General features: G+C 46.4%; 5 protein-coding genes and 2 long non-coding RNA genes across 11 annotated transcripts in view; 2 read left to right on the forward strand and 5 right to left on the reverse strand.

The window, feature by feature from the left end:
* Positions 1–354,676: 354,676 nt before the first annotated feature.
* On the reverse strand, positions 354,677–620,087 carry LOC143807325 (uncharacterized). Its single transcript, XR_013221698.1, has 5 exons — positions 619,425–620,087; positions 607,778–607,860; positions 502,003–502,073; positions 365,563–365,642; positions 354,677–355,547 (listed from the first exon to the last, which is right to left on the reverse strand). It is a non-coding gene; the product is annotated as an uncharacterized LOC143807325 (long non-coding RNA).
* Positions 617,869–651,727, forward strand: ZNF507 (zinc finger protein 507). Its single transcript, XM_077288739.1, has 6 exons — positions 617,869–619,427; positions 629,586–631,522; positions 631,904–632,030; positions 643,888–644,002; positions 645,061–645,195; positions 645,525–651,727. Exons 1-6 carry the CDS (start codon positions 619,115–619,117, stop codon positions 645,850–645,852), a joined length of 2,955 nt encoding a protein of 984 aa, XP_077144854.1. The 5' UTR covers positions 617,869–619,114; the 3' UTR covers positions 645,853–651,727.
* A 2,143-nt stretch (positions 651,728–653,870) lies between these two features.
* Positions 653,871–785,167, forward strand: DPY19L3 (dpy-19 like C-mannosyltransferase 3). 5 transcript variants are annotated; one of them, XR_013221696.1, is made up of 21 exons: positions 653,871–654,055; positions 656,560–656,690; positions 688,498–688,637; positions 714,239–714,363; positions 724,138–724,228; positions 724,508–724,629; positions 725,451–725,596; positions 744,130–744,253; positions 744,715–744,849; positions 753,845–753,976; positions 754,159–754,260; positions 754,972–755,042; positions 755,294–755,452; positions 755,697–755,819; positions 755,898–756,009; positions 762,306–762,362; positions 762,721–762,803; positions 763,750–763,882; positions 769,024–769,182; positions 783,111–783,927; positions 784,729–785,167. XR_013221696.1 is itself a non-coding variant. In XM_077288742.1 (21 exons), exons 2-20 carry the CDS (start codon positions 656,683–656,685, stop codon positions 783,279–783,281), a joined length of 2,193 nt encoding a protein of 730 aa, XP_077144857.1. In that variant the 5' UTR covers positions 653,879–654,055; positions 656,560–656,682; the 3' UTR covers positions 783,282–783,319; positions 783,763–785,167. The 5 variants fall into 5 exon arrangements, 4 of the variants coding, with proteins under 4 accessions (XP_077144855.1, XP_077144857.1, XP_077144858.1 ...); XM_077288742.1 differs by having other exon boundaries at positions 653,879–654,055; positions 783,111–783,319; positions 783,763–785,167; XM_077288740.1 differs by having other exon boundaries at positions 783,111–785,167.
* Positions 659,545–755,632, reverse strand: LOC143807324 (uncharacterized). Its single transcript, XR_013221697.1, has 3 exons — positions 755,587–755,632; positions 662,160–662,310; positions 659,545–659,803 (listed from the first exon to the last, which is right to left on the reverse strand). It is a non-coding gene; the product is annotated as an uncharacterized LOC143807324 (long non-coding RNA).
* Positions 785,168–785,612: 445 nt separating the features above from the next.
* On the reverse strand, positions 785,613–954,786 carry LOC143807321 (neural-cadherin-like). The gene is made up of 33 exons (XM_077288738.1): positions 952,556–954,786; positions 896,210–896,407; positions 895,726–895,951; positions 890,403–890,607; positions 887,791–887,902; positions 882,115–882,364; positions 876,938–877,080; positions 876,489–876,661; positions 875,888–876,056; positions 875,113–875,283; positions 874,725–874,897; positions 873,271–873,438; positions 872,193–872,442; positions 871,978–872,105; positions 871,547–871,733; positions 870,258–870,401; positions 869,588–869,871; positions 867,839–869,450; positions 860,748–860,841; positions 859,168–859,352; positions 858,192–858,421; positions 856,986–857,263; positions 855,085–855,299; positions 854,466–854,593; positions 852,561–852,688; positions 852,326–852,431; positions 851,748–851,898; positions 851,477–851,643; positions 851,135–851,393; positions 850,049–850,229; positions 849,724–849,962; positions 789,276–789,430; positions 785,613–787,469 (listed from the first exon to the last, which is right to left on the reverse strand). The coding sequence occupies exons 1-33, from the start codon at positions 953,637–953,639 to the stop codon at positions 787,050–787,052; spliced, it is 8,613 nt and encodes a 2,870-aa protein (XP_077144853.1). The 5' UTR covers positions 953,640–954,786; the 3' UTR covers positions 785,613–787,049.
* Positions 954,787–1,058,648: 103,862 nt separating this feature from the next.
* NETO2 (neuropilin and tolloid like 2) lies at positions 1,058,649–1,081,931 on the reverse strand. The gene is made up of 9 exons (XM_077288736.1): positions 1,081,317–1,081,931; positions 1,067,730–1,067,786; positions 1,064,544–1,064,684; positions 1,063,807–1,064,055; positions 1,061,899–1,061,943; positions 1,061,685–1,061,812; positions 1,060,877–1,061,105; positions 1,060,295–1,060,408; positions 1,058,649–1,059,693 (listed from the first exon to the last, which is right to left on the reverse strand). Exons 1-9 carry the CDS (start codon positions 1,081,348–1,081,350, stop codon positions 1,059,113–1,059,115), a joined length of 1,578 nt encoding a protein of 525 aa, XP_077144851.1. The 5' UTR covers positions 1,081,351–1,081,931; the 3' UTR covers positions 1,058,649–1,059,112.
* Positions 1,081,932–1,106,712: 24,781 nt separating this feature from the next.
* The window catches only part of ITFG1 (integrin alpha FG-GAP repeat containing 1), a 157,404-nt gene continuing 110,683 nt past the window's right edge, over positions 1,106,713–1,153,433 (reverse strand). Inside the window, exons 15-18 of the mRNA XM_077288753.1 lie at positions 1,139,148–1,139,272; positions 1,123,147–1,123,229; positions 1,117,648–1,117,765; positions 1,106,713–1,108,016 (exon numbers count right to left, since the gene is read on the reverse strand). Of these exons, the coding sequence (XP_077144868.1) occupies positions 1,107,957–1,108,016; positions 1,117,648–1,117,765; positions 1,123,147–1,123,229; positions 1,139,148–1,139,272 (386 nt within the window). The 3' untranslated portion in view covers positions 1,106,713–1,107,956. The remainder of the gene's footprint in view (positions 1,108,017–1,117,647; positions 1,117,766–1,123,146; positions 1,123,230–1,139,147; positions 1,139,273–1,153,433) is intronic.

Raw genomic sequence — 1,153,433 nt, forward strand, 5'->3', positions numbered from 1 at the left:
AGCTGAAAACCCTATCAAAACACCATCCTGAAATTACTTTAAGACTCTAGTATTAACTCATAACATCAGAGTGGCAATTTCAGATCACAAGAGCTTTCCAGACACAGAAACGAAACTACAGCTGTGAACTGGAACAAAATGCAAAAACAAACAAGGACTAAAGTCCAACTTAGCTGGGAGTTGTCTAGCAGCAGGAACATGCACAGAAAGGCTTCTGATTACAATGATGACCGGCATGGAAGTGACAGAGGAGCAAGGCTAAATAGCGACTCCCACATCCTGATGGAAACAGGTGAACAGAGAGGATGATGCACACCAGTTCAATTCCACCAGTGGCCACCGGGGGAGCCCAAAATCCAATTTCACAACATGGGGCCAACCTTCATTGGGAAGGTTTTTTGTTATCATTGGGACTTTTGTTAAAGATGAATCCTTTGTTCTTGTTTTTCTTATCTTCCCATTTCCCCTGGCCTCTCCCCGGCTTTTTACGGAAAAACCTCTTGCTCCGAAAGGGCTTCCTATAAAAGGGGAAACCCAGGGAGGGAAAAGACTTCTTTTTATCTCCCGCCTTTTCCAGGATGTCATCTAGGGTGGACCCGAACAAAAATTCTCCTTCACAGGGGATGGTGCACAATTTTATTTTTGTCTTTTTCCCCGACGCCATGCTGGACTCCTTGCTATGCTGGGACCTTTGGCGTTCTTTACCGGTAGTATCCTGGTGTCCTTTCTGTTGTCGCCGTTTTTGCTGCTGCTGCTGCTGCAGCGGCGATACTGGTGGTGGTGGTGATTCTGGCAAGGGTGATGCCGGGTCACTCATACTGCAGCTGGTGCTGCGGCGCTGGTGCTGCGGCTGCTGGTGTTGCTGCGGCTGGTGTTGCTGCGGCTGGTGCTGCGGCGGCTGGTGCTGCGGTTTGAGGCTCGTGCTGCGGCTTGAGGCTCGTGCTGCGGCTTGAGGCTCGCGCTGCGGCTTGAGGCTCGTGCTGCGATTAACACTGCGGTGCCCCTGGGTAGCTGGAGCAGCTCCCCTTTTATGCTGTGGAGACTCCCGCCGCTTTGTTTGAATTTTCGCCTGTGCAGAAGCCCCCGATTGTCCTGCGCCTGCGCAGAAGCGCCTCACACCGGCGCCTGTGCAGGCGCAAAGCGCCGTTCGCTAGCACCTGCGCAGATGTGCCCACCGCCGGCGCCTGAGCAGATGCGCCCACCGCCGGCGCCCACCGCCGGCGCCTGCGCAGAGGGACTCTATCGCGAGACTCTCCAAGTCCCGTGCATGCGCCGTTGGGTCAAGATGGTGCCCGGATAGCGCGCATATGGAGCTGCCCACCGGTGCTCCCGGTCCTTTGCAGCCTGCAACCCCCTTAACGTGCGGTCCCTGCACGCCGGGTGGCAATGCAGTGAGCAGGCTGACGCTTTCTCTGGGAGGGCCGCGCCGCTCCTCCCGCAACCACAGAGGGACCCCCCTGGATGTTGCCGCTGCTGCATCTTACCTGTGGAGGTGACCGCGAACTCCATGTCACCTCCCCCGCACACCCTAGAGGCCCACTAGCCCCAGCGGTGGCGCTTCGGGTGACCACACCAGCCGAGGCAGAGGGACCCCAGCTGCCTGAGTCGGACTGATTGGCCCCGGAATCCCACGACGATCTTCTTCTGGTAAGTCCGTAGGTCTCCCATCAAGGACAGGAAACCAACTGATGTGGGAGAGTGGTACCGCCTTTTTTATCTGTAGGTTTCCTGTCCTTGGTGGGCGGATCCCCTCTCTCTGTGGTGCCATCATGGGCGACAGAGAAATGTAATATGCAAGTTTCAGAAGATTTGGCCGATTCATGTGTGCCCATCAACCATGGCAAGGTGATCTCCTTCTGATGGGTCCTACTCTACCATACATGTCACTTTTGGGCCACCAGCCTACAACTATGGACAAAACATGTCACTCTGGGCTAAACCTACAATTTATGGGCAGGTAGAGTTGATTACCGCCACCTGCAAGGTCAATGGGAGGAGTGCAAGATCAGTTTGGATGCAATCAACATCCAATAACTAAATAGAGAAAAAAAAACAACCAGCACTCCTAATGTGAACACGTGCAAGCTGCAAACTGCATCATATAGATAAAAAAGAACAGCAGCACATGTACATGAATCTAGGCCATGTGAAAACACAGACAAATATTCTGTCTCTACCTGCCCATAATTTGTAGGTTTAGCCCAGAGTGACATGTTTTGTCCATAGTTGTAGGCTGGTGGCCCAAAAGTGGCATGTATGGTAGAATAGGACCCATCAGAAGGAGATCACCTTGCCGTGGTTGATGGGCACACATGAATTGGCCAATTTATGCGCTAAGAATCTTCATTTCATCTATTACTGTAAGTTTTATGAAAAAAAAAATTTTGAAAACATTTGTGAAAAAAATATTTTTGAGAAGTACGTATAATTCATATTGAATATTTGTCTGTGTTTTCACATGGCCTAGATTCATGTACATGTGCTGCTGTTCTTTTTTATCTATATGATGCAGTTTGCAGCTTGCACGTGTTCACATTAGGAGTGCTGGTTGGTTTTTTTCTCCATTTAGTTATTGGATGTTGACTGCATCCAGACTGATCTTTTTTGCGCTAAGCACTTTTTATTCTGCTGTGAGGATATATTTTATATTATTAATTTGGTTCCTTGGATCATTTATGACGTATTTGAATATGCATTTTATTTTAATCTATGCACACAATACTTTCTTTTGATATATTCCTAATTCCATGGGCTTATATATATTATATAATATATTAACATATTGATTCCATTTGGTAAATCCTCTTCCCCTCATTTTTAAATTTTGTATTTTAATTGTCTGTTTTGCATTCATGTTTTTTAATTAGCATCATGTACATTTGTTGGTATTTCTTTTCTATATAGGTTTTTATATGTTTGTGAAGCTGGGCTTACTTTTTCCTTCTTCTAATGCATCCCCTGTATTAGGAAATTAGATCCCTGGTGTGAGGACCTTAACTTTGTGTCCCTCCGGACCTCTTGACGTGAACATTCATCCTGTGGTCTAGTGGACCTTGCCGTTGGATCTTGTTTTGGTATTTTGATATTTTGTTCTGTTTGATCCCCATTCATGTGATATAGAGATACATTAAAATAGGACACTGGGATCCCATGTTCTGAGGTTACTCTTGCAATGTGTATATAAAATGAAGCATAGGCTGAAAACATGTTCTAAGTGGAGTTATCCTTGGTTTTACATATATTGTTACAGTTCAGTGTCTTGACAAATATTTGCCTCCATTAATAGTAATAAAAGAGGTTTTCAATTAGTTTTATTTTTCTAATAAAAACTGGACAGGTTATATTAAACTTAAATAGTGGCGATTGTCTTTATCCGGAGTAGTGTTTAGGAATACTTCTGCTCTGGAGATGATCAGAACTGATCACAAAGGGCGACAGTCTCAAAGGTCAATCCTAAGTCCACAATTATGTGCTTGGAGTTGGTTTCTTCCACCTCATTCTGCAGTCAGCCACTCTGAACACCAGGTGCCCTTTTGCTATGTACACTCTTCCTCCAGTATGCGATCGTTACTGGCTCAACTGTTTGCGGTTAATTCTTTAAAATGCTGTCACAAGTTTGTCATGTCCTCCTGGAAGATCTGGGGTTAGAAAATCACTACATACTATGAATTACATAGCTTCCATTTAGCATGTGTGCTTGTTTCCCATATTAAATGGATTGGTTTCTTTTGGTGCTGAAGAAATTATCAGTCGACCCTTTCTATGCTGGTCAGAAACTTGCATCGTGATTTATAGCTGCTTCTGATCTGGTCATTACCTCTCCCTATAAAACCTGGCCAGACCCGCTCTGCCTTGCCAGTGAAAGCTTTGCTTCCTAGCTGCTTGGAGATGCTGTGCTGTATAGGAGACCATTGTTGCTACTGGAGATTGTAGCGTGCTGTATTTGGGTGTATGCTTTCCTGATTGTCCTATTCCCATTTGGTTGGTACATTCTTATCCTTCCCTATATACCTCTTTATCTTTGGTGTTTGTATGTTTGCTGCTTTCTGTTATCCTTTTTTTGTCTTTGTGTCTTGTCTACCTTACATTTCTGTCCCAGCCTCATGGGGTCTTTGAGGGGACAGATCAGGGTTTACCAAGAGCATACTAAGGTTGGAAACTCGGGCCTCTCTATCTTCAAGAGTACCCCTGGGACAGGGTTAGTTAGGGTCCCAGTTCCAGGGACAGCCCCTCTTCCTTTCCAAAGAAAGTCACAACGTGACAAATGTTCTTCGCTAGACCATGAGGGTGCACTTTGCTGCACTGTGCCGATTCTGTAAATAGGTTTCGCCTACGTTTTTCAGGAGCATGCTTCTTAACACTGAGTTCTACACATGTCTGTGGAGAAATAAATCTATGCACCCACTTCCTGTCTGGACCGAATATCTTTGTCTTAAGCAGTATCTGGTGCCCTCTGCTGTATGACACAATCATACAAAAGGCAGCAGAGAACGTAGATCTCTGTAAGTGACCGACTGTCTCAAGAATCTCTCTAAATTGCAATATGGATGCACAGAATTCCCAAGGCAAGTGAAAATGAAACAGAGTATAGTATCACAATAAATGCTCTTTTTTTCCCCTATTAAAATTACAATATTTTCACTTTTTTTTTTTATTGTACTTCAAAGCAGAAACCCATGAGGTAACTACAGATGGAGAACCGTAGGTTGTCAAAGAGAGTGTGGGCTGTTTATTTAACATGAGGGGATGAACTATTCTATTTCCTACCCCGAGAGTTTATTTTACTGTATAATTATGTTACAGCCTCGCACCAGTTCCTACTCCGCATCCCACTCTTGCTTTTAGTAGCTGAACAGCTGGGGAGTAATCATATATACGTTAAATGTATGTACTTCTCATGATTATATATTTACTTATGGAAACAAAAAAAACCTTAGTTTCTTTTACTACTAAAAAGGAACAAAGTGCTGTTATTTTGGATAAAAAAAAAACACTATCACGAGCTCTAAGACATAAGTGTAAATGAACACGCTGAATAAAAAGACAGACGCCAGAAAAAATCTATGATGTTTATTGTTAGGGTAGTTATTAGTTACACATGTATTGTTTTTTGCACAAAGCCACAGAAAAGACCACATGACACATAATACTGTACCTTACGTAGAAGAAAGTAACAAGGATCGGCGGTGATTAGAAAAGAATAAGTAGCGCAAGTTTATAGTATAAGTGGCAATACTTTTATTTGAGAAAACAAATCAGCATCTTTAATCTACAAAGTATTTCAGGTTTCATTTAATGATTTTTCAAACAATAAGGGATTTATTTTTTTTATTAAGTCTTGTAAATATTTCAGATTGTTGTTTTAGTTTTCGTTTTTTAACGTTATTAATAGTAAATCCCATTTTTTTCGCTCTCATATGCATCTAACATAAAAAGAGAAGGAAGCACTCTGATAATTCATGTGCAAAAAAAAGACATGTTTTGGAGCTGAAATGTTGGTGTTTGGCTGACTTTCCTTGTTTGGCTGGAAATTGTGGAGTTATTTGGAAATCCTTTGAAGGTGTGCAACCAGTGATGTTACTACCAGTGCGGCTCCATTCTTTCTGTATCTAATATCAATCTATAGATCTAGGAATCCAAACATTACAGTCAGCACTCAAAAAGAAGGAAGAAATAGAGGAAGAAAGCATTAAGAGACTCAAAGATGTGAATTATTGGCCCAACATTTTTTGGCTTTGTCAAGGCTTAAGAAAAGCTCAGCTGTTTATGAGCCTAAATGATTCCACGTTGTTCATGGGCCAATAAATGACACCTTTTTGGCATCTGAATTGTTTAAAGTGCCGTCTGCAATTTTTGGATTCCTTACTGCATAAGTTTTGGGGCTACAACTTGTGAACTTGCATCAATTACTAATTCAGACTTGTGCCGCTTTTCTCTTTTTCAATCGTTCATATCTATATTTCCCTCCTAATTATACCTCTGTATCAATCTACCTAATCTCTCTTTCTAATATCTATCCACCTCTCTCCAATATTTCCTATGCATTTATCACTTTTATTCTTCATATCTAACCAGTCTCTGTCTCCCTCACTTCCATTATCTAGATATCATTTATCCATCTCATATCTATTTAATATCCATCTCACATCATGTGATGGACACATAAGAGAGATCTAGAATTGAAACAGACCTGAGATAAATAGATAATTGTGTTTGTCACCCATCCACCCGTACCTTACATTACCAGATACTGTATTACTACATACACAAGAAATGTGGACACCGGAAATACAAAAATAATATATATTGGTCTAATAAATCCATTTGATCTTTGAAGTTATCGGTATACTTTTATATAAAAGTAAGAAAATAAAATCAATAGATGAACGTTGAATCCTTGTTCTTTGCTATTTTTCTTCTTGCTGAGTCCTGGCTGTGTAATCGGTAATGGCAGAATGGTTTTTATGTGATTTTGTTTTGTTTTGTTCCTTCATTTTTGCTCGCTTGACAACTTGTCACTGGCCCCATCACTGCCACAGTGACTGTCCTTGGAACCCGACCTCTGTGGCTTTCTGTGCCAAGTGCTCATGCTGTCTTCGTTTCACTTCAACCATTTGTGACAGGGAGCAAGCGGATCCTAACAGCCAGTCTTGGCACCTGTGACACTCTGGGATTACACAGGTAAATCAGCGTATTGCGTGTTGTCTCCGGGCTAACAACTGCAAGAAGATACATGACATCTCCAAAAGCAGATCTTACATTCGCATATTCAGGAGCCTCATCATGATTGTACAAGCAGATGGCCAAGATTGCGTTCCCTCTGCATCGCCGCGGAAAATGATCCAACACCACACGCCTGATAAAATACAGTGTTCTTTTTAGTGCCTTAATTGCAGACATTGCTTAAAAAATTAAAGATGTACGTCCAAAAACAACTGTTTTACTGCAACCATGTTGTACGCCTTGATTGTATTGCAGCAAGATAATCGGGGCAATGGCGACATACAAAAACGGCCTTTGCGTTTAATCACTTGAGGCCTTCCAGATTTCACTTTATACACAAGAAGCACGAAGATAGAGAAGTGTACAACAATTTTTCTTTCTTGCCTCATTTTCCAATATGGAGATTGACAATGTTTGGAATTGCTATTCACTAATAGAAAGTGATGAACTCGTCACCAGTGTGAAACGGTCATGCACGATCCTCGGTAAGCGTGCACCAACATAAGAGTTTGCATAGATTCTCAACAGTGTATGTAAACGTAAAAAGTCGTAAAGAGCGCCACCCTTTATTAAAGGGAACCTGTCACCACGTTTTTGGAAGATGGGATAAAAATAGCGTTAAATAGGGGCAGAGGTGGGCGTAACATTAGTGTGTTTGTTATGCGTTTATTACCCACCTAAGTTGCCGAAATACCTTTGCAAAGTCTCCGTTTTCGCCTGTCAATCAGGCTGGTCTGGTCAAAAGGGCGTGTTGTCTTCCCCCAGATTTTGCGTAGTTTTCCGTTGGTGGCGTAGTGGTGTGCGCATGCCCAAGGTCCCGAATCCTCTGCCAGGGGATTTAAAAGAGCGCACTGTTCGTTATTTCATTGGTGATCGGTGGGCGCGGCCATCTTCCTTTGGCCGCGCGTGCGCAGAAGCGGCGCTCTGCTGGCCGCGGCTTCAGGAAAATGGCCGCGGGATGCCGCGCGTGCGCAGATGCCCTTTTGACCAGACCAGCCTGATTGACAGGCGAAAACGGAGACTTTGCAAAGGTATTTCGGCAACTTAGGTGGGTAATAAACGCATAACAAACACACTAATGTAACGCCCACCTCTGCCCCTATTTAACGCTATTTTTATCCCATCTTCCAAAAACGTGGTGACAGGTTCCCTTTAAGCTTCAGGCTCAGAAATATTATCTTCAATACTAAAATAAAAAATGGCGGAAAGAGAAATGGACTGTATGTAGAAGATGCCAGGGCCTTCATCATCTCCATTGCCTGATCTCTTCTGCTGTGATGGTATATTTTTGTTTCAGATTAAATGTTACTATAAATAAGGAGACGCTGAGTCACTGAGTTTCCTTAGATTGCTGGATCATTACTTCTGGACTGATGGGGTGAAATGATGAGCGAATGAACTAGGAACTTTTAATAGCTCTGATGGCATTTGTAGCTGAATCTTTACTTATGGCCTTTTGTAAAAACAAAGTAATTGTCACACCAGGGTAAAAGACGAGAGGAAAGGTCCGAGACAATGTGGTATTGTGTTACATTTAGTAAATACAAGAAGGGATGGCTTCCAATTAGCAGAAAAAAATGAAGAATGTAGAAAATATGTATACTGTATATAGAGGTGTTATCAGTCATTGAACAAGAGGAGGAGGTGAGCTGTGATATCACCTATTGTGAATGGTGGATCCTATGTTATCTACTGTATATAGAGGTGTTATCAGTCATTGTACAGGAGGAGGAGGTGAGCTGTGACATCACCTATTGTGAATGGTGGATCCTGTGTTATCTACTGTATATAGAGGTGTTACCAGTCATTGTATAGGAGGAGGAGGAGGTGAGCTGTGGCATCACCGATTGTGAATGGTGGATCCTGTGTTATCTATTGTATATAGAGGTGTTATCATTCATTGTACAGGAGGAGGAGGTGAGCTGTGACATCACCTATTGTGAATGGTGGATCCTGTGTTATCTACTGTATATAGAGGTGTTATCAGTCATTGTACAGGAGGAGAAGGAGGTGAATTATTATTAGGGTTGAGCGAAACGGGTCGATCATTTTCAAAAGTCGCCGACTTTTGGCTAAGTCGGCGTCTCATGAAACCCGATCCGACCCCTGTGCTTGTCGGCCATGCGGTACGCGACTTTCGCGCCAAAGTCGCGTTTCAATGACGCGAAAAGCGCCATTTCTCAGCCAATGAAGGTGAACGCAGAGTGTGGGCAGCGTGATGACATAGGTCCTGGTCCCCACCATCTTAGAGAAGGGCATTGCAGTGATTGGCTTGCTGTCTGCGGCGTCACAGGGGCTATAAAGGGGCGTTCCCGCCGACCGCCATCTCACTGCTGCTGATCTGAGCTTAGGGAGAGGTTGCTGCCGCTTCGTCAGAAGCAGGGAGAGCGTTAGGCAGGGTCCACTAACCACCAAGCCGCTTGTGCTGTAGCGATTTCCACTGTCCAACACCACCTTCGGTGTGCAGGAACAGTGGAAGCTATTTTTTTTTTTTTTCCTCAGCGCTGTAGCTCATTGGGCTGCCCTAGAAGGCTCCGTGATAGCTGTATTGCTGTGTGTACGCCACTGTGGAAACCAACTGCTTTTTTCAAAGCACATATCCTCTTGTTCCTTTCTGCACAGCTATCTTTTTTGTTTGTCCACACTTTTTATTTAATTTGTGCATCAGTCCACTCCTATTGCTGCCTGCCATACCTGGCTTAGATTACTGCAGGGAGATAGTAATTGTAGGACAGTCCCTGTTTTTTTTTTTTTTTTTTTTGTGGGAGATTAAGATTGGCATTTCTGCTACAGTGCCATCCCTGTGTGTGCCATCTCTCACTGAGTGGGCCATAGAAAGCCTATTTATTTTTTCCGTGATTTGTGTTCTAAATTCTACCTCAACACAAAAACACTACATCAATCAGTGGTAGAAAAATATTGGCCTCAGTCAGGGCTTGTGTGCCACTGCTGTGTGTGCTATCTCTCATTCAGTGGGCTATAGAAAGCCTATTTATTTATTTATTTATTTTTCTTATTATTTGGTTTCTAAAGTCTCCCTGAAAAAAAATAAAAATAAAAAAACAGTGGGAGAGTAATATTGCCCTTTCAGCTTGTGTGCCAGTCTTGACTCCTGGGTGTGCCACCTCTCTCTCATTCAGTGGGCCATAGAAAGGCTATTTATTTTTTTGGTTTTTTTAATATTATTTGGTTTCTAAAGTCTCCCTGAAAATAAAAGAAAAAAAACTTAAGAAAACAGTGGGAGAGTAATATTGCCCTTTCAGCTTGTGCGCCAGTCTTGACTCCTGGGTGTGCCACCTCTCTCTCTCTAATTGTGGGCCATAGAAAGCCTTTTTTTTTTTGTTTTTTTTTTAATATTATTTGGTTTCTAAAGTCTCCCTTAAAAAACAAAAAATACATAAAAAAACAGTGGGAGAGTAATATTGCCCTTTCAGCTTGTGTGCCAGTCTTGACTCCTGGGTGTGCCACCTCTCTCTCTCATTCAGTGGGCCATAGAAAGGCTATTTATTTTTTTGTTTTTTTTAATATTATTTGGTTTCTAAAGTCTCCCTGAAAAAAAAAAAAAACATAAAAAAACAGTGGGAGAGTAATATTGCCCTTTCAGCTTGTGTGCCAGTCTTGACTCCTGGGTGTGCCACCTCTCTCTCTCATTCAGTGGGCCATAGAAAGGCTATTTATTTTTTTGGTTTTTTTAATATTATTTGGTTTCTAAAGTCTCCCTTAAAAAACAAAAAATACATAAAAAAACAGTGGGAGAGTAATATTGCCCTTTCAGCTTGTGTGCCAGTCTTGACTCCTGGGTGTGCCACCTCTCTCTCTCATTCAGTGGGCCATAGAAAGGCTATTTATTTTTTTGGTTTTTTTAATATTATTTGGTTTCTAAAGTCTCCCTGAAAAAAAAAAAAACATAAAAAAACAGTGGGAGAGTAATATTGCCCTTTCAGCTTGTGTGCCAGTCTTGACTCCTGGGTGTGCCACCTCTCTCTCTCATTCAGTGGGCCATAGAAAGCCTATTTATTTTTTTGGTTTTTTTAATATTATTTGGTTTCTAAAGTCTCCCTTAAAAAACAAAAAAAACATAAAAAAACAGTGGGAGAGTAATATTGCCCTTTCAGCTTGTGTGCCAGTCTTGACTCCTGGGTGTGCCACCTCTCTCATTCAGTGGGCCATAGAAAGCCTATTTATTTTTTTTTTTTAAATATTATTGGGTTTCTAAAGTCTCCCTTAAAAAACAAAAAATACATAAAAAAACAGTGGGAGAGTAATATTGCCCTTTCAGCTTGTGTGCCAGTCTTGACTCCTGGGTGTGCCACCTCTCTCTCTCATTCAGTGGGCCATAGAAAGGCTATTTATTTTTTTGTTTTTTTTAATATTATTTGGTTTCTAAAGTCTCCCTGAAAAAAAAAAAAACATAAAAAAACAGTGGGAGAGTAATATTGCCCTTTCAGCTTGTGTGCCAGTCTTGACTCCTGGGTGTGCCACCTCTCTCTCTCATTCAGTGGGCCATAGAAAGGCTATTTATTTTTTTGGTTTTTTTAATATTATTTGGTTTCTAAAGTCTCCCTTAAAAAACAAAAAATACATAAAAAAACAGTGGGAGAGTAATATTGCCCTTTCAGCTTGTGTGCCAGTCTTGACTCCTGGGTGTGCCACCTCTCTCTCTCTCATTCAGTGGGCCATAGAAAGCCTATTTATTTATTTTTTTAAATATTATTGGGTTTCTAAAGTCTCCCTTAAAAAACAAAAAATACATAAAAAAACAGTGGGAGAATAATATTGCCCTTTCAGCTTGTGTGCCAGTCTTGACTCCTGGGTGTGCCACCTCTCTCTCTCATTCAGTGGGCCATAGAAAGGCTATTTATTTTTTTGTTTTTTTTAATATTATTTGGTTTCTAAAGTCTCCCTGAAAAAAAAAAAACATAAAAAAACAGTGGGAGAGTAATATTGCCCTTACAGCTTGTGTGCCAGTCTTGACTCCTGGGTGTGCCACCTCTCTCTCTCATTCAGTGGGCCATAGAAAGGCTATTTATTTTTTTGGTTTTTTTAATATTATTTGGTTTCTAAAGTCTCCCTTAAAAAACAAAAAATACATAAAAAAACAGTGGGAGAGTAATATTGCCCTTTCAGCTTGTGTGCCAGTCTTGACTCCTGGGTGTGCCACCTCTCTCATTCAGTGGGCCATAGAAAGCATTTTTTTTTTCCTTGATTTGTGTTCTAAAATCTACCTCAACACAAAAACACTACATCAATCAGTGGGAGAAAAATATTGGCCTCAGTCAGGGCTTGTGTGCCACTGCTGTGTGTGCTATCTCTCATTCAGTGGGCTATAGAAAGCCTATTTATTTATTTATTTTTTTTCTTATTATTTGGTTTCTAAAGTCTCCCTGAAAAAAAAAAATAAAATAAAAAAACAGTGGGAGAGTAATATTGCCCTTTCAGCTTGTGTGCCAGTCTTGACTCCTGGGTGTGCCACCTCTCTCTCTCATTCAGTGGGCCATAGAAAGCCTATTTATTTTTTTGGTTTTTTTAATATTATTTGGTTTCTAAAGTCTCCCTGAAAAAAAAAAAACATAAAAAAACAGTGGGAGAGTAATATTGCCCTTTCAGCTTGTGTGCCAGTCTTGACTCCTGGGTGTGCCACCTCTCTCATTCAGTGGGCCATAGAAAGCCTATTTATTTTTTTTTAAAAACATTATTGGGTTTCTAAAGTCTCCCTTAAAAAACAAAAAATACATAAAAAAACAGTGGGAGAGTAATATTGCCCTTTCAGCTTGTGTGCCAGTCTTGACTCCTGGGTGTGCCACCTCTCTCATTCAGTGGGCCATAGAAAGCCTATTTATTTTTTTTAAAAAATATTATTGGGTTTCTAAAGTCTCCCTTAAAAAACAAAAAATACATAAAAAAAACAGTGGGAGAGTAATATTGCCCTTTCAGCTTGTGTGCCAGTCTTGACTCCTGGGTGTGCCACCTCTCTCTCTCATTCAGTGGGCCATAGAAAGGCTATTTATTTTTTTGGTTTTTTTAATATTATTTGGTTTCTAAAGTCTCCCTGAAAAAAAAAAAACATAAAAAAACAGTGGGAGAGTAATATTGCCCTTTCAGCTTGTGTGCCAGTCTTGACTCCTGGGTGTGCCACCTCTCTCTCTCATTCAGTGGGCCATAGAAAGGCTATTTATTTTTTTGGTTTTTTAATATTATTTGGTTTCTAAAGTCTCCCTTAAAAAACAAAAAATACATAAAAAAACAGTGGGAGAGTAATATTGCCCTTTCAGCTTGTGTGCCAGTCTTGACTCCTGGGTGTGCCACCTCTCTCTCTCTCATTCAGTGGGCCATAGAAAGCCTATTTATTTATTTTTTTAAATATTATTGGGTTTCTAAAGTCTCCCTTAAAAAACAAAAAATACATAAAAAAACAGTGGGAGAGTAATATTGCCCTTTCAGCTTGTGTGCCAGTCTTGACTCCTGGGTGTGCCACCTCTCTCATTCAGTGGGTCATAGAAAGCATTTTTTTTTTTTTCCTTGATTTGTGTTCTAAAATCTACCTCAACACAAAAACACTACATCAATCAGTGGGAGAAAAATATTGGCCTCAGTCAGGGCTTGTGTGCCACTGCTGTGTGTGCTATCTCTCATTCAGTGGGCTATAGAAAGCCTATTTATTTATTTATTTTTTTTCTTATTATTTGGTTTCTAAAGTCTCCCTGAAAAAAAAAAATAAATAAAAAAACAGTGGGAGAGTAATATTGCCCTTTCAGCTTGTGTGCCAGTCTTGACTCCTGGGTGTGCCACCTCTCTCTCTCATTCAGTGGGCCATAGAAAGCCTATTTATTTTTTTGGTTTTTTTAATATTATTTGGTTTCTAAAGTCTCCCTGAAAAAAAAAAAAACATAAAAAAACAGTGGGAGAGTAATATTGCCCTTTCAGCTTGTGTGCCAGTCTTGACTCCTGGGTGTGCCACCTCTCTCATTCAGTGGGCCATAGAAAGCCTATTTATTTTTTTTTAAAATATTATTGGGTTTCTAAAGTCTCCCTTAAAAAACAAAAAATACATAAAAAAACAGTGGGAGAGTAATATTGCCCTTTCAGCTTGTGTGCCAGTCTTGACTCCTGGGTGTGCCACCTCTCTCATTCAGTGGGCCATAGAAAGCCTATTTATTTTTTTTTTTAAATATTATTGGGTTTCTAAAGTCTCCCTTAAAAAACAAAAAATACATAAAAAAACAGTGGGAGAGTAATATTGCCCTTTCAGCTTGTGTGCCAGTCTTGACTCCTGGGTGTGCCACCTCTCTCATTCAGTGGGCCATAGAAAGCCTATTTATTTTTATTTTTAAATATTATTGGGTTTCTAAAGTCTCCCTTAAAAAACAAAAAATACATAAAAAAACAGTGGGAGAGTAATATTGCCCTTTCAGCTTGTGTGCCAGTCTTGACTCCTGGGTGTGCCACCTCTCTCTCTCATTCAGTGGGCCATAGAAAGCCTATTTATTTTTTTGTTTTTTTTAATATTATTTGGTTTCTAAAGTCTCCCTTAAAAAACAAAAAAAACATAAAAAAACAGTGGGAGAGTAATATTGCCCTTTCAGCTTGTGTGCCAGTCTTGACTCCTGGGTGTGCCACCTCTCTCATTCAGTGGGCCATAGAAAGCCTATTTATTTATTTTTTAAAATATTATTGGGTTTCTAAAGTCTCCCTTAAAAAACAAAAAATACATAAAAAAACAGTGGGAGAGTAATATTGCCCTTTCAGCTTGTGTGCCAGTCTTGACTCCAGGGTGTGCCACCTCTCTCTCTCATTCAGTGGGCCATAGAAAGCCTATTTATTTTTTTGTTTTTTTTAATATTATTTGGTTTCTAAAGTCTCCCTTAAAAAACAAAAAAAACATAAAAAAACAGTGGGAGAGTAATATTGCCCTTTCAGCTTGTGTGCCAGTCTTGACTCCTGGGTGTGCCACCTCTCTCATTCAGTGGGCCATAGAAAGCCTATTTATTTTTTTTAAAAATATTATTGGGTTTCTAAAGTCTCCCTTAAAAAACAAAAAATACATAAAAAAACAGTGGGAGAGTAATATTGCCCTTTCAGCTTGTGTGCCAGTCTTGACTCCTGGGTGTGCCACCTCTCTCTCTCATTCAGTGGGCCATAGAAAGGCTATTTATTTTTTTGGTTTTTTTAATATTATTTGGTTTCTAAAGTCTCCCTGAAAAAAAAAAAACATAAAAAAACAGTGGGAGAGTAATATTGCCCTTTCAGCTTGTGTGCCAGTCTTGACTCCTGGGTGTGCCACCTCTCTCTCTCATTCAGTGGGCCATAGAAAGGCTATTTATTTTTTTGGTTTTTTTAATATTATTTGGTTTCTAAAGTCTCCCTTAAAAAACAAAAAATACATAAAAAAACAGTGGGAGAGTAATATTGCCCTTTCAGCTTGTGTGCCAGTCTTGACTCCTGGGTGTGCCACCTCTCTCATTCAGTGGGCCATAGAAAGCATTTTTTTTTTTCCTTGATTTGTGTTCTAAAATCTACCTCAACACAAAAACACTACATCAATCAGTGGGAGAAAAATATTGGCCTCAGTCAGGGCTTGTGTGCCACTGCTGTGTGTGCTATCTCTCATTCAGTGGGCTATAGAAAGCCTATTTATTTATTTATTTTTTTTCTTATTATTTGGTTTCTAAAGTCTCCCTGAAAAAAAAAAATAAAATAAAAAAACAGTGGGAGAGTAATATTGCCCTTTCAGCTTGTGTGCCAGTCTTGACTCCTGGGTGTGCCACCTCTCTCTCTCATTCAGTGGGCCATAGAAAGCCTATTTATTTTTTTGGTTTTTTTAATATTATTTGGTTTCTAAAGTCTCCCTGAAAAAAAAAAACATAAAAAAACAGTGGGAGAGTAATATTGCCCTTTCAGCTTGTGTGCCAGTCTTGACTCCTGGGTGTGCCACCTCTCTCATTCAGTGGGCCATAGAAAGCCTATTTATTTTTTTTTTAAAACATTATTGGGTTTCTAAAGTCTCCCTTAAAAAACAAAAAATACATAAAAAAACAGTGGGAGAGTAATATTGCCCTTTCAGCTTGTGTGCCAGTCTTGACTCCTGGGTGTGCCACCTCTCTCATTCAGTGGGCCATAGAAAGCCTATTTATTTTTTTAAAAAAATATTATTGGGTTTCTAAAGTCTCCCTTAAAAAACAAAAAATACATAAAAAAAACAGTGGGAGAGTAATATTGCCCTTTCAGCTTGTGTGCCAGTCTTGACTCCTGGGTGTGCCACCTCTCTCTCTCATTCAGTGGGCCATAGAAAGGCTATTTATTTTTTTGGTTTTTTTAATATTATTTGGTTTCTAAAGTCTCCCTGAAAAAAAAAAAAACATAAAAAAACAGTGGGAGAGTAATATTGCCCTTTCAGCTTGTGTGCCAGTCTTGACTCCTGGGTGTGCCACCTCTCTCTCTCATTCAGTGGGCCATAGAAAGGCTATTTATTTTTTTGGTTTTTTTAATATTATTTGGTTTCTAAAGTCTCCCTTAAAAAACAAAAAATACATAAAAAAACAGTGGGAGAGTAATATTGCCCTTTCAGCTTGTATGCCAGTCTTGACTCCTGGGTGTGCCACCTCTCTCTCTCTCATTCAGTGGGCCATAGAAAGCCTATTTATTTATTTTTTAAAATATTATTGGGTTTCTAAAGTCTCCCTTAAAAAACAAAAAATACATAAAAAAACAGTGGGAGAGTAATATTGCCCTTTCAGCTTGTGTGCCAGTCTTGACTCCTGGGTGTGCCACCTCTCTCATTCAGTGAGCCATAGAAAGCATTTTTTTTTTTTCCTTGATTTGTGTTCTAAAATCTACCTCAACACAAAAACACTACATCAATCAGTGGGAGAAAAATATTGGCCTCAGTCAGGGCTTGTGTGCCACTGCTGTGTGTGCTATCTCTCATTCAGTGGGCTATAGAAAGCCTATTTATTTTTTTTATTTTTTTCTTATTATTTGGTTTCTAAAGTCTCCCTGAAAAAAAAAAATAAATAAAAAAACAGTGGGAGAGTAATATTGCCCTTTCAGCTTGTGTGCCAGTCTTGACTCCTGGGTGTGCCACCTCTCTCTCTCATTCAGTGGGCCATAGAAAGCCTATTTATTTTTTTTGTTTTTTTAATATTATTTGGTTTCTAAAGTCTCCCTGAAAAAAAAAAAAAACATAAAAAAACAGTGGGAGAGTAATATTGCCCTTTCAGCTTGTGTGCCAGTCTTGACTCCTGGGTGTGCCACCTCTCTCATTCAGTGGGCCATAGAAAGCCTATTTATTTTTTTTTTAAATATTATTGGGTTTCTAAAGTCTCCCTTAAAAAACAAAAAATACATAAAAAAACAGTGGGAGAGTAATATTGCCCTTTCAGCTTGTGTGCCAGTCTTGACTCCTGGGTGTGCCACCTCTCTCATTCAGTGGGCCATAGAAAGCCTATTTATTTTTTTTTTTAAATATTATTGGGTTTCTAAAGTCTCCCTTAAAAAACAAAAAATACATAAAAAAACAGTGGGAGAGTAATATTGCCCTTTCAGCTTGTGTGCCAGTCTTGACTCCTGGGTGTGCCACCTCTCTCATTCAGTGGGCCATAGAAAGCCTATTTATTTTTATTTTTAAATATTATTGGGTTTCTAAAGTCTCCCTTAAAAAACAAAAAATACATAAAAAAACAGTGGGAGAGTAATATTGCCCTTTCAGCTTGTGTGCCAGTCTTGACTCCTGGGTGTGCCACCTCTCTCTCTCATTCAGTGGGCCATAGAAAGCCTATTTATTTTTTTGGTTTTTTTAATATTATTTGGTTTCTAAAGTCTCCCTTAAAAAACAAAAAAAACATAAAAAAACAGTGGGAGAGTAATATTGCCCTTTCAGCTTGTGTGCCAGTCTTGACTCCTGGGTGTGCCACCTCTCTCATTCAGTGGGCCATAGAAAGCCTATTTATTTTTTTTTTAAAATATTATTGGGTTTCTAAAGTCTCCCTTAAAAAACAAAAAATACATAAAAAAACAGTGGGAGAGTAATATTGCCCTTTCAGCTTGTGTGCCAGTCTTGACTCCTGGGTGTGCCACCTCTCTCTCTCATTCAGTGGGCCATAGAAAGCCTATTTATTTTTTTGTTTTTTTTAATATTATTTGGTTTCTAAAGTCTCCCTTAAAAAACAAAAAAAACATAAAAAAACAGTGGGAGAGTAATATTGCCCTTTCAGCTTGTGTGCCAGTCTTGACTCCTGGGTGTGCCACCTCTCTCATTCAGTGGGCCATAGAAAGCCTATTTATTTTTTTTTAAAATATTATTGGGTTTCTAAAGTCTCCCTTAAAAAACAAAAAATACATAAAAAAACAGTGGGAGAGTAATATTGCCCTTTCAGCTTGTGTGCCAGTCTTGACTCCTGGGTGTGCCACCTCTCTCTCTCATTCAGTGGGCCATAGAAAGGCTATTTATTTTTTTGGTTTTTTTAATATTATTTGGTTTCTAAAGTCTCCCTGAAAAAAAAAAAACATAAAAAAACAGTGGGAGAGTAATATTGCCCTTTCAGCTTGTGTGCCAGTCTTGACTCCTGGGTGTGCCACCTCTCTCTCTCATTCAGTGGGCCATAGAAAGGCTATTTATTTTTTTGGTTTTTTTAATATTATTTGGTTTCTAAAGTCTCCCTTAAAAAACAAAAAATACATAAAAAAACAGTGGGAGAGTAATATTGCCCTTTCAGCTTGTGTGCCAGTCTTGACTCCTGGGTGTGCCACCTCTCTCTCTCATTCAGTGGGCCATAGAAAGCCTATTTATTTTTTTGGTTTTTTTAATATTATTTGGTTTCTAAAGTCTCCCTGAGAAAAAAAAATAAATAAATTAGGTGGGAGATTAATATTGACATTAGTGCTTGAGTGACAGTCCTGCGTGTGTGTCATCTCTGTGATTTTGTGCCACAGAAAACAGAGTGTGTAACATTGTGCCTGATTTTCCTTGTGGTCTCACCAACCTGTTAAGGGATATTGAAATCATACTGAAGTTATAGCTCACCGTGTAAGTTGTTTGACAGCAACAAATAAAGTTACTTTGGTTAAGATTTTAAAACAATGAGGAAGTCTGGTGCAAGAGGTCGTCGTGGGCGTTCATTGTCAGCTGGTAATGATGGTAGTGGTAGTGGAGCATCAGGTGGTCGTGGGGATAAAAATATTCCACCTAAGTCTGGAGCTGTGGAGCCAGTTTCGTCGTCAGGCTACACAAGGCCTCGAACGCTCTCTTTTCTGGGAGTAGGAAAACCGCTTTTAAAGGCGGAGCAGCAACAGCAAGTTTTGGCTTACATTGCAGACTCAGCCTCTAGCTCTTTTGCCTCCTCTTCCGAAACTGGTAAATGTAAAAGCAGCGCGTCGCTTGTGGATGTTCACGGTCAGGGACAAGTCGCTTCCTTGTCCTCCTCAGCAAAAACTACAACAAGAGAGAAGGATGCAGCAGGCGACACAACGGGTCACTCCATGGAGCTCTTTACACATACCGTCCCTGGCTTAGAAAGTGAAACATTTAACAGGCCATGCCCATTACAAGTATATTCTGACATGGAGTGCACTGATGCACAGCCACAGCCAGAGTACTATGCTGCTCCTTTGACTCAGACCACCACATTGCCCTCTCAGGGTACAGATCCACAATCAGACCCTGATGAGACTATGTTGCCCCGCCACGAACGCTATACCACCGACCGACACAGTGACACAGACGAAGTTGCACACGAGCTCGAAGAGGAGGTAATAGATGACCCAGTTATTGACCCCGATTGGCAGCCATTGGGGGAACAGGGTGCAGGCGGCAGTAGTTCAGAAGCGGAGGTGGAGGAGGGGCCGCAGCAGGCATCAACATCGCAACAGGTTCCATCTGCCGGGCCCGTATCTGGCCCAAAACGCGTGTCAAAGCCAAAACCTGTTGGAGCACAGCATTGCCATCCGGTTAAAGCTCAGTCTGCAATCCCTGAAAAGGGATCCGAGTCTAGGAAGAGTGCAGTCTGGCATTTTTTTAAACAACATCCAACTGATCAGCGCAAAGTCATCTGTCAAAAATGTTCAACTAGCTTAAGCAGAGGTCAGAATCTGAAAAGTCTAAATACTAGTTGCATGCATAGACACTTAACCACCATGCATTTTCAAGCCTGGACTAACTACCAAACGTCCCTCAAGGTTGTAGCACCCTCGGCCAATGAAGCTAGTCAGCAACGCAACATCCCTTCCGTCACTGTAAGGCCACCATTTTCCGCACCACCGGCAGTATCTGTGCAGGTTTCTTTGCCAGCCAAAAGCAGTCAGGGTCAGGGAATCACCAGTTTTGTAGGAGGAAATATTGCATCTAGGGCACCGGCGGAAACAATACCGTCTCCAACCGTCTCTCAGTCTGCCATGTACACCGGCACACCCGAAAGTTCCACGATCTCCAGCTCTCCAGTCCAGCTCACCCTACATGAGACTCTGGTTAGAAAAAGGAAGTACTTATCCTCGCATCCGCGTACACAGGGTTTTAACGCCCACATAGCTAGACTAATCTCGTTAGAGATGATGCCCTACCGGTTAGTTGAAAGCGAAGCTTTCAAAGCCCTGATGGAGTACGCTGAACCACGATACGAGCTACCCAGTCGACACTTTTTTTCCAGAAAAGCCATCCCAGCCCTGCACCAGCATGTTAAACAGCGCATCGTCCATGCACTCAGGCAATCTGTGAGTACAAAGGTGCACCTGACTACAGATGCATGGACCAGTAGGCATGGCCAGGGACATTATGTGTCCATCACGGCACACTGGGTGAATGTGGTGGATGCAGGGTCCACAGGCGACATCAATTTAGGGACAGTTGTGCCTAGCCCACGGTCTAGGAAACAGTTGGCTGTAGGCGTTCGCACCCCCTCCTCCTCCTCCTCCTCGTCCTCCTGCAGAAGCTACAGCTCTTCCACAGAACGCAGTCTGCCAACCACTCCATCGGCAGATGACACTGTTGCACACCAGTTGTCCCATTATGGGCCAGCTACTGCCAAGCGTCAGCAGGCTGTATTGGCTATGAAGTGTTTGGGCGACAACAGACACACCGCGGAAGTTCTATCCGAGTTCTTGCAACAAGAAACGCAGTCGTGGCTGGGCACAGTAGATCTTGAGGCAGGCAAGGTAGTGAGTGATAACGGAAGGAATTTCATGGCTGCCATCTCCCTTTCCCAACTGAAACACATTCCTTGCCTGGCTCACACCTTAAACCTGGTTGTGCAGTGCTTATTGAAAACTTATCCTGGGTTCTCCGACCTGCTCCTCAAAGTGCGTGCACTTTGCTCACATATCCGACGTTCGCCTGTACACGCCAGCCGTATGCAGACCTATCAGCGGTCTTTGAACCTTCCCCAGCATCGCTTAATCATAGACGTTGCAACAAGGTGGAACTCAACACTGCACATGCTTCAGAGACTGTGCGAACAGAGGCGTGCTGTTATTTATTTGTGGGAGGATACACGGGCAGGCAGTAGGATGGCAGACATGGAGTTGTCAGGTGTGCAGTGGTCTAAGATACAAGACATGTGTCAAGTCCTTCAGTGTTTTGAGGAATGCACACGGCTGGTTAGTGCAGACAACGCCGTAATAAGCATGAGCATCCCCCTAATGCGTCTGCTGATGCAAAGTTTGACGCACATAAAGGAGCAGGCGTCTGCACCAGAGGAAGAGGAAAGCCTTGATGACAGTCAGCCATTGTCTGGTCAGGGCAGTGTACAGGACGAGGTAGCGGGCGAAGAGGAGGTGGAGGACGAGGAGGATGATGGGGATGAGTATATTTTTAATGCCGAACCTTTCCCGGGGGCACAGGAAATTGGTTGCGTGTCACGGCCGGGTTCTGGTTTTTTGAGGGACACAAGTGACGTAGATTTGCCTGCAACTGCCCCTCAACCAATCACAACCGGAGATTTGACAACTGGAACTTTGGCCCACATGGCGGATTATGCCTTACGTATCCTAAAAAGGGACACACGCATTACGAAAATGATGAACGATGACGATTACTGGTTGGCCTGCCTCCTTGATCCACGCTATAAAGGCAAATTGCAAAATATTATGCCACATGAGAACTTGGAACTAATATTAGCAACCAAACAATCAACTCTTGTTGACCGTTTGCTTCAGGCATTCCCAGCACACAGCGCACGTGATCGTTCTCACACGAGCTCCAGGGGGCAGCAGACTAGGAGTGTTAGGGGTGCACACATCAGAAGTGGCGTTGGACAGAGGGGTTTTCTGACCAGGTTGTGGAGTGATTTTGCTATGACCGCAGACAGGACAGGTACTGCTGCATCAATTGAAAGTGACAGGAGACAACATTTGTCCAGTATGGTTACTAACTATTTTTCATCCCTTATCGATGTTCTCCCTCAACCGTCATTCCCATTTGATTACTGGGCCTCCAAATTAGACACCTGGCCAGAATTGGCAGAATATGCATTGCAGGAGCTTGCTTGCCCGGCAGCAAGTGTCCTATCAGAAAGAGTATTCAGTGCTGCAGGTTCAATATTAACCGAAAAAAGGACTCGTCTGGCTACCCAAAATGTTGACGATCTAACATTCATTAAAATGAACCACAACTGGATTTCGAAATCTTTTGCCCCACCTTGCCCGGCCGACACCTAGCTTTCCTATGAAAAGCTCTTGCCTGTGAATTACTTTTCTAATGTCTAATTTGCTGCAGCTGATTGTACAGCATACGACATGTTTACACCTCCCTAAATGGCAAAACTCCCCACACGGGGCCGTGGTATCGCGACTTGGCGCAAGCACCCGTGAGACTGCTGTTTGTCTGAAGAGGTGGGTGTGCTCGCTTTTGGTTGACGGCATTGCTACTGGGTCCCTCATAGTACAATGTAGTGTCTCTGGCGGTGGTGGTGCGCACCCAACGTCAGACACACCGTTGTAACATGAGGGGCCCTGGGGCGGTCCCGCCGGCCTCAAGAGAGTTCCCCCCTACCCCAGCTCAAAATGTGCTCTACCACGTGCAAAATTATGTCGCACAGCTCCACCAATCTTTAGTCTATTCGCTGACATCATTCAATGTCTGGCACTGACAATACAAATTTGTAGACATCTATGATGCAACTTAAAGTAGTCTGTGTCTGTGTCCTATATTGGCACCATTAAATAGTTACTGCCAAATTACTATGTCAGAAACTCAGTAGATGAGCCCACCCCTGTACCTAAGTATGCCACCTTTTTTTTTGTTTTGGTTGTTTTGCGAGACATTAACATCTATTTATATTTTGGGAGTACTGGGACAGACACTCCTTGCACTACTCCTCCACTCACCACCAAGCTGCCTGTGTATCCATGTAACCGCTGTAAAGCTGCCATGAGCCTATTGTTTGTTATTTTAGGCCTTTGATAGCCTGTCTGCGGTCCCTACTTTAAATACTCCTCCACTGACCACCAAGCTGCCTGTGTATCCATGTAACCGATGTAAAACTGCCATGAGCCTATTGTTTGTTATTTTAGGCCTTTGATAGCCTGTCTGCGGTCCCTACTTTAAATACTCCTCCACTGACCACCAAGCTGCCTGTGTATCCATGTAACCGATGTAAAACAGCCATGAGCCTATTGTTTGTTATTTTAGGCCTTTGATAGCCTGTCTGCGGTCCCTACTTTAAATACTCCTCCACTCATCACCAGCTGCCTGCCCGTGTATCCATGTAACCGCTGTAAAACTGCCATGAGCCTATTGTTTGTTATTTTAGGCCTTTGATAGCCTGTCTGCGGTCCCTACTTTAAATACTCCTCCACTCACCACCAAGCTGCCTGCCCGTGTATCCATGTAACCGCTGTAAAGCTGCCATGAGCCTATTGTTTGTTATTTTAGGCCTTTGATAGCCTGTCTGCGGTCCCTACTTTAAATACTCCTCCACTCACCACCAAGCTGCCTGTGTATCCATGTAACCGATGTAAAACTGCAGTATTTTGCTTATAAAAAAGAAAATACTGGAGAGATATCAAATGCAGACATTTTAACATTAAAAACAAAAACACATACAACAAAAAACTGGTACAGTACAAAAATTGGCCACCAGCTACAAAAACTTGCTCCTGCAAGTAGTTAACTGAAAGGTTTTTTTCCATTGAAAACACAGATATGGCATCCACCGAGTGTTGTCCTGTCGCGTCTTCTTTATATTATTGCCAAGAAGCTGCAACTGAATAAAGCTGAGCTTCTACCTTCTGCCTCTTATTAACTGCTTTTTTTAAAAAAAATTGTCCACCAGCTACAAAAACTTGCTCCTGCAAGTAGTTAACTGAAAGGTTTTTTTCCATTGAAAACACAGATATGGCATCCACCGAGTGTTGTCCTGTCGCGTCTTCTTTATATTATTGCCAAGAAGCTGCAACTGAATAAAGCTGAGCTTCTACCTTCTGCCTCTTATTAACTGCTTTTTTTAAAAAAAATTGTCCACCAGCTACAAAAACTTGCTCCTGCAAGTAGTTAACTGAAAGGTTTTTTTCCATTGAAAACACAGATATGGCATCCACCGAGTGTTGTCCTGTCGCGTCTTCTTTATATTATTGCCAAGAAGCTGCAACTGAATAAAGCTGAGCTTCTACCTTCTGCCTCTTATTAACTGCTTTTTTTTAAAAAAATTGTCCACCAGCTACAAAAACTTGCTCCTGCAAGTAGTTAACTGAAAGGTTTTTTTCCATTGAAAACACAGATATGGCATCCACCGAGTGTTGTCCTGTCGCGTCTTCTTTATATTATTGCCAAGAAGCTGCAACTGAATAAAGCTGAGCTTCTACCTTCTGCCTCTTATTAACTGCTTTTTTTTAAAAAAATTGTCCACCAGCTACAAAAACTTGCTCCTGCAAGTAGTTAACTGAAAGGTTTTTTTCCATTGAAAACACAGATATGGCATCCACCGAGTGTTGTCCTGTCGCGTCTTCTTTATATTATTGCCAAGAAGCTGCAACTGAATAAAGCTGAGCTTCTACCTTCTGCCTCTTACTAACTGCTGTTTTTTTTAAAAATTGGCTGTTCCGGCCTACTAAAGGTGTCTGTCTGCCCCTGCCTGGTGTTGTCCTCAACTGAATAAAGCTGAGCTTCAACCTTCAGTTCCAAATTACCATTTTTAAAAATGCAATTGGCTGTTCCGGCCTACTAAAGGTGTCTGTCTGCCCCTGCCTGGTGTTGTCCTCAACTGAATAAAGCTGAGCTTCAACCTTCAGTTCCAAATTACCATTTTTAAAAATGCAATTGGCTGTTCCGGCCTACTAAAGGTGAATGTCTGCCCCTGCCTGGTGTTGTCCTCAACTGAATAAAGCTGAGCTTCTACCTTCTGTTCCAAATTACCATTTTTAAAAATGCAATTGGCTGTTCCGGCCTACTAAAGGTGAATGTCTGCCCCTGCCTGGTGTTGTCCTCAACTGAATAAAGCTGAGCTTCTACCTTCTGTTCCAAATTACCATTTTTAAAAATGCCATTGGCTGTTCCGGCCTACTAAAGGTGTCTGTCTGCCCCTGCCTGGTGTTGTCCTCAACTGAATAAAGCTGAGCTTCAACCTTCAGTTCCAAATTACCATTTTTAAAAATGCAATTGGCTGTTCCGGCCTACTAAAGGTGTCTGTCTGCCCCTGCCTGGTGTTGTCCTCAACTGAATAAAGCTGAGCTTCTACCTTCTGCCTCTTACTAACTGCTGTTTTTTTAAAAAATTGGCTGTTCCGGCCTACTAAAGGTGAATGTCTGCCCCTGCCTGGTGTTGTCCTCAACTGAATAAAGCTGAGCTTCAACCTTCAGTTCCAAATTACCATTTTTAAAAATGCAATTGGCTGTTCCGGCCTACTAAAGGTGTCTGTCTGCCCCTGCCTGGTGTTGTCCTCAACTGAATAAAGCTGAGCTTCTACCTTCTGCCTCTTACTAACTGCTGTTTTTTTAAAAAATTGGCTGTTCCGGCCTACTAAAGGTGAATGTCTGCCCCTGCCTGGTGTTGTCCTCAACTGAATAAAGCTGAGCTTCTACCTTCTGCCTCTTACTAACTGCTGTTTTTTTAAAAAATTGGCTGTTCCGGCCTACTAAAGGTGTCTGTCTGCCCCTGCCTGGTGTTGTCCTCAACTGAATAAAGCTGAGCTTCAACCTTTAGTTCCAAATTACCATTTTTAAAAATGCAATTGGCTGTTCCGGCCTACTAAAGGTGTCTGTCTGCCCCTGCCTGGTGTTGTCCTCAACTGAATAAAGCTGAGCTTCTACCTTCTGCCTCTTACTAACTGCTGTTTTTTTAAAAAATTGGCTGTTCCGGCCTACTAAAGGTGAATGTCTGCCCCTGCCTGGTGTTGTCCTCAACTGAATAAAGCTGAGCTTCAACCTTCAGTTCCAAATTACCATTTTTAAAAATGCAATTGGCTGTTCCGGCCTACTAAAGGTGTCTGTCTGCCCCTGCCTGGTGTTGTCCTCAACTGAATAAAGCTGAGCTTCAACCTTCAGTTCCAAATTACCATTTTTAAAAATGCAATTGGCTGTTCCGGCCTACTAAAGGTGTCTGTCTGCCCCTGCCTGGTGTTGTCCTCAACTGAATAAAGCTGAGCTTCTACCTTCTGCCTCTTACTAACTGCTGTTTTTTTTTAAAAATTGGCTGTTCCGGCCTACTAAAGGTGAATGTCTGCCCCTGCCTGGTGTTGTCCTCAACTGAATAAAGCTGAGCTTCTACCTTCTGCCTCTTACTAACTGCTGTTTTTTTTAAAAATTGGCTGTTCCGGCCTACTAAAGGTGTCTGTCTGCCCCTGCCTGGTGTTGTCCTCAACTGAATAAAGCTGAGCTTCAACCTTCAGTTCCAAATTACCATTTTTAAAAATGCAATTGGCTGTTCCGGCCTACTAAAGGTGTCTGTCTGCCCCTGCCTTGTGTTGTCCTCAACTGAATAAAGCTGAGCTTCTACCTTCTGCCTCTTACTAACTGCTGTTTTTTTAAAAAATTGGCTGTTCCGGCCTACTAAAGGTGAATGTCTGCCCCTGCCTGGTGTTGTCCTCAACTGAATAAAGCTGAGCTTCAACCTTCAGTTCCAAATTACCATTTTTAAAAATGCAATTGGCTGTTCCGGCCTACTAAAGGTGTCTGTCTGCCCCTGCCTGGTGTTGTCCTCAACTGAATAAAGCTGAGCTTCTACCTTCTGCCTCTTACTAACTGCTGTTTTTTTTAAAAATTGGCTGTTCCGGCCTACTAAAGGTGAATGTCTGCCCCTGCCTGGTGTTGTCCTCAACTGAATAAAGCTGAGCTTCTACCTTCTGCCTCTTACTAACTGCTGTTTTTTTAAAAAATTGGCTGTTCCGGCCTACTAAAGGTGTCTGTCTGCCCCTGCCTGGTGTTGTCCTCAACTGAATAAAGCTGAGCTTCAACCTTCAGTTCCAAATTACCATTTTTAAAAATGCAATTGGCTGTTCCGGCCTACTAAAGGTGTCTGTCTGCCCCTGCCTGGTGTTGTCCTCAACTGAATAAAGCTGAGCTTCTACCTTCTGCCTCTTACTAACTGCTGTTTTTTTTAAAAATTGGCTGTTCCGGCCTACTAAAGGTGAATGTCTGCCCCTGCCTGGTGTTGTCCTCAACTGAATAAAGCTGAGCTTCTACCTTCTGCCTCTTACTAACTGCTGTTTTTTTAAAAAATTGGCTGTTCCGGCCTACTAAAGGTGTCTGTCTGCCCCTGCCTGGTGTTGTCCTCAACTGAATAAAGCTGAGCTTCTACCTTCTGCCTCTTACTAACTGCTGTTTTTTAAAAAAATTGGCTGTTCCGGCCTACTAAAGGTGAATGTCTGCCCCTGCCTGGTGTTGTCCTCAACTGAATAAAGCTGAGCTTCAACCTTCAGTTCCAAATTACCATTTTTAAAAATGCAATTGGCTGTTCCGGCCTACTAAAGGTGTCTGTCTGCCCCTGCCTGGTGTTGTCCTCAACTGAATAAAGCTGAGCTTCTACCTTCTGCCTCTTACTAACTGCTGTTTTTTTTAAAAAATTGGCTGTTCCGGCCTACTAAAGGTGAATGTCTGCCCCTGCCTGGTGTTGTCCTCAACTGAATAAAGCTGAGCTTCTACCTTCTGCCTCTTACTAACTGCTGTTTTTTTAAAAAATTGGCTGTTCCGGCCTACTAAAGGTGTCTGTCTGCCCCTGCCTGGTGTTGTCCTCAACTGAATAAAGCTGAGCTTCAACCTTCAGTTCCAAATTACCATTTTTAAAAATGCAATTGGCTGTTCCGGCCTACTAAAGGTGTCTGTCTGCCCCTGCCTGGTTTTGTTCTCAACTGAATAAAGCTGAGCTTCTACCTTCTGCCTCTTACTAACTGCTGTTTTTTTAAAAAATTGGCTATTCCGGCCTACTAAAGGTGAATGTCTGCCCCTGCCTGGTGTTGTCCTCAACTGAATAAAGCTGAGCTTCAACCTTCAGTTCCAAATTACCATTTTTAAAAATGCAATTGGCTGTTCCGGCCTACTAAAGGTGAATGTCTGCCCCTGCCTGGTGTTGTCCTCAACTGAATAAAGCTGAGCTTCTACCTTCTGTTCCAAATTACCATTTTTAAAAATGCAATTGGCTGTTCCGGCCTACTAAAGGTGAATGTCTGCCCCTGCCTGGTGTTGTCCTCAACTGAATAAAGCTGAGCTTCTACCTTCTGTTCCAAATTACCATTTTTAAAAATGCCATTGGCTGTTCCGGCCTACTAAAGGTGTCTGTCTGCCCCTGCCTGGTGTTGTCCTCAACTGAATAAAGCTGAGCTTCAACCTTCAGTTCCAAATTACCATTTTTAAAAATGCAATTGGCTGTTCCGGCCTACTAAAGGTGTCTGTCTGCCCCTGCCTGGTGTTGTCCTCAACTGAATAAAGCTGAGCTTCTACCTTCTGCCTCTTACTAACTGCTGTTTTTTTTAAAAATTGGCTGTTCCGGCCTACTAAAGGTGAATGTCTGCCCCTGCCTGGTGTTGTCCTCAACTGAATAAAGCTGAGCTTCTACCTTCTGCCTCTTACTAACTGCTGTTTTTTTAAAAAATTGGCTGTTCCGGCCTACTAAAGGTGTCTGTCTGCCCCTGCCTGGTGTTGTCCTCAACTGAATAAAGCTGAGCTTCTACCTTCTGCCTCTTACTAACTGCTGTTTTTTTAAAAAATTGGCTGTTCCGGCCTACTAAAGGTGAATGTCTGCCCCTGCCTGGTGTTGTCCTCAACTGAATAAAGCTGAGCTTCAACCTTCAGTTCCAAATTACCATTTTTAAAAATGCAATTGGCTGTTCCGGCCTACTAAAGGTGTCTGTCTGCCCCTGCCTGGTGTTGTCCTCAACTGAATAAAGCTGAGCTTCTACCTTCTGCCTCTTACTAACTGCTGTTTTTTTTAAAAAATTGGCTGTTCCGGCCTACTAAAGGTGAATGTCTGCCCCTGCCTGGTGTTGTCCTCAACTGAATAAAGCTGAGCTTCTACCTTCTGCCTCTTACTAACTGCTGTTTTTTTAAAAAATTGGCTGTTCCGGCCTACTAAAGGTGTCTGTCTGCCCCTGCCTGGTGTTGTCCTCAACTGAATAAAGCTGAGCTTCAACCTTCAGTTCCAAATTACCATTTTTAAAAATGCAATTGGCTGTTCCGGCCTACTAAAGGTGTCTGTCTGCCCCTGCCTGGTTTTGTTCTCAACTGAATAAAGCTGAGCTTCTACCTTCTGCCTCTTACTAACTGCTGTTTTTTTTAAAAATTGGCTGTTCCGGCCTACTAAAGGTGAATGTCTGCCCCTGCCTGGTGTTGTCCTCAACTGAATAAAGCTGAGCTTCAACCTTCAGTTCCAAATTACCATTTTTAAAAATGCAATTGGCTGTTCCGGCCTACTAAAGGTGAATGTCTGCCCCTGCCTGGTGTTGTCCTCAACTGAATAAAGCTGAGCTTCTACCTTCTGTTCCAAATTACCATTTTTAAAAATGCAATTGGCTGTTCCGGCCTACTAAAGGTGAATGTCTGCCCCTGCCTGGTGTTGTCCTCAACTGAATAAAGCTGAGCTTCTACCTTCTGTTCCAAATTACCATTTTTAAAAATGCCATTGGCTGTTCCGGCCTACTAAAGGTGTCTGTCTGCCCCTGCCTGGTGTTGTCCTCAACTGAATAAAGCTGAGCTTCAACCTTCAGTTCCAAATTACCATTTTTAAAAATGCAATTGGCTGTTCCGGCCTACTAAAGGTGTCTGTCTGCCCCTGCCTGGTGTTGTCCTCAACTGAATAAAGCTGAGCTTCTACCTTCTGCCTCTTACTAACTGCTGTTTTTTTAAAAAATTGGCTGTTCCGGCCTACTAAAGGTGTCTGTCTGCCCCTGCCTGGTGTTGTCCTCAACTGAACAAAGCTGAGCTTCCACATTCTGGCTTTCGCCCTATACTATCAGATATTAAACTGCATTTGGCCTACTAGTGTGGTTAGGCCCTTGAAACAGTGTCTGCTGCTCTTGGGTTTGCTACTCCACTGAACAAAGCAATGCCGCCTGTTTAGTCCTGTTACCAATTTTGAACTGCATTTAGCCTACTTTATTCTTTGGCCCTATATCTGTTTCCTCCTCATCCTGCCCATTGCCCAGCCACTGCTAGATGAGTCTGCTGGTACATTGACCTAGACCACTACATTCCCCTTATACTCTACACAGCCAGAATCTGACCCTGCTGAAAGTAAGGTTCCCCTTCCCGCATGTTATACCACCTTACACAGGGACAGAGAGGAAGGTGCAGATGAAAGTGCAGGTTCCTTCATCAGGTGGGGGGGCATACTCGTTGGCGACGTCACTGGCACAGGGCCCCTCAGAGTACGCAAAAGTGTCGCTGCTGGTGGGAGGCGCCCCCGCCATGCAAACACACATCGCTGTACTTTGAGGGGCCCTGTGCCAGTGCCAATGCGAACGAGTGGGCCCCCCTGCTTGCTCAGGATCACAGCACTTGCAACGTTGAAATACTTACCTTTCCCTGCAACACCGCCGTGACGTAGTCCGCATTTCCTGGGCCCACGAAAAACTTGAGCCGGCCCTACTCCCCCCACAACTTTTGCCAAATGACCCCCAATTCCCTATGCCCAACTATTATTATAAAGTTAATTAAGATTGACAAGCTTCAGAAACAAGAATGGATGTTTTTGGCATTAAAATGGGCACTGTCGGTGTTTTCCTGGCCTCCACTCACTGCCGACTATGCTTCCCCATTGACTTGCATTGGGTTTCGTGTTTCGGTCGATCCCCGACTTTTAGCGATAATCGGCCGACTGCACTCGACTCGACTCTGGACAAAATCGGGTTTCACAAAACCCGACTCGATCTTAAAAAAATGAAAGTCGCTCAACTCTAATTATTATTATTATTAACTGTGACATCACCTATTGTGAATGGTGGGTCCTGTGTTATCTACTGTATATAGAGGTGCACAACACCAATAATATATCCTTCAGTGGTAAACCACACATCAAATGTATACCTATAGAAAAAGGCACCACGCACAAAATGATATAAAATCACTTTATTAGTATCAAAAAGTACAGACCAAAATTGGTCCTAAAAAGCCAAACATGGGCAGCAGGTAAGAGACAACAACAAACACAGAAAGAAAAAGGTAGACACCTGGTACACAATCGTAACAATGTATACATACATATATTAGTACATCTATTATGCTCACATCGCTTGCTATTTAGCATTTAAGCATTTCAATCCAAAATTGGATATAGAATAACAATATTTTACCAAAAAATGTCTAAATAAAAATGTGACAAACAGATTTCATATATGGTCCCAATAAAGGCTAATATGCCGCATGGAGCCACATATAACAAGTGTCCCACAAAGGCATAACAAGTTATACAGATACTTATCTGGCGTGTCAAGTGACACACCAGCACATATTTACCAGACAATGGAGCAAAAACCAGGAGTCCACCACACCCGACGCGCGTTTCGCATAAAGTTGCTTCGTCCAGGGGTGGTGAGACGCTGGTGAGGTACCTTTTTATAAGACATATGGCCACACATAACAGAAAACAGCTATGAAGAAAGAAACGCCGACGCCGAAAGCCGGAAGTGACATGAAAAAGTTACCATGGTGATCGTACACACCATGGTTATACAAAAACTTATAAAACCCAATATATTATAAGCGCAAAGTCAAATAATAAAGTGCTATATGTCCAAAAAGTTACGGACTCCAATGTTCGCAATATTATAGCGCTACCATATGCAAGCACTTCCGGGTGACCGGCCGCAGAGGGCAGAGTGACGTGAGAGGAATGTGCCGAGAATTAGATGCTAGTGTGCAGGCGCTGTTTACACTTGGTAACCCAGCAACAGGCACAGCAGACTGGGAGCCGAGGGGTGGTGCAAAAGAAAAAGAAGAAAAAAACCTGTGGAAAAAGACAATAATTACCGAGCACAAACAAGTAAGCAATATATTAACAATTATCATAAAAGCGCCGATGGCTAAGTTGTACAAAAGAATAAACATTAAAAAACGCACATAGATAATGCACGTAAACCATATAATACGTGCATTATCTATGTGTGTTTTTTAATGTTTATTCTTTTGTACAACTTAGCCATCGGCGCTTTTATGATAATTGTTAATATATTGCTTACTTGTTTGTGCTCGGTAATTATTGTCTTTTTCCACAGGTTTTTTTCTTCTTTTTCTTTTGCACCGCCCCTCGGCTCCCAGTCTGCTGTGCCTGTTGCTGGGTTACCAAGTATAAACAGCGCCTGCGCACTAGCATCTAATTCTCGGCACGTTCCTCTCACGTCACTCTGCCCTCTGCGGCCGGTCACCCGGAAGTGCTTGCATAAAGTGCTTGCATATGGTAGCGCTATAATATTGCGAACATTGGAGTCCGTAACTTTTTGGACATATAGCACTTTATTATTTGACTTTGCGCTTATAATATATTGGGTTTTATAAGTTTTTGTATAACCATGGTGTGTACGATCACCATGGTAACTTTTTCACGTCACTTCCGGCTTTCGGCGTCGGCGTTTCTTTCTTCACAGCTGTTTTCTGTTATGTGTGGCCATATGTCTTATAAAAAGGTACCTCACCAGCGTCTCACCACCCCTGGACGAAGCAACTTTATGCGAAACGCGCGTCGGGTGTGGTGGACTCCTGGTTTTTGCTCCATTGTCTGGTAAATATGTGCTGGTGTGTCACTTGACACGCCAGATAAGTATCTGTATAACTTGTTATGCCTTTGTGGGACACTTGTTATATGTGGCTCCATGCGGCATATTAGCCTTTATTGGGACCATATATGAAATCTGTTTGTCACATTTTTATTTAGACATTTTTCGGTAAAATATTGTTATTCTATATCCAATTTTGGATTGAAATGCTTAAATGCTAAATAGCAAGCGATGTGAGCATAATAGATGTACTAACATATGTATGTATACATTGTTACGATTGTGTACCAGGTGTCTACCTTTTTCTTTCTGTGTTTGTTGCTGTCTCTTACCTGCTGCCCATGTTTGGCTTTTTAGGACCAATTTTGGTCTGTACTTTTTGATACTAATAAAGTGATTTGATATCATTTTGTGCGTGGTGTATATAGAGGTGTTATCAGTCATTGTACAGGAGAAGGAGGTGAACTGTGACATCTTTTGTGAATGGTGAATCCTATGTTGTCTAATGTATAAAGAGGTATTATCAGTCATTGTACAGGAGGAGGTGAGCTGTGATATCACCAATTGTGAATGGTGGATTTTGTGTTCTCTGCTATACATAGATGTAATTTGCCATATTAATATGATTATAATGAGACTGCTGAAAGGTCATCTCTACATAACAGGAAGTGTAAGTCTATTAGACTAAGTGTCTAGTGTTAAATTTGCCAAATTTCAGATTTTTTTTCTAATACTGATGTGGAAAATTAACCCCTTCATGACCTTGGGATTTTTCATTTTTCCGTGTTCGTTTTTCACTCCCCTCCTTCCCAGAGCCATAACTTTTTTATTTTTCCGTCAGTTTGGCCATGTGAGGGCTTATTTTTTGCGGGACGAGTTGTACTTTTGAACAACATCATTGGTTTTAGCATGTCGTGTACTAGAAAACGAGAAAAAAATTCCAAGTGCAGTGAAATTGCAAAAAAAGTGCAGTCCCACACTTGTTTTTTGTTTGGCTTTTTTTGCTAGGTTCACTAAATGCTAAAACTGACCTGCCATTATGATTCTCCAGGTCACTACGAGTTCATAGACACCTAACATGACTAGGTTATTTTTTACCTAAGTGGTGAAAAAAAATTCCAAACTTTGCTAAAAAAAAATAATTGCGCCATTTTCCGATACTCGTAGCGTCTCCATTTTTCATGATCTGGGGTCGGTTGAAGGCTTATTTTTGTGTGCAGAGCTGGCATTTTTAATGATAGCATTTTGGTGCAGATACGTTTTTTTGATCGCCCGTTATTGCATTTTAATGCAATGTCGCGGCAACCAAAAAAACGTAATTAGGGCGTTTCAAATTTGTTTCTCGCTACGCTGTTTAGCGATCAGGTTAATGTTTTTTTTTATTGATAGAACTGTTCAAAACAGCTGACATGTTCCGGCTTTGATGCGGGCTCACCGCCGGAGCCCGCATCAAAGAGGGGCTTCTGACCTCGGACGTACTATCCCGTCCGAGGTCAAAAAGGGGTTAACATTATTTTTTTAAAATATATTTCACATAAAAACCTGATTAAATCATTAGGTAATTTTTTTATTACACATTTCCTTTATACAACTTCAAACGCCAATAGGAAACTAAACACTCCTGCAGGATTGGATGCTAGTTGCTCTGTAGCCTTTGCAGGAGGTTTAGGCATGCTGAACCTTTTAGTTCATAAAACACATGTGAGATGTAGGTTCTTCTGTCATTTTCTAATATTGCTAAGATATGAAATGCAAAAATAAAAAAATGTACAGAAAAAAAAGGACCTGCTTGAACTCCATAAATTGCTGTGCGTTCACAGATATTATTCAGAAAATATTTTTCAGAATCTGCAGACTTCACATATCAGACTGAGGCGTCATGTCCCTCTTTGTCAGTGTGTCACGTCACACAAAGTAATGTGGCATGTCAGTGTAACGGGCTGGGACACGTCAACCTCGTCAGGCTTGCGAGTTTCAAAAAGACACAGTTCACTGGAAAACACAGGTTTCTAAGTGCCCTGGGGGCTTAAAACCATCCATTTAATACATGTGACAGTGTCTCAAGCATTTTCTTATTGTAAAAGGTGAAACTTAGGGATACAGTGGTCACCGGCTAATACATACTATGTTACTATAAAGGAACAAAAGATACATACCAACACATGTATTATTCACGGAAAACTGTCAATACATACGTGAAATATTTGCAGACTTAATTTCTTAAACTTCATAATTATATGCTATGTATAAGTATAATTTATCAATTTATTCGGAATTATTATTTTTCTTTGCAGGAAATCTATCCTACATCTCGTTACATGGATAAAAGCAGCTTCTTTGTATAAATGACATTGTACTTCTAGTCATAGATCAAAGGCTTATTGAACGCCGTGTGACTACATAATATGGATGTCCATCTAAAAACCATCAAAACTAGATGAAAAACAGATGTGAAGACAAGAGAGACAAACAAAAATATCCCCCTCTAGAAAGGCCAGGAAGACTCCATACCCGTATTGCCAAAGCTTTGGCTTCCTCAGGGGTTATGTGATTTACAGCCAAACTCAGCACAAGCTTGGAGAATCAGATCTCTGGTACTAACTTTTACCATAATGTAATTTATGACTAACAGCTTTTATTCTTTTCATCAAAGGACAACGATAACTATTAAAACAAAATAGACACGAGTAACCCAAAAGAGGAGAAAATGTAATAGATTACAGAGTGCTGAGCTAGAAAAAGAAGCAAGAAACTAGGTAACAGCAAATCCAGCTTGCTGTAAGACAAGAAACAGCTTACTGAGAAGTGTTGAATAATCACCCCTCACTCTGGGCAACCCAAAAGAAATAGAGAGAAAAGGGAGAAAAAATAAATAAAATTAATAAAAAGAAAGGGGGGAGGAGGGAGAGAAGAAGCAATGTCTACAAAGGTGAGGAGGAAGCATTACAGAACTCTTGATAAGAAGGTCTTGAAATTCTAAAAAATCCTGGAACATTAGCCATGACTGCAAAGTATCCCGGAGAAGGTCATGGTTCAAGTTGTCGTTTGCTGCCACTTCTTCCACCATCATTAAAGCACTAAGCTCCCAAATCCATGCAGATGTTGTATGTACTACAGCAGAGTTCTAGTGTCAGGGAATAACATGTGATATTGAAGTAAGTGGAGAATATATAATGTACCAGAAGGGTTTCAGTGTCGGACCGTCCCACCGTATGTGTAATATGGTACCCACTCTCATCCTGATTCTCCAAAATTCCTCCGAAATAGAAGGAAACATAATGTGCAGATGTGCTGGGCACCTTATGAGAAGTTTATAGCTCTTTTACTTAGACCCGCAGGTCAAAGGTAATTTACATGATTGGGAAACCACTTTATGTCAGTCATCCTGGGGTGAGGATACACCTACTTCTCTTTCCCATGATCTCGTAAATTTTAGGTAGTCAGGAATCTCTTATGCCAACAAAAGATTGTCAAGTGCTGGCAAGTTACGGATAGGTGTTTTCTCTAGAGGATTTACTGGAGCAGTAAACTGAGAGTCCATGCTTATCGAGTTGACAAAGGAAGAAAGTTGTAAGTAAAATATCAAGGACAAGGGAAGCTCCAGGTGATTCAGTTAATAATGTAAAAGTATAATCTCACATCATCCCAGGTAACAGATCATTGTTTGTTGAGACAGTAGAAGCCACTGGCAGAATGAAAGATCTGAGTTATTGGGTAAATAAGGGTCATCATGATGCTTTCACATCCACCTAAGTCAATTTGTACTTGCACTACAGAAAAAAAACCATCAAACGTTTTAGAACAGGGATCCGCAACCTGTTGCTCAGGAGCCACATGTGGCTTGTGGGACCATGACGTTTGGCTCGCGGCTATCTGTCAGCTTGGTGCCTTAGAGGTCCAGAAAAAAGCTATGAAGGGCAGGTCTTCAGATGGTGTCTCATGAGTAGCGTCACACAGAAGAGCAGATCTGAATGTGCATTTACTGGCCTTACGATTGAAGAGATTAATTAAGTCTAAACTGGACATAGGTTGATACCACTAGATAGAGAGTGCTTGAATCTGGATGTGTTAGCATAGAAGAAGTGATTGATGTAGGAGTATTGAATAAGAAAAAGGTGTGAATCACTGCATGTAAGTATTCTGCCTTGGTGTGATTTCTGTGGTGAAGATTTGGCTGTTATACTGATAATGTGGGCTCTGGGTATCACTACCGTGGGAGGAAGGGGTTCTCTGGATGTGGCTTACGGCGCTCTTTCAGTGCTGAATGTGGCTCTCAAGGTAAGAAAGATTGGAGAACACTACTTAAGAACAAAGAATCACCTATAACTTCTCAAGAGAAAATGCTGCAGAAATGGGCTACAGAGCAACATTGGTCATGTAACATCACGTCTCACAGTCACGCGACCCAAAAAAAGTGTGACTTTGCATGTGACTTTCTTTATGGGACAATTTTACTTGTATAATTTGGCTATAAAAATGCTAAAGCTCAGACATTTTGCAAGGAATATGCAGTCACACAAGACTTACATTGAAATCTATGCTGACAAAGTTGCATGCGACTAATGACAAAGAATTATAAAATACCAAAACAAAAATAGTACTAAGCAACATTATATCATTAACACGTTCAGCGTTTTTTTCTAATCATATGTGCTAGTTGTAATGGACTCTAAAAGGATCAGTCGCTATTTATATGGACCAAAACAGGGGGAAGGGTGTGGAAAACCACAATATACGACCAAAAAGATCCAAAATTTGTTTCATCAAGGAAAAAACTTTATTAGGACATTGGGATTACATGGGGAACATGTGCAACCACAAGCAAAAAGTGCAAAAGAACGCCATGACCTGGACTGGTCACATTAACAATGTACATATATATATAGCAGTATGTTCTGCTTCAAAAATGGTGTTACAATCCAGAGGGCTGTGATAAGAAAATAATACAATAATATTGCGATATACTAGAAGACCATTGCCATGGCATTGTAATAAATGATGCAGCAAAACTTGAATAGCACATATCTAGGGCCTAAGTCTGGGCACAAACTGCATCATAATAGATGTAACCATGATACCACAATATAATTCTAGCTTTAAATAAAGCAAATTAACGATAAAGAGTCCATATTAGGCATATTTCAATTCAAAAGCCCCCTGGTGTAGCCAGTGATGCCGCACACATCATATCCAAATTGGCAGAGTGCAATATATTAGGGATTACCTCAAATGTGGCGACAACACATGTGCTCGTCCAGGTCAGCACGTTGCCCGACGCGCGTTTCGGAGGGTTACTCCTTCGTCAGGGGATATGTGAGTGAACACAAACGCTGAATTAAAAAGACCGCCAGACCGGAAGTGGAGATGACGCGCACCGGAAGTGACGAGTGCGTAGTCAAGACAACCCGGGACGCCAAGAGGTAGCGGCATCAAGCAGTGGGAGGTGGCCTGGCCAGTCACCGTCCCGACATAGATGCCAGAAACCATCAGGCTCATCGGGGCAAGACTCGCAAGCATACATAACCGCGCCGTCACCTACTGCTCACAGATGTAAGCTGATGGAAATTATAATTCAAACCGTGCAAGTCACTTAACTAGTAATAATGAATTGTGTACCGCACAATATAATGCCCAGCATATTATAGACCAGCAAATCATTAAAACATTACTACAAACCCCACTCCACATATAGCCACCATATAGGACATCATTGCGTATAGGAGAAAACCTATATATACCATGACTTAACACATGATTAGTAATGTGTGATATCATCAAAACTACACATACATCCCATATATATAAAGTCCAAGTGGAACTCATGGCATACAGGTATACAGGACGCATAGACAGTCAAAGTCCACAATATAGGCTCTATAAATGTCGTGGGGTATATCTTCAAATATAAATTCTTCCATGTTCTTATTAATGCATGCGGGTAAGAAGAAATCCAGAAAGACGGCCATAATCCAAAATGTGAATAAGAAAGGACCTAAAATGTATAAAAACCAAATTAAAAACATAGTACCATCACACAGTTGCACGTAAATGCATCACCTCCATAGCAGGCCGTGGATCACAGGAATGGCGCATAACTTCACTATCACAATTGTGGTATGTCTTGAAGTGTCTGGGTAGTGTTTTAAGGACAGATATGTCATCCTCCTTAGCAGCTGCCTGTATGCCTAAGACATGCTCCCTGACTCTAACCTTCAATTGTCTAGTGGTTAGGCCCACATATATTAGTGGACAGGGACAAGAAGCATAATAAATAACATTCTTCGATGAGCATGTGATCGTTTTCGTTATTTTAAACTGTTTGGTCCCGGATGAGTCCACAAATGAATCATCCCTAATGATGTTAACACACGCCACGCAGTGACCACATGCAGTACATCCTCCTCTGTGCCTAGATCTCATTTCATCCAAGAATGTACGGGGAGGGTTTTCTACGTAATGACTGCGAACTAAATGATCGCGTAGATTCTTTGCCCTCCGGTATGTGATCGCTGGTCTATCCGATATCAATTTAGCAATTATGGGATCTGTTTTTAGAATTGGCCAGGATTTCTCTAAAGCACATCGCACCTGTTCGGACCGAGAGTTGAAATTCGTAATGAATCTTACTTCGTTTACTCTCTGATCCTCATGCCCTGTCCCATATAGCAAAGAATTTCTATTGCTATGTTTGGCACGGAGATACGCTCGTTTGATCATACGATTACTGTATCCCCGTGCCTTAAAGCGGTTTTTTAGATCTCTTGCTTGAATTTCAAACTCTCCATCCGATGAGCATATGCATCAAAGGCGCAAAAACTGGCCAATAGGCACTGATCGTACCATATGCCTTGGGTGGGAGGAGGCTGCATGAAGCAACATGTTTGTGGATGTAGGTTTTCTAAAGATGGTGGTCTGCAGATTGCCCTTCTCATCCCTAGTTAATGTCATGTCCAAGAACTCAACCCTATTTCCGTCTATGGTGGCAGTCAAAAATATGTTGCGTTCGTTGTTGTTCAAATTCACCACAAACTCTTCCAGTGACCGCTAAAGAATTGTGTTCGGCTCTGACTGTGACCGAACGGACCATTTCTACGCTTTACCTCCTCCCTAAGATACATAAAAACGCTCAGACTCCGCCGGGTCGCCCCATAATTTCGGGGCGGGAGAACTATTTGAAATACATAAACAAATGGATTGACTCCCTCCTGCAATCTCTTGTTGAGGAATTACCCTCATTCCTCAAGGATACCAATCAGTTGCTCTGTAAGATGGATGGTCTTTTTCTTGATTCGGATACTGTGATGGGCACAATGGATGTCAAATCGTTGTATACGAATATCAAGCATTGCCATTGAATTTTTTCTATCAACGTCAACACTCCCTTCAGGTCTAAGGGCACTCCTTCTAGAGTTGTTGGAATTCGCATTGACACATAACTTCTTCACGTTTAGGGGGTCCTTCTACCTGCAGCTCTAGGGGACAGCCATGGGAGCGGCCTTTGCGCCCTCTTATGCCAACCTGTTCTTGGGGCTGTGGGAGAGGGATTGACATGTTAAATGTAGGAATTCGTGGGGGTAAAATTTCGCAAAGGTTGGCATAGTTAGAAACACGCTGGATATGGACCTTAAACATGGTCCACCCTCACGGATTAAATGAGAGTATCAGTTATGCGCCATTCCTGTGATCCACGGCCTGCTATGGAGGTGATGCATTTACGTGCAACTGTGTGATGGTACTATGTTTTTAATTTGTTTTTTATACATTTTAGATCCTTTCTTATTCACATTTTGGAATATGGCCGTCTTTCTGGATTTCTTCTTACCCGCATGCATTAATAAGAACATGGAGAGAAGAGCCAGCGTTTGGAAGAATTTATATTTGAAGATATACCCCACGACATTTATAGAGCCTATATTGTGGACTTTGACTGTCTATGCATCCTGTATACCTGAATGCCATGAGTTCCACTTGGACTTTATATATATGGGATGTATGTATAGTTTTGATGATATCACACATTACTAATCATGTGTTATGTCATGGTATATATAGGTTTTCTCCTATACGCAATGATGTCCTATATGGTGGCTATATGTGGAGTGGGGTTTGTAGTAATGTTTTAATGATTTGCTGGTCTATAATATGCTGGGCATTATATTGTGCGGTACACAATTCATTATTACTAGTTAAGTGACTTGCACGGTTGAATTATAATTTCCATCAGCTTACATCTGTGAGCAGTAGGTGACGGCGCGGTTATGTACGCTTGTGAGCCTTGCCCCGATGAGCCTGATGGTTTCTGGCGTCTATGTGGGGGAGGTGACTGGCCAGGCCACCTCCCACTACTTGATGCCACTACCTCTTGGCGTCCCGGGTTGTCTTGACTACGCACGCGTCACTTCCGGTGCGCGTCATCTCCACTTCCGGTCTGGCGGTCTTTTTAATTCAGCATTTGTGTTCACTCACATATCCCCTGACGAAGGAGTAACCCTCCAAAACGCGCGTCGGGCAACGCGCTGACCTGGACAAGCACATGTGTTGTCGCCACATTTGAGGTAATCCCTAATATATTGCACTCTGCCAATTTGGATATGATGTGTGCAGCATCACTGGCTACACCAGGGGGCTTTTGAATTGAAATATGCCTAATATGGACTCTTTATCGTTAATTTGCTTTATTTAAAGCTAGAATTATATTGTGGTATCATGGTTACATCTATTATGATGCAGTTTGTGCCCAGAATTAGGCCCTAGATATGTGCTATTCAAGTTTTGCTGCATCATTTATTACAATGCCATGGCAATGGTCTTCTAGTATATCGCAATATTATTGTATTATTTTCTTATCACAGCCCTCTGGATTGTAACACCATTTTTGAAGCAGAACATGCTGCTATATATATATGTACATTGTTAATGTGACCAGTCCAGGTCATGGCATTCTTTTGCACTTTTTGCTTGTGGTTGCACACGTTCCCCATGTAATCCCAATGTCCTAATAAAGTTTTTTCCTTGATGAAACAAATTTTGGATCTTTTTGGTCATATATTGTGGTTTTCCACACCCTTCCCCCTGTTTTGACAAATAATTAGCAGATTTGTTGCACTGCAAACATGTAATAAAATATTTACTGTGGTGGTGGATTGTGATTTTCATGGAGCTAGACCAAAGACATTGTGTAGCCCCAGCCTTAATGCATTACATGGGCACCTTGACTAAGGTGGCTTAAAAGGGGCCAATGTCACATTCTGACTGCAGATCAGCCCAGTGAAAGTTGGCACCATTACCGGTAAATGCAATGGAAGGATTCTGAACCAAATGAAACCACACAAGGGGTTTACCACCATTTGGCCCACCACTATGCTTATGGAAGGTACCAGTGATATTCCCAAGGGAGCCTTTAGTATTTATGGTATGGGGTTTTTCCATGTATGGCTCTAATTCTAAATACCAACTTGGAGTAGAAACTTCCTGTCTGTTTAGGTCTCATGGGGCAGATTTCAATGGTTTTCCATCTATGAAAGGATTAATTACTGTAACTGTTTCCTTCGTAGACTTCTATTTTTCACAGGATTACAGCAAAGAGGTGGTTATAAGAGCCCATTAAAATTAAAGGGATCATTGTGCCTGAAGAAAAATGCTTTCTGTCCAAATCTCAGTCATTCATTTAGTTACCGTAATTTTACCTGAAATTTGCTGCCACACATCAGGAACCATTTAATACTGAGAATAGGACATTATGCGTCAACCTCATCTTCAACTTACTAAACACAGTGATACATTGTAATGGTTTAATTCACTCCCCATATTCATACCAGGATAAAACTAAATTACACCTCTTGTCATCATTAACAAAAATTCATCTCACTCCTTCATTTGAAAAGCACTAGAGTTAATGAATGATTATTGAGCCATGGCATTGGGATGAGTGAATAGTGGATTATTCTTAGGTCACATAAAGCCTGATGTTAGGTGCCCGGATCGGTGGATGACCAGAAGATATAGCAGTATGTAGGGTTAACTGCAGTTCTATGTAAAACAGTAATGCCTAGAAACATAAAGGCAGCACGGCTACATCTACACTAGATCCATATAAAATGCTTCATTCAGATCCTTACAAATTTTTTTTTAACAATTTCATCTTTAGAAATCACTGGACATATTCATTTTAAATAACTGTATGACTATAGGGGGTCCAGGTTTGGGGAGACCACTCTAAGATCTCAGCAAAGCAGAGAGTTAGTACTTATTTATCAGGGATAACAATATTAAAAATCATGTATATGACTAGCCCAATGGCCCAGCTGTCACTTTTGTGCCTTCGTAAACTGCTGATTTTTCATTTTTTTTACCTTTTCTCCACCCTTCTGAGTGCCAGAACTTTCTGATGTTTACGCAGGCTAAGTGATGTGAGTGCTGTAGTTATTATTGGAACCATCTTGGGGTCTAAACTTTCTGGACACTTTTTGTTCATTTTTATCAGTTGGTAATGTGAACATAAATGTCATGGGACCCAAATAATGTGAAAATGTTATAAGATGGCTCACTGTAAAAACAGAGATAGCAATTATTAGAGGGTTTTTTTCATGGTTTATATATTCTTTTAAATAAGGACTTGATAAGGGTAAAGGCACGTTTTTTCTATAACTTCCGATCGCTTAAATATTACACTGGAAATCTTCTGAGACCTTGCCCCTCTATAATACACAGCGGACATTCATTGCGAATTGTATGAAAAAATTAAAAGGCATGTACATTATTTTCTGCATGGCTCGACTGCATAGAAAGAAAAAATAAATCTTACAACTGATTCCAATACAAAAATATCCAATAATTTTTGGGCCTCCAGATCCTATGCAGACTTATACATCTCCACGGAAATAAATAAATACCATTCCTTTGGAGTCTAATTCTGCATTCATTTTAGAGCACGTAGGCAGGGAGACACCTAGGACTTGCAGACACAGTGACAGGAGATAAAGTCTTGCTTACAAATAATAATAATAATTAAGCAGTTGGCATTGAGCGTCTAATATTACAGTGAAAAGCCAACTTTTATGAAGCCCCTGATCGAAGCTGCGAGCTGACCACCACAAGACATATAAGATTTAGACTTGATTTTAATCTGTTTAAATGATCTTATTAACTGGGTAAAATGCAAAAGTACAGTACTTGTAAAAACAAGAAACTTTAGAATTTACCTTTTATTTAAATCTTTTCTTTTTTTACAAGAACGGAAGGACTTTTTATTCTATTGTGTATTGTTCGTTGCCTAAGTTACTGTCCACCTCTGCAGTCTCAGAGGTGCTCTATGTCCTAAGTAGGAGTGCACAGTTGCATGTTACATGTTTTAGAGCCTGTAAGCGCTGTTCTGAAGTGGTCCCTGCACTTCCCCCATGCAGCCGATGTAAAGTTGCCTCTGCTTGCATCATGGGAGAGCAGTCGGGTCAGACCAGAGGAGTGATCATGCTGCTGGTTTAAACTGTCAATGTTCAGGAGTGCACCGCCACCGGCAAGAAGGAAATTAGAAAGCAGAGAACTGGTGGTGCGCTACAGACAAAAGAAAATTATACAACCCGCTAAAATAGCCAGGGACAAGTATTTCTGGTTTACGTCGTTTCTGGGTCCTAAATCCCTTTTGAGTAAACTGTTAAGCGTAACGTAGGTAGAGCAGAGTTCGAGTAATTTTCCTTTAATCAAACTCATTAATTACATATATCGCAGGTCTCTATTTCATAGGTCAAACCAAGATGTTTAAGAGTGCAATCAAGTAAGAATGAAGCATTCGTGCCTCACTTCTAGACATCATCTGATGTAAGGTCCACCTCTGCTACGTGCAGAAAAGGGGCCCCTTTAAAGCAGCCATGACACTACATTCCAGAATCTCCTTTAAACTGCACAGTACGAGTCGATCTCTTCTCTTAAAATGGCTAAATATTTTGTCATTCAGTCAGCGCATTGTACGTGTCCCTGCACCTGAGAATATTGAACCTAAAACACATTAACTCGAATTCACTAACTCAGATTTTATATCCCAGAACCTTTATTGCTTCTCTGCACTTTCAAAAACTATGGCTATTCTCCGACAATTAATTAAGGATTTTAAAGTCAGCTTATTCATAGTAGGGCAATTAAAACTGACAGGGCCAAGTGTGTCTCACTCCCCACAAAGCACTTTGAAAATTTGCCTCACTTACTTAAAAGTCTAACAAGTCAAATGCACAATTGAAAAATTAGCCGACATAAGGACGGAGCGGGTGATCTTGGGAATGCAGCGAGCAGGTGGATGGATGTGATGGGGAGCAGAGAGGGGAAGAGGACAGGATTCTCTCTAAACAGCATTTATGGATGCATTAAAATAATGGGCTTACCCATCATCCAATTATATAGTGATACCCTATGCGGTGATGAGTATTACATTGAAGACATTCACAGCTATCTACAATGCAATCTGTTACACAATAGGAATTTTTCAATAGTCAATTTAAAAAAATCAACTACAAGGAGAGCAAATATGGAATGGACAACTATGGTATAACATAGAGCTAATCCTACTCTTATGTGTCCATTTTTATTTCTACAGATCTCATAGTGCTGAATTTTGCAGAGTTAACACTGACTTTGTGACTTGTTTGGTAAACTATCTATAAACAGTGTGTCCCCCATGTGGATCATTTTAGATGAATAGTGGATTAATTTCTTCCCGTCTAATAATCATCTGCTTGTATCATAGTGATACATTTTGAAAGACAGACCCACATAATAGGTCAGAAAGTCTAACTGGTGGGGGGACCCCAGAGATCCAAAAAAATGTGAATGTGCAGTCATTATTAATGTAAGCTGTTTTCCATACCGCCTATTGATTGGCGAGCAAACCAGGTACATAGAAGTTCTTGTTCACTGAGTGAGTGTGTGTTTAGCTGGAGCACATTTTACTCTCAATTTGCAAGCTGACAGACAAGATGCTAATATCCTAAGCTATAAGAAATACCAGTCGTAAACTGTGTTATCTTTGTTCCTGAATAAATATATACCGTATTTTTCGGACTATAGGACGCACCGGACTATAAGGCGCACCCAGGTTTTAGAGGTGGAAAATAGGGAAAAAAATATTTGAAGCAAAAAAAATGTGGTAAAATATTTAATAACATAAATAACATACTATTATATGTGGTGTTATTATATATAATAGTATGTTATTATGTTGGAAGCTGCGGGACCAGTGTGGTGTCTGTGAAGTACTATATGAAGACACTGGAGGGTGAGTATAAGAATGGGGGCACAGGGCTTATAGTGAAAGCACCACTCCAGCACTGCAAAATAACACTGGAGTGCTGCTTTAAAATCCCATGGGAGAACTATAACTCCCAGCATGTCCTGCAGATCCTATGACATGCTGGGAGTTATAGTTCACCAAAGGAGTGGCAGAGTGCTTTATTGTGTTTTGTAAAGACTAACCTCTTAATTGTGGGAGCCAGCCTGTGGTGAGGTAAAAGCTGGAGCATCCCATGGCTGCACACACAGAGCCCTCTCTCTTGTTGCCTTTCCACAGCGCACGCGCAGGACATAAGAGGAAGCTGCAGATTCTAGGTGGGAGTCTGAAGGACCTATGATGATGTCAGAAGAGGGAGGGCTCTGAGCTGCCATGTGATGCTCCAGCCCGCCCACTTCTGACATCACACAGGTCCTCCTTGTGCACCACAGACAGCTCAGCGTCCAGCACAGGCAGGTATGCAGCGATCTCCTGGCCCCTGCTGCTGCTGCCTCCTCCCCCGGACACACAGATTCTCCCCAGAATCAGTGCTGGGGAAACTGTGTGTCGCTGCTTAAGTGCAGTATTCATTTGCTGCTCCCTGCTCACCGCTCAGCTGATCGGTGGGCGGGGAGCCGCTAATGAATATTCACTGCACTTAATCAGAAGGGCCATGTGGTTTCCCCAGCAGCTGATTCCGGCAGGGACATCCTGAAGTGGGATATCATTGCGATCCCACTCGCTGCTGCCCCCCTCCCCACATGCTATATCCGTACTATAAGACGCACCCACACTTTCCTCCCAAATTTGGAGGAAAAAAAGTGCGTCTTATAGTCGGAAAAATACGGTATTCACTGTTGAATGGCTGGACAGTACAGAGATCAATCTGATGCCAACAGGTTATGCGCTAAGAGACCCAGAAACCTAAAGACCCAGAGAACAGCCCAGAAGAGACACAACAACAGCATACTAAGAAGAGGTAGAAGCAAAAGATGGCCGCCAACAGCAACACTGTGAAGTTCTGACTAATCAGAACTTCCAATCTTACAAATTCAAGGTAAAGATGCTGCTGATAAGAGAAGGTACCTGGAAATACACACATGAGGTTAGACCTGACCCAGTATCAGAAGGCTGGGCAGAAAAGGATCAAAAATCACAAAGCACTGTCTCCCTCAGTATAGATGATGATCAGATGTGCATTTATGTAATTGTAAAACTGCAAAAAAAATGTGAGAACAACTGCAGAAAGTACACTAAAGGATAAATATCAGCAATAAATTCTATCTAATGAGAAAGCTGTATCAGTATAAGCTAAATAAGGGCCAAGATATGCAGGATTACATAAGAAATACTCTAGAAATGGTGGAGCGCCTGCATGGCATTGGGGAAGATCTCCTAAGCAGCCTACTAGAAAGCTATGACACACTTGTAACTGCACTAGATGCATGCCCAGATTATGAGCTTACATTGGAGTATAACAGAGGAAAGCTTGTAGATGAGTATAAACAAAAGACAGAAAATGTATGCAGCAGTGGGGTATCCAAAGCAGAACCCACTTTAAAACCCAAGATCTACACAAAAATAATGTATTAAACATCAAGAGGAAGTCCCAGAGTCTGAGCTCCGCCATTTTGTGGAGACGATTAATGTCAACAATATTGGGCTTCATTTCACTCATGAGTGTCATGATAGGGCATTAATTTCCTTGATTTGACCATCTCTAAGGAGCTTGATGGAAGCATTAGCACCTGTACGTATCGAAAACCGACATCCACAAACAGCCTGTTGAGATGGACAAGTCACGATCCGGTCCCTCTGAAGAGGGGAATACCGAAGGGGCAATTTATGCGAATTAGAAGAAATTGCATGGATGAGGGCACATATAAGAGACAGGCAAGGGATTTATACCAACGTTTTAGGGCAAGAGATTATCCCTGTGAAATATTGGATGGCCCATTTAAGGAGATCCTTAATACAGAGAGGCAGTCCCTGTTGAGACCTAAAGATACCTCTAATCAGCGGGAGAAGGATGTAGTTAGGCTGAGTGGTACCTTTGACGGACAATCAGAGAGGGTCTACCAGGTGCTTAAAAAACACTGGGGGATCCTTCTGGCAGAACCTAATTTGAAAAAGCATATACCCCCTAGTGTCATGATTCCCCAATGGCATGGGAACATCAGAAACACAAAATAACAGACTAGCCCTCGGGTGATGGAAACTCAAGCTGACCGTGACCTAAATCTACCACACAACTAACAGTAGCCAGGAAGCATTCCTACGGCTGCCTAGATGCCATGCGCCAGCCGGAGAACTAACTACGCCTGGAAGAGGAAGGAACAGACCTGGCTTACCTCTAGTGAAATTCCCCAAAGATGATAGTAGCCCCCACATATATTAACGGTGAGTTCAGAGGAAAAGACATACACAGTATGAAGGTAGATTTAGCAAAGCGAGGTCCACTTACTAGATAGAGGAAGGATACAAAAGAGGACTTCACGGTCAGCTGAAAAACCCTTTCAAAAACCCATCCTGAAATTACTTTAAGACTCCTGTGTCAACTCATGACACAGGAGTGGCAATTTCAGTCCACAAGAGCTTCCAGTAACAGGAAATGACAAACTGTAAACTGGACAAAAAATACAAAACAAAAAGGACAAGAGTCCACTTAGCTGATCAGCAGACTGGTAGCAGGAACATGCAACTGAAAGACTCAGGTTACAATGATGACCGGCAAGGAAGTGACTGGAGAGCAAGGCTAAATAGGGAACTCCCAAAACTGATGGAAGCAGGTGAGCTGAGGCAGAAAAGAACACACAAGTCTCCAGTACCACCACTCACCACTAGGGGAGCCCAAAAAGCGGATCACAACAGTACCCCCCCTTAAGGAGGGGGCACCGAACCCTCTACACACAGAGAATTCTCCCGCAAGACCTGAAAAACCCTCCTGACCTGCTGAACATGAGACTCCCAGTCCTCAGAAAAAATCTAAATATCGTCCAAATACACAATCATAAATTTATCCAGATATTCACGGAAAATATCATGCATAAAGGACTGAAAAACTGAAGGTGCATTAGAAAGGCCGAAAGGCATTACTAAATACTCAAAGTGGCCCTCAGGCGTATTAAATGCGGTTTTCCACTCATCCCCTTGCTTAATTCGCACCAAATTATACACCCCACGGAGATCAATCTTGGAGAACCACTTAGCCCCCCTTATGCGAGCAAACAAATCAGTAAGCAGCGGCAACGGATACTGATATTTGACAGTAATTTTATTCAGGAGTCGATAATCAATACAAGGCCTCAGCGAGCCATCCTTTTTAGAGACAAAGAAAAACCCAGCTCCTAAAGGTGATGAAGAAGGACGAATATGTCCCTTTTCCAGGGACGCCTTAACATACTCTCGCATGGCAGCATGCTCAGGTACAGATAGGTTAAACAAACGACCCTTTGGAAATTTACTGCCTGGAATCAGATCTATGGCGCAATCACACTCTCTGTGGGGAGGGAGAGAACCAATTTTAGGCTCTTCAAAAATATCCCCAAAATCCGACAAAAATGCCGGAACCTCAGAGGGAATAGATGACGAGATAGAAACCAAAGGTATGTCCCCATGAGCCCCCCGACATCCCCAGCTTAACACAGACATAGTTTTCCAGTCCAGTACTGGGTTATGAGATTGCAACCATGGTAATCCAAGCACTAACACATCATGTAAATTATGCAACACGAGGAAGCGAATCATCTCCTGATGGTCTGGAGTCATACGCATAGTCACTTGCGTCCAGAACTGTGGTCTATTACAAGCCAGAGGTGTAGAATCAATACCCTTCAGAGGTATAGGAACTTCCAGAGGCTCCAAATCAAACCCACAGCGCCTGGCGAAGGACCAATCCATGAGACTCAGAGCGGCGCCAGAGTCCACATAGGCATCCACGGTAATAACTGATAATGAACAAATCAGAGTTACAGACAGAAGAAATTTAGACTGTAAAGTGCCAATAGAAACAGACTTGTCAACCTTCCTAGTACGTTTAGAGCATGCTGATATAACATGCGCGGAATCACCACAGTAGAAGCACAAGCCATTTTTGCGCCTATAATTCTGCCGCTCGCTTCTTGACAGAATTCTGTCACATTGCATTTTCTCTGGCGTCCCTTCAGAAGATACCGCCAAATGGTGCACGGGTTTGCGCTCCCGCAAACGCCGATCAATCTGAATCGCCATTGTGATGGACTCATTCAGACCTGTGGGCGTAGGAAACCCCACCATGACATCCTTAACGGCATCAGAAAGGCCTTCTCTGAAAATTGCCGCTAGGGCACACTCATTCCACTGAGTAAGCACAGACCATTTACGAAATTTTTGGCAGTATATCTCAGCTTCATCTTGCCCTTGAGACAGGGCTATTAAAGCTTTTTCAGCTTGAATCTCCAAATTAGGTTCCTCATACAGCAACCCTAAAGCCAGAAAAAACGCATCCACATTGAGCAACGCAGGATCCCCTGGTGTCAATGAAAATGCCCAATTTTGAGGGTCACCTCGCAGCAAAGAAATCACAATCTTAACCTGCTGAACAGGATCTCCAGAGGAGTGAGGTCTGAGAGAAAGGAATAATTTACAATTACATTTGAAATTCAGAAACCGAGATCTATCTCCGGAAAATACCTCTGGTGTAGGAATCTTAGGTTCAGAAATAGGAGTACGTATAACATAATCTTGTAAATTCTGAACCTTCGTAGCAAGATTATTTAAACCTGCAGCCAAACTCTGAGAGTCCATCCTTAAACCGGAGAGATCAGAGCCATTCAAGGATTAGAAGGAGAGAAAGGCAAGGCTGTAAATAGAGCAGAAATACAACTGAGCCAACTAAGTAGCAAACATGTGAGGAAAAAAAAATCTACAGACTTCTTTTACTCTCCTTTCTTCTGCCAATTACTTTAACAGTGGCCGGTCGTACTGTCATGATTCCCCAATGGCATGGGAACATCAGAAACACAAAATAACAGACTAGCCCTCGGGTGATGGAAACTCAAGCTGACCGTGACCTAAATCTACCACACAACTAACAGTAGCCAGGAAGCATTCCTACGGCTGCCTAGATGCCATGCGCCAGCCGGAGAACTAACTATGCCTGGAAGAGGAAGGAACAGACCTGGCTTACCTCTAGTGAAATTCCCCAAAGATGATAGTAGCCCCCACATATATTAACGGTGAGTTCAGAGGAAAAGACATACACAGTATGAAGGTAGATTTAGCAAAGCGAGGTCCACTTACTAGATAGAGGAAGGATACAAAAGAGGACTTCACGGTCAGCTGAAAAACCCTTTCAAAAACCCATCCTGAAATTACTTTAAGACTCCTGTGTCAACTCATGACACAGGAGTGGCAATTTCAGTCCACAAGAGCTTCCAGTAACAGGAAATGACAAACTGTAAACTGGACAAAAAATACAAAACAAAAAGGACAAGAGTCCACTTAGCTGATCAGCAGACTGGTAGCAGGAACATGCAACTGAAAGACTCAGGTTACAATGATGACCGGCAAGGAAGTGACTGGAGAGCAAGGCTAAATAGGGAACTCCCAAAACTGATGGAAGCAGGTGAGCTGAGGCAGAAAAGAACACACAAGTCTCCAGTACCACCACTCACCACTAGGGGAGCCCAAAAAGCGGATCACAACACCCTAGACCGAGTGTAACATATAGGAGGGGAAGATCAATAGGGGATCGACTGGTGTACAGTCTGTATCAGAGACCACTGAAACCAGGGACTTGGATAGACAGAAGACCTTTGGGCTTCTTTAGATGCGGTAACTGTACAAGATGTGATGCTATGGCTCAAGGGAAGACCTTCAAAAGTGCAGCAAATGGAAGGGTTTTCTCATTGAGAGACTTTGGAAACTGTAAATCCACTGGTGTGGTATACAAAGCCACCTGTACCTGTGTTTGGACTATATAGGCAAGACCTTGAGGGAACTCAGGGTAAGGGTAGGCGAGCATCTAGGCGATATAAGGCACAAACGAGACACTCCGGTTGCTCGCCACATGAATAAGTGCCATGGTAGAAACCTAAAAGAGATTACATTCAGTATGATTGAATTGGTTAGACCAAAAATTAGAAGGGGTGACCTGGATAGGATCATACAGAGAAGAGAGACTGAGTGGATTTACAGAATCCAATCATTGTCTCCAAGGGGTCTCAACGAGTGCCTTTCCTATACATGCTTTATTTAAATACCATGATGGTAGAATACCTGGGATGTCTGTTTTTGGCCGTATTTAAAACTATAAGGAAAGATTGTGAGAATCTGCCGGAATAATTCCATATTCTTACATGTTTGAACATGTTCCCTATTTTAGGGTTATTAATCTGATATTTTTCTTAAATTAAGTTTGTTTGTATCTTTTGTTACAGAATTTATTGGAAGGTGTTTTTTTTACCCCAATCATGGATCAACAAATTGAATGTAGTAAAGCCATCAACGTTATTTGATCTCTGGTGGCATGCAACACGATTATTATATATCTCCTCTGTCTATAGAAGGAATTTTACTCCTCAGAATCTGAATCTATGAATTTCAGATCTACCATATTGTTTCATTATGATTATCCTCTATTTGGTTCTCAGAATATGGAATCAGTTCATTACGTGGTCCCTAAGTGGAACGCCATCTTTTTGAAAGGTAGCGGTATGTTCCACTGAGTATACTTACCACATCTGATTATCGGCACTAGACCACGCCTCCCCATGAATACTGCGCAGTCTCCATGTGGTACGCAAGCCGTCTGAGGGAAAGATGGGGGTGCGTTTCACTTGGGTCCAGAGAAGAAGCTCTGCGCATGAGCAATATCCAGGAGGGCGTGCACAGTGAATAATACATGTATCCGGAAGGGAAAAGATTACGAATGTAAGCAGTAACACAGTAAGATAAGTAATCATATGATGAGTGTATTGGAGTATTGCTCTCCTTTGCGAAGGACTAGAGGATCAGCGGTATTTTGATTATATTAAATTTGGGGTACACAATGCCATTCTGACCCGGTTGGGATCACGCTGTATCCGTGAGGGGGCGGAGCCTATTCAGGCATGCGTATTCAATGTGGGTTATTTAAGTCTCCACATTTTCACCTCCGGTTTATGCTATTCATCTATATAGCATCCGGCATCATTAACATCCACATGACTTCCTCCTGATGAACCGTGAGAACGGGGAAACGCGTCAGGGCGACACCAACACACATTAAGTTATTATTATTGCTATTATCTACCAAGAAAGTCTATTTATTGATGTGTGGCCCTGAATGGACTTTGTTTTGTTATGGAATTATTTGTCCAGGATGGGTCTGGAACTATGACAGTCATTCGTGGACTGAATACTGGTTGATATTTTGAGTTATTATATGTGAAACTTATACAGTGTGTTGGGATTATTATCATGTTATTTGGGGGTGCCTGTTAAGGCCAAGAAGGTGATTTATTTATTTATTTAGATTTTTTCTTTTTTCACCACTGCTCTATACTATATTGTTTTCCCACCTATATTGAGAGGGATATAGTAGGGAAGAGAGGGATAGCCTGCATTGAGTGGGAGCGCCAAAAAATCGTTTCTTAGGGTGCCAACCTCCACAGTAAGGCAGGTATGAGCAGTAGGCTTTATCTAGGACCTTAATAGGTGATTTAATGGTGATATTTTTCTATTTCATATATGGTATCTAGCCAAGTTTTTTACTGGGTCTGGGTTTTATATTGAAATAATTAAAAGTGAAGTTTTAAAGGGATTACATTTACACACATTGGGGAAGATCTCCTAAGCAGCCTACTAGAAAGCTATGACACACTTGTAACTGCACTAGATGCATGCCCAGATTATGAGCTTACATTGGAGTATAACAAAGGAAAGCTTGTAGATGAGTATAAACAAAAGACAGAAAGTGTATGCAGCAGTGGGGTATCCAAAGCAGAACCCACTTTAAAACCCAAGATATACACAAAAATAATGTATTGAACATCAAGAGGAAGTCAAGGCTGTAGCTGCACTCTCACCTTTAAAAGTGAAAACGTCAAGAAAATCCTTTCCTAAGGATAGTACTACAAGATCAGAACAGCTTCTGGACTTAATACACACAGATGTTTGTGGTCCAATAAGTACTCAGACTCCTGGAAAGAAGAGATATCTTTTCACATTTATTGATGATTATTCAAGATATACATTTGTCTACCTGCTTCACAGCAAAGATGAAGTATGCTATTTGACCCAGATTTGACAACATATCAAGGTGAAATAATCATTACAGCTTGTGACTTTCAAAACAGACTACCAGGAAAGCTACTGAGAAAACTCCATTTGAGCAATAGAACAGCAAAAAGCCTGAACTACTACACATAAGAAAATTCGGAAGTAAATTATTTGTACATATTGGCAAAGAAAAATGTACCAAGTGGGAATCTCATGTAAAAGAGGATATCCTGGTGGGTTACAATGACACTCAGAAGGGATATAGAATCCTGCACCCAGAAACGAACAAGGTCACAGTAAGCAGAGATGTAATGATTGATGAGAACTTAATTTTGCATAAGTTTCATGGCATCATACCAGCAGTCTAGCAGAAGCAACAACAATCTCAGTCACAATTTCAAAATAACAAGAAAAAGTATGTAGAAGTTTGGTTAGGTTCTTCAGCCATTGAAGAAGCATCAGGTGAGCCTAAAGTCAGGAGATAATCAAGATCAAACAATGGTATACCAGCTAAGTGTCTATCCTATTTTGTCAAAACACTACCTAAGTCAGATCCACAGTCATGGGATGAGATGCAACAACTACGTGTCTATGAAAAAACAAACTGGATTAATGCTGCTAATGAGGAAATTAAGTCTCTTCATCAACTTCAAACTTGGAAATGCACCAAACTATCACAAACAATCAAATGTAAATGGGTTTTTAAGACTAAGCATGATTCTGAAGGCAAGGTTCACAGATTTAAAGCAAAAGTATATTCTCAGTAATATGTTGAAGATTATGATTTCACATTTTCTTTAGTTTCTAAGCTGACCACATTCAGGACTCTAATGACTATAGCTGCTGTACAAAAGATGTTTGTTAGACATTAGGACATCAAAACTGCCTTTTTAAATGGCGACATTGAAGATGACTTTTACATGACTCAACCTGGGGTGTCTATCAAAGAGAATCTGGTTTGCAAACTACAAAAATCTCTCTATATTCTTAAGTAATCGGCAAGAGTGTGGAACATCAAAATGAACAAAGTATTATTGGAAGAAAGATTTGAAAAAGGTCAAGCAGATTCGTGTTTATACACAAAACATACAGACGGAAAGTGGATGTACGATGTGATTATGGTTCATCAAGAGGAAACGGAAATTGCAAAGATTGCTAAAATTCTGTATCAGCATTTTGAAACTAAAGAGCTTAGATATGCAACATTATCTAGGAATCCAAATACAAAGAGAAGAAGATGGAAGCTCTCTTCTAAACCAAAGTGCAAAAATCAACTAAATTCTGAATCAGTTTGGAATGCCAGAAGCCAAAGGTATATTAACCCCAATGGAACCATCCTACTTTAAAGTTAGGAGGAGAAGATGATCTGTTACCTAACAATGAGAAATTCAGACAAGCAGTGGGTGCACTGCTATGCATAGCAACTATGACTCGACTGGATATCACTGCAACAATTATATCTCAAACAGGAGATCTAAAACTCACAGGCTATGTGGATGCAGACTGGGCCGGTGAACAAAATGATCGTAAATCGACAAGCACCTATTTATTCAAGCTTTGAGAAAGTTACATTTCTTGGTCTAGCAGAAAACAGGTGTCTATAGACTTGTCATGTACAGAAACAGAGTATGCGTCTGCAGCACACGCAAGTCAAGAAGTTATTTGGTTAAACCAATTGTTCTAACAAAGAGGTGATCATGGTAAGCCATCAACTCAACCGACAGTGATTTATGTAGACAACCAAGGATGCATTAAACTTACATGCAGTGAGAAGATCAATGCGAGAATCAAACACGTTAAACATCACTACCTGCGTGATTTGATAGAATGTGGCATAATTGAGTATGTATATTGTGAGACTGACCAGGAGATAGCTGATGTTATGACAAAGCCACTTCCAAGAGCCAAAATTGAAGAACCACTATGGGACTAACAGGATAAGTAGTTGTAGAGTTGGGGTGTTGGAATAATGCTTATTATTGTATATATTGCAACAACTACTATTTACTCACTGTTTAATATTGCACAAGTTTCTATCTCCAGCAGTAGTGTTATATTGCCAGTAAAGCACGGTAAAAAAAAAAGAAAGAACCAGGACGTTCTTGTTCGCTAAGTGTGTGTTTAGCTAGAGCACATTTTACTTTCACTTTGCAAGCTGACAGACAAGATGCTAATGGAGCGCCCCCAGATGCAGGGCCGCGGGGTACTAGGTACCGGGCCTCTCTGCCTCTGTCTCGGGGTCGTCACGGTGGCTAGACCCGGTCCGTGACCCTGCTAAGGGGCGTCCAATGAAAGGGGTGATGATGGTGCGTGGTGCAAGGTGCGATGAATAACGAGGACACAGGGTTGCAGTCTGATATGGCTAGGATGCACCCGCATGACGGGGTAGGCCTGGAGTTATTCTGGGACCCTAGAGACGCCCCTCTCCCACAATTGCCTCCTTTGTCTTCGTTAGGTGATTCAGGTGAGACAGCCTACCTATAGTTAACTGTCCTGCCGCTGTTTGAAGTAATACGTAGAGTCTCTTACTTCCTCGGTGCTCCGGCCACCGGCTACGCGCCTCAGAAGGATGTTGCCACGGTCTTAAGGGCACGACTCCTTCTGGTTCTATCTCCTCTGCGTTGTGATCTCGCTTCTCACTTCTCCGCAATATACTCCGCTTTCGTGTCCTTTCTTAGGAGTCTGCCGCTGTAACACTCAAGCACGGCTCCGTAACGTTCTGTCTGTCCTAGGCCGCTGTCAGGATCCCACCCCTGACAGGTCCTCTCTCTTGCTCTCCCTAGCTACTTTCTCTCTAACTTCCTGTCCAACCCCCAGTTTTACCAAAGTGTGAGGAGTGGCCTAATAGATAGAACCACCCCTCGTGGTGGCCGGAGTGTGGAGTGTAGTGTGTGTCTGTGATACCTGGTCAGGTGAACTCCTTTAGTGCAATCAGACGTAACATCACTCCCCTTAGTGGCAGAGCGACATTACTGCAACGACCAGGACTCTGGGGCGCTGCACTCCCCCCCCGGTTAAATCCAGTACTCCTGGACTGGGAAAAGAAAAACAACATTACATATTAGAAAACACACAAAATTTTGAAACACTATAAACAAGTAAATGCTATGAACAAGTGAATATATAACAGTGCTTCCCTTTATGGGAGGTGAGGACACTTGAACGTTGCAAAAGTTTGGTCATGCACAGTTCATGACTCCCAGTTCAGTAGGTGCAACCTTGAACAGCAGGGACCCCGGGTAAACAAAGGGGTCCCCGTGAAAGTTTTGGAGCAATTCACTGTCCATCACTCCATTGTCCATTTTTAAACCTATAACAAGAAACTTACATAAACATTTTCAACCAAATAGTAGCTATTGTTAGTATCTCCAAGTTTTGTACGAAGTGGAGTTTGATTCTTGGTGCTATGTGTAGACCTCCGCAGTGCAGGAGTGGCTATTGACCTAACAGGGCCCGCTAGGCTGGCTACCGCTGGTTTAGTGCACTGTCTCCTAGCTACACTTCTAGTGAGTCTGGGTAGCACTGGCAGGCTGGGGCTCTCAGGACTGCTGCTACGACCGATGGGCATGGCAGATTCACTGACAGCAGAGGGAGGACTGACCGGTTCAGCGGTTGGCCTAGCATCCTCCAGTGGGGTCCGCAGCGGTTGCGGGTCCGGATGACCTGGTTCCACATTTAGTTCTGGCGGTGTCAGTTGACGAAACGTTAGGACAGGTACCACAATGGCCTGGTTTATTTGAGTCCAAGACTGGGGAAAATCGCCAAGAACAGCGTGTATCATCTCCTCTTCCATGGGCGGAGACGTCCCGGGGTCTGTTTCCTCATCTCTCAGCTTATCAGGGCATATCTTAAGGTGGTCTCTGGATATTGCCGTTGATGTTTCCCCTCCATCCTTGCTGATGAGACAGACCTTGGTATTGTCGAAATCAGATGGCAGGATGGTATATGGTTCTGCTTCCCATTGATCATCAAGCTTGTGTAGTCTCCGCTTTCGCTTGAGTACCTGCTCCCCGGGTGGCAAGGGAGTCGCAGGAGCATGCTGGTTGTAATCCCTCTCTTGTTTTTGCTGGGCTTGGGCGAGGCTTCTTTCCACACATTCTTGTACTTTGCGGTACCTTTGCTGCCTCTCGGTATCCCAGTCCGCATCTGGCGAGATATCCTCTGGGGTCAGGACTCCCATGTCCAGATCGATAGGTAACTTGCTAGACCTCCCTCGCATCAGGTACGCTGGGGTGCAGTTGGTGGAATTCACGGGGATGTGGTTGTACATATCCACCAAGTCGGGTAACTTTGTGGGCCACAAGTTCCGTTCCTCCACAGGTAAGGTCTTTAGTAAGTCGATCACCACCTGGTTCATCTTCTCACACATCCCGTTGGTTTGTGGATGGTATGGCGTGGTTCTGATCTTCTTACATCTATACAGATTGCAGAACTCCTGGAACACTTCCGCTTCAAATGCTGGCCCCTGATCGGTCAGTACCTTCTCCGGGTACCCATGAGGCTGACAGAAGTACTGCTGGAAGGTTTTAGCGGCTGTTCTAGCCGTTAGTTCTTTGACCGGCACGACTACCAGGAATCTGGAGTAGTGGTCCACGATGGTGAGAGCTTCACGTGATCCAGCGCGACCAGCTCGAGCAGCCATTTGGTGACGATGGGCTGCAAGGGAGCCCGCTGGCTGTCACGATCCTTCCGGCGTAGGTTACATGGGCCACACTCTCGGCACCACTTCTCGATGGCTTTCTTCATACCAACCCAGTAGAACCTCCCTCGGAGCAGCCTCTCCAGCTTCCTCCATCCGAAGTGTCCTGCCCCATCGTGGTATGCTCCCAGGACCATTGGCACATCTTGTCTTGGGACCACAATCTGCCATACCAATTCGTGGGTGCGTGGGTCAACGCTCCTCCGGCACAGCTTGCCATCGTGAATAAACAGTCTGCCCCTCTCCTTCCACAACTGTAACGCCTCCGGTGGATCTTCCGGGCTGGGATGCGAACCTGCCTGCGTCAGGAGCTCTTTCACCCGACGGACCGCAGGGTCGCCATCCTGGTCTCTGCCCACCCGTGGTGGGGCAGGGGATTCAACAGGGCGCCTTGTTTACTCCTGCGCCTGGCCTCCACCTGATGGGAACACTGGGTGGCCTTGGGGCAATGGAAAGCGGGCAGCTCTACCTCTTCAAATGCTTCTGCATCTTCCTCCGTCTCGGGCAAATGAGGCATTCGGGACAATGTGTCGGCATTCGCATTCTTGTGCCCCGCCCGGTACTTGATGGTGAAGTCATAATTGGATAATCGAGCCATCCACCGCTGCTCCAAGGCGCCGAGTTTTGCTGTGTCCAAGTGTGTTAGTGGATTATTATCCGTGAAGATGGTGAACTTTGCTGAGGCCAGGTAATGCTTGAACCTCTCCGTCACGGCCCAAACGATGGCAACAAACTCCAGCTTAAAGGAACTATAGTTGTCAGGGTTCCTTTCAGTGGGGTGAAGTTTCCTGCTGGCGTAAGCGATTACCATTTCCTTGCCCTTCTGGACCTGGGACAGCACAGCTCCCAGCCCCACGTTTCTGGCATCCGTATACAATACGAACTGTTGGTCATATTCGGGGTAAGCCAGTACCTCTTCTCCCGTCAGCGCCGATTTTAAGCAGGTGAACGATCCTTCCAGTCCGTCGTTCCAATCAAATGGGGTATTCTTACCCTTGGATTTCTTGGATTGGCCCACCAACAGGTCTTGCAACGGCGCGGCCTTCCTGGTGAAGTCCTTGATGAACCTCCGGTAGTAGCCCACCAACCCGAGGAATTGCCGGACTTCGTGGAGGTTACCGGGCTTCGGCCAGTCCTTGATCACCGTGATCTTGTCGGGGTCTGGGGCCACTCCTTCGGCACTCACCACATGGCCCAGGTACTGCACTTTGGGTTTTAGTAGGTGGCATTTGGACGGTTTCACCTTTAAGCCAAAGTTGGACAGAGCTTCAAACACCTCGGCCAGGTGCTTCAAATGGTCTTCATAGGTCTTAGAGAAGACAATAACATCATCCAGATAGAGCAGCACGGTTTCAAAGTTCTTGTGTCCCAGACAGCACACTGATAATGAGCTGGGGGTACAGGACGGTATCTCTCTTTGATGGGTGGGTGATCTACCGTGGGGATATGATGCTGAATCCCTTTTATCTGCCCGAAATCTAGGGGGTGTTTGCTGAATACCCGCTCATATTCATGAACCACCCTGTAAGCCCCCTGTGTTTGGTGAGATGGGGTAGAATCAGTGCCCATATGTAATTACCGACACCAATCTTTCATTTGCCCTGCAGAGCCATTGTCCTCCGCCGGGCTGGACGGAACCAAGGGCCCAGGTGCCTGTATCACGCTATTATTAACAGTGAACAGTTTGGCAAGCGTGACATATTTGGTCAGGTGGACTTCTTCCTCCCCACAGTTAAGAACACGTACTGGCACCCTCCCCTTACGGACATCAACCACCCCTCTGGCTGTCAGGAGGGTAGGCCTATTATCTGAATACACAGGTTCTACCAGGGCCTGATAGTCTTTACCCCTAAGGCCTATGGCTGCCCGACACCATATCAACATTTCGCTCCTGGGGGGTATCGCAATGGGGTTTGAATCACTCACTGTGACCCGGCCAATCTCACTACCAGTCAACTCCACTTGCTGTCTCTGCATTAGAGCTCTGATTTCTTTCTGCAAGGCACGTTGTTCACTGTAACCCGCTGTTTCGGCGACCTGCTGCAACAAGACAATAACTTCTGCAAGACAATTTTCTATGAGATTAGTACCGATGGTCATCATGGGGTTACATTCACGTCGGTCAATATCAACAATAACAATTCCCTGGGCCTTCAATTCTACCCGCCCCACCTTAATGGTGACCTCTTTATACCCCACTTGTGGCAGTGGCTGACTATTACTAGCTATTATGGAGAAATCATCATCAGGGACACGGGTAATGTCGGTGTCCTCCCAATAATGTCTATAAAGGATGTAAGGCATAGTCGTCACCTGGGAACCCGTGTCCAGCAAAGCGTTCATGGGGATACCGTCGATCACGATGGGGAGAACTGGTCGCCCTCTGATGTACTTGGCTCTCCAATTCTGCGGGCCTGATCGTCCTACTCCTGGGGGTTGGCCCTTTGCCCCAGGGGTTGCTCGTTTAAAGGACAGTACCTTGCAAGATGGCCCACCTGGTGGCAGTGGCGGCAGATAGGTCGTCCATCCCGATGAAAGCGATCGTCGTCTCTGCCTCTGGTCGACGGAATCCTCCGCTGTCGCGGCCAGGGGACATCTTCCGGTCCGGAGGCCAGCTGGATCTTCTCCTTGGGGGCCTCCTGGAGGGACTGGACGGTCCGGGCTAGGGCAGCAATGCTCTTAGTCAGCTCTTGCATCTGGAGGCGTAGTCCTGCAGGGGAGTCATCTTCCAGGATCTGGGCATCGGCCTCGGCGGAGACGGGTGCTTCCGGCACCACCTCCTGGTGGTACGTGAGGGCTTGACGCCTGGGAAGTACAGCACGGCTGGGCTGTCACTCTGGTAGTGCTTGGATGGCTTTATCCTTAAATTGCGCAAAAGTCAAGTCGGGATTCTGCATGGCTAGGAAGTGTAGATGGGCCCTTTGGTGACTGCACAGGAGCCCCTCGATGAACCGCTCCTTTAGGAGTTTATCTTCATCTTGCATACCGCTTGGATCACTCTGCTTAATGGCCCTCAGTGCCTCCTGCAGATTAAGGGCATAGTCCCGTAAGCTATCCTGCGGCCTTTGCTTGCATCCATAAAATGTCAATTTAATTTCTGTAGCAGTGCGGGTGTCAAAGGTGGTTTTAAGCTTTGCAAAGACCTGTTGCGCAGTCTTCTTATCTGCGGCGGGCCAGGACTTCACTTCTCTCAAGGCCGCTCCAAAGAGTTGGTTCGTTATCATATGAACTTTCTGAGGCTCTGTCAAGGGATAAAACTCGAGCAGGCTGCAAATCCCCTCTTTAAAGTCAGTTAACGTATGGGACTCTACAGAGTATCGCGGGAGCCAAGCGGCTCTGGGTAGGTACGGCATGGAAAAGGGCATTATGGCTGTCGTAGCTGTGGCAGTGTCCGGCTGGCCGGTGGGCGCAGCAAGCCCCGCGGCATCTGGCGGTGGTGCAAGGCCCACGGCTGCGTCTACTACGGGGCCTGGAGGTGCCCCCGCGTCTGTGGCTGCGTCCGCTGCCTCCGCCCCTCCGGATTCCGACATGGCCGTTCCTTCCCCCTGCCAACCTGCCGGGGCCGGGGTTCCTCTTCCGGAGTCAGCACCCTCCCGCGGTCTCTCATTCCACGCTCTTTTCGGCCGTCTCCGCCCACGAAACTATGGCTCCTCCCTCCGTGCTCCGCTCAGCGCAGCAATGGCGGATTTTGGTGGCAAACAGCAATACACAGTCTTTGCAATAAGTCACTGTTCAAGCACAATCCAACACAGTTCCAAGGCACACATGACCTGATTCTTCAGGCTTAAGTAGATCCTGTTCGTGACGCCAAGTTGGAGCGCCCCCAGATGCAGGGCCGCGGGGTACTCGGTACCGGGCCTCTCTGCCTCTGTCTCGGGGTCGTCACGGTGGCTAGACCCGGTCCGTGACACTGCTAAGGGAAATCCAATGAAAGGGGTGATGATGGTGCGTGGTGCAAGGTGCGATGAATAACGAGGACACAGGGTTGCAGTCTCTTTACCTCTTTACTGAAGGCTTCAGGATCCACAATCCAGAGCACTGCTAACAGGGCTGGCTGAGACCGGCCGGTCCGAAGGCACATCCAGAGTTCCCTTTGCAGGTGGAAATCAGTGCCTACCCTCTAGCGCCTGTGTGTTGTAGTACCTCCCTGCTGAGCACCACGGGATAGTCCTCACAACTGTTGTGTATGTTTCTGTTCTTTCTCTCCGTCCCCCAGATGATATGGCTAGGACGCAGCCCTGGAGTTATTCTGGGACCCTAGAGACGCCCCTCTCCCACAATTGCCTCCTTTATCTTCGTTAGGTAATTCACGTGAGACAGCCTACCTATAGTTAACTGTCCTGCCGCTGTTTGAAGTAATACGTAGAGTCTCTTACTTCCTCGGTGCTCCTGCCACCGGCTACGCGCCTCAGAAGGATGTTGCCATGGTCTTATGGGCACGACTCCTTCTGGTTCTATCTCCTCTGCGTTGTGATCTCGCTTCTCACTTTTCCGCAATATACTCCGCTTTCGTGTCCTTTCTTAGGAGTCTGCCGATGTAACACTCAAGCACGGCTCCGTAACGTTCTGTCTGTCCTAGGCCGCTGTCAGGATCCCACCCCTGACAGGTCCTCTCTCTAGCTCTCCCTAGCTACTTTCTCTCTAACTTCCTGTCCAACCCCCAGTTTTACCAAAGTGTGAGGAGTGGCCTAATAGATAGAACCACCCCCCCTGGTGGCCGGAGTGTGGAGTGTAGTGTGTGTCTGTGATACCTGGTCAGGTGAACTCCTTTAGTGCAATCAGACGTAACATCACTCCCCTTAGTGGCAGAGCGACATTACTGCAATGACCAGGACTCTGGGGCGCTGCACTAAGATCCTAAATTATTAGAAATACCAGTTGTAAGCTGCGTTATCTTTGTTTCTGAATAAACATATATTCAATGTGGAATGGCTGGACAGTACAGAGGTTAATCGGTTGCCAGCAGGACCCCACATGTCATCAGAGCAACTTTCTACATAGTCTTCCTTGGCTGCAAGACTGCGGGCAGGAGAAATAGGATGTGGTGGCAAAGTCATGCATATACTTGGCTAACTTTCCTAGGCTTGAATGGAGCAGTAGAGCGCATGCCCTGCCATTCTGTTTAACCCCTCCTGGCTGCAATCTCATGGCCAGAAGAGAACAAAAGTCCATCAATTTGCTGATCACTTGGGGAACCACACCGATCTAGCAGTGATCACCTACCCAACAGTTGGGTGACAACTTGTTTACAAAGGAATGCCCCTTTAAGGGTCCTCATTTCACAAAGCGTTGTTTTATGAATAGTCATAAAAATTGAATCTGTTAATAAAGACTCGATTCAGAAAACTTTATGAAAAATCGCAGCATACAAACTTGTGGACTTGATTGGCACTGCGTGCTTGAACATATCGTGGACCGATGCAAGAGCTGCTTTCTATTGCATGCGCCATTCTGGTCCATAAAACAGACCAAGGTAGGGCATATTGTGACTTTTCCATTCAGTCCATTGGTCCATGTGGAAAATTGACCATGTGTGCAAACACAGTGGCTACAAATGGTCCATATTTGGTCCATCGTGTACACAAATAGCACTTTAATTTGAATGAAGCCTTACTTACTAGTAGAAAATCTGGCCTAGGAATGGACGCTACAAAACAAATACAATGGATATATTAGACAACTGCATAGAAATCATAACTGGTTCTTCACATCCCATGGGTTTATTGGAACTCAGCTTCAACCTCTACAAGTCAGCACATCCTAAGAGACGCGAGGCTGCTGTGATTAACACCAGAACCCTGGGAGAAATGAGATACGGGGTTTTCGTTACAAGTGGAATTTCAGTTTGTAGGATTTTATGATGGAATTGTAGCTATTTCCTGTTTGGTCCAATATTTACAAGTCACAGATGTCAAATCATGTGGCCTTCGCTATTCATCAAATAATCTAGTCTTTGAATAGATAGGCACTATCAGCAATCTGGTATTGATCTCCCCTGGCTGCAGCCATTGTTCATCTGAGTACCAAGAATGGCAGCTAGAATTAATGAATGAAGTGGGATGGTGCATAACAATCACCTTAGAAACAAATTTCCTGAAGTTCTCTTCAGTCTATAAAACCCCAAAGTTTATTATCAGGGACAGAAATCTGTTGTGGAACTTAAAGGCCCCGTCTCACATAGCGAGATCGCTAGCGAGATCGCTGCTGAGTCACAAGTTTTGTGACGCAACAGCGACCTCAGTAGCGATCTCGCTATGTGTGACACGTACCAGCGATGTCTTCACTGGTAACCAGGGTAAACATCGGGTTACTAAGCGCAGGGCCGCGCTTAGTAACCCGATGTTTACCCTGGTTACCAGCGTAAATGTAAAAAAAAAAAAACACTACATACTCACCATCTGTTGCCCGTCAGGTCCCTTGGCGTCTGCTTCCTGCTCTGACTGCCGCCGTAAAGTGAGATCACAGCAGTGACGTCACCGCTGCGCTCTGCTCTCACTGTACGGCGGCTCAGTCAGAGCAGGAAGCAGATGCCAAGGGACCTGACGGGCAACAGATGGTGAGTATGTAGTGTTTGTTTTTTTTGGTAACCAGGGTAAACATCGGGTTACTAAGCGCGGCCCTGCGCTTAGTAACCCGATGTTTACCCTGGTTACCCGGGTGCTGCAGGGGGACTTCGGCATCGTTGAAGACAGTTTCAACGATGCCGAAGTCGTTCCCCTGATCGTTGGTCGCTGGAGAGAGCTGTCTGTGTGACAGCTCCCCAGCGACCACACAGCGACACAACAGCGACGCTGCAGCGATCAGCATCGTTGTCTGTATCGCTGCAGCGTCGCTGTGTGTGACGGGGCCTTAAGGCTGAGTCACACATAACGATATCATTAACGATATCATTGCAATGTCACGCTTTTGGTGACGTAGCAACGATCCCGCTAACGATCTCGTTATGTGTGACAGCGACCAACGATCAGGCCCCTGCTGGGAGATCGTTGGTCGATGGGAATGATCAGGAACATTTTTTGGTCGCTGATCACCCGCTGTCATCGCTGGATCGGCGTGTGTGACGCCGATCCAGCGATGTGTTCACTTGTAACCAGGGTAAATATCGGGTTACTAAGCGCAGGGCCGCGCTTAGTAACCCAATATTTACCCTGGTTACCATTGTAAAAGTTAAAAAAAAACCAGTACATACTCACATTCTGATGTCTGTCACGTCCCCCGGTGTCCACAGGGTTAAAACTGCTTTCGGCAAGAGCGCTGCTAATGCACGCGCTGCTGCCGAGAGCTTCCCTGCACTGACTGTGTCAGCGCCGGCCGTAAAGCAGAGCACAGCGGTGACGTCACCGCTGTTACTGCCGGCGCTGACACATTCAGTGCAGGGAAGCTCTCGGCAGCAGCGCGTGTGCAGCGCCCCAGAGTCCTGGTCGTTGCAGTACTGATGCCCCGCCGCTAAGGGGGGCTATGGTACGTCTGATGGCACTGAAGGAGTGCACCTGACCAGGTATCACAGACACCGATACACTTCACAGTCTGGCCTCCAGGGGGAGCTAAGGGTGCTATGTATTAGGCCACTCCTCACAATCTGGTAAAACTGGGGGTTAGATAGGAAGTTAGACAGAAGCTGACTGGGTTGGAACCAGGCAACATCCTGTGGCAGAGGGTGTTGCAGGGGAAGATTCAGGGGGGTCCCTGTCAGCGGTGGGATCCTGACAGAGGCCTAGTGAACAGAAAGAACGTTACGGAACCGCGCCTGCACTTCATTGCGGCGGTACCCCAAGAAAGGACAAGAAGCGAGGTTTATTGTGCTGAGTGAGAAACGAGATCAACGCAACAAGGAGAAACACCAGTAGGAGTCGTGCTGTAAGACGAGGCAACATCCTACTGAGGCGCGCAGCCGGTGGCCGGAAACGCCGAGGAAGTATTGAGCTCCAGGCCTTACTTCAAACCTACAGCAGGACAGTCAGTTCTAGTCGGGCTGTCTCACCCAAAATCACCTAAGCAGACACAGGGGGCAACATTTGGAGAGGGGCGACTCTAGGGTCCCGGAAGACCTCGGAGCCTACCCGTCATACGGGTGCGTCCTAGCCATATCATCTGGGGGGACAAAGAGGAACATCATAATCGAGTTGTGAGGGAACTTCAGAAACAGACACAACAGTTGTGAGGACTATCCCGTAAGCACAGCAGGGAAGGACTACAACACACAAGCGCTAGAAGGTAGGCACAGATTTCCACCTGCAAAGGGAACTCTGGAGGTGCCATCGGACCGGCCGGACTCCGGTAGCCTGGTTAACCGTATTCCGGACTGAGGATCCTGAAGCCTTCAGTAAAGAGGTAAAGAGACTGCAACCTGGTGTCCTCGTTATTTACCGTGACCTACACCACACCACAACATCATCTCATTCTCAACTTTCACTGGACGCCCCTCAGCAGGGTCACGGACCGGGCCTAGCCACCGTGACAACCCCAGGACTGAGACGCAGAGGCCCGGTACCGGGTACCCCTCGGCCCTGCGGCAGTGGGGGCGCTGCACGCGCATATTAGCAGCGCTCCTGCCGAAAGCAGTTTTGACCCTGTGGACGCCGGCGGGGGACGTGACAGACATCAGAATGTGAGTATGTAGTGTTTTTTTTTTTTACTTTTACAATGGTAACCAGGGTAAATATCAGGTTACTAAGCGCGGCCCTGCACTTAGTAACCCAATGTTTACCCTGGTTACCCGGGTGCTGCAGGGGACTTCGGCATCGTTGAAGACAGTTTCAACGATGTCGAAGTTGTTCCCCTGATCGTTGGTCGCTGGAGAGAGCTGTCTGTGTGACAGCTCCCCAGCGACCACACAACGACTTACCAACGATCACGGCCAGGTCGTATCGCTGGTCGTGATCGTTGGTAAGTCGTTTAGTGTAACTCCAGCTTTAGTGAAGTTTCCTTAATATTATGCTGTTGTCTTTTAATTTCTCATCCTGCTGATACCTTGGACTATAGGATATGATTAGTGCAGTAAATGACACTCAGAGATCTTGTAAATGGTGAAGCATAAAATATTATATAATAGATAACCCTTTGAACCTCACACTTCAAGCCACAGTCGACAGAAACTGGATGAGGCGAGGATGAGGGAGACAATGCCGAAGAGAAAAAACTCCTTTAATATGGATCTTTGGAACACGTTAGGGATGGAGGAAGCTTTAATCTGAATGCCACAAAATTGACCACCTCTAGGATCTCATATGGTCCAATAAACTTTGGACCCAACTTCGCTTAAGTTTAATGTTCCTAGATGACAACCAAACGTTATCTCCAATCTTTACATTTTAAACACAGGACCACTGAATGTCTATCGGCCTTCCTTTTTGGGCGAATCTGAGCAGTTCCGATATTCTTTTGAACCTCCCTCCAAACGTCACCAAGGCTCTGTATGGCGACTTCCACTTGAGGACATTGAGAACTAATCCTAGAAAATTCACCAAAATGCGTATGAAAATCATAATTACAGAAAAGCGGTGAGGTTCCACTAAACTGATTTACCTGACTATTAAAAGCAAACTCAGCTAGAGGTAAAAACAAAGACCAGTCTTCCTGCCGAGCTACGACAAAGCACCTTAAGGGTAAGTTCACACAGGACTTTTTTGCTGCGTATTTTTGCTGTGTTTTTTTATGCTAATTTTCAGCTGCTTATAGATGCATTTTTGGTGCGTATTTTGGTGCATTTTGGTGCGTTTTTTTCATGCGGTTTTTTGTCTCTTTGTGCATGATAATAAAGTTGAGTGACCCAAGAGGAAAAAAAAAATAACTGCTTCCTGTAGAACCACCCATATTTCACTGTGAGTAGAAAATGGAGACTGAACAGCCATTGCGATTGAGAAGGACGCGTCTATTGCGACTACGAAGGCCATATAGGAAGCTACTACTGCTGAAAATTATCCATGATCAATTGCAACAGGTAAAGTATACATGTGACATATACATGGCATTGGTATGTGATTAGTGTGACTCGTACCAACGCCTGTGAAAAATAGTTACATTCTGCCCTGTTCCCAGGCACTGTGATCATGTTTTTCTCAAAACATTAATGCTCATCCTCCTATACCAAGACATGGCTAACACCTCACTACCAGAAACTCCCTCACAATACATCACTATCAGGACACCTCTCAATAGCTCACTATCACTATGGACACCTCACTAACCACACCCCTAAGCTCTTGGCTGTGAGATCAGTTCCTGCTGGCCATGATTTTTCTGCACAAAAAATGCAGCAAATAATGTTACGTGCGCTTTTGCTGCGTTTTTACAGCATTTTTTCCATCACCCAATCAAGTCAATGGGTGAAAAAACGCTGCAAAAACGCAGCAAAAACGCTGAAAGAAGTGACATGCCCTATGTCCAAAAAACGCAGCAAAGCAGAAAATAGTGATCAAACAAAAACCCAATGTGTGTGCATGAGATTTCTGAAATCTCATAGGCTTTGCTGGTGCAGCGCCCCAGAGTCCTGGTCGTTGCAGTACTGTGGCTCCGCCACTATGGGGAGCTATGGTGCGTCTGATGGCACTGAAGGAGTTCATCTGATCAGGTATCACAGACACCAATACATTTCACAGCCGGGCCTCCGGGGGGAGCTAAGGGTTCTATTCACTAGGCCACTCCCCACCATAGTGGGTAAACTGGGGGTCAGGCAGGAAGTTAGATCAGAAAGCTGACTGGGTTGGAACCAGGCAACACCTTGTGGCAGAGGGTGTTGTGGGGGAAGATACAGTAGGGTCTCTGTCAGGGGTGGGATCCTGACAGAGGCTGGGCAACTTGAACGAACGTAACGGGACCGTGCCTGCTCAGGATAGCGGCGGTGCCCAAGGAAGGACGAGAAGCGAGATAGATTGTGCTGAGTGAGAAACGAGATCAAGCAATAGGAGAATACCAGTAGGGGTCGTGCTGTAAGACCGAAGCAACACCCTACTGAGGCGCACTACCGGTGGCCGGAACGCCGAGAGAGTATTTCAACATCCAGCTTCAAGCAATACTCTAAACAGCGGCAGGGCAGTCAGTCTAAGGCGGGCTGTCTAACTTAAATCACCTATGCAGTCTTGGGGGGCAACTTGTGGAGAGGGGCGACTCTAGGGTCCCGGAAGAGCTCCGAGCCTACCCGTCAAACGGGTGCCGTCCCAACCAGAACACCAGGGAGGGACGGAGGATTAGCAGAACATCATCTAATCGAGTTGTGAGGGAACTTAAGAAACAGACACAACAGTTGTGGGGACTTTCTGTAAGCACAGCAGGGAAGGACCGCAACACATAGCGCTAGAAGGAAGGCACAGATTTCCACCTGCTAAGAGAACTCTGGAGGTGCCATTGGACCGGCCGGACTTGCGTAGCCTGGTTATCCGGATTCCGGACTGAGAACCCAGAGATCTTCAGTAAAGAGGTAAAGAGACTGCAACCTGGTGTCCTCGTTATTTACTGCATCGCACCACAGCCTCACCACCACCATCATTCACCACTCTTTCACCGGACGTCCCCCTGACAGGCAGGGCCACGGACCGGGCCTAGCCACCGTGACAACCCCAGAGCAGAGACTCAGAAGCCCGGTACCGGGTACCCCTCGGCCCTGCGGTAGTGGGGGCGCTCCAATTTTGGCGTCACGAACAGGATCTACTTAAGCCTGAAGAATCAGGTCATGTGTGCCTTGGAACTGTGATTTGTTGTGCTTGGACTGTACTTTATTGCAAAGACTGTGCTGCGCCATTTACCGCCAAAATCCACCGCCATTATAGCGCTGAGGAGAGCGCAGGAGAAGAAGAGGGGCGTGGAGTGGGCGTAGGCAAGCTGGAGAGCGCGAACAACAATGGCCGCCCAGTCTAAATATTTCTGCACTGTGAGGACGTGTCCGTCAGCAGCGGAGATCCGCCTCCTGATCCTCAATGGGGGGCGGAGATTGAGAAAACGACACCGCCCACGAAGGAGAGAGCGGGAAAAAGACCAGGAAGCGACCCACGTGGAGGACGCCATGGCCAGCAGCTCCGGACCCGACAGTGGGGTTGAAGTGGAAGTTTCCCCCAACTACCCGGATGAGCACAGCAGCCCGTTCTCCGTGGACAGCACCGAACTCCTGCGAGTCGAGATGGAGAGCTTGCTCGACCAGCTCCTTCAGCTGAACATGAAGGCCCAGGCTCCGCACCAGGCAGCGCCGGAAGAAGGTCCTCAGGCGCCGGATCCTGCACCGTTACTGGAGCAGCCGCTGAGATCCTCGCCGACACCGCCGGAGGAACCCGCCGCGGAGGAGGAACCTGCATCGGCTGGTGAGTCCGCTGACCCTGTCCCGCTGGCTGAGGGTTTGCTGGTGGGTCCCGTAGCAGCACCACCTCTCCCGGGAACCCATAGACTCCAACGCCTGCTACCATGGGAGGAAGCCACGGGCATGGAACACCGTATGCGAGCCCCAATCGCCCCCACTCCCCTGCTGTGTGAGGTCCACGCGGAGCGCACAGTGTGTCGCTGGGTGAACCCCGGATCCAATCTTATGGGGTTCCCCGGGGTGGAGACCCAGGAGGGAGAGATGGTGCAGGCCCTAAGCTGGGGAGAATATCAGGTCCAGCTAGAGCAGCAATGGAAGGAAAAAAGAAAAAAATACCAGGCCGGGCTGGAGGCCTACCATCGGAAAGACTTGGCGGTCAAGGACCGGGCCCGCAAGGACCCCACTGCTCACCAGGCCCTGCGCAGGCAGGGCATCATCACCACCTTCAAGCTCCGTGGGGGCTGGGGCTTTATCAAAGAACCGGGTCTGTATGCGGAGGTGTTTGTGAACCGGAGGGATGTTGAGTCGCACCTCAGGGAGGGCCACCCAGGCCGGGATCTCTATCCGGGGGATGAAGTCTCATACACCAGGCACTTTGGGGAAAAAGGGTGGTTTGCCCTGAATGTCCACAAGGAGCCAACCCCTGCGATGCCTCCGATTAGGGTGCCAGTAAAGCTGACCCCTGTAGCAAAGGTGTCCCCCTGCGGTCAGCCCGTGGTCGTGGCCAGGACCACCGAAGACACCCCCACGTGCACTATGGTCAAGACCACGACATGCAGCATTGTCACCTCCACCACCCTCGTGGCCAAGGAGGCACCTCCCTCGGAGGGTGGTGCCCGTGCTGCTGCGGAGCTGAAGACTGTGGGTACACAGACCCCCAGATGGGACGACAGACCCCCTTATGCAGTACCAGGCGGCTCGCAATACCCAAAGGGGTTACCTCCGCCGGTGCTGCCTCCTGGGTGGTTTGAGTAAATGTCTCAGTATTCTGCACATGTAAATAGTTCCTTAACTGTTTGTTTGATTCCTGATTTTGCTAGACCCGTCCAGGGTTAACTCTTAAGGGGATCCCTTTGTTGACCCGGGATCCCTATTGTTTCTGATTCTTTTTGGTTTGTTTTCTAAGTTTTGCACAAGTTTCCAGAACTGCCGCAATCATGAACAGTGCATGATACAAACTTTTTGTAAATAGTTTGCACCTTATTAAAGGTGCTCCCTACTGGTTTTACTCCAAAAAGGACTCTTTGTGAAGATACCACACTGGAACCTTTGCCGAGTATGGACTGGTAGCTTGAGAAGATATGCTACCTCATAAAAACTTGGTCCCCTCTTAAAGGGGATGTTCATTTGTTGCACTTAAATGGTGATATTGCTATAAGATAGGTAGCAATAATGTTTTGACGAAAGAAATGCTGATAATGTTCCCTGAAAGAAAGTAAGAGCTAGATGAGGGATGCAGTAGGCCCATAGGGGTAGACGTAGTGTCCAGCATACATGTCAGTAAGCAGATAATGAGAAGGTTTAATGTTATATAGAAAATGTTTGATAATGTTGATAGACAACGAGGATAGAAGGTGAACCCTGAGTCCTCCTAGGAGCCATATAGAAATGGCTCAGTACTCTTAAACTGAAAGTAATGTTATGTTCTATACTGTGTATAGTAGTTGAAAAGGCAGTAGGCCCGGGCTGAACGGGGCGGTCCTGTAACAGAAAGGAGAGGCAGAAGGTCTGGTGCCGTTAGGACAGGTGGTCCTGCAGGTTTAAAGAAGGAGAATGTAAAAGTTAAATTGCCTTATAATGTGATTATAAGAAGGTCTTTAGCAGATTCAGAGTGTACGTCCTTAAAGGCAATGTTAAATTATTGTTCAACAATTTTGCACTTAGTAGAATACCCGGTTGGGTAAAAGCAAGTTATTTGTAGCATGTTGCTATGACATTTAACTATGTTTGTAACGTTCAAGTGTCCTCACCTCCCATAAAGGGAAGCTCTGTTTAAGTATACTTATTGTTATTGCACTCAACAAAACTGTATGTCTTTTTGCTGACTTGTATTGTTGTTTTCTTCTCAGTCCCGGAGTACTGTGTTTAACCAGGGGGGAGTGCAGCGCCCCAGAGTCCTGGTCGTTGCAGTACTGTGGCTCCACCACTATGGGGAGCTATGGTGCGTCTGATGGCACTGAAGGAGTTCATCTGATCAGGTATCACAGACACCAATACATTTCACAGCCGGGCCTCCGGGGGGAGCTAAGGGTTCTATTCACTAGGCCACTCCCCACCATAGTGGGTAAACTGGGGGTCAGGCAGGAAGTTAGATCAGAAAGCTGACTGGGTTGGAACCAGGCAACACCTTGTGGCAGAGGGTGTTGTGGGGGAAGATACAGTAGGGTCTCTGTCAGGGGTGGGATCCTGACAGAGGCTGGGCAACTTGAACGAACGTAACAGGACCGTGCCTGCTCAGGATAGCGGCGGTGCCCAAGGAAGGACGAGAAGCGAGATAGATTGTGCTGAGTGAGAAACGAGATCAAGCAATAGGAGAATACCAGTAGGGGTCGTGCTGTAAGACCGAAGCAACACCCTACTGAGGCGCACTACCGGTGGCCGGAACGCCGAGAGAGTATTTCAACATCCAGCTTCAAGCAATACTCTAAACAGCGGCAGGGCAGTCAGTCTAAGGCGGGCTGTCTAACTTAAATCACCTATGCAGTCTTGGGGGGCAACTTGTGGAGAGGGGCGACTCTAGGGTCCCGGAAGAGCTCCGAGCCTACCCGTCAAACGGGTGCCGTCCCAACCAGAACACCAGGGAGGGACGGAGGATTAGCAGAACATCATCTAATCGAGTTGTGAGGGAACTTAAGAAACAGACACAACAGTTGTGGGGACTTTCTGTAAGCACAGCAGGGAAGGACCGCAACACATAGCGCTAGAAGGAAGGCACAGATTTCCACCTGCTAAGAGAACTCTGGAGGTGCCATTGGACCGGCCGGACTTGCGTAGCCTGGTTATCCGGATTCCGGACTGAGGACCCAGAGATCTTCAGTAAAGAGGTAAAGAGACTGCAACCTGGTGTCCTCGTTATTTACTGCATCGCACCACAGCCTCACCACCACCATCATTCACCACTCTTTCACCGGACGTCCCCCTGACAGGCAGGGCCACGGACCGGGCCTAGCCACCGTGACAACCCCAGAGCAGAGACTCAGAAGCCCGGTACCGGGTACCCCTCGGCCCTGCGGTAGTGGGGGCGCTCCACTGGTACTGTAAAAAGCAGCTGAAAATTAGCATAAAAAAACGCAGCAAAAATACGCAGCAAAAAAGTCCTGTGTGAACGTACCCTAAAAATTGTTCCAAAATAAACAACCTGGAGAGTGTCTCTGCATTAGGTAATCCTGACAAAGGAACAAAATGAGCTTGTTTGCTGAATCGGTCAACTATCACCCAAATAGCAGTTTTCCCACCAATGGCAAATCTGTGATGAAATCCATGGACAAATGAGTCCATGGTCATTCTCGAACTGGCAATAGAGCCAATTCCCTGGCTGACTGGCATGTGTGCAGACTTCAAAGAGATACAAAATCTTAAATATCACTATGCATGGACGGCCACTAAAAAGTCTAGCAATGGCTTTTCGGGTAGCAGTAACCCCAGGATGACCACTCAAGGCGGAATAATGAAATTCCTGTAACACCCGCAATCTTAGGTACACAGTGTAAAATGGCCGCTGGACAGGTCCTTGAGGGGAGATATGTATCACCAAGGTTGGAAGCTTCAGTGATCTAAGCCTGGGAAAGCAGACTCCAGCACATATAGTGCTGAGAAAGTGAATAAGGCGTATCAGGGCCAGGTTTTACGAGCAGTCAAAGAAGGGTTGGACTGACTGCTCACATATCCTCACCACTGGGGCGTGGTTTGGCAGATAAAATGGAAACCAAGTATCTCAGTGTCTGTGACTGTAGGTGTGGAAGCCTCCATTGTGTTGCTGAAGGGTACTGACCTGAACGGGCGAACCAGCACTACTAAATGTTTACTTTTCTGGGTTTTTTTCACTTTGTTCTGGAAAGGGCTGTCAATTTTTTGCTTATGCTGAGCGGTTTATGAAGTTCTAATAAACGGGCCTGGACATTTTAATTAAACCGTTTCCTATGACTACCCCAACCTCAGCTGAGTGAGTACAAAACCCTACAACAGGAACAAATAATTTGGACCCTGGAGTAGTGGAAGGAGACATCACCTGGACTTTACAGATCTACTTTTCCAATGTTACTATGGAAACCACAATAGCTCGAGGAATATTGGAGGATGGAGGTTCTGGAGGAGAGACTGAATCAAGACTAAGAGATAATGTGTCAGCTTTCACATTCTTAGACCCCAGCCTGAATGTAATCTAAAAATTTGACCTATAGAACAACAAGGACCATTTGGCATGTCTAGGAGTTAACCTTTTAGCTGATTCAATGTAAGCTAGATTCTTGTGATCAGTGACCATAGTAACTGGATGGGCTGCCCCCTCCAAAAACTGCCTCCATTCTTCAAAGGCCAATTTGACAGCAAGTAACTCACGATTTTCAACATCATAATTTCTTTCTGCAGATGAAAACTGTTTTAGAAAAAAAGGACATGGACACAGGTTAGTCAGAGTTTTGGGCCCCCCGAAGCATCCACCTCCACAATGAACAGTTCTTGTAGATCAGGTTTGATTAGTATGGGAGCAGACATGAAACACTCTTAATTTTTTCGAAAGCCCTGATAGCACCCAGTGATCAAACCTTGAGATTTGCCCCCTTACGTGTAAAGGCCCCGTCTCACATAGCGATTTACCAACGATCACGACCAGCGATATGACCTGGCCGTGATCGTTGGTAAGTCGTTGTGTGGTCGCTGGGGAGCTGTCTCCAGCGACCAACGATCAGGGGAACGACTTCGGCATCGTTGAAACTGTCTTCAACGATGCCGAAGTCCCCCTGCAGCACCCGGGTAACCAGGGTAAACATCGGGTTACTAAGCGCAGGGCCGCGCTTAGTAACCCGATGTTTACCCTGGTTACCAGCGTAAATGTAAAAAATAACAAACAGTACATACTCGCCTTCTGATGTCCGTCAGGTCCCTTGCCGTCTGCTTCCTGCTCTGAGTGCCGTACAGTGAGAGCAGAGCGCAGCGGTGACGTCACCGCTGTGCTGTACTTTCACTTTCACTTTGCGGCGCTCAGTCAGAGCAGGAAGCGGACGGCAAGGGACCTGACGGACATCAGAAGACGAGTATGTACTGTTTGTTATTTTTTACATTTACGCTGGTAACCAGGGTAAACATCGGGTTACTAAGCGCGGCCCTGCGCTTAGTAACCCGATGTTTACCCTGGTTACCAGTGAAGACATCGCTGGATCGGTGTCACACACACCGATTCAGCGATGTCAGCGGGACCTCAACGACCAAAAAAAGGTCCAGGCCATTCCGACACGACCAGCGATCTCACAGCAGGGGCCTGATCGCTGGTACGTGTCACACATAGCGAGATCGCTACTGAGGTCGCTGTTGCGTCACAAAACGTGTGACTCAGCAGCGATCTCGCTAGCGATCTCGCTATGTGAGACGGGGCCTTTAGGTCATTAAGAGGTTTAACAATCTGAGAAAAACCCTTGATAAATTTCCTATGATAGTGGGCAAATCCCAGAAAACACTGCAAAGCCTTAAGATCATGAGATTAAACCTAATCAATTATTGCCTGCACCTTACCAGGATCTATCTTGAACCTTCCTGCTGACAAGATAAAACCCAAGAATGTGATTTTATGAATAGAACAAACACATTTCTCGAATTTAGCAAACAAAGAGTTCTCCCTCAATCTTTGTAACACAACACGGACATGTTCTTGGTGAGAGTCCAAATCAGGAGAAAAAATTAGAATATCATCCAGGGAAATCACAACATATCTTCCAATGCAATCAGAGAAAATATCATTTATAAAATTTTGAAATACTGAAATACAGCAGGTGCACTGGATAACTCAAACGGCATGACAAAGCTTTCAAATAGACCCTCAGATGCTAAAAACGCAGTTTTCCACTCATCACCATTCCGGAGGCATATCAAATTGTAAGCCCCTCTAAGATCAAGTTTAGAAAACACCCTGGCCCCCAGAAGTTGATTATATAGGTCGGGGATGAGTGGAAGTGGGAAAGTATTTTTAACCGTGATTTTGTTTAGTTCTCGGAAATCGAGGCAAGGACGGAGATCCCCATCTTTCTTTTCCTTTGGAATACTGAACAGTAAGAAGCCCCAAATAAAGTGGTACTAGACATAGCTGAGTGGTGCCTGTGGCTCCACAGATGCAGGTTGCGCACCCCTGTACAAAAAGGACATAACTTTGCAACAAGTACCTTGGAACTGCTCCTATTTAGTAAATATAGCCCTGGGGTAATATTTAATGATGAAATGATCATGGTGCTCTGCATTTCCCTCACTGCTGGAATAACCCCTCTAAAAGTCTATGCTCGCCCCTCGGTCCACCACTATAGATTGCTGTAGGACAGTGCCACCCACTGGTGAAATTATCGTGAGAACACCAGTAACTTATTTCCAAAAGCCCAACTTATACATAATGAATAGGAAGCAGTAATATTTCTTAGTATGAGCTGCAATATTTCTATAATTTCTATAATCGGTTTCTGGGACGGTTTCCCTTTAAGAGGATGGTGTTCTAGTTATTATTAGTTAGGGATTATGTCTATGCATAGATTATAAATTGAAAAAATGTATAGTGTAATGAATGCCATATATACATACAATATTTCTTCCCGGTGTTCATTTATTGCCAGGGCTGGCAGTTTTTGACTGCTGTACACAGTCCCAGTGGTCCCCAGCATTTCACCTCTGTATAATGCTGAGATGTCTGAAACTCACAATCACGCTGCTTGGTGTTGTTCTTAATCAAGAAGAAAGACGTCGTTAATCTCATTATCACCCTGTCTACACTTTGTGTCATGAAGTTAACAGGCAGCTTACTCCTGCTGAGTCAATCAGGAAAAAACAGAGTACGGTACAAGAATGTACTTCTTCCCTCCTGATCCGATACCCAAATATACCCTGACCCCCCCCCCCCCATACCTAACAAACTTTACACTCGACTATTGAAAGAGTGATAACTATGTTTTCGGATTAGAGTTAAAGGGTTATTCCTAAAATAAATTATCCCCTATCCATAAGCATAACTTGCTGATCACTGGGGGTCCCACTGCTGGGAGTGGGGGTGCACGTATGTGATCTACACTCCCTGAAAGAAGTTATGTTGCTTATCCATGTTATGTAAATAAAAGCTTATAACCTGATGTTAAATTCATCCATTGGTTGTATAAATTATTCTTTTGAAAGCTGAAACCCTCCGAAATGTGGTTTAGGTTAAGAAAATAAATTGGCATCAATGCAGAAATATTGATCAGCTAATGGACACAGAATGGTCAGATTTTGGCAAAGCAAAAGTTTTGTCACCTAGTCATATAATGCACCCAATCCTAGTTTACATCCTCACCTGTGCTCAGTAAATGATCGGTTAATTAGTGTGTATAAAAAGAAACCCAGCACCCCAGACCTTCACTTGAACTGCAACTTGAGCTCTGACAACATGCCAAAAACCCACCCTGCGACCAAAGCCTGGATTATCAAGAGGTTGAAGACCAGATCCACTGCAGAGGTGGCTGGCACCTTTAATGTGTCTCAGCGTCAAGTACAAAGAATTAAAAAAAGATTTGAAGAGACTGGAGATGTGTTTGACAAGCCCAGGTCCGGCAGACCCCACAAGACAACTGCTCAGGAGGAACGTTTGTTGGTTAGAAAATCAAAAGCAAGCCCCTCTTCCACTGCAGCAGAGCTCCAACAGGCCTAGTCACCTCAAGTCCCTGTGTCAACTAGAATAGTTTGTAGGATTCTGTCTCGAAATAGCCTCCATGGTCAAATCAATGCCCAGAAGCCAGCACTAAACAAAAGGCAAATAAAAAACTGTGTGGCATTTGCAAAGTCCCACAGCCTGCTAAACAGATGGACGCTGGAAAAGTGGCAGAAGGTGGATTTCTGTGATGAATCTTCAATAGAATTACACCACAGCCGCCGCAAATACTGCAGGAGACCTACTGGAGCTTGTATGGATCCAAAATACACCCAGAAAACAGTTAAATTTGGTGGTGGAAAGATCATGGTCTGGGGTTACATTCAGTATGGGGGTGTGCGAAACATTTGCAAGGTGGAAGGCAATATCAATAGCCTACAATATCAAGAAGTATTAGCTACCTCTTATATTTCAAATCATAAAAGGGGTCAAATTCTGCAGCAGGTTGGTGCTCCATCTCATACATCCATCTCTACAACAAAGTTACACTAGGCAAAAAAAAAGATCAAGGTGCTCAAGGACTGGCCAGCCCAGTCACCAGACATGAACATCATTGAGCATGTTTGGGGTAGGATGAAAGAAGAAGCTTTGAAGACAAAACCAAAGAATCTAAATGAACTCTGGGAGGCATGTAAGACTGCATTCTTTGCTATTCCTGATGACTTCATTAATAAATTGTATGAATCATTGTAGAACTGCATGGATGCAGTCCTTCAAGCTCATGGAAGTCACACAAAATATTAAATATAACTCTAATAGCACCACAACTTCATTCACCAATGTTATGCAACATATATTTGTATTTTAAGTTAATTATTTGTTTGAATATCACATTACTTTCTGTGGGCGACAAAACTTTTGTCTTGCCAAAATCTGACCATTCTGTGTCCATTAACTGATCAATATTTCTGTATTGATGCCAATTTATTTTCTTAACCTAAACCACATTTCGGAAGGTTTCAGCTTTCAAAAGAATAATTTATACAACCAATGGATGAAATTAACGTCAGGTTATAAGCTTTTATTTACATAACATGGATAAGCGACATAACTTCTGTCAGGGAGTGTATGGTCCATTCAATATCTATGGGATTGCCTGAAAACAGAGTACAGCGCTCGATTATTTCTAGCAGTCCCATAGACAATGAATGGAGTGGAGGTTGAGCATTTGCACCCTCTGCTCCACTCAAGACAGGAGTCAGTGACCCATCACCGGCGATCCTATGAATAGGGCATAACAAGTTAGCTTGCGAATAACCCTTTAACTACACTCTATGTAATCTGAACCAGAACACACTCCCTTTATCTAATAACATATCATGTCTGAATAGATATGGCACCACTAAGTTCTCCTCATCTAACACATCATTTAAAGGGCTCACGCCGCCTCTCAATCACCACCTCATCCCATCAGGAGAGCTGAGAGGGCATAAGGATAAGTCACAGCTCTGTGTGAGAAGTCACAGGATGAGTTTGGTATTGATAGGAAACCATAACACTCTCCCTTGATATTGACAAGCTCAGTTGTTCTCGGGTTTTATTACTGTATATTCATTCGCTCACGTAATCACCACCGATGAATAAAAAAATAGAAGATAAGGTGCACTAAAATGTGCAGTAACCACCACACTAGATAACAGCTGTCGGACCCCTAGTGTGCTAGTTGTTGGACCCCTACTGATCTGATATTTATGACCAATCTGGTGGATTAATTATCAATATATAAGTCCTGGATGGGGTCATGTGGCCTTAAACTACAAGTCTGCAGTAACCCTGTGACTGCAAACTTGTGAATCCTCACATCGCGAGCAGAGTATGTGATTTGCATACATGCGGTCACAGGCAGACTAGACATGCGTGACCTCTCTCCATTCAAGTGTATTGAGCAAGGTTGGGCACGTCTAGTTGGAATGTGGCCAGAAGTATACAAATCTCATACTTGCAATCACATGACAGCCTTCTCTCGGAGAATCCTCACAGTGCGCACAATGTGAGGATTCACAACTCTGCAATCGCATAGTGACTGCAGACTTGTACCCCAAGGCCGGAAGCCCCTTTAAGTCAATTTCTTGAAGCAATGTTGTGAGGGGAGCTGTCGTGGGTCTGGCGACTGAACCCCTGTGATAATCAGTTCAATGAAGTAGAGCTAATTTACATACCTTTTTCCCATTGTTAAACCTCACAACCCAGTTAGTGGTCTTCCCAATGGGAAACATAACCCCCTCTTCCCAAGACAAATGGGCAACCTCATGGTGTGCAATCACACCAAACCCACCATGGAGAAAGTCAGGCTCATTCAAGGCTAACAGAGGGGATATATACCGAAGATGACAGTCTATATAGCCTGGAAAAACTCCATTTTCTTGCTCACATGGAGTAAGAGTGGTAGCACCATGATTTCATCCATGCAGAAGCATGTGGGACATTTTTTGAGCCTGGCCCCGAGATAGGATAAAGCAAAGAACAACTTCATATCGGACTGACTCCAAATGCCATGTGACATGACTATGGTAACCGCCGATTCTCAGAATCCCGCACTACGGGGATGGTGCACGAATCGTCCAGTATCATCTTCACACTATTAATATGACCTCCTCCTGCTGAGCATAAATGAGAGAGCACTTTGTTAGGTATGTGACAGCTCAGGCTGGAGGTATCAGGGAGGTCTATAAATAACCTCTGATCACCTCCATTTTATAAACCTCATTTCCCAGGCAGCTGAAGACCACAAGAATCTCCTGCAAAATTTCCTTTCACGCTCTCTCCGGCGGAGCTGCTAGTGTCAGGCGCGACAGATTTATGTCCCATTCATTCACAGGAACAAAAACGCTGCCATGGCTGGTCATGGTGCAGGCAGTAGCAGTTAGTTCGGATGATAACAGTGGCAATACCTCTCTGATCCTTTCTGTTCTAAGCTATAATTGTAATAAATGCCCATTGCTTGTGTGCGGAGAACAATGGTGCACATTACGCAGTCTTGTAGCACCGATATGTATACAAAATTGCAGCCGGCGTCCGTTCAGCATAACTCAAACTTTGCCTGCTGATAAATCAGGTCTTATTGTTTGACCAGTCTGCCAGCAATAAGTACACAGGCGTCTTTCCTCTGTACGCGGGAGACATATGGCGGGGAAACAGTTGTAATTATGTCCATATCGAGAAAAGAAACATTAGCCACCTGAGTGCTAAAGAGAAGAAGCAATATTTGTTATGGGGGGCAGGAGAAAAAGAGCTGCTGTTTTATGGAGACCAAACTAGTATTAGCCAGCAGCAATTCCTAATCCCTTCCAGCAGAGGGCTCTACTGCAAATGTGCATACAATAAGAAGGCGCTGCTACAATGTAACCTGCTCTGGACAATAGGGCCAGAAAATAACAAAGTACATAACATAAACAGAAGATAATGCCACAAGGGCAGATGTGAAATAACTACTGGTAATAGGAGAGAAATGGCTAACAACACAATATATTGTTATATTATAAGCTCCTACTGTTATGGCTAGCGGAACGCACCGAGTATACGATAGGTAGCTACAAGGTGCGTTCGCAGCCCAGGGTCCACCGTTCAGAGATATCTGCTGCAAAGTAACGGCGGATAACCTCTGAGCTCACACGTGGGTTAAGCTTCACCCCGTGTGAAGTGGAAGCAATCTGTGTTGACTCACAGAGTCGCGCTGTACACAAAACTATTACCCTAGCTAAGGGTTGTGCTTGCTCTGGAACTCTTCTGTGCTAACCACACACATGAAGGAACCAGATGCTAAGCCAAGGCTAATTGCGCCCACTGACGCTAGCTGCCTGCCTGAGTGTACAGTCCCAAAGCTACAGCCTCACAGCATATATGTATAGAGTGGTATAGTATCCACTGGCCTAAGCCATACACATTTGATACTAGCGCATGGCCATGCGAACCTTTTATAGTTGCAGCTCTAAAGGACCTTCCCGGTGGACCAATAGGAGCTGCAACAGGGCCTGAGCGTGTGACCCCTGACCACCAATGAGAGGTCCTCCCGTGGGCATGCTCAGTGTGTGAAAATCAGGACTTAGTCCCAGAAAAGCCTGCTCGCCGCTGACCAGTGTTGGCTACAAGGGCAGAGCCTGGAAAGGCAACAGTAACCATTCGCACAGTATCAGTCTGAGCCAGACACTGGGACCGACGTCTCCGCTGAGCAGGTTCCACTGTGGCTGTAGGAGAATGGGAGACCGCAGCCGACACGGTTCGAGATTCCCCCTGTGCAGCGGCGGGAACTCGACACCTAACATGGGCCCCCTCCTCCTTGAGCCTCACTATGCTCAAAGGCTGCAATGAGCCGCGGAGCCTGAATATGCTCCACAGGTTCCCAGGTTCTGCCCTCTGGGCCGTGACCCTTCCAGTTCACCAGATAGTACTTCTTGCCATGTACCACCTTTCACCCCAAGATAGAGTTCACCTCGTACTCATGGATGAACCCGATGTGCCGGCAGATGACTCAGAAAAGCAGGACATATAGACGGGCTTTAAGAGGGAAACATGAAAGGTGTCGGTGATACCAAGGCGTGGAGGAATAGCCAAACGGTAGACCACAGGGTTAACCTGTTCCAGAACCTTGAAAGGACCAATGTTGCGAGGCGCAAACTTAGTGGACTCAACTCACAGCCTGATGTTACGGGCAGAGAGCCACACTAAGTCACCAGGAGTGAAGGTTGGAGCGGGGCTCCAGTGTGCATCGGCAGAAACCCTCATTCTCTCCTTGGAGGCCCAAATGGCATCCTGTGTGCAGTCCCAAATGTCATGTGCCTCCACTGCCCAGTCTGCCACCCTGGAATCAGTGGATAAAACGGGCACAGGGACACGTGGATGCTGGCCATAATTAAGGAGAAATGGAGTCTGCCCAGTGGAGTCGGCTACGGCACTGTTCAAAGCAAATTCCGCCCAAGGAAGCAAAGATGCCCAGTCATCAGGTCGTCACCAGAGTCTGGTTGGCCCTCTCTACCAACCGATTCATCTCGGGATGGTATGCAGAAGAGCAATTCAGCTCAATGCTGAGTAAACAACAGAGCTCTATCTAAAACCGAGAAGCGCGGTCACTGACAATTTTGTCAGGCATGCCATGTAGATGGAAAATATGTTTTATGAACAACACCGCCAAGGCCCGTGTAGAAGGTAACCGTGGAAGTGGCACCAAGTGCACCATTTTAGAAAAATGATCAGTGACTACCCAGATAACGGTGCAGCTATGAGACTTAGGTAAGCCCACTACGAAGTCCATCACGACCATCTCCAAGGGCCTGTCTGCCATCAGCAGGGGGTAAAGTAGCCCAGCAGGAGATCGATTCTTGGCGCAGGACACAAGCCTGAATATAATCCCCGACATCACGAGCCATATGCGGCCACCAGTATGTCCTCACCAGAAGCTCAAATGTCCTCTTGGTCCCAAAATGTCCACCCACCCTGGATGAATGAGCCCAAGAGAGAACCTCCGGTCGCAAATTTGATGGTACAAAAGTCTTGCCTGGGGGCACAGACTCTAGGGAAACCAGAGCCACAGTTCTCAGCCTTCAGAAGGGACAATAAGCCGAGGCTCCTCCTCCTCTGATGACACTACGGAGCGGGAGAGAGCGTCGGCATGAATGTTCTTCTCCCCAGAGAGAAAATGGAGGGTGAAATGGAACCAGGAGAAGAACAGGGACCATCTGGCCTGGCGAGAATTTAGACACTGGGCTGTCTGTAAGTACACCAAATTTTTGTGGTCTGTAAAAACTTGGAAGGGAAAGCGAGCCCCCTCCAGGAGGTGTCTCCACTCTGAGAAAGCCAACTTCATGGCTATCAACTCCCTGTCCCCGATGGAATAATTCCTCTCCGCTGGTGAGAAGGTCTTGGAGAAAAAGAAGCAAGGATGCTTTCCGATCTTGAGCATCCTTTTGGAAGAGGACTGCTCCAGCACCAACGGATGAGGCATCCACCTCCATTATAAACGGCTTATCTACATCGGGGCGATGAAGGATGGGAGCGCTAGTGAAGTGTGACTTAATAACGAGAAAGGCCTTGGAGACCTCCTCCGACCACAATTTGGGATTTGCTCCCTTCTTGGTGAGGGCAACCAAGGGAGCTACCAAAGTTGAGAAGTGGGGAATGAACTTGCGATAGTAATTAATAAACCCCATAAAGCGCTGCACCGCTTTAAGAGAATGAGGTTCCTGCCAGTCCATCACAGCCTGTAGCTTGGCAGGATCCATAGCCTATCCCTGGGCAGAAATTATATAGCATAGGAAAGGCAAGGACTCCTGCTCAAACACACACTTCTCCAACTTGGTGTAGAGGGAGTTTGCCCGTAAGAGGTCGAAGACTTTGCAAACATCTCTCCGGTGGGAGTCTATATCTGGAGAGTAGATGAGAATATCATCCAGATAGACTACGACCAAGGTGGTGAGCATATCCCGGAAGATGTCGTTCACAAATTCTTGGAAAACGGCTGGGGCATTACAGAGCCCGAAGGGCATCACGAGATATTCATACTGCCCATCCCTGGTGTTAAAAGCCATCTTCCATTCGTCCCCCTCACGGATGCGAATCAGGTTGTAAGCACCCCGCAGATGTAATTTAGTAAATACCATTGCTCCCCGTAGCCTATCAAAGAGCTCAGATATCAGGGGTAGTGGGTACTTATTCTTAACGGTGATGTCGTTAAGACCCCTGTAGTCTATGCATGGACGTAGTTCTCCACTCTTCTTCTGCACGAAGAAGAACCCAGTCCCTGCAGGTGACACTGACTTCCTAATGAATCCTCTTGCAAGATTCTCTCGGATGTACTGGGACATTGCCTCCGTCTCCGGAAGAGGTAACGGATAGACTCGACCCCAGGGAGGCTCTGCACTAGGCAAGAGGTCAATAGGACAGTCATAGGGGCCGGTGAGGTGGAAGGGTCTCCGCAGCCCTTTTGGAGAACACGTCCGCTTAGGGCCAATAGTGCTTGGGGAGAGGGGAAAGATCTGCGGGTACCTCAGTTGTAGCAACCTGAACGCACTCCCTCTGACATCTACCCTCACAGGATTTACTCCATCCCAGAATTCTCCCTGAGGGCCACTCTATATGAGGAGAGTGGTAGCATAGCCATGGTATCCCCAACAGGACCTCATCAATACCCTTGGGAATGACTAGTAGGGAAATAATCTCCTGATGAGATGGAGACATGGAAAGGGTGAAAGGAATGGTTTGGTGTGTAATCTGTGAGGGTAGTGTCAACCCATTTACCACTCGAACGGACACAGGTTTGGCGAGCATCACCAAGGGTATTGCGTGTCGTTGGGCGAAAGCAGATGACATAAAATTGTCCTCCGCCCCGGAGTCCACGCAAAGCTCTACCATAAGAGTGGATGGGCCTATGGTAATTGTCCCCTTGAAGGACAATTTGGAGGAAAACGTTGCCGTGTCTAGTGTACCTCCTCCGACTACCACTAGACATTGACGTTTTCCCGACCACTGAGAACACCTGGAGGCAAGGTGTCCTGACTGCCGGCAAACATGACAGACCTTAAGTGTACGAGCGGTCCGGGACTTAGATCCCGCTCGTGACACCTCCATGGCCTCATGTGACTCGGTCGCCTAGACCGGAGATTCCAGAGGTTCGGCGAAGGAGAGAGCCAGCCGAAACCTCTGCCTACACTGGCCTTGCTCTAACCTTCGCTCGTTAAAATGAAGGTCGATGCGAGTTGATACTGCTATGAGCTCCTCCAGTGTGGCGGGAATCTCCCTAGTGGCCAAAGCGTCCTTCACATGGTCAGCCAGCCCCCTCCAAAATATCGGGATGAGGGCTTTATCTGGCCACTCCAGTTGAGATGCTAAAGTCCGGAAGTGGACGGCAAAATGGCTGACCATGGATGAACCCTGAGTCAATGCCAGCAGTTGGAGCTCCGTATTATGGGTGACTCGAGGTCCTAAAAAGACCTGTTTCAGAGTGCGCAAAAACTAAAAACCGAGGAGCACTCTGCACCACATGATAGTCGCGCTCCCACAACGGCGTAGCCCACTCCAACGCCCTGTCCGACAGAAGAGAAATAATGAATCCCACCTTTGCGTGCTCTGTGGGAAAACGTGCAGCCAGGAGCTCGAGGTGTATGCCGCACTGGCTCATGAAACCCCTACATGATTTACTGTCACCAGAGTATTTCTCTGGCAGCGGAAGGTGGGATAAGGTCGGAACAGGGGTGGCAGTGGATAAAGTTGCTGCAGCCACGCTAGCAATCTGAATAGCTATTGCGGTAACATCCACAGCTGAGGTTGCACACTCAAGAGCTGCCAACCTGCCCTCCAGCTGCTGGATGTACTCCTGCAATCGCTGTTTGTCCGCCATTACTTAGCCAGACCCTGGCGCTAGTCTACTGTTAGGGCTAGCGGAATGCACCGAGTATAGATAGGTAGCTACAAGGTGCGTTCACAGCCAGGGGGCCAACGTGCAGAGATATCTGCTGCAAAGTAACGGCGGATAACCTCTGAGCTCGCACGTGGGTTAAGCTTCACCCCGTGTGAACTGGAAGCGATGTCTGTTGGCTCACAGAGTCGAGCTGTACATAAAACTATTACCCTTAGCTAAGGGTTGTGCTTGCTCTGGAACTCTTCTGTGCTAACTGCACACATGAAGGAACCAGATGCTAAGCCAAGGCTAATTGCCCCCACTGACGCTAGCTGCCTGCCTGAGTGCACAGTCCCAAAGCTACAGCCTCAAACCACATATGTAAAGAGTGATATAGTATCCACTGGCATAAGCCAAACACATTTGATACTAACACCTTCACAGCCCTAACTTCTTACTAGTGATGAGCGAACGTGCTCAGATAAGGTGTTACCCGAGCAACTTCGGCATGCTCGAATAATATGGTCAAGTCCCCGCGGCTATTAGACAGCTGCAACCTGTTGGTTAGTTGCCCGTTTGTTAGATAATCCCTGCATATGTTGTGGCTGTCGAACAGCGCGGGAACTCAACATATTATTCGAGCACGCCGGAGTCACTCGGTTAGCACATGAGCGTGCTCAGATAACACCTTATCCAAGGACGTTTGCTCGTCATCACTAGTGCGTGACTGAATTTTTTGCAAAGATCCCTTTCTAGGGATTCTAATCATGCTTTATCCTATGTCATTCACACTTTCTGCTTCTATCAGTAAGTTAAAAAAAAATGCAATTTCCATTTGCAAATTTGACCGTGGAAACAGCCCTATAACCTCGGCCATTAAGTTGCTAATCGGATCTGATAAACAACCGGAGGCATCAAGGGCTGTCATTTTACTGAATCCAGATCATCAGTCAAGCTGCAGAACGTCCATCATCTTATTTTTCTTCTGCTCCAGGTCTACTAGGCCCTTTAACCGAAACCTTGGAGAGCCAGCTGATAGACATCAGGTTCCTGGGTGTAAATGTTCCATCTGGCTGCCTTTTAGCACAGAGATCAAGTTAGTATATGTAAAACCATTCATCTGCCTTTTAGCAATGAGACGATGATGGTAAAAGAAAAAAAAAAAGTAGTCTGGGAGACTGAGTGCAAATCAGTGGGACCGTGAGGATCAGGGGGGGCTGACAGGTCGGTATTAATTGAATATAAACACAGACACAATGTTAGCTGAATGACAGATCCAGCTTAGCCCATTCATTCACTCATCTTGTCTAAGCATTCAGCAGTCTGCACATAATGGACACTTGCTTTAAACATTCATAGCTAATGAGAAATAATACTTTTCCTGGCAGACGATAACTAGCCAGGGGAGCGCAAGCACTTGAGCAAGGGTTTGTCCTACTCAATACTGGTCTCGCCTGGTGATGGGCGACCATTATACTCGACAGAGCACTATCCCTGACACTCAGCTTCCACCTACTTCCAGGAATGACTAACAGCATTGTAATGTGTATCAATAACCTGAACATCATCTGTATATAATTATATATCGTGTATGGACAAAAGTCTCCTACACAAAACACCGACAAAAGCTTTTCTGACCTCCCATTATACATCCATAGTCATAAAAGCACAAGTCATCATCGCTGGAGTGGTGCTACTAACGTAAGGTCCCTGCACCTAATATTATACTCCCCACCTGCCTTCTTCAGCTCTTCGCGATGCCGCTCTGGTCCCATCTTCTGCAACTTCTGACTGAGCGGAAGTCAGAGCTAACAGTCACAAGCTCTCAATGTAAGTCTAGGAGAGCCTTGTTCGGATTCTCATACACTTACATCGAGAAGTGATCGAAAAGCAGCGATCCGGCAGGTCACAAACGTCTGAAGACTGACAGGAGCGGTGTGGAGGCGGCAGGTAAGTATAAGACCTTACGTTAGTAGCACCACTCCAGTACAGTGATAAAAGAAGACGCTGGAGTGGTGCTTTAATATGGAGTCGGTCCCTCCGCATATATAACGGTTCCAACTCTTCTGGGAAGAATGTCTACAAGATCTTGCAGGTGTCTGGTGGAATTGTTACCACTTCATCCAGAAGAGCATTTGTGAGGTCAAACACTGATATTGGGGAGAGGCTGATAAGGTGTTGGATGGGGTTGATTTCTAGGATCTGTGCGGCCGGTCATGTTCTTCCCGCTCCATGTCTTTATGGGCCTTGTGCTTTGGACATAATTATAGAGCGTGGAAAAGGGTCTTCTCCAAACTGTTCCCTCCAAGGTGGAGCTATAATTGTCCAATATGTCATATGCTGAAGTATGAAGATTTCCATTCACTAGCACTAAGGAGCCGAAGCCTGAAAAACAAGCCTGTACCATTATACTTCTTACACCAAACTGTACAGCTGGCACAATGAAGTCAGGTTGATAGAGAAGTGCAATCCGTCACTGCAAAGAACATGTTTCCTCCAGAATCCAGCGGTGGCAGCTTTACACCACTCCATCCGACACTCGGCATTGTGCTTGGTGATGTAAGGCTGCATGCAGCTGCTCAGCCATGAAGCTCCTGGCGAGGACGCAGTTTTTGTGCTGACGTTAATACCAATGGAGGTATGTTTGTAAAGGCAGACTGCATGACGAGGGGCTGGATGTTATACACCGGGGGCAATGGGACTGAACAATTAACCTGAATTCAATTATTTTGACGTGCTGGCGGTATAAGGCGTACATCTTGTATATATATTAGTGACATTAACCATGCTGGTATAACCTTGCACCTTGTATCTAATTATGCTGTATATAAACACCAGGTATTAAATAGCCATGAAGAGGTTAGATATCCATATAAATCAGGCAGGGAATGCGATATCATATATATTCCCATCTCTACTATATATTTCACATCATCAAAGGACGCTATGAAGCACTTTCAGTGTTAATGATTCCACTCACCTCCACTCATCAATGACCCTTCTCCTTTTAAAATGTTATCAGCGCCGTGTCCTCTGATATCGCGCAAATATGGCAAAGTGAGGATTAACAGAGAGGCAAACTGCCCATAAATTGGACATTTTCATATTATCAAAGAAAGCGAGTACGGATTGCTAATTTATAGCTTAAAAATCAATTACATTACAAGAGCAGGATATATTTCCCAAGCATAATGGATTAGAAATTAGGCTTCAAATAAAAGTATGCGGACCTGTCCTCACCGGCAGAGGAACTTGAAGGGCAAGAAAAAACGAGATTGGCAGGAAGAGACGGAGACGTGGCAACTTTTAAACTTTTCCAGTGCCAGGATTTGTCTGGGTTTTTGTTTTTTTTTGCGAAGAAGCAAAATGACAGTGTTTTGATACAACTGTGAAAGAATGAACTTTAATACATTCAAAATAGCAAAGAGAATTTATAATGGAGATAAAATCCAGAATTATGCTTATCATTCTTCTCTGCAGAAGGGTACACCAGAGACACATGTGACTGCATATCTATCAGAATCTTGTGTACAATTTTTTAAGTTTTCATTAAAACATTATAGCACGGTAGTATCTCAAAGCAACATAAGATTTTATATAGCAAACGGGGCGGCAGACCTTGAATTACCCGATTCCCTACTTATGGGATGTGGACGAGAATTTTTAAAGAGGCTTTTGGTATGCAGAAATTTGCTGAGTGATTTTTTTTTCTCCTTTTGCATTCAGAATGTAACACAAATAGCCCGTACCATCAGTGCAAGGTTCAGCAACCCATTATAATGCTCCATAAACCACTTGTGAATCCATCCCAGTAATAAAATCAGAATACATTCCCATGGTTAATGTCGCAAGTGCCGGTGTTTATGGTAATCGGTCGTATTAGGATATGAGAATTTTTTTGTATATTTTTTTTTTTTGGTTTGCATCTCACTAACCTAGAAAACTTTGAGATGACTGTGGTCGTTTGTAACTTACACCCAAGGAAATGTTATTCCGCCATCCTATTTGTACCCCTAGAAATTCAGCTCTACTTTTGAGATTTAATAAAATTTGATTTACGGCGTTGCTACTGTAATACGGGGCGGGAAAAGTGCTGCATGTATGCCCCGCATGAACATACTCTTTGTTGGCGGCATTTTTTGTGTTACATGTGTCATAGTGAGTCTATACAGTGGGGGAAATAAGTATTTGATCCCTTGCTGATTTTGTAAGTTTGCCCCCTGACAAAGACATGAACAGACCTACAAAGCCATCCATAACCTCTCTCCTCCATATATCTCTGAACTAATCTCCTGATATCTTTCCTCACGTAATTTCCGGTCCTCCCAAGACCTCCTTCTCTCCTCCACACTTATTCGCTCCTCATCCAATCGCCTCCAAGACTTATCACTAATATCCCCCATCCTCTGGAATTCTTTGCCCCAACACATCCGACTATCAACCACATTCGGATCCTCCAGACGGAATCTGAAAACCCATCTCTTCAGGAAACCCTACAGCCTGCACTGACCCCGCTGCCTCCTCATCACTACTGAAGCTACCGCCTCACCAACGCCGGAGCTGCAGCAACCCTCAACCTATTGTCTCCTTCCCCATAATCCTGTAGAATGTAAGCCCTCAAGGGCAGGGTCCTTGCCCCTCTGTATCAGTCTGTCATTGTTAGTTTGTTTACTGTAAGTGATATCTGTAACTTGTATGTAACCCCTTCTCATGTACAGCACCATGAAATCAATGGTGCTATATAAATAAATAATAATAATAATAATTTTAACATTGAGAGATAGAATATCAAAAATAAAATGCAGAAAATCACATTGTATAAATTATATACATTGATTTCCATTTTTCAGTGAGAAATAAGTATTTGATCCCTCACCAACCATTAAGAGTTCTGGCTCTCGTTCTCGTTCCTCCTCGTTACCTGCATTAAAGACAGCTGTCTTACATAATCACATTTATAAAACACCAAGGTTACTTACCAGTAGCCGGTTTTTCCGGATCCCATGACGGCACACCTGAGAGAGGGGATCCGCCCAGTCAGGACAGGAAACCGTACTGAAAATAAAAGGGCGGTACCTCTCTGTCGCTTCAGTTGGTTTTCAGAGCATGAGAGGCCCCCCTGGTTAGTATACATGGCAATCCATCACCACTAACTTATTAACTAAAAAAGCACACAAAGCAATAGTGCACACCGAAAGGGTGATAAAGGGGGGAATATACGGGTGCCGTCATGGGTTCCGGAAAAACCGTCTACCGGTAAGTAACCTTGGTGTTTTCCCTTCCCCCATGACGGCACACCTGAGAGACTTTTGTAGAATGAAACCTTAGAGAGGGACCACCGCTTGTAGTACCCTTCTACCAAAGGTTAGGTCAGCAGAGGAAGAAAGATCTAGCCGGTAGTGCTTGAAAAAAGTTGAGGGTGAGGACCAGGTAGCGGCCTTGCAAATTTGATCAATTGATACCTCAGCCTTTTCTGCCCAGGAGGTAGCCACAGCTCTGGTGGAGTGAGCCTTGATGCCTTCAGGAACCGGAGTGCCACCCGCAGAGTAGGATAAACTAATGGCCTCCCTGATCCATCTAGCAATAGTACTTTTAGCTACCCCACACCCTTTTTTGCTACCCTAAAAGGCTACGAATAGGGTTTGGTCTTTCCTCCACTGACTAGTCATAGATATGTATTGTAACATAGATATTCTTACATCTAGCATGTGGAACTTTTGTTCCCCTGGATTTCTAGGATTACTACAGAATGATGGTAAAGTAATCTCTTGACTCCAATGGAACTTTTGAACCACCTTGAGGAGATACGCCGGGTCTGGTCTTAGAACGATCCTGTCATCAAAAACCTGAGTATAAGGAGGGCATATTGACAGGGCCTGTAAATCACTTACCCTACGTGCTGATGTTAAGGCTACTAGTGGGACTGTTTTAAGGGTAAGTAACCTAGGTGATAACTCCTGTAAGGGCTCAAAAGGGTCTTTAGTTAGGGCTTCTAAGACTAAATTTAGATCCCAAGGAGGGATTTTTGGGATAACGACCGGTCGAGATCTACTACAAGATTTTATGAATCGCGAAACCCATCTATTTGAGGCAAGATTACAGTTATATAGGGCCCCCAAGGCTGAAACCTGAACTTTAAGGGTGCTGGTTGCTAATCCAAGATGTAATCCTGCTTGCAGAAATTCTAGGATAGGACCCACTGGAGCCACCTCCCCCAATGGTTCACCCAGGAAGTTAAGAAATTTTTTCCATGTCCTACCATAGATCCTAGAGGTTATGGGTTTTCTGCTTTTCAATAGGGTGGAGATTAAACCTGGTGAGAATCCTTGGCGACTTAGTAATGCCCTCTCAAATTCCAGGCTGCCAGATGGAAGCCCTTCACCTGAGAGTGGGTCACCGGGCCCTGGGTTAGCAGGTCTGGAACCTCTGGCAGAATCCATGGGTCCGTTACCGACATCTGCCTTAGAAGGGAGAACCATGGTCTCCTTGGCCAGAATGGAGCTATGAGGATAATTTTCGCTTGATCCTCTCTGATCTTCCGGATCACAGCTGGAATCATCACTATCGGGGGAATGCGTAGGCCAGAGAGAACTTCCAGGGTATCAGTAGGGCATCTACTGCAAAAGGATGTTCTCTTGGATTTAAGGAGCAGAGCTTTTTGACTTTTTTGTTGTGTGAGTTGGCAAACAAGTCTATTTCTGGTGTGCCTCAGACTTGGACTATTTGTTGGAATATCTGGGGGTTTAGGGACCATTCCCCCTGTCTTAAGCCTCTGCGACTCAGGAAGTCTGCTTGTGTGTTTTCTATGCCCCTGATGTGTAGTGCTGTCAGGGATGATAGGTGTTGTTCCGCCAACTGAAAGAGTAGATTTGATACTTCCATGAGGCCTTTGGACCTCGTCCCCCTCTGATGATTGATATACGCCACCACTGCTCGATTGTCCGTCAGGATTCGAGTATGGCAGCCCCGGAGCAAAGGGAGAAAGTGTCTTAGGGCTTTTTCTACTGCCCATAGCTCTTTTTCATTTGACCCATAGTTTCTTTCTAGTAAGGACCAGGTTCCTTGTACTGAGTGAGACCTCAGGTGAGCCCCCCAACCTGTACCGCTTGCGTCGGTCGTGATGATGTCTTTGACCGGATTTTGCCACTGGACCCCCATTGTCAGGTGGTCTTCCACAGTCCACCAAACTAGGGAATCCCTTACGCCCAGGGAGAGACATAGATTTCCTTCTAAATGCCCTCTTAACAGTCTTTAAGCTGAGAGAACTTCCCACTGTAGTTGTCTTAGGTGGAATTGTGCCCATCCTACTGCCGGAATACACAATGTTAACGAGCCTAGTAGGGACATCACCATTCTTAGAGTCATTGCTGGTTGAAAAATTGCTGTACTGGCCAAGTTTATTATCTTGTCTACTTTTTCTGGAAGGAGGCAGAGCTGACGCTCGGAGTCCAGCATTAACCCCAGGAAGGACTGTAGTTTTACTGGTAGTAATTTTGACTTGGGGATATTTATTATCCAACCCAGCTCCATTAGAGTTGATGTTACCACTGATACTTGATGAGTGCAGTGGGACTCTGACCTCCCTATTACAAGGAAATCATCCAGATATGGGACAATTACTATATCCCGGGACCAGAGGTATGACATTACTTCCAACATTACTTTGGTAAAAACCCGGGGGGCTGTAGACAGGCCGAATGGAAGGGCTGTATATTGGTAATGCTTTACCTGATTCTAAATATAGAGAGCTACTCTCAAGTATTTCCGATATTCCTGATGTATTGGTATATAGTAGTACGCATCTTTTAAGTCTATTACTGCCATGAAGCAGTGTCGGAAGAGAAGTCTTATGGTCGTGTTGATAGACTCCATCTTGAAGGAGTAGTTCTCTATCGATTGATTGAGCTTCCTTAGATTTATTATAGTTCTCCAAGAGCCATCCGGTTTTTGGATTAAAAAGAGGGGGGGAGTAAAATCCACCTCTTTCTTCCCGAGTCGGGACTTCCTGAAGAACCTTTTTGTGAATGAGTCCCAAGACCTCGGTTTCCAGGGGCTGGGACCTTCTTCGGGGAGTTATTATAAAGTTTTGCCTGGGTGGACTGATGAATTTTATTTTTAGGCCGTCTTTGATAATATTCACGACCCAGGTACTGGGGGAGATATTTATCCAGGCTGGAAAGAAGAGGTAGAGTCCTCCTCCCACTTCTGGTGTAATGTCATTGGGGGGATTTTTTTGCTGATGTAGAGGGCCCTTAAAGCACGTAGCCCGATCCTCTTATCCTTAAAGTCCCAATTTTTCCTCTCCCCTGGGGGGCGACCTCTGTTATATCTTCTCCGAAAAAAAGTTTTTTTGGAATCTTTAGGTATATTGGGAAAAACTTTCTTTTTATCTCCTGCATGTTCCAGGATCTCTTCTAGTTTTTTCCCAAAAAGGAGTTGGCCGTCACATCGAATGGAGCACAGCTTATGTTTAGATGGCAAATCCCCCGGACAACCCATGAGCCAAAGGGCTCTTCTTGCCGCATTGGACAAGCTCTGGCTGTTAGTCTTGCGGAATCGGCAGAAGAGTCTGCCAAGAAAGCTGCTGCTCCTTGCACTAAAGATATATTTGCAAGGATGTCACCTCTGGGTACTTTGTCCCTTAGCTGATCCTCCATCTGCTGTAGCCAGACCATTAGAGCACGGGCCGTACATGTCCCAGCAATTGCTGGCTTCAGGCCCCCTGCTGAGGCTTCCCAGATATGTCTCAGAAAACTATCTGCTTTTTTATCAAGCGGGTCTTTAGGAACACCCGAGTCTTCTAATGGAAGGGACGATCTTTTTAAACATTTGGCTACTGCCCCGTCAATTTTAGGGATCTTCTCCCAGGATTCAGAGTCTTTTTCTTCAAAAGGATATCTCCTTGTGGATGAAGAGGGCAAAGCACCCATTTTTTCAGGTTTTTTCCACTCTTTCTCAATTAATGCCTTAATTTTCGCATTGACCGGAAACGTGCGTTTCCTTTTCTCTTCTAAGCCACCAAACATGACATCTTCTAGTGACCTAGGTGTCTTCTCCTCCTTAAGACCCATTGCAGATCTAACTGCTTTAACTAATTTGTCTACATCCTCAGCTGGAAAACATGGATGACCTCCTGAATCACTGTCCGAGGAGGAATCTGAAGACTCAATAGAGGCCGAGGAGGTAGAGGGAGATCGGGACGATTTACGACTCTCCTGTCTCTGAGAAGCATCTGACTCTGTAGAAACCTTACGGCTTTTCCTTCTCGGTTTATTAAGGGACATTAAGGAGTCCTTTATTTCTGCCTGTATTATGGCTTTAAGGCTAGTGGCGAAATTAGGAGTCTCTTCTTGTATGGTTTTGTTAATGCAGTCAGCACAGAGATCCTTCTGCCACTGAACTGCAAGCGGGTCTTTACAAAGGGCACACTCTCGGTTCTTTGTTTTACCGCTAAACTTCCTGGATCCTGGACCCCTAGTGATCAAACAGAAAAAATGGACCCTGTTACCATAAGGGTGACATTCACATAGATCACTCACCACCGACGACAATCAAGCATACTGGTTTTGGAGGCTGGACAGATGCACGTGAAGCGTCCCTCCTGGACGCCGACGAATCTTGCCGGACAGGACGACTGCTGCTCCTACTACTTGAGTGGCTGCTCCTGGTATGCTGGTGGCTCGGCAAGGCATCTGGCGAGAGTTCCTGCTGCTGCTGTGATGACGGCTGCTGCTGCTCTTGCTGCCCCACTTCCATGATGAAGTTTCTGGGCATGAGTGCGTCTTCTGTGGTTATCACCCCTTTTATGGGGGATCCACTGCACTCCCTGCCTCCTCAGGGGCCCAATAGTGGCCCCTCCCCTGCCGCGCCGCCGGAGTCTTTATCCACCGGCCGGCGTTTTCTTCATGGGTGCCGCCATTTTGGATCCGGCGCCCGCCTCCGACATCACACGGGCATGCCCATTCCCAGCGTGCCTTGCGCGTGACGTCAGGCAGGCGACCCGGAAGCGGCCGCTGCACGGCAGAGAGAGTACGGCGGCGTGGCAGCTACGGAAGGACCTGGCCATCCGACCGTGCTGCACAGATGCTCGCTCGGACGCAGAGCCCCGGAGGACCCGCGGACGGCGCATCCAGACCCCGAGCTCCGACGCACAGGTGCTGCCTGTTCTTCCACGCAGGGACGGGAGCTGGGTAAGTGGAATCACTGCCGTATTCAGCACAAGGGTCCCTGTCAGGACAGGAAACCCAACTGAAATGACAGAGAGGTACCGCCCTTATATTTTCAGTAGGGTTTCCTGTCCTGACTGGGCGGATCCCCTCTCTCAGGTGTGCAGTTATGGGGGAAGGGAAAACATTCCTGTCCACAGACTCAATTAATCAGTCAGACTCTAACCTCTACAACATGAGCAAGACCAAAGAGCTTTATAAGGATGTCTGTTATGGTTCCCAATGGCAGGGGAACATCAGGAGCATAGGGAAAAACGGACAAGCTCTCGGGTGATGGAAACTAGAGCTGACCGCGATGCTAAACCTATTCACACAACTAATAGTAGCCAGGGAACGTGCCTGCGTTTTCTCTAGACGTCTCGCGCCAGCCGGAGATCTAACTACCCCTGGTAGAAGAAACACAGACCTGGCTTGCCTCCAGAGAAATACCCCAAAAGGAGATAGCAGCCCCCCACATATAATGACGGTGAGTTCAGAGGAAAAGACACACATAGTATGAAAGCAGATTTAGCACAGCGAGGCCCACTTAACTAGATAGCAGAAAAATACAAAAGGGGACTTCACGGTCAGCTACAAAACCCTATAAAATACCATCCTGAAATTACTTTAAACTCATGTGCCAATTCATGACACCGGAGTGGTAATTTCAGCCCACAAGAGCTTCCAGCTGCAGAGAGTCACATAACTGCAAGCTGGACAAAACATACAAAACTAGACCAAGGACTGAATAGTCCAACTTAGCTGATCAGCAGACTGGGAGCAGGTACATGCAACAGAAAGACTCTGGTTACATTGATGGCCGGCACTAGAATGACTGAGGAGCAAGGCTAAATAGGATACTCCCATATCCTGATGGAAACAGGTGAACTGAGAAAGCAAAGCACACAAGACACCAGTACCACCAGTGACCACCGGGGGAGCCCACAAACCGAATTCACAACAGTACCCCCCCCTTAAGGAGGGGGCACCGAACCCTCACAAGAACCACCAGGGCGATCTGGATGAGCCCTATGAAAGGCACGGACCAAATCAGAGGCATGAACATCAGAGGCTGTCACCCAAGAATTATCCTCTTGACCGTAGCCCTTCCACTTAACCAGATATTGAAGTTTCCGTCTGGAAACACGGGAGTCCAAGATCTTCTCCACAACGTACTCCAATTCACCCTCAACCAGCACAGGGGCAGGAGGCTCAACGGAAGGCACAACCGGTACCTCATACCTCCGCAATAATGACCGATGGAAGACATTATGGATAGCAAAAGATGCTGGGAGGTCCAAACGAAAGGACACAGGGTTAAGAATCTCCAAAATCTTATAAGGACCGATGAACCGAGGCTTAAACTTAGGAGAAGAGACCTTCATAGGGACAAAACGGGAAGACAACCACACCAAGTCCCCAACACGAAGACGAGGACCAGCACGACGATGGCGATTAGCAAAATGTTGAGTCTTCTCCTGGGACAACTTTAAATTGTCCACCACCTGACCCCAAATCTGATGCAACCTATCCACCATCGTGTCCACTCCAGGACAATCCGAAGATTCCACCTGACCAGATGAAAAATGAGGATGGAACCCCGAATTGCAAAAGAAAGGGGAAACCAAAGTGGCAGAACTGGCCCGATTATTAAGGGCAAATTCTGCCAACGGCAAAAAGGCGACCCAGTCATCCTGATCAGCAGACACAAAACACCTCAAATAAGTCTCCAAGGTTTGATTAGTTCGCTCCGTCTGGCCATTCGTCTGAGGATGGAATGCAGACGAAAAAGACAAATCAATGCCCATCCTGGCACAGAACGCCCGCCAAAATCTGGACACAAACTGGGATCCCCTCTCGGAAACTATGTTCTCCGGGATACCATGCAACCGAACCACATTCTGAAAAAACAGGGGCACCAACTCAGATGAGGAAGGCAATTTGGGCAAGGGCACCAAATGAACCATATTAGAAAAACGGTCACACACCACCCAGATGACAGACATTTTCTGAGAAACAGGGAGATCAGAAATAAAGTCCATAGAGATGTGCGTCCAAGGCCTCTTCGGGATAGGCAAGGACAACAACAATCCACTAGCCCGAGAACAACAAGGCTTAGCCCGAGCACAAACATCACAAGACTGTACAAAAGTACGCACGTCCCGAGACAGGGAAGGCCACCAGAAGGACCTAGCCACCAAATCTCTGGTACCAAAAATTCCAGGATGACCTGCCAACGCAGAAGAATGAACCTCCGAGATGACTCTACTGGTCCAATTATCCGGAACAAACAGTCTCCCAGGCGGACAACGATCAGGCCTATCCGCCTGAAACTCTTGCAAAGCACGTCGCAGGTCTGGGGAGACAGCAGACAATATCACCCCATCCTTAAGGATACCCGTAGGTTCAGAATCACCAGGGGTATCAGGTTCAAAACTCCTAGAAAGGGCATCTGCCTTCACATTTTTAGAACCTGGTAGGTATGAGACCACAAAATTAAACCGGGAGAAAAACAACGACCAGCGCGCCTGTCTAGGATTCAGACGCCTGGCCGACTCAAGATAAATCAAATTCTTGTGATCAGTCAAGACCACCACCTGATGTCTAGCACCCTCAAGCCAATGACGCCACTCCTCAAAAGCCCACTTCATAGCCAAGAGCTCCCGATTACCAACATCATAGTTTCGCTCGGCGGGCGAAAATTTTCGAGAAAAGAACGCACAAGGTCTCATCTCTGAGCAATCTGAACTTTTCTGTGACAAAACCACCCCCGCTCCGATCTCGAAAGCATCAACCTCAACCTGAAAAGGAAGTGAAACATCAGGCTGGCGCAACACAGGGGCAGAAGAAAAGCGGCGCCTAAGCTCCCGAAAGGCCTCCACAGCAGCAGGAGACCAATCGGCAACGTCAGCACCCTTTTTAGTCAAATCAGTCAAAGGCTTGACAACGCTAGAAAAACCAGTTATGAATCGACGATAAAAATTAGCAAAGCCCAAGAATTTCTGAAGGCTCTTAAGAGAAGTCGGTTGCGTCCAGTCACAAATAGCCCGAACCTTAACAGGATCCATCTCAATAGAAGAAGGGGAAAAAATGTACCCCAAAAAAGAAATCTTCTGAACCCCAAAAATACACTTTGAACCCTTTACAAACAGAGAATTGGTCCGCAAAACCTGAAAAACCTTCCTGACCTGTTGAACATGAGACTCCCAGTCATCAGAAAAAATCAAAATATCATCCAAATACACAATCATAAATTTATCCAGATATTCAAGGAAAATATTGTGCATAAAGGACTGAAAGACTGAAGGGGCATTTGAAAGACCGAAAGGCATTACCAAATACTCAAAATGGCCCTCGGGCGTATTAAATGCGGTTTTCCACTCATCCCCCTGCTTAATTCGCACCAGATTATACGCACCACGAAGATCAATCTTAGAGAACCACTTAGCTCCCTTAATGCGAGCAAATAAATCAGTCAGTAATGGCAAAGGATACTGATATTTGACTGTAATCTTATTCAAAAGTCGATAATCAATACAAGGTCTCAGGGAACCATCTTTTTTGGCTACGAAAAAAAACCCTGCTCCTAAAGGAGATGAAGAAGGACGAATATGTCCCTTTTCCAAGGACTCCTTAATATACTCTCGCATAGCAGCATGTTCAGGTACAGACAGATTGAATAAACGACCTTTAGGAAATTTACTGCCAGGAATCAAATTTATGGCGCAATCGCAATCTCTGTGAGGAGGGAGCGAATTAAGTTTAGACTCCTCAAAAACATCACGATAATCAGACAAAAAAGCCGGGATCTCAGAGGGAATAGATGAAGCAATGGAAACCAAAGGTGCGTCCCCATGATTCCCCTGACATCCCCAGCTTAGTACAGACATTGTTTTCCAGTCAAGGACTGGGTTATGAGTTTGCAACCATGGCAATCCAAGCACTAATACATCATGTAGATTATACAACACAAGGAAGTGAATCACCTCCTGATGGTCTGGAGTCATACGCATAGTCACTTGTGTCCAGTATTGTGGTTTATTACTAGCCAATGGTGTAGCATCAATACCCATTAAAGGTATAGGGACTTCCAGAGGCTCTAAACCAAACCCACAGCGCCTGGCAAAGGACCAATCCATAAGACTCAGAGCGGCGCCAGAATCCACATAAGCATCCACGGCAATCGATGATAACGAACAAATCAAAGTCACAGACAAAATAAACTTAGACTGTAAAGTGCCAATAGCAAAGGATTTATCAACCTTCTTTGTGCGTTTAGAGCATGCTGATATAACATGAGCTGAATCCCCACAATAGAAGCACAACCCATTTTTACGCCTATAATTCTGTCGTTCGCTTCTGGACAGAAATCTATCACATTGCATACTCTCTGGTGCCTTCTCAGAAGACACCGCCAAATGGTGCACAGGATTGCGCTCCCGCAAACGCCGATCAATCTGAATAGCCATTGTCATGGACTCATTCAGACCTGTAGGCACAGGGAACCCCACCATGACGTCTTTAACGGCATCAGAGAGACCCTCTCTGAAATTCGCCGCCAGGGCGCACTCATTCCACTGAGTAAGCACAGACCATTTTCGAAATTTTTGGCAATATATTTCAGCTTCATCTTGCCCTTGAGAGAGGGCTATCAAGGCTTTTTCAGCCTGAATCTCTAAATTAGGTTCCTCATAAAGCAACCCCAAAGCCAGAAAAAACGCATCCACATTGAGCAACGCAGGATCCCCTGGTGCCAATGAAAATGCCCAATTTTGAGGGTCACCCCGCAGTAAGGAAATAACAATCTTAACCTGCTGTGCAGGATCTCCAGCGGAGTGAGATCTCAGAGAAAGGAACAATTTACAATTATATTTGAAATTCAGAAAACGAGATCGATCTCCAGAAAAAAACTCTGGTATAGGAATTTTAGGTTCAGACATAGGAGCATGTATAACAAAATCTTGTATATTCTGAACTTTAGCAGCAAGATTATTCAAATTTGCAGCCAGACTCTGGGGATCCATATTTCAACAGGTAAAGTCTAAGCCATTCAGAGATTAAGAGGAGGGAAAAGCAGCAGACTGCAATTATAGCTGGAGTGCAACTTCAGAGTAAAAAAAAAAAAAAGTTCCACACAGTTCCTTTTCTCTCCTGCTTCAGCCCATAGATTTAACACATTGGCCGGCCATACTGTTATGGTTCCCAATGGCAGGGGAACATCAGGAGCATAGGGAAAAACGGACAAGCTCTCGGGTGATGGAAACTAGAGCTGACCGCGATGCTAAACCTATTCACACAACTAATAGTAGCCAGGGAACGTGCCTGCGTTTTCTCTAGACGTCTCGCGCCAGCCGGAGATCTAACTACCCCTGGTAGAAGAAACACAGACCTGGCTTGCCTCCAGAGAAATACCCCAAAAGGAGATAGCAGCCCCCCACATATAATGACGGTGAGTTCAGAGGAAAAGACACACGTAGTATGAAAGCAGATTTAGCACAGCGAGGCCCACTTAACTAGATAGCAGAAAAATACAAAAGGGGACTTCACGGTCAGCTACAAAACCCTATAAAATACCATCCTGAAATTACTTTAAACTCATGTGCCAACTCATGACACCGGAGTGGTAATTTCAGCCCACAAGAGCTTCCAGCTGCAGAGAGTCACATAACTGCAAGCTGGACAAAACATACAAAACTAGACCAAGGACTGAATAGTCCAACTTAGCTGATCAGCAGACTGGGAGCAGGTACATGCAACAGAAAGACTCTGGTTACATTGATGGCCGGCACTAGAATGACTGAGGAGCAAGGCTAAATAGGATACTCCCATATCCTGATGGAAATAGGTGAACTGAGAAAGCAAAGCACACAAGACACCAGTACCACCAGTGACCACCGGGGGAGCCCACAAACCGAATTCACAACAGATGTCAGCGACAAGATCATAGACATGCACAAAGCTGGAATGGGCTACAAAACCATAAGTAAGACGCTGGGTGAGAAGGAGATAAGGAAGAGAAATGCTGCCTATGACCCAAAGAACACCATCCCCACTGTCAAGCATGGAGGTTGAAACATTATGTTTTAACGGTGTTTCTCTGCTAAAGGCACAGGACTACTTCACCTCATCAATAGGAGCCATGTACCGTAAAATCCTGAGTGACCACCTCTTTACCTCGGCCAGTACAATAAAAATGGGTCGTTGCTGGGTCTTCTAGCAAGACAATGACCCAAAACATACTGCCAAGGCAACAAAGGAGTGGCTCAATAAGAAGCACATTAAGGTCATGGAGTGGCCTAGCCAGTCTCCAGGCCATAATCCCATAGAACAATTATGGAGGGAGTTGAAGCTCTGAGATGCCAAGCGACAGCCTCAAAATCTTAATGATTTAGCGATGATCTGCAAAGAGGAGTGGAGCAAAATTCCTCCTGACATGTGCGCAATCCTCATCATCAACTACAAAAAAATGGCTGACTGCTGTGCTTGCCAGCAAGGGTTTTGCCACCAAAGTATTAAGTCTTGTTTGCCAGAGGGATCAAATACTTACTTCTCACTGCAAAATGCAAATAAGTTTATATAATTTATACAATGTGATTTTCTGGATTTTATTTTTGATATTCTATCTCTCAATGTTAAAATTAACCTACCCTTAAAATTATAAATGAAGGTAAATGTCCCAGTTCCTTAAAAAAATTATTTTATTGTAGAAACATTAAATCACAGTGTAATAATTATAGGGGATAACTCAGGAGACTCTTTGCGTGGAACAAGACAACTACAGGACACAGTTTTATAAGTGGTAAAGTCTATATTATAACACGGTGATTCAAACAGGTGCAGAGAGAAACTCAAGTCCACAACACTTGGTGTAAATAATAAACGCAGCTGAACAGTCTATAGTAAACTTCAGAGGAAAATGCAATCACGCAGAAAATCTATGAAGCACAATTATTCTTGAGGACACTTGACACGAATAAGTCCTTGTTTTAGTCCAAACACAGCTAGATATGCTTATAAGGCAGTTCAAGCAATGTCTTTTCTCAAACAGGAAGGCCTGGGTGATAATCTCAGGTTTAAGCAGAGCAGCAACAGCTTACATGTCCAGCAAATGCAGATGGAAGTAAACACGAGCAGCAGATGAAGGAGGATTACTGGAAACTGGTGTATGCAGCAGGAACTCAGAGCAGAGTAGCAGGATAACCACACAGGTTCACAGGAGCAGGTACAAAGCCAGGGAGTCACCAGGGTCAGGAGCAGGGTGCAAGGCAGAATACTCTAGCACAGACTGAAGGCTGGGGTGGAGTTTTATAGCAGAAAGACACAGTGTACATGAGACCAAAGACGCCATCTTGGAAAAGGGCAGTAATGCACAAAAGGTAATAAAAATGTTCAAAGTCCTGACAACAGTATGCGGCATGATCCTCACAAGTGGAGGTGCACATGAGCACCGACAATTCAGCAACACGTTTCGATCTAAAAAGATCTTTTTAACGTGTTGCTGAATTGTCGGTGCTCATGTGCACCTCCACTCTGTGAGGATCAAGCGCTTGAAAGACCTTAGATGACGTCGCGGCTCGTGATTGGTCACGTGGCGGTCACGTGACCGCTCACGCGACCAATCACAGGCCGCGACGTCATCTAAGGTCTTTCAAGCGCTCATTCTTAGGAACGGAAGCTGCTGGTTACATCGGTAAGGTCCAGGCTGCGTCGGAGAGGTGAGTATATCAATATTTTTTATTTTTATTCTTTATTTTACACATTAATATGGATCCCAGGGCCTGAAGGAGAGTTTCCTCTCCTTCAGACCCTGGGAACCATACAGGATACCTTCCGATACTTGGTGTCCCATTGACTTGTATTGGTATCGGGTATCGGTATCGGCGATATCCGATACTTTTCGGGTATCGGCCGATACTATCCGATACCGATACTTTCAAGTATCGGACGGTATCGCTCAACACTAGTCCTGACATGATATTGCAAGAATGGCTGCTACTCGTCTTCTTCAGTAATGTATTTAAAAAAGCAGTCTTGCTTTGTAGTGTGGCACCCCAGTTCGAGTACCACAGTAGTGGTGTCTTCCTCTCGGGGAGGATAGTGCTATGTCCAGAGACAAGTGAGATTCCCTTTTGGTAGGTGTACATACACACAACCCCTTCCAATTCCAGGCCAGGAGGGGGAACTCAAATCCCTGTTTTAGGGCAGCTTCCCTGAATAAAGATCCTGGTTTGGAGGCGGAGTGAGTTCAGTTAGTGCAGAGAGTCTGTGTGCGAGGACAGATAGGAGGGGAGCACAGAGGAAGGTGAGAGCTCCAGGAGGCCACGAGCAGGCCTCTGAAGAGCTATAGCGCAAGGAGCCGGGAACCGGGAGCCAGAGGCTTACGTGGACTCTACGACACGGAGCATAACCGGAGGGCATTGTACTACCAAGACTTTGCTCATAATCACCTGTGGCACAGCAGCACCTAGGAGCTTGGAGTCACCGAGAACGGACCCCAGAACACACGGCTCGAGCTGCCTGCCATACAGGTACCTGTCCCAGGACAACAGAACGAATAAAGACCTTGTTGGGACACTTAGTGGCAGCAGGGACTTAGAGACAGAGAGCGCAGAGTGGTAGGCTCCCACCTGACTTACCCAGGGGAACCTGTTTGTCTCTGGACTGCCCAGACTTCTATGTGGACCTGTTTGCCTGTGCCCTGGACTGTGGCTGCTGAAGTCTTCAGTAAACGAGGTAAAGAGACTGCAAACCTGTGTCCTCGTTCCTTACTGCACCTCTCACCATTCTACCATCTACACACTGGGACGCCCGGGGAACATACTTCACGTGCGGGAAGTTACACCATCTAGCTGCCATAACATCACCCCAGAGGACCCCTTAAAGCAGCGTCGGTTACCCTGACTGAATACCACAGGTGGCGTCACGAACATAAACTTTATTTCCCTTTAAAGACCTTTCTCTTTTACATGGGCGCCCAGGGCCACGGACAGGGTCGCAGCCACCGTGACATTCCCCTGTGAAACACCGCAGGACCTGGTACCACGGCCCTGGCAGGGCGACTCAGTGGCAGTCTTGCTTTGTAGCAATATATATATACAGTATATACACACACACACACCGTATATTATATACACATATAACTTTGGAATATTGATGCATTTTGAAAATACTTTCCTGTTTGGGAAAATACAGACACCTGACATCTACTACACCGTCTCAGACTTTTATTCTTGGGCTTGTATGCCCATCATATTTCATGAACATTTTTGCTGTTCTCAGATCTCGCTCATTATACGAATATTAAACCAAAGGGTTAAAATGAAGCCTTGTGCGGTGTTAGACAACGTATGTGGCAGGATGGATGTTGTTCCCTGGGCTGTCACGGATAATCAGTATGTAACCTTTATGCCTTCATATTTTATCAAGAGAAATTCCCAGGCCTGCTCTCAAGATGCCGGATCCCTGCTGAGCTTGTCTTACGGATATGTGTCTTTGTATGGATCTATTTTACATGGAAAATAACAGAGAACTGCTACTATATTCATAATCTCTAGGGTTGTGACTGTCGGCTCTCCATCTTATCGCTATCTCCTGCAGCTCTGATGGTGAGCTCTGGGGGGCAGTATTTCCAACTAGAGGTAGATTCACGGTATTTATTTTATTTTACATTGCTCTAGTGCTGTACAGAAAATGTATTCATTCACATGTATTAATGTCCCTGTGGAGCTTACAATCTAATTTGTGCACCACAAAGACTAATGCACACTATGGTAAATGGGATAACCATGTTTTTTTGTTTTGGAGGCGGAGTAGGGCAATAAACAATGGGGTTTACAGCTCATGCAAATGAAAATTAGATCCGTCACTCTAAGTAGTAGTAACAAAAGACATCTGGTTTCCTTCCTGGGCATTCAAGAATTCTTAAGTACATACCTATAGAATATTGATACAGGTCATTTACATCAAGTCTTTGCTCCAATCCACAGTAGTTTCCGGTTATACCCGTGAGCAATCATAACCATTTCTGACAACATGCAGTCTAAAGTGGGGTGCAAAATCCAGGGTTTCACAGTTGCCCTCTTCCACTTAAAGGAGGGTTGACTTGGAGTTATTGCATTCCCAGAATAGTCGCTGATGGATAGTCGTTGGTGGAAGAACAGGTTGTGTGATCATTAAATATGGGTTGAACGGTGTAGTCACAGAGTAGTACAACCAAATGTGGACACCAAAAGTTCAGTGAAGATGAGGAGGCTTGATACCACAAGCTCTAAAAGTGGTAACCTAACAGCTAAGCAAGAGCAAGGTCAGGAACAGACCCACATCAGGCAAGAGTTCAGCTATGGATGCAATGTGTGCATAGCGGAGGATTAGGGCAGAAGAGTGTCAAACCTAGATGGAACTCATCTGAGTCCAGAGACCAATCTAATTAACAAGGACAAAGTCTAGAGAGCACCCTAGGTACAAGCTCAAGATAAAGAATCAAAGGGCCACCAGATTAACAATGGATGGACCTTATTTCAGAAGGACAGAACTATTTTATTTGTATACGGGCCTTCCAATTCTGGCATTGGATTATTCTGCTCCTTCTATTGAAAAATCATGCAAATCTGGGCATAGCAGCACCTTTACAACATAGTGCAGCACATTAATGTTAACCAAGGCTAGACTCACACAACCGTTTTTCCACATCTGAGAAAAATGGACCGATGTATAATCAGTGCTTTTTACATACAGTTTCCTGTACATGAATTTAGCTAATAAATAAATGAAAAAAATGTAATGGAGTGCCCCTTATTTTTAACAACCAGCTAAGGGAAAGCAGACAGCTTTAAGTTGGTCTTAATAGTCTGGGAAGGGGTCAATAACCATGCAACTTCCCAGTCTATTAATATCAGCTCACATCTGTCTGCTTAGCCTTTACTTGTTATTAAAAAGGGGATCCTAAAAAAATGATGTGGGGTCCCCCAAAAAGGCTAAGCAAACAGCTACGGGCTGATATTCATAGGCTGGGAAAGTCCATTGATATTATCTCCTCCTTCCCAGCCTAATAAGACCAGCCCTCAGCCGCCCCAGAAATAGCGCATCCATTAGATGGTGCCTAGCCTCGGCTCTTACCGATTGCACTGGTGCATTGGTATTCGGGGTAATTGTTTTGGGGTTGATGTCAGCTGTGTAATGTCCGCTGACATCAAGTTCAAGGGTTAGTAATGGAGAGGCGTCTCTTTAAAATTGTGAAGAGCCAAGGCTAAGCACCAGAATCGACACATCTAAAGGATGCTGAGGGCTGATCTTATTAGGCTGAGAAGGGGCCAATATCTATGGACCTTCCAAGCCGCTTAATATCAGTTCACAGCTGTCTGCTTTCACTTAGGGCTGTCCCACACGTCCAGATAATTCCGGTACCGGAATAAATCGGTACCGGAGTTATCCGTGTCCGTGTGCCTGGGAACTCACGGAGGCCATACCTGCGGCACACGTGTGCCGCCCGTATGGCGAGTGGGTACCACACGGAGCGTGTGGTACCCACTCTGCATGGTGCTGAAGCTGCGATTCATATCATCCCTGCAGCAACGTTTGCTGCAGGGAAAATATGAAGAATAGTGTTTAAAATAAAGATCCATGTGTCCGCCGCCCCCCCACCCCCTGTGCGCCCCCCCCGCTGGTCAGAAAATACTCACCCGGATCCCCCGTCGGCAGTCGCTCCTTCCTGGTCTGGCCGCGGCTTACTGTATGCGGTCACGTGGGGCCGCTCATTTACACTCATGAATAGGCGGCTCCGCCCCTATTGGAGGTGGAGCCACATATTCATGAGTGTAATCGGCCGCATACAGTAGAGAAGCCGCGGCCAGACCAGGAAGGAGCGACTGCCGACGGGGGATCCGGGTGAGTATTTTCTGACCAGCGGGGGGGGGCGCACAGGGGGTGGGAGGGCGGCGGACACCTAAATCTTTATTTTTAACACTATTCTTCATATTTTCTCTATAGCAAACGCTGCTACAGGGAAGATATGAATACCGGCTTCAGCACCATGTGGGGGGGACAGCGCTTACTGTAGCGCTGTCTCCGGCACGCACACGGACCCCAGACGGAGAATGTCCGTGTGAGGTCCGTGTTTTACGCGGACCCATTGACTCTATTGGGTCCGTGTAAAACGTGCGCTCCCACGAACACTGACATGTCTCCGTGTTTGGCACACGGAGACACGGTCCGCACACGGTCCGCAAAAAATCAATGACATCTGAACAGATGCATTGATTTTTATGGGTCTACGTGTGTCAGTGTCTCCGGTACGTGAGGAAACTGTCACCTCACGTACCGGAGCCACTGACATGTGAAACCGGCCTTAGATGGTTATTTAAAGTAAGGTGGACCACACACCATTTTTTTTTTTACATTTATTCCTAAAAACTGAAGGATAAGCTCCATAAAGCTTATTAAATATCTGACGGCTACCTATCTTACCTATCTCTTGCTCTGTCTCTATCAATCTATCTATACCTGTACATAACATTGCGTTATTACTTAGAAAACTAGCTTTAAATTACATAGAGATTGCTGTATATAAAAGAATACCAATGTGTGATCGTTTTGGTTCCGATACCAGATGCATTTAATGATGTGCCAATTGCAGACCCTTTATTCTGCGGACAGTGGGGCTCCAAATCCTGGGGCCATCAATGTGTATTCTTAGAAAACCCATTCATTTTCTCTTTTATGTCTCCTTTTTTCAGTGAATTTTTTTCACCCATTTTTTATTGTCTTTTGTTAACCAGATTTAAAACAAAAATGTAGAACCTGCAAAAATCATACACCTTCAATTAACGTATGGCTTGTTTTTTTTCCCTTTCTTCCCTACAGACTAGCAAAAAGATATTGCAAATGCAGCGGTGTATCCAGTTCCTTTCATATTGGAAGTAAGATTTATATAAATATATATTCTACAAAATTCTTACAAATATAATAGCCCTTAAGCGTGAAGCATAAACCACCTCTGGTGACCTTATAAAACCAAGATCTGATGCAATACCGTGCTTTATGACCAAAATCAACTACAAATTTCTAATGGTGATAATAAAAAAAGAAAAAAAAAACAGTGACAATTATATTGACCCCATATCAGAAAAGCTAAAACAAGTTGTATTACTCCGAATCATGTTGTTATACATTTAATCAGATCTATTCCCAGTGGGGTTTAACAAATAGACCTAGCTGTGGCTATAGATCACAGTAAATAAGTGTGCAGGCCCATGTGAGGGAATAAGGGATATTTTACCCCCCGTGGGAGACGTGGCTGACCAGTAATAGACATGGGGGCCACCGGCGAGTCATTCATAGCTGCACAACATGTAATATTAAATGAAAGAGAGCAGATGGGCTTATTCCAACTGTAATCTTGCAGCAAGTAATGTGTTATATTATCCATTAATCCAAAGCCTATTTTGATGCCGTTCACAGGGTGACATATCTGCTGACATGAAGTGACCCCTATGGTCTTTAAATAAGGAGCAGTAAAAGGATCTTGATAGCGGCTGCCTACGTTGAGAGTAGATAAAGCAGTCTTCTAAAGCCAGTGCCATGTAATTCCACTTAAATGCAGTCAAGTCCTATTGAAGCGGGAGCGGATCTATAAGCCATCCTCAGGCTGATTTCCTCTCCAGTGCTGAGCTGACAGCCGCCTGTGCTTTTTCCTGGGAAATGAGCAGGATTTCGCAAGGCTGCAACGGATATCTGTCAAAGCTGAACCTGATTACTCCCAACGATCTGCACCCCCCGTAAACCCAAGTCTTTAGAGGTCCCCAATGGTGTAACATGTAACACGTCTTATGTTTTTTTTATTTTATATTCAGATTCACAGTGGGGATATTAGTTAACTAATCTGTGAGCGCAAATGTAAAAACCCATGTTTATAATTAATAAAATATGACATAACAAAACCGAGAACATTAATGGGTTATTCTCCCCAAAAAACAACTTGTTTTATCCACGGGACAGAGAATAACTTGATGATCACCGGGGGTCTCACCATTGGGACCCCCAGCAATCCTGAGATCAGGGCTCTGATACTCTAAATGGGGCTTGTAGCAGTCGCAATTCCACCCTTCGGTGTGTCTGGGATGCAGTTACTGATAACTCAGTTCTCCAACCAGGTGCAGGGGAATGCTGAAGGAGTCAGTGTTTTGATTGACAGTTCGGCCATCTAATCTGAGACTGTGAGGTGCTGGGCTGCCTTCAGGTGTTCACCGTCCCAGGTGATTGTCCAGCTACTTAGCTGGGCTGTCAGTCCCAAGATTTCTGCCAGACGTAGATTCATCTCTATGTGGTTTATTTCTCTGTGCCTTGTGCTTGCTTGGATCTTTTGTTGCCTGACCTTGGAACTCGTTCTGACCATCCATTTTGCCTAATCCGTTTGCTCTGATCCATTATCCTCCTGGTATTCTGACCTCGTGACTCAGCATCACAGTAGCTTTGTCCTAAATCTAGTGGATATGAGCAGTGTCTGGCATCTGCTACATTCCTTGCCTATCAGACTGCCTGTAATGGAGCGCTGTACTAGGCAGTCTCATAAACAAAGAATGAAGTGGAGGGCGAGCCTGCACAACTCTGCTGCACTCAAAACTGGGCCGCTGAGCCACATTCTTGGGGTTCCCAAAACCTGATCTTGGGATAGGAAGGGTTCCCTACAGTCAGACCCCTGTGCATCAGCATGGTATAGCCTATCCCATGGATAGGGGATAACTGGATTTTTTTTTAAAAAAACAAGCCTTTAAATAATAGTGGATTTAAATTAAGGAGACACCGTTAAGCTGGCGATGCTTAAGAAACCGTAGTGACATATTGTCGATCTAGCGGGGTTTGAAAGCTTGTTGAAGATAGAAAGATAGAAGTGATATACCACACGCACAGCTTGTTATCGTTGTTAAAAAAAAAATTGTTTTTTTTTTCTTTTTGGAAAAATAAATAAAAATCTATTGAAACCGAAAGCTTGTTGAAGCCATAGCTTTGGTAGCATTGGTTTTTGGAGGGGTGTAGTTAAATTTGCTTCATATTTTGTTTAGGACAGAACCTAAACATACTATAGTGTAAGAAAGTTTACATTTCCCGCAGTTTCCCTGAAGTGAATAGCCATAGGCTTACAATATTGAATTATTTTAGTTACCTATTCTACCCTTGGGAGCAATGTAGAGATCCATAAGCGCTATTTGCAGAATACGAGTACTGTTCATGGCAGTCAGGCACATCTATCCCCTTACAAAATGATGCCTCTTTGAACGGTTAGAGCCTCTGAAGTAAACACCATAAGAGTTAGGACTCTCAAGTTGCCCTTTAACTACTAGGATAACTTTTGTAGACTATCACACACTTTTAGCAAAAAGACAGCCCTGTATTATTCTGTGTAAACTTTTTCTTGCAGGCAATTTATGCTCATGTCATTGTGTATGTATTGTGCCAGCAAATTCTGGAAAATGTGGGCAGTAGGTATCCAGCCTGACTAAGATTATAGGTAAGTACAGCTCCCAAAAAATTCTGCAGTTTTGACTAGTGTTGAGCGATACCTTCCGATACTCAAAGGTATCGGTATCGGATGGTATCGGCCGATATCCAAAAAATATCGGATATCGCCGATACCGATACCCAATACCAATACAAGTCAATGGGACACAAGTATCGGAAGGTATCCTGGATGGTTCCCAGGGTCTGAAGGAGAGGAAACTCTCCTTCAGGCCCTGGGATCCATATTCATGTAAAAAATAAAGAATTAAAATAAAAAATATGGATATACTCACCTCTCCGGTGGCCCCTGGAACTTACCGATGTAACCGGCACCCTCCGTTCCTAAGAATGAGCAGTGAAGGACCTTCGATGACGTCGCGGCTTGTGATTGGTCGCGTGACCGCTCATGTGACCGCTCACACGACCAATCACAAGCCGCGACGTCATCGCAGGTCCTAAACTCACTGCAATCTTAGGAACGGAGGCTGCCGGTTACATCGGTAAGGTCCAGGGGCCGCCGGACGGGTGAGTATATCCATATTTTTTATTTTTATTCTTTATTTTTTACATGAATATGGATCCCAGGGCCTGAAGGAGAGTCTCCTCTCCTCCAGACCCTGGGAACCATACACTGGGAACTTCCGATTCCGATTTCCGATATCACAAAAATATCGGAACTCGGTATCGGAATTCCGATACAGCAAATATCGGCCGATACCCGATACTTGCGGTATCGGAATGCTCAACACTAGTCATTTATTATATATATATATATTTTTTTTTCATTTTTATTATATTTTATAGTCTCCTTAGGGGACTTGAACCTTTGACCATTTGATGATTTATACTTTACATAGCATCTGGCTGAGCTTAACAGGAGGATTAAGATGGCAGTAATGGGTGTCTTCAGCAAGCTCCAGGCTGCCATGGTAGTCCATCAGCTCCCCGCAGTCGTGTTGCAGGGGGCCGATGGAAGCTGGTTTGCAAATCATAGTGGCATCTACATGGTTAACAGTGGCTATCGGAGCTACAGTAGCTCCAGATGCTGCTGCTTAAAGGTAAATGCCGACTATGTAACACAGCTGACATCTGCCGGGTATGAATATAAAGTCACAGGTTGTTTAGGGGTTAGAGGTGACTGGGAGTTGTTGGCTACAGCAGTCTGCTCTCCGCTCAAAAGCCAGTTAGTGGACATACCATGGTCTAAGACAGTGAAGTATCTGTGGCATAAATGAAGTGATATGGCCTGAGAAGTAACGTTTTGTAGCCTATAGCAAGTGTTATTGCTGTAGCTTAAGATACAAAACACAATTCTGCCATAGTTTCTTGGGTTTTGTTTTTACGGCATTCATGGTGTTGTAAAAATGACCTGTTCACATCATTCTTCATGTCATTATGATTACAGAAACACCAAACTTGTAATATTTTTTAATCTAAATAGTGATAAATAAAACAATCTGAAATTTCTAAAATAAATAAACAAAAAATAGGGTTTATTTTCTGATACTTGTAACATTTTAATTTTAACATCAACGGACCTGTGTGAGGGATCATTTTTAGCACAGTGACTTGACTTTTTTTTATCAATATCATGTTAGCACAGATACAAAGCTTTTATTTCATATTTTTTCATGTTTTATGTTTTTTCAAAGTTGCTGCAGCTCAAAACTGCAACTCTTGAGTTACATTTTTTTTCTTTTCCCGGCTTTTAACACACAGGTAGGGTTGAGCGAAACGGATCGGACAAATTCAAAAATCGCCGATCCCGACCCGATCCCAGTGTGGGATTGGCCATGCGGTCGGCGATCTTTGCGACAAAGTCGCGTTTCGTATGACGCGTTCAGCGCCATTTCTCAGCCAATGAAGGAGGACGCAGAGTGTGGGCAGCGTGATGACATAGGTCCCTGTTATGGACTGGTAATTTAGGAGCGACATGCGACTAGCTCTGAGCAGGTGGTAACTATACTGACCGCAGTTCCTGATCTTAACACAACACTAGCAGTAGCCGTGGGATGTTCCTGTCACTCCCTGGACACCTCGTCACAGCCGGAGAACTAGCTACCCCTAAAGGTAGAAACAGGAAAGCTATCTTGCCTCAGAGAAAATCCCCAAAGAATAGGATAGCCCCCCACAAATATTGACTGTGAGAGGAGAAGGAAATGACATACGTAGTATGAAACAAGATTTAGCAAAGGAGGCCACTTCTAGCTATATACATACTAAGGAAAGAACACTGTGCGGTCAGTAATAAAAACTAGAAAAAGTCCACCGCAGAGATATGCAAAAATCCCCACACCTGACTAAAGGTGTGGAGGGCAAAATCTGCAGCCCAGAGCTTCCAGCTTAGCTAAATAGATCCATACTGATAAGCTGGACAAATGAGCAAAACATAGAATGTGCTGAACAATAAAGTCCACAACAAATGGACTGCAAAAGGACAAGCAAGGACTTATCTTTGCTGAACTGGACAGAGTGTCAGGGAAATCCAAAAGAGCAGTGGCTCCAAGCAGGAACAATTGGCAACTGGCATTGATTGAGGGCTAAGGCCAGACTAAAATAGCCGAGCCAGAAAGACGATCAGTGGAAGCAGCTGCCAATGCCAAATCCAAGAAGCAGCTATACCACTCAAAACCACAGGAGGGAGCCCAAGAGCAGAATTCACAAAAGTGCTACTTACAACCACCGGAGGGAGCCCAAGAGCGGAATTCACAACAGGTCCCCACCATCTTAGAGAAGGGCATGACAGTGATTGGCTTGCTTTCTGCGGCGTCACAGGGGGTATAAAGGGGCACCCGTGCACACCGACCGCCATCTTACTTCTGCCGATCTTAGCATAGGGAGAGGTTGCTGCAGCTTCGTCAGAAGAAGGGCTATAGTTAGGGAGGAAAGATTAACCCCCAAACCGCTTGTGCTGTAGCGATTTCCACTGTCCAACACCACCTTTTTTTTGCAGGGACAGTGGAGGCTATATCTTTGTGCATCAGCTCTGTAGCTTATTAGGCTGCCTTATAAGGCTCCCTGATAGCTGCATTGCTGTTTGCTCCGCTGGTGTGCAAACCAACTGCTTTTTTAAAAGCAAAAATCCTGTTGCTCCTTTCTGCAGTTATCTTGTTTATTTGTCCACACTTTTGTGTGCAGCAGTCCTTTTTGTTGCTGCCATACTTGTCCTGAGATCATTGTAGGGAGATTGAAATTGTACTACAGTCCTTGGATTTTTTTCAGATATCTTCCAGCCACTTTCTGCCACTTACATTGTGTTGTGTTACACACTGTGCCTGAGTTGTGGTGCTGTCTCCCCCCCAAAAAAGGGAGATTCAAAGTGTCACAAAGTGGATATACATCAATTCTGTTAGTTTGTCGTATATCAGCCAGCCACGTTCTGCCACTTACATTGTGTTGTAAAATACACTGGGCCCGAGTTTGGGTTCAGTCTCCCCCCCCCCCCCCCAAAAAAAAGTGAGATTGAAAATCTCGCAAAGTGGATAAACCTCAGTCCTCTTAGTTTGTGGTGTATCAGCCAGCCACTTGCTGCCACTTACATTGTGTTGTGTTATACACTGGGCCTGAGTTGTGGTGCAGTGTCCCCCCCCAAAAAGGGAGAATTAAATTCTCAACAAGTTTATATACACCTTCTACCTTGTTTTACAGTAGCATATAACGGTTGTTATTTTGGTTAGATTTTCCCCAAAATGAGGAAGTCTGGTGGAAGAGGCCGTGGGCGGTCGTTGCCTGCTGGTACTGATGGTTGTGGTGGTGGAGCATCTGGTGGTAGTGGGAAAAGCAAAATAGCAGCTAAGGCTGGAGGTGTTGAGCCAGCGTCATCGTCTGCCTACACAAGGCCTCGAAGGCTCCCTTATCTGGGAGTAGGAAAACAAGTTTTAAAGCCGGAGCAGCAGGAAAAAGTTTTGGCTTTCATTGCTGACTCAGCCTCTAGCTCTTTTGCCTCCTCTTCAGAAAGTTCCAAATCTAAAAGCAGCGAGTCGTCAGTGGATGCTCCCGGTCAGGAACAAGTCGCTTCCTTGTGTCCTTCACCCAAACCAAAAGTCAAGGATGCGTCAGGCGACACAACAGGTTACTCCATGGAACTCTTTACACATACCGTGCCTGGGTTAGAAAGGGAAATTGTTAACAGCCCATTACAAGATGAATCGGACATGGAGTGCACTGATGCACAGCCACAGCTAGATTATTATGCTGTTCCATTGACTCAGATCACTACATTGCCCTCGCAGTGTACTGAGCCAGAATCTGACCCTGATGAGACTATGGTGCCCCGTCCCGAACGCTATAGCACCTCACACGGTGACACAGAGAAAGGTGCACATGACATTGAAGAGGAAGTGATAGATGACCCAGTTGTTGACCCAGATTGGCAGCCATTGGGGGAAGAGGTGCCACTGATAGCAGCTCAGAAGTGGAGGAGGATGATCCGCAGCAGCCATCAACATCACAACAGCTTTCATCTGGCAGGCCCGTCTCAGGCCAAAAAAGTTTGTCAACCAAAAAAACAGCGTGGCCATTCGGTGAAAGTAGCACAGCATGCAATGCCTGAAAAGGTATTGCATAGTAGGAAGAGTGGAGTGTGGCAATTTTTTAACCAAGATCCGAATGATCAGTGCAAAGTTACCTGTAAGAAATGCTCAAAGACCTTTAGCAGAGAGAAGAATCTCCAAAATTTAAATACAACGTGCATGCGTAGACATTTAACCAGCATGCACTTGCAAGCCTGGACTAACTACCAAACGTCCCGTAACGTTGGTGCACCCGCTCAGAATGAAGGTAGTGAGCAACGCTACATTGCTTCCCTCACTGTAAGCCCACCAGTTAGGACACCACCAGCAGCAAATGTGGAGGTATCATCACAAGGCCAAAGCAGTCAGGCAATCACAAGGTTTTTGGTAGGAAACACTGTATGTAGGTCAACATCAAGAATAAAGAAACTACACATCCTCTCAGCCGCGTACAGAGGGTTTGAATGCCCACATTGCTAGACTAATCTCGTTAGAGATGATGCCCTACCGGTTGGTTGAAAGCGAAGCTTTCAAAGCCCTGATGGCCTATGCAGTACCACGCTATGACCTACCCAGTCGACACTTCTTTGCGAGAAAAGCCATCCCAGCCCTCCACCAGCATGTCAAAGACCACACTGTCCATGCACTGAGGCAATCAGTCAGTAGAAAGGTGCACCTCACAACAGATTCATGGACCAGTAGGCATGGCCAGGGACGTTACGTGTCCATCTTGGCACAATGGGTGAATGTGGTGGATGCAGGGTCCACAGGGGACAGCCATAGTGGGAAAGTTCTGCCTAGCCCATGGTCTAGGAAACAGTTGGCTGTATGCGTTTGCCCCTCCTCCTCCTCATCCAGAAGCGAGAGCTTGTCCACAGAGCGCAGTTGCACGACCACTCCATCCGCAGCTGCCAGTGTTGCAGACGAGGTGTCCCATTATGGAACAGCTAGTGGTAAGCGTCAGCAGGCCGTGTTGGAAATGAAGTGTTTGGGCGACAACAGACACACCGCGGAAGTTCTGGCCGAGTACTTGCAGCAAGAAACTCAGTCATGGCTGGGCAGTGTACATCTTGAGGCTGGCAGTGATAACGGAAGGAATTTTATGGCTGCCATAGCCCTTTCAGAACTGGAACACATACCTTGCCTGGCTCACACCTTGAACCTGGTGGTGCAGTGCTTCCTGAAAAATTATCCGGGGTTACCAGCCCTGCTCCTGAAGGTGCGAAGACTTTGCTCGCACATCCGCCGGTCACCCGTACCCTCCAGCCGTATGCTGAACCATCAGCGATCGCTGAGGCTTCCCCAGCACCGCCTAATAATCGACGTTTCAACAAGGTGGAACTCCACACTGCACATGCTTCAGAGGCGGTGCGAACAGAGGCGTGCTGTAATGTATTTGTGGAAGGATACACATACACGGGCAGGCAGTTGGATGGCAGACATGGAGTTGTCAGGTGTGCAGTGGTCGAAGCTGCAAGACCTCTGTCAAGTCCTTCAGTGTTTTGAGGAATGCACACGGCTGGTAAGTGCAGATGACGCCATCATAAGCATGAGCATCCCACTAATGCATCTGCTGATGCAAAGTTTGACGCACATTAAGGAGCAGGCGTCTGCAGCCGAGGAGGAGGGAAGCCTTGATGACAGTCAGCCATTGCCTCCTCAGGGAACTCTCCTGGACGAGGTGGTGGATGAAGAGGAGGAGGAGGAGGAGGATGATGGGGATGAATATTTATGGGAGGAGGATGCTTCTCAGGGGGCAATAGAAACTGGTGGCGTTGAAAGGTCAGGCACAGGGTTTTTGCGGGAGACAAGTGATGTTGATTTGCAAGAAAGTGCTCCTCAACCCAGCACAAGCAGTGAATTGACACCTGGAACATTGGCCCACATGGCTGAGTATGCCTTGCGTATCTTAAAAAGAGACCCCCACATTATCAAAATAATGACCAATGACGATTACTGGTTGGCCTGCCTCCTGGATCCACGATATAAAGGAAAATTACAAAATATCATGCCACATGAGAACCTTGAGCAAATATTGGCTACCAAACAAGCAACTCTTGTAGACCGTTTGGTTCAGGCATTCCCAGCACACAGCGGCGGTGATGGTTCTCACACGAGCTGTAGGGGCAACATGGCAGAGGTGTTAGAGGTGCACAAATCAGAAGTGGCGTTGGACAGAGGGGTTTTATGACCAGGTTGTGGAGTGATTTCGCAATGACCGCAGACACGACAGGTACTGCTGCATCGATTCAAAGTGACAGGAGACTGCATTTGTCCAGTATGGTTACGAACTATTTTTCCTCCCTTATCGATGTTCTCCCTCACAGGTCATTCCCCTTTGATTACTGGGCATCTAAAATAGACACCTGGCCTGAATTGGCAGAATATGCATTACAGGAGCTCGCTTGCCCTGCTGCTAGTGTGCTATCAGAAAGAGTCTTCAGTGCTGCTGGTTCAATACTGACCAAAAAAAGGACTCGTCTGGCTACCCAAAATGTTGATGATCTAACCTTCGTTAAAATGAACCAATCATGGATTTCAAATTATTTTGCCCCACCTTCCCCTGCTGACACGTAGCTTGCCTGGAAAATGTCTTGCTTTTGGCCTCCTCTGACTGACGGACCCAATTCCTCCATTTGCAGCTGCTGTATGTCCACCATAGGCCATTTTTTTACCTCCCTAAATGGGCTGACTCCCCCCACAGGGCCGTGGTCACCACCTAGCGCAAGCACCCGTGCGAGTGACATTTGCCTTGACAGGTGGGTGGGCCCACTCTTGGGCGACGGCACTGGCACAGGGTCCCTCATAGTACAATGAAGTGTCTCTGATGGTGGTGGTGCACAACCAACGTCAGACACACCGTCGTAATATGAGGGGCCCTGTGCCAGTACCGCCGCCCATGAGAGAGTGTTCCCCCCCGGTCGAACAGTGCTCTACCACTTGCCAAACTTACCTCTTCCTGCAACACTACTGTGTAGTCTGTGCTGTTAAATCCTTCAATGGCACTGCCAATACAAATTTTTTGAAATGATAGATGATAGCAAAAATATACAGGGGCCCTGGCCTCCATTTTGACCAGTTAATACTTTGCGCCAACTACCACTGTCTGCTACTCAGCCACCTATTTATGAACAATTTTTGGGCAGACATTTACCTCACTTTATTATTTTGGCCTACTAACTGTGTCAGCCACTCCTTACAGTTGTCCTTCACTGAACAAAGCTATGCCGCCTGTGTACTCCTGTAACCAATTTTGAACTGCATGTAGCCTACTTTTTTATTTTAGGCCTACTAAGTCTGTCTGCGCCACTCCTTACAGTTGTCCTCCACTGAATAAAGCTATGCCGCCTGTGTACTCCTGTAACCAATTTTGAACTGCATGTAGCCTACTTTTTTATTTTAGGCCTACTAAGTCTGTCTGCGCCACTCCTTACAGTTGTCCTCCACTGAACAAAGCTATGCCGCCTGTGTACTCCTGTAACCAATTTTGAACTGTATGTAGCCTACTTTTTTATTTTAGGCCAACTAAGTCTGTCTGCGCCACTCCTTACAGTTGTCCTGCACTGAACAAAGCTGAGCCGCCACTTTACTCCTGTTTCGAATATTAAACTGCATTTGGCCAACTTGTTTGGTTGGGCCTACTAACGGTGTCTGCCGCTCCTTGCTTTTCTCCTGCACTGAACAAAGCTGAGCCGCCAGTTTACTCCTGTTTCAAATATTAAACTGCATTTGGCCTACTTGTATGGTTGGGCCTACTAACTGTGTCTGCCCCTCATTACAGCTGTCCTCCACTGCACAAAGCTATGCCGCCAATTTTGAACTGCATTTAGCCTACTTTTTTATTTTAGGCCTACTAAGTCTGTCTGCGCCACTCCTTACAGTTGTCCTCCGCTGAACAAAGCTATGCCGCCAGTTTACTCCTGTTACCTCTTTTGAACTGCATTTGGCCTACTTACTTTATTGGGCCTACTAACTGCCAGCCTCTCATTACAGTTGTCCTCCGCTGAACAAAGCTATGCTGCCAGTTTAGTCCTGTTACCGATTTTGAACTGCATTTAGCCTACTTTATTATTTTAAGCCTACTAATTCTGTCTGCGCCACTCATTACAGCTGTCCTCCATTGAACAAAGCTATGCCACCTGTTTACTCCTGTTACCATTTTTGAACTGCTTGGAGCCTAATTTTTTAATGTGGGCCTACAAACTGTGTCTGCGCCACTCATTACAGCTGTCCTCCATTGAACAAAGCTATGCCGCCTGTTTACTCCTGTTACCAGTTTTGAACTGCATTTAGCCTACTTTATTAGTTTAGGATGTAATAATTAGAGGGGATAACTCAGGAGACTCTTTGCATGGAACAAGACAACTACAGGACACAGTTTTATAAGTGGTAAAGTCTATATTATCACACGGTGATTCAAACAGGTGCAGAGAGAAACTCAAGTCCACAACACTTGGTGTAAATATTAAACGAAGCTTAGCAGTCCATAGGGAACTTCAGAGGAAAATGCAATCACGCAGAAAGTCTATGAAGCACAATTATTCTTGAGGATACTTGACACAAATAAGTCCTTGCTTAGTCCAAAACACAGATAGATATGCTTATAAGGCAGTTCAAATAATATCTTAGCTCAACCAGGAAGGCCTGGATAATAGTCTCAGGTTTTTGCAGAGCAGCAACAGCTTACATGTCCAGCAAATGCAGATGGAAGTAAACACGAGCAGCAGATGAAGGAGGATTACTGGAAACTGGTGTATGCAGCAGGAACTCAGAGCAGAGTAGCAGGATCACCACACAGGTTCACAGGAGCAGGTATATAGCCAGGGAGTAAACATAGTCAGGAGCTGGATGCGAGGCAGAATACTCTAACACAGACTGAAGGCTGGGGTGGTGTTTTATAGCAGGAAGACAGTGCACATGAGACCAAAGACACCATCTTGGAAAAGGGCAGTAATGCATAAAAGATAAAAAAATGTTCAGAGTCCTGACATTACTCCCTCCTTAGAAGCGGCCTCAGGACGATCCTGGACCTGGTTTCTCAGGGAATCTCTGATGAAAACGAGAAATCTTCTGTTGGGCATTGATGTTTTCCACAGGTTCCCAAGAGTCTTCCTCAGGGGGATATCCCTGCCATCTTATCAGATATTGGAGCCGATTCCTGCGAATCCTGGAATCAACAATTTCCTCCACCACAAATTGTTCTTGCCCATCAATCACCACAGGCTGCGGAGGTGGCACAACACGTCCCTGGAAGGTATTAGGAGATAAAGGCTTTAGTAAAGATACATGAAAAACTGGATGTACCTTCATAGTCCTAGGCAGCTTCAGCTGGCAGGCCACAGAGCTCACAATACCGTTGTTCTTGAAAGGGACAATTAATTTCTGTCCAAGTTTTTGTGAAAGAACGTTTAACTTCAGATTCTTAGTTGCTAACCACACGCAATCTCCTACCTTGAACATGGGTGCAGGTTTACGGAATCTATCAGCCGATCTCTTATAACGTTCTTGAGCTGTGGTCAGGGATTCCTTCAGAACCTCCAGATTTTGTCTCATCGTAGTTAGCCATTCCTCCACTGCCGGAACCGGAGAATTAATTGGAGACCTAGGTAAGATACACGGATGATAACCCAGATTGGCAAAGAAAGGTGTAAATTTAGTGGAGGCGCTCTGAGAATTGTTATATGAAAATTCAGCTAACGGCAGCAACTCCAACCAATCATCCTGGAGATGGCTGACATAGCATCTTAGATATTGTTCCACCGTCTGGTTGGTATGCTCAGTCTGACCATTTGTCTGGGGATGGTAAGCGGAAGAGAGACAGACATTAATATTGAGTGCAGAGCAAAACCCCTTCCAGAATCTTGAAGTGAACTGTACTCCACGGTCAGAGATGATCTCATCCGGAACCCCTTGCAACCGAAAGACATTCTGTATAACCAAGTTCACTGTATCTTTAGCTGAGGGGAGGCCGGTGCACGGAACAAAATGAGCAGCTTTAGTCAGGCGATCAACTACCACCATGATTGTATTCATGCCCCCCGATGTAGGCAGCTCCACAATAAAGTCCATTGATATAGACCCCCAAGGGTGGGACGGAACAGGTAATGGTTGTAGAAGACCCGTAGGTGCCACATGAGGAGTCTTGTAACAGGCACATACCTCGCAAGAGAGAACATAGTCCTTGGTATCCTTCAGGCAAGTTGGCCACCAGAATAATCGGCTCAGGAACTCTTGTGTCTTCTGTACCCCCTGTGACCAGCCAACTTGGAGTCATGTACCAACTTGAGGATCTGCAGACGGACGACCTCAGGGACGTAGATACGTCGATCTCTGAATCACATGCCACCCTTAAAGACAAGATTAATATCCACAGGTGGGTTGGCCAGAAATACATCACCGTCATAGGCCTCCCTGCACTCCTTCCACAAGTCCTGATCGTGGATAACTCTGATGAAATTGGCATCAGATAGAATGGTCTTGGATGGGGCTCCAGGTACGGAATCCGCAGCATGGGTTCGGGATAAAGCATCAGCCTTCCCATTACGAGAACCTGGACGGTATGAGATAACAAAGTTAAAGTGATTTAAAAATAAGTTCCAACGAGCCTGACGAGGAGAAAGACATCTAGTGGATCTAAGGAACTCTAAATTGCGATGGTCAGTTAGCACTACGATCTGTTGTGCAGCTCCTTGCAGATGATGCCTCCATTCTTTGAAAGCTGCAATAATAGCCAGCAATTCCTTCTCTCCCGCATCGTAATTCTTCTCTGCTGAGGCTAGTCTATGGGAAAAGAAAGCACAAGTATATAGCAGACCCTTCTCTCCAGTTCTTTGGGAGAGAATAGCCCCTAAAGCATTATCAGAAGCGTCCACCTCCACAATGAAAGAAAGTGTTGTATCTGGGTGTATCAACAGAGGTGCTGATGTGAAACATATCTTAAGCCGATCAAAAGCTTCTTGAGCCTGTAATGACCACTTAAAGGGCTTTTCCTTCTTTGTCAAGGAAGTAATGGGACGGACAATATCAGTAAAAGTTCGAATGAAGCGTCTGTAGAAATTTGCAAAACCAATAAAACGTTGGACCTCCTTAATGTTCTTGGGTACCGGCCCATCAAGGATAGCCTAAATCTTACCAGATTCCATGGTCAGCCCCTGGGGAGAGATGATATAACCTAAGAACTGTATCTCAAAAAGATGGAACTCGCATTTCTCCGGCTTAATATACAGATGGTTCTCTTTCAGACGTCTTAAAACAGTTTTGACATGTTCTTCATGTTCCTGTAGAGAGTCAGAAAAGATTAGTATATCGTCCAAATAGATCACCACAAACTGGTCCAACAAATCTCTGAAAATGTCATTAGCAAGGTGTTGAAACATTGCAGGGGCGTTACAAAGCCCGAAGGGCATCACATGAGATTCAAAGTGTCCATATCGGCATCTGAATGCTGTCTTCCACTCATCCCCTGGACGAATACGCACCAAATTATAAGCCCCACGAAGATCCAGTTTAGAGAACACCTTAGCATGGTGGACTCTTTCCAGTAATTCGGGAATCAGAGGCAAAGGGTAACAGTTTCGTACGGTTACCTTATTGAGTTCCTGATAGTCAACACAGGGTCTCAGGGTCCCATCCTTTCTTTTTTACAAAAAATATAGGTGCCCCTGCTGGTGAGGAAGAAGGACGTATGAAGCCTTTGGTCAGATTTTCATCAATATACTCTTTTAAGGCTTGAAGCTCAGGTGCCGCCAAAGGGTATACGTTACCAAAAGGAATAGCTGCCCCAGGAAGCAGCTCAATGGGACAGTCATAATGCCTGTGTGGAGGAAGCTGATCTGCATTCTTCTTGTCACAGATGTCAGAGAACTCTTTATATGCTGGAGGTAAAGTAAATACCTGTACATGTGGTTCCGTAGCCGTGGACTCAGGGACAGCTTCTGTTAACACTGAGTTGCTCCTTGTTGGAAATATAATCTCCTTGGTCTCCCAGTTGACAATTGGGTTCTGAGAACGCAATCAAGGAATGCCTAAAATCACAGGAAAATGAGGAGAAGAAATTAGCAAGAAAGAAAGTTGCTCCTAATGATTAGGCTCCAACAAAATTTCAAGGGGTACGGTCTCCTGATCCACAGGCCCAGAGATTAAAGGTGACCCATCCACTGTTTCCATGGAAATTGGAGAGGCTCTTTGCTGAATTTCAATACCATGTTCCTTGTCAAATGCAATATCCATGAAATTGCCACCTGCCCCAGAGTCAATCATAGCTGCACTGGAAATCCACTGTCCTGAACACAGGATCTTAATAGGGAGAGAACAGTGAGAGTTCTTTTCCTTAAGCTCCTTGGGGGGTAAAGTCATAGAAAGTGAATGGAATACAGCGTTTAAAGGCAAGCTACATTCAGAGATGTCAGACTCATCATCACAGTTGTCATACTCCCCTACTGCTGCTAGCACCTTGTTAGGCCATCTAGGACACTTAGGACAATTGATCAAGAAGTGGTCAGACTGACTGCAGTAGAAACATAGACTTTCACAAAAGTGATGCTCCCGGCGCTCATTGATCTCGCGCCTCTGAATAGAATCAATTTGCATGGGCACCTCCTTCACCTCCCGAGATGTTTTACCTGCAGGCTCTTTGGAAGGAAGGGAAAAGTTAGAAATACGGTTATATGCAGCAAACTTCTCCTGCCTATGCTCAGTAAGGCAAATGTCAATGCGCACACAATGCTGTATAAATGTCTCTAGCTCTTGTGGTGACTCAGAGCGAGCTAGTTCATCTTTTACAATACTAGAAAGAGCCCTTTTAAAAATAGGCAATTGTGCATAACTGTCCCAATTGGTATCTACCGCTAATCTCCTGAATTCAGTAGCATACTCAATAACCGAACGTAGAAACATAGACTTTCACGAAGGCGATGCTCCTGGCGCTCATTGACCTCGCGCCTCTGAACGGAATCAGTTTCCATGGGCACCTCCTCCACCTCCCGAGATGTTTTACCTGCAGGCTCTTTGGAAGGAAGGGAAAAGTTAGAAATACGATTATATGCAGCAAACTTCTCCTGCCTACGTTCAGTAAGTCGAATGTCAATACGCACAGAATGCTGTATAAATGTCTCTAGCTCTTGTGGTGACTCAGAGTGAGCTAGTTAATCTTTTACAATACTAGACAGACCCCTTTTAAAAATAGGCAATTGTGCATAAGTGTCCCAATTGGTATCTACCGCTAATCTCCTGAATTCAGTAGCATACTCAATAACAGAACGTTTTGCCTGGCGTAAAGACAACAAAGCAGATTCAGCGGTTGCACGGCGATTAGAATCATCAAACATTAATGCCATAGCGGCCAAGAAATCATCCAAGTTATTTAACCGTGGGTCACGAGACTCAATCATCGGATTCGCCCAGGCGAGCGCTCGTGCGGTCAGCAGCATTATTACACACAATACTTTGGATCTATCATTAGTAAAACGGTCAGCATGCACATCAAAATATAGCATACATTGATTCACAAAGCCACAAAATTTGTCGCGATCACCATTAAATCTGAATGGGGGCATCTTAGGTGGGCTAGCTGGTGGCGGTTGCCCAGAGGGTAAAGTCGCTTGTGCAGCTATTTGCGTGCTTATGTCCTGAAAAGCCCATCCATACTGGGACTCTATGCCAGCAAGTTTGTTTTCCTGGGCTGCCATGCGGGTGCTTAAGTACTGCAAAGTCTGTCCAAACACTTGTTGATTGTGTTCAAAGTTTCCAAACTTCTTTTGCAGACCTTCCACATCTTTCTGCAGTGATCTAATTATGGAAAACACCTGCTCTAATCTGCTTTCTGCAGTCATTGTTCCAGCAGTCTCCTCTTTTCTGGCTAGAGTATCCTGTAATAATTATAGGGAATAACTCAGGAGACTCTTTGCATGGAACAAGACAACTGCAGGACACAGTTTTATAAGTGGTAAAGTCTATATTATCACACGGTGATTCAAACAGGTGCAGAGAGAAACTCAAGTCCACAACACTTGGTGCAAATATCAAATGCAGCTCAGCAGTCTATAGGAAACTTCAGAGGGAAATGCAATCACGCAGAAAGTCTATGAAGCACAATTATTCTTGAGGATACTTGACACAAATAAGTCCTTGCTTAGTCCACAACACAGATAGATATGCTTATAAGGCAGTTCAAACAATATCTTAGCTCAACCAGGAAGGTCTGGGTAACAGTCTCAGGTTCTTGCAAAGAAGCAACAGCTTACATGTCTAGCAAATGCAGATGGAAGCAAACATGAGCAGCAGATGAAGGAGGATTACTGGAACTGGTGTATGCAGCAGGAACTCAGAGCAGAGTAGCAGGATAACCTCACAGGTTCACAGGAGCAGGTATATAGCCAGCGAGTCACCAGAGGTCAGGAGCTGGATGCAAGGCAGAATACTCTAGCACAGACTGAAGGCTGGGGTGGAGTTTTATAGCAGGAAGACAGAATGCACGCCATCTTGGAAAAGGGCAGTAATGCACAAAAAGGTAATAAAAAATGTTCAGAGTCCTGACATCCTGTTACCGATTTTGAACTGCATTTAGCCTACATTTTTATTTTAGGCCTACTAAGTCTGTCTGTGCCACTCCTTACAGTTGTCCTCCGCTGAACAAAGCTATGCCGCCAGTTTAGTCCTGTAACCAATTTTGAACTGCATGTAGCCTACTTTTTTATTTTAGGCCTACTAAGACTGTCTGTTCCACTCCTTACAGTTGTCCTCCACTGAACAAAGCTATGCCGCCTGTGTACTCCTGTAACCAATTTTGAACTGCATGTAGCCTACTTTTTTATTTTAGGCCTACTAAGTCTGTCTGCGCCACTCCTTACAGTTGTCCTCCACTGAACAAAGCTGAGCCACCAGTTTACTCCTGTTTCGAATACTAAACTGCATTTGGCCTACTTGTTTGGTTGGACCTACTAACGGTGTCTGCCGCTGCTTGTTGTTCTCCTCCACTGAACAAAGCTGAGCCACCACTTTACTCCTGTTTCGAATATTAAACTGCATTTGGCCAACTTGTTTGGTTGGGCCTACTAACGGTGTCTGCCGCTGCTTGTTGGTCTCCTCCACTGAACAAAGCTGAGCCACCACTTTACTCCTGTTTCGAATATTAAACTGCATTTGGCCAACTTGTTTGGTTGGGCCTACTAACGGTGTCTGCCGCTGCTTGTTGTTCTCCTCCACTGAACAAAGCTGAGCCACCACTTTACTCCTGTTTCGAATATTAAACTGCATTTGGCCAACTTGTTTGGTTGGGCCTACTAACGGTGTCTGCCGCTCCTTGCTTTTCTCCTCCACTGAACAAAGCTGAGCCGCCACTTTACTCCTGTATCAAATATTAAACTGCATTTGGCCAACTTGTTTGGTTGGGCCTACTAACAGTGTCTGCCGCTGCTTGTTGTTCTCCTCCACTGTACAAAGCTGAGCCGCCACTTTACTCCTGTTTCGAATATTAAACTGCATTTGGCCAACTTGTTTGGTTGGGCCTACTAACGGTGTCTGCCGCTCCTTGCTTTTCTCCTCCACTGAACAAAGCTGAGCCGCCAGTTTACTCCTGTTTCAAATATTAAACTGCATTTGGCCTACTTGTATGGTTGGGCCTACTAAGTGTGTCTGCCCCTCATTACAGCTGTCCTCCACTGCACAAAGCTATGCCACCTGTGTACTCCAGTTACCAATTTTGAACTGCATTTAGCCTACTTTTTTATTTTGGGCCTATATCTGTGTTTCCTCCTCACCCTGCCCATTGCCCAGTCACTGCTAGATGACTCTGCTGGTACATTGACCCAGACCACTACATTCCCCTTGCACTACACAGCCAGAATCTGACCCTGCTGAAAGTCAGGTTCCCCTTCCCGCATACTATACCACCTTACATGGGGACAAAGAGGAAGGTGCAGATGAAAGTGCAGGTTCCTTCATCAGGTGGGGGGGGGCATACTCATTGGCAACGTCACTGGCACAGGGCCCCTCATAGTACGCAAAAGGGTCTCTGCCGGTGGGAGGTGCCCCCGCCGTCATACACACCGCCGTACTTTGAGGGGCCCTGTGCCAGTGCCAATGCAAACGAGTGGGCCCCCCTTCTTGCTCAGTATCACAGCACTAGCAAAGTTTAAATGCTTACCTCACCCTGCTCCACCGCCGTGACGTATTCCACGTTTCCTGGGCCAACGAAAAACTTGAGCCAGCCCTACCCCCCCACAAATTTAGCCAAATGACCCCCAGTTTTCAATGCCTAACTATTATTATAAAGTAAATTAAGATTGACAAGCTTCAGTAATAAGAACTGATGTTTTTGGCATTAAAATGGGCACTGTAGGTGTTTTCCTGTCCTCCACTCTCTGCCGACTTTGATTCCCCATTGACTTGCATTGGGTTTCGTGTTTCAGTCGGCCCCCGACTTTTCGCAATAATCGGCCGATTTCACCTGACCCGACTTTTGAGAAAGTCGGGTTTCGCAAAACCCGACTCGATCCTAAAAAAGTAAAAGTCGCTCAACTCTACATACAGGTAAATTTTATACTTTAATCGATCAGACTTTTACAAGATGAGATAAAAAATGTTTTCTTTAAAAAAAAAAAAAAAAATTTGATAAGTTTTGTTTGGAAAAATGGGGGTGAGTCTAATGCTTATTTTTTCAATTTTTTAAAAAATATATATTTTACTATTTTTTAGTCTATTTGGGTACCTTGAAGCCGAAATCATTTGATTGTTTTTTTCTAAATAGCGCCAGTAAAAAAAAAAATCACATTTTTCTATTTAGCCTTTGTTGTTGCAGGCACATAGGACTTCAGCAGTCCCCTAGCTGCCAAGGCAACTCATCAACTCCCAGCAAGCACATCTCATGGGGACTCATGGGAGCATGGACTCCTTGGACTGTGCGCCTTAGATGTTGCTGTCAGAGATTGACAACTGCATTTAAGGGGGTTAACAGCGATGAGCAGAGCCCAACTCCTCTTGCTACTAGTGCTGGGTATGATGTTTGCTGAGCTCCAGAGCCACATCATACATTAAGATCCAACATTGCATGTACCAGTATGGTCAATGTTAGTAGCGTGTTAAAAGAGTTGTCCATCTATGGGGAAAATTGCTTTTCTACTTAACATGTTGTGACAGAGTCACTGGTGAAGATATAGAGGGGAGATACATCTCACTGCGCATGATGGCATCAATGATGTAATACCAGAGTAGTTCCTCCAGCACACTACGTGTTGAGAAGATGAAATGAGAGTTATGTTATGGGCTGGTTTTAGTGGACCTCCATAGAGTGGGTGGGAGGGGGTCCACCGTATCTCCACATGCAGATTCCTGACAGGACCTGTTTGAGGTCAAGATTATGTGATCAGTCACATGATGGAGGAGTCACAAGGTCTGCCACCATTTTGGTTTTGTTTTCCTGTTTTGCCCAGAGGGCTGTATTTTCTTTACTACAACTTGGTTTTTGCTGTCTACAATAAACCAAAGGATGTTCTTAAAGCCGCAGTGTACCTGTGTCTACCTACGTGTGCAGCCGAGTGAGCCAATCTACCACAATGTATTTGGAGATAAATATCATTTTTGGAATTGAGATGAATTTGAATTGAGAAGTAATAAATATTAACCATGTATTTAACATGATCCATACCGTAGGTCACACATGTCAAACTCTGGCCTGCAGAATGATTATATTTGGCCTGCGATGCTGATACCCACCACGCCCCCGGCATCATACTTTCAACTGTATCACCATCTTAGATTCCAATACAGTTGAAAGCAATGATGGAATCAGCTGACGCTCCATGATCCATCCCCATCATTCTTCCTCTGCAAATCACTCTTTCGTGCCTGCTGTGCTGAGCAGTGAAGGGCTGCAAAGCGCTCGCTGCTGAGACTGGAGCAACGGGGAATGAGGAGAGGTGAGTATTTTTAATGTGGAGCCATTATACTGTATGGCGGACTGTGTGGGGTCCATTATTCTATATGGATGACTATGTGGACCTATTATTCTGTATCCGGAATCATACTGTGTTGCGGCCAGCATACTTTGCTGGAGGGGTACAATAGGGTCATCATACCGTGCATGTGAAGGGTACTGTGGGGGTATCATACTGTGTTTAGGACACTTTTGTTGGTAAACTTTATTATCTGTGTTATTTATTAAAGGTTTTGTATCCTTTGTTATTATATATTTAAAATTAGGCCATTGGGCCATATGCTTTTTACTGCTCTTACATAACAACATAACATATTATATTATTCCAGTATGACCCATTTGTGATTATGTGTTTATTTTATTCTAAGATCTATTAATTAAAATGTTCTTTGTTCTTGGGACAACCCCTTTCAGTTTGTTTCCATATAAAAAGTTTAATCGTTATATTTGATCATAACAAAAAACTTCTGCAATTGTAGACATTTTTTTTATTTCAGAAACAAGGCTGGCCCACAACTTAGTCCAACTTTTTAGTGTTAGCCATGTGTATTTGAGTTTGACATCCCTTCCATAGGTCATTTAAAAAAAAAATCGAGAGGTGGGGTCATAGAGGGAAAGACATAAAAATAATTCTAATCCATGATACAAAATAAATCTCCTCCTCCTTCTATTTAATAGCAATGTCGAGCAATAAAAAAAAGTCATTATCGAAGCAGAATTTCAGTTTTTCATGGCTTATAAAAAGCTTCTCACAAAAAATTCACTCCTCAAACTGCTTGTGAATTCCAGACTGACCTTGGGAGAAAAAAAGTCACTTTTCTCCCTAGTGCCTCAGTTTATCCAACTGTAAATTGAGTCATATTAGCAGCTGGTAGATGTCACATCCAGGCAACATATTGTGTAATTTTCTCTGCAGATCATTGCCAGCCAGTCCTCCAGATAAAGGCTTTCTTATTACAGACATATTAGTCTAGGTTACTAGAACTTGAGGGGGACCACAGTACAATTGCAACAGATGTGTCCACATAAAGGGGCCATATTTCCACGTTGTGTCACCGGACATATATAAGTCAATTTACTCTGAATTATGGACTTGGGTTCAATTTGCTTTATGTCCAAAAATTACAGCGAGGAACACCAGGGATAAAAGGAGGAAGGAAAAAAAAAAAAGATTGCAGTCTGCGCAAAGGTTTATTTTAAGAAGCGCGAAGAAAGTTGTCAATCACAGAAAGAAAAAATACAAAAACCCCTACTCATATCCAATGATCCTCAGATTGTTTTAGCTCATTCACAGATTTTCCAAGCTATACAGTATAACGGATCAATTTAATTCAAATCTTAATGGCCAGAATGGCTGGTGAAACCCAAGATATGATTTGCTCCTGTGCCAGTAGTTCTGACAACTACTATTGTGACTCAGAATTGTGCGCAGACCAGTTAACACTTCCTTTACCCTAGTCCTCTTGGCGGCAATTAAAAAGTACATTTCAAGTGATGGGCTAAAGAGCGATTGTGAGATTATAATATATATATATATATATATATATATATATATACAGTGGGGCAAAAAAGTATTTAGTCAGTCAGCAATAGTGCAAGTTCCACCACTTAAAAAGATGAGAGGCGTCTGTAATTTACATCATAGGTAGACCTCAACTATGGGAGACAAACTGAGAAAAAAAAAATCCAGAAAATCACATTGTCTGTTTTTTTAACATTTTATTTGCATACTATGGTGGAAAATAAGTATTTGGTCAGAAACAAAATTTCATCTCAATACTTTGTAATATATCCTTTGTTGGCAATGACAGAGGTCAAACGTTTTCTGTAAGTCTTCACAAGGTTGCCACACACTGTTGTTGGTATGTTGGCCCATTCCTCCATGCAGATCTCCTCTAGAGTAGTGATGTTTTTGGCTTTTCGCCTGGCAGCACGGACTCCCTCCAAAGGTTTTCTATAGGGTTGAGATCTGGAGACTGGCTAGGCCACTCCAGGACCTTGAAATGCTTCTTACGAAGCCACTCCTTCGTTGCCCTGGCGGTGTGCTTTGGATCATTGTCATGTTGAAAGACCCAGCCACGTTTCATCTTCAATGCCCTTGCTGATGGAAGGAGGTTTGCACTCAAAATCTCACGATACATGGCCCCATTCATTCTTTCATGTACCCGGATCAGTCGTCCTGGCCCCTTTGCAGAGAAACAGCCCCAAAGCATGATGTTTCCACCACCATGCTTTACAGTAGGTATGGTGTTTGATGGATGCAACTCAGTATTCTTTTTCCTCCAAACACGACAAGTTGTGTTTCTACCAAACAGTTCCAGTTTGGTTTCATCAGACCATAGGACATTCTCCCAAAACTCCTCTGGATCATCCAAACTGCTCTCTAGCAAACTTCAGACGGGCCCGGACATGTACTGGCTTAAGCAGTGGGACACGTCTGGCACTGCAGGATCTGAGTCCATGGTGGCGTAGTGTGTTACTTATGGTAGGCCTTGTTACATTGGTCCCAGCTCTCTGCAGTTCATTCACTAGGTCCCCCCGCGTGGTTCTGGGATTTTTGCTCACCGTTCTTGTGATCATTCTGACCCCACGGGGTGGGATTTTGCGTGGAGCCCCAGATCGAGGGAGATTATCAGTGGTCTTGAATGTCTTCCATTTTCTAATTATTACTCCCACTGTTGATTTCTTCACTCCAAGCTGGTTGGCTATTGCTGATTCAGTCTTCCCAGCCTGGTGCAGGGCTACAATTTTGTTTCTGGTGTCCTTTGACAGCTCTTTGGTCTTCACCATAGTGGAGTTTGGAGTCAGACTGTTTGAGGGTGTGCACAGGTGTCTTTTTATACTGATAACAAGTTTAAACAGGTGCCATCACTACAGGTAATGAGTGGAGGAAAGAGGAGACTCTTAAAGAAGAAGTTACAGGTCTGTGAGAGCCAGAAATCTTGATTGTTTGTTTCTGACCAAATACTTATTTTCCACCATAATATGCAAATAAAATGTTAAAAAAACAGACAATGTGATTTTCTGGATTTTTTTTTTCTCAGTTTGTCTCCCATAGTTGAGGTTTACCTATGATGTAAATTACAGACGCCTCTCATCTTTTTAAGTGGTGGAACTTGCACTATTGCTGACTGACTAAATACTTTTTTGCCCCACTGTATATATATATATATATATATATATATATATATATATATATATATATATATATATATATATATATATAGCTCTGGCAAAAATTAGGAGACCTCTGAACAGTTTTATAAAAAATCAGCTTCTCTACATGTCCAGACAGCCATTCCATTCCAGTGTCAGTTTAATTCCAAGTACACCTCATTCTACTTAATGTGCTTCTGATTAGGTGATCACCTGAACCAAATCTTATTTATCAAAGGAAAGTATCAAAAACACTGCTGTGGTGTTCACAATCCACTTGCAATAGGACAAGCTGGATGGCAAAACAAGTGCTAGTAATATCCCAAATGTAATAGGAATGAAAATAACTTTGAACCATGCCAAAGGAGTTGAAAAGAAAAGTCTTGAGTGAGGAAAAGAAGGGCTCATATCTGACTTTACTAGCAGAGGGACACGATGAGCATCATGTTGCATCCATCCTTAAAATTTCTAAGACGGCAGTCCATTGCAACAAGGTCAAGCAGCAGGCCTTAGGGACAACAAAGCTACAGACCGACAGAGGGCGAAAACGACTCTCCACTGACTGGAATGACCATCATCTTATTTGAATGTCACTCAGCAACTGCAGGATGACATCAAGTGACCTACAAAAGGAATGGCAAATGGTAACTGGGGTTAAGTGCACGGCAAGAACAGTTCGTAACAGGTACCTAGAGGCAGGAATAAAGTCATGTAAAGCTAGAAAAAAGCCTTTCATCAATGAGAAGCAAAGGAGAGCCAGGCTGTAGTTTGCCAAAGACCATAAGGATTAGACCATAGAGGACTGGGGTAAGGTAATCTTCATTGATGAGTCTAATTTTCAGCATTGCCCAACACCTGGTCATCTAATGGATAAACGGAGACCTGGGGAGGTGTAAAAGTCACAGTGTCTTGCATACACTGTGAAATTTGGTGGATGATCGGTGATGATCTGGGGATGCTTCAGCAAGGCTGGAATTGGGCAGGCTGTTCTTTGTGAAGGACATATGAATCAAGCCGCATACAAGGTTATCCTGGAAAAACAGTTGATTCCTTCTGCTCAGGCAATGTTCTCCAACTCTGAGGACTGTTTTTTTTCAGCAGGACAATGCGCCATGCCACACAGCTATGGTCACAGCTAGGTCAATCAAGGTGTGGATGAAGGACCACCACATCAAATCCCTGTCATGGCCAGCCCAATCTCCAGACCTGAACCCCATTGAAAACCTCTGGAATGTAGTCAAGAGGAAGATGGATAGTCCCAAGCCGTCAAACAACTGTACCAGGAGTGGCATAAGTTCACCCAAAAGCAGTGTGAAAGACTGGTGTAAAGCATGCCAAGACACATGAAAGCTGGGATTAACAATCATGGTTATTCCACAAAATATTGATTTCTGAACTCTTCCTGAGTTAAAACATTAGTATTGTTGTTTCTAAATGATTATGAACTTGCTTTCATAGCATTATTTGAGGTCTGCAGGCACTGCACTTTTTTGTTATTTTGACCATTTCTCATTTTCTGAAAATAAATACAAAATTCAGTGCTTGGAAATCTGAAGACATCTTATCAGTAGTGTTGAGCATTCCAATACCGCAAGTATCGGGTATCGGCCGATATTTGCGGTATCAGAATTCCGATACCGAGATCCGATACTTTTGTGATATCGGGAATCGGTATCGGGATCGATATTAATGTGTAAAATAAAGAATAAAAATAAAAAATATTGATATACTCAACTCTCCGACGCAGCCTGGACCTTACTGATGTAACCGGCAGCTTCCGTTCCTAAGAATGAGCGCTTGAAAAACCTTAGATGACGTCGTGGCTTGTGATTGGTCGCGTGGTGGTCATGTGACCGCTCACGCAACCAATCACAAGCCACGACGTCATCTAAGGTCTTTCAAGTGCTTGAAAGACCTTAGATGACGTCGTGGCTTGTGATTGGTCGCTTGGCGGTCACGTGACCGCTCACGCGACCAATCACAAGCCGCGACGTCATCTAAGGTCTTTCAAGCGCTCATTCTTAGGAACGGAAGCTGCCGGTTACATCGGTAAGGTCCAGGCTGCGTCAGAGAGGTGAGTATATCAATATTTTTTTTTTTTATTCTTTATTTTACACATTATTATGGATCCCAGGGCCTGAAGGAGAGTTTCCTCTCCTTCAGACCCTGGGAACCATACAGGATACCTTCCGATACTTTGTGTCCCATTGACTTGTATTGGTATCGGGTATCGGTATCGGCGATATCCGATACTTTTCGGGTATCGGCCGATACTATCCGATACCGATACTTTCAAGTATCGGACGGTATCGCTCAACACTACTTATCAGTAGTTTATAGAATAAAAGAACAATTTACATTTTACTCAAAAATATACCTATAAAGAGAAAAACTGAAAAAGACAAACTGAAAATTTTGCAGTGGTCTCTTAATTTTTGCCAGAGCTGTATACACATACATACATATTTAAATATATATTTTTATATAAACATACACATATATAAATATATAAATAAATATATATAAATATATATATTACCATAAAACTCTAGAATATTAGATTTTACATTCATTTAATATCAGAAATGAATGGATCAGTTTGCTATTTATCTGGCATTATTGCGACAATGTACATTAAATATTAACTTTCAGACCTTTAAAAAAAGAAAGGAGGACAGATTGCCAAAATTTAACCCAGTCTCCTCAGCCCCTTTGGTGAGCACATATTTAATTGCCTACCAACCTAAGAGAAGACAGCTGAAGATGAAGTGACCACGGCTCTCGGCACAGACCCCATTGAAGGGTTCCATGGTTATTAAAATGTTCATTGTTCATATTAGGAATGGAGCAGGTCACGCATCCATAATTATCACTGACAACATTTAACATCAGGAAAAAAAAACAACCACAAGTGAAGCAATATTACGTCTCTCAATCTCATTTATCTTTATCGCTTATTGCCCCTCTGTGGTCAACATACTGTGAGCTTGGTGGACATTTAATTATGAACACATCAAAAATGCGGCTGACAAGGCAGAAGCTGGGAGCCGGGGCTCCTGGGATGAGGGCTGGAGTATGGAAAATGGTCAGAAACACTTTCCGGATACATCGGTGGAATTTGCTGGGCTCGCTGATCGAGAACGTGGTAAGATTATAATCCCAAAATATGTTATTTTATAACAAGAGATAGCACCAGACTCATGCTGAGAACCAAATGAGCGAGTACTCTCCACTCTAACCAATGACATCCATCCATGCCACTCACATCGATGATGGATAGGAGCAATTCTGTGAAAAAGTAATTCCTCGTTTTTTTGCACAAATTTCTTGGAGTTGGAATCTATCCAATTTTTATGCAGGAGGGAAATATATCAAAAACTTTACTGGAGCATTTTTGCTCATGGGATAACTTTTTTTTTATTTTAGAAAAGAAATGGCGATAGAATATGTGATTTCCCCGCTTTATTACATTGTAAGAAGATATTTAGACCCCAAACACCTGTACCCCCTGAATAGTGGGGTCCTCGCCTTTCTATGGCATATGCTGTACCTATATAAATATCTAAAGGCAGGCTAACCCCCCCAATCATCTGTTAATAAAGAATTCAACACGTTTCTAGTAAAACATGTATATTTATTTTTTTCAAATTCTAGAGCAACTGTGCACAATTTTTTTTATTAAATGGGCCCATGGTTGTATTACAATAATAAAAAAATGATTACAAGTTTGATTCTATTAACATATTAATCACAAATAATTGTTTACTCGATGAATCTACGCCGTCTGTAGGATTATGGATACACCTGGTATATGTCTTGTTCCTTTTATTCTGTTTATTATTGTTTATTGTTTTACATTCCCCTGGTTATTTGTTCATGCTCACGTGTATAACTGTGTTTATACAGAAGATAATGTTCTCTGTGATCTATCGAGCTGTGAGTTTACCTTCATTGTACGTTTAAAATTTATAAAGAATTTAGAAAAAAATAAATAAATAATACAAAAAAATACATTCTGTGCTTTCCAACCAAAAGAGAGACCTCAGACTGTTTCTTCCAGCTCGGAAGAGTCATGAGCGCATTGGACGGTCTTTGGCGGCAACAACAATTCTAATGTTTTAACTGAGGAAGAGTTCAAAAATCAATATTTTGTGGAATAACTATGATTTTTAATCACAGCTTTCATGAGTCCTGGCATGCTTTCTACCAGTCTTTCACACTGCTTCTGGCGCAAAAATGTAAGCAGTTCTTCTTTGTGTTGATGGCTTGTGACTATCCATCATCCTCTTGATTACAGTCCAGAGGTTTTCAATGGGGTTTAGGTCTGGAGATTGGTCAGTAGTGTTGAGCGATACCGTCCGATACTTGAAAGTATCGGTATCGGAAAGTATCGGCCGATACCGGCAAAGTATCGGATCCAATCCGATACCGATACCCGATACCAATACAAGTCAATGGGACTCAAGTATCGGACGGTATTCCTGATGGTTCCCAGGGTCTGAAGGAGAGGAAACTCTCCTTCAGGCCCTGGGAACCATATAAATGTGTAAAAGAAAGAATTAAAATAAAAAATATCGCTATACTCACCTGTCCGACGCAGCCGGGACCTCAGCGAGGGAACCGGCAGCGTTGTTTGTTTAAAATTCGCGCTTTTACTTGGTTACGTGAATTCCCGGCTTGTGATTGGTCAGGGCGGCCATGTTGCCGGGACGCGGACCAATCACAGCAAGCCGTGACGAAATTACGTCACGGCTTGCTGTGATTGGTCCGCGTCCCGGCAACATGGCCGCCATTAACCAATCACAAGCCGTGACGTCACGGGAGGCTGGACTTGCGCACTTTTTAAAAAACGCGCGTGTCCAGCCTCCCGTGACGTCACGGCTTGTGATTGGTTAATGGCGTCCATGTTGCCGGGACGCGGACCAATCACAGCAAGCCGTGACGTAATTTCGTCACGGCTTGCTGTGATTGGTCCGCGTCCCGGCAACATGGCCGCCCTGACCAATCACAAGCCGGGACGTCACTGGAGGCTGGACACGCGCGTTTTTTAAAAAGTGCGCAAGTCCAGCCTCCCGTGACGTCACGGCTTGTGATTGGTTAATGGCGGCCATGTTGCCGGGACGCGGACCAATCACAGCAAGCCGTGACGTAATTTCGTCACGGCTTGCTGTGATTGGTCCGCGTCCCGGCAACATGGCGCCGTGACCAATCATAAGCCGGGACGTCACTGGAGGCTGGACACGCGCGCTTTTTAAAAAAACGCGCAAGTCCAGCCTCCCGTGACGTCACGGCTTGTGATTGGTTAATGGCGGCCATGTTGCCGGGACGCGGACCAATCACAGCAAGCCGTGACGTAATTTCGTCACGGCTTGCTGTGATTGGTCCGCGTCCCGGCAACATGGCCGCCCTGACCAATCACAAGCCGGGAATTCACGTAACCAAGTAAAAGCGCGAATTTTAAACAAACAACGCTGCCGGTTCCTTCGCTGAGGTCCAGGCTGCGTCGGACAGGTGAGTATAGCGATATTTTTTATTTTAATTCTTTCTTTTACACATTTTTACATTAATGTTGTTTCGATACCGATACCCGATATCACAAAAATATCGGATCTCGGTATCGGAAATTCCGATACAGCAAGTATCGGCCGATACCCGATACTTGCAGCATCGGAATGCTCAACACTATTGGTCAGCCATGACAGGGTTTTGATGTGGTGGTCTCTTAATTTGTGCCAGAGCTGTATGTTGCTTAATGTTAAGGCACATCTTTAACCCCATAGTGACAGAGCCAATTTGGTACTTAATGACAGAGCCAATTTTTACAATTCTGACCACTGTCACTTTATGAGGTTATAACTCTGGAACGCTTTAACGGATCCTGCTGATTCTGAGATTGTTTTTTCGTGACATGTTGTACTTCATGCTAGTGGTAAAATTTCTTCGATATTACTTGCGATTATTTATGAAAAAAATGGAAATATGGTGAAAATTTTTAAAATTTTGCAATTTTCAAATTTTGTATTTTTATGCCCTTAAATCAGAGAGATATGTCACACAAAATAGTTAATAAATAACATTTCCCACATGTCTACTTTACATCAGCACAATTTTGGAAACAAAATTTTTTTTGTTAGGGAGTTATAAGGGTTAAAATTTGACCAGCAATTTCTCATTTTTACAACACCATTTTTTTTTAGGGACCACATCACATTTGAAGTCATTTTGAGGGGTCTATATGATAGAAAATAACCAAGTGTGACACCATTCTAAAAACTGCACCCCTCAAGGTACTTAAAACCACATTCAAGAAGTTTATTAACCCTTTACGTGCTTCACAGGAACTCAAACAATGTGGAAGGAAAAAATGAACATTTAACTTTTTTTGCAAACACTTTAATTCAGAACCATATTTTTTTATTTTCACAAGTGTAAAAACAGAAATTTAACCATACATTTTGTTGTGCAATTTCTCCTCAATACGCTGATACCCCATATGTGGGGATAAACCACTGTTTGGGCGCACCGCAGAGCTTGGAAGAGAAGTAGCGCCGTTTGACTTTTTCAATGCAGAATTGGCTGGAATTGAGATCGGATGCCATGTCACGTTCGGAGAGCCCCTGATGTGCCTAAACAGTGGAAACGCTCCACAAGTGACACCATTTTGGAAACTAGACCCCTTAAGGAACTTAACTAGATGTGTGGTGAGCACTTTGAGCCCCCAAGTGCTTCACAGAAGTTTATAACGTAGAGCCGTGAAAATAAAAAATCGCATTTGTTTACACAAAAATGATATTTTCGCCCACAAATTCTTATTTTCACAAGGGTAACAGGAGAAATTAGACCACAAAAGTTATTGTGCAATTTCTCCTGAGTACGTCGATACCCCATATGTGGGGGTAAACCACTGTTTAGGCGCACCGCAGAGCTTGGAAGAGAAGGAGTGCCGTTTTACTTTTTCAATGTAGAATTGGCTGGAATTGAGATCGGATGCCATGTCGCGTTTGGAGAGCCCCTGATGTGCCTAAACAGTGGAAACCCCCCACAAGTGACACCATTTTGGAAACTAGACCCCATAAGGAACTTAACTAGATGTGTGGTGAGCACTTTGATCCCCCAGGTGCTTCACGGAAGTTTATAACGTAGAGCCGTGAAAATAAAAAATCACATTTTTTCTACAAAAATGATCTTTTTGCCCCAAAATTTTTATTTTCCCAAGCGTAACAGGAGAAATTAGACCACAAAAGTTGTTTTGCAACCTCTCCTGAGTACGTCGATACCCCATATGTGGGGGTAAACCACTGTTTGGGCGCACTGCAGAGCTTGGAAGAGAAGGAGCGCCGTTTTACTTTTTCAATGTAGAATTAGCTGGAATTGAGATCGGATGCCATGTCGCGTTTGGAGAGCCCCTGATGTGCCTAAACAGTGGAAACCCCCCACAAATGACACCATTTTGGAAACTAGACTCCTTAAGGAACTTATCTAGATGTGTGGTGAGCACTTTAAACCCCCAGGTGCTTCACGGAAGTTTATAACTTAGAGCCGTGAAAATAAAAAATCCTTTTTTTTTTCACTCAAAAATGATTTTTTAGCCTGCAATTTTTTATTTTATCAAGGGTAACAGGAGACATTGGACCACAAAATCTGTTGACCAGTTTGTCCTGAGTACGCTGATACCCCATATGTGGGGGGAGGGCACTGTTTGGGCACCCATCAGGGCTCGGAAGGGAAGGAGCGCCGCTTGGAATGCAGACTTTGATGGGATGGTCTGCAGGTGTCATGTTGCATTTGCAGAGATCCTAATGTACCTAAACAGTAGAAACCCCCCACAAGTGACTCCATTTTGGAAACTAGACCCCCCAAAGAGCTTATCTAGATGTGTGGTGAGCACTAGGAACCCCCAACTGCTTCACAGAAGTTTATAATGTAGAGCCATGAAAATAAAAAAAATCATATTTTTTCCACAAAAATGATCTTCTCACCCCCAAATTATTACTTTCACAAGGGTAACAGGAGAAATTGGACCCCAAAATGTATTGTGCAATTTATGCTGAGTAGGCTGATACCCCATATGTGGGGGATAAACCACTGTTTGGGCGCATGGCAGAGTTGGAAGGGAAGGAGCGCCGTTTTGGAATGCAGACTTTGATAGAATGGCCTGCAGGCATTATGTTGCGTTTGCAGAGCCCCCGATGTACCTAAACAGTAGAAACCCCCCACAAGTGACCTCATTTTGGAAACTAGACCCCCCAAGGAACTTATCTAGATGTGTTGTGAGAACTTTGAATGCCCAAGTGCTTCACAGAAGTTTATAATGCAGAGTCGTGAAAACAAAAAAAAATATTTTTTTCACAAAAAAGATTTTTTTAGCCCCCCAATTTTTATTTTCACAAGGGTAACAAGAGAAATTGGACCCCAAAAGTTGTTGTCCAATTTGTCCTGAGTACACTGATACCCCATGTGTGGGGGGGACCACTGTTTGGGCGCATGGCTGAGCTCAGAAGGGAAGGAGTGCCGTTTTGGAATGCAGACTTTGATAGAATGGTCTGCAGGCATTATGTTGCGTTTGCAGAGCCCCCGATGTACCTAAACAGTAGAAACCCCCCACAAGTGACCTCATTTTCGAAAATAGACCCCCCCAAGGAACTTATCTAGATGTGTTGTGAGAACTTTGAATGCCCAGGTGCTTCACAGAAGTTTATAATGCAGAGTCGTGAAAACAAAAAAAAATATTTTTTTCACAAAAAAGATTTTTTTTAGCCCCCCAATTTTTATTTTCACAAAGGTAACAAGAGAAATTGGACCCCAAAAGTTGTTGTCCAATTTGTCCTGAGTATACTGATACCCCATGTGTGGGGGGGACCACTGTTTAGGTGCATGGCTGAGCTCGGAAGGGAAGGAGTGCCGTTTTGGAATGCAGACTTTGATAGAATGGTCTGCGGGCGTTATGTTGCATTTGCAGAGCCCCAGATTTACCTAAACAGTAGAGACCCCCCAGAAGTGACCCTATTTTGGAAACTAGACCCCCCAAGGAACTTATCTAGATGTGTGGTGAGAACTTTGAATGCCCAAGTGCTTCACAGAAGTTTATAATGCAGAGTCGCGAAAATAAAAAATATTTTTTTTTTTCCACAAAAAAAGATTTTTTAGCCCCCAAGTTTTTATTTTCACAAGGGTATCAGGAGAAATTGGACCCCAAAAGTTGTTGTCCAATTTATCCCGAGTACGCTGATGCCCCATATGTGGGGGTAAACCACTGTTTGGGCGCACGGCAGAGCTCAGAAGGTAGGGAGCACCATTTTACTTTTTGAGCACAAAATTGGCTGTGGCGTTTAGAGGCCCCCTGATGTACCTAAACAGTGGAAACCCCCCAATTCTAACTCCAACCCTAACCCTAACCCCAACACACCCCTAACCCTAATCCCAACCCGATCCATAATCCTAATCACAACCCTAACCCCCAAAACACCCCTAACCCTAATCCCAAAGCTAACCATAACCCTAATCAAAACCCTAAACCCAACACCCCCCTAATCCTAATCTCAACCCTAACCTTAAAACCTAACCCTAATCCCAATACACCCCTATCCTTAATCCCAACCCTAGCCTTAACCCTAATCCCAAACCTAACCCTAATCCCAAATGTAACCCTAATGCCAACCCTAATCCAAATCCTAATCCCAACTCTAACCCTAACTTTAGCCCCAACCCTAGCCCTAACCCTAACTTTAGCCCAAACCGTAACTTTAGCCCTAAACCTAGCCCCAACCCTAACCCTAACTTTAGCCCCAACCCTAGCCCTAACACTAGCTCTAACCCTAATCCTAGCTCTAACCCTAACCCAAGCCCTAACTGTTGTGAATTTGGATTCTGGGCTCCCCCGGTGGCTACTGGTGGAATTGAACTGGTGTCTTCATCTTCTCTGTTCACCTGTTCCCATCAAGATGTGGGAGTCGCTATATAACCTTGCTGCTTTGTTAGTTGCTTGCCGGTCAACAATGTTATCAGAAGCCTCTCTGTGCTTGTTCCTGCTCCTAGACAACTACTAGATAAGTTGGACTCTTGTCCATGTTTGTTTTTGCATTTTTGTTCCAGTTCACAGCTGTAGTTTCGTTACTGTGTCTGGAAAGCTCTTGTGAACAGGAATTGCCACTCTGGTGTTATGAGTTAATGCCAGAGTTTTAAAGTAATTTCTGGATGGTGTTTTGATAGGGTTTTTAGTTGACCATGAAAGTGTCCTTTCTGTCTTCTGCTATGTAGTAAGTGGACCTCAAATTTGCTAAACCTATTTTCATACTACGTTTGTTATTTCTTCTTAACTCACCGCCAATACATGTGGGGGGCCTCTGTCTCCTTTCGGGGTATTTCTCTAGAGGTGAGCTAGGACTAATATTTTCCTCTGCTAGCTTTATTTAGTCCTCCGGCTGGTGCTGGGCATCTAGAATCAACGTAGGCATGCTACCCGGCCACTGCTAGTTGTGCGTTAGGTTTAGCTCATGGTCAGCTCAGTTCCCATCTTCCAAGAGCTAGTTCCTATATATGCTGATGCTATGTTCTCTTGCCATTGAGATCATGACAGTTTGACCGGCCCACAAAGTGTTAATTGTTTGGGCTGAAGCAGGAGATAGAGAAGTGTTTAAGGGAAATTTTTTTTTTTTTTTTTTCCCTTCAGAGTTTTGCTGCCTAGCCCTTAATTGCTGTCTAGCTGCTTCTTACCTCCTCTTAACCCTTGAATGGCTCTGTGTCCACCTGTTTGTAATGGATCTTCAGAGTGTAACTGCAGGTTTGAATAATCTCGCCACGAAGGTACAAAATTTGCAAGATTTTGTTTGTCATGCACCTGTATCTGAGCCGAGAATTCCTTTGCCGGAATTTTTCTCGGGGAATAGATCTGGGTTTCAGAATTTTCGAAATAATTGCAAATTATTTTTGTCCCTGAAATCTCGCTCTGCCGGAGACCCTGCACAGCAGGTCAGGATTGTGATTTCCTTGCTCCGGGGCGACCCTCAAGACTGGGCTTTTTCATTGACACCAGGGGATCCTGCGTTGCTCAATGTGGATGCGTTTTTTCTGGCCTTGGGGTTGCTTTATGACGAACCTCATTTGGAGCTTCAGGCAGAAAAAACTTTGATGTCCCTATCTCAGGGGCAAGATGAAGCGGAAATTTACTGCCAAAGATTCCGTAAATGGTCTGTGCTTACTCAGTGGAATGAGTGCGCCCTGGCGGCGACTTTCAGAGAGGGTCTCTCTGATGCCATTAAGGATGTTATGGTGGGGTTCCCTGTGCCTGCGGGTCTGAATGAGTCCATGACAATGGCTATTCAGATCGATAGGCGTTTGCGGGAGCGCAAACCAGTGCACCATCTGGCGGTGTCCACTGAGAAGTCGCCAGAGAGTATGCAGTGTGATAGAATTCTGTCCCGAAGCGAGCGGCAGAATTTTAGACGGAAAAATGGGTTGTGTTTCTATTGTGGTGATTCTACTCATGTTATATCAGCATGCTCTAAACGCACTAAAAAGCTTGGTAAATCTGTTTCCATTTGCACCTTACCGTCTAAGTTTATTCTATCTGTGACCCTGATTTGCTCTTTGTCATCTATTACCACGGACGCCTATGTCGACTCTGGCGCCGCTTTGAGTCTTATGGATTGGTCCTTTGCCAAACGCTGTGGGTATGATTTAGAGCCTTTGGAGACTCCTATTCCTCTGAAGGGGATTGACTCCACCCCATTGGCTAATAATAAACCACAATACTGGACATAAGTAACTATGCGTATTAATCCGGATCACCAGGAGATTATTCGCTTTCTGGTGCTGTATAATCTACATGATGATTTGGTGCTAGGATTGCCTTGGCTGCAATCTCACAACCCAGTCCTCGACTGGAGAGCTATGTCTGTGTTGAGCTGGGGATGTAAGGGGGCTCATGGGGATGTACCTGTGGTTTCCATTTCATCATCTATTCCCTCTGAAATTCCTGAGTTCCTGTCTGACTATCGTGACGTCTTTGAAGAATCCAAGCTTGGTTCGTTACCTCCGCACCGAGAGTGCGATTGTGCCATAGATTTAATCCCGGGTAGTAAATACCCAAAGGGTCGTTTATTTAATCTGTCTGTGTCTGAACATGCTGCTATGCGAGAATATATAAAGGAGTCCTTGGAAAAGGGACATATTCGTCCATCGTCATCTCCCTTAGGAGCCGGTTTTTTCTTTGTGTCAAAAAAAGACGGCTCTTTGAGACCATGTATTGATTATCGGCTTTTGAATAAAATCACTGTTAAATATCAATACCCATTGCCGTTGCTGACTGATTTGTTTGCTCGCATAAAGGGGGCCAAGTGGTTCTCTAAGATTGACCTTCGTGGGGCGTATAATTTGGTGCGAATCAGGCAGGGGGATGAGTGGAAAACCGCATTTAATACGCCCGAGGGCCACTTTGAGTATTTAGTGATGCCTTTTGGTCTTTCAAATGCTCCGTCAGTTTTCCAGTCCTTTATGCATGATATTTTTCGCGATTATTTGGATAAATTTATGATTGTGTATCTGGATGATATTCTGATTTTTTCGGATGACTGGGACTCTCATGTCCAGCAAGTCAGGAGGGTTTTTCAGGTTTTGCGGTCTAATTCTTTGTGTGTGAAGGGGTCTAAGTGTGTTTTTGGGGTACAGAGGATTTCCTTTTTGGGATATATTTTTTCCCCCTCTTCCATTGAAATGGATCCTGTCAAGGTTCAAGCTATTTGTGATTGGACGCAGCCCTCTTCTCTTAAGAGTCTTCAGAAATTTTTGGGCTTTGCTAACTTTTATCGTCGATTTATTGCTGGTTTTTCGGATATTGCTAAGCCATTGACCGATTTGACTAAGAAGGGTGCTGATGTTGCTGATTGGTCCCCTGATGCTGTGGAGGCCTTTCGGGAGCTTAAGCGCCGTTTTTCCTCTGCCCCTGTGTTGCGTCAGCCTGATGTTGCTCTACCTTTTCAGGTTGAGGTCGACGCTTCTGAGATCGGAGCTGGGGCAGTGTTGTCGCAGAAAAGTTCTGACTGCTCCGTGATGAGGCCTTGTGCCTTCTTTTCCCGTAAATTTTCGCCCGCTGAGCGGAATTATGATGTTGGGAATCGGGAGCTTTTGGCCATGAAGTGGGCTTTTGAGGAGTGGCGCCATTGGCTTGAGGGGGCCAGACATCAGGTGGTGGTATTGACGGACCACAAAAATTTGATTTATCTTGAGACCGCCAGGCGCCTGAATCCTAGACAGGCGCGCTGGTCATTATTTTTCTCTCGGTTTAATTTTGTGGTGTCATACCTACCGGGTTCTAAGAATGTTAAGGCGGATGCCCTTTCTAGGAGTTTTGAGCCTGACTCGCCTGGTAACTCTGAGCCCACAGGTATCCTTAAGGATGGAGTGGTATTGTCAGCCGTTTCTCCAGACCTGCGGCGGGCCTTGCAGGAGTTTCAGGCGGATAGACCTGATCGTTGCCCACCTGATAAACTGTTTGTTCCTGATGATTGGACCAGTAGAGTAATCTCTGAGGTTCATTCTTCTGCGTTGGCAGGTCATCCTGGCATTTTTGGTACCAGGGATTTGGTGGCAAGGTCCTTCTGGTGGCCTTCCCTGTCACGAGATGTGCGAGGCTTTGTGCAGTCTTGTGACGTTTGTGCTCGGGCCAAGCCTTGTTGTTCTCGGGCTAGTGGATTATTGTTGCCCTTGCCTATTCCTAAGAGGCCTTGGACGCACATCTCGATGGATTTTATTTCAGATCTGCCTGTTTCTCAGAAGATGTCTGTCATCTGGGTGGTGTGTGACCGTTTCTCTAAGATGGTCCATTTGGTTCCTCTGCCCAAGTTGCCTTCTTCTTCCGAGTTGGTTCCTCTGTTTTTTCAAAATGTTGTTCGTTTGCATGGTATTCCTGAGAATATCGTTTCTGACAGAGGGACTCAATTCGTGTCTAGATTTTGGCGGGCATTCTGTGCTAGGATGGGCATAGATTTATCTTTTTCGTCCGCTTTCCATCCTCAGACGAATGGCCAGACCGAGCGGATTAATCAGACCCTGGAGACATATCTGAGGTGTTTTGTGTCTGCTGACCAGGATGATTGGGTTGCTTTTTTGCCATTGGCGGAGTTCGCTCTCAATAATCGGGCCAGCTCTGCCACTTTGGTGTCCCCGTTTTTCTGTAATTCGGGGTTTCATCCTCGATTTTCCTCTGGTCAGGTGGAATCTTCGGATTGTCCTGGAGTGGATGCTGTGGTGGAGAGATTGCATCAGATCTGGGGGCAGGTGGTGGACAATTTGAGGTTGTCCCAGGAGAAGACTCAGCTTTTTGCCAACCGCCACCGTCGTGTTGGTCCTCGGCTTTGTGTTGGGGATTTGGTGTGGTTGTCTTCTCGTTTTGTCCCTATGAGGGTCTCTTCTCCTAAGTTTAAGCCTCGGTTCATCGGCCCGTATAAGATATTGGAGATTCTTAACCCTGTTTCCTTCCGTTTGGACCTCCCTGCATCCTTTTCTATTCATAACGTTTTTCATCGGTCATTATTGCGCAGGTATGAGGTACCGGTTGTGCCTTCCGTTGAGCCTCCTGCTCCGGTGTTGGTTGAGGGTGAGTTGGAGTACGTTGTGGAGAAAATCTTAGACTCTCGTGTTTCCAGACGGAGACTCCAGTATCTGGTCAAGTGGAAGGGATACGGCCAGGAGGATAATTCTTGGGTGAATGCATCTGATGTTCATGCCTCTGATCTGGTTCGTGCCTTTCATAGGGCCCATCCTGATCGCCCTGGTGGTTCTGGTGAGGGTTCGGTGCCCCCTCCTTGAGGGGGGGGTACTGTTGTGAATTTGGATTCTGGGCTCCCCCGGTGGCTACTGGTGGAATTGAACTGGTGTCTTCATCTTCTCTGTTCACCTGTTCCCATCAAGATGTGGGAGTCGCTATATAACCTTGCTGCTTTGTTAGTTGCTTGCCGGTCAACAATGTTATCAGAAGCCTCTCTGTGCTTGTTCCTGCTCCTAGACAACTACTAGATAAGTTGGACTCTTGTCCATGTTTGTTTTTGCATTTTTGTTCCAGTTCACAGCTGTAGTTTCGTTACTGTGTCTGGAAAGCTCTTGTGAACAGGAATTGCCACTCTGGTGTTATGAGTTAATGCCAGAGTTTTAAAGTAATTTCTGGATGGTGTTTTGATAGGGTTTTTAGTTGACCATGAAAGTGTCCTTTCTGTCTTCTGCTATGTAGTAAGTGGACCTCAAATTTGCTAAACCTATTTTCATACTACGTTTGTTATTTCTTCTTAACTCACCGCCAATACATGTGGGGGGCCTCTGTCTCCTTTCGGGGTATTTCTCTAGAGGTGAGCTAGGACTAATATTTTCCTCTGCTAGCTTTATTTAGTCCTCCGGCTGGTGCTGGGCATCTAGAATCAACGTAGGCATGCTACCCGGCCACTGCTAGTTGTGCGTTAGGTTTAGCTCATGGTCAGCTCAGTTCCCATCTTCCAAGAGCTAGTTCCTATATATGCTGATGCTATGTTCTCTTGCCATTGAGATCATGACACCTAACCCTAACCCTAAGGCTATGTGCACATGTTGCGGATTTTGCTGCGGATCCGCAGCGTTTCCGCAGCTGTGGGTCCGCAGCAGTTTCCCATGAGTTTACAGTACAATGTAAACCTATGGGAAACATAAAACGCTGTGCCCATGCTGCGGAAAAAAACACACGGAAACGCAGCGGTTTACATTCCGCAGCATGTCAATTCTTTCTGCTGATTCCGCAGCGGTTTTACACCTGCTCCATAATAGAAAACCGCAGGTGTAAAACCGCAGTGGAATCCGCACAAAAACCGCGGTACATCCGCGATAAATCCGCAGGAAAAACGCAGCGTTTTGGTCCTGCGGATTTATCAAATCCGCTGCGGAAAAATCCGCAGAGAACCATTCTATGTGTGCACATATCCTAACCCTACCCCTACCCCTAACGGGATAGGATCTCACAGTGACCAAAATAAAAAAAGAGGAAGAATTTTCTTCTGCCGGCCGGCAGATCATGGCGGGCGCACTGCGCATGCGCCCGCCATTTTCTTACCGAAGCAAGAAGCCGGCGGCCAGCAGAAGAAGCAGGAGGACCCAGGGACACCGGTAAGTATAACAGGGTCCCCGAATCCCCCTATTTCTCTGTCCTCTGATGTGCGATCACATCAGAGGACAGAGAAATGACCGCTTTTTTTTTTTTTTTTGCGGTCGCCGGTAAACAGTTAATTACCGGCGATCGCAAAACAGGGGTCGGTAAAAACCGACCCTGATCATGTTCTTTGGGGTCTCGGCTACCCCCGGCAGCCGAGACCCCAAAGAACATCCGGGTGCTGGGCGGCGGGCGCACTGCGCATGCGCCCGCCATTATTTCCCCGGAAAAAGATGGCGGCGCCCATCGGGAGCCACGAGGAGCTCCGGGGGAGGTAGGTGAGTATTGGGGGGCTATCTGGGGCTATCGGGGACCACATTTCTCTGTCCTCCGATGTGCGATCACATCGGAGGACAGAGAAATTAAATGACAAATCGCGTTTTTTGGGGTTTTTTTGCGACCGCCGGTAAACGGTTAATTACCGGCGATCGCAACTCGGGGGTCGGTAAAAAACTCCCGAATCATGTTCTCTGGGGTCTCGGCTACCCCCGGCAATCAAGACCCCAGAGAAAATCCGACTCTGGGGGGCGCTATTCACTTTTTCCACAGCGCCGTTAATTAACGGCGCTGTGGTTTAAGTATTCTTAGCGGCCGCCGTTAAAAGGCGTATCGGCGGTCGTTAAGGGGTTAAAATAATAAAAAGTACAATCCTTTTAAGAGGTTTGTTGCTAGAAAATATGAACAGCTCAAACCAGATAATAAAACCCCCAATATTATTAATGTTCTCCATAACACATGAATGGTATAGTGGAGGAAACTGTAGATCATTATTCAGATGTTTTCTTGAATGTGATTCTTTGGACATCACGTATGGATGTAATTAATCAAAATGAGGATTGGATATTGGACCCTTTTTTATTTCAAGTGTTTTTTTCACTGTGGGGTTCATTACTGCATATCCAAACATATGGAGCATGTGTGAACAAGCTCTAACATTAATATACGTATCAGTGGAGTGACAGCTTGTATTATGGCATGTAAACATATGCTGTAAGCAGTAAAAGTAATAAAAACCAAGGGAAGGTTGCCCTTTAGGGATTTATAAAAAAGCAAAAGATAACTAAAAGTCCATGCGCATATACCATTTATACAGTATATATTAGGGACACGTCAACGCTGTCTCCAATAAAAGTATTAGGAATCCGATATATGTAAAGCAATATCTTCATGTAGCTCTAATTTCTACATTATATGTGTTTGTGTTTTCAGAATGGACGTTTTGGCATGTGCAGAATATAGTGGGTTTTTCTTCCTTCTCATATTTGAGTATCAATATTACTACAGTCACAGATAACTCCTCCAACTCTCCTTCTCATATGTACTCCTCTCCCTCGCTAGCCATTCAGCAAATGCTAGCTCTGACAAGGATTAGCAATAGAGCCCAGATTATTAAGGGGAAAGTAGTGGCTAACTGAGCTCAGCTGCGAGCACAGAGATTTCCAAAATGGCCGATTAACCTTTGTTCTGCTAGAAGGAATAAACACCATTAAATTGAAGGAGAAGTGCTTCTTCTCAGCACCGGAGAAGGAGCAATCAGACGCTGTGGTCTTCTGGCTCCACACTGTCGTGGTAACCCCGATGCAGTTGCATACGGTTTGTATTTACTGTGGTAGATCAGCTCACTCAGCTACACATGGAGGTGTTGTGAATTCCGTTCTCGGGTTCCCTCCTGTGGTCATGAGTGGTACTGTGTGAGTTTGTTCTTGGGCTCCCTCTGGTGGCCTTTAGCGATATGGCTGGTCTGTGGCTGGGCTCAGCTGCTTCATTTCCTGCTATGCTGTTCCTATTTAACTCACCTGGACCTTCACTTGTTGCCTGCTGTCGTTGTATTCAGTCCTGATTCTGATCTCTCCTGGATCTCCCTTGTGACCTGTCTCCTACTGAAGAAGCTAAGTCTTGTTGGTTCATTTTGCTCATTATTTCCTTGAAAACGTTTCTTAGTATATATGAGTTCAGTCCAGCTTGCTTTAATGTGATTTTTTTCGCTTGCTGGTTAGTTCTGGGGTGCAGAGTGCGCCCCTCACATCGTGAGTCGGTGTGGGGGTTCTTGTATTCTCTACGTGGTTTGTTTTTGATAGTTTTTGTACTGACCGCACAGATTCCTAGCTATCTTCTGTCTGTCTAGTGTTAGCGGGCCTCATTTGCTAAACCTGTTTCATTTCTACGTTTGTATTTTCCCCTTAACTCACCGTTATTATTTGTGGGGGGCTGTCTAAAACTTTGGGGTTATCTCTCTGAGGCAAGTGAGGTCTTTGCTTTCTCTCTAGGGGTAGCCAGTTCCTCAGGCTGTGAAGAGGCGTCTAGGTTTTTAGGTAACGCTCCACGGCTGCCTTTAGTGTGTGTGGATAGGATCAGGATTGCGGTCAGTATAGCTTCCACATCCCCAGAACTTGTCCTAATATTCTGGTTTACAGGTCAGGTCAGTTTTTGTGATCCTGCCACCGGATCATAACACGGAGGTAGACAAGAAACACAGTCTCTAAGTCTTCCACTGGTTTATTATAAACAAGCAACATAAACCAGTGCAAAGTAAAAATAAACATGGCCCTTGTGGCAAAACAGAAAAATAAAACAAAATGTTATACAGTCCGTTCAACTGCGGTAATCTGCCTGCTCAGGGTTACCAATACCTCCAATGGTTCAGCTTCCCTTATCAGGACATATAGCACTGGAGTTCCACTCTCCAGGCCTACAGAACACCTAATGACTCAAAAGGCTGGCTATTTAAATCCCAGACCAGACCACACCCTGGGGTGGGGATATGGACAGCAACCTCCCACCCGCTCTATGGTTGTTCTAAAAAACCCAGCCCTTTTAAAATGGTTGCTTAATCCCTCTCAACACTTAGTATGCTGGAGCAAAACCTCTGGGTTTCAAATCACTGAAGCTGATAGCCTCAGTGAAATATACTTCCCCTCTAGTACTATATGTCTGTTTATCGGCCGTAGTATACATGCACATTCATTTAACACTATAGGATTGCTGGCCTTTCCAATTTGTTTGTGCATTGTGGCTGCCGCTGTGGCTGTGCACCCTTAACCACCTAACTTTCCCATTTTTTTATGTTTTGTTTTAAAAAAGCTGAATGCTATTTTTCCCCCAGTTTCTGAGGCCTGGTTAGGCACATAGAGGGTGATGTCAATAGAGTTGGGGTCCATCTAAATGAATCCAATGGAATTAACTACCTGACATGTTATCAGAGCCTCAGCTGGATGCTGCACAAAACGTTATCTGGATGCTGTACAAGACTTAAAGAGTATGTCCACAGCTGGACAACTATTTTTTAATCACTACATGGACCATCATAAAATAAAAATACTCACTTCCTAGAGTGGCGCTGTTCTAGAAATGTTAGCTTTGCGATTCGTGGTGGTAACGTGACATTACCTGCACAGCTCATCAGTGGCCGCTGACTGTCAATGTGAGGTGACCTCTGCAGCCAATATCAAGTGACTGCTGGGAATCTCAATGCCAAGATCGCTAGAAGGCAAGTATGAAGCGGTTTATATTTTATGATGGTGAATGGAGCGACAATGAAGGTCGTTGTCCAATATTGAACTATCCCTTTAAGCTGGATGCTTGGCAACACTTTATATGAAGGCCATGTGAAGATTTTACTGGATGCTTTGCATTACAGAGGGATCACTATAAATTGGTCACCCAGGGGCCCAAATAAATCTGAACACAGCCCAGAACTAGACCATACATTGGTTCTGTCTTTAATTAAATAGTCATAATAATAAACTAACCCTATTATTGGATTAAAAAAAAACTTTATTTTTTCGTTTTTCCAACATGGCAACATTAATAAACCAATATCTTGTAAAATTGAATTCCTGGTAGACTAACTCCTGTGTTTCTTATCTCATTTCATAACAAATGCAAATATGGGAGGGGGGAGCATCTCATACAAATACTAGCGAGCTACGGTGCACTAATTAAGGGACAAGAAGCTAATAATCACTTTCTTTCAGCAACAAGTTGCAGGAAAGTAAATGTATTGATCACATACCGCAAGCAGTTCTGGGCATACATTTAACCCCTTCCTCCCTGAGAGAGGCTGCAGATACATGTACTGACAGCAATGACTGTGGTTGATTTAACATGTTGTTTGTTTGAAACTGTCGGTCAACTGCATTTTTATTTAGTAATTTTGGTAATAGTATTGCATTCAGAATGGAGCTAAAATTCCTTTAATCCGGCACCAATAAGAACTGATTGACAGACACTGGGAAAACTGAAGCTTTCACATAATGCTCTTGTGTAATTTCCAAGGACTGACAGTAGCGAAGGCAGAAAAGTACCGGCTGCACTAAGCAATAGCAGCAGATGCCCAGGGCTAGTGCCAGGGGTGGGTCAGGTGGGTACAAGCAGAACGTGAAGTAAGCATACCCATAGGATCCTATTAAGGGTTGCAATAGGGAGTATGCAAAATAAATACATATAATAAGCACTGACAGGTATTGGGAGCCACAGAGAGAACACATGAATGATTGGCTATCAAACATTAATGTCACTGATCTTCATGGGTGGTGAGGTGAATTGTGAAACATATATTGTCATGACTCTGTTGTTGGGTATTCCAGGACTAGGGGCTCCTTCCCTGTCCCTACCAATAGGGGTGCCCTAGTTTTTCCTGTTCTCTGGATTACTTCTGATGGTGAAGACGCCGAGGCCACATAACTTGCCTTAGCTCCTGAAACCGCCCTCAGTCTGTACCTTTCCCCCACCCAGGGAAGAGGGAAGTAGTAGTGTACTGTAATACACCAGACTTACATGTTAATGCAAACAGGGATAACAAAAAATACCAATCATACAAATGTACACACGTAACAGTGCACAGCTGAGAGCCTTAATCCAGGAAAGCTTCCAAGAGCTCTCAGTTGAGAAGATTAGCCCCTGCACTGCTAAAAGAAACCTGTACGGTTTAATATGAAGGTGAAGTTCTTCTAATCAATGCAGGAGTAGGAGAAATCAGACTCTGCTGTCTTCTGGCGCCTCTCTGTGTGGTAAACCCGTCACATATATCTTTGGCACCAAGAAGGATTGCCCTACTACACAGAAACTATCCAATGGACTCCATTATATAGTCCACTTCTTCCAGTTATGTGGTAGGCACCCAAATTCAAGTGCCCAAAAATGATGACTCCTGTTGTGAATTTGGTTTTTGGGCTCCCCCGGTGGTCACTGGTGGTACTGGACTTGTGTGCTTCACTTTCTCTGTTCACCTGTTTCCATCAGGATATGGGAGTATCCTATTTAGCCTTGCTGCTCAGTTATTCTAGTGCCGGCCATCAATGTAACCAGAGCCTTTCTGTTGCATGTTCCTGCTTCTAGACTACTATCAGCTAAGTTGGACTCTTAGTCCTAAGTTTGTTTTGCATTTTTGTTCCAGTTCACAGTTATGTTATTTTTCTGTAGCTGGAAGCTCTTGTGGGCCGAAATTGCCACTCCGGTGTCATGAGTTGACACATGAGTCTTAAAGTAATTTCGGGATGGTATTTTAATAGGGTTTTCAGCTGACCGTGAAGTTCCCTATTGTATCTTCTTGCTATCTAGTAAGCGGACCTCGCTTTGCTGAACCTACCTTCATACTGCGTATGTCTTTTCCTCTGAACTCACCGTCAATATATGTGGGGGGCTTCTGTCTCCTTTTTGGGGGAATTTCCCTAGAGGTAAGCCAGGTCTGTCTTTTCCTCTATTAGGGTTAGTTAGTCCTCCGGCTGGCGCTGGGCGTCTAGGGATAAAACGTAGGTACGTCACCCGGCCACTGTTAGTTGTGTGATAGGTTTAGCTCACGGTCAGCTCGAGATTCCATCACCCAAGAGCTGTTCTGTTATTTATGTTCTCTGACTTTCCCTTGCCATTGGGAACCATGACAGTATGGCCGGCCAAGGGTTAAAACCGTTGGCAGAAGAAAGGAGAGAAAAAGAAGTCTGCAGATTTTTTTTTTTTTTCTTCTGAGCTTGCTTTTTAGTTGACTCAGTTGCATTGCTGCTCTAATTGCAGCCTTTGTCTCTCTCTCTCCTTCTAATCCTTGAATGGCTCTGATCTCACCTGATTAAAATGGATCCTCAGAGTTTGGCTACAGGTTTGAATAATCTTGCTATGAAGGTTCAAAATTTACAGGATTTTGTTATTCATGCTCCTATATCTGAACCTAGAATTCCTATACCAGAATTTTTCTCCGGGGATAGATCTCGTTTCCTGAATTTCAAAAATAATTGTAAATTATTTCTTTCCCTGAGATCTCGCTCCGCTGGAGATCCCGCTCCGCTGGAGATCCCGCACAGCAGGTTAAGATAGTAATTTCCTTGCTGCGGGGTGACCCTCAAAACTGGGCATTTGCATTGGCACCCGGGGATCCTGCGTTGCTCAATGTGGATGCGTTTTTTCTGGCTTTGGGGTTGCTTTATGAGGAACCTAACTTAGAGATTCAGGCTGAAAAAGCCTTGATGGCCCTATCTCAAGGGCAAGATGAAGCTGAAATATACTGCCAAAAATTTCGTAAATGGTCTGTGCTTACTCAGAGAGGGTCTCTCTGATGCCATTAAAGATGTTATGGTGGGGTTCCCTGCACCTACAGGTCTGAATGAGTCCATGACAATGGCTATTCAGATTGATCGGCGTTTGCGGGAGCGCAAACCTGTGCACCATTTGGCGGTGTCTTCAGAGAAGGCTCCAGAAAATATGCAATGTGATAGAATTCTGTCCAGAAGCGAACGGCAGAATTTTAGGCGAAAAAATGGGTTGTGCTTCTATTGTGGTGATTCAACTCATGTTATATCAGCATGCTCTAAACGTACAAAAAAGGTTGATAAGTCTATTTCAATTGGCACTTTACAGTCTAAGTTTATTCTGTCTGTGACCTTGATTTGTTCATTATCGTCAATTACCGCGGATGCCTATGTCGACTCTGGCGCCGCTTTGAGTCTAATGGATTGGTCCTTTGCCAGGCGCTGTGGGTTTGATCTAGAGCCTCTGGAAGTTCCTATACCTCTGAAGGGTATTGACTCTACACCATTGGCTAGTAATAAACCACAATACTGGACACAAGTGACTATGCGTATGAATCCAGACCATCAGGAGATGATTCGCTTCCTTGTGTTGTACAATCTACATGACGTTTTGGTGCTCGGATTACCATGGTTACAATCTCATAACCCAGTCCTTGACTGGAAAGCAATGTCTGTGTTAAGCTGGGGATGTCAGGGGGCTCATGGGGACGTACCTTTGGTTTCCATTTCGTCATCTATTCCCTCTGAGATTCCGGAATTTTTATCTGATTATCGTGATGTTTTTGAGGAGCCTAAGCTGGGTTCACTACCTCCTCACAGAGATTGCGATTGTGCCATAGATCTGATTCCGGGCAGTAAATTTCCAAAGGGTCGTTTATTTAATCTATCTGTACCTGAACATGCTGCTATGCGAGAATATATTAAGGAGTCCCTGGAAAAGGGACATATTCGTCCTTCTTCATCTCCCTTAGGAGCCGGTTTTTTCTTTGTATCTAAAAAAGATGGCTCTTTGAGGCCGTGTATTGATTATCGACTCTTGAATAAAATTACAGTCAAATATCAGTATCCTCTGCCACTGCTTACTGATTTGTTTGCTCGAATAAAAGGGGCTAAGTGGTTCTCTAAGATTGATCTCCGTGGGGCGTATAATTTGGTGCGAATTAAGCAGGGGGATGAGTGGAAAACCGCATTTAATACGCCCGAGGGCCATTTTGAGTATTTAGTAATGCCTTTTGGTCTTTCAAATGCCCCTTCAGTTTTTCAGTCCTTTATGCATGACATTTTCCGTGAATATTTGGATAAATTTATGATCGTGTATCTGGATGATATTTTGATTTTTTCGGATGACTGGGATTCTCATGTCCAACAGGTCAGGAGGGTTTTTCAGGTTTTGCGGGCTAATTCCTTGTGTGTGAAGGGTTCTAAGTGTATTTTTGGGGTTCAAAAGATTTCTTTTTTGGGGTACATTTTTTCCCCCTCTTCCATTGAGATGGATCCTGTCAAGGTTCGGGCTATTTGTGATTGGACGCAACCTTCTTCTCTTAAGAGCCTTCAGAAATTTTTGGGCTTTGCTAATTTTTATCGTCGATTTATAACTGGTTTTTCTGATGTTGCTAAACCTTTGACTGATTTGACCAAAAAGGGTGCTGATGTTGCTGATTGGTCCCCTGCTGCTGTGGAGGCCTTTCGGGAGCTTAAGCGCCGCTTTTCTTCCGCCCCTGTGTTGCGTCAGCCTGATGTTACTCTTCCTTTTCAGGTTGAGGTCGATGCTTCCGAGATCGGAGCTGGGGCGGTCTTGTCGCAGAAAAGTTCCGACTGCTCCGTGATGAGACCTTGTGCGTTCTTTTCTCGAAAATTTTCGCCCGCCGAGCGAAATTATGATATTGGTAATCGGGAGCTTTTGGCTATGAAGTGGGCTTTTGAGGAGTGGCGTCATTGGCTTGAGGGGGCTAGACATCAGGTGGTGGTATTGACCGATCACAAGAATTTGATTTATCTTGAGTCTGCCAGGCGCTTGAATCCTAGACAGGCGCGCTGGTCGTTGTTTTTCTCTCGGTTTAATTTTATGGTCTCATACTTACCAGGTTCTAAAAATGTGAAGGCGGATGCCCTTTCTAGGAGTTTTGAGCCTGATTCCCCTGGTGATTCTGAACCTACAGGTATCCTTAAGGATGGGGTGATATTATCTGCTGTTTCCCCAGACCTGCGACGGGCTTTGCAGGAGTTTCAGGCGGATAGACCTGATCGTTGCCCGCCTGGTAGACTGTTTGTTCCTGATGATTGGACCAGTAGAGTCATCTCGGAGGTTCATTCTTCTGTGTTGGCAGGTCATCCCGGGATCTTTGGTACCAGGGATTTGGTGGCTAGGTCCTTCTGGTGGCCTTCCCTGTCTCGAGATGTACGAGTTTTTGTGCAGTCTTGTGATGTTTGTGCTCGGGCCAAACCTTGTTGTTCTCGGGCTAGCGGATTGTTGTTATCTTTGCCTATTCCGAAGAGGCCTTGGACTCACATCTCTATGGATTTTATTTCTGATCTCCCTGTTTCTCAGAAAATGTCTGTCATCTGGGTGGTGTGTGACCGTTTTTCAAAGATGGTTCATTTGGTGCCCTTGCCTAAGTTGCCTTCCTCATCCGAGTTGGTTCCTCTGTTTTTTCAAAATGTGGTTCGCTTGCATGGTATTCCGGAGAATATCGTTTCTGATAGGGGGACCCAGTTCGTGTCTAGATTTTGGCGGGCGTTCTGTGCTAGGATGGGCATTGATTTGTCTTTTTCGTCTGCATTCCATCCTCAGACTAATGGCCAGACTGAGCGAACTAATCAGACCTTGGAGACTTATTTGAGGTGTTTTGTGTCTGCAGATCAGGATGACTGGGTTGCATTTTTGCCGTTGGCGGAGTTTGCCCTCAATAATCGGGCTAGTTCTGCCACTTTGGTTTCTCCTTTCTTTTGCAATTCGGGGTTTCATCCTCGTTTTTCTTCCGGTCAGGTGGAGTCTTCGGATTGTCCTGGAGTGGATACTGTGGTGGATAGGTTGCATCGGATTTGGGGACAGGTGGTGGACAATTTGGAGTTGTCCCAGGAAAAGACTCGGCATTTTGCTAACCGCCATCGTCGTGTTGGTCCTCGTCTTCGTGTTGGGGACTTGGTGTGGTTGTCTTCTCGTTTTGTCCCTATGAGGGTTTCTTCTCCTAAGTTTAAGCCTCGGTTCATCGGCCCGTATAAGATTTTGGAGATTCTTAACCCCGTGTCCTTTCGATTGGACCTCCCAGCATCTTTTTCTATCCATAATGTCTTCCATCGGTCATTATTGCGCAGGTATGAGGTACCGGTTGTGCCTTCCGTTGAGCCTCCCGCTCCGGTGTTGGTTGAGGGTGAATTGGAGTACGTTGTGGAGAAGATCTTGGACTCCCGTGTTTCCAGACGGAAACTTCAGTATCTGGTCAAGTGGAAGGGCTACGGTCAGGAGGATAATTCTTGGGTGACAGCCTCTGATGTTCATGCCTCTGATTTGGTCCGTGCCTTTCATAGGGCTCATCCTGATCGCCCTGGTGGTTCTTGTGAGGGTTCGGTGCCCCCTCCTTGAGGGGGGGGTACTGTTGTGAATTTGGTTTTTGGGCTCCCCCCGGTGGTCACTGGTGGTACTGGACTTGTGTGCTTCACTTTCTCTGTTCACCTGTTTCCATCAGGATATGGGAGTATCCTATTTAGCCTTGCTGCTCAGTTATTCTAGTGCCGGCCATCAATGTAACCAGAGCCTTTCTGTTGCATGTTCCTGCTTCTAGACTACTATCAGCTAAGTTGGACTCTTAGTCCTAAGTTTGTTTTGCATTTTTGTTCCAGTTCACAGTTATGTTATTTTTCTGTAGCTGGAAGCTCTTGTGGGCCGAAATTGCCACTCCGGTGTCATGAGTTGACACATGAGTCTTAAAGTAATTTCGGGATGGTATTTTAATAGGGTTTTCAGCTGACCGTGAAGTTCCCTATTGTATCTTCTTGCTATCTAGTAAGCGGACCTCGCTTTGCTGAACCTACCTTCATACTACGTATGTCTTTTCCTCTGAACTCACCGTCAATATATGTGGGGGGCTTCTGTCTCCTTTTTGGGGGAATTTCCCTAGAGGTAAGCCAGGTCTGTCTTTTCCTCTATTAGGGTTAGTTAGTCCTCCGGCTGGCGCTGGGCGTCTAGGGATAAAACGTAGGTACGTCACCCGGCCACTGTTAGTTGTGTGATAGGTTTAGCTCACGGTCAGCTCGAGATTCCATCACCCAAGAGCTGTTCTGTTATTTATGTTCTCTGACTTTCCCTTGCCATTGGGAACCATGACAGACTCCTTTCTGAATGCTAGTTATAACATTTTGAGGCTGGGGCTACAAGGTGACACATACTTGGAACATGAAGATCATGATGCTGCATTGTGGCATGGCATTTAACGACCATTCATTGGAATTTAATGTATGCCATGTGTGACTTGAGTTTTGCACGTGACCTGTCTGCAATTTGACATTTATTTTTACAGCCTAATAGCAACCTGACCGCAAGTTACGAACAAAGGACAAGTTGCATAAATATCTTTGGCTAGCCCAAATGATCATTTACACTTAATCTGCCAGTCTAAACAGGCTGCCAATTATCCGATGAACTAGTAAAATACTCGTTTGTTGGGTGAGATTATTTAAATCATCGTTCTCGGCAGCACATCATCTTGTGTAGACAGGACATGTGTCATGTACAGTGTAGGACAGACTAAGTGCAGCACAAAGGGATAAGGGAAGGGGAACTGCAGCGCCACAGAGACCTGGTCGTTGCAGTAACATCGCTCCGCCGCTAAGGGGAGTAATGGTACGTCTGATGGCACTGAAGGAGTTCACCTGACCAGGTATCACAGACACCAATACACTTCATAGTCTGGCCTCCAGGGGGAGCAAAGGGCACTATGTATTAGGCCACTCCTCACAGTCTGGTAAAACTGGGGGTTAGACAGAAAGTGAGACAGAAAGCTGACTGGGTTGGAACCAGGCAACATCCTGTGGCAGAGGGTGTTGCAGGGGAAGATTCAGGGGGGTCCCTGTCAGGGGTGGGATCCTGACAGAGGCCTAGCGAAAAGAAGGAACGTTACGGGACCGTGCCTGCACTTCATCGCGGCGGTACCCCAAGAAAGGACAAGAAGCGAGGTTTATTGTGAAGAGTGAGAAACGAGATCAAAGCAACAAGGAGAAAACACCAGTAGGAGTCGTGCTGTAAGATCGAGGCAACATCCTACTGAGGCGTGTAGCCGGTGGCCAGAAATGCCGAGGAAGTACTGGCTCCAAGCCTTACTTCAAACCAACGGCAGGACAGTCAGTTATAGGCGGGCTGTCTCACCTAAATCACCTAAGCAGACATAGGGGGCAACAGTGGGAGAGGGGCGACTCTAGGGTCCCGGAAGAACTCCAGGCCTACCCGTCATACGGGTGCGTCCTAGCCATATCATCTGGGGGACGGAGAAGAACATCAGAATCAGTTGTGAGGGAACATCAGAAACAGACACAACAGTTGTGAGGACTATCCCGTGGTGCTCAGCAGGGAAGGACTACAACACACAAGCGCTAGAAGGAAGGCCCAGATTTCCACCTGCAAAGGGAGCTCTGGAGGTGCCATCGGACCGGTTGGTCTCAGACAACCCTGTTAACCGTACTCTGGATTGAGGATCCTGAAGCCTTCAGTAAAGAGGTAAAGAGACTGCAACCCTGTGTCCTCGTTATTCATCGCACCCTGCACCACACATCATCACTCTCAACTTTTACTGGACGCCCCTTAGCCGGGTCACGGACCGGGTCTAGCCACCGTGACAATCCCAGAACCGAGACAGAGAGGCCCGGTACCGGGTACTGTTGTGAATTCCGCTCTTGGGCTCCCTCCGGTGGTTATAAGTAGCATTTTTGTGAGTTCTGCTCTTGGGCTCCCTCCTGTGGTTTTGAGTGGTATGGCTGCTTCTTGGATTTAGCATCAGCAGCTGTTTTCACTGATCGTCTTTCTGGCTCTGCTATATTAGTCTGGCCTTTTTCCTAATTCAATGCCAGTTGGCAATTGTTGAGCTTGGAGTCATGGCTCTCTGAGGATTTCCCTGTCACTCTGACCATTTCAGCAAAGCTAAGTCCTTGCTTGTCTTTTTGCAGTTCACTTGTTGTGGACTTGGTGTTGTTTAGCACTTTCTATGTTTTGCTCATTTGTCCAGCTTATTAGTTTGTATCTAGTCAGCTAAGCTGGAAGCTCTGGGCAGCAGAGTTTGCCCTCCACACCTTTAGTCAGGTGTGGAGATTTTTGCATTTCTCTGCGGTGGACTTTTTCTAGTTTTTATTACTGACCGCACGGTGTTCTGTCCTGTACTAATTCTTTCTAGCTAGTAGTGGCCTCCTTTGCTAAATCTTGTTTCATAATGCGTATGTCATTTCCTTCTCCTCTCACAGTCCTTATTTGTGGGGGGCTGTCCTATCCTTTGGGGATTTTCTCTGAGGCAAGATAGCTTTCCTGCTTCTACCTTTAGGGGTAGCTAGATCTCCAGCTGTGACGAGGTGTCCAGGGAGTGACAGGAACATCCCACGGCTACTGCTAGTGTCTGTGTTAGGATCAGGAACTGCGGTCGGTATAGTTACCACCTGCCCAGAGCTAGTCGCATGTCGCTCCTTAATCACCTGACCATAACAGTACAACTGGCCAAGAATGAGCTGAATGCATCTCAAAAGAAGGAAAAGAAAAAGAGTTCTGAGCCATTTTAGTCTGTTTTGTCTTTTTCCTTCCTCTTAATCTCTGAGTGATTCAGGATTTGGATGCGGGCATGGATGTTCAGGGGTTGTTTTCTCATGTGGATCAGCTTGCTGCAAGAGTACAGAGTATTCAAGATTATGTTGTTCAGACTCCGGCCTTAGAGCCTAGAATTCCTACTCCAGATTTGTTTTACGGGGATAGATCTAAGTTTTTGAACTTTAAAAATAACTGCAAATTGTTTTTTGCTCTGAAACCCCGTTCCTCTGGTGACCCCATTCAGCAAGTAAAAATAGTTATTTCTCTGCTGCGTGGTGACCCTCAGGACTGGGCATTCTCCCTTGAGTCAGGGGATCCGGCATTGCTTAATGTAGATGCATTTTTTCAATCGCTTGGATTATTGTATGACGAACCTAACTCTGTAGAGCATGCTGAGAAAACACTGTTGGCCCTGTGTCAGGGTCAGGAAGCGGCAGAATTATACTGCCAGAAATTTACAAAATGGTCTGTGCTCACTAAATGGAATGAGGACGCTTTGGCAGCAATTTTCAGAAAGTGTCTTTCTGAAGCCCTTAAAGATGTTATGGTGGGGTTTCCCACGCCTGTTGGTTTGAGCGAATCTATGTCTCTGGCCATTCAGATTGATCGGCGCCTGCGCGAACGCAAAGTGGTGCACCATATGGCAGCGTCCTCGGAGCAGAGCCCTGAGTCCATGCAATGTGATAGGATTTTGACTAGAGTGGAACAGAGGGGATACAGACGTCAGAATGGGCTGTGTTTTTACTGTGGGGATTCTGCTCATGCTATTTCTAATTGCCCTAAGCCTATTAAGAGGGTCGCTAGATCTGTTACCATTAGTAACGTGCAGCCTAAGTATCTCCTGTCTGTGACCCTGATTTGCTCATTGTCATCTTTTTCTGTCATGGCATTTGTGGATTCGGGCGCTGCTCTGAACTTAATGGACTTAGAATTCGCTAGGCGCTGTGGTTTTTCTTTGCAGCCTTTGCAGAGTCCCATACCCTTAAGGGGTATTGATGCTACACCGTTGGCCAAGAATAAACCTCAGTATTGGACTCAGCTGACTATGTGCATGGCTCCTGCACATCAGGAAGATTGTCGTTTTCTGGTGTTGCATAATTTACATGATGTTGTTGTACTGGGTTTTCCATGGTTACAAGTACACAATCCAATGCTGGATTGGAAATCAATGTCTTTGACTAGTTGGGGTAGTCAAGGGGTACATAGTGACGTTCCTTTAATGTCAATTTCCTCTTCCCCCTCTTCTGATGTTCCTGAATTTTTGTCAGATTTCCAGGATGTATTTGATGAGCCCAAGTCCAGTTCCCTTCCTCCACATAGGGACTGTGATTGTGCTATTGACTTGATTCCTGGCTGTAAGTTCCCTAAGGGCCGACTTTTCAACCTGTCTGTGCCTGAACATACCGCCATGCGGAGCTATGTCAAGGAGTCTTTAGAGAAGGGGCATATTCGGCCATCTTCGTCACCATTGGGAGCGGGATTCTTTTTTGTTGCCAAGAAGGATGACTCCTTGAGACCCTGTATTGATTATCACCTTCTTAATAAGATCACGGTCAAATTCCAATACCCTTTACCTTTGCTCTCTGATTTGTTTGCTCGGATTAAGGGGGCTAGTTGGTTTACCAAGATTGACCTTCGAGGGGCATATAATCTTGTTCGTATTAAACAGGGTGACAAATGCAAAACTGCATTTAATACGCCCGAAGGCCATTTTGAATACCTGGTGATGCCTTTCGGGCTTTCTAATGCTCCTTCTGTATTTCAGTCCTTTATGCATGATATTTTCCGCAATTATCTTGACAAATTCTTGATTGTGTATTTGGATGATATTTTGATTTTTTCCAATGATTGGGAGTCTCATGTGAAGCAGGTCAGGATGGTATTCCAGATCCTTCGTGATAATGCTCTATTTGTGAAGGGGTCTAAGTGCCTATTTGGAGTTCAGAAGGTCTATTTTTGGGGTTTATTTTTTCTCCTTCGTCTATAGAAATATATCCTGTTAAGGTCCAAGCCATTCATGACTGGATTCAACCCACATCTGTGAAGAGCCTACAGAAATTTTTGGGCTTTGCTAATTTTTATCGCCGTTTCATTGCCAACTTCTCTAGTGTGGTTAAAACCGTGCTGTTCTGTTTAGATTTCACATAAAAAAATTGTACCAAATAAAGTAAACAAAAATAAAAAAAATAAAAAAATTCCCACAGAGAGTACCCCCCTAATGACGAAAAGTCAGGGACCCTCAAGTCTCAGAATCACACGCTGAATTTTTATAACATTATAGAATTTCAAAAACGGTCATTTTTGACCAACAGAACAGCAGGGTTTTAAACCCCTGACCGATTTGACGAAGAAAGGCGCTGATGTGACTAATTGGTCCTCTGAGGCTGTTGAGGCCTTTCAGGAGCTTAAACGCCGATTTACTTCTGCCCCTGTCTTGCGTCAGCCGGATGTTTCTCTTCCTTTTCAGGTTGAGGTTGACGCTTCTGAGATTGGGGCAGGGGCCGTTTTGTCACAGAGGAATTCTGATGGTTCCTTGATGAAGCCATGTGCCTTCTTTTCCCGAAAGTTTTCGCCTGCGGAACGCAATTATGATGTCGGCAATCGGGAGTTGTTGGCTATGAAGTGGGCATTTGAGGAGTGGCGACATTGGCTTGAGGGAGCCAAGCACCGCATTGTGGTCTTGACCAATCATAAGAATCTGATTTACCTCGAGTCGGCCAAGCGGCTGAACCCTAGCCAGGCTCGGTGGTCCCTGTTTTTCTCCCGTTTTGATTTTGTGGTCTCCTATCTTCCAGGATCTAAGAATGTTAAAGTGGATGCCCTCTCTAGGAGTTTTTTGCCTGATTCTCCTGGAGTCCTTGAGCCGGTTGGCATTCTTAGGGAAGGGGTGATTCTGTCTGCCATCTCCCCTGATTTGTGGTGGGCGCTTCAGGAATTTCAGGCTGATAAACCTGACCGCTGTCCTGTGGGGAAGCTGTTTGTTCCTGATAGATGGACAAGTAAGGTAATTTCTGAGGACCATTGTTCTGTGTTGGCCGGTCATCCTGGGATTTTTGGTACCAGAGATTTGGTTGCTAGGTCCTTTTGGTGGCCTTCCTTGTCGCGGGATGTGCGCTCTTTTGTGCAGTACTGTGGGACTTGTGCCCGGGCTAAGCCTTGCTGTTCCCGCGCTAGTGGGTTGCTTTTGCCTTTGCCTGTCCCGGAGAGGCCTTGGACGCATATTTCCATGGATTTTATTTCTGATCTACCTGTGTCCCAGAGGATGTCTGTTATCTGGGTGGTTTGTGACCGGTTCTCTAAAATGGTCCATTTGGTACCTTTGCCTAAATTGCCTTCCTCCTCTGATTTGGTTCCATTATTTGGTTCAGCATGTGGCTCGTTTGCATGGCATTCCAGAGAATATTGTGTCTGACAGAGGTTCCCAGTTTGTTTCCAGGTTTTGGCGGGCCTTTTGTGCTAAGATGGGCATTAATTTGTCTTTTTCTTCGGCGTTCCATCCTCAGACAAATGGCCAAACTGAGCGAACTAACCAAACCTTGGAAACCTATTTGAGATGCTTTGTGTCTGCTGATCAGGATGATTGGGTGGCTTTCTTGCCGTTGGCCGAGTTTGCCCTTAATAATCGGGCCAGTTCGGCTACTTTGGTTTCGCCTTTCTTTTGTAATTTTGGTTTCCATCCTCGTTTTTCTTCAGGGCAGGTTGAGCCTTCTGATTGTCCTGGTGTGGATTCTGTGATGGACAGGTTGCAGCAGATTTGGACTCATGTGGTAGACAATTTGACGTTGTCTCAGGAAAAGGCTCAGCGTTTTGCTAACCGCCATCGGTGTGTTGGTCCTTGGCTTCGTGTGGGGGATTTGGTCTGGTAATCCTCTCGTCATGTTCCTATGAAGGTTTCTTCCCCTAAGTTCAAGCCTCGGTTTATTGGTCCTTATATGATTTCTGAGATTATCAATCCAGTGTCTTTTCGTTTGGCCCTTCCAGCCTCTTTTGCCATCCACAATGTTTTCCATAGATCTTTGTTGCGGAGATATGTGGTACCCGTTGTTCCATCTGTTGATCCTCCTGCCCCGGTGTTGGTTGAGGGGGAGTTGGAATATGTGGTTGAGAAAATTTTGGATTCTCGTTTTTCGAGGCGGAGGCTTCAGTATCTTGTCAAGTGGAAGGGTTATGGCCAGGAGGATAATTCTTGGGTGGTTGCCTCCGCTGTCCATGCCGCCGATTTGGTTCGTGCTTTTCATTTGGCTCGTCCTGATCGGCCTGGGGGCTCTGGTGAGGGTTCGGTGACCCCTCCTCAAGGGGGGAGTACTGTTGTGAATTCCGCTCTTGAGCTCCCTCCGGTGGTTATAAGTAGCATTTTTGTGAGTTCTGCTCTTGGGCTCCCTCCTGTGGTTTTGAGTGGTATGGCTGCTTCTTGGATTTAGCATCAGCAGCTGTTTTCACTGATCGTCTTTCTGGCTCTGCTATATTAGTCTGGCCTTTTCCCTAATTCAATGCCAGTTGTCAATTGTTGAGCTTGGAATCATGGCTCTCTGAGGATTTCCCTGTCACTCTGACCATTTCAGCAAAGCTAAGTCCTTGCTTGTCTTTTTGCAGTTCACTTGTTGTGGACTTGGTGTTGTTTAGCACTTTCTATGTTTTGCTCATTTGTCCAGCTTATTAGTATGTATCTAGTCAGCTAAGCTGGAAGCTCTGGGCAGCAGAGTTTGCCCTCCACACCTTTAGTCAGGTGTGGAGATTTTTGCATTTCTCTGCGGTGGACTTTTTCTAGTTTTTATTACTGACCGCACAGTGTTCTGTCCTGTACTAATTCTTTCTAGCTAGTAGTGGCCTCCTTTGCTAAATCTTGTTTCATACTGCGTATGTCATTTCCTTCTCCTCTCACAGTCATTATTTGTGGGGGGCTGTCCTATCCTTTGGGGATTTTCTCTGAGGCAAGATAGCTTTCCTGCTTCTACCTTTAGGGGTAGCTAGATCTCCGGCTGTGACGAGGTGTCCAGGGAGTGACAGGAATATTCCACGGCTACTGCTAGTGTCTGTGTTAAGATCAGGAACTGCAGTCGGTATAGTTACCACCTGCCCAGAGCTAGTCGCATGTCGCTCCTTAATCACCAGACCATAACAGGGTACCCCACGGCCCTGCGACGGTGGGGGCGCTCCAGAACCAAACACTAGGGAAGAGGGGGGAGTGGAGACCCCTAGACAGATCTAAAGTCACCCTGTCTGTCCTACCATCCCTATATACTGTAGGTTTCGCACCTATCGCCGAGGAGGATACCTAATCCCTGCCTGACCCTGGCAATAAGCCCTGCAGCGGGGAGGACAGGATGCTGCTAGCTAATCCTCACTACCGCTAAAGACATATGGGATAGACAAGCGAAACAAGGGAACACTTAGCTTGAGAAGACTTGGGGAGAAACACCAATGTCGTCTAAACTCCAAAAAGCATGATAGCCGACTGCTACAGCTCCAAGCCTCAACAGGGAAATGGAAATAACACCAGCAACTCAGAACAGGAATTTGGGAGTTATAAAAACCCAGATCCAGGAGGCAAAATTAAGGCCGGGGGAGGTGGCCACTAGTCTGCAAGGTCAACCACTGAGACCTTCTGAAGCCAGATGCAGTGCGACTGTCTGCAGCCTCTGACACACCTGTGACAAAATGTTTTGCCGAGAGAAACTATTCTCTATGCGCACAGGATGATTGTATTAACTATCATTCTGTGTGGATGGAAGTGAGGCATGCGGTCTAAACAGGCTAATAAATGACCTCCTATAGCGGATATATAGCCAATCACTGGCATTTAACAGCTGCATGTCAACTGGTCTAAAACTGCCCCATGGGTGCAGCGATACAGCCATATACAGTAAATTGGAGAGAGATTGGACCACAATGCACGGACTAGCTGGAGGCTTTCTCAACCCAAGTGCGGAAGCTTCATATATTTCTATGCAGCCGTCACACTCTGGTCTGGAGAGCCACTGGCCAGTCTGACCACTGTTGTCCCATTTAAATGACCATCTGACTGTATCCTTAATCTGCCTTCATACTTCCATGTGACCATCTGACTAATACCATCAGGAAGAAACACATTTACTTTCTTTTAGGTATCATCCTAGCTGCTTCAAATTTTTTTCTACTTTTTTTTCGCACTGAAGAGTCTTGATTGCTTCCAAGTCAATGAAAGACCCCTAGAAGGTGACGTTTTATCTACCGGTATATTTATCCCTAAGCAACACATCCATGAGATATGGATGCAAAATGGAAGCAAATCAAAAGACTTTCAATTTGCATCCGTGTTGTGGATCACCATAGATGTTAATGGAAGACAGGACCTGCTCCGAGTCACACGGATCTCACTCTCACACCCCTGATATCATCAGATGTGGGAATACATCCATTCCACTCTATGGGCTGGGTGCTGTTGGATAAATAAATCGGGCAGCATTTCGATTTGTCACACAGTTATGTGAATGCAACCTAAAGGTCAGTGCTTTGTAAATTCTTGGATTTTGAACCTTATCTTCTGGTTTTTAACCGATGGTCAAAGTATCAGAACATAGACAACTTAGATAAATAGGGTCAGGGTATACTACCGCAGTTAGTGAGGCCTATATCCAACAGAATCAGTATAAAATATCATAGATTATATGAACTACATATAATTATATTCAGCTTCACAACTATTACATATGCAGTTAAAAAATAATACTATTGCTTCCTTTTCTAGTTTTACAGATTGATAATTTTCTGTATAATTCCACGACACAACACAATCTAGGATTCTTTTGTTGTTCTTTGTGTGAAAAATGGGTTGGGAGGAACGATCATATTCCCATACCGAGAAGAAACAAAAGTGTATGCAAAAAAATGATAAGCAATGTCATGTCTCACAGCAAATGTCCTCGGAGCTGCTGAGACCTGGAATTGTCGAGCTCCCCAGCAGATCAGGAACACGGAGAGACAATGAGTATAATCATGCTCCTCAGTGCAATGAAAACGCTTTGGAGAGAAAGCTGAGGAGTACCCATCACGTTGGCAGATAAATCCTACCCACAATTATTCATTCCTAGCCTCTTGACATGTAGATTAATGAGTTTGATAACCAAGGCTTCCAACACGTAGATTCAACCCTGTTTCACCAGCTTCCCTTGTGTTTCCCTAACTGCGAATTACACCTTGGCCATGTTTTAAAGAAAGAAAAGGAAAATGAATGAATGAGTTTGCAATGGTCATCAACATTTTCGCAACTAAAGATCGGGATCCAAAACATTTGTGAAAAGGTGCAAGGTGGGAGGGAAATTTGTCAGAATAATATTGGGAAGTGTCCAGAAGATAAAGAATACCTAGTGGAGAGGTCATACAGAGTAAAGGAAGTTGCCAGTCACTGATATGTACAGAATTGGAAAGCCATTTCACATAACATATCATACACCTGTCCTATTCATTCAGGCAAGTATCCTGGCAGGTATCTGACAATGAAATGTCACCAGCGCCTACCACCTTCCTATCCAGAAGTGATAGGAGCCAGACAACCTTATTAACCTTATATTCACAGGTCATACCATGAATAGAGGCTAAAAAGGTAATAGTAAGAAAAAACATAAGAGACTCTGTTCGTGCCGCCGAGTTCAGATGAGCATATGTGAATATTTCCATTTTTCATGCACACAAAAACTACCGTACCTATTTTTAATTCATACTGCCATCAGTATGGCCGCGCTTTACATTCGTATGGCATCCAGTCTTTAACTCAAAAACTTAATAGACAGTAAAAAACAATATACAGTATTCTATGTTAATAACTGCACTGGATCCTTAAAAAAAAATAGATGGTGTCGGTCTGGAGCCAGTTTTTTTTTAATGTACCCATTAAGTATAATGGGTGAGTCTCATTAAAAAAAAAAAAAATCAAAATAATATTATACTCGCTTATATAGCATGATCATACTCTTCAGTGACATCATTGCTGTCCCCATTGGGGCTCACAATCTACATTCCCTTTCAGTATGTCTTTGGAGTGTGGGAGGAAACTGGAGAACCCGGAGGAAACCCACGCAAACACGGGGAGAACATACAAAACTCTCTGTCCTTCTTAACTGTGCTAATTACTGAGCCACCGTGTTGCCAATAAAGTAGTGTATGCCATTTTTCACATGCGACCCAGCACTCGGCGTGTAAGAGGAGATAACAATACTCTTGAAAAAACCTGGTTGTCAGGACTCTGAACATTTTTTATTACCTTTTTGTGCATTACTGCCCTTTTCCAAGATGGCGTCTTTGGTCTCATGTGCACGGTGTCTTCCTGCTATAAAACTCCACCCAGCCTTCAGTCTGTGCTAGAGTATTCTGCCTTGCATCCAGCTCCTGACCTCTGGTTACTCCCTGGCTATATACCTGCTCCTGTGAACCTGTGGGGTTATCCTGCTACTCTTCTCTGAGTTCCTGCTGCATACACCAGTTCCAGTAATCCTCCTTCATCTGCTGCAAGAACCTGATACTATTACCCAGACCTCCCTGGTTGAGCTAAGATATTATTTGAACTGCCTTATAAGCATATCTATCTGTGTTTTGGACTAAGCAAGGACTTATTCGTGTCAAGTATCCTCAAGAATAATTGTGCTTCATAGACTTTCTAAGTGATTGCATTTTCCTCTGAAGTTTCCTATAGACTGCTGAGCTGCATTTGATATTTGCACCAAGTGTTGTGGACTTGAGTTTCTCTCTGCACCTGTTTCAATCACCGTGTGATAATATAGACTTTACCACTTATAAAACTGTGTCCTGCAGTTGTCTTGTTCCACGCAAAGAGTCTCCTGAGTAGTGTTGAGCGATACCTTCCGATATCGGAAAGTATCGGTATCGGATTGGATCGGCCGATATTCAAAAAATATCGGATATCGCCGATACTGATACCTGATACCAATGCAAGTCAATGGGACCAAAATATCGGAATTAAAATAATATAGACTTTACCACTTATAAAACTGTGTCCTGTAGTTGTCTTGTTCCACGCAAAGAGTATCCTGAGTTATCCCCTATAAATATTACAGGATACTCTAGCCTAAAAAAAAAAAAAAAAAAAGGAGACTGCTGGAACAATGACTGCAGAAAGCAGACTAGAGCAGGTGTTTTCCATAATTAGATCACTGCAGAAAGATGTGGAAGGTCTGCAAAAGAAGTTTGGAAGCTTTGAACACAATCAACAAGTGTTTGGACAGACTTTGCAGGACTTGAGCACCCGCATGGCAGCCCAGGAAAACAAACTTGCTGGCATAGAGTCCCAGTATAGATGGGCTTTTCAGGACATAAGCACGCAAATAGCTGCACAAGCGACTTTTCCCTCTGGGCAACCGCCACCAGCTAGCCCACCTAAGTTGCCCCCATTCAGATTTAATGGTGATCGCGACAAATTTCGTGGCTTTGTGAATCAATGTATGCTATATTTTGATGTGCATGCTGACTGTTTTCCTAATAATAGATCCAAAGTATTGTGTGTAATAATGCTGCTGACCACACGATCGCTCGCCTGTTTGAATCCGATGATTGAGTCTCGTGACCCACGGTTAAATAACTTGGATCATTTCTTGGCCGCTATGGCATTAATGTTTGATGATTCTAATCACCGTGCAACCGCTGAATCTGCTTTATTGTCTTAACGCCAGGCAAAACGTTCTGTTATTGAGTATGCTACTGAATTCAGGAGATTAGCGGTAGATACCAATTGGGACAGTTATGCACAATTGCCTATTTTTAAAAGGGGTCTGTCTAGTATTGTAAAAGATGAACTAGCTCGCTCTGAGTCACCACAAGAGCTAGAGACATTTATACAGCATTTTGTGCGCATTGACATTTGCCTTACTGAGCGTAGGCAGGAGACGTTTGCTGCCTATAACCGTATTTCTAACTTTTCCCTTCCTTCCAAAGAGCCTGCAGGTAAAACATCTCTCGAGGTGGAGGAGGTGCCCATGCAAATTGATTTTATTCAGAGGCACGAGATCAATGAGCGCCGGGAGCATCGCCTTCGTGAAAGTCTATGTTTCTACTGCAGCCAGTCTGACCACTTCTTGATCAATTGTCTTAAGTGTCCTAGACGGCCTAACGAGGTGCTAACAGCAGTAGGGGAGTATGACAACTGTGATGATGAATCTGACATCTCTGAATGTCGGGCATGTTAGGTTAGGCTATGGGTTGAACTAGATGGACTTACAGTCTTCCTTCAACCTTAATAACTATGTAACTATGTAACTATGAATGTAGCCTGCCTTTAAATGCTTTATTCCATTCACTTTCTGTGACATCACCCCCCCAAGGAGCTTAAGGAAAAGAACTCTCACTGTTCTCTCCCTATTAAGATCCTGTGTTCAGGACAGTGGATTTCCAGTGCAGCTATGATTGACTCTGGGGCAGGTGGCAATTTCATGGATATCGCATTTGCCAAGGAACATGGTATTGAAATTCAGCAAAGAGCTTTTCCAGTTACCATGGAACCAGTGGATGGGTCACCTTTAATCTCTGGGCCTGTGGATTAGGAGACCGTACTCCTTGAAATTTTGTTGGAGCCTAATCATCAGGAGCAACTTTCTTTCTTGCTAATTTCTTCCCCTCATTTTCCTGTGATTTTAGGCATTCCTTGGTTGCGTTCTCAGAACCCAATTATCAACTGGGAGACCAAGGAGATTATCTTTCCAACAAGGAGCAACTCAGCGTTAACAGAAGCTGTCCCTGAGTCCACGGCTACGGAACCACATGTACAGGTATTTTCTTTACCTCCAGCATATAAAGAGTTCTCTGACATCTGTGACAAGAAGAATGCAGATCAGCTTCCTCCACACAGGCATTATGACTGTCCCATTGAGTTACTTCCTGGGGCAGCTTTTCCTTTTGGTAACGTATACCCTTTGGCGGCACCTGAGCTTCAAGCCTTAAAGGAGTATATTGATGAATATCTGGCCAAAGGCTTCATACGTCCTTCTTTCTCACCAGCAGGGGCACCTATCTTTTTTGTAAAGAAGAAGGATGGGACCCTGAGACCCTGTGTTAACTATCAGGAACTCAAAAAGGTAACCGTACGAAAAAGATACCCTTTGCCTCTGATTCCCGAATTACTGGAAAGAGTCCGCCATGCTAAGGTGTTCTCTAAACTGGATCTTTGTGGAACTTATAATTTGGTGCGTATTCGTCCAGGGGATGAGTGGAAGACAACATTCAGATGCCAGTATGGACACTTTGAATCTCTTGTGATGCCCTTCGGGCTTTGTAACGCCCCTGCAACATTTCAACACCTTGCTAATGACATTTTCAGAGATTTGTTGGACCAGTTTGTAGTGATCTATTTGGATGATATACTAATCTTTTCTGACTCTCTTCAGGAACATGAAGAACATGTCAAAACTCCCTGGCTATATACCTGCTCCTGTGAACCTGTGGGGTTATCCTGCTACTCTGCTCTGAGTTCCTGCTGCACACACAAGTTCCAGTAATCCTCCTTCATCTGCTGCTCGTGTTTACTTCCATCTGCATTTGCTGGACATGTAAGCTGTTGCTGCTTTGCAAGAAACTGAGACTAATACCCAGACCTCCCTGGTTGAGCTAAGATATTATTTGAACTGCCTTATAAGCATATCTATCTGTGTTTTGGACTAAGCAAGGACTTATTCGTGTCAAGTATCCTCAAGAATAATTGTGCTTCATAGACTTTCTAAGTGATTGCATTTTCCTCTGAAGTTTCCTATAGACTGCTGAGCTGCATTTGATATTTGCACCAAGTGTTGTGGACTTGAGTTTCTCTCTGCACCTGTTTCAATCACCGTGTGATAATATAGACTTTACCACTTATAAAACTGTGTCCTGCAGTTGTCTTGTTCCACGCAAAGAGTCTCCTGAGTAGTGTTGAGCGATACCTTCCGATATCGGAAAGTATCGGTATCGGATTGGATCGGCCGATATTCAAAAAATATCGGATATCGCCGATACTGATACCTGATACCAATGCAAGTCAATGGGACCAAAATATCGGAATTAAAATAAACCCTTTCTTTCCTTGTAGGTTCATTCTACATGAAGGAAAACAACTAAGAATAATGTAGGATGTATTGGGGAGGTGGCGGAGACATTAAAGGCATAGAGGTTTAGCCCAATCAAATAGAATAGCAGGAATTTAATTTTTTTTTTAAGACGTTCGGACTTACAAAGATATTGACTATGTTAAGATTTTTTTTATTTTGTCAGATATTGATGTTTCACTACTTCCATGCCCTTCACCTTCTTTTTTACTTCTCCGACACTTTCTTCTTCATCATCCTCAGCAGCAGCATCTTTGACAACAACTTCTTCTTCACCTTATTCATCATCTTCTTCATCTTCTACCTATTTTTTTTTGTTACATTCTTCATATTCTTTTTATTAAACTATTATTCTTCTTCATATTCTACTTCTTCATCATATTCTTATTTGTGACAGGCATTCCTGTAGTTGTTATCTATAACAGTTTGAAGATTACACCTTCCGTTCTGCCTGTCACAAAAGAGTTATAACAGGATTTGTCTGCGTTCAGTTAGGCCTGCAGCAGCAGGCTTTTTCCAGGGGCACCACGAGGAAGAACGGACTCACCCCCATACACTGCTTAGTCTTCTTCTGCTTGTAATTTAGATAATATCGTTAGCTCTGATGTTTAGTCTTATGTTTAATGTTCTTCTGCTCTTTGTTCTGCAGCCTCTTGTTCTTCTGCTTCTCGGTCTTCCGTGTCGTCGTCTTTAGGGTCTTGAACTTGGAAATGTAGCAGAAGGTACAAGAAGGCTTAGAAAATGCCGAGAACCAGCTGATGGAACTGGAACTCGGATGGCTACCCGAAGGTCCAAGAGCCAATGGAACTACCGAGGACCAGCTGACGTTACTGGAACCTGGTTACTAAGCAGGAGGTACCTGTTGTGGATTCTGTTTGTGGGCTCCCTCTGGTGGTTACTGCTGGTACTGGGTGACTTTGGTGGGTTGCGGCCTTTGGTTTCCACCTGTCCATCAGTAGCTGGGTGTTTCCTATTTTACCTGGCCTTTCTGTCATTTCCCTTGCCGGCTATCAATGTATTCAGATGTGCTCTGTTTGGTTCCTGCCTACCTGCTCCCAGATCTTTCAGGATAAGCTAAGTGCTGATTTTCAGTTGTTTGGTTTTTTTTGTCCAGCTTGCTTATTATGTCTCTATGCTAGCTGGTAGCTCTAGTGGACTGAGGTTCTCCCCATGTGCCATGAGTTGGCACATGGGTTCTTGTAATCTCAGGATGGTTTTTTTGATTAGGGTTTTTTGCTGACCGCTCAGTCCCCTTTTGTATCGTTCTGCTTTCTAGTTTACAGCGGGCCTCAATTTGCTAAAACTATATATATCATCTCTATGTGTGTGCCTTCCTCTCATTTCACCGTCAATACATGTGGGGGGGCAACTATATCTTTTGGGGTTCATTCCGCTGGAGGCAAGTGAGGTCTTTATTTTCTCTGCAGTGCTAGTTAGCTCTTAGGCTGGTGCGTGGCGTCTAGAACCAACGTAGGCACGCTCCCTGGCTATCTCTAGTTGCGTTTGTCAGGCGTAGGGCAGCGGTCAGCCCAGGTTCCATCACCCTAGAGCTCGTCCGTAATATATTTGTACTTTGCTTGTCCTGTGCTATCCCTAGCCATTGGGATTCATGACAGTATAGCCGGCCCACAAAGTGTTAATTGTTTGGGCTGAAGCAGGAGAAGGAGAAGTGTTTAAGGGAAATTTTTTTTTTTTTTTTTCCCTTCAGAGTTTTGCTGCCTAGCCCTTAATTGCTGTCTAGCTGCTTCTTACCTCCTCTTAACCCTTGAATGGCTCTGATCTTAGCTGTTTAACATGGATGTCCAGAGTTTGGCTTCCAGCCTGAGTAATCTCGCGGCAAAAGTTCAAAACATACAGGATTTTGTTGTTCACACTCCCATGTCTGAACCTAGAATTCCTATTCCAGAGTTCTTTTCTGGAGATAGATCTACCTTCCTGAATTTCAGGAACAATTGTAAATTGTTTCTTTCTTTAAAATCTCGCTCCTCTGGAGACCCTGCTCAACAGGTCAAGATTGTAATATCATTCCTGCGGGGCGACCCTCAGAATTGGGCATTTGCATTGGCACCAGGGGATCCTGCATTGCTCAGTGTGGATGCGTTTTTTCTGGCATTGGGATTGCTCTATGAGGAACCTAACCTGGAGATTCAGGCTGAAAAGGCTTTATTAGCCCTCTCTCAGGGGCATGATGAAGCGGAGATATATTGTCAGAAGTTTCGGAAATGGTCGGTGCTTACTCAGTGGAATGAGTGCGCCCTGGCTGCAAACTTCAGAAATGGTCTTTCTGAGGCCATTAAGGATATTATGGTGGGGTTCCCTACGCCTACAGGTCTGAATGAGTCTATGGTTATGGCCATTCAGATTGATCGGCGTTTACGGGAGCGCAAACCCGTGCACCAGTTGGCGGTGTCTTCTGAACAGGCACCTGAGACTATGCAATGTGATAGAATTCAGTCCAGAAGTGAACGGCAAAATTATAGGCGGAAAAATGGATTGTGTTTCTATTGTGGTGATTCAGCTCATGTTATATCAGCATGCTCTAAACGCACAAAAAGGGTTGATAAATCTTTTGCCATTGGTACTCTGCAGCCTAAGTTCATTTTGTCTGTGACTCTGATTTTTTCACTGTCTTCCATTTCCGTCGATGCCTATGTGGATTCGGGCGCTGCCCTGAGTCTTATGGATTGGTCATTTGCCAAACGCTGCGGTTTTAGTCTGGAACCTCTGGAAGTTCCTATTCCTCTGAAGGGAATTGACTCTACACCATTGGCTATGAATAAACCGCAGTATTGGACACAAGTGACCATGCGCATGACTCCCGTTCATCAGGAGGTGATTCGCTTCCTTGTACTTTATAATTTACATGATGTACTAGTGCTTGGTCTGCCATGGTTACAAACTCATAATCCTGTCCTGGATTGGAAAACAATGTCTGTGTTAAGCTGGGGATGTCAGGGGGTTCATGATGATGCACCTCCGATTTCAATCGCTTCATCTACTCCTTCTGAGATCCCTGCGTTTTTGTCTGACTATAGGGATGTTTTTGAGGAGCCTAAGCTCAATTCGCTCCCTCCGCATAGAGATTGTGACTGTGCTATAGAATTTATGCCTGGCAGTAAGTTCCCTAAGGGTCGTTTATTTAATCTGTCACTGCCAGAGCATACTGCTATGCGGAATTATATTAAGGAGTCCTTGGAAAAGGGACATATTCGTCCATCTTCGTCCCCTCTGGGAGCAGGTTTTTTTTTTGTGGCAAAAAAAGATGGTTCCCTGAGGCCTTGTATAGATTATCGCCTTCTGAATAAGATTACAGTCAAGTATCAGTATCCATTGCCATTATTGACTGATTTGTTTGCTCGCATTAAGGGGGCTAGGTGGTTCACTAAGATAGATCTTCGCGGTGCGTATAATCTGGTGCGGATAAAACAGGGTGATGAGTGGAAAACCGCATTTAATACGCCTGAGGGCCATTTTGAGTATTTGGTAATGCCTTTTGGACTCTCCAATGCTCCGTCAGTCTTTCAGTCCTTTATGCACAATATTTTCCGTGAATATCTGGATAAGTTTATGATTGTGTATTTGGATGATATTTTGGTGTTTTCTGATGACTGGGAGTCTCATGTTCTACAGGTCAGGAAGGTGTTTCAGGTTCTGCGGGCCAATTCTCTGTTTGTGAAGGGCTCAAAGTGTCTCTTCGGAGTCCAGAAGATTTCTTTTTTGGGGTACATTTTTTCTCCTTCTACTATTGAGATGGATCCCGTCAAGGTTCAGGCGATTTGTGACTGGACACAACCTACATCTGTTAAGAGCCTTCAGAAGTTCTTGGGGTTTGCTAATTTTTATCGTCGGTTCATTGCTAATTTTTCCAGTATTGTTAAACCTTTGACTGATTTGACTAAAAAGGGTGCTGATGTTGCTGATTGGTCTCCTGCGGCCGTGGAGGCCTTTCAGGAACTTAAGCGCCGGTTTTCTTCTGCTCCTGTGTTGTGTCAACCAGATGTTTCACTTCCTTTTCAGGTTGAGGTTGATGCTTCCGAGATTGGAGCGGGGGCGGTTTTGTCACAGAGAAGTTCTAATGGCTCGGTGATGAAGCCATGTGCATTCTTCTCTAGAAAATTCTCGCCCGCCGAGCGCAATTATGATGTGGGTAATCGGGAGCTTTTGGCCATGAAGTGGGCATTTGAGGAGTGGCGTCATTGGCTTGAGGGTGCTAAACATCGTGTGGTGGTCTTGACTGATCACAAGAATCTCATTTACCTTGAGTCTGCCAGGCGTTTGAATCCTAGACAGGCTCGTTGGTCGTTGTTTTTTTCTCGTTTCAATTTCGTGGTTTCATACCTGCCAGGTTCAAAGAATGTGAAGGCAGATGCTCTTTCCAGGAGTTTTGTGCCTGACTCTCCTGGAGACTCTGGGCCTACTGGTATCCTTAGGGATGGGGTAATATTGTCCGCCGTATCCCCAGACTTGCGACGTGCATTGCAGGAGTTTCAGGTGGATAAACCGGATCGTTGTCCACCAGAAAGACTGTTTGTTCCGGATGATTGGACCAGTAGAGTCATCTCCGAGGTCCATTCTTCTGTGTTGGCTGGTCATCCTGGAATATTTGGTACTAGAGACTTGGTGGCCAGGTCTTTTTGGTGGCCTTCCTTGTCTAGGGATGTGCGTACCTTTGTGCAGTCTTGTGAAGTGTGTGCTCGAGCTAAGCCTTGCTGTTCTCGGGCCAGTGGGTTGTTGTTATCCTTGCCCATCCCGAAGAGGCCTTGGACGCACATTTCCATGGATTTTATTTCTGATCTCCCGGTTTCACAGAAAATGTCCGTTATCTGGGTTGTGTGTGACCGCTTTTCTAAGATGGTTCATTTGGTGCCCTTGCCTAAGTTGCCTTCCTCCTCTGAGTTGGTCCCTTTATTTTTTCAGAACGTGGTTCGTTTGCATGGGATTCCGGAGAATATCGTTTCTGACAGGGGATCCCAGTTTGTGTCTAGATTTTGGCGGACGTTTTGTGCCAAGATGGGCATTGATTTGTCTTTCTCGTCTGCATTCCATCCTCAGACGAATGGCCAGACGGAGCGAACTAATCAGACCTTGGAAACTTATTTGAGGTGTTTTGTTTCTGCTGATCAAGATGACTGGGTTGCTTTTTTGCCACTGGCCGAATTTGCTCTTAATAATCGGGCTAGTTCGGCCACGTTGGTCTCTCCTTTTTTTTATAATTCGGGGTTTCATCCTCGTTTTTCCTCTGGTCAGGTGGAGCCTTCGGATTGTCCTGGAGTGGACGTGGTGGTGGACAGGCTACATCAGATTTGGAATCAGGTGGTGGACAATTTGAAGTTATCTCAGGAGAAGACTCAGCAGTTTGCTAATCGCCGTCGCCGCGTGGGTCCCCGACTTCTTGTTGGGGATTTGGTGTGGTTGTCTTCTCGTTTTGTCCCTATGAAGGTCTCTTCTCCTAAGTTCAAGCCTCGGTTCATCGGTCCTTATAGGATCTCGGAGATTCTTAACCCTGTATCTTTTCGTTTGGATCTCCCAGCATCGTTTGCTATTCATAATGTGTTCCATCGGTCATTGTTGCGGAGGTATGAGGTGCCCGTTGTTCCTTCGGTTGAGCCTCCTGCTCCGGTGCTGGTGGAGGGAGAATTGGAGTATGTTGTTGAGAAGATCTTGGATTCTCGTGTTTCCAGACGCAAACTCCAGTATTTGGTTAAGTGGAAGGGTTATGGTCAGGAGGATAATTCCTGGGTGGTCGCCTCCGATGTTCATGCGACTGATTTGGTCCGCGCCTTCCATAGAGCTCACCCTGATCGCCCTGGGGGTTCTCGTGAGGGTTCGGTGACCCCTCCTCAAGGGGGGGGTACTGTTGTGGATTCTGTTTGTGGGCTCCCTCTGGTGGTTACTGCTGGTACTGGGTGACTTTGGTGGGTTGCGGCCTTTGGTTTCCACCTGTCCATCAGTAGCTGGGTGTTTCCTATTTTACCTGGCCTTTCTGTCATTTCCCTTGCCGGCTATCAATGTATTCAGATGTGCTCTGTTTGGTTCCTGCCTACCTGCTCCCAGATCTTTCAGGATAAGCTAAGTGCTGATTTTCAGTTGTTTGGTTTTTTTTGTCCAGCTTGCTTATTATGTCTCTATGCTAGCTGGTAGCTCTAGTGGACTGAGGTTCTCCCCATGTGCCATGAGTTGGCACATGGGTTCTTGTAATCTCAGGATGGTTTTTTTGATTAGGGTTTTTTGCTGACCGCTCAGTCCCCTTTTGTATCGTTCTGCTTTCTAGTTTACAGCGGGCCTCAATTTGCTAAAACTATATATATCATCTCTATGTGTGTGCCTTCCTCTCATTTCACCGTCAATACATGTGGGGGGGCAACTATATCTTTTGGGGTTCATTCCGCTGGAGGCAAGTGAGGTCTTTATTTTCTCTGCAGTGCTAGTTAGCTCTTAGGCTGGTGCGTGGCATCTAGAACCAACGTAGGCACGCTCCCTGGCTATCTCTAGTTGCGTTTGTCAGGCGTAGGGCAGCGGTCAGCCCAGGTTCCATCACCCTAGAGCTCGTCCGTAATATATTTGTACTTTGCTTGTCCTGTGCTATCCCTAGCCATTGGGATTCATGACAGGTACCCGTGCCAGAAAGCACTACCAAGGACCACCTGACGTTGGTGGAACTCGGATACCCAGAAGGAGGCACCTAAGCCAAAGGCTCTGCCCGGAACCAGCTGACGGTACTGGAACCCGGATGGGTAGCCGAAGGTACAAGAGCCAATGGAACTACCGAGGACCAGCTGACGTTACTGGAACCCGGTTACTAAGCAGGAGGTACCCGTGCCAGAAAGCACTACCAAGGACCACCTGACGTTGGTGAAACTCGGATACCCAGAAGGAGGAACCTAAGCAAAAGGCTCTGCCCGGAACCAGCTGATGGTACTGGAACCAGGGGGACCTATTCAAGATTGTCTTCCTAGAGCCCCAACTAGCGGTGTTGGAGCCAAGGGTCAGCAGGGGGAGCAGAGTGTAGGCCGAAGCCTGCACTGGAGGCAGCTTAGTGTCTGCTGTGTCTGCGTGGTGTTTGCAGGACACGTTGCCGGCTACACAGCAGGGGAACAGCTGCCGTTACTGAACCCCACTGACACAGTGGCGAGTGTTTTTCTCTGTGCAGCCAGCACTTCCGAGCAGCAACTGGCGGTGTTAGAGCCCAGGGACAGCAGGAGGAGCAGAGTGTAGGCCGAAGCCTGCACTGGAGGCAGTTTAAAATCTGTTGTGTCTGTGTGGCGTTTGCAGGACACGTTGCCGGCTACACAGCAGGGGGACAAGCTGGTGTTGCTGAACCCCACTGTCACAGTGGCGAGGCAAGTGTTTTTCTCTGTGCAGCCAGCACTTCCGAGCAGCAACTAGTGGTGTTGGAGCCCAGGGTCAGCAGGAGGAGCAGAGTGTAGGCCGAAGCCTGCACTGGAGGCAGCTTATTATCTGTTGTGTCTGCGTGGCATTTGCAGGACACGTTGCCGGCTACACAGCGGGGAACAGCTGGCGTTACTGAACCCCACTGACACAGTGGCGAGTGTTTTTCTCTGTGCAGCCAGCACTTCCGGGCACCAACTGGCGGTGTTAGAGCCCAGGGAATCAAGGAGGAGCAGAGGAGCAGAGTGTAGGCCGAAGCCTGCACTGGAGGCAGCTTAGTGTCTGTTGTGCCTGCGTGGCATTTTCAGGATACGTTGCTGGCTACACAGCAGGGGAACAGCTGGCGTTACTGAACCCCACTGACACAGTGGCGAGTGTTTTTCTCTGTGCAGCCAGCACTTCCGGGCATCAACTGGCGGTGTTAGAGCCCAGGGTCAGCAGGGGGAGCAGAGTGTAGGCCGAAGCCTAATTGGAGCAAATTGAAAGGGAACCTTTAAACCCCCCCAGGCGTTAGTAACTAGAAGAGCCACCTTGTGCAGCAGTAATGCTGCACAAGGAAAAGGTGGCTCTTTTAATTATGTTCCTTGCACACGCTGAATGAAATACTTCTAAAATTTTGCCCCTCATACCGTGAAACCCTTTTCGGAGGCGGGACTTTCCTTCTTGAGACGAAGCACAGCTTTCAAAAATACCCCCTTGGTGCTGGGCGCAGCCTCCTGAGCGGTGCTTTTTTGTGTTATGGAGTCTGCGCTGTTGTGTTATCCCTTGGCCATGAGCTGTTACCGCGCATGCCCATGTGCGGCGTCAGCTGATCCCTTATTGCATGCCACGGCCGTGAAGCCGCACAGTCTGAAGAAGGCGGAAGGAGATGAGTGAGAGGCGAAGATATGCACTGCGCATGCCCATGAATCCCAGCCCTGCAGTGAGAATAAATAAGGCACTGCGGGGCGTGATCTCGAGCAGTGCGGTCACACAGGCGCAGCCATCCTGACAACAAATGATGTCAGAAGACAGGCAGAGCTAAACGCGCATGGCCACGGGATAACATAACAGCGCAGGCTCCGGGACAGATTCAAACAACGCTGAGGCGGCGGCGCATGGCGGCAAGGGGGTTGCTGCGTGTCATTACGAAGGAAAGTCACACCTCCGGGATGGTAAATCGGTATCAGGGGACACATTTTATAAGTGTTTAGTTCTGCGTGTGCAATGAGTATAACAAAAAGAGCCACCTTGTCCAAATGCAGCATTAGTGCTGCACAAGGTGTCTCTTTTAGTTACAAATGCCTGGGGGGGACAGATTCCCTTTAATTTTTGTTGTAGTGTCTGCGTGGCGTTCGCAGGACACATTGCCGGCTACACAGCAGGGGAACAGCTGGCATTACTGAACCCCACTGACACAGTGGCGAGTGTTTTTCTCTGTGCAGCCAGCACTTCTGAGCACCAACTGGCGGTGTTAGAGCCCAGGGACAGCAGGAGGAGCAGAGTGTAGGCCGAAGCCTGCACTGGAGGCAGCTTAGTGTCTGTTGTGCCTGCGTGGCGTTTGCAGGACACGTTGCCGGCTACACAGCAGGGGAACAGCTGGCGTTACTGAACCCCACTGACACAGTGGCGAGTGTTTTTCTCTGTGCAGCCAGCACTTCCGAGCACCAACTGGCGGTGTTAGAGCCCAGGGAATCAAGGAGGAACAGAGTGTAGGCCGAAGCCTGATTGGAGGAAGTTGAAAGGGAACCTTTAACACCCCCCCCCCCCAAGGCGTTTGTAGCTGAAAGAGCCATCTTGTGCAGCACTAAGGATGCAAAAGGTGGCTCTTTTAATTATGCTACTTGCAAACGCAGAACTAAATACTTATAAAATGTGTCCCCTGATACCGTCAAACCGTCCCGGAGGTGGGACTGTCCTTCAAAATGGGACGCAGCATGGCCGTCATTCCTACCCCCTTGGTGCCGTGCGCCGCCTCCTCAGCGTTGTTTGAATCTGTCCCCTAGTCTGCGCTGTTATGTTCAACCTTGGCCATGCGCAGTTAGCGCAGCCCGTCTTCTGACATCATTTTGTGTCAAGCTTGCTGCCCCTGTGCGGACACCCTGCCCGAGATCCCGCCTGGCAGTGTCGTCTAATGTAATCACACTGCGGGCCTGGGATCCATGGGCATGCGCAGTGCATATCTTTGCCTCTCACTCCCCTCCTTCCGGCTTCTTCAGACTGTGCGGCGTCACAGCCGAGGCATGCTATTAGGGATCAGCTGACGGCGCACAGTCTGAAGAAGGCGGAGGGAGATGAGTGAGAGCCTGAGGTGAAGATATGCACTGCGCATGCCCATGGATCCCAGGCCCGCAGTGTGATTAAATCAGAAGAGACTGCGAGGCGGGATCTCAGGCTGCGCGGCCGCACAGGCGCAGGCAGCCTGACAACAAATGATGTCAGAAGACGGGCAGCGCTAAATGCGCATGGCCAAGGTTGAACATAACAGTGCAGGCTACGGGACAGAATCAAACAATGATGAGTAGGCGGCGCACGGCACCAAGGGGGTAGGAATGACGGCTGTGCTGCTTCACATTACGAAGGAAAGTCCCACCTCCGGGACGGTTTCACGGTGTGAGGGGACACAACTCATAAGTGTTAGGTTCAGCATATGCAAGGAGCACAACAAAAAGAGGCACCTTTTCCTTGTGCAGCATTACTGCGGCACAAGGTGGCTCTTTCAGTAACAAACGCCTGAGGGGGGACAGGTTACCTTAAATTTCAGTTGTGGTGTCAGCGTGGCGTTCACAGGACACATTGCCGCAACACAGCAGGGGAGCAGCTGGCGTTACTGAACCCCAATAACAGAGGAGCAACTGTTGACTGTGCAGACAGCACTTCCGGACAGCAACTGGCGGTGTTGGAGCCCAGGGAATGCAGGAGGAGCAGGCTAGAGTTAATGCCGCAGCACAGCAGGGGAGCAGCTGGCATTACTGAACCCCAATAACAGAGGAGCAACTGGTGACTGTGCAGACAGCACTTCCGGACAGCAACTGGCGGTGTTGGAGCCCAGGGAATGCAGGAGGAGCAGGCTAGAGTTATTGCCGCAACACAGCAGGGGAGCAGCTAGTGTTACTGAACCCCAATAACAGAGGAGCAACTGTTGACTGTGCAGACAGCACTTCCGGACAGCAACTGGCGGTGTTGGAGCCCAGGGAATGCAGGAGGAGCAGGCTAGAGCTATTGCCGCAACACAGCAGGGGAGCAGCTGGCGTTACTGAACCCCAATAACAGAGGAGCAACTGTTGACTGTGCAGACAGCACTTCCGGACAGCTACTGGCGGTGTTGGAGCCCAGGGAATGCAGGAGGAGCAGAGTGTAGGCTGAGACTTAATTGGAGCAAGTTGAAAGGGAACCTTTAACCCCCCCCAGGCGTTTGTAGCTGAAAGAGGCATCTTGTGCAGCACTAATGCTGCAAAAGGAAAAGGTGGCTCTTTTAATTATGCTCCTTGCAAATGCAGAACTAAACACTTATAAAATGTGTCCCCTGATACCGTGAGACCGTCCCGGAGGTGGGACTTTCCTTCGTAATGGGACGCAGCACAGCCATCATTCCTACCCCCTTGGTGCCGTGCGCCGCCTCCTCAGCGTTGTTTGAATCTGTCCCGTAGCCTGCGCTGTTATGTTATCCCTTGGCCATGCGCACTTAGCGCTGCCCATCTTCTGACATCATTTGTTGTCAGGCTGGCTGCGCCTGTGCGGACGCGCTGCCCGAGATCCCACCTCGCAGTGTCGTCTAATGTAATCACACTGCGGGCCTGGGATCCATGGGCATGTGCAGTGAATATCTTTGCCTCTCACTCCCCTTCTTCCGCCTTCTTCAGACTGCGGCGTCACGGCCGTGGCATGCTATTAGGGATCAGCTGACGGCGCACAGTCTGAAGAAGGCGGAGGGAGATGAGTGAGAGCCTGAGGTGAAGATATGCACTGTGCATGCCCATGGATCCCAGGCCCGCAGTGTGATTAAATCAAAAAAGACTGTGAGGTGGGATCTCGGGCAGCGCGGCCGAACAGGCGCAGGCAGCCTGACAACAAATGATATCAGAAGACGGGCAGCGCTAAGTGCGCATGGCCAAGGGATAACATAACAGCGCAGGCTACGGGACAGATTCAAACAACGCTGAGGAGGTGGCGCACAGCACCAAGGGGGTTGGAATGACGGCTGTGCTGTGTTCCATTACGAAGGAAAGTCCCACCTCTGGGACGGTCTCACGGTATCAGGGGATACCGTGTGCAAGGAGCTAAACTAAAAGAGCTACCTTTTCCATGTGCAGCATTACTGCTGCACAAGGTGGCTCTTACAGTAACAAACGCCTGGGGGGGAGACAGGTTCCCTTAAATTTCAGTAGTTGTGTCAGCGTGGCGGTCGCAGGACACATTGCCGGCTACACAGCTGGGGATCAGCTGACATTACTGAAACCCAATAACACTGGGTCATGTGTTTTGACGGCACTTCTGAGCATCAACTGGCAGTGTTGGAGCCCAGGGATTACAGTTCAGGTGGTAGAAACATGAACGCAACAGGAGACCTGGATACTGTAGCCAACCAATTATTTAATCTGGAAGAGGAGTGGCAAATTCCTGCGAGATCCAGGCCTTGTTTATTTTCAGAAAAGTAAGCCGGTCAACGTTATCGGAGGATAGTCGCATGCGACGGTCTGTTAGTACACCACCTGCGGCACTAAAGATGCGTTCCGATAATACACTAGCAGAAGGGCAAGCCAGCACCTCCAATGCATACTGGCTTAGCTCTGGCCATGTATCAAGCTTAGAGACCCAAAATTTCAAGGGGGAAAAGCCGTCTGGGAGTACAGTAAGAGGGCAAGACATGTAGTCTGTCACCATCTGATGGAAACGTTGCCTCCTGCTGACTGGAGCCGTCTGTGATGGTGTAGACATGTGTGGCGGGCACACAAAACTGTGCCACAGTTGGGCCATACTAGTCTTGCCTTGTGCTGAGGCACTGCTTCTGCTCCCTCTTTATTCAGAGCTTCTTCCACTGCCTCGACGCACTGAGCTGCTTTGTAAAGCACTAGCAGCACTGCTCTCATTTGGATTGGAAATGATGATGGAATTCACCAGTGTGTCTTGGTACTCCTGCATTTTACGCTCCCAGTTCAACGGTGTTATGAGGCTTTGTAAGTTGTCCCGGTAGCGAGGATCTAGGAGGGTGTACACCCAATAATCAGCAGTGTTGAGAATGTGGGCAATGCGGCGGTCGTTTCTCAGGCACTGCAGCATGTAATCAGCCATGTGCTGCAGACTGCCAACTGGCCAAGAAACACTGTCCCCTGCTTGAGGCGTGACCTCTGCCTGCTCTGCATCACCCCACCCTCGCTCTACACACTGACTACTGGAGAATTGTGTAACTCCCTCCTCTGGACCGATGTCTTCCTCCATTGACTCCTCCTCATCCTCCTCACAAAGTGTCCCCTGCCTAGGCCTTTGTGAGGAACCAGGTAGCGCTGACTGTCCAGAAGCTGATGGAATTGGTGACTCCTCATCCTCCACCTCTTCCACAACATCATCCCTTAGCGCTTGCAGTGTTTGTTGAAGCAGGCAGATAAGGGGGACAGTCATGCTGACTAGTGCATCATCTGCACTCGCCATCCGCGTGGAATCATCAAAGGAACGCAAAACCTGGCAGACGTCCTTCATAGTGGCCCACTCTGTGGTTGTGAAGTCTGAACGGCGCGGAGTGCGATTTCTTTGCACTGGATGCAGCTGGTACTCCATTACTGCTGGCTGCTGCTCACACAACCGCTCCAACATATGTAGTGGAATTCCACCTGGTGGGTAGGTCACATATGATGTGATGTTCCGGAAGGCGGAATCGGCGCTGCAGAGCTGCAATGCGCGATCTTGCCATGCTGGAACGCCGTAAGTGAGCACACTCTAGGCGGACCTTGTGCAGCAGTGCATCAAGATCCGGATAGTCCCTTAAAAAACTCTGCACGACCAAGTTGAGCACATGTGCCAGACATGGGATGTGAGTGAGGTTGCCTAGGGCAAGTGCTGCCACCAGATTTCGGACATTGTCACACACTACCATGCCAGGCTGGAGATTCGCTGGCACAAACCACACGTCGCTCTCCTACTTGATGGCATTCCAAAGCTCCTGTGCTGAGTGGCTTCGATTCCCCAAAGAAATTAATTTCAAGACAGCCTGTTGAAGTTTGGCCACAGCTGTGCTCATGTCGGTCATAACAGGTAAACGTTCACGGGTCCATGTGGAGGTGGACTGTGACGGCTCCTGCAGCGATGATTCTGAGGAACTTGTGTATAAGGAGGAGTCAATGCGTACAGACTGGATTCCTGCAATCCTTGGAGTTGGCAGAACACGTCCTGCGCCACTCGCACGATCTGTACCTGGCTCAACAACATTAACTCAATGGGCAGTGAGGGAAAGGTATCACCCCTGTCCATGGTGACTGGTCCACGCATCGGTGGTGAGGTGGACCTTGCTACTGACGGCGTTCAGTAGCGCGTGTTTTATGTGTCCCTCCACATGCTTGTGCAGGGCAGGGACAGCTTGCCTGCTGAACTAAAAGCGGCTGGGCACATTGTATTGTGGGACTGCCAATGCCATCAAGTTACGGAAGCTGTCAGTCTCCACCAGCCTGAATGACAGCATTTCAAGGGACAGTAGTTTTGCAATGCCAGCATTCAGAGCCTGTGCTTGGGGGTGGTTTGCCGAGAAAGGCCGCCTTTTCTCCCATGCCTGTACTACCGATGGCTGTAGACTGGGCTGGGAGTGTGAGGATGACTGGGAACGTGGTGCTGTGGGTGGAATTACAGTGGGTCTCTGGACAACAGTGCCAGAGGTTCTTCCATGGCAATCCTGGGAGGAAGCCGAACCAGCTGTGTGTGAGCTGGAGGAAGAGGCAACAACACGAGCTGAAGAGGTGGTAGGTGCCGCTGTTGGTTGGCCTAGGTCTTCAGTGTGTTTTTGTAACTCCACCGCGTGCTTGGTCCGCACATGTTTCCACATATTTGTGGTATTGAGGTTGCTGACATTTTTCCCTCTTTTGATTTTCTGATGACACACCTTGCATTTGACAAAGCAAATGTCATCTGCAACTGTGTCAAAAAAGGACCAGGCACTGCAAGTCTTGGGAGCGCCCGTTTTGGCTTTTGGAAGAGGCATGCTCCTAACGGGTGCCGAAGTGGAGGCTACAGGAACTGCAGTCTTCCCCCTCCCTCTCCCTCTTTGGCTCGTTCGGGGAATCTCTTCCTCAGAGCTGCTCCCACCACCTTCCTGTACCTCACGCCACGATGGGTCAAGGACCTCATCATCTACACTACCCTCTGCCACCAACTGCTTCTCCTGGGTAGTCTCGGCAGCACAGTACGCACCAGAAAGTGGCACCTGAGTCTCATCATCAGATGCATACTGCGGTGTGGTGACCGGAGGCACTGGCCCACCCATCTCTTCAGAGTCAGAGAGACAAAGCTGTTGGGCATCACTGCCTCTTCTTCCATTTCTCCAATGCTGCTTGGCTGGCCCCCTGTTTCCAAGCCAAGAGATTCAGAGAACAGAAGTAGAGATGGCTCCTGTCCTGGGCTCTCTGACTGCCTGGGCAATTTGGCAGGTGGTGAAGAGACAGAAGGGTGCTCTCCAGTGCTCTGTGCCTGTGAGGATGTGGCACTAATTGAAGTCGATGCGTTAGCTGCCATCCATCCAACAACGGCTTTAATTTGTTCTTCACGCAGCAGCGGTGTACGGCGATCTCCTACAAACCTGCTGAAACTGGGTGATGATGAGTCACCGGTGCCCGCAGCAGGCACAGAATCCCCACATCCTCTCCCTGCTCTGCGCCCACGTGCCTTTCTCCCTGCCTTCTTCATCTTGGTTGACTGATAAAGATAAGCAGAAAAGTACTAAGGGCTTAGTGTGCTTATTCCTGAACAGCACCTAACAGGCAGGGCCGGACTGGGACTAAAATTCAGCCCTGGCATTTGAAGTTATACAGGCCCACTTGTCACATGGTGACTGTATAATATCTTTGTAGACTTGTAGGCAGGGCCGGTTTTAGGCAAAGTGGGGCTCTAGGCAAAGATTAAAATGTGACCCCAAATGCTAACATATTGCACATCACACTGAAGCATTTCGGTTTACAAGAGCTGAGTTCAGGCCGCTAAATGAGTTTGATCAACAATACTGAAGTTGTTCAACGCTTGTCTCCCGGCCTCTTTCCACCAGCTGAGGAATAATGATGAGGATCATGTTATCAGCAGCACATCTACAGTCTACACCGTCGATGTGCTGCTGAGAACAAGGATTTCTGTTCCAGCAAAAACAATCTGAATATGCAGCATTTTACGTGTTTAGTAAAATACACCTCATAGTCCTCCATATATTATAATGTGCACCACAGTCCTCCATATAGTATAATACACCCCTTATAGTACTCCATATATTAAAATAAACTGCTCAGACCTCCATATAGTATAAAACACTCCTCATAGTCCTCCATATAGCATAGTACACTCCTCATAGTGCTCCATATAGTATAATGCACCGCCATAGTCATCCATGTAGTACAATTCACTTCCCATAGTATAATGCACCCTATAGTTCTTCATATAGTATAACGTATTCCCTATAGTCCTCAATACAGTATAATGCAGCCCACATATAGTATAATGCAGCCACCACCCTACAGAATATAATGCAGCCAACCCAGAGTATAATGCAGCCACCCCATAGATTATAATGCAGCCCCCCCATAGAATATAAATATAATACTGCCCCCCATAGATTATAATGTAGCCCCAAATAGAATACAGCCCACCTCCACATAGAATATAATGCAGCCCCATCAAAGAGTATGAGGCAATCATCCCTCATAAAATCTAATACAGTCCCCCATAGAATACAATACAACCCACCTCTCCATAATATATAATGTAGCCCCCCATAGAATATAATGCAGCCCCCCATAGTATATAAGACAGCCTCCCCCATAGAATATAATATACCCCCCATAGTATATAACACAACCTCCCCCATAGAATATAATATACCCCCGCAATAGTATAACACAGCCACATAGTATATAACACGGCCTCCCCCATAGAATATAATATACCCCCCATAGTATATATCAAAGCCCGCATAGTATATAGCACAACTTGCATAGTATATAGCACAGCCTGCATAATATAGCACAGCCCGCGTAGTAGTATACAGCACAGCCCACACAGTAGTATATACAGCACAGCCCCCACAGTGGTATATACAGCACAGCCCACAGAGTGGTATATACAGCACAGCCCTCACAGTGGTATATAGAGCACAGCCCTCACAGTGGTATATAGAGCACAGTCCCCACAGTGGTATATAGAGCACAGCCAACACAGTGGTATATAGAGCAAAGCCCTCACAGTGGTATATAGAGCACAGCCCACACAGTGGTATATAGAGCACAGCCTACACAGTGGTATATACAGCACAGCCCGCACAGTGGTATATACAGCACAGCCCGCACAGTGGTATATAGAGCACAGCCCGCACAGTGGTATATCCAGCACAGCCCGCACAGTGGTATATCCAGCACAGCCCGCACAGTGGTATATACAGCACAGCCCGCACAGTGGTATATACAGCACAGCCCACACAGTGGTATATAGAGCACAGCCAACACAGTGGTATATAGAGCACAGCCAACACAGTGGTATATAGAGCACAGCCAACACAGTGGTATATACAGCACAGCCCGCACAGTGGTATATACAGCACAGCCAACACAGTGGTATATAGAGCACAGCCCGCACAGTGGTACATACAGCACAGCCCGCACAGTGGTATATAGAGCACAGCCCTCACAGTGGTATATACAGCACAGCCCGCACAGTGGTATATACAGCACATCCCGCACAGTGGTATATAGAGCACAGCCAACACAGTGGTATATAGAGCACAGCCCTCACAGTGGTATATCCAGCACAGCCCGCACAGTGGTATATACAGCACAGCCCGCACAGTGGTATATAGAGCACAGCCCGCACAGTGGTATATAGAGCACAGCCCACACAGTGGTATATAGAGCACAGCCCTCACAGTGGTATATAGAGCACAGCCCGCACAGTGGTATATACAGCACAGCCAACACAGTGGTATATAGAGCACAGCCAACACAGTGGTATATAGAGCACAGCCAACACAGTGGTATATACAGCATAGCCCGCACAGTGGTATATACAGCACAGCCCTCACAGTGGTATATACAGCACAGCCCGCACAGTGGTATATAGAGCACAGCCCGCACAGTGGTATATAGAGCACAGCCCGCACAGTGGAATATACAGCACAGCCCGCACAGTGGTATATAGAGCACAGCCCTCACAGTGGTATATACAGTACAGCCCGCACAGTGGTATATAGAGCACAGCCCGCACAGTGGAATATACAGCACAGCCCGCACAGTGGTATATAGAGCACAGCCAACACAGTGGTATATAGAGCACAGCCCACATCTCATCTCTCCCCCCACCCCCCCGATAATGGCCCCACAGCCCAGTAAAAAAAAAACAACTCTCCTCACCTTTCCTTTTGCCCACGCTGCTCCTGGCTCCTGTCTCGGTGGCTGCAGTCTGCCCGGGACACAGCAGGTGCGCGATGCTATGATGTCATCGCGCACCCGCAGTGTCAGAGGCAGAGCGGGGAATGATGGGAGAGGGAGCATCTGTAGACGCTCTCTCCCTCCATCATTGCATTGAACTATACTGGCGTCATGGACGCCGGTATAGTTGAATGCGGCGGCGGCACTTGCGGGGGGAGAGGGGGGGTTTAAGAGTGCAGCGGCCCACTACTGGCACCGGCCCTTCTGGCATTTGCCAGAAGTGCCCGATGGCCAGTCCGGCCCTGTATAAGAAACACTAATTTGCTAAAGTGTGGACTAGACTTTAATGTGAGCTAATGTGGCCTACACAACTGTAAAGTGGTGTGTTTGGTGACCTTTATTATTTTTTTTATTTTTTTGGAGACCTGACTACAGAGTGAGCTGCACTCACACACAGACCGTGCAGACAGCGGTGAACGGCGCTGCAAGGCCAAAACAACTCCTCTATGTAATCCTATATAGTGTTTTTCCACAATCTAGCAGGATACGGAGGGAAAGCCACTAATAGGATAAATTAGAAAAAATGTGCAGCAGGCTGCACTAATTGAGAAACAGACATTGGAACGGTATGAGGCAGTCACGCACCCTGAGCTGACTACAACCGTCTGTGGCTGCAGACAGACTACAGAGCGATGTGCACTCACACAGAGACCATGCAGACAGCCGTAAACGGCGCTGCAAGGCCAAAAAAAGCTGCTCTATGTAATCCTATGTAGTGTTTTTCCACAATTTAGCTGGATACGGATGGAAAGCCACTAATAGGAAATATTTGAAAAAATGTGCAGCAGGCTGCACTAATTGCAAAAAAGGACAATGGATTGAACGGTATGAGGCAGTCTCGCACCCTGAGCTGACTGCAACTGGCTGTGGCTGCCGACAGACTACAGAGCGATGTGCACTCACACAGAGACCATGCAGACAGCTGTAAACGGCGCTGCAAGGCCAAAAAAAGCTGCTCTATGTAATCCTATGTAGTGTTTTTCCACAATTTAGCTGGATACGGATGGAAAGTCACTAATAGGAAATATTTAAAAAAATGTGCAGCAGGCTGCACTAATTGCAAAAAAGGACAATGGATAGAACAGTATGAGGCAGTGACGCACTCTGAGCTGACTACAACCGGCTGTGGCTGCAGACAGACAACAGAGCGATGTGCACTCACACACACAGAGACCTTGCAGACAGCTGTGAACAGCGCTGCCAGGCAAAAGCAAGGATTGCTAAATTAGCCTTGGTAAAGCACAATGAAGCAAATCACTATCTCTAAACTGGCCCTCAGTCAGAACACAGCGTCCTGTCCCTAACTGAATTCACAGCAGAGTGAGCCCTAAATGGCGGCAGCAACTTTTATAGTGCATCATGACATCATTTCAGCAGCCAATCACAGCCATGCCAGTACTTCCATGCCCACCATGCAGAACAGGATGTGCCCACACTTCTAATCATTCCTCATTGGCTGAATTCGGGCACTTTGAATTTTGGGAACTTCCGATTCCGGTATCTGATATACTGAAAATATCGGAACTTGGTATCGGAATTCCGATACCGCAAATATCGGCCGATACCCGATACTTGCGGTATCGGAATGCTCATCACTACTCCTGAGTTATCCCCTATAATTATTACACTGGTGCTGTGTGTTGTTGGTTCAAGATGACTGTCATCTACCATTCAGACGGGACCATGTGGAACTTCCAAGAGGAACAGTTGAAGGGAGGACGAGTTTGAATGTAACAGTCAGATGCCATTGATGATGGAGTTCCTCAGTATGAAAGGTCTGCGCGACAAACCGGATCGAGTTTTGGCCCCAAAGCGAAGAGCGGTACAGACGTGCGCAGTAGAAGAGAGTATGCCAGTGGGCTGCTGTCCGCTTACAAACAGGACCCCAGCAGCACCAGGTCAGAGCCAGAGTTCAGACTACACCAATCAAGACCCGAGGACCCAACCATGCCAATCAAGCCCTAGAGCAGGGGTCCCCAAACTTTCTTACCTTGAGAGCCACATTCCGCTATGAAAGTTGGTCGAGAGCCACAATGCAGATAGTCATAGAAAAACCTAGAGAAGGCACAAATAATAACATGCAGATTTTCTCTTTCACTCTATCCTTATGTATTTTACATTATTGTTATGCAAATTGAACTCTAGTGCCACCTATTGGAAGTAGCAATCTTAAAAGTCAATACCCTTTAACAGTCCCATAAGATGCTTCATATATTATTGGCCCCATATACTGCTCCATATGTAATTGGCCACATATACTGCTCCATATGGAATTGGCCCCATATACTGCTCTATATGGAATTGGCCCCATATACTGCTCCATATGGAATTGGCCCCATATACTGCTCCATATGGAATTGGCCCCATATATTGCTCTATATGGAATTGGCCCCATATACTGCTTTTTTTTACTTTTTTTTTAAACTTTTGCCATGCTTCTATAGCCTCTATAGGAGGCTAGAAGCTGGCACAACACGATCGCCTCTGCTACATAGCAGCGATCTGATGTTCGCTGCTATGTAGCAGAATTGCAGGTGTGCTGTGAGCGCCGACCACAGGGTGGCGCTCACAGCTACCGGCGATCAGTAACCTCTATGGTTACTCAAGGACCTCTATGGTTACTATTCTGAAGCATCGCCGACCTCCAATCATGTGACGGGGGTCGGCGATGCGATCATTTCCGGCCGCCCGGCCGGAAGCGGTAGTTAAATGCCGCTGTCTGCGTTTGACAGTGGCATTTAACTAGTTAATAGGCGCGGGCAGATCGCGATTCTGCCCGCGCCTATTACGGGCACATGTCAGCTGTTCAAAACAGCTGACATGTCCCGGCTTTGATGCGGGCTCACCGCCGGAGCCCTGCATCAAAGCGGGGCTTCAGACCTCGAACGTACTATCCCGTCCGAGGTCAGAAAGGGGTCAAATTGGCCCCATAAGATGCTCCCTATAGAATTGGCCCCATAGGATGCTCCATATTAAATTGGCCCCATAAGATGTTCCATATTAAATTGGCCCCATAAGATGCTCCCTATATTACTGGCCCCATAGGATGCTCCCTATATTACTGGCCCCATAAGATGCTCCCTATATCACTGGCCCCATAAGATGCTCCCTATATCACTGGCCCCATAAGATGCTCCTTATATTACTGGCCCCATTGGATGCTCCCTATATTACTGGCCCCATATAATGCTCCATATTTGGGCCCCGACTGATGGTCCCCATATATTGCTCCAAATATTAAAAAAAATGAAATACTCACCTCTCGTTGCTTGTCGCTGCTCTGGACTCCTCAGCATCTTCCTGCTCTGCGCTGTGACTGTTCAGGCAGAGGGCGCACACTGGTGACGTCATCGCGCCCTCTGACCTGAATGTCACAGTCAGAGGATGGAAGACGCTGCAGCGCTGGAATCTGGAGAAATAAGTATTGCAAGTGCCGGAGCCCGGAGCAGGCGGGGGGTCCACTCACGGGGGCCGGCACCATAGCACGCCAGTGTCCCCAACGACGAGTAGGCCCCCTGCCTGCTCAGGGCCCCGCCACTTGCCCGGGTGCTGACGCCCGCCCTGGGTGGGTATTACAGCAGCGGGGCGGCCCCCTAGGGACTTTTTTTCTGTGATCGTCGGTGAGCCACATGCCAGGGGCAGGCGAGCTACATGTGGCTCGCGAGCTATGGGTTGGGGACCCCTGCCCTAGAGACTATGCCAGTCAAGGCCCGAATCCCAGACCTGCGTTAGTCAAGACCCAGAGCCCAGGAAGCATCAGTTGGTGAATCGAAAAAAAAACCCTAAGGAAGAAAAGCTCTTTATATTGTTAGGCGCATCGAAAAATGGCCAGAATAAGTTAATAGCAAGACTTTTTACCAAGTCAAAGGACATTGAAGTCTCAGATTGTATTAGAAAGTTGAAGGATTGGCAGGCGCATCAGAAAACTTAGGGTATGTTCATATGTCTAGGATTTGGTGAAGATTTACAGACTACGCATCACATACTTGCAGTAATTTTTAGCAAAAAAACAAATAATCAGATAGCTTTTTTCTGCTCTGACTCTAAAACCAATTTAGTACATCATAAGAAATCCCATAGTAAACGAAAGGATCAATTCTGACATGATTTTCCTTTAAGCGTCTTTGCAGCATGTTACATGCAGAACAAGCTATTAAGAGAGTGGCCAGTAGTGTGTTACAAGTGTCAAATCATGTCATGCCATTGAGGGTATGTGTCCACGTTCAGGATTGCATCAGGATTTGGTCAGGATTTTTCATCAGTATTTGTAAGCCAAAACCAGGAGTGGGTGATAAATGCAAAAGTGGTGCATATGTTTCTGTTATACTTTTCCTCTAATTGTTCCAGTCCTGGCTTTGGCTTACAAATACTGATGAAAAATCCTGACCAAATCCTGATGCAATCCTGAACGTGGACACATACCCTAAGTCTGTCACAACTATTGACCTGCAGATATGGGGTTAATCTGCTGGTTAATAGTGTTATTAATCTGCCCGGAACCCATGAACTTTATCCCCCTCAACGTTACGGCTTCAGTCACAGGGCGGTGGCTGACTCGCACCCCTGCCCTTGACTGACACTGCAATGGGGCCGGCTTTGAGTCAGGGACGGGGTGCGGTTGCAGCCACCGCTCTCTATTCTCAGTGCGGTGACTAAACCAGCGCTGGTTCCACCCCTATGACTGAAACCGGAAGGGTCCCGGGGAGAATAAAGTTCATTGTCTCCCTGTAGCGTTTGGCTAAGTGCAGAGCACCGGGCAGGTTAATAACGCTGTTAACCACATATCTGCAGGTTAATAGTGTTTTGTCTGGTGACAGGTTCTCTTTAAACATGCCTTTAAAAGGACAAAAGGACATTTCAAATTAAGTGTATCAGTTCAAAAAGTCACAAACAAAAAACTAAGAAAAAAACCCCCACAACAAACAGATGTCAAGGAAACACTCTTCAGAAGATTCATATATTATACAGTTACAAAAATAATTGTTTTGAAGAGAAAATAAATGAGGAAAGGGCAATAGTTTATTACTGCTCCAGCTAGCCTAGCACAGCAGAAAATGTTTGTTCTTGATTAGTAAGCAGCTTTAGGATCTTACAGGCGGTAGGCACTTTATTGTACACCTGGACAGGAGCCGTCCTGGGCAGCTGTTGTGATGCTCCGCTTTTTATTTCTTGTGTTGCAAAACGATGTGTAGAGTTTGGCAGATTATACATTAGAGAGATGGGATGGATCTTAAAATGAGCTTTTTACATGCAGCACTGAATGTCAGCCATTATTTTGTATTTGCTGATGACACCATATTATGAGTGAGAGCAGAATTATTGATACGATAAAAATCTTAGTTTTGACTGTTTAGCCAAGGGCGTCTAAAAATCGAGAGAGAGATGTCCTGTAACCCGGGAAATGTGACCTTGAATCAAACATCAGCAGGGAGGATATATGTATGGCACTTAGGGTGCGTTCACACAAAATTTTGCCACCTGTTTGTTGGTTCCATCATGGCTTACGTCCGAACCCCACTGCAAAACGGGCCCGATTTGGGCATTTGCGCCGACGGGGCGATAGACTATAATCGTCCAGACGGAGTGAAATGGCTCTGTGTCATGCACCATTTTCGGGTGTACATGCCTACTGGAGGCAGACACCTAGATGCAGTCTACTACGTCTGATTCTTCAGCTCCAGTAGTCATGCATGCCTGAAAATGATGTGCAGCGCCCCAGAGTCTGGTCGTTGCAGTAACGTCGCTCTTCCACCAGGGGGAGTGATGGTACGTCTGATTGTACTAAAAGAGTTCACCTTGCCAGGTATCACAGTCACACATTACACTTCACACTCCGGCCGCCAGGGGGAGTAAAAGGTCCTATTTACTAGGCCACTCCTCACACATGGGTAAAACTGGGGGTTGGATAGGAAGTTAGGCAGAAAGCAGCCCGGGAGAGTTCGGGAGAGGACCTGTCAGGGGTGGGATCCTGACAGCGGCCTAGCACAGACAGATCGTCACGGAGCCGTGCCTGTACCTTATAGCTGCAGTCTCCTAAGAAAGGACACGAAGCGAAGTATATTGTGGAGAAGTGAGAGACGAGATCACAGCACAAAGGCGATAGAACCAGAAGGAGTCATGCCCCAAGATCGGCAACATCCTTCTGAGGCGCGTAGCCGGTGGCCGGAGCACCGAGGAAGTAATAGACTCTACGCATTACTTTGAACTACGGCAGGGCAGTTAACTCTAGGTTGGCTGTCTCACCTTTTACACCTAATGAAGACAACGGAGGCAATTGTGGGAGAGGGGCGTCTCTAGGGTCCCTATAAAATAACTCCAGGCCTACCCCGTCATACGGGTGCGTCCTATCCATATCATCTGGGGGACGGAGAGAAAGAACAGAAACAAACACGACAGTTGTGAGGACTATCCCGTGGTGCTCAGCAGGGAGGTACTACAACAGACAGGAGCTGGTAGGAAGGCTACTGATTTCCACCTGCAAAGGGAACTCTGGATGAGCCTTCGGACTGGCCGGTCTCAGCCAGCCCTGTTAGCAGTGCTCTGGATTGCGGATGCCGAAGCCTTCAGTAAAAAGGTAAAGAGACTGCAACCCTGTGTCCTCGTTATTTACTGCGACCTACAACGTCACCTACATCTTTAATTGGGCGCCCCTTAGCAGGGCCACGGACCGGGTCAGGCCACCGTGACATCCCCAGAACCGAGAGACCCGGTACCGAGTACCCCGCTGCCCTGCGTTTGGGGGCCGTTCCAACTTGGCATCACGAACAGGATCTACTTAAGCCTGAAGAATCAGGTCATGTGTGCCTTGGAACTGTGACTGAATTGTGCTGAATCGTGATTTATTGCAAAGACTGTGTATTGCTGTTTGCCGCCAAAATCCGCCATCGCCGCGCCGTGTGGGGCACGAGGGGAGGAGCCATAGCTTCGTGGGCAGAGCCGGCCGAAAAGAGCGTGGAGCAAGAAGACGCGGTGAGGTACCGATTCCGGAAGAGGAACCCCGACTTCCACCAGGTTAGCAGAGGGGAGGAGCGGCCATGTCTGATCCCGGAGGAGCGGAAGCGGCGGTCGCCGCCGCAGATTCAGAGGCACCTCCGAGCCCAGTAGTAGGCGCAGCCGCAGGCCTTGTACCACCGCCGGGTTCCGCAGAGCTTGCCGCCCCCAGCAGCCAGCCGGATACTGCCGTAGCTACAGCAGCCATAATGCCCTTCTCCGTGCCATACCTACCTGGAGCAGCCTGGCTCCCGCGATATTCTGGAGAATCACATACATTAACTGACTTTAAAGAAGGGATCTGCAGCCTGCTTGAGTTTTATCCCCTGACAGAGCCTCGGAAAGTTCATATGATAACAGGCCAACTCTTTGGAGCGGCTCTGAGAGAAGTGAAGTCCTGGCCCGCCGCGGATAAGAGGACTTCGCAGCAGGTCTTTGCAAAGCTTAAAACCACCTTTGACACCCGCACCGCTACAGAAATTAAATTGACGTTTTATGGGTGCAAGCAGAGGCCACAGGATAGCTTACGGGACTATGCCCTTAATCTCCAGGAGGCACTGTGGGCCATCAAGCAGAATGACCCAAACAGCATGCAAGATGAGGATAAACTCCTGAAGGAGCGGTTCATCGAGGGGCTCCTGTGCAGTCACCAAAGGGCCCAACTGCACTTCCTGGCCATGCAGAATCCAGACTTGACTTTCGCGCAATTCAAAGATAAAGCCATCCAGGCGCTACAGGAGCGACAGCCCAGCCGTGCAGTACTTCCCAGGCGTCAAGCTCTCACGTACCACCAGGAGGTGGCGCCCGATGCTCCAGATCCTGGAAGACGATTCCCCTGCAGGACTACGCCTCCAGATGCAGGAGCTGACCAAGAGCATTGCTGCCCTAGCCCGGACCATACAGTCCCTACAGGAGGCCCCCAAGGAGAAGATCCAGCTGGCTTCCAGACCGGAGGATGTCCCCTGGCAGCGACAGAGGAGGATTCCGCCGACCAGAGGCAGGGACGACGATCGCTTCCATTGAGACGGACGACCTATCTGCCGCCGCTGCCACCAGGTGGGCCACCTTGCAAGGTACTGTCATTTAAACGAGCAACCCCTGGGGCAGAAGGCCAACCCCCAGGAGTAGGACGACCAGGCCCGCAAAATACATTGGAGGACGACCGGTTCTTCCCATCGTGATCGACGGTATCCCCATGAACGCTTTGCTGGACACCGGTTCTCAGGTGACGACTATGCCTTACATCCTTTATAAACGTTATTGGGAGGACACCGACATTACTCGTGGCTCCGATGATGATTTCACCATAATAGCCAGTAATGGTCAGCCATTGCCACAAGTGGGGTATAAAGAGGTCACCATTAAAGTGGGGCGGGTGGAATTGGAGGCCCAAGGGATTGTAATTGTTGATATTGACTGACGTGAATGTAATCCCATGATGACCATTGGTACTAATGTCATAGAAAATTGTCTTGCAGAGGTTATTGTCTTGTTACAGCAGGTAGCAGAAACAGCTGGTTACAGTGAACAACGTGCCCGGCAGAAAGAAATCAGTGTTCTGATACAGAGACAGCAGGTGGAGCTGACTGGTGGTGAAATTGGCCATGTCACAGTGAGTGATTCAAACCCCATTGCGATACCCCCAGGAGTGAAATGTTAATATGGTGTCGGGCAGCCATAGGTCTCAGGGGTAAAGACTATCAAGCCCTGGTAGAACCTGTATATTCAGATAATAGGCCTACCCTCCTGACAGCCAGAGGGGTGGTTGACGTCCGCAAGGGGAGGGTGCCAGTACGTGTTCTTAACTGTGGGGAGGAAGAAGTCCACCTAACCAAATATGCCACACTTGCCAAACTGTTTACTGTTAATAATAGTGTGATACAGGCACCCGGACCCTTGGTCCCGTCCAATCCGGCGGAGAACAACGGTTCTGCAGGGCAACTGAAAGATTGGTGTTGGGAATTGCACGTGGGCACTGACTCTACCCCACCTCACCAGAAACAGGAGACCTACAGGGTGGTTCATGAGTATGAGTGGGTATTCAGCAAACACCCCCTAGATTTCGGGCAGGTAAAAGGGATTCAACATCATATCCCCACAGGAGATCATCCACCCGTAAAAGAGAGATACTGTCCTGTACCCCCAGCTCATTATCAGTGTGCCAAAGACATGTTGCGGGAGATGAAAGTGGCTGGGGTAGTGAGAGACAGTTGTAGCCCCTGGGCCAGCTCCATTAGTCCTCGTCAGGAAGAAAGATGGCACAATGAGGATGTGTGTTGATTATAGGCAGCTAAATCTCATTACACATAAGGATGCATACCCACTGCCCAGGATAGAGGAGTCCTTGGCTGCTTTAAAATCTGCTAACTACTTCTCTACCTTGAATCTCACCAGTGGGTACTGGCAGGTTCCCGTGGCAGAGGCGGACAAGGAAAAGACGGCCTTAACGACGCCAATGGGTCTCTGCGAATTCAACTACATGCCCTTCGGATTGTGCAATGCCCCGGGAACGTTCCAGAGGATGATGGAGTGCTGTCTAGGCCACAAGAACTTTGAAACCGTGTTGCTATACCTGGACGACATCATCGTCTTCTCCAAGACTTATGAGGACCATCTGAAGCACCTGGCCGAGGTGTTCGAAGCCCTGTCCAACTTTGGCCTAAAGGTAAAACCGTCCAAATGCCATCTGCTAAAACCCAAGGTGCAGTACCTGGGCCATGTAGTGAGTGCCGAAAGGGTGGCCCCAGACCCTGACAAGGTCACTGTGATCAAAGACTGGCTGAAGCCCGGCAACCTCCATGAAGTCCGGCAGTTCCTCGGGTTGGTAGGCTACTACAGGAGGTTTATCAAGGACTTCACCAAGAAGGCCGCGCCATTGCAAGACCTGTTGGTGGGCCAATCCAAGAAAACCAAGGGTAAGAATACCCCATTTGATTGGAACGATGGACTGGAAGGATCGTTCACTTGCTTAAAGTAAGCGCTGATGGGAGAAGAGGTACTGGCCTACCCTGAATATGACCAACCGTTTGTGCTGTATACGGATGCCAGCAACGTGGGACTGGGAGCCGTGTTGTCCCAGGTCCAGAAAGTCAAGGAGAGGGTGATCGCTTATGCCAGCAGGAAACTTCGCCCCACTGAAAGGAACCCTGACAACTACAGTTCCTTTAAGCTGGAATTCCTCGCCATCGTTTGGGCAGTGACGGAGAGGTTCAAGCACTAGCTGGCCTCAGCAAAATTCACCGTCTTCACGGATAATAATCCAAAACTCGGTGCCTTGGAACAGCGGTGGATGGCCCGGCTGTCCAATTACGACTTCACCATCAAGTACCGGGCAGGGCACAAGAATGCGAATGCCGATGCATTGTCCCGGATGCCCAACTTGCCAGAAACGGGGGAAGACCCGGAGGCACTTGAAGAGGTAGAACTGCCCGCTTTCCATCACCCCAAGGCCACCCAGTGTTCCCACCATGTGGAGAACAGGCGCAAGAACAAGCAGGACGCCACGCTGAATCCTCTGCCCCACCACGGATGGAACCATATATAACAAACATGACCAAGACACATGATCATAATAAACTGTAGTATATTACCCATAATCATGTGTCTATTAGGACTAGCAGACCCATCATCATATATCACATATAGACACCATAAACAAAGCAATGATGCAACTGGTCACTTTTATATAGAAAAACTCAATATAATCTTTATTAATAATAATTTAAAAACATAACACACATCAAACCAAATTTGGGACAAAGGGTGAGATTGGAGCACCTTATACACACTGTGTGCTACATAGGTGACGGACATCCATACCCGGAATCAGAACCCACCACTAAATACCTGTAACTGTGTATATGGTCCAACAATGTGGACTTTAGCCAGCGTTCCTGCTTCAATGATATTGATATTACTAATCACCAGTTAATATGGGCTCCAACTGCTAGCACTACCATATAACACATACCCACCCAGAGTTACCACCAAAGGAACATATACATGCCGAAAAAATCAGCTGAAATCATTACCTCTGTAGTGGGGGTATCGCGGTGAGACTGCAATCCGGGCAATGGCGTCTGCCCCCCACGGATGGGCAGAGACCCAGGATGGTGACCCCCGCGGTCCGTCGGGTGAAAGAGCTCCTGACGCAGGCAGGTTTGCATCCCGGCCTGGATGATCCACAAGAGACACAACAGCTGTGGAAGGGGAGAAACAAACTGTTTATTCACGATGGTAAGTTGTGCCGGAGAAGCATCGACGCATGCACCCATGAATTGGTATGGCAGATAGTGGTCCCAAGGCAAGATGCGCCAATGGTTCTGGGAGCGTACCACGATGGGGCAGGACACTTCGGATGGAGGAAGTTGGAGAGGCTACTCTGTGGGAGGTTCTACTGGATTGTCATGAAGAAAGCCATCGAGAAGTGGTGTCGAGAGTGTGGCCCATGTAGCCTACGCAGGAAGGACCGTGACAGCCAACGGGCTCCCTTGCAGCCTATCATCACCAAAGGGCCACTTGAACTGGTCGCGCTAGATCATGTGGAGCTAACACCTAGCCGGTCAGGCTATGTCTACGCTCTTACCATCGTGGATCACTACTCTAGATTCCTGGTAGTTGTGCCTGTCAAAGATCTAACGGCCAGGACTGCCGCCAAAACCTTCCAGCAGTACTTCTGTAGACCACATGGGTACCCGGAGAAGGTACTGACCGATCAGGGGCCAGCATTTGAAGCGGAGGTGTTCCAGGAGTTCTGCAATCTGTACGGGTGTAAAAAGATCAGAACCACACCGTACCATCCACAAACCAACGGGATGTTTTGAGAAGATGAACCAAGTGGTAACCGACTTACTGAAGACCTTGCCTGTGGAGGAACGGAACTTGTGGCCAACAAAGTTGCCTGACTTGGTAGACATGTACAACCGCATCCCAGTGAATTCCACCAACAGCACTCCAGCGTACCTGATGCGAGGAAGATCTAGCAAGTTACCTGTTGATCTAGACATGGGGGCCCTAACCCCCGAAGATACCTCGCCAGATGCCGATTGGGATACAGAAAGGCAGCAAAGGTACCGCAAAATACAGGAATGCATGAAAAGAAGTCTAGCCCAAGCCAGACAAAAACAAGAAAGGGACTACAACCAGCATGCTCCTGTGATTCCCTTGTCACCCGGTGAGCAAGTACTCAAACGGAAGAGGAGATTACACAAGCTTGATGACCAATGGGAAGCGGAACCGTTTACCATCCTGCCATCCGATTTTGACAATACGAAGGTCTGTCTCATCAGCAAAGATGGAGGGGAAACCTCAACGGCAATATCCAGAGACCACCTTAAAATATGCCCTGATAAGTTGAGAGAGAGGGAAACAGATCCAAGAACCTCTCCACCCGTAGAAGAGAAGATGATACACACTGTTCTTGGCTATTTTCCCCAGTCCTGGACTCAAATAAACCAGGCCATCGTGGAACCTGTCTTAACGTTTCATCAACTGAAACCGCCAGAACTAAATGTGGTGCCAGATCATCCGGACCCGCAATCACCGCAGACCCCACCAGAGGATGCCATGCCAACCGTTGAACCGGCAAGTCCTCCCTCTGCTATCGGTGAATCGGCCATGCCCACCATTAGTAGCAGCAGCCCTGAGAGCTCCAGCATGCCAGTGCTACCCAGACTCACTAGAAGTGTAGCTAGAAGACAGTGCACTACACCAGCGATAGCAAGCGCAGCGGGCCCTGTTAGGTCAATAGCAACCCCTGCACTGCGGAGGTCTACACGTAGCACCAAGAATCAAACTCCACTCCGCTACAAAACTTGGAAATGTTAACGATAGTTGCTATTTGGTTGAAAATGTTGGTGTAAATATCTTTGTTACAGGTTTAAAAATGGACAATGGGGTAATGGACAGTGAATTGCTCCAAGGCTTTCAAAAGGGATCCCTTTGTTTACCCGTGATCCCTGTTGTTTCAAAGTTGCACCCACTGAACTGGGAGTCATGAACTGTGCATGACCAAGACTTTCACAACGTTCAAGTGTCCTCAACTCCCATAAAGGGAAGCACTGTTGTATTTACTTGTTTATAGCATTTCAAAATGTTGTATGTCTTTTGCTAACATGTATTATTGTTCTTCTTTTCCCAGTCCGGGAGTACTGGATTTAAAGGGGGGGAGTGCAGCACCTCAGAGTCTGGTCTCTTCCACCAGGGGGAGTGATGGTACGTCTGATTGCATTAAAAGAGTTCACCTTGCCAGGTATCACAGTCACACATTACACTTCACACTCCAGCCGCCAGGGGGAGTAAAAGGTCCTATTTACTAAGCCACTCCTCACACATGGGTAAAGCTGGGGGTTGGATAGGAAGTTAGGCAAAAAGCAGCCCGGGAGAGTTCGGGAGAGGACCTGTCAGGGGTGGGATCCTGACAGCGGCCTAGCACAGACAGATCGTCACGGAGCCGTGCCTGTACCTTATAGCGGCAGTCTCCTAAGAAAGGACACGAAGCGAAGTATATTGTGGAGAAGTGAGAGACGAGATCACAGCACAAAGGCGATAGAACCAGAAGGAGTCGTGCCCCAAGATCGGCAACATCCTTCTGAGGCGTGTAGCCGGTGGCCGGAGCACCGAGGAAGTAATAGACTCTACGCATTACTTTGAACTACGGCAGGGCAGTTAACTCTAGGTTGGATGTCTCACCTTTTACACCTAATGAAGACAATGGAGGCAATTGTGGGAGAGGGGCGTCTCTAGGGTCCCTATAAAATAACTCCAGGCCTACCCCGTCATACGGGTGCGTCCGTTACCAGGATGATGGTGTTTAAAGTAATACCTGCACTGAAAAACACAGATTTGTGAAGCTGTTCTAAGGGTTATCCCAAACAAACTTTCTTACATTTCCAAAGCATGGACGATAACATGTGGTGGATGGTGGGAGGCCATGGTGGATGGTGGAAGGCCATCTGCTTGCACCACCACCAATCTTTAAGAGAGGGGTCTAGATTTGCCCCAATGGAGTTGAGCTGTAGTCACTTTATTTATTCTTTATACGGCTGCCGGAAATAGCCAAGTACAGTATTCATCAGCCACATGGAGAATTAACAGTGCAGTGATGGTCAGACGCAGTCATCTCTCCATTGTGAGGCAGGATACCCAGTGGTCGGGTTAAGATTTTTAATCCAAGCAAAAACCTATGAAACTGGCCTGACAAGTGGAGAATATCCAGAAAACAAAATCCTTTTTTAAGGGGGTTTTGCCTGTTTTGGTCATGTGGTGGTCTGGAGACCACATTGTAATGATGTTAAAAAGGACGGCACATTATAGTGACCAAAAAATACCAGTAAAATCAATGGTAGGTACTAACAAAGGGCTAATTAAAAAAAAAATCATTTTTGTACTGGTGTAAATATTTATTATATTTTTACCATTTCAAAACTTTAATGGGATTATTTTTCAACTGCTTATGAAGCCATTTCTTTAAAAAATCAATAAAGGATCAATGTAGATTTTCCAATGGGTCAGGTTACATTCCCATTCTAGTACTTGAAGATTTGGCGCTCAAGCACAGGTCTGTGTAATTTCTTCTAAAAAGGCAACAGAACATCTCCAAACGGAGTCTGAAGCCAAACAGCTAAAATGCGGCAGCCATTTTGAAGTTAGGATTTGTTTAATCTCTTATGGACCACAAAAATCAGGAAGACGAAAACAAAGAAGACAAAAATGATAATAAGGTCTATAGGCGGAGGTGCCCTTCAGGGAAATGTATTGAATAAATGTCTTTTAAACCGCTTGTAAATATACTATTGCCTGACTGCCATTATGACCATGAAACGATAATGAGGCATGAAAGAAATATATTTCCATTTTCCAATGACAACATTAGTCCTTCATAAGCAAAGTGAAATATTTATTAGTCAAATGTGCTTTATCTTTGCTGGAGATAGAAAAAAAATGAACTAAAACTGTTTATAATAAAAACAGATTGAATGCAGAGGTAAAATCTGGTTGGCTGATTTTATTGCTTATTATTAAATCCTGGCAAAACAATTATTTTTTTCTTTTCATTAGGAAGACACCCAAATTAAAACTATGCCCCGAAGCCGTAATGTTTACTGTAGTGATTAAAACCGCGATACTGAGATGCATTGGGAGATTTGACATCGGTATAATCCAATTAATTCACATTGTTCAATCTTTCACTGACAAATATTTTTACAATGATATTTTCGCAACAAAGACTTGTGTGTGAGAGGTATCAGCAAAAATACATCTTAGCCGGGATGAACCCGCCACAATAGGCAGCCTGTTACATTGTTTTTGAAGACATGTGATACAAACATTAAGATACAGTTAATTATAGTAATTATTGCAGGAAATATTCTTAATTGCATTACGCTGAATGAGGTGTGTGTAGTTTACATTTCATTAAAAAGCTTACTGTCTCCAACAAACCTGGCCTTAAAGTATCTCCTTAATTCACATTACACTAAGGATTCATTTAGAAATTAGATTTCCTAAAAGTTGCTTGAAACATGCGGCCATATTTTTGCTAAAGTGCAGCAGTCAATGAAGGGAAATATGGTGAAAGCAGACATTTCCGTGGTAATTCAGGGTCCTTCAGACCAAATAATGACCGTTCTCGGGGGCAGGTTAGCTAGGAAGGGCCTAAACAACCTTGCTCGTTTTGTAAACTCATGGATAGAATGAAGTAACATTTTCAAGCACTGCTCACTTGTGTGTGTTGGTTGTTGCAGTAATTTGCTACAGTGTCTGGATGCATTTGTGCAGTGTGTTTTTATTTTTTGTGTGTTGACTCTTGATCCTTTTTGGTCCTCGTCATTACAGGACTCCGGCTCCTAATGAAGCATAATATGGCCTTTATTGCTGGAAATTGGAGCTTAAAGGAATGTTTAGGGTTTAACAAACCCGTATTTAGATCTAACATTCTATGCTGATTTCTTATAGGACTCGTGGAGACGACCATAAAAATCGGATGAATGCTATCTGTGGTTTTGACGAGTAGCACTCGTCCCAGTGTTATTCTATGGGGCTGTGCACATGTCTAATTTTTTCCTCAGTCTGAGGTTAAAGAAAGTCGCAGCATGCAAGATTTGCCTCCGATAATCGGAATACACTAGGCCATTCAATGCTATGGGTCCATTGAAAGAAAAGATAACATCCGAGTGTGGCCCGATTTTCATGGATAGACTGAATGGAGAAGATGGAGAAACTTTTTTTTTTTTTTACTCTCCCACATCTGAGAAAATCGGATCACACTCGGATCAGAGTCTCATCAGCATTACCGGACCGATTTTATTGGATGAGAGAAAAACAGTCGTATGACCCCACCTGTAGAGTATCCAAACTTTTTATTTTACTTTAAAAGATCCTTAAGACATTGCAAAGTTCTGAATTTTTATAGAATGCTTCATTATTATCTTGTTTTATTCGCTCTTGAATACTAGGTTGCAGTGTTGTTTTAATGCTCCATTAGAAGCCGTTTTCAACTTGCTGTTCGGCTAAGATCTGTACACTATCGTTAAACGTCGTGTATGGGATTTTTACCTGTCTGACCTTCTTTTTCCCAACCCCATTTCTGAAACAGAGTAATTCCTATACTGTGAAGATAGTGTACAGATCTTTGCTAAGCAATTTCTAAAAGAGCATGAACAAAGCAGTAAAACAACACAAAGTTACAGAAGTTTAGAACTGTGGAAAGTCTGGAGAAAAAAATAATAAAAACAAAGTTTGGCTACTCTTTAGGATATAAAGGATTGTGATAGAATAATAGCAGATAGACTTAGATTTACCTTATAAAATCCTGCCTACCATCATCTTCCCTCCTCTGATATATATTTGTTATGTTGGTAAGTGATGGGCAGAGTTTTTTACATTACAGGGATGGATCTTAAGATTCGCTCTTCACATGCAGCACTGAATGTCGGACATTAGTTAATATTTGTTATTATGAGCGAGAACAGAGTTATTGATATGATTAAAATCTTAGTTTTGACTGTTTAGCATTGGGTGTATAAAAAAGAGATGTCCTGTGATCAACACCAAAAGCAAACTTGTCCGTTCACACAAAACCAGTAAGAAAACCAAAATCTTGCTGTCCTTATTACTGGCAGCCAGTTATACACTCCCTGACAGAAGTTATGTCGCTTATCCATGTTATGTAAATATAAGCTTATAACCCGACGTTAAATTCATCCATTGGTTGTATAAATTATTCTTTTGAAAGCTGAAACCCTCCGAAATGTGGTTTAAGTTAAGAAAATAAATTGTCATCAATGCAGAAATATTGATCAGTTAATGGACACAGAATGGTCAGATTTTGGCAAGACAGAAGTTTTGTCGCCCACAGAAAGTAATGTGATATTCAAACAAATAATTAACTTAAAATACAAATATATGTTGCATAACATTGGTGAATGAAGTTGTGGTGCTATTAGAGTCATATTTAATATTTTGTGTGACTTCCATGAGTTTGAAGGACTGCATCCATGCGGTTCAACAATGATTCATACAATTTATTAATGAAGTCATCAGGAATAGTAAAGAATGCAGTCTTACATGCCTCCCAGAGTTCATCTAGATTCTTTGGTTTAGTCTTCCAAGCTTCCTCTTTCTTCCTACCCCAAACATGCTCAATGATGTTCATGTCTAGTGACTGGGCTGGCCAGTCCTTGAGCCCCTTGATCTTTTTTGCCTAGAGGAACTTTGTTGTAGAGATGGATGTATGAGATAAAGCACCATCCTGCTGCAGAATTTGACCCCTTTTATGATTTGGAATATAAGAGGTAGCTAATACGTCTTGATACTGTATTTTAGGCTATTGATATTGCCTTCCACCTTGCAAATGTTTCGCACACCCCATTGTCGTGGTTCCCAATGGCAAGGGAACGTAAAAAACACATAAGTAACGAACGAGCTCTCGGGTGATGGAAACTCGAGTTGACCGTGAGCTAAATCTACCACACAACTAACAGTAGCCAGGGAGCATACCTACGGCTTCCTATATGCCACGCGCCAGCCGGAGGACTAACTACGCCTGGTAGAGGAAGAAACAGACCTGGCTTACCTCTAGGGAAATACCCCAAAAGATGATAGCAGCCCCCCACATGTAATAACGGTGAATTAAGAGGAAAAGACATACACAGTATGAAAGTAGATTTAGCAAAGAGAGGTCCACTTTCTAGATAGCAGAAGGATACAAAAGAGGACTTCACGGTCAACTGAAAACCCTTTCAAAAAACCATCCTGAAATTACTTTAAGACTCCTGTGTCAACTCATGACACAGGAGTGGCAATTTCAGCCCGCAAGAGCTTCCAGCTACAGAGAATCACAAAAACTGCAAACTGGACAAAAGGTACAAAACAAAAGGACAAAGTCCACTTAGCTGATCAGCAGACTAGTAGCAGGAACATGCAACCGAAGGCTCTGGTTACAATGATGACTGGCAAGGAAATGACTGGAGAGCAAGGCTAAATAGGAAACTCCCAAACACTGATGGAAGCAGGTGAACAGAAGAAGCAAAGTGCAAACAAGTCACCAGTACCACCAGCAACCACCAGGGGAGCCCAAAAAGCGGATACACAACAGTACCCTCCCCTTAAGGAGGGGGCACCGAACCCTCACAAGAACCGCCAGGGCGATCTGGATGAGCCCTATGAAAGGCACGAACCAAATCCGAGGCATGAACATCAGAGGCAGTTACCCAAGAATTATCTTCCTGACCATAGCCTTTCCATTTAACCAGATATTGAAGTCTCCGTCTGGAAATACGGGAGTCCAAGATCTTCTCCACGACGTACTCCAATTCACCCTCCACCAGCACAGGAGCAGGAGGTTCAGTAGAAGGAACCACCGGTACCTCATATCTCCGCAACAACGACCGATGGAACACATTATGGATAGCGAAAGATGCCGGGAGGTCCAAACGAAAGGAAACAGGGTTAAGAATCTCCAAAATCCTATAAGGACCGATGAACCGAGGCTTAAATTTGGGAGAAGAAACCCTCATAGGGACAAAACGGGAAGACAACCACACCAAGTCCCCAACGTGAAGGTGGGGACCAACACGACGACGACGGTTAGCAAACTGCTGAGTCCTCTCCTGGGACAATTCCAAATTATCCACCACTTGTCCCCAAATCCGATGCAACCGATCCACCACCGCATCCACTCCAGGACAATCCGAAGATTCAACCTGACCAGATGAAAAACGCGGATGAAACCCTGAATTGCAAAAGAAAGGAGAAACCAAAGTGGCAGAACTAGCCCGATTATTAAGAGCAAACTCCGCCAACGGCAGAAAGGCAACCCAATCATCCTGATCCGCAGACACAAAACACCTCAAATAAGTCTCCAAAGTTTGATTAGTTCGCTCCGTCTGGCCATTGGTCTGAGGATGGAATGCAGACGAAAAGGACAAATCAATGCCCAACCTGGCACAGACTGCCCGCCAAAATCTAGACACGAACTGGGTACCCCTGTCAGAAACGATGTTTTCCGGAATACCATGCAAGCGAACCACATTTTTAAAAAACAGAGGGACCAACTCAGATGAGGAAGGCAACTTAGGCAATGGCACCAAATGAACCATTTTAGAAAAACGGTCACACACCACCCAGATGACAGACATCTTCTGAGAAACAGGGAGATCCGAGATAAAGTCCATAGAGATGTGCGTCCAAGGCCTCTTCGGAATAGGCAAGGGCAACAACAACCCACTAGCCCTAGAACAACAAGGCTTGGCCCGAGCACACACATCGCAAGACTGCACAAAAACACGCACATCTCGAGACAGGGAAGGCCACCAGAAGGATCTAGCCACCAAATCTCTGGTGCCAAAAATTCCCGGATGACCTGCCAGAGTAGAAGAATGAACTTCCGAGATGACTCTAGTGGTCCACTCGTCAGGAACAAACAGTCTAACAGACGGACAACGATCAGGTCTATCCGCCTGAAATTCTTGCAAAGCACGTCGCAAATCTGGAGAGACAGCAGACAAAACCACTCCATCCTTACGGACACCAGCAGGTTCAGAATTCCCAGGAGAGTCAGGCTCAAAACTCCTAGAAAGAGCATCTGCTTTCACATTCCTAGAACCCGGTAAGTACGAGACCACAAAATTAAACCGGGAAAAGAACAACGACCAACGTGCCTGTCTAGGATTCAGGCGCCTGGCAGACTCCAAATAAATTAAATTCTTGTGATCAGTCAAAACTACCACCTGATGTCTGGCACCCTCAAGCCAATGACGCCACTCCTCAAATGCCCACTTCATGGCCAAAAGCTCCCGATTACCAACATCATAGTTTCGCTCGGCGGCCGAAAATTTTCGCGAAAAGAAGGCACAAGGTCTCATCACTGAGCAGTCGGAACTTTTCTGCGACAAAACCGCCCCCGCTCCGATCTCGGAAGCATCGACCTCAACCTGAAAGGGAAGAGAAACATCAGGCTGGCGCAACACAGGGGCAGACAAAAAGCGGCGCTTAAGCTCCCGAAAGGCCTCCACGACAGCAGGGGACCAATTGGCAACATCAGCACCCTTTTTAGTCAAATCCGTCAGAGGTTTAGCAACGCCAGAAAAACCAGCTATAAATCGACGATAAAATTTAGCAAAGCCCAAGAATTTCTGGAGACTCTTCAGAGAAGTAGGCTGCGTCCAGTCGTAAATAGCCCGAACCTTGACAGGGTCCATCTCAATAGAAGAAGGGGAAAAAATATACCCCAAAAATGAAATTTTTTGAACCCCAAAAACACACTTTGAACCCTTTACACACAAAGAATTCTCCCGCAAAACCTGAAAAACCCTCCTGACCTGCTGAACATGAGACTCCCAGTCATCAGAAAAAATCAAAATATCATCCAAGTACACAATCATAAATTTATCCAAATATTCCCGGAAAATATCATGCATTAAGGACTGAAAGACAGAAGGTGCATTAGAAAGGCCGAAAGGCATTACCAAATACTCAAAATGGCCCTCAGGCGTATTAAATGCGGTCTTCCACTCATCCCCCTGCTTAATTCGCACCAAATTATACGCCCCACAAAGATCAATCTTAGAGAACCACTTAGCCCCCCTTATGCGAGCAAACAAATCAGTCAGCAAAGGCAACGGATACTGATATTTGACTGTAATTTTATTCAGGAGACGATAATCAATACAAGGCCTCAGAGAGCCATCCTTTTTAGAGACAAAGAAAAAAACGGCTCCTAAAGGTGATGAAGAAGGACGAATATGTCCCTTTTCCAGGGACTCCTTAATATACTCGCGCATAGCAGCATGTTCAGGTACAGATAGGTTAAACAAACGACCCTTTGGAAATTTACTGCCAGGAATCAGATCTATGGCGCAATCACAATCCCTGTGAGGAGGGAGTGAACCAATCTTAGGCTCTTCAAAAATATCACGATAATCAGACAAAAATGCCGGAATCTCAGATGGAATAGATGACGAAATGGACACCATAGGAGTGTCCCCATGAGCCCCCCGACATCCCCAGCTTAACACAGACATAGCCTTCCAGTCAAGGACTGGGTTATGAGACTGTAACCATGGTAATCCAAGCACCAAAACATCATGTAAATTGTACAACACAAGGAAGCGAATCACCTCCTGATGGTCTGGAGTCATACGCATAGTCACTTGCGTCCAGAACTGTGGTTTATTACAAGCCAAAGGTGTAGAATCAATACCCTTCAGAGGTATAGGGACTTCCAGAGGCTCTAAATCAAACCCACAGCGCCTGGCAAAGGACCAGTCCATAAGACTCAGAGCGGCGCCCGAGTCCACATAGGCATCCACGGTAATAACTGATAATGAACAAATCAAAGTTACAGACAAAATAAATTTGGACTGTAAAGTGCCAATTGAAATGGACTTGTCAACCTTCCTAGTACGCTTAGAGCATGCCGATATAACATGAGCAGAATCACCACAATAGAAGCATAACCCATTTTTACGCCTATAATTCTGCCGCTCGCTTCTGGACATAACTCTGTCACATTGCATTTTCTCTGGCGTCTCTTCAGAAGATACCGCCAAATGGTGCACGGGTTTGCGCTCCCGCAAACGCCGATCAATCTGAATTGCCATTGTCATGGACTCATTCAGACCTGTAGGCGCAGGGAACCCGACCATAACATCTTTAACGGCATCAGAAAGGCCCTCTCTGAAATTTGCCGCTAAGGCGCACTCATTCCACTGAGTAAGCACAGACCACCTACGAAATTTTTGGCAGTATATCTCCGCTTCATCTTGCCCTTGAGATAGGGCTATCAAAGCTTTTTCAGCTTGAATCTCCAAATTAGGTTCCTCATAAAGCAACCCTAAAGCCAGGAAAAACGCATCCACATTGAGCAACGCAGGATCCCCTGGTGCCAATGAAAATGCCCAATTTTGAGGGTCACCTCGCAGCAAAGAGATTACAATCTTAACCTGCTGGACAGGATCTCCTGAGGAGTGAGGTCTGAGAGAAAGGAATAATTTACCATTATATTTGAAATTCAAAAACCGAGATCTATCTCCGGAAAACACCTCTGGTGTAGGGATTTTAGGTTCAGAAATAGGAGCATGTATAACAAAATCTTGTAAATTTTGAACCTTCGTAGCAAGATTATTTAAACCTGCAGCCAAACTCTGGACATCCATGTTAAACAGCTAAGGTCAGAGCCATTCAAGGGTTAAGAGGAGGTAAGAAGCAGCTAGACAGCAATTAAGGGCTAGGCAGCAAAACTCTGAGGGAAAGAAAAAAAAAAAAAATTTCCCTTCAACACTTCTTTTTCTCCTGCTTCAGCCCAAACAATTAACACTTTCCTGGCCGGTCATACTGTCGTGGTTCCCAATGGCAAGGGAACGTAAAAAACACATAAGTAACGAACGAGCTCTCGGGTGATGGAAACTCGAGTTGACCGTGAGCTAAATCTACCACACAACTAACAGTAGCCAGGGAGCATACCTACGGCTTCCTATATGCCACGCGCCAGCCGGAGGACTAACTACGCCTGGTAGAGGAAGAAACAGACCTGGCTTACCTCTAGGGAAATACCCCAAAAGATGATAGCAGCCCCCCACATGTAATAACGGTGAATTAAGAGGAAAAGACATACACAGTATGAAAGTAGATTTAGCAAAGAGAGGTCCACTTTCTAGATAGCAGAAGGATACAAAAGAGGACTTCACGGTCAACTGAAAACCCTTTCAAAAAACCATCCTGAAATTACTTTAAGACTCCTGTGTCAACTCATGACACAGGAGTGGCAATTTCAGCCCGCAAGAGCTTCCAGCTACAGAGAATCACAAAAACTGCAAACTGGACAAAAGGTACAAAACAAAAGGACAAAGTCCACTTAGCTGATCAGCAGACTAGTAGCAGGAACATGCAACCGAAGGCTCTGGTTACAATGATGACCGGCAAGGAAATGACTGGAGAGCAAGGCTAAATAGGAAACTCCCAAACACTGATGGAAGCAGGTGAACAGAAGAAGCAAAGTGCAAACAAGTCACCAGTACCACCAGCAACCACCAGGGGAGCCCAAAAAGCGGATACACAACACCCCATACTGAATGTAACCCCAGACCATGATCTTTCTACCACCAAATTTAACTGATTTCTGGGTGTATTTTGGATCAATAAGGGCTCCAGTAGGTCTCCTGCAGTATTTGCGGTGGCTGTGGTGTAATGCTACTGAAGATTCATCAGAGAAATCCACCTTCTGCCACTTTTCCAGCGTCCATCTGTTTAGCAGGCTGTGGGACTTTGCAAGTGCCACAGTTTTTTATTTGCCTTTTGTTTAGTGCTGGCTTCTGGGCACTGATTCGACCATGGAGGCTATTTCGAGACAGAACCCTACAAACTGTTCTAGTTGACACAGGAACTTGAGGTGACTAGGCCTGTTTGAGCTCTGCTGCAGTGGAAGAGGGGCTTGCTTTTGATTTTCTAACCAAGAGCAGTTGTCTTGCGGGGTCTGCCGGACCTGGGCTTGTCAAACACATCTCCAGTCTCTTCAAATCTTTTTTTAATTCTTTGTACTTGACGCTGAGACACATTAAAGGTGCCAGCCACCTCTGCAGTGGATCTGGTCTTCAGCCGCTTGATAATCCAGGCTTTGGTCGCAGGGTGGATTTTTGGCATGTTGTCAGAGCTCAAGTTGCAGTTCAAGTGATGGTCTGGGGTGCTAGGTTTCTTTTTATATACACACACACACACACTAACCGATCATTTACTGAGCACAGGCGAGGATGTAAACTAGGATTGGGTGCATTATATGACCAGGCGACAAAACTTTTGTCTTGCCAAAATCTGACCATTCTGTGTCTATTAACTGATCAATATTTCTGCATTGATGCCAATTTATTTTCTTAACCTAAACCACATTTCGGAGGGTTTCAGCTTTCAAAAGAATAATTTATACAATCAATGGATGAATTTAATGTCAGGTTATAAGCTTTTATTTACATAACATGGATAAGCGACATAACTTCTGTCAGGGAGTGTAGATACATACCAGTCTGATATGTATGGGAACTGTCCTGGTCTTCATACTCTTTTATTTTACACTTTATAAAGTTACAGAGTAAAATACTGCTAATGACACTCACAAAACTCCCCTAACCTCTCCTGCATTGTAGATAACAAGTAATAAAATATATATAAATAATGGGAAACAACAAAATGACACAGAAAAGACAAACAATTAGGCCGGCGTCACACTGGCGAGTTTTACGGACGTAAGAGCGCAGAAACTACGTCCGTAAAACTCGCATTACATACGGCACAATTATTCTCAATGGGGCTGCTCCTATTAGCCGTATATTACGGTTCAGTATTATACGGCTTTCTACGGCCGTACAAAATCGCAGCATGCTGCGTTTGTCAGCGTATTGCGCAAATAATACGCCAATGAAAGTCTATGGGGGCGAGAAAAATAGGGATTCCACACGGACCTGCAGTGTGACTTGCGAGAAATACGCAGCGGTGTTAGTGAAAAGTCGGTAATTCAATTGCCGGCTTTTTCCTTCTCCTTCACAAACCCGACATGATATGAGACATGGTTTACATACAGTAAACCATCTCATATCCCCATTTTTTTTGCATATTCCACACTACTAATGTTAGTAGTGTGTGTATGCAAAATTTGGGCGCTGTAGCTGCTAAAATAAAGGGTTAAATGGCGGAAAAAATTGGCGTGGGCTCCCGCGCAATTTTCTCCGCCAGAGTGGTAAAGCCAGTGACTGAGGGCAGATATTAATAGCCAGGAGAGGGTCCATGGTTATTGGCCCCCCGTGGCTAAAAACATCTGCCCCCAGCCACCCCAGAAAAGGCACATCTGGAAGATGCGCCTATTCTGGCACTTGGCCACTCTCTTCCCACTCCCGTGTAGCGGTGGGATATGGGGTAATGAAGGGTTAATGCCACCTTGCTATTGTAAGGTGACATTAAGCCAGATTAATAATGGAGAGGCGTCAATTATGTCACCTATCCATTATTAATCCAATTGTAGGAAAGGGTTAAAAAACACACACACACATGATTAAAAAGGATTTTAAAGAAATAAACACAGCGGTTGTTGTAATAATTTATTGTTCTCGCAATCCATTTGCAGGCCCTCACTTAGAAAAATAATAAACGCACAAGATACATACCTTCTGGTGAACCGTCTCGTCCCACGAGGTAATCCATCTGAAGGGGTTAACTAATATTACAGGCAGGAGCCCTGCAAATGCAGCGGTGCTCCGTGCCTGTAATCCCCGGCGAATGAATGAAATGTAGGTCATTGACCTACATTTCCTTCAGTCGCGGTGATGCGCCCCCTGGTGGATGTCCTCATATGACCTGGAGCGTGGGAAAAAGTTCCCAGGCTGCAGTTCATGAGAACATCCAGCAGGGGCGCATCACCGCGACTCAATGTAAGTACAGATCCTGCTTTCCTTTCAGCACCCGGGGATTACAGGCACGAGCGAGTGGTTTATCGCAGCTCTGCCTGTAATATTAGTTAACCCCTTCAGATGGATTACTTCGTGGGACGTGATCTGACATCAGAAGGTATGTATATTGTGCGTTAATTATTTTGCCAAGTGAGGGCCTGCAAATGGATTGCGAGAACAATAAATTATTACAACAACCGCTGTGTTTATTTCATTAAAATCCTTTTTAATCATGTGTGTGTGTGTGTGTTTTTTTAACTCTTTCCTACAATTGGATTAATAATGGATAGGTGACATAATTGACGCCTCTCCATTATTAATCTGGCTTAATGTCACCTTCCAATAGCAAGGTGGCATTAACCCTTCATTACCCCATAGCCCACCGCTACAGGGAGTGGGAAGAGAGTGGCCAAGTGCCAGAATTGGCGCATCTTCCAGATGTGCCTTTTCTGGGGTGGCTGGGGGCAGATGTTTGTAGCCACGGGGGGGCCAATAACCATGGACCCTCTCCTGGCTATTAATATCTGCCCTCAGTCACTGGCTTTACCATTCTGGCGGAGAAAATTGCGCGGGAGCCCACGCCAATTTTTTCCGCCATTTAACCCTTTATTTTAGCAGCTACAGCGCTGAAATTTTGCACATACACACTACTAACATTAGTAGTGTGGAATATGCAAAAAAAAAGGGGATATGAGATGGTTTACTGTATGTAAACCATGTCTCATATCCTGTCGGGTTTGTGAAGGAGAAATGAAAAGCCGGCAATTGAATTACCGGCTGTTCACAGATATCGCGCTGAATGAAATATAAATACAGAATATATATATATATGTGTCTCAATGACATATATATATATACATACTGTATATATGTTTTAATGAACATTTGAGCACATAAATCCATTAGATGTCGGTTTTGCAAGCCTGCGCGAAAATCTCGCAGTACGGATGCCATACGGATTACATACGGAGGATGCCATGCGCAAAATACGCTGACACACCCTGACTACGGATTACTATTTTGGGAACATTTCACCGTATTTCGGCCGTATTACGGCCGTAAAATACGGACCGTATTGTCTTACGCCGAGTGTGACGCCGGCCTTAGATAGAGAAATCCTTTTCTCCATTTATTTTGCTCTGTAGCTTGTCATCCATTTCCTCAGAATCAAATCTTTGTTAAAAAAAAAAATTCATAAAAAAATTCATAAATTAGTGTTCTGATTATTTTGAGACCCATAACTTTTTAATTTTTTCATTGATGAAGCTGTGCGATGGCATGTTTTTTTTTTTGGTTTTTTTTTTGCATAGTCTGCTGTAGTTTTTATTGGTATCATTTTGAGTTATATACAACAGCTTCATTCCATTTTTTGTAAGATATGAGATGACACAAATATACGAAGTTTTCACTACTTTTTTATCACTGTGATTCACTTCTTTTTGTTACTGTATAGGGTAATTCATTTTATATTTTCATTGATCAGACTTTTTAGGATGCAGAGATACCAAATATGTTTTCTTTTTATGATTGGAAAAATGGGTAAGGCTACGTTCACATTTGCGTTGTGCGCCGCAGCGTCGGCGCCGCAGCGCACAACGCAAACAAAAACGCAGCAAAACGCACGCTAAAACGCTGCGTTTTGCGCCGCATGCGTCCTTTTTGGCTGAAAGTTGGCCGCAAAAAAAATGCAACTTGATGCGTTTCTTGCGTCCAACGCTTGCGGCCATGCGGCGCAAAACGCAGCACAACGCATGTCCATGCGTCCCCATGTTAAATATAGGGGCGCATGACGCATGCGGCGACGCTGCGGCGCCCGACGCTGCGGCGCTGACCGCAAATGTGAACGTAGCCTAATTCAAACTATTAATTGCAGGTACAATATACAGTAGTATATAGTAAAATGAACAACCTCCCATGAAGCCAAGCCACATGATAGTCTTCATGGTAGTAAAAATATGTCTGTAGGGTCTTCAATAAGCCCCCAGCTACTATAGTAACCTATTGGCACCCCATGATCACAGTTCTGGGTTCACAAATGCATTGGTAACATTTAAATGCAGAGATTGATAGCAGCAGCTAAATACTTAAACAGTGGCAGTGGAAGCTGGCTCTGTCTGGTGTCGGCTGCATAACACAGCTGGCACCTGACATACTTGGACCAAGCTCAGTCTCTCTTCGCCCTCTAAACAAACACATCCGACATAGGATGTATATGAAAGTCCAATGTTGGGAAGGTATGCAAGTGGTTTTCCAGTATCACATTCATACCATCTATTGGCCAGCACTGTGCAAAAATAAAATGTAATTGCAATCACCTATCCCTGTTCCAGCACAGCCTCTTCCCCATTGCTCCAATCTCTACGTCTGGCTGCAGTGATGACATCATGACGACAGCACACATCTAATCACTAGTATGATCTACATCAACAGATGATGATATCCTCAGTGATTGGCTGCAGCGGTGATGTGCGCTGTAGTTGTGATATCACTGCTGCAGTTAAAGCACTGATGGTGAAGCAGTGGTAGAGAGGTAGTGCTAGAACCCGGGAGGGCGAGCGGGAACTGATTTTATTATTTTTACGCCAGGGCAAGCCTATAGATAGAAGAAAAGTGAACGTGGAAAACCTCTTTAAGGACTGAATTGTGCTCGCCGGTTGCCATTTACTTTAAGAACAGCACTGAAAATGTTTTTTTTTTTTTACATGAATCGTGATCAAAGACAAAAGGCATACAGCACAAAATTTTTATATAAAAAATGAAATCTATAATATTCCGATTAAAAATAGAAAAATATGCGTATCTGTTAGAGAAGACCTGTATTATCTCTGCTAATAAACACAGTAAAAGCGGCTTTTGTTACAGGAGAGCAATGTTTCTTGATGAATAGACTAATGTACTAAGACTGCTGTACGTCGGGTTTGACAGCATTATATGTAAACTAGCTATTGAACCCGTTCTACGCCCGGGTGGCGAGCATTTATATTGGAATATGGTCTCCATCCTGGTATGTGCTGCTCCTATCCTGTCATATGCTGCTCCATCCTGCGCCCCCATCCTGTCATGTGCTGCTCCACCGTGTCATGTGCTGCTCCATCCTGCGCCCCCATCCTGTCATGTGCTGCTCCACCGTGTCATGTGCTGCTCCATCCTGCATCCCCATCCTGTCATGTGCTGCTCCACCGTGTCATGTGCTGCTCCATCCTCATCCCCATCCTGTCATGTGCTCCCATCCTGCGCCCCCATCCTATCACGTGCTGCTCCATCCTGCGCCCCCATCAGTGCGGGCGGCTGTGCTGAGTGCGGGCGGCTGTGCTGAGTGCGGGCGGCTGTATGTGGCTGTGCTGAGTGCGGGCGGCTGTATGTGACGTGGCTGTGCTGGGTGCGGGCGGCTGTGCTGGGTGCGGCAGCTGTGGACGGCTGTGCTGGGTGCGGTGGCTGTGCTGGGTGCAGCGGCTGTGCTGGGTGCAGCGGCTGTGCGTGGCTGTAGGCGGCTGTGCGTGGCTGTGGGAGGCTGTGCTGGGTGCGGCGGCTGTGCGTGGCTGTGGGCGGCTGTGCTGGGTGCGGCGGCTGTGCTGGGTGCGGTGGCTGTGCTGGGTGCGGCGGCTGTCCGTGGCTGTAGGCGGCTGTGCGTGGCTGTGCTGGGTGCGAAGGCTGTGCATGGCTGTGCGTGGCTGTGCTGGGTGCGGCGGCTGTCCGTGGCTGTAGGCGGCTGTGCGTGGCTGTGCTGGGTGCGGAGGCTGTGCATGGCTGTGGCGGCTGTGCGTGGCTGTGCTGGGTGCGGCGGCTGTCCGTGGCTGTAGGCGGCTGTGCGTGGCTGTGCTGGGTGCGGCGGCTGTGCTGGGTGCGGCGGATGTGCTGGGTGCGGCGGCTGTGCTGGGTGCGGCGGCTGTGGGTGGCTGTGCTGGGTGCAGCGGTTGTGCGTGGCTGTGCTGGGTGCGGCGGCTGTGCTGGGTGCGGTGGCTGTGCTGGGTGCGGCGGCTGTCCGTGGCTGTAGGCGGCTGTGCGTGGCTGTGCTGGGTGCGGAGGCTGTGCATGGCTGTGGCGGCTGTGCGTGGCTGTGCTGGGTGCGGCGGCTGTCCGTGGCTGTAGGCGGCTGTGCTGGGTGCGGCGGCTGTGCTGGGTGCGGCGGATGTGCTGGGTGCGGCGGCTGTGCTGGGTGCGGCGGCTGTGGGTGGCTGTGCTGGGTGCAGCGGTTGTGCGTGGCTGTGCTGGGTGCGGCGGCTGTGCTGGGTGCGGCGGCTGTCCGTGGCTGTAGGCGGCTGTGCGTGGCTGTGCTGGGTGCGGAGGCTGTGCATGGCTGTGGCGGCTGTGCGTGGCTGTGCTGGGTGCGGCGGCTGTCCGTGGCTGTAGGCGGCTGTGCGTGGCTGTGCTGGGTGCGGCGGCTGTGCTGGGTGCGGCGGCTGTGCTGGGTGCAGCGGTTGTGCGTGGCTGTGGGCGGCTGTGCTGGGTGCGGCGGCTGTGGGCGGCTGTGCGTGGCTGTGCTGGGTGCGGCGGCTGTGCGTGGCTGTGGGCGGCTGTGCTGGGTGCGGCGGCTGTGCTGGGTGCGGCGGCTGTCCGTGGCTGTGGGCGGCTGTGCGTGGCTGTGGGAGGCTGTGCGTGGCTGTAGGCGGCTGTGCGTGGCTGTGCATGGCTGTGCTGGGTGCGGCGGATGTGCCGGGTGCGGCGGCTGTGCTGGGTGCGGCGGCTGTGGGTGGCTGTGCTGGGTGCGGCGGCTGTGCGTGGCTGTGGGCTGTGCGTGGCTGTGGGCGGCTGTGCTGGGTGCGGCGGCTGTGGTCGGCTGTGCTGGGTGCGGCGGCTGTGTGTGGCTATGGGTGGCTGTACGTGGCTGTGCTGGGTGCGGCGGCTGTGCGTGGCTGTGGTCGGCTGTGCTGGGTGCGGCTGTGGGCGGCTGTGCTGGGTGCGGCGGCTGTGGTCGGCTGTGGGCGGCTGTGCTGGGTGCGGCGGCTGTGCGTGGCTGTGGTCGGCTGTGCTGGGTGCGGCGGCTGTGCGTGGCTATGGGTGGCTGTGCGTGGCTGTGGGCAGCTGTGCTGGGTGCGGCGGCTGTGCGTGGCTGTGGGCGCCTGTGCGTGGCTGTGGGCGGCTGTGCTGGGTGCGGCGGCTGTGCGTTGCTGTGGGCGGCTGTGCGTGGCTGTGCTGGGCGCGGCGGCTGTGCTGGGTGCGGCCATTTTCTTGGTCCTGCTCCCGGAGTCGGCGCCTGCGCAGTCCGCGCTTTCCGGCGCCATTTTCTTGAAGACACTGCAATGTGTCTTCAAGAAAATGGCGCCGGAAAGCGCGGACTGCGCAGGCGCCGATTCCGGGAGCAGGGGGACAGTCACGGCCCGGAAGCGCGTCGGTGGAACGGGTCAGGTAAGTATACTCACCCTCCGCCTCCTGGCTCGTCCCTGCTTGTCCGGTGGAGATCGCGGTGTGCGTTCAGCGCTTACGCATACCGCGATCTCCTGGGAGCGTCGCTCTGTGCGGTCCAGACTGCGCCGGCGCTTGCGCTTGCGCAGTCTATAGAGGCTTCGGACAGAGTGACGCTCCCAGCGTTATATTATAGATATCTGTATAATTAACAAGGTGGTTTCTGGGAGTCTCCACACCCTCCGACGATGTTCTGGGATGCTGATTGTGTTGCTCAGACGTTTGATGAGAACGAGAGTAAAAAAAAAAGAATGGAGAACAGCAGATAGACCTGCGTTGAGTTTGTGACCTTTCTTTCACTTTATCGAAGACAATGCATAAAGGACTCATTTACAATACAAGACCCAGATAGCATTCACTTATCCCAAAAAAAGAAGGGACTTTGAAGTGCATGAAAAATTAGATATTCAGCTGACCACAATCAATTCTGAAACACTGCACAAAATTAATTACAGTTTTGCATCAGAGGCAAGAATGGTGATTCCAGACAGCCAATGTCATTTTTCTTTAGTGCTACAAAACACAAGCCGTTTACAAGGCTCGATCCGTTCCCACCCTCGAGTCTAAGGCCTATCGCACTCTGAACTACAAATGATTAACTCCAAATTATTCAAGAGATTACAGACATTTCAACCTGAATAAAATTTGCAGCCAGTCACGGCGACTACTGAAGGATGGATGGGGGGCTGTTTATCAAAATCTAGTCACAGTGTTAACTGACAGAGCCCAGATAAATGGCTTTGTAATCTTACTGTGCTGTGAAAACCCCAGCCTGCATATTCCACTCCTCTAATTTCTATCTGTTTTTAATTGCTTGCTTTGAATTTGCATTTTTCTACAATTGACATTGAGGATTTATGGCGCTCTCATGACTTGTCCTATAGATAGGGGCCCATTTGACAGAAGGCTATAGCGTTTATGGGGGTTTTAGAGTGAAATGTTTGCATAGATTGGAGTAAAAAGGCTATGAAGTGATCTTTGTTGTTACTGGATGCTGCTGGCAAGAAATGTACTATCTTTTTGGCATTTCTTAGGTCAGAACTTAGAATGAGATCAGTACATTCTGTATACCAGTAATCTGAAATGGCAAGTAGCAATACTTTGCGTCCGACTCATTAAAGGGAGGGTGCCGTGATTTTAGTTTTTGTATTAATAATTATTGATTATACAATCAATTATTTTTAATAAAAAAGTAAATGTACCTCTTTCATACTTTTTTATTTATTCACTTTTACATTCACCACTGGAGGCCGCCATTTTCATTAGTGTGGGTGTAAGTGTCTGGGCACGACACTTGCACTCCTCACTTACGGCAGCCATGTACATAGGAGCCAACGGTCGGGCTCCGACCCCATCTCCTGCCTCTCAGCTGTGACTTGGCCACGCCCACTGAGCTGCCGCGTCACAGCTGTGAGAGGAGATCGCGGCCATTTTGTTTATTTCCCTCTGCCATCGCACACACAGCTCAGTGCGTGCGATGGCAGAAGCTGCTGCTGGGAGAAGCTGCTGCCGAGGGTCCAGGGTAAGTATCTGCAGCGAGGAGCTGTGATTGCAGCCTGTACTTAGTATTACAGTACAGGCTGCAATCACTGCCGACCTGTTCAGAGCAGAGCAGGGAGATCGTCACACTGCTCTGCCCTGAACATGACTCAGCACATCCTGGGAGAGGAAAGAAGGTAAGTACAGCGTTTTTATTTTCTTATGCATCTACCACTGCTACCAGCCCCTATATACCACCTAGCACTGCCTGCCTGCCTCTGTATACCACTGCCTGCCTCTGTATACCACTGCCTGCCTCTGTATACCACTGCCTGCCTCTGTATACCACTGCTACCTGCCTGCCTCTGTATACCACTGCCTGCCTCTGTATACCACTGTCTGCCTGCCTCTGTATACCACTGCCTGCCTCTGTATACCACTGTCTGCCTGCCTCTGTATACCACTGCCTGCCTCTGTATACCACTGCTACCTGCCTGCCTGCCTCTGTATACCACTGCTACCTGCCTGCCTCTGTATACCACTGCCTGCCTCTGTATACCACTGTCTGCCTGCCTCTGTATACCACTGCCTGCCTCTGTATACCACTGCCTGCCTGCCTCTGTATACCACTGCTACCCTGCCTGCCTGCCTCTGTATACCACTGTCTGCCTGCCTCTGTATACCACTGTCTGCCTGCCTCTGTATACCACTGCCTGCCTGCCTCTGTATACCACTGCTACCCTGCCTGCCTACCTCTGTATACCACTGACTGCCTCTGTATACCACTGTCTGCCTGCCTCTGTATACCACTGCCTGCCTCTGTATACCACTGTCTGCCTGCCTCTGTATACCACTGCCTGCCTGCCTCTGTATACCACTGCCTGCCTGCCTCTGTATACCACTGCCTGCCTGCCTCTGTATACCACTATCTGCCTCTATATACCACTGCTACCTGCCTCTATATACACCTACCACTGCTACCTCTGTCCTGGGTAGCTAATCCTGTCCCGTGTACTGTGTCCTCAGCAGTCAGTATCACACAGGACAGGATTAGATACACGGCTCAGCAGTCGGTATCACATAGGACAGGATTAAATACACGGCTCAGCAGTCGGTATCACACATGACAGGATTAGATACACGGCTCAGCAGTCGGTATCACACAGGACAGGATTAGCTACACGGCTCAGCAGTCGGTATCACACAGGACAGGATTAGATACACGGCTCAGCAGTTGGTATCACACAGGACAGGATTAGATACACGGCTTAGCAGTCGGTATCACACAGGACAGGATTAGATACACGGCTCAGCAGTCGGTATCACAGGACAGGATTAGATACACGGCTCAGCTGTCGGTATCACACAGGACAGGATTAGATACACAGCTCAGCAGTCAGTATCACACAGGATAGGATTAGATACACGGCTCAGCTGTCAGTATCACAAGGCCAGGATTAGATACACGGCTCAGCAGTCAGTATCTAATCCTCTCCTATGCACTCCTCTCCCCCCTGCGTGTCTTTCCTCAATGTGGTTTATTATTTTTGTTGTGGGAGATGAGGGAGTCGGGGATTATGCGTTCGGTATGGTTTAAAAAAGATTAATAAAGGACTTTATTCTGGCCGAGTCTTTATTTACAATACAACTATAGGATTAGTAATGGATGGGTGCCTTATAGACGCCTCTCCATTACTAAGCCGTGGGCTTGATGTCACCGGACAATATGGAGGTGACATTAACCCCACAAATATGAACCCCACTTGCTACCGCTACAGGGTAAGTGGAAATTGCCAGGCAAAGCGCCAGAAAAGGCGCATGTAAAAGGCGGCTGAGAGCTGATGTTTTTAGCCTGGAGGGGGGGGGGACAGTATCCATGGCCCCTTCCTAGGCTATTAATGTCAGCCCGCAGCTGTCTGCATAATATTTGATGGTTATTAATTATAAGGGGGCCCCACGTCTTTTTTTGGGGGGTGTCCCCCATTTTAATAGCCAGTAAAGGCTATAAGTATACAGTTGCGAGCGTGTGAGTGAGCACACCCTCCCACCCACAGACCAGTACACTGCTGTCCTGAAATACTGTGCTCCTGTCACCCTGCTCCTTCCACCATACGTCTCTCACCTCCCTAGAGCAGCACAATACCACATGGATCACGTATAATGCCTATATATATATATATACTCCCATAAAGACCACACATTATGCCGGGATATTATAATATATATATAATATCACACATTATGCCGCCAAGTATTGTGTGATCTATGTGACGGTATTATATGTGATCTATATGGCAATATTATGTTTGCTCAGTGTTGTGGAATGATGTAAAAACTATATGACGGTGGTATATGAGAACTATATTGTGGGATTATGTGTGATCTATGTGGAAGTACTAGGTGAGAATTATATGGCGGTATTATGTGTGATCTATATGGTGGTATGTGAGAACTGTATGACAGTATTGTGTGATCTATTTGATAGTATTGTGTGTGATGTATATGGCGGTATTATGTGTGATCTATATGGTGGCATTATGTGAGAACACTATGGCAGTATTATCTTCAGAAAGCGGGCCCATTCTATGGTGGTTCTGGCTGAGCACCTGCACGTGGGTCTGGGGTAATAGAGGGGGCAGCATGACCTTCAGTTAGGTGCAGTCAGGGCTGGTGAGGCAGCTGAAGAGAGGGGTCTAATTTTTATCATTACTCTATGGCTACATTTCATTCCCAGCGTCACCCCGTACTTCGCCTGACGTCTCACTTTCACACATCGCCAGGACAGGATGGAGAAGACAGGATCTGAGGAGGGGAATGGGGTCTGCATGCAAAGTCTGGATCAGAACAGGCCATCAATCCGCAGAACTGTTTCCTGGATTTCTGTGGAGCAGACGGTCCATCCATGTGTATAAAAGACAGCGTTCTATGTACAATCCCTGGCTGCTCTGCGTACTGAACATGGTGCCCCCTCCATAGACCAGCAGACTGCTCTCCTGAAATACTCTGTGCTGCTGTCACCCTGCTCCCTCCACCACATATCTCCCAGAATCCTTGCTGCCTGCCATCCTCGGTGACTGTCTACTTGTCAGTACAAGGCTGCCGTCACACGTTCAGCATTTGGTCAGTATTTTACCTCAGTATTTGTAAGCAAAAACCAGAAGTGGGTGATAAATGCAGAAGTGGTGCATATGTTTCTATTATACTTTTCCTCTATTTGTTCCACTCCTGGTTTTGGCTTACACATACTGAGGTAAAATACTGACCAAATACTGATAGTGTGACGGCAGCCTTACTCTGCAGTCACCAACAAAATGGCTGCTCACTGTGTTCCTGAATATCATCCTCTTATCCCTTAGCAAACGCATGGAAGGGGAGGAGTGACATCACACACGTCAGCAGACTCCGCCCATAATTACTGCAGAGCAGTAATGTGAGCTAGTTGTACACTAGGTTTTTCTGAAATTTCAGCAGCTGCTCCCCCTAGTGTTTAAAAGTGGAAATTCCAAAACTTTTCAAATTATTTTTCATATTTTACTAAATTATAAACAAATGAAAATATTTTTTAAGAAAATTTAAACATTAATTCTTTACATTTTTACAATTGCTGTAAAAAAAATTTTTTTTATGGCACCTTCCCTTTAAGACTGGAGTTTCGCACCCCACTTAATGATTTCAGCACATATTACAACTGGCATGCTAATGCCCCCTAGAAAAGTCGTGTAATATCTTGGTTAAGTTACACCGCTGCACTGGCATAATTTTTTATTAATTTGACAGCCAGGTTTCACCATGCCAGACCTATTCCAGGTCCACCCATTTTGGTGACACTTGCAGTGACTGGAATAGAAAAAGGGCAAAAGGTGCAACATTTTTGAGCACAGAATGTTTTCAACATTTTAAAATGTTTTACTCCAGAATTCAGGTATCTTGGTGAATTGAGCCCTTTATTCCTTCATAGGAACTACTTATTGCATGGAATACAGTGAAATTTCAAAGTGAAATTTCAACGTAAGATCGCAGATTAATATACACAGAAAATAAGGAAATTTAAAATTTTGAAGTGGTCTTTTGGAGATATTTTACTGTAGTTGGGTGTCCTCGAATGTGCTTAGTGATCTATACAGATAATGTTTAATGTAGCTACCTGGCATCTGTTACTTGTGCTGGGTATCCCAGGCTCCGCTCCCTTCCCCTTGGTCCACTGCACTTTGTTGCGGTCCACGTCAGGATTTGCAGTTTGCCCGATGTTGATCTATGACACTTTCCCTAGACTTATTTAAGGCCCATTGACACAAACACCTGTGTCTCGGTGTTGAGTCTCTAGACCTCTTTGCTTAGTGCGCTCCATCTTCTGTGATTTACTTGCTTCCATCCGTGCTAGGTTCCACTTCATCCATCCTACTGCTCCTGACTTTGCCAAGTCCTTGTTGCCCATGTGCCTTCCAGCTTGCTGCATCAACGCCCAAGGTCTGTGTGCCCATCTGGACCTGGGGCTGTGAGGGTCCCCCTCACCCGTTGAGCCTTACAGCGTCATTAACGTCATTCAGTGCTAAGACATGTGCAGGATTGGCAGGTATCAAAAATGTGTTCTAGTCCAATGCACAGGATACGTGCATGATAACTCCTGACCATGCAGGCATCTTGGCGGTTGTGTGGGGTATAACGTCATTGCCACTGCTCACTTCCCATGTGGCTAACCCATTTAAGAATTCTCATTTGGGGTCAATATTTAGGGGATCTTTCCTGAGGTTTGTATTAGAATGAGGAGCACAGATCTGGAAACAGTAATAGTTGAGGAGGGACTATTCTTGGGTCTATATTTATTAAGTGGAACTGGTCTGTGCATCACATTTCTGAATGTCCCTGATGTTGTAACATGGCGTGCAGTGGTAGCTGAAGGCGAGGTACTTGTCTGTTGTGCCTCGGAATGCTTCATAAAAGACACGGTCCAGGCTGGGTGTGTGGACTTGTGCTGTGAGGGCGCTACGCCCATACAGGCCCATGTTGCCATTGGTTAAATCTGTCCAGGACCTGATCACTCATTTCCACAAGGAGACGACCAGTTCACTTTAAATAACAGTACTTTACTGAACAGTTCTACTTTATACACCAGATAGTGGGTACATATCTTTCAGCAAGTTTCAGTTGTACAGAGCATGTTCAACACATCTGCAGTTCCATCTGGATTGTTTCCGTTCTGACTGCTCTTGCGAGCAACTCACTGTCTGTTGCTGGCAGAACTTAGGTTTCTCACAGTACAGTGCAAAATATTTTAAAATACCACATTAACGCATGACATTATACACACTGCGATTTCACCAGACAAAACTAAGTAAGAACGGAGTTCTTGGATCTGTGTATATATGTTGTAATTATTCAGTGTCATTGCACGTGTAAACCCTGTCAATGGCCCTGGCTACCTGTAAGCCAAGATCCATACACCTCAGCTACTGCCAGGAAAGTGGTCTACCAGTAACTAGGGCACACGCAGTTTGTAAGTTAGAGGAAGTAAAAAAAAACATCCGATAGAAGGAAGTTGACTTAGAATTGTTCCTCTTAACCCGTGTTCCTACCGATGGCCAGATCACTATGATTATGAACTAATTTAGATAGCGGGAGGGCAATTTACCATATCTAGGGCATCAAGGTGCCCTGTCCTAGCTCTGAACTCCATCCTTACCCACTGACCGCAAGTACATGCTACTGACAATATTATCCAGTCTTAATTCTTATCGAACCAATGTGTACTGATTTTAAGAGCATTGGCAGACCACAAATGTACCTTTTCCAAAGACTGCTGATTGCAAACTGTCAACATCTGGGACAGGACAGATCTATAGAGAGCTGTCTACTGTAGTGCTCTGCATCTTCCACTCTTTGTGCCATGTCGGCAATTTAAACCCTCTAAACAGTTTCCTCCCAGAAGTGTCAGGATTTCTAGAAAATCAGTGATTACGTCTCTGAGCTTTCATCTGCTTTTAAAGTGTCAGAGGACCTCAGCAGGAGTTAGGATACCCCTGTCTCACCCTTCCAGTATGAGGACACTGTAATTGCATTTTATTCCATCTTAAGATCACTAGTTTATTTGCCAGTAACTCAACTTATGGTTTCCTCCAAAGTAACATTTCTGCATGATTATTGCAGTTACTGTAAAACGGGGAAAAAAAAGTATTAATTTAATTTCCATTTACCATAATGGTAATCTTTATTTTGCGATTGAAATGTAACCCCTTATGTACAGGTTGTAAATGAATGCTTAGAAATTAAGACTGTATAAGACAGATTTGTGAATGTTTGTAAAATAAAATTTGATGTGCCTATAACAGTCTTGAGGTCCGGGAATATTACAGAAAAATCCAGCCGGAAGGCATTCCCTCAAGTTCGTTTACCCCTACCCAAATGAAAAAAAGAGCTCTGGGAAAAGTACCCATGTTCTCCTGTAAATTGGAAGATCTGTCATTGCAAGCATACAGAGGAGATGTATAAAAACTGGTACAAAGCAAATGAGAAGAAGTTGCCACTTTGAATAGTTGCCCAATTCATCTTGTGGCTATTTTCTACCATACAGTCCCCCGAAAAATTCAAGAAAGAATCTGACTAGTTGCCACAAGCAATTAATCAATCAGACCTGGAGATACTGGAAAAAGTGTGCCTTCCATGCCTTGATTAGATTGATGCTAACTAAACTGAGATACAGAGACTAGGGAACTGCATGATGATGGACAAAATAACACAAGAAGTTAAGTCAACAGGTGAAAGACATTGAACAAAAATGTGGTTGGAGAAAAGAGATGATGAAGACAACCAAAGGAAAAAAAACAAGGAATGAGACAATCCAGAAGCTAGTGGTGACGCCAGAACCAGGAGAAAGGTTTAAATAGAGGTCTTTGCGACCTTCCCAGAGAAGGACTTAAGGGGGTGTGCAGCACCTGGATATTGATGGCCTATGCTTTGGGTAGGTCATCAATGTCAGCTTGACATGGATCAAACACTTGGCACTCCCTACCAATCAGCTGATGTCTGGAGCTCTGGCGGCACAGATCCGGAACAGCACAGCTACATGGAGGTTCTCAGATATTGAAGTGAATATGATCTGAGCTGCAGTACCGGAGAGCTGCGACAACACAGTGTAGGGAGTTGTGTTGCTTTGGCTCCAAACACTGTGGACCTCTGGTGCTGTGGAAGCAGATCAGTGAGGGGTTGGGCGTCAGACCCCCATCTAACTGATACTGATGACTGATCCTGATTATAGATCATCAATATCAAGGTACTGGACTACCTTTAAAGAATTGCATTACTACAATAAAAGGCATAATGGGAGTCCATGCGTGCAGGGCAGTATTTGCCACTAGGCACTTGAGGGCACGTGCCTAGGGCGGGACGATGCGGGGGGTGGCACCTGAGCAAGGTTTTTTTTTTTTTTAAGTCCTGGGTCACCTCCCGACCGACCGCCCCCCCCCCCTGGCCGCCCGCCCACCTGCCTCCCTCCCACCCACCCTCCTTGAAGACGATACTCACCCTGCTCCAGCGATGCCTGGTCTCAGTGTCTGCACCGCTGCTCATCCTGAATGAGCGGTCACGTGGTACCGCTCATTAAGGTCTTGAATATGGGCATATTCATGACCTTAATGAGCGGTACCACATGACCGCTCACGCAGGAAGGTGCTGCGTGAATATGAGGGACGGGGGACAGGGGACAGGGGATGGGGGATGAAGGAGGATGGTAAGCCGTGCCATAAAAGATGGGAGCAGGAGCAAGACCGGGGGGTGGAGAGATGAGCCATGCATACAGGGGGGGAATATGAGCCACGCATACGGGAGGGGGGGTGGAATATGAGCCATGCATACAAGAGGTGGGGGGAATTATGAGCCATGCATACAGGGGGGGATTATGAGCCATGCATACAGGGGGAATATGAGCCCTGCATACAGGAGGGGGGGATATGAGCCATGCATACAGGAGGTGGGGGGAATTATGAGCCATGCATACAGGAGGGGGGATTATGAGCCATGCATACAGGAGGGGGGGAATATGAGCCATGCATACAGGAGGGGGGTGGAATATGAGCCATGCATACAGGAGATGGGGGGGAATTATGAGCCATGCATACAGGAGGGGGGGATTATGAGCCATGCATACAGCAGGGGGTGGAATATGAGCCACGCATACAGGAGGTGGGGGGAATTATGAGCCATGCATACAGGAGGGGGGGAATATGAGCCATGCATACATGAGGGGGGGAATATGAGCCATGCATATTGGATGGGAGGGAGATGAGCCATGCATACAGGAGGGAGGATATGAGCCATGCATACAGGATGGGGGGAGATGAGCCATGCATACAAGATGGGAGAGGGGCATTATACAGTATTGAGCATCATGTGGGGTCATTATAAAGTATGGAGCATCATGTGTGGCCATTATACAGTACGGAGCATCATGTGTTGGCATTATACAGTATGGAGCATCATGTGTGGCCATTATACAGTATTGAGCATCATGTGGGGCCATTATACAGTATTGAACATCATGTGGGGTCATTATACAGTATGGAGCATCATGTGTGGCCATTATACAGTATGGAGCATCATGTGTGGCCAATGGCCATTATACAGTATTGAGCATCATGTGTGGCCATTATACAGTATGGAGCATCATGTGTGGCCATTATACAGTATAGAGCATCATGTGTGGCCATTATACAGTATAGAGCATCATATGTGGCCATTATACAGTATGGAGCATCATTTGTGGCCATTATACAGTATGGAGCATCATGTGTGGCCATTATACAGTATGGAGCATCATGTGGGGCCATTGTACAGTATTGAACATCATGTGGGGTCATTATACAGTGTGGAGCATCATGTGTGGCCATTATACAGTATCTCCATACTGTGTGGTGCCATCATGTGTGGCCAATGGCCATTATACAGTATTGAGCATTATGTGTGGCCATTTGTCATGTTCCCAATGGCAGGGAATTAAACACAACATGGGCAAAAACAGGACGAGCTCTAGGGTGATGGAACCTGAGCTGACCGCGATCCTGAACCTCAACACTCAACTAACAGCAGCCGGGGAACGTTCCTGGGGGGACTCTAGACATCTCGCGCCAGCCGGAGATCTAGCTACCCCTATCAGAAGAATCACAGACCTATCTTGCCTCCAGAGAAATATTCCCACAGAAATAGCAGCCCCCCACATATAATGACGGTGAAATGAGAGGAAGGCACAAACGTAGTTATGAAAACAGATTCAGCAAAATGAGGCCCGCTTAAGCTAGATAGCAGAGGATACAAAAGGTGAACTGCGCGGTCAGCTTAAAACCCTTCAAAATACCATCCTGAAATTACTTGAACTCATGTGCCAACTCATGGTACATGAGTGGTAATTTCAGCCCACTAGAGCAACCAGCAGCAGAGAATTACATATCTGCAAGCTGGACTAAAAACATGAAAGCAAACATGAAACAGGGAAATCCAGACTTAGCTTGTCTTGAAGGCCTAGGAGCAGGTAGCAAAGGTAACAGAGGCACACTGATACATTGATAGCCGGCAAGGGAATGACAGGAAAGCCAGGTTAAATAGGAAACACCCAGCCTCTGATGGACAGGTGGAAACCAGAGACCGCAACCCACCAAAGTCACCCAGTACCAGTTGTAACCACCAGAGGGAGCCCAAAAACAGAATCCACAACAGTACCCCCCCCTTGAGGAGGGGTCACCGAACCCTCACGAGAACCCCCAGGGCGATCAGGATGAGCTCTATGGAAGGCGCGGACCAAATCAGTCGCATGAACATCAGAGGCGACCACCCAGGAATTATCCTCCTGACCATAACCCTTCCACTTAACCAAATACTGGAGTTTACGTCTGGAAACATGAGAATCCAAGATCTTCTCAACAACATACTCCAATTCTCCCTCCACCAGCACCGGAGCAGGAGGCTCAACCGAAGGAACAACGGGCACCTCATACCTCCGCAATAACGACCGATGGAACACATTATGAATAGCAAACGATGCTGGGAGATCCAAACGAAAAGATACAGGGTTAAGAATCTCCAAGATCTTATAAGGACCGATGAACCGAGGCTTGAACTTAGGAGAAGAGACCTTCATAGGGACAAAACGAGAAGACAACCACACCAAGTCCCCAACAAGAAGTCGGGGACCCACGCGGCGACGGCGATTAGCAAACTGCTGAGTCTTCTCCTGAGACAACTTCAAATTGTCCACCACCTGATTCCAAATCTGATGTAGCCTGTCCACCACCATGTCCACTCCAGGACAATCCGAAGGCTCCACCTGACCAGAGGAAAAACGAGGATGAAACCCCGAATTACAAAAGAAAGGAGAAACCAAAGTAGCAGAACTAGCCCGATTATTAAGGGCAAATTCGGCCAGTGGCAAAAAGGCAACCCAGTCATCTTGATCAGCAGAAACAAAACACCTTAAATAAGTTTCCAAGGTCTGATTAGTTCGCTCCGTCTGGCCATTCGTCTGAGGATGGAATGCAGACGAGAAAGACAAATCAATGCCCATCTTAGCACAAAACGTCCGCCAAAATCTAGACACAAACTGGGATCCCCTGTCAGAAACGATATTCTCCGGAATCCCATGCAAACGAACCACGTTCTGAAAAAATAAAGGGACCAACTCAGAGGAGGAAGGCAACTTAGGCAAGGGTACCAAATGAACCATCTTAGAAAAGCGGTCACACACAACCCAGATAACGGACATTTTCTGTGAGACAGGGAGATCTGAAATAAAATCCATGGAAATGTGCGTCCAAGGCCTCTTCGGGATAGGCAAGGATAACAACAACTCACTGGCCCGAGAACAGCAAGGCTTAGCCCGAGCACACACTTCACAAGACTGCACAAAGGTGCGCACATCCCTTGACAAGGAAGGCCACCAAAAAGACCTGGCCACCAAGTCTCTAGTACCAAATATTCCAGGATGACCAGCCAACACAGAAGAATGGACCTCGGAGATGACTCTACTGGTCCAATCATCCGGAACAAACAGTCTTTCTGGTGGACAACGATCAGGTTTATCCGCCTGAAACTCCTGCAATGCAGGTCGCAAGTCTGGGGAGACGGCGGACAATATTACCCCATCCCTAAGGATACCAGTAGGCCCAGAGTCTCCAGGAGAGTCAGGCACAAAACTCCTGGAAAGAGCATCTGCCTTCACATTCTTTGAACCTGGCAGGTATGAAACCACAAAATTGAAACGAGAAAAAAACAACGACCAACGAGCCTGTCTAGGATTCACACGCCTGGCAGACTCAAGGTAAATCAGATTTTTGTGATCAGTCAAGACCACCACACGATGTCTAGCACCCTCAAGCCAATGACGCCACTCCTCAAATGCCCACTTCATGGCCAAAAGCTCCCGATTACCCACATCATAATTGCGCTCGGCGGGCGAGAATTTTCTAGAAAAGAACGCACATGGCTTCATCACCGAGCCATCGGAACTTCTCTGTGACAAAACCGCCCCCGCTCCAATCTCGGAAGCATCAACCTCAACCTGAAAAGGAAGTGAAACATCTGGTTGACATAACACAGGAGCAGAAGAAAACCGGCGCTTAAGTTCCTGAAAGGCCTCCACAGCCGTAGGAGACCAATTAGCAACATCAGCACCCTTTTTAGTCAAATCAGTCAAAGGTTTAACAACACTGGAAAAATTAGTAATGAACCGACGATAAAAATTAGCAAAACCCAAGAACTTCTAAAGACTCTTAACAGATGTAGGTTGTGTCCAGTCACAAATCGCCTGAACCTTGACGGGATCCATCTCAATAGTAGAAGGAGAAAAAATGTACCCCAAAAAAGAAATCTTCTGGACTCCGAAGAGACATTTTGAGCCCTTCACAAACAGAGAATTGGCCCGCAGGACTTGAAACACCTTCCTGACCTGTAGAACATGAGACTCCCAGTCATCAGAAAACACCAAAATATCATCCAAATACACAATCATAAACTTATCCAGATATTCACGGAAAATATTGTGCATAAAGGACTGAAAGACTGAAGGAGCATTAGAAAGTCCAAAAGGCATTACCAAATACTCAAAATGGCCCTCAGGCGTATTAAATGCGGTTTTCCACTCATCACCCTGCTTTATCCGCACAAGATTATACGCACCGCGAAGATCTATCTTAGTGAACCACCTAGCCCCCTTAATGCGAGCAAACAAATCAGTCAATAATGGCAATGGATACTGATATTTGACTGTAATCTTATTCAGAAGGCGATAATCTATACAAGGCCTCAGGGAACCATCTTTTTTTGCCACGAAAAAAAAAACCTGCTCCCAGAGGGGACGAAGATGGACGAATATGTCCCTTTTCCAAGGACTCCTTAATATAATTCCGCATAGCAGTATGCTCTGGCACTGACAGATTAAATAAACGACCCTTAGGGAACTTACTGCCAGGAATTAATTCTATAGCACAGTCACCATCCCTATGAGGAGGGAGCGAATTGAGCTTAGGCTCCTCAAAAACATCCCGATAGTCAGACAAAAACGCAGGGACCTCAGAAGGAGTAGATGAAGCGATTGAAATCAGAGGTGCATCATCATGAACCCCCTGACATCCCCAGCTTAACACAGACATTGTTTTCCAATCCAGGACTGGATTATGAGTTTGTAACCATGGCAGACCAAGCACTAGTACATCATGTAAATTATACAGTACAAGGAAGCGAATCACCTCCTGATGAACGGGAGTCATGCGCATGATCACTTGTGTCCAGTACTGCGGTTTATTCATAGCCAATGGTGTAGAGTCAATTCCCTTCAAAGGAATAGGAACTTCCAGAGGCTCCAGACTAAAACCGCAGCGTTTGGCAAATGACCAATCCATAAGACTCAGGGCAGCGCCCGAATCCACATAGGCATCGACGGAAATGGATGACAGTGAACAAATCAGAGTTACAGACAAAATGAACTTAGACTGCAGAGTACTAATGGCAAAAGATTTATCAACCTTTTTTGTGCGTTTAGAGCATGCTGATATAACATGAGCTGAATCACCACAATAAAAACACAATCCATTTTTCCGCCTATAATTTTGCCGTTCACTTCTGGACTGAATTCTATCACATTGCATAGTCTCAGGTGCCTGTTCAGAAGACACCGCCAACTGGTGCACAGGTTTGCGCTCCCGTAAACGCCGATCAATCTGAATGGCCATAGCCATAGACTTATTCAGACCTGTAGGCGCAGGGAACCCCACCATAATATCCTTAATGGCCTCAGAAAGACCATCTCTGAAGTTTGCAGCCAGGGCGCACTCATTCCACTGAGTAAGCACCGACCATTTCCGAAATTTTTGACAATATACTTCCGCTTCATCATGCCCCTGAGAGAGGGCTAATAAAGCCTTTTCAGCCTGAATCTCCAGGTTAGGTTCCTCATAGAGCAATCCCAGTGCCAGAAAAAACGCATCCACACTGAGCAATGCAGGATCCCCTGGTGCCAATGCAAATGCCCAATTCTGAGGGTCGCCCCGCAGGAAAGATATTACAATCTTGACCTGCTGAACAGGGTCTCCAGAGGAGCGAGATTTCAAAGAAAGAAACAATTTGCAATTGTTCCTGAAATTCAGGAAGGTAGATCTATCTCCAGAAAAAAACTCTGGAATAGGAATTCTAGGTTAAGACATAGGAGTGTGAACAACAAAATCCTGTATATTTTGAACTCTTACAGCAAGATTATTCAGGCTGGAAGCCAAACTCTGGACATCCATGTTAAACAGTTAAGGTCAGAGCCATTCAAGGGTTAAGAGGAGGTAAGAAGCAGCTAGACAGCAATTAAGGGCTAGGCAGCAAAACTCTGAGGGAAAAAAAAAAAAAAAATTCCCTTCAACACTTCTTTTTCTCCTGCTTCAGCCCAAACAATTAACACTTTGTGGGCCGGCTATACTGTCATGTTCCCAATGGCAGGGAATTAAAGACATAACACGGGCAAAAACAGGACGAGCTCTAGGGTGATGGAACCTGAGCTGACCGCGATCCTGAACCTCAACACTCAAATAACAGCAGCCGGGGAACGTTCCTGGGGGGACTCTAGACGTCTCGTGCCAGCCGGAGATCTAGCTACCCCTATCAGAAGAATCACAGACCTATCTTGCCTCCAGAGAAATATTCCCACAGAAATAGCAGCCCCCCACATATAATGACGGTGAAATGAGAGGAAAAGGGCACTGTTATGACCCCAATGGCGAGGGTCTCAGAGGAACGTGGAAGTCTGCAGAGTACAAAAATCCAGCTCATAGGGCAGTGGTAACTGGGTTGACCATATATCTACTCCTAACGCCAACACTAGAAGTAGCCGGGGATCATTCCTACGTTGATTCTAGATGACACGCGCCAGCCGGAGAATCTAGCTACCCCTAGTAGAGGAAAACAAAGACCTTTCTTGCCTCCAGAGAAGGGGACCCCAAAGCTGGATAGAAGCCCCCCACAAATAATGACGGTTAGGTAAGAGGAAATGACAAACACAGAAATGAACCAGGTTTAGCACAGAGAGGCCCGCTTACTGATAGCAGAATAAAGAAAGGTAACTTATATGGTCAACAAAAACCCTATCAAAATCCACACTGGAAATTCAAGAACCCCCGAACCGTCTAACGGTCCGGGGGGAGAACACCAGCCCCCCTAGAGCTTCCAGCAAAGGTCAGGATATAGATTTGGAACAAGCTGGACAAAAATACAAAACCAAAAGAAATAGCAAAAAGCAAAAGGCAGACTTAGCTGATATAACTGGAACCAGGATCAGTAGACAAGAGCACAGCAGACTAGCTCTGATAACTACGTTGCCAGGCATTGAACTGAAGGTCCAGGGAGCTTATATAGCAACACCCCTAACTAACGACCCAGGTGCGGATAAAAGGAATGACAGAAAAACCAGAGTCAAAAAACTAGTAACCACTAGAGGGAGCAAAAAGCAAATTCACAACAGTACCCCCCCCTTAGTGAGGGGTCACCGAACCCTCACCACGACCACCAGGGCGATCAGGATGAGCGGCATGAAAGGCACGAACTAAATCGGCCGCATGAACATCAGAGGCGACCACCCAGGAATTATCCTCCTGACCATAGCCCTTCCACTTGACCAGGTACTGAAGCCTCCGCCTGGAGAGGCGAGAATCCAAGATCTTCTCCACCACGTACTCCAACTCGCCCTCAACCAACACCGGAGCAGGAGGCTCAGCAGAAGGAACTACAGGCACAATGTACCGCCGCAACAAGGACCTATGAAATACATTGTGAATAGCAAACGACACAGGAAGATCCAGACGAAAAGATACAGGATTAAGGATTTCCAATATCTTGTAAGGCCCAATAAAACGAGGTTTAAATTTGGGAGAGGAGACCTTCATAGGAACAAAGCGGGAAGAAAGCCATACCAAATCCCCAACGCGTAGTCGGGGACCCACACCGCGGCGGCGGTTGGCAAAGCGCTGAGCCTTCTCCTGTGACAACTTCAAGTTGTCCACCACATGATTCCAGATCTGCTGCAACCTATCCACCACAGAATCCACCCCAGGACAGTCAGAAGGCTCCACATGACCCGAAGAAAAGCGAGGATGGAAACCAGAGTTGCAGAAAAAAGGCGAAACCAAGGTGGCGGAACTAGCCCGATTATTAAGGGCAAACTCAGCCAACGGCAAGAATGTCACCCAATCGTCCTGATCAGCAGAGACAAAACACCTCAAATAAGCCTCCAAAGTCTGATTGGTTCGCTCCGTCTGTCCATTAGTCTGAGGATGGAAAGCAGACGAAAACGACAAATCAATGCCCATCCTACTACAAAAGGATCGCCAGAACCTGGAAACGAACTGGGATCCTCTGTCTGACACAATATTCTCAGGGATGCCGTGCAAACGAACCACGTTCTGGAAAAACACAGGAACCAGATCGGAAGAGGAAGGCAGCTTAGGCAAAGGAACTAAATGGACCATCTTGGAGAAGCGATCACATATCACCCAGATAACGGACATGCCCTGAGATAGCGGAAGATCAGAAATGAAATCCATGGAGATATGTGTCCAAGGTCTCTTCGGGACAGGCAAGGGCAAGAGCAAACCGCTGGCACGAGAACAGCAAGGCTTAGCTCGAGCACAAGTCCCACAGGACTGCACAAATGACCGCACATCCCTTGACAAGGAAGGCCACCAAAAGGACCTGGCCACCAGATCTCTGGTGCCAAAAATTCCCGGGTGACCTGCCAACACCGAGGAATGAACCTCGGAAATGACTCTGCTGGTCCACTTATCCGGGACAAACAGTCTGTCAGGTGGACAAGACTCAGGCCTATCAGCCTGAAATCTCTGCAACACACGTCGCAGATCCGGAGAAATAGCTGACAAGATAACTCCATCTTTAAGAATACCAACAGGATCAGCGACTCCAGGAGCATCAGGCACAAAGCTCCTAGAAAGAGCATCGGCCTTCACATTCTTTGAACCTGGTAAATACGAGACAACAAAATCAAAGCGGGAGAAAAACAATGACCAGCGGGCCTGTCTCGGATTAAGGCGTTTAGCAGACTCGAGATACATCAGATTTTTGTGATCAGTCAAGACCACCACACGATGCTTAGCACCCTCGAGCCAATGACGCCACTCCTCAAATGCCCATTTCATGGCCAACAACTCCCGATTGCCCACATCATAATTTCGCTCGGCAGGCGAAAACTTCCTAGAGAAAAAGGCACAAGGTTTCATAACAGAGCAACCAGGGCCTCTCTGCGACAAAACGGCCCCTGCCCCAATCTCCGAAGCATCCACCTCAACCTGAAAGGGAAGTGAGACGTCAGGCTGGCACAAAACAGGCGCCGAAGTAAACCGGCGTTTCAACTCCTGGAAAGCCTCCACGGCAGCAGGAGCCCAGTTAGCTACATCGGAGCCCTTCTTGGTCATATCCGTCAAAGGTTTCACAATGCTAGAAAAATTAGCGATAAAACGACGGTAGAAGTTAGCGAAGCCCAAGAACTTCTGAAGACTCTTAACTGACGAGGGCTGAGTCCAATCAAGAATAGCTCGGACCTTGACTGGGTCCATCTCCACAGCAGAAGGGGAAAAAATGAACCCCAAAAAGGGAACCTTCTGTACACCAAAGAGACACTTTGAGCCCTTGACAAACAAAGAATTTTCACGCAAAATTTTAAAGACCAACCTGACCTGCTCCACATGCGAATCCCAATTATCATCACCCAGATAAACAATCAAAAATTTATCCAGATACTTCCGGAAAATGTCATGCATAAAGGACTGAAAAACTGAAGGCGCATTGGAGAGCCCAAAAGGCATCACCAAGTACTCAAAATGACCTTCGGGCGTATTGAATGCGGTTTTCCATTCATCACCTTGCTTAATGCGCACAAGGTTGTACGCACCACGAAGGTCTATCTTGGTGAACCACTTGGCACCCTTAATCCGGGCAAACAAGTCAGACAACAGCGGTAAAGGATACTGAAATTTGACAGTGATCTTATTTAAAAGCCGATAATCAATACAAGGTCTCAAAGATCCGTCCTTTTTTGCCACAAAAAAGAATCCCGCACCAAGAGGGGAAGAAGACGGACGAATATGTCCTTTCTCCAGAGACTCCTTGATATATGAACGCATAGCGGTATGTTCAGGTACCGACAGATTAAACAGTCTTCCCTTAGGAAATTTACTGCCTGGGATCAAATCTATAGCACAGTCACAGTCCCTATGAGGAGGCAGTGCACTGGACTCAGACTCACTGAAGACATCCTGATAATCAGACAAATACTCCGGAACTTCCGAAGGCGTAGAAGAAGCAATAGACACAGGCAGGGAATCCCCATGAATACCACGACAGCCCCAACTTGAGACTGACATAGCCTTCCAGTCCAGGACTGGATTATGGGTCTGTAACCATGGCAGCCCTAAAACAACCAAATCATGCATTTTATGTAAAACCAGGAAACGTATCACCTCGCGGTGTTCAGGAGTCATGCACATGGTAACCTGTGTCCAATACTGCGGTTTATTTGCTGCCAATGGTGTAGCATCAATACCCCTAAGAGGAATAGGATTTTCTAATGGTTCAAGAGTAAAACCACAGCGCTTAGCAAATGAGAGATCCATGAGACTCAGGGCAGCACCTGAATCTACAAACGCCATGACAGGATAAGATGACAGTGAGCAAATCAAAGTTACAGACAGAATAAATTTAGGTTGCAAATTACCAACGGTGACAGGACTAACAACCTTAGCTATACGTTTAGAGCATGCTGAGATAACATGTGTAGAATCACCACAGTAGTAGCACAAGCCATTCCGGCGTCTATGAATTTTCCGCTCATTTCTAGTCAGGATTCTATCACATTGCATTAAATCAGGTGTCTGTTCAGACAACACCATGAGGGAATTTGCGGTTTTTCTATCACATTGCACCGAATTAGGTGTCTGTTCAGACAACACCATGAGGGAATTTGCGGTTTTGCGCTCTCGCAACTGCCGGTCAATTTGAATAGCCAGTGCCATAGTATCATTCAGACCTGTGGGAATGGGAAAACCCACCATAACATTCTTAATGGCTTCAGAAAGGCCATTTCTAAAATTAGCGGCCAGTGCACACTCGTTCCAATGTGTCAGCACGGACCATTTCCGAAATTTTTGGCAATACACTTCAGCCTCGTCCTGCCCCTGAGACATAGCCAGCAAGGCCTTTTCTGCCTGAATCTCAAGATTGGGTTCCTCATAAAGTAAACCGAGCGCCAGAAAAAACGCATCAAGATCAGCCAATGCCGGATCTCCTGGCGCCAGCGAAAAAGCCCAATCCTGAGGGTCGCCCCGTAAGAACGAAATAACAATTTTTACTTGCTGAGCAGAATCTCCAGATGAACAGGGTCTCAGGGACAAAAACAATTTACAATTATTCACGAAATTCCTAAACTTAAACCTGTCTCCGGAAAACAGTTCAGGAATCGGTATTTTAGGTTCTGACCTAGGATTTCTGATAACATAGTCTTGTATGCCCTGCACACGAGTAGCCAGCTGGTCCACACTTGTAATCAAGGTCTGGACATTCATGTCTGCAGCAAGCATAGCCACTCTGAGGTAAAGGGGAAGAAGAAAAAAAAAAACTCAGAATCTTCTTTCTTATAATCCCTCTTCTGCAATGCATTAAACATTTAATACTGGCCTGGCAAACTGTTATGACCCCAATGGCGAGGGTCTCAGAGGAACGTGGAAGTCTGCAGAGTACAAAAATCCAGCTCATAGGGCAGTGGTAACTGGGTTGACCATATATCTACTCCTAACGCCAACACTAGAAGTAGCCGGGGATCATTCCTACGTTGATTCTAGATGACACGCGCCAGCCGGAGAATCTAGCTACCCCTAGTAGAGGAAAACAAAGACCTTTCTTGCCTCCAGAGAAGGGGACCCCAAAGCTGGATAGAAGCCCCCCACAAATAATGACGGTTAGGTAAGAGGAAATGACAAACACAGAAATGAACCAGGTTTAGCACAGAGAGGCCCGCTTACTGATAGCAGAATAAAGAAAGGTAACTTATATGGTCAACAAAAACCCTATCAAAATCCACACTGGAAATTCAAGAACCCCCGAACCGTCTAACGGTCCGGGGGGAGAACACCAGCCCCCCTAGAGCTTCCAGCAAAGGTCAGGATATAGATTTGGAACAAGCTGGACAAAAATACAAAACCAAAACAAATAGCAAAAAGCAAAAGGCAGACTTAGGTGATATAACTGGAACCAGGATCAGTAGACAAGAGCACAGCAGACTAGCTCTGATAACTACGTTGCCAGGCATTGAACTGAAGGTCCAGGGAGCTTATATAGCAACACCCCTAACTAACGACCCAGGTGCGGATAAAAGGAATGACAGAAAAACCAGAGTCAAAAAACTAGTAACCACTAGAGGGAGCAAAAAGCAAATTCACAACAGGGCACAAACGTAGTTATGAAAACAGATTCAGCAAAATGAGGCCCGCTTAAGCTAGATAGCAGAGGATACAAAAGGTGAACTGCGCGGTCAGCTTAAAACCCTTCAAAATACCATCCTGAAATTACTTGAACTCATGTGCCAACTCATGGTACATGAGTGGTAATTTCAGCCCACTAGAGCAACCAGCAGCAGAGAATTACATATCTGCAAGCTGGACTAAAAACATGAAAGCAAACATGAAACAGGGAAATCCAGACTTAGCTTGCCTTGAAAGCCTAGGAGCAGGTAGCAAAGGTAACAGAGACACACTGATACATTGATAGCCAGCAAGGGAATGACAGGAAAGCCAGGTTAAATAGGAAACACCCAGCCTCTGATGGACAGGTGGAAACCAGAGACCGCAACCCACCAAAGTCACCCAGTACCAGTTGTAACCACCAGAGGGAGCCCAAAAACAGAATCCACAACAGCCATTATACAGTATGGAGCATCATGTGTGGCCATTATACAGTATAGAGCATAATGTGTGGCCATTATACAGTATAGAGCATCATGTTTGGCCATTATACAGTATTGAGCATCATATGTGGCCATTATTGTTGTGAACTCTATTTTTGGGCTCCCTCTAGTGGTCACAAGCGGTACTGTGTAGTGTTGTCTTTCTGCAGGTTGGCAGCATCAGCTGGTTTGTTATCCTTGGCTGGTTTCCTATTTAGCTCACCTGGATACTCAGTTCCTTGCCTGCTATCAATGTATTCAGTGCTCTTCAGATTCCTTGTGACTACCTTGCTCCCAGTCTCTCCAAGACAAGCTAAGTTTTTGTTTGTTCATTTTTTGATTATCAGCATTCATCATGTTTCTTGTCCAGCTTGCTAAAATGTGATTTCCTCGCTTGCTGGTTGCTCTAGGGGACTGAGTTTCTCCCCCCACACCGTTAGTTGGTGCGGGGGTTCTGGAAATCTCAGTGTGGATATTTTGTAAGGGTTTTTTACTGACCGCACAGACCCCTTTTCTATTTTCTGCTATCTAGTATTAGTGGGCCTCATTTGCTGAATCTGCTTTCACCCCTGTGTATGTGCCTTCCTCTTACCTCACCGTTATTATTTGTTGGGGGCTTCAATATCTTTGGGGATTATTTCTCTGGAGGCAAGTGAGGTCTTTCTCTCTCTCTAGGGGTAGTTAGTTCCTCAGGCTGGCTCGAGACATCTAAGATTTTAGGCACGTTCACCGGCTACTTCTAGTGTGTTTGGATAGGTTCAGATTTGCGGTCAGTCCAGTTTGCCACCTCCCTAGAGCTTGTCCTATGTTTGTTACTTAGCTGGAGTAATTTGTGATCCTCAACCACTAAGGATCATAACAGTATAGCAGGCCAAAAAGTGTTTAATGCATCGCAGAAGTGGGATAAAAAGAAGACCTGAGTACATTTTTTTTCTCCTCCCGCTTTTCCTTTGCTGCAGGCTGTTTAGCTTCTTTCATCCCCTTGAACTCTGGGTGGTATTGAGCTCAGCTGCAGACATGAATGTTCAGACTCTGACTTCTAGTGTGGATCATCTTACTGCACGGGTGCAAAGTATTCAGGATTTTGTTATTCATAGCCCTATGTCAGAACCAAAGATACCCATTCCTGAGTTGTTTTCTGGAGATAGATCTAGGTTTCTAAATTTTAAGAATAATTGTAAGTTATTTCTATCTCTGAGACCTCGTTCCTCTGGTGATTCCGCTCAGCAAGTTAAAATTGTTATCTCCTTGTTGCGTGGCGACCCTCAAGATTGGGCTTTCTCTCTGGCGCCAGGAGATCCTGCATTGCTTAATGTAGATGCATTTTTTCTGGCTCTTGGACTGCTTTATGAGGAGCCTAATCTTGAGAATCAGGCAGAAAAAGCGTTGCTGGCTATCTCTCAAGGTCAGGATGAAGCAGAGGTGTATTGTCAAAAATTTTGGAAATGGTCGGTGCTTACTCAATGGAATGAGTGTGCCCTGGCTGCAAATTTCAGAGAAGGTCTTTCTGAGGCCGTTAAGAATGTTATGGTGGGGTTTCCCACCCCTACAAGTCTGAGTGATTCTATGGCTTTAGCCATTCAGGTTGATCGGCGTTTGCGGGAGCGCAAATCTGCTCATCCTTTGGCGGTATTTTCTGAACAGAGACCTGAGTCTATGCAATGTGACCGAACTCTGACCAGAATTGAGCGACAAAGTCATAGACGTCAAAATGGGTTGTGCTTTTACTGTGGTGATTCTACTCATGTTATCTCAGCATGCTCTAAACGCTTAAAAAAATTCGCTAAACCTGTCACCATTGGTACTATACAGCCTAAATTTATTTTGTCTGTTACTTTGATTTGTTCTTTGTCATCCTACCCGGTTATGGCTTTTGTGGATCGGGTGCTGCCCTGAATCTGATGGATTTGTCGTTTGCCAGGCGCTGTGGTTTTGTCCTGGAGCCTTTAGAATTTCCTATTCCTCTGAGGGGAATTGATGATACGCCATTGGCTGAGAATAAGCCTCAGTATTGGACGCAAATGACCATGTGCATGACTCCCGTACATCAGGAGGTGATTCGCTTTCTTGTTTTGTATAATTTGCATGATGTTGTCGTTTTGGGTCTGCCATGGCTGCAGGCTCATAATCCAGTTTAAGATTGGAAAGCTATGTCTGTGTCAAGTTGGGGTTGTCAGGGAATTCATGGCGATACTCGGTTGGTGTCTATTGCTTCTTCCACTCCTTCTGAGGTCCCTGAGTTTTTGTCTGACTACCAGGATGTATTTGATGAGCCCAGGTCCAGTGCCCTGCCCACTCATAGGGATTGTGACTGTGCTATAAATTTAATTCCTGGTAGTAAATTTCCTAAGGGATGACTTTTTAATTTGTCTAGACCAGAGCATGCCGCGATGCGGAGTTATATAAAGGAGTCTTTGGAGAAGGGACATATTCGCCCATCCTCTTTCCCTCTTGGTGCAGGATTTTTTTTTGTGGCCAAGAAGGACGGTTCTTTGAGACCTTGTATAGATTATCGTCTTCTGAATAAAATCACAGTCAAATTTCAGTATCCTTTGCCATTATTGTCTGATTTGTTTGCTCGGATTAAGGGTGCCAGTTGGTTCACCAAGATAGATCTCCGTGGTGCGTATAACCTTGTGCGCATTAAGCAGGGAGATGAATGGAAAACAGCATTTAATACGCCCGAAGGCCATTTTGAGTACTTGGTGATGCCTTTTGGACTTTCTAATGCTCCTTCTGTGTTTCAGTCCTTCATGCATGACATCTTCCGAGAATATCTGGATAAATTTATGATTGTTTATCTGGATGACATTTTGGTCTTTTCTGATGATTGGGAGTCCCATGTGAAGCAGGTCATGATGGTGTTTCAGGTCTTGCGTGCTAATGCTTTATTTGTGAAGGGCTTAAAATGTCTCTTCGGAGTACAGAAGGTCTCCTTTTTGGGTTTTATTTTTTCTCCTTCTACTGTGGAGATGGACCCAGTCAAGGTCCAGGCTATTCATGACTGGACTCAGCCCACGTCTGTTAAGAGTCTTCAGAAGTTCTTGGGTTTTGCTAATTTTTACCGTCGTTTCATCGCTAATTTTTCTAGCGTGGTTAAACCTTTGACGGATTTGACCAAGAAGGGTTCTGATGTGACTAATTGGTCTCCTGCGGCCGTGGAGGCCTTTCGGGAGCTGAAGCACCGGTTTTCTTCAGCTCCAGTCTTATGTCAGCCAGATGTCTCTCTCCCCTTCCAGGTCGAGGTTGATGCTTCTGAGATTGGAGCAGGGGCTGTTTTGTCGCAGAGAAGCTCTGATGGCAGGCGAAAACTTTCTTGAAAAGAAAGCACATGGCTTCATCACAGAGCGAAGCGGAATTATGATGTTGGTAATCGGGAGTTGTTGGCTATGAAGTGGGCATTTGAGGAGTGGCGACATGGGCTCGAAGGAGCTAAACATCGTGTGGTGGTCTTGACTGATCACAAAAATCTGATTTATCTTGAATCTGCCAAGCGCCTGAATCCTAGACAGGCTCGTTGGTCGTTGTTTTTCTCCCGTTTCAACTTCGTGGTCTCATACCTGCCTGGTTCGAAGAACGTGAAAGCTGATGCACTTTCTAGGAGTTTTGTGCCTGACTCTCCGGGAGTTTCTGAGCCGGCTGGTATTCTCAGAGAGGGAGTGATTTTGTCTGCCATTTCCCCAGATTTGCGACGAGTGCTGCAGAAATTTCAGGCGGATAGACCTGACCGTTGTCCACCAGAGAGACTGTTTGTCCCGGATAGATGGACCAGCAGAGTTATTTCCGAGGTCCATTCTTCGGTGTTGGCGGGTCATCCTGGGATTTTTGGTACCAGAGATTTGGTGGCTAGGTCCTTCTGGTGGCCTTCCTTGTCGCGGGATGTGCGTTCCTTTGTGCAGTCTTGTGGGATTTGTGCTCGGGCTAAGCCTTGCTGTTCTCGAGCCAGCGGTTTGCTTTTGCCTCTGCCTGTTCCAAAGAGGCCTTAAACGCACATTTCCATGGATTTTATTTCAGATCTTCCAGTATCTCAGAAAATGTCTGTTATCTGGGTGGTGTGTGATCGTTTTTCCAAGATGGTCCATTTGGTGCCCTTGCCTAAGTTGCCTTCTTCCTCCGATTTGGTTCCTCTATTTTTTCAGAATGTGGTTCGCTTGCACGGTATTCCTGAAAATATTGTGTCTGATAGAGGATCCCAGTTTGTGTCCAGGTTTTGGCGGACTTTTTGTGCTAAGATGGGCATTGATTTGTCTTTTTCGTCGGCCTTCCATCCTCAGACTAATGGCCAAACCGAGCGAACTAATCAGACGTTGGAAACTTATTTGAGATGTTTTGTTTCTGCTGATCAGGATGATTGGGTGACTTTTTTGCCATTGGCCGAGTTTGCCCTTAATAATCGGGCTAGTTCTGCTACTTTGGTTTCGCCTTTTTTCTGCAATTCTGGTTTCCATCCTCGTTTTTGCTCGGGTCAGGTTGAGCCTTCTGACTGTCCTGGGGTGGATTCTGTGGTGGATAGGTTGCAGCAGATTTGGAACCATGTGGTGGACAATTTGAGGTTGTTACAGGAGAAGGCTCAGCGCTTTGCCAACCGCCGCCGCGGTGTGGGTCCCCGACTTCGTGTTGGGGATTTGGTGTGGCTGTCTTCTCGGTATGTTCCTATGAAGGTCTCCTCTCCTAAATTCAAGCCTCGCTTCATCGGTCCTTATAAGATCTTGGAAATCCTTAACCCGGTGTCTTTTCGTTTGGATCTCCCAGCATCGTTTGCCATTCATAATGTGTTCCATAGGTCTTTGTTGCGGAGGTATGTGGTACCTGTGGTTCCTTCTGTTGAGCCTCCTGCTCCGGTGCTGGTCGAGGGCGAATTGGAGTGGTGGAGAAGATTTTGGATTCTCGTATCTCTAGACGGAGGCTTCAGTATTTGGTTAAGTGGAAGGGCTATGGTCAGGAAGATAATTCCTGGGTTGTCGCCTCTGATGTTCATGCGGACGATTTGGTTCGTGCCTTCCACGCGGCTCATCCTGATCGCCCTGGGGGTCTTGATGAGGGTTCGGTGACCCCTCCTCAAGGGGGGGGGGTACTGTTGTGAACTCTATTTTTGGGCTCCCTCTAGTGGTCACAAGCGGTACTGTGTAGTGTTGTCTTTCTGCAGGTTGGCAGCATCAGCTGGTTCGTTATCCTTGGCTGGTTTCCTATTTAGCTCACCTGGATACTCAGTTCCTTGCCTGCTATCAATGTATTCAGTGCTCTTCAGATTCCTTGTGACTACCTTGCTCCCAGTCTCTCCAAGACAAGCTAAGTTTTTGTTTGTTCATTTTTAGATTATCAGCATTCATTATGTTTCTTGTCCAGCTTGCTAAAATGTGATTTCCTCGCTTGCTGGTTGCTCTAGGGGACTGAGTTTCTCCCCCCACACCGTTAGTTGGTGCGGGGGTTCTGGAAATCTCAGTGTGGATATTTTGTAAGGGTTTTTTACTGACCGCACAGACCCCTTTTCTATTTTCTGCTATCTAGTATTAGTGGGCCTCATTTGCTGAATCTGCTTTCACCCCTGTGTATGTGCCTTCCTCTTACCTCACCGTTATTATTTGTTGGGGGCTTCTATATCTTTGGGGATTATTTCTCTAGAGGCAAGTGAGGTCTTTCTCTCTCTCTAGGGGTAGTTAGTTCCTCAGGCTGGCTCGAGACGTCTAAGATTTTAGGCACGTTCACCGGCTACTTCTAGTGTGTTTGGATAGGTTCAGATTTGCGGTCAGTCCAGTTTTCCACCTCCCTAGAGCTTGTCCTATGTTTGTTACTTAGCTGGAGTAATTTGTGATCTTCAACCACTAAGGATCATAACACATTATACAGTATGGAGCATCATTTGTGGCCATTATACAGTATGGAGCATCATGTGTGGCCATTATACAGTATTGAGCATCATGTGTGGCCATTAGACAGTATGGAGCATCATGTGTGGCCATTATACAGTATGGACCATCATGTGTGGCCATTATACAGTATGGAGCATCATAGACAAAAACACGGAGAAAAAAAGTCCACTTCAACATATTTAGAAAACAATATACAAAAGGTTTATTAAGTAATCAATCATATACGAATACAAATGTATAAAATACAAAACATGGATGTATTGTCAATACCGCCATATAGCAGAAGACACATATAGGAGGAAATGTGGCAATGACCAAGTCAGGGGGGGAGTTCACATATTACACCTTTTGGGTGGCAGCGTCAGGGGGACCGAGTGAGGTGGGGAGAACACACCTGATCCATAATGGGTAAGCAGCAACTATATGTACTTATGATGATATGATCCTATACTGTGGGCTATTTTGCCATGTGAGTTAGACATAGTGATTATATTTGGTCGTACGTTTTCTTTACTTTTTGAGCTGACGCTGCCACCCAAAAGGTGTAATATGTGAACTCCCCCCCTGACTTGGTCATTGCCACATTTCCTCCTATATGTGTCTTCTGCTATATGGCGGTATTGACAATACATCCATGTTTTGTATTTTATATATTTGTATTCGTATATGATTGATTACTTAATAAACCTTTTGTATATTGTTTTCTAAATATGTTGAAGTGGACTTTTTTTCTCCGTGTTTTTGTCTATGTATTGGTTTGGAGTAGTCCCAGAAGGGCACCCGAGGAGTGCCTAGAGAGAGTTGGTATTTACCACTCATCTATACAAAGTATATTGGTGCTTCATGACTGTAATATTAAGTATGGAGCATCATGTATGGCCATTATACAGTATGGAGCGTCATGTATGGTCATTATACAGTATGGAGCATCATGTGTGGCCATTATACAGTATGGAGCATCATGTGTGGCCATTATACAGTATGGAGCACTGTGTAGCCATATTTATTTTTGTTTATAATTATTGTATATGAAACAGTGTGATCAGCAGTGCTAAATGGGTGTGGTTGGGACGTGGATATGGACGTGACTAGTTGTGAAATGGGTGTGGTCAGAGGCATGGCCTAAAATTTGCCACGGCGCACTACGCGCGCCACAAACTTTATACCTCTTTCCCTTCTTCAAAAGTTGGGAGGTAGGGTACCGCATTTGCCAGATCACGGCAAGTGCCACAAATCCCATGGGGAATGAATGAGGTCGAACGCAGTGTTGCCGTAAGTGATCCGTTACACGGCAGATGCAGAAAAACTGCCCGATCTGCTGCAAAAGACTACTTTTACATCAGCGATTCTTGCCAAAGTCACTGCCGATAGTGTCATACTCACCAAAGGGGGAGGCAGCACTAAAAGTGCCTAGGGCAGCAGAAACTCTAAATACGGCCCTGCATACGCGGGTCAGTATCCAACAGAGAAGTCAGAATTAATACAGAATAGATGATAGTTTAAAACTACTATAAATATACAGTATATTGAACTACGGCACTTATCAGTGGATCCCGGAGGGGGTCAGAAAATGTAAAAGTGGTTGCTTATAAACAAGTTGTTTGCAGTTTAGGCTGGTTTCACACTTGCGTTTTGATCTGCAGCGTTTGTAAAAAAAAACACAGGTGGTGAAAAAACGCATGTAAACGCGTGCAAATGCTGTGTTTTTTAGACGCATGCGTTTTTGCATGCAGTAAAAAAACCGCGGCGTTTTGACGCATTTACATGCGTTTTTTCCTGCATTTGCGTTTTTGAAACGCATGCTGAGAAGTGTGTGACAGCTGCCAATCATCAAAATCAACTAGAAAACCCACTATTAATAGAATTAGCTAGGGTTAGGGTTAGGGATAGGGTTAGGGGTAGGGTTAAGGTTAGGGTTAGGGTTTGGATCCCTAGGGTTAAGGTTAGGGTTAGGGGTAGGGTTAGGGTTAGTGGTAGGGTTATGGTTTGGATAAAGGGATCCAAACCCTAACCCTAACCCTAACCCTAGGGATCCAAACCCTAACCCTACCCCTAACCCTAGGGATCCAAACCCTAACCCTACCCCTAACCCTAGGGATCCAAACCCTAACCCTACCCCTAACCCTAACCCTAGGGATCCATAGAGATTGGCTATTATGTTGACCTGGAGACCAGGACATTCTTCTAATAAAAAGCTTTGTTCAATGTGGACACCCCAAGATATACGGTATTGCTATAGAGTACTAAAAATATAAACTCGGAGAGTATTCACTGTCATATTGTTAGGGTTAGGGGTAGGGTTAGGGTTAAGGTTAGGGTTAGGGTTTGGATCCCTAGGGTTAGGGTTAGGGGTAGGGTTAGGGTTAGGATCCCTTTATCACCCTGATGGTGGGGGGTGGCTTATCAGGGTGTATTCTTGTTTTTTTCTATAAAAACGCATGCGTTTAAAACGCAAGCAAACGCTTGTACGCAAAAACGCATGCGTTTCCATAGACATCAATGTATTTTTTGACGCAAATCAAACGCAAATGAACGCATGCGTTTTTTTGCAGCAAAAAAACGCCTCTGAAAATTACTACATGTTGCATTTCTGCAAAAGAACGCATGCAGCAAAAATATATAGTTTAATGTTAAACTTAGGGAAAAACGCATGCGTTTTTTTCGGTAAAAACGCTGCAGATCAAAACGCAAGTGTGAAACCAGCCTTAGATGGGGTGCAGTTTTTCTTAACATTCTGCCCCTATTGTGTCGCCATTAAGTAGTAGTACAGTCTTCAGTAGCTGCAGATACAGGTGGATGCAGCTTTTTGCTGCTTCTATTATTCAGCTAATGTTTCCTGATGTGCAGTCACCCTGGATTTTCCTATTACCTACTGCCAATGAGAGTTTATATTGACAATATGCTTGCCCGAACCTGTGCCAGCTTCCCAACCGTATTCTGCAATGCGCTGTGCCAGGCTTGGACAAGCTGCCAAGAGGTCTGTACTGAGAGTGTAATAAAGGATTGTCATTGCATTCCAGGACCTTCTGTCTGAGATACACAGTAAATAATATACTCTGGGTCTGCATGCAAAATCATTAAGTATGTAAATGGCTGCAATGTAATAAAGTAAAGTATGTTCTGTAAACAGCATTAAGTTAAATGGAGTTCACCAACCGGCCAGGACTCGTCCCCTAAAGTCTCTCAATCTCCTTCAGAACAGATCCATACAGAAATAAGATAGAACTTCTCTTCTATCTTCATTTAGTGCAGTCTGCAAAAGTTTTTAGTGTCATAAAATCTTATGACGTGGAGAAGGAAACAGCATCAATTCTTATAGGATTACTTACACAATTTTTTGACAAAAATAACCCAAGATCTTCTGTGGATGTAGGATTCTGTAAATCCATCTGTCTGTTCATGTAATGCCAGAGGGGCTCAATGATGTCAAGATCACAGACAGATAATTATCCATCACGTAATGCCACCAGGGATGTGTCTGACTGGCTCCAAATTTATTCTTCAGCAGGACAACGGTCCAAACATCCGGAAATGTTATTAAGCACAAGGAGTCCTGGAGGTGATGATTTTATCCCACAGAGCCCTGATCTCACATCATCCAGTCTGTCTGGGATCACATGAAGAGACAGAAGGATCCGCACAAGCTTCATACACAGTAGATCTGGGGTCAGTTCTCCAAGATGTTTGGAACAACCTCCTGTCGAGTTCACTGAAATATTGACAAGTCCTGAGAAAAACTGATGAAGGTGACATGTGGTCACTAAATACTGACATTATTTTAATTTCTTTGCAGCATTTTTTTCCATAACTGTCTAAAATGTCTGCACAGTACTGTATATACTAAAAAGAGTCTTCAAACTATGCCTAAGAGTGGCATACATCACCTACAAACTAATATTGGATCAATTTATTGGAAATGTCAAACTTTTCCATCGCTGTTAATGCAGTGTCAATGTAGCCTCTTAGTGACTGATACCATTGTTCGGATGCATCATGAAAAACTATTGAAAAGCCCATGACCTATCCGACGCCTGTGATGGTGGCTGTAGTGTCAACCTTCACCAATAGACTTTCATATATTTCAATTCATATGTTTTTTTTTTATTGAGCGCTTCAGGATGGAATGGTGTAGTCTATTTCGCTATTTCATGCCATTTTTATTCCAGCATAGTAATGCATAACGACCACACAAAGTCAAAATAACATTATTTTGGCCTAAGTCTGGGCAGAGCAGTGCTATTGATAGGTATGACTTCGATATTAGAAGCTTTTTCAACAAGCACATTGTATTGTATTACATGTATGGTAAAAAGTGTCGTAAAGCCTGTCTTACTTAACTTAATTATAACATTGGAGTCCTCAAAGGAGTTGTCCCAATTTAGTAACTTGTTACTAAGAACAGAAATGGGACCCCCATCAATCAGCAGCAAGTTATCATTAATCCAAACCCCTAATAAAGGGGATCAGGGGGACCAGGAAAATATTTGTAGGGAATCATTATGTTCTACTTGCACTTAAGTTTCTCCACAGCTCTTCAATTTATTTTCTGTGCATTTTCATGTGATTGAAATTATATTGTCTATTGCAAAGTTTCTCAAAATGGAGCCTAAGGAGTATCTGTCATGTCAATTGTCTCAACTTCTTAAAATCGGCAAAATTGCAAAGTGCTTGTAATAAGAAAGTAACTTTGCAATTTACTTCTCATTAAAAATCCTCTTCATTCTCAAGAATAATCTAGACATAGACACCCTCATTTATGGAGACGAGGGTCACCTGAGAATGATCGAGACGCTGAATAATTTCTGCATGCCGAAGACTCGACACACAAAGAATTTAGCAGACAATTTTATCTGTTTGTTATGACAATATTTTCTTGCGTTCCCCACAATGCCTCTCGCCAGAAGGAACCAGGAACTGAATGATTACCCCAAAGTGTGCTAGATGAACTGGAAAAAGCCTATTCAAACAAAGCTCATTAGTCTCGATACCTCCAGGGTGATGAAAAATTAAGCGGCTGGTGAATATACTTTGCACAGAGAAGAGAAAGTGAGTGAAGATTGTAGACGTAATTTCAGTGCATTTACTAGAGTGTGTAAAATTTGCAATTTAAATAAAGGGGATGCCTTAATTAGAGAAATGACGTTCTCCACGAGAAGGTACTACAGCTAATTTCTCGCTATACATATGTCCATAAAAACAATATCTGTGGACCTAGGAGCTGTGCAATCTCTATAAGAGCATGCACGGTATTAAAGAATATTTAACAATGTTTATTTGGGAACACAACAAACAAGTGAAAGTGCAGATGAATCAAAAAATGTATGTGTATATATTGGCACAATGGTCTAGGCCACCACAGACATAAGGAGGGATAACTTTAGACAAGCGATTACTAGAGCAAGCAATCAACATCCACAATTCAAAATGTAATAACTCAATGAGTCTAGCAATACCACAATATGGTATGCACAATACATATGATGAAAAGGGATCCCAGTAAGATATGGCATACTAATAACCCTGGCATAAAATGATAAATCGTGCTAATGTGCTATATACACTCACTGGCCACTTTATTAGGTACACCATGCTAGTAACGGGTTGGACCCCTTTTGCCTTCAGAACTGCCTCAATTCTTCGTGGCATAGATTCAACAAGGTGCTGGAAGCATTCCTCAGAGATTTTGGTCCATATTGACATGATGGCATCACACAGTTGCCGCAGATTTGTCGGCTGCACATCCCTGATGCGAATCTCCCGTTCCACCATATCCCAAAGATTTCATGTTGTTTACGCCAAATTCTGACCCTACCATCCGAATGTCGCAGCAGAAATCGAGACTCATCAGACCAAGCAACGTTTTTCCAATCTTCTACTGTCCAATTTCGATGAGCTTGTGCAAATTGTAGCCTCAGTTTCCTGTTCTTAGCTGAAAGGAGTGGTACCCGGTGTGGTCTTCTGCTGCTGTAGCCCATCTGCCTCAAAGTTCGACGCACTGTGCGTTCAGAGATGCTCTTAGGCCTACCTTGGTTGTAACGGGTGGCGATTTGAGTCACTGTTGCCTTTCTATCAGCTCGAACCAGTCTGCCCATTCTCCTCTGACCTCTGGCATCAACAAGGCATTTCCGCCCACAGAACTGCCGCTCACTGGATTTTTTTTCTTTTTCGGACCATTCTCTGTAAACCCTAGAGATGGTTGTGCGTGAAAATCCCAGTAGATCAGCAGTTTCTGAAATACTCAGACCAGCCCTTCTGGCACCAACAACCATGCCACGTTCAAAGGCACTCAAATCACCTTTCTTCCCCATACTGATGCTCGGTTTGAACTGCAGGAGATTGTCTTGACCATGTCTACATGCCTAAATGCACTGAGTTGCCGCCATGTGATTGGCTGATTAGAAATTAAGTGTTAACAAGAAGTTGGACAGGTGTACCTAATAAAGTGGCCAGTGAGTGTATATATATATATATATATATATATATATATATATATATATATATATATATATATATAGTGAGTGGACCTGAATTGCTAATCAACAATTGCACGATGTCAATCCATAAAAAACATGCCATAAATCACTGCTAGTCACCAAGGAAAAAGACCCCGCATATCTATCAACTCGCCATGATCTCAATGCTTTTCCCATCCTCATTTATGACTCATCAGGTGTTTTTTGGAAAGTTGCTCTTCAAAGAGTAGGTAGACTGCTGTACATTCAATCAGTCATGACACTCATTTTCCAGCATAGGAAGCTAGAAGGGTTAAAAGTTGACCAGCGATTTCTCATTTTTCCAAAAAAGTTTCAAAACCATTTTTTTAGGGACCACATCCCATTTGAAGTGACTTTGAGGGCTTGCCCGTGGAGCGCCCCCAGACGCAGGGCCGCGGGGTATGCAGCGCCCCAGAGTCCTGGTCGTTGCAGTACTGATGCTCTGCCGCTAAGGGGGGCTATGGTACGTCTGATGGCACTGAAGGAGTTCACCGGACCAGGTATCACAGACACCAATACACTTCACAGTCTGGCCTCCAGGGGGAGCTAAGGGTGCTATGTATTAGGCCACTCCTCACAATCTGGTAAAACTGGGGGTTAGATAGGAAGTTAGACAGAAGCTGACTGGGTTGGAACCAGGCAACATCCTGTGGCAGAGGGTGTTGCAGGGGAAGATTCAGGGGGGTCCCTGTCAGGGGTGGGATCCTGACAGAGGCCTAGCGAACAGAAAGAACGTTACGGGACCGCGCCTGCACTTCATCGCGGCGGTACCCCAAGAAAGGACAAGAAGCGAGGTTTATTGTGCTGAGTGAGAAACGAGATCAACGCAACAAGGAGAAACACCAGTAGGAGTCATGCTGTAAGACGAGGCAACATCCTACTGAGGCGCGTAGCCGGTGGCCGGAAACGCCGAGGAAGTATTGAGCCCCAGGCCTTACTTCAAACCTACGGCAGGACAGTCAGTTCTAGGTGGGCTGTCTCACCCAAAATCACCTAAGCAGACACAGGGGGCAACATTTGGAGAGGGGCGACTCTAGGGTCCCGGAAGAGCTCCGAGCCTACCCGTCATACGGGTGCGTCCTAGCCATATCATCTGAGGGGACGAAGAAGAACATCATCATCGAGTTGTGAGGGAACTTCAGAAACAGACACAACAGTTGTGGGGACTATCCCGTAAGCACAGCAGGGAAGGACTGCAACACACAAGCGCTAGAAGGTAGGCACAGATTTCTACCTGCAAAGGGAACTCTGGAGGTGCCATCGGACCGGCCGGACTCCGGTAGCCCGGTTAACCGTATTCCGGACTGAGGATCCTGAAGCCTTCAGTAAAGAGGTAAAGAGGCTGCAACCTGATGTCCTCATTATTTACAGCGACCTGCACTGCACCATAACATCATCACATTCTCAACTTTCACTGGACGCCCCTCAGCAGGGTCACGGACCGGGCCTAGCCACCGTGACAACCCCAGGACTGAGACGCAGAGGCCCGGTACCATGTACCCCTCGGCCCTGCGGCAGTGGGGGTGCTCCAATTTGGCGTCACGAACAGGATCTACTTAAGCCTGGAGAATCAGGCCATGTGTGCCTTGGAACTGTGATTTATTGTGCTTGGACTGTGACTTATTGCAAAGACTGTGCATTGCCACTTGCCGCCAAAAACCGCCGCCATTACAGCGCTGAGGAGAGCGCAGGAGGAGAAGAGGGGCGTGGAGTAGGCGTGGACCAGCTGAAGAGCGCGAAGGACAATGGCCGCCCAGTCTAAACATTTTTGCATCCTGAGGACGTGTCCGTCAGCAGCCGAGGTCCGCCTTCTCATCCTCTTTGGAGGGTGGAGACCATGGAGACGGGGCCGCCCACGAAAGAGACCGCGGGAAGAAGACACTGGAGAGGAAGCAAAGATGGCGACGCCGGGAGCACCGCGTGGGGACGACCCGACCCAGCATGAGGCTGCACCACCCGACACAGCCCCAGATGCGCCATCGTTGCAGGGACTGGCCCTTATGGAGCTACCGGTGGGCAGACCCAACTGGCCGCCGTCTGAGGAGTGTGTGGCCGCAGCCGAGGCCCGGCAGATAGCATGCCGCCGGGAGGCCGACGCTCGTGTGACCGCTCGGCTGGGCCAGCCTACGGAGGTCCGCCTAACTCCGGTGTCCCCTGCTTCCTCCATCCCGGCCACGGCAGAGTGCGAGCTGCAGACACAGGGCCTGAGGATCCTGCCGGAGGCAGAACATCTGAGGCGCCTGATGACGGCGTGGAGGAATAGACCATAACCTGCGGTCCAGATCGACCTGACGGATGCTGAGGAGGTTCCCCCGTCACACTGGGGTGTGGTGGTGTTCTTCAACTCCCGGGAAGGACGGGGAGTTATACAAGAAATTGGAGAGCCACTGCAGGTCCGTGTGGATCGGGAAGAGGTGGAACCCTGCGGGGGAAGGTACGGTCGCGACCTGGAGCCCGGAGACGCAGTGACTTACACCCGGTGGAGGAGGGAGGTTGGCTGGATAGCTCGGGGGTGTCCAGCGGTGCGTCGCACTCCAGGCCACTGCCGGAACGTCGGAGGACGAGCCTCCTGCAGGGAAGGTGCCGGAACCTGCCCCCGCGGAACCCCAGGGAATCCAGGCCCACCGTGTAGCTATGGGTCGTGCTCACCCATGAGTGAGGAGGGTGTCCCGACGAGGGATCCTGTCATTGCTGAGGCCGGGACCGGTCCTTGTTACACCACCACGACCCGTTTGCCAGGTGAGGCCCGGAAGGAGGCCGACTCCTGCCCAGCCAGAAACTAAGTAAGCAAGAATGCTTCATCAAATGTATATAGTTAACTGTCTGTCCTTTTGTGTTTTTCTCTGCTGCTAAAACCTGACTAGGGTTAACTCTTAAAGGGATCCCTTAGTTTACCTGGGATCCATACTTTTGTCTTTTTGCTTTTTTTTCTCGTTCATCATTGTTGAAAAGAACTGCTGGATCATGAACACTGCATGATTACAAACTTATTGTAAATAGTTTGCACCTTCTTAAAGGTGCCCTCTACTGGATTTACAAAGAAAAGGACTCTTTGCGAAGAAACTGTTCTTGGAAACAGCACCGGAGTCCTTGCTGTATACAAACTTGCAGCTTGAGAAGTTGCACTACCTCCGAGAGACTTGGTCCCCTCTTAAAGGGGACATTCACCAATAGCACTTACAGCCGAATAATGCTTACATGTAGAAGTTATATGTAGTTAGCTAGTTAATTGTAAGAAATGTTTAATAATGTGTTAGAGAATGAGGACAGGAAGTGAACCCGTACGGGGTTAGTCGGTGAGTCCTCCTAGGGGCCATACAGAGATGGCTCAGTGATCTTGAACTGAGAGAAGGTTGATAAGTTCTATACTGTGTATAGTAGCAGAAAAGCAGTAGGCCCGGGTGAGAATGGGGCAGTCCTGCAATAGAGCGAGAGGCAGTAGGCCTGGGGCAGATAGACAGGCGGTCCTGCAGATGTAAAGGTGGAAAATGAAGAAAAGTTGATTAGCCTTATAGCGTTTTATAAGAAGGTTTTTAGTGGATTCAGCGTATACTTCCTTAAAGGCAATGTTAAATTATTGTTCAGAAATTGCACTAAGTAGAATACCCGGTTGGGTAAGAGAAGTTATTTATAGTATGTTATTAAAATATTTAACCGTGTTTGTAACGTTCAAGTGTCCTCACCTCCCATAAAGGGAAGCTCTGTTCAAATTTACTTGTTGTTGCATTTCAAAAATTGTATGTCTTTTTGCTGACATGTATTGTTGTTTTCTTCCCAGTCCAGGAGTACTGGATTTAACCGGGGGGGAGTGCAGCGCCCCAGAGTCCTGGTCGTTGCAGTACTGATGCTCCGCCGCTAAGGGGGGCTATGGTACGTCTGATGGCACTGAAGGAGTTTACCGGACCAGGTATCACAGACACCAATACACTTCACAGTCTGGCCTCCAGGGGGAGCTAAGGGTGCTATGTATTAGGCCACTCCTCACAATCTGGTAAAACCGGGGGTTAGATAGGAAGTTAGACAGAAGCTGACTGGGTTGGAACCAGGCAACATCCTGTGGCAGAGGGTGTTGCAGGGGAAGATTCAGGGGAGTCCCTGTCAGGGGTGGGATCCTGACAGAGGCCTAGCGAACAGAAAGAACGTTACAGGACCGCGCCTGCACTTCATCGCGGCGGTACCCCAAGAAAGGACAAGAAGCGAGGTTTATTGTGCTGAGTGAGAAACGAGATCAACGCAACAAGGAGAAACACCAGTAGGAGTCGTGCTGTAAGACGAGGCAACATCCTACTGAGGCGCGTAGCCGGTGGCCGGAAACGCCGAGGAAGTATTGAGCTCCAGGCCTTACTTCAAACCTACGGCAGGACAGTCAGTTCTAGGCGGGCTGTCTCACCCAAAATCACCTAAGCAGACACAGGGGGCAACATTTGGAGAGGGGCGACTCTAGGGTCCCGGAAGAGCTCCGAGCCTACCCGTCATACGTGTGCGTCCTAGCCATATCATCTGGGGGGACGAAGAAGAACATCATCATCGAGTTGTGAGGGAACTTCAGAAACAGACACAACAGTTGTGGGGACTATCCCGTAAGCACAGCAGGGAAGGACCGCAACACACAAGCGCTAGAAGGTAGGCACAGATTTCCACCTGCAAAGGGAACTCTGGAGGTGCCATCGGACTGGCCGGACTCCGGTAGCCCGGTTGACCATATTCCGGACTGAGGATCCTGAAGCCTTCAGTAAAGAGGTAAAGAGACTGCAACCTGGTGTCCTCGTTATTTACCGTGACCTGCACCGCACCATAACATCATCACATTCTCAACTTTCACTGGACGCCCCTCAGCAGGGTCGCGGACCGGGCCTAGCCACCGTGACAACCCCAGGACTGAGACGCAGAGGCCCGGTACCGGTACCGGGTACCCCTCGGCCCTGCGGCAGTGGGGGCGCTCCAGGTACTCGGTACCGGGCCTCTCTGTCTCAGTTCTGGGGTTGTCACAGTGGCTAGACCCGGTCCGTGACCCTGCTAAGGGGCGTCCAATGAAAGGTGTGATGATGGTGCGTGGTGCAGGTCGCGATGAATAACGAGGACACAGGGTTGCAGTCTCTTTACCTCTTTACTGAAGGCTTCAGGATCCTCAATCCAGAGTACTGCTAACAGGGCTGGCTGAGACCGGCCGGTCCAAAGGCACATCCAGAGTTCCCTTTGCAGGTGGAAATCAGTGCCTACCTTCTAGCGCCTGTGTGTTGTAGTTCTTCCCTGCTGAGCACCACGGGATAGTCCTCACAACTGTTATGTCTGTTTCTGATGTTCCCTCTCTCCGTCCCCCAGATGATATGGCTAGGACGCACCCGTATGACGGGGTAGGCCTGGAGTTATTCTGGGACCCTAGAGACGCCCCTCTCCCACAATTGCCTCCTTTGTCTTCATTAGGTGTTTTAGGTGAGACAGCCAACCTATAGTTAACTGTCCTGCCGCTGTTTGAAGTAATACGTAGAGTCCCTTACTTCCTCGGTGCTCCGGCCACCGGCTACACGCCTCAAAAGGATGTTGCCACGGTCTTAAGGGCACGACTCCTTCTGGTTCTATCTCCTCTGCGCTGTGATCTCGCTTCTCACTTCTCCGCAATATACTCAGTTTTGTGTCCTTTCTTAGGAGTCTGCCGCTGTAACACTCAAGCACAGCTCCGTAACGTTCTGTCTGTCCTAGGCCGCTGTCAGGATCCCACCCCTGACAGGTCCTCTCTCGCGCTGTCCCTAGCTACTTTCTTCCTAACTTCCTGTCCAACCCCCAGTTTTACCAGAGTGTGAGGAGTGGCCTAATAGATAGAACCACCCCCCCTGGTGGCTGGAGTGTGGAGTGTAGTGTGTGTCTGTGATACCTGGTCAGGTGAACTCCTTTAGTGCAATCAGATATAACATCATTCCATTTAGTGGCAGAGCAACATTACTGCAACGACCAGGACTCTGGGGCGCTGCACTCCCCCCCCAGTTAAATCCAGTACTCCCGGACTGGGAAAAGAAAAACAACATTACATATTACTAGAAAACACACAAAACTTTGAAACACTATAAACAAGTAAATGCTATGAACAAGTGAATATATAACAGTGCTTCCCTTTATGGGAGGTGAGGACGCTTGAACGTTGTAAAAGTTTGGTCATGCACAGTTCATGTCTCCCAGTTCAGTAGGTGCAACCTGGAACAGCAGGGACCCCGGGTAAACAAAGGGGTCCCCGTGAAAGTTTTGGAGCAATTCACTGTCCATCACTCCATTGTCCATTTTTAAACCTGTAACAAGAAACTTACATAAACATTTTCAACCAAATAGTAGTTATTGTTAGTATCTCCAAGTTTTGTAGTGAAGTGGAGTTTGATTCTTGGTGCTACGTGTAGACCTCCGCAGTGCAGGAGTGGCTATTGACCTAACAGGGCCCGCTAGGCTGGCTACCACTGGTGTAGTGCACTGTCTCCTAGCTACACTTCTAGTGAGTCTGGGTCGCACTGGCAGGCTGGGGCTCTCAGGACTGCTGCTACGACCGATGGGCATGGCAGATTCACCGACAGCAGAGGGAGGACTGACCGGTTCAGCAGTTGGCCTGGCATCCTCCAGTGGGGTCCGCTGCGGTTGCAGGTCCGGATGGCCTGGCTCCACATTTAGTTCTGGCGGTGTCAGTTGACGAAACATTAGGACAGGTACCACAATGGCCTGGTTTATTTGAGTCCAAGACGGGAAAATCGCCAAGAACAGTGTGTATCATCTTCTCCTCTTCCATGGGCGGAGACGTCCCGGGGTCTGTTTCCCCATCTCTCAACTTATCAGGACATATATTAAGGTGGTCTCTGGATATTGCCGTTGAGGTTTCCCCTCCGTCCTTGCTGATGAGACAGACCTTGGTATTGTCGAAATCAGATGGCACGATGGTATATGGTTCCGCTTCCCATTGATCATCAAGCTTGTGTAGTCTCCGCTTTCGCTTGAGTACCTGCTCCCCGGGTGGCAAGGGAGTCGCAGGAGCATGCTGGTTGTAATCCCTCTCTTGTTTTTGTCGGGCTTGGGCGAGGCTTCTTTCCACACATTCTTGTACTTTGCGGTACCTTTGCTGCCTCTCGGTATCCCAGTCCGCATCTGGCGAGATATCCTCTGGGGTCAGGACTAACATGTCCAGATCAATAGGTAACTTGCTAGACCTCCCTCGCATCAGGTACGCTGGGGTGCAGTTGGTGGAATTCACGGGGATGTGGTTGTACATATCCACCAAGTCGGGTAACTTTGTGGGCCACAAGTTCCGTTCCTCCACAGGTAAGGTCTTCAGTAAGTCGATCACCACCTGGTTCATCTTCTCACACATCCCGTTGGTTTGTGGATGGTATGGCGTGGTTCTGATCTTCTTACATCCATACAGATTGCAGAACTCCTGGAACACTTCCGCTTCAAATGCTGGCCCCTGATCGGTCAGTACCTTCTCCGGGTACCCATGAGGCTGACAGAAGTACTGCTGGAAGGTTTTAGCGGCCGTTCTAACCGTAAGATCTTTAACCGGCACGACTACCAGGAATCTGGAGTAGTGGTCCACGATGGTGAGAGCATAGGTATAGCCTGACCGGCTAGGTGTTAGCTTCACGTGATCCAGCGCGACCAGCTCGAGTGGCCGTTTGGTGACGATGGGCTGCAAGGGAGCCCACTGGCTGTCACAATCCTTCCGGCGTAGGCTGCATGGGCCACACTCTCGGCACCACTTCTCGATGGCTTTCTTCATACCAACCCAGTAGAACCTCCCTCGGAGCAGCCTCTCCAGCTTCCTCCATCCGAAGTGTCCTGCCCCATCGTGGTATGCTCCCAGGACCATTGGCACATCTTGTCTTGGGACCACAATCTGCCATACCAATTCGTGGGTGCGTGGGTCAACGCTCCTCCGGCACAGTTTGCCATCATGAATAAACAGTCTGCCCCTCTCCTTCCACAACTGTAACGCCTCCGGTGGATCCTCCGGGCCAGGATGCGAACCTGCCTGCGTCAGGAGCTCTTTCACCCGACGGACCACAGGGTAGCCATCCTGGTTCTCTGCCCACCCGTGGTGGGGCAGGGGATTTAACGGGGCGCCTTGTTTACTCCTGCGCCTGGCCTCCACCTGACGGAACACTGGGTGGCTGTTATGATCCGGTGACTTTGGAGCCGCATGAACTTTCTCTGGAGTAGGTGGAAACTGTACTGACCGCAAAACCTGAACTAACACCGCAACTAGAAGTAGCCGTGGGGTGTGCCTAACAAACCCTAGACACCTCGATACAGCCGGAGGACTAAATACCCCTATAGATGGAAATAGGAATACTACCTTGCCTCAGAACAGAACCCCAAAGGATAGGCAGCCCCCCACGAATATTGACTGTGAGTAGGAGAGGAAAGACACACGCAGGCAGAAAACGGGATTCAGCAAAAGAGGCCACTCTAGCTAAATAGGGAAAGATAGGACAGAATACTAAGCGGTCAGTATTAACCCCTTCATGACCCAGCCTATTTTGGCCTTAATGACCTTGCCGTTTTTTGCAATTCTGACCAGTGTCCCTTTATGAGGTAATAACTCCGGAACGATTCAACGGATCCTAGCGATTCTGAGATTGTTTTTTCGTGACATATTGGGCTTCATGTTAGTGGTAAATTTAGGTCGATAATTTCTGAGTTTATTTGTGAAAAAAACAGAAATTTGGCGAAAATTTTGAAAATTTCGCAATTTTCACATTTTGAATTTTTATTCTGTTAAACCAGAGAGTTATGTGACACAAAATAGTTAATAAATAACATTTCCCACATGTCTACTTTACATCAGCACAATTTTGGAAACAAATTTTTTTTTTGCTAGGAAGTTATAAGGGTTAAAATTTGACCAGTGATTTCTCATTTTTACAACAAAATTTACAAAACCATTTTTTTTAGGGACCACCTCACATTTGAAGTCAGTTTGAGGGTTCTATATGGCTGAAAATACCCAAAAGTGACACCATTCTAAAAACTGCTCCCCTCAAGGTGCTCAAAACCACATTCAAGAAGTTTATTAACCCTTCAGGTGTTTCACAGCAGCAGAAGCAACATGGAAGTAAAAAATGAACATTTAACTTTTTAGTCACAAAAATGATCTTTTAGCAACAATTTTTTTATTTTCCCAAGGGTAAAAGGAGAAACTGGACCATGGACGTTGTTGTCCAATTTGTCCTGAGTATGCTGATACCTCATATGTGGGGGTAAACAACTGTTTGGGCGCACGGCAGGGCTCGGAAGGGAAGGAGCGCCATTTGACTTTTTGAATGAAAAATTGGCTCCAATCTTTAGCGGACACCATGTCGCGTTTGGAGAGCCCCCGTGTGCCTAAACATTGGAGCTCCCCCACAAGTGACCCCATTTTGGAAACTAGACCCCCCAAGGAACTTATCTAGAAGCATAGTGAGCACTTTAAACCCCCAGGTGCTTCACAAATTGTTCCGTAAAAATGAAAAAGTACTTTTTTTTTTTACAAAAAAATTATTTTAGCCTCAATTTTTTCATTTTCACATGGGCAACAGGATAAAATGGATCCTAAAATTTGTTGGACAATTTCTCCTGAGTACACCAATACCTCACATGTGGGGGTAAACCACTGTTTGGGCACATGGTAAGGCTCGGAAGGGAAGGAGCGCCATTTGACTTTTTGAATGAAAAATTATCTCCATCGTTAGCGGACACCATGTCGCGTTTGGAAAGCCCCTGTGTGCCTAAACATTGGAGCTCCTCCACAAGTGACCCCATTTTGGAAACTAGACCCCCCAAGGAACTTATCTAGAGGCATAGTGAGCACTTTAAACTCCCAGGTACTTCACAAATTGATCCGCAAAAATGAAAAAGTACTTTTTTTTCACACAAAATTTCTTTTAGCCTCAATTCTTTCATTTTCACATGGGCAACAGGATAACATGGATCCTAAAATTTGTTGGGCAATTTCTCCTGAGTACGCCGATACCTCATATGTGGGGGTAAACCACTGTTTGGGTGCACGGCAAGGCTCGGAAGGGGAGGCGTGCCATTTGACTTTTTGAATGGAAAATTAGCTCCAATCGTTAGCGGACACCATGTCGCGTTTGGAGAGCCCCTGTGTGCCTAAACATTGGAGCTCCCCTACAAGTGACCCCATTTTGGAAACTAGACCCCCCAAGGAACTTATCTAGATGCATAGTGAGCACTTATAACCCCCAGGTGCTTCACAGAAGTTTATAACGCAGAGCCGTGAAAATAAAAAATAATTTTTCTTTCCTCAAAAATGATTTTTAGCCCAGAATTTTTTATTTTCCCAAGGGTAATAGGAGAAATTGGACCCCAAATGTTGTTATCCAGTTTGTCCTGAGTATGATGATACCCCATATGTGGGGGTAAACCACTGTTTGGGCGCACGGCAGGGCTCGGAAGGGAAGGCACGCCATTTGGCTTTTTGAATGGAAAATTAGCTCCAATCATTAGCGGACACCATGTCGCGTTTGGAGAGCCCCTGTGTGCCTAAACATTGGAGCTCCCGCACAAGTGACCCCATTTTGGAAACTAGACCTCCCAAGGAACTAATCTAGATGTGTGGTGAGCACTTTGAACCCCCAAGTGCTTCACAGAAGTTTATAACGCAGAGCCATGAAAATAAAAAATAATTTTTCTTTTCTCAAAAATGATTTTTTAGCCCACAATTTTTTATTTTCCCAAGGGTAACAGGAGAAATTGGACTCCAAAAGTTGTTGTCCAGCTTCTCCTGAGTATGCTGATACCCCATATGTGGTGGTAAACCACTGTTTTGGCACACGTCGGGGTTCGGAAGGGAAGTAGTGACGTTTTGAAATGCAGACTTTGATGGAATGCTCTGCGGGCGTCAGGCTGCGTTTGCAGAGCCCCTGATGTGCCTAAACAATCCGCTGCGGATCCGCGGCCAATCCGCTGCGGATCCGCGGCCAATCCGCTGCGGATCCGCAGCCAAATCCGCACTGTGTGCACATTCCATAACCCTAACCCTAACCTTAACCCTACCCGTAACCCTAACCCTACCCCTAACCCTACCCCTAGTTCTAACCCTAACCCTAGTGGAAAATGAAAAAAAAAAAAAATATATATTTTCTTTATTTTATTATTGTCCCTACCTATGGGGGTGATAAAGGGGGGGGGTTATTTATTATTTTTTTCATTTTGATCGCTGTGATAGAACCTACCACAGCGATCAAAATGTACTTGTAAGGAATCTGCCGGCTGGCAGATTCGGCGGGCGCACTGAGCATGCGCCCGCCATTTTGGAAGATGGCGGCGCCCAGCGAGGAGACGTACGGACACCGGGAGGATCAGTAAGTATGAAGGGGTGGTGGGGGGGTGGATCGGAGCACAGGGGGGGTAATCGGACCACAGGGGGGTGAATCTAAACAAGGAGGGAGCGGACAGGAGGACGGGGGAGCCGGCAGGCGGACGGAGGGGACCGGACCCCTTAACGGAGGACTGGGGGGGCGATCGGTGGGTGTGGGGGGGTCACTTTAGTATTTCCAGCCATGGCCGATGATATTGCAGCATCGGCCATGGCTGGATTGTAATATTTCACCTGTTTTTTAGGTGAAATATTACAAATCGCTCTGATTGGCAGTTTCACTTTCAACAGCCAATCAGAGCGATCGTAGCCACGGGGGGGTGAAGCCACCCCCCCTGGGCTGAAGCACCACTCCCCCTATCTCTGCAGATCGGGTGAGATTGGAGTTAACCCTTTCACCCGATCTGCAGAGACGCGATCATTCCATGATGCATACGCTGCGTCATAGGTCGGATTGGCACAGACTTTCATGACGCAGCGTATGCGTCAAAGGTCGGGAAGGGGTTAAAACCCTTCCAAAAATATCCACAGCAGATAATACAAAAAGTTCCACAATCTAACTAAAGACACGTAATGTATATCTGCCACTCCAGAGAATCCAACAAGACTGAGAAAATACTGACACAATCTAAGCTGAACAAAAAAAAACACTGAATAGCACAGAATTATTAAGCACACAGCATGTGTGCCACACAAACCAAAACCAGACACTTATCTTTGCTGATTTGGCAGAAGGCAGAAGGAACCAAACCAGGACCAAAACCTCCCAACAACCATGGACAACTGGCAAGGACTAATGAATCCTGCACACCTAAATACCCCATTCAGAACTGCAATCAGCAGATACACCTGACCAGGACTGCAACTCAGGGACAACTGCATTACCACCTACAACCACCGGAGGGAGCCCAAAAGCAGAATTCACAACAGTACCCCCCCTTGAGGAGGGGTCACCGAACCCTCACCAGAGCCCCCAGGCCGATCAGGACGAGCCAGATGAAAAGCATGAACCAAATCAGCAGCATGGACATCAGAGGCAAAAACCCAAGAATTATCCTCCTGGCCATAACCCTTCCATTTGACAAGATACTGAAGCCTCCGCCTCGAAAAACGAGAATCCAAAATCTTCTCAACCACATACTCCAACTCCCCATCAACCAACACAGGGGCCGGAGGATCAACAGAGGGAACAACGGGTACCACATATTTCCGCAATAAAGATCTATGGAAGACATTATGGATAGCAAAAGAGGCCGGAAGCGCCAATCGAAAAGACACCGGATTAATAATCCCAGAAATCCTATAAGGACCAATAAACCGAGGCTTAAACTTAGGAGAAGAAACCTTCATAGGAACATGACGGGAAGACAACCAGACCAGATCCCCAACCTGAAGCCGGGAACCAACACACCGACGACGGTTAGCAAAACGTTGAGCCTCCTCCTGAGACAACACCAAATTGTCCACCACATGAGCCCAAATCTGCTGCAACCTGTCAACCACCGAATCCACACCAGGACAGTCAGAAAGCTCAACCTGCCCAGAAGAAAAACGAGGATGAAAACCAAAATTACAAAAAAAAGGCGAAACCAAAGTAGCCGAACTAGCCCGATTATTAAGGGCAAACTCGGCCAATGGCAAAAAGGCCACCCAATCATCCTGATCAGCAGACACAAAGCATCTCAAATAAGTCTCCAAGGTCTGATTAGTTCGCTCGGTTTGGCCATTTGTCTGAGGATGGAATGCAGAGGAAAAAGATAAATCAATGCCCAGCCTAGCACAAAAGGCCCGCCAAAACCTAGAAACAAACTGGGAACCTCTGTCAGACACAATATTCTCCGGAATACCATGCAAACGAACCACATGCTGAAAAAACAACGAAACTAAATCTGAAGAGGAAGGCAATTTAGGCAAAGGCACCAAATGAACCATCTTAGAAAACCGGTCACAAACAACCCAGATAACCGACATCCTCTGGGAAACCGGAAGATCAGAAATAAAATCCATAGAAATATGCGTCCAGGGCCTCTCAGGGACCGGCAATGGCAAAAGCAACCCACTAGCACGGGAACAACAAGGCTTGGCCCGCGCACAAGTCCCACAGGACTGCACAAAAGAACGCACATCACGTGATAAAGAAGGCCACCAAAAGGACCTACCAACCAAGTCTCTGGTACCAAAAATACCAGGATGACCAGCCAACACAGAACAGTGAACCTCAGAAATCACTCTACTAGTCCATCTGTCAGGAACAAACAGTTTCCCCACTGGAAAACGATCAGGTCTGTCAGCCTGAAATTCCTGAAGAACCCGTCGTAAATCAGGGGAAATAGCAGAAAGAACCACCCCTTCTTTCAAAATGCCGACCGGTTCAAGGACCTCAGGAGAATCAGGCAAAAAACTCCTAGAAAGGGCATCAGCCTTAATATTCTTGGAACCCGGAAGATACGAGACCACAAAATCAAAACGGGAAAAAAACAAGGACCATCGAGCCTGTCTAGGATTCAGCCGCTTGGCAGACGCGAGGTAAATCAAATTCTTATGATCGGTCAAGACCACAATACGGTGCTTAGCTCCCTCAAGCCAATGTCGCCACTCCTCAAATGCCCACTTCATAGCCAACAACTCCCGGTTGCCGACATCATAATTGCGTTCAGCAGGCGAAAATTTATGGGAAAAGAATGCACACGGTTTCGTCAAGGAACCAACATGATCCCTCTGGGACAAAACGGCCCCTGCGCCAATCTCAGAAGCGTCAATCTCAACCTGAAACGGAAGGGAAACATCCGGTTGGCGCAACACCGGAGCAGAAGTAAATCGACGTTTAAGCTCCTGAAAGGCAGAAACAGCCGCAGAGGACCAATTCGCCACATCAGCGCCTTTTTTCGTCAAATCGGTCAAGGGTTTAACCATGCTGGAAAAGTTAGCAATGAAACGGCGATAAAAATTTGCAAAACCCAAAAATTTCTGAAGGCTCTTTACGGACGTGGGTTGAATCCAATCATGAATGGCCTGAACCTTAACCGGTCCATCTCAATAGATGAAGGAGAAAAAATAAAACCCAAAAAAGAAACCTTCTGCACCCCAAAGAGACACTTAGACCCCTTCACAAACAAAGCATTGTCATGTAGGATCTGAAATACCATCCTGACCTGTTCCACATGAGACTCCCAATCATCAGAAAAAATCAAAATATCATCCAAATATACAATCAAGAATTTATCAATATAAGTCCGGAAGATATCATGTATGAAAGATTGAAAAACAGATGGAGCATTAGTGAGCTCGAATGGCATCACAAGGTATTCAAAATGGCCTTTGGGCATATTGAAGGCAGTTTTCCATTCATCACCCTGCTTAATACAAACAAGATTATACGCCCCCCGAAGGTCAATCTTCGTAAACCAACTAGCCCCCTTAATCCTAGCAAACAAATCGGAAAGCAAAGGTAAAGGGTATTGAAACTTGACCGTGATCTTATTCAAGAGGCGATAATCAATACAGGGTCTCAAGGAGCCATCCTTCTTAGCAACAAAAAAAAATCCCGCTCCCATCGGTGAAGAAGATGGCCGAATATGCCCTTTCTCCAAAGACTCCTTAACATAACTCCGCATAGCGGTATGTTCCGGCACAGACAGGTTGAAGAGTCGGCCCTTAGGAAACTTACAGCCTGGAATCAAATCAATAGCACAATCACAGTCCCTGTGTGGTGGAAGAGAACTGGACTTGGGCTCATCGAATACATCCTGAAAATCAGACAAAAACTCTGGAATTTCGGAAGAGGAAGAAGAGGAGATGGACATTAAAGGAACATCATTATGAACCTCCTGACAACCCCAACTAGTCACAGACATAGACTTCCAATCCAACACAGGATTATGTACCTGCAACCACGGAAAACCCAACACGATAGCATCATGTAAATTATGCAATACCAGAAATCGACAATCTTCCTGATGGGCTGGCGCCATGCGCATGGTCACCTGTGTCCAAAACTGGGGCTTATTTTTAGCCAAAGGTGTAGCATCAATGCCCCTTAAAGGAATAAGGTTCTGCAAGGGCTGCAAGGGGAAACCACAACACCTGGCAAACTCAAGTTCCATTAAATTCAAAGCGGCGCCTGAGTCCACAAACGTCAAGACAGAAAATGATGACAATGAGCAGATCAGGGACACCGATAACAGAAATTTAGGTTGTACAGTACTGATGGTAAATGAGCTAGCGATCCTCTTTGTCCGTTTAGGGCAGACTGAAATGACATGAGAAGCGTTGCCACAATAATAACACAACCTATTCTGACGTCTGAGTCCTTGTCGTTCTGTCCTAGACAGAATCCTATCACACTGCATTGGCTCAGGACTCTGCTCTGAGGACAACGCCACAGTGCGCACAGTTCTGCACTCCGCAAGCGCCGATCAATCTGAATGGCCAAAGACATAGAATCACTCAGACCGACGGGCGTGGGAAACCCCACCATAACATCTTTAACGGATTCAGAAAGACCCTTTCTGAAAATTGCAGCCAAAGCATCATCATTCCATTTAGTCAACACAGACCATACAATTCTGCCGCCTCTTGACCCTGAGATAGGGCCAACAAGGTCTTCTCCGCTTGATCCACAGAATTAGGTTCATCATATAATAATCCTAAAGCCTGAAAAAAGGAATCTAAATTAAGCAAAGCCGGATTCCCAGATTCCAGGGAAAATGCCCAATCCTGTGGATCACCACGCAGCAGGGAAATGACGATTTTAACCTGCTGAATAGAATCCCCAGAGGATTGAGGTCTCAAAGCAAAAAACAGTTTACAGTTGTTTTTAAAACTCAAAAATTTGGACCTGTCACCAAAAAAACAAATCAGGAGTAGGAATCTTCGGCTCTAAAACAGGAGTCTGAGCAATATAATAAGAAATTCCCTGTACCCTAGCAGCAAGCTGGTCTACACGAGAAGCTAATTCCTGAACATCCATGCTAACACAAGACTCCTTAGCCACCCAGAGAAAAAGAGGGAAGAAAAGGCAAAGCAAACTACAGAAAAAAAAATGACTCAACACCTTTCTTCCCATCTTCCGAGAGGCATTTAACTCATAGTAGGCCAGTTGTACTGTTATGATCCGGTGACTTTGGAGCCGCATGAACTTTCTCTGGAGTAGGTGGAAACTGTACTGACCGCAAAACCTGAACTAACACCGCAACTAGAAGTAGCCGTGGGGTGTGCCTAACAAACCCTAGACACCTCGACACAGCCGGAGGACTAAATACCCCTATAGATGGAAATAGGAATACTACCTTGCCTCAGAGCAGAACCCCAAAGGATAGGCAGCCCCCCACGAATATTGACTGTGAGTAGGAGAGGAAAGACACACACAGGCAGAAAACGGGATTCAGCAAAAGAGGCCACTCTAGCTAAATAGGGAAAGATAGGACAGAATACTAAGCGGTCAGTATTAAAACCCTTCCAAAAATATCCACAGCAGATAATACAAAAAGTTCCACAATCTAACTAAAGACATGGAATGTATATCTGCCACTCCAGAGAATCCAACAAGACTGAGAAAATACTGACACAATCTAAGCTGGACAAAAAAAAACACTGAATAGCACAGAATTATTAAGCACACAGCATGTGTGCCACAGAAACCAAAACCAGACACTTATCTTTGCTGATTTGGCAGAAGGCAGAAGTAACCAAACCAGGACCAAAACCTCCCAACAACCATGGACAACTGGCAAGGACTAATGAATCCTGCACGCCTAAATACCCCAGTCAGAACTGCAATCAGCAGATACACCTGACCAGGACTGCAACTCAGGGACAACTGCATTACCACCTACAACCACCGGAGGGAGCCCAAAAGCAGAATTCACAACAGGTGGCCTTGGGGCGATGGAAAGCGGGCAGCTCTACCTCTTCAAATGCTTCTGCATCTTCCTCCGTCTCGGGCAAATGAGGCATTCGGGACAATGCGTCGGCATTCGCATTCTTGTGCCCCGCCCGGTACTTGATGGTGAAGTCGTAATTGGAAAACCGGGCCATCCACCACTGCTCCAAGGCGCCGAGTTTTGATGTGTCCAAGTGCGTTAGTGGATTATTATCCATGAAGAAGGTGAACTTTGCTGAGGCCAGGTAATGCTTGAACCTCTCCGTCACGGCCCAAACGACGGCAAGAAACTCCAGCTTAAAGGAACTATAGTTGTCAGGGTTCCTTTCGGTGGGGCGAAGTTTCCTGCTGGCGTAAGCGATTACCCTTTCCTTGCCTTTCTGGACCTGGGACAGCACAGCTCCCAGCCCCACGTTGCTGGCATCCGTATACAATACGAACGGTTGGTCATATTCAGGGTAAGCCAGTACCTCTTCTCCCGTCAGCGCCGATTTTAAGCAGGTGAATGATCCTTCCAGTCCGTCGTTCCAATCAAATGGGGTATTCTTACCCTTGGATTTCTTGGATTGGCCCACCAACAGGTCTTGCAATGGCGCTTCTTGGTGAAGTCCTTGATGAACCTCCGGTAGTAGCCCACCAACCAGAGGAATTGCCGGACTTCATGGAGGTTACCGGGCTTCGGCCAGTCCTCGATCACCGTGACCTTGTCGGGGTCCGGGGCCACTCCTTCGGCACTCACCACATGGCCCAGGTACTGCACTTTGGGTTTTAGTAGGTGGCATTTGGACGGTTTCACCTTTAAGCCAAAGTTGGACAGAGCTTCAAACACCTCGGCCAGGTGCTTCAAATTGTCTTCATAGGTCTTAGAGAAGACAATAACATCATCCAGATAGAGCAGCACGGTTTCAAAGTTCTTGTGTCCCAGACAGCACTCCATCATCCTCTGAAACGTCCCCGGGGCGTTACACAATCCGAAAGGCATGTAGTTGAACTTGCAGAGACCCATCGGCGTCGTGAAGGCCGTCTTCTCCTTGTCCGCCTCTGCCATGGGAACCTGCCAGTACCCACTGGTGAGATCCAAGGTGGAGAAGTAGTTAGCAGACTTTAAAGCAGCCAAGGACTCCTCTATCCTGGGCAGGGGGTATGCATCCTTATCTGTAATGCGATTTAGTTGCCTATAATCCACACACATCCTCATGGTGCCATCTTTCTTCCTAACGAGGACTAATGGAGCTGCCCAGGGGCTACAACTGTCTCTCACTACCCCAGCCTCCTTCATCTCTCGTAACATGTCCTTGGAACAAAATAGAGCAAAGTGTATGCATGAGAAATGGGATCACCACAACAGTTTAAAATTTATACAAAAAACATCTTTATTTTAGGAAACAAACACAACAACATAAAAACATTTAAAAACCCCAAAATATGACCTGGGGTAAAGGGTCCATATAGATACCAGATAAATGCTATAATATTGCACACAACATTAAACAGCCTATGCACATTAATGTACAGATAACCAAACCACTATTCCCAGCATATGGGCGTTATATAATGCAGTATGATATTACACATCAAGTTATACACTCTTAAATAGAGGTTAACACTCCATACCATACCCCATGTATGAGGAACTAACAAGGAAAATGGTGAATGGAATACAAAATATACTAGACACCAAGCAGATCCCTAGACCCTGCTGTGCACTGACCTAAGTCTTACCCTACCTAGCAGGCAGGCTGTACAAGGTTCCCGGGGTGGTGGGTTTAGTGGATTTCAATCAGGCTGTTCTGTTTGCTGAGACCCACGCGTATCGACGCCTGCGGCGTCTTCCTCAAGGTCAATATAACACAAGTGCTATGTTCCCTAACTTATATAGCTAGATAATTTCTTTTAACACCTACCAGGTGTGAGCAGCAGTGTCAGCCATAACGAGCTCTTCTCAGCGTGTCAGAAGTTCTAGTACACAAGTGCGCCAGCGTTCGTCATTATCATGTAACTGCAACAGTAACCAGCGCGTGCGTACTCAATAGTTTCACGCCGCCCGTCTCCATGGAGACTCAGCGATAACAAATGGCGCTGCCCAGTATAAAATGCGCCTGTGCACCTGAGCGCCTAGGTATAACTGGCGATTCTGATCACAAAGTAGAATAAGTGCCAAATGGTGCTAGTAGTCATAGTGGTGGCGCTAGACCCAGAGAGCGCCTAAAACAACATACCAGTTAACCTTACAAGCCCAGCCGAGCACAGGTTCGATCCCATTTACAATAACCATATAGTGCCACACAAAAAAATAATAACTCAAAACCTAGTGAACAGAGGGTAAAGTAACCAAGGGCTCAAATCTCCCTAATATGATCATATATGCAGAACAAGCCTATATGGTCATAGAGTATGTATGCGCATACATTTTATTTTATTTTAAGGTGTGAGACACTCCACCCTAATAGAAGGACTGGAGAATCTCCCATCAGACCATAGGGGAGAGTAAGTATCCAGTACACTTTAGAACTGACGCAGTTATAGTATGTAGTCATTACCAAGAGACACTGTATGGTGATTGTATTAGAACCTGGGATACGGATATTGCAGTATAAAACCATGATGAGTAGCGCACAGAGTATACATATGCAGAGGGTACATAATTAACTAAGTTGGTGGACAGACCAGTAGATGGAGAAAAAAAAAAATAATAATAATAATAATAATTTTTATATATAAATGATATATATATTTTTGCACTACATTGTACAAGATGTAAATAGTTGTCCTATAGGCCTCCAGCCAACAGTGAATGTTCCATCTCCATTTCATTTCTTAGGGAAATCATACTCTCAAATCATCCTTGAAAAGGAGTCTTGTAGATAAATGTGTGCAAAAACCTGTCTTGTAGAACCTGTAATAAAAAGAAAGAAAATAAATATGTCCGCATGTGACCAGCAATAATTTTATACCTATCCCAGTTCATACCCATTGTCATCCACAAGAGGTGTATAGGTCAAAAGCCTATAATCTTTTGTAGAATCCCGTATATAAAAGTTCACCATTCAGGCCCCCTGGAACTAGACTCTTAAGCTCGTAAATCCAACGAGATTCTTTCCTTAATAACTCATCTGTCAATCTGCCCCCCCTAATGTTAGGGGTGACCCCCTCTAATCCCATTACACGAAGGGTCTTATGACTACCACTATGATATTCTAAAAAATGGGTAGCCACAGTGGTCAGCTGTTTGCCCTTGTCACTGTCGCTTTTAGCCGTGGATATACTCGAGATATGTTGTTGCACCCTGCGGCGCAATTCTTGAGTAGTTTGACCAACATATATCTTGTTGCATCCACAGATTAGGGCATAGACTAAATTGCGTGTGCGACAATTGAAGTACGATCTTGATTTAACCCGAAAGGGTAGGGAGGGAACAGAGATACCTGTATCAGCCAACATTAGGGGACATACTGAACAGTCACCACATGGATATGAACCGAGTACAGCACTACCTGAGCGAGTTCTATATGTGGGCCTTCTAAAGTGGCTCCTAGATAAATGGTCTTTAAGATTTCTCGCTCTTCTGGCCACAATGCCCGGTTTGTTAGGGACAACTGCCCTCAACTTCGTATCGCTCAATAAGATCCCCCAGTTCAAATCCATCAAGCGCTGCACATCATCCCACTGATTGTTAAATCGTGTTATAAGACTCACTTGAACCTTATTGGTTCTTTGTTGTGCTTTAAGCACCTCTTCCCTTGGTTTTTGTCTTGAGTGTTCAAAGGCCCTTGAAATAACCCTCCGTGGATATCCGCGTTCGTGGAAGCGATTCGTGAGCTGTCTCGATTCACTGAGGAAATCTGCTGTGGTACTACAATTTCTTCTCACACGGAGGAACTGTCCCTTTGGGATGCTATTGCGGAGGTGTCCCAGGTGGAAGCTGGAGTAATGCAAGACATTATTGGTGGCGGTCTTTTTCCGGAATAAGGTGGTGTTAATCCGGTTATCCTTAACTGTAATTTTCAAGTCCAAGAAGTCCACCGAACTTCTAGAGAAGCAGATCGAATGTTACATTGGTTTGTATTCAGTTCACCAACAAACTCTTCCAATGTTTCCGCCGTACCTGTCCACAAAACAATAATGTCATCGATAAAACGATACCACTTTAAAACGTTTTGTTGAAAGTGCTGATTCTTAGTTACTTGAGTCTCCTCCCACCACCGCATAAAAAGATTCGCATATGGGGGCGCACACCTAGCCCCCATAGCTGTTCCAGCCACTTGTTTGTAAAACACCCTATCAAAGGTAAAGTAGCTCTTCTCGAGGACCACCTTAAGTAGATCCAAAATGAACGAGTCATGCCCCCTACTCCCTGTTGTAAACTTGTCTAGGAAATACCCAATTGCTGAAATACCTAGGTCGTGCTTGATGTTAGTGTACAATGCTTCGACATCCATTGTAGCAAGGATGATGTTTTCTGGTAGGATAAGGGGGTCCAACTGCTGTATCAGGAACGAGGAGTCACGTATGTATGAGTCCAATTTGAGAACGATGGGCTGCAAATAGAAGTCCAGATAGATACAAGCCTTTACAAGTTGGTGATCCCCTTAAATGGTAAATATTTGTAGATGGTGCCTGCTCAGCAGTGTTGTTTAAATCGTAACATGTCCTTGGCACACTGATAATGAGCTGGGGGTACAGGACGGTGTCTCTCTTTGATGGGTGGGTGATCTCCCATGGGGATATGATGCTGAATCCCTTTTACCTGCCCGAAATCTAGGGGGTGTTTGCTGAATACCCGCTCATATTCATGAACCACCCTGTAAGCCCCCTGGGTTTGGTGAGATGGGGTAGAATCAGTGCCCACATGTAATTCCCGACACCAATCTTTCATTTGCCCTGCAGAGCCATTGTCCTCCGCCGGGCTGGACGGAACCAAGGGCCCAGGTGCCTGTATAACGCTATTATTAACAGTAAACAGCTTGGCAAGCGTGGCATATTTGGTTAGGTGGACTTCTTCCTCCCCACAGTTAAGAACACGCACTGGCACCCTCCCCTTACGGACATCAACCACCCCTCTGGCTGTCAGGAGAGTAGGCCTATTATCTGAATACACAGCTTCTACCAGGGTCTGATAGTCTTTACCCCTAAGGCCTATGGCTGCCCGACACCATATCAACATTTCGCTCCTGGGGGGTATCGCAATGGGGTTTGAATCACTCACTGTGACCCGGCCAATCTCACCACCAGTCAACTCCACTTGCTGTCTCTGCATTAGAGCTCTGATTTCTTTCTGCAAGGCACGTTGTTCACTGTAACCCGCTGTTTCGGCGACCTGCTGCAACAAGACAATAACTTCTGCAAGACAATTTTCTATGACATTAGTACCGATGGTCATCATGGGGTTACATTCACGTCGGTCAATATCAACAATAACAATTCCCTGGGCCTTCAATTCTACCCGCCCCACCTTAATGGTGACCTCTTTATACCCCACTTGTGGCAGTGGCTGACCATTACTAGCTATTATGGAGAAATCATCATCAGGGACATGGGTAATGTCGGTAATGTTGGCTCTCCAATTCTGCGGGCCTGATCGTCCTACTCCTGGGGGTTGGCCCTTTGCCCCAGGGGTTGCTCGTTTAAAGGACAGTACCTTGCAAGATGGCCCACCTGGTGGCAGCGGCGGCAGATAGGTCGTCCATCCCGATGAAAGCGATCGTCGTCTCTGCCTCTGGTCGACGGAATCCTCCGCTGTCGCGGCCAGGGGACATCTTCCGGTCCGGAGGCCAGCTGGATCTTCTCCTTGGGGGCCTCCTGGAGGGACTGGATTGTCCGGGCTAGGGCAGCAACGCTCTTGGTCAGCTCTTGCATCTGGAGGCGTAGTCCTGCAGGGGAGTCATCTTCCAGGATCTGGGCATCGGCCTCGGTGGAGACGGGTGCTTCCGGCGCCACCTCCTGGTGGTACGTGAGGGCTTGACGCCTGGGAAGTACAGCACGGCTGGGCTGTCGCTCTGGTAGTGCTTGGATGGCTTTATCTTTAAATTGCGCAAAAGTCAGGTCGGGATTCTGCATGGCTAGGAAGTGTAGCTGGGCCCTTTGGTGACTGCACAGGAGCCCCTCGATGAACCGCTCCTTTAGGAGTTTATCTTCATCTTGCATACCGCTTGGATCACTCTGCTTAATGGCCCTCAGTGCCTCCTGCAAATTAAGGGCATAGTCCCGTAAGCTATCCTGCAGCCTCTGCTTGCACCCATAAAATGTCAATTTAATTTCTGTAGCAGTGCGGGTGTCAAAGGTGGTTTTAAGCTTTGCAAAGATCTGTTGCGCAGTCTTCTTATCTGCGGCGGGCCAGGACTTCACTTCTCTCAAGGCCGCTCCAAAGAGTTGGTTCGTTATCATATGAACTTTCTGAGGCTCTGTCAAGGGATAAAACTTGAGTAGGCTGCAAATCCCCTCTTTGAAGTCAGTTAACGTATGGGACTCTCCAGAGTATCGCGGGAGCCAGGCGGCTCCGGGTAGGTACGGCATGGAAAAGGGCATTATGGTTGTCGTAGCTGCGGCAGTGTCCGGCTGGCCGGTGGGAGCAGCAAGCCCCGCGGCATCTGGCGGTGGTGCAAGGCCTGCAGCTGCGTCTACTACGGGGCCTGGATGTGCCCCCGCATCTGCGACCGCCGCCTCCACCCCTCTGGGGTCTAACATGGCCGTTCCTTCCCCTGCTAACCTGCCGGGGCCGGGGTTCCTCTTCCGGAGTCAGCACCCTCCTGCAGTTTCTCGTTCCGCGCTCTTTTCGGCCGGCTCCGCCCACAAAACGATGGCTCCTCCCTCCGTGCTCCGCTCAGCGCAGCAATGGCGGATTTTGGGCGGCAAACAGCAATACACAGTCTTTGCAATAAGTCACTGTTCAAGCACAATCCAACACAGTTCCAAGGCACACATGACCTGATTCTTCAGGCTTAAGTAGATCCTGTTCGTGACGCCAAATTGGAGCGCCCCCAGATGCAGGGCCGCGGGGTACTTGGTACCGGGCCTCTCTGTCTCAGTTCTGGGGTTGTCACAGTGGCTAGACCCGGTCCGTGACCCTGCTAAGGGGCGTCCAATGAAAGGTGTGATGATGGTGCGTGGTGCAGGTCGCGATGAATAACGAGGACACAGGGTTGCAGTCTCTTTACCTCTTTACTGAAGGCTTCGGGATCCTCAATCTAGAGTACTGCTAACAGGGCTGGCTGAGACCGGCCGGTCCGAAGGCACATCCAGAGTTCCCTGTTGTGAAATTGGATTTTGGGCTCCCCCGGTGGCCACTGGTGGAATTGAACTGGTGTGCATCATCCCCTCTGTTCACCTGTTTCCATCAGGATGTGGGAGTCGCTATTTAACCTTGCTCCTCTGTCACTTCCATGCCGGTCAACATTGTAATCAGAAGCCTTTCTGTGCATGTTCCTGCTGCTAGACAACTCCCAGCTAAGTTGGACTTTAGTCCTCGTTTGTTTTTGCATTTTGTTCCAGTTCACTGCTGTAGTTTCGTTTCTGTGTCTGGAAAGCTCTTGTGATCTGAAATTGCCACTCTGATGTTATGAGTTAATACTAGAGTCTTAAAGTAATTTCAGGATGGTATTTTGATAGGGTTTTCAGCTGACCATGAAAGTGCCCTTTCTGTCTTCCTGCTATCTAGTAAGCGGACCTCAATTTTGCTAAACCTATTTTCATACTACGTTTGTCATTTCATCTAAAATCACCGCCAATATATGTGGGGGTCTCTGTCTGCCTATCGGGGAAACTTCTCTAGAGGTGAGCCAGGACTATATTTTCCTCTGCCAGGATTAGTTAGTCCTCCGGCCGGCGCTGGGCGTCTAGGGATAAAAAACGTAGGCTACGCTACCCGGCTACTGTTAGTTGTGCGGCAGGTTTAGTTCATGGTCAGTAAAGTTTCCATCCTTCCAAGAGCTAGTACTTATGTTTGCTGGGCTATGTTCTCTTGCCATTGAGAACCATAACAGTTTGACCGGCCCAAAAAAGGGTTAAATTAATTGACAGAGAAAGGAGAGAAAAGAGAAGTCTGCTGAAGATTTTTTTTTTTTTTTTCCCCTTCCCTTCAGTTCTGAGTGTGCTTGTAATTGAATCTCTTGCAAGTCTGCCTATATTGCAGCCTTTCTCTCTCTCTCTCTCCTTCTAATCCTGGAATGGCTCTGTGTTCACCTGTTTAAAATGGATATTCAGAGTTTAGCTGCAGGTTTGAATAATCTCACCACGAAAGTTCAAAATTTACAAGATTTTGTTGTTCATGTTCCTATATCTGAACCTAGAATTCCTTTGCCTGAATTTTTCTCGGGGAATAGATCTTGCTTTCAAAATTTCAAAAATAATTGCAAGTTGTTTTTGTCCCTGAAATCTCGCTCTGCTGGAGATCCTGCTCAGCAGGTCAGGATTGTGATTTCCTTTTTGGGATATATTTTTTCCCCCTCTTCCATCGAGATGGATCCTGTCAAGGTTCAGGCTATTTGTGATTGGACGCAACCCTCTTCTCTTAAGAGTCTTCAGAAATTTTTGGGCTTTGCTAACTTTTATCGTCGATTTATTGCTGGTTTTTCTGATGTTGTTAAACCATTGACTGATTTGACTAAGAAGGGTGCTGATGTTGCTGATTGGTCCCCTGCTGCTGTGGAGGCCTTTCGGGAGCTTAAGCGCCGCTTTTCTTCCGCCCCTGTGTTGCGTCAGCCTGATGTTGCTCTTCCTTTTCAGGTTGAGGTCGACGCTTCTGAAATCGGAGCTGGGGCAGTTTTGTCGCAGAGAAGTTCCGATTGTTCCGTGATGAGACCTTGTGCCTTTTTCTCGCGTAAATTTTCGCCCGCCGAGCGGAATTATGATGTTGGGAATCGGGAGCTTTTGGCCATGAAGTGGGCTTTTGAGGAGTGGCGTCATTGGCTTGAGGGGGCTAGACATCAGGTGGTGGTATTGACTGACCACAAAAATCTAATTTATCTTGAGTCCGCCAGACGCCTGAATCCTAGACAGGCGCGCTGGTCGTTGTTTTTCTCTCGGTTTAATTTTGTGGTGTCCTACCTGCCGGGTTCTAAGAATGTTAAGGCGGATGCCCTTTCTAGGAGTTTTGAGCCTGACTCCCCTGGTAACTCTGAACCTACAGGTATCCTTAAGGATGGAGTGATATTGTCTGCCGTTTCTCCAGACCTGCGGCGGGCCTTGCAGGAGTTTCAGGCGGATAGACCTGATCGTTGCCCACCTGGTAGACTGTTTGTTCCTGATGATTGGACCAGTAAAGTCATTTCTGAGGTTCATTCTTCTGCGTTGACAGGTCATCCTGGAATCTTTGGTACCAGGGATTTGGTGGCAAGGTCCTTCTGGTGGCCTTCCCTGTCTCGAGATGTGCGAGGCTTTGTGCAGTCTTGTGACGTTTGTGCTCGGGCCAAGCCTTGTTGTTCTCGGGCTAGTGGATTGTTGTTGCCCTTGCCTATCCCGAAGAGGCCCTGGACGCACATCTCGATGGATTTTATTTCGGATCTTCCTGTTTCTCAGAAAATGTCTGTCATCTGGGTGGTGTGTGACCGTTTCTCTAAGATGGTCCATTTGGTTCCCCTGCCTAAGTTGCCTTCTTCTTCCGAGTTGGTTCCTCTGTTTTTTCAAAATGTGGTCCGTTTGCATGGTATTCCGGAGAATATCGTTTCTGACAGAGGAACCCAATTCGTGTCTAGATTTTGGCGAGCATTCTGTGCTAGGATGGGCATAGATTTGTCTTTCTCGTCTGCTTTCCATCCTCAGACTAATGGCCAGACCGAGCGGACGAATCAGACCTTGGAGACATATTTGAGGTGTTTTGTGTCTGCAGATCAGGATGATTGGGTTGCTTTTTTGCCTTTAGCGGAGTTTGCCCTCAATAATCGGGCCAGCTCTGCCACCTTGGTGTCTCCTTTTTTCTGTAATTCGGGGTTTCATCCTCGATTTTCTTCTGGTCAGGTGGAATCTTCGGATTGTCCTGGAGTGGATGCTGTGGTGGAGAGGTTGCATCAGATTTGGGGGCAGGTAGTGGACAATTTGAAGTTGTCCCAGGAGAAGACTCAGCTTTTTGCCAACCGCCGGCGTCGGGTTGGTCCTCGGCTTTGTGTTGGGGACTTGGTGTGGTTGTCTTCTCGTTTTGTCCCTATGAGGGTTTCTTCTCCTAAGTTTAAGCCTCGGTTCATCGGCCCGTACAAGATATTGGAGATTCTTAACCCTGTGTCCTTCTGTTTGGACCTCCCTGCATCTTTTTCTATTCATAATGTTTTTCATCGGTCATTGTTGCGCAGGTATGAGGTACCGGTTGTGCCTTCCGTTGAGCCTCCTGCTCCGGTGTTGGTTGAGGGCGAGTTGGAGTACGTTGTGGAAAAAATCTTGGACTCCCGTATTTCCAGACGGAAACTCCAGTATCTGGTCAAATGGAAGGGATACGGTCAGGAGGATAATTCTTGGGTGACTGCCTCTGATGTTCATGCCTCCGATCTGGTCCGTGCCTTTCATAGGGCTCATCCTGATCGCCCTGGTGGTTCTGGTGAGGGTTCGGTGCCCCCTCCTTGAGGGGGGGGTACTGTTGTGAAATTGGATTTTGGGCTCCCCCGGTGGCCACTGGTGGAATTGAACTGGTGTGCATCATCCCCTCTGTTCACCTGTTTCCATCAGGATGTGGGAGTCGCTATTTAACCTTGCTCCTCTGTCACTTCCATGCCGGTCAACATTGTAATCAGAAGCCTTTCTGTGCATGTTCCTGCTGCTAGACAACTCCCAGCTAAGTTGGACTTTAGTCCTCGTTTGTTTTTGCATTTTGTTCCAGTTCACTGCTGTAGTTTCGTTTCTGTGTCTGGAAAGCTCTTGTGATCTGAAATTGCCACTCTGATGTTATGAGTTAATACTAGAGTCTTAAAGTAATTTCAGGATGGTATTTTGATAGGGTTTTCAGCTGACCATGAAAGTGCCCTTTCTGTCTTCCTGCTATCTAGTAAGCGGACCTCAATTTTGCTAAACCTATTTTCATACTACGTTTGTCATTTCATCTAAAATCACCGCCAATATATGTGGGGGTCTCTGTCTGCCTATCGGGGAAACTTCTCTAGAGGTGAGCCAGGACTATATTTTCCTCTGCCAGGATTAGTTAGTCCTCCGGCCGGCGCTGGGCATCTAGGGATAAAAAACGTAGGCTACGCTACCCGGCTACTGTTAGTTGTGCGGCAGGTTTAGTTCATGGTCAGTTTAGTTTCCATCCTTCCAAGAGCTAGTACTTATGTTTGCTGGGCTATGTTCTCTTGCCATTGAGAACCATAACAGTTCCCTTTGCAGGTGGAAATCAGTGCCTACCTTCTAGCGCCTGTGTGTTGTAGTTCTTCCCTGCTGAGCACCACGGGATAGTCCTCACAACTGTTATGTCTGTTTCTGATGTTCCCTCTCTCCGTCCCCCAGATGATATGGCTAGGATGCACCCGTATGACGGGGTAGGCCTGGAGTTATTCTGGGACCCTAGAGACGCCCCTCTCCCACAATTGCCTCCTTTGTCTTCATTATCATTAGAGGACACCATGTCATGTTTGGAGAGCCCCAGAGTGCTTAAACAGTGAAAACACACAATTTTGAAAACTAGACCCCTTAAGGAATGTATCTAGATGTGTGGTGAGCAGCTTAAACCCACTGGAGCCGTGAAAGTTTTTAAAAAATCTAATTTTTTCTACAAAAATGTTTTTAGCCCCAGGTTTTTTATTTTCACAAGGGTAATAGCAGAAAATGAAATCCACAATTTGTTGTGCAATTTCCCCTGAGTATGCAGATACCCCATATATGGGGGAAAACTACTGGTTAGGTGCATGGCAGGGCTCAGAAAGCAAGGAGTGACATTTTGGAGTGCAGACTTTGATGGAATGGTTTGCGGGTGTAAAGTTGCATTTGCCCCTAATGTGCCTAAACAGTGAAAAAAAAGCATAAATGACCCCATTTTGGAAACGAGACCCCTCAAAAAATTTATCTAGAAGTGTGGAGAACACCTTGAACCCACAGATTCTTCACAGAATTTTGCAACACGGATCTGTGAAAATGAAAACCAAAATATTTTGCCCACAAAAATGTTTTAGCCCCAAATTGTTTCATTTTCAAAAGGATAGCAAGAGAAAATGGACCATACAATTTGTGAAATTTCTGCTGATTACACTGCTACCATATACATATGTGGTCAAAAACTACTTTTGAGGCAAAGCTCAGAAGGGAAGAAGTGCCATATTGAAGTTCAGATTTTGCTGGAATGGTTTGAGAGTACCATGTCACACTGACCAAGACCCTGAGGTGCCAGAACAGCAGAAACCCCTCATAAGTGACGTCATTTTACAAACTGTATCCCTCAATGAGTTCATCTAGAGGTGCAGTTATCATATTGACATCACATATGCCTAACAGAATTTTATACCTTTGGGCAGTGAAGAATGAATAATTACATTTATACCACTAAAATGTTGTTTTAGCCTCAAGTTTTTAAGTTTTCTAAGTGAAAAAAATTCTCAGAATGGAGCGGAGGTATTTGGATTTGAGAGGGCAGAATTTGCTGAATTTCTTTTAGGGGTGAGTAATGTGGAAGCTCCATATATTTCCATTAACAGATGACGGACTTGAGTGGGGACTTGCTTTTTTTGTGGATTGAGTTGAAGCTTTTATTAGGAACATTTTACATAACGTTTTGCGATCACATTTTTTCTGGCGCACTACGATGACCCCTTACTTTGGGGTTTCCATCTAAATCTCTGAGTGACGTGATTTAGATGAAACCCCTGAGAGATCCATCCACTATAAATAGGCGGCAGATTTACTCTGGACTCCGTCTGGCCTCTGTTCAACGGTGTCCTTTTCAGAGGTGCACAAAACGGTGGCAGACCGCACTTTTATGCACACGTAAAAAGACTGACACTGCCAGATCACAGCGCCTCGATCTGCCTCATTATAGTAAATCTTCCGTTGAGGGTTCTGAATCAAGTATTTCAGAGATTTACAAGGAAACCCCGATGCAAGTGCTCAGCGCAGAGAACAGGATAAATGTAAATTGAGTTTTGCTACGATCTATAGAGGCAGAATGAAAAAAATCAACAGCAGGTGAAGAATTGGTTTAATTTATTTTTTACACCCTTCCTCATGCGGTATAAGTGATTAGATAACTTTATTCTTCGGGTCTGTGAGATTTATAAATTTATTTATGCTTGGCTGCGATCACACACTAAAAAAAAAACGCTCTTTATTGCATTTTTTGCATCTCCATATTTAGATGGCTATAATTTTCCACATTTCTGCCGACAAAGTCATGTGAGGCCTTTTTTGTGGGACGAGTTGACGTTTTTATTGGTATCATTTTCGGCCCCACAACCTTTAGTGATCGCTTTCAATTGAAATTTTTGGGAGGCTGAATGAACAAAAATCAGAAATTCAGGAATTGTTTTTTTTATACTGTTCTGAGGGTAGTAAAAGTGATAAGGCAGCTTTATTCTTTGGGTACAATTACAGTGATACCACATTTACATAGATTTTTATTTTTGGCGTATTTAAACAAAAACTATTTTATAGAAAAAATAATTATTTTTGCATCGCTTTATTCTGAGATCTATAACTTTTTACTTTTCTGCTGATGGAACTGTGTGGTGGATTTTTTTTGTGGGACAAGATGACATTTTCAGAAATACCATTTTTATTTACATCCATCTTTTTTATAGCATTTCATTCCACTTTTTGTTCGGCGGTATGATGAAAAAGCATCGTTTTTTTGGCCCCTTTTTTTATGGTGTTCACTGAAGGGGTCAACTAGTGTGACAGTTTTATGGGGCAGGTCGCTCATGATGCGGCGATATCAAACATGGGCACATCTTTTTCTTTTTTTTTTTTTTTTTTACATAAAAATACAAATTAAATCGGTACAATTATTTTAATTTATTATTTTCGGATTTATTTTTTTTAACCTTTTTACTTAGTCCCACTATGGGCCTTTCACTTTTAGCTCTCTTATCGCAGTTATAAAGCATAGCAATGTTGGAGCATTGCTATGCTTTATAACTGTCAGTGCTGCACTGACACAAGTTAGTTAGATCATTCACAGTGCATGATCTAACTAACTTGCTAGAGACTGGTGACCCAGTTGTCGTCATGACGACATCAGGTCACCATGGTAACGATCAAGTCCCCACGATGACATTGCTGGGGCGCCGATTGGGAGGAAGTGCGGGCTCCCAAAAAATTCACTGAGAGAGTACATTCAAACTCACAATATTTATTTATTTTTTCAGAGGGTACATCCTACCTCTGCCTGCCTTCTAAATGCTGCGATCGATACTGATCGAAGCATTTAGGCAGTTGAATTGTGAGCAAGCATATCAGCTGATCACCCAGTAGCGATGCACGGCCCCAGCTTCTGAGAGCGCAAAATCACCAGGATGTACCTCAGTACGTCCAAAGGTCGGGAAGGGGTTAAAAAGGTAAATAGATACATTATAAAGGTATTCCATCTAACACAATGCTAAATTGGTCAAGAAGAAAGGGTTAGTTCGCTTACCACTATAATATCTCAACCTCCACATAAAAGTCCAGAGATCCAGCAAGCCTGTCGACCAGGGCAAACACACAATGTCCAATTAGAAAGAGGTAAACTGGTGAGACCGATAAAAGGCTTTTTTATTTTACTTCTTTAAGCTTCCTTCCGTTAAAAAGATAGTCATAAGAGGACAGTGTTTGGATGTTGACTCATTTCAACTGCAACAGTCTAGGTCTTAACAATCGTTAGATTGGTGTGGGTCTCACCACTATTGCCAGGTTTTGGTATTCCCCCTGAGGAGATGTATGGAGCATCTTGTTGAACAAGCACCCAGCTCCTCAATTCACAGTCCATAGCCATGATGTGACTATCCTGGCCAGTGCCATAGACTTTCAATGCATAGTCACGGCACATGCTACACAGATGCTCCATTAACTGTTCATGACTGTGGTCTCACGGCTAGAGGTAGGTGACTTGGGTCCCCTGTTCTAGAGAAAGAATTTAACTAAATTTTAACACTCCCTTTAAATAACAGGCTGGGACAGTAAGGCATGGATTGACAGTCCTGAATAAACACTGGAAAGCTTTTTCTATAATACATGTATGTAGGTGGAAGCACTTGGTAGTGATGATCTGACCAAGAAACACTGACTTTTTAATTCCGGTCACCTTCTTTCTTATATTTGTACGAGCTGCTCAAGCATTACAATCTAAGACCAATTTATCAACCCTAATCATATATAATATACGTATAGGTAAAGCCGCAATATTAATTAAAGAATCATTAAACATATATGATATTGTGCGCGTTTTAACTGTTCTTAGCACCGGAAGAATGAAACTAGCAGAACCAATTACTCTTTCTTTTACTGCTATTCAGGCCACAAGCGTGCAAAGATTATTAAACAAATATTAACGTCTTGGATCTGATCTGATAAATACAGACATTTCGGAGGGTGGGTACCTCGTGCATTGTTCACTGGTGGATAAAACTGGGTCACACAGGTAATTATAGTGATAGAAAGTGAGGGTAATTCTGTAGCTGGATGTAAATATAATCTATGTATCTAAGCTTCTTCACCCCACTATGCTTCCCATATGTAACTTTGTTGCTATACTCATATTAAAAGGATGAAAAATTAATGACTTTGAAGCTTGGAAAGAATTAAATATTCTTAGGCTGCTTTCACACTTCAGTTGTTTGGCGTCAGTCAGCTCCGACATCGTGACGGATCGACGGATCCGTCACAATTGTTGAAAAAACGGTTCCAACGGATCCGTTTTTCTGACGGATCAGTTATACTGATCCGTCACAAAAACGGATCCGTTGGAACCGTTGCGACCGTTTTTACATCGGTTGGAATCGTTTTTTGACGGATCCGTTTTTTTAAAAGGGATGATCTCAATGTGATTGGCTACTGGAAACTACTGGAAAACTATATATACTGTGTATTTACACCATATCTTTGAAAGGTTGTAGAGAAAGTGGCAAAGATGGAAGGAGTACATGCGAACATTGTAAAGATCTGTGCGGATTTTACTTTTGAGGCAAATCGGTTGGCAGTCATCGTTCGAGACAAAGAGGAAGAAAGAATGCGCATCCTGCGGCAGCGGCGGAAGAGAAGGCTGTGGATCCATCCCATCACAGCCCAACGCATGACCCGTGGTGTTTATTCAACACTTTACATTGAATTGAGGGAAAACCCTCAGAAATTCTTCAACTATGTGAGAATGAAAGCAGAAAATTTCAAAATTTTATTGGGCCATGTGGAAGACTCTATACGGAGACGAGACACCCAGATGCGCTTCTCCATATCACCAGCGGAGCGTCTCATGGTGACTATTCAGTAAGTTATTTATTTTTTAAAATTATTCTCATCCATCAGACTTATAACTCTAATGTTGTTTTTTTAAGTTTTTATTAATTATTGTCTTTTCCTTTTGTTAACAGATTCCTTGCAACTGGAGAGTCGTTCTCATCCCTACATTTTCAGTTTAGGCTTGGGATATCCACCATCTCCGGGATCATCAGAGATACCTGCCGGGCATTGTGGGAGTGCTTACAAGCAGTATATATTCCAGAGCCATCACAGGAGAGGTGGCTGGAGATTGCACAAAATTTTCAACAAATATGCCAGTTCCCAAATTGTGTCGGAGCAGTTGATGGGAAGCACATAAGGATCGTCAAACCTTCTGGCTCTGGATCAGAATTTTACAACTATAAGAAGTACTTCTCTATTGTATTGATGGCCATAGCCGACGCACACTGCAAGTTTATCGCTGTGGATATCGGTGCGTATGGACGCGCAAATGACTCGCAGATTTTTAAAAATTCACCAATGGGGCGTCGTTTGTATGGAAAGACATTTGACTTTCTGCCGCCTAGACCTCTCCCTGGAACCACCGGTCCACCATTACCATTTGTTTGCGTTGGAGATGATGCCTTCCAGCTTTCCCCACACTTGCTTAAACCCTTTGGAAGTAGTGGACTGACCCAGAGGAAGAAAATTTTTAATTACCGCTTAACCAGAGCACGAAGAGTTGTGGAATGTGCTTTTGGCATCTTAACTGCTAAATGGAGAATACTACTAACTGCAATTAAACTGCAGACTGAAACTGTCGATGATGTGGTGAAGGCTTGCGTGGTACTTCACAGTTTTGTTTTATCAAAAGAACATGTTTCCCTGGAGGATAATGTGTCAGAAAGCACCTTGCAGGATTACCACAACACAACTTTTCGCAGTCCAGTAGCAGTCTCCAGAATGCGGGACAATTTTGCAGACTACTTCATGTCTCCTCCAGGATCAGTTGACTGGCAGTATGAAATGGTGTAAAAAAATTTTTTTTTTCAAACTTGTAAATATACCATGTTTTTGATTGGTTACAAAACCTTTAAACCTCGCAGTATTGTATGTTTTGAACCGGTACCCACAATTTCTACTGTTACTATTACCATAATCTTGGTGGTTTTAATACAGTTCTTAAAAAAAAAAGAGAAAGACAATAAAATTGTTTTTCAACCAAAAAAAGTTTTATTTATTTACAAGTTTTTACAGGTTCTCATAATTTGGGGTGGAGATAGTAGCGGAGGGGCTGACAGGGCGGGCCACGTTGATAGGGGGGGGACACGACATCACGGGGAGGAACAGAAGTGGAATGGGTGGTGAAAACATGAGGTTGGGCAGGGAGTTGAGGTACACATGTGGTCTGTGGGAGGTATGGTGAAGGTGTTGGTGGGATTGGGAATGGTGAAGTTAAAGGGGAAGAATGGAAAGGGGAAGGTAGGTACTGGGAAATACTGAGGGGGGAAGGAAGGAATGGCGAAGGAGTAGAAGGAGGATGGACGGGAGGAGGATGGACGGGAGGAGGATGGACGGGAGGACGATGGATGGGATGATAGACGGCGGCTTGAGAGGGGAAAGGTGTTGAAACATGAAGGGTAGGTTGAGGGGCTTGGGACATTGCCTGCGCTAGAGCAGTGTGGCAGCCTTGCATCACATGCATCTGCAGGTCAGGACTTAGATTTTCCATGTGCCTGAGGACCGACTGAAAAAAACAGTGTCTTGGTGACTGGTTTGCATCTAAATGCATCCTATCCAGACGACTGCTGAGTTCCAGTATGCTTCTGTTAACCATATTGTACCCAGCAGATGTTTGCTCACCCAAAAGCTTGATGGCACTCTGGAAGGCTGCATTTAGATGCAAAAACTCAGGCGCATAGCTCCTTTCCTGACCTCTCTGGCGCTGCCGTCCTGACCCCAAAGGTGGTCTAGATGTTGCGGCAGTGTCAGAGGGGTGGGGTAAAGGGAACTCTAACTCATCACCTGCAGCTTCAAGTGACGAAGTCCGCCCTGCTGCTCCAGCGCTGGAGGATGGAGCCGAGGGAACAAACAAAAGGGAAGGTGCAGATACAGAGGGGTCGACGTGGTCCCCGGTGGCGGACTCCTGGGAGATCGCTCCAGAGGGGTGCAACTCTGATGCAGGCTCCCGAGTGCTGCAAACAGTGCTGTTAAAGAAAAAAAAAAATTAGTATATTGATATTACAATTGCCCTTGCTGCCAAGAAAAATTGAGGGTTACACATTTTAACAGTTTTACTGAAAACATGTGTTGAATATTTACCTTCTGTTCAGCAGCGTCGACCTGAGGAACGACAGGGCTTTGGCATGTTTGTACCTGCTCCTCCGTCCTCTAGATCCACTCGGGGCCTGCATCTCCTTGTTAAACTCCCTCTTGAAGCGATCCCTGAGTGACCGGCACCGCACGATAACCCTGTTACCTGGAAAGATAAAGCAAAAATTGGTTACTATACAACACATTAAATCATGCTAACATAAGGTAATGAAGTGTTAATACTTACGCGCTAGATCCTGGGCCCCAGCATCGCAGCATCGAGTTCCTCCCAGTTATCCAGAACAGCACTGCACACTTCCTCCCATAGCCGTCGGGTGACTAACTGGTCAGCATGGCGGCGGTCCGACATGTTCCATAGCGGCTCCCGACTTTGGACCGCTTGGATGAGGGTGTCCACATCAATGCCCTCCTCTTCCTCATCCTGTTCGGGAGCACGCTGTGAAGCAACAAAAAAATAAGAACAACATGGGAAAGATTATACCACATGAATTTTACAGTTTACTAAACACCAAACCAAAGGAACTTACTCTTCGGTGACCGCCGCAATTTGCATTCCGACGACTATGGGAGGTGCTTTGAGGAACTCTACGTCGAGCCCCGGATTGTGAAGACTAATAAAAAAATAAATAAATAAATAAATAATGTGCTTGTGATGGAGGCATATGTACTGTGTGTGTGCTGTGCTGAATGTTTGTGTTGGGTGTAGTGTGTTTTATGTGAGGATCTGTCTCTGCCAAACTTACACTATGTGCTCCCGCTCCTCTCATTTCTCCACTCTGTCCGTCTCTTTCTGGAAGCCCCTCTGCTTCATCTTCCTGTGAAAACAGAATAAAAACATATAGGGTTCAAAAACATGTTACCAGAGATGTACCCAAAAAAAGTTTTGAAGAAAGAAAAAAATCACCTCAGGTGGCTGACGATGTGAGGGGGGGCTCTCAGAAGATGACATTATGGTCCCTGTTTCTAACTTGGGGGCCTGCCTGTGTCTGTCTTGGGTCCCTCTTGGTCCCTAGAATCTGCAAGTATAAAGAGAGTTCTAAGCCACTATACAAAAGGATAGATGCAGTTTTAATTAGCATGATTATGTATTGGTATGCCAACTTTTTGATTCCCCCCCTACAAAACATTATTACCACACCAAAAAAAAAAGAGTGTTAACTTGATATGCTTGATGCGCAAGCTGCCAAACCCTCCACATCCTGTTTACCCCACAAAAAAAAAATAAAAATTCCTTGAAAGCAACACCAAAACTACTTCAATCTTGATATGCGCCATGCGCATGTTGGTAAACCTACCCCACCCCCTCCTCCAGACACAGTTTCAACCTTAGAAAAAATTTCCCTCATTCAAAGTTAAAATACCAATACCCAAAAATGATAATTATGGTAACCCTACAGTTACTATTTTCTAAAACCAGATAACATCTTCTATACCAAAGGTTTGCATTCCGCATTTGTATATAGAACCTCAAACACCTTTATTTATTTACCATTTTTAAATTTATCTTGAAATCATGCTACGGACAGTTTTGTGTAATTTTTATTACAATTTTTTTTTTTTCTTGGAAAGTAGGAGCTACACTGCTCTTTATTTTAAATACCAGTACAGTATGTTAATGTATGAAAAAATACAAAAATGCAGGACACACATCACATGTCATTCATACACACCACACACATGTCACAGCACAGCCATTCAAAATACCAGCACAGTATGAAAAATAAAAACATGCAAGGCGGGCGGTCGGGCACACACCTCACACGGCATTTATACACACACATGTCACAGCACAGCCATTCAAAATACCAGCACAGTATGAAAAATAAAAACATGCAAGGCGGGCACACACACACACACATGCTGGATGGCAGTACTCACATAGCAGTCTCTGGCAGGATCTCTCTTGCTGGCAGGGTCTGCCTCTCTTGCTGGCAGGGTCTCTCTCTTGCTGGCAGGATTTCTCTTGCTGGCAGGGTCTCTCTCTTGCTGGCAGGATCTCTCTTGCTGGCAGGATCTCTCTTGCTGGCAGGATCTCTCTTGCTGGCAGGGTCTGTCTCTCTTGCTGGCAGGGTCTGTCTCTCTTGATAGCACATTGGGGAATGAGGCCCACCTGTCCTGTTTATATAGTTTTGGGGTTGCCTGGGCAAAGTATCTACTTTTTGGAGCATGCTCAGTTGAAAAAGACGGATTGGGGCGACGGATCCGTCCAATTGACGGTTCGCGATGGATCCGTCGCCCATAGGCGCCCATTCTAGGAAATGGCGGACGCGACGGATCCGTCGCGGACTGCCAATTAGGTGTAGACAAAAAACGTTACAATGTCCGTCAATGTCTAGACAACGTCCGCCAAATTTCGACGGATCCGTCGCATGGCGGATGGAACGGACGACCATCCACCACAATCCGTCGCTAATGCAAGTCTATGGGAAAATAGCGGATCCGCCAAAAAAAATGACGGATCCGCTATTTGTGGAAAATAGCGGTTTTAGATTGACGCCAAAAAACTGAAGTGTGAAAGAGGCCTTAGAGTTACTATTTTTGTGGTGAAAGCATATGATAATGGTTATTTACAAGACACAATTCGGTTTCATAGAATTTTAAAAGGAAATCTTTAATAAAACATTTATTGTTACCCTTGTGTCATTGATTTAGTTTGGTCTCACAAACAGAGATTGTTTTTTTCTTTTAGCAAAAAGGCCGTAAACTGATTTTGGCCATGAGACAAAAGGAGAATATGAAATGGACTACAAAGTGCTAAATAGATGGTCCATGGACAGCAATGTCGTACTGCAACATTTTGTTCAAGACATGGCAGACACCAGGGAGAAACCAGAAAGACACCATTATAGTCAATAAACTAGAAATGTCAGCTCTTCCATATACAAGATCTGAGGCACTGAGACTTGTAGTATTGATAAGTCGAAAAAAGGAGATTCCTGCATCCAGATCTTCAGTTAAAATCACTAATTTATTTAGGCAAGTATTAAAAAAATATTGCAACTCCTATTCCAGACTAGGAAACGCGTTTCAGACTGCCGACCTTAGTCACTGCATATCATGAAGATCTTGACACTGGAATCTGCTTTTTTCTAACAAAAGTAAATGGTGTCCATCTGTTATGGACTGACCTGGGTTGGAGTAGTGGTATTGCAACAACTAGGGGCAGACCGGCAGGTTGGTAGTCAGGAATAGCCAGGGGACAGTACATGGTAGCAGTCTACGGCAACAGCTCTGTTCCAAGAACTTCTACCTGGCATTTCTAGTGAACGTCTTGAGATGGACCGCATCCACAGAGCTTTAAGTAAACGGAAACCTGATGGCCCTCCGAGAGACATAATATTAAATCTGCACTATTACAAAACTAAAGACCAACTTCTACAGGCGGCAAGAAAATCAGCATCATTGGTCTTCCAGGGCCACCCCTACGAACTGTTCCCAGACTTGGCTCCTACTACTATCGCTAAAAGACGGGCAATGAGGCCCTATCTAGAAGTTCTTTGCTCTAAGAATATTAAGTACCGCTGGGGATTCCCCTTTAAGCTTATATTTACCCATTATGAAGTGGTTCACACGGTTCTTTCTCCTGAGGGCGCAAGCCGCTGCCTCACCAAATAGCAGCTCATGAATCCCCCCTCACTCACCTCACCGGCATCATCATCATTGTCACGGTCTGGGGGTAGTAGTCCTGAACCACAAGCCTCATCGGCCCCCCTTGAGACATCACAATTATTCTAGCTCTACCTGGAGCTCGGAACCGTACCTAGGCTATTTTGCCTGTTGTCTTAGGGACCTTTGGTGAAACTGTTATCCTATAACTTTCTATTGTCTTAGGCTATGTGCACACGATGCAGATTTAGTGCAGATTTAGTGCAGAACTGCAGCGTTTTTTTCTGCTGCAGAAATGCTGCAGATCTGCACTGTGATGTACAGTACAATGTAAATCAATGTGAAAAAAAAAAGCTGTGCACATGGTGCAGAAAAATACGCGCAGAAAAGCTGCAGATTTCAAAGAAGTGCATGTCACTTCTTTTGTGCGTTTCTGCAGCGTTTCTGCACCCCTCCATTAATAGAAATCCGCAGTGGTAAAAACTGCAGAAAATCTGTGCAAAAAACGCATCAAAACCGCGCAAAAAAACGCATCAAAAACGCAGCTGCGGATTCTGCCAGGAGATGCAGATTTTGTGCAGAAAATTCTGCAGCCAAATCTGCAACGTGTGCACACAGCCTTACAGTTTGACAGAACATACGTGCCTAAGTTACTGATGCATACTATTGTCTTTACATATTACGATTTATGATTGACATTCCAGTTTATTTCTTAGGACTTTCCAGAGCGCACGACCTCAACTAGACACTAATTCGAAATCAAGACTTGATAGGTTACCCTATTTACCACAAGTATTTGTGAAAGTTTATTTCTCCTACTATGCATCAATGATTTATTCCTAACCTCATGTTATCGCTGCTGAACACACGTTATGCAGTGAATATAGTATTCTTATAATGGTTGAATTATCTCTCCTTATGGCTACCTACATGAGGTTAGCTCAGTTCGCAGCCCTCATGTTGACCCAGTACTATGTTAAGCCATACTAGCGTTCCACATACCCGGCTTTCCCTAACCCACCCCACCCTACCTATATGCCCAAATGTACTAGTTATACTCTCAATCGCGTTGTCCCTGACAAATCCACATGTCCCTACAGTGTCTCTATACACTGCTGCTCAGCACGTTGTGCTTAGCCAATGTTGAAGATACCCTTTTTATCCCTACATTCCTGTTGTACCCGACCCACCCTACATATGATGCCCCAACCATGCAATATTTCTTCTCCATTATCCACTTGAGTGAAAAGCTTCTATCTTACCCATGCCAAAAAGTTTCTTTCATCTCCTGCCCCAAGCCACGACTGATAGCTATCATAAGCGAGCCTAAAGTTTTTTTACCATGCCACTAACCATTTCTCACAATGTGCGTGGCCTTAATTCCCCGCATAAACGTACCAAGGCCTTTTCGCTATTACAGGTCCAAACAGGCCAATGTGGTCTGCCTCCAGGAGGCGCACTTCTCGGCCAGCTCCTATCCAAAATTTATGTCTGCCTCCTACCCGTTATTTTACTTAGCAAACGCCCCGAATAAAACTAAAGGCGTTGCCATTTGTTTTAAAAGTTCTATCCCTTTTATCTTTAAATCGTCTGTTGCTGACAAAGAAGGTCGTTACTTAATGATAACAGGTTCCATTTCAGATGAACTGGTAACCACTGTCTCATACTATGCCCCTAACACCCACCAAACTGCTTTTTTCTCTCGATTATGCGAATTAGTCTCCGAACATGCCCAAGGAACCCTGATACTATGTGGCGATTACAACTGCATACCTAGGCTATGTGCACACGTAGGTCGGGTCCTCTGCGGGTTCTCCCGCAGCGGATTTGATAAATCTGCAGGGCAAAACCGCTGCGGTTATCCCTGCAGATTTATCGCGGTTTGTTTTGCACTTTCCGCTGCGGGTTTACTCCTATACTATTGATGCTGCATATGCAGCAATATGCAGCATCAATAGTAATGTTAAAAATAATTTAAAAAATGGTTTATACTCACCCTCTGACGTCCCGATCTCCTCGGCGCTGCACGCGGCGGTCAGGTTCCAAAGATGCTGTGCGAGAAGGTCATGTGACCGCGACGTCACCGCAGGTCCTGCTCGCACAGCAACCCTGCGACCGGACGGCCGCGTGCAGCGCTGAGAGGTGAGTATATCATTATTTTTTTATTTTATTTCTTTTTTTTACCACAAATATGGTTACCAGGGCCTGGAGGAGAGTCTCCTCTCCTCCACCCCGGGTACCATCTGCACATGGTCCGCTTACTTCCCGCATCGTGGGCACAGCCCCATGCGGGAAGTCAGCGGATCAATGCATTCCTATGTGTGCAGAATCGCAGCGATTCTGCACAAAGAAGTGACATGCTGCGGAATGTAAACCGCTGCGTTTCTGCGCGTTTTTTCCCACAGCATGTGCACAGCGGATTGCGGTTTCCATAGGGTTTACATATAAATGTAAACGCAATGGAAACTGCTGCGGACGCGCAGCTGCAGAAACGCTGCGGATCCGCAGTAAAACCTGCAAAGTGTGAACATGGCCTTAAATCTAGCCTTGATAGGTCTACCAGTACACGATCTCCTACTCTCCCACCATCATATCCCTCGGTGGACTTGACCTCTCTTAACAAACTGCTTTCTCAATATCACTGGGTAGACCTATGGAGGGACTTGCATCCTTCGGATAAAGATTATACGTATTTTTCCCCACGTCATTTAGTCTATACTAGAACAGACCATATCTTTGTCCATCCACCATTTATTCCAAATGTCTCAAATATTTCCATTCTCTCTACCCCATGGTCTGATCATTCCCCAATTCAACTCACATGTTCTACACTACATCCTAAACCTCGTTCATTTAACTGGACTTTGAACGATTCCTGTCATGTTCCCAATGGCAGGGAATTAAACACATAACACGGGCAAAAACAGGACGAGCTCTAGGATGATGGAACCTGAGCTGACCGCGATCCTGAACCTCAACACTCAACTAACAGCAGCCGGGGAACATTCCTGGGGGGACTCTAGACGTCTTGCGCCAGCCGGAGATCTAGCTACCCCTATCAGAAGAATCACAGACCTATCTTGCCTCCAGAGAAATATTCCCACAGAAATAGCAGCCCCCCACATATAATGACGGTGAAATGAGAGGAAGGCACAAACGTAGTTATGAAAACAGATTCAGCAAAATGAGGCCCGCTTAAGCTAGATAGCAGAGGATACAAAAGGTGAACTGCGCGGTCAGCTTAAAACCCTTCAAAATACCATCCTGAAATTACTTGAACTCATGTGCCAACTCATGGTACATGAGTGGTAATTTCAGCCCACTAGAGCAACCAGCAGCAGAGAATTACATATCTGCAAGCTGGACTAAAAACATGAAAGCAAACATGAAACAGGGAAATCCAGACTTAGCTTGTCTTGAAGGCCTAGGAGCAGGTAGCAAAGGTAACAGAGACACACTGATACATTGATAGCCGGCAAGGGAATGACAGGAAAGCCAGGTTAAATAGGAAACACCCAGCCTCTGATGGACAGGTGGAAACCAGAGACCGCAACCCACCAAAGTCACCCAGTACCAGCTGTAACCACCAGACGGAGCCCAAAAACAGAATCCACAACAGTACCCCCCCCTTGAGGAGGGGTCACCGAACCCTCACGAGAACCCCCAGGGCGATCAGGATGAGCTCTATGGAAGGCGCGGACCAAATCAGTCGCATGAACATCAGAGGCGACCACCCAGGAATTATCCTCCTGACCATAACCCTTCCACTTAACCAAATACTGGAGTTTACGTCTGGAAACACGAGAATCCAAGATCTTCTCAACAACATACTCCAATTCTCCCTCCACCAGCACCGGAGCAGGAGGCTCAACCGAAGGAACAACAGGCACCTCATACCTCCGCAATAACGACCGATGGAACACATTATGAATAGCAAACGATGCTGGGAGATCCAAACGAAAAGATACAGGGTTAAGAATCTCCAAGATCTTATAAGGACCGATGAACCGAGGCTTGAACTTAGGAGAAGAGACCTTCATAGGGACAAAACGAGAAGACAACCACACCAAGTCCCCAACAAGAAGTCGGGGACCCACGCGGCGATGGCGATAAGCAAACTGCTGAGTCTTCTCCTGAGACAACTTCAAATTGTCCACCACCTGATTCCAAATCTGATGTAGCCTGTCCACCACCACGTCCACTCCAGGACAATCCGAAGGCTCCACCTGACCAGAGGAAAAACGAGGATGAAACCCCGAATTACAAAAGAAAGGAGAAACCAAAGTAGCAGAACTAACCCGATTATTAAGGGCAAATTCGGCCAGTGGCAAAAAGGCAACCCAGTCATCTTGATCAGCAGAAACAAAACACCTTAAATAAGTTTCCAAGGTCTGATTAGTTCGCTCCGTCTGGCCATTCGTCTGAGGATGGAATGCAGACGAGAAAGACAAATCAATGCCCATCTTAGCACAAAACGTCCGCCAAAATCTAGATACAAACTGGGATCCCCTGTCAGAAACGATATTCTCCGGAATCCCATGCAAACGAACCACGTTCTGAAAAAATAAAGGGACCAACTCAGAGGAGGAAGGCAACTTAGGCAAGGGTACCAAATGAACCATCTTAGAAAAGCGGTCACACACAACCCAGATAACGGACATTTTCTGTGAGACAGGGAGATCTGAAATAAAATCCATGGAAATGTGCATCCAAGGCCTCTTCGGGATAGGCAAGGATAACAACAACCCACTGGCCCGAGAACAGCAAGGCTTAGCCCGAGCACACACTTCACAAGACTGCACAAAGGTGCGCACATCCCTTGACAAGGAAGGCCACCAAAAAGACCTGGCCACCAAGTCTCTAGTACCAAATATTCCAGGATGACCAGCCAACACAGAAGAATGGACCTCGGAGATGACTCTACTGGTCCAATCATCCGGAACAAACAGTCTTTCTGGTGGACAACGATCAGGTTTATCCGCCTGAAACTCCTGCAATGCACGTCGCAAGTCTGGGGAGACGGCGGACAATATTACCCCATCCCTAAGGATACCAGTAGGCCCAGAGTCTCCAGGAGAGTCAGGCACAAAACTCCTGGAAAGAGCATCTGCCTTCACATTCTTTGAACCTGGCAGGTATGAAACCACAAAATTGAAACGAGAAAAAAACAACGACCAACGAGCCTGTCTAGGATTCAGACGCCTGGCAGACTCAAGGTAAATCAGATTTTTGTGATCAGTCAAGACCACCACACGATGTCTAGCACCCTCAAGCCAATGAGGCCACTCCTCAAATGCCCACTTCATGGCCAAAAGCTCCCGATTACCCACATCATAATTGCGCTCGGCGGGCGAGAATTTTCTAGAAAAGAATGCACATGGCTTCATCACCGAGCCATCGGAACTTCTCTGTGACAAAACCGCCCCCGCTCCAATCTCGGAAGCATCAACCTCAACCTGAAAAGGAAGTGAAACATCTGGTTGACATAACACAGGAGCAGAAGAAAACCGGCGCTTAAGTTCCCGAAAGGCCTCCACAGCCGTAGGAGACCAATTAGCAACATCAGCACCCTTTTTAGTCAAATCAGTCAAAGGTTTAACAACACTGGAAAAATTAGTAATGAACCGACGATAAAAATTAGCAAAACCCAAGAACTTCTGAAGACTCTTAACAGATGTAGGTTGTGTCCAGTCACAAATCGCCTGAACCTTGACGGGATCCATCTCAATAGTAGAAGGAGAAAAAATGTACCCCAAAAAAGAAATCTTCTGGACTCCGAAGAGACATTTTGAGCCCTTCACAAACAGAGAATTGGCCCGCAGGACTTGAAACACCTTCCTGACCTGTAGAACATGAGACTCCCAGTCATCAGAAAACACCAAAATATCATCCAAATACACAATCATAAACTTATCCAGATATTCACGGAAAATATTGTGCATAAAGGACTGAAAGACTGAAGGAGCATTAGAAAGTCCAAAAGGCATTACCAAATACTCAAAATGGCCCTCAGGCGTATTAAATGCGGTTTTCCACTCATCACCCTGCTTTATCCGCACAAGATTATACGCACCGCGAAGATCTATCTTAGTGAACCACCTAGCCCCCTTAATGCGAGCAAACAAATCAGTCAATAATGGCAATGGATACTGATATTTGACTGTAATCTTATTCAGAAGGCGATAATCTATACAAGGCCTCAGGGAACCATCTTTTTTTGCCACGAAAAAAAAACCTGCTCCCAGAGGGGACGAAGATGGACGAATATGTCCCTTTTCCAAGGACTCCTTAATATAATTCCGCATAGCAGTATGCTCTGGCACTGACAGATTAAATAAACGACCCTTAGGGAACTTACTGCCAGGAATTAATTCTATAGCACAGTCACAATCCCTATGAGGAGGGAGCGAATTGAGCTTAGGCTCCTCAAAAACATCCCGATAGTCAGACAAAAACGCAGGGACCTCAGAAGGAGTAGATGAAGCGATTGAAATCAGAGGTGCATCATCATGAACCCCCTGACATCCCCAGCTTAACACAGACATTGTTTTCCAATCCAGGACTGGATTATGAGTTTGTAACCATGGCAGACCAAGCACTAGTACATCATGTAAATTATACAGTACAAGGAAGCGAATCACCTCCTGATGAATGGGAGTCATGCGCATGGTCACTTGTGTCCAGTACTGCGGTTTATTCATAGCCAGTGGTGTAGAGTCAATTCCCTTCAAAGGAATAGGAACTTCCAGAGGCTCCAGACTAAAACCGCAGCGTTTGGCAAATGACCAATCCATAAGACTCAGGGCAGCGCCCGAATCCACATAGGCATCGACGGAAATGGATGACAGTGAACAAATCAGAGTTACAGACAAAATGAACTTAGACTGCAGAGTACTAATGGCAAAAGATTTATCAACCTTTTTTGTGCGTTTAGAGCATGCTGATATAACATGAGCTGAATCACCACATTAAAAACACAATCCATTTTTCCGCCTATAATTTTGCCGTTCACTTCTGGACTGAATTCTATCACATTGCATAGTCTCAGGTGCCTGTTCAGAAGACACCGCCAACTGGTGCACAGGTTTGCGCTCCCGTAAACGCCGATCAATCTGAATGGCCATAGCCATAGACTCATTCAGACCTGTAGGCGCAGGGAACCCCACCATAATATCCTTAATGGCCTCAGAAAGACCATCTCTGAAGTTTGCAGCCAGGGCGCACTCATTCCACTGAGTAAGCACCGACCATTTCCGAAATGTTTGACAATATACTTCCGCTTCATCATGCCCCTGAGAGAGGGCTAATAAAGCCTTTTCAGCCTGAATCTCCAGGTTAGGTTCCTCATAGAGCAATCCCAGTGCCAGAAAAAACGCATCCACACTGAGCAATGCAGGATCCCCTGGTGCCAATGCAAATGCCCAATTCTGAGGGTCGCCCCGCAGGAAAGATATTACAATCTTTACCTGCTGAGAAGGGTCTCCAGAGGAGCGAGATTTCAAAGAAAGAAACAATTTGCAATTGTTCCTGAAATTCAGGAAGGTAGATCTATCTCCAGAAAAAAACTCTGGAATAGGAATTCTAGGTTCAGACATAGGAGTGTGAACAACAAAATCCTGTATGTTTTGAACTTTTGCAGCAAGATTATTCAGGCTGGAAGCCAAACTCTGGACATCCATGTTAAACAGCTAAGGTCAGAGCCATTCAAGGGTTAAGAGGAGGTAAGAAGCAGCTAGACAGCAATTAAGGGCTAGGCAGCAAAACTCTGAGGGGAAAAAAAAAAAAATTTCCCTTCAACACTTCTTTTTCTCCTGCTTCAGCCCAAACAATTAACACTTTGTGGGCCGGCTATACTGTCATGTTCCCAATGGCAGGGAATTAAACACATAACACGGGCAAAAACAGGACGAGCTCTAGGGTGATGGAACCTGAGCTGACCGCGATCCTGAACCTCAACACTCAACTAACAGCAGCCGGGGAACGTTCCTGGGGGGACTCTAGACGTCTCGCGCCAGCCGGAGATCTAGCTACCCCTATCAGAAGAATCACAGACCTATCTTGCCTCCAGAGAAATATTCCCACAGAAATAGCAGCCCCCCACATATAATGACGGTGAAATGAGAGGAAGGCACAAACGTAGTTATGAAAACAGATTCAGCAAAATGAGGCCCACTTAAGCTAGATAGCAGAGGATACAAAAGGTGAACTGCGCGGTCAGCTTAAAACCCTTCAAAATACCATCCTGAAATTACTTGAACTCATGTGCCAACTCATGGTACATGAGTGGTAATTTCAGCCCACTAGAGCAACCAGCAGCAGAGAATTACATATCTGCAAGCTGGACTAAAAACATGAAAGCAAACATGAAACAGGGAAATCCAGACTTAGCTTGTCTTGAAGGCCTAGGAGCAGGTAGCAAAGGTAACAGAGACACACTGATACATTGATAGCCGGCAAGGGAATGACAGGAAAGCCAGGTTAAATAGGAAACACCCAGCCTCTGATGGACAGGTGGAAACCAGAGACCGCAACCCACCAAAGTCACCCAGTACCAGCTGTAACCACCAGAGGGAGCCCAAAAACAGAATCCACAACAGATTCCCTGCTCTCCTACCCTGAAACCGCTCAAAAACCACCTCGAAGAATATTTTTCTTTGAACCTCCAATCGGCTTCTTCACCAATTTACTTATGGGAAGCTCATAAGGCAGTGTTGAGATGTTTCTGTATTCAAGAAGCCTCTCGTAAGAAAAAAGACAGAGGTGCGAGGATAGCTGAATTGGAGGACAGGGTGTCAGTGCTGGAGACCCAGTTGAAGAGCTCACACTCACTTACCACATACAAAAACCTCTCTCATGCTCGAACGGAACTCAATCTATGCCTATCCGAAAATGAAGACCGAGCCATACGCTGGTCTCAACAACGGTTCTATGCTCTCAATAATAAAAACAATTCCAATTTAGCACGTCGGTTAAAATGTCTACCCCAACCCCGCCCCCCATTACGCTTACATACAACTTCAGGAATTACAACCAACCCACAAAAGTTTATTCAACTGTTTCAGCAGAAGCTAAAACAATTATATAGCGCCACTACCACTGTAAATTCAGAGGAACTGGACGCCTTCTTAGATTCTATTCCTCTCCCAGCTCTTGGTTCGAATATGATTGAATTATTAAACCAAACTATCTCCCCTAACGACATAGAATTGGCCATCCAGCAATTGAAAGTTAATAAAAAACCTGGTCCAGACGGATTTACGGCCTTATACTATAAAAAATATGCCTCACTCCTAATTCCTCATCTTACCAACTATTTTAATTCCCTGAGAGACGGTAATAAACCAGGAGGAGCCTCTTTGATAGCAGCTGTATCTATGATACCAAAGCCCAATTCCGATCAATTATTATGGTCCAACTATAGACCAATATCCCTAATCAATGTAGACCTTAAAATATTAGCTAAAATTTTATCTCAACTTCTAAATTCGGGCCTGGGAGCCTTGATACATAGAGATCAGGTGGGTTTTGTTCCTAATAGACAAACATCAGATAATATACGAAGGATCTCTCATCTGTTGCGCCACTGCAAACAACGTAACATACCAAGCATGTTATTATCGCTTGATATCAAAAAAGCCTTCGACTCTATTTCTTGGCCTTATCTGTTTGCAGTCCTACAAAGATGGGGATTCCCTGATCACCTCCTCTCATGGATTCATGCTCTCTATAGTTTCCCTTCGGCATATGTACGATACAATGGCTTCTCCTCCACACTCTTCTCCATTCATAGAGGCACACGCAAAGGCTGTCCCTTATCACCTCTATTATTTCTTCTGGCATTTGAGCCCCTAGCGATACATCTTTGACTCAACTCAAACATACAGGGAGTTAACATAGCATCAGTCCCCCATAAACTTTTTTTGTTCGCCGACGACATACTGCTTCTTCTAACGACTCCCCAGTCATCCCCGCCAGCCCTACTTCAAACTCTTAACAACTTTGAACATAACTCTGGCCTTCAAATCAATCTCTCTAAATCTTATGCTATGAATATATCTCTTCCCTCTTTTACTATCGCACAACTAAAACACGATTTTCCATTCCAATGGACCACCAATCATTTGGACTACTTGGGAGTGAAACTAACTCCAGACTATAACTCCTTATAACCTGCTAATTACCCTCATATGCTTCGTAAAATCTGTTTAATACTTCAGTCATGGGGTAAACTGCATCTCTCCTGGCTTGGCTGAGTACGTGCATTAAAGATGACCATCCTCCCTAAACTGCTTTACCTATTTCGAGTTCTGCCAGTCTCGGTCCCTACCCAATATCTTAAAATAGCTCAACAAGCAGTTAATACCTTTGTTTGGAGGGGCGTCCTCCCCAGAGTAAATAGAGACACTTTTTACCGCCACCGCCTAAAGGGAGGTTTGGGGGTGCCAAACCTCTCTAAATATTATCAAGCAGCCCAACTGGGTCAACTGACTCTATACCACGCCTATTCTGATCCCCCTTTGTGGCTTGCTCTAGAGGCCTCTGAGTTCCACTCGAACTCTCTTGATACAATATTGTGGATTCTCCCAACGCAACGCAGAAATATTTCAAATCCTATTCTAGTTCATTCACTTAAAATTTGGGACTCATTGAAATATTCTTCGCAGCTAATATCATCATTTCTGCCCTTGGCCCCCCTCTGGGGTAATACCCAATTTCTCCCGGGCGTAGATTCTCTCAGGAACTTTCGCTTATGGGTTGCAGCGGGAATAACAAGAGTTCACCACCTTTTCAACGTAGATGGGATTGTTCCATTTTCGGTCCTGAGTGAAAAATATCATCTCCCTCCTGGAGAAATATTCCGCTATTTACAACTTAAAAATTTTGTCCAATCTTTATTAAAAAACTCTACCCCTCCTTATTCCTTCACCCCTTTTGAACAAAGATGCCGCCAAAACCCACATGCTCCGGGCATTATAACTCTTCTTTATTCGCACATTAACTCACCCTTCCACAGGCGATGCCTAGGCTATACATCTCGCTGGGAGTCCGATATTGGTTCTACCCTGACAGACTCGGAATGGACCCAAATTTGGTCCTCCTCCACTGGAGGAATGCTAAATACCCTCATGTTGGAAACTAATTACAAAGTGCTGACTACATGGTACTTGACTCCAGCCAGAGTAGCAAAGGCAGTCGCTAACTACTCCCCAAATTGTTTTAAAGGATGTAACTCTACAGGAGATATGCTTCATATCTGGTGGCTATGCCCAACTGTGCGCAGGTTTTGGACCAGGATAAACCACCTGATCCTCTCTATAACAAATGTCAACCTCAAGAAAAACCCTTGGGAAGCCCTATTAAACAAGCGTATCCCCAATATTCCTAAATATTCCCGAGCCCTCATCACATTTATATTCTTAGCAGATAAACAAACTATAGCATCGGCATGGAAAAAAACAAACTTAGAACTATCTGGGGTTAAATCACGTCTCTCTTGGTACATGATAAACGAAAAACTATCGGCCATACTCACAGACAAAGTGGGCAAATTTGAACTTATTTGGCTTCCATGGGCAGAGTATGCAAACCATACCCCTTTCGCCATACTGGTATCTCGGATGATGAACTCTGATTCTCAGAACTCCGATTGAACTATCCAACTGGGAATGGACGTAATACAATTTCTTCTCGGGTCTCCCTCCCCCTTCCCCGTCCCCCACTATGTCTTTTGTCTGTTTGTCAGTATGTTAACTGGGTATATTTCCCTTTTCTTTGTTGTATACTGTAACATGCGAATATACCAGTTTTTTTCCTCTGTACCATATTTGCAAATTTCAATAAAAATGTATTGTTTAAAATAATCTTGCAAGGAAGGAAGCGCAATACCAGGTTTAAGTAGGGTGTTCAATCAGGGTGGAGCCAATCAGGAACTCAGGATGGAGACAATCAGTAACAACACAGGTACTATTATCTGGGTTAGCAAGGAACTGTCCAGCAAGCTGAATAGCTCAGAGGAAACAGCTCCTGCGTTGTGCACAAGAGCTGCTTGGTTCAAGTCATGACACCATCATGTGAACAACCTTCCATAATGTTCATCGTTCTGCTCCTAATCTCATGAAGTACATTAGGAGCGCACTTCTCCTCAGCTTCCCATTTCCTGCTTGCTGGTGTGCTCCTGCTTGCCTGATATTCCAGATTAGCGGCATGTTTGTGCGCTAGACTGAACTGTGCGTTCTCTGAGGCAGCTTTGTATCGGAGAAGCACAATGGCACTAAAGCTGGCTGGATCGGGACAGTATGCTCCAATGACCCTGGACAACTTCAGTGCAGCGCTTACAAGCTTTATAGGAAAAAGCTTGGAAGTATTGCAAATATTCGACCACTGCTGTTAGACTGCAGAGTTAACTGGTAACCTAAGCAAAAAATAATATACAATATATATATACGGTATATATATCACTCAATTCTTTAGAACAGAGGTGATTTTTAATAACAGGTACATTGAAAAGTTGCTTGTTTTTATAGGAACATGGAAATAACTGTTTAACTCCACAAAATAGTTTAGCAGCAACAGTTTGTCAATGAGACATGTAGAAAGGAAATCTTTATTTTCCTGTAAATCCACAACTCCAAAATGCATAAAGGCACAAATCCTGGCCCCTTGGAGCAAGTGCACGGATCAATGGGGTCCTGTAACAGCACGCTGACCCTATAGGATTGAGGAACCACGACCAAATGACTTTTGGAGTCCCAGGAACAATGGCCTACTGAATAATGGTGTTTAGCAGAACACGGACCATGGAGAATAATGGAATACAGTACACAGACCTTTGAGATTTCATACAAAGGCACCCGGACGAGGCACATCCGAAAGGAGTTTGTATGTTCTCTCCTTGTTTGCGTGGGTTTCATCTGGATACTAGTTTCCTAAAACTCTCTAATAAAATTCTAATAGTGGATTTAGAATGCGAGCCCCAATGAAGACAGTGATGATGATTATAAAAAGCACTAGATGGTGGCCCAATTGTAATGCATCAGGTATTCTAGAATATGTATGTAGTTTATTTATGAAGATTTGCAATGATTACAAAGGATTCTCCGGGTAAAATATATACATTATCATTAAATTTTATTGCTCATAGAACTTAATACAACTGAACGAATCAGCGAAGCGTGTTTCAAATCCCACGCCAATTCGCGGCCGGACGGCGCCTGTCGCTGATTGGTTGCGGCCAGCTGGGCGTGACCAATCAGTGAAGCGGTGTTTAAATCTCGTGCCAATATCGCTGATTGGTCGTGGCCGGCCATTACCAATCACCGAAGGGTGGTTCAAATACCGTGCGAATTCGCGGCCGGACTGCACCTGTCGCTGATTGGTCGCGGGCGGTTGGTGCGACCAATCAGCGAAGCGGGATTTCTGTTACAGACAAACAGACAGAATTAGATGATTATATAGTAGATTACAGAATACGTTGGTGCTGTATAGACAAAAATTATAAAAGTAAGGGTACATTCACTCATGCATGAAGTTCTGCACCTAAAGTCAGTTCTATTAATTTGCATGATTTGCTCGTGAAGCAATTGCATTTATTTTTGCTTCCCTATTTAGATTAAGAGTCACAGACATTCTTGCAAAAAACTGCTGCTTGTGAATATGGCCAAATGGATAAGCATTCAAAAAACTAGCACATGGATATTTGCCATACATGTCAGTATAAAAAAATAAAAAGTTATTTTACTGAAAATAAATGAGCCAAGCAATTGTGGAAAATGTGATCTCGATACTTTAAAGGCTGAGGTTAGAATAAAAAGCATTGCAATTTTTTGTAGCTAAAATCAGAAGATTGAGCAGCAGGAGAAGTCTTTCGTTTCTATTCCCCTTTCCTTTTGCATTCATTACTCACTTTGGCTAAATAAAAAAAAAACTGCACCAAAAACTACAAGAATGATTACAGTCATGGATCTGCTCATTCCAACAATTGAATGTAACCAAGTAAAAAAATAAACAGGATTTATATTTCAACTTTACACACATTTAATATTAAATATTATTCATGATATCAGGTTTTTAATCACTGCAACTGAAGAAAAAAAAAGCGAAAAAACAAATGTCGCTTGCCATCCTTCCTCACTGTAACTCTTTGTTTTATTGCACAGATTTTTCATTGTTCTGTTTACTTTCTGATTTATCTTTTCAGCAAATGTCCCACATCAGCATTATTCTAAGGTTTATTATTAAATACCAGAACATCATTTGTTTTTTTCCTGTATAATTATTTAATATGTATTTCTTTTTAATATTAAGATTAATTATGAGCATTGGAATAAAATCTAAAATACCTTGAAGTGTGCATTGTTAATGAAGTTGAAATGGAACCTGCTATTTCAAAGATTAATTAGCCGCTCCTGGTTACTATGCAAATGGACAGTGGTTGCGCCAAATGTGTTATTTGCAAGATGTGTTTACTTCGGGTTTCTTGCCCCTTCACAACACTATACTGATCAAAGGGCAGATTCCGGATGTATGAAGAAGTAACCTGTCAAAACAGTCAGAGCGCTCATGGAAAATACTACAGCGTTCGTCACTATCAAAGGACCTAAGGTTATGGCAAATCCCAGTAGTTACATATATTAGCATTACTGCACTTTTATGTTTGCGTTACATCATGTTTATGTTCTTGTTTGAAAGATCTGTGTACATTTTTTTAAATATTTTTATGACCCTGCCCCCATCCTATACTTTTTTTTGTAAGGTATAATGCCATATAACAGTCAGGGTCTTGGGCGTTTCTGAGCTGAGCCATAAATGGTTTTCAGTTGGTTTGGGAGTGGAGAGTAAGGAAGCCCCACATTCTTCACCCTTAACCCCACAAGGGAGTATGGACTTTCCTTACTGGACTCTTAGGTCGTTGTAACTGGAATAGTCACAGGTTTGTAGTTGTATCGCTAAATAATGAGCAATGTAGTCAGTAACAGAGCTAACGGTCTTTATTAGGAGATGCAACAAACCAAAGGGCTATAAGGAAGCACTGTCAGGAGGCAACTAGGATTCTGAGACAGGAGCAGAACAAGTGGTACCAAGTGGATGATGCAGCAGCTTCATTCAGGCACAAGGCCAAGGTCAAGGGGAGGAGTAAAGAAAGAAACCAAGCAAGATTACAACTCCAATCTGCAGGCTAGGCAGATTCCTGCCACTGGCCATAGTTACAATAGGCATAGCAAGGTCAGAGTGGGACCACTGTAATAACGTGCAGGTACTGAGTATGTCACCACGGAACAGGCAGACCAACAGTCGAGGGGTTTAATAACAGGAATTAGGTTCTCCTCGCAGGGAGGAAGCAATGGAAAATAACTAGCAATAAAACAATGCAAGAATACGGGAGTTAAACAATAAAACAGAATTAAGCAGGAGTTCTTGAGAAAAGAACACTTATCAGTCTCATGAGGACTTGCTTGGAGGGTCGTCTTCTCCAACGTAGGCGCCGAGAATCAGTGGCACTTGTCGTCCCTCTGTGGTCCGTGAGCAGAGTAGTCTCTGAGAGCCTGCTGCCTGGGGTTTCGGGAGTTAATGTGGTATGCACAGGCTCTGAGTCTTTAACTTTTATAGCACAGCCAGAAAATCAGGGCTCCGCACGGTTGTCTCTGTACCAGGAAAACAAGGGGCTCTGCACTGTTAAATCTCTGTACCAGGAAAACAGGGGGCTCTGCACTGTTAAGTCTCTGTACCAGGAGTCAGGGGCCAGGGTGTAGTAGTCTCTCAACGGGTCTCAAAGCGCCCCCCTAAAGTCACAGCAGAGTCCGCTTTAAGTACTCACTGGATGCAGTCTTTCTGGGCAGTCTCTACAAGATGCAGTCTTTCTGGGCAGTCTCTACAAGATGCAGTCTTTCTGGGCAGTCTCTTTCTCTCTCTCTTCTGGAGCGCAGCTGCACCCGGCTCTGCACGCTGCTCTGCAAGCTGCTCTCTCTCCTGCATGCGTCTCTTTCCCGCTCTCTGGCTGCTTCCCTCCTGTCCCAGTCTACAAGTCTCCCCCCTAGGGAACCTGCGGCACAGCTCAAAGGTTCCGGGCACAGAGCCAAGAAGGTAACCGCCCCCAGACTCTTCTGGTGCTTTTAACTCCTTACATTCCCCCCCTCTTTCTGCTCGCCATTCCACGGGCGAGATCTTCAGGAGCTCCTGTTGGCAATCTTCTAGTCCTTGCACAATCTGCTGCCAGATGAACTCATCCTGATTGTAGCGAACAGGGGGTACACCAGCCGTTGAACGTTCAGAGCGTCTAAAACCAGCAGGGGCGGTGGTGTCAGCTGCTGTGGGAGGAGTCGAGGCTTCCTCCGATACGTTGGTAGAATCTGGCACCAGCCCTGTTCCTGGGTTCACTGGAGGAGATTCGAAGTCTTCCTCATCTACATTGATCACTGGCGCAGCCGGTGGGGGTGCTGGAGCCAATTGGACTGATTCAGGATCTCGAGACAAACATGGACGCAACATATTCCTGTGCAGCGTGCGGGTGGGAGTCCCTTCTTCCGTTTCGGGCTGGACCTCATAAACGGGACCCCCGTTGCCGAGCCGCCGCTTCCCTCGGTACGGCCTTTTCTCCCATCGGTACTCCAGTTTGTTGTGTGGGCGCTTTTCCCTCACTAAGACTCGGTCTCCAGGCCACAGGGCTGTCCCCTTTTTAGGAGCTACCTGGGGATGCTCCAATTCTTGTAGCCGGTCCTGCACTAGACGTTGAATTGTCCGCAGCCGACGACGATGTTCTTGAACCCAGGAGTACACCCCCGTCCGTGGGTAGTCCTCCTCGGGTTCCAGCACCAGCTCTGCCAGTCCCTTCCCGGGTCGGCCAAAGAACAGAGAGTAGGGGGTGAATCCGGTAGTGCTGTGTTTACGATTGTTATATGCCCACACCAATTCAGGGACGGACTCAGTCCACTTCGCCTTCTGGTCCTCCTCCAGAGTCCTCAGCATTTGAATCAGAGTGCGGTTAAATCTTTCACAAGCCCCATTCCCCTGTGGATGATAAGGGGTGGTCCGGGACTTATCTATTTTGTACAGCTGGTGCAGCTCCTCCATCACTCTTCCGAGGAAGCAGGCCCCTTGATCAGAATGGATGCGCTTGGGACACCCGTACACCTGAATGAAGTGTTTGCAGATTGCGTGAGCCGCAGACTCGGCAGTTTGGTCCCGCGTGGGCGTCACTACGGCAAATTTAGTAAAGTGGTCTATCATCACTAAACAATGCTCATAACCTTGATGTGCTGGTCCAATTGTCAAGTAATCTATTGCCAGTAGGTCCATGGGGCCAGAAGACCTCACCTGTTATGGTTTCCAATGGCAAGGAAACATCAGAAGCATAGAATAAACGGACAAGCTCTCGGGTGATGGAAACTAGAGCTGACCGTGATGCTAAACCTACACACCACACTAGAAGTAGCCAGGGGGCATTCCTGCATTGTCTCTAGATGCCGCGCGCCAGCCGGAGAACTAACTACCCCTGGTAGAAGAAAACACAGTCCTGGCTTGCCTCCAGAGAATGTCCCCACAGGAGATAGCAGCCCCCCACATATAATAACGGTGAGAGCAGATGAAAAGACACACGTAGTATGAAAGCAGATTTAGCACAGAGAGGCCCGCTAACTAAATAGCAGAAAGATACAACAGAGGACTTCGCGGTCAGCTGCAAAACCCTTCAAAACACCATCCTGAAATTACCTTAACTCATGTGACAACTCATGCCACTGGAGTGGTAATTTCAGCCCAACAAGAGCTTCCAGCTGCAATGATTCACATAAGTGCAAACTGGACAAAACATACAAAAATAGACTTAAGGACTAAAGTGTCCAACTTAGCTGAGCAGAAAACTGGGAGCAGGAACATGCAACAGAATCACTCTGGATACATTGATGGCCAGCATTAGAATGACTGAGGAGCAAGGTTAAATAGGATACTCCCACATCCTGATAGGAACAGGTGAACTGAAGGCAAAGCTTGCAGGACACCAGTACCACAAGAGACCACCGGGGGAGCCCACGAACCGAATCACAACAGTACCCCCCCCTTAAGGAGGGGGCACCGAACCCTCACAAGAACCACCAGGGCGATCTGGATGAGCCCTATGAAAGGCACGGACCAAATCAGAAGCATGAACATCAGAAGCTGTAACCCAAGAATTATCCTCTTGACCGTAGCCCTTCCATTTCACCAGATATTGAAGTCTCCGTCTGGAAACACGGGAGTCCAAGATTTTCTCCACCACGTACTCCAATTCACCCTCAACCAGCACAGGAGCAGGAGGCTCAACAGAAGGCACAAGTGGTACCTCATACCTCCGCAATAATGACCGATGGAAGACATTATGGATAGCAAAGGATGCTGGGAGGTCCAAACGAAAAGACACAGGGTTAAGAATTTCCAAAATCTTATAAGGACCGATGAACCGAGGCTTAAACTTAGGAGAAGAGACCCTCATAGGGACAAAACGGGAGTACAACCACACCAAGTCCCCAACACGAAGACGAGGACCAACACGACGATGGCGATTAGCAAAACGTTGAGTCTTCTCCTGGGACAACTCCAAATTGTCCACCACCTGCCCCCAAATACGATGCAACCTATCCACCATGGTATCCACTCCAGGACAATCCGAAGACTCCACCTGACCAGATGAAAAACGAGGATGGAACCCTGAATTGCAAAAGAAAGGGGAGACCAAAGTGGCAGAACTGGCCCGATTATTAAGGGCAAACTCAGCCAACGGCAAAAAGGAGACCCAGTCATCCTGATCAGCAGACACGAAACACCTCAAATAAGTCTCCAAGGTCTGATTAGTACGTTCCGTCTGGCCATTTGTCTGGGGATGAAATGCAGACGAAAAAGACAAATCAATGCCCATCCTGGCACAAAACGCCCGCCAAAATCTGGACACAAACTGGGATCCCCTGTCGGAAACGATATTCTCCGGAATACCATGCAGCCGAACCACATTCTGAAAAAACAGGGGCACCAACTCAGATGAGGAAGGCAGCTTGGGCAAGGGCACCAAATGAACCATCTTAGAAAAGCGGTCACACACCACCCAAATGACGGACATCTTCTGAGAAACAGGGAGATCAGAAATAAAATCCATAGAGATGTGTGTCCAAGGCCTCTTAGGAACAGGCAAGGGCAACAACAACCCACTAGCCCGAGAACAACAAGGCTTGGCCCGAGCACAAACATCGCAAGACTGCACAAAAGTACGCACGTCCCGAGACAGGGAAGGCCACCAGAAGGACCTAGCCACCAAATCTCTGGTACCAAAAATTCCCGGATGACCTGCCAACGCAGAAGAATGAACCTCCGAGATGACTCTATTGGTCCACTCATCCGGCACAAACAATCTACCAGGCGGACAACGATCAGGCCGATCCGCCTGAAACTCTTGTAAAGCACGTCGCAGGTCTGGGAAGACAGCAGACAATATCACGCCATCCTTAAGTATACCCGTAGGTTTAGAATCACCAGGGGAATCAGGTTCAAAACTCCTAGAAAGGGCATCCGCCTTCACATTCTTAGTACCTGGCATATACGAAACCACAAAATTAAACCGGGAGAAAAACAACGACCAGCGCGCCTGTCTAGGATTCAGACGTCTGGCCGACTCAAGATAAATCAAATTTTTGTGATCAGTCAAGACCACCACCTGATGTTTAGCACCCTCAAGCCAATGACGCCACTCCTCGAATGCTCACTTCATCGCCAAAAGCTCCCGATTACCGACGTCATAATTTCGCTCGGCGGGCGAAAATTTTCGAGAAAAGAACGCACAAGGTCTCATCACTGAACAATCTGAACTTTTCTGCGACAAAACCGCCCCCGCTCCGATCTCGGAAGCATCAACTTCCACCTGAAAAGGAAGAGAAACATCAGGCTGGCACAACACCGGAGCAGAAGAAAAACGGCGCTTAAGCTCCCGAAAGGCCTCCACAGCAGCAGGAGACCAATCTGCAACATCAGCACCCTTTTTAGTCAAATCAGTCAAAGGCCTGACAACGCTAGAAAAACCAGTTATGAATCGACGATAAAAGTTAGCAAAGCCCAAAAATTTCTGAAGGCCCTTAAGAGAAGTCGGTTGCGTCCAGTCACAAATAGCCCGAACCTTCACAGGATCCATCTCAATAGAAGAGGGGGAAAAAATGTACCCCAAAAAAGAAATCTTCTGAACCCCAAAAACACACTTTGAACCTTTAACAAACAGAGAATTGGTCCGCAAAACCTGAAAAACCCTCCTAACTTGTTGAACATGAGATTCCCAGTCATCCGAAAAAATCAAGATATCGTCCAAATACACAATCATAAATTTATCCAGATATTCACGGAAAATATTGTGCATAAAAGACTGAAAGACCGAAGGGGCATTTGACAGACCAAAAGGCATCACCAAATACTCAAAATGGCCCTCGGGCGTATTAAATGCGGTTTTCCACTCATCCCCCTGCTTAATTCGCACCAAATTATACGCACCGCGAAGATCAATCTTAGAGAACCACTTCGCCCCCTCAATGCGAGCAAATAAATCTGTCAGCAATGGCAAAGGATATTGATACTTGACTGTGATCTTATTCAAGAGTCTATAATCAATACAAGGTCTCAAAGAACCATCACTTTTAGCTACGAAAAAGAACCCCGCTCCAAGAGGAGACGAAGAAGGACGAATATGTCCCTTTTCCAAGGACTCCCTAATATACTCTCGCATGGCAGCATGTTCAGGTACAGACAGATTGAATAGACGACCCTTAGGAAATTTACTGCCAGGGATCAAATCTATGGCGCAATCGCAATCTCTGTGAGGAGGAAGAGAATTAAGAGTAGATTCCTCAAAAACCTCACGATAATCAGACAAAAACTCAGGAATTTCAGAGGGAATAGATGAAGCAATGGAGACCAAAGGTGTGTCCCCATGATTTCCCTGACATCCCCAGCTTAGTACAGACATTGTTTTCCAGTCAAGGACTGGGTTATGAGTTTGCAACCATGGCAATCCCAGCACCAACACATCATGTAGATTATACAGTACAAGGAAGCGAATCACCTCTTGATGGTCTGGAGTCATACGCATAGTCACTTGTGTCCAGTATTGTGGTTTATTACTAGCCAATGGTGTAGAATCAATACCCTTTAAAGGTATAGGAACTTCCAGAGGCTCTAGATCAAACCCACAGCGCCTGGCAAAGGACCAATCCATAAGACTCAAAGCGGCGCCAGAATCCACATACGCATCCGCAACAATAGAAGATAACGAACAAATTAGAGTTACAGACAAAATAAACTTGGACTGCAAAGTGCCAATAGCAGAGGATTTATCAACTTTTTTTGTTCGTTTAGAGCATGCTGATATAACATGAGTAGAATTTCCACAATAGAAGCACAATTGATTTTTGCGCCTGTAAATCTGTCGTTCGCTTCTGGACAGAAAGCTATCACATTGCATACTCTGTGGTGCCTCTTCAGAAGACACCGCCAACTGGTGCACAGGTTTGCGTTCCCGTAAACGCCGATCAATCTGAATTGCCATTGTCATGGACTCATTCAGACCAGTAGGCGCAGGAAACCCCACCATGACGTCTTTTACAGCATCAGAGAGACCTTCTCTGAAAATTGCCGCCAGAGCGCACTCATTCCACTGAGTAAGCACAGACCATTTTCGAAATTTTTGGCAATATATTTTGGCTTCATCTTGCCCCTGAGAGAGGGCTATTAGGGCTTTCTCAGCCTGAATCTCCAAATTTGGTTCCTCATAAAGCAACCCCAAAGCCAGAAAAAACGCATCCACATTGAGCAACGCAGGATCCCCTGGTGCCAATGAAAATGCCCAATTTTGGGGGTCACCCCGTAGTAAAGAAATAACAATTTTTACTTGCTGGGCAGGATCTCCAGCAGAATGAGATCTCAGCGAAAAAAACAATTTACAATTGTATTTAAAATTTAGAAAACAAGATCGATCTCCAGAAAAAAACTCCGGTATAGGAATTTTAGGTTCAGACCGAGGAGCATGTAACAAAAAATCTTGTATATTCTGAACTTTAGAGGCAAGATTATTCAAATTGGTAGCCAGACTCTGGGGATCCATATTTCAACAGATAAAGTCTGAGCCATTCAGGGGTTAAGAGGAGAGGAAAACAGGAGACTGCAATTAGAGCTGGAGTGCAACTTCAGAGGAAGGAAAAAAAAAAACAAAAAAGGTTTCACACAGTTCCTTTTCTCTCCTGCTTCAGCCTATAGATTAAACATTTGGGCTGGCCATACTGTTATGGTTTCCAATGGCAAGGAAACATCAGAAGCATAGAATAAACGGACAAGCTCTCGGGTGATGGAAACTAGAGCTGACCGCGATGCTAAACCTACACACCACACTAGAAGTAGCCAGGGGGCATTCCTGCATTGTCTCCAGATGCCGCGCGCCAGCCGGAGAACTAACTACCCCTGGTAGAAGAAAACACAGTCCTGGCTTGCCTCCAGAGAATGTCCCCACAGGAGATAGCAGCCCCCCACATATAATAACGGTGAGAGCAGATGAAAAGACACACGTAGTATGAAAGCAGATTTAGCACAGAGAGGCCCGCTAACTAAATAGCAGAAAGATACAACAGAGGACTTCGCGGTCAGCTGCAAAACCCTTCAAAACACCATCCTGAAATTACCTTAACTCATGTGACAACTCATGCCACTGGAGTGGTAATTTCAGCCCAACAAGAGCTTCCAGCTGCAATGATTCACATAAGTGCAAACTGGACAAAACATACAAAAATAGACTTAAGGACTAAAGTGTCCAACTTAGCTGAGCAGAAAACTGGGAGCAGGAACATGCAACAGAATCACTCTGGATACATTGATGGCCAGCATTAGAATGACTGAGGAGCAAGGTTAAATAGGATACTCCCACATCCTGATAGGAACAGGTGAACTGAAGGCAAAGCTTGCAGGACACCAGTACCACAAGAGACCACCGGGGGAGCCCACGAACCGAATCACAACACTCACCGTCTCTGTGGGAGCTCTTTGTTCTGGTGGTTTGACCAGCTCACAACTTCTGCATTGCCGACATACTTTATCCACAGTGTTCCTTAAGTGGGGGTGATAAAATAGGCGCTGTAACCACTGGAAAGTCTTTTCTGGCCCAAAGTGTGCTCCTTTCTCATGTGCTTCCTTAGCCACCTGGTCTATCATGGACGAGGGAATCACTGTCTGCCATACAAGACTGAGTTCTGTTTGCAGGAATACCTTCCGGTACAGGATACCATCCCGCAACTCGAGCCTCTCCCACTGGCGTAGCATCTTCAGTACTTCAGGTGATATGGACCTCCTCTCACGTCGATTGGGCATTTGTTCAGACACGACCCACCTTCTCAACTGAGCTAGCTCCGGATCCTCCTGTTGTACTCGGACCCACTAATCGCGGGGCTGCTCCAGCAAATTCACACAGGCCTCTTCCTGTTCAATTTCCCGCGCCGCTGCCACCGTCCTGGCAGTCTTTCCAAAACCTGGAACCTCTACATCTTCCAGTTCTTCATCCTGGCTGGTTGCTGGTTTGCGATAGTTTAATCGAGAGAGGGCATCCGCATGTACATTCTCAGCTCCTCTTTTATACGAAATTCTGTATCGGAACTTGGCCATTCGGGCTACCCAACGTTGTTCTAGGGCGCCTAACTTGGCATTCTCGAGATGGGCCAACGGATTGTTATCGGTGCGTACATGAACTTCTGAGCCAGCCAGATATTCCGCGAACTTCTCAGTCATTGCCCACACCAGCGCCAACAACTCCAGCTTGAATGAACTGTAATTTTCTGGATTCCTTTCTGAGTCATGCAGAGACCGACTGGCGTATGCGATGACGCGCTCTTTCCCGTCCTGCATCTGCGACAGTACAGCCCCGAGGCCCTGCAGGCTCCCGTCAGTGTGCAAGATGAATGGTTGTGTGAAGTCAGCGTAGGCCAGCACGGGGGCCTCCGTCAATGCCTTCTTCAAAGCCAAGAATGCCTCCTCCTGATGCTTACCCCACTGTATGTTCCTGTTTTTGGCGCAAGAGGGCACTCCCCTCAACAACTCCTGGAGTGGATTAGCAAGGCGGGTAAAGTCTTTTACAAAGCGTCTGAAGTATCCCGTGAGTCCCAGGAATGCACGCACATCTTTCACCGTTTTTGGAGTTGGCCACTCTTGTACCGCAGCGATCTTCTCCTGGGAAGGCCTCACCCCTTCAGCGGAGACAACATGTCCCAAGTATTCAATCTCGGTACGGAAGAGGTGACATTTCTGGGGTTTCACTTTCAAGCCATACTTCTGTAGCCGACTCAGAACTTGCTCTAATCTCTGCAGATGCTCCTCAAAGGTGGGGGCAAAGACGATGATATCATCCAAGTAGATCAAAGTGGCTTCAAAGTTCAGGTCTCCCAGACATCTCTCCATGAGTCGCTGAAATGTTCCTGGGGCGTTTGCTAGGCCGAAGGGCATCCGGTCAAACTCATACAGTCCCATCGGAAGGATGAAGGCCGTCTTGGCTCGGTCTTGCTCAGACATGGGCACCTGCCAGTAGCCGCTGGCCAAGTCTAACGTGGAGAAATATCTGGCATTCCCTAGTGCCGTCAGGGACTCCTCTATCCTGGGCAGTGGGTACGAGTCCCGCACTGTGCAAGCATTGAGCCGCCGATAGTCCACACAGAACCGCAGGGACCCGTCTTTCTTTCTCACCAAGACGATAGGGGCAGCCCACGGGCTCTGACTCTCACGTATAACTCCCTTCTTCAGCATGTGTGACAGCATTCCCTTCACCTCCTGGTACATCTGTGGAGGTATTTGGCGGTACCGTTCCCGGATTGGCGCCGCATCCCCGGTGGGTATCTCGTGGGTAATGGCCGTGGTACGTCCAAAGTCATCTTCATCTTTGGCGAACGCATCCTGAAATTTCCCCAATACAGCTTCTACCTGAGGTACCTGCTGCGGAGTAAGTTCTGAGAGCTCCGCCCTCATGCGTTCCAGTATCTGGCGCCCTTCTTGCATTAACCTGGGGTCCGGAGCTGCCTCCGCCTTGACGGTCACCAGCCACGGATCTTCTGGCCTTGCTGTCAGCTGTACCGCCTCAGTGGGGACCAATTCGTCTGGAAGGCCCAGGACTTGAGCGACTTTGCTTCTAGGGGGCAAAGTTATATCTGTCTCCCCCAAATTGATGCAGCGCACAAGGACAGTTCCATCTCGCACGGTAGCCAGGGACCGTGCGACCAATATTCCTGACGGCAGCTGGTCGGCTCTGCTGGGCTCAATTTGGACTTCGACTCCCTCCAGCGGGATGCCAGCTCGTACAGGCAGGGGAAGCACTGTCTGCCCAGGGGGCAACACTCGATTGACTGAGGCGGGGACGACGATTTTGCCGAGTTCCTTTCCGTCGCTGTATGCTTCCCGGACCTGGGCGGTCCGTATCAGTTGTTGGAAGACCCTTCTCTGGGGAGTTTGGTCGCTCCATTGTTGTAGGAACTGTTCCGGGGACTCGTTGAAAACGAGGCTTCCGAGGTCTTTTAACACATTCATGCCCAGGGTCACGGTATGGTCTTTAGCTACCTCTCCATCCACCAATACCACTCCTCTCCTCCCGAGGTCTTTCCCGCAGACCTCTATGTTCATCCATACCACCCCTGCGACCGGGATGGGCAAGTGATTGGCCGCCATAAGTTTGATCACAGGACCCCATTCGGGCCGTAGCGCCTCTGTGAAGTGATGGCGGAAATATCTCTCAGGCATGGTGGTCACTTGTGAGCCGGTGTCTATCAAGCATCGCACTGCTCTTCCATTGATTTCTGCCCAGATCAGAGGGCACGTGGAAACAAGGCTGTGGGGACTTTTACTCCTCCTCCTCTGTTCTTCACGCTCTGAGCGGCGCCCCTCAAGCCCAGAGCCACCTAGTTTAAAGGAGGATGCGGGGATGGTCGGCTCCGCCGGGGACACCATCGAGCAATGTGGCCGGACTCTCCACAAGTGTAGCATGTAAGAGGGCTTCTCCTCCTGGTAGTTTCACCCTCCCTTCGGGGGGCAGCTTCTCTGTCTCGCACCAGAGGGCCGGGCCCCTCTGCCAGAGTTCTTCTGGAGGCCGCCATTTCTTCACGGACCTGTCTAATCTCCAATCTCAGGTCCTCCACCCACTGGGGAATATTGCCTGCGGTGGTGGTTACCTCCCCGCTCTGCACCCTTCCTACCAGCCCCATCACTCCATGTTCTTGTTCTCGCACACGCGCCTCACTGCCAACCTCAGAGAAAGTCATGTCTGGCTTTACTCGCATGCGCTCTTGCAGTGCCTGTTTCATCATTGCGTCACGCAGTCCTGTCACTAGCTGATCTCTGAGCACCACATCAACTGACCCTACCCCTACACCGTCCTTTCGTCTGATAGCAGTGTGAAGCTCTTGTAGGGCGTTCATGAATTGGGTCACGGTCTCCCCCTCCCATTGTACCCGGTGAAACAGTCGCATGCGAAGTTCCCCTACGTCAGTGGGGTCCCCATGCGTTTCCTCAAGTATGCGCAGCACTTTGTCCAGGGTATCTCTCTCCCGGGGGGACCTATGCATGACAGAATCCCGCGCCTCCCCCTCCAGAGCCATCAATGCAATTTCTGCCTCCAGGGCTGGTGTCATGGGGTGCATCCGCATCATTCCTCGGATACGCTCTGTCCAACTCCACAACATTACATTGTTCCCAGTGAACCTTGGCAAATTATTCAACATGGCTCCCAGGGAAATGCTAGACCTGGGAACTTCCCCCGCTGCTTGGTCTGCCCTATCCGCACTACCGTGTGACATCCTGCCGACTACGCCAAATGTAATAACGTGCAGGTACTGAGTATGTCACCACGGAACAGGCAGACCAACAGTCGAGGGGTTTAATAACAGGAATTAGGTTCTCCTCGCAGGGAGGAAGCAATGGAAAATAACTAGCAATAAAACAATGCAAGAATACGGGGGTTAAACAATAAAACAGAATTAAGCAGGATTTCTTGAGAAAAGAACACTTATCAGTCTCATGAGGACTTGCTTGGAGGGTCGTCTTCTCCAACGTAGGCGCCGAGAATCAGTGGCACTTGTCGCCCCTCTGTGGTCCGTGAGCAGAGTAGTCTCTGAGAGCCTGCTGCCTGGGGTTTCGGGAGTTAATGTGGTATGCACAGGCTCTGAGTCTTTAACTTTTATAGCACAGCCAGAAAATCAGGGCTCCGCACGGTTGTCTCTGTACCAGGAAAACAAGGGGCTCTGCACTGTTAAGTCTCTGTACCAGGAAAACAGGGGGCTCTGCACTGTTAAGTCTCTGTACCAGGAGTCAGGGGCCAGGGTGTAGTAGTCTCTCAACGGGTCTCAAAGCGCCCCCCTAAAGTCACAGCAGAGTCCGCTTTAAGTACTCACTGGATGCAGTCTTTCTGGGCAGTCTCTACAAGATGCAGTCTTTCTGGGCAGTCTCTACAAGATGCAGTCTTTCTGGGCAGTCTCTTTCTCTCTCTCTTCTGGAGCGCAGCTGCACCCGGCTCTGCACGCTGCTCTGCAAGCTGCTCTCTCTCCTGCATGCGTCTCTTTCCCGCTCTCTGGCTGCTTCCCTCCTGTCCCAGTCTACAAGTCTCCCCCCTAGGGAACCTGCGGCACAGCTCAAAGGTTCCGGGCACAGAGCCAAGAAGGTAACCGCCCCCAGACTCTTCTGGTGCTTTTAACTCCTTACACCACAGACAAAGAAATCTGTAGGCTTAGCAAGCAAATGTGACCACTGGCTAGAGCTACAGACAGTCATCTGGTCTAGATGCTCAAGCAAAGCAATCTTACAGGGTCATTACTAACACCATTTAAGACAACAGTTAGTTTTCTCCCTAGTACCATTTCTTCTAGAAGAAAGCAAAATACCCCATCATCTACATGCTGTTTGCTAACACATCAGTGGTTATAGAAAAAAAAAGCCTTCTGAGGCTTAATGTCACAGCACAATTGCAAGATATCCTGGGGCTAGGGGCTCCTTCCTTATCCCTTAAGCTAGGTGCGCCCTAGCTATCCCTGCTCCCCAAATTACTTCTGATGGTGAAGATGCCAGGGCCACGTGCCTTACTGAGCTCCTGAATCAGCCCTTATCTGTCCCATCCTCCACTCAGGGAAGTGGAGAGTTGTAGTGTATTAGAATACACAAACCAGACTAACCAGGGAGACGTACAGGGATAAATAAAACCAATCATACAAATATGCACTTGCAAACAAAAGAGTGGAACACCGGGAAGTAAAGGAGAGGAAAACCAAATAGGAGAGGATGAGGATATGCACTCAGACAAATCACCTAGCAACAGTGATCTGAACAACACTCCAAAACACCTGCTCAAAACAGCCAACGCCTCCAGCTCCAGAACCAGGCAGTGTCAAGCTAACTCTGTTCGATTGCCAGAGACAAGTGTATATAGCAGAGGGCAGTGGCAAACAGTGAAAAGCTGAGAGCATTAACGCAGGAAAGCTTCCAGGAGCGCTCAACTGAACAGATTAATCCATGCACTGTTAGCAGAAACCTGCACTGTTTAATATGAAGCTGAAGTTCTTCTAATCAGTGCAGGAGTGCAAGAAATCAGACAGCGCGGTCTTCTGGCTCCTCTCTCGCGCGGTAAACCCGAGATTGAAGCTACAGTTAGGTCCATATATATTTGGACAGAGACAACATTCTTCTAATTTTGGTCGTAGACATTACTACAATGAATTTTAAACAAAACAATTCAGATGCAGTTGAAGTTCAGACTTTCAGCTTTCATTTCAGGGTATCCACATTAAAATTGGATGAAGGGTTTAGAAGTTTCAGCTCCTTAACATGTGCCACCCTGTTTTTAAAGGGACCAAAAGTAATTGGACAGATTCAATAATTTTAAATAAAATGTTCATTTTTAGTACTTGGTTGAAAACCCTTTGTTAGCAATGACTGCCTGAAGTCGTGAACTCATGGACATCACCAGACGCTGTGTTTCCTCCTTTTTGATGCTCTGCCAGGCCTTCACTGCGGTGGTTTTCAGTTGCTGTTTGTTTGTGGGCCTTTATGTCTGAAGTTTAGTCTTTAACAAGTGAAATGCATGCTCAAGTGGGTTGAGATCAGGTGACTGACTTGGCCATTCAAGAATATTCCACTTCTTTGCTTTAATAAACTCCTGGGTTACTTTGGCTTTATGTTTTGGGTCATTGTCCATCTGTAGTATGAAACGACGACCAATCAGTTTTGCTGCATTTGGCTGGATCTGAGCACACGGTATGTCTCTGAATACCTCAGAATTCATTCGGCTGCTTCTGCCCTGTGTCACATCATCAATAAACACTAGTGACCCAGTGCCACTGGCAGCCATGCATGCCCAAGCCATCACACTGCCTCCGCCGTGTTTTACAGACGTGGTATGCTTTGGATCATGAGCTGTACCACGCCTTCACCATACTTTTCTCTTTCCATCATTCTGGTAGAGGTTGATCTTGGTTTCATCTGTCCAAAAAATGTTCTTCCAGAACTGTGCTGGCTTTTTTTCGATGTTTTTTAGCAAAGTCCAGTCTAGCCTTTTTATTCTTGATGCTTATGAGTGGCTTGCACCGTGCAGTGAACCCTCTGTATTTACTTTCATGCAGTCTTCTCTTTATGGTAGATTTGGATATTGATACGCCGACCTCCTGGAGAGTGTTGTTCACTTGGTTGGCTGTTGTGAAGGGGTTTCTCTTCACCGTGGAGATTATTCTGCGATCATCCACCACTGTTGTCTTCCGTGGGCGCCCACGTCTTTTTGCATTGATGATTTCACCAGTGCTTTCTTTCTTTCTCAGGATGTACCAAACTGTAGATTTTGCCACTCCTAATATTGTAGCAATTTCTCGGATGGGGTTTTTCTGTTTTCGCAGCTTAAGGATGGCTTGTTTCACCTGCATGGAGAGCTCCTTTGACTGCATGTTTCTCCACAGCAAAACCTTCCAAATGCAAGCACCACACCTCAAATCAACTCCAGACCTTTTATCTGCTTAATTGAGAAAGACATAACGAAGGGATTGCCCACACCTGTCCATGAAATAACCTTGGAGTCAATTGTCCAATTACTTTTGGTCCCGTTAAAAACAGCGTGGCACATGTTAAGGAGCTGAAACTCCTAAACCCTTCATTCAATTTTAATGTGGATACCCTCAAATGAAAGCTGAAAGTCTGAACTTCAACTGCATCTGAATTGTTTTGTTTAAAATTCATTGTGGTAATGTCTATAACCAAAATTAGAAAAATGTTGTCTCTGTCCAAATATATATGGACCTAACTGTATATTTTATTCAAAGGGAAGGAGCACCCCTTGTCTTATGAGGGGATTTTGGTAAAAGAGCTTTGTGTATTGGCCATTTACAGTTGTGCTCAAAAGTTTACATACCCCGGCAGAATTTTTGCTTTCTTGGCCTTTTTTTTTCTTCAGAGAATGTGAATAACACCAAAACTTTTTCTCCACTCATGGTTAGTGGTTGGGTGAAGCCATTTATTGTCAAACTACTGTGTTTTCTCTTTTTAACCCCTTCACCCCCAAGGGTGGTTTGCACGTTAATGACCAGGCCAATTTTCACAATTCTGACCACTGTCCCTTTATGAGGTTATAACTCTGGAACGCTTCAACGGATCTTGGCGATTCTGACACTGTTTTCTCGTGACATATTGTACTTCATGATAGTGGTAAAATTTCTTCGATATAACTTGCGTTTATTTGTTTAAAAAACGGATATTTGGCGAAAATTTTGAAAATTTAGCAATTTTCAAACTTTGAATTTTTATGCCCTTAAATCACAGACATATGTCACGCAAAATACTTAATAAGTAACATTTCCCACATGTCTACTTTACATCAGCACAATTTTGGAACCAAATTTTTTTTTTGTTATTGAGTTATAAGGGTTAAAAATTGACCAGCAATTTCTCATTTTTACAACACCATTTTTTTTCAGGGACCACATCTCATTTGAAGTCATTTTGAGGGGTCTATATGACAGAAAATACCCAAGTGTGACACCATTCTAAAAACTGCACCCCTCAAGGTGCTCAAAACCACATTCAAGAAATTTATTAACCCTTCAGGTGTTTCACAGGAATTTTTGGAATGTTTGAAAAAAAGTTAAATGTTCATTTTTATTTACACAAAATTTTGTGTAATGTTTTATTTTACCAAGGGTAACAGGAGAAAATGGACCCCAAAAGTTGTTGTACAATTTGTCCTGAGTACGCTAATACCCCATATGTGGGGGTAAACCACTGTTTGGGCGCATGGCAGAGCTCGGAAGGAAAGGAGCGCCATTTGACTTTTCAATGCAAAATTGACTGGAATTGACATGGGACGCCATGTTGCGTTTGGAGAGCCCCTGATGTGCCTAAACATTGAAACCCCCCACAACTGACACCATTTTGGAAAGTAGACCCCCTAAGGAACTTATCTAGATGTGTGGTGAGCACTTTGACCCAACAAATGCTTCACAGAAGTTTATAATGCAGAGCCGTAAAAATAAAAAATCATATTTGTTCACAAAAATGATCTTTTCGCCCCCATTTTTTTATTTTCCCAAGTGTAAGAGAAGAAATTAGACCACAAAAGTTGTTGTGCAATTTGTCCTGAGTACAACGATACCCCATATGTGGGTGTAAACCATTGTTTGGGCGCAGGGCAGAGCTCGGAAGGGAAGGAGCGCCATTTGACTTTTCAATGCAAAATTGCCTGGAATTGAGATGGGACGCCATGTTGCGTTTGGAGAGCCCCTGATGTGCCGAAACATTGAAACCCCCCACAAGTGACACCATTTTGGAAAGTAGACCCCTTAAGGAACTTATCTAGATGTGTGTTGAGCACTTTGACCCAACAAATGCTTCACGAAGTTTATAATGCAGAGCCGTAAAAATAAAAAATCATATTTGTTCACAAAAATGATCTTTTCGCCCCCATTTTTTTATTTTCCCAAGGGTAAGAAAAGAAATTAGACCACAAAATTTGTTGTGCAATTTGTCTTGAGTACGACGATACCCCATATGTGGGGGTAAACCACTGTTTGGGCGCATAGCAGAGCTCGGAAGGGAAGGAGCGCTATTCGCTATTTTACTTTTCAATGCAAAATTGACTGGAATTAAGATGGGACGCCATGTTGCGTTTGGAGAGCCCCTGATGTGCCTAAACATTAAAACCCCCCACAAGTGACACCATTTTGGAAAGTAGACCCCCTAAGAAACTTATCTAGATGTGTTTTGAGAGCTTTGAACCCCCAAGTGTTTCACTACAGTTTATAACGCAGAGCCGTGAAAATAAAAATTCCTCTTTTTTTTCACAGAAATGATTTTTTAGCCCCCAGCTTTGTATTTTTACAAGGGTAACATAATAAATTGGACCCCAAAAGTTGTTGTCCAATTTGTCCTGAGTACGCTGATACCCCATATGTGGGGGGGAACCACTGTTTGGGCGCATGACAGGAGAGAGCTCGGAAGGGAAGGAGCGCTGTTATGATCCTGGTGGTAGGATCTCAAACTGACCTAACAAATATACCCTGAGTATATAGGACAAGTTCTGGGGATGTGGAAGCTATACTGACCGCAATCCTGATCCTATCCAAACACACTAAAGGCAGCTGTGGAACGTTACCTGAAAACCTAGACGTCTCGTCACAGCCTGAGAAACTGACTACCCCTAGAGAGAAAGCAAAGACCTCACTTGCCTCAGAGAAATGTACCCCAAAGTTTTAGATAGCCCCCCACAAATAATAACGGTGAGTCAAGGGGAAAACACAAACGTAGAGATGAAACAGATTTAGCAAATGAGGCCCGCTAATACTAGATAGGCAGAAAATAGATAGGTGTCTGGTGCGGTCAGTACAAAAACTATCAAAAGTAAACCACGCAGAGAATACAAGAACCCCCACATCGACTCACGATGTGAGAGGCGCACTCTGCACCCCAGAACTAACCAGCAAGCAAAAAATCACATAAAAGCAAGCTGGGCTGAACTCATTATATAATGAGAAACGTTTTCAAGGAAGTAATGAGAAACTGAACAAGCAAACTTAGCTTCTCATAGCAGGAGACTGGTCACAAGGAATATTCAGGAGAGCACAGGATCAGGACTGAATACACCGACAGCAGGCGACAAATAAAGGTCCAGGTGAGTTAAATAGGCCCAGCCTAGCAGGAGATGAAACAGCTGAGCCCAGCCAAGACCCGCCATATCGCTAAAGGCCACCAGAGGGAGCCCAAGAACAAACTCACACAGTACCACTCATGACCACAGGAGGGAGCCCGAGAACGGAATTCACAACAGTACCCCCCCTTGAGGAGGGGTCACCGAACCCTCAACAGAGCTCCTAGGCCGATCAGGACGAGCCAAATGAAAGGCACAAACCAAATCGGCCGCATGGACATCGGAGGCGACAACCCAGGAATTATCCTCCTGACCATAACCCTTCCATTTCACTAAGTACTGAAGCCTCCGTCTCGAAATACGAGAATCCAAGATCTTCTCCACCACATATTCCAACTCCCCCTCGACCAAGACCGGAGCAGGAGGATCAACAGAAGGGACCACAGGCACCACATATCTCCGCAACAATGACCTATGGAACACATTATGAATGGCAAACGATGTTGGGAGGTCCAAACGAAAAGACACAGGGTTGAGGATTTCCAAAATCTTATAAGGACCGATGAAACGAGGCTTGAACTTAGGAGAGGAAACCTTCATCGGGACATAACGAGAAGACAACCATACCAAATCCCCCACACGAAGTCGGGGACCCACACAGCGACGGCGGTTAGCAAAGCGCTGAGCCTTCTCTTGGGACAAAGTCAAATTATCCACCACATGGTTCCAAATCTGCTGCAACCTATCCACCACAGAATCCACCCCAGGACAGTCAGAAGACTCAACCTGACCCGAGGAGAAACGAAGATGAAAACCAGAATTGCAAAAGAAAGGTGAAACCAAAGTAGCAGAACTAGCCCGATTATTGAGGGCGAACTCAGCCAATGGCAAAAAGGTCACCCAATCATCCTGGTCAGCAGAAACAAAACATCTCAAATAAGTTTCCAAGGTCTGATTAGTTCGTTCGGTTTGACCATTCGTCTGAGGATGGAAGGCTGACGAAAAAGACAATTCAATGCCCATCTTAGCACAAAAGGATCGCCAAAATCTGGACACAAATTGGGATCCTCTGTCGGACACAATGTTCTCCGGAATACCATGTAAACGAACCACATTCTGAAAAAACAATGGCACCAAATCGGAGGAGGAAGGCAACTTAGGCAAGGGTACCAAATGGACCATTTTGGAAAAACGATCACAAACCACCCAGATGACAGACATCTTCTGAGAGACAGGAAGATCCGAAATAAAATCCATGGAAATATGCGTCCAAGGCCTCTTCGGGACAGGCAAAGGCAGAAGCAATCCACTGACACGAGAACACGAAGGCTTGGCCCGAGCACAAATCCCACAGGACTGCACAAAGGAACGCACATCCCGCGACAAGGAAAGCCACCAAAAGGATCTCGCCACCAAATCCCTGGTACCAAAAATCCCAGGATGACCCGCCAACACCGAAGAATGAACCTCGGAAATAACTCTACTGGTCCATCTGTCTGGGATAAACAGTCTCTCCAGTGGACAACGGTCAGGTCTATTGGCCTGAAACTCCTGCAACACCCGTCGCAGATCAGGAGAGATAGCAGACAAAATCACCCCCTCTTTGAGAACACCAGTCGGTTCAGAAACTTCCGGGGAGTCAGGTACAAAACTCCTAGAAAGGGCATCAGCCTTCACGTTTTTCGAACCCGGAAGATATGAAACCACGAAATTGAAACGAGAGAAAAACAGCGACCATCGAGCCTGTCTCGGATTCAACCGTTTGGCAGACTCGAGATAAGTCAAATTCTTGTGATCCGTCAAGACCACCACACGATGCTTGGCTCCCTCAAGCCAATGTCGCCACTACTCAAATGCCCACTTCATTGCCAACAACTCTCGATTACCAACATCATAATTCCGCTCGGCAGGCGAAAAATTTCTTGAAAAGAAAGCACACGGTCTCATCACAGAGCCATCAGAGCTTCTCTGCGACAAAACAGCCCCTGCTCCAATCTCTGAAGCATCAACCTCGACCTGAAAGGGAAGAGAGACATCGGGCTGGCGCAAGACAGGAGCCAAAGAAAACCGACGTTTAAACTCCTGAAAGGACTCCACGGCCGCAGGAGACCAATTCGTCACATCAGAACCCTTCTTGGTCAAATCCGTCAAAGGCTTCACCACACTAGAAAAATTAGTGATGAAGCGACGGTAAAAATTAGCAAAACCCAAGAACTTCTGAAGACTCTTCACAGATGTAGGTTGAGTCCAGTCATGAATAGCCTGAACCTTGACTGGATCCATCTCGATAGTAGAAGGAGAAAAAATAAAGCCCAAAAAGGAAACCTTCTGGACTCCGAAGAGACATTTAGAGCCCTTCACAAACAAGGCATTGGCATGCAGGACCTGAAATACCATCCTGACCTGCTTCACATGAGACTCCCAATCATCAGAAAAGACGAAAATATCATCCAGGTACACAATCATAAATCTATCCAGGTACTCTCGGAAGATATCGTGCATGAAGGACTGAAACACAGAGGGGGCATTAGAAAGCCCAAAAGGCATCATCAAGTACTCAAAATGACCTTCGGGCGTATTAAATGCTGTTTTCCATTCATCGCCCTGCTTTATGCGCACAAGATTATACGCTCCACGAAGACCTATCTTGGTGAACCAACTGGCCCCCCTAATCCGGGCAAACAGATCGGACAACAGTGGCAAGGGATACTGAAATTTGACCGTGATGTTATTTAGAAGGCGATAATCTATACAGGGTCTCAGAGAACCATCCTTCTTGGCCACAAAAAAGAACCCCGCACCCAAAGGGGACGAGGACGGGCGAATATGTCCCTTCTCCAAGGACTCCTTTATATAACTCCGCATAGCGGTATGTTCTGGTACAGACAAATTAAAAAGTCGTCCCTTAGGGAACTTACTACCAGGAATCAGATTTATGGCACAATCACAATCCCTATGAGGAGGTAGGGCACTGGATTTGGGCTCATCAAATACATCCTGGTAGTCCGACAAAAATTCAGGGACTTCAGAAGGAGTAGAAGAAGCAATTGACACCAAAGGAGCATCGCCATGAATCCCCTGGCACCCCCAACTTGACACAGACATTGCTTTCCAATCCAGGACTGGATTATGAGCCTGCAGCCATGGCAGACCCAACACGACAACATCATGCAAATTATGTAGCACCAGAAAGCGAATTACCTCCTGATGTACAGGAGCCATGCACATGGTCAATTGAGTCCAGTACTGAGGTTTATTCTTGGCCAATGGTGTAGCATCAATTCCCTTTAGCGGAATAGGGAATTGTAAAGGCTCCAAGATAAAACCACAGCGCCTGGCAAATGACAAATCCATCAAATTCAGGGCAGCACCTGAATCCACAAAAGCCATAACTGGGTAGGATGACAGAGAGCAAATCAAAGTAACAGACAAAATGAATTTAGGTTGTACAGTACCAATGGTGACAAACTTGGCAACCCTTTTTGTGCGCTTAGAGCATGCTGAGATAACATGAGCAGAATCACCACAGTAAAAGCACAACCCATTCTGACGTCTGTGGTTTTGCCGTTCAACTCTGGTCAGAATCCTGTCACATTGCATAGGCTCAGGTTTCTGCTCAGAAAATACCGCCAGAGGGTGCACAGGTTTGCGCTCCCGTAAACGCCGATCAATCTGAATGGCCAAAGACATTGACTCATTCAGACCCGCCGGCGTGGGGAACCCCACCATAACATCTTTAAGGGCTTCAGAAAGACCCTTTCTGAAAATCGCCGCCAGGGCGCACTCATTCCACTGAGTGAGCACTGACCACTTCCTAAACTTCTGACAATAAACCTCTGCTTCATCCCGACCCTGAGAGAGAGCCAGCAAAACCTTCTCTGCTTGGTCTACCAGATTTGGCTCCTCATAAAGCACTCCCAGCGCCAGAAAAAACGCATCAACATTTAGCAGTGCCGGATCTCCTGGCGCCAAAGAGAATGCCCAATCTTGAGGGACACCCCGCAACAAAGAAATAACAATTTTGACTTGCTGAACAGAGTCGCCAGATGAGCGAGGTCTCAGAGAAAGAAATAACTTACAATTATTCTTAAAGTTCAAAAACCTAGATCTATCTCCGGAAAACAGCTCAGGAATAGGTATTTTAGGCTCTGACATAGGACTGCGGACTACATAATCCTGAATTCCCTGTACCCTTGCAGTGAGATGATCCACACTAGAAGACAGACTCTGAATGTCCATATTAGTAGCTGCATACAGAACCACCCAGAGATTAAGGGGAGGAGAGAGGCAAAACACAGTGCAGAGGGAAAAAAAAAAAAAAAAAATGACCTTAAGATTTCTCTTCTCCCTCTTTAGCTGCATTAACACTTTCGGGCCTGCTGTACTGTTATGATCCTGGTGGTAGGATCTCAAACTGACCTGACAAATATACCCTAAGTATATAGGACAAGTTCTGGGGATGTGGAAGCTATACTGACCGCAATCCTGATCCTATCCAAACACACTAAAGGCAGCTGTGGAACGTTACCTGAAAACCTAGACGTCTCGTCACAGCCTGAGAAACTGACTACCCCTAGAGAGAAAGCAAAGACCTCACTTGCCTCAGAGAAATGTACCCCAAAGTTTTAGATAGCCCCCCCCAAATAATAACGGTGAGTCAAGGGGAAAACACAAACGTAGAGATGAAACAGATTTAGCAAATGAGGCCCGCTAATACTAGATAGGCAGAAAATAGATAGGTGTCTGGTGCGGTCGCCGGTCAGTACAAAAACTATCAAAAGTAAACCACGCAGAGAATACAAGAACCCCCACATCGACTCACGATGTGAGAGGCGCACTCTGCACCCCAGAACTAACCAGCAAGCAAAAAATCACATAAAAGCAAGCTGGGCTGAACTCATTATATAATGAGAAACGTTTTCAAGGAAGTAATGAGAAACTGAACAAGCAAACTTAGCTTCTCATAGCAGGAGACTGGTCACAAGGAATATTCAGGAGAGCACAGGATCAGGACTGAATACACCGACAGCAGGCGACAAATAAAGGTCCAGGTGAGCTAAATAGGCCCAGCCTAGCAGGAGATGAAACAGCTGAGCCCAGCCATATCGCTAAAGGCCACCAGAGGGAGCCCAAGAACAAACTCACACAGTACCACTCATGACCACAGGAGGGAGCCCGAGAACGGAATTCACAACAGAGCGCCATTTGGAATGCAGACTTAAATGGATTGGTCTGCAGGCGTCACGTTGCATTTGCAGAGCCCCTGATGTACCCAAACAGTAGAAACCCCCCACAAGTGACCCCAAATTGGAAACTAGTCCTCCCAAGGAACTTATCTAGATGTGTTGTGAGAACTTTGAACCCCCAAGTGTTTCACTACAGTTTATAACGCAGAGCCGTGAAAATAATTATTTTTTTTTTTTTTTCACAAAAATGATTTTTTAGCCCCCAGTTTTGTATTTTCCCAAGGGTAACAGGAGAAATTGGACCCCAAAAGATGTTGTCCAAATTGTCCTGAGTACGCCGATACCCCATATGTTGGGGTAAACCCCTGTTTGGGTACACGGGAGAGCTCTGAAGGGAAGGAGCACTGTTTTACTTTTTCAACGCAGAATTGTCTGGAATTGAGATCGGATGCCATGTCCCGTTTGGAGAGCCCCTGATGTGCCTAAACAGTGGAAACCCCCCAATTATAACTGAAACCCTAATCCAAACACACCCCTTACCCTAATCCAAACGGTAACCCTAACCACACCCCTAACCCTGACACACCCCTAACCCTAATCCCAACCCTAAATGTAATCCAAACCCTAACCCTAACTTTAGCCCCAACCCTAACTGTAGCCTTAACCCTAGCCCTAACCCTAGCCCTAACCCTAGCCCTAACCCTAGCAATAACCCTAACCCTAGCCCTAACCCTAGCCCTAACCCTAGCAATAACCCTAGCCCTAACCCTAGCCCTAACCCTAGCAATAACCCTAGCAATAACCCTAGCCCTAACCCTAGCCCTAACCCTAACCCTAGCAATAACCCTAGCCCTAACCCTAGCCCTAACCCTAACCCTAGCCCTAACCCTAGCCCTAACCCTAACCCTAGCCCTAACGGGAAAATGGAAATAAATACATTTTTTTTATTTTTTTATTTTTCCCTAACTAAGGGGGTGATGAAGGGGGGTTTGATTTACTTTTATAGCGGGTTATTTAGCGGATTTTTATGATTGGCAGCCGTCACACACTGAAAGATGCTTTTTATTGCAAAAAATATTTTTTGCGTTACCACATTTTGAAAGCTATAATTTTTCCATATTTGAGTCCACAGAGTCATGTGAGGTCTTGTTTTTTGCGGGACGAGTTGACGTTTTTATTGGTAACATTTTTGGGCACATGACATTTTTTGATCGCTTTTTATTCCGATTTTTGTGAGGGAGAATGATCAAAAACCAGCTATTCATGAATTTCTTTTGGGGGAGGCGTTTATACCGTTCCGCGTTTGGTAAAATTGATAAAGCAGTTTTATTCTTCGGGTCAGTACGATTACAGCGATACCTCACTTATATCATTTTTTTATGTTTTGGTGCTTTTATACGATAAAAGCTATTTTATAGAAAAAATAATTATTTTGGTATCGCTTTATTCTCAGGACTATAACTTTTTTATTTTTTTGCTGATGATGCTGTATGGTGGCTCGTTTTTTGCAGGACAAGATGACATTTTCAGCGGTACCATGGTTATTTATATCTGTCTTTTTGATCGCGTGTTATTCCACTTTTTGTTCGGCGGTATGGTAATAAAGCGTTGTTTTTTGCCTTGTTTTTTTTTTTTTTTCTCACGGTGTTTACTGAAGGGGTTAACTAGTGGGACAGTTTTATAGGTTGGGTCGTTACGGACGCGGCGATACTAAATATGTGTACTTTTATTGTTTTGTTTTTTTTATTTAGATAAAGAAATGTATTTATGGGAATAACATATTTTTTTTTCTTTATTTAGGAATTTATTTTTTATTTATTTTTTTACACATGTGGAAAATTTTTTTTTTTACTTTTTTACTTTGTCCCAGGGGGGGACATTACAGATCGGTGATCTGACAGTGTGCACAGCACTCTGTCAGATCGGCGATCTGCTGTGCAGGGCTGCAGGTTTACCAGCGCCTGCTCTGAGCAGGCACTCGGTAAGCCACCTCCCTCCCTGCAGGACCCGGATGCCGCGGCCATCTTGGATCCGGGACCTGCGGCGAGGAGGGAGGTAGGAGACCCTCGGAGCAACGCGATCACATTGCGTTGCTGCGGGGGTCTCAAGGAAGCCCGCAGGGAGCCCCCTCCCTGCGCGATGCTTCCCTATACCGCCGGTACACCGCGATCATGTTTGATCGCGGTGTGCCGGGGGTTAATGTGCCGGGGGCGGTCCGTGACCGCTCCTGGCACATAGTGCCGGATGTCAGCTGCGATATGCAGCTGACACCCGGCCGCGATCGGCCGCGCTCCCCCCGTGAGCGCGGCCGATCGCGTATGACGTACTATCCCGTCGGTGGTCATACGGGCCCACCCCACCTCGACGGGATAGTACGTCAGATGTCAGAAAGGGGTTAAATCATAATGAGCATAATTAGCAAAGGAAACAGAAACAATGTAAATGCTTTTTTAAAACCAGATTTTTACAGAAAAACGTAATACGGGCTGTCTAGGCAGGGAATTTACTGATAAATAAGTGATTGCTGCTGGGTTGAAGGGCATGGGGGACCTGACAGGTTCCCTTTAATTTCTAATCCATTAGGCGTCTACCTGAGAAAGTGTCAAATGACTTTGCAAAGTCCAAAAACACTATATGCACAGCTACCCCTATGTCCAGGCTTCTACAAACCTCTTAAAGAAAACAAAACAGATTGTTTTGATAACCTCGGTCCATAATGTGCTGGTTATCACTTAATGTTGAAGCCTGACTTTTCATTGGTGTAACAACAGCAGAAATATCATTGTGATGTGTAAATTACAACTAAATAATACGATTTGAAAGGCCAGTGATCATTATTTTCCTCCATTGCACACAGCCCTTAGCAGTGGCGTAACTACAAAGTTATGGGCCCCGGTGCGAACTTCCAAATGGGGCCCCCCCCCCTACCTCCGTGACGCCCCCCCACCCCCTTCCCCTAGATACGCCTCGGACTGTTGCAGGAATCTCCTGCACTGCAACATGGTGTTGGGTGCCAGCACAGCCCGCACAGTGGTATATCCAGCACAGCCCGCACAGTGGTATATCCAGCACAGCCCGCACAGTGGTATATCCAGCACAGCCCGCACAGTGGTATATCCAGCACAGCCCGCACAGTGGTATATCCAGCACAGCCTGCACAGTGGTATATCTAGCACAGCCCGCACAGTGGTATATCCAGCACAGCCCGCACAGTGGTATGTACAGCACAGCCCGCACAGTGGTATGTACAGCACAGCCCGCACAGTGGTATATACAGCACAGCCCGCACAGGGGTAAATACAGCACAGCCCGCACAGGGGTATATACAGCACAGCCCGCACAGGGGTATATACAGCACAGCCCGCACAGGGGTATATACAGCACAGCCCGCACAGGGGTATATACAGCACAGCCCGCACAGGGGTATATACAGCACAGCCCGCACAGGGGTATATCCAGCACAGCCCACACAGGGGTATATACAGCACAGCCCGCACAGGGGTATATACAGCACAGCCCGCACAGGGGTATATACAGCAGAGCCCGCACAGTGGTATATACAGCACAGCCCGCACAGTGGTATATCCAGCACAGCCCGCACAGTGGTATGTACAGCACAGCCCGCACAGTGGTATGTACAGCACAGCCCGCACAGTGGTATGTACAGCACAGCCCGCACAGGGGTATATACAGCACAGCCCGCACAGGGGTATATACAGCACAGCCCGCACAGGGGTATATAGAGCACAGCCCGCACAGGGGTATATAGAGCACAGCCCGCACAGGGGTATATAGAGCACAGCCCGCACAGGGGTATATACAGCAGAGCCCGCACAGGGGTATATACAGCACAGCCAGCACAGGGGTATATACAGCACAGCCGGCACAGGGGTATATACAGCACAGCCCGCACAGTGGTATATACAGCAGAGCCAGCACAGGGGTATATAGAGCACAGCCCGCACAGGGGTATATACAGCACAGCCCGCACAGGGGTATATACAGCACAGCCCGCACAGGGGTATATACAGCACAGCCAGCACAGGGGTATATAGAGCACAGCCCGCACAGGGGTATATACAGCACAGCCCGCACAGGGGTATATACAGCACAGCCCGCACAGGGGTATATACAGCAAAGCCCGCACAGGGGTATATACAGCAGAGCCCGCACAGGGGTATATACAGCACAGCCAGCACAGGGGTATATACAGCACAGCCGGCACAGGGGTATATAGAGCACAGCCGGCACAGGGGTATATAGAGCACAGCCCGCACAGGGGTATATAGAGCACAGCCCGCACAGGGGTATATACAGCACAGCCCGCACAGGGATATATACAGCAGAGCCCGCACAGGGGTATATGCAGCACAGCCAGCACAGGGGTATATAGAGCACAGCCCGCACAGGGGTATATAGAGCACAGCCCGCACAGGGGTATATACAGCAGAGCCCGCACAGGGGTATATACAGCAGAGCCCGCACAGGGGTATATAGAGCACAGCCCGCACAGGGGTATATAGAGCACAGCCCGCACAGGGGTATATACAGCACAGCCCGCACAGGGATATATACAGCAGAGCCCGCACAGGGGTATATACAGCAGAGCCCGCACAGGGGTATATACAGCACAGCCCGCACAGGGGTATATACAGCACAGCCCGCACAGGGGTATATACAGCAGAGCCCGCACAGGGGTATATACAGCACAGCCCGCACAGGGGTATATAGAGCACAGCCCGCACAGGGGTATATAGAGCACAGCCCGCACAGGGGTATATACAGCAGAGCCCACACAGGGGTATATACAGCAGAGCCCACACAGGGGTATATACAGCAGAGCCCGCACAGGGGTATATGCAGCACAGCCAGCACAGGGGTATATAGAGCACAGCCAGCACAGGGGTATATAGAGCACAGCCAGCACAGGGGTATATAGAGCACAGCCCGCACAGGGGTATATAGAGCACAGCCCGCACAGGGGTATATACAGCAGAGCCCACACAGGGGTATATACAGCAGAGCCCGCACAGGGGTATATGCAGCACAGCCAGCACAGGGGTATATAGAGCACAGCCAGCACAGGGGTATATAGAGCACAGCCAGCACAGGGGTATATAGAGCACAGCCAGCACAGGGGTATATAGAGCACAGCCCGCATCTCATCTCCCCCCCCCCCCCCCCGATAATGGCCCCACAGTCCGGTGAAAAAGAAAGAAAAAAACTCTCCTCACCTTTCCTTTTGCCCGCGCTGCTCCTGGTGGCTGCAGTCTGCCCAGGACACTGCAGGTGCGCGATGATATGACATCATCGCGCACCCGCAGTGTACTGTCAGAGGCAGAGCGGGGAATGATGGGAGAGGGAGCGTCAGGTGACGCTCTCCTCCATCATTGCATTGAACTATACCGGTGTCATAGGCGCCGGTATAGTTAAATGCGGCGGCGGCGGCGGCGGGGGGGGGGGGGAGGAACAGTGCAGCGGCCCACTACTGGCATCGGCTCTTCTGGCATTTGCCAGAAGTGCCCGATGTCCAGCCCGGCCCTGCCCTGACCTGCCGGCCCGGGGCCCCTGACCTGCGGGGCCCGGTCGCAATGGCGACCGCTGCGACCGCGGTCGTTACGCCCCTGGCCCTTAGTATACATTAATGGCCAATTGAGTTTACATTCGCTTTCATTTTTTACAAACAGATTTTCTAATTTAAAAGTTGCATAAAAATAAAAGTAGGAAAAAATGCATTAATCTATTTTTCTGACACCAAGTTAAATAATGACTTGGGCTTTTCAGATGTTTACTCTTTGCAAATATTCAGTCAACTTTGTGATCCTTACAGAAGATTACTGTGCAGATCATCCAGGCTCTGGGATGGTTTGTGCCTTTTGATACAGCAATCAGAAAACATTTCCCCTTGTGTATATGACATGCATAAAACATAAAAAAAAGGAACAGACGAAAGACAGAAAGAAAGATACAATCTATATCTGTGTTTAAGATTTCACTTAGGAAGAAAAAAATGATTTGGTATTTTAAAATAAATAAAGAGACTTTACTTTTTGGGTTTCTGCTAAAACTTTTAAATATTTTATGAAACCTTTATAATCCAAAGTTGCTACTATCCAATTGTTATGTCCTCAGAGAATCTCCGAGAGATGAACGGTGGAATCTGTGGAGGATCGACTTTGAGTCAAATTTGCTGAAATTCGCATGTCCCCATGAATTCAAACACTCGGCAATTCGATTAATGAGGATCGCCCACCCAAAAAAGCCAAGCGGCCTTTCACCTGAAGACATCAGAGGACAGTCAAGCAGTCATTACCCATAATGCTCTGCAGCTATCATATTACATAAAAACCGAAGGAAATTAGTTGGACTATGGGCTGGTATATGTGCAAAGTGTAAGAACATGTTCCCACTGTGGCCATTTCACAGACAAAATTCAAAGGAAAAACAAATAATATGAGCATATACCCTACAGCAAGTAAATAGGTACATGGTAATAGTACATGTAAATAACGTAGTGTACTTAGTTAAAGCTATTTTGATGAAAAAAAACATGAAAAGCCATCCCACCACGATAAGGTGATAAGGTGTACCTGTCGGGGCAGTCCTAGCCTGTCTCTAGTTTTAAAACCTTACTTTGTGTCAAATGACCTCAATGTGAATAAGGGCATAGCAGAAATGTGGTTATTTCCCGAGCACGAGGTTGGAGTACCTCGAAAACGCATAGATCCACACCATGGAATAAACAAATGTTTTTATTTGATTGATTCTCCTTTATCCTTTGTGGGATAGTAACAGAAGCGCAGGAAAGCTGTCCATCTCCTCCTACTATCCTCATGTTCTATCATCCAAGGTCTGCAGCAGCTGTTCAAGTGTATTCATTGTTGCAACTGCAACAAATCAAGGTGAGCTTACACCCCCTGTTTATGCACCCTTTATATCACGGGTATCACCCGATTTGCGTTATTGCTCCCTAGTTTCTTCACAAAGTCTCAATCCAGTCACCTGACCACTGCAAGCACTGGGACATCACTGCTTCCAGTCCTGGCTGAGGCAGGCCTGCACTGGAACAAGAAGCATTAGAGGAGAGGGAGCATATCTTCTTTAAAAGGGAATCTGTCAGGTTGCCGGCACCCCCAGAACCACCATCAACTGTGTTAAACATAGCTAAATACCCTGCTTAACAATCCCTAGACTAGTCGATGGGGCATTAGTTTCCCTAAACTAGTTGGCCCACTTAGCATGTTATCACGACCCTGTGGGCGTGATAATATGACTTACAAGTGCCGGCGTCATCCCCAGTGGTATACATCCCTCGGATATGCATGCGGCTTCTTTCCCTCTCTGCATTAATCCTCTGAAGCCGCTTGTACACGTCCTGGCTTCAGAGAGGCAAACTGCACATGATTGGAAGTTTTCTTCACCTATAATCTTGTACACCCCCGATCTCTGAAGCCAGGACGTGTACATCCGGTTTCAAAGGATCAATGCAGGAAAAGAAAATGTGCGCATATGCAAGGAATGTATAGTGCTGGCTATGATGCTCTTAAGTCATGTTATCACGCCCACAGGGGTGTGATAACATGCTAAGTGGGCCGACTAATCAAGGGAAGCTAACATTCTATCGACAAGCAAAAGGCCTCATTTACATATCATAAACCGACTTTAGATATACTTTTTCTAAAGATTTGTTTATGTATTTAATGTATAAAGGGTCTGTTAGGTACGGGATTTAGCTATGTAGACACAACTGCTGGTGGTTTTGGGGGCATGGGGGACCTGACAGGTTCCCTTTAATTATTTCATAACATTCCCTGCATTTAAAAAAAATTGTAATAGCAGTTTGTATTCTGTATGTAATGCTGTCAGCAGGATCATCAGGTAATGGCCATGGGATTTAGCAGCCAGACCTGATATGATCAGATGATTGCTGGGCCAGCTTTTGTTAAAAAAGGTGTGTTTTTGTAGGGAAACTAAAAAAAAAAGTATCAGTGAACAAATTTTAAATAGATATTTGTTTAATAAAAATGACTAATAAAAGTACAACATATGTTCATATTCTTATGACATCTGTATATTAGGTCTTCTCCCCCAAAATATCCTACTTTATGTTGCAGGGAACCAGATACAGAAGTCTTGCAGATAAGTGAAGTCACCTCTGCTATCACCAGTCATATATTTCCCTCCGCTCACCCAGATCTTAGTCCTCTACTCAAACTGACATTTACATTCACGGCCACGATTCTTCCTCGTCTTGCCTTCTCCATTATCACTGTCCTCTGCTAAACATTAAAAACTAGTTGTATAATCTTCTTTTTCTTTATATCACACCAGTGCGAATGATTCATGTTTTATGCAAATGACGCTCGTATAAATTGATGATCGTGTTACATCTTTGATAAAAAAATTATAACCACTTGATTACCATGTCATATAAAATACAATGCACTGCAGAATTATGCAAACCCCCCTATCTTTTTTTCCCCCCTGAGTGTTATGCTAATCATATTGTGAAACTTCTAAGGCGGGATGGTCACGGTGCAAAAAAAAGAGAGGGATAGAAGGTTTTAGGCAAAAAACTGTCCTAAACAAAGTAATTTGACCTGAAGACGACAATTTTTTAGATTGTGTAGATAGATTGAGCTTTCTAACGTCTGAGCACTGTAATTCTGATGCAAAACTCCAAATCTCCTTGATTAATGGGTTAAATTCTGTCTGACATCAGCCACCACTAGAGGGAGCCAGACATGGGGCCAAAAACTGCTTTTGGACAGAACATTGGTCTTACAGTGAAGAGCAAGAGAGTCCAATCAGCATCACTATCGTGCTCTGTAGACAGGAATCACCCCAAATGGTGAAAGGACATCAATATTATACCAAAAATTAATAGAAAATTGATTGAAAAATATTTAGAATTGAGAGTCCTCAGTGGTTGATACCTTTTAATGGCTAACTGAAAAGATGGTAACAAATTGCAAGCTTTCGATACTACTCAGGTCTCTTCATCTGGCATAGACTAAAAGAAATTCTGAAGAATCACATTTAACACAGCACAGAAAAATGCATAGATAAGATAGGTGACGTGAAGCAGAACCACCATTATGTGAGTGATAAACAGTTATGTCCATAAATATTGGAGCAATTCATAGATAAGGAGTGTTTTATTGTCCTCTGATTGGGGTCTGGTTCTGTGTTATGATGACCCCACATGGTCTGAGTGGCAAATTCCTTGGTTGATGTAAAAAGGCATAAATCCATGCGACACATTCATTCCTGCACTGAGAGTGTCAAAGGTCATCATCAGCTTATATTTCCAGATCCTTCTGTCTCGCTGAGATTTGAAGTTACCTTTTAATACAAGTAATTTCATGTCCATAATGTTATGTTTGGGGAGACAAAAATGTATTGCCACAGGTAGATCCATTCTTTTTTCTCTTATTGTATGGCGATGAGAGTTCATTCTTGTTCTCAGTTTCTGCCCTGTCTCCCCTACATACAGACCCCCCAGTTGGACATTTAGTGCAAATAATTAAGTACACCACATTAGAAGGGACACAGCTGAAAGTACCTGGTATCTTGTAGTCCTGATGTGAATTGGGGATCTTTATCTTGTCTGTGGTCATTATAAATGGACACGATAAAGATTGAAAGAGGACAGCGCCACATCAGGAAGTGATAGACAGCAATACACTTTATTCTGCCTCCTGTGGCAACGTTTCGGTCCGAAGACCTTTTTCAAGCACAGTACAAGCATGTTTCAACCACCATTATATATCAATAGGACCACCCCCATGGTTAACAAACAGCCAATGAGGGTGTCACAATCAGATAGAAAAAAATAGCGATATTCTAAACACCATAAAAATACATAAAAACAGTACAAAATATCCAACAGACAATACTCAACCCCCTTATATATAGGAAAACACCTCTTGATCGATCCCTTTAACATATCCCACCTCATAAATCCAGTGTACATGTTCCCGGTGTCCCTCATGTAAACATACACCATCATCCTATTGGGGCAATGCATCAGTGGTTACCATGGTTCCGTGGGTGTGTACAGAATGGGCGCGGTCCAATCAGGCCACAGCGCTGGTCCCATGTGACCGCACTGTGTTCGATATACAGCGCCCACCACCCCACAGAGAACACCACCACTGCGCATGCCCCAGCAGAGGATCCGCCCACTGGAGTCCCAACACAGGGCTTCTATTTACCAAGCTGTAGAGAATCTCACACGGCCGATACTATACAGCGCAAGTTAAGAGGACCCCACCACTGCGCATGCCCCAGCAGAAGATCCGCCCACTGGAGTCCCAACACAGGGCTTTTTGCATTATAAATGGACAGGCTTTACATTTTTTCTGGTTGCAAGGAAAGGTTCCTGCAGTTGTTGGAGAAGACAGTGAGCTTCTGACAATAATACTTCTTAGATTTGGGGGCTGCCTAAAATACAGTAGTGGTGGGTCTGGAAAAAAGGATTGTAAGCGGGCATCTTTTTGTAGTAAAGGTTGTAATTTCCATGCAGCTCCCCTTAGCACCTCCAGATTTGGATTGTAGGTGACCACTAGAGGCACCCGGTTGTTTTCTTCTTTAGCTTTGTAATGTAGCAGGTAATTACTTGATATTCTGGTGGCTCTTGTGATCTGGTTCTTGAATGGTAGCACTGATTCAAAAAGGTCTTTCTGAGGCGACCAAGGTGTTCATCTCTATCCATGGGATTGGAACATATACGATTGTATCTGATGGCTTGGCTGTAGACAGTAGAGTTTTTTATGTGTTTTGGATGGAAACTGTCCCATTTAAGGTATGTTGGACAGTCGATTGGCTTCTGATATAGGGATGTTTCTATTTCATAGTTCTGCAGCTTAATGATGGTGTCCAAAAAGTTAATTTCAGTGCAGGAGTAGTTGAGTGTTAAGTTGATAGTAGGATGAAATTGATTAAACTGTTCATGGAACATCTTTAGCTGTGGCTCAGACTCCGTCCAGATGATTAAAATATCATCAATGTAGCGGTAGTAGGCCATGATGGGACATGAGGACAAAAAGTCACTTTTCAAGCTTGGCCATGAAAAGATTTGCATACTGTGGGGCCATTTTACTTCCCATTGCTGTGCCAGTCTTCCGTAGATACATCTTGTTGTCAAATTCAAAGTAATTGCGGGTGAGGATGAATTTGATAAGTTTCAGCACAGAATCAGCATCAGTCCCTGTGTTTTCCAGGAAGAATTTGCAGGCATTTAATCCATCCTGGTGTGGGATATTGGAGTACAAAGATTCCACATCCATGGTGGCCAGGATGGTTCCTTCTGGTAGAGGGCAGAAACTGATAACAAGGATGAACTCTCATCACTATACAATAAGAGATAAAAGAATGGATCTACCTGTGGCAATACATTTGGGTCTCCCCAATCATAACATTATGGACATGAAATTACTTGTATTAAAAGGTAATTTCAAATCTCAGAGAGACAGAAGGATCTGGGAATATAAGCTGATGATGACCTTTGACACGTGTCGCATGGATATATGTCTTTTTATATCAACTAAGGAATTTGCCACTCAGACCATGTGGGGTCATCATAATAGAACCAGACCCCAATCAGAGGACAATAAAACACTCCTTATCTATGAATTGTTCCAATATTTATGGACATAACTGTTTATCACTCACCTAATGGTAAAGGTACCTTCACACGAAGCGACGCTGCAGCGATAGCGACAACGATGTCGATCGCTGCAGCGTCGCTGTTTGGTCGCTGGAGAGCTGTCACACAGACCGCTCTCCAGCGATCAACTATGCCGAGGTCCCCTGGTAACCAGGGTAAACATCGGGTAACTAAGCGCAGGGCCGCGCTTAGTAACCCGATGTTTACCCTGGTTACCAGCGTAAAATCTAAAAAAAACAAACAGCACATACTTACATTCACGTCCCCCTGCGTCCACTTCCTGACTGACTGAGCGCCGTACAGTGAGAGCAGAGCGGTGACGTCACCGCTGTGCTGCTTTCACTTTCACTTTGCGGCGCTGAGTCAGAGGAGGAAGCAGACTGCAGGGGACGCAATGTGAGTATGTGCTGTTTGTTTTTTTTACATTTTACGCTAGTAACCAGGGTAAACATCGGGTAACTAAGCGCGGCCCTGCGCTTAGTAACCCGATGTTTACCCTGGTTACCAGTGTAAAATATCGCTGGTATCGTTGCTTTTGCTTTCAAACACAACGATACACAGCGATCGGACGACCAAATAAAGTTCTGGACTTTATTCAGCGACCAGCGACATCACAGCAGGATCCTGATCGCTGCTGCGTGTCAAACGAAACGATATCGCTAGCGAGGACGCTGCAACGTCACGGATTGCTAGCGATATCGTTATAATGTCGTTTCGTGTGAAGGTACCTTAATTCTGCTTCATGTCACCTGTCTTATCTATGGCGTTTTTCTGTGATGTGTTGTGCATAAATATGTGATTCTTGAGAATTTGTTTTAGTCTATGCTTGATGAAGAGACCTGAGTAGTCTCGAAAGCTTGCAATTTGTTACCATCTTTTCAGTTAGCCATTAAAAGGTATCAACCACTGAGGACTCTCAATTCTAAATATTTTTCTATCCACTGGCTAACACGGTATCAATATATAAATCTTTCCTGTAGAAAATTGATTGCAATTAATATCCTTTCATTTGCATTTTAATATGTGATTTAATATGCATGTTCAGTACTTATTTTGTTTATGCCTGTAGGTGTTCAAAGTAAAGAGGCATCCATCTAGTGATCATTTTTTAGCCAACAGTATAAATCTAGGATTGCTCATTTTTCTTTTATGCAATTGGCTAAACAGTGTCACATTTGTCAAAAGGCCACATACTCAAAAGGCTACCTTGGAAAGACTTGGCACAAGCCACTCCATCTTGTAGATGCCAGAGAAACCACGACCTTCACCTTTAACCCTAGTACACGGATCTGGTCTTACAACGGAGCCCAGTGGATTATTTAAACGGAATGGCTGCTGTCCGGAGGAGTAAATCAGAGACAGAAAGGATTGCCAAGCAGGGTCAAAGCCAAGAGGTTAAACCAGGAACAGTATCGCAAAACAAGAGGATGGTCAAAATTTACATTGAAGTCAGAAAACAGGAGGAATCAGGAAAACACCATAAGAAAGGACAGGAGGACAAGTCAGGTAGCAAAACTAATTGACTGGCAGTGGAAGTCAGAGACTCAGGTGTTTAAATAGCAGGTAGGTCACCTAGGGCTTTCAGAGAGGAGCAATGAAGACCAGACCATGAACCTCAAGTTATAGGAATAAAACAAAATTAATGCTGTCAAGCATTACCTGCAACAAAGATGCGGTGCAACCTAGCAGCTGAAGTGGACACTGGCACAGATGTTACAAACAGCTGCACTTCACAAGATTGTCTGAGCGGTCATGTGCTTTCAACGGGCATAAGTGAAAAATCTGCCGTCAGATGCCTTAAGAATTGGGTGATTTAATATCCCACACATTAGATGGTCGGCCAGTCACCAGGATTCATAAAACTTTAGTCTAATGTGTATGAGTGGTTGGGGTGGTTGGCGGGGATGGGGCAGACGAGATAAAATACAGCCCCATCTCAGGCTTAAAAAGAAAAAAAAGATATGTTCTGTTTAATATTGGACTTGGAACTAAAAACAAAAGAGCAGTAATCTAACAAATGAAGCATGCAAGGAAGCTAAGAAATGGAAATATAAATTAATAGGGTATGCTCACATGTGTGGGTTTTGTATATTACCAATCTGTCATGTAACTACTACAAGATCTAAGACAGGAATTCTTCAAATTTGCAGTCTGGAGTGTAACGGATCTGCATAAAAATCATCTTCATGCCACATGCGGCTAATCTGCGTTCATATTAATCAGCAGCAAGTTATTCAATCTTGCCACAAAAAGCGGGGTCCTATGGTTACTGCAATAACTTTTTTGGGCAATGGAAAAGCCGTTACCTAGAAGTTTCTACTTTTTGAAACCGTGGAAAAACCACCATCACTATTCTGCTTTCAGTCCTGGCACTGTCTCAGTTCGGTTGTTTTTGTGCATTCAGTCAAGATCAGACTTTTATCCATGCTACATTACATAATTTCTTTCAAAATTTAAATTTAAAATTTCCTCAAAGTGCATATCTGAAAACAAAATGAGATGAAATGAATTAATTGGCGACTTAAATCCTGAACACATCACTATTGTTCAACGCACGTGTTTTCAAAATCCCGGCATACACAAGACTTATGAAACAAATAACTCACAACCTTAATGTAATTACTCTCAGCAGAGGATACTTCTTGCTCTTAAAGTGATGGAATGACAGGGAAAAAAAAAAAAAACTGACCTCACGTATCATAAATTTCCGTAACGTTTTATGACTAATAGCATGCACAGGACAATACTGTGTTGTGTTTTTTTTTCTTATAACACATCCTATATTTATTGTAAAATTAAATTAGATCAGCGAGAGGACGATATTTATGGAACTGCAAAGGTGAATCATCGACTCTGCTCTTCACTACAATATTGGAAGAAAACGGCATTTCCTTCGAAGACACTTTTATTTAGCCCATGATAACTATTTGCACCATGACGGTAAATCACAGTCACCGGAAGTATAAACTATAGAACGTCGAGACTGGTCACATGTAACTGCACCAGACAAGTAACTTAAAGCTTCCGAGCCCCATTGTGAAATCTGTAACAGCACCCCCCATCTACCATGTGTCATTTATAATACTGGCATTCTTATTTGGAAGAGAGGTTTTTTGTTCTCCTGCCTGGATGCCACCACTACTTTTCCACCCCCGAGCAGCAAAAGCGAAGCTGAACTGTAAATATTCTGATTCCCCCCCCTACTATGATATCCACATGTCCTATAAGACATTATTCACAGGAGTCAATTTTTAGGAAACAACCCTTTAAAGGGAATCTTTCAGTAGGATTTCACCTCCAAACTATTTACACGTATAGGTAGCTCTTTCAAAGACGAATCCAGCGATACTTTTACATGGCCAATCTGTTCCTCCGTTACTGAGAAATCAGCATTTAAATTTATATACAAATGAGGCTGAAGATCGGAAGCCTCCGTCACTCCAGCTCTATTCCCCACCCAGCACTGCCTCCTCCTACTTGATTGACGGCTCCTTTGCCTGAAGTCATATATTACATATTCTGCTAATTGATTAGCAGCCACATAGACCTGAGGTTAATAAACTGTTAAAAAGGAACTAGTTACTCAATTTATGCTGCCCAAAACACAGGCACCATGAATCAGAGACTAGCTGCAAGATTGGTGTAAAAAGCTACGGCAGCTGGCATGGGTCAACAGAGAGAGACAAGACTAATCCGGCATTGTTACCACCTTGTTTCCTCCTGCACCATTCTGGTTGATCGAGAGGTTTATCCCCATGTTTATGCATAAGGGAACGACCTGTCAATCATGTGGAGCAAGGATGGGTGAAGCCGGACTCGTCTAGTCTCTCGCTATGGTTCCCAGACAGCTCTTCAAACAATGGAGAAAAACATACCTTGCTGCAATCTCGTAGCCAGGTTCTAAAGGGAATTTAAGTGTAAGGCTGGGATCACACATGTATTTCATGGTATGAGTTGGATGGAGTGGCCAAGGGTCTACTCAGAAAGCATATATGAGACTGTCAACCCATGCATCACGGTCCATTTTTATTTTCCTTCAGGCATTGCAAAGATAATAATATTATTGCCTTATTTTGCATCATTCCCTTCCAGACACCATTATGCAGGGTTTTTTTCACATGGTCAGGGCACGCTCCTTTAGAAGCAGCTTTCAATTGCCACTTAATGCCCCTGTTCTCTACGAGCATGGTACTAGATAGTACATACTATATAGAGTCAGAAGGCCCAGGAAGAAGTCTGCAAAGCAAACTGCTGAGACCTTCTGCAGTCAGATGCAGAGCAAGGGTCTGCAGCCTCTGACACACCCGTGACAGGTGAGCCATGACATCTCCTTTTGTGAATGGTGGATCTTGTTTTGTCCACTGTATTTAGATGTTTTACCTTTCGTTATATTTTTGCACGTAATGAGACTGCTGAAAGGTTATCTGATGTGAACATGAAGTATGATTATAGCATTAAGCTTAGCTGTCAGCGTGATTATTTCAAGATTGCTTATTTTTCTTATATATTATATGGAAAAATTGTGATTACTAAAAAACAAAAAAAAATACATTTAACATGAAAACCTAATTTAACAATAGGTAATTTTCCGATTACACATTCCCTGAAAAAAAGGAAAGGTAGCCGTAGATGGAGAGTTCTAGCATAGATCTTACTACACTTATACCTAAATCACATAGCATAGGATGTAAAACAGAGAACAGTATAGATATATATAATCATTAAAACATACATATATAAAATATAGCCAGTGGACAGTGCAGATGCTGTAATGTAAGGGTACAATCAAGGGTTAAGCTGCATCTCTCCCTTCCTCTTCCATAGTACCTGTGCCAGCTGCATGGGGACTGACGTGATTGAACGATGCAGTAATACAGAAAACTGCAAATTCTAACATTTGGATAATTGGCTAAATCCAAACAGAGGAAGTAACAATACAATTGTTTTTTTTTTCAGTTAGGTAATTCTAGCTTAATAGACTTTCTCAGAGGTTATAATCATATATATATATATATATATGACTGAATTTAGCTTGTGTATTAGACGGAAACACAAACACTAGTAAATTTGGTGCTACCTACAAGCTACAGAACAAGACTGCCCTTACCTTAACATTCCTTCCCTGTTCCCCCGACACCCGGAAAGAAAAACACACAAAATTGATTCATAACCTTTATTTGGAGAGTAACCATAAAAACATCTCTCATCTTAAATCTTCAACAACCCAGTTTTGTTGGAGGAGTAAGGCGGCAGCTCTCCCTGTTGACCATCGGAATTTGTGGGGATATGCCACCGGACTCCCAGCACATGTTACCCAACTAACTCTTTCGCCAAGGAGTAGCTATGACCACTCAGAGCTACGACCCCCCACCCAGAGCAAACAATGCCTCCTCAATCCCATCCTGTAGCCTGGACAAAAATATGTCTAAGCCTATGTCTGTCAAATGAACTCCATCCGGACGCAACATCCTGGCGTTGTTCCCTTCAAGTTGTTTGTGTCTTACCACTATACCACCCTTGAAATGTACAAACCTAGAAATACGTTGGTTTACTACCCTTCGTGCTCTCTCAACACCCGCCCATTCACGTGCTCCTCGCCAAACCACCCTGGGTATGATCTCCGACCAAACAAAGACTAATTCCGAGAAAAAACCCTGAAAATTTATCAATGTCCGCCCGCATTAGTGTAAGGAGCTCTGTCAATTGTATCACACCTAGATCGTTTCCTCCTGCATGCAGCACCAAAATAACTCTGTTCGTTGATCTTCTTGAAATTTGAACCACCTCTACCAACACCTGAGACCATGTCAGCCCACGAATGCCTCTCCAATTTACATCCACGCTGTGGAACCCAAGCGATCTTCCTCCTGGACGACACTCAGCTTTTTGCTCAGCCCAAAATACGTAGGAATGGCCCAGGATCCAAACATTTGGCCTAGTATATCCATATGCATCCCATGTTGAATTAGCCACTGATGACCGAATCAGAGGCATTAGGAGGTTCCCGGTACCTCCCATAGGTATTCTAGGCACAGAGTTCCCCGTTGACTGGCCTCTGGAGCGAGATCCCGGAACTTCTGAAAATTAAATCGTGAAAGTGAGTCAGCCATACCATTATCAATACCCCGAACATGCCTGGAACGAAACCAAATATTCAACTGTAAGCATTTTTTTTTTTTAAATTCGTTTATTGATTCCAGAATAAACAAATAATGCATACATTAGCATTTATCATCATTAATTATACCACCGAATATAATAAATACAGAATATCATCATATCCAGAACTTACAGGGGTAATAAACTGTGCATGCTAAATCATTAGCATCTATAAAGTATCTACTATACAACTTTAACCGTAAACAGTAAGTCGCCAAAAGGAAAAACAGATTTGAATCCTACTCCACAAGCGATGTCCCAAAACCACAAGCCCATTCTCCCATGCAAGTATCTAATCAGCGCAGACTACAGAGTATGATGAGAGGAGTTCCACCTACCCCAGATTTTTTCGAATTTACCTGGGCACCCCCTATTTTGGTATAATGTTCTCTCATATGGGATGACCGAGTTTACCAAGTCAATCCAAACTCTGAGAGACGGGGAGGAACCACCCATCCACCTTAACGCCAGCACCTTCCATGCCAAGAAGAGCGTCTCTCGAAGAAAGATCCCAGTATAGTGATTCCAGGCTTCTGCATCCCATACTCCGAACAAGCAGGTCAATGGCTCAAGTGGCACAGGGACTGACAATAAAGATGTTAATAATGTTGTGACCTCTTTCCAATAATGAGAAATTACCGGGCACCTCCAAATCATATGGATAAAATCTGCATCTTGTGCATGGCATCGCAAGCAATCTGACGAATGGAGGCGACCCATTTTAAAGAGTCGCGTTGGGGTCAAATAGGTCTGATATACAATATACAGCTGGGTCATCTTGTTATTAACTGAAGGAGAAACTTTAGTTGGAGACTCTAGAATATCTTCCCATTCCTCTCCCAATGTATCGGGAAGAAGTCCCTCCCACTTCTTTTTAAGGGAGTCAATAATAGACCCATCACCCACGGATAACAAATATGTATATAAAGAGGAAATGAGTCCCTGAGGACCCTGTGATTTGAGAATGCCTATCAGAGGTAGAGACGAGATCGTTCGACCCGCACCTATATTTCGCATATATGATTGAAAAGCTGATCTTAGCTGTAAGTAACGGAAAAATTGAGATCTTGGGATATTGTAGGTGTCTCGTAATTGCTCGAAGGATACAAAAACCCCTTGGTCATATACATTGCCCACCGAAAGAACACCGTATGAGATCCAGAACTCAGTAGATGGGTGATCCAGTAATTCTGGAAGATAACTATTATGCCATAGTGGCATTTCAGCTATTACATCTGCAAATTTAATAATTTTTTTGATTTGTCTCCATATCAATCTCGCCAGTCGAAGTAAAGGCAGCAAACGGGGAGCATTGACTCTGTCTGTTTCCAAAAATCCCAATGGACAATCAATCCGGGCAGAGTGGAGTAAATGACTCTCTGAATTAGGTAAAGAGTTAATAGGCATCCATTTGCTCAATGCCTTAGCCTGTCCGGCAAGATAGTACAGATAAAAGTCTGGCAAGGCCGCCCCACCCCCCCTTTTTGGTCTCTGTAGAGTAGATAGTTTAAGTTTGGGTCTGGTCTTCCCCCATATAAAGGATGTAGTCAGGGAATTTAAATTTGCGAAGAAAGACTTGGGTATTGGCATAGCACTGTGTTGGAGACAATAATTAAGTTTGGGGAGCAATATCATTTTAATTAAATTGATGCGGCCTGCAACAGAGAGGGGAAGCTTGCTCCAGGTTATAAATTTAGATTTGACCAGGTCTAATAGTGGGTGGATGTTAAGTTGTAGGTCTAGCCGACTATATTGAGACATATGAATACCCAAATATTTGAAACTGGAGACTACAGGTAGTGACGAGAGACTTTCGAGACAGGGTATCGGAACATGAGACAGAGGCATCAGGGCAGACTTGTCCCAATTTATATAGAGACCGGAGAATTTACTAAATTTGTCGATGGTCGTTATTACCTGCGGTAGGGTTTCTTCTACTTTATCCATAAATATGATCATGTCATCGGCATAAAGACCGATGGTATCTACACGATCTGCAATATTAATTCCCTTAATATCCGCAGAGGACCTTATGCGTATTGCTAAAGCTTCTATCGCGAGGGCAAAGAGAGCCGGGGATAAAGGACATCCCTGACGGGTTCCCCTGTGCAAGGTAAAAGAATCAGAGATAGAGTTATTCACAATTACCCGTGCCCTAGGATTCCTATATAGTGTATCTATCCCTCTAATAAATTTGTCCCCAAAACCATACTTCCGTAGGCATGCAGAGAGGAAAGGCCACTCAAGAGAGTCGAATGCTTTGGCTGTATCTAGTGACGCCAGTGCCCAATTATTATCCAGTTCTAAAGAGCTATATTGAATCACAGATTGGATCCGTCTAATATTGATGGAGGTACTTTTCCCAGGCATAAAGCCTGTTTGATCTGGGTGTATAAGATCTAGTATGATCGTATTTAGTCTGGTGGCCAAGATTTTAGTGAAGATTTTATAATCTACATTCACCAATGATATGGGGCGATATGACCCAGACTCCAGAGGGTCTTTTCCCTCCTTCTTAAGTACAATAATATTTGCATCGTAAAATGTTTCAGGCATAAACTCTCCCTCCCATATACCCCGGAGTACCTTTAGTAAAAGTGGTGCCAGATGACTCCGATATTTTTTATAGAACTCAGCGGGAAACCCGTCAGGTCCAGGGGCCTTCCCGGTAGCCATGTCCACTATAGCATGTTCCACCTCCTCCAGAGTAAACTCGGCCTCCATAAAAGCCTGCTGGGTTGGATTCAGTGAGGGGAACGTTATGTCCGATAAATAGTCCATACACTCAGGGACACCAAAATTACCACCAGATTCGTACAATGACTTATAATAATTACAAAAACATCGGAGAATCTCTTCAGTAGAGGATACCAACGAACCATCAAGTGCACGAATCTGTAGTACTGTATTTTAGGTATTATGCTGGCGTACTATAAAGGCTAGGAGTGTACTGGCCTGATTCCCCAATTCAAAATAGGATTGACGGGTAAAAAATAATTTGCGCTTCGATTTAGTGTCTATATGTTGGGTGTATAATCTTTGGGAGGTAAGCCATTCCACCCTGTTACCACTGGTCTGACTAGCCACGTAGGCGGCCTCCGAATCCCTCAGTCACCGTTCCATCTCATCATCCTCTCCTGCCGTCACCCTTTTTATGTAGGAAATTGTGGAGGACAAACATCCCCTTAAATATGCTTTTAGAGTATCCCAGAACAGATTAAGATTCGAGGGGTCTGGGTGGGTAGAGACAAAACAGTTCAACTGATCAACCGTTCTATCACTAGAATCAATCAATTTCAACCAGAAGGGATTCAATTTCCAAGGTATATGGTTGTTTGGCTGACCATATTTAAATTTGAGAATGACTGGACTGTGATCTGATATTCCCCTATTACCATGTTCGATACTTTCCACCCATAATGCCAGATCACTAGATCCAAATATGTAATCTATGCGAGATAGAGACTGTCTAGTTGATGAATGACAGGTATATTCTTTTGTCTCAGGGTGGCGTGTCCTCCATAGATCCAACCATCCGCTACTGCCCATAAATAGCGCCAATTGAGAGGGGGATTAAGGAGGAGGTCCCCCAGGTGTCCCTCTGTCTAGTTTCAGTCTGTCTTTAGAATTATCCATGACTAAGTTAAAATCTCCCATACAAATAACGCTAGCATTAGGATAATTTAGGGAGAAACCCAGTGCCATGCGGAGAACCGATATATTAGCCGGGGGTGGATTATAAACACATAGTATCACATATTCTCGCGTATTAATAAAGGCATGTACAAAAACAAAGCGACCTTCGGGATCACGTCGTGCTTCCCTAGCCTCCCACCTAACATTCCTATGTATTAACAGAGAGACCCCTCTGGAATAACTAGTATGGAATGCGTGAAGGGACCATTGCACCCACGGCTTTTGTGTACATTTAACTGTGTCTCTGGTCAAATGTGTCTCCACAAGTGCTACAATATGGGGATGATACCTTTTAATCTGAGAAAATACCTTGATTTTCTTACGGGGGGTCTTAATACCCCGTATATTCCACGTCATATATACAATCTCAGACCCCATATCCACACTGAAAAGAAAAGAATAACATACATCGCAACCTGGGCAGGGATCAGGAACATCACGTAGAGCATAAAATTATCATTGGCGACTAGCAAACATATCAAACAGTCAAAACTAATGTAAAAACCCAAACAAAACAAAATTTGAACAGTGGAGGAGTATAATCTTACACTCCTACAGTCAGATAGAAAAGGGGATACCCTCACTGGAACCAGCGTCCGGTATTGTTGATAAACTCAGCACCAATATGGAAGGCTCCAATTTGTGTTGCCATTGGGTGAGGAGAACAACTTAGGAGTCCGGTACATTAGACCCCCTGTATGACCGCAACCATTCGGTTGCCTCCGCTGGGTCAGTAAAGAACAAGGAGGAGCCTTCATGGACAATGCGGAGTCGAGCTGGGTAAAGCATGGAGTAGATGATGTTCTTATCCCTGAGCTGTTTTTTAACTTCCACAAATCGGACTCGTTGCTTTTGAAGTTCCATGGAAAAATCCGGGAAGATTGAAATAGTAGCGTTATTGAATTTAACAGGGCTCTTCTGCCTTGCCAAGCGGAGAATCGCATCTCTGTCTCTGCAATTGAGGAGACGCGCCAAGAAGGGCCGAGGTGGAGTTCCAGGAGGTAGAGGTCTCGTTGGGACCCGATGGGCCCTCTCCACGGAAAATGTTGAGGAGAATCCATCTCCCAGGGAGGTTTTAAGCCAATCCTCTAGAAATTGCTCAGGTCGCTGACCCTCCGAGCGTTCTGGTAGGCCAATAATTCGAATGTTATTACGGCGCAATCTATTTTCCAGGTCATCTGCCTTTTGCTTCCAGGCATTGACAGAGCCAGCGGCCTTTGAGAGCTTAGCCTCCATTGGGGTAATGGTGTCCTCTATCTGGGACACTCTTGTTTCAACCTCTGAGATACGCCCTCTCATAGCCTGCATATCATGTCGCAAGCGACCCACTTCAGTATGTACGTCTTCTATTTTCTCAGTGAGAGAGGACCTGGTGAGGGATATAGCTTGCATCAATTGCTCAGATGCTTGCTTAAGAGTTAGTTCGCCGTGTTCCCCCTCCTCATTACTGTCAGAAGGGCGACTTTTGCGCTGATTCTGCGAGGGGTTATTTCTGAGGGTACGTACATTATCAGGGGCATCTTCTCTGGCAAATTTCTTTAACTTGTCAGCAGCCCCCCCTCCTTTAGAATGTTGCATGGCGGTTAATAGAGGGTCTCCACAGAGGATCAAGCTTATGGTTATGATAGTCTATTCTCCAATATCAGAGCAGGGTCAGACACCAGGATATACCTCAGGGCGGCAGTTAGATAGGCAGGGAATTGCTAAGTACGTGTAGGAGCAGCAGCTAAGAATTTATCCAGGCACCGAGTCCCAGAGCAGCCCACAGCCCCCACAGGCAAAACAGTAGGGAGGGGGGATAATCCCTCCAGAGTTATGGCGCCAACAGGAGTATATCTGATAAGGGGGGTGCAGGGCCCAATCTTCCAGGGCACACACCGCACCACCCCTCTATGATTGCAGGCTTTTGGCTCACTTCCTGAACCGCACCGCGGCTGTACTATATAGCGCCGCTCTCCTTGCTGCTGGAGTGCGCGCTGTGATATTGGCTGCAGCCTCTCCAGGGACCGCCCGCCGCCCCAGACCCGGCACCTGTTTCCTCCTCGGTGTTCCACAGCGTCCCCGCTGTATGTAAATGTCCGCTCCGTCTCAGGAGAACGCACCCGGCTTCGGCCGCCGCCGGCGCTGTGTCCTTCCCGCCGGAGCCGCGCTCCAAGATGGCCGCCGCAGCTCAGGGACTTTGCCGCTCACTCAGGCCGCCGCTGTTACCGGCGTCCTGGGACTCCGAAGTCACCGTCCAGGGGGGTCACCGGTCTCCCAAGGTCCAGAGGCACCGTTCCAGCCGGTGCAAAGTATAAATCAGGGGGATTAATGGCAGGATTATGACCAGGATATCGGGAGCTTCCAGAAGGTGCGTCCTCTCTGCTAGCTTACATAGCCACGCCCCCCCAACTGTAAGCATTTTAACACCAGGAATCGAATAAGCTTTATGACTGGGATGCTGGAAGAAGACAAATGATTTAACGAATGAACCACACTCTCGTTGTCCGTCCAAAAGCAAATGTGAGAATTACAAAACTGATCACCCCAAATAACTGCCACTACCAACTGGAATAACTCAAGCAATGTAAGGATTTTTGTCCAATTAATATCAACCCAATTTTTTGGCCACCGCTCTGCGCACCACTGGTTTTGAAAAATGACACCAAAACCCACTGACCCTGCCGAATCGGCGAATAGATGAATATCCTGACAAGACTCTTCCTCACTCTAAAAACAAGTACAACCGTTGTATTTTTGCAAAAAACTTCTCCATACCCGCAGGTCTTCCAACAAAGGAAGACCAAGCCTGATCCTATGATGAGGAAGCCTCACCCCTCGTGTAGCCATTGCCAGACGACGTGAAAAAATTCTACCCATCGGCATAACCCGGCATGCAAATGCTAGCAAACCCAAAAGGGATTGCATTTGTACCAGGGTAACTTTTTTTATGGAAAGAAAACCATCAATTTTTTCAAGTAATTTTACTATTTTTTCCGAGGGAAAGCGAAACACCTTGTTAACTGAGTCTAACTGAGTTTTTCAATACCAAGAAAGGATAAGCAGGTAAGCGGACCCATTGTTTTTTCTTGTGATAGCGGCACACCGAAAACTTTCATTAACTCACGAAAGTTATTCAACACCATCTCGCAAAATTCCGAATTTGCTGGACCAACAAAAAGAAAATCGTCCAAATAATGTGTAATCCATTGGGATCCTGTCTCGATTTTTACTGCCCATTCAAGGAAACTACTGAATAATTCAAAATACTTACATGAGATGGAACAACCCATAGGCAGACAGGTGTCATAATAATAGTTACCATCCATATAACATACAAGAAGATGAAAACAATCCGGATGAACTGGAAGCAAGCGGAAAGCCGACACAATGTCAGATTTTGCCATAAGTGCTCCCAGGCCTGCCTGATGCAAAAGCATCAACGCTTGATCAAAAGGCGCGTAAGTCACTGATGCTTCTTCTTGACTAATTCCGTCATTCACCGAAGAACCCTTTGGGTGCAACAGGTGATGAATGAGCCTAAACTCCCCCGGATCTTTTTTCGGAACTACCCCCAACGGGGATACCCTCAAATTGTAAAAGGGGGGCGTAGAAAAAGGTCCCATCATACGACCGTGTGCCACTTCTTTTGCAATCTTACTTGATAAAACTAGCGGAAGTTCTTTTGCTGATTTTAAATTAGAAGAAAAAACTGGGTCCTTGGAATAGTTGAAAGGTATAAAGAAACCATATAGAAACCCAACTCGCAACTGAGCGGCTGCTGCTCTATTATGATATTTACTTAGCCACGGCTCCATCGCGATGATGTTCACTGGCGTCCTTACCCTCCTGTTAGGGATTAGCCTTGGACAGGGTGGGCTTTGAGGCCGGTCTGGGGCATTTCGAGACTGAGTGCGGTCCTCCGCAAACTGAGCACTCATGTTTATACTTACACAGTCCGTAATATCTGCAATGACCTTCATTGAACAACCAGCAAGTTCCCGGCCTCCGAACGGTGACTGGCCCCGAGCTTGTCTGTTGACAAGGGGCCCCAGATTGAAAGGGCTGACTGCTCCTTTGGGCCATCATAAGACGCAACCAAGAATCCATGGCCTTAACTCCCCAACCTAGCTGCGGGTTAATGGCTAGTCATCGACGAAAATCCTCGTCATACCTTCACCATGCTGTGCCCCCTTGTGTCTTATACGAATTATAAATGGTATCCATATACAGAAACAATTCCGAGCACCTCTCTGGGTGTTTCTTTCCCAAAACGCAACCAACAACAAAAAATGCTTGGAGCCAATTGTTAATTGTTTTTGCAACTTTTGGACGACGCTCATAAAACCTGTCGGAGGAACCCCTTTCCTTGTCCACAGAGCTTTGCTCAGGGGACAATAATGACCATATATCAATGTAGTCATTACCCCATATTTTTTCTAAAATCTCCTTATCCAAATGATAGCCCAGTGGCGTAACACCACAATAGAAAACGTCCTTATGAATATCTGCCTGCAAAGGTGGTGAAACATTAGCAGCGCCTTTTTCTTTGGTCAATAACTTAGGATTCAAAACTAATTTTTCTCCACTGAAAATGCTTTGCAGATTTTCCAATGTCACAAATTTTTTACCTGTACTTTCCCATGCTCCCACATAATCAAACTCACCAGACTGTGTATCAGGCACTGTTATTGCTGCCGAAACAGGAAGGGACGCCTCATGATAACTTCGCTGATCTTTGTGAGACGTCCTGGGAGATTGGCGACTCCTCCTACGACTGCGTCCGAGGGACCCCGATGAGGAAGAATGATAACGTGAGTTCTTCGAACGCCTGCTGAATCTAGAAACTGATCTCCCCTTCTATGACGGGATCGGCGACTATGACATCTGGAATAACTTCTGTCCGAATCCGAAGAAGATGAAGAAGAACTATTATGTCTTCCTCTTCTATGACCCTTCCCCCTTTTACGAGCCGAAGCCATATCAGTGGGAACTGATAAAGCATAGCCTGTTCCTGCCGATGACGCAGTCACCAATCCGTGGTGTTGTGAAATTTGCACAGATGACATTGTTGGTATAGCACCGACAACTTGACCTACATTACCATCACCTATCAGCAACGGAGGTGTTTGTATGGGGTTAGGAAGTTGGGGCAAAGCCAACATGGGCGGAGGGGGTAATGTTTGTTGCTTATAACCAGCCTGCAACAATGGAACATGTTGTGGGCTAATGAGACCCAGACTTGAAGAAGTATGGGCATTAATAGGATTAATTTGCATAGGTTGATTCCCTACCGAGGCCAAATCAACCGCCAAGTGTTCTGCAACTGGCTGAGGTAACGAACATGGTTGTTGTTCAGTTACCCTGCTGCACCCAGCCTCGACCTCAGATGATGAACTGGCACTGTGTGTACCTCCCATGGGTTGGTATTGTCCTGTCACGCTGTGAGGTAAAATTAGGTTTGCTCCCCCTGTACTTCCCGAAACTCCTTCAGTCTGTGGCTTGCTAATTGAAGAGGTCCGGGGCTGAGGTAAATTAGCACCACGCAGACTTGAACGGCTACACCTTTCTAAATTCCCGCCCTTTTTATTCCCCTATGGCGTCGCAGTAAATTCGCAGAAGTGTCTCTGCCTTCAGCGCCAGACAACGTCCCGACCGGAGACCTCAGATATCCCTGATATAAGCGGCAGAGCTGGAAGCAGATGGGGTGGGCTCAGCCTCTCCGGTGGGCGCAGCTTACGCCGCGACCGACACTTACCCCAAGACTTGTGAGGGCTCGATTTTCCAGCCCCCAAGTCCGGTATGAATGCTGTAAGCCATGCCGCCCCCTCTTTACTAACCCTCTCTCTGATGGCGTCCTCCAGGGAGGATGACATTTCTGCCGAAGCAGCTAAATCAAACCTATTGACAGCGGCCAGAATCGCGTCAGGCACCTCCTCACACGCTGCCAGCTGCCTCAGCACAAACTGTCACCGGAAGTGACGCACTCACCACCAGGGGAAGGGGGGGGGGGAACACGGAGTTGTTTAACCCTTTCCTCGCGTTCCAGAGAACAGGGGAAGGAAACCAAAAAACAACTTGGTCGGCCAGTCATCGGGTCTCCGGCATATAAAGCCGGGCCCCCGCATTATGTTCATCTAAAGACTCTATTTACTAAATACTAGAAGTAAACTTGCGCGCTCCTATTCAATGTACGCCACGGAGATGTTTAGAAGAATAGTAAGTTCTGTGTCAAAATTGATCCACAGATACACTTACCTGTTTAGAAGTCATGGCAGTCCAAGAGAAGAATGCAGTTCACAGTCAACAATATGTGGTTTTATGCAGACAACACAACTCTGGGGGGAAAAAAATGAATAAAGGATGATTTTTACACATTTAAAAAGGAAAAAAATAATAAAAACCAATCATTATGCGTATTATTAGATACATAATATATTTTTATGGAAGTTTCAATCTGACTAATATTTTTCACAAATAAATATTAATTGAGGCTTTTTTTTGCCGATTTGGCCTTTCCAATATATGGCAAACTGTGGCTATGTTGTGACTGGCTAAGATTTGACTTATTATTTCATGGTTCATTTGGAAGCAATTAGCAACAATTGTAATAATAATAATATTATATTAACTCATCTACATTTTCTGCTGTTATGTTTTTAACAACAGTTATAGAGGTTGACCACTACTTGCACAACCCCTTCTTAAATTAAACTGTGCCTATGTTAAATAACGACATTATATATTCACTTCCCGGACAGGCGTTCCTCCAGGATGCTGGCATAGTGTTTGCCAGTGCTTTCGATTACTGATGAGCGAGCATGCTCGGATAAGGTGTTATCGGAGCATGCTCATGTGCTAATAGTGTGTCTTCGGTGTGCTTTAATACTATGTTCAAGTTGCCTTATCTGCATGTCTCGCCGATGTTCAACAGCCGCAACACAAGCAGAGATTGTCTGTTTATTAGTAGTAGCCGATCACAGACAATCCCTGCATGTGTTGCGGATGAGACATGCAGAAGCTGCGACTCCAATATAGTATTAGAGCACGCCAAAAATACTCTATCAGCACACAAGCATGTTCAGATAACACTATAACCGAGCCCGTTCGCTCATCACTACTTGCGAAACATTGTTATGTCAGTCACAACTCTGTAGCTGGGTGTCCTGGGACAAGGGGCTCCTTCCCTGTCCCCAACGCTAGTGGTGCACAAGCTCGCCCTGTTCCCCAGATTACTTTTGATGGTGAAGATGCCGGGGCCACGTACCTTGCCTTAGCTCCTGAATGCGCCCTCAGTCTGTACCCTTCCCCCACCCAGGGAAAAGGGGAGTAGTAGTGTACCGTAATACATCAACTAGACTAACAAGGTAATACAAACAGGGGTAATGAAAAACACTAAACATACAAATAAATTCACTGATATAACAGAGGTATGCACCGGGGAGTGGAGGATGGGGTTAAACCAAAGTAGGAGAAGAAAGGGAATTATCACACACTCAAAACCTAGCAACAATCACAGATAAATCCACCAAACAACTTCTTCTATAATAACCAACAACCTCCAGCCATGCAGCATATGCTAGCTCTGACAATAAGTGCTAGCCAGGGCCCAGATTATATAGGAGATGGGAGTGGCCACACCGTTTAATAAGAAGGTGAAGTGCTTCTAATCAGTGCAGGAGGAGAAATGAGTGCTGGAATCTATCACCAGTCACAGGCAGTCACAGGCAGAGCATCGGCATCACTGGAATGGTACTGGGAAATTAGAATATAGCATTTTTATTTTAAATGTAGAAAATGTTAAATGTAGAATTGTTTTATTGTTTTATTTAAAGGGGTTGTCTACTACTAGGGCAACCCCTTCTTAAACTAAATGTTCGGCCCTGATAAAAATAATAATATACTCACCTCCCATGCTGGCGCCGTTCCCGCAGTGCTGGCACTCATGGTCCCGATGCTGTGGTGTGGTGGAATGACATGTGATGCCCAGCGCCCAATCAGCGCTGGCGTCACTGTCTCCGCTTACAAACTAAACATGAAGAGAAAGTCCGGGATGAGCTGATTCCTGGCTTCCTCTTCATATTCAGTTTGTCCCAAGGTGAACACAGTGATGCCAGTGCTGATTGGGTGCCGGCGTCATGTGTCACAACACTGCATCACAGCCATGGGGAGGGTGAGTGACGACACGGCGGGAACAGTGTCGGCACAGGAGGCGAGTATAAGCTTTATTATTTTATCGGGGTCAAACATTTAGTTTTAGTTTAAGAAGGGATTGTCCAAGTAGTGGACAATCTCTTTAAGTCTTAATAGCTTTTTGATTTGTTTTAAGATAGAGACCAGAAAAGGAAAGGAGAAGAACTGAATCAGTACTGAAAAAAGAAAAATAATTAAAAAGGGAATGAACCCCCACTAGTAGAACAGCCTCTATCAGCCCACTAAAACGTAACTTTTATTATTTTTGCAAAAAAAAAAAAAAAAAAAGAAATTGAAAATTATATACAAACATATTAAGTTCTGTTGCATCAAATACTTATTTCATGTAATAAAATTCAAATTAATTATGTAAAAATCCTACAATGTGATTTTCTGGATTGTATTTTTAGATTCTGTCTCTCACAGGTGAAGTGTACCTACGATAAAATTTATAGACCTCTCCATTCTTTGTAGGTGAGAAAACTTGCAAACTCGGCAGTGAATTAAATACTTATTTTCCCCACTGTATATATTTGGGTCATATAAGAGTTAAATCCATTGATATTGTCACATATTGCACTTTTAGTGACTACATTGGACTACTGCCCTATTCCTAATTAGTATCTAGACAACAGTGCTGTATTCGGGCGCTTTCACATTGAGTTTTGGTACCCGTTTATTGGTCCCGTTGGGGCTTACGTCTGAACTCCCTGTAAAATGGTATTCGGGCATATGCACCGACAGGGCCATATGCTATAATTGTGAAAATAGAGTGAACATCTACTGGAGGCGGACACCCAGATGTAGTAAACGGCGTCTGAGTGTCCATTTCCAGAGGGTGTACAGTACAGACCAAAAGTTTGGACACACCTTCTCATTTAAAGATTTTTCTGTATTTTCATGACTATGAAAATTCTAAATTCACACTGAAGGCATCAAAACTATGAATTAACACATGTGGAATTATATACTTAACAAAAAAGTGTGAAACAACTGAAAATATGTCTTATATTCTAGGTTCTTCAAAGTAGCCACCTTTTGCTTTGATGACTGCTTTGCACACTCTTAGCATTCTCTTGATGAGCTTCAAGAATAGGGCTAAGTGCACACTGTATCTGTGCACTCATTCTAACGTATACCATGCATTGAATACTATACTGTAACGTTCCCACAGGCCCTATTCAACAGATAGAAGCTAAAAGTGTGTTCTTTCGGCCTCCATCTAGAAAGTTTTCGTCACCTACGAAAAGGGCCTCTCTGACCTTTCCCGGCACCTGCGCACTGCAGTACTTTGCTCTGCCTTCAACAGGGCAGACAAAGTAAGCCTGCGCTGGAGCCGCGGCAAGAAGACAAGAAGAGGAAGTCATCTGATGAAGACAGGAGGCGCTGGACCGGATCACGACGCCCATCAGACCCGGACCGCAGCGGGACCTCCCCTGGGTGAGTATAATAAAACCTTTATTTCTCATCTTTCAGGTTACATCGGCGGCTTATCTACAGCATTGCAGAATGCTGTAGATAAGCCCTTGATGCCGGTGGCCGCAGCTCATATACGATTTTGGGGGGTGACAGACTCCCTTTAACTATATAGGAAAGCACAGCAGACTACGCCTTCCTATGGATAGAGACTCTGAAAAAGTGAAACGTATACCGCATTGTATATGTTTCTTTGCAATCGATCCCTATAATGGACAGTTGCCTAAACATCCAACCATCCACCCTGACTGTAGCCACCGTCGGGTGCATATTAGTAATGACTCTGAGAGAGTGTGCTTGGATAAGGTGTGTTAGGGCTGGCGGAATGCACCGAATAAATATAAAGATGGTAATAAGGTGCGTTCACAGCCCGGGGTCCACCGTGCAGAGATGGAACCTGCTGCTAGGCAATGGCGGCACTAAATGGCGATACTACGCCAGAATAAACACTGGTTCCTTCACCCGGTATGAACTGATGTGAACTCTGTTGCTTCACAGAGTCGCAGGGTAACAAAGGAAACGCTGTGCCCTGTTAGCAGTCACAGGGTGCAGCAGATGGACGCTAGTGGGATCCCTGAAATTCACCCCCACTATTCTGGTGATTGCGCTCGCTCTGACCCTCATTGGCTTTTGAGCCCGCGCCTGAGGACGCCCTGAGTCAGATGCTGAGATTAAGCAGGAGTTCCCACCCTACACTGACCGGTTGTAAGGAATAATTAAAGATTTACCGCACAGAGTGCGTACAGCGCCGCACTGGCGGACGCCACTAACCACCCTAACTAGGGCTAGGAAAGCGCACTAGTTGCGCACAGCGCCGCACTGGCAGTCGCTGCAAATTGACGCAGTAAACTCATGCCTGGTGATGGATGGCTCAATCACTCAAGTACATTCAACAACACTAGGAATAGGTATGATTCGGAGCTTTCACCAGATTCAGGCATACATCCACACACACACGATTACAGATTTATACTAGTGCATGGCCATGCGAGCCTTTTATAGATGTAGCCTTCCAGGACCTTCCTAGTGGTCCAATCGGAGCCGCTACAGGACCTGAGCATGTGCCCTCCAATGAGAGGTCGTCCCACGGGCATGCTCAGTAGATGAAAATCAGGACTTAGTCCCTGGAACGTCTGCTCGCTGCTGATCAATGCTGGTTACAAAGGCTGAACCTGGGGCGGCCGCTGTAACCAGCCGCATAGTATCAGCTTGAGCCAGATGCTGGGACCGACGTCTCTGCTGAGCAGACTCCACTGCGGCTGGGGAAGAATGGGAGACCGCAGAGGACATGGTTTGAGATTCCCCCTGTGCAGCGGTGGGAACTCGACACCTAACAAGGTGTTACCTGAGCATGCTTGGGTGCTAACCGAGTGTCTTCAGTTTGCTCGAAAAATATGTTCAGGTCCCCGCGCCTGTATGTCTCATGCTTGTTCGACAGCTGCAACACATGCAGATTAACAAACAGGCAATCCCTGTAGGTGTTGCAGTTGACGAACAGTTGTGAGACATGCAGTCTCAAGGACTAGAACATATTTTTCGAGCACGCTGAAGACACTCGGTTAGCACCCGAGCATGCTCGGATAACACCTTATCCCAACCTCTTGGTATCAGGAATCCATGTCACCCAGAAGGTGGCGATCGTGTATGCCGGTCATAGTCCATTGGCAGAGCATGTAGAGACTGTGTCCATGAAGCAATTTCTGGTCATTACAAAGTTTCATTCCATGCAACCCAAACTACACGTAAAGTGTGCTTACAAAATCTCAGGCTCTACAGCACTTTATATAAATTCCTCCAAACATCTCCATCTCCAATTCTGTCATAAAAATTATTTGCTTGCTTTCATAGACAGTTCAGTTAATGTAATGCAAAAAGCATGTTTTGATATCGCTAATATACGGCGGCAATGAAGCCATTCACAAGGGTTTAAGGAGTTTCAAACATCATTCATAAAATCCAGAGAACAAACTAAAATTGAATACTATTCATCACGCAGGACTTTTTTTGTTTTTTTTAAATAAAACATCTAAAATCTAGATGAATGAACAAATTACATTCTCTTCCCTTCTGTAATGGAATCTTCAAACATGTAACTCAAGTCACACGACAAACGTTGCGAGAGGCAGAGCCGGTTTCATTACTGTATATATTTTCTATGGAGACGTGGGACAGGAAATTAATGCTTAGATTTTGTGATCAAAGCACGTGTGTATTTTTACTTAATATACATCATATCTCATTTACATGTGATACAACTGGGGTAAAATGGGCCACGTTATAATTTCAGGAACTGGATAAGATTATCAGAAATGGGGAGTGGGGGGGGAGTATTGGTCAAATTTTTCGGATTCCCAATGGAAATTGGTTGCATATGTTTTATTTCCCTGCATTACTGAAGATTTGTTTAGTCATTGAAAAGTCAGGACTTACATCATTCTTTCTTCTCTAAGCTCTCCCTGTCAGTCAGTCCCATCAAGTCACCATCGAGCTTTCAGTCCTCACCCCAGTACACCAATGTTTTATCCATTTTTTTAAACTTTGGCCATAACTTCTAGTTTTATAAAAGTTTTATAAAAGTTTCTATTTCCATTTAAGCAGACAAAAGGAAAAAAGGACACAGCTATACTAAAAAAATGGGAAGGAAAATTGTGAAAATTCTACAAAAATGAGGATGAGCCGGATATTGCTGACTCTCCATAGTAAGTAAAGAAAGTTTGCAGGAGTTCATGTTTTATGCATGCCTCTAACTTGTGATTAATGTGCATAACTATACACCTGAAAACGTCACATACATTAAATATATATTCAGCATTTATTTTCTTTTTGTCCCCGATCCGGCACCAAGAACCATCACGGCTGTTTTTAATAGGCATTTCCATTAGCTCTATGGGCCAACCCAAGTCTAGTGCTGTGCCCATAAGTAAAATGAAGAGTAATTGAGTCACTGCTCTCCGCTTCTGTCTCAACTCCGCAAAGTGCTGCGAGCAAACTACCAGGATACACCTTGTTATAAGCAGACAGGCACCTATCTGGCGACTCCTGCCTTACAGGTGGCTGGGCAAACAATCAGTCATGAGACAATGCTGTTTATGTCCTATTTCCACCCGAATTTCTATTCTCAGCTCAGAATTGTGCATCACAAGTTGATCTTTTTTTTTTTTTGCAAGGTTGCAATGTACACAGAAAGCATCTTTATGCAACGCTGATTATCTATAACAGTTACTATAGCTAAGCATTTCTCTTAGGCACATTTGCATTGTTATTACTAGTCTAAACATATATCACTAGCTGTTATAAGCACATACAGCAATACATCTATCGTTTGCACACACGGTGTTCAATAGTTTTTTGGCAATGTTGTGAAGTACAGACATCTGCAGAATATAAGGGGTTAATATGCTTTGCGGGATTTTCACTTTACAATATTAACAGAATAGCCAGCTATTAATTTGTAATATATATTATACACATGCAAATATGTACATATACATGGTTTTTTTTACGTCTAGCAACTTTAGACCCTGAATCCAAAATGTGTCATTACATTTTGGATACATTGTTAAAGATTTGTTTCAAGACTCAAAGAATATATATATATATATATATATATATATATATATATATATATATATATATATTTTTTATTTTTTTTTAATTGCACTTTCTAAATGCTGAACCATTCGTGATGCATGAAAATAAATCAGGGGTATCATCTTTATATGACTTTATATTTTAACTGTGTTTTTAAGGTACAGCCGTGATAATGATAACATTCCACTACATGTCTGTGTTGATAGATGGACAGACAGATGAGATCTAGTAGATCGCTAGAGCTTGTAAGAGATCAGTTGACAGGTTATATTTTATAATACTGGTAAATAAACGTCTGCACAAACATCTCTGAGATAAACTACTGCTCCTTCATCTGCAAGGAATTGTTCTGGACTACTTATCAGCCAATTCTGAGACTGATGTGTGACTGACAACAGGAAACAACAGATTCATTGTAATCTATGGAGGGGCTCGATGCAGGTTTAGTGGGTTTTTTGCCTTCTTGTAGAGGTTTATATTTGATCACCGGTTGTCACAGTTTTTACACTGTTTTTCTTGTGGAGTTCTAGGAAATGTTCAGTGCAAAAATTAATGTTTTAATAATGTAAAAGAGAACAAGACGCACAAACAATGTACACAGCTCCGGATCTATCTGCTCTCATTTAGATAAATTGCCATATTTCACATTGATTTACTGTTATTTATTGCACCAATGTGGACAACTCACAACTGCTTCTACTAATGCTGCAGCTGTTTTCCTAACATTGGCTTTACTCTTATTTCTCGATTGATAACAGAGGGTTAGATTTAACCATGTGTAAATTTTGTCTTCCCAAAGTTCATAAATGGGTGATCTGGTTTGGAATTACTGCTCGACCAAATAAGTATCAATGGCTTTGTCCTCCCGAGGACTATACTTATCCTTATATCTACGCAATTTATAGACAGGAATTTCAGATTGAGCCGAATTGTGCTCTTTAATGTGGTGAGTGACAAGGGGTTCACAAAACGTCCTGTCCTGTGATCACTACTTTATGACCCATATCACATTTACAATGCCCAATTGCTCCATCTGTGTGACTGATATCATCCACTATTGTGCGTTGCCCACTTGATGCCGAGTGCCCCTTTAAATTAGTAAGAAGTAAGGCAGGTGCAGACGAGAGAATCGGGACGATTATGCTGCACAGAGTTTGATCCGATTCTATCGGATAGACGAAGGAGAAAAAAAAGTCTCCATCTTCTCCATTGTATCACTCCGTGGAAATCGACGACAACCAAGTGCAGTCCGATATTTTCACGACTGAATGGCCGAGTGCGATCCAAATATCAGATCAAACTCGGGCATGCGGCGATTTTTTGTTTCTGGACAGATTGTCCAAGGAAGAAAAAAAAAAAAAAATTGGACATTTGGACGGCGCCATAGATTATTAGTGGTCCGAGTGCGATCCAATGTTTTGGAGGATCGAAAATACGCTTGTCTGCACCTGACCTTACTTTGCTCTTGACAGTGAACATATTTGTGCATTGCCGTATGGCCACTTTCTTTCTAAAGCTTTCGAGATCAGGTGTGTGCACATGTACCGGAGAATACACCTTCTTAATTTAATCAAAAACACTAAAAAACAGCAATCAAAGCTCACAAATGTAAAAAAAAAAAAAAACATTAAAAAAATAAGAAAAGCAGCATAGTCTTGCCACAGACAAAATGTAATTTGGAACATCTAACTGGATTTCCTTAAGTACCATAACAGCGAATTTGTGTTAATTATATGTAGACGGAGTTTGTTTTTTTATGCTCTTTATTGTTGCTTTAAGAGCAGCTTATTGCACATCCAAATCTTCTCTATAAAAAGAGCTCTTTTCAATTGAAAACCATAATGCAATTGTTTTAGATTTTCAGAGAACATCACTAATCATATATTATTACCTCGGATAAAACCCAGGTCGGCAATATTGGCGCCATTTAGACAACGCAGAAATTTTTAGATTTTTTTTTGCTTCCGGCATTATAAAAATAAATGCTTGTAATATTTACACAGTGAACTGCGTTTTAGGCTACTTTTAATAGCTCGAAGACGCCAGAATCCAGACGGCCTCTGGTAATGGTTTTAAAAAGTCATTCAAACTTATTAGTGCAGCAAAGGCCAGAATTTAAAGATCCTCTAATTTCCAAGCGTGATCATTTTAAAATAGATTTACGGCAGAAAATAGTGAGATCCCTGGGCTAAAGCTGTATTTTTTTATTTTTATTTTTTTTGTAGCTAATAATTTAATAATAATTTTGAAGATTTTTTTTTTGCAGTCACAAATATAAATACATATAGGTAGTGTCTCCAAGTTCATCATGCAATTCTTTAATAAGAGCAATAAATATAGTTTACAATGTAGATAAATCTAAAAACAAAACATGACACAAATTGTTAATCTTGTACATATCCCCATTAATTGCCAAAGCGCAGGCATATGCTTTATACACAAATATTTGCAAGGCAATAAGCATAATAAATAGGTTTTAGCACACAGATTAATCTTAATAGTTACAAGCTGTTAATCCTATACATCAGATAATAATTTGCAATAAATAATTGTTTACAATCTTGATATTTGCATGTCTTGGGTTTTAGCAATATGCAATAAAGAAATGTAATTTTAAAATAATTTGATTGTGAGACAGCCAGGAAAATATTGTAAGTCGTGATTAACTGAAGGGAGATTTTGGTGCACGAAATTGTGAGGATGAGGCTTTAATATGAGCATCCCTTCATTATTGCTGCAATAAATATTTTAAAAGTTAAGTTTAGTCTCCAGCAATAATAAGGGATATTTAGAAGGCAAATAGAAATGTAATTAGTGATATATTTCATTTTCTTTGTTCAAGGGGGCGATAAGATAGACGTAGACTCATGGATTAAAACAGGCAGTGTACAAACAACGCTCCCACCAGACCTGAAGCAAAGGAGGAATGTAATAAAAATAATAATCATTATTATTATTATTATTATTCCGCAGCTACAGACACCTGGGATTAAATAAGAATATTTTTAGTATTCTGAGCAGATTTTACAGCATTGATCCAAATATTTCCCCAAAAAATAAACCTGTGCTATGATCTTTTTTAAGCAAAAAGGAACAAAATAACATTAATATTTTATAAAGTGCTAAAGAACGTACTGATTTTATGAATCTTCAAGTGGATTGCACAAAGTATCTAACAGATTTTTTTAGATTTTTAGCCCTTTCCTAAAATTATATATATTTACCCCCTGAAATAAAATTGAATTTGCTCCCCCTTTTCTCATTATGTCTCAGGAAGAGACAGTATGAGGCTTCAGAGCATTTTTATAGCTTACCTGCAATTCCTATTCTGTGTTGTATCAGTACAAGGCAGCTAAAATGTAAAGACAGGGAAGTTTCCCCAGCATGGCCGGGTTCAACGGTTGTTCCTAAGGATCCCTTATTGCCATTATCTAACTTATGACATCTGTGTTTTATGAAACTAGACTTAAGTCTAATGAGTGGCGACATTTTTAAACGTTGTTACCGGGAGTTTTGTTACATCTAGGAGGAAATCAGGAATATTATACAGACTACCTATTCTATAAAAAAATATATATATGTGTACTGGAGAAGTGTAGAAGGTGCTTCTCTGGAAATGAAAAAAAAGAGACTTCCTTATAGCCTACAGATGTAAAATGCAATATCAGTCCTTAAGTGGCACAGCAACAACAGAGGAGATCACAAACCAGATGAAGCATATAAATTTCCTATATGAACAATTGTTTTCATTTTCCTCCTATGCCACCAGATATTATAAGTAGAAAGTAAAACAGAAGTAAATATGTTCATTCCACTCTTGTGATCAGTGATAAATGAAGGGCTATTGAGCTCAGGAAAGGTCAGGCAGAGCTAAACCGCGCGCTCCGCGTCCCCGCACCCTGTGGGTGTACCTACACTCCCACCAACAGGCCATCAGCGGGACTACACCACTCTCCTCTGCTACTACAAACTGGTTTTCTCCAATACTAGCAAAAGTGATCATCAGATTTCGCGGCCAATTAACTCTTTTCATTTTAGGTGCTGATTGATATGGACTCTTCTGACCATGCTAAAATTCAATAGATTATGTCCAGTCTTCTGTTATTGTCTCCATCGGTCTGGATGCCGGTCATTTTACATATTTTCCCCATAATTCGTTCTTAAAGTATGTCTAAAATTTGTAAGGAGTAAGGTTTGACTTGATCAAGTATTCCTTTTTTTCCCTTAACTTTATTCTTTAAAGTCTTCATCATTCTTAGGAGTTGCGGCTTATACCATCCGGTTTCTTAGGGCTCGTGTATATGACCGAAAAAATCATTTTGACAGATGGCAGTCATCCCCATGTTATTCTAAGGGCCGTGCACACATCCGATTTTTGGACTGGGTCACTTCGAAGAGAAAAACAAATCACAGCATTCCTGAGTTGCATTCGATCGGATCATACTCGGCCATTCATATGGATAAAGTCGGACTGCACTCGGATGACATCTAGGTGTGCTTCAATTTTCATGAAATGACAATGTAGAAAAAAAATTGATTGTCCATCTCTGAGAAAAACCAGATCACACTTAGATCAAACTCTGGTCAGAGTGTGATTAGTATAATTGACCAGATGAGAGAAAATCAGTGTTGTGACCGAGGTGTAAAAGTCAGTGCACTTGAAACAGTGATTTAATGAGTGCAACCGCATTCACTCCTATTTTGTATCATATTGAAAGTGACCAATAAATAGGGCAGCACTAAATAAATTGCAAGGAACGTTGCCAGAAAAAGCACACAAATATCAGGCACTGTATGGAAATATTTCGGGGAGAAATGACACAGGAGCCATTAAAGGGAAATTTCAATTTTATTTAAAAGTGTGTTTTTTTGTTTTTTTTCCAGAAAACCCTTGTAACAATGCCACTCACTTGGGAGCGATATGAGGTATCACAGGAACAGTTTCTATTTTAAAATCCATCTGGATTATCGCAGTCCTCATAAACCACGTCACAAGGAACTCAAATACAGCCCTTCTTCGGCTCAAAGTAGAACATAAAGTAATAAGGCTACGTTCACATTTGCGTTGTGCGACGCAGCGTCGGCGACGCAACGCACAACGCAAACACAAACGCAGCAAAACGCACGCTAAAACGCTGCGTTTTGCGACGCATGCGTCCTTTTTGGCCGAAAGTTGGACGCAAAAAAAATGCAACTTGCTGCGTCCTGTGCGCCCTGACGCGTGCGCCGCAAAAAACGCATGCGTCGCAAAACGCAGCACAACGCATGTCCATGCGCCCCCATGTTAAATATAGGGGCGCATGACGCATGCGGCGACGCAGCGGCGCCCGACGCTGCGTCGCACAACGCTAATGTGAACGTAGCCTAAGTCAACACAATAGTGCTGGTTAGCCTGCCTGGCTTAGAGTCTGGCTTCTTAGTTCTTTAGCAAAGGCACTCAGTACAGGAGATCTGCACAACTCCATACACACAGCCCCCTGTGAGACAGACAGCTCTCAATTTACACAGTGAACCACACCCAGGGGTGAAGATATCATGAGCAGCCGTCTCTCCCAACTCTTCAGCTGCTCACAATCAACTTGTCATGGCTGATTAACCCCTTTAAGTCCTATATGTACTAAAGCATCACTACATGTTTATCTCCCATCCACTTGGTGTCTTAAGGCCCCGTCACACATAGTGATTTACCAACGATCACGACCAGAGATACGACCTGGCCGTGATCGTTGGTAAGTCGCTGTGTGGTCGCTGGGGAGCTGTCACACAGACAGCTCTCTCCAGCGACCAACGATCAGGGGAACGACTTCGGCATCGTTGAAACTGTCTTCAACTATGCCGAAGTCCCCCTGCAGCACCCGGGTAACCAGGGTAAACATCGGGTTACTAAGCGCAGGGCCGCGCTTAGTAACCCGATGTTTACCCTGGTTACCAAAAAAAACAAACAGTACATACTCACCATCTGATGTCCGTCAGGTCCCTTGCCGTCTGCTTCCTGCTCTGACTGAGTGCCGCCGTACAGTGAGAGCAGAGCGCAGCGGTGACGTCACCGCTGTGCTGTACTTTCACTTTCACTTTGCGGCGCTCAGTCAGTGTGGGAAGCAGACGGCAAGGGACCTGACGGACATCAGATGGTGAGTATGTACTGTTTGGTTTTTTTTACATTTACGCTGGTAAATCGGGTTACTAAGCGGCCCTGCGCTTAGTAACCCGATGTTTACCCTGGTTACCAGTGAAGACATCGCTGGATCGGTGTCACACACACTGATTCAGCGATGTCAGCGGGACCTCAACGACCAAAAAATGGCCCAGGCCATTCCGACACGACCAGCGATCTCACAGCAGGGGCCGGGTCGCTGGTACGTGTCACACATAGCGAGATCGCTACTGAGGTCGCTGTTGCGTCACAAAACTTGTGACTCAGCAGCGATCTCGCTAGCGATCTCGCTATGTGTGACGGGGCCTTTACAGCCACCTTACAATCTTCTCCCTTGGTTGCAGTTTGTTTTAACCCCTTAGTGATAGTGCCAATTTGGTACTTAATGATCAGGCCAATTTTTACAATACTGACCACTGTCCCTTTATGAGGTAATAACTCTGGAATGCTTCAAGGGATCCCACTGATTCTGAGACTGTTTTTTCATGACATATTGTACTTCATACTTCATGTTAGTGGTAAAATTTCTTCGATATGACTTGCGTTTATTTATGAAAAAAATAGAAATTTGGCAAAAAATGTGAAAGTTTTGCAATTTTCAAACTTTTAATTTTCGTACACTTATATCAGAACGTGGTGTCACACAAAATAGTTAATAAATAACATTTCCCACATGCCTACTTTACAGCACAATTTTGGAAACAATTTTTTTTTGTTAGGATGTTATAAGGGTTAAAAGTTGACCAGCAATTTATCATTTTTCCATCAAAATTTACAAAACCATTTTTTTAGGGACCACCTCACATTTGAAGTCACTTTGAAGGGTCTCTATGGCAGAAAATACCCAAAACTGACACCATTCTAAAAACTGTGTAGCGCCCCCACTGCCGCAGGGCCGAGGGGTACCCGGTACCGGGCCTCTGAGTCTCTGCTTCTGGGGTTGTCACGGCGGCTAGGCCCCGGTCCGTGACCCTGCCGTGGGGCGCACAGTGAATGATAGGTGTGGATGTTGGTGGTGCAGTTGTGGGGGCAAATAACGAGGACACCAGGTTGCAGTCTCTTTACCTCTTTACTGGAGATCTCTGAGTCCTCAGTCCAGAATACGGTTCACCAGGCTGCGCAAGTCCAACCGGTCCAATGGCACCTCCAGAGTTCTCCTCACAGGTGGAAATCAGTGCCCTCCTTCTAGCGCTGTGTGTTGTAGTCCTTCCCTGCTGTGCTCACGGAAAGTACCCCACAACGGTTGTGTCTGTTTCTTAAGTTCCCTCACAACTCGATTACTTGATGTTCTTCTCGTATTCCATCCCGCCCTGTTATTCAGGTTGGAACGGCACCTGTTTGTCAGGTAGGCCTGGAGTTCTTCCGGGACCCTAGAGACGCCCCTCTCCCGCAATTGCCCCCCAAGACTTCATAGGTGATATGTGTTAGACAGCCCGCCTTAAACTGACTGCCCTGCCGCTGTTTGGAGTATGGCTTGAAGCTGTATGCTATTCCACTCCCTCGGCGTTCCGGCCACCGGTAGTGCGCCTCAGTAGGATGTTGCTCCGGTCTTACAGCATGACCCCTACTGGTATTCTCCTTTCGCTTGATCTCGTTTCTCACTCAGCACAATCTATCTCGCTTCTAGTCCTTTCTTAGGGCACCGCCGCTATGCTGAGCAGGCACGGTCCCGTTACGTTCTTTCCAATGCCAAGCCTCTGTCAGGATCCCACCCCTGACAGAGGCCCTACTGTCTCTTCCTCCACAACACCCTCTGCCACAAGGTGTTGCTTTGTTCAATCCAGTCAGCTTTCTCCTCTAACTTCCTGCCTGACCCCCAGTTTACCCACTATGGTGGGGAGTGGCCTAATGAATAGAACCCTTAGCTCCCCCCGGAGGCCCAGCTGTGAAACATATTGGTGTCTGTGATACCTGCTCAGAGGAACTCCTTCAGTGCCATCGAACGCACCATGGCTCCCCATAGTGGCGGATCCACAGTACTGCAACGACCAGGACTCTGGGGCGCTGCACTCCCCCCTGGTTAAACACAGTACTCCGGGACTGGGAAGAAAACAACAATACAGGTTAGCAAAAAGACATACAATTTTGTTGAGTGCAAAACAATAAGTATACTTGAACAGGCTTCCCTTTATGGGAGGTGAGGACACTTTTAACGTTACAAACATAATTAAATATCATAGCAACAGGCTCCAATTAACTCTCATTACCCAACCGGGTATTCTACTAAGTGCAAATTTTGTGAACAATAATTTAACATTGCCTTTAAGGATTCACACTCTAAATCCACTAAAGACCTTCCTATAATCACATTATAAGGTATTCTAACTTTTCATTCGCCTTCTTTGGAATCTGCAGGACCGCCTGTCCTATCGGCGCCAGACCTACTGCCTCTCCTTTCTGTTACAGGACCGCCCCGTTCAGCCAGGGCCTACTGCCTTTTCAACTACTATACATAGTATAGAACATAACTTTACTTTCAATTTGAGAACACTGAGCCGGCTCTACTTGGCTCCTATAAGGACTCGCTCCCTAACCCCTACGGGTTCACTCTCTGTCCTTAGTAACGAACTAACTTTCTATGGGGACTCAGGGTTTACCTTCTATCCTCACCTTCGTTATTACTTCCTTTCTTTCAACTATGCAGGACTCTAATTCTTCCCCTACGGGCTCTCTGCATCTTTCCTTTTAAAGAACATTATCTAGGTTTCACATTTCAAACAGATTAAACACACATAACTTTTCTTTATGCATAACAGTTACATTTCTTCCAGAGCATCATCATATTACGGTTCTAAAACAGTATCACTTTCAAGTTTAGGTCACACATCCCCCTTAAGAGGGGATCAAGTCTTTCTGAGGTAGCTCGTCTTCTCAGCCTACCAGTCTTTGCTCAGCAAAGGTTCCAGAACGGTATCTTCGCAGAGTCTTTAAGTAAAACCAGTAGAAAGCGCCTTTAAGAAGGTGCAAACTATTTACAAGCAGTTTGTATCATGCACTGTTCATGATTCAGCAGTTTTTATAACATTGTGGAACAAAAAGTAAAAATGAAAGTGAAAGCAAAAATAAAAAGCAATAGGGATCCCGGGTAAACAAAGGGATCCCTTTAAGAGTTAACCCAGGACGGGTTTTAGCAGCAAAACAGCAAGGAAATAAACAGTTAACTATTTACAGTTTCAGGTTTCCGAGGCTTAGTTGGACGGCTTCCAGGGCTGCACCTGGCACTTAACCCTTCTTGGCCTGGGAAGAGTGAGGTCCAGGGTTACACCCAGTGCTGGACACACGCCGTTAATCCGTCTTTCATGTATGGTTAAATCATGCGCAGCGATGGAGGTCTGCGCAGCTTGAGTAGGGGCATTTGTTGCAGCAGAGGTAGAGGCTGCTGCAAGATCAGTCACTGGAACGGGGTCAGCAGCTGTGGCACCAGCAGTCACGGGAGTGGTGTCAGTCATCAGGGCAGGGTCGTCCTTCATACCTGCTCCAGATGCGGTCCCTCCGGTGCCGGTCTGCTCCGTCTCCGCTGGGGTCTGGAACGCTGGTTGCGGGACCTTGTGCTGCGGCGTTGTCATCTCTGCTCGCAGCATACCCCTTCCCGGCAGCGCCTTGCTTTCCAGCTTCGGAGCGCTGGGACTTCTTTCCCGCTCCGGACCAGATGAGGCTGCCGACAGATGTCTGGTGAGGCTCCTGATGATGGCCTTCTTCCACCCGGCCTCGGTGCTCAGCTGCGTCCGCCGGGATCGGTCGCCGAGCTCGTCCACTCCGGCCTGCAGGAATTCAGCATCAGCGGTGGAGGCCTGGTTGCGGTGCCCCTCCGGGTAGCTGGGGGAGTCCTCGGCTCCGACCCCACGCTCCGGCTCCGGGTGGCTCGCCATGGCGTCCTCCATGTCTCTGACTTCTTCTTCCTGGTCCTTTTCCCGCTCTCTCCTTCGTGGGCGGTTTCGTTTTCTCTGTCTCTGCCCACCATTGAGGATCAGGAGGCGGATCTCGGCTGCTGACGGACACGTCCTCAAGGGGCCGAGATATTTAGACTGGGCGGCCATTGTCTTTCGCGCTCTTCAGCTTGTTCACGCCCACTTCCACGCCCTTCTTCTTCTCCTGCGCTCTCCTCAGCGCTGCAATGGCGGCGGTCTTGGCGCGAACTTTTGGCGGCAAGTGACAATCCACAGTCTTTGCAATAAAGCACAGTCCAAGCACAGTAAATCACAGTTCCAAGGCACACATGACCTGATTCTTCAGGCTTAAGTAGATCCTGTTCGTGACGCCAAGTTGTAGCGCCCCCACTGCCGCAGGGCCGAGGGGTACCCGGTACCGGGCCTCTGAGTCTCTGCTTCTTGGGTTGTCACGGCGGCTAGGCCCCGGTCCGTGACCCTGCCATGGGGCGCACAGTGAATGATAGGTGTGGATGTTGGTGGTGCAGTTGTGGGGGCAAATAACGAGGACACCAGGTTGCAGTCTCTTTACCTCTTTACTGGAGATCTCTGAGTCCTCAGTCCAGAATACGGTTCACCAGGCTGCGCAAGTCCGACCGGTCCAATGGCACCTCCAGAGTTCTCCTCACAGGTGGAAATCAGTGCCCTCCTTCTAGCGCTGTGTGTTGTAGTCCTTCCCTGCTGTGCTCACGGAAAGTACCCCACAACGGTTGTGTCTGTTTCTTAAGTTCCCTCACAACTCGATTACTTGATGTTCTTCTCGTATTCCATCCCGCCCTGTTATTCAGGTTGGAACGGCACCCGTTTGTCAGGTAGGCCTGGAGTTCTTCCGGGACCCTAGAGACGCCCCTCTCCCGCAATTGCCCCCCAAGACTTCATAGGTGATATGTGTTAGACAGCCCGCCTTAAACTGACTGCCCTGCCGCTGTTTGGAGTATGGCTTGAAGCTGTATGCTATTCCACTCCCTCGGCGTTCCGGCCACCGGTAGTGCGCCTCAGTAGGATGTTGCTCCGGTCTTACAGCATGACCCCTACTGGTATTCTCCTTTCGCTTGATCTCGTTTCTCACTCAGCACAATCTATCTCGCTTCTAGTCCTTTCTTAGGGCACCGCCGCTATGCTGAACAGGCACGGTCCCGTTACGTTCTTTCCAATGCCAAGCCTCTGTCAGGATCCCACCCCTGACAGAGGCCCTACTGTCTCTTCCTCCACAACACCCTCTGCCACAAGGTGTTGCTTCGTTCAATCCAGTCAGCTTTCTCCTCTAACTTCCTGCCTGACCCCCAGTTTACCCACTATGGTGGGGAGTGGCCTAATGAATAGAACCCTTAGCTCCCCCCGGAGGCCCAGCTGTGAAACATATTGGTGTCTGTGATACCTGCTCAGAGGAACTCCTTCAGTGCCATCGAACGCACCATGGCTCCCCATAGTGGCGGATCCACAGTACTGCAACGACCAGGACTCTGGGGCGCTGCAACTGCACGCCTCAATGTGCTCAAAACCACATTCAAGAAGTTTATTAACCCTTCAGGTGCTTCACGAGAACTAAAGCAATGTGGAAAAAAAAATTTACATTTTACTTTTTTCACAAAAAATTTACTTTGGAACCTTTTTTTTTTTTTTTTTTCATTTTCACATGGGTATCAGGAGAAAATGGACCACAAAATTTGTTGTACAATTTCTCCTGAATACGCCAGTACCCCGTATGTGGGGGAAAGCCACTGTTTGGGTGCATGGCAGGGCTCAGAGGGGAGGGAGCCCCATTTGACTTTTTGAACGCAAAATTGGCTGTAATCAATGGTTGCGCCATGTCGCGTTTGGAGACCCACTGATGTACCTAAACAGTGGAACCCCCCCAATTCTAACTCCAACCCTAACCCCAACATACCCCTAATCCTAATCCCAACCCTAACCACAGCCCTAACCCCAACACACTCCTGACCTTAATCCCAACCATAACCCTAACCACAAACCTAACCCCAACACACCCCTAACCCCAACCCTAACCATAACCCCTAACCACAACCCTAACCCTAACACACCCTTAACCCTAATCCCAACCCTAACCGTAATCCCATCCATAACCACAACCCTAACTTTAGCCCAACCCCAACCCTAACCCTAGGCCAACACTAACACGAATGGAAAAATGGAAATAAATAAAAATTTGTATTTTATTATTTTTCCCTAACTAAAGGGGTGATAAAGGGGGTTTTTATTTACTGTTTTTTTTTTAAATTTTTGATCACTGTGATAGGGACTATCACAGTGATCAAAATGAACCAATAAAAACATTTTCCTATTGTTGCCGGGTGCCGGCCGGCAGATCTCAGCGGGCGGGCGCACTGCACATGTGCCTGCCATTTTCTTCCCTGAAGATGCCGGCGGCTCAACGGGACTTCATGGGGGATACAGGGACACCGGAGGTCGGGGGGATCGAGGGACCCCATTTCCCTCTCTTCTGATATGCGATCACATCAGAGGAGAGAAATTTAATGGGAAATCTGACTTTTTTGCAGTCAACGTTATTCAGTTAATATTGGCGATCGCAACACTGGGGTCAGCAAAAACCGACCCGAATCATGTTCTCTGGGGTATCGACTACCCCCAGTAACCGAGACCTCAGAGAAATTCCAACTCTGGGGGGCGCTATACACTTATTTCTCAGTGCTGTTAAAAAGCATAGCTGTGGCATAAGTTCCCTTAAATGCCACCGTTAAAAGGCGTATCGGCAATTGTTAAGGGATTAAAAAGACAAAAACAACTAAACTTTGCACTATTCACCCTCCTCCGGTTCAGAACTCAGTCTCTGCTGATGCTCCCGGTGTTTGTCACTGTCGAGAGCGCTGTAGCCAATAACTAAGTTCAGCGGCTTTGCCCGAGTTCACAGCACAAGCCTCTCAGAGCTGTTGCAGACAATAAGAGACACAGGGAGCAGCAGCAGAAACTCAGCTCTGGACCTGGGAAGGGCAAGTAAAGAATGTTTTTTTGGTTGTTTGTTTTTAAGGAAGAAGGTTTTTCTGAAACTGGAAAGCTTCTTTATGCAGAGATCAGAGAGCTTTCTCATCATCCTGGCCATGTAGGCTGAAGATTGGATGTGGATAGGGGATGATCTCCAGCACCTTCCTGCTAATTCAGAACCAACCTGAAACAAACCGCAAATAAACTTGACAAAAGTCTTAAACTTTTGCCATATTTTTAAATGTTTGTAGCACAGAATGAAGGAGGAGATACTAGCCCAAAATGGGAAGCCTACCAATCATGAATTGCAACTAGAGGCATCTCCCAACTTTTCAGCTGGTATGTAGTGAGCACACTGGGTCAGAGTATACTAAGTAGAGGGGGATAACCCGGCCTCGTTACACTTGGTAGTGTAGCTCAGGCAATTAGTAGTTCAGAGCTCCAGCCATAATTTGTAATGTTCCAGATCAGAGCCAAACAACGACGTGCTTCCTTTCGAAAATATTATTGTCTTAGCTGCAACAACAATGTGGTTGAATTCTGTTAGCTCCTGTTAAAAAAAGATATCCAGGCCGCCGTGTCAGAATTCACAGTCTCGGGGGATGTTTCATTGATTTTAAAAACCATGGAATTTGAACCGAGTTGAACCCACATTGATGTTTCTCAAGTCGTCATGGACAAAAGGGAGAGCAAATTATTTGTTTCTTTACACAGGCTTTGAAAGGTTTCCTCTATGAGGAATGCAAAGCTTAGAAATCCGCTGTGATGAATGTATTAAAAGGTGATGTCTCAACTTCTTAAATGGGCAAAAGTTCGAATTGTTTTTAAAAACAACCACCTTCCGCAATTTATTTTTTATAAAAAGTTCTCTCTGCTCTCAAAAGGGGAGGCATGTTTAATTTCATAGTTTACTGCTCGTTGACTAGGTTACTGGCTACCTCTGCAGTCTATCAGCGGTGGCCTGTCTTGAAGTCAAGTGCACACTTGCACGCTCTGGAAGCGCATCTCTGAAGCTGGTAGAATCACTAGATCTGGCTAGCTTCAGTCTCCCTGCACTCCTTAGTGCTGCAGAGGAAAACTACATGAGAGAAGGGGTAATTTGGACAAACCGCTCAATTATACTAGCGGCCTGAATGGTCAATCTTCAGGTATACACCGCCACCGGTAAACAGGCAGCCAGGAGGCAGAGGAGCAGTGGGCTCCAGGCTGTACATCCATGCCGCTATCGTAAGCAATCACTGGACCTAGCGTACTCAATGAGGACCACCAATGGCAGTTATTGGCGATTGAAGAAAAAAATACAAAGACCATCGGGGACGACCAATGCTGGAGCTGTCGAGGGTTTTAATAAGTGAACGAATATATATTTATTTTTATAATTTTAGCAATTTTTCTGTTCTTCTAATAATATTTTCAATTCTCAAGGTACCTACGTGAAGTATATACTCCAGAGTTGAAATATGGTGCTGCCCTTCTCCCAATCACCTTGGGTGCCTTGCTTTCATTAAATCATCCTGATGACTTTCTCTTTAAAAGAATAATTATTTGAAACTTTATTCAACTCTATCTGCACTGGAAAGTGGAGTAGACAAAGATTTGGTAGTGATGCGCGTAACGGAGGTGGGAGATGTTGTTGGGGCTAGCATGGGACAAAGTGTAAAAAAAACACTATTGACTTGTCCAAATGGGGTTAATCTGTAGGTTAATAGCGCTCTGAAGCTGCCTCTTGACTGCACTGAAAGCCCCGCTGCCGGGAGGAAATGAACTTCATTCTTCCCTGCTACCTCAGGATTTCAGTCACTGCTCAGTACATAGTGCTGGAGGCGCAGTATGTCTGCCGCTCACTGACTGCCAGCTCAGCATTAGAGGCGACCGTCAGTGCAGCCGTTCACTATGCTTTGAGCAGTGACTGAAGCCGCCCCAGCCCACCTGCATAACTAAAAGCCCCAAGTTGCCGGGAGGAATAAAGGTAGTTTCCTTCTGACACTGCAGACTCTGGGCAGCTTCAGAACACTAATAACTTGCAGATTAACCCTAGATCTGCAGGTTAATAGCATTTTTTAGATGACATGCTCCCTTTAACTCAGATATCTAAATGACCAGTGTAAACATGTGCAAGATCATCCTCTTCACATCATTAGCAAGCAACAGAGGAAGGCACCAAATTGTAACTCGATGTATATATTTTGCACCAACGTTTCTCAGGTTCACACATTTTCACAATTTAGTGTTTCTTAAAGTGTCTTTACCTGTCTGAACCCTTCCTAAATGTTCTAGGAAGTTCAATTATCCAAATTATCCACCATATCTATGGAGAAGTTCCAGGTTTGCAGGCTCCAGTATATATTCAGAATACTGGAAGCACGTTATAGTCTGTGAATGACACTGGATGATCTCCTCGTCACTTGCATATACTTTGTTGGTGGTGGTAGTAGCATAAGATAACTCTGCTGGATATGATTACAAGTAGATCTAATACCTACATAAGTAATACAGGCAGTTCTGCCTGGTTTAGGGACTATCCAAAAGGTTTATAGAAGCAAAGGGGTCTCTATTTTGAAGTTACAATGTCACCGAGATCGATAATTCTAGCCAGAACCCTATGACTCCTTGTCAATATATTCGGGTACAAATCTCCCTTTCAGATTTAAAAACCTCAAATGAATATTAAAAAAAAGCATAAAAAGAAAAACTAAACAACTCTAAGGCCTCAAATTGAAGTAAATAACAGAAATTAATTAAAACATGAAGACTGACTGCGATACGTTGCGTCATAAATTAGAGTAATGGATCCCGGTAACTCCCAAATGTCATAATGCTGTATACTTTCTATTAAATACATTCAGAATGAGCAACTGGGAAGGAAATATGGAACATTTTACAGAAAATAAAACTATTAATATATTATCGACTTTGTGGATAAACTGATGCATTTATGGCTTCTCTATGCCAAAGTGACTAGGGAATGAGCTCCCCTCTGTGCAGATGAAACCCACAGAGGCACTATATCACTTTATATTTTGCTGGCCTGCCTGGTGTTTTTCTTGTCTGAGTAGGATTACAGGCAATGGTGAGCGAGGAATTCATATCACAATTACAATGGCTGGGTCTGCTTTACTGAAATGCTACATTATCCTGGAGGGCAAGAAGGAAGACAGCCAAGGGGCTTTCATCAGCCAGTTACAGAATCCTATGTGCAGCCCCATCTACATGTACTGTTACTAGAAAAAATCCAGTGGTATGTACTTAAAAGGGTATCTTTTCAATTTTACCACCTATTCATAGGATGAGGGATAACTTTCAATTTGTTGAGGGTCCAAGCACTGTGACCCCCACTAATACAGAGAACCAGGACTGGAGATAGCCAAGGGCTGATCTTCAGCATTCCCGCAAGAATGAATGGAGAAATGTTGTGCATGATTGACCATTGTTTCATTCATACAGAGTCCCGGGATCTCAGGATTGGCGAAGGGTCCCAGTAGTCAGAAAGTTATCCCCTATCCTACATTCGCAATCAAAATTTGCCAGACACCATTACACATTATGTTTATTAGCAAAATGTACAAACTTCCTGCTGTTTGCAATAAACCAATCCAAACAGGAACAACTTGAATAACACATAATTTTTTTAAACAAAATTTAGCACAAAAAGCCATTTTTGCTGACTATGGCCGTCTCAGAATAATTCACCTCCCTGAATAGAGCGCACATTTGTTTCCATGACCCGAATGTAATAATCAAGGGTTTTATTGTCAGGTGTGCTTAAGATAAACCACATTAAATACCCGGACAGGCTAAAGGATTGTTTTTTGCAGGTTGGAAATATGGCTGAATCCCGCTATACAAATTGGACGGATGTCGGTTGAATGATGGTTCGGCCAACAACCATCTCTCCAATGTACAGCGCTCATTTGGCACAGTGCTCCTGTGTTCTCTATGAAATAGTCATTGCCAGACATGTCTGACTGAGGCTGATCTCCGGGAAACAATAAAATCGGCAGGCAGAAATCAGACACAATCAATACTTCCCCCAACGATAACTTGTCCAGTGCTCCCATACATCTTAGACTGTTGGCCGTATCCATCAATATTGAAGAGTTTGGATGATTTTAGACTAATGTGTAGGAGTGCTTAACTCAAATGAGTGGTTCAAAAAGTTAAAGGTAGAGCTCATTGCCTTGCACAAACAAGAAGAGGGCTACTAAAACAAAATGGCTAGTGTTCCTATAGATACAGCTGGAAGTGGAGGTCACATAGGAACACTGGCTACGTGACCTTGCCATGGCAGACAGAGGACACCACTACCAGGTGCATCCAGATTTCTCAGGAGACAGGTGGTAGGAAGTCATTGATTCACTGCAAAAAGACCAGTAGCAAAATGTGGTGGCAGCAATAAGGAGGAAAAGTGGCATTTTGTGCTGAATTTGGAGAAACCATGTTATATTAGTTGTGTTCAGGTATTTGCATTGCTCATTTCATTGGTACATGGAAACAGCAGAAAGTTTTGGCTTTAAACCGTATTCGCAGTGGGGGATAAATAATAATGCATTTTATCTATGAAAAACATAGATAGACCATATATGAAAATATTGGGTGTGAAACTGATCTGATCAGAGTGATAAAGTTCTGCTGCGTTAGTTGTCTGATTTTGAGATCTCCCACATTAATACCCGAGTCATGAAGTTGAAGTCCATTGTGATTGCTCTGACTTCTTTTTTTTATGTCAAGTAGGAAAATCCTTATTTTCAGGTCTAGTTGAAGCATACCATGCTTGTCAACTAGGAGAAAAGAGAAAAATATTTCTTTAATTATTAATCCAGCGTTAAAAATGTCACAGCGAGTATTACATGGATAAGTCTCCAATATAAACAAAAGGGGCCATCAACCATAACTGATTTCCTTTGGGTGTCACAGATTTGAGACAGACTTATGAATTTTTAACATCACAGTCGGATAGATTTTATTGCAGTCTCTCAGATAAAAGTCAACATTCTTCTACAAACTGTAGCCTGTGGGCTACCGAGTCCTGTGGAAGATTACGAAACTTGTTCATCGGGATTTGTGCAGAAGGGGAGTCATCCCAGCTCACATTTAATACCTTGTAATTGTGACGGAGGACTTAACTGTTACTTGTCATTGCATCCAATAAGAATGCAGGTGTGACAAACCAGGCGATGTCCAAATGACTGGTGTGTTATAGGAGTAGATCACTCAAATAAAAGCGAGCACCAAAAGTCTCCCAGCCATCGGTGGTGTAACGACATCACGGCGGGAGACAGGAGTTGTAATATCAGTAGGATGGATCTGCTGTGGCAGAGAATGACAGGATTGAGTCATGTAAAGATGGAAGTGCAGCTGCACAGCAGTATATAGAAAATGAATATTACTAAGTAATGGCAGACATTGGGGAATAGCCAATCAGGCATCTGAAAGACAAAATATACAACTGGAAGCTATGGATATGTGCAGCTCGCTGCTATAAAGATGTACAAAGCGCTGACAGAATCATCAACAAAATTAGCGGCAAAACACTAAGGGACAGAACAATGTAGTGCGAGGAGCTGCGGTGTCCGCCTCTGTACGCCATTTACTTCTGACCACTATTGGACTTTCATACAGCTATGGTGGGGAGTGTTGGACCACCACTGATCTGACTCTCATGGTTTATCGTAAGCATAGGTTATCGAGTCTTGGACAACAGCTCTGAAAAAGGGTTTCCAGTCTCATACACGGTGAAATCTCAGAATTTAATACACTAACAAATGTGTCAAATCCGAGTTACATTTAAATAAGAATCCATCCATCCGAAGCACCCAAGATAGGAGTTTGTTTAGGTATAAGGGTCCGTTCACATAACAAAGAGGCATCATGTTCATATATGACGTCACATCTATCCGTATTATGGACCTGAAGACGCGTTCTGTGGCCACAGTTATACCTCAGAGAGAATACCGTTGTATTGAAGCAAGACACCATTTTTACAGAGTATTTCATTTAGAAGGTTATGGGCACAATATCATACATTTCTTAGGCTAGGGTAAGAAGATCGCAGCCCCTCGGAACTTTCTTGCAACCTATTTGATTTCTGGTTGTCATTTTCTTTGCAGCCAAATGGCAAGTAAAAACAGATGCAAAACCGTAGCCCAAAATAATGCCCAATATGCCATCCATTGATTGGCCCTTACACATGTTCAATTATTTGTGCCTTTATCCCTTTAAGGGCAGGTGCAGATGACCGTATGTTCTTCATCCAAGGAAAATGGTCCGATTATGCCAATCACACTCTGATCAGAGTGGGAACCGTTTTTTTCAGATGTGGAGAATTAAATTAAAAAAATAAAAAAGTTTCTCCATCTTCTCAAATCAGTCAGTCATCTGAATGTGGTCCGATTGGGCGAGTGCCATCCGATTATCAGAGGCAAATCGTGCATGCTGCAAAAGCCAAGTGGTCCGAGGAAAAAAAATCAGACATGTGCACTGCCTCATTGAATATCATTGGTCTGAGTGCTTTCCGATGTTTTGATGTATCGAACTCGGACCAAAACTACGGTCGTCTGCACGAGCCCCAAGTGTTGCTATCTATACCAATAGTTCAACACTTAATTCTGTTTCTTGTATTGGGCTTTTAAATTTTTTTCCTGCATCTACACCCCCCCGCCCTCCAGTCATTTTATATATATATTATTTATCTCACGTGTACAAAGGTTTCACCATTTATTAATGTTAAATAGTTGCTTTGCTGCACCCTAACTTCAGGGGACTGACAGAATTGATGCCACTCATCCTCAGGCCGGTGACAGTTTGCTGTTAGAGGACAGCTTGACTTTCTAATGCTTTTAATAAACCAACAGTAAATAGTCAAGTCTGAGGAGTACATTAATTTTTAAACTGCAGCCGAGATGGTCACTAGTAACAGAGCAAAGTTTATCACATCATTTCGGAAGCATCATTCCTTTGTATTCGGTTTTTACCCGTCAGATAATGACCTTGTCTGGAGAAGGAAATCAGTTTATTGTCTGTTAAATATTTTCTTGTCTCATTTATATATCCACATCATTAACATGAGGGATGATTTGGGACTGTGGGTTAATTAAGATTTTATTTAATGTTGTGCTCAAATAGAAAAAAGGTAAAAATAAATTAATGTAGCAAAATGTGTCTAGCCCGATGACAAATATACCAAATACAGAACAAAGAAAAGTTGGATAACTGATAAAATGAAGAAAGATTTCATAAGCGCCACATCTAGGATTTTAGTGGTGTGCGTCTGAAGTTTACATTGTGAGGATTAACTGATGGAAACCTCGGATGTACTTAGGCCTTGTTCTGTTTTGTTTTTGCATATGAGAACGAACATACTGGTTTTTTTTATCAGTGTTCTGGATCCGATATTCAGCCGATTTTGTTCTTTATGTCCATTTTCTCCATCCTTTTTTTATCATTCATATGACTTTTTTCAGACTTTTTCAGCTCATTAAATAGTAAAAAATGGACAGCATTTGGATGACACAGACGGCATTCGTGTACTGTCTTTTTTTTTTTTTCACAGACCCATCTACATGTGACAGCCCCATAGACGATAATGGGTACTTCTTCTATGAACGCAACTTAGTGGCATAGGTCACCAGTAGTCTCATAAGTAAAAATAAAAAAAGTAGAATAGTATAGCCTGCTGTAGTCTAGATTCACAATATCGCCACAATATCTGGTGCACATTTTAGCACCTTTAGACACCCTAAGTACTGTGAGTGGGGAACATTTCAGATACCTATCATTTCAGTACACATTTACAAACGTCACCTTTTGTTTTAATTTCTTAAAAGGAGTTGTCCACATTGGAAAAGGTTTTAAATCTTCAAAAAAGTTCAAAAATTAAGAATTTTTTTTTTTACCAAACCTTTGAGGTTTTTCTTCCTCTCATGTCTAGGTCCCTTGTTGTTCTCCACACAAGAAAAAGACAAGGACCCAAGTATAGAAAAACAGATGCTCATCCATAAATAGTTTGGTTATAAAATTCCTTTATTATTTATATGCTAAAAAAATAAGACACAGAAAAAGGGACAAGACATAATCCAGTTAAAAACCATAAAGGGTTGGTCCAGTACCTAAAATATATTTTTAAAATATCTATCCTTACACCCTAACCAATTTTGTAATTTGCTTTATTACACAATACTACACTTTTCCCTACATGTTTTTTTGTTGTTGCTGTATTTCCTGTGACGTTTCACTTGAGAGGAGTCTCAAACAGGGTGTACATAGAAATCATGGGGCTCCATAGCAGCAGTTCTATTTCCCCTCCACCCCAAAAAAACAAACCTTAATATTCGGCAGGGTCAGAGAAGAGCATTTTTCACAACTTTGCAGCCCTTACAAAGTCATTTTCCGCCTATATAATCCCCCATACTGTATTATGGGCACCACATAGTCCTCCATACTGTATTATGGGCATCACATGGTCCTCCATACTGTAGTATGGGCATCATATGGTCCTCTATACAGTATTATGGGCACCACAGTCCTCCATACGGCAGGCAAAATTTGCAGCAATATCTGATTAAATAAAATATGCAAAAACCAGAATCATACAGGTCTTACATATATCAACTTAAAAGCTTTATGTATAGGGGGAAAAAAGCTAGAAGTACCAGTCATTGAGACCGTAGCAAGTCCTTTCCATCATTGTACATGTGTCCCGTGAGCAAAACCAAAGACCTCGATGACATTTACAGGGACACAAACCAGATACTTCCGAAATATTACAATGTGTGAAAAAATCCAAATTTTGGGGTATCCAGTATCACATTTCGTGGCAGATTCATAAATTTCCTGCAAATTTAAATTGCAGAGTTTATCCTCAAGTATCTTCTTCCCCTTCACTATTTTATTTCATCTTCTGGCTTATGTATCATTCATCCATGTTCTGTACTTTAATATCAGGTTATTATTTCCTGATTCGCTCTATATTGCCCGGCTTCCTGTTTTGCACATGGTTTATACATCCAACACAACGGTTAACCTGGCTGATTTCATTTCCAAGGTACAAGTAAGCTACGAAATAAATCATATTTTATCATACACAGGAAGCCTTTCAATAAGGAGCCGCAATGAGCCAATGATGCTTATTACGGAGGCACTGACAAATGACATGAGTTCATTCTAGTTATTTATCAAGTAAAGCCTGTGATTTCAAAAGATGCAACGAGAAGATGACTGAGTAACGTTTGACAAGGCTGGTTAAATACAATGAGATGGAATCTGTTTCCTCTGGAAATTAACTTACAGCTAATTCTTCGGAGTTTTCCATTTATTAATAATGTATTTATTGACTTAAAATATCTGCCACGACAAATAGCAGAATGCAATTTCTCAAAGTTTTCTAGGCTTCTAATTCAGTTGTGTTAGGACCAACTGATCAATTTAGGAAGTTAAAGGGTATCATCTGTTATGGTTTGTTTAAGCATGTAGATATTGTATCAGGCCAGGCGATCAATCAAGCCGGCTGCATTATTTAGCACAAGGTGAAGTGTTAGTAGAGTTAGTAAGGGCTAAGCCTCCATCAGGGATATTAGAAAGGGACGCTGGGGAGACTGCTCCATCATCTGCTGACATCTGATGGACAGATAGATTGCTGGAAGATTAAACACTGGTAGATAGATGCAAGCAGAATTTGTTACTTTGTGATATGACAAACAAAATGGTTACCAAAAGAAACTATTTCAGTGACACATAACTACACCAACTAGAAAGCCGGCATACTTAGTGCCTGGCTTGGATCATTTAAGATTTTGAATGGACAGATCTATAAAGTATTAAAACAGACAGATCAAAAAGAAATGTTGCCGGCCCCAAACCTATTCAAACTTTTTGGCTACTGTTTCTCGTTGGAATTTGATGGGAACTGCATCAAAATGTTACCAATTTCAACAGATTCAAGTGACAGCACTAATGTTTACAGGCTGTATATCGCCAATGTGGAGACATGAGGGTCAGTGGGTGCTCTCATCCGCTGGCCTGGCTGTCTTTTGAAAGTCTGCATGGACCAGGGCTCATCCCACTGGATGTCCGTACTCCTTTCCCATGGGCAGAATACTACTCAGACAACACAGGGTGAGTGTAACAGCGTGGCAATACTTTATTGAACAATCAATAGACAATAACATATAGTACAATCTTAGCAAGTACATAAGATGGTGCAAATGATAGAGTCTCACCATAGCGCTAGCTCACTTTGAATTAGAACATCTACGACTTTGGGGCTTCCAGGGCCAACTACCCCAACCTGTGGCACCCCGCTTTTGGCAGGCACTCATAGAGAGGAGATAGCGGCAAGCTTAAGAAGCTGGCAAAGTCCATTGAGGTATGTGGCCAGGTGACCCGATTGTACCAACCTGGATTATTTAAAAATTTCCACCTGTTTAGTGATGGGATAGGAGCAATTAAAACCTCCCCTGTATGTTTTGCTTTACAAAAACATTTCACACGAGTTCAGCCTCACTTGGTGACACATCCCGAGACCTAATTCCATGTGTCTGCCATATATGAATCAATATATTAATTATACGTTGGGGCTGAATTGAAGGATACAGCGAGGAGGTAAGAGAAGCAGCTCCGTCATATAGTCATATGTAAAGCATCAATAAAAAGGAAGAAGTAATAACTTCTTCACTATTTACTACTATGTATAAAATAATTATTAGATAATGGGGAGCTTTCTTGGCTGTACAAATGAGTATTGAGGATAAAAAAAAAGAAAAAAAAAGTACAAAAATGCCTCTGGTCTGCTTCACCATAAATTGCATTGTTTCATTTATATAAAAAACTGGGGGGTGGAATTGTGTTACTAGTCCTACGTGCAGTGTTTTTCTTGACCTTTTATTAGAATTGTTGCTAACGCTGATACGCTTTCTCCTCGCCAGCACCCAGAGGAATTATGAAAAATACGTTGTTGTTCCCCTCCGCCCCTCCCCTGGTTGTTTAGCCTGTATACACTTATTAGGCTCACAAATATAACGCCATTATAAAAATGAGAAACTGCTAGCGCTGCCAAAAAAAGCTGTCATGATGCTAAATTATTATATAAATATAAAAGAAGTATGTCTGTAAAATATTCACTCAATGAACATCCCAAGGTGATGATTCGCTGGTGTTGTTTTTATCCCTGGGAGATCCATTATACATCCATTCGGAGATGCCACATGTCAAGGCATGAATCAGACTTTTAATGCATGTGCGTTTTAAAAGCAGGAGTCATTTCCCCAATAGAACTTGCCATAAAAAGTGTAGAGATCCTCGCTTCTATATGGTGGGCATAATTTAATGTCTTCCTGATCACACTGCATCTTAAGATATAAAACGCGCCGGGCCTTATGTACTTATTCACGATATATTACTAAAATCTATGCAAATTTTTCTTTTATCCTGAGCCCTGTATTTTATAAGAAAGGTCAACAAAGTTTGAGAGAATTTGAAATATATTCCCTGTGTACTTATATTATAGTGGCAATATTCAATGTATACACATAGATCTTAATATTCATCGATTTATGTTTTTCCTGCGATATATATTGTTTTATTGGTGATAGTTAGTATGCTTGTTCTAACAAATGCTGCCAGCGCTCGGGCTGATCTGTGTAGAATTATGGCGGCCTCCTTCATATCATGGGTAGAAGAGCAAATATTTTTAATGCTCTCTTTTAGAAATAAATGATCCAGACCACTCAATATCGCTCATAAATTTAAGCGGTGTTGAAAAGAGGCACTCTGGGCCTAATGGTATTATTTATTCATGTAAAATATTTTTCTTTACCCATGCTGAGAATGAGCGATTCAGGGAAGGGGATCCTGGAGTAAAGTCGGATCACTCACAGTTTGTGAAATGTGCGGAAAGGAAGGGAGTCCAATAGTAGGGGCAATCTGAAGCGGTTTTTGGGTAACATTGTTTTCGAGGTCAAAAAAGTCATTCATATGGCTCTACTTTGGGGATCCTTTAGCCCAAACTGCTTCCATGATTATAGGTGCAAAAATATGATGTAATTGGATGGGATTCAGAAGCTGCAACTAGACACTATAAGGCTTTGTTTCCACGTAGTGTAAATGCTGCGTTTTATGGTCCAACCAAAGTGGATCTGATTTCATGAAAACCTCAATCCCATTGTGCATTTAAAGAAGATATTGAACTGAGTGTTTTAGGTGATATTTTTTCTCCATAGGGAGCTGTATAATGTGCATGTAAAAAAAACGCTGCTTCAAATCTTCACCATCAAAGCATAAAAAAAAAGTGTAAACTGCAAAAACCCAATCAGAGCAAATTGCTATTGCATATTTTGGTATGGACATTTGCAAAAAAGAAATATGTTTTTGCAAGTTGGAACATCCAGCCCGATGTCTCACAGAGAACTGGATCCATAATACGGATCTATAAGGAGTGACACAGGCTGCAATCAGAAGACATCATAAATACCAATTCCTCAGAAATATAACATAAAACCAGACATACATCAAAATATATTAAGTAGCAATTAATGCCTTTAGGGTATTTTCACATCACTTCACTACAGTTTCTGACTTCAAGGATGAACATGGATGAAAAACAATGCTCAAAGTCCAAAGCTGCATGTTTTGGTCTAAGTTTGAGAACTGAAGTCTAAGACTCCTCTGGGGGAATGACCCAATTTTCCTGGGACATATATTTATAAGCAATTCCATTGAAAGATACATTAATAGGTTTAGAACGACATTATAAATACAAAACCAGTCACACGAAAACTAAAGAGAATATAAACGTAGATTCCATTAAAAAAAACTCACAAACACCTTGGGCAAAGTATTGTGTGTGGGGAACCCCTCATTATCACTATACCAACATCCAATGCTCACATAACACCACACGTTAATCACTCAATGAGAGCTTAAAAGATAGTGGCCCATATCATGCACAAAGATGGCTCTAAGTTCCACTTTAATTATATTTTTGCGCCACTGCTCAACCGTCATGGCCCTGCCATTACTAACAGAAGTGCCTTATTGGTGGAAACTGGCCCTCTAGTCCTTGCGGTCACGATTCCACCACTCATTGGGTCCTATGGACGCAGTGAGTGACAAGCCAGCTGCCCAATCTGGCAGGGCCTGCTGAGTTTCCTCCAGGTGTCACCCGTTCAGAGCGATTACCTGGCTATATAGCTGGCTGTCAATGGTCATACCATTGCCGGGCATTGTGCTTTGTGTTCAGCTATTCAGATCTTTGTTGCCAGACCTTGGACTTTGCCTTACTACTCGTTTTCATTGCCCCTGTGTCTTGAACGCACACTGATCTTTGTTGCCAGACCCCAGACTTTGCCTTACTACTCGTTTGTATTGCCCCTGTGTCTTTGACACTCTGATCTTTGCTGCCTGATCTCAGACTTCGCCTTTTGACCATTCTTTGGCCTTACCCTTTTGCCTTTGTTGTGCTCTCCTAGTATTTAACTCCAAACTCCTTGATTCCTCTGCCTCATAGCTTGCCCGTGAGAAGTGACTCGGTGTCACACTTGCCCTGATCATGCTGACAGTAGTTCGTATAATGTACTTGTATAAATTTAGCTTTACCTGTGATTCTTTTCTTAAATACAGTATCTATACCGCATCCTTCATTTATTTGCATCCTGAACAGATAGTTTCGAAGATGTAAGCTTCCACATACGACAGACATACATTTGCAAACGCACTCACATAAATCTAGCGGCTGTTAATCCGTTTATCCCACTATTTAATTATTTGCCTTTCTATAAATCTTCCTGTTTGTCCATCTCCCGATTTATCTCCGTTAATACGGTTAGTGCATTGTATAGCAGCACATCTCGCAAAATCCAGATTCTTCGTTAATGGAATTAATTCAGCATGATGTCAGTCTGCCTCATGGAGGAGCCTTTCCCATTCCGATAGCACCAACATTAAAGTCTTCATTTCAAACTTTCCTAGTTAACATTACAAAAGCTGCGGAGTCCCAGGGTTATAGCCTTTTTCCCAGAAGTACTTAACTAATAGTCTAAAATCTGAAGAATCACTTTAATACTTCAATAAAAATAACCCAATTCAAAACATTTCCAAAGAAACAGTACTCTTTGCTCTAGGCTACCAAATAATGGCTGAAAGAAAGTATATCGCTTGTCACTTCTGATTTGAGGTTTGTGCCTCTGTGCCTTGAATGAGCGGTGAGTCTGGTAATAGAAAGTGGAGATATTATGCCGCTAAAATAATGTGCAGAAGAAAAAATTAAATCTATATATTGCATATACACCCCCCCCCGAACTGTATAGATTGAGAGTATGCACACGTATATATCATGGGCTCACATGTAAATTTAGAAGATTTTACCTTAGTGTTTTAATATTTTGTGCTCTACATGTGTTATACGTTTTTACTGCACTGAATTGTTGTTTTTTTCAGCTTCAGTAAACATTCTGATTAGGAAAGAAGATAAATGTATTGATTGCTGGGGGTCCAGCTGCTGAGACCCCCCAATGACCAAGACAACTGGGGGATCAAATTCACTTGTGCAAATGGACTGGTGAGTATACGTGACCATCTCTCTAATCTGAAGTGAATACAGCGGTGTTCACACATGGGACGGTGTGACCCCAGTTTACAACCTGGCAGTCAGATCCCCAACAACTCTAGACTTATGAATGTTTTCTAATTCAACAACAAACAAAAAAATAGACAAAGGAGATGGTATAAAGCTCAGGGCAATGATTATATAGGTAGTCAGGGACGTAATCGCACGTCAGTGGTGTTGAGTCAATGGGGATTTATCAAATGAGAAATTTGTCTTTTTATTTGATGCCATTTGATCACATTTTTCCTGAACTTGTAAAAAAATTGCGTTGCAAATTTCTGGCCAAAAAAAGGTAAATTAGTGGTGTAAACTTAGATTAGACAATCTAAAGATGCACCAAATTTATCAGCATTAACCACTTTGATAATACTGGTGCAAGTATTGGACCGTACAGATAAACATGTCCCAATGTGTCTGTTGACTATTTCCAATAGCGACCATCAGAATTGGAGTTAAAATACAATAGAGCTCCTCAAATTAGACCTCAAATTAACAAACACAAGAGTTTAAAACATGTAAGATTACTGCTTGGATTGGCTTACGTAAAAGGGCTGCAAGGAAGTGTGAGAAGGCGGTAGGTGATGGTTGAAGGAGCGGATATGATTGTGTGGTGGCAGCACGGTTATTGTAGGTTGTAGGCTTTTTTTTTTTTTTAAGTAGTGGATTTTCAGATTACGTTTTGAAGGTTGCAAAAGAGGAAAAGAGTGAGCATGGTGGGGTTGTGAGGTCCAGAGCATGGTGAAAAAACAAGAGAAATCTCGGGGAAGGTGGTGCGAGATGCAGACAAGATAATACCAAAAAAGAGGTCCTCTGAAGACTAGAGATAATGCGTTGAGAGGTAAAAAAGATTGGTTTGGAGGAGTATGGAAGGGATAGGTTATGAATGGCCTTGTGTGTCCTATTAGACAGTGAAGAGATTATCAGCTGTGCCAGGATGCCCACCAAATACATTACTATTCTCCTTTGCAGCCTGGCACTTATAGCTGCAATTTTTTAGTATGTTGGACTTTAATTACCTAAATATTGTGAAGTTTAGCATCTGATGACCTAAAAAGGTATTCCATTCTTCAAAAATTATCACCCGTGTCCTGGATAGATGATTGTCATGTAGGTGTAGCTCTCTTTTTTTCTCCTTAAACCACAAGACCATGATCAGGAAACGGTAAGTGGTTAGGCTAGTTGTGCAAGCACACTGCCGCCCCATTCATTGTGTGGTACACTGATGAAGATATCACTAGCAGTGGTCGGATACATGCGCGACCATCTGATTCATCCAACTTCTTCAAGCCCAGATCCAGGGGAGACTGATGGACATAAGTGGATCCAGTGAATAGGTGACAATTTTCTTAGCCTGGATGTAGTGGAATATGTATATGTATGGATGTATGACCAGCGGTAATTTAGCATCTGTTTTAGGCAGCAGCTCTTCACAAAGGTCATGACCTATGTTATCCTGAGAAAAATAAAGCCTTCCTAGTCTCACCCCAGGGGGGATCTCCTGGACACACACAAGTGGAAACATTTCACACCTTTTAACTCTTTTGAACAGACAGGCCAATGGCAGAATGACACCATTTACTATGAGAAAGGTCACACAAATAGCTTCAAAGAAAAATAATGTATTCATTGGTAAAATAGCCAGGTTCCAGTCACAAACCAAGGATTATAATATTAACCTGAGAGGCTGGTCTAGAAATTTGACCTCCAGGTTGATTCTATAAATTAGGCCTTTACACATAGAAAGCTGTTCACAGATTGAGGGGCAGCCAAGCTGATGTGAGCCATTTCATATTCATCCCTCCCACAGGGAGCAGAATGCCGGACTGCAAAGTTTAGATATTTCTGTAAGTTTTCTCCCTTTATTTTTATAACTGTTTTGCACATTTGTATGTCACCTTTTATTTCCATATTTTTATATCTTTTATTGTAAGCACTGTACCTTTTCTATTAAAGCCTAAAACTTTAATAAGTTTGAACCTTGTATGCTCTAAAGAATCCATAGCCTTAGAGTGTGTGACCCTGCTGATTGGCAGACAGTAGTAGTAGTATTAGTATTTCTGGGACTCATCGCCCGTGTGTTCGGTGAGTGGTGGCAGTGTGTATGAGCGGGGTGTGTGGTCTGTGTCGGGGGAGTGATTTATGCTCCCATTGCAGCATAGGACAGAGGTTGAATGCTGGACTGAGTGAGAGGGGATAGATTAACCCTTGCAGGCACAACCCCAAGTCACGTGCTGAGAAGCGGGTACATGACACTGGAACATTATAATAAATCTCTACAATTTTTCTATGTCGCATTTATTTAACTGAAATGTAAAAAGATTACAAGAGTTAGGCCACGTTCACATGTTCAGTATTTGGTTACTATTTTACAACAGTATTTGTAGCCAAAATCAGGATTGGAACAATCAGAGGAAAAGTATAATAGAAACACGTCACCACTTCCGCGTTTTTCCCACACACCTGGTTTTGGCTTACAAATACTGATGTAAAAATAGTGTGAACGTGGCCTTATTCTCATTATTTATACCTCCCATCGCCTTGCTTTGTGCCTTCCACATCTCCTATGTTCTGTGCAAAATTCCTGTCCTCGCAATATTTGCCATTTCTTTTCTTTTTTTCTATTTCCATGCATTTGGCCTCCGGACCCTGGTACACCAGGCAACGCAACGCCAGTCTTTTGCAGAACAACATTTTATCTCAATGACATGATGCTCTTAAGGGAATTACATGGAAAAAAAAAATTAAATGAGCTAAAACTCTACAAATCCAAAATTGAAGTTCTTGTTTCTATATTTCACTTTCAAAATATTTAGAACTTTGACAGATATGACATTATGTTTTCATTAAAACAGCTGATTTCAAAATGCTGCTCTGTGCAAAAACACCATAAAGAGTTTATGATGAACTGCCACGCTCTTAATGAAAGCAGTAAATCTGGACTGCAATATTTGTACAGGCGCTGGTTTGACCTTTGCCTCTTGCTATACACCACCAAAGCCGCTGCCTCGTTCACAACACACCAGATGTAGAAGGATTTTAAAACATGATCCAAGAGACTCTAAAGATAAAATAAGGGGAAATGCACCATTACTCTGTTGCAGTTTATGATTAATTCAGTTCATATTTTACAATCTGGTTATACAGTAAAACTGCAGCCTGTTCATCAAGTATTTGTCATTTATACCTAATGTCTAAAAATGTTTGATACTTTCAAAGGCTGAAAGGAAAAAAAAATAAAGCCTTCAGCCCGAAGCTAATTTGCAGAAAACACAACTGCAAGAGGGTTAATTACAAAAAAAAGACAGACAGCAATTAGCTATCCATCTGAAATAATGAACCAATCATGAACATTTGATGGTCAGCCATTTGTAATAAATAAACTGGAAGCTGTGCACCTCTCTCTATGCCTACAAATAGATTGCAGCTGCAGCCACCCTCTTAAATCTATCAGGTCTGCCCTGTGAGCAGAGGGTATTAATTACAGAGCTGTAATGAAAGGAATGCTGTTGTTTTTTAGCCTGCAGACACAACAAAGACGGACTTAAATTCTAGAACAGAAAGAGTCGCAGCGGGATATATGTCTGTACTGAGAAGTGGTCTTATTTTATGTCTAATGTGGGGTCCTAATATAAAAGTAGGTATTGATTGGTAACACTGAATAACACCTGCACAATCCAAGGTGGTGTAAAAAGGTGAGTATAAAGGAACAGGAACAATTATATGACATGTGGGGTTTGGATTATCATTCTGACATGGTGATGGAAGCTGCATTGCTTTTAGACTACAGTTGAAGCAACGTTTGGGTCCTAGAAGTTTGACCTGGCATTGAACAGTGTGAAAAGACCGACGAATAGAGGAACCCGGATATAAAGAAGTGTGAAAAAAAACAGAGAAAAGTGACATCCGGATATAGGAAAATGTAGGAAGACCAGAAAGAAGTAACATCCGGATATAGGAAAGTGTAGGAAGACCAGAAAGAAGTAACATCAGGATATAGGAAAGTGTAGGAAGACCAGAAAGAAGTAACATCCGGATATAGGAAAGTGTAGGAAGACCAGAAAGAAGTAACATCCGGATATAGGAAAGTGTAGGAAGACCAGAGAGGGGCGACGTCTGGATGGAAGCGTGAAAAATTACTTGTAAAAGAAATAAGATATAAAACATACAGTGCTGCTCACTATTATTGGCACCCCTTCAAGTTACAGTACAGATCAAAAGTTTGGACACACCTTCTCATTTAAAGGTTTTTCTGTATTTTCATGACTATGAAAATTGTACATTCACACTGAAGGCATCAAAACTATGAATTAACACATGTGGAATTATATACTTAACAAAAAAGTGTGACAACTGAAAATATGTCTTATATTCTAGGTTCTTCAAAGTAGCCACCTTTTGCTTTGATGACTGCTTTGCACACTCTTGGCATTCTCTTGATGAGCTTCAAGAGGTAGTCACCGGGAATGGTTTTCACTTCACAGGTGTGCTTTGTCAGGTTTAATAAGTGGGATTTCTTGCCTTATAAATGGGGTTGGGACCATCAGTTGTGTTGTGCAGAAGTCTGGTGGATACACAGCTGATAGTCCTACTGAATAGACTGTTAGAATTTGTATTATGGCAAGAAAAAAAATCAGCTAAGTAAAGAAAAACAAGTGGCCATCATTACTTTAAGAAATGAAGGTCAGTCAGTCCAAAAAATTGGGAAAACTTTGAAAGTGTCCCCAAGTGCAGTTGCAAAAGCCATCAAGCGCTACAGAGAAACTGGCTCACATGAGGACCGCCCCAGGAAAGGAAGACCAAGAGTCACCTCTGCTTCTGAGGATAAGTTTATCCGAGTCACCAGCCTCAGAAATCGCAGGTTAACAGCAGCTCAGATTAGAGACCAGGTCAATGCCACACAGAGTTCTAGCAGCAGACACATCTCTACAACAACTGTTAAGAGGAGACTTTCTGCAGCAGGCCTTCATGGTAAAACAGCTGCTAGGAAACCACTGCTAAGGACAGGCAACAAGCAGAACAAACTTGTTTGGGCTAAAGAACACAAGGAATGGATATTAGACCAGTGGAAATCTGTGCTTTGGTCTGTTGAGTCCAAATTTGAGATCTTTGGTTCCGACCACCGTGTCTTTGTGCGACGCAGAAAAGGTGAGCAGATGGACTCTACATGCCTGGTTCCCACTGTGAAGCATGGAGGAGGAGGTGTGATGTGTGGGGGTACTTTGCTGGTGACACTGTTGGGGATTTATTCAAAATTGAAGGCATACTGAGCCAGCATGGCTACCACAGCATCTTGCAGTGGCATGCTATTCCATCCGGTTTGCGTTTAGTTGGACCATCATTTACTTTTCAACAGGACAATGACCCCAAACACATCTCCAGGCTGTGTAAGGGCTATTTGACCAAGAAGGAGAGTGATGAGGTGCTACGCCAGATGAACTGGCCTCCACAGTCACCAGACCTGAACCCAATTGAGGTGGTTTGGGGTGAGCTGGACCGCAGAGTGAAGGCAAAAGGGCCAACAAGTGCTAAGCATCTCTGTGAACTCCTTCAAGATTGTTGGAAGACCATTTCCGGTGACTACCTCTTGAAACTCATCAAGAGAATGCCAAGAGTGTGCAAAGCAGTCATCAAAGCAAAAGGTGGCTACTTTGAAGAACCTAGAATATAGGACATATTTTCAGTTGTTTCACACTTTTTTGTTAAGTATATAATTCCACATGTGTTAATTCATAGCTTTGATGCCTTCAGTGTGAATGTACAATTTTCATAGTCATGAAAATACAGAAAAATCTTTAAATGAGAAGGTGTGTCCAAACTTTTGGTCTGTACTGTATATCCTCAGGATTTTTTAATTAGCGTTGAAAAGTAATACAACAATAAAAAATTGTTTTTCAACTTACATGTTGCAATTCTAAAGAAGAAACAATAAACAGAATGTACGCAATAAAGGCAGCCATAATTAATGCTTGGCTGCACACCCTTAGGCATTGATGCCAGCCTCCAAACGTTTCTTGTAGCCATCCATAAGCTTCTTGCACTTCTCAGCTGGTATTTTCTCCCACTCTTCCTTTGCAGTTTTTACAAGCCCTTGAATGTTTGCATGGTTCTTATTCCCAATGGAAGATTTCAGCTCACCCCAAAGATTTTCAATGGGATTAAGGTCAGGACTCATTGCTAGCCATTTTAAAATCATCCATTTTTTATTTTTCAACCATTCCTGTGTACTTTTGGATGTGTGCTTGCTGGAGGACCCATGATCTTAGATTCAAACCAAGTTTTCTTACACTGGGTAGGACATTTAATTCTAAAATCTCTTGATAATTCTCTGATTTCATGATTCCTGTGATGTGGTCAAGACCTCCAGTACCAGACGCAGCAAAGCAACCCCACAGCATTATGTATCTTCCACCATGCTTAATTATTGGTAGGGTGTTCTTTTCCTTATAAGCTTCATTGCGCTGTCTGTAAACGAACTGTTGCTTTGCATTGCCAAAAAGCTCTATTTTTGTTTCCTCCATCCACAGAACATTTTCCCAGAAGGACTGTGGTTTGTCAAGGTACTCTTTGGCAAAGATCAGTTGTTCCTTTTTATGTCTTTTCTTCAGCAATGGTTTCTTCTTTGGCTTTCGCCCATAAAGCTCTGCTTGGTTTAGTGTGCGTTGTATGGTACTTGTTGAAACCATGACACCAGACTGTTCCAGGTTGGCCTTCATGTCTTTGGATGTTTGACATGGTGTTTTTTACAACATTTGCACCAACCTTCGTATACATCTCTTGTCAGTTTTCCTCTTTCCCCCACATCCAGGGAGGTTATTGAAGGCTCCATACTTGGCAAACTTTTTAATAACATTGCATACTGTTTAAACTGGGATACCATGGTCTTTGGAGTTGGCCTTATACCCTTTGGAAGTCTTGTGTTTGCTAACAATAGCCGTTCTGATGTCCTCAGACAGCTCCTTTTTCTTCACCATTGTGACTAAGGAACAGGGTCTACAATGTGGCTTTTTAAAACACTGAAGTCGTCATTCATTGGCTAATTCATGTCACATGGGCACCAACAATTAATCACAGGTGATTCTCATTTGTGATTTACCACAGGTGAGTCAAAATGTGTTTCCATACTAATTTAATGTAAAGGGTGCCAATACCAGTGTCACAGCAAGCTTTAGGGATTGCTATTTTTCCCTCCGATTGTTTTTTGTTTTAAATTATTGTTTATCATTTGCTCTTTTGTATTTAACACAAGTGTTCTATACTAAAAAACTGTTTCACTTGATTTATTTTTTTCAGGAGATATTCTACATTATGTGCTTAAACTTCATTGGTGCCAATGATAATGAGCAGGACTGTACATGTGCTGTAGCAAACAAATTTATAGTACCTTCACGTTTCCCCACAAACGTAAAATGTATTTTACGTGATACAACACAAAGTAACAAGTATATGTGATGTGTAGAGGAAATGATACTTTGGTTTCTAAATATTTAAAAAATATAAAATCAGAAAATTGTGACGCGCAATTGTATTCAGCCCCCAGGGTCAATACTTTATAGGACCACCTTTCACTGCATTTATTGCTGCAGTCTTTTGAGTTCTGTCTCTGCCAGCTTTGCACATCTAGGAGGTGACATTTTGTCCCTTCATTTTTGCACACTCGGTGTCACTCAGTTACATTGGATGGAGAGGTCTGTGATCAGCAATTTTCATGTAGTTGCAGATTCTTAATGGGATTTGGATCTGGACTGTGACTGAGCCGTTCACACACATGAATATGCTTTGATATAAATTATCCACTGTAGCGCTGACAGGATGTTTAGGATTGTTGTCTAGGTTGTTTAGGTGAACCTACGCCCCAGTGTCAAAGCTTTTGCAGCCTCTACCAGGTTTTCCATCCAGGATTGCCCTGTATTTAGCTCCATCCATCTTCCTATAACCTCTGTAAAGCTGTAGTAGCTTCATATGCAGTGAAGAAGCAGTGACCCACAAATTCAAACACAAAAGTCTCTTTTATTGTGTTACTTCACACAGTCAATATAGTAAACGGCTTCTTCATACAGCCCATTAATAATGCATGGCTATATGACGCAGTCAATACACAGGCCGAACTTCCCTCCGTCCAGTTTCCCTGGGTGACCGCACGCTGGTAACAAGTCTCTGTACTCACTCAGCGCACTGCACTCTTTATCCTCTGGAGTGCAGCCGGGTACACATAAGACAGCCCAAAACGCAGGGTGTCAGTCCTCTGTACTCACTCAGCGCACTGCACTCTTTATCCTCTGGAGTGCAGCCGGGTACATATAAATGCATATAACTTCAGTGATCAGTTTACACCAGTTCAATGCAATACATTTCACATGGCTTTAGATTTGCGGTCCCTAAACAGGCCAGACTTCCCTTGTCCAGTTTCCCTGGGCGACCTGTCATGATTGCCCAATGGCATGGGAACATCAGAAACACAAAAATAACAGACTAGCTCTCGGGTGATGGAAACTCAAGCTGACCGTGACCTAAATCTACCACACAACTAACAGTAGCCAGGAAGCATTCCTACGGCTGCTTAGATGCCATGCGCCAGCCGGAGAACTAACTACGCCTGGAAGAGGAAGGAACAGACCTGGCTTACCTCTAGAGAAATTCCCCAAAGATGATAGTGGCCCCCACGTATATTACCGGTGAGTTCAGAGGAAAAGACATACACAGTATGAAGGTAGATTTAGCAAAGCGAGGTCCACTTACTAGATAGAGGAAGGATACAAAAGAGGACTTCACGGTCAGCTGAAAAACCCTTTCAAAAAACCCATCCTGAAATTACTTTAAGACTCCTGTGTCAACTCATGACACAGGAGTGGCAATTTCAGTCCACAAGAGCTTCCAGTAACAGGAAATGACAAAACTGTAAACTGGACAAGAAAAACAAAACAATAAGGACAAGAGTCCACTTAGCTGATCAGCAGACTAGTAGCAGGAACATGCAACTGAAAGACTCAGGTTACAATGATGACCGGCAAGGAAGAGACTGGAGAGCAAGGCTAAATAGGGAACTCCCAAAACTGATGGAAGCAGGTGAGCTGAGGCAGAAAAGCACACACAAGTCTCCAGTACCACCAGCCACCACCAGGGGAGCCAAAAAGCGGATCACAACAGTACCCCCCCCCCTTAAGGAGGGGGCACCGAACCCTCACAAGAACCGCCAGGGCGACCTGGATGAGCCCTATGAAAGGCACGAACCAAATCCGAGGCATGAACATCAGAGGCAGTTACCCAAGAATTATCTTCCTGACCATAGCCCTTCCATTTAACCAGGTACTGGAGTCTCCGCCTGGAAATACGGGAGTCCAAGATCTTCTCTATAACGTACTCCAATTCACCCTCAACCAGCACAGGAGCAGGAGGCTCAACAGAAGGCACAAGTGGTACCTCATACCTCCGCAATAATGACCGATGGAAGACATTATGGATAGCAAAGGATGCTGGGAGGTCCAAACGAAAAGACACAGGGTTAAGAATTTCCAAAATCTTATAAGGACCGATGAACCGAGGCTTAAACTTAGGAGAAGAAACCCTCATAGGGACAAAACGGGAAGACAACCACACCAAGTCCCCAACACGAAGGCGAGGACCAACCCGACGCTGGCGGTTAGCAAACCGCTGAGTCCTCTCCTGGGACAAATTCAAATTGTCCACCACTTGTTCCCAAATCCGATACAACCGATCCACCACAGCATCTACTCCAGGACAATCCGAAGACTCCACCTGACCAGAAGAAAAACGGGGATGAAACCCCGAATTGCAAAAGAAAGGGGAAACCAAAGTGGCAGAACTGGCCCGGTTATTAAGAGCAAACTCCGCCAACGGCAAAAAGGCAACCCAATCATCCTGATCCGCAGACACAAAACACCTCAAATACGTCTCCAAAGTTTGATTAGTTCGCTCCGTCTGGCCATTAGTCTGAGGATGGAAGGCAGACGAAAAAGACAAATCAATGCCCAACCTGGCACAGAATGCCCGCCAAAATCTAGAAACGAACTGGGTACCCCTATCAGAAACGATATTTTCAGGAATACCATGCAAGCGAACCACATTTTGAAAAAACAAAGGAACCAACTCAGACGAGGAAGGCAACTTCGGCAATGGCACCAAATGAACCATCTTAGAAAAACGGTCACACACCACCCAGATAACAGACATCCTCTGAGAGACAGGAAGATCAGAAATAAAGTCCATCGAGATGTGCGTCCAAGGCCTCTTCGGGATAGGCAAGGGCAACAACAACCCGCTAGCCCTAGAACAACAAGGCTTGGCCCGAGCACACACATCACAAGACTGCACAAAAACACGCACATCACGAGACAGAGATGGCCACCAGAAGGATCTAGCCACCAAATCCCTGGTACCAAAAATTCCAGGATGACCCGCCAGCGTAGAAGAATGAACCTCCGAGATGACTCTACTGGTCCAATCATCAGGAACAAACAGTCTACCAGGTGGACAGCGATCAGGTCTATCCGCCTGAAACTCTTGCAAAGCACGTCGCAGATCTGGGAAAATAGCGGATAATATCACCCCATCCTTAAGGATACCTGTAGGTTCCGAATCACCAGGGGAATCAGGCTCAAAACTCCTAGAAAGGGCATCCGCCTTCACATTCTTAGAACCTGGTAGATATGAGACCACAAAATTAAACCGAGAGAAAAACAACGACCAGCGCGCCTGTCTAGGATTCAGGCGCCTGGCAGACTCAAGATAAATCAGATTCTTGTGATCAGTCAAAACCACCACCTGATGTCTAGCACCCTCAAGCCAATGACGCCACTCCTCAAATGCCCACTTCATGGCCAAAAGCTCCCGATTACCGACATCATAATTTCTTTCGGCGGCAGAAAACTTTCGAGAAAAGAACGCACAAGGTCTCATCACTGAGCAATCGGAACTTTTCTGCGACAAAACCGCCCCCGCTCCGATCTCGGAAGCATCGACCTCAACCTGAAAGGGGAGAGAGACATCGGGCTGGCGCAACACAGGGGCAGACGAAAAGCGGCGCTTAAGTTCCCGAAAGGCCTCCACAGCGGCAGAGGACCAATTGGCAACATCAGCACCCTTCTTAGTCAAATCCGTAAGAGGCTTAGCAACACCAGAAAAACCAGTTATAAATCGACGATAAAAATTAGCAAAGCCCAAGAACTTCTGAAGACCCTTTAGAGAAGTAGGCTGCGTCCAGTCACAAATAGCCCGAACCTTGACAGGGTCCATCTCAACAGAAGAAGGGGAAAAAATGTACCCCAAAAAGGAAATCTTTTGAACCCCAAAAACACACTTAGAACCCTTTACACACAGAAAATTCTCCCGCAAGACCTGAAAAACCCTCCTGACCTGCTGAACATGAGACTCCCAGTCCTCAGAAAAAATCAAAATATCGTCCAAATACACAATCATAAATTTATCCAGATATTCACGGAAAATATCATGCATAAAGGACTGAAAAACTGAAGGTGCATTAGAAAGGCCGAAAGGCATTACTAAATACTCAAAGTGGCCCTCAGGCGTATTAAATGCGGTTTTCCACTCATCCCCTTGCTTAATTCGCACCAAATTATACGCCCCACGGAGATCAATCTTGGAGAACCACTTAGCCCCCCTTATGCGAGCAAACAAATCAGTAAGCAGCGGCAACGGATACTGATATTTGACAGTAATTTTATTCAGGAGTCGATAATCAATACAAGGCCTCAGCGAGCCATCCTTTTTAGAGACAAAGAAAAACCCAGCTCCTAAAGGTGATGAAGAAGGACGAATATGTCCCTTTTCCAGGGACTCCTTAACATATTCTCGCATGGCAGCATGCTCAGGTACAGATAGGTTAAACAAACGACCCTTTGGAAATTTACTGCCTGGAATCAGATCTATGGCGCAATCACACTCTCTGTGGGGAGGGAGAGAACCAATTTTAGGCTCTTCAAAAATATCCCCAAAATCCGACAAAAATGCAGGAATCTCAGAGGGAATAGATGACGAGATAGGAACCAAAGGTATGTCCCCATGAGCCCCCCGACATCCCCAGCTTAACACAGACATAGTTTTCCAGTCCAGTACTGGGTTATGAGATTGTAACCATGGTAATCCAAGCACTAAAACATCATGTAAATTATACAACACGAGGAAGCGAATCATCTCCTGATGGTCTGAAGTCATACGCATAGTCACTTGCGTCCAGAACTGTGGTCTATTACAAGCCAGAGGTGTAGAATCAATACCCTTCAGAGGTATAGGAACTTCCAGAGGCTCCAAATCAAACCCACAGCGCCTGGCGAAGGACCAATCCATGAGACTCAGAGCGGCGCCAGAGTCCACATAGGCATCCACGGTAATAACTGATAATGAACAAATCAGAGTTACAGACAGAAGAAATTTAGACTGTAAAGTGCCAATAGAAACAGACTTGTCAACCTTCCTAGTACGTTTAGAGCATGCTGATATAACATGCGCGGAATCACCACAGTAGAAGCACAAGCCATTTTTGCGCCTATAATTCTGCCGCTCGCTTCTTGACAGAATTCTGTCACATTGCATTTTCTCTGGCGTCCCTTCAGAAGATACCGCCAAATGGTGCATGGGTTTGCGCTCCCGCAAACGCCGATCAATCTGAATCGCCATTGTCATGGACTCATTCAGACCTGTGGGCGTAGGAAACCCCACCATGACATCCTTAACGGCATCAGAAAGGCCCTCTCTGAAATTTGCCGCTAGGGCACACTCATTCCACTGAGTAAGCACAGACCATTTACGAAATTTTTGGCAGTATATCTCAGCTTCATCTTGCCCTTGAGACAGGGCTATTAAAGCTTTTTCAGCTTGAATCTCCAAATTAGGTTCCTCATACAGCAACCCTAAAGCCAGAAAAAACGCATCCACATTGAGCAACGCAGGATCCCCTGGTGTCAATGAAAATGCCCAATTTTGAGGGTCACCTCGCAGTAACGAAATCACAATTTTAACCTGCTGAACAGGATCTCCAGAGGAGTGAGGTCTGAGAGAAAGGAATAATTTACAATTACATTTGAAATTCAGAAATCGAGATCTATCTCCGGAAAATACCTCTGGTGTAGGAATCTTAGGTTCAGAAATAGGAGTACGTATAACATAATCTTGTAAATTCTGAACCTTCGTAGCAAGATTATTTAAACCTGCAGCCAAACTCTGAGGGTCCATCCTTAAACCGGAGAGATCAGAGCCATTCAAGGATTAGAAGGAGAGAAAGGCAAGGCTGTAAATAGAGCAGAAATACAACTGAGCCAACTAAGTAGCAAACATGAGAGGAGAAAAAAAAATAAAAAATAAAAATCTACAGACTTCTTTTACTCTCCTTTCTTCTGCCAATTACTTTAACAGTGGCCGGTCATACTGTCATGATTCCCCAATGGCATGGGAACATCAGAAACACAAAAATAACAGACTAGCTCTCGGGTGATGGAAACTCAAGCTGACCGTGACCTAAATCTACCACACAACTAACAGTAGCCAGGAAGCATTCCTACGGCTGCTTAGATGCCATGCGCCAGCCGGAGAACTAACTACGCCTGGAAGAGGAAGGAACAGACCTGGCTTACCTCTAGAGAAATTCCCCAAAGATGATAGTGGCCCCCACGTATATTAACGGTGAGTTCAGAGGAAAAGACATACACAGTATGAAGGTAGATTTAGCAAAGCGAGGTCCACTTACTAGATAGAGGAAGGATACAAAAGAGGACTTCACGGTCAGCTGAAAAACCCTTTCAAAAAACCCATCCTGAAATTACTGTAAGACTCCTGTGTCAACTCATGACACAGGAGTGGCAATTTCAGTCCACAAGAGCTTCCAGTAACAGGAAATGACAAAACTGTAAACTGGACAAGAAAAACAAAACAATAAGGACAAGAGTCCACTTAGCTGATCAGCAGACTAGTAGCAGGAACATGCAACTGAAAGACTCAGGTTACAATGATGACCGGCAAGGAAGAGACTGGAGAGCAAGGCTAAATAGGGAACTCCCAAAACTGATGGAAGCAGGTGAGCTGAGGCAGAAAAGCACACACAAGTCTCCAGTACCACCAGCCACCACCAGGGGAGCCAAAAAGCGGATCACAACAGCGACCGCACGCCATCTCAGTCTCTATACGTCTCCATACACACAGCCTCATATGTTGCGGACACTACTCATGCCAGCCCTCCTCTGACTAGTTCTCGTGGGTGTCCTGCATCGCTGTATCCTAGTCTCTTACAGACTCTTTACTCACACAGTCGTACACAGTTCAGGATATCCTCCGGATAGCAGCTGGGCACCATATCCACCTGTTTGCAATCGTTGCACATGCTGGTCCTCTTTCGGGCACAGGACATCCACCTCCGGGCACAGAACATCCACCTCCGGGCACAGGACTGTCCACATCCGACTCCTACGGGCACAGGACATCCACCTCCGGGCACAGGACATCCACCTCCGGGCACAGGACTGTCCACCTCCGGGCACAGGACTGTCCACCTCTGAGACCAGTACCATGGATGACTTGCATCTCTGTGTACGCTGCGGGTGCCAGGCTATTCAGCTGCCCTGGGTGCTGGCTCTGCTGGCCTCCATGCACTCTGCAGACCAGCACACACCAGACTGACACTGACGTGCACCTCGCACACCTGGCCTCACCTGGCCAGACACCTGACATGGCCTGCACGGCCTGACACACCCATACCCCTTACTGCAGGGCTTTTAAACATACACAAACTTGCGGCCTTCAGCCACCTGGAAAACCTGGGCCAGAAATCCATGACTCTCATGCACACCTATGGACTTCATCCGTCTGCATGCACATTCTGGGGAGAACAAACAGCGCCCCCTAGCTGTACCAGAGGCCACAGCCTCACATATCCTCCCCCCTGTTCATACCTGTGGGGTTGAACACCTGTTACCCCGTATGGGCGCGAGATAATAAGGCATCCGTATGACCCTGTGACATCCCCACCCAAAACAACATTTTCAGTTTCTCCTGCCAAAACCTCTAGGGGGAGCCTATCGGGATTACACTCTGACCCTAATTTGGTGACCCCTATGGCAGGTATCTCAATATTTTCAGGTTCTACGCCAAAAACAGTACATAAACACATTCTCTGCTGCAACTGCAGCGCCTCTAGCTGTTGCTGGAAGAACTGCAGCTCCTGCTGCGCAGACTTCGTGGACCCGCCGATCCACAGCAAATCCCCGTAACCCCACCGAGTTACCGCCAGAAGCTTTCAATCTTCATGGCCCCGCCGAGCCACAGCAAGACAGTCTTGAGAAAAAAAAATTTCCAGCTGACTTTGCACAATGCTATGCAGCACGCTTTGGGGTATGCCTCAGTTCACACTGCCCGCATTCTCTCCACCATATGTAAAGCTGCAGTAGCTTCGTACGCAGTGAAGAAGCAGTGACCCACAAATTCAAACACAAAAGTCTCTTTTATTGTGTTACTTCACACAGTCAATATAGTAAACGGCTTCTTCATACAGGCCATTAATAATGCATGGCTATATGACGCAGTCAATACACAGGCCGAACTTCCCTCTGTCCAGTTAGTTTCCCTGGGTGACCGCACGCCGGTAACAAGTCTCTGTACTCACTCAGCGCACTGCACTCTTTATCCTCTGGAGTGCAGCCGGGTACAAATAAGACAGCCCAAGACGCAGGGTGTCAGTCCTCTGTACTCACTCAGCGCACTGCACTCTTTATCCTCTGGAGTGCAGCCGGGTACATATAAATGCATATAACTTCAGTGATCAGTTTACACCAGTTCAATGCAATACATTTCACATGGCTTTAGATTTGCGGTCCCTAAACAGGCCAGACTTCCCTTGTCCAGTTTCCCTGGGCAACCGCACGCCATCTCAGTCTCTATACGTCTCCATACACACAGCCTCATATGTTGCGGACACTACTCACGCCAGCCCTACTCTGACTAGTTCTCGTGGGTGTCCTGCATCGCTGTATCCCAGTCTCTTACAGACTCTTTACTCACACAGTCGTACACAGTTCAGGATATCCTCCGGATAGCAGCCGGGCACCATAGCCACCTGTTTGCAATCGTTGCACATGCTGGTCCTCTTTCGGGCACAGGACATCCACCTCCGGGCACAGAACATCCACCTCCGGGCACAGGACTGTCCACATTCGACTCCTACGGGCACAGGACATCCACCTCCGGGCACAGGACTGTCCACCTCCGGGCACAGGACTGTCCACCTCCGAGACCAGTACCATGGACGACTTGCATCTCTGTGTACGCTGCGGGTGCCAGGCTATTCAGCTGCCCTGGGTGCTGGCTCTGCTGGCCTCCATGCACTCTGCAGACCAGCACACACCAGACAGACACTGACGTGCACCTCGCACACCTGGCCTCACTTGGCCAGACACCTGACATGGCCTGCATGGCCTGACACACCCATACCCCTTACTGCAGGGCTTTTAAACACACACAAACCTGTGGCCTTCAGCCACCTGGAAAACCTGGAACGGAAATCCATGACTCTCATGCACACCTATGGACTTCATCCGTCTGCATGCACATTCTGGGGAGAACAAACAGCGCCCCCTAGCTGTACCAGAGGCCACAGCCTCACACCTCAGACTAGCTTCCCTGTCCCAGCTGAAGAAAAGACCCCCCACAGCATGATGCTGCCACCACCACGTGTGACGGTGGGGATGGTATTTTCAGGGTGATGTGCAGTGTTAGTCTTCCGGCACACATAATGCTTTGCATTTAACCCAAAATGTTCTACATTTGCCTCATCTGAACAGAACACCTTCTTCCACATGCTATATAGGGGACACAGTGAGGATTAAACATGACGATGACATGTAATCAGAATACTATAGCTACTGTTATGTAAGAAATGCCCATGACATAACTGGAATCACACATTGTGAATGTGATACAATGTATCTATGAATAACAATGCTGTGGCACAGTTTTGATTTTGTGAGTTCCTTTAAAATCTGGTCTTTTACCCATAAAAGCTGTCACTGACTTTGCATCCATACAGATATGATATAACATAAAATATATTTTACATACCCATATTTTCACCATTCAGTTTATGGCACATCTTCTAATAAAAGATATACATCAAGCTCACAGTGTCACTTCCTAGACGGTCTTATGAATCAGAGGAAAATATGAGAGGATACAGCCGGCATTGATCATTCCTCATTCCTCCAGAATGTGGTTATTATTCTACATTTACACATAGATGGCAGGGAGCTAGTTTTTCAATATCACAGTTACAATAAGCTAATACTCTGCAACACTACAAGAAAGTAAAGATATTCTTCTTTGTAGTAAAGTGGTCCTAGTTTTTGTTGTTTTAAAGAAATCTGTTCAGTTGTCTTGAAAAAAAAAGTAACTTTGAATACAAAGCAACAATTTTTTTAATTCTGGGGCAAGAATCTTCGCAGGAAGATTTTTCCTGCTGATGCCAATATCTCGGTGGAATCTCTGCCATGGGAGATACGCAGTAAATATGTTCTATGGGAAGGCTGCTTAAATAACCAATTCACATGAGCAATTTTCCATATAGACCATCCATTCTGGGAAGATGCAACATGCACCACTTTGGTCAGGGGCTGCTCGAGCCAAAGGCAGCAGGAATCAGATACTGGCTGCATTATTGTAGCTGTGCATACTTTGCTCTGTAATGCTGCAGTGTTTCAGAGAAAGCATACCTTGAAAAACTGTCCAGGCCCTATGCGTCTCGAATGACTTGTCGAAGTGGATGATCCCTGGCGGTTTCTCTCCACTCCCCGGACTGAAAGGTCTCTCCCTATACAACCATATAGGGACACACCTTTCTGTCTATGGGAGCAGGGCAGGAAAAACCCACTGGGGACCAGCCTCGGACTGGTCACCCGAAATGTGTGGTCCCCGTGTGGCTTTTTAAAGTGTCATAGTAAAACATGCATGGCTGCAATAACACAGCCAGTGTCTGGAAGCATGAAACTACTGTTAGGTTCCCTTTAATGGGTCTGTGAGAAACAGACAAAAAACTGAAACTGATTAAACTCAGATGTAAAACTAGTCTATTTTTCACTGATGAAACAGAAAATTTTCATTACTCATCTGAATATAGCCTTGAGCCTGGCTCATGCCAAGTCTTGATCCCCGTTGAATCTTCTTTCTAAAGTTGGCAGTCTTTTTAGCCTGACAGAATAACGCGATGCACTAAACTGTTGTGTCAGACAAAAAACACAGACAGTAAGGAAGGGAAACTAAATGGAGTCCAATGTTTGTATTCTGTTTGCTCACTGAAATCAGTAGGGGCATGTCTAAAAATTCTTTTTCGGGTATTCAAATGGAAGACCCCCCGACTGATTCATAATGAGTACTGAGACGTGGTGTGAACTCACCCTTACTCTGATTTTAGCTCTCCAAAACAAAAAAAATAAAAACACATTCCTACAACACATTAAAAATACTATATGATTATGCTTACTATATCGTAGATAGAATTGGTTTCCCCTGTTGTACTAGATTTTTTAAATATTTGCATTGCCACTCATGGAAACATATTGCGTAAAACCAGGGCTGTGGAGTCGGTAAGCCATACCTCTGATTCCGACTCTACACCGCGCCACCAAAATGGGCTCCGACGCTCACTCCACAACTCCAACTCCACAGCCCTGCCAGGGCTGTGGATTCGGTAAGCCAAACCTCCGACTCCTCAATTTCTATGACATCGACTCCGACAAAATGGGCTCCGACTCCAACTCCACAGCCCTGCGTAAAACTATTCCACTGCCACTCATGATTCACCCTCTTGCGTTGGGGTCTCTACCCCATTTCTAGCATGGTCACGAGCTAGTAGAATAAAAAAAATCTTTTTACTTTCTATATACTTTTGGCTCCTATATACAGTGGGGCAAAAAAGTATTTAGTCAGTCAGCAATAGTGCGAGTTCCACCACTTAAAAAGATGAGAGGCGTCTGTAATTTACATCATAGGTAGACCTCAACTATGGGAGACAAACTGAGAAAAAAAAATCCAGAAAATCACATTGTCTGTTTTTTTATCATTTTATTTGCATATTATGGTGGAAAATAAGTATTTGGTCAGAAACAAAATTTCATCTCAATACTTTGTAATATATCCTTTGTTGGCAATGACAGAGGTCAAACGTTTTCTGTAAGTCTTCACAAGGTTGCCACACACTGTTGTTGGTATGTTGGCCCATTCCTCCATGCAGATCTCCTCTAGAGCAGTGAGTTTTTGGCTTTTCGCTTGGCAACACGGACTTTCAACTCCCTCCAAAGGTTTTCTATAGGGTTGAGATCTGGAGACTGGCTAGGCCACTCCAGGACCTTGAAATGCTTCTTACGAAGCCACTCCTTCGTTGCGCTGGCAGTGTGCTTTGGATCATTGTCATGTTGAAAGACCCAGCCACGTTTCATCTTCAATGCCCTTGCTGATGGAAGGAGGTTTGCACTCAAAATCTCACGATACATGGCCCCATTCATTCTTTCATGTACCCGGATCAGTCGTCCTGGCCCCTTTGCAGAGAAACAGCCCCAAAGCATGATGTTTCCACCACCATGCTTTACAGTAGGTATGGTGTTTGATGGATGCAACTCAGTATTCTTTTTCCTCCAAACACGACAAGTTGTGTTTCTACCAAACAGTTCCAGTTTGGTTTCATCAGACCATAGGACATTCTCCCAAAACTCCTCTGGATCATCCAAATGCTCTCTAGCAAACTTCAGACGGGCCCGGACATGTACTGGCTTAAGCAGTGGGACACGTCTGGCACTGTAGGATCTGAGTCCATGGTGGCGTAGTGTGTTACTTATGGTAGGCCTTGTTACATTGGTCCCAGCTCTCTGCAGTTCATTCACTAGGTCCCCCCGTGTGGTTCTGGGATTTTTGCTCACCGTTCTTGTGATCATTCTGACCCCACGGGGTGGGATTTTGCGTGGAGCCCCAGATCGAGGGAGATTATCAGTGGTCTTGAATGTCTTCCATTTTCTAATTATTGCTCCCACTGTTAATTTCTTCACTCCAAGCTGTTTGGCTATTGCAGATTCAGTCTTCCCAGCCTGGTGCAGGGCTACAATTTTGTTTCTGGTGTCCTTTGACAGCTCTTTGGTCTTCACCATAGTGGAGTTTGGAGTCAGACTGTTTGAGGGTGTGCACAGGTGTCTTTTTATACTGATAACAAGTTTAAACAGGTGCCATTACTACAGGTAATGAGTGGAGGAAAGAGGAGACTCTTAAAGAAGAAGTTACAGGTCTGTGAGAGCCAGAAATCTTGATTGTTTGTTTCTGACCAAATACTTATTTTCCACCATAATATGCAAATAAAATGATAAAAAAACAGACAATGTGATTTTCTGGATTTTTTTTTCTCAGTTTGTCTCCCATAGTTGAGGTCTACCTATGATGTAAATTACAGACGCCTCTCATCTTTTTAAGTGGTGGAACTTGCACTATTGCTGACTGACTAAATACTTTTTTGCCCCACTGTATTCACCCCCAGCGACTATCTGACCTGCAGTTTTCCCTTTACTATGGGATTGATGGATTTTCAAGCTGAATTCTAATTCTTGTACTTATGCTCAATTACAGTAGGCTATAAAGACTTTACTGAACCAGTATGCAAGACATGATCTTCTTAACATGGCTGACATACAGAGAATGAGGAAGAAGAAGGGAGGGATTACTGACATCAGAGCCAGGGAGGCAGACTGGGAGAGATGGAGGACAAACTTCTAAAAGGCAGTCCTTATTGCATAGCAAAGCAACAATACAATACTTCTATGATTCCCCAATCGTGGGACATGACAGTTCTGCAATGCAAGTTTTAACATTTATTTTTATATATAACTAGATGTTTCCAGCCAGCTAACGCTTGGCACGCTCATTGATATCTAATTAACGCTGCTGGTGATTTACATTCAATAGCGCTTACGCAGGTGGTAAATTAACTTAAAATGAAGTTAATAACAATAGTGTGGTGATGTGTTGGGGGCGGGATTATGTGTGGTGATGTGGTGGGGGGGCGGGATTATGTGTGGTGATGTGGTGGGGGGGCGGGATTATGTGTAGTAATGTGGGGAGCCTGGATTATGTGTGGTGATGTGGTGGGGCGGGATTATGTGTGGTAATGTGGTGGGCGGGATTATGTGTGGTAATGTGGTGGGCGGGATTATGTGTGGTAATGTGGTGGAGGGGCAGGATTATGTTTGGTAATGTGGTGGGGGGGCGGGATTATGTGTGGTAATGTGGTGAGGAGCCTGGATTATGTGTGGTGATGTGGTGGGGGGGCCGGATTATGTGTGGTGATGTGGTGGGGGGGCCGGAATGTGTGGTGATGTGGTGGGGGGGCCGGATTATGTGTGGTGATGTGGTGGGGGGGCCGGATTATGTGTGGTGATGGAGTGGGGGGGACGGATTATGTGTGGTGATGGGGTGGGGGGTGGGATTATGTGTGTTGATGGGGTGGGGGGCGGGATTATGTGTGGTAATGTGGTGGGGGGTGGGATTATGTGATGTAATGTGGTGGGGGCGGGATTATGTGTGGTAATGTGGTGGGGGCGGGATTATGTGTGGTAATGTGGTGGGGGGCAGGATTATGTGTGGTAATGTGGTGGGGGGTGGGATTATGTGTGGTGATGTGGTGGGGGGCGGGATTATGTGTGGTGATGCGGTGGGGGGGTGGGATTTGTCGGGTGATGTGGTGCGGATTGTGTGTGGTAATGGGGTGGGGGGCGGGATTATGTGTGGTGATGTGGTGGGGGCGGAGCTACTGTGCAGGGGGCGGGATTAGCGAGTAATCACGATGCCTCATATATATATAGATGGAACATGTGTGTATATCTCCAAAGCTGGAAGATTTCATATAGTCTTATAATATTAGTAAATGCACAAGCACATTATGGATTCCTATTGTTCGTATAGTTAATACGGCACCCAGTTAATGTTACGGGTCCATACTTTGCACCCATAAGCCTCCTGTTTTATACTGTGGCATGTCCTTTTTCAGAGGAGTTCTGCCATATTGTCTAGTGCCTACGGGTTCATAATACAGAATTACAGGGACTAGGGTCATGTATTCACATTTTTTCCAAAAGGGCTTTTACATAGTTTTTCGATTGGACGTTGCCTAGTTTGGAGAGGTTTCCACAAGGAGCAACTGGAATTTTTTGGAAAACTGAAGTGATAAAAAAAAAAAAAAAAATGTTGAACAAAGTGGTTTCACAATTGAAAAAAAAAGGAAGAATCTTATGTGTTTTTTCAGGATTTTTCAGAGCCATATAAACATAGTAGCGCACAAGGAGCAACACAGTTATCCTGACCTTCAATAATAGCTGGTTGTCAGACGCCATTTAATATTACCTATAGTAATTTTAAAATAATATTTCATATTTTATTCCACTTTAAAAATATCAACATCTTTTTTTATTAGACCAAGCAAAGAATTGGTATTAACCCAAAGCACAAAAATTCTTATGCAAGTCAGCTTAATAAAGTAGTCCTTCAACTTAGGAACAATTACTGTCATTTATCAGGCTGAACAGCAATAAGGCAAGAATCGACAGCTTTCAAGAGCCGCGTATAATGATATGCAAAGCCACAACACTTCACTGTGGAACTGTCTCCGTCTCATCAATAGATCTTGCAGTACCTACAATTTATCAATAGAAATGTGGTAACCTATGAAGGCATGGCAAGGAAGATAAATATGAACTGGGAAAGGATAAAAAAGGTTCAGGAACATTTGAATTTTAAGTGATAAAGTGCCGGCTGCGTCTAATTCAGATGCAGAAATGGGATCATCTCAGTCTTTGTTGAACAGAAAAAAAAGGGTATTATAGTGCAAAACAAGGGAAATTAACTGAACAAATCTATCAGAAATTAAACTAAAAATGCTGTTATTACTGAAGAGTCATCAACGCAAAAAATATCTAATGATCTCTTTAAAAAAATAATTAATTAATTAAAAGGGGTTGTCCCTTTTCAGAAAATCTTGGTTCCTGAGAACAGCTTGTTATAAAAAGTAACGAAGCATGCTTTACTCATTGTCCCCGGGTCCGTTGCTGGGTCCGGGGTGCTGCCCCAATGTTCCAGTATTGACTGCAGCGCTGGTGTGACGTCAACGGCACGGCTGCCAATCAATGAGCTCAACATCTCTGGGGGGCTGATAATTCCGTCTAAAGCCATTAGCTGATTGATTGTCTGCCACGCTGTCGAAATGTCACTTGGCACCCATTTCACACTATAAATACTTCTATGTATCAGTAAATTCTGTTTTTTTGTGCCTTAAAAAAAAGACGCCGATTCGGCATTGAAACGCTTCGTCTGACTAAAAGGAAGCTCATCGAACCATCTTGCAGCTTCAGACTTTCTTCCATCCGCGTAGTTTTTAATCCTTTCGCTGTTGACGTGATGTCAGCACTACAGTCAATACCGGACATTGAGATTTTTATTTTTTAAATAGGAAAACCACTTTAAGACAAAAAGCTCAAGGCAGCGAATCCACATTTGTTAAGCATGGATTTGGATACAGATTTACTGATTTGTTTGACAAAGGGTAAAATCCAAAGCAGCTAAATCAATGGTGCAGAAGTGTGACAAATGTAAATTCATTCCTGGGTCATGTCCACATGGGGAAAATACGTGTACTTGCACTACAACACAAATCCATCGATTTCCAGGTTAATCTGCTACAATTTCACATAGAGATTAACATAATTCAATGGGGAAAATACACATGCCATTACCAGTTTCCAAGCTAAGGGTATGTTCACATTGCGCCTTTTTCCTGATGTTCAAAAAGAGCTGCTTTTCAAACAGAAGACGATTTAGGAATCACTCTTTTCTCTGGTGTTTTGTAACCCTAAGGCCGGAGTCACACTACCATACAATACGGCCGAGTGCTATGCGATAAAACATCACTTTGTCCCAGTGCTATTCTATGGGGCAGCGCAGATCTGCGATTATTTTCACATACCGATTCGGCATGAGAGAACAATTGCAGCATGTTGCAATTGGCAGCAAGACTCGGCTCACTAGTGTAAGGAGGTGAAGCACAAGAAGAGTCCGGGGGTGGTTACCTTCTCAGCTCCGTGCGTGGAACCATTGAGCTGTGCTACAGGTTCCCCAGGGGGCAGACTTAGAGACTGGGACAGGGAGGAAGGCGGGCAGAGAGCGAGAAAGACGCGCGCGCAAGGAGCAGAGCAGCGTGAGCAGCGGTCAGAGCAGGGCACAGCTGCACTCCGGGAGAGAGAGTTCACGGTCAGAGGACAAATACAGGGAGATTGCCCAGAAAGACTGCATCTTGTGAGTACATGAAAGCGTACTCTGCTGTGACTGGAGAGGGGCGCTTTGAGACCCGTGCAGAGACATTGGCCCGTGCAGAGACTGTGACCCCCTGGTACTCACGGTATCAGTACAGAGACTATGACCCCTGGTACCCAGTACCCACGGTATCAGTGCAGAGCCCTTGATTCCTGGTGAGAGACTTAATAATAGGCTGACCATCATTGTCCCGGGATAGGCTGTGCTGTAAAAGCTTAAGACTCAGAGCCTTTGCATATCACATTAACTCCCAAAACCTCAGGCAGTGGGTTCCTATAGTTCCTACTCGGCCCACGGACAACAGAGGGACGACAAGTGCCGCTGTTAGTCGGCGCCTATGTTGGAGAAGACGACCCTTCAAGCAAGTCCTCATCAGACTGATAAGTGTTCTTTTTCTCAAGAAATCCTGCTTACTTCTGTTACACTGTTTGACTCCCATATTTTTGCACTGTTTTATGGTTAGTTATATTCTACTGCTTCCTCCCTGCGAGGAGAACCTGATTCCTGTTATTAAACCCCTCAACTGTTGGTCTGTCTGTTCCATGGTGACACACTCAGTACCTGCATACTATTACATTTGGCGTAGTCGGCGGTAGCGCGGAAAGGGCAGACCAAGCAGCTGGGGAAGTTTCCAGGTCCAGCATTTCCCTGGGAGCCATGTTGAATAATTTGCCAAGGTTCACTGGGAACAATGTAATGCTGTGGAGTTGGACGGAGCGTATCCGGGGAATGATGAGGATGCATCCCATGACACCAGCCCTGGAGGCAGAAATTGCATTGATGGCCCTGGAGGGGGAGGTGCGGGATTCTGTCATGCATAGGTCCCCCGGATAGAGAGATACCCTGGACAAAGTGCTGCGCATACTTGAGGAGACGCATGGGAACCCCACTGACGTAGGGGAACTTCGCATGTGACTGTTTCACCGGGTACAACGAGAGGGGGAGACCGTGACCCAATTCATGAACGCCCTACAAGAACTTCACACAGCTATCAGATGAAAGGACGGGGTAGGGGTTGGGTCAGTTGATGTGGTGCTCAGGGATCAGCTGGTGACGGGACTGCATGACGCAATGATTAAACAGGCACTGCGAGAGCGCATGCGAGTAAAGCCAGACATGACTTTCTCTAAGGTTGGCAGTGAGGCGCGTGTGCGAGAACAAGAACAAGGAGTGACGGGGCTGGTGGGAAGGGTGCGGAGCGGGGAGGTAACCACCACCGCAGACAATATCCCCAGTGGGTGGAGGACCTGAGATTGGAGATTAGACAGGTCCGTGAAGAAATGGCGGCCTCCACAAGAACTCTGGTAGAAGGGCTCGGCCCTCTGGTGCGAGACAGAGAAGCTGCCCCCCGAAGGGAGGGTGAAACTACCAAGAGGAGCAGCCCTCTTACATGCTACACCTGTGGAGAATCCAGCCACATTGCTATTACACTAGCACCCATACAAGTCTATGGATATCATCTGAGTGTGGTGTGATAGACGCCGACACCAGCAAGAGAGGATATGGAGAAATTAATTTGTCCACTTCCTCTGCAGCTGTGCGCTGATCCTGTCATGCGAGGGGATCGGAGCATAGTAACATGACACTCGGCTCCCGCTTGCAGCAGAGCAGGAGCCGAGGGTCTTTAGCATATTGCATCCGATGCTCTCGCATAGAATGCCAGAAGCTAGTGTTACTCCAGACTAAGGCTATGTTACCACAATGAGTTTTTGCTGCATCAATGCAGGGTTAGACAGACGACCATATTTTTCAAGCGAGGATAGCATTGCAGTCCTCGGACTGACCATTGGCTTTAGTGACCTGAGCGTGATAGATGCATAGAAATACATCACACTGACAAACTCAGGTCAGGAGAGGTGTCGGGTCAGTCCGAGCACTGCAATATGATCCTCGCAAAAGAAATATGGCCGTTTGTCTACCCCCTTGGGGTATGTGCACGCAATCAGGAACTGGAAGCACTTTGGACGCAGCGTACGGTCACTGAATCCAAAGTGCTGCAGTCTATTGAACGCGGGTGAATCCGCATGTGTTCACTGAACCGTTCAGATTCACATTCTATGGGTGACATTTCCCTTGCGGAGACGAGCCGCATTTCTGTCTCGGTGGGTGATCCACGGGCGTCTCTGGACGCATAGTGGACATGGGATTTCTAGAAATCCCATCCACCATGTTGTAACATCTGGATGCTGTGGGTAAGATGCTGCACAAGTGCACAGCGTCAAAACCGCAGCTTTTACCGATCGTGTGCATATACCCTTGCAGTTCCAGCAAAGTGGATGGGATTAATAGACATTTCATGCTAGAAATTTCCTGCTCTCTGTGCTGCATAAACTTACCTGCAGTGCATTTTTCAAATCTGCAACATGTCAATTTCTCGTGCAAGTACACTGAGTTTTCAATGTGGATTTTCTCCACAGTCTAAAAATGCATGTAATCTGCACCAAAGTATAGCAATAAAGTTGTCAAGCAAAAAAACAGGAAGTACCAAAAACAAAGCAGCTTCATTCAAAGCATGACAGACCAAACAGACAAAAACTGCATCAAAAATGCGATAAAAAAGCATGTTAAAAAAGCACACAAAATGCAAGTAACTTAATTTAACCCCTTCATGACCTTGGGATTTTCCATTTTTCCGTGTTCGTTTTTCGCTCCCCTTCTTCCCAGAGCCATAACATTTTTATTTTTCCGTCAATTTGGCCATGTGAGGGCTTATTTTTTGCGGGACGAGTTGTACTTTTCAACAACATCATTGGTTTTACCATGTCGTGTACTAGAAAACGGGAAAAAAATTCCAAGTGCAGTGAAATTGCAAAAAAGTGCAGTCCCACACTTGTTTTTTGTTTGGCTTTTTTGCTAGGTTCACTAAATGCTAAGTCTGACCTGCCATTCTGATTCTCCAGGTCAGTACGAGTTCATAGACGCCTAACATGACTAGGTTATTTTTTATCTAAGTGGTGAAAAAAAATTCCAAACTTTGCTAAAAAACAAATAAAAAAATTGCGCCATTTTCCGATACTCGTAGCGTCTCCATTTTTCATGATCTGGGGTCGGTTGAGGGCTTATTTTTTATCTGGCGATCTGGCGTTTTTAATTATACCATTTCGGTGCAGATATGTTCTTTTGATCGCCCGTTACTGCATTTTAATGCAATGTCGCGGCGACCAAAAAAAGTAATTCTGGCGTTTCGAATTTTTTTCTCTCTACGCCGTTTAGCGATCAGGTTAATGCTTTTTTTATTGATAGATCGGGCGATTCTGAATGCGGCGATACCAAATATGTGTAAGTTAGATTTTTTTATTGATTTATTTTGATTGGGGCGAAAAGGGGGCGATTTAAACTTTTATATTTTTTTTACTTTTTTCACATTTTTTTTTCTTTTTTTTTTTTACTTTTGCCATGCTTCTGTAGCCTCCATAGGAGGCTAGAAGCTGGCACAACACGATCGCCTCTGCTACATAGCAGCGATCTGATGTTCGCTGCTATGTAGCAGAATTGCAGGTGTGCTGTGAACGCCGACCACAGGGTGGCGCTCACAGCTACCGGGGATCAGTAACCATAGAGGTCTCAAGGACCTCTATGGTTACTATTCTGAAGCATCGCCGACCTCCCATCATGTGACGGGGGTCGGCGATGCGATCATTTCCGTCCGCCCGGCCGGAACCGGTAGTTAAATGCCACTGTCTGCGTTTGACAGCGGCATTTAACTAGTTAATAGGCGCGGGCAGATCGCGATTCTTCCTGCGCCTATTACGGGCACATGTCAGCTGTTCAAAACAGCTGACATGTCCCAGCTTTGATGCGGGCTCACCGCCGGGGCCCGCATCAAAGCGGGGCTTCTGACCTCGGACGTACGATCCCGTCTGAGGTCAGAAAGGGGTTAAATAATAGGTACAGAAATGGTGCAGAAGTTCTGCAACATCAAATATGCACCAAAGGCTTATCATGGGAACATAGACCAAAGAATTTTTTTTATTTCGCTTTAGGAAATTTTCTGAGCACTTTTTCGACATATTGTCTAACCAGTTTTTTGTGGTATCTTTAATTAATTTGTATCATGTAGTATTGAGCATCAACATCAGAATACACCCAAACAATGGAACTATTACTTCTTTTAAACGCTTGGCATCTTTGAAAGCCTGAACATATGACCAGCAAGTCATATTTCCATACAAATAACTTAAATAATTTTTTCTAGAGCTTTGTGGGGGCTTTTCCCTGCATTTTATATCCCTACCTATAGTCTTCGGTCAGCTCTTCAGACTTCGTCCTGTCTGAAATGCCGAAGGGTTTCAGAATGAAACGTACGTGGCCACAGTCGAGCTGGCTGGTGCTGATTTATGCTGACTGTGGTTTGGGCGGCATAAATCAAGTGACAAGTTTCCCTTAAAAATTTACATACCAAAAAGAGAAAACAAACTAGAAAAAAAATATTATAAAAATACCTGAACAAAAAAAAAAAACATAAAAAAAAATCATCTAAATTCGCCAGTTGGTGCAGAAATGCTGAATATTTGCAGCATGAGAAGCACACAGTTCTGCACCATGGTACAAGCATAAGGCATTCATGTGCTACAATCAGGGCCGCCATCAGGGCATTACTGTCCTGACTGGCGTATGGGGCCCGGTGAGCAGAGAGGGCCCACATCGGGCCCCGTCTCTTCTGCTCATCAGACCCGGGCCTCAGCAGCAGGCTTCTATCGGTAACTGAAACGGCATCCGAGACTCAGGTTCAGTTACTCTATTGCAGCCTTGTGGGCCCGCACGGCAATGGTTAAAGCCGCCAGCCAATCGGAAGCTGGCAGCTGACGTCAGCGCGCATCGCCGGCGTATGACGTCATTGTCATTTGCCGGCGAGTGCACGCTGAAACGCAGGGAGGGATTTCCGCCGCAGGAGCACGGCAAGGCAAGAAGAAAGTTTTTTTTTATTTTTATTGATAGAGGCAAGCCGCAATGTTTCACCGGTAGGATGGAGACACATGGACCTTGTGTCTTCATCCAGCCCGGCACAGAATGGAGACAGGAAGCAGAATGGAGACAAGGGGCAGATTGGAGACAAGGGGCAGAATGGAGACAAGGGGCAGAATGGAGACACGGGGGTAGAATGGAGACAAGGGGCAGATTGGAGACACGGGGGTAGAATGGAGACAAGGGGCAGATTGGAAACAAGGGGGCAGATTGGAGACACAGGGGGCAAGAATGGAGACACAGGGGGCAAGAATGGAAACACAGGGGGAAAGAATGGAGATACGGGGGCAGAATGCAGATACGGGGGCAGAATGGAGACATGGGAGCAGGATTGGAGACACGGGGCAGGATTGGAGACACGGGGGCAGACTGGAGACAGGGAACAGAATGGAGACAGGGAGCAGAATGGAGACAGGGAGCAGAATGGAGACACAGGGGCAGATGGGAGACACGGGGTGCAGGATAGAGACATGGTGCAGGATAGAGACATGGTGCAGGATAGAGACAGATGGGGCAGCATCATGAAACAGATGGGGCAGGATGGAGACTGATGGTGTAGGATCATGGGGTAGGATCGATACGATGGAGACAGATGGGGCAGGATCATAGGACAGATGGGGCAGGATCATGGGACCGATGGGGCAGGATCATGGGACCGATGGGGTAGGATCATGGGGCAGGATGGGGAGCTCATATGGGGCATGATGGGACATCACATGGGGCAGAATAGGAGAACTGATGGGACATCACATGGGCAGAATAGGAGAACATAAGGCTGGAGCCAGGAAGGAGACACACGGGGGTCAGGATGGGGGATATTATTACCATAGGGGCTAATTAAGGGATATTATTGCTGCAGTGATGTATTTATTTTATTTTTTGAGGATACTGTTTTAAATGGGGGGGGGGCGGTCCTGTTACTGTGCAGAGCAACACTGTCGCTTTTTTCTTCATCTGTTGTAGTTTAGAATTTGGGAAAAAAATAAGTAATGTGTTCTGCAAGAGATGCTCTAGATAACTGTTATTTCCAGCAGAAACAAGCCCTGGCTGGATGAAGTGATGGCAGTCTGTGCTGGATAAAGATTAAAAGCAAAGATGAAGGACTTCACATAGAGACGTCACTGGTGAGTCAGTGTTTTACCTGTACACTGATGCTATACTCTGTACACTATATACAGAGGTCCTATGTACAATGTCACCAGTGATCACTGTATTACCTTTACAATGACACTATATACAGAGCTCCTGTGTATAATGTCACCGGTGATCACTGTATTACCTGTACACTGACACTGCATACTAAGTACAGATCTCCTGTGAATACTGGCACTTATGGTGATATTAGTATTGTCTTTTTTTTATTACTAATCAGTATTGTATTATTCAGTCACTATGTGGTGGTATTATGTTGTCCGGGCCATGGTGTGGCGGTATTTGTTCCTTGTATGTGCTATTATTTGGTCACTATGTGCTGGTAATATGTGGTCTGGTCATGGCGTGGTGATATTTGTTCCTTGTATGTGGTATTGTTTGTGATCATATGGTGGTAATATGTGGTCTGGACATGGTGTGGTGGTATTTGTTCCTTGTATGTGCTATTATTTGGTCACTATGTGCTGGTAATATGTGGTCTGGTCATGGCGTGGTGATATTTGTTCCTTGTATGTGGTATTATTTGTGATCATATGGTGGTAATATGGTGTCTGTTCATGGTGCGGTGGTACTTGTCCCCTGTATGTGGTATTGGTCATTTTAAAAATTGAAAAATAAATAAAAATATACCTAAATTGTATTGGATATTTTAACAAATGTTTAGTAGGTTAGAGTAGGGTAGGGCCCGACCTTGTCGTGGTGGCGGCTTTAAAAATCTTTTGACTGTGGACAGTTTGAGGGGTGGAGGCGGGGCTAGGGTGGAGCCTGGGCAGAGTCTCAAGGGGGCCCCGAAGATTTTGCCAGTATGGGGTCCCGAAATTCCTAGTGGCAGCCCTGGCTACAATCATGGCCGAAAGTGTTGGCGCCCTTGAAACTGATCCAGAAAATGAAGCATTTCTCCAAGAAAATTATTGCATTTACGGTACACGTTTTGTTATACATGTTTTATTTTCTTAGTTTATATTGGAAGAATAACAAAAAAAAACTGAGAAAAATAAAAGGCAAATTGGACATAATTTTTGCATCTACTTTGTCTAAGGCCTCCTTCACCCATCCGTGTGGTATTGTTTTTTATCATGGCTACCACAAATACCCATTATAATCAATGGTGCTATGCACGTTATTTTTTTTCAGGCAGCATGGATGACAAGGGCCAATACAAGTCTATGTGTCCGTGAAAAACACGTACAGCACATAGATGGCATCTGTGTGCTATCTGTGTTTAACACTGCAAAATATAGAAGATTTGTCATTTATTTATTTCTTTATCCATACCGGAAAAACACTGATTGCATAAATGGACACACTGATGACACCGCTACCGTTTTTTTCATGGACATGTGAAGGAGGCCTTATTGGATGCATCACATTTCTTGTGCCGTTTGAGACATTTGTTTCAGCAATTTACTATTTGAGACACTACACTATATCTCTCCTGCTGTATGTAAATTCTGGTAAACATTTTTTGCATGATCTAACAGTTTTACAATAAAGTTTGACAGTAGGAAGAAAACACTGTTTTTGCATGAAGCAGAACCAGGGTCGGACTGGCCCACCGGAGAACCGGACGATTCTCCGGTGGGCCCAGGCACTGACACCTGCTGGCATACTGGCCAGCAGCTGCCTAGGGCCCCCATTGCTCCAGAGGCCCCCAGCCAGTGGTGTGTTGCTAAGGCTAGGTTCACATTAGCGTTTCTGTGCGCAGCGTATCATCTGCATGTGCAAACGCATGCTTACACCTCCTCCTCATCTTACGCATGATGCAAAAATAACGCTTTGTGTGCATGCGTTTTGGCATGCGTTTGCGTTTTTTATGCGCATGGTGGAGGTGGTGACATAATTTCCTGGACATGCGCAGTCTAAAGTACGCATGCGTATCGAACGCATGCATTCCCATAGATAGTAATGCTTTTTTTCGATGCACTCATCCGCATGCGCATGATTGTGCAATATTTGAAGTCTCAAAAAAATGCCACATGTTGCGTTCACCGGACAACGCTGCACACCACAAAACGACGCATGCATATGCAAACGCATGTCCTTACGTACCCATGTTAAAGATATGTACGCATGTGGATCTATGAGGATCATGCGCTGCGCTCAGAAATGCTAATGTGAACCCGGCATAATAGCGGCACACCCAGCAGCTATGGGGTCCCTGAGTCAGGGGGGTCCTCCCGGTGTCAGGTGAGCAGCAGCTGGAGACAGGAGCCTGCCCCTGCTGCTAAAGAGAAATTAGTATTCATGCTTTTCCACGCCCCCATGGGCGTGGAGAGGAGTGAGTATTCATTTCACATAGCGGGCAATGTTAGCCGCAGGCTGAAGCTAACACTGCCCGCATGTAAATCCGGAGAAGCTCCGGAGCAGCTACATTGGGGCCCCAGAGGTGGGCCCCTGCAGGGCGGCTAATCCCTGCAGCTTGGCAGCGAAGTGGAGCTGCAGGGATCCGATGTCATCCTGCTTCGTGTCCGCAGCCCAGCACTTCCTTTCTGACACAGCGCGACTGGATAACGTCATCATTCAGCGCGGCTGTTTCAGGCGCTGAAGATGCTACTTCCTGGATGTGCTGCGGCTGCGGGGACCGTGCGGATAGGTGAGTGTTGCTGTGTCTCTGTTTGCCTGCGTGAGTGTATGTGGTGCGGTGCTGTGTGTGTATTGGAGATTCGCAATGATGTGGGTGATGGAGAGAGCAGTGATGGGAATGGTGGGGGAGAAGGCAATGTTGTTGGTGGTGGAAAGGATGATGGGGTGGTGGGGGAGGAGGCAATGATGGAGGTGGTGGAATGGGCAATGATGGGGTGGTGGATAGGACAATGGTGGTTTTGGGGGAGGAGGCAATGATGGAGGTGGTGGAATGGGCAATGATGGGGTGGTGGGGAAGAAAGCAATGATGGAGGTGGTGGAAAGGACAATGGTGGTGAGGGAGGAGGCAATGACGGAGGTGGTGGAATGGGCAAGGATAGGGGTTGTGGGTGAGAAGGCAGTGATGGAGGTGGAGATGAGGACAATGATGAAGGTGGAGGGGGTTCATTATACCTTATGAGGGGAGCTGCGTTATACTTTGAGGGGGCTAAATTATATTCTGTGGGGGGACTGCAATATATTCTTTGAGGGGGCTGCATTATTCTCTCAGGGAGCTACATCATACTATAGGAGAGGGGCAGCATTATGCCCTATGAGGGGGCTACAGTATATTCTATGGGGGCTGCATTATACTTGGAAGGGGCTACATTATATTCTGTGTGGAGGGGGCTGCATTATACCCTATGAGGGTGCTACATTATACCTATACTATGCTCTGCTCCATCGGTCTCAAGGACACGGTTCTCTCCTGGCTCTCCTCCTATATCTCTGACCGCTCCTTCACTGTATCTTTTGCTGGCTCCTCCTCCTGTCATCTTCCCCTTACTGTTGGGGTTCCTCAAGGATCGGTTCTAGGCCCCCTCCTCTTCTCTTTGTATACTGCCCCTATTGGTCAAACAATTAGCAGATTTGGTTTCCAGTACCATCTCTATGCTGATGACACCCAATTATACACCTCTACTCCTGACATCACGCCTGCCTTTTTAGAAAATACTAGTGATTGTTTTACCACTGTCTCTAACATCATGTCCTCCCTCTATCTGAAACTGAACCTGTCAAAAACTGAACTCCTTGTTTCCTCCCTCTACTAATGTGCCTATGCCCGACATTTCCGTGTGTGGTTCCTCCATTACGTCCCAGCAACATGCCCGCTGTCTTGGGATCATACTTGATTCAGAGCTTTCATTCTCCCCCCACATCTGATCACTGGCTCGCTCTTGTTATCTGCACCTTAAAAAACATTTCTAGAATTCAACCCTTCCTTACTTTCGACTATGCAAAAACTCTTACTGTTTCTCTTATTCATTCTCGTCTGGACTATTGTAACTCTCTACTAATCGGCCTCCCTCTTGCCAAACTCTCCCCTCTCCAATCTGTCCTGAATGCTGCAGCCAGGATCATATTCCTCACCAATCGTTACACCGATGCCTCTACCCTGTGCCAGTCATTACACTGGTTATCAATCCACTCCAGAATCCAGTACAAACTTATTACTCTCACCTACAAAGCACTTTATAGCTCAGCACCGCCCTACATCTCCTCCCTGGTCTCAGTCTACCACCCTACCCATGCCCTCTGTTCTGCTAATAACTTGAGGTAACATCCTCAATAATTAGAACCTCCCACGCCCATCTCCAAGACTTTTCACGTGCTGCGCCAATTCTTTGGAATGCACTACCCAGGTTAATACGATTAATCCCCAATCCCCACAGTTTTAAGGGTGCCCTAAAAACGCATTTGTTCAGACTGGTCTATCGCCTCAATGCTTTAACCTAACTATCCCTGTATGGCCCATTTAACATTTTTACCACAACCAGGTTTCTTGCATCATGTTCTCACATGCTTTATGCAGTTAATAGCCCTCTGTGTCTGTACTGTTACATACTTAGGCTGATAACCGGTTCATGCAGCATTACATGAACACCCGATTCTTACACTATGGCTGGTCCGAACAACAAAAGCAATTGCTACCATCCACCTTTTGTGTCTCCCCTTTTCCTCATAGATTGTAAGCTTGCGAGCAGGGCCCTCATTCCTCTTGGTATCTGTTTTGATCTATGTGTTTATTATGCTGTAATGTCTATTGTATGTACAAGTCCCCTCTAAAATGTAAAGTGCTGCGAAATATGTCAGCGCTATAGAAATACAATTATTATTATACCTTATGAGGAGGTTGCATTATATTTTGAGGGGTGATGCATTATACCCTGTGAGAGGGGGCTGCACTATATTCTACGAGGGGCTTATTTATATTCTGTTAGGGGGGTTACATTATATTCCATGAGGGGGCTGCATTATATTCCATGAGGGAGGCTACATTATATTCTATGAGGGGGTTGCTCCAACCCCTGCTACATAATTAAGACGCATACTACCTTATATTATACTCTGATATTAGCGTCTTTTACCACACAATTGGTGGTCTTGTATTTATTTCTAAGTAGCTACATGGTGGGCCCAAGTTGCTCCAGTCTGACACTGAGCAGAACACACTAATGCACCCTGTGCAGCATCTATACTACGGTAAGGCTATGTGCACACGTAGATTTGACTGTGGAATTTTCTGTGCAGATTCTGCATTTCTTGGCAGAAAATGCAGGTCAGAATCTGCGCCTTTTTTTTATATTTGCTCACGTTGCAGATTTTTGTGCAGATTTCTTCCTTGTTTTACCCCTGCAGATTTCTATTACGGAATGGGTGCAGAAAGGCAGCAGATCTGCACAAAAGAATTGACACGGTCCTTTTTTGAATCTGCTGTGTTTTCCGTGCAGATTTTTCCGCACCATCAGCACAGCATTGGGTTTTTTGCCATTGGTTTACATTGTCCTGTAAATCACTTGCAGATCTGCAGCGTTTTTGCATGGAAAAAAAAGCTGCAGATCTGCATACCCTTAGGGTATGTGCACACGCTGCGGATCCGCAGCGTTTCCGCAGCTGCGGATCCGCAGCGGTTTCCCATGCATTTACAGTACCATGTAAAGCTATTGGAAATGAAATCCGCAGTGCACATGCTGCGGAAAAAACCACGCGGAAACGCAGCGGTTTATTTTCAATTCTTTGTGCGGAATCCGCAGCGGTTTTTCCCCTGCTCCAATAGGAAACTGCAGGTGAAAACCCACAGCGGAAACCGCAATAAAAACCGTGATAAATCCGCAGTAAAAACCGCAGCGGTTTTGCACTGCGGATTTATCAAAACTGCTGCGGAAAATTCCGCAATGGAATCCGCAGCGTGTGCACATGGCCTTAGCCTTATCAGCATATATTTCATGCAGCTGGTCTTCCAAAAAAAAAAGCAGATTTACCTCATTTTACATTGTAGAGTGGATGAGAGGCAGACGCTGGAACATTACACACAGCATTGTGTGTGGCAGATCATCATGTGTTGCTCATTAAATCCAGCACATTGCAAATCTACAGATACCGGAAAAATCGGTACCGGAGTTATCCGTGTCCGTGTGTCCGTGAGCTCACGTGGCACATCAGTGTGGCACACGTGCGGCAGCCGTGTGCCGACTGGGTACCACATGGACCGTGCAGGAGACAGCGCTACAGTAAGCGCTGTCCCCTGCTTTGGGTGCTGAAGCCGCCATTCATTTCTTCTCTCCAGCAGTGTTCGCTGGAGAGAAGAAATGAAAAATCATTGTATTTTGGTTTTTTTGCGGTAGAAATAAAGATCTTTGTTCCCCTCCACCTCCCACCCCCTGTGCGCCCCCCCGCTGGAAAGAAAATACTCACCCGGCTCCCTCGAAGCGTCCTCTCCGCGCCGCAGCTTCTCCTGTATCAGCGGTCACGTGGTGCCGCCCATTACAGTCATGAATATGTGGCTCCACCTCCCATAGGGGTGGAGCCGCATATTCATGACTGTAAAGGGCGGCACCACGTGACCGCTCATACAGGAGAAGCTGCGGCGCGGAGAGGAAGCTTCGAGGGAGGCGGGTGAGTATTTTCTTTCCAGCGGGGGGGGCGCACAGGGGGTGGGAGGGGGGGGAAACAAAGATCTTTATTTCTACCCCCAAAAAAATAAAATACAATGATTTTTCAATTCTTCTCTCCAGCGAACGCTGCTGGAGAGAAGAAATGAATGGGGGCTTCAGCACCACGCTGGGGGGACAGCATTCGTGTGCGGTACGTGTTTCACACGGACCCATTGACTTTAATGGGTCCGTGTGATCCGTGCGCTCCCACTAACACTGACATGTCTCCGTGTTTTGCACGCGGACACACGGTCCGCGAAAACACGCTGACATGTGCAGAGACACATTGATTTTAATGTGTCTACGTGAGTCAGTGTCTCCGGTACGTGAGAAAACTGACACCTCACGTACCGGAATCACTGACGTGTGAAAGCGGCCTACAAGAGAGACTTTTGGGTACATTTCCATGTGCTGGTAGTTATGTGTCAGAAAGCTCCAGGCTGGGGTTCAGCAATGAAATAATGTAATGTGATCTCATGAGACACTTGCGTGCAATATGCTACCTGTGATAGTAAGTAGAGAAGGGGGATTTAATAAGTGCTATGTGATTATTGCATAAAATCCAGCATAATGATACATCACATGTATAACCATCCATATATAAATGGGATTATCTTGTGCATATAATCAATGTGCAACCCATTCTAAAGTGTAGCAACTATATTATCCCATGGGAGGGCATATAAAATACATAACGTTTCAGGTACCCACTGTTTTGTGGTTGCAATTCCAATTATCCCAAATGGTAAGAACGGGGAATCAAAAATGCTACATGCATAAAAAACTTTGTCTACGATATTCAACATGACCTATTCTTTATTAGCAAAGTAGATACGCCACCGTCTGGGACTTAGAAAATAAGTCCCCTCTACCTATTGATATCTGGTAGTGATGAGCGAACGTGCTCGGATAAGGTGTTATCTGAGTATGCTCTTGTGCTAACCGAGTGACTTCGGCGTCCTTGAAAAATATGTTTGAGTCCATGTGCCTGCATATCTCGCAGCTGTTCAACAGGGAATCCCTGCATGTGTTGGGGCTATCTAACAGCCGCGAAACATACAGGCGCAGGGACTGGAACATATTTTTCGAGCACGCTGAGGCCACTCGGTTAGCACCCGAGCATGCCCGTATAACACCTTATCCGAGCACGTTTGTTCACCCCTAATATCTAGTAATAACTTGATTTGACATCAAGAGTATATAGGGCTATAATGTTGCTTTTCCTTTAAAAATCACTGGCTTTATAACCCTTTATCACATACAGCAATGTCACTCCCAAGAAAAAGGAGATGTTTTATTTCCTAATGTATTATCCTAAGACTCCATAACATGATATAAGGGGCATATCTGCTTCACAACATCCTTGTTCGAGGGCTGTGAAATGTTAGCGGCACATGCCGTTGCTGTAACTCAGTGCTAATGACCTGGTGTAAGTCTATACTGCACCTCAGAGATCACACAAACTGATGCGCTCCTGCAATAATATAATAATTCTTCTTTCATGTATTTTATACTAATCGTGTTGTTGTTTTTTCTTGTTTTTATGCTCGCTATTCATAACAGAAGAAGCATTGTGCATATAATTTAAAAGCAATGAGATAGTTTTGCAGTACAGGGGCCATCTCGATCCTACTGTGTGTTACTTACAAATAGTTCCAGATGTGGTTTCTGAAATGTAATTCCCCCATGTGTTGCCTTTTACACTGGGTTCCACATTGTAACATATAGATCTGTTGGTTCTGCCCGCAGGGGTCGCACCAGCACCTATTTTACCTACAGTGTAGCATATAATCTGCTGAATAGATGATAATGTTTTCAACCCTGGTGGACATATTGAAAGGCTGCAGCCGATCAGTAGCCTTGGGGCTGGGAGCAGAGTACCGTATATATGTTTTTGTTTTGTTTTTTTAAGTGGTGCACTTTAAAAGTTAAGAAGGGTTTTCCAAGAAGGAAGGTGATGCCATGCATGTCATACCAAGGTCACGCTCCTATGTGTCAAAACACACACAAAATTTTTTTTACAGCAGGTGTCTGTGCAGCGCCCCAGAGTCCTGGTCGTTGCAGTACTGTGGCTCCGCCACTAAGGGGAGCTATGGTACGTCTGATGGCACTGAAGGAGTTCATCTGGACAGGTATCACAGACACCAATACATTTCACAGCCGGGCCACCAGGGGGAGCTAAGGGTTCTATTCACTAGGCCACTCCCCACCATTGTGGGTAAACTGGGGGTCAGGCAGGAAGTTAGTCAGAAAGCTGACTGGGTTGGAACCAGGCAACACCTTGTGGCAGAGGGTGTTGTGGGAGAAGATTCAGTAGGGTCTCTGTCAGGGGTGGGATCCTGACAGAGGCTTGGCAACTTGAGCGAACGTAACGGGACCGTGCCTGCTCAGTATAGCGGCGGTACCCAAGAAGGGACTGGAAGCGAGATAGATTGTGCTGAGTGAGAAACGAGATCAAAGCAACAAGGAGAATACCAGTAGGAGTCGTGCTGTAAGACCGAGGCAACATCCTACTGAGGCACACAACCGGCGGCCGGAACGCCGAGGGAGTATTACAATATTCAGCTTCAAGCAATACTCTAAACCAACGGCAGGACAGTCAGTCTAAGGCGGGCTGTCTCAACTAAATCACCTATGCAGTCTTGGGGGGCAACTTGTGGAGAGGGGCGACTCTAGGGTCCCGGAAGAGCTCTGAGCCTACCCGTCATACGGGTGCCGTTCCAACCATAACACCGGGAGGGACGGAGGATTAGCAGAACATCATCTAATCGAGTTGTGAGGGAACTTAAGAAACGGACACAACAGTTGTGGGGACTTTCCGTAAGCACAGCAGGGAAGGACCACAACACATAGCGCTAGGAGGTAGGCGCAGATTTCCACCTGTTAAGAGAACTCTGGAGGTGCCATTGGACCGGCCGGACTTGCGCAGCCTGGTTATCCGGATTCCGGACTGAGGACCCAGAGATCTTCAGTAAAGAGGTAAAGAGACTGCAACTTGGTGTCCTCGTTATTTACTGCACCGCACCACTACAGTATCACCACCACCATCATCTACCCACATCTATCACTGTACGCCCCTCCAGCAGGGTCACGGACCGGGCCTAGCCACCGTGACAACCCCAGAGCAGAGACTCAGAGGCCCAGTACCGGGTACCCCTCGGCCCTGCGGCAGTGGGGGCGCTACAACTTGGCGTCACGAACAGGATCTACTTAAGCCTGAAGAATCAGGTCATGTGTGCCTTGGAACTGTGCTTTATTGTGCTTGGACTGTACTTTATTGTAAAGACTGTGCTGGGCCACTTGCCGCCAAAATCCGCCGCCATTACAGCGCTGAGGAGAGCGCAGGAGAAGAAGAGGGGCGTGAAGTGGGCGTGAACAAGCTGAAGAGCGCGAAAGACAATGGCCGCCCAGTCTAAATATTTCTGCACTGTAAGGACGTGTCCATCAGCAGCCGAGATCCGCCTCCTAATCCTCAATGGAGGGCGGAGATCGAGAAAACGACACCGCCCACGAAGGAGAGAGCGGAAAAAAGACCAGGAAGTGACCCACGTGGAGGACGCCATGGCCAGCAGCTCCGAACCCGACAGTGGGGTTGAAGTGGAAGTCTTCCCCAATTACCCGGATGAGCACAGCAGCCCGTTCTCCGTGGACAGCACCGAACTCCTGCGGGTCGAGATGGAGAGCTTGCTCGACCAGCTCCTTCAGCTGAACATGAAGGCCCAGGCTCCGCACCAGGCAGCGCCGGAAGAAGGTCCTCAGGCGTCGGATCCTGCACCGTTACCGGAACAACCGCTGAGATCCTCGCCGACACCGCCGGAGGAACCCGCCGCAGAGGAGGAACCTGCATCGGCTGGTGAGTCCGCCGACCCCGTCCCGCCGGCCGAAGGTTTACTAGTGGGTCCAGTAGCAGCACCCCCTCTCCCGGGAACCCATAGACTCCAACGCCTGCTACCATGGGAGGAAGCTACGGGCATGGAGCACCGTATGCGAGCCCCAATCACCCCCACTCCCCTGCTGTGTGAGGTCCACGCGGAGCGCACCGTGTGCCGCTGGGTGAACCCCGGATCCAATCTTATGGGGTTCCCCGGGGTGAAGACCCAGGAGGGAGAGATGGTGCAGGCCCTAAGCTGGGAAGAATATCAGGTCCAGCTAGAGCAGCAGTGGAAGGAGAAGGAAAAGGAGTACCAGGCCGGGCTGGAGGCCTACCATCGGAAAGATTTGGCGGTCAAGGACCGGGCCCGCAAAGACCCCACTGCTCACCAGGCCCTGCGCAGGCAGGGCATCATCACCACCTTCAAGCTCCGTGGAGGCTGGGGCTTCATCAAGGAGCCGGGTCTGTATGCGGAGGTGTTTGTGAACCGGAGGGATGTTGAGTCGCACCTCAGGGAGGGCCACCCAGGTCAGGATCTCTATCCGGGGGATGAAGTCTCATACACCAGGCACTTTGGGGAAAAAGGGTGGTTTGCCCTGAACGTCCGCAAGGGGCCAAACCCTGTGATGCCTCCGATTAAGGTGCCAGTGAAGCTAACCCCTGTAGCAAAGGTGTCCCCTTGCGGTCAGCCCGTGGTCGTTGCCAGGACCACCGAAGACACCCCCACGTGCACTATGGTCAAGACCACGACATGCAGCATTGTCACCTCTACCACCCTCGTGGCCAAGGAGGCACCTCTCCCGGGGGGGGGTGCCCGTGCTGCTGCTGAGCTGAAGACTGTGGGTACACAGACCCCCAGATGGGACGACAGACCCCCTTATGCAGTACCAAGCGGCTCGCAATACCCAAAGGGGTTGCCTCCGCCGGTGCTGCCTCCTGGGTGGTTTGAGTAAATGTCTCAGTATTCTGCACATGTAAATAGTTCCTTAACTGTTTGTTTGATTCCTGATTTTTGCTAAACCCGTCCAGGGTTAACTCTTAAAGGGATCCCTTTGTTGACCCGGGATCCCTATTGTTTTGTTTACTTTTTTTCTAAGTTTTGCACAAGTTTCCAGAACTGCCGCAATCATGAAGAGTGCATGATACAAACTTTTTGTAAATAGTTTGCACCTTCTTAAAGGTGCTCCCTACTGGTTTTACTTAACAAGAGACTCTTTGTGAAGATACCGCACCGGAGCCTTTGCTGAGTACGGACTGGTAGCTTGAGAAGATATGCTACCTCATAGAGACTTGGTCACCTTTTAAAGAGGACGTTCACCTGTTGCACTTAAAGGGTGATATTGCTTTAAGACAGAAAGTAATAATGTCTTGACAGAAGAAAATGATGATGATGTTTATATGAAGAAGTTATGTGTGTTTAACAAGTTAATTGTGAGAAATGTTTAATAATGATGATAGAAACCTGGGGACAGACAGTGAACCCGTACGGGGTTAGTTAGTGAGTCCTCTTAGGAGCCATATAGAGATGGCTCATGGATCTAAAACTGAAAGTAATGTTATGTTCTATACTGTGTATAGTAGTTGAAAAGGCAGTAGGCCCGGGCTGAACGGGGCGGTCCTGTAACAGAAAGGAGAGGCAGAAGGTCTGGTGCCGTTAGGACAGGCGGTCCTGCAGATTTAAAGAAGGAGAATGAAAAGTTAAAGTTGCCTTATAATGTGATTATAAGAAGGTCTTTAGTGGATTCAGAGTGTACATCCTTAAAGGCAATGTTAAATTATTGTTCGAGCATTTGTACTAAGTAGAATACCCGGTTGGGTAAGAAAAGTTACTTATAGCATGTTGCTATGACATCTAACCATGTTTGTAACGTTCAAGTGTCCTCACCTCCCATAAAGGGAAGCTCTGTTCAAGTATACTTATTTGTTATGATTTTCCCAATGGCAGGGAAATCAAAATAACAACGGACTAGCTCTCGGGTGATGGGAACTAAAGTGACCGTGACCTGAACCTGACACGACACTGGAAGTAGCCGGGGAGTGTTTCCTACGATGCCCTAGACACCACGCGCCAGCCGGAGATCTAACTACCCCTATCAGAGGAATATACAGACCTGCCTTACCTCCAGAGATGAACCCCAAAAGGAGATAGCAGCCCCCCACAGATATTGACGGTGAGTCAAGAGGAAAAGACATACGTAGGATGAACAGCAGATTTAGCACAGTGAGGTCCGCTTACTAAATAGCAGAAGTACAGGAAAGAGTCACTTCACGGTCAACTTCAAAACACTACTCAAAAACACCATCCTGAAATTACTTTAAAACTCCAGTGACAACTCATGCCACTGGAGTGGCAATTTCAGTCCACGAGAGCTTCCAGCTACAGAGAGTCACATTGCAAATAGCTGGACAAAAATAGCATTAACTAGAAACAAAATTCAACTTAGCTGAACAGGATCTTGAGGCAGGAGAAAGCAACAGAATGCTACTGATGCATTGATGGCCGGCATCGGACCAGCAGCCAAGCAGCCTTAAATAGGAAACTCCCCAATGGGTGTCAACAGGTGATCAAGGATAGAAGAAGGCAAATAAGTGGCACTACCATAAAACACCACCGGGGGAGCCCACAAACAGAATTCACAACAGTACCCCCCCCTTAAGGAGGGGGCACCGAACCCTCACCAGAACCACCAGGGCGATCTGGATGAGCACTATGAAATGCACGAACCAAATCAGGAGCATGAACATCAGATGCTGTCACCCAAGAATTATCCTCCTGACCATAGCCTTTCCACTTAACCAGATACTGAAGTTTCCGTCTGGAAACACGGGAGTCCAAGATCTTTTCCACCACATACTCCAACTCACCCTCAACCAGCACAGGAGCAGGAGGATCAGCAGACGGAACAACCGGCACCTCATACCTCCGCAACAATGACCGATGAAAAACATTATGAATAGTAAAAGATGCTGGGAGGTCCAAACGAAAGGACACAGGATTGAGAACCTCCAGAATCCTATAAGGGCCGATAAACCGAGGCTTAAACTTAGGAGACGAGACCTTCATAGGAACAAATCGAGAAGACAACCAAACCAGGTCCCCAACACAAAGACGAGGACCGACACGCCGATGACGATTAGTGAACTGTTGAGTCTTCTCCTGGGACAACTTCAGATTGTCCACAACCTGTCCCCAAATCTGATGCATTCTATCAACCACAGCATCTACTCCAGGACAATCCGAAGACTCCAATTGACCGGACGAAAAGCGAGGGTGAAACCCTGAATTACAAAAAAATGGAGAAACCAAAGTGGCAGAACTGGCCCGATTGTTAAGGGCAAACTCTGCCAATGGCAAAAAATCAAGCCAATCGTCCTGATCAGCGGACACAAAACACCTCAAGTAAGTCTCCAAGGTCTGATTAGCACGCTCAGTCTGGCCACTAGTCTGAGGATGGAATGCAGACGAAAAAGACAAGTCGATGCCCATCCTGGCACAGAACGCCCGCCAAAATCTAGACACAAACTGAGTACCCCTGTCAGACACTATATTCTCAGGAATACCATGCAAACGCACAACATTCTGAAAAAATAGAGGGACCAGCTCAGAGGAGGAGGGCAATTTGGGCAAAGGTACCAAGTGAACCATCTTGGAAAAACGGTCACACACCACCCAGATGACGGACATCCTACGAGAAACAGGAAGGTCAGAAATAAAGTCCATAGAGATGTGCGTCCAAGGCCTCTTAGGAATAGGCAAGGGCAACAACAACCCGCTGGCCCGGGAACAGCAGGGCTTAGCCCGAGCACAAACATCACAAGACTGCACAAAAATACGTACATCTCGAGACAAGGAAGGCCACCAGAAGGACCTAGACACCAGATCCCTGGTGCCAAAAATTCCAGGATGACCTGCCAACGCGGAAGAGTGAACCTCCGAAATAACTCTACTGGTCCAGTCATCAGGGACAAACAGTCTACCAGGCGGACAGCGATCAGGCCTATCCACCTGAAACTCCTGCAAAGAGCGCCGCAGGTCAGGGGAGACAGCTGACAATATCACCCCATCCTTCAGGATGCCAGTAGGTTCGGAATCACCAGGCAAGTCAGGCTCAAAACTCCTAGAGAGGGCATCCGCCCTCACATTCTTAGACCCAGGCAGATATGAAACCACAAAGTTAAATCGAGAGAAAAACAACGACCAGCGCACCTGTCTAGGATTCAGACGCCTGGCTGACTCAAGATAAATTAGATTTTTGTGGTCAGTCAAGACCACCACCTGGTGTCTAGCACCCTCAAGCCAATGACGCCACTCCTCAAATGCCCACTTCATGGCCAAGAGCTCCCGATTTCCAACATCATAATTTCGCTCAGCGGGCGAAAACTTTCGAGAGAAAAACGCACATGGTCTCATCACTGAGCAGTCAGGACCTTTCTGCGACAAAACTGCACCTGCTCCGATCTCGGAAGCATCTACTTCAACCTGGAACGGGAGCGAAACATCAGGCTGGCGCAACACAGGAGCAGAAGAAAAGCGGCGCTTAAGCTCCCGAAAGGCCTCCACAGCCGCAGAGGACCAATTAGCAACATCAGCACCCTTCTTGGTCAAATCAGTCAAAGGTTTAGCAATGGCAGAAAAACCCGCTATGAATCGGCGATAGAAATTAGCAAATCCCAAGAATTTCTGAAGACTCTTTAGAGAAGTAGGTTGTATCCAATCACAAATAGCCTGAACCTTAACAGGGTCCATCTCCATAGATGAAGGGGAAAAAATATATCCCAAAAAGGAAATTCTCTGAACCCCAAAAATACACTTTGAGCCCTTCACAAATAGAGAATTAGCTCGTAAAACCTGAAAAACTCTCCTGACCTGTTGAACATGAGATTCCCAGTCCTCCGAAAAAATCAAAATATCATCCAAATACACAATCATAAATTTATCCAGATATTCACGGAAAATATCGTGCATAAAGGACTGAAAAACGGAAGGGGCATTCGCGAGACCGAAAGGCATTACCAAATACTCAAAATGGCCTTCAGGCGTATTAAATGCGGTCTTCCACTCATCCCCCTGCTTAATCCGCACCAAATTATACGCACCACGTAGATCGATCTTAGTGAACCACTTCGCCCCCTTTATGCGAGCAAAAAGATCAGTCAGTAAAGGTAACGGGTACTGGTATTTAACTGTAATCTTATTCAGAAGTCGATAGTCGATACAAGGTCTCAATGAACCATCCTTTTTACCCACAAAGAAAAACCCTGCCCCCAGTGGAGACAAAGAGGGGCGAATATGACCCTTTTCCAAAGATTCTCTGATATACTCCCGCATAGCAGTATGTTCAGGTACAGACAAATTAAACAAGCGACCCTTAGGAAATTTACTACCGGGAATCAACTCAATAGCGCAGTCACACTCTCTGTGAGGGGGGAGAGAATCAGTTTTAGGCTCCTGAAAGACATCATAAAAATCTGACAGAAATGCTGGGATCTCAGAGGGAGTAGATGAAGAAATGGGAACCAAAGGTGCATCCCCATGAATCCCCCGACATCCCCAGCTCAGCACAGACATTGATCTCCAGTCCAAGACTGGATTATGAATTTGTAACCATGGTAATCCAAGTACTAATACGTCATGTAGATTATATAACACAAGGAAACGAATAATCTCCTGATGGTCTGGGGAAAGATGCATAGTCACTTGTGTCCAATATTGTGGTTTATTGCTAGCCAAAGGTGTAGAATCAATACCCTTTAAGGGAATAGAAACCTCCAGAGGCTCTAAATCAAACCCACAACGCTTGGCAAAGGACCAATCCATGAGACTCAGAGCGGCGCCAGAATCCACATAAGCATCCACAGTAACAGATGATAAAGTACAAATCAATGTCACGGACAAAAGAAATTTAGACTGCAAGGTACCCATAGAAAAAGATTTATCAACCTTTTTATCAACCTTCTTTATGCGTTTAGAGCATGCTGATATAACATGAGCTGGATCTCCACAATAGAAGCACAACCCATTTTTGCGCCTGTAATTCTGTCGTTCGCCTCTAGACAATACACTATCGCATTGCATATGCTCTGGTGCCTTTTCAGAGGTCACCACCAAATGATACACAGGTTTTTGCTCAGAAGAAACCGCCATATGGTGCACAGATTTGCGCTCCCGTAAACGTCGATCAATCTGGATAGCCAATTTCATGGCATCATTCAGACCTGTAGGCACAGGGAACCCCACCATGACATCCTTCACGGCATCAGAGAGACCTTCTCTGAAATTAGCTGCTAGAGCGCACTCATTCCATTTAGTAAGCACCGACCATTTACAAAATTTTTGGCAGTATATCTCAGCTTCATCTTGCCCTTGGGAAAGAGCTATCAAGGCTTTCTCAGCCAAAATCTCTAAATTAGGTTCTTCATAAAGCAACCCCAAAGCCAGAAAAAACGCATCTACATTTAATAACGCAGGATCCCCTGGCGACAATGCAAATGCCCAACTTTGTGGGTCACCCCGCAATAGAGAAATAACAATTTTAACCTGTTGCGCAGGATCACCAGCAGAGTGAGATTTCAGAGACAAAAACAATTTACAATTCTCTCTGAAATTCAAAAAACGGGATCTGTCTCCGGTAAAAAATTCAGGCAAAGGGATCTTAGGTTCAGACATTGGAGCACGTATAACAAAATCTTGTAAGTTCTGGACCTTTGTAGCCAGGTTATTCAGACCTGCAACCAAACTCTGTGGATCCATGATTCAAACAGGTGTAACCAAAGCCATTCAGAGATTAAGAGGAGAGGAAAAAAAAAAAGGCTGAAGACTGCAGTTTAAGCAAGGAGTACAAATAAGCACTAAGGTGCACTTTCCAAACACAGAAGGAAAAAAAACCTTTTCATATCCTTTCCTGCTTTAGTGCATAGTTTTAACACATGCGGGCCGGCCAAACTCTATGATTTTCCCAATGGCAGGGAAATCAAAATAACAACGGACTAGCTCTCGGGTGATGGGAACTAAAGTGACCGTGACCTGAACCTGACACGACACTGGAAGTAGCCGGGGAGTGTTTCCTACGATGCCCTAGACACCACGCGCCAGCCGGAGATCTAACTACCCCTATCAGAGGAATATACAGACCTGCCTTACCTCCAGAGATGAACCCCAAAAGGAGATAGCAGCCCCCCACAGATATTGACGGTGAGTCAAGAGGAAAAGACATACGTAGGATGAACAGCAGATTTAGCACAGTGAGGTCCGCTTACTAAATAGCAGAAGTACAGGAAAGAGTCACTTCACGGTCAACTTCAAAACACTACTCAAAAACACCATCCTGAAATTACTTTAAAACTCCAGTGACAACTCATGCCACTGGAGTGGCAATTTCAGTCCACGAGAGCTTCCAGCTACAGAGAGTCACATTGCAAATAGCTGGACAAAAATAGCATTAACTAGAAACAAAATTCAACTTAGCTGAACAGGATCTTGAGGCAGGAGAAAGCAACAGAATGCTACTGATACATTGATGGCCGGCATCGGACCAGCAGCCAAGCAGCCTTAAATAGGAAACTCCCCAATGGGTGTCAACAGGTGATCAAGGATAGAAGAAGGCAAATAAGTGGCACTACCATAAAACACCACCGGGGGAGCCCACAAACAGAATTCACAACACTTATTGTTATTGCACTCAACAAAATTGTATGTCTTTTTGCTAACCTGTATTGTTGTGTTCTTCCCAGTCCCGGAGTACTGGATTTAACCGGGGGGGAGTGCAGCGCCCCAGAGTCCTGGTCGTTGCAGTACTGTGGCTCCGCCACTAAGGGGAGCTATGGTACGTCTGATGGCACTGAAGGAGTTCATCTGGACAGGCATCACAGACACCAATACATTTCACAGCCGGGCCACCAGGGGGAGCTAAGGGTTCTATTCACTAGGCCACTCCCCACCATTGTGGGTAAACTGGGGGTCAGGCAGGAAGTTAGTCAGAAAGCTGACTGGGTTGGAACCAGGCAACACCTTGTGGCAGAGGGTGTTGTGGGAGAAGATTCAGTAGGGTCTCTGTCAGGGGTGGGATCCTGACAGAGGCTTGGCAACTTGAGCGAACGTAACGGGACCGTGCCTGCTCAGTATAGCGGCGGTACCCAAGAAGGGACTGGAAGCGAGATAGATTGTGCTGAGTGAGAAACGAGATCAAAGCAACAAGGAGAATACCAGTAGGAGTCGTGCTGTAAGACCGAGGCAACATCCTACTGAGGCGCACAACCGGCGGCCGGAACGCCGAGGTAATATTACAATATTCAGCTTCAAGCAATACTCTAAACCAATGGCAGGACAGTCAGTCTAAGGCGGGCTGTCTCAACTAAATCACCTATGCAGTCTTGGGGGGCAACTTGTGGAGAGGGGCGACTCTAGGGTCCCGGAAGAGCTCCGAGCCTACCCGTCATACGGGTGCCGTTCCAACCGTAACATCAGGGAGGGACGGAGGATTAGCAGAACATCATCTAATCGAGTTGTGAGGGAACTTAAGAAACGGACACAACAGTTGTGGGGACTTTCCGTAAGCACAGCAGGGAAGGACCACAACACATAGCGCTAGGAGGTAGGCGCAGATTTCCACCTGTTAAGAGAACTCTGGAGGTGCCATTGGACCGGCCGGACTTGCGCAGCCTGGTTATCCGGATTCCGGACTGAGGACCCAGAGATCTTCAGTAAAGAGGTAAAGAGACTGCAACTTGGTGTCCTCGTTATTTACTGCACCGCACCACTACAGCATCACCACCACCATCATCTACCCACATCTATCACTGTACGCCCCTCCAGCAGGGTCACGGACCGGGCCTAGCCACCGTGACAACCCCAGAGCAGAGACTCAGAGGCCCAGTACCGGGTACCCCTCGGCCCTGCGGCAGTGGGGGTGCTACATCTGCACAAAACACACCATGGAAATATGCACTGAATTTTGTGATTTTTTTTGCTGCATTTTTTAACCCCTTAATGCCATTTTCTGTTTTTGCGTTTCCGTTTTTTTCCTCCCCCTTCTTCCCATATGTAGGCTTGTTTTTTTGCGGGACGAGTTGTACTTTTGAATGACACCGTTCATTTTACCACATAATGTATTGGAAAATGTGGAAAAAAAAATCCAAGCCAAGTGCAGTAAAATTGTGACGAAAACACAATTCTGTTTTGGGGGGAAATTGTGTTTATAGTGTACATTTTGCTGGTAAAAATTACCATGCGGTATGATTCTCCTCATCAATACGATTAGCAAACATATCCAGTGTTTTTATTATTTTAGTGGTGAAAAAAAATTCAGAACTTTGCAAAAAAAAATGTTGGGGGGTTGTCGCCATTTTCTAAGACACGTAACATTTTAATGTTTCAGCCAATAGAGCTTATTTTTTGCTGGGTGAGACAAGGTTTTTATTAGTACCATTTTGGGATAGATGTCATGTTTTTATCACTTATTACACCTTTTTTTGTGGAATTGCAGTGATCAAAAAGAAAACGGAATTTTGATTTTTTTTTGTTTATGGTGTTTACTGGTAGGGTTGATTATTTTTATATTTTGATAGATCAGACTTTTCTGAGGTATTGCACTTAAAAATACAAATGCCGTTTTTATGTGCATTTTTATCAGGATCCCAGTAGAAGTCTACAGGAAAAAAAGCACAATTCCACAGCACCTTTTAATGCACCATGGACATGAGTTTTTATGAAGTGTGATGTACTTTGCTTAAACTTTCCTGCACTAAAAAAAAACAAAGCAGAAAAAATCCTGCAGCATTTACACTGCATGAGAACATTGCCTAAAATTCAGAGTTTGCACTCCTGATGGTATAGGCTGCATTTTGAGGGTACCGGGTTTCTAAATTTTCAATTAGGCTACTTTCACACTAGCGTCGTACTCGGCCGTCGCAGTGCGTCGGGCTGACGTACCGACGCTAGCTGTGAATGCGCCGCACAACGGGGGCAGCGGATGCATTTTTCCAGCGCATCCGCCGCCCCATTGTGAGGTGCGGGGAGGTGGGGGCGGAGTTCCGGCCGCGCATGCGCGGTCGGAAATGGCAGTCCGTCGGCAGCAAAAAATGTTAAATGTAAAGTTTTTTGCAGCCAACGGTCCGCCACAACACGACACAACCGTCGCACGACGGTTGCGACGTGTGGCAAAGCGTTGCAATGCGACGCTAATGCAAATCAATGGTGAAAAAACGCATCCTGCAAGCCCTTTTGCAGGATGCGTATTTTCAACAAAACGACGCATAGCGACGTGCAGTGCACGACGCTAGTGTGAAAGTAGCCTTAATCATTTTAAGGGTTCATTCACACGTTTTTCATGCACGAGTGCTATCCGTTTTTTTCTTGGATAGGATTCAAACCTATGACAGTCAATGGGGCTGTTCACATGTCAGATTTTTTTTTTCTTTGGACTGTGGTCCCATGCAAAATTGCATAGGCATGTCCGATATTGATCCATTTTTAACTGAGTTATATATAAGAGAAGATGGGAACCTTTTTTTTCAAATCAGTAAAAAAAAAAAAAAAAAAGTGATGAAAATCACTAATGAAACTCGGTCCGTTTTTCTCGCATTTCCAAAAAAATCTGAAGCCTAGTAAGTACTTTTTTACAAACTATAAAAAGTTTCTGATAATCAGGCAATTAAAGTAAAAATATTTTTTTAGATAATTATGGAAACTTGATTCCAGCTCACCCAGTTGCTCCATGCTCAGACACCGGCCTCGCCCTGGCCTCACATCAAGGAAAATAGAAAAAATTGGAGTCCGGCTCAACAGGACTGGATTTTTCTTTTCTTTAAAGAAAATATAGTGCATACAAAAAAAAAAACATGGTCGACGCATTTCGACTCCACTCAATGTTGAACTTTTTGGCATTTTAATTCCAAAGTCGGCCAGCTCTGCCAAAGTGTGCAAAGCTGGGGTTGAACTTAGCATGAAGAAGTCTGTCTGATAGATTCATCGTAATTTACGTAAAAAAAGGGGCATAAATTACTCCAGAAATTTACGCGAACCCCTGGCTGGAGTAACATTTCTGGTGGAGGCACAGGGCAATTGTAAGATGCACCAAATTTAGTAATTTAGTAAGAAGCATGCGCCTCTTTATGAATTTGGCACATCTCACTCCAGCGGTGCCTTCGTTAAGCCTGGTGTACAAAACATCAATCTTCATGAATCATTTTCCATCCTTACCACTGCTAAGCAAACAGATGCAAATTTAGGGGGGCTGAACGCTAATAAGAAGTGACCCATTATTAAAACATGGCTGTGCTTGTAAAAAAATGTGCTTTTAATAATCTGTGCAAGCTGTCACTTAGTAACCATCCAATGTGAAAACAAATCGCTGCGCACAACATAAAGTACCACTAGGTGGCGAGCTGAAACCTACTGCACGGAAAGGAAAAAGGAATTCGTGGCTAAAGAAAAAGATGAGAACCGCAATCAAAGATTAAAATGACCTCAGATTGCGATAGTTATGATGCAATAACATATTTAAGAGTAGATCTAACATATATGCCAGGTATATGATACAATCACCAAATCGTAATGTACAGGGGCATGTAAAAGTTTGAGCACCCCTGATCAAAATTACTGTTATGGTGATACTATTACTGCGATACCACATTTATATAGTTTTTTTTATGTTTTGGTGCTTTTACACAATAAAAACTATTTTATGGAAAAAAACATTATTTTTGAAACGCTTTATTCTGAGAGTTTTGACTTTATTTTTCCGCTGATGGAGCTGTATGGCGGCTTGTTTTTCTGCAGATGACGTTTTCAGCCATACCGCTTTTATTTACATTCGTCTTTTTTATTGCGTTTTATTCCACTTTTTGTTTGGCGATATGAAGATAAAGCATTTTTTGCCTTGGTTTTTTTTTATTTTTGCGGTGTTCACTAAAGGGGTTAACTTTTGGGACAGTTTTATAGGTCTGTTCGTTACGGAAGCGGTGATTGTAAATATGTACTTTTTTTGCTTAATTTTTTTCTCATAAAAATATTTATTTATGGGTACAATATATTTTACTTATATTTTTTATTATTTTGTGATATTTTTTTTAACATATGTTTACTTTTTTTTTTTTTCACTTTTTCACTTTGTGCCACTATGGGACATTCACTTTTTGTAGTCTGATCACTTGTAAAGCATAGCAAAGCAGAAGCTTTGCAATGCTTTATAAACTATCAGCGGTGCACTGACAAACTTGCTACACAATGTTGTAGCTCTTGCTAGCTCTGGTGACCTGGATGTTGTCATGATGACATCAGGTCACCATGGCAATAATCGGCCCCTTGCGATGATGTCATGGGGGTGCCAATTGGAAAGCAAAGTGGTCTCCCCCCAGGGCCGTATTTGCCACTAGGCACGTGAGGGCACGTGCCTAGGGCGGGGACAATGCAGGGGGCGGCACCTGAGCAAGGTTCCATTGTTTTTTGTTTTTTTGTTAAAGCTGGGTCGCCTCCCGACCGACCCCGCCGCCAACGCGGCCGCGTGGTGAGGAACAGGAAAGTATGAGGGATGGGGGGGGACAGGGGAGGGGGGATGAAGGAGGACGGTAAGCCGTGCCATTCAAGATGGGGGGGGGTGTGGAGAGATGAGCCATGCATACAGGGGGGGGGGTGGAGAGATGGGCCATGCATACAGGGGGGGTGGAATATGAGCCATGCATACAGGTGGGGGGTGGAGAGGTGAACCATGCATACAGGGGGGGGTGGAGAGATGAGCCATGCATACAGGGGGGGTGGAATATGAGCCATGCATACGGGGGGGGTGGAGAGATGAGCCATGCATACGGGGGGGTGGAGAGATGAGCCATGCATACAGGGGGGAGGTGGAATATGAGCCATGCATACAGGGGGGGGTGAATATGAGCCATGCATACAGGGGGGTGAATATGAGCCATGCATACAGGGGGGATGAATATGAGCAATGCATACAGGGGGGGGAGTATGAGCCATGCATACAGGGGGGGAATATGAGCCATGCATACAGGGGGGGGAATATGAGCCATGCATACAGGGGGGGAATATGAGCCATGCATACAGGGGGGGAATATGAGCCATGCATACAGGAGGGGGGGTCATTATACAGTATGGAGAACTGTGTGTGGCCATTATACAGTATTGAGCATCATGTGTGGCCGTTATACAGTATTGAGCATCATGTGTGGCCTTTATACAGTATTGAGCATCATGTGTGGCCGTTATACAGTATGGAGCATCATGTGTGGCCAATGGCCATTATACAGTATGGAGCATCATGTGTGGCCATTATACAGTATTGAGCATCATGTGTGGCCATTATACAGTATGGAGTATCATGTGTGGCCGTTATACAGTATGGAGCATCATGTGTGGCCATTATACAGTATGGAGCATCATGTGTGGCCATTATACAGTATTGAGCATCATTTGTGGCCATTATACAGTATGGAGCATCATGTGTGGACATTATACAGTATGGAGCACTGTGGCCATATTTTTTCGTTTATAATTATTGTATATAAAACAGTGTGATCAGCAGTGCTAAATAGCTGTGGTTGGGTCGTGGATATGGGTGTGACTAGTTGTGAAATGGGTGTGGTCAGAGGCATGGCCTAAAATTTGCCGCCGCACACTTTATACCTCCTTCCCTTCTTCAATAGTTGGGAGGTATGGTACCGCATTTGCCAGATCATGGCAAGTGCAGCAAATCCCATAGGGAATGAATGAGGCCGAACGTAGTGTTGCTGTAAGTGATCCGTTACGCAGCACATGTAGAAAAACTGACGGATCTGCTGCAAAAGGCGACTTTCACATCAGCGATTCTTGCTAAAGTCACTGCCGATAGTGTCATACTAACAAAAGGGGGAGGCAGCACTAAAAGTGCCTAGGGCAGCAGAAACCCTAAATACGGCCCTGTCTCCCCCCCCCCTCTGCCTGCTAAATGCTGCGATCGATATCTATCGCAGTATTTAAGGGGTTAAAGTGCCGAGTCCCAGGTGTCAGCTGCCTGAATCAGGAGTATGAATTGCCATGACGTAACCATACATCCAAGGTCATTAAGTACCAGTCAACCTAGACATATGGATATGTACAAGGACGTTAAGGGGTTAATGGCTAGTGAGATGTTCTTTACCTGAAATTCTGTGCCCTTTTTTTCTCCACACATACATTTGATCATTTTACCCTCATCGGTCCACAGGACTTGTTTCCAAAATGCATCCGGCTTGTTTAGATGTTCTTGTGCATACTTCTCACAATGAATTTTATGGTGAGGACGCAGGAGAGGTTTTCTTCTGATGACTCTTCTGTGAACGCCATATTTGTGCAGGTATCTCTGAACAGTAGAACAATGTACCACAACTTCAGAGTCTGCTAAGTTTTTCTGAAAGTCTTTTGCAGTCAAGCAGGGGTTCTGATTTTCTTTTCTAGCAATCCTACGAACATCTCTCACTGAAATTTTGCTTGGTCTTCTAGACTTTATTTTACAACAGTATTTGTAAACCAAGACCAGGAGTGGGTGAAAAATGCAGAAGTGGTGACGTGTTTCTGTTATACTTTTTCCCCGATTGTTCCACTCCTGATTTTGGCTTACAAATATTGATGTAAAATACTCACTGCTTTGTGTATAGAGAGCGGACACTGTAACCACACCCCCGCACTGACTGACAGCAGCTCAGAATTAGACCCAGATGTCAGTCAGTGCGGTGGGCACGGGTACATCTGCCACTCTTCATACACAGAGCAATGACTGAACCCGTGCAGGCGCCTTCCCTGTGACTGAAACCAGAATGCTGCCGGGGTGGAAGTTAATATCCTCCTGGCAGCAAGGCTCTAAGTGTCATAACTGGGCAGGTTCAGAACACTATTAACCTGCAGACTAACCCCATATCTGCAGGTTAATAGCATTTTTTCATGTGACAGATTCCCTTTAAGAATATCCCTATAATGAAGCAGGTGCAACACCCCAGGTAACTGGTTGTTGCAGTGATGTTGCCTTCCTTTCGGAGAGGGCGATATCATGCTTGGAGGCCATGGAGTTCTCTTTATCAGGTAAGGCACCCACATACAACACATTCCAAATCCAGGCCAGGAGGGGGAGCTCAGGACCCGGATTCAGGGGAGCTTCCCTCAAATATGGATATATGTCCTGGTCTGGAGGAGTTAGAGAGTTGGTCCAGGGAGACCAAGGAGAGCAGACGTATAGGAGAGATGCAGAGCAGACAGAGAGGCCCAGCAGCCACATGGGAGCTGCAGCCTCTGGAAGGAGAGACAACCCGAGGGGTTGAATGTGGTGGAGCTACAGAGGGAAGGAGCAGAGGAGAGCCAAACAGGGCTCAGAGGGGAACTGTGATTGGACACCCTCAGAACCAGAGCGCAGAAACCGGGGACCGGGAGCCCGAGGCTATAGTGGGACTCTAGGACACTTGGCAGAACCGGAGGACTAAGAACTTTAAGTCACTAGCCTGCACCACACCTGAGACACAGCAGCACCTGAAGAGCCTGGGTGTTGTGAATTCTATTTTTGGGCTCCCTCTAGTGGTCACAAGCGGTACTGTGTAGTCTTTGTCTTTCTGCAGGTTGGCTGCATCAGCTGGTTCGTTATCCTTGGTTGGTTTCCTATTTAGCTCACCTGGAGACTCAGTTCCTTGCCTGCTATCAATGTATTCAGTGCTCTTCAGATTCCTTGTGGCTACCTTGCTCCCAGTCTCTCCAAGACAAGCTAAGTTTTTGTTTGATCATTTTTTGATTATCAGTGTTCATTATGTTTTAGTCCAGCTCGCTAAAATGTGATTTCCTCGCTTGCTGGTTGCTCTAGGGGACTGAGTTTCTCCCCCCACACCGTTAGTTGGTGTGGGGGTTCTTGAAATCTCAGAGTGGATATTTTGTAAGGGTTTTTTACTGACCGCATAGATTCCCTTTTCTATTTTCTGCTATCTAGTATTAGTGGGCCTCATTTGCTGAATCTGCTTTCACCCCTGTGTATGTGCCTTCCTCTTACCTCACCGTTATTATCTGTTAGGGGCTTCTATATCTTTGGGGATTATTTCTCTGGAGGCAAGAGAGGTCTTTCTTTCTCTCTAGGGGTAGTTAGTTCCTTAGGCTGGCTCGAGACGTCTAGGATTTTTTAGGCACGTTCACCGGCTACTTCTAGTGTGTTTGGATAGGTTCAGATTTGCAGTCAGTCCAGTTTGCCACCTCCCTAGAGCTTGTCCTATGTTTGTTACTTAGCTGGAGTAATTTGTGATCCTCAACCACTAAGGATCATAACACCTGGGGCATGAAAGAGTCCCTATAAAACGTCTCAAGCTGCCCGTCATCCAGGTACTTGTTCCAGGACAGGGGAAAAGAGGACTTTGCCAGTAAGTTTCAAGCAGCAGGGACCTCATACAACAGTGCAAGTAGGAAAGGTTCACGGACCTCAACTGAGAAGGAGCTTCTCCCATTCCCTCTGAGCCGGCCGGACCATAGGACACCTGTGCCTGGTACCCTGGACTGTAGACTACTACATCTTCAGTAAACCAGGTAAAGACTTTACAACTTGTGTCCTCCACTTATTCGTCGGCATTCACCACCTAGCCACACACCTTGGGAGCCCTGGGGACCCCGCTTCACCTGTGGGAAGCATTACCATCATTGCTGCAACAACATCCCCCAGAGGACCCCTTTAAAGCAGCGTCGGTCCCCACTGACCGAACACCACAGGTGGCGTCACGACTAATAGACTTTATTCACAAATCCTCTTAAAGACATTTTCCCTTTAACTGGGCGCCCAGAGCCACGGACCGGGTCACAGCCACCGTGACATGTCCTTTAAGACCGGACCTGGTACCGAGTACCTCACGGCCCCAGGCGGGCGACTCACAGGTAGTGTTGAGCCACACCCCTAATGTTCGAGTTCGGTTAGTCAAATTGGGGCGTGTTCGAAGCCCCTTTGAAACCAATGGCAGGGAAGCACAAACACATAGAAAACACATAGAAAACACCTTAAAAGGTGTCCAAAAGCTGACAAACTGCTCAGAAGACCCAACAAATACATGGAAAAGTCACAAGTACATATAGTCATGCGAAAAGAAAAGAGTTGGAGGAGTAAAAGGAGGAGGAGACACAGATATAGGCATGTCATGCCCTTCTAAAATCAAGAAATGCTGGAGTAAAAATCTTAAATCAGCCTACCAACACCCAGACGTTGTGACAAAAACATTTTAAAAAAAAAGAAATATCTTTAGGTAGAATGACGGGTCCATTCAGAACACTTTCCTTAGAAGAAGTAGTGGTATCCCCGTTGGGAGTCGTGCCAAAAAAGGAACCCAATACATTCAGACTAATCCACCATTTGTCATATCCAAGGGGCAGGTCAGTAAACGACAGCATCGACGTGGAACCAAGTACAGTGCTATATACTATACCTCCTTTGACAAGGCAATCAGGCGGGTCAAGAAGTTGGGAAGGGGCACCCTAATGGCCAAAACAGACATTGAGGGGGCGTTCCGGTTACTACCTGTGCCTCCGAATAGTGTCTGCCTATTGGGCTGCTTCTGTGAAGGAGCATACTACATCTGTGAAGGAGCATACTACATAGATCGCTGTTTGCCCATGGGGTGCTCCATATCCTGCTCACTATTTGAGGCGTTTAGTTGCTTCCTCGAATGGGTCATCATGGACGTTTCTAAGGGGGCACATATTATAATATCCATTACCTCGACGACTTCTTATGCCTGGGCCCAAAAGATTCGCCACAGTGTGAATACATGCGGTTGTCCACCTATGAGAAGGAGAGAGCTGGAGGGAGGGCGGACACCCCAGAGCCGAGGGGTTAGATTGAGAAAGGAAGAAGGCGGTGTTGCTTGCTTCATGGGTGGGGTACTCTGCTGAGTAGCAGACACTGCTACTAGGCCCAAAAGGATTTCCTGGGCTAGATGCAGTTAACAATTAGTAATTAGATCTACAGACGGTGTAGCTTGCTTCATGGGTGGGGTACTCTGCTGAGTAGCAGACACTGCTACTAGGCCCAAAAGGATTTCCTGGGCTAGATGCAGTTAAAAATTAGTAATTAGATCTACAGACAGTGTAGCTGGCTTCATGGGTGGGGTACTCTGTTGAGTAGCAGACACTCTTGTATTAGATGCCAGGTTCTACTAGACTAATAGTGGATTCACTTTATTATATTGGTTTATATGTATTTTTGTCCATTAGTTTATCTTGTAATCCAAATAGATGGTTGGACCAAGGTGACATAGTATACCATGTTTGATATCTATTGTCATTTATAATGTCCTTTCTATTATGATGTATACTTATGCTTATTCATTTGTGTATGTTACAGAAAGATAGACTTTTCTTGAAAAAGGCTAGTAAGCCGAAACATTGAAAATGTGATATAAGTCTGTAAAAAAATCTGCAAAATTTGTCTCGTGGAAACCCACCATCTTGATTTTTTTGGAATAAATAATATAAACTTCTACAGCATCTTTAGTGTGCCGGAGTTTACTCATTTTTACTGCTACTAGGCCCAAAGTATTGCCTGGGCTAGATGCAGTTAAAAATTAGTACTTAGATAAACAGGCGGTGTAGCTTGCTTCAGGGGTGGGTTACTCTGCTGAGTAGCAGACACTGCTACTAGGCCCAAAGTATTGCCTGGGCTAGCTAGATTCAGTTAAAAATTAGTAATTAGATAGACAGTGTGGCTTGCTTCATGGGTGGGCTACTCTTCTGACTAGCAGACACTGAAGCTTTGGAGCAGACCTCTGAATCCCAGGCCATAGTATGAGTAAACAGCTCTGCACACTCAACCATCTGTGTTACCTCAAGCCATAGTGTATGTAGTTTCTAATGGTTAAAAGGGGGGGGGAGTGACCCCACCCACCTGGAATTGATGATGTCAACGTCATGTAAAACACAGCAAGGGGACTCCAAAAAGAGTTTCCATTTTTTCCAAAAATTGGGCCACAGACACCACTTAAGTGGCATCAATTTCCCCAGAGTTTCTTAAAATGGATGGTAAGGTGATTTTCAAAAATCATCAAGCTTTTAGTCTCACCAGGATGACACAGGGGTAGAAAAGTCGTTGCGGATCCAGGATTTGTTCATCTTGATGAATGTTAGTCTGTCTACATTCTCACTGGACAGCCGTGTGCGCTTATCTGTCAGCACACCACCAGCAGCGCTGAACACACGTTCAGAGAGAACGCTGGCTGCGGGGCATGACAAGATCTCCAAGGCGTGAGTGACGAGCTCAGGCCATTTTTCAAGATTGGATGCCCAAAATGAGCAAGGGTCCAGTTCCACAGTCAATGAATCGATGTTAACTTGGAGATACTCTTGTACCACCCTGTCCATGTCTACTCGTCCAAGTGTCTGTGGTGAAATGCACCCTGTCACACACAGAGTTTCTCAAGGAAGCGGTGATGTTGTGTGCGACATGCTGGTGTAGCACAGGCACAGCTTTCTTTGAGAAGTAGTGGCGACTGGGCATTTGGTACTGGGGCACTGCGACGGACATAAGGTTTCGAAAATCCTCTGTGTCCACCAGGCAGAAAGGCAGCATTTCTGTAGCCAACAGCTTGCAGATGGGGAAATTCAACCTCTTAGCTTTGTCATGGCTAGGAGGAAATGGTCTTTGACTTGTCCACATCTGAGGGACCGAGGGCTGGCTGCCGTGCTTAGACGGAGTTGAGTAGGGTGTTCCCGACAAACTGCTGGTCCGTGAGGAAGGTGCAGGCGGAGATATTATGTTGCCTTGATAAAAATGTGGTGGTCTCGATGTGTTTCCACTTGCAAATGTACTGACGACCTGCCAATCACACTGGCTGTTGCAGGTAAAGAGGTGGAAGGTCTGCGTCCAAAACCATGTGCGACTGCTGTCCCCACAGTCACAGAGGATGAAGAGGCCACTGATGCACTAGATGGGGCAGACGGTGGTTGGCCCGGCCCACTAGGCTGCATTGTAGCACAGTGAGCGTCCCACTGCAACTTATGCCTCATATCCATGTGACGGTTCATGCATGAAGTACTCAAACTATTAATTTTTTGGCCTCTACTGAGATTTTGGTGACAAATCTTACAGACCACATGAGTTGGGTCATCCTTTGCAATCTCAAAAAATGCCCAGGCTATGCAAGGCTTAGAGCCCATGCGACCTGAAGAGCCACATGACTTGTGCTCAGAGGCACAGTTATGGTTGAGGATGCAGTTGTTGACGTGCTTCCAGTACTCCGTCTCTGTCCAGGAAGGTGCAACCTAACCTCGCCGTCACTAGCATCCTCCTCCACCTCCTCTGCTGGCCTCATGGACTGGCGGACTGTGGGTTGACAGTAAGTCGGGTATCCAACCATCATCACCCTGTGTGTTCTCACACCCGTCGTCCTCAGAGCCAACCTCTTCCTGCCCCGACCGAAAAGTCAAGTTTTCGTTCCAATCAGTTATCTCAGTCTCATCATCATCTTCCTCATTGTCTCCACCAACAGGAGTTACAGTTTGGGAACGAAGGTCTACATTATGCTCAGAACCTTCTTCATCTGGGCCTGGATCCGACTCACAAAGATTCTGGGCATCAGTGCAGATCATTTCCTTGTCTGGATTCACAGAAGCTCTGGAGCAGACCTCTGATTCCTAGGCTATAGTATGAGTAAACAGCTCTGCAGACTCAACCATCTGTGTTACCCCATACTCAGATGGGTGGCTGGAGACTTGGGAGCTGTGAGGAAGCAAGTGCGATTGGGGTGACACCTCTGAGGACTGGCGTATTTGTGATGTTGAGGTGGAGGAGAGCCCACCTGAAGGAGCACTTGATATCCTTTCAAGCACCTGCTCTTTTTGTGCCTCATCTGGAATTTGTAGCTCGTAGCGATGGTCGTAAGAAAGGGATCATATCAGATTGTCCACGAAAAGAAGTAGACATCTTACTTTGGCTGGAAGATGGTCTTTCTTCTGCAGATGTTACTGTTGCTTTACCACCTACCCCACGGACACAACCTTTTTTTCCCTTTCCAACACGCCTATTCCCCTTTTAACCAGCAGCAGGCTTTTGCCACTCATTTTGGTGCTTAACTAATTGGCAACTCTGTAGTTGTTGGCACAAAAAACGATGGATGGAAACCGAGCAGAGCTGAGTGGCCAAACTGTGGTACTAGCCCAAAACGATTTACTGGGTTAGATGCAGTAAAAAATTATTAGATACACAGGCGGTGTAGCTAGCTTCACAGGTGGGCTACTCCGCTGACATGCAGACCCTGCTACTAGGCCCAAAACGATTTACTGGGTTAGATGCAGTAAAAAATTATTAGATACACAGGTGGTGTAGCTAGCTTCACAGGCGCGCTACTCCGCTGACGTGCAGACACTGCTACTAGGCCCAAAATGATTTACTGGGTTAGATGCAGTAAAAAAATTATTAGATACACAGGCGGTGTAGCTAGCTTCACAGGCGGGCTACACCGCTGACGTGCAGACACTGCTACTAAGCCCAAAAGGATTTACAGGGTTAGATGCAGTAAAAAATTATTAGATAGACAGGCGGTGTAGCTAGCTTCACAGGCAGGCTACTCCGCTGATATGCAGACACTGCTACTAAGCCCAAAACGATTTACTGGGTTAGATGCAGTAAAAATTTAGATACACAGGCGGTGTAGCTAGCTTCACAGGCGGGCTACACCGCTGACGTGCAGACACTGCTACTAAGCCCAAAAGGATTTACAGGGTTAGATGCAGTAAAAAATTATTAGATAGACAGGCGGTGTAGCTAGCTTCACAGGCAGGCTACTCCGCTGATGTGCAGACACTGCTACTAAGCCCAAAACGATTTACTGGGTTAGATGCAGTAAAAATTTAGATACACAGGCGGTGTAGCTAGCTTCACAGGCGGGCTACACCGCTGACATGCAGACACTGCTACTAAGCCCAAAAGGATTTACTGGGTTAGATGCAGTAAAAAATTATTAGATACACAGGCGGTGTAGCTAGCTTCACAGGTGGGCTACACCGCTGACGTGCAGACACTGCTACTAAGCCCAAAAGGATTTACAGGGTTAGATGCAGTAAAAAATTATTAGATACACAGGCGGTGTAGCTAGCTTCACAGGCAGGCTACTCCGCTGACGTGCAGACACTGCTACTAAGCCCAAAACGATTTACTGGGTTAGATGCAGTAAAAATTTAGATACACAGGCGGTGTAGCTAGCTTCACAGGCGGGCTACACCGCTGACATGCAGACACTGCTACTAAGCCCAAAAGGATTTACTGGGTTAGATGCAGTAAAAAATTATTAGATACACAGGCGGTGTAGCTAGCTTCACAGGCAGGCTACTCCGCTGACGTGCAGACACTGCTACTAAGCCCAAAACGATTTACTGGGTTAGATGCAGTAAAAATTTAGATACACAGGCGGTGTAGCTAGCTTCACAGGCGGGCTACACCGCTGACATGCAGACACTGCTACTAAGCCCAAAAGGATTTACTGGGTTAGATGCAGTAAAAAATTATTAGATACACAGGCGGTGTAGCTAGCTTCACAGGTGGGCTACACCGCTGACGTGCAGACACTGCTACTAAGCCCAAAAGGATTTACAGGGTTAGATGCAGTAAAAAATTATTAGATACACAGGCGGTGTAGCTAGCTTCACAGGCAGGCTACTCCGCTGACGTGCAGACACTGCTACTAAGCCCAAAACGATTTACTGGGTTAGATGCAGTAAAAATTTAGATACACAGGCGGTGTAGCTAGCTTCACAGGCGGGCTACACCGCTGACATGCAGACACTGCTACTAAGCCCAAAAGGATTTACTGGGTTAGATGCAGTAAAAAATTATTAGATACACAGGCGGTGTAGCTAGCTTCACAGGCGGGCTACTCAGATGACTACCAGACAATGCTACTAGCCCAAAAGGATTGGCTGAGCTAGATTACACCAAATGCTGTGACAAACACTTGCACAGCAGTGTGGCACGGACCTGCCTGGCAAAAAGTGCTATGAACTGCTGTAACCTACCCTGAAAAGGGCTGATATTACAACTAGTCCCGACTCCCTAAACCTATCTCTCTCTATCTAACTGCAAATTCGCTCGCAATTCACACTCTTAGGCCGGAGTCACACTACAGTGAGATACGGCCGAGTCTCGCAGGTTAAAAACAAGCTCTGGCACCGGCACTCCGGAGCGGAGCATGCAGCTCCATGTATTGCTATGCGGCTGCACGCTCCACTCCGGAGTGCCGGTGCCAGAGCTTGGTTTTAACCTGCGAGACTCGGCCGTATCTCGCTGTGTGTGATCCCGGCCTTATACTGTATAGTGCCCATGGAGCGCCCCCACACCGCCGCAGGGCCGAGGGGTACCCGGAGCCGGGCCTCTGGGTCTCTGCTCTGGGGTTGTCACGGTGGCTAGACCCGGTCCGTGGCCCTGTCTGTCAGTGGGGGACGTCCGGTGCAATAAGTGGTGCTGTAACGGTGCAGTTGTGGGGTGCAGGTCGCGGTAAATAACGAGGACACCAGGTTGCAGTCTCTTTACCTCTTTACTGGAGATCTCTGAGTCCTCAGTCCAGAATACGGTTCACCAGGCTGCGCAAGTCCGGCCGGTCCAATGGCACCTCCAGAGTTCACTTCACAGGTGGAAATCGGTGCCTTCCTTCTTAGCGCTATGTGTTGTAGTCCTTCCCTGCTGTGCTTACGGAAAGTACCCCACAACCGTTGTGTCTGTTTCTTAAGTTCCCTCACAACTCGATTAAATGATGTTCTTCTAATCTTCCGTCCCTTCCTGATGTTACAGTTAGAACGGCACCCGTTTGTCGGATAGGCCTGGAGTTCTTCCGGGACCCTAGAGACGCCCCTCTCCCGCAATTGCCTCCCAAGACTTAATAGGTGATATGTGTTAGACAGCCCGCCTTAAACTGACTGTCCTGCCGCTGTTTAGAGTATTGCTTGAAGCTGAATGTTATAATACTCCCTCGGCGTTCCGGCCACCGGTAGTGCGCCTCAGTAGGGTGTTGCTCCGGTCTTACAGCACGACCCCTACTGGAATTCTCCTATTGCTTGACCTCGTTTCTCACTCAGCACAATCTATCTCGCTTCTAGTCCTTTCTTGGGTCCCGCCGCTTCCCGGAGCTGGCGCGGACCCGTTACGTTCTTTTCAATGCCAAGCCTCTGTCAGGATCCCACCCCTGACAGAGATCCTACTGTCTCTTCCTCCACAACACCCTCTGCCACTAGGTGTTGCTTCGTCCAATCCAGTCAGCTTTCTAATCTAACTTCCTGCCTGACCCCCAGTTTACCCACAATGGTGGGGAGTGGCCTAATGAATAGAACCCTTAGCTCCCCCCGGAGGCCCGGCTGTGAAATGTATTGGTGTCTGTGATACCTGATCAGATGAACTCCTTCAGTGCCATCGGACGCACCATGGCTCCCCATAGTGGCGGAGCCACAGTACTGCAACGACCAGGACTCTGGGGCGCTGCACTCCCCCCTGGTTAAACACAGTACTCCGGGACTGGGAAGAAAACAACAATACAAGTTAGCAAAAAGACATACAATTTTGTTGAGTGCAATGACAATAAGTATACTTGAACAGGCTTCCCTTTATGGGAGGTAAGGACACTTGAACGTTACAAACATGGCAAAAATATCATAGCAACATGCTATAATTTACTTCTGTTACCCAACCGGGCATTCTACTTAAGTGCAAAATTGTTGAACAATAATTTAACATTGCCTTTAAGGACTCACACTCTAAATCCACTAAAGACCTTCCTATAATCACATTATAAGGCACTTTAACTTTTTCATTCTCCTACTTTGGATCTGCAGGACCGCCTGTCCTATCGGCACCAGACCTACTGCCTCTCCTTTCTGTTACAGGACCGCCCCGTTCAGCCAGGGCCTACTGCTTTTTCAACTACTATACACAGTATAGAACATAACATTACTTTCAGTTTAAGAGCACTAAGTCATCTCTACATGACTCCTATGAGGACTCAGGGTTTACCTTCTATCCTAACTATCCATCAACATTATCTAAACATTTTCTATCGAACATTAAGCCTTCTCATTATCTTTCTTCCTTTCTTGCATGCTGGACACCACATCTATCTTTACGGGCCCACTGCATCCTTCTTCTATCTTTCACCTTTTAATTCTCAGAGCACATCATCAGTATTTCTTCACATTTAACTAATTAAACACATATAACTTTCTCGTACAAACATTATCATCACTTTTCTCTCATCAACATTATTGCTACTTGTCTTAAGCAATATTACTATCGAAACGCGACAAATGAACATCCCCTTTAAGAGAGGACCAAGTCTCTGTGAGGTAGCGTATTTTCTCAAGCTGTAAGTCTGTTTGCAATAAGGACTCCAGTGATGTTTTCAAAAAACAATATCTTCGCAAAGTGTCCTTTCTTCATATGGAACCAGTAGATAGCACCTTTAAGAAGGTGCAAACTATTTACAAGAAGTTTGTATCATGCATTGTTCATGATTCAGCAGTTTTTATAACATTGTGGAACAAAAAGCAAAAATGAAAGTGAAAGCAAAAATAAAAAGCAATAGGGATCCCGGGTAAACAAAGGGATCCCTTTAAGAGTTACCCCAGGACGGGTTTTAGCAGCAAAACAGCAAGGAAATAAACAGTTAACTATGTACAGTTTCAGGTTTCCGAGGTTTAGTTGAACGGCTTCCAGGGCTGCACCTGGCACTTAACCCTTCCTGGCCTGGGAAAAGTGAGGTCCAGAGCTACACCCAGTGCTGGACACACGCCGTTAATCCGTCTTTCATGTATGGTTAAATCATGCGCAGCGATGGAGGTCTGCGCAGCTTGAGTAGGGGCATTTGCTGCAGCAGAGGTAGCGGCCGCTGCAAGATCAATCACTGGAACGGAGTCAGCAGCTGTGGCACTAGCAGTCACTGGAGGGGTGTCGGTCGTCAGGGCAGGGTCGTCTTTCATACCTGCTTCAGATGCGGTCCCTCCGGTGCCGGTCTGCTCTGCCTCCGCTGGGGTCTGGAATGCTGGTTGCAGGGCCTTGTGCTGCGACATTGTCATCTCTGCTTGCAGCATACCCCTTTCCGGCAGGGCCTTGCTTTCCAGCTTCGGAGCGCTGGGACTTCTTCCCTGCTCCGGACCAGATGAGGCTGCCGACAGATGTCCGGTGAGGCTCCTGATGATGGCCTTCTTCCACCCGGCCTGCAGGAATTCAGCATCAGCGGTGGAGGCCTGGTTGCGGTGCCCCTCCGGGTGGCTGGGGGAGTCCTCTGCTCCGACCCCACGCTCCGGCTCCGGGCGGCTCGCCATGGCGTCCTCCATGTCGCTGAATTCTTCTTCCTGGTCCTTTTCCCGCTCTCTCCTTCGTGGGCGGTTTCGTTTTCTCTGTCTCTGCCCACCATTGAGGATCAGGAGGCGGATCTCGGCTGCTGACGGACACATCCTCAAGGGGCCGAGATATTTAGACTGGGCGGCCATTGTCTTTCGCGCTCTTCAGCTTGTTCACGCCCACTTCCACGCCCTTCTTCTTCTCCTGCGCTCTCCTTAGCGCTGTAATGGCGGCGGTTTTGGCGCGAACTTTTGGCGGCAAGTGACAATCCACAGTCTTTGCAATAAAGTACAGTCCAAGCACAATAAATCACAGTTCCAAGACACACATGACCTGATTCTTCAGGCTTAAGTAGATCCTGTTCGTGACGCCAAGTTTGGAGCGCCCCCACACCGCCGCAGGGCCGAGGGGTACCCGGAGCCGGGCCTCTGGGTCTCTGCTCTGGGGTTGTCACGGTGGCTAGACCCGGTCCGTGGCCCTGTCTGTCAGTGGGGGACGTCCGGTGCAATAAGTGGTGTTGTAACGGTGCAGTTGTGGGGTGCAGGTCGCGGTAAATAACGAGGACACCAGGTTGCAGTCTCTTTACCTCTTTACTGGAGATCTCTGAGTCCTCAGTCCAGAATACGGTTCACCAGGCTGCGCAAGTCCGGCCGGTCCAATGGCACCTCCAGAGTTCACTTCACAGGTGGAAATCGGTGCCTTCCTTCTTAGCGCTATGTGTTGTAGTCCTTCCCTGCTGTGCTTACGGAAAGTACCCCACAACCGTTGTGTCTGTTTCTTAAGTTCCCTCACAACTCGATTAAATGATGTTCTTCTAATCTTCCGTCCCTTCCTGATGTTACAGTTAGAACGGCACCCGTTTGTCGGATAGGCCTGTGTTGTGGATTCTGTTTGTGGGCTCCCTCTGGTGGTTACTGCTGGTACTGGGTGACTTTGGTGGGTTGCGGCCTTTGGTTTCCACCTGTCCATCAGAGGCTGGGTGTTTCCTATTTTACCTGGCCTTTCTGTCATTCCCTTGCCGGCTATCAATGTATTCAGATGTGCTCTGTTTGGTTCCTGCCTACCTGCTCCCAGATCTTTCAGGATAAGCTAAGTGCTGATTTTCAGTTGTTTGGTTTTTTGTCCAGCTTGCTTATTATGTCTCTATGCTAGCTGGTAGCTCTAGTGGACTGAGGTTCTCCCCATGTGCCATGAGTTGGCACATGGGTTCTTGTAATCTCAGGATGGTTTTTTGATTAGGGTTTTTTGCTGACCGCTCAGACCCCTTTTGTATCGTTCTGCTTTCTAGTTTACAGCGGGCCTCAATTTGCTAAACCTATATATATCATCTCTATGTGTGTGCCTTCCTCTCATTTCACCGTCAATACATGTGGGGGGCAACTATACCTTTTGGGGTTCATCCCTCTGGAGGCAAGTGAGGTCTTTATTTTCTCTGCAGTACTAGTTAGCTCTTAGGCTGGTGCGTGGCGTCTAGAACCAACGTAGGCACGCTCCCTGGCTATCTCTAGTTGCGTTTGTCAGGCGTAGGGCAGCGGTCAGCCCAGGTTCCATCACCCTAGAGCTCGTCCGTTATTTATTTGTACCTTGCTTGTCCTGTGCTATCCCTAGCCATTGGGGATTCATGACAGTATAGCCGGCCACAAAGTGTTAATTGTTTGGGCTGAAGCAGGAGAAAAAGAAGTGTTTAACCCCTTCATGACCCAGCCTATTTTGGCCTTAATGACCTTGCCGTTTTTTGCAATTCTGACCAGTGTCCCTTTATGAGGTAATAACTCAGGAACGCTTCAACGGATCCTAGCGATTCTGAGATTGTTTTTTCGTGACATATTGGGCTTCATGTTAGTGGTAAATTTAGGTCGATAATTTCTGAGTTTATTTGTGAAAAAAACGGAAATTTGGCGAAAATTTTGAAAATTTCGCAATTTTCACATTTTGAATTTTTATTCTGTTAAACCAGAGAGTTATGTGACACAAAATAGTTAATAAATAACATTTCCCACATGTCTACTTTACATCAGCACAATTTTGGAAACAAATTTTTTTTTTGCTAGGAAGTTATAAGGGTTAAAATTTGACCAGTGATTTCTCATTTTTACAACAAAATTTACAAAACCATTTTTTTTAGGGACCACCTCACATTTGAAGTCAGTTTGAGGGTTCTATATGGCTGAAAATACCCCAAAGTGACACCATTCTAAAAACTGCACCCCTCAAGGTGCTCAAAACCACATTCAGGAAGTTTATTAACCCTTCAGGTGTTTCACAGCAGCAGAAGCAACATGGAAGGAAAAAATGAACATTTAACTTTTTAGTCACAAAAATGATCTTTTAGCAACAATTTTTTTATTTTCCCAAGGGTAAAAGGAAAAACTGGACCACGAACGATGTTGTCCAATTTGTCCTGAGTACGCTGATACCTCATATGTGGGGGTAAACCACTGTTTGGGCGAACGGCAGGGCTTGGAAGGAAAGGAGCGCCATTTGACTTTTTGAATGAAAAATTGGCTCCAATCTTTAGCGGACACCATGTCGCGTTTGGAGAGCCCCCGTGTGCCTAAACATTGGAGCTCCCCCACAAGTGACCCCATTTTGGAAACTAGACCCCCCAAGGAACTTATCTAGAAGCATAGTGAGCACTTTAAACCCCCAGGTGCTTCACAAATTGATCCGTAAAAATTAAACAGTACTTTTTTTTCACAAAAAAAATATTTTAGCCTCAATTTTTTCATTTTCACATGGGCAACAGGATAAAATGGATCCTAAAATTTGTTGGACAATTTCTCCTGAGTACACTGATACCTCACATGTGGGGGTAAACCACTGTTTGGGCACATGGTAAGGCTCGGAAGGGAAGGAGCGCCATTTGACTTTTTGAATGAAAAATGATCTCCATCGCTAGCAGAGACCATGTCACGTTTGGAGAGCCCCCGTGTGCCTAAACATTGGAGCGCTCCCACAAGTGACCCCATTTTGGAAAGTAGACCCCCCAAGGAACTTATCTAGAAGCATAGTGAGCACTTTAAACTCTCAGGTGCTTCACAAATTGATCCGTAAAAATTAAAAAGTACTTTTTTTTCACACAAAATTTCTTTTAGCCTCAATTTTTTCATTTTCACATGGGCAACAGGATAAAATGGATCCTAAAATTTGTTGGGCAATTTCTGCTGAGTATGTTGATACCTCATATGTGGGGGTAAACCACTGTTTGGGTGCACGGCAAGGCTCGGAAGGGGAGGCGTGCCATTTGACTTTTTGAATGGAAAATTAGCTCCAATCGTTAGCGAACACCATGTCGCGTTTGGAGAGCCCCTGTGTGCCTAAACATTGGAGCTCCCCTACACGTGACCCCATTTTGGAAACTAGACCCCCCAAGGAACTTATCTAGATGCATAGTGAGCACTTATAACCCCCAGGTGCTTCACAGAAGTTTATAACGCAGAGCCGTGAAAATAAAAAAATAATTTTTCTTTCCTCAAAAATGAGTTTTAGCCCAGGATTTTTTAATTTTCCAAGGGTAATGGGAGAAATTGGACCCCAAATGTTGTTGTCCAGTTTGTCCTGAGTACGATGATACCCCATATGTGGGGGTAAACCACTGTTTGGGCACACGGCATGGCTCGGAAGGGAAGGCACGCCATTTGGCTTTTTGAATGGAAAATTAGCTCCAATCATTAGCGGACACCATGTCACGTTTGGAGAGCCCCTGTGTGCCTAAACATTGGAGCTCCCTAACAAGTGACCCCATTTTGGAAACTAGACCTCCCAAGGAACTAATCTAGATGTGTGGTGAGCACTTTGAACCCCCAAGTGCTTCACAGAAGTTTATAACGCAGAGCCGTGAAAATAATAAATGTGTTTCCTTTCCTCAAAAATATTTTTTTAGCCCAGAATTTTTTATTTTTGCAAGGGTAACAGGAGAAATTGGACCCCAAAAGTTGTTGTCCAGTTTCTCCTGAGTACGGTGATACCCCATATGTGGGGGTAAACCACTGTTTGGGCACATGCCGGGGCTCGGAAGGGAAGTAGTGACGTTTTGGAATGCAGACTTTGATGGAATGCTCTGCGGGCGTCACGTTGCATTTGCAGAGCCCCTGATGTGCCTAAACAGTAGAAACACCCCACAAGTGACCCCATTTTGGAAACTAGACCCCCCAAGGAACTTATCTAGATGTGTGATGAGCACATTCAACCCCCAAGTGCTTCACAGAAGTTTACAACGCAGAGCCGTGAAAATAAAAAATCATTTTTCTTTCCTCAAAAAAGATGTTTTAGCAAGCAATTTTTTATTTTCACAAGGGTAACAGGAGAAATTGGGCCCCAATGTTTGTTGCCCAGTTTGTTGTGAGTACAGTGATACCCCATATGTGGGGGTAAACCACTGTTTGGGCGCACGTCAGGGCTCGGAAGGGAAGTAGTGACATTTGAAATGCAGACTTTGATGGAATGGTCTGCGGGCGTCACGTTGCATTTGCAGAGCCCCTGATGTGCCTAAACAGTAGAAACACCCCACAAGTGACCCCATTTTGGAAACTAGACCCCCCAAGGAACTTATCTAGATGTGTGATGAGCACATTCAACCCCCAAGTGCTTCACAGAAGTTTACAACGCAGAGCCGTGAAAATAAAAAATCATTTTTCTTTCCTCAAAAAAGATGTTTTAGCAAGCAATTTTTTATTTTCACAAGGGTAACAGGAGAAATTGGGCCCCAATGTTTGTTGCCCAGTTTGTTGTGAGTACAGTGATACCCCATATGTGGGGGTAAACCACTGTTTGGGCGCACGTCAGGGCTCGGAAGGGAAGTAGTGACATTTGAAATGCAGACTTTGATGGAATGGTCTGCGGGCGTCACGTTGCATTTGCAGAGCCCCTGATGTGCCTAAACAGTAGAAACACCCCACAAGTGACCCCATTTTGGAAACTAGACCCCCCAAGGAACTTATCTAGATGTGTGATGAGCACGTTCAACCTCCAAGTGCTTCACAGAAGTTTACAACGCAGAGCCGTGAAAATAAAAAATAATTCTTCTTTCCTCAAAAATTATGTCTTAGCAAGTAATTTTTTATTTTTGCAAGGGTAACAGGAGAAATTGGACCACAACAGTTGTTGCCCAGTTTGTCCTGAGTACGCTGGTACCCCAAATGTGGGGGTAAACCACTGTTTGGGCACACGTCGGGGCTTGGAAGGGAGGGAGCACCATTTGACTTTTTGGATGCAAGATTGGCTGGAATCAATGGTGGCGCCATGTTGCGTTTGGAGACCCCTGATGTGCCTAAACAGTGGAAACCCCTCAATTCTAACTTCAACACTAACCCCAACACACCCCTAATCCTAATCCCAACTGTAGCCATAACCCTAATCCCAACCCTAACCCCAACACACCCCTAACCACAACCCTAACCCCAACACACCCGTAACCCTAATTCCAACCCTAGCCCTAATTCCAACCCTAACCCTAAGGGTATGTGCCCACGTAGCGGATTCGTGTGAGATTTTTCCGCACGACTTTTGAAAAATCTGCAAGTAAAAGGCACTGCGTTTTACCTGCGGATTTACAGCAGATTTCCAGTGTTTTTTTGTGCGGATTTCACCTGCGGATTCCTATTGAGGAACAGGTGTAAAACGCTGCGGAATCCGCACAAAGAATTGACATGCTGTGGAAAATACAACGCAGCGTTTCTGCACGGAATTTTCCGCACCATGGGCACAGCGGATTTGGTTTTCCATAGGTGTACACGGTACTGTAAACCTGATGGAAAACTGCTACGAATTCGCAGCGGCCAATCCGCTGCGGATCCGCGGCCGATCCGCTGCGGATCCGCGGCCGATCCGCTGCGGATCCGCGGCCGATCCGCTGCGGATCCGCGGCGGATCCGCTGCCAAATCCGCTGCCAAATCCGCACATGCCATAACCCTAACCCTACCCGTAACCCTAACCCTAGTTCTAACCCTAACCCTAGTTCTAACCCTAACCACAGTGGGAAAAAAAAAAAAAAAATATTTTCTTTATTTTATTATTGTCCCTATCTATGGGGGTGATAAAGGGGGGGGGTTTATTTATTATTTTTTTTATTTTGATCGCTGTGGTAGAACCTACCACAGCGATCAAAATGTACCTGTAAGGAATCTGCCGGCCGGCGGGCGTACTGAGCATGCGCCCGCCATTTTGGAAGATGGCGGCGCCCAGCGAGGAGACGGCCGGACACCGGGAGGATCGGTAAGTATGAAGGGGTGGTGGATCTGAGCACAGGGGGGGTGATCGGAGGACGGGGGGAGCGGACAGCAGGACGGGGGAGCGGGCAGGAGCACGGGGCAGCGGAGCACAGGACGGAGGGGACCGGACCCCATAACGGAGCGGTGGGGGGGCGATCGGTGGGGTGGGGGGTGGTCACTTCAGGTTTTCCAGCCATGGCCGATGATATTGCAGCATCGGCCATGGCTGGATTGTAATATTTCACCTGTTTTTTAGGTGAAATATTACAAATCGCTCTGATTGGCAGTTTCACTTTCAACAGCCAATCAGAGCGATCGTAGCCACGGGGGGGGTGAAGCCACCCCCCCTGGGCTGAAGCACCACTCCCCCTCTCCCTGCAGATCGGGTAAAATAGGAGTTAACCCCTTCACCCGATCTGCAGGGACGCGATCATTCCATGACGCCACATAGGCGTCATGGGTCGGATTGGCACGGGTTTTCATGACGCCTATGTGGCGTCATGGGTCGGGAAGGGGTTAAGGGAAATTTTTTTTTTTTTTTTTCCCTTCAGAGTTTTGCTGCCTAGCCCTTAATTGCTGTCTAGCTGCTTCTTACCTCCTCTTAACCCTTGAATGGCTCTGATCTTAGCTGTTTAACATGGATGTCCAGAGTTTGGCTTCCAGCCTGAGTAATCTCGCGGCAAAAGTTCAAAACATACAGGATTTTGTTGTTCACACTCCCATGTCTGAACCTAGAATTCCTATTCCAGAGTTCTTCTCTGGAGATAGATCTACCTTCCTGAATTTCAGGAACAATTGTAAATTGTTTCTTTCTTTAAAATCTCGCTCCTCTGGAGACCCTGCTCAACAGGTCAGGATTGTAATATCTTTCCTGCGGGGCGACCCTCAGAATTGGGCATTTGCATTGGCACCAGGGGATCCTGCATTGCTCAGTGTGGATGCGTTTTTTCTGGCATTGGGATTGCTCTATGAGGAACCCATCCTGGAGATTCAGGCTGAAAAGGCTTTGTTAGCCCTCTCTCAGGGGCATGATGAAGCGGAAATATATTGTCAAAAATTTCGGAAATGGTCGGTGCTTACTCAGTGGAATGAGTGCGCCCTGGCTGCAAACTTCAGAAATGGTCTTTCTGAGGCCATTAAGGATATTATGGTGGGGTTCCCTACGCCTACAGGTCTGAATGAGTCTATGGCTATGGCCATTCAGATTGATCGGCGTTTACGGGAGCGCAAACCCGTGCACCAGTTGGCGGTGTCTTCTGAACAGGCACCTGAGACTATGCAATGTGATAGAATTCAGTCCAGAAGTGAACGGCAAAATTATAGGCGGAAAAATGGATTGTGTTTTTATTGTGGTGATTCAGCTCATGTTATATCAGCACGCTCTAAACGCACAAAAAAGCTTGATAAATCTTTTGCCATTGGTACTCTGCAGCCTAAGTTCATTTTGTCTGTGACTCTGATTTTTTCACTGTCTTCCATTTCCGTTGATGCCTATGTGGATTCGGGCGCTGCCCTGAGTCTTATGGATTGGTCATTTGCTAAACGCTGCGGTTTTAGTCTGGAGCCTCTGGAAGTTCCTATTCCTCTGAAGGGAATTGACTCTACACCATTGGCTATGAATAAACCGCAGTATTGGACACAAGTGACCATGCGCATGACTCCCGTTCATCAGGAGGTGATTCGCTTCCTTGTACTGTATAATTTACATGATGTACTAGTGCTTGGTCTGCCATGGTTACAAACTCATAATCCTGTCCTGGACTGGAAAACAATGTCTGTGTTAAGCTGGGGATGTCAGGGGGTTCATGATGATGCACCTCCGATTTCTATCGCTTCATCTACTCCTTCTGAGATCCCTGAGTTTTTGTCTGACTATAGGGATGTTTTTGAGGAGCCTAAGCTCAATTCGCTCCCTCCTCATAGAGATTGTGACTGTGCTATAGAATTGATTCCTGGCAGTAAGTTCCCTAAGGGTCGTTTATTTAATCTGTCACTGCCAGAGCATACTGCTATGCGGAATTATATTAAGGAGTCCTTGGAAAAGGGACATATTCGTCCATCTTCGTCCCCTCTGGGAGCAGGTTTTTTTTTCGTGGCAAAAAAAGATGGTTCCCTGAGGCCTTGTATAGATTATCGCCTTCTGAATAAGATTACAGTCAAATATCAGTATCCATTGCCATTATTGACTGATTTGTTTGCTCGCATTAAGGGGGCTAGGTGGTTCACTAAGATAGATCTTCGCGGTGCGTATAATCTGGTGCGGATAAAACAGGGTGATGAGTGGAAAACCGCATTTAATACGCCTGAGGGCCATTTTGAGTATTTGGTAATGCCTTTTGGACTCTCCAATGCTCCGTCAGTCTTTCAGTCCTTTATGCACAATATTTTCCGTGAATATCTGGATAAGTTTATGATTGTGTATTTGGATGATATTTTGGTGTTTTCTGATGACTGGGAGTCTCATGTTCTACAGGTCAGGAAGGTGTTTCAGGTTCTGCGGGCCAATTCTCTGTTTGTGAAGGGCTCAAAGTGTCTCTTCGGAGTCCAGAAGATTTCTTTTTTGGGGTACATTTTTTCTCCTTCTACTATTGAGATGGATCCCGTCAAGGTTCAGGCAATTTGTGACTGGACACAACCTACATCTGTTAAGAGCCTACAGAAGTTCTTGGGGTTTGCTAATTTTTATCGTCGGTTCATTGCTAATTTTTCCAGTATTGTTAAACCTTTGACTGATTTGACTAAAAAGGGTGCTGATGTTGCTGATTGGTCTCCTGCGGCCATGGGGGCCTTTCAGGAACTTAAGCGCCGGTTTTCTTCTGCTCCTGTGTTGTGTCAACCAGATGTTTCACTTCCTTTCCAGGTTGAGGTTGATGCTTCCGAGATTGGAGCGGGGGCGGTTTTGTCACAGAGAAGTTCTAATGGCTCGGTGATGAAGCCATGTGCATTCTTCTCTAGAAAATTCTCGCCCGCCGAGCGCAATTATGATGTGGGTAATCGGGAGCTTTTGGCCATGAAGTGGGCATTTGAGGAGTGGCGTCATTGGCTTGAGGGTGCTAAACATCGTGTGGTGGTCTTGACTGATCACAAGAATCTCATTTACCTTGAGTCTGCCAGGCGTTTGAATCCTAGACAGGCTCGTTGGTCGTTGTTTTTTTCTCGTTTCAATTTCGTGGTTTCATACCTGCCAGGTTCAAAGAATGTGAAGGCAGATGCTCTTTCCAGGAGTTTTGTGCCTGACTCTCCTGGAGACTCTGGGCCTACTGGTATCCTTAGGGATGGGGTAATATTGTCCGCCGTATCCCCAGACTTGCGACGTGCATTGCAGGAGTTTCAGGTGGATAAACCGGATCGTTGTCCACCAGAAAGACTGTTTGTTCCGGATGATTGGACCAGTAGAGTCATCTCCGAGGTCCATTCTTCTGTGTTGGCTGGTCATCCTGGAATATTTGGTACTAGAGACTTGGTGGCCAGGTCTTTTTGGTGGCCTTCCTTGTCAAGGGATGTGCGCACCTTTGTGCAGTCTTGTGAAGTGTGTGCTCGGGCTAAGCCTTGCTGTTCTCGGGCCAGTGGGTTGTTGTTATCCTTGCCCATCCCGAAGAGGCCTTGGACGCACATTTCCATGGATTTTATTTCTGATCTCCCGGTTTCACAGAAAATGTCCGTTATCTGGGTTGTGTGTGACCGCTTTTCTAAGATGGTTCATTTGGTGCCCTTGCCTAAGTTGCCTTCCTCCTCTGAGTTGGTCCCTTTATTTTTTCAGAACGTGGTTCGTCTGCATGGGATTCCGGAGAATATCGTTTCTGACAGGGGATCCCAGTTTGTGTCTAGATTTTGGCGGACGTTTTGTGCCAAGATGGGCATTGATTTGTCTTTCTCGTCTGCATTCCATCCTCAGACGAATGGCCAGACGGAGCGAACTAATCAGACCTTGGAAACTTATTTGAGGTGTTTTGTTTCTGCTGATCAAGATGACTGGGTTGCTTTTTTGCCACTGGCCGAATTTGCTCTTAATAATCGGGCTAGTTCTGCCACGTTGGTCTCTCCTTTTTTTTGTAATTCGGGGTTTCATCCTCGTTTTTCCTCTGGTCAGGTGGAGTCTTCGGATTGTCCTGGAGTGGACGTGGTGGTGGACAGGCTACATCAGATTTGGAATCAGGTGGTGGACAATTTGAAGTTATCTCAGGAGAAGACTCAGCAGTTTGCTAATCGCCGTCGCCGCGTGGGTCCCCGACTTCTTGTTGGGGATTTGGTGTGGTTGTCTTCTCGTTTTGTCCCTATGAAGGTCTCTTCTCCTAAGTTCAAGCCTCGGTTCATCGGTCCTTATAGGATCTCGGAGATTCTTAACCCTGTATCTTTTCGTTTGGATCTCCCAGCATCGTTTGCTATTCATAATGTGTTCCATCGGTCGTTGTTGCGGAGGTATGAGGTGCCCGTTGTTCCTTCGGTTGAGCCTCCTGCTCCGGTGCTGGTGGAGGGAGAATTGGAGTATGTTGTTGAGAAGATCTTGGATTCTCGTGTTTCCAGACGCAAACTCCAGTATTTGGTTAAGTGGAAGGGTTATGGTCAGGAGGATAATTCCTGGGTGGTCGCCTCCGATGTTCATGCGACTGATTTGGTCCGCGCCTTCCATAGAGCTCACCCTGATCGCCCTGGGGGTTCTCGTGAGGGTTCGGTGACCCCTCCTCAAGGGGGGGGTACTGTTGTGGATTCTGTTTGTGGGCTCCCTCTGGTGGTTACTGCTGGTACTGGGTGACTTTGGTGGGTTGCGGCCTTTGGTTTCCACCTGTCCATCAGAGGCTGGGTGTTACCTATTTTACCTGGCCTTTCTGTCATTCCCTTGCCGGCTATCAATGTATTCAGATGTGCTCTGTTTGGTTCCTGCCTACCTGCTCCCAGATCTTTCAGGATAAGCTAAGTGCTGATTTCAGTTGTTTGGTTTTTTGTCCAGCTTGCTTATTATGTCTCTATGCTAGCTGGTAGCTCTAGTGGACTGAGGTTCTCCCCATGTGCCATGAGTTGGCACATGGGTTCTTGTAATCTCAGGATGGTTTTTTGATTAGGGTTTTTTGCTGACCGCTCAGACCCCTTTTGTATCGTTCTGCTTTCTAGTTTACAGCGGGCCTCAATTTGCTAAACCTATATATATCATCTCTATGTGTGTGCCTTCCTCTCATTTCACCGTCAATACATGTGGGGGGCAACTATACCTTTTGGGGTTCATCCCTCTGGAGGCAAGTGAGGTCTTTATTTTCTCTGCAGTACTAGTTAGCTCTTAGGCTGGTGCGTGGCGTCTAGAACCAACGTAGGCACGCTCCCTGGCTATCTCTAGTTGCGTTTGTCAGGCGTAGGGCAGCGGTCAGCCCAGGTTCCATCACCCTAGAGCTCGTCCGTTATTTATTTGTACCTTGCTTGTCCTGTGCTATCCCTAGCCATTGGGGATTCATGACAGGCCTGGAGTTCTTCCGGGACCCTAGAGACGCCCCTCTCCCGCAATTGCCTCCCAAGACTTCATAGGTGATATGTGTTAGACAGCCCGCCTTAAACTGACTGTCCTGCCGCTGTTTAGAGTATTGCTTGAAGCTGAATGTTATAATACTCCCTCGGCGTTCCGGCCACCGGTAGTGCGCCTCAGTAGGGTGTTGCTCCGGTCTTACAGCACGACCCCTACTGGAATTCTCCTATTGCTTGATCTCGTTTCTCACTCAGCACAATCTATCTCGCTTCTAGTCCTTTCTTGGGTCCCGCCGCTTCCCGGAGCTGGCGCGGACCCGTTACGTTCTTTTCAATGCCAAGCCTCTGTCAGGATCCCACCCCTGACAGAGACCCTACTGTCTCTTCCTCCACAACACCCTCTGCCACTAGGTGTTGCTTCGTCCAATCCAGTCAGCTTTCTAATCTAACTTCCTGCCTGACCCCCAGTTTACCCACTATGGTGGGGAGTGGCCTAATGAATAGAACCCCTAGCTCCCCCCTGAGGCCCGGCTGTGAAATGTATTGGTGTCTGTGATACCTGATCAGATGAACTCCTTCAGTGCCATCGGACGCACCATGGCTCCCCATAGTGGCGGAGCCACAGTACTGCAACGACCAGGACTCTGGGGCGCTGCACCCACATATAAGCTGCAGCAGTGAGGAATAAGCTGCAGCAGTGAGGAAATGGTGGCGACGGGGAAAATGGCTGGTTCTTATAGGGCAAGGACATGTGACATACACAGCCAATGACACATGCCCTTGCTTGTGTGCACCACATGCACTTTGCTGTGTGTGTGTGCACTGCTGATAGGCTGAGAGACTGTAAATGCGGGAAAGAAAAAAAAATGGAGATCGGCTTTAGTTCAGCACAGATCTATTCACCGCCCCCCCCCATGCACTGAAACAGTCTATTAACATTGATAAACAGTTTTAATGTGCAAATCAAGTTAGGCTTTTGGTGAACGAACAGTTATCGAACAGAGACTCAAACAGCCGAATTTTAAGCAAGTTGTTCGAGTTCGTCAAACGACTCGAACACCGCCCAAAACAGCTCAAATTTTAAATTGGCGATCAGTTCGACTCGAACACCGCTCATCTCTACTCACAGGCAATATTCTATAAGCCTCTAAACCTGTTACTGCTCATGCAATTTTCCATTTTTGTTCCTCTTCCTCCAAGAACAATAACTTGTATTTGTCCATTGAGAAAGCCCATTTTTTGTGCAACGAGTTGTATTTTTAAACTACACCATTTATTTCACCATCCAAAGTACTGGAAAATGGAGAAAAAAATGCCACGTTATGTGAAATGATGATAAATGCTATTCCACCATTATTTTACGACATTCATTGCAGTAATAGTGACTTTGCAGAATGATACTTCAGGTCAGTGCAATTACTGCGATATCAAACTTGTATAGATTTTTATAATGAAAAAGAATCCAAAAAAAAAAAAAAAAAAGTTTGTGTCACCATTTTCTATTTTCCTGTATATGGAGATGCGTAAAGGTTTGTTTTTTTCTGTGGAGAGGTAATATTTGTACGCTACATAGGATGTTTTTATTGCTTTAATTACATTATTAGAGGCAGCGTAGCAACAGAAAAAAACTACTGTAATTCTGGCGTTTTGTTTTTTTTTCTTTATGGAATTTACTGCATAGGTTAAATTATTTTATATTGTGTTAGATTGGAATTTTACCGACATCCTGACACCAAATATGTTTATTTTCTTTTATCTTTATTTTTACTGGGGAAAAAGGCGAGTGAATTCAATTTTTTTTAAACTTTTTTAAAGTCCCCCATTCCCACCCAAAAAAACCCAAACACTTGGTTCTGCAATTGTTTGAATTCTTGTTTCATATACTGCAGTAAAACAGTATTGCAGCATAAAGGTAAATCATGGTCTGATAAAGCTCAGTTTGTGGCATAGCTCTTATGGGGGATCGCACATATTAAGTTTTGCTGTTAAAGGTTGACAGTGGCATTTAAGGGGTGCAGCAAAGCCAGGTAGGTTAGGATTAAGTAATAGCACTACATGTCTTGATTGGATGCACCAGACCAGCTTTAACTAACAACCAGGGCCTGTGCGCACTGGGTGTGAGTCTGCTGCATATTGAGCAGAGCCGAGTGTGCTGCTGGTGAGTGACCAGCCAAAATTTGAGCTATAGCTGGGAGACAGACAAGCCAGGGTTTCTCTCTGAATAGATTCTGCACAGGTCAGCTAGGAAAGCTGAGCAGTTTGTGTGTTGGAACTGCAGAGAACCATGTGAAAGCTGCAGCCTGTTCATTGTCAACTGTTCTTGGAGTTGAACAATTCTGCTTCGCGCTAAAAGCTGCTGGAGGTCAGGCTGACTGGGATACCGCAATTGGTGGGATAATGCCTCCTCTATGGAGTGTGCTCTGGGAGAAAGGACTGTAATCTGTTAAGGGGGGGACGGCACTGAAATATATGTGCCTACTTAATGAACTGTTTATTAGCTGTGATACCTTTGTGCCCAAAAGAAGCTGTTTTTGTTTTTGAATCCCTTGGAGTTTTATGAAAGCAATAAAGCTGCACATGTTTGGACCAAACCGCAGTGCCTGTGTGAATGCTACTGTACTTAATGCCTACCTGAGAGGGTGAAACCCTACATGGGTCAACAGAAGCAATTGGATCTTAACTCTCATCACTGCTGTTTACATGAAGATGCCAGCTGGGTATTGTACTGGCTCTGCTCCTGCATGCATGCCACACATCAGAAAGGGGTTATTATTAAGGATGGAGGGACATGTGGATGTTCGCATATGTCGGGTTTTGCCGAACGTTATAAAAAAGGTTGATTTGGGTATCAAAACGGTACTCGAACTTAATCCCGAACCTGGGGGACCTGAACATCCGGCACTAGCTCTGACCGGCAGTAACCATACTGAAGACACCACTGGTCACAGTCGATGGGTATCGCGGATTGCTGCGGGTTCCCACACTTTCACACAGAGGATAGCCTGTGAGCCAGAGGCTGTGAGCGGCAGTGAAAAGGTTACCACCAGTCAAGTGTCAACTGATGGCTACTCCTCTCATCATTGTGCCCCTGGTCTCGCTGATAGCAGTGAGAGCAGGCAACGCTGTTTGAGAGTATTCACCAGCTGGTGCCTATGCATAGTAAGAAATATGTCAGTGAGATATATAATTAGTGCAGTGCAAGCGTAGCTTACTGTACCTCTATTTAGCTAATAAATAAAGGAATAAAAGAAAAAAATGGAATTAGGTTCCCCTTATTTTTAATACCCAACTGAGAGAAAGCAGACTGCTGGGGGCTGGTGTTATTATTCTGGCAAGGGGGCAATAAACATGGAGCTTCCCAGGCTATTACTATCAGCTCAAAGCTGTCTACTTAGCCTTTACTAGTTATTAAAAAGGAGGCCCTCAACCAAAAAAAATTACATGGGATCCCTCTATTTTTATTAACCAGCAAAGGCTAATCAGACAGCTCCGGGCAGATATTAATAGCTTGGGAAGGGGCCATGGATATTGGCCCCATCCCAGACTAATAACACCAGCCCTCAGTCACCCCACAAATGGCGCATCCATAAGATGCACCAATTCTAACCCTTAACCTCCACTCTTTCTGCTTGCCATGGTGCATTGGCAAGCGAGGTAATGGTTTTGGGGTTGATGTCAGCTTTGTAATGTCAGCTGACATCAAGCCCAGGGGTTAGTAATGGAGAGGCGTCTATAAGACACCCTAAGGGTATGTGCACACGTCCGGATTTCTTGCAGAAATTTCCTGAAGAAAACCGGAAATTTTCTGCAAGAAATCCGAATTTTTTTTTGCGCTTTTTTTTTCTGTTTTTTTTCGCGTTTTTTTTAGCATTTTGCAAGCGTAATTAGCTTGCAGAATGCTAAAGTTTTCCAAGCGATCTGTAGCATCGTTTGGAAAACTGACTGACAGGTTGGTCACACTTGTCAAACATACTGTTTGACAAGTGTGACCAACTTTTTACTATAGATGCTGCTTATGCAGCATCTATAGTAAAAGATAGAATGTTTAAAAATAATAATAAAAAAAAAAAATGGTTATACTCACCCTCTGAAGCCTCTGTTCCTATAGATGCCGGTGTGGTTTAGGACCTTCGGTGACGTCACGGCTTGTGATTGGTCGCGAGCGGTCACATGAGCGGTCACGCGACCAATCACAAGACAGTGACGTCATCGCAGGTCCTGAACCACACCATCTATAGGAACAGAAGCAGCAGCATGCAGCGGTGAGAGGCGGGAACACTCCGGGGACATCGAAGGTGAGTATATGACTATTTTTTATTTTAATTCTTTTTTTTTTGACCAATTATATGGTGCCTAGTCCGTGGAGGAGAGTCTCCTCTCCTCCACCCTGGGTACCAACCGCACATAATCTGCTTACTTCCCGCATGGTGTGCACAGCCCCGTGCGGGAAGTAAGCAGATCAATGCACTCCTAGGTGTGCAGAATCCCCGCAATTCCGCATTTTTAATGAACATGTTGCTTTTTTTTCCGCGATGCGATTTTTTTCACGGAAAAAATCGCAACATTTGCACAAAAAATGCGGAATACACTGTAAATAATAGGAGGCATAGGTTAGCGTTTTTTACGCGTTTTTATCACGTTTTTATAGCGAAAAAACGCGAAAAAAACGCGAAAAATCCTGAACGTGTGCACATGGCCTTATACTAACCCCGTAAGTTTAAATAAAAAAAACACACACAGGGCAAAGTCCTTTATTTGAACAAAACACTCCCTGACCCTCTTTTACCCATTTGTTACCTTTAAAACATCAAATATTCCACAGAGGTCCATCGTAAATCCAACTCACATCCCACGACGATTCTCAACTATGTCAGTGTGTTCCAGCGGTCGTGCTGAGCAGTCACAATACTGATCTCACTGCTCAGCAGTGCATACGGATGCAGCAGAGTCGGGGCTTGACGTGGGATGGATTTACGGTGGACTCCTTTTTATTATTTGATTTTTTAATGGTAATAAATGGGTAAAAGAGGGTCGATGAGTGTTTTTTACAATTAAAGGACTTTTCTATGTGTGTGAGTCTATTGCTTTTGACTACAGGGTTAGTAATGGGAGTGTCTTATAGACATGCAAAAAAGGGGAGAAGCCAGCACTGCTTATGGTCAGGACACAATACATAAAGTGCACATGCACACACTAAATTCTATCTGTATTTCAAATATGAGACATTTAGCAAACAATTGATCAATTCTTTGAGCTACCCCGCCACTTCATGGCATTCTCTTAATGGGGCAGTTCTACTCTATGTATTTTATTTACATTGTGCCATTACGGCCTCCTAAATGTATTAAGAGTAAAAAAAAGGAAAGACCACATTAAATAACATTACCATTACATGCAAACTGTACCTGGAGCATTTCAGAATCACTCCCTTGGTGCCGGGAAGGGCAAGCGAAGGTAAAGGCCGATCAGGTCTTGTGCGGACATTTCAGATCTGGCTTCCACACTGCCAAACCAGCACCAAAGTTAAAGGGTGAGGTAAGTTGGTTTTTCTTTTTATACTCTTTATACATTTAGGAGGCCGCAATGGCACAATGTTAATAAAATACGTAGAGTAGGACTGCCCCATTATGAGATTGCCGTGAAGTGGTGGGGTAGCTCAAAGAATTGATCAATTGTTTGCTAAATGTCTCATATTTGAAATACAGTCACAATTCAGTATGTGCATCTGCACCTTTTGTATTGCGTTCTAACCATAAGCAGTGCTGGCTTCTCCCCTTTTTTGTCTTATAGACATCTCTCCATTACCAACCCTTGGGCTTGATGTCAGCGTACATTACCCAGCTGACATCCCTAAAATATTACCCTGCTTGCCAACACACCAGGGCAAACGGGAAGAGCCAGGTAAAGCTCCAGAATTGGCGTATCTAATAAATGTGCCATTTATGGGGCGACTGCTATTTTTAGGCTGGGGAGGGCTAAATATCAATGGACCTTCCAAGCCTGAGAATACCAACCCCCAGTCTGCTTTAACTTGGCTGGTTATCAAGAATAGGGGGGACCCTCGTTTTTTTAAGTTATTTTAATAATTTAAAAAAAATGTATGGGGGGGTGTCATGATCTGTACTTTTGCCCTGTCCTGTATTTGAATAATATGCCATTTGATGTATGTAACTGTTCTCTGGTTTCTATTAGCTGTAATATATGTATTTTCTTGTGCTTTGAGTTAATCTGTAACAAAATGTCTCCTTCCCCAATACTTGCAGCCCTAAGCTATAATGTAATTAAGCTTTGTCAACATCACTAGGAAGGAATAGCCATTCTTCCTCACAGCAGGTGGCTAGCCAAATGTACATACTACGGAGCCGACTAGTCTGGAATCTTCTGGTGGACTCAGCCATTGAATAGAAGGTGTGACCCCTACCCCCTTCATGGGCGGATCCCAGGAGCTCAGACAATCCATTCGTATTTTGAGATCAGATGAGAGTTGACTTTGGAAGGAGAAGGAGTGGGGATTCTTAGCTGAGGCAAGACCCCACGTACATCTGTGACTGTGGAAGCGAACGGGGCGAGACTTGAGCTGAGGACATATCTCGTCGTTCGAGGGATTGTTTTGTGATCGTTTGGACTCGTGTGGACTATTGTTTTGTTAGCTGGCACAAGGATTATCGGGAGGTGCCCCCGAACCGGTTCCGTTGGACTAATTGTGGACTCTGTAGATCTACCTGCATGTGTTGTTCCAGCGTTCTTGATAATAAATCTGTGGAATCATCCATTGGCCTGTTGTCCCTTCTTGCTCTGCCGTACACCCCGTCACAAACTGGTGGCAAGCAGCGGGATCAGAGCAGAAGGAATGGAGGACAATGGCCCAACATCGGGAACCAGCACCGCAGAGTACAAGAACTGGACTTTGGGGAGCCTACAATCAAAGGCCCGTGAAGTAGGAGTCCGTTTTAAAGGACTCTCCAAGGAGCAGCTAATTGAGGCTTTGGAAGGAGTTCGCCTGCAAGATGACGCTGAGGAAGGATCCTCACAGCAAATGGAGGAAAGACTGCAGCCGGAGGTAAATACCCAAAAGAGTCAGTGGGTTGTGTGGTACGAGGAGGAGTTGGCATTTCTGGGAGAAAATGCCACCATAGACGATAAGAGGGCGGCCATTCAAAGAGCTCAGGAGAGGGAGGCCATTCACAGAGCCGAGGAGAGGGAGGCCATTCACAGAGCCGAGGAGAGGGAGAGGGAGGCCATTCACAGAGCCGAGGACAGAGCTCAGGAGATGGCATTGCTGGAGAGGCAGATCGCTTTGGAAGCAGCTAGAAGCTCCAGACAGACTGTAACCCCAGCACCCACCATGAGGGAACTCCCCAGAGTGTCCCGCAAAGACTTCAAGCCGTTTAATGAGGCTTCAGGCGACATTGAGGATTTCTTCCAGGACTTTGAGCATCAGTGTCGATTAATGGAAGTCCCGGACAGGGAGCGAGTCCGACATCTGGTGGGGCTCTTAGCGGGTGGAGCTGCCGCAGCCTATAGAGCTATGGGCCCTCGAGAGAACTGTGAGTATGCGGAGATTAAACTGACTATTCTAGAACATTATGCTGTGACGCCAGACACTTACAGGACTCAGTTCCGTACTTTAGCCTGCAATGAGGAAGTGTCTTTCAAGATGTATGCCCACAGACTCAAACAAATATGTAATCGCTGGCTGGAAGCAGAGGAGGCCTTAACCTGGGAGACCTTTCTCCAGGTTATCCTAAAAGAGCAGTTTTACTTCAAGTGCCCTGCTGAGATCCGGGAATGGGTGCGTGAGAGGAGACCAGTCACTGTGGAGGAAGCTGCAGCTCTAGCTGATGAGGTTCTCACCATCAAGCCTCAGTGGAGGGTTCTGTTAGAGGATCAAGAGAGGCCTACCAGCCCCACAACCCCGGTGGCCCCCAGTTCTTCTGTCCCCATTGTTCCCCGTTCCTCCAAGCCACCACCTCATGCTGATACCCGTGTAAATGTCCCTCCAGTTGCTTCTACTGCGTTTTCTGGAATACGACGAGGAGAGGAAGTAGCAGAGCGCAGGTGTTATGGCTGTGGGCATCCGGGGCATCTGCAGGCCTCATGCCCAGCCAGCTCATGGAGGAGTCGTCCTCAAACCCCTACAGCACCTTCAGGTGGGGGCCGGCCTCCAGGTTCCCTTACCCCTCACCCAAGAGGACGCCTTGGATGGAGTGAGACCCAGCACAGATGCTATCGATGTGGGCAGCCGGGGCATCTGCAAGCCTCCTGCCCAGCTGTTCAAATGAGGATTGATCCTGTACCCAGTCGTATTATTAATTATGTACAGCCAAGTGCCATGGAGGAAGACGTGTCACCACTACGTGAGGACGGGCCTAGTGCCTCACCCACCCATGTTGCACCACTAGGAGTTTATGGTGTGCGACCTGCAGCTATGATGACGTCTGCTCATCGAGGTAAGCACTTGCAGGAGGTCGTGCTGGATGGACAGAGACTTATTGGATTTTGTGACTCGGGGGCTTTCCTCACACTGGCTGATCCCCGAGTGGTTCGGCCTGAGGCAATCCATAGAGGACCTGGGATTGTTATTGAACTGGCTGGTGGACATTGGAGGGCTATTCCCACAGCCACTGTGGATCTGAACTTTGGTTTTGGGGTCAGGCGATGTTTGGTTGGGGTGATGGGAGGTCTGCCTGCAGATGTTCTCCTGGGCAATGATGTGGGAGAGCTACGATGCCAATTCGTGGCTGCATGAAGCCACATGTAAGTTACGCTCTGCCTGTGTGTACTTAACCAGCGACCTGTAGAGGTCCCTAGTACGTACACAAATTGGGAGGGGAAGGGATTGTCATGATCTGTACTTTTGCCCTGTCCTGTATTTGAATAATATGCCATTTGATGTATGTAACTGTTCTCTGGTTTCTATTAGCTGTAATATATGTATTTTCCTGTGCTTTGAGTTAATCTGTAACAAAATGTCTCCTTCCCCAATACTTGCAGCCCTAAGCTATAATGTAATTAAGCTTTGTCAACATCACTAGGAAGGAATAGCCATTCTTCCTCACAGCAGGTGGCTAGTCAAATGTACATACTACGGAGCCGACTAGTCTGGAATCTTCTGGTGGACTCAGCCATTGAATAGAAGGTGTGACCCCTACCCCCTTCATGGGCGGATCCCAGGAGCTCAGACAATCCATTCGTATTTTGAGATCAGATGAGAGTTGACTTTGGAAGGAGAAGGAGTGGGGATTCTTAGCTGAGGCAAGACCCCACGTACATCTGTGACTGTGGAAGCGAACGGGGCGAGACTTGAGCTGAGGACATATCTCGTCGTTCGAGGGATTGTTTTGTGATCGTTTGGACTCGTGTGGACTATTGTTTTGTTAGCTGGCACAAGGATTATCGGGAGGTGCCCCCGAACCGGTTCCGTTGGACTAATTGTGGACTCTGTAGATCTACCTGCATGTGTTGTTCCAGCGTTCTTGATAATAAATCTGTGGAATCATCCATTGGCCTGTTGTCCCTTCTTGCTCTGCCGTACACCCCGTCACAGGGGGCTCACTCTATTTTTGATAAACAGCCAAAATATATCAGACAGCTGAAGGCTGCATGCCGCAGCTGTCTGTTTTTCCTTTGCTTGTTATAAAAAATAAAGTGGATCCCACGTCTTTTTTTTTTAATTAATTTATTTTAACATACTGCGCCGGCCAATCACAGTCATTCCAATACTTGGCATAGCTGTGATGGAGACGAAAATGCACATATGGGAATAGCTTAATGATTGGCTGTGCTGCGGCCTTTCAACAAGCTTTGCTCGGGCTGCCAAACCCAAACATTAACACGGACTTCCGTGAGAAGTCCTTGTTCGGGTTCCCTGCAAGGACACTAGGTCACTTTACAGTTCGGGTTCATCCATCACTAGTTATTATAATTCTACAGCACATGGATTAGTAAATATCTATCTGAATAAGCCCTAAAAATCTCTCAGAGATCTAATTTCTGTATTTATAGTGTTTGCACTATTTTCCTTAGTGTCAGTAACAGCAGAGGGTGCCACTGAGCACACAATCCTCGTACTGTTTAATGGACTCTTGCAATGATAACATGCTGTATTTGCCTTTTTTTATTTTTTTTTTCTCTTCTGAAGCTTTCTCATCCTGCTAAAATGATATATGTTTCTGCATGATCTCAAAGCTAGGGTAATTTAAAATAGGAATTTATGGGTTCCCTTAGTGTATAAGAGGGCATAATTTTGTCAAACTTTAGCACGTATGTAGACATTTTATGACAGTAATTTACTTCCTCACTCTATAAGTAATATGACTTGCAGATAAAAAACTTAGGTCAAGCATCTCAAAAATTAGATGAATCCCTTCAAAGAAACATAAAATGTAAATACATAAAAAAAAGAAGTTCTAGTTTACTTTGTGTGATAGAATTATTCCATGGGATAAATCATAAAAAGAGATGTTTCTGTAAAACAAGAACGTCGCACAGTTTTTGACCTCTCCCTGGTGACATGATTATTACAACGGCTTTGAAAACTTTTTCTTTTTTTTTTTTTTTATTTAACTGCGCTGTGGCAACAAGTACAGATCTTATTAGGAAAAACCATAACAACAGAATACTGTGCATTTGCAGGAACTTAGTTACAAAAGTATACATGACGCAACTGCCTAAAAAGCAATTCCCTATAGAAGAAGAATGGATGCATATTCCAGTAAGACTTAAAGGCAGCAGCATTACATTGCTAGATGCTGCTGACAGATTTGCAGTGAAATACTTGGACATTTTAATTTATAACAGGATCATATTTGCATGAGGATCACTCCACTTATAATGAAATACCTTATCTGTTAATACAGAGTTAATTATGGGGATTTCACCATCCACAACTTCTCATCATTTTTTTACTGGTGTTTCTTGCAGACCTTTAGGTCTTATAGGATAGTTGTGTGTGGCAATGTAATATGGTGTCCAATGAAATATGACAATGTTTTGTTTTACAGGCTATAATGTGAGGCTACATGTAGTTCATTAGTTATCCCTTTTGTGACACTGCAGAGGGTGGTGATCAGTCATCGCTTGCTAGTCATGAGCGAATGTGCTCAGATGAGGTGTTATACGGGCATGGTCGGGTACCAACTGAGTGACTGGTGTGCTCGAATAATATGCTCGAGTCCCCACAGCTGCATGTCTCGCGACTGTAAGATAGCCGCAACACAAACAGTGATTGCCTGTTTGTTAGGCAATCCCTGCATGTGTTATGGATGTTGATCAGCCGCGAGACATGCAGCTACGGGGACTCGAACATATTATTCGAGCACACCAAAGTCACTCAGTTGGTACCCGACCATGCCCGTATAACACCTTATCTGAGCACATTCGCTCATCACTACTCACTACACACTCATAGTAACTGTAATCACTCCCCTGCACCTTGACAGACAGACTACTCTACCCACACATGCTGCACACAGCTGCTGCGGAGCAGGATATCAGTCAAGGTGCCAGTCAAAAATGTTTTAAATGCTATTTATCTACAGATTACCACTATGCCTGAAGGTAAATAAGTGTTTTTATAGTTGACTAGTTCCCTTTAAAGTATTATTCCAAATACAATGAATTATCTTCCATCCCTGGGGCCCCCAATAATAATCTAAAAACCAGAAACTGGAATCTCCAGTCCATCCAGACTGGATGATGGTGAGATTAGGGATCTTTGAGGCCGGATCATCACCTCCAGGTTCGTTGTCCGGCTGAAGAATAAATTTGGACACATCCCTGATGGTATTGCAAAATTGATATGTATCTGCCGGGATTTCTCACCACTGTGGTTAGTGTTCTGGGGTCACATGAAAATACAGAAGGATCTGCACAAGCATCATACACAGAAGATCTGAGGCCAGCTCTGCAAGATGTCTGGCGCAACCTCCTGCCAAATTTCTATGAAAATAATAATAATATAATAATAATAATTTTTATTTATATAGCGCCAACATATTCCGCAGCGCTTTACAACTTATAGAGGGGACTTGTACAGACAATAGACATTACAGCATAACAGAAATCACAGTTCAAAATAGATACCAGGAGGAATGAGGGCCCTGCTCGCAAGCTTACAAACTATGAGGAAAAGGGGAGACACGAGAGGTGGATGGTAACAATTGCTTTAGTTATTTGGACCAGCCATAGTGTAAGGCTCGGGTGTTCATGTAAAGCTGCATGAACCAGTTAACAGCCTAAGTATGTAGCAGTACAGACACAGAGGGCTATTAACTTCATAAAGTGTATGAGAACACGATGCAAGGAACCTGATTATGTGTTTTGTTTTTGTTTTTTTCTATTTTTAATAGGCCACACAGGGATAGTTAGGTTAATGCGTTGAGGCGGTAGGCCAGTCTGAACAAATGCGTTTTTAGGGCACGCTTAAAACTGTGGGGATTGGGGATTATGTTATGGTTTCCAATGGCAAGGAAACATCAGAAGCATAGAATAAACGGACAAGCTCTCGGGTGATGGAAACTAGAGCTGACCGCGATGCTAAACCTACACACCACACTAGAAGTAGCCAGGAGGCATTCCTGCGTAGTCTCTAGATGCCGCGCGCCAGCCGGAGAACTAACTACCCCTGGTAGAAGAAAACACAGTCCTGGCTTGCCTCCAGAGAATGTCCCCACAGGAGATAGCAGCCCCCCACATATAATAACGGTGAGAGCAGATGAAAAGACACACGTAGTATGAAAGCAGATTTAGCACAGAGAGGCCCGCTAACTAAATAGCAGAAAGATACAACAGAGGACTTCGCGGTCAGCTGCAAAACCCTTCAAAACACCATCCTGAAATTACCTTAACTCATGTGACAACTCATGCCACTGGAGTGGTAATTTCAGCCCAACAAGAGCTTCCAGCTGCAGAGATTCACATAAGTGCAAACTGGACAAAACATACAAAAATAGACTTAAGGACTAAAGTGTCCAACTTAGCTGAGCAGAAAACTGGGAGCAGGAACATGCAACAGAATCACTCTGGATACATTGATGGCCAGCATTAGAATGACTGAGGAGCAAGGTTAAATAGGATACTCCCACATCCTGATAGGAACAGGTGAACTGAAGGCAAAGCTTGCAGGACACCAGTACCACAAGAGACCACCGGGGGAGCCCACGAACCGAATCACAACAGTACCCCCCCCTTAAGGAGGGGGCACCGAACCCTCACAAGAACCACCAGGGCAATTTGGATGAGCCCTATGAAAGGCATGGACCAAATCAGAAGCATGAACATCAGAAGCTGTAACCCAAGAATTATCCTCTTGACCGTAGCCCTTCCATTTCACCAGATATTGAAGTCTCCGTCTGGAAACACGGGAGTCCAAGATTTTCTCCACCACGTACTCCAATTCACCCTCAACCAGCACAGGAGCAGGAGGCTCAACAGAAGGCACAAGTGGTACCTCATACCTCCGCAATAATGACCGATGGAAGACATTATGGATAGCAAAGGATGCTGGGAGGTCCAAACGAAAAGACACAGGGTTAAGAATTTCCAAAATCTTATAAGGACCGATGAACCGAGGCTTAAACTTAGGAGAAGAGACCCTCATAGGGACAAAACGGGAGGACAACCACACCAAGTCCCCAACACGAAGACGAGGACCAACACGACGATGGCGATTAGCAAAACGTTGAGTCTTCTCCTGGGACAACTCCAAATTGTCCACCACCTGCCCCCAAATACGATGCAACCTATCCACCATGGTATCCACTCCAGGACAATCCGAAGACTCCACCTGACCAGATGAAAAACGAGGATGGAACCCTGAATTGCAAAAGAAAGGGGAGACCAAAGTGGCAGAACTGGCCCGATTATTAAGGGCAAACTCAGCCAACGGCAAAAAGGAGACCCAGTCATCCTGATCAGCAGACACGAAACACCTCAAATAAGTCTCCAAGGTCTGATTAGTACGTTCCGTCTGGCCATTTGTCTGGGGATGAAATGCAGACGAAAAAGACAAATCAATGCCCATCCTGGCACAAAACGCCCGCCAAAATCTGGACACAAACTGGGATCCCCTGTCGGAAACGATATTCTCCGGAATACCATGCAGCCGAACCACATTCTGAAAAAACAGGGGCACCAACTCAGATGAGGAAGGCAGCTTGGGCAAGGGCACCAAATGAACCATCTTAGAAAAGCGGTCACACACCACCCAAATGACGGACATCTTCTGAGAAACAGGGAGATCAGAAATAAAATCCATAGAGATGTGTGTCCAAGGCCTCTTAGGAACAGGCAAGGGCAACAACAACCCACTAGCCCGAGAACAACAAGGCTTGGCCCGAGCACAAACATCGCAAGACTGCACAAAAGTACGCACGTCCCGAGACAGGGAAGGCCACCAGAAGGACCTAGCCACCAAATCTCTGGTACCAAAAATTCCCGGATGACCTGCCAACGCAGAAGAATGAACCTCCGAGATGACTCTATTGGTCCACTCATCCGGCACAAACAATCTACCAGGCGGACAACGATCAGGCCGATCCGCCTGAAACTCTTGTAAAGCACGTCGCAGGTCTGGGAAGACAGCAGACAATATCACCCCATCCTTAAGTATACCCGTAGGTTTAGAATCACCAGGGGAATCAGGTTCAAAACTCCTAGAAAGGGCATCCGCCTTCACATTCTTAGTACCTGGCAGATACGAAACCACAAAATTAAACCGGGAGAAAAACAACGACCAGCGCGCCTGTCTAGGATTCAGACGTCTGGCCGACTCAAGATAAATCAAATTTTTGTGATCAGTCAAGACCACCACCTGATGTTTAGCACCCTCAAGCCAATGACGCCACTCCTCGAATGCCCACTTCATCGCCAAAAGCTCCCGATTACCGACGTCATAATTTCGCTCGGCGGGCGAAAATTTTCGAGAAAAGAACGCACAAGGTCTCATCACTGAACAATCTGAACTTTTCTGCGACAAAACCGCCCCCGCTCCGATCTCGGAAGCATCAACTTCCACCTGAAAAGGAAGAGAAACATCAGGCTGGCACAACACCGGAGCAGAAGAAAAACGGCGCTTAAGCTCCCGAAAGGCCTCCACAGCAGCAGGAGACCAATCTGCAACATCAGCACCCTTTTTAGTCAAATCAGTCAAAGGCCTGACAACGCTAGAAAAACCAGTTATGAATCGACGATAAAAGTTAGCAAAGCCCAAAAATTTCTGAAGGTCCTTAAGAGAAGTCGGTTGCGTCCAGTCACAAATAGCCCGAACCTTCACAGGATCCATCTCAATAGAAGAGGGGGAAAAAATGTACCCCAAAAAAGAAATCTTCTGAACCCCAAAAACACACTTTGAACCTTTAACAAACAGAGAATTGGTCCGCAAAACCTGAAAAACCCTCCTAACTTGTTGAACATGAGATTCCCAGTCATCCGAAAAAATCAAGATATCGTCCAAATACACAATCATAAATTTATCCAGATATTCACGGAAAATATTGTGCATAAAAGACTGAAAGACCGAAGGGGCATTTGACAGACCAAAAGGCATCACCAAATACTCAAAATGGCCCTCGGGCGTATTAAATGCGGTTTTCCACTCATCCCCCTGCTTAATTCGCACCAAATTATACGCACCGCGAAGATCAATCTTAGAGAACCACTTCGCCCCCTCAATGCGAGCAAATAAATCTGTCAGCAATGGCAAAGGATATTGATACTTGACTGTGATCTTATTCAAGAGTCTATAATCAATACAAGGTCTCAAAGAACCATCACTTTTAGCTACGAAAAAGAACCCCGCTCCAAGAGGAGATGAAGAAGGACGAATATGTCCCTTTTCCAAGGACTCCCTAATATACTCTCGCATGGCAGCATGTTCAGGTACAGACAGATTGAATAGACGACCCTTAGGAAATTTACTGCCAGGGATCAAATCTATGGCGCAATCGCAATCTCTGTGAGGAGGAAGAGAATTAAGAGTAGATTCCTCAAAAACCTCACGATAATCAGACAAAAACTCAGGAATTTCAGAGGGAATAGATGAAGCAATGGAGACCAAAGGTGTGTCCCCATGATTTCCCTGACATCCCCAGCTTAGTACAGACATTGTTTTCCAGTCAAGGACTGGGTTATGAGTTTGCAACCATGGCAATCCCAGCACCAACACATCATGTAGATTATACAGTACAAGGAAGCGAATCACCTCTTGATGGTCTGGAGTCATACGCATAGTCACTTGTGTCCAGTATTGTGGTTTATTACTAGCCAATGGTGTAGAATCAATACCCTTTAAAGGTATAGGAACTTCCAGAGGCTCTAGATCAAACCCACAGCGCCTGGCAAAGGACCAATCCATAAGACTCAAAGCGGCGCCAGAATCCACATACGCATCCGCAACAATAGAAGATAACGAACAAATTAGAGTTACAGACAAAATAAACTTGGACTGCAAAGTGCCAATAGCAGAGGATTTATCAACTTTCTTTGTTCGTTTAGAGCATGCTGATATAACATGAGTAGAATTTCCACAATAGAAGCACAAATGATTTTTGCGCCTGTAAATCTGTCGTTCGCTTCTGGACAGAAAGCTATCACATTGCATACTCTGTGGTGCCTCTTCAGAAGACACCGCCAACTGGTGCACAGGTTTGCGTTCCCGTAAACGCCGATCAATCTGAATTGCCATTGTCATGGACTCATTCAGACCAGTAGGCGCAGGAAACCCCACCATGACGTCTTTTACAGCATCAGAGAGACCTTCTCTGAAAATTGCCGCCAGAGCGCACTCATTCCACTGAGCAAGCACAGACCATTTTCGAAATTTTTGGCAATATATTTCGGCTTCATCTTGCCCCTGAGAGAGGGCTATTAGGGCTTTCTCAGCCTGAATCTCCAAATTTGGTTCCTCATAAAGCAACCCCAAAGCCAGAAAAAACGCATCCACATTGAGCAACGCAGGATCTCCTGGTGCCAATGAAAATGCCCAATTTTGGGGGTCACCCCGCAGTAAAGAAATAACAATTTTTACTTGCTGGGCAGGATCTCCAGCAGAATGAGATCTCAGCGAAAGAAACAATTTACAATTGTATTTAAAATTTAGAAAACAAGATCGATCTCCAGAAAAAAACTCCGGTATAGGAATTTTAGGTTCAAACCGAGGAGCATGTAACAAAAAATCTTGTATATTCTGAACTTTAGAGGCAAGATTATTCAAATTGGTAGCCAGACTCTGGGGATCCATATTTCAACAGATAAAGTCTGAGCCATTCAGGGGTTAAGAGGAGAGGAAAACAGGAGACTGCAATTAGAGCTGGAGTGCAACTTCAGAGGAAGGAAAAAAAAAAAAAAGGTTTCACACAGTTCCTTTTCTCTCCTGCTTCAGCCTATAGATTAAACATTTGGGCTGGCCATACTGTTATGGTTTCCAATGGCAAGGAAACATCAGAAGCATAGAATAAACGGAGAAGCTCTCGGGTGATGGAAACTAGAGCTGACCGCGATGCTAAACCTACACACCACACTAGAAGTAGCCAGGGGGCATTCCTGCGTAGTCTCTAGATGCCGCGCGCCAGCCGGAGAACTAACTACCCCTGGTAGAAGAAAACACAGTCCTGGCTTGCCTCCAGAGAATGTCCCCACAGGAGATAGCAGCCCCCCACATATAATAACGGTGAGAGCAGATGAAAAGACACACGTAGTATGAAAGCAGATTTAGCACAGAGAGGCCCGCTAACTAAATAGCAGAAAGATACAACAGAGGACTTCGCGGTCAGCTGCAAAACCCTTCAAAACACCATCCTGAAATTACCTTAACTCATGTGACAACTCATGCCACTGGAGTGGTAATTTCAGCCCAACAAGAGCTTCCAGCTGCAGAGATTCACATAAGTGCAAACTGGACAAAACATACAAAAATAGACTTAAGGACTAAAGTGTCCAACTTAGCTGAGCAGAAAACTGGGAGCAGGAACATGCAACAGAATCACTCTGGATACATTGATGGCCAGCATTAGAATGACTGAGGAGCAAGGTTAAATAGGATACTCCCACATCCTGATAGGAACAGGTGAACTGAAGGCAAAGCTTGCAGGACACCAGTACCACAAGAGACCACCGGGGGAGCCCACGAACCGAATCACAACAGGATTAATCGTATTAACCTAGGCAGTGCATTCCAAAGAATCGGCGCAGCACGTGTAAAGTCTTGGAGACGGGAGTGGGAGGTTCTGATTATTGAGGATGCTAACCTGAGGTCATTATCGGAGCGGAGGGCACGGGTAGGGTGGTAGACTGAGACCAGAGAGGAGATGTAGGGTGGTGCTGAGCCATGGAGTGCTTTGTGGATGAGGGTAGTAGTTTTGTACTGGATTCTGGAGTGGATGGGTAGCCAGTGTAATGACTGGCACAAGGTAGAGGCATCGGTGTAACGGTTGGTGAGGAATATGATCCTGGCAGCAGCATTCAGGACAGATTGGAGCGGGGAGAGTTTGGTAAGAGGGAGGCCGATTAGTAGAGAGTTACAATAGTCCAGACGGGAATGAATAAGAGAAACAGTAAGAGTTTTTGCAGAGTCGAAAGTAAGAAAAGGGCGAATTTTAGAAATGTTTTTGAGATGCAGATAAGAAGAGCGAGCCAGTGATCGGATATGGGGGGTGAATGAAAGCTCGGAATCAAGGATGACCCCAAGGCAGTGGGCATGTTGCTTTGGAGTAATGATTGAACCGCACACGGAGATGGCAATGTCAGGCAAAGGTAGGTTAGTAGAGGGAGAGAACACGAGGAGTTCAGTTTTTGACAGGTTCAGTTTCAGATAGAGGGAGGACATGATGTTAGAGACAGCGGTAAGACAATCACTGGTGTTTTCTAAGAAGGTCGGAGTGAAAGCAGGAGAAGAGGTGTATAATTGGGTGTCATCAGCATAGAGATGGTACTGGAACCCAAATCTACTGATTGTTTGTCCAATAGGGGCAGTATACAAAGAGAAGAGGAGGGGCCTAGGACTGATCCTTGAGGAACCCCAACAGTAAGGGGAAGGTGAGAGGAGGAGGAACCAGCAAAACATACAGTGAAGGATCAGTCAGAGAGATAGGAGGAGAACCAAGAGAGAACGGTGTCCTTGATGCCGATGGAGCGGAGCATAGTGAGGAGGAGCTGATGATCCACAGTGTCGAATGCTGCGGAAAGATCCAATAGAATTAGCATGGAGTAGTGACCGTTAGATTTAGCTGTTAGTAGGTCATTAGAGACTTTAGTGAGGGCAGTTTCAGTAGAGTGTAAAGAGCGGAAGCCAGATTGAAGAGGGTCGAGAAGAGAGTTATCTGAGAGATAGCGGGTAAGACGGGAGTGGACCAGGCGTTCCAGGAGTTTAGAGATGAAGGGAAGATTAGAGACAGGTCTCTAATTAGCGGCACAGTTTTGGTCGAGGGAGGGTTTTTTAAGTAATGGATGTATGATGGCATGCTTAAATGAGAAGGGAAAAATACCGGAAGTGAGGGAAAGGTTGAATATTTTTGTTATGTGAGAGGTGACAGCCGGGGAAAGGGACTGGAGGAGATGTGACGGAATGGGGTCACTGGTGCAAGTGGTCGGGCGAGAAGATGCAAGGAGCCTGCTTACTTCTTCTTCAGTAACTGGTTCAAAAACAAAACAGTGAAAAAAATGAAAACAGTGTGCGACAAGTGACTGAGAGAACTGATGAGGGCAAAGGGTGATGATCACCAAATACTGAAGGGATTTAGATTTCACTTTTGTTTATTCACTTTGTATTTTGTTTATTGATAGAAATAATCTATTAATACTTCTAATTTTGAAAGCTACTGACTTTGCAGAATTTTTTACACACCTGCTTAAAACTTTTGCATGGTACTGTAATCCTCAGTAATTTTCCAGTCAGGCTCCTTCACCCTTTGGTAGCTGCAAATACTGTATATTCCCGGGTAAGTCTCCTTTCCCCTCTGGCAGTTATAAAGATAGTCCTGAGTAAGTCTCCTTCCTCAGATAGTAATGAATGCAGTCACCAGTAAGTTTTCCTGCAGACAAATAATATTTGTACCACATAGTCTGAAGCAGTAAAAATAAGTAGTGCTTGCTTACCCAAGAAGCATTACTCTCAGCATTGCTATTTATTGCTTTGCTACTCCGCTGACAAGCAGTAAGTTAAGTAAGCAAGCAATTTGTATTGTCTGCTGTTCAGTGGACAGAGCATCCCTACCTTAACAATAAGGAGCATTGCGGCTTTAAGTCTCCTCACCTCGACATACTTATCATGTCACTCTCCGCAAGGAGAAACGATACTTCTTGGATCCCGGTCAGACGCCTCTCAATCAGCCAAATCAGATCTCCACTTTGCACTGGCGAGGGGCAGTACCCCGAAACACAGTGTTTGCAAATTGAGATTCTGGTTTGGCTATTATCCTAAGTCATGTGACAAGGCTCGTTAAAGGGTCGACACTGACTGTTAGGATTGCTACCTCCAATAGGTGGCACTAGAGTTCTAGTCCTCTTCCTCTCTGAAGAGACAATTAACAATAAGGGGTAAGGTTTCGCCTTGTGGTGAACATAACGTTGTAGTAGAGAGACTTAGAGGCCATGCAATGCTCTCCTGGGATTGATGCTTCCAACAGATGGCACCAGATTCCCCATCTTCTTTCTCTCTGAGAGTCCATTTGCATATTTAAATTTCCATTCAATTTGCATTGAATGCAAATGACAAATACCGCTAAATTTTATGATATGTATTTAACCCCCCAATAAATAGTAAAGCATAACAAAATGAAAACAAAAGTCTGACCAAGTGTGCAAAAAGTACATCTGACTTAAGAACCTGTTGAAAGCTGCAGGAAATCCAGACAGTTTAATAAGTTGCTTTCTGATTTTTGGTGATAATATTCAGCGTGAGAATCTAATCAGGACTCCTCATTTCACCTCCTGTCCTTACTCTGAAGATGTGTTTGAGCACAATCTGTTTTACTGTAATGCTCATATCTTACTTTGGATGGTTTGTCCTTGAGTGACCTTTGGATGCTGTGATCACTTTTTTTTCCTTTTTCTTTTAAGTAAAATGACTTCCTTTTTTACATTAATTCTATTCTACTCTAAAACTATCAGTCTGCCACGATCATGTAGTTTTTGGAAACTTAAGATCAGGATGGGAAATATATAGATGAATAAATATATGATTTATATTAAAATACATAAAAAGTTATAGCCAGATGCAAGCAGTATAGTTAATATATAAACTCATTGTGATTTTTAAGCATATCTCACATCCACTACAGCTTCCATTGTGAGACTACCATCATTTTATAGACAATCATCTTAGATATCGCATACATAAATTTGACTTGCAACTATTTAGCACATGATTAGTTATGCAGATACTTATCATGTCACTGCATTATGTTTTACTCCTAAAAATCTAAATATTATTTTTATTTTGTCAGTATTGTAAATCCACTTTTGGTTTTCAACACTGCCTGAATCCTTCTGGGCTGCCCTCGACCAGATTCAAACATGTCACAACCGAAATCTGATCCCAGATCTCTTCTAAACTTTCCAAACGTTGGTGCATGCTGGTCGCCTCACTTAGGTATTGCTTCAAATCTACCCATCGATTGGGTTGAGGTTTGGGAACTGTGGGGGCCATTCCAGAACCTCTACTTCATTGTCATTGAACCATTTCTTCACCAATCTTGATGTATGCTTTGGGTCGTTACCCTGCAGGAACACTATGTCGTCCTTTTCATACCCATGGTATTCGAGAGTACAAAATAACTCGGCTTGCAGGATACTCACATATAGCTCAGCACTGAGATCACCATCAATCATGGTGAAGTATCGAACGCCTTTGGCCATGAAACAAACTCATGTCAGGGTTCCTCCTCTGAACATGTCATTTCCTTTAATTTCTCAATCCATTAGCCCCTTTTCCCCTTGTTTCTTCCAGACCAGACCCATTTGCACCCATGAGAGCCTAGACTCCAAATAACCCGTCTCCAATCTATTACTGTCTACTTTACATGATGCAGTTTGGCAATTTTCTTGGCTGAGAGACCTCTATTGATGACCTGGATGATGCTGTTTCTCTCTCCTTGGGAAATCTTCTTCTTGGCAGCTTTTCGATTCGAACCATTGACATTTTGCTTGGGAATCAACCTAATCACACACTGAGCTAGTAGGGAATCTGAGAACATGTTGTAATTTGTTGTATACAGGAAGAAAAAGCAAAGAAGCTAAGTAATGGCAATAGTGGCAAACTAACTCCCCTATGGGAAAAAAGAGGACGTAGAACCACTGGTTGAGGACAGGACTCTCACATACTGGACTGTAGCACTGTGCTGTGGTGAAAGCAGAAGAATTTGGTGGCAGAAACTTGGATGAGGTAAAGAGACTGTGTGTGTGAAGATGCTCCATGTTTTAAAAAAAAACATTTGTGAAGTTAAGCATCCACTATCTATTGAACATAGTTTCCACCAAATTGCTGTTCAATTAAATAAAGTTTATTGTTGACTGGGGGTTTCTCTCATTGAACTCTACAACAAGTGGTCCTGGCAAACCAAAGCCATCGGTAGCATGTGGCCTGAAAGAGTGTAGCACCCCTATAGACAAAGTCCATACACCCAGCCAGGACCCCCATCTTCATGTAGCATGCCATGCATGGAAATCAAGCACCTCGCCCAATGCTGCCACCCGGCGCCACATTACAAATGTCCACTGTGAATTGTAAAGTGATGTGGAATTTGTTAATGCTATAGAAATAAAACTATTATTATAAAGATAGTTGTTAGATAAAAGAATAGAAGGATAGTTAGATGACAGTGCACGTAAAGCAATTATGATAAGAGACAGACATTACTATGTACTTATTACATTGAAAAAAAAATGCAAGCTTGAGAAATTTCGCCCTAAATTTTTCAAAATTTATAATTATCATTACAGTATTTGTAAAATTAAGCTTTCTACCTTAAGCCATCTTCACCTCAGTTGTTAATGTTGTATCTGCTCACACCTGCTGGATGCTCTTTTTCCACTGTCTGAAAAATGGAATTTAAAAATGATTATTTTATGGATATATGAAGCTTTATTTTGCAAAATAATGAGATGAAACAAATAAAGTATGTGTCTGTATGTGTGCGGGTCTCAAATTTACGATCATAGACTATCAGCATGCCCTAATGAAGCTTTGGGAAAAAGAAATATTTCCATATGTCATTGTCCTTTTTATCATCCTGTCTCTGTCAAATTTATTCTGGACACCTAAAAAAAAAAGAGCAGGGAACTTTGTGATGTGAAGTAGAGTCAAGAAAATAGAATATATTCACAGTCAATCCTGGAGACACACAGACACTGACAAGGGACATAACTTTTAAAATTAGTGGAAAAGATGTGATGGAGCACAGCTTTAAAAAGGGTGATCCATGGAACAACCATCCTATCATTGTCTTGGGGGCTCAGTCTGAATAAGAAAACTCCAGGTCTGTAAAATAAACCATAAAATACGATCATCCACAATATTTATAATAATTCTAAAGGCCATGTTCACACTTGATGGAATTTTTTGAAGTTTCCAAGACAGATTTAACAGCAATAATGTACGATCCATTGGATGAGGTTTCTGTGAAACATGAGCATGATGCAGACTTCCAAATATCCAGTGTGCCCATTATCTTGCAGATTTTCACAGTGGATTTTATCCTGTCAAAATAGATAGTGAGAAATCTGCACAAAATCAACAGTACAACCTGCTCCAAAAGGCATCGGTAACTCTGGTGTTTTGCTAGAGAATTACAGAAGATCTGTAGTGAGATTCATAGTAGAAATTGTAGCAATGATCATTATAATTTTATTTACTTTTGAAGCAACAAATTATTGCATCATCTAAAAGAGCAAAGAAATCCACTAAACATTAAAACCACTTCTTTGATCCAAGAAAACTGTGATCGAATTTTCAGTAAAGAACATTCTAGTGTTCAAATACAAATATAAATTAATCTAAACATTGATGACTCTGTTCTACATATTGTCAGAAGTTGTCAGGTACAGTTATGAAATGAGTAATTTCTTAATGATTTAGGCCTCCTGAATTCAAATCCGACAATGATAATTTTTAGTTGGCTCCTGTTTCTATTATATCAAAGTGTTTTCCTTTTACTGCTACATATAATTCATGCATAAAAGTTTCAGTACTTTGAAACATTATTATTTTTGCAAATATAAAGATGCAGAATATTTTGTTGTGCCAATTTTCTGAATTTATTTGTTTAGAGAAAACTTAGCAACAATTCCAACAAGTAAAACATGTCTAAACACCACTGCAAATTATAAACAGAAATTGCTCTACAAAATTGGCTCCTCATTCAGTAACAACTCTCTTTTGCTTGTCTCTTGTACTCCTGCACTGATCATCTCTTACAATAGTCCACAATAATCTGCAATAATTGATGGATTCCATTTTTCTTGATATTTTTTTTCCATATTCGCAATATCTTGGTGAAACCTCTCGCCGTGCTCGTTGCTCACTGCTCTGCAATTTGGTGGAAACAGTCTGCGAATGTAAGAAATGAATCTTTAAGGACATATTACAGACAAGATCCTTATATGTTTTGAGGAGATACTCCACCAACTCTTCATAGTTATCTGCTCTTGCGTTTTTCCAAAAAATGAGTTACCACTAATGAAAAATGCTACCCATGCAGCCTTTTTCTTGCCCTGCAACAAACTGAGAAACTCCTCATTTTTAAGAAACTTATGAATTCGGAGGTCCAATAAAGGCTCCTGCTTTTATCTTTGCTTCACTCAGCCTTGGAAATTTATCAATGAGGTACTTGTCAAGTAGGAGAAAGAAAGCGCACCTTGTGTGGATCAACAAGGTAGGAGAGCTGAAAATGATTAAAATACTGCACACCTATGGAAGATGTGCAGCTGAGGCACATCACTGGTTAAACTGGATGAAAGCTCTGTTAGGGTATGTTTCCACGTTCAGGAAACGCTGCGTTTTTGACGCTGCGTTTTTCTGCTGCGTCAAAAACGCAGCGTCCAGATGTTACAGCATAGTGGATGGGATTTTATGAAATCCAGACTCCACTATGCGTTTAAAAACGCATGCGTTTTTGCCGCGAAAACACATGCGTTGTGCGTTTTTTCAAAACGCTGCATGTTGCTACTATGAGCAAAACACGCAGGTACACCACAGGTGACCTGCCAGTGACCTCAGGTGCAGTTTTGGTCAGGATTTTACTTGCATAAAATCCTGACCAAAGACTGATGCAATCCTGAACGTGGAGACATACCCTTAGCTGCTGGTCCACCTGCAAGATCCCATTAGGGTCCAGATCCAAATAGCAGAAAACAATTATTTAAAAAACATTTTTTTTTTCAAATGTATTGGTACGAGATACGGTGCTGCCCCGTAAACGTGTAGCAATAATTTATTTTTTTTCTGGGCAGCGCTATATGCACCATCTGAAAACCCAATTTTTTCTGCTCAATGAGGTACTTTGAATGCTTTTGCATTTTTATCCATTGCCCTTAGAAAGTTCTTCATTGGGCCCAACATTAGGCCATGGTGGTAACAAAATCTTATATGGGTCATGAAATGATGGGTGGAGGATATTGTTAATCCCTGGCTGAAGTGAATGTCAGAGAGGCTAGTCTCTTTTATTGTAGTGATACTCTCTTGCACGACTATCCCACTCACACAGAAAGCAGCAGTACTTTGTGTATCCACCCTGGAGACCAAATATGAGGGCAACCACATTTAAGTCACCACAGAGGAGCCACAAATGTTGGTCATAGTTCAGGCACATCAACAGCTGTTTCATGTTTACATTCTAAGGGGTGCACGTGCAGCGCCCCAGAGTCCTGGTCGTTGCAGTACTGTGGCTCCGCCACTAAGGGGAGCTATGGTACGTCCGATGGCACTGAAGGAGTTCATCTGACCAGGTATCACAGACACCAATACATTTCACAGTCGGGCCTCCAGGGGGAGCTAAGGGTTCTATTCATTAGGCCACTCCCCACCACTGTGGGTAAACTGGGGGTCAGGCAGGAAGTTAGACAGAAAGCTGACTGGGTTGGAACCAGGCAACACCTTGTGGCAGGGGGTGTTGTGGGGAAAGATTCGGTAGGGTCCCTGTCAGGGGTGGGATCCTGACAGAGGCCTGGCTACAAGAAGGAATGTAACGGGACCGTGCCTGCTCAGCATAGCGGCGGTGCCCAAGGAAGGATAAGAAGCAAGATAGATTGTGCTGAGTGAGAAACGAGATCAAAGCAAGAAGGAGAATACCAGTAGGAGTCGTGCTGTGAGACCGAGGCAACATCCTACTGAGGCGCACAACCGGCGGCCGGAACGCCGAGGGAGTATTACAATATTCAGCTTCAGGCAATACTCTAAACCAACGGCAGGACAGTCAGTCTAAGGCGGGCTGTCTCACCCAAATCACCTATGCAGTCTTGGGGGGCAACTTGTGGAGAGGGGCGACTCTAGGGTCCCGGAAGAGCTCCGAGCCTACCCGTCATACGGGTGCCGTCCTAACCGTAACATCAGGGAGGGACGGAGGATTAGCAGAACATCATCTAATCGAGTTGTGAGGGAACTTAAGAAACAGACACAACAGTTGTGGGGACTTTCCGTAAGCACAGCAGGGAAGGACCGCAACACACAGCGCTAGGAGGTAGGCGCAGATTTCCACCTGTTAAGAGAACTCTGGAGGTGCCATTGGACCGGCCGGAATTGCGCAGCCTGGTAATCCGGATTCCGGACTGAGGACCCAGAGATCTTCAGTAAAGAGGTAAAGAGACTGCAACCTGGTGTCTTCGTTATTTACTGCACCGCACCACCACCACCACTACCACCATCTACATCTATTATTCACTGTACGCCCCTCGGCAGGGTCACGGACCGGGCCTAGCCACCGTGACAACCCCAGAGCAGAGACTCAGAGGCCCGGTACCGGGTACCCCTCGGCCCTGCGGCAGTGGGGGCGCTACACACGCGTCTTGCATGCGTCTCCCTGCAGCAAAAGTATCAGTGCAGCTAAAGTATCGTGAAGCGGCAGTTATTTCAACGGCCGGGAACTAACATCCATCTCCTCTCTTCACACAGGTACAATCTCTGCTTGCTGTCATCTGCTGCTTATCATCCTGCAACATTTCCTTTAATGGTACAATCTCTGCTTGCTGTCATCTGCTGCTTATCATCCTGCAACATTTCCTTGAGGCCATGTGCACACGTTCAGTATTTTTCGCGTTTTTTTCGGGTTTTTTCGCTATAAAAACGTGATAAAAATGCGAAAAAAATGCTTACATATGCCTCCCATTATTTTAAGTGTTTTCCGCATTTCTTGTGCAAATGTTGCATTTTTTTCCGCGAAAAAAATCGCATCGCGGAAAAAAAAGCAACATGTTCATTAAATTTGCGGAATTGCGGGGATTCCGCACACCTAGGAATGCAGTGATCTGCTTACTTCCCGCATGGGGCTGTGCCCACCATGCGGGAAGTAAGCGGATCATGTGCGGTTGGTACCCAGGGTGGAGGAGAGGAGACTCTCCTCCACGGACTGGGCACCTTATAATTGTTAAAAAAAAAAGAGATTAAAATAAAAAATAGTCATATACTCACCTTCGATGGCCCCCGGAGTCTTCCCGCCTCTCAGGTGCACGCTGCCGCTTCCGTTCCTATGGAAGGTGTGTGTGAAGGACCTGCGATGATGTCGCGGTCACATGACCGCGATGACGTCGCGGTCACGTGACCGCGACGTCATGGAAGGTCCTGCACACACCATCTATAGGAACAGACGCCGCTGAGGAGATCGGCTGTCTGCAGAGGGTGAGTATAACCATTTTTTTATTTTTCCATTATTTTTAACATGATATCTTTTTACTATTGATGCTGCATAAGCAGCATCTATAGTAAAAAGTTGGTCACACTTGTCAAACAGTATGTTTGACAAGTGTGACCAACCTGTCAGTCAGTTTTCCAAGCGATGCTACAGATCGCTTGGAAAACTTTAGCATTCTGCAAGCTAATTTCGCTTGCAAAATGCTAAAAAAACCGCGAAAAAAACAGGAAAAAAACGCAAAAAAAAAATGCAGTTTCTTGCAGAAAATTTCCGGTTTTCTTCATGAAATTTCTGCAAGAAATCCTGACGTGTGCACATACCCTGAATGGTACAATCTCTGCTTGCTGTTATCTGCTGCTTATCATCCTGCAACATTTCCTTTAACACTAGAACTACTGAACTCGTGACCCCGACTAGAACTACTGAATGTAGTCATTTTGACTACTGACTTGTTTTCGTTTATTTTTAGAGTTTCATTTGTGGTTATTTATTAATATTTTTAATGTATTATTATTGTGAGATCCAACAGTAATGCTTTGGAATGTTTTTTTTCTGATTTTTCATATTTTTCTACAGGAAATAACAAAAGTAAACTAAGTAAAACAATAATAATAGACGTATAATGTTCGTTCATTTTTGACTGGACCTATAAAAGTCTTGATGTTTTAGCTAATTAGGCTAGTTTCACATTTGCGTTTAAAAACGCAGCGTTTAAAACGCAAACGCAGGTGGTGAAAAAAACAAATGTTAACGCGTGCAAACGCTGCGTTTTTTAGACGCATGCGTTTTCTCATGCGGTAAAAAAAGCGGTGTTTTGACGCGTTTACATGCATTTTTTCCTGCGTTTGCGTTTTTGAAACGCATGCTGAGAAGTGTGTGACAGCTGCCAATCATCAAAATCATCTAGAAAACCCACTATAAATAGAAATAGCTAGGGTTGGGGTTAGGGTTAGGGGTAGGGTTAGGATCCCTAGGGTTAGGGTTAGGGGTAGGGTTAGGGTTTGGATCCCTTTATCACCTTGATGGTTAGAGTTAGGGTTAGGGTTTGGATCCCTTTATCACCTTGATGGTTAGGGTTGGGGTTTGGATTTCTTTATCACCTTGATGGTTAGGGTTAGGGTTTGGATCCCTTTATCACCTTGATGGTGGGGGGTGGCTTATCAGTGTGTATTCTTGTTTTTTTCTATGGAAACGCATGCGTTTAAAATGCAACCAAACGCATGTGCTTAAAAACGCATGCGTTTACATAGACAGCAATACGTTTTTTTGCGGCAAAAAAACGCCTATAGAAATTACTACATGTTGCATTTCTGCAACAAAACGCAAGCATAGAAAAGACGCATGCGTCGTCAAATGCGGCAAAACGCATACAAAAAAAACGCATGCGTTTTTAATGTTAAATATAGGAAAAAAACGCATGCGTTTTTTTGCGCTAAAACGCAGCGGCAAAAAACGCAAATGTGAAACCAGCCTTATACATTTTTTTGCAGAATTATGTATGTGAACATGGTTGATCATAAACAAAAGAAAAATGAAAAAAAACACGTAATTTTTATCGTTTTCGCGTCATAAACCATTACATTGCATTATTGCTATATTCATGCATATTGCCCATTTGCAGATAAAAAAATATTCTTTCTAGCTGTAAACTATAACTAATAACATCAAGCTGTATGCAAATATAGTTTTTCCCCCAAAAAAATTGCTGCTTCACACTATACAGTAAAAAATAATTGAATAATATGACAATAAAATGTTGTATCTGCTATATACTTGTATGAGTTTTTTGAGCTCTTAGGCCATGTGCACACGTTCAGTATTTTTCGCGTTTTTTCACTATAAAAACGTGATGAAAACGCGAAAAAAACACTAACATATGCCTCCCATTATTTTCAGGGTATTCCGCATTTTTTGTGCATATGTTGCATTTTTTTCCGCGAAAAAATCGCATCGCGGAAAAAAAAGCAACATGTTCATTAAATTTGCATAATTGCGGGGTTCCGCACACCTAGGAATGCATTGATCTGCTTATTTCCCGCACGGGGCTGTGCACACCATGGGGGAAGTAAGCAGATTATGTGCGGTTGGTACCCAGGGTGGAGGAGAGGAGACTCTCCTCCACGGACTGGGCACCATATAATTGGTAAAAAAAAAAGAATTAAAATAAAAAATAGTGATATACTCACCTTCGATGCCCCCGCAGTCTTCCCGCCTCTCAGGTGCATGCTGCCGCTTCGGTTCCTATAGATGGTGTGTGGTGAAGGACCTGCGATGACGTCGCGGTCTTGTGATTGGTCGCGAGACCGGTCATGTGACCGCTCACGTGACCGCGACGTCATCGAAGGTCCTGCACACACACATCATCTATAGGAACGGACGCCGCTGAGGAGATCGGCTGTCTGCAGGTGAGTATAAGCATTTTTTTTATTTTTTTTATTATTTTTAAACATTCTATCTTTTACTATTGATGCTGCATAGGCAGCATCTACAGTAAAAAGTTGGTCACACTTGTCAAACACTATGTTTGACAAGTGTGACCAACCTGTCAGTCAGTTTTCCAAGCGATGCTACAGATCGCTTGGAAAACTTTAGCATTCTGCAAGCTAATTTCGCTTGCAAAATGCTAAAAAAACCGCGAAAAAAACGGGAAAAAAAGGCAAAAAAAAAATGCGGATTTCTTGCAGAAAATTTCCGGTTTTCTTCAGGAAATTTCTGCAAGAAATCCTGACGTGTGCACATACCCTTATGTCTGCATGTGTTCGCTTTGTCTCTTCAGGTGAACTGAAAGTAAACTTACTATCCAGACTACTGTCTACTGCTAGGACCAGAGAAAAACAACACCCTTCTTTAGCATAAGATAAGAGCCTACAGTATTTCAAACAAACTCTTTTCAGTTCAGCATTACACAGTATGCATGAGACAGGGATTGGATTATAACCAAATTGGATTATGTAACCCGTGCTTAAAGGCCCCGTCTCACTAAGCGATTTACCAACGATCACGACCAGCGATACGACCTGGCCGTGATCGTTGGTAAGTCGTTGTGTGGTCGCTGGGGAGCTGTCACACAGACAGCTCTCTCCAGCGACCAACGATCAGGGGAACGACTTCGGCATCGTTGAAACTGTCTTCAACGATGCCGAAGTCCCCCTGCAGTACCCGGGTAACCAGGGTAAACATCGGGTTACTAAGCGCAGGGCCGTGCTTAGTAACCCGATGTTTACCCTGGTTACCAAAAAAAACAAACAGTACATACTCGCTTTTCGGTGTCCAGGTCCCTTGCCGTCTGCTTCCTGCTCTGGCTGAGATCCGGCCGTACAGTGAGAGCAGAGCGGTGACGTCACTGCTGTGCTCTCACTTCTCACTGTACGGCCGGCACTCAGTCAGAGCAGGAAGCAGACGGCAAGGGACCTGGACACCGAAAGGCGAGTATGTACTGTTTGTTTTTTTTGGTAACCAGGGTAAACATCGGGTTACTAAGCGCGGCCCTGCGCTTAGTAACCCGATGTTTACCCTGGTTACCAGTGAAGACATCGCTGGATCGGTGTCACACACACCGATTCAGCGATGTCAGCGGGGCCTCAACGACCAAAAAAAGGTCCAGGCCATTCCGACACGACCAGCGATCTCGCAGCAGGGGCCTGATCGCTGGTACGTGTCACACATAGCGAGATCGCTATGGAGGTCGCTGTTGCGTCACAAAACTTGTGACTCAGCAGCGATCTCGCTAGCGATCTCGCTATGTGAGACGGGGCCTTAACACTACACCTCTTCTCTCTGAGGTCAGTGCTATGGTAGGTGACGTTGGATAAAGGTACCGTTACACTAAACGACTTACCAACGATCACGACCAGCGATTCGACCTGGCCGTGATCGTTGGTAAGTCGTTGTGTGGTCGCTGGGGAGCTGTCACACAGACAGCTCTCTCCAGCGACCAACGATCAGGGGAACGACTTCGGCATCGTTGAAACGGTCTTCAACGATGCCGAAGTCCCCCTGCAGCACCCGGGTAACCAGGGTAAACATCGGGTTAGTAAGTGCAGAGCCGCGCTTAGTAACCCGATATTTACCCTGGTTACCATAGTAAAAGTAAAAAAAAAAAACAGTACATACTCACATTCTGATGTCTGTCACGTCCCCCGGCGTCCACAGGGTTACGCGCTGCTGCTCAGAGCTTCCTGCACTGACTGTGTCAGCGCCGGCCATAAAGCAGAGCACAGCAGTGACGTCACCCTGTTACTAAGCAGCCCTGCGCTTAGTAACCCGATATTTACCCTGGTTACAAGTGAACTCATCGCTGGATCGGCGTCACACACGCCGATCCAGCGATGACAGCGGGTGATCAGCGACGAAATAAAGTTGTGGACTTCTAGCTCCGACCAGCGATATCACAGCGGGATCCAGATCGCTGCTGCGTGTCAAACACAACGAGATCGCTATCCAGGACGCTGCAACGTCACGGATCGTCGTCGTTCTCGCTGCAAAGTCGCATAGTGTGAAGGTACCTTTAGGCTACTTTCACACTTGCGTCGTTCGACGCACATCGCAATGCGTCATTTTGGAGAAAAACGCATCCTGCAAAGTTGCCCGCAGGATGCGTTTTTTCTCCATACAGTAGACTTTCATTGCAACAGATTGCCACACATCGCATCCGTCGTGCGATGGATGCGTCGTGTTTTGGTGGACCATCGGCACCAAAAAATATTCCATGTAACTTTTTTGTGCGTCGTGTCCGCCATTTTCAACCATGCATGCATGCATTGCATGCAATGCATGCATTTTCGCATGCGCGGCCGAAACTCCACCCCCTCCTCCCCGCAACTCACAATGGGGCAGCGGATGCGTTGAAAAACTGTATCCGCTGCCCCCGTTGTGATTTTATTTCACAGGATGCGTCGGCACATCGGCCCCACGCACTGCGACGGGTCCGTACCGACGCTAGTGTGAAAGTACCCTAACACAAGGAAAATGTGAAAAGTTGCCATCTGAATTGAACTACATCTACACTCACCGGCCACTTTATTAGGTACACCATGCTAGTAACGGGTTGGACCCCCTTTTGCCTTCAGAACTGCCTCAATTCTTCGTGGCATAGATTCAACAAGGTGCTGGAAGCATTCCTCAGAGATTTTGGTCCATATTGACATGATGGCATCACACAGTTGCCGCAGATTTGTCGGCTGCACATCCCAAAGATGCTCCATACAAGGCAGGATGGATCCATGCTTTCATGTTGTTTACGCCAAATTCTGACCCTACCATCCGAATGTCGCAGCAGATATCGAGACTCATCAGACCAAGCAACGTTTTTCCAATCTTCTACTGTCCAATTTCGATGAGCTTGTACAAATTGTAGCCTCAGTTTCCTGTTCTTAGCTGAAAGGAGTGGTACCCGGTGTGGTCTTCTGCTGCTGTAGCCCATCTGCCTCAAAGTTCGACGCACTGTGCGTTCAGAGATGCTCTTAGGCCTACCTTGGTTGTAACGGGTGGCGATTTGAGTCACTGTTGCCTTTCTATCAGCTCGAACCAGTCTGCCCATTCTCCTCTGACCTCTGGCATCAACAAGGCATTTCCGCCCACAGAACTGCCGCTCACTGGATTTTTTTTCTTTTTCGGACCATTCTCTGTAAACCCTAGAGATGGTTGTGCGTGAAAATCCCAGTAGATCAGCAGTTTCTGAAATACTCAGACCAGCCCTTCTGGCACCAACAACCATGCCACGTTCAAAGGCACTCAAATCACCTTTCTTCCCCATACTGATGCTCGGTTTGAACTGCAGGAGATTCTCTTGACCATACCCAGTTGTCAGGTGGAACCTATTTGTATGCTACTATGTTCCGGAGGGCCGTGACACACACACACGTCACTTCCGCCGGCTTTTTCTCACATGCACGCTGCTTATACAGCTGCACGCCGGTCATACTGCATTACCAGGAGCCGGTGACGTCATTTCCGGCCCAGCGGACAGCCACTGACCATAGGCTAAAACGGCCGATATGGCCCCTCCCCCAGTGCATTTTATGGCGGTTTCCACGTCCCCTGATCAGACTAGCGGTGGATTCCGCGTCTGTCAGTGGCGCTTCAAGACACATCCTCCACAGGTAACCACCCTTCAGCATGGCTTATCCTCACCATCTAACTATTTGGCATGTATATTTAAACGCATTCCTCCCTTTTATCCCCAGTCTCTTAACCGGCACAGCGCTCTAGTAAGGTATGCTTACACCAGCACAACCCCTGGTCACTGCACTATAGGCAGGCTTCTCATTTTTCTTTCCATACATAGGCGTCACAGTCATAAGTGCCCTGAGACACTACGGTCTCTTTTTTTCCAAGCCTCAGTATAGTACGGTACGTGTCTTACACTCCCTCCCTCTACCACTTTATGTCATAGACAGTGTTGTGCCACTGTATTCTGCATGGTTCTCTTCTGCTTATATTTCGACTGTACTATTGGACTTGTTATCATATAGATGCTGTTGACCTTCTTTGTTCATGCAATGTATATACTTTTGTTTATGTTTATTTATTTGTTTATTTATTTTGGTCTATTTGGTTGTTTATTTTTCACATGTAGTTACTGATGAAGGTCCATATGACGGACCGAAACGTTTGTTGGGTACTACAATAAATTTTCACATAAGCATCAAGTTGAGTGCTAGGTTTTTTTCGTTATTGTATTAAGGTGTGGGAGCCTACCTAAGCACCTTCCTACCAGTAGTGCACACGCTTCTTTTTCCTTAACATTGTTTCCCCTACGTGGAGCACACTGACGGGTCATGACTACGTTCTCTTATAATGCAGAAGAGACCTCGAATATTTTGGCACGTTCCACTTTCAATAGCGATTTTCTTAAAATCCCACCAAGGGAGATCAGGGGGAGAGATTTAGAGCGGGAGCTTCGCCACTTCACAAACATTGAACTCCACTGTGCCACACTCACCGAATATCTTCGAGCACAACGGATCCCTAGGGGTCTACGGGTACCACTACGTCCCACACTCTTTCGGGACTCCTCTGATTACTGTATTAAGTATGAACAAATACTTAACAAATGTTCTTTTGACATTATCACCCTGACAATCGAGCATCTGCAGAAAGCGATTTCCACGAGTTCGGAAGCCATCAAGTCTATCGAGGTGCAGCTATCCTCGTCCGGTCCTCCCGAAGAACTCACAGCTCTTAGAGACCAGATATCCAAGAATATTGAGAAACACCGACGGGAGGAGAGGAAGCGCATTAAATTTAACAGGGACACGGAGGATTACGAACGTCAACAGGTTTATAGATGGCAAGACAACTTCTACGTTCGACGCAACACATCACGTCAGGCTCCCCGATCCTCCCTCGACTACTCGACATCAGGCTCGGAACAAGAACAAGGAACCTCTACAGCCATCCCTCCCCGTTTTTTAGGCCAACGACAACGCTACCCGCGAAGAAGACCACGAGGCGCGGCCATGGACACAGGAAGAGACTCAGACCAGGCGAGAATAACGAGATCTCAGGTACCAACCCGCTGGTTATAAACATTTCTGATAGACTACTTGGGGTGGCGGAATATAGTGTACTGCAGAAGGGACTATCGTTTTGTCCTTCGTATCAGTGCCACACCTTTGATCTGGAGATGGACCTTCAGCGATTTTTTCGCACTCTTAGACTTAAAGCCTTTTTCGCTACCTCCTCAGAACCAGCCCCGATCCAATCTGATATTGTACCATCAGATCATACTCTGTCCTCACGCAGTTTGGGTCTCCATACAAAAAGCCACTTTAGGCCCCCTCATGGCTCTCACGCCATGGAAACCTTTATTGGCTTCGTCCAGAATTCGTTCAAATCACTATGCGAGGATATCAGAAGGGGTAGACTGTCATATCCTCCCAATCTTTCCACTACGTAAAGACAGGCCCTACAAGGCCTACAAAATGATACCAGCCTAGTTATCAAGCCGGCCGACAAAGGGGGCGCCCTGGTTATAATGAATAAGACAGATTACCTCCTCGAAATTAGACGTCAATTGGACAACTCCACCATTTATGTTAAGTTACCACGAGACCCTACGGTTGCTACTCGGCAAACCATTTCTGATACTCTTCTGAAATACACCCAACTAGGGGTTTTAGATCCAAAAACATGTGAATTTCTTACCAATTTACATCCGGTTATCCCTGTTTTCTATACCATTCCTAAAATTCACAAAAATCTGGAGAAACCACCAGGGAGGCCGATAGTAGCCTCCACTGACTCCATACTCTCCCCTTTGGCGGTATACCTAGAAAAAATCTTAACTCCTCTGATACGGAGATCTAAATCCTTCATCCTGGACACGGGATCCTTCTTAAATATTTTAAAGGAGGTGGGACCTATCCCTCCACATTCTATACTGGTTACCATGGATGTAAAAGATTTATACACTTCCATCCCACACATAGAGGGTATCAACTCCGTTCACAAATTACTTACCCAGTCTGGTTTTCAATCTGACCAAATTAACCTGTGTGTTGAACTGTTGACCATCATTCTTACCCGCAATTATTTTATGTTCCAGGACGATTTCTACCTGCAGATCCGGGGCACCGCGATGGGCTCCAACGTAGCGCCCCCCTATGCTAATTGTTACATGGCCGACTTCGAGGAGAGTCAGATATACTCAAACTCCCTGTTCCGTAGTAACGTACTCCTTTGGAGACGTTACATAGACGACGTCTTCTGCATATGGGGGGGCACGTTGGAGGCCCTCGCCTCCTTTTTTGACTGGCTTAATACAGCCTGGCCGGGGATCTCCTTTACCAAGTCACAGGATCCCACCCGGATCAACTTTCTGGACACAATGGTCATCCTACAACCAGACGGTTCCATTTCCACTGACCTCTATACAAAAAGTACTGATCGTAACAGTTTGTTACACTTTACGAGTTTCCATCCCCCTGCCACTAAGAGATCAGTACCCAAGTCCCAATTTCACCGGGTATCAAAAATTGTGTCTGACTCGGATCTACGACCACTCCGTCTACAAGAAATGGCCACCAAATTCACCCAACGTGGCTACCCATCATCCATTCTTCAGCAAGCCACCTTACCTGCGCTCCCACGATCCACTAAAGCCTCTAATCGAGTCCCATTTATACATTCATATCACCCATTTGCTTATATTCTACATAGGTCCATACGCCAAAATTGGCACTTATTGTCAAAGGCACATCCTCACGTTCCTGAATTCCAAAACCCATTCCTTCCCTGTTTCAAGCGCCCACCCAATCTGAAAGATTCATTGGTAAGGGCGGACTTAGGGTCAACTAAATCATCCCCACGCCAACGGTTTTTACAAAACCCCCGTACAGGGACTTTCCCATGCCTCAATTGCTCACAGTGCCATAATGTCCTCAAAGGCTCCTCCTTTCACCATCCTCGCTCGGGCAAAACATTTCCTATTCCAGATTACTTCACCTGCGCCTCATCTTGGGTTATATACCTGATCAAATGCCCATGTGGACTCTTATACGTGGAGGAAACCACGCAATCAATACGCGATCGGATCTCCAAGCACAAGTCCACAGTCCGTTGTAAACACCTTCTACTACCCATTCCGTCACACTTCAATACCCTAGGCCACAATATCTCACAGTTACGGTTCCAGGTAATCGAACACATCCCCCCCATGAGACGGGGTGGTAATCGGGTTGCCCGTCTAAAACGGAGGGAGGCCTTCTGGATCCACACGTTGGAGAACCTTCACCCATTGGGCCTCAATAGGGACTATGATCTGGCGTCTTTTCTCTAAGTACTCATTTGGGCAGTAATTTTCCTGTTAAGCATATTTTAATTACATTTATACTGACCCCTCTGCTGCGGTCCCTAAGGTCCAGCTGGTTTTGTGCTGGCATGCTCTGTGACCCCATTCCATTACAAGTAACCTATGTCCCCACATGTGGATGTCCTAATTTTATCTATTCTCCTATATCTTTGGTATCTACCTCACATCGGTTATGTCATTATCCCACAATATTGCATCCATTTTATATGGGGGTTATTTATTGTAACTCATGTATAATTTTGTGTCAGATGTAACTGTTTTTCTCTTCTCATTATCAGAGCCGTCTGTATTGAAATTTATGTTATGCCACCATCCACCGGTACAGTCACGGACCGCACTGGATCAAGTCTTTTTTATCATCCACACGGCTGAACACGGCGCAGAAAGATCACTTTCACCACGGCAATCTTCGACCATTCACTGGATCCCTAATAGGCACCGCCCCTCTGAGCTTTTCTGTGATTGTCCTTAATCGCCGTTGTTGTCAGGTGGAACCTATTTGTATGCTACTATGTTCCGGAGGGCCGTGACACACACACACGTCACTTCCGCCGGCTTTTTCTCACATGCACGCTGCTTATACAGCTGCACGCCGGTCATACTGCATTACCAGGAGCCGGTGACGTCATTTCCGGCCCAGCGGACAGCCACTGACCATAGGCTAAAACGGCCGATATGGCCCCTCCCCCAGTGCATTTTATGGCGGTTTCCACGTCCCCTGATCAGACTAGCGGTGGATTCCGCGTCTGTCAGTGGCGCTTCAAGACACATCCTCCACAGGTAACCACCCTTCAGCATGGCTTATCCTCACCATCTAACTATTTGGCATGTATATTTAAACGCATTCCTCCCTTTTATCCCCAGTCTCTTAACCGGCACAGCGCTCTAGTAAGGTATGCTTACACCAGCACAACCCCTGGTCACTGCACTATAGGCAGGCTTCTCATTTTTCTTTCCATACATAGGCGTCACAGTCATAAGTGCCCTGAGACACTACGGTCTCTTTTTTTCCAAGCCTCAGTATAGTACGGTACGTGTCTTACACTCCCTCCCTCTACCACTTTATGTCATAGACAGTGTTGTGCCACTGTATTCTGCATGGTTCTCTTCTGCTTATATTTCGACTGTACTATTGGACTTGTTATCATATAGATGCTGTTGACCTTCTTTGTTCATGCAATGTATATACTTTTGTTTATGTTTATTTATTTGTTTATTTATTTTGGTCTATTTGGTTGTTTATTTTTCACATGTAGTTACTGATGAAGGTCCATATGACGGACCGAAACGTTTGTTGGGTACTACAATAAATTTTCACATAAGCATCAAGTTGAGTGCTAGGTTTTTTTCGTTACCTATCTGTTATGATCCTAGTGGCAAGGATCGCAAGTAGGACTAGCTAAGTAACTAAACCGACTACAAACTCTGGGGAAGTGGTAACTGAATTGAGAACCCTATTCAAAATATCCACGCAGAGATCGCTCGAGCCCCCGCACCAACTAACGGTGCGGGGGAAGCAACTCTGTACCCCAGAGCAAACCAGCAGAAGAAATCACATATTAGCAAGCTGGACTAAACTCATCATACACAGAAATCATATTGCAGACTGATGAGCAAAAAATAATTAAACAGAACTTAGCTTCTCCTGAAGAGACTGAAACCGAAGATAATCAGGAGTAATCAAAATAGCACTGAGTACATTGACAGCCGGCAACAAGTGGAAGTGAAACAGAGCTAAATAGGAAACTCCCAAGTGAATAACGAGGCAGCTGATCAGCCACAGACCCGCAGGATAACAAACAAAGCCACCAGGGGGAGCCCAAAACAAAAGTCACACAATACCACCTGTGACCACAAGAGGGAGCCTGAAAACAGAGTTCACAACAGTACCCCCCCCTTGAGGAGGGGTCACCGAACCCTCATCAAAACCCCCAGGGCGATCAGGGTGAGCCACATGGAAGGCACGAACCAAATCGGCCGCATGAACATCAGAGGCGACAACCCAGGAATTATCCTCCTGACCATAGCTCTTCCATTTAACCAAATACTGAAGCCTCCGTCTAGAAATACGAGAATCCAAGATCTTCTCCACCACGTATTCCAATTCTCCCTCAACCAGCACAGGGGCAGGAGGCTCAACCGGAGGACCCACAGGCACCACATACCTCCGCAACAACGACCGATGAAACACATTATGAATAGCAAACGATGCTGGGAGGTCCAAACGAAATGACACAGGGTTAAGGACTTCCAAAATCTTATAAGGACCGATAAACCGAGGCTTGAACTTAGGAGAGGAGACCTTCATAGGAACAAAGCGAGAAGACAACCACACCAAGTCCCCAACGCGAAGTCGGGGACCCACACAACGACGGCGGTTGGCAAAGCGCTGAGCCTTCTCTTGTGACAGCTTCAAATTGTCCACAACATGATTCCAAATCTGATGCAACTTATCCACCACAACATCCACTCCAGGACAGTCAGAAGGCTCCACCTGACCCGAGGAAAAACGAGGATGAAACCCCGAATTACAAAAAAAAGGAGAAACCAAAGTAGCAGAACTAGCCCGATTATTAAGGGCAAACTCGGCCAACGGCAAAAAAGTCACCCAGTCGTCCTGATCAGCAGAAACAAAACATCTCAAATAGGTTTCCAAGGTCTGATTAGTTCGTTCGGTTTGGCCATTCGTCTGAGGATGGAAGGCCGACGAAAAAGACAAATCAATGCCCATCTTAGCGCAAAAGGTCCGCCAAAATCTAGACACAAACTGGGATCCTCTGTCGGAAACAATATTTTCAGGGATCCCATGCAAACGAACCACATTTTGAAAAAACAGCGGAACCAACTCGGAGGAGGAAGGCAACTTAGGCAAGAGCACCAAATGGACCATCTTAGAAAAATGATCACACACCACCCAGATGACAGACATTCTCTGAGAGACAGGGAGATCCGAAATAAAATCCATGGAAATGTGCGTCCAAGGCCTCTTCGGGACAGGCAAAGGTAACAGCAAACCACTGGCACGAGAACAGCAAGGCTTAGCCCGAGCACAAATTCCACAAGACTGCACAAAGGAACGCACATCCCGCGACAAGGAAGGCCACCAAAAGGACCTGGCCACCAAATCTCTGGTACCAAATATTCCAGGATGGCCCGCCAACACCGAAGAATGAACCTCGGAAATAACTCTGCTGGTTCATCTATCCGGGACAAACAGTCTCTCCGGTGGACAACGGTCAGGTCTATCCGCCTGAAACTCCTGCAGCACTCGTCGCAAATCTGGGGAGATGGCAGACAAAATCACCCCTTCTCTGAGAATACCAGCCGGCTCTGAATCTCCAGGAGAGTCAGGCACAAAACTCCTAGAAAGAGCATCAGCCTTTACATTCTTCGAACCAGGCAGGTACGAGACCACGAAATCAAAACGAGAGAAAAACAACGACCAACGAGCCTGTCTAGGATTCAGCCGCTTGGCCGACTCGAGATAAACCAGATTCTTGTGATCAGTCAAGACCACCACACGATGCTTAGCTCCCTCGAGCCAATGTCGCCACTCCTCAAATGCCCACTTCATAGCCAACAACTTCCGATTACCGACATCATAATTCCGCTCGGCAGGCGAAAACTTTCTTGAAAAGAAAGCACATGGCTTCATCACAGAGCCATCGGCCCTTCTCTGCGACAAAACAGCCCCCGCTCCAATCTCGGAAGCATCAACCTCGACCTGGAAAGGAAGAGAGACATCTGGCTGACATAAGACTGGAGCCGAAGAAAACCGGCGCTTCAGCTCCCGAAAGGCCTCCACAGCCGCAGGAGACCAGTTAGTAACATCAGAACCTTTCTTGGTCAAATCCGTCAAAGGCTTAACAACACCAGAAAAATTAGCGATGAAGCGACGGTAAAAATTAGCAAAACCCAAGAACTTCTGAAGACTCTTAACAGATGTAGGCTGTGTCCAGTCATGAATAGCCTGAACCTTGACTGGGTCCATCTCAATAGTAGAAGGAGAAAAAATGAAACCCAAAAAAGAAACCTTCTGAACTCCAAAAAGACATTTTGAGCCCTTCACAAATAAAGCATTGGCACGCAGGACCTGAAACACCATCCTGACCTGCTTAACATGGGACTCCCAATCATCAGAAAAAAACAGAATATCATCCAGATACACAATCATAAATTCATCCAGATATTCGCGGAAGATGTCGTGCATAAAAGACTGAAAGACAGAAGGAGCGTTAGAAAGTCCAAAAGGCATCACCAAGTACTCAAAATGGCCTTCGGGCGTATTAAATGCAGTTTTCCATTCATCACCCTGTTTAATACGCACAAGGTTATACGCACCACGAAGATCTATCTTAGTGAACCAACTAGACCCCTTAATGCGAGCAAACAGATCAGATAACAATGGCAAAGGATACTGTAATTTGACCGTGATTTTATTTAGAAGGCGATAATCAATACAAGGTCTCAGAGAACCATCCTTCTTAGCCACAAAAAAGAACCCCGCACCAAGAGGGGAGGAGGAGGGGCGAATAAGTCCTTTCTCCAAAGACTCCTTTATATAACTCCGCATGACAGCATGCTCCGGCACTGACAAATTGAAAAGTCATCCCTTAGGAAACTTACTACCAGGAATCAAATGTAGGTATGTTGGACTTGACTCCTTGTTATGCTGTACGGCGCGTGCGCATTGAGCAGAGGCCCGGGGGAACGCAAACCGCAAGCGACAGCGGACTGATTTTCTGAGCGCACACACTGCGCCGGAAAACGTGGGGATGATTGACACAATACCCCGGGGACCGGAAACACACATACATAGCAATGGCGATACCACGCCATGTAATGCCATGCTGGCTACATTTAAATGGAGGTAGGACGTTATATATAATTATCTTTTTAGGAGGAAACTATTTAAGGGGGCACTTGTCCGTATGGATTCTCACCCTACCATTAGTCCATGCCAAGAACCAAATGCATCGGACACATAATAGTCACCTCCGGATGGAGGGACTTTTCTTCTGAATAGAATATTCCACAATTATATATGTTCCCCTGATGAATCTCACTGAAGTGAGAAGAAACGCGTAGGGAAGTTCAATTTCTTTGTGTGGTGGGTACAACTATTTAGCCTGACTTGGGTACTGTCCTTGTCAGGGCAGGAGCAAAACAGGGGCACGACTGGGGTAGTACAGCGATTACTCTCTCTTCCCCTTCCCCTCAAGTACCAATGGACTCCTGCCAGTAATTGACAACTATTTGGTGAGATAAAACCATTTTTTATTGAGCACGGTTATGCACTGTTTGCACTGTTTTGCACTTTATTGTGTATATTGTCCATAATATGTTTTTATCATAATAGGAGTAAAAGTTATGTTTTAATTCATTTTGTAAAGGACTCTCTTGGCTATTTATACTTATTGACTACTAGAGATTGTTCGGAAGTGTCTGGACTTGATACATCTTTTTTTGCTAAAACAGGAATCAAATTTATAGCACAATCACAATCCCTATGAGGAGGTAGAGAACTGAGTTTGGGCTCATCAAATACATCCTGGTAGTCTGACAAAAACGCAGGGACTTCAGAAGGAGTGGATGAAGCAATTGACACCACAGGAGCGTCGCCATGAATTCCCTGACAACCCCAACTTGACACAGACATTGCTTTCCAATCCAGGACTGGATTATGAGTCTGCAACCATGGCAGACCCAACACGACAACATCATGCAAATTATGCAGCACAAGAAAGCGAATCACCTCCTGATGAACAGGAGTCATGCACATGGTCACTTGTGTCCAGTACTGAGGTTTATTCGTAGCCAATGGCGTAGCATCAATTCCCCTTAGTGGAATAGGGAATTTTAAAGGCTCCAAAACAAAACCACAGCGCCTGGCAAATGACAAGTCCATCAGACTCAGGGCAGCACCTGAATCTACAAAAGCCATAACCGGGTAAGATGACAAGGAACAAATCAGGGTAACAGACAAAATGAACTTAGGCTGTAAAGTACCAATGGTGACAGATTTATCAACCTTTTTTTGCGCTTAGAGCATGCTGAGATAACATGAGCTGAGTCACCACAGTAAAAGCACAACCCATTTTGCCGTCTATAATTTTGCCGTTCACTTCAGGTCAGAATTCTATCACATTGCATAGACTCAGGTGTCTGTTCAGAAGACACCGCCAAATAGTGCACAGGTTTGCGCTCCCGCAAACGCCGATCAATCTGAATGGCCAGAGTCATTGACTCATTCAGACCTGCAGGCGTAGGGAACCCCACCATGACATTCTTAATGGCCTCAGAAAGACCTTTTCTGAAATTTGCAGCCAGGGCACACTCATTCCACTGAGTAAGCACCGACCATTTCCGAAATTTCTGGCAGTACACCTCTGCTTCATCTTGCCCCTGAGAGAGGGCCAACAACGCTTTTTCAGCCTGGTTCTCAAGATTAGGTTCCTCATAGAGCAATCCAAGGGCCAGAAAAAACGCATCAACACTGAGCAATGCCGGATCCCCTGGCGCCAATGCGAAGGCCCAATCTTGAGGGTCACCACGCAAGAAAGAAATTATAATTTTAACTTGCTGAACGGAATCACCAGAGGAACGAGGTTTCAAAGAAAGAAACAATTTACAATTGTTCTTAAAATTCAGGAACCTAGATCTATCTCCAGAAAACAACTCCGGAATAGGTATTCTAGGCTCTGACATAGGACTGTGAACAACAAAATCCTGAATACTTTGTACCCTTGCAGCAAGATGATCTACACTGGAGGCCAAACTCTGAATATCCATATCAGCAGCTGAGTTCAGAGCCACACCAAGATTAAGAGGAGGAGAGAAGCTAAACACACAGCAGCTAGACACACGGCAAAAAAAATAAATAAAATTCTCAAGGCTTCTTTTCTCCTGCTTCTGCCATGCAATTAACACTTTACCGGCCGGCTGTACTGTTATGATCCTAGTGGCAAGGATCGCAAGTCGGACTAGCTAAGTAACTAAACCGACTACAAACTCTGGGGAAGTGGTAACTGAATTGAGAACCCTATTCAAAATATCCCCACAGAGATCGCTCGAGCCCCCGCAACTAACGGTGCGGGGGAAGCAACTCTGTACCCCAGAGCAAACCAGCAGAAGAAATCACATATTAGCAAGCTGGACTAAACTCATCATACACAGAAATCATATTGCAGACTGATGAGCAAAAAATAATTAAACAGAACTTAGCTTCTCCTGAAGAGACTGAAACCGAAGATAATCAGGAGTAATCAGAATAGCACTGAGTACATTGACAGCCGGCAACAAGTGGAAGTGAAACAGAGCTAAATAGGAAACTCCCAAGTGAATAACGAGGCAGCTGATCAGCCACAGACCCGCAGGATAACAAACAAAGCCACCAGGGGGAGCCCAAAACAAAAGTCACACAATACCACCTGTGACCACAAGAGGGAGCCTGAAAACAGAGTTCACAACACCTATCCATCGCAATTAACGATATCACGCTTTCCCCCGTACCGGGACTCCGCTGCCTCGGAGTAACCCTTGATTCTGCCCTGTCCTTCAAACCGCACATCCAAGCTCTTTCCACCTCCTGTCGCATCCAGCTCAAAAATATCTCCAGAATCCATCCTTTCCTCAACCCTCATCTTCTAAAATGCTTGTGCATGCCCTCATCATCTCCCGCCTCGACAACTGCAACATCCTTTTCTGTGGCCTCCCTGCTAACACTCTTGAACCTCTCCAGTCCATCCTTAACACTGCTGCCCGACTAATTTATCTCTTTCCTCGCTACTCCTCCGCTTCTCCCCTCTGCAAATCTCTTCACTGGCTACCATTCCCTCAGAATAACCAGTTCAAATTACTAATACTGACCTACAAGGCCATGTATAACCTCTCTCCTTCATACATCTCTGAACTAATCTCCCGATATCTTTCCTCATGTAATCTCCGGTCCTCCTTCTCTTCTCCACTTATTCGCTCCTCACCCAACCGCCTCCAAGACTTCTCCCGAATATCCCCCATCCTCTGGAATTCTTTGCCCCAACACGTCCGACTATCAACCACATTTGGATCCTTCAGACGGAACCTGAAAACCCACCTCTTCAGGAAAGCTTACAGCCTGCACTGACCCCGCTGCCTCCTTACCACTACTGGAGCTACCGCTTCACCAACACCTGAGCTGCTGCAACCCCCCAATCTACTGTCTCCTTCCCCACCATCCTGTATAATGTAAGCCCACCAGGGCAGGGTCCTCTCCCCTCTGTATCAGTCTGTGATTGTTAGTTTGTTTACTGTAAGGGTATGTGCACACGTCAGGATTTCTTGCAGAAATTTCCTGAAGAAAACCGGAAATTTTCTGCAAGAAATCCGCATTTTTTTTTTTGCGTTTTTTTCCCGTTTTTTTAGCATTTTGCAAGCGAAATTAGCTTGCAGAATGCTAAAGTTTTCCAAGCGATCTGTAGCATCGCTTGGAAAACTGACTGACAGGTTGGTCACACTTGTCAAACATAGTGTTTGACAAGTGTGACCAACTTTTTACTATAGATGCTGCCTATGCAGCATCAATAGTAAAAGATAGAATGTTTAAAAATAATAAAAAACATTAAAAAAATGGTTATACTCACCTGCAGACAGCTGATCTCCTCAGCGGCGTCCGTTCCTATAGATGGTGTGTGTGTGAAGGACCATCGATGACGTCGCGGACACGTGAGCGGTCACATGAGCGGTCACGCGACCAATCACAAGACCGCGACGTCATCGCAGGTCCTTCACACACACCATCTATAGCAACGGAAGCGGCAGCATGCACCGATGAGAGGCGGGAAGACTCCGGGGCCATTGAAGGTGAGTATATCACTATTTTTTATTTTAATTCTTTTTTTTTCACCAATTATATGGTGCCCAGTCCGTGTCCTCTCCTCCACCCTGGGTACCAACCGCACATGATCTGCTTACTTCCCGCATGGTGTGCACAGCCATATGCGGAAAGTAAGTAGATCAATGCATTCCTAGGTGTGCGGAATCCCCGCAATTCCACAAATTTAATGAACATGTTACTTTTTTTTCCACGATGCAATTTTTTCGTGGAAAAAAATGCAACATTTGCACAAGAAATGCGGAATACACTGTAAATAATAGGAGACATATGTAAGCGGTTTTTTTCGCATTTTTTTCGCATTTTTATCATGTTTTTATAGCGAAAAAACAAGAAAAAAACGCGAAAAATACTGAACGTGTGCACATGGCCTAAGTGATATCTGTAATTTGTATGTAACCCCTTCTCATGTACAGCACCATGGAATCAATGGTGCTATATAAATAAATAATAATAATAATGTCATAGGCTTCTTTCATGTTGACTTCATAACCAACTGGAATTGAAGGTAGCATATAGCATTGTGCTATTATTCAGCAAGACAGCTTGTTTTGAATGAATCGATTAAGAGCCTCCATTCCTCTGCATTATGACTTCTCTTCAGAGCTTCGGTTAAACTGTTAATGTCGTTGCATGTCACAATGAAAAAGTATTAGACAAGATCTTTATCAAGTTTCTGCAACAAATAAATCCGAATATCGCGCTAGGAGATTCAACAGCTGTAGCAGGGAACTTAAGAGCTCAACCATACTCTTGGGCAGACCCAAATCTCTAACAAGATCATTTAATTCACTTTGTGTTATAAGGTGTGTTTCAGTTCAGGTTTCTGACAGAAAATCTGGGTCGATAAGGGAAGATGCTTCATGACACCAAGCACCCTCGTCTTCCTCACTTGACTCGACTGAAAATGTTTCTAGTGCTTTTGGAACCGGCAGTTCTTCTGTATGTGGTACTGGGCATATTGCAGATAGAAGGTATGGATACTGTAAAGTCCACTTCTTCCTTGAAACTCCTTTCCTAATAGGGAACACGATGCAGAAATGGCAATAGGTAGTATGATCGGTTGACTCTCTCCAGCAAAAGGCAGAGATTTCCTCTTCCCATGCAACCACTGAGTAAGATGTGATGCGTATCAACTGCAGGATATGTGTGGAGTAGAGATGAGCGGTGTTCGAGTCGAACTGTTTGCCAATTTCAAATTCAAGCTGTTTTGGGCGGTGTTCGAGTCGTTCGACGAACCCGAACAATTTGCTTAAAATTCGGCTGTTTGAGTTTCTGTTCGATAACTGTTCGTTCACCAAAAGCCTAGCTTGATTTGCACATTAAAACTATTTATCATTGTCAATAGACTGTTTCAGTGTATAGTGGGCGGGGAGGCGGGGGATAGATCTGTGCTGAAATAACGCCGATCTCCATTTTTTTTTTTCTTTCCCGCATTTACAGAGGGGCGGTGCAGTCTCTCAGCCTATCAGCAGTAAACACACACACAGCAATGTGCATGTGATGCACACAAGCAAGGGCATGTGTCATTGGCTGTGTATGTCACATGTCCTTGCTCTATAAGAACCAGCCATTTGCCCCGTCGCCACCATTTCCTCACTGCTGCAGCTTAGTGTTAGACGGCACCCCTGCTGCTGTGGGCGCTATACAGTATAAGGCCGGGATCTGTTGTGAATTAGACTTTTTTGGCTCCCTCTTGTGGTCACTGGTGATATGACTCTGGGATTGTCTTTCCTCAGTTTGGCACCCACCTGGGTCGTTAGTCCAGGGGTGTTGCTATATAAGCTTCCTGGATTCTCAGTCCAGTGCCTGGCATCGTTGTAATCAGATCCTTTCTGTTTGCTCCTGTCTGCTGGTCCTGTTTCTTGCAAAATTAAGCTAAGTCCTGCTTCCTTGTTTTTTGGTTATTTGTATTGCTTTTATTTTCTGTCCAGCTTGTACTAAATGTGATTCCTGATTTTGCTGGAAGCTCTAGGGGGCTGGTATTCTCCCCCCGGGCCGTTAGACGGTTCGGGGGTTCTTGAATATCCAGCGTGGAAATTTTGATAGGGTTTTTGCTGACCGTATAAGTCATCTTACTATATTCTGCTATTAGTCAGTGGGCCTCTCTTTGCTAAATATCTAGTTCATTCTTACGCTTGTCTTTTCTCCTTACCTCACCGTTATTATTTGTGGGGGGCTTGTATCCAACTTTTGGGGTCTTTTCTCTGGAGGCAAGAAAGGTCTATCTTTTCCCTTCTAGGGTTAGTTAGTTCTCCAGCTGGCGCGAGACGTCTAGAACCAACGTAGGCACGTTCCCCGGCTGCTGCTATTTGTGGTGCTAGGATTAGATATACGGTTAGCCCAGTTACCACTGCCCTATGAGCTGGTTTTTTATGTTTGCAGACTTGGTATGTACTTTTGAGACCCTCTGCCATTGGGGTCTGTTGTGAAATTGGATTTTGGGCTCCCCCGGTGGCCACTGGTGGAATTGAACTGGTGTGCATCATCCCCTCTGTTCACCTGTTTCCATCAGGATGTGGGAGTCGCTATTTAACCTTGCTCCTCTGTCACTTCCATGCCGGTCAACATTGTAATCAGAAGCCTTTCTGTGCATGTTCCTGCTGCTAGACAACTCCCAGCTAAGTTGGACTTTAGTCCTCGTTTGTTTTTGCATGTTGTTCCAGTTCACAGCTGTAGTTTCGTTTCTGTGTCTGGAAAGCTCTTGTGATCTGAAATTGCCACTCTGATGTTATGAGTTAATACTAGAGTCTTAAAGTAATTTCAGGATGGTATTTTGATAGGGTTTTCAGCTGACCATGAAAGTGCCCTTTCTGTCTTCCTGCTATCTAGTAAGCGGACCTCAATTTTGCTAAACCTATTTTCATACTACGTTTGTCATTTCATCTAATATCACCGCCAATATATGTGGGGGCCTCTGTCTGCCTATCGGGGAAATTTCTCTAGAGGTGAGCCAGGACTATATTTTCCTCTGCCAGGATTAGTTAGTCCTCCGGCCGGCGCTGGGCGTCTAGGGATAAAAACGTAGGCAACGCTACCCGGCTACTGTTAGTTGTGCGGCAGGTTTAGTTCATGGTCAGTTTAGTTTCCATCCTTCCAAGAGCTAGTACTTATGTTTGCTGGGCTATGTTCTCTTGCCATTGAGAACCATAACAGTTTGACCGGCCAAAAAGGGTTAAATTAATTGACAGAGAAAGGAGAGAAAAGAGAAGTCTGCTGAAGATTTTTTTTTTTTTTTTTTTTCCCTTCCCTTCAGTTCTGAGTGTGCTTGTAATTGAATCTCTTGCAAGTCTGCCTATATTGCAGCCTTTCTCTCTCTCTCTCTCCTTCTAATCCTGGAATGGCTCTGTGTTCACCTGTTTAAAATGGATATTCAGAGTTTAGCTGCAGGTTTGAATAATCTCACCACGAAAGTTCAAAATTTACAAGATTTTGTTGTTCATGTTCCTATATCTGAACCTAGAATTCCTTTGCCTGAATTTTTCTCGGGGAATAGATCTTGCTTTCAAAATTTCAAAAATAATTGCAAGTTGTTTTTGTCCCTGAAATCTCGCTCTGCTGGAGATCCTGCTCAGCAGGTCAGGATTGTGATTTCCTTGCTCCGGGGCGACCCTCAGGATTGGGCTTTTGCATTGGCTCCAGGGGATCCTGCGTTGCTCAATGTGGATGCGTTTTTTCTGGCCTTGGGGTTGCTTTATGAGGAACCTCAGTTAGAGCTTCAGGCGGAAAAGGCCTTGATGTCCCTATCTCAGGGGCAAGACGAAGCTGAAATATACTGCCAGAAATTCCGTAAATGGGCTGTGCTTACTCAGTGGAATGAGTGCGCCCTGGCGGCGAATTTCAGAGAGGGTCTCTCTGATGCCATTAAGGATGTTATGGTGGGGTTCCCTGTGCCTGCGGGTCTGAATGAGTCCATGACAATGGCTATCCAGATCGATAGGCGTCTGCGGGAGCGCAAACCTGTGCACCATTTGGCGGTGTCTACTGAGAAGACGCCAGAGAATATTTAATGTGATAGAATTCTGTCCAGAAGTGAACGGCAGAATTTAAGACGAAAAAATGGGTTGTGCTTCTATTGCGGTGATTCAACTCATGTTATATCAGCATGCTCTAAGCGTACTAAGAAGCTTGATAAGTCTGTTTCAATTGGCACTTTACAGTCTAAGTTTATTCTATCTGTGACCCTGATTTGTTCTTTATCATCTATTACCGCGGATGCCTATGTCGACTCTGGCGCCGCTTTGAGTCATGGATTGGTCCTTTGCCAAACGCTGTGGGTATGATTTGGAGCCTCTTGAAACTCCTATACCCCTGAAGGGGATTGACTCCACCCCATTGGCTAGTAATAAACCACAATACTGGACACAAGTAACTATGCGGATTAATCCGGATCATCAGGAGATTATTCGCTTTCTTGTGCTGTATAACCTACATGATGTGTTGGTGCTTGGATTGCCATGGCTGCAATCTCATAACCCAGTCCTTGACTGGAAAGCTATGTCTGTGTTAAGCTGGGGATGTAAGGGGACGCATGGGGACGTACCTGTGGTTTCCATTTCATCATCTATTCCCTCTGAGATTCCTGAATTCTTGACTGAATATCGTGACGTTTTTGAAGAACCTAAGCTTGGTTCATTACCTCCGCACCGGGAGTGCGATTGTGCCATAGATTTGATTCCGGGTAGTAAATACCCTAAGGGTCGTTTATTTAATCTGTCTGTGCCTGAACATGCTGCTATGCGAGAATATATAAAGGAGTCCTTGGAAAAGGGACATATTCGTCCTTCGTCATCTCCCTTAGGAGCCGGTTTTTTCTTTGTGGCTAAGAAAGATGGCTCTTTGAGACCGTGTATTGATTATCGGCTTTTGAATAAAATCACGGTTAAATATCAATATCCGTTGCCACTGCTGACTGATTTGTTTGCTCGCATAAAGGGGGCCAAGTGGTTCTCTAAGATAGATCTCCGTGGGGCGTATAATTTGGTGCGAATTAAGCAGGGGGATGAGTGGAAGACCGCATTTAATACGCCCGAGGGCCACTTTGAGTATTTGGTGATGCCTTTTGGTCTTTCAAATGCCCCTTCAGTCTTTCAGTCCTTTATGCATGACATTTTCCGTGATTATTTGGATAAATTTATGATTGTGTATCTGGATGATATTTTGATTTTTTCGGATGACTGGGACTCTCATGTCCAGCAGGTCAGGAGGGTTTTTCAGGTTTTGCGGTCTAATTCCTTGTGTGTGAAGGGTTCTAAGTGCGTTTTTGGGGTTCAAAAGATTTCCTTTTTGGGATATATTTTTTCCCCCTCTTCCATCGAGATGGATCCTGTCAAGGTTCAGGCTATTTGTGATTGGACGCAACCCTCTTCTCTTAAGAGTCTTCAGAAATTTTTGGGCTTTGCTAACTTTTATCGTCGATTTATTGCTGGTTTTTCTGATGTTGTTAAACCATTGACTGATTTGACTAAGAAGGGTGCTGATGTTGCTGATTGGTCCCCTGCTGCTGTGGAGGCCTTTCGGGAGCTTAAGCGCCGCTTTTCTTCCGCCCCTGTGTTGCGTCAGCCTGATGTTGCTCTTCCTTTTCAGGTTGAGGTCGACGCTTCTGAAATCGGAGCTGGGGCAGTTTTGTCGCAGAGAAGTTCCGATTGTTCCGTGATGAGATCTTGTGCCTTTTTCTCGCGTAAATTTTTGCCCGCCGAGCGGAATTATGATGTTGGGAATCGGAAGCTTTTGGCCATGAAGTGGGCTTTTGAGGAGTGGCGTCATTGGCTTGAGGGGGCTAGACATCAGGTGGTGGTATTGACTGACCACAAAAATCTAATTTATCTTGAGTCCGCCAGACGCCTGAATCCTAGACAGGCGCGCTGGTCATTGTTTTTCTCTCGGTTTAATTTTGTGGTGTCCTACCTGCCGGGTTCTAAGAATGTTAAGGCGGATGCCCTTTCTAGGAGTTTTGAGCCTGACTCCCCTGGTAACTCTGAACCTACAGGTATCCTTAAGGATGGAGTGATATTGTCTGCCATTTCTCCAGACCTGCGGCGGGCCTTGCAGGAGTTTCAGGCGGATAGACCTGATCGTTGCCCACCTGGTAGACTGTTTGTTCCTGATGATTGGACCAGTAAAGTCATTTCTGAGGTTCATTCTTCTGCGTTGACAGGTCATCCTGGAATCTTTGGTACCAGGGATTTGGTGGCAAGGTCCTTCTGGTGGCCTTCCCTGTCTCGAGATGTGCGAGGCTTTGTGCAGTCTTGTGACGTTTGTGCTCGGGCCAAGCCTTGTTGTTCTCGGGCTAGTGGATTGTTGTTGCCCTTGCCTAACCCGAAGAGGCCCTGGACGCACATCTCGATGGATTTTATTTCGGATCTTCCTGTTTCTCAGAAGATGTCTGTCATCTGGGTGGTGTGTGACCGTTTCTCTAAGATGGTCCATTTGGTTCCCCTGCCTAAGTTGCCTTCTTCTTCCGAGTTGGTTCCTCTGTTTTTTCAACATGTGGTCCGTTTGCATGGTATTCCGGAGAATATCGTTTCTGACAGAGGAACCCAATTCGTGTCTAGATTTTGGCGAGCATTCTGTGCTAGGATGGGCATAGATTTGTCTTTCTCGTCTGCTTTCCATCCTCAGACAAATGGCCAGACCGAGCGGACGAATCAGACCTTGGAGACATATTTGAGGTGTTTTGTGTCTGCAGATCAGGATGATTGGGTTGCTTTTTTGCCTTTAGCGGAGTTTGCCCTCAATAATCGGGCCAGCTCTGCCACCTTGGTGTCTCCTTTTTTCTGTAATTCGGGGTTTCATCCTCGATTTTCTTCTGGTCAGGTGGAATCTTTGGATTGTCCTGGAGTGGATGCTGTGGTGGAGAGGTTGCATCAGATTTGGGGGCAGGTAGTGGACAATTTGAAGTTGTCCCAGGAGAAGACTCAGCTTTTTGCCAACCGCCGGCGTCGGGTTGGTCCTCGGCTTTGTGTTGGGGACTTGGTGTGGTTGTCTTCTCGTTTTGTCCCTATGAGGGTTTCTTCTCCTAAGTTTAAGCCTCGGTTCATCGGCCCGTACAAGATATTGGAGATTCTTAACCCTGTGTCCTTCCGTTTGGACCTCCCTGCATCTTTTTCTATTCATAATGTTTTTCATCGGTCATTGTTGCGCAGGTATGAGGTACCGGTTGTGCCTTCCGTTGAGCCTCCTGCTCCGGTGTTGGTTGAGGGCGAGTTGGAGTACGTTGTGGAAAAAATCTTGGACTCCCGTGTTTCCAGACGGAAACTCCAGTATCTGGTCAAATGGAAGGGATACGGTCAGGAGGATAATTCTTGGGTGACTGCCTCTGATGTTCATGCCTCCGATCTGGTCCGTGCCTTTCATAGGGCTCATCCTGATCGCCCTGGTGGTTCTGGTGAGGGTTCGGTGCCCCCTCCTTGAGGGGGGGGTACTGTTGTGAAATTGGATTTTGGGCTCCCCCGGTGGCCACTGGTGGAATTGAACTGGTGTGCATCATCCTCTCTGTTCACCTGTTTCCATCAGGATGTGGGAGTCGCTATTTAACCTTGCTCCTCTGTCACTTCCATGCCGGTCAACATTGTAATCAGAAGCCTTTCTGTACATGTTCCTGCTGCTAGACAACTCCCAGCTAAGTTGGACTTTAGTCCTCGTTTGTTTTTGCATTTTGTTCCAGTTCACAGCTGTAGTTTCGTTTCTGTGTCTGGAAAGCTCTTGTGATCTGAAATTGCCACTCTGATGTTATGAGTTAATACTAGAGTCTTAAAGTAATTTCAGGATGGTATTTTGATAGGGTTTTCAGCTGACCATGAAAGTGCCCTTTCTGTCTTCCTGCTATCTAGTAAGCGGACCTCAATTTTGCTAAACCTATTTTCATACTACGTTTGTCATTTCATCTAATATTACCGCCAATATATGTGGGGGCCTCTGTCTGCCTATCGGGGAAATTTCTCTAGAGGTGAGCCAGGACTATATTTTCCTCTGCCAGGATTAGTTAGTCCTCCGGCCGGCGCTGGGCGTCTAGGGATAAAAACGTAGGCAACGCTACCCGGCTACTGTTAGTTGTGCGGCAGGTTTAGTTCATGGTCAGTTTAGTTTCCATCCTTCCAAGAGCTAGTACTTATGTTTGCTGGGCTATGTTCTCTTGCCATTGAGAACCATAACAGGGGTCATAACAGTATGCCAGGCCGAAGTTGAATGTTTAATGCATTGCAGAAGTGGGATAATAAGAAAGGAAATTCTGAGTTTTTTTGTTTGTTTTTTTTCCTCTCTTTGTTCCTCCCCTTTACCTCTGAGTGGCTTGTGCTTGCTGCAGACATGAATGTCCAGACCTTGATTACAAGTGTGGATCAGCTTGCTGCTCGTGTGCAGGGCATACAAGATTTTGTTACCAGTAGTCCAATGTCTGAACCTAAAATACCTATTCCTGAACTGTTCTCTGGAGACCGATTCAAGTTTAGGAATTTCAGGAATAATTGTAAATTGTTTCTATCTCTGAGACCCCGTTCATCTGGAGACTCAGCTCAGCAAGTTAAAATTGTTATCTCTTTCTTACGGGGCGACCCTCAGGATTGGGCCTTCTCGCTAACGCCAGGAGATCCGGCATTGGCAAATATTGATGCGTTTTTTCTGGCGCTCGGATTGCTTTACGAGGAACCCAATCTTGAAATTCAGGCAGAAAAAGCCTTGCTGGCTATTTCTCAGGGCCAGGATGAAGCTGAAGTGTATTGCCAAAAATTTCGGAAATGGTCGGTGCTTACTCAGTGGAATGAGTGTGCTCTGGCCGCAAATTTCAGAAATGGCCTTTCTGAAGCCATTAAGAATGTGATGGTGGGTTTCTCCATTCCTACAAGTCTGAATGATTCCATGGCGCTGGCTATTCAAATTGACCGGCGTTTGCGGGAGCGCAAAACTGCTAATCCTCTGGTGGTGTTGTCTGAACAAACACCTGATTTAATGCAATGTGATAGAATCCTGACTAGAAATGAACGGAAAAATCATAGACGTCAGAATGGGTTGTGTTTTTACTGTGGTGATTCTACACATGTTATATCAGCATGCTCTAAACGCCTAACAAGGGTTGTTAGCCCTGTCGCCATTGGTAATTTGCAACCTAAATTTATTTTGTCTGTGACTTTAATTTGCTCATTGTCTTCCTACCCTGTTATGGCGTTTGTGGATTCAGGTGCTGCCCTGAGTCTTATGGATCTGTCATTTGCCAAGCGCTGTGGTTTTGTTCTTGAGCCTTTGGTAAATCCTATCCCTCTTAGAGGTATTGATGCTACGCCATTGGCGGAAAATAAACCGCAGTTTTGGACACAGGTAACCATGTGCATGACTCCTGAACATCGGGAGGTGATTCGTTTTCTTGTTCTGCATAAAATGCATGATTTGGTCGTTTTGGGTCTGCCATGGTTACAGACCCATAATCCAGTCTTGGATTAGAAGGCAATGTCTGTGTCAAGTTGGGTCTGTCAGGGAATTCATGGTGATTCCCCGCCGGTGTCTATTGCTTCCTCTACTCCTTCGGAAGTTCCTGAGTATTTGTCTGATTATCAGGATGTATTCAGCGAGTCCAGGTCCAGTGCTCTGCCTCCTCATAGGGACTGTGACTGCGCCATAGATTTGATTCCAGGTAGTAAATTTCCTAAGGGAAGACTATTTAATCTGTCTGTACCTGAGCATACCGCAATGCGTTCGTATATCAAGGAGTCTCTGGAGAAGGGGCATATCCGTCCATCCTCTTCCCCTCTTGGTGCGGGATTCTTTTTTGTGGCCAAGAAGGACGGATCTTTGAGACCTTGTATTGACTATCGGCTTCTGAATAAAATCACTGTTAAATTTCAGTATCCTTTGCCTCTGTTGTCGGACTTGTTTGCCCGGATTAAAGGTGCCAAGTGGCTCACCAAGATAGATCTTCGTGGTGCGTACAACCTTGTGCGCATTAAGCAGGGAGATGAATGGAAAACTGCATTTAATACGCCCGAAGGTCATTTTGAGTACTTGGTGATGCCTTTTGGGCTCTCTAATGCTCCTTCAGTGTTTCAGTCCTTTATGCATGATATTTTCCGGAAGTATCTGGATAAATTTATGATTGTTTATCTGGATGATGTTCTGGTTTTTTCTGATGATTGGGACTCGCATGTAGAGCAGGTCAGGATGGTGTTTCAGGTTTTGCGTGAGCATGCTTTGTTTGTTAAGGGCTCAAAGTGTCTCTTTGGAGTACAGAAGGTTCCCTTTTTGGGGTTTATTTTTTTCCCTTCTGCGGTGGAGATGGACCCAGTCAAGGTCCGAGCTATTCATGATTGGACTCAGCCCACGTCAGTTAAAAGTCTTCAGAAGTTCTTGGGTTTTGCTAACTTCTACCGTCGTTTTATCGCTAATTTTTCTAGCGTTGTTAAACCTTTGACGGATATGACCAAGAAAGGTTCTGATGTTGCTAACTGGGCTCCTGCAGCCGTGGAAGCTTTCCAAGAGTTGAAGCGCCGGTTTACTTCGGCGCCTGTTTTGTGCCAGCCTGATGTCTCACTGCCCTTTCAGGTTGAAATGGATGCTTCTGAGATTGGGGCAGGGGCCGTTTTGTCGCAGAGAGGCCCTGGTTGCTCTGTAATGAGACCATGTGCCTTTTTCTCTAGGAAGTTTTCGCCTGCTGAGCGGAATTATGATGTTGGCAATCGGGAGTTGTTGGCCATGAAGTGGGCATTTGAGGAATGGCGTCATTGGCTCGAGGGTGCTAAGCATCGTGTGGTGGTCTTGACTGATCACAAAAATCTGATGTATCTCGAGTCTGCTAAACGCCTGAAACCTAGACAGGCCCGCTGGTCATTGTTTTTCTCCCGTTTTGACTTTGTGGTCTCGTATTTACCAGGTTCAAAGAATGTGAAGGCTGATGCTCTTTCAAGGAGCTTTGTGCCTGACTCTCCTGGAGTCGTAGAACCAGTTGGTATTCTTAAAGAGGGAGTTATCTTGTCAGCCATTTCTCCGGATTTGCGACGTGTGTTGCAGAGATTTCAGGCTGGTAGACCTGACTCTTGTCCACCTGACAGACTGTTTGTTCCTGATAAGTGGACCAGCAGAGTCATTTCCGAGGTTCATTCCTCGGTGTTGGCAGGGCATCCGGGAATTTTTGGCACCAGAGATCTGGTGGCTAGGTCCTTTTGGTGGCCTTCCTTGTCACGGGATGTGCGGTCATTTGTGCAGTCCTGTGGGACTTGTGCTCGAGCTAAGCCTTGCTGTTCTCGTGCCAGCGGGTTGCTCTTGCCCTTGCCTGTCCCGAAGAGGCCTTGGACACACATTTCCATGGATTTCATTTCAGATCTTCCGGTGTCTCAGGGCATGTCTGTCATCTGGGTGGTATGTGATCGCTTTTCCAAGATGGTCCATTTGGTATCTTTGCCTAAGCTGCCTTCCTCTTCCGATCTGGTTCCTTTGTTCTTTCAGAATGTGGTTCGTTTACACGGCATTCCTGAGAATATTGTGTCTGACAGAGGATCCCAGTTTGTTTCCAGGTTCTGGCGATCCTTTTGTGCTAAGATGGGCATTGATTTGTCGTTTTCGTCTGCCTTTCATCCTCAGACTAATGGACAAACGGAGCGAACTAATCAGACTCTGGAGGCTTATTTGAGGTGTTTTGTTTCTGCAGATCAGGATCATTGGGTGACCTTCTTGCCGTTGGCTGAGTTTGCCCTTAATAATCGGGCTAGTTCCGCTACTTTGGTTTCGCCTTTTTTTTGCAACTCTGGTTTCCATTCCCGTTTTTCCTCGGGACATGTGGAGCCTTCTGACTGTCCTGGGGTAGATTCCGTGGTGGATAGGTTGCAGCAGATCTGGAATCATGTGGTGGACAACTTGAAGTTGTCACAGGAGAAGGCTCAGCGTTTTGCCAACCGCCGCCGCGGTGTGGGTCCCCGACTTCGTGTTGGGGATTTGGTATGGCTGTCTTCTCGATTTGTTCCTATGAAGGTCTCCTCTCCTAAATTTAAGCCTCGCTTCATCGGTCCTTACAAGATATTGGAAATCCTTAATCCTGTGTCCTTTCGCTTGGATCTTCCGGTGTCGTTTGCCATTCACAACGTGTTCCATAGGTCTTTGTTGCGGCGGTCGTTGTACCTGTGGATCCTTCTGTTGAGCCTCCTGCTCCGGTGTTGGTTGAGGGCGAGTTGGAGTACGTGGTGGAGAAGATCTTGGATTCTCGTCTCTCCAGACGGAGGCTTCAGTATCTGGTCAAGTGGAAGGGCTATGGTCAGGAGGATAATTCCTGGGTGGTTGCCTCTGATGTGCATGCGGCCGACTTAGTTCGTGCCTTTCACGCTGCTCATCCTGATCGCCCTGGTGGTCTTAGTGAGGGTTCGGTGACCCCTCCTTAAAGGGGGGGTACTGTTGTGAATTAGACTTTTTTGGCTCCCTCTTGTGGTCACTGGTGATATGACTCTGGGATTGTCTTTCCTCAGTTTGGCACCCACCTGGGTCGTTAGTCCAGGGGTGTTGCTATATAAGCTTCCTGGATTCTCAGTCCAGTGCCTGGCATCGTTGTAATCAGATCCTTTCTGTTTGCTCCTGTCTGCTGGTCCTGTTTCTTGCAAAATTAAGCTAAGTCCTGCTTCCTTGTTTTTTGGTTATTTGTATTGCTTTTATTTTCTGTCCAGCTTGTACTAAATGTGATTCCTGATTTTGCTGGAAGCTCTAGGGGGCTGGTATTCTCCCCCCGGGCCGTTAGACGGTTCGGGGGTTCTTGAATATCCAGCGTGGAAATTTTGATAGGGTTTTTGCTGACCGTATAAGTCATCTTACTATATTCTGCTATTAGTCAGTGGGCCTCTCTTTGCTAAATATCTAGTTCATTCTTACGTTTGTCTTTTCTCCTTACCTCACCGTTATTATTTGTGGGGGGCTTGTATCCAACTTTTGGGGTCTTTTCTCTGGAGGCAAGAAAGGTCTATTGTTGTGAAATTGGATTCTGGGCTCCCCCGGTGGCCACTTGTGGAATTGAACTTGTGTGCATCATCCCCTCTGTTCACCTGCTCCTATCAGGATGTGGGAGTCGCTATATAACCTTGCTCCTCTGTCAGTTTCTTGCCGGTCAACAATGTAATCAGAAGCCTTCTGTGCTTGTTCCTGCTACTAGACAACTCCCAGCTAAGTTGGACTTTTGTCCTTGTGTGTTTTTGCATTTTGTTCCTGTTCACAGCTGCTGTTTCGTTACTGTGTCTGGAAAGCTCTTGTGATCGGAAATTGCCACTCTGGTGTTATGAGTTAATGCTAGAGTCTTAAAGGAATTTCTGGATGGTGTTTTGATAGGGTTTTCTGCTGACCATGAAAGTGTCCTTTCTGTCTTCCTGCTATCTAGAAAGCGGACCTCGATTTTGCTAAACCTATTTTCATACTACGTTTGTCATTTCATCTAAAATCACCGCCAATATATGTGGGGACCTCTGTCTGCCTTTTGGGAAAATTTCTCTAGAGGTGAGCCAGGACTGTCTTTTCCTCTGCTAGGATTAGGTAGTTCTCCGGCTGGCGCTGGGCATCTAGGGTTAAAAAACGTAGGCATGCTACCCGGCCACTTCTAGTTGTGCGGCAGGTTTAGTTCATGGTCAGTATAGTTTCCATCTTCCAAGAGCTAGTTCTCATATATGCTGGGCTATGTTCTCTCGCCATTGAGAATCATGACAGTTTGACCGGCCAAAAAAAAGGGTTAAATTACTGGCTGAGAAAGGAGAGAAAATAGAAGTCTGCTACAATTTTTTTTTTTTTTTTTCCCTCTAGTTCTGAGTGTGCTCTTAATTGAATCACTTGCTAGTCTGCCTATACTGCAGCCTTCCTCTCTTTCTCTCCTTCTAATCCTTGAATGGCTCTGTGTTCACCTGTTTCAAATGGATCTTCAGAGTGTAGCTACAGGTTTGAATAATCTCGCCACAAAGGTACAAAATTTGCAAGATTTTGTTGTTCATGCACCTATGTCTGAGCCTAGAATTCCTTTGCCTGAATTCTTCTCGGGGAATAGATCTCACTTTCAAAATTTTAAAAATAATTGCAAATTGTTTTTGTCCCTGAAGTCTCGCTCTGCCGGAGACCCTGCACAGCAGGTCAGGATTGTAATTTCCTTGCTCCGGGGCGACCCTCAAGACTGGGCTTTTGCATTGGCACCAGGGGATCCTGCGTTGCTCAATGTGGATGCGTTTTTTCTGGCCTTGGGGTTGCTTTATGAGGAACCTCATTTAGAGCTTCAGGCGGAAAAGGCCTTGATGTCCTTGTCTCAGGGGCAAGATGAAGCTGAAATATACTGCCAAAAATTCCGCAAATGGTCTGTGCTTACTCAGTGGAATGAGTGCGCCCTGGCGGCGATTTTCAGAGAAGGTCTCTCTGATGCCATTAAGGATGTTATGGTGGGGTTCCCTGTGCCTGCGAGTCTGAATGAGTCCATGACGATGGCTATTCAGATCGATAGGCGTCTGCGGGAGCGCAAACCTGTGCACCATTTGGCGGTGTCTACTGAGAAAACGCCAGAAAATATGCAATGTGATAGAATTCTGTCCAGAAGCGAGCGGCAGAATTTTAGACGAAAAAATGGGTTGTGCTTCTATTGTGGTGATTCAACTCATGTTATATCAGCATGCTTTAAGCGTACTAAGAAGCCTGACAAGTCCGTTTCAATTAGCACTTTACAGTCTAAGTTTATTCTATCTGTGACCCTGATTTGTTCTTTGTCATCTATTACCGCGGACGCCTATGTCGACTCTGGCGCTGCTTTGAGTCTTATGGATTGGTCCTTTGCCAAACGCTGTGGGTATGATTTGGAGCCACTGGAGGCTCCGATACCTCTGAAAGGGATTGACTCCACCCCATTGGCTAGTAATAAACCACAATACTGGACACAAGTGACTATGCGTGTTAATCCGGATCACCAGGAGGTTATTCGCTTTCTGGTGCTGTATAATCTACATGATGTTTTGGTGCTGGGATTGCCATGGCTGCAATCTCATAACCCAGTCCTCGACTGGAGAGCTATGTCTGTGTTAAGCTGGGGATGTAAAGGAACTCATGGGGACGTACCTTTGGTTTCCATTTCGTCATCTATTCCCTCTGAGATTCCTGAATTCTTGTCTGACTTTCGTGACGTTTTTGAAGAACCCAAGGTTGGTTCACTACCTCCGCACCGGGAGTGCGATTGTGCCATAGACTTGATTCCGGGTAGTAAATACCCTAAGGGTCGTTTATTTAATCTGTCTGTGCCTGAACACGCTGCTATGCGAGAATATATAAAGGAGTCCTTGGAAAAGGGACATATTCGTCCTTCGTCATCTCCCTTAGGAGCCGGTTTTTTCTTTGTGTCTAAGAAAGACGGCTCTTTGAGGCCGTGTATTGATTATCGACTTTTGAATAAAATCACGGTTAAATATCAATATCCGTTACCACTGCTTACTGATTTGTTTGCTCGTATAAAGGGGGCCAAGTGGTTCTCTAAGATTGATCTCCGTGGGGCGTATAATTTGGTGCGAATCAAGCAGGGGGATGAGTGGAAAACCGCATTTAATACGCCCGAGGGCCATTTTGAGTATTTGGTGATGCCTTTTGGTCTTTCAAATGCCCCTTCAGTCTTCCAGTCCTTTATGCATGACATTTTCCGCGATTATTTGGATAAATTTATGATTGTGTATCTGGATGATATTCTGATTTTTTCGGATGACTGGGACTCTCATGTCCAGCAGGTCAGGAGGGTTTTTCAGGTTTTGCGGTCTAATTCCTTGTGTGTGAAGGGTTCTAAGTGTGTTTTTGGGGTTCAAAAGATTTCTTTCTTGGGATACATTTTTTCCCCCTCTTCCATCGAGATGGATCCTGTCAAGGTTCAGGCTATTGGTGATTGGACGCAACCCTCTTCTCTTAAGAGTCTTCAGAAATTTTTGGGCTTTGCTAACTTTTATCGTCGATTTATTGCTGGTTTTTCTGATGTTGTAAAACCATTGACTGATTTGACTAAGAAGGGTGCTGATGTTGCTGATTGGTCCCCTGATGCTGTGGAGGCCTTTCGGGAGCTCAAGCGCCGCTTTTCTTCCGCCCCAGTGTTGCGTCAGCCTGATGTTGCTCTTCCTTTTCAGGTTGAGGTCGACGCTTCTGAAATCGGAGCTGGGGCGGTGTTGTCGCAGAGAAGTTCCGACTGCTCCGTGATGAGACCTTGTGCTTTTTTTTCCCGTAAATTTTCGCCCGCCGAGCGGAATTATGATATTGGGAATCGGGAGCTTTTGGCCATGAAGTGGGCTTTTGAGGAGTGGCGTCACTGGCTTGAGGGGGCCAGACATCAGGTGGTGGTATTGACTGACCACAAAAATTTAATTTACCTTGAGTCTGCCAGGCGCCTGAATCCTAGACAGGCGCGCTGGTCGTTGTTTTTCTCTCGGTTTAATTTTGTGGTGTCGTACCTACCGGGTTCTAAGAATGTTAAGGCGGATGCCCTTTCTAGGAGTTTTGAGCCTGACTCCCCTGGTAATTCTGAGCCCACAGGTATCCTTAAAGATGGAGTGATATTGTCTGCCGTTTCTCCAGACCTGCGGCGGGCCTTGCAGGAGTTTCAGGCGGATAGACCTGATCGTTGCCCACCTGGTAGACTGTTTGTTCCTGATGATTGGACCAGTAGAGTCATCTCTGAGGTTCATTCTTCTGCGTTGGCAGGTCATCCTGGAATCTTTGGTACCAGGGATTTGGTGGCAAGGTCCTTCTGGTGGCCTTCCCTGTCACGAGATGTGCGAGGCTTTGTGCAGTCTTGTGACGTTTGTGCTCGGGCCAAGCCTTGTTGTTCTCGGGCTAGTGGATTGTTGTTGCCCTTGCCTATCCCGAAGAGGCCTTGGACGCACATCTCGATGGATTTTATTTCGGATCTGCCTGTTTCTCAGAAGATGTCTGTCATCTGGGTGGTGTGTGACCGTTTCTCTAAGATGGTCCATCTGGTTCCCTTGCCTAAGTTGCCTTCTTCTTCCGAGTTGGTTCCTCTGTTTTTTCAAAATGTTGTTCGTTTGCATGGTATTCCTGAGAATATCGTTTCTGACAGAGGGACCCAATTCATGTCTAGATTTTGGCGGGCATTCTGTGCTAGGATGGGCATAGATTTGTCTTTTTCGTCTGCTTTCCATCCTCAGACTAATGGCCAGACCGAGCGGACTAATCAGACCTTGGAGACATATTTGAGGTGTTTTGTGTCTGCGGATCAGGATGATTGGGTTGCTTTTTTGCCTTTGGCGGAGTTCGCCCTCAATAATCGGGCCAGCTCTGCCACCTTGGTGTCCCCGTTTTTCTGTAATTTGGGGTTTCATCCTCGATTTTCCTCCGGTCAAGTGGAATCTTCGGATTGTCCTGGAGTGGATGCTGTGGTGGAGAGGTTGCATCAGATTTGGGGGCAGGTGGTGGACAATTTGAAGTTGTCCCAGGAGAAGACTCAGCTTTTTGCCAACCGCCGTCGTCGTGTTGGTCCTCGGCTTTGTGTTGGGGACTTGGTGTGGTTGTCTTCTCGTTTTGTCCCTATGAGGGTTTCTTCTCCTAAGTTTAAGCCTCGGTTCATCGGCCCGTACAAGATATTGGAGATTCTTAACCCTGTGTCCTTCCGTTTGGACCTCCCTGCATCCTTTTCGATTCATAATGTTTTTCATCGGTCATTGTTGCGCAGGTATGAGGTACCGGTTGTGCCTTCCGTTGAGCCTCCTGCTCCGGTGTTGGTTGAGGGTGAGTTGGAGTACGTTGTGGAAAAGATCTTAGACTCTCGTGTTTCCAGACGGAGACTCCAGTATCTGGTCAAATGGAAGGGATACGGTCAGGAGGATAATTCTTGGGTCACTGCCTCTGATGTTCATGCCTCCGATCTTGTCCGTGCCTTTCATAGGGCTCATCCTGATCGCCCTGGTGGTTCTGGTGAGGGTTCGGTGCCCCCTCCTTGAGGGGGGGGTACTGTTGTGAAATTGGATTCTGGGCTCCCCCGGTGGCCACTTGTGGAATTGAACTTGTGTGCATCATCCCCTCTGTTCACCTGCTCCTATCAGGATGTGGGAGTCGCTATATAACCTTGCTCCTCTGTCAGTTTCTTGCCGGTCAACAATGTAATCAGAAGCCTTCTGTGCTTGTTCCTGCTACTAGACAACTCCCAGCTAAGTTGGACTTTTGTCCTTGTGTGTTTTTGCATTTTGTTCCTGTTCACAGCTGCTGTTTCGTTACTGTGTCTGGAAAGCTCTTGTGATCGGAAATTGCCACTCTGGTGTTATGAGTTAATGCTAGAGTCTTAAAGGAATTTCTGGATGGTGTTTTGATAGGGTTTTCTGCTGACCATGAAAGTGTCCTTTCTGTCTTCCTGCTATCTAGAAAGCGGACCTCGATTTTGCTAAACCTATTTTCATACTACGTTTGTCATTTCATCTAAAATCACCGCCAATATATGTGGGGGCCTCTGTCTGCCTTTTGGGAAAATTTCTCTAGAGGTGAGCCAGGACTGTCTTTTCCTCTGCTAGGATTAGGTAGTTCTCCGGCTGGCACTGGGCATCTAGGGTTAAAAAACGTAGGCATGCTACCCGGCCACTTCTAGTTGTGCGGCAGGTTTAGTTCATGGTCAGTATAGTTTCCATCTTCCAAGAGCTAGTTCTCATATATGCTGGGCTATGTTCTCTCGCCATTGAGAATCATGACAGTCTATCTTTTCCCTTCTAGGGTTAGTTAGTTCTCCGGCTGGCGCGAGACGTCTAGAACCAACGTAGGCACGTTCCCCGGCTGCTGCTATTTGTGGTGCTAGGATTAGATATACGGTTAGCCCAGTTACCACTGCCCTATGAGCTGGTTTTTTATGTTTGCAGACTTGGTATGTACTTTTGAGACCCTCTGCCATTGGGGTCATAACAGGGATCACACAGAGCGAGATACGGCCGAGTCTCGCAGGTTAAAACCAAGCTCTGGCACCGGCACTCCGGAGAAGAGCGTGCGGCCGCATAGCAATACATGGAGCTGCACGGTCTGCTCTGGAGTGCCGGTGCCAGAGCTTGTTTTTAACCTGCGAGACTCGGCCGTATCTCGCTGTAGTGTGACTCCGGCCTCAGAGTGTGAATTGCGAGCGAATTTGCAGTTAGATAGAGAGAGAGATAGGTTTAGGGAGTCGGGACTAGTTGTAATATCCGCCCTTTTCAGGGTAGGTTACAGCAGTTCATAGCACTGTTTGCCAGGCAGGTCTGAGCCAGTGCTGTGTAAGTGTTAGTCTAAGGGTACTGTCACACAGTGCCATTTTGATCGCTACGACGGTACGATTCGTGACGTTCTAGCGATATCGTTACGATATCGCAGTGTCTGACACGCAGCAGCGATCAGGGACCCTGCTGAGAATCGTACGTCGTAGCAGATCGTTTGGAACTTTCTTTCGTCGCTTGATCACCCGCTGACATCGCTGGATCGTTGTGTGTGACAGCGATCCAGCGATGTGTTCGCTTGTAACCAGGGTAAACATCGGGTAACTAAGCGCAGGGCTGCGCTTAGTAACCCGATGTTTACCGTGGTTACCAGCGTAAACGTAAAAAAAACAAACAGTACATACTTACATTCCGGTGTCTGTCCTCCGGCGTCTCAGCTTCTCTGCACTGTGAGCGCCTGCCAGCCAGAAAGCGAGCACAGCGGTGACGTCTGACGTCACCGCTCTGCTTTCCGGCCGCTGTGCTTACACAGTGCAGAGAAGCTGAGACACCGGGGGACAGACACCGGAATGTGAGTATGTACTGTTTGTTTTTTTTACGTTTACGCTGGTAACCAGGGTAAACATCGGGTTACTAAGCGCGGCCCTGTGCTTAGTAACCCGATGTTTACCCTGGTTACCCGGGGACTTCGGCATCGCTCCAGCGCCGTGATTGCAACGTGTGACCGCAGTCTACGACGCTGGAGCGATAATCATACGATCGCTGCGACGTCACGAATCGTGCCGTCGTAGCGATCAAAATGGCACTGTGTGACAGTACCCTAAGCATTTGGTGTAATCTAGCTCAGCCAATCCTTTTGGGCTAGTAGCATTTTCTGATAGTCATCTGAGTAGCCCGCCTGTGAAGCTAGCTACACCGCCTGTGTATCTCAATTTTTACTGCATCTAACCCAGTAAATCATTTTGGGGTTTTGGGCTTAGTAGCAGTGTCTGCACGTCAGTAGAGTAGCCCACCTGTGAAGCTAGCTGCACCGCCTGTGTATCTCAATTTTTACTGCATCTAACCCAGTAAATCGTTTTGGGGTTTTGGGCTTAGTAGCAGTGTCTGCACGTCAGCAGAGTAGCCCGCCTGTGAAGCTAGCTACACCGCCTGTGTATCTCAATTTTTACTGCATCTAACCCAGTAAATCGTTTTGGGGTTTTGGGCTTAGTAGCAGTGTCTGCATGTCAGCAGAGTAGCCCGCCTGTGAAACTAACTACACCGCCTGTGTATCTCTATTTTCACTGCATCTAATCCAGTACAGATTTGGGCCTAGGAGCAGTGTCTGCACGTCAGCAGAGTAGCCCGCTTGTGAAACTAACTACACCGCCTGTGTATCTCTATTTTCACTGCATCTAATCCAGTTAATAGTTTTGGGCCTAGGAGCAGTGTCTGCACGTCAGCAGAGTAGCCCGCCTGTGAAACAAACTATACCGCCTGTGTATCTCAATTTTCACTGCATCTAATCCAGTTAATAGTTTTGGGCCTAGGAGCAGTGTCTGCACGTCAGCAGAGTAGCCCGCCTGTGAAACAAACTATACCGCCTGTGTATCTCAATTTTCACTGCATCTAATCCAGTTAATAGTTTTGGGCCTAGGAGCAGTGTCTGCACATCAGCAGAGTAGCCCGCCTGTGAAACTAACTACACCGCCTGTGTATCTATATTTTCACTGCATCTAATCCAGTTAATAGTTTTGGGCCTAGGAGCAGTGTCTGCATGTCAGCAGAGTAGCCCGCCTGTGAAACAATCTATACCGCCTGTGTATCTCAATTTTCACTGCATCTAATCCAGTTAATAGTTTTGGGCCTAGTACCACAGTTTGGCCACTTGGTTCTGCTCGGTTTTCATCCACCGGTTGTTGTGCCATCAACTACAGATAGAGAGTTGCCAATTAGTTAAGCACTAAAATGAGTGGCAAAAGGCCTGATGCTGGTGGAATAGGGAATAGGCGTGTTGGAAAGGGAAAAAAAGGTTGTGTCCGTGGGGTAGGTGGTAAAGCAACAGTAACATCTGCAGAAGAAAGACCATCTTCCAGCCAAAGTAAGATGTCTACTTCTTTTCGTGGACAATCTGATATGATCCCTTTCTTACAACCATCGCTACAAGCATCACCAAAAGTTCCAGATGAGGCACAAAAACAGCAGGTGCTTGAATGGATATCAAGTGCTCGTTCAAGTGGGCTCTCCTCCATGTCAACTTCAACATCACAACTACTCCAGTCCTCAGAGGTGTCACCCCAATCGCACTTGCTTCCTCACAGCTCCCAAGTCTCCAGCTGCCCGTCTGAGCATGGGGTAACACACATGGTTGAGTCTGTAGAGCTGTTTACGCATACTATAGCCTGGGAATCAGAGGTCTGCTCCAGAGTTTCTGTGAATCTAGACGAGGAAATGATCAGCACTGATGCCCAGAATCTTTGTGAGTCGGATCCAGGCCCAGGTGAAGAAGGTTCCGAGCATAATGTAGACCCTCGTTCCCAAACTGTAACTCCTGTTGGTGGAGACAATGAGGAAGATGATGATGAGAAGTTGACTTTTCGGTCGGGGCAGGAAGAGGTTGGCTCTGAGGACGAAGGGTGTGAGAACACACAGGATGATGATGACGAGGTTGTAGACCCCACTTACAGTCAACCCACAGTCCGCCAGTCCATGAGGTCAGCAGAGGAGGTGGAGGAGGATGCTAGTGACGAGTCTGACGATGAGGTAACGGTGCGCCTTCCTGGACAGAGACGGAGTACTGGAAGCACATCAACAACTGCATCCTCAACCCCAGCTGTGCCTCAGACCAGAAGTCGTGGTGGCTCTTCAGGTCGCACGGGCTCTAAGCCTTGCATAGTCTGGGCATTTTTTGAGATCGCAAAGGATGACCCAACTCATGTTGTCTGTAAGATTTGTCAACAAAATCTCAGTAGAGGCCAAAAAATCACTAGCTTGGGTACTTCATGCATGAACCGTCACATGGATATGAGGCATAAGTTGCAGTGGGAAGGTCACTGTGCTACAATGCGGCCTAGTGGGCCGGGTCAACCACCGTCTGCCCCATCAAGTGCATCCGCGTGCTCTTCATCCTCTGTGACTGTGGGGACAGCAGTCGCACTTGGTTTTGGATGCAGACCTTTCACCTCTTTACCCGCAACAGCCAGTGTGAGTGGCAGGTCGTCAGGACATTTGCAAGTGGAAACACCTGCTGGTGTTGAGCGCTCTCCGACATCGACACCACATTTTCATCAAGGCAACATAACATCTCCGCCTGCACCTTCCTCACAGACCAGCAGTTTGCCGGGGACACCCTACTCAACTCCGTCTAAGCACGGCAGCCAGCCCTCAGTCCCTCAGATGTGGACAAGTAAAATACCATTTCCTCCTAGCCATGACAAAGCTAAGAGGTTGTATTTCTCCATCTGCAAGCTGTTGGCTACAGAAATGCTGCCTTTCCGCCTGGCGGACACAGAGGATTTTTAAGACTTTATGTCCGTCGCAGTGCCCCAGTACCAGATGCCCAGTCGCCACTACTTCTCAAAGAAAGCTGTGCCTGCGCTACACCAGCATGTCGCACACATCACCGCTTCCTTGAGAAACTCTGTGTGTGTGACAGGGTGCATTTCACCACAGACACTTGGACGAGTAGACATGGACAGGGGCGTTACATGTCGGTGACTGGGCACTGGGTAACTACGGCGGCATCAGGAGAAAGGGCTGCTGTCCAAGTCTTGCCGACCCCACGAGTTGCTCGTCGAAACTCTGCATCTAGAGGTTCCTCCACTGCTTCTGCCTCCTCAACCTCCTCTCGGTCCTCCACCTGCACCCAAAGCCTGTCTGGTAATGCCACCCGCGTTGTAACTGCGCAGAAGGAATCCTGCACACCTCTTCACTATGCTGTCACCAGGGCTAAACGGCATCAGGCAGTGTTTACATTGAAATGTCTGGGAAATGTGAGTCACACAGCTGAGGAGTTGTGGTCAGCTCTGGAGACCGAGTTTCATCAATGGTTGTCTCCACTCAACCTGCAGCCAGGGAAGGCTGTGTGTGACAATGCTGCAAACCTGGGTGCGGCCCTTCACCGGGGCAATGTCACACATCGTGCCTTGTGTTATGGTTCTCAATGGCAAGAGAACATAGCCCAGCAAACATAAGAACTAGCTCTTGGAAGGATGGAAACTAAATTGACCATGAACTAAACCTGCCGCACAACTAACAGTAGCCGGGTAGCGTAGCCTGCGTTTTATCCCTAGACGCCCAGCGCCGGCCGGAGGACTAACTAATCCTGGCAGAGGAAAATATAGTCCTGGCTCACCTCTAGAGAAATTTCCCCGAAAGGCAGACAGAGGCCCCCACAAATATTGGCGGTGATTTTAGATGAAATGACAAACGTAGTATGAAAATAGGTTCAGCAAAATTGAGGTCCGCTTACTAGATAGCAGGAAGACAGAAAGGGCACTTTCATGGTCAGCTGAAAACCCTATCAAAATACCATCCTGAAATTACTTTAAGACTCTAGTATTAACTCATAACATCAGAGTGGCAATTTCAGATCACAAGAGCTTTCCAGACACAGAAACGAAACTACAGCTGTGAACTGGAACAAAATGCAAAAACAAACAAGGACAAAAGTCCAACTTAGCTGGGAGTTGTCTAGCAGCAGGAACATGCACAGAAAGGCTTCTGATTACAATGTTGACCGGCATGGAAGTGACAGAGGAGCAAGGCTAAATAGCGACTCCCACATACTGATGGAAACAGGTGAACAGAGAGGATGATGCACACCAGTTCAATTCCACCAGTGGCCACCGGGGGAGCCCAAAATCCAATTTCACAACAGTACCCCCCCCTCAAGGAGGGGGCACCGAACCCTCACCAGAACCACCAGGGCGATCAGGATGAGCCCTATGAAAGGCACGGACCAAATCGGAGGCATGAACATCAGAGGCAGTCACCCAAGAATTATCCTCCTGACCGTATCCCTTCCATTTGACCAGATACTGGAGTTTCCGTCTGGAAACACGGGAGTCCAAGATTTTTTCCACAACGTACTCCAACTCGCCCTCAACCAACACCGGAGCAGGAGGCTCAACGGAAGGCACAACCGGTACCTCATACCTGCGCAATAATGACCGATGAAAAACATTATGAATAGAAAAAGATGCAGGGAGGTCCAAACGGAAGGACACAGGGTTAAGAATCTCCAATATCTTGTACGGGCCGATGAACCGAGGCTTAAACTTGGGAGAAGAAACCCTCATAGGGACAAAACGAGAAGACAACCACACCAAGTCCCCAACACAAAGCCGAGGACCAACCCGACGCCGGCGGTTGGCAAAAAGCTGAGTCTTCTCCTGGGACAACTTCAAATTGTCCACTACCTGCCCCCAAATCTGATGCAACCTCTCCACCACAGCATCCACTCCAGGACAATCCGAAGATTCCACCTGACCAGAAGAAAATCGAGGATGAAACCCCGAATTACAGAAAAAGGGAGACACCAAGGTGGCAGAGCTGGCCCGATTATTGAGGGCAAACTCCGCTAAAGGCAAAAAAGCAACCCAATCATCCTGATCTGCAGACACAAAACACCTCAAATATGTCTCCAAGGTCTGATTCGTCCGCTCGGTCTGGCCATTAGTCTGAGGATGGAAAGCAGACGAGAAAGACAAATCTATGCCCATCCTAGCACAGAATGCTCGCCAAAATCTAGACACGAATTGGGTACCTCTGTCAGAAACGATATTCTCCGGAATACCATGCAAACGGACCACATTTTGAAAAAACAGAGGAACCAACTCGGAAGAAGAAGGCAACTTAGGCAGGGGAACCAAATGGACCATCTTAGAGAAACGATCACACACCACCCAGATGACAGACATCTTCTGAGAAACAGGAAGATCCGAAATAAAATCCATCGAGATGTGCGTCCAGGGCCTCTTCGGAATAGGCAAGGGCAACAACAATCCACTAGCCCGAGAACAACAAGGCTTGGCCCGAGCACAAACGTCACAAGACTGCACGAAGCCTCGCACATCTCGAGACAGGGAAGGCCACCAGAAGGACCTTGCCACCAAATCCCTGGTACCAAAGATTCCAGGATGACCTGCCAACGCAGAAGAATGAACCTCAGAAATGACTTTACTGGTCCAATCATCAGGAACAAACAGTCTACCAGGTGGGCAACGATCAGGTCTATCCGCCTGAAACTCCTGCAAGGCCCGCCGCAGGTCTGGAGAAACGGCAGACAATATCACTCCATCCTTAAGGATACCTGTAGGTTCAGAATTACCAGGGGAGTCAGGCTCAAAACTCCTAGAAAGGGCATCCGCCTTAACATTCTTAGAACCCGGCAGGTAGGACACCACAAAATTAAACCGAGAGAAAAACAACGACCAGCGCGCCTGTCTAGGATTCAGGCGTCTGGCGGACTCAAGATAAATTAGATTTTTGTGGTCAGTCAATACCACCACCTGATGTCTAGCCCCCTCAAGCCAATGACGCCACTCCTCAAAAGCCCACTTCATGGCCAAAAGCTCCCGATTCCCAACATCATAATTCCGCTCGGCGGGCGAAAATTTACGCGAGAAAAAAGCACAAGGTCTCATCACGGAGCAATCGGAACTTCTCTGCGACAAAACCGCCCCAGCTCCGATTTCAGAAGCGTCGACCTCAACCTGAAAAGGAAGAGCAACATCAGGCTGACGCAACACAGGGGCGGAAGAAAAGCGGCGCTTAAGCTCCCGAAAGGCCTCCACAGCAGCAGGGGACCAATCAGCAACATCAGCACCCTTCTTAGTCAAATCAGTCAATGGTTTAACAACATCAGAAAAACCAGCAATAAATCGACGATAAAAGTTAGCAAAGCCCAAAAATTTCTGAAGACTCTTAAGAGAAGAGGGTTGCGTCCAATCACAAATAGCCTGAACCTTGACAGGATCCATCTCGATGGAAGAGGGGGAAAAAATATATCCCAAAAAGGAAATCTTTTGAACCCCAAAAACGCACTTAGAACCCTTCACACACAAGGAATTAGACCGCAAAACCTGAAAAACCCTCCTGACCTGCTGGACATGAGAGTCCCAGTCATCCGAAAAAATCAAAATATCATCCAGATACACAATCATAAATTTATCCAGATAATCACGGAAAATGTCATGCATAAAGGACTGAAAGACTGAAGGGGCATTTGAAAGACCAAAAGGCATCACCAAATACTCAAAGTGGCCCTCGGGCGTATTAAATGCGGTTTTCCACTCATCCCCCTGCTTAATTCGCACCAAATTATACGCCCCACGGAGATCTATCTTAGAGAACCACTTGGCCCCCTTTATGCGAGCAAACAAATCAGTCAGCAGTGGCAACGGATATTGATATTTAACCGTGATTTTATTCAAAAGCCGATAATCAATGCACGGCCTCAAAGAGCCATCTTTCTTAGCCACAAAGAAAAAACCGGCTCCTAAGGGAGATGACGAAGGACGAATATGTCCCTTTTCCAAGGACTCCTTTATATATTCTCGCATAGCAGCATGTTCAGGTACAGACAAATTAAATAAACGACCCTTAGGGTCGCCAGGGCGCACTCATTCCACTGAGTAAGCACAGCCCATTTACGGAATTTCTGGCAGTATATTTCAGCTTCGTCTTGCCCCTGAGATAGGGACATCAAGGCCTTTTCCGCCTGAAGCTCTAACTGAGGTTCCTCATAAAGCAACCCCAAGGCCAGAAAAAACGCATCCACATTGAGCAACGCAGGATCCCCTGGAGCCAATGCAAAAGCCCAATCCTGAGGGTCGCCCCGGAGCAAGGAAATCACAATCCTGACCTGCTGAGCAGGATCTCCAGCAGAGCGAGATTTCAGGGACAAAAACAACTTGCAATTATTTTTGAAATTTTGAAAGCAAGATCTATTCCCCGAGAAAAATTCAGGCAAAGGAATTCTTGGTTCAGATATAGGAACATGAACAACAAAATCTTGTAAATTTTGAACTTTCGTGGTGAGATTATTCAAACCTGCAGCTAAACTCTGAATATCCATTTTAAACAGGTGAACACAGAGCCATTCCAGGATTAGAAGGAGAGAGAGAGAGAAAGGCTGCAATATAGGCAGACTTGCAAGAGATTCAATTACAAGCACACTCAGAACTGAAAAAAAAAAAATCTTCAGCAGACTTCTCTTTTCTCTCCTTTCTCTGTCAATTAATTTAACCCTTTTGCGGCCGGTCAAACTGTTATGGTTCTCAATGGCAAGAGAACATAGCCCAGCAAACATAAGAACTAGCTCTTGGAAGGATGGAAACTAAACTGACCATGAACTAAACCTGCCGCACAACTAACAGTAGCCGGGTAGCGTAGCCTGCGTTTTATCCCTAGACGCCCAGCGCCGGCCGGAGGACTAACTAATCCTGGCAGAGGAAAATATAGTCCTGGCTCACCTCTAGAGAAATTTCCCCGAAAGGCAGACAGAGGCCCCCACAAATATTGGCGGTGATTTTAGATGAAATGACAAACGTAGTATGAAAATAGGTTCAGCAAAATTGAGGTCCGCTTACTAGATAGCAGGAAGACAGAAAGGGCACTTTCATGGTCAGCTGAAAACCCTATCAAAATACCATCCTGAAATTACTTTAAGACTCTAGTATTAACTCATAACATCAGAGTGGCAATTTCAGATCACAAGAGCTTTCCAGACACAGAAACGAAACTACAGCTGTGAACTGGAACAAAATGCAAAAACAAACGAGGACTAAAGTCCAACTTAGCTGGGAGTTGTCTAGCAGCAGGAACATGTACAGAAAGGCTTCTGATTACAATGTTGACCGGCATGGAAGTGACAGAGGAGCAAGGCTAAATAGCGACTCCCACATACTGATGGAAACAGGTGAACAGAGAGGATGATGCACACCAGTTCAATTCCACCAGTGGCCACCGGGGGAGCCCAAAATCCAATTTCACAACAGCCTTGTATGGCTCACGTTTTTAACCTGGTTGTCCAGCAATTTTTATCCCACTATCCCGGACTAGATGGGCTTCTGCAGAGGGCACGGTCGCTGTGTTCTCACTTCCGCCGTTCACATCCCGCAACTCGACGACTTGCATCTCTACAGAAGTCGTTGGGCCTGCCAGTTCACCGGCTGAAATGCGATGTGCCCACACGGTGGAATTCAACTCTGCACATGTTGCAGCGACTGTGGCAGCACCAAAGAGCCCTGGTGCAATACATTATGATGTATAGCCTGAGCCAACGAGATCAAGAGGTGGGGCAAATCACGCTGCAGGAGTGGTCTCAGATCAGGGACCTATGCACCCTTCTGCACAGTTTTGAAATAGCAACGAAGATGTTTAGTGCTGACGATGCCATTATCAGCATAACCATTCCGGTGATTTACATGCTGGAGCACACCTTACACAGTGTCCGGAGTCAGGTAGTGGAACAAGAGGAGGAGGAGGAGGAACAGGAGGAGGAGGAACAGGAGTCGTATGCGGAAGGGATCATATCTCCAAGGTCAAGAAGGTTGGCAGCACCAAGGCGGCTGGCATTGGAGGCTGGGGGAGAGGGATTACCGAGGGCACGTGGTAGCAGCCAAACTGCTGAGGAAGATGCAGGAGGCGAGGAAGAAGTGGAGGACAAACTGGCGCTGGGAATGGAAGACTCATCAGATGAGGGAGACCTTGATCAAATTTCTGTTGTGCGAGGTTGGGGGGAGAAGGCAGACGAAAGAAGCATGATTCTCACCTCGCCACCACCAAGACAACAAGGACTTGGTCCTCCTGGATGCACAAGACACATGAGTGCCTTCTTGCTGCCCTACCTGCAACATGACCCTTGGTTTGTCAGAATCCGAAGTAATGACGACTACTGGGTTGCCAGAGTCTTAGATCCCCGGTACAAAAGCAAATTTGGTGAAATAATTCCTGCCATAGAAAGGGATTCACGCATGCAGGAGTATCAGCAGAGACTGTGACAGAATCTAACATCTGCTTTTCCACAAAACACCAGTGGTGCACGTAGTCAATCTCTGAGTTCTAACTTGCCAACCGTGGGACTATCAAGTCATCACTCTAACCGTAACAGTAACATCGTATCTGATGGTAACAGCAATTTTTTCCAATCGTTTTAAGATTTTTTTAGACCATCCTTTGCAAGGCCACAGGAGACAAGTCTGACGCACAGCCAACGCCTAGAGAGGATGGTACAAGAGTATCTCCATATCTCCAAGTTAACATCGATGCCATGACTGTGGAACTGGACCCTTGCTTATTTTGGGCTTCCAATCTTGAAAAATGGCCTGAGCTCGCCACTCACGCCTTGGAGATCTTGTCGTGCCCCACAGCCAGCGTTCTCTCTGAACGTGTGTTTAGCGCTGCTGGTGGTGTGCTGACAGATAAGCGCATGCGGCTGTCCAATGACAATGTAGACAGACTAACGTTCATCAAGATGAACAAATCCTGGATCTGCAAGGACTTTTCTACCCCTGTGTCATCTTGGGGAGACTAAAAGCTTGATGATTTTTGAAAATCACCTCACCAACCATTTTACAAAACTCTGGCAAAATTGATGCCACTAAAGTGGTGTCTCTGGCCGAATTTTTTGAAAGAATGGAGACTCTTTTATTTAGTCCCCTTGCTGAGTTTTACATGACGTTGCCATCGTCAATTCCAGGTGGGTGGGGTCGTCTGCAGAGTTGTTTACTCATACTATGGTCTGGGATTCAGAGGTCTGCTCCAAAGCTTCAGTGTCTGCTAGTCAGCAGAGTAGCCCAGCCACCCACCGCCTGTTTACCTAAGTACTATTTTTAACGGCATCTGGCCCAGGAAATCCTTTTGGGCCTAGTAGAATTTAGTGCTACTCAGCAGCGTACCCCGCCCAAGAAGCAAGCTACACCGCCTGTTTACCTAACTACTATTTTTTAATGGCATCTGGCCCAGGAAATTCTTTTGGGCCTAGTAGAATTTGGTGCTACTCAGCAGCGTACCCCGCCCATGAAGCAAGCTACACCGCCTGTTTACCTAACTACTATTTTGCTACGGCATCTAGCCCGGGAAATCCTTTTGGGCCTAGTAGAATTTAGTGCTACTCAGCAGCGTACCCCGCCCATGAAGCAAGCTACACCGCCTGTTTACCTATCTACTATTTTGTAACAGCATCTAGCCCGGGAAATCCTTTTGGGCCTAGTAGAATTTAGTGCTACTCAGCAGCGTACCCCACCCATGAAGCAAGAAACACTGCCTGTTTACCTAACTACTATTTTGTAACGGCATCTAGCCCAGGAAATCCTTTTGGGCCTAGTAGAATTTAGTGCTACTCAGCAGCGTACCCCACCCATGAAGCAAGCTACACCGCCTGTTGATCTAATTACTAATTTTTAACTGCATCTAGCCCAGGAAATCGTTTTGTACCTAATTGCATTTTGTGCTAATCAGCACAGTACCCCACCCATGAAGCAAGCTACACCGCCTGTTTACCTAACTACTATTTTTTAACGGCATCTGGCCCAGGAAATCCTTTTGGGCCAAGTAGAATTTGGTGCTACTCAGCAGCATACCCCACCCATGAAGCAAGCTACACCGCCTGTTTACCTAAGTACTATTTTTTAACGGCATCTAGCCCAGGAAATCCTTTTGGGCCTAGTAGAATTTAGTGCTACTCAGCAGCGTACCCCACCCATGATGCAAGCTACACCGCCTGTTTACCTTACTATTTTGTAACAGCATCTAGCCCAGGAAATCCTTTTGGGCCTAGTAGAATTTAGTGCTACTCAGCAGCGTACCCCACCCATAAAGCAAGCTACACCGCCTGTTTACCTATCTACTATTTTGTAACAGCATCTAGCCCGGGAAATCCTTTTGGGCCTAGTAGAATTTAGTGCTACTCAGCAGCGTACCCCACCCATGAATTAAGAAACACTGCCTGTTTACCTAACTACTATTTTGTAACGGCATCTAGCCCAGGAAATCCTTTTGGGCCTAGTAGAATTTAGTGCTACTCAGCAGCGTACCCCACCCATGAAGCAAGCTACACCGCCTGTTGATCTAATTACTAATTTTTAACTGCATCTAGCCCAGGAAATCGTTTTGTACCTAATTGCATTTTGTGCTAATCAGCACAGTACCCCACCCATGAAGCAAGCTACACCGCCTGTTTACCTAACTACTATTTTTTAACGGCATCTGGCCCAGGAAATCCTTTTGGGCCAAGTAGAATTTGGTGCTACTCAGCAGCATACCCCACCCATGAAGCAAGCTACACCACCTGTTTACCTAAGTACTATTTTTTAACGGCATCTAGCCCAGGAAATCCTTTTGGGCCTAGTAGAATTTAGTGCTACTCAGCAGCGTACCCCACCCATGATGCAAGCTACACCGCCTGTTTACCTTACTATTTTGTAACAGCATCTAGCCCAGGAAATCCTTTTGGGCCTAGTAGAATTTAGTGCTACTCAGCAGCGTACCCCACCCATGAAGCAAGCTACACCGCCTGTTTACCTAACTACTATTTTGTAACGGCATCTGGCCCAGGAAATCCTTTTGGGCCTACTAGCAATTTCTGCTACTCAGCAGAGTACCACACCCATGAAGCAAGCTACACCGCCTTCTTTCTTTCTCAATCTAACCCCTCGGCTCTGGGGTGTCCACTCTCCCTCCAGTTCTCTCCATCTCACAGGTGGGCTACCGTGTGTTTTCACACTGTGGCGAATCTTTTGGACCCAGGCATAAGAAGTCGTCGAGGTAATGGATAATATGAGCCGCCTTACAAACGTCCATATCGACACATTTGAGGAAGCAACTAAACGCCTCAAATAGTGAGCAGGATATGGAGCACCCCATGGGCAAACAGCAATCTATGTAGTATGCTCCTTCACAGAAGCAGCCCAATGGGAGGACACTATTCGGAGGCACAGGTAGTAACCGGAACGCCCCCTCAATGTCTGTTTTGGCCATTAGGGTGCCCCTTCCCAACTTCTTGACCTGCCTGATAGCCTTGACAAAGGAGGTACAGTATATAGTACTGTACTTGGTTCCGCGTCGATGTTGTCGTTTACTGACCTGCCCCTTGGATATGACAAATGGTGGATTAGTCTGAATGTATTGGGTTCATTTTTTGGCACAACTCCCAATGGGGGTACCACTACGTCTTCTAAGGAAAGTGTTCTGAATTGACCGCCGCCATTCTACCTAAAGATATTTATTTTTTTATTTTTTTTGTCAAGACGTCTGGGTGTTGATAGAGTGAGTTTAGATTCTTACTCCAGCCTTTCTTGATTTTAGAAGGGCATGACATGCCTATATCTGTGACTCCTCCTCCTTTTACTCCTCCACCTCTTTTCTTTTCGCATGACTATATGTAGTTGTGACTTTTCCATGTGTTTGTTGTGTCTTCTGAGCAGTTTGTCAGCTTTTGGACACCTTTTAAGGTGTTTTTTATGTGTTTTTCCATGTGTTTGTATGTGTTTGTGTTTGCCTGCTATTGGTTTCAATGGGGTTCGTTGGTGTCCCTGTTCGACGAACCGAACTGAACCCTGGGGAGGTGGCTCATCTCTAGTGTGGAGCCCAGTTCTTGTCCTGATCTCCTATTCTGCAGCCAATATACAGGTTGTAGGCTTTTCTTATGATGGTAGTCAAGCATTTATAAAAGTAGATGCAACTGTAATTAGGATTACGTCACCGGAGTTGATTTTTTTTTTGATTGGTCACCCTTAGATAGAATACCGAAAGCTCAATAGACTAAACAGATGATGTAATAGACAAGCTACTGACAATGCAATAATGATGAAATAATAAAAACACAATTTTTTTATAAGCCTGTATGAAAGGTGTCATAAGTAATTACAACCTCCTCTGGATCCTGAAAATTAGAGCCAATCAGCAAATTTAAGCATCGTTTGCAGCACCATAAAATCCGTTAAGTTCAATTGTTTTCGTCTCTAAATTAGTCTGTAGAACAGTGTAATCACCTGAGCAAAAAAATGCAAGCACAACACGCAAAAGAATACATAATAATCCACACTTACTTGTACCAAGCAAAAAAAATCCTAAAAATTAAAAGTTCTAAAAAAATGTTGCAAAAAAACCCCAAAACAAAACTTCTGAAATAATAATAACCCAAAACAAAACTTCTGAAATAATAATAACCCATTAAAAAGAACAGTTCAATTTAAAAAAAAAAAAAGCTGCAAGTTTGAAAATGCTATCGGTGTATCCAGCGAGTCCCAAAGGATAAGGGGGAACTTGTAAATTTGGCACATACAGTACCTATCATTAAAGTATGTGTACACAAGTACTCAATATGTTTTTAAATGTTGGCATACATACATTGTTTTTTTAAACGGAAACTTTAGGAAAATGCTGGTCATGCTTTTTCTGAAGTATCTTCTTTGATGTCGTTAGTGTCATTTTTTTATGCCATCTTTTTTTTTTTGTTTAATTTCATAGATAAGGTAGTGGCGACTTGTAATTGGAAGTCGTCTGAAAAATGGTCACTTCTTTTAGCAGCTTCATAGCTTTCGAAGCCTCAAGCTTTTAAAAGAACTCACAAATAGTGGAACATATGCAAAGCAATATTGTTTTTCATTGCTCTGCACATGTCCATTATTTTTGGTATTTTTTTAAAGCTTTTAAAGGTGGAATCTGCTTGAAAAAGATGTTGCCTGCACATATCCTTAAAGCGAACCTGTCAACAGGATTTTGCTAAAGGTACCGTCACAATCAGCGACGCTGCAGCAATATAGACAATGAGCCGATCGCTGCAGCGTCGCTGTTTAGGTCGCTGTAGAGACGTCAAACACAGCAGCTCCAGAACGATGCAGGAGCGATCCTGTGACGTAACGGTGACTCACTTATCGTTCTCACAGGTCATTAGCTCCATGTAAAACATTGCTGGCATTGTTGCTTTTGCTGTCAAACACGACGATACACGCCGACCTGACGACCAAATAAAGTTCTGGACTTCTAGCTCCGACCAGCGATATCACAGCGGGATCCAGATCGCTGCTGCGTGTCAAACACAACGAGATCGCTATCCAGGACGCTGCAATGTCACGGATCGTTGTCGTTCTCGTTGTAAAGTTGCTGAGTGTGAAGGTACCTTTAGTAAACTACATGCATTGTCAGGTTGCCAGTGTTAAACTGATTAAAATGATACCGGATTTCAGTTAATGATATGCCTGTGCTCCGGAGCAGGACTATATGCAGAGTCTTATCTTCCTGCTCTCAGGCAGAGAAACCAAGGAAAGACCTGCCCACAGGCCCGCCCCGAAGCACAAACATATTCCTCATCACAGATGAATTGCAATCTGCAAGGTACTGCGACTGTCACAAGCAAGTCTAAACAGAAAAGTCATAACTAGATGGATTTTTTTAAAACTTGCTTGTCATGGCCATAGTATGTTGTGGGTCGCTATGCAATTTCATTCACATGTGAAGGAACAGTGGCAAAGAAAGATTTTTGGCTGCATAACCAGTGTCATGGCAAAAAATGCCATGTAGCCCTAGCCTAAAATTGCAGACAAGTCACAGTCATGTATGACTTGTATTAAAGTCTGTGTGCCAGTGAGTCATGTGCGACTAGCGATATAAAGTTGAAGACATTTGGAACATTTACTACTCTGTGTCACAGTAATAATAGGTCCCCAAAAAATCATTAGGAAACAATTAGATTTGATACAGGTGTCGCATGACAAATGAAGCTGTGTAGACCTAGCCAGATGTCCTAGCCTGTACTATATCTTATATGGTTATCTGAGGAATGTTCTTCTGTGCTGATTGCACTTGGACAAATCATCTAGATCCGCTACTGGCAGCTCCTGTGTAAACACCGACCAATGACATCCTAGATGTCCTTGATGGAGGCAAGTTCGGAGATTTTGCAGCCATGGCACCACATTTAGACCACTCGGACTGCTCACAGTAACATGACTGATATGCAGCTTGTTGTTGTCATGATGAAAAACGGCTCTGGGGACACATTAGAGAAATGGCCAAACCACTGGTTCCACCGCCAAATCAATGTAACGACAAGCTATTACTATACTTGGAATGAAGACTTGCGTGGTCCTACTACTGTACATTATGCCACCACACAGTATATTTCCGAGAGTAGGACCGATGTGCGACATTCTGACATGGATGCCTCTTCATGGTGTTGCACACGTGGTGTCATCAAATTCAAAGAATGTTGTGTGGTGATTCATTTTGTACTGCAAGTGATATTAGACATCATATACCAAGCTTATGTTGTCACACAGTGTCTACACAAACCATCAGATGTTTGCACAACATCGGGCCACAAGCCAGACATCCAACTATAATGGTGCAGAGCAAGAAAACAATGGAACCTAAAATGGAGTCCTGCTTTAGTCTTGGACACAATTAGAGCTGGAAACTGGTCTGGAGATCACATGGGCAATGCCATGAAGAGGTATTCACGAGGGAACTTGAACGTGTCCTAGAAGCCCCTTTTGAACTTGAGAACGCCAGGCCACATGTTGCTGGCGCTTTTATGAGCAGCCTATGTTGCCTACAAATGCCTGCAGTGTCTCTGAACTTGCCTCCCATCGAGCACATCTGGGACATCATAGTCCGGTGATTACACAGGAGCTGCCAGCAGCGGATCTTGATGATTTGCTCAAGTGCATTCAGCAGCAGAACCTTCCACGGAACACCATTAATAACCTCATTGTTGGCAGCCGAGACTGTGACGGAATTTCTGAACAAGGCGCCAATACTCCAGACAGAGGTTTTGAACATATTATTTTGTCATTAAGGCCGGGGTCACACTACCGTAGAATACGGATGAGTGCTATGTGAGAAAATGTCAGGACTCTGAACATTTTTTTATTACCTTTTGTGCATTACTGCCCTTTTCCAAGATGGCGTATTTGGTCTCATGTGCACTGTGTCTTCCTGCTATAAAACTCCACCCCAGCCTTCAGTCTGTGCTAGAGTATTCTGCCTTGCATCCAGCTCCTGACTCTGGTGACTCCCTGGCTATATACCTGCTCCTGTGAACCTGTGTGGTAATCCTGCTACTCTGCTCTGAGTTCCTGCTGCATATTCCAGTTTCCAGTAATCCTGCTTCATCTGCTGCTCGTGTTTACTTCCATCTGCATTTGCTGGACATGTAAGCTGTTGCTGCTCTGCAAAAACCTGAGACTATTATCCAGGCCTCCCTGGTTGTGCTAAGATATTATTTGAACTGACTTATAAGCATATCTATCTGTGTTTGGACTAAAACAAGGACTTATTCATGTCAAGTATCCTCAAGAATAACTGTGCTTCATAGACTTTCTGCGTGATTGAATTTTCCTCTGAAGTTTCCTATAGACTGCTAAGCTGCGTTTAATATTTACACCAAGTGTTGTGGACTTGAGTTTCGCTCTGCACCTGTTTGAATCACCGTGTGATAATATAGACTTTACCACTTATAAAACTGTGTCCTGTAGTTGTCTTGTTCCACGCAAAGAGTCTCCTGAGTTTTCCCCTATAATTATTACAGGATACTCTAGCCACAAAAGAGGAGACTGCTGGAACAATGACTGCAGAAAGCAGATTAGAGCAGGTGTTTTCCATAATTAGATCACTGCAGAAAGATGTGGAAGGTCTGCAAAAGAAGTTTGGAAGCTTTGAACACAATCAACAAGTGTTTGGACAGACTTTGCAGGACTTAAGCACCCGCATGGCAGCCCAGGAAAACAAACTTGCTGGCATAGAGTCCCAGTATGGACGGGCTTTTCAGGACATAAGCACGCAAATAGCTGCACAAGTGACTTTACCCTCTGGGCAACCGCCACCAGCTAGCCCACCTAAGTTGCCCCCATTCAGATTTAATGGTGATCGTGACAAATTTCGTGGCTTCGTGAATCAATGTATGCTATATTTTGATGTGCATGCTGACCGTTTTCCTAATGATAGATCCAAAGTATTGTGTGTAATAATGCTGCTGACCGCACGAGCGCTCGCCTGGCCAAATCCGATGATTGAGTCTCGTGACCCACGGTTAAATAACTTGGATGATTTCTTGGCCGCTATGGCATTAATGTTTGATGACCCTAATCGCCGTGCAACCGCTGAATCTGCTTTATTGTCTTTACGCCAGGCTAAACGTTCTGTTATTGAGTATGCTACTGAATTCAGGAGATTAGCGGTAGATACCAATTGGGACAGTTATGCACAATTGCCTATTTTTAAAAGGGGTCTGTCTAGTATTGTAAAAGATGAACTAGCTCGCTCTGAGTCACCACAAGAGCTAGAGACATTTATATAGCATTGTGTGCGCATAGACATTCACCTTACTGAGCGTAGGCAGGAGAAGTTTGCTGCATATAACCATATTTCTAACTTTTCCCTTCCTTCCAAAGAGCCTGCAGGTAAAACATCTCGGGAGGAGGAGGCGGTGCCCATGCAAATTGATTCCGTTCAGAGGCGCAAGATCAATGAGCGCCGGGAGCATCGCCTTCATGAAAGTCTATGTTTCTACTGCGGCCAGTCTGACCACTTCTTGATCAATTGTCCTAAGTGTCCTAGATGGCCTAACAATGTGCTAGCAGCAGTAGGGGAGTATGACAACTGTGATGATGAATCTGACATCTCTGAATGTAGCCTGCCTTTAAATGCTGTATTCCATTCACTTTTTATGACTTCATGAGAATGCGATGGAGCAGAATGAAAATGATTAAAAAAACATGAAAAGAGTTAGGAATACGTAACGAGGAGGGCAACTTCAACTTGTAAGCTACATCATTAATTTGGCTAGAAACCTCAAAGGAACCGATGTAACGTGGACCTAATTTTTGAGAGGGAATCTTGAGTCTAATGTAGCGAGAGGATATCCAGACCTTGTCACCCAGACGATATGGAGGAACATCTAAACGCTTTTTATCAGCATACTTTTTCATTCTGTAACTCGCCCTCTGAAGCGCCTCCTTAGCCTCCTGCCAAATTTTGGAGAATTCCACAGACAAGGAATCCGCCGCCGGTACACCTGAGGTGGGGGAAACAGGGAGAGGAATGCCGGGATGTTGCCCAAAAACAATAAAAAAAGGAGATTTAGATGAAGATTCACTAGTATGGTTATTATAAGCGAATTCAGCCCAAGGAACAAAAGACACCCAGTCATCATGATGAGCATTAGTAAAATGGGGAAGATAAGATGTGAGAATTTGATTCACACGCTCCACTTGTCCGTTAGACTGGGGATGGTATGCAGAAGAAAAATTTAACGATACCTTCATAAGTCTACAAAGAGCCCTCCAGAAACGAGAGGTAAACTGAACTCCACGGTCGGACACGATATGCTGAGGGAATCCATGAAGCCGAAATACTTGATGAAGAAAGACCTTTGCTAGCTTAGGAGCAGAAGGTAAACCAGGTAGAGAGATTAAGTGAGCCATTTTGGAAAATCTATTTACCACCACCAAAATTACAGTGTAATTAGAAGATTTCGGCAAATCGGTGATGAAATCCATTGCAATATGACTCCAGGGAACTGAGGGCACAGGAAGTGGATGCAGAGGTCCAGAAGGAAGCTGTCGAGGAACTTTGTTTCTAGGACATGAAGAACAAGAGGCAACGAAGTCCAGGACATCTTGGCGAAGTGAAGGCCACCAGTAATGGCGAGAAATCAGGGTGAGAGTTTTCTTGCCCACAACATGACCAGCGAACCGGGAAGAATGACCCCAACGTAAAACTTTCAGTTTGTCATGATTAGATACAAAGGTCTTTCCCGGGGGTGTAGTGATCACCTTCAGAGGAGCCAATCTTAGCAGGATCAAGAATATGCGCTGGTCTCTCCTCTTCATCCTGAGATTGAAAAGATCTTGACAGAGTGTCAGCTTTAATGTTCTTATTCCCGGGTCGGAAATGTAACTCAAAGTCGAAACGTCCAAAAAACAAAGACCATCTGGCTTGTCGGGGGTTAAGCCTCTGGGCGGACTGGACATAGGACAGATTCTTGTGATCTGTAAAAATAACGAAAGGATGTACAGCCCCTTCTAGGAGGTACCGCCACTCCTCTAGGGCCAATTTTATGGCCAGTAATTCCTTGTCACCTATGGAATAGTTTCGCTCCGGAGGAGAGAAAGCTTTAGAGAAAAACCCACAGGCAACTGATCGACCTGAGTTAGACCTCTGGAGTAGGACCGCTCCAGCTCCAATAGAGGATGCATCAACTTCAAGGATAAACGGTTTGTTGGAATCAGGTCGATGGAGCACTGGTGCTGAAGCAAACTCTTGCTTTAAAGTTTGGAAAGCAGCTTCGGCTTCTGAAGGCCAGAGATTAGAGTTTGTCCCCTTGCGGATCAGAGCAGAGATTGGTTTGGTCAAAGAAGAGAAATGAGGGATAAATTGTCTATAATAGTTGGCGAAGCCAAGGAATCGCTGAATAGCCTTCTCTCCCGAAGGACGTGGCCAATTTAGAACGGCCGACACTTTCTCAGGATCCATCTTTAGACCATCTTCAGAGACAATATAACCCAGGAAAGGTACCGAGGAGTGTTCGAAGACACATTTCTCAATCTTCGCGAAGAGATGATTCTGTCTTAAACGTAGTAGGACTTGACGAACATCACGCCGATGAGTGGATAAATCTGGAGAAAAGATGAGGATGTCATCCAAGTAGACCACGACACTGGTATAGAGGCAATGACAAAAGATATCGTTGACGAACTCTTGGAACACCGCAGGAGCATTACAAAGTCCAAAAGGCATTACCAAATACTCGTAGTGACCGTCCCGAGTGTTGAATGCGGTTTTCCACTCGTCCCCCGCACGGATACGGATCAAGTTGTAGACTCCCCGAAGGTCTAGCTTTTTAAAAATTCGTGCATCCCTCAGGTGGTCAAAGAGTGCTGAAATAAGAGGCAATGGGTATTTATCCTTCACAGTGATGTTATTTAACCCTCTGTAGTCAATACACGGACGAAGGGTACCATCCTTCTTTTTCACAAAAAAGAAACCCGCCCCAGCTGGAGACGAAGATTTTCGAATGAAACCTTTGGAAAGGCTCTCTTGAATATAATCCGACATAGCTTGAGTTTCTGCCGGCGAGAGAGGATAAATTCTTCCTCTAGGAGGAGTGGCACCAGGTACAAGGTCAACAGGACAATTGTAGGGACGATGTGGCGGAAGAGTATCCGCCTCCTTTTTGTCAAAAACATCCGCAAAAGAGGCATAAACAGAGGGCAACCCGGAAAGAATGGGAATGGGACAGGGAACACCAACAGGACGCACCGGCAGCAGACAACGAGTCTGACAAGAATTCCCCCAGTGAAGATTGTTGACCCTATGCCAATCTAAAAAGGGTTCGTGGACCCGTAACCACGGAAAACCGAGAAGAATGGGATGAGAGATGTTGGCTAAAACAAAAAAAGAGATTCTCTCCCTATGAAGAGCCCCTACTTGAAGCTCAACTACCTGAGTGACTTGAGTGACAGTTTCTTGCAGAGGTCTTCCGTCTACGGAAGCTAGGAAAAGAGGATTCTCTAAAAACTTAACAGGGACAGAAAACTTAATAACCTCCTCCAACCTAATAAAATTTCCCGCTGCACCGGAGTCCACATAGGCCTCAAGAGAAATATGCTTATCATGAACATGCAACAAAACTGGCAGAGTGAAGGGTAGAGAGGTTTCACATGCACCTAAGGAGGCCTCTCTTACCTGACCTAGGTGAAGGAGTTTTCCGGACGTTCTGGGCAGGCTCGGAGAAGATGAGAGGAGCTTCCACAGTAAAAACAGAGACCCTGGGCACGTCTCTCCTTCCGACGTTGTTCGGAGAGTTTAATACGATCCACTTGCGTCGGTTCTGGAGCAGGAATCGAAGCAGAGACTCTGGGCCGTGGACTGGGAGGTCTACGAGAGGGCATAGAAGAACGAGGAAATCTTTTCTCCCGAGCTCGCTCCTGAAAGCGAGGGTCTATGCGAGTAGCCAATGCAATTAAATCCTCCAAATTAGTTGGAGTATCACGACCTGCCAATTCATCTTTAATACGGCTAGAAAGCCCCCGCCAGAACGCCCCTACTAACGCCTCATTATTCCAACCCAAGTCAGAAGATAAAGTCCGAAACTGGATAGCGTATTGCCCTACCGTTAAAGAGCCCTGCAGTAAATTAAACAAAGCCTCAGTAGTTGAGGCCAAGCGACCCGGTTCATCAAATACCTGCCGAAAGGTCTCTAAAAATGGAGTAAGCTGAAGAACCACTGGATCATCCCGCTCCCAAAGAGGATTAACCCATGCTAAAGCATCTCCCTCTAAATGAGAAACAATGAAAGCCACCTTGGCCCGATCCGTAGGATACTGCATGGGAAGGAGCTCAAAATGAAGACGGCCCTGATTGAGAAATCCCCGACATTGTTTGGGATCTCCATTAAAGCGAGGGGGTTTGGTCAAACGGAGAGTGGGATGAGGAGCTAGAGCTGGTGTAGCGGATTGAAGAGATAGCAGACGACTATCAACTGAAGCCATATACCCCCGAATTTGGGACTGAGCGTCGCGCTGCTGTGCCAGTTCTTGTTGCAAACCGGCCAGCTGAGAGGCATTCCCCGGGTCAGAGGACTGGAGGGCAGAGAGACGGGAGTCCATAGACTTCATAAAAGACATCATGCGAGGCTGGTTCTCCCACAGAAAAAGAAGCTCTTTCTGCGCGGCCGCATCTCCAGCGGGATCCATGGCCTTTGCGTACTATCAGGTCTAAGGAGGTGGACCCTCTGGGCCATGGCTTCAGAGCCCCCGAGGACAAGTGGACCAGATGATGCCACCCCCTGTACAGGGAGAGTAAGGGACAGGCCCAAGGAGGGTGAAGCCGCAACTGCCGGAGCCAAAGGGACGACTGGAGTTAGAACACAGAGAGAACGGCAGATGGAAGGAGGACGGAACTAGTGAAGTGACTAGAATGGCGGAGGCACTGGACAGATGGAGGCAGCAAAGACTGGGAACAGACCGGTAAGATGCTAGCACTCGACAGATGGAGACAACGGAGACTCTGGACTGGCAGGGTATGGCAGGAACACAGGACTGGCAAGATATGGCAGGAACGCACAGTTGACAGGAGACGGCAGGAACCCAGGACTGGCAGGTGACGGCAGGAACACAGGACTGGCAGGACACGGCAGGAACACAGGACTGGCAGGAGATGGCAGGAATACAGGACTGGCAGGAGACGTCAGGAACACAGGACTGGCAGGACACGGCAGGAACACAGGACTGGCAGGATACGGCAGGAACACAGGACTGGCAGGATATGGCAGGAACACAGGACTGACAGGAGACGGCAGGAACACAGTACTGGCAGGGTACGGCAGGAACACAGGACTGGCACGACACGGCATACAGAGACAGTAAGAGAGACACAGCAAAGATAACACGGATCTGAGCCTAGGAACCTAAGGGGATGCTGGCAAGCCAGCGAACGCAATAGACGCAAAGGTGTCTAAGCAGGGCAGGCGCTGGGAAGAAGTACACGACGGGCGCCGCCATATTGGAGGCGGAGCCGCCGTGTCACGACCTTCCAGAAGCCCCAGCGACGAAAGGAGCGCGTCTGTGCATACGCGAAGCACAGAATGGACAAGCGCCAGAAAAGCTGGAAGACAGAGAGCAGGAGGGAGCATCGGTAGCGCGCCGGCCGGACAGGTGAGTATGAGGAAGCGGCGTAACACTGTCCCTGAGTTCACGGCTACGGAACCACATGTACAGGTATTTTCTTTACCTCCAGCATATAAAGAGTTCTCTGACATCTGTGACAAGAAGAATGCAGATCGGCTTCCTCCACACAGGCATTATGACTGCCCCATTGAGCTGCTTCCTGGGGCAGCTATTCCTTTTGGTAACATATACCCTTTGGCGGCACCTGAGCTTCAAGCCTTAAAGGAGTATATTGATGAAAATCTGGCCAAAGGCTTCATACGTCCTTCTTCCTCACCAGCAGGGGCACCTATATTTTTTGTAAAAAAGAAGGATGGGACCCTGAGACCCTGTGTTGACTATCGGGAACTCAAAAAGGCAACCGTACGAAACCGTCACCCTTTGCCTCTGATTCCCGAATTACTGGAAAGAGTCCGCCATGCTAAGGTGTTCTCTAAACTGGATCTTCATGGGGATCATAATTTGGTGCGTATTTGTCCAGGGGATGAGTGGAAGACAGCATTCAGATGCCGGTATGGACACTTTGAATATCTTGTGATGCCCTTCGGGCTTTGTAACACCCCTGCAATGTTTCAACACCTTGCTAATTACATTTTCAGAGATTTGTTGGACCAGTTTGTGGTGATCTATTTGGACGATATACTAATCTTTTCTGACTCTTTACAGGAACATGAAGAACATGTCAAAACTGTTTTAAGACGTCTGAAAGAGAACCATCTGTATATTAAGCCGGAGAAATGTGAGTTCCATCTTTCTGAGATACAGTTCTTAGGTTATATCATCTCTCCCCAGGGGCTGAACATGGAATCTGGTAAGATTCAGGCTATCCTTGACTGGCCAGTACCCAAGAACGTTAAGGAGGTCCAAAGTTTTATTGGTTTTGCAAATTTCTACAGACGCTTCATTCAAAATTTTTCTGATATTGTCCGTCCCATTACTTCCTTGACAAAGAAGGAAAAGCCCTTTAAGTGGTCATCACAGGCTCAAGAAGCTTTTGATCGGCTTAAGATCTGTTTCACATCAGCATCGCTGTTGATACACCCAGATCCAACACTTTCTTTCATTGTGGAGGTGGACGCTTCTGATAATGCTTTGGGGGCTATTCTCTCCCAAAGAACTGGAGAGAAGGGTCTGCTACATCCTTGTGCTTTCTTTTCCCGTAGACTAACCTCAGCAGAGAAGAATTACGACGTGGGAGACAAGGAATTGCTGGCTATTATTGCGGCTTTCAAAGAATGGAGGCATCATCTGCAAGGAGCTGCACAACAGATCATAGTGCTAACTGACCATCGCAATTTAGAGTTCCTTAGATCCGCTAGATGTCTTTCTCCTCGTCAGGCTCGTTGGAACTTATTTTTAAATCAATTTAACTTTGTTATCTCATACCGACCAGGTTCTCGTAATGGGAAGGCTGATTCTTTATCCCGAATCCATGCTGCGGATTTCGTACCTGGAGCCCCGTCCAAGACCATTCTATCTGATGCCAATTTCATAGGAGTTATCCACGATCAGGACTTGTGGAAGGAGTGCAGGGAGGCCTATGACGGTGATGTATTTCTGGCCAACCCACCTGTGGATATTAATCTTGTCTTTAAGGGTGGCATGTGGTTCAGAGATCGACGTATCTACGTCCCTGAGGTCGTCCGTCTGCAGATCCTCAAGTTGGTACATGACTCCAAGTTGGCTGGTCACAGGGGGGGTACAGAAGACACAAGAGTTCCTGAGCCGATTCTTCTGGTGGCCAACTTGCCTGAAGGATACCAAGGACTATGTTCTCTCTTGCGAGGTATGTGCTCATTACAAGACTCCTCATGTGGCACCTATGGGTCTTCTACAACCATTACCGGTTCCATCCCGCCCTTGGGGGTCTATATCAATGGACTTTATTGTGGAGCTGCCTACATCAGGGGGCATGAATACAATCATGGTGGTAGTTGATCGTCTGACTAAAGCTGCTCATTTTGCTCCGTGCACCGGCCTCCCCTCAGCTAAAGATACAGTGAACTTGGTTATACAGAATGTCTTTCGATTGCATGGGGTTCCGGATGAGATCATCTCTGACCGTGGAGTACAGTTCACTTCAAGATTCTGGAAGGGGTTTTGCTCTGTACTCAATATTAATGTCTGTCTCTCTTCCGCTTACCATCCCCAGACAAATGGTCAGACTGAGCGTACCAACCAGACGCTGGAACAATATCTCAGATGCTATGTCAGCCATCTCCAGGATGATTGGTTGGAGTTGCTGCCGTTAGCCGAATTTTCATATAACAATTCTCAGAGCGCCTCCACTAAATTTACACCTTTCTTTGCCAATCTGGGTTATTATCCGTGTATCTTACCTAGGTCTCCAATTAATTCTCCGGTTCCGGCAGTGGAGGAAAGGCTGACTGCGATGAGGCAAAATCTGGAGGTTCTGAAGGAATCCCTGACCACAGCTCAAGAATGTTATGAGATCGGCTGATAGATTCCGTAAACCTGCACCCATGTTCAAGGTAGGAGATTCCATGTGGTTAGCAACTAAGAATCCGAAGTTAAACGTTCCTTCACAAAAACTTGGACAGAAATTCATTGGCCCTTTCAAGATCAACGGTATTGTGAGCTCTGTGGCCTGCCGGCTGAAGCTGCCTAGGACTATGAAGGTACATCCAGTTTTTCATGTATCTTTACTAAAGCCTGTACCTCCTAATACCTTCCAGGGACGTGTTGTGCCACCTCCGCAGCCTGTGATGATTGATGGGCAAGAACAATTTGTGGTGGAGGAAATTGTTGATTCCAGGATTCGCAGGAATCGGCTCCAATATCTGATAAGATGGCAGGGATATCCCCCTGAGGAAGACTCTTGGGAACCTGTGGAAAACATCAATGCCCAACAGAAGATTTCTCGTTTTCATCAGAGATTCCCTGAGAAACCAGGTCCAGGATCGTCCTGAGGCCGCTTCTATGGAGGGAGTAATGTCAGGACTCTGAACATTTTTTATTACCTTTTTGTGCATTACTGCCCTTTCCCAAGATGGCGTCTTTGGTCTCATGTGCACTGTGTCTTCCTGCTATAAAACTTCACCCCAGCTTTCAGTCTGTGCTAGAGTATTCTGCCTTGCATCCAGCTCCTGACTCTGGTGACTCCCTGGCTATATACCTGCTCCTGTGAACCTGTGTGGTGATCCTGCTACTCTGCTCTGTGTTCCTGCTGCATACACCAGTTTCCAGTAATCCGCCTTCATCTGCTGCTTGTGTTTACTTCCATCTGCATTTGCTGGACATGTAAGCTGTTGCTGCTCTGCAAAAACCTGAGACTATTACCCAGGCCTCCCTGGTTGTGCTAAGATATTATTTGAACTGCCTTATAAGCATATCTATCTGTGTTTCCTCTGAAGTTTCCTATAGACTGCTAAGCTGCGTTTAATATTTACACCAAGTGTTGTGGACTTGAGTTGCTCTCTGCACCTGTTTGAATCACCGTGTGATAATATAGACTTTACAACTTATAAAACTGTGTCCTGTAGTTGTCTTGTTCCACGCAAAGAGTCTCCTGAGTTATCCCCTATAATTATTACAGAAAACATCGAATAACACTCGGACCAGTGTTAATCTATGGGGCAGCTCACATCTCCGTATTTTTTCTCAGGTGTATTCGACGTGCGTGTAAAATCGCAGCATGCTGCGACTGTATGCGTATATAGTCCGAGTCTCGCCAATGCAAGTCTATGGGTACTGACAGGACTCTGAACATTTTTTACCTTTTGTGCATCACTGCCCTTTACCAAGATGGCGTCTTTGGTCTCATGTGAACTGTGCTTCATAGACTTTCTGCTTGATTGCATTTTCCTCTGAAGTTTCCTATAGACTGCTAAGCTGCGTTTAATATTTACACCAAGTGTTGTGGACTTGAGTTTCTCTCTGCACCTGTTTGAATCACCGTGTGATAATATAGACTTTACCACTTATAAAACTGTGTCCTGTAGTTTTCTTGTTCCACGCAAAGAGTCTCCTGAGTTATCCCCTATAATTATTACAGGTACGAGAAAACATTGGACACCACACGGACCATCCGTATAGCTTGCGACAAATACGCACATATTGTCTCCATGTCAGCCCATTGAGCCATCAAATTCAATGGGGAAAGCAGAGAGAAATGTAAAGCCATACGCATGTCATACGGATGTCATACGGATACTTAGGTGAGAGAAAATCACATCATCGCATTGCAAACGTATTACACACGGATGACCATACGGAGAGCACTTGTGTGACTCTCAGCAGGGAGACTCAGACCAATTTTCCATAAGTTTAATGTGACCCCGGACTAACATGTCTATCTGGGCCGGCTCCAGGTTTTCATGGGCCCTGGGCGAAAGAGTCCCGATGGGCCCCTTTAACACATACCACAATTCATAATGCACGGATACGGCAGAGAAATATAGGTATAGTACAATGCCAAAGATTTCATTTACTTCTTACATTACATGAGTGATATCTATTGTGCATTCTACATTAGCTCAGAAACCGGACAGTATAGTCCTCTATACAGAATAATGAGCCCCATATATTGCTCCAAACAGAATAATGAGCCCCATATATTGCCCCATACAGTATAATGGCCCCATATAGTGCTCCATACAGTATAATTGGCACCACATAGTCCTCTATACAGAATGAGCCCCATATATTGCTCCAAACAGAATAATGAGCCCCATATATTGCTCCAAACAGAATAATTAGCCCAATATTATGCTCCATACAGAATAATGAGCCTCATATAATGCTCCATACAGTATAATTGGAACCACAGAGTGCTCCATACAGAATGAGCCGCATATATTGCTCCATACGGAATTGACCCCATATAATGCTCCATACAGTATAGTGAGCCACATATAATTCTCCATACAGTATATGATGGGCCCCATCTATTGCTCCATATATAATGGGCCTCATATAATGCTCCATACAGTATATGATCGGCCCCATACAGTATACTGAGTCCCATATATTGCGCCATACAGAATGGGCCCCATATGATGCTCCATACAGAATGGGCCCCATATAATACTCCTTACAGAATGGGTCCCATATAATGCTCCAAAAATAATTGGCCCCATAAGATGCTCCATGTATAATGGGCCCCATATAATGCTCCATATATAATTGGCCATTTAAAATGCTCCATATATAATTAGTCCCATAAGATGCTTCATATATTATTGGCCCCATATACTGCTCCATATGTAATTGGCCCCATATACTGCTCCATATTGAATTGGCCACATAAGATGCTCCATATTAAATTGGCCCCATATAATGCTCCATATGTAATTGGCCCCATATAATGCTCCATATTGTATTGGCCACATAAGATGCTCCATATTAAATTGGCCCCATATAATGCTCCCTATAGAATTGGCTTCATAAGATGCTCCCTATATTATTGGCCACATAAGATACTCCATATAGAATTAGCCCCATATAATGCTCCACATATGAGCCCCTTCTGATGGTCCCCATATATTGCTCCAAATATAAAAAAAAAAATGAAATACTCACCTCTCGTTGCTTGATGCTGCTCTACTCTGGACTCCTCACCGTCGGCGTCTTCCTGCATTCTGTGCTGCGACTGCTCAGGCAGAGGGCGCGCACTGGTGACGTCATCGCGCCCTCTGACCTGATCGTCACAGTCAGAGGATGGAAGATGCTGGCCGCTGCAGTGCTGGAACCGGGAGAGGTATCGCAAGTGCCGAGGCCCGGAGCAGGCGGGGGATCCACTCGGGGGGGCCGGCACTATAGCACGCCAGTATCCCCGACGGCGAGTGGGCACCCTGCCTGCTCAGGGCCCCGGCACGTGCCTGGGTGCGCCGGGTGCTGACGCCGGTCCTGATCCATCCTGTGATTTCCAGAACTCTATGACACTTCCTTCTTGGTAATGCAATTCCAATGTTGAGGAATGTGAGTAGATAGATAGATAGATAGATAGATAGATAGATAGATAGATAGATAGATAGATAGATAGTAAAAAAGGAACAGCACAATAGTTCACAGCGGGTGCGAGGCATCCAGGAAAACAGTCTAATACTTGCCAAACTAAACAGAAGAAAAAAATGAAGGCAGCACTCCAATTGTTTCAGGTGGAAAAAAGTGAAAAAACTTTATTCTGCCCCACTCATCCTGGGCAACGTTTCCGCGCCTCCGTTGAGGCTTGACAAAGAACTTTGCCCAGGATGAGTGGGGCAAAATAAAGTTTTTTAACTTTTTTCCACCTGAAACAATTGGAGTGCTACCTTTATTTCTTCCTTCTAGATAGATAGATATGTACATTCACAGTTGTATTTATATACACGTAAGGACATGTTATTTTATTTCTTTCATACCTTTAGGGTTGAGCGAAACGGATCGGTCATTTTCATAAGTCGCCGACTTTTGGCAAAGTCGGGTTTCATGAAACCCGACCCGATCCCTGTGTGGGGTCGGCCATGCGGTACGCGACTTTCACGCCAAAGTCGCGTTTCAATGACGCTAAAAATGCCATTTCTCAGCCAATGAAGGTGGACGCAGAGTGTGGGCAGCGTAATGACATAGATCTCAGTCCCCACCATCTTAGAGAAGGGCATTGCAGTGATTGGCTTGCTTTCTGCGGCGTCACAGGGGCTATAAAGGGGCGTTCCCGCCGACCGCCATCTTACTGCTGCTGATCTGAGCGTAGGGAGAGGTTGCTGCCGCTTCGTCAGAAGCAGGGATAGTGTTAGGCAGGGTACATTCACCCCCAAACCGCTTGTGCTGTAGCGATTTCCACTGTCCAACACCACCTTTTGTTTGCAGGGACAGTGGAAGCTACATTTTTTTTTCCTCAGCGCTGTAGCTCATTGGGCTGCCCTAGAAGGCTTCCTGATAGCTGCGTTGCTGTGTGTGTACGCCGCTGTGCAAACCAACTGCTTTTTTCAAAGCACAAATCCTGTTGTTCCTTCCTTTCTGCACAGCTATCTTGTTTGTGTTGGCATATGCAACAGATTAGGACTTATTATAAGTGAAAGGAGGACTTTATACTAACCAGACAGCAGATGGCGATAGTGTGTAAAGTTATATACTTGCTGTAATGTGGGGAGGGAAGCTCTCAATTGTTGGTTGTTTTTCTTACTTCCTGATTATTCATTCTTCTTCATGAATGTATATGCCTCAGTGCACGGATTGTGTGACACTGAATTGTATCTCATGTTTATCCAGTATGAAGTAAATACTGTTTACTCAAGATATCTTGCTGATTGAAGCTCTCCTAACTACAGCGGTGACTGCAAGAAGACGCACTCTGCAACAGTTTGTTTGTCCACACTTTTGTGTGCAGCTGTCCTTTTTATAGCTGCCTGCCATACTTTTCTGAGATTACTGCAGGGAGATAAAGATTGGCATGTCTGCCTCTGTGCCAGTGCTGTGTGTGGCATCTGTCTCTCATTGTGTGCCACAGAAAACCTAGTGTGTAATACTGGGCCATTTTTTTTTTTTTTGTAATTCTCCCTGAAAAAAAATAAATAAATAGTGGGAGATAAAGATTGGCAAGTCTGCCTCTGTGCCACTGCTGTGTGTGGCATCTGTCTCTCATTGTGTGCCACAGAAAACCTAGTGTGTAATACTGGGCCATTTTTTTTTTTTAATTCTCCCTGAAAAAAAATAAATAGTGGGAGATAAAGATTGGCAGGGCCGCGCTTAGTAACCCGATGTTTACCCTGGTTACCAGCGTAAATGTAAAAAAAAACAAACAGTACATACTCACCATCTGTTGCCCGTCAGGTCCCTTGGCGTCTGCTTCCTGCTCTGACTGAGCCGCCATACAGTGAGAGCAGAGCGCAGCGGTGACGTCACTGCTGTGCTCTCACTTTACGGCGGCTCAGTCAGAGCAGGAAGCAGACGCCAAGGGACCTGACGGGCAACAGATGGTGAGTATGTACTGTTTGGTTTTTTTTACATTTACGCTGGTAACCAGGGTAAACATCGGGTTACTAAGCGCGGCCCTGCGCTTAGTAACCCGATGTTTACCCTGGTTACCAGTGAAGACATCACTGGATCGGTGTCACACACACCGATTCAGCGATGTCAGCGGGACCTCAACGACCAAAAAAAGGTCCAGGCCATTCCGACACGACCAGCGATCTCGCAGCAGGGGCCTGATCGCTGGTACGTGTCACACATAGCGAGATCGCTACTGAGGTCGCTGTTGCGTCACAAAACTTGTGATCTCGCTAGCGATCTCGCTATGTGAGACGGGGCCTTTACAGGAGAATATCTTCAGTACAACTCTCTAAACAAGTAAGACTATATAAAGATGATGAGTAACACAGAACTGAAATTTACAGTAGCTAAACTGAATAGTGAAAATTATCAGTTATGGAAATTCAAAGTAGAGATGTTGTTATCTAAGGATGATCTATGGGAAGTAATTGTTACAGCAAGACCAGATCAAGATAATCAGACATGGGATAAAAAGAATATGCAAGCTAAAGCCACTATTAGCTTATTAGTGGATGATGCTCAATTAATACATATAAGAAATGAAGAAACAGCTAAGGGAATGTGGGAAGCCTTAAGAAAACTGTATGAAAGACCTAGCTTGAATCACAAGTTATTTTTATTAAGAAAGCTTTACAGTATGAGATTGAGTGCAAATGACGATATGCAGAAGCACATATTCTCAATGATGGAAGTGATATCACAGCTAAGATCTATTGGTGAAGATGTTAAAGAAAGTCATGTAGCAGCTATATTGTTGTGCAGTTTACCAGATTCGTATACAGCCTTGATAAATGCCCTTGAGACAAGACCAGAAACTGACATTACATTAGATTTTGTGAAAACAAGACTAATAGATGAATATCAGAGAAGAAAAGAACAAAGAAATGATTCTTCTACTGAAAAGGACAGTAAAAATGCTCTTAAAGCCACAGAATTCAAAAAACCCTATAATAAAGAGACAAGAGAATGCTTCAGATGTAAGAAAAAAGGTCACTGTACCATATGGAAAGGAGAACAACAAAAATTACAACATAAACAGCATACACAGAAAGTAAAAAACACAATTTCCGATTCATGTGAGAATAATTGGAATGGCACATTTAAAGTAACAGACAAGAAATCATCACTTGGTTGGTTTATTGATTCAGGAGCAACGAGTCATATGACAAGTGACAAGAATTTCTTTACTGATCTTGATTTAGATAAGAAAGAAGCCATTTATCTTGCAGATGGAAGCAAAATAACCGCAGAAGGTATCGGACAAGGTATGCTAAATTGTTCAAACAAGTTCAGACAAGATTCAAAGATACTTGTACAGGATGTGTTGTATGTTCCAAAATTGGAAGGCGGATTATTATCTGTGAAACGTTTAACAGCAAAAGGACTTACAGTGAAATTCAAAGACAATGAGTGTGCAATTATTGCAGGAAACAAGGTGATAACCAAAGTCAAAGCAGATGAACATTTATATCATTTTGACACACCAAAGGAACAGATGAAGGTATGTACACATGATCACAAAAACTGTATTCACATGTGGCATAGACGTCTAGGACATAGACACCCTGACAGTATAAGGGAACTACAGAGAAAAGAATTGACAAAAGATTTAAAGATATCAGATTGCTCAATTACCATAAGATGTGAATGTTGTATAAAATCCAAAGCCACAAGGATATCTATTCCAAAAGAAAGTGAGATGAAAAGCGAAAGACCACTTGATTTGGTGCATACTGACGTATGTGGACCCATGAAAGTGACTACATCAGGAGGCAATAGATACATGTTGACTTTTATAGATGATTACTCAAGATACACAGTCACATACTTAATTAAAAACAAAAGTGAAGTTTTTGATAAACTTGTAGACTATGTAACAAGATCAAGTAACAAATTTCAAAGGAAGCCAATTGTCATCAGAAGTGATAATGGAGGTGAATTTACAGGTCACAGAATAGAAGACTACTTAAGACAAAATGGAATAGAACACCAGAAAACGGTTCCATACACACCTGAACAAAATGGAGTAGCAGAAAGAAAAAACAGAACTCTAACAGAAATGATAAGATGTATGCTGACGGATTCCAAACTACTAGAGAAATATTGGGGTGAGGCAGCAATGACAGCTACATATCTACAGAACCGACTTTTTTCCAGAAAACTGACGAAAACTCCATATGAACTGTGGCAAGGTATGAAACCAAGTGTCAATCATTTAAAAGTTTTTGGATGTAAAGTTTTCATATTCATTCCAACAGAAAAACGTTCCAAACTTCAAAACAGATCCATGGAAGGAATATTTGTTGGATATAGTGAAAATTGCAAAGGATACAGAGTCCTAGATCCCAAAACAGACAGAGTTACGGTGAGTAACAGTGTGACATTCATTGAAGATTTAAAGGAAGACATTATGATTTCAGTTGAAACAAAAAATGAGAAAACCAATGGTGACACAACTGAAGAAATATCTGATGAGAAAGAAGCAGAAATTAATGAAGAACAAAATACTGAAAGTGAAGAATCACAACTACAAACAGACACAGAACCAAGACGTTCAATGAGAGAGAACAAAGGAAAACCACCAAAACGTCTCTCATACAAGACAAGCACAAGAAAAATCTATGAGCCTACCTCTTGGGAAGACATATCTAATCTTCCTGTAGAAGAAGCTAATAAATGGATAGAAGCAACAGAAACAGAAATTAAATCTATGCAAGATTCAAATACATGGACACTAACAGATTTACCAGAAGGAAGAAAAACCATAGGATGTAAATGGATTTTTAAAGTTAAATACCAAACAGATGGCACAGCTGAAAGATACCGAGCAAGACTCGTAGCTAAAGGGTATTCTCAAAAATATGGAGAAGACTATGATGAGACATTTGCTCCAGTTGTCAAACACACTACAATAAGAACTTTACTTACAGTTGCAGCAATGAAACAGATGCAACTGAGACATCTGGATGTAAAGACAGCTTTTCTGAATGGAGATTTAACAGAAGACATTTATATGGAACAACCTCCAGGATTCAAAGATGAAAGAAATCCAAACAAAGTTTGTAAACTACAGAAAAGCATATATGGTTTAAAGCAAGCAGCTAAAGCGTGGAATGACAAAATCACGGAAGTACTTACAAATGAAAAATTTCAAAGAAGCAAAGCTGATCCATGCTTATACACAAAAAGGCTGAGTAATAGATGGATTTATATACTCATATATGTAGACGACATTTTGATTTGTTTTGAACAAGAAAGGGATAACGAAAACATTCTAAAAATCCTGAAGCAACACTTCGAAATCAAAGACTTGGGAAATTTAAAACAATATCTAGGAATACAGGTAGAAAGAGAAGAAGACGGAAGTTTCCTACTGAATCAAAATCACATGATTCAAGACATAACAGAAAACTTTGGATTAAAGGATGCAGTAAAGTCTCCAATGGAAACTAATTATCTCAAAGAGATGAACAGTGAAAAAAATATGCTACCAAATAATGAAGAATACAGAACAGCAATAGGAAAACTACTGTATCTAGTGACCGTTACAAGACCAGACATTGCAGCAGCAGTAGGAATCCTGAGTAGAAAGGTATCAAAACCAAATAAAGCTGATTGGAATGCCGTGAAGAGAGTAATGCATTATTTGAAAGGGACTAGCAATGTTAAGCTGAAATTACCCACAAGTGATGATTGCATTCTAACAGGATATGTTGATGCAGATTGGGCTGGAGATCCAACTGACAGAAGATCTACCAGTGGACATATTTTTTTCCTCTCAGGTGGACCAATAAGTTGGACAAGTAAGAAACAGTCAATTGTGACACTATCTTCAACAGAAGCAGAATATGTTGCCGCAGCACATGCGAGTCAAGAAGTACTGTGGTTAAGACAATTGTTGACAGAATTAGGACAACCACAGTTGGCACCAACAAAACTGAAAGAGGACAATCAAGGATGTCTTGTTCTTGCTCAGATGGAAAGAGTCAATCCAAGAACCAAGCATATTGATGTGAAATATCATTTCTTGAGAGATCATCAGGAACAAGGAGTCTTGAAGTTAGAGTACTGTCCTACTGAAGAAATGACAGCAGACATCTTTACGAAGGCGTTGAATGCTGATAAACATCAGAGACTAATAAAAAAGTTGGGTTTGATTGAATAAGTCCTTACTGTTGAGAAAGGGTGTTGGCATATGCAACAGATTAGGACTTATTATAAGTGAAAGGAGGACTTTATACTAACCAGACAGCAGATGGCGATAGTGTGTAAAGTTATATACTTGCTGTAATGTGGGGAGGGAAGCTCTCAATTGTTGGTTGTTTTTCTTACTTCCTGATTATTCATTCTTCTTCATGAATGTATATGCCTCAGTGCACGGATTGTGTGACACTGAATTGTATCTCATGTTTATCCAGTATGAAGTAAATACTGTTTACTCAAGATATCTTGCTGATTGAAGCTCTCCTAACTACAGCGGTGACTGCAAGAAGACGCACTCTGCAACAGTTTGTTTGTCCACACTTTTGTGTGCAGCTGTCCTTTTTATAGCTGCCTGCCATACTTTTCTGAGATTACTGCAGGGAGATAAAGATTGGCATGTCTGCCTCTGTGCCAGTGCTGTGTGTGGCATCTGTCTCTCATTGTGTGCCACAGAAAACCTAGTGTGTAATACTGGGCCATTTTTTTTTTTTTTTTAATTCTCCCTGAAAAAAAATAAATAAATAGTGGGAGATAAAGATTGGCAAGTCTGCCTCTGTGCCACTGCTGTGTGTGGCATCTGTCTCTCATTGTGTGCCACAGAAAACCTAGTGTGTAATACTGGGCCATTTTTTTTTTTTAATTCTCCCTGAAAAAAAATAAATAGTGGGAGATAAAGATTGGCAAGTCTGCCTCTGTGCCAGTGCTGTGTGTGGCATCTGTCTCTCATTGTGTGCCACAGAAAAACTAGTGTGTAATACTGGGCCATTTTTTTTTTTTAATTCTCCCTGAAAAAAAAAATAAATAAATAGTGGGAGATAAAGATTGGCAAGTCTGCCTCTGTGCCAGTGCTGTGTGTGGCATCTGTCTCTCATTGTGCGCCACAGAAAACCTAGTGTGTAATACTGGGCCATTTTTTTTTTATTTTTTTTTAATTCTCCCTGAAAAAAAATAAATAGTGGGAGATAAAGATTGGCAAGTCTGCCTCTGTGCCACTGCTGTGTGTGGCATCTGTCTCTCATTGTGTGCCACAGAAAACCTAGTGTGTAATACTGGGCCATTTATTTATTTTTTTTATTCTCCCTGAAAAAAAATAAATAGTGGGAGATAAAGATTGGCAAGCCTGCCTCTGTGCCAGTGCTGTGTGTGGCATCTGTCTCTCATTGTGTGCCACAGAAAACCTAGTGTGTAATACTGGGCCATTTTTTTTTAATTCTCCCAGAAAAAAAATAAATAAATAGTGGGAGATAAAGATTGGCAAGTCTGCCTCTGTGCCAGTGCTGTGTGTGGCATCTGTCTCTCATTGTGTGCCACAGAAAACCTAGTGTGTAATACTGGGCCATTTTTTTTAATTTTTTTTTTAATTCTCCCTGAAAAAAAATAAATAGTGGGAGATAAAGATTGGCAAGTCTGCCTCTGTGCCAGTGCTGTGTGTGGCATCTGTCTCTCATTGTGTGCCACAGAAAACCTAGTGTGTAATACTGGGCCATTTTTTTTTTATTTTTTTTAATTAATTCTCCCTGAAAAAAAAAAAAATAGTGGGAGATTAAGATTGGCATTTCTGCTTGAGTGCCGGTCCTGTGTGTGCCATCTGTCTCAAATTATTGGGGCACAGAAAACCTAGTGTGTCATACTGTTAATTTTTTTTATTTTTTTTAAATTCTCCCTGAAAAAAAAAAATAGTGGGAGATTAAGATTGGCATTTCTGCTTGAGTGCCGGTCCTGTGTGTGCCATCTGTCTCAAATTATTGGGGCACAGAAAACCTAGTGTGTAACATTGGGCCTAATTTTCCTTTCAGTGTCAGGCACCTATAAAGGTATATATAAATCCTACAGAAGTTTGAGTTCACCTTATAAGTTGTTTTACAGTAACAAATACCGTTACTTTGGTTACGTTTTGCAAACAATGAGGAAGTCTGGTGGAAGAGCTCGTGGCCGTGGGCGGTCATTGTCAGCTGGTAATGATGGTAGTGGTGGTGGAGCATCAGGTGGTCGTGGTAAAAGCAGTACAGCACCTAAGTCTCGAGTTGTTGAGCCAGGTTCGTCGTCTGGCTACACAAGGCCTCGAACGCTCCCTTTTCTGGGAGTAGGAAAACCGCTTTTAAAGCCGGAGCAGCAAGAAAAAGTTTTGGCTTTCCTTGCTGACTCAGCCTCTAGCTCTTTTGCCTCCTCTTCTGAAAGTGCTAAATGTAAAAGCAGCGAGTCGTTAGTGGATGTTCACGGTCAGGGACAAGTCGCTTCCTTGTCTTCTTCACCCAAAACAAGAGAGAAGGATGCGTCAGGCGACACAACGGGTTACTCCATGGAGCTCTTTACACATACCGTTCCTGGGTTAGACAGTGAAACAGTTAACAGGCCATGCCCATTAGAAGTTGAATCGGACATGGAGTGCACAGATGCACAGCCACAGCCAGATTACTATGCTGTTCCTTTGACTCAGACCAGAACATTGCCCTCGCAGTGTACTGAGCCAGAATCAAACCCAGCGGAGACTATGGTGCCCCGTCACGAACGCTATACCACCGGCTTACACGGTGACACAGACGACGTTGCACACGACATAGAAGAGGAGGTCATAGATGACCCAGTTGTTGACCCCGATTGGCAGCCATTGGGGGAACAGGGTGCAGGCGGCAGTAGTTCTGAAGCGGAGGAGGAGGAGCCACAGCAGGCATCAACATCACAACAGGTTCCATCTGCCGGGCCCGTATCTGGCCAAAAACGCTTGGCAAAACCAAAACCAGTTGGAGGACAGCTTGGCCATCTGGTTAAAGAAGCTCAGTCTGCAATGTCTGAAAAGGTATCCGATAGTAGAAAGAGTGCAGTCTGGAATTTTTTTAAACAACATCCAAATGATCAGCGCAAAGTCATCTGTCAAAAATGTTCAACTACCTTAAGCAGAGGTCAGAATCTTAAAAGTCTAAATACAAGTTGCATGCATAGACATTTAACCACCATGCATTTGCAAGCCTGGACTAACTACCAAACGTCCCTAAAGGTTGCAGCACCCTCGGCCAATGAAGCTAGTCAGCAACGCTACATCCCTTCCCTCCCTGTAAGCCCACCATTTCCCGCACCACCTGCAGTATCTGTGCAGCTTTCGTCGCCAGGCCAAAGCAGTCAGGGAATCACCAGGTTAGTAGTAGGAAACACTGCATGTAGGGCACCGGCAAGAATACCATCTCCAACCCTCTCAGTCTCCCATGTCCACCGGCACCCCCGCTAGTTCCACCGTATGCAGCTCTCCAGTCCAGCTCACCCTTCATGAGACTCTCATTAGGAAAAGGAAGTACTCATCCTCGCATCCGCGTACACAGGTTTTGAACGCCCACATTGCTAGACTAATCTCATTAGAGATGATGCCCTACCGGTTAGTTGAAAGCGAAGCTTTAAAAGCGCTGATGGACTACGCTGTACCACGCTACGAGCTACCCAGTCGACACTTCTTTTCGAGAAAAGCCATCCCAGCCCTCTACCACCATGTTAAAGAGCGCATCGTCCATGCACTCAGGCAATCTGTGACTACAAAGGTGCACCTGACAACAGATGCATGGACCAGTAGGCATGGCCAGGGACGTTACGTGTCCATCACGGCACACTGGGTGAATGTGGTGGATGCAGGGTCCACAGGGGACAGCAATATTGGGACAGTTCTGCCTAGCCCACGGTCTAGGAAACAGTTGGCTGTAGGTGTTCGCCCCCCCTCCTCCTCCTCCTCCTGCAGAAGCGAGAGCTCGTCCACAGACCGCAGTCGCACATCCACTCCATCCGCAGCTGCCACTGTTGCACACCAGGTGTGCCATTATGGGACAGCTAGTGTCAAGCGTCAGCAGGCTGTATTGGCAATGAAGTGTTTGGGCAACTACAGACACACCGCGGAAGTTCTGTCCGAGTTCTTGCAGAAAGAAACCCAGTCATGGCTGGGCACTGTACATCTTGAGGCAGGCAAGGTAGTGAGTGATAACGGAAGGAATTTCATGGCTGCCATAGCCCTTTCCCAACTGAAACACATTCCTTGCCTGGCTCACACCTTAAACCTGGTGGTGCAGTGCTTCCTGAAAAGTTATCCGGGGTTACCCGACCTGCTCCTCAAAGTGCGCAGACTTTGCTCTCATATCCGCCGTTCGCCCGTACACTCCAGCCGTATGCAGAACTATCAGCGGTCTTTGAACCTTCCCCAGCATCGCTTAATCATCGATGTTGCAACAAGGTGGAACTCAACACTGCACATGCTACAGAGACTGTGCGAACAGAGGCGTGCTGTTATGTATTTGTGGGAGGATACACATACACGGGCAGGCAGTTGGATGGCAGACATGGAGTTGTCTGCTGTGCAGTGGTCGAAGCTCCAAGACCTCTGTCAAGTCCTTCAGTGTTTTGAGGAATGCACACGGCTGGTTAGTGCAGACAACGCCATAATAAGCATGAGCATCCCCCTAATGCGTCTGCTGATGCAAAGTTTGACGCACATAAAGGAGCAGGCGTCTGCAGCCGAGGAAGAGGAAAGCCTTGACAGTCAGCCATTGTCTGGTCAGGGCAGTCTACAGGATGAGGTAGCGGGCGAAGAGGAGGAGGACGAGGAGGATGATGGGGATGAGTATTTTTTAAATGAGGAAGCTTCTCCGGGTCCAATGGAAATTGCTGGTGTGGCAAGGCCGGGTTCAGGTTTTTTGAGGGAGACAAGTGACGTAGATTTGCCTGTAACTGCCCCTCAAACCAGCACAACCGCAGATTTGTCTACTGGAACTTTGGCCCACATGGCGGATTATGCCTTACGTATCCTCAAAAGGGACCCTCCTTGATCCTCGCTATAAAGGCAAATTGCAAAATATTATGCCACATGTGAACCTCGAACAAATATTAGCAACCAAACAAGCAACTCTTGTAGACCGTTTGATTCAGGCATTCCCAGCACACAGCGCCGGTGATGGTTCTCACACGAGCTGCAGGGGGCTACAGGGCAGAGGTGTTAGAGGTGCACAAATCAGAAGTGGCGTTGGACAGAGGGGTTTTCTGACCAGGTTGTGGAGTGATTTCGCAATGACCGCAGACAGGACAGGTACTGCAGCATCTATTCAAAGTGACAGGAGACAACATTTGTCCAGTATGGTTACTAACTATTTTTCAGCCCTTATCGATGTTCTCCCTCAAGCGTCATTCCCATTTGATTACTGGGCATCCAAATTAGACACCTGGCCTGAATTGGCAGAATATGCATTGCAGGAGCTTGCTTGCCCAGCAGCTAGTGTGCTATCTGAAAGAGTATTCAGTGCTGCTGGTTCAATATTAACCGAAAAAAGGACTCGTCTGGCTACCCAAAATGTTGATGATCTAACCTTCATTAAAATGAACCACTCCTGGATTTCAAATTATTTTGCCCCACCTTTCCCGGCTGACACCTAGCTTTCCTATAAAAAGGTCTTGCTGGTGGACTGGTCTTACTGAGTGTTCCAATCTCTTAATTTGCAGCAGCTGTTTGTCCAGCATACGACATGTTTACACCTCCCTAAATGGGAAAACTACCCCCACGGGGCCGTGGTCTCGCCACTTGGCGCAAGCACCCGTTAGAGTGCCGTTTGTCTGAAGAGGTAGGTGTGCCCGCTTTTGGTCGACGGCACTGCCACTGGGTCCCTCATAGTACAATAAAGTGTCTCTGGCGGTGGTGGCGCGCAACCAACGTCAGACACACCGTTGTAACATGAGGGGCCCTGGGCCTGTACCGCCGGCCACAAGAGAGTTCCCCCCCCAGCTCAAACTGTGCTCTACCACGTGCAAAATTATCTCTCACAGCTCCAACAATGTTTAGTCTATGCGCTGACATCCTTCAATGCCTGGCACTGACAATACCAATTTGTTGACATGTACGAGTATGATGCTAGTTAAAATAGTCAGGGTCAGTGTCCTATATTGACACCAGTAAATACGTATTGCCAAATTACTATGTCTGAAACTCAGTAGAGGCGCCCACCCCTGTACCTAAGTATGCTACACTTTTTTTTTGTTTGTTTTGTTGTTTTGCGAGACATTAACATCTATTTATTTTTGGGGAGTACTAACTGTGTCAGACACTCCATGCAATCGTCCTCCGCTGACCACACCAATGCTGCCTGTGTACCCCTGCGAGATAACTCTAAGTGCCTTGAGCCTATTTTTATTTATTTTAGGCCTAGTAAGCCTGTCTGCGGTCCCTCCTTGCAATCCTCCTCCACTGACCACACCAATGCTGCCTGTGTACCCATGTAACCTATTTAAAACTGCCTTGAGCCTATTTTTATTTATTTTAGGCCTAGTAAGCCTGTCTGCGGTCCCTCCTTGCAATCCTCCTCCACTGACCACACCAATGCTGCCTGTGTACCCATGTAACCTATTTAAAACTGCCTTGAGCCTATTTTTATTTATTTTAGGCCCAGTAAGCCTGTCTGCGGTCCCTCCTTGCAATCGTCCTCCGCTGACCACACCAATGCTGCCTGTGTACCCATGTAACCTATTTAAAACTGCCTTGAGCATATTTTTATTTATTTTAGGCCTAGTAAGCCTGTCTGCGGTCCCTCCTTGCAATCGTCCTCCGCTGACCACACCAATGCTGCCTGTGTACCCCTGCGAGATAACTCTAAGTGCCTTGAGCCTATTTTTATTTATTTTAGGCCTAGTAAGCCTGTCTGCGGTCCCTCCTTGCAATCCTCCTCCACTGACCACACCAATGCTGCCTGTGTACCCATGTAACCTATTTAAAACTGCCTTGAGCCTATTTTTATTTATTTTAGGCCTAGTAAGCCTGTCTGCGGTCCCTCCTTGCAATCGTCCTCCGCTGACCACACCAATGCTGCCTGTGTACCCCTGCGAGATAACTCTAAGTGCCTTGAGCCTATTTTTATTTATTTTAGGCCTAGTAAGCCTGTCTGCGGTCCCTCCTTGCAATCCTCCTGCACTGACCACACCAATGCTGCCTGTGTACCCATGTAACCTATTTAAAACTGCATAGAGCCTATTTTTATTTATTTTAGGCCTAGTAAGCCTGTCTGCGGTCCCTCCTTGCAATCGTCCTCCACTGACCACACCAATGCTGCCTGTGTACCCATGTAACCTATTTAAAACTGCCTTGAGCCTATTTCTATTTATTTTAGGCCTAGTAAGCCTGTCTGCGGTCCCTCCTTGCAATCGTCCTCCGCTGACCACACCAATGCTGCCTGTGTACCCCTGCGAGATAACTCTAAGTGCCTTGAGCCTATTTTTATTTTTTTTAGGCCTAGTAAGCCTGTCTGCGGTCCCTCCTTGCAATCCTCCTCCACTGACCACACCAATGCTGCCTGTGTACCCATATAACCTATTTAAAACTGCCTTGAGCCTATTTTTATTTATTTTAGGCCTAGTAAGCCTGTCTGCGGTCCCTCCTTGCAATCGTCCTCCGCTGACCACACCAATGCTGCCCGTGTACCCCTGGAACCTATTTTAAAGTGCATAGAGCCTAATTTTTTATTTTACTTAATATTAATAAATCCATGATGGACTACGCTGTATCACGCTACGAGTTACCCAGTTGACACTTCTTTTGCAAGAAAAGCTATCCCAACCCTCCACCAGCATGTAAAAGACCGCATTGTCCATGCACTCTGGCAATCTGTGAGTACAAAGGTGCACCTGACAACAGACGCATGGACCTGTAGGCATGGCCACGGAAGGTTACGTGTCCATTACGGCGCAATGGGTTAATGTGGTGGATACATGGTCCACAGGGGACAGCCTACTAACTCTGTCTGCAGTCCCTAATTCAAATTGTCCTCAATTCAGGTTTTCGGGCTTTTTTAAAAAATAGGAAACTGCATTTGGGCTACTAGTTTGGTTGGGGCCTACTGTTGATGTCTGCCACTCCTGGGTGTTCTCCTCCTCCTGGGTGTTCTCCTCCTCCTTGGTGTTCTCCTCCTGGTTTCCTTGTCTGAGCTTCAACCTTCAGGCTCTCATAAAGTATTTTTAAATGTAACACTGCAGTTGCCCTGATACCTGGGTTGGGACCTAGTAACGGTGTCTGCCGCTCCTTGGTGTTCTCCTCCTCCTTGGTGTTCTCCTCCTGGTTTCCTTGTCTGAGCTTCAACCTTCAGGCTCTCATTAAGTATTTGTTTTTAAAAATTGGTGGTTGGGGCCTACTAATGGTGTGTGCCGCTCCCTGGTGTTGTCCTCCACTGTATAAAGCTGAGCTTCAACCTTCAGGCTCTCATTAAGTATTTGTTTTAAAAAATTGGTGATTGGGGCCTACTAACGGTGTCTGACGCTCCTGGGTGTTCTCCTCCTCCTGGGTGTTCTCCTCCTCCTGGGTGTTCTCCTCCAGGTTTCCTTGTCTGAGCTTCAACCTTCAGGCTCTCATTAAGTATTTGTTTTTAAAAATTGGTGGTTGGGGCCTACTAACGGTGTGTGCCGCTCCCTGGTGTTGTTCTCCACTGTATAAAGCTGAGCTTCAACCTTAAGGCTCTCATTAAGTAGTTGTTTTTAAAAATTGGTGGTTGGGGCCTACTAACGGTGTGTGCCGCTCCATGGTGTTGTCCTCCACTGTATAAAGCTGAGCTTCAATCTTAAGGCTCTCGTTAAGTAGTTGTTTTTAAAATGTGTGGTTGGGCCCTTAAAACGGTGTCTGACGCTACTGTGTTTTCTCCTGTTTTGTTGTCCCGACCTTCAGTGTTCAGGCTTTCGGCTTACATTTTAAATAATTAAACTGCAGTTGGCCTACTACTTTGGTTGGGCCTAGTAACGGTGTGTGCCGCACCTTGGTGTTGTCCTGTGTTATTTTCCTGACCTTTAATCTTCAGGCTTTCGGCCTTCATTTGTAATATTAAACTGCATAGGGCCTACTAGTGTTGGTCGGCCCTACTAACGGTGTCTGCCGCTCCTGGGTTTTCTACTCCACTGAACTAAGCAATGCCACCTGGTTAGTCCTGTTACCAATTTTGAACTGCATTTTACCCACTTTATTATTTGGGCCTATATCAGTGTTTCATCCTCATCCTGCCCATTGCCCAGCCGGTGCTAGATGAGTCTTGTGGTACTTTGACCCAGACCACTACATTCCCCTTGCACGCTACACAGCCACAATCTGACCCTGCTGAAAGTCAGGTTCCCCTTCCCGCATACTATACCACCTTACACAGGGACAAAGAGGAAGGTGCAGATGAAAGTGCAGGTTTCTTCAACAGGTAGGGGGGCATACTCGTTGGCGACGTCACAGGCACAGGGCCCCTCAGAGTACGCAAAAGTGTCGCTGCCGGTGGGAGGCGCCCCCGCCGTGCAAACACACCGCCGTACTTTGAGGGGCCCTGTGCCAGTGCCAATGCGAACGAGTGGGCCTCCCTGCTTGCTCAGGATCACAGCACTTGCAAAGTTGAAATACTTACCTCTCACTGCTCCACCGCCGTGACGTAGTCCACATTTCCTGGGCCCACTAAAACCTTGAACCAGCCCTACCCCCCACAACTTTTGCCAAATGACCCCCAATTTCCAATGCCCAACTATTATTAGAAAGTTAATTAAGATTGACAAGCTTCAGAAACAAGAATGGATGTTTTTGGCATTAAAATGGGCACTGTAGGTGTTTTCCTGGCCTCCACTCACTGCCGACTATGCTTCCCCATTGACTTGCATTGGGTTTCATGTTTCGGTCGATCCCCGACTTTTCACGATAATCGGCCGACTTCACTCGACTCGACTTTGGACAAAGTCGGGTTTCGCAAAACCCGACTCGATCTTAAAAAAATGAAAGTCGCTCAACCCTACATACCTTAATTTTTTTCTTAATTGTATATACAGGTAAAATGCAAAAATATACCTGAGATTAAGAAACCTTAAACATTAGAAACCCAACAGGGAATATTTGCCCAGAAAGCATCTCTGCCAGGATTACAGAACATTTTGAACACTATTCATTTTATTGCTGATGTTTAACTATATTTGTGCTCTGTAACAAACTGCTGATAAAAATATAATAAAACTTGTATTATGGCTATATAGCACTGCATGGGATGTAAAACACTGCAATTTTTTTTATGTCGACCCCATAGATCCAAATAAAAATCTAACCGGATTTCGTTAAACGTAAGCTTATTTTATGTCTATGGAGGTAATAAAAATATTGTTTCATTTAGAATGCAGAGCAAATTCAGCGCCAGTGATTACTGTAGGTTTATTTCACTATTTATGAAGAATACTATAATGCCTGCAGAGCGCTTAGGACTTCCTATCTGTGTGTGTGGAACTGCTCTAGTTAAGCAAATGTGAGCATATTGAGCATGTTATTAGTTTACGTTAATAATCATTTATATGAATATGGCATAGAGCGTGTATCAAAAGGTTGCAATGGATTAGTGGACGTTATGGGCATCATCATGGGCTGCATTGTCTCTTGCAATAAAACCCGGTTCAAAAGACAGGGGGTTAAGTGTGAATTTTATAACGTACCTAATAACTAATAAGAATTGTATACAGTTCGAATGTCATTCTGAATTCATTTTATTGACTGAATGTTCCAGTAATAAAATTACAACAATCATTATTATTTTTTTTGTTTCCATCCGTGGCACATTTTAATCAGCTGTGTGCTATGGACAGCGCAGGAAAGGATTTACTGTAATTCTGCTGCCATCTCAAGGTCAGTGCTGGTTTATTTTTGTCCCCTCGTCTTTCCTCCACAGTGACAATATTAATTGAGGAGTGCCATTTCTGTATCTTTCTGCTCCTGAATTCTAATTGTGTATTTATCAACACAAAATTTACCCTATATAGATATGAACGTCAGTTAGTTATAAACACATGGCGACTCAATTAGCTACTATTAGAGAGGCAAGAGTCAAAAATTGGCCATACAAGTAACATTAGAATATTTATTGAAAACTTCAATTTCCACTTAAAATATCATCATATATAGTACAATATCATGTTATGAATAGTAACAAGTGACTATATACCAAAGTGCATCTAGTGCTGCAGGTTCACAGAACGGGATAGATGTAAATCATATATTGCGGCCATGAATGTTACCAATCTCCACACATGTGCAGTAAAGGTAGATGCATACCACCTAAAAATAAGTATTGCGATAATACAACCGCACTAACCATATGGTGCATCATAAGCAAACACCCCGCAATATGTACAAGATAAGGTACAAAAAGTGAAAGGGTTAATTACCCATGAGTATCCATAATGACCCGTCTGGAGCCTGGAATGCTACCCCTAGTAGAACTTTTTCCCACGCTCGACGTCATATGAGGACATCCAGCAGAGGGTGCATCACCGCGACTGAAGGTAACTATAGGTCATTGACCTACATTACCTTCATTTCCCGGGGTTTACAGGCAGGAGCACAGCTGCATTATAGCAGAGCTCCTGCCTGTAAAATATTTTAACCCCTTCAGATGGATTTACATCGTGGGACGTTACAGATCTACGGAAGGTATGTATATTGTTGGTTTATTATTTTTAATTTGTTACAGAACGAGGGTCTTCAGGTGGATTGAGAGAGCAATAAAATATTACAACAACCTGTGTGTTTATTTCATTAAAATACTTTGCAATATTGTGTGTGATTTTTTTAACCATTTCATACAATTGGATTAATAATGGATAGGTGTCATAATTGACGCCTCTCCATTATTAATCTGGCTTAATGTCACCTTACAATAGCAAGGTGACATTAACCCTTCATTACCCCATATCCCACCGCTACACGGGAATGGGAAGAGAGTGGCCAAGTGCCAGAATAGGCGCATCTTCCAAATGTGCCTTTTCTGGGGTGGCTGAGGGCAGATGTTTTTTAGCCAGGGGGGGGCCAATAACCGTGGACCCTCTCCAGGCTATTAATATCTGCCCTCAGTCACTGGCTTTACCACTCTGGCGGAGAAAATTGCGCAGGAGCCCACGCCAATTTTTTCCGCGATTTAACCCTTAAATTTAATAGCTACAGCGCCGAAATTTTGCACATACACACTACTAACATTAGTAGTGTGGAATATGCAAAAAAAAGGGGAATATGACATGGTTTACTGTATGTAAACCATGTCTCATATCATGTCGGGTTTAGGCAGGAGAAATGAAAAGCCAGCAATTGAATTACCGGCTTTAGGGTTAGGGTTTGGATCCCTTTATCACCTTGATGGTGGGGGATGGCTTATCAGTGTGTATTCTTGTTTTTTTCTATTGAAACGCATGCGTTTAAAACGCAACAAAATGCATGTGCTTAAAAAAACATGCCTTTACATAGACAGCAATACGTTTTTTTGCCGCAAAAAAAACGCATGCGTTTTTTTGCGGCAAAAAAAGCCTCTAGAAATTACTACATGTTGCATTTCTGCAATAAAACGCAAGCATAGAAAAGACGCATGCGTCGTCAAACGCGGCAAAACGCATACAAAAAAACGCATGCGTTTTTAATGTTAAATATAGGAAAAAAAAAATGCATGCTTTTTTTGCGCTAAAACGGAGCGGCAAAAAACGCAAATGTGAAATCAGCCTTAAAGGTATATATACAGGTTTACTACTGAACAATGACCAAAAGGGTACAAAAGAGCACAGCTCTCCTATGCTCAAAAATTAAGAGGTCAAAAAATCAAGGCCTCTTATGTATATAACAACATGCCACTGTCTTCAGTAATATATACATTAAATAATGACCTAGAGGTTATCAAGGCAGACATATATTAAAGACTTCTACTAGATAAACAACACTTATATATAGATAACTATTGCTGGTTACTGGTGACCATTATATTGCACATGGATACATACAACAATACACTTATCTGAATATGTGACGTAGTGTGTCCCATATCGCCATCCCTACGCGTTTCGCCCCTTCACAGTATAGGGGCTCATCAGGGGATAAATTGGGATATAGCTACAATGGCTTGAAAAGTGGATATGAGCCTGTGGAGGTAACGATGCTATATTTGTAGGTTCAGAGTACTGTAATTCAAAGAAGATGCTACCATTTGGAGAAACTTTATGGAGCCATAACACAGGGGGCGACTCGGCGCTGGAATAGTCATGTGATGGTGGGGCGTGTCCTACAGCGTCTCGCTCTATGATGTGAAATAAGTGCACATTCTTCTGAACCTAAGAGCAGTGCGGACACGTGGGATTACTCTATTATGGCTCCATAAAGTTTCTCCAAATGGTAGCATCTTCTATGAATTACGGTACTCTGAACCTACAAATATAGCATCGTTACCTCCACAGGCTCATATCCACTTTTCAAGCCATTGTAGCTATATCCCAATTTATCCCCTGATGAGCCCCTATACTGGGAAGGGACGAAACGCGTAGGGATGTGTTATGATCCGGTGGTAGGATCTCAAAACTGACCTGACACATGTGACCAGAATATAGGACCAGTTCTGGGGAGGTGGAAGCTATACTGACCGCAATCCTGATCCTATCCACAAACACTAAAGGCAGCCGTGGAGCGTTCCTAAAATCCTAGACGCCACGTTCACAGCCTGAGAAACTGACTACCCCTAGAGAGAAAGCAAAGACCTCACTTGCCTCAGAGAAATAACCCCAAAGTTTTAGTCAGCCCCCCACAAATAATAACGGTGAGTTAAGGGGAAAAGACAAACGTAGAAATGAAACAGGTTTAGCAAATGAGGCCCGCTAACACTAGATAGACTGAAAATAGGTAGGAGTCTGTGCGGTCAGTACCAAAACTATCAAAACTAAACCACGCAGAGAATACAAGAACCCCCACACCGACTCACGATGTGAGGGGTGCACTCTGCACCCCAGAACTAACCAGCAAGCGAAAAATCACATATAAGCAAGCTGGACTGAACTCATCATATACAGAGAAACGTTTTCAAGGAAATAATGAGCAAAATGAACAAACAAACTTAACTTCTCCAGCAGGAGACTGGTCACAAGGAATATTCAGGAGCTCTCAGAAACAGGACTGAATACACCGACAGCAGGCAACAAATGAAGGGCCAGGTGAATTAAATAGGCCTCAGCATAGCAGGAAATGAAGCAGCTGAGCCCAGCCAAGACCAGCCATATCGCTAAAGGCCACCAGAGGGAGCCTCAGAACAAACTCACACAATACCGCTCATGACCACAGGAGGGAGCCCGAGAACGGAATTCACAACAGTACCCCCCCCTTGAGAAGGGGTCACCGAACCCTCACCAGAGCTCCCAGGCCGATCAGGACGAGCCGAATGAAAGGCACGAACCAAATCGGCCGCATGGACATCGGAGGCGACAACCCAGGAATTATCCTCCTGACCATAGCCCTTCCATTTAACTAAGTACTGAAGCTTCCGTCTCGAAATACGAGAATCCAAGATCTTCTCCACCACATACTCCAACTCCCCCTCAACCAAGACCGGAGCAGGAGGATCAACAGAAGGGACCACAGGCACCACGTATCTCCGCAACAATGACCTATGGAACACATTATGAATGGCAAACGATGTTGGGAGGTCCAAACGAAATGACACAGGGTTGAGGATTTCCAAAATCTTATAAGGACCGATGAAACGAGGCTTGAACTTAGGAGAGGAAACCTTCATCGGGACATAACGAGAAGACAACCATACCAAATCCCCCACACGAAGTCGGGGACACACACAGCGACGGCGGTTAGCAAAGCGCTGAGCCTTCTCCTGGGACAACGTCAAATTGTCCACCACATGGTTCCAAATCTGCTGCAACCTATCCACCACAGAATCCACCCCAGGACAGTCAGAGGACTCCACCTGACCCGAGGAAAACCGAGGATGAAAACCAGAATTGCAAAAGAACGGTGAAACCAAAGTAGCAGAACTAGCCCGATTATTAAGGGCGAACTCAGCCAATGGCAGAAAAGTCACCCAATCATCCTGATCAGCAGAAACAAAACATCTCAAATAAGTTTCCAAGGTCTGATTAGTTCGTTCGGTTTGGCCATTCGTCTGAGGGTGGAAGGCCGACGAAAAAGACAATTCAATGCCCATCTTAGCACAAAAGGACCGCCAAAATCTGGACACAAACTGGGATCCTCTGTCAGACACAATGTTCTCCGGAATACCATGTAAACGAACCACATTCTGAAAAAACAGTGGCACCAAATCGGAGGAGGAAGGCAGCTTAGGCAAGGGTACCAAATGGACCATTTTAGAAAAACGATCACAAACCACCCAGATGACAGACATCCTCTGAGAGACAGGAAGATCCGAAATAAAATCCATGGAAATATGCGTCCAAGGCCTCTTTGGGACAGGCAAAGGCAAAAGCAATCCACTGGCACGAGAACAGCAAGGCTTGGCCCGAGCACAAATCCCACAGGACTGCACAAAGGAACGCACATCCCGCGACAAGGAAGGCCACCAAAAGGACCTCGCCACCAAATCCCTGGTACCAAAAATCCCAGGATGACCTGCCAACACTGAAGAATGAACTTCGGAAATAACTCTACTGGTCCATCTGTCCGGGACAAACAGTCTCTCCGGTGGACAACGGTCAGGTCTATTGGCCTGAAACTCCTGCAACACCCGTCGCAGATCAGGAGAGATGGCAGACAAAATCACCCCCTCTTTGAGGACACCAGTAGGTTCAGAAACTTCCGGGGAGTCAGGTACAAAACTCCTAGAAAGGGCATCAGCCTTCACGTTTTTCAAACCCGGAAGATATGAAACCACGAAATTGAAACGAGAGAAAAACAGCGACCACCGAGCCTGTCTCGGATTCAACCGTTTGGCAGACTCGAGATAAGTCAAATTCTTGTGATCAGTCAAGACCACCACACGATGCTTGGCTCCCTCAAGCCAATGTCGCCACTCCTCAAATGCCCACTTCATTGCTAACAACTCACGATTACCAACATCATAATTCCGCTCGGCAGGCGAAAACTTTCTAGAAAAGAAAGCACATGGTCTCATCACAGAGCCATCAGAGCTTCTCTGCGACAAGACAGCCCCTACTCCAATCTCAGAAGCATCAACCTCGACCTGAAAGGGAAGAGAGACATTGGGCTGGCGTAAGACAGGAGCCGAAGAAAACCGACGTTTCAGCTCCTGAAAGGCCTCCACGGCCGCAGGAGACCAATTCGTAACATCAGAACCCTTCTTGGTCAAATCCGTCAAAGGCTTAACCACGCCAGAAAAATTAGCGATGAAGCGATGGTAAAAATTAGAAAAACCCAAGAACTTATGAAGACTCTTCACAGATGTAGGTTGAGTCCAGTCATGAATAGCCTGGACCTTGACTGGATCCATCTTAATAGTAGAAGGAGAAAAAATAAAGCCCAAAAAGGAAATTTTCTGGACTCCGAAGAGACATTTAGAGCCCTTCACAAACAAGGCATTGGCACGCAGGACCTGAAATACCATCCTGACCTGCTTCACATGAGACTCCCAATCATCAGAAAAGACCAAAATATCATCCAGGTACACAATCATAAATCTATCCAGATACTCTCGGAAGATGTCGTGCATGAAGGACTGAAACACAGAGGGGGCATTAGAAAGCCCAAAAGGCATCACCAAGTACTCAAAATGGCCTTCGGGCGTATTAAATGCTGTTTTCCATTCATCGCCCTGCTTTATGCGCACAAGATTATACGCTCCTCGAAGATCTATCTTGGTGAACCAACTGGCCCCCCTAATCCGGGCAAACAGATCGGACAACAGGGGCAAGGGGTACTGAAATTTGACCGTGATGTTATTTAGAAGGCGATAATCTATACAGGGTCTGAGAACCATCCTTCTTGGCCACAAAAAAGAACCCCGCACCTAAAGGGGACGAGGACGGGCGAATATGCCCCTTCTCCAAGGACTTCTTTATATAACTCCGCATAGCGGCATGTTCTGGTACAGATAAATTAAAAAGTCGTCCCTTAGGGAACTTACTACCAGGAATCAGATTTATGGCACAATCACAATCCCTATGAGGAGGTAGGGCACTGGATTTGGGCTCATCAAATACATCCTGGTAGTCCGACAAAAATTCAGGCACTTCAGAAGGAGTAGAAGAAGCAATTGACACCAAAGGGGCATCGCCATGAATTCCCTGGCAACCCCAACTTGACACAGACATTTCTTTCCAATCCAGGACTGGATTATGAGCTTGCAGCCATGGCAGACCCAACACGACAACATCATGCAAATTATGTAGCACAAGAAAGCGAATCACCTCCTGATGTGCAGGAGCCATGCACATAGTCACTTGAGTCCAGTACTGAGGTTTATTCTTGGCCAATGGTGTAGCATCAATTCCCCTTAGTGGAATAGGGAATTGTAAAGGCTCCAAGATAAAACCACAGCGCCTGGCAAATGACAAATCCATCAAATTCAGGGTGGCACCTGAACCCACAAAAGCCATAACTGAGTAGGATGACAGAGAGCAAATCAAAGTAACAGACAAAATGAATTTAGGTTGTACAGTACCAATGGTGACAGACTTGGCGAACCTTTTTGTGCGTTTAGAGCATGCTGAGATAACATGAGTAGAATCACCACAGTAAAAGCACAACCCATTCTGACGTCTGTGGTTTTGCCGTTCAACTCTGGTCAGAGTCCTGTCGCATCGCATAGGTTCAGGTTTCTGCTCAGAAAGTACCGCCAGATCGTGCACAGGTTTGCGTTCCCGCAAACGCCGATCAATTTGAATGGCCAAAGACATTGACTCATTCAGACCCGCAGGCGTGGGGAACCCCACCATAACATCTTTAAGGGCTTCAGAAAGACCCTTTCTGAAAATAGCCGCCAGGGCGCACTCATTCCATTGAGTGAGCACAGACCACTTCCTAAACTTCTGACAGTAAACCTCTGCTTCATCTTGACCCTGAGAGAGAGCCAGCAAAACCTTCTCTGCTTGGTCCACCAGATTTGGTTCCTCATAAAGCACTCCAAGCGCCAGAAAAAAACGCATCCACATTTAGCAATGCAGGATCTCCTGGCGCCAGAGAGAATGCCCAATCTTGAGGGTCACCAGGTAACAAAGAAATAATAATTTTAACTTGCTGAACAGAGTCACCAGAGAAGCGAGGTCTCAGAGAAAGGAATAACTTACAATTATTCTTAAAGTTCAAAAACCTAGATCTATCTCCGGAGAACAGTTCAGGAATAGGTATTTTAGGCTCTGACATAGGACTGCTGACTACATAATCCTGAATGCCCTGCACCCTTGCAGTGAGATGATCCACACTAGAAGACAGACTCTGAATGTCCATATCTGCAGCTGAATTCAGAACCACCCAAAGATTAAGGGGAGGGGAGAGGCTAAACACAGTGCAGAGGAGAAAAAAAAAAAATGACTTCAGGATTTCTCTTCTCCCTCTTCTGCTGCATTAACACTTTATGGCCTGCTGTACTGTTATGATCCGGTGGTAGGATCTCAAAACTGACCTGACACATGTGACCAGAATATAGGACCAGTTCTGGGGAGGTGGAAGCTATACTGACCGCAATCCTGATCCTATCCACAAACACTAAAGGCAGCCGTGGAGCGTTCCTAAAATCCTAGACGCCACGTTCACAGCCTGAGAAACTGACTACCCCTAGAGAGAAAGCAAAGACCTCACTTGCCTCAGAGAAATAACCCCAAAGTTTTAGTCAGCCCCCCACAAATAATAACGGTGAGTTAAGGGGAAAAGACAAACGTAGAAATGAAACAGGTTTAGCAAATGAGGCCCGCTAACACTAGATAGACTGAAAATAGGTAGGAGTCTGTGCGGTCAGTACCAAAACTATCAAAACTAAACCACGCAGAGAATACAAGAACCCCCACACCGACTCACGATGTGAGGGGCGCACTCTGCACCCCAGAACTAACCAGCAAGCGAAAAATCACATATAAGCAAGCTGGACTGAACTCATCATATACAGAGAAACGTTTTCAAGGAAATAATGAGCAAAATGAACAAACAAACTTAACTTCTCCAGCAGGAGACTGGTCACAAGGAATATTCAGGAGCTCTCAGAAACAGGACTGAATACACCGACAGCAGGCAACAAATGAAGGGTCAGGTGAATTAAATAGGCCTCAGCATAGCAGGAAATGAAGAAGCTGAGCCCAGCCAAGACCAGCCATATCGCTAAAGGCCACCAGAGGGAGCCCCAGAACAAACTCACACAATACCGCTCATGACCACAGGAGGGAGCCCGAGAACGGAATTCACAACAGGGATGGCGATATGGGACACACTACGTCACATATTCAGATAAGTGTATTGTTGTCATGGCAGACTATGTATAGTACTAATCTATAGGGACGCTTAAACCTGTGTCTTGACACAGTATGAGGGATTGGCCTCATGTTTTGGGCTCCTATATGTATTGGTTAACCTAATATGAGACTTGACAGAGATAGATGTATCCATGTGCAATATAATGGTCACCAGTAACCAGAAATAGTTATCTATATATAAGTGTTGTTTATCTAGTAGAAGTCTTTAATATATGTCTGCCTTGATAACCTCTAGGTAATTATTTAATGTATATATTACTGAAGACAGTGGCACGTTGTTATATACATAAGAGGCCTTGATTTTTTGACCTCTTAATTTTTGAGCATAGGAGAGCTGTGCTCTTTTGTACCCTTTTGGTCATTGTTCAGTAGTAAACCTGTATATATACCTTTAAGCCATACTTTATGCTACAGGTAGTACGAGTACACATTATACACATTGTCTGATATTTATATCAGATCTTTGACCTTCAGTATAGCCTTAGGGTACATACTATTGCTGTGGGTATCTTTGCAGCAATTTTTAGTTGTTTTTGTTTTCTGCACTGTTTTTTGCACTTTTTCACTTGTTAGTGTGACTAGGTCCAACTGTGTGTATGATGTTGGGGTCTGGGCGTGGGTAGGTGTTAGGGCCCAGTCAGGGCAAGAAGGGACAGTCCACGTTGAGCGGGGGCGCCATATCGAAGTCTAGGGTGCCAACCTCCGCTGTTAGGAAGGTGTGAGCTCTAAAAGGGCAACTAACAGGGACTGGTTCAGGAATAAATTTCTTTACCCTAAGAATTCCTGTAACTGTGCTGCACCTTGTTGACCAGGTGCAGCTATTACATCAGGACTACAACAATGAACAGAGCAGCGTCAGAAAAACAGCGCTGAACATGGGAAGTGTGAGCTGTGTTTCTTATTTGCTAAATCTGCATGCCTATGGGCAAACAACAATTATTCCCGACACTCCCCTTAAAGTTAGCTGCAGGAAATGTTATAAAATTAAAAAAAAAAAATGCACTATTGACCTGGTAAGTCTCCCGCCATGCCAGTGTTGATGCTCAAGTGTAACCTGTAGGTCTTGATGTAGGTTCTTAGCCTAAGTTCACACAAGCATATAAAAAAAATCTTACTTTTATCTTGAAAAACTGTGAAATCTACATCTCAATTAACTTATGTATGAAATACATATGGAGTCTGGTTTTCTTTTTGTGGAACCATAGACTAGAATAGGCCAGTCTTATCCGACATACTGAAGAAACTAGTGCATGTTGCGCTTTCTCTTTCAGGCGTAGATTCTGTCCGTGAAAAAAGACACGTACAACTGAACAGTCTAAATGAATAACATCAGTCCCAGTGTTCTCTGTGTGATGTCTGTTTTTAGACTGCATTCAGACGGAAAATACGGTCATGTGAAACCTAAAACTACGGTCAGGCAACTGTATTTTCTCTCATCTGAAAAAATCAGGATGATTATGCTAACTGTACTCTGATCTGATCAAAGTGTGATCCGATTTTCTCGGATGAGGAGACGATGGAAAAAAAATTTGGGTGTGGTTCGAATTTATCCATGGACTCATTCACTTGCATGGCCAAGTGCTATCCAAACATCAGATCAAATCTCAGCATGCTGAAATTTTTTTCCTCCGTCTAAGGAGGACGGAGGAAAATTTTTTTTGACATGTGCACAGTCCCATAGAATGACATTGGTCCGATGTGTTGTCAGATTGCATTCAGACCAAAAATATGGTCATCTGCACAAGTCCTTAGAGCGATTACATAATGTATTGGAGTGTTACCACTGCAGCCAATCATTGGCCTCAGTGGGGATACTATGGGTAGAAAAAAAACATTGCACAGTGTATGTTTTTTTTTACAGTGGATCTATGTATGGAAAAGCGCAGTCTGCAGTCAGATGGAGCCTGACATAAAACACTTTTGACCTTTGGTGAATGGGGGCCTGTGGGATGTTACAGCATACATCAGGAAATGCTCATGATATATAGTAAAGTCTAAGTGCGAAGATGCAGTGTATCAGTATCCTATCATATATAGTATTTAGGTGCTGATGAGAGTGATTGGCTTCTGCAATCACATGACTATACAACACAACCTCTCCAGGAGGTGCGACCAGCTGAGCATCGACCCTATTTAAAGATAGATGTAACAGATGCAGCAGCAGCTAGTTTAATTTCTCAAACCCTTGGATGAACCCTTTAATGCATCTTTCCCCAAAGTTAGACATAGCGACTAATTCGGTCGGGTGCTTATATTGTAAAGCTGCTTTGACTGTCGCTGACAAGGAAGAAATAGTTTAAGGAGCAAGGAAATGTTTTTCTTCGACTACTAACCAAACAACAGCTAACAAACACTGTTCTTGTCACAGTATATTCACACATAGCAGATTGGTTGCAAAACTTTATTTTCTTTTGTATTTTAGGCAAAATAAATCTAAATATATATATATTATACACTGCTCAGTTGAAAATCTTTATTCATTACACAGTGGAATGTGTTGAGAACAATAAAACATAAAAATGATCAATGTAAATCAAAATTAATATCCCATGGAGGTCTGGATTTGGAATGATACTCAAAATCAAAGTGGAAAATCAAATTACAGGCTGGTCCAACTTCAGTGGAAATGCCTCAAGACAAGGAAATGATGCTCAGTTGTGTGTGTGGCCTCCGTGTGCCTGTATGACCTCCATACAATGCCTGGGCATGCTTCAGATGAGGCAGATGTGTTCAATCGGATTCAGGTCTGGGGAACGGGCAGGCCAGTCCATAGCTTCAATGCCTTCATCTTGCAGGAACTGCTGACACACTCCAGCCACATGAGGTCTGGCATTGTCCTGCATTAGGAGGAATCCAAGGTCAACCGCACCAACATATGGTCTCACAAGGAGTCTGAGGATCTCATCTCGGTACCTAATGGCAGTCAGGCTACCTATGGCGAGCACATGGAGGGCTGTGCGGCCCTCCAAAGAAATGCCACCCCACATCATTACTGACCCACTGCCAAACCGGTCATGCTGAAGGATGTTGCAGGCAGCAGATCGCTCTCCACGGCGTCTCCAGACTCTGTCACGTTTGTCACATGTGCTCAGTGTGAACCTGCTTTCATCTGTGAAGACCACAGGTAACCAGTGGCGAATTTGCCAATCCTGCTGTTCTGTGGCAAATGCCAAGCATCCTGCACCGTGTTGAGCTGTGAGCACAACCCCCTTCTGTGGACGTTGGGCACTCAGACCATCCTCGTGGAGTCAATTTCTGTTTGTGCAGACACATGCAGATTTGTGGCCTGCTGGAGGTCATTTTGCAGGGCTCTGGCAGTGTTCCTCCTGTTCCTCCTTGCACAAAGGCTGAGGTATCGGTTCTGCTGCTTGGTTGTTGCCCTCCTACGGCCCCCTCCACGTCTCCTGGTGTACTGGCCTGTCTCCTGGTAGCACCTCCAGCCTCTGGACACTGCGCTGACAGACACAGCAAACCTTCTTGCCACAGCTCACATTGATGTGCCATCCTGGATGAGCTGCGCTACCTGAGACACTTATGTGGGTTGTAGAGTCTGTCTCATGCTACCACGAGTGTGAAAGCACAATCAACATTCAGAAGTGACCAAAACACCAGCCAGAAAGCATTGGTACTGAGATGTGGACTGTGGTTCCTACCTGCAGAGCCACTCCTTTATTGAGGGTGTCTTGATAATTGCCAATAATTTCCATCTGTTGTCTATTCCATTTGCACAACAGCATGTGAAACTGATTGTCAAACAGTGTTGCTTCCTAAGTGGACAGTTTGATTTCACAGAAGTTTGATTCACTTGGAGTTATATTCTGTTGTTTAAGTGTTCCCTTTATTTTTTTGAGCAGTGTATTATATATATATATATCACTTACGGGTGGTTCTGCTGTTCTGGTACCTCATGGGCTCTCCCAGTGGGTCATGACACCTGCAAGCTAGAAAAAAGTAACAATCTGGCACGCCTTGCCTTCTGAGCTTTGCACTGTACCTGAAAAATATTTCCCGATTACATATAGGGTATTGGCGCACTGAGGAAAAAAATGGACCTCAGTTTGTTGTAAAAAAAATTCCTATTAGCTCTTAGAAAAATTAAAACATGGTGCAAAAACAACATTTTAGTGGTAAAAATGTAATTCATTCATTCTTCACTGCTCAATGGTATAAAATTCTGAGAGGCACATGTGGTGTTAATATTATCACTGCACCCCTAGATGAATTCATTGGGGAGTGTAGTTTGTAAAATTAGTTCACATATAGGGGTTTTCTGTTGTTCTGGCACCCCAGGGGCTCTGCCAATGTGACATGTTACCCTCAAACCATTCCAGCAAAATCTGAACTCCAATATGGCGCTTCTTCAGAGCTTTGCACTGTGCCTCAAAAGTAGTATTCTCCCACATATGGGGCATCGGTGTACTCAGAAGAGTACGATTTGCACAACAAATTTTATGGTACAATTTCTCCTGGTACTCTTATGAAAATGCAAAATTTGAAGCTAAAATAACATTTTTGTGGGGTAAATGTGATTTTATTATTTTCACGACGCAACATTATAAACTTTTGTGAAGCACCTGGGGGTTCAAGGTGCTCACCACACATCTAAATACATTCCTTGAGAGGTCTAGTTTCCAAAATGGGGTCACTTGAGGGTGAGTTCCACTGTTTAGGCACATCAAGGGCTCTACAAACATGCACATACAAAAATTCTAGGAAATTTAACATTCAAAAAGTCAAATGACGCTCCTTCCCTTTCGAGCCCTGCCGTGTACCCAAACAGTAGTTTTCTCCCTCCCTATGGGGTATCGGTGCAGTCAGGAGAAATTGCACTACAAATTGTATGGTGCAATTTCTCCAGTTACAATTATGACAATGCAACATTTAGGGCTAAAACATTTGTGGGGAAAATTTGATTGATTTTTATTATTTTGTATTTTCACAGTTCAATGTTATAAACTTCTGTGAAGCACCTGGGGGCTCAAGGTTCTCACCACACATCTAGATCTGTTTCCTGAGGGGTCAATTTTCCAAAATGGTGTCACTTGTTGGGGATTTTCACTGTTTAGGCACATCAGAGGTTCTCCAAACGCGACATGGTGCCTGCGAATTGTTCCAGCAAATTTTGCATTCAAAAAGTCAAATGGAGCTCCTTCCCTTCTGAGCCCTGCCATGCGCCCAAACAGTGGTTTTCTCCCTCGTATGGGGTATCGGCGGGCTGAGGAGAAATTACACAACAAACTTTGGGGTTCATTTTTTCCTGTTAGTCTTGTCAAAATAAAAAAATTTGGACCTGACAATTTTTTTATGAAAAAAAACCTTAAACGTTCATTTTTTTCACATTCCAAAAATTATTCTGAAGCCTCTGAAGGGTTAATAAACTTCTTGAATGTGGTTTGGAGCACCTTGAGGGGTGCAGTTTTTAGAATAGTGTAACTTTTCTGTCATATAGACTCCTCAACGTGACATCAAATGTGATGTGGTCCTTAATAAAAGGCTTTGTAAATTTTGTTGGAAAAAAATGAAAACTTTATGATCAAATTTTAACCCTTATAACTTCCTAACAAGAAAAATTTTGGTTCCAAAATTTTGCTGATTTTAAAATAGAGATGTGGGAAATGTTATTTATTAAATATTTTGTGTGACCTATCTCTGTGATCTAGGGGCATGAAAAATCAAAGTTTGAAAAGTGCGAAATTTTGTACATTTTTGCCAAACTTCTGCTTTTCTCACAAATAAACGCAACTCATATTAAAGAAATGTTACTACTATCATGAAGTACAAGATGTTACGATAAAAAAATCTCAGAATAACCGGGATTCGTTTATGCTTTCCAGAATTATAACCACATAAAGTGACAATGGTCAGAATTACAAAAATTGTCCTGGTCATTAATGTGCAAACAACCTTCGGGGTAAAGGGGTTAATGGTTGGCGGGATTTTCTTTTCCTGAAATTCTGTGCCCTTTTTTCTCCACACATTCCTTTGATTGCTGTGGCCACAGAGTTCTATTTTACCTCATCGGTCCACAGGACTTGTTTCCAAAATACATCCGTCTTGTTTAGATGTTCTTTTGCATACTTCTAACGCTGAATTATATGGTGAGGATGCGGGAGAGGTTTTCTTCTGATGACTCTTCCGTGCCAGACATATTTGTGAAGGTGTCTCTGAACAGTAGAACAATATATCACAACTCCACGGTCTGCTAAATGTTTCTGAAGGTCTTTTGTGGTCAAGCAGGGGTTCTGTTTGCCTCTCTAGCAATCCTACGAGCAGCTCTCACAGAAATTTTGCTTGGTCTTCTAGATCTTACCTTGACCTCCACTGTTCCTGTAATTTGCCATTTCTTTATTACATTTTGAACTGAAGAAAGGGCAACTTGAAAACACTTTTCTATCATCTTATAGATTCCTCTTGCTTTTTGCCCTCCACCATTTTCATTTTCAGAGTGCTAGGCAGCTGCTTAGAAGAACCCATGGCTGCTGTGTTTTGGCACAAGGATAGAATAGGCTGGATTTTTATAAAGCTGGGAAATTTGCATCACCTGGCCTTTCCTAACAATGATACTAAACAAGCCATAACCCTAACAGGCTAATTAAGGTCTCAAACCTTGGTTAAAGTTATCTGACCACACAAATCACCAAGGGTGCCCAAACTTTTTTCCTTTTTATAATTTTTAAAATGTAAGAAATTACAATATATATATTTTTTGCCTAAAACAAAAAAGTGTGTCTTCTTTAACTTTAGCCCTCTTAGAGATCATTTCATCTTAAACTTGCTTAACTGTTCACAATAACAGTAATTTTGATCATGGGCGCCCAAACTTTTAAGTGCCACTGTATTGAATATGGAGTGTAGCAATAGGGTGTGTTTTGTTGTGTTCTCATAACAAAAACCTAGCAAAAAAAACCTTGCACACAATAAAAACTGTGACAGAAAAATGTGTTTTTCCGTGATTTACACAACATGTGCACTATAGGTGCGGTTTCCTTTTAGATTGATTGGGAGGCTAGCTCTTTTTAAAGGGAACCTGTCACCCCCAAAATCGAAGATGAGCTAAGCCCACCGGCATCAGGGGCTTATCTACAGCATTCTGTAATGCTGTAGATAAGCCCCTGATGTATCCTGAAAGATGAGAAAAAGAGGTTAGATTATACTCACCCAGGGGCGGTCCCGCTGCGGTGGGCATCGCGGTCCTGTCCGGGGCCTCTCATCTTTTTACGATGAAGTCCTCTTCTTGTCTTCACGCTGCGGCTCCGGCACAGGCGTACTTTGTCTGCCCTGTTGAGGGCAGAGCAAAGTACTGCAGTGCGCAGGCGCCAGGCCTCTCTGACGGAGCCGTAGCGTGAAGACAAGAAGAGGACGTCATCGTAAGAAGATAGGAGGCCCCAGACCCGACCGCGACGCCCATTGGACCGGAGCGGGACCGCCCCTGGGTGAACATAATCTAACCTCTTTTTCTCATCTTTCAGGATACATCGGGGGCTTATCTACAGCATTACAGAATGCTGTAGATAAGCCCCTGATGCCGGTGGGCTTAGGTCATCTTCGATTTTGTGGGTGACAGGTTCCCTTTAAGTCTACGTTTCCACGCTGAGTTTTGGGTGAGTTTATATTACTTTCTAAAAAAATGCAAGTAACCTATTTATTATTATTTTTTATTATTAATTTCTATTTTACTTAATGGGTGTAGAAAATCTGCTATATCAAAAACTCACCAACAGCTCATCGTGGGAATGTAGCCTAAAGGAGACTTTGGCACAGAATCGGGACCAAAAACTGCATAAAAAAAGCCTACCACAGAGATGCATGATTGATGTCCCTATGGCTGTTATATTCTATGGGAATGCAACATGCTGCTGTTGGGGACCTAAAAGCTGAACTACCTTTTCCAGTAGGAGCGATAGCAAAATAATTTTCCAATATCAAATGCTGTGGAACATTTAATTTCATCTGTGAGAAAAGGTGGTATGTGGAAGTAGAGTAATACACATATAGTAAATATCAAGAGTAAATATCAAGGGTGCTGTATGACAGACCTGATTCAGTATTCAGTTGTGGTTCAGGTAACCTCAATTGGTTCTTCATTTTCACTTATGTAACCACGTCAGCTCTCCTACTTCTGTAAAAAAAAAACCATAAAACATATTACAATGGTATTACACAGTATATTATGTATCTAGAACCAACTAGGAAAAAGTTATATTAATTAAATAAATTATAACACCTGGACCACAATATCCATCATGATCCGTAATTACCTAGCTAATTAATAAACAATTCTATGGACATCTTTACAATAGTTACATTTTCTTTTATGTTATTTTTTTTACTGAATTAGAAATTACCTAACAAATTGGGGAAAATAGTACAAAAATTCAGATGAAAAAAAAAAAAAAAAAAATTCCAGACCTTCTGCATAGATGTGAGAAAACTGTTAGTAAACCGGGTTTGTGTAATGAAAAAGCAACCCAAATGTCATTTACAGTTTCAGGATTGAATATATATTGCGTTCTGACCATAAGCAGCGCTGGCTTCTCCCCTTTTTTATCAGGACTGAAAATACTTACACGGATTACTTATTCTCGGATTTAATATTTTTTGAAAATTGGAATTGGAACTTTCTCGTATGAATTGTGGTTTCTAGAATTTTTTTAGACATTTTAATACTTAAAAAAATATTTTATGTAATTTTTGTGTGTGAAATAAATCTAAAATAATTTACACGTTTATACATGCGAATTGGGATGCAATAAAGAGCTGTCCATACCAATATTGTCTAGGCCCAACCCCCCAAAAAATAAAATAATATTTTTTTGTATATAATTAAAAAAAAGTTTTCATAACAAATGAACTTCTTGGAGGATCTTTACTGTAGTGCTTCTTACTTTCACCCTCCTAATACGCAGATAAAGAACGTGGTGAGATCCCTATTGATACCTAATACTTCTTTTACTGCCAACCAGGGCCGCCATCGGGGCATGACAGCCATGACTGGCGTATGGGGCCCGGTGAGCAGAGGGGGCCCGCATCGGGCCCCGTCTAATCTGCTCACCGGGCCCCCCCTGCCGGCGCTGCGGGCCCCCCACCTGCCGGCGCTGCGGGCCTGCGGGACACTATTGACGTGCGGGCCCGCCCGTGCCCGCACGTCAATAGTTAACAGCCGCCGCCAGCCAGTCGGAGGCTGGCAGATGACTTGAGCGGCCGCAGTGCGCAGTCGCACTTCGCCGGCGTCTGACGTCATTGTCAGCCGCCGGCGAGTGCGTCCTTCACCTGCGTGGAGGAAGTGAGGTTCCCCGCCGCAGGAGCGCACGGCCAGGTAAGAACTCGTTTTTGTTTTTTTTTGAGAGCGGCGATCCCAGGGGGGTGGGGCCCAGGGCCCTGGGCAGAACGCTGGACACGCTGGGGCCCGGGGCAGAACGCTGGACACGCTGGGGCAGAAAGCTGGACACGGGCAGTATGCTGGACACAGGGGCAGAGATACTGGACACAGGGGGCAGAGATGCTGGACACGGGGCAGAGATGCTGGACACAGGGGGCAGAGATGCTGGACACAGGGGGCAGAGATGCTGGACACAGGGGGCAGAGATGCTGGACACAGGGGGCAGAGATGCTGGACACAGGGGGCAGAACGCTGGACACGCTGGGGCCCGGGGCAGAACGCTGGACACGCTGGGGCAGAAAGCTGGACACGGGCAGTATGCTGGACACAGGGGCAGAGATACTCGACACAGGGGGCAGAGATGCTGGACACAGGGGGCAGAATGCTGGACACGGGGCAGAGATGCTGGACACAGGGGCAGAGATGCTGGACACAGGGGGCAGAGATGCTGGACACAGGGGGCAGAGATGCTGGACACAGGGGGCAGAGATGCTGGACACAGGGGGCAGAGAAGCTGGACACAGGGGGCAGAGATGCTGGACACGGGGCAGAGATGCTGGACACAGGGGGCAGAGATACTGGACACAGGGGGCAGAGATGCTGGACATGGGGCAGAATGCTGGACACAGGGGGCAGAGATGCTGGACACAGGGGGCAGAGATGCTGGACACAGGGGCAGAGATGCTGGACATGGGGCAGAATGCTGGACACAGGGGGCAGAATGCTGGACACAGGGGGCAGAGATGCTGGACACAGGGGCAGAGATGCTGGACACAGGGGCAGAGATGCTGGACACAGGGGCAGAGATGCTGGACACAGGGGGCAGAGATGCTGGACACAGGGGGCAGAGATGCTGGACACAGGGGGCAGAGATGCTGGACACAGGGGGCAGAGATGCTGGACACAGGGGGCAGAGATGCTGGACACAGGGGCAGAGATGCTGGACACAGGGGGCAGTATGCTGGACAAGGAGGCAGAATGCTGGACACAGGGGGCAGAATGCTGGACAAAGGGGCAGTATGCTGGACAAAGGGGCAGGATGCTGGACACGGTGCAGAATGCTGGACACAGGGGGCAGAATGCTGGACACAGGGGGCAGAATTCTGGACACAGGGGCAGTATGCTGGACACAGGGGCAGTATGCTGGACACAGGGGCAGTATGCTGGACAAAGGGGCAGTATGCTGGACAAAGGGGCAGAGATGCTGGACACAGGGGCAGAGATGCTGGACACAGGGGCAGAGATGCTGGACACAGGGGCAGAGATGCTGGACAAAGGGGCAGTATGCTGGACAAAGGGGCAGAGATGCTGGACACGGGGCAGAATGCTGGACAAAGGGGCAGTATGCTGGACAAAGGGGCAGAGATGCTGGACACAGGGGGCAGTATGCTGGACACGGGGCAGAATGCTGGACACACGGGGCAGAATGCTGGACAAAGGGGCAGTATGCTGGACACGGGGCAGAATGCTGGACACAGGGGGCAGAATGCTGGACACAGGGGGCAGAATGCTGGACACAGGGGCAGTATGCTGGACAAAGGGGCAGTATGCTGGACAAAGGGGCAGAGATGCTGGACACAGGGGCAGAGATGCTGGACACAGGGGCAGAGATGCTGGACACAGGGGCAGAGATGCTGGACACAGGGGCAGAGATGCTGGACACGGGCAGAGATGCTGGACACAGGGGCAGAGATGCTGGACACAGGGGCAGAGATGCTGGACACAGGGGCAGAATGGAGATATGGGGTATGATGAAAGACATGGGGGCATGACTGGAGACAGATGGGGAAAGATTGGAGACACAGGAGGCATGATTGGAGACAGATGGGGAAGGATTGGAGACACAGGAGGCATGATTGGAGACACTGGGGGCAGAATTGGAGACAGATTGTGCAGGATCATGGGGCAGGATGGATACGATGGAGACAGATGGGGCAGGATGGGGAGATCATATGGGGCAGGATGGATACTCATGAGGGCAGGATGGGAGAACATATGGCTGACGCCAGGAATGAGACACACGGGGGCCAGGATGGGGAATATTATTACCATAGGGACTAATTAAGGGATATTATTACTGCAGTGATGTATTTATTTTTTGAGGACACTGTTTTAAATGAGGGGGCGGTCCTGTTACTGTGTAGAGTGACACTATGTCGCCTCTTTTTCTTTATGCGGTGTAATGTAGAAGTTGGGAAAAATTAAGTAATGTGTTCAACAAGCGGAGCTCGAGATAACTGTGTTATTTCCTGCAGAAACGAGTCCTGGCTGGAAGACATGATGGCGGTCTGTGCTGGATGAAAGATGAAGGACTTCACCTAGAGACGTCACTGGTAAGTCAGTGTTACCTATACACTGACACTATACACTGTATACTATATACAGAGCTCCTGTGTATAATTTCACTAGTGATCACTGTATTATCTGTACACAGACACTGCATACTAAGTACAGATCTCCTGTGTATAATGGCACTTATGGTGATAGTGTGGTGCTTTTTTTTAATTACTGATCAGAATTGTAGTATTCAGTAACTATGTGGTGGTAATATGCGGTCTGGTCATGGTGTAGCGGTATTTGTCCCTTGTATGTGATATTATTCGATCACTGTGGTGGTAATATGTCATCTGGTCATGGTGTAGCGGTATTTGTTCTTTTTATGTGATATTATTGGTCATTTTAAAAATTGAAAATTAAATAATAATATACCTAAATTGTATTGCATATTTTAACAAATATTAAATAGGTTACAGCAGAGTAGGGCCTCACCAAAAGAGTGTACCGTGTTATGGTGGCGGCTTACAAAATCTTTTGGCCAAAACAAAAGCTGCCGGCTATATGTGTGACCTGGTGATGGGAACTGTTAGGGCAGTGATTTTCAACCTTTTTTGAGCCGCGGCACACTTTTTATACTTAAAAAATCCCGAGGCACACCACCAACCAAAATGGCACAAAATGGTGCGTCCAGGTTTGAGATGAAAGTCCGCAGTCATTCTATGTGACTGCAGGCTTCTGAATTCTCACAGCGCAAGCACTGCACACTTTCAGGATTCTCCCTTGCCGGTGGCCAGAGTGGACGGTCATGACAGCACAAGTATGTGATTTGGATACTTCTGGTCACATTCTAACTAGACGTGTCCGGCCTCAGTCAATTCATTTTCATTGAATGAGGCCACACATGTCTAGTCAGCACGTGACCGCATATATGTAAATCACCAACATCAGAGAATTATGATAGCAGTGTGCACTGTGAGAATTCAGAAGTCTGCAGTCACATAGTATGACTGCAGACTCATCACAACCTTGGACATCCCCTTTAATGTTCCTAACAAATAAAAATGAGAATTAGTATCACAAAAAAAACACCACATTTACATCCAGGTACCTGATAGATGACGTTGTTTGTGGAGTCGCCTCTTTCTTTTCATCTTCACCTTGTCCAGATGCCATGATGACTCTTCTCATCCACCGGCAGAGCTCGTTTCTGCAGACTTCCATCTTCTCCTGTCTTCTGCAGCACATCCCGACACAACACCCTTAAAGATAGCAGTGTTATTATAATGCTCCGGAATAACAATATCTGCCCTAGGCTGAGCCTCTGAGTAAATAATTGCCCCTCACTTTATTCCCAGCACATAATATGACCCTCACTGTCCCTCTTATGGTACATGCCATCCACACTACCCTCTCTCTCTTTTCCATACTTCACACTGCCTTCTCATACGGTGTCCCTCATAGAGAGCCCAGTCTCCTTCATTACACTCCTCCTACTTGGCATACTGTCTCCTCCTGGCTGTTACCCTCACACTACTCAGTATCTATTATGTGTCCACTCACACTTTCATCCCCCCATACTGTCTGCACACATTTCTAATAGCCTCCTCCTGTACATCCCCCCCCCTGCTAACATACCCCTTTGCTCTCTCCATATTTCCTCCTCACACATTCCCCCCTCACACATTCCCCCGACTCCCCATACTGTCCTCACACATCCCATCACCGTTGCTCCCAGTACTGTCAGCACACATTTTTCCCCTCGCTACTGTGTCCACCCCCATCTCCCCACTCACCCCCACAGAATATATCCACTGCCCTTCCGATAGAATAAATCCATCCCCTTCCACAGAATAAATGCACCCTGCCCCACACATGCTAAATAAATTCCAGCCCCCCCCACGTACACACTGAATAAATCCCCCCCCCACACTGAATAAATCCCCCACACACACTGAATAAATCCCCCACACACACTGAATAAATCCCCCCACACACTGAATAAATCCCCCACACACACTGAATAAATCCCCCACACACACTGAATAAATCCCCCCACACACTGAATAAATCCCCCCCCCACACTGAATAAATCCCCCCACACTTAATAAATCCCCCCACACACTTAATAAATCCCCCCACATACTCCCCATAAACCCACCCCACGCTGAATCTTCGGTGTCTTCAGCTCCACAGCACAGGAGCACTTACCACCAAGTCTCTTCTTTCTCCTGCGCGCCGGATAGTGACGTCACAGCGTGATCACATGACTTGATCACGCTGCTGGCGTCGCTCTGACCCGGCAGTCAGAGCCTCAATTGTACTCGCAGCTGGTAGATGTCTGCGAGTACAATTGATCTCCGGGAGCCGGCGCGCTGCAGCTTCTCTGTGCCGGCTGTCAGCTTGACAGTCGGCACAGAGAACAGCTGACTCCCGTTCCCCGCGGCACACCCGACCATGTGTCGCGGCACACTAGTGTGCCGCGGCACACTGGTTGAAAAACACTGTGTTAGGGTATGTGTCCACGTTAAGTAAACGCTGCGTGTTTGATGCTGCGTGGGGCCACAGCGTCAAACACGCAGTGTCCAGATGTTCCAGCATAGTGAAGGGGATTTTATGAAATCCCGTCTCCACTATGCGTGGTAACACGCACCCGGCGGCCCTGCGACTGCGGACATGCGGCGCTTCTTTTAAGATCGCAGCATGTCCGTGTTGCGCCGCCGCAAGCTATAACACAGGGCCCTATGTGTGGGGTGCGATGATCCCGGATGTGTGCAATGAACACATCCGGCATCATCGCGTCACAGTAGGGGGCGGGGCTTAGCGCCGAGCGGGTTTGCCGCTCCGACGCAACCGCCGGCCATCCTGAAGGTGGACACGTACCCTCAATGTGTGATTGGTGAGAAGTGTTTTTCCAAGAGAGAGCGGTGGGACTGTGGACAGTTTGAGGGGTGGAGCGTGGAGGCGGGGCTGGGGTGGAGCCTGGGCGGAGTCTCAAGGGGGCCCCGAAAATTTTGCCAGTATGGGGCCCCGAAATTTCTAGTTGCAGCCCTGCTGCCAACGATGGTCATCTTTGCAATGGTTACATTTTTAATTATGTTATGTTTCTTCCACATCACTAAAAATAACCTAAAAGATGGGAAAAAAAATTCTGAGAAAAAGAGTCAATTTCAGGCCTGTTGCATAAATGTTCGTAAACCGTCTTTGCATACAGTAAAATTGCCCCTTACAACTTCAGGAAATGTATTCCTTTTTAATATTTTTCCAAAATCAGAATTTATTTTAATTTCCATGTATGAATTATGGTTTCAATTTTTTTATATTTAAAAAATATATATTTTAACTGAAACTTTAAATAGTTTTTAAATTTTTTTATATTTAAAAAAATATATATTTTAATATCATTACCATGTCTAAAAAAAAATAATTTACCTCTAACTTGCAGGTGAGAATTGGGAGGAGCTGACCCTAATGATATTTTTCAGGCCCCATAAAAATATATATTTTTTAACTTACGCATATACCGTAGTTAAAAAGAAATCTTCAGAACGACTGAATTTGGTAGATTTCTGAAACTTAACATGGACAAAACAGAATTCATCATCTTTCCCCCATCTCACGCGACCCCCCCAACGAACCTAACCATTACAGTAAATGGCTGCCCACTCTCCCCAGTCCCACAAGCTCGCTGCCTCGGGGTAATCCTTGACGCTGATCTCTCCTTCAAACCACATATCCAAGCCCTTTCCACTTCCTGCCAACTTCAACTCAAAAATATTTCACGAATCCGTTCATTCCTCAACCAAGAATCTGCAAAAACCCTAGTCCATGCCTTCATCATCTCTCGCCTTGACTACTGCAACCTCCTGCTCTGTGGCCTCCCCTCGAACACTCTCGCACCCCTCCAATCTATTCTAAACTTTGCTGCCCGACTAATCCACCTGTCCCCCCGCTATTCCCCGGCCTCTCCCCTCTGTCAATCCCTTCACTGGCTCCCCATTGCCCAGAGACTCCAGTACAAAACCCTAACCGTGACGTACAAAGCCATCCACAACCTGTCTCCTCCATACATCTGTGACCTTGTCTCCCGGTACTTACCTACACGCAACCTCCGATCCTCACAAGATCTCCTTCTCTACTCCCCTCTTATCTCCTCTTCCCACAATCGTATACAAGATTTCTCTCGCGTATCACCCCTACTCTGGAACCCTCTACCACAACACATCAGACTCTTGCCTACCATCGAAATCTTCAAAAAGAACCTGAAGACCCACCTCTTCCGACAAGCCTACAACCTGCAGTAACCACCGATCGACCAAACCGCTGCATGACCAGCTCTATCCTCACCTACTGTATTCTCACCCATCCCTTGTAGATTGTGAGCCTTTGCGGGCAGGGTCCTCACTCCTCCTGTACCAGTTATAACTTGTATTGTTTAAGATTATTGTACTTGTTTTTATTATGTATACCCCTCCTCACATGTAAAGCGCCATGGAATAAATGGCGCTATAACAATAAATAATAATAATAATAATTTGGTGGAGGACCTTTACAATAGCGCTTCTCCAATCCCACTTTTACCTTCCTAACTCACAGTCAGTGAACATGATTGATTACACCCCCCTTTTTTTACTGCTAACTATGGCTGTCTTTGCAAAAAAGTATAAAAAAAATTCTTTGAAAATATATTTTAAAAATATACAAAAAAAATATTTTTAAAGCATAATTTATCCATGGAAGTTTAACCAATTTTTTTGAGAAATATCAAAAATAATCCATGTAAGTATTTCCAGTCCTGAAATTGTAAGTGACATCCGGGCTACAGTTTTACATTTTTCAAAACTCGATTTACAGGCATCTATGCAGAAGGCCTTGAATTTTTTTTCTGAAATATTTTACATATATATATTTTTAGTGGAGTAAAAAAAATGAAACTACATAATAGAAAATGTAACTAGTTTTTTATGTAACTCGCCTGTCTAAAATATATTCTTTTACCTCTTGCTTGCATGAGAAAATTGGCATGCAGGAAAAAGCTGGATGTAGCGATATTTTCCAGGCCAACCCCCCCAAAAAAAAGTAAAAAAATTTTTATAATTTTTTTCCTATATATAGTTAGAAGGCTTTCGTAACATCTGAACGTCCTGGAGGATCTTTATGGTATCGCTTCCACTTTCCCAGTACGCAGCGTGTTTTCCCGCTGCTACGCAGTAAAGGCATTTGTACACCTTTCGCGGATTTTAATAGTTAAGGATTTTTTTTATTATTTTTTTTTGTAGTCAGGAACTGTCTTTCCTAATGGTGTTTTTACGGAGCTGGGGGAGCCCTTAAAAAATTTCCAGCAAATGTTGAGAATGGTTTGGCAGGACATGAAAAATTACCATGCAGCGCAAATTACTTTTTTTAATATATTAAAAAAAAAGACGAAGGTATGGTGAAATATATTATGCATATTGTCTTGAAGCGCACCTTTAGGCCACATTTACTTTTCCCCGCTGTCAGAGCTGCCATCTCGTGACATTTAATGAAGAATGCTCGCTGTGCATGACAGCGGGGAATAAAGTGCAAGCTATGCAGACCTATTATTGCAGCCCCGAATCTCACTTTTACATCTAAATGGTATCACTCACGTCCACGCCGGGACCCCGATGCATTGTTAAGATTGTCACTCATAAATATGATAACCGATTCATTATGGTTTCAGCTTTTCAACGTAAAAAACCCTTAACGTCAGTCACGTCGGCCAACAAACCGTGGCAGCTTTCGATTCCTCCGCCTAGCAAATGTCCATCATTGTCAGTGACAAGCATACATTTTTAAAAAATTGTCACTCACGACCGAATAATTACCCCCGTTTGCTCCACTGATGTGTCACTCATAAAAATCCCGTAATTAAATACTAATAATTATACCGAATGTCAGTCAGGTTATATCAGACACTTGCTTTTTTTTGAGTGGGGGGGTAGGGTCTTCAGCCTCCATCAAAATTTAATCAGGGAAAACGATGAAATTTCCATCAAATTTAATTTTTCTTTTATTTTGCGGCTTTATTGTGTCTGAAGGTCTAGCTGCAGAGAAAAGAAAAAAAACACAAAACTATTTTTATATATTTTTATTTAATTCTGTGCATTTATTCATTTATTTTTACTTAAATTAAAGCTTTTTTTCCATTTATTTTTTAGACTCCGGTAATCTTTTTTTATTGCACTTGTTTTTATTATTATTTAATTAAAGCAATATTTAATATTTTTATTATTTAATATATTTTTAGTTTTTTAATTCAAATCATTCTTTTATTTTTAATCAAATTAAAGTTTTTAATTTTTTTTACTTAAACTAAAGCATTTTTTATTTTATTTTTATTTCATTTTATATTGTTTTCTTTTTTTAATTAAAGCAATATTTTTGCTTTTTTTAATTAAATTCAAAGCATGTATTCATTTATTTTGACTTATATTAATTTTTTTTTTCAGTTTTTCTTGTTTAAACTAAAGCAGTTTTATTTTATTTTTTTATTATTACATTTTTAATTAAAGCAATATTTTGGCCTTTTTTATATCTAATTTAAAGCATTTTTTTACTTTTCTGTTTAAATTAACCCAGTTTTTTTATATTTATTGTTTTCATACATATTTATATAAGATGTGCAAAGCCGTCTGTCGGATGACAATGACGCGACGCTCTCTCATAAAAAATACAAAAAGAGGGCGAAATATAAAAAAAATTACAATAACTTCCCGGCAGCCATATATAAATACCACAAAATATCAACATCCGATCATGAACGATACAACGATAGTAAATTATCGATGTATTCGGCCTAGGACTTGACTTAAAATGACCAAGTAGACTTTTTGACTGAAACTTTGGACATTTTTGTGTTTTTTTGTAAACTACAGGTTTGTGTCAGGTTTTTCTTTTTTGTGCCCCAAAGGGACTAAATATGGAGAATTCCTGACAAAAATGGTTGTACAGACGAGGACGATGGTTAGGGAACGACAGAACTAAATCATGGCACGGAAATTATTATTGTACGCACTAAAACTTGACTTTAATGGCTTATTTGACTAAAATTTGGGGCATATTTGCATTTTTTAACCATTTTTCTGTCAAGTTGTTAATATTTGTGTTTTGGAAGGACTTAATATGGACAATTCCTCACAAAAAAATGGACGAGGATACAAGAGGACAAAATCATGGGGCAGAGATTGTTCTCGTACGTCCTAAAACTTGATTTTATTAACCATGTTGCACCTATTGACTGAAATTTGAGGCATATTTGCATTTTTTAACCATTTTTTCTGTCGGGTTGTCAGTATTTGTATTTTGGAAGGACTTAATATGGGCAATTCCTCACAAAAAAATGAACGAGGATGGAGATATACAACAACAGGATTAAGTCATGTCACAGAAATTATCAAAGTATGTCCTAAAACGACTTTAATTGAGCATTCTGGCTTTTTTGACTGAAATGTTTGTTTTTTTTATCATTGTACGTGTGATTTTGAAGGGATTAAATAGAGATAATCCCTAAAAAAAACAATACCTTGCGATATGTAAAATACGTGCCACAGAAGGGCAGAAATGGCGCCACTTTTGACTTAACTATGAGGTAACAAGGCTATAAAGGGGTTTTGACGATGCTGGGAGTTGTAGTTATTCTCAGCAGCTGGGGACAGATACAAGCTGCAGTTTAGTAGACGGCTCTTGTGTGTTAGTAATGATGGACAGAGCGGCTGTGTCGACATTTTGTGATTTTTTTTTTTTGGTCACGCTGTTGTGTCACGCACTGTGCAAGCAGACAGGTGTCCGTCTGTGTGTGATGAGGCGAAGCCGCCGCCACTTCCCGCCTCTTTTAAGCCCCTCCCACCATTTCCCCTCCCGCTGCCGAGCCCTCGCTGACGTCCCGGCCGAGGCCCACCTGACCTGTCATGTCGTGTCACGTGATCCACCTCTTGCACGCCGCCATTTTGAAACGCCTGAGAGGAGAGAGGAGCGGAGAGGAGAGTTTGCGGCGGCCTCTTCCTTACCCGGTAGGATGTTTAAGCCTTTATTTCGTCGGTTTATTATTAGGCTGGGGGTGGAGAGGTGGCTGGTGGTCTGCTCTGAAGTGTCGGCGGTGAGGGGAGGAGGATGGAGCTGCTGGTAACAGGCCGTGTCTGCCTCCTCTGCTGTGTGTGGCCTGCCCCTTCCCCTTGTTGTCACGTTGCCTGACCAAAACAAAAGGCTGCCAGCTTCCCCTCCCTGCCCGAGTGCAGCGACAGTAACGGCGCTCCGGGGCGGTCACGTGACTGCGGCGGGACTACAAGTCCCAGCATGCCTTGTTCGCCAGTCTCCAGTCCCTACAAAAGCTGCAAACAAGCATTGAATCCCCCCTTTCCTCTATCTCTGGTGACTGTAGAAGCTCCTTTTTGATGGGGATCATGGCATGCTTGGAGTTGTAGTCCTATTTGTGGGGGTTGTAAGGTGCAGAGTACGCCAGAGGCGGCTTTTATACAAGTTCTGCTGTTTTTCCTTTTTATATTTACATTTTAAGATCTCCGTTTGCTGTCAGTGAGCTAAGAAACTGGCATTTAAAGGGTTATAGCCCTGATCGGAGGGGTCCCACCACTGGGGCTCGGCATGGCCCCCAATCTAATGGGGCTGGAGGACAGACATGTGCACCCCTCGCGTCATACTCAGACCCATAGACAGTGAAAGGAGTGGGAGTGTCTTCCAGTCCTTTTAGATGGGGGGGGGGGAACCCCAAACCACCAGCGATCAGGGAATTGGTGGGTGACACTTTCTAAAAAACTGGAATAACTTTTTTTTTTAATGCCAGTTGCTTGCGGTCGAAAACATGGCCCAACCGCTTCGTATGTGCCATGAGCCGGTTAGTGGAGGTCCCTGGATCCAGGAGTCAGGCCGAATATTACCAAGACAACCAGTGTCTCACAGACATAGGAAACCATCCTGCAGACCAGGGTAGGAAGCAGGGGGAAACTGTAGGGAATCCACCCCAGAGCAACGGGCGCTCTGCGAACACGCAGCAAATCCACACCTGTTCGGCTCTGCGAACACGCAGCAAATCCACACCTGTTCGGCTCTGCGAACACGCAGCAAATCCACACCTGTTCGGCTCTGCGAACACGCAGCAAATCCACACCTGTTCGGCTCTGCGAACACGCAGCAAATCCACACCTGTTCGGCTCTGCGAATCCGCAGCAAATCCACACCTGTTCGGCTCTGCGAATCCGCAGCAAATCCACACCTGTTCGGCTCTGCGAATCCGCAGCAAATCCACACCTGTTCGGCTCTGCGAATCCGCAGCAAATCCACACCTGTTCGGCTCTGCGAATCCGCAGCAAATCCACACCTGTTCGGCTCTGCGAATCCGCAGCAAATCCACACCTGTTCGGCTCTGCGAATCCGCAGCAAATCCACACCTGTTCGGCTCTGCGAATCCGCAGCAAATCCACACCTGTTCGGCTCTGCGAATCCGCAGCAAATCCACACCTGTTCGGCTCTGCGAATCCGCAGCAAATCCACACCTGTTCGGCTCTGCGAATCCGCAGCAAATCCACACCTGTTCGGCTCTGCGAATCCGCAGCAAATCCACACCTGTTCGGCTCTGCGAATCCGCAGCAAATCCACACCTGTTCGGCTCTGCGAATCCGCAGCAAATCCACACCTGTTCGGCTCTGCGAATCCGCAGCAAATCCACACCTGTTCGGCTCTGCGAATCCGCAGCAAATCCACACCTGTTCGGCTCTGCGAATCCGCAGCAAATCCACACCTGTTCGGCTCTGCGAATGCGTAGCACAGTCCACCCACGGGCGCCGCTGCGAATGCGTAGCACAGTCCACCCACGGGCGCCGCTGCGAATGCGTAGCACAGTCCACCCACGGGCGCCGCTGCGAATGCGTAGCACAGTCCACCCACGGGCGCCGCTGCGAATGCGTAGCACAGTCCACCCACGGGCGCCGCTGCGAATGCGTAGCACAGTCCACCCACGGGCGCCGCTGCGAATGCGTAGCACAGTCCACCCACGGGCGCCGCTGCGAATGCGTAGCACAGTCCACCCACGGGAGCCGCTGCGAATGCACAGCACAGTCCACCCACGGGCGCCGATGCGAATGCACAGCAAAATAAAAATGTATGCTTCCGAGGGTCAGGTCCTCACGCTTCGGATATGTGGCTTGGTCACACCTGCAGCTATAGGAAAGTAAAAACTTGAGTCATGCACGGGCAGATCGTGTACCCAACAAATGCTGCATGCACCACGAGAACACTAACTGGTTTCCATTATGGTGTTCTTATTTTACTGGAAAAATACCACTGAGCATTTTGTTTATTCATCCCAGAATAATTCCACAGTGAAATCAACCATTGGGTGAGTATCCAAATACTACTTACAGCTGAGGGTTTGTTACAGTCGCACATCTCATCTTTTTGTGTGGATTATGCCCCAAAATTCTGCTTGAAAATCCAGTAAAACTTAAGAGCTGTGGCTTCATCAATCACCATTTACTCAGTATAGGAGGGATTTTTAGGCATAAAATCTGCGGTGATGTCCACACCAAGAAATCAGGTGACAATCTGCATGTGGCGCACTTCGGGGAGGTTCACTAAGGTGAATGCACCAGAGTTACGGCTGATCTGGAACCTGACATGGGATTCATGGTGCCCGCCACAAAGGTGGCATGAACTGGATGCTGACGGCGGTATTGCACTGAGTTTCACCCGGGGAGTGGCCATATGGTTTAGTCATGTGAGACACTTTTCCCCGGTGCTCTCCCTTGGCAAACCAGAGCTGTCCGTCATCGGTGAGGTAGGCAGGGTCATGTAAGCAAGTGGGTGGAGTGAAGCACTGAGACCCCCCCTGGTCACACCCAGGGTGCACTAAGCTCAGTTTAAGTGTTTGATGAATCTTCACTTTTTGGAGAGCAGAGGCAGCGATTAGATCACTAAAAGGGTGATTTTTTTTTTTTTTTTTTTGTTTGTTTTATAGTAGTGATATCCCTCACAAGGCTGTGCGCTTGGTTTGGGCTGACAGATGCCCTTTAAAGGGGTTTTCCATTGATGACCTAACGCTGGTATAAAAAGTCATCAATATCTGATCGGTGACGGTGGTGAGACTCCCCCCTGTTGATCAGATGTCCTTGGCAGGCGGAAGTGCTAAGTTGCGGAGCTCAACAGCTCCGTCCGCTGTATAGTGGCCGTAGCTGGGTATTGCACTTCCACCCCTTAGGCTACTTTCACACTAGCGTCGGACGACACATGACGAATTGCGACGTACCGACGCTAGCAGTGAATGCGCCACACAACGGGGGCAGCGGATGCTGTTTTTCCGCTTCCCCATTGTGAGAGGCGGGGGGCGGAGTTACGGCCGCGCATGCGCGGTGGGAAAAGACGGGAACGACGCACCAAAAAACGTTACAAGCAACGTTTTTTGGTGGCGACGGTCCGACGCAACCGTCGCATGACGGTTGCGACGTGTGGCAATGCATCGCACTGCGTCGCTAATGCAAGTCAATGGAGAAAAAAACGCATCCTGCAAGCACTTTTGCAGGATGCGTTTTTTCTACAAAACGACGCATAGCGACGTGCACTGCACGACGCTAGTGTGAAAGTAGCCTAATACAGAACCAGTATCTGCACTGACACATTGTAGCAGCTGCAGGAGTAAACATTGCTGATGTGTTCAGGGGATTGTTTAGACTGATACAATATAACAGTGTTGGGTTACTTAGGTGAGAACAATGGCTGTCGCCATTCAGTGACAGCATGAGAACTTGCCCGGCTCCTTACATTAGTGTCCCCCGGCGGCCATTGTTCTTTAGCTTTATGCATCTCTCACAAACCACATCCTGAACACATTGGGACCCACCCACGGGGCTCAGATGTCAGCTGGGGCTGAGGTACTGCCGTGAGCAGATGTTAAGTATCTGGAGAATGTTGTTCATGTACATAGACCCCTGCCACTTTCACATCGAGAAACCGAGCTCCAATACACGGGGATGAACCATGCACAGTTGGACATGGCTAGGGATAGTTTTCGTTTCAGTGACAGCAAGCAGAGATCCTGAAAAAAACAGTGTGTATTATTCATTAATCAAAATATCCCCTTAAAGGGAACCTGTCACCTCATTTCTTTTCTACCAACTGAAAATATCATTTTAGTCAGTTTCAGCTAAGCATTCGATAAAAACTTATTTAACCCTGACTCCCCATGTATCACCCATAAAACCCTTTTATATTTCTCCTGCGATGTATGCTAATGAGGTCCGTCCGGTCCGATGGGCGTGGCTTCAGTTCACTCCCTCCACCCCTGTCCACGGCTGCTGCACGCAGTCCTTGACGTGGATGGCGCAGGTCGCTGTGAGATATCGTGCCTGGCGTTCGCAGTATGCTTTGCCCCAAGTGCAGGAAAAGCAGAAGTACGCACACGCAAGAAACCATTTGACCAGACGGACCCAATTAGCATATGTCGTGGGAGAAACATAAAGAGTTTTTATGGGTGATACATGGGGAGTCAGGGGTTACATAAGTATTTAGGGAATGTATAGCTGACACTGAATAAAATATTTTTAGCTGGTAGGACAGAAAAGTGGTGACAGGTTCTTCCATAGAAAAAAGTTGACTGTACCCAACTGAGCTAAAGGCTTTGTTAGCAAATTCTAGTCCAAAATAAGAAAAGTAGGCTCAATTTCTTTATACAGAGAACTCCAAATCCCATGCAAAGGCCCACAACTAAAGGTTGAATGGGTATTCCCATCTACAAGATCCTATCCCAATATGTAGTAGGTGTAATAATAATATTAGCAAATACCTCCAAATAGAAATGTTAGTGTACTTTTTCTGACAAGTCGTCACTTACCCCATGTGCAGGACATTGCAGGACCTAAGGTATCCATGGCTACGTCCACTGATAAATTGATGACTAGTTGCTAGTGGTCTTAACCTTGGATACCTAAGGTCGTGCAATACCCGCACACATGAGGAAAGAGACATAGCAAATCAAAAAACTATACTACATGTCTAATTGGAGATATTTGCTAATATTATTAATAATAATAACAATAATATTACACCTACTACATATTGGGATGGGATCTTGGATATTGGAATACTCCTTTAAGTAGTGTTGGCTGCATTCACCACTAGGGGCAGATCCCTGCATACAGAGATACATAAGATCCTGTCTGCAGCCACCACTAGGGGGAGCTCCCTGTATACAGAAATACATGATAAAATCCTGTCTGCAGCCACCACTAGGGGGAGCTCCCTGTATACAGAGATACATGATAAGATCCTGTCTGCAGCCATCACTAGGGAGAGCTCCCTGTATACAGAGATACATTATAAGATTCTGTCTGCAGCCACCACTAGGGGAGCTCCCTGTACACAGATACATGATAAGATTATATCTGCAGCCACCACTAGGGGGAGCTCCCTGCATACAGAGATACAAGATAAGATCCTGTCTGCAGCCACCACTAGGGGAGCTCCCTGTATACAGAGATACATAAGATTCTGTCTGCAGCCACCACTAGGGGAACTCCGTGTATACAGAGATACATGATAACATCCTGACTGCAGTCACCACTAGGGGGAGCTCCCTGTATACAGAGGCACATAAGATCCTGTCTGCAGCCACCACTAGGGGTAGCTCCCTGTCTACAAAGATACATGATGAGATCCTGTCTGCAACCACCACTAGGGGGAGCTCCCTGTATACAGATACATAAGATCCTGTCTGCAATCACCACTAGAGGGATCTATAAGATTTCCAAAACTGGAATCTGCACTTGATGGGAAAAATCTGCTTGTAAATCTGCCGCGCGCTTGGTGTGTGCTGGTTCGTCACCATTTGCAATTACGAAGGTAAAATCTGATAACACATTTAGGTTTTACAGCATAATCCATGGCAGAAATGTTCCCGTGACTTGCATTGTGCAGATTTTTTAATGAGAATTTTCCCCTTTTTGTTCTATTGAGCCAAAGCAGAGCTGTCGCTCTAACCTGATATTTGATATCCCGGCTGCGGCAGAATGCATGGAATCTGCAGCCATGTAAGCACGCCAAGAGCTTGCGAGGGCTGAAAATAGCCTCCTTCCTCCCACTCCTGCTTTTTTAGTTCCTGCGATTTCTTCGGAAACAAAGTGTAGATGCTTTTTAGCAGCTGCTTAGACTTGGAGACTTGTCATGTTCTGTAATGATGCTACTCACGTGACTGTGTTGTACCCGCACTCCTGGCTTCTTGACCCCCATATCTAAGAGAGGAGATCCCGAGACTTCTTATGGATTTTATTGCCTGAAAATAGTCAGACCCCCTGCTATCCGTAGTTTATCCTAAAGGTACCTTCACACTAAACGACTTTGCAACGATAACGATAGCGATCCGTGACGTTGCAGCGTCCTGGATAGCGATACCGTTGTGTTTGACACGCAGCAGCGATCTGGATCTTGCTGTGATATCGCTGGTCGTTGCTGAAAGTCCAGAACTTTATTTGGTCGTCAGATCGGCGTGTATCGTCGTGTTTGACAGCAAAAGCAACGATGTCAGCAATGTTTTACAATGGTAACCAGGGTAAATATCGGGTTACTAAGCGCAGGGCCGCGCTTAGTAACCCAATATTTTCCCAGGTTAGCCTTGTAAATGTAAAAAAAAAACTGTACATACTCACCTTCTGATGTCCGTCAGGTCCCTGGCCGTCTGCTTCCCACACTGACTGTGCGCGCCGGCCGTAAAGCACATCACGTCACCGCTGTGCTCTGCTTTTACTTTACGGCCGGCCGGCGCTCACAGTCAGTGCGGGAAGCAGACGGCCAGGGACCTGACGGACATCAGAAGGTGAGTATGTACTGTTTTTTTACATTTACAATGGTAACCAGGGTAAACATCGGGTTACTAAACGCAGCCCTGTGCTTAGTAACCCGATGTTTACCCTGGTTACCTGAGGACCGGCATCGTTGGTCGCTGGAGAACTGTCTGTGTGACAGCTCACCAGCGACCAAACAGCGACGCAGCGATCGGCATCGTTGTCGATATCGCTGCAGCGTCGCTTAATGTGACGGTACCTTTATCCCTGCAAAAAAAATTATATGTTAATAGCCAAGCAGATATAATGTGCCTTAAAAACAGTAACAAGGCCTTATTCTCACAAATGACACTGGATGTGAAATCCACAAACATGGCTTCAGAAACCGTCTCCTCGGGAGTTCAGCTCCGGGGCCCGGAGAGTAAACAGCTGAAGTCTCCTGGAATTTTTAGTAGGTCACCTGATTGTATTAGGGGCAGGTAAGTAGATCTTTTCTTGCCTTTGAGCTACTAGTTAAAATGCATATTTGTGGCCTTGTAGATCACGACATATTAACTGTTAGACGCCCTTGATGACATCAGCTGGTATATGATTTAATCCGATGGATGACCTGGCTCCATACAAAATTGATATTTTTTGGGGGTGGGGGGATTTGAGGCTACTTCTCTTACCACTTTTTCCATTATTGGGGTCCACGTTTTATTTACGTGAGAGCCTCTGGCAATGACTGATCTTTTGCGGGGATAGATACATGAATGGGACGTGACTTTCAAAACCAGTAAGAGGGTACAGCCGTCATGTAAAAAATGGACAGAACCTGAATGTAGCACCGGTGGCTCCCGCTGTAGCACCGGTGGCTCCCGCTGTAGCACCGGTGGCTCCCGCTGTAGCACCGGTGGCTCCCGCTGTAGCACCGGTGGCTCCCGCTGTAGCACCGGTGGCTCCCGCTGTACCAACTGGGGCAGTTTAAAAGAGTAATGCGTTTCCACTCGCCTCCACATCGATGACATCACATCTGTAGATGTGATGTCACCAGTCCCGCTCACCTACTAATGCAGAATGGAATGTAGTCAGGTTAACCCATTAAGTATAGGCCATCAAAATGTAAAAGCCCGAAATCGCCAATAAAGCTGCCTAGGTGTGCAAGGGGTCCCCAGACCCAAATATTAGGGTATAGCTAGTAGTGCGCAACCCCTTTAAGGCTGGATTCAAACACAACGCTTTAAAGAAAAGAAAAAAAACAACAAACTTCAGAAGCTATAGTAAAATCTAACACGCACTGATTTTGTGTGATAGCCTTAGGTGTTACTTTGGGGCGTGGCGGAATTTTTGGAGTTTTTATCCATAGGGTTCTCACTAGGACTTAAAAAACAAAAACAAATGAAACGACTTTAGAAAATTCCAGTGAGGTCACTGGAAAAAATGCTCCAAAGCCAAACATGTTTCTTTTTTTTCTTTTTTTCCTTAATCATTTACAAACACGGGAGGAAAAAAAGTGTGTGTGAGAGATGGGAGTAGTAGTTTGGCAGCAGCCGGAGAGCTCTAGGTTGTTTGCAGAGGAAACGTTTTGCCGTCGCTCAATATTGTGGTTGTCGCAGGAGCGCAGGTTACAATGGCCACAGCGGTGGCGTCACCTGAAAGCGGCGGTGTCTCCAGAGGGCAGCGGCAGCGTTGTCGTCACCAGGGAACAGCGGCGCAGCCTTTTAAGGAATTAGCATTCCAGAGTAGGAGATAAGCAGCGGCAGCGCCCTGACCTGCGCCCCCTCCCCGGAGCCCTCACATACCACAGTATTGTCCGTGGTTACTGCTGTGGTGATATTACAGCGAGGGAAGAGGGAAGTGATCTCATCCCGGCTCACTTTCTCCTTTCTTTTTTCTTAGTGTGCACTTCCTTTTTATTAAGATCACTTTTACATCCTTCAAGAAAACCTTGCTTTATTGTCCTGTGCAAATCCTGACCTCCTGTCATAGTCGCCGAATACACATCTTTGGTGCACGGGGTCATTCAAGGCTAAGTGTAATCCGAGGCCTTCCCATAAGCAAGTTATTTCTTTCATTTTTTTTTCCCCTGCAGCACTATTCAGGATTCACATTTTTTTTTTCCATACACATTGGATATTAGTTGAATGCACATGAAATAAGTATTTCCTCGCCCTCTTTCTCTGCTTTCTGCTGCATAGTATCGCTGGAGATGTAGTTTTCACCTGTGCCATGTAAAAGCAATCTACTGGCCAGAGTTACCATGATGGATTATTATAGCGATGTCAAGCCGAGATCACGGGTCCACAAAATCCACCCACAATATAATACATCCACGGTGATCGATGTCTGTATCCCAACAATAATGGGACCCCCCATCTATGAGCTGAGAGCGGCCCTGGGGGTCAGATCCATCCATGTGCATCTGCCGCCTAATTTTATATGGCGTAGGCCACACACAGGGGTCCCGCTGTAAATGTACACCTTGCAGTATTAATTTTTAATGTGGACCTGTGCTGCAGCATGTCCATACACTGACATACATCGAGGTATATGTGGTAAATTCCTCCATGTCTTGTCTGATCCCTTATCACGTTGCGCTCCAGTCCTGGAGTGTTTGTTCTCCTGCCCTTCAGACATTGCTGTGCAGGTGAGGGTCACATATGAAAAGTTGTCGCCCTTTATAAGTTTACTATGCCTTTCATTGCCATGTGATGTGATGGCCCACAGCCAAATTCCTTTACCACGTGCTTGAAAGATTTTACTGACAGATTATCCATGACCTTAGCTGACAATACTCCTTTTTTTTTCCCCCCCTCTTGTTTCCAGTGTGGTTTGCTCAATAATTTAGGTGGTGAGTAACTTAGTGCATTAATTTACTGGTAGGTGAAATTTCACATTGGCCACTGGGACTTTTTTTTTTTTTGTAGACTTTTTAGCAGGTTCCTTAGCTTCAAAGGAAGGATCCTAAGGACTGAAACTCCTCTATATACAGTAGATAACACATAATCCACCACTCACAATAGGTGATGTCACAGCTCACCTCCTCCCTGTACAATGACCGATAACACTGCGATATACAGTAGATAACACAGGATCCACCATTCACAATAGGTGATGTCACAGCTCACCTCCTCCTCCTTACAATGACTGATAACCCCTCTATATACAGTAGATAACACAGGATCCACCATTCACAATAGGTGATGTCACAGCTCACCTCCTCCTCCTCCTGTACAGTGACTGATAACACCTCTATATACAGTAGATTGTGATACAGAGGAAAAACATTCCAAAATGTTTTAAAAATGTAACATAAAAACCTAATTTATACAATGGCTATTTATTATTCCTAATTGGCCATTCGGGGCCTACACAAAACTAAACGACTTCCTTTTGTGTTTGCAGATGTGATGGAAGAGAAGGAAAGCGGTGGTGGAAATAAAGAAGGTAGACCTCTGCTGCTTCCTGATGCGAAAGTCACTCTGATGCAAATGTCAGCGGTGAAGCAGAAAAGCAATGAGCCCTTGATTAATGTGATCCAGAAACTGACAGCAATGGTGAAAAGCCAAGGATTGAGCAACAGTTCAGAAGGAAATAAGCGCTCGTACCCAGATGACGTGGTTGACGTTACTCCATCAAAGGAGCCGAAACTGGAAAACCCCAGCCCCAAAAAGATCAAGGAGGAAAATCCGCACACCCAGGCCACCAATAGTCCCGCACCGAACAATAAAAAGGTGATGTTCTACCAGTGCAGTCTTTGCAAATTTATCTCCCCTTCATTTGAGATCCTCACGATCCATGTGAAAAATCACGGACAGCATAACGAAATCATCCTAATGTGCTCCGAGTGCCACTTGACTTTTAAAACCCATGCCGAGCTCGAAACGCACATTAAGACGCACTGTGAAAACGACGTCACCGCTCCTTCGCAAAGTAAAAACCAACCCCAAGAGGAGAAGCAGGGCTCCCCGCGTGCAGACGGTGCCGAGCCGGCGAGAAAGAAATGGTACGCCTACGAAGCGTACGGTCTGTACCGGTGCCTCATCTGCAGATATACCTGCGGTCAACAGCGAATGTTAAAAACGCATGCCTGGAAACACGCGGGGGAGGTCGACTTCTCGTACCCGATTTTTGAAGAAGAGAACGAGTCCGCTGGATTACCAGATTCCACCGTTGCTCACACACCGCAGGGAAGCGAATCGGTGCTCTCGGAAAATCTTTACGTCAATCAGCAGGTGCAGGTATCTGGATGCGACGCCGCCGTGCAGGAGCATAGCTTGGCGCCCATGGATGTACAACTCAAAAGGACTGAGGTTTTAAGCCAAACTAGTGACCCAACCCCAACGACGGAAGTAGTCGTCGTCGACGACACCTTACCCGAAAAAGTGCAGGATAGCCTCATCCGAGAGAGTCTTCTGTCCTCCGCACAGAAAATTATCAGCTGTAGCCAAAGTACAAAGGGCCACATGAATGTAATCGTGGAGCGTTTGCCCGGAGCCGAAGAGTCCTGTCCGCAGAAACCCTTTCTGATCAGTACGGAAGTGGATGTGAAGAAGAAGAAGGTGTCCCCTCACGAGTCGCAGCTGGCAGGTGCTATGGAAGTGTACCATGCCGATAAAAATGTAGTGGAGAGTGAAGAGATTATCATAGGATTTGAAGGGTCTGATGAGAATTCTCCTCCCGTACGCAGGAGGACAAACTCCGAGTGCTTAAGACTTCACTCTTTGGCGGCAGAAGCGTTGGTTACCATGCCTATCCGAGTGGCCGAATGTCCCAAAACCAGTGTCCGGCTCATCCGTAATTCCAGTACCATCGATCCAGACACTGGTCAAGAAGATGACGATGTCACCTTCGTCTCTTGCTCCACGGTGGGGTCTTCAAAAGGTCCCGAAAAAGAGCCTAATGTTCAAAAGGAGGAAAAAGAGAAAATTGAACTGTCAGAAGCTCCCACGAAAATGGGCGGCATCAGCATGTCTTTACTTAAAGTGATAGAGAAGCTGAGAGAGAGGACGGATCAGAACGCCACCGACGACGACATCCTGAAAGAGCTGCAGGACAACGCGCAGAGCGAATGCAACAACGACCTCGGCTCCGGCACCAACCTGGTAGAATTTATACCCGATTCCGATCGGCCCTACCGATGTCGCCTGTGTCATTACACCAGCGATAACAAAGGCTACATAAAGCAGCACTTGCGTGTCCATCGCCAGAGACAGCCTTACCAGTGCCCCATCTGTGAGCACATCGCAGAAAACAGCAGCGACCTGGAGAACCACATGATCAACCACTGCAAAACCATTAAGTACGATTGCAAACACTGCAGCGAATCCTTCTATTACAAGGTAGGAGGAAATTGTTTTTTTCACTGATGTTTATTGGAAAAGAACGGCTTTTATAGACCCCCCTACAAGTGTCTTGGCTTTGATTGACAGTTCCAGCACTATTGCAGCTGACACGGTCAGTCATTGTAGCCGCTGCTGGGTGAGCATGCAGACATTCAGACTTCCTGGCACCATGTTTGCTAAAACATTAACACACGCTGTGTCAGCTTTCTTACCACATTGAGATCAAAAACGCAAAAAAAATCTCTAAAGTCTTTTAATTTGCATTGTGTTTCTGCATAGAAAAGTGCAGGAAAACTGCTCCTGTTATAGGGACGGGAATAATGGGGCCACTTGTCTGTGCGTTTCCAACTTTACCTGATCCTCCATGATTTTTTGCAGAGCCAGCTAAGGACTCATGAACGGGGACATCGCGGCGCTCGGGACACAGCGTCTACAACAAGCGAGGAGACACATGTCTTCACTGAAGAGGTGGAAGAAAAGTCATCTCCTGAAGATAAAGAAGAAGGTAAGCGTTTTTCTGTACTAATTAGTGATGAGCGAGTGTACTCGTTGCTCGGGTGGTCTCCGAGTATTTGTGACTGCTCGGAGATTTAGTTTTTGTTGACGCAGCTGCATGATTTATGGCTGCTAGCCAGCCTGAGTACATGTTGGGGTTGCCTGGTTGCTAGGGAATCCCCACATATATTCAAGCTGTCTATCAGCTGTAAATCATCCAGCTGCGGCAACGGAAACTAAATCTCCGAGCAGTTACAAATACTCGGAGACCACCCGAGCGTGCTCTGGAAAACCCGAGCAACGAGTATATTCGCTCATCACTAGTATTAATGTCTCCGGTGGGTCATTAAAGGGAACCCCGTCAAGGAGATTTACCCTTATAATGGGTGTGGTACCGGCGAAGTGCAGGGATGAGTGATGTTGACGCCGTGGTCTCTAATAAAGGCATCATTAGGAAGCGGGTAATGCTCTCTTAAAGGGAACCTGTCACCCCCAAAATGGCTGGTGAGGTAAGCTCACCGGCATCAGGGGCTTATCTACAGCATTCTGTAATGCTGTAGATAAGCCCCCGATGTTACCTGAAAGAGGAGAAAAAGACGTTAGATTATACTCACCCAGGGGCGGTCCCGGTGCGGTCAGGTCGGATGGGTGTCTCCGGTCCGCTCCGGCGCCTCCCATCTTCATTCCATGACGTCCTCTTCGGGTCTTTACGCCGCGGCTCTGGCGCAGGCGTACTTTGTCTGCCCTGTTGAGGGCAGAGCAAAGTACTGCAGTGCGCAGGCGCCGGAAAGGTCAGAGAGGCCCGACGCCTGCGCACTGCAGTACTTTGCTCTGCCCTGAACAGGGCAGACAAACTACGCCTGCGCCAGAGCCGCGGCGTAAAGACCCGAAGAGGACGTCATGGAATGAAGATAGGAGGGGCCGGAGCGGACCGGAGACACCCATCGGACTGGACCGCAGCGGGGACCGCCCCTGGGTGAGCATAATCTAACGTCTTTTTCTCCTCTTTCAGGTAACATCGGGGGCTTATCTACAGCATTACAGAATGCTGTAGATAAGCCCCTGATGCCGGTGAGCTTACCTCACCAGCCATTTTGGGGGTGACAGGTTCCCTTTAACACATTATTGAAAAATGGCCTTCTAGAGAAGTATAGGCTAAAGCTTGAATGGTAATATAAGGGTTTTCTACTTTTGGAGACAATTAAATGCATTTAAGTATTAAAAAAATATATATATATATTTGGGGTTAAAAAATTTTTGCAATTGCGTTACATTAAAATTTAGTATCGTTTACAGGCTCTTTCTTTATCGCCTCTCATTGGGGGACACAGGAAACCATGGGGTGTATGCTGCTGCCACTAGGAGGCTGACACTATGCAAATAAAAGTTAGCTCCTCCTCTGCAGTGTACACCCCACCGACTGGCATTATACTCTACAGTTTAGCTTAGTGTCAGTAGAAGGTGGACACGGGTCTTTCATTAGACCCTTATCTACCTCAATGTGCGGCCGGTCAGGCAGCCGCGCTCCCTTCTGAGCTGCGGTGATGGCAGGCTAGGGACGCTGGTTCTGTCTCTTCTTCGGCCGCAGTGCTCTCTCTGCTGCCGCTCTGCTCGGCGGCCACAATGTTCCCAGTTTCAGCGCGACAGTCTGACAGTCTGCCGCGCCGCTTCCCCCTGTGGCCGCACTGTTCGGCGGCCACATTGCGCTTCTGTTCCTGCGCGGCAGCCTTGGCAGGCTGCCGCGCTGCTTAGTCCCTGCGGCGTTCTGCTCCGGCGCCGCGGCTTTCTTCTCCGGCGCCGCGGCTTTCTTCTCCGGCGGCGCCGGCCTCTAATTTAGGTCCCGGCTTCTGCCGGGGCCTACTTCCGGTACCGCGCTCCTCCACTTCTGTTTTCTTCGGGCGGGCTTTCTCCCGCACGACAAACTGTGCCCTGCACTCTCCGCCCACCGGCGTCATCCTGGCTGACTCCGCCCCTTCCTCCACGCCGCACAGGGCGATTAGTTCTGCAGCCCCAGGCAAACATGCACACAGGAGTTTTTCCACACGTGCCCCGCACTTTTTGTCAAAGAGCTCCGCAGAGCGCTTTCTTCACAGCAATCTGCGCGGATTGCAGCACCAGAGGTCGCAGGTCAGGAGCTCCACCCTTCTTTTCTCCGGAGATCCACGCAAGCGGGACATCCAGGGCGGCAGTATCCTGTTTTCTCGTCTGCCGTAAGTAGCTCTGCCCTGCAGACTGACACCCCCCTCTGCCCCTCTGTCCCCTAATCCACTGGCATTTTCTTCAGGGACCTCTCCAACATGTCTAACTCTAAAGGGGGCCGCTCTCGTCCTCCTAATTCTTCCTCATCTACCAATTGTTCCCACCGCCCAGGATCCTCCGGCCGACCCGCCCGAGAGTGATACCCCCATCCCAGGCTGGGCTTCCTCTCTGTCTCAATCGGTGGCCGACCTAACTCCGGTGTCTCAAACTTTGGTGTCCGTGCTGGATCGGTTACCCCTGCAGACCCCCGCCGTAGCCAGCGGGTCGCAGGAAGCTCCGTCCGAACCCTCCATGGTTAGCCGCAAAAGGTCCAGACAGGAACGACGGTCTGAGTCCTCTTCTCGCTCCATCTCGCCACTCGGTCCTCCTCTGCGGTCGGCGTCCTCCCGATCCTCCTCCCCTGAGTCATGCGAGGCATTCTCCGATGCGCCTTCGGAGGATGTTTCGGAGCTGGATTCGAACCAAATCGCTACCATGAGGGATATGGTTCAGAATCTCATTGGAGCGATAAATCTAACCTGTGGCATCAAGGAGTCCTCTACGGAACCCGCAGATCAGGCGGTTTCGTTTAGACGGGCTAAACCACCTTCCAAGTTTTTCGCTCCTCACCCGGAATTCCAGGAGATTATGTCCAGAGAAAGAGAGAACCCGACCAGACGCTTTCAGAGAGGAAAGCGACTTGGCGTCTTATATCCCTTCTCTCCGGAGCTCACCGCTAATTGGACTGCCTCCCCTTCGGTGGACCCGCCAGTTTCCAGACTGTCCACCAACACAGTCCTCCCACTGTCCGGCGGAGCATCTCTGAAGGATTCTAACGATAGTTATAGAATCTTTCGCGAAATCAGCCTTTGAAGCGGCCTCAGCTAGTCTTTGCCCGGCCTTTGCTTCCACTTGGGTTTCAAAATCCATATCCAAATGGGCCAAACAGCTCAGCCAGGGCATTCCGGACGGGGTTCCATCCGGACAGCTAGCGGATCTTGCCAACCAGATTTCTCACGCAGGTGAATATCTGGTCTCCGCCTCCCTGGACGCCGCGTCTTGTGCGGCTCTGGCGTCCAGCAACGCGGTTGCAATCCGCCGGACCGTTTGGCTTAAGGCTTGGCAGGCGGACTTGTCTTCCAAAAAGTCCCTTACCAGCCTGCCTTTTCCAGGGTCTCGTCTCTTTGGTTCTCAGCTGGACCAAATCATTAAGGACGCTACAGGGGGCACGAGTTCCCTTCTTCCTCAGGCCAAGCCTCGGCGCCCTCCTCCTAGACATCAATTTCGGTCTTTTCGGCGCTTCGTGGCATCTATTTCCTTCTCCAAGCAGCGACAGAGGCCACAGGCACGTCAAGAGAAGAAGACAGTATCCTTTAGGCCCACTCCCTCCTGGCGTCCTCGCTACTCCCAGGGTAGATCCTCCAGGTCCAGGACTGGAAGATCCTCCTCGGCATGACTCTCGGCTAGTAGCCAGCCCACCTCCCAGGCTGGGCGGCCGTCTCCTCTTCAGGGATGTCTGGATCTCCTCGGTAGAGGACGCTTGGGTCAGGGAAGTTGTATCCTCGGGATACAAGATAGAGTTCCTTTCTCGACCCCGGGATCGTTTCTTCGAATCCCGACCTCCAAGAGACCCCGCTCTAGTTCCGGGTTTCTTCGCAGCCATCGTGTCTCTCCTCAAAGCCGGGGTAATCGTTCCCGTCCCAGAAAAAGAACGGTTCACAGGTTTCTACTCAAACCCTTTTGTGGTACCGAAAAAAAGACGGCAGAGTGCGTCCCATTCTGGATCTCAAATTGCTGAACAGGAGAGTCCTTCTGAAGCACTTCAGGATGGAATCCCTTCGTTCGGTAATTGCTTCCATGGAGGCTCACGAATTTCTGTGTTCCATAGATATTCAGGACGCCTACCTCCATGTTCCGATATTTCCAGGTCACTGATACCTGCGTTTTGCAGTGCTTCAGGAACATTTTCAGTTCGTCGCCCTGCCGTTCGGTCTTGCACCACCCCGAGAGTTTTCACGAAGATCATGGCGGCGCTGGTGGCCATCTTGAGGGTCAGAGGCCTGATTCTGTTTCCATACCTCAACGACATTCTCTTCGACACCCGTCGGACCAAGGTCTTTCTCCCCGAAGACAAGAGATCCATTCTTCCTCGGGACATACGCGTGCTCCAGGGCCCTCGTTCTCCCTCCTTCCGATCGGCCATGACGGTTTTAGGGAGGATGGTAGCAACATTGGAAGCGATTCCCTTCGCCCAATTTCACTCCCGACCTCTTCAGCAGCCATCCTGTCTCAGTGGAACAGGTCTGTCTTCTCCCTGGACCGCCCGATCCGACTCTCTCCCCAAGTCAAATGGTCTCTCAACTGGTGGCTCACGTCACCTCTTGTCTCCCAGGGCAGGTCCTTCCTTCCAGTTCACTGGCAAGTGGTGACGACGGATGCCAGCCTGCTCGGCTGGGGTGCAGTGTTTCGCCACCTGACTGTACAGGGCCGCTGGTTGGCGCAAGAGTCAACCTTGCCGATCAATGTCCTCGAGATCCGGGCCATTTTTCTGTCCCTTCGTCACTGGGAAAGGATTCTCAGGGGCCTTCCTATCCGAATCCAGATGGACAATGCCACGGCGGTGGCATATGTCAACCATCAGGGGGGGACTCGGAGCTCCTTGGCCGAGGTATCCAAGATCCTCTGGGCAGAGGCAACGGTTCCGGTGATATCCGCGGTGCATAACTCCGGCGTGGACAATTGGGCCGCCGACTTCCTCAGCCGCGAGGGTCTCGCGGCAGGGGAATGGTCCTTACATCCGGAGGTCTTCCATCAGATTTGTCTTCGATGGGGGACTCCGGACGTGGACCTCACGGCGTCTCGAACAGGAAGGTTCCACAGTTCGTCTCCAGGTCTCGCGATCCTCTTGCAGTGGGCGTCGACGCTCTGGCCATTCCTTGGTCACAGTTCGTGCTGCCCTACCTGTTCCCACCCCTTCCATTACTTCCCAAGCTGTTGAAGAAGATCAAAGCGGAAGGGGTGCTGGTCATTCTAATCGCCCCGGATTGGCCCAGGAGAGCTTGGTTCGCGGAGCTCGTCAATCTTCTCGCGGACGCTCCCTGGCGCCTTCCAGACAAACCCGATCTGCTGTCTCGGGGCCCGATCTGCCACCTGAATTCTCGGTCGCTCAGTTTAACGGCATGGCTGTTGAGACCGCAGTTCTAAGAGCATCCGGCCTTTCGGCCCGGGTGATTCACACCATGATTCAGGCTCGGAAGCCTTCGTCTTCCAGGATCTACTATCTTACCTGGAAGGCTTACTTCCGTTGGTGCGAGTCCAACCGCGTTTCATCTATGTCCTTTTCCCTGCCTTCCATCTTGGCTTTCCTTCAGGTAGGACTGGATTCAGGCCTTGCTCTTAGTTCCCTAAAGGGCCAGGTTTCTGCGCTTTCCATCCTTTTTCAGAAGACTTTAGCTTCTCGACCACAGGTTAAGACCTTCCTTCAAGGAGTAGCCCACGCTGTCCCTCTGTACAGGGTCCCTGTGGATTCATGGGATTTTAAACCTGGTACTGGACTTTCTGAGGGTTTCCCCCTTTGAGCCTCTCAGGGAGGTTCCCCTGATAGAACTCTATCTTGGAAGGTGGCTTTTCTTGTGGCCATCACTTCTATCCGCCGCGTTTCCGAGCTGGCGGCCCTGTCTTGCCGTCCTCCGTTCTTGGTCATCCACCAGGACAAAGTGGTCCTCAGGCCTCCGCCTTCTTTTCTTCCTATGGTGGTTTCCACCTTCCACCTCAACGAGGACATCGTTCTACCTTCTTTACTCTGTCGCCTCATTGGGGGACACAGGACCATGGGTGTTATGCTGCTGTCCACTAGGAGGCGACACAATGCATAATCTGAAAAAGATTAACTGTGGCTCCTCCTGTGCAGTATACACCCCTGGACGGCATCAGCCTTCTCCAGTTTTTGCTTAGTGTCGCATAGGAGGCACACCTAAAAGATTTTTTACTCCGTTTTTTCCGACGGGATTACAGATGAAGAAAAGAGGGTCTCCTGTGAGACTCCCGGCATGGCTCCTTCCTCGGCCCCCTATTATGGGGTGCCCAGTTGAAGTAGAGATGGCTATTCCCCATGTTGCTCCTTCCCCAGTCCCTCGGGTGCTGGTTCGAAGTCGAGACCCCCCCTCCCCCCCCCCCCTCCTTCCCCAATTCCTTTTGGTTTCTGGGTTGAGGTCGAGGCGAGGATAAAGGCCCCTGAAGGTGACAACAGCACCCTCCCTATCCCCCTCTGGGGGAATTAGGTTGAGACACCTCAGGTAGGGCCTGTACAGGCAGCATTCTACAGCTCCCAGCAATGGGCCAGCACACTGCGCCTGCATCCAGGGACCCCAGCCCAGCTGCGGGCTCCTGTTGCGGCTGGGGGGAGTGCAGGCAGGCATGGCACATACAGACACAGGGCTCCCTGCGCCCCTGTCTCTGCGGCAGCACCAGCTCTATACTGCCTCAGGAAGACCCCTACCGGGCTCCCCCTTCCGCTTATAGCCCCACCGCCATCCTGCCTTTAAATCCGGAGGGGTCCGGTTCAGATCCGACCCCCTCCCGGACTTTCACGCCGGCCTGGAGCCCTTCTGGGCCTCAGGCATCTAATTTAGGCCCCGGCTTCGGCCTAGCTGAAGCTGCCGCCTCCTCTCCGCCCCCCCGGCCCACCCCCCGGATGACAAATGACACTCTACAGTGTCATAAAGGGGGTGGATCGAGACACAAAGGGCGCGTTTTTACACAGCCTTGCCGCCTTTTTCCAGCTCTCCGCCCCCTTCTCCTCCTTTCCTCTCTGTCTCAGCAGCCATTTTCGGCTGCAGATTAACCCTGCATCTCCCGGTCTGCAGGACCAGGCAGCCAATCTCCGGGGGGCACAGGACTGTGGATCTTCGGCGCTGGACCTAGGGGCACACTGGTGGGGTAAGATCACAGCTGGGTTTTTTACTCAGCTGTGAATCCATATTACATATAAGGCTCCCCTATAGGTTTATCTACCCCTGTAAGGTCCTCTGCTGGCAGCACTTCTGCACTCTGTGCACTATGCCGGGCTCAAGGTCCAAGAATACCAGGCAGAACTGCTATTATGCATTCTGCACAGCCTGCGGGACCGCTCTCCCCAGTAGTAGCACGTACCCGCATTGTCAGAACTGTATACAAACTAATGTGTCTGAGCCCCAAGAAGCCCCTGCCAATGCCTCGGTGTCTAATGCCACGCCGGAATGGGCTACTCAGATATCGCAATCTATGACGCAGTCTATATATAACCTAACCTTGCTTCAGGGTCATGCCCCGGCTATGGCCGTTACCCAGCAAAGGGAGAGCTTGACTCAGGAACAAGATGACCCTGGCACATCTACGTCTAGGTCAGGACGCAAGCGGACCCATAGATCAAGTCCATCTGCGTCATCCCATAGCACACGGTCATCCCCCTCTAGGGAGAGACACCGTAGCTCCAGGTCATCTATACCGTCCCATTCCAGGGACAGACAATGCAGATCTCCGCAATCCCCGACCAGAGAAGGCCTCCTCCCCAGCCCACTCAGCAGGGGACGCCTCAGTGATACACAGAATTCGGAAGGCATCTGCGACTCTGACTCAGACGGAGAAACGGAGGGGTCCCTGATCCCAATCCCTCCTAGCAATACAGCGCTAGTTGAGGACATAATTTCATCCATCCAGCGGGTGCTGGACATTTCTGATCCGCCACCAGAGGCCCCAGAACATAAGATTTCCTTTGAAGGACCTCTGAAGCCGCCTAAGGTTTTCTCTAACCACCCTGAGTTTAAGGCGATCCTTAAAAAGCTCTCACAACCTGAGAATGCCAAGGTCTCCAACTTCATGGCCAGAACACACGATCCGCGGTCGCTCGGAGCGGACGCTCTGGTTCAGGACTGGACCCAGTTCCAGCTTCTGTATATTTTTCCACCTCTCCCCCTGATATCCAGAGTGGTGAGGAAGATCAAACAAGTGGGAGTTCCAACCATCCTAATTGCACCGGACTGGCCCAGACGCACATGGTACGCCGACATCGTACAACTCACAGCAGACGCCCCCTGACCCCCACGATCTTCTATCACAAGGCCCGTTCTACCACCAGAACTCAGGGGCTCTCAATTTGACGGCGTGGCCCTTGAGACCTGGGTTCTAACCCAGGCAGGGCTCTCGACGGACGTCATTGGAACCATGATCAGAGCACGGAAACCAGCCTCTGCCAAGATTTATTACCGTACCTGGAAAGCTTTCTTTACCTGGTGCGAATCATCGTGGCCAGATCCCACTCCCTTATTCCCTACCCAAAGTACTTGGTTTTCTCCAATCGGGTCTGGAGGCCAGGCTGTCATTGGGCTCGCTTAAGAGCCAGGTGTCAGCCCTCTCAGTGCTTTTTCAAAGGCGCATTGCTACCAAGCCGCAAGTAAGGACTTTCCTTCAGGGGGTTTCCCGATTGGTTCCCCCCTACAGACGACCACTAGAAACGTGGGACCTCAACCTGGTCCTGACAGCATTGCAGGAACCACCCTTCGAACCCCTTAAGGAGGTCCCGCTCCGCCTTCTTTCCCAGAAGGTGGTTTTCCTGTGGGCAATCACCTCGCTACGCAGGGTGTCTGAACTGACAGCACTCTCCTGCAGACGGCCCTTCCTGGCTTTTCACCAGGACAAGGTAGTTCTTCGTACGGCCACATCCTTCCTTCCGAAGGTTGTATCCGACTTCCACCTCAATGAGGAAATTTCACTACCATCCCTTGTTCCGGTTCATAGAGTGGAGAAGGCTCTGCATATGCTTGACCTTGTCAGGGCATTGCGTATATACGTGTCTAGGACTGCGTCCTTCCGGAGGTCTGATTCTCTTTTCCTCCTTCCGGAAGGCGGCCACAAGGGTCTGCCAGCTTCCAAAGCTACCCTTGCCAGGTGGATCAAATCCACCATACAAGAGGCCTACCGCCTTAAGAATTCTCCTCTTCCAGACGGAATTACGGCACAGTCTACACGGGCCGTAGGGGCCTCCTGGGCCATTCGGCACCAGGCTTCGGCACAACAAGTGTGTAAGGCGGCCACTTGGACTAGCTTACACACGTTTACTAAACACTACAGGGTTCATACCCAGTCCTCAGCAGACGCGAGCCTGGGTAGATGTGTCCTGCAGGCGGCGGTGCCCTAAGTATAGGGGCCTGTCTGCACAATATTCGTCCATTGCTTCCCACCCAGGGACTGCTTTAGGACGTCCCATGGTCCTGTGTCCCCCAGTGAGGTGACAGAGTAAAGGAGATTTTTGTGTACTCACCGTAAAATCTCTTTCTCTTAGCCTCTAATTGGGGGACACAGCTCCCACCCTGTTGCCCTTTCCGGGCCGTTGTAACTGTTGAGTTCTCATATTGTTTTCTTGAGCTCGTACATAGTTGCCTTCTTACAGGCATAATTATGTTATTCATGTTACATAGTTGCCTTCTTACAGGCATAATTATGTTATTCATGTTACGTTCCTCCTACTGCTTTTGCACAAAACTGGAGAAGGCTGATGCCGTCCAGGGGTGTATACTGCACAGGAGGAGCCACAGTTAATCTTTTTCAGATTATGCATAGTGTCGCCTCCTAGTGGACAGCAGCATAACACCCATGGTCCTGTGTCCCCCAATTAGAGGCTAAGAGAAAGAGATTTTACGGTGAGTACACAAATCTCCTTTTTGTCCAGCTCCGACTCATCCTCTGGAGCGATCGTTGAACAAGCTGGACCTTGTGAGGGCAGTGAAGATCTATCTGGATAGAACGTCCACTTTCCGGAAGACGGATTCTCTTTTCGTCATTCCTGATGGCTCACGCAGAGGCCAGCCGGCTTCTAAGGCGACTATTGCTCGCTGGATCAGAACGGCTATTCTGGAGGCTTACCGGGTCAAGAACAGAGTGCCTCCTCCTGGAATCAAGGCTCACTCTACCCGGGCAGTCGGCGCCTCCTGGGCGGTGCACCACAGGGCTTCCGCCCTGCAGCTTTGCAAAGCGGCAACCTGGTCTTCCATCCACACGTTCGCCAAATTTTACAAGGTCCATACCTACGCTTCGGCGGACGCCAGCCTAGGCAGAAGGATCTTGCAGGCGGCAGTGGTGAGTCCTCTGACCTGATGGAAGTCTGTTTTTCCCGCCCTTGGAACTGCTTTGGGACGTCCCATGGTTTCCTGTGTCCCCCAATGAGAGGCGATAAAGAAAACAGGATTTTTGGTTGCTTACCGTGAAATCTGTTTCTTGGAGCCTCCATTGGGGGACACAGCTCCCTCCCAATGTTTCTGTTGTTTTATGTTCTATGACTGTTCTCACGTTTGACTGTTCTCACGTTTACAGTTCTCAAGTTTGTGGTTATGGTTTTCAACCTTGTTATTTATCTCCTACTGCTTTCTCACTAACTGAAGAGTATGCCAGTCGGTGGGGTGTACACTGCAGAGGAGGAGCTAACTTTTTTATTTGCGTAGTGTCAGCCTCCTAGTGGCAGCAGCATACACCCCATGGTTTCCTGTGTCCCCCAATGGAGGCTCCAAGAAACAGATTTTACGTTAAGCAACCAAAAATCCAGTTTTTTGTTGTCCGGCACATTCAAGTTCGATGTGTATCTATGTTCGTAAATCTGTTGAAAGGAGCAAAAAAACAGATAGGAATTACAACCTCTACAGTAACAACAAAAAAAAAAAAAGACAGAGTTCACTGATGGAATTTCAGTTAGCTCATTCTGCAGCCAGCAGCATTAGTCAGCGCAACACAGAAGCTGTAGAAGGCAAACGTTGAAAACTTTGTAATGACAATTGCAAAAAAATTTTTGGCTCGAATACATGCATCTAAAAAAAAAAGTATATGTATAATAGCATTTCCTTTTTCTTAAATCCATGTATTTGAGGCCCCAAAAAATAATATACACTGCGTGTGTGTATGTATATGTATGTATGTGTGTATATGTGTGTATGTATGTATGTATGTATGTATATATATATATATATATATATATATATATATATATATATATATATATATATATATATATATATATATATATATATATATTTATTACAGACAGGCACGCTATTTACTTTTCTTGAATGGATGCAAAGCCAGATGCTTTGATTTCCTTGGGACTTAAGCAGCTGGGTAGAGAGGCAGCTGCTTGCTCTGCAGTCTTGATTAAAAAAAAAAAAACACATGCACGTGCAACTAAGTGGAGCATGCATATTGTCTGCTGTGTAAAGTGCGACCCTACAGTGTGACCGGCGTGCAATGCCGGTCACAATAATCAATAATACGTTCCACACAGCAGCTCCTTTTCTATCTGCGCCGCTCCTACAACTAATATAAGAACAGGCCGCCATATTTCACTTGCGCATTTTTGCGTCCTCTGTTTCCAGATACATTAAAACATTCCTAGATGTTTCTGGTGTAATAAACCTTTTCCATTAGCATCGCCGCAAACTACCGACTTGTTTATCTCCCTCATAAAAGCCGTCCGGGGAAGTATTATTTCTTTGTAATAATTGTTTTCCACCTAAACTTTCCACTGTGAGAACGCGGGCTTGCTTTCGAATTATCATTGTGTTATTTTATTTTTATGACTTTCTTTTTTTTATTATTTTTTATCTAAGATTCCAAATCAAGTATCTCCAAGTTGTATCGATGTGACGTGTGCAGCTACACCAGCTCTACGTACGTCGGCGTGCGAAACCACAGGAAAATTCACAGCTCCGATAAACCGTACAGGTAGGTGGATTTACGTGGCCGCGACGCGCAATTTGCGGCTTTTTCCACTGTGACGAATTGCCCTCGTCTCTCTGGGAGACCCCAATGACACAGAAGGTGATGAGTTATCACACGGCTAAGCTGGAGTTTTTCCCCTGTCGCCCATTCCTGCCATCATTTCCATGTTTTATTCTAGAACGACTTGACTATTACTTTACGTAGTTATGTAGTCGTCGACTTTGAAAGAAGGATAAAATCCCAACATAATGCTGTAAACGTGTTAATGAAAGGAATCGCAGGAACAGCAACCCAAAATAAAAAAACAAGAGAATTGCATGCGTCTTCCTGCAGCCTCCAAAATCCTATGAGGCTCTGTTCACACTCCCGGTCGATTTGTGAGTCTTTCCGGCATTGTCCGTCTGTTTTGTTGGACACAAACGTGTAGTGTATCATGCTACCGCGTCCTATGAATGACCCAACACCAACGGAACAGAAGCCAAGCGGGGTCCAAGGTAACGTCGGCCGCCCCATTCATACCAAATGCTCCAGGCTGAATTCATATGAAGCAAGTAGAGATTTTATATTTTATCCTTTAGGGTAAGTTCACACAGGGCGTTTTTGCTGCTTGTTTTTTTTTTTTTTTTTTTTTTTGCTGCTTTTTTTATTCTAATTTTCAGCTGCTTTTTACAGTACCAGCAAAACCTATGAGATTTCAGAAATTTTATGCACACACATTGTTTTTTGTGTGATCAGTATTTTGGGCTTTGCTGCGTTTTTTGGACATAGAGCAATGTCACTTCTTTCAGCATTTTTGCTGCGTTTTCAGCGTTTTTCACCCATTGATTTGAATGGGTGTTGCAAAAACGCAGGTATCATTATTTGCTGCGTTTTTGCTGCTGAAAATTCAAGGACATTAGCATGGACAAATACGCAACCAAAAATTCAACAAAAATGCACCTAAACCTGCATTTTTGACACAGCTTCTTTCCTGCCAAGAAGATCTTTTTGTGCTGCAGAAAAAAAAAAGCAGTGACCATTACCCTTACATTGCTTTTTTTTTTTCTTCCCTCTCCCTTCAGGTGCTCACTCTGTGGCTACGTCTGCAGTCACCCTCCATCTTTAAAATCCCATATGTGGAAGCACGCCAGCGACCAGAACTACAATTACGAGCAAGTGAATAAGGCAATCAATGAGGCGATGTCTCAGAGCAGTCGGTAGGTTCCGGAAATATTCTTTTCATCTTTTATCCAATAATAATAAATTAATCTTCTCTTAATGCTTTAAGCAATAAAAAAAAAAGTCTAGTTAGAATACTCCTACTTATCCAAAAGATGGTCGTGTATGCCTTCATGTGGCCATCGGCCCGATCACCCCGTCCATACACACACGATGGCTTCTGAGTGGGGGGAGAGAAATCGAGTGCTGGATTTGGGTTTGAACTTGTTGGACTTCTCCTTGCTCCGTTCTAACATTTGTCACCTAGTCAGTGATGTTCTTGACTTGCCCTTTTAGTTCTCCCGTTTACCATCTACTGTGATTTCAGGGTGCAGTCCGAGCCCTCGAAGGACATATCGCCACTAAACGAAGGGAGCGTGACCATGGACAGCGATTGCGTCATTACTGGTTCTCATCCAGCACCCGAAGTAACCTACACCGAAAACCCAAAGGTGAACAGTCCTCATCCTAACCCGTGCAACTCTGAAAAACCGCAAAACCAACTGCGACCCGCGACCGAACTGTGCGTCCTGCTCTTCTGCTGCTGCATATGTGGCTTCGAGTCTACGAGCAAAGAACTTCTTATGGAGCACATGAAAGCACACGAGGGGGATATCATCAACATTATCCTGAATAAATCCGATGGCTCATCCTGAATGGAGGCGCACCGCATCCTCTACACAGGACACCGCTTTCCTAAAGGAGTCTATCAATTATTTTTATTTTAATAAAAGGCCACGTCCTATAGATTAGAAGGTACCACGGGTCGCCCTGGAGTATATTAGAGACTTACTTCATCAGATACTATTTTTTTTTTTTTTTCCTTTCTTGTAGAACGTATTATTTTCTGGGTGACAATGGAGACATTTCTGGGTTCTGCTCATTTTACATCAATTTCCTTAAAGATGGGAAATCCCTGCAACCATTAGGATCTTCTGCCTCAAAGTCAATTTACCTTTTTTTTTTCTATATTTCAGAGCAAATGCAGAAAATGAGTTTAGAAAAACAAAACGACAGACGTGGAAAATGGCCGTGTTTCTTTTTCCAGTTCTGAGTTACTTAGACGTATGCATGTATAGTATGTAATTAGGGTTAAGCCTCCTCTTGGGATGAAAGGTCTTCGGACGAGCGATTGATTTTTGGTAGGGGGGGAGGGTACGCTTTACAAGGTTGAACGTATTAATGATTTAGAATGAAAGGGAAAATCTGACGACAAGTGATTGTCGGTTGAGACTGAGATCAGAAAATCGCACCAGGAGTCGGTGAGCAGATTTCCAAAACTATATAAACGACTAAACCTCTTTGCTACTAACGGAGCGTGAGCTGTCCATTACTGGAGATCTCTGGCACATTGTCTTTAAGAAAAGGCTCAAAATGAGTTGTGAGGACATTTTGATAAAAAAAAAGCTTCGCAGGAGATTTCCAGTGATGGAAAGCTGAAGTGAGGTCTGAGCTCAGACTCTGGACTTCACCATTATAAAGGTCGTGCACACCTTTGCTAACTATTTGCAATAGTTCCTAATATTTTCTAAAAGAAAAATTCTGTATGTCGTTATCTTGCTTTCTTTTTTGATTCGTGCCCTCCTTACATTGGGTAGTCCTGAAGTCGAGGAAGGACATGTGACCGCAGGTTCAGACTTATCGGTCTGCACCACAAAGGTTTTTTTTTTTTGCAAAATTACATGATTTTACACAAAGTTAGCAAAGTTGCAGACGACCTTTAAACAGATGTCTAGTCATTGCCTCTTATTTATTTAGTCTGGTGACCACAAATATATATATATATATACATACTGATCGCACACGATCCAACTAGTAGCCGAACAGGGAAAAATAAATATATATATATTTTCTGTTCGGCTACTAGTTGGATCGTGTGCGATCTGTGAGTGCAATGTATATTTACTTTCCACGGTCAATTATATATTGTGCATCACAAAAAAGACAAAGAAAACTAAAAGGTGTGTAACTGGAGCTTATCTTGAGATAATGCTGGTCAGACTCATAAGGGAGATGTGTAATGTTCCGGCAGCCATTTCTAGAAGTCATATATATAGTTTATTATCATAGGGATCCATTATGTATTGTTTCCTCATGTTTTATTTAGAGAGGCAAAAAAAAGCCCCAAAATTAAGCCAGGATCATGTGTAAGAAGTCGGGTATGAGCAAATGAGTCGGGCTGCTGCCAGATCTTAATTTTTTAAGTTTGGAAATTTTTAGTAATTTTTCTTACTTTCATCGAGGCTTCTATAAAAGGGAGGGTTTATGCTCCTTCCTTTTTATCTTGGCCCCATGGCTTAAAAAAAAAAAATGCATTTCCTATCCTCTTCGGTCCCTCTGGCGGGGGCTACCACCGGTCTCCTCTCCTTTTCTTCCATCAATTGGCTGCAGCATTCATGTGCACAGAGATGAGGCCAGCGGGATCGACGCCCATCGGTAGAAAAATACATGCTATTTTTTATTATTATTTTTGTGCCCTGTGGATTTGTCAAGTTAAAAAAGAGGAAAACTCTTTAAAAGACTTCTGCTTTGTGAGTTGTCGGCAGCGGTGCTGGGGGTTCCCTTTATGTAGTAAAAACCAGTAGCAAACCACGGGTATTCTATAGACTGACCGAAAGCTGCACAGAGGAGACGTCACCAATCAGCAAGCTCTGCACATAGAGCTATATACACGTGCGAGCGTCTCGCCAAGACTGTACAAAACGTGTTTTTGCTTTTTTCTTTATATATTATGTTGCTTAAACTGAATGCGTCCAGAGTTTTTTTTTTTTTTTTTTTTTTTTTTTTCCTCTCTTCCCCGTACCCTGAACGCCTAATGCATCTGAATCCGGTCATACGGTGATAGGAAAGAGGAAAGCCAATGGTTGCGGGTTCTTAAAGGGGTTTTCAACTCTTTAATTGGTTATGACTTGAAGAGAATCAGAAATTAGAGAAGTTTTGTAATAATGTTGTTTGAAAAAAAAATTGGCATTAATCCCCTGGATCTGACGCCATACTGCTCCTGGCAATAAGCCGTCACTTGCCAGTGTTATAGCCTGAGAAACGGCTGCGGAAAGTGACCAGCGATTTGGCGGATCCCAGGGTCACTATTACAAAATCAGAAAAATTTATTGAAGGGGGTGTCCGGGACTGAAATATTGATGTCTTAGTCTGAAAATATATAGGAAGGGGGTCAGAGAGTCGGCAGCGATCAGATGATGGACGCCACGGTGCCGTACACTGTTGCAGTACCCATAAGCAGCCAGCGTATGGAGCTGTTGCCTCCGGCTCGGCACATTTTCGGCAGCACGTCTGAGTGTCATTTTTCGGAGCCCCTCCAAACCTGAGGATAGGTCATCACTGTCTTAGTACCGATTTGTAAATTTACTGTCCGATCGCAGTTGGGGGATTCTTTAATTTTATTGACGGACGCTGCATAATTCACGTTTTTTTTTTTTTTTTTTCATCTAGCACTTTTTTTTTTTTGTATAGTCATTTTAAGATATCTATATTTTTTTAGCGTTGCGCCAGACTGTTTTTTTTTTTTCTTACGTATTTATTATGAAGTATTTATGTAATTTCACAAGGTCGCCATCGGTGGAGAATCCTGATGCGTTTTCACATTTTGGTGCTATTTCCAAGGTAATTCATTGTGATGTATTTTTGGTTAGGATTTAGGGATGCGTACAAAAAAAAAAAAGATAAAAAATAAATATATATATGATTTTTAATATTCCGCTCTGTCCGATAAATATGTACGTAGGGCTCCGTATTGACTGGTCGTTGGCAACCCCTTTAAGATGCAATCAGCTGACTGTGGTGTCCCTTGCCTATGGAGTGTCAGTAAAACTATGAGGGTCCCAACTTATTTAAGTTAAAACCTTTTTTTCACATTTTCAGAAGATTGGACTACATGGCAGCCTCGCTGGTAAAGGTTTGCCATTGAACCACCATGGGAGATGACGCATGCTCGGGGGGTTGCAACGTGATGTGTCACGTGCACGAGTCAGATACTAAAGTCGGTCTCCCTTAAAAAAATAATTTAGGTGACAAACTCCCCCCCCCCCCCCCCATACGAGACGTCCCGCATGTCTCGGCTCCGTCATTACAGTTTTGCACATTTCTGACATTTACTCATATTATTAGGGTTTCATAACTGACCTGTGATATAACCACATTTCTTTTTTTATACTATGTATTATAGAGTATAAGATTTAGTATTTGAGTGTTTATTTCTTTGTTTTTTTTTTTGTTTTTTTTTTCACCCTTGTAATATAACGCACGTCCTATGAATCTGCGCTAGATATTGTGTGTATGGTGGGAGAAGGTCTCCGTAATCGGGGAGTAGGAGATTCCCGTGCAGAGATGATCCCGGGCGATCGGTCAGGTCTCTGCGGTCATTTTCCAGTCTGCCTTAGGAAAACGACGGCGGTGTTCCGGTTGCATTCGGGTTTAGGACAGACGCACAGATATTTGGGTAAGGGCGCGGTCAGATGGGCGTATAGATCGGACCGCGGTGCACGGACTGGCCGACCCTGAGACTGACTGGCACAGATATTTGGGTAAAGGCGCGGTCAGATGGACGTGTATATATATGGGACCGTGGTGCACAGACTGGCCGACCCTGAGAGTGACTGGCACAGATATTTGGGTAAAGGCGCGGTCAGATGGACGTGTATATATATGGGACCGTGGTGCACAGACTGGCCGACCCTGAGAGTGACTGGCACAGATATTTGGGTAAGGGCGCGGTCAGATGGGCGTCTATATCTGACCACGGTGCACAGACTGGCCGACCTTGGGCTTGACTGCGTCATATTTTTTTATGCAGCTGTCACTCTTGGGTTGTGAGAGCCGACGGCCAGTCCAATATATATGGCCGTCTGACTGATGTGTTTTCTGCTGCCATTATTACCGTACTCGAGCATCATCCTGCTTCAGTAAAATGTCTGACATTTCTGCTTTTCTCACTCTTGGGGCGGAGGCGTCACACACCAGGAATACACCAGTTGGTGGCAAGTGGTATTGTAGTAATTGGCCGCGCATCCCATCAGATCACATTTTAGATTCCCATTCAACTTCTGCATAAACGCCAAGAGCTATTAACACTTTTTCTTAGCGTTTACAGTTTGTTGCCTAGGGTACCGACCACCGTCGGTGACTAGCTTGTATGTGCTGCACTGAAACTGACCAGGATTAGCAGGTAATGGCACGCTCCAGTGATGCTGGATAGAAAAAGATCTTGTTAGAACTGGGCATTTTGTGCTGTCTAGCAGCGGTGGTCGGTCTCCAAGGCGACGTAAACAAAAGTGTTAATATCTCAAGATCGGATGAAAATTTTAATAAGCCACAAACTGCACAATGGCTTTTATTTACACTCTGTATCCATCAATGAAGGTGGGATACAACCCTTAAATGTGTGAGGGTCTTCTGTTGTATGTGTGAGGATATGGATTTTTTGCTCCGGTGAATAAGGAGTCCGCAGTCGTAGTAAGCGACACCAGCAGCGGCGGCACCAGTCACTATTCTGTTCCCTACGTGCCAGTGTAGTAAGACACTTTCCCCTTCTGACTCGCAGTTGTCACCTCCATAGACGCTTCTGCCTATTACGTGTGAGTTTCCTGCAGGTGGCGCTGTCTTCGGAGGATTATGTAGCAATTGCGTAGTGATCATGGGTCCCCCCCCCGTATAGATTGTAGGCCGTGATATGATGATGCCAAGAAGAACGCTTTTTATGCTCCTTCCATAGACTGCAATTATAAAAACATCTTCCAGAGAGACGGTGCCACCACCATTCACAGGTCGAGTCCGGTATTGCAGGTCGGATACACTGAAGTGAATGGGACTGAGCCGCAATACCACCCACTTCCTGTGAACATGGGGGGGTGCTATTTTGGGGAAAAAAGCAGCTGCTCCACCTTACCAGACATAGTCTGATTGACAATCTAATTTGTGCAGGGGGCTTACCAACCCTCTCATGTCACTTTTTTTTTTCAGAGGTTTTAGAGGCACCGCTTATCTCCCTTCTCAGCTACAATGTTTCCACTAGTGGGGAGTTGCTGCTGGGACTTGTTGTACGTCAGACAGGCTTTGGAATCAGGGTTTGATTTTCATTGTACCCACCCAATAATTGGTGCTCCGCTGACCCTCACTCCTTTCGCCTCCACAGCCCGGTGACTTTTGCAGCAGTTTCATGTAACACTACAATGCATCGCGTTATTTTCTTTTTCCCCCTTTTTTGCTAAGCCAAAGTCCTCCGCTCCCGTAAACTGACATTAGACCGAGTATCGGCTTCTCCTGTATTTTTTTTTTTTCTTCATACCTTGTATTTGGAAATGTTGGCGCTCTGCTTTGCCTTAAGACACCAGACCGTCTGTCCGCCCGCGACCTGCGGCAGAGTCTGCGCGGGGCAAGGAGGTTAGAAACCTTTAATATTTCAACCACAACGGAAGATACTGTAAAATGTTAGAATAATTTATTTTGCTTTACAAAGAAGTTTGTCACATATGGACTTTCATATTGTATTTTGGTAATAAACACATTTTAATTAAAGTCTTCGTGTGTTCGTGATTCTAGTCGGTAGAGAATGGGGAAAAATATATATTCTAGGGTAAAGGTGGCTGCAAAATCCAGTGGAAATGCCTCAAGGTAAAGAAATGATGCTCAGTAGTGTGTGTGGCCTCCACGTACCTGTATGACCTCCGTACAAGGCCTGGACATTCTCCTAATGAGGCGGCGGATGGTCTCCTGAGGGATCTCCTCACAGACAGTCTGTGGTGTTGGTGGATGGAGCGAGAGATGATGTCCCAGATCTGCTCAATCGGATTCAGGTCTGGGGAACGGGCGGGCCAGACCATAGCTTCAATGCCTTCATCTTGCAGGAACTGCTGACACACTCCAGCCACATGAGGTCTGGCATTGTCCTGCATTAGGAGTAACCCAGGGCCAACCGCACCAGCATATGGTCTCGCAAGGGGTCTGAGGATCTCATCTCGGTACCTAATGGCAGTCAGGCTACCTCTGGCGAGCACATGGAGGGATGTGCCCACCCCACACCATTACTGACCCACTGTCAAACCGGTCATGCTGAAGGATGTTGCAGGCATCAGATCGCTCTCTGCGGCGTCTCCAGACTCTGTCACATGTGCTCAGTGTGGACCTGCTCTCATCCATGAAGAGCACAGGGCGCCAATCGCCCTGCACGGTGTTGGGCTGTAAACACAACACCCACTTGTGCACATCGGGCCCTCATACCACCTTCACGGAGTCAGTTTCTGACATTTTCAGGAGACACATGGATATTAGTAACCTGCTGAAGGTCATTTTACAGGGCTCTGACTCTCTTCCTCCTCAAAGGAGGTAGCGGTCCTGCTGCTGGGTTGTTGCCCTCCAATGGACCCCTCCACGTCTCTTGGTGTACTGGGCTGACAGACACCGCAAACCTTCTTGCCACAGCTCGCATTGATGTGCCCTCCTTGATGAGCTGCACTACCTGAGCCACTTCTGTAGGTTGTAGACACCAGCTCATGCTACTGTACAGTACCTTAAGGCTATGTTCATACGTTGCGGTTTTTGCTGCGGATGCGCAGCGGTTTTGACGCTGCGAATCCGCAGCAGTTTTCCATGCGGTGTACAGTACAATGTTACCCTATGGAAAACAAAAACCGCAGTGCACATGCTGCGGAAAATTCCACGCGGAAACAAAGAAGTAGCATGTCACTTCTTTGTGCGGATTCCGCAGCGGTTTTCAACCAGCACCAATAGGAAAGTGCAGTTGAAAACCCGCAGAGGAATCCGCAGAAGAAACCGCGTGAAAACCGCAGTGGTTTTGCACTGTGGATTTTCCAAATCCGCTGCGGAAAAATCCGCAGCAGAATCCGCAACATGTGCACATACCCTTAGGGTGAGATCAACGCTAAAAAGCAAAAGTGACCAGAACATAGAAATGGTCTGTGGTACCCCTGCAGAACCCTTCCTTTATAGAGATTGTCTTGCTCATTGCCGATCATTTCTACCTGTTGTCTGTTCCATTTGCAGCAGGAGAAACTGGTTCACAGTCAGTGTAACTGGACGAAGTGTGATCGCCTCCTTGTTACATTGTGTAGTTTATATATAAAGATGTTATATAAATATGGGTATAGTACACACACAAGAATAATAAATATTTCTATCAACCACTTTTAGTTATCCAAACTTTTAAAACACGTGTATAGATTTCTGAAAAAGCAGCACGAGTCTTACTTTCTGTTTGGTAACCGCCTGTAATGTATATAGTAAACCTTTTTTTGGCATCGTGCTTTTTTTTTTCTTTTTATAATAAACCCAACTGTGTCACTAAAACCCTTACTGACATTGAAGGGGGAAAAAAAAACAAATCCCGCCCCATATGCAGCCAGCCTCCTTCAGCGCCTGGCCTCGACCCTCCATCCCTCCATTCTCTCCCCAGATTTCATCTCAGCTGTTGTACGCCAACCGAACTACTATAGAACGCTGATAATATGCAGTACAACCGAACTTGCTGCAGTAAAAAATCTGATTGGTTATCCCAGGTTCAAGCTTTGGAACCGCGCTGGCCTCTGGGAGTTGTAGTCTTACGTCACGCCCGTTGTTTATTCCGAACGCTAATGTAAACTACACCTCCCAGAGATCCCACCGTCCTATTTTAGAAGCGTTACCCAATCGAACGAGACAACGCTCTGGGCGCGCAACCAAGATCTCTGGAGGGAAGGGGGGGACCAGTGATGAGGCCTAGCGTGGTTGCCAGGGAAACCAGACTGCGCCGCCGACATCAGCTCCCATTTTTCTTGGGTGGGATTCAGGCGGCGGAAGCCTCTGGACCAAGTGCCTGCACCGGATACCACGGGGTGCTCTGTGTCACAGGTGGGTGCGGGGCAGGAATGGAGACCAGTGTGACCAGAGAGTTGGTGGCTGCATGATAGTGAGTAATATATGTATGTAATGTGTGTGCAGAGGCCAGGCGTGACATGAAGGCGGTATACGGAGGGTCTTGTGAGGTGTTCCCTGTATACGGAGGGTCTTGTGGGGTGTTTCCTGTATACGGAGGGTCTTGTGAGGTGTTCCCTGTATACGGAGGGTCTTGTGGGGTGTTTCCTGTATACGGAGGGTCTTGTGGGGTGTTCCCTGTATACGGAGGGTCTTGTGAGGTATTCCCTGTATACGGGGGTCTTGTGAGGTGTTCCCTGTATACGGGGGTCTTGTGAGGTGTTCCCTGTATACGGAGGGTCTTGTGGGGTGTTCCCTGTATACGGAGGGTCTTGTGGGGTGTTCCCTGTATACGGAGGGTCTTGTGGGGTGTTTCCTGTATACGGAGGGTCTTGTGGGGTGTTTCCTGTATACGGAGGGTCTTGTGGGGTGTTCCCGGTATACGGAGGGGCTTGTGAGGTGTTTCCTGTATACGGGGGGTCTTGTGAGGTGTTCCCTGTATACGGAGGGTCTTGAGGAATTTCCGGTATACGGGGGTCTTGTGAGGAATTTCCTGTATACGGGGGGTCTTGTGAGGTGTTCCCTGTATACGGAGGGTCTTGTGGGGTGTTCCCTGTATACGGAGGGTCTTGAGAGGTGTTGTCAGGACTCTGAACATTTTTTATTACCTTTTTGTGCATTACTGCCCTTTTCCAAGATGACATCTTTGGTCTCATGTGCACTGTGTCTTCCTGCTATAAAACTCCACCCCAGCCTTCAGTCTGTGCTAGAGTGTTCTGCCTTGCATCCAGCTCCTGACCTCTGGTGACTCTCTGGCTATATACCTGCTCCTGTTAACCTGTGTGGTGATCCTGCTACTCTGCTCTGAGTTCCTGCTGCATACACCAGTTTCCAGTAATCCTCCTTCATCTGTTGCTCGTGTTTACTTCCATCTGCATTTGCTGGACATGTAAGCTGTTGCTGCTCTGCAAGAACCTGAGACTATTAACCAGGCCTCCCTGGTTGAGCTAAGATATTATTTGAACTGCCTTATAAGCATATCTATCTGTGTTTTGGACTAAGCAAGGACTTATTCGTGTCAAGTATCCTCAAGAATAATTGTGCTTCATAGACTTTCTGCATGATTGCATTTTCATCTGAAGTTTCGTATAGACTGCTGAGCTGCATTTGATATTTGCAACAAGTGTTGTGGACTTGAGTTTCTCTCTGCACCTGTTTGAATCACCGTGTGATAATATAGACTTTACCACTTATAAAACTGTGTCCTGTAGTTGTCTTGTTCCACGCAAAGAGTCTCCTGAGTTATCCCCTATAATTTATTACAGGATACTCTAGCCTAAAAAAAAAGGAGACTGCTGGAACAATGACTGCAGAAAGCAGACTAGAGCAGGTGTTTTCCATAATTAGATCACTGCAGAAAGATGTGCAAGGTCTGCAAAAGAAGTTTGGAAGCTTTGAACACAATCAACAAGTGTTTGGACAGACTTTGCAGGACTTAAGCACCCACATGGCAGCCCAGGAAAACAAACTTGCTGGCATAGAGTCCCAGTATGGACGGGCTTTTCAGGACATAAGCCCGCAAATAGCTGCACATGCGACTTTTCCCTCTGGGCAACTGCCACCAGCTAGCCCACCTAAGTTGCCCCCATTCAGATTTAATGGTGATCGCGACAGATTTCGTGGATTTGTGAATGAATGTATGCTATATTTTGATGTGCATGCTGACCATTTTCCTAATGATAGATCCAAAGTATTGTGTGTAATAATGCTGCTGACCACACGAGCGCTCGCCTGGGCGAATCCGATGATTGAGTCTCGTGACCCACGGTTAAATAACTTGGATGATTTCTTTGCCGCTATGGCAATAATGTTTGATGATCCTAATCGCCGTGCAACCGCTGAATCTGCTTTATTGTCTTTGCGCCAGGCAAAACGTTCTGTTATTGAGTATGCTTCTGAATTCAGGAGATTAGCGGTAGATACCAATTGGGACAGTTATGCACAATTGCCTATTTTTAAAAGGGGTCTGTCTAGTATTGTAAAAGATGAACTAGCTCGCTCTGAGTCACCACAAGAGCTAGAGACATTTATACGGCATTGTGTGCGCATTGATATTCGCCTTACTGAGCGTAGGCAGGAGAAGAACTCTCACTGTTCTCTCCCTATTAAGATCCTGTGTTCAGGACAGTGGATTTCCAGTGCAGCTATGATTGTCTCTGGTGCAGGTGGCAATTTCATGGATATCGCATTTGCCAAGGAACATGGTATTGAAATTCAGCAAAGAGCCTCTCCAATTTCCATGGAAACAGTGGATGGGTCACCTTTAATCTCTGGGCCTGTGGATCAGGAGACCGTACCCCTTGAAATTTTGTTGGAGCCTAATCATCAGGAGCAACTTTCTTTCTTGCTAATTTCTTCTCCTCATTTTCCTGTGATTTTAGGCATTCCTTGGTTGCGTTCTCAGAACCCAATTATCAACTGGGAGACCAAGGAGATTATCTTTCCAACAAGGAGCAACTCAGCGTTAACAGAAGCTGTCCCTGAGTCCACGGCTACGGAACCACATGTACAGGTATTTTCTTTACCTCCAGCATATAAAGAGTTCTCTGACATCTGTGACAAGAAGAATGCAGATCAGCTTCCTCCAAGCAGGCATTATGACTGTCCCATTGAGTTGCTTCCTGGGGCAGCTATTCCTTTTGGTAATGTATACCCTTTGGCGGCACCTGAGCTTCAAGCCTTAAAGGAGTATAATGATGAAAATCGGGCCAAAGGCTTCATACGTCCTTCTTCCTAACCAGCAGGGGCACCTATCTTTTTTGTAAAGAAGAAGGATGGGACCCTGAGACCCTGTGTTGACTATCGGGAACTCAATAAGGTAACCGTACGAAACCGTTACCCTTTGCCTCTGATTCCTGAATTGCTGGAAAGAGTTTGCCATGCTAAGGTGTTCTCTAAACTGGATCTTCGTGGGGCTTATAATTTGGTGCGTATTCGTCCAGGGAATGAGTGGAAGACAGCATTCAGATGTCGGTATGGACACTTTGAATCTCTTGTGATGCCCTTCGGGCTTTGTAACGCCCCTGCAACGTTTCAACACCTTGCTAATGACATTTTCAGAATTTTGTTGGACCAGTTTGTAGTGATCTATTTGGACGATATACTAATCTTTTCTGACTCTCTACAGGAACATGAAGAACATGTCAAAACTGTTTTAAGACGTCTGAAAGAGAACCATCTGTATATTAAGCCGGAGAAATGCGAGTTCTCGTTCTTAGGTTATATCATCTCTCCCCAGGGGCTGAACATGGAATCTGGTAAGATTCAGGCTATCCTTGACTGGCCGGTACCCAAGAGCGTTAAGGAGGTCCAACGTTTTATTGGTTTTGCAAATTTCTACAGATGCTTCATTCGAAATTTTCTATTCGCCACGACAGCACCCACTGAGGAGAGGGGATCCGCCCCTAGGAACAGGAAACCTACAGAGAGATAAAAGGGGCGGCCCCCCCTCGTTCCTCAGTTGGTTTCCTGTTCCTAGAGGGGAACCCACAGAGAAGACTCTATGGAGTTGCTAAAGAAGAGGAAAACCCGTCTCGATGCAGCCTGTACGGCTCTGCTGAACGACAGGGGCTCCAGAGCGGGTAGACAGAGTCGGGGGTTCCTGCTGGCTCCCCCCTCATCTGCTGCGAGGCCTGAAGTTTTAACAACTGTCTCCCTGCTGGGACACCGTTGTATGGGACGACCGATGGAGCGGCATGTACCTGGTCCGACCCAGACCTGGGCCCAGACCTGGGTCAGGTAAACGGTGCTCTCCGGGCGTATGTGGAGCCGAGCTGGCTGTGTGACGTCTCCTCAGGTTGGTTTCTCCCCCCCGGTCCCTCAGAAGTGGAGGTGGCATGGTGCGGTTGTAGCGTTCTCTGTAATATCTGCCGGCAGGCTGCAGAGACGCCGGCGCATGCGTGGTACAGCCAAATCCCGGATGTAGTCCCCTGAACTTCCGGGGTTGAAGTACCATTTCCGGGGGAACCGCCATATTGGATTCCCCTAGGCGGTTCCGCTCTCCCTGGCGCTATACTGGAGCACAGGTGTAAAAAAAAAAACGTCAGGAAGGGGTGTGTATTGAGAAGATCCTGCACTATAAATTACATCTCGGCAGTGCAGAGAGTGTGCTATCATGTCGTCCCAAGAGGAAGTCTGTGAGCGCCCTGTTGTGAATTCTGCTCTTGGGCTCCCTCCGGTGGTTATAAGTGGTAGCGCTGCTGTCTTTGGATCGCTGCATTCATCAGGTGTGTCCACTTATTGCAATTCGGACTGGGCTATTTAGTCTTGCTTGACCCTTTAGTCAGTGCCAGTTGTCCATTGTTCCTGGAGGATTCACATTCCTGCCTGGTCTCTCCTGCTTTGCTGTTCATTTCAACAAAGATAAGTTCTGGCTTTGTTTTTTGCAGTCCACATGCTGTGGGCTTTAGTGTTCAGTTTTTTTCCATGTTTTTGTCTTGTCCAGCTTGGTCTGCATAAGGATTTGTTCAGCCAAGCTGGTATCTCTGGAGATGCAGATATACCCTCCATATCTTTAGTTAGATGTGTTCAAAAAAAGGCAGGCAGCACTCCGTTTTCAAGTAAATATGTAGGACTTTAATGGACCCACATGTCTCAGCGACGTTTCGGCTCAACTGAGCCTTTCTCAAGCAGTGGGTGTTACATCTTAGTGCATATATATAGAGGTTTTTTCATCATCATCCAATTAAGGTGCCATAATATAATCATAAACATGTATAATATTACATAAAGTGCTACTGTGCTATTAAAGTGTCTAGTGTTCATATTATTCTTAGTGAATTACTGTTCTTTGTCTGAGTTTTCTGCTTATCCATGAGGAGACATGCTGGTAATGGGGGATATCGGCGTTCTTACATGCATACTGCGCATATCCCAGCATTTCCTCATACATCACAGCCATGTGATCAACTAGAGGCCAATCCAATGCAAGAGGCGGTATTTTGTCTGGCGCATGCGCTGTAGCGCCTAATAGCGCCATATTGTATGTGGCAACTACATGTATCTTAATTACAGCCATCTTAGTTGTGGAACCTTCTATTTTTAACTATTACCGCATTATAAGGTTGCGACCAGCGAAACCATCTCGTATATATGCGCTTATATCTAGCGCTTGTTAATTAAATAATTAGCCTATTGTTGCATTATTTTAGAAGAAATGACTCACTCAAACTCCACAATATGCCGCATGGACTTACTTGTGCCTTATCTCGCCTTGGCCACCAGAGCTGACCTTATCACAGACCAACCTCCCGTGGCCACACAGTGTCGAAAGGGTGCATTAAGCCTTATCTGGCCAAATTGCCTCACCTCAAGACCCCTGTATAGCGTTAGCCATATAGTCCCGGCTGCCATTTATACCACATCTATACACTCAGGCATGTCATTCTTCTCTTTAATAAAAATGATAAATTAACATAATGCCAGAAAAAATTATTGATATGTATTTTTTTATTATTTTTTATTGATACATTGGCCTTGGATCACTTCACAATTATGGCTCATAGTGTTTAATCTCTTCAGAGGTACATTTTTTGACAATTTTTAATGAGAACGCCTACATATCTCCCCATCCTCGCATGTCTCCTATGGCAAGGTCTTGTAGCCAATCATAGGCAGTAGGACGACCTAGACAAAAATACATATATGACATTAAAAGCTCAGCCTAACAAATCAATTCTAAATATAACAAGTTATCAAGGCCTTCAACATCACTGTGTTAGAATAAAAAACTATTTTTTTATATAATCGCATTCATCTTAAAATCTACATTTAATCCTGAGGGTCTGAGTGTATTCAGTTTGTAGATCCACATTAATTCCCTTTTCTTCAGCGCTTGTTCTCTATCACCACCTCTCCTATTTACTGGCACCCTATCTATAATTTTAAATCTCAGATCTCTTTCAGAATGGTTACAGTCAGTAAAGTGCTTTGGTACAGGGAGATCAGTTCTCTTCTTTCTAATGGTATATCGGTGCTGGTTCATCCGAACTTTAAATTCGCACGTTGTCTCCCCGATATACCATAGATTACAAGGGCAGCTCAAGAGATAAATGACATAGTCCGAGCTGCATGTCAGGTAGTGTTTGATCGTATATGTCTTTTTCGTTATAGGGTGCTCAAAGGTATCCCCCTTGTCCATATGTGTACAATTCACACAATTGAGACAAGGGAAACAACCATTTTTTCGAGACCCTGTTAGAAACATTTGTCTACTCATTTTATTGGGACCTATGTCTGATTTGATCAAATAGTCTTTTATATTCTTGTTCCTTTTGTATGAATATAGGGGTGGCAGTCTCAACTCTTTTATATCCGGCAAGCATTTCCCCAACATCCCCCAATGTTTAGTTATTACATTCGCCACCAATTTACTCTCTTCTCCATATGTGGTGACGAATGGAATTCGTCTTTTTGTGTTCTTATCCTTCTCTCTTATATCCTTTTGTATAAGTTCAGTTCTACTTGTTTGTAATACCTTCTTTTTGGTCAATTCCAGCAAATTTCTGGGGTAACCCCTATTCATAAATTTTTCAACCATTGAGTCTACTACCATATCCAAATTTTCTTCCTTTTTAACGATTCGCCTTACTCTCAACATCTGGCTTAACGGAATTGATCTCATCATAGAGCGTGGATGTTGGCTATCAAATAATAATAAATTATTTTTATCTGTATGTTTTACAAAAAGTGTAGTACTCAATTCTCCCTTCTCTAGACTGACAAGTACATCAAGAAACTGAATATTTTCCCTAGACATAATCAATGTGAATTTAATGGTGTCATTAATGGTATTCAGATATTCATGAAAGTTCTCCAATTCACTCTGAGATCCTGTCCAAAGGAGGAAGACATCATCTATGTACCTCCACCACACCAAAACTTGTCGGAAGTGGTGGGATACATAGATGAGGTCCTCCTCCAGGACTTCCATAACTAAATTTGCGTACGCAGGGGCCATATTGGCCCCCATAGCGGTTCCACGTTTTTGCGTATAAAACGCATCACCAAACATAAAATAATTCTGTTTTAAAATAATTTCAAGAATTTTGAGCAAAAAAGTTTTTCCTTCCAGTGTGCATTTTGATAGGTTAAGTCTATTACCCACTGCTCTCAAACCCTCTTCATGGTCAATGGATGTATAAAGAGACACCACATCGAAGGATGCGAGTATCACATCACCTTCCAGGTGTAGTGCCTCTAGTTTGTTAAGAAAGTCAGTCGTATCTCTAATAAATGACTTACACTGTCTAGCCATAGGGTTGAGGATTCTGTCAAGGAAGATGCCCATTTTGTTGAAGATGGACCCCACCCCCGACACTATAGGTCGTCCTGGTGGGTTGACCAGTGTTTTATGAATTTTCGGATTTATATAAAGCACCGGAGTGCGAGGATTATTTTCAAATAGATAGTCATGTAAATCCTGGTCTATCACACCACCCTCCATGGCTTCTTTCAGACACTTTTTAATCACCTTATTGATCTCAAATTTTGGGTCTCCCCCTAGTCTCTGGTACACACTCTCATCATTTAATTGCCTCAAAATTTCAGCAACATACATTTCCTTGTCCATGACAACGACTGCTCCCCCCTTATCGGCGGGTTTCACCACAATGTCGCCGTCATGGACAAGTTCCTGCAGTGCCTCAAATTCCTCCTTCCGTATGTTTGGGTGTACATATTCTTTAATTGCCTTGTTTTTTATTTCCTCAATATCCGTTTTTACTGCCACCTCAAAGGCCTCAATTACTGCTGAATATGATGGTGGAATAAATCTACTGTTTTTCTTTAGTTGTACAGAGTTTAAATCAAACTCACTAGTTCTCATCTTTGTATTCACATCTTTACCACTAAACCATTCCCTTAATTTAATCTGTCTGAGAAAACGTTCAATGTCAAGTTGTAACTCAAACCAGTCTATGTGTGCACATGGGCTAAAACTCAGCCCTTTGCTTAGTACTGAAATCTGCATGTCCGTTAGTACCTTTTTAGAAATGTTCACTATGAGGTCTGTTCTCTTTTCCTGAGGTTTACTGTTTTCTGGGGTTGCCCTTTGGATTTCTCTGGCTTCTTTTTGCCTCCGGTGCTGGCGCCTGCCACCTCGCCTTTTTCTTCTTCTGTTATTTTGGTCATATCTATAAGGAGCAAAATCATCATTAAGACATTTATAACTACCATTATCAGTACTAGTCCTTCCCGTTCTCACAGGACCTCTGCTCTTCCATGACATTTTTGTATTGTCCATTTGCCAAGTATAAATCCGACCAGTCTCATAGTCCCCAACATCTCTGCTCCATTTTTTTCTTTTATTTTCCTCCAATTCTCCCCGAAACTTGCAAATATCTCTATCCACTTTTTCTTTAAACAATGTCCAATCATCTTTATTCAAGAGCTCCTGTATTTTTTCCTCCAACTCCCTTGTACTCTGTTGCAATTTTTTGACTTCATCTTGCAAAAACTCAACGTTTAATAACATTATGTCCATAGCATATTTATTTGATATTTTCATGAATCTATTACAGAATGCCATATTTCCAAAAAATAGATTTGGGCGGATATTGGATCTCAACCCTCTTGGTATTTTGCGCTCCCTTAAATAATGTCCCAGTGTTGTAAGATGTAACTGTGAACTATTAAGGCGCTTCATATCATTCATATATTTCTGTTTTAATTCCATATGTGAGGGTGTTTTCAAAAAAGCTGTATCCCCTTCTATGTTTCTTAGTATACGTTCTTCATCTTCCACAGTATAGTTGAAGACACCTGGTTCCATGGTATGTAATTCCATGTCACCAAAAAATGGCTTAAGGATGTTGAAAAAAATAAATATAAGAAAAATGTTTTTTGTGCAAAAATTTCCAGACCACAACATAATACCCAAAATTGGAACAGCACAACTCCTATACTTAGCTTCAGGTGCAATGCCCATAGACCACCCGTCCACCGGTCGTCTCCAATCAATATTCAAAAAAAGGCAGGCAGCACTCCGTTTTCAAGTAAATATGTAGGACTTTAATGAGTGTATTCAGTTTGTAGATCCACATTAATTCCCTTTTCTTCAGCGCTTGTTCTCTATCACCACCTCTCCTATTTACTGGCACCCTATCTATAATTTTAAATCTCAGATCTCTTTCAGAATGGTTACAGTCAGTAAAGTGCTTTGGTACAGGGAGATCAGTTCTCTTCTTTCACTAAGAATAATATGAACACTAGACACTTTAATAGCACAGTAGCACTTTATGTAATATTATACATGTTTATGATTATATTATGGCACCTTAATTGGATGATGATGAAAAAACCTCTATATATATATGCACTAAGATGTAACACCCACTGCTTGAGAAAGGCTCAGTTGAGCCGAAACGTCGCTGAGACATGTGGGTCCATTAAAGTCCTACATATTTACTTGAAAACGGAGTGCTGCCTGCCTTTTTTTGAATATTGATTGGAGACGACCGGTGGACAGGTGGTCTATGGGCATTGCACCTGAAGCTAAGTATAGGAGTTGTGCTGTTCCAATTTTGGGTATTATTTAGTTAGATGTGGAGATTTTGTATTTTCTGTGGTGGATATTTTCTAGTGTTTTAATACTGACCGCATAGTACTCTGTCCTATCCTTTCTATTTAGCTAGAGTGGCCTCCTTTGCTAAATCCTGATTTCAGTCTGCGTATGTTATTTCCCTCTCCTCTCACAGTCAATATTTGTGGGGGGCTGTCTATCCTTTGGGGATTTTCTCTGAGGCAAGATAGTTTTCCCTTTTCTATCTCTAGGGGTATTTAGTCCTCCGGCTGTGTCGAGATGTCTAGGGAGTGTTAGGTACATTCCACGGCTACTTCTAGTTGCGGTGTTAAGTTCAGGGTCTGCGGTCATTACAGGTACCACCTTCTCCAGAGTACGTCTCATGCTGCTCCTAGGCCACCAGATCATAACAGTACAACTGGCCAACAATGAGTTAATCGCATCTCAGAAGAAGGGAAGGAAAGTGCTGAGCCATTTTTTTTTTTCTGTAGTCTGTTGTGTCTTTTCTTCCCTCTTTACCTCTGGGTGGCTCAGGAGTTTGGCGCTGGCATGGATGTTCAGGGATTGGCTTCTCGTGTGGATCAACTTGCTGCTAGAGTACAGGATATTTCCGATTATATAGTTCAGACTCCGGTTTTAGAGCCTAGAATTCCAACTCCTGATTTGTTTTTTGGGGACAGGTCCAAATTTTTGAGCTTTAAAAATAACTGTAAACTGTTTTTTGCTCTGAAACCCCGTTCCTCTGGTGATCCCACCCAGCAGGTTAAAATAGTCATCTCTCTGCTGCGTGGCGATCCTCAGGATTTGGCATTTTCCCTGGAATCCGGGAATCCTGCTTTGCTTAATGTAGACACCTTTTTTCAAGCGCTAGGGTTATTGTATGATGAACCTAATTCAGTGGATCATGCTGAGAAGACCTTGTTGGCCCTGTGTCAGGGTCAAGAAGCGGCAGAATCGTATTGCCAGAAATTTAGAAAATGGTCTGTGCTGACTAAATGGAATGAGGATGCCTTGGCGGCAATTTTCAGAAAGGGTCTTTCTGAATCCGTTAAAGATGTTATGGTGGGGTTCCCCACGCCTGCTGGTCTGAGTGATTCTATGTCTCTGGCCATTCAGATTGATCGGCGCTTGCGCGAGCGCAGAGTTGTGCACACTATGGCGTTGTCTTCCGAGCGGAGTCCTGAGCCTATGCAGTGTGATAGGATTGTGTCTAGAGCTGAACGACAAGGATTCAGACGTCAGAATAGGTTGTGTTTTTACTGCGGCGATTCTGCTCATGTTATTTCTGATTGTCCTAAGCGTACCGAGAGAATCGCAAGTTCCGTTACCATCAGTACTGTACAACCCAAATTTCTGTTATCTGTGACCCTGATCTGCTCATTATTATCATTTTCTGTCATGGCATTTGTGGATTCAGGCGCCGCTTTAAACTTAATGGACTTAGAATTTGCCAGACGTTGTGGTTTCCCCTTGCAGCCTTTGCAGAGTCCTATTCCTTTGAGGGGCATTGATGCTACACCGTTGGCTAAAAATAAACCTCAGTTTTGGACACAGTTGACTATGTGCATGCCGCCAGCCCATCAGGAAGATTGTCGTTTTCTGGTGTTGCATAATTTGCATGATGCTATTGTGCTGGGTTTCCCATGGTTACAGGTGCATAATCCGGTATTGGATTGGAAATCTATGTCTGTGACTAGTTGGAGTTGTCAGGGGGTTCATGGTGACGTTCCTTTGATGTCAATTTCCTCCTCCCCCTCTTCTGAAATTCCTGAGTTTTTGTCAGATTTCCAGGATGTATTCGATGAGCCCAAATCCAGTTCCCTTCCACCGCATAGGGACTGTGATTGTGCTATTGACTTGATTCCAGGCTGTAAGTTCCCTAAGGGCCGACTTTTCAACCTGTCTGTGCCAGAACATGCCGCCATGCGGAGTTATGTTAAGGAGTCTTTGGAGAAGGGGCATATTCGGCCATCTTCTTCACCATTGGGAGCAGGTTTTTTTTTTTTGCCAAGAAGGATGGCTCCTTGAGACCCTGTATTGATTATCGCCTCTTGAATAAGATCACGGTCAAATTCCAATACCCTTTGCCTTTGCTTTCTGATTTGTTTGCTAGGATTAAGGGGGCTAGTTGGTTTACTAAGATTGACCTTCGAGGGGCATATAATCTTGTTCGTATTAAGCAAGGTGACGAATGGAAAACTACGTTTAATACGCCCGAAGGCCATTTTGAATACCTTGTGATGCCATTCGGACTCTCTAATGCTCCATCTGTGTTTCAGTCCTTCATGCATGATATATTTCGGAATTATCTTGATAAATTCATGATTGTATATTTGGATGATATTTTGATTTTTTCAGATGATTGGGAGTCTCATGTGAAACAAGTCAGGATGTTATTTCAGATCCTTCGTGATAATGCCTTGTTTGTGAAGGGGTCCAAGTGCCTCTTTGGAGTACAGAAGGTTTCTTTTTTGGGCTTCATTTTTTCTCCCTCATCTATAGAAATGGATCCGGTTAAGGTTCAGGCCATTCATGATTGGATCCAGCCCACATCCGTGAAGAGCCTTCAGAAATTTTTGGGCTTTGCTGATTTTTATTGCCGTTTCATTGCCAACTTCTCCAGTGTGGTTAAACCCCTGACCGATTTGACGAAGAAAGGCGCTGATGTGACAAATTGGTCCTCTGCGGCTGTTTCTGCCTTTCAGGAGCTTAAACGCCGATTTACTTCTGCCCCTGTGTTGTGTCAGCCGGATGTTTCTCTTCCTTTTCAGGTGGAGGTTGACGCTTCTGAGATTGGGGCAGGGGCCGTTTTGTCTCAGAGGAATTCTGGTGGTTCCTTGATGAAACCGTGTGCCTTCTTTTCTCGAAAGTTTTCGCCTGCGGAACGCAATTATGATGTCGGCAATCGTGAGTTGTTGGCTATGAAGTGGGCATTTGAGGAGTGGCGACATTGGCTTGAGGGGGCCAAGCACCGTATTGTGGTCTTGACCGATCATAAGAATCTGATTTACCTCGAGTCTGCCAAACGGCTGAATCCTAGACAGGCCCGATGGTCCCTGTTTTTCTCCCGTTTTGATTTTGTGGTCTCGTATCTTCCGGGTTCTAAGAATGTTAAGGCTGATGCCCTCTCTAGGAGCTTTTTGCCTGATTCCCCTGGGGTCCTTGAGCCGGTCGGCATTCTGAAGGAAGGGGTGATTCTTTCTGCCATCTCCCCTGATTTACGACGTGTTCTTCAGGAATTTCAGGCTGATAAACCTGACCGCTGTCCAGTGGGGAAACTGTTTGTTCCTGACAGATGGACTAGTAAAGTGATTTCTGAGGTTCATTGTTCTGTGTTGGCTGGCCATCCTGGGATATTTGGTACCAGAGATTTGGTTGGTAGGTCCTTTTGGTGGCCTTCTTTGTCACGGGATGTGCGTTCTTTTGTGCAGTCCTGTGGGACTTGTGCGCGGGCCAAGCCTTGCTGTTCCCGCGCTAGTGGGTTGCTTTTGCCTTTGCCGGTCCCTGAGAGGCCTTGGACGCATATTTCTATGGATTTTATTTCAGATCTTCCGGTTTCCCAGAGGATGTCGGTTATCTGGGTGGTTTGTGACCGGTTTTCTAAGATGGTTCATTTGGTACCTTTGCCTAAATTGCCTTCCTCTTCTGATTTGGTTCCGTTGTTTTTCCAGCATGTGGTTCGTTTGCATGGCATTCCGGAGAATATTGTGTCCGATAGAGGTTCCCAGTTTGTTTCTAGGTTTTGGCGGGCCTTTTGTGCTAGGCTGGGCATTGATTTGTCTTTTTCTTCCGCATTTCATCCTCAGACAAATGGCCAAACCGAGCAAACTAACCAGACTTTGGAAACTTATTTGAGATGCTTTGTGTCTGCTGATCAGGATGATTGGGTGGCTTTCTTGCCATTGGCCGAGTTTGCCCTTAATAATCGGGCTAGTTCTGCTACCTTGGTTTCACCCTTCTTTTGTAATTCTGGTTTTCATCCTCATTTTTCTTCAGGGCAGGTTGAGCCTTCTGATTGTCCTGGGGTGGACTCTGTGGTTGACAGGTTGCAGCAAATTTGGGCTCATGTTGTGGACAATTTGGTGTTGTCTCAGGAGGAGGCTCAGCGTTTTGCTAACCGTCGTCGGTGTGTTGGTTCCCGCCTTCGGGTTGGGGATTTGGTCTGGTTGTCTTCCCGTCATGTTCCTATGAAGGTTTCTTCCCCTAAGTTCAAGCCTCGGTTTATTGGTCCTTATAGGATTTCTGAGATTATCAATCCTGTGTCTTTTCGTTTGGCCCTTCCAGCATCTTTTTCCATCCATAATGTTTTTCATAGATCTTTGTTGCGGAAATATGTAGTGCCCGTTGTTCCCTCTGTTGATCCTCCTGCCCCGGTGTTGATTGATGGGGAGTTGGAGTATGTGGTTGAGAAGATTTTGGATTCTCGTATTTCGAGGCGGAAGCTTCAGTATCTTGTCAAATGGAAGGGTTATGGCCAGGAGGATAATTCTTGGGTTGTTGCCTCCGATGTTCATGCTGACGATTTGGTTCGTGCCTTTCATTTGGCTCGTCGTGATCGGCCTGGGGGCTCTGGTGAGGGTTCGGTGACCCCTCCTCAAGGGGGCGGTACTGTTGTGAATTCTGCTCTTGGGCTCCCTCCGGTGGTTATAAGTGGTAGCGCTGCTGTCTTTGGATCGCTGCATTCATCAGGTGTGTCCACTTATTGCAATTCGGACTGGGCTATTTAGTCTTGCTTGACCCTTTAGTCAGTGCCAGTTGTCCATTGTTCCTGGAGGATTCACATTCCTGCCTGGTCTCTCCTGCTTTGCTGTTCATTTCAACAAAGATAAGTTCTGGCTTTGTTTTTTGCAGTCCACATGCTGTGGGCTTTATTGTTCAGTTCTTTTCCATGTTTTTGTCTTGTCCAGCTTGGTCTGCATAAGGATTTGTTCAGCCAAGCTGGTATCTCTGGAGATGCAGATATACCCTCCATATCTTTAGTTAGATGTGGAGATCTTGTATTTTCTGTGGTGGATATTTTCTAGTGTTTTAATACTGACCGCATAGTACTCTGTCCTATCCTTTCTATTTAGCTAGAGTGGCCTCCTTTGCTAAATCCTGATTTCAGTCTGCGTATGTTATTTCCCTCTCCTCTCACAGTCAATATTTGTGGGGGGCTGTCTATCCTTTGGGGATTTTCTCTGAGGCAAGATAGTTTTCCCTTTTCTATCTCTAGGGGTATTTAGTCCTCCGGCTGTGTCGAGATGTCTAGGGAGTGTTAGGTACATTCCACGGCTACTTCTAGTTGCGGTGTTAAGTTCAGGGTCTGCGGTCATTACAGGTACCACCTTCTCCAGAATACGTCTCATGCTGCTCCTAGGCCACCAGATCATAACAGCGCCCTATAGAAGAGCTAATAGTACCCGGTGGTGATACCAGAAAAAGGAGTAGTGGACACTCGAAAATGAGTGACTCCAATGACAAGTCGGGAAAAAAGTCGTCCCGTTCCATACCACAGGCCGAGCAAACAACCCGACAGCCGGTATACAAGTATACTCCTGGGTGAGTGTATATACAGCTTCATGGAAGCTTATGTTGGTCTCCTCTGCTTATGTTTTTTTAGACAAAGAGGATGGGGAAAACCAAGCACAAGCAGTGTGCGATATGTACCGAGCCACTACCTGATTCTTATATTAAAAAACTGTGTCAGGCTTGTATAGATAACACCTTGCAGCAGGAGGAGTCCGTTAAGAAGAATGAGATACGTCTTATGATTCGTGATGAGCTTCAGTCTTTAGGAAGTGGTCCATCCGTGAATATTGAGAGGAGATGTAGGAGAGCATCCTCGCCTAAAGCTGACACGTCGGCAGAGAGTGGGGAGGTTGAGTCAGTCGTCTCTGTTTTCTGGTTCCTCAGATGAAGATGACTATGTCTGTTTTCCTACTGATGGCGTAAATAACTTGGTTAAATCAGTAAGGAGTACAATGGGGTTATCAGAGTCAAAAGAACCCCAGACGCCACAGGAGGTTATTCTATACGGCACCAGAACATCTATCATGCACCCACGTAAGTATGACAACTCATGAATATATCATTTATCAGGAGGACAATGAGTCAATAAATTATATCAACCATATTGTTAAAATTTAACAAATGTTTTTATTCAAATAACATCAATTATAACCATTATAAAAAAGTACATGGGTCTCGTATATCATGTGAATCACCTCAAAGTGTTAAAGGGAAGGTGCCACCAGTTTTCTTGTAGTTTGTTTTTTTGTGAAATTAAGCTTAAAATAGTAAATAAAATGTATTAATGCAATGTTTGCACTGCTTGCAAACATTTCTATATGAAAAATATTATATATTTTCTTACAAATATATATATTGACCACTAGGGGGAGCATTTTCCGTTTTAGACCTCAAGCAGCTATAGTAAGACTTACCAGCTTTACTGTTAGCTGGAAAATCTGGGCAGTAACTGCTGACATCAGCATTTCCCTCCCCTTTTGGGTGGTCTAATATCCCTGGGGCAGAATGAAGAGCAGCATCACAGGGCAGAGCCATTTTGTGTGTGACTGCCCTGTGATCTGCTATCACCAGCAGTTAGTGCATCAGAAGCACAGTTAGTTTATGTGGTGTGTATGGAGCAGCATTGTCTGTGCAGAGCTGTCTGTGACTCATCCCTCAGTAAGATAAGAAGGAGCTCCAGGTCTGCAGTGAATGGCCAGGCATTGTGGAGGGAGGGGAGAGATACATTGTATGGCTGAGAGAGGTGTCAGGTGTCACCTCTCTCTGCAGGCTGGGAATGGAGCTCCTGTGATAGAGAGTAAGTGGAGCTGGGCAGAGAGCACTGGGCTATAATAAAATGGCTGCTAGTCACACCTACAGCAGTGAGTTGTGCAGCCCACAGAGGCGTGCCCAGCTCACAGCTAACACCTCTCCAATGTTATAGATAGGGTCCGCGCCGGTCTATTATCTCCTATGTCCATGGGATGCTGTAAAATGACACTGTTAGTGCCCTGCTACTGCTGCAAAACCAAGATGTCAGCCCCCAGTTCCTTCTTTAAACACATATAACACACGAAATCTGTTTCACATGCATTTAAAACTTGGTTATAGCAGCATGTTATGCTACATTACAGTGATTTATTAATGATCTACAAACGCGGTACCTTACCTTTAAATATGACCCAGGAAAGAACGTGCAGGACTGGAATAAATGAACTGTTATAGTTACTTCAATGATTCATACTAAGTGATGTGATGTGTCCACTCAAATAAGTCTATTACTGGGTTGAAATTACAATCCCCCGTACTCACAACAACATCACCCGTATCTCATACTCCAAGCTCATATTTCCTTATATATACCATATTAGTGGCAATAATTACCCATAATCAGGTCCAAAGTCACGTTCCGGCCTGCGTCAAGTCACTTATATATAATATAAGTGGTATATATAAGGAAATATGAGCTTGGACACATCACATCACTTAGTATGAATCATTGAAGTAACTATAACAGTTCATTTATTCCAGTCCTGCACGTTCTTTCCTGGGCCATATTTAACACTTTGAGGTGATTCACATGATATACGAGACCCATGTACTTTTTTATAATGGTTATAATTGATGTTATTTGAATAAAAACATTTGTTAAATTTAAACAATATGGTTGATATAATTTATTGACTCATTGTCCTCCTGATAAATGCCACAGGAGGTTATGTTCGCTGGTCTCTCTCAGCAGAAAGGTCATGTGTTTCCAGTAAACCAGGCCATAAAACACCTTGTCAAGAAGGAATGGAGTAAGGGACAAAAAGGGTTTGTACCAATATCCTGTAAGAGACGCTACCCCTTTGATGATGAGGACTTGGTCACCTGGGCTAAAGTGCCAAAAGTTGATGCGGCTGTAGCATCTACCTCTCGCCGTTCCTCTTTACCTGTAGAGGATGCGGGTTCTTTGTCCGATCCTATGGACAGGAAATCAGACTCACTTCTTAAAAAATCGTGGGAAGCCTGTGTCGCTGTATTTAAACCGGCAATCTCAGCCACGTGCACTAGCAGTCTATGCTGGTTTGGCTAGAACAGCTGATCAAAATATCAAGAGTGGCGTATCCAGGGAAAAATTGCGTGCCTCTATTCCTTTGATTAAGGGTGCTGCGGCCTTTATATCCGATGCCTCAATAGACTCGCTCCGCCTGGCGGCCAGAACAGCTAACCTCTCTAATACGGCTCTTCGAGCATTATGGTTAAAGAACTGGAAGGGGGATGCCCAGTCCAGGTCTAAGTTATGTGCCATACCCTGTCAGGAAGGGCATTCAGGAAGCCACCATTTGGCAAGAAAGGAGGCTTTAAGGACCGCTGGAGTAACAAGGAGTTCAGGCAAAAGGGAAATTTATTCAATAAGCGTCCCTTCAGACCAGCGGATAAATTCCGAGAACCCTACTCCACCGGTGGGCGGTAGACTATTAGGATTTATTAAACAGTGGAAAGGAATAACTGTTAATCCATGGGCCATAAATTTGGTATCGTCAGGCCTCGCCTTAGACTTTATCCGGACACCTCCGGATTCTTTTCTTCTCACCTCCTTAAAATCCAGACCACAGCAAGAGGCACTGGAAATTGAAATTAAATCCCTCTTGTCCAAACGGGTTTTAATAGAGGTCACGTCATCTCAAATAGGGAAGGGGTTCTACTCTCCCTTGTTTCTGATTACTAAGCCTGACGGGTCCTTTAGAACTATAATTAATTTGAGGAAACTGAACACCTTCATAAAACCCAGAATATTTAAAATGGAATCCATTCGTTCAGCTATAAAAAATGTATTTCCTAACTGTTACATGGTAGTACTGGATCTTAAGGATGCTTATTACCATCTTCCTATACACCAGTTACACCAGCAGTTTATTCGAGTAGCTGTTTTAATAGATGGTCAGGTTCGTCATCTACAAGGCCTAAAGGCATTGCTCTGTATATCTATGGCTCCGAGGGTTTTTACTAAATTACTATTGGAAGTAATGTCCTTTCTGCAATTAAAAGACACACTGGTCAAAAACTGTAACTGGAAAAAACTCCCTACAGTGTGAGCAAAGGTTGGAGGAAGTAGCGTTTTCTTTACAAACGCTTGGCTGGATTGTCAATTGGGAAAAATCCAGACTCCAACCTGTAACATGTCAAAAATTTCTTGGGCTCCTTCTGGATTCAGTTGACCAAGTATGTTGGCTGCCTGAGGATAAAAAAGCCTCCATAATTGATAAAGTGAGCTTAGCAATCAAGAAACGTAGTATGTCATTGAGAAGTGCCATGTCGTGCTAGGTTCACTGACTTCATGTATTCCTGCAGTTAAGTGGGCACAATTTCATACTAGGCAGCTGCAGAAATTTATATTACAAGAGGACATTAAAAGTCGAGGACGTTTAGATCAGACAGTTTTTCTAACGTCAGAAGTGGTACACTCCCATACATGGTGGTTGGATTGGGAAAATCTGTCGAAAGGAGTCCTATGGGTGATCACTCCTTCAAATTTAGTGACCACAGATGCTAGTCCTGAAGGCTGGGGGGCACATTTTCAAGATCAGATGGTTCAGGGTCTTTGGTCCAGATCAGAATCTAATAATTCCTCTAATGTTAAAGAATTAAGAGCTATATATTATTCCCTACTCCACTTTCTTCCTCAGCTGCGAGGCTCTCACACAAGGGTCCTCTCCGACAACACCTCTGCGGTGGCCTATCTAAACCATTAAGGAGGTACACGGTCAGACACTCTCATGGAGGTTACATCAGACAGCATGATGTTAGCCGAAAATCATCTGTTGTCCTTGTCAGCGGTACACATCAGAGGTATAGACAACTTTCGTGCAGATTTCCTCAGCCGTCACACCCTTCATCAAGGAGAATGGATGCTCAACAGGAGGATTTTCAGATTGATAACAGCCCGATGGGGCGTACCTGAAATAGACTTGTTTTCAACAAGGTCCAACCGTCAGGTCAAAACGTTTGCCTCTCTATGCAGACTAGACAATCCGGACATATTCGATGCCCTTCAGGTGCCATGGACATTCGACCTGGCTTATGCGTTTCCCCCATGGAATCTATTGCCCATAGTGATAAGAAAAATAAGGGAGGAAGGGGCAAGAGTTCTGTTGATAGCCCCATTCTGGCCCAAAAGGCCATGGTTTTCATGGCTCAGGGCAATGTCAATTACAGACCCTTGGATTCTGCCTCAGACCAAGGACCTGCTGTCTCAAGGTCGGTTTTTCCATCCTCAGGTAAAGGGCATGAACTTGACTGTCTGGAATTTGAGAGGCAGTTACTAAATCTAAGAGGATTTTCTAGGGGGTTAGTAGATACCCTCATGAAGAGTAGAAAGCCTTCTACTACCAAAATTTATGTCAGGGTCTGGAGAAAATTTCTTGAGTTCCATACAACACAACTTTCTTCTGAGGTGCCTATATTTTCAATATTCGAGTTCTTGCAAAGAGGGCTTGAGTTGGGGCTCTCTGTAAGCACTCTGAAAGTTCAGGTTTCAGCTCTAGGAGCTCTCTTCAGTTATGATGTTGCAGGTGATAGGTGGATATCCCGTTTTATATCTGCATTTGAGCGGCCAAAACCAATAAATATACCACAGGTGCCTCAGTGGGATCTAACTTTGGTCCTAGATGCATTGACACAGAGCCCGTTTGAGCCTCTTCATACAGCCTCATTAAAAAACATCTCGTTAAAAACGATATTAGTAGCATTGGTATCTGCTAGAAGAGTGAGCGATCTACATGCCCTATCAATAGATCCTCCATTCTTATCTGTGACATCTGATAGGATAATTTTGAAAACGGACCCATGTTATCTCCCTAAAGTAGCCACTAGTTTTCATAGATCCCAGGAGATTTTATTACCTACTTTTTATAAAGACCACTCGACTCCAGAAGAAGTAAGACTTCATACCCTAGATGTTAAAAGGACTGTTCTGGCCTATTTAGAGAGAACTAGGGACTGGAGGAAGAGTAGGGCTCTCTTTGTGTCTTTCCAGGGTAAAAGCAAAGGATCCAGAGTCACAAAGAACACGTTATCTCGCTGGATCAGAGATGCCATAATCTTGGCGTATAAAGCTAGAGGAAGAGATCCTCCAATGCATGTGGGAGCACACTCTATAAGAGCCTTGTCGACTTCCTGGGCAGAAAGGGCGAACGTGCCAATAGACCTTATATGTAAGGCCGCAACCTGGTCTTCGCCTAGTACCTTTTATAAGCACTATAGATTAGACCTATCTGCTGCTTCTGATCTAACCTTTGGGGTTTCGGTTCTTGACTCAGTTAACCCACCCAATCTATAGTCTCTGTAAATCTCTCTAGTGGGTGCTGTCGTGGCGAATAGAAAATACCGGATTACTCACCGGTAATGCTCTTTTATAGAGCCCACGACAGCACCCATTCACATCCCTCCCTTTTTTATAGTAGCACGTGGTGCCTTTGTGGTGAGGTGTAAATATTAGAAAGATATAGTATAAGGTTGTAAATATGTATATATACCTGAGCCTATTAACTAAAACCTGGCGGTGGTTCCTCCTATTCTCTGTAAAACAACTGAGGAGCGAGGGGGGGCCGCCCTTTTATCTCTCTGTAGGTTTCCTGTTCCTAGGGGCAGATCCCCTCTCTCTAGTGGGTGCTGTCGTGGGCTCTATAAAAGAGCATTACCGGTGAGTAATCCGGTATTTTTCTGATATTGTCCGTCCCATTACTTCCTTGACAAAGAAGGAAAAGCCCTTTAAGTGGTCTTCACAGGCTCAAGAAGCTTTCAATCGGCTTAAGATCTGTTTCACATTAGCACCGGTGTTGATACACCCAGATCCAACACTTTCTGTCATTGTGGAGGTGTGTCATGTTCCCAATGGCAGGGAATTAAACACATAACACGGGCAAAAACAGGACGAGCTCTAGGGTGATGGAACCTGAGCTGACCGCGATCCTGAACCTCAACACTCAACTAACAGCAGCCGGGGAACGTTCCTGGGGGGACTCTAGACGTCTCGCGCCAGCCGGAGATCTAGCTACCCCTATCAGAAGAATCACAGACCTATCTTGCCTCCAGAGAAATATTCCCACAGAAATAGCAGCCCCCCACATATAATGACGGTGAAATGAGAGGAAGGCACAAACGTAGTTATGAAAACAGATTCAGCAAAATGAGGCCCGCTTAAGCTAGATAGCAGAGGATACAAAAGGTGAACTGCGCGGTCAGCTTAAAACCCTTCAAAATACCATCCTGAAATTACTTGAACTCATGTGCCAACTCATGGTACATGAGTGGTAATTTCAGCCCACTAGAGCAACCAGCAGCAGAGAATTACATATCTGCAAGCTGGACTAAAAACATGAAAGCAAACATGAAACAGGGAAATCCAGACTTAGCTTGTCTTGAAGGCCTAGGAGCAGGTAGCAAAGGTAACAGAGACACACTGATACATTGATAGCCGGCAAGGGAATGACAGGAAAGCCAGGTTAAATAGGAAACACCCAGCCTCTGATGGACAGGTGGAAACCAGAGACCGCAACCCACCAAAGTCACCCAGTACCAGCTGTAACCACCAGAGGGAGCCCAAAAACAGAATCCACAACAGTACCCCCCCCTTGAGGAGGGGTCACCGAACCCTCACGAGAACCCCCAGGGCGATCAGGATGAGCTCTATGGAAGGCGCGGACCAAATCAGTCGCATGAACATCAGAGGCGACCACCCAGGAATTATCCTCCTGACCATAACCCTTCCACTTAACCAAATACTGGAGTTTACGTCTGGAAACACGAGAATCCAAGATCTTCTCAACAACATACTCCAATTCTCCCTCCACCAGCACCGGAGCAGGAGGCTCAACCGAAGGAACAACGGGCACCTCATACCTCCGCAATAACGACCGATGGAACACATTATGAATAGCAAACGATGCTGGGAGATCCAAACGAAAAGATACAGGGTTAAGAATCTCCAAGATCTTATAAGGACCGATGAACCAAGGCTTGAACTTAGGAGAAGAGACCTTCATAGGGACAAAACGAGAAGACAACCACACCAAGTCCCCAACAAGAAATCGGGGACCCACGCGGCGACGGCGATTAGCAAACTGCTGAGTCTTCTCCTGAGACAACTTCAAATTGTCCACCACCTGATTCCAAATCTGATGTAGCCTGTCCACCACCACGTCCACTCCAGGACAATCCGAAGGCTCCACCTGACCAGAGGAAAAACGAGGATGAAACCCCGAATTACAAAAGAAAGGAGAAACCAAAGTAGCAGAACTAGCCCGATTATTAAGGGCAAATTCGGCCAGTGGCAAAAAGGCAACCCAGTCATCTTGATCAGCAGAAACAAAACACCTTAAATAAGTTTCCAAGGTCTGATTAGTTCGCTCCGTCTGGCCATTCGTCTGAGGATGGAATGCAGACGAGAAAGACAAATCAATGCCCATCTTAGCACAAAACGTCCGCCAAAATCTAGACACAAACTGGGATCCCCTGTCAGAAACGATATTCTCCGGAATCCCATGCAAACGAACCACGTTCTGAAAAAATAAAGGGACCAACTCAGAGGAGGAAGGCAACTTAGGCAAGGGTACCAAATGAACCATCTTAGAAAAGCGGTCACACACAACCCAGATAACGGACATTTTCTGTGAGACAGGGAGATCTGAAATAAAATCCATGGAAATGTGCGTCCAAGGCCTCTTCGGGATAGGCAAGGATAACAACAACCCACTGGCCCGAGAACTGCAAGGCTTAGCCCGAGCACACACTTCACAAGACTGCACAAAGGTGCGCACATCCCTTGACAAGGAAGGCCACCAAAAAGACCTGGCCACCAAGTCTCTAGTACCAAATATTCCAGGATGACCAGCCAACACAGAAGAATGGACCTCGGAGATGACTCTACTGGTCCAATCATCCGGAACAAACAGTCTTTCTGGTGGACAACGATCAGGTTTATCCGCCTGAAACTCCTGCAATGCACGTCGCAAGTCTGGGGAGACGGCGGACAATATTACCCCATCCCTAAGGATACCAGTAGGCCCAGAGTCTCCAGGAGAGTCAGGCACAAAACTCCTGGAAAGAGCATCTGCCTTCACATTCTTTGAACCTGGCAGGTATGAAACCACAAAATTGAAACGAGAAAAAAACAACGACCAACGAGCCTGTCTAGGATTCAGACGCCTGGCAGACTCAAGGTAAATCAGATTTTTGTGATCAGTCAAGACCACCACACGATGTCTAGCACCCTCAAGCCAATGAGGCCACTCCTCAAATGCCCACTTCATGGCCAAAAGCTCCCGATTACCCACATCATAATTGCGCTCGGCGGGCGAGAATTTTCTAGAAAAGAACGCACATGGCTTCATCACCGAGCCATCGGAACTTCTCTGTGACAAAACCGCCCCCGCTCCAATCTCGGAAGCATCAACCTCAACCTGAAAAGGAAGTGAAACATCTGGTTGACATAACACAGGAGCAGAAGAAAACCGGCGCTTATGTTCCCGAAAGGCCTCCACAGCCGTAGGAGACCAATTAGCAACATCAGCACCTTTTTTAGTCAAATCAGTCAAAGGTTTAACAACACTGGAAAAATTAGTAATGAACAGACGATAAAAATTAGCAAAACCCAAGAACTTCTGAAGACTCTTAACAGATGTAGGTTGTGTCCAGTCACAAATCGCCTGAACCTTGACGGGATCCATCTCAATAGTAGAAGGAGAAAAAATGTACCCCAAAAAAGAAATCTTCTGGACTCCGAAGAGACATTTTGAGCCCTTCACAAACAGAGAATTGGCCCGCAGGACTTGAAACACCTTCCTGACCTGTAGAACATGAGACTCCCAGTCATCAGAAAACACCAAAATATCATCCAAATACACAATCATAAACTTATCCAGATATTCACGGAAAATATTGTGCATAAAGGACTGAAAGACTGAAGGAGCATTAGAAAGTCCAAAAGGCATTACCAAATACTCAAAATGGCCCTCAGGCGTATTAAATGCGGTTTTCCACTCATCACCCTGCTTTATCCGCACAAGATTATACGCACCGCGAAGATCTATCTTAGTGAACCACCTAGCCCCCTTAATGCGAGCAAACAAATCAGTCAATAATGGCAATGGATACTGATATTTGACTGTAATCTTATTCAGAAGGCGATAATCTATACAAGGCCTCAGGGAACCATCTTTTTTTGCCACGAAAAAAAAAACCTGCTCCCAGAGGGGACGAAGATGGACGAATATGTCCCTTTTCCAAGGACTCCTTAATATAATTCCGCATAGCAGTATGCTCTGGCACTGACAGATTAAATAAACGACCCTTAGGGAACTTACTGCCAGGAATTAATTCTATAGCACAGTCACAATCCCTATGAGGAGGGAGCGAATTGAGCTTAGGCTCCTCAAAAACATCCCGATAGTCAGACAAAAACGCAGGGACCTCAGAAGGAGTAGATGAAGCGATTGAAATCAGAGGTGCATCATCATGAACCCCCTGACATCCCCAGCTTAACACAGACATTGTTTTCCAATCCAGGACTGGATTATGAGTTTGTAACCATGGCAGACCAAGCACTAGTACATCATGTAAATTATACAGTACAAGGAAGCGAATCACCTCCTGATGAACGGGAGTCATGCGCATGGTCACTTGTGTCCAGTACTGTGGTTTATTCATAGCCAATGGTGTAGAGTCAATTCCCTTCAAAGGAATAGGAACTTCCAGAGGCTCCAGACTAAAACCGCAGCGTTTGGCAAATGACCAATCCATAAGACTCAGGGCAGCGCCCGAATCCACATAGGCATCGACGGAAATGGATGACAGTGAACAAATCAGAGTTACAGACAAAATGAACTTAGACTGCAGAGTACTAATGGCAAAAGATTTATCAACCTTTTTTGTGCGTTTAGAGCATGCTGATATAACATGAGCTGAATCACCACAATAAAAACACAATCCATTTTTCCGCCTATAATTTTGCCGTTCACTTCTGGACTGAATTCTATCACATTGCATAGTCTCAGGTGCCTGTTCAGAAGACACCGCCAACTGGTGCACAGGTTTGCGCTCCCGTAAACGCCGATCAATCTGAATGGCCATAGCCATAGACTCATTCAGACCTGTAGGCGCAGGGAACCCCACCATAATATCCTTAATGGCCTCAGAAAGACCATCTCTGAAGTTTGCAGCCAGGGCGCACTTATTCCACTGAGTAAGCACCGACCATTTCCGAAATTTTTGACAATATACTTCCGCTTCATCATGCCCCTGAGAGAGGGCTAATAAAGCCTTTTCAGCCTGAATCTCCAGGTTAGGTTCCTCATAGAGCAATCCCAGTGCCAGAAAAAACGCATCCACACTGAGCAATGCAGGATCCCCTGGTGCCAATGCAAATGCCCAATTCTGAGGGTCGCCCCGCAGGAAAGATTTTACAATCTTGACCTGCTGAGCAGGGTCTCCAGAGGAGCGAGATTTCAAAGAAAGAAACAATTTGCAATTGTTCCTGAAATTCAGGAAGGTAGATCTATCTCCAGAAAAAAACTCTGGAATAGGAATTCTAGGTTCAGACATAGGAGTGTGAACAACAAAATCCTGTATGTTTTGAACTTTTGCAGCAAGATTATTCAGGCTGGAAGCCAAACTCTGGACATCCATGTTAAACAGTTAAGGTCAGAGCCATTCAAGGGTTAAGAGGAGGTAAGAAGCAGCTAGACAGCAATTAAGGGCTAGGCAGCAAAACTCTGAGGGAAAAAAAAAAAAAAATTCCCTTCAACACTTCTTTTTCTCCTGCTTCAGCCCAAACAATTAACACTTTGTGGGCCGGCTATACTGTCATGTTCCCAATGGCAGGGAATTAAACACATAACACGGGCAAAAACAGGACGAGCTCTAGGGTGATGGAACCTGAGCTGACCGCGATCCTGAACCTCAACACTCAACTAACAGCAGCCGGGGAACGTTCCTGGGGGGACTCTAGACGTCTCGCGCCAGCCGGAGATCTAGCTACCCCTATCAGAAGAATCACAGACCTATCTTGCCTCCAGAGAAATATTCCCACAGAAATAGCAGCCCCCCACATATAATGACGGTGAAATGAGAGGAAGGCACAAACGTAGTTATGAAAACAGATTCAGCAAAATGAGGCCCGCTTAAGCTAGATAGCAGAGGATACAAAAGGTGAACTGCGCGGTCAGCTTAAAACCCTTCAAAATACCATCCTGAAATTACTTGAACTCATGTGCCAACTCATGGAACATGAGTGGTAATTTCAGCCCACTAGAGCAACCAGCAGCAGAGAATTACATATCTGCAAGCTGGACTAAAAACATGAAAGCAAACATGAAACAGGGAAATCCAGACTTAGCTTGTCTTGAAGGCCTAGGAGCAGGTAGCAAAGGTAACAGAGACACACTGATACATTGATAGCCGGCAAGGGAATGACAGGAAAGCCAGGTTAAATAGGAAACACCCAGCCTCTGATGGACAGGTGGAAACCAGAGACCGCAACCCACCAAAGTCACCCAGTACCAGCTGTAACCACCAGAGGGAGCCCAAAAACAGAATCCACAACAGAGGTGGACGCTTCTGATAATGCTTTGGGGGCTATTCTCTCCCAAAGAACTGGAGAGAAGGGTCTGCTACGTCCTTGTGCTTTCTTTTCCCGTAGACTAACCTCAGCAGAGAAGAATTACGACGTGGGAGACAAGAAATTGCTGGCTATTATTGCGGCTTTCAAAGAATGGAGGCATCATCTGCAAGGATCTGCACAACAGATCATAGTGCTAACTGACCATCGCAATTTAGAGTTCCTTAGATCCGCTAGATGTCTTTCTCCTCGTCAGGCTCGTTGGAACTTATTTTTAAATCAATTTAACTTTGTTATCTCGTACCGCCCAGGTTCTCGTAATGGGAAGGCTGATGCTTTATCCCGAATCCATGCTGCGGATTCCGTACCTGGAGCCCCGTCCAAGACCATTCTATCTGATGCCAATTTCATTGGAGTTATCCACGATCAGGACTTGTGGAAGGAGTGCAGGGAGGCCTATGACGGTGATGTATTTCTGGCCAACCCACCTGTGGATATTAATCTTGTCCTTAAGGGTGGCATGTGGTTCAGAGATTGACGTATCTACGTCCCGGAGGTCATCCGTCTGCAGATCCTCAAGTTGGTACATGACTCCCAAGTTGGCTGGTCACAGGGGGGTACAGAAGACACAAGAGTTCCTGAGCCAATTCTTCTGGTGGCCAACTTGCCTGAAGGATACCAAGGACTATGTTCTCTCTTGCGAGGTATGTGCTCGTTACAAGACTCCTCATGTGGCACCTACGGGTCTTCTACAACCATTACCTGTTCCGTCCCACCCTTGGGGGTCTATATCAATGGACTTTATTGTGGAGCTGCCTACATCGGGGGGCATGAATACAATCATGGTGGTAGTTGATCGCCTGACTAAAGCTGCTCATTCCGTGCACCGGCCTCCCCTCAGCTAAAGATACAGTGAACTTGATTATACAGAATGTCTTTCGGTTGCATGGGGTTCCGCATGAGATAATCTCTGACCGTGGAGTGCAGTTCACTTCAAGATTCTGGAAGGGGTTTTGCTCTGCACTCAATATTAATGTCTGTCTCTCTTCCGCTTACCATCCCCAAACAAATGGTCAGACTGAGCGTACCAACCAGATGCTGGAACAATATCTAAGATGCTATGTCAGCCATCTCCAGGATGATTGGTTGGAGTTGCTGCCATTAGCCGAATTTTCATATAACAATTCTCAGAGCGCCTCCAATAAATTTACACCTTTCTTTGCCAATCTGGGTTATCATCCGTTATCATCCGTGTATCTTACCTAGGTCTCCAATTAATTCTCCGGTTCCGGCAGTGGAGGAAAGGCTGACTGCGATGAGGCAAAATCTGGAGGTTCTGAAGGAATCCCTGACCACAGCTCAAGAACGTTATAAGAGATCGGCTGACAGATTCCGTAAACCTGCACCCATGTTCAAGGTAGGAGATTCTGTGTAGTTAGCAACTAAGAATCTGAAGTTCCTTCACAAAAACTTGGACAGAAATTCATTGGCCCTTTCAAGATCAACGGTATTGTGAGCTCTGTGGCCTGCCAGCTAAAGCTGCCTAGGACTATGAAGGTACATCCAGTTTTTCATGTATCTTTACTAAAGCCTGTATCTCCTAATACCTTCCAGGGACATGTTGTGCCACCTCCGCAGCCTGTGGTGATTGATGGGCAAGAACAATTTGTGGTGGAGGAAATTGTTGATTCCAGGATTCGCAGGAATCGGCTCCAATATCTGATAAGATGGCAGGGATATCCCCCTGAGGAAGACTCTTGGGAACCTGTGGAAAACATCAATTCCCAACAGAAGATTTCTCGTTTTCATCAGAGATTCCCTGAGAAACCAGGTCCAGGATCGTCCTGAGGCCGCTTCTAAGGAGGGAGTAATGTCAGGACTCTGAACATTTTTTATTACCTTTTTGTGCATTACTGCCCTTTTCCAAGATGGCGTCTTTGGTCTCATGTGCACTGTGTCTTCCTGCTATAAAACTCCACCCCATCCTTCAGTCTGTGCTAGAGTATTCTGCCTTGCATCCAGCTCCTGACCTCTGGTGACTCCCTGGCTATATACCTGCTCCTGTGAACCTGTGGGGTTATCCTGCTACTCTGCTCTGAGTTCCTGCGGCATACTCCAGTTCCAGTAATCCTCCTTCATCTGCTGCTCGTGTTTACTTCCATCTGCATTTGCTAGACATGTAAGCTGTTTCTGCTCTGCAAGAACCTGAGACTATTACCCAGACCTCCCTGGTTGAGCTAAGATATTATTTGAACTGCCTTATAAGCATATCTATCTGTGTTTTGGACTAAGCAAGGGCTTATTCGTGTCAAGTATCCTCAAGAATAATTGTGCTTCATAGACTTTCTGCATGATTGCATTTTCCTCTGAAGTTTCGTATAGACTGCTGAGCTGCATTTGATATTTGCAACAAGTGTTGTGGACTTGAGTTTCTCTCTGCACCTGTTTGAATCACCGTGTGATAATATAGACTTTACCGCTTATAAAACTGTGTCCTGTAGTTGTCTTGTTCCACGCAAAGAGTGTCCTGAGTTATCCCCTATAATTATTACAAGTGTTCCCTGTATACGGAGGGTCTTGTGAGGTATTCCCGGTATACGGAGGGGCTTGTGAGGTGTTCCCTGTATACGGAGGGTCTTGTGGGGTGTTCCCGGTATACGGCAGGTCTTGTGAGGTGTTCCCTGTATACAGAGGGTCTTGTGGGGTGTTCCATGTATACGGAGGTCTTGTGAGGTATTCCCGGTATACGGAGGGTCTTGTGAGGTGTTCCCTGTATACGGAGGGTCTGGTGGGGTGTTCCCGGTATATGTAGGGTCTTGTGAGGTGTTCCCTGTATACGGAGGGTCTTTTGTGGTGTTCCCGGTATACGGAGGGTCTTGTGAGGAGTTCCCTGTATACGGAGGGTCTTGTGAGGTATTCCCTGTATACGGAGGGTCTTGTGAGGTGTTCCCTGTATATGGAGGGTCTTGTGAGGTATTCCCTGTATATGGAGGGTCTTGTGAGGTATTCCCTTTATACGGAGGGTCTTGTGGGGTGTTCCCTGTATACGGCAGGTCTTGTGAGGTGTTCCCTGTATACGGAGGGTCTTGTGAGGTGTTCCCTGTATACAGAGGGTCTTGTGAGGTATTCCCAGTATGCGGAGGATCTTGTGGGGTGTTCCCTGTATACGGAGGTCTTGTGAGGTGTTCCCTGTATACGGAGGGTCTTGTGAGGTATACGGAGGGTCTTGTGAGGTGTTCCCTGTATACGGGGGTCTTGTGAGGTGTTCTCTGTATAAGGAGGGTCTTGTGAGGTATTCCCGGTATACGGTGGGTCTTGTGAGGTATTCCCTGTATACAAGGGGTCTTGCGGGGTGTTCTTGGTATACGGAGGGTCTTGTGAGGTATTCCCGGTATACATGGGGTCTTGTGGGGTGTTCTCGGTATACGGAGGGTCTTGTGAGGAATTCCCTGTATACGGAGGGTCTTGTGAGGAATTCCCTGTATACGGAGGGTCTTGTGAGGAATTCCCTGTATACGGAGGGGCTTGTGAGGTATTCCCGGTATACGGGGGGTCTTGTAAGGTATTCCCTGTATACGGAGGGTCTTGTGAGGTGTCCTCTGTATAAGGAGGTTCTTGTGAGGTATTCCCGGTATACGGTGGGTCTTGTGAGGTATTCCCTGTATACAAGGGGTCTTGTGGGGTGTTCTTGGTATACGGCAGGTCTTGTGAGGTGTTCCCTGTATACGGAGGGTCTTGTGAGGTATTCCCGGTATACGGAGGGGCTTGTGAGGTTTTCCCTGTATACGGAGGGACTTGTGGGGTGTTCCCGGTATACGGCAGGTCTTGTGAGGTGTTCCCTGTATACAGAGGGTCTTGTGGGGTGTTCCATGTATACGGAGGTCTTGTGAGGTATTCCCGGTATACGGAGGGTCTTGTGAGGTGTTCCCTGTATACGGAGGGTCTGGTGGGGTGTTCCCGGTATACGGCAGGTCTTGTGAGGTGTTCCCTGTATACAGAGGGTCTTGTGGCGTGTTCCCTGTATACGGAGGTCTTTTGAGGTATTCCCTGTATACGGAGGGTCTTGTGAGGTGTTCCCGGTATACGTAGGGTCTTGTGAGGTGTTCCCTGTATACGGAGGGTCTTGTGGGGTGTTCCCGGTATACGGAGGGTCTTGTGAGGAGTTCCCTGTATACGGAGGGTCTTGTGAGGTATTCCCTGTATACGGAGGGTCTTGTGAGATGTTCCCTGTATATGGAGGGTCTTGTGAGGTATTCCCTGTATATGGAGGGTCTTGTGAGGTATTCCCTTTATACGGAGGGTCTTGTGGGGTGTTCCCTGTATACAGAGGGTCTTGTGAGGTATTCCCAGTATGCGGAGGATCTTGTGGGGTGTTCCCTGTATACGGAGGTCTTGTGAGGTGTCCTCTGTATAAGGAGGTTCTTGTGAGGTATTCCCGGTATACGGTGGGTCTTGTGAGGTATTCCCTGTATACAAGGGGTCTTGTGGGGTGTTCTTGGTATACGGCAGGTCTTGTGAGGTGTTCCCTGTATACGGAGGGTCTTGTGAGGTATTCCCGGTATACGGAGGGGCTTGTGAGGTTTTCCCTGTATACGGAGGGACTTGTGGGGTGTTCCCGGTATACGGCAGGTCTTGTGAGGTGTTCCCTGTATACAGAGGGTCTTGTGGCGTGTTCCCTGTATACGGAGGTCTTTTGAGGTATTCCCTGTATACGGAGGGTCTTGTGAGGTGTTCCCGGTATACGTAGGGTCTTGTGAGGTGTTCCCTGTATACGGAGGGTCTTGTGGGGTGTTCCCGGTATACGGTGGGTCTTGTGAGGTATTCCCTGTATACAAGGGGTCTTGTGGGGTGTTCTTGGTATACGGCAGGTCTTGTGAGGTGTTCCCTGTATACGGAGGGTCTTGTGAGGTATTCCCGGTATACGGAGGGTCTTGTGAGGTGTTCCCTGTATACGGAGGGTCTGGTGGGGTGTTCCCGGTATACGGCAGGTCTTGTGAGGTGTTCCCTGTATACAGAGGGTCTTGTGGCGTGTTCCCTGTATACGGAGGTCTTTTGAGGTATTCCCTGTATACGGAGGGTCTTGTGAGGTGTTCCCGGTATACGTAGGGTCTTGTGAGGTGTTCCCTGTATACGGAGGGTCTTGTGGGGTGTTCCCGGTATACGGAGGGTCTTGTGAGGAGTTCCCTGTATACGGAGGGTCTTGTGAGGTATTCCCTGTATACGGAGGGTCTTGTGAGATGTTCCCTGTATATGGAGGGTCTTGTGAGGTATTCCCTGTATATGGAGGGTCTTGTGAGGTATTCCCTTTATACGGAGGGTCTTGTGGGGTGTTCCCTGTATACAGAGGGTCTTGTGAGGTATTCCCAGTATGCGGAGGATCTTGTGGGGTGTTCCCTGTATACGGAGGTCTTGTGAGGTATTCCCTGTATACGGAGGGTCTTGTGAGGTGTTCCCTATATACGGAGGGTCTTGTGAGGTATACGGAGGGTCTTGTGAGGTGTTCCCTGTATACGGGGGTCTTGTGAGGTGTTCTCTGTATAAGGAGGGTCTTGTGAGGTATTCCCGGTATACGGTGGGTCTTGTGAGGTATTCCCTGTATACAAGGTGTCTTGTGGGGTGTTCTTGGTATACGGAGGGTCTTGTGAGGTGTTCCCTGTATACAGAGGGTCTTGTGAGGTATTCCCAGTATGCGGAGGATCTTGTGGGGTGTTCCCTGTATACGGAGGTCTTGTGAGGTATTCCCTGTATACGGAGGGTCTTGTGAAGTGTTCCCTATATACGGAGGGTCTTGTGAGGTATACGGAGGGTCTTGTGAGGTGTTCCCTGTATACGGGGGTCTTGTGAGGTGTTCTCTGTATAAGGAGGGTCTTGTGAGGTATTCCCTGTATACAAGGGGTCTTGTGGGGTGTTCTTGGTATACGGAGGGTCTTGTGAGGTATTCCCGGTATACAAGGGGTCTTGTGGGGTGTTCTCGGTATACGGAGGTCTTGTGAGGAATTCCCTGTATACGGAGGGTCTTGTGAGGAATTCCCTGTATACGGAGGGTCTTGTGAGGAATTCCCTGTATATGGAGGGTCTTGTGAGGAATTCCCTGTATACGGAGGGGCTTGTGAGGTATTCCCGGTATACGGGGGGTCTTGTAAGGTATTCCCTGTATACGGAGGGTCTTGTGAGGTGTCCTCTGTATAAGGAGGGTCTTGTGAGGTATTCCCGGTATACGGTGGGTCTTGTGAGGTATTCCCTGTATACAAGGGGTCTTGTGGGGTGTTCTTGGTATACGGAGGGTCTTGTGAGGTATTCCCGGTATACAAGGGGTCTTGTGGGGTGTTCTCGGTATACGGAGGTCTTGTGAGGAATTCCCTTTATACGGAGGGTCTTGTGAGGAATTCCCTGTATACGGAGGGTCTTGTGAGGAATTCCCTGTATACGGAGGGGCTTGTGAGGTATACGGAGGCTCTTGTGAGATATTCCCTGTATACGGAGGGTCTTGTGAGGAATACCCTGTATACGGAGGGTCTTGTGAGGAATTCCCTGTATACGGAGGGTCTTGTGAGGTGTTCCCTGTATACTGAGGGTCAACTGAGGTATTCCCTGTATACGCGGGGTCTTCTGAGGTATTCCCTGTATACGGAGGGTCTTGTGAGGTATTCCCTGTATACGGAGGGTCTTGTGAGGTATTCCCTGTATACGGAGAGTCTTGAGATATTCCTGGTATACAGAGGGTCTTGTGAGGAATTTCCGGTATACGGGGGGGTCTTGTGAGGAATTTCCTGTATACGGGGGGTCTTGTGAGGTATTCCCTGTATACGGAGGGTCTTGAGGAATTCCCTGTATACGGAGGGTCTTGAGGAATTCCCTGTATACGGGGGGTCTTGTGAGGTGTTCCCGGTATACGGAGGGTCTTGTGAGGTGTTCCCGGTATACGGAGGGTCTTATGAGGTATTCCCGGTATACGGGGGGTCTTGTGAGGTGTGAGAGCGGGGAAGGCAGCATATATCTTTGTGTGTACAGCAGATTGTTAGTCTTAAAAATAGTGCTGACTTGTCCCATAAAGTCTGAGAACATTTCACGATGTATTTATATAGAGAGATTTATTTTTATAAAGCCCAGTCATCTGTAGGGAATAATGTGGAGCCTCCATTATTATTACTGGACACAGAGCTGGAAATACTTTCCAGATCTTTGGTTATGTCATCATTTATTTTACAGGAATCTTTCAGAGAACGATGTGAGAGGGGCCGACATGATGACAACAGTGCGACAGAGGAAGAGGATTAACGCGTCTGAGCAAACTCACAACAGCAGCCATACTGACAAAACCTCACCGCCGAATGTGAGGGGGGGATCCAGTAAGTAATGTAACATGAGCACACCGCTGTGCCACGGTCTACAGATAGAAACTAATCTACATAGGAAGTGCAGTCACTAGAGTCATACTCTATTATACCCCAGAGCTGCACTCGCTATTCTGCTGGCGCAGTCACTGTGTACATACATTACATTACTGATCCTGAGTTACATCCTGTAGAAATTTTATTATAAAAATGAAAAACATAACAATAATAATAGCAGAAAACATAACAAACATATTAGCCAGAAAATAATCAGTATACTGAACACTGGTCCAGCCGCTCATTCTCTCCTCTCACACATATTATACAGTATATACAGAATAATAATTACTTTGATCTTCTGGTCCGGTCACCAAACAAAATAATAATACCAAATAAAATAAACAATGGCAAACAAAAACTATATACATGAACTTTTTTTTTTTTTTTTCTTTTTTTTAAGCTTTAAATAAAATAACCACAAATTAAACAAATATATACAATACTAACCTATGCTCCATTCCCAACCCCCCGCACTGACCTGAGAGCTGGTCCTGCGTCTCATGCCTTAGTCCATGTCCAACGTCCATAGGCCAGATCAGGCAGTGCCAGTTTTCCCCCAAACAACCCAGTGTCCCATAGACCCACAAGATAATCCCACCTCCCCCCTTTTCCCACCACCCAACCTAACACGTACACCCAAATCTATATCCCCATATACAATATATACAGCAGCACACACCACAATAATTGCAAATCACGAAGCCCAAGTTCGGCGCCTGCAGCCCTACATCACTGTATAATGATCAAAAAAAACAAAAATCTACAGTGTCAGCTGCAGCCCACCACCAGGAAAGGAGATGACCAGACTAGGGCACACTAAAAGAAAAGCCCCTCCAGAGGAGAGCAGCCCTCCGTGCGCCCAGTCTCCCATACTCCAGAGAGCGCACCTTCACCAGGTCATAGAGTATGGTCCTAAACACATCGTCCACTGAGAGGATTTTTCGTTGCGTCGATACTAAGCACCGTGCGTTCCACATGTGATACCTAACCACTGCGCTAACTAGAAATAAGGTGCAGCGGTCCCGACCACCAAGGTCTCCGAATGCTTCATAGGCCCATTCCGCATAGGAGAGACCGGTCAGCCGAGACCAGCCAATGAAGGCGCCCACCCTGTTGTACACCTCTGTGTTGAAGGGACGATGAAGCAGGAAGTGGTCCATGCTTTCCAGCAAGGTACCACAATGCTCCCGAGGACCATTCCTGTCCTCAGAGCTCCTACACTTCAGATTGTCCCTCACACACAGTTTCCCATGGAAGCCGCGCCAAGCCAAGTCCCAAAACTTCGAGGGGATCCTGATAGAATTCAAAAGATGCAAACCCACCCCAAGATCCCGACTTGGGCAGTCCCTGAGCGCCAGAGGCCTCTGGAAATGGGTCAACAAACCCTATTGTCAAGGAGTTTCCTTGGCAGAGTCCTGATCTCCCACATTCCCAGACCCCACCGACGAATTACCTTCAGAACCAAGGTAGCGTAAGCCGGAAGATGTCCATGCGGTGTGCTAAGATCCTTCACTGGCCCTCCTGTCTCCCATTCCTGGAAGAAAGGCTGAAACCATCCCCTACAGGAGAATACTCACGGAGGAGCCCTCTCTTTCCAGAGGTTTGCAATATTGATCTTAATGAAGGTATCCACAAGGAATACCACAGGGTTGACCATACCCAACCCTCCTAGTCTCCTCGTACGGTAAGTAACCTCCCTCTTGACCAGGTTCAGTCTATTCCCCCATAACAGTTGGAAGAACAAAACTGTAGACCCGATTCCGGCAAGATGCACACACTGCCCAGATAAATCAGTAAAGGGAGCAGGTAAGTTTTGATCAGGTTTACCCTTTCCCTTAGGGTCAAAGACCAACCCTTCCATTGGTTCACCTTCTGAGTGGCGATCTCTAGCCTGCTGTCCCAATTTTGTCTGGGGTAATCCCCCTGGCCAAATTCGATGCCAAGGACTTTTGCAGAGACTTTGGGTCCTGGAAGGGTGTCCAGGAGATCAAAACCAGGATCTCCTCCTCCCAGCCAGAGACTCTCACACTTATCCCGGTTGATCTTGGACCCGGATGCCTCCGAGTAGCAATCTGCCTCTGACATCAGCCACCCTTCCTCCTCGTGAGAGATAACAAACACAGTGACATCATCGGCATACGCCACCACCCTCAGAGTGGCCTTCCGGTGCTGCCTGTTCCATCCCGATCCCATCCAACGGTCCACGCTCCACCCTCCTAAGAAGAGGGTCAATCGCAAACACGTACAGCAGAGGGCTCAAGGGACAACCCTGGCGAACACCGGACCCAACCACAAAAGAGCTGCCAATCCAACCATTCACAAGCGGGAAACTCTGCCCCACTGTGCAAGGTCTTAAGCCAATCAACAAACCCCCCCAGCAGGCCATATCTCAGAAGGACGGACCAGAGGTACTCGTGATTAACCCGATCAAACGCTTTTGCCTGGTCCAGTGACAGCATGTACCCCTTCCAGTGACCAGCCCTACCCTGCTCCACTGCCTCTCGGACACAGAGCACAGCACTAAATGTGCTGCGGCCTGGAACAGAGCAATGCTGGGCCTCCGAAAGGAGTCGTGGTGCAAATTTCACCAGCCGATTAAACAGCACCTTTGCCAGAACCTTCCTGTCTGTATTGAGAAGCGCTATGGGACGCCAATTCTCAATGCAAGATGGGTCCTTACCCTTTGACAAGAAGATCAGAGCAGACCTCCTCATTGACTTCGGCAGAGTGCCCGAGGAAAGACACTCATTGAATACCTCAGTCAAGAGGGGAACCAAAACGTCCTTAAAGGTCTTATAGAATTCAGATGTTAAGCCATCTGGACCAGGCGATTTTTTTGGGGCAAGCCCTTCAATCGCCAACTGAACTTCCTCTTCCCTGATTATTTCTGTCAAAACATCAAGAGGGGGTCTACCCCTGGTTCGGGGACGGCTTCAGCCAGGAAAGCCGATATCTCATCCCAATCAAGATCCCTCTTCCCCAAGAGGTGCGAGTAGAAGGATCTGACAACCTCCAGGATCCCTGATCTGGATCGCCTCAGGGACCCCGTAGTGTCGACCAGTCCTGTAACTACTTTACTATTCACTGACATCTTGCAGTTTCTGTAAGGGTCGGGCGAGCGGTACTTCCCGTAATCCCTCTCAAAAACCAAAGATGCGTGTCTATCGTACTGACACCTCATAAGCAAAGATTTCACTCTGGATATCTCCTCGCGGCTACCTCCAGTTGAGACAAAATGCTCGAGTTTCCTCCTCAGACCCTGATACAGGCGGTACCTGCTCAAACTCCTGAGGCTCGAGAGCTGGCGGAAGAATCTTGCCACCCTTTCCTTGAACATCTCCCACCACTCTGACTTACTACTACAAAGATCCAGTAAGGGTACCTGGCTTTGAAGAAAATCCTCAAAGGACTGTCTTATCTCCGCTTCTTCCAAGAGAGTCGAATTGAGCCTCCAAAAGCCTCTTTCCACCCGGAGGGTCTCTGTAACATTCAGAGAAAACAAAATTAAACTGGTTGGAGAACTCCACCTCAACAACAGACACTGCTGAAGAGACAGCTTCCTCCTTTAAATAAAACCTATCTATTCTGGACCTACAGTTACCTCTATGATAGGTGAACCTCTCGTGGCCTGGGGTGTGCTGAATGTGGACATCCACCAGGCGAGCCTCACTAGCTATACTATTAAGGACGACGCTATCATAAGTCAGCTTGTCTCTGGAACCTCCTCTATCTCGGGGCCTCGTGACAGCATTGAAGTCCCCTCCAAAGACAACCTGCCGACTTGTAAAAAGGTAGGGCTTGATCCTCATAAAGAGACACTTCCAGTCCCACTTAGATTGGGGACCATAGATGTTAATGAGCCGGAGCTCTTGTCCCTTCATGAGGACATCTAAGATCAGGCACCTCCCCATTTTTAACTCCATAACCCGTCGGCATTCCACCGGTGCGTTAAAAAGGACCACCACTCCGCTATACGGCTCGGCCGCAAGAGACCAATAGGAGGGCCCGAGTCTCCACTCCCTTATAGCTTTAAACACATCTGCCATGTTTGGCAGCCTGGTCTCTTGCAAAAAGAAAATGTCAGCTTCAACCCGGCTGAGAAAATCAAAGGCCGCAAATCTAGCTGTATTTGACTTTATGCTGGCGACATTAATGGACGCCAGCGTCAACGAAGTGGGTTCCGCCATCATTGGTGATTGAGTTAGATGGCTTTCTTTTTCCCACTCCCCTTATCCTCTGCCTCAGAGGAGGAATCCTTCCCCCTCTTTAATGACAATGAGGTATCCATTCCCACGTGTTTTTTATTTTTTTCGTCCTTGTCTCCGGACTCTGGGCCAGTCCCTCCCTCCAAGGATCTTACAATCCCAGAAGAAGGAGACTTGGCGTCCCCTGTGAGCCCCGCCGAAGCCAGAACCTCAACCTCAGCTTCCTCCTCAGAGGAAGAGATGTTTTCAAGGGCTTGGAACTGGTTAGAAAGACCAACCAGAGGGGAGTCAGTTTTTCCTTCCTTAGGTACCTTGGTCAGAGCAGGAGAAGATTTTTTATGTCCCTTCTTTCTCTTCTTTTTGGTGCCAAGCTAACGCTTGTCCTCTAGCCACTGCCTATTATCCTCATCCATACTTTCATAATGGAAGGACTCTGAGGCAGTGGCCCTTTCCTCCCTGTGGATCCTCCTGACCTCCTCATCCAACTCATCATCCCTCGGGGCCTCAGCAGTAAGACTGGCGTCCTGAACAGGGGCCGGCCCAGTAGCCTGAGGCTCGCCCAGCTCCCTATCCTGTCTGCGCTTATCTAGACGCCTCAGCTGGGCAGGCGTCTTTTTATTGCTTTTCTTGGCCCCTCAGCTCCCTCACCCCTGCTAGTCCCTCCCCCAGCAGAATCCGCCTCACGGCTTTCTCCCACCGGGGTCACAACTGCGTTAGCGAAGGAGCGAGGACAATGACTGAATGGGTGACCTAACTCACCACACAGGTGGCACCTAATCTCCACACAAGATGCAGCAAGATGGCCGATATCCCCACACAATGCACGCTTCTGCACAGTGCAGTTTGCGCTGAAGTGTGTGGGGTCGCCGCACCTGTGACAAAGAGCTTCGGTTGCCCCTGGTAGAAGACCAGGATACGATCCCTACCCAGGAAGGCAGATGATGGTATGTGGGCAACCGTACCACCTGAACGCTTAAGTTTTACCATAAACGTCCAGGCCCCTGACCAGATACCAAACTCGTCACGGTTTTTCTTTGGCATTTCTATCACCTCTCCATACCGGCCAAGCCACGTCATGATGTCATAACAAGAAAGCAACTCGTTACAAGTCATCACGGTCACTTTCTTGACTTGGTTTTGGCGAGACACCACCTGAACGGCAAAGTCTCGCCAGCCAGGCTCATTTTTTGCCAACTCATAGTTCGACCAGAAGAGCTCAAGCCCCTCCGGCCGAACAAAGCTGACATCAAACTCAGGTGTGGAATAGGGATGTATCAAGGCATAGATGTCAATCGCCTTGAAGCCCATCTTCAGCAGGAGCTCCACAACTTTAGACCTTGGAGGACACGCATCACTGCCCCTCCCCTGAAGACGGACCACATTCCTACGCACACTACCCGGCCCAGCTGTTGGGAGGGACCACACTGTGTCCCCCTCTCCTTGCTCTCGGAAGGCCCCGAGGCCATGCCTCTCTATCCAGAAGGATAGATCAACCTCTTGACCCTCTACCATTAGTGATCTCTCTCCCTTCTTTAGAGCCTCCAGGAGACGCCGTGGTAACATGCCATCCCCAGAGACAAGGAGGATGCCCAATTTCCCCCGGAGGTGACAGCGGCAAAACTCCTGACAGGTGCTGCCACCACCGGGGGGGGGGGGGGGGCAACCAGACCAGTGACTACATCCATACCAACAGTATCAGTATCACTATTACCCACCTCCATATCCCCCTCATCCTCTACCAAACCAGCAACCACACCACTAGACAAAGAGTTTTCCTCATCCATACCCACCACCACTTTCACTCCTGCTGGACCAGTGACAACAGGGGGTGACATTTTGACCCCCGCATCATCAGGCACAAGGGGCTGAGTCTCCTCCACAGAACTGGAGGCGACCTCACCCCTGGTCTTACGTGTGCCCTCCGCATCATCAGATGATATTTTCCGCTGCTTTACTGCTGATACCAGGCGCCGCTGATCTTTCGCCGCTGTGGGGCGCCGCTGATCCTTTATATCAGCATCTTGTTGACCAGTGGCGCCAACACAGAACAGGACTTTGGTGGGAGGACCGGAACGCCCAGCCCCGGTAACCCCCTCACACTGCCGCCGCTTCTCAACTAAGTGATCAGCGGCAACAGCATTCAAGGGCACCGAGGCTACCGGAGCTGCCCCTGACACCGGGCTGCTCCCCCCTCCCACTGGGGAGCGCACCACAGTATCGTGGCCTGACTTTTCGCCCGCCGCCGGGCCGCCCTCACTGTCCAGCCTCTCGGCTGATGCACCTGCTGCTACTTCCCCGCTACTACAAGCAGAGACGGAGCTCTGTGCCTCACTACCGTGCTTTGTAATCTCCCCGTGCCTTTGCACCGGATCCACAGCAAAATCCGGGCTGGGCTGGGCAATGGGGCTTATACAGCGAGCTGACCCTGCAGCCGACTCAGGGGGTACAGGGAGGGGGGCATACACATAGCTTACCGCTTCCTGCAGCTTAGGTTTGATCTTCTTTACCTTTTTCTTTTGGCCCCCAGGTGCCTCCTCTGGCAAATCATCACCAAGATGGAAGTTCTGAAGGCACACTGGGGACTCCAGGAGCTTGATCTCTGCCATTAGCGCCCCTCCCTGGCCGATGTCACTGTCCTCCCCAGAGCCAGCAGAACTGCGATGAGATGTCATTGTCACCTGTCCAGCAGGGAGCTCGCTGCACGTGGCCTGTGAGTGACAAAGCAGGCTGCCAGGTGGGGTTTTCTGCTGGTCATCCTCATCATCATCCACCTGGCTCCCAGGCTGCAGCCCTATCTGCCTTTGCTCTCTGTTATCAGCCATTTCTCTGAATCGGTCTTCATTTTGCAATTTTTCTTTCAATGGTCCACTTTTTTCTTGAATAATCGCTTTTCTTACCTCCAGGTCATTAATTTCAAGCTGCAGCCTCTTTACCTCCGCCTGGAATTGCGTCTTCCTGGGTCTGGAGGCGCCTGCAGCTTTTGCGCTTGTGCAGCGCAGCTCCTCCCGGAGCCTTCTCGGTGTCTTTCTCGCCTCTTCATCCTCACGGAGGTGGCTCATGACCCGGGAGGCATAGGTGGACACAGACTCCCGGGGTCTCTGCAGCGCCCAACCCTCCTCAGTGAGGTCGGCCTCACCTCCGTGAGCACAAAGCTTTCCTCCGGAAGGGCCGCCTTCCTTCACGCAAGCAGGCTTCTCCATGTTAGAAGCCTTGCGGCTTCTCTGGGTCTCTGCAGACCTGGGGGGAGTAGGAGCCACATTGCTGCGACTCCTGGTGGAGCGTCTCACCCCCGAATCCTCTGATGTGCAGGCTGGTTGCTGGTTCCTTCTGCCCACGGCCAGCCTGGTCCGGGAAGCAGAAACCTGGGACTTGGCCTCCTCATTCATCCCAGGAAACCCACTCCCTCCCTGGGTAAGAGAGAGAGCAGGTCCCCGGGTGGAGAGGTGGTGGTTCCCAGGAGCACACAGCAGGTTCAGCAGCGACGGCACACACAATGAGCAGCAGCTGAGCAGAGCTGCACCCACTATCCTGCTGGTGCAGTCACTGTGTACATACATTACATTACTGATCCTGAGTTACATCTTGTATTATACTCCAGAGCTACACTCACTATTCTGCTGGTGCAGTCACTGTGTACATTCATTACATTACTGATCCTGGGTTACATCCTGTATTATACCCCAGAGCTACACTCACTATTCTGCTAGTGCAGTCACTGTATACATACATTATATTACTGATCCTGAGTTACATCCTGTATTATACCCCAGAGCTGCACTCACTATTCTGCTGGTGCAGTCACTGTGTACATACATTACTGATCCTGAGTTACGTCCTGTATTATATCCCAGAGCTGCACTCACTATTCTGCTGGTGCAGTCACTGTGTACATACATTACTGATCCTGAGTTAAATCCTGTATTATACCCCAGAGCTGCACTCACTGTTCTGCTGGTGCTGTCACTGTGTACATTCATTACATTACTGATCCTGGGTTACGTCCTGTATTATACTCCAGAGCTGCACTCACTATTCTGCTGGTGCTGTCACTGTGTTCTTTCATTACATTACTGATCCTGGGTTACATCCTATATTATACCCCAGAGCTGCACTCACTATTCTGCTGGTGCAGTCACTGTGTACATACATTACATTACTGATCCTGAGTTACATCCTGTATTATACCCCAGAGCTGCACTCACTATTCTGCTGGTGCAGTCACTGTGTTCATACATTACTGATCCTGAGTTACATCCTGTATTATATCCCAGAGCTGCACTCACTATTCTGCTGGTGCAGTCACTGTGTACATACATTACATTACTGATCCTGAGTTCCATCCTGAATTATACCCCAGAGCTGTGCTCACTATTCTGCTGGTGCAGTCACTGTGTACAAACATTACATTACTGATCCTGAGTTACATCCTGAATTATACTCCAGAGCTGCACTCACTATTCTGCTGGTGCAGTCACTGTGTACATTCATTACATTACTGATCCTGGGTTGCATCCTGTATTATTATACCCCAGAGCTGCACTCACTATTCTGCTGGTCAGTCACTGTGTACATACATTACATTACTTATCCTGAGTTACATCCTGTATTATACCCAGAGCTGCACTCACTATTCTGCTGGTGCAGTCACTGTGTACATATATTACATTACGGATCCTGAGTTACTTCCTGTATTATACCCCAGACCTGCACTCGCTTTTCTGCTGGTGCAGTCACTGTGTACATACATTACATTACTGATCCTGAGTTACATCCTGTATTATACTCCAGAGCTGCACTCACTATTCTGCTGGTGCAGTCACTGTGTACAAACATTACATTACTGATCCTGAGTTACATCCTGTATTATACCCCATAGCTGCACTCACTATTCTGCTGGTGCAGTCACTGTGTTCATACATTACTGATCCTGAGTTACATCCTGTATTATATCCCAGAGCTGCACTCAATATTCTGCTGGTGCAGTCACTGTGTACATACATTACTGATCCTGAATTACATCCTGTATTATACTCCAGAGCTGCACTCACTATTCTGCTGGTGCAGTCACTGTGTACATACATTACATTACTGATCCTGAGTTCCATCCTGAATTATACCCCAGAGCTGCGCTCACTATTCTGCTGGTGCAGTCACTGTGTACATACATTACATTACTGATCCTGAGTTACATCCTGTATTATACTCCAGAGCTGCACTCACTATTCTGCTGGTGCAGTCACTGTGTACAAACATTACATTACTGATCCTGAGTTACATCCTGTATTATACCCCAGAGCTGCACTCACTATTCTGCTGGTGCAGTCACTGTGTACATACATTACTGATCCTGAGTCACAGCCTGTATTATATTCCAGGGCTGCACTCACTATTCGCTGTGTACATACATTACATTGCTGATCCTGTGTTAGTGTTCCCCAAGTCCGGTTCTCACGAGCCACCAACATGTCATGTTTTCAGTATTTCCTTAGTATTGTACAGGTGATGGAATTCTTGCCTGTGCAGGTGATGCAATTATCACCGGTGCAATACTAAGGAAATACTGAAAACATGACCTGTTGGTGGCTCTTGAGGACCGGACTTGGGGAACACTGCTGTATTATATCCCAGAGCTGCACTCACTATTCTGCTGGTGCAGTCACTGTGTACATACATTACATTACTGATCCTGAGTTACATCCTGTAGATCTTTTATTATAAAAATGAAAAACATAACAATAATAATAACAGAAACAAAACAGAAATATCAGCCAGAAAATAATCAGTATAATGAACACTGGTCCAGCCGCTCATCCTCTCCTCTCACACATATTATATTGTTGAGGGAGGATTTAAATTGATCCTTCACGGTTAACCCAGTGATTTCCAAATTAATATATAAGGTGTTGCCGGCAACTGAAAATGACCAGACGGAGACGTGTGTCTCTGTATGGGGGATCGAGCTGATCTCTGGCCCCCGTTTATTTTGTATATCAGTTTTCATTGTCACAGAAATTATACTTCAACCAATCAGCATAAGAACACGCTCACAGTTCTTAACCTATAAGAATGCAGGAAAAACAACCCATGAGGATACAGGAAAAATGGAAACTACAGATATGGTCATGTCTTTTTGGCACAGTATGTGTTTTTCTAACAGATGCCTCAGTCTTGTATAGTGATACACCCCCGAATCTCTTATCTGGCTCGAGACAGAAGACTCAAGGTCTTTATACCAATTATGAAACATAGCCTAGTTGCATTCCAGGCTTGTGAACAAAAAGATAAAGTTACTTCATGGCAGCTGTAACCTTTTACCTAATTAAATAACAGAATTTATCTTTAAGCAACAAGAAAATGGAGTCAAAAACACAAAATGGAGAATCTAGCACAAAATGGAGAACCTTTCATAATTTGTTCCTTCACATTCCCCCCTAGATAAATTTTGTTAATTATTGTCCAGCATCAGAAAAACTATCCCGAGCTCTAAGCTCGAGGGATACTGGTCTTCACATGACTGGAACCATGTTACCAGCCATTTTAAATACAGTTTCATTAATATCTACAAGCGAGGGAAAAATCTTATTATTTCACAGTCTAAGATATAGCAGTACAAAAAGTATATAAGAAAATATATTTTCACCTTGACAATCCCCCTAAACACTAAGTTTTTTTTTCCCTTAAAGAAAGATCCTTCGAGACTGTCCATGTGATGGGAAAAGGGGAGGTGGATTTCTTCATCCAGACACCTCAGAAACTCTCCCCTAGCGAGAGGCCTCCAGGCAGCTGAACCCTTCACTAACCTCACATGGAGTTCTCCCACTGTCCCTAAACTAAATCTCTTAGCATCATCTGAGAATGGGGGGTTCTGTCTACTCTCTTGAGGGGGACATACTTAGGGATCTCCCCTGGATCAGTACCATCGTACTCTGGTGGGTCTACTTCTTGATTGAGGAAGGTGCCAGTCGAGATTGCTTTCACTAACTACCTAGGCCTGCCCAGGTGTACTTATACATCTATCATATTGTCATTATTTGTTTGTAAAATGAGAAAGGTTGGTTCTCAGGGTCAGCCAATTGTTTTTGCATAGCTAGTCAGAGGGCCTCCAGGGATAATACTCCTGTATCTGTCTTACCCTACCTGATGTGGTTGGTTCTCTGGTGGTGGGGGCGACATGACATGCTGGTCTACAGCTCCTTCCCAAAAGGATTACTGTCAGCCTACTCCCAAAAGTTAATGTCTCCAGTATCCACCAACCACAATCCTGTGTCAGATTATGTCACTGCATGTGATCTTGTCTGGACAGGATTCAGTGTAATTCTCTTAGGTCGGGTTGCAGCACGGGTCATACAAGTGTTAGGGCCCAAATCCTCAACTATACCCTGGAAGGCATCACAGCTATAATTGACAAATCTTTGTTCACTGTAATATATATATTTGATCCATTCAACATTTTTATTAATCTGCACCTGTGGGATTATAGAAGCAATGCCGGCATAAATCTGGTTCTGGGCTTTAAACTGGTCAGGCACCCCCCTTGGCACTCCAATGGCATCAATATATACTAGTGGATCTTCTTCATAACTCATGTGGAGCTGATCAAAACTTCTCCTCTTTCTGGTAAGTTCATCAGGTATCTTTGGATCCCAAAAATAAAATCTTGAATTGCATAACTAGTTTAACAAGGGTGCATTGGCCTATCCAGGCATTAGGCAACCTGGGACGGAGCTTACCATCTCCACATAACCAATAAATGTCGTACATATATTCTGTATGTTTGGTTAGCAAATCAGTATCTAGAGAACTGCTCCCTTTGTAGAAACCTGTCTCGAAGATCCCTACTAGTGTACCTGTGGTGTCGTGGGAATTATAGCAGGTGTAATTGTCAGCTAATACGGTTACTTCTCCTGGGACCTTTAGTTTAGGTTCCTCATAAATTAGTGGGACATAATCTGGGCAATCAGTGGACTTCAAACCTTTCAACAAGTTCATGACACAGGCGGTGGTGTTGTCATCAGGAAAAAGCAATGCATGTGTGTATAGGTGTGTATTCGCAGCAGCACAAGCAATACATCCTACAGAGACATTCTGGACTCTTACATTGTATCTCACCCATTCTAACCATAGATTTTTCCTTGGGGCTGTTTGTGTTTCTATGGAGAAAACCTCTTGCCAACTGAGACCTGGAATGGGGATCACTTCATTGACTACATTTTGCAAACGCTCACCTGGGCCTAAATTCCCATGGTATCCACTACTAAATACATAATTATAATGCCTTCCCAGTACAAATGTCTGCAGGTCAGCAGATTGGGGGCTTTCGAGATTTAGGAGGAGGGGGTGACAACTTTTACCCCATTTACAGCCCCTAAGTGGTTGCAGAAGGGCTGTTAGATGCATTCTCTCACAAAGACTGCTACCCGTCCCATCCTTGGGAACATGGCTTCACTAGATTTATATCCCCAATCATCTCCCGTATTCCAGGCAGCATCTGACCAATAATAACGGTTATTGTTGTAATTTCTGGTAACACACATATAAAACTGGATGGTCCCCTCTACTATCCGTTCAGTCTCGGGGCACTTGACTACATCACAAAAATCAAATCGCCAGATATTTGCCGGGGCTGTCAGGTTTACCCAGAGAATAGTGGGACCAGAATTCTTATTTTTACAATAGGGACCAAAGAGGTAGGGGCGAGGATAGCCCTCAGTTCCAGGATCAAAAACAACAGCAACATTTCCCTTCAGTCACTACTGTGACTAAACACTGGTTCGGTCTCTTTTACAGTGTGAGGCGTGGATCCAGGTGCTCTTTCCTTCAAATTTTACTGCAGTGGGGGTGACCAGGATCACCGTGTGGGGTCCTTCAAATCTCGGCTGGAGACAATCTCTGCGCACAAACTTTTTCACATACACCAGGTCTCCTGGCACAAAGGGATGGTGTCCAGGAACCTTGTCTGGGTCTGGAAAAGAACTGAAAACGGTTAAATGCACTTTGGCAAGGTGTCCATGTAAGGCCTGCACATAGCTAGTCAAGTCCTGGTACTTGAGCTGCAACTGTTGTGGAAAGAAACATTCAAGATTGGGGCTCCTGCCAAACAGAATCTTATACGGTGACAGTCCTGTCTTCCTGTTTGGGGTATATCTTACTGGAAACAAAGCTAGAGGAAGGCATTCTGTCCGTGGTTTACCAGTCTCTGTCATTGCCTTCTGGATTTTAAGCTTAAAAATTCCATTTAGTCTCTCCACTCTTCCACTACTCTGCGGATGGAGTATGCAATGCTTGACTTACCCCCAGTGCTGCCATTACCTCTGACATGATCTCTCCAGTAAAATGGGAACCCTGATCGCTTTCAATGACTTCAGGAACTCCATACCTGCATATGATCTCAGCCATCAGTTTCTTCGCCGGTGTCTTAGCCGTAGCTTTGGCAACTGGGTAGGCTTCTGGCCAACCTGAAAATAAATCAATGCAGACCAACACATACTCATACGTCCCTACCCTGGGTAACTGAATATAATCAATCTGCAGTCTCTGGAATGGGTAAAGTGGCCGGGGAGTGTGTTTGGATGGAGTTTTCACTGTCCTACTCTGATTATGTGTGACACATATCATGCAGCTCTGTACCTGCCTTTCTGCGCAGGTGGAAAACCCCGGGGGCAATCCATTGTCTCTGTAGGGTGTCACACATGGCCGTCTTCGAGTGGTGCACATTCCCGTGCAGAACCTGTGCCATCATTGGGTACAGTACCTGTGGTAGGCAGACCTTTTCACCCCTCCCCCATAGTCCAGTGACGGTATCAGAGCAAGCCCCTATCTTTTGCCACCTATTTTTCTCCTCCTTACTTGCCTGTTCTTGTAACCGGGCTAAGATGTCTTTCAACACAAATGGAGATGGTGGGGTGTCTAGGTGATGTACTTGAGAGGCCACAGGAGTGCTTGCTGCTTTCTTGGCAGCCTGGTCTGCCAGTGCGTTACCCTTTTGTCCGTCCATCAGTGCCTTTGGTATGTGCCTTTACCTTTATGATGCCTGCTTGGGTGGGAAGCTGTAGTGCATTCATAAGTTGCTGGACTGCCTCAGCATGTTTAATGGGGTGGCCATTTGCTGTCAGGAAGGCCCTGGCTCTCCAGATAGGCCCACAATCGTGTGCAATGCCAAAAGCATACCTGGAATCAGTGTAGATATTTACAGTCTTACCTTCTGCTAGTTTGCACGCTCTGCTTCTTGTGCAGACATATGAGCTGGCATTGACTCTGCCTTGATTACCTCATGTTCTGAGACCACAGCATATCTGGTACAGTAGCGTCCTTGGTCATCTTGGTGACAGGATCCATCTACAAAAAGCTCAAAATCAGCATTAGAATGGGCACACTAGAGACCAGCCGTTTCCTGAGACATCAATTCTAGACAATCATATGGTTTGGAAACCTAATCTTGTTCCTCTGGATCCATTTTAGAAAGAAAAAGAGTGTCCTTTTTCATGTCACCTACTCCTCCCCCCTTTGGATCCATAGGAACTAGGAGAAGAGTAGCGGGGTTTAGGACAGTGCACCTTTTCAAAGTCACACTTTGTAGGCATGAGAATAGCACACCGAAGTCGCAGCTGTCTGGTCATGGACATGTGGCTAGATTATACTTGGTTAAGGATACTGTATACATCGTGTGGGGTGGCCATAGCCTCTCCTGGTTGCAAGGGGCCATAAGTGGCAAGGTAGGCCTGACACTCTTGGGCTATGACTGGCCCCCCTTTGGCATAACTGTCCACGTCAATTGTCATCCCTGATAAATGAATGCAAACAGAACTGGCAATCTGGGTGTAATGGAATGCTGAAGAAGACATTGGCAAGATCGATAACTATGAACCAAGCAGCATCCTGAGATATCTGGGACAAAAGAGTATGTGGCTTAGGCACCACCGGAGTTTCTGGAACAGTAACTGCATTAAATGCCTGTAGATCTTGTACCAGCCGGTACACAGGGGGTTGGCCGGGTGGGGTCTTTTTCTTAACGGGAAACAAGGGCGTGTTACATGGGGAAACACAGGGTACCAGGGCACCATTATCGAATAACATTTGTATTTGCCCCTTGAGGCACTGCTCCTGATCATGTTTCAAAGGGTATTGATGGACTTTAGAAAAAGGGGCACCAGGTTTGAGAAACACTTTTACTGGTTCTACAGGCATTATTGGGGGAGAATCTGGGTCTATCAGGACCATCATAACTGTGGGAAGGGCATGTAGGATACAGATCTCATTATATTCATCTGCAGAGGGGTTATATAACGTAAGGACCATCTGACCATCATCTTGGAATTGTATTCTGGAGCGGAACTGTGATAATAAATCTGCCCCCAGTAAATTTACCGGACATGAGGGAGAGATTACGAACTGAGCAGTAACTTCAGGGAAAGGTCCCACAGGGTTAGGTTTTATAAGAGTATATTTATTGGGTCTGTCATCTACTCTAATTAAAACAAGCTCTTGATCTGAGAATTGACATGGGGCTGGGGAGGGACCTTATCATCAAGCAGGGAGACCCCCTGTTCCAGATCATCATTTTTAATTGTTTGTCTTTCTGACACATTATTCTCAAACGCTTTCTCAATACCTTCCTGCACCACAAAACATCCAGACTTTATCATAGGAGTAGACAGCTTTCATTTTTCAACGTAGCAAAAAAACAATCAGAATTCATTTTCTCTGTTGATCCTCAATTTGCTATATATCAACCACTCAACTTGCTTTTACCAATCACTTACAAATTTCCTTCTAAAACTAGACACTAGATTTCACTTTCAAATTCCAGATTATAATATTTCTTTATACTTAAAAACAATGTTGTCGCTTTAAACAAGACACAGATCTACCAGAGAAAATACAGAGAACACCGTTACAGTATGTGCTCTCTCCATTCCAAGGACACAGAGACAAGAGAGATCACAGCATTCCTCTACACAGAGAAAAGAGACAAGCAATAACGCAGCTACGCGACCCCTCCCATCGGATATTTCAAAGACAAACACAAACGAAATACAGTAGTTCTTAGACTTAATTAATTTCTACAAAATCTTCATCGCACAATTCACATACCAGATTGAGAATATTTTCCCTGCATTCCTGACAGATTTCTTTTCCCTTCTTTGGGTTAACAATATCTAATTTTTATCACACAATTCAAAGTCTTCTTCTTCCACGGACTGATTCTACTTTAAAGCGAAATACCCCTACTTAGTCGTGTATAGTTACCAGAGCGGCCGTTTATAGTCTATTCCACTGGGGTTTTTACCTGTCCCCCGCTGGGACAACCCAAAATCGCGGTACTCAGTGAAAGGAGGAGGGCGTCTTAGACTTAACCCTCCGGACACCCCTGGAAATATTTAAATCAATATATTCCTGAGTTATGCATCCTACCCATCTTCGATCACCTCACCGCACAAATCGCGGTACTCAGTGAAAGGAGGAGGGCGTCTCAGACTTAACCCCTCCGGACGCCCCTGGACATACACATATATATGATTCCTGAGTTACGCATCCTACCCAATCTTCGATCACCTCACCGCGCCTGATTCTAACAGTGATCAGGAATTCAGGATATTTTGACTATAAAGAGAATTACATCACTGGTTAATCCGGGGTGTCCATCCCTTATGAGGTACGGTTCGAGCACTGGGCTTCCAACGGAACTACACCTCTATATGATTCCACCCAAGAATCATCCCACTCCGGGGACAAACCTCAGATCCTCTTTGCAGCAACAAACACAGAAAAACCACACCAAACGGTCAGTGTGGACAGTATAACTGCCAACTTACCGTGGTTGTTGTGGGGGATGATCAGTCCCAATTTTCCAGTGCCTGTGTCCGGTCCGAGGGTCCTTTGTCTTGTTGTCCTCCGGGCGGCAGAGGCGTTCCTGCTTGGACCCCCACGTTAAGCGCCAACTGTTGAGGGAGGATTTAAATTGATCCTTCACGGTTAACCCAGTGATTTCCAAATTAATATATAAGGTGTTGCCGGCAACTGAAAATGACCAGACGGAGACGTGTGTCTCTGTATGGGGGATCGAGCTGATCTCTGGCCCCCGTTTATTTTGTATATCAGTTTTCATTGTCACAGAAATTATACTTCAACCAATCAGCATAAGAACACGCTCACAGTTCTTAACCTATAAGAATGCAGGAAAAACTTAACCCATGAGGATACAGGAAAAATGGAAACTACAGATATGGTCATGTCTTTTTGGCACAGTATGTGTTTTTCTAACAGATGCCTCAGTCTTGTATAGTGATACACCCCCGAATCTCTTATCTGGCTCGAGACAGAAGACTCAAGGTCTTTATACCAATTATGAAACATAGCCTAGTTGCATTCCAGGCTTGTGAACAAAAAGATAAAGTTACTTCATGGCAGCTGTAACCTTTTACCTAATTAAATAACAGAATTTATCTTTAAGCAACAAGAAAATGGAGTCAAAAACACAAAATGGAGAATCTAGCACAAAATGGAGAACCTTTCATAATTTGTTCCTTCACAATATATACAGAATAATAACTAATAGTAACTAACATTAAGTACTTACACCTTCTGGTTCGGTCACCAAACTAAATAATAGCAAACAATATAAACAATAGCACACAAAAACAAATAAACAATGGCAAAGACTATAAACACATACATATTTTTTTTATCATTATTACTTCTTTTTTTTTAATTGTTTATTTTTTTTTTTTTTTGTTATTTTTTATAAATAAAATAACCACAAACTATGCAAATATATACAATACTAAGCTAACCACTACCCCACACTCAAGCGCACCATTCCCAACCTCCGCACTGACCTGAGAGCTGGTCCTGCGTCTCATGCCTCGGTTCATGTCCAACGTCCATAGGCCAGATCAGGCAGTGCCAGTTTTTCCCCCAAACAACCCAGTGTCCCATAGTCCCACAAGATAAACCCACCTCCCCCCTTTTCCTACCACCCAACCTAACAACTAGCCGAGACCAGCCAATGAAGGCGCCCACCCTGTTGTACACCTCTGTGTTGAAGGGACAATGAAGCAAGAAGTGCTCCATGCTTTCCAGCAAGGTACCACAATGCTCCCGAGGACAATTCCTGTCCTCAGAGCTCCTACACTTCAGATTGTCCCTCACACACAGTTTCCCATGGAAGCAGCGCCAAGCCAAGTCCCAAAACTTTGAGGGGATCCTGATAGAATTCAAAAGATGCAAACCCACCCCAAGATCCCGACTTGGGCAGTCCCTGAGCGCCAGAGGCCTCTGGAAATGGGTCAACAGAACCCTATTGTCAAGGAGTTTCTTTGGCAGAGTCCTGATCTCCCACATTCCCAGACCCCACCGACGAATTACCTTCAGAACCAAGGTAGCGTAAGCCGGAAGATGTCCATGCGGTGTGCGAAGATCCTTCATTTGCCCTCCTGTCTCCCATTCCTGGAAGAAAGGCTGAAACCATCCCCTACATGAGAATACCCACGGAGGAGCCCTCTCTTTCCAGAGGTTTGCAATATTGATCTTAATGAAGGTATCCACAAGGAATACCACAGGGTTGACCATACCCAACCCTCCTAGTCTCCTCGTACGGTAAGTAACCTCCCTCTTGACTAGGTTTAGTCTATTCCCCCATAACAGTTGGGGGAACAAACTGTAGACCCGAGTCCAGAGAGATTCCGGCAAGATGCACACACTGCCCAGATAAATCAGTAAAGGGAGCAGGTAAGTTTTGATTAGGTTTACCCTTTCCCTTAGGGTCAAAGACCAACCCTTCCATTGGTTCACCTTCTGAGTGGCGATCTCTAGCCTGCTGTCCCAATTTTGTTTGGGGTACTCCCCCTGGCCAAAGTTGATGCCAAGGACATTTGCAGAGACTTTGGGTCCTGGAAGGGTGTCCGGGAGATCAAAACCAGGATCTCCTCCTCCCAGCCAGAGACTCTCACACTTATCCCGGTTGATCTTGGACCCGGATGCCTCCGAGTAGCGATCTACCTCTGACATCAGCCACCCTGCCTTCTCGTGAGAGGAAACAAACACAGTGACATCATCGGCATACGCCACCACCCTCAGAGTGGCTTCCGGTGCTGCCTGGTCCATCCCGGCCAACGGTCCACGCTCCACCCTCCTAAGAAGAGCGTCAATCGCAAACACGTACAGCAGCGGGCTCAAGGGACAACCCTGGCGAACACCGGACCCAACCTCAAAAGAGCTGCCAATCCAACCATTCACAAGCGGGAAACTCTCTGCCCCACTTTCCTAGGTCTTAAGCCAATCAACAAACCCCCCCGGCAGGCCATATCTCAGAAGGACGGACCAGAGGTACTCTTGATTAACCCGATCAAACACTTTTGCCTGGTCCAGTGACAGCATGTACCCCTTCCAGTGACCAGCCCTACCCTGCTCCACTGCCTCTCGGACACAGAGCACAGCACTAAATGTGCTGCGGCCTGGAACAGAGGAGTGCTGGGCCTCCGAAAGGAGTCGGGGTGCAAATTTCACCAGCCGATTAAACAGCACCTTTGCCAGAACCTTCCTGTCTGCATTGAGAAGCGCTATGGGACGCCAATTCTCAATGCAAGATGGGTCCTTACCCTTTGACAAGCTGATCAGAGCAGACCTCCTCATTGACTTAGGCAGAGTACCCAAGGAAAGACACTCATTGAATACCTCAGTCAAGAGGGGAACCAAAACGTCCTTAAAGGTCTTATAGAATTCAGATGTTAAGCCATCTGGACCAGGCGATTTTTTTTTTTGGGCAAGCCCTTCAATCGCCAACTGAACTTCCTCTTCCCTGATAATTTCTGTCAATACGTCAAGAGAGGGGTCTACCCCTGGTTCGGGGACGGCTTTAGCCAGGAAAGCCGACATCTCATCCCAATCAAGATCCCTCTTCCCCAAGAGGTGCGAGTAGAAGGATCTGACAACCTCCAGGATCCCTGATCTGGATCGTCTCATGGACCCCGTAGTGTCCACCAGTCCTGCAACTACTATTCACTGACATCTTGCAGTTTCTGTAAGGGTCGGGCGAGCGGTACTTCCCATAATCCCTCTCAAAAACCAAAGATGCGTGTCTTATCGTACTGACACCTCATAAGCAAAGATTTCACTCTGGAGATCTCCTCGCGGCTACCTCCAGTTGAGACAAAATGCTCGAGCTTCCTCCTCAGACCCTGATACAGGCGGTACCTGCTCAGACTCCTGAGGATTGAGAGCTGGCAGGAGAATCTCGCCACCCTTTCCTTGAACATCTCCCACCACTCTGACTTACTACTACAAAGATCCAGTTAGGGTACCTGGCTCTGAAGAAAATCCTCAAAGGACTGTCTTATCTCCGCTTCTTCCAAGAGAGACGAATTGAGCCTCCAAAAGCCTCTTCCCATCCGGAGGGTCTCTGTAACATTCAGAGAAAACAAAATTAAACAGTGGTCGGAGAACTCCACCTCAACAACAGACACTGCTGAAGAGACAGCTTCCTCCTTTAAATAAAACCTATCTATTCTGGACCTACAGTTACCTCTATGATAGGTGAACCTCTCGTGGCCTGGGGTGTGCCGAATGTGGACATCCACCAGGCGAGCCTCACTAGCTATACTATTAAGGGCGACGCTATCATAAGTCAACTTGTCTCTGGAACCTCCTCTATCTCGGGGCCTCGTGACAGCATTGAAGTCCCCTCCAAAGACAACCTGCCGACTTATAAAAAGGTAGGGCTTGATCCTCATAAAGAGACACTTCCGGTCCCACTTAGTTTGGGGACCATAGATGTTAATGAGCCGGAGCTCTTGTCCCTTCATGAGGACATCTAAGATCAGGCACCTCCCCATTTTTCACTCCATAACCCGTCGGCATTCCACCGGTGCGTTAAAAAGGACCACCACTCCGCTATACGGCTCGGCCGCAAGAGACCAATAGGAGGGCCCGAGTCTCCACTCCCTTTTAGCTTTAAACACATCTGCCATGTTTGGCAGCCTGGTCTCTTGCAAAAAGAAAATGTCAGCTTCAACCCGGCTGAGAAAATCAAAGGCCGCAAATCTAGCTGTATTTGACTTTATGCTGGCGACATTAATGGACACCAGCGTCAACGGAGTGGGTACCGCCATCATTGGCTTTCTTCTTCCCACTCCCCTTATCCTCTGCCTCAGATGAGGAATCATTCCCCCTCTTTAATGACATAGAGGTGTCCATTTTCTCATGTTTTTTCTTTTTATCATCCTCGTCTCCAGACTCTGGGCCAGTCCCTCCCTCCAAGGACCTTACATTCCCAGGAGAAGGAGACTCGGCGCCCCCTGTAAGCCCCGCCGAAGCCGGAACCTCACCCTCAGCTTCCTCCTCAGATGAAAAGATGTTCTCAAGGGCTTGGAACCGGTTAGAAAGACCAACCAGAGGGGAGTCAGTTTTTCCTTCCTTAGGTACCTTGGTCAGAGCGGGAGAAAATGTTTTATCTCTCTTCTTTTCTTTTTGGTGCCAAGCTTACGCTTTTCCTGTAGCCACTGCCTATTATCCTCATCCATACTTTCATAATTTGAGGATTCGGAGGCAGTGGCGGTTTCCTCCCTGTGGATCCTCCTGACCTCCTCATCCAACTCATCATCCCTCGGGACCTCAGCAGCAAGACTGGCGTCCAGGACAGAGGCTGCAGGAGCCCAAGGCTCGCCCAGCTCCCTATCCTGTCTGCGCCTGTCTAGATGCCTCAGCTGGGCAGGCGTCTTTTTATTGCTTTTCCTCCTTGGCCCCTCAGCTCCCTCACCCCTGCTAGTCCCTTCCCCAGCAGAATCAGCCTTGCGGCTTTCTCCCACCGGGGTCACGACAGCATTAGCGAAGGAGCGAGGACAACGGCTGAATGGGTGACCTAATTCGCCACACAGGTGGCACCTAATCTCCACACAAGATGCAGCAAGATGGCCGATATCCTCACACAATGCACATTTCTGCACAGTGCAGTTTGCGCTGAAGTGTGTGGGGTCGCCGCACTTGTGACAGATCTTCAGTTGCCCCTGGTAGAAGACCAGGATACGATCCCTACCTAGGAAGGCAGATGATGGTATGTGGGCAACCGTACCACCTGAATGCTTAAGTTTTACCATAAACGTCCAGGCCCCTGACCAGATACCAAACTCATCACGGTTTTTCTTTGACATCTCCACTACCTCTCCATACCGGCCAAGCCACTTCATGATGTCCTAACAAGAAAGCGACTCGTTACATGTCATCACGGTCACTTTCTTGACTTGATTTTGGCGAGACACCGCCTGAACGGCAAAGTCTCGCCAGCCGGGCTCATTTTTTGCCAACTCATAGTTCGACCAGAAGAGTTCAAGCCCCTCCGGCCGAACAAAGCTGACATCAAACTCAGTTGTGGAATAGAGATGTATCAAGGCATAGATGTCAATCGCCTTGAAGCCCATCCTCAGCAGGAGCTCCACAACCTTGGACCTTGGAGGATATGCATCACTGCCCCTCCACCAAAGACGGACCACATTCCTACGCACACTACCCGGCCCGGCTGTTGGGAGAGACCACACTGTATCCCCCACTCTTTGCTCTCGGAAGGCCCCGAGGCCATGCCTCTCTATCCAGAAGGATAGATCAACCTCTCGACCCTCTACCATTAGTGATCTCTCCCCCTTCTTTAGAGCCTCCAGGAGACACCGTTGCAACATGCCATCCCCAGAGACGAGGAGGACGCCCTATTTCCCCCGGAGGTGACAGCGGCAAAGCTCCTGACAGGTGCTGCCACCACCGGGGGGGCAACCGGACCAGTGACCACATCCACACCAACAGCATCACCATTACCCACCTCCATAACCCCCTCACCCTCTACCAAACCAGCAACCACACCACTAGACAGAGTTTTCTGCATCCATACCCACCACATTCACTCCTGCTGGACCAGTGACAACAGGGGGTGACACTTTGGCCTCCACATCATCAGGCACAAGGGGCTGAGTCTCCTCCACAGAACTGGAGGTGACCTCACCCCTGGTTTTATGTGTGCCCTCCGCATCATCAGTTGATACTTTCTGCTGCTTCATGGTTGCTACAAGGCGCCGTTGATCTTTAGATGCTGTGAGGCACCGCTGATCCTTAGCATCAGGATCCTGTTGACCAGCGGCACCAACACAAAATAGGACTTTGGGAGGACCAGAACTCCCAGCCCCGGTAACCCCCTCACGCTGCCGCCGCTCCTCACCTAAGTGATCAGCGGCAACAGTATTCAGGGGCACCGAGGCTACCGAAGCTGCCCCTGACACCGGGCTGCTCCCCCTTCCCACTGAGGAGCGGACCAAAGTATCATGGCCTGACCGTTCGCCTGCCACCGGGCCGCCCTCACTGTCCAGCCTCTCGGCTGATGCACCTGCTGCTACGTCCCTGCTACTACAAGCAGAGACGGAGCTCTGCGCCTCATTGCGTTGCTTTGTAATCTCCCCATGCCTTTGCACCGGATCCACAGCAGAACCCGGGCTGGGCTGGGCAACGGGGCTTATACAGCGAGCTGACCCTGCAGCCGACTCAGGGGGTACAGGGAGGGGGGCATATACATAGCTTACCGCTTCCTGCAGCTTTGGCTTGGTGGTTTTTGCCTTTTTCTTCTGGCCCCCAGGTGCCTCTTCTGGTAAATCATCACCAAGATGGAAGTTCTGAAGGCACACTGGGGACTCCAGGAGCTTGATCTCTGCCATTAGCGTCCCTCCCTGGCCGATGTTGTCACTGTCCTCCCCAGAGCCAGCAGAACTGCGACGAGATGTCATTGTCGCCTGTCCTGCTGGGACCTCGCTGCACGTGGCCTGTGAGTGACTAAGCAGGCTGCCAGGTGAGGCTTTCTGCTGGTCATCCTCATCATCATCATCCACCTGGCTCTTAGGCTGCAGCCCCATCTGCCTTTGCTCTCTGTTATCAGCCATTTCTCTGAATCGGTCTTCATTTATAAGCTTTTCTTTAAATGGTCCACTTTTTTCTCTGATGTAAGCTTTTCTGACTTCAAGCTCATTGATCTCAACTTTCAATCTCCTTACCTCCGCCTGGAGCTGATTCTTCCTCGGTTTGGAGGAACCTGCAGCTTTGTTGCTTGTGCAGCGCAGATCCTCCCGAAGCCTCCTCAGGGTCTTACTAGCCTCTTGATACTCACGGAGGTGGCTCATGACCCGGGAGGCATAGGTGGACACAGACTCCCGGGGTCTCTGCAGCGCCCAACCCTCCTCAGTGAGGTAGGCCTCACCTCCGTGAGCACTCAGCTTTCCTCCGGAAGGACCGCCATCTTGCACACTAGCAGGCTTCTCCTCCATGGAAGCCTTGCGGTTTCTCTGGGTCTCTGCAGACCGGGGGGGAGTAGGAGCCACATTGCTGCGACTCCTGATGGAGCGTCTTACCCCCGAATCCTCTGATGTGCAGGCTGGTTGCTGGTTCCTTCTGCCCCCCGCCAGCCTGGTTCGGGAAGCAGAAGCCTGGGACTTGGCTTCTTCTCTCATCCCAGGAAACCCACTCTCTCCCTGGGTAAGAGAGAGAGCAGGTCCCTGGGTGGAGAGGTGGTGGTGCTCAGGAGCTCAGGAGCACACAGCAGGTTCAGTGGCGACCACACCCACAATTAGCACAATGAGTAGCAGCTGAGCTGCACTCACTATTCTGCTGGTGCAGTCACTGTGTACATACATTACATTACTGATCCTGGGTTACATCCTATATTATACTCCAGAGCTGCACTCACTATTCTGCTGGTGCAGTCACTGTGTACATACAGGATGTAACTCAGGATCAGTAATGTATGTACACAGTGACTGCACCAGCAGAATAGTGAGTGCAGCTCTGGAGTATAATGCAGGATGTAACTCAGGATCAGTAATGTATTATACTCCAGAGCTGCACTCACTATTCTGCTGGTGCAGTCACTGTGTGCATACATTACATTACTGATCCTGAGTTACATCCTGTATTATACTCCAGAGCTGTGCTCACTATTCTGCTGGTGCAGTCACTGTGTACATACATTACATTACTGATCCTGAGTTACATCCTGTATTATCCCCAGAGCTGCACTCACTATTCTGCTGGTGCAGTAACTGTGTACATACATTACATTACTGATCCTGAGTTACTTCCTGTATTATACCCCAGAGCTGCACTCACTATTCTGCTGGTACAGTCACTGTGTACATGCATTACATTACTGATCCTTAGTTACATCCTGTATTATACCCTAGAGCTGCACTCACTATTCTGCTGGTGCAGTCACTGTGTACATACATTACATTGCTGATCCTGTATTATACCCCAGAGCTGCACTCTCGGCAGGGTGTTATTTATACGGTGTCCTTTGCTGTGTATACTAATGATTCTCTTTCGACTCCTCAGGCCGCTCGGTGTGGAGCTCGCTGTGTTACTTTTTCGGGGTGACGTTCGCCGTGTGCCTCGGTCTGGCCGCCTCGTGTTATGTCGCTACCCTCCATGAGAACGACTTGTGGTTCTCCAGCATTAAGGTACCAGGCGCCATTGTATCCTCCGTCTCATTACCCTGATGCGGTGTTGTGAGCGCTGCTCCTGCAGAATGTGATCTTGTGCTGCAGCTTTTCTTGCAGAGTTTTCTGTGAGTGGATACCGGTTCCGTTCCTTTGATTTGGGATATTTCCGATAACTGGGACAATTATAAAACTCTCTGGATCAAAATCTGCCGCAGCGTCTTTCCCTTAGGTTTTGCTCCCGACTTCATTTCTTTATCGCTTCATTGGGGGACACAGGACAACAGTACAACCAGCCAGTCAATATTTACAGGGGAGTATATGACTAAACAAACCAAAAAGAGACCAAAACCTACCCCTAAAAACATCAATCTTTATTAATAATTACGTAAGATACCAAATTTTTTTTATACAAAATGAAATAAAAATACATCCCTATAGGGGCCCTCCAGGGATAGGGATAAAGTTTAGTATCAAAAGGTACCCTCTAAAAAGTTTTTTACATGATACCAGAAAAACCACATATAGAAAAAACTAAATAGAAAAAATGAACAAAAATTTTTTAAGGTAATAATAAAAAATTATCAAAAAATGAAACAATCAAAAATACAAAAAATATCTCTCTGGATACACAATACCTATACTGGCCCTAATTGGCCCTGGAAACTGTTATCCTTCCTGACAGCGGAGGTTGGCACCCTATAAAGCGATATGGCGCCCCCACTCAACGGCGGCTGTCCCTCCTATCCCTGGGTTGTCCCTAATAAACTAATAATCACAGACAAAAGACATACATATATGGATCAAAATAGATCCATAATAATCCCAGATGGGTATCACTCTATATATGTTCCTCACAGTAAACTCCCACTACTCCTTCCACTAAAATACCTCTGGAGATTAAGGGGTTTAAGTTATGAACACATTTTCAGATGGTGGGTACCACAAGAAAAAATGAAGTGAGAGAGAAAATACTAATAAAATCAACAAATTTATTCAGAACTTAATCTAAAAGTGTGTAACACATGATATAAAATTAGACAAAGAAGAAGGGGGGGAACGGAACCTCCAAATACCAGGGGAGGCACACCACAGCGCTATGGCATAACGAGAAATCAAAAAAAGCTATATTAATATACCACAAGGCTATATTTATATCCAAAGTTCATGAAGCTTATAAGATTTAGGCGCCAAAAAAGTGCATAGCGCACAGAACTTTATGTAAGATGGTAGTGTGTCACAAAAAGTGCGTGTGAAGACCAATCAGATATGCCCAGTGTATTAGCATCAACGTGCTGTAAAACACTTGGGGAGTGAAAGTGTCACTGTATATGCACTGATTGGATGTATAATCAAAGCAGGTCTTAAGGTTTAAACGGGGTAAATTACCTGTAAATGTATGTGACAGGGGTCTGTGCGCCCAGGTAGAGGTGATGTGGAGGCCTCCCGCGCCCAACAAGCGCCGTTTCGCAGATAGCTTCTTCCAAATGGGGCGTGGATCACCATATATAGTGACACTTTCACTCCCCAAGTGTTTTACAGCACGTTGATGCTAATACACTGGGCATATCTGATTGGTCTTCACACGCACTTTTTGTGACACACTACCATCTTACATAAAGTTCTGTGCGCTATGCACTTTTTTGGCGCCTAAATCTTATAAGCTTCATGAACTTTGGATATAAATATAGCCTTGTGGTATATTAATATAGCTTTTTTTGATTTCTCGTTATGCCATAGCGCTGTGGTGTGCCTCCCCTGGTATTTGGAGGTTCTGTTCCCCCCCTTCTTCTTTGTCTAATTTTATATCATGTGTTACACACTTTTAGATTAAGTTCTGAATAAATTTGTTGATTTTATTAGTATTTTCTCTCTCACTCCATTTTTTTCTTGTGGTACCCACCATCTGAAAATGTGTTCATACCTTATGTCGAAGTGACTCCAGCCATTTCTAAATATAGGACTATGGGAATAAAAGATTAAGGGGTTTGTAGTGTATACTTCGGACTGCAGCTTGATGTCACCATCTAATCATAGCCCTGCCAGCCATCTCTATTTATTAACTGTACTGATTATCGGCTGCCATTCTTAATCATACAGGTGGATATATGAACAGGTTATATTACTGCTGATCTTGCTATCTGTATACTATATCTTCATAGACATACGACTGCAGTAATCCAAATCGCCTTCGTAGGCCAATCAAATGTGTAAACACACAGCTCCACATAAACAGAGGAACATCAATGGAGTGCTTAATACATGACACAAGCTGATTCACATGTCATAAATATATAGCTCATAACCAACACTTAGCTCATAGTTCATGGATATTCCCTTCAGGCAACCATGCAAATGCATCGGCTCACAACTGTCCCAACGAGTTTCTCCCCCGTCATTCAAGGGGGTTCATCAGGGGACCTTCAGATACACTGTCCTTAATAGGTCATAGAGCTATAGACAGACATAATAGTTCTGTCTGGCAAAAGTCTGAAGAAACGCGTTGGGACAGTTGTGAGCCGATGCATTTGCATGGTTGCCTGAAGGGAATATCCATGAACTATGAGCTAAGTGTTGGTTATGAGCTATATATTTATGACATGTGAATCAGCTTGTGTCATGTATTAAGCACTCCATTGATGTTCCTCTGTTTATGTGGAGCTGTGTGTACACATTTGATTGGCCTACTAAGGCGATTTGGATTACTGCAGTCGTATGTCTTTGAAGATATAGTATACAGATAGCAAGATCAGCAGTAATATAGCCTGTTCATATATCCACCTGTATGATTAAGAATGGCAGCCGATAATCAGTACAGTGAATAAATAGAGATGGCTGGCAGGGCTATGATTAGATGGTGACATCAAGCTGCAGTCCGAAGTATACACTACAAACCCCTTAATCTCCAGAGGTATTTTAGTGGAAGGAGTAGTGGGAGTTTACTGTGAGGAACATATATAGAGTGATACCCATCTGGGATTATTATGGATCTATTTTGATCCATATGTGTATGTCTTTTGTCTGTGATTATTAGTTTATTAGGGACAACCCAGGGATAGGAGGGACAGCCGCCGTTGAGTGGGGGCGCCATATCACTTTATAGGGTGCCAACCTCCGCTGTCAGGAAGGATAACAGTTTCCAGGGCCAATTAGGGCCAGTATAGGTATTGTGTATCCAGAGAGATATTTTTTGTATTTTTGATTGTTTCATTTTTTGATAATTTTTTTATTATTACTTTAAAAAAAATGTTCATTTTTTCTATTTAGTTTTTTCTATATGTGGTTTTTCTGGTATCATGTAAAAAACTTTTTAGAGGGTACCTTTTGATACTGAACTTTATCCCTATCCCTGGAGGGCCCCTATAGGGATGTATTTTTATTTCATTTTGTATAAAAAAAATGTTGGTATCTTACGTAATTATTAATAAAGATTGATGTTTTTAGGGGTAGGTTTTGGTCTCTTTTTGGTTTGTTTGGGACACAGGACAACCATGGTGTATGCTGCTGCTGCTAGGAGGCTGACACTATGCAAAAAAGGAAAAAAGGCGTGGCTCCTCCCTGGCAGTATACACCCACCGACAGACACCAAGCTCCTCAGTTTGTGCTTAGTGTCTGTAGGAGGCGGACCTGGATCTTCAGATCCGCTGCTAACCTTGATTCCTTTACAGGTTTTTGTTGTTTTTATTAATGTTTTGGCTTTTCTTTTTCAGATACAGCATTCAGGGATTCAGGGTGCAATCTTCCACCCTGCCTCCCCAGGAGGGCGGCTGAGCGAGCAGTGTGGTGTCGCCCGCATCGCAACTCTCAGACCGCCGGCAGGACATTATCCCCTGTCACCCTCCCAGGTGCTCCAGGGTTTTTATGGTGGCGGTCCTTGCCAAACAGTCCCCCTCACCCCTCTCCTCGGAGAGGGCTGAGAGGAAGACGGTGGTCACCAGCGGTGACCCTCCCCCTCGTCTTTGGGGTCGAGGCCGTCTTCTGGACGAAGGATTCCGTTTCCAGCGACCCCTCTCTCATCGGGCCCCTGGTCGATCCTCTCTCCCTCTACCTGTGGAACCGGAACATGCAGGTACCAGCGCTTCAGCAGCCGCTCCCCCGCAGCAATGTACAGCGCTCTCACACAGAGTCCCGGCCGTTTTTACTTTCACTTTCACCGCTGCAGCCGGCCACGCCCCCTCCTTGGACGCGCTTTTTCGGCGCTCTTTTCCTCCTCCACTCAGGAGAGCTCTTACATCTCGGGCACACCCTTCCCTTTCGGTGCGGCTCTATCAGGAGCCTTGGCTTATTCCTCACAGCACAGCTCCGACCCTTCTTCACCGCTGGCACTTCCTGCCTCAGCAGCTACGTGCACAAGAGACATCGTGCGTTGGGGGACACAGATCTCTGCTCTGCGGTGTGGTAGGATTGCAACGCTTTTTTGGCCCCTCCCTCGGTATTATCCATACCACTGTAGGCCCCTTAGTCTTTTCTGTAGTATAGTGCTGCAGAATATCCTTATGTCCAACTCTTCTGGAGCTTTCCTTACCAAACCTACCATAACTCACTACGCCTGTGCTCGTTGTAAGATAAAGTGGTCAGTAGGCCAATCGTCGCCTCTCAGCCAGTCCTGCAGTCCTCCTGCCATGTCTGCCCCGCAGGAAGCTTCCGACTCTCTGGATGGGGGTGCTCCCCCTCCCCCTGAGTGGGCCGTTGCTATCTCGCAGTCGGTCTCTGATTTGACTAAGGTGTCTCAGTCCCTGGTCCAGGCGCTTGAACGTCTTCCACAGCTTCCTTCAGCCACCAGTGCTCCGACCGTCTCCCATGGCGAGTCGGCCGCACCTGACCCTGAACCACAGGGAGATAAATCAGCCAGCCGCTCTAGAAAGAGGACTCTGTCTGGCTCTTCGTCTGGTTCTCCGGGTCCCTCCACAGTGCTCAAATTGCTCTCCTCCTCCCAATTCCCCTCCTCGGAGGAGGACATTGGGTCTGATGTGGATTCCCAGTCCGGTTCTGACTCCGATTCAGACCAGACTTCTAGCATGCAGGCTGTCGTAGATAGTCTTATTTCGGCTATCTCGCAAACCCTCAAACTAAAACAAGATGAGGTTTCCTCCCAGGATTCCTCTGTCTCCTTTAAGCGGGTGAAACGTCCCTCTCGCTCCTTTCCTATCCATGATGAGTTTGAGTCTACCCTGTCTAAACACTGGGAACATCCTGAAAAACGTTTTTCGGGTAGAAAACATCTGGACGTGCTCTATCCCTTTAGCGCCGATCTTCTCTCCCAACGTCGATCCGCCGATCTCCCGTCTTTTCTCCAAGACTGTTCTCTCCTTACCGGACGGCACGTCACTTAAGGACGCATCAGACAGACAAATTGAGGCTCTGGCCAAGTCAGCTTTCGAAGCAACGGGTGCTTCCCTCTGCCCCAGTTTTGCTTCCTCCCGGGTGGCTAAGGCCATCTCTGCCTGGGCCAAAGATCCTCCATCGGGGCATTTTGGCTTCAGCCTCCCCTACCGAGCTGGCTGACCTTGCAGACCAGATTAACCACGCAGGGAAATACCTTCTCACTGCCTCTCTATATGCAGCAGCCTGTTCAGCCAGAGCAAGCAGCAACATTGTCGCTATTCGCCGCTTTCTTTGGCTCAAAGCATGGAATGCAGATGCTATTTCCAAAAAGTCTCTCACTAACTTGGCGTTTCAAGGTTCCAGGCTTTTTGGTGCTCGTCTGGATCAAATTATCTCAGACGCGACTGGGGGCAAGAGTACCTCTCTCCCCCAGTCCAAGCCAAAGCGCTTCTTTAACCCAAAAAGGTCCTCAAACATTTCGCCCCTTTCGTCCGTTTGCAGCCTTCCCAGGTCTTCCGGACCTCGTTCCAACAGATACCGTTCCAAGTGACGGGTCGCCCCCACCTAGGAGACTTTCCAGGGTGGGAGGCAGGCTTCTTCTCTTCAAAGACACCTGGCTGTCAATGATCAGTGATGCCTGGGTCAGAGAGATTATTACCTCCGGGTACAAGATCTAATTTTCTACCCTCCCGGAAAATCGCTTCTTTCTCTCTCGTCCCCCAAAGCAACCGTCCCATTTACCCGGCTTGCTTCAAGCCGTAACGTCTCTGGTCGCCGCCGGATTCATAGTTCCCGTTCCTTCCGAAGACCGTTTTTGCGGGTTCTACTCTAACCTTTTTGTAGTCCCAAAGAAGGACGGGTCTCTTCGCCCTATCCTAGATTTGAAGCTTCTCAACCGCCACGTCCGACCTCGCCACTTCAGAATGGAATCCCTGCGGTCAGTGATCGCCGCCATGGAACCCGGGGAGTTCCTCTGCTCGGTCGACATCCAAGATGCGTACCTTCATGTCCCCATCTGCGTACGGCATCAGAGATTCCTTCAGTTTGCTATCGGGGACAATCACTACCAATTCACGGCTCTCCCCTTCAGTTTAGCGTCTGCCCCCAGGGTCTTCACCAAAATCATGGCTGCGGTCATTGCCCTCCTTCGTTATCCCCTACCTGGACGATCTGTTGATCAAAGGGTCCTCTCGTCTAGACTGTGTCCACAGTCTCCAGGTCTCCCTGGACACACTGACCCGTCTCGGCTGGATTATCAACCGGACCAAGTCCTCTCTGATTCCGTCCCAACGACTGTCCTTCCTGGGCACGTTGTTCGACACGAACTTAGCTCGGGTCTTCCTCCCTGAGAACAGGTTCTCAGTACTCCTCAAGGCGGTCCGCCTTCTCAAACGCCCAGATCCTCAGACATTTCGTGTCTTAAAGGGAGTCCTGGGAAAGATGGTGGCCTCCATGGAGGCTGTTCCTTTCGCCCAGTTCCACACCCGCCCCCTCCAACTATTCCTCCTATCCACCTGGAACAGGTCCTTGGACTCCCTGGACCGTCCTGTCCACCTTCCTCTCCAGGTCCGTCAGCCCCTAACCTGGTGGACGCTGTCTTCCTCTCTCCTGAGAGGAAGATCATTTCTTCCCCTTCAGTGGCAGGTCATCACCACCGATGCCAGCCTTCTCGGGTGGGGAGCAGTCTTCCAACAACACATGGCTCAGGGCCGTTGGACCACCCAGGAAGCTCTCCTTCTCATCAACCTTCTGGAGATCAGGGTAATCTTCCTTGCGTTAATCCGCTGGCAGTCTCTTCTGTCGAATCTTCCCGTCCGCATCCAGTCGAACAACGCCACGGCCGTGGCGTACTTAAATCACCAGGGCGGGACTCGCAGCGGCCAAGTAATGGCAGAAGTGGCAAAGATTCTTCGGTGGGCGGAACGCCACGTTCCGGCCATATCAGCCGTTCATATCCCCGGGGTCGAAAACTGGGCAACCGACTTTCTCAGTCGCCAGAGCCTGGCAGCGGGCGAGTGGTCTCTCCACCCCGCAGGCTTCAATCAAATTTGCCTCCGCTGGGGTACGCCAGACGTCGATCTTATGGCGTCCCGGATGAACCACAAGGTCCCTCAGTTTGTCGCCAGGTCCCGGGATCCTCTTGCCGTCGGCCACAACGCTCTGGTAATTCCATGGTCCCAGTTTCAGTTTCCCTACCTGTTCCCGCCCCTCCCCTTGATTCAAAGGGTGGTAAAGAAGATCAAGTTGGAAGGGATTCCAGTCATACTGATAGCTCCGGACTGGCCAAGGCGGCCGTGGTACGCCGAGCTCGTAAACATGCTCGCGGACACTCCTTGGAGACTTCCGGATCGGCCAGACCTCTTCTCGCAGGGACCTCTCTTCCACCAGAGTTCTCAGTCGCTGAGTTTAATGGCATGGCCGTTGAGGCCGCAGTCTTAAAAAAAAAGTCTCTCCCCAGGTCATACAGACCATGATCAGAGCCAGAAAACCGGCTTCTTCCTGTATCCACCATAGATACTGGAAAGCGTTCTTCCGGTGGTGTGAAACTAATGAAGTTTTTCCAATGTCCTTTTCTCTTCCGGATCTTCTCGGTTTCCTCCAGTCTGGTCTCGATTCGGGTTTATCCCTCAGCACACTCAAGGGACAAGTGTCTGCTCTGTCGATCCTCTTCCAGAGTGACCTTTCCTCCATTCACCAGGTTAGGACTTTTCTACAGGGAGTTGCGCATATCGCCCCTCCTTTCCGTCCTCCCATGGAACCTTGGGACCTTAACCTGGTCCTTGGTGCTCTTCAGGCTGCTCCCTTTGAGCCTCTTCATGACGTGCCCTTTTCCCTTCGCCTTCCTCATTGCCATTACATCTATCAGGAGGGTCTCCGAGTTGGCACCCCTGTCATGTCGTTCCCCCTTCCTGATTCTTCATCAGGATAAGGTCGTTCTTCGACCGGTTCCCGAATTCCTTCCCAAGGTGGTCTCGGCTTTCCACGTCAACGAAGACATTGTCCTTCCATCATTTTTCCCTTCTCCGGCTCATCCTTAGGAGAAGTCCCTTCACAAGCTTGACGTGGTCAGGGCCATTCGGGTCTATCTTTCTAGAACCGCTCCTTTCCGTCAATCCGATTCTCTCCTTGTCGTTTCCGAGGGTCGTAGGAAGGGCTTTCAAGCGTCTAAATCCACCATTTCGCGCTGGATTCGCTCGGCAATTTCAGAATCGTACCGTGTTCATGAGGCACGTCCTCCTCCGGGGGTGCGAGCTCACTCCACCAGAGCTGTCGGAGCTTCTTGGGCTGTTCGCCACCAGACCTCCGCCTTACAAGTTTGCAAGGCCGCAACCTGGTCGTCTTTGCACACGTTTACGACGTTCTATCGGGTTCATACCCAAGCCTCGTCCGATGCGGGTCTTGGTAGGAAGGTACTGCAGGCGGCGGTCGCACACCGGCCGACCTGAGACCTTTTCTCATTTCCTTTCTACCCACCCTTTTCCGGGACTGCTTTTGGACGTCCCATGGTTGTCCTGTGTCCCCCAATGAAGCGATAAAGAAAGAGGGATTTTTGGTACTTACCGTAAAATCTCTTTCTTGGAGCCTTCATTGGGGGACACAGCACCCTCCCTACTACTTGTTTGTTCTGGTACCGTGTTTGGGGCCTGGAGACCCTAGTTGAGTTGGTACTTTTACTATTATGAGTTCTGTCACTTCTCCTACTGCTTTTTGCACTAACTGAGGTACTTGGTGCCTGTCGGTGGGTGTATACTGCCAGGGAGGAGCCACGCCTTTTTTCCTTTTTTGCATAGTGTCAGCCTCCTAGCAGCAGCAGCATACACCCATGGTTGTCCTGTGTCCCCCAATGAAGGCTCCAAGAAAGAGATTTTACGGTAAGTACCAAAAATCCCTCTTTTTCTTGCAATTTCACCGCATTTAGAATTTTTTCCACATTTTCCAGTAAAGTGAATGCTATCTTTTTTTTTTTTTTAAAGAATAAAAGTAAAAATTCACTTTACCTTAAGGAATTAAACTTGACTCCTTTTGGTCCCAATTACTTGGGTCAGACACACAGATCCGGATGTGTAGAAGTGTTTGGTGTAATGGTGGCAGCACTGCCCTCTGGTGGACACTTAGGATATATTTTTTTTAATCCAAATGTCCTGTAATCATCTGAAGTTTTATTACATCCAGTGTTTTATGTAATAAATCTCACTTAACTGGAGTTTTATGGGACATGGCACAAAAAATGCTGAAATTATGTATCGTAGGTGCTGTTAGGTTGGGATATCGGGGCGCACATCCATCCGTACATCCATCTGGAGCAAAAATAAACTGTTGTGTTAATAAGTTTCCTCACTGGGGCATCGCTGCTGATTTTTTTGTTTTTCCTGGCGTGTCACGGTCACTTTTTAGTTCGCCGCCACCGCTGTGTTTTTTTTTTTCTGCAAAGCATAAAGTGAAATCCTTGTGTCATTTCTGTCTCTGTAGGAGGTGGAGAGAGAAATCTCCTTCAGAACAGAGTGCGGCCTTTATTATTCATACTACAAGCAGATTCTTCACGCCCCGTCCATCACACAAGGTACTGTTATTTTGCCACTGACAGTTAAACCTCTGGATCCATGCGACTGGAAATAATTAGCCATTAGGTGAGCACTTAGTCAGTGGGATCGGAGTATGAGTCCGACGGTTCTGATCCATGTTCACAGCTCCATGGAAGGGGTTAATAAAAGCCGTTTGTAGGGTAATGCCGCCCTATACGTCCCGTAGAGTTAACCCTCTGCGTTTTGCTTAATCGATTTATTGACAGGATAATTTGACGTCTTATTGCTTCTTTAAATCGGCTCTGCTTGGTCTGCAGGGATCACTGACCTGATCTATGACAATAGCACAGAGTCAAAGAGAACAATTAATATTCTGGAGAGAATGAACATCTACCAGGAGGTTGTACTCGCCGTCACCTACCGGGCCCTTAACTTATGGGTAAGTGGTGGTTTTCTATGCAAGACGTAGTGGTACATGTACCCCTGGCTTTCCGATTACTGTGGCGTCTGTAGTTGTGCCCCCCCATATACAGACTATGAATATCAAAATAAACCCCTTCTTATAATGTGATGGGATATTGCACTCACTTAATAAGTCATGGGGTCCGATCTCTGACTGTTACTGCTGAGAAATTGCAGGTAGCGCTGATTTAGCATTATATCCTTTTCTGATTTCTTCCTGCTCAGTAGTGCCACTTGCACCCGGCTGTGCACGACAATGCAGGCAGCTCCCCTGGCTGTAAGGGCTCTGCAACCAGCCCCCTTTTGTGCAGGGTTCTGCAGGCAGCTGTCTGTCTGTGCCAGGCTCTGCAACCAGCCCTATTTACTTGAATGGGACCAGCTTCCACCACTCTGCGCTGCCGGCAGCCAATGCTCCATCCTGTGGAGAGGGACTAAGCATGAAATCAATGGGGGTCCCAGAGGTTGGATAGCAAACTGTTAGTGATACGATGCCACTTCCCAAAAATTGGAAGAACCCGTCAATTTAGTAGACAGTTTTTCCATATTTTACCATCTCTGCTTGCTGTCAGTCTGTGAAGGTAAACCAGGATGTTTCCATTCACTTACAGCAAACAGAATGTGAAAACGATGATCGACTAAAATGCAAAATGTCTTAGAAAGTTGCAGAACTTTTTCAGTGCACAGATTACTCCACTTGCGACCCCATTATATCACCAGCGAGTCTCGGACGTGTCCACCACTGACATGGAGCTCCGCGGCGTCAGCGTAATGACTATTGATGCTTTTCTGTATCCGCAGAGTTACCTGGAGCCGGTGTACTTCTACATTTACACGCTGTTCGGCCTACAGACGGTGTACGTGGCCGCTCTGTATATTAACAGCTGGCTGCTCAGCGGGACCTGGCTGTCTGGAGCATTGGCCGCGTTATGGTACATTGTGAACAGGTACGGTTCAGGGCAGGACACCTGATTGTTGGCTTCTCATTTCTATGGTGAGCAGAAGATGCGTTTTACTACACCAGACAGGCACGAGTTCTACCGGAAACTTTCTAGGCATATAAACAGGAAGCATTTATTTGTTTTCTTTTCTGATGGTTTTGGTAAAAGTTCTGTGCACCATGAATGGTTAATATAAAAGCTCTTAGCGAAGGGTGATAAAGGTGTATCCCCACCTACGACATTTATTATTCATTCGTCTAGGAAAGCTGGATGACAACCCATATGGGAGCGGTAACGATAGCCAAATTGGTGGTCACGCAGGTTCTGGAGACACATATATACAAAATGTATAAGACAGGAATGAGAAAAGTAGGTATTTCTTTATCGCTTCATTGGGGGACACAGGTAGCCATGGGTGTTTGCTGCTGACACTAGGCAAAAAAAGAGTTAGCTCCTCCTGAGCAGTGTACACCCACCGACAGACACAAAGCTCGTCAGGTTATGCTTAGTGTCTGTCGGAGGCAGACCGGGCTCTGATCCCAGATCCGTCTTTTTTTTCTACAGGTCTCTTTGTTTTTTCACATTAATCTTTTCCCCTTTTGCCTTTCAGGTTCTTCAGGGCAGCAGGATGTAATATTCACTCTGCCTTCCCAATTACGTGAGACCGAGAGAACAGTGTGGCTTCCCCACACTGTCCACTCTCCTCTCGCCAGGCAGGACCCTATCCCCTGCCACTTCACTGTGTCCAGGGTTATTTGTGGTGGCTTGTACTTGCCTTATTCCACACCCGAGCCCCCTCCTCGGAGTGGACCGGGAGGAAGACGATGGTCCCTTCCCCAGGTGACATTTCCCCTTTTTTTAGGGGTCTGCACCGTCAAGGAACATGACGGCGCAGGGAGGAGGACGCTTTATCAATATCAGGAAGCCCCCCTTTAGAATGTGAAGAAAGAATCGGGACTGGCCTATTATTTACTGTCCCTCTTTCTTCACAGGCAGCAGGGGTGCATCGGCGTACCCACTAAGTGCCGCCACTTTCATATATTACACCTGCGCTATTTTCAAACCCAGCCGTGCTTGTAATAGCGTGCTCTTTTTTTCTCCCTTATGCCCGCCCTCCTGTCTTTGCGCGGCATCCTTTGGCGCACTAGTTTGTTTTTAACCCCTTTACCCCCAAGGGTGGTTTGCACGTTAATGACCGGGCCAATTTTTACAATTCTGACCACTGTCCCTTTATGAGGTTATAACTCTGGAACGCTTCAACGGATCTTGGCGATTCTGACACTGTTTTCTCGTGACATATTGTACTTCATGATAGTGGTAAAATTTCTTCAATATAACTTGCGTTTATTTGTGAAAAAAACGGAAATTTGGCGAAAATTTTGAAAATTTCACAATTTTCCAACTTTGAATTTTTATGCCCTTAAATCACAGAGATATGTCACACAAAATACTTAATAGGTAACATTTGCCACATGTCTACTTTACATCAGCACAATTTGGGAACAATTTTTTTTTTTTTGTTAGGGAGTTATAAGGGTTAAAAGTTGACCAGCAATTTCTCATTTTTACCACACCATTTTTCTTTAGGGACCACATCTCATTTGAAGTTATTTTGAGGGGTCTATATGATAGAAAATACCCAAGTGTGACACCATTCTAAAAACTGCACCCCTCAAGGTGCTCAAAACCACATTCAAGAAGTTTATTAACCCTTCAGGTGTTTCACAGGAATTGTTGGAATGTTTAAATAAAAATTAACATTTAACTTTTTTTTTACACAAAATTTATTTCAGCTCCAATTTGTTTTATTTTACCAAGGGTAACAGGAGAAAATGGACCCCAAAAGTTGTTGTACAATTTGTGCTGAGTACGCTGATACCCCATATGTGGGGGTAAACCACTGTTTGGGCGCATGGCAGAGCTCGGAAGGGAAGGAGCGCCATTTGACTTTTCAATGCAAAATTGACTGGAATTGAGATGGAACGCCATGTTGCGTTTGGAGAGCCCCTGATGTGCCTAAACATTGAAACCCCCCACAAGTGACACCATTTTGGAAAGTAGACCCTCTAAGGAGCTTATCTAGATGTGTGGTGAGCACTTTGACCCAACAAGTGCTTCAAAGAAGTTTATAATGCAGAGCCGTAAAAATAAAAAATCATATTTTTTCACAAAAATGATCTTTTCACCCCCAATTTTTTATTTTCCCAAGGGTAAAAGAAGAAATTGGACCCCAAAAGTTGTTGTGCAATTTGTCCTGAGTACGCTGATACCCGATATGTGGGGGTAAACAACTGTTTGGGCGCATGGCAGAGCTCGGAAGGGAAGGAGCGCCGTTTGACTTTTCAATGCAAAATTGACTGGAATTGAGATGGGACACCATGTCACGTTTGGAGAGCCCCTGATGTGCCTGAACATTAAACCCCCCACAAGTGACACCATTTTGGAAAGTAGCCCCCCTAAGGAACTTATCTAGATGTGTTTTGAGAGCTTTGATCCCCCAAGTGTTTCACTACAGTTTATAACGCAGAGCCGTGAAAATAAAAATTCTTTTTTTTTTTCACAAAAATGATTTTTTAGCCCCCAGTTTTGTATTTTCACAAGGGTAACAGGATAAATTGGACCCCAAAAGTTGTTGTCCAATTTGTCCTGAGTACGCTGATACCCCATATGTGGGGGGGAACCACTGTTTGGGCGCATGGCAGAGCTCGGGAGGGAAGGAGCGCCATTTGGAATTCAGACTTGGATGGATTGGTTTGCAGGCGTCACGTTGCATTTGCAGAGCCCCTGATGTACCCAAACAGTAGAACCCCCCACAAGTGACCCCATATTGGAAACTAGACCTCCCAAGGAACTCATCTAGATGTGTTGTGAGAACTTTGAACCCCCAAGTGTTTCACTAGTTTACAATGCAAAGCCTTGAAGATAAAAAATCCTTTTTTTTCCCACAAAAATGATTTTTAGCCCTTCAAATTTATATTTTCCCAAGGGTAACAAGAGAACTTGGACCCCAAAAGTTGTTGTCCAATTTGTCCCGAGTACGCTGATGCCCCATATGTTGGGGTAAACACCTGTTTGGGCGCACGGGAAAGCTCGGAAGGGAAGGACCACTGTTTTACTTTTTCATTGCAGAATTGGCTGGAATTGAGATCGGACGCCATGTCGCATTTGGAAAGCCCCTGATGTGCCTAAACAGTGGAAACTCCCCAATTCTAACTGAAACCCTAATCCAAACACACCCCTAATCCCAACGGTAACCCTAACCACACCCCTAACCCTGACACACCACTAACTCTAATCCCAACCCTAATCCCAACCGTAAATGTAATCCTAACCCTAACTTTAGCCCCAACCCTAACTTTAGCCCTAACCCTAACTTTAGCCCTAACCCTAACTTTAGCCCCAACCCTAACTTTAGCCCCAACCCTAGCCCTAACCCTAATGGGAAAATGGAAATAAATACATTTTTTTAATTTTATTATTTTTCCCTAACTAAGGGGGTGATGAAGGGGGGTTTGATTTACTTTTATAGCATTTTTTATAGCGGATTTTTATGATTGGCAGCCGTCACACACTAAAAGACGCTTTTTATAGCAAAAAAGTTTTTGCGTCTCCACATTTTGAGACCTATAATTTTTCCATATTTTGGTCCACAGAGTCATGTGAGGTCTTTTTTTTTTGCGGGACGAGTTGACGTTTTTATTGGTAACATTTTCGGACACGTGACAGTTTTTGATCGCTTTTTATTCCGATTTTTGTGAGGCAGAATGACAAAAAAACAGCTATTCATGAATTTCTTTTGGGGGAGGCGTTTATACCGTTCCACGTTTGGTAAAATTGATAAAGCAGTTTTATTCTTCGGGTCAGTACGATTACAGCGATACCTCATTTATATCATTTTTTTATGTTTTGGCGCTTTTATACGATAAACTTTTATAGAATAAATAATTTTGGCATCGCTTTATTCTGAGGACTATAACTTTTTTATTTTTTATTTGATGACGCTGTATGGTGGCTCGTTTTTTGCGGGACAAGATGACGTTTTCAGCGGTACCATGGTTATTTACTGTATATCCGTCTTTTTGATCGCGTGTTATTCCACTTTTTGTTCGGCGGTATGATAATAAAGCGTTGTTTTTTGCCTCGTTTTTTTTTTTCCCTACGGTGTTCACTGAAGGGGTTAACTAGTGGGACAGTTTTATAGGTTGGGTCGGTACGGACGCGGCGATACTAAATATGTGTACTTTTATTTTTTTTTTTTATTTAGATAAATGTATTTATGGGAATAATATTTTTATTTTTTTTTCTTTATTTAGGAATTTTTTTTTACACGTGGAAATTTTTTTTTTACATTTTTACTTTGTCCCAGGGGGAACATCACAGATTGTTGATCTGACAGTTTGCACAGCACTCTGTCAGATTGGCGATCTGACTTACAGTGCTGCAGGCTTACCAAGCGCTTGCTCTGAGCAGGCACTCGGTAAGCCACCTCCCTTCCTGCAGGACCCGGATGCCGCGGCCATTTTGGATCCGGGGCTGCAGGGAGAGGAGGTAAGAGACCCTCTGAGCAACGCGATCACATCGCGTTGCTCCGGGGGTCTCAGGGAAGCACGCAGGGAACCCCTCCCTGCGCGATGCTTCCCTGTACCGCCGGCACACCGCGATCATGTTTGATCGCGGTGTGCCGGGGGTTAATGTGCCGGGGGCGGTCCGTGACCGCTCCTGGCACATAGTGCTGGATGTCAGCTGCGATAGCTACACTCGGCCGCGCTCACTCCGTGAGCGCGGCCGATCGCGCTGGATGTACTATCCCGTCTGTGGTCATACGGGCCCACCCCACCTCGACGGGATAGTACGTCCAATGTCAGAAAGGGGTTAAAAGTATGTAATCACACACTGCGCCCCAGCCTGCCTTCCCATCATCTGCGAGGCTCGGGCACACGCCCTTCTCTCCCTCCTATCGGCGACGGTAAATTCAGCATTATGCCCACCCCTTCCTCCCTCGCTCTGCCTGTCAGGACACCGGCCTCTCTGACACGTCCTCTGGCTCTGCATCGCCCCGGATCTCCCATTGGTAGGAGGCCAGCACAGAACGGTGCTTTCTTTCACAGTAACAATCTTCAGTCAGCGTCCATCCGCAGCTGTTCTGCAAACCAGCGCCTTCCTGCACCGCACTGTCCTGGGGCCTCTGGATCACGCTCCTCCAGGACTGGGTAGGCTCTGTCCAGGCTACCTTTTTCTTGTTAGGTGCCCTCCTCAGCAGTATTCTCCAGGCCTTCACATATGCCCAGACCTGGGGACTCTCTCCTGTCCCCCCACTATCATTCGCTACGCCTGCACCCGCAGGCAGGTCAGGCTTAGACCTTCTGCCAAACTCCTTCTACCATGCTGGCAACACAGGAACCCCCCAATGTCCGGGAGTGGGCTGTGGCTATCTGTCTGTGTTGAACCTCACCAGGGTTTCTCAGTCCCTGGTCCAGGTCATTGAACGTCTACCCAACCTTCCCACTGCCACCAGTTCCCCGATCGCTCCTCAGGACGATTCGCTGGCCCTCCGTCACCACTCTCGCAAGAGCAGATCAAGAGTTAGAACTCAGAAGCGGACATAATCAAGCTCCTCGTCCAGATCTCAAGCCATGTATATATCCTCCAGGTTACACTCGATATCCCATGCCATGGAGGTGGCCCTGGGTTCCAACTCTGAATCCTGTTCAGATTCCAAGCGCGAGAAGGACAAGGCCACCAAGATCCAGGATGTGGTTGACACCCTTATATCCGCAGTTAACCAAACCTTTAATGTTAAGGAAGACAAGGGTTCTCAGGACCACTCCATCTCCGTTAGCAGAGTGAAACGCCGTTCCCAGGGTTTTCCAATCATAAGGAGTTTGAAGGGATGTTCTTGAAACACTGGGAACATCCGGAGGAACGGTTCTCAGGTAGAAAACTGATGGAAACCTTATTTCTCTATCGCCTCTCAATGGGGGACACAGGAACCATGGGGTGTATGTTGCTGCCACTAGGAGGCTGACACTATGCACAAAAAAAGTTAGCTCCTCCTCTGCAGTGTACACCCCACCGACTGGCATTATGCACTTCAGTTTTAGCTTAGTGTCAGTAGAAGGTGGACACAAGTCTTTCATTAGACCCTTATCTACCTCAATGTGCGTCGTTTTTCTTTCAGGTTTTTCCGGAAGTATTACAGGATGAACAGTCACACCTGTAGTCCCACAATACGGACTATGAATACGGCGTGTACTGCCACCCCGTATCCTCATAGATCGCTCAGCAGGACCATGATCCTAGCACACAAGCGTGCTTAGAAGTCCGGTCCTAGCTCTGTCCCCCACCCACTCGCCCACCAGAGCCTGTCGGTTGGAGGAGACGAGGATGTCCATCACCAGCTCCCTGGACGTCTCATACCTTCCTTGGATTAAGGTTAGTAACGGACAACATGGAATGTGTGAGGTGAGTATTTCCCCACCCGTCCCAGAGTAGGCAGGGAGGTCGCTCTATAGGCGTTGATATAGGGTGCAGGTTACCTTGGGCGGTCGTCACTGTTACTAGGCAGCAGGGATCTTAGCTGCAGACAGCATTTGCAGGCACAGACCCCCTCATCTGCGCGGCGGCCTTTGCAGGCAGCTGCGCCCCTTCTTGCGCTGCTCCCCGCCGGCAGCCGCACTGTCTTCTTTCCGGCGCGGCAGCCTTTGCAAGCAGCCGCGTCTCCTCCTTCCCTGCTGCGGCCGCTCTGCCTTATGCCTCGGCGCGGTTGCCTTTACAGGCAGCCGCGCTGTCCCCTTTTTTTTTCCGGCGGCCGCACTCTTTCCGGCGCGGGAGGAGGAGTAATGTTTTGGGCTGGAATCATGGGGAGAGAGATTGTCGGCCCCTTTATGATCCCTGAAGGGGTAAAGATGAACTCCATAATCTATGTGGAGTTTCTAAAACAACACTTCCTGCCATGGTTCAAGAGGAAGAACCGTGCTTTCTGCAGCAAGATCATTTTCATGCATGATAATGCACCGTCTCATGCTGCAAAAAACACATCTGCATCTCTGGCTGCTATGGGCATAAAAGAGGACAAAGGTATGGTGGCCACCACCTTCCCCTGACCTTAACCCCATTGAGAACCTCTGGAGCATCATCAAAAGGAGTGTCTATGATGGCGGGAGGCAGTTCACATCTAAGCAACAGCTCTGGGAGGGTATTCTGTCCACATGCAAAACAATTGAAGCAGAAACCATCCAAAAACTGACAAATTCAATGGACGAGAGAGTTCAGAAGCTTCTTTTGAACAAGGGGTCCTATGTGCAAATGTAACATCACCTAGAATAAAGTTTTCACTTGAAAACTGTTTGATTTCATTTTGTAATAAGCTGATAATGCTTATAGCTTCACAATTGACCATTTTTTTGTTCAAAATAAAAAAAAAAAAAAAGGTTCAAAACTCTGCTGTGCATAATAATTTGGAACATGCATTTTGAGTGTTTATTTTTTTTTTAAAGATACTGTTTTCATAGGCAGTTTGTTCCAAAACATTGCAATTATACTAGAATAGTAGATGACTGGAAAATAACAATGACAGCAATTCAGAGATTTAGAGAAAATATGAGGAAATATTATTTGCATAATAATTTGGAACACAGTGTAATTGCAGGATTCCCTCAGGTCAGTCCTCTTCCCTCTGTCAGGCCTGCAGCAACACGATTGTTCCCACAGCCCAGGATCCCCCTGCTGCTCCGCTTGAGAGTGATACCTCCACCCCGGGCTGGGCTTCTGCTTTGTCACAGTCGGTAGTGGATCTAACTCGGGTGTCCCAGACCCTTGTGTCCGTGCGTGATAGGTTGCCCCTGCAGACTCCCGCAGTAGCCAGCGGGTCGCAGGAACCTCCGTCCGACCCTCCCATTATAGGCCGCAAAAGATCCAGACAGGAACGTCCGTCTGAGTCCTCTTCCCGTTCCATCTCGCCACACGGTCCTTCTCTGCGATCGGCTTCTCCCCGATCCTCTTCACCTGAGTCAGGCGAAGCTTTCTCTGATGCGCCTTCAGAGGATAATTTGGAGCTGGATTCGCTAGCATGAGGGATATGGTTCAAAGTCTCATCAGAGCAATCAATCAGACCTGTGGCATCAAAGATTCCTCTACGGAACCCGCAGATCAGGCGGTTTCGTTTAGACGGTCTAAAACACCTTCCAAGGTTTTCTCTCCTCACCCTGAGTTCCATCAGCTTCTAACCAGAGAAAGGGAGAATCCGACCAGACGTTTTCAAAGAGGAAAGCGCCTTGGCGTCTTATATCCTTTTTCCCCGGATCTCATCAACAACTGGACTACTTCTCCCTCTGTGGATCCTCCAGTTTCTAGACTTTCCACCAACACAGTCCTCCCGCTGTCGGGCGGAGCGTCTCTGAAAGATTCCAACGATAAATTCATAGAGTCCTTTGCTAAGTCGGCCTTCGAAGCGGCCGCTTCTGCCCTATGCCCGGCCTTTCCTTCCACCTGGTTTTCGAAGTCTATATCCGAATGGGCCAAACAACTCCGTCAGGACATTCTGGCCGGAGCTCCACCAGAACAGCTGGCGGAACTTGCCACCCAGATTGCTCACGCTGGGGAATACTTGGTCTCTGCTTCCCTGGATGCCGCGTCTTGTGCCGCTCAGGCGTCTAGTAATGTGGTTGCCATCCATCGTACCGTCTAGCTCAAGGCCTTGCAGGCGGATTTGTCATAAAAAAAAGTCCCTTACCAGTCTGCCCTTTCAGGGATCTCGTCTCTTTGGTTCCAAGCTGGACCAAATTATTAAGAACGCTACCGGGGGCACAAGCTCCCTTCTTCCCCAGTCCAAGCCTCGCGGGCCTCCTGCTAGGTGGCACTTCCGGCCTTTTCGACGCTTTGCAGCGTCAAACTCCTTTTCACAGCAGCAGAGGCTGCAGGCACGTCAAGAGAAGAAGGCAGTATCCTTTAGACCCACTCCTTCCTGGCGTCCCCGCTACCCCCAAGGTAGATTTTTTTTTCGGTCTAGGACTGGAAGATCCACCTCGGCATGACTCACGGCTAGACTCCAGCGCACCTCCCAAGCTGGGTGGCCGTCTCCTTTTCTTCAGAGATGTCTGGATCTCAGTGGAGGACGCATGGGTCAGGGAAGTGGTACCCTCAGGATACAAAATAGAGTCCATTTCATGGCTCCGGGATCGTTTCTTCGAGTCCCGCTCTCCAAGAGATCCCGCTCTAGTTCCAGGTTTCTTTGCAGCCATCACTTCCCTCCTCGAGTCCGGGGTAATCGTTCCCGTTTCAGAAAAAGAACGGTTCACAGGTTTATATTCGAATCTTTGTGATACCGACAAAAGACGGCAAGGTTCGTCCCATTCTGGATCTCAAATTGCTAAACAGGAGAGTTTGTCTGAGACCTTTCAGGATGGAATCCCTTCGTTCAGTAATTGTTTCCATGAAGGCCCAGGAATACCTGTGTTCCATAGATATTCAGGACGCCTACCTCCACGTCTCAATATTCCGGGGACATCACCGATTCCTGCGCTTTGCGGTGCTCCAGGACCATTTTCAATTCGTCGCCCTGCCGTTCGGTCTCGCAACCGCTCCTAGGGTTTTCGCGAAGATCATTGAGGCGCTGATAGCCATCTTGAGGGTCAGGGGACTGGTACTTTTTCCGTACCTCGACGACATCCTCATCAAGGCTCCCTCCTTTTCTCAGGCTCACGAGAGCCTGTCCATCGTCCTCGACACTCTAGCCCGTTTCGGGTGGCTTGTCAACAGGAAGAAAGCCTGTCTTGTTCCTTCCCAGCGCCTCGTCTTTCTGGGCATGCTTTTCGACACTCGTCAGACCAAAGTCTTCCTTCCCGAGGACAAGAGATCCATCCTTCGTCGGGACGTACGCTTGCTCCAGGGTCCTCGGTTTCCCTCCTTCCGATCGGCCATGAAGCTTCTGGGAAGGATGGTTGCAACATTGGAAGCGATTCCCTTCGCCCAATTTCATTCCCAACCTCTTCAGCAGGCCATCCTGTCACAATGAGACAGGTCTGTCTTCTCCCTGGATCGTCCGATTCGACTCTCTCCCCGGCTCAAAGGTCACTCAGCTAGTGGCTGACGTCACCTCTCATCTCCCAGGGCAGGTCCTTCCTTCCAGTTCTCTGACAGGTGGTGACGACAGAGGCCAGCCTGCTCGGCTGGGGTGCGGTGTTTCGTCACCTGACTGTTCAGGGTCGTTGGTCAGCGCAGGAGTCTTGTCTGCCGATCAACGTCCTCGAGATTCGGGCTATCTTGTTCGCCTTTTGTCACTGGGAAAGGATTCTCAAGGGTCTACCTATCCAAATCCAGAGGGACAATGCCACGGCGGTGGCATATGTCAACCATCAGGGGGGGGGACTCAGAGCTCCTTGGCAGGATTTTTGGTTGCTTACCGTAAAATCTGTTTCTCGGAGCCTTCATTGGGGGACACAGCACCCGCCCATATTATTCAGTTTCTGTTGTTCTGTGTTCTATGACTGTTCTCATGTTTACAGTTCTCATGTTTGTGGTTATGTTCAACCTTATTGTTTTGTCTCCTACTGCTTTCTCACTAACTGAAGTGCATACTGCAGAGGAGGCGCTAACTTTTTTTTGTGCATAGTGTCAGCCTCCTAGTGGCAGCAGCATACACCCCATGGTTCCTGTGTCCCCCCATGAAGGCTCCGAGAAACAGATTTTACGGTGAGCAACCAAAAATCCTGTTATCCCTTTCATTCCGAACTCGTCACTAAGTGGTCCGAGTCACTGGCTGTTAATCTGTCCGCCAAGACGGTCTTGTCTCTTCCCGACGGCTCATCCCTTAAGGACTCCACTGACAGGTTGAGACCTAAGCCAAATCCGCCTTTGAGGGTGCTGGTGCATCCTTTTGCGCTGCTTTTGCTTCCTCGTGGGTGGCTAAATCAGTTTCCTCCTGGGCACAACTCCTCTGGCAGGGCATACTATCATCTGCTCACCCTGATGAGCTGGCCGGCCTAGCGAACCAGATCGCTAACGCATGGAAGTACCTGCTTACCTGCGTCTTTAGACGCTGTTTGCTTCTTTGACCGCGTTATTAGTAATATCGTCGCGGTTCAGAGTGTTCTATGGCTCAAAGCCTGGATTCAGCCTGCAAAAAGTCTTACTAATCTGCTTTTTAGGGGGCAAACTATAGCATAAGGAAAAAACAATTTTTAAACCACAAGGGAAATCCAAAACCATGTGACATAAATTCCCCTTAAAAATCTTTAATCTTTATTTGAATGTATTATAAAAATACCACTTCCCAGTGTGAAACAGAAAAAAGGATAATTGTTAAAAAATGACTCAGAAAAAGAAGAGCTGCTCCTAGGTGCACCTAACCTATTAATTAACCCTTCACTCTCCTGCTGTCCCTGCCTGGCAGTGGAGGTTGGCACCCTGATAGATTATTTGGCGCCCCCACTCCGCGGCGGCTGAAGCCTGCTGGCCCTATTAAATATCTAGCCAGCTGCAGGTGAGAAAACAATGAGCAAATTAAAGTAATGAAGAAAGCAGGAGTGAGGAAAAAATATATGGTGCACACTAGGAGAAAAAGACTATCAATCCTCCATTACATTTAACCCCACTTAGGACAAAAACACACTCCAAATGTCTGGCCTATCTGGCTATTTCATGTTCAATACTAGTCCCCCACACACCCTACAGATACATATAGACTGGTGTGTAGGACAGTAGTGGGAAAATTGAAGGATAATAGATATACAATTAAAATGACCTGGTTAGGTCCAGATGGAAGACTGTACCTGCCCACACTGGCTTGACAAATATTGCTTGATACTCCTCATAGAGATACGTGTGGAGATACATACATAATATTATAAAGACACCCGCATAACAGCAAAAAGGTGCAAATAGGCAGTATTAACAGATAGTCAGCATCTATGTTAAGACATAATACAGTGGACCAAAAAAAAAAAAAAATAAATAATTGATACATAAAACAGCCAAGAGAACTAGAGATGTTGTCCACAAGACCGGACACTTAGCTGTAAGTAGAACGCCCCGACGCGTTTCCCCGTCATACGGTTCCTCAGGGGGCACAAATAGATATAGAACAACCGGAGGTCAATGATGCAGGTGCCCTGATGTCTGGGCAGACCTGACTGAATCCCTAGAGTGGGGACTTATATAGTGAAGACAATTACCACTCGCAAATCAGCATGAGTGTTGGAAGTCCCTCCTCTCCCCAGATTTCCGTAAGGCACTAAGGATGGTACCGCCCATGGATGTGGCTACATGATGTGTGCCAAACAGTGAACACGTGTCCTATTTTGTCAGGGGGCTCCCACCCCCCCCCTTCCTACAGACGGATCACAGATGAAAAAGCAGGTGACATACCGCACTAGGCATTAAACGCCGCATGGAGCCCAATCCATGTGAGACACGTTAGACGTCGCCATTACAGGCTTCAGAACGCCAGATAGCGCAAGTGCGCATGCGCGCTACCGCTAATAATAGAGGAAAAGCTCCAGCACCGGAGTGCGAGCTGGGCGCCGCCATGTTTGATATGAAATGCCGTACTGCGCATGCGCCCAGTCTCAGAAAAGGCTACAAAGAGTCCTGTGGCAATATTAGAATCAACCAATGCGCGTGCGCCATCCGTAAATACAAAAGATCGGCGCGCACACCTAAAAATAGAATAATAGGACCCCACTGGCGGACATATATAAAGAATATGTAAATCAAGAAAAAATAAATATATATAATGCATACATGCCTGTACGGTGATGACAAAGGAGAATATAAACATAAAATAATATTAATAAAATACTGGTCACAATGGACACCTACAGACAAACTGTAGAAGGAATGGTACAGCGGGTCAAAGTCCGATAGCTCCACGGTTCATGCATCAAGGGTCAGGCGCAGACAATAAGAGTTATAATTGCTAATACATACAAAGAGGGAGGGAAAAACATACAAAGAGGGAGGGAAAAACACTGTCCTACAGGAAACATGTATATGAGAGAGACTCATTTAAGCCCCTCGGTGACATCGACTGCATCCGGAAGATCCATTCCGCCTCCCGTTTGAGAAGTACTTGATCAAAATTACCTCCTCGTATCCTAGGTTTCAGCAGTTCAATCATACATAGAGTAATCCCCTTGGGGGTTCCCCCATGTATCTGGTTGATGTGTCGGGCAAGGGGGGTATCCCTGTTGTGTCTGATGTCACCGAGATGCTCACCAAATCTGATTCTCAGCTCCCTTTTGGTCTTCCCGATATAATCCAATGGGCAGGGGCAAGTGATCTTGTATACGACACCCATGGATCTACAGTTGCCAAAATCTCTTATCTCAAAGCACCTACCATTGGCAGCACTGGTAAAACTTTTAGTCTGTGTGACATATTGGCACTTTGAGCATTTTCCACATTTAAAGAAGCCCAGCGGTCTCCTATCCAGCCACGTACCCGCACCCTGCGGTTTCTGATATAAGCTATGTACTAAGCGGTCCCCAATTGTTCTCCCCCTTCTGTATGTAATGCTCGGTACGGGGGGGATAAATTTAACAAGGTGGGGATCAGCTAGGAGTACACCCCAGTGCCTTTTGACAATCTGGTAGATTTTATCAGACTGGTTGTCAAAGGTCCCTATAAGCCTAACCAGGTCTGAGGCCTCCCCAGGTTTCTCCCGGGTTCTTAATAGGGCTGACCTGTCACTGCCAAGCGCTTCCCTATACGATTTTATGAGAACCTCGGAGGGATATCCTCTCTCCCTGAATCTGTGGTGCAACTCGCCAGCTTGATTTTTAAATGAATCCATCTCGGAACAGTTCCTGCGAATCCGCAGAAATTGCCCCTTGGGTATGCCGCGTTTAAGGGGTACCGGGTGGTGGCTATGCCACTGCAGGAGACTATTAGTCGCGGTCGGCTTCCGATAGGTGTTAGTACTTATGCCTCCATCCTTATTTTTTGAGATATTGAGGTCCAAGAAGGCAATAGAGTGCTCGTGATACTCAGAAGTGAATCTCATCCCAATTCTATTGATGTTTATCTCTCTCACAAACCTTTCAAAGTCAGCCCCTGGGCCAGACCAAAGAACAAAAATATCGTCGATGTATCTGGCCCAGAGGCCGATATAGGGCTGCCACCACCTCTCCTCACCCGGAAAAATAAAGGTTTCCTCCCACCAGCCCAGGAACAGATTAGCATACGTGGGGGCACAAGGGCTCCCCATCGCAGTACCCCTGAGCTGGTGGAAGTACTTACCATTAAAGATGAAAAAATTCCGGGTGAGGGTAAAGAGAAGAAGCTGCTGAACAAATTGGTTGTGCTCAGTGCATTCAATGGCACGTGTCCTTAGAAAATGATCAACAGCCTCCATGCCAACGTCATGTGGGATACTGCTATAAAGCGCCTCCACATCAATGGAGGCCAATATGGTATGTGGTTCTACAACAACATCCTCCAATAAGCCAAGCAGGTGCAGAGTATCCCTCACATATGAAGGAAGTGATTGAACAAAGGGTCTTAGGATCTGGTCTATATAGATACCGATATTCTGAGACACAGAATCGATACCTGCCACAATTGGACGGCCTTTAAGTGGGTCCAGACCCTTGTGCACCTTCGGGAGGGCATAGAAGGTCGGCACACTTGGGAAAGAAGGAGCAAGGAAGGAGTGTTCATTTTTTGATATCAGCTTTCTATTGATAGCATGGTCAAGTATAACCATCAACTCTTCTGAGTAGTTTTTTGTGGGATCCCCCGATAAGAACTATATCAGATAATTTCTGACGCTGCAGGGGGCAAGAGCACCTCCATTCTACAACCCAGGCCCAACGTCTGTTTCCAGGGAGACATTCTCTTCAATGTCGCCATTTCCCCTCCACAGGGAACTCTCCCCATCGGTACTGTCCTCCTGCCCAGCTGGAGAGACTTAAGCCAGCCCTTAACTGGCATCCCAGGAGTTGTCCCTCAAAGTCCCCCGGGTCCTGATCAAATAGATTTTCTTCAGCATGATGGGTCATCCCCACCTGGGACTCCTCCCAGGGTGGGCGGCCATCTTCTCCCAGAGTGGGACACATGGCTGTTGGTAGTCGACGACGCCTGGGTCAGGAAAATAGTGACTTCCAGCAAAATAGAGTTTTCATCTCCCCCCGGGAATCGCTTCTTGATGTCTCACCCATCAGGACTTCCAGCTGAGGTCCCAGGTTTCTTTCAAGCCATTTCCTCTCTCCTCCAAGCAGAAGTCATCGTCCCCGTTGCTTCCCAAGAACTTTTTTCCCGTATCTGTCCCAGTCTTTTTGTTTTCCCAAAGAAGGACTGTTCCCTCCGTCCAGTCCTGGACCTTAAACGTCTGAACCGATCCATGCGTCTTCAGCATTTCCAAATGGAGTCCCTCCACTCAGTAAACGCTTTGATGGAACCCGAGGAGTTTCTATGCTCGGTGGACATTCAGGACGCAAATCTCTACATCCTGATTTGTGCGCCGCATCAGAGATTTCTCAGGTTTGCAGTTCAGGTAAGTCATTATCAGATTACAGCTTTCCACTTCTGCCTAGCCTTTGCCCCCAAGGAGTTCAAGAAGGTGATGGCGTCCTTGATGGCCATTCTGCGTTCCAGATTACCATCGACACTCTGGCTCGGCTCGGATGGATAGTCAACAAGACAAAGTCTTGGTTGCTTCCGACGCAACACATTACTTTCCTGGAGATGTTGTTTGACACCGCCCATGCCAAAGTCTTTCTCCTGGAGGAGAAAATCTCTGCCCTTCACCTGGAAGTCCTCTCTTTGAAACACCTATTCTGTCACCCCCTTGGCTTCTGCATGGGTGTGCATGATGGTTGCGGCCATGAAGGTCATGCCCTTTGCCCAATTTCACACCCGTCCACTTCAGCTGGCCCTCTTGTCAGCATGGGACAAAAAGGTGTCTTCCTTGGACCATCCCAATAACCTTCCCCCTTCGTGTACATCAGTACTTAACATGGTGGACCCTCCACTCGTTTCTTCATCATGGGAGATCTTTTCTTCCTCTCCATTGCAAGGTCATCACAACTGATGCAAGTCTTCTCGTTTGGGGGGAAGGTTTTTCTGCATCACACAGCGCTGGGCTGCTGGAACCCTCAGGAACTTAACCATCCTATCAATCTCCTGGAGATCAGGGCAGTCTACCTCTCCCTTCTACACTGGCTGGACCTCCTCAGGGGCCATCCGGTTCGCATTCAGTCGGACAACACCATGGCCATGGCATACATGTACCACCAGGGTAGAACATGCAGCCAGTCTGTTCTGGCAGATGTATCCAGAATCTTAGTCTGGGCAGAGAATCATGTAACAGCAATCTCGGATGTTTACATTCCAGGAGTAGAAAACTGGGCCTACAGTCGGCAGGATTTCGCCTCAGGTGAGTGGTTACTCAACCCCGAAGTGTTTGACCAGATCTGTCAGAAGTAGGGCACCCACGATGTTGATCTGATGGCATCTCGGATGAACACCAAGGTGCCCCACTTCGTAGCCAGGTCCCGCGTTCCTCTGGCGATCAGTGAGGACGCCCTGGTCCTGTCTTGGTCTCTCTTTCGCCTTCCATATCTCTTCCCTCCCCTTAATCCTGAGGGTCGTCAAGAAGATCAAATCAGAGGGAGTAGCCGTAATTCTGGTGGCTCCAGACAGGCCTGGTATGCAAAGCTAGTAAACATGCTCATAGACAATCCTGGAAACTGTCTCCAGTGTGGCCTTGACTCCAAGATTTCCCTCAGCACTCTTAAGGGTCAAGTCTCCGCCCTCTTGATTCTGTTTCAGAAGGGTCTGGCATCTTGACCCCATGTCAAGACCTTCCTCAAGGGTGTTGCTCATTTGGCTCCACCTTAACATCCTCCGGTAGATCCGTGGGACCTTAACTTTGTCCTATATGCCCTTCAATTCTCTATTCGAGCCCTTTCAGGACATAACAACTTCCTTTCTTTCCTGGAAGGTTGCTTTCTTGGTTGCTATCACGTCTATCAGACGAGTTTCGGAACTGGCGTCTCTTTCCTGTCTTTCTCCTTTTCTCATTATCCATAAGGACAAGGTCGCTCTCAGACGGTTCCTTCGTTTCTTCAGAAGGTAGTTTCCTCTTTCCACATCAATGAGGATATCATTCTGCCTTCCCTTTGCCCTTCCCCATTTCATCCCCTGGAGTGGTCTCTCCACAAGCTGGATCTGGTCAGAGCTCTTAGCCTCTACCTCCTCTCTAGGACAACTACCTTTCGGGCTCTGACTCTTTGTTTGTTATTCCTGAGGGTCGTCGTAAGGGTCTTCCAGCCTATAAATCTACTATCGCTCTCTTGGGAGGCATATCGGGTCAAGAACAGACCACACCCTTTGGGGGTGAGGGCTCCCTCCACCTTGGGCGTTGGGGGCCTCCTGGGCCGTTTGTGAACAGATCTCTGCATCTCAAGTTTACAAGGCAGCTACCTGGTCTTCCCTTCACACTTTTGCGAGGTTTAAGGCTATGTGCACACGTTCAGGATTTCTTGCAGAAATTTCCTGAGCAAAGCCGGACACTTTCTGCAAGAAATCCACATGTGTTTTTTTCTCGTTTTTTTTTTTTTGTTTCTTTGTTTTTTTTTTCGGATTTTTGGAGTTTGTTTCCGGAGATTTCCCAATGCAATGATATAGTGGGAAATCCGCAAAATTAATGAACATGCTGCGTTTTTTTCGTGGAAAAAAACGCATCATGTGCACAAAAATTGCGGAATGCATTCTAAATGATGGGATGCATAATGTATGCGTTTTTTATAGCGAAAAACCGCAAAAAATCTGCAACGTGTGCACACAGCCTTACTGATTACATACCTATGCTTCGGCAGATGCCAGCCTGGGAAGAAACATTTTGCAGATGGCGACTGTCCACCGTCTGACCTGAGTCTTCCAAAGTCATTTTATTCCCTCCCTTAGACATCCCATTGTTACCTGTGTCCCCCAATGAAGCGATAAAGAAATGTGGATTTTTGGTACTCACCGTAAAATCTCTTTCTTGGAGCCTTCATTTGGGGACACAGCACCCTCCCTGATTTGTGTCTATGTTGTGCTTGTTTTTTCTTTAATTTTTTGTTTCGATGGTTGCTTCTACTGATTTTTCACTAAGTGACAAGCTTTTTGTCTGTCGGTGAGTATATACTGCAGAGGAGGAGCTAACTCTTTTTTTGCCTAGTGTCAGCCTCCTAGTGACAGCATACACCCATGGTTACCCGTGTCCCCCAATCAAGGCTCCAAGAAAGAGATTTTACAATGAGTACCAAAAATTCCTCTTTCTAAGTTATACCTCTAGATGACATCCAATGGCTATGATCACAGCTCCCATGGGGGTTGTCAGCCAACTTTTCAGAATGGCACATCCCATAATTTATGTCTTTAGGTGTGAATAATACCCCTATGAAGAGTATGTGCCATTCAGTACTGTAGGAAAGCTGGATGACACATGACACGCTAGTAGGAATATGATTATTATTGCTTTTAGGGATAATCTTCATGTTTTGTCCCGGTTGGATGAATTTCTTCTTGCGTTATAATTTTTTTTTTTTCTTGGACAGAATTGACACAACCCGGGTTGAATTTACCATTCCTCTTCGAGAAAACTGGGCACTCCCCTTCTTTGCCGTTCAGATAGCAGGAATATCGTACTTCCTGAGACCCGGTTTGTCGCTGTTAAAAGCGGTAAGTGGGATCAGTACAGAATATTCAGGGAGATTTACTTGTACATTCTCCGTTCGTATCAGTGACTTTGCTCCATCTACACTTTGACAAAGGAAACTTAACTATCAATTGAGGGTCCATTAAGTTGCATCACAATAAATAGTGAATTTATTATAGAAAAGTTGCATACTTAACTATAAACCACCCAGATTTGTGGAACTGTTCACACATAAGTTATAATCCTACACCTCTGTTCGCATATCAGTGCCGTCTTCTGCTGCCGGCATTAGATGACACTTTGCTGGCTCATCTGTCCCATCCCTCCTCAGCAGAGCTGAGAGTACAATGCACTAATATTAATATTATAGTAAATCCTGAATTTTCTAGCTTCGGAGTCTTCAGGAATAGCAGATTGTGACTTGTTTACAGGTTTCTCTTTATCTTTCTTTTATATGTTGATTTAATTTCATGTTCCTATCCAGAGACTGTCCCTTCTTGTAGTTTACATCTCCACGTTCATCTTCAGCCTCACCTGGCAGTTCAACCAGTTTGTTCTGCTCATTCAAGGTCTCGCTTTCTTCTCTTTGGACTGTCTGGACTTAATACCGGCTAACAAGGTGAGGTGAACACTCAGCTCAATTCTTCAGACCTCCATGGTATCCTCATGCGTCATATGTGTAGTGCCGACGTATTGCCATGTATCGTCTGCCCCAGTGGAGGTTTGGGAACAATATTAAACATTGTCTTGTGGGGTTTTTTTTGATGGAGGATAGAAAGGAGATTGTTTATAAAGCTGCGAATAGCAGCAATGTTCAATTCTTCTCCCGTCGATACACATTAGGTAGTTGGCTGGTTCCCTCAAAATTCACAAGTTCAGCCAACATTAATGTGCATGGGGCCTTAAAGTGGTCCTTTCACCGGTCTGAGGCTGCCCTTTTTATTTAAGAAAAGCGTGGGCTGATGTGGGATTTTTCATCCAGCAAATGTGTTAAGAAGGGTCTCAAATGCACCCTCTACCTAAAAAAAGGACACAATTTTGTAGCAAAAGTCAGGTCCGAGCTCCCGGCTCTCCGCATGCAGTGCAGGTTCCCACAACAGTCCGCTGCACGATAACACGAAAGATTCTGCTCGATCACAGCGAGGCAGGAAGTTTGGACCCAACTTTTGCTAGAAAATTGTGTCATTTAAATGGTGCAGACAGACAGCCGTATTTCTTGTGCGAGGATCGTAATGCAATCCACAGGCTGACCTTAGTGTGACAGCGGCATAGAAATAGATCACGCTCAGGTCAGGAGAGGTGTCGGGCCGGTCCGTGCTGTGCAATGTGATCCTCACACGAGAAATACGTCATCTGTCTGCACCATTAGGGGTAAGGTTGCATTTGAGACACTTTTTGCCACATTTACCTAATTTGTCGTCACTTTGAAAAATTACTTATCTGAGGCTGCCCGCTCTTAAATAAAAAGGGCATCCCCGGACTGGCGATGGCTTCTTTCTAAGGAAGATTTACTAATCCTAAAAATGCTTCAGGTAATCGGGCATAACCCCAATCATTGATTTGTTGCCATGAAAGTGACATTTTCGGGCCTGGCTGCATTACGACTTGCTAGACCTTCAGTCCAACAGGTCCTTGGAGTTTCCTCTGTAACTTTTCAGTGTTCCCCCACCTGTCATCCCTTTATAACTACGGCTGATATATATGAATATATATATATATATATATATATATATATATATATATATATATATATATATATATATATATATATATATATATATACCGTATATACTCGGGTATAAGCCGAGATTTTCAGCCCAAATTTTTGGGCTGAAAGTGCCCCTCTCGGCTTATACTCGAGTCACGGTCTGTGGCAGGGTCGGCGGGTGAGGGGGGAGAGGGCGCTGAGGCATACTTACCTAGTCCCGGCGATCCTGACGCTCCCCCTGCCCGTCACACTGTCTTCGGGTGCCGCAGCTCTTCCCCTGTACAGCAGTCACATGGTACCGCTCATTAAACTTATGAATATGTACTCCACTCCCATAGGGGTGGAGCCCCATATTCATTTCTCTAATCAGCGGTGCCGGTGACCGCTGATAGAGGAAGAGGCTGCGGCACCCGGAGACCAGCTGTCCGGGGGAAGGAGCGGGACGCCGGGAGCAGGTAAGTATCGCATATTTACCTGTCCTCGTTCCACACGCCGGGCGCCGCTCCATCTTCCCGGCGTCTCTCCGCTCTGACTGTTCAGGTCAGAGGGCGCGATGACGCATATAGTGTGCGCGGCGCCCTCTGCCTGATCAGTCAGTGCGGAGACTGAGACGCCGGGACCGGACGCTGGGGAGCTGCAAGCAAGAGAGGTGAGTATGTTTTGTTTTTTTTTATTGCAGCAGCAGCACCAGCGTTATATATGGCACAGATTTATATGGAGCATCTATGGGGCCAAACTGAACGGTGCAGAGCATTCCATATGGGGCAGCTTTATAATGAGCATCTATGGGGCCAAACTGAACGGTGCAGAGCATATAGGGCACAGCTATATAAGGAGCATCTATGGGGCCAAACTGAACTGTGCAGAGCATATAGGGCACAGCTTTATAATGAGCATCTATGGGGCCATAATGAACGGTGCAGAGCATATAGGGCACAGCTATATAAGGAGCATCTATGGGGCCAAACTGAACGGTGCAGAGCATATAGGGCACAGCTTTATAAGGAGCATCTATGGGGCCATACTGAACGGTGCAGAGCATATATGGCACAGCTTTATGTGGAGCATCTATAGGGCCATAATGAACGGTGCAGAGCATATATGGCACAGCTTTATGTGGAGCATCTATAGGGCCATAATGAACGGTGCAGAGCATATATGGCACAGCTTTATATGGAGCATCTATAGGGCCATAATGAACGGTGCAGAGCATTGTATATGTGGCACAGCTTTATATGGAGCATCTATGGGGCCATAATGAACGGTGCAGAGCATTCTATATGGCACAGCTATATATGGATAATATATGGGGCAATAATTAATGGTATGGAGCATTATATATGGCACAGCTTTATATGGAGCATCTATGGGGCAATAATGAATGGTATGGAGCATCTATTTTTATTTTTATATATATATATATATATATATATATATATATATATATATATATATATATTTCTCCTTCGCCTCATTGGGGGATTGGGGGACACAGACCGTGGGTGTTATGCTGCTTGCCACTAGGAGGACACTAAGTGATACAAAGAAAGTTAGCTCCTCCCCTGCAGTATACACCTCCTGCTGGCTCTCAGCTAACCAGTATTTGCTTAGTGTCTGTAGGAGGCACTTGGGTCTGTTTTCAGACCCCAACATTTTTTATTTTTATTTTCTGTAAATTTTTATTTTTTTAATTAACGGAGTGAAGGGGGCGACGGATTCCTTTCTAGGGTCCGCTCTCCCCCGAACCATCAACAGGCAAGCACGGCGAGTATACCTCCCCGTACCTTTCCTGCGACGACTGGGGCACGCCTAATCTACGCTAGGGCAACGGTTCCTATACGGTCCCGATCTGCCCCCTGTAAGATGGCGAGCACATAGAGTATACCTCTTATGTGCATCTCCCGGGATCCTCCGCTATTAAGCCCCTCACCTGTTGGCGTCATGTAGTCCCCACAGTAGCCGTAAGCCCCCTGCGGCAGGCACAGCCGTAAGTCCCCTGCGGCAGGCACATATGAAGATGGACAGACGCTCTCCATCCCCCGGAACAGGGAGGATTGATTGAGCTTATTCCCTCGCAATGGAGGATGCATCTCTGCTCCGTGGCGGTGAGTAGTTTCCTTCCTCACGCTGCCTGCGTGGGAAGGTGCGGTCCTGGTCCCTGGGGAGAGGTGCCGCTGGCTGGACGCCAGCAGCAATCATTCGGCGCTACGTCGCGGCCCACCGACGCACTCCACCGGCAGGCTCCATAACTTTAGTCCCTGGCTTTTTCAGCCACACTAGGCCGCAGTTGAAATCCCCGCAAACCACCGGAGCCCCGCCCAGCTCACTTCAGGGGCGACGGTTCCTTCACGGTCCTAATCTCCCCACACCAGCAGCAGGCGACCACATGGAGTGTCGCCTCCATGTATCCTCTCCTGGAGCCAGGCCTAATGCCGGACAACTGGCCCTGTCCGCCCGGGGCTGAACTCCGTGGATGTACAGAGGCCCCTCTCTATGGCGTCCGAGCAGCCCCCACTGTCCCACCACTGTGAAAGCGGATGGCACAAGGAGGCGGACGGTTCCTCTCCACCTCCCTAACAAAGGGATGATGGATTGAGGTTTATCCCTCTATCCCTGCACCGTCCACGCTGCAATACCCGACATCCGCGGCGGCTCCATGCCGGGACGCGCACCGATGGTGAGTGGATCCTGCCAGCGATGGGCTTCTGCAGCGGGATATTCACAGGCAGTCTCAGGCTTCCCTGTGGCCCACCTCCCTGAGGTAACGCTCCGGCTGGCTACAAAAATTTAGCCCCCAGCTTCGGCCGATGTGTAGGCCGCACCCTGGAAGCGCACTATGGCGCCCTAAGGCGGCTCTGCCCGTTTTCCTGGCGCTTTTCGCCTGGCACGGAAGCGCTCAATTTTCTCGGCCACTGCAACGCCCCTCACTTCTACGCTGGTGCCGGCTGCAGAAATTTAGGCCCCGGCTTGGGCCTATTCATGGAAGTCTCGAGGCTCCGCCCATGTTGTGCCTGTGGCTCCGCCCCCAAATTGGCGCTTCTCGCTCTCTGCGAGATTTTATCTAAAGGCGCATGACCAGTATTCCCTGGTCTTAAAGGCACATGACCTGTATTCCTGGTCTTAAAGGCACATGACCAGTATTCCCTGGTCTTAAAGGCACACGACCAGTATTCCCTGGTCTTAAAGGCACACGACCAGTATTCCCTGGTCCTAAAGGCACACGACCAGTATTCCCTGGTCTTAAAGGCACACGACCAGTATTCCCTGGTCTTAAAGGCACACGACCAGTATTCCCTGGTCTTAAAGGCACACGACCAGTATTCCCTGGTTTTAAAGGCACACGACCAGTATTCCCTGGTCTTAAAGGCACATGACCAATCCGAAGCCGGTCATAAATGAGGAGCCCTCCGCCGCTGATCCCAGTTTATCCCAGTGTAATTAGTTCCCTCAGTGGACTTCGTCACTGCCGCAACCCATGGTTTTTCTGACCAAGAAATTGAATTCCTCCGTGGCTCGGAGTGCTCGCAGGACCGATATACATGGTCCCTCTCCTACATGGGATCCGTCGGCTAGCAGGGGCCGCGAGTTTTCTAGAAACGTACAGGCGTCTAGAAATGTACAGGCACCTACAAAACTGAAGTTTTCATTTCATGATCTCTCTCCAAGGATTTGCTGACAACAAGACTCTGAACACGGATCGGATATTGCCTTGGACCTGGACTTGCCAGAGCTTCAGTAAAGGATGAACTCGCCTATTTATATCATCATCCAATCTCTGTACATTGACGAGGACTCCGGTCCTGCTCTAGACTACACAGTGTCCCTCATAAGGAGACTAAACTCCCTCATAGAGCATTTGCCATCCAGTCCGGATATGCGATTCACTGGACAGAAGCCTCTACGTGGGATGCCATGCCTGGTCTGATTTTTAAGGGCGACGGGCCCTTTAAAGGTCACCGATCTCCCCACACCATCAACAGACGGGCACACGGAGTGTCGCTTCCAGGTATCCTCTTCTGCATCCAGGCCTAACGCCAGACAACCTGTCCTGTCCACCCGAAGACCGGAACTCTGTGGATGTACAGAGGCACCCTTTTCGGGCATCTGAGCACCCCCCTCTGCATCACCACTATTTAAAAGAAGATGCAAGAAGGCGGATGATCCCTCTCCACTTCCCTGTTAAGAGGATGGTGGATCGAGGGTTCCTAATTTTTAACTCTGCACCGTCAAAAGAGAGCGGCGATGGCAAGAGACTATGACCTGCTGGATGCAATCTTCTGTGGTTTACCTACCAGTATCCCTGCCCGATGTGTCATTAATTGAAAATGCCACGGTCTGTCAAATAGCAAATCTGGTTCGTTCCGTTTTGCGGCTTCGGGTCCAGCCCTCTACCCTCCCTAGCCGCCGCATGGATTGCTAGAGCAATGGTCTCCTGGCTGGAGACCTTAACTACTTTGATTCACACCAGTAACCCTTTCCTGAAGACAGTACAGCTGGTCAATCAAATCTTTTGAGCGAGAGACTAACAAAGGATCGTACGTTCCTACAGCCCCGACCAGCAGTGGAAGGGTTGTCCAGGACAGTCTAGATCTAAGGGATCTTGGTTCCAAAAAGGTGAACGAGAAGTAGGACCGATCCTGGACCTCAAACTTCTAACAACCTTTCACAAGGTTCTTCTTCTTCGAATGGAGTTCCTCCGCTCAGCCATTACTTCAACAGAAAAAGGTGCAGTTTCTGGCATCCATCGACTTTCGGGATGCTTGCCCTCTTCAAAAATTCCTTTGCCTTTCCATTGGTGAGCAGCATTTTCAAGTCATGACCTTGTCTTCGGCCTTGCTACCGCACCCAGAGTGTTCGCAAGGCTCATGGTGGCCGTCATGTTCCTCTTGCCCACTAGAGGTGTGGTCGACCTGCCCTGTTAGGCCGACTGTCTAGCCGCCCTTCCAGGACTACGCTAAGTAGTCTATATCACTTGCGATACCCTCTCACCTGGGCTGGTGGCTAGACTTAGGCAACTTCTCATTTCCAGCCCAGCAGATATCCTTTTTGAGGATGATCCGGTACTCTTCCAGAAGGATGGTAATTCTCCGTCCAGACAAGGTCATGGTCCTTCAACAGGGAGCTCGCGCACTTGATCACTCATCCCCTCATTTCATTCGATTTGCTGGGAGGGTTCTGAGGAAAAATGGTGACGACAATGGAAGCAATTTCCTTTGCTCCGCTCGTTTTCAGCAAGTCAAACAGACTTTCAGACGATAGTCTCTGAGCTCCTTCTTCATCCAGGGCCTTTCTCCCGGTTCAGTGGTTACTAGTAACTACCAATGCCAGTCCTCTTCTCCCGATCATTGCTCTGGAGATCCGAACGGTAGTCCTACAGTAGGTCCACTGCCTTCTGGCGGGTCAACCCATCTGAATTCAATTGGACAATGCCATGGCTGTGCCATACGTCAATCATCTAGCAGGTACCCACGTTCAGGCGCCACGGCCGAGGTACCTCACATTCTCTGATGGGCCGAGATCTATCACTCGGTGATCTCGGCAGTACATATCCCAGGAGTATAACTCTGGGCGGCGAACATATTCAGCCGTCAGGGTTTCGCCTCAAGTGAGTGGGAACTTCACCCGGAAGTCTTCCATCAGACCTGCCTTCACTGGAGCTCTCCAGTTGTAGTTCGGATGGCGTCCAGACTGATCACCTGTGTACTCGAGTTCGTGGTTCGGCCTCGAGATCCAAGAGCCATCGCACTGCATGCTCTGGTTCTTCCGTGGTACCAGTTTCCATAACTCCCCTTCCACTACTTCCGAAAGCTTTTCAGAAGCAGAAAGGGCCCCAGTGATCCTCGGAAATCCGCACTGACCACATCAGTGTTTTTTTTTGCTTGCGGAGCTGGAAGCTTTCCGCCTTTCTGCAACAAAACTGCAAGTAGGGACTTTCTCGCAGGAAATTTTCACACGTAGTTCTTCCCTATCTTCCCTATCGCATACCGTTAGATCATTGGGACCTTAATGGTCCTAGGAGTATTACAGTAGACTCCTTTTTTGATCCGGACAGACCTTACTATTAGGGAAGGTCGCCCCTTTTTTCTCTGTGATATCCTCATCCTGACGAGTCTTCGGTGCTAACTGGTCCTTTCAGACTTTTTTTTTCCCTTATTTCCTTCAAGGCAAGGTTGTCCTCAGGCCAGCCCTGTCCCTTGTTACCAAGGTCGTATTGTATTACCACTGTTATGAGGGCATAGTTCTTCCCTCATCTCTTTCGGCACCAGTCCACAAAATGGAATGAGTTCCCCATATTCCGGACGAAGCGAGTGCTCTGAGTAGGTACGTCTCGAGGACGGCGTCCTTCCGAAGGTTGGACACTGTATCTTGGGCTTCCTGATGGTAAGAGGAAGGCTTCCTGACGTTTACAGGAAGGGTTTAGCTGTCTTCATCGGCCATTTAGCCTGGTGTATTCCTTTCACCATCCAGGAGTCCTTCCGTGTTAGATGTCAGCCTATCTCCCTGTCTATCGTGGGTTCTAGGCACCAGGCGTCGACAAGACACGCCTGCAACCTTGCGGATTCGTCCAGTCCGCATGCATTCTTGAAGCACTATAATTCCCACACTTCCACAGATGGGAGTCTGGGCAGGCGGACTCTGCAGGCCGCGGTGGCGCACTTGTAAGTAGCGGTTACACAGGGCCTGATCTGATGTTGTCCCCACCCAGGGACTGCTTTGGTACGTCCCACGGTCTGTGTCCCCCAATGAGGCGAAGGAGAAAGAGGGATTTTTCTGTACTCACCGTAAAATCCTTTTCTCCGAGCCAATCATTGGGGGACACAGCTCCCACCCTGGTATTAGCTTATGCTTGTTTTTATAATCTGATCTGCTATACTCTCATATATAATATGACATGCTGTAAGCTCATATGTTGTTACTGATCTCCTACTGCTTTTACACCGAACTGGTTAGCTGAGAGCCAGCAGGAGGGTGTATACTGCAGGGGAGGAGCTAACTTTCTTTTTTATCACTTAGTGTCCTCCTAGTGGCAAGCAGCATAACACCCACGGTCTGTGTCCCCCAATGATTGGCTCGGAGAAAAGGATTTTACGGTGAGTACACAAAAATCCCTTTATATACAGACGAAAAGTTTGGACACACCTTCTCATTTAAAGATTTTACTGTATTTTCATGACTATGAAAATTGTACATTCACACTGAAGGCATCAAAACTATGAATTAACACATGTGGAATTATAAACTTAACAAAAAAGTGTGAAACAGCTGAAAATATGTCTACCTCTTGAAGCTCATCAAGAGAATGCCAAGAGTGTGCAAAGCAGTCATCAAAGCAAAAGGTGGCTACTTTGAAGAACCTAGAATATAAGACCTATTTTCAGTTGTTTCACACTTTTTTGTTAAGTAAAAAATTCCACATGTGTTAATCCATAGTTTTGATGCCTTCAGTGTGAATGTACAATTTTCACAGTCATGAAAATACAGAAAGATCTTTAATTGAGAAGGTGTGTCCAAACTTTTGGTCTGTACTATATATATATATATATATATATATATATATATATATATATATATATATATATATATATATATATTGTATATACATAACTGTATATTACAGAGTCCTACAACTTTGTGATCTACTCTGTGATATCCGCTCGCTGAATGGAAATGTCCAGTTAGATATGGTCAGGACAGACTTTCCTTGTCTGCTTATATATAAAGTTTCCACTCACCGAGAACAAACAAGAAACTTAAGTTCAGTCCCGATATTATAAATAAAAGTTTAAGTCATTTAAAAATGCAAGGAAAGCTCATAGTGGAGAAAAATCCAAAAAACAAGAAATCTCGGAGGAGGTGAGCAGATCCTGGCATTCCGTGACTGAAATGTTGGCTGCTTCGGTTCTAGGTGAGGAGCCTGTACGTGGTCCAAGTGGCGAGCCTGGTCCTGGTGTGTCTCATGCAGTTCTTTAATACCATGATTCTGGGATCTCTGCTCCTCAGCTTCATTTTGGCAGCGGTTACAGCCCAGAAACTACAGGTGAGCAGCGATCATATCAGTGCGGTGGAAATCCTGGCAGACGGGTACCGCTCAGATACCAACCATTTATTTTCTGTTTGTCATGGAAAAATCATCCATTGTGTTGGTCATGCAAGCTGTTGGGATCTGATAGTCCAGAAAGGTGTGTGAAGATTAATTAATCCCATCCTTCTTTCGTTTAGAAAAACCTTAAAAGCGGCCATCTTCGCAGAAGGATTTGGAACCTCTGTCTTCACGTGGCCATTGTCCTGTGCCTCACGGCGTTGATAAATGTGTTCGTGAAGGTAAGTGCGAAACAACATGGCTGATCGGACGCCAAACGACCTTCTCCTAGCCTTGCTCGTGACACGTGTGTGCTGCTTCATTGTCTATAGGACTGATGGAGGAATGCAAGTACAGAGCTTGGCTATCTCCGTCAGTCCAATAGACAATGAATGGAGTGATAATGCACCTGTAAGATCACCACTTTATTCAAAGGGGGACACAGGATCAGTGACCCCTGCATTGATCATATATTTATTACCTCTCGTGTGAAATGACGTACATGGGACAATCCCTTTAGGCCAACCACAGATAGGATTGTAGCAGAATCTCCTGACACTTTCCTCTCTGTGGATCTCATCCTGTTCTGTTTTATCACCAAGAGGTAAGTGGCACTACATGAACCAGCCAGCCTCGTCATGAAATAGCCTGCCCATCTGGGTATGTAGGACTTGGTGAGGCTGCCATATGTGTAACCTTCCGCTGCTGGTCCATGTACACACTTGCTATTTGCCTCGTAGTGATGTAGTAACTGGGGCATGATGCATGCTTTATGACGAGAGGAGGAGTACTTTTTTTTTATAATTGTATTTTTCAAGATTTTTATTTTGGGGACAGGTATGTTTTTCTTTGTGCTCTGCAGAGCAAATAAGAAGACTTCTAAAATGCCATTTTTTTCCCACAGATTATCCAGATTGCACCTAAAACTTAACTTTTTTGTTTTTCTCCAACAGAAAATCCTGAAGCTGCAGTCGGACGAGCACATCTTCAAGTTTATACAAGCCAAGATAGGCTTCAAAACCCGGTCAGTCTGCAGTGATAGATGGAAGCGGTACTGCACACGTGGCTTAAAGGGACGAATGAATGTTTTCCCTTTTAATGTCAGCACGTTTTCGTGTAGGAGGAGCAGTACCCGTATGGCCATGTGTTCTGTGGATTCTTCTTGCCTCCCTGTTGTTCTGACATTGATCATGGATGTTGGTGGATTGCGGTCGGTGCCTCCGTGCCGCCATCTTTTCACCACACGGACTGATCCTGTCTGTCGCTTCTTTGTAGAGACTTCGATGCCAACCTTTACCTCTGCGAGGAGCCGTTCCAGCTGCTGCCATTGGACACATTCGGGAGACTCTCGGATTCTTTCCTCCTTTACCCTTTTATTATCGCTCTCTTTTTCTTCACTGTTGCGACCGCCATCACTGTGTTCTGTAACCTCAGGTAATTAATCTGGTTATATTTTTTTTTTGATTACTGGCACTTTCTAGTTTATGACGCGTTTCATGCATTATGTTCCTAACCCTTTGAAGCAAACCTCACCTTTGGAAGTCGAGGGCGAGGATTATTTATTTTACCTCCATTGATGTACTTTGCTCCAGCGCTCGGATGTATCACCAAAGCTGTAAATGACAGATAATTGTAATAAATAAATTGCTTTATGAACATTACTTTTTTTTATTTCCAGTAATCCTTCAACTTCTAAGAAGGCGAATCAGCAGGAACAGAAGACGTGTCTAGTAAGAGCCGATGTCGCCTACAACCTAATGCACAACCTCCTGTTCGGATGCCTGGCCATCAGCACCATGAGGTGAGCCCACATCGGGGCGAGATTTATCAGAACTGGAACCTTTTAGCCAAAAAACAACTCTGATGTGTTTGGTTGCAGAATGAAATATCTCTGGACGTCGCACATGTGTGTGCTCGCTTCTCTCGGACTCGCCAGTATGGACATTTGGGGAACTGCACTGAGACTGCTGCGTCTCCACACACCACAAAGGGTTAGTACAAGAATTGTGCCGAGTCCTATTCTCCTTGTTAGGTACATATTCAAGCGTCCGGGCAAATCTTTTCAAGATTGGGTCACAAGGCACGGACTGGCCGGCGGTCTCCCCACCCGAGCATGACCGCTTCATGTGTTTCTATGCAGCCTCCATGCTCAGATCAGGAGACCCGCGGCCATGCTGTGCATAGCTGTCCGATCTCAGACCAATTTGCAAGGACGTCTCAATGCGCCCTTATACTCTACATGGCCCCCCAAGTAAATTAATTGGCGAACAGACTGATCCAACAACCCTCTTAATCAGTCATCGCGTGCCTTTAACATCCGCAGGTGGAGCGATGCTTTGTCCGCGGCTGTTAATTTATTAAATCCCGTTGTCAATCACGGACAGCGGGATTTAACATGCGCCGGCTGGAAGTGTGTAATTCATCCCGCCCATCGGCGCCCCTATCATGGAGGGCCGATGAGTTGTCATAACAGCTGGGGTCTGCTGATGACCCCCGTGCCTGTCATTACAATCTTCCGGTGAAAGCTGGTGTTCATAGGAGATGGTGATTTCTGCTACACATAGCAGAGCTGATATGCTGCTACGTATAGCACAAGCGATCGGACGGTCACCGCTTCAAGTCTCCCAAGGAGACTATTAAAGTAAAAAGTAAAAAAAAAGTAAAAAAAAAAAAACACTTAAAATCATGCCCCTTTTACCTCATTAAAAATAAAACAATTCAGAATTTTCCGATCTATCAAAAACTGATCAGTAAACAGCGTAATAAGACAATAAATTAAAACGGCGGAATTTTTTTTTGGGGGGGGGTTTTGTCCGCTGCAACATTACAGTAAAATGCAATAAGAGGCGATCAAAACATTGTATCTACCCCAAAATGATATTCGTAAAGGCGTCAGCTCAGGGCGCAAAAAATAAGACATCACCCAGCCCCAGATCCCGAAAAATGAAAATGCTACAAGTCTCGAAAAACAGCGAAATTTTTTTTCTACAGTCACCTTCCACGACAGCAGTATCGGAGGATGTCTCCCCACCCTAATAGGGGACAGGAAATCAGAGAGGTTAAATACCCTCCCCTTCCTGCAACCACCAGTGTTTTTCCTGTATTTTCATGAAGAGGTTCTCAGATAGTGCTGCCGTGGCCGGCGATCGGAGCACTGTTACCTGAATGGCCGGGCAGTTGAGGTCGGGAGCTCCGCTCTCCTCCTCCGGTGACTGCTCCCATCTCCGCATGCACTGCGTGACTTGGGACCCTCAATCCCGCCCTTCCTGCGCCTCCTCGTGGGGCAAAGCAGGGCGGTGAAGCTCTCCGGGGTCCTCTTATAGCTCCCCGGCTCTCTCTCCTCCCTCCTCGCTGCCGCTGGAGGCCGTGCGACGCACATCGGAAGTGACGCGTCCGAACTTCCGGTCTAGCCTCCATGCTCCGGAACCTGCGTGCTCGCCTGCCGGCATTCCAAGCCTGCAGCTGGCATGACAGGCGTTCAATTGCAGCACCCCCTACAGACCCGAGGAGGAGGAGCACGGAATTAGCTGGCGACCTCGATGTGTATATATTCCTGGTTGGGTGAAGCCTCCAGGTAAGGCCTCTGTCTGTGTCCCTTCTGACTGGTGACTTACTGACCCTATGGATGGCGACAAACCCCTGCACTCTGCTTCTGCAGAGCCCAGCGTTCACCCTCCTACTGTAAGTAGAGGATGAGGTCCCTTGCTGTCCAGTTTTTGTTATTAAGTGACTTAGTTCGCCTTTTTCTCCCTTTTTAGGGAGACAAGGTCCCTGCCCCTAAAAAAGATAACATGCCCAGCCGCAAGTGTGGTACATGTGCAGCCAAGCTTCCCTCAGCTTATAAGAAAAAGCTCTGCCAACCATGCACGGATGAAGTGCTGCGTAGTGAACAGCCCTCCCTCTTGGACAGCATCATAACCCTCATCAAACAGTAGGTCCAATCCTCTATGGCGGCCCTGTCTCAGGCCCCGACACCTCAGCCTCCTCCTCCTAAGAAAAGGCAAGATGGCTCCTACTGTATCTGACTCTGACTCGGGCGAGATCCATACCTCGGGTTCAGAGGACATTTGGGAGAATGAGGATTCTACTTCCAACCCCAAATCTGACAATAAAAAATATCTCTTCTCTTCCGAAGATATGGAAGAGCTAATTTCCATGGTGAGGGGCACCATGGGGGTGGAAGAGGAGGTAGCGAGTCATTCCGTTCAGGATGACATGTTTGGAGGGTTAAAGCCTAGGACCCCGAAAGAGTTCCCTATACACGAAAATATTGAGAACCTTGTCCTTCATGAGTGGGGCCTACCTGAGAAAGCTTTGAGTGTCCCATCAGAATTGAAGAATCGTTTCCCTCTGGAGGGGGACTGTTCTTTATGGGAAATGCCTAAGGTAGATGTACAAGTGTCCAGGGTAACCAAAAAAACGGCTCTACCCTTCGAGGATTCCTCGCAGCTCAAAGATCCTATGGATCGAAAAATTGAAAGCTTACTAAGGAAATCCTGGGACACATCTACTAATCTGCTGAAGACAAATGTAGCCTCCACATGTGTTGCCAGATCCCTATTTCTCTGGTTACGTACCCTAGAAAATCACCTTTCTCAGGGGACATCTAGGGAGGAAATTCTAAATTCCCCACCATTACTTCAGAAGGCAACGGGGTTCCTGGCGGATGCTTCCGCTGAGTCTGCACGGGTAGCCGCTAGGTCTGCAGTTCTCTCCAACTCTGCTAGGAGAGCTCTATGGCTTAAATCCTGGGGAGGTGACTTAACTTCTAAATCCAAATTGTGTGGCATTCCCTTTCAGGGACATTATATGTTCGGGCCAGCCCTCGATGACATCCTAGACAAGGCTATGGATAAAAAGAAAGCTCTTCCGGAGCAAAAAAGCTTGAGGAAACGCTTTTGTGAGCAGGTCCCCCAGAGGGATTACAGGGGTAAAGGTAAATCGGGTCGGTGGAGTTACCCCAAAGGGGGTAAAGCTAGGAACATCCTTGTTCCCCAACCCCAGCAGGCCCCTGAGAAACAATGACTGCTCTCTGGTTGGAGGCCGACTCTCAGGGTTTCTTTCCCAATGGCAGGCCATCACCACAAATCAGTGGGTCCTGCGTACCATTCGGGAAGGCTTAAGGTTAGAATTCGAGAGTCCTCCTCCTCACCGTCTAACAATTACCTCCCCACAGTCTCCACACCTTTGGGGATGCCTCAATGCAGATATTCTCGATCTGCTTCAGGCAGGGGTAATCTCCCGGGTACCTCCTCAGGAAATAGGAGAAGGCCACTATTGTCTCCTATTTTTGGTGAAAAAACCCTCTGGGAAACACCGGGTTATTATAAACCTAAGACCCCTAAATCAAGTAATCAAATACCACAGATTCAAAATGGAATCAATCAAATCAGCAATCCCGCTGATTGGCCAGGACTGGGTAATGGCTACGTTAGATCTGAGGGACGCTTACTATCATGTGTCGATACATCCCGACCACAGAAAGTTCCTGATTTGCAGTGGCCCAGAACCATCGAGCCAGCCATTATCAGTTCAATGTCCTTCCATTCGGAGTCTCATCAGCTCCACGGATCTTTACCAAGATCATGTCAGAAGCAGTGGTCTTCATCCGACATCAGGGGATCTGTATCATCCCGTACCTGGACGATTTTTTTATTATCACTCCATCTGTCCCTCGTCTAAATCAGGATTTGACGAAAGTCCTGGATATCCTGAAATCAATGGGATGGATTCCGAACTTGGAGAAGTCGGACCTCCATCCATCTCCAGGGAAAAAATTTCTAGGAGTTCTTCTGGACTCAAGGAAAAGAATGTCCTTCTTACCCGGGGACCGTCAGGACGATCTCGTCCACAGGATCTCCAGGTTCAGGAGCCAGAATTCTCCGACCCTAAGGGACTCGATGTCAATCGTGGGTTCGTTGACGTCCTGCATCCAGGCAGTCTCCTGGGCCCAGGCCCACACGAGTCCTTCAGTCCCACATCCTGATGCATTCAAAAGGACGCCAGAATGCTCTAACCAGAAGGATTTCCCTCCCCAATTACGTGAAATCCTCCCTCTCATGGTGGCTGAACTCCCAGAACCTTCAAAGAGGAGTTAGCTGGGATCAAATGCCTCTGAAGGTGCTCACAACAGATGCGAGCCAGAGAGGTTGGTTGGGGTGCCATAATAGAAGGTTCCCACTTCCAGGGGTTGTGGCCCCCAAGCATCAGGTCCAGATCCTCGAATCTGAGAGAATTGAAAGCGGTGGAGGAGGTGCTAAAAGCTGAATCTGTCCTCATCCAGGGTCACCATGTACAGATAATGTTCGACAACACAACTACGGTGGCCTACCTCCGACACCAGGGAGGCACGAAATACACCAGCCTAAAATCAACCGTTGCAAGGATTTTTTCCTGGGGAGAAAGACATCTCCTGTCCATCTTGGCAGTACACATAAAGGGGTCAGACAATGCCCAGGCAGACTTCCTAAGCAGGAAAGATTTCCATCCTGGAGAATGGTCCTTGAACCAAGAGGTGTTCCTATCCCTAGTCCGGAGATGGGGAAGTCCCAATGTGGATCTGTTTGCCATCAGTCAGAACACAAAGTCGAACACTTTCTTCTCCCTCAACCTCTCAGGGGGGGCTCAGGGACTGGACGCCTTCTCCCATCCTTGGAAGTTTGCTCTGGCATACGCCTTCCCACCAATTCCCATGTTGCCAAGGACGTTACAGAAGATCCGGGCGGATCGAGTCACAACAATTCTGGTAGCACCGATGTGGCCAGGAAGAAGCTGGTACAGCGCACTAACAGACATGTCTCTGGAAGGCCCGATACTTCTACCTCAGATAGTAGACCTTCTTCACCAGGGACCACTGCTACATCCAGACCTACACAGGCTGAAATAGCAGCCTGGTTACTGAGGCCGAGATTCTGAGAGCTAGAGGTCTCTCAGATGACGTCATTCAAACCCTACAAAGAAGTAGGAAACCTATAACTAACGCCATCTATGGCAAGGTTTGGAAAAAAAATTCATCCTGGTGTGCCCCAAACCAACCTGATCCATTCCATCCCAACATCGCTCAGATATTAGAATTTCTCCAAAAGGGACTGGAGTTAGGTCTCTCACCTAGCACCTTAAAAGTTCAGGTGTCGTCACTGAGTTCCTTTTTCGATCAAGATTTAGCAGGCCACCGTTGGGTTAAACGTTTCATGGCATCTGCGTCTAGGATTCCTGCTAGGCTCCAGGTCCAGACCCCTCCTTGGGATCTGAACCTTGTACTACATAGTCTGACCGGGGACCCCTTTGAGCTCTTATCAGCCATCAGCTTAAAAATCCTGACCCTCAAGACTGCACTAATTTCCCTCCCTATCTGATATTCTTATTGGATGTTTCCTGCACTTAAGTGGTAACTATTCATGCTACTGTGTCCAGAAAAAACACTGGTGGTTGCAGGAAGGGGAGGGTATTTAACCTCTCTGATTTCCTGTCCCCTATTAGGGCAGCGAGACATCCTCTGATACTGCTGTCGTGGAAGGTTCCTAGAAACCGAATTACCGGGAAGTCTAATTCTATTTTTTACAAGTTTCTGAATTTTTTTTCATTACTTAATAATAAAAAAAAAAAAAAACACCTCACATGTTTGGTAGCTGTGAACTTGTAATGATCTGGAAAATCAAATTACCAGGTCAGTTTAACCATATGGGGGACAAGGTAAATAAAGAAAACCTAAAAAATAATTGTGAAATTTCACTTTTTTTTGTAATTTCAACGCACTTAGAATTTGTTTTCCCGCTTTCTAGCAAATCACATGATAAAATCAATGGCGTCATTCAAAAGTACAACTTGTCCTTCAAGAAATCAAGCCCTCATACGGCTAAGGGGATGGAAAAATAAAAAAAGTTATCCTCTTGAAAAAAGCGGAGGGAAAAAAGCGAAGGTGCAAAAAAACTAAATGAAAACTTGCAAGGTCATGAAGAGGTTAAATCTTTAGATCAATGTTCAATTGTAAAGTGCTGTGGAATATGTTGGCGCTATATAAATAAAGATTTATTATTATTATCAATGTTAAAAAAGGCCTAATTTAAAGTGATGAGACCTTGAGTGTATTACTGCTTCAGCGCACTAGATGGCAGCATAGTCATATTTCTGCGATCACATGGGATCAATGGAAGATTTCCTTACAGTCATGATCTTCGGATCCAGAGCGATCTGTAGGGTCATTTTGGAGGGGGGGGCGGCAGAGGCATGTTACCTTGACTAGGGTATTTACAGGGTAAAGTGAAGGTTACTTTAAAATCTTTTCCAGACCAGCGCCCTCCGATATTCTGCCTCCGTATTGGTGCTCGTCGCCGTGGTCTGCAAGGTAAGAAAGTGTTGATTTATAGATAAGATGTTCTTGTTCACGGTGCTGGAAACTAAGACCTTTATGTTTTCGAAAGAAAGAACTAAAGCCGATTTTTGTGATCTGGAGCCAACAAAGCACCAGTACAGTGTAAATGTGTCTTAATATCCTAGAAACAATGGTTTCTTTCCAACTCTTGTAAAACTACAACTCCCAGCATAGCTCGACAGCCTGCGGACATGTCGTAGTGACACAGGTCGCAGATTATTACTCCATCTGAGAAACACCCGAACATAATGCAAAACGGGTGATAACAGAGAACAGTAGCTTGCTTCTGTAGGATCCCTGTTCCATTATTACCTGTGTTTTTCTCTCCTAGTTCTGGCCTCGGATCACTGAGGAGATCTCCGAACTGCGGGAATTCTACGACCCCGACACTGTGCAGCTAATGAACTGGATCAAGTAAGTGCAAAGTTTTTTATTTTCTTTTATTTCCCCTAATTAACCCAAAGTACCTGCACTTAATAGACGTTGGCCAGCGGAGTAGACAGAGCTGCAGTGTAAAGCATGGTCATAGAACAGAGACTGTGGATTTGTGGCTCCTATGCAGCTTAACCGAGGAGTATATAGAAGTTATTGCAGTCCTCTGGATACACTTGGCATCCGGCGTCGGCGTCGTCCTGCTGGTGCGCGCCGGTGCGCAGTCCCCAGTTTGTCATCTCTCTCCCTGATTAAATCATGGGATCACATCTGCTCTATGCTAATCTTTCGGCCCCTCGCCAGAGGATGCAGAGTCCTTGAAAGCAGGAAAAAAAAGCCGTTCTCGGCGATTTCTGAAATAACTATTGATGTTTTGTTTTTTTTTATGATAAACTGTTCTGGTGACGAGACGCTTAAAACCATCATCTTATTTAACGCCGCCTAATACTTGATGCATTTTTTGTCTTCGGAGAGCCGTCTATGTTGGAGAAGCTGTAATTCACTCAGAAGTGTAATATGTAAGACTATATCATCGGCGTCCTGAAGGAGGAGACGGAAAAGCTGAGACGGCAGAATATCTGCCCGGAGTTTTATAGAGGAAACTTACGGATTTATTCACCTTTCATGACGTTGGCGCCGCCGCGTTAAAAAGGCAAATATTTGGATTAGTGCCAAAGGCGATTACATCGAAACGACTTAAAACCCAGCGGCGGGAATTTATAAAGCCTGCACGGTAATATTGGGATTACTGGATGGTGCGGCATAAATATTCCGGATTACTGGACTTCCATAGAGAGGTAGGGAAGAATTACTAGCAAAGAACATACAGAAGGACCGATAATACCGCCATGATATAGTCTTGTTTTTTTGTTACCATCCTTAATTCTAATGGATGGACTGATGGTTAATGTGTATTTCTATTGTATAGATCGGATACCCCCAAACATGCAGCGTTTGCCGGAAGCATGCAGCTACTGGCGGGGGTGAAGCTCTGCACCGGGAGAATCCTGACTAACCACCCCCACTATGAAGACAAGACCCTCAGGGAAAGGACGAAACAGGTATGGTAATAAGTGTCCATACAAGGCAGTATTATAGGAGTTATATTCTTGTACATGGGAGTATTATAGTAATTATATTCTTGTACATAGGAGCAGTATTACAGTAGTTATATTCTTGTATATAGGGGCAGTATTATAGTAGTTATATTCTTGTACATAGGGGGCAGTATTATAGTAGTTATATTCTTGTACATAGGGGCAGTATTATAGTAGTTATATTCTTGTACATAGGGGCAGTATTATAGTAGTTATATTCTTGTACATAGGGGCAGTATTATAGTAGTTATATTCCTGTAGATAGGGGCAGCATTATAGTAGTTATATTCTTGTATATAGAGCAGTATTATAGTAGTTATATTATTGTACATAGTCGGCAGTATTATAGTAGTTATATTCTTGTACATAGGGGGCAGTATTATAGTAGTTATATTCTTGTACATAGGGGCAGTATTATAGTAGTTATATTCCTGTAGATAGGGGCAGTATTATAGTAGTTATATTCCTGTAGATAGGGGCAGCATTATAGTAGTTATATTTTTGTATATAGAGCAGTATTATAGTAGTTATATTTAGTGGTTATATTCGTTTACATAGGGGCAGTATTATAGTAGTTATATGCTTGTACATAGCGGCAGTATTATAGTAGTTATATTCTTGTACATAGAGGCAGTATTATAGTAGTTATATTCTTGTACATAGGGGCAGTATTATAGTAGTTATATTCTTGTATATAGAGCAGTATTATAGTAGTTATATTCCTGTACATAGGGACAGCATTATAGTAGTTATATTCTTGTATATAGAGCAGTATTATAGTAGTTATATTCGTTTACATAGGGGCAGTATTATAGTAGTTATATTCTTGTACATAGGGGCAGCATTATAGTAGTTATATTCTTGTATATAGAGCAGTATTATAGTAGTTATATTCTTGTACATAGGGGCAGTATTATAGTAGTTATATTCTTGTACATAGAGGCAGTGTTCTAGTAGTTATATTCTTGTACATAGGGGCAGTATTATAGTAGTTATATTCTTGTATATAGAGCAGTATTATAGTAGTTATTTTCTTGTACATAGGGGCAGTGTTATAGTAGTTATATTCTTGTACAAAGGGGGCACTATTGTAGTTATATTCTTGTACACAGGGGGGCAGTATTATAGTAGTTATATTCTTGTACATAGGGGCAGTATTATAGTAGTTATATTCTTGTACATAGGGGGCAGTATTATAGTAGTTATATTGTACACAGGGGGCAGTATTATAGTAGTTATATTCTTGTACATAGGGGCCGTATTATAGTAGTTATATTCTTGTACATAGGGGGCAGTATTATAGTAGGTATATTCTTGTACATAGGGGCAGTATTATAGTAGTTATATTCTTGTACATAGGGGGCAGTATTATAGTAGTTATATTGTACACAGTGGGCAGTATTATAGTAGTTATATTCTTGTACATATGGGGCAGTATTATAGTAGTTATATTCTTGTACATAAGGAGCAGTATTATAGTAGTTATATTCCTGTAGATAGGGGCAGTATTATAGTAGTTATATTCTTGTATATAGAGCAGTATTATAGTAGTTACATTCTTGTACATAGGTGCAGTATTATAGTAGTTATATTCTTGTACATAGGGGGCAGTATTATAGTAGTTATATTCTTGTACATAGGGGCAGTATTATAGTAGTTATATTCTTGTACATAGGGGCAGTATTATAGTAGTTATATTCTTGTACATAGAGGCAGTATTATAGTAGTTATATTCTTGTACATAGAGCAGTATTATAGTAGTTATATTCCTGTACATAGGGGCAGCATTATAGTAGTTATATTCTTGTATATAGAGCAGTATTATAGTAGTTATATTCCTGTACATAGGGGCAGCATTATAGTAGTTATATTCTTGTACAAAGGGGGCACTATTATAGTAGTTATATTCTTGTACACAGGGGGGCAGTATTATAGTAGTTATATTCTTGTACATAGGGGGCAGTATTATAGTAGTTATATTCTTGTACATAGGGGCAGTATTATAGTAGTTATACTCTTGTACATAGGGGCAGTATTATAGTAGTTATATTCTTGAACATAGAGGCAGCATTATAGTAGTTATATTCTTGTACATAGGGGCAGTATTATAGTAGTTATATTCTTGTATATAGAGCAGTATTATAGTAGTTATATTCCTGTACATAGGGGCAGCATTATAGTAGTTATATTCTTGTATATAGAGCAGTATTATAGTAGTTATTTTCTTGTACATAGGGGCAGTGTTATAGTAGTTATATTCTTGTACATAGGGGGCAGTATTATAGTAGTTATATTCTTGTACATAGGGGCAGTATTATAGTAGTTATATTCTTGTACATAGGGGGCAGTATTATAGTAGTTATATTATACACAGGGGGCAGTATTATAGTAGTTATATTCTTGTACATAGGGGGCTGTATTATAGTAGTTATATTCTTGTACATAAGGAGCAGTATTATAGTAGTTACAGTTATATGAAAAAGTTTGGGCACCCCTATTAATCTTAAGCTTAATGTTTTATAAAAATAGTTTTTTGCAACAGCTATTTCAGTTTCATATATCTAATAACTGTTGGACACAGTAATGTTTCTGCCTTGAAATGAGGTTTATTGTACTAACAGAAAATATGCAATCTGCATTCAAACAAAATTTGACTGGTGCATAAGTATGGGCACCTCACCAGAAAAGTGACATTAATATTTAGTAGATCCTCCTTTTTCAAAAATAACAGCCTCTAGTCGCTTCCTGTAGCTTTTAATGAGTTCCTGGATCCTGGATGAAGGTATTTTTGACCATTCCTCTTTACAAAACAATTCCAGTTCAGTTAAGTTTGATGGTCGCCGAGCATGGACAGCCCTCTTCAAATGATCCCACAGATGTTCAATGATATTCAGGTCTGGTGACTGGGATGGCCATTCCAGAACAGTGTAATTGTTCCTCTGCATGAATGCCTGAGTAGATTTGGAGCGGTGTTTTGGATCATTGTCTTGCTGAAAGATCCATCCCCTGCGTAACTTCAACTTTGTCACTTATTCATGAACATTATTGTCAAGAATTTGCTGATACTGAGAGGAATCCATGCGTCCCTCAACTTTAATATGATTCCCGGTGCCGGCATTGGCCACACAGCCCCAAAGCATGATGGAACCTCCACCAAATGTTACTGTGGGTAGCAAGTGTTTTTCTTGGAATGCTGTGTTTTTTTGCCGCCATGCAATAACGCTTTTTTGTATGACCAAACAACTCAATCTTTGTTTCATCAGTCCACAGGACCTTCTTCCAAAAAGAAATTGGCTTATCCAAATGTGCTTTTGCATACCTCAGCCAACTCTGTTTGTGGTGTGCTTGCAGAAACGGCTTCTTTCGCATCACTCTCCCATACAGCTTCTCCTTGTGCAAAGTGCGTTGTATAGTTGACCGATGCACAGTGACACCATCTGCAGCAAGTTGATGCTGCAGCTCTCTGGAGGTGGTCTGAGGATTGTCCTTGACTGATCTCACCATTCTTCTTTTCTGCCTTTCTGATGTTTTTCTTGGCCTGCCACTTCTGGCCTTAACAAGAACTGTACCTGTGTTCTTCCATTTCCTTACTATGTTCCTCACAGTGGAAATTGACAGGTTAAATCTCTTAGACAGCTTTTTGTATCCTTCCCCTGAACAACTATGTTGAATAATCTTTGTTTTCAGATCATTTGACAGTTGTTTTGAGGAGCCCATGATGCCACTCTTCAGAGGAGATTCAAACAGGAGAACAACTTGCAAGTGACCACTTTAAGTAGCTTTTCTCATGATTGCATACACCTGGCTATGAAGTTCAAAGCTCAATGAGGTTACAAAACAAAAAATAGTGCTTTAGTAAGTCAGTAAAAAGTAGATAGGAGTATTTAAAACAAGAAAATGATAAGGGTGCTCATACTTATGCACCTGTCAAATTTTGTTTGAATGCAGATTGCACATTTTCTGTTAGTACAATAAACCTCATTTCAAGGCAGAAACATTACTGTGTCCAACAGTTATTAGATATATGAAACTGAAATAGCTGTTGCAAAAAAAAACTATTTTTAAAAACATTAAGCTTAAGATTAATAGGGGTGCCCAAACTTTTTCATATAACTGTATATTCTTGTACATAGGGGCAGTATTATAGTAGTTATATTCTTGTACATAGGGGCAGTATTATAGTAGTTATATTCTTGTACGTAGGGGCAGTATTATAGTAGTTATATTCTTGTACATAAGGAGCAGTATTATAGTAGTTATATTCTTGTACATAGGGAGCAGTATTATAGTAGTTATATTCTTGTACATAAGGGCAGTATTATAGTAGTTATATTCTTGTACATAGGGGCAGTATTATAGTAGTTATATTCTTGTACATAAGGGGCAGTATTATAGTAGTTATATTCTTGTACACAGGGGGCAGTATTATAGTATATTCTTGTGCATAGGGGCAGTATTATAGTAGTTATATTCTTGTACATAGGGGCAGTATTATAATAGTTATATTCTTGTACATAAGGGGCAGTATTATAGTAGTTATATTCTTGTACACAGGGGGCAGTATTATAGTATATTCTTGTACATAGGGGCAGTATTATAGTAGTTATATTCTTGTACATAGGGGGCAGTATTATAGTAGTTATATTCTTGTATATAATGGCAGTATTATAGTAGTTATATTCTTGTACATAAGGAGCAGTATTATAGTAGTTATATTCTTGTACATAGGGGCAGTATTATAGTAGTTATATTCTTGTACATAGGGGCAGTATTATAGTAATATTCTTGTATATAATGGCAGTATTATAGTAGTTATATTCTTGTACACAGGGGGCAGTATTATAGTGTATTCTTGTACATAGGGGCAGTATTATAGTAGTTATATTCTTGTACATAGGGGGCAGTATTATAGTAGTTATATTCTTGTATATAATGGCAGTATTATAGTAGTTATATTCTTGTATATATGGGCAGTATTATAGTAGTTATATTCTTGTATATAGGGAGTAGTATTATAGTAGTTATATTGTCATACATAGGGGCAGTATTATAGTAGATAATCATGGTACGGTTTTGTATAGTTGTACGGTTGTGTCTTTTATCAGGTGTACCAGGTTTACGCTAAGAGGTCCCCAGAAGACGTACACAGTATCCTGAGGTCATTTGGTACGGACTACGTGATACTAGAGGACAGCATATGTTATGAGAGAAGACATGGCCGCGGATGCCGTCTGCGAGACCTGCTGGATATTAATAACGGACATGTAAGACACATGTTTCAGATCAGTATGGCGTGAGACGTGATTTAACCCCTTCACGACCTCCGCCGTACTATTACTGCGGAGGTCGGGTCCCCTGCTTTGATGTGGGCTCTGGCGGTGAGCCCGCATCAAAGCCGCGACATGTCAGCTATTTTGTACAGCTGACATGTGCGCGCAATAGCGGCGAGTGGAATCGCGATCCACCCGCCGCTATTTACTAGATAAATGCCGCTTCCGGCCGCTCTGCCGGAAATGCGCTCATCGCCGACCCCCGTCACATGATCGGGGGTCAGCGATGCGTCAGGATAGTAACCATAGAGGTCCTTGAGACCTCTATGGTTACTGATGCTGGCCTGCTGTGAATGCCACCCTGTGGTCGGCGCTCATAGCAATGCAGGAATTCAACTACATAGGAGCGATCTATTTTGTTTAAAAAAAAATATGAAATTAAAAAAATATAAAAGTTTAAATCACCCCCCCTTTCGCCCCATTCAAAATAAAATTTAAAAAAATGAAACATACACATATTTGGTATCGCCGTGTTCAGAATCGCCCGATCTATCAATAAAAAAAAAAGGATTAACCTGATCGCTAAACGGCGTAGCGAGAAAAAAATTTGAAACGCCAAAATTACGTTTTTTTGGTCGCAGCGACATTGCATTAAAATGCAATAACGGGCGATCAAAAGAACGTATCTGCACCAAAATGGTATCACTAAAAACGTCAGCTCGGCACGCTAAAAATAAGCCCTCACCTGACCCCAGATCCCAAAAAATGGAGACGCTACGGGTATCGGAAAATGGCGCAATTTTTTACTCTGTCGCCTCATTGGGGGACACAGGACCATGGACCATGGGTGTTATGCTGCTGTCCACTAGGAGGCGACACTATGCATAATCTGAAAAAGATTAACCATGGCTCCTCCTCTGCAGTATACACCCCTGGACGGCGTTAGCCTTCTCCAGTTTTTGCTTAGTGTCACATAGGAGGCACACCTAAATTTCGTACTCTGTTTTTTTCCACGACGGGATTACAGATGAAGAAAAGTGGGTCTCCTGTGAGACTTCCAGCATGGCTCCTTCCTCGGCCCCCTATTATAGGGTGCCCGGTTGAAGTCGAGATGGCTATTCCCAATGTCGCTCCTTCCCCAGTCCCTCGGATGCTGGTTCGAAGTCGAGACCCCCCCTCCTTCCCCAATTCCTTTTGGTTTCTGGGTTGAGGTCGAGGCGAGGATAAAGCCCCCTGAAGGTGACAGCAGCACCCTCCCTAATCCCCCTCTGGGGGCATTAGGTTGAAATGCCTCAGGTAGGGCCTGTACAGGCAGCCCTCTGCAGCTCCCAGCAGCATGGGCCAGCACACTGCGCCTGCATCCAGGGACCCCAGCCCAGCTGCGGGCTCCTGTCGGGGCCGGGGGAGTGCAGGCAGGCATGGCACATCTGAGACACCAGGCTCCCTGCGCTCTGTCTCTGCGGCAGCAGCAAGGGGGGGGGCCTTCAGCCCACTCCCCCTACCACTTAAAGCTCCACCGCTATCCTGCTTTTCAAATCCGGGAGGGTCTGGTTCAGATCCGATCCCCTCCCGGACTTCCGCTCCGGCCTGGAGCCCTCTTGGGCATCAGGCATCTACTTTAGGCAGTGGCTTCGGCCTAGCCGAGGCCGCCACCTTGTTTCTGCCTGCCCCCCGGAGGACAAATATGACACTACAGTGTCATAGAGGGGGCGGATCGAAACTGAAAGGGCGCGTTTTTACACAGCCCTGCCACCTTTTTCTCCGCTCTCCGCCCCCTTTCTCCTTCTTCCTCTTCTCCTCGGCGGCCATTTCTGCTGCTGGACAAGATTAACCCTGCATCTCCCGGCATCCAGGCCAGCCAGTCTCTAGGGGGCACAGGACTGTGGATCTTCGGCGCTGGACCTAGGGGCAAACTGGTGGGGTAAGATCACAGCTGGGGTTCTTACTCGGCTGTGATTCTATATTCCTATAAGACCCCCTATAGGTTCCTCTGCCTAGCCACCCCTCTCGCGCACTATGCCGGGCTCAAGGTCCAAGAAAGCCAGGCAGGACTGCTTTTATGCATTTTGCACAGCCTGCAGGACCACTCTCCCCAGTGGCAGCACGTACCCGCACTGCCGGGACTGTATCCAGACTACTACACTGTGTTCCAAATTATTATGCACAAAGAGTTTAGGAGTGATAAGGTTAGAATTTTTTTGTTTGTCATTTAAACTCATTGATGCTGATGTGTGTCAGGGCTCTTTATATCACTGAAAGCAATTGCAGATACCTGTGCAAATTAGTTTGGCAGGTGTGTCCAAATAAAGGCAAGACTACTTAAGAAGGCTGTTCCACATTATTAAGCAGCCTACATTTTTTGCCAAAATGGGAAAGAAAAAAGATGTGTCGGCTGCTGAGAAGCAACAAATTGTGGAGTATTTAGGTCAAGGCATGACTACAATCAACATTGCCAAGACACTTCATCGTGATCGTCACACAATCAAGAAGTATAATATTAATGTTGAAGCAAGCATATTAAATACACGTAACGTATACATCAACCACAATGGGGATACTGAATAATAAATATGCATACAGGACAAATAGGAACCAGCTGCCAAACAACAGTAGGACACCGAACACAAGACATAAGCAACCAAATGGTCCCTTAACACTATAAATCTTTATTAGAAAATTGTAAAAAGCCATCAGGTGAGTATAACAATGCAGGATGAGGGAACAAACGTGCATTCCTGTCGGTCATGCTAAAAGGGTCAGGACAACCACACATAACATGCCTGTATATGGCAATATGCCCTTAGTATAGGAAGGCCCATAGTATCATACGCTATTAAATAATAGAACAGTGCCATAGCAAAGAGAGTAATGCATAATAGCTCAGTCTGAGCACATACCTGATGTAAATGTAGCAGGCAGGATGCGTGGGTGACCTGGACCCTAACCCCGATGCGCGTTTCGGAGCAGGCAGCTCCTTCCTCAGCCCCTCCTGAGGAAGGAGCTGCCTGCTCCGAAACGCGCGTCGGAAATGCGCGTCCGAAACGCTCTTTGCTATGGCATTGTTCTATTATTTAATAGCGTATGATACTATGGGCCTTCCTATACTAAGGGCATATTGCCATATACAGGCATGATATGTGTGGTTGTCCTGACCCTTTTAGCATGACCGACAGGAATGCACGTTTGTTCCCTCATCCTGCATTGTTATACTCACCTGATGGCTTTTCACAATTTTCTAATAAAGATTTATAGTGTTAAGGGACCATTTGGTTGCTTGTGTCTTGTGTTCGGTGTCCTAATCAAGAAGTATGTAGCTGATTCCCAGCACACACGTGTGCGTGCTGATAAGAAAATTTTGAGGACTCTTTCCAACAGGCAATTGCGTAAGGTTAAAAGAGCAGCTGCAAAAATGCCTTGTCATAGCAGCAGACAAGCTTTTGAAGCTGCTGGTGCCTCCAACATCCCCAGAACAACAAGATGCAGGGTCCTTCAGAGGTTTGCAGCTGTGCGTAAGCCATCCTGTCGACCACCTCTATCCACTGCACACAAGCAGAAACGGCTCCAGTGGGCCAAACGATACATGAAGACTGACTTCCAAACTGTTTTGTTCACCGATGAGTGCCGTGCAACGCTCTATTGTCCAGATGGATGGAGTGGAGGATGGCTGGTTGATGGACACCCTATGAAAACACGGCTAAGGCGCCAACAAGGAGGAGGTGGAGTAATGTTTTGGGCTGGAATCATTGGGAGAGAGTTTGTCAGCCCCTTTATGATCCCTGGAGGGGTAAAGATGAACTCCATAATCTATGTGGAATTTCTAAAACAACACTTCCTGCCATGGTTCAAGAGGAAGAACCGTGCTTTCCGCAGCAAGATCATTTTCATGCATGATAAGGCACCGTCTCATGCTGCAAAAAACACATCTGCATCTCTGGCTGCTATGGGCATAAAAGAGGACAAACTTATGGTGTGGCCACCATCTTCCCCTGACCTCAACCCCATTGAGAACCTCTGGAGCATCATCAAAAGGAGTGTCTATGATGGCGGGAGGCAGTTCACATCTAAGCAACAGCTCTGGGAGGGTATTCTGTCCACATGCAAAACAATTGAAGCAGAAACCATCCAAAAAATGACAAATTCAATGGTCGAGAGAGTTCAGAAGCTTCTTTCCAACAAGGGCTCCTATGTGCAAATGTAACATCACCTAGAATAAAGTTTTCACTTGAAAACTGTTTGATTTCATTTTGTAATAAGCTGATACTGCTTATAACTTATAATTGACCATTGTTTTGTTCAAAATAATAAAAAAAAAAGGTTGAAAACTGCTGTGCATAATAATTTGGAACATGCATTTTGAGTGTTTATTTTTTTTAAAAAGATACTGTTTTCATAGGCAGTTTGTTCCAAAACATTGCAATTATACTAGAATAGTAGATGACTGGAAAATAACAATGACTGCAATTCAGATAGGTAATTTAGAGAAAATATGAGGAAATATTATTTGCATAATAATTTGGAACACAGTGTATGTCAGAGCCCCAAGAAGCCCCTACCAATGCTTCAGTGTCTAATGCCACGCCGGAATGGGCTACTCAGATGTCGCAATCTATGACGCAGTCTATAGATAACCTAACCTCCACATTGCTTCAGGCTCTGCAGGGTCATGCCTCGGCTATGAACATTACCCAGCAAAGGCAGAGCTCGACTCAGGGATATGACGTCCCGGGCACATCCATGTCTAGGTCAGGACGTAAGCGGACCCACAGGTCACGTTCATCTGCGTCATCCCATAGCACACGGTCATCCTCCTCTAGGGAGAGACACCGTAGTTCCAGGTCACCAAGACCGTCCCCTACCAGGGACAGACAATGCAGATCTCCGCAGCGATCCCAACCAGAGAAGACCTCCACTCCAGTTCACCCACCAGGGGTCGCCTCAGTGATACACAGGATTCGGAAGGCATCTGTGACTCAGACAAGGAAACGGAGGGGTCCCTGATCCCAATACCCCCTAGCAATACAGCACTAGTTGAGGACGTAATCTCTTCCATCCATCGGGTGCTGGACATTTCTGATCCGCCCCCGGAGGCCCCAGAACACAAGATTTCCTTTGAAGGAGTTCTGGAACCGCCTAAGGTCTCCTCTAACCACCCAGAGTTTAAGGCGATCCTTAAAAAGCAGCTCTCACAGCCTGAGAAGAAGTTCGCTAATCTCAAATATCTGGAGGCGAGGTACTCCTTCCCGCAGAAGGACACCAAAGAATGGATAGATCCACCCGAAGTGGACCTCCCAGTCTCTAGACTAGCAGCACAGACCCTCCTTTCACTGCCAGATAGCTCAACCCTCAGGGACGCAGCAGACCGGCAGGTAGAACGCATGGCTCGTTCAATTTTCGTGGCTGCAGGGGCCTCCCTGGCTCCCGCGTTCGCTTCAGTTTGGGCTGCCAAGGCCATCCTGGCTTGGGCCCAAAATTTAAAAGCTGGCCTCCAAGCATCCGCTCCTGAGCTGTCTGACCAAGCGGTTCAAATAGCAGTCGTAGCAGATTACATGCTTCATGCAGCTCTGGATTCAGCAAGGGGTGTAGCAGGGATAGCATCAAACGCCATCACGATTCGGCGTATCCTCTGGCTGCGGGAATGGAAAGCAGACACAGCCTCAAAGAAGTCCCTCACGCACCTCCCGTATCTCAGTGGGCGACTTTTCGGTGAAAAGTTGGACACAATGATATCCAACGCCACCGGGGGTAAGAGTACCTCTCTCCCTCAACTGAAACCTAAACGCACTTAGAAGAAGCGTAACCAAACCCGATTCCGATCCTTTCAGAATTCTTCAGGCTGGTCCGTCTCGCGACCAGCTCAAAATCTTAACCATTCCCCACGCAGGGACAACTCACGGTCGACGCAAAGGTCGGACAAGACCTGGCAGTCAAAAGCAGGCCAGTCAAAGCCCAAAGGAGGAAAACCTCAGACTTTCTCCTCATCATGACTCACGGACTACGGAAGACATCCCACCCTTAGGCGGCCGACTTTTGCTCTTTCAGCAAGTCTGGCTGCTTTTACAGAAGACAGGTGGGTCAGGGAACTAGTGTCTTCTGGATACAAGATAGAGTTCACTTCCAACCCACCGAACCGATTCTTCCTCTCTGTTCCTCCAAAACCGCCAGCCAAGGCTCGTGCCTTCCACCAAGCAGTTTCCTCGCTTCTTCAAGCAGGAGTCATAGTACAGATTCCCGCGGCCGAGCGCTTCCGAGGGTTCTACTTCAATCTATTCGTAGTCCCCAAGAAAGGAGGCAGCGTACGGCCCATACTGGACCTAAAACAACTCAACAAATATGTACGGGTTCATCACTTCCGCATGGAGTCCCTTCGGTCCATCATTGCGTCCATGGAGAAGGGAAAATATCTCGCCTCCATAGACATACAAGACTCGTACCTGCATATACGAATTGCACCCGCCCATCAGAGATTTCTCAGGTTCGCAATCGACCAGGACCACTACCAGTTCGTGGCTCTCCCGTTCGGACTCGCCACAGCTCCCAGAGTATTTACCAAGGTCATGGCAGCCACCATGGACGTCCTGCACTCCAGATCTCCTCATCAAAGCTTCCACCTTCAAGGACTGCGAGCTCAGCGTCTTAATCACAATCGACACTCTGTCGACTGGGCTGGTTAGTCAACCTACAAAAGTCATCGCCAACCCGAGTCAGTCTCTGACCTTCCTGGCAATGCTATTCGACACCTCCAGGGGTCTGGTGCTCCTTCCCAAGGACAAGCCACTGGCTCTCCGCCTAGGAGTTCGCACCCTCCTCCGCAACCCCCCTCCCCCCGATCTCTCCGGTTTGCCATGAGAGTCCTCGGCAGCAGTAGAAGCTGTCCCATTTGCCCAGTTTCACCTCAGGCCTTTCCAACTAGCCATTCTCAAGTCCTGTGACAGGAATTCTTTTTCTCTCGACAGGGAGTTCCAGCTATCGTCGACAACCAGGAGGTCCCTGCACTGGTGGCTCAAGCCAACCTCACTAGCAACGGGGAAATCCTTTCTCACAGGTCACTGGAAGGTCCTGACCACCAACGCGAGCCTGTCGGGTTGGGGTGCGGTGCACCTACACCACAGGGCAAGTGGTCACTCACTAGTGGAAGCGACCATGCCCATCAAGATCCTGGAAATTCGTGCCATCCTCCTGGCGTTGAGAGCCTTCCGTCACTTACTGGTAGCCTCTCACATCAGAGTACAGTCGGAGAATGCCACGGCTGTGGCATATGTGAACCACCAAGGAGGAACCCGCAGTACCCAGGCGATGCGAGAAGTGACACACATCCTCCACTGGGCGGAAGACACAGTGTCGTTGCTCTCTGCGGTCCAAATTCCGGGTGTGGACAACTAGGAAGCCGACTTCCTCAGCCGACAAGGAATGGACTCGGGAGAGTGGTCTCTCCATCCCAAAATTTTTTGCCAGATCTGCCATCACTGGGGGACTCCGGACGTGGACCTAATGGCATCCCACTTCAATGCCAAGGTCTCCAACTTCATGGCTAGAACACAAGATGCGCCATCGATCGGAGCAGCTGCCCTGGTTCAGGACTGGACCCAGTTCCAGCTTCTGTACATTTTTCCACCTCTCCCCTGATATCCAGAGTGGTGAGGAAGATCAAGCAAGAGGGAATTCCAACCAACCTAATCGCACCGGACTGGCCCAGACGTACATGGTACGCCGACATCGTACAACTTACAGCAGATGCCCCCTGGCGTCTCCCCGACCGCCCCGATCTTCTATCACAAGGCCCGTTCTACCACCAGAACTCAGGTGCTCTCATTTTGACGGCGTGGCCCTTGAGACCTGGGTTCTAACCCAGGCAGGGCTCTCGACGGACGTCATTGGAACCATGATCAGGGCACGGAAGCCAGCCTCTGCCAAGATTTATTACCGTACCGGGAAAGCTTTCTTTACCTGGTGCGAATCTCGTGGCCAGACCCCACTCCCTTATTCCCTCCCCAAAGTACTTGGTTTTCTCCAATCGGGTATGGAGGTCAGGCTGTCCCTGGGCTCGCTTAAGAGCCAGGTGTCAGCTCTCTCAGTGCTTTTTCAGAGACACATTGCTAACAAGCCGTAAGTAAGGACTTTTCTTCAGGGGGTTTCCCGATTGGTTCCCTCCTCCTCCCAGAAGGTGGTCTTTCTGGTGGCAATCACCTCGCTACACAGGGTGTCGGAAGTGTCAGCACTCTCCTGCAGATGGCCCTTCCTGGCTTTTCACCAGGACAAGGTAGTTCAGCGTACGGTCCCATCCTTCCTTCCGAAGGTTGTGTTCAACTTCCACCTCAATGAGGAAATTTCACTGCCATCCCTTTGTCCGGTTCCGGTTCATAGAGTGGAGAAGGCTCTGCATACGCTTGACCTCGTCAGGGCATTGCATATATATGTGTCTAGGACTGCGCCCTTCCGGAAGTCTGATTCTTTTTTCCTTCTTCTGGAAGGCGACCGCCAGGGTCTGCCGGCTTCCAAAGCTACCCTTGCCAGGTGGATCAAATCCACCATACAAGAGGCCTACTGCCTTACAAATTCTCCTCTTCCTGCCGGTATTACGGCACACTCTACACGGGCGGTAGGGGCCTCCTGGGCGATTCGGCACCAGGCTTCGGCACAACAAGTGTGTAAGGCGGCCACTTGGACTAGCCTACACACGTTTACTAAACACTACAGAGTTCATACCCAGTCCTCAGCGGACGCGAGCCTGGGTACACGGGTTCTGCAGGCGGCGGTCCCCCAAGTTTAGGGGCCTGTCTGCACAATATTCGTCCATTGCTTCCCACCCAGGGACTGCTTTGGGACGTCCCATGGTCCTGTGTCCCCCAATGAGGCGACAGAGTAAAGGAGATTTTTGTGTACTCACCGTAAAATCTCTTTCTCTTAGCGTCTAATTGGGGGACACAGCTCCCACCCTGTTGCCCTTTACAGGCCGTTGTTACTGTTGAGTTCTCATATTGTTCTTTGAGCTTGTACATAGTGGCCTTCTTATAGGCATTGATATGTTATTCATGTTACGTTCCTCCCAATGCTTTTGCACAAAACTGGAGAAGGCTAACGCCGTCCAGGGGTGTACACTGCAGAGGACGAGCCATGGTTAATCTTTTTCAGATTATGCATAGTGTCACCTCCTAGTGGACAGCAGCATAACACCCATGGTCCTGTGTCCCCCAATTAGAGGCTAAGAGAAAGAGATTTTACAGTGGGTACAAAAAAATCTCCTTTTTTTTTTTTCTTTTTTTTTTAGCAAAGTTTGGAATTTGTTTTCACCACTTACATAAAAAATAACCTAGACATGTTTGGTGTCTATGAACTCGTAATGACCTGGAGAATCAAAATGGCAGGACAGTTTAGTTTTAGCATTTAGTGAAGCTAGAAAAAAAGCCAAACAAAAAACACGCATGGGATTGCATATTTTTGGCAATTTCACCGCAGTTTGAATTTGTTTTCCCATTTTCTAGTACACGACATGGTAAAACCAATGGTGCCGTTCAAAAGTACAACTCGTCCCGCAAAAAATAAGCCCTCACATGGCCATATTGAAGGAAAAATAAAAAAGTTATGGCTCTGGGAAGGAGGGGAGCAAAAAACAAACACGGAAAAACGGAAAATCCCAAGGTCATGAAGGGGTTAATGTTTTTTTTTGTTGATTCTCTTTACGTTATATCGTAAATGAGGGCATTTCTCCTTTCCGGGGTTTTCTGATCATTTATTATGGTGATTGCTCGGATAGGTCATCACTTTGTGATCTATGAAGGTCGGTCGTCTGGGTCTCTTACCAATCCCGAGGATAACCAGGACTCAGTGATGTGCCGTCATTTTACAAGATGGAACTTCACAATCCAAGTGAAATATCATTTCTGGAACATCTTACTTGTAAATGTGCGTTCCTCTGTTACTCTTTCTAGATATTTTTTTTTTTACTAAATCCGAAATATCAGGAGAGCTGACTGGTCCATTTTAATAGGGTTCCTTGAGATTTTCTGCCAGAAGCCTTAGCTCCTTGATCTGCGGAGATGATGCCGCCTGTACACGTGTTCTCCGCTGAACGCTCGCCTTTTCGCCGAGTTCTTCTTCAGCAGCTTTTCTTGTGACCTTGGGAATTCAGCTGACGTGTGTCAGTCACAATGAAGACTTCACTACAAGGACTTGGCCGACGGCCACAAGTACAGACAATGTTATAGGACTTTTTTTCTAATTTTTTTGCAGCAATGCATTTATTTTCTGCCGAAAGTAACCCTTTATTTGCTGCATAAGATTTACAGGAAGGACACAGAGTAGATAAATGGAACAGGAGGCTCCAGATTCAGAGGGGGAGGGAGTCCTCTACTGATTTATAAACCCTTTTTGGGGGGCTCCTTATATCTAGAAGATTGAAACTAACAGCTGAGATGCCTTGTATGAGCATTTACTCTGTGCTGTGTGTGTAGCACGTTCAGTGGTCACAGGAAGAGAATCGGGTCTCTAGTGTCACCTATTGAAAATAGCAAATCCTAGAAGTCAGTACTGACCATATTAAAGAGCCGAGTCTCAGGACTCCGGATATAAAGCCAAACCAGAATTTCCATTTACCTACTGCTGTTTCAGCATTCTTGCCCCTCCTCAGTGCAAAGCAAAGAAGCCTTTAACAAAGGGCTTAACAAAGGGGATGACAGCTAATTTTCCAAAAGGGCCACAGAAGACCCTGACTGTTGTGGGGCCCGTACTTAATACTACTTATACATGTGATGAGAGGGCTTATTGTAATGTATTCTTACTAGCAGCAGCGAGTCAACACCTTATAATTTACTGCTTTTTATAAATCACCTACTCCGGGTATTCAGGCTTTAGTATAGATATACCTAAATCAACAGCTCTCCCCACAGAAGTATGATGTACCCACAGTATACACACAGTATTATGGCTCTCCTACATGAAGTATGATGTACCCACAGCACAACTGCCCCTCATACAATATCTGCCCCCACCCTTTCACAGTATTAGGTCCCCAAAGCCCCTCACACAAGTAGCTCACAACAGTACCCCCTTCACACAGTATGAGGTTTCACAGCTGCCCCACACACAGTATGTCACCACAGTCCCCCTCTACACAGTATAGTGTCTCCACAGTATGATGTCCCCAAAACCCCCCTCCACACAGTATAATGTCCTCACAACCCCCCTCCACACAGTATAATGTCATCACAACCCCCTCCACACAGTATAATGTCCCCACAGCCCCCTCCACACAGTATAATGTCCCCACAGCCCCCTCCACAGTATGATGTCCCCACAGCCCCCTCCACACAGTATGATGTCCTCACAGCCCCCCTCCACAGTATGATGTCCCCACAGCCCCCATCTACAGTATGATGTCCCCACAACCCCCCTCCACAAAGAATAATGTCCACACAACCCCCTCCACACAGTATAATGTCCCCACAGTCCCCTTCCACACTTTATAATGTCCCTACAGCCCCCTACACACAGTATAATGTCCCCACAACCACCCTCCACACAGTATAATGTCCCCACAACCACCCTCCACACAGTTTAATGTCCCCACAACCACCCTCCACACAGTATAATGTCCCACAGCCCCTCTCCACACATTATAATGTCCCCACACATTATAATGTCCCCACAGCCCCCCTCCACATAGTATAATGTCCCCACAGCCCCCCTCCACACAATATGATGTATCCACAGCCCTCTGTACACATGTCCTCCCACAGCTTCTCACACAGTATTATTGCCTCCCCATATAAGTATGAAGTCCCCAGAGCGCCCTCCCCCTCCACAGTATGATTTCCCCACACTTGGTGTGATGGGCCTGACAGTCCCTCACGTAGCATGATGGCCCCCACAGCTTCTCACACAGTATCCATACAAATAGGAGGTCCACACAGCACCCCCTACACTGATGTCTCCACACAAGTACTGACAGATAATTAAAAGATAAGACTACTCTCCCCACCCCGTTCCCTTCGTTGCACTGCCTCCCTCTGTACACTTGGTACTGAATCTCCGCACAGCAGGTGCTATGTGGAGACACTTGATGTCCAGGCCGAATGATGGAACAATGTGCCTGCGGCTTCCATCATTGTCCCCCCTGGTATGTGCGTCCTGATGTTATACACTATGTTCCAAATTATTATGCAAATGACATTTTTCTCTGATTGTCCTAAATGGTCGGTGCAAATGACAGTCAGTCTAATAAAAGTCATCACCCGTTAGCGTATACATTGAATTTTATTGAAGAAACCTCCCAATGATAACAGTTTAATCTCTCAAATGAATAAAAACTCAAAATGCACTGTTCCAAATTATTATGCACAGTAGGATTTCTAAACATTTGATATGTTTTAAAGAACTGAAAATGCTAATTTGAAGAATTTGCAGCATTAGGAGGTCACATTCACAGAACAAAAAAGCTATTTAACTCCAAAACATCCTAACAGGCCAAGTTACATGTTAACATAGGAACCCGTCTTTGATATCAGCCTCACAATTCTTGCATCCATTGAACTTGTGAGTTTTTGGAGAGTTTCTGCTTGTATTTCTTTGCATGAAGTCAGAATAGCCTCCAGGAGCTGCTGTTTTGATGTGAACTGCCTCCCACCCTCATAGATCTTTTGCTTGATGATAATCCAAAGGTTCTCTATAGGGTTGAGGTCAGGGGAAGATGGTGGCCACACCATGAGTTTATCTCCTTTTATGCCCATAGCAGCCAATGACTCAGATGTATTCTTTGCAGCATGACAGCATGAGATGCTTCTGCTCCTGAAGGCACATTTCTGCTTTTTATACCATGGAAGAAAGTTGTCAGTCAGAAACTCTATACACTTTGCAGAGGTTATTTTCACACCTTCAGGAACCTTAAAGGGCCCTACCAGCTGTTCTGGACCAAAACATGACTCCTCAACCTCCTTGCTGACGTCGCAGCCTTGTTGGGACATGGTGGCCATCCACCAACCATCCACTACTCCGTCCATCTGGACCATCCGGGGTTGCTCGACACTCACCAGTAAACAAGACTGCTTGAAAAATAGTCTTCATGTATGTCTGGGGCCACTGCAACCATTTCTGCTTGTGATCACTGTTTAGGGGTGGCCGAATAGTAGGTTTATGCACCAAAGCAAGCCTTTGAAGGATCCTACACCTTGAGGTTTGAGGGACTCCAGAGGCACCAGCAACTTCAAATAACTTTTTGCTGCTTTGTAATGGTATTTTGGCAGCTGCTCTCTTAATTCAATGAATTAACCTTCCTCAATATGCCTTTATCTGCATGAACTCTGTTTCAGTCATAAATCTCTTCATAGTATGATGATCACTCCTAAGTTTTAACGAAATATCTAATGTTTTCAAACCTTGTCCAAGGCATTGCACTATTTAACACTGTTCAGCAGCAGAGAGATCCTTTTTATTTCCTATATTGCTTGAAACCTGTGGCCTGCTTAATAATGTGGAACATCATTTTTAAGTAGTTTTCCTTTAATTAGAATCAACTGGAAAACTAATTATCACATGTATTTAAGATTGATTTCAGCGATCCATTGAGCCCTGAGATACAATACCATCCATGAGTTTATTTGAGAAACAAAATGATTAAATCTTTATGACACTTAAATCCAATTTGCATAATAATTTGGAACACAGTGTAGATGCAGGTGAAATTGAGACTGACGGACACGTGATGCGGGAGGCCGCAGGATTGAGCCCTCTTCTCTCCCAGTCCACAGACTGGATAGGAACAGCCTAAGGGCCCAATGTGGCCCATGGATGTACTTTGCCAAGGTCTAGTCTAGTGTGTAAGGAGTCGACTCCAGGAGCCGGCCATGCTTGTATGAGAAGTCTTATAGACCCTAAGCCGAATTTACAAAGATGCAGATAATTATTTTTCTTTCTTCTGGATTTTCTAACAGATCATGGATGGTCCCGGGTACAACGACCCGGATCTGAAGCCTTCCGCGTCACCGCGCTTCTGTGACGAAGTGAAGAGGGATTCTCCTTCCTACACCAAATACTTCACCAGAGTCTTCAAGAACAAAACTTTCCATGTTTACAGATTATCCCGGAAAGCTGTGGTGAAGTAGCCGGGAGCTGGCGGACCCCCGGCGCGGTGAGACGAGCGGTCAGTCTCCGCGGGCAGCCCCCCGGCTGTTTTATGGTGTTTTTATAGCATAGTGTTTGGACTCACAGTGACGTGAATCATGAATCTTGGAGCCTCCGTCCACACGTCTCTGGATTCTGCCATTTTTATCCTCTTTGGTGTTTTATTTTTTTGCCAGAGATGTAGGTCAGCTACAACTCCAATCATCTGACGGGACTGCGTCCTTCACAGTATCATGTGCCAAATTATTCTAGTTTGTGTGTTGTGGCGGCTAACGAGGGACCATTGTTTATGAAATCTCAAGATTGTCCTTTTTTGGGGGGTCGGGAAGAGACGGACGACAACTAAAATATTGAAATTCTTTTTATATTTTTTCTTTTAAAGGGATTTTGTTACTTTTGCATAGTGTAATGTTAAGATTCTGCTCGTAATTTCATAGAGTATTGATATTTTTTTTTCCTCAGTTGGAAAAGAACTTGGAACTAAAACCTCTCCTGAGAAATGTTGTAGCCGGTGATGTTTCATGTGAAATGGTTGGACAGAAGTGGCGCTACATACAGTGGAATCATAGAAAGTTCCCTGCCCGGTCAGGTCCAAGATCTCCTCCACAGGTGCCAGTATTATATTAGGTAATGCTGATATTCACATCGAGGTGTTGTCGGCGTCATTCACTTCCAGGTACCGGCCAGGTTATAGAAGTGGATAGCTGGTAACTTGCCAAACTGAGACAACACTTTTAAGGTTAAGTTCACACTGGGCGTTTTTGCTGCATTTTTTATGCTAATTTTCAGCTGCGTTTTACAGTAAGAGCAAAGTCTAGGAGATTACAGAAATCTCATGTACACACATTGGTTTTTTGGTCATCGGTATTTTGTGCTTTGCGTGTTTTTTTCGGACATAGAGCATGTCACTTCTTTTAGCGTATGTCACCCATTGACTTGAATGGGTGTTGAAGAAACGTTGGTATCAGGTTTTCAATCGGTTTTTTTTGTGCCAAAACATGATTCTATGGAATAGGACTTTTTTTTTCAGCACTAAATTTAATCAGCATGCACAAGACACAAATCTAGCATCGCAAAACCACAGAAAAAATGACTAGTGTAAACTTACTCTTTAGGTGTACAAGTGTTATCATTGACCATGGGTACATACATTACATTACTGATCCTGAGTTACATCCTGTATTATCCTCCAGAGCTGCACTCACTATTCTGCTGGTGCAGTCACTGTGTACATACATTACTGATCCTGTGCTACATTTATTATTATTATCAGGATATGTTGTATTGGAGTAATGTATAAGCAGACTATTCTGGGATGTCATGTGCCTTTGGCATTGTGAGTTCAGCTCTGCAGTATAGTAGAGGCTGACCTGTGATGGACGCACTAGTGATCGCCCTAGGTTCACACTGTCCTATGGGACATTACAGGAGATCCTCGTCGCCTTTATCGGTGTCTGGGAGGCTGGCAGACATCGTATACCACCGTCGTCTCTGCCGCCATCTGCATCCTCCCTGCTGCTCACAAGCTGGAAGTAATGACTGGTAAATCATAGTGTGGAAGTAATGAGAATACCTGGATTTATTAAGGCTTTACCAAGGAAGCAGAGCCGGCGATCCCTCGCTGCTGGAGCAGAACCGCAGTAGACGCCGGCTTCCTGCAGGCGCCGGGATTATTGGGCTCAGACATAAACAATTTTAATATTTCTAATCAAACACCTTCTAGTAGACTCCAGTGGACACAGGGATAGCGGCGCATAAAACGCCAGATCACCCTCTAAACCTGCGTCCAGCGCGGCCGCCGCCATATATCAGTGCTGCGATGCTATTAAAAATGGTGCCATTACTTCTGCACCACTGTCGCATTTTCTTTCCTGGTGGCTCTGTTTTTTTATTGAATGTCTGCAGTGAAACTGTGACGGATTATAGGAATCTCTGAACGATTAGATAATAAAATGTGTGATTGATGGGGACACAGCCACTGGGACCCCCACCGATCCCAACCACAGGGTATGAAATGATTGCAGTTGTAGTGAGCATGTGCGACCACCCTTCATAAACATTAAGTAAAACAGTGGTCGCACATGCTCATTACTGCTCCACCCACATAGGGGACTCTGGGACCACCCTTTACGGGATTAGTGGGGGGAGGGGAGTGCCAGTGGTCAGACCCTAAAGTTTGTCATAGGTCAGGTTTTTCAGGTCCTTGTGCTCTACAGACTAAACTAATAGGATTTCAAGGGATCTTCCAGATATGGTATCCCTGCTGCAGCACCCTCCCCTAGTGCAAGAAATGAATGAATGTAAAACTGATCTCCAATTTCTGTTTTTTATTTATTTATTTTATTTTTTTATTTTTACAACATCCCCATTTGTATCAGTGTCCAGATGCAATCAATAGGAAATTGAGTAAAAAAAATTTGCATTTTATAGATTTCCAAAAAGTGGGGAAAAAACAGTTTAGGAACGTTTGGCACTGGGTCGAGCATGCACAAAGTAAGGCACGTTTACATACAAAAAAAGAAAAAGTTCTAGTTAAAGTTGGGAAAGTAGTAGGAAAGAGAAACCTGATTATTATTATTATTATTTTTAATTTCTGCATATTTTCAAGATCAAAGTCCCACAATCGATGTTGGATTCCAGCTTCTCTTAAAGCAGTTTATTTCTTTTTGTCCTTTTTATGTGATTATTTCCTGTAGGGTTTGGAACTTTATAAGGGATCACACGTAGTGATATCTCCGTGTCCTGGAGGTCGGATTGGTGGCTGTGGTGCTGCATTGCCGTCTCGTTTCTCCATGTTAATATATTGCTTTTAACCCCCAAAATACAATTACATTAAATGCCCGATATCACCTTATCTCCTCCTAGACCACATAAATAGGGGGGGTGCATAAAAAGTCATCACTAGAAAAAAGTGGGTGAAGGTTTTTGTGATACTTTACAGAAGTCCTGGAGAGTTCACAGTGGTTTGTGTGGTTGCACTAGCGCTTGAGTGTGAGTGCCGTGGACTGATCAATCCAGCGATCCGCAAGGTGGATTGATTTAAATCACGCCGATTTAAATCATGATTTAAATCACGATTTAAATCAAAAGATTTTTTTCTATTTAAATCGGATCGATTTAAATCATGATTTTAATCATGATTTAAATCACTGATTTAAATCAAAAGGTTTTTTTTAATATAAATCACGATTAAAATGAGAAGTGAGAGCAGTGCGCATGTGCGCCCATAGTTACACGGACGAAACTAGGGGCAACGATCTAACGCCAGGGTGAGGGGGGGACCCCAAAGTAAGTAAAAATCTTTTTTGTTTTACTATATGGCAATAGGTAGGTGTTTAAAAGCAGCATGTCTTAATTGTATAAACTATTAATAGCCTCCACATTTTGTTCATACTGCCCCTTTAATTCCACACTTCTAGCTTGGTTTCACTTTTGGTTTAGTTTCTTTTTCCATTCAGTTGACATGCCCAAACTTGTTGGATAGTCAGCATCCTACAGAAACCTCTGGAAGAGCATGGCATTGTGAATGTTACACATATACAGCCTTTATTCTACTGAGTTAAACAACTCAGCTTTATCTCATGATGGAAGAACCTTTGGATGGTAAAATATTTTCCTCAAAAAGCAGTTTATTGAAAAAAATCCGATTTAAATCAAAAAAATCCGATTTAAATCAAAAAAATCCGATTTTTTTTGATTTTTTAAAAAAAACATTGATTTTTATCCACCCTGGCGATCCGCACATGTCGTTAGGGATCGTCGTCCTCCGTGTAAGAGTACAGTTTACACAAATAGCTAAATTTTGGCCCCCACATTCTCAGGTCTTCATACTCCAAGTCGGAGTCGAGTCCGGAGGAGGCCAGGGTGCTGAGGCTCCCGGCTGAGGACCCCGTCCCCTCGGTGTCGTACACCCTCAAGCTGTCGCATGATGCACGCATGTACGCGGAGTCCTGACAGACGTCGTAGAAATATTGCTCAAAGTCTCCACCGGTAAAAGAGCAGCTCAGTCTCTTCGGCACTGGCGCTTGTGACGTTCCCTTCTGGTTGTCAGGCGTACTGTGATCGCAGCTTAAGGGGCCATTTCTATGCTGCTCCCTCATCCGCCTGCAGAGAGACAGCGCCGGGCTGCTCTGGGGAGACAGCTGGAGATCCGTCATGCTGAATGCGTCCTGCCGAAAACACACATTACAATTAAATCCGATCGGCCAGTCGCTTACTTTTACTCTGAATGTCGCCAACTCCTGTTAACCCCTCGCGTTTGGTCATTTTTAGTGCAAAAAAAGCACCAGCTGCTGCAAAACTACAATTCCCAGCATGTCCTGCCACACTGCGATTTTGCAACAGGTACGAAACTCCTGCTCCAATATAATGGCATTGCCATAGTTTATGGAAAGAATTAATAATGGGGGTCCCCAATCTAGGTGGCATCTCGCTACAGAGGACCTGGAATATCTATGCGTCGCCCCCTGAATACAATGGCTCTCCTTAGTCGTTAATGGACTAGATGCAAATGACTCCTGTGATCACAGACCCCAGAAGAGGCAGGAGAGTGGAATTAATCCTCTGGGGTCTGCGGGCTTTATGTACATATATAGTGAAGACCCCAGAAGAGGCAGGAGAGTAGAATTACTCTTCTGAGGTCTGCGGGCTTTATATACACGTATAGTGAAGACCCCAGAAGAGGCAGGAGAGTAGAATTACTCCTCTGAGGTCTGCGGGCTTTATATACATGTATAGTGAAGAACCCAGAAGAGGCAGGAGAGTAGAATTACTCCTCTGAGGTCTGCGAGCTTTATATACATGTATAGTGAAGACCCCAGAAGAGGCAGGAGAGTAGAATTACTCTTCTGAGGTCTGCGGGCTTTATATACACGTATAGTGAAGACCCCAGAAGAGGCAGGAGAGTAGAATTACTCCTCTGAGGTCTGCGGGCTTTATATACATGTATAGTGAAGACCCCAGAAGAGGCAGGAGAGTAGAATTACTCTTCTGAGGTCTGCGGGCTTTATATACACGTATAGTGAAGAGGCAGGAGAGTAGAATTACTCCTCTGGGGTCTGCGGGCTTTATATACTGCCTCTTCACTATTACGTGTAGAGTAGAATTACTCCTCTGAGGTCTGTGGGCTTTATATACACGTATAGTGAAGACCCCAGAGGAGGCAGGACAGTAGCATTACTCCTATGGGGTCTGCAGGCTTTATATACACGTATAGTGAAGACCCCAGAGGAGGCAGGAGAGTAGCATTACTCCTCTGGGGTCTGCGGGTTTTATATACACGTATAGTGAAGAGGCAGTAGAGTAGAATTACTCCTCTGAGGTCTGCGGGCTTTATATACACGTATAGTGAAGACCCCAGAAGAGGCAGTAGAGTAGCATTACTCCTCTGGGGTCTGCGGGCTTTATATGCATGTATAGTGAAGACCCCAGAGGAGGCAGTAGAGTAGCATTACTCCTCTGAGGTCTGCGGGCTTTATATACACGTATAGTGAAGACCCCAGAGGAGGCAGTAGAGTAGCATTACTCCTATGGGGTCTGCGAGCTTTATATACACGTATAGTGAAGACCCCAGAAGAGGCAGGAGAGTAGCCTTACTCCTCTGGGGTCTGCGGGCTTTATATACACGTATAGGAAGACCCCAGAAGAGACAGTAGAGTAGAATTACTCCTCTAGGGTCTGCGGGCTTTATATACACGTATAGGAAGACCCCAGAAGAGGCAGTAGAGTAGCCTTACTCCTCTGGGGTCTGCAGGCTTTATATACACGTATAGTGAAGACCCCAGAAGAGGTAGTAGAGTAGCCTTACTCCTATGGGGTCTGCAGGCTTTATATACACGTATAGTGAAGACCCCAGAAGAGGTAGTAGAGTAGCCTTACTCCTATGGGGTCTGCAGACTTTATTTACACGTATACTGGAGAGGCAGTAGAGTAGCATTGCTCTTTATATGCAGGCACAGTGAAGACCCCAGTCTCACCTGGTCCTCCTCCCCTTCTCCTTCCTCATTGTAATGGAAGATATTCTGCCGGGTGTCTTCCGGCTCGTCCTTGTATGCCGACACATGATAGACGCCTTCATTTAATCGCCTCTTCCTGCTGCAGCGAGAGAACAGGACGGCGCCTGCAATCAGCGCTGCAAGAGACAGGAACCCCGGTGAGATAGCACGCCACTAATCCCCGAGTAGTTACGTTCTGGCTGGCGGGCAGACATTTCTGCTACATACATTTCCTCCGAGCGTTCATTTATATTCTGCTCACATATCCAGGAATATATACGCTAATACTAGTGAGATCCAGCCAGTAACAAATTTACATACCCTTAAAATTAGAGACTGTTCATGTCTTTGTCAGTGGGCAAACTTACAAAATCAGCAAGGGATCAAATACTTCTTTCCCCCACTGTATATCATCTATATATATATAATTGTCTAAGGGGTACTTCCGTCTTTCTGTCGGCAACTTCCGTCACGGATATTCATTCGCTGATTGGTCTCGCCAGCTGCCTGTCATGGCTGTCGCGACCAATCAGCGACGGGCACAGTCCGATTAGTCCCTCCCTACTCCCCTGCAGTCAGTGCTCGGCGCCCGCTCCATACTCCCTGCAGTCACGGCTCACACAGGGTTAATATCAGCGGTAAAGGACCGCGTTATGCCGCGGGTAACTCACTCCGTTACCGCCGCTATTAACCCTGTGTGACCAAGTTTTTACTATTGAGGCTGTCTATGCAGCCTCAATAGTAAAAACATCTAATGTTAAAAATAAATCATTATATACTCACCTTCTGCCGCCTTTCCGGTGACCGGTCCATGCAAGCGGCAGGTTCCGGTGCGAAGGTTGGTGTGCGACAAGGACCTGCCATGACGTCACGGTCATGTGACTGTGACGTCATCACAGGCCCTGCGCGAGAAGGACCTGCCGTGACGTCATCACACCCTCGGACCGGAAGCTGCCGCCTGAACCGAACACAGGCAACAGAACTACAAGGGGCCCCTCGGAAGGTGAGTATATGTTTATTTCTCCTTCGCCTCATTGGGGGACACAGACCGTGGGTGTTATGCTGCTTGCCACTAGGAGGACACTAAGTGATACAAAGAAAGTTAGCTCCTCCCCTGCAGTATACACCCTCCTGCTGGCCCTCAGCTAACCAGTTCTTGCTTAGTGTCTGTAGGAGGCACTTGGGTCTGTTTTCAGACCCCAACTTTCTTATTATAGTGCTTTGGAACAAAGCACTATACTGTTATTCCATCGTGGTAAACTTTTTCTTATTATGGTGCTTGAACCTCCTAGGTTCAAGCAACATATTGTAATCCGATTTCTTATATTTTATTATTATAGTGCTTTGGAACAAAGCACTATACTGTTATTCCACCGTGGTAAACTTCTTATTATAGTGCTTTGGAACAAAGCACTATACTGTTATTCCACCGTGGTAAACTTCTTCTTATTCTTATTATTCAGTCCGCACGTAATGCGGCCCGAACCGCTAAACTCACAGACTCCAGTGAGGTGTCATTTCGAAGCCAGCGTTCCTGAGAGGTGTGCTAAGTATTTTTCGTGTCGATCGGATTTGTAGTTTTTGCGCAATTTGTGTTTGAAAAAAGTCTTTCAATGCGTTTCAATGGAGAAATTTTCCTATACGTTTATAATGGGCTGGTTTCTGAGGCAATTTCTAAAAATAACTGCCACCTGGCTGATTAGCTCATTGATATGCGCAGTCAGACACAGTTACTATGCCAACTCCTATGAAATCTACATCAGCTCACCAGGTCACAAGTTTTGTCAGATAATATCAGCTCTTAAAGTGACAGTACAGCACAATTCCAAACCACTATCCGTAGTCTTATGATTATTAGACTGTGGCCCGATTCTAACTCATCGGGTATTCTAGAATATGCATGTCCACGTAGTATATTGCACAGCCACGCAGTATACAGTGCAGAGCCGTGCAGTACACAGCGCAGAGCTGCGCAGTACACAGCGCAGAGCCGCGCAGTACACAGCGCAGAGCCGCGCAGTATAAAGCGCAGAGCCGCGCAGTACACAGCGCAGAGCCGCGCAGTACACAGCGCAGAGCCGTGCAGTACACAGCGCAGAGCCGCGCAGTATAAAGCGCAGAGCCGTGCAGTACACAGCGCAGAGCCGCGCAGTACACAGCGCAGAGCCGTGCAGTACACAGCGCAGAGCCGCGCAGTATAAAGCGCAGAGCCGTGCAGTACACAGCGCAGAGCCGCGCAGTACACAGCGCAGAGCCGTGCAGTACACAGCGCAGAGCCGCGCAGTATAAAGCGCAGAGCCGTGCAGTACACAGCGCAGAGCCGCGCAGTACACAGCGCAGAGCCGCGCAGTACACAGCGCAGAGCCGCGCAGTATAAAGCGCAGAGCCGCGCAGTATAAAGCGCAGAGCCGCGCAGTACACAGCGCAGAGCCGCGCAGTACACAGCGCAGAGCCGTGCAGTACACAGCGCAGAGCCGCGCAGTATAAAGCGCAGAGCCGTGCAGTACACAGCGCAGAGCCGCGCAGTACACAGCGCAGAGCCGTGCAGTACACAGCGCAGAGCCGCGCAGTATAAAGCGCAGAGCCGTGCAGTACACAGCGCAGAGCCGTGCAGTACACAGCGCAGAGCCGCGCAGTACACAGCGCAGAGCCATGCAGTACACAGCGCAAAGCCGCGCAGTATAAAGCGCAGAGCCGCGCAGTATAAAGCGGAGAGCCGCGCAGTACACAGCGCAGAGCCGCGCAGTAGACAGCGCAGAGCCGAGCAGTACGAGCGCAGAGCCGCACAGTATAAAGCGCAGAGCCGCGCAGTATACCGCGCAGAGCCGTGCAGTATACCGCGCAGAGCCGCGCAGTACACAGCGCAGAGCCGCGCAGTACACAGCGCAGAGCCGCGCAGTACACAGCGCAGAGCCGCGCAGTACACAGCGCAGAGCCGAGCAGTACACAGCGCAGAGCCGCGCAGTACACAGCGCAGAGCCGCGCAGTACACAGCGCAGAGCCGCGCAGTATACAGCGCAGAGCTGCGCAGTACACAGCGCAGAGCCGCGCAGTACAGAGCGCAGAGCCGCACAGTATAAAGCGCAGAGCCGCGCAGTACACAGCGCAGAGCCGCGCAGTACACAGCGCAGAGCCGCGCAGTACACAGTGCAGAGCCGCACAGTACACAGCACAGAGCCGCGCAGTACACAGCGCAGAGCCACCCAGTATACAGCGCAGAGCCGCGCAGTACGCAGCGTAGAGCCACGCAGTATGCAGCGCAGAGCCGCGCAGTATACAGCGCTGAGCCGCGTAGTATACAGCGCAGAGCCCCGCAGTATACAGTGCAGAGCCCCGCAGTATACAGCGCAGACACGCGCAGTACACAGCACGGACACGCGCAGTACACAGCGCAGAGCTGCGCAGTACACAGCGCAGAGCCGCGTAGTATACAGCGAAGAGCCACGCAGTATATAGCGCAGAGCCGCGCAGTACAAAGCGCAGAGCTGCGCAGTATACAGCGCAGAGCCGCGCAGTATACAGCGCAGAACGCGCAGTACACAGTGCAGAGCCGCGCAGTACACAGCGCAGAGCCGTGCAGTACACAGCGCAGAGCCACGCAGTATACAGCGCAGAGCCGCGTAGTATACAGCGCAGAGCCGCGTAGTATACAGCGCAGAGCCACGCAGTATACAGCACAGAGCCACGCAGTATACAGCGCAGAGCCACGTAGTTATACTGCCCAGTCACGTAGTATATTGTCCAGTCACATAGTATACTGCATATCCCTGTTAAAAAAAAAAAGAATTAAAATAAAAAAGTTACATACTCACCTCCTGGAGCGGCCGGTATCTGATGGTTGTTGCACCTCCTAGAGCGGCCGGTACACGATGCTTGTTGCACCTGGAGTGGCCGGTACCCGATGCTTGTTGCGCGCTCCGGTCCCAAGAGTGCATTGCGGTCTCACGAGATGATGACGTAGCGGTGTTGTGAGACAGAAAGACGGAAGTGCCCTTAGATAATTAGATAGTAGATTACCCCGCTCACCAATTCGGAACCCGAGAGGCCCGGCCCACCAAATCGGACCCCGAGGGGCCCGGCCCACCAAATCGGACCCAGAGTGACCCCGCCCCCTAAATCAGACCCAGAGTGACCCCGCCCACCAAATCGGACCCAGAGTGGCTCCGCCCACCAAATCGGACCCAGAGTGACCCCTTCCACCAAATCAGACCCAGAGTGACCCCTTCCACCAAATCGGACCCAGAGTGACCCCTTCCACCAAATCGGGCCCAGAGTGACCCCGCCCACCAAATCGGACCCAGAGTGACCCCACCCACCAAATCGGACCCTGAGGTGCCCAGCCCACCAAATCAGACCCTGAGGTGCCCAGCCCACCAAATCGGACCGAGTGACCCCACCCACCAAATTGGTCCCTAAGGTGCCCCGCCCACCAAATCGGACCCAGAGTGGCTCCGCCCACCGAATCGGACCCAGAGTGGCCGCGCCCACAGAATCGGACCAAAAGTGACCCCGCCCACCGAATCGGACCTAGATTTACCCCGCCCACAAAATCAGACCCAGATTGACCCAACCCACCAAATCGGACCGCCTGAGGGGCACCCAAGTGTGAAAGTCTTGCAGGGGCAGCCCGGGCACCATTCCAAAGCACTATCTGTAGTTCCTTCAGGAAATACCCATCTAGTTCTTATTATTATTATTCAGTCCGCACGTAATGCGGCCCGAACCGCTAAACTCACAGACTCCAGTGAGGTGTCATTTCGAAGCCAGCGTTCCTGAGAGGTGTGCTAAGTATTTTTCGTGTCGATCGGATTTGTAGTTTTGGCGCAATTTGCGTTTGAAAAAAGTGTCTCAATGCATTTCAATAGGGAAATTTTCCAATACGTTTATAATGGGCCTGATTTCTGAGGCAATTTCTAAAAATAACTGCCACCTGGCTGATTACCTCATTGATATGCGCAGTGAGACCCAGTTACTATGCCAACGCCTATAAACTCTACCAGCCCACCAGGTCACAAGTTTTGTCAGATAATATCAGCTCTTAAAGTGACAGTACAGCACAATTACAAAGCACTAACTGTAGTCTTATCATTATTGCCCCGCTCACCAAATCGGACCCAGCCCACCAAATCGGACCCAGAGTGCCCCCGCTTGCCAAATCGGACCCAGAGTGCCCCCGCCCGCCAAATCGGACCCAGAGTGGCGCCGCCCGTCAAGTCGGACCCAGAGTGGCGCCGCCCGCCAAATCGGACCCAGAGTGGCGCCGCCCGCCAAATTGGACCCAGAGTGGCGCCGCCCGCCAAATCGGACCCAGGGTGGCGCCGCCCGCCAAATCGGACCCAGAGTGGCGCCGCCCGCCAAATCGGACCCAGAGTGGCGCCGCCCGCCAAATCGGACCCAGAGTGGCGCCGCCCGCCAAATCGGACCCAGAGTGGCGCCGCCCGCCAAATCGGACCCAGAGTGGCGCCGCCCGCCAAATCGGACCCAGAGTGGCGCCGCCCGCCAAATCGGACCCAGAGTGGCGCCGCCCGCCAAATCGGACCCAGAGTGGCGCCGCCCGCCAAATCGGACCCAGAGTGGCGCCGCCCGCCAAATCGGACCCAGAGTGGCGCCGCCCGCCAAATCGGACCCAGAGTGGCGCCGCCCGCCAAATCGGACCCAGAGTGGCGCCGCCCGCCAAATCGGACCCAGAGTGGCGCCGCCCGCCAAATCGGACCCAGAGTGACCCGGGCCACCAAATCGGACCCAGAGTGACCCGGGCCACCAAATCGGACCCAGAGTGGCGCCGCCCGCCAAATCGGACCCGGAGTGGCGCCGCCCGCCAAATCGGACCCGGAGTGGCGCCGCCCACCAAATCGGACCCGGAGTGGCGCCGCTCACACAATCGGACCCGGAGTGACCCGGGCCACCAAATCGGACCCAGAGTGACCCGGGCCACCAAATCGGACCCAGAGTGACCCGGGCCACCAAATCGGACCCAGAGTGACCCGGCCCACCAAATCGGACCCAGAGTGACCCGGCCCACCAAATCGGACCCAGAGTGACCCGGGCCACCAAATCGGACCCAGAGTGACCCGGGCCACCAAATCGGACCCAGAGTGACCCGGGCCACCAAATCGGACCCAGAGTGACCCGGGCCTCCAAATCGGACCCAGAGTGACCCGGGCCTCCAAATCGGACCCAGAGTGACCCGGGCCACCAAATCGGACCCAGAGTGACCCGGGCCACCAAATCGGACCCAGAGTGACCCGGGCCACCAAATCGGACCCAGAGTGACCCGGGCCATCAAATCGGACCCAGAGTGACCCGGGCCTCCAAATCGGACCCAGAGTGACCCGGGCCACCAAATCGGACCCAGAGTGACCCGGGCCACCAAATCGGACCCAGAGTGACCCGGGCAACCAAATCGGACCCAGAGTGACCCGGCCCACCAAATCGGACCCAGAGTGACCCGGCCCACCAAATTGGACCCAGAGTGACCCGGCCCACCAAATCGGACCCAGAGTGGCCTCAACCCTGAGGGGCTACAACTACCAAACCAGCGCCTGAGGGGCACCCAAGTGTGAAAGTCTTGCAGGAGTAGCCCGGGCACCATTCCAAAGCACTATCTGTCGTTCCTTCAGGAAATACCCATCTAGTTATTATTATTATTCTTCTCCGCGTTTTCCGCAATTAATGCGGCCCGAACCGCTCGGCGCAGAGACCCCGTTCAGGCGGCGTTTCGAAGCCCTCGGTGGGGACAGGTGTGCTATGACTTTTATAGTCGATCCGATATGTAGATTTTATTTAAATCGCATTTTTTTTAAAAAAATTTCCCATAGGAAATAATGGCGAACTTTCCATTACCCCAAACTTGACCTTCCAAAGATGGCAGCTATGCAAATGTACGGTATCCATTTTAGGACATGATCATTTATCACACGGCCCCGTGTGCGAAAGTAAGTGCGCCCCCGGCCCCGTGTGCAAAAGTAAGTGCGCCCCCGGCCCCGTGTGCAAAAGTAAGAGCGCCCCCGGCCCCGTGTGCAAAAGTAAGTGCGCCCCCGGCCCCGTGTGCAAAAGTAAGTGCGCCCCCGGCCCCGTGTGCAAAAGTAAGTGCGCCCCCGGCCCCGTGTGCAAAAGTAAGTGCGCCCCCGGCCCCGTGTGCAAAAGTAAGTGCGCCCCCGTGTTATGACCCCAATGGCGAGGGTCTCAGAGGAACGTGGAAGTCTGCAGAATACAAAAATCCAGCTCATAGGGCAGTGGTAACTGGTTTGACCATATATCTACTCCTAACGCCAACACTAGAAGTAGCCGGGGATCATTCCTACGTTGATTCTAGATGACACGCGCCAGCCGGAGAATCTAGCTACCCCTAGTAGAGGAAAACAAAGACCTTTCTTGCCTCCAGAGAAGGGGACCCCAAAGCTGGATAGAAGCCCCCCACAAATAATGACGGTGAGGTAAGAGGAAATGACAAACACAGAAATGAACCAGGTTTAGCACAGAGAGGCCCGCTTACTGATAGCAGAATAAAGAAAGGTAACTTATATGGTCAACAAAAACCCTATCAAAATCCACACTGGAAATTCAAGAACCCCCGAACCGTCTAACGGTCCGGGGGGAGAACACCAGCTCCCTAGAGCTTCCAGCAAAGGTCAGGATATAGATTTGGAACAAGCTGGACAAAAATACAAAACCAAAACAAATAGCAAAAAGCAAAAGGCAGACTTAGCTGATATAACTGGAACCAGGATCAGTAGACAAGAGCACAGCAGACTAGCTCTGATAACTACGTTGCCAGGCATTGAACTGAAGGTCCAGGGAGCTTATATAGCAACACCCCTAACTAACGACCCAGGTGCGGATAAAAGGAATGACAGAAAAACCAGAGTCAAAAAACTAGTAACCACTAGAGGGAGCAAAAAGCAAATTCACAACAGTACCCCCCCCTTAGTGAGGGGTCACCGAACCCTCACCACGACCACCAGGGCGATCAGGATGAGCGGCATGAAAGGCACGAACCAAATCGGCCGCATGAACATCAGAGGCGACCACCCAGGAATTATCCTCCTGACCATAGCCCTTCCACTTGACCAGGTACTGAAGCCTCCGCCTGGAGAGGCGAGAATCCAAGATCTTCTCCACCACGTACTCCAACTCGCCCTCCACCAACACCGGAGCAGGAGGCTCAGCAGAAGGAACTACAGGCACAATGTACCGCCGCAACAAGGACCTATGAAATACATTGTGAATAGCAAACGACACAGGAAGATCCAGACGAAAAGATACAGGATTAAGGATTTCCAATATCTTGTAAGGCCCAATAAAACGAGGTTTAAATTTGGGAGAGGAGACCTTCATAGGAACAAAGCGGGAAGAAAGCCACACCAAATCCCCAACGCGTAGTCGGGGACCCACACCGCGGCGGCGGTTGGCAAAGCGCTGAGCCTTCTCCTGTGACAACTTCAAGTTGTCCACCACATGATTCCAGATCTGCTGCAACCTATCCACCACAGAATCCACCCCAGGACAGTCAGAAGGCTCCACATGACCTGAAGAAAAGCGAGGATGGAAACCAGAGTTGCAGAAAAAAGGCGAAACCAAGGTGGCGGAACTAGCCCGATTATTAAGGGCAAACTCAGCCAACGGCAAGAATGTCACCCAATCGTCCTGATCAGCAGAGACAAAACACCTCAAATAAGCCTCCAAAGTCTGATTAGTTCGCTCCGTCTGTCCATTAGTCTGAGGATGGAAAGCAGACGAAAACGACAAATCAATGCCCATCCTACTACAAAAGGATCGCCAGAACCTGGAAACGAACTGGGATCCTCTGTCTGACACAATATTCTCAGGGATGCCGTGCAAACGAACCACGTTCTGGAAAAACACAGGAACCAGATCGGAAGATGAAGGCAGCTTAGGCAAAGGAACCAAATGGACCATCTTGGAGAAACGATCACATATCACCCAGATAACGGACATGCCCTGAGATAGCGGAAGATCAGAAATGAAATCCATGGAGATATGTGTCCAAGGTCTCTTCGGGACAGGCAAAGGCAAGAGCAAACCGCTGGCACGAGAACAGCAAGGCTTAGCTCGAGCACAAGTCCCACAGGACTGCACAAATGACCGCACATCCCTTGACAAGGAAGGCCACCAAAAGGACCTGGCCACCAGATCTCTGGTGCCAAAAATTCCCGGGTGACCTGCCAACACCGAGGAATGAACCTCGGAAATGACTCTGCTGGTCCACTTATCCGGGACAAACAGTCTGTCAGGTGGACAAGACTCAGGCCTATCAGCCTGAAATCTCTGCAACACACGTCGCAGATCCGGAGAAATAGCTGACAAGATAACTCCATCTTTAAGAATACCAACAGGATCAGCGACTCCAGGAGCATCAGGCACAAAGCTCCTAGAAAGAGCATCGGCCTTCACATTCTTTGAACCTGGTAAATACGAGACAACAAAATCAAAGCGGGAGAAAAACAATGACCAGCGGGCCTGTCTCGGATTAAGGCGTTTAGCAGACTCGAGATACATCAGATTTTTGTGATCAGTCAAGACCACCACACGATGCTTAGCACCCTCGAGCCAATGACGCCACTCCTCAAATGCCCATTTCATGGCCAACAACTCCCGATTGCCCACATCATAATTTCGCTCGGCAGGCGAAAACTTCCTAGAGAAAAAGGCACAAGGTTTCATAACAGAGCAACCAGGGCCTCTCTGCGACAAAACGGCCCCTGCCCCAATCTCCGAAGCATCCACCTCAACCTGAAAGGGAAGTAAGACGTCAGGCTGGCACAAAACAGGCGCCGAAGTAAACCGGCGTTTCAACTCCTGGAAAGCCTCCACGGCAGCAGGAGCCCAGTTAGCTACATCGGAGCCCTTCTTGGTCATATCCGTCAAAGGTTTCACAATGCTAGAAAAATTAGCGATAAAACGACGGTAGAAGTTAGCGAAGCCCAAGAACTTCTGAAGACTCTTAACTGACGAGGGCTGAGTCCAATCAAGAATAGCTCGGACCTTGACTGGGTCCATCTCCACAGCAGAAGGGGAAAAAATGAACCCCAAAAAGGGAACCTTCTGTACACCAAAGAGACACTTTGAGCCCTTGACAAACAAAGAATTTTCACGCAAAATTTTAAAGACCAACCTGACCTGCTCCACATGCGAATCCCAATTATCAGAAAAAACCAAAATATCATCCAGATAAACAATCAAAAATTTATCCAGATACTTCCGGAAAATGTCATGCATAAAGGACTGAAAAACTGAAGGCGCATTGGAGAGCCCAAAAGGCATCACCAAGTACTCAAAATGACCTTCGGGCGTATTGAATGCGGTTTTCCATTCATCACCTTGCTTAATGCGCACAAGGTTGTACGCACCACGAAGGTCTATCTTGGTGAACCACTTGGCACTCTTAATCCGGGCAAACAAGTCAGACAACAGCGGTAAAGGATACTGAAATTTGACAGTGATCTTATTTAAAAGCCGATAATCAATACAAGGTCTCAAAGATCCGTCCTTTTTTGCCACAAAAAAGAATCCCGCACCAAGAGGGGAAGAAGACGGACGAATATGTCCTTTCTCCAGAGACTCCTTGATATATGAACGCATAGCGGTATGTTCAGGTACCGACAGATTAAACAGTCTTCCCTTAGGAAATTTACTGCCTGGGATCAAATCTATAGCACAGTCACAGTCCCTATGAGGAGGCAGTGCACTGGACTCAGACTCACTGAAGACATCCTGATAATCAGACAAATACTCCGGAACTTCCGAAGGCGTAGAAGAAGCAATAGACACAGGCAGGGAATCCCCATGAATACCACGACAGCCCCAACTTGAGACTGACATAGCCTTCCAGTCCAGGACTGGATTATGGGTCTGTAACCATGGCAGCCCTAAAACAACCAAATCATGCATTTTATGTAAAACCAGGAAACGTATCACCTCACGGTGTTCAGGAATCATGCACATGGTAACCTGTGTCCAATACTGCGGTTTATTTGCTGCCAATGGTGTAGCATCAATACCCCTAAGAGGAATAGGATTTTCTAATGGTTCAAGAGTAAAACCGCAGCGCTTAGCAAATGAAAGATCCATGAGACTCAGGGCAGCACCTGAATCTACAAACGCCATGACAGGATAAGATGACAGTGAGCAAATCAAAGTTACAGACAGAATAAATTTAGGTTGCAAATTACCAACGGTGACAGGACTAACAACCTTAGCTATACGTTTAGAGCATGCTGAGATAACATGTGTAGAATCACCACAGTAGTAGCACAAGCCATTCCGGCGTCTATGAATTTTCCGCTCATTTCTAGTCAGGATTCTATCACATTGCATTAAATCAGGTGTCTGTTCAGACAACACCATGAGGGAATTTGCGGTTTTTCTATCACATTGCACCGAATTAGGTGTCTGTTCAGACAACACCATGAGGGAATTTGCGGTTTTGCGCTCCCGCAACCGCCGGTCAATTTGAATAGCCAGTGCCATAGTATCATTCAGACCTGTGGGAATGGGAAAACCCACCATAACATTCTTAATGGCTTCGGAAAGGCCATTTCTAAAATTAGCGGCCAGTGCACACTCGTTCCAATGTGTCAGCACGGACCATTTCCGAAATTTTTGGCAATACACTTCAGCCTCGTCCTGCCCCTGAGACATAGCCAGCAAGGCCTTTTCTGCCTGAATCTCAAGATTGGGTTCCTCATAAAGTAAACCGAGCGCCAGAAAAAACGCATCAAGATCAGCCAATGCCGGATCTCCTGGCGCCAGCGAAAAAGCCCAATCCTGAGGGTCGCCCCGTAAGAACGAAATAACAATTTTTACTTGCTGAGCAGAATCTCCAGATGAACAGGGTCTCAGGGACAAAAACAATTTACAATTATTCACGAAATTCCTAAACTTAAACCTGTCTCCGGAAAACAGTTCAGGAATCGGTATTTTAGGTTCTGACCTAGGATTTCTGATAACATAGTCTTGTATGCCCTGCACACGAGTAGCCAGCTGGTCCACACTTGTAATCAAGGTCTGGACATTCATGTCTGCAGCAAGCATAGCCACTCTGAGGTAAAGGGGAAGAAGAAAAAAAAAAAAAACTCAGAATCTTCTTTCTTATAATCCCTCTTCTGCAATGCATTAAACATTTAATACTGGCCTGGCAAACTGTTATGACCCCAATGGCGAGGGTCTCAGAGGAACGTGGAAGTCTGCAGAATACAAAAATCCAGCTCATAGGGCAGTGGTAACTGGTTTGACCATATATCTACTCCTAACGCCAACACTAGAAGTAGCCGGGGATCATTCCTACGTTGATTCTAGATGACACGCGCCAGCCGGAGAATCTAGCTACCCCTAGTAGAGGAAAACAAAGACCTTTCTTGCCTCCAGAGAAGGGGACCCCAAAGCTGGATAGAAGCCCCCCACAAATAATGACGGTGAGGTAAGAGGAAATGACAAACACAGAAATGAACCAGGTTTAGCACAGAGAGGCCCGCTTACTGATAGCAGAATAAAGAAAGGTAACTTATATGGTCAACAAAAACCCTATCAAAATCCACACTGGAAATTCAAGAACCCCCGAACCGTCTAACGGTCCGGGGGGAGAACACCAGCTCCCTAGAGCTTCCAGCAAAGGTCAGGATATAGATTTGGAACAAGCTGGACAAAAATACAAAACCAAAACAAATAGCAAAAAGCAAAAGGCAGACTTAGCTGATATAACTGGAACCAGGATCAGTAGACAAGAGCACAGCAGACTAGCTCTGATAACTACGTTGCCAGGCATTGAACTGAAGGTCCAGGGAGCTTATATAGCAACACCCCTAACTAACGACCCAGGTGCGGATAAAAGGAATGACAGAAAAACCAGAGTCAAAAAACTAGTAACCACTAGAGGGAGCAAAAAGCAAATTCACAACACCCCCGGCCCCGTGTGCAAAAGTAAGTGCGCCCCCGGCCCCGTGTGCAAAAGTAAGTGCGCCCCCGGCCCCGTGTGCAAAAATACGTGCGCCCCCGGCCCCGTGTGCAAAAGTAAGTGCGCCCCCGGCCCCGTGTGCAAAAGTAAGTGCGCCCCCGGCCCCGTGTGCAAAAGTAAGTGCGCCCCCGGCCCCGTGTGCAAAAGTAAGTGCGCCCCCGGCCCCGTGTGCAAAAGTAAGTGCGCCCCCGGCCCCGTGTGCAAAAGTAAGTGCGCCCCCGGCCCCGTGTGCAAAAGTAAGTGCGCCCCCGGCCCCGTGTGCAAAAGTAAGTGCGCCCCCGGCCCCGTGTGCAAAAGTAAGTGCGCCCCCGGCCCCGTGTGCAAAAGTAAGTGCGCCCCCGGCCCCGTGTGCAAAAGTAAGTGCGCCCCAGTCCCGGGTGTGCAAAAGTAAGTGCGCCCCGGTCCCGGGTGTGGAAAAGTAAGTGCTCCCCTGGTCCCGGGTGTGGAAAAGTAAGTGGCCCCCCTGTCCCGTGTGTGAAAAGTGCTGCTGTAAAGCTGGCAGCGCTGTTCAAGCACCATGTATTTCCTTCAGGAAATGCCCATCTAGTTCTTCTTATTATTATTATTAGGCTTTTTTCCGCAATTAATGCGGCCCGAACCGCTGAACGCACAGACTCCAGTGAGGTGTCATTTCGAAGCCAGCGTCCACGAGAGGTGTGCTAACTATTTTTCGTGTCGATCGGATTTGTGGTTTTGGCGCAATTTGCGTTTGAAAATTGTTTTCCCCTCATTGGAAAGCATTGTCTTAATGCGTTTCAATAGGGAAATTTCCTCATAGAGTATAATGGCCTGGTTTCTGAGGCAATTTCAACATAACTGTCAACTGCCACCTGGCTGATTAGCTCATTGATATGTGCAGTCAGACCCAGTTACTATGCAAACGCCTATGAACTGTACATGACCCCAGCAGGACAGTTTTGCCAGATAATATCAGCTCTTAAAGTGACCCGCCCACCAAATCGGCCCCTGAGGTGCTCCGCCCACCAAATCGGCCCCTGAGGTGCCCCGCCCACCAAATCGGCCCCTGAGGTGCCCTGCCCTCCAAATCGGCTCCTGAGGGGCCCCGCCCACCAAACGGCCCCTGAGGGGCCCCGCCCACCAAATCGGACCCAGAGTGGCCCTGCAAACCAAATCGGACCCAGAGTGGCCCCGCCCACCAAATCGGCCCCAGAGAGGCCCCGCCCACCAAATCGGTCGTGAGGTGCCCCGCCCACCAAATCGGACCCAGAGTGGCTCTGCCCACCAAATCGGACCCAGAGTGATCCCACCCACCAAATTGGACCCTGAGGTGCCCCGCCCACCAAATCGGACCCAGAGTGGCTCCGCCCACCAAATTGGACCCAGAGTGACCCCGCCCACCTAATCGGTCCCTGAGGTGCCCCGCCCACCAAATCGGACCCAGAGTGGCTCCGCCCACCAAATCGGACCCAGAGTGACCCCGCCCACCAAATCGGACCCAGAGTGACCCCGCCCACCAAATCGGACCCAGAGTGACCCCGCCCACCAAATCGGACCCAGAGTGACCCCGCCCACTAAATCGGACCCAGAGTGACCACGCCCACCAAATCGGATCCAGTGACCCCGCCCCTGGACCCAGAGTGACCCCGCCCACCAAATCGGACCCTGAGGTGCCCAGCCCACCAAATCAGACCCTGAGTGACCCCACCCACCAAATCGGTCTCTGAGGTGCCCTGCCCACCAAATCGGCTCCTGAGGGGCCCCGCCCACCAAACGGCCCCTGAGGGGCCCCGCCCACCAAATCGGACCCAGAGTGGCCCTGCAAACCAAATCGGACCCAGAGTGGCCCCGCCCACCAAATCGGCCCCAGAGAGGCCCCGCCCACCAAATCGGTCGTGAGGTGCCCCGCTCACCAAATCGGACCCAGAGTGGCTCTGCCCACCAAATCGGACCCAGAGTGACCCCACCCACCAAATTGGACCCTGAGGTGCCCCGCCCACCAAATCGGACCCAGAGTGGCTCCGCCCACCAAATTGGACCCAGAGTGACCCCGCCCACCTAATCGGTCCCTGAGGTGCCCCGCCCACCAAATCGGAAACAGAGTGGCTCCGCCCACCAATTTGGTCCCAGAGTGACCCCGCCCACCAAATCGGACCCAGTGTGACCCCGCCCACCAAATTGGACCCAGAGTGACCCCGCCCACCAAATCGGACCCAGAGTGACCCCGCCCACCAAATCGGACCCAGAGTGACCCCGCCCACCAAATCGGACCCAGAGTGACCCCGCCCACCAAATCGGACCCAGAGTGACCCCGCCCACCAAATCGGACCCAGAGTGACCCCGCCCACTAAATCGGACCCAGAGTGACCCCGCCCACCAAATCGGATCCAGTGACCCCGCCCCTGGACCCAGAGTGACCCCGCCCACCAAATCGGACCCTGAGGTGCCCAGCCCACCAAATCAGACCCTGAGTGACCCCACCCACCAAATCGGTCTCTGAGGTGCCCAGCCCACCAAATCAGACCCAGAGTGACCCTGCCCACCAAATCAGACCCAGAGTGACCCCGAACACCAAATCGGACCCAAAGTGACCCCGCCCACCGAATCGGACCTAGATTTACCCCGCCCACAAAATCAGACCCAGATTGACCCAACCCACCAAATCAGACCCAGAGTGACTCCGCCTACCAAATCGGTCCGAGGGGCCTGAGGGGCACCCAAGTGTGAAAGTCTTGCAGGGGCGGCCCGGGCACCATTCCAAAGCACTATCTGTAGTTCCTTCAGGAAATACCCATCTAGTTATAGTGCTTTGGAACAAAGCACTATACTGTTATTCCACCGTGGTAAACTTCTTATTATAGTGCTTTGGAACAAAGCACTATACTGTTATTCCACCGTGGTAAACTTCTTATTATAGTGCTTTGGAACAAAGCACTATACTGTTATTCCACCGTGGATAACTTCTTATTATAGTGCTTTGGAACAAAGCACTATACTGTTATTCCACCGTGGTAAACTTCTTCTTATTCTTATTATTCAGTCCGCACGTAATGCGGCCCGAACCGCTAAACTCACAGACTCCAGTGAGGTGTCATTTCGAAGCCAGCGTTCCTGAGAGGTGTGCTAAGTATTTTTCGTGTCGATCGGATTTGTAGTTTTTGCGCAATTTGTGTTTGAAAAAAGTCTTTCAATGCGTTTCAATGGAGAAATTTTCCTATACGTTTATAATGGGCTGGTTTCTGAGGCAATTTCTAAAAATAACTGCCACCTGGCTGATTAGCTCATTGATATGCGCAGTCAGACACAGTTACTATGCCAACTCCTATGAAATCTACATCAGCTCACCAGGTCACAAGTTTTGTCAGATAATATCAGCTCTTAAAGTGACAGTACAGCACAATTCCAAACCACTATCCGTAGTCTTATGATTATTAGACTGTGGCCCGATTCTAACTCATCGGGTATTCTAGAATATGCATGTCCACGTAGTATATTGCACAGCCACGCAGTATACAGTGCAGAGCCGTGCAGTACACAGCGCAGAGCCGCGCAGTACACAGCGCAGAGCCGCGCAGTACACAGCGCAGAGCCGCGCAGTATAAAGCGCAGAGCCGCGCAGTACACAGCGCAGAGCCGCGCAGTACACAGCGCAGAGCCGTGCAGTACACAGCGCAGAGCCGCGCAGTATAAAGCGCAGAGCCGTGCAGTACACAGCGCAGAGCCGCGCAGTACACAGCGCAGAGCCGCGCAGTATAAAGCGCAGAGCCGCGCAGTATAAAGCGCAGAGCCGTGCAGTACACAGCGCAGAGCCGCGCAGTACACAGCGCAGAGCCGCGCAGTATAAAGCGCAGAGCCGCGCAGTACACAGCGCAGAGCCGCGCAGTACACAGCGCAGAGCCGTGCAGTACACAGCGCAGAGCCGCGCAGTTTAAAGCGCAGAGCCGTGCAGTACACAGCGCAGAGCCGCGCAGTACACAGCGCAGAGCCGTGCAGTACACAGCGCAGAGCCGCGCAGTATAAAGCGCAGAGCCGTGCAGTACACAGCGCAGAGCCGCGCAGTACACAGCGCAGAGCCGCGCAGTATAAAGCGCAGAGCCGCGCAGTATAAAGCGCAGAGCCGCGCAGTACACAGCGCAGAGCCGCGCAGTACACAGCGCAGAGCCGTGCAGTACACAGCGCAGAGCCGCGCAGTATAAAGCGCAGAGCCGTGCAGTACACAGTGCAGAGCCGCGCAGTACACAGCGCAGAGCCGTGCAGTACACAGCGCAGAGCCGCGCAGTACACAGCGCAGAGCCGTGCAGTACAGAGCGCAGAGCCGCACAGTATACAGCGCAGAGCCGCGCAGTATACCGCGCAGAGCCGTGCAGTACACAGCGCAGAGCCGCGCAGTACACAGCGCAGAGCCGCGCAGTACACAGCGCAGAGCCGCGCAGTACACAGCGCAGAGCCGCGCAGTACACAGCGCAGAGCCGAGCAGTACACAGCGCAGAGCCGCGCAGTACACAGCGCAGAGCCGCGCAGTACACAGCGCAGAGCCGCGCAGTATACAGCGCAGAGCCGCGCAGTACACAGCGCAGAGCCGCGCAGTACAGAGCGCAGAGCCGCACAGTATAAAGCGCAGAGCCGCGCAGTACACAGCGCAGAGCCGCGCAGTACACAGCGCAGAGCCGCGCAGTACACAGTGCAGAGCCGCACAGTACACAGCACAGAGCCGCGCAGTACACAGCGCAGAGCCACCCAGTATACAGCGCAGAGCCGCGCAGTACGCAGCTTAGAGCCACGCAGTATGCAGCGCAGAGCCGCGCAGTATACAGCGCTGAGCCGCGTAGTATACAGCGCAGAGCCCCGCAGTATACAGTGCAGAGCCCCGCAGTATACAGCGCAGACACGCGCAGTACACAGCACGGACACGCGCAGTACACAGCGCAGAGCCGCGCAGTACACAGCGCAGAGCCGCGTAGTATACAGCGAAGAGCCACGCAGTATATAGCGCAGAGCCGCGCAGTACAAAGCGCAGAGCTGCGCAGAGCTGCGCAGTATACAGCGCAGAGCCGCGCAGTATACAGCGCAGAACGCGCAGTACACAGTGCAGAGCCGCGCAGTACACAGCGCAGAGCCGTGCAGTACACAGCGCAGAGCCGCGCAGTACACAGCGCAGAGCCACGCAGTATACAGCGCAGAGCTGCGTAGTATACAGCGCAGAGCCGCGTAGTATACAGCGCAGAGCCACGCAGTATACAGCACAGAGCCACGCAGTATACAGCGCAGAGCCACGTAGTTATACTGCCCAGTCACGTAGTATATTGTCCAGTCACATAGTATACTGCATATCCCTGTTAAAAAAAAAAAGAATTAAAATAAAAAAGTTACATACTCACCTCCTGGAGCGGCCGGTACACGATGCTTGTTGCACCTGGAGTGGCCGGTACCCGATGCTTGTTGCGCGCTCCGGTCCCAAGAGTGCATTGCGGTCTCACGAGATGATGACGTAGCGGTGTTGTGAGACAGAAAGACGGAAGTGCCCTTAGATAATTAGATAGTAGATTACCCCGCTCACCAATTCGGAACCCGAGAGGCCCGGCCCACCAAATCGGACCCCGAGGGGCCCGGCCCACCAAATCGGACCCAGTGACCCCGCCCCCTAAATCAGACCCAGAGTGACCCCGCCCACCAAATCGGACCCAGAGTGGCTCCGCCCACCAAATCGGACCCAGAGTGACCCCTTCCACCAAATCAGACCCAGAGTGACCCCTTCCACCAAATCGGGCCCAGAGTGACCCCTTCCACCAAATCGGGCCCAGAGTGACCCCGCCCACCAAATCGGACCCAGAGTGACCCCACCCACCAAATCGGACCCTGAGGTGCCCAGCCCACCAAATCAGACCCTGAGGTGCCCAGCCCACCAAATCGGACCGAGTGACCCCACCCACCAAATTGGTCCCTAAGGTGCCCCGCCCACCAAATCGGACCCAGAGTGGCTCCGCCCACCGAATTGGACCCAGAGTGGCCGCGCCCACAGAATCGGACCAAAAGTGACCCCGCCCACCGAATCGGACCTAGATTTACCCCGCCCACAAAATCAGACCCAGATTGACCCAACCCACCAAATCGGACCGCCTGAGGGGCACCCAAGTGTGAAAGTCTTGCAGGGGCAGCCCGGGCACCATTCCAAAGCACTATCTGTAGTTCCTTCAGGAAATACCCATCTAGTTATAATTATTGCCCCGCTCACCAAATCGGACCCAGCCCGCCAAATCGGACCCAGAGTGGCGCCGCCCGCCAAATCGGACCCAGAGTGGCGCCGCCCGCCAAATCGGACCCAGAGTGGCGCCGCCCGCCAAATCGGACCCAGAGTGGCGCCGCCCGCCAAATCGGACCCAGAGTGGCGCCGCCCGCCAAATCGGACCCAGAGTGGCGCCGCCCGCCAAATCGGACCCAGAGTGGCGCCGCCCGCCAAATCGGACCCAGAGTGGCGCCGTTCGGCCAAATCAGACCCAGAGTGGCGCCGCCCGCCAAATCGGACCCAGAGTGGCGCCGCCCGCCAAATCGGACCCAGAGTGGCGCCGCCCGCCAAATCGGACCCAGAGTGGCGCCGCCCGCCAAATCGGACCCAGAGTGGCGCCGCCCGCCAAATCGGACCCAGAGTGGCGCCGCCCGCCAAATTGGACCCAGAGTGGCGCCGCCCGCCAAATCGGACCCAGAGTGGCACCGCCCGCCAAATCGGACCCAGAGTGGCGCCGCCCGCCAAATCGGACCCAGAGTGGCGCCGCCCGCCAAATCGGACCCAGAGTGGCGCCGCCCGCCAAATCGGACCCAGAGTGGCGCCGCCCGCCAAATCGGACCCAGAGTGGCGCCGCCCGCCAAATCGGACCCAGAGTGGCGCCGCCCGCCAAATCGGACCCAGAGTGGCGCCGCCCGCCAAATCGGACCCAGTGTGGCTACAACTACCAAAACAGCGCCTGAGGGGCACCCAAGTGTGAAAGTCTTGCTGGGGCAACCCGGGCACCATTCCAAAGCACTATCTGTAGTTCCTTCAGGAAATACCCATCTAGTTATTATTATTATTCAGTCCGCACGTAATGCGGCCCGAACCGCTTCACTCACAGACTCCAGTGAGGTGTCATTTCGAAGCCAGCGTTCCTGAGAGGTGTGCTAAGTATTTTTCGTGCCGATCGGATTTGTAGTTTTTGCGCAATTTGTGTTTGAAAAAAGTGTTTCAATGCATTTCAATAGAGAAATTTTCCAATACGTTTATAATGGGCCTGATTTCTGAGGCAATTTCTAAAAATAACTGCCACCTGGCTGATTAGCTCATTGATATGCGCAGTGAGACCCAGTTACTATGCCAACGCCTATGAACTCTACATCAGCTCACCAGGTCACAAGTTTTGTCAGATAATATCAGCTCTTAAAGTGACAGTACAGCACAATTACAAAACACTATCCGTAGTCTTATGATTATTAGACTGTGGCCCGACTCTAACTCATCGGGTATTCTAGAATATGCATGTCCACGTAGTATATTGCACAGCCACGCAGTATACAGTGCAGAGCCGCGCAGTACACAGCGCAGAGCCGCGCAGTACACAGCGCAGAGCCGCGCAGTATAAAGCGCAGAGCCGCGCAGTACACAGCGCAGAGCCGCGCAGTACACAGCGCAGAGCCGCGCAGTATAAAGCGCAGAGCCGTGCAGTACACAGCGCAGAGCCGCGCAGTATACCGCGCAGAGCCGCGCAGTACACAGCACAGCCGCGCAGTACACAGCGCAGAGCCGCACAGTATAAAGAGCAGAGCCGCGCAGTATACCGCGCAGAGCCGCGCAGTACACAGTGCAGAGCCGCGCAGTACACAGCGCAGAGCCGCGCAGTACACAGCGCAGAGCCGCGCAGTACACAGCGCAGAGCGGCGCAGTGCAAAGCGCAGAGCCGCGCAGTACACAGCGCAGAGCCGCGCAGTACACAGCGCAGAGCCGCACAGTATAAAGAGCAGAGCCGCGCAGTATACCGCGCAGAGCCGCGCAGTACACAGTGCAGAGCCGCGCAGTACACAGCGCAGAGCCGCGCAGTACACAGCGCAGAGCCGCGCAGTACACAGCGCAGAGCGGCGCAGTGCAAAGCGCAGAGCCGCACAGTACACAGCGCAGAGCCGCGCAGTACACAGCGCAGAGCCGCGCAGTACACAGCGCAGAGCCGCGCAGTATAAAGCGCAGAGCCGCGCAGTACACAGCGCAGAGCCGCGCAGTACACAGCACAGAGCCGCGCAGTACACAGCGCAGAGCCGCACAGTATAAAGAGCAGAGCCGCGCAGTACACAGTGCAGAGCCGCACAGTACACAGCGCAGAGCCGCGCAGTACACAGCGCAGAGCCGCGCAGTACACAGCGCAGAGCGGCGCAGTGCAAAGCGCAGAGCCGCGCAGTACACAGCGCAGAGCCGCGCAGTACACAGCGCAGAGCCACGCAGTACACAGCGCAGAGCCGTGCAGTACACAGCGCAGAGCCGCGCAGTACACAGCGCAGAGCCGCACAGTACACAGCGCAGAGCCGCGCAGTATAAAGCGCAGAGCCGTGCAGTACACAGCGCAGAGCCGCGCAGTATACCGCGCAGAGCCGCGCAGTACACAGCGCAGAGCCGCGCAGTACACAGCGCAGAGCCGGGCAGTACACAGCGCAGAGCCGCGCAGTACAGAGCGCAGAGCCGCACAGTATAAAGAGCAGAGCCGCGCAGTACACAGTGCAGAGCCGCGCAGTACACAGCGCAGAGCCGTGCAGTACACAGCGCAGAGCCGTGCAGTACACAGCGCAGAGCCGCGCAGTACACAGCGCAGAGCGGCGCAGTGCAAAGCGCAGAGCCGCGCAGTATACAGCGCAGAACCGCGCAGTACACAGCGCAGAGCGGCGCAGTGCAAAGCGCAGAGCCGCGCAGTACACAGCGCAGAGCCGCGCAGTACACAGCGCAGAGCCGCGCAGTACACAGCGCAGAGCCGCGCAGTACACAGCGCAGAGCCGCACAGTATAAAGAGCAGAGCCGCGCAGTATACCGCGCAGAGCCGCGCAGTACACAGTGCAGAGCCGCGCAGTACACAGCGCAGAGCCGCGCAGTACACAGCGCAGAGCGGCACAGGGCAAAGCGCAGAGCCACGCAGTACACAGCGCAGAGCCGCGCAGTACACAGCGCAGAGCCGCGCAGTACACAGCGCAGAGCCGCGCAGTACACAGCGCAGAGCCGCGCAGTATAAAGCGCAGAGCCGTGCAGTACACAGCGCAGAGCCGCGCAGTATACCGCGCAGAGCCGCGCAGTACACAGCGCAGAGCCGCGCAGTACACAGCGCAGAGCCGGGCAGTACACAGCGCAGAGCCGCGCAGTACAGAGCGCAGAGCCGCACAGTATAAAGAGCAGAGCCGCGCAGTATACCACACAGCCGCGCAGTACACAGTGCAGAGCCGTGCAGTACACAGCACAGAGCCGCGCAGTATACAGCGCAGACACGCGCAGTACACAGCACGGACACGCGCATTACACAGCGCAGAGCCGCGCAGTACACAGCGCAGAGCCGCGTAGTATACAGTGAAGAGCCACGCAGTATATAGCGCAGAGCCGCACAGTACAAAGCGCAGAGCCGCGCAGTATACAGCGCAGAGCCGCGCAGTATACAGCACAGAACGCGCAGTATACAGCGCAGAGCCGCGTAGTATACAGCGCAGAGCCGCGTAGTATACAGCGCAGAGCCACGCAGTATACAGCGCAGAGCCACGCAGTATACAGCGCAGAGCCACGTAGTTATACTGCCCAGTCACGTAGTAAATTGTCCAGTCACATAGTATACTGCATATCCCTGTTAAAAAAAAAAAAAAAGAATTAAAATAAAAAAGTTACATACTCACCTCCTGGAGCGGCCGGTATCTGATGGTTGTTGCTACTCCTAGAGCGGCCGGTACACGATGCTTGTTGCACCTGGAGTGGCCGGTACCCGATGCTTGTTGCGCGCTCCGGTCCCAAGAGTGCATTGCGGTCTCACAAGATGATGACGTAGCGGTGTTGTGAGACAGAAAGACGGAAGTGCCCTTAGACAATTATATAGTAGATTACCCCGCTCACCAATTCGGATCCCGAGGGGCCCGGCCCACCAAATCGGACCCCGAGGGGCCCGGCCCACCAAATCGGACCCAGAGTGACCCCGCCCACCAAATCGGACCCAGAGTGACCCCGCCCACCAAATCGGACCCAGAGTGGCTCCGCCCACCAAATCGGACCCAGAGTGACCCCTTCCACCAAATCAGACCCAGAGTGACCCCTTCCACCAAATCAGACCCAGAGTGACCCCGTCCACCAAATCGGACCCAGAGTGACCCCGCCCACCAAATCGGACCCAGAGTGACCCCACCCACCAAATCGGACCCTGAGGTGCCCAGCCCACCAAATCAGACCCTGAGGTGCCCAGCCCACCAAATCGGACCGAGTGACCCCACCCACCAAATTGGTCCCTAAGGTGCCCCGCCCACCAAATCGGACCCAGAGTGGCTCCGCCCACCGAATCGGACCCAGAGTGGCCGCGCCCACAGAATCGGACCAAAAGTGACCCCGCCCACCGAATCGGACCTAGATTTACCCCGCCCACAAAATCAGACCCAGATTGACCCAACCCACCAAATCGGACCGCCTGAGGGGCACCCAAGTGTGAAAGTCTTGCAGGGGCAGCCCGGGCACCATTCCAAAGCACTATCTGTAGTTCCTTCAGGAAATACCCATCTAGTTATAGTGCTTTGGAACAAAGCACTATACTGTTATTCCACCGTGGTAAACTTCTTCTTATTCTTATTATTCAGTCCGCACGTAATGCGGCCCGAACCGCTAAACTCACAGACTCCAGTGAGGTGTCATTTCGAAGCCAGCGTCCCCAAGAGGTGTGCTAAGTATTTTTCGTGCCGATCGGATTTGTAGTTTTTGCGCAATTTGTGTTTGAAAAAAGTCTTTCAATGCGTTTCAATAGAGAAATTTTCCTATACGTTTATAATGGGCTGGTTTCTGAGGCAATTTCTAAAAATAACTGCCACCTGGCCGATTAGCTCATTGATATGCGCAGTCAGACACAGTTACTATGCCAACGCCTATGAAGTCTACATCAGCTCACCAGGTCACAAGTTTTGTCAGATAATATCAGCTCTTAAAGTGACAGTACAGCACAATTCCAAACCACTATCTGTAGTCTTATAATTATTAGACTGTGGCCCGATTCTAACTCATCGGGTATTCTAGAATATGTATGTCCACGTAGTATATTGCACAGCCACACAGTACAAAGCGCAGAGCCACGCAGTACACAGCGCAGAGCCACGCAGTACACAGCGCAGAGCCGCGCAGTACACAGCGCAGAGCCGCGCAGTATAAAGCGCAGAGCCGCGCAGTACACAGCGCAGAGCCGCGCAGTATAAAGCGCAGAGCCGCGCAGTATAAAGCGCAGAGCCGTGCAGTATAAAGCGCAGAGCCGTGCAGTACACAGCGCAGAGCCGCGCAGTACACAGCGCAGAGCCGTGCAGTACACAGCGCAGAGCCGTGCAGTATAAAGCGCAGAGCCGTGCAGTACACAGCGCAGAGCCGCGCAGTACACAGCGCGGAGCCGCGCAGTACACAGCGCAGAGCCGCGCAGTACACAGCGCAGAGCCGCGCAGTACACAGCGCAGAGCCATGCAGTACACAGCGCAAAGCCGCGCAGTATAAAGCGCAGAGCCGCGCAGTACACAGCGCAGAGCCGCGCAGTACACAGCGCAGAGCCGCGCAGTACACAGCGCAGAGCCGCGCAGTATAAAGCGGAGAGCCGCGTAGTACACAGCGCAGAGCCGCGCAGTACACAGCACAGAGCCGCGCAGTACACAGCGCAGAGCCACGCAGTACACAGCGCAGAGCCGAGCAGTACACAGTGCAGAGCCGCGCAGTACACAGCGCAGAGCCGCGTAGTACACAGCGCAGAGCCGAGCAGTACACAGCGCAGAGCCGCGCAGTACACAGCGCAGAGCCGCGCAGTACACAGCGCAGAGCCGCGTAGTACACAGCGCAGAGCCGAGCAGTACACAGCGCAGAACCGCGCAGTACACAGCGCAGAGCCACGCAGTACACAGCGCAGAGCCGCGCAGTACACAGCGCAGAGCCGCGCAGTACACAGCGCAGAGCCGCGCAGTATAAAGCGGAGAGCCGCGCAGTACACAGTGCAGAGCCGAGCAGTACACAGCGCAGAGCTGCGCAATACACAGCGCAGAGCCGCGCAGTACACAGCGCAGAGCCGCGCAGTACACAGCGCAGAGCCGCGCAGTACACAGCGCAGAGCCGCGCAGTACACAGCGCAGAGCCGCGCAGTATAAAGCGGAGAGCCACGCAGTACACAGCGCAGAGCCGAGCAGTACACAGCGCAGAGCCGCGCAGTACACAGCACAGAGCCGCGCAGTACACAGCGCAGAGCCGCGCAGTACACAGCGGAGAGCCGCGCAGTACACAGCGCAGAGCCGAGCAGTACACAGCGCAGAGCCGCGCAGTACACAGCGCAGAGCCGCGCAGTACACAGCGCAGAGCCGCGCAGTACACAGCGGAGAGCCGCGCAGTACACAGCGCAGAGCCGCGCAGTACAGAGCGCAGAGCCGCGCAGTATAAAGCGCAGAGCCGCGCAGTACACAGCGCAGAGCCGCGCAGTACACAGCGCAGAGCCGCGCAGTACACAGCGCAGAGCCGCGCAGTACACAGCACAGAGCCGCGCAGTACACAGCGCAGAGCCACCCAGTATACAGCGCAGAGCCGCGCAGTATACAGCGCAGAGCCGCGCAGTACATAGCGTAGAGCCACGCAGTATGCAGCGCAGAGCCGCGCAGTATACAGCGCAGAGCCACGTAGTATACTGTGCAGAGCCCCGCAGTAAACAGCGCAGAGCCGCGCAGTACAAAGCGCAGAGCCGCGCAGTATACAGCGCAGAGCCGCGCAGTATACAGCGCAGAACGCGCAGTACACAGTGCAGAGCCGCGCAGTACACAGCGCAGAGCCGTGCAGTACACAGCGCAGAGCCGCGCAGTACACAGCGCAGAGCCACGCAGTATACAGCGCAGAGCCGCGTAGTATACAGCGCAGAGCCGCGTAGTATACAGCGCAGAGCCGCGTAGTACACAGCGCAGAGCCACGCAGTATACAGCGCAGAGCCACGCAGTATACAGCACAGAGCCACGTAGTTATACTGCCCAGTCACGTAGTATATTGTCCAGTCACATAGTATACTGCATATCCCTGTTAAAAAAAAAAAAGAATTAAAATAAAAAAGTTACATACTCACCTCCTGGAGCGGCCGGTATCTGATGGTTGTTGCACCTCCTAGAGCGGCCGGTACACGATGCTTGTTGCACCTGGAGTGGCCGGTACCCGATGCTTGTTGCGCGCTCCGGTCCCAAGAGTGCATTGCGGTCTCACGAGATGATGACGTAGCGGTGTTGTGAGACAGAAAGACGGAAGTGCCCTTAGACAATTATATAGTAGATTACCCCGCTCACCAAATCGGACCCCGAGGGGCCCGGCTCACCAAATCAGACCCAGAGTGACCCCGCCCCCTAAATCAGTCCCAGAGTGACCCCGCCCACCAAATCGGACCCAGAGTGGCTCCGCCCACCAAATCGGACCCAGAGTGACCCCTTCCACCAAATCAGACCCAGAGTGACCCCTTCCACCAAATCGGACCCAGAGTGACCCCTTCCACCAAATCAGGCCCAGAGTGACCCCGCCCACCAAATCGGACCCAGAGTGACCCCACCCACCAAATCGGACCCTGAGGTGCCCAGCCCACCAAATCAGACCCTGAGGTGCCCAGCCCACCAAATCGGACTGAGTGACCCCACCCACCAAATTGGTCCCTAAGGTGCCCCGCCCACCAAATCGGACCCAGAGTGGCTCCGCCCACCGAATCGGACCCAGAGTGGCCGCGCCCACAGAATCGGACCAAAAGTGACCCCGCCCACCGAATCGGACCTAGATTTACCCCGCCCACAAAATCAGACCCAGATTGACCCAACCCACCAAATCGGACCGCCTGAGGGGCACCCAAGTGTGAAAGTCTTGCAGGGGCAGCCCGGGCACCATTCCAAAGCACTATCTGTAGTTCCTTCAGGAAATACCCATCTAGTTATAGTGCTTTGGAACAAAGCACTATACTGTTATTCCACCGTGGTAAACTTCTTCTTATTCTTATTATTCAGTCCGCACGTAATGCGGCCCGAACCGCTAAACTCACAGACTCCAGTGAGGTGTCATTTCGAAGCCAGCGTTCCTGAGAGGTGTGCTAAGTATTTTTCGTGTCGATCGGATTTGTAGTTTTTGCGCAATTTGTGTTTGAAAAAAGTCTTTCAATGCGTTTCAATGGAGAAATTTTCCTATACGTTTATAATGGGCTGGTTTCTGAGGCAATTTCTAAAAATAACTGCCACCTGGCTGATTAGCTCATTGATATGCGCAGTCAGACACAGTTACTATGCCAACTCCTATGAAATCTACATCAGCTCACCAGGTCACAAGTTTTGTCAGATAATATCAGCTCTTAAAGTGACAGTACAGCACAATTCCAAACCACTATCCGTAGTCTTATGATTATTAGACTGTGGCCCGATTCTAACTCATCGGGTATTCTAGAATATGCATGTCCACGTAGTATATTGCACAGCCACGCAGTATACAGTGCAGAGCCGTGCAGTACACAGCGCAGAGCCGCGCAGTACACAGCGCAGAGCCGCGCAGTACACAGCGCAGAGCCGCGCAGTACACAGCGCAGAGCCGCGCAGTATAAAGCGCAGAGCCGCGCAGTACACAGCGCAGAGCCGCGCAGTACACAGCGCAGAGCCGCGCAGTACACAGCGCAGAGCCGCGCAGTATAAAGCGCAGAGCCGCGCAGTACACAGCGCAGAGCCGTGCAGTACACAGCGCAGAGCCGCGCAGTATAAAGCGCAGAGCCGCGCAGTACACAGCGCAGAGCCGTGCAGTACACAGCGCAGAGCCGCGCAGTATAAAGCGCAGAGCCGTGCAGTACACAGCGCAGAGCCGCGCAGTACACAGCGCAGAGCCGCGCAGTACACAGCGCAGAGCCGCGCAGTATAAAGCGCAGAGCCGCGCAGTACACAGCGCAGAGCCGCGCAGTACACAGCGCAGAGCCGTGCAGTACACAGCGCAGAGCCGCGCAGTTTAAAGCGCAGAGCCGTGCAGTACACAGCGCAGAGCCGCGCAGTACACAGCGCAGAGCCGTGCAGTACACAGCGCAGAGCCGCGCAGTATAAAGCGCAGAGCCGTGCAGTACACAGCGCAGAGCCGCGCAGTACACAGCGCAGAGCCGCGCAGTACACAGCGCAGAGCCGCGCAGTATAAAGCGCAGAGCCGCGCAGTATAAAGCGCAGAGCCGCGCAGTACACAGCGCAGAGCCGCGCAGTACACAGCGCAGAGCCGTGCAGTACACAGCGCAGAGCCGCGCAGTATAAAGCGCAGAGCCGTGCAGTACACAGCGCAGAGCCGCGCAGTACACAGCGCAGAGCCGCACAGTATAAAGCGCAGAGCCGTGCAGTACACAGCGCAGAGCCGTGCAGTACACAGCGCAGAGCCGCGCAGTACACAGCGCAGAGCCATGCAGTACACAGCGCAAAGCCGCGCAGTATAAAGCGCAGAGCCGCACAGTATAAAGCGGAGAGCCGCGCAGTACACAGCGCAGAGCCGAGCAGTACACAGCGCAGAGCCGCGCAGTAGACAGCGCAGAGCCGTGCAGTACAGAGCGCAGAGCCGCACAGTATAAAGCGCAGAGCCGCGCAGTATACCGCGCAGAGCCGTGCAGTACACAGCGCAGAGCCGCGCAGTACACAGCGCAGAGCCGCGCAGTACACAGCGCAGAGCCGCGCAGTACACAGCGCAGAGCCGCGCAGTACACAGCGCAGAGCCGAGCAGTACACAGCGCAGAGCCGCGCAGTACACAGCGCAGAGCCGCGCAGTACACAGCGCAGAGCCGCGCAGTACACAGCGCAGAGCCGCGCAGTATACAGCGCAGAGCTGCGCAGTACACAGCGCAGAGCCGCGCAGTACAGAGCGCAGAGCCGCACAGTACACAGCGCAGAGCCGCGCAGTACACAGCGCAGAGCCGCGCAGTACACAGTGCAGAGCCGCACAGTACACAGCACAGAGCCGCGCAGTATAAAGCGCAGAGCCGCGCAGTATAAAGCGGAGAGCCGCGCAGTACACAGCGCAGAGCCGCGCAGTAGACAGCGCAGAGCCGTGCAGTACAGAGCGCAGAGCCGCACAGTATAAAGCGCAGAGCCGCGCAGTATACCGCGCAGAGCCGTGCAGTATACCGCGCAGAGCCGCGCAGTACACAGCGCAGAGCCGCGCAGTACACAGCGCAGAGCCGCGCAGTACACAGCGCAGAGCCGCGCAGTACACAGCGCAGAGCCGAGCAGTACACAGCGCAGAGCCGCGCAGTACACAGCGCAGAGCCGCGCAGTACACAGCGCAGAGCCGCGCAGTACACAGCGCAGAGCCGCGCAGTACACAGCGCAGAGCCGAGCAGTACACAGCGCAGAGCCGCGCAGTACACAGCGCAGAGCCGCGCAGTACACAGCGCAGAGCCGCGCAGTATACAGCGCAGAGCTGCGCAGTACACAGCGCAGAGCCGCGCAGTACAGAGCGCAGAGCCGCGCAGTATAAAGCGCAGAGCCGTGCAGTACACAGCGCAGAGCCGTGCAGTACACAGCGCAGAGCCGCGCAGTACACAGCGCAGAGCCATGCAGTACACAGCGCAAAGCCGCGCAGTATAAAGCGCAGAGCCGCGCAGTATAAAGCGGAGAGCCGCGCAGTACACAGCGCAGAGCCGCGCAGTAGACAGCGCAGAGCCGTGCAGTACAGAGCGCAGAGCCGCACAGTATAAAGCGCAGAGCCGCGCAGTATACCGCGCAGAGCCGTGCAGTATACCGCGCAGAGCCGTGCAGTACACAGCGCAGAGCCGCGCAGTACACAGCGCAGAGCCGCGCAGTACACAGCGCAGAGCCGCGCAGTACACAGCACAGAGCCGCGCAGTACACAGCGCAGAGCCGAGCAGTACACAGCGCAGAGCCGCGCAGTACACAGCGCAGAGCCGCGCAGTACACAGCGCAGAGCCGCGCAGTACACAGCGCAGAGCCGCGCAGTATACAGCGCAGAGCTGCGCAGTACACAGCGCAGAGCCGCGCAGTACAGAGCGCAGAGCCGCACAGTATAAAGCGCAGAGCCGCGCAGTACACAGCGCAGAGCCGCGCAGTACACAGCGCAGAGCCGCCCAGTACACAGTGCAGAGCCGCACAGTACACAGCACAGAGCCGCGCAGTACACAGCGCAGAGCCACCCAGTATACAGCGCAGAGCCGCGCAGTACGCAGCGTAGAGCCACGCAGTATGCAGCGCAGAGCCACGCAGTATACAGCGCTGAGCCGCGTAGTATACAGCGCAGAGCCCCGCAGTATACAGTGCAGAGCCCCGCAGTATACAGCGCAGACACGCGCAGTACACAGCACGGACACGCGCAGTACACAGCGCAGAGCCGCGCAGTACACAGCGCAGAGCCGCGTAGTATACAGCGAAGAGCCACGCAGTATATAGCGCAGAGCCGCGCAGTACAAAGCGCAGAGCCGCACAGTACACAGCACAGAGCCGCGCAGTACACAGCGCAGAGCCACCCAGTATACAGCGCAGAGCCGCGCAGTACGCAGCGTAGAGCCACGCAGTATGCAGCGCAGAGCCGCGCAGTATACAGCGCTGAGCCGCGTAGTATACAGCGCAGAGCCCCGCAGTATACAGCGCAGAGCCCCGCAGTATACAGCGCAGACACGCGCAGTACACAGCACGGACACGCGCAGTACACAGCGCAGAGCCGCGCAGTACACAGCGCAGAGCCGCGTAGTATACAGCGAAGAGCCACGCAGTATATAGCGCAGAGCCGCGCAGTACAAAGCGCAGAGCTGCGCAGAGCTGCGCAGTATACAGCGCAGAGCCGCGCAGTATACAGCGCAGAACGCGCAGTACACAGTGCAGAGCCGCGCAGTACACAGCGCAGAGCCGTGCAGTACACAGCGCAGAGCCGCGCAGTACACAGCGCAGAGCCGCGCAGTATACAGCGCAGAGCCGCGTAGTATACAGCGCAGAGCCGCGTAGTATACAGCGCAGAGCCACGCAGTATACAGCACAGAGCCACGCAGTATACAGCGCAGAGCCACGTAGTTATACTGCCCAGTCACGTAGTATATTGTCCAGTCACATAGTATACTGCATATCCCTGTTAAAAAAAAAAAGAATTAAAATAAAAAAGTTACATACTCACCTCCTGGAGCGGCCGGTATCTGATGGTTGTTGCACCTCCTAGAGCGGCCGGTACACGATGCTTGTTGCACCTGGAGTGGCCGGTACCCGATGCTTGTTGCGCGCTCCGGTCCCAAGAGTGCATTGCGGTCTCACGAGATGATGACGTAGCGGTGTTGTGAGACAGAAAGACGGAAGTGCCCTTAGATAATTAGATAGTAGATTACCCCGCTCACCAATTCGGAACCCGAGAGGCCCGGCCCACCAAATCGGACCCCGAGGGGCCCGGCCCACCAAATCGGACCCAGAGTGACCCCGCCCCCTAAATCAGACCCAGAGTGACCCCGCCCACCAAATTGGACCCAGAGTGGCTCCGCCCACCAAATCGGACCCAGAGTGACCCCTTCCACCAAATCAGACCCAGAGTGACCCCTTCCACCAAATCGGACCCAGAGTGACCCCTTCCACCAAATCGGGCCCAGAGTGACCCCGCCCACCAAATCGGACCCAGAGTGACCCCACCCACCAAATCGGACCCTGAGGTGCCCAGCCCACCAAATCAGACCCTGAGGTGCCCAGCCCACCAAATCGGACCGAGTGACCCCACCCACCAAATTGGTCCCTAAGGTGCCCCGCCCACCAAATCGGACCCAGAGTGGCTCCGCCCACCGAATCGGACCCAGAGTGGCCGCGCCCACAGAATCGGACCAAAAGTGACCCCGCCCACCGAATCGGACCTAGATTTACCCCGCCCACAAAATCAGACCCAGATTGACCCAACCCACCAAATCGGACCGCCTGAGGGGCACCCAAGTGTGAAAGTCTTGCAGGGGCAGCCCGGGCACCATTCCAAAGCACTATCTGTAGTTCCTTCAGGAAATACCCATCTAGTTATTATTCTTATTCTTATTATTATTCAGTCCACACGTAATGCGGCCCGAACCGCTTCACTCACAGACTCCAGTGAGGTGTCATTTCGAAGCCAGCGTCCCCAAGAGGTGTGCTAAGTATTTTTCGTGTCGATCGGATTTGTAGTTTTGGCGCAATTTGCGTTTGAAAATGTTTTTTCCCCTCATTGTAATGCTTTTCAATAGGGAAATTTTCACATAGGTTATAATGGCCGGGTTTCTGAGGCAATTTGAAATGTACCTGCCACCTGGCTGATTAGCTCATTGATATGCTCAGTCAGGCCCAGTTACTATGCCAACGCCTGCGAACTGTACATGACCCTAGCAGGACAGTTTTGGCAGATAATATCAGCTCTTAAAGTGACAGCACAGCACAATTTCAAAGCACTATCTATAGTCTTATTATAATTATTGCCCCGCTCACCAAATCGGACCCAGCCCGCCAAATCGGACCCAGAGTGGCGCCGCCCGCCAAATCGGACCCAGAGTGGCGCCGCCCGCCAAATCGGACCCAGAGTGGCGCCGCCCGCCAAATCGAACCCAGAGTGGCGCCGCCCGCCAAATCGGACCCAGAGTGGCGCCGCCTGCCAAATCGGACCCAGAGTGGCGCCGCCCGCCAAATCGGACCCAGAGTGACCCGGGCCACCAAATCGGACCCAGAGTGACCCGGCCCACCAAATCGGACCCAGAGTGACCCGGCCCACCAAATCGGACCCAGAGTGACCCGGCCCACCAAGCCTCAACCCTGAGGGGCTACAACTACCAAACCAGCGCCTGAGGGGCACCCAAGTGTGAAAGTCTTGCAGGGGCAGCCCGGGCACCATTCCAAAGCACTATCTGTAGTTCCTTCAGGAAATACCCATCTAGTTCTTATTATTATTATTCAGTCCGCACGTAATGCGGCCCGAACCGCTAAACTCACAGACTCCAGTGAGGTGTCATTTCGAAGCCAGCGTTCCTGAGAGGTGTGCTAAGTATTTTTCGTGTCGATCGGATTTGTAGTTTTGGCGCAATTTGCGTTTGAAAAAAGTGTCTCAATGCATTTCAATAGGGAAATTTTCCAATACGTTTATAATGGGCCTGATTTCTGAGGCAATTTCTAAAAATAACTGCCACCTGGCTGATTACCTCATTGATATGCGCAGTGAGACCCAGTTACTATGCCAACGCCTATAAACTCTACCAGCCCACCAGGTCACAAGTTTTGTCAGATAATATCAGCTCTTAAAGTGACAGTACAGCACAATTACAAAGCACTATCTGTAGTCTTATCATTATTGCCCCGCTCACCAAATCGGACCCAGCCCACCAAATCGGACGAGAGTGCCCCCGCTTGCCAAATCGGACCCAGAGTGCCCCCGCCCGCCAAATCGGACCCAGAGTGGCGCCGCCCATCAAGTCGGACCCAGAGTGGCGCCGCCCGCCAAATCGGACCCAGAGTGGCGCCGCCCGCCAAATCGGACCCAGAGTGGCGCCGCCCGCCAAATCGGACCCAGAGTGGCGCCGCCCGCCAAATCGGACCCAGAGTGGCGCCGCCCGCCAAATCGGACCCAGAGTGGCGCCGCCCGCCAAATCGGACCCAGAGTGGCGCCGCCCGCCAAATCGGACCCAGAGTGGCGCCGCCCGCCAAATCGGACCCAGAGTGGCGCCGCCCGCCAAATCGGACCCAGAGTGGCGCCGCCCGCCAAATCGGACCCAGAGTGGCGCCGCCCGCCAAATCGGACCCAGAGAGGCGCCGCCCGCCAAATCGGACCCAGAGTGGCGCCGCCCGCAAAATCGGACCCAGAGTGGCGCCGCCCGCCAAATCGGACCCAGAGTGACCCGGGCCGCCAAATCGGACCCAGAGTGACCCGGGCCGCCAAATCGGACCCAGAGTGGCGCCGCCCGCCAAATCGGACCCAGAGTGGCGCCGTCCACCAAATCGGACCCAGAGTGGCGCCGCCCGCCAAATCGGACCCAGAGTGGCGCCGCCCGCCAAATCGGACCCAGAGTGGCGCCGCCCGCCAAATCGGACCCAGAGTGGCGCCGCCCACCAAATCGGACCCAGAGTGACCCGGGCCGCCAAATCGGACCCAGAGTGGCGCCGCCCGCCAAATCGGACCCAGAGTGGCGCCGCCCGCCAAATCGGACCCAGAGTGGCGCCGCCCGCCAAATCGGACCCAGAGTGGCGCCGCCCGCCAAATCGGACCCAGAGTGACCCGGCCCGCCAAATCGGACCCAGAGTGACCCGGCCCGCCAAATCGGACCCAGAGTGACCCGGCCCGCCAAATCGGACCCAGAGTGACCCGGCCCGCCAAATCGGACCCAGAGTGACCCGGCCCGCCAAATCGGACCCAGAGTGACCCGGCCCGCCAAATCGGACCCAGAGTGACCCGGCCCGCCAAATCGGACCCAGAGTGACCCGGCCCACCAAATCGGACCCAGAGTGACCCGGCCCGCCAAATCGGACCCAGAGTGACCCGGCCCGCCAAATCGGACCCAGAGTGCCCCCGCCCGCCAAATCGGACCCAGAGTGGCGCCGCCCATCAAGTCGGACCCAGAGTGGCGCCGCCCGCCAAATCGGACCCAGAGTGGCGCCGCCCGCCAAATCGGACCCAGAGTGGCGCCGCCCGCCAAATCGGACCCAGAGTGGCGCCGCCCGCCAAATCGGACCCAGAGTGGCGCCGCCCGCCAAATCGGACCCAGAGTGGCGCCGCCCGCCAAATCGGACCCAGAGTGGCGCCGCCCGCCAAATCGGACCCAGAGTGGCGCCGCCCGCCAAATCGGACAGAGTTGCGCCGCCCGCCAAATCGGACCCAGAGAGGCGCCGCCCGCCAAATCGGACCCAGAGTGGCGCCGCCCGCCAAATCGGACCCAGAGTGGCGCCGCCCGCCAAATCGGACCCAGAGTGGCGCCGCCCGCCAAATCGGACAGAGTTGCGCCGCCCGCCAAATCGGACCCAGAGAGGCGCCGCCCGCCAAATCGGACCCAGAGTGGCGCCGCCCGCAAAATCGGACCCAGAGTGGCGCCGCCCGCAAAATCGGACCCAGAGTGGCGCCGCCCGCCAAATCGGACCCAGAGTGACCCGGGCCGCCAAATCGGACCCAGAGTGACCCGGCCCGCCAAATCGGACCCAGAGTGGCGCCGCCCGCCAAATCGGACCCAGAGTGGCGCCGCCCACCAAATCGGACCCAGAGTGGCGCCGCCCGCCAAATCGGACCCAGAGTGGCGCCGCCCGCCAAATCGGACCCAGAGTGGCGCCGCCCGCCAAATCGGACCCAGAGTGGCGCCGCCCGCCAAATCGGACCCAGAGTGGCGCCGCCCGCCAAATCGGACCCAGAGTGACCCGGGCCGCCAAATCGGACCCAGAGTGGCGCCGCCCGCCAAATCGGACCCAGAGTGGCGCCGCCCGCCAAATCGGACCCAGAGTGGCGCCGCCCGCCAAATCGGACCCAGAGTGGCGCCGCCCGCCAAATCGGACCCAGAGTGACCCGGCCCGCCAAATCGGACCCAGAGTGACCCGGCCCGCCAAATCGGACCCAGAGTGACCCGGCCCGCCAAATCGGACCCAGAGTGACCCGGCCCGCCAAATCGGACCCAGAGTGACCCGGCCCGCCAAATCGGACCCAGAGTGACCCGGCCCGCCAAATCGGACCCAGAGTGACCTGGCCCGCCAAATCGGACCCAGAGTGGCGCCGCCCGCCAAGTCGGACCCAGAGTGGCGCCGCCCGCCAAGTCGGACCCAGAGTGGCGCCGCCCGCCAAGTCGGACCCAGATTGGCGCCGCGCGCCAAGTCGGACCCAGAGTGGCGCCGCCCGCCAAGTCGGACCCAGAGTGGCGCCGCCCGTCAAATCGGACCCAGAGTGGCGCCGCCCGTCAAATCGGACCCAGAGTGAACCGGGCCACCAAATCGGACCCAGAGTGACCCGGGCCACCAAATCGGACCCAGAGTGACCCGGGCCACCAAATCGGACCCAGAGTGACCCGGGCCACCAAATCGGACCCAGAGTGACCCGGGCCATCAAATCGGACCCAGAGTGACCCGGGCCACCAAATCGGACACAGAGTGACCCGGGCCACCAAATCGGACCCAGAGTGACCCGGGCCACCAAATCGGACCCAGAGTGACCCGGGCCACCAAATCGGACCCAGAGTGACCCGGGCCACCAAATCGGACCCAGAGTGACCCGGGCCACCAAATCGGACCCAGAGTGACCCGGGCCACCAAATCGGACCCAGAGTGACCCGGGCCACCAAATCGGACCCAGAGTGACCCGGGCCACCAAATCGGACCCAGAGTGACCCGGGCCACCAAATCGGACCCAGAGTGACCCGGGCCACCAAATCGGACCCAGAGTGACCCGGGCCACCAAATCGGACCCAGAGTGACCCGGGCCACCAAATCGGACCCAGAGTGACCCGGGCCACCAAATCGGGCCCAGATTGACCCGGGCCACCAAATCGGGCCCAGAGTGACCCGGGTTGACCAAATCGGGCCCAGAGTGACCCGGGCCACCAAATCGGGCCCAGAGTGACCCGGCCCACCAAATCGGACCCAGAGTGACCCGGCCCACCAAGCCTCAACCCTGAGGGGCTACAACTACCAAACCAGCGCCTGAGGGGCACCCAAGTGTGAAAGTCTTGCAGGGGCAGCCCGGGCACCATTCCAAAGCACTATCTGTAGTTCCTTCAGGAAATACCCATCTAGTTCTTATTATTATTCAGTCCGCACGTAATGCGGCCCGAACCGCTTCACTCACAGACTCCAGTGAGGTGTCATTTCGAAGCCAGCGTCCCCAAGAGGTGTGCTAAGTATTTCTCGTGTCGATCGGATTTGTAGTTTTGGCGCAATTTGCGTTTGAAAATGTTTTTTCCCCTCATTGTAATGCATTTCAATAGGGAAATTTTCCCATAGGTTATAATGGCCGGGTTTCTGAGGCAATTTGAAATGTACCTGCCACTTGCCACCTGGCTGATTAGCTCATTGATATGCGCAGTCAGGCCCAGTTACTATGCCAACGCCTGCGAACTGTACATGACCACACCAGCACAGTTTTGCCAGATAATATCAGCTCTTAAAGTGATAGCACAGCACAATTTCAAAGCACTATCTGTAGTCTAATTATAGTGCTTTGGAACAAAGCACTATACTGTTATTCCATCGTGGATAACTTCTTATTTATAGTGCTTTGGAACAAAGCACTATACTGTTATTTCACTGTGGTAAACTTCTTCTTATTATAGTGCTTTGGAACAAAGCACTATACTGTTATTCCACCGTGGATAACTTCTTATTCTTATTATTATTATTCAGTCCGCACGTAATGCGGCCCGAACCGCTAAACTCACAGACTCCAGTGAGGTGTCATTTCGAAGCCAGCGTTCCTGAGAGGTGTGCTAAGTATTTTTCGTGTCGATCGGATTTGTAGTTTTGGCGCAATTTGCGTTTGAAAAAAGTGTCTCAATGCATTTCAATAGGGAAATTTTCCAATACGTTTATAATGGGCCTGATTTCTGAGGCAATTTCTAAAAATAACTGCCACCTGGCTGATTACCTCATTGATATGCGCAGTGAGACCCAGTTACTATGCCAACGCCTATAAACTCTACCAGCCCACCAGGTCACAAGTTTTGTCAGATAATATCAGCTCTTAAAGTGACAGTACAGCACAATTACAAAGCACTATCTGTAGTCTTATCATTATTGCCCCGCTCACCAAATCGGACCCAGCCCACCAAATCGGACGAGAGTGCCCCCGCTTGCCAAATCGGACCCAGAGTGCCCCCGCCCGCCAAATCGGACCCAGAGTGGCGCCGCCCGTCAAGTCGGACCCAGGGTGGCGCCGCCCGCCAAATCGGACCCAGAGTGGCGCAGCCCGCCAAATCGGACCCAGAGTGGCGCCGCCCGCCAAATCGGACTCAGAGTGGCGCCGCCCGCCAAATCGGACCCAGAGTGGCGCCGCCCGCCAAATCGGACCCAGAGTGGCGCCGCCCGCCAAATCGGACCCAGAGTTGCGCCGCCCGCCAAATCGGACCCAGAGAGGCGCCGCCCGCCAAATCGGACCCAGAGTGGCGCCGCCCGCCAAGTCGGACCCAGAGTGGCGCCGCCCACCAAGTCGGACCCAGAGTGGCGCCGCCCGCCAAGTCGGACCCAGAGTGGCGCCGCCCGCCAAGTCGGACCCAGAGTGGCGCCGCCCGTCAAATCGGACCCAGAGTGGCGCCGCCCGTCAAATCGGACCCAGAGTGACCCGGGCCACCAAATCGGACCCAGAGTGACCCGGGCCACCAAATCGGACCCAGAGTGACCCGGGCCACCAAATCGGACCCAGAGTGACCCGGGCCACCAAATCGGACCCAGAGTGACCCGGCCCACCAAATCGGACCCAGAGTGACCCGGGCCACCAAATCGGACCCAGAGTGACCTGGGCCACCAAATCGGACCCAGAGTGACCCGGGCCACCAAATCGGACCCAGAGTGACCCGGCCCACCAAATCGGACCCAGAGTGACCCGGCCCACCAAATCGGACCCAGAGTGACCCGGGCCACCAAATCGGACCCAGAGTGACCCGGGCCACCAAATCGGACCCAGAGTGACCCGGGCCACCAAATCGGGCCCAGAGTGACCCGGGCCACCAAATCGGGCCCAGAGTGACCCGGGCCACCAAATCGGGCCCAGAGTGACCCGGGTTGACCAAATCGGGCCCAGAGTGACCCGGGCCACCAAATCGGGCCCAGAGTGACCCGGGCCACCAAATCGGACCCAGAGTGACCCGGGCCACCAAATTGGACCCAGAGTGACCCGGGCCACCAAATCGGACCCAGAGTGACCCGGCCCACCAAGCCTCAACCCTGAGGGGCTACAACTACCAAACCAGCGCCTGAGGGGCACCCAAGTGTGAAAGTCTTGCAGGGGCAGCCCGGGCACCATTCCAAAGCACTATCTGTAGTTCCTTCAGGAAATACCCATCTAGTTCTTATTATTATTCAGTCCGCACGTAATGCGGCCCGAACCGCGAAACTCACAGACTCCAGTGAGGTGTCATTTCGAAGCCAGCGTTCCTGAGAGGTGTGCTAAGTATTTTTCGTGTCGATCGGATTTGTAGTTTTGGCGCAATTTGCGTTTGAAAAAAGTGTCTCAATGCATTTCAATAGGGAAATTTTCCAATACGTTTATAATGGGCCTGATTTCTGAGGCAATTTCTAAAAATAACTGCCACCTGGCTGATTACCTCATTGATATGCGCAGTGAGACCCAGTTACTATGCCAACGCCTATAAACTCTACCAGCCCACCAGGTCACAAGTTTTGTCAGATAATATCAGCTCTTAAAGTGACAGTACAGCACAATTACAAAGCACTATCTGTAGTCTTATCATTATTGCCCCGCTCACCAAATCGGACCCAGCCCACCAAATCGGACGAGAGTGCCCCCGCTTGCCAAATCGGACCCAGAGTGCCCCCGCCCGCCAAATCGGACCCAGAGTGGCGCCGCCCATCAAGTCGGACCCAGAGTGGCGCCGCCCGCCAAATCGGACCCAGAGTGGCGCCGCCCGCCAAATCGGACCCAGAGTGGCGCCGCCCGCCAAATCGGACCCAGAGTGGCGCCGCCCGCCAAATCGGACCCAGAGTGGCGCCGCCCGCAAAATCGGACCCAGAGTGGCGCCGCCCGCAAAATCGGACCCAGAGTGGCGCCGCCCGCCAAATCGGACCCAGAGTGACCCGGGCCGCCAAATCGGACCCAGAGTGACCCGGGCCGCCAAATCGGACCCAGAGTGGCGCCGCCCGCCAAATCGGACCCAGAGTGGCGCCGCCCACCAAATCGGACCCAGAGTGGCGCCGCCCGCCAAATCGGACCCAGAGTGGCGCCGCCCGCCAAATCGGACCCAGAGTGGCGCCGCCCGCCAAATCGGACCCAGAGTGGCGCCGCCCACCAAATCGGACCCAGAGTGACCCGGGCCGCCAAATCGGACCCAGAGTGGCGCCGCCCGCCAAATCGGACCCAGAGTGGCGCCGCCCGCCAAATCGGACCCAGAGTGGCGCCGCCCGCCAAATCGGACCCAGAGTGGCGCCGCCCACCAAATCGGACCCAGAGTGACCCGGCCCGCCAAATCGGACCCAGAGTGACCCGGCCCGCCAAATCGGACCCAGAGTGACCCGGCCCGCCAAATCGGACCCAGAGTGACCCGGCCTGCCAAATCGGACCCAGAGTGACCCGGCCCGCCAAATCGGACCCAGAGTGACCCGGCCCGCCAAATCGGACCCAGAGTGGCGCCGCCCGCCAAGTCGGACCCAGAGTGGCGCCGCCCGCCAAGTCGGACCCAGAGTGGCGCCGCCCGCCAAGTCGGACCCAGAGTGGCGCCGCCCGCCAAGTCGGACCCAGAGTGGCGCCGCCCGCCAAGTCGGACCCAGAGTGGCGCCGCCCGCCAAGTCGGACCCAGAGTGGCGCCGCCCGCCAAGTCGGACCCAGAGTGGCGCCGCCCGTCAAATCGGACCCAGAGTGGCGCCGCCCGTCAAATCGGACCCAGAGTGACCCGGGCCACCAAATCGGACCCAGAGTGACCCGGGCCACCAAATCGGACCCAGAGTGACCCGGGCCACCAAATCGGACCCAGAGTGACCCGGGCCACCAAATCGGACCCAGAGTGACCCGGGCCACCAAATCGGACCCAGAGTGACCCGGGCCACCAAATCGGACCCAGAGTGACCCGGGCCACCAAATCGGACCCAGAGTGACCCGGGCCACCAAATCGGACCCAGAGTGACCCGGGCCACCAAATCGGACCCAGAGTGACCCGGGCCACCAAATCGGACCCAGAGTGACCCGGGCCACCAAATCGGACCCAGAGTGACCCGGGCCACCAAATCGGACCCAGAGTGACCCGGGCCACCAAATCGGACCCAGAGTGACCCGGGCCACCAAATCGGACCCAGAGTGACCCGGGCCACCAAATCGGACCCAGAGTGACCCGGGCCACCAAATCGGACCCAGAGTGACCCGGGCCACCAAATCGGACCCAGAGTGACCCGGGCCACCAAATCGGACCCAGAGTGACCCGGGCCACCAAATCGGACCCAGAGTGACCCGGGCCACCAAATCGGCCCCAGAGTGACCCGGGCCACCAAATCGGGCCCAGATTGACCCGGGCCACCAAATCGGGCCCAGAGTGACCCGGGTTGACCAAATCGGGCCCAGAGTGACCCGGGCCACCAAATCGGGCCCAGAGTGACCCGGGCCACCAAATCGGACCAAGAGTGACCCGGGCCACCAAATGGGACCCAGAGTGACCCGGGCCACCAAATGGGACCCAGAGTGACCCGGGCCACCAAATGGGACCCAGAGTGACCCGGCCCACCAAATGGGACCCAGAGTGACCCGGCCCACCAAATGGGACCCAGAGTGACCCGGCCCACCAAATGGGACCCAGAGTGACCCGGCCCACCAAATCGGACCCAGAGTGACCCGGCCCACCAAATCGGACCCAGAGTGACCCGGCCCACCAAATCGGACCCAGAGTGACCCGGCCCACCAAATCGGACCCAGAGTGACCCGGCCCACCAAGCCTCAACCCTGAGGGGCTACAACTACCAAACCAGCGCCTGAGGGGCACCCAAGTGTGAAAGTCTTGCAGGGGCAGCCCGGGCACCATTCCAAAGCACTATCTGTAGTTCCTTCAGGAAATACCCATCTAGTTCTTATTATTATTCAGTCCGCACGTAATGCGGCCCGATCCGCTTCACTCACAGACTCCAGTGAGGTGTCATTTCGAAGCCAGCGTCCCCAAGAGGTGTGCTAAGTATTTCTCGTGTCGATCGGATTTGTAGTTTTGGCGCAATTTGCGTTTGAAAATGTTTTTTCCCCTCATTGTAATGCATTTCAATAGGGAAATTTTCCCATAGGTTATAATGGCCGGGTTTCTGAGGCAATTTGAAATGTACCTGCCACTTGCCACCTGGCTGATTAGCTCATTGATATGCGCAGTCAGGCCCAGTTACTATGCCAACGCCTGCGAACTGTACATGACCACACCAGCACAGTTTTGCCAGATAATATCAGCTCTTAAAGTGATAGCACAGCACAATTTCAAAGCACTATCTGTAGTCTAATTATAGTGCTTTGGAACAAAGCACTATACTGTTATTCCATCGTGGATAACTTCTTATTTATAGTGCTTTGGAACAAAGCACTATACTGTTATTTCACTGTGGTAAACTTCTTATTATTATAGTGCTTTGGAACAAAGCACTATACTGTTATTCCATCGTGGATAACTTCTTATTATAGTGCTTTGGAACAAAGCACTATACTGTTATTCCACCGTGGTAAACTTCTTCTTATTCTTATTATTCAGTCCGCACGTAATGCGGCCCGAACCGCTAAACTCACAGACTCCAGTGAGGTGTCATTTCGAAGCCAGCGTTCCTGAGAGGTGTGCTAAGTATTTTTCGTGTCGATCGGATTTGTAGTTTTTGCGCAATTTGTGTTTGAAAAAAGTCTTTCAATGCGTTTCAATGGAGAAATTTTCCTATACGTTTATAATGGGCTGGTTTCTGAGGCAATTTCTAAAAATAACTGCCACCTGGCTGATTAGCTCATTGATATGCGCAGTCAGACACAGTTACTATGCCAACTCCTATGAAATCTACATCAGCTCACCAGGTCACAAGTTTTGTCAGATAATATCAGCTCTTAAAGTGACAGTACAGCACAATTCCAAACCACTATCCGTAGTCTTATGATTATTAGACTGTGGCCCGATTCTAACTCATCGGGTATTCTAGAATATGCATGTCCACGTAGTATATTGCACAGCCACGCAGTATACAGTGCAGAGCCGTGCAGTACACAGCGCAGAGCCGCGCAGTACACAGCGCAGAGCCGCGCAGAGCCGCGCAGAGCCGCGCAGTACACAGCGCAGAGCCGCACAGTATAAAGCGCAGAGCCGCGCAGTACACAGCGCAGAGCCGCGCAGTACACAGCGCAGAGCCGTGCAGTACACAGCGCAGAGCCGCGCAGTATAAAGCGCAGAGCCGTGCAGTACACAGCGCAGAGCCGCGCAGTACACAGCGCAGAGCCGTGCAGTACACAGCGCAGAGCCGCGCAGTATAAAGCGCAGAGCCGTGCAGTACACAGCGCAGAGCCGCGCAGTACACAGCGCAGAGCCGCGCAGTACACAGCGCAGAGCCGCGCAGTATAAAGCGCAGAGCCGCGCAGTACACAGCGCAGAGCCGCGCAGTACACAGCGCAGAGCCGCGCAGTACACAGCGCAGAGCCGCGTAGTATAAAGCGCAGAGCCGCGCAGTATAAAGCGCAGAGCCGCGCAGTACACAGTGCAGAGCCGCGCAGTACACAGCGCAGAGCCGTGCAGTACACAGCGCAGAGCCGCGCAGTATAAAGCGCAGAGCCGTGCAGTACACAGCGCAGAGCCGCGCAGTACACAGCGCAGAGCCGTGCAGTACACAGCGCAGAGCCGCGCAGTATAAAGCGCAGAGCCGTGCAGTACACAGCGCAGAGCCGTGCAGTACACAGCGCAGAGCCGCGCAGTACACAGCGCAGAGCCATGCAGTACACAGCGCAAAGCCGCGCAGTATAAAGCGCAGAGCCGCGCAGTATAAAGCGGAGAGCCGCGCAGTACACAGCGCAGAGCCGAGCAGTACACAGCGCAGAGCCGCGCAGTAGACAGCGCAGAGCCGTGCAGTACAGAGCGCAGAACCGCACAGTATAAAGCGCAGAGCCGCGCAGTATACCGCGCAGAGCCGTGCAGTACACAGCGCAGAGCCGCGCAGTACACAGCGCAGAGCCGCGCAGTACACAGCGCAGAGCCGCGCAGTACACAGCGCAGAGCCGCGCAGTACACAGCGCAGAGCCGAGCAGTACACAGCGCAGAGCCGCGCAGTACACAGCGCAGAGCCGCGCAGTACACAGCGCAGAGCCGCGCAGTATACAGCGCAGAGCTGCGCAGTACACAGCGCAGAGCCGCGCAGTACAGAGCGCAGAGCCGCACAGTATAAAGCGCAGAGCCGCGCAGTACACAGCGCAGAGCCGCGCAGTACACAGCGCAGAGCCGCGCAGTACACAGCGCAGAGCCGCACAGTACACAGCACAGAGCCGCGCAGTACACAGCGCAGAGCCACCCAGTACGCAGCGTAGAGCCACGCAGTATGCAGCGCAGAGCCGCGCAGTATACAGCGCTGAGCCGCGTAGTATACAGCGCAGAGCCCCGCAGTATACAGTGCAGAGCCCCGCAGTATACAGCGCAGACACGCGCAGTACACAGCACGGACACGCGCAGTACACAGCGCAGAGCCGCGCAGTACACAGCGCAGAGCCGCGTAGTATACAGCGAAGAGCCACGCAGTATATAGCGCAGAGCCGCGCAGTACAAAGCGCAGAGCTGCGCAGAGCTGCGCAGTATACAGCGCAGAGCCGCGCAGTATACAGCGCAGAACGCGCAGTACACAGTGCAGAGCCGCGCAGTACACAGCGCAGAGCCGTGCAGTACACAGCGCAGAGCCGCGCAGTACACAGCGCAGAGCCGCGCAGTACACAGCGCAGAGCCACGCAGTATACAGCGCAGAGCCGCGTAGTATACAGCGCAGAGCCGCGTAGTATACAGCGCAGAGCCACGCAGTATACAGCACAGAGCCACGCAGTATACAGCGCAGAGCCACGTAGTTATACTGCCCAGTCACGTAGTATATTGTCCAGTCACATAGTATACTGCATATCCCTGTTAAAAAAAAAAAGAATTAAAATAAAAAAGTTACATACTCACCTCCTGGAGCGGCCGGTATCTGATGGTTGTTGCACCTCCTAGAGCGGCCGGTACACGATGCTTGTTGCACCTGGAGTGGCCGGTACCCGATGCTTGTTGCGCGCTCCGGTCCCAAGAGTGCATTGCGGTCTCACGAGATGATGACGTAGCGGTGTTGTGAGACAGAAAGACGGAAGTGCCCTTAGATAATTAGATAGTAGATTACCCCGCTCACCAATTCGGAACCCGAGAGGCCCGGCCCACCAAATCGGACCCCGAGGGGCCCGGCCCACCAAATCGGACCCAGAGTGACCCCGCCCCCTAAATCAGACCCAGAGTGACCCCGCCCACCAAATCGGACCCAGAGTGGCTCCGCCCACCAAATCGGACCCAGAGTGACCCCTTCCACCAAATCAGACCCAGAGTGACCCCTTCCACCAAATCGGACCCAGAGTGACCCCTTCCACCAAATCGGGCCCAGAGTGACCCCGCCCACCAAATCGGACCCAGAGTGACCCCACCCACCAAATCGGACCCTGAGGTGCCCAGCCCACCAAATCAGACCCTGAGGTGCCCAGCCCACCAAATCGGACCGAGTGACCCCACCCACCAAATTGGTCCCTAAGGTGCCCCGCCCACCAAATCGGACCCAGAGTGGCTCCGCCCACCGAATCGGACCCAGAGTGGCCGCGCCCACAGAATCGGACCAAAAGTGACCCCGCCCACCGAATCGGACCTAGATTTACCCCGCCCACAAAATCAGACCCAGATTGACCCAACCCACCAAATCGGACCGCCTGAGGGGCACCCAAGTGTGAAAGTCTTGCAGGGGCAGCCCGGGCACCATTCCAAAGCACTATCTGTAGTTCCTTCAGGAAATACCCATCTAGTTCTTATTATTATTATTCAGTCCGCACGTAATGCGGCCCGAACCGCTAAACTCACAGACTCCAGTGAGGTGTCATTTCGAAGCCAGCGTTCCTGAGAGGTGTGCTAAGTATTTTTCGTGTCGATCGGATTTGTAGTTTTGGCGCAATTTGCGTTTGAAAAAAGTGTCTCAATGCATTTCAATAGGGAAATTTTCCAATACGTTTATAATGGGCCTGATTTCTGAGGCAATTTCTAAAAATAACTGCCACCTGGCTGATTACCTCATTGATATGCGCAGTGAGACCCAGTTACTATGCCAACGCCTATAAACTCTACTAGCCCACCAGGTCACAAGTTTTGTCAGATAATATCAGCTCTTAAAGTGACAGTACAGCACAATTACAAAGCACTATCTGTAGTCTTATCATTATTGCCCCGCTCACCAAATCGGACCCAGCCCACCAAATCGGACGAGAGTGCCCCCGCTTGCCAAATCGGACCCAGAGTGCCCCCGCCCGCCAAATCGGACCCAGAGTGGCGCCGCCCGCCAAATCGGACCCAGAGTGGCGCTGCCCGCCAAATCGGACCCAGAGTGGCGCCGCCCGCCAAATCGGACCCAGAGTGGCGCCGCCCGCCAAATCGGACACAGAGTTGCGCCGCCCGCCAAATCGGACCCAGAGAAGCGCCGCCCGCCAAATCGGACCCAGAGTGGCGCCGCCCGCCAAATCGGACCCAGAGTGGCGCCGCCCGCCAAATCGGACCCAGAGTGACCCGGGCCGCCAAATCGGACCCAGAGTGACCCGGGCCGCCAAATCGGACCCAGAGTGACCCGGGCCGCCAAATCGGACCCAGAGTGGCGCCGCCCGCCAAATCGGACCCAGAGTGGCGCCGCCCACCAAATCGGACCCAGAGTGGCGCCGCCCGCCAAATCGGACCCAGAGTGGCGCCGCCCGCCAAATCGGACCCAGAGTGGCGCCGCCCGCCAAATCGGACCCAGAGTGGTGCCGCCCACCAAATCGGACCCAGAGTGACACGGGCCGCCAAATCGGACCCAGAGTGGCGCCGCCCGCCAAATCGGACCCAGAGTGGCGCCGCCCGCCAAATCGGACCCAGAGTGGCGCCGCCCGCCAAATCAGACCCAGAGTGGCGCCGCCCGCCAAATCGGACCCAGAGTGACCCGGCCCGCCAAATCGGACCCAGAGTGACTCGGCCCGCCAAATCGGACCCAGAGTGACCCGGCCCGCCAAATCGGACCCAGAGTGACCCGGCCCGCCAAATCGGACCCAGAGTGACCCGGCCCGCCAAATCGGACCCAGAGTGACCCGGCCCGCCAAATCGGACCCAGAGTGGCGCCGCCCGCCAAGTCGGACCCAGAGTGGCGCCGCCCGCCAAGTCGGACCCAGAGTGGTGCCGCCCGCCAAGTCGGACCCAGATTGGCGCCGCGCGCCAAGTCGGACCCAGAGTGGCGCCGCCCGCCAAGTCGGACCCAGAGTGGCGCCGCCCGTCAAATCGGACCCAGAGTGGCGCCGCCCGTCAAATCGGACCCAGAGTGACCCGGGCCACCAAATCGGACCCAGAGTGACCCGGGCCACCAAATCGGACCCAGAGTGACCCGGGCCACCAAATCGGACCCAGAGTGACCCGGGCCACCAAATCGGACCCAGAGTGACCCGGGCCACCAAATCGGACCCAGAGTGACCCGGGCCATCAAATCGGACCCAGAGTGACCCGGGCCACCAAATCGGACCCAGAGTGACCCGGGCCACCAAATCGGACCCAGAGTGACCCGGGCCACCAAATCGGACCCAGAGTGACCCGGGCCACCAAATCGGACCCAGAGTGGCGCCGCCCACCAAATCGGACCCAGAGTGACACGGGCCGCCAAATCGGACCCAGAGTGGCGCCGCCCGCCAAATCGGACCCAGAGTGGCGCCGCCCGCCAAATCGGACCCAGAGTGGCGCCGCCCGCCAAGTCGGACCCAGAGTGGTGCCGCCCGCCAAGTCGGACCCAGATTGGCGCCGCGCGCCAAGTCGGACCCAGAGTGGCGCCGCCCGCCAAGTCGGACCCAGAGTGGCGCCGCCCGTCAAATCGGACCCAGAGTGGCGCCGCCCGTCAAATCGGACCCAGAGTGACCCGGGCCACCAAATCGGACCCAGAGTGACCCGGGCCACCAAATCGGACCCAGAGTGACCCGGGCCACCAAATCGGACCCAGAGTGACCCGGGCCACCAAATCGGACCCAGAGTGACCCGGGCCACCAAATCGGACCCAGAGTGACCCGGGCCACCAAATCGGACCCAGAGTGACCCGGGCCATCAAATCGGACCCAGAGTGACCCGGCCCACCAAATCGGACCCAGAGTGACCCGGCCCACCAAATCGGACCCAGAGTGACCCGGCCCACCAAATCGGACCCAGAGTGACCCGGCCCACCAAATCGGACCCAGAGTGACCCGGCCCACCAAATCGGACCCAGAGTGACCCGGCCCACCAAGCCTCAACCCTGAGGGGCTACAACTACCAAACCAGCGCCTGAGGGGCACCCAAGTGTGAAAGTCTTGCAGGGGCAGCCCGGGCACCATTCCAAAGCACTATCTGTAGTTCCTTCAGGAAATACCCATCTAGTTCTTATTATTATTATTCAGTCCGCACGTAATGCGGCCCGAACCGCTAAACTCACAGACTCCAGTGAGGTGTCATTTCGAAGCCAGCGTTCCTGAGAGGTGTGCTAAGTATTTTTCGTGTCGATCGGATTTGTAGTTTTGGCGCAATTTGCGTTTGAAAAAAGTGTCTCAATGCATTTCAATAGGGAAATTTTCCAATACGTTTATAATGGGCCTGATTTCTGAGGCAATTTCTAAAAATAACTGCCACCTGGCTGATTACCTCATTGATATGCGCAGTGAGACCCAGTTACTATGCCAACGCCTATAAACTCTACCAGCCCACCAGGTCACAAGTATTGTCAGATAATATCAGCTCTTAAAGTGACAGTACAGCACAATTACAAAGCACTATCTGTAGTCTTATCATTATTGCCCCGCTCACCAAATCGGACCCAGCCCACCAAATCGGACGAGAGTGCCCCCGCTTGCCAAATTTGACCCAGAGTGCCCCCGCCCGCCAAATCGGACCCAGAGTGGCGCCGCCCGTCAAGTCGGACCCAGAGTGGCGCCGCCCGCCAAATCGGACCCAGAGTGGCGCCGCCCGCCAAATCGGACCCAGAGTGGCGCCGCCCGCCAAATCGGACCCAGAGTGGCGCCGCCCGCCAAATCGGACCCAGAGTGGCGCCGCCCGCCAAATCGGACCCAGAGTGGCGCCGCCCGCCAAATCGGACCCAGAGTGGCGCCGCCCGCCAAATCGGACCCAGAGAGGCGCCGCCCGCCAAATCGGACCCAGAGTGGCGCCGCCCGCAAAATCGGACCCAGAGTGGCGCCACCCGCCAAATGGGACCCAGAGTGGCGCCGCCCGCTAAATGGGACCCAGTGTGGCGCCGCCCGCCAAATGGGACCCAGAGTGGCGCCGCCCGCCAAATGGGACCCAGAGTGGCGCCGCCCGCCAAATCGGACCCAGAGTGGCGCCGCCCGCCAAATCGGACCCGGAGTGGCGCCGCCCGCCAAATCGGACCCGGAGTGGCGCCGCCCGCCAAATCGGACCCGGAGTGGCGCCGCCCGCCAAATCGGACCCGGAGTGGCGCCGCCCGCCAAATCGGACCCGGAGTGGCGCCGCCCGCCAAATCGGACCCGGAGTGGCGCCGCCCGCCAAGTCGGACCCGGAGTGGCGCCGCCCGCCAAATCGGACCCGGAGTGGCGCCGCCCGCCAAATCGGACCCAGAGTGGCGCCGCCCGCCAAATCGGACCCAGAGTGGCGCCGCCCGCCAAATCGGACCCAGAGTGGCGCCGCCCGCCAAATCGGACCCGGAGTGGTGCCGCCCGCCAAATCGGACCCGGAGTGGCGCCGCCCGCCAGAGCGGTGCCGCCCGCCAAATCGGACCCGGAGTGGCACCGCCCGCCAAATCGGACCCAGAGTGGCGCCGCCCGCCAAATCGGACCCAGAGTGGCGCCGCCCGCCAAATCGGACCCAGAGTGGCGCCGCCCGCCAAATCGGACCCAGAGTGGCGCCGCCCGCCAAATCGGACCCAGAGTGGCTACAACTACCAAACCAGCGCCTGAGGGGCACCCAAGTGTGAAAGTCTTGCAGGGGCAGCCCGGGCACCATTCCAAAGCACTATCTGTAGTTCCTTCAGGAAATACCCATCTAGTTTTAATTTTTATTTTTCTGTAAATTTTTATTTTTTATCTAACGGAGTGAAGGGGGCGACGGGTCCGTTTTATAGGGCCCGCTCTCCCCCGAACCAGCAACAGGCGAGTATACCTCCCCGTCCCTCTCCTGCGACGCTGGAGCACGCCAATTTTTACTGGGGCGACGGGTTTCCATCTTTGGTCCCGATCTCCCTTCCCCCTGCAAGACGGCGAGTACTTGGAGCCTGCTCTAATGTTCCTCTCCGGGGGCCCGACATACAAGGCCCACATTACAGGCGTTGCACAAGAGGAACGTACCAGTTCCTGAAGAGGATCCGAGAACGGAGGGAGCGCGCAGGGACAGGGGGACCTGCATCGGCAGCCATGGAGGCTGAACCGTGAGTACACAGGAGTTTCTCCTGCGCTCCGGATCACTTGCAGCCGCCGCGCATCGCCACCGCCGGACAGGCCGGAAATTTAGTTCCCGGCTTTTCAGCCGGAGTAGGCCGCAGTGGCCTCTATGGGGCAGGCGCCGGCGGTACTTGCGGCAGAGTCCCTGGGGAGAGGCGCCGGCGGTCGGGGAACTGCGGCGGTTAGCGTCGCTCCGTTGCGGCCGCCGCGCATCACCAGGCAGGCCGGAAATTCAGTCCCCGGCTATTCAGTTGGAGTAGGCCGCAGTGGGCAGATCCCTCCCACGGCCGTAACCCCGCCCCCTATATCGGCGCTTCTCGTCTGGGACGAGAGGCGCCCTGCAGTTCTCGGGGGCCATTCTGCCTCACGCTGCCTGCGTGGAAGATGCGATCCTGGGGGTGTCACTGGCCGGTACGCCAGCGGCAATCATTCAGCGCGCGGCCCGCCGACGCTCTCCACCGGCAGGCTCCATAAATTTAGTCCCCGGCCTTTTCAGCCGGACTAGGCCGCAGTTGAAATCCCCTTCAGGGGCGAAGGTGCCTTCACGGTCCCGATGGGCTGAACTTCGTGGATGTACAGAAGCCCCTCTCCATGGTCCGGGCAGCCCCCACTGTCCCACCACTGTGAAAGCGGATGGCACAAGGAGGCGGACGGTTCCTCTCCACCTCCCTAACAAAAGGGATGATGGATTGAGGTTTATCCCTCTATCTCTGCACCTGAGGTAACGCCCATCCACGCTGCAATACGCGACATCCGCGGCGGCTCCATGCCGGGACGCGCACCGTAGGTGAGTGGATCCTGGCAGCGATGGGCTTCTGCAGCGGGATATTCACAGGCAGTCTCAGGCTTCCCTGTGGCCCACCTCCTTGAGGTAACGCTCCAGCCGGCTACAAAAATTTAGCTCCCGGCTTCGGCCGATGTGTAGGCCGCACCCCAGAAGCGCACTGTGGCGCCTTAAGGCGGCTCTGCCTTTTTTCCTGGCACGCTGGCGCCGGCTGCAGAAATTTACGCCACGGCTTGGGCCTATTCATGGAAGTCTCGAGACTCCGCCCACGTCTTGCCTGTGGCTCCGCCCCCTGAATTGGCGCTTCTCGCTCGCTGCGAGATTTTACCCAAACCCGCATGACCAGTATTCCTGGTCTTAAAGGCACGTGACCAGTATTCTCTGGTCTTGAAGGCACGTGACCAGTATTCTCTGGTCTTAAAGGCACGTGACCAGTATTCCCTGGTTTTAAAGGCACGTGACCAGTATTCCCTGGTCTTAGGGGCACGTGACCAGTATTCCCTGGTCTTAAGGGCACGTGACCAGTATTCCCTGGTTTTAAAGGCACGTGACCAGTATTCCCTGGTCTAAAAGACACGTGGCCAGTATTCCCTGGTCTTAAAGGCGCGTGACCAGTATTCCCTGGTCTAAAAGGCGCGTGACCAGTATTCCCTGTTTTTAAAGGCGCGTGACCAGAATTCCCTGGTCTTAAAGGCGCGTGACCAGAATTCCCGGGTCTTAAAGGCACGGGACCAGTAAGTATCCCCTGGTCTTAAAGGCACACGACCAGTATTCCCTGGTCTTAAAGGCACACGACCAGTATTCCCTGGTCTTAAAGGCACACGACCAGTATTCCCTGGTCTTAAGGGCACACGACCAGTATTCCCTGGTCTTAAAGACACACGACCAGTATTCCCTGGTCTTAAAGGCACACGACCAGTATTCCCTGGTCTTAAAGGCACACGACCAGTATTCCCTGGTCTTAAGGGCACACGACCAGTATTCCCTGGTCTTAAAGACACACGACCAGTATTCCCTGGTCTTAAAGGCACACGACCAGTGTTCCATGGTCTTAAAGGCACATGACCAATCCGAAACTGGTCATAAATGAGGAGCCCTCTGCCGCTGATCCCAGTTTATCCCAGTGTAACTAGTTCCCTCAGTCTAAACTCCCTCGTAGAGCTTTTGCCATCCAGTCCGGATATGCGATTCACTGGATAGAAGCCTCTACGTGGGACGCTATGCCTGGTCTGATTTTTAAGGGCGACAGGCACTTTAAAGGGCGCCGGTCTCCCCACACCATCAACAGACGGGCACATGAAGGTTGCTTCCAGGTATCCTTTTCTGCATCCAGGCCTAACGCCAGACAACCTGTCCTGTCCACCCGGAGACCTGAACTCTGTGGATGTACAGAGGCACCCTTTTTCGGGCGTCTGAGCACCCCCCTCTGCATCACCACTATTTAACAGAAGATGCAAGAAGGCGAATGTTCCCTCTCCACTTCCCTGTAAGGCTGGGGTCACACATGCGAGTTTTACGGACGTAAGAGCGCAGAAACTACGTCCGTAAAACTCGCATTACATACGGCACAATTATTCTCAATGGGGCTGCTCCTATTAGCCGTATATTACGGTTCAGTATTATACGGCTTTCTACGGCCGTACAAAATCGCAGCATGCTGCGTTTGTCAGCGTACTGCGCAAATAATACGCCAATGAAAGTCTATGGGGGCGCGAAAAATACGGATTCCACACGGACCTGCAGTGTGACTTGCGAGAAATACGCAGCGCTGTTAGTGAAAAGTCGGTAATTCAATTGCCGGCTTTTCATTTCTCCTGCACAAACCCGACAGGATATGAGACATGGTTTTCATACAGTAAACCATCTCATATCCCCTTTTTTGTTGCATATTCCACACTACTAATGTTAGTAGTGTGTATGTGCAAAATTTCAGCGCTGTAGCTGCTGAAATAAAGGGTTAAATGGCGGAAAAAATTGGCGTGGGCTCCCGCGCAATTTTCTCCGCCAGAGTGGTAAAGCCAGTGACTGAGGGCAGATATTAATAGCCAGGAGAGGGTCCATGGTTATTGGCCCCCCCGTGGCTACAAACATCTGCCCCCAGCCACCCCAGAAAAGGCACATCTGGAAGATGCGCCAATTCTGGCACTTGGCCACTCTCTTCCCACTCCCTGTAGCGGTGGGATATGGGGTAATGAAGGGTTAATGCCACCTTGCTATTGGAAGGTGACATTAAGCCAGATTAATAATGGAGAGGCGTCAATTATGACACCTATCCATTATTAATCCAATTGTAGGAAAGGGTTAAAAAACACACACACACATGATTACAAAGTAGTTTAATGAAATAAACACAGCGGTTGTTGTAATAATTTATTGTTCTCCCATTCCATTTCCAGGACCTCGCTTGGCAACATAATAAACGCACAAGATACATACCTTCTGCTGTCAGATCTCGTCCCACGAAGTAATCCATCTGAAGGGGTTAACTAATATTACAGGCAGGAGCCCTGCAAATGCAGCTGTGCTCCGTGCTTGTAATTCCCCAGCGAATGAATGAAATGTAGGTCATTGACCTACATTTCCTTCAGTCGCGGTGATGCGCCCCCTGGTGGATGTCCTCATATGACCTGGAGCGTGGGAAAAAGTTCCCAGGCTGCAGTTCATGAGAACATCCACCAGAGGGCGCCTCACCGCGACTGAAGGAAATGTAGGTCAATGACCTACATTTCATTCATTCCCCGGGGATTACAAGCACGGAGCACAGCTGCATTTGCAGGGCTCCTGCCTGTAATATTAGTTAACCCCTTCAGATGGATTACTTCGTGGGACGAGATCTGACAGCAGAAGGTATGTATCTTGTGCGTTTATTATGTTGCCAAGCGAGGTCCTGGAAATGGAATGGGAGAACAATAAATTATTACAACAACCGCTGTGTTTATTTCATTAAACTACTTTGTAATCATGTGTGTGTGTGTTTTTTAACCCTTTCCTACAATTGGATTAATAATGGATAGGTGTCATAATTGACGCCTCTCCATTATTAATCTGGCTTAATGTCACCTTACAATAGCAAGGTGGCATTAACCCTTCATTACCCCATATCCCACCGCTACAGGGAGTGGGAAGAGAGTGGCCAAGTGCCAGAATAGGCGCATCTTCCAGATGTGCCTTTTCTGGGGTGGCTGGGGGCAGATGTTTTTAGCCACGGGGGGGCCAATAACCATGGACCCTCTCCTGGCTATTAATATCTGCCCTCAGTCACTGGCTTTACCACTCTGGCGGAGAAAATTGCGCGGGAGCCCACGCCAATTTTTTCCGCCATTTAACCCTTTATTTCAGCAGCTACAGCGCTGAAATTTTGCACATACACACTACTAACATTAGTAGTGTGGAATATGCAAAAAAAAAGGGGATATGAGATGGTTTACTGTATGTAAACCATGTCTCATATCCTGTCGGGTTTGTGCAGGAGAAATGAAAAGCCGGCAATTGAATTACCGGCTGTTCACAGATATCGCGCTGAATGAAATCTAAATACAGAATATATATATATGTGTCTCAATGACATATATATATATATATATATATACTGTATATATGTTTTCCCTAACATTTGAGCACATAAATCCATTAGATGTCGCTTTTGCAAGCCTGCGCGAAAATCTCGCAGTACGGATGCCATACGGATTACATACGGAGGATGCCATGCGCAAAATACGCTGACACACCCTGACTACGGATCAATATTTTGGGGACATTTCTCCGTATTACGGCCGTAGTACGGACGTATAATACGTGGCGTATTTCTTACGCCATGTGTGACCCCAGCCTTAAGAGGATGGTGGATCGAGGCTCCTAATTTTTAACTCTGCAATGACCTGCTGGAAGCAGCGGCGCATTCTGCCACTCGGCAGATTAACCGGGTACAATCTCCTGTGGTTTACCTACCAGTATCCCTGCCCGATATGTCCTCAATTAAAAATGCCACGATCTGTCAAATAGCAAATCTGGTTTGTTCCGTTTTGCGGCTACGGGTCCAGCCCTCTACCCTCCCTAGCCGCCGCATGGATTGCTAGAGCAACGGTCTCCTGCCTGGAGACCTTAACTACTTTGATTCACATCAGTACTCCTTTCCTGAAGACAGTTCAGCTGGTCAATCAAATTTTTGAGCGGGAGACTAACCAAGGATCGTACGTTCCTACAGCCCCGACCAACAGTGAAAGGGTTGTCCAGGACAGTCTAGATCTAAGGGATCTTGGTTCCTAAAAGGGGAACGAGAAGTAGGACCGATCCCGGACCTCAAACTTCTAACAATTTTTTCACAAGGTTCTTCTTCTTCGAATGGAGTTCCTCCGCTCAGCCATTACTTCAACAAAAAAGGTGCAGTCTCTGGCATCCATCGACATTCGGGATGCCTAACCTCTTCAAAAATCCCTTTGCTTTTCCTTTCGTGAACAGCATTTAAGTCACGACCTTGTCCTTCGGCCTTGCTACCGCACCCAGAGTGTTCGCAAGGGTCATGGCGGCTGTCATCTTGCACCTAGAGGCGTGGCCGTCCTGCCCTGTTTGGCCGACTGTTTACCCGCCCTTGCAGGACTACGCTAAGTCGTCTATATCACTTGTGATACCCTCTCACCTGGGCTGGTGGCTAGACTTAGACAACTTCTCATTTCCAGCCCAGCAGATATCCTTTTTGAGGATGATCCGGTACTCTTCCAGAAGGGTGGTAAATTTCCCTCCAGACAAGGTCATGGTTTTTCAACAGGGAGCTCGCGCTCTTGCTCACTCATCCCCTCATTTCATTCGATTTGCTGGGAGGGTTCTAAAAAAAAAAAAAACGGAGACGACAATGGAAGCAGTTTCCTTTGCTCCGTTACTTTTCAGCAAGTCAAGCAGCCTTTCAGACGATAGTCTCTGAGCTCCTTTTTCATCCAGGGTTTTTTCTCCCAGTTCCATGGTTACTAGTAACTTCCAATGCCAGTCCTCTTCTCCCGATCATTGCTCTGGAGATCTCAAAGGTAGTCCTATAGTAGGTCCACTACCTTATGGCGGGTCAACCCATCCGATTTCAATTGGACAACGCCACGGCTGTGTCATACGTCAATCATCTAGCGAGTACCCACGTTCAAGCACCATGGCCAAGGTACCTCACATGGGCCGAGATCTATCACTCGGTGATCTTGGCAGTACATATCCCAGGAGTAGAACTCTGGGCTGCGAACATATTTAGCCGTCAGGGTTTCACCTCAAGTGAGTGGGAACTTCACCCGAAAGTCTTCCATCAGACCCGCCTTCACTGGAGCTCTACAGTTGTAGTTCGGATGGCGTCCTGACTGATCGCCTGTGTACTCGAGTTTGTTGTTCAGCCTCGATATCCAAGAGCCATCGCACTGCATGCTCTGGTTATTCCGTGGTACCAGTTTCCACTTCTGAAAGCTTTTCAGAAGCAGAAAGGGCCCCAGTGATCCTCGGAAATCCGCACTGACCACGTCAGTTCGCTTGCGGAGCTGGTAGCTTTCTGTCTTTCTGCAACAAAACTGCAAGTAGGGACCACCTCGCCGGATGTTTTCACATGTAGTTCTTCCCTATTGCATACCGTTAGATCATTGGGATCTATTCTATTAGGGAAGGTCGCCCCCTTTTTTCTCGGCGATACCCTCATCCTGACGAGTCTTCGGTGCTAACGGGTCTTTTCAGACTTTTTTCCCTTATTTCCTTCAAGGCAAGGTTGTCCCCAGGCCTTCCCCGTCCCTAGTTACCAAGGTGGTATTGTATTACTACTGTCATGAGGGCATAGTTCTTCCCTCATCTCTTTTGGCACCAGTCCACAAAATGGAATGAGTTCCCCATATTCCGAACGAAGCGAGTGCTCTGAGTAGGTACGTCTTGAGGACGGCGTCCTTCCGAAGGTTGGACACTGTATCTTGGGTTTCCTAACGGTAAGAGGAAGGCTTCCTGACGTTTACAGGAAGGGTTTGGCCGTCTTCATCGGCCATTTAGCCTGGTGTATTCCTTTCACCATCCAGGAGTCCTTCCGTGTTAGATGACAGCCTATCTCCCTGTCTATCGTGGGTTCTAGGCACCAGGCGTCGACAAGACACGCCTGCAAGCTTGTGGATTCGTCCAGTCCGCATGCATTCTTGAAGCATTATAATTCCCAGACTTCCACAGATGTGACTCTGGGCAGGCGGACTCTGCAGGCCGCGGTGGCGCACTTGTAAGTAGCAGTTACACAGGGCCTGATCTGACGTTGTCCTCACCCAGGGACTGCTTTGGTACGTCCCACGGTCTGTGTCCCCCAATGAGGTGAAGGAGAAAGAGGGATTTTTGTGTACTCACCGTAAAATCCTTTTCTCCGAGCCAATCATTGGGGGACACAGCTCCCACCCTGGTATTGGCTTATGCTTGTTTTTATAATCCGATATGCTATACTCTCATATATAATATGACATGCTGTAAGCTAATATGTTGTTACTGATCTCCTACTGCTTTTTGCACCGAACTGGTTAGCTGAGGGCCAGCAGGAGGGTGTATACTGCAGGGGAGGAGCTAACTTTCTTTGTATCACTTAGTGTCCTCCTAGTGGCAAGCAGCATAACACCCACGGTCTGTGTCCCCCAATGATTGGCTCGGAGAAAAGGATTTTACGGTGAGAACACAAAAATCCCTCTTTTTTAACCTGTGGCTGGGCAATATACTACGTCGCTGTGCACTATACTACGTGGCTCTGTGCTGTATCCTACGTCACTGGGCAATATACTACGTCACTGGGCGATATACTACGTCACTGGGCAATATACTACGTGGCTCTGTGCTGTATACTACGTCCCTGTGCAATATAATACGTGGCTCTGCTGTATACTACGTAACTGGGCAATATACTACGTGGCTCTGTGCTAGTAAAACCGCACAGTTAATGACACCAGAATATAAAAATAAAAATATAAAAATATAATAATAAGAAATTTATATAAATATGTAAATATATATATATATATATATATTGATGAACCACCACGTGTGCGATATTTATAGTGAAAACCACTAGAAAATGGAAACCAAAAGTTCCTGACGTAAGGACCTGAACCAATAAGAACAGGACAGGAAATATTGATAATATTAATTAATTTATTTTATTATGTGACAATAGTGACAAACATTAATTAAAAATATATAAACATAAGATTAAATATAAAAGTACATATATTAGTAAAAATAAATATTGTGCACACTAAAAGCCGCAACACTTATAGGGCAAGCCAAATCCTCATCATGTATGGCACATTAACCCAATATACACACTAAAAATATATATAAAAAAGTTATGTGTAAAAAAATCAATTTGTGCCAGTGATATAAGGATATCACAAAAAAAAAAAAAAAAAAAACCCCAAACAATCCACTCTCAAATATCAAAGTGAACCAAAAATTTATATATAAGTGCTATGTGCAAGAGTTGAACCACCATTAGGAGTACATAAGGTGCCAGACAATGACCAAAGGGCCAAAAAGTGCTATGTGCTTATGGAAAAATGCCAGTTACTTACAATGGTGGAGTAAGGGAATGACCCCAGGCTGCCAGCGGCTAATTAGTGTGCACCCCGACGCGCGTTTCAGACACGCAGTCCTTCGTCAGGGGAAGTATGTATGTAGCATGACCGAAGATGTCTTTATATTATAAATGTGCTGATGTAAATCCCCGCCGCCTGTGCGGCGCATGAGCCGCCCGAACAGACCGGAAGTCCGGGACGTCACCATGTGCGTCCGGTCACGTGACGCGGCGTCCCGGACTTCCGGTCTGTTCGGGCGGCTCATGCGCCGCACAGGCGGCGGGGATTTACATCAGCACATTTATAATATAAAGACATCTTCGGTCATGCTACATACATACTTCCCCTGACGAAGGACTGCGTGTCTGAAACGCGCGTCGGGGTGCACACTAATTAGCCGCTGGCAGCCTGGGGTCATTCCCTTACTCCACCATTGTAAGTAACTGGCATTTTTCCATAAGCACATAGCACTTTTTGGCCCTTTGGTCATTGTCTGGCACCTTATGTACTCCTAATGGTGGTTCAACTCTTGCACATAGCACTTATATATAAATTTTTGGTTCACTTTGATATTTGAGAGTGGATTGTTTGGGGTTTTTTTGTGATATCCTTATATCACTGGCACAAATTGATTTTTTTACACATAACTTTTTTATATATATTTTTAGTGTGTATATTGGGTTAATGTGCCATACATGATGAGGATTTGGCTTGCCCTATAAGTGTTGCGGCTTTTAGTGTGCACAATATTTATTTTTACTAATATATGTACTTTTATATTTAATCTTATGTTTATATATTTTTAATTAATGTTTGTCACTATTGTCACATAATAAAATAAATTAATTAATATTATCAATATTTCCTGTCCTGTTCTTATTGGTTCAGGTCCTTACGTCAGGAACTTTTGGTGGCTCTGTGCTGTATACTACTTCACTGGGCAATACACTACGTGGCTCTGCTGTATACTACGTCGCTGTGCAATATACTACGTGGCTCTGCTGTATACTACGTCGCTGTGCAATATACTACGTGGCTCTGTGCTGTATACTACATCACTGGGCAGTATACTACGTGGCTCTGTGCTGTATACTACGTCGCTGTGCAATATACTGCGTGGCTCTGCTGTATACTACGTAACTGGGCAATATACTATGTGGCTCTGCTGTATACTACGTCGCTGTGCAATATACTACGTGGCTCTGTGCTGTATACTACATCACTGGGCAGTATACTACGTGGCTCTGTGCTGTATACGTCGCTGTGCAATATACTACTGTACCTGGCTCTGTCCTGTATACTACGTGGCTGGGCAATATACTACGTTGCTGTGCAATATACTACGTCACTGGGCAATATACTACGTCGCTGTGCAATATACTACGTGGCTCTGTGCTGTATACTACGTAACTGGGCAATATACTACGTCACTGGGCAATATACTACGTGGCTGTGCAATATACTACGTAACTGGGAAATATACTACGTGGACATGCATATTCTAGAATACCCGATGCGTTGGAATCGGGCCACCATCTAGTTACATTTAATATGGAGGCAAATGTCAGTTTTAGCAGTGATATAGCATCGATGGTGGTCAATCGAGTGTTCCAGTTTATCAAACAGCTTAAACCAAGAAGTCCATGATTCCGGTTGTCGGCCGTGCATGGACATATACTCGTTACCTATCAGTGCGGTGGAGCAGATGCAGATGATGAGGAAGGTGCTGAGTCCTAATCCAGGATCCAGGCCATGTAAGACGACGTCACATTTGCTGCCCCCATATCTGTGAGGACACAGGCAGGTGAACTCGGCCGGCGTCTGTGGGATACAAGTTCCGTGCTTGCAAGGACTCTGCATGCAGACGGTGTAGATGCACCAGCGGCCGGTGCTATTCTCCAGTAGTAGGTATCCGAGGGGGCAGCTACACCAGGCGACAAGGGGTAGAATGGAGATTAGCACTGACCTGGTAAAGATGTTATGAACAATTAATAGCCCCGGATATTTTACCGGCACTCGTGAATCATCCACAGGTCGGTGCAGACAAATCCCCGATCACACGGCTGACTTCTGCAAACATCCGATCCGCAGCCTTTATCTACACCAAGTTTCTTAATAATAGATACCGGAGCGCCGGACTGGTTTTCCATGGGTAGGTTGTAGTTATTCAGCTTTGCATCCTTAATGCAGCCTATTGACATTGAGAAGAAAGATGTCATTAGTGTACGTAACACCAGTGGTGGCGATCTCCGGGGGTGTGGACGAGCCTGGACCCCTGAGCAGATGGATACCGTAATCGCTGCTCTATCACGGTGTTTATTGGCGTGGCCGCAGGGAGGATTAGGATCTCATGGTGGGAGCGGGGTTAGGAGAGGAGGACATTATGGTGTGGAGGCAGAGTGGGCAATGTGGGGTGGAATTATTACTGATTAGGGCATTTTCAAGTTCGTTTAGAGGGAACAACGAGAAGCCAAAGACTTCTCTGCAGAAATGATGAATTTGTTGTGGTGGTCTGGGCTGAACGGAGAAGAAAAGGAGAAATGAATGACTACAATCACAAAGAACACATGGGCTACACCGTGCCAGTGTATAAATGGCATCTACCACTATATGGAGGCAATATAGGTCTTTGCACAGATTTTTTTTTATTTTTTGTTATCAGTACGGTGGTATTATTTGATTACTGTATTGTGGTAATATGCGCTCATAAGGTGATATTACCTGTTCCTTTTATAGTGGTTAAAAACAGACTATGGCGATAAAAACACAGGGAAAACTACACGTGTTTGTGTGCACTGGGTTTTCCTCAGTAACAGTGTGGCGGAGTTAGTTACTTGCATTGCGGTATTATTTGCTAATTGTACGACTGTCATCTATATATATTTTTTGAGGGAAAAGGGAACATATATCTTTACAGACCCCTCAGAGTCAAACAAGAAGCCGGCGGTTGTAGGGGTCTCTGGGATTTTAGACTAAACAAATGCCCCCGACTTCGCCGTGGCTGAACCTTTATCATGTCTAAGATCTGAGCCTTGGAGCGAAATGCTGTGTGACCTATACAATGGTGGGATCTGCTCATGTATAGATCCCATGTACCTTGGAAGCTGAGGGCTTGGAGGTTGCCACTTCCAAGAATGATACTGCTGGGATCCACTTTGATCTCTTTGTACGTCCCATGAGCCGCTGTGATCTCGCGGTGATCTCCCCCTCCATCCACACGTAAGGTAAATTCATTCTGCATCCTCTCCAAAGTGACCGCCTGCCATTCCCCAGAATCAACCCTGTGATCGGGAAGTCGAACCACGAAATCACCATCTCCGATATTATAGGACACAACGAGCATCCCGTGAATTATCTGATGGAGATGGTAAGCGGGAATTGTGAGAGATCTTCCTGATTTTGGATTGTATCAGAGCCCTTGCTGTGCCCCCCTCTAACCTGCAGGATGATGTATTCAGTTTGGTCTTCTGAGGACACGCTCAGGATGATGCTGTTGGACTGACGCGTTCTCACCATGGTCTGGAAATGCGTCCTTTGTGTATGAAACGCGTGGGAAAATTTATACTGGACGAAGCTTCCGGCCTGGAAGAAATATTCTGCTGCGTCTGGTGAAAAAGAAGAAGACTTCATGGACAAGTTTCACTTGGTGTATGTTTCTACTTTGGCGAAACATTATTGCCACACGGAATATTGCAGCGTTGGACAGTACCTTTATCACATTCCTTTTGGCCGGAGATGGAGGCACCAAATTCTCCGATGCACGGTGATTCGGTCTCGCACGGGGCAGAGCTGAGGACCTCACAAGCCGCACAGCCGGGGGAGCTATGGCCTGACTCTATAGGAGATCCGAGATCGTACATCTAGATTAGGAGCAGAAAAAATCCAATGTATAACTGACCGGCGAGACATCAGAATCCAGCAAAAAGGAGCGAATACGCTGAAACCTGATTTGCCAGATTCCTTCGTTTCGCTGTGAAGATGGGAGATGAGACTGGAGCCTTAGAGGAAAACTGAGCCAGTGGAGAAGGGGGCAGGGAGCTGCAGCACCAGGGCAGGAGAAGGGCGACAAGAGTATAGAGGTTTATTTTTTTGGCAAGTAAACATCTTATATCTATTTTCTATGTCAAAGCTTCAGTCTGTAAAGGATTATGTCTAGACTCCCACTAAACTCTGGGCTGACCCCAATATTCATTTTATTTTTCACCATTTAATAGGTAATGATGTTATGTGATGGTGATGACAACTTTGTCCAGATCCTGTACTTACACAAGACAGGTTGTCACTGACCTCCTTGTTAACTACTAGGTTACGAACACATCCTTTGAAAGTGGCGTCTGGAGAAGATGAGGCTTTATTCCCCCCCAGTCGGAGAACATGATGGGGATTCCAGGTCCTTTATGGACAAAAATAAGAAAATGTCACATAATTAATGTCTTGATTTTACCTGTTAGGCCACTTCTATTGCCGCCGATAAAGTTGTAGATAAATGATTAAAAAAAACAAGTGTCAGCCCCCAAATCACCTCCACTCCTTGGTCGTCACCCCTCCAGCTTCACATCCTGCCCGATCCTCCGATAATAATCTCTTGCCAACTCCCTCTTTCTCATTAATAATGGCTGCACTGCAACGGTCCAATGTGAGGGTTACTTCCTGCAAGGAAAAAAAGTGTATGTGTATAAATCTATAATATTATAGAAGGTTTCTATTTTACAAAAAACATCATTCTTTTTGTTTCTTTTTCCTAGTTTCTAATTTGTCCTCCATGCTTTACACTGCAATTGTGCTTGTTTCTGCAATCCTATAGTCATCATTGTATGGAAAGCTAATTTCCATTACAGCACAGACAGGATAGTCACATAACTAAATACTCTACAGCAGTGATATCCAGCTGTTGAAAAACTACAACTCTCAGTATGCCGACAGCCAGTGTTCTGCACAAGCACTATACAGATCAGTGATATACACTCACCGACCACTTTATTAGGTACACCATGCTAGTAACGGGTTGGACCCCCTTTTGCCTTCAGAACTGCCTCAATTCTTCGTGGCATAGATTCAACAAGGTGCTGGAAGCATTCCTCAGAGATTTTGGTCCATATTGACATGATGGCATCACACAGTTGCCGAAGATTTGTCAGCTGCACATCCCAAAGATGCTCCATACAAGGCAGGATGGATCCATGCTTTCATGTTGTTTACGCCAAATTCTGACCCTAACATCCGAATGTCGCAGCAGAAATCGAGACTCATCAGACCAAGCAACGTTTTTCCAATCTTCTACTGTCCAATTTCGATGAGCTTGTACAAATTGTAGCCTCAGTTTCCTGTTCTTAGCTGAAAGGAGTGGTACCCGGTGTGGTCTTCTGCTGCTGTAGCCCATCTGCCTCAAAGTTCGACGCACTGTGCGTTCAGAGATGCTCTTAGGCCTACCTTGGTTGTAACGGGTGGCGATTTGAGTCACTGTTGCCTTTCTATCAGCTCGAACCAGTCTGCCCATTCTCCTCTGACCTCTGGCATCAACAAGGCATTTCCGCCCACAGAACTGCCGCTCACTGGATTTTTTTTCTTTTTCGGACCATTCTCTGTAAACCCTAGAGATGGTTGTGCGTGAAAATCCCAGTAGATCAGCAGTTTCTGAAATACTCAGACCAGCCCTTCTGGCACCAACAACCATGCCACGTTCAAAGGCACTCAAATCACCTTTCTTCCCCATACTGATGCTCGGTTTGAACTGCAGGAGATTGTCTTGACCATGTCTACATGCCTAAATGCACTGAGTTGCCGCCATGTGATTGGCTGATTAGAAATTAAGTGTTAACAAGAAGTTGGACAGGTGTACCTAATAAAGTGGCCGGTGAGTGTACATAATGCACTAAAATCCTACACTGCATCTATGTACTGAAGTCTATCAACCATAGTGATGATGATTGCACAGAACCGTACTGGCTTCTATCAAACATAGTGATTACTGCACAGAAGTGTACTGACGACTATCAATCAGTGATGATTATTGCACAGAACCATACTGACAATCAGTTATGATTATTGAACAGAACCGTGCTGATATCTATCAATCATAGTGATGATTATTGCACAAAAGCGTACTGACTTCTATCAATCATAGTTATGATTATTGCACAGAACCATGCTCTCTTCAATCAACCATAATGATGATTATTGCACAGAACCGTACTGACAATCATTGTTATGATTATTGCACAGAACCGTGCTGACATCTATCAATCATAGTGATGATTATTGCACAGAACCGTACTGACAATCATAGTTATGATTACTGCACAGAACCGTGCTGACATCTATTAACCATAGTGATGATTATTGCACAGAACGGTACGGACGTCTATCAATCATAGTGATGATTATTGCACAGAACCGTATCCTACACATCCGTGATCCGGGTACTGACCCTTTTCTTCACTCTCACGTCGATCCGATGCCACTTTCCATCTGTTGCATTCACTACGTCAGGAAGCTGTAAATGTAGGAAATGGTTGACTTGTCCGATCTTCAGACTGGGGACGCCTCGCACTAAATCTTTAAAATACACAAAAAAAGGGAAAATAACTGCACTGAAATCTGATAAGAAATAATCGTTAAGAGAAATCTTACTAACTGTATCTATGGGCCCTCACAGGAGTCAAGGGGGTGAGAAATCATTCTGCTGACTTCAACAATATTAGTTTTCGGGGGCTCTATCTGCCCGGCATCATTGTTTTTAGCCTGTTTGGTACTGTATTTGGGGGGGGGGGGTAATGACGCCATTATTTGTGAAATGTATGGGGGCAATTTGCCATAAGGACACATGGGGAGGCAACAAGCTCAGAATTGTGGATGGCAGCAGAATCGAAAAGTTGGGACAGAGCTGGAAGAAGTTGTCATGGAGGTCTGGGCCAGATTGAAAAAAAAAAACATAAAAATTATATATTAATAATTATATTTATATATTTGGTCTTTGTATAGAGATTTTTTTTTTTTCTTAACAGCATTGTAGTCCGAAGAGGGACCCACAGTATACATACACCTACCGATGGATACAAAATACTCGGAATATCCGGGGGGCTGACTGGACAGAGGTCCATTATACAGTACGTTCCCATCTGCTTCTTCGCTTATAAACTCGACAGAAAGGTGGTTTTCAGAGCAAAACCGGATTGGCGGAAAAGAGGCGAATCCGTCACCGTGAAAACTGCGCAGAGTCAGCTGACACAGGGGTCCGTAGGATTGTGATACACAGCGACACCTTACAAAGAAAAAAAAAAATCACATATTTGGGCAGCTTTCTCAGTAATATTTCCGGCCCCCCATTTTTCCATCCCCCCCTCACATCTCTACACAGGCATTTACATACAAATATGAGAGATTTAACGGAATCGTATTTCCCGGGAGCAACTTGTTACGGTGCTGCAATTAGATTTACGGCAGGATTACAGAAATACCAGCGCTGCATACGGTACATGAGCCTCTCTTCTAGTAACGCGGCATTTAATAAATACAAATTACTCTTCCATCTGCCACTCTCCCTCTAATCCATTTTTTTTTTTTTTTGCCTCAGATTTCAATAAAACATATCTAAGTCTCGCACGGCCAGAGAATAAACAAAGGCGTCCGCCGAAAAATATTGAAAACAGGAACTACAAATATTATCAGTTCATGTAATAAGACGCTTAATCCATCTGGTGGGGAAAAGAATACAGAAAACGCCAACTGGTGACACCAAAGCCAGGAATGTGCAACGTATCAGTCACAAGAAAAATAAGTGAACCTGGTATAGAGATGAGTATAGCCTGAATATAATCTACAAAGAGCAGAGTCACTATTTATAATAACATTACTGATCCTGAGTTACATCCTGTATTATACCCCAGAGTTGCACTCACTATTCTGCTGGTGCAGTCACTGTGTACATACATTACATTACTGATCCTGAGTTACATCCTGTAATATACTCCAGAGCTGCACTCACTATTCTGCTGGTGCAGTCACTGTGTACATACATTACATTACTGATCCCGAGTTACATCCTGTATTATGCTCCAGAGCTGCACTCACTATTCTGCTGGTGCAGTCACTGTGTACATACATTGCATCACTGATCCTGAGTTACATCCTGTATTACACCCCAGAGCTGCACTAACTATTCTGCTGGTGCAGTCACTGTGTACATACAATACTGATCCTGAGTTACATCCTGTATTATACTCCAGAGCTGCACTCACTATTCTGCTGGTGCAGTCACTGTGTACATACATTACATTACTGATCCTGAGTTACATCCTGTATTATACCCCAGATCTGCACTCACTATTCTGCTGGTGCAGTCACTGGGTACATACATTACATTACTGATCCTGAGTTACATCCTGTATTATACTCCAGAGCTGCACTCACTATTCTGCTGGTGCAGTCACTGTGTACATACATTACATTACTGATCCTGAGTTACATCCTGTAATATACTCCAGAGCTGCACTCACTATTCTGCTGGTGCAGTCACTGTGTACATACATTACATTACTGATCCCGAGTTACATCCTGTATTACACCCCAGAGCTGCACTAACTATTCTGCTGGTGCAGTCACTGTGTACATACAATACTGATCCTGAGTTACATCCTGTATTATACTCCAGAGCTGCACTCACTATTCTGCTGGTGCAGTCACTGTGTACATACATTACATTACTGATCCTGAGTTACATCCTGTATTATACCCCAGATCTGCAGTCACTATTCTGCTGGTGCAGTCACTGTGTACATACATTACATTACTGATCCTGAGTTACATCCTGTATTATACTCCAGAGCTGCACTCACTATTCTGCTGGTGCAGTCACTGTGTACATACATTACATTACTGATCCTGAGTTACCTCCTGTATTATACTCCAGAGCTGCACTCACTTAATAATAATCTTATCCTCTCCTCACCTGTACCCCGTCGTTGTGTCCATACACATTCCACCATTTAGACAGGGATTTTGGGGTAAAGAGGAGCAGGAGCGTCGGGAGCCCCCGGGGTTCGGACACCTGCAGGCCGCGCTCACATTATGGATGACTGATACAAAGGAGACGCTGCCGCCATCCACCAGGACGGGCCAGTCTGGGATGGCCCGGTGGCAGGAGCGGCCGGCACCTCTCAGGCACACGGCTCTCAGGCAGAACTCGGCCTCTCCCGGGAATATTTCCGTCTTCACAGCTGTCTGGATCTGGAGGAGAAGGAGAATGTAGGAAGGAGGAGAGCGGCCATTAGAGCGAGGAGATGGATTTTATGTCAGCGGATAAATGGTATTGTGGTGTACTGTGTAGGGTCAGATCCATTATTCATGTGACAGCAGAACTTTTTGGGGTCCCGGCTGAGTGCACACATTGCAGTGCCTGATGTTACATGTAACTTCACATCCAGGTACCGAGGAGCCATCACCCACCATTAACCTCCCTTCCATCACTACATATAGCCTGGGGGGAGGGAGATGGAGGCTTTAAATGGGTTTTCACGGTCCTGATGCTTCCTGTAAAATCCAACATATTCCAGGACAGACATCATCATTTTTTAAACAGCATTTAGAACATAAAGAGGCAAATTCAGAAGCTTTAAGGATGATTTACTAATCAGAAACATCAGTGATATGACAGTTTAGATCACCGTGCACAGATAAAAATGATACCAGTCTTGTAGAAATCCGATGTACCAGAGCTGAGAAATTGAGCTTTAAAGCCCCATCCAAAATTAGACGCATTGTAGGTGTGTCTGTGCACTCAGGCTAGTGACACGCCTCCGGTGCACTTTCTGGCTTATTAGCATGTGGCTTCAAAGCTTGATTTTTCAGCTCTGGCACAGCGGATTACTATAAGACTGATATTTTTATTGTGGCAGCGGGATCTATACAGTCAAAGCAATGGCTAGCAAAACTGCTCATTCCCTTTAAGTTTTTTTTTTTTTATCATGCACAACTGGACTTGGGGGTGTTAAAAAAAAAAAAAAAAAAAAACTGACATGTTCAGAATGGGGAGGAGAGAGCAGGAGCTGCATCTGACTATGGGGCTGGAGTGACAATGTGACTAGTGATCGCTCCATATCTGCTGTGATGTAGGAAGTAGTCAGGAACATTACTGACGGATCCAGAGGAGGCTCACCTCGTCTTTATGTGTGATGATGATATTCTGCAGCTTCTCGGCTTTGTAATAAGACGAGGAAGAGGCCATAATGGATAGTCGCACTTCTGTCACTCGCTCGTTACCCCTTAAGCTGAAGATTTGAATGTTGTCCGGTCGGGCAGGGATCACTTCGGCCAGGACCCTTCGCAGTTGGTCTTCTTTGCTTATTCCTAGATCATCCTTTACTATGAACTCTTCTGCTGTCACATCTTTAAAGAAAAGCGCAAAGTTTACCATTCAGTAATTGGTTTACTATTTACGATACCTTAAAATCTGGATCCGTCATGTTAATTGTTATCCTATCTGTGTGGGTACCAACAAACATGGCTGCCACTGCAGCTCCCCCATCTTCCAGGATGGCACAGCTGCTTTCTTATGCAAAGACAGGGAAGCTGCAGCATAATATCTGCTTAATGGGCTTGTCCACCTTTGGGTATAATATTGTTTCTTACATAAATGTATGTATTTTTACCTAAAAATCATATTTGTAATTGGGTTTTGTTAAAAATATTGCACCATTTGCCTTTTACTGGCTCCAGAATGAGAAACTTGAGAAACTGTCAGTGAGCTCATTCCAAAAGGGAGAGTTTCTAACTCTTGTCTTTTTCTGGGCTCCTCTCAGATGATCTATGACCACAGGCTACAGTGTATGGAAACAAATAGCCTGGAATGGCTGTTTGTGCAAAAAATTTTTAATGAAACCGAATTGCAAAAATGATTTTAGCCCCAAATAAATGCAATTAAGAAAAAAAAACAAATGTCCTCAGAGGTGACCAACCCCTTTTACCTAGGCAGATTTGCCTCGCAGGGTGACTGACAACCTTTTTTGATGCTGAAACACAGTTTCTAATAGTTGTCACAACTTTCCCAGAAGCGGATGGAAGGAATAAAATATGAAACAACCTGACAGATAGGGGGCGACACATTATGCAAAAGGAATTAATTCTAAACGTACTTGTTAATATCAAAGATGCGGAGTTGTAGATGGCGTCACTTGATATCTCCTTTACGTGAATCCTTAGGGTGGAGACGACGTCTGGCCAGACGTTATCGGACACTCTCACCTTCAGATTGTAGGTTCCTTGGTCACACTTTCCCACAAGTTGTATGGCTCCTGTATTATTATCTAAGTGAAAGTGCCTAAGGAGGAGGCAACAAGAAGAAAAGGGTTAACGGCCATCGATCATTTTTTTTGCAATGATGTCCTCAAATGCTGGGAAACAACAAAAAAAAAACACTTGCTGCTGGTGAGGGTCTCTGGGCAAAACCAGTCTCCTTCCCCCTCTGGGCAGAATTAATCTCCTTCCCCCTCTGGGCAGAATTAATCTCCTTTCCCCTCTGGGCAGAATCGGTCTCCTTCCCCCCTCTGGGCAGAATGAGTCTCCTTCCCCCCTCTGGGCAGAATGGGTCTCCTTCCCCCCTCTGGGCAGAATGAGTCTCCTTCCCCCCTCTGGGCAGAATGAGTCTCCTTCCCCCCTCTGGGCAGAATGAGTCTCCTTCCCCCCTCTGGGCAGAATGAGTCTCCTCCCCCCTCTGGGCAGAATCAGTCTCCTCCCCCCCCCTCTGGGCAGAATCAGTCTCCTCCCCCCCTCTGGGCAGAATCAGTCTCCTCCCCCCTCTGGGCAGAATCAGTCTCCTGCCCAGAATCAGTCTCCTTCCCCCTCTGGCAGCTGAAAATATAGTATTATTTTCCTTGCAGAGTAGTTTTCTCAGCTATGCTGCCATGTACTGATGCTTTCATGACAAGCATTTCTATTGGCTGGCGGTCAATGAACAGAGGATTGTGATGCACCTGGAGTGGGGGAATAACTGAGCATGTGTGTCCTCCAGCGCTCATGCTTGTTGCTACACATTGTGAACACCAGGTGGCACCATATTATGTAAGCAAATGACAGAATCTCAGAACTCTGTCCTGTGCGGTTCCTCTGTTATTCCTCTTGGAAACAGGGAATTGAAACTTTGCTATGACGGGATGTCAACAATCCTTACACAATCTGACAGCACAGATCAGACGGCATCAGATTATATACGGACATACACGACTGACAAAATATTCATTTCCAGGAGAGAAATCAGAAAAAAAAAACAATTCAACGTTTCATTTACTTACTGTAAATATTTACAGATAAAATGTAGCACTGAAGAAATGGCAACATTTGCAATAAATCTGTCTGATAATCTACAGATCCGGTCTCCTTTTCTGTACAATCTATCACTACCAGTTATCAGCCGGTTCAGGACAGGCAAGTCCTGAGCTATTGCTCCCTGTTATCAGCCATTCCAGGCTGTACAGAGGCCACCAGTAGTTTTCTTCCATGGCTTGAGTGACAGGATGTTTAGAATCCCCCCCGATCCCTCCATGTCACGTTCCCATCCATACGTGTGACAATGTCGCTCGGCGTTTATAAGCCGCCACATTAGGTTTAATGGGCATCGCTGGGCTTGTGGACACGTAGCCGGTGACAGCCATGTGCCAGACACCTGTCCTGATGAAATACGTCCCCCCGCTCTTGGGTTAGCCTGTGATTTGCTTACGCTGGCATCTCCGAGATGGCGCTGAATGTTTTATTATCCCAGTCATCTTCATCTGGAGCGAAAACCTTCCCGACGTCGACCGCTGACCGAGTCGCTGTTCAGAAGGGGGCGAGACAAGAATAATGTGGTCAATCATCTCCGTAATCAGACAGGTCCGGAGCGGCAGGAGGCTGCGCTCACAGCGAGATACAGGGGGCACAATACAGACGTACGGAACAAATAAATGTGCAAAATACAGGAAAAAAAAACAATATTCTTCATCCACAGCACGGGACGTGTAGTGCATAGGTCACTGACCCTTTAACCCAAAGCTCCTGAAGTACTCTGTACTGCTGGAAGGCCCTGACCCTAAAAAGATGGTCAAAATGTGACCATCCTAGTACTTTAATAAACCCCTCCTCGTATTATGACTTTGCCCAGAGCATCATTAGAAAAGTAACGGCCCTGGAAGAAACTTTTGATGGGACCCCCCCTCCCTGCCCCCCTATATATATGCTGTTTATTTGGCATTGTACTATTGTGCTGGTTTATAACAAATCCCACTCGCGAATTTGCAGCGCAGTAAAGCGTGAACGTGGCGTGAATTATTCTATTAATTCCTATAAACGTGGACGCAGTTTTACTTCCGGCCGGTGCTGCCATGAAGGATCCGTGTCGGGACGAGGATTAGGCAGATTCGTAGTGATATAATGCACATCAGCTCGTACATTATACATGTCATTAACCTACTTAATATTGATTCAATTAGTGCAAATTAATAAAACTCACGGAATGTCATCTACAGACGGAGGAAGCGGAGAAATGCAGAGCCAATGACGCTCCTTACCGGCGCTCTGCACAGTGCGTGGTTCTAGGAGTGAAGGTTTATAGGGGGGTGGTCTCATACTTCCAATGAGTCCCAGATTCAGTGGGACATTCCTGGGTTTGGGAAGTTGGCCCCAGGAGGTCGGGGGTATGTCCACACGTCAGCTGTCGGCTCCCAGCTCCACCATGAAGCCTGTGCGCCTGAATCTCAGCTCAGCAGCAGTGATGAGTTCGCTATATAAAATGTGGAGGACAGAGAGCATACTGTGGGGGAATGCACTGTGGGGTATCCATGAGTGGAGGCACTGGCGGACGGAGATGGAAGAGGCCCCGGTGCAAGAACAATTTAAGGGCCTATGCAGTCCAATAGTTCATCATAATGCACAATTCCACCCGCTTTGGAGGTAGAAATGGGCCCCCTTATGTCTGGGTCACACAGGCTGCACCAGAAAAGAGAAAGAATGGGGGCGCACAAATATCATATATGAATCGTCATGAAAGGGTGCAGTGCCAAGTCTATACATAACAACATGTCAAACCAGAAAAGATAGACTCATATGGTATGCACAACCACAAGAAAATGAAAAAAGTATATATATAAATGTATCAAAACACCTTTATTACACCTCAGAAAACACATTTAAAAACATGAAAACATCTATCCATGCACCATACCCCAAGAACAAATAGAAGTCCCATCAATATGCCAACAATCACATATAAATGCACATAGGTCAACCCATATACTCCAGTTGAATCCTCCTACATGGGGTACCCCTTAGGACTGACTGCCCTGACCTGTGTGTATCCACATTATGCAGAGTATGCCTCAAAATTCCGCCATCAGGGACAGGTGTGCACACTGCTCATGTATACATACACACCGTGCACTGGTTAAGGGGATCATGTCCAAGGCCATCCGAGTCAATACTACCTGTCGGTGGTCAGATGGCCGGAAAAATCGGAGCTATTAAGATGCAACGAGCATTAGTGGCACAGGGTTTCCGGCAAGGGTTAAGTTCCCATAAGGCAGATTGGGGGACTTCCACTTCCCCTGACGAAGCTTCTGCGGCAGCGATACGCGTGGGGCCTGCTCGCACCATACCCCTTCTATTGCTTTTGGCTATTGTGTCGGTCCCCCAATCCGCCTTATGGGAACTTAACCCTTGCCGGAAACCCTGTGCCACTAATGCTCGTTGCATCTTAATAGCTCCGATTTTTGCGCCATCTGACCACCGACAGGTAGTATTGACTTGGATGGCCTTGGACATGATCCCCTTAACCAGTGCACGGTGTGTATGTATACATGAGCAGTGTGCACACCTGTCCTTGATGGCGGAATTTTGAGGCATACTCTGCATAATGTGGATACACACTGCTCATGTATACATACACATCGTGCACTGGTTAAGGGGATCATGTCCAAGGCCATCCGAGTCAATACTACCTGTCGGTGGTCAGATGGCGCAAAAATCGGAGCTATTAAGATGCAACGAGCATTAGTGGCACAGGGTTTCCGGCAAGGGTTAAGTTCCCATAAGGCGGATTGGGGGACCGACACAATAGCCAAAAGCAATAGAAGGGGTATGGTGCGAGCAGGCTCCACGCGTATCGCTGCCGCAGCAGCTTCGTCAGGGGAAGTGGAAGTCCCCCAATCTGCCTTATGGGAACTTAACCCTTGCCGGGAACTTAACCCTTGCCGGAAACCCTGTGCCACTAATGCTCGTTGCATCTTAATAGCTCTGATTTTTGCGGCCATCTGACCACTGACAGGTAGTATTGACTCGGATGGCCTTGGACATGATCCCCTTAACCAGTGCACGGTGTGTATGTATACATGAGCAGTGTGCACACCTGTCCCTGATGGCGGAATTTTGAGGCATACTCTGCATAATGTGGATACACACAGGTCAGGGCAGTCAGTCCTAAGGGGTACCCCATGTAGGAGGATTCAACTGGAGTATATGGGTTGACCTATGTGCATTTATATGTGATTGTTGGCATATTGATGGGACTTCTATTTGTTCTTGGGGTATGGTGCATGGATATATGTTTTCATGTTTTAAATGTTTTTAAATGTGTTTTCTGAGGTGTAATAAAGGTGTTTTCATACATTTATATATATACTTTTTTCATTTTCTTGTGGTTGTGCATACCATATGAGTCTATCTTTTCCGGTTTGACAGGCTGCACCAATGATACGTAGGACCCTCAATGGAGGCACTGTAGAGCACATGGTATTTTGGGGGAATTACACTTTGGAGGGGCACTCTGAGGGACACCATGTATGTAGCGGGTGCTGTGGTGCATTAATGTGTGGCGGGGACACTAAGGAGTATCTTACTGTATGGTGGGAATTCTGAAGGACACTATGTGTGTAGGGAGTGCTGTGGGGCATCAGTGTGTGGGGGGACACTGAGGAGCATCATACTGTATGGGGGAGCACTCTGAGGGACACCATGTATGTAGTGGGTGCTGTGTTGCTTTAATTTGTGAGGGGACACTAAGGAGTATCTTACTATGTGGTGGAACTACGAGGGACACAATTTGTAGGGGGGACAATAAGGAGCATAATTCTGTTTGGGGGGCACTCTAAGGGACACCATGTGTGTAGGGGGTGCTGTGGTGCATCAATGTATGGGGGGACAATGAGGAGCATCATTCTGTTTGGGGGGCACTCTAAGGGATACCATGTGTGTAGGGGGTGCTGCGGAGCATCAATGTGGGGGGATACTGAGGAAGGCACTCTGAGAGACACCATGTCTGTAAGGAGTGGTGCAGAACATCTATGTGAGGGCGGACACTGAGGCGCATCATACTGTGTGTGGGGGGGCACTTGGAGGGACACCATGTCTGTAGGGAGTATTGCAGGGTATCAATGTGTGGCGGGACACTTGAGGAGCATCACACTGTGGGGGGACACTGAGGAGCATCACACTGTGTGGGGGGACACAGGAGCATCATACTGTGTGGGAGGGCACTTGGAGGGACACCATGTCTGTAGGGAGTATTGCAGGGTATCAATGTGTGGCGGGACACTGAGGAGCATCACACTGTGTGGGGGGACACTGAGGAGCATCACACTGTGTGGGGGGACACTGAGGCGCATCATACTGTGTGGGGGGGGCACTTGGAGGGACACCATGTCTGTAGGGAGTATTGCAGGGTATCAATGTGTGGCGAGACACCGAGGAGCATCACACTGTGTGGGGGACACTGAGGAGCATCATACACTGTGTTCCAAATTATTATGCAAATAATATTTCCTTATATTTTCTCTAAATTACCTATCTGAATTGCAGTCATTGTTATTTTCCAGTCATCTACTATTCTAGTATAATTGCAATGTTTTGGAAAAAACTGCCTATGAAAACAGTATATTTAAAAAAAAAATAAACACTCAAAATGCATGTTCCAAATTATTATGCACAGCAGAGTTTTCAACCTTTTTTTTTATTTTGAACAAAAAAATGGTCAATTGTGAAGTTATAAGCATTATCAGCTTATTACAAAATGAAATCAAACAGTTTTCAGGTGAAAACTTTATTCTAGGAGATGTTACATTTGCACGTAGGACCCCTTGTTCAAAAGAAGCTTCTGAACTCTCTTGTCCATTGAATTTGTCAGTTTTTGGATGGTTTCTGCTTCAGTTGCTTTGCATGTGGACAGAATACCCTCCCAGAGCTGTTGCTTAGATGTGAACTGCCTCCCGCCATCATAGACACTCCTTTTGATGATGCTCCAGAGGTTCTCAATGGGGTTGAGGTCAGGGGAAGATGGTGGCCACACCATAAGTTTGTCCTCTTTTATGCCCATAGCAGCCAGAGATGCAGATGTGTTTTTTGCAGCATGAGACGGTGCATTATCAGGCATGAAAACGATCTTGCTGCGGAAAACACGGTTCTTCCTCTTGAACCATGGCAGGAAGTGTTGTTTTAGAAACTCCACATAGATTATGGAGTTCATCTTTACCCCTTCAGGGATCATAAAGGGGCCGACAATCTCTCTCCCCATGATTCCAGCCCAAAACATTACTCCACCTCCTCCTTGTTGGCGCCTTAGCCGTGTTTTCATGGGGTGTCCATCCTCCACTCCATCCATCTGGACCATCGAGCGTTGCACGGCACTCATCGGTGAACAAAAAAGTTTGGAAGTCAGTCTTCATGTATCGTTTGGCCCACTGGAGCCGTTTCTGCTTGTTGCAGTGGATAGAGGTGGTCAACAGGATGGCTTACGCACAGCTGCAAACCTCTGAAGGACCCTGCATCTTGTTGTTCTGGGGACGTTGGAGGCACCAGCAGCTTCAAAAACTTGTCTGCTGCTATGACAAGGCATTTTTGCAGCTGCTCTTTTAACCTTACGCAATTGCCTGTTGGAAAGAGTCCTCAATTTTTCCTTATCAGCACGCACACGTGTGTGCTGGGAATCAGCTACATACTTCTTGATTGTGCGATGATCACGATGAAGTGTCTTGGCAATGTTGATTGTAGTCATGCCTTGACCTAAATACTCCACAATTTGTTGCTTCTAAGCAGCCAACACATCCTTTTTCTTTCCCATTTTGGCAAAAAATGTAGGCTGCTTAATAATGTGGAACAGCCTTCTTAAGTAGTCTTGCCTTTATGTGGACACACCTGCCAAACTAATTTGCACAGGTATCTGCAATTGCTTTCAGTGATATAAAAAGCCCTGACACACATCACCATCAATGAGTTTAAATGACAAACAAAAAAATTCTAACCTTATCACTCCTAAACTCTATGTGCATAATAATTTGGAACACAGTGTACTGTGTGGGAGAACACTTTGAGGGACACCATGTGTGTAGGGATTGTTGCAGGGCATCAATGTGTGGGGGGACACTGAGGAGCCTCATACTGTGTGGGACATGCACTGTTGAGGTATCATAATATGAGATGGCACTGTAGGGGACATCATGCGTAAGGGGGTACTCTGGGGGCATCGTTAGGGATTCATGCTATATGGTGGCCATGAAAGGGGTTTCGTAGTTAGTTTTACTAAGGGGCACTCATTTCTGCACTGGACAACTAAAAGGACCGGGTTTGGTTAAAGATGCAGTTTAGCAATAAACATTTTTCGGTGAGTGCCAGAGGGATGAAACTTTGCACTTCAGGGGTAAGAGGCACATCATCACAGAGGTATGTGAAAATCATCATGTGTGACATTTGTGCTGACTTGCTGCTTTTTCCTTGCAGGATTCTTGAGAATAAGTAACACCTTCCTAATTTTCCGTGCAGGAGTTTTAGTTTATCCGCTGTGTGTGAACAGCAGAAAATCCATTCAGCGGATGTGAATTGGCATGCTAAGAGTTGTAGTTTTGCACTGCTGTAGAGCCACAGGTCGGAGACCATTGCTCTGGAGATTGGATTTATGATCCTTTTATTAAAAAAAAAAAGAAAAGTAGTACTTAACTCAACTGAATTTTTTTTTGCATCTCTCACAACTACATATTTACAGCGTGTGAACGCGTTCTGCATTTCTAACAACAAAGCCGCTTGTGAGCCGACCTTTATCTCCGGTGTAGATGTTGTCACCGTGCTGCGCTAGCGCTCCATATAATCAAGTGCGGGTACGCAGCACCAAAGCGCATAACATTAGAGCCGTCTCCAGCTATTAGACTAAGTATATATCCATCGAGCAGGGTCTGACGTTCCAGGGGAGCAAAACATCAAGATTAATGGTTTCAGAAAATTAGAGAAACGAGCAAAAGGTTGACCGCCACATCTGAATGCCAATAAATGCAAAATAATGCAACGGGGACACCAAACTGGAGACAGGACACGGGATTAATGGCATTTTACTGACATGTAGAGCAACAGCCGGAGAGGAACGGGATGAGGGAGTCATTATTTTAGGTGATTTAAAAGGCGAGAAAAAAACCCATATAATGTGAAATGCCAGACGGGTGTACGCCGGGCGGATGAGGAATAAGTCTGGGTGGATTCTAGAAGGAACCAAATGCTCGTTCATTATCTTTTCATTTACTTTAAGGAAAAAAGAGAAGAATAGGATCAATCACAGGAATCTGCGACCAAACACAAAGAAATGGAAAAAGCTTCTGGAGCAATCTGAGTCAGGGGCATACAAAAGGGGCCCATTTCTATGAATGTGTGGATGAATCGTTCTCCCCTTGTAGCGACTTCCAGCATGTACATTTAAGCCAACGTGAACAAGCAGAACTGCAGTGCAAAGCATGGAGGAAAAACAAAGCACCTGAGCTTTTGAAGAGGTTACCTGAGACTCAAATGATCTCATGCTTCTCTTACCTCCATGGACGTAAATGTAGACTTCTTTGTGTCCAGCTTGGTGACTGTGGTCATTCTCATCACCGATGGTTATGGTCAGCATATTCGTGGCGCTCATTTGTGGCCGTCCTCTATCAGTAATGATGATGTGGAGGTGAAACTCTTTTTCACGCTCTCTATCGAAGGCTCTTAGAGTCTGGACTGATGCCGTGTTATCTCCATGATCAACCAGCAGGAAGTCGGTTGAATTTTGCTGGTCGTTGGGTATAGAGAACCGAAAGGGTGGCCCATTCTCCGGAGAGTCCAGGTCAACTGCGTGCAATAAATAAGAGCTGTCGTTCAACCGCAAGGTCTGAGGGAAGTCGGTATTTTCCCAAACTACGGGCAGGTATATCCCATCGAACATGGGGCCATTATCATTTACATCCAACAGGGAGAGGAGAAGAGTCATGGTGCCGGTTTGAGCCGGAGAACCTTTATCAGTAGCCAAAATGACTAAACTATAAGTGGCTAGGACTTCCCTGTCCAGTGGTTTTAATACCGTTATGTAGCCTTCTTGGTCAACAAAAAATTCCTCAAAAACATCCGATTCTGGTGCAATACTGTAAGAAATTTGCCCATTTTCTCCCGAATCGACATCGGTTGCCATGACATTGGCGATGATAGTGCCGAGTGTTATGTTTTCATAAAAAGGATCCACCTTCGTCAGTAAAGGACTGAAGATCGGGGCGTTGTCATTGGCGTCTTGCAGCACTATCACACAGTGGGAAATGCTGGAGAAGTCTTTATCTTCTACTTTAATGCTGAGGTTGAACCAACGCTCTTGAGGATTTTCATAATCCAATTTCTTCTTGAGCTTAATCTCTGCCTGGTGGCTTTTCATTGGGTTTTCGATGGAGAATTTCTCATCTGGATCTCCATCAACAATGCTAAAAGTGAGAAGAGCATTGTCACCAACGTCTTCATCTACTGCAAAGACTCGGAGGACAGTGGAGTTGACTGAGCTGGTCTCCAAGATGGTGGATTTCCAAGTTTCTTGAGTAAATTTTGGTGCATGGTCATTGGTGTCTAAAACGGTGATGGTGGCTGTAGTGGTGGATGACAAACCTCCGCCATCTTTAACTTCAACCAGAAGTAAGAAAGAAGAGTTCCTTTCCCTATCGAGATTACCCTTGGCCGTGTAAATGGTTCCAGTATTATGATTTATGTTGAACATTTCAAGGCCCAATACATCTACTGGACTGGACAGTATCGAGTAGGTCAGAATAGCATTTAGTGCATCGTTTCTGTCATCTAGGTCTATGGCGGACATCTCCATAATGGAAGTATTGGGTGGAGCGTGTTCTACCACACTAGAGTTGCATATGTTAAGGGAACAGATGAACTGTGGGGTGTTGTCATTTATGTCGTGCACATAGATGATCACATCTGTGAATCCCGTGAGTCCATCGCCTTCCTCATCAGTAGCCAGTACCACAAATCTCCAAACTGCATGTTCTTCTCTATCCAATGGCTTCACGGCAAAGATGCTTCCAGTCTTCTCGTCAATGGTGAATATGTTCTCAGCTCCACTTCCATGTAGAGAATACATGATCCCTCCTGGCTGATCGTGATCTGGATCGGTGGCTGAAACCTAAAAACGGTGAAAAGAAGTCGTTAAAGACAACTTGCAACCTACTTTCAATTGAATTGGTGCAATTTGATCCACTCTAAGTAAGTGGGACAGCATAGACTCTTAGCTCAAATTCTGCCTTCCATGTAGGAACTTACCTGCAGAACAAACACTGGTAAATCAGCCAATTCCTCGGTCACACTTCCTCTGTACTCATTTAACGAGAAGACTGGGGGTTCGTCATTTTTGTTCAACACATTGATCGTCACAGTGGCAAAATCTTCCCATTTACCATCGGAGGCCAACAGGGTGAGCACATAGACCTTAACGTCTTCGTAATCCAAGGGGTGGACAATAAGGATCGCTCCGGTCTCTGGGTTCAGATCTAGCACTCCGCCAATATTCCCGGCTGTGATTTGGTATCGGATGTTGGCATTCATTCCTATGAAGGCACGGACATGTTGGTAATGGTATGGAAATATTTCCGAATCTGGTTAAATCACTCCTAAAATCAGTAATGGCATACGTCTACCACTTCAAAGAACATAGGGGATACAATGTCGTATTGTCCAAGGGGCTTAGGTATGACACGACAGTATGAATTGGGGGTATTTTAAGGGCTCTATAATTGGAGGTCTCGACTACATGCACTTATCTTGAACCATCTTGCTTTCAAAGTAGGGTCCTTGGGTGGACACATTTTGTATGCATTCACTGGGAGGTCAAGGGCCTGGGTAGCAAGGCTACAAGGACATTATGTCATTGAGGTGGAGTTACCCTTTAAGAAACTTTTTACAATTTTTCCTTTTTTTCTACTTTGTCCTCTACCTTCATCAGGGTCATTGGCGCTCACGGTGACCACCACAGATCCGACGTCCTGATCTTCATCCACGCTTACGAAGTAGGCGCCTTGAGTGAACGACGGCTGGTTATCATTGACATCGATGATAAAAATGCGCACGTAGGCAGTGTCTAGAGAGACAAGAGGCAGGAAATTAAAATGCTTGAATGAGCCATTTCTGTCAGCTACAATTCCTTAGCCTGTCGGGGCGAGCGTTAAATGAAAACTAATATGCAGACGATACAGGAACCGACCCCCGGGGCTGGCAACAATTTATACAAGCGCATTATTCCAAATCTCTTGAAGATGAAATGAACGTCAGCATCAATTCTCCTCAACAGATAACACGGGAATAATTGATTTTTTATGTCAGTGGCGTTGATATTTTGGGTCTCATCCCCCAATGCGACCATTTAGTTGATAGTGTCTATCCTTTCAGCCAGACAGAGATTCATCTCAGCAGCGTTCATTATATATTCACACTGTTTGTATAGCCGGCAGCCCTGTGTGCTGCACATGTACTCTGCTGTCTGCACATATATATTCTCTTATTAGGTTTGTTATTATAGGAATAAAATTTGCCATACATACCATTTTAATGGATCCTTTCTATAGTATGGAATGCATTATGTGTTATTTTCAGGGGATTGCTTTGCCATTTTGCTGCCAGAAGCTATAAAATTACTTAGTCCCTTCTCATTCTGTTCACAATCTACTGATAACCATTCGAATGTGAGCCACATACACTCAAAAGCACAATTATCCTCAATTTAGCTTCAAAGGGGTCAGAGATCTTTTCTTGATATATAGCTCTTATTCATGGAATATACATAGCAAAAATATTATCTCTGTCTGCAGCCACCACTAGGGGGAGCTCCCTGTATACAGAGATACATGATAAGATCCTGTCTGCAGTCACCACTAGGGTGAGCTCCCTGTATACAGAGATACATAATAAGATCCTGTCTGCTGCCACCACTAGGGGGAGCCCCCTGTATACAGAGATACATGATAAGATTCTGTCTGCAGTCACCACTAGGGGGAGCTCCCTGTATACAGAGATACATGATAAGATCCTGTCTGCAGTCACCACTAGGGTGAGCTCCCTGTATACAGAGATACATGATAAGATCCTGTCTGCTGCCACCACTAGGGGGAGCTCCCTGTGCAGATAATGTATGCTGTCCTAGGTTGACTAGGGTGCCCGTGTGCTACTTGTGCCCTTATTTACCCTGACACCAGGTACCCTTTGACCATATTACTGTTATCCACTCACCAGAATTGAGCTGCCCATGTTTTCCGGGTCTAGCAGATTCTGATCCATCAGATGATTTCACCTCCAGCAGGTATGAAGTCTTCTCCTCTCGGTCAAACACGGCAGCGGTATAGATGCTGCCCGTCTCGGGATCTATATGGAAAAGGGCATGATCCCCACTGCGATCTTCCAAGATAGAATAAGTGATCTGGAAGGTAAAGAAGGCGATTCCTTAGAAGATAATTGATCCCGTTATCATTTATTCAGCGTCCTGAAAGACCTCAGAAGATCCTGCCACCAATTGGAAGCAGATGTTCTCCACTGGGGACACCAGGATCATTTTTTGGTGTTACCAGGAGCAATTGGGTTAAAAGCAAAAATGAAAAAAAAAAGTACAGATTGGATATTCATGTTAAAAAAATCTAGTAATTCCTTTTATATTTCTAGTTTACCTTCCCATTTAGACCCAGGTCCTGATCCGATGCAGACACCTGAAGGACCAAGGTCCCAAGATCGAGCCCTTCAGTCACAGACGCCTCGTATATAGATGAGCTGAAGAACGGGACATTGTCATTCACATCTGCAAGTTCAACATATTAAGTCAGTGTCCGACTGGAAACTATCCCACCCAACATTTCATTACCACACTGGGGTACCACAGTCCCACCTGTGATGTTAATCGAGACTGTAGTGAATGCCGCTAAAGGGACCGGGGCGACGTTCTGAGCTCGGATTTTCAGGATGAAGTTCTTGGTTGCTTCATAATCCAAGTTCTCTGCCACTAATACAGAAGCTGAACTGTCGTCTCGATTCACAGTCAGGTAAAAGCGTACAGGCATGTTGCTCTCGGGGACCAGTCCTTCCTCCAAATTGTAGGTCACTCGGGGGTCTCCCAGGTGGGATGTGGCCTTAACCGTCTGCATGGAAAATACATTTACCGAAATATCAAAAACATCTGAAAACCTTAATGCCACTTTACTTATGGCGTTATAATTTGGCGTTCTACAAAAAAAAAAAAAAGGTAAAAATGGGGCAAAAATGAAATTCTCTCTGTCCCGCTGGATGACAAGTTTGCACCTGGCCTTCTACAGACCAGTGAACGCAGTCCTACTTAGTCGAAAGACTAAGAAAACCACTGCGTAATGCAAAATAAAATGTAAAATTTAACATTAGCGGCCTGGAAGTCATTTGTGATAGTCCCGCTGTGTGTCTCATGCATTAAAAGACACAAAAAAAGTGCACTCTCGGAGATGTGTGAATCTAGTGACACATTGTGCGGAGAGCATTCAGATTTATGAGCGACTACATAAAAACCTCATTCAAAATTGAAATTTCTGCCTGTAGAAAATGACCCATGCACCTCCTAAACAGCAGGGGTCACCTCGGGTCCTGTGGTTTCTAGGTCTGCGTGGCAGCTTGGTCGTCTGGGTTATGCAAAGCATAAAAAACTAGGACAAGAACATGTTTGCGCTTGTTTAATATTCATTGTGAGATGTTATTTTTGCCTTTTTCTGCATTGCTTTATAGCTTTGGCCTAGCAATGTACCATTCGAGATTGAGTCATGGCTGTCATGTAGGTCACTGCAACAAATTCTCAACAAAAGTTTTCATCTACCAATCAAAAGATAGCAAGAGGGAGGAGTCTCCTTCCAGCCCTCCCCCGAGGAGCTCACAATCCAAAAAGCAGAACTTTAATGAATCCTATTGCTTGCTCATTAAATAATATATTGATAAATATATCATACCACAATGGGCGTATCCCTCAAAGTATTCTCGGGGATGATAATTTCATATCTATCCTTTTCCCATATAGGTGACTGATTTTGGGCGTCAGTGACTCGAACGGCAACCTCAACCCTTGTGCTTCTGTTTCCACCATCCGTCACAACGACGTCTTGGGTTATCATGGACTTCTAAAGGGTTAAAATAGAGAAAAGGCTTTAATACAAACAAAGGAAATATATATATAGGCCTTCGAGCCTTCAGGATATCGTGCCGGACTTGACCACCAACTACCCAGAGATTCCTTCACTGGGCTTTAGTGTTGGCATCTCTAACATCTGCCTTCCTTGAGTAGCGCCAGATCCACCTCCAGATGTTCCTGTCTAGATATAGAGATGTTGGATCCTGAGAAAAATGAACCTGACAGCTTGATGGAGCCTCCTGACTGTCCGCAAATCCGGCCACCAGCTGTGAGATCTTAAAATGTCCCCTAAACTTGAAGCAAAAGCATCAGCTGCAAGAATAAAGCATCGTCTCCATATTATACATTCCCAACATGTGTCTTCGTCTGTCAGAAGAGCTACTGGTCATCTTATGCATCAGAGGAAATTCCAGTAGGGCACATGGAAACAACAAAGCACATACAAACCTAAGGCGATTGTTCCTCTCTGCAAGTATCTCTCCCTGCCTATTGTCATATAACACAATTTCCCCTCCTCTTTACTGCTGATTAAATCGATTTTTATAGTACTTGGATTTTTTCTTTAAGCTACATACTCCTCCAAAAGAGAGTTTGATTTTCGTAAGACTTTTAAGAAGATTAAAAGCTTTTTTTTCCAATTGCAAAGTGCTTGAAAAACCAAGAAACTTTGCAATCTTTTTTAATAGTTCTCTCCTTTCTTGAAAATAGAGGGATTTTTTTGTAATTTTCTATTGCACTGCTCGTTGACTCGGTTACTACGCTTCTGCAATTTATCAGAGGTGGACATTTTCCTCGGTAATGACCAAGCTGGTAACCTGCTGTGAAATTGGTGGGATCTCCCCAATTTCAGATCCTCAGTGCTCTGCCGAAGCTGCAGAAGCAAAGTTGCTCCAATTCTGCTCCTAGTAAGGCAGGGCACACTTTTCATGCAAGTGGCTCAGTCATCCCACCAGCCCGAAATGCCAATATTCAGGAGCGCACCACCCCCCGGCAAGCAGGAATTTGGGAATGTTGTACTCTTTAAGGTGAGAATTGCCCTTTAATTACCTACACTTTGCTTTACGGAATAACATATGAACGCCCCAAGTATCTAAGCTGCGATTAAAAAAGTTGCCATAGCCCTCAAAAGTTCTGTCTGAAAATAAAGACCAAGAGAGACCCCTGGCTCCTGCACCCTAGGACAATGCCCACTGACCATGACTAACTCTACTAAATCTAAACTTTGTGACACTCCTTGCAAAATATACACATTGCTTCCTAAAATTGGTTGCGTACCCTTGGCAAAGGTTGATTGATGTAGAGCCATCCGGTTGTGCCATTGATCTGAAACACAGGCGACTCGTCACCCGCCACAGAGTAATAAACTGCTGCGTTCACGCCATAGTCTTCATCATGAGCTGCAATGCGAAGGAAGCTGGTGCCCACGGCTGTGTCCTCCTTCAGGAAATCTGGGAGGAAATGACACCATGCCGGTAATCTTTACTATAACTTGATGGTTACCAGCAACGACGTAAACACATGAGGTCACGGGTTGTGTCATTGGCTCTGAGCTCCGGCTGTCTATAGCGGTGACCCACTTGGATACATTGGGGACATGCAACATACATGACAGTGGGAGTACGAGTTAGTTGTAATCTTAGGAGCAGATATGAGGCTTACTCACATTCATAGCGGTTGTTTTCAAAGCTCGGGTCATTGTCGTTCTGGTCCAGGATGGCAATGTTAATCTGACAAAGCCCGATGAGCGGATCGGTGGCCTGGTCAGTGGCTTTTATAGTCAGGGGATATTCCTTCTCTCTCTCACGATCGAAACTTTGCAAAGTGGTTACGACACCTGCAGGGAAAAGAGACAAATACGCCAAATTCATCCCTGCACGGTCTATGGTGCCCATCGATAGCCGCCAGCACCCAGTATGGGTTCCAGCACCACGGACAGCTCCACATCTCAGATCCACAACAACTACACGGTCGGTAGAACATTCTGCCGGAACTGATCTTTACCCGGGCGGGGGGGATGAATTTCATCCGAGCGGCAGCGCGGAATTTTGACTACGAATTTCCCATTGAATACAGTTCTTCCTTCTTGGGGAGATCTTTTTTGCATACTTTCCCCCAGGTAAGAATCAGCTGTTGATGAAAACCATGTGGCGGCACCTTTAGTACCGCACACATAAGGTAACCAGTGACTCGGTGTGTCGCCATACACATCCAATGCACATGAATCCGCCGAGTGCATGAACCATAGGGGCTTATCGTTAAGTCAGATCACAGGGTCAGACAGGGCCATCTCTGTATTGAACACATACTCCATGACGGTTTTGGGAATATGCCAGAACCATATGAATAATTGGAAATAGTGATACATTATTCATGCTGCACTGAATTACAATGATACATATATATATGTTTTACATGAGTGATAATGATTTTGCCGTTACCGGTGTCTGGATGGATGGTGAATGCAGGCAGCGAGCCTTCTCTGTGCACAATCCCATATTTCACCTGTCCGTTTACCCCGGAGTCGGCATCTTTGGCTTCTACTTGGAGTATATACGTTCCTGGGGGCTGGTTTTCCAGGACAGAGGCGTTCTTGCTATAATCTGCACACTAGTTGGGTAAAGGTGGGTGCAAGGTTATCTTTTAAATGAGCAAAAATCCCATCAGACATCCAGTTCTTAGATATTGTTCTTCTCTCCTTAGGATGGGTTTTCGACATCACAGTAGTGGGGTCTGATCAGCTTTTTGCAGTCGTGTAAGGAGCCGGAACAGCACAGCTCGGTTCGCACTGCGTTGGCCGATCTCAGTACTGCAGATCCGCTTCCATTCAGTTCCATAGGAGCCGAGCTGCAGTACCAGAGAAAGGCCACTATGTGGTGTGCAGAGCCTTTTACCATCCAAACCTGCAAATAGCTGGAGGAGCAGGATGTTGGACCCCAAGTAATATGATACTGATGACTTATCATCAATATTTAAGTCCTGGATGAACCCTTTAACACATACTACAAAATGTCAGACTGTATTATGCATAGCATGACTCGCCTGGTAAAAAATAGGCTTATTATTATTAATATCATCCACTCGGACCATGACTGTGGTGGTGCTGGTGAGGCTGCGAGGACCCCCCGAAGCATTATCATCCGTAGCTGTCACATATAGGACGTACTCTGTCCCATGAAGCCGTGGCAGGGGAATCGAGCCGAGACGGATAAGACCTGATGAGATAATTATGACTTTATCATTAATGTGTATTATAATGAGTACTTAAAGATTTTACCGTGGTCCTGAAACCAATCTCAGATAATGAGGACCATGGTCTTCCTATAATCCCGCAACCCACTGTCCTTGACAGCTGCCACCAAGCTCGCTATGACACTGATTGATTTTAGGCAGATGACGGTGGGCTCAATCAATAAGTATGTTCAGAAGCTCGGCTCACACAATCTCAGGCTGTAAACACCATAGTGTCTGAGTCCGGAAGCCATGATTACCTTTCTGAGGATCAATAAGAAAGTTTCCCTCTCCGTTTCCTCCTGATATTTCATACGTGACTTGATCTCCATCTGGATCGAACGCTTGCACTGTGGCAACCAGAGTATTGGGGGCGGCATCCTCAGATACAAATGTTCGATACCTGGAAGATAGACCGTAGAGAAAAAAGCATGTTACCTAGTTAGCCCAGTTAAGGATACAATTATATTATGGAAAATTGGTCAAATAAGCCATTTTTCCCCTCCCTCTTCTATGGCCAGGTTTGGCTTCTTGGGCTAATGAATGCAGTAGATTTGGCAATTGGGAGTATGAAGAACCATAAAGACAGGTATCAAAGAAAGCAAAAGGTAAGACAACGCCAGTCAATGGTCCAAGCTCAAAAAATCCAACCGGATACCCTGCCCTTGAGGAGCCAGAGACTGGGCAGAAGCTTGCCAGGTAAGCCCAACTAGAGCGATGGCAGAGTTGTACCTGGGACTCAGGCTTCTTTCACACTTCCGTCGGTAGTCGCCCGTCACGAAGCGTCGGCTTCACATTTCCGTCTGCGTTGCCGGGCAGGAAAGAGTCAGAGAGAGTCATTTCCTGCCGAGCATGCGCAGACGGGAAAACTGGATGCGACGTACAGAAAAACGTTCCCTTGAACGTTTTTCTGTGACGACGGTCTGCCAAAACCCGACGCAATCCAGTGCACCACGGACGCAACGTGTGGCCATACCTTGCAATCCGTCGGCAATACAAGTCTATGGGAAAATGCAGGATCCTGCAAATTGTTTTGCAGGATCCTGCATTTTCAAAAATCGACGGATTGCGACGTCACACAAAAGACGGAAATGTGAAAGTAGCTTAAGAGTTGGAAACAAGTGGAAAGTTGGGTTCTCCATGCACGAAGAGGCTAAAGTCAGACATTTGAGATTGGGCCATGATGTCCAGACTGGCCATGAGTCTCCTAACCCAACCTCAACAGCCTCATGGGCTGTTGAGGTTGGTGCAAGAAACCCTCATATGTTGCGGTTCACCGACATCTGAATTTATCATTACGCCAGTTGGGTGGAGAATGGGGACCCTCTAGGTCGTAGAGAAAAAGGTTGGAGAGAGACAAAATATGGGGATTATTCTGGTGAACCCATGGTGTAACTGCCTGGAAAACATAACACTGCCATTCAAGGGAAGGTCACTGATAAAGTACTGAGCCTTTCTGTGATTACCCCAATGCTTGGGGACCTCACTGAAGTGGAACCACCAAGCTTATGTGCCTCCTGGATACACCTCTTCACTGGTTGCGACTGCTATAGCGACACTGAAAGTAAATGAGTTTGTATTGCAATACCAAACACAACCAGTAGACGGGTGTAGCACTGTTCTTGAAAGAAGACAATTTTTATTACTTTCTTAATTCCTAACCTTTAAAGGAGCTAAATAGAAGAACATTATTGTTTTTCTCTGAGAACATTTCTTAACATTTGTCTGTCCATAGACCATTTTTTTCTTTTCAACAGGCTTCTTTTCTTTTCTGGTTTTCTTAACACTTTATTAGTATAAGTGACTGAGGGGTGGGAATAATTACTGCTAAATGTAAAAAAAAAATACCAAAAACTAATTAACAGGGTATCTTACTTTAAAAGATCGTTAGAAGGGTCTTGCATTGAGGAAGCTTTACTTGTTACTACCTTCTTATGATAAGTTGATCATGGCGATCACATGCAAATTAAGATTCTGCTCACTTTCTCTGCAGTGCCACCGCAGGTGAGAAAAAGTATTACACAAGCTTGCACCTTGGAGATCCTCCAGACAGTTGACTTTTCTCGTTTTTTGCAGCTCCAACTAAGAGTCAAGGACCCTAAAATATGGGACTCCCCTCCCTTTAATAATTGAGAACAGGATATTTCAAAAGAACTTTTCTAAAGTTTCCAACACCTTTAAAATGTTTCATAAAACACCAATAATAATTGTAGACAACCCTATAAAAAATTTTAAAAAAATGATAAAACTTGGGACAGTCCCACGTAAAGGATGGAATTTAAATTGAAAATTATAATAGTTCTCATCCGGAACTAAAAATAAATGAAAAATTTTAAAAAATATGATTGTAATGTTAAGTAGATGCTGGAATATCTTTTATGGCGTCTGAATACACAGAGCGCTTCTCCTCCATCAAGTCTCGAGAAATTATTTTCCTTTTCTTCGTGTCACATTTATGTCTGTTTCAATAAAAAAAAAAAAAAATAAGTGAAAAAAAAAAATTTCAATAATATAGTGGATGAATATAAAACGATGTTTCAAAAATAAATAAAAAAGGAATGAAACAGCAAATGACATGAAAGCCTGTAGGAATGAAGAGCTTTACCAACGGTCACGGCAAGTGGACGTCCGCTCTGTCTACGCCGCACCGCTGCAAATCGAAAGAGACTGGGAGATATATATATATATTTATTTGTGAGAGTCTCATTTAATGCCCTAGATTAGGGGATGGGAACACTGTGATTTTGTTCAGCCACTCAACAATAAATTACAGCCCTGAGGCCACTGTCTTAGCCTAGAGTCTTAACGAGCAAATCGATTCCAGCTTTGACAGTTTTAAAGCCGTAAAACGAAGAAGAACAGAGAGATGGGAGGTTTGAACATTACGCGGAAAGGTCTCTGAAGACGCAGAAGGATTTTAAGAAAAAAAAATAGGCCACCATCGTATCTATAGCAAACAGCGTACAGAGAAGCTGCAGGGGCGATGGGAAGGAGGCGGAAAAAGGGGGACGAGGGATGGAGAATACAGAAATCTGTGCGTTAATCGAGGGGAAAAATAAGAACTTAAAGGCATAAAACTAAAGAGCTGCCCAGAGCCAAGGAAGACGGGAGAGGAGCCGACTGTCATAAAAATAAACTTCTCATCATCTGACAAGTCCGGGACAGGGGTGAAGGTGCAGCCCCAAAACTAAGGTCCAATTAAAATATAGAAAGTTTGGAGCCTAAGCCCAGGTTTCCCATTGGAACGCTTCATAAGGCGTCCTTCAGACTGTTCGCCATGATTTTCGACAATTTGTGAGGACTCCATGTTAGAGATATTCCTCTTTAAATTAAAACTCCAAATTAAAATAATGTTTCAAAATTAAAAGGTGTGTACAGTTCTGACACCACACAGCCTGGATACAAAGAAGCCGGGCAAATACATGCGAGATCTGCAATTGCTTTGCACCTACAGAAACTTTAAATCAGCAGAATAGTGAGTGCAGCTCTGGAATATAATACAGGATGTAACTCAGGATCAGTAATGTAATGTATGTACACAGTGACTGCACCAGCAGAATAGTGAGTGCAGCTCTGGAGTATTATACAAGATGTAACTCAGGATCAGTAATGTAATGTATGTACACAGTGACTGCACCAGCAGAATAGTGAGCGCAGCTCTGGGGTATAATACAGGATGTAACTCAGGATCAGTAATGTAATGTATGTACACAGTGACTGCACCAGCAGAATAGTGAGTGCAGCTCTGGATGTAAATCAGGGTCAGTACAGGATAAATAATGCACAGTATGAATAAAGTTAGTTAACCCTTTATGAAAAATAAATTGTTTTTACATTTGTGATTATGCGATTGAACATTCATTTCTTGGACCAAGCGTTACATAATCCTGTGTCATCCTTTACTATGGTGGAAATAATAAGGTTTATAAAATTAAGTCAGTTTTTTATTGTAAACGTTTTAGGCCAATTTATATACTTTACCCTGGATGCTATAGATCCATGTCTACATTTTTCCAGGTTACAGTTTGTATTGAGATTCTTTCTTAGTTTTCGGTATTTTTTAGATTTTTGCCTCCATCCATTCTCTATTTTCAGGGCGAGTGTTTAGTGAGGCAGTGACTCGGATCAATACTGTGCAGCAGAAGTGAAGAATGAAAATACCATAATCAATATCTGAACAGGCCAATTATTCCCCCACTTATATGGAGCCATTGTAATTTACAGAGCATTTCCAGGTAAGACACATTTATACAGGGAAAGTAATCAGCGTCCATGTAGGACCAAGCGCTGGGGGCAATCCTATAGAAAACCAATGCGGGGCCTGAGCTGTGGGGAGATCTCAGTACTGAAATTACCAGCAATCACAATCCGGTTTATCATATTTCACTTTGGTCCGTGGTACACCCACCATCACCATTATCTCAGGGGGTGGTGTGCAGTCACGTTGTTCGACGATAGAAAAGAATAGCTGCTATATTCCAGCAACAGCACCTCCCATGTCTATGGGTTGTGTCTCGTTTCGAAGCTCAGCTCCTTTAAAATAAATGTGGCTGACTGTAGTACCGCTTGCAACCTGAGGACAGTGGTGGCACTATTTCTTTGGAAAAAAGCAGCTTTTTTTATTATCCTGGACTACTAGAAAGCATTATTGATCTCATATGAATCCAAATAAACTTGTGGCCAAGAAAATTTTGGATTGGCCAATCAGACTGCAGGATTTTATGGCCACTGAGACATGGGCGCTGTCTACTGGTACCATTTAGGATCTTTAAAATAATTTTAAAACGACTTACGATGTTTTAAAATGACTAGTCTCATTGCTACTGCAGCCAATGTAAGGGATTTTGATCATTTGGGGAATTGCTACTTGGGGCATTACCCACAAATTGAAGGTGGAGTGGTCATGTCTGGGACCCTCATGTATTTACAGAAATGGGGTCCCGAATGCTTGCTCTACTGTTGTAAAGAAGTGAATGGACAGAGACACACCCATGGGACCACCTCTCTCCTTGTGGATGGAGCAACCGGAGACCCCCATCAGCAAGTGGGAGAAAGATTAGGAAAAACCAAGTGATATTCATAGCATATCCTGTGGATATACCATCAATGTGTACTGTGGTAAACTCATTAGGAAGATCAGCAGCATGTCATCACTTTCCCTACACTGCCCCCGCAGGTGACATGAGGAATTACACTTTCGGAGTTTTTTTTTTTTTTTTTAAAGAATCCAAGTTAATGGACATTATTTAACTGTCGGAAATTGGGTAAATAAAGGGTTAATGTGCAGGGTTGGTGAATAAATTGATAAATAATGTGCGACACAGACTTCATTTTTTATGGCAGATGGCTATTATAGATAATGATGACCCATACCGGGTTAATTAACAAGAAAGCAAAAAAAAAATGTACAAGACGAAAAACAAAAGACTCTACTGACATTGTTTGGGAAAATTCTGGGGCTTCGTCATTCAGATTGGTAACCCGGATTCTGACGGTGGCCGTCCCGGTGTTTGGCGGTTCCCCGTGGTCTATCGCCAAGATGACAAACTCGTACAGATGACTGGGCCTCTCATAATCCAAGCGCCGTGCTGGGCTAATGGTGCCCTGTGCGGATATGCTGAATTCAGGGCTCAGAGTGAAGTATGAAAACTCCCCGTTCACGCCGGAGTCACAGTCAGTGGCTGTCACTGATGAGAAAGAGAGGGAAAAAAAAGAAAAATAATTGCTTATACAGGAGGACAATTAGCACAAGTGATACATCAATACACCGTGTTATTAAAGGGAGAAAGGGACCGCAAGTTTAAAGCCAGGATAATTATGCCGTTGTTATTGAGAACATACTCGCTGCCTGTAGTCACATCATTTCACGCCTTTGTTCTGGGCTCTCGCTAGTCGACATTTCAGAACTTCAAAAGACACAAAAGACGGAATCTTCTTTTTTATGTTTTTTTTGTTGTGAAAAATTGTTTCACAGCATCCCTGTTTTGCCACATTCAATGCAACTAACGAGCAACCCAAGCAAGGGATGGCAGCAGGTCCCTGTCCTCACGAGATTACAATCCAATTTCCCCATTTTTTGCACATACTGGGTCTAATTATACAGCAAGCCGACTCAGGATCTGTTATATTTAAAGGGCTATTCCAAGCTTGAAATATTCTCACCTAAATGGGTAATGTTTCTCCTTGTGGGGAGTGACAAGCCAAGCCTGGAATGTCAGAATGAGGAGACTTGTAAGCCATGCATGCTCCTCTGGGATATCAAATATGCAAATTGTCTCTTCAGAGAGAAAGAGACAATTTCTAGCGCCATCTTTTGGAAGGAGCAATTCTAAAAGTCAATATCGACTCTTTAACGAGCCTTGCAATATGACTTAGGGTAAAAGTCAAATCAGAATCTCAAATTGCAGGCACAATGTTTCAGGGTTTTTCCCCTCATCAGTATAAAGTATGGGATCTGACTTGGCTAGGTGAGAGGCTGTAGACTGGTGTCTAAGGGGTAAGGTTTCTACTTGTGGAGAGTGACAAGCCAAGCCTTAGACAACAGATGTCTCTGTTCTCAAAAAAGTACGACATCGTGATCATGAGAGATTTTAACTATCCTGATATTTGTTGGGAATTTTTCTCAGGCAAAAGTACTAGGACCTGAAAATTCTTATCTTCTCTTGCTGACAACTGTATCTTTCAAAAGGTAGAAGAGAGAACAAGAGGATCTGCAATCTTGGACCTAATTCTTACCAACATGGAGGAAATGGTTGAGGAAGTAAAAGGTGGCTGGAAATTTAGGTGGCAACAATCATGCTATCCTTGAATTTTGGATTACAAGAGGAGGAAGAGCAGCGAGGACTTAGGCTATGTGCACACTTTGCGGGGTCCTCTGCGGGTTCTCCCGCAGCGGATTTGATAAATCTGCAGGGCAAAACCGCTGCGGTTATCCCTGCAGATTTATCGTGGTTTGTTTTGCGGTTTCCGCTGCGGGATTACTCCTATACTATTGATGCTGCATATGCAGCAATATGCGGCATCAATAGTAATGTTAAAAATAATAAAAAATGGTTTATACTCACCCTCGTCCCGATCTCCTCGGCGCTGCACGCGGCGGTCTGGTTCCAAAGATGCTGTGCGAGAAGGACCTTCGTGACGTCACGGTCATGTGACCGCGACGTCACCGCAGGTCCTGCTCGCACAGCAACCCTGAGACCGGACGGCCGCGTGCAGCTCTGAGAGGTGAGTATATCATTATTTTTTATTTTAATTCTTTTTTTTTTTACACACAAATATGGTTTCCAGGGCCTGGAGGAGAGTCTCCTCTCCTCCACCCCGGGTAACATCTGCACATTATCCGCTTACTTCCCGCATCGTGGGCACAGCCCCATGCGGGAAGTAAGCGGATCAATGCATTCCTATGTGTGCAGAATCGCAGCGATTCTGCACAAAGAAGTGACATGCTGCGGAATGTAAACCGCTGCATTTCTGCGCGTTTTTTCCCGCAGCATGTGCACAGCGGATTGCGGTTTCCATAGGGTTTACATGTAAATGTATACGCAATGGAAACTGCTGCGGACCCGCAGCTGCAGAAACGCTGCGGATCCGCGGTAAAACCCGCAAAGTGTGAACATGGCCTTAAGGTTAGAGTTCAGAAAGGCAGATTTTAATAGACTCAGAAAGAGGGTAGGAAAGGTCCAATGGTTGGATGTTCAAAAGAACAGAAATGTCCAAGAAGGATGGGAGATTTTGCTAAATGAAATTCTCACTGCACAATCGGTAACAATCCCTAAAAGAAGGAAGAATGGAAGTATTTAAAGAGACCAGGATGGATGGACATAGAACTTAAATTACTTGTAAACGAAGAAAAAAAAATGTATATGAAATGGAAAGAGGGGGGAATATCTAAAGAAGAATATAATGCTGTCTACAGGGAACGCAGGGCAAGACTTAGAAGATCTAAAGCCAGTAATGAAGTGAGGCTTGCAATGGAGACCAAAAGTAGTAAAAATTAGTGATGAGCGAATATACTCGTTACTCAAGATTTCCCGAGCACGCTCGGGTGTCCTCCAAGTATTTTTTTAGTGCTCGGAGATTTAGTTTTTTTCGCCACAGCTGGATGATTTACAGCTACTAGCCTGCTTGATTACATGTGGGGATTCCCTAGCAACCAGGCAACCCCCACATGTACTCAGCCTGGCTAATAGCTGTAAATCATTCAGCTGAGGCGATGAAAACTAAATCTCCGAGCACTAAAAATACTCGGAGGACACCCGAGCGTGCTCGGGAAATCTCGAGTAACGAGTATATTCGCTCATCACTAGTAAAAATGGATTTTGAGGGTATGTCAAAAGCTAAAGAAAAGTCAAAGATGCTATAAGATTTTTACAGGCTGAAAATAAAAAGGGTAAAGTAGTCAAAAATGATGTTGAGAAGGCCGAACTTTTAAATTCCTAGTTTGCATCTGTGTTCTCTAAGAAAGCAAATGCAACATCAACTGATCTTCACAGTGCCATCAAATGAATAAAATAATCCACTCTATCCATGAACAGAGAGATGATAAGGGAACACTTAGCTAATTTACATCTCCTAGTCCAGATGAATTGCATCCTAGGGTACTGAAAGAGTTAGCAGAGAAACATGTATATCCTCTAGCCAGAATCTTTGAAAAATCCAGGAAAACAGGAGAAGTCCCAGAAGATTGGAGAAGGGAAAATATTGCCTCATCTTCAAAAAAAGGAAAGAAGATGGAGCCAGGAAATTACAGGCCAGTGAGCTTTACTTCTATACCAATAAAGATATGTGAACAAATTATTAAACAGCATGTAAGTACTTGGATAATAATACAGTAATTAACCAGAGCCAGCATGGGTTTGTAGTAAACAAGTCATGCCAGACTAATCTAATGTCCTTCTATGATGGAATCACTGACTGGGTGGATCAGGGAAATGTAGTAGATATAGTATATCTTGACTTCACCAAAGCATTTGATAAAGTATCTCATACTATCCTTATTGAAGAAATGATCAAGTATGGGATTCATAAGGTTACAGTTAGGTGAATTCATAACTGACTCAGTGATCGTACTCAAAGAGGGATTATAAATTGTTGCACATCCAATTGGAAAAGTGTTTAAAGTGGGGTTCCGCTAGGCTCTGTCCTGGCCACAGTGTTGTTTAACATTTTTAGAAATGATGTAGATAAGAGAACTGAAGGTAAACTAATCAAATTTGCAGATTATGCACAAAGTTAGGAGGGATAGCTAACACTAGAGAAGACAGAAAAAGGATTCAGAAGGATCTAGATAAGCTTAAACAATGGGCAGCGAATAACAGAATGATATTTAATAGAAATGCAAGACTCTACATCTGGGCAAGAAAAACAAAAATTACATCTACAGAATGGGAGGAATAGAACTAAGCAACAGCAAGTGTGAAAAAGACTTGGTTACACTAATAGATCACAGACTGCACATGAGTCAACAGTGTGATGCAGCAGCGAAAAAGGCAAATACAGTTCTGGGATGTATTAAGAGAAATATAGAGTCTAGATCTCATGAAGTAAATTAAATCAGATGCAGACAACAATGCACAGTGTTGGGTAAACTAAAAACACCTGTGCCCACATAGGGGGATTGAATAGAGCAGGATTCAGTGCACATGAATGTATAGAACATATAGAGAAACAATGCACATGAATGAATCAAACAACCATTAAAATATAATATTTTTATTTAAAAAAGTATATAACAAGAAATCAAACAAGGTGATCAGACATTGACTGCTACCAAGCAGGTAGAACTGCAGGTCCAAGGAACAGAGGTAAGTTCAAGATGCCTATTTTTAATAACGTGTCCATATAAATAACAGGTAATTACCAGATCGATACAAAATAGTAAAACTACCAGTGTGAATCACCAAAAGGTAGTGAAGAGATCTATTGGCAAAAGAAACATAATAATGGAAGGTAATTACCTCAGACCTGCGGTGCCACGGGCCCAACGCACGTTTCGGATTGTGTGCCCTCTTTCGGGGGACCAACCTCTAAATTGACAAACTGTTGCCTTCATTAGTCTTATAGTCTTCAAATAGCAGACAGAAGGGATTGAATGGAGCAACAGGTCACCTTGTCACTCCATTCATCATATATAGAAGTGCAGATTATAGCCAAGACCTTGGCTATCCATCTCGGCACCATAGACCTTGAATGGAGCGTCGAGGCTCATGCGCGACCAGCTGCTCCAATCTACTCCTCCATGGTAATAAAAGAAGCACAAAAAGGAGTCATAAGTCCTCACTACTGGCAACTGTCGAACAGTTCACCTATCCAGTGGATGGATGATATTTTTGATAGACTGGAGTATCCCTTTAGTGCATGGTTTTCACAAAATGTCCTTTCACTGCAACAAGTGAATCCATCCATAGGAGTATCAGAGAAAACCTAAGAGGACATGCAAACCTTGAGTCTAGCTAAGGCTAACCCCTCATTCACCGTGTTGATGTAGTAATTGACCATTTTAGATAATAATTAAATAATTGTTGAGCAGACAAAAAGGAAAAAAGCAAAAATTATCCATTGGCTAACCAAGGTTAACTGGTAGAGTAAATAGTGACCAGTCAAGGTTAGATCATTTTGGTTGACGCCCATTGATGCCATGGACATAAGTTGCTTTTGGATCCCAGTGGTGTATTTGTAACTGGGACCCCCCTCCCCAATGATTATGTATTATTTAGGCTTTTTGTGTCTTCCCATCGTCTGAAAGAAATGTAAAAATAACAGCAGGGTCAACTCCTATTTTTTGGAATGTAGCAAAAATAACCTAATAAATCTTTTTGCCCAAGTATCGTCAAAAGTCATCATGTCCTGGTTCTATCAAGTTGGACCCAAGGTTCTTCAGCCCTTTTTTGGCTGCACCTAGAACTTCCCCAGCGATGCTTAAATTTGGTTTTTCCAAATTCTTTATTCGTCATTGGTCAATGCAAGAGCCATCATGGCCCCGAAATCCAGACTCCAACATTTTGTCATCCGGCCTGGCTCGAGTGCCCTGAATAAACAGCAGTAGTTACACTTCCACCGATGAGTTTCCAGCAGAATTTATGACACTTCAGCCATATAACGTGGATATACTAACCTTGCAGGAGAGAGGTTGCCACCGGCACAGTCTCAGGGACGCCGTCTCTGCTGTAGATTGTCTGCTGAAATTCTGGGGTGCAATCATTTATGTCTATAATCACCACCACAACCTGCAAGACATTTCCATTAACCAAGTAAGAGTTTCAGCAGAGCGCAGTAAAACGGACACTAATATCTTGATATAAAAATGATTCAGAGTGCACCCGCCTCCTGCTCGGAGCCATAAAATCGCCTTCCACATATCAGCATTGTGCTTGGGTCATAAACTTGCCCTTTAATACATGAATAGTACATGCCAGTGTCTGTATCCAGGGGCAGTGCCAACGGTGTACCCAAAAGCTGCAATGTAGGAGAGTGACACTTATAAAACAAATCTCTAGCATACTTTATAACCAGCGGGGTCCAACCGGTTGCACTTCTAAAGGAATCAGGACATTGGACTATTACTGCTCATTGGCGGGACCCCGAGAGATCAGGGGAAAATAAGTATCACACAGCATCCATTATCTATGTAATGCAGAACCGGACTGCAGGGTGAGAGGCGACTGTGCAACAGCTCTGAACACAGGACGGCCCTCTACTAAACTAGGATTTCACCAACAGGGATCAATCCAGAATAGTGAGTGCAGCTCTAGAGTGTAATACAGCATGTAACTCAGGATCAGTAATGTATATACACAGTGACTGCACCAGCAGAATAGAGAGTGCAGCTCTGGGATATAATACAGGATGTAACTCAGGATCAGTAATGTAATGTATGTACACAGTGACCAAACCAGCAGAATAGTGAGCGCAGCTCTGGGGTATAATACAGGAAGTAACTCAGGATCAGTAATGTATGTACACAGTCACTGCACCAGCAGAATAGTGAGTGCACCTATGGAGTATAATACAGGAGGTAACTCAGGATCAGTAATGTATGTACACAGTGACTGCACCAGCAGAATAGTGAGTGCAGCTCTGGGGTATAATACAGGATGTAACTCAGGATCAGTAATGTAATGTATGTACACAGTGACTGCACCAGCAGAATAGTGAGTGCAACTCTGGAGTATAATACAGGAGGTAACTCAGGATCAGTAATGTAATGTATGTACACAGTGACTGCACCAGCAGAATAGAGAGTGCAGCTCAGGGATGTAATACAGGATGTAACTCAGGATCAGTAATATAATGTATGTACACAGTGACTGCACCAGCAGAATAGAGAGTGCAGCTCTGGGGTGTAATACAGGATGTAACTCAGGATTAGTAATGTATGTACACAGTGACTGCACCAGCAGAATAGTGAGTGCAGCTCTGGGGTGTAATACAGGATGTAACACAGGATCAGTAATGTAATGTATGTACACAGTGACTGCACCAGCAGAATAGGGAGTGCAGCTCTGGAGTATAATACAGGATGTAACTCAGGATCAGTAATGTATGTACACAGTGACTGCACCAGCAGAATAGAGAGTGCAGCTCTGGGGTTTAATACAGGATGTAACTCAGGATCAGTAATGTAATGTATGTACACAGTGACCGCACCAGCAGAATAGAGAGTGCAGCTCTGGGGTGTAATACAGGATGTAACTCAGGATCAGTAATGTAATGTATGTACACAGTGACTGCACCAGCAGAATATAGAGTGCAGCTCTGGGGTGTAATACAGGATGTAACTCAGGATTAGTAATGTATGTACACAGTGACTGCACCAGCAGAATATTGAGTGCAGCTCTGGAGTATAATACAGGATGTAACTCAGGATCAGTAATTTAATGTATGTACACAGTGACTGCACCAGCAGAATAGTGAGTGCAGCTCTGGGGTATAATACAGGATGTAAGTCAGGATCAGTAATGTAATGTATGTACACAGTGACTGCACCAGCAGAATATTGAGTGCAGCTCTGGAGTATAATGCAGGATGTAACTCAGGATCAATAATGTAATGTACCGTATGTACACAGTGACTGCATCAGCAGGCTATTTTGAAGAAACAAATTGTGCTGTGCTCACACTCCCTGGGTCCACTGGTAAGATTCCAGCCGATCAGTGAGCTCCGTGGCTCTGTGTGGAGCATTCCCGTGTATATGGAAAGCTCCACCAAGAGCTGCAGAGCTCACCGATTGGTTGCTGTGCTGTCAATGTAATGTCAGTTCCACAGCCAAAGCCAGACATTGGGAACAGTCATGAACTTAGCTGGCGGACCAGGGGAAGGCGAGAATAGTCAGTTTGTTTATTAAAATTAACCTGCAGCAAGGGATTTACATTTCCTAAAACAGAATAATCCATGTAAGCTGTTCATCTATAGAGTGGATGAAGAGTTAAGGACAGCGGCGTGGAGAAAGAAGTGCCTCATAAGTTGAAAAAAAAGCTGATCTATCTGATAGGATGTATTAGAAAGTTTCTTACATTCACCTGTACCACTGATTTATGCAAAGTTTGCTGAAACAACAATGACCATTTAAAAGTTATATACACCTTTGGGGGCAATATTCTTATTCCTTAAGGAGGACCCGTCACTTGCTACAAATGTACCGTAATTTTGGGAAAACACCTTTAAAGTAATCAAAAAGTATGTATAATATATAATGGGATGAGACGTCAGCAAAGCAAAGTTATTCACCTCCACAGAGCTGCTGAGGGGGCGCCCGGCTTCACTTGCTCTCACCAGTAGCAAATACTGATTGGGTTCGGTCTCAAAGTCCACAGTCCGGGATAAGGAGACGTCCCCACTGAGCTGCCGAATGCCAAATACATGGTTGGGGTTGCTGACCAGACTGTAGCTTAATGGGCGATTCTGGTGAGAAATTGCCGACACCGAAAGCAGCCTGAAACATTCAGAAAGTGCCCCCCCCAAAAAAAGATTACTAAAAATATAAACATTATAAGAAATTACATTTACAACATATTTGCCAAGAATAAACGGTTGATAGGCAAGTCATTAACGGGCTGTTCTCAAGGAGAATCTTCAGGAGTACATCGCTCACCTGCCTCCTGGCATCATGCTTGTTAGCACCCTGTGTGCATAGTATATATAGTACCAGGAAAATGTATCTTCCCACTCATATGTATTATAGTAGTTATATTCTTGTATATAGGGAGCAGTATTATAGTAGTTATATTCTTGCACATAGGAGCTGTATTATAGTAGTTATATTCTTGTACATAGGGGCAGTATTATAGTAGTTATATTCTTGTACATAGGGAGCAGTATTATAGTAGTTATATTCTTGTACATAGGGGCAGTATTATAGTAGTTATATTCTTGTACATAGGGGCAGTATTATAGTAGTTATATTCTTGTACATAGGAGCAGTATTATAGTAGTTACATTCTTGTACATAGGGGGCAGTATTATAGTAGTTACATAGTTACATAGTTACATAGTTATTAAGGTTGAAGGAAGACTTTAAGTCCATCTAGTTCAACCCATAGCCTAACCTAACATGCCCTAACATGTTGATCCAGGGGAAGGCAAAAAAACCCCATGTGGTAAGAGTAAGCTCCATCATGGGGAAAAAAAATTCCTTCCCGACCCCACATACGGCAGTCAGACTAGTTCCCTGGATCAACGCCTTATCAAGGAATCTAATATATATACCCTGTAACATTATACTTTTCCAGAAAGGCATCCAGTCCCCTCTTAAATTGAAGCAATGAGTCACTCATTACAACATCATACGGCAGAGAGTTCCATAGTCTCACTGCTCTTACAGTAAAGCATCCGCGTCTGTTATTATGCTTAAACCTTTTTTCCTCCAGACGTAGAGGATGCCCCCTTGTCCCTGTCACCGGTCTATGATTAAAAAGATCAGCAGAAAGGTCTTTGTACTGTCCCCTCATATATTTATACATTAACATAAGATCACCCCTTAGCCTTCGTTTTTCCAAACTAAATAGCCCCAAGTGTAATAACCTATCTTGGTATTGCAGACCCGCCAGTCCTCTAATAACCTTGGTCCCTCTTCTCTGCACCCGCTCTAGTTCAGCTATGTCTTTCTTATACACCGGAGACCAGAACTGTGCACAGTATTCTAAGTGTGGTCGAACTAGTGACATGTATAGAGGTAAAATTATGTTCTCCTCATGAGCATCTATGCCTCTTTTAATGCATCCCATTATTTTATTTGCCTTTGTAGCAGCTGCCTGACACTGGCCACTGAATATGAGTTTGTCATCCACCCATACACCCAGGTCTTTTTCATTGACGGTTTTGCCCAGAGTTTTAGAATTAAGCACATAGTTATACATCTTATTACTTCTACCCAAGTGCATGACCTTACATTTATCCCCATTAAAGCTCATTTGCCATTTATCAGCCCAAGCTTCTAGCTTACATAAATCAGCCTGTAATATAAAATTGTTCTCCCCTGTATTGATTACCCTGCAGAGTTTAGTGTCATCTGCAAATATTGAAATTCTACTCTGAATGCCCCCTACAAGGTCATTAATAAATATGTTAAAAAGAAGAGGGCCCAATACTGACCCCTGTGGTACCCCACTACTAACCGTGACCCAGTCCGAGTGTGCTCCATTAATAACCACCCTTTGTTTCCTATCCCTGAGCCAACTCTCAACCCACTTGCACATATTTTCCCCTATCCCCATTATTCTCATTTTATGTATCAACCTTTTGTGTGGCACCGTATCAAAAGCTTTTGAAAAGTCCATATACACTACATCTACTGGGTTCCCTTGGTCCAGACCGGAACTTACCTCTTTATAGAAGCTGATCAAATTAGTCTGACATGATCGGTCCCTAGTAAACCCGTGCTGATACTGGGTCATGAGGTTATTCCTCTTCAGATACTCCAGTATAGCATCCCTTAGAATGCCCTCCAGGATTTTACCCACAGTAGAGGTTAAACTTACTGGCCTATAATTTCCGAGTTCAGTTTTTGTCCCCTTTTTGAATATTGGCACCACATTTGCTATACGCCAGTCCTGTGGTACAGACCCTGTTATTATGGACTCTTTAAAGATTAAAAATAATGGTCTATCAATGACTGTATTTAATTCCTGCAGTACTCGGGGGTGTATCCCATCCGGGCCCGGAGATTTGTCAATTTTTGTGATTTTTAGACGCCGCCGTACTTCCTGCTGGGTTAAGCAGGTAACATTAAATTCGGAATTATTATCACTAGTCATATTGGCTGCCATGGGATTTTCTTTTGTAAATACTGATGAAAAAAAGTCATTTAGCATATTGGCTTTTTCCTCATCCTCATCCACCATTTCACCCAGACTATTTTTAAGGGGGCCAACACTATCATTTTTTAGTTTCTTACTATTTATGTAGTTAAAGAATATTTTGGGGTTATTTTTGCTCTCCCTAGCAATGAGTCTCTCTGTCTCAATCTTTGCTGCCTTGATTTGCTTTTTACATAATTTATTTAATTTTTTGTATTTATTTAATGCCTCCTCACTACCTACTTCCTTTAATTCTCTAAATGCTTTCTTTTTGTCACTTATTGCGCCCCTTACAGTTCTATTTAGCCATATTGGTTTCCTCCTATTTCTAGTATGTTTATTCCCATACGGTGTATATACTGTGCACAGGTCCTATCCAGGATGCTAATAAATGTCTCCCATTTTCTTTGTGTACTTTTATGTCTCAGGATATCGTCCCAGTTAATTGCACCAAGATCCTCTCTCATCCGTTGGAAATTTGCCCTCCTGAAGTTTAGTGTCCTTGTCACCCCTCTACTACACATCTTATTAAAGGAAACATGAAAACTTATTATTTTGTGATCACTATTCCCCAAGTGACCCCCAACCCTTATATTTGATATGCGGTCTGGCCTGTTGGTTAATATTAGGTCTAGCAGTGCCCCCCTTCTTGTTGGGTCCTGAACCAGTTGTGAAAGGTAATTGTCTCTCATAGTTGTCAAAAACCGATTACCTTTACTGGAACTGCAGGTTTCTGTTCCCCAATCTATTTCAGGGTAGTTGAAGTCCCCATAATAATGACTTCTCCTTGAGTCGCAGCTTCATCTATTTGCTTTACAAGGATATTCTCCATTGCTTCCATTATTTTTGGAGATTTATAACAAACCCCTATCAGTAATTTATTATTTTTTCCCCCTCCCCTTATCTCCACCCACAGGGACTCTACATTTTCATTAGATTCACCTATATTATCACGCAGGATGGGTTTTAAGGTTGATTTTACAAAGAGACACACCCCACCCCCTCGCTTATCTGTACGGTCATTTCTGAAAAGGCTATAGCCCTGCAAGTTAACAGCCCAGTCATGGCTCTCATCCAGCCATGTTTCAGATATCCCCACCATGTCATAATTATGTTCCAACAACATTAGTTCTAATTCGTCCATTTTGTTGGCGAGGCTTCTGGCATTAGTATACATGCACTTGATGTTCCTCTCTGTACCTCTATTCTTTCTTAAATTACTAACTGTTCTAACCCCACCCCCCATGCCTCCGCCACCCCCAACTTCCTTATTTGTGCCCAGGTCTCTATCTGCACTATCTTCCCCACCTATAAAATGAATACCCTCCCCCCATTCCCTAGTTTAAACACTCCTCCAACCTTCTAACCATTTTCTCCCCCAGCACAGCTGCACCTTCCCCATTGAGGTGCAGCCCATCCCTAGCGTAGAGCCTGTAGCCAACTGAGAAGTCGGCCCAGTTCTGCAGGAACCCAAACCCCTCCTTCCTACACCAATTCTTGAGCCACTTATTAACCTCCCTAATCTCCCGTTGCCTCTCTGGCGTGGCACGTGGTACAGGCAGTATTTCAGAAAATACCACGTTGGAGGTCCTTGCTTTCAGCTTGCAGCCTAATTCCCTGAAATCATCTTTAAGGACCTTCCACCTACCTCTAACTTTGTCATTTGTGCCAATGTGCACCATGACCGCTGGGTCCTCACCAGCCCCTCCCAGTAATCTGTCCACCCGATCAGCGATGTGTCGGACTCGAGCGCCAGGTAGGCAGCACACCGTTCGACGATCCCTGGCTTTGTGACAGATTGCCCTATCTGTTCCCCTAGTTATATTCTTGTACATAGGGAGCAGTATTATAGTACTTATATTCTTGTACATAGGAGCAGTATTATAGTAGTTATATTCTTGTACATAGGTAGCAGTATTATAGTAGTTACATTCTTGTACATAGTGGGCAGTATTATAGTAGTTATATTCTTGTACATAGGGAGCAGTATTATAGTACTTATATTCTTGTACATAGGAGGAGTATTATAGTAGTTATATTCTTGTACATAGGAGCAGTATTATAGTAGTTATATTCTTGTACATAGGGGGCAGTATTATAGTAGTTATATTCTTGTACATAGGGAGCAGTATTATAGTAGTTATATTCTTGTACATACAGGCAGTATTATAGCATTATTTTCTTGTACATAGGAGCAGTATTATAGTAGTTATATTCTTGTACATAGAGGGCAGTATTATAGTAGTTATATTCTTTTACATAGGAGCAGTATTATAGTAGTTATATTCTTGTATATAAGAGCAGTATTATAGTAGTTATATTCTTGTACATAAGAGCAGTATTATAGTAGTTATATTCCTGTACATAGGGGCAGTATTATAGTAGTTATATTCTTGTACATAGGAGCAGTATTATAGTAGTTATATTCTTGTACATAGGAGCAGTATTATAGTAGTTATATTCTTGTACATAGGGGGCAGTATTATAGTAGTTATATTCTTGTACATAGGGGCAGTATTATAGTAGTTATATTCTTGTACATAGGAGCAGTATTATAGTAGTTATATTCCTGTACATAGGGGCAGTATTATAGTAGTTATATTCTTGTACATAGGGGGCAGTATTATAGTAGTTATATTCTTGTACATAGGAGCAGTATTATAGTAGTTATATTCTTGTACAGACAAGGCAGTATTATAATAATTACTCATAATGCACCTCCAAAGGAGAAAAAAAAATATTTTCCAGTAACTCACACATGTCCTGCAGGTGTGTTTTCAGGAACATAGACAATGTAAGAGACATTTGTAAATTGGGGAGGTCTTTCACCAGCAATCACTGACACCAAAGCTAGTGAGCTTTTCTTTCCAAATAGATCAGCTGCTTGTACAGTTAGTAGATACTCCACACCTTCCTCCAGGACGTGTCCAGTGGTTTGTATCCAACCATTACTTCTGTCCACTGCAAACCTTGTGTCACCACCTGGATTAAAAGAAGCAAATGTTAATAGGTGGCACACAAAGCCAGTACAAATAAGACTTTAGAACCCAGAACAAATCATCCATTTAAGGATTTCTAGTTTTATGTACTTTAAGCTGGATCAGAGAATAATAACCAAGGTTTAATTATTCTAAAAATATAATTAAACGGGAAGTGCTGCCGGATGACAGTTTATAGTAATAGGGTGCCAATGAGCATCCCGAATATGTATATATTTATAGAAGGATAGTGTCCCTTCACCTTCCAAAAGGAAATATTCCACTTCTCCATTGACGCCTTCATCTATATCAATGGCGTGTAATTTGTACACATTTGTTCCTGCTGTGGCCAAAGGAGAGACAGTTGCCAAGAAAGGAAAAGGCTGCATTGTCCACTGTGGGGATTCATCATTGACGTCTGTGACTGTCAGTTGCAAATTAACAAGATACCAACCTCTTCCTGCAAAACAGAAAATAATTCCTCCAATAATCATTGGCAGCAATTAAAAAAATACTAGCATAGATAAGAAAACATGACATCACATATAAAGTCTTCATATTCTTCACCATTCATAGCAGCATGGTAATGTTTATATCCTTGTACATAGGGCAGTATTATAGTAGTTATATTCTTGTACATAGGGGCAGTATGATAGTAGTTATATTCTTGTACATGGGATGGCAGTATTATAGTAGTTATATTCTTGTACATAGAGGCAGTATTATAGTAGTTATATTCTTGTACATAGGGGCAGTATTATAGTAGTTATATTCCTGTACATAGGAGCTGTATTATAGTAGTTATATTCTTGTACATAGGGGCAGTATTATAGTAGTTATATTCTTGTACATAGGGAGCAGTATTATAGTACTTATATTCTTGTACATAGGGCAGTATTATAGTAGTTATATTCTTGTACATAGGGGCAGTATTATATTAGTTATATTCTTGTACATAGGGGGCAGTATTATAGTAGTTATATTCTTGTACATAGGGCAGTATTATAGTAGTTATATTCTTGTACATAGGGGCAGTATTATAGTAGTTATATTCTTGTACATAGGGGGCAGTATTATAGTACTTATATTCTTGTACATAGGGGCAGTATTATAGTAGTTATATTCAAGTATTATAGTAGTTATTTTCTTGTACATAGGGGGCAGTATTATAGTAGTTATATAATTCTACGTAGGGGGCAGTATTATAGTAGTTATATTCTTGTTCATAGGGGGCAGTATTATAGTAGTTATATTCTTGTTCATAGGGGGCAGTATTATATTTGTTATATTCTGTTTGTTAGGCAATCCCTGCATGTGTTGCAGCTGTCTAACAGCTGTGAGACATGCAGGCGCGGGGACTCAAACATATTTTTCAAGGACGCCAAAGTCACTCTGTGTTTGCACCCGAGCATGCGTGTATGACGCCTTATCCGTACACGTTCGCTCTTCACAAGTATCCAGTCTTTCTGCCTTATATTTTTCCCAGAGTTTTGAAATTTCAGTCACAATTGTTCTTTGGTACCCCATCTTTTTATGGTAATGATTAGAATATTTTTCTTGCGTTTTCTAAATGAATGGCCCCTTTAAAAGAGAAAAGGGAAAACATTATCAAAGGGTTAACCTTGAACTGTCAATCAGAAGATGCCTCTTGTTATCCTTCCCTGCAGGATTAAGATAAACAAATCACACTTATGTTGTTCCAAGTCCCCTGCACACCACTGGCAAGAACGAAATATAAAAATGGCTCTGGATTCTAGAAAATGACCCCAAAATGCCACGGTATGTCCTATCTCCTCACACACTATTCCCTAATCATAGTAATGCAGAGTATCTGCGGAGCATGGGGGGGATGTTTAACACTTGTCAGGAGCTGGGCAGCCTTGTCTGTTTGACTATGCTTTATATACAACACTGTCACTTGATGTTTCAGCTCCAATGTCACTTCTATCATTTCCAGCAAGACAGCAAATACTGCATCTAATAAAAAACACAGTATCGATATCGATTATATTCAGATTCTGCAGTGTTCAGACCCCAAATCCTCTCATCATAGCACACCAACATATTCTACATCAATTTGCGAAATGAACCAATATTCATTCTAGAGGTCACTCCATATCATTAAAATCCCACAGTTGTTTACATAAATTGATATAATTGCATGTAAACATTTTTTTACAGAGACTGTGTACAAGAATATAACTACTGTAATTCTGCCCCTATGTACAAGAATATAACTACTATAATACTGCTCCTATGTACTATAATATAACTACTATAATACTGCCCCTATGTACAAGAATATAACTACTATAATACTGCCCCTATGTACAAGAATATAACTACTATAATACTGCCCCCTGTGTACAAGAATATAACTACTATAATACTGCCCCTATGTACAAGAATATAACTACTATAATACTGCCCCTATGTACAAGAATATAACTACTATAATACTGCCCCTATGTACAAGAATATAACTACTATAATACGGCCCCAATGTACAAGAATATAACTACTATAATACTGCCCCTATGTACAAGAATATAACTACTATAATACTGCCCCTATGTACAAGAATATAACTACTATAATACTGCCCCTATGTATAAGAATATAACTACTATAATACTGCCCCTATGTACAATAATATAACTACTATAATACTGCCCCTATGTACAAGAATATAACTACTATAATACTGCCCCTATGTACAAGAATATAACTACTATAATACTGCCCCCTGTGTACAAGAATATAACTACTATAATACTGCCCCCTATGTACAAGAATATAACTACTATAATACTGCTCCTATGTGCAAGAATATAACTACTATAATACTGCCCCTATGTACAAGAATATAACTACTATAATACTGCCCCTATGTACAAGAATATAACTACTATAATACTGCTCTCTATGTACAAGAATATAACTACTATAATACTGCCCCCTATGTACAAGAATATAACTACTATAATACTGCCCCTATGTACAAGAATATAACTACTATAATACTGCCCCCTATGTACAGGAATATAACTACTATAATACTGCCCCCTATGTACAATAATATAACTACTATAATACTGCCCCCTATGTACAATAATATAACTACTATAATACTGCCCCCTATGTACAAGAATATAACTACTATAATACTGCCCCCTATGTACAATAATATAACTACTATAATACGGCCCCAATGTACAAGAATATAACTACTATAATACTGTTTCTACGTACAAAAAATAAGCTACTACAATAATAATTATAAATTGTGATTAAATTAGTAAATTTGGGTGGGGTGTCAGTGCTGGGAATCCAGGTCTCTATCACATCAGCTGTTATTATTTGGAAAAGATAAATATATGGTGGACGATCTCACTTTCTAAAAAAATAAAGAAAGAAAACCCTTTTGCATGTTGCTGAGCCAGTACAGTATATACAACCTTTAGTGTAAATTCCTGGGCCAGGGCTGAGATTCAGGATTATGAGGCCCCATGTGAATTATTTAGTATTGTATCACTCTGTAGACTGCATACGGCGCGCTGCGTTTTACAGCTGCTATTCTGTTGAGGACAGACTGGGGTGCAAAACAAGCAGAATTTCTACTGTCTCTGCTCATTTTCAGTTTAGTTTTATCGAACCACATCTTTGCTCAAAAGTCTAAACTTTTCTTGTTCTCTCCCCGTGGGTTGTGTTTTTTCCAATATCAGAGACTTCTGCTCCTCATCCCTTTACTTCTCGTATGTCTACCTAAAAAAGTAATAATACCTGGCTGGCAGTCACGGTAATAAAAAAAAGCGTATCCTCCACTTTATAGAAAAAAACAAAAAAAAAAGATTTATTTATTGGGATTAAATGTCTTTTTAGTCTGTTTTCTGTTTATGTATTTGAGGGTCTGTATTTATCCTGGGGTATTTATTCAGGTCCATATTTATTTGTAGAGACATTTCGGAGATTTGGTGTAGATTTATTTGGTGGTCTGGTAGATTTCCTTTGTATCCTGGGGTCTTTATTAATTCTACAGATTGTATTCACTTTGGGGGTCTGGTCCCAATCTGTATTTACGGTATTTAACATCTTTAAGGTCCATATTTATTCTGGGGTCTGTATTTAGGGGTCGATGTCTGAAGTCTGTTCCTTCTGGGGTCTGCACTTAATAAGTCTTTGTAGCATCAGATCTGGAGTCTATTTAGTTAGGGGGTCTCATCCAGGGTCTGTTACATGGGCTTCACTTGGGGTGGTATTATTTTCTCAGGGTCTGTGTTAGTCTTTTCGGGTGCAATCCGGGGTCTGTATTTAATTTTGTGTCTACTTGTTTTGGAATCTTGTTATTCCATGGTTTGGTTTGTGGTCTTCATAAATTTTGGGTTCTGATGAGGGATTTTCTTTTACACCATGTCTGATAGGGTTAACAGGTCAGAATTAGATGTGGGATAACTTACTGATTGTTGGGTGTCAATGTCTGGTACCCCAACTCTTCAGAGCCCCGTATTGAATGTGTTCGGCTATGAGTGAATGAAGCCGGGGTTAAGCATGAACTTCAGTCAAGATTTGACTCTTGAGAAACCCCACCATTGGGAACCAAATATCCCAGAAATCAGAAAGTTATCTCTTATCTTATGATGGGAATAACCCTTTAAATGGAATCTGTTACCATGCTTTCACCACCTAATCTGAGAGTCGCATAATGTAGAGGCAGAGACCCCGATTCCAACGATGCGTCACTTACTGGGCTGCTTGCTGTAGTTTAGACAAAATCAGTGTTTTATCAGCAGGAGAATATCACTAAAGGACTAGAAACTCTGCTTCGTAGTCCAGCCACGCCCCTACCACTGATTGGCAGAACTACTGCGCATAGACAGACATCTTCCAATCAGAGGTGTGGGTGGGGTTATACGGAGCTTAGCATTCATAGAACTGCTAGACCTGCAGCAGATAAAACCGTGATTTTATCAGTACTACAGCAAGCAGCTCAGTAAGTGATACATCTCTGGAATCAGCTTCTCTGGCTCTATAACATGCTGCTTTCAGATGGAGAAACAAAATATTCCTTTTAACTGTGAAATTTTGGCCAAGGGCAACAGCGTTTGGCCAAATTGCCCCCCCCCCCCCAAACTGCCCCCGCCCACCTGTGAGTCCACAAGCTTGTAGGATAGAATCAAAAACTGACAGTAATATCGGATCTTGTTACTATGTGACAAATATAATTTTTAGAGCAATATATATGTAACCATTCGTAGATTTTTTTTTTTGCGTTTTGTTTTAATTCCCGCTTGCCAGACTAACCTCGCCATAACCTCGTAGATATTGAGCTACTTATTTTTCATAGGATTTAATTACCATTCTTGTGAAGGGACAGCAGGACATCATTTATATCTATACAATGGAGAGCAATAGACACTGAATTGTAATGGCTTCTGGTTTAAATATCTCGGCGCTGTTGATAGAATGCTGACTCGCAGCCTCCGAGAAGCCGCCTTGCATTAATAACGCACTCGCACATATGTCCTGTCATTTTCGGCTTCCAGTAGATTAACAGATTCATCCTCAGCTCCTTCAGCCTATTTCACAATGACTGCACAAATTACTCGGCTGAAAGGAAGGCGAGGAGATGTGAACAGCTTTTCATGGGCCTCACAAGATGCTCTAAATCTGTTTGATTTTAACAAGCAACTTGACGACTGGAAGTATAAAGCATCTCCCTGAAGTTTGTTTAATGTGCGTATCTCAGCAGCGCTGCAGCCGAGCCGGCAGAAATCTACATATCCTATAGATCGAGAAGCAAAATTAACTCGAAGGCTGCCGTCATGGAATGAGGCAATCGTGCAGCAGGAGGATAATGACAATGTTTTGTGTATCACGATGCAAACCCACCAGAGTCAAAGGGAAGAATAGAATAACAATAGAACAAAGCCAAAAGCATTAAAGGGAACAGAAAAAGTTGCATGCTCCTTATAAACTTACCTTACCACAGTCCAGCAGTGCTACAAGATAACTGAGTTCACGGGAAAAGGAGGCTCTATAAGTGACATGTATCTTGTGTTACTGAACACACGCGATCACATTTGAATCCAGTTTACATATATACCAAAAATACGCTGCATAATCTATATTATACTGAGTTACACCCTGTATTATACTCCAGAGCTGCACTCACTATTCTGCTGGTGCAGTCACTGTGTACATACATTCCCGAGTTAGATCCTGTATTATACTACAGAGCTGCTCTCACTATTCTGCTGGTGCAGTCTCTGTGTAAATACATTACATTACTGATCCTGAGTTACATCCTGTATTATACCCCAGAGCTGCACTCACTAATCTGCTGGTGCAGTCACTGTGTACATATATTACGGATCCTGAGTTACATCCTGTATCATACCCCAGAGCTGCACTCACTATTCTGCTGGGGCAGTCACTGTGTACATATATTACATTACTGATCCTGAGTTACATCTTGTATTATACCCCAGAGCTGCACTCACTATTCTGCTGGGGCAGTCACTGTGTACATATATTACATTACTGATCCTGAGTTACATCCTGTATTATACTCCAGAACTGCACTCACTATTCTGCTGGTGCAGTCACTGTGTACATACATTACATTACTGATCCTGAGTTACATCCTGTATTATACCCCAGAGCTGCACTCACTAATCTGCTGGTGCAGTCACTGTGTACATACATTACTGATCCTGAGTTACATCCTGTATTATATCCCAGAGCTGCACTCACTATTCTGCTAGTGCAGTCACTGTGTACATACATTACTGATCCTGAGTTGCATCCTGTATTATACCCCAGAGCTGCACTCACTAATCTGCTGGTGCAGTCACTGTGTATATACATTACTGATCCGGAGTTACATGCTGTATTACACTCTAGAGCTGCACTCACTATTCTGCTAGTGCAGTCACTGTGTACATACATTACTGATCCTGAGTTGCATCCTGTATTATACCCCAGAGCTGCACTCACTAATCTGCTGGTGCAGTCACTGTGTATATACATTACTGATCCTGAGTTACATGCTGTATTACACTCTAGAGCTGCACTCACTATTCTGCTAGTGCAGTCACTGTGTACATACATTACTGATCCTGAGTTACATCCTGTAAATCTTTTAATATAAAAATGAAAAACATAACAATAATAGTAACAAAAACAAAACAGAAATATCAGCCAGAAAATAATCAGTATAATGAACACTGGTCCAGCCGCTCATCCTCTCCTCTCACACATATTATATATACAGAATAATAACTAATAATAACTAACATTAAGTACTTACACCTTCTGGTTCGGTCACCAAACTAAATAATAGCAAACCATATAAACAATAGCACACAAAAACAAATAAACAATAGCAAACAAAGGCTATATACACATACATATTTTTTTATTATTATTTTTTATTTATTTTAATTTTTTATTTTTATTTATTTTTATTTTTTTTTATTTTTATAAATAAAATAACCACAAACTATGCAAATATATACAATACTAAGCTAACCACCACCACACACTCAAGCACACCATTCCCAACCTCCGCACTGACCTGAGAGCTGGTCCTGCGTCTCATGCCTCAGTTCATGTCCAACGTCCATAGGCCAGATCAGGCAGTGCCAGTTGTTCCCCCAAATAACCCAGTGTCCCATAGTCCCACAAGATAAACCCACCACCCTCCTTTTCCCACCACCCAACCTAACACCTACACCCAAATGTATATCCCCATATACAATATATACAGCAGCACACACCACAATAATCACAAATCACGAAGCCCAAGTTCGAAGCCTGCAGCCCTACATCACTGTATAATGATCAAACAAAACAAAAATCTACAGTGTCAGCAGCAGCCCACCACCAGGAAAGGAGATGACCAGACTAGGGCACACTGAAAGAAAAGCCCCTCCAGAGGAGCACGGCCCTCCGTGTGCCCAGTCTCCCATACTCCAGAGAGCGCACCTTCACCAGTTCACCGAGTATGGTCCTAAACACATCGTCCACTGGGAGGATTTTTCGTTGCGTCGATACTAAGCACCGTGCGTTCCACGTGTGATACCTAACCACTGCGCTAACTAGAAATAAGGTGCAGCAGTCCCGACCACCAAGGTCTCCGAATGCTACATAGGCCAATTCCGCATAGGAGAGACCGGTCAGCCGAGACCAGCCAATGAAGGCGCCCACCCTGTTATACACCTCTGTGTTGAAGGGACAATGAAGCAGGAAGTGGTCCATGCTTTCCAGCAAGGTACCACAATGCTCCCGAGGACAATTCCTGTCCTCAGAGCTCCTACACTTCAGATTGTCCCTCACACACAGTTTCCCACGGAAGCAGCGCCAACCAAGTCCCAAAACTTCGAGGGGATACTGATAGAATTCAAAAGATGCAAACCCACCCCAAGATCCCGACTTGGGCAGTCCCTGAGCGCCAGAGGCCTCTGGAAATGGGTCAACAGAACCCTATTGTCAAGGAGTTTCCTTGGCAGAGTCCTGATCGCCCACATTCCCAGACCCCACCGACGAATTACCTTCAGAACCAAGGTAGCGTAAGCCGGAAGATGTCCATGCGGTGTGCGAAGATCCTTCACTTGCCCTCCTGTCTCCCATTCCTGGAAGAAAGGCTGAAACCATCCCTTACAGGAGAATACCCACAGAGGAGACCTCTCTTTCCAGAGGTTTGCAATATTGATCTTAATGAAGGTATCCACAAGGAATACCACAGGGTTGACCATACCCAACCCTCCTAGTCTCCTCGTACGGTAAGTAACCTCCCTCTTGACTAGGTTCAGTCTATTCCCCCATAACAGTTGGAAGAACAAACTGTAGACCCAAGTCCAGAGAGATTCCGGCAGGATGCACACACTGCCCAGATAAATCAGTAAAGGGAGCAGGTAAGTTTTGATCAGGTTTACCCTTTCCCTTAGGGTCAAAGACCAACCCTTCCATTGGTTCACCTTCTGAGGGGCGATCTCTAGCCTGCTGTCCCAATTTTGTTTGGGGTAATCCCCCTGGCCAAATTCGATGCCAAGGACTTTTGCAGAGACTTTGGGTCCTGGAAGGGTGTCCGGGAGATCAAAACCAGGATCTCCTCCCCCCAGCCAGAGACTCTGACACTTATCCCGGTTGATCGTGGACCCAGATGCCTCCGAGTAGCGATCTACCTCTGACATCAGCCACCCTGCCTCCTCGTGAGAGGAAACAAACAGTGACATCATCGGCATACGCCAACACCCTCAGTGTGGCTTCCGGTGCTGCCTGGTCCATCCCGATCCAGCCAACGGTCCACGCTCCACCCTCCTAAGAAGAGGGTCAATCGCAAACACGTACAGCAGCGGGCTCAAGGGACAACCCTGGCGAACACCAGACCCAACCTCAAAAGAGCTGCCAATCCAACCATTCACAAGCGGGAAACTCTCTGCCCCACTGTACAAGGTCTTAAGCCAATCAACAAACCCCCCCAGCAGGCCATATCTCAGAAGGACGGACCAGAGGTACTTGTGATTAACCCAATCAAATGCTTTTGCCTGGTCCAGTGACAGCATGTACCCCTTCCAGTGACCAGCCCTACCCTGCTCCACTGCCTCTCGGACACAGAGCACAGCACTAAATGTGCTGCGGCCTGGAACAGAGCAATGCTGGACCTCCTAAAGGAGTCGGGGTGCAAATTTCACCAGCCGATTAAACAGCACCTTTGCCAGAACCTTCCTGTCTGCATTGAGAAGCGCTATGGGACGCCAATTCTCAATGCAAGATGGGTCCTTACCCTTTGACAAGATGATCAGAGCAGACCTCCTCATTGACTTCGGCAGAGTGCCCGAGGAAAGACACTCATTGAATACCTCAGTCAAGAGGGGAACCAAAACGTCCTTAAAGGTCTTACAGAATTCAGATGTTAAGCCATCTGGACCAGGCGATTTTTTTTGGGGGGGGCAAGCCCTTCAATCGCCAACTGAACTTCCTCTTCCCTGATTATTTCTGTCAAAACGTCAAGAGAGGGGTCTACCCCTGGTTCGGGGACGGCTTCAGCCAGGAAAACCAACATCTCATCCCAATCAAGATCCCTCTTCCCCAAGAGGTGCGAGTAGAAGGATCTGACAACCTCCAGGATCCCTGATCTGGATCGTCTCAGGGACCCCGTAGTGTCGACCAGTCCTGTAACTACTTTACTATTCACTGACATCTTGCAGTTTCTGTAAGGGTCGGGCGAGCGGTACTTCCCGTAATCCCTCTCAAAAACCAAAGATGCCTGTCTATCGTACTAACCCCTCATAAGCAAAGATTTCACTCTGGAGATCTCCTCGCGGCTACCTCCAGTTGAGACAAGATGCTCGAGTTTCCTCCTCAGACCCTGATACAGGCGGTACTTGCTCAGACTCCTGAGGCTCGAGAGCTGGCGGAAGAATCTTGCCACCCTTTCCTTGAACATCTCCCACCACTCTGACTTACTACTACAAAGATCCAGTAAGGGTACCTGGCTCTGAAGAAAATCCTCAAAGGACTGTCTTATCTCCGCTTCTTCCAAGAGAGACGAATTGAGCCTCCAAAAGCCTCTTCCCATTCGGAGGGTCTCTGTAACATTCAGAGAAAGCAAAATTAAACAGTGGTCAGAGAACTCCACCTCAACAACAGACACTGCTGAAGAGACAGCTTCCTCCTTTAAATAAAACCTAAAATCTATTCTGGACCTACAGTTACCTCTATGATAGGTGAACCTCTCGTGGCCTGGGGTGTGCCGAATGTGGACATCCACCAGGCGAGCCTCACTAGCTGTACTATTAAGGGCGACGCTATCATAAGTCAACTTGTCTCTGGAACCTCCTCTATCTCGGGGCCTCGTGACAGCATTGAAGTCCCCTCCAAAGACAACCTGCCGACTTGTAAAAAGGTAGGGCTTGATCCTCATAAAGAGACACTTCCGGTCCCACTTAGATTGGGGACCATAGATGTTGATGAGCCGGAGCTCTTGTCCCTTCATGAGGACATCTAAGATCAGGCACCTCCCCATTTCTAACTCAATAACCCATCGGCATTCCACCGGTGCGGAAAAAAGGACCGCCACTCCGCTATACGGCTTGGCCGCAAGAGACTAATAGGAGGGCCCGAGTCTCCACTCCCTTTTAGCTTTAAACACGTCTGCCATGTTTGGCAGCCTGGTCTCTTGCAAAAAGAAAATGTCAGCTTCAACCCGGCTGAGAAAATCAAAGGCCGCAAATCTAGCTGTATTTGGCTTTATGCTGGCGACATTAATGGACGCCAGCGTCAACGGAGTGGGTACCGCCATCATTGGTGATTGAGTTAGATGGCTTTCTTCTTCCCACTCCCCTTATCCTCTGCCTCAGAGGAGGAATCCTTCCCCCTCTTTAATGACATAGGTGTCCATTTCCACATGTTTTTTTTTTTTATCCTCGTCTCCAGACTCTGGGCCAGTCCCTCCCTCCAAGGACCTTACATTCCCAGAAGAATGAGACTCGGCGCCCTCTGTAAGCCCCGCTGAAGCCGGAACCTCACCCTCAGCTTCCTCCTCAGATGAAGAGATGTTCTCAAGGGCTTGGAACTGGTTAGAAAGACCAACCAGAGGGGAGTCAGTTTTTCCTTCCTTAGGTACCTTGGTCAGAGCGGGAGAAGATGTTTTATCTCCCTTCTTTCTCTTCTTTTTGATGGCAAGCTTACACTTTTCCTGTAGCCACTGCCTATTATCCTCATCCATACTTTCATAAAGGGAGGATTCGGAGGCAGTGGCGGTTTCCACCCTATGGATCCTGTTGTGTATCCGCTTTTTGGGCTCCCCTGGTGGTTGCTGGTGGTACTGGTGGCTTGTTTGCACTTTGCTTCTTCTGTTCACCTGCTTCCATCAGTGTTTGGGAGTTTCCTATTTAGCCTTGCTCTCCAGTCATTTCCTTGCCGGTCATCATTGTAACCAGAGCCTTCGGTTGCATGTTCCTGCTACTAGTCTGCTGATCAGCTAAGTGGACTTTGTCCTTTTGTTTTGTACCTTTTGTCCAGTTTGCAGTTTTTGTAATTCTCTGTAGCTGGAAGCTCTTGCGGCCTGAAATTGCCACTCCTGTGTCATGAGTTGACACAGGAGTCTTAACCCCTTCATGACCCAGCCTATTTTGGCCTTAATGACCTTGCCGTTTTTTGCAATTCTGACCAGTGTCCCTTTATGAGGTAATAACTCAGGAACGCTTCAACGAATCCTAGCGATTCTGAGATTGTTTTTTCGTGACATATTGGGCTTCATGTTAGTGGTAAATTTAGGTCGATAATTTCTGAGTTTATTTGTGAAAAAAACGGAAATTTGGCAAAAAATTTGAAAATTTCGCAATTTTCACATTTTGAATTTTTATTCTGTTAAACCAGAGAGTTATGTGACACAAAATAGTTAATAAATAACGTTTCCCACATGTCTACTTTACATCAGCACAATTTTGGAAACAATTTTTTTTTTTGCTAGGAAGTTATAAGGGTTAAAATTTGACCAGTGATTTCTCATTTTTACAACAAAATTTACAAAACCATTTTTTTTTAGGGACCACCTCACATTTGAAGTCATTTTGAGGGTTCTATATGGCTGAAAATACCCAAAAGTGACACCATTCTAAAAACTGCACCCCTCAAGGTGCTCAAAACCACATTCAAGAAGTTTATTAACCCTTCAGGTGTTTCACAGCAGCAGAAGCAACATGGAAGTAAAAAATGAACATTTAACTTTTTAGTCACAAAAATGATCTTTTAGCAACAATTTTTTTATTTTCCCAGCGGTAAAAGGAGAAACTGGACCACGGACGTTGTTGTCCAATTTGTCCTGAGTACGCTGATACCTCATATGTGGGGGTAAACCACTGTTTGGGCGCACGGCAGGGCTCGGAAGGGAAGGAGCGCCATTTGACTTTTTGAATGAAAAATTGGCTCCAATCTTTAGCGGACACCATGTCACGTTTGGAGAGCCCCCGTGTGCCTAAACATTGGAGCTCCCCCACAAGTGACCCCATTTTGGAAACTAGACCCCCCAAGGAACTTATCTAGAAGCATAGTGAGCACTTTAAACCCCCAGGTGCTTCACAAATTGATCCGTAAAAATGAAAAAGTAGTTTTTTTTCACAAAAAAATTATTTTAGTCTCAATTTTTTCATTTTCACATGGGCAACAGGATAAAATGGATCCTAAATTTTGTTGGGCAATTTCTCCTGAGTACACCAATACCTCACATGTGGGGGTAAACCACTGTTTGGGCACATGGTAAGGCTCGGAAGGGAAGGAGCGCCATTTGACTTTTTGAATGAAAAATTATCTCCATCGTTAGCGGACACCATGTCGCGTTTGGAAAGCCCCTGTGTGCCTAAACATTGGAGCTCCTCCACAAGTGACCCCATTTTGGAAACTAGACCCCCCAAGGAACTCATCTAGAGGCATAGTGAGCACTTTAAACCCCCAGGTGCTTCACAAATTGATCCGCAAAAATGAAAAAGTACTTTTTTTTCACACAAAATTTCTTTTAGCCTCAATTCTTTCATTTTCACATGGGCAACAGGATAAAATGGATCCTAAAATTTGTTGGACAATTTCTCCTGAGTATGCCGATACCTCATATGTGGGGGTAAACCACTTTTTGGGTGCATGGCAAGGCTCGGAAGGGGAGGCGTGCCATTTGACTTTTTGAATGGAAAATTAGCTCCAATCGTTAGCGGACACCATGTCGCGTTTGGAGAGCCCCTGTGTGCCTAAACATTGGAGCTCCCCTACAAGTGACCCCATTTTGGAAACTAGACCCCCCAAGGAACTAATCTAGATGCATAGTGAGCACTTATAACCCCCAGGTGCTTCACAGAAGTTTATAACGCAGAGCCGTGAAAATAAAAAAATAATTTTTCTTTCCTCAAAAATGATTTTTAGCCCAGAATTTTTTATTTTCCCAAGGGTAATAGGAGAAATTGGACCCCAAATTTTGTTGTCCAGTTTGTCCTGAGTACGGTGATACCCCATATGTGGGGGTAAACCACTGTTTGGGCGCACGGCAGGGCTCGGAAGGGAAGGCACACCATTTGGCTTTTTGAATGGAAAATTAGCTCCAATCATTAGCGGACACCATGTCGCGTTTGGAGAGCCCCTGTGTGCCTAAACATTGGAGCTCCCGCACAAGTGACCCCATTTTGGAAACTAGACCTCCCAAGGAACTAATCTAGATGTGTGGTGAGCACTTTGAACCCCCAAGTGCTTCACAGAAGTTTATAACGCAGAGCCGTGAAAATAAAAAATGTGTTTCCTTTCCTCAAAAATATTTTTTAGCCCAGAATTTTTTTATTTTTGCAAGAGTAACAGGAGAAATTGGACCCCAAAAGTTGTTGTCCAGTTTCTCCTGAGTACGCTGATACCCCATATGTGGGGGTAAACCACTGTTTTGGCACACGTCGGGGTTCGGAAGGGAAGTAGTGACGTTTTGAAATGCAGACTTTGATGGAATGCTCTGCGGGCATCAGGTTGCGTTTGCAGAGCCCCTGATGTGCCTAAACAGTAGGAACTGCCCACAATTGACTCAATTTTGGAAACTAGACCCCCAAGGGAACTTATCTAGATGTGTGGTGAGCACTTTGAACCCCCAAATGCTTCACAGAAGTTTATAACGCAGAGCCGTGAAAATAATAAATGTTTCCTTTCCTCAAAAATATTTTTTTAGCCCAGAATTTTTTATTTTTGCAAGAGTAACAGGAGAAATTGGACCCCAAAAGTTGTTGTCCAGTTTCTCCTGAGTACGCTGATACCCCATATGTGGGGGTAAACCACTGTTTGGGCACATGCCGGGGCTCGGAAGGGAAGTAGTGACGTTTTGGAATGCAGACTTTGATGGAATGGTCTGCGGGCATCATGTTACGTTTGCAGAGCCCCTGATATGCCTAAACAGTAGAAACCCCCCACAAGTGACCCCATTTTGGAAACTAGACCCCCCAAGGAACTTATCTAGATGTGTGGTGAGCACGTTCAACCCCCAAGTGCTTCACAGAAGTTTACAACGCAGAGCCGTGAAAATAAAAAATCATTTTTCTTTCCTCAAAAAAGATGTTTTAGCAAGCAATTTTTTATTTTCACAAGGGTAACAGGAGAATTTGGACCCCAATATTTGTTGCCCAGTTTGTTGTGAGTATGCTGATACCCCATATGTGGGGGTAAACCACTGTTTGGGCGCACGTCAGGGCTCGGAAGGGAAGTAGTGACATTTGAAATGCAGACTTTGATGGAATGGTCTGCGGGCGTCACATTGCATTTGCAGAGCCCCTGATGTGCCTAAACAGTAGAAACACCCCACAAGTGACCCCATTTTGGAAACTAGACCCCCGAAGGAACTTATCTAGATGTGTGGTGAGCACTTTCAACCCCCAAGTGCTTCACAGAAGTTTATAACGCAGAGCCGTGAAAATAAAAAATAATTGTTCTTTCCTCAAAAATTATGTTTTAGCAAGTAATTTTTTATTTTTGCAAGGGTAACAGGAGAAATTGGACCCCAACAGTTGTTGCCCAGTTTGTCCTGAGTACGCTGGTACCCCAAATGTGGGGGTAAACCACTGTTTGGGCGCACGTCGGGGCTTGGAAGGGAGGGAGCACCATTTGACTTTTTGAATGCAAGATTGGCTGGAATCAATGGTGGCGCCATGTTGCGTTTGGAGACCCCTGATGTGCCTAAACAGTGGAAACCCCTCAATTCTAACTTCAACACTAACCCCAACACACCCCTAATCCTAATCCCATCTGTAGCCATAACCCTAATCACAACCCTAACCACAACACACCCCTAACCACAACCCTAACCGCAACACACCCCTAACCCTAATTCCAACCCTAATCCTAACCCTAATCCCAACCGTAGCCCTAATCCCAACCCTAACCACAACTGTAACCCCAACACACCCCTAACCCTATCCGTAACCCTAACCACAAGCCTAATCTTAACCCTATTTCAAACCCTAGCCCTAATTCCAACCCTAACTCTAATTCCAACCCTAACCCTAAGGCTATGTGCCCACGTTGCGGATTCGTGTGAGATTTTTCCGCACGATTTTTGAAAAATCTGCAGGTAAAAGGCACTGCGTTTTACCTGCGGATTTACAGCAGATTTCCAGTGTTTTTTTGTGCGGATTTCACCTGCGGATTCCTATTGAGGAACAGGTGTAAAACGCTGCGGAATCCGCACAAAGAATTGACATGCTGCGGAAAATACAACGCAGCGTTTCTGCACGGAATTTTCCGCACCATGGGCACAGCGGATTTGGTTTTCCTTAGGTGTACATGGTACTGTAAACCTGATGGAAAACTGCTTCGAATTCGCAGCGGCCAATCCGCTGCGGATCCGCGGCCAATCCGCTGCGGATCCGCGGCCAATCCGCTGCGGATCCGCGGCCAATCCGCTGCGGATCTGCTGTCAATCCGCTGCGGATCCGCGGCTAATCCGCTGCGGATCCGCTGCCAATCCGCTGCGGATCCGCTGCGGATCCGCGGCCGATCCGCGGCCGATCCGCTGCCGATCCGCTGCCGATCCGCTGCCGATCCGCTGCGGATCCGCTGCCGATCCGCTGCGGATCCGCGGCCGATCCGCTGCGGATCCGCGGCCGATCCGCTGCCGATCCGCGGCCGATCCGCGGCCGATCCGCTCTGTGTGCACATGCCATAACCCTACCCGTAACCCTAACCCTACCCCTAACCCTACCCCTAGTTCTAACCCTAGTTCTAACCCTAACCCTAGTGGAAAAAAAAAAAAAAAATTCTTTATTTTATTATTGTCCCTATGGGGGTGATAAAGGGGGGGGGGTTATTATTTTTTTTTATTATTTTGATCGCTGTGATAGAACCTACCACAGCGATCAAAATGTACCTGTAAGGAATCTGCCGACTGGCAGATTCGGCGGGCGCACTGAGCATGCGCCCGCCATTTTCCAAGATGGCGGCGCCCAGCGAGGAGACGGCCGGACACCGGGAGGATCGGTAAGTATGAAGGGGTGGTGGGGGGGTGGATCGGAGCACGGGGGGGGGGGGGAACGGAGCACAGGGGGGGTGGGTCTGAGCAAGGAGGGAGCGGACAGGAGGACGGGGGAGCCGGCAGGCGGACGGAGGGGACCGGACCCCATAACGGAGGACGGGGGGGGCGATCGGTGGGCGTGGGGGGGGCACTTCAGTATTTCCAGCCATGGCCGATGATATTGCAGCATCGGCCATGGCTGGATTGTAATATTTCACCAGTTTTTTAGGTGAAATATTACAAATCGCTCTGATTGGCAGTTTCACTTTCAACAGCCAATCAGAGCGATCGTAGCCACGGGGGGGTGAAGCCACCCCCCCTGGGCTGAAGTACCACTCCCCCTCTCCCTGCAGATCGGGTAAAATAGGAGTTAACCCCTTCACCCGATCTGCAGGGACGCGATCATTCCATGACGCCACATAGGCGTCATGGGTCGGATTGGCACGGGTTTTCATGACGCCTACGTGGCGTCATGGGTCGGGAAGGGGTTAAAGTAATTTCAGGATGGTTTTTGAAAGGGTTTTCAGTTGACCGTGAAGTCCTCTTTTGTATCCTTCTGCTATCTAGTAAGTGGACCTCTCTTTGCTAAATCTACTTTCATACTGTGTATGTCTTTTCCTCTTAATTCACCGTTATTACATGTGGGGGGCTGCTATCATCTTTTGGGGTATTTCCCTAGAGGTAAGCCAGGTCTGTTTCTTCCTCTACCAGGCGTAGTTAGTCCTCCGGCTGGCGCGTGGCATATAGGAAGCCGTAGGTATGCTCCCTGGCTACTGTTAGTTGTGTGGTAGATTTAGCTCACGGTCAACTCGAGTTTCCATCACCCGAGAGCTCGTTCGTTACTTATGTGTTTTTTACGTTCCCTTGCCATTGGGAACCATGACAGTATGACCGGCCTGCAAAGTGTTAATTGTTTGGGCTGAAGCAGGAGAAAAAGAAGTGTTGAAGGGAAATTTTTTTTTTTTTCTTTCCCTCAGAGTTTTGCTGCTTAGCTGTCATGATTCTCAATGGCGAGAGAACATAGCCCAGCATATATGAGAACTAGCTCTTGGAAGATGGAAACTATACTGACCATGAACTAAACCTGCCGCACAACTAGAAGTGGCCGGGTAGCATGCCTACGTTTTTTATCCCTAGATGCCCAGCGCCAGCCGGAGAACTACCTAATCCTAGCAGAGGAAAAGACAGTCCTGGCTCACCTCTAGAGAAATTTTCCCAAAAGGCAGACAGAGGCCCCCACATATATTGGCGGTGATTTTAGATGAAATGACAAACGTAGTATGAAAATAGGTTTAGCAAAATCGAGGTCCGCTTACTAGATAGCATGAAGACAGAAAGGGCACTTTCATGGTCAGCAGAAAACCCTATCAAAACACCATCCAGAAATTACTTTAAGACTCTAGCATTAACTCATAACACCAGAGTGGCAATTTCCGCTCACAAGAGCTTTCCAGACACAGTAACGAAACAGCAGCTGTGAACAGGAACAAAATGCAAAAACACACAAGGACAAAAGTCCAACTTAGCTAGGAGTTGTCTAGTAGCAGGAACATGCACAGAAGGCTTCTGATTACATTGTTGACCGGCATGAAACTGACAGAGGAGCAAGGTTATATAGCGACTCCCACATCCTGATAGGAGCAGGTGAACAGAGGGGATGATGCACACAAGTACAATTCCACAAGTGGCCACCGGGGGAGCCCAGAATCCAATTTCACAACAGTACCCCCCCCTCAAGGAGGGGGCACCGAACCCTCACCAGAACCACCAGGGCGATCAGGACGAGCCCTATGAAAGGCACGGACAAGATCGGAGGCATGAACATCAGAGGCAGTGACCCAAGAATTATCCTCCTGACCGTATCCCTTCCATTTGACCAGATACTGGAGTTTCCGTCTGGAAACACGAGAGTCTAAGATCTTTTCCACAACGTACTCCAACTCACCCTCAACCAACACCGGAGCAGGAAGCTCAACGGAAGGCACAGCCGGTACCTCATACCTGCGCAACAATGACCGATGAAAAACATTATGAATCGAAAAGGATGCAGGGAGGTCCAAACGGAAGGACACAGGGTTAAGAATCTCCAATATCTTGTACGGGCCGATGAACCGAGGCTTAAACTTAGGAGAAGAAACCCTCATAGGGACAAAACGAGAAGACAACCACACCAAGTCCCCAACACAAAGCCGAGGACCAACACGACGACGGCGGTTGGCAAAAAGCTGAGTCTTCTCCTGGGACAACTTCAAATTGTCCACCACCTGCCCCCAAATCTGATGCAACCTCTCCACCACAGCATCCACTCCAGGACAATCCGAAGATTCCACTTGACCGGAGGAAAATCGAGGATGAAACCCCGAATTACAGAAAAACGGGGACACCAAGGTGGCAGAGCTGGCCCGATTATTGAGGGCGAACTCCGCCAAAGGCAAAAAAGCAACCCAATCATCCTGATCCGCAGACACAAAACACCTCAAATATGTCTCCAAGGTCTGATTAGTCCGCTCGGTCTGGCCATTAGTCTGAGGATGGAAAGCAGACGAAAAAGACAAATCTATGCCCATCCTAGCACAGAATGCCCGCCAAAATCTAGACACGAATTGGGTCCCTCTGTCAGAAACGATATTCTCCGGAATACCATGCAAACGAACAACATTTTGAAAAAACAGAGGAACCAACTCGGAAGAAGAAGGCAACTTATGCAAGGGAACCAGATGGACCATCTTAGAGAAACGGTCACACACCACCCAGATGACAGACATCTTCTGAGAAACAGGCAGATCCGAAATAAAATCCATCGAGATGTGCGTCCAAGGCCTCTTCGGGATAGGCAAGGGTAACAACAATCCACTAGCCCGAGAACAACAAGGCTTGGCCCGAGCACAAACGTCACAAGACTGCACAAAGCCTCGCACATCTCGTGACAGGGAAGGCCACCAGAAGGACCTTGCCACCAAATCCCTGGTACCAAAGATTCCAGGATGACCTGCCAACGCAGAAGAATGAACCTCAGAGATGACTCTACTGGTCCAATCATCAGGAACAAACAGTCTACCAGGTGGGCAACGATCAGGTCTATCCGCCTGAAACTCCTGCAAGGCCCGCCGCAGGTCTGGAGAAACGGCAGACAATATCACTCCATCTTTAAGGATACCTGTGGGCTCAGAATTACCAGGGGAGTCAGGCTCAAAACTCCTAGAAAGGGCATCCGCCTTAACATTCTTAGAACCCGGTAGGTAAGACACCACAAAATTAAACCGAGAGAAAAACAACGACCAGCGCGCCTGTCTAGGATTCAGGCGCCTGGCAGACTCAAGGTAAATTAAATTTTTGTGGTCAGTCAATACCACCACCTGATGTCTGGCCCCCTCAAGCCAGTGACGCCACTCCTCAAAAGCCCACTTCATGGCCAAAAGCTCCCGATTCCCAATATCATAATTCCGCTCGGCGGGCGAAAATTTACGGGAAAAAAAGGCACAAGGTCTCATCACGGAGCAGTCGGAACTTCTCTGCGACAACACCGCCCCAGCTCCGATTTCAGAAGCGTCGACCTCAACCTGAAAAGGAAGAGCAACATCAGGCTGACGCAACACTGGGGCGGAAGAAAAGCGGCGCTTGAGCTCCCGAAAGGCCTCCACAGCATCAGGGGACCAATCAGCAACATCAGCACCCTTCTTAGTCAAATCAGTCAATGGTTTTACAACATCAGAAAAACCAGCAATAAATCGACGATAAAAGTTAGCAAAGCCCAAAAATTTCTGAAGACTCTTAAGAGAAGAGGGTTGCGTCCAATCACCAATAGCCTGAACCTTGACAGGATCCATCTCGATGGAAGAGGGGGAAAAAATGTATCCCAAGAAGGAAATCTTTTGAACCCCAAAAACACACTTAGAACCCTTCACACACAAGGAATTAGACCGCAAAACCTGAAAAACCCTCCTGACCTGCTGGACATGAGAGTCCCAGTCATCCGAAAAAATCAGAATATCATCCAGATACACAATCATAAATTTATCCAAATAATCGCGGAAAATGTCATGCATAAAGGACTGGAAGACTGAAGGGGCATTTGAAAGACCAAAAGGCATCACCAAATACTCAAAATGGCCCTCGGGCGTATTAAATGCGGTTTTCCACTCATCCCCCTGCTTGATTCGCACCAAATTATACGCCCCACGGAGATCAATCTTAGAGAACCACTTGGCCCCCTTTATACGAGCAAACAAATCAGTAAGCAGTGGTAACGGATATTGATATTTAACCGTGATTTTATTCAAAAGTCGATAATCAATACACGGCCTCAAAGAGCCGTCTTTCTTAGACACAAAGAAAAAACCGGCTCCTAAGGGAGATGACGAAGGACGAATATGTCCCTTTTCCAAGGACTCCTTTATATATTCTCGCATAGCCGCGTGTTCAGGCACAGACAGATTAAATAAACGACCCTTAGGGTATTTACTACCCGGGATCAAGTCTATGGCACAATCGCACTCCCGGTGCGGAGGTAGTGAACCAACCTTGGGTTCTTCAAAAACGTCACGAAAGTCAGACAAGAATTCAGGAATCTCAGAGGGAATAGATGATGAAATGGAAACCAAAGGTACGTCCCCATGAGTTCCTTTACATCCCCAGCTTAACACAGACATAGCTCTCCAGTCGAGGACTGGGTTATGAGATTGCAGCCATGGCAATCCCAGCACCAAAACATCATGTAGATTATACAGCACCAGAAAGCGAATAACCTCCTGGTGATCCGGATTAACACGCATAGTCACTTGTGTCCAGTATTGTGGTTTATTACTAGCCAATGGGGTGGAGTCAATCCCTTTCAGAGGTATCGGAGCCTCCAATGGCTCCAAATCATACCCACAGCGTTTGGCAAAGGACCAATCCATAAGACTCAAAGCAGCGCCAGAGTCGACATAGGCGTCCGCGGTAATAGATGACAAAGAACAAATCAGGGTCACAGATAGAATAAACTTAGACTGTAAAGTGCTAATTGAAACAGACTTGTTAGGCTTCTTAGTACGCTTAAAGCATGCTGATATAACATGAGTTGAATCACCACAATAGAAGCACAACCCATTTTTTCGTCTAAAATTCTGCCGCTCGCTTCTGGACAGAATTCTATCACATTGCATATTTTCTGGCGTTTTCTCAGTAGACACCGCCAAATGGTGCACAGGTTTGCGCTCCCGCAGACGCCTATCGATCTGAATAGCCATCGTCATGGACTCATTCAGACTCGCAGGCACAGGGAACCCCACCATAACATCCTTAATGGCATCAGAGAGACCTTCTCTGAAAATCGCCGCCAGGGCGCACTCATTCCACTGAGTAAGCACAGACCATTTGCGGAATTTTTGGCAGTATATTTCAGCTTCATCTTGCCCCTGAGACAAGGACATCAAGGCCTTTTCCGCCTGAAGCTCTAAATGAGGTTCCTCATAAAGCAACCCCAAGGCCAGAAAAAACGCATCCACATTGAGCAACGCAGGATCCCCTGGTGCCAATGCAAAAGCCCAGTCCTGAGGGTCGCCCCGGAGCAAGGAAATTACAATCCTGACCTGCTGTGCAGGGTCTCCGGCAGAGCGAGACTTCAGGGACAAAAACAATTTGCAATTATTTTTAAAATTTTGAAAGTGAGATCTATTCCCCGAGAAGAATTCAGGCAAAGGAATTCTAGGCTCAGACATAGGTGCATGAACAACAAAATCTTGCAAATTTTGTACCTTTGTGGCGAGATTATTCAAACCTGTAGCTACACTCTAAAGATCCATTTGAAACAGGTGAACACAGAGCCATTCAAGGATTAGAAGGAGAGAAAGAGAGGAAGGCTGCAGCATAGGCAAACTAGCAAGTGATACAATTAAGAGCACACTCAGAACTAGAGGAAAAAAAAAAAAAAAATTGTAGCAGACTTCTTTTTTCTCTCCTTTCTCAGCCAGTAATTAACCCTTTTTTGGGCCGGTCAAACTGTCATGATTCTCAATGGCGAGAGAACATAGCCCAGCATATATGAGAACTAGCTCTTGGAAGATGGAAACTATACTGACCATGAACTAAACCTGCCGCACAACTAGAAGTGGTCGGGTAGCATGCCTACGTTTTTTATCCCTAGATGCCCAGCGCCAGCCGGAGAACTACCTAATCCTAGCAGAGGAAAAGACAGTCCTGGCTCACCTCTAGAGAAATTTTCCCAAAAGGCAGACAGAGGCCCCCACATATATTGGCGGTGATTTTAGATGAAATGACAAACGTAGTATGAAAATAGGTTTAGCAAAATCGAGGTCCGCTTACTAGATAGCATGAAGACAGAAAGGGCACTTTCATGGTCAGCAGAAAACCCTATCAAAACACCATCCAGAAATTACTTTAAGACTCTAGCATTAACTCATAACACCAGAGTGGCAATTTCCGCTCACAAGAGCTTTCCAGACACAGTAACGAAACAGCAGCTGTGAACAGGAACAAAATGCAAAAACACACAAGGACAAAAGTCCAACTTAGCTAGGAGTTGTCTAGTAGCAGGAACATGCACAGAAGGCTTCTGATTACATTGTTGACCGGCATGAAACTGACAGAGGAGCAAGGTTATATAGCGACTCCCACATCCTGATAGGAGCAGGTGAACAGAGGGGATGATGCACACAAGTACAATTCCACAAGTGGCCACCGGGGGAGCCCAGAATCCAATTTCACAACACTTAGCCCTTAATTGCTGTCTAGCTGCTTCTTACCTCCTCTTAACCCTTGAATGGCTCTGACCTTAACTGTTTAACATGGATGTCCAGAGTTTGGCCGCAGGTTTAAATAATCTTGCTACGAAGGTTCAAAATTTACAAGATTTTGTTATACATGCTCCTATTTCTGAACCTAAAATCCCTACACCAGAGGTGTTTTCCGGAGATAGATCTCGGTTTTTGAATTTCAAATATAATTGTAAATTATTCCTTTCTCTCAGACCTCACTCCTCAGGAGATCCTGTCCAGCAGGTTAAGATTGTAATCTCTTTGCTGCGAGGTGACCCTCAAAATTGGGCATTTTCATTGGCACCAGGGGATCCTGCGTTGCTCAATGTGGATGCGTTTTTCCTGGCTTTAGGGTTGCTTTATGAGGAACCTAATTTGGAGATTCAAGCTGAAAAAGCTTTGATAGCCCTATCTCAGGGGCAAGATGAAGCGGAGATATACTGCCAAAAATTTCGTAGGTGGTGTGTGACCGTTTTTCTAAAATGGTTCATTTGGTGCCATTGCCTAAGTTGCCTTCCTCATCTGAGTTGGTCCCTCTGTTTTTTCAAAATGTGGTTCGCTTGCATGGTATTCCGGAAAACATCGTTTCTGACAGGGGTACCCAGTTCGTGTCTAGATTTTGGCGGGCAGTCTGTGCCAGGTTGGGCATTGATTTGTCCTTTTCGTCTGCATTCCATCCTCAGACCAATGGCCAGACGGAGCGAACTAATCAAACTTTGGAGACTTATGGATCAGGATGATTGGGTTGCCTTTCTGCCGTTGGCGGAGTTTGCTCTTAATAATCGGGCTAGTTCTGCCACTTTGGTTTCTCCTTTCTTTTGCAATTCAGGGTTTCATCCGCGTTTTTCATCTGGTCAGGTTGAATCTTCGGATTGTCCTGGAGTGGATGCGGTGGTGGATCGGTTGCATCGGATTTGGGGACAAGTGGTGGATAATTTGGAATTGTCCCAGGAGAGGACTCAGCAGTTTGCTAACCGTCGCCGTCGTGTTGGTCCCCACCTTCGCGTTGGGGACTTGGTGTGGTTGTCTTCCCGTTTTGTCCCTATGAGAGTTTCTTCTCCCAAATTTAAGCCTCGGTTCATCGGTCCTTATAGGATTTTGGAGATTCTTAACCCTGTTTCCTTTCGTTTGGACCTCCCGGCATCTTTCGCTATCCATAATGTGTTCCATCGGTCGTTGTTGCGGAGATATGAGGTACCGGTGGTTCCTTCTACTGAACCTCCTGCTCCTGTGCTGGTGGAGGGTGAATTGGAGTACGTCGTGGAGAAGATCTTGGACTCCCGTATTTCCAGACGGAGACTTCAATATCTGGTTAAATGGAAAGGCTATGGTCAGGAAGATAATTCTTGGGTAACTGCCTCTGATGTTCATGCCTCGGATTTGGTTCGTGCCTTTCATAGGGCTCATCCAGATCGCCCTGGCGGTTCTTGTGAGGGTTCGGTGCCCCCTCCTTAAGGGGAGGGTACTGTTGTGTATCCGCTTTTTGGGCTCCCCTGGTGGTTGCTGGTGGTACTGGTGGCTTGTTTGCACTTTGCTTCTTCTGTTCACCTGCTTCCATCAGTGTTTGGGAGTTTCCTATTTAGCCTTGCTCTCCAGTCATTTCCTTGCCGGTCATCATTGTAACCAGAGCCTTCGGTTGCATGTTCCTGCTACTAGTCTGCTGATCAGCTAAGTGGACTTTGTCCTTTTGTTTTGTACCTTTTGTCCAGTTTGCAGTTTTTGTAATTCTCTGTAGCTGGAAGCACTTGTGGGCTGAAATTGCCACTCCTGTGTCATGAGTTGACACAGGAGTCTTAAAGTAATTTCAGGATGGTTTTTGAAAGGGTTTTCAGTTGACCGTGAAGTCCTCTTTTGTATCCTTCTGCTATCTAGTAAGTGGACCTCTCTTTGCTAAATCTACTTTCATACTGTGTATGTCTTTTCCTCTTAATTCACCGTTATTACATGTGGGGGGCTGCTATCATCTTTTGGGGTATTTCCCTAGAGGTAAGCCAGGTCTGTTTCTTCCTCTACCAGGCGTAGTTAGTCCTCTGGCTGGCGCGTGGCATATAGGAAGCCGTAGGTATGCTCCCTGGCTACTGTTAGTTGTGTGGTAGATTTAGCTCACGGTCAACTCGAGTTTCCATCACCCGAGAGCTCGTTCGTTACTTATGTGTTTTTTGCGTTCCCTTGCCATTGGGAACCATGACAGGATCCTCCTGACCTCCTCATCCAACTCATCATCCCTCGGGGCCTCAGCAGCAAGACTGGCATCCAGGACAGGGGCCGTCGCAGTAGCCCGAGGCTCGCCCAGCTCCCTATCCTGTCAGCGCTTGTCTGGACGCCTCAGCTGGGCAGGCGTCTTTATTGCTTTTCCTCCTTGGCCCTTCAGCTCCCTCACCCCTGCTAGTCCCTTCCCCAGCAGAATCAGCCTCGCGGCTTTCTCCCACCGGGGTCACGACTGCATTAGCGAAGGAGCGAGGACAACGGCTGAATGGGTGACCTAATTCACCACACAGGTGGCACCTAATCTCCACACAAGATGCAGCAAGATGGCCGATATCTCCACACAATGCACATTTCTGCACAGTGCAGTTTGCGCTGAAGTGTGTGGGGTCGCCGCACCTGTGACAGAGCTTCGGTTGCCTCTGGTAGAAGACCAGGATACGATCCTTACCCAGGAAGGCAGACGATGGTATGTGGGCAACTGTACCACTGAACGCTTAAGTTTTACCATAAACGTCCAGGCCCCTGACCAGATACCCAACTCGTCATGGTTTTTCTTTGGCATCTCCACTACCTCTGCATACCGGCCAAGCCACGTCATGATGTCATAACAAGAAAGCGACTCGTCACATGTCATCACGGTCACTTTCTTGACTTGATTTTGACGAGACACCGCCTGAACGGCAAAGTCTCGCCAGCCGGGCTCATTTTTTGCCAACTCATAGTTTGACCAGAAGAGTTCAAGCCCCTCCGGCCGAACAAAGCTGACATCAAACTCAGGTGTGGAATAGGGATGTATCAAGGCATAGATGTCAATCGCCTTGAAGCCCATCTTCAGCAGGAGCTCCACAACCTTCGACCTTGGAGGACATGCATCACTGCCCCTCCACCGAAGACGGACCACATTCCTACGCACACTACCCGGCCCGGCTGTTGGGAGGGACCACACTGTATCCCCCACTCTTTGCTCTCGGAAGGCCCAGAGGCCATGCCTCTCTGTCCAGAAGGATAGATCAACCTCTCGACCCTCTACCATTAGTGATCTCTCCCCCCTCTTTAGAGCCTCCAGGAGACGCCGTTGCAACATGCCATCCCCAGAGCCCAGAGATGAGAAGGACGCCCTATTTCCCCCGGAGGTGACAGCGGCAAAGCTCCTGACAGGCGCTGCCACCACCGGGGGGGGGGGCAACCGGACCAGTGACCACATCCACACCAACAGCATCACCATTACCCACCTCCATGACCCCCTCACCCTCTACCAAACCAGCAACCACACCACTAGACAGAGTTTTCCGCATCCATACCCACCACATTCACTCCTGCTGGACCAGTGACAACAGGGGGTGACACTTTGGCCTCCGCATCATCAGGCACAAGGGGCTGAGTCTCCTCCACAGAAGTGGAGGTGACGTCACCCCTGGTTTTATGTGTGTCCTCCGCATCATCAGTTGATATTTTCCGCTGCTTCATGGTTGCTACCAGGCGCCGTTGATCTTTAGCTGCTGTGAGGCACCGCTGATCCTTAGCATCAGGATCTTGTTGACCAGCAGCACCAACACAAAATAGGACTTTGGGAGGACCGGAACTCCCAGCTCCGGTAACCCCCTCACGCTGCCGCCGCTCCTCAACTGAGTGATCAGCGGCAACAGTATTCAGGGGCACCGAGGCTACCGAAGCTGCCCCCGACACCGGGCCGCTCCCCCCTCCCACTGAGGTGCGGACCACAGTATAGTGGCCTGACCGTTCGCCCGCCACCGGGCCGCCCTCACTGTCCAGCCTCTCGGCTGATGCACCTGCTGCTACGTCCCTGCTACTACAAGCAGAGACGTAGCTCTGCGCCTCATTGCGTTGCTTTGTAATCTCCCCGTGCCTTTGCACCGGATCCACAGCAGAACCCGGGCTGGGCTGGGCAATGGGGCTTATACAGCGAGCTGACCCTGCAGCCGACTCAGGGGGTACAGGGAGGGGGGCATATATATAGCTTACCGCTTCCTGCAGCTTTGGCTTGGTGGTTTTCTTTGCCTTTTTCTTCTGGCCCCCAGGTGCCTCCTCTGGTAAATCATCACCAAGATGGAAGTTCTGAAGGCACACTGGGGACTCCAGGAGCTTGATCTCTGCCATTAGCATCCCTCCCTGGCCGATGTTGTCACTGTCCTCCCCAGAGCCAGCAGAACTGCGACGAGATGTCATTGTCGCCTGTCCTGCTGGGACCTCGCTGCACGTGGCCTGTGAGTGACTAAGCAGGCTGCCAGGTGGAGCTTTCTGCTGGTCATCCTCCTCATCATCATCATCCACCTGGCTCTCAGGCTGCAGCCCCATCTGCCTTTGCTCTCTGTTATCAGCCATTTCTCTGAATTGGTCTTCATTTATAAGCTTTTCTTTAAATGGTCCACTTTTTTCTCTGATGTAAGCTTTTCTGACTTCAAGCTCATTGATCTCAACTTTCAGTCTCCTTACCTCCGCCTGGAGCTGATTCTTCCTCGGTTTGGAGGAACCTGCAGCTTTGTTGCTTGTGCAGCGCAGATCCTCCCGAAGCCTTCTCAGGGTCTTACTCGCCTCTTCATACTCACGGAGGTGGCTCATGACCCGGGAGGCATAGGTGGACACAAACTCCCGGGGTCTCTGCAGCGCCCAACCCTCCTCAGTGAGGTCGGCCTCACCTCCGTGAGCACTCAGCTTTCCTCCGGAAGGACTGTCATCTTGCACACTAGCAGGCTTCTCCTCCATGGAAGCCTTGCGGCTTCTCTGGGTCTCTGCAGACCTGGGGGGAGTAGGAGCCACATTGCTGCGACTCCTGGTGGAGCGTCTCACCCCCAAATCCTCTGATGTGCAGGCTGGTTGCTGGTTCCTTCTGCCCCCCACCAGCCTGGTCCGGGAAGTAGAAGCCTGCGACTTGGCTCCTTCACTCATCCCAGGGAACCCACTCACTCCCTGGGTAAGAGAGAGAGCAGGTCCCCGGGTGGAGAGGTGGGGGTTCTAAGGAGCTCAGGAGCACACAGGTTCAGTGGCGACCACACCCACAATCACCACAATGAGCAGCAGCTGAGCTGCACTCACTACTCTGAAGGTGCAGTCACTGTGTACATACATTATTGATCCTGAGTTACATCCTGTAGATCTTTTATTATAAAAATGAAAAACATAACAACAATAATAGCAGAAAACATAACAAAAATATTAGCCAGAAAATAATCAGTATACTGAACACTGGTCCAGCCGCTCATTCTCTCCTCTCACACATATTATACAGTATATACAGAACAATAACTTCAGGTACGGTCACCAAACAAAATAATAATAACAAATAAAATAAACAATGGAAAACAAAGACTATATACAGGAATTTTTTTTTATTATTTTTTTTTATTTTTTTATTTTTTTTTAGTTTTAAATAAAATAACTACAAATTAAACAAATACACTCACTGGCCACTTTATTAGGTACACCTGTCCAACTTCTTGTTAACACTTAATTTCTAATCAGCCAATCACATGGCGGCAACTCAGTGCATTTAGGCATGTAGACATGGTCAAGACAATCTCCTGCAGTTCAAACCAAGCATCAGTATGGGGAAGAAAGGTGATTTGAGTGCCTTTGAACGTGGCATGGTTGTTGGTGCCAGAAGGGCTGGTCTGAGTATTTCAGAAACTGCTGATCTACTGGGATTTTCACGCACAACCATCTCTAGGGTTTACAGAGAATGGTCCAAAAAAGAAAAAAAATCCAGTGAGCGGCAGTTCTGTGGGCGGAAATGCCTTGTTGATGCCAGAGGTCAGAGGAGAATGGGCAGACTGGTTCGAGCTGATAGAAAGGCAACAGTGACTCAAATCGCCACCCGTTACAACCAAGGTAGGCCTAAGAGCATCTCTGAACGCACAGTGCGTCGAACTTTGAGGCAGATGGGCTACAGCAGCAGAAGACCACACCGGGTACCACTCCTTTCAGCTAAGAACAGGAAACTGAGGCTACAATTTGTACAAGCTCATCGAAATTGGACAGTAGAAGATTGGAAAAATGTTGCTTGGTCTGATGAGTCTCGATTTCTGCTGCGACATTCGGATGGTAGGGTCAGAATTTGGCGTAAACAACATGAAAGCATGGATCCATCCTGCCTTGTATGGAGCATCTTTGGGATGTGCAGCCGACAAATCTGCGGCAACTGTGTGATGCCATCATGTCAATATGGACCAAAATCTCTGAGGAATGCTTCCAGCACCTTGTTGAATCTATGCCACGAAGAATTGAGGCAGTTCTGAAGGCAAAAGGGGGTCCAACCCGTTACTAGCATGGTGTACCTAATAAAGTGGCCGGTGAGTGTATATACAATACTACAAGCTATCCTCCATTCCCAACCCCCCGCACTGACCTGAGAGCTGGTCCTGCGTCTCATGCCTCAGTCCATGTCCAACGTCCATAGGCCAGATCAGGCAGTGCCAGTTTTTCCCCCAAACAACCCGGTGTCCCATAGTCCCACAAGATAATCCCACCTCCCCCCTTTTCCCACCACCCAACCTAACACCTACACCCAAATCTATATCCCCATATACAATATATACATTATATACAGCAACACACACCACAATAATTACAAAACACGAAGCCCAAGTTCGGCGCCTGCAGCCCTACATCACTGTATAATGATCAAACAAAACAAAAATCTACAGTGTCAGCAGCAGCCCACCACCAGGAAAGGAGATGACCAGACTAGGGCACACTAAAAGAAAAGCCCCTCCAGAGGAGCGCGGCCCTCCGTGCGCCCAGTCGCCCATACTCCAGAGAGCGCACCTTCACCAGGTCACCGAGTATGGTCCTAAACACATCGTCCACTGGGAGGATTTTTCGTTGCGTCGATACTAAGCACCGTGCGTTCCACGTGTGATACCTAACCACTGCGCTAACTAGAAATAAGGTGCAGCGGTCCCGACCACCCAGGTCTCCGAATGCTCCATAGGCCCATTCCGCATAGGAGAGACCGGCCAGCCGAGACCAGCCAATGAAGGCGCCCACCCTGTTGTACACCTCTGTGTTGAAGGGACAATGAAGCAGGAAGTGGTCCATGCTTTCCAGCAAGGTACCACAATGCTCCCGAGGACAATTCCTGTCCTCAGAGCTCCTACACTTCAGATTGTCCCTCACACACAGTTTCCCATGGAAGCAGCGCCAAGCCAAGTCCCAAAACTTCGAGGGGATCCTGATAGAATTCAAAAGATGCAAACCCACCCCAAGATCCCGACTTGGGCAGTCCCTGAGCGCCAGAGGCCTCTGGAAATGGGTCAACAGAACCCTACTGTCAAGTAGTTTCCTTGGCAGAGTCCTGATCTCCCACATTCCCAGACCCCACCGACGAATTACCTTCAGAACCAAGGTAGCGTAAGCCGGAAGATGTCCATGCGGTGTGCGAAGATCCTTCACTTGCCCTCCTGTCTCCCATTCCTGGAAGAAAGGCTGAAACCATCCCCTACAGGAGAATACCCACGGAGGAGCCCTCTCTTTCCAGAGGTTTGCGATATTGATCTTAATGAAGGTATCCACAAGGAATACCACAGGGTTGACCATACCCAACCCTCCTAGTCTCCTCGTACGGTAAGTAACCTCCCTCTTGACCAGGTTCAGTCTATTCCCCCATAACAGTTGGAAGAACAAACTGTAGACCCGAGTCCAGAGAGATTCCGGCAAGATGCACACACTGCCCAGATAAATCAGTAAAGGGAGCAGGTAAGTTTTGCTCAGGTTTACCCTTTCCCTTAGGGTCAAAGACCAACCCTTCCATTGGTTCACCTTCTGAGTGGCGATCTCTAGCCTGCTGTCCCAATTTTGTTTGGGGTAATCCCCCTGGCCAAATTCGATGCCAAGGACTTTTGCAGAGACTTTGGGTCCTGGAAGGGTGTCCGGGAGATCAAAACCAGGATCTCCTCCTCCCAGCCAGAGACTCTCACACTTATCCCGGTTGATCTTGGACCCGGATGCCTCCGAGTAGCGATCTACCTCTGACATCAGCCACCCTGCCTCCTCGTGAGAGGAAGCAAACACAGTGACATCATCGGCATACGCCACCACCCTCAGAGTGGCTTCCGGTGCTGCCTGATCCATCCCGGCCAACGGTCCACGCTCCACCCTCCTAAGAAGAGGGTCAATCGCAAACACGTACAGCAGCGGGCTCAAGGGACAACCCTGGCGAACACCGGACCCAACCTCAAAAGAGCTACCAATCCAACCATTCACAAGCGGGAAACTCTCTGCCCCACTGTACAAGGTCTTAAGCCAATCAACAAACCCCCCCGGCAGGCCATATCTCAGAAGGGCGGACCAGAGGTACTCATGATTAACCCGATCAAACGCTTTTGCCTGGTCCAGTGACAGCATGTACCCCTTCCAGTGACCAGCCCTACCCTGCTCCACTGCCTCTCGGACACAGAGCACAGCACTAAATGTGCTGCGGCCTGGAACAGAGCAATGCTGGGCCCCCGAAAGGAGTCGGGGTGCAAATTTCACCAGCCGATTAAACAGCACCTTTGCTAGAACCTTCCTGTCTGCATTGAGAAGCGCTATGGGACGCCAATTCTCAATGCAAGACGGGTCCTTACCCTTTGACAAGATGATCAGAGCAGACCTCCTCATTGACTTCGGCAGAGTGCCCGAGGAAAGACACTCATTGAATACCTCAGTCAAGAGGGGAACCAAAACGTCCTTAAAGGTCTTATAGAATTCAGATGTTAAGCCATCTGGACCAGGCGATTTTTTGGGAGCAAGCCCTTCAATCGCCAACTGAACTTCCTCTTCCCTGATCATTTCTGTCAAAACATCAAGAGAGGGGTCTACCCCTGGTTCGGGGACAGCTTCTGCCAGGAAAGCCGACATCTCATCCCAATCAAGATCCCTCTTCCCCAAGAGGTGCGAGTAGAAGGATCTGACAACCTCCAGGATCCCTGATCTGGATCGCCTCAGGGACCCCGTAGTGTCGACCAGTCCTGTAACCACTTTACTATTCACTGACATCTTGCAGTTTCTGTAAGGGTCGGGCGAGCGGTACTTCCCGTAATCCCTCTCAAAAACCAAAGATGCGTGTCTATCGTACTGACACCTCATAAGCAAAGATTTCACTCTGGAGATCTCCTCGCAGCTACCTCCAGTTGAGACAAGATGCTCGAGTTTCCTCCTCAGACCCTGATACAGGCGGTACCTGCTCAGACTCCTGAGGCTCGAGAGCTGGCGGAAGAATCTCGCCACCCTTTCCTTGAACATCTCCCACCACTCTGACTTACTACTACACAGATCCAGTAAGGGTACCTGGCTCTGAAGAAAATCCTCAAAGGACTGTCTTATCTCCGCTTCTTCCAAGAGAGACGAATTGAGCCTCCAAAAGCCTCTTCCCATCCGGAGGGTCTCTGTAACATTCAGAGAAAACAAAATTAAACAGTGGTCGGAGAACTCCACCTCAACAACAGACACTGCTGAAGAGACAGCTTCCTCCTTTAAATAAAACCTATCTATTCTGGACCTACAGTTACCTCTATGATAGGTGAACCCCTCGTGGCCTGGGGTGTGCCGAATGTGGACATCCACCAGGCGAGCCTCACTAGCTATACTATTAAGGGCGACGCTATCATAAGTCAGCTTGTCTCTGGAACCTCCTCTATCTCGGGGCCTCGTGACAGCATTGAAGTCCCCTCCAAAGACAACCTGCCGACTTGTAAAAAGGTAGGGCTTGATCCTCATAAAGAGACACTTCCGGTCCCACTTAGATTGGGGACCATAGATGTTAATGAGCCGGAGCTCTTGTCCCTTCATGAGGACATCTAAGATCAGGCACCTCCCCATTTCTAACTCAATAACCCGTCGGCATTCCACCGATGCGGTAAAAAGGACCGCCACTCCGCTATACGGCTCGGCCGCAAGAGACCAATAGGAGGGCCCGAGTCTCCACTCCCTCTTAGCTTTAAACACATCTGCCATGTTTGGCAGCCTGGTCTCTTGCAAAAAGAAAATGTCAGCTTCAACCCGGCTGAGAAAATCAAAGGCCGCAAATCTAGCTGTATTTGACTTTATGCTGGCGACATTAATGGATGCCAGCGTCAACGGAGTGGGTTCCGCCATCATTGGTGATTGAGTTAGATGGCTTTCTTTTTCCCACTCCCCTTATCCTCTGCCTCAGAGGAGGAATCCTTCCCCCTCTTTAATGACATGGAGGTATCCATTTCCACGCGTTTTTTATTTTTTTCGTCCTCGTCTCCGGACTCTGGGCCAGTCCCTCCCTCCAAGGATCTTACGTTCCCAGAAGGAGGAGACTCGGCGCCCCCTGTGAGCCCCGCCGAAGCCAGAACCTCACCCTCAGCTTCCTCCTCAGAGGAAGAGATGTTTTCAAGGGCTTGGAACCGGTTAGAAAGACCAACCAGAGGGGAGTCGGTTTTTCCTTCCTTAGGTACCTTGGTCAGAGTGAGAGAAGATTTTTTATCTCCCTTCTTTCTCTTCTTTTTGGTGCCGAGCTTACGCTTGTCCTCTAGCCACTGCCTATTATCCTCATCCATACTTTCATAATGGGAGGACTCTGAGGCAGTGGCACTCTCCTCCCTGTGGATCCTCCTGACCTCCTCATCCAACTCATCATCCCTTGGGGCCTCAGCAGTAAGACTGGCATCCAGGACAGGGGCCGCCCCAGTAGCCCGAGGCTCGCCCAGCTCCCTATCCTGTCTGCGCTTGTCTAGACGCCTTAGCTGGGCAGGCGTCTTTTTATTGCTTTTCTTCCTTGGCCCCTCAGCTCCCTCACCCTTGCTAGTCCCTTCCCCAGCAGAATCAGCCTCACGGCTTTCTCCCACCGGGGTCACGACTGCGTTAGCGAAGGAGCGAGGACAACGGCTGAATGGGTGACCTAACTCACCACACAGGTGGCACCTAATCTCCACACAAGATGCAGCAAGATGGCCGACATCCCCACACAATGCACACTTCTGCACAGTGCAGTTTGCGCTGAAGTGTGTGGGGTCGCCGCACTTGTGACAGAGCTTCGGTTGCCCCTGGTAGAAGACCAGGATACGATCCCTACCTAGGAAGGCAGATGATGGTATGTGGGCAACCGTACCACCTGAACGCTTAAGTTTTACCATAAACGTCCAGGCCCCTGACCAGATACCAAACTCGTCACGGTTTTTCTTTGGCATCTCCACTACCTCTCCATACCGGCCAAGCCACGTCATGATGTCATAACAAGAAAGCGACTCGTTACATGTCATCACGGTCACTTTCTTGACTTGATTTTGGCGAGACACCGCCTGAACGGCAAAGTCTCGCCAGCCGGGCTCATTTTTTGCCAACTCATAGTTCGACCAGAAAAGTTCAAGCCCCTCCGGCCGAACAAAGCTGACATCAAACTCAGGTGTGGAATAGGGATGTATCAAGGCGTAGATGTCAATCGCCTTGAAGCCCATCCTCAGCAGGAGCTCCACAACCTTCGACCTTGGAGGACACGCATCACTGCCCCTCCACCGAAGACGGACCACATTCCTACGCACACTACCCGGCCCGGCTGTTGGGAGAGACCACACTGTATCCCCCACTCTTTGCTCTCGGAAGGCCCCGAGGCCATGCCTCTCTATCCAGAAGGATAGATCAACCTCTCGACCCTCTACCATTAGTGATCTCTCTCCCTTCTTTAGAGCCTCCAGGAGACGCCGTTGCAACATGCCGTCCCCAGAGCCCAGAGACGAGGAGGACGCCCTATTTCCCCCGGAGGTGACAGCGGCATAACTCCTGACAGGTGCTGCCACCACCGGGGGGGCAACCGGACCAGTGACCACATCCACACCAACAGTATCACCATTACCCACCTCCATAACCTCCTCACCCTCCACCAAACCAGCAACCACACCACTAGACAAAGAGTTTTCCTCATCCATACCCACCACCACATTCACTCCTGCTGGACCAGTGACAACAGGGGGTGACATTTTGGCCTCCGCATCATCAGGCACAAGGGGCTGAGTCTCCTCCACAGAACTGGAGGTGACCTCACCCCTGGTTTTATGTGTGCCCTCCGCATCATCAGTTGATATTTTCCGCTGCTTCATGGTTGCTACCAGGCGCCGCTGATCTTTCGCTGTTGTGAGGCACCGCTGATCCTTAGCATCAGGATCTTGTTGACCAGCGGCGCCAACACAGAACAGGACTTTGGTGGGAGGACCGGAACGCCCAGCCCCGGTAACCCCCTCACACTGCCGCCGCTTCTCAACTAAGTGATCAGCGGCAACAGCATTCAGGGGCACCGAGGCTACCGGAGCTGCCCCTGACACCGGGCTGCTCCCCCCTCCCACTGGGGAGCGCACCACAGTATCGTGGCCTGATTTTTCGCCCACCGCCGGGCCGCCCTCACTGTCCAGCCTCTCGGCTGATGCACCTGCTGCTACGTCCCCGCTACTACAAGCAGAAACGGAGCTCTGCGCCTCACTACATTGCTTTGTAGTCTCCCCGCGCCTTTGCACCGGATCCACAGCAGAACCCGGGCTGGGCTGGGCAACGGGGCTTATACAGCGGGCTGACCCTGCAGCCGACTCAGGGGGTATAGGGAGGGGGGCATACACATAGCTTACCGCTTCCTGGAGCTTAGGTTTGATCTTCTTTACCTTTTTCTTGTGGCCCCCAGGTGCCTCCTCTGGCAAATCATCACCAAGATGGAAGTTCTGAAGGCACACTGGGGACTCCAGGAGCTTGATCTCGGCCATTAGTGCCCCTCCCTGGCCGATGTCACTGTCCTCCCCAGAGCCAGCAGAACTGCGACGAGATGTCATTGTCGCCTGTCCAGCAGGGAGCTCGCTGCACGTGGCCTGTGAGTGACTAAGCAGGCTGCCAGGTGGGGCTTTCTGCTGGTCATCATCCTCCTCCTCATCATCATCATCCACCTGGCACTCAGGCTGCAGCCCCATCTGCCTTTGCTCTCTGTTATCAGCCATTTCTCTGAATCGATCTTCATTAATAAGTTTTTCCTTAAATGGTCCACTTTTTTCTCTGATGAAAGCTTTTCTGACTTCAAGCTCATTGATGTCATCCTTCAGTCTCCTTACCTCTGCCTGGAGCTGATTCTTCCTCGGTTTGGAGGAACCTGCAGCTTTGTTGCTTGTGCAGTGCAGCGCAGCTCCTCTCGGAGCCTCGTGATGGTCTTGCTTGCGTCTTCATACTCACGGAGGTGGCTCATGACCCAGGAGGCATAGGTGGCCACAGACTACCGGGGGCTCTGCAGCGCCCAACCCTCTTCAGTGAGGTCGGCCTCACCTCCGTGAGCACTCAGCTTTCCTCCAGAAGGACCGCCATCTTGCACACTAGCAGGCTTCTCCTCCATGGAAGCCTTGCGGCTTCTCTGGGTCTCTGCAGACCTGGGGGGAGTAGGAGCCACATTGCTGCGACTCCTGGTGGAGCGTCTCACCCCCGAATCCTCTGATGTGCAGGCTGGTTGCTGGTTCCTTCTGCCCCCCGCCAGCCTGGTCCGGGAAGCAGAAGCCTGGGACTTGGCTCCTTCACTCATCCCAGGAAACCCACTCCCTCCCTGGGTAAGAGAGAGAGCAGGTCCCCGGGTGGAGAGGTGGTGGTTCTCAGGAGCTCAGGAGCACACTGCAGGTTCAGCAGCGACCGCACCCACAATCACCACAATGAGCAGCAGCTGAGCTGCACTCACTACTCTGAAGGTGCAGTCACTGTGTACATACATTATTGATCCTGAGTTACATCCTGTATTATACCCCAGAGCTCCACTCACTATTCTGCTGGTGCAGCCACTGTGTGCATACATTACTGATCCTGAGTTACATCCTGTATTATACCTCAGAGCTGCACTCACTATTCTGCTGGTGCAGTCACTGTGTACATACATTACATACTGATCCTGAGTTACATCCTGTATTATACCTCAGAGCTGCACTCACTATTCTGCTGGGGCAGTCACTGTATACATACATTACATTATTGATACTGTAATTTATTTGTATAAAGTCACCTTTATAAAAGACTCCTGTCCACAGACTCCATTAATCAGTCAGACTCTAACCTCTACAACATGGGCAAGACTAAAGAGCTTTATAAGGATGTCAGGGACAAGACCATAGACCTGCACAAAGCTGGAATGTGCTACAAAACCATAAGTAAGACGCTGGGTGAGAAGGAGACAGCTGTTGGTGCAACAGTGAGAAAATGGAAGAAATACAAAATGACTGTCAATCGACATTGATCTGGGGCACCATGAAAAATCTCACCTCGTGGGGTATCCTTGATCATGAGGAAGGTGAGAAATCAGCCTAAAACTACACGGGGGGAACTTGTAAATGGTCTCAAGGCAGCTGGGACCACAGTCACCAACAAATCCATTGGTAGCATATTATGCCTTAAAGGTTTAAATTCCTGCAGTGCCCGCAAGGTCCCCCTGCACAAGAAGGCACATGTACAGGCCTGTCTGAAGTTTGCCAATGAACACCTGGAGGATTCTATGAGACATTGGGAGAAGGTGCTGTGGTCAGAAAATTGATGTCTTTGGCATTAATTCAACTCGCTATGTTTGGAGGAAGATAAATGCTGCTTATGACCCAAAGAACACCATCCCCACTGTCAGGCATGGAGGTGGAAACATGTTTTGGGATTGTTTCTCTGCTAAGGGCACAGGACTATTTCACCGCATCAATGGGAGAATGGATGGAGCCATGTACCGTAAAATCCTGAGTGACCACCTCCTTCCCTCCACCAGGACATTAAAATGGGTCGTGGCTGGGTCTTCCAGCAAGACAATGACCCAAAACATACAGCCAAGACAACAAAGAAGTGGCTCTAAAAGAAGCACATTGAGGTAATGGAGTGGCCTAGCCAGTCTCCAGAACTTAATCCTATAGAAAACTTATGGAGGGAGTTGAAGATCTGAGCTGCCAAGTGACAGCCTCAAAATCTTAATGATTTAGAGATGATCTGCAAAGAGGAGTGAACCAAAATTCCTCCTGACATGTGTGCAAACCTTATCATCAACTACAAAAAACGCCTGACTGCTGTGCTTGCCAACAAGGGTTTTGCCACCAAGTATTAAGTCTCATTTGCCAGAGGGATCAAATACTTATTTCTCACTACAAAGTGCAAATAAATTTATACAATGTGATTTTTCTGGATTTTATTTTTGATATTCTATCTCTCAATGTTAAAATTAACCTACCCTTAAAATTATGGACTGTTCATGTCTTTGTCAGTGGTCAAACTTACAAAATCAGCAAGGGATCAAATACTTATTTCCCCCACTGTATACTCTACTGGTCATGAGTAGACTATCCTACTTCTTTCAGATCTATGTTCAGACATCTGCATTGTAGGAGCTTAGTTTGTTCAGTGACAAGTTTTCTGACCGCTATTGCAATGTTCCAGCAGAACTGTGCTCCCAGCTCTGGAGTACAATACAGGCTATGACTCAGAATCATCACTAACCAATGTAACATATTTATATTGTGACAACGTTTATGTAGATAATTCTTCATATACACTGCAGCATTCTGGACACGAGCACTCAAAGCCGCTTAGCTCAGTAGATTCACGAGTTCCATGAACCTTCTCAGTTCTCCTGAGTTAGGGATGTGAGAATATGAGGAACACTTGGGCAGGGAATGATGCAAATGATCGCATGTTCAGCGCCACAGAGTCCTCATAAATCGTATAAATAATGTATACCGGATGAATATACATAAGATGCCGCACAGTAAGTAGACTCGAGTGACAATGCTGCCAAAACTTCTGATTTATAAGTTATAATAAAGGAGTTTTCTACTCTTATAGAACACATTTGTTTGTAACTTTTTTTTTTTTTTCAGTAAATATATTTATTGAAATTTTGAACAGGAAAAACAATAAAAAGAATCATTACAATGTCCAGAGCTATACATTACGCCTCTGAGAACGCAGCACAAGTGTAGTTGAACAAGAACTCTGGCACATAAAGGGTATTGTTTGTAACTTTTAACCCTTTGTAATTGCATTACTTATACACTGGTGTCATCCAGAGCCGGATTTATAATTCTGCTGGCTCTTTTTTACAGTTTACTGCCTTGTGTAACTAATCCTACATGTCCATATGATGTCCATGTCATTTGACAGACGGTGTGGCACAGGCTATTTCTCATGGAATTGTAAAACTTGTGTGCCTTCCTACTCTACAGCTAACACATGGGGATAGAGGTGGCACAAATGGGGGTCCCAGGACCACTGTTCAGCTGATAGCAATAAACATACTGTACAATTGGAACACCTCTCTATTAAAGGAATAGTTCCATAAGTGCAACAACCACTGCTAGCTAGGGAGCAGTGGTCGTACTTGCTCACTTATTCACCATTCATACACAGAACTTTGGGACCTTCATTCTCTCAACCAATGGGGCCAAAGCGATTATAAATGTATCGCTTATCCTTCACATAGGCGATATATGTTGTTTTATGTGACCAAATAATTAGTTTTTTTCCATAAATGGGTGTCAAACTCCTTACCCTGTGTTCCAGGCTTACCTGGCCAGGTGGATTCTCTAAGCTGTAGGTCTGGGCTGGCAGCACAGACAGAAGGTGTTGATGCTGCAGGGTTGGCCTTGCCTGGCGCCACGTGAAACAATGAGGACCTGCAAAGCTGGATGTGCTGGTAGATCAGCTGAGCTGGAAGTACTAGATACAGCAGAGCCTTTTGTGCGGACATCATAGGAAAAGAAAAGTGTAGACAATCTGGTACCTAGTTGCAGGAATGCAGTAGCACACTGAATCAGCCAAGTTGTGTAGGCATTCTGGTACCTTGTTGCATGAAGGAATAGCAGGGTTGTGAGTGCGGGCTTCACCAGGAATAGCGGTGTTGAATTATTAAACCAATATCTTAATTAATCAGAGTTAACCGAGTTCGGTAGACACTGGTTGCAGGATAGCAGTTAGGAGACTGCTGACTAGAGCAGAACCAAATGCAAGGGAAGGCTTGACTCCTGGAGAGCACAAAGTAACAATGTTTACTACCTGAATACGCAGGCGGCACATTACTGCCTGAGCTGTCCTTAGATGATGACATCAGAGGTGCATACCGGGTTATAGGAAGCAGAGCCAGAATCCACATAAGTGAGTAACACCATCTATTGAAATGGGGATGCCCATCCCAGCCCCCTCAAAATCACTCTCTAGCACATCACTCTGTTTCAGTGCCACCTATACATTTCAATGGAGAGCGACCACACATTTACAGCTAACTCTGCTGTTCAGCCAGAAACCCACTTTATTTGTAAATAGGAGGGGGATTTGAGCAGTCCGGACCCCCACTCATCAGACATTTCACGTCAATGCTCCATAATTGTGAACTGATGTTTACTTTTCAACCAGAAGGTAACGGAAAGTTACAAACAATAATTTGCAAATTATAATGTTCCGAGAACGCCGTGCGGATTTCTCTTTTTGAAACTTGCTGAAGAATGATTGTGACTCTCCCCTTAGACATCAACACATATTGATGAGGAAACACAAGCCAGCTGGAATTGTAGAGATCCCAGCGCACACCTAGGAAGCAATTACTCTTCTTATCCCAATTCAGCAGTCAATACACCACTGATGCGCCGTATTCATAGTACGGTGCGTTCTGGGCTGAATGTGGGGCGAGTACAGGGAGAGATCTTCATCGTCTGAGCAGAGAATCCAGGCGGAAACAGAAGACGTCTCAATCTCATTTGTGAAGTATTTTCAGAATCATGCTTGACAACTTTTCACATGGACATCAGTGAGATTCCCGGGAGATTTTATGGGATTTATGCCCAGCCCAAGTATGTAGGATATGTCCCAATTTAGAATAGCGTAGCAATCACATGCTGGTGTCCGACCCTCTGCCCACTGTTATGCCCAATATGGTTTTAAAGTATTGCGGCCGTTGGGCATCTTGGATGGGTGAAACTTCGGACACATTCAGCCAGTGAAAACGAACATATCTCGTCTGCAAAACCCCAAAATGAATACATATACAGGCCCCCTTCACACACACTGCTCCCTTCACCCCAAAATACAGATTCCCTCAGATGCCAAAATTAAAAACCTCCTTATTAATACAGGCCAGACCATTGACCGACCCCAGATTAGACATACAACGGTTTTCAGACCGCAGACAACACATCCACCCCCTGCTCAGTTTTCAGACCCCACCCTCTGCCCCATTTACAGACCCCAGACCACACATCTCCCCTGCTCTTTTTCCAGACCACACATCCACTACTGCCCCATTTACAGACCCCTGTCCATGCATTAACCCGCCCCATTTACAGACCCCAGATCACACATCCACCCCCTGCCCCATTTACAGACCCCAGATCACACATGCACCCCCTACCCCATTTACAGACCCCAGATCACACATGCACCACCTGCCCCTTTACAGACCCCAGTCCATGCATCAACCCTCTGTCCCATTTACAGATCCCATACCACACATGCACCCCTGCCCCATTTACAGACCCCAGATCACACATCCACCCCCTGCCCCATTTACAGACCCCAGATCACACATGCACCCCTGCCCCATTTACAGACCCCAGATCACACATGCACCCCTGCCCCATTTACAGACCCCAGATCACACATCCACCCCCTGCCCCATTTACAGACCCCAGATCACACATGCACCCCCTGCCCCATTTACAGACCCCAGATCACACATGCACCCCTGCCCCATTTACAGACCCCAGATCACACATCCACCCCCTGCCCCATTTACAGACCCCAGATCACACATGCACCCCTGCCCCATTTACAGACCCCAGATCACACATCCACCCCCTGCCCCATTTACAGACCCCAGATCACACATGCACCCCCTGCCCCATTTACAGACCCCAGATCACACATGCACCCCCTGCCCCATTTACAGACCCCAGATCACACATGCACCCCCTGCCCCATTTACAGACCCCAGATCACACATGCACCCCCTGCCCCTTTACAGACCCCAGATCACACATGCACCCCCTGCCCCATTTACAGACCCCAGATCACACATGCACCCCCTGCCCCTTTACAGACCCCAGTCCATGCATCAACCCTTTGTCCCATTTACAGATCCCATACCACACATGCACCCCTGCCCCATTTACAGACCCCAGAACACACATCCACTCCTGGCCCATTTAGGCTATGTGCACACGTTGCGGATTAGCCTTAGGAATTTCTAGTGCGGATTCTGCATGTCTTGGCAGAAAACGCAGCTGCGGATTTGTCGCATTTTTTGTGCGGATCTGCAGCGGTTTTGCTGCGGATTTTTTGCCCCTGCGGATTTCTATAATGGAATGGGTACAAAAACGCTGCAGATCCGCAAAAAAGAAGTGACATGCTACTTCTTTTAATCCACAGCGTTTCCGCACAGAATTTTCCTCACTGTCTGCACAGCGTTTTTTTTTTCTCATTGATTTACATTGTACTGTAAATCAATTGCGGATCTGCAGCGTTTCTGCACCGCAAAAAACGCTGTGCATCAGCAGGAAATCCTTAACGTGTGCACATACCCTTAGGCTATGTGCACACGTTGAGGATTTTGCTGCAGATCCGCAGCTTATTTGACGGTGCGGATCTGCAGCTGTTTTCCATGCGTTGTGGGGGTGCGGTTTACCTGCGAATTTTGCAAAAACAGTGGGGAAAAATCCACACAACAATCCGCAACGTGGGCACATAGCCTCACAGACCCCAGATCACACATGCACCCCCTACCCTCTTTATAGACCCCAGACCACTGACCCTGTTTACAGACCCCAGACACACCTCTATACATTCCCCGGACATTTGCCGACTCCTGGAGGAGAATGTATGGTTATATTTGTTTCTGTGGAAAGCTGGATGATTTATATGGCTGTAATTTCCAATAACATTGTCACACAGCTTTTCTTCACTACTGAATGGCAAATGTGACAATATGGATAGAGGGGATATAATACTGCATAGCCAGATCTGCTAGGCGTAATTACCCTCCGTGGTTATGAGCAGATTACAACCACAATGGGTGAATATGAGGCCACATTCACACTATCAGTATGTGATCAGCATTTCACATCAGTATTTGTAGCCAAAATCAGGAGCGGAACAATCAGAGGAAAAGTCTAATAGAAACTCGTCACCACTTCTGCATTTATCAACCACTCCTGGTTTAGGCTTACAAATACTGATGTAAAATACTGACCTAATACTGATAGTGTGAACTTGGCCTTAGGGTGAATTCACATCGGCAAATCTGTGACTTGTGCAATTTCTAGACACCAACGCTAGAACATGTTTTCTGAACCCCCCTAAGTATCACGTGTAGAGTCGACAATCACAAACTCACCATGGATTTAGTATGCTATAGTGTTAGGGTATGTGCACACGTTGCAGCTTTTTTTTCCGCGCAGAAACGCTGCAGATCTGCAAGTGATTTACAGTACAATAAAAAAAAAAAGCGGTGCAGAAAAATCTGCACGGAAAACGCAGCAGATTCAAAAAAAGGACCATGTCAATTCTTTGTGCAGATCTGCTGCATTTCTGCACCCATTCCATAATAGAAATCTGCAGAGGTAAAAAAAAAGGAAGAAATCTGCACAAAAATCTGCACAAAAATCTGCAACGTGTGCACATACCAAAAAAAGGCGCAGATTCTGACCTGCGTTTTCTGCCAAGAAATGCAGAATCTGCACAGAAAATTCCACAGTCAAATCTGCAACGTGTGCACATAGCCTAAAAGGTCTCACATGATTAATTAGGTGTAAATTATGTAACTGGTCAATCACTGACGAATAAAATCGAAAAACAGCGAGGAGCAAAGAGCTTAAAAAAATGTACCTGTGATAGTCTATGGGAACATTGACATGTCTGAGATTTTTTGTGAACCGAGTGTGGGCGATAAGGACAAACGGACCAAACACTGATGAAAAACTGTTCATTTTTTCACGCACAAGAAAATATAGAGATGCGTGAATTAAGTCTTAAGCCATGTTCTCATGTTGTGTTTTTGCAGCTTTTTTTAATGCATTTTTATGCAGATTTTAAGCTACGTTTCACACTACCAGCACAGTCTGAGATTTCAGAATCTCATGCACACAGCTTGGGTTTTTTTTCCCCCTGATTTGGTCAAACAGCTGCGTTTTAGCTAAGTTCAGCATGTCACTTCTTTCAGCATTTCACCCATTGATAATACAAAAAAAGCTGCTGAAAACGCAGCTTTCAAGATTTTTCAGTGTTTTTCGTGCGAATACCTGATGAAGTTGAATTAGAGTATTTTTTATGCCCTAAACTTTATCATCATGCACAAGAGACGAATGTAGTGAGGTGGAAAACACTCAGCGAATCCTGTTTTTTTGTTTTACGTTGCTTCTTTACTGGCAAAAGAACAGGTTTTGCCTGTGGGAAAACTGCATAAAAAACGCAACATGTGAACAAAGCCTTAAAAGCATCTATGGAACGTGATCGCATCTCCTCATGATTCAGTGTATGGAGAAAGCCATGATATAACCATTATCGACTCACAGCAAAGCTGCACTTCAGATGCGACCTAAGGATAGTCAGTGAAAATCTGAGGTAAAAACTAACAAAAAGGGCCAAGATAATAAAGAGCAGTGTGAACACGGCCTGTAGCACCACACCTCTCTCCAGGCTTCTGGGTCTGAGCATGAAGCTCGTCAGCTGCACCTGGATCAGGCAGGAGTCACCTCCACTAATTACTGGGATATTACTCATACCTCCCAACTTTTGAAGATGGGAAAGAGGGATAAAGAGGGATAAAATTTGCCGCGGCAAATTTTAGGCCACGCCTCTGACCACACCCATTCATAATTAGTCACACCCATATCCACATCCCAACCACACCCATTTAGCACTGCTGATCACACTGTTTCATATACAATAATTATAAACAAAAAAAAATGGCCACACAGTGCCCCATACTGTATAATGGCCACACATGATGCCCCATACTGTATAATGGCCACACATAATGCTCCATACTGTATAATGAACACACACGACGCTCCATACTGTATAATGACCCCACATGATGCTCCATACTGTATAATGGCTGCACATGATGCTCCATACTGTATAATGACTGCACATGATGCTCCATACTGTATAATGACCGCACATGATGCTGCATACTGTATAATGACCCCACATGATGCTCAATACTGTATAATAGCCACACATGATGCTCCATACTGTATAATGACCGCACATGATGCTCCATACTGTATACTGGCTGCACATGATGCTCCATACTGTATAATGGCCACACAGTTCTCCATACTGTAAAATGATCACACGCGATGCTTAATACTGTATACTGACCCCCCTCCTGTATGTATGGCTCATATTCACCCCCCCCCCCCGTATGTATGGCTCATATTCCCCCCCCCCGTATGTATGGCTCATATTCCCCCCCCGTATGTATGGCTCATATTCCCCCCCCCTCCTGTATGCATGGCTCATATTTCCCCCTCCTGTATGCATGACTCATATTCCCCCCCCCTTTATGCATGGCTCATATTTCCCCCTCCTGTATGCATGACTCATATTCCCCCCCCCCCCCGTATGCATGGCTCATATTCCCCCCCTCTGTATGCATGGCTCATATTTCCCCCTCCTGTATACATGGCTCATCTCTCCACCCCCCTCGCTCCCCCCCCCCGCACCCATCTTGAATGGCGATGGTGCGGCTTACCGTCCTCCTTCATCCCCCGTCCCTCATACTTACCTGTTCCTCACCGCGCGGTCATCCCTCTCGCTCTGTGTCCCGACTCCCGGCTCAGCACCTTCTTCCTGGGTGAGCGGTCATGTGACACCGCTCATTAGGTCATGAATATGCGCATATTCATGACCTTAAATGAGCGGTACAACGTGACAGCTCATTCAGGAGCGCTGCAGAAGCCGAGACCAGGCATCGCTGGAGCAGGGTGAGTATTGTCTTTAAGGAGGGTGGGTGGGAGGTGACCCAACTTTTATAAAAATAAAAAAAAACAGCAACAAACCTTGCGTAGTGCGGGACAACTAATGTCCCGCCCGGGATCACGGGGCTGACTGTCAAAATCAGGACAGTCCCACGGGATCCGGGATGGTTGGGAGGTATGTATTACTCAGTGTCCACATGCAGCAAGCGCAGCCTCAGGTCAGTCAGAAACACCTCAGTATTACATGTAATAAGACCGTACGCATACATGTGTCATAATTATAGGCCCTCCTCCCTCACTATATATGCCTTTACTGCTAAAATAGAGCCTTGCCTAACAGCTGTGCTGCCATTTTGTCCATAGCAACCAATCGCAACTCAGCTTTCATTTTTATAGTGCAGGTTATAAAATGAGAGGTGTGATCTGATTGGTTGCCATGGACAGCTGCACCTTTCTTTGCTTTACCATTTAGGAGCTATATAAACGAATATTTCTGTAAGTAGACATCTCCATACCGTGTAAGAACATCCGAGAATTAACAATGTTGTGTGTATTATTCTCTGTCAGCCATTTTAAGGTGTGGAGAGGCGATGACTGACAGGAAGTCAGATGTGAGCCTGAAATGTGATGGTTTTTACATGTTTTTTTTTCTGAATTCTCGCCGTCTTGACATGTTTTTTTCAATGTTTTTGTTGTATTTTTTAATTAAAGGGGTTCTCCACTATTGGAGAACAACTTCTTAACCGCTTATATGTCCTGCATACACCCCCTCCAAACAAAATAAACATATACCCACCTCCATGACTAATGCTGTTCCTGCGATATCAGCACTGTGATTATGTTAATGGACCGCTGCTGACAATCGACAGAACCACGAAGGCTGCAGGCAATCAGCGGCTGATGATTAGCAGCAGTTGTCGCATGACTGACAGGAATCACAGCGCCGACATTGTCGCTGGAAAGGCACCAGGGAGTTGATTACATGTTTTACTTTTTTGTGTGGTATTTTATGGTATTTTTGAAGATTCCTTTAATACAAGTACTACGATGGTATTTTTTTTTTAAATGTTTCCACTAAAAAAAAGGATATCAACCCAGGCACGATTGTACTAAAACGCATTGAGGCTGTGCTTTTACGACTGGGCGATAAAAAACAAATGTGCTGAAAAAACAAAAATGGGACATGAGCTGTATGCGTCAGTGTTTTTATGGTGATTTTGGATGTTTTATCTGCAGGAAGATATCCTAAAGCCCTGTTCACATGTGGCTGATCCCCGTGCCATACGCCACAGTTTTCGGGTGGAATTTATTTAGAAACTGCTTAAACTACTGCCCTGTTTGCAAACCATATGGACGGCCCCGCAGTTTTCATCTTGATAATACAATGTGTTTTTTAGGCATTTTTCATTCTGATTTTGGTACAGAAAAGGTACACTATTCTACAGCTTTGAGAACAGAAAGCCACACGGTTACTGCATCTGGAAGGGAGCAATGCATACCGCACCCCACCCTCTCCACCGCACTCGTCATCACAAGTTCAACTACATCTGCATCCTGGATGTTGATACAATTGAAAGTAATGAAGAAAAAAGGGAACGTCATCTGAGGCTTCCTCGCCATTATGCATGGTGCCCGCTGCACTGAGTTATGCGGTGCTTCAGAACGCTCGCTGCAGAGACAAGAACAGCGAGGGAACGAGAATATTGTATTTTTTGTTTTAAATTGTGGTGGCCATAATACTGTATGGAGGACTATGGGGAGTACATTTTACTACATGGAGGACAATGATGAGTGCAGTATGCTATATGGAGGACTATGGGGAGTGCCTAATACTATATGGAGGATTATTGGGCACAGTATATTATATGGAGGACTATGGGGAGTACATTATACTGTATGGAGGACTATTGGGACTGTATTATACTATATGGAGGACTATGGAGTACATTGTACTGTATAAAGGATTGTGGGAAGTGTAGTCAACTGTATTGAGGACTATGGGGAGTATATTATACTGTATGGAGGACTATGGTAACTGCATTATACTGTATGGAGGACTATGTGGAATGCATTATACTGTTTGGAGAACTATGGAGGTGCATATTGAGGACTATTGGGACTGCAGTATACTACATGGAAGACTAGGAAACACATTATACTATATAGATGACTATGGGGAGTGCATTATACTAGAAGAAGGGCTATGGGATCTACATGTACATGGGGGACTATGGGGGATCATTACACTGTATGAAGGACTTTGTAAAGTGCATTATACTATATGGAGGGCTATGGGTAGAACATTATACGATATGGAGTACAATAGGGAGTGCAGTATTCTATATGGCGGACTATGGGGCCTATTATAATATATGGAGGGCTATGTGGGGGCCATTATACTTTATGGAGGGCTTCGTGGGGGCCATTATACTGTATGCAAGAAATTATACAGAGTTAAGGTTTGTGTGGGGTTCATCATACTGTGTGAAGGGCTGTGTTGTTGGAGCCGTTATACTGTGTGTAGGGCTAGCAGTGGCCATTTGCAGTGTGATGAGGTGGGGGGCCATTTATACTACGTTTATACTACATGGAGGGCTGTGTGTGTGTGTGTGGGGGGGGTCACTGTTGAGGTATCATACTGCTTTGGGGTCACCATATTTTGCCAGGGATGTTGAAATGGAGTACATTAGGGTCATCATACTGTGCGCGTGGAGGAATGCACTGTGGGGGTATCATACAGTGTTTTTGTGGGTCACTTTTGTTGACATCATACTTTTTGGGTGCAATGAATGGGGAATCTAGGGCTTCAGTAGGAGGAAACCTATTTTGTAAAGGCTGCAAAGTTGTGAGATAAGCTCTTCTGTGACCCCAAAAAAATATTTATTTTTTTTTATGGGGGACCGAATTGCAGCTTCTGTTATGGGGCCCTATGATGTCTATGAACAACCCTGGAATATAGTATTCAGATTAATATATCGGCTGTCTTGTGGAAAGTTTCTCGCTGCCGTGGCAGAGCGCAGCTAAGCTGTTAAGCGACAGGCTTGTTGATGGTTTCCAATGACAACCAGCAGAGCTGTGAATGCCGTCCTGACATGACGCATATGCTGCAGCTCGGCACCAGTGTAAGATAGAAGTCGTGTTAATGCATTTTACAATACTCAACATTTATAGGAAGAACATAAAAATGGTGCAATAGGATAAGTAAGAGATCCTGTGTATCTGCATGCGGAGTCTTTGGGGACCATCTTAGTACGGTGTGCTGCCATATAATTACGGCCAGTAAATGTTACATGCTGTGTATGACCTCACCGACATGACTTGGAAAAGGGGTAAATGCGTGCCATATCTTGCAACCGATCAATGCAAATCCTTAAAGGGGCTGCATCATTAAAGAGGATGTCCAGAAGGTAACTTAAAGTGAGCGATGACGTAATGACCCCACACGCCCACCAACACTTGTGCACTATCGCCAGGTATCGTGCATGTGTCCTTTTCCGTAATATCTGATCCGGGCACCCGTCTCCGGCGGTGTGTGGGGTCGCAGCGCCATTGGAACCGCTCACTCAGTGCGAGAACGAGCGGCTCTGATCGGCATCGCTACTGTGTATGTGGACATCGTATAGCGGGGTCTCCCCCTCTCAGGACCCCCTTTATGAGCCAGGATGGAGGCCACTCTTGTAAACTGGAGTTAATACTGTATTACAGGCACGGCCATATATCTGAATATTGCTGCATAAGCCCCAGCGGCACAGGAGCCATACATCACCCCTGCACACCCCACATTATAAATATAATGCTCGTCTATTGCAAGCCATGGAATGAAGACGCTGCATTTATTAAGACGTGGCAAGTCTGCTTTATTATTAGTCTGAAGGTCAAACAAGCTGTAAATGTTCCCATTAAATCAAGGAAGCCCGAGCTCTGAGCGCACTCATTTCCATCGATCCAAAAAATCATCTCATCTCAACGACTCTAAATATTACCAATGATGCACGAGATTTTAATTCTTTTCTTTTATGTTGCTGCTCATAAAGTTTTGTACTTTTTAAGGACATTTTCACCTTTTGAGCAGAATTTTGCTGTTAACTCACTGATATAATCTAATTAGAAAGTTAGTTTTTTTTGTAAGTGCTGTACATCATCCGGTGCCAAGCCGAAAGTTTCCCCAAACAACTAAGGGCTGGAACATGAAACGCGGGAAATGAACGCGTGCTATCACTGAATGGCGCAGACATGTTATATACTCTGGGGTAGTTTTCACGCGTCTAGGTTTTTTATTGTGGGTCTAACCTGTGAGAGGTGCCACATTGATTCCTGCCATGTTTCATCTGTGCGCAGTGCAATACACCCCAGGAGTGTGAATTCTGCCTTATATGGAGGTCGGCTGAACACTAGTCAAGCTCACAGCTACCTCTTCCGAATTCCGTACATATACATGCTCAGCTCAGCCGACCATGCATGTGCTTCAGCGGAGAGAAAGAAGTGAACTGCTGCCAGAGACCGGCGAAGTGACTGCAGAATAGTGAGCACAGCTCTGGAGTATAATACAGGAGGTAATTCAGGATCAGTAATGTAATGTATGTACACAGTGACTGCACCAGCAGAATAGTGAGTGCAGCTCTGGAGTATAATACAGGATGTAACTCAGGATCAGTAAAGTAATGTATGTACACAGTGACTGCACCAGCAGAATAGTGAGTGCAGCTCTGGAGTATAATACAGGATGTAACTCAGGATCAGTAATGTAATGTATGTACACAGTGACTGCACCAGCAGAATAGTGAGTGCAGCTCTGGAGTATAATACAGGATGTAACTCAGGATCAGTAATGTAATGTATGTACACAGTGACTGCACCAGCAGAATAGTGAGTGTAGCTCTGGAGTATAATACAGGATGTAACTCAGGATCAGTAAAGTAATGTATGTACACAGTGACTGCACCAGCAGAATAGTGAGTGCAGCTCTGGGGTATAATACAGGATGTAACTCAGGATCAGTAATGTAATGTATGTACACTGTGACTGTACCAGCAGAATAGTGAGTGCAGCTCTGGAGGATAATACAAGATGTAACTCAGGATCAGTAATGTAATGTATGTACACGGTGACTGCACCAGCAGAATAGTGAGTGCAGCTCTGGAGTATAATTCAAGTATTATGACGTACATTATATTGCTAGTGAAAGTAGCTGTATCGCATAATACAGGCTGCAGTTCTGAATTGGTATTTAGCTGGTTTTCCAGGACACTGCGGAGTAATTCCTACTCACCCTATTTTCTGTAGTTGTCTGCATAGTGGAGTTATTGGTGCTGCTGTTCAGAGGAAGAACAGAGAATATAACACATTGCTACAGATCAGTGGTTCCCCACCTTAATTTTTAAAACCAATGAGGTGGTGAGACCCCAGGAATATACTATCACGTTATATGGTTGGTTAAGACTTTTTCTGATGTCATTCATTGCACTGCTCAGATCCCATCACTAATAGCATATTTACTAAACTTATTGTGTTGAACCCCTTTAACAAAGCCATATTAGCCAAACTGGGAGGCGATGGCTAATTTAGTGGGTGAGTCGCCATCAGATAAGCTCACTTTCTCATCCCTGTCCTCCTCATCGGTCACCCATGTCCAGCAACATGCGCACCCCCTCAGAAACCTCGCACATCTAGATACCCACACACTCGCTGACTCCATCCTACCACTGGCATCCATATCCTCACTCCATGACACAGACAGGGTCACTGCTTTCTACAATGCCACTCTCGCATCAGCTATTGACTCGGTTGCCCCTCTCATCATGGCAGAGTGTGACGTATAAATAGACAACCCTGGCACAATAACATCACTAAAAAGCTCTGACAAGTGTCCAGGGTTGCAGAGCGGCGTTGGAAGAAAACACATTCGCAAGACGACTTCACTGCATTCAAATAGGCAACACTCGCTTTCAAATCTGCTGTCACCTCTGCAAAACAGGCCTACTTCACAACCCTCGTATCTTCCCTATCCTACAACCCCAAACAGTTATTCAAAACCTTTAACTCCCTCCTCTGCCCTCTCCAACCTCCCTCATCTCAGCTGAGGACTTTGCCACACACTTTAAAAATAAGATCGACCAAACAAGGCAAGTCTTCATTGTTCAACCACCTCAACCCCTTTGTATTCCTGACCAATGCCCAAACCCCATAACCTCCCTATCCAACATCACTGAAGGGGGGCTTAATTGTCTCCTCTCCAAATCGCACCTCACCACCTGTGCGCTCGACCCCATCCCATCCCACCTCCTCCTCAACCTCACCGCCACTCTTATCCCATCCCTAACCCACCTCTTCAACCTATCACTAACTTCTGGCACCTTCCCTTCTGCTTTCAAACATGCCACAATCACGCCTATCCTTAAAAAGCCAACCCTCGATCCAACTGCTATGTCCAGCTATCTCCCAATATCGCTGCTCCCATTTGCTTCCAAACTCCTGGAGCAGCGCGTCCACTCTGAACTTTCCTCCCACCTCTCACCTAACTTGCTCTTTGACAATCTACAATTTGGTTTCCGCCCCCATCACTCAACTGAGACAGCCCTGACCAAAATCACGAAAGACCTACTTACAGCCAAAGCTAACGGACAATACTCTGTACTCCTCTTTCTATACATGTCCTATGCTTTCGACACAGTTGACCACTGCCTCCTACTACAGATCCTCTCCTCCTTTGGCAAGAAAGACTTCACCCTATCCTGGATCTCCTCATACCTTTCCAACCACACATTCAGCGTCTCCCACTCCCACACTACCTCCTCATCCCACCCTCTCTCTGGTGGAGTCCCCCCAAAGCTCTGTTCTAGGACCCCTACTCTTTTCAGTCTATACACTTGGCCTGGAACAACTCATAAAGTCCCATGGATTCCAGTACCACCTTTATGCTGATGACACTCAGATCTACCTTTCTGGCCCAAACGTCACCTCTCTGCTGTCCAAAAACCCCCCGGGGTGTCTGTCAGCCATATCCTCCTTCTTCTCCTCTTGCTTCCTCAAACTCAATGTGGACAAATCTGAACTCATCATCTTTCCTCCATCTCATAGATCTTCCTTACCTGACCTATCTATCACAATTAACGACATCACGCTTTCACCCGTACGGAAGTCCACTGTCTCAGAGTAACCCTTGACTCTGCCCTGTCCTTCAAACCGCACATCCAAGCTCTTTCCACCTCCTGTTGCCTTCAGCTCAAAAATATCTCCAGAATCCGTCCTTTCCTCAACCGTCAATCTACTAAAATGCTTGTGCATGCCCTCATCATCTCCCACCTTGACTACTGCAACATTCTTTTCTGTGGCCTCCCTGCTAACTCCCTTGCATCTCTCCAGTCCATCCTTATCCCTGCTGCCTGACTAATTCATCTCTCTTCTCGCTACTCCTCTGCTTCCCCCCTCTGCAAATCTCTTCACTGGCTCCCATTCCCTCAGCGTATCCAGTTCAAATTACTAATATTGACCTACAAAGCCATCCATAACCTGTCTCCTCCATATATCTCTGAACTAATCTCCCGATATCTTCCCTCATGTAACCTCCGGTCATCCCAAGACCTCCTCCTCTCCTCCACACTTATTTGCTCCTCACTCAACCGCCTCCAAGACTTCTCCTGAATATCCCCCATCCTCTGGAATTCTTTGCCCCAACACGTCCGACTATCAACCACATTCGGATCCTCCAGACGGAACCTGAAAACCCACCTCTTCAGGAAAGCCTACAGCCTTCACTGACCCTGCTGCCTCCTCACCACTACCGAAGCTACCGCCTCACCAACACCAGAGCTCCTGCAACCCTCAACCTATTGTCCCCTTCACCATAATCCTGTAGAATGTAAGCCTGCAAGGGCAGGGTCCTCGCCCCTCTGCATCATTCTGTCGTTGTTAGTTTGTTTACTGTAAGTGATATCTGTTATGTGTATGTAACCCCTTCTCATGTACAGCACCATGGACTCAATGGTGCTATAAAAGTAAATAGTAATAATAAGCGTTGTCAGCTCTGATCATCTCCCAACACTATGATGGTTCAAATCCGTGAGGACAAAATAATCACGTGTGCATGGGACTTCAGAAATCTCATTCACTTTGCTGGTTCTGTGCATAATTTTTTTTCCCTTGAAAAATGTGAGGAAAAAAAGCAGAGTGTGAACAATCCAGTTAGAAAAAGGATTAGTTGGAGGGGGATGAGGGGCTCCGCAGCAAAATGAGGGATCATTGGAATACTACATTGCACCAATTAAAATCAATAACCATTTATTTAAAGCCTGGAAGCAATGAGTCTATTGGAGGGAAATCACTTGTAGACCCCCAGAAAAGTGCGATTACCACCCGTCTACCCACCAGAGTTTTGGCCCGACCAGTAACCACCCTGTGTAGACACAATGGGACAAGTTTGGGCAATCGTCATGTTTATGGGGAAATCTTCCAATGTACGAGCTGGCTGAGGTCGGGTTCGCTGCGTTATCCCAGAGTATATGATGCTTATTACACCCGGATGCTTGGAAAATGAGCGATATAGGTACAAATGACATACTAACCAGACTTGGCCCTAAACATACTGGGAGAAGGACGTAGGAGATTCCGGGTGATGGGATTCAGGTATATTTGCTTTTATAATGTCCTGGGGGAAGTTCCACATGATTTCAAGGATGATTTCAGCTAGGTGGTCTCTGCAAATAACAGGGGGATTATAGCGCTAATGCCAAGTAATGAGCAAAACATGGATGTTACATGGGATTGGGAAACCATAATGAATTCTTGTCTTGTATACGAATGTGAATCCTTCTCGGAGTTAACTCATTAATTGCTAAACAGAATGACAGATGCTTAAATATTGTGCAGCAAATTGCAACAAAGGCACAAGCCAGAGCATGATACAGATACAATGTATCGCCGATAGACTAATATTTACAGATTCAACACCTTTAGATGTAGGTGGACATAGCTAAAGTACTGCAAGTATCAAAATGCCCTCATAGATGCTGAGGAATAAATACAATTTTTGCTCCTTTATTAGACTTGTGGCATGATAATTAAACATGTTTATAGGACCCCCTCATTGTTCCATAGGAATTGATGCACTTCAATACTCAAAAAGACCCCATGCCAGCTACAGTAATGTTTTTTACCCAGATTTTCCAGGAACAGATAAGTTAAAAGTGGCTGAATAAGACAAGACCTAAAAGATCTAAGAAGTTAGTTTCCTTCAGGTGGGAAAGGGTGGCAAATATAATTTCTCATCTTTCTTATACTTAGGTGGTAAATGTGGATGCTGCAATGCTAATTTCTGTCTTTTAGTGTCCAATTTAGCAATTTTTTTTGCTTTTCATGGCTGTCATCATCCTTTGCACAGTAATGCAACCCACTTTTTCCAATGTTTTCAATCAGGATTCAGGAATCATTTTTGTGCAGTACATCTGTGCATACCTGATGTGCAGAAGTCTAGAAAAGCAGCAATGATCACAGATGAGCATAAATAGCAGTAACTATCTACACAAAGCAGCAGAAATGACCATGAGGAATCAATGCCATGATTAAAGCTCCTGATCCTCTACATCTCTATACATTGGATAAAATGTGTGGATTACAGAGCCGAGATCTCTTGATCACTGTCCTAATAATAAATGATACATGCAGAAAATAATCAGCTTGCATATATGCACAGTATACACACAGGAGATCCTTACCAGCTCTGTCCAGCACTTTGATCAGACACTCATAGTGATCTGCTTGTTCCCTGTCCAGGGTCCTGATCACAGACACTTTCCCACTCTCCCCATTCACTGCAATAGGAGACTGTTCTGTAGAGGGTGACACCAGTTCATACCATGGGTCCTGGAAATCTCTGGACACCAAGGTAATGATGACTGATCCAAGAGAAATATCCTCAGGGATGGATATAGCAGTGAAGGATTCAGGTAGCTCAGGTGACCTCTTTTGCCTGTACAGCCCCAGAGCATAGTCTTCTTTTTCAGGCACGGAAAACTTTTTGACCCTTGGACAGATCTCCACTTGTAAGGGTGCACTGACCAGAGGTGGCTGCCCATGATCCCTGGCGAATAAGGTCAGATTGATGGTCTTCTTGAGGTTCAAAATGGACTCTACGAGGACCACCTGTCCAGTCTTGGGGATGACAAAGAAGTAGGAGCTCGCAGGGTCAGCAAAATAAACCAGGTCAGCATTGGTGCCCTGATCTGGATCCTCTGCCTGGACACTGTACACCACAGACTTGAGCCCAGTGGTGTCATCCAGGCTGATCCTTGATTGATTGTTGGAGAAGAACTGGGGTGCATTGTCGTTCAGATCCAGCACATACACAGTGACCAGTGCCAGTTCTGTTACTATGTGCTCTGGGGAGAGGCAAAGTTTGCAGCATAGCCCAAGTCTGAAGATGTACTTGGACTTGTCTTCTCTGTCCAGGATCTGGGCAGTTTTGAGGGACATCTGCGCATACCTGTGGTGGAAGTAGACCTCAAAGTTAGAGTCTTTCTCCCCTATTAGCTGAAGGTGCCACTTTCTCCCCGCCACCTTGGAGCACCAGGGCTCTGGGCTAAGTCTGTTTAGCTGGATGTTTATGCCGCTGACTTTCGTTCCTATAGGTCTGTTCTCCTGGATAGATCCTGAGTAAACAGGTCTCTTGTGCTTTGCTCCATCACTCTTGGCAATTGCAAATGTTACCAAAACCACAAGAGAAGAAGCTTTGAAGATGCCCCACAGCAAGGTGGCAGTGCCCATCATCCCAGCATTGAGCAAAGTGTGTGCTCCTGTCATTTGAGGAGGCTTCTGGAGCAGAAGATCGCAGCTTCTTGTTGAGCAGGAGATCGCAGCTTCTTATGGAGCAGGAGATCGCAACTTCTTGCGGAGCACGAAATCGCAGCTTCTTGTGGAGCTGGAGATCTCAGCTTCCTTTGGAGCAGGAGATCGCAGCTTCCTGTGGAGCAGGAGATCTCAGCTTCTTGTGGGGTAGGAGATCGCAGCTTCCTGTGGAGCAGGAGATCTCAGCTTCTTGTGGGGTAGGAGATCGCAGCTTCTTGTGGAGCAGGAGATCGCAGCTTCCTGTGGAGCAGGAGATCGCAGCTTCCTGTGGGGCAGGAGATCTCAGCTTCTTGTGGGGTAGGAGATCGCAGCTTCTTGTGGAGCAGGAGATCGCAGCTTCCTGTGGAGCAGGAGATCGCAGCTTCCTGTGGGGCAGGAGATCTCAGCTTCTTGTGGGGCAGGAGATCGCAGCTTCTTGTGGAGCACGAAATCGCAGCTTCTTGTGGAGCTGGAGATCTCAGCTTCCTGTGGAGCAGGAGATCGCAGCTTCCTGTGGAGCAGATCTCAGCTTCTTGTGGGGCAGGAGATCGCAGCTTCTTGTGGAGCAGGAGATCGCAGCTTCCTGTGGAGCAGGAGATCGCAGCTTCCTGTGGGGCAGGAGATCTCAGCTTCTTGTGGAGCAGAAGATCGCAGCTTCTGGAGCAGGAGATCGCAGCTTCTTGTAGAGCAGAAGATCGTGGCTTCTTGTGGGGCAGGAGATCGCAGCTTCCTGTGGAGCAGGAGATCTCAGCTTCTTGTGGAGCAGAAGATATCAGCTTCTTGTGGAGCAGGAGATCGCAGCTTCTTGTGGAATAGAAGATCGCAGCTTCTTGTGGAGCAGGAGATCGCAGCTTCTTGTGGGGCAGGAGATCGCAGCTTCTTGTGGAACAGAAGATCGCAGCTTCTTGTGGGGACAGGAAATCGCAACTTCTTATGGGGCAGGAGATCGCAGCTTCTTGTAGAGCAGGAGATCGCAGCTTCTTGTGGGGCAGGAGATCTCAGCTTCTTGTGGGACTGGAGATCGCAGCTTCTTGTGGAGCAGGAGGCAGATGGATGCAGACTGTAGACGCTTCGCACCAGTCTTTGCAGTCTGCGCTCCCACCTCTGGGTGGAGAGATCCGAGCTGCTCCCATTCAGCACATCTGTGTCTCCACGTTACAGACTCTCAGCATTTTCCCTATAAATCTGGTGTGAAGCAGCAAGCAGCATTAACTCTGACATGGACGGATTGTGTGTGAGGTGTCAGTCTCCTGACAATCATGTGCAATCTTCCAGAGTAAATGCTGTGAAAGTCTTAATCTACGGAAAGTCATTGTTCTCATCATATTTGGGTGCAGACAATCACTCAGGTCTACACAGCAAACTACTATACTACAGCATATACCTACACATGTGTCACTATTCATCTTCATCTTATCATTCACCGTTCTTAATTATTAGTGTATCATTTATTCTGGGACCCCCTACTGCAAAGTTATAATATGCTCATTATCCATTACCCTTTGTGGAGACACAAGGGGTCGGCAGGCGCCCCAGGTCCGCTAGCCGGAACCGCATGGACCAGGGACCGTCCACTGACTCACCAAAATAATGACAGCTGTAACTTCAGAGCTTCCAGGGTCGACTACCCCACCTGTGGCATGCACACAGAGAGGAGGTAAGGACAAGCTTAGGAAGATGACAGTCCATTCAGATATAAGGGACAGTTCACCAGAGGGTCACAGCCTGGCTTCATCTCCCAGGATCGGTTACCCCACCTGTGGCACGCACATATCGAGGAGGTAATGACAAGCTTAGGAAGATGACAGTCCATTCAGGTACAAGGTCAGTTGACTGGAGGGTCACAACCTGGCTTCTCCAAACATCTCCATGGAGCCAGGCGACTGGCGGGTCCCAATCCTGGCTTTCTCCAAATGTATCCATGGTTCAGTGATGGTCAGTGGCGCATATCTGTATTCTAACAACCAGGGCCGAGGTTCCCTAGGTTGTTTCCTGTAGAATGATAGATCCGTGTCCCTCATGATGGAACCATGATGTATTGGCTGCTGTTCTGTCTCTGGTCCTTTGGATGTATGGATGTCTTGGCAGTATCTCTGTCTGTCTCTCTGTCTCTCTATACAGAGGCATGTAACTTATTTTTATACTTAAGATGTGTCCTGTCCTTCATTCAGTATTTACATAAAGGGTAAGAATGGAGAGGAGATCAAGTATCAGTACTTGATTATATAATCTATTTGCATAGTTTTTCCTCCTCTGTTTTTTAAGTCAACAAACTATCTGACCTACACAATACATAATTAGCATATTAGTAAACATCACTAGTCATCAAGGATAAGAGCACACTATGTTATATGAAATGTCAGCCTACAAGTCTATATTACAGGCTTACACAAGCAAAAGTCTGTTTTGTTGAGCAACCAGAAATCAACACTTAAATTCAAAAGTCAACATATAGATAACAGTCTATTCTTTTTGGCTTGCTAAAAATAGTCGTCGTGTTAATTAAGATACAATGCTGTGTCTGCACACCCTTTATTATCTCCTTAGCCTCCCCTAAGTTTAGAGTGCCATTGTCCACTCATACCACTTACCAGGCCATTTGTCGTGTCACCCCTGGTGTCAGCAGACCATAGACCAACCATGCCACCTATGGACAGTATGATGCCATCATTTGCCAATGGGACATTGTGCTGTCAATCCATGTGCCAGAGGGCCAGTGTCCTGTCTCTCCAGGTGCTGACAGACTATTGCCCTGTCACCCATGGACAGTGGACAATTCTGTTATTATCCAATACAAGAACAATATATGGACCCTTTGTAGTCCGATAGCTCGTTAGAATGCACAAATCCTCCTGCTTTGGAGGTGTATGTGACCCCCTTGCCGCCTGGGACCATGTCCAGCAGCATAGGTGGCACCAATGGTACTCCACCCCTGGCACTGTCTATTCACATGCTGGTGGGCTATTGTCTAGCCTCTCCAGCTGTCAATGGGCCATTACCCTATCATACCACATGTCAGTGGGACATTTCCTTTTCACACCATGAGTCAGGGAGCCATTGCCCTTTAATTCCATAATCCAGAAGAATATTGTCCTACCATCTCACATGTCAGCTGCCATTATCCTGGTATATAGTCTTTTCATATTCCAGTGGGTTATTGCCCTGCTACCCCACATGCCAGTGGACCATTGTCTAATGTCTCCAGGTGTCAGCGGCCATTACCCTATCACACCACATGTCAGTGGGCCATTGTCCTATCACTGCATGTGCCATCAGGCCATTGCACTGTCAGGTTACATACCAGTGGGCCATTGTCCTTTCACACCACAAGCCAGTTGGCCATTGCCCTGTTATTCCATATTCCAGCAGACCACTGTCATGTCACCCCAAGTGCCAGTAAGCCCGTTGCTCCGCCACCGCACACTGTGCCTTCTCTGAATCACACACTTAATCAGTTTAAACCGAAGCTCCATTTTTGGGTGAGTTGTGTCCCATCATGGGGAGCATGTCGGCTGTTGAACAGTAGCAAGTCATGTAGTCGTGGGGACTCGAACATTTTTTTCGAGCAAGCCGGAGACCCTCGGTTAGCACCTGGGCATGCTCAGATAACGCCTTATCCCAGCACATTGGCTCCTCACAAATCCCTATATCTTGACATTTTCCGCTGTTCTCTATCCCTACAAAACCGCCTTTAAGAGATCTGGACAGGACACCATTAATCTGTAATCTGCCCCACTTCTTCTTGCCCTATTTTTCTGCACATCGCCACATGAATCCCACATTGCTATATATTTTCCTGTAGAGGTTAGGAGGGCATCGCCCTCCGCAGCAACACTCGCCCCGCTCCCTGAAGCCAACCATGATCACTCATTACAGATACAATAGTTTGTGACTTGGAAGAAGCTGCAGGGAAAGTGCGAGCCCAGCTCCAGGCTTCATACATCGCTGCAAGGCGGCCATGCCTCTCAGCAGAAGTAATACTCTGATATCTTCACCTTCTTTGCAGCAGAGGAATTACATCTGACACCTGAAGAACATTTCCTTAAAAAACTCAAGTTTTATAGAAACACCGCGGTGTAAAATAATATAGCGCAAAGACTTAAGAGGCGTCTAATGGAAATAACCCAAGATGGATCGTACTGTGCGGTCGTTCTCCGCTCTCGGGGGGCTGCACGCCGGCAGGATTTACATGTGGGAACAGCAGATGGATAATTGCAATAATGGCCACAACAGAGTAAATAGTTGCCGCTTACTTGTATTTTCTCCAACTGCTCTTTCTGCAGCTATTTTGAGAAGCCGTGACATATACGTTAGTAAGCATTATGGGGATATTTATGTAAAAGTTCCTGTGATTAGCAAAAATGTATATGACTACGTTTCTACATTGCGTTTTTATTGAGTTTTTTTTACGTTGTGTATTTTCTAAAGAAAATGCAAGTAACCTATTTTACTTAATGGGTTCAGAAAATCTGCTACATAAAAAGCTCGTGCTGCGAACGTAGCCTTAAGGACTATTGTAGATCAGCACAACAGTAACACCTGTTGGTCCTATAAACATGTAAAAATTAAATGAAAGGAGATATATAATGTATAGTGAATAGACCGGTGCTCTGTGAAGAAGGAAGGGAAAGGGGAGGAGAAGGGATGACATGATCATTGAAGCGCCAAAAAGACTAAATTATATAATTATCAAAAAATCATAATAAATTCTTTTATTCCTAGGAAAAATAGTCCAAAAACCAAGGGAATCCAAATGAGTTTCTACACGAAGAAGAAAGGTCATCCACTTAGTGCATCCAGAGCTGCGAGTCAAAGATGGTCGATATCTCCAAAGGAGTGGAGCAAAAAGATGGCCGATGGAGACAACAAACCAACGACATCCCAGAACCACCAGGCGACAACCACACAAGGTAAGATACACAGATGTATTCTAAAAGAAACACATAAAATAATATTAAAAACATAAAATATACACAAAATTAAGAGGAATAAAAGAAGTCAATGATTTTACAAAAGCTAACAGAATGGTTTACAAGAAAGGAGCAAAACTCAAGTTTTCATTCAACCCATGAGGGGAGACAGTGTCTAACGTCCATATCCATTTAGCCTCCAACCTAGCCAGGGGTGCACTTATTTTTCCACCCCTCTCATTTGGTTCAATCATGTCAATTCCAAATACTTTCAAAAGAGAGGCATCACAATTGTGATGGATCTTAAAATGTTTAGGGATAGTTTTCAATAAAGAAACATCTTCAATTTTTTTTGCAGCATGTATCACCACAACGTGTTCACGAGTACGAACCTTGAGTTGACGAATTCAGTCCCACATAAATAAGGGAACATGGGCACGTGACATAATAGATCACTGCCTTAGATGTACAAGTTATAGCGTGCTTAATTTTATAGGTATCTGTTCCTTTGGAATTGGTAAAAGTTAGGTCCCTTATAATGTCGGGTCAGACAACACACTTGCCACATGGTCTACAACCCATCGTTGGTTTAGAGCCGGACAAAAAAAGGAGAAACAGAGTCATTGACATAGTGACTCTTTACAAGCTGGTCACCCAGATTTATCGATCTCCTAAACGTAATATTTGGTTTCTTCCCAATATATTGAGATAAAACTAGGCCCACTTGTAAGATTGACCACGATTTTGCAAGGTAAAACCGCATTAAATCAGTCTGGCCATGATGTTGAGTAATGTATCTAACCAGTTGGTTGGAAGTTGACGGTTTGGTGGAATAAAGGGCTTGGTGTCGAATAGTGCGTTTGGCCCAGTTATAGGCCTTTTTGACCAAGCGTCGACTATAGCCTCGGTCCAAAAACCTCCATTTTAGATCCTCAGCTTGTTTCTCGAAGTCATTGTCGCTGGAACAAATCTTGTGTAAACGCAGGAATTGGCCTATGGGATCGTATCATAGCTGGAGGATGTGAAGAAAGTGAGTTAACCGCAGTAGACTTGCGGAAGAGGTCAGACTGTAAACAATTATCCTCCCCCCTCCAAATACTCACATCTAAAAACTCAATCAAGTTCTCATCAAATTGGTAAGTCAGGCTTATGTTACTAGAATTCAGATTTAGATGAGACATAAAATCGTGAGGGGATTCGACTGACCTTTGCCAAATCAAGAATATGTCATCGATAAACCGCACCCAAAAAAGAATGCGATCCATCGACGGCACATGATCAGACAAAAAGAGGTCCCTCTCCCACAGCCCCAGGAATAGATTGGCATATACAGGTGCAAAAGAGGCACCCATGGCTGTGCCCTGGAGCTGCAGGTAGAAGGACTAATGGTCTTAGATACATAATTATATTTTTTTATTTATTCCTATTATTGTATATTTAGTCCTGATACATGCACATGTTTTTATACAGTACTACTGTTTGCCAATATTGTTGAATAAACACAGGAAACAACAAATAATTCCAGCGGATCTATCCTACTTGGCAGTTAAAATCCATTTTCTTTTTTCATCTTTAAAATAATCCATTTTGCAGAAATCCTTGATGTACACAGGGGATCAAAGAAAGGGCACACTGCTGTTTTATGCATGCAGACAACGCGTTTCGACCTTCTTAGGTCTTCTTCTGAGCTGGATACAATTTTTAATTTATTGTTGAATAAAGGTATATTTTTTATTTGAATATTCCTTGTCTGGACTTTCCTGGTTATCCATTGTTTTAGGGTGTCTCGTTTGGTTCCTTAAGGACTATTGTGCATGCATGGCCATCGGGAGCATTCCTGCAGTTGTTATGGAGGACGCCGCCATTCAACTTCAGCCCTCTTCTCATGTCTGTGTTTCCAGTACGAGTGCTGTCAGTTTATTTCACAAATACGACACGCACTCATTATAACCTGTGCTGTGATGCACATGTCCATGTTTTTACACTTGCAAAACACACAGAGACGTATCGTTTTTTTTCTGGCATCACAGATGGCAAGGGCCTATACAAGTGTATGGCTCTGTGAAAATTACATACAGCACACGGATGGCATAAGTGAGCCAGCCATATGCCACTCGTGTGCTGAACATGTTTAACACTGATGGCACACTGACTGTCACGTCCCCCCAGAAGACCTGGAGTTAGATGGTCGGTCACATCTGGTATTGAATCGCAGGTCTTCTTTAGAGATGGTGTGATTTGTGTCCCATATTACATGGATTTTGTTTCTTCTGGTGCTGAAGATGTTAACAACCTGTTCTATGCTGGTCAGAAACATGCAGTTCCGTTTCAGCTGCTTCTGATCTGGTCATTACCTATTCCTATAAAAACTGGTCAGACCTTCTTGTCCCTGCCACTGAAAGATTCGTCTTCCTATGCTGTGTGCTAAAGCGAGTGGCGTGTTCAGTGGTTTGCTGTAGTACTTGTGTGTTTATCTCCTGGTCCCTGTTCCCATGTAGTTTATTCCTCCCTGTCCCTATCCTCCTCCCTATTGTTGGTTAGTGCTTTTGTATGATAGAGGTTTTCTGTTATCCCTGTTTGTCTTTGTGTCTTGTTTACCTTACATTTCTGCCCCAGGCCTCATTTAGTGGGGGACGGGACAGATGAGAGTCTAACAGGAGCATAGTAAGGTTAGAGACCCAGGCCTCTCTACCTTCAAGAGTACCCCACCCCCAGGACAGAAATAGTTAGAGTTCCAGGGACAGTTTGAGGATCCCCTTCCTTACCGACCACCGTCACAGCTTGACACTGATGATTGGCCTCGGGGAGACCAAAACATCCAACACCGCAGAGACACCATCACGTGTTTCTCAACGCAGTGATCCAGAACACTGCCCCCATCCCTTATGGGAAATATGCAAACGCATGTAGGATAGCTGCGGAGACACCATCACGTGTTTCTCAACGCAAGCAGTGAATAGCCAGACCTTTCCCCGGGAAGGAACAACCTTGGGAAGGGCAGCATCCAATAAAGGAAACATCCAATACAGGAAAACCACCTATGCCAAGCATGGTATCCATCCACAGACAGCTGTTTCGTGGTGTTTGCCCCTCATCAGTGTGGAGTAGGAATCTGGCTATTAGGAGCAGTGCCTAGTAAAAGGCTGTAAAGGCACAGATGATTGGCCTCGGGGAGACCAAAACATCCAACACCGCGGAGACACCATCACGTGTTTCTCAACGCAGTGATCCAGAACACTGCCCCCATCCCTTATGGGAAATATGCAAACGCATGTAGGATAGCTGCGGAGACACCATCATGTGTTTCTCAACGCAAGCAGTGAATAGCCAGACCTTTCCCCGGGAAGGAACAACCACGGGAAGGGCAGCATCCAATAAAGGAAACATCCAATACAGGAAAACCACCTATGCCAAGCATGGTATCCATCCACAGACAGCTGTTTCGGGGTGTTTGCCCCTCATCAGTGTGGAGTAGGAATCTGGCTATTAGGAGCAGTGCCTAGTAAAAGGCTGTAAAGGCACAGATGATTGGCCTCGGGGAGACCAAAACATCCAACACCGCGGAGACACCATCACGTGTTTCTCAACGCAGTGATCCAGAACACTGCCCCCATCCCTTATGGGAAATATGCAAACGCATGTAGGATAGCTGCGGAGACACCATCATGTGTTTCTCAACGCAAGCAGTGAATAGCCAGACCTTTCCCCAGGAAGGAACAACCACGGGAAGGGCAGCATCCAATAAAGGAAACATCCAATACAGGAAAACCACCTATGCCAAGCATGGTATCCATCCACAGACAGCTGTTTCGGGGTGTTTGCCCCTCATCAGTGTGGAGTAGGAATCTGGCTATTAGGAGCAGTGCCCAGTAAAAGGCTGTAAAGGCACAGATGATTGGCCTCGGGGAGACCAAAACATCCAACACCGCGGAGACACCATCACGTGTTTCTCAACGCAGTGATCCAGAACACTGCCCCCATCCTTTATGGGAAATATGCAAACGCATGTAGGATAGCTGCGGAGACACCATCACGTGTTTCTCAACGCAAGCAGTGAATAGCCAGACCTTTCCCCGGGAAGGAACAACCACGGGAAGGGCAGCATCCAATAAAGGAAACATCCAATACAGGAAAACCACCTATGCCAAGCATGGTATCCATCCACAGACAGCTGTTTCGGGGTGTTTGCCCCTCATCAGTGTGGAGTAGGAATCTGGCTATTAGGAGCAGTGCCTAGTAAAAGGCTGTAAAGGCACAGATGATTGGCCTCGGGGAGACCAAAACATCCAACACCGCGGAGACACCATCACGTGTTTCTCAACGCAGTGATCCAGAACACTGCTCCCATCCCTTATGGGAAATATGCAAACGCATGTAGGATAGCTGCGGAGACACCATCACGTGTTTCTCAACGCAAGCAGTGAATAGCCAGACTTTTCCCCGGGAATGAACAACCACGGGAAGGGCAGCATCCAATAAAGGAAACATCCAATACAGGAAAACCACCTATGCCAAGCATGGTATCCATCCACAGACAGCTGTTTCGGGGTGTTTGCCCCTCATCAGTGTGGAGTAGGAATCTGGCTATTAGGAGTAGTGCCTAGTAAAAGGCTGTAAAGGCACAGATGATTGGCCTCGGGGAGACCAAAACATCCAACACCGCGGAGACACCATCACGTGTTTCTCAACGCAGTGATCCAGAACACTGCCCCCATCCCTTATGGGAAATATGCAAACGCATGTAGGATAGCTGCGGAGACACCATCACGTGTTTCTCAACGCAAGCAGTGAATAGCCAGACTTTTCCCCGGGAAGGAACAACCACGGGAAGGGCAGCATCCAATAAAGGAAACATCCAATACAGGAAAACCACCTATGCCAAGCATGGTATCCATCCACAGACAGCTGTTTCGGGGTGTTTGCCCCTCATCAGTGTGGAGTAGGAATCTGGCTATTAGGAGTAGTGCCTAGTAAAAGGCTGTAAAGGCACAGATGATTGGCCTCGGGGAGACCAAAACATCCAACACCGCGGAGACACCATCACGTGTTTCTCAACGCAGTGATCCAGAACACTGCCCCCATCCCTTATGGGAAATATGCAAACGCATGTAGGATAGCTGCGGAGACACCTCCTAATAGCCAGATTCCTACTCCACACTGATGAGGGGCAAACACCCCGAAACAGCTGTCTGTGGATGGATACCATGCTTGGCATAGGTGGTTTTCCTGTATTGGATGTTTCCTTTATTGGATGCTGCCCTTCCCGTGGTTGTTCCTTCCCGGGGAAAGGTCTGGCTATTCACTGCTTGCGTTGAGAAACACGTGATGGTGTCTCCGCAGCTATCCTACATGCGTTTGCATATTTCCCATAAGGGATGGGGGCAGTGTTCTGGATCACTGCGTTGAGAAACACGTGATGGTGTCTCCGCGGTGTTGGATGTTTTGGTCTGGCTATTCACCGCTTGCGTTGAGAAACACGTGATGGTGTCTCCGCAGCTATCCTACATGAGCTTGACACTGATGGCACACTGATAACACACTGGCACACTGAGGGTATACTAATGACACACTGATGGCACAGTGATGGCACACTAGTGACGCACTGATCCAAAACATTGAAGACACCAATACTGTTTTTTTCCGGTACCGGTTTTGTGAAGGTGAAGGGGGGCTTAACCCCTTCCCGACATTTGACGTACTATCCCGTCGAGGTGGGGTGGGCCCCCATGACCGCCGACGGGATAGTACGTCATACGCGATCGGCCGCGCTCACGGGGGGAGCGCGGCCGATCGCGGCCGGGTGTCGGCTGCATATCGCAGCTGACATCCGGCACTATGTGCCAGGAGCGGTCACGGACCGCCCCCGGCACATTAACCCCCGGCACACCGCGATCAAACATGATCGCGGTGTACCGGCGGTACAGGGAAGCATCGCGCAGGGACGGGGCTCCCTGCGTGCTTCCCTGAGACGATCGGTACAAGGTGATGTACTCACCTCGTACCGAACGTCTTCTCCCTGCAGGCCCCGGATCCAAAATGGCCAAGGGGCTGTATCCGGGTCCTGCAGGGAGCACTTCCGGGTCGGAGCAGGCTGCAGATGAAAGCTGCAGCCTGCTCCGATGAAAGTATGATCGCCGATCTGATAGAGTGCTGTGCACACTATCAGATCTGCGATCTGTGATGTCCCCCCCTGGGACAAAGTAAAAAAGTAAAAAAAAAAAATTCCACATGTGTAAAAAAAAAAAAAAAAGAAATTCCTAAATAAATAATAATAATAAAAAAAAATATTATTCCCATAAATACATTTCTTTATCTAAAAAAAACAAACAAAAACAATAAAAGTACACATATTTAGTATCGCCGCGTCCGTAACGACCCAACCTATAAAACTGGCCCACTAGTTAACCCCTTCAGTAAACACCGTAAGAAAAAAAAAAAAAAAATGAGGCAAAAAACGCTTTATTACCATACCGCCGAACAAAAAGTGGAATAACACGCGATCAAAAAGACGGATATAAATAACCATGTTACCGCTGAAAACGTCATCTTGTCCCGCAAAAAATCAAGCCGCCATACAGCATCATCAGCAAAAAAATAAAAAAGTTATAGTCCTCAGAATAAAGCGATGCCAAAATAATTATTTTTTCTATAAAATAGTTTTTATCGTATAAAAGCGTCAAAACATAAAAAAATGATATAAATGAGGTATCGCTGTAATCGTACTGACCCGACGAATAAAACTGCTTTATCAATTTTACCAAGCGCAGAACGGTATAAACGCCTCTCCCAAAAGAAATTCATGAATAGCTGGTTTTTGGTTATTCTGCCTCACAAAAATCGGAATAAAAAGTGATAAAAAATGGTCACGTGTCCGAAAATGTTACCAATAAAAACGTCAACTCGTCCCGCAAAAAACAAGACCTCACATGACTCTGTGGACCAAAATGTGGAAAAATTATAGGTCTCAAAATGTGGAGACGCAAAAACTTTTTTGCTATAAAAAGCGTCTTTTAGTCTGGTTTCACACTTGCGTTTTTATCTGCATGCGTTTTTTAAAAAAACCACATGTGTGAAAAAATGCATGTAAACGCGGTAAAACGCATGCGTTTTTATAGAAAAACACAAGAAAACAAGAAAAAAACAAAAAACCCTAACCCTACCCCTAACCCTACCCCTAACCTGAAATACGTGGCACTGAAATACGTGGCACTGAAATATACGTTTATATATATATATACGTATATAAGTGCCACAATATTTCAGTGGCCACGTATTTAAGTGCCACGTATTTACGTGCCACGTATTTAAGTGCCACGTATTTAAGTGCCACGTATTTACGTGCCACGTATTTTTCAGTGCCTGAAATACGTGGCACTGAAATATCGTGGCACTGAAATATCGTGGCACTGAAATATCGTGGCACTGAAGTATTTACGTGCCACGTATTTTTCAGTGCCTGAAATACGTGGCACTGAAATACGTGGCACTGAAATATCGTGGCACTGAAATACGTGGCACTTAAATACGTGGCACTTAAATACGTGGCACTTAAATACGTGGCACTTAAATACGTGGCACTTATATACGTGGCACTTATATACGTGGCACTTATGACTGTCAGAAAATGTTCAGTAAACGGTTAGGGGTGAGGTTAGGGGTAGGGTTTCAGGTAGAATTGGGGAGTTTCCACTGTTCAGGCACATCAGGGGCTCTCCAAACGCGACATGGCGTCCAATCTCAATTCCAGCCAATTCTGCGTTGAAAAAGTAAAACAGTGCTCCTTCCCTTCCGAGCTCTCCCGTGCGTCCAAAAAGGGGTTTACCCCAACATATGGGGTATCAGCGTACTAGGGACAAATTGAACAACAACTTCTGGGGTCCAAGTTCTCTTGTTATCCTTGGGAAAATAAAAATTTGGGGGGCTAAAAATCATTTTTGTGGGAAAAAAAATATGTTTTATTTTCACGGCTCTGCGTTGTAAACTGTAGTGAAACACTTGGGGGTTCAAAGTTCTCACAACACATCTAGATAAGTTCCTTGGGAGGTCTAGTTTCCAATATGGGGTCACTTGTGGGGGGTTTGTACTATTTGGGTACATCAGGGGCTCTGCAAATGCAACGTGACGCCTGCAGACCAATCCATTTAAGTCTGCATTCCAAATGGCGCTCCTTCCCTTCCGAGCTCTGTCATGCGCCCAAACAGTGGTTCCCCCCCACATAGGGGGTATCAGCGTACTCAGGACAAATTGGACAACAACTTTTAGGGTCCAATTTATCCTGATACCCTTGTGAAAATACAAAACTGGGGGCTAAATTTCATTTTTGTGAAAAAAAAAAAAAAAATTATTTTCACGGCTCTGCGTTATAAACTGTAGTGAAACACTTGGGGGTTCAAAGTTCTCACAACACATCTAGATAAGTTCCTTGGGGGGTCTAGTTTCCAATATGGGGTCACTTGTGGGGGGTTTGTACTGTTTGGGTACATCAGGGGCTCTGCAAATGCAACGTGACGCCTGCAGACCAATCCATTTAAGTCTGCATTCCAAATGGCGCTCCTTCCCTTCCGAGCTCTGTCATGCGCCCAAACAGTGGTCCCCTCCCACAAATGGGGTATCAGCGTACTCCAGACAAATTGGACAACAACTTTTGGGGTCCAATTTATCCTGATACCCTTGTGAAAATACAAAACTGGGGGCTAAAAAATCATTTTTGTGAAAAAAAAAAATAATTTTTATTTTCACGGCTCTGCGTTATAAACTGTAGTGAAACACTTGGGGGTTCAAAGCTCTCAAAACACATCTAGATAAGTTCCTTAGGGGGTCTACTTTCCAAAATGGTGTCACTTGTGGGGGGGTTTAATGTTTAGGCACATCAGGGGCTCTCCAAACGCAACATGGCATCCCATCTTAATTCCAGTCAATTTTGCATTGAAAAGTCAAATGGCGCTCCTTCCCTTCTGAGCTCTGCCCTGCGCCCAATCAATGGTTTACACCCACATATGGGGTATCAGTGTAGTCAGGACAAATTGCACAACAATTTTTGGGGTCCAATTTCTTCTCTTACCCTTGGGAAAATAAAAAATTGGGGGTGAAAAGATCATTTTTGTGAAAAAATATGATTTTTTATTTTTACGGCTCTGCATTATAAACTTCTGTAAAGCACTTGTTGGGTCAAAGTGCTCACCACACATCTAGATAAGTTCCTTAGGGGGTCTACTTTCCAAAATGGTGTCACTTGTTAGGGGTTTCAATGTTTAGGCACATCAAGGGCTCTCTAAATGCAACATGGCGTCCCATCTCAATTCCAGTCAATTTTGCATTGAAAAGTCAAATGGCGCTCCTTCCCTTCCGAGCTCTGCCCTGCGCCCAAACAATGGTTTACACCCACATATGGGGTATCAGCGTACTCAGGACAAATTGCACAACAATTTTTGGGGTCCAATTTCTTCTCTCACCCTTGGGAAAATAAAAAATTGGGGGTGAAAAGATCATTTTTGTGAAAAAATATGATTTTTTATTTTTACGGCTCTGCATTATAAACTTCTGTAAAGCACTTGTTGGGTCAAAGTGCTCACCACACATCTAGATAAGTTCCTTAGGGGGTCTACTTTCCAAAATGGTGTCACTTGTTAGGGGTTTCAATGTTTAGGCACATCAGGGGCTCTCCAAATGCAACATGGCGTCCCATCTCAATTCCAGTCAATTTTGCATTGAAAAGTCAAATGGCGCTCCTTTGCTTCCAAGCTCTGCCATGCGCCCAAACTGTGGTTTACCCCCACATATGGGGTATCAGCGTACTCAGGACAAATTGTACAACAACTTTTGGGGTCTATTTTCTCCTGTTACCCTTGGTAAAATAAAACAAATTGGAGCTGAAATAAATTTTGTGTGAAAAAAAGTTAAATGTTCATTTTTATTTAAACATTCCAAAAATTCCTGTGAAACACCTGAAGGGTTAATAAACTTCTTGAAAGTGGTTTTGAGTACCTTGAGGGGTGCAGTTTTTAGAATGGTGTCACACTTGGGTATTTTCTATCATATAGACCCGTCAAAATGACTTCAAATGAGATGTGGTCCCTAAAAAAAAATGGTGTTGTAAAAATGAGAAATTGCTGGTCAACTTTTAACCCTTATAACTCCGTCACAAAAAAAAATGTTGGTTCCAAAATTGTGCTGATGTAAAGTAGACATGTGGGAAATGTTATTTATTAAGTATTTTGTGTGACATATGTCTGTGATTTAAGGGCATAAAAATTCAAAGTTGGAAAATTGCGAAATTTTCAAAACTTTCGCCAAATATTCGTTTTTTTCACAAATAAACGCAAGTTATATCGAAGAAATTTTACCACTAACATGAAGTACAATATGTCACGAGAAAACAATGTCAGAATCGCCAAGATCCGTTGAAGCGTTCCAGAGTTATAACCTCATAAAGGGACAGTGGTCAGAATTGTAAAAATTGGCCCGGTCATTAACGTGCAAACCACCCTTGGTGGTGAAGGGGTTAAAGGAATTTTACGCTTTTGTAACTTTATAAAGGTACATTTACATGAGCCTTTTTTTATTTGACCACGTGTTTTCTGATGCAGTTTTTACAGGTGAAATGCATCCATTTTACCTTCACTACCTGCAAAAACACTTGGCTGAACCAAAACCTTGAAAAACGCAGCGTCACAGTAAAGCTAAGTATGATAAATAAAAAATAGAACTGTACTAAAATAAATATTTTATCGGGTTTTAATTCCACAAGCTAGGAATCATTGCTCGCCATCAGTAAATAGGAACTTGCTGACATCTCTGTTTTGCTCACAGCTGAAGGTTTGTTACAGTTGTATCCAGTCCAGGCAATTCTTTGTGGGCTAAGCAGTCTGATACAGATTACCTACAAGTGGTACATTGTAGAAAACTATAGGTGAGAGATTAGAGTTGCTGGATATATTTGCAGCAAACCCTGTGATAAGTGCAAAATGACTGTTCAAGCCCAGCACAGGCACTCTCTGCACTCGTGGTGGGACTGAGCATTCCATGCACCATCCCACGTACGGATTTTCATCTCTCTCCACCCTTTATTGACTGATGTAAAGCCAGAGCTGTCCATCAAGGAAATGGGCTGCAGATACTAGGAAAATGAGTAGGTGGGAAGGTGCACTGACCGGTCTGGTTACACCGCGGGTGCACGGAGCACCTGTGCTTGGTTTGGACAGTAATTTTGAGTTAACAAACCTCGAGAAGCAGAAAAGCTGTGCACATATATACCCAACATAAAGACCAAAAACCCTTAAAAGGGTTAGTCACTTTCTAGGAAAAAAAATAGTAAAATGGATAGAATTGTTCTGATCTGTTACAGAAACCCCAAATCCCATCATTTCTCTCTGTTCCCCATGGAAAGGGTGACTAAGCATTGGACGGCTGTAGTTTCCCGAAGGAGGATGATAATTGATCTGAAACGCGATGTTTATCTACACTGTGTCGTCTTAATATTTTTTTGTGGATTATTCATTAAATCCATCCATTATTTCATTGGGATCATGGGAGCTGTATTTTTCTTCATTTTGCCCTCATTACACACAGACCATGTGAGCCGTGCACTGGTGCTTTATGCATTCAGAGCCGGCACAGATACAGCCCACAGACTCTCACATATCTGCTCAAGGGCTGAACTAAATCAGCTAATTTCTAGTGTTACTTTTCCTGCCTTGATCTGTTACTTTTTTGGGGTTCTACGTTGGGCTTTACAAGTAGCCTGGCGTGCTCCCTTGTGTTGTATTTCCTAGGCATATATAAGGCTTCCCAAGATGCACACCTGTGTCTTGGTATTGTAGTAAGACATTCTAGTAACTTTTAGTTGTCTGTGCACAGTTTCAGTCCACAGGCTCCAGGACGTCTCCTTGCTGTCTGTGATTTCCTATCCTTGAGTTACTTGTCTGAGGTTTCCAGTAACTCTGCTACTTGCCTATGGTCTTCAGGACTTCAACTGCTTGTCTGGGGTTTACAGTCACCTTGCTACCTGCCTGTGGTCTTCAGGACTTCACCTGCTTGTCTGCGGTTTCCAGTAACCTTGCTACCTGCCAGTGGTCTTCAGGACTTCACCTGCTTGTCTGCGGTTTCCAGTAACCTTGCTACCCATCAGTGAAGGACTTCACCTGCTTGTTTTCAGCTTTCAGGACCGCTTTAAGACTTTGTTTGCTTCTATAGATCCGCCTGAGACTTCCAGGACATCTCCTGTCTGCTTGCAGCTTCCAGTACTCATTTAAGACTTTCAGTTTGCCTCTACGTGTCTACCTCCAGCTTTCAGGATGTCTCCTATCCACTTGTAGCTTTCAGGACTTATTTAAGACTTTCACATTGCCTCTACATATCCCCCTGTGGCTTTCAGGACATCTCCTGTCATCTTGCAGCTTCCAGGACCCATTTAAGACTTTCAGTTTTCCTCTGTGTGCCCACCTGCGGCTTCCAGTACTCTTTAAAAGGTTTCCTTCTATGTAGCTGTCTTTGGATTTTTGTAACTTTGCTATGTGTTTCCCATGTACTACTCCTGCCTACTGCGCCAACGTCCATGTGCTCACCTGGAACTTGGGCTTAGAGGATCCACTTCACCATGTGACGCCACTTTGTGTAACATCTAGTGTCTTCGCAGAAGTAGACCAAGCCGATTAAACAGTCGCATGAAGAAATAGCGGATCCACTACCACTTAAGTCCTATGAATGCAGAGTCCATTGACATGAGGGGAAAGAAATAAGGGAAATTTAGGGTTTCTGTGACCAAATACAACAGTTTGTGGCGTTTTACAAATTTTACTTGAAGATGGCTGAAGGTAAAAAGCAAGAAGTCATGATTGTCACTAAGACAACCTCTGTCTCCTATATATATGGACACTAAAGCTGTAATGTAGCTCCGGTATACATGGCGGCTGAGGACACAATCCTGTGCAGCCAAGCAGAGGACACGGTGTAGATTTATGTATAAACCAGATTACGTCTCCATCAATGTGCGGGGTCCGTGAGCGTCCTGACATCTCCCATCTGTTTGTGTATGAGCTTAGCAGGATCTGTGACCGTTCTACTTATTAACAAGACGAATCCTTAATTACTCCTAAGACTTAAGCGGCTTATAGTGTAATTTGTACAAGTTGCTATTTGGTGTGTGATACACAGCGGGATTGTCTATGGAGTCATCTTCCAGATTAGCACCTCTTACAAGACACTGCACCCATAGGAAAGCTTAGCCGTCGTAGCTGGAGGTGACTGCTCACTGACCTGTAAATCTGCTCCTCTCATGCTAATATGGATCAGCCTGGCAGCAATGTTATCCACAATTTGCAGATTGAAACCATTCACTAAACTGTGCAAAGCACGAAAAATGGATTTTATATTAATAATTTTTGGGTGGAGGTTTAAAGGCAAATGCAAGATTTTTAAAGCTAGTACTCAAGATGGAGACTGAGGCAGAGCTCCCAAGTAAATGACAAGATTCTGCCTAACTGTGGCAGCCACTAGAGGGAGCTCAGCCTCCAATGAACTCCATAATAAATGAGTACAAAGTGAGCTTCCCCTAGTGTCAGTAAGAGGAATTGTGTGATTTAATTGCAGTGTGCACGTTTTACTTTGAAATGCCGAGGTGCTTCAAGAAAATATACTTTGAAAAGCCATCCAGAGACTTTGGTTGACCACTCCTATGTGGTCCCCGGTATGCTAGTCCTGTCCTGCCCTTGTTGACTAACAGGTCTCTCCCTAAGTGTGTGGATTGGATTGCGGTGGATCCCGGTGCTGCCACTGACAAAGGGTAACCTAGAGGGTAAGTATAAAAAACTCAGGCAGATAATGCTTGAAAAAGGAGCAGGGTCTACCCTGAAACGCATTGCAATAAATTGGACGTTTAACATACTTACCGCCTGGATTACCCCTTGTCAGCGGCAGCGGCCTGGATGCACCGCACTCCTCTCTCCTATACTCTCCATTTAGTGTGAGTACAGCGGCCGGAGAAGCAGCCATTATTGGATTATACATCACCAACCCTCCATCTCGCCCTCACCTGCTGCCCACGATATTACACAGGGAGCACTGCTTGTTTTTTCTGTCTTTGTGTGTGTACATAAGATAGGAAGACACATGTCAGTCAAAGGGTTCGGGATGGGGAGAAGACGCCGGGGACCTGCCTCCGTCAAGTCAGCCGAGGTGCATAGTGCCTGGCTCTCGAAATGTCTCAGCGTTTCAGAGGAAGACATGGCTGACATAACACAGTCAGTGTCTGATTCATTCTTCCCATAGTTTGGGTAGTATAAATATAACCACAGTTTTCCTTTTAAAGGTAACATGTCACTTCCAGGAACACTGTTTCCCTGCAGATAAGTGGTCATCTGCGAGTAAGGAGAGTATGTCTGGCTGCCTTAATGGAGCAGCAGCTACAGGGAAAAAATGAAGTTATATTCTCCTTGCAGCTGCTGGCTGACAGTCCATAGGGGCGGAGCAGGGAGAGGTTACAGTCACCGCTCGCTACACAGTCAGCTGCAATCACTCCATGGCAGTTTGATTGACAGCCTGCAAGGGTATATGTGCAGGGTATGTGTGCAGGGTATGTGTGCAAGGTATGTGTGCAAGGTATGTGTGCAGAGTATGTGTGAAGGGTATATTGTCAATCATCATGGCAGGGAGTGATTACAGCTCATTGAGGTGACTGTCATCGCTCCCTGCATTGCCCCATTGACTGTGAGTGAGCAGCTGCAAGAAGAATCTAACTTAATTTTCTCCCTGTAGCTACTGCTCGATTAAGACAGCCATAGTCTGTTCATCCAGAGATTACCGCCATATCTGCAATTAAATGTAATTTCTGGAGGCGTTGCATGATGAGATGATGATAGGTGATAATTCTAAGTGTTATGCGTGGAGAAAACCAGGCTCTGCTTATCACCTGCCCAATACAATCCCAACAGTGAAACATGGTGGTGGCAGCATCATGCTATGGGGGTGTTTTTCAGCTGCAGGGACAAGACGACTGGTGCAGAGTGTACATTAATGAGGAAAAAAAAATGTTTTTGAATTTACCAAATGGCTGCAATGAAACAAAGAGTGAAAAATTTAAAGGGGTCTGAAAATATTCCGTACCCACTGTAAATGCCATTTAATTGCACACATCTTTGTATTCCAGTCTGCAGGACAGATCTTACCTAAATGGCTACGTCCTTACAAACATGGCGCCATATTGTGACAGCGATGCCAGGAGACAATAAGTGGTGTGTGGCATGACATAACTGGCCCTGTTTTGCCATACACGAGCCTCATTTAACCTCCTTCTCAAAGAAGTTCTGCAGCAGCTGCCAGTCGCTTTCCCCCAGAACCACCATGATTGACGCCACCTGTCATGATGAAGTTATCAGCGAGTGGACTAATCTCGGCGGCGCTTTTAGCGGCAGACTATGTATCGCACCGGCGGAGTATAGTAAACCATAATCTATATCTTTAGAGGCAGATGGCAGAGTAATTCCCCTCTAAGTGCAGCACATAATGTATGTATCATATCTTCAATATTCTCTTCTTTTTTTTTTCCCGCTGACTCTACATCACGACTCAGTTCTGAAACTTGTGTAACCCATTATATGAATCTCAGACAATTGCCGACAGATTGTCTCCGAAACAAGAGATCATTCATAATGCGCCAGATACTGATTATCATTGCAAGCAAGAACATAAAAATAATTTTAACTCTTCCACTATGCAAATGGAGCCCCGGAGCCGAGCGCTGAGCGGCAGCGGCTTCCCCAAGGCCTCATTGCGGCAAAGTGACTTTTATTACTAGAGGGACACTTTAATGTAAATTTACCGCCATTAATACTAATCCTTGTGAGCGGCCAGGACGCGGCGTACCACTCGGCGCAGGAGACGGATGTGTTATGGAAATATCCTGATACATTGTATCTGTAGTAAAGCGCTGTCCACTTCCATAGAACCTCATCTGCTTTCAGGAATAATTTAATAGCAATTTCTTTCTTTTTTTTTTCCTTGGCTATGAGGCAAAATATTAAAATTGCACAGACTGAAGAATACATTATATTGGATGTACTCGGTCCCTTTCATTTCTTTTTCTCCTAACAGTACAGTGGATTAGAAAGACAAAAAAGGTCCCTGTAGATTGTGATTTCTTTGTGATGGTTATTTATACAGATAAAGACAAGAAATCGAGTTCCCAATGTGTCTCCGGAACCACGCAATTTAAAAAAACAACAATAAAATTCATACTCTACCCTCTTATCTCCACCATACGTGCACAATGATGGGTGACTGACAACCGACGTCACCCAGGAGGAACTGGAGCATCTAGGGTTGTCAGAGCTTTCTGCTTCACAACTGGACGGGTTCATTCTAGGCATCAACCTTCACCATCAGTGGTGGGAGCCTGGTCCTTGCACTGGTAAAAGTTGGAAAGGGCAGCCATTTGGGTCATGGCCAACAGCAAAGGGTCTTTCTTGCCACGTGAGTTGTTTCTGTGTGTAATGCATGGTGGAAGGTGGAGATTTGGGTTAGTAGAGGGGTATCTTGCCAAATTTGTAACAGGACCTTCACCGACCATGTACCCAACTAGTGTGTCTAGCAATCTGCCCCAGTGTGTCTAGCAATCTGCCCCAGTGTCCAGCATTGCCCCCAGTGTGTCCAGCAATCTGCCCCAGTGTCCAGCATTGCCCCCAGTGTGTCTGAGTCAGCCATAAAGAAAAAAAAAAAAGTAAAATCCTCACCTCTCCCGTTCCCAGCGCAGGTCCGGTGCACTCAGCGTCTCTCCGGCTCTGTAACGCTGAGGACAGAGAGGCTGAGCACGCAGTGATGACGTCATCGCACCCTCTGCCCTGAGACGTCGCAGAGTCAGAGGGCGCCGAAGACGCTGCAGCTGCCGCAGGAACCAGGAGAGGTGAGTATTAGAACGGGGACCCGATGCCAGCGCTGGTATCGGGGGGGGGGGCCCTGGCCGTGGCGGCGGTCGGCGCCGCCCGAAGATTTAAAGGGCCCGCGTCTCTCTTTTTTTTTTTTTTTTCCTCCTCCTCCTCTCTGGGTCGGACCCGCCCCCGGCATTGTGCCGCCCCCGGCATTGTGCCGCCTGGGGCGGCCCGCCCCCCCTTCCTACGCCACTGCCTACTGGTCAGTAGCGTAACTTGAAGCTTGTGGGCACCAATGAAAGATCTCCAATGGACCCCCAACTAACACAGGTCTTTAATAGTAATAGTCTTTTCATATGGTGCAAAAGGACCTTTAGGGCCCTCCTAGTCTAAAGGGCCGGGCGCAATTTCACCTATTATGGTTACGCCCCTAATACCTCTGAGGGGTCTTCAGTCTTCCACCCTAGATACAAGGCAGAGATGTGATCGCTACCTCCGCATCCCCTACAGCCACACTCCAGGGAAGAACATTTTTGACCACCTCAATCCCAATTATATTAAAAGGGATTGTCCGCTTTTTTTTTTTTTTTTTTACTTAAATATATATAATAAAAAAAATAATTTGTGTAATGGAATTTCCTTCAAAAATGTTCTTGACACTCTTTCTGATGGTCCAATGGGGGAGTTTGTTGTCTCATTCTCGGCTCCTGTCACTAAAATTATGACCGCAGACCGCATCAAAGTTGAAATAAAAAGCCGGTAGGAGCAAAACCGTGCCAAATTTTTTATGAGACCAGATGGCACAAATATGTGATTTCAAGTAAAAAAAAAAAAAAAAGTTGTCCTCAAAGGTGGACAATCCCTTTAAGTGATAGTCACTGATTGTGCGCTAATAGAGCAGTGCTGCAGTGTAAAACATAAGGAAGGACGTAATCTTGGACTAAGCTCTGCCCTTTTTGCATTAGATCAGTTATACTTTCCACACGGTGAAACATTTCGAAATATTGTAACTGTGTTTGTGCTCAGCAAACACCATTTTTTTTTCTCAGTATTCAGTTTGGAGGTAAGACTTAAAATGAGTTCATCCTTTAAACAACATTTAATACCTATCCACAGGATAAATAATAAATGTATGATCTCTGAGACCCCACCAATCTCAAAAATGAGGGGCTCAAAGTTCCCTATCTACAGGAAGGGTGATAAATAGGGGATCCTTTGGGGTCTGACTACTGGGATCCCCATTGATCGGGTGTCCCAAAGTCACCTGTGTGAATGAAGTTGAAGTGAGCATGTGCGACCACCACTGCGAATGGTCGCACATGCTCAGTACTACTCTATTCTATTCTGTGCTTTGGGACACCCATTCTTGCGATTGATGGGGTCCCCAGTAGTCAGGCCCTCAGGGATCCTCTATCACCCTTCCTATAGATATGGGATTTTTTTTTTTTACGAGACTACCCCGTTTAATTTTACAGCAGACCAGAAAGTGTCGGGGTCAGAAGAAACATCTATTGTTGGCGGAATTTTTTGAAAGAATTTGCACAGTTTTGCAGTCAGAATGACACTTCTTCTAAATGTGCCTCATCGGGCACAAAATAAGCCTTTAATAGATTCATCCCGGCAGCTCTGAGAATCGTCTGAATAATAGGATGGAAACATTATACGCCGCCATCGCTGATTTACAATCTAGACACATATAGACAACGCGGCTTATCTAGATTAATAAAAAAAAAAACTGAATTTGGAAACTCTTCATCTCCGAAACACAAAGTAAATTTTTTCTGTACTGTATTTATATGAAAACATTGCATTTCCAATAGCGCGGCGATAAATCTCTCCTTTCCACGACTGCCTTTAGAAGTTTAATCAAGGTTTTCAGGAAATCCTCGGCTAAAATCCCATCATGGAAAGATAAAGATAAAGAACTGCGATTCTTTGAAACACAAATAATTGCCCTGTTTTATATGCCGTGCAAAGTGTGTAAATATGGAGCCCCTGACAGGAGCCGCCGCTGATCTCGCATTGATAGAGATATTAGGATGAGAATATATTAAGCCGAGATCTCCACTTGTTTGTGGATGCCGCCGTCGGCCCCCGACGTTAATCACAATTATAGGAGTATTTATAAAGGCAGACAGTGGCGTTCTCTGCTCCGTGAACAAGGAGCTTGCTGTTTAATGTCTCCTTCTCATTCCGGAGGCCGCAGAAATGGCTAATAAACTGTTTAGTATACAGCAAGCGGCGCAGCGTCTACGCGCGACAAATTGTGCAATAACCAGAGATGGGGGGAAATAAATGAACAATGAAAGACTGACGCATTATCATGAGAAGCATGTTTGCCGTCTGCATCGCCCATTTGTTTTACTAGAACCATAGTTCTTTGGCCACCAAAGCAAATGCCACAACTAATGGACTGATTCACAAATATGTAATTTCTTTACCCGGTGTAAACGCCGCTGTTCTCCTGAATCCAACGTTGTTTGTCTTTTTTTCCTACGCCTCTCCGTTCCTGAGATATGGCCCCTATAAATTTAGCCCCTTTTTTTATCCAACTAGGTGTGGTCCTCAACTCTACTCATGGGTGGGTTTTAATGGCCACACCCACTTAAGACAATTTATACAAGAGGGGGCCATATCTTGGGAACAGAGAGGAGCAGGTAAAAAAAGAAAACAACGTTGGATTCAGGAGAATAGAGGCATTTACACCAGGTAAAATATTACATATTTAAGGCAAGAGACCGGTCCTCTTTAAAGGAAATTTGTCAAGACAATTTCAATACTGAAACTAGTTAGTATGGGTGTTTAGGTTGTAGATCACCAATGAAAATGCATGCATCTCTTGTAGTAATCCATTACTTAGAAACTTAACTTTGAAGATGTATGCAAATTATTATGGAAGTGCAATAGGGGGCGTGTTAATGCACTTGGAGGTTGGTGCCACGCCTACAGTGCACTTCCAAGTTGAATTCTATGTGGCTTCAAAGCTCAATTGCTCCGCAATGGCTGATCGGATTTCTTCCAAACTGGAGTTATTTTTATCACAATTCTTAGACTTATACAGCTGAACTGATCTGATCTGCAAAATCATCCTGACAGATTCCCTCTAATAAAACTTTGCAAGAGGCCTCATAGATCACAGACGCAGGCGTAGCATTGCTTGCAGGTTATCACATTTACCTTTGTCCTTTGCTTGGTTATGAACACCCCCTTTATCCAGAAGTTGACTATGGCGCTGGCCTTGGTGTTCCTTGGTGCTCCTGTGCTAGACACACAGTACAGACTGACGCTTGTATTTGTTCATGGGCATCCCAGAAGCACTAGTTATGGCTGGCATGGAGCGGAAGATGGCAGCCAGGTTCTTGGATATCTTGTTATTTTTATGCTTTTCCCTTAAGTTTGGAAGACGATACGAGGGAATTGATCACCTCGATAGAGTATCACTTTAAAGGATTATCCCTAAAAAATCAGGTTATTCCCTATGCATTGACTTGCTGATCACTGGTGCTCTCACCGTTGAGACCCCCGCTCTCCCGAGATCGTCCTGAATATGGTGGAGGTGCACATGCTGGAACTGCCCTCCATTCGTTGCCTATCAATGTACGCTCCTCCGCTCCATTCAAGACTGCCCCAATTTTGGAATTGTGGAGTTGCAACAGTCGGATCCCCTATGCTATGGATACTGGATGCCTTGTTTACTTGGGAATAATCCTTGAATGTATCTCATTTAGTGATATGTTACTGGTCTTTTCCTATAACGGACACCCTATGGGGTTTGGAACTGTCTATAGATCTATGGATCTGGTTTCCATAAAGACAAGATAGTGAGGGTAATCAATGAGAGGAACCAGCGGCCACGAGAGGAGGTGAGTTCTCCATCAATGGAAGTCTTCACAGGGGCTGGACAGACATCTGTTTGAGATGGTTTAGTGACTCCTGCACTGAGCGGGGGGTTGGATGCGATGACCCCAGAGGTCCCTTCCAACTCTAACATTCTAGAATTCTATGATTCTAAGTCGGTTATTTTATTAGTAATGTATCTTACCGGTTGTCATGACAATCTTGACTGTCTCAATGTATATAGGCTGCTTCTGCTGTAAGAAGAACATAATACCTGGAGCTTTTATACCTCTCCTGATACAATGATGTTCTGCCAGACAATCATGCTTGCGTTCCTTGCTGCCGGTTGTGAGCTTCACCCGGTTACGCCACTTGTGCAGCTGTGACTGCACATTCATTGCGTTTCTCATCGTTTCCGAGCCAAGTCCCCCAAACTGGAGACATTTCAGCAATGCCATGACCAGATCAGCTTATAAGCTTAGAAACTTGGCCATGTTGGAAATGCACGCTGCTTCTACCGTGTGATTAACCCGCTGAATCACCTCGATTCTTGCTTTAGTCACATGGTTTAGATCAGAGTCGCCGGACCCCCATTCTCCTGACCTGTCAGACGCTGACTCTGTTATTCAGTATGGCAATTCCTGCTCAAAGTAGGAATATCACTGAAGAAAAATAATAATTTTCACGTACGAATCGGGCTTTGTGTCCGGTAAAAAAAGGATTATGAGCCCCCGAAATGCCACAATGACTCTGCGTCCGCTAGGAAGTGTGTGAACATAGTTTTAAAGCCTCTATCCCAACAAAAAGCCACTTCTCTCCAGTTTACCAGGAGCATCTGCAGCGATTCCGATCTCATCACGGTCACTGTACCTGGTAGCTTAATTTGTCAAAAACTTGTCACCCACTCGCTGATTCATCACATAGTTTTTGCCAAAATTCTGCCATAAAACGGTCACAAAATTTATGCAGAACTTTGTTCAAAAATGTCGCAGCTTTTTGCATTTTTTACACCAAACCCCGCGAGCTTCGGCAGCTTTTTTGACAAGCCGGTGACAAGCAGCTGACAAATTTCACAAAAAAGTGTCCCTGACTGGGGTAAAAGGTTTTGTGCTGTCGAAAAATGCCCCGATTCACTAACAGGATCCTTATGAATTTGGGGCAAATTAAGACTGTGGTGCAATAAATTTGGGCAGATTTTGGGGGTGCAAATTGTGCCAGAAGGAAATAAATATTACGTGATCAATCGATCTGTGTGATGTCATCGGTTAGTGCCGGTTAGCACAGGGGAAGGGATTAGATGTCGGCACTTTGCTTGTTGCCACCATTCCTGGTGAATTCGCCTCCATAGTTGTCGATGTCTGCCGGCAGTGGAGTAGCGTCATTTGGAGGTTATGTCAATGTTGCGGGGCGACCAGTGGGATCCTTAATATACTTATTCATGGTGTCACTTGAGCGCTCTCTACATATTCCCCTTCGGGTGGCTTTTCCCTCTGATTTCCGAGCTCTGGGTTAATTTCCCAGGACGGTCACAGTTGTTCAGATCTTTAATTTGAAAAGCTTATTTTCTAAGAATTAAAATGTATGAGACACTTGAATTAAATAGATTTGACGAAATGTATTCTTGTGAAAGTCTTAATGCATTCTGGACTGGAAAACAAGCTTGGCTGGGATGTTTAGCATAAGAAGCGGCGGAGCAGAGGCATCGCTCTCCGAGAAAAACGGGAAGTAGGACAATATTTAAAAGGACAGTAATCGAGACATGAAATGTGCTTTTTTTAAAATTATTTTCTGGGGGCTGCTGATAATACAAGCAAATATATGTATACTCACTCGTAACACATGAACAGGGAACAGTGTGAGCGGCTTTAACTGTGACAACCACTCCAGGCGGGAATAAAAGGGATGGAACGGCGCATTTTCCGGGTACGATAACAGACTGACAATGCTAATGCTGTGTAGATGCGATTTGCCTTTGCATCAAAGTTAAAGGGGTTTTATAGTTTTACGTAATTAAAACTTTAAAGGGATATTCCCGCTTTGGCATTTATATTATATCCACGGAATAAGTCTGATAAATGCATGGGACTCTGTCTTATGCTGCCAGCCGAATAATATAAATGCCCACGCATGCGCTGCTCTCTCCATTAACTTCTATGGAATGTGTTTTCCCCCCCAAAAATGGAACAAGTGTGCACAGCTATTATTTTTTTTAACTCTTATGAAAGGAAATAAAGAGCTGCACATACAGATTTCCAAAAATGAAAAAGGAAGTGGACTCGTCATTTTCAGAAATTCTATGAAACTGAGATGGGGGAGCTGCGCATGTGTCACGCTCACGCCCTGACTGGTAGGCGTGAGCTCGGGGGGTTTGTGGCCCCACTGTGCCACAAACCAGACTACCCTGGAAGGGGCGTGACTACGACAGCTGCCTGGGATTTCACTGGAGCCCCTGATGGTGAGGTCAGGCTTGTGCAGCAGGCAGCTGCCAGGTGCTACTCCAGGGCGGTGTCTGGCTGTGGCTGCTGATCCCACTTGGGAGACAGGAATACCAGGATTGGTGCGGGCATCAGGCAGGACTGGCAAAAGAGCACGGCTGAAACTCAGACGAGTAGGCTGGCACGGCTGAGACAGGGCTGGCAGAGACACAGCAGAGATCACAGGGCTGGCAGAGACACGGCAGAGAACACAGGGCTGGCAGAGACACGGCAGAGAACACAGGGCTGGCAGGAACACAGGACTGGCAGGGACGGCAGGAAACACAGGACTGGCTAGGACGGCAGGAAACACAGGACTGGCTAGGACGGCAGGAAACACAGGACTGGAAGGCACGGCAGGAAACACAGGACTGGAAGGCACGGCAGGAAACACAGGACTGGAAGGCACGGCAGGAACGGTAGGACTGGCAGGAACACGGGATTGGCAGGAACACGGGATTGGCAGGAACACGGGATTGGCAGGCACGGCAGAGAACACAGGACTGGTTGATGTGGTGTAAGAAGGAACAGGTAGGGACCTGTTCACACTAGAGGTGCAGGTACGGATATGTAGTTAGGAGGAACAGGTAGGACCTGTTCACACAGGAGATGTAGGTATGGAAATAAACCAGAAGGAAGGGAGAATGAAGGAACAGGTTGAGACCTGTTCACACAGGAAGAGAACCGCAAGGCTGCGGATAGGAAAGGTAGAGCAGCAAGAGATAGCGCAGCAATAAAAGCAAAGCAGAGCAGAACCACAAGGAATGTGGAGAAGAGCTGCAGCAAGAGGTTCTTACAGCAACGGGAGCGGAGCAGAGATGAACGGAGCAGGACCGCAAGGAATGCGGAGAGGAGCTGCAGAAAGAGATTCTTACAGCAACGGGAGCGGAGCAGAGATGAATGGAGCACAACCGACAAGGAATGCCGAGAGGAGCTGCAGAAAGATTCTTACAGCAACGGGAGCGGAGCAGAACCGCAAGGAATGCGGAGAGGAGCTTCAGAAAGAGATTCTTACAGTAACGGGAGTGGAGCAGAGAAGAACGGAGCAGAACCGCAGGAGTGCGGATCAGAGGTAAAAGCCACTAAGGTACAGAGCAGGCAGAGCTGCAAGAGTGCAGAGTGTAAGCAGACTGAGAACACAAGGAAAGACACAGCAGGGAAGGAAGCCATAGACAAGGAGACAGAGATAAGACTAAAGGCCCCGTCTCACATAGCGAGATCGCTAGCGAGATCGCTGCTGAGTCACAAGTTTTGTGACGCAACAGCGACCTCCATAGCGATCTCGCTATGTGTGACACGTACCAGCGATCAGGCCCCTGCTGCGAGATCGCTGGTCGTGTCGGAATGGCCTGGACCTTTTTTTGGTCGTTGAGGCCCTGCTGACATCGCTGAATCGGTGTGTGTGACACCGATCCAGCGATGTCTTCACTGGTAACCAGGGTAAACATCGGGTTACTAAGCGCAGGGCCGCGCTTAGTAACCCGATGTTTACCCTGGTTACCAGCGTAAATGTAAAAAAAAACAAACAGTACATACTCGCCTTTCGGTGTCCAGGTCCCTTGCCGTCTGCTTCCTGCTCTCACTGACTGCCGGCCGTACAGTGAGAAGTGAGAGCACAGCAGTGACGTCACCGCTGCGCTCTGCTCTCAGTGTACGGCGGCTCAGTCAGAGCAGGAAGCAGACGGCAAGGGACCTGGACACCGAAAGGCGAGTATGTAGTGTTTGTTTTTTTTGGTAACCAGGGTAAACATCGGGTTACTAAGCGCGGCCCTGCGCTTAGTAACCCGATGTTTACCCTGGTTACCCGGGTGCTGCAGGGGGACTTCGGCATCGTTGAAGACAGTTTCAACGATGCCGAAGTCGTTCCCCTGATCGTTGGTCGCTGGAGAGAGCTGTCTGTGTGACAGCTCCCCAGCGACCACACAGCGACTTACCAACGATCACGGCCAGGTCGTATCGCTGGTCGTGATCGTTGGTAAATCGCTATGTGAGACGGGGCCTTAAGTACAGACAAGGCAAAGGAACAAGACACAAGGACAAAGACACAGGGACCAGGATATTCTGCCTCCTGGAAGGCGGACAACAAGACCAAGGCAAGGCAAGGAGAAAAGCCTCCAGCGAGGGAATAACATAGAGCTAGGCCTGGCAAACTCAGCAGCTAGACACTAACTGAGCAAACACATTGCACAGGCCCAGAACACTGGGTGGAGCTGCACTATATACTGGAGGCCTCTTGGTAATTGATCAGGAACAGATTAGACAGATGCACCTGATTGCTATAAGAACCAGAGAGTTCAGGCGCCGCCCCCCTATACACAAAGCCATGAAGTATGCAGAGAGCAGAGACACAGAACATGGAGCTGGCATAAAACAGAAACCACATCATGGCCTGGAGCAGTGGGTAAGATAGTGTGAGAGATGTGAGGCCATGCCGTGATGCCAGCAGAGTTGTTACAGTACCCCCCCACCCCCCCTTTACGGACCCTCTTCTTCAAGCCCACCAGAATAACTTGTAGAAGAAGGATAGGAGCACACATAGTCCTGGCCAACATGACATCTTCAGAGTAGAATAAGGCAGGCGGGCCACCTGGAATCTCAGAAAACAAAGTCTCTTTGTGCTCTGCGGGGTTAGCTTCATCAGAAATCTTGGATAGCAAAGTCTCATTGTACCCAATGGGGTTAGCTTTCTCAATGGACTGGACCATTTCCTCAGGGTAGACAAGAAGCAGGGACTTGGAAGCTACCGACTTGTTATCTTCACCAGCCGGCCACATGGAAGCCGAAGGAATACTCACAGGATACACCTTCTGCCCGATATCCAGAGACAAACTTTGAGGTAGCAGAGATGTTCTAGAGTACTGAACACAGGAAAAGTCATTAGAGATGAGTGTGGAGAGCATCAGCTCCACCGGGTCAGAGAAAAATTGAGGTGAACAAACTTCTATGTTGAAGTCTTCACCAGCCGGCCACAAGGACGCTGAAGGTATAAACATAGGAACCATCTTCTGCCCGTTATCCAGAAGAAATCGTCCAAACGGCGGGGATGTTCCTAGGAACGGATTACAAGTAGAGTCATAGGAGATGTGAGGAGAGATCGTCACCGCTCTCCCATCTTCGGTGACATTAGCACACCTTGACTCGACGACTAACTGCTTACTGGTATAGTCGCTGGAGATGTGTGGAGACATCCTCACCGTTTCCCCATCTTCGGTGACGTCAGCACACCTTGACTCCACGACTAGCAGACCAGCTGAAGAAGATGTCACTGCTGAGTGTCTTTGATGCATGGGAACCAGACACTTCTCAAGACTGGGTAAGTTCAAACGAAGCACTTTACTGGAACTCTTGACCAGAGCGGGTGGTAGAGTCCTTGGCTCAGAATGACCCATGGGCATAACAGACAGCATACGGAAAACAAACTTCTTCATGTATAAGGCTCCAACTTGGAGCTGTAGTTGTCCTTGCAGGACTAGACTGCTCTTTAGCAGGGCTCGGCCATTATCAGGCAACGCCCACACCGGGTTCTGGAGCTGTAAAACGGAGACCATACACCGACTCCGTATGATAGGCGGCTTAAACACACCAAAGCTCCCGGAAGGCAGTGAAACAGTCATTAACTTAGATGGAGAGGAAGTACTCTCGCCAGGGGCAGCCTCTCCTACTGGCCCAGGGCTTTGGAGCTTTACATCCCCTGGACTGAGGCCATCTAGGTGTTCCTCACAACAGCAGCGACATTGTATGCCCTTCTTATGGCTGATTTCGGGCTGCTGCTTTGCCAGCCCACTCTCATCAACCTTCTTAGGCTTCACACGGGTAGCTGCATTAACGGGTAGAGGAACTGGAGGGTCACAGACGGTCATGGCTTGACGTGGGGGTTTCATCACGGGTTTCGCTCGTCTGGAGCGCCTCTCGGATCTAGATGGGGAAGACTTCACAGGAGTAGCAGGACGAGGCTTGTCAAAGACTCTACGGAAGGCCACCAGGAAGGCCCCTAGGTTCATGACAATAGGATCCCCTGCTTCCCAGAGGGGAGTTATCCATATTAGAGCATCTTCGGCCAGGTAGGACATGATGTAACCCACCTTGACCCAGTCAGAGGGAAAACAAGCTGCATTCTGCAGGATGTAGCGTAAGCACTGTTTCAGGAACCCCTGGCATTCTTCAGGATTCCCATAGAACATAGGTGGGTCAGCTGGGTAGCGCTCCTCCTCATAGGCCTGAAGTTGCTTGAAGAGACCATTATAGACTATAATTGGGTCAGAGGTCTCTTCAATCTGAACCACCCTTGGTGGAACAAATTTATCAGGTTGCTCATACGGGCAGAGAGAAAGTTCATCATGCTCTGCGAGCGGTAGGACATGGGATACAGCGGAGGCCATGGCCTGTGCAAACTGTCACGCTCACGCCCTGACTGGTAGGCGTGAGCTCGGGGGGTTTGTGGCCCCACTATGCCACAAACCAGACTACCCTGGAAGGGGCGTGACTACGACAGCTGCCTGGGATTTCACTGGAGCCCCTGATGGTGAGGTCAGGCTTGTGCAGCAGGCAGCTGCCAGGTGCTACTCCAGGGCGGTGTCTGGCTGTGGCTGCTGATCCCACTTGGGAGACAGGAATACCAGGATTGGTGCGGGCATCAGGCAGGACTGGCAGAAGAGCACGCCTGAAACTCAGACGAGTAGGCTGGCACGGCTGAGACAGAGCTGGCAGAGACACAGCAGAGATCACAGGGCTGGCAAGGACACGGCAGAGAACACAGGGCTGGCAGAGACACGGCAGAGAACACAGGGCTGGCAGGAACACAGGACTGGCAGGGACGGCAGGAAACACAGGACTGGCTAGGACGGCAGGAAACACAGGACTGGAAGGCACGGCAGGAACGGTAGGACTGGCAGGAACACGGGATTGACAGGAACACGGGATTGGCAGGCACGGCAGAGAACACAGGACTGGTTGATGTGGTGTAAGAAGGAACAGGTAGGGACCTGTTCACACTAGAGGTGCAGGTACGGATATGTAGTTAGGAGGAACAGGTAGGGACCTGTTCACACAGGTGGTGCGGGAACGGATATGAAATATGAAGGAACAGGTAGGACCTGTTCACACAGGAGATGTAGGTATGGAAATAAACCAGAAGGAAGGGAGAATGAAGGAACAGGTTGAAACCTGTTCACACAGGAAGAGAACCGCAAGGCTGCGGATAGGAAAGGTAGAGCAGCAAGAGATAGCGCAGCAATAAAAGCAAAGCAGAGCAGAACCACAAGGAATGTGGAGAAGAGCTGCAGCAAGAGATTCTTACAGCAACGGGAGCGGAGCAGAGATGAACGGAGCAGAACCGCAAGGAATGCGGAGAGGAGCTGCAGAAAGAGATTCTTACAGCAACGGGAGCGGAGCAGAGATGAATGGAGCAGAACCGTAAGGAATGCGGAGAGGAGCTGCAGAAAGATTCTTACAGCAACGGGAGCGGAGCAGAACCGCAAGGAATGCGGAGAGGAGCTGCAGAAAGAGATTCTTACAGTAACGGGAGCGGAGCAGAGAAGAACGGAGCAGAACCGCAAGGAATGCGGAGAGGAGCTGCAGAAAGAGATTCTTACAGCAACGGGAGCGGAGCAGAGAAGAACGGAGCAGAACCGCAGGAGTGCGGATCAGAGGTAAAAGCCACTAAGGTACAGAGCAGGCAGAGCTGCAAGAGTGCAGAGTGTAAGCAGACTGAGAACACAAGGAAAGACACAGCAGGGAAGGAAGCCACAGACAAGGAGACAGAGATAAGACTAAGTACAGACAAGGCAAAGGAACAAGACACAAGGACAAAGACACAGGGACCAGGATATTCTGCCTCCTGGAGGGCGGACAACAAGACCAAGGCAAGGCAAGGAGAAAAGCCTCCAGCGAGGGAATAACATAGAGCTAGGCCTGGCAAACTCAGCAGCTAGACACTAACTGAGCAAACACATTGCACAGGCCCAGAACACTGGGTGGAGCTGCACTATATACTGGAGGCCTCTTGGTAATTGATCAGGAACAGATTAGACAGATGCACCTGATTGCTATAAGAACCAGAGAGTTCAGGCGCCGCCCCCCTAAACACAAAGCCATGAAGTATGCAGAGAGCAGAGACACAGAACATGGAGCTGGCATAAAACAGAAACCACATCATGGCCTGGAGCAGTGGGTAAGATAGTGTGAGAGATGTGAGGCCATGCCGTGATGCCAGCAGAGTTGTTACAGCATGCACCTGCTCTTCTCCATTCCTGGAGGATGCGCGTCACCCTCCATTTCCTTTTATTGGGAGTTGGAATAGTTAAGTCAGCCATGTGCTCAGCTATTTTTCCAAACTTCCACAGAAGTGAATGGAGAGAGACCCTCATACATATGCATCTGTTCATTCCTGGTGTTGAGAGAGCGCTTGGTGCACATACATTTATTCCCTAGCAGCAATTCTACATTTAATAGAACATGTCACAAAATCTTATTACAGCTCCGTACAAAGCCGAGCTGTTGTGCCCATGTGCATGAAGCCTTCTATTCGTACAGATAGTGGGGCGCAGAGGAGCCCCAAAATGTCTTGTATCCATGACCAACATCAGTACTAGGCCATGTTAAATTGTAATGCAGCGCTGCCACCTGCAGGCAAAATAGTGTATAACAGAAGCAGCCGCCTCCCAGATTACCCAAGAATCACTAACGGCACAAAATGTGATAATGGGATAATTTATAGGAAAGATCAATATAAAAATCAATGATTTTGTAATTATTCTGATTAAACCAGAGTGTAGATCAAGGATTGGTTTAAGGGCTGCACACATAAATGATGCAGAATTTATTGCAACAAAAGCCTATCTGTAAAAGAAAATGGAGGCAGAGCTGAAAATTATTTTTCCTTTTTCTGCTTCTCCATTTGCGACCATTGGGGATAAGGAACAAGACAGGAGCCATCATGGGGTATATATACAATATATATATATATATATATATATATATATATATATATATATATATATATATATATACTTCCTTCTCACCCCCAATGGGGGTGGTCTTAGTTGTCCTTTCTCGGGTCCTCTACCAGAGGCCGGAGAGTTTGAGGGTTCTTGCGCAGGATCTTAGTTGTTCCCAGCATTGCACTTTTCTGGACAGAGAGCTCGGATGTTGCTCCTGGGATCTGTTATAGCCATTCTTCCAACTTAGGGGTCACTGCTCCAAGTGCTCCTATCACCACTGGAATCACTGTTGCCTTCACCTTCCACATCTTCTCCAGTTCTCCTGTTGAGGCCCTGGTATTTATCCAGCTTCCCATATTCCTTATTTCTGATGTTGCTGTCACTTGGCACGGCCACATCTATTATCATTGCTGTCTTCTGATCCTTGACTGGTTGCCTAGCCAACACCATCTGGATCTTGAAGTCCCACAGGATTTTAGCCCTTTCATTCTCCACCACTTTTTCTGGGGTCACCCACCTGGACTTAGGGGGACTTAGCCCATATACTGTGCAGGTGTTCCTGTATACAATTCCCGCTACTTGGTTGTAGCATTCGGTATACGCTGTTCCTGCATTTTGCATCCTGCCACTATGTGTTGGACGGTTTCTGAGGTTTCTTTGCATAGTCTGCACCTTGGGTCTTGTCTTGTGTGGTAGATGCCTGCTCCTATGGATCTGGTACTTACTTAGTGCTTGCTCTCGTGCCGCTATCATTAGCGCTGTCTCGGAGTCCAGCTTTCTCCAGCCATTGGTAGGATTTCTCCATGTCAGCCACCTCCATTATCTATCTATGGTACGTCCTATGCAGCGGCTTGTCTTGCCATGGCGCCTCATGTTCCTGTTCTGCCTTCCAGATCTGTTGTTGTTCCTGCCTTAGACTTTCTCTCAGCATCTCATCTTTTGGTGCCATTTTTCTGATGTATTCCTGGATATTCCTTGTTTCATCCGTGATCGTGGCTTGGACGCTTATCAAGCCTTGACCACCTTTCTTTCTGTTGGTATACAATCTTTGGGTGTTAGACTTGGGGTGGAGACCTCCATGCATTGTGAGGAGCTTTCGTGTCTTCACATGTGCAGCTTCCACCTCTTCTTTTGGCCAGCACAATATGCCAGCAGGGTATTTGATAACTGGCAGGGCATATGTATTGATGGCGCGGATCTTATTCTTCCCATTGAGCTGGCTCTTCTGGACTTGTCTTACCCTTTGATGGTATTTGGCTGTTGCTGCTTTCCTTGCTCCTCATCATGGTTACTGTATCCCTGTGGAATACCGAGGTAGTTGTAGCATGTCTGTACATCTGCTATGTGTCCTGCTGGTAATTCCACTCCATCAGTCTTGACTACCTTGCCTCTCTTTATTACCAACTGGCTGCACTTCTCCAGTCCGAAGGACATCCTGATGTCTTCACTGTAGTTCCTTGTCAGGTGGATCAGTGAGTTGATGTCTCGTTCGTTTTTCACATGCAGCTTGATGTCATGCATGTATATAATATATTTATTTATATAAATTCAAAAGTTTGCCAGATGACATGCGAGTCAAAACATGTCCACAGTCTTTGAGGTCAGGTCTCCAAGATGTTTGGAACAACCTCCTGCCGAGATCCTCCATAACATGTGTGCAAGTGACAGCTGATGTTTGCATATTTTTTCCACCCTGAGAAATTCCCGAATGCGTCCTCCTTTCATATTCACAGTCAGACATTGGTGACACCGCTGTGTATCCCCTGCAATTAGATGCCTATGGTCTGTACTTGCTTCTGCCACCTCCCCGTCATCGCTGTGCAGTGTCTGGAGTAACAATGGTTTATGACTTGGCTTTATTTGTAGAAAAGCCAAAGAGCAAGAGGCGGCAGATCTGTCAGATCCCCTAAAAGATTTATGACCATGTGACTCCGGAGTTGTCCGATTGGCTGCAAAGCAGATAAGCGTCTGGCTTTTCTATATAATAATAATTTACAGGGCATCAAACACACTGTGCTTATACAATGGGGGGAAAAAAGTATTTAGTCAGCCACAAATTGTGCAAGTTCTCCCACTTAAAAAGATGAGAGAGGCCTGTAATTGACATCATAGGTAGACCACAACTATGAGAGTCAAAATGAGAGAAAAAGTCCAGAAAATCACCTTGTCTGATTTGGTAAGATTTTTTTGCAAATTATGGAAGAAAATAAGTATTTGGTCACCTAAAAACATGCAAGATTTCTGGCTCTCACGGACCTGTAACTTCTTCTTTAAGAGGCTCCTCTGTCCTCCACTCATTACCTGTAGTAATGGCACCTGCTGGAACTTGTTATCAGTGTAAAAGACACCTGTCCACAACCTCAAACAGTCACACTCCAAACTCCACTATGGTGAAGACCAAAGAGCTGTCGAAGGACACCAGAAACAAAATTGTAGCCCTGCACCAGGCTGGGAAGACTGAATCTGCAGTAGGCAAGCAGCTTGGTGTTATGAAATCAACTGTGGGAGCAATAATAAGAAAATGGAAGACATACAAGACCACTGATAATCTTCTTTGATCTGGGGCTCCACACAAGATCTCACTCCGTGATGTCAAAATGATCACAAGAACGGTGAGCAAAAATTCCAGAACCACACGGGGGGACCCAGTGAATGACCTGTATAGAGCTGGGACCACCGTAACAAAGGCTACCATCAGTAACACACTACGCCACCAGGGACTCAGATCCTGCAGTGTCAGACATGTCCCCCTGCTTAAGCCAGTACATGTCCGGGCCCATCTGAAGTTTGCTAGAGAGCATTTGAATTATTCAGAAGAATATTAGGAGAATGTCATATGGTCTGATGAAACCAAAGTAGTACTGTTTGGTAGAAACAAATATCGTCGTCTTTAGAGGAAACAGAATGCTGAGTTGCATCTAAAGAACAGCATACCTACTGTAAAGCATGGGGGTGGCAACATCATGCTTTGGGGCTGTTTCTTTGCAAAGGGACCAGGACGACTGAGCCGTGTACTTGAAAGAATGAATGGGGCCATGTATCGTGAGATTTTGTGTGCAAACCTCCTTCCATCAGCAAGGGCATTGAAGATGAAACGTGGATGGGTCTTTCAGCATGATAATGATCCCAAGCACACTGCCAGGACAATGAAAGAGTGGCTTTGTAAGAAGCATATGAAGGTCCTGGAGTGGCCTCGCCAGTCTCCAGATTGGAGGGAGTTGAAAATTTGTGTTGCCCAGCAACAGGCCCAAAACATCACTGCTATAGAGGAGATCTGCATGGAGGAATGGACCAACAAACCACCAAGTGTGTGCCAACCTTGTGAAGACTTACAGAACACATTTGACCTCTCTCATTGCCAACAAAGGATATATAACAAAATATTGAGATGTACTTTTGTTAATGACTAAATACTTATTTTCCACCATAATTTGAAAAATAAATCTTACCAAATCAGACAAGGTGATTTTCTGGATTTGTTTTCTCATTTTGACTCAATTGATGGCTAACATAAAGGGAACCTGTCACCCCCAAAATCGAAGGTGAGCTAAGCCCACCAGCATCAGGGGCTTATCTACAGCATTCTGTAATGCTGTAGATAAGCCCCCGATGTATCCTGAAAGATGAAAAAAAGAGGTTAGATTATACTCACCCAGGGGCGGTCCTGCTGCGGTTCTGGTCCGATGGGCGTCACGGTCCGGTCCGGGTCCTTCCATCTTATTACGATGACGTCCTCTTCTTGTCTTCACACTGCGGCCCCGGGAAAGGTCAGAGAGGCTCAGCACCTGTGCACTGCAGTACTTTGCTCTGCCCTCAACAGTCTCAGTTCATCCTATAAGGTGTATACAACAGTCTGTGTTGTATCCTGTGTTATTTGTACAGCAAAGTCTCAGTGTAGCCTATGTGATGTATCTTCACACCACAAAGGCACATTTTATTCTATTGGATATTTCTTCTCTGGCTGTTTGTTCATGTCAGCCCTTACAAGCAGAAAACAGAATGGTTTAAAACATCTATATATATGAGGCATCGTAATTACTCGCTAATCCCGCCCCTGCACAGTAGCTCCACCCCCCACCACATCACCACACACAATCCTGCCCCAACCATATTACCACACACAATCTGCACCACATCACCACACACAATCCCACCCCCCACAAATCCCGCCCCCCCACATTACCACACATAATCCCGCCACCCCACCACATCCCCACACATAATCCCGCCCCTTCAACACATCACCACACAATCCCGCCCCCAACCCCATTACCACATAATCCCACCCCCAAACCCCATTACCACACACAATCCCGCCCCCCAACCCCTTTACCACACATAATCCCGCCCCCCTACCACATTACCACACATAATCCCGCCACCCCACCACATCCCCACACATAATCCCGCCCCTCACCACATCACACAATCCCACCCCCACAAATCCCACCCCCCACATCACCACACATAATCCCGCCCCCACCACATCACCACACATAATCCCGCCCCTTCAACACATCACCACACAATTCCGCCCCCCAACCCCATTACCACACATAATCCCGCCCCCCAACCCCATTACCACACATAATCCCGCCCCCCACCACATTACCACACATAATCACGCCACCCCACCACATCCCCATAATCCCGCCCCCCACCACATCACCACACAATCCCACCCCCCACAAATCCCGCCCCCCCACATCACCACACCCAATTACCACACATAATCCCGCCCCCCAACCCCATTACCACACATAATCCCGCCCCCACCACATCACCACACATAATCCCGCCCGTTCAACACATCACCACACATAATCCCGTCCCTTCAACACATCCCCAACCCCATTACCACATAATCCCGCCCCCCAACCCCATTACCACACATAATCCCGCCCCCAACCCCATTACCACACATAATCCCGCCCCCACCACATCACCACACATAATCCCGCCCCTTCAACACATCACCACACAATCCCGCCCCCCAACCCCATTACCACATAATCCCGCCCCCCAACCCCATTACCACACATAATCCCGCCCCCCAACCCCATTACCACACATAATCCTGCCCCCCACCACATTACCACACATAATCCCGCCACCCCACCACATCCCCACACATAATCCCCCCACCCCACCATATCCCCACATATAATCCCACCCCCCACCACATCACCACACATAATCCCGCCCCCCAACCCCATTACCACACATAATCCCACCCCCCACCACATTACCACACATAATCCCGCCACCCCACCACATCCCCACACATAATCCTGCCCCTTCAACACATCACCACACATAATCCCGCCCCTTCAACACATCACCACACAATCCTGCCCCCAACCCCATTACCACACATAATCCCACCCCCCACCACATTACCACACATAATCCCACCCCCAAACCCCTTTACCACACACAATCCCACCCCCCAACCCCATTACCACACATAATCCCGCCCCCCCACCACATTACCACACATAATCCCGCCACCCCACCACATCCCCACACATAATCCCGCCCCCCACCACATCACCACACACAATCCCGCCCCCCACCACATCACCACACATAATCCTGCCCCCCACCACATCACCACACATAATCCCGCCCCCCACCACATTACCACACATAATACCACCCCCCCACCACATCACCTCACATAATCCCGCCCTCCACCACCACACATAATCCCACCCCCCACCACATCAGCACACATAATCCCGCCCCCCCACCCCATTACCACACATAATCCCGCCCCCCACCCCATTACCACACATAATCCCGCCCCCCCCACCATATCACCACACATAATCCCGCCCCCAACACATCACCACACATAATCCCGCCCCAACACATCACCACACTATTGTTATTAACTTCATTTTAAGTTAATTTACCACCTGCGTAAGCGCTATTGAATGTTGTCATTATTTACTTTAGTTTAATCACCAGCAGCGTTAATTAGATAGCAATGAGCATGCTGAGCGTTAGCTGGCTGGAAACATCTAGTCTCATAATAAATACCTTAGAAATTTTGCAAACATCACTTATAGTCCTAGGCGGACAATACGGGTAACAGAGGGAAGTTTTATAACTACAGTTCTGCTCATTGTTATTGGCACCCATGACATTTAATGACATAATGTGGAATATTTCCTGAAAAAAATTAATCGAGTGAAACAGGCTTTTTCTATAAGTCACTTGTGTTAAATACAAAAGAGCAAATGATAAACAGTAATTTAAATCTAAAATCAATGGGTGGGAAAAATAGCAAAATAGAAAAACCTAAAGCTTGCAGTGACACTGGTATTGGCACCCTTTACATTGAATTAGTATGGAAACACATTTTGACTTGCCTGTGGTAAATCACAAATGAGAATCACCTGTGACTAATTTTTGGTGCCCATGTGACATGAATTAGCCAATGAATGACGACTTCAGTATTTTAAAAAGTCACATGGTAGACCCTGTTCCTTTGTCACAATGGTGAAGACAAAGGAGCTATCTGAGGACATTAGAACGGCTATTATTAGCAAACACAAGACTTCCAAAGGGTATAAGGCCATCTCCAAAGACCTTGATATCCCAGTTTCAACAGTATGCAATGTTATTACGATAATAAGTTTTCCAAGTTTGGAACCATCAAGAACCTCTCTGGATGTGGGGGAAAGAGGAAAATTAACAAGAGATGTTTTCGAAGGTTGGTGCGAATGGTGGTAAAAACACCATGTCAAACATCCAAAGACATGAAGGCCAACCTGGAACAGTCTGGGGTCATGGTTTCAACAAATGCCATACGCCGCACACTAAATCAAGCAGAGCTTTATGGGCTTAGGCCAAGGAAGAAAACATTGCTGAAGAAAAGTCATAAAAAAGAACGACTGATCTTTGCCAAAGAGTTCCTTGACAAACCACAAACCTTCTGGGAAAATGTTCTGTGGACGGATGAAAGAGCTTTTTGACAATGCAAAGCTACAGTTTGTTTACTGGTGGCGCAATTAAGCCTATAAGGAAAAGAACACCCTACCAACAGTTAAGCATGGTGGAGGATCCATATGCTGTGGGATTGCTTTGCTTCGTCTGGTATTTGAGGCCTTGACCGCATCGCAGGAATCATGAAATCGGAGAATTATCAATAGATTTTAGAGTAAAATGTCCTACCCAGTGTAAGAAAACTTGGTTTGAGTCGAAAATCATGGGTCCTCCAGCAAGACCTTGACCCAAAGCACACATCCAAACGTATACAGGAATAGTTGAAAAATAAAAAAAATGAACTGTTTTAAAATGGCTAGCAATGAGTCATGACCTTAATCCCATTGAAAATCTTAGGGGTGAGCTGAAATCTGGCATTGGGAATAAGAACCATGCAAACATTCAAGGACTTGTAAAAACTGCAAAGGAAGAGTGGGAGAAAATACCATCTGAGAAATGCAAGAAGCTTCTAGATGGCTACAAGAAATATTTGGAGGCTGGCATCAATGCCAAAGGGTGTGCAGCCAAGCATTAATTATGGCTGTCTTTATTGCTGCACATGCTGGTTATTGTTTATTGTTTCTTCCTGGCAGGCACGGTACCGCATAGGGAATGTGCCTCGGACTGTGGAGCCCCTTATGGAAGAAGCTACTAGAAAACACCGTGCAGTGCCTATTCCCCCCTCACACTACTCCCCCAGGTGATGCACTAATTTGGGACGCCCAGCGGACCAACGGGAAGAGAGAGGAAGGGGCATCTGGCCACACCCACAAGGGTTAAATCCAGGTGTCGGGGTCAGCACCTTCCTCTTTCTCTCCGGCTGACCCTCTGGAAGCAGTTGTCCCGGATCTCCTGACCACGATGGCCGACCCTATGATCGAGATCATACAGCAGAGAGCTGCACAGGAAGGTGAACAATGGCTGCAATCCCTTATTTCTGGCCTGGGTGCTCACCCTCCTGTGCCCTCTCCTCACCCCCTAGCCTCCCCTCAGGCCTCCCCGTCCTCCCCCAGGGCTCCGTCCTTGCATGCACTCTCCCCTGGGGCCTCGTCCTCTCCTGCCGCCCCAGGGCTGCCAATCCACCCTCACCTGCCCAAGGGATTGCCCCCGTCCACTGCGGATGCCTGTCCTACGGGGCTCCCGTTCCCAGCCCCCGGCGCTCCCGTCAACCATGGTGCTGTGGCGCCGCTGTGTAGACGCTCGGGGCGCTCCTCCCATCCTCCCGAGCGCCTGTGCGTTGGCGGGGAGCCGGCGCTTCCATGTCGCCGTGTTCCTTCTTCTGCCTCATGTACGGCTCCGGGGGCGCGGCGGGCGTCGCGACGTCTTCACCGGGCCCCGCTGCCCGCTGGTGCCAGGTGCCACCCCCTGAGTGCGCCCGTGCGGAGGAAGCCCCGCCCCCTACGATGCAGGCCCACCCTGTCACCCAGAGAGCAGTGCGGGCCTGGATTGCCACGCCCACTTCCGGCCCCACTTCGTCACTGCAGGCCTGGAGCGTTGTGTGGGCAGGCAGGGGACTGCCTGCCGCCTTGGTGTCCTCTGCGGCACGCCAGCCGCTCAAGAGGACCAGGGGGCGGCGCGGCCAATCAGTCCAGGCACACTGCAAGCCCCCTGCAGCATCGGCGAGTCTCCCCTCCATGATGCCGGCCTGGGGCCATCAAGCCCCGCCCACTTCCACCCCTGCACTCACCGCAAACTCAGCGCTAGCCTGTGGGGCCCCAGCCCACCAAATCGTTCGTAGGGGCACCTCACAGGCAGCGCGTTCTATCCCCCTAAGCCATGTCCCGCTCACCCACCCGCCGCCCCAGCATGGCCCCTACGCCAGCCACGGCCTGGCCCACAACGTCCTTCCACCAGGCATTGCCGCAATGCCTGCACGGGGGGCCGTGGGGTCAAGTCTTTTACCTAGGAACACGGTCGCGGAGCGCTCTGATCGGTCCATCTCGACCAACCAGCGCGCTCCGCAACCGTTACAGTATAACGTAAGCACGGTCACACGCAACACGTACACTCCACTAATAAACGGTGCTCCGCCGACACCCCCATACACCCAGACGCAAATTGATCTATTTAACACACCCTACCCGGTCCTTTCCAGCACACCCCTGGTGACTAACGTCGCCGCTTTATCGCCGACACTGTCACTACGCCCCACACCGCCAGTTTTGACACATAGCCCGCATGCCCCCATCTCATCCCCTAACCTTGACAGTCAAAGGCGTATACGCCGCAGACCGTCCCCATCCTGCTCCGAAGACTCCCAGCATTATGTTTACCGCCCCCCTAATTCCCACTATTCCCCCTATCGGCGCAGACGCAGCATACATATGTACCACCACAGATCCTGGTCCACTAGATGGCACTCAGCATCAACATCAGGAAGGTCTGACAGCTCCGAGTGCCACGAGAGGCGGTACCGTAGAAGACAGCGGTCACCCCGAGGATCCATCAACAGGGCTGGAGCGACACCATCAGCGGTAACCGCTCAGGCACACGACGGGCCATCGCCGTCACGTGCCCCAGCCTTGGCTGCCGGCAGGGGATACCCACCCTCATGTCCCCGTGTCCCCGGGCTACTGGCCTACATCAATGATGCACCTCGGAAGACGGAGGAGTCACTCTCGCCCCGGCACACGGCTGTCTACAACCACGTGCGGCGGCTTTGGCTACCGGCCAGGGAACCCCATCTCCACCTCCCTGGGCTTCCGGCCAACAAGTTGTCGCTACGACGGGAGTCGGAGTACCCCCACCACCACCGGGAGACACTCGGCCTGCGTCAGACAGCGGTAAGAGCTCTGAATTCGGCGAGCACCACGCAATACACATCACAGGGGAAGGAGAATTATCATCCACTATCAAGGAGCTGGTCCAACAGCTGACTCGCCCTGCCGGACAAACTGACACGAGGACAGCTCAATCAGCAAGTCTTCACAAAGACGCTTTTTTCTGCGGTATTAGTCCTCTAGGTACACACGTAAAGCCAGAGATAAAACAGAAAATATGTGTTAACGACTATGTAGATATATGGTCGCTTTTGTCAGCAGACCAACAATCCGTAGATAAGGAGCGGGGGACAGGATACGAAAGAAACAGACCAAAGAACGCCCAAACCATGAACAACTGGCTTCAGGCCTTTGCAGTCTTAGGCTGCATTATGGGTCAAAAACACCCGGAATGCTGTTCCGAGCTATTCATATACCAGGACCTGGTATATAACTCATATAAATCTTACGGCGGGTCAGCGTGCAGGTGGTACAATGAAGAATTCCGCAGGCGGCTTGCAATGCAACCCGACCTAGGCTGGGGCGTTAAAGCGACGGATGTTTGGTTGCGTCTTATGCTATCCCAAAAACAACCCCCTTTTTCGTCGTCGGCCACTAATTACCCAGCCACCGCAGGCCAAAATTCAGTGGTCGTACGGAGACCAGGGGCCTGCTTGCTGTACACTCACTGGCCACTTTATTAGGTACACCTGTCCAACTTCTTGTTAACACTTAATTTCTAATCAGCCAATCACATGGCGGCAACTCAGTGCATTTAGGCATGTAGACATGGTCAAGACAATCTCCTGCAGTTCAAACCGAGCATCAGTATGGGGAAGAAAGGTGATTTGAGTGCCTTTGAACGTGGCATGGTTGTTGGTGCCAGAAGGGCTGGTCTGAGTATTTCAGAAACTGCTGATCTACTGGGATTTTCACGCACAACCATCTCTAGGGTTTACAGAGAATGGTCCGAAAAAGAAAAAAAATTCAGTGAGCGGCAGTTCTGTGGGCGGAAATGCCTTGTTGATGCCAGAGGTCAGAGGAGAATGGGCAGACTGGTTCGAGCTGATAGAAAGGCAACAGTGACTCAAATCGCCACCCGTTACAACCAAGGTAGGCCTAAGAGCATCTCTGAACGCACAGTGCGTCGAACTTTGAGGCAGATGGGCTACAGCAGCAGATGACCACACCGGGTACCACTCCTTTCAGCTAAGAACAGGAAACTGAGGCTACAATTTGTACAAGCTCATCGAAATTGGACAGTAGAAGATTGGAAAAACGTTGCTTGGTCTGATGAGTCTTGATTTCTGCTGCGACATTCGGATGGTAGGGTCAGAATTTGGCGTAAACAACATGAAAGCATGGATCCATCCTGCCTTGTATGGAGCATCTTTGGGATGTGCAGCCGACAAATCTGCGGCAACTGTGTGATGCCATCATGTCAATATGGACCAAAATCTCTGAGGAATGCTTCCGGCACCTTGTTGAATCTATGCCACGAAGAATTGAGGCAGTTCTGAAGGCAAAAGGGGGTCCAACCCGTTACTAGCATGGTGTACCTAATAAAGTGGCCGGTGAGTGTATAACGAGGGGTACTGCCATTTCCACGGCTCCTGTAGATATAAACACGACTGCTCCGCCTGCGGTGGCGGACACCCCGCAGCGAGATGTACGCGCCAAGCACCTGCAAGGCATAACCCCGGTGAACGTTACCGCAATGGGCCCTTGGCTAAGCCTCTACCCCAATAAAGAGGCCGCGCAGCAACTCGATCACGGTTTCAAATTCGGCTTCTTTATCCCCTTTAACTTTAGTCGCTCAACGAAATCGGCGAATAATCTCAAATCCGCTCGCAAATTTCCCGAGATCTTACAGAAAAAAATTCAAAAAGAGGTAGAACTAGGCAGGATGGCTGGCCCATTTACATCGCTGCCATTCAGGAATTTTAGAATCTCACCTCTGGGCATAGTCCCTAAAAAAGAACCGGGAAAATATCGGTTAATCCATCACCTCTCATACCCTAAAGGCGATTCGGTGAACGACGCAGTACTCCCAGAAGAAGCATCAGTAACCTATGCTTCATTTGACAGGGCAGTCGAGCTCCTGCGGACAGCCGGGCCCGATGCCCTGCTGGCAAAATCGGAGTCAGCATTTCGCCTATTGCCCGTTCACCCCGAGTGCTTCCACCTGTTAGGTTGTAAGGTGGACCAGCTCTTCTACTTTGACATGTGCCTACCGATGGGCTGCTCCATCGCCTGTCATTATTTCGAGCTCTTCAGCACTTTTCTTGACTGGGTAGTGCGTTACGAAACCGGCAGCAATTCGACGGTTCATTACCTCGACAATTTTTTGTTCGTCGGGCCAAAAGACTCAAAGCTTTGCTATTTCCTCCTCCAAAAATTTTAATTTCTAACCAGTCATTTCGGCGTACCTCTCTCAACAGAAAAAACGGTCGGCCCGTGTAATGTGCTGCCTTTCCTCGGCATAGAGATAGATACCAACCCAATGGTTTTTAGATTGCCAGAGGACAAATTGCAAGAAACTCTGAAAATGGTTGAAGATTTCTGCGCGGTTAAAAAAGTCACCCTCCAACAGATGCAGTCCCTGCTAGGTTTGCTCAATTTCGCTTGCCGCGTTATGCCGGTGGGCAGAACCTTTTCACGCCAACTATCGCTGGCGACGAAGGGCATCTCCCAGCCAGGCCATAGAATTAGGCTTACTCGCACATTGAAGGAAGACCTGCTAGTCTGGAAAACATTCCTAAATTCCTACAACGGCCATACTTGCCTCATGTCTCAAGAAACGCTAAGCAAAGAGTTAGGACTAGCAGCGGGAAGAAATCTCAGAGACGGGTTTGTGGCAATTTACCAAGATCAATGGTGCAAAGCGAGCTGGCCAGCTCTGTGGGCCTCCGCCGACTGGGGCCGCGACCCAGCCCTGCTAGAAGTCTTTGCGATTGTAGCTGCAGTAGAGCTCTGGGGTGCACAACTAGAGAACAGAAAAATAAGATTCTCAACAAAACACCCCGACACAGCAAAGAGCTTGAACAGCATGTCTTCTGCATCCCCGCCTTTACTTGCGCTGCTGCGCCGCCTAGCATTACTGTGTTTAAAACACAACATCTGGTGTCGTGCCACAGTTACGTCGGTCGATGATAACCTTGTTAACGCTCTGTTATTTTCCGATTGGCAGGCCTTCAAAGCTCTCCTTCCGACCGCGCAACCATCGGGTGTCCAGTGTCCAACACTCCTTTTGGACACGGTAGCCAATTAATGATGCCACTGATCCGCACATCAGTTACGCCGGCTACCTGGCAGGTTTACGGTAAGGCGTGGGACGAGTGGTGCTCCTTAATTCACGGAAGACCAGATGATAGGTGCGATCGGGCGAGATGCGAGGTGTTGGTCGATCTTTTGAATTTGCTCAGGCAAAGGGGCATGTCAGGAACATCGGCGCAGCGTCATCTTTCGGGAATAGCCTTTTTCTTCCAGCTATTGGGGTGGGCAGATGTAAGGAAGAATTTTTTCATCAGACAAGCCGTTAAAGGCTGGAAAAGGCTCCAACCTAGTCAGGAGTGTCGTCGTCCTATTTCTTTGAGTCTACTGCATGATATTATCTCGATTTCCCCGTCAGTATGCAATTCCCAATACGAGTCAATTCTAGTGTCAGCTGCGCTTGCCATCGCCTTTTTCGGAGCGCTTCGGATTAGCGAGCTGGTACCGCGTTCAAAAACCTCAACAGAGGGCGGACTAATCAACGAAGACCTCGTCATATGTAATGATGCACTGCGCATTAGGGTGCGTAAATCCAAATGCGACCCCACTGGTAGAGGGACGTGAGTCCTCGTTAAGTCGTTGGACGGTCCCGTTTGCCCACTTAACGTAGTAAAGAGATACACCGCAACGAAACGCGTGGGTAGATTCTTCCTGTCACACGCAGACGGGTCCCCCCTCACCAAATACCAGTTCCACACAATTTTTAATCGTTGTCTCGATGCCGTTAGCGTCGATCCATCAAAATACGGTACACATTCTTTCCGTATGGGGGCTGCTACCGAAGCGGCTAAGGCCGGGATCTCTGAGGCCGAAGTGCAGCAATTGGGTCGATGGAAATCCGCATGTTTTGCCAGATACATAAGACCTGACCTGCTTAAGTAACATATCTTGTTTTTTCCAGGCGTCCAAAAACCCGCAGTTTGGGTGGTTGGACATTCATAAATCTACTGGGCAAAGAAACGGGCCGAACATCGGCCCGGTGGTGCAAATTTAGGCTTCGGGAATGTAGAGGTCAACTGGAGAGGAATAAGAGGCCTACAGTGGCAAAAAATCTTCCCAGAAGTCCTTGACATCGCCAAGAGGGCCAAAGGGACGGTGATACTAGTCTTGCATGCTGGTGGCAACTATCTGGGAAAACGGAGATGTATTGAGCTCAGTTCTTCAATGACAGCCGACATCGAGCGTTTCTTCTACCTGTTACCTAATATGATATTGGTGTGGTCGGAGATTGTGCCACGAGCGGTCTGGCACGGGGCTAAGGACCCAAGAGGCTTAGAACGATCAAGAAAAAAGGTCAACCTGAGAGTGGCAAGATTCGTAAAAGCAAAATTTGGCATTGTAGTTCGCCACCACCAACTGGAAGGCGACAAATCGGGACTGCTGAGGTCCGACGGCGTTCACCTCACGGACATTGGGCTCGATATATTTTTGTCATGTTTGCAAGACGGAATTGAACAGGCTCTAACGCTGATGGGTGGGGGTCGGAGTCACGTGTAGGTAGTACACATGATCCTCCGTGGCGGAAGTGCAGGGAGGGGCGAAGCTTCATAGCCGCTCATTGGCTGGCCGCCTGTCGGTCGCAGACTGGGCCCACGGCTATGAGCCCGTTCCGAAATGTAATTTGCCCCTCCCTGCTTATCAAATTAATAAACTGTCACCGACTGGTTCAACCCATCCGAGTCTGTTCGTGTTGTCTTTTCGGGATTGGTGGTAGGGGGGAAGGCACTATTAACGACACACTGGTCTCCGCAGTCTGGCAGGCACGGTACCGCATAGGGAATGTGCCTCGGACTGCGGAGCCCCTTATGGAAGAAGCTACTAGAAAACACCGTGCAGTGCCTATTCCCCCCCTCACACTACTCCCCCAGGTGATGCACTAATTTGGGACGCCCAGCGGACCAAAGGGAAGAGAGAGGAAGGGGCATCTGGCCACACCCACAAGGGTTAAATCCAGGTGCCGGGGTCAGCACCTTCCTCTTTCTCCCCGGCTGACCCTCTGGAAGCAGTTGTCCCACCCTCCCGCCCCTACATATTTACTAATGTTTTTTGTGCCTTTTAAAAAGTGTTTTTAATACTTGAACCTTAAAGCTGTCGATAATAATACTGTTATTTTTAAGTCACAGCGGAAGTGGAGGAAGGGGCGAAGCTTCGTAGCCGCTCATTGGCCGGCCGCCTGTCAGTCGCAGACTGGGCCCACGGCTATGAGCCCGTTGCGAAATGTAATTTGCCCCTCCCTGCTTATCAAATTAATCAACTGTGACCAACTGGTTCAACCCATCCGAGCCTGTTCGTGTTGTCTTTTTGGGATTGGTGGTAGGGGGGAAGGCACTATTAACGACACACGGGTCTCCGCAGTCTTGGAATTGCAACATGTAAGTTGAAAAACAATGTTTCATTGTTGTATTACTTTGAACCACCAATTACAAAATCTTGAGGATGTAACTTTGTTGCATTTCCATTTGTTTCTGAAGACATTGTACAGTTTATAAAAAAAAGGAAGTGGCGCCAATAATGGTGAGCAGCACTGTATACAGCTATGCGTTGTATAGACGTACCCGATCTCAGCTGTCATATACAAAGCAGACATTACACCTTCAGTGGCACATGAGGAATATACAGAGACTGAAGAGGGTGAACCTTGGTGTAAAGAGGAGTCTCAGAGCTGACAAGAAAGATTTGTCACTTGTCATCCTGTAGTTCACAAGTACTGACCTCTACACATAGGAGCATGGACCGGACTGGTTGTCAGACTGGATATCATGTGATGCTGCTGCCTCTAATGAAAGGGTTAAAAATGTATGTAACAACTTACACAGCAAAGGCTATTACAGGCTACTTTATTCTCATAGCTGAGGGTTTGTTTCTTGCAGCAGGTGCCCAAGAGGTAAGGCCCCTTTCACACTTCCGGTTCTTAAAATCAGTCACAACCCGTCAAAATGAGGAAAAGACTGATCCTGTGCAGATTGGAAAAAACTGATTGCAGTGAATCTGTTTTTTCAACGGATCCGTTGAAGTAGTTGCAACCGGAATTTAAAGAAACAGAATTCTGGAGAGAGAGATCTCCTTCCAGGCATGCTCAGTTTCAAAATAAACCATAGGCTTCCATTATAGCCAATGACGGACAGAGCAGGATCTGTTGCTGGGCGATTTTCCGACGTACACAAAAAACGTTTCTATGTGCGTTGTCTCCTCCCAACGGACAGCGATTTTACAACGAAGCCAGCGCAGGACAAATGAAACGGAAGGCCATCCGTCACAATCCGTCGCTAATACAAGTCTATGAGAAAAAACGGATCCAGCAGAAACAACGACGGATTTTGACGGAAACAAAAAGACGGAAGTGTGAAAGAGGCCTAAGGGGTCACTGTGCCCAGACATTACATTACTGATCCTAAGTTACATCCTGTATTATACTCCAGAGCTGCACTTACTATTCTGCTGGTGCAGTCACTGCGTACATACATTACATTACTGATCCTGAGTTACAGCCTGTATTATACCCCAGAGCTGCACTCGCTATTCTGCTGGTGCAGTCACTGCGTACATACATTACATTACTGATCCTGAGTTACAGCCTGTATTATACCCCAGAGCTGCACTCGCTATTCTGCTGGTGCAGTCACTGCGTACATACATTACATTACTGATCCTGAGTTACAGCCTGTATTATACCCCAGAGCTGCACTCGCTATTCTGCTGGTGCAGTCACTGCGTACATACATTACATTACTGATCCTGAGTTACATCCTAGATTATACTCCAGAGCTGCACTCGCTATTCTGCTGGTGCAGTCATTGTGTGCATACATTACATTACTGATCCCGAGTTACATCCTGTATTATACTCCAGAGTTGCACTCGCTATCCTGCTGGTGCAGTCACTGTGTACATACATTACATTACTGATCCTGAGTTACATCCTGTAGATCTTTTATTATAAAAATGAAAAACATAACAATAATAGTAACAGAAACAAAACAGAAATATCAGCCAGAAAATAATCAGTATAATGAACACTGGTGCAGCCGCTCATCCTCTCCTCTCACACATATTATATACACAGAATAATAACTAATAATAACTAACATTAAGTACTTACACCTTCTGGTTCGGTCACCAAACTAAATAATAGCAAACAATATAAACAATAGCACACAAAAACAAATAAACAATAGCAAACAACGGCTATATACACATACATATTTTTTTATTATTATTATAATTTTTATTATTTTTTTATTTTAATTTTTTAATTTTTTTTATTTTTTTATTTATTTATTTTTATAACTAAAATAACCACAAACTATGCAAATATATACAATACTAAGCTAACCACCTCCCCACACTCAAGCGCACCATTCCCAACCTCCACACTGACCTGAGAGCTGGTCCTGCGTCTCATGCCTCAGTTCATGTCCAACGTCTATAGGCCAGATCAGGCAGTGCCAGATTTTTCCCAAAACAACCCAGTGTCCCATAGTCCCACAAGATAAACCCACCTCCCCCCTTTTCCCACCACCCAACCTAACACCTACACCCAAATCTTTATCCCCATATACAATATATACAATATATACAGCAGCACACACCACAATAATCACAAATCACGAAGCCCAAGTTCGGCGCCTGCAGCCTTACATCACTGTATATTGATCAAACAAAACAAAAATCTACAGTGTCAGCAGCAGCCCACCACCAGGAAAGGAGATGACCAGACTAGGGCACACTAAAAGAAAAGCCCCTCCAGAGGAGCGCGGCCCTCCGTGTGCCCAGTCTCCCATACTCCAGAGAGCGCACCTTCACCAGGTCACCGAGTATGGTCCTAAACACATCGTCCACTGTGAGAATTTTTCATTGCGACGATACTAAGCACCTTGCGTTCCACGTGTGATACCTAACCACTGCGCTAACTAGAAATAAGGTGCACCACCAAGGTGTCCGAATGCTCCATAGGCCCATTCCGCATAGGAGAGACCTGCCAGCCGAGACCAGCCAATGAAGGCGCCCACCCTGTTGTACACCTCTGTGTTGAAGGGACAATGAAGCAGGAAGTGGTCCATGCTTTCCAGCAAGGTACCACAATGCTCCTGAGGACAATTCCAGACCTCAGAGCTCCTACACTTCAGATTGTCCCTCACACACAGTTTCCCATGGAAGCAGCGCCAAGCCAAGTCCCAAAACTTCGAGGGGATCCTGATAGAATTCAAAAGATGCAAACCCACCCCAAGATCCCGACTTGGGCAGTCCCTGAGCGCCAGAGGCCTCTGGATATGGGTCAACAGAACCCTATTGTCAAGGAGTTTCCTTGGCAGAGTCCTGATCTCCCACATTCCCAGACCCCACCGACGAATTACCTTCAGAACCAAGGTAGATCCTTCACATGCCCTCCTATCTCCCATTCCTGGAAGAAAGGCTGAAACCATCCCCTACAGGAGAATACCCACGGAGGAGCCCTCTCTTTCCAGAGGTTTGCAATATTGATCTTAATGAAGGTATCCAAAAGGAATACCACAGGGTTGACCATACCCAACCCTCCTAGTCTCCTCGTACGGTAAGTAACCTCCCTCTTGACCAGGTTCAGTCTATTCCCCCATAACAGTTGGAAGAAATAACTGTAGACCCGAGTCCAGAGAGATTCCAGCAAGATGCACACACTGCCCAGATAAATCAGTAAAGGGAGCAGGTAAGTTTTGATCAGGTTTACCCTTTCCCTTAGGGTCAAAGACCAACCCTTCCATTGGTTCACCTTCTGAGTGGCGATCTCTAGCCTGCTGTCCCAATTTTGTTTGGGGTAATCCCCCTGGCCAAATTTGATGCCAAGGACTTTTGCAGAGACTTTGGGTCCTGGAAGGGTGTCCGGAGATCAAAACCAGGATCTCCTCCTCCCAGCTAGAGACTCTCACACTTATCCCGGTTGATCTTGGACCCGGATGCCTCCAAGCAGCGATCTACCTCTGACATCAGCCGCCCTGCCTCTTCGTGAGAGGAAACAAACAGTGACATCATCGGCATACGCCACCACCCTCAGTGTGGCTTCCGGTGCTGCCTGGTCCATCCCGATCCCGGCCAACGGTCCACGCTCCACCCTCCTAAGAAGAGGGTCAATCGCAAACATGTACAGCAGCAGGCTCAAGGGACAACCCTGGCGAACACCGGACCCAACCTCAAAAGAGCTGCCAATCCAACCATTCACAAGCGGGAAACTCTCTGCCCCACTGTACAAGGTCTTAAGCCAGTCAACAAACCCCCCCCGTCAGGCCATATCTCAGAAGGACGGACCAGAGGTACTTGTGATTAACCCGATCAAACACTTTTGCCTGGTCCAGTGACAACATGTACCCCTTCCAGTGACCAGCCCTACTCTGCTCCACTGCTTCTCGGACACAGAGCACAGCACTATATGTGCTGCGGCCTGGAACAGAGCAATGCTGGGCCTCCGAAAGGAGTCGGGGTGCAATTTTCACCAGCCGATTAAACAGCACTTTTGCCAGAACCTTCCTGTCTGCATTGAGAAGCGCTATGGGACACCAATTCTCAATGCAAGATGGGTCCTTACCCTTTGACAAGATGATCAGAGCAGACCTCCTCATTGACTTCGGCAGAGTGCCCGAGGAAAGACACTCATTGAATACCTCAGTCAAGAGGGGAACCAAAACGTCCTTAAAGGTCTTATAGAATTCAGATGCTAAGCCATCTGGACCAGGCGATTTTTTTTGGGCAAGCCCTTCAATCGCCAACTGAACTTCCTCTTCCCTGATCATTTCGGGGGCGGCTTCAGCCAGGAAAGCCGACATCTCATCCCAATCAAGATCCCTCTTCCCCAAGAGGTGCGAGTAGAAGGATCTGACAACCTCCAGGATCCCTGATCTGGATCGTCTCAGGGACCCCGTAGTGTCGACCAGTCCTGTAACTACTTTACTATTCACTGACATCTTGCAGTTTGTGTAAGGGTCGGGCGAGCGGTACTTCCCGTAATCCTTCTCAAAAACCAAAGATGCGTGTCTATCGTACTGACACCTCATAAGCAAAGATTTCACTCTGGAGATATCCTCGCGGCTACCTCCAGTTGAGACAAGATGCTCGAGTTTCCTCCTCATACCCTGATACAGGCGGTACTTGCTCAGACTCCTGAGGCTCGAGAGCTGGCGGAAGAATCTCGCCACCCCTTCCTTGAACATCTCCCACCACTCTGACTTACTACTACAAAGATCCAGTAAGGGTACCTGGCTCTGAAGAAAATCGTCAAAGGACTGTCTTATCTCCGCTTCTTCCAAGAGAGACGAATTGAGCCTCCAAAAGCCTCTTCCCATCCGGAGGGTCTCTGTAACATTCAGAGAAAACAAAATTAAACAGTGGTTGGAGAACTCCACCTCAACAACAGACACTGCTGAAGAGACAGCTTCCTCCTTTAAATAAAACTTATCTATTCTGGACCTACAGTTACCTCTATGATAGGTGAACCCCTCGTGGCCTGGGGTGTGCCGAATGTGGACATCCACCAGGCGAGCCTCACTAGCTATACTATTAAGGGCGACGCTATTATAAGTCAACTTGTCTCTGGAACCTCCTCTATCTCGGGGCCTCATGACAGCATTGAAGTCCCCTCCAAAGACAACCTGCCGACTTGTAAAAAGGTAGGGCTTGATCCTCATAAAGAGACACTTCCGGTCCCACTTAGATTGGGGACCATAGATGTTAATGAGCCGGATCTCTTGTCTCTTCATGAGGACATCTAAGATCAGGCACCTCCCCATTTCTAACTCAATAACCCGTCGGCATTCCACCGGTGCGGTAAAAAGGACCGCCACTCCGCTATACGGCTCGGCCGCAAGAGACTAATAGGAGGGCCCGAGTCTCCACTCCCTTTTAGCTTTAAACACGTCTGCCATGGTTGGCAGCCTGGTCTCTTGCAAAAAGAAAATGTCAGCTTCAACCCGGCTGAGAAAATCAAAGGCCGCAAATCTAGCTGTATTTGACTTTATGCTGGCGACATTAATGGACGCCAGTGTTAACGGAGTGGGTACCGCCATCATTGGTGATTGAGTTAGATGGCTTTCTTCTTCCCACTCCCCTTATCCTCTGCCTCAGAGAGGAATCCTTCCCCCTCTTTAATGACATAGAGGTGTCCATTTCCACATGTTTTTTCTTTTTATCCTCATCGTCTCTGGACTCTGGGCCAGTCCCTCCCTCCAAGGACCTTACATTCCCAGAAGAAGGAGACTCTGCGCCCCCTGTAAGCACCGCCGAAGCCGGAACCTCACCCTTAGCTTCCTCCTCAGAGAAAGAGATGTTCTCAAGGGCTTGGAACCGGTTAGAAAGACCAACCAGAGGGGAGTCAGTTTTTCCTTCCTTAGGTACCTTGGTCAAAGCGGGAGAAGATGTTTTATCTCCCTTCTTTCTCTTCTTTTTGGTGCCAAGCTTACGCTTTTCCTGTAGCCACTGCCTATTATCCTCATCCATACTTTCATAATGGGAGGATTTGGAGGCAGTGGCGGATTCCTCCCTGTGGATCCTCCTGACCTCCTCATCCAACTCATCATCCCTCGGGGCCTCAGCAGCAAGACTGGCATCCAGGACAGGGGCCGCCGCAGTAGCCCGAGGTTCGCCCAGCTCCCTATCCTGTCTGCGCTTGTCTAGACGCCTCAGCTGGGCAGGCATCTTTTTATTGCTTTTCCTCCTTGGCCCCTCAGCTCCCTCACCCCTGCTAGTCCCTTCCCCAGCAGAATCAGCCTCGCGGCTTTCTCCCACCGGGGTCACGACTGCATTAGCGAAGGAGCGAGGACAACGGCTGAATGGGTGACCTAATTCACCACACAGGTGGCACCTAATCTCCACACAAGATGCAGCAAGGTGGCCGATATCCCCACACAAAGCACATTTCTGCACAGTTCAGTTTGCACTGAAGTGCGTGGGGTCGCCACACCTGTGACAGAGCTTCGGTTGCCCCTGGTAGAAGACCAGGATATGATCCCTACCTAGGAAGGCAGATGATGGTATGTGGGCAACCGTACCACCTGAATGCTTAAGTTTTACCATAAACGTCCAGGCCCCTGACCAGATACCAAATTCGTCACGGTTTTTCTTTGGCATCTCCACTACCTCTCCATACCGGCCAAGCCACGTCATGATGTCATAACAAGAAAGCGACTCGTTACATGTCATCACGGTCACTTTCTTGACTTGATTTTGGCGAGACACCGCCTGAACGGCAAAGTCTCGCCAGCCGGGATCATTTTTTGCCAACTCATAGTTCAACCAGAAGAGTTCAAGCCCCTCTGGCCGAACAAAGCTGACATCAAACTCAGGTGTGGAATAAGGATGTATCAAGGCATAGATGTCAATCGCCTTGAAGCAGTTGTAGCACCCCCACTGCTGCAGAGCCGAGGGGTACCCGGTACCGGGCCTCTGAGTCTCTGTCCTGGGGTTGTCACGGTGGCTAGACCCGGTCCGTGACCCTGCTGAGGGGTGCCCAATGAGAGGTGTGGGTGGTGATGATGTTGTGGTGGTGCGGTGCAGGTCGCAGTAAATAACAAGGACACCAGGTTGCAGTCTCTTTACCTCTTTACTGAAGGCTTCGAGTTAGCCAATCCAGAGTACTGTTAACCGGGCTGTCTGAGACCGGCCGGTCCAAAGGCACATTAGGAGTTCCCTTGACAGGTGAGAATCAGCGTCTACCTGCTAGCGCCTATGTGTTGTAGTCCTTCCCTGCTGAGCACCCCGGGATAGTCCTCACAACTGATTCTGTCTGCCTCTGATGTTCGTTCTCTCTCCGTCCCCCAGATCATATGGCAGGACGCACCCGTATGACGGGGTAGGCCTGGAGTTCTTCCGGGACTCTAGAGTCGCCCCTCTCCCACAGCTGCCTCCGTTGTCTGCTTAGGTGTTTAAGTGAGACAGCCAACCTATAATTGGCTGTCCTGCCGTGGTTTGAAGTAGTGCTTAAAGTCTCTTACTTTCTTGGTGTTCCGGCCACCGACTGTTTGCGCCTCAGAAGGATGTTGCCTCGATCTTTCAGCACGACTCCTTCTGGTCCTATTGCCTCTTTGCTGTATTCCCGTTGCTCACTTGTTGTGTTGTTCTCTTAGAAGTCTGCCAGGATCCCATCCCTGACAGGTCCTCTCTCTAGCTCTTCCCAGTTACTTCTCCCTGTCTTGTTGTCCAACCCCCAGTTTTACCAGAGTGTGAGGAGTGGCCTACTAGATAGAACCACCCCCCCCGGTGGCCGGAGTGTGAAGTGTAGTGTGTGATACCTGGTCAGGTGAACTCCCTTAGTGCAATCAGACGCAACATCACTCCCCTTAGCGGCAGAGCGACGTTACTGCAACGACCAGGACTCTGGGGCGCTGCACCCATCTTCAGCAGGAGCTCCACAACCTTCGACCTTGGAGGACATGCATCACTGCCCCTCCACCGAAGACGGACCACATTCCTACGCACACTACCCGGCCCGGCTGTTGGGAGGGACCACACTGTAGGCCATGCCTCTCAATCCAGAAGGATAGATCAACCTCTCGACCCTCTACCATTAGTGATCTCTCCCCCTTCTTTAGAGCCTCCAGGAGATGCCGTTGCAACATGCCGTCCCCAGAGACGAGGAGGATGCCCTATTTCCCCCGGAGGTGACAGCGGCAAAGCTCCTGACAGGTGCTGCCACCACCAGGGGGGCAACCGGACCAGTGACCATATCCACACCAATTACCCACCTCCATATCCCCCTCACCCTCCACCAAACCAACAGCCACACCACTAGACAAAGAGTTTTTCGCATCCATACCCACCACCACATTCACTCCTGCTGGACCAGTGACAACAGAGGGTGACACTTTGGCCTCCGCATCATCAAGCACAAGGGGCTGAGTCTCCTCCACAGAACTGGATGTGACCTCACCCCTGGTTTTATGTGTGCCCTCCGCATCATCAGTTGATATTTTCCGCTGCTTCATGGTTGCTACCAGGCGTCGTTGATCTTTAGCTGCTGTGAGGCACCGCTGATCCTTAGCATCAGGATCTTGTTGACCAGCGGTACCAACACAAAATAGGACTTTGGGAGGACCGGAAATCCCAGCCCCGTTAACCCCCTCACACTGCCGCCGCTCATCAACTAAGTGATCGGCAGCAACAGTATTCAGGGGCACCGATGCTACCGAAGCTGCCCCCGACACCAGGCCGCTCCTCCCTCCCACTGAGGAGCGGACCACAGTATCGTGGCCTGACTGTTTGCCCGCCACCGGGCCGCCCTCACTGTCCAGCCGCTCGGCTGATGCACCTGCTGCTAGGTCCCTGCTACTACAAGCAGAAACGGAGCTCTGCGCCTCGTTGCGTTGCTTTGTAATCTCCCCACGCCTTTGCACCGGATCCACAGCAGAAACCGGGCTGGGCTGGGGAACGGGGCTTATACAGCGAGCTGACCCTGTAGCCGACTCAGGGGGTACAGGGAGGGGGGCATACACATAGCTTACGGCTTACGGCAGCTTTGACTTGGTGATCTTTGCCTTTTTATCTGGCCCCCAGGTGCCTCCTCTGGTAAATCATCACCAAGATGGAAGTTCTGAAGGCACACTGGGGACTCCAGGAGCTTGATCTCTGCCATTAGTGCCCCTCCCTGGCCGATGTCACTGTCCTCCCAAGAGCCAGCAGAACTGCGACGAGATGTCACTGTCGCCTGTCCTGCAGGGACCTCGCTGCACGTGGCCTGTGACTAAGCAGGCTGCCAGGTGGGGCTTTCTGCTGGTCAACCTCCTCATCATCATCATCATCATCCACCTGGCTCTCAGGCTGCAGCCCCATCTGCCTTTACTCTCTGTTATCAGCCATTTCTCTGAATCGGTCGTCATTTATAAGCTTTTCTTTAAACGGTCCACATTTTTCTTTGATGAAAGCTTTTCTGACTTCAAGCTCATTGATCTCAACTTTCAGTCTCCTTACCTCCGCCTGGATCTGATTCTTCCTCACTTTGGAGGAACCTGCAGCTTTGTTGCTTGTGCAGCGCAGATCCTCCCAAAGCCTCCTCAGGGTCTTACTCACCTCTTCATCCTCACGGAGGTGGCTCATAACCCGGGAGGCATAGGTGGACACAGACTCCCGGGGTCTCTGCAGCACCCAACCCTCCTCAGTGAGGTCGGCCTCACCTCCGTGAGCACTTAGCTTTCCTCCGGAAGGACCACCATCTTGCACGCTAGCAGGCTTCTCCTCCATGGAAGCCTTGCGGCTTCTCTGGGTCTCTGCAGACCTGGGGGGAGTAGGAGCCACATTGCTGCGACTCCTGGTGGAGCGTCTCACACCCGAATCCTCTGATGTGCAGGCTGGTTGCTGGTTCCTTCTGCCCCCCGCCAGCCTGGTCCGGGAAGCAGAAGCCTGGGACTTGGCTCCTTCACTCATCCCAGGAAACCCACTCACTCCCTGGGTAAGAGAGAGAGCAGGTCCCCGGGTGGAGAGGTGGTGGTTCTCAGGAGCTCAGGAGCACACAGCAGGTTCAGTGGCGACCACACCCACAATCACCACAATGAGTAGCAGCTGAGCTGCACTCACTACTCTGAAGGTGCAGTCACTGTGTACATACATTACATTACTGATCCTGAGTTACCTCCTGTATTATACTCCAGAGCTGCACTCACTATTCCGCTGGTGCAGTCACTGTGTACATACATTACATTTCTGATCCTGAGTTACATCCTGTATTACAGTTGTAGCCAAAAGTATTGACACCCCTGCAATTTTGTCAGATAATACTCAGTTTCTTCCTGAAAATGATTGCAAACACAAATTCTTTGGTATTATTATCTTCATTTAATTTGTCTTAAATGAAAAAACACAAAAAGAATTGTCCTAAAGCCAAATTGGATATAATTTCACACCAAACATAAAAAAGGGGGTGGACAAAAGTATTGGCACTGTTCAAAAAATCATGTGATGCTTCTCTAATTTGTGTAATTAACAGCACCTGTAACTTACCTGTGCACCTAACAGGTGTTGGCAAAAACTAAATCACACTTGCAGCCAGTTGACATGGATTAAAGTTGACTCAACCTCTGTCCTGTGTCCTTGTGTGTACCACATTGAGCATGGAGAAAGAAAGAAGACCAAAGAACTGTCTGAGGACTTGAGAAACCAAATTGTGAGGAAGCATGAGCAATCTCAAGGCTACAAGTCCATCTCCAAAGACCTGAATGTTCCTGTGTCTACCGTGCGCAGTGTCATCAAGAAGATTAAAGCCCAATGCACTGTGGCTAACCTCCCTAGATGTGGACGGAAAAGAAAAATTGACAAGAGATTTCAACGCAAGATTGTGCGGATGTTGGATAAAGAACCTCGACTAACATCCAAACAAGTTCAAGCTGCCCTGCAGTCTGAGGGTACAACAGTGTCAACCCGTACTATCTGTCGGCATCTGAATGAAAAGGGACTGTATGGTAGGAGACCCAGGAAGACCCCACTTCTTACCCCGAGACATAAAAAAGCCAGGCTGGAGTTTGCCGAAACGTACCTGAAAAAGCCTAAAACGTTTTGGACGAATGTTCTCTGGTCAGATGAGACAAAAGTAGAGCTTTTTGGGCAAAGGCATCAATATAGAGTTTACAGGAGAAAAAAAGAGGCATTGAAAGAAAAGAACACGGTCCCTACAGTCAAACATGGCGGAGGTTCCCTAATGTATTGGGGTTGCTTTGCTGCCTCTGGCACTGGACTGCTTGACCGTGTGCATGGCATTATGAAGTCTGAAGACTACCAACAAATTTTGCAGCATAATGTAGGGCCCAGTGTGAGAAAGCTGGGTCTCCCTCAGAGGTCATGGGTCTTCAGCAGGACAATGACCCAAAACACACTTCAAAAAGCACTAGAAAATGGTTTGAGAGAAAGCACTGGAGACTTCTAAGGTGGCCAGCAATGAGTCCAGACCTGAATCCCATAGAACACCTGTTGTTCTGCCTTCCTCCACGTAGGATGCTGTGTGGATTCCAACATACGGCTAAACCTTCATCTACATCATAGTAAACAGACTGTGTTGATGCTTAAGTCTTATTTAATAGGGTGATGATAACATAAACTATAACGTTGAACAACAATGGTGGATAGTATTCATAGTAGATGATTGAATAGTGAATGATGTTGATGTACAAAGTGGATGTTCAGTGAATAATCATTGTGGATGACTGGTGAAAAACTGTAAAGAATAACAGCATATCAGTATATGCACATACAGGGTGCAGTCACATAAATAACTGGGACATTACAGCAAGAATTATACAGAGTGCATTACACAGTAATTCTAACAGCACTGCCCTATTCTATACAAAGATGCCTCTATCTACATGCAGAGTAAACATTACCTATCTGCAAGCTGCAGAGCACAATCTGCCTAACTATATCAGACTATAGGAGCTACATAAGGCTCAAATACTAACACAAACATAAGATGCATTTAACCCTTTATAAACGTACCGAGATCCGTTAGGACAGGGGTAGGAAAGTAAGTGAGACAGGAGCACGTGTGCCTCCCTTCAGACCTGAGGAGAAATGGCTACTGATGCTTGTCTTCCACAAGAAGAATGAGGGCGGGACTTACCCAGAAGACATTGCTCTTTTGAGGGAAAAGTTGGTAAACAACATGAAAAGTAGGCAACTGATGACCTCCAGTGGCCACAACTTGAATAACATGATAATTAACTTTCTGCACATTAAGATGGGCAGAACACTCCCCGCTTGGCGTCAACAGATGCCACAATTAGGTTCTTTTGGGGAAAGTAATAATACAAGATCGGTAACGGGCCTGAGGAACAGTTTGTTCTCCCCAAGCTTGCACACTCTTACCTCTACTTTCTGCACTTTCCCATCTTTGCTGGGAATGGTCTTGATGACTAGGCCGAGTGGCCACTCGTTCCGATGTGACTGATTGTCTTTGACGAGTACAACATCGCCAGATTGAATATTTGGGCGGTCTTTCTGCCACTTTGTCCTGGTTTGCAGAGTGGAGAGATACTGTTTCCTCCATCTATCCCAGAAGACGTTGGACACGCTTTGTACTTGCCTCCATTGTCGTCTGTAGAGGTCTTTGTCATTGAATTCTCCGAGTGGAGCTTTCGGGACACAGGTTTTCTGTGTGAGTAACATTGCAGGAGTAAGGATGGATGGATCTCCAGAATCACTAGAAAGTGCTGTCAGTGGCCTGGCATTCATGATGGCTGAGACCTCTGCCAAGAACGTGGATAAACTCTCTTGTGGAAGTCTGGTGTTAGCTTGCAAGAAGATAGAGTCTAGTATTTTGCGTGCTATCCCTATCATCCTTTCCCACGCACCTCCCATGTGCGAAGAGTGTGGTAGATTGAAAGTCCAGGTACATCCTTGCTCGCCTAGATACCTTTCCACATTAGCGATGTCCAGATTAGAAGGGATTTGGAGCTCTCTTGCCGCTCCGACGAAATTCGTACCTCGGTCAGAACGAATATGCTTCACAGGGCCTCTGATTGCAATGAAGCGTCGAAGTGCGTTTATAAAACTTGATGTGTCCATCGATTCGATTACTTCGATATGAACGGCTCTGATGGACAGACACGTGAATAGAACTGCCCAACACTTTGCTTTTGTAAGTATTTTTCTAGTCCGTCGTGCAGCCACAGACCAAGGACCGAATACATCTAGTCCAACGTTGGTGAAGGGGGGTTCAGTACTAAGTCTGTCGGGTGGAAGATTGGCCATCTTCGGATTTTGGAATGTGCCCCGGAGTTTGCGACACGTAACACAGTCGAAGATGAGTTTGCTCACTCTTCTCTTTGTTCCAACTATCCATAGTCCAGCCGCCCGTAGGTTTCCTTCAGTGAACAAACGGCCTTAGTGTCTCACTAAGACATGGTGATGTTGAATCAGCAGGGTTGTTATGTGATGACGTCCAGGAATTATCACCGGGTGCTTCTCTGAAACTTCTACCTCAGCTTCTTGAAGACGGCCACCGACTCTCAGCAGCCCATCTTGATCGACAATCGGATCGAGCTTCTTCAATCCACTGACTTCAGGAATGAGTTGTCCCTTGTTGAGGTTGTCTATTTCTCTGCCATAGGTTTCTCTTTGTACGACATGAAGTATTATAACCTTGGCTCTTTCCAGGTCGGGAGCAGTAAACGCAAGCCTGCAGTGATGCCAACCTTTACAAGGTCTCTGGCTATCAGGTAGTGTTGACTTGTAGGACTGGGTTACATGAAATAGACAAGCTATAGCTCGAACAAGTGATTTCCAGGTGGAGAACCTGCTGAACCGGTGAGATTCGAGGTGGCAGCTTGAAATCTCTGTATGTAGAGCAGACACTTGAGGTCGGACCTCTTCATCTGTGTCTGGACCCACTAGTTCGAAAGTTTCAGGCCTGCTGATGTGGGGCATCGAACGGTACAAAGAGGTAGGACCTGTGAACCATGTAGTGTCCTTCAGATAACTGGGTGCAACGGATCTAGTCGCGTGGTCCGCAGGATTGTGGTGAGTAGGTACGTAGTGCCACTGATTAGGGCCGGTGGATCTTCTTATCCGAAGTATCCGGTTGCTGACGTAGACGTAGAAGGGTCGTGTCTCGTTACAGATGTACCCCAGTACCACCTTGCTATCGGTGTAGAACTCTGCATCCTTGATCTTCAGGCTCATCGCATCCGAGATCAGTTCTGCCATCTCAACTGCAAGGACAGCAACACAGAGTTCCAGTCTGGGTATCGTGTGTTCACGAAGTGGTGCCAATTTTGTCCGGCTCATAACGAACTCGATATGGCATTGTCCGCTTACGTCTACGGTTTTGAGGTACGCTACTGCTGCAATCGTTTTGGCTGATGCTGGCTTCTTAGGATGGTACACTCCGAAGATGGGCAGGTACCAACACTCCTCTGAGTGTCGAAGTTCAGGTGCAATCTCTGCGTGGTTGTTCTGGAATATCTTTCCCATGAAGGTAAAGAAATGTTCCCTCGTCTCAGGTGACTTCTGAAGCTTGTGTCTTAGGGAGATGAATCTGCTGTAGACCAATTCCCTGTTGTTGGGTAGGCGTCTCCTCTGAGGTCGAAATGGTAGAGGTGCGACCCAACTATTCAACGTATCCTTGTCTATTTGTTCATCCATGATGTCCAAGAACATCCTGTCTTCTATAGACATCGCTACCTTGTTGTCTTCCTTCGTCCTGTGGAAGACTGTACATCCTATGTGGTCTTGTTCACCTTCACAGGTGTGGTCTTCGTTGACAGGAACTGAGAAAGGGCAACGTAGGGGAGTGCTGCTCGGTAGTTCCTTTACCAGCAGACTATTGTGACACGGCTGGAAGAGAGATGGACGTCCATTTTCTAGTGTGCTGGTAAGCATACTGTTGACTGAGACCGGCTTGTGTGCTCCTCCTAGACAGACATCTCCTACTATGACCCATCCAAGGTCTTGCCTCTGAGCATATGGAGCATTCCGGGAGCCGTTGATATATTCTCTAGTCTTGTGGACTCGTAGTATATCTCTTCCCAGAAGTAAAGCTATTGGGGCTTCTGGTTCCAACTCAGGTATCAGGTGGGCTATACGCTTCAGGTGGGGGTGATACGTTGCCACGTCTGGTGAAGGTATCTCAGACCTGTTGTCAGGAATCTGGTTGCACTCCAGGATGGTCGGTAGTGACAGGCAGATCTGGCCATCTATGGACTCCACTTTGTATCCGGTTGCTTTCCTCCCCGCCGTCTCGACGGTACCTGAACATGTCCTAAGAGAGTAGGGAGAACCGGGGCCTACAATGTTGAAGTTGTCAAAGAAGATGGACCTGGCTAAAGACCTATTACTTTGGTCATCCAGGATTGCATATATCTTGAGCGCTTTGTCTCTGTGGTCTGTTGGATAGACTCGGACAAGGCAGATTTTTGAACAAGATCTTCCTCCTGTGAGTCCCTTACAGATCTCCGTACATTGAGAGATGACCGCAGGGGTGTCTTCGTCGGTGTTCTTCTGCTTCTCATCGTGCTCCTCTGCCTGTGACAACACTCCTGGAGGTGGTCCAGGGTGCAAGGCTGTATTGTGATCCGTGCTGCTGCATTCTGCACATTTCACGCTAGCTCCACAGTTCCTGGCAAAGTGAGAGGTTGTAGCACAGCATTTGAAGCAGATGTTGTTTTCCTTGAGGAAACCTTTGCGATCCTCTAAAGTCTTCTCCCTGAAGGCTCTGCACTTTAGTAGAGGATGTGGTTTCCTGTGTAGAGGACACTGCTTACTGACATCCTGAGGTTTGCTCTCTTCTGTAGGGGGCTTAGTTGTCTTGTGAGGAGGACCTGTGGAATCAATATTAGTTTTATGGACTGCCATGGGTGTCTTACTGGGTTTGACACCGGGGTAGTGGAACATGACAGAGTGAAATCAAAACTAGGGTCATTTCTGATCTTGGCTTGCTGGGTGACAAACTCAACAAATACAGTAAAAGGAGGGAATGGTACATTATGAATTTGTTTATACCGTGAACCATGTATAATCCACCTTTCTTGTAGATTGTAAGGAAGTTTTTGTACTATTGGATTGACACCCCTAGCAGTGTCTAAGAATGCCAATCCAGGCAAGTGACCTTCCTTCTGGGCGACCTGTAATTCTATCAATAAATCACTCAATTCTCTAAGCCTTTGATAACCTTTGGGCCCTATCTTAGGGAAATCATCGATTCTTTTGAATAAAGCATTCTCTATTACTTCTATGGACCCATAGCATTCGTCAAGTCTTTCCCACACTTTACGTAGACCTATGTGTGGGTATTCTATGTTAATGTCTCTTAGTCTTTTAGCATGCTCGACCGATTCAGTTCCAAGCCACTTTACCAGGAGATCTAACTCCTCACTACTAGAAAGGTCCAGTCCCTGAATGGTGTTCTGGAACGAAGCTCGCCATGACCTATAGTTTTCGGCTTTGTCAGTGAACTTTATCAGTCCTTTTGTTACCAGTTCTCGGCGGGCAAAGAACTTTGCCAAGTCTACGGTGGCTTGATCAGTGTTGGTGTGAGCCGGTATGTTATAGTCATGTCTAGTGTGTGGTACATCACCATACCTGTGAGACGCTCTTGGCTTCGGACAGTCTGCATAGTACCTTTCTGGTGAAGATGTCTCTTGAGGTGAGGTGGGAGCTGTACCTTCTTCTCAGTGGAACGGTAGCTGTAGTCGACTCCTCTGTGCTGGACGTCTTCTTGTTTGTAGTAGCGAAGTTCGGGGTTGGATCGATGATAATCGGCGTAGGCTGATTGATGTAGTCTGTCGAGGGTGTTGTCCATGCTGGAGTGTCGATGGACGTACTCTGCGACGCGATGAGCTGGGTCTTGCTGCTCTAGATCTGTTCCAAGAACGTTGCTGCGTCCCTCATAATCAGGATCCTTCATGGCTTCCAAGTACTCTGCCTTAGCTATTGCAGCTGCTGCCTCTTTGTCTGCCATAAGTCTTTCTAGAGACACTTGCAGGCGCGCACTTTCTTCCTCTTGCTCTGCCCGCAAACGTGCGGTTTCAGCTTGCAGGCGTGCACTTTCTGCCTCTTGCTCTGCCCGCAAACGTGCATTTTCTGCTTCATGCTCTGCTCGCAAACGTGCATTTTCTGCTTCATGCTCTGCTTGTCTCAGCTTTAGATGCATTTCTTTCTCGGCGAAGGAGGACCTCGCTTTGGCTGCTTCGGCTTCAGCACGAGCGACAGCAGCCAGCTCTGCTAATGATGACCTGCTAGAGCTTGTTCGTGATCTCGTCTTGAGTGAGGATGTGCTGTTTCGAGACATTGTGCGCTTAGCTGCGTACTGCTGAGTGTTTTGGCGGGAAACTGAGTCTATGTGCGGTGAGCTTCCGCGTGGCGGGAATGATGTAGCTCTTCTTGGCGGGCTGCAGTATAGTTCTGCGGCTGTATGGCGGCTGCTGTGGTACCCGAATGCGGAGCAGTGTGGGTGTTAGCGGTTCCGTACAGTCTGATCAACTACAGCCTGCGACCGGCTATCAGTTTCACTGAAGGCAGCTAATCGTTTCTTGCTTTACAATCACCGCCTGCGACTGGCAGTCTCGTTTTTCACTGTTCTGCCTTCCTCCACGTAGGATGCTGTGTGGATTCCAACATACGGCTAAACCTTCATCCACATCCCAGTAAACAGACTGTGTTGATGCTTAAGTCTTATTTAATAAGGTGATGATAACATAAACTATAACGTTGAACAACAATGGTGGATAGTATTCATAGTAGATGATCGAATAGTGAATGATGTTGATGTACAAAGTGGATGTTCAGTGAATAATCATTGTGGATGACTGGTGAAAAACTAAAGAATAACAGCATATCAGTATATGCACATACAGGGTGCAGTCACATAAATAACTGGGACATTACAGCAAGAATTATACAGAGTGCATTACACAGTAATTCTAACAGCACTGCCCTATTCTATACAAAGATGCCTCTATCTACATGCAGAGTAAACATTACCTAACTGCAAGCTGCAGAGCACAATCTGCCTAACTATATCAGACTATAGGAGCTACATAAGGCTCAAATACTAACACAAACATAAGATGCATTTAACCCTTCATAAAGAGAACCGATAGGACAGGGGTAGGAAAGTAAGTGAGACAGGAGCACGTGTGCCTCCCTTCAGACCTGAGGAGAAATGGCTACTGAAGCTTGTCTTCCACAAGAAGAATGAGGGCGGGACTTACCCAGAAGACATTGCTCTTTTGAGGGAAAAGTTGGTAAACAACATGAAAAGTAGGCAACTGATGACCTCCAGTGGCCACAACTTGAATAACATGATAATTAACTTTCTGCACATTAAGATGGGCAGAACACCTGTGGAGAGATCTAAAAATGGCAGCTTGGAGAAGGCACCTTCAAATATCAGGGACCTGGAGCAGTTTGCCAAAGAAGAATGGTCTAAAATTCCAGCAAAGCATTGTAAGAAACTCATTGATGGTTACCGGAAGCAGTTGGTCGCAGTTATTTTGGCTAAAGGTTGTGCAACAAGTATTAGGCTCAGGGTGCCAATACTTTTGTCTGGCCCATTTTTAAAGTTTTGTGTGAAATGATCAATGTTTTGCTTTTTGCTTCATTCTCTTTTGTGTTTTTTCATTTAAGACAAATTAAATGAAGATAATAATACCAAAAAATTTGTGTTTGCAATCATTTTCAGGAAGAAACTGAGTATTATCTGACAGAATTGCAGGGGTGTCAATACTTTTGGCCACAACCGTATACCCCAGAGCTGCACTCACTATTCTGCTGGTGCAGTCACTGTGTACATACATTACATTACTGATCCTGAGTTACCTCCTGTATTATACTCCAGAGCTGCACTCACTATTCTGCTGCTGCAGTCACTGTGTACATACATTACTTTACTGATCCTGAGTTACATCCCGTATTATATTCCAGAGCTGCACTCGCTATTCTGCTGGTGCTGTCACTGTGTACTTACATTACATTACTGATCCTGAGTTACATCCTGTATTATACTCCAGAGCTGCAATTATTATTCTGCTGGTGCAGTCACTGTGTAAATACATTACATTACTGATCCTGAGTTACATCCTGTATTATACCCCAGAGCTGCACTCACTATTCTGCTGGTGCAGTCACTGTGTGCATACATTACATTACTGATCCTGAGTTACCTCCTGTATTATACCCCAGAGCTGCACTCACTATTCTGCTGGTGCAGTCACTGTGTACATACATTACATTACTGATCCTGACTAGTGATGAGCGAATATACTCGTTACTCGAGATTTCTCGAGCACACTCGGTGGTCCTCCGAGTATTTGTTAGTGCTCAGATATTTAGTTTTTATTGCCGCAGCTGAATGATTTACATCTGTTAGCCAGCATAAGTAGATGTGGGGGTTGCCTGGTTGCTAGGGAACCCCCACATGTACTTATGCTGGCTAACAGATGTAAATCATTCAGCTGTGGTGATGAAAACTAAATCTCCGAGCACTAAAAAATACTCGGAGGACCCCCTAGAGTGCTCAGGAAATCTCGAGTAGCGAGTGTATTCGCTCATCACTAATAAGGACCCCTTTTGTTCCTCCAGCATACCCTTACCATGCCACTTACAGGGCTTATTCAGTATATATATTAGATCCCCTTCCGATATACTCTTATTATGGTATATTCCCAGTTCAGGTTTGTGTCAGACACGTAGCAATTGTCCTTTTTTTATCAGAATAGTCATTACAGAAATCTTGTCCCGCGGTGCAGAACGACCCCACTCAGATGGATCTGATGCAGGTGCAGCATTTTCTGAGATGGATTGTTTCTCCTGTTCTGTTTTTCTTAACAAACTCCATGTAAAGCTTCACCTCCAGTGTAAAATGAGCAGATACGGCCTCTGAAAATCAACTTCAAGAGGTGCTGCAGAAGAGGAGTGTGGTCACTAGATGGCAGTGTTGTATCATATTTTATTTTATTGACATGGCCGTTGTGTCTCTGCGCAGCTCGTTGGGCAATGGTCGCCTATCTCTGGTCTTTGCATCATCACTATACAATGTGGTATTGTCCGATTGGCTGTAAGACAAGTACATGAGGCCCAACAGAGGAAATATTCAAAAGCCACAATGCATGGTATTTTGGGCGTCTTATCCTTGGGTTGTGTTGGTGCACCACCATTTTTTGTCCCGATGGGTTCACCTTTTAGGTCTCTTTCAGTTGCTGATCAGTGGACCATTGTGCACATCGCGGTCGCTGAACCTGCCAGTGTCACTGATTGTGCTATTTGCCAGTCTACAGGTGTCACTGTGGCAGGGCTACATATACAGTCATGGCCAAAGTGTTGGCACCCTTGAAATTGTTCCAGAAAATGAAGTATTTCTCCCAGAATATTATTGTAATGACACACATTTTGTTATACACAGGTTTATTTCCTTTGTGTGTATTTGAATAACAGAAAAAAAACAGAGGAAAAAATACAAATTGGACATAATTTCACACAACAAAAGAGAAAATGGAGTCCTTTCCAAAATTGTGGGTAACCAACTTTGTATCCAGCATGTGATGCTCGCTCACACTCACCTGTGGCAAGTAACAGGTGTGGGCAACATGAAAAATAACACCTGAAACCAGATTAAAAAGGGAGAAGTTGACTCTGACACTGATGCATCTTTTTTTTCTTTTTAAGAGGGTTATTCTCCCCTTCAAAAAAAAATCTATTTATAAGATAGGGAAGTAGACCCATGAGGTTTGCTCTTCGGCTCCGTCCTGAGGTGGGGCAGAGGTGTGCAAGCTCACCCTCCATTCCAGCCCCCACAACTCAATATTGAAGAAGCCTTCCTGGGACAGGGGTCTTACGTCGTGGTCAGCCTCTATATAAAGGTTTAGAAAGCTTCCTAGAAAGTGAGGGATCAAAGTTGCCAGTCGCCTGAATTGGGGTCAGGCGCAGACAGAAGAGGCTTATTTTCCTAATTTGCTTTATCCAAAAATAGAGTCTGGCCATGATTGTCAACGAATCCGAGGACATTTGTGCATTGTGCAGCTCACAGGCAATGTATCCATATTGTAACATGTATCATTTTACTAGAGGGCAGCGATGTAACATGACTGCTCAGTGATAGACTGAACGCACTTAGTTTTACATATATTGCATAGCTAAAGACTGCATGACTTTAGTCTGCAGTGTGATTCCTAGAAGTGTGTCCTAAAAGTGTGAAGATAACAGTAGAATTAAAACCTGAAAGATGTATACAGACTGTGCCCTGTTACCTGCCACCATCGCACTCTAACAAGCATCTCTATTCTTCTGACAGGTATGTTCATCCACCCAGCTCTCCTGCTCTCCTGCTGTCTGTCTATGAAGTGCACATAGTACATCACCCAGCTTTGCACACAGACTTTCCTCTGCTCCTAGCATTCTCATGGTATGTTCATCCACCCAGCTCTCCTGCTCTCCTGCTGTCTGTCTATGAAGTGCACATAGTACATCACCCAGCTTTGTACACAGACTTCCCTCTGCTCCTAGCATTCTCATGGTATGCCTTTCAGCTAACCCCAGCTTACCCCTGTGTTATTTTTGACCTTGTTTACTCAGGCTTGATTGTATGCATCTGGTCCACCCTTAATTCTCTGACCAAGATGAGCAGAGACCACTCCTCTGTGCTTCACACCTGAACGCACTTAGTTTTACATATATTGCATAGCTAAAGTCTGTATGACTTTAGTCTGCAGTGTGATTCCTATAAGTATGTCCTAAAAGTGTGAAGATAACAGTAGAATTAAAACCTGAATTGAACCTGAAGGGAACTGAAGGTAACTGGCCAGTCACTGTAAACAATGTTTCTGTTTGTATTCACTTTCACCCCTATAATCCTTCACTTTCTGCTACCTCCCCTAATCCCCACACCAAGTAAGGAACTGTTTATCTCTGCTTCAATCCTCCCCATCCACCTCACCTCCTCCTCAGAACTGTTCCTTAAAGGGAACCTGTCACCACGTTTTTGGAAGATGGGATAAAAATAGCGTTAAATAGGGGCAGAGGTGGGCGTTACATTAGTGTGTGTGTTATGCGTTTATTACCCACCTAAGTTGCCGAAATAACTTTGCAAAGTCTCCGTTTTCGCCTGTCAATCAGGCTGGTCAGGTCGCATGGGCGTGGTGTCTTCACCCAGATTTGGCGTAGTTTTCCGTTGGTGGCGTAGTGGTGTGCGCATGCCCAAGGTCCCGAATCCTCTTCCAGGGGATTTAAAATAGCGCGGTGTTCGTTATTGCATTGGTGATCGGTGGGCGCGGCCATCTTCCTTTGGCCGCGCGTGCGCAGAAGCGGCGCTCTGCTGGCCGCGGCTTCAGGAAAATGGCCGCCGCGATGCCGCGCGTGCGCAGATGGATATCGCGGCGGCCATTTTCCTGAAGCCGCGGCCAGCAGAGCGCCGCTTCTGCGCACGCGCGGCCAAAGGAAGATGGCCGCGCCCACCGATCACCAATGCAATAACGAACACCGCGCTATTTTAAATCCCCTGGAAGAGGATTCGGGACCTTGGGCATGCGCACACCACTACGCCACCAACGGAAAACTACGCCAAATCTGGGTGAAGACACCACGCCCATGCGACCTGACCAGCCTGATTGACAGGCGAAAACGGAGACTTTGCAAAGTTATTTCGGCAACTTAGGTGGGTAATAAACGCATAACACACACACTAATGTAACGCCCACCTCTGCCCCTATTTAACGCTATTTTTATCCCATCTTCCAAAAACGTGGTGACAGGTTCCCTTTAACATACAATCATCTGCCTCCAAACACAGACAGCCCCCTCATGCCCTCTCCTGCTCCCACCTGCTAACACTTTCTCTGCTCCTTCTCACTGCTGGTGATATCTCTCCAAATCCTGGTCCTCCTCACCACATCCCCACAGTCAGTTCTAACTCCCATCCACGCTCTATCACAAACTTCCGTAACCTCTCCAACCTTATACCCATTCGCCCAGCCCCCGCTTCTCCAGTCCCACTAACAGGAGCTCTGTGGAACGCTCGCTCTGTCTGCAACAAGCTTTCCTACATCCATGATCTTTTTGTTACTACCAAACTTTCATTCCTCGCCATCACCGAAACTTGGCTCACCCCTTCTGACACAGCCTCCCCTTCTGCACTCTCTTAGGGTGGCTTCCACCTTTCTCACACACCCCGCCCCAGCAGCAAACATGGCGGAGGAGTTGGTTTTCTCCTGTCAGATAACTGCTCCTTCACCCCAATCCCACTGCCACCCTCTGTTACCCTCCCTTCCTTTGAGGTGCACTCTATGCGCATCTACTCTCCCTCCAACCTCCAACTGGCTGTCATTTACCGCCCCCCAGGGCCAGCCACCACCTTCTTTGACCACTTCACCACCTGGCTACTTCATTTCCTTTCCGCGGACATCCCCACTATCATCATGGATGACTTCAACATCCCCATTGACACTTCCCTCTCAGCTGCCACTAAACTTCTATCTCTCACTTCCTCCTTTGGCCTCACTCAATGGTCTTCTGCAGCCACTCACAAAGATGGTCACACACTGGACCTCATCTTCACCCGCCTCTGCTCCCTATCTAACCTCTCTAACTCACCTCTTCCTCTTTCTGACCACAACCTTCTCACATTCTCTTCCCTCTCCACTCCATGTCTACAATCCCCACCCCACAAACTTTCACACCCTCGCAGAAATCTTAAACATCTTGACCTACATTCATTCTCTGAATCCCTCCTCCTTCTCACAGACATAAGTTCCTTACACTATGCGGATGACGCTGCCGCTCTATATAACACCACAATAGCTGTAGCTTTGGAATCTGCTGCCCCACTTACACATACCAAAGCTCACAAAATCAACAGACAACCCTGGCACATGACCAAAGAACTGAGGCGAGCTTCCAGGGCTGCTGAGCGCAGATGGAAAAGATCCCACTCCAACGAGCACTTCATCGCATTCAAACAGTCCCTCACTACTTTCAAGACCACACTCGCCAAACAAACCTACTTCTCATCTCTCATATCCTCCCTGTCTCACAACCCTAAACAGTTATTCAACACCTTCAATTCTCTCCTCCATCCCCCAGCACCTCCTCCCTCCCCACTTATCTCAGCTGAAGACTTTGCCTCATTTTTCAAGCAGAAGATTGATAACATCAGAGACAGTTTTGGTCAACAACCCCCAGAGCCCTTCCTCCCGACTTCTCAGCCCTCCACCTTCAAAACCAACTTCTCCACCATTACAGATCAACTCTCCACTCTACTCTCAAAATCACATCTCACCACCTGTGCACTTGACCCGCTCCCATCCCACTTCATCCCAAACCTCACCACAGTCTTTATCCCAACCCTAACCCATCTCTTCAACCTATCACTAACAACTGGTGTTTTCCCCTCAAGCTTTAAACATGCCTCCATCACATCTATCCTCAAAAAGCCCTCTCTTGACCCATCCTCTGTATCTAGCTATCGCGCTATATTACTTCTCCCTTATGCCTCCAAACTACTGGAACAACATGTCTACCTTGAACTGTCCTCCCATCTTTCTTCTAGCTCCCTCTTTGACCGCTTACAATCTGGCTTCCGGTCACACCATTCCACTGAAACTGCCCTAACTAAGGTCACCAATGACCTCTTAACCGCCAAGAGCAAGCGACACTACTCTGTCCTCCTCCTTCTCGACCTGTCGGCTGCCTTTGACACAGTGGACCATTCCCTATTATTACAGACCCTCTCATCCCTTGGCATCACAGACTTGGCCCTATCCTGGATCTCATCATACCTAACAGACCGGACATTCAGCGTCTCCCACTCACACACCACCTCCTCACCTCGCCCCCTATCTGTCGGAGTCCCACAAGGTTCAGTCCTTGGGCCCCTGCTCTTCACCATTTACACCTTTGGCCTGGGACAGCTCATAGAATCTCATGGCTTTCAGTATCACCTCTATGCTGATGACACACAGATCTACATCTCTGGACCAGATATCACCTCCCTACTAACCAGAATCACTCAATGTCTGTCCACTATTTCATCCTTCTTCTCCGCTAGATTTCTGAAACTTAACATGGACAAAACAGAATTCATCATCTTTCCCCCATCTCACGCGACCCCCCCAATGAACCTATCCATTACAGTACATGGCTGCCCACTCTCCCCAGTCCCACAAGCTCGCTGCCTCGGGGTAATCCTTGACGCTGATCTCTCCTTCAAACCACATATCCAAGCCCTTACCACTTCTTGCCGACTTCAACTCAAAAATATTTCACGAATCCGTACATTCCTCAACCAAGAATCTGCAAAAACCCTAGTCCATGCCCTCATCATCTCTCACCTTGACTACTGCAACCTCCTGCTCTGTGGCCTCCCCTCTAACACTCTCGCACCCCTCCAATCTATTCTAAACTCTGCTGCCCGACTAATCCAACTATCCCCCCGCTATTCCCCGGCCTCTCCCCTATGTCAATCCCTTCACTGGCTCCCCATTGCCCAGAGACTCCACTACAAAACCCTAACCATGACGTACAAAGCCATCCACAACCTGTCTCCTCCATACATCTGTGACCTCGTCTCCCGGTACTTACCTACACGCAACCTCCAATCCTCACAAGATCTCCTTCTCTACTCCCCTCTTATCTCCTCTTCCCACAATCGTATACAAGATTTCTTTCGCACATCATCCCTACTCTGGAACCCTCTACCACAACACATCAGACTCTCGCCTACCATCGAAACCTTCAAAAAGAGCCTGAAGACCCACCTCTTCCGACAAGCCTACCACCTGCAGTAACCACCGATCAACCAAACCGCTGCATGACCAGCTCTATCCTCACCTACTGTATTCTCACCCATCGCTTGTAGATTGTGAGCCTTCACGGGCAGGGTCCTCTCTCCTCCTGTACCAGTTATGACTTGTATTGTTTAAGATTATTGTACTTGTTTTTATTATGTATACCCCTCCTCATATGTAAAGCGCCATGGAATAAATGGCGCTATAACAATAAATAATAATAATAATAGACGCAGGATCACAGCTGCTCCCTCTAGTGGCAATGATGAATATAGCGTGCCCCATACATTGCTGTCTGCCTGGAAAGAGAAGTGCAAACCCTGCTGTGCAAATCGAGAGATCTGACTTGGCTGTATGAGAGGCCTCTAACTGAGGTCTAAGGCATAATATCCCTCCTTGTGGAAAATGGCACGCCAGTGTAAGGAGACTTATAGGCCATGAAATGCTCCTCTGGAAAAATAAACATGCCTTAGACGTATTACGTGCACCTGTTTAAAGCAGATCTGTTACCAAATTTCCAAGTATGTTATTAAATAGAACTTTTAGACCTGGTGAAGTTGGTGTGATTACTTCCAAAATCCACGGTGAAATAGCCGTTTAATTGTTTGTAAAACTTTCCCATTTGCTCTGTAATTTTTTTTTTCTAAATTTCTTATTTTTTTATTTATTTATTTGTAATATCCAGATCATACAGCGTTTTTTTCACACTGATTTTTCGAATAAGTACACCAGCCTCATCAAGTTTAAGACTTTATCACATTGTGAAATCTGGTGACAGATGTGAACAACCTTGCTCCTTTTATGCCGCAAAATATACATTTCTATCTCCGGCACATGACATCTTACAAGAGGCCAAATTTTCAGAAGTTCCATTGTACCGTGACAAAAGTTTGATGAATCGTCTCTTTGCCTAGCCCCGGATTACGGTCATACATACTACAGAATGAAAGCGAAAAACCTTGATCTGTAACTTCTTTTTCTGACCTCCAGAATATCCACAATGGCTGATAAAATAATTCTGAGATTCTTTTACTTTTTGTTATTTTTGTCCTTTTGTCTTCTGGACATGAAAAGGAGGGGTTGTTATGTGAAGCCCACCCATCCCCGGCTGAAGCGTAATAAAAAGACCTTGATTTCAACACTTAAAATTGCTGTTTGTGATTCCGGGATGCGGTGTCATGGTGTCACCGTCTCTCCATTGACAGCGCCCACAATACTAATAGCGAGATGCATTCATACAGTCTTTGCCGAATATGCCCCCCCACCGATAATAATACAGCAGAATGTTGATGCAGTCTGTCATTAAACGCATTGCCGCTAATGAAGGCTAATTGTGATTAAATTGCCGGCTGTGGGTGAAACTCCATTATCTAAACAGAGTTCGACCTTCACACTTCTCGTTTTTCCTCTGCGCTTTGTGCCGGCGAATTGTTGTAATGTTACAAAGCCGGATTGTGTGGGCTGCGGTAATAAGTAAATCGGCTTTGCCGCCTGGTAAAGAGTCATCATAGGGTCCGTCACATTTGTGTATACATAGTTATATAATGCCAGGTTAACATGTCTGTGCCTGCTCTGCCTCAGCCCTGCACTTTACAGTCTGTAGTGCAGCTTAGTTGGGGCGCAAATGTGCGCCAAACATATGCAACAACTGATCACTCCAGGCAAGGGGTCTGCAAAATGCCCTCTGGAAATCAGTCCAAAAATATATATTTCTCCTTCACCTTATTGGGGGACACAGGACCATTGGTGTATGCTGCTGCTGCTAGGGGGCTGACACTAAGTGAATACGGAAAAAAGGTTCGCGGCTCCTCCTGCAGTATATACCCTCATGCTGGCTCCACCAGAACCAGTTCATGCTTAGTGTCTGTAGGAGGCACACTGGTCTGCTATTTCAGACCACCAGATAGGGGCAACTGACCCTATTAAAGGGGTCCGATCTCACCCAAACCAACAACAAGTGAGCACGTGTCCTCTCCTGCAACGTAGGACATTGTTTTTGCCGGACACAGCTGTGTCCACCCTAAGGTAGTGAAACCCTAGGCTGCACATAGGCACACATTTGGTCCGTGCGGCCCCCACTGCATCACCCTTGTTTTCACTGCGGTGATGGAAGGAGGCGGATGGTCCCTCTTCTCATCCCTTACAAGGGAGGATGGATTGAGGGTGCCTGCACTGTCCATATTACAGCCCCATCCACCTCCTCCCCTCTGACCTGGATCTTCATGCGTGAGTATATGAAGAAGGGGGGCTGGGAGGGCTCCTGCAGCATTCCTACATGCGTGTGCGTGTCGCGCCGATGTAAAATTTACTCCCCGGCTTCGGCCTCTATTAGGCCGCAGGCGGTGGCTCCCCCCCAGCGCGCGTTCTTCTGGCGGACCCGCCCCCAAGCTCGCGTATATCTGGCGGCTCTATCCTTCCGGCGGCGCTTCTCAGAGAGGCACTTCTCTTTGAATCTGCACAGATCCAGGACCCAGGGGCACCACCGACAAGCCGCAGATCGCTCTCTATCCAGGACGGACACAGGACCTGGGGTAAGAGCTGCAGTCCTATATCCGACACTTAGTTCTCAGGAGCCTCCCAGCAGTATACAGCCCATATTAGCCAGGGGTACAGCATGTCTAGAAGGACCAGCAAGGTCCATACGGTATTGTTCGCTTCATGTACCTCCTGTCACACTGCTTTCCCACAAGCGCAGAATAAAGAATTATGCGAAGCCTGCGATCTCGAACGCGTTCAGGAGCCCTCCGCCGTGACTGATCCCAGTGTACCTGGCCCTCCTGAATGGGCCTCGTCTCTGTCACAGTCCATGGCATCTCTGGCTAAAGCAATTGAGTCCCTCTAGGCCCCCGGCAGGGGTAGGGACAGCTCGCCTGGTTCAGAGAGTTCCTGCGTCCCACAGGATTCGTTGGCCTGCACAGGCTGCTCTCACTCAAGGCATACATAGGCAGCCAGAAAACTATCCCATACTGCGTCTCCCGGACCCTCTGGCGCCTCGGCACCTATGAGATCCGTCTGTCGCTCCCCCTCACCACAGGTTGGCAACGAGCAAAATTCAGACTATGATTCTGATGGGCTTTTTAGTCTAGATGCACATAGTTCTCAGGAGACAGTCGATGGTCTCATTGAGGCTGTCAATCACACCCTGGAGATTGATGAGGAACCTACGCTTACTACAGGCCACAAGGTGTCGTTTAAACAGGCCAAGCACCCCCATAGGACGTTCGGTGGTCATCCTGAGTTCGAGGACATAGTGCAGCGGCATAGGGAGCGGCCAGACAAGCGGTTTACAGGCCAGAAGGCGCTTGAAGCGAGATACCCTTTTGCTTCTCATCTTCACAAAAACAGGGCGGAATCTCCCCCAGTGGATCCGCCTGTATCACATTTGGCCTCCAAAACCCTGCTGTCATTACCTAACGGATCCTCCATCAAGGATCCCACCGATCGCCTGATAGAAAGCCTCGCTCGCACAGTATTCGAGGCGTCGGGCTCAGCACTCTCCCCCTCCTTCACTGCAAACATGGGTGGCTAAAGCCATGGTATCCTGGGCAGACTCTCTAAACAGAGCCCTGTAGGGAACTGACCTCCCACTAGAGGTCGCTGATCTTGCTAACCAGATATCCTTGGCTGGGGATTATTTGGTTAACGCATCCCTGGATGCGGCTAACTGCGCGGTGCTTGCGGCCACAAACGCTATTTCTATTAGGAGAGCTCTGTGGCTCAAGACATAGCGAGCAGACTCAACATCAAAAAAGTCCCTTACTTCGCTGCCCTATCAAAGCAGCCGGCTATTCGATGAGAAGCTAGACCAGCTTATCTCAGACTCCACAGGTGGAAAAAGTAACTTCCTTCCCCAACAGAAGGTTAGGCAACCTTTTTATCGCCAGCCACAGACGCGTTTTTGGGCTTCTCGCAGCCCTACGTGGGCCACTTCAACCATTCCCTCTGCCCCGGGCCGCCCCGCCCAGGGGGACAGAGATCGTCAAGTCTCTAACAAAACCAACCCATTGTGGAAAAACCATCCCAACCAGTCCAAATCTAAGGGATCCAGGTCCCAGAGTTTTTTAACCAAGTGACTCGAGGCCCTTTCCGGTCGACACCGACAAAGTAGGTGGTCGTCTGCTCTATTTTCGCGATGTCTGGCTCTTCGTTGTTCACGACGCATGGGTCAGAGTTCTGGTGTCCTCTGTATACAGAATAGAATTTTGCTCCCTTCCCCAAATAGTTATTTCTTTCCTGTACCCCCAAGGCAGAGGCAAACGCCCAGTCCTTTTTTCAGGCCATCGAGTCCCTCTTGCACAATGGGGTTATCATTCCTGTGCCGGAAAATGAAAGATTCCAGGGGTCCTACTTGAACTTGGTCGTGGTTCCAAAAAAGGATGGAACTGTACGGAAAATTTTGGACCTAAAGCTCCTAAACAGGTTCGTAAAAGTCAAACGTTTCCAGATGGAGTCCCTCTGTTCCGTCATTTCTGCAATGGAAAGGGGAGAATTCTTGGCGTCTATCGGTATCCAAGACGCCTATCTTCGTATTCCCATTTTTTCCTCTCATCAAAGGTTCCTGCGTTTCGCTGTCCATGGGCTACACTTTCAGTTTACTGCCCTGCCCCTCGGGCTAGCCACCGCCCCCAGGGTGTTCACAAAGGTCATGGTGGCCATCATGTCCATTCTGCATTGTCAGGGCCTGGTTGTCTTGCCATACTTAGACGACCTCCTGATTAAGAGACCGTCTTTTCAGGACTGCGAGGAATGCGTCCACATCACTTTGGATACACTGTCTCGCCTGGGGTGGCTCATAAATTTGCAGAAGTCTTCTCCTGTCCCAGCTCAGAAAATTTCTTTCTTAGGAATGATCTTGGACACCTCCCTAGGGTTGGTGACTCTCCATCGAAACAATGTCCTAGCCATTCGTCTGGGAGTCCAGGAACTCCATCGGCCTATTCCTCGTTCCATTTGTTTCGGCATGCAAAAATGGTGGCGTCAATGGAAGCTGTTCCGTTTGCCCAGTTTCATCTCCGCCCCTTGCAGCATGGGCTGCTGGCAACCTGGAACAAGAGTCCGTTTTCTCTCGACCGCCCATGCCGTCTGTCCACCCAGGTCAGGCAGGCACTCACATGGTGGACACTGAGCTCCTCCTTCTTCAGGGAAAACCCTTCCCCCCGGACTATTGGCTGGTCGTCACTACCGACTGGAGCTGCTTTCCATCACCACACGGCTCAGGGGCGTTGGTCACCTCGGGAGTCATGCCTTTCTATCAATCTCCTAGAAATACGGGGCTTTGTGACACTTCCATCATCTTCTGGCGGGGGCGCCCACTCTGTATTCAGTCGGACAATGCCACGGCCGTGGTTTATATAAATCACCAAGGGGGCACCCGCAGCAGAGCAGCCATGCGTGAAGTAGAACCCATTCTTCGCTGGGCAGAGAAAAACAGCTCAGTGATCTCAGCAGTTCACATACCAGGCGTAGATAACTGGGCAGTGGATTTTCTCAGCCGACAGGGTCTCTCATCGGGGGAATGGTCTCTCCATCAGAGGTTTTTCAGCAGATTTGTCAATGCTTGGGAACCCCGGATGTGGATCTGATAGCCTCCAGGTTGAACACCAAGGTCCCCAAGTTCGTCGCTCGATCCTGAGACCCAAAGGCCATTGGCATGGACGCCTTGGTCCTTCCGTGGAATCAGTTCTGGTTACCGTACATGTTTCCCCCTTTGCCGCTGTTTCCAAAAATCATCCGGAAGGTCAAAGCAGAAGGGGTCCCAGTAATCCTGGTCTCCCCGGACTGGCCTCGTCGGGCATGGTACGCAGAGCTAATGCAACTAGTTGCCGACGTCCCCTGGCGGCTGCCAGATCATCCAGATCTACTTTGTCAGGATCCGATTTACCACCCGAACTCAGGGACTCTGTGTTTAACGGCTTGGCCGTTGAATCCTGGGTCCTGACTCGGGCCGAGTTCTCCCGGGACGTAGTTACCATGATGATTAGCGCTCGAAAGCCCGCCTCTGTGCATATCTATCACCGCACCTGGAAAGACTTTTTTACATGGTGCAGAGACCACGATCGTCCCCCACTCATTTTTTCGATTCCTAACATATTGGAGTTTCTTCAGGTTGGTCTGGACTCTGGTCTAGCGCCAAGTTCCCTCAAGGGACAGATCTCAGCCTTGTCCATTCTTTTTCAGCGCAGCATTGCTTCCAATCTGCAGGTTATGACTTTCATTCAGGGGGTCTCCCACGTGGTACAGCCCTATAGAGCGCCCCTGGGCAGCTGTGACCTTAACCTTGTTCTATGTGTTCTACAGGAATCCCCCTTCGAACCACTACAGAATGTCTCATTAACTTACCTCTCATGGAAGGTTTTTCTTGTCGTGATAACGTCTATTAGACGGGTTTCAGAGTTGGCTGCTTTTTCCTCCCGAGCTCCGTATCTGACTTTTCACCAGGACAAGGTGGTTCTGAGGCCAGCCCCTCCTTTTCTCCCAAAGGTCGTTTCCTCCTTCCACATTAACGAGGACATTGTCTTGCCCTCGTTTTGTCCGGCGCCAGTACATCGGGTGGAAAAGGCCCTTCATACTTTGGATCTATTGAGAGCTCTCAGGAGTTGTGTGTCAAGGACAGCACCTTTCCGCCAGACAGATGCGCTGTTCGTACTCCCTGAAGGTCACAAGAAGGGATGTGCAGCTTCAAAGTCAACAATTGCCAGGTGGATTCGGTCAGTGATTTAGGAATCGGAGACAGGCCTATTCCAGCAGGGATCAGAGCGCACTCCACGCGGTCAGTTGGCCTCTTGGGCCCTTCGGCACCAGGCGTTGGCAGAACAGGTTTGCAAGGCTGCAACCTGGTCTAGTCTACATACATTTTCAAAACATTACAATGTCCACGCTCAGGCCTCAGCTGAGGCGAGTCTAGGCAGAAAAATTCTGCAGGCAGCGGTAGCACACCTGTAAACAATTGATATTTGGGGCTTATTCCGTTGGGTCGATTTTCCCACCCAGGGACTGCTTTTGCATGTCCCATGGTCCTGTGTCCCCCAATGAGGTGAAGGAGAAACAGGGATTTTTGTGTACTCACCATAAAATCCTTTTCTCCGAGACACTCATTGGGGGGGCACAGGTCCCATTCTTTGGCCTGATGGTTCTGGTTGACAGTTTGGTTCTCTTTTTACACATGTTGTACCTTGTATTAAATATTATTTGCTTTTGCACAGAACTGGTTCTTGTGGAGCCAGCATGAGGGTATATACTGCAGGAGGAGGAGCTAACCTTTTTTCGTATTCACTTAGTGTCAGCCTCCTAGCGGCAGCAGCATACACCCATGGCCCTGTGTCCCCCAATGAGTGTCTCGGAGAAAAGGATTTTACAGCTAGTACACAAAAATCCCTGTTTCCATTCATTGTTTATTGAAAAGATAATAATTCCCCCTGCTCAAGACAGGACAGGTTGCCACTCACTTAAGTATCAGCTTAGAGATCTTATCAAATTCTATGGTGAAGTGAAGAACTAGGGGAAAGAGATACAGATGCACAGAATGTTGTGGTGGCAGTCTAGTATGTGTTTTATCTTACCCCAGATCTGGATTCACAGCTACACATCTCAGTACTGCTGTATAATGCCCTCCATGCAGCTGCTGTTTCTGAAAATGTGCTAAATAGAAACAGCATAGCATGAATCCCTCATGTTTGTGTGTACTCGGTTTACTGATTCCCACTCACTAGCTCAGCGATAACTGAAAATTAGTGTGTTGTACAACATAATCTGTAACCAGAGAGCAAAATGTGGATGTGGAAGGAATGTTCTTGGCAATATCTTCAGGGATTTTAGGGTGGAGAAGAGGTAAATGGTGGGTGATCGTAAGCATTACAAACAGAAAATAATGCCCCTATTGCGTACAAATAGCAACGGACCTGTGCCCTGAGCACAGCTTACACATTTATAAAGTTTGTAACAACACTATGAATGTATGATAGAATTACACACGGTACATAAATGATAGAATTACACATGTAAGATATAATTACACACATTACACGTGTATGATATAATGACAGACATTACGTATGTGTTATATAATGACACACATTACATATATGATAGAATTACACACAACACACAAATGATATAATTGCACATGTATGATATAATTACACACATTACACATGTATGATATAATGACACACATTACACATGTATAATAATGACACACATTACACATGTATGATAATATAATCCAGTTACATGTTGCAGGACTATTCTGTTTCACTGTGCCCTTTCATTATTATGACTATGTAGTGCTAATGTCAGCGGCGCCCCCTACAGAGAACTTCATCCTAAATGCAGACCCTGGTCCTGGGGTCTCACCACAGACTCCAGACTCCCCCCTGAGATGAAGAGGAAGGATAGAAATGAGTGATGTGGCTGATAAATGGCACTTCTCCTGACCTTGGTGCTAATGAGCCTGAAACTGAAACAAGACAATTTACATGTGTCTACAATATTAATTATTTATGTCTATAGAGCTCCAGAGAACAGCGGGGGTCCGCACGTATTCATCTATAAAGCCCGGCTCCAGTGTCTCCCCCAATATCAGGTCTGCACATTATTATAGCTTCATGACTGTTAGCCATGGTATCATTCCCAAGTCCTTTTAATACCGACATTATCTATTTCACTAAGTATAACATAACATATACCGGCTGTACATGTATAATTCTATACAGGAGATGCCCGGGTTATACCAGCTGTACATATAATTATATACAGGAGATGCCCAGGTTATACTGGCTTTACATGTATCATTATATACCCAGGTTATACCGGCTGTACATGTACCATTATATACAGGAGATGCCCGGGTTATACCGGCTGTACATGTATAATTATATACAGGAGATGCCCGGGTTATACGGGCTGTACATATAATTTTATACAGGAGTTGCCCAGGTTATACCGGCTGTACATATAATTATATACAGGAGCTGCCCAGGTTATACCGGCTGTACATGTATAATTATAAACAGGAGATGCCCAGGTTATACCAGCTGTACATGTACAGTTGTGGCCAAAAGTATTGACACCCCTGCAATTCTGTCAGATAATACTCAGTTTCTTCCTGAAAATGATTGCAAACGCAAATTCTTTGTAATTATTATCTTCATTTAATTTGTCTTAAATGAAAAAACACAAAAAGAATTGTCCTAAAGCCAAATTGGATATAATTCCACACCAAACATAAAAAAGGAGGTGGACAAAATTATTGGCACTGTTCAAAAAATCATGTGATGCTTCTCTAATTTGTGTAATTAACAGCACCTGTAACTTACCTGTGGCACCTAACAGGTGTTGGCAATAACTAAATCACACTTGCAGCCAGTTAACATGGATTAAAGTTGACTCAGCCTCTGTCCTGTGTCCTTGTGTGTACCACATTGACCATGGAGAAAAGAAAGAAGACCAAAGAACTGTCTGAGGACTTGAGAAACCAAATTGTGATGAAGCATGAGCAATCTCAAGGCTACAAGTCCATCTCCAAAGACCTGAATGTTCCTGTGTCTACCGTGCACAGTGTCATGAAGAAGTTTAAAGCCCATGGCACTGTGGCTAACCTCCCTAGATGTGGACGGAAAAGAAAAATTGACAAGAGATTTCAACGCAAGATTGTGCTGATGTTGGATAAAGAACCTCGACTAACATCCAAACAAGTTCAAGCTGCCCTGCAGTCCGAGGGTACAACAGTGTCAACCCGTACTATCTGTCAGCGTCTGAATGAAAAGGGACTGTATGGTAGGAGACCCAGGAAGACCCCACTTCTTACCCCGAGACAAAAAAAGCCAGGCTAGAGTTTGCCAAAACTTACCTGAAAAAGCCTAAAACGTTTTGGAAGAATGTTCTCTGGTCAGATGAGACAAAAGTAGAGCTTTTTGGGCAAAGGCATCAATATAGAGTTTGCAGGAGAAAAAAAGAGGCATTGAAAGAAAAGAACACGGTCCCTACAGTCAAACATGGCGGAGGTTCCCTAATGTATTGGGGTTGCTTTGCTGCCTCTGGCACTGGAATGCTTGACCGTGTGCTTGGTATTATGAAGTCTGAAGACTACCAACAAATTTTGCAGCATAATGTAGGGCCCAGTGTGAGAAAGCTGGGTCTCCCTCAGAGGTCATGGGTCTTCCAGCAGGACAATGACCCAAAACACACTTCAAAAAGCACTAGAAAATGGTTTGAGAGAAAGCACTGGAGACTTCTAAGGTGGCCAGCAATGAGTCCAGACCTGAATCCCATAGAACACCTGTGGAGAGATCTAAAAATGGCAGTTTGGAGAAGGCACCCTTCAAATATCAGGGACCTGGAGCAGTTTGCCAAAGAAGAATGGTCTAAAATTCCAGCAGAGCATTGTAAGAAACTCATTGATGATTGCCGAAAGCGGTTGGGCTCAGTTATTTTGGCTAAAAATTGTGCAACCAAGTATTAGGCTGAGGGTGCCAATACTTTTGTCTGGCCCATTTTTAGAGTTTTGTGTGAAATGAACAATGTTTTGCTTTTTGCTTCATTCTCTCTTGTGTTTTTTCATTTAAGACAAATTAAATGAAGATAATAATACCAAAGAATTTGTGATTGCAATCATTTTCAGGAAGAAACTGAGTTTTATCTGACAGAATTGCAGGGGTGTCAATACTTTTGGCCACAACTGTATAATTACATACAGGAGATGCCCAGGTTATACCGGCTGTACATATAATTATATACAGGAGATGCCCAGGTTATACCGGCTGTACATGTATAATTATATACAGGAGATGCCCAAGTTATACCAGCTGTACATGTATAATTATACACAGGAGATGCCCAGGTTATACCGGCTGTACATGTATAATTATATACAGGAGATGCCCGGGTTATACCGGCTGTACATATAATTATATTCAGGAGATGCCCAGGTTATACCAGCTGTACATGTATAATTACATACAGGAGATGCCCGGGTTATACCGGCTGTACATATAATTATATACAGGAGATGCCCAGGTTATACTGGCTGTACATGTATCATTATATACCCATGTTATGCCGGCTGTACATATGGCAGGTCCTCTTTATGGATATCACATCCATCTATGTCTGGCACTGGCGGTTGGCGTACCGTACATACTAATGGCCGCTGTCGATACTGCGCTCTGAGACCAAAGATTTATGAATAAACTTCTGCTTTTACTGTTGTGGAAAACAAAACTGCTGAAAAACATTGGAATTTAAGCAATTTGATGCATCAGGCCAAAGTGCTGTTTTGCAAAATGTCACCTATCAGATCATTTCTGCAGCTGATTAATCTCCTCTTTTCTGCTCTTGGTAAATTTCCCAGGGAAAGTTCCAAAAAAAGGAAGATTGATGTTACAGAACCGTGGCCATTATGTCACCGCGCTCGTCTCATAAGTAAATTTACATCTTCCATATTCCGTTACTTCACAGCTCGTTCTGCAGCCATAGCCCACGTGTAGATAAAGGCACCAGTCACACCATGAATTACTGCTACTTAGGATTAGGGAAGAAGAACATGCAAGAAAAGAACAAACCAATACTGTGATTGGCTCAGACGATGATGATGTCTCAGGACGGAGGCATCCAAAAAATTACCCTCTACTGTACACCCCTCTAATGCAGAAAGCTGACTGACCACCTGTTCAAACTCACTGGACCCACAAACCTACAGTTATTACTGCTGGAGATGTATACAGTGCCCTTAGTACTTCTGCTCTGGAAATGAAAGGAGACCAAAGTGGCTGCCAAATCCATTCTGGTATAACCTGGGCATCTTCTGTACATAATTACAGTGCCTTGAAAAAGTATTCATACCTGGTGAAATTTTGCACATTTTTTCACGTTACTCCCACAAACTTAAATGTGTAACACCACTGCATGCATCCCTGCATGGCTTCCCATCCCCCACAATGCAGGGACACTGACGTACTCACTAATCCAGGCCGTGCAGTGAGCTTCTGGTCCTCTGCTTGCTTTTCATACTTAAGGCGCCCGCGTGTCCACTTTCTGATGTCTCTAAAGAGACAGTGCATGCATTCCTAATGTGTCCCCAGCCTATTGCTGAGAGGCACTTAGTACTTAAGGCACCCTCACCTGTTGGGAGGTGCCTGCGCAGCAATCTCTTTCAGTGTGTGCGCAATTACTGAGTTGCCAGGTCCTGTCCTGTTCCTGATCTTGCCTAAACCTGTTTCCTTGGGTCTGTATTGCCAGGCTTGTACCTTGAAACCTGTACCTCTATCCAATCGTTCCTGCTTCTGCCACTCTTGGGGCTGAATACCCAAGCTTGAACCCTGAACCTGTTCCTGTGTCTGTCCTTGCCTGAATTAGAACCAATTCCTGAACCTGTATGTATCAAAGTTTGGATCTTTTCCTAAATTCCCGATGTCTGAATCTGTACCTCTGTCTAAAACCTGCAGTGTCTGAACCTGCACCTGTGTCTAAAACCTGCAGTGTCTGAACCTCTACCTGTCTCCAAAACCTGCAGTGTCTGAACCTCTACCTGTCTCCAAAACCTGCAGTGTCTGAACCTCTACCTGTCTCTAAAACCTGCAGTGTCTGAACCTGCACCTGTCTCTAAAACCTGCAGCGCCTGAACCTCTACCTGTCTCTAAAACCTGCAGCGTCTGAACCTCTACCTGTCTCTAAAACCTACAGTGTCTGAACCTGCACCTGTCTCTAAAACCTGCAGCGCCTGAACCTGTACCTATCTGTAAAACCTGCAGTGTCCGGACCTGTACCTATCTCCAGGGTCGGTTTTAGACAAATTGGGTGTGACGGGGTGTACGGCAGAGCAAGAAGGGACAACAGGCCAAGGGATGATTCCACAGATTTATTATCAAGAACGCTGGAACAACACATGCAGGTAGATCTACAGAGTCCACAATTAGTCCACGGAACAGGTTCGAGGCACCTCCCGATAATCCTTGTGCCCGCTAACAAAGCAATAGTCCACACGAGTCCAAGGGATCCCAAACAATCTCACGAACAACGAGATATGTCCTCAGCTCAAGTCTCGCCCCGTTCGCTTCCGCAGTCACAGATGGACGTGGAGTCTTGCCTCAGCTAAGAATCCCCACTCCTTCTCCTTCAAGGATCAACTCACATCTGATCTCAAAATAAGAATGGATTGTCTGAGCTCCTGGGATACGCCCATGAAAGGGGGTAGGGGTCACACCTTCTATTCAATGGTTGGGTCCATCAGAAGATTCTACACTGGTTGGCTCCGCTTAGTCTAGGTAGTATGTACATATAACTAGCCACCTGCTGTGAGGAAGAATGGCTATTCCTTCACTAGTTGACAAAGCTTACCGTATACACTCGAGTATAAGCCGAGATTTTCAGCCCAAATTTTTCTCGAGTCACGGTCTGTGGCAGGGTCGGCGGGTGAGGGGGAGAGGGCGCTGAGGCATACTTACCTAGTACCGGCGATCCTGACGCTCCCCCTGCCTGTCACACTGTCTTCAGTGCCGCAGCTCTTCCCCTGTACAGCGGTCACGTGGGACCACTCATTAAACTTATGAATATGTACTCCACTCCCATAGGGGTGGAGCCCCATATTCATTTCTTAGAAAATTGTGTCATTTAAATGGCGCAGACAGACAGCCGTATTTCTTGTGCAAGGATCGTAATGCAATCCACAGGCTGACCTTAGTGTGACAGCGGCATAGAAATAGATCACGCTCAGGTCAGGAGAGGTGTCGGGCCGGTCCGTGCTGTGCAATGTGATCCTCACACGAGAAATACGTCATCTGTCTGCACCATTAGGGGTAAGGTTGCATTTGAGACACTTTTTGCCACATTTACCTAATTTGTCGTCACTTTGAAAAATTACTTATCTGAGGCTGCCCGCTCTTAAATAAAAAGGGCATCCCCGGACTGGCGATGGCTTCTTTCTAAGGAAGATTTACTAATCCTAAAAATGCTTCAGGTAATCGGGCATAACCCCAATCATTGATTTGTTGCCATGAAAGTGACATTTTCGGGCCTGGCTGCATTACGACTTGCTAGACCTTCAGTCCAACAGGTCCTTGGAGTTTCCTCTGTAACTTTTCAGTGTTCCCCCACCTGTCATCCCTTTATAACTACGGCTGATATATATGAATATATATATATATATACCGTATATACTCGAGTATAAGCCGAGATTTTCAGCCCAAATTTTTGGGCTGAAAGTGCCCCTCTCGACTTATACTCGAGTCACGGTCTGTGGCAGGGTCGGCGGGTGAGGGGGGAGAGGGCGCTGAGGCATACTTACCTAGTCCCGGCGATCCTGACGCTCCCCCTGCCCGTCACACTGTCTTCGGGTGCCGCAGCTCTTCCCCTGTACAGCAGTCACATGGTACCGCTCATTAAACTTATGAATATGTACTCCACTCCCATAGGGGTGGAGCCCCATATTCATTTCTCTAATCAGCGGTGCCGGTGACCGCTGATAGAGGAAGAGGCTGCGGCAGCCGGAGACCAGCTGTCCGGGGGAAGGAGCGGGATGCGGGGAGCAGGTAAGTATCGCATATTTACCTGTCCTCGTTCCACACGCCGGGCGCCGCTCTGTCTTCCCGGCGTCTCTCCGCTCTGACTGTTCAGGTCAGAGGGCGCGATGACGCATATAGTGTGCGCGCCGCCCTCTGCCTGATCAGTGCGGAGAGACGCCGGGACCGGACGCTGGGGAGCTGCAAGCAAGAGAGGTGAGTATGTGTTTTTTTTTTTTTATTGCAGCACCAGCGTTATATATGGCACAGATTTATGTGGAGCATCTATGGGGCCAAACTGAACGCTGCAGAGCATATAGGGCACAGCTATATAAGGAGCATCTATGGGGCCAAACTGAACGGTGCAGAGCATTCCATATGGGGCAGCTTTATAATGAGCATCTATGGGGCCAAACTGAACGGTGCAGAGCATATAGGGCACAGCTATATAAGGAGCATCTATGGGGCCAAACTGAACGGTGCAGAGCATTCCATATGGGGCAGCTTTATAATGAGCATCTATGGGGCCAAACTGAACGGTGCAGAGCATATAGGGCACAGCTTTATAAGGAGCATCTATGGGGCCAAACTGAACGGTGCAGAGCATATAGGGCACAGCTATATAAGGAGCATCTATGGGGCCAAACTGAACGCTGCAGAGCATATATGGCACAGCTTTATAATGAGCATCTATGGGGCCAAACTGAACGGTGCAGAGCATATATGGCACAGCTTTATAAGGAGCATCTATGGGGCCATAATGAACGGTGCAGAGCATATATGGCACAGCTTTATATGGAGCATCTATGGGGCCATAATGAACGGTGCAGAGCATATATGGCACAGCTTTATAAGGAGCATCTATGGGGCCATAATGAACGGTGCAGAGCATATATGGCACAGCTTTATAATGAGCATCTATGGGGCCAAACTGAACGGTGCAGAGCATATAGGGCACAGCTTTATAATGAGCATCTATGGGGCCATAATGAACGGTGCAGAGCATATATGGCACAGCTTTATATGGAGCATCTATAGGGCCATAATGAACGGTGCAGAGCATTGTATATGTGGCACAGCTTTATAAGGAGCATCTATGGGGCCATAATGAACGGTGCAGAGCATTGTATATGTGGCACAGCTTTATATGGAGCATCTATGGGGCCATAATGAACGGTGCAGAGTATTCTATATGGCACAGCTATATATGGATAATATATGGGGCAATAATCAATGGTATGGAGCATTATATATGGCACAGCTTTATATGGAGCATCTATGGGGCAATAATGAATGGTATGGAGCATCTATTTTTATTTTTGAAATTCACCGGTAGCTGCTGCATTTTCCACCCTAGGCTTATACTCGAGTCAATAAGTTTTCCCAGTTTTTTGTGGCAAAATTAGGGGGATCGGCTTATACTCGGGTCGGCTTATACTCGTGTATATACGGTAATTACATTATAGCTTAGGGCTGCAAGTATTGGGGGAAGGAGACATTGTTACAGGTAAACTCCCAGCACAAGAAAATACATAAACTACAGCTAATAGAAACCAGAGAACAGTTAAGGTACCTTCACACTAAACGATATCGCTAGCGATCCATGACGTTGCAGCGTCCTGGCTAGCGATATCGTTGAGTTTGACAGGCAGCAGTGATCTGGATCCTGCTGTGATATCGCTGGTCGTTGGTTAAAGTTCAGAACTTTATTTGGTCGTCAGATCGCCGTGTATCGTTGTGTTTGACAGCAAAAGCAACGATACCAGCGATGTTTTACAATGGTAACCAGGGTAAATATCGGGTTACTAAGCGCAGGGCCGCGCTTAGTAACCCGATGTTTACCCTGGTTACCAGTGTAAAATGTAAAAAAACAAACAGTACATACTCACCTTCACGTCCCCCGGCGTCCGCTTCCTGCACTGACTGAGCGCCGGCTGTAAAGTGAAAGCACAGCACAGCGGTGACGTCACCGCTCTGCTGTTAGGGCCAGCACTCACAGTCAGTGCAGGAAGCGGACGCCGGGGGACGCGAAGGTGAGTATGTACTGTTTGTTTTTTTACATTTTACACTGGTAACCAGGGTAAACATCGGGTTACTAAGCGCGGCCCTGTGCTTAGCAACCCGATGTTTACCCTGGTTACCCGGGGACCTCGGCATCGTTGGTCGCTGGAGAGCTGTCTGTGTGACAGCTCTCCAGCGACCAAACAGCGACGCTGCAGCGATCGGCATCGTTGTCTGTATCGCTGCAGCGTCGCTTAGTGTGAAGGTACCTTTACATACATCAAATGGCATATTATTCAAATACAGGACAGGGCAAAAGTACATATCATGACAATCCCTTCCCCTCCCAATTTGTGTACGTACTAGGGACCTCTACAGGTCGCTGGTTAAGTACACACAGGCAGAGCGTAACTTACATGTGGCTTCATGCAGCCACGAATTGGCATCGTAGCTCTCCCACATCATTGCCCAGGACAACATCTGCAGGCAGACCACCCATCACCCCAACCACACATCGCCTTCCCCAAAACCAAAGTTCAGATCCACAGTGGCTGTGGGAATAGTCCTCCATTGTCCACCAGCCAGTTCAATGACAATCCCAGGTCCTCTATGGATTGCCTCAGGCCAAACCACTCGGGGATCAGCCAGTGTGAGGAAAGCCCCTGAGTCACAAAATCCAATAAGTCTCTGTCCATCCAGCACGACCTCCTGCAAGTGCTTACCTCGATGAGCAGAAGTCGTCATAGCTGCGGGTCGCACACCATAAACTCCTAGTGGTGCAACATGGGTGGGTGAGGCACTAGGCCGGTCCTCACGTAGTGGTGACACATCTTCCTCCATGGCACTTGGCTGTACATAATTAATAATACGACTGGGTACAGGATCAATCCACATTTGAACAGCTGGGCAGGAGGCTTGCAGATGCCCCGGCTGCCCACATCGATAGCATCTGTGCTGGGTCTCACTCCATCCAAGGCGTCCTCTTGGGCGAGGGGTAAGGGAATCTGGAGGCCGGCTCCCACCTGAAGGTGCTGGAGGGGTTTGAGGACGACTCCTCCATGGGCTGGCTGGGCATGAGGCCTGCAGATGCCCCGGATGCCCACAACCATAACACCTGCGCTCTGCTACTTCCTCTCGACGTATTCCAGAAAATGCAGTAGAAGCAACTGGAGGCACATTTACACGGGTATCTGTTGTGATTTTGCTTTTTGCTCCCTCTAGTGGTCATTAGTGATTTGACTCTGGAGCGTCTGTCTTTTCCTATATCCTCACCTGGGCCGTTAGTTCAGGGGCGTTGCTATATAAGCTCCCTGGACCTTCAGTTCAATGCCTGGCATCGTTGAAATCAGAGCTAATCTGTTGTGCTCTTGTCCTCTGATCCTGGTTCCTGTTTTTCAAGCTAAGTCTGCTTCTTTGCTTTTTGCTTTTGTTTTGTTTGGTATTTTTGTCCAGCTTGTTCCTATCTGTATCCTGACCTTTGCTGGAAGCTCTAGGGGGCTGGTGTTCTCCCCCCGGACCGTTAGACGGTTCGGGGGTTCTTGAATCTCCAGCGTGGATTTTTATAGGGTTTTTGTTGACCAGATAAGTTATCTTGCTTTATTCTGCTATTAGTAAGCTGGCCTCTCTTTGCTGAACCTGGTTCATTTCTGTGTTTGTCATTTCCTCTTACCTCACCGTTATTATTTGTGGGGGGCTTGTATCTTGCTTTGGGGTCCCTTTCTCTGGAGGCAAGAGAGGTCTTTGTTTTCTTCTCCTAGGGGTAGTTAGATTCTCCGGCTGGCGCGAGTCATCTAGCGATCACCGTAGGCATGATCCCCGGCTACTTCTAGTGTTGGCGTTAGGATTAGCTATTTGGTCAACCCAGTTACCACAGCCCTATGAGCTGGATTTTTGTATCTTGCAGACTTACACGTTCCTCTGAGACCCTGTCCACTGGGGTCATAACAGTATGCCAGGCCAGTATTAAATGTTTAATGCATTGCAGAAGTGGGATTATAAGAAAGAAAATTTTGAGGTTTTTTTTTTCCCTCTCTCATTTTTTTTTTTCTTTTCCCCTTTACCTCAGAGTGGCTTAAGCTTGCTGCAGACATGAATGTCCAGACCTTGATTACAAGTGTGGACCAGCTTGCCGCTCGTGTGCAGGGTATACAAGATTATGTTACCAGAAATCCTAGGTCTGAACCCAAGATTCCGATTCCTGAACTGTTTTCAGGAGACCGATTTAAGTTTAGGAATTTCAGGAATAATTGTAAATTATTTTTGTCCCTGAAACCTTGTTCGTCTGGAGACTCTGCTCAACAAGTAAAAATTGTTATTTCATTCTTACGGGGTGACCCTCAGGATTGGGCTTTTTCGTTGGCGCCAGGAGATCCGGCATTGGCTGATATTGATGCGTTTTTTCTGGCGCTCGGTTTACTTTATGAGGAACCCAATCTTGAGATTCAGGCAGAGAAAGCCTTGCTGGCTATGTCTCAGGGCCAGGACGAGGCAGAGGTGTATTGCCAAAAATTTCGGAAATGGTCCGTGCTGACACATTGGAACGAGTGTGCACTGGCCGCTAATTTTAGAAATGGCCTTTCTGAGGCCATTAAGAATGTTATGGTGGGTTTTCCCATTCCCACAGGTCTGAATGATACCATGTCCCTGGCTATTCAAATTGACCGGCGGTTGCGGGAGCGCAAAACCGCAAATTCCCTCATGTTGTTGTCTGAACAGACACCTGATGTGATGCAATGTGATAGAAAAACCGCAAATTCCCTCATGGTGTTGTCTGAACGGACACCTGATTTGATGCAATGTGATAGAATCCTGACTAGAAATGAGAGGAAAATTCATAGACGCTGGAATGGCTTGTGCTACTACTGTGGTGATTCTACACATGTTATCTCAGCATGCTCTAAACGTATATCTAAGGTTGTTAGTCCTGTCACCGTTGGTAATTTGCATCCTAAGTTTATTCTGTCTGTAACTTTGATTTGCTCACTGTCATCTTATCCTGTCATGGCGTTTGTAGATTCAGGTGCTGCCCTGAGTCTTATGGATCTCTCATTTGCTAAGCGCTGTGGTTTTATTCTTGAACCATTAGAAAATCCTATCCCTCTTAGGGGTATTGATGCTACGCCATTGGCAGAAAATAAGCCGCAGTATTGGACACAGGTTACCATGTGCATGACTCCTGAACACCGCGAGGTGATACGTTTTCTCGTTCTACATAAAATGCATGATTTGGTTGTTTTGGGGCTGCCATGGTTACAGACCCATAATCCAGTCCTTGACTGGAAGGCTATGTCAGTGTCTAGTTGGGGCTGTCGTGGTATTCATGAGGATTCCCTGCCTGTGTCTATTGCTTCTTCTACGCCTTCGGAAGTTCCGGAGTACTTGTCTGATTATCAGGATGTCTTTAGCGAGTCCAGGTCCAGTGCATTGCCTCCTCATAGGGAATGTGACTGTGCAATAGATTTGATTCCAGGCAGTAAGTTTCCTAAGGGAAGACTGTTTAATCTGTCGATACCTGAACATACCGCTATGCGTTCATATATCAAGGAGTCTCTGGAGAAAGGACACATCCGTCCGTCTTCTTCCCCTCTTGGTGCGGGATTCTTTTTTGTGGCTAAAAAGGACGGATCTTTGAGGCCTTGTATTGACTATCGGCTTTTAAATAAGATCACTGTCAAATTTCAGTATCCTTTGCCGCTGTTGTCTGACTTGTTTGCCCGGATTAAAGGTGCCAAGTGGTTTACCAAGATAGACCTTCGTGGTGCGTACAACCTTGTGCGCATTAAGCAAGGGGATGAATGGAAAACCGCATTCAATACGCCCGAAGGTCATTTTGAGTACTTGGTGATGCCTTTTGGGCTCTCTAATGCCCCTTCAGTTTTTCAGTCCTTTATGCATGACATTTTCCGGAACTATCTGGATAAATTTCTGATCGTTTATCTGGATGATATTCTGTTTTTTTCTGATAATTGGGACTCGCATGTGGAGCAGGTCAGGATGGTCTTTAAAATTTTGCGTGAAAATTCTTTGTTTGTCAAGGGCTCAAAGTGTCTTTTTGGTGTACAGAAGGTTCCATTTTTGGGGTTCATTTTTTCCCCTTCTGCTGTGGAGATAGACCCAGTCAAGGTCCGAGCTATTCTTGATTGGACTCAGCCCTCGTCAGTTAAGAGTCTTCAGAAGTTCTTGGGTTTCGCTAACTTCTACCGTCGTTTTATCGCTAACTTTTCTAGCATTGTGAAACCTTTGACGGATATGACCAAGAAGGGCTCCGATGTGGTTAATTGGGCTCCTGCTGCCGTGGAGGCTTTCCAGGAGTTGAAACGTCGGTTTACTTCGGCGCCTGTTTTGTGCCAGCCTGATGTCTCGCTTCCCTTTCAAGTTGAGGTGGATGCTTCAGAGATTGGAGCAGGGGCCGTTTTGTCGCAGAGAGGCCCTGGTTGCTCTGTTATGAGACCTTGCGCCTTTTTCTGTAGGAAGTTTTCGCCTGCGGAGCGAAATTACGATGTGGGCAATCGGGAGTTGTTGGCCATGAAATGGGCATTTGAGGAGTGGCGTCATTGGCTCGAGGGTGCTAAGCATCGTGTGGTGGTCTTGACTGATCACAAAAATCTGATGTATCTCGAGTCTGCTAAACGCCTGAATCCTAGACAGGCCCGCTGGTCATTGTTTTTCTCCCGTTTTGACTTTGTTGTCTCGTATTTACCAGGTTCAAAGAATGTGAAGGCCGATGCTCTTTCCAGGAGCTTTGTGCCTGATGCTCCTGGAGTCGCTGAACCTGTTGGTATTCTTAAGGATGGTATTATCTTGTCAGCTATTTCTCCAGATCTGCGACGTGTGTTGCAGAGATTTCAGGCTGATAGGCCTGATTCTTGTCCACCTGACAGACTGTTTGTGCCTGATAAGTGGACCAGCAGAGTCATTTCCGAGGTTCATTCCTCGGTGTTGGCAGGTCACCCAGGAATTTTTGGCACCAGAGATCTGGTGGCCATATCCTTTTGGTGGCCTTCCTTGTCTAGGGATGTGCGGTCATTTGTACAGTCCTGTGGGACTTGTGCTCGAGCTAAGCCTTGCTGTTCTCGTGCCAGCGGGTTGCTCTTGCCCTTGCCTGTCCCTAAGAGACCTTGGACACATATCTCCATGGATTTCATTTCTGATCTTCCGGTGTCTCAGGGCATGTCTGTTATCTGGGTGATATGTGATCGCTTCTCCAAGATGGTCCATTTGGTTCCTTTGCCTAAACTGCCTTCCTCTTCCGATCTGGTTCCTGTGTTTTTCCAGAACGTGGTTCGTTTGCACGGCATCCCTGAGAATATTGTGTCAGACAGAGGATCCCAGTTCGTTTCCAGATTCTGGCGATCCTTTTTTAGTAGGATGGGCATTGACTTGTCGTTTTCGTCTGCTTTCCATCCTCAGACTAATGGACAGACGGAGCGAACTAATCAGACTTTGGAGGCTTATTTGAGGTGTTTTGTCTCTGCTGATCAGGACGATTGGGTGACCTTCTTGCCGTTAGCTGAGTTTGCCCTTAATAATCGGGCTAGTTCCGCCACCTTGGTTTCGCCGTTTTTCTGCAACTCTGGTTTCCACCCTCGTTTTTCTTCGGGTCATGTGGAACCTTCTGACTGCCCTGGGGTGGATTCTGTGGTGGATAGGTTGCAGCGGATCTGGAATCTTGTGGTGGACAACTTGAAGTTGTCACAGGAGAGGGCTCAGCGCTTTGCCAACCGCCGCCGCGGTGTGGGTCCCCGACTACGTGTTGGGGATTTGGTGTGGCTTTCTTCCCGCTTTGTTCCTATGAAGGTTTCCTCTCCCAAATTTAAACCTCGTTTTATTGGTCCTTACAAGATATTGGAAATTCTTAATCCTGTGTCCTTTCGCCTGGATCTTCCTGTGTCGTTTGCTATCCACAACGTGTTTCATAGGTCCTTGTTGCGGCGGTACGTTGTGCCTGTGGTTCCTTCTGCTGAGCCTCCTGCTCCGGTGTTGGTTGAGGGCGAGTTGGAGTACGTGGTGGAGAAGATCTTGGATTCTCGTCTCTCCAGGCGGAGGCTTCAGTACCTGGTCAAGTGGAAGGGCTATGGTCAGGAAGATAATTCCTGGGTGGTCGCCTCTGATGTTCATGCGGCCGATTTAGTTCGTGCCTTTCACGCCGCTCATCCTGATCGCCCTGGTGGTCGTGGTGAGGGTTCGGTGACCCCTCACTAAGGGGGGGGGGGTACTGTTGTGATTTTGCTTTTTGCTCCCTCTAGTGGTCATTAGTGATTTGACTCTGGAGCGTCTGTCTTTTCCTATATCCTCACCTGGGCCGTTAGTTCAGGGGCGTTGCTATATAAGCTCCCTGGACCTTCAGTTCAATGCCTGGCATCGTTGAAATCAGAGCTAATCTGTTGTGCTCTTGTCCTCTGATCCTGGTTCCTGTTTTTCAAGCTAAGTCTGCTTCTTTGCTTTTTGCTTTTGTTTTGTTTGGTATTTTTGTCCAGCTTGTTCCTATCTGTATCCTGACCTTTGCTGGAAGCTCTAGGGGGCTGGTGTTCTCCCCCCGGACCGTTAGACGGTTCGGGGGTTCTTGAATCTCCAGCGTGGATTTTTATAGGGTTTTTGTTGACCAGATAAGTTATCTTGCTTTATTCTGCTATTAGTAAGCTGGCCTCTCTTTGCTGAACCTGGTTCATTTCTGTGTTTGTCATTTCCTCTTACCTCACCGTTATTATTTGTGGGGGGCTTGTATCTTGCTTTGGGGTCCCTTTCTCTGGAGGCAAGAGAGGTCTTTGTTTTCTTCTCCTAGGGGTAGTTAGATTCTCCGGCTGGCGCGAGTCATCTAGCGATCACCGTAGGCATGATCCCCGGCTACTTCTAGTGTTGGCGTTAGGAGTAGCTATTTGGTCAACCCAGTTACCACAGCCCTATGAGCTGGATTTTTGTATCTTGCAGACTTACACGTTCCTCTGAGACCCTGTCCACTGGGGTCATAACAGGTATCAGCATGAGGTGGTGGCTTAGAGGAACGGGGAACAATGGGGACAGAAGAACTGGGGGCTACCGGTGTTGTGGGGCTGGTAGGCCTCTCTTCATCCTCCAACAGAACCCTCCACTGAGGCTTGATGGTGAGAGCCTCATCAGCGAGAGATGCAGCTTCTTCCACTGTCGCTGGTCTCCTCTCACGCACCCATTCCCGGATCTCAGCAGGGCACTTGAAGTAAAACTGCTCTTTTAGGATAACCTGGAGGAAGGTCTCCCAGGTTAAGGCCTCCTCTGCCTCCAGCCAGCGATGACATATTTGTTTGAGTCTATGAGCATATATCTTAAAAGACACTTCCCCATCACAGGCTAAAGTACGGAACTGAGTCCTGTAAGTGTCTGGCGTCACAGCATAATGTTCTAGAATAGTCTGTTTAATCTCCGCATACTCACGGTTCCCCCGAGGGTCCATAGCTCTATAGGCTTCGGCAGCTCCACCCTCTAAGAGCCCCACAAGATGTCGGACTCGCTCCCTTTCCGGGACTTCCATTAATCGACACTGATGCTCAAAGTCCTGGAAGAAGCCCTCAATGTCGCCTGCAGCCTCATTAAAGGGCTTGAAGTCTTTGCGGGACACTCTGGGGAGTTCCCTCATGGTGGGTGCTGGGGTTACAGTCTGTCTGGAGCTTCTAGCTGCTTCCAAAGCGATCTGCTTCTCCAGCAATGCCATCTCCTGAGCTCTGTCCTCAGCTCTGTGAATGGCCTCCCTCTCCCTCTCCTCGGCTCTGTGAATGGCCTCCCTCTCCCTCTCCTGAGCTCTGTGAATGGCCTCTCTCTTATCGTCTATGGTGGCCTCTTCTCCCAGCCATGCCAACTCCTCCTCGTACCACACAACCCACTGACTTTTTTGTGTATTTACCTCCGGCTGCAGTCTTTCCTCCACCTATCTCCAGGGTCGGTTTTAGACAAATTGGGGCCCTGGGCAAAAGTTTAAAATGGGGTCCCTAATGCTTACATATTGCACCATCACAGAAACATTTCTGTTGTATTTAAATGCGCTGAGTTCAGGCTGCTAAACAAGCGTGAGCGACAATATTAAAGTCGTTCGCTTGTTTCCCGGCCTCTTTACACCAGCTGATGAAGAATGACGGGTACAGATAGTCTTCAATACAGTATAATGCAGGTCCCATATAGTACATATAGTATAATGCAGAACCCCTTACAGTATAATGCAGTCCCCTCAGAGCATAATGCAGCACCCCTCAGAGTATAATACAGCCCCCTTCACAGAGTATAATGTAACCTCCTCAGAGTATAATGCAGCCCCCTCAAAGTATAAGGTAGTCCCCTCATAGAGTATAATGCAGCCCCTTCAGAGTATAATGTAGACCCCTCAGAGTATAATGCAGCCCCCGAGTATAATGCACCCCCACACACAGTATAGTGCAGCCCCCACACAGTGTAGTGCAGCCCCCTAAGAGTATAATGCAGGCCCCACACAGTATAATTCAGGCCCACACACACAGTATGATGCAGCCCCCAGAGTATAATGCAGCCCCACGCACAAAGTATAATGCAGCCCCCTACACACAGTATAATTCAGCCCCCCCACAAACACACACAGTATAATGTAGCCCCCCATAAACACACACCCAGTATAATTCAACCCCCCAACCACAGTATAATGCAGCCCCCCCACATAGTATAATGCAGTCCCCACACACACAATATAGTGCAACCCTACACATACACAGTATAATACAGCCCCCACAGACACAGTATAGTGAAGTCCCCCACACACACACTGTATAATGCAGCCCCCAGAGTATAAAGCAGCCCCCTCAGAGTATAATGCAGCCCCACACACAGTATAGTGCAGTCTCCCATACACAGTATAGTGCAGCCCCCACATACACAGTATTGTAAAGCCCCCCACGTACACAGTATAGTGCAGCCCCCACACAAAGTATAGTGCAGCAGACACACACATTATGCTTACCTCTCCTCCATGTATGAGGCCAATAAGTTGAATGCGGAGGAGGGGGCGGAATCTGGCCTCTCTTACTCACGGGCCCAATAGCGGCCGTGTGGTGTGCCACTATTAGCAGCACGCCACTGGCTGGGTGCCTCTGGAAGAGCCGGGGCCCTAGGCCGCTGCCTGGTCTGCCTGCCCCTAACACCGGCCCTGCCTCTCTCTAAAACCTGCAGTGTCTGAACCTGCACCTGTGTCTAAAACCTGCAGTATCTGAACCTCTACCTGTCTCTAATACCTGCAGTGTCTTAACCAGTACCAGTCTCTTATCTGTTGTCTCTGTGCAGCATTAATCATTTGCATATACTCTTGCTACTTCATTGTAAGTACCTTGTGTGGCTGTCCTATCTGTACTTGTCCTTACTTTACCCAGTCTGTTCTAGGTGAACCTGCTCCTGTCTTTCCTGTGGGAACCTGCGGTGATCACTAGTTTATTGTTGGATACGGATCAGGCTGCTGATTAAAGCGCTGTTGAGTTTTTCTTCCGCCATTGACAGATGTATTATACTGAGAATGTAAAGAGAGAATTTTATCACAGTCTCCGAAAGCAAGAGCCAAAATAAGCAGCCGCATCATTAGTCAGGGTGCAGCTGCCGCCAATAGTCTCACTGATGGATCTCGGGAGGTAATTTACTGTCAGCTCCTGAGCTGATAGATTTAATGAATGACTCAAGAGGTCTGACTTTATTCCGATATCCCAGGATGATTCTCCCACCAAATATTGGCCACTTGATTACATTTTTACTTGTTACAGTTTTAAGATTGTTTTTACAGATTTTTTTTCTGTGAATTACTTCATATGAAAGGAAATAAATTTGTGTAGGGAGAAGTGAATTTGTTTTGTTGATGGCAGTTAATGAAGGGAATATGGAAATACATAATCATTATTAAAGTCTCTGTGTCTGGGGAATGAAAGCCAAAGGAGCTGTCCGGGACTAAATAAAAGGTAGCTGCCTGTCATTGAAGAATAGCGCCCCCACTGTCCATAGGTTGTGTCTATAATTGCACCTCAGCTGTCCAAAACTGAACAATACAGATCTGTATGCCACAACACAGAGCTCTAAACCATGCCACCAGCATACAATGCATATTTAATACCACCACAGTACTCAAAGACAATCTGCAAATCGGGATACATACTAACACCATACAGTATCAAAACTAACAGTATGGGAAACGTATGGCACCCCCAGAGTGTATCTGGCTCCTCGACAACACATCTGACACAGGAGCTTTCTTAAAACAAGTTGAATTTTTTTTTAGCATAGTTGTAATATTGCAATACACCTAACAACCTGAATTCTTGCCTTGCTTACAGATTGATCCAGCTCTTGGTACAGAGTACCAGCTGCTCTGTGTTCATATTCAATTATTTGGGTAGTTGCAGGCATCTACCATCTCTCACATTCCCATTCTTCCTATTCCTGAAACAATGGCGGGGTCACTAGATCCTTTTACACATGACTTGCTGTCTTGCCCACGTGTTCTACTCTAGCAAGAAACAAGTAACAATACAATGTATTTTATAGAAGGTATTGTTCCAGAAATACAATATGGACATGTTCCCACTCTCTTGCAGCTGCAGGACTTGTATATCTGCCACCATAGGGCAGGCACTGAATTATTTGCCCATTTATCCCCCCAATCGGCAGCATTTTCCATGGACCTCACGATCTCTCGATCGTGGCATCATTATCTCACTTTTTATTTTATTTAGAAAAAAGAAGCCCCCTACAGCTGCTTCTCTTTTCTTCTTGCAGTCGTGGGGCGATCATTAAAGTCAATGTCCCTTTTTTAAAATAAAATGTAAACCATATAAGCCCCCTGCAGCACGCCGCTTCAGAATTCTCAATTCTTCTTTTGATCCAACATTAATTTGCAAAAATTAAAGAAAAAGATTCCGCCATAAAGAAGCTGAAACTGTGCAGAAAAGCCGCTCCTGAATGTTCACATTTTTCACTGCTGGTAATTAAAGACGAGACGTCTCACGACTTTTTTTTCAAGTGGGCCAGATGGATCCCGCGTAATGGCGGTTTTAATTGCCACTTACTGCTTTAATGGGAGCAGTGCTGACTACCACACTAAGGAATGGCTCGGAAGACGAGTGTAATGAGTAAACTTTAGTTCACGGCCAGAACTGAATAATCTGCAGATTTGTGTGTGGAGATGGGAGGGTCGGATCCCCTCCTGGTAAAAATAGGCGTGCTGTAGACTATAGAATAAATGTCAAAACCCCAAAGGATGACACATTCCCCTTATGATTCTCATCCCAGCCCCTGGGATAGGAGGGCAAATGGGGTGATATACTGTAGGGTGGGCGAGGATGCAAGTTGAAACTGGCATCTGCACCGAGCACTATTGCTTAAGTTGGCACATATACTAAAAAGGATCATGGTTGGTGGCTGGCAAATCCTAAAACTAATAGGTGAGGCCCAGATCAAAATTTAGTTTGATGCCCTAAAATACCCCAGTGGGCAAGGCAAACTGATGATAGGGCTGTTGAGCTACTAATACAAATCAGCTTATAATCATTTTCCTGGGGGAAAGGCATCAATACTATGGACCACTGCCAACTGTGTGCCCCTTAAAATGTCCGTGCACTCACTTGAGAACTTAGACTGGACTACGCCTTTAAGATTAAAGAAGCAGTCACACTCAAGGGTCCAAAAGCCCCTCTGCAAAACAAGGAGAAATCGATATATATGGTGGTATGTGGGGGCTTTGTTATGATCAAGCTTGGACTGGCCAACTGGACGACAGGGGAATCCTCCGGTGGGCCCCCATGCAATATATTTTTTTCACTCTGTACATAAAAGGGCATCATCCCAACATTATTTTAATGAACTATCATGTTATTATTCTGTAGAAACATAGGCAAATTTGTGAATGACGGCAATGTGATATTTGCATGTAGCTGAACAGTGGGCCACCCGAGTCAATGTCACTGGTGGGCCCTTGGCCAGCCAGTCCAGCACTGGTTACAATGTATCATTGACTGTAATAAACCAGTATTATGGAGACAATTGCAATACTGTGCTGCACAGAGGCACCACGTGGCGGCACATTGAGTGCCTATGGGTCTGTGAAACAAAAACTGCATGGACTGTGTGTATGTGCCATGTGCACAGGTCCTTAGACTGAAGGTCATAAAAACATAGCCTATCACTTTCTGATCTGTATGGTTCCCATGGAATTTGGTTGCGCCATTTTTTATTTATATGTAACCTAAAAAAAACTGCAAACCAAAGTAATCTCCAACTCGTAGACCCTTTCGAGGCTCTTTCCTTTTATTATTTCCCGCTCCGGTAGCACCATATATGATCCTAGAACATTTGTATCAGAAGGTAACAAATTTTCTATTTCGTGTAAAAACTTAAAAGGCAAAAAAAAAAAAATAACAAGACAAAACAAAAAACGGATACAAAAAATCAATCATGACAATACTGATCCGAGTGATAATGCCGTCCCCCTCCCCCCGGCCATCTCGGTCCATGGAGAACCCTATTAATACGGAGAGCCGATACCATGCAGAACGCTCAGTCCCTTGTTCTGCTCAAAAAATAGAGAGCTGTAATGTACAATTCCGTGTAGTCCCTCGAATTGTCGCCTCTTAGAAAATGCAAAGATTATCGCAGATTGTCTCAAAAATATATATGTGTATCGCTTTAGTAGAAGGAATCTGATTTTATTTTTTATTTTTTTAAATCTGTGAGGCAATTAAAAGTCAATGGACATCGAACCCTGAGCACAATCTTCTCGGCCGCGGACGTAAATTTCGCAAGGGATTTCCTCCATGACGCGGTCTTCCATGCCTTTGTCGGCACAGTCGTGGGACTGCTTGTACGCGTAGGCGCTTTTCTTGAACGTACTGTTAAACGTTTTCATCGGCTGCGGTTGGGCAAAGTCGTTGCGGAACGGAAGATCCATGGAGCTTAGGTTGGTCCGGCTCTGTTTCAGGGTGGCGGTCTGGGACCCGCAGTGGTGGTCGTGAATGCAGCGGGAGGTGGCGGACGATCGTCTGGTCTTCTGGTAGCTTTCCAGTTCCTCCGACAAGTCGGCCAAGTCTGCGGAAATCTCTTTGTCCCTCAAGGAGAAGAGTTCGTAGTGCGGGGGATCAAATACCTCCTGGAAACCGGTTTTGTTGAAAGTCGTCTTCCTGGCCATGATTTTCTTTCGAGGCTGTTTGACTTGCACCAAGATGGAAATGATGAGAAGAACCAAGACAATCCCAGAGGTGATCCCAATGATGGTCCCATGGGTCTTGGTGATCTGCTCAAACAGCCCCGATTCTTTCCTTTCTGTAAAGAAAAGCAGAAGTATCAAAAGTGTCATAGGATGCAATATTTCATCAGAAAGTAACAGCTGTATCATGAGGTCTCTGCCTCATCGCTGCCATACCTCATATTAAACACTAGATGGTGCACATTGCCGAAACATTTGCTGCATTTTACGGCTCATTTTATCCAAACCTCATTTTGCACGTAAAGTAATATATATATTTTTTATTTTCCCAGTTCATTATCTAAATGTGAGCACTAGGTGGCAGCGCAGAGCTGTATCCAAACAGTCATGGCTGCACAGCGCGGTCATGCATCTTGCGGAGCCTTTCCCTGCCGGACCGTATATTTGTCATGTTTGTGTATAAACCCTGAGACAAGGCGATTCTTCTTCGCCTCCTCTGGACATTCCTGGTTGTGACTTCTATTGTGTTTGTGTGATCCTTTCCATTAGTTTGGAGGTTATTTATAGGCTCGGGGGGGATTCTGCAAGATGCAATGAGTTTATTCTGGATGCTAAAGGACAGGGGTCTGCAATCAATTGTTGCAAAACTACAAGTCCCAGCAGGCACTGACAGTGTAATACATTGATGGGCTCTAGTAAGGGGCCAGACTCACTCACCTTTACAGTGATTTTCATCCCAGGGATAGGCACAGTTCTGGATTCCATTGCAGACCAGGGAGTTGTTAATGCACATGTTACTGTGGCAGAAGAACGTGCCGTCCCCACACGGAGCTGTTGCAATCAGACACAGACTTGTATTAGATGACATAATCTGCAAGTGAAACTATAAGGGGCACACTTTTACTAACAGAACCAGGAGAGCCACCACTGTTTCCTTTGCTTACATTGATATTGGAAAAAAAAACAAAAAACAAATCCACTAAGGGGAGCTCACTGGTCACTATGAGTCATTATTATCTGTACACAGCTACATGCAGTGAGCTCCCTCTAGTGGAGGCTCTGAAAAATACAATTTATCAAATCTGAATAATTTATTGGGAAATCTGTAGTTGTTACCCTTACCTTGGATTTTGCTATATATTTATACACTTCTGGAAGGAGGTAAAATAAAAAAAAAAATGTCACAATCGAGAAATAACCTCATGCATGGCACAACAAGTCCCAGCTAACCCAAGCTGTGGCTGTGTGCCTGTAGGGCATCTGGAAAGAGACCAGCAGACATTAATTCTAATAACTCACGTTCCACAAAGGAAGTAAAGAGCATTCGGAAACGGCTCAGACGACTCCCTTCATCCGCCCACATCCGTACAACCCCGGTGCCAGTTTGCAGCATGACGTCATTGGCCACGGTGCTGCAGAATTTGGCCTTTAGGTTTTCTATCGAGCTGCTTCCATCATACACGGCCACAAAATTCCTCTTGCATTCATTGGAGTGTTCCATCTGATAGTCCAGAAACCGCAAGTAAATCTGGATAAACGGAGGACACGATTAGTAATTACATATCAAAATGGCGACTTCATGTTCGGAGCTGCACTTCATGATCACAGCAGCGCCCTCTACTGCTCCTGTGGACATGTCCCGTGCAGTAAATCACGTGGAATGAAAGCTTACATTACTTTTATATGATTACACCTTCATTCCTTGAGTTATTTCCCCCCTCCATGACAGATCAAGCGCTTTCCTCCCTATCTACAGCCTGAGTGATCCACCCTCCCTGATAACTTAAATGCTTTGCTCCCTCTCTCATATATACATTTCCCTCTCTGATACTTTCTTTAACACTGAGAGACTGAGCTGTCGGACCAGTAGCAGAGCTGTGACAGATCTGCAGACCGGCCATGTATATGAAGGATTAGCTTGTAGAAAATATTTGTAGAAGACTTTTTAGAAAGATGTATGTAAAAACCAAGTTAACCATTAAATTATAAATTAGTTTCTCAGTTTAAATATGCAAATATTTGAAAAGTTTTTTTTGAGTCCCCTTTAAAATCTTCACCCCAATGGACCCTAACCAGCCCCCCCCACCCCGCCTCCCACATTACCGACCTTGGCTTTTGGCGTTGCTTTAATGGTCCATATACAGTCTACAGCCTGACCCGCTTTTAGCTTATCCCCTTGTTCCACTTGGCTGGAGCGGATTATTCCATCGGGTCCTGACAACTCAAACTGACAATCTGTAAAGATAAAGGAGGGGATTGTCAGTGGGACATGAAGAAGTTCCAGGGTCTGACCACAAAGGGGCAACACAGTGACCTCTGACCTGGGATAGGATTGAGAATCCCTCCGAGATAGCTGAAATCTGGATCTGCAGAGACAGAAGTTATGTTTTATTACTACTGTAATGAATGCCATATATATATGTATATGTGTGTGCATATTATTACATGCAGGTTGAGCAAAAAAGATTTGAAGGACCCTGGTCCAGTGGTCATGTTGGTAGTCCTTGGCTGCAGGACTAGAGAGCAGCGAACCTCCTTCCTTCCTCCTGGCATTCCCAGTATCTCTTTTGATTAATAGGCCAAGGACAATTGCTTCATTTTGGCAAAATAGACGCCGGACATCGCTCCAGGTCTACGTGACATCGCTCCAAGTCTACGAGACTTCGCTCCAGGTCTACGTGACATCGCTCCAGGTCTACGTGACATCGCTCCAGGTCTACGTGACATCGCTTCAGGTCTACGTGACATCACTCCAGGTCTACGTGACAATGCTCCAAGTCTGCGTGACATCGCTCCAAGTCTACGTGACATCGTTTCATGTCTACGTGACATCGCTCCAAGTCTGTGTGACATCGCTCCAAGCCTACGAGACATCGCTCCAAGTCTACGTGACATCGCTCCAGGTCTGCATGACATCGCTCCAGGTCTGCATGACATCGCTCCAAGTCTAAAGTCTATGTGACATCGCGTCAGGTCTACGTGACATCTCGTCAGGTCTACGTGACATCGCTCCAAGTCTGCGTGACATCGCGTCAGGTCTACGTGACATCGCGTCAGGTCTACGTGACATCGCTCCAAGTCTAAAGTCTATGTGACATCGCGTCAGGTCTACGTGACATCACATCAGGTCTACGTGACATCGCTCCAAGTCTACGTGACATCGCGTCAGGTCTACGTGACATCGCGTCAGGTGTACGTGACATCGCTCCAAGTCTGCGTGACATCGCTCCAGGTCTACGTGACATTGCTCCAGGTCTATGTGACATCGCTCCTGATCTGCGTGGCATCGCGTCAGGTCCACGTGACATCGCTCCTGATCAGCGTGACATCGCGTCAGGTCTACGTGACATCGCGTCAGGTCCACGTGACATCGCGTCAGGTCCACATGACATCGCGTCAGGTCTACGTGACATCGCTCCGAGTCTACGTGACATCGCGTCAGGTCTGCGTGACATCGCTCCAGGTCTGCGTGACATCGCTCCTGATCTATGTTACATCGCTACATGTCTACGTGACATCGCATCAGGTCTACGTGACATTGCTCCAGGTCTGCGTGACATTGCTTCAGGTCTGCGTGACATTGCTCCAGGTCTGCGTGACATTGCTCCAGGTCTATGTGACATCGTTCCTGATCGGCGTGACATCGCTCCAGGTCTATGTGACATCGCTCCTGATCTATGTTATATCGCCACTTGTCTACGTGACATCGCGTCAGGTCTACGTGACATTGCTCCGGGTCTACCTGACATTGCTCAAGGTTCCGAGGATTCAAGTAGGCAGGAGGAGGTTGGCTGGGATCTGGTTCAGTGCTGACTTACTACCTCCATGGCTGTTGGACCCGAGTCTTGCAAATGTTTTTGCTCAGCTCTATATTGCTAGTCATCATCTTGTGTTGGCTGTTTCTTTTAGCACTGCTACATTATGGTGTTCTTACTACTTCCTGTCTCATCAGAAGGCTATACTGCCCCTCCGCCATGATTTACACTGCAGCTCTGCCTGTTGTAGCTGGCTGCTATGCAGAGGCACACGCTGAGGAGAAAGTCAATGTAAGGACAGATCATTTCCATTACTTAAAAAAAAATTCCTGCAGTGATCAAAAGCAGAAAGCGACCACTAGTGATGACTTATGGCTACTTCTACCCGAAAATGGGGACCTCTCCAGATTACTGGTGTTTCCCACTGCTCAGATCCCTCTGACAGTTATACGAGCCCCGCATTGGGCGGCGTACCTGGGATGAAGGAATACTTTGCTCTGAAGCCCAGTCCTTCCAGCTCCTCGTCCGACGTGAATTTTATCCACATGAATCGTCCAGTGGATCGGATTGGCAGTGGACTCCTGATGCCACAGTATCGGTCAATCAACGGGGAGAAGCCAAACGGGCCATCTCTGACCTCTAAGTGATCGAAGCGGCACTCGAAGGACGGCTCTATGTGATAAGGCTCATCGAAGGTCAGCTCGATTCTCTGGCGAGGAGCAGCTAAGGGGAAAATGACGAAATGCAACAATTGGCGGCTTTTGCAATAACTCGTGATGCACTTTATAGCGTCAGCAGCAATACTGCACTGGACACTAGGTCTACCTCATTCCGTACACCCCGGGGATGGAAAATGTGCAATGTTGGTGGGCAGGGAAAGCCGGGGGGACAACACCCGTGGGAGCGGAGAAGGCAGAACGTTTTGTCCCCCAGAGGACAAATGTGGAAACCTCTAGACATATTTATTAGGAACACGTAGCACAGAAGCAGAGCGCACCGCTGCTACTGGTCCCTGGAGTGAGGGGCCACTGCAAACTGGCCTCAGTCCCATTATATTGTATGGAGAGAACCCACGGACCCCAATTCTCTGTGCAACAGAGGGGATTTATTTATTCATCCTTTGTTATCCAGACACATCTGTCCACCTGTTAGAGGAGTGAATACTTTTGCAATCCAGGTATGTCAGTCCTATATCTAGGGAGGGTACGAACCTTCTAAGATGTAGACACATTCCTTGTTGGGGGGATAGGTGTTTGGAAAGTTTGGGGAGGCGAAATGCCCTCCATTACTGGTTCGTACCCAGGTGCCACACTGGGTCACCGGGATGTGTTTGGCTCCTATGTTTTGTCCATCTGAAAGAAAAAGAAATGAAGACTCAGATCAATATAAAAGAGAAGCAAAAGTTGTCACACCTTTCCTCCTATTGGTGTGTCCGGACACAGTGAGTGTCAGTTCTGCCCTCCAATCTGAAGCAGGGGCAGGCTTAGCTGTCAGTGTGGTGATGGACAGCTCAGCCTTCCATTCAGAAGCTAGGGTGTGCTGAGCTGTCGGTGTGGTGATGGACAGCTTAGCCGTCCAATCAGAAGCTGGGGTGTGCTGAGCTGTCAGTGTCTTGGGTGACAGTTTAGCCAACACTTTTGGTCATGACTGTATATATACATACATACATACAAACATACATTAACAGCAGAAAGTGTTGCCAGGTTTGAAATTGTTGCAGAAAATGAAGAGTGTGTACTGGAAAAACAAAAAAAAAAGAGAATAAAAGGCAAATTAGTCATCATTTCACACACAACCCTCAAAATCGGCCGGACAAAATTGTTAGCCCCATCAACTTAATATTTGGTTGCACCCCCCCTTGGAATAAATAATCAATCGTTTCCTATAAAAATCATCAAGCTTCTTACACCTCTCAACTGGAATTCTGGAGCACTCTTCTTTTACAAACTTCTCGCGGTCTCTCATTTATCTCTGCACAGGTGATCAATGGGATTTAGATCCGGACTCATTGCTGCCACTTCAGAGCTCTCCAGTACTTTGTTTCCATCCATTTTTGGGGGCTCCCTGAAGTATGTTTGGGGTCATTGTCCTGCTGGAATACCCATGACCTAGGACACAAACCCAGCTTTCTGACACTGGGCACTACATTGCCACTCAACAACCTTGGGTAATGTTCCGATTTCATGATGCTATGCACACAGTCAGGGCCCCAGTGCCAGAGGCAAAAAAAACAATCCCAAAACATCTGTGAACCTCCACCATATCTGACTGTAGGTACTGTGTTATTTTCTTTGTAGGCCTCGTTCCGTATTCGTTAAAGGGACACTGTCACCCCCTCCAGCCGTTATAAACTAAAAGAGCCACCTTGTGCAACAGTAATGCTGCATTCTAGCAAGGTGGCTCTTTTAGTTTTTGGTGCATGTATTCCCAAAATAAAGCGTTTTATAACTTCTCCAAAATACCTGTCTTTCGCCAGGGAGGCAGGTCCTCACCCCCCTGCTTGAAACGCCACACTGCCGTCACTCAAATCTTCAGGGGCGCCGCCCCCTCCGCGCTGTTTTCGCATGAAATCCGGCGCCTGCGCTGTGTAGTACTGTCTGGTGCAGGCGCAGTGGGCTCTGGCCATCTGACGTCACAGCCAGGCTTGCAGACTGCGCCTGTGCGGCCACCCACCTTGTGAATCCCAGCCCCGCAGTGTGTTATGCATTATGCAGAGTGCGGGGCTGGGATTACCAAGGTGGGCGGCCACGCAGGCGCAGTCTGCAAGAGTGCATCGGAGGTCAGACGGCCAGAGCTCACTGCGCCTGCACCAGACAGTACTACACAGCGCAGGTGCCGGATTTCATGCGAAAACAGCGTGGAAGAGGGCGGTGCCCGGCGCCCCTGAAGATTTGAGTGACGGCAGTGTGGCGTTTCAAGCAGGGGGGTGAGGACCTGCCTCCCTGGCGAAAGACAGGTATTTTGGAGAAGTTATAAAATGCTTTATTTTGGGAATACATGCACCAAAAACTAAAAGAGCCACCTTGTTAGAATGCAGCATTACTGCTGCACAAGGTGGCTCTTTTAGTTTATAACGGCTGGAGGGGGTGACAGTGTCCCTTTAAACAGTAGAATGATGTGCTTTACCAAAAAGCCCAATCTTGGTCTCATCTGTCCACAAGATGCTTTTCCAGAAGGATTGTGCCTTACGTACATTGTCTCTTCAGAGAGGAAGAGGACTAGAACTATAGTGCCACCTATTGGAAGTAGCAATACTAAAAGTCAATGTCGACCCTCTAAAAAGCCTTGACACATTACTTATGATAAAGCCAAAACCAAAATATCAATTTGCAGACACTGTTTCTGAATACTGCCCCCATCGATGCACAGTGTGAGATCTGGGTTGGCTGGGTGAGGTGAGTCCAACCCCGATCCAAGGGGTAACGTTTCCTCTTGCAGAGAGCGACATGTCAAGTCAAACTGCAGTCTAGCTTTTTTTATGTCTCGGTGTCAGGAGGGAGGTCCTCCAGGGTCTCCTGATGTAGCGTTTCACTTCATTCACATGTGGACGGATAGTTCGCACTGACGCTGATGCACCCTGAGCCTGTACGACAGCTTGGATTTCTTTAGACCTTGATTGGGGCAGCTTATCCACCATCAGGACTATCTTGATTATGTTGCACACTGTGGACGAAGGAACATCAAGATCTCTGGAGATGGACTTGTAACTTTGAGATTGTTGATACTTTTCAACAATTTTGGATCTCAAGTCCTCAGACAGTTCTCTTCTCTTTTTGTTCTCCATTCTTAGTGTGACACATACAATGCAAAGATGGAGTCAACTGCTTCCCTTTTTTTATCTGGTTTCACATAGGATTTTCATATTGCCCACACCTGTTACTTGCCACAGGTGAGTGTGAACGAGCATCACATGCTGGAAACAATGTTGTTTGGTTGCTCACAATTTTGTCCAGGCCATTTTTGGTGTTTTGTGTGAAATTATGTCCAATTTGCCTTTTTTCCCTTTGTTTTTTTGTGTTGTTCCAATACACACAAGGGAAATAAACCTGTGTATAACAAAACACGTAATTGAAATAATTTTCTGGGAGAAATACTTCGTTCTGGAACAATTTCAAGGGTGTTGACACTTCAGGCCATGGCTGTAAACAAACATATATATTTATATATACACACACACACACACACACACACACACACACACACACACACAATCAGAGGCCATTCGCTGTCCTGCATTTCCCAGCGTTTCATTCTCAGTTGTCGGAGTAATCACTGCGGCCATTATTATTACAATCTAATCCGCTCTCACACTGTTGGATGTGCGCACTACTTGTTAAAATGGCAAATCAATTTTTGCACAGCAGCGTGCCGTCAGCGAGCGCCTGTTGCATCCTTACCTTGTGTGCGCTGAGCCACCGCGATCCCCTCCACCACCAGGATGGTGATCAGCAGCACTGTCAGGAGGGAGAGGAGGCAGGTGAGTATTAATCACAGACAAGAGGCAATGACGGGAGATTTGTAGAGGAGCTGACGGCCGGGCACGAGCCATCGCTGCAGCAGGGACTAGTGTCGCCATTCATGCCGATAAAGGGACAATTCTGCCAAGTTTCCACCAGCTCCGCTTGCTGCCGATCAATAAGCACAAAGCATTTTCAGATTTGTTTCATTTCACTGACGGCAAACAGAGATCCTACAGACAGAGCTGAATCCGTCCTACAGCTGATACCAAAACAGCAATGCTTGAACGCAGCCCTGGAGCCCCACAGTGCTTATCATACTGCAGCATACAGGCATGTGTTAATATTACCAGATCCCCTCCGTGCAGACAGCAATTATCACCCATCGATCAGCAGCAGCGTGTCTCAGAGCAAGTGACTGCAACCAGTCAAAAAAAAAAATCAAGATTAATAAATTACCGTACTAATTTCCACTGTGATTAGTCACCAAGGATTGTATAATGGCGGCAGGAGGAGCCCTCCGGTATCACACAGTGAGACATTACAGGACTAGGACCTGTGTATCTAATCCTATCCTGTGTGATGCTGACTGTTGAGCCGTGCATCTTATTCTATCCTGCGTGATACTGTCTGCTGTGCTGTGTATCTTATCCAATTCTGTGCGATACTGTCTGCTGAGCCGTGTATCTAATCCTATCCTGTGTGATACTGTCTGCTGAGCCGTGTATCTAATGATATTCTGCGTGATACTGACTGCTGAGCCGTGTATCTAATCCTATCCTATGTGATACCGTCTGCTGAGCCATGTATCTAATCCTATCCTGTGTGATACTGTCTGCTGAGCCGTATATCCAATCCTATCCTGTGTGATACTGTCTGCTGAGCTGTGTATCTAATCCTATCCTGTGTGATACTGACTGCTGAGCCGTATATCCAATCCTATCCTGTGTGATACTGTCTGCTGAGCCGTATATCCAATCCTATCCTGTGATACTGACTGCTGAGCCGTGTATCTAATGATATTCTGCGTGATACTGACTGCTGAGCCGTGTATCTAATCCTATCCTATGTGATACCGTCTGCTGAGCCATGTATCTAATCCTATCCTGTGTGATACTGTCTGCTGAGCCGTATATCCAATCCTATCCTGTGTGATACTGACTGCTGAGCCGTGTATCTAATCCTATCCTGTGTGATACTGTCTGCTGAGCCGTGTATCTAATGATATTCTGTGTGATACTGACTGCTGAGCCATGTATCTAATCCTAACCTGTGTGATACTGACTGCTGAGCCGTGCATCTAATCCTATCCTGTGTGATACTGTCTGCTGAGCCGTGCATCTAATGCTATCCTGTGTGATACTGACTCCTGAGCCGTGCATCTAATCCTATCCTGTGTGATACTGTCTGCTGAGCCGTGCATCTAATCCTATCCTGTGTGATACTGTCTGCTGAGCCGTGCATCTAATGCTATCCTATGTGGTACTGTCTGAGCCGTGCATCTAAGCCTCATGGTGCCAGGACACAGGTCTCCCTCTCAGGACGTACTGTACTCCTGATGTCTGGTTTCCGCCTCCGGCGCTTTATTTAGCGCTTTTTCCCCATTTCTTTGATCCGGCGCTTGTTTCAGGCCGCGCTCATTAGAGGGATGGATATTGCTGGATATTGACCAGAAGAGTTTGTGTTCCGCTACTTATAGGATTGTAATAAATTTCTGGTGTTTTATTGCTTTTTAGTGATTTTTTACGGGTCGGGGATAAATCAAGTGTAAAAGCTTCGGGGCCGGTCCAGTAAAGATCAGGGAAATTATGGCCAAAGCAATTTCACGGTGAGACTCCGCTGTGCGGCTCAGCGTTCGGCCCGATCGTTAGCTAATTGTAGTGTTTCTTAATCGTTACTGTGTCGTTCTACCAGAGCTTGATTTAAAAGGGTCTAGCGGAAATCTGTGGGGTGCTGCTGGGGCCCTCTGCCGTGCTACTGGCGCCCTCCGTCCTGCTGCTTGGGCCCTGTGCCGCGCTGCTGGGGCCCTGCGCCTTGCTGCTGGGGCCCTCCGCCGTGCTCCTGGCACCCTCCGCCGTGCTCCTGGCACCCTCCGTTGTGCTGCTGCACTGTATGTCCTCAGATGCCCATTCTTCTGCCCTTGAGATGCCATCTTGGCAGGCACCTCAACCATAAGTGAGCCAGGGGTCAAACAAACCAGCTGTGTTGATTATGAGCACAATCCCATGTCCATATAACATATCAGGACCCCCTCTATGAGCCAGACCAGAGAGTTACTCTGCTAAAACACTCTGTGCTGCTGCAATAAACCATGGACCAGTTCTGCATCTGGCATCCTGGGCAACAGTTGAGCATCAAGCGTCATGGGGGCCAAGGATGCCAGGCACAGAAGTGAGCACCAGACACTGGACCGGGATAGCGCAAATTGAATTGCTCTTCTCTGGAGTTGCATCGTTCTTCATGAGAGCTGTATACATAGAACAGTACATTTCTAATTAAGACTTCTCTCTTCATTTATTTTTTTAAATTTTAGATGTAAATAATTGGTGAAAAATCTTTGTAGCAGAGCCAGAAAGGACAGGGTTAAGTCTGAGTTCTCCAGGATTTGTTAAGATGCACCTGCCTGGCTTTTTACTACAACCAGAGCCTGTGGTCTCAAAAGGGGTCAGTGTGCTGGATGGAGCAGCATCGATCGTGCAGCTGGTGAGTGACCAGCCAAAATGTGAGCTGTAGCTGAGAGAGAGAGAGACATGCTGGGGTTTGCATGAATGGAGACTGCACGGGTCGGCTAGGAAAGCTGAGCAGTCTGTGTGCTGGAGCTGGTGAGTGACCAGCCAAAATGTGAGCTATAGCTGAGAGAGGGACGTGCTGGGGGTCAGCTAGGAAAGCTGAGCAGTCTGTGTGCTGGAGCTGGTAAGTGACCAGCCAAAATGTGAGCTATAGCTGAGAGGAACGTGCTGGGGTCCGTATGAATAGAGACTGCACATGTTGGCTAGGAAAGCTGAGCAGTCTGTGTGCTGGAGCTGGTGAGTGAACAGCCAAAATGTGAGCTGTAGTTGAGAGAGGGACGTGCTGGGGTCTTTATGAATGGACTGCATGGGTCAGCTTGGAAAGCGAAGCAGTCTGTGTGCTGGAGATGCAGAGAACCGTGTGGAAGGTGCAGTCTGAACTGTGCCCGGAGTTGAACACTTCTGTTTGACGTGGAAGCTGCTGAAGGGGATACACAGTCTGGGGGGAAGGGGGATCGGCCTCTTCCATGTATGAAGTTTACTTGGGGAGAAAGGACTGTAATCTGCAGGGTGAACCCGCACTGGCATCTACTGATGAATTAGCTGTTTATTAGCTGTGATCCCTTTGTGCCCAGAAGAGATTATTTTGTTTTATTTTTTGTTTTGCTTTTGATTCCTTGGATTTTTATTAATCCCTACATCTTCTATTGTAACTGTCCAGCTCAGATCCAAAAGTTAGATCTAAGATCTCCAAGCAGTGAATGCTGGGAGTTGTAGTGTTACAGGTTGATGTAGATTGATGGGTTGCAGGTCACACATTGACTTCTGCAGCCTCGTGCGTCAGTCTGTTGCTGGATGCCGCACAGGGGAGGGTTAATTGCCGGCGCTGCGCTTGTCTCAGACAGGGACTTATTGATTTCTGCCCTCGGTGATTAGGACTTAGTCTTCATTTATTTTATTATGCGCCAGGAGAACAGTAAATGTCACTCTATTTTTCACTAAAAACAAATCTGGAAGACTATTGTAGAGGCGGCGACGTGTCGGGGAAATGTCACCCGAGTCATTGGCTAGATCAGCACCCGATGATGGAGTGGATCCACGGCGCACACTGATCACATTACAACAGGACCTGAGCACCGGACTCCCCTCCAGAGGGTGCGGATGGGGATTTCCCAACATAAACTGTAGGGTTTGGACTAGTGATGTCACAACACCCAAGGATCGACTGTTTAGAGAAAAAAATGCACCAAATATTTTATTATGCAAATAACCCAAAAAGTGATCGGAGCAGCCATAAACTGGAGGGAAAATATCTGCCTGCAGCCACCACTAGAGGGAGCTCAGAAGTTGACTGCCAACAGAGTTACCATTCAATGTATTGCACAGTATGCAGTAAGCTCCAGAACTCCCTCTAGTGGCCGACATTGCAAATATTGAGCTTTCTGTTAGAAAAATGGCTTTATGACCGCTATAAAGATCTATAAATCTGTACCTAGAGAAATTCAATTAAAGGTCTGTAGGGCACAAAATATCACTAAATGGGGAAGGGGTCTATTTCAGTTCCCTGCCCCTCCTTGACTTACTTCCTATATCACGAGACGAACCCCTCATAAAACACCCCGTCCATTTTTAGCATCTAGTTATGTGGCGATGCAGGATTGGGGATGTAAGTCTTCGCCAACAGTCTCGGACTCCACGAATGGGGGCGCTGCACTAATAAGGCGTTTGTGTTTAGCAGCAGGGGCAATGTCCTGTATACTATGCCCCAGCTGCTGCAGAACCTCCCAATGGTCGTGTGGGGGTCTGCACTTTGCGTTTTCCATCCCTTTGTGCCGATTTGCCACCTGATGGCCGCGGCAGGAACGCGTGGGCAGAATCCGTCGCCGCTGCTTCTACATTTTTGCATTTTAATCATTTGAGAAACAATGGCGGCAGGTAATGGGAATTAATGACGCCGCTTCACTCCACAACCTTTAATTGGATTCAAACTTTCAATCAATGGAAATTAAAAAAGACAATTTACAGCGAGGTCCCGATCTGAAAACAGCAATTATAATCCCGGATCACGTTACCGGCATCAGCTGCACAAATTATATTATTACAGGCTTTTATGCCGATGGTAAAATACAGAATTAATTACTGGGGAGTTTTCCTCCGCTGCCCCCTCTGAAGAATGGTGTCACATTTCACAGTGTAATCAGTTATTCTGCCGGGTCTTTACTGATCCTGGATTACATCATGTCTGATACTTCAGTCACACTCAGAGCTGCACTCACAATTCTGCTCCTTTTCCTAAACAGGATTCCAGTTACACCCAGAGCTGCACTCACAATTCAGCTCCTTTCTCTAAACAGGATTCCAATCGCACCCAGAGCTGCACTCGCAATTCTGCTCCTTTTCCTAAAAAGGATTCCAGTTACACCCAGAGCAGCACTTGCAATTCTGCTCCTTTCCTAAACAGGATTCCAGTCGCACCCAGAGCTGCACTTGCAATTCTGCTCCTTTCCTAAACAGGATTCCAGTCGCACCCAGAGCTGCACTCACAATTCTGCTCCTTTTCCTAACCTGGAGCACAATACCTGACCTCAGCTGGCAGCTATATCTTACTTAAAGGGGTTTTCCAGTGAAGGTAGATGGGTCCTCCGAGCGCTGTACTCTGCTTTTTCCGGCAGCCCCATAAAGAACAAATGGATCGTTGGTCAGGCATGCGCATCTCTTCAGGATAAAAGTGCGGTCAGACGGTCAGGGTGCGGAATAAAAGTCCAGGTCCCAGCGGTCAGACCCTCACCGATCCTTGAGTTATCACCTATACACATTAGACACAAGGTTGGATGATTGTAGTTTGATCGGCTGACCATCTATTGTACATTGGGGTGCCGCCATCTTCCCTAACAGCAGGTGTAATAAGAAAGGAGGAGCGGACATGTTACATTTCAATATGCCCTATCCCATGTTCTCAGGGGAGATAATCCACCACATAGAATGTTATGCAGTGGCTTAATCTTCTGTCCACAATGAGAACATGTTAACGTTCAGCTGATCAGATAGTGCATGGGAGATATACGATAAATGTAGCCACCCGAAGTTGTTAGGTCACATGTCTGCCTTTGGACTGTACATACACAGCAGAATAGTAAATGCAGCTTTGGGTGTGACTGGAGCATACAATGTGATGTAACATGATGTATCGGGCATCACTCCCGGGCAGACTGGTTACACATGGACCAGCGAGCGCCCTCTCACCGCTGGGTCAGTGTCATGGTGGGACCTAATGGCAGAGGATGAGCCACCACTGCTCCGATTCGTCCCTGACATTGGAGATCTGCCTGGACGAGGGTTTATCAATATCCTGTGCATGTGCTTGGGAACTATATGTAGCAGCATGTTCATGATAGGTCATTGCAGAGACAGACATAGTATTGGTGCAACCTGGAGGTGAAAGGGCAAATTCTACCTGTACAGCAGGTGGGATTGTGCTGCGCTCTCTTCTGTCTTTGGCCCCCGGGGGCTGGGATTATATTCAGCCTTTCCTTCAACTGTTATATCATCCTTCTTCATAATTGCGGGCACAAATCTCCCCAAATCACCACAGCTGCTTCCCACCTGCTCGGATGAACATACCCTCCTCGTGCGCCCACCACTAATGTCCCTGCTCCAGGTGCGCCCAGCACTAGTTCCCCTGCTCCGCGTGGGCCCACCACTAATGCCCCTTCTCCAGGTGGGCCCACAACTAATGCCCCTGCTCCGGGAGGACCCACAACTAATGCCCCTTCTCCGGGTGGGCCCACAACTAATGCCCCTGCTCCGGGTGGACCCACAACTAATGCCCCTGCTCCGGGTGGGCCCACAACTAATGCCCCTGCTCCGGGTGGGCCCACAACTAATTCCCCTGTTTGGGGTACTTGCCCCGTTCCAGGTGCGCCTACTCTCTAATGCCCCTGATCCACTGATGGGGGGCTGTAACGATGGGACGCGTTCTCTCAGGGGTCCGGGCTTACGTCCATATATTTTCATCGCTCTCAGGTCTCATCTTTAAGTCAGTCGTCTCTCGCTGTGTAATAATCTTACGTTCTCCGGACATCGTCGCCCCTCCCCCCTTGCAGGTTATTACAGAAGACCCCACCTTATTATGGAGTTGCCTTTTTTGCAATAGTTCTGTATAACGCCGTCCCTTTAATAATTTATCTTGTGTTGTGCGGGTGATTGCCAGGTATTGTTCCCCGGTATCAGCCACTTCAGAGGCAAAGAGGTGGTCAATCGTGTTCTTCAGGGGGATAAGTCATTGATCATATCACAGCCTCCAGGGCTGAGGACCCGCAGACTCCTCATTAGGTGGTCCTCAATAGACCGCCGTCACTGACACGACCACAAGAATCTGCAGCACAGCTGGTCGCCTGCATCAGGGGAAACAGTCAGTGATTTTCAGGACTCTGGCTTCACAATGGTTAATTGTGCTCTCCGGCTTCCCGAGGACTTACCCCTTGTATTTGGCCACAGGAAGTTGGTCGGTGATGGACAATGGCGGCATTCATGTCTGTGGACACATTGTAACACTGCGCAGCTGCCATAACGCCCCTCAGATATCAGAAACTACGGGCGGGGGTCCAACCACTAGGACCCGCAAAAAAGGCTAATGTTTCCATATTCCATAGAATTGTATGAAGCTGCAGCTTCAGAGCCCGGGACTGGGGTCTTCCGTGTAGAGACATGTTGTGGTCTCGGGGTCTGCACATATTTTAAGGATTTGCAGCAAAAATTTCTGCATCCAGACAGAAAAAACGCTGGATAAAAAAAAGTTGCTTTTTTTACCTTACGGTTTTGAAATCTGCAGAAAACCTCTGGAAGAATCGACGCCGCACGGAAAAAAGAAGCAACATGTGCATGAGACTCCGGGGTCTTCACTCACTTTGCAGTCGGGCCCTCGCTGATCTAAAATTTGGCACAAAGCTTTAGGATTTTCATTCTGGTCTTTTTACAACTGACAGAAGACAATTACCGCGCTGCCCATGATGAGTAATCTACATACAAAGTGACTCCTCTTCATTATGCAGATCGTCCTCCGATATATATACTGTAAACCGGAACAGGACACCCTTTAAGTGTAGTTTGAGGCCGCAGCATTAAAGTCTGCAATGATCTGGCTGATTTACCCTAGAGACATAATAATCCATCCCAGTTTGGCCAGCCAAGCGATAGGACAAAGCTCACATTTTCGCTGTTTCTTATCCCCCGGATCGAGCAGGGAGCGAGATTAGATTTTGGAACCGGAGTTTTTCCAGATGCTGTGAGGACACTCGTAGACTTAGCGCATTAAAGCAGATGGACGACCGTGGACTAGAAATTTGCAAGATGGGACTTTGGGGAAAAAAAAAAAAAGAAAAAGAGAACTAAGGAATAAATCCCACCTGTCCCTGCATCCAGGGGACCTGCACGGGGGGGGGGGGGGGGGGGGGGGGGGCAATGCTGTAATGCACCCTATAGGAGCATTCCCTACCCCTAACGACAGACCATCACTTTTTGGGGTTTGAGGCACTTTTTTAACAAACAGGATCATAAAAATATTACAGGAACAGTGAATAAAAGAAGTTAGCCCCTTACGACCATCATCAGAATAGGGGGGGACACTGACGGCAGCCTGGACTCTGCAAATGGCACAAGCGTGCGAGCAGCGGGATCTTGCAGCAGCCCAGCGGCCATCAACAGATCAATCCCCCCTTTATTATCTTCATATCTTCCACCTGTAAAGGGGGTGATCAGCGTAAGAGAAGTATCCATAATGCAACCCCCCAATATACTCCCTTACTCATAGCTGTGTGGCTCTCCAGCTTGCTGGGAATTGTAGTGTTGTATCAGATTAATTCCGAGCCTTATAGAAGAACATGACTGTATTAGGTTAGATGATACCCGCCGCGTGTTCTCGTTTACAGCCCCCATCGGTGGAGATTATTCCATTGTTCCCCTCTCTAGGGATCTGCAGACGTTCTTCTTCTGTCCCCGCAGAATGGGAAAAAAAATCCTCCATGAGCCTTTCACTGCCTGAGGCGGAAACTGAAGGCTCCCTATACATCCCCTATAGCAGTGGTCCCCAACCTTTCTGACCTTGAGAGCCACATTCTGCTTTGCAAGAGGGTCGTGAGTCACATCCAGCTACTGCCCCCCTCACAGTAGTGGCAACCAAAGCCCCCATTAAGGCCGGGTTCCTATTGCATTAATGCAGTCCGTTAGACGGACTGCGTTACACCACGGCATAACTCTGTGTAACGCAGTCCGTTAACGCTGCCATTAACCCCTATTGTCGGCCGCATCGCCAATGCATGCCATACTTGGCATGCGCTAGCGATGTGCCGTCATTCGTTTCCGGGTCCGTCACGGCTAGCGCAGATGAATCATCTGCGCTAGCGGTATAGCATAACGCGATGGCGTGCGCGAACGCTATGCGTTGAACGGACTGCATTAACGCAATGGGAAGCCGGCCTAAGGGTATAATGATAAGCATAGCTTTTCCACACAAATCAACCAGAAGCAGTATACCAAGATCCAGGGGTTCCCACCACACCCCACCACATTCAGCATTCTCCCATCACGCACTCCCAACAAAGTCACATCCATCTTCAAGCACCTCCTCTGACCGGTAGTATCATCCTGTCTCCAGCACACCATACTTAAATTATCTCTAAACCCCCAAGACCAGTAGATGTGTACCCAGGTCTGCTCTTCTCTGTAGGACTACTCACAAAGTTCACCATTTTGAGATGTGCTCTTCATACCAGTTTACTAAATCTGTAGCTAATGCACCAAGTTGGCAGACAGCCGCGAGCCACAATTCATGAGACTACGAGCCACATGTGGCTCCCGAGCTACTGGTTGGGGTCCCCTGCCCTATAGAAATATTCTCTGGGTGTGTAGCCCACAATGCGCGCTCGCTGGCTCATCACCCATATAACGGCCAATCACACTGCCAGAATGACCCATTTTTAGGACTAATGTCCTAAATTTGTCGCTGTTACTTGTACGGCGATTCCTACCTCCACAGGAGCCATTGTAATTATATCAAAGCCCCCTCTAAGAGCAGACATTAACTCGGGGGTCTGGATTTTCTGTCCGTACAAAGCCCATGTGCCAAATGGACCACGCACAAAGAGAGCACACGAGCCGGGGCAAGTGATTGGATCATTCAGTGTCCAATTATGTAAATCTGAGAGGCGCTGGAGAACGGTAGATTGATCGGAGATAGAGTGATTCTATCCACCGTGCACCTGGGAGGTGAGTCCATGCTGGACTGGACCTTGTAGTTCAACCAGAGGTGAAGAGCAGCAAACTGCCTACTGGTAGAAGAGGGATACACATCTATTATAATGAGATGGCGCAAACCTGCGTCCGCTCCTGATCATCAATGTATCTGGAGTACGAGAAGAAGCGACTGGAGTAATGTGCATCTCTAGGAAGCATATGAAATCCAGAGCATAAACTACAGGAACATGGAGGGATATGACAGGGGAGACGGGCTGCAAAGTATCACATCAAGGGGGGGACCGGCTGCAAATTATCACATCTAGGGGGGACTGGCTGCAAAGTATCAAATCTAGGGGGGAACTGGCTGCAACGTATCACATCTGGGGGGGACTGGCTGCAAAGTATCACATCTGGGGGGGACTGGCTGCAAAGTATCACATCTGGGGGGGACCGGCTGCAAATTATCACATCTGGGGGGACTGGCTGGAAAGTATCAAATCTAGGGGGGCGACTGGCTGCAAAGTATCAAATCTAGGGGGGAACTGGCTGCAAAGTATCAAATCTAGGGGGGAACTGGCTGCAAAGTATCAAATCTGGGGGGGACTGGCTGCAAAGTATCAAATCTGGGGGGGACTGGCTGCAAAGTATCAAATCTGGGGGGGACTGGCTGCAAAGTATCAAATCTGGGGGGGACTGGCTGCAAAGTATCACATTAGAGGTGACTGGTTATAATGTTTCACTTGGGAAGAGGGAAGGGGGGTATAGAATGTGTTGATTGTTATTTGTCACCTCCAATGTGATACATTGTGAACAATCAACCTGGATGTGACCAGTGCATTGTACACACAGGTGACTGGTTACAGCATGTCTCGTACACAGGTGACTGGTTACAGCGTGTCACACATACATACGTGACTGGTAACAGCGTGTCACACACACAGGTGACTGGTTACAGCGTGTCACACACACAGGTGACTGGTTACAGCGTGTCACACACATACGTGACTGGTTACAGCGTGTGACACACATACGTGACTGGTTACAGCGTGTCACACACATACGTGACTGGTTACAGCGTGTGACACACATACGTGACTGGTTACAGCGTGTCACACACGGGTGACTGGTTACAGCGTGTCACACACACAGGTGACTGGTTACAGCGTGTAACACGCATACGTGACTGGTTACAGCGTGTCACACACATACGTGACTGGTTACAGCGTGTCACACACGGGTGACTGGTTACAGCGTGTCACACACACAGGTGACTGGTTACAGCGTGTAACACACATACGTGACTGGTTACAGCGTGTCACACACATACGTGACTGGTTACAGCGTGTCACACACGGGTGACTGGTTACAGCGTGTCACACACACAGGTGACTGGTTACAGCGTGTCACACATACATACGTGACTGGTAACAGCGTGTCACACACATACGTGACTGGTTACAGCGTGTCACACACGGGTGACTGGTTACAGCGTGTCACACACATACGTGACTGGTTACAGCGTGTCACACACATACGTGACTGGTTACAGCGTGTCACACACGGGTGACTGGTTACAGCGTGTCTCACACACAGGTGACTGGTTACAGCGTGTCACACATACATACGTGACTGGTTACAGCATGTCACACACATACGTGACTGGTTACAGCGTGTCACACACATACGTGACTGGTTACAGCGTGTCACACACACAGGTGACTGGTTACAGCGTGTCACACACATACGTGACTGGTTACAGCGTGTCACACACATACGTGACTGGTTACAGCGTGTCACACACATACGTGACTGGTTACAGCGTGTCACACACATACGTGACTGGTTACAGCGTGTCACACACGGGTGACTGGTTACAGCGTGTCACACACACAGGTGACTGGTTACAGCGTGTCACACACACAGGTGACTGGTTACAGCGTGTCACACACACAGGTGACTGGTTACAGCGTGTCACACATACATACGTGACTGGTAACAGCGTGTCACACACACAGGTGACTGGTTACAGCGTGTCACACACATACGTGACTGGTTACAGCGTGTGACACACATATGTGACTGGTTACAGCGTGTCACACACATACGTGACTGGTTACAGCGTGTCACACACATACGTGACTGGTTACAGCGTGTCACACACGGGTGACTGGTTACAGCGTGTCACACACACAGGTGACTGGTTACAGCGTGTCACACATACATACGTGACTGGTAACAGCGTGTCACACACACAGGTGACTGGTTACAGCGTGTCACACACGGGTGACTGGTTACAGCGTGTCACACACACAGGTGACTGGTTACAGCGTGTCACACACATACGTGACTGGTTACAGCGTGTCACACACATACGTGACTGGTTACAGCGTGTCACACACATACGTGACTGGTTACAGCATGTCACACACATACGTGACTGGTTACAGCATGTCACACACATACGTGACTGGTTACAGCGTGTCACACACACAGGTGACTGGTTACAGCGTGTCACACACATACGTGACTGGTTACAGCATGTCACACACACAGGTGACTGGTTACAGCATGTCACACACATACGTGACTGGTTACAGCGTGTCACACACATATGTGACTGGTTACAGCGTGTCACACACACATACGTGACTGGTTACAGCGTGTCACACACACAGGTGACTGGTTACAGCGTGTCACACACATACGTGACTGGTTACAGCGTGTCACACACATACGTGACTGGTACAGCGTGTCACACACATACGTGACTGGTTACAGCGTGTCACACAGTCCTATAGAATACGGATCTGACTTTATTTGAGCCGCTGGACACAATTTCACCCTGGATGACGGCAAATCTTCTGGATTAGAGACGTCCACAGTAATGTCGGTGCCGTCCGGTGACACTTGGTGCCAGGCAGCAATGCACAACCAGTAGCAGACTGGTACCAGTCCCACTAACAGACGAGAGGATCCGAGCGGAGCCCACAACCCCGTGATGTCCGTCTGCCCACAGTTCTGTTCTGAACACTAACCGCAGACCCGGACCCCCATGCCCACTATACTCCTGGTAATGGCAGAGTGGGTCATGGTGCCCACTGTGACCGATGACTTCTAGGAATGCCGTCAATCACCGTCGCCCATGATCTGCACACTCAGTGCTCCACTTGTGACCAAACACGAGGGGCAGCCATTACCCTGTGGGCTCCGGAGAAACATTGCATTTGCAAAAAGAAAACCTCTGGAGGAGATTGCTTGTAAATACATGTATCTGTAGGTATCAGCCCTCCAGCAGGACACGCCAGCCTGCTCCACTAGGGGGCAGCACAGGACCACCAGCCTCTGCTGCTTGTTGACAAGGGAGTAGTAATAGAGGGCTATGGAGTCCGCGGGGGTCTCCGGCTCTCAGAGCTGAGGCATGGTGACTGCAGGCAGGAGGTGGCACAGTGGGCAGGAGGTGGCACAGTGGGCTCTGTGCTGGAACTTGTGGAGCAGTAGTAATGGCAATGATCTACATACTGCACCGCCTAATAATGGGGGCACCGCGGGACCCCACAGCCCTTACCTTCTAGGATGAAGTAGACTTTCTCCAGGATCATGGTGAGGATGAGGAGGGTTAATCCTGATGAAGCTGCTGGCTCTTCTGCCCGATGACAGCTCACCAATCCAATCTGAGGGGTCTTCCCATCACACTCCCACTGATGGGGGTCCACAGCAGGCACAGGATCAGGAGCTTTCTGGGGTCAGAGCCCTCAGCATGCCAGGACCCCAGGGGAAGTTGCCCCCCTGAGCAGGCTGGGGGTCTGTGGTGGGCTCCTCTCCCGGAGAGCTGCAGCAATACACAAGGCTGCTCAGCAGCTCCGCAATCCATCAGGAGCTCCTGCCGGCTCTGTCCGGGGGTCTCAGCTGTGCCCGGGGGACTGGGGCAGGGGCTCCATGCTGCCGGCAGGGTCTGGGGGCCGGAGCTCGGCCGGGTGGGCTCAGCGCGGAGGAAGAGTTGCCAACAATGAGGCTTATTTAGGATGAGGCTGAAATGAGAAGGCAGCGCGCATGCGCCTCTAACTCCCCATCACACACAGAGCTGCCCCTTCTCTGTCTGCGCCTCGTCCTCCGGCTCTAAAGGGGTTAACGTCCCCCCTACGCTGTCATGCTGGGGTGCACTCAGATGCTGCAGCACCTCAATGCCTGGGGCAGCAGGTGGGCTGTGCAGCTGCCAAAGGACTTTAGTTTGCTGCCTGCAGGTCCTGGCTCTATATGTGGAAAATTGGGGGTGCAGATGTATAGGGGGCTCTGGGGGGGAGGAGTATAGGGGACAGGGGGGAGGTGTATAGGGGACACCAGAGGGAGGTGTATAGGGGACAGGGGGAGGTGTATAGGGGACAGAGGGAGGTGTATAGGGGACACCAGAGGGAGGTGTATAGGGGGTTACTGGGGGGAGGTGTAGGGGCAACTGGGGGAGGTGTATAGGGGTTACTGGCAGAAGGTGTATAGAGGTGCTGGGGAGAGGTGTATAGGGGGCCATCGGGGGAGGTGTATAAGGGGTTACTGGGGGAGAGGTGTATAGGGGGCCATCGGGGGAGGTGTATAAGGGGTTACTGGGGGGGAGGTGTATGGGGGTTACTGGGGGAGGTGTATAGGGGGTTACTGGGGGGGGAGGTGTATAGGGGGTTACTGGTGGGAGGTGTATAGGGGGTTACTGGAGAGAGGTGTATAGGGGGTTACTGGGGGAGGTGTATAGGGGGTTACTGGGGGAGGTGTATAGGGGGTTACTGGGGGAGGTGTATAGGGGGTTACTGGTGGGAGGTGTATAGGGGGTTACTGGGGGAGGTGTATAGGGGGTTACTGGTGGGAGGTGTATAGGGAGTTACTGGAGAGAGGTGTATAGGGGGTTACTGGGGGAGGTGTATAGGGGGTTACTGGGGGAGGTGTATAGGGGGTTACTGGGGGAGGTGTATAGGGGGTTACTGGGGGAGGTGTATAGGGGGTTACTGGGGGGAGGTGCATAGGGGGTTACTGGCGGAAGGTGTATAGAGGTGCTGTGGAGAGGTGTATAGGGGGTTACTGGGGGAGGTGTATAGGGGATGCAGGAGAGGTGTATGGGGGCACTGGGGAGCTGTGAAGCTTAACCCCTTCCAGCATTGTACAAATGCATTTTCCTCATACATCTATGGCCAGATTTCTGCACATTTCATGGCTCTGCTCATGTCTGCACATAGGGGCCCTCCTCCCCATCATCTTTTATTGAAGAGGGGTGCAGATATTTCCTACAGGTTAACCCCTTGCTCACCATGTGCCTGTATAGTGAGTGACACACGGTTAATGATGGAGCCAGGTCACACACAGCTGCGGCTTCTCCAATTACCACAGATTAACCCCCTCTCCGCTGGATGGCAGTGTGTAACAATCAGCTCATTTAGGCTACTTTCACACTAGCGTTAACTGCAATACGTCGCAAATGCGTCGTTTTTGCGAAACGCCGCATCCAGCAAAAGTTTTTGCTGGATACGTTGTTTCGTCATAGAGTAACATTAGCGACGCATTTGCGACGCATTTGCGACGCATTTCCAAACGGTGAATGCGTTTGGCGGCGTTTGGGCGTATGGTAGCGGTCCGTCGGGAGAAAAAAACGTTACATGTAACGTTTTTTGCTCCCGACGGTCCGCTTTTTCCGACCGCGCATGCGCAGTCGGAACTCCGCCCCCACCTCCCCGCACTTCCCCGCACATCACAATGGGGCAGCGGATGCGTGGGAAATATGCATCCGCTGCCCCCGTTGTGCGGCGGAGACCACACTAGCGTCGGGAACGTCGGCCCGACGCGCAGCGACGGGTTGTTCCCGACGCTAGTGTGAAAGTAGCCTTACTGCAAACACATCACCATTCACCAGGACTAGACCCCAAGAGTGATTAACACATTCATTGCTGCACAAGACCAGTGCACGATACAGCACAGTACACACCATCCATACATCCTTGTATGGGGAGGAAGATGAGTAAAGGAGCTTCAGCACCTGACATATTGCACTGGAGTGCAGCGTTGTGCGTGGATAGGACCCCCGCAATGTTGTTCGTACATGGGACCCTGCTGTGTTGTGTGTATAGGACCCCACGGCGTTGTGCGTGTATAGGACCCCCGCAATGTTGTGCGTACATGGGACCCTGCTGTGTTGTGTGTATAGGACCCCACGGCGTTGTGCGTGTATAGGACCCCCGCAATGTTGTGCGTACATGGGACCCTGCTGTGTTGTGTGTATAGGACCCCATGGCGTTGTGCGTGTATAGGACCCCCGCAATGTTGTGCGTACCTGGGACCCCGCTGTGTTGTATCTATTGGACCCAGCGGCATTGTGCGCACATGGGACCCCACTGTTTTGTGGGTGCATGTGATGTAGCAGAGCTGAATCTGTCCTATGCAGTGTCAGACTGGGGTGACAAGGGCCCACCAGTAACATTGACTTCGGGGGGCCCACTTTTCACCTGCATACAAATATTAGACTACCCTGGTTCACAAATTTACCTATATCTCTATATAATAATAAACTGGGTAGCGTGGCTAATGAATGAGATGCTGCTTGTTTCTGTAGAGTGAATCAAGTGAATTATGCCAAGCACTGCCCCTACAGTGGGGTCGGGGGCCCAGATCTACACAGGCGCCCACCGGGGGATTCCCCTGTTACCCTGTGTGCCAGTCCGAGCCTGGCTGTATGGATTGTATCATAAGCGCAGATAGTTAATAAACCCACAGATCCTACAAGGGCAGGGGCTATGAAGTTACACACTCAGCACTGCTACATTTGTACTTGTTCACTATCATTGGCAGTATTTTTTTTATTTGGGGGCGGGGGGGGGGAGAAAATAAAGGCAGAATATATAAGTATACAGATAATTCTCTATCTACAAGAAAAATACTGACCATAACCTCCGAACAGAAAAAAGCCAGTGTGAACAGGTGCGAGCTGTGACTGCGATATATCCAAACCAGAGAGCAGCAGCCGCTGTGTGAACCAAGATGTCTGCAGACATGGAAGAAACGCAATGTAACTAGGGGATATAGAATACAGGTAAAGAATGACGGGACGATGAGTATATTGTATACAGCAGTAATGCACATCAGAGGCGCTGGAGTCTGAGGATTTATCAGTATCTGTCCTCATCTAATCAATCCATAATACCAGAAAAATGGGGATAAAGCAGTGATCGTAAAGTGAAGACACGAGCTACTGCAAAAGGCCCTGAGCCGAAACGTTGTGCACACTGGAATAAATACAATGGGTCACTTTCCATAGGAGTGCGGCATTGTTATTGTGTCCATGTATCCCTCACCCTGTGCAGAATCAGGAGCTGTTCGTTCAGCACCACATTCTGCTCAGATCCCAAGATTATTCTTCACATCATTTTTGAAACTTTTTAGTCACATTCTGCAGAACCCAAAATGGCTGATAACAGGCAGCTACTTAGTAGTCTGTATGGAGCTGTACAAGGGAGATCCTAAGAACTGAGGTCGGTGCTACTGCCCTGGGATCCCTCTATATAAGCCGCAAAAAAGGAGAGGAGACATCCTAATTAGGGGCCGCTGATGTGAGACTTCGTCAAACTTTAGGCATTGCTAATGAGGGATAACTGTGCAGCTATAAGACAAGACCCCGAGAGATCCTCTGCTATCCACCTCTATACCCCGAGCCATGCACAGCCATAATATGCCGGGTACAGACGTCCATGATACAAGCATCTCTAGGGGCCCGTGTACACCAGAGAGACTGATCAGTCACATTTCTTATGTTGGTGAAATGGGGATATGATTGTATTGCTATATACTCTCCATGAAACAAGATTGCATATTTCTCTGCACCCCTAAGATAAGGGTAGGGGGATTACAGTACATATGTGGTCCTGTAGATTTCCTCCTTCCTATCACGTCTCAAGATTCAGAGTAGATTTTATATCCATAATATCTAGAAAGGAATTTTCTCTCCTGCTGCACAGTGTCACCATCTACTGTGTAGCTACTATATACCAGTAATATTCTTGTAACTACTGCCCCCTATGTACAAGAATATAACTGTATAACACTGCTCCTATGTACAAGAAAATAACTACTATAATACTGCTCCTATGTACAAGAGTATATCTACTATAATACTGCTCCTATGTACGAGAATATAACTATTATAATACTGCCCCTATGTACAAGAATATAACTACTATAATACTGCTCTTATGTACAAGAATATAACTACTATAATGCTGCTCCCATGTACAAGAATATAACTACTATAACGCTGCTCCCATGTACAAGAATATAACTACTATAACACTGCCCCTATGTACAAGAATATAACTACTATAATACTGCCCCTTATGTACAAGAATATAATTACTATAATACTGCCCCTATGTACAAGAATATAGCTACTATAATACTGCCCCTATGTACAAGAATATAGCTACTATAATACTGCCCCTATGTACAAGAATATAATTACTATAATACTGCCCCTATGTACAAGAATATAGCTACTATAATACTGCCCCTATGTACAAGAATATAACTACTATAACACTGCCCCATGTACAAGAATATAACTACTATAACACTGCCCCTATGTACAAGAATATAACTACTATAATACTGCCCCTATGTACAAGAATATAACTACTATAATACTGCTCCTATGTACAAGAATATAACTACTATAATACTGCTCCTATGTACAAGAATATAACTACTATAATACTGCCACCTATGTACAAGAATATAACTACTATAATACTGCTCCTATGTACAAGAATATAACTACTATAATGCTGCTCCCATGTACAAGAATATAACTACTATAATGCTGCTCCCATGTACAAGAATATAACTACTATAATGCTGCTCCCATGTACAAGAATATAACTACTATAACGCTGCTCCCATGTACAAGAATATAACTACTATAATACTGCCCCCTATGTACAAGAATATAACTACTATAATACTGCTCCTATGTACAAGAATATAGATACTATAATACTGCCCCTATGTACAAGAATATAACTACTATAACACTGCCCCATGTACAAGAATATAATTACTATAATACTGCCCCTATGTACAAGAATATAGATACTATAATACTGCCCCTATGTACAAGAATATAACTACTATAACACTGCCCCATGTACAAGAATATAATTACTATAATACTGCCCCTATGTACAAGAATATAGATACTATAATACTGCCCCTATGTACAAGAATATAACTACTATAACACTGCCCCATGTACAAGAATATAATTACTATAACACTGCCCCTATGTACAAGAATATAACTACTATAATACTGCCCCTATGTACAAGAATATAACTACTATAATACTGCTCCTATGTACAAGAATATAACTACTATAATACTGCTCCTATGTACAAGAATATAACTACTATAATACTACCCCTATGTACAAGAATATAACTACTATAATACTGACCCTATGTACAAGAATATAACTACTATAATACTGTGCCTATGTACAAGAAGATAACTACTATAATACTGCTCCTTATGTACAAGAATATAACTACTATAATACTGCCCCCTATGTACAAGAATATAACTACTATAATACTGCTCCTATGTACAAGAATATAACTACTATAATACTGCCCCTATGTATAAGATTATAACCACTATAATACTGCCCCCTATGTACAAGAATATACTATAATACTGCCCCTATGTATAAGATTATAACCACTATAATACTGCCCCTATGTGCAAGATTATAACCAGTATAATGCTGCCCCATATGTACAAGAATATAACCACTATAATACTGCCCCCTATGTACAAGAATATAACTACTATAATACTGCTCCTTATGTACAAGAATATAACTACTATAATACTGCCCCCTATGTACAAGAATATAACTACTATAATACTGCCCTCTATGTTCAAGAATATAACTACTATCATACTGCCACTATGTACAGGAATATAACTACTGTAATACTGCCTCTTTATGCAAGAATATAACTACTATAATACTGCTCCTATGTACAAGAATTTAACTACTATAATACTGCCCCCTATGTACAAGAATATAACTACTATAATACTGCCCCCTATGTACAAGAATATAACTACTATAATACTGCTCCTTATGTACAAGAATATAACTACTATAATACTGCCCCCTATGTACATGAATATAACTACTATAATACTGCCCTCTATGTTCAAGAATATAACTACTATCATACTGCCACTATGTACAGGAATATAACTACTGTAATACTGCCTCTTTATGCAAGAATATAACTACTATAATACTGCTCCTATGTACAAGAATTTAACTACTATAATACTGCCCCCTATGTACAAGAATATAACTACTATAATACTGCCCCTATGTACAGGAATATAACTACTATAATACTGCCCCTATGTACAAGAATATAACTACTATAATACTGCCCCCTATGTACAAGAATATAACTACTATAATACTACCCCTATGTACAGGAATATAACTACTATAATACTGCTACTTTGTACAATAATATAACTACTATAATACTGCCCCCTATGTACAAGAAAATAGCTACTATAATGAAGCCTTCCATGGTCTCCTGACTTTTCACCTAAATTTGTGCTTTGAAGACGGTAGCACTTATGTATCAGGATAGACCGTGCGGGGCGGTGACTGGATGCGTTTTCTTCAGTAATGTCGTGCAGTATAATGGCAGATTATGTATATTGTGTGACATGTTACATGACCACCGGGTGCATTAAAGACACTTGATGCCTCTTTAACACTTCAATAATGTGATAATTGCATTCAGTACATTGTAGAATCCATGAAGTGTTTGCGTCTATGGAGCTTTCCTGGTGAATCCGCTAATATATTCATTTATCTGCCCTTATTTATTGTCAACCACAAAGCTTCACGCCAGTAACCTGGACTGATCGATTATCACCGCTCCCTGACGGAATTGGTATTGATAATATGACACCCACTACTCAATATTCATTCATATACTGCCTGAGCGACCCGCTACATTCTACATACTAACTGTGCAGTATAGCGCCCCCTACAGGCAGAGTCTCAGCAGTGGCCTTTTTTTCTAAAATATGTATTTGTTGCAATGTAACATTAGATATATTTCTATTCAATATTCTAATGTGTCACTTATACCATGACTGGGGGAATGAGGCTTCTTTACATGTCTCTCTCTAAATTTATATATAAACGCACTGCTCCAAAAAATTAAAGGGAACACAAACTACACAATGTAACAAGGAGTCACTCACACTTCTGTGAAATTAACCTGTCCAGTTACACTGACTGTGAACCATTTTCTCCTGCTGCAAATGGAACAGACAACAGGTAGAAATGATTGGCACTTGGCAAGACAATCTCTATAAAGGAGTGGTTCTGCAGGGGGTGACCACAGACCATTTCTCTGTTCTCATCCTTTTTGGCTGTTGTTTTGGTCACTTTTGTATTTTGTCAATGCTCTCATCCCTAGAGGTACAGTAGCATGAGGTGATGTCTACAACTCACAGAGGTTGCTCAAGTAGTGCAGCTCATCCAGGATGGCACATCAATGCGAGCTGTGGCAAGAAGGGTAGCTGTGTCTGTACAGAGCATGGAGCAGATACCAGGAGACATGGGGGGTCCAAAGGAGGGCACCAACCCAGCAGCAGGACCGCTACCTCCTCCTTTGTGCAAGGAGGAGCAGTGCCAGAGCTCTGCAAATTGACCTCCAGCAGGCCACTAAGACATCCATGTGTCCGCTCAAAGTATTTAGAAGTGAGAGTCCTCAGTAGTTGATACCTTTTACAAATGGTCTCCTCAAACTGTCAGACTCCATGAGAGTGGTATAAGGGTCTGAAGTCTACAAGTGGGTGTAGTGCTTACTGCCCAATACCGTGCAGGGCGATGGCATTTGCCAGAGAACACTAAGATTGACAGATTAGACATTGGCACCCTGTGCTCTTCACGGATGATGGCAGGTCCACACTGAGCACATGTGACCGAGACTTGAGACATTTTGCCAGCAACATCCTCCAGCATAACCGGTTTGGCAATGAATCAGTAATGGTGCAGAGAGGCATTTCTTTGGAAGGCTGCACAGTCCTCCATGTGCTCGCCAGAGGTACTCAGACTGCCATTAGGTACCGACATGAGTTCCTCAGACCCCTTGTGAGACCTTAAGCGGGTACACTGTGCCCTAGGAACCTTCTGATGCATGACAGTACTAGGCCTTTTGGCTGAGATGTGTCAGCAGTTCCTTCATGATGAAGGCATGGATGCTATAGACTGGCATGCCTGTTCCCCAATTGAGCACATCTGGGACATCATGTTTCATTCCATCCACCAACAGAATGAACAGGATTATAGTAGTTATATTCTTGTACATAATGTAAGATTGCACTTACTAAGTGTATTGGGAGACACTCGCTTGGCACGGGATTAACGTAGTCAGGCACGATTTTTCACACAAAACAGTCAATACGGTTTATTAAAGTGTCATAAACCGGGTTTGCATAGTTTATATTATACATTTCATGAAACACAACAGGCACCAACTGGTGATATTAACTTGCAGCTTTATCTTAAACACTTCATATACAGCTTTGTCTCACAGACACTAAACATGCTGGACCTCTCACTTCGTCCAGTTCCCATGGGTGTCCGTACGCCGTACAGTTCACCAATGTCCCAACTCACATACAGCGCATATGACACTTGGTCGTGGTCTCTAAACACGCTGAACCTCACTTCGTTCAGTTGCCGTGGGAGACCACACAGTTCATAGACATCACAAGCACCAACAGTCTGTATAGGTAACTGTCGGGAGCTCCTGCTCCACCTGCTGACTCCTTGTCAGTCCACTCTTCCGGCAAAGCTGCCACACAGAGATCACCAACTTGCCTGGGCGGCATACCTTAGTCAGTCCAGACCCACCGAAGGACAGTAGCTTCCCCAACACAGATCATCCAGAATCATAGTCTTACTGTGTGCTATTCAGGACGTCCATCCCACATGGGACCATCCAACACACTGGCATGTGCTCTTCAGGATTCCTACTCCCAGGAAATCCAACACAGGTTGTGCTCTTCAGGAAGCCTACTCCCAGGTCTTCCAACACAGGTTGCCCAGTGTGCTATTCATAACGTCCATCCCGCATGGGACCATCCAACACACTGGCATCTGCTCCTCAGGATTCCTACTCCCAGGAAATCCAACACATGAACTGCACATGTGACCTGTCCGGGTGCTATTCAGGACCTAGTCCAACACCCCAGGCATATGACCTGTTCAGATGCTATTCAGGACCTCGTCCAACACCCCAGGCATATGACCTGTCCAGGTGCTATTCTGGACGTCAGTCCAACGCCCCAGGCCACCAGGTCTGAAGCCCCACCATGTTATCCTGCTACTCTGCTCTGAGTTCCTGCTGCATACACCAGTTCCAGTAATCCTCCTTCATCTGCTGCTCGTGTTTACTTCCATCTGCATTTGCTGGACATGTAAGCTGTTTCTGCTCTGCAAGAACCTGAGACTATTACCCAGACCTCCCTAGTTGAGCGAAGATATTATTTGAACTGCCTAATAAGCATATCTATCTGTGTTTTGGACTAAGCAAGGACTTATTCGTGTCAAGTATCCTCAAGAATAATTGTGCTTCATAGACTTTCTGAGTGATTGCATTTTCCTCTGAAGTTTCCTATAGACTGCTGAGCTGCATTTGATATTTGCACCAAGTGTTGTGGACTTGAGTTTCTCTCTGCACCTGTTTGAATCACCGTGTGATAATATAGACTTTACCACTTATAAAACTGTGTCCTGTAGTTGTCTTGTTCCACGCAAAGAGTCTCCTGAGTTATCCCCTATAATTATTACAAGCAACAGCAGGCTGTGCACCAATCTATGAGATGAGAACAAAAAGCTTTTAGTCTCTGTGTTCTCAGACAAGAGACCGGCAAGGGCGGCCGTTTACTGTGGGACATTTCTGACACGTCCACATACTAGAAAACATTACGTAATAATCTCCAGGACACGGTCTCCAGAGCTTGGTGCACAAGTGTCCTAGATGCATCCCATTCTTGAATAGAGCAGAGGTGAGCGGGCTTATCCTCCACTGCATTCATTGTCTATGGGACTGTCTAGAAATAACGGAGCTCTGTGTTCTCACATGGTCCCATAAACAATGAATGGAGCAGAGTATGAGCAGCTCTATTTCCAAACACATACTGATAGAATGTGAGTCCTGACGGGGTAATAATGTCTCCAAAGTGAGACCTTCCTTATGAAGCATAATAAGCATATTGATTTTACAGCACTTTACAGACATCACTGCACCCATCAGGGGTCATATCTCCTACAGGTCTGTCTTCAGACCATGGGAGGAAACCCACACAGTCACACAAAATCAGGGCTGTGGAGTCGGTAAGCCAAATCTCCGACTCTTCACTTTCCATGACACCGACTCCGGCTCCACGACTTCGACTCCCTCATACATGGCTCATGTTTAAGTGATAAATTTACTGTAGTAGAATGGTAACATCAGGCTTGTAATCATTACTATAATACAATAATCAAGCCATTTAGACAGAACATAAAATATATTTATTGGAAAACAACTTTAGAATAAAAAAACTTTTGCATATTTACAATTTATTTTACAATATGCAGTAAGTGGAAAGAAAACTGTTTTCTACAAAAACGTACTGAATAACATTTGTGCAGTCTATGAATTTGTTCTGAGAAATAGTATTGCTTCCATCAGATCCTCCTCCACAGATGACCTCACATCTGACCTACTTATTTTAAGGCTGGAGAACGACCTCTCAACACTAACTTGGGTTGGTGGCAAAGCAGTGATTGATCTCTTCTACCTCTTTGAGAGCAAGTGAAAAATGTTGCTGAAATATGGTCAATCTGTTTTCTGTGGGAGTGGAATATTTCTCCCTGTGGCGACGCTTTGCCTGCTCCATGTCGTACAAATACTTTTTGAAATCAAACTCCTCATCTGATGAGGATGAAGGAACAGCAGCAGCCGAGTCCTCTTGCTCTTGGCCGTCCTGTAGTCACTCATCCTAACTGCTACCTCAATCAGAGCTTCTTTTCCTTCAGTAAGCTGTTGATCATCCAGCAATATACGATGACTCGGGTCCACATAAACAGCTTGAGAAGAATTTTATTTTCTAATATCAGTGTCTCTCTCCGTTTCATTGAAGCAGCAATGCCATCTGCGATTAAACCTCCTCTTTGGGACAGCCAAAATAACAAGTTCTTCCACTCCTTTATAAAAATGCCAGGAGTTAAACCCTCAGCGTGTAACTTTTTAGTCACTGTAAATGGGTGATGAAGCAATTCCTTCAAGTCAGCCACCTGTGTCCATTGACCTTAATGCAGTGTTACCTGAGGGTTGGCCATATCTACAAGGAAGGGTTTCAGCTCAAGCAATCGCTCAATCATTAAATAGGTCCTGCCCCAATGAGTGGCTTGATCCACAATTGCCCTTTTCCAGCTCATCTCCTCAAGATGGAATCAATTTTAGGGGTTCTGGGAGCAATAGCCAATTTCCTCACTTTGCTAGTCAGAGTTCCAGCATGTCCCTCTTGCAGACTATCTCTTATTGCCAGCTGCAGCGTGTGCACAACACAGCGCATGTGATGAATATTGAAGCAGCTTCAACAAGATCATCCCCATCAGTTGTGTTCATGCCAAGCGATGCCAAGAGAAGCAAAGATAAACTGGCATAAATGTACAGGTGCTTCTCACCAAATTAGAATATCATCAAAAAGTTAATTTATTTCATTTCTTCAATACAAAAAGTGAAACTCATATATAGAGTCATTACACACAGAGTAATCTATTTTCACGTGTTTATTTCTGTTAATGTTAATGATTATGGCTTGCATCCAGTGAAAACCCAAAAGTAATTATCTCAGTAAATTAGAATACTTTATAACACCAGCTTGAAAAATTATTTTAAAATCGGAAATGTTCCCTATTGAAATGTATGTTCAGTAAAGGCACTCAATACTTGGTCGGGGCTCCTTTTGCATCAATTACTGCATCATTGCGGCGTGGCATAGAGGCGATTAGCCTGTGGCACTGCTGAGGGGTTATGGAAGCCCAGGTTGCTTTGATAGCAGCCTTCAGCTCGTCTACATTGTTGGATCTGGTGTCTCATCTTCCTCTTGACAATACTTCATAGATTCTCTATGGGGTTAAGGTCAGGCGAGATTGCTGCCAATCAAGCACAGTGATACTGCTGTGTGTAAACCAGGTATTGGTACTTTTGGCAGTGTGAACAGGAGCCAAGTCCTGCTGGAGAATGAAATTTCCATCTCCAAAAAGCTTGTCAGCAGAGGGAACCATGAAGAGCTCTAAAATTTCCTGGTAGACGGCTGAGCTGACTTTGGTCTTGATAAAACACAGTGGACCTACACCAGCAGATGACATGGCTCCCCAAACCATCACTGATTGTGGAAACTTCACACTAGACCTCCAGCAGCTCGGATTGTGGCCTCTCCACACTTCCTCCAGACTATGTGACCTTGATTTCCAAATGAAATGCAAAATTTACTTTCATCTGAAAACAACACCTTGGACCACTGAACAACAGTCCAGTTCTTTTTCTCTTGGCCCAAGTAAGACGCTTGTCAGGACTCTGAACATTTTTTACCTTTTGTGCATTACTGCCCTTTTCCAAGATGGCGTCTTTGGTCTCATGTACACTTTGTCTTCCTACTATAACACTCCACCCCAGCCTTCAGTCTGTGCTAGAGTATTCTGCCTTGCATCCAGCTCCTGACCTCTGATTACTCCCTGGCTATACACCTGCTCCTGTGAACCTGTGTGGTGATCCTGCTACTCAGCTCTGAGTTGCTGCTGCATACACAAGTTTCCAGTAATCCTCCTTCATCTGCTGTTCGTGTTTACTTCCATCTGCATTTGCTGGACATGTAAGCTGTTTCTGCTTTGCAATAACCTGAGACTATTACCCAGACCTCCCTGGTTGAGCTAAGATATGATTTGAACTGCCTAATAAGCATATCTATCTGTGCCTGGACTAAGACAAGGATTTATTCGTGTCAAGTATCCTCAAGAATAACTGTGCTTCATAGACTTTCTGCTTGATTGCATTTTCCTCTGAAGTTTCCTATAGACTGCTAAGCTGCGTTTATTATTTGCACCAAGTGTTGTGGACTTGAGTTTCTCTCTGCACCTGTTTGAATCACCGTGTGATAATATAGACTTTACCACTTATAAAACTGTGTCCTGTAGTTGTCTTGTTCCACACAAAGAGTCTCCTGAGTTATCCCCTATAATTAATACAGGATACTCTAGCCTAAACAAACAGGAGACTGCTGGAACAAGGACTGCAGAAAGCAAATTAGAGCAGGTGTTTTCCATAATTAGATCACTGCAGAAAGATTTGGAAGGTCTGCAAAAGAAGTTTGGAAGCTTTGAACACAATCAACAAGTGTTTGGACAAACTTTGCAGGACTTGAGCAACCGCATGGCAGCCCAGGAAAACAATCTTGCTGGCATAGAGTCCCAGTATGGACAGGCTTTTCAGGACATAAGCACGCAAATAGCTGCACAAGTGACTTTACCCTCTGGGCAACCGCCACCAGCTGGCCCACCTAAGTTGCCCCCATTCAGATTTAATGGTGATCGCGACAAATTTCGTGGCTTTGTGAATCAATGTATGCTATATTTTGATGTGCATGCTGACCATTTTCCTACTGATAGATCCAAAGTATTGTGTGTAATAATGCTACTGACCTCACGAGGACTCGCCTGGGTGAATCCGATGATTGAGTCTCGTGACCCACGGTTAAATGACTTGGATGATTTCTTGGCCGCTATGGCATTAATGTTTGATGACCCTATTCGCCGTGCAACCACTGAATCTGCTTTGTTGTCTTTACGCCAGGCTAAACATTCTGTTATTGAGTATGCCACTGAATTCAGGAGATTGGCGGTAGATACCAATTGGGACAGTTATGCACAATTGCCTATTTTTAAAAGGGGTCTGTCTAGTATTGTAAAAGATGGACTAGCCCGCTCTGAGTCACCACAAGAGCTAGAGACATTTATACAGAATTGTATGCGCATAGACATTCGCCTTACTGAGCGTAGGCAGGAGAAATTTGCTGCATATAACCGTGTTTCTAACTTTTCCCTTCCTTCCAAAGAGCCTGTAGGTAAAACCTCTCGGGAGGTGGAGGAGGTGCCCATGCAAATTGATTCCGTTCAGAGGCGTGAGATCAATGAGCACCGGGAGCATCGCCTTTGTGAAAGTCTGTTTCTACTGCGGCCAGTCTGATCACTTCTTGATCAATTGTCCTAAGCTTCCTAGACGGCCTAACAAGATGCTAGCAGCAATAGGGGAGTATGACAACTGTGATGATGAATCTGACATCTCTGAATGTAGCCTGCCTTTAAACGCTGTATTCCATTCACTTTCTATGACTTCACCCCCCAAGGAGCTGAAGGAAAAGAACTCTCACTGTTCTCTCCCTATTAAGATCCTGTGTTCAGGACATTGGATTTCCAGTTCAGCTATGATTGACTCTGGTGCAGGTGGCAATTTCATGGATATCGCATTTGCCAAGGAACATGGTATTAAAATTCAGCAAAGAGCCTCTCCAATTACCATGGAAACAGTGGATGGGTCACCTTTAATCTCTGGGCCTGTGGATCAGGAGACCGTACCCCTTGAAATTTTGTTGGAGCCTAATCATCAGGAGCAACTTTCTTTCTTGCTAATTTCTTCTCCTCATTTTCCTGTGATTTTAGGCATTCCTTGGTTGCGTTCTCAGAACCCAATTATCAACTGGGAGACCAAGGAGATTATCCTCCCAAAAAGGAGCAACTCAGCGTTAACAGAAGCTGACCCTGACTCCACGGCTACGGAACCACATGTACAGGTATTTTCTTTACCTCCAGCTTATAAAGAGTTCTCTGACATCTGTGACAAGAAGAATACAGATCAGCTTCCACCACACAGGCATTATGACTGTCCCATTGAGCTGCTTCCCGGGGCAGCCATTCCTTTTGGTAACGTATACCCTTTGGCGGCACCTGAGCTTCAAGCCTTAAAAGAGTATATTGATGAAAATCTGGCCAAAGGCTTCATACGTCCTTCTTCCTCACCAGCAGGGGCACCTATCTTTTTTGTAAAGAAGAAGGATGGGACCCTAAGACCCTGTGTTGACTATCGAGAACTCAATAAGGTAACCGTACGAAACCGTTACCCTTTGCCTCTGATTCCCGAATTACTGGAAAGAGTCCGCCATGCTAAGGTGTTCTCTAAACTGGATCTTCGTGGGGCTTATAATTTGGTGCGTAGTCGTCCAGGGGATGAGTGGAAGACAGCATTCAGATGCCGGTATGGACACTTTGAATCTCTTGTGATGCCCTTCGGGCTTTGTAACACCCTTGCAACATTTCAACACCTTGCTAATGACATTTTCAGAGATTTGTTGGACCAGTTTGTAGTGATCTATTTGGACGATATACTAATCTTTTCTGACTCTCTACAGGAACGTGAAGAACATGTCAAAACTGTTTTAAGACGTCTGAAAGAGAACCATCTGTATATTAAGCCGGAGAAATGTGAGTTCCATCTTTCTGAGATACAGTTCTTAGGTTATATCATCTCTCCCCAGGGGCTGAACATGGAATCTGGTAAGATTCAGGCTATCCTTGACTGGCTGGTACCCAAGAACGTTAAGGAGGTCCAACGTTTTATTGGTTTTGCAAATTTCTACAGACGCTTCATTCAAAATTTTTCTGATATTGTCCGTCCCATTACTTCCTTGACAAAGAAGGAAAAGCCCTTTAAGTGGTCATCACAGGCTCAAGGAGCTTTTGATTGGCTTAAGATCTGTTTCACATCAGCACCGCTGTTGATACACCCAGATCCAACACTTCCTTTCATTGTGGAGGTGGACGCTTCTGATAATGCTTTGGGGGCTATTCTCTCCCAAAGAACTGAAGAGAAGGGTCTGCTACATTCTTGTGCTTTCTTTTCCCGTAGACTAACCTCAGCAGAGAAGAATTACGACTTGGGAGACAAGGAATTGCTGGCTATTATTGCGGCTTTCAAAGAATGGAGGCATCATCTGCAAGGAGCTGCACAACAGATCATAGTGCTAACTGACCATCGCAATCTAGAGTTCCTTAGATCCGCTAGATGTCTTTCTCTTCGTCAGGCTCGTTGGAACTTATTTTTAAATCAATTTAACTTTGCTATCTCGTACTGTCCAGGTTCTCATAATGGGAAGGCTGATGCTTTATCCCGAATCCATGCTGCGGATTCCGTACCTGGAGCCCCATCCTAGACCATTCTATCTGATGCCAATTTCATCTGAGTTATCCACGATTAGGACTTGTGGAAGGAGTGCAGGGAGGCCTATGAAGGTGATGTATTTCTGGCCAACCCACCTGTGGATATTAATCTTGTCTTTAAGGGTGGCATGTGGTTCAGAGATCGACGTATCTACGTCCCTGAGGTCGTCCGTCTGCAGATCCTCAAGTTGGTACATGACTCCAAGTTGGCTGGTCACAGGGGGGTACAGAAGACACAAGAGTTCCTGAGCCGATTCTTCTGGTGGCCAACTTGCCTGAAGGATACCAAGAACTATGTTCTCTCTTGCAAGGTATGTGCCCATTACAAGACTCTTCATGTGGCACCTACGGGCCTTCTACAACCATTACCTGTTCCGTCCCGCCCTTGGGGGTCTATATCAATGGACTTTATTGTAGAGCTGCCTACATCGGGGGGCATGAATACAATCATGGTGGTAGTTGATCGCCTGACTAAAGCTGCTCATTTTGTTCCGTGCACCGGCCTCCCCTCAGCTAAAGATACAGTGAACTTGGTTATACAGAATGTCTTTCGGTTGCACGGGGTTCCGGATGAGATCATCTCTGACCGTGGAGTACAGTTCACTTCAAGATTCTGGAAGGGGTTTTGCTCTGCACTCAATATTAATGTCTGTCTCTCTTCTGCTTACCATCCCCAGACAAATGGTCAGACTAAGCGTACCAACCAGACGCTGGAACAATATCTAAGATGCTATGTCAGCCATCTCCAGGATGATTGGTTGGAGTTGTTGCGGTTAGCCGAATTTTCATATAATAATTCTCAGAGCGCCTCCACTAAATTTACACCTTTCTTTGCCAATCTGGGTTACCATCCGTGTATTTTACCTAGGTCTCCAATTAATTCTCCGGTTCCGGTAGTGGAGGAAAGGCTGACTGCGATGAGACAGAATCTGGAGGTTCTGAAGGAATCCCTGACCACAGCTCAAGAACGTTATGAGATCGGCTGATAGATTCCGTAAACCTGCACCCATGTTCAAGGTAGGAGATTCCGTGTGGTTAGCAACTAAGAATCTGAAGTTAAACGTTCCTTCACAAAAACTTAGGACAGAAATTCATTGGCCCTTTCAAGATCAACGGTATTGTGAGCTCTGTGGCCTGCCGGCTGAAGCTGCCTAGGACTATGAAGGTACACCCAGTTTTTCATGTATCTTTACTAAAGCCTGTATCTAATACCTTCCAGGGACGTGTTGTGCCACCTCCGCAGCCTGTGGTGATTGATGAGCAAGAACAATCCGTGGTGGAGGAAATTATTGATTCCAGGATTCGCAGGAATCGGCTCCAATATCTGATAAGATGGCAGGGATATCCCCCCGAGGAAGACTCTTGGGAACCTGTGGAAAACATCAATGCCCAACAGAAGATTTCTCGTTTTCATCAGAGATTCCCTGAGAAACCAGGTCCAGGATCGTCCTGAGGCCGCTTCTAAGGAGGGAGTAATGTCAGGACTCTGAACATTTTTTACCTTTTGTGCATTACTGCCCTTTTCCAAGATAGTGTCTTTGGTCTCATGTACACTTTGTCTTCCTGCTATAACAGTCCACCCCAGCCTTCAGTCTGTGCTAGAGTATTCTGCCTTGCATCCAGCTCCTGACCTCTGATTACTCCTTGGCTATACACCTGCTCCTGTGAACCTGTGTGGTGATCCTGCTACTCAGCTCTGAGTTGCTGCTGCATACACAAGTTTCCAGTAATCCTCCTTCATCTGCTGTTCGTGTTTACTTCCATCTGCATTTGCTGGACATGTAAGCTGTTTCTGCTTTGCAATAACCTGAGACTATTACCCAGACCTCCCTGGTTGAGCTAAGATATGATTTGAACTGCCTAATAAGCATATCTATCTGTGCCTGGACTAAGACAAGGATTTATTCGTGTCAAGTATCCTCAAGAATAACTGTGCTTCATAAACTTTCTGCTTGATTGCATTTTCCTCTGAAGTTTCCTATAGATTGCTAAGCTGCATTTGATATTTGCACCAAGTGTTGTGGACTTGAGTTTCTCTCTGCACCTGTTTGAATCACCGTGTGATAATATAGACTTTACCACTTATAAAACGGTGTCCTGTAGTTGTCTTGTTCCATGCAAAGAGTCTCCTGAGTTATCCCCTATAATTATTACAACGCTTCTGGCGATGTCTATTGGTCATGAGTGGCCTGACACAAGGAATGTGACACTTGTAGCTCATGTCCTGGATACCTGTCTGTCTGTGGCTCTTGAAGCAATGACCCCAGCAGCAGTCCACTCCTTGTGAATCTCCCCCACATTTTTGAATGGCCTTTTCTTAATCCTTTTAAGGCCGCAGTTATCCCGTTATGCATGTGTACAAGAATATAACAACTATAATACTGCCTTATATTCTTGTACATAGCAGTATTATAGTAGTTATATCCTAGGGGCAGTATTATAGTAGTTATATTGTACATAGGGGCAGTGTTATAGTAGTTATATCCTTGTACATAGGGGCAGTATTATAGTAGTTATATTCTTGTACATAGGGGCAGTATTATAGTAGTTATATTCTTGTACATAGGGGCAGTATTATAGTAGTCATTCTTGTATATAGGGGCAGTATTATAGTAGTTATTTTCTTGTACATAGGGACAGTATTATAGTAGTTATATTCTTCTACATAGGGGGGCAGTATTATAGTAGTTATTCTTGTACATAGGAGGCAGTATTATAGTAGTTATATTCTTGTACATAAGGGCAGTATTATAGATATATTCTTGCACATAGGGGCAGTATTATAGTATATTCTTGTATATAGGGGCAGTATTATAGTAGTTATATTCTTGTACATACACTATGTTCCAAATTATTATGCAAATTACATTTTTCTCAGATTTTCCTAAAAGGTCGGGGCAAATGACAGTCAGTCTAATAAAAGCCATCACCCATTAGATTATACATTGAATTTTATTGAGAAACCTCCCAATGATAACAGTATAATCTCCAAAATGAATAAAAACTCAAAATGCACTGTTCCAAATTATTATGCACAGTAGAATTTCTAAACATTTGATGTTTTAAAGAACTGAAAATGCTCAATTGTGGAATTTGCAGCATTAGGAGGTCACATTCACTGAACAAAAAAGCTATTTAACTCCAAAACATCCTAACAGGCCAAGTTACATGTTAACATAGGAACCCTTCTTTGATATCACCTTCACAATTCTTGGATCCATTAAACTTGTGAATTTTTGGAGAGTTTCTGCTTGTATTTCTTTGCATGAAGTCATAATTGCCTCCCAGAGCTGCTGTTTTGGTGTGAACTGCCTCCCACCCTCATAGATCTTTTGCTTGATGATACTCCAAAGGTTCTCTATAGGGTTGAGGTCAGGGGAAGATGGTGGCCACACCATGAGTTTATCTCCTTTTATGCCCATAGCAGCCAATGACTCAGAGGTTTTCTTTGCAGCTTCAGATGGTGCGTTGTCATGCATGAAGAAGATTTTGCTCCTGAAGGCACGTTTCTCCTTTTTATACCATGGAAGAAAGTTGTCAGTCAGAAACTTTATGTACTTTGCAGAGGTCAATTTCACACCTTTAGGAACCTTAAAGGGCCCTACCAGCTGTTTCCCCATGATTCCGGCCCAAAACATGACTCCTCCACTCCTTGCTGACATCGCAGCCTTGTTGGGATATGGTGGCCATCCACTACTCCATCCATCTGGACCATCCACAGTTGCTCGACACTCATCAGTAAACAAGACTGTTGGAAAATTAGTCTTCATGTATGTCTGGGCCCACTACAACCGTTTCTGCTTGTGAAAACTGTTTAGCGGTGGCCGAATAGTAGGTTTATGCACCACAGCAAGCCTTTGAAGGATCCTACACCTTGAAGTTCGAGGGACTCCAGAGGCACCAGCAGCTTCAAATATCTGTTTGCTGGTTTGTAATGGCTTTTTAACAGCTGCTCTCTTAATCCGATTAACTTGACTGGCAAAAACCTTCCTCATTCTGCCTTTATCAGCACAAACACGTCTATGCTCAGATTCAGCCACAAATCTCTTCACAGTATGATGATCACGCTTAAGTTTTCGGGAAATATCTATTGTTTTCATCCCTTGACCAAGGCATTGCACTATTTGATGCTTTTCAGGAAGAGAGAGATCCTTTTTATTTCCGATATTGCTTGAAACCTGTGACCTGCTTAATAATGTGGAACATCATTTTTAAGTAGTTTTCCTTTAATTAGAATCACCTGGAAAACTAATTATCACATGTGTTTCAGATTGATTTCAGTGATCCATTGAGCCCTGAGACACAATACCATCCACGAGTTTATTTGAAAAACAAAACAATTAAATCTTTACGACACTGAAATCCAATTTGCATAATAATTTGGAACACAGTGTAGGAGCAGTATTATAGTAGTTATATTCTGGTATATAGGGGCAGTATTATAGTAGTCATATTCTTGTACATAAGGGCAGTATTATAGATATATTCTTGTACATAGGGGCAGTATTATAGTAGTTATAGTCTTGTACATAGGAGGCAGTATTATAGATATATTCTTGTACATAGGGGCAGTATTATAGTAGTTATAGTCTTGTACATAGGGGCAGTATTATAGATATATTCTTGTACATAGGGGCAGTATTATAGTATATTCTTGTACATAGGGGCAGTATTATAGTAGTTATAGTCTTGTACATAGGAGGCAGTATTATAGTAGTTATATTCTTGTACATAGGAGCAGTATTATAGTAGTTATATTCTGGTATATAGGGGCAGTATTATAGTAGTCATATTCTTGTACATAGGGGCAGTATTGTAGTAGTTATATTCTTGTACATAGGGGGCAGTATTACAGTAGTTATATTCTTGTACATAGGAGCAGAATTATAGTAGTTATATTCTTCTACATAGGGGCAGTATTATAGTAGTTTTGTTCTTGTACATAGGGACAGTATTATAGTAGTTATATTCTTGCACATAGAAGCAGTATTATAGTAGTTATATTCTTCTACATAGGGGCAGTATTATATATTCTTGTACATAGGGGCAGCATTATAGTAGTTATATTCTTGTACACAGGAGCAGTATTACAATCTGTACATGTACACAAATAAATTACTATTAACAGCAGGGGGCAGGAACGCTCCTGTCAGATTACGCAGAATATCGGGGCGAGTAATTCCAAAACTATCACAATGATTGTAGAAACCAGAGACCACTCTTCCTTCGGCATGACCCTCCCCCATAGTACCACTTACTGTATATTGTGGATTCCATGTTTCTGGACACAGATGTAGAGATAATAATTAATATCCACATATGAAGTCTCTTGATGACCCAGTTCAGTTTTATGGGCAGAGTGATGTAGTGCAGGAGACTGGCAGCCAAGAAAGCGCTGATAGAAATGGCGACCAGGGAGCTCGCTGCTCCGCGGTTATGAGCGAGTCCGTATGTCCCAGTTCCGGATAACTGACCAATGCTGCAGTTCCGCGTTTTTTGTTTTTAACTTTGATTATTATTTTCTGGTGGATCCGTCCAACTCTCTGTGAAGATGACGCCGCGCTGTCACTGTCTGCCAGGATGAGGAATGATATTGGCAGCGGGCGGAAATCATCCGCAGATCGTCCCGGTCATTAGCACATTGTGATTTTTCTCAGGAAGTGAATACATTGTATCAGCTCAGATCTGTCCTGGTTAATGCTAAGGGGGAACGTTATCGCTATCTATCAGAAATTCTACCTTCTCATAAAGGGGTTTTCTACTTTCTTATGTGGCACCATTTTTGGAAAAATGGACAATCCCCTTAACGGAAGTCTGACAGCACAAAATGGTGTTCAGACTAAGCATAAGCACTCTGTGCTCCCTTTGTGTGGCCAAAGCCTTCAGTCTGGTTTTCCACCTACTTGTTTTACTTCCATCTCTGGCTCCTCTTCTAATATCAGACCTGTCAATCAAAGAATAGGGGGCAGAGATAAATTGAAAACAGGAAGGTGCACTGAGTTTCTTGGGCAGGCCAAGGGGGCGCCCATAGTTTAATGTTGCCAGACTCTTTAAGAATGCCTATGATTTTGCCAAAGACCAATGTAGAACATTATATATTTGTAGCAGCTTTACATGCTGCAGACTGACATCACCTCCCAATATCTTCTTGTAAGCCATAGATGTTCCCTACAGCCTTGGCCAGAGGATACGCGTGTCGTACTTCAGCCGACTACTCCTAAATTTTTGGTGGAGCTCCAGGTTTCGTCTGGCCGCCTATTTCTGAGTAATAATATAGCTGCTTGGAGCAGTCGTTGGCAGCCGGTGCCCACTGAAGCGGTGCCGTGGTCCAGACGTCTTTGGCTATCATCTTCAGATGTTGTTTTTTTCTGGAAGATGCGAGACGACTGCTGAACCGAGGTGGATGTCCATTTTTATGATGTGGTGTTTGCAGATACATAAACGGTCAGAGCTCACCGGAGCCGCGGGGAGATACGGGTGGTCTGCTCCAGATGCTCCCGCTGCACTGTCCTCCTGCAGGGCGGATTGTTACAGCTCATTCCCGGAGGGTTCTGCCGTTTCTATAGAAATGCTGACGCTGTCATCCATAGACTCCCATTCTCGGGGTGAATTATGTGTTCATGCAGGTTGTACGACCTCTGTGTAGAAATGGGCCATTTAATCGCCCAGGATCGTAACGACGGTGACTTCCTGTGGTCACGACTGCACCAGAAGAAATGCAATGTGAATATACTCTATTAATCTCTGTTCTGTTAAGTGAGAACTCCAGACGTTGGGTGGGGAGAGGACAGGGTGGTCCGCAGGTCAGCGGTACATGCAGAACATGGGATTTATGGAGGCGACTACTCCGGTACAGATGTAGCAGAGCCGAATATGTTACACATCATTTTCTGGGATTTTGAAGTCATGTCCGCTCTTAAAGGGATTGTCACAAGCTAGGTGATAGACGTAGGGTTGCGCGGACCTCACCAAAGCCCCAGATTCGGGGTCTTACATGTGTACGTCCGCTCTGCTCACAAAGGCTGTGACCCTCAGGAGTGAATGGAGGAGTTCATGCATGTGCTCTATTGGGGGCTTTCGCATTCCCCCTGATACAGACAATGGGGGACTCAGAGGACAGGCCCCCTGAGATTATTAATTTATCTATTCTGTGGATAGGAGCGTGCAGACGTTCTTGAGATACTAACACTTTTCTTATGTTTACAAGCTTGTTGCCTAGGAGTCCGACCACCGCTGCTGTGTAGCTTGTAAGCGCTTGGACTGCAGCTGGCCGGGATTAGGAAGTAACAGCGCACTATAGCGATCTTGGACAGAATTATAACGGTGCTTACAAGCTCAATAGTAAAGCGCCTGTGAGCGCTGCAAGTGTCATGTCTGCCGTCTAGCAGCGGTGGTCGGTCTCCAAGGCAACAAACTGTAAACAAAAGTGTTAATATCTCAAGATTAGCTGAAAATTATAGTATGTAGTCATATGTATTCACAACCACGATCTGACGATATCTATCTATGAAGATCGGAATGATCCTTAAATGCCATCAATACCTCTGGGGGTAAATACAGGAGTTCTTCCGCTGTTACTTATTATTTTAGTGTTTTTCTGATATGGAGCTTCCATCCTCTGCCTCAGACATACAGGGGCAGAAATGGTCACTCTTCCTTGGCCCGCAGACCCCGCTGTGCACATACTAACAGGAGCACAGTGAGCACCCTCTAGTGGCGGCTGCCGGAAGCCAGAATCCCATCATTCTGCTCCATGTTCTGTCCCATGAAGGCTGCTGTATATACGGCTGGATGGCAACACATTGCAAGTTGTGTCTCCTATTTAAATGTTGCAGTAGTAGCGTTAGTAAAAACATGGTGGATTTTTCCCAAAAAACAGCGCCACAGCAGTCTGCAGGTTGTATTCGGTATTGCAGCTCATTGCTATTGAAATGAACGGATTACAGTTGCAAGGCCGTACACAAGCTAGAGATTTTTGTGACATTGAGATTCATAGGACCCAGTACAGAAGCCACTTCAGTAGTCCGTGGTCACCAGAACGGAGCCCTGTGAACCTCCTGCTACCGGGCGGCATTCACTGGCGCCTGTTTTGATTGATTGACCACTGCGATCATGATGATATCACATAGGGCCTAGTAATCAGAAAGGAGGAGAGGAGGTCACAAAGCACGGATCCGGAGGTCAGGGACTGCTGGACCAGGGACTGCTGGTCAGGGACTGCTGGTCCAGGGTCCGGTGGTCAGGGACTGCAGGTCCAGGGTCCGCTTGTCAGGGACTGCTGGCTCAGGGTCCGCTTGTCAGGGACTGCTGGCCCAGGGTCCGCCGGTCAGGGACTGCTGGTCCAGGGTCCGCCAGTCAGGGACTGCTGGTTCAGGGTCCGCCGGTCAGGGACTGCTGGTTCAGGGTCCGCTGGTCAGGGACTGCTGGTCCAGGTTCTGTTGATCAGGGACCGCTTGTCCAGGAACTCTTTTAGCTCAACTTTAAAAAAGCCGCCATGTTTTTGTGTTCCTGGAAACCCCTCTTAACATTACAGAGACTATAGGGTCTCTCGTCCTTCCAGGGGAACGATTGGTACCAAGATACAGGACACAGATTGAGACTCGTCAGCTCCTGTTTAATTACGGATCAGTCAGGAATAAATGATAGCGACAGTGAGACGTCAGTAAATCAGTTCACAAGACACAACCCAGGAACGTAGCAATGACCAATGCCGGCAACGATGGCCGACAGAACATGGTACACAGGACGGGGTCCTGCAATCAGTGCGGTTTGGACCCTTCTATAGCGCTCACTCCTAAACTGTTCCAAAACTACAACACGCAGCATGCCCCCTAGCACCCATGGGCTATCTGGGCATGCTGGGAGTTGTAGTTTGCAACAACTAGAGACCCAGAAATAATCATTGAAGCAGTTCTGGCTCATAACTGACAGCAGGAGCTGGTGACAGACTATGGACCTAATACAATGGATTGTGTCCTGATGGATTCTCGGGGGGTCGGTAGAAGACGTCCACTTACATTTACATAATAACAGAATTTCACATAAATTTGGCAATTCCTTCATTAATCAAAAAAAGAAATCAATCAGCAATACTGGCAACCGCCAAGGACCAATCAGATTGCAGCACGAGTGGTCATTTCGGCCTTAGAAATGCTGCAATCTGATTGGCTGTTGGGAAGTATGAGACCCCTCGCAGCCTTACAGAATCCCACCATTGTTGCCATTTATTTGCCCTCACACCTCACCCTGCCGCCAGCTTCTAGCGAGCTGCAGTATACGGCGGTGTGTAGGCTACAGACTCTACAGAATCGGAGCTTTTCCCAGCACCGTCTAATTATCATACCCCACACAACACTTTCCCACCTGTTTCCCACATTAACAGCATAAAAAAAAGAAAAAAACAAAAATCACATTATTTTCTGTCAATCTTGTGGAAACGTGCAACAATCACAGAAAGTAACAGGCTTCCCTCGGAAACAGATGATGGGAGTCATGCATAAACATGAGCGCCGATGCTGCGGCCCCCGACAACCAATCAGGATCCAGCCCTTATTGTGCAAAAAAGGAAACAAAGTATCTGTCTGGTTGCCAGCGGCGACAACAATGGATTTGTAGCCGGTCCCTCACCGATCTCGTCACATACAGAATCCCTTCCAATAAATTATAACCCCCCAGGACAAGGACGTAGAGCGGCGCCGGACCCCCGGAGTCGGGATCGCCGGACGCCCAGGAATCAGCGTGTGCACCAATAAATTAAGACAGAATGCAGAATATACAGAAAAGTCATTTTCATCTCGTCCATGGGAAGGAACGTGGCGTCCAACGAGCCGCAGCCCCTCACATTGCATCGAAATGGAAGCGATGCGCCTCCTGCCGCTTCTCCCGGTCGTCAGCTTTCTGAAATACAAAGAGGGGGAGGGGAGTGATGGTAGAGACCATTATATTATAATATAGGATGTAACTCAGGATCAGTAATGTATGTACACAGTGACTGCTCCAGCAGAATAGTGAGTGCCGCTCTGGGGTATAATACAGGATGTAACTCAGGATCAGTAATGTAATGTATGTACACAGTGACTGCACCAGCAGAATAGTGAGTGCAGCTCTGGGGTATAATACAGGATGTAACTGAGGATCAGTAATGTAATGTATGTACAAAGTGACTGCACCAGCAGAATAGTGAGTGCAGCTCTGGAGTATAATACAGGAGGTAACTCAGGATCAGTAATGTAATGTATGTGCACAGTGACTGCACCAGCAGATTAGTGAGTGCAGCTCTGGGGTATAATACAGGATTTAACTCAGGATCAGTAATGTAATGTATGTACACAGTGACTGCACCAGCAGAATAGTGAGTGCAGCTCTGGGGTATAATACAGGATGTAACTGAGGATCAGTAATGTAATGTATGGACACAGTGACTGCACCAGCAGAATAGTGAGTGCAGCTCTGGGGTATAATACAGGATGTAACTCAGGATCAGTAATGTATGTACACAGTGACTGCACCAGCAGAATAGTGAGTGCAGCTCTGGGGTATAATACAGGATGTAACTGAGGATCAGTAATGTAATGTATGGACACAGTGACTGCACCAGCAGAATAGTGAGTGCAGCTCTGGGGTATAATACAGGATGTAACTCAGGATCAGTAATGTATGTACACAGTGACTCCACCAGCAGAATAGTGAGTGCAGCTCTGGGGTATAATACAGGATGTAACTCAGGATCAGTAATGTAATGTATGTACACAGTGACTCCACCAGCAGAATAGTGAGTACAGCTCTGGGGTATAATACAGGATGTAACTCAGGATCAGTAATGTAATGTATGTACACAGTGACTTCACCAGCAGAATAGTGAGTGCAGCTCAGCTGCTACTCATAGTGGTGACTCTGGGTGTGGTCGCCACTGAACCTGGTGTCTGCTCCTGAGCTCCAGAGACTCACTACCTCTCCACCCGGGGACCTGCTCTCTCTCTTACCCAGGGAGTGAGTGGGTTTCCAGGGATGAGTGACGGAGCCAAGTCCCAGGCTTCTGCTTCCCGGACCAGGCCGGCCGGGGGTGGGGGTGGGGGGTGAGGGGCAGAAGGAACCAGCAACCAGCCTGCACATCAGAGGATTCGGGGGTGAGGCGCTCCACCAGGAGTCGCAGCAATGTGGCTCCTACTCCCCCCAGGTCTGCAGAGACCCAGACCCAGAGAAGCCGCAAGGCTTCCATGGAGGAGAAGCCTGCTAGCGTGCAAGATGGCGGTCCTTCCGAAGGAAAGCTGAGTGCTCATGGAGGTGAGGCCGACCTCACTGAGGAGGGTTGGGTGCTGCCGAGATTCCGGGAGTCTGTGTCCACCTATGCCTCCCGGGTCATGAGCCACCTCCGTGAGTATGATGAGGCGAGTAAGACCCTGAGGAGGCTTCGGGAGGATCTGCGCTGCACAAGCAACAAAGCTGCAGGTTCCTCCAAACCGAGGAAGAATCAGCTCTAGGCGGAGGTAAGGAGACTGAAAGTTGAGATCAATGAGCTTGAAGTCAGAAAAGCTTTCATCAGAGAAAAAAGTGGACCATTTAAAGAAAAGCTTATAAATGAAGACCGATTCAGAGAAATGGCTGATAACAGAGAGCAAAGGCAGATGGGGCTGCAGCCTGAGAGCCAGGTGGATGATGATGATGATGAGGATGACCAGTAGAAAGCCCCACCTGGCAGCCTGCTTAGTCACTCACAGGCCACATGCAGCGAGGTCCCTGCAGGACAGGCGACAATTACATCTCGTCGCAGTTCTGCTGGCTCTGGGGAACACAGAGACAACATCGGCCAGGGAGGGGCGCTAATGGCAGAGATCAAGCTCCTGGAGTCCCCAGTGTGCCTTCAGAACTTCCATCTTGGTGATGATTTACCAGAGGAGGCACCTGGGGGCCAGAAGAAAAAGGCAAAGACCACCAAGTCAAAGCTGCAGGAAGCGGTAAGCTATGTGTATGCCCCCCTCCCTGTACCCCCTGAGACGGCTACAGGGTCAGCTTGCTGTATAAGCACCATTGCCCAGCCTGTTTTCTGCTGTGGATCCGGTGCAAAGGCATGGGGAGATTACAAAGCAACGCAATGAGGCGCAGAGCTCCGTCTCTGCTTGTAGTAGCAGGGATGTAGCAGCAGGTGCATCAGCCGAGAGGCTGGACAGTGAGGGTGACCCGGCGGCGGGTGAACGGTCAGGCCACGATACTGTGGTCCGCTTCTCAGTGGGAGGGAGGAGCGACCCGGTGTCGGGGGCAGCTTCGGTAGCCTTGGTGCCCCTGAATACTGTTGCCGCCGATCACTTAGTTGAGGAGCGGCAGCAGTGTGAGGGGGTTACTGGGGCTGGGAGTTCCGGTCCTCCCAAAGTCCTATTTTGTGTTGGTGCCGCTGGTCAACAAGATCCTGATGCTAAGGATCAGCGGTGCCTCACAGCAGCTAAAGATCAGCGGCGCCTGGAAGCAACCATGAAGCAGCGGAAAATATCAACTGATGATGCGGAGGGCACACATAAAACCAGGGGTGAGGTCACCTCCAGTTCTGTGGAGGAGACTCAGCCCCTTGTGCCTGATGATGCGGAGGCCAAAGTGTCACCCTCTGTTGTCACTGGTCCAGCAGGAGTGAATGTGGTAGTGGGTATGGATGCGGAAAACTTTGTCTAGTCGTGTGGTTGCTGGTTTGGTGGAGGGTGAGGGGGTTATGGAGGTGGGTAACTGTGATACTGTTGGTGTGGATGTGGTCACTGGTCCGGTTGCCCCCCTGGTGGTGGCAGCACCTGTCAGGAGCTTTGCTGCTGTCACCTCTGGGAGAAATAGGGCATCCTCCTTGTTTCTGGGTTCTGGGGAAGGCATGTTGCAATGGCGTCTCCTGGAGGCTCAAAAGAAGGGGGAGAGATCACTAATGGTAGAGGGTCGAGAGGTTGATCTATCCTTCTGGATAGAAAGGCATGGCCTCGGGGCCTTCCAAGGGCAAAGAGTGGGGGATACAGTGTGGTCCCTCCCAACAGCCGGGCCGGGTAGTGTGCGTAGGAATGTGGTTCGTCTTCGGTGGAGGGGCAGTGATGCATGTCCTCCAAGGTCGAAGGTTGTGGAGCTCCTGCTGAAGATGGGCTTCAAGGCGATTGACATCTATGCCTTGATACATCCCTATTCCACACCTGAGTTTGATGTCAGCTTTGTTCGGCCGGAGGGGCTTGAACTCTTCTGGTCGAACTATGAGTTGGCAAAAAATGAGCGCGGCTGGCGAGACTTTGCCGTTCAGGCGGTGTCTCGCCAAAATCAAGTCAAGAAAGTGACCGTGATGACAGGTAACGAGTCGCTTTCTTGTTATGACATCATGACGTGGCTTGGACGGTATGGAGAGGTAGTGGAGATACCAAACTCGTCACGGTTTTTCTTTGGCATCTGGTCAGGGGCCTAGACGTTTATGGTAAAACTTAAGCATTCAGGTGGTACGGTTGCCCACATACCATCATCTGCCTTCCTAGGTAGGGATCGTATCCTGGTCTTCTACCAGGGGCAACCGAAGCTCTGTCACAGGTGTGGCGACCACAAGCACTTCAGTGCAAACTGCACTGTGCAGAAATGTGGTTTGTGTGGGGATATCGGCCATCTTGCTGCATCTTGTGTGGAGATTAGGTGCCACCTGTGTGGTGAATTAGGTCACCCATTCAGCCGTTGTCCTCGCTCCTTCGCTAATGCAGTCGTGACCCCGGTGGGAGAAAGCCGCGAGGCTGATTCTGCTGGGGAAGGGACTAGCAAGGGTGAGGGAGCTGAGGGGCCAAGGAAGAAAAGCAATAAAAAGACGCCTGCCCAGCTAAGGTGTCTAGACAAGCGCAGACAGGATAGGGAGCTGGGCGAACCTCGGGCTACTGCGGAGGCCCCTGTTCTGGACGCCAGTCTTGCTGCTGAGGCCCCGAGGGATGATGAGTTGGATGAGGAGGTCAGGAGGATCCACAGGGAGGAAACCGCCACTGCCTCCGAATCCTCCCATTATTAAAGTATGGATGAGGATAATAGGCAGTGGCTACAGGAAAAGCGTAAGCTTGGCACCAAAAAGAAGAGAAAGAAGGGAGATAAAACATCTTCTCCCGCTCTGACCAAGGTACCGAAGGAAGAAAAAACTAACTCCCCCTCTGGTTGGTCTTTCTAACCGGTTCCAAGCCCTTGAGAACATCTCTTCCTCTGAGGAGGAAGCTGAGGGTGAGGTTCCGGCTTCGGCGGGGCTTAGAGGGGGCGCCGAGTCTCCTTCTTCTGGGAATGTAAGGTCCTTGGAGGGAGGGACTGGCCCAGAGTCTGGAGACGAGGAGGATAGAAAGAAAAAACATGTGGCAATGGACACCTCTATGTCATTAAAGAGGGGGAAGGATTCCTCCTCTGAGGCAGAGGATAAGGGGAGTAGGAAGAAGAAAGCCATCTAACTCAATCACCAATGATGGCGGTACCCACTCCGTTGACGCTGGCGTCCATTAATGTCGCCAGCATAAAGTCAAATACAGCTAGATTTGCGGCCTTTCATTTTCTCAGCCGGGTTGAAGCTGATATTTTCTTTTTGCAAGAGACCAGGCTGCCAAACATGGCAGACGTGTTTAAAGCTAAAAGGTAGTGGAGACTCGGGCCCTCCTATTGGTCTCTTGCGGCCGAGCCGTATAGCGGAGTGGCGGTCCTTTTTACCGCACCGGTGGAATGCCGACGGGTTATTGAGTTAGAAATGGGGAGGTGCCTGATCTTAGATGTCCTCATGAAGGGACAAGAGCTCCGGCTCATTAACATCTATGGTCCCCAATCTAAGTGGGACCGGAAGTATCTCTTTATGAGGATCAAGCCCTACCTTTTTACAAGTCGGCAGGTTGTCTTTAGAGGGGACTTCAATGCTGTCACGAGGACCCAAGATAGAGGAGGTTCCAGAGACAAGTAGACTTATGATAGCGTCGCCCTTAATAGTATAGCTAGTGAGGCTCGCCTGGTGGATGTCCACATTCGGCACACCCCAGGCCACGAGGGGTTCACCTATCATAGAGGTAACTGTAGGTCCAGAATAGATAAGTTTTATTTAAAGGAGGAAGCTGTCTCTTCAGCAGTGTCTGTTGTTGAGGCGGAGTTCTCCGACCACTGTTTAATTTTGTTTTCTCTGAATGTTACAGAGACCCTCCGGATGGGAAGAGGCTTTTGGAGGCTCAATTCGTCTCTCTTGGAAGAAGCGGAGATAAGACAGTCCTTTGAGAATTTTCTTCAGAGCCAGGTACCCTTACTGGATCTTTGTAGTAGTAAGTCAGAGTGGTGGGAGATGTTCAAGGAAAGGGTGGAGAGATTCTTCCACCAGCTCTCGATCCTCAGGAGTCTGAGCAGGTACCGCCTGTATCAGGGTCTGAGAAGGAAACTCGAGCATCTTGTCTCAACTGGAGGTAGCCGTGAGGAGATCTCCAGAGTGAAATCTTTGCTTATGAGGTGTCAGTACGATAGACACGCATCTTTGGTTTTTGAGAGGGATTACGGGAAGTACCGCTCGCCAGACCCTTACAGAAACTGCAAGATGTCAGTGAATAGTAAAGTAGTTACAGGACTGGTCGACACTACGGGGTCCCTGAGGCGATCCAGATCAGGGACTCTGGAGGTTGTCAGATCCTTCTACTCGCATCTCTTGGGGAAGAGGGATCTTGATTGGGATGAGATGTCGGCTTTCCTGGCTGAAGCCGTCCCCGAACCAGGGGTAGACCCCTCTCTTGACGTTTTGACAGAAATTATCAGGGAAGAGGAAGTTCAGTTGGCGATTGAAGGGCTTGCCCAAAAAAAAAATCGCCCGGTCCAGATGGCTTAACATCTGAATTCTATAAGACCTTTAAGGACGTTTTGGTTCCCCTCTTGACTGAGGTATTCAATGAGTGTCTTTCCTTGGGCACTCTGCCGAAGTCAATGAGGAGGTCTGCTCTGATCATCTTGTCAAAGGTTAAGGACCCATCTTGCATTGAGAATTGGCATCCCATAGCGCTTCTCAATGCAGACAGGAAGGTTCTGGCAAAGGTGCTGTTTAAGTGGCTTGTGAAATTTGCACCCCGACTCCTTTCGGAGGCCCAGCAATGCTCTGTTCCAGGCCGCAGCACATTTAGTGCTGTGCTCTGTGTCCGAGAGGCAGTGGAGCAGGGTAGGGCTGGTCACCAGAAGGGGTACATGCTGTCACTGGACCAGGCAAAAGCGTTTGATCGGGTTAATCACGAGTACCTCTGGTCCGTCCTTCTGAGATATGGCCTGCCGGGGGGGTTTGTTGACTGGCTTAAGACCTTGTACAGTGGGGCAGAGAGTTTCCCGCTTGTGAATGGTTGGATTGGCAGCTCTTTTGAGGTTGGGTCTGGTGTTCGCCAGGGTTGTCCCTTGAGCCCGCTGCTGAACGTGTTTGCGATTGACCCTCTTGTTAGGAGGGTGGACCGTTGGCCAGGATCGGGATGGACCAGGCAGCACCGGAGGCCACTCTGAGGCTGGTGGCGTATGCCGATGATGTCACCGTGTTTGTTTCCGCTCACGAGGAGGCAGGGTGGCTTATGTCAGAGGTAGATCGCTACTCGGAGGCTTCCGGGTCCAAGATCAACCGGGATAAGTGTGAGAATCTCTGGCTGGGAGGAGGAGATCTTGGTTTTGATCTCCCGGACACCCTTCCAGGACCCAAAGTCTCTGCAAAAATTCTTGGCATCGAATTTGGCCAGGGGGATTACCCCAAACAAAATTGGGACAGCAGGCTAGAGATCACCACTCAGAAGGTGAACCAATGGAAGGGTTGGTCTTTGACCCTAAGGGAAAGGGTAAACCTGATCAAAACTTACCTGCTCCCTTTACTGATTTATCTGGGCAGTGTGTGCATCTTGCCGGAATCGGGTCTACAGTTTGTTCTTCCAACTGTTATGGGGGAATAGACTAAACCTGGTCAAGAGGGAGGTTACTTACCGTACGAGGAGACTAGGAGGGTTGGGTATGGTCAACCCTGTGATATTCCTTGTGGATACCTTCATTAAGATCAATATTGCAAACCTCTGGAAAGAGAGGGCTCCTCCGTGGGTATTCTCCTGTAGGGGATGGTTTCAGCCTTTCTTCCAGGAATGGGAGACAGGAGGGCAAGTGAAGGATCTTCGCACACTGCATGGACATCTTCCGGCTTACGCTACCTTGGTTCTGAAGGTAATTCGTTGGTGGGGTCTGGGAATGTGGGAGATCAGGACTCTGCCAAGGAAACTCCTTGACAATAGGGTTCTGTTGACCCATATCCAGAGGCCTCTGGCACTCAGGGACTGCCCAAGTCGGGATCTTGGGGTGGGTTTGCATCTTTTGAATTCTATCAGGATCCCCTCGAAGTTTTGGGACTTGGCTTGGCGCTGCTTCCCTGGGAAACTGTGTGAGGGACAATCTGAAGTGTAGGAGCTCTGAGGACAGGAATTGTCCTCGGGAGCATTGTGGTACCTTGCTGGAAAGCATGGACCACCTCCTGCTTCATTGTCCCTTCAACACAGAGGTGTACAACAGGGTGGGCGCCTTCATTGGCTGGTCTCGGCTGGCCGGTCTCTCCTATGAGGAATGGGCCTATGGAGCATTCGGAGACCTTGGTGGTCGGGACCCCTGCACCTTATATCTAGTTAGCGCAGTAGTTAGATATCACACGTGGAATGCACGGTGCTTAGTATTGACGCAACGAAAAATCCTCCCAGTGGACGATGTGTTTAGGACCATACTCGGTGACCTGGTGAAGGTGCGCTCTCTGGAGTATGGGAGACTGGGCACACGGAGGGCCGCTCTCCTCTGGAGGGGCTTTTCTTTTAGTGTGCCCTAGTCTGGTCATCTCCTTTCCTGGTGGTGGGCTGCTGCTGACACTGTAGATTTTTGTTTTGTTTGATCATTATACAGTGATGTAGGGCTGCAGGCGCCGAACATGGGCTTTGTGATTTATGGTTATTGTAGTGTGTGCTGCTGTATATATTGTATATAGAGATATAGATTTGGGTGTAGGTGTTAGGTTGGGTGGTGGGAAAGGGGGGGAGGTGGGTTTATCTTGTGGGACTATGGAACACTGGGTTGTTTGGGGGAAACCTGGCACTGCCTGATCTGGCCTATGGACGTTGGACATGGACTGAGGCATGAGACGCAGGACCTGCTCTCAGGTCAGTGCGGGGGGTTGGGAATGAAGGATAGCTTAGTATTGTATATATTTGTTTAAATTTGTGGTTATTTTATTTAAAACTTAAAAAAAAAAAAAAAAAAATGTATATAGTTTTTGTTTGCCATTGTTTATTTTATTTGTTATTATTAGTTTGTTTGGTGACCGGACCAGAAGGTCAAAGTAGTTATTATTCTGTATATACTGTATAATATGTGTGAGAGGAGAGAATGAGCGCCTGGACCAGTTTTCAGTATACTGATTATTTTCTGGCTAATATTTTTGTTATGTTTTCTGCTACTATTATTGTTATGTTTTTCACTTTTATAATAAAAGATCTACAGGATGTAACTAAGGATCAGTAATGTAATGTATGTACACAGTGACTGCACCAGCAGAATAGTGAGTACAGCTCTGGGGTATAATACAGGAGGTAACTCAGGATCAGTAAAGTAATGTATGTACACAGTGACTGCACAAGCAGAATAGCGAGTGCAGCTCTGGGGTACAATACACAAAGTAACTCAGGATCAGTAATGAAATGTATGTACACAGTGACTGCACCAGCAGAATAGTGAGTGCAGCTCTGGGGTATAATACAGGAGGTAACTCAGGATCAGTAATGTAATGTGTGTACACAGTGACTTCACCAGCAGAATAGCGAGTGCATCTCTGGGGTATAATACAGGACGTAACTCAGGAATAGGACCAGCGTATTTTTACTTTTAGAAGTTTTCTTTGCTTAAGATGAGAGAGAAAGAATAACTTTTAGAAATCATCTTGGTAACCATGCCCTAGTGGCCCTTTCTACCAGAATACTGTGAGATCAGTGTCACTGTCTAGTTATTTTCGTCTATGGCCGACCGTCAGTCTCGCTCTTATCTGTCCTACTTTCCGTCATGTTACTTGTAGGTCGGCCGTAGCTATAATCACCATGAACAAAAAAAAAAAAAAAAAAAAGACTCCTCGGCGCCACCAGAAATAGAAAATCCTGTAATAATTTATTCCGGACTAGCAGCATTTCTGGAGTAATGGATTTCCGAGACACCCTGTCCTCCTCCCCACCAGGACCATTATCTGTATCCCAGCCCAGGCTTCCGGTTAATGGCCGACATGCCAGTATATGGGTTTTTACACATGGAAGAACTTGCTTTTTTGGGGGCGTAAAACTGCATGAAGTCAAGACGTTATTATTTTTCAGGGGCAAGTTATTAACCCCAACGTCACGGAATAGCTCTACTCTTATTAGTACAGATCCGGAATAGAGGGCATTCAGTCCATGTACAGACTGGGGGACCGTTCTCATGGCAGCGCCCACCCGCTCTGACACTATATATCCCCAGCTTATCCATCCACATATTCAGTGACGGACCACACCAACCTCAGGGGTCTTACCTTCTCTTGCCAGTGCAGGATGCCGATTATGGCCAGGATGAATACGCACACCCCGATGAGGGCGATGGCGGTCAGCAGGACGATGTTACTGGGGGTCAGGTACAGTTTGGCGCTCCAGCTGTCGGTGAACAGGAAAGAGTCAGCTAGCGGTGAAGACAGATTGTTGCAATGTAACGTGTCATTGTGCGGTGATACATTGTATCCTGCGGGGTTACTGAGGACACCATGGCACCGATGACTGCAGGAGAACATGGCATCGTTGGGGCGCCATATAATTAATAGTGGTAATAAACGCCGCTGGTCCTTTACCTGTCAGGGGCGACACTCACAGCATAGGCATATACTCCAGAACTGTGCGGAGGTGGCGGAACTGAGTACGGGGCACATGGCAGGTAATGCTTGGATGTGTAGTTCCAGAATCACATTCACTATCAGGACATGCTGGAACTTTTAGCTCTTTAGCAGACTCCGCTCCCTTCATAAGAGGCGCTGCGTCTCGTGTGCTATATCAGGACCCTAAGTGCTTCTCGGAGCCGCCAGACGCGGGATCTAATATTAATATTATAGGGGAGATAAATGGAATAAGATTCTTCCATCCCCCGGAGAGAGGACGGTGACCCGGCCGCCGGCTACAAATATCTCACCTCGCCGGTTTTTTGTTGCTGTCAGGTTGATGTACAGATATATGTCTGTGCTTGCGCCGCCCGGCCGATCCCCTCTCGTTAATTCGCCTGCTTACTTCTACTTATACACGATGTAACAGCATCCGCTCCCCCTGTTTAATATCCCAATAAATGCCCATACTCTGCCCCTGGGCATTGTGAAAGCACGCGACGGGAGAGCCGACTGACACTGGCATTACTGCCAAATATCTGGCTGCAGCAATTAATTTGTATGGAACCGGCGGCGGTGACCCACATATCAGCATTCATGGCCGTCACTGTCACTCACGTCTGCCAGACTGGAGGAACACTGGCTCCTGACTCGGCATTTATGTACCTGCAGGTCGGGGAGAGTACTGCTCCAATGGGTGATCGGCCGGCACGTGGACAGGTGCTGAGGCCACTTATACGCCGCAGATTAGTCTGGGGTCCTCTGGGGACTCCGCCAGGTACTATCAGGTGGTAACGCAACTGCAGGGACATGATAAACTGTCGGGGCGACCATCGAGAGAAGGGGCTCTGCCCATACCACAACATTACGGCCCAGAGAGGATAAAGCCGGGCCTCGCCCTCTAACATGGACGTCCCCTTAATGCACAGTCTTGGTGCAATGAAGCACAGAGCGGCAAACACTGAGCAGGGCCCGGCATCGGCTGGGTTAACGGGGCTGCTACACCCCCCAGCCGGGCACTTGTTTGACGCATTACTGCTCGGAGTCAGAGATTTTGCACAACTGCTTATTATCTGGAGGCAGAAAGGTCCACACAATGCCGGGGCCAGCATCATTGTGCAGTGATTGCAGAAAAAGGGGAAGGTGTAATCTTCCGGCCATCTGTTAGTTGTGTGTAATCCAGATGCACCGCGTCCGAGGAGCGACGCTCAAATGTGCTTCTCCAAAGCGGATACTTCAGCGCGGTCACAAAGGCTCAAAATGTGCAATTAACGCCACCGCATGGTACACAATTTACCCACAATAGGGAGCGAGAGGAGCGAAACCACGAACATCTGCCAGCAAAGATATCCATGTGATGTGGTACAAGGATGGCACAGAAAGGGCACAAAGCTATAACTGGCCAAAGTAAGGCACACAAGTATTATATCACCTTCTGCCCCTATGTACAAGAATGCAACTACTATAATACTGCCCCTATGTACAAGAATATAACTTCTATAATACTGCCCTTATGTACAAGGATATAACTACTATAATACTGCCCCTATGTACAAGAATATAACTACTATAACACTGCCCCTATGTACAAGAATATAACTACTATAATACTGCCCCTATGTACAAGAATATAACTACTATCTATAATACTGCCCCTATATACAAGAATATAACTACTATAATTCTGCCTCTATGTACAAGAATATAACTACTATAACACTGCCCCTATGTACAAGAATATAACTACTATAATTCTGCCTCTATGTACAAGAATATAACTACTATAATACTGCTCCTATGTACAAGAATATAACTACTATAATACTGGCCCTATGTACAGGAATATATCTACTATAATACTGCTCCTACGCACAAAAATATCACTACTATAATACTGCCCCCTATGTACAAGAATATAGCTACTATAATACTGCCCCCTATGTACAAGAATATAGCTACTATAATACTGCCCCCTATGTACAAGAATATAACTACTATAATACTGCTCCTATGTACAAGAATATAGCTACTATAATACTGCCCCTATGTACAAGGATATAACTACTAAAATACTGCTCCTATGTACAAGGATATAACTACTATAATACTGCCGCCTATGTACAAGGATATAACTACTATAATACTGCCCCCTATGTACAAGGATATAACTACTATAATACTGCCCCCCATGTACAAGAATATAACTACTATAATACTGCCCCCTATGTACAAGAATATAACTACTATAATACTGCCCCTATGTACAAGAATATAACTACTATAATACTGCCCCCATGTACAAGAATATAACTACTATAATACTGCTCCTATGTACAAGAATATAACTACTATAATACTGCCCCTATGTACAAGAATATAACTACTATAATACTGCTCCTATGTACAGGAATATAACTACTATAATACTGCCCCCTATGTATAAGAATATAACTACTATAATACTGCCCCTATATACAAGAATATAACTACTATAATACTGCTCCTATGTACAAGAATATAACTACTATAATACTGCTCCTATGTACAAGAATATAACTACTATAATACTGCCCCCTATGTACAAAAATATAACTAGTATAATACTGCCCCCATGTACAAGAATATAACTACTATAATACTGCCCCTATGTACAAGAATATAACTACTATAATACTGCCCCTATGTACAAGAATATAACTACTATAATACTGCCCCCTATGTACAAGAATATAACTACTAGAATACTGCCCCCTATGTACAAGAATATAACTACTATAATACTGCTCCTATGTACAAGAATATAACTACTATAATACTGCTCCCTATGTACAAGAATATAACTACTATAATACTGCTCCTATGTACAAGAATATACATGTAACTACTATAATACTGCTCCCTATGTACAAGAATATAACTACTATAATACTGTCCCTATGTACAATAACATAACTACTATAATACTGCCCCTATGTACAAGAATATAACTACTATAATACTGCTCCTATGTACAAAATATAACTACCGTATATACTCGAGTATAAGCCGAGATTTTCAGCCCATTTTTTTGGGCTGAAAGTCCCCCTCTCGGCATATACTCGAGTCATACCAGGGGGTCGGCAGGGGAGGGGGGGCGGGGCTATCTAATTATACTCACCTACTGCTGGCGAGGTCCCTGCGCGTCCCTGCTTCTTCCAGCGCGGCATCTTCTTCCTGTACTGAGCGGTCACATGGTCCCTCTCATTACAGTAATGAATATGCGGCTCCACCTCCCATAGAGGTGGAGCCGCATATTCATTTCGGTAATGAGCGGTAACTGTGACCGCTCAATACAGGAAGAAGATGCAGCTCTGGAAGAAGCAGGGACGCGCAGTGACCGCGCCAGCAGTAGGTGAGTATACAGCGCTGCGCGATATTCACCTCTCCTCGTTCTGGTGCGGCTCCATCATCAGCGTCCTCTGGCTGTGACGCTCAGGTCAGAGGGTGCGGTGACGTAGTCAGTGCGCACCCTCTGCTGAACGTCAGTGCAGAAGACGGAGCCGCACGAGGAGAAGGTAAATATTGAAAGTGCCGGGGTCCTGAGCGAAGAGAGGTGAGTATGTGAGTTTTTTTTTTTTTTTAATCGCAGCAAAAGCATATGGAGCAATGACTGTACGAAGCATCTGTATGGGGCCATAACGATTGTGCAGCACTATAAGGGGCAGTGACTGTACGGAGCATCTGTATGGGGCCATAACACTTGTGCAGCACTATAAGGGGCAGTGACTGTACGGAGCATCTGTATGGGGCCATAACGATTGTGCAGCACTATATGGGGCAGTGACTGTACGGAGCATCTGTATGGGGCCATAACGATTGTGCAGCACTATATGGGGCAGTGACTGTACGGATCATCTGTATGGGGCCATAACGCTTGTGCAGCATTATAAGGGGCAGTGACTGTACGGAGCATCTTATAGGGCCATAACGATTGTCAGCACTATAATGGGGCAAGTGACTGTATGGAGCATCTTATGGGGCCATAACGCTTGTGCAGCATTATAAGGGGCAGTGACTGTACAGAGCATCTTATGGGGCCATAACGCTTGTGCAGCATTATATGGGGCAAGTGACTGTACGGAGCATCTTATGGGGCCATAACGCTTGTGAAGCACTATATAGGGCAAGTGACTGTATGGATGATCTTATGGGGCCATAACGTTTGTGCAGCACTATATGGGGCAAATGACTGTATGGAGCATCTTATGGGGCCATAACGTTTGTGCACTATATAGGGCAAATATCTCTATGGAGCATCTTATGGGGCCCTTATTACCCTTTATGCGGGATTATATGGGGCATATTTTAATATGGAGCATCTAATGGGGCCCATCAAACTGTATGGAGCATTATATGGGGCTCCTGATTCAATATGGATATTCAAAAACACTTAACCTACTGATGTCTCAATTAATTTTACTTTTATTGGTATCTATTTTTAACTTTTGAAATTTACCGGTAGCTGCTGCATTTTCCACCCTAGGCTTATACTCGAGTTATTAAGTTTTCCCAGTTTTTTGTGGCAAAATTAGGGGGGTCGGCTTATACTCGAGTATATACGGTACTATAATACTACGTTATGTATGCAGAGCGGGTGGTAGATATATATGTATGTGGTGTAGCGGCAGGCGACTCTTCTCTGTGCGGGGCGGTAGTTGCCGGCATTTTGCACCATCCATCTTCAGCATCAGTAACAAAACCAATAACCGCTTATTAATTTCGGCAGCGGGCGACGGTGCTCTCCGGCACCCTGCTCGGATCACACAGCATCCAGGGAGGATGAGTAAATTGTCCTCGGTTATGATAAAGATTTACGGGCTAATTGTGGAGCTCTGACTTCAGGCTTTCCCCTCCCGATTCCCAAAATAACTTGGAACACACCGAGCGGAAAATCAATAGACACTTATTAAGTGAGATACATTTGGAGAGGTGGCACCGAGTTCCGGGAAGGGAAGCGCTGCAACTCCAAAAGGACGTATTAACCCTTCCACATCTGGACCTGGCTTACACAACAAGAAAAAGCAAATTGTTCCTAGACCTGGGAACGCCGGATTACTGGGATTCTGGAGTATCAGACTACGGTGATTGATGTGTGTATGGCGGGTGATGGTGTTGGCCTGGATTTACCTTTTGGGGTTCTGGTGGGGGTACGGGATGACAATCAGCTGGGAGTTTGGGATAATGGCCGTCCACTCCTGCCTCCGGATTTGCTGGAAAACAGAAGGAAAAGTCGAGTAACGACATCAGTATGCACTGACACGAGCGCCGCTCGTTAACAATCCGTCGCTCCTAACAAAATAAATTCATTTATAAATCTCTACTTTAATAGGATTTTTGACTGAACGTTCAGATGAGTCATAAGCGAGTCCAAGTCCTGACAAATGACGAGGAGGAGGAGGAGATGTACGACGGGAGGCAGAAGAACCGACATGGAGCAGATCCGATCACAAAAGAGCATTTATCATTCCCTCCACTGCCCTGCAAGCAGCATAAGGAGGGGCAGATTATGGCCGCCTGTATACTGCTGCGGTATATGGCCACCTGTATACCCCGGCTGCATATGGCCGCCACAATGCTACAGCTGTATACTACCGCAGTATATGGCCGACTGTATACTGCCTCTGTACATGGCCGCCTGTATACTGCTGTATATGGCCACCTGTATTCTACCACTGTACACTATGTTCCAAATTATTATGCAAATTACATTTTTCAAAACAGCAGAGAAAAAAGAAGCAGCAAACAGTCCGATTAATATAAATATACAAAACTCTTTATTCATTTATAAAACCAGGAAAAGACATGACACAGGGAAGTAATCCCCGTGCAATCAACAGCATGTATCCATAGGGACAGGGTGTAGGTAACTATAACATGTAAGTAACCATTTACTGGCCGGCAGAAACCATATATACTCAGTCAATGTGTCAGATTTCTCACAACAGATATAATATGGGCCTGAAGCCCAAAACAATAATAAAGGGATCCGACACATAAAAAGTCCAAGATGTACATACCGGTCAGTGTAGAGATGTACCAATCTGGGTTAACACCTCACCCTCGTCCACCCCGACGTACGTTTCGGCGGATGCCTTGATAAAGGCATCCGCCGAAACGTACGTCGGGGTGGACGAGGGTGAGGTGTTAACCCAGATTGGTACATCTCTACACTGACCGGTATGTACATCTTGGACTTTTTATGTGTCGGATCCCTTTATTATTGTTTTGGGCTTCAGGCCCATATTATATCTGTTGTGAGAAATCTGACACATTGACTGAGTATATATGGTTTCTGCCGGCCAGTAAATGGTTACTTACATGTTATAGTTACCTACACCCTGTCCCTATGGATACATGCTGTTGATTGCATGGGGATTACTTCCCTCTGTCATGTCTTTTCCTGGTTTTATAAATGAATAAAGAGTTTTGTATATTTATATTAATCGGACTGTTTGCTGCTTCTTTTTTCTCTGCTGTTTTGGTCTATTGTCTGGCAGTTGGTCCAGTATGGTCCTATTCTTTTGGTCCCAGTTTGGAAATACATGAATAAACCCTATTTGGGTATACAATTACTATGGTGGTGACCTTTTATTTTTCCACAACTTTGTTCTTTCTAAATTACATTTTTCTCTGATTTTCCTAAATGGTTGGTGCAAATGACAGTCAGTCTAATAAAAGTCATCACCCGTTAGAGTATACATCGAATTTTGTTGAAGAAACCTCCCAATGATAACAGTATAATCTCCAAAATGAATAAAAACTCAAAATGCACTGTTCCAAATTATTAGGCACAGTAGAATTTCTAAACATTTGATATGTTTTAAAGAACTGAAAATGCTCATTTGTGGAATTTGCAGCATTAGGAGGTCACATCCACTGAACAAAAAAGCTATTTAACTCCAAAACATCCTAACAGGCTAAGTTACATGTTAACATAGGACCCTTCTTTGATATCACCTTTACAATTCCTGCATCCATTGAGTTTCTGCTTGTATTTCTTTGCAAGAAGTCAGAATAGCCTCCCAGAGCTGCTGTTTTGATGTGAACTGCCTCCCACCCTCATAGATCTTTTGCTTGATGATTCTCCAAAGGTTCTCTATAGGGTTGAGGTCAGGGGAAGATGGTGGCCACACCATGAGTTTATCTCCTTTTATGCCCATATCAGCCAATGACTCAGAGGTTTGCAGCATGAGATGGTGCATTGTCATGCAGGAAGATGATTTTGCTCCTGAAGGCGGCACATTTCTGCTTTTTATACCATGGAGGAAAGTTGTCAGTCAGAAACTCTATATACTTTGCAGAGGTCATTTTCACACCTTCAGGAACCTTAAAGGGCCCCACCAGCTGTTTCTCCATGATTCCGGCCCAAAACATGACTCCTCCACCTCCTTGCTGACGTCGCAGCCTTGTTGGGACATGGTGGTCATCCACCAACCATCCACTACTCCATCCATTTGGACCATCCAGGGTTGCTCAACACTTATCAGTAAACAAGACTGTTTGGAAATTAGTCTTCATGTATGTGTGGGCCCAATGCAACCATTTCGGCTTGTGAACACTGTTTAAGGGTGGCCAAATAGCAGGTTTATGCACCACAGCAAGGATCCTACACCTTGAGGTTCAAGGGACTCCAGAGGTACCAGCAGCTTCAAATATCTGTTTGCTGCTTTGTAATGGCTTTTTAGCAGCTGCTCTCTTAATTCGATGAACTTGTCTGGCAGAAATCTTCCTCATTATGCCTTTATCAGCACAAACACATCTGTGCTCAGATACAGCCACAAATCTCTTAAAAGTACGATGATCACGCTTAAGTTTTCGGGAAATATCTAATGTTTTCATCCCTTGTCCAAGGAATTGCACTATTTGATGCTTTTCAGCAGCAGAGAGATCCTTTTTCTTTCCCACGTTACTTGAAACCTGTGACCTGCTTAATAATGTGGAACATCAATTTTAAGTAGTTTTCCTTTAATTAGAATCACTTGGAAAACCAATTATCACATGTGTTTAAGATTGATTTCAGTGATCCATTGAGCCCTGAGACACAATACCATCCACGAGTTTATTTGAAAAACAAATCAATTAAATCTTTATGACACTTAAATCCAATTTGCATAGTAATTTGGAACACAGTATATATGGCCGCCTGTATACCCCGGCTGCATATGGCCGCCAGTATACTGCTGCGGTATATGGCCTCTTGTATTCTACCACTGTATATGGCCGCCTGTTTACCCCGGCTGCATATGGCCGCCTGTATACTGCTGCGGTATATGGCCACCTGTATTCTACCACTGTATATGGCCGCCTGCATACCCCGGCTGCATATGGCCGCCACAATATACTACAGCTGTATACTACCACAGTATATGGCCGACTGTATACTGCTGCGGTATATGGCCTCCTGTATTCTACCACTGTATATGGCCGCCTGTATACCCCGGCTGCATATGGCCGCCACAATGCTACAGCTGTATACTACCGCAGTATATGGTCGCCTGTATACTGCTGCGGTATATGGCCTCCTGTATTTTACCACTGTATATGGCCGCCTGTATAACCCTGCTGCATATGGCTGCCACAATACTACAGCTGTATACTACCGCAGTATATGGCCACCTGTATACTGCCGCTGTACATGGCCACCTGTATACTACTGCTGTATATGGCCACCTGTGTACTGCCTCGGTATATGGCCACCTGTGTACTGCTACAGCATATGGTCGCCTGTATACTGCCGCCTGAATACTACCGCTGTATATAACCGCCTGTATAGTACCGCTGTATATGGCCACCTGTATACTACCGCTGTATACTGCCGCTGTATATAGCCGCCTGTATTCTATCGTTGTATATATAGTCGCCTGTACAGTACCGCTGTATATGGCCACCTGTATACTGCAGCTGTATATGGCCTCCTGTATACTGCTGCAGCATATGGCCGCCTGTATACTGCCACCTGAATACTACTGCTGTATATAGCCGCCTGTATAGTACCGCTGTATATGGCCACCTGTATACTGCCGCTGTATATGGCCTCTTGTATACTGCTGCAGCATATGGCCACCTGTATACTGCCGCTGCATATGGCCGACAGTATACTACCGCTGTATATGGCCGCCTGTATACTATGCCTCTATACATACAGGCACTAAACTAGGGTGCAGCAATACATTTGTGTAATACATTTGTATATACAGTAAATATTAACCCCTTCCCGACCTTTGACGCCACGTAGGCGTCATGAAAACCCGTGCCAATCCGACCCATGACGCCTATGTGGCGTCATGGAAAGATCGCATCCCTGCAGATCGGGTGAAAGGGTTAACTCCATTTTCACCCGATCTGCAGAGACAGGGGGAGTGGTACTTCAGCCCAGGGGGGGTGGCTTCACCCCCCCGTGGCTACGATCGCTCTGATTGGCTGTTGAAAGTGAAACAGCCAATCAGAGCGATTTGTAATATTTCACCTATGAAAATGGTGAAATATTACAATCCAGCCATGGCCGATGCTGCAATAGCATCTGCCATGGCTGGAGACCCCGATCTGCCCCCCCCCCCCACCCCACCGATCGCCCCCCCAGTCGTCCTTTCTGCCCCGATCTCCTGTCCGCTCCCCTCCTCCTTCCTGTCCGCTCCCCCGGTTTTCTTGTCTGCTCCCCCGGTCCTCCGATCCCCCCCCCCCCCCCGTGTTCCGATCCCACCCCCCCATACTTACCTAGCTTCGATGTCCCTCCCGGTGTCCGGTCGTCTTCTCCATGGGCGCCGCCATCTTGGAAAATGGCGGGCGCATGCGCAGTGCGCCCGCCGAATCTGCCAGCCGGCAGATTCATTACAAGTACATTTTGATCGCTGTGGTAGGTTCTATCGCAGCGATCAAAATAAAAAAATAATAAATAAACCCCCCCCTTTATCACCCCCATAGGTAGGGACAATAATAAAATAAAGAAAATATTTTTTTTTCTTTTTGCACTAGGGTTAGGGTTAGAACTAGGGTTAGAACTAGGGGTAGGGTTAGGGGTAGGGTTACGGGTAGGGTTAGGGGTAGGGTTATGGCATGTGCACACAGAGGAGCGGATCGGCAGCGGATCCGCAGCGGATTGGCCGCGGATCCGCAGCGGATTGGCCGCGGATCCGCAGCGGATTGGTCGCGGATCCGCAGCGGATTGGCCGCGGATCCGCAGCGGATTGGCCGCGGATCCGCAGCGGATTGGCCGCGGTTCCGCAGCGGATTGGCCGCTGCGAATTCGAAGCAGTTTTCCATCAGGTTTACAGTACCATGTACACCTAAGAAAAACCAAATCCGCTGTGCCCATGGTGCGGAAAATTCCGTGCAGAAACGCTGCGTTGTATTTTCCGCAGCATGTCAATTCTTTGTGCGGATTCCGCAGCGTTTTTCACCTGTTCCTCAATAGGAATCCGCAGGTGAAATCCGCACAAAAAAACACTGGAAATCTGCTGTAAATCCGCAGGTAAAACGCAGTGCCTTTTACCTGCAGATTTTTCAAAAATCGTGCGGAAAAGTCTCACACGAATCCGCAACGTGGGCACATAGCCTTAGGGTTAGGGTTGGAATTAGAGTTAGGGTTGGAATTAGGGCTAGGGTTTGAAATAGAGTTAAGATTAGGCTTGTGGTTAGGGTTACGGATAGGGTTAGGGGTGTGTTGGGGTTACAGTTGTGGTTAGGGTTGGGATTAGGGTTACGGTTGGGATTAGGGTTAGGATTAGAGTTAGGGTTGGAATTAGGGTTACGGGTGTGTTGCGGTTAGGGTTGTGGTTAGGGGTGTGTTGGGGTTAGGGTTGTGATTAGGGTTATGGCTACAGTTGGGATTAGGATTAGGGGTGTGTTGGGGTTAGTGTTGAAGTTAGAATTGAGGGGATTCCACTGTTTGGGCACATCAGGGGTCTCCAAACGCAACATGGCGCCACCATTGATTCCAGCCAATCTTGCGTTCAAAAAGTCAAATGGTGCTCCCGCCCTTCCAAGCCCCGACGTGCGCCCAAACAGTGGTTTACCCCCACATTTGGGGTACCAGCGTACTCAGGACAAACTGGGCAACAACTGTTGGGGTCCAATTTCTCCTGTTACGCTTGCAAAAATAAAAAATTACTTGCTAAAACATAATTTTTGAGGAAAGAGCAATTATTTTTTATTTTCACGGCTCTGCGTTATAAACTTCTGTGAAGCACTTGGGGGTTGAAAGTGCTCACCACACATCTAGATAAGTTCCTTCGGGGGTCTAGTTTCCAAAATGGGGTCACTTGTGGGGTGTTTCTACTGTTTAGGCACATCAGGGGCTCTGCAAATGCAATGTGACGCCCGCAGACCATTCCATCAAAGTCTGCATTTCAAATGTCACTACTTCCCTTCCGAGCCCTGACGTGTGCCCAAACAGTGGTTTACCCCCACATATGGGGTATCAGCGTACTCACAACAAACTGGGCAACAAATATTGGGGTCCAAATTCTCATGTTACCCTTGTGAAAATTAAAAATTGCTTGCTAAAACATCTTTTTTGAGGAAAGAAAAATGATTTTTTATTTTCACGACTCTGCGTTGTAAACTTCTGTGAAGCACTTGGGGGTTGAACGTGCTCACCACACATCTAGATAAGTTCCTTGGGGGGGTCTAGTTTCCAAAATGGGGTCACTTGTGGGGGGTTTCTACTGTTTAGGCATATCAGGGGCTCTGCAAACATAACATGATGCCCGCAGACCATTCCATCAAAGTCTGCATTCCAAAACGTCACTACTTCCCTTCCGAGCCCCGGCATGTGCCCAAACAGTGGTTTACCCCCACATATGGGGTATCAGCATACTCAGAAGAAACTGGACAACAACTTTTGGGGTCCAATTTCTCCTGTTACTCTTGCAAAAATAAAAAATTCTGGGCTAAAAAAAATATTTTTGAGGAAAGGAAACACATTTATTATTTTCACGGCTCTGCGTTATAAACTTCTGTGAAGCACTTGGGGGGTCAAAGTGCTCACCACACATCTAGATAAGTTCCCTTGGGGGTCTAGTTTCCAAAATGGAGTCACTTGTGGGGAGTTCCTACTGTTTAGGCACATCAGGGGCTCTGCAAACGCAACCTGATGCCCGCAGAGCATTCCATCAAAGTCTGCATTTCAAAACGTCACTACTTCCCTTCCGAACCCCGATGTGTGCCAAAACAGTGGTTTACCCCCACATATGGGGTATCAGCGTACTCAGGAGAAACTGGACAACAACTTTTGGGGTCCAATTTCTCCTGTTACCCTTGGGAAAATAAAAAATTGTGGGCTAAAAAATAATTTTTGAGAAAAGAAAAATTATTTTTTATTTTCATGGCTCTGCGTTATAAACTTCTGTGAAGCACTTGGGGGTTCAAAGTGCTCACCACACATCTAGATTAGTTCCTTGGGAGGTCTAGTTTCCAAAATGGGGTCACTTGTGCGGGAGCTCCAATGTTTAGGCACACAGGGGCTCTCCAAACGCGACATGGTGTCCGCTAATGATTGGAGCTAATTTTCCATTCAAAAAGCCAAATGGCGTGCTGTCATGGTTCCCAATGGCAAGGAAACGTCAGAGAACTTAAATAACAGACTAGCTCTTGGGTGATGGAATCTCGAGCTGACCGTGAGCTAAACCTACCACACAACTAACAGTGGCCGGGTGACGTACCTACGTTTTATCCCTAGACGCCCAGCGCCAGCCGGAGAACTAACTAACCCTAATAGAGGAAAAAACAGACCTGGCTTACCTCTAGGGAAATTCCCCCAAAAAGGAGACAGAAGCCCCCCACATATATTGACGGTGAGTTCAGAGGAAAAGACATACGCAGTATGAAGGTAGGTTCAGCAAAGCGAGGTCCGCTTACTAGATAGCAAGAAGATACAATAGGGAACTTCACGGTCAGCTGAAAACCCTATTAAAATACCATCCAGAAATTACTTTAAGACTCATGTGTCAACTCATGACACCGGAGTGGTAATTTCGGCCCACAAGAGCTTCCAGCTACAGAAACATAACATAACTGTGAACTGGAACAAAAATGCAACAAACTTAGGACTAAGAGTCCAACTTAGCTGATAGTAGTCTAGAAGCAGGAACATGCAACAGAAAGGCTCTGGTTACATTGATGGCCGGCACTAGAATAACTGAGCAGCAAGGCTAAATAGGATACTCCCATATCCTGATGGAAACAGGTGAACAGAGAAAGTGAAGCACACAAGTCCAGTACCACCAGTGACCACCGGGGGAGCCCAAAAACCAAATTCACAACAGTACCCCCCCCTCAAGGAGGGGGCACCGAACCCTCACAAGAACCACCAGGGCGATCAGGATGAGCCCTATGAAAGGCACGGACCAAATCAGAGGCATGAACATCAGAGGCTGTCACCCAAGAATTATCCTCCTGACCGTAGCCCTTCCACTTGACCAGATACTGAAGTTTCCGTCTGGAAACACGGGAGTCCAAGATCTTCTCCACAACGTACTCCAATTCACCCTCAGCCAACACCGGAGCGGGAGGCTCAACGGAAGGCACAACCGGTACCTCATACCTGCGCAATAATGACCGATGGAAGACATTATGGATAGAAAAAGATGCCGGGAGGTCCAATCGAAAGGACACAGGGTTAAGAATCTCCAAAATCTTATAGGGGCCGATGAACCGAGGCTTAAACTTAGGAGAAGAAACCCTCATAGGGACAAAACGAGAAGACAACCACACCAAGTCCCCAACACGAAGACGAGGACCAACACGACGACGGCGGTTAGCAAAATGCCGAGTCTTCTCCTGGGACAACTCCAAATTGTCCACCACCTGTCCCCAAATCCGATGCAACCTATCCACCACAGTATCCACTCCAGGACAATCCGAAGACTCCACCTGACCAGAAGAAAAGCGAGGATGAAACCCCGAATTGCAAAAGAAAGGAGAAACCAAAGTGGCAGAACTAGCCCGATTATTGAGGGCAAACTCCGCCAACGGCAAAAAGGCAACCCAGTCATCCTGATCCGCAGACACAAAACACCTCAAATAAGTCTCCAAGGTCTGATTAGTTCGCTCAGTCTGGCCATTAGTCTGAGGATGGAACGCAGACGAAAAAGACAAATCAATGCCCATCCTAGCACAGAACGCCCGCCAAAATCTAGACACGAACTGGGTCCCCCTGTCAGAAACGATATTCTCCGGAATACCATGCAAGCGAACCACATTTTGAAAAAACAGAGGAACCAACTCGGAAGAGGACGGCAACTTAGGCAAGGGCACCAAATGAACCATCTTTGAAAAACGGTCACACACCACCCAGATGACAGACATTTTCTGAGAAACAGGGAGATCAGAAATAAAATCCATAGAGATGTGAGTCCAAGGCCTCTTTGGAATGGGCAAAGATAACAACAATCCGCTAGCCCGAGAACAACAAGGTTTGGCCCGAGCACAAACATCACAAGACTGCACAAAAACTCGTACATCTCGAGACAGAGAAGGCCACCAGAAGGACCTAGCCACCAAATCCCTGGTACCAAAGATCCCGGGATGACCTGCCAACGCAGAAGAATGAACCTCCGAGATGACTCTACTGGTCCAATCATCAGGAACAAACAGTCTACCAGGCGGGCAACGATCAGGTCTATCCGCCTGAAACTCCTGCAAAGCCCGTCGCAGGTCTGGGGAAACAGCAGATAATATCACCCCATCCTTAAGGATACCTGTAGGTTCAGAATCACCAGGGAAATCAGGCTCAAAACTCCTAGAAAGGGCATCCGCCTTCACATTTTTAGAACCTGGTAAGTATGAGACCACAAAATTAAACCGAGAGAAAAACAACGACCAGCGCGCCTGTCTAGGATTCAGGCGCCTGGCAGACTCAAGATAAATCAAATTCTTGTGATCGGTCAATACCACCACCTGATGTCTAGCCCCCTCAAGCCAATGACGCCACTCCTCAAAAGCCCACTTCATAGCCAAAAGCTCCCGATTACCAATATCATAATTTCGCTCGGCGGGCGAAAATTTTCGAGAAAAGAACGCAAAAGGTCTCATCACGGAGCAATCGGAACTTTTCTGCGACAAGACCGCCCCAGCTCCGATCTCGGAAGCATCGACCTCAACCTGAAAAGGAAGAGTAACATCAGGCTGACGCAACACAGGGGCGGAAGAAAAGCGGCGCTTAAGCTCCCGAAAGGCCTCCACAGCAGCAGGGGACCAATCAGCAACATCAGCACCCTTTTTGGTCAAATCAGTCAAAGGTTTAGCAACATCAGAAAAACCAGTTATAAATCGACGATAAAAATTAGCAAAGCCCAAAAATTTCTGAAGGCTCTTAAGCGAAGAAGGTTGCGTCCAATCACAAATAGCCCGAACCTTGACAGGATCCATCTCAATGGAAGAGGGGGAAAAAATGTACCCCAAAAAAAAAATCTTTTGAACCCCAAAAATACACTTAGAACCCTTCACACACAAGGAATTAGCCCGCAAAACCTGAAAAACCCTCCTGACCTGTTGGACATGAGAATCCCAGTCATCCGAAAAAATCAAAATATCATCCAGATACACGATCATGAATTTATCCAAATATTCCCGGAAAATGTCATGCATAAAGGACTGAAAGACTGAAGGGGCATTTGAAAGACCAAAAGGCATTACTAAATACTCAAAATGGCCCTCGGGCATATTAAATGCGGTTTTCCACTCATCCCCCTGCTTAATTCGCACCAAATTATACGCCCCACGGAGATCAATCTTAGAGAACCACTTAGCCCCTTTTATTCGAGCAAACAAATCAGTCAGCAGTGGCAGAGGATACTGATATCTGACTGTAATTTTATTCAAGAGTCGATAATCAATACACGGCCTCAAAGAGCCATCCTTTTTAGATACAAAGAAAAAACCGGCTCCTAAGGGAGATGAAGAAGGACGAATATGTCCCTTTTCCAGGGACTCCTTAATATATTCTCGCATAGCAGCATGTTCGGGTACAGATAGATTAAATAAACGACCCTTTGGAAATGTACTGCCCGGAATCAGATCTATGGTACAATCGCAATCTCTGTGAGGAGGTAGTGAACCAAGCTTAGGCTCCTCAAAAACATCACGATAATCAGATAAAAATTCCGGAATCTCAGAGGGAATAGATGACGAAATGGAAACCAAAGGTACGTCCCCATGAGCCCCCTGACATCCCCAGCTTAACACAGACATTGCTTTCCAGTCAAGAACTGGGTTATGAGATTGTAACCATGGCAATCCGAGCACCAAAACATCATGTAGATTGTACAACACAAGGAAGCGAATCGTCTCCTGATGGTCTGGATTCATACGCATAGTCACTTGTGTCCAGTATTGTGGTTTATTACTAGCCAATGGTGTAGAGTCAATACCCTTCAGAGGTATAGGAACTTCAAGAGGCTCTAGATCAAACCCACAGCGCCTGGCAAAGGACCAATCCATAAGACTCAAAGCGGCGCCAGAGTCGACATAGGCATCCGCGGTAATTGACGATAATGAACAAATCAAGGTCACAGACAGAATAAACTTAGACTGTAAAGTGCCAATTGAAATAGACTTATCAACCTTTTTTGTACGTTTAGAGCATGCTGATATAACATGAGTTGAATCACCACAATAGAAGCACAACCCATTTTTTCGCCTAAAATTCTGCCGTTCGCTTCTGGACAGAACTCTATCACATTGCATATTTTCTGGAGCCTTCTCAGAAGACACCGCCAAATGGTGCACAGGTTTGCGCTCCCGCAAACGCCGATCAATCTGAATAGCCATTGTCATGGACTCATTCAGACCTGTAGGTGCAGGGAACCCCACCATAACATCTTTAATGGCATCAGAAAGACCCTCTCTGAAATTCGCCGCCAGGGCGCACTCATTCCACTGAGTAAGCACAGACCATTTACGAAATTTTTGGCAGTATATTTCAGCTTCATCTTGCCCTTGAGATAGGGCCATCAAGGCTTTTTCAGCCTGAATCTCTAAGTTAGGTTCCTCATAAAGCAACCCCAAAGCCAGAAAAAACGCATCCACATTGAGCAACGCAGGATCCCCGGGTGCCAATGCAAATGCCCAGTCTTGAGGGTCACCCCGCAGCAAGGAAATTACTATCCTAACCTGCTGTGCGGGATCTCCAGCGGAGCGAGATCTCAGGGAAAGAAATAATTTACAATTATTTTTGAAATTCAGGAAACAAGATCTATCCCCGGAGAAAAATTCTGGTATAGGAATTCTAGGTTCAGATATAGGAGCATGAATAACAAAATCCTGTAAATTTTGAACCTTCGTAGCAAGATTATTCAAACCTGTAGCCAAACTCTGAGGATCCATTTTAATCAGGTGAGATCAGAGCCATTCAAGGATTAGAAGGAGAGAGAGAGACAAAGGCTGCAATTAGAGCAGAAATGCAACTAAGTCAACTATAGAGCAAGCTCAGAGGAAAAAAAAAAAAAAATCTGCAGACTTCTTTTTCTCTCCTTTCTTCTGCCAACGGTTTTAACCCTTGGCCGGCCATACTGTCATGGTTCCCAATGGCAAGGAAACGTCAGAGAACTTAAATAACAGACTAGCTCTTGGGTGATGGAATCTCGAGCTGACCGTGAGCTAAACCTACCACACAACTAACAGTGGCCGGGTGACGTACCTACGTTTTATCCCTAGACGCCCAGCGCCAGCCGGAGAACTAACTAACCCTAATAGAGGAAAAAACAGACCTGGCTTACCTCTAGGGAAATTCCCCCAAAAAGGAGACAGAAGCCCGCCACATATATTGACGGTGAGTTCAGAGGAAAAGACATACGCAGTATGAAGGTAGGTTCAGCAAAGCGAGGTCCGCTTACTAGATAGCAAGAAGATACAATAGGGAACTTCACGGTCAGCTGAAAACCCTATTAAAATACCATCCAGAAATTACTTTAAGACTCATGTGTCAACTCATGACACCGGAGTGGTAATTTCGGCCCACAAGAGCTTCCAGCTACAGAAACATAACATAACTGTGAACTGGAACAAAAATGCAACAAACTTAGGACTAAGAGTCCAACTTAGCTGATAGTAGTCTAGAAGCAGGAACATGCAACAGAAAGGCTCTGGTTACATTGATGGCCGGCACTAGAATAACTGAGCAGCAAGGCTAAATAGGATACTCCCATATCCTGATGGAAACAGGTGAACAGAGAAAGTGAAGCACACAAGTCCAGTACCACCAGTGACCACCGGGGGAGCCCAAAAACCAAATTCACAACAGCGTGCCTTCCCTTCCGAGCCCTGCCGTGTGCCCAAACAGTGGTTTACCCCCACATATGGGGTATCATCGTACTCAGGACAAACTGGACAACAACATTTGGGGTCCAATTTCTCCTATTACCCTTGGGAAAATAAAAAATTCTGGGCTAAAAATCATTTTTGAGGAAAGAAAATTTTTTTTTTTATTTTCACGGCTCTGCGTTATAAACTTCTGTGAAGCACCTGGGGGTTATAAGTGCTCACTATGCATCTAGATAAGTTCCTTGGGGGGTCTAGTTTCCAAAATGGGGTCACTTGTAGGGGAGCTCCAATGTTTAGGCACACAGGGGCTCTCCAAACGCGACATGGTGTCCGCTAACGATTGGAGCTAATTTTCCATTCAAAAAGTCAAATGGCACGCCTCCCCTTCCGAGCCTTGCCATGCACCCAAACAGTGGTTTACCCCCACATATGAGGTATCGGCATACTCAGGAGAAATTGCCCAACAAATTTTAGGATCCATTTTATCCTGTTGCCCATGTGAAAATGAAAGAATTGAGGCTAAAAGAAATTTTGTGTGAAAAAAAGTACTTTTTCATTTTTGCGGATCAATTTGTGAAGCACCTGGGGGTTTAAAGTGCTCACTATGCCTCTAGATGAGTTCCTTGGGGGGTCTAGTTTCCAAAATGGGGTCACTTGTGGAGGAGCTCCAATGTTTAGGCACACAGGGGCTTTCCAAACGCGACATGGTGTCCGCTAACGATGGAGATAATTTTTCATTCAAAAAGTCAAATGGCGCTCCTTCACTTCCGAGCCTTACCATGTGCCCAAACAGTGGTTTACCCCCACATGTGAGGTATTGGTGTACTCAGGAGAAATTGCCCAACAAAATTTAGGATCCATTTTATCCTGTTGCCCATGTGAAAATGAAAAAATTGAGGCTAAAATAATTTTTTTGTGAAAAAAAAGTACTTTTTCATTTTTACGGATCAATTTGTGAAGCACCTGGGGGTTTAAAGTGCTCACTATGCTTCTAGATAAGTTCCTTGGGGGGTCTAGTTTCCAAAATGTGGTCACTTGTGGGGGAGCTCCAATGTTTAGGCACACGGGGGCTCTCCAAACGCGACATGGTGTCCGCTAAAGATTGGAGCCAATTTTTCATTCAAAAAGTCAAATGGCGCTCCTTCCCTTCCGAGCCCTGCCGTGCGCCCAAACAGTGGTTTACCCCCACATATGAGGTATCAGCGTACTCAGGACAAATTGGACAACAACGTCCCTGGTCCAGTTTCTCCTTTTACCCTTGGAAAAATAAAAAAATTGTTGCTAAAAGATCATTTTTGTGACTAAAAAGTTAAATGTTCATTTTTTACTTCCATGTTGCTTCTGCTGCTGTGAAACACCTGAAGGGTTAATAAACTTCTTGAATGTGGTTTTGAGCACCTTGAGGGGTGCAGTTTTTAGAATGGTGTCACTTTTGGGTATTTTCAGCCATATAGAACCCTCAAAATGACTTCAAATGTGAGGTGGTCCCTAAAAAAAATGGTTTTGTAAATTTTGTTGTAAAAATGAGAAATCACTGGTCAAATTTTAACCCTTATAACTTCCTAGCAAAAAAAAAAATTGTTTCCAAAATTGTGCTGATGTAAAGTAGACATGTGGGAAACATTATTTATTAACTATTTTGTGTCACATAACTCTCTGGTTTAACAGAATAAAAATTCAAAATGTGAAAATTGCGAAATTTTCAAAATTTTCGCCAAATTTCCGTTTTTTTCACAAATAAACTCAGAAATTATCTACCTAAATTTACCACTAACATGAAGCCCAATATGTCACGAAAAAACAATCTCAGAATCGCTAGGATCCGTTGAAGCGTTCCTGAGTTATTACCTCATAAAGGGACACTGGTTAGAATTGCAAAAAACGGCAAGGTCATTAAGGCCAAAATAGGCTGGGTCATGAAGGGGTTAATATATAGTACACAAATATGTACCTTTACAGTACACGTACAAATACACAGTACACCTATACAGTACACAAATACATACAGCATGAACAGTACACACAATACGTACATACATATATTTACACACATATACAGTACACATTCACAAACGTATACATACAGCTCTGGCAAAAATTAAGAGACCACTGCAAAATGTTCAGTTTGTCTGATTTTTCTCTTTATGTATATTTTTTAGTAAAATGTAAATTGTTCTTTTAGTCTATAAACTTCTGACAACATGTCTCCGAAGTTGGGCTACCCATGACAGGGATTTGATGGGATTGTCTCTTAATTTTTTGCCAGAGCTGTATATACAGTACACAAATATATACATACTAGACTGTGGCCCGATTCTAACGCATCGGGTATTCTAGAATATGCATGTCCACGTAGTATATGGACAATGATGATTCCAGAATTCGCGGCAGACTGTGCCCGTCGCTGATTGGTCGAGGCAACCTTTATGACATCACCGTCGCCATGGCAACCACTATGACATCTACGTCGATACTGTGCCCGTCGCTGATTGGTCGAGGCGAATTCGCGGCAGACTGTGCCCGTCGCTGATTGGTCGAGGCAACCTTTATGACATCATCGTCGCCATGCTGTGCCCGTCGCTGATTGGTCGAGGCCTGGCGGCCTCGACCAATCAGAGACGCGGGATTTCCAGGACAGACAGACAAACCCTTAGACAATTATATATATAGATATACAGAATACAAAGTAAATACAGTAGACATATGCACACACAGTAAATACAGTACACACACAGTAAACAAGAACATACAGTACACACAAGTACATACATACACAAATGTACATATACATACAGTACACATTTACATGCACTACCCCCAGACCTATAGATACACAATGTACAGGCACTGTGTTCATCGGGGGCACTGACCTTTTCTCCTGGGGGCCGTGGGATTCCGACGTACAGATGATCGAGGAAGTTGGCGCTGCGCCCTAATCCCAGGACGTTGTACGGCAGCTGCAGAGCCGTGTGTGCCGACTGACTCATCTGCCCGGCTGTAATGGAAGATGCAGAGGATCAGCACAGAGGGCAGGAGCAGCGCGTCCCCCATGTCTGCTCCGTGCGGTCTACATGTACACATACTGTATATACACACACCGCCGTGTTATGTTACAGTGTGCATACGGTGACATAACCGCATATCTAGCGCTGGCCCGGCCGCGGCCTTTACACTATGCTCCACAATACTGAAGATACTGGGACCAGTGGCTCTGCTGCTGGAGCTACAACCCTCATCATTCTGCGCCGGCTGCAGCAGCATACTTTCAATGCCTGTTACAGGAGAACTCTGCCTTCACGTCAATGTCCTGCTCCTTCTGGGAATCGGTGGTGGTTTTCCGAATCCCATATAACATTGCATGTGTAACAGTGGAGTTCCCCTTTAAGAAAGCAGAGACGTCCATGATGCGACAGAGCTTCCACCATATCATTGTCCATAAAAGTAATAACACATAAAAGGCCGAATCCAGAGATCACACGTCCCCGTCTGCCCCCTGACGTCCCCCGGCTCTGTCTGGACTTGGAAGAGGCAATTATTTCTGTCTTTGTAACGCGTGACAACGACACGAGCCGGGATGGTATAACGCGCGTCTGAGGGTCTGCCCCTGGTCACAGCAGACGATAGGGGTATACACAGTGTACAGTATGTGGCAGGGGTATATAAGTATACAGTGTGTGGCAGGGGTATATATGTATATAGTGTACAGTATGCAGCAGGGGTATATATGTATACAGTGTGTGGCAGGGGTATATATGTATACAGTGTGCGGCAGGGGTATATATGTATATAGTGTACAGTATGCGGCAGGGGTATATTTGTATATAGTGTACAGTATGCGGCAGGGGTATATTTGTATATAGTGTACAGTATGCGGCAGGGGTATATATGTATATATAGTGTGCAGTATGCAGCAGGGCTATACATGTACATAGCATACAGTATGTGGCAGGAGTATATATGTACATGGCGGGGTTATGTATCTGCTCGGCGGGGGTATATATGTAGATGGCAGGAGTATATATATGCACGGCGGGGGTATATACAGGTCCTTCTCAAAAAATTTGCATATAGTGTTAAATTTCATTATTTACCATAATGTAATGATTACAATTAAACTTTCATATATTATAGATTCATTATCCACCAACTGAAATTTGTCAGGTCTTTTATTGTTTTAATACTGATGATTTTGGCATACAACTCCTGATAACCCAAAAAACCTGTCTCAATAAATTAGCATATTTCACCCGTCCAATCAAATAAAAGTGTTTTTTAATAACAAACAAAAAAACCATCAAATAATAATGTTCAGTTATGCACTCAATACTTGGTCGGGAATCCTTTGGCAGAAATGACTGCTTCAATGCGGCGTGGCATGGAGGCAATCAGCCTGTGACACTGCTGAGATGTTATGGAGGCCCAGGATGCTTCAATAGCGGCCTTAAGCTCATCCAGAGTGTTGGGTCTTGCGTCTCTCAACTTTCTCTTCACAATATCCCACAGATTCTCTATGGGGTTCAGGTCAGGAGAGTTGGCAGGCCAATTGAGCACAGTAATACCATGGTCAGTAAACCATTTACCAGTGGTTTTGGCACTGTGAGCAGGTGCCAGGTCGTGCTGAAAAATGAAATCTTCATCTCCATAAAGCATTTCAGCCGATGGAAGCATGAAGTGCTCCAAAATCTCCTGATAGCTAGCTGCATTGACCCTGCCCTTGATGAAACACAGTGGACCAACACCAGCAGCTGACATGGCACCCCACACCATCACTGACTGTGGGTACTTGACACTGGACTTCAGGCATTTTGGCATTTCCTTCTCCCCAGTCTTCCTCCAGACTCTGGCACCTTGATTTCCGAATGACAGCCTATTTGTTGAGAAATTTCTTTCTGGGTCTTACCCTCTTGCTTGAGGGTGTCAATGATGGCCTTCTTGACATCTGTCAGGTCGCTAGTCTTACCCATGATGGGGGTTTTGAGTAATGAACCAGGCAGGGAGTTTTTAAAAGCCTCAGGTATCTTTTGCATGTGTTTAGAGTTAATTAGTTGATTCAGAAGATTAGGGTAATAGGTCATTTAGAGAACCTTTTCTTGATATGCTAATTTATTGAGACAGGTTTTTTGGGTTATCAGGAGTTGTATGCCAAAATCATCAGTATTAAAACAATAAAAGACCTGACAAATTTCAGTTGGTGGATAATGAATCTATAATATATGAAAGTTTAATTGTAATCATTACATTATGGTAAATAATGAAATTTAACACTATATGCTAATTTTTTGAGAAGGACCTGTATGTAGACGGCTATATGTAGACGGCGTGGGTATATATATGTACATGGCAGGGCCAGGCTGATTCCCGCGGCTCGTGCATCAGGAGCCGCTCAGCATTTCCATCCTCCGCACTCGCAGCTTTGTGATATTCACCCTGAGAAGCAGAGCTACGTCTCTCTTGTTTAGTGGCCATGGGAGAGAAAGTAAATCCCCCCTTCCAAACAAGTGCAAGGAATGGAGGTTATCGGGGGTCTGACGCCCACTGGAGAAACGACCGACAGCCCACATGGAATCATGAGCTACGACTGGCACCCACTGCACCACCCCCGGAATGATGCCCACGGGGTCCCCCAAATCCTGGGGGTCCCACAATCAGCTGTTACACGCTGCTTATTTATGGACAAATCTCACATTGCTGGGAATTTCGGCGCAGGATTTGACCAATCCTAATCTGATAATCCAGCGTTCCTCTGGCTCAGGACGTGCTGGATTACAGGAAGTATGGATCTGACCAATCCTAATCTGATAATCCAGCGTTCCTCTGGCTCAGGACGTGCCGGATTACAGGAAGTATGGATCTGACCATTCCTAATCTGATAATCCAGTGTTACTCTGGCTCAGGACGTGCCGGATTACAGGAAGTATGGATCTGACCATTCCTAATCTGATAATCCAGCGCTCCTCTGGCTCAGGAGGTGCCGGATGACAGTAAGTATGGATCTGACCAATCCTAATCTGATAATCCAGCGTTCCTCTGGCTCAGGACGTGCTGGATTACAGAAAGTATGGATTTGACCAATCCTAATCTGATAATCCAGCATTCCTCTGGCTCAGGACGTGCCGGATTACAGGAAGTATGGATCTGGCCATTCCTAATCTGATAATCCAGCGTTCCTCTGGCTCAGGACATGCCGGATTAGGGGAAGTTTACGGTGCAGATACACAGCAGACATCTCCTCTTCCCATCCCCCCTTCCCCTCTCTCTGCTCCATTACCCGGAGTCATTAGCGGGATGGATGGATTCCCCGACTCCTCCGCTGCTTTTAATTGCCGGGCTATTAATAAGCGCTAAAAGCCTGCGCTTCCTATGGATCTCCGGGACATGGCGGAGCGGCGAGCGCTCCCTCCGGAGCTGCAGAGTTCTGGAAGGAGTCCAGGATGCACTCTGGTAACGAGGCTTTTACAGGATGAGAGATGAAATTACCCATGCGGGGGTCCTAACCCTACGTGCCTGCAGCCGGGAGGTGCCATGTTTAACCATCTGCCTATGATATTAATTTGGCCGGAGCGCTGCATGACGGCAGCACCGAGGCTGCGATGGCAGACACCTGTGCATCAGGTGCTCAGAGACCCTGATCCGCGGTTTTATACGGAGGCGTTTATGGACGGCGCCGCTGTTTGGGTCCTAAGTTATTAACCCTGAGGCCGGCGGTGCTGGGATTCTGCAATTCACACGTACAAGGGGTCCGTCCACAGGGAACGTCACCCGATAACATCTCACCGGCAACATATAATTAGAGACCGCTCCACCGTCCACAGGGTACGAAGGCTCCGGCAAACGGAGATGCAGCGTAATGTACGAAGCTGGAGACATCGGGGACAGATCTGGCCCCCATTACTGTGTCATCCACTAACAAGGGAGTCCACAAGATATTACACAGCCGAAGACTAGTTTTATTACCAGGGAAGGATGAAGAAAGTTTCTACGCAAAATACTATTTCATCTTGTCTGCACGTCCCCTATTATCCCCCTACTTGTAAAGAGCATGCTCGATGAGATGCATTGTGGGAGATCAGGAAAGAGCGTGCTCAATGAGGTGTATCGCAGGAGATCAGGAAAGAGCGCGCTCGATGGGGTGTACCGCAGGAAATCAGGAAAGAGCGCGCTCAATGGGGTGTATCGCAGGAGATCAGGAAAGAGCGTGCTCGATGGGGTGTATCGCAGGAGATCAGGAAAGAGTGCGCTCGATGGGGTGTATCGCAGGAGATCAGGAAAGAGCGCGCTCGATGGGGTGTATCGCAGGAGATCAGGAAAGAGAGTGCTCGATGGGGTGTATCGCAGGTTATCAGGAAAGAGCGTGCTCGATGGGGTGTATCGCAGGAGATCAGGAAAGAGAGTGCTCGATGGGGTGTATCGCAGGAGATCAGGAAAGAGTGCTCGATGGGGTGTATCGCAGGTTATCAGGAAAGAGCGTGCTCGATGGGGTGTATCGCAGGAGATCAGGAAAGAGAGTGCTCGATGGCGTGTAACGCAGGAGATCAGGAAAGAGCGCGCTGGATGGGGGGTATCGCAGGAGATCAGGAAAGAGCACGCTCGATGGGGTGTATCGCAGGAGATCAGGAAAGAGCGCGCTCGATGGGGTGTGTCGCAGGAGATCCGGAAAGAGCACGCTCGATGGGGTGTATCGCAGATCAGGAAAGAGCACGCTCGATGGGGTGTATCGCAGGAGATCAGAAAAGAGCGCGCTCGATGGGGTGTATCGCAGGAGATCAAGAAAGAGCGTGCTCGATGGGGTGTATCGCAGGAGATCAGGAAAGAGCGCGCTCGATGGGGTGTATTGCAGGAGATCAGGAAAGAGCGTGCTCGATGGGGTGTATCACAGGAGATCAAGAAAGAGCGTGCTAGATGGGGTGTATCGCAGGAGATCAAGAAAGAGCGTGCTCGATGGGGTGTATCGCAGGAGATCAGGAAAGAGCGCGCTCGATGGGGTGTATCGCAGGAGATCAGGAAAGAGCGTGCTCGATGGGGTGTATCGCAGGAGATCAAGAAAGAGCGTGCTAGATGGGGTGTATCGCAGGAGATCAGGAAAGAGAGTGCTCGATGGGGTGTATCCCAGGAGATCAGAAAAGAGCACGCTCGATGGGGTGTATCGCAGCAGATCAAAAAAGAGCACGCTCGATGGGGCGTATCGCAGGAGATCAGGAAAGAGCGTGCTCGATGGGGTGTATCGCAGGAGATCAGGAAAGAGAGTGCTCGATGGGGTGTATCGCAGGTTATCAGGAAAGCGCGTGCTCGATGGGGTGTATCACAGGATATCAGGAAAGAGCGTGCTCGATGGGGTGTATCGCAGGAGATTAGGAAAGAGCGTGCTCGATGGGGTGTATCGCAGGAGATCAAGAAAGAGCGTGCTCGATGGGGTGTATCGCAGGAGATCAGGAAAGAGAGTGCTCGATGGGGTGTATCCCAGGAGATCAGGAAAGAGCACGCTCGATGGGGTGTATCGCAGGAGATTAGGAAAGAGCGTGCTCGATGGCGTGTAACGCAGGAGATCAGGAAAGAGTGCTCGATGGGGTGTATCGCAGGAGATCAGGAAAGAGAGTGCTCGATGGGGTGTATCGCAGGAGATCAAGGAAGAGTGTGCTCGATGGGGTGTATCGCGGGAGGTCAGGGAAGGGCATGTTCGATGGGGTGTATCGCCGGAGATCACGGAAGAGCGTGCTCGATGGGATGTATCGAGGGAGATCAGGAAAGAGCATGTTCGGTGGGATGCAGTGTGTAGTAGGCCACACTAAACACATCTCTCAGTTTCCTCTGACCCCTATGTATCCTTTAGGATGTCTGGGCATGGAAGACCACTAAGACTCGAGGACATGACCACTGGTACAGGCCTTGTTGGACACAATATCCACTCCCACTGAGATCGTCACTGGAGCCTCCCCTGAGGTCGTCACTGGATCCCCCTCTGTGGTAGTCACTGGAGCCCCTCTGCTCCCGCTGAGGTAGTTACTGGAGGGTCCCTCTGCTCCTGCTGAGGTCATCACTGGGGGCCCCTCTGCTCCTGCTGAGGTCGTCACTGGAGCCTCCTCTACTCCCGCTGAGGTTGTCACTGGAGCCCCGTCCCCTGCCGGTGAGGTCGTCAATGTGGCCTCCCTTCCTTTCCCACTGCGGTAGTCACTGGGGCCCCCTCCGTTCCGCACCCTGACTCCTCGGCTGCAGATCTGCGTCCATCGTCTGGTTTAACACACCTCGCTACTAATGGCTTTTGCCCTAAAGTATCGCCAAGTACAAGTCAGCTCCCAGATAATTCTACTCTCATGACTGGTTACACCGGGCCGAGAGACGTATTTACCGAAGCGTAAAAAGAGCAGCGCTCTGGATCCCCAGACGATCCGACATAGGTGGGTGAGGGGCAGAGAACAGCACTGCCATCCATTGTGACTGCTGGAAAGTGGCATCTGTCCGACGTAAATGTGGGGCACCCCCGGAGTAACAACCAAAAACCACAAGACTCCCTGTACACAGACCCCGATACCTGAACGGCTGCTCATCCCTTGTCCCCAAATCACAACGTTCCTATGACGAGAAAGATGAATGGACGCAACAGTCAGGAAGAATTTACTGACCGGTAGCGTCACACTTGGCGCCATCCACAGGCCACTTAGAGAATAATGAGCGCTATGTACAAATGTATCTGCTGAGAAATGACACTTGTGCTGGGACTTGTAGTCTCCTCTCTGCAGCACGATTCGTCCACATTCATCCCTCTGCAGCACGCATCCTCCACGCTCAGCCCTCGGCAACACCCTCTTCTTTTTGCGCTTTGCTCCGCAGCACCCTACTTTTGTGTGTGCTCGCCTGTGCAGAATGCATCCTCCACGCTCACCCCTCTGCAGCACATCTCCTCCAAGCACTCGGCATCATCCTCTCCTTCTCGCTCTTTGCTCTGCAGCACCCTCTCCTATCGCTCTCAACCCACTACTCCCTGCTTTCCCCCCTCAAGCATGCATCCTCCACGCTCTTCCCTCTCCAGCACGCATCCTCTGCGCTCTCCCCTCTGCAGCACACATGCTCCACGCTCACCCCTCTGCAGTACCCATACTAAACGCTCAGCCCTCTGAGGCACGCATCCTCCACGCTCAGCCCTCTGCAGCACCCATCCTCCACGCTCAACCCTCTGCAGCACCCATCCTCCACGCTCACCCCTCTGCAGCACCCATCCTCCACGCTCACCCATCTGCAGCAGGGCTGTGGAGTCGGAGTTGTGGAGTCAGAGCCCAATTTTGTGGAGTTGGTATAAAATGGACAGACTCCGACTACTAAAATATATAATAAATTGGGTACAGTAGTTCAATGCAGTTTGTGTGGAATATTTTTTTCATAAGAATTTAGGAAAGTTATGAAATGTCCTATAAATGTCTGTCCTATTCCTGATCTAAGGTCTAGACTTTTAGCTGAGATGAATCTGTGCTGGAGTATTTATGTTCATGATAAGTAGTGATGCTCCTCCTACAGAAAAGGGGAAAAAATAACACAGGTAAGGAATGCCTGCATTCATCTCAGAAGTTCTGGTGTGAATAGGAAAGCAGGATTAAGGAAGGTGAGTACTTCCCTTACTGCCATCGGACGTACTATTACGCCGATGGCAGTATCCCCGCTTTGATGTGGGCTCCGGCGGCGAGCCCGCATCAAAGCCGGGACATGTCAGCTGTTTTGAACAGTTGACATGTGCCCGCAATAGCGACGGGTGGAATCGCGATCTGCCCACGCCTATTAAATAGTTAAATGCCGCTGTCAAACTGACAGCGGCATTTAACATGCATATCCGACTATCCAGCCGGAAATGCGCACACCGGTGACCCCCGTCACATGATCGGGGGTCATCGGTGCGTTGGCATTACAACCAGAGGTCTCCTTGAGACCTCTATGGTTGTTGATGCCGGATTGCTGTGAATGCCACCCTGTGGTCGGCGCTCATAGCAAGCCTGTAATTCAGCTACATAGGAGTGATCTGAGCATCGCTCCTATGAAGCAGAGCCGATCAGGCTATGCCAGCTTCTAGCCTCCCATGGAGGTTAATGAAGCATGGCAAAAGTAAAAAAAAAAAAGGTTTTTAAAAATATCAAAACCCCCCCAAAAAATAATATATATATATACAGGTCCTTCTCAAAAAATTAGCATATAGTGTTAAATTTCATTATTTACCATAATGTAATGATTACAATTAAACTTTCATATATTATAGATTCATTATCCACCAACTGAAATTTGTCAGGTCTTTTATTGTTTTAATACTGATGATTTTGGCATACAACTCCTGATAACCCAAAAAACCTGTCTCAATAAATTAGCATATTTCACCCGTCCAATCAAATAAAAGTGTTTTTTAATAACAAACAAAAAAACCATCAAATAATAATGTTCAGTTATGCACTCAATACTTGGTCGGGAATCCTTTGGCAGAAATGACTGCTTCAATGCGGCGTGGCATGGAGGCAATCAGCCTGTGACACTGCTGAGATGTTATGGAGGCCCAGGATGCTTCAATAGCGGCCTTAAGCTCATCCAGAGTGTTGGGTCTTGCGTCTCTCAACTTTCTCTTCACAATATCCCACAGATTCTCTATGGGGTTCAGGTCAGGAGAGTTGGCAGGCCAATTGAGCACAGTAATACCATGGTCAGTAAACCATTTACCAGTGGTTTTGGCACTGTGAGCAGGTGCCAGGTCGTGCTGAAAAATGAAATCTTCATCTCCATAAAGCATTTCAGCCGATGGAAGCATGAAGTGCTCCAAAATCTCCTGATAGCTAGCTGCATTGACCCTGCCCTTGATGAAACACAGTGGACCAACACCAGCAGCTGACATGGCACCCCACACCATCACTGACTGTGGGTACTTGACACTGGACTTCAGGCATTTTGGCATTTCCTTCTCCCCAGTCTTCCTCCAGACTCTGGCACCTTGATTTCCGAATGACATGCAAAATTTGCTTTCATCAGAAAAAAGTACTTGGGACCACTTAGCAACAGTCCAGTGCTGCTTCTCTGTAGCCCAGGTCAGGCGCTTCTGCCACTGTTTATGGTTCAAAAGTGGCTTTACCTGGGGAATGCGGCACCTGTAGCCCATTTCCTGCACACGCCTGTGCACGGTGGCTCTGGATGTTTCCACACCAGACTCAGTCCACTGCTTCCTCAGGTTCCCCAAGGTCTGGAATCGGTCCTTCTCCACAATCTTCCTCAGGGTCCGGTCACCTCTTCTCGTTGTACAGCGTTTTCTGCCACATTGTTTCCTTCCAACAGACTTACCATTGAGGTGCCTTGATACAGCACTCTGGGAACAGCCTATTTGTTGAGAAATTTCTTTCTGGGTCTTACCCTCTTGCTTGAGGGTGTCAATGATGGCCTTCTTGACATCTGTCAGGTCGCTAGTCTTACCCATGATGGGGGTTTTGAGTAATGAACCAGGCAGGGAGTTTTTAAAAGCCTCAGGTATCTTTTGCATGTGTTTAGAGTTAATTAGTTGATTCAGAAGATTAGGGTAATAGGTCATTTAGAGAACCTTTTCTTGATATGCTAATTTATTGAGACAGGTTTTTTGGGTTATCAGGAGTTGTATGCCAAAATCATCAGTGTTAAAACAATAAAAGACCTGACAAATTTCAGTTGGTGGATAATGAATCTATAATATATGAAAGTTTAATTGTAATCATTACATTATGGTAAATAATGAAATTTAACACTATATGCTAATTTTTTGAGAAGGACCTGTATATATATATATATATATATATATATATATATATATATATATATATATATATATATATATATATATATATATAAATAAAAGTTCTAATCTCCCCCTTTCTCCCCTTTAAAAATAAAACAATAAAAAAAAAAAAATTAAACCTACACATATTTGGTCTCGCTGCGTTCAGAATTGCCCGATCTATCCATTAAAAAAACGGCATAGCGATAAAAAAGTCGAAACGCCAGACTTACGTTTTTTGGTTGCTGCGACATTGCATTAAAATGCAATAACGGGCAATCAAAAGAACCTATCTGCACCAAAATGGTATTATTAAAAACGTCAGCTTGGCATGCAAAAAATAAGCCACCACCTAACCCGAGATCACGTAAAATGGAGACACTACGGGTATTAGAAAATTGCGCATTTTTTTTTATTTTAGCAAAGTTTGGAAATTTTTTTCACCACTTAGATAAAAAATAACCTAGACATGTTTGCTGTCTATGAACTCGTAATGACCTGGAGAATTATAGTGGCAGGTCAGTTTTAGCATTTAGTGAACCTAGCAAAAAAGTCAAACAAAAAACAAGTGTGGGATTGCACTTTTGTTTTGCAATTTTACCGCACTTGAATTTTTTTTTTCCGTTTTCTAGTACATGACATGGTAAAACCAATGGTGTTGTTCAAAAGTACAGCTCGTCCCGCAAAAAAATAAGCCCTCACATGGCCATATTGACAGAAAAATAAAGGAGCTATGGCTCTGGGAAGGAGGGGAGCGAGAAACGAAAACGCAAAAAGCTCCAGGGGTTAAAGCATATCTAAACTTTCAATAAACTGTGCATAAATCAATAGTCATGTATATGTTGTCTCTGTATGCTTGATATTTTAGTTTGTTTTTCCTCTCAGCTCATGTTTGGAGAAATTAGATGTTCTGATGACTTATATACACTATACATACGATATAAGGGGAAAAACTGTTTTCTAACATCTCACATTCAAAAATACAGTAACAGGATCGATGATATATATCCCTCCTCCCCTCTTCATAGACTGGGAAGAAATGTGATGTGAAGCATTTAGTGAGCTGTACTCTGAGACAAGCTTGTTCAGAGTAAAGCTATCTAACAACATATTTTACAAACTTTATACTTATCTGTCCTATTGATTTATGCAAAGATTGTTTTATTTCTATCCTAAATTATACAGCGCATAATTCCCTATTCTTGCAAGAATTACAATATACCTTACTTTTTTACAGGACATAATTATTTTGAGAGCAAATTTACAGAATTACAAATTGTCTAAGAATCGTCTTATGAATTCAGCTGTATTTGAGCATTTCACAGTGACACAAGATAAAAAACATTTTGTGTGTCACTGTATAAGTGACCCAGATGAAAACAAATGCTGTGATGCCAAAATCAGTGTATACTCAGGCAGTGATAAAAATGCTCCTTCAAGAGATTTCAATCTAAAAAGACATTTAGAACGCTGCCACCCAGAAGTTTACAAAACTGTGATTGAAAAAGACCACAGCAGCACCAAGAAAACAGAGACCAGCACTTACCGCCAGGCAAAGGAGGAGGAAAGAGCGTCTCAAACATCAGTTCCAAGATATTTTGTAAGTGACAAAGTTACTGTAACAAAATGACAGTAGATGTGTTTAAAAGACAGCTCATCCAGCTTGTTGTGAAGGACAGTGTACCATTATCATTATTTGCACGACCAGCTTTTACAGCTCTTAATGGAGAAATAGCTCGCAAACTTGGTGTTTCTCTTGCAAGAGAAAGTATTAGAAAATTAGTGACTGAAGAAGCCCTTAACCAAAAGGAAGATCTTAAAAAGACTCTCAAGAGACGCTTTGTGTTTCTTAAAATAGATGCCTGCACACGTCACAGATTGAACTATTTAGCTATCAACGTTCGATATGTTTGTGACAACAAAAAAATTGTTAGTAAGACGCTGGCAGTAAAAGATACTAAAGCTCATGACAGCAACCGGTTTCTCCAGACCTTAGTGGAAAAAGTTCTGCAAGATTATGAACTCAAAAAAGAACAGGTTCTTGCTATTGTAACTGATAATGCTTCAAACATAATAAGTACAATTAAACTGATGAATGAGAATAATGAAGGTGAACAGCAGCTAGAAGAACATGTTACATTCAGTATGTTGGAGATGGAAGGCCACAGTCCTGTTCCCATAACGGAGGAACAAACAGATATTATTACAGAAGAACAACAAAATGATTCTTTACAATTAGATGATCTTGTTGAAGCTGGTTCACACCTCTTTCCGATTCATCACATGCGCTGTGTTGTGCACACACTGCAGCTGGCAATAAGAGATAGTCTGCAAGAGGGACATGCTGGAACTAGCAAAGTGAGGAAATTGGCTATTGCTGCCAGAACCCCTAAAATTGATTCCATCTTGAAGAGACGAGCTGGAAAAGGGGCAATTGTGGATCAAGCCACTCGGTGGGGCAGCACCTATTTAATGATTGAGCGATTGCTTGAGCTGAAACCCTTCCTTGTAAATATGGCCAACCCTCAGGTAACACTGCATGAAGGTCAATGGACACAGGTGGCTGAATTGAAGGCATTGCTTCATCACCCATTTACAGTGACTAAAAAGTTACAAGCTGAGGGTTTAACTCCTGGCATTTTTATAAAGGAGTGGAAGAACTTGTTGTTTTGGCTGTCCCAAAGAGAAGGTTTAATCGCAGATGGCATTGCTGCTTCAATGAAACGGAGAGAGACACTGCTATTAGAAAATAAAATTCTTCTGGCAGCTGTATATGTGGACCAGAGTCATTGTATATTGCTGGATGATCAACAGCTTACTAAAGGAAAAGAAGCTCTCATTGAGGTAGCAGTTAGAATAAGTGGGCTACAGGACGGCCAAGAGCAAGAGGACTTGGGTTCTGCCAGTGCTGCTGCCGCCGTTTCTTCATCCTCATCAGACGAGGAGTTTGATTTCGAAAAGTATTTGCACGACATGTAGCAGGCAAAGCGTTGCCGCAGGTAAAAAGATTCCACTCCCATAGAAAACAGATTGACCATATTTTAGCAACATTTTTCACTTGCTCTCAAAGAAGTAGGAGAGTTCAATCGTTCATCAAAGCTGACACGAGGCAATTCCTTTACACCCTGAAATTGTTAGAGATGTCGCCCATGTGGTTACCGCTCTGCCACCAACCCAAGTTACTGTAGAGAGGTCGTTCTCCAGCCTTATAATAATTAGGTCAGATGTGAGGTCATCTATGAAGGAGGATCTGATGGGGGCGATACTATTTCTCAGAACAAATTCACAGACTGCACAAATGTTATTCAGTACGTTTTTGTTGAAAACTGTTTTTTCCACTTAGGCTACTTTCACACTAGCGTTGTTCGGTGGACGTCAAAATGCGTCGTTTTGAGAAAAAACCCCATCCGGCAAAATTTCCCGCAGGATGCGTTTTTTTTCACATAGACTTGTATTGGCGACGCATCCCGACGGATTGTCACGCGTCGTGTACGTCGTGCGACGGATGCGTCGGAATTTGGCGACACGTCGTCTGGAAAAACGTTGATTGTAACTTTTTTTGTCTGCGCCGGGAAAACATGTCGCGACGCATCGTGCGGCATGCGTCGTTGGCTAGAATGGAAGCCTATGGACGCAGGATCCGTAGCGACACGTCGTATGACGGAATGCAGCGCTGCAATACGTTTTTTCTACACTGAGCATGCTCAGAATCAGGATTTTGTAGCAAATTCACCAGACACCCCCAAATCTATATAAACCTGGCCTGGGCCTTCAACCCCACATATGCCAGCAAGACTCCAGCCAGCAAGACTCCAGCCAGCAAGACTCCAGCCAGCAAGACTCCAGCCAGCCAGCATCTTAACAGCCAGCCAGCCAGCGTCCAGAGGCCTGCCTGCTATAAAACCTAGGCAGCCAGAGGACAGACTGTGCTGCCAGAAAATTCCCTGAAGCTACAGCCTTCCAGCCAGTGTGAGTACTGCCATTTTTTGCGTGCGTCTGTGTGAATGTCTGTGTGTGCGTGTGTTTGTGTCTTTATGACGTACTGAATACAGCCAGAGCTAAACCTGAATACACTCAACTGTACTAAAGCAAGGAAATGTGAGATACATGAAATGTGAATAGCTTAATGGCTTGTGAAATCTATGAAAAAACACACGAGATGCTTAGCACAAGATTTGGCAAAAAATGTGAGCCCATCCACCAAACGTCAAGGTAATCTCAAATCGGATGGGTACCTGACCTGACTGCCTAGTGTGAACACTTACCTATGGCTAATAACACGGTAAAGCCTGCATTTATAGGAAGGTCAGAACCAACTGTGTTTGGAAGTAATTAAAATCACAGCATGGTGAAGGGCGGGGCGTTCAAGTCAGAAAAAATAGTACATAGTAAATAT

This window comes from Ranitomeya variabilis, chromosome 2, assembly GCF_051348905.1.
Source record: "Ranitomeya variabilis isolate aRanVar5 chromosome 2, aRanVar5.hap1, whole genome shotgun sequence".
Taxonomy (NCBI): Eukaryota; Metazoa; Chordata; class Amphibia; order Anura; family Dendrobatidae; genus Ranitomeya; species Ranitomeya variabilis.

Excerpts from the sequence above, each read along its gene's own strand:
- ZNF507 (XM_077288739.1), top strand. The coding sequence starts at position 619,115 with ATGATGGACAGAGCGGCTGTGTCGACATTTTGTGATTTTTTTTTTTTG. Across the intron at positions 631,523-631,903 it reads GCGAATCCTTCTATTACAAG|AGCCAGCTAAGGACTCATGA; the intron begins GTAGGAGGAAAT and ends GATTTTTTGCAG. Across the intron at positions 645,196-645,524 it reads GCGATGTCTCAGAGCAGTCG|GGTGCAGTCCGAGCCCTCGA; the intron begins GTAGGTTCCGGA and ends CTGTGATTTCAG.
- DPY19L3 (XM_077288740.1), top strand. Across the intron at positions 688,638-714,238 it reads GAATGTGAGGGGGGGATCCA|GCCGCTCGGTGTGGAGCTCG; the intron begins GTAAGTAATGTA and ends TCGACTCCTCAG. Across the intron at positions 744,254-744,714 it reads GTTTGTCGCTGTTAAAAGCG|AGACTGTCCCTTCTTGTAGT; the intron begins GTAAGTGGGATC and ends GTTCCTATCCAG.
- LOC143807321 (XM_077288738.1), bottom strand. The coding sequence starts at position 953,639 with ATGACAGGAGCACACACTTTGCTCAATGCTGGGATGATGGGCACTGCC. Across the intron at positions 875,284-875,887 it reads CACCATCCATCCAGACACCG|GTGTCGTAACCACTTTGCAA; the intron begins GTAACGGCAAAA and ends TTTTCCCTGCAG. Across the intron at positions 854,594-855,084 it reads CGAGTATTTTGTATCCATCG|ATTTAGTGCGAGGCGTCCCC; the intron begins GTAGGTGTATGT and ends TGTATTTTAAAG.
- NETO2 (XM_077288736.1), bottom strand. The coding sequence starts at position 1,081,350 with ATGATCCTGGAGAAAGTCTACTTCATCCTAGAAG. Across the intron at positions 1,061,944-1,063,806 it reads AAAGTATTCCTTCATCCCAG|ATCCAGATTTCAGCTATCTC; the intron begins GTACGCCGCCCA and ends CTGTCTCTGCAG. Across the intron at positions 1,059,694-1,060,294 it reads GGATGAAAATCACTGTAAAG|AAAGGAAAGAATCGGGGCTG; the intron begins GTGAGTGAGTCT and ends TTTTCTTTACAG.